The sequence below is a fragment of the Cervus elaphus genome, chromosome 24, assembly GCF_910594005.1.
Source record: "Cervus elaphus chromosome 24, mCerEla1.1, whole genome shotgun sequence".
NCBI lineage: Eukaryota > Metazoa > Chordata > Mammalia > Artiodactyla > Cervidae > Cervus > Cervus elaphus.
In genome coordinates this window covers 39,462,359-40,391,047 of record NC_057838.1, presented here as the reverse complement: position 1 = coordinate 40,391,047, position 928,689 = coordinate 39,462,359, and the positions used below count along the sequence as shown (strand labels likewise).

Genomic DNA, 928,689 nt, shown 5'->3' with positions numbered 1-928,689 from the left:
AAAAATGTTAAAACAAATTTTAAATGTGACATTCATTTGTAGTGACCTTTATTTTGTTAAGGGATATTTTGCCAATGAGAATAGATTTTAAACATTTTAAGTTTAGAAATTTTGAAATTTTCTTTAGAATATTTATGAAATCATTGTCAATAAACCTATTCTTTAAGATCCTGTGACCTTTTGATATTTTTTATTTTAATTGTGCCATGGACCACTTGTAAACTGAATTACTTCTGTTGGATATAAGTTGAAGATTTAACATCATGACTTTGAGGTCTGTGGTTTTATTTGTATACTTGCAGTTGCTATTTTTGCAAGGGCAAATGTATTTCTTTATTAAATAAAGTACAATAATGGTGAATGTACCAAAATGCCATCACTCAACTCTATGAGAGATCTGCATTTTAATCTATAGTGTAATAGTTTTAATATTTATTAGATATTCTTACGTTGATCATAGATCAAACTTGTTGCTGTTTATACAGATAATTGTAGAATGCTCATGGATTATTTTCTTTAGGATAGATGGGATACTTCTGTAGTTAAACTGGGAAGCCTTGTTCAGCTGGTTACTGATGTCTGGTGGGAAGTAAACTTCCTCATGTATGCATAGATGCACTTACATAGACTTTGCTTCATGAAAATGTCAGTTCTGATAGTAACTGATTCAGATGTGTACTTTTAAAAGGCTAATTTTAGGAACATTTTCTTAACACACATCAGCAAAGTCATATTAAAAGATCTAAATGAAGAAATAAGACCTCTGATTAAAAATATTTTTTCTGTTTGTCTTGAGCAGATTGTTTACCTGTTAGATTCTAGACTCTGAACCCAGCATGTAAAATAATTTGAAATGCTGATGAGAGAATATATATGTAATGTTTTTAGCACTTTCCTTTTAAAAAAATAAAAGCATCCTAGAACATTTTTAAAAATTAAATCTTTGGTTCTGAAAATATTGGCGAACAGAAATGAGCAATGGGAAGTGTCCTATTTTAAGTGTTGATTATTAGATAAATTTAATCCACTTAGGGTTTATTGTAACTAGGCCTTTGAAAAGTGTGGATGGAGCATTAGAATTGCCTATAAGAGCTATAAAAACCCTCTGCCTTGGAAAGGCATCCCAGAAATTCTGGGTAAGAAGTTGTGGCCTGTTAAAACATGGAGGTTCAGAGTATTTTGTTTTGCTGGTGTAGATAGGCATGTACTTGTGCATTTTTGCATTTGTAAAATCAGCAATTTTTCAGATAATGTAATATACTAGTTTACTTATAAAGGTACTTGGGGCAGAATCTAAAGCTATGATGTTTGATTTTGAGAAATGTAACTTGTGGTAAGGACAAAAATGCAACTTGTAGAACCAAAGGAAATAAAAATTCTGGATAGTGTTTCAAAATGTCTTCTGAACAGGAGTTTCTTAAATACATTGGTTTTGATCAAATGATCAAATCTCAGTTCTCTCTTGAGATTTGTGCTAATCATAAAATGATTGAATGCAAAAACACCTTGTAATTTCATATGGAATTATTATAATTAGGTTTATTGGATTATTGGCCTAATAAGAATGCTAGTATGTATTGGTTAGAATACATCTAATATTTCACATTTTAAAAATAATTAGTACACTTTCTTCAGAATTTTCTTTTATTTCAACTTGGAGCCTAGATTACTTTGCCAAATAAATGTATTATTTTCATAATGCAATAAAATATAAATTAGAAGAATTAATCTATGTGTGGAGTTACTTTTTTTGCCATAATTGTGTGAAATTAATAAAAATACATTTTCAGTTCTGAAAATATGGATGAACAGAAATGAGCAGTGGGAAATGTGCTATTTTGAATGTTGATTATTAGATTTAATCCCCTTTATGGTTTATCAAATGCTTTTGAAAAGTGTGGGTGGAGCATTAGAATTGCCTGTCAGAGCTATGAAACCCTCTGGCTTGGAAAGGCATCCCAGAAATTCTGGGTAAGAAGGAGTGGCCTGTTAAATCATGGAGGTTCAGAGTATTTTGTTTTGCTAGTGTAGATTTGTTTTGCTCCTCCTTCCAGCCCCCTGTCTTCTCTTACCTTAGGTGGTTTTCAAGTTTCACAAGCATTTCTTGATCCATAGGGAGAAGAGCTTAATGCATGACTTCATTACAGCTCTTGTTGCTTAAGTCACAATGGTATTTCTGGTTCATCTGAGCAACTCAAACCTGATTCCTAGAAAAACCCAGATTTGACATGCAGAAATTTCTCTTGGTGTAATTTGGTGCTCGTTGGCATGTACAGATGTACATATTTATTAGAGTCATTTTAGAAGTGTCACTTTTAGACATCTACTTAGGAGTGTAGAGTCACCCTAAGGGGAAAAGGCATTCCATTTTCAGTTCTGGGTTCTCATGTCTTCATACTTGGTACTGCATAGTAGGTGATAGGAAATATGACATCTGTGGCTCTGAAGTCAGAACACAGTACAAATCTGCATGTTTCTGAATTTAAATATTGAATTGCAGCTTATCCATACTTAATCTCTCACTTCTGCCAACATTATTATTTGGGCTTCTCTGGTAGCTCAGCTGGTAAAGAGTCCCGCTACAATGCAGGAGACCACAGATCAATTCCTGGATCGAGAAGATCTGCTGGAGGAGTAGGCTACCCACTCCAGTATTAAACATAGATAGTACAGAGTTTTGGGGTTACTGGCAGGAAAACTTACTCTGCTCCTGACTAGGAATAAGATGCGTGATCTCTGGCCCACCTGCCCATTTAGAACGAAGAGTGCACTACTTTGATATTTTGACAGAGCAGCAGGCTGTTTTTTTTTTTTTTTTTTCCTTTCAGTGTAAAATTTATCAGTTGAGTCTGGGATCTTAGGATTCAATTGTACACTTTGAAACTTTTCTTCAAAAAGAAAAGGCAGTGCATTTTCTTAATAATAAAAACTGCCAGGAATTCCCTGTGTCCTAGAAGGAAGACTCCACTGGTTTACTCATTTTTATAATCTTGGCAAGCTAGTCCTGTGCTTGGCAAGTGGTAAGAATTCAAATTAAGGGCTTTGTGGGTACTGGCGCCACATTGCTGATTCCAGTGACTGCTTTTAAAGAATTCTAGGTTCATCCCTGAAGCCCTTCATTGCTGTTCGGTTTGGGATCAGCATACACCATTTGATGTTCTTGAAATGTGGGGCCAGTTAGACCAAATCACCAGGAAACGTGATTCCTACAAACAGGTTAGTGTGTGACCAGCTCCGTCTGACCTATAGAAAGTCATCACACCACACCCTTGCCTGGTAGGGTCAGGTGTTTATTCAAGTGGCAGGTTGTGTCATTAGCAAAGTCCTGCTTTAATCTATGGTGGGGCTTGACATTTGGTCAAGAATGCGTTGCTTCAAGAATTCTTTACTGTTAGAGTAGTTTTGCAAGCCTTCACAGTGCCTGTGTTTGCTGAGACTTTGAGGGATAAATACATGGTCATTATTTGGCTGTCTTCATTTTGAGTCAGAGTCATTGTTTTTCTCTCCATTGCTTGTGATGCTACAGAACAGGAAGGCAAGCTTAATTGATGGTGACTAAGAGAATTCCCATATGCATTCAAGGATGTATACAATCTCCCACTTTCAATCTGGGCACCTAAAATTTTTAGGTGGCAACTTGTATGAATTGCTGTGTATTGGGAGAGCTAGAAGAGTAGACTCAGTCCATTCAGTTGTGTTTGGAGAACAATAAGTGCCGGGTTTTAGCAAAGGGCAGCTAGTGACTTGAAGAGATGCACAGACAGACATGAGTAGTTGTGGCAGTCTGGGAAGTCTCCATTTGGGTGGGGTTTGGTTTGGCCTTGAGGGATGAGTAGGACAACCAAGGAGGCTGCATGGTATAAATGGTCAGGAGTACAGAGGTGTGGGTTAAGTCACAGCGTCTTAACCTTTGCGTCCCCTCCTGAGGTTCCTTGGGAAAGTTTGAATTTTCTCATTTATATTGGGGAAAATAACTATCTTCCTGGTAGGGTTATTGGGAGCATTCAAGGTAATTATGGGTTTAAAACTAGACCTAGTTCAGGACCTGAAGTTTCTTTTAAAGAGGAGAGTCGTGTATGGGGAGACAGGTATTGTCCCTGGGGAATACGACTTTGCAGGAATCGAAGTTTCAATCCTGGTCAATACCTGGTAATAATAGTAAGCTCCAACTGAGCACTGAGTTTATGGTCTGTGTGTGTCCTTAGCTGTCTCATGCATTGTCTCATTTAACCTTCCCAACAACCCTATGAGATGCTTAACATTATCCCCATTTTACAGATGAGATATTTGAGTTAAAGGCAATTGGCCCTGGAGCCCTTTGAAGGTGGATGGTAAGTCCAAAGCCCAATGATTGTTATCAATTATGCTTAGGCGATGCCTAGTCTTGGGAGACCTGTAAACTTAGGGTGAGGGCAACAGAGAGGATGCCATTCCGAATATCTGAAGATTCACAGAGACACTCAGATTTGCCCATGTACCTGAACAGACCCAAGGCTTCATTAGTCACAAACCCAAGCTCTTGGTTTCACACTGCATGAACTTCACCATCTAACTTCATGTTTTTTTCTATTACCACCCGTGTTTTTCCAGCTAGACATTCTGAGTACATGATCAGTGGTGGTTTTTTAATGCATTTTAAAAGTTAGTGCACACACACCTGGCAAAAATTCAAATAGAACAGTATATACCAGACAGTTACTGTCCTACTTCCATTGCTTCCAGATCCCTCCATTATATTCTCACCTGAACTGGAAGGGAGATGCCCAGTACCATCCAGTTTAGGACTGGAGAGCAAAGATCTGGGGTCGATTCCCTGGGTTTCAGTCCCAGCTCTGCCTCTGCTGGCTGTGTGCCTCTGTGTGACTGGAAGGTGAGGTCCCAACCTCACAAGGCTGTAATGAGGTTTAACCGTGAGAAGAGCTTGACATGTAGTAACAAGCACTGCATGCATATTCCCTGGTGACTATGAGTTCAAAAACAGCATTGTAAAGAAATTTATCTTTCCAAAGTTAACCCAATTCCACTGCAAACACAGTGTTGGTCCCTTCCTATTCCCCGGCTTCGCTTTTCATCGTGGCCGTACATTACACACAGTGAGATATCCTTGGCCTTTTTTTCCCCTTCCCTGTTTAATACATTTGTGTGATAATTCTTCTCTATCAATGCCTGGAAAGCCACCGCATTCATTTTAACTGGGACATAGCATTTCAGTGGTAGATGAACCACAGTTTATTTAACCAGGTGACCTCAAGTGACCTTTGTCTTGTGGCCAGTTTGCTCAGTGTGAGCAGTTTGACCCTGGGATATTAAAATCAGCCCCTCCAACCCCCTTCTCCGGAAAACAACAAAAAGTAACCAAGCTATTTGGGTCCCAATAATCTTTAAAGAATTATGATGTGTAAAACAGACATCCTTGCCCCTAGCAATGTGGTGGAAGGAAGAATGGGGAATTATCTGTCAGGCAAACCTTATTTCAAGCCATCTAAATTGTGTCGTAAGAAAATAAGTCGCCCGTGGAGGCATGGGACAGGCTTGAAGCGTGGGACAAGCTTCGTGATATTCTTGTACAGAGCATGCATCAGTCACAACAGCCTCCTAGCGAATGTTGCTGGTTGTTTGCCCTGAGGGGGCTTGTGTTAGTCCTACAATGAAAGAAAACACAGCTTCACCTCTTTGTGAGTATATAATATTTTCTTTCTTAGACTCAGCAAAGTCTTGGTGGTTGTTTGGCAAGAAAATACAGAATTTTATTTTTTTAGCTGGGGGACATGAAAACTTTTGATGGAGGACTACAGCAAAAACCTTTTAAAGACATTTTCAGTAGCGATTAATTTCAACACACATCATGCACAAGCGATGCACATTGCTCGACTGGAGTGTGAGGGATAGCCACTTTGACCATGCTCTCAACTGTGGCTGCTGCTATCGCTTCCCTCGTTGGCCTGCAGCATTTGAGATGCATCTAGACTTGGGAGAATTTAAAAGCAGCATGCTGGAATCCAGTATCTCTGAAAGAGCCATCAGTCAACCCAGGCACTGACTTGCTCCTTTGTTCATCCAAACATATTTATTAAGAGGGTACTTATGCACCTGCAATGCAGGAGACCTGAGTTCGATTCCTGGGTCGGGAAGATCCACTGGAGAAAGGATAGGCTACGCACTCCAGTATTCCTGGGCCTCCCTTGTGCCTCAGCTGGTAAAGAATCCACCTGCAATGCGGGAAACCTGGGTTCTCTCCGTGAGTTAAGAGGATCCCCTGCAGAAGGGAAAGGCTACCCACTCCAGTGTTCTGGCCTGGAGAATTTCATGGACTGTATAGTCCATGGGGTCGCAAAGGGTTGGACACAGCTGAGCGACTTTCACTTTCACTTTATGAACCTAGGCCTGGGGAACAGCAGTTAATGAAGATAAGCAAGATAAGTAGAAATATATGTAAGACAGTGATCAGCGCTAAGGACTTAGGTAAAGCAGGGGAGGAGGATGGGGACATGGGGGTGAGCAGCAGTAATTCTATCTTATATTGGGGTGTCTCTGAAATGACATTTTGTGTTGAGTGTGGTGGTCATGCCCCACAGAGGGGCTCTGCTTCCTAAAGGGCAGCCACTGTTTGGTGAGATCTCTCGGATTCTTTGTTCTTTCTCATACTCATGCCCTTCCAATTAATAACCAGGTTTGTCTTCTCAATAATGGGACTTAATTGTTTTCCATTTGCATCAAAGAGATTCCTTTTTGAATATGTGGAAATAGATAAAATATGACGATGCATCACATTCTTCACTTACCTCCCCACCCCTCACCCTCACTCATGTGTTAATATGAGCCTGGGGCATTGCCCAAAGTTTTTAAAAATTAGCAAGTGCAGAGTACCCTGGTGGTCCAGTAGTTAGAACTTGGTGCTTTCACAGCTTTGGCCTGAGTTCAATCCCTGGTTGGTGAACTAGATTCTGCAAGTTGCAGAGCATTGCCAAAATAAAAAAAATAATAAAAATAAACAAGTGGAAATGTTTTTTAAATTAGATTTTTTTAAATAGTTAAAATGTCAAGATGACATAAAACTCTCTTCCACCCTTGTCTCCCTCTCCCTTTCCCCTAACTCTCTATAAGTAACCATTCTTTATCCATATTTTGTTTCTTTTCTGTGTCTCCTGATGTAAATACAAGCATGTGTGTACTCAATTGCTCAGTCATGTCTGACTCTTTGTGACCCCATGAACTGTAGCCCGCCAGGCTTCTCTGTCCATGGGATTTCCCAGGCAAGAATACTAGAGTGGGTTGCCACTTCCTACTCTAGGGGCTTTCTGACCCAGGAATCAAATCCAGTTCTCCTGAATTTCTTGTGTCTACTGCATTAGCAGGCAGATTCTTTACCACTAGCACCACCTGGAAGCCCCAGATACAAACACAAATATATGTGTATATATATATATATAATGCTCCTGTCCTTCCCAAAGCTGTCATGCTAAATACAGTCGTGCTCCTTGCTCTTTTCACGTAATAGATCCCGGTGCTCACCCCACACCTGACGTAGAAACCGTCCTCATTCTTTCTACTGTATCCCATAGAGCAGGTGATGGACGCTTGTCTCCAGTCTTCGCTGCTAATTAATGTCTCTGTGAATAACCTTGCTAATACATCATCTGGTTCACGCACAGCAGTGCCTGATGGGTGGAATCCCAGAAGTGGGATCTTGAGACAAAAGGTACCTTTGCGGTCATTTGGGTAGTTCTCCTCCACAGGAGTGATGCCATTCGTCCTCTGACCAACTGTGAGGTCTGGTGCCTGCTTCCCACAGCCCCATCACCAACCCTGTGGGGCTCTCTTGGTTAAGAGCTGTCGTCATTTTCCTCCTGCACCCATTTGCCCATTTTACTAGTGGGTTGTTAGTCTTTTTCCTTATAATTTCCAAGAACTGTTTGTATATTGTGAAAATTAACTCTTACTTTTTGATATGACTTGCAATCATTTTTCCCCGCAAGTTGGTCTTTTTCCTTTGGTCTTTGCCTGGAAAAAAAAATAAAAATCATAAGGCAAACATTATTTTTATGTAGCTGAATTTATGAGCATTTTCTTTTCATCTTTTCTGGATTTCAATTATTTTAAAATTTATTTTTAGAAAATCTTTCCCCATTTAAAGTTACATGGTTCCATTTCTTGAATGGAATGTTTGGTCCACCTGGAGTTTACCCTGGTGTGCAGTGGGTCTTTAAGGGCCTACATCTTTTATTAAAAAGCCCGTCTTTCTCACCCTGATTTGATAGGCTGCCTTTATCACATCATAAATTTTGGAGATGCATTTGGGTGTATTTCCGGACTTCCTCTTTGTCCTGCTGCTTTCAGCTCATGGGCTAGTACATCGTCAGCTTCATTGCTGCTGTCCAGAGTGTCATTTATTTACTTTCTAGCATAGCTGGCTCCTCCTCACTGCTCTTTTTCTGGTTTTTTCCCAGACCTAAACTTGCTTGCTTGTGTTTTCCTGTGAACTTAGTTTTTTTCTAGCTTTATTGAGGTATCATTTATATATCAGTATAACTGTGTACATTTAAGGTCTACAGTGTGTGAATTTGATACATTTACATATTGCAAAATGATTACCATTAGCCAATACCTCATTAGCATGTCTTTTCTGTGGTAGGAACATTCAAGGTCTACTCTCTTGTTTATGATTTCCTTTGTTGTGCAGAGGGCTTCCTTGATGACTCAGTTGGTAAAGAATCTGCCTGCCATGCGGGAGACCTGGGTTCGATCCCTGGGTTGGGAAGATCCGCTGGAGAAGGGAATGGCAGCCTCTTCCAGTTTTCTGGCCTGGAGAATTCCATGGACTGTGTAGTACGTGGGGTCACAAAGAGTCGGACATGACTGAGCGACTTCCACTTTGCTGGGCAGAAACTTTAAAGTTTAATTAGGTTCCGTTTGCTCATTTTTAAAAATTTTAATTTTTGTAGGAGATGAGTCAGAAAAGATCTTACTGCAATTTATGTATTTTTTTGCCAGAATATATTTATTATTCTTTATAAAAACAACCAACAAAAACAACCCGTCCAAATCCACTTCTTTCCAAAAAGCTCAACCCAACCCAGTGCAAACAAAATCACAATAAAAAAATCAACCTGAGTCCAGCGTTGGAACAAACATTAGAGTATAATAGCATGATGGAATATTGTGGGATTATTGAAAATTATAATTATGAAAAATTATGTTAAATATGTAAAACTGTATAAGTGAAAACAATAGAAAAATAAAATAGTATATACATTATATTTACTACTTTATAAAATACTGTGATTTATGTTAAAGAGTTTTTTCCTATATTTTCCTCTAAGAGTTTTCTAGTGTCCAGTCTTACATTAGGTCTTTAATTTATTTTGAGTCTATTTCTGTGTATGATGTTAGGGACTGTTCTAATTTCATTCTTTCACAAGGAGCTATCTGGTTTTCCCAGCACTGCTCATTGAAGAGACTGTCTTTTCTTCATTGTATGTTCTTGTCCCCTTTGTCATAAGATTGATTCACCATAAATGAATTACTGTGGGTTTATCTCTGGGGTTCATTTTGTTGTACATCAGAAGCCGACACAACATTGTAAAGCCATCATACTCCAATTAAAAATAAAATCTGTTCTCTTAGCAACTTTCCATGATGTAATGCAATATTATTAATATTAGATATGTCATATGAATTTTAGAATCAGCTTGTACAATTCCAGAAAAATAATGTTTGTATGTTAATTTGATCATAATACATCTTTAAAAATTTTATTTTATTCTAGCATAGCTGATTTATAATGTGGTAATTTTTACTGTACAGCAAAGTGATTCAGTTCTATACACACACACACACACACACAATGGGCTTTCCTGGTTGCTCAGCTGGTAAAGAATCTGCCTGCAATGTGGGAGACCTGAGTTCAATCCCTGGGTTGGGATGATCCCCTGGAGAAGGAAATGGCTATCCACTCCGGTATTCTGGCCTGGAGAATTCCATGGACTGTATAGTCCATGGGGTCACAAAGAATCAGACACGACTGAGTGACTTGCACTGTACTTCACATATATATATATATACATATATTCTTTTTCATATTCTTTTCCATTATGGTTTATCACAGGATATTGAATATAGTTCCCTGTTGTTTATCAATCATAATGCATTGTAAAATTAACTATAGAAGAATGGGCATCTTTATGATGTTGAATCTTTCTAAACAAGTACATGGTACCTTTCTGTTGAAGTTTACTTCTGTGACTTCAAAAAAATCTTTCAATTTCCCTAAGTAGGTTTTGCATGTTTTTCTTGCTAAGTTTGCTCCTGAATGCATTATCTGTTTTATTTCTCTAGCTCAAGAGTGGACAACCTGCCTACTGCCTGCTTTTGTATGGCCTGTAAGGAAAAAAGTAGTTTTTACATGTTAAATGGTTGGGAAAAAATTTGAAAGAAAAATAAAATTTGTGATGGATGAAAAATTATTTGAAACTCAATAAAGGGCCATAAAAACACACTTAGTGGGGACTCCCCTGTAGTGGTCTAGTGTCTTAGACTCCACACTCCCAGTGCACGGGGCCTGGGTTGAATCCCTGGTCAGAGAACTAGATCCTCTATGCTGCAATTAAGAGGTGCAGAGTCTTCTTTGGGGAAAGGAGAGAAAGAGTCAAACTACATCATCACAGAAGAGAAATGACAGCACATCCCTCTGGAGCTTTCATCCCAACAATGCTGTCATCGCCACCTGTGGTCCCAGCGATGGTTGAGCCACTGAGGTGGCATCAGACACCTCGAGTCTAGGGCACCCACGCTGGGAGGACCAGCTCTCTGTGCCCACTTAGTCAAGACTTGGCCCAGCCTGCTTTCCCCTTCATGAAGGGCTTTGCATTTGAATGACTGATGGCTGGTCGCTCATGTGTTCTTTTCTCATTCAGAAGTTGGAATTACAGGTTCAGACTGGTTTCTTTCTTTCTCTCTCTCTTTCTTTTTTTTTAAGTATAAGAAATTCATCTTTTCTTATACTCATTGTGGAGAGTTCTGACAAACCGTGACCCACTGGAGAAGGGAATGGCAAACCACTTCAGTATTCTTGCCTTGAGAACCCCATGAGCAGTATGAAAAGGCAAAATGATAGGACACTGAAAGATGAACTCCCCAGGTCGGTAGTTGCCCAATATGCTACTGGAGATCAGTGGAGAAATAACTCCAGAAAGAATGAAGAGATGGAGCCAAAGCAAAAACAACACCCAGCTGTGGATGTGACTGGTGATGGAAGTAAAGTCCGATGCTGTAAAGAACAATATTGCATAGGAACCTGGAATGTTAGGTTCATGAATCAAGGAAAATTGGAAGTGGTCAAACAGGAGATGGCAAGAGTGAACACTGACATTTTAGGAATCAGTGAACTAAAATGGACTGGAATGGGCAAATTTAATTCAGATGACCATTATATCTACTAGTGTGGGCAAGAATCCCTTAGAAGAAATGGAGTAGTCCTCATAGTCAGCAAGAGTCCGAGATGCAGTACTTGGGTGCAATCTCAAAAATGACAGAGTGATCTCTTTCCTTTCCAAGGGAAACAATTCATTCACAGTAATGCAAGCCTATGTCCCAACCAATAATGCTGAAGAAGTTGAAGTTGAGCAGTTCTATGAAGATCTACAAGACCTTCTAGAACTAACACCAAAAAAAGATGTCCTTTTCATTATAGGGGACTGGAATGCAAAAGTAGGAAGTCAGGAAATATCTGGAGTAACAGGCAAATTTGGCCTTGGAGTACAGAATGAAGCAGGACCAAGGATAACAGAGTTTTGTCAAGAGAATGCTCTGGTCATAGCAAACACCCTCTTCCAACAACACAAGAGAAGACTCTACACATGGACATCACCAAATGGTCAACACCGAAATCAGATTGATTATATTCTTTGCAGCCAAAGATGGAGAAGCTCTATACAGTCAGCAAAAACAAGACCGGGAGCTGACTGTGGCTCAGATCATGGACTCCTTATTGCCTAATTCAGACTTAAATTGCAGAAAGTAGGAAAAACCACTAGACCATTCAGGTATGATCTACATCAAATCCCTTATGATTATACTGTGGAAGTGACAAATAGATTCAAGTGATTAGATCTGATAGACACAGTGCCTGAAGAACTATGGACAGAGGTTTGTGACATTGTATAGGAGGCAGTGATCAAGACCTTCCCCAAGAAAAAGAAAGGCAAAAAGGCAAAATGGTTGTCTGAGGAGGCCTTACAAATACCTGAGAAAAGAAAAGAAGCTAAAGGCAAATGAGAAAAGGAAAGTTAAACCCATTTGAGGGGCTTCCCTCATAACTTACTTGGTAAATCATCTGCCTGCAATTCAGGAGACCTGGGTTCGATTCCTGGGTCAGGAATGTCCCCTGGAAAAGGAAATGGCAACCCACTCCAGTATTCTTGCCTGGAGAATCCCATGAGTGGAGGAACCTGACAGGCTACAGTCAACAGCATCACAAGAATCGGACACGAGTTAGCGACTAAACCACTACCACCACCATACCCATTTGAATGCAGAGTCCAAAGAAAAGCAAGGAGAGATAAGAAAGCCTTCCTTAGCGATCAATGCAGAGAAATAGAGGAAAACATAGAATGGGAAAGACTAGAGATCTCTTCAAGAAAATGAGAGATACCAAGGGAACATGTCATGCAAAGATGGGCACAATAAAGGACTGAAACAGTATGGACCTAACAGAAGCAGAAGATATTAAGAAGAGGTGCAGGAATACACAGAAGAACTATACAAAAAAGATCTTCATGACCCAGATAACCACGATGGTGTGATCACTCACCTAGAGCCAGACATCTTGGAATGCGAAGTCAATTGGGTCTTAGGAAGCATCACTATAAACAAAGCTAGTGGAGGTGATGAAATTTCAGTTGAGCTTTTTCAAATCCTGAAAGGTGATGCTGTGAAAGTGCTGCACTCAATATGCCAGCAAATTTGGAACACTCAGCAGTGGCCACAGGACTGGAAAAGGTTAGTTTTCATTCCAATCCCAAAGAAAGGCAATGCTGAAGAATGTTCAAATTGCCACACAATTGCATTCATCTCACATGCTAGTAAAGTAATTCTCAAAATTCTCCAAGGCAGACTTCAACAATATGTGAACCATGAACTTCCAGATATTCAAGCTGGATTTAGAAAAGGCAGAGGAACCAGAGATGACATTGCCAACATCCACTGGATCACTGAAAAACCAGGAGAGTTCCAGAAAAACATTTACTTCTGCTTTATTGATTATGCCAAAGCCTTTGACTGTGTGGATCACAACAAACTGTGGAAAATTCTGACAGAGATGGGAATACCAGACCACCTGACCTGCCTCTTGAGAAATCTGTATGCAGGTCAAGAAGCAACACTTAGCACTGGACATGGAACAACAGACTGGTTCAAACTGGCAAAGGAGTACCTCAAGGCTATATATTGTCACCCTACTTATTTAACTTATATGCAGAGTACATCATGAGAAATGCTGGGCTGGATGAAGCACAAGCTGGAATCAAGATTGCCAGGAGAAATATCAATAACCTCAGATATGCAGATGACACCACCCTTATGGCAGAAAGTGAACAAGAACTAACGAACCTTTTGATGAAAGTGAAAGAGGAGAGTGAAAAGTTGGCTTAAAATTCAATATTCAGAAAACGAAGATCATGGCATTTGGTCTCATCAGTTCATGGCAAATAGATGGGGAAACAATGGAAACAGTGAGAGACTTTTTTTTGGGGGGGCGGAGCTCCAAAATCACTGCAGATGGTGACTGAAGCCATGAAATTAAAAGGCGCTTGCTTCTTGGAAGAAAAGCTATGACCAAGCTAGACAGCATATTAAAAAGCAGAGACATTACTTTGCCGACAAAGGTCCGTCTAGTCAAAGCTGTGGTTTTTCCAGTGGTCATGTATGGATGTGACAGTTGGACTATAAAGAAAGCTGAGCACTGAAAAATTGATGCTTTTGAACTGTGGTGTTGGAGAAGACTCTTGAGAGTCCCTTGGACTGCCAGGAGATCAAACCAGATAATTCTCAAGGAAATCAGTCCTGAATATTCATTGGAAAGACTGATGCTGAAGCTGAAACTCCAATACTTTGGCCACCTGATGTGAAGAACTGACTCATTGAAAAAGAGCCTGATGCTGGGAAAGACTGAAGGCAGAAGGAGAAGGGGACAACAGAGGACGAGATAGTTGGATAGCATCACTGACTTGATGGACATGAGTTTCAGCAAGCTCCAGGAGTTGGTGATGGACAGGGAAGCCTGGCGTGCTGCGGTCCGTGGAGTTGCAGAGTCGGATACAACTGAGGGACTGGACTGAACTGGTAAGAAATTAATATTTAATATATTTTTTAAAGTTTTATTTATTTTTGGCTGTGCTGGGTCTTTGTTGCTGTGAGGGCTTTTCTCTCGTTGTGGAGAGCAGGGCCAAGTCTCTGGTTGTGGTATGAAGGTTTCTCATTGCAGGGGCCTCTCTTATTGCAGAGTCCAGGCTCAGGACATGAGGGCTTCAGTAGTTGCGGGATGTGGGATCAGTAGTTACAATTCCCCGTCTTGAGAACACAGGCTCAGTAGTTGTGGTGCATCGGCTTAGTTGCTCCGCAGCATGTGGGATCTTTCTGGACCAGGGATGGAATTCTGTGTCTCCTGTATTGGCAGGCAGGTTCTTTACCACTGAGTCAGTGGGGAAGCCCCTGATCTCTAATAAAAGCATATTCATCACGGGAACAGAAACAGATGAGTTAGTTTGGCCCAATAATGTACATTTCCCTTTGTTGCTATTGTTCAGTCGCTAAGTCATGTCTGACTCTTTTGCCACCCCGTGGACTACAGCCTGCCAGGCTCCTCTGTCCATGGGATCCTCCAGGGAAGAATACTGCAGTGGGTTGCCATGTCCTCCTCCAGGGGATCTTCCCGACCCAGGGATCAAACCCACATCTCCTACATGGCAGATGGATTCTTTACCACTGAACCACCAGGGAAGCCCTACATCTTCATTTACAACAGCTCATAAAAGTTTGTAACCAGACTTAATTCCTCTAGGATTTGTTTCATGGCCATGAGGATGAACAAATCTGGGGGGGGGGGGAAGTCTTTTTCTATGTAGTGACTCAGAAACCATAGACTCCTCAGTGTCGTGGCTTCCAGGTCACCCTGCAGACAAGAGGGGTAGCCCTTCCTCACACCGCTTCCAGGATGGGTGCTATCCTGGGCTGAACATTTCACTGGGTTTTGAAGACATGCAGAAACTAAGGACTATGTGGAAAACTTCTCACATGACTACATGGCGGCAATATATAGAACCAATCATGGTTCTGAGATTGCCTTTGCTCCTTTTGAATCATTAAAATCTCTCTTTTATTAAATGACGGGGGTAGCAGGGACAGTTGGTGTTCTGTTAGTGTCTTTCGCTGGTAAAATAAAACAATGAAAACCCTCGGGGCCCGTGGCAGAGTATTAACAGACAGCCTCAAAGCCATGATCATCCCCTTTCCCTTTCCCTGCCTTCCCTGTAGAGGCTGCAAAGGTGACTACCGGCCCCCAGCTCCCAGAAGCAGGTGCATCATGCAACTCTGGCCGGTGACGCCAAGGCAGAAGTCCACAGGGAGGGTTTCCTCGCTAGGAAAAAGGGCTTTGTTCTTTGCCTGCTTCCTTTGCCTTTTGCCCTTTTCTCTTCCCTGCCCTGAGCTCGTCCTCCTACAATGCAATTCAGACCTAGGTCTTGAAGGGAACAGCCTTCGTCTCCTGTGAGGAGGCCAGCATGAAGGTGAAAAATAACACACGAGGCTTGGCTGAGCAGGAATCAAGTGTCCTAGTTAATAAAGCCCCAGAGTTTGGGAACTACATCTTGGTGTAGTAAGCGATGAGTCTGCCAAGTAGCACCTCACAAGCCTTGGTTACAAACTCGTGTGATCACTGCTGCTGCTGCTGCGAAGCCACTCAGTCGTGTCCGACTCTGTGCGACCCCATAGACGGCAGCCCACCAGGCTCCCCCATCCCTGGGATTCTCCAGGCAAGAACACTGGAGTGGGTTGCCATTGCCTTCTCCAATGCATGAAAGTGAAACATGAAAGTAAAGTCGCTCAATCATGTCTGACTCTTAGCGACCCCATGGACTGCAGTCTACCAGGCTCCTCTGTCCATGGGATTTTCCAGGCAAGTTAAACACCTGAAATTACACTTTGCTGATGTGATCTTCGAGTGAATTCTTGAGGTATCTGTTATTGAAATGTCCGACATTTTTATGGAGACTTTTTTTACAGCAGCGCATGACTTTCTGAGTCCCCTGCTCCTCTCCTCCACTCTCCAAATTTTGAACAAAGCAGGCTTTGGATGTTCTGTGAAACCCGTGTCATTCAGATGCTTTCTGAAGTATTTTGATGATGTTTTTATTTCAGCCATTGACCAGATGTTGATGTCAAAAAGATCTAAAAGTAGGTCCTTAAATATTGCTCTATCTGCCTTCGTAGGAAGGTCTGAAGCAAATGGCACTTATCAAAGGGTGATCATTTTCATGAATTTATTTGAATTTTAAACTGGAATCTTTCCTAGCATCTCTTGTGGAATTAAAAAAGGAGACATAGAGGGCATTTTTCAAGTCATTTCCCCTTTCCAGACTTAGAATGTGAAATAAATGATAATTTAGCATAGCCCTTTCAAAGCATCCGTTATGCATTGGATGATTTAGATTTGCTTTTCCTGACCCTCCCAACCTGGAAGTAGGTACTCTTATCATCCCAGTGCAGAATTTTTTTAAAACGTTGACTCAGAGAGGTTAATTAATCTCTGTAAGACACACAGTTAAATATCAAAAGGGGTTCTTGGAGGGAGGTCAGTTTTCCCTTTCCTCAGCCTTATGTCAGGGCAACTGATAACATCTACTTGAAAGTTTAAAACCTTTTCCTATCCCCTCTCTCCTCACTTCTTCCAAATCCATCAAACCAACCCCTTTACAATATTATTGAAGGTCAGATTTACCACTGAGGGTGTTATTATCTAAGAAGTTAATGGAGTAGGAATAGCCGTCTTGTGACAAGAGTGGCCAAGTTCCCTTTCTTCCTTTCAACTACTCCATCAGTCTTGTGTGGATATTCTATTATGGAAGAAATTTTCCAGGAGGCTGTAATTTACAAGAGTACCAGATTTTTTTTGATTTTTGCTTATAATTGTTGCTTTCTAGTTTTTCACTCAACCCTGGTAAAAGAACTTAGAAGAATATTTGAGTAAATATGGTACTTTTTAAATTAAGTTCCTATTAACTGGATGAAGTTCTGAAGTTTGTTATTTAATGTCACTTTTATTATTATTAGCGTTGCTTCCCAAGCCTGCTCCCCCGACGGTGTATTAACCACTGAGACAAGCAGATCTTGGAATGAAGAGAGTCCCGGGGTTCAGCCCGGTCCCTACCATCTCTTAAATCCATTGTTTAACACGGAGCAAAGCACAGCCTCAGGCTGCCCTCTCGTGGTCATATGCTTAGTTGCAAGAGGTAATGGTAATTCTTAAAAATTGAAAAAAAACGAAAAAAAAAAAAAAAAGGTCGTGCATATGTTTTTAGTCAGCAATAAGTTTTGAGATGTGACAGTCCTGTCAAAACAAAACAATTCAACAAACTTCAAAGTAACCACAACAGAAGACATGCAGACACATATGGAGACTTGGCGACTGCGGCTTGCAGCAAAATGTGCCAAAACAATTTTGAAGGACAATGTGTAAGATCTGAAAGGGGAGTGAGGTAAGGCGCACTCAGGTGTGTGAGAGCTAGGACAAGGACCCAAAAGAACACTCGCTGAGAAACAGAGGCAGAGCATCAGTGGAAAAGCAAAGCAGAATTTCCATTTCCAGTTTTCTGTGCTACAAGCCGAGCTTGCTGCCTAGTTTTTAAGAATATAAGTTCTCTGCTTCCTTTATTGATTCAACTATCAAGGCACGAACAAGACAGTGCCCCTGGCTTCATGAAGCTTACATTTTTGGGAGGGAGGGACACAAAATAAACACATAAGGAAGTAAAAACAACAAGATGATTTCAGAAAGCAAGTCCTTTGAAGGAAATAAAACCACATGGTCAGATGGAGACAGAAATTGAGAGTGATGAAAAGAAATAGGGAAGAGAGAGAAGGACAGAAAAGGTATTAAAGAGGGAATTCCCTGGCAATCCAGTGGTTAAGATTCCATGCTTGCAAGGCAGGAAGCACAGGTTAGATCTCTGGTTGGGGGACTAAGATCAACTAAGATCTCACAAACTGTGGGGGTATGATAGGGGGAAAAAAAACACAGTAAAACAAATGGTGGAATTCTGGGGCGCAAAGAAAAGTGAGCCAGGACGATGTCTAGATTTTCGACTTGACTTAAGCAACTGCCATCCACTGAATGAGGGGAGTCCAGGAGGGGCCTCCTGGGTAGTCAGGCCTGGAAGACGGTGAGATTTCCCTGAGCCCTGGAGCAGAGTGTGGGGTATAGCAGTGAGACCCAAACTCTGGGCCGTGGAGTCACTTATACAGATACACATAGCTGTTAATTTTCAGATCCTTTGCCCAGATAGGTTATTCCAGAGCATTGAAGAAAGTTTCTTAGGCTACACATACATCCTTGGTGATCATCTCTTTTGCTCAGAGTATGTGTGCATGCCAATCCTAATCTCCTAATTCTTGCTTTCCCCTACCCTCAAACTGTTGGCCTTTGTGGAGTCATAATTGTGTGTTCTAACTCTGAACCTTTCACGCTTTAGCAAATGAGTGAATGTGTATCAATTTTTAGATGTCACCCATAACTGATATCACAGGCTATATGTTTTTTCCAGTGTGACTTCCATAATTGGTATGATCATCCATAAGTCCACGCATTTCCAGAAATGGCCTGATTTCATTATTTTCTATGACTATATCATATTCTGTTGTAACTCTATACACTGTTTTATAGACCTTTAGTTGCCTCCTGGACTCCTGCCTATTAAAAGGGAGCTGCAGTGTATGAAGGCATGCAACTGCCTTTTCTAATTGGTGGTTATCTTAGAGACCGGAAAATGCTTGCAGATCAGGCTGTTGCTCTAATTCAGTTTTCTCAGGAACTCCCATACTGCTTTCATCATGGCTGGTAACAACTGATCTTCCCAAAGCAGAAAAGGGGCGGAACTGTGGGCCGTAAGTATGTCTTCTAACACTGCGAGCCTTTTTCAGTTTAAGAATTAAGTCAGTGTGCACTGATTTTTAGATGTCACCAAACTGATATCAATGGCTAATTGCTGTTCCCTGTCTCACTTCCCGTGCTTAGAATGATCATCGCCAGATGACTGGTTATTGCGACACTGACTTGATTTCGTTCTTTTCTAGGGTGAGTCCTATTACTCTTAACTCTGCACAACATCCTCTTGTACCACTTTTGGTCCTTGGATGTTTGTTTCCTGCCTCTGGCTATTATAATGGGGCTGTTGTGAAGCTGGGGGTACCAGTGTCTTTTCGAATTGGTGGTTTTCATTGCACCAGGCCCCTGAGTGGGAATGTGGATCACGTGCTTGCTCCATGTCAGTTTTATTAGGGACTCCCATAGTGTTGGCCTTCGTGGCTTGTGGCTCGTAACACATGATCTTCCCCAAAGAGGCCAAGGGGCGTTCCTTTGGCTTCATGAGAACTCTGGCCCTTTCACAGGTTCAAACATTTGCCGTGGCCCTTCTCCTGTGCTGAGGCAATACTGGGTTGCAGTTGTCATTTGCAGCCCTCGAATTATTAAATTGTTTGCTCTTAAAAAAGAAAGTCAAAGGATAATGTGTGCGTTATGTGTATCTTTTGAAGTTGATTTGCTAAAGGTCCTCCCCGTTTAGAGTTCTTTCTCCAGTGCCTGCCCCCAGGCAGTTTCTGCTAGGCAGGTGTCATTTACAGCCCCGCTTGCCTTTTGAATAGAAAGGGCCCCTGAGCACAGGCAGGGATGTTGTAGTTACCACAATTGCCCACAAGACGGAGACACTGCTCCTTGACCTCCCGGGTTGCTTGGCAAGCAGACCCTTGAGAACCTTGTGTTCCTTGCATATTGATTCCAGAAGACTATGCCAGAAGAAAGACCACAGGGCGTTTCTCTCAGCTCCTCTTTCCTCTAAGAATTCACCCCCATCGCTGCCAATAACTACTGTGCAGGTGTTGCTGTCCTTGGAAAAAGTGGTGCCTCTGCAAACAAGGCGGCTGTCCCAGGAGACTTGGAGACCAGGTGACATTTCTGAACTTTTGTGGGATGGAAGTTTAGTGGTTTGGGGGTACCCACGGCTTGGTTGAGGTGTAGGGTGACCCGCCTGGATCTGAATTTCGTGATCTCTTCCAAGGTGTGGGACATCAGGTATAAACAGGCTGGTTTTGCAGGCATGTTCGTCGCTGTCCTGAGTTCCAGAGAATAGCAAGGAGAGATAAGAAAGCCTTCTTATGTGAACAATGCAAAAAAATAGAGGAAAATGTTAGAATGGGACATAATAGCAATCTCCTTAAGAAAACTGAAGATATAAGGGAACATTTCATGCAAAGGTAGGCACAATAAAGGACAGAAACAGTGTGGCCCTAACAGAAGCAGAAGATATTAAGAAGAGGTGGCAAGAATACACAGAAGAATTGTACGAGAAAGATCTTAATGGCCCCGATAACTAAGATGTGATCAGTCACCTAGAACCGGACATCCTGGACTGTGAAGTCAAGTGGGCCTTAGGAAGCATCCCTACTAACAAAGTTAGTGAAGGTGATGGAATTCCAGTTGAGCTTTTTCAAATCCTGAAAGATGATGCTGTGTAAGTGCTGCACTCAATATGTCATTAAATTTGGAAAACTCAGCAGTGGCCACAGGACTGGAAAAGGTCAGTTTTCATTTTAATCCCAAAGACAGGCAATGTCATTGAATGTTCAAATTACCACACAATTTTGCTCATTTCACATGCTAGCAAGATTATGCTCAAAATTCTTCAAGATAGGTTTCAACCATACATGAACTGTGAACTTCCAGATGTAAAGTTGGATTTAGAAAAGGCAGAGGAACCAGAGATAAAAATTACCAACATCTGTTGGATCATAGAAAAAGCAAAGGAATTCCAAAAAATATCTACTTCTGCTTCATTGACTAAACTAAAGCCTTTGACTGTGTGGATCACAACAAACTGTGGAATATTCTTAAAGGGATGGAAATACCAGACCACCTTACCTGCCTCCTGAGAAACCTGTATGCAGATCAGGAAGCAACAGTTAGAACTGGACATGGAACAACAGACTGGTTCAAAACTGGGAAAGGAGTACATCAAGGCTGTGTATTTCACCCTGCTTATTTAACTCTTATGCAGAGTACATTAGAGGAAATACTGGGCTGGATGACTCCCAAGCTGAAATCAAGACTGCTGGGAGAAATATCAACAACCTGAGATATGCAGATGATTCCACTTTAATGGCAGAAGTGAAGAGGAACTAAAGAGCTTCTTGATGAAGGTGAAAGAGGAGAGTGAAAGAGCTGGTTTAAAACTCAGCCTTTGGGACTTCCCTGGTAGCTCAGGCGGTAAAGCTTTCCACCTACACTGCGGGAGATCTGGGTTCGATCCCTGGCTCAGGAAGATCTCCTGGAGAAGGGAATGGTATTCTTGCCAATCCCCATCCCCCCACCAAAAAAAAACAAGAGGCTCAACAAAACTCAACCTTTAAATAAACTAAGATTATGGCATCTGGTCCCATCACTTCGCAGCAAACAGACGGCGAAAAGTGGAAACATTGTCAGATTTAATTTTCTAGGGTTTCAAAATAACTGCGCATGGTCACTGCAGCCTTGAAATTAAAAAATGCTTGCTCCTTGGAGCAAAAGCTATGACAAACATAGACAGTGTATTTAAAAGGAGAGACATCATTTTCCAGACAAAAGTCCATCTAGTCAAAGCTATGGTTTTTCCAGTAATCATGTATGGATGTGAGAGTTTGACCATAAAGAAGGCCGAGCACCAAAAAGTTGATGCTTTTGAGCTGTGGTGCTGGAGAAGACTCTTGAGAGTCCCTTGGACAACAAGGAGGTCAAACCAGTCAATCCGAAAGGAAATCAACCCCGATTATTCATTGGAAGAACTGGTGCTGATTGTGAAGCTCCAATACTTTGGCCTCCTGATGGGAAGAATCGACTCTTGGGAAAGACCCTGATCTTGGGAAAGATTAAAGGCAGGAGGAGGAGGGGATGACAGAGGATGAGATGGTTGGATGGCCTCACCGACGCAATGGACACGAGTTTGAGCAAACTCACGGAGATAGTGTGGGACAGGGAAGCCTACTGTGCTCTAGTCCATGGGGTTGCACAGTTTAGAGGAAGACTGAGGGACTGGACAACAAATCCATTAGAATGTGAATGGCTCCTGAGCACTAGATTGGAAGTTGCGCTTTCAAAGAACATCCACAGGACAGATACTGCTCCCTGACCTCTCCGGGTTGCTTGGCAACCAGACCCCTGAGAACCTGTGTTCCTCGCCTATTGATTCCAGTGGAATATGCCAGAACAAAGACCCCAGGGCATTTCTCTCAGCCACTCTTTTCCCTAAGAATTCACCCCCTCAGGCAAATCCCCATCATTGCCCCACCGTTGCTGTCTTTGGAAAAGTGGTGCAGCTCTGAAGAAGGGGGCTGCCCCAGGAGACGTAGAGACCCAGGTGACTCCATTTCTGAGCTTTTCCGGGCAGAAAGTTTAGCGCTTTCTCAGTAGATGCGGCTTGGTTCAGGTATAGGGAGACCCGCCTGGATCCGGATATTGCAGTCTTGTTCCCCGAGTTGCGGGCATCAGATAAAAGCGGGTCGGTTTTGCAGGCGTGTCCTGCGCTGCTTTTTCCTTTCCAAAGCAGTGGAGACTTCTGGATCCAAGGCTCCTCAGGCTCCAAGGGTGTGACAGCAGTCCAGGTGCCGAGGTTAAGGGAAAGAAGTATCTTTGTCCCTTCTTTTCTTTGGAGAGTTAGTTCCTATTTTACACTGAATAAATATTGATTTAGAATGTTGTGTTCGTTTGGGCAGTACCGCCAGCTGACTCACTGGTGCAGATGCATGTATGTGTTCCTTTTTCTATTCTTTTCCCCAATATGTTATTACAGAGCTTTGAAGAGTGTTTCCTAGACTCTGGAATAGGTCCTTCTTGATTATGTGTTTCATCTCTTTTACTGTGTGTATGCTAACCCCAACCTTCTAATGCCTCCCTTTCTGGTACGTGCCAACTCTTTGCCTTTGGGGCTTGTGTGTCTTCTAACTCTGTAATTCTTCTCTTTAGGAATTGAGTTAGTGTGTATCAGTTTTTAGATGCCACGCATAAGTGGTATCATAGGCTATCTGTCATTCCCTGTGTAACTTCCCTCAGTTCGTATGATCATCCCCAGTCATGGGTGTCACTGGTAATGGCCTGATTTCAATCTTTTTTATGGCTGAGTTATATCCTGTTGTAGCTCTATATCATGTCTTCTCTCACCATTCATCAGTCTGTGTACTCTTGGCTGCTTCCTGGAGTCCTGGTTATGATAAAACTGCGACAGTGAACCTTGGGTTGCAGGCTGTTCTTTTGAATTGAGTCCAGGTGGCCTTTAAAGCCCAGATGAGACTGTCTAGTTGCAAGAAGACAAGCTCAGGGAGCCCCCTGATCCTGCATTGTGGTTAAGTGTGTAATTATTCCATTATATATCACAGTGTAATAGCAATAAATATAGTGTACAGAAATGTAATGTTGAAGAATCCCGAAATTGTACCCTACCCCAATCCTTGGGGAAACTATCTTCCACGAAAAGGGTGCTTGGTCATAAGTAGGCTGGCCACTGCCAAGATACAAGGATTACCTGGGCTCCCCTGTCTTTTCGCTGACCTGTCCATCCTGCATGAGATAAAGGAAACACGCACACAGGTAAATTCTTCCTGGTGTAGCAGAGACTAGAGGAGCCTGGTCTCCAGGGGCGGAGGTGACAGAGAACAACCCATTAACCATCCAGGAAGCATCACATAGGTTTAGAGTGAGTCCTTTCAGGGGACTGAGCTTTAAGTCTTCGGATCCTGAAGCTAGAGGCCCATTGGCAGGAGGGGCTGAGAGAGGGCCCCAGGGTACTGAGCACTGTGTGTGTGGGGGGAATAGGGGTGATGGGGGAGGGGGGAGGGTTACCCGGGGGGAGGCCTGGCCCCACCCGTTCTGTTCGAGAACAAGGCTCCTGCAGTTTGTTCTGCCTTTTCCAAGGGGCCACATGCCTGCTGGGGGCGGGGGTGCAGCTGGCACAGAGACCTTTCTGCACAACTTCAGCTTGGACACATAGGGGGAAAGAGCGCCTCCTCCTGGAACTTGTTCACTGGAGACCTTCTGGGCACCTTCTGAGTGCCGCCCTATGCTGTGCCCTGGGGAGGCAAGGTGTGCATGGCAGGTTCTATTGGATTTCAAGAGAGGCTTAACAGTTCAATCTGTTGTATCAAGTTGGATTTATTTATTTACGGCTATGCTGTTTCTGTGTTGCGGTACACGGGTTTCTCTAACTGAAGCAAGAAGGGACTATTCTTTGTTGCCCTGTTCTTTGTTGTGGTGCATGGGCTTCTTGTTTTGGTGGCTTCTCTTGTGGTGGCTTGCGGGCTCTAGAATGTGGGCTCTGTTCGTCCCGTGGAACGTGGGATCATAGTTCCTGGGCCAGGCATCGAACCCACGTCCCCTGCAGTGGCAGGCAGATTCCTAATCACTAGGCCACCAGGCAAGTCCCTGGAGTTGCATTTTTAATTGTATTGAATTGGATTAATTAAAGATGTGTTATGTACCTCCTGGCGTGCGTGGTCCTGAGGGAAAATAGGGCACAAAGCCAGAGCCCTGCCCTCAGGGAGACTATGTTTTCAAGGTGAAGAGCATCAAAGTGGAGGCTACTGTGCTATTAGCAGCTGTGTGCACTTAGGGACGTTCCTCAGGTCTCCAGGCCTCAGTTTCCCATTCTCTAAGATGGGTAGAGAAACAGAAACTATTGTTGAAAGGATTAAATTACAAGAGGTGTGAAAAAAATCAGCTGGCAAGGCAACTGCTACATAGTTAAGTCTCAATACACATTATTGTCAATGAGTCATCAGTTAAATCGGAGAAGGCAATGGCAACCCACTCCAGTACTCTTGCCTGGAAAATCCCATGGATGGAGGAGCCTGGTAGGCTGCAGTCCATGGGGTCTCGAAGAGTTGGACACGACTGAAGCGACTTAGCAGCAGCAGCATCAGTTAAATGTGAGTAACAACAGTTCCTGCCTCCCAGGGTTGACCTGATGCTTATGGGCTTCACTCTCCGCAAAGGGCTAAATCTAGCATCTCACAGGTGGCTTCGGTATTAAGGACCTGAAGGCAGCAGCGATGTCGTGCCTGAGTTTCCCCTGAGCTCAGCTGAATCAGCTGTCTGCTCAAGGTCCCTGTTTCCCAATCTGAGAAATGGGCCTAGTCATAATTTTGTCTCTTGGCCCCATTGTGAGGATTAAAAGAGGCAAGGCATATTATTATAACAGCCTTGCCTGCCCCAAGCTCTGGTGACCTTTAATATTGCAGCCTGGAAGTGTGTTGTTGCTGTTTATTTATTTCAAACCACTCAGCCTGAAAACTGGCTATCTCAGAGAACATGATGATGACGGAGAGAAAGTTGCTTTAAGGAATTACTGGGGTGGGGGCTTCTGGGTTTCAGGGGTCCCACCATTAAGTTCCTGCCATAACCCTGTCACTAACCTGCAGGGTGACTTGGTCCCCTGGTATTGGGTTCCCAGCGGTCTGATACATGGGCTGGATCAAAGCAGTTTTTCTTACCCTGGGTTGAGCATCAGATTCACTTAGAGAGTCCGGGCCCAACCCTGGGGTTCTGAGGCTCTTTTGGGGTCTCCTGAGAATCAGAGTTTTAAATAAGGTCTGAGGGGTTCAGATGCTCAAAACAGCCAGAGAAACAGTGGATCAGGGTGCCTCCAGAGTCCCTCCACCTCCTCTACCCAGCAGCTGAGGCAGCTCTAGGAAATGAGTCGCAAACGGGCTCCAGAAGGCACTTGGTCAGGTGACCTCCCTGGACTTGGCGTGTTCCTGCCAGGTGGGGAGGAGGAGTTTTGTTTCTGCTCTGCAAGATCTGGGAGGAGGCGGGGAGAAGTGGGAGAGGAGAAAGGCGGATGCGTTTGGCCTGTCCCGGACCTGAGTCCATCACTTCCACCTGGAGAGCAAATACAATAACCCTTCCTGAGGGGCTGGAGTGGAGGGAACTGGTCCCTGGGCCTTGCGCAGTTAGACATTAATAAATAGAAGAACAAACCGAAAAAATGCCCTCACATGTTTGGAGGGCGAAAACTATTTCTAAGTAACAACGATCAATGAAGAAAAATGATGATAATTTCAGTGCTCAGCACAAAATTTAAGTGCTTGGCATGACCGGAGGTCATCTGTTTAGAAACTGACTAGGGATCCACGTTTGGGGCTGTTACAGGGGACTCTGTCCCTTGGACTGCAAGGAGATCCAGCCAATCTAAAGGAAATCAGTCCTGAATATTTATTGGAAGGACTGATGCTGAAGCTGAAACTACACTACTTTGGCCAACTGATGCGAAGAACTGACTCATCTGAAAAGACCCTGGCTGGGAAAGATCGAAGGCAGGAAGAGAAGGGGACGACAGAGGATGAGATGGTTGCATGGCATCACCGACTTGATGGACATGAGTTTGAGCAAACTCCAGGAGTTGGTGGTGGACAGGGAGGCCTGGCATGCTGCAGTCCATGGGGTCGCCAAGAGTTGGACACGACTGAGGGACTGCACTGAACTGAACAGGGGCCTCTAGCCGGCCACATACAAGCGGAGCTCTACCCTCTGGAGGCCTGGGGAGGCGGGCAAATAGGGCTGTCGCGTGAAAAGTAGGCCAATTCAAGTTGAGTTTGAGCCGCAGAACAGTTTAGCATGTCTCAGGTATTATTTGGAATCTACTTAGGGTTTCCTGCTGGCTCAGATGGTAAAGAAAATACCTGTAACGCAGGAGACCTGGGTTCCATCCGTAGGTCGGGAAGATCCCCTGGAGTAAGAAATGGCAACCCACTCCAGGTTTCTTGACCTGAGAATCCCACGGACAGAGGAGCCTGGCGGGTACAGTCCATGGGGTTACCTGCAGAGAGTCAGGCAGGATGCGCGTAGTGCAGAGTTTTAACCCCAGCAGGGTGCTCCACAGGTATGAGGGAAGGGCTGGGCCTGAGCCCTCTCTGCCCAAGGCAGCCCCCAGAGTCTGTGAATCGATGGCTTTACCCCCCACCCAGCCTTCCCTCCTCCTGCTTCCCCTCCATCTCGCCTCGTTTCACGACTCCCAGAACGCACATGTGGGCCGCGGAGGGATCTCGTCTTCCCAGGAGTCTGCGCAGCCGGCCGCCCCACGTGCTCCACGCCGGCGCGGCGCCGCCCACCCGGCTCCCGTCCAGCCCCGTGGGCCCGCGTGTTCTCGCTGCTACTCCCGCGAGATGCCGCGGCTGATTCGGGGCCCAGACTGTGGGGACAGTTCGGGACTTCGCGTCCTCCTGGTGGGGCAGGAGACACTTGAGATCTCCAAGTGTTCACCTGGCCTCAAGCCGCGCCTTTCATTTTGGAAAACCAGCAAAAGAAAACACCGCCGGCACGCTTCAAACAAAAACCCATCCCCTGGCCCTCAGGTAAATCGCCTGACTTTTCTGATTTTGGTTCGCTTGTTGGTAAAACGGGAATAACTGCACGATTTCATGGATTCCTTGTGAAGTTAAGTGAGGGGCCCAGTCTTGGGGCCCCAGGAAATGACGTGTGTTTTGGTTTTATTTACTTGCTGACTTGGGCGGTCTTCAGGGGCTTGCTGCTGCGGGTTGGGTCTCGAGGCCGCACTTAGGTTGGATTTCACAAAAGCTAGAAAATGTCGTTTTTAATGAATGGCGGAGATGCTTAGGATGATTTTGAGAGCCCCAGATTTCCTTTTGATTTTGCTACTGGTGTGACTTAAACCTTTCGGAGCCTGAGTTTGATCATGTGAAGGAAGGACTGCGTCCTCCCAGGGGTTCAGTGAGAACGTCCCTAGGCTTCTGGTGCTCTCCTCACTCAGAGCAGGAATTTGCTGTGACTGATGCTGTTAGGACCTCTGTGGTCACCGTCACCTCTGCTGGGGTGGCCCCGGGAGCCCTGCAGGGTTCTGGAGGCAGACCGAGGGGTGGAAGGGAGGAAGCTACTGAAAGTCGGTTTGCTCTCAGACCTTTTCTCTGAGCACTTGTGGGTCCATAGGAGGAAGCATGGGGAAACTTGATGAGAGCACTCACCTGCAGAGTTTCAGAGAGGGCTAATGGGCGGTTGCTTTGGTGGCTCTGAATTGAATCATTTTTTTTTTTTTTTTTCCGAGTCTTTCTCTGTTTGACTACTGGGATGTCTAAATTTTTCTTAAACATTTGAGCAAGCTTTCTATAAGCAGAGTCACTTACTCTTCTACCATGTTGCATGGAAATCCTACCTTTCTGCTTTTGTTTTTCTTTTATATTTTAGTGTTTTTCATCCTGGTAAGGTTTTAAATTGTGTCCAGATAAATCCAGCAGTTCCCAAATCTGGCTCTGCCTGAGGCTCTTCTGGAGGAATTTGTTTCCAAAAATGCAGGCTCTTGAGCTCTGCGCTCATCCTCAGATGGTAACAGGCCTTGTGTGTGTGTGTGTGTGTGAGTCACTCAGTCGTGTCTGACTCTTTGCAAGTTGGACTATGGACTGCAGCCTGCCAGGCTCCTCTAACTATGGGATTCTTCAGGCAAGAATACTGGTGTGGGTTGCTGTTCCCTTCTCCAGGGGATCTTCCCGATCCAGAGATGGAAACTGGGTCTCCAGCATTGCAGACAGATTCTTTACCATCTGAACCACTAGGGAAGCCCATAACAGGCCTTGGGCTCTGTATTTCAAGAAGCTCAAGGCAGAGGTGTAATTCTGATGGGTGATCCTGGGTCCAGTCTCACTTTGCTGTTTGTCATATTTTTCTTTTGCTTGAAAGGGAGTAACTTACCCTAAGATAGAGCAGCTGTTCTCGATGTGGAGCTTTGCAGTCCCTGAATGAGCAGCATCAGCATCACCTGGGAAGCTGTTTAAAATGCAGACACTCAGGTCTTGCTGCAGCCCTGCTGTGTCAGAGGCCTGAGAGCCCATCTTATAACAAACCCTCCAGGTGGCGCTGATGCCCCTGGAGTGCAGTTACCACGGCGAGGGACCGAATATCTGGTTCTTTAAACCGAGTTGTTTAATTTGCCTGGTGTTTAGTTTATATGCCTTTCTCGACTAGTCCTTTCCCCTAGTTGTTAGGAATTTATTTCCAAATGACTGATTCAGTGATGATTCCCATTCCTGAGCTTTGGAAAGTGTTTACTGATCACCCGTGGCATACTGGCCTGGCCTAGATAGAGGGACTCAAATGCTTAAAATCTCGGGGTAAATGAGACCTGTATAGGAGTGCTAAAGTAAGCGGAAGAAAATTGATGGCACCTACATGGGGGAAATAGAAGTAGGAGGGAGGATAGTGCCATATATGGGGAGTCTTTGCGAAGGGGCCTGTGGGATTCATCTGACATGGGAACAGTGTCCGTGGAAGAGGCTGGGTTATCTTAACTAGTGATACCTGAGGTAGAAGGAAAATGCTTCCTGCAGCCCCCTGCAGCCCCCTGCAGCCCCCTGCAGCTGCTTCATGTCAGCTGTGTGTTTCCTACTCTTGTTCTTGCAAGTACATTACTGTACAAAGGTAGATGCTACTTCTGGGTGTCCTGCACACCCCTCCACAACCTTCCTTCTGAGCAATAAACACGGCCACTCCTCAGGTCAGTGGACAGAGTTTATACTCATTTCTCCTCCTAGTGCAGAGTTCTCCAGAGTGTGGATACCTGCTTGACTCAACCGTTCTCTCATTGATGGCTTTCAGCCTGCTGTTTAGTTTTTGGTCACATAGGATGAACAAGGGGGTGTTTCTGTAGGTAGGTGTGGACTTAAACAGTGTTCACAACCTAAAAGTTGAGAGTTACATTTTATTTGGTGGGGGGTTTTTAGCACTTCGAGCCCAGGAGGCAGCATCGCAAGTGACCCTGAGAGAACTACTCCGGGGTGGGAATTGGGAGCCAGGTTGTATAGAAGTTTTGTAACACAGGACAGGTGGTCTGAATGTCAAAAGATGATTGTTAATTAAAGAAAACCAGATACTCCCAGGTTAAGAAATTTAGTGCTTTTCTATATGTGGAAAGATACAAGTATCTAGATTCACTGAAGTAATTCTTTTGATATGCACCTTAGCTGTCTGGGACAGTATCCTGTTTTTGCACCTCCTGAGCTTCCTCGGGGCTCACCAGCGGAAGTGGCTTCTAGATGGCAGGTATTCTTTTCCTTCCTGAGTTCCCTTAGGGCTCGCTATTGGTGGTGGCTGCAGTTGCCAACGACTGTGACATTATTTGTTTACTGACATGGCAAGAAATACTCCATTTCTCATAAGTGTGATGGGGAGTTGAAAGAAGTCCGGCTCACTCTTGTTCAGAACAGGGTAAGAAAATGGGGCATTTTCCAACTTTTGCCAGCAGAAAGTACTTCTCAAGAAAGAAGTGGAAGACAGTGATTTCCAGTTGGGAAATACCTACACACTTACAAAATTGTTGAGAGGAGTGAACTGGATGGGACTTTTTCTAGTGATCTGATTTCCAGCAGGGCTGGCCCTGACTGCCCCCCATTCTCAGATTCGGATGATCTGGGACCTGCGTTTGTGTGGATGGTGGATGCAGCCGGCACACAGCTGCCCTCTGTCTCTGACTTGGCAGGATCCAGCCCCAGCTTTCTGCCCCGAGCCTCGATTTCCCTTCATTCTCTGCCCGGGTGGGTTTCCAGGGAAATCACCTCCATGTATTTTCATAAATTTGCACCAGTCATCAAAGGGAATTGCATAAGAAACGTTGGCGGCTGGAGGAGGCTCTGAACACTTCAGATCCGGTCTTTTTTTAGTAACAGGGGACCTTTTTTTGGCTCAGCATAAATAAAGCCAAACATTCCCTCCACCATTCCTTCCCTTCAGGGTTCAAGTTTGCTTTGAAATTTACAACAAAACGTTTGATTGGAGGCATGGCCTCATTTTGGCATCAGTCTTGTTAATTTCCATTACCTTAGGAGTCTGTACCCACTCACATCTAACTTAAAGCCACAGGTGAGAGGAGATTATCCTTCAGTTAGTTGGAGTAAAAAGTCATCTCTATGTCTATACAGTCAGCAAAAACAAGACCGGGAGCTGACTGTGGCTCAGATCATGAACTCCTTATTGCCAAATTCAGACTTAAGTTGAAGAAAGTAGGGAAAAACCACTAGACCATTCAGGTATGACCTAAATCAAATCCCTAACAGTAGAAGTGAGAAATAGATTTAAGGGACTAGATCTGATTGATAGACAGAGTGCCTGATGAACTGTGGACGGAGGTTTGTGACATTGTACAGGAGACAGGAATCAAGACCATCCCCAAGAAAAAGAAATGGAAAAAAGCAAAATGGCTGTATGCGGAGGCCTTACATTTGGAAAACTCTGCCGTGACCACAGGACTGGAAAAGGTCAGTTTTCATTCCAATCGCAAAGAAAGGCAATGCCAAAGAATTCTCACGCTACAGCACAATTAGACTCAGCTCACATGCTAGTAAAGTAATTCTCAAAATTCCCCAAGCCAGACTTCAACAATATGTGAACCACAAACTTCCAGATATTCAAGCTGGTTTTAGAAAAGGCAGAGGAACCAGAGATCAAATTGCCAATATCCGCTGGATCATCGAAAAAGCAAGCGAGTTCCAGAAAAATATATCTTTCTGCTTTATTTACTATGCCAAAGCCTTTGACTGTGTGGATCACAATAAACTGTGGAAAATTCTGAAGGAGATGGGAATACCAGACCACCTGACCTGCCTCTTGAGAAACCTGTATGCAGGTCAGGAAGCAACAGTTACAACTGGACATGGAACAATAAACTGGTTCCAAATCGGGAAAGGAGTATGTCAAGACTGTATATTGTCACCCTGCTTATGTAACTTATATGCAGAGTACATCATGAGAAACGCTGGGCTGGACGGAGCACAAGCTGGAATCAAGATTGCCAGGAGAAATATCAATAACCTCAGATAAGCAGATGACACCACCCTTATGTCAGAAAGTGAAGAACTAAAGAGCCTCTTGATGAAAGAGGAGAGTGAAAAAGTTGGCTTAAAGCTCAACACTCAGAAAACTAAGATCATGGCATCTGGTCCCATCACTTCATGGCAAATAGATGAGGAAACAGTGGCTGACTTAATTTTTCTGGGCTCTAAAATCACTGCAGATGGTGATTGCAGCCATGAAATTAAAAGACGCTTACTCCTTGGAAGAAAAGTTATGCCCAACCTAGACAGCATATCAAAAAGCAGAGACATTACTTTGCCAACAAAGGTCTGTCTAGTCAAGGCTTTTGTTTTTCCAGTAGTCATGTATGAATGTGAGAGTTGGAAAGAAAGCTGAGCGCCGAAGAATTGATGCTTTTGAACTGTGGTGTTGGAGAAGACTCTTGAGAGTCCCTTGGACTGCAAGGAGATCCAACCAGTCCATCGTAAAGGAAATCAGTCCTGAATATTCATTGGAAGGAGTGATGTTGAAGCTGAAACTCCAATACTTTGGCCACCTGATGCGAAGAACTGACTCATTTGAAAGGACCCTAATGCTGGGAAAGATTGAAGGCGGGAGAAGGGGACGACAGAGGGTGAAATGGTTGGATGGCATCACCGACTCAATGGACATGAGTTTGAGTAAACTGTGGGAGCTGGTGATGGACGGGGAGGCCTGGCGTGCTGCAGTCCATGGGGTCACAAAGAGTCAGACACAACAGCGACTGAATTGAGCTGCTGTCCCCAAGGCCAATTCGCATTGTTTGGCCAATTCCCCAGGCACTGGGAGAGGGAGGTGGTGTGGGTCCTGGTGTTGCAGTTTGAATAATGACCACCAGAGAGAGCACCGTGCCTTGAAAACTACATGGTTCCTCCTTTACATTCTGTAAAGAGGGAGGTTTATTGGTTACCAACAGTGTTTAAGAGAGGAGTTGTCATCTCCTTTCCACACATGGAGCAGCTAATGAGATAAGGCGAGAGGTTTCTTGCTGGGCGTTGGAGAATTCAAGGAGGGACAGGCACATTCAGTAATGCAAATATTAAGCTTTGTAAATAACTCATACTACTGGGCACCTCAGGTGTGGACCAGGTTGGCTTAATCAAGTGGCATTTACAGCTCTAAGTAAACGGTGGATAGAAGCTTGTTTCCTGCCTTAATTAGTTAAGTCAGAACCTGCCTCAGAGGCCCTGTTAATTTTTAGAAATTGATCTTTGAGCAGAGTTGTAAACAAGTGACAATAATACTTTGGTCCCCAGAACCCATATGATAATTATTTTCAGCTGTCTGTAGCAGCCGTAAAGAAACCTGTGCTGTGCCCGTTGTGGGTAAAGTTATGGACTTGGGAGCCCAGGAAAGAAGTGAAGGTAGTAAAAGAACGTGAGGTCCCTAGGTTTGCTCTAGAAAGACTTGTTCTCCACTTACCTTCCCTTGGACACTTGCTGTGTCTGGACTGGACTCCGCTTCATGGGCAGTATCTTGTGTCCCTTAATCTTCATGACACTCTAGCAAGGTGGGAGCTTTTTATCATACCCATGGGGAAAGAAACACAAGAAACTGGCTTTTTGTAGTTCAGTCAGTGTGTCTGACTCTGCGACTCCCTGGGCTGCAGCACGCCAGGCTTCCCTGTCCATCACCATCTCCCGGAGCTTGCTCCAACTCATGTCCATTGAGTTGGCCATGCCATCCAACCATCTCACCCTCTTTCGTCCCCTTCTCCTCCTGTCTTAAGTCTTCCCCAGCATCAGGGTCTTTTCTAATGAGTCGGCTCTTTGTGTCAGGTGGCCAAAGTGTTGGAGCTTCAGCATCAATCCTTCCAATGAATATTCAGGGTTGGTTTCCTTTAGGATTGACTGGTGTATTTATCCCTGGTTATGTTATGGTAGATTTAGGATTTGAACCCAGGGCTGTGTGATTCTGCTTATTCATTCATCAGACATGTGGCGTGTGCCCTTTGTTCTAGGCAGTATGCCAAGTGATGGGGATGCAATAAGGTGTTGGGGGGAAACATGCACAATGTGAGAGTTTTGAGTCAAGTTTTATTTGAGCCAAAATGAGAACTGCAGCCTGGGAGACAGTATTTCAGGTAGCTCTGAGAAACTGCTTCAAGGAGGTCAAGTGGGGAGGCCAGGTTATATAGACGTTTTCAACAAAGGGGCAGATAGACTGAACGTTAAAAGATGGTTGCTTCAAGTTAAGGAATTTAGTGTTTTTCTATGTCTGGGAAGATACAGGAGTCTGGGCTCACTGAAATCATTCATCTGATATACACCTCACCCATCTCGGGCCAGTATCTTGGATTTTCACATCCTGAGTTTCCTCAGGGGTCACCATAGGGAATGTCTGCAGTCTGATGGCTGCTGGATGGCAGGTATTCTTTCCTTCCTGAGACTCCCCAGGCCTTCCAGCTCACATTGGAGGGCTGTAATGCTGATGACTGTGATGTTCTTGTTTACTGATATGGCAGGAAATAGTCCGTCTCTCAAAGGAATAAGGAAGATGAGATCTCTGTCCTCATAGAGTTTATATTCTGGTAAAGAATGGTAGACTCTACACAACCAAAAAACAAGATGCTTTTGATGGGGGCCCAGAAAAGGAGGAAGATTTAATAGACAGTCATGGGGGTGGTGTGGGGCAGAAGGACCACTTTAAGTAGGATGTTCGGTGGAGGCTTCGTGGAGAGGGGGTGGTAGAATGAAATATGGGTGCTGGGAGGTGTCCGTCTTGGGGTAGGTGTAGGGAGGAGCGTTCTAGAAGAGGGGGCAGCCAGTGCAGAGCTCTTGGATGTGGGTGGACTTGGAGGGGTGAGGTCAGAGTCGGGAGGCCAGGGAGGCTGTGGAACAGGGTTCGGGGGGACAGAGTTGGGGGCCAGGGTGGGCAGGCTGTGCTGTGTGCCCCACGACACTGCGGTGCCCCCAAAAGTCTCCCCCGTAGCGTCCAGCTCCTGGACATATGTGCTGCTGTCAGATGCAAGATGAGCTTGTGGCTGGATTCCAGCTCATGTCACCGGTTTTTTTTGGGCTTAACATTTAATTCATCCTTACTGCACCCCGCCCCCCTACCCGCCCTGCCAATTCTCAAAGGAAGACCCAGATGCCAGTTCCCTCTTTTTTCTAATATCTCCCTGGACCCCACCATCTGCTGTGGATCAGGGTGGAAACTGCCATGTTCAACTCTGCCAAAACAAGGCCTATGTCTTTTTTAACCTAACTAGCATGCAGACAGCAAACCTTCAGATCAAGGGCAAGCCAGGCCTTTGGGACAGCCAGAGACGTGAAGAAAGGAGAATTCAGCATTGTTGAGTTGGAAGGAAAAATCTGCAGTGCCAGGGTGGTCACTGTGGTTTGTCCACAAAAGGAGGAAAATGGAAACAACTTAGCTGGCTGTAAGCAGAAACTGTCAGCTAAATTGTGGTCTCTTAATGAAGTGGTTTACCAAGCTGCCATTGACATAATGCCACAGATCCATATTCACTGACCTAAAATGGTGACCATCACATATTGTTGAGAGGGAAAAGCAGATTAGAAGAGAGACTGTGTTGTCTCATTCCACATTTGAACAGGTTAGAGGTCTGTGCTTGTGAGCATAGGGCCTCAAAAAATTTTTCCGAAGGTTCCACAGCAAAATGTTAACAGTTGTCAGTCTGGATGGTGGGATTCAGGTGGTTTTATACTTGCATTCTCTTGATTAAACTCTTCAGTGGTGCTCACACTTCTTAGGTTGAAGCTTTCCAGTTCTCACCCGACCTGTTCACAAAGCCTTGTGATGCCCGGCTTCTTTCCTCCAACAGGCTTTGTCCCTTCCTGTCTCAGGACCTTTGCACAGACTCTTTGTTTGGTGGGAATCTTTTCCTGTGACGGTGCACCCCACTCGCTTGCTGCCTCTGCTGCCTTCAGCAGGTTTTTTCCCTTCCCTCTGGTAGAGATCCTGTCCCGCACTGATGCCCCCAGCCCAGGCTGCCTCTCTGTCCCCCATGAAGTACCTGTTGCCCTTCTCTTCTGCCAGGATATCAATTCCAGGAAGGCGGACAGGGTGTCCATCGCACTGCTGTCTGCCGTGTGTCCCGTGCAGCAGCTGCTCAGAGCTTTGCTGAGTGAACAACACAAAACCCTTCTGTAATGTGTGAATTTCTGTAACAAGCATTTATTCTTCATTTGGGAAAAAATAACAAATGAAAATTTTTTTTCTGACATTTCATAATCATCGCAAGTGTAAAATACTTCAGAGAATGTTAAATGACCTCTCTTGTATCACTTGGGGGATCTGAACACTAAAACAGTTCTCATTTGGGGGAAAAAGGAAAGATGTGAAGGTAAGACTTTTCCATATCTTTCTTTCTTGAAAGGTATGGTATGGTGGAATGTGGCCTCTGGAGTTGTACTACCTAAAATCAATACCGGGCCAGTACCAGTCTTGACAAGCTGTGTGCATTTGGACAAGTGGCTATACCTCTCTGAGTCTTAGTTCACAGCTGTTAAAGTGAGAAAGTAGACATGGCTGCCTAGGGATGTTGTGAAAATGAAATAAGATAATGGATATAAAGTGCTTAGTATGGAAATTCAGCAGTGAATGTCCCCCCAGACACCCACCCATCTCTCCTTGGCTAAAGCAGAGCCCAGAGTTGACTATTTTTGGAAGCTCCAGAAAAACAGGAATGTGGTCTGTTTTGCTGTCTGCCAAAATCCCAGTTCTAGGATGGAACCTGACACATATTATATTTGTTATTATTATACTCATATTATTAATCAAGAAATAAATATTTCTTGAATAAATAAGTTCATGAGCCTCATGAGCCGCTAGTCAGCATTACTCAGTTTTCCTAGGCTGCAGAGGTGGTAAATAGCACTATTGCTGCTTTTTCTGAGCTTATTTTGGACGTAGCAGTTTTTAGAGGTCAAAGACTATAAAAGTGGAAGGTGAACTTTGGGACTTGAGGTCAGTGGTAACTTGCAAACAGCCCCAGATCGGTGGCCTCAGATATCATTCTTTGGGGTCCCTTGAGCTGGTGTCTCGTTTGTCGGATGTTTGGTGTTCCTGAGGGCTGTTTCCCAGTTGTTCGAGGCCAAGGGACAGACCTTTGCATCCACATCATGGCCAGCTCTCTGGAAGTTAATCCGATCACACTGGCTTCTGGCAAACCTCGGAGATGTTCCTTGCCTCATCCTCTCATCCTGATGAGTTAGATTCAAAGTCTTTAAGTTTTCCTCCTTACTTTCCTCTCTTTTACTTCTCTTTGAGCATGTAGAGGTCATTCCAGAAGGAATCTATATACAGTGGTATATACAGTTCAGTGGTAAATGGGAAGAATGGGCACATAGGTGAAGGGCTCCAACCAGAATGTTGAATATACACTCAGTGGCCAGCATCCTGTTTGTCTTTTTTATTTATAATTTTTGGCCACACCACAAGGCATATGGGATCTTAGTTCCCCAACAACCAGGGCTTGAGCCTGTGCCTCCTGCATTGGAAGCTTGAGTCTTAGACACTGGACTGCCAGGGAAGTCCTCCATTTGTCTCTTAATGTCACAATTGGTCCTAAGTTTGTCCTATTCATGCAGAAAAGTTCAGTATCCTCTTCTTTGCTTTCTAGGCAAAGATAAAGTCGTATCTCTTAAATTTTCTGCTTTGTGCCCAGGGGAACTTGGGTTCTGCAGTATGCTGTATTAAATCATTAAGTAATTAAAAATATGTCCATTGCATTGGTGATGCCACCTAACCATCTCATCTATGGTCATGAACTTGGGCAAACTCTGAGAGATGGTGAGGAACAGGGAAACCTGGCGTGCTGCAGTCTGTGGGGTCTCGAAGAGTCAGACATGACTTGGTTACTCAACAACAACAATTAAAAAAATGTGTGTATATACACAGTGAACATTTGTTGAGTCTGTCCTTAGTGACATAAGGCACTGTTGTATTTGCTTTGTCTTCATTAACTCAGCTCATCCCCATAACACCTCTAGGAACTCGATCAGTTTTCATCAGTGAAGAAACACAGAGAGGGTGACTAACTTCCCTGAGGTCATGCAGCCAGGCGCCGAGTCAGGATGTGTCCCCAGACACAGATTCTGGAGCTTGCACTAAACCTCTGTGCTCTGCTGCCTCTTAAGTAAGCCTGGGCTTTGTGACAACCTGGGTCACGCAGCAGGATTTTGTCCTGTACAACTTCCCAGAGCCTTTAATATGCTGATGTAGGTGGGAGGAGAAAGCACATTTTCTCAGATTCACTTGACTGTACACTTTGTGTCTGACACTCCTGTTAACATCTTCAGGAACTCATGTGACGTGACAGCACTGCACAGGGAAGCCTGTGAGTTAGCTTGGGGCATTTTGAGTGTTTCATTAGGCATTCGTGTTTAGAATAAACTACTGCCTTCAAGTGGTTTGTCCCTGGAATTGAACTGAAACTCAAACGTTACTATAAAGGTGAACATAATTTTGATTCTATACCTAATTCCTTTTGTTTAGTAAGCTCACTGGGTTTGCTTTCCAGGTCTTGAACAGAGGCTGGAACTCATTGGCGCCTCAGGGGTATTTACAAGCATCAGTGCTGGCACCACCCTTGAATCTCCTCCTGTTTTGTTTTCAGGAAACAGAGATTGGGTCTCAGCTGGTCTGGTGAGCACACGCCCCAGCTTACCTGGGCCTTTAATGGTCAAGATGGACGTGCCAGGCCTGCCAAGGCCGCCCCCTGCCAGAGCAGTGATGCCCAGCTCTGGCTTGTGCTTTGGGGAGAGTCCACATACCTTGAAAGTAGTACACCCTGACCCCCACCTGGCTGGTAAGGGATGCACATGATGACTTGAAGTGAAGTGAAGTGAAGTTGCTTAGTCATGTCCGACTCTTTGCGACCCCGTGGACTGTAGCCTACCAGGCTCCTCTGTCCATGAAATTCTCCAGGCAAGAATACTGGAGTGGGTTGCCACACCCAAACCAGCCCTTGAAGTCTTAATTTCAGTGGGCTTATTCATGTCCGACTCTCAGTGACTCCATGGACTGTAGCTTGCCAGGCTCATCTGTCCATGGGCTTCTCTAGGCAAGAATACGGGCGTGGGTTGCCATTTCCTCCAAGGGATCTTCACGACACAGGGATCGATTGGACTGGCCTCCTGTTCGTCTCCTCTATTGATAGGCAGATTCTTTACCACTCTGCCACCTGGGAATCCCCCTAATTTCAGTAAGTCCAGCAAATAGTTGATTTGCATGTGAAGTGTTTGGGTAGACGTTGGCTGAGTGCTGCTGAGGATCAAACTGTTTTGATTCCTGGGCAAACGGCAGTGGTCCTCAGTCTCTGTTCCATCTGAATCCATTGTGGGGCTTGTGAACACCCAGATTGCTGGGCCGGGCCCAGAGGTGCTGATTTAGGAGGCCTGGGATGGGGCCTCGGAATGTGCGTTTTTAACAGGCTGCCAGGTGCTGCCGCTGCCGTCAGCCCGGAGACCACACTTGGAGAATCACCGTTAAGAAGAGTCTCTTGGCCGAAGCCCTGGGTTTATTTTTATTTTAATTAGCTTCATTAAATTTATTTTTTCCTTTTGAGTCCCTGGTTTAAACTCCCAGCTCTGCCATTAAACAAAATATTGAGAAGAAACTCAGTTGTCATAAAATGAACATTTTAAAAATCCAGTGGCATTTAGTGTGGCAACACACTCCAGTATTCTTGCCTAGAGAATCCCCTGGACAGAGGAGTCTGGTGGGTTATAGTCCATAGGGTCGCAAAGAGTCGGACATGACTGAGCGACTACACTTATTTACTTAGTATATTTACACTAGTTTACAATAGCTGCCTCTATCTGGTTTCAGCACATTTCCAGCATTCCAAAGTAAATCTTGTGCTGATTAAGAAATTTCCCCCTATTTCCTTCCTCCCTGCAGCCCCAGGCAACTACGTATTTGAGTTCTGTCTTTGTGGGTTCATTTCTTCTGAGTATTTCATAGAAATGGAACTGTACTACACGTGGTCTTTTCTGTCTGGCTTCTTTCACTTAGCGTGATGTTTTTGAGGTTCACTCTTGTAGCATGTATCGGTACTTCATTCCTTTTTATGGCTGAATAATGTTCTATTGTGTGGATATACTACCGTGTGTTCATCTGTTGGTGTCTGCCGTTTTCGAGTTGTGTGTTGTTGAACAAGTTGCTTAACCTGTCTGAGCCTCAGCTTTTCTATCCGTTCACAGTTACGGTAGTTCCTACTTTGTTGAATTGTTGTGAAGATGAGTGAGAGAGAACTCACATCAGTTGCCTGGCACAATCTTAGGCCCATGAAGTCTCAATGAAGGGAAGCTGTTACCAATACTGTTTGTCTGAATTTGTTACTTCTCATCCTGTGACAGGAATTCCGGGCGCTACTAGCTAATTTGGAAGCTCATCCCAGGAAACAGCTTCCGGGGAGCTGAGAAGAGAGACAGGGCAGGGGAAGAGTCTGTCTAGTTGTCTCACCAAACCAGCAACCACTGCAGGCACCTGGGGTTTAATCCTGCTGGAATTTCTGAGAAGTGGTGCAGAACACACTCCCCAGCACGATCCTACCACGGGGCAAGGAGGCGGGGATATTTATGCACCGGCTCCTGAGGGCCATCTGGGAATTCTCTAGCATCTTGGGCCAGAGAAATTTGTGGTGCTCAGAGAAAGCGCCAGGTAGAGATGCAGGCACTGGTCATTGGAGGCGTTGACCTCTGTGTGCTGAAGTGGCCAAGAGGGTGTGGGCTGGTACTGGCAGCATCCTTTTTTCTCTTCTACATGGAAAGTTCTGTTTCTATGCCAGCACTTGGTACTTCTCTCTGCGCCTTCCTTATTATTCAAGCCCTTTTAGGTTGGCTGTGTCTCCCTGAGGAGACAGACAGACAGTGCTGTTAGAAGATGTCAACTGCACTTCTGTCTGGATTTCTCGTAGAGCCTAGTACACAGCTTGCTCAGTAGAAAGTCTCACAAGTGACCCGACTTAACATCCAGTCAGCTGATGGTGTCCATGCCTCAGGAAAGTGTTCTCAGTGAGGTCCTTGGCTTGCCCACTGGGCATTTCTCAGATGACTGAGCTGAATCTCAGTGACTAAGTCCCTCCACCCCTCACCCCCTCTCTGTCTGAGGTTGCTCCCAAACCTGTTTATGTTGATTATATTGTAATTTGGAAAAATTAATTCAATTAAATGGATTCACTAATAAATAAATGAATTAAATTGAATTTTTTATAATCCAAGTAGATAAAAGTGCAAAAATTGTCATTTCTATGACAACCAAGATGAATACTTTGGAAAAATAATTTTCAGGAAAAATGCTATTGAATTAGATATGGACAAGAAAACTAAAATATTGAGAAAGTTTTTAAATTGTAGGAGTAATTTGCATTCAGATGACTTGGAAATGCTTGTAGATTTTCTCCCTTTTGGCCTACAGTGTTGACTGGATAACTCAACGTCTGTTTCCACCTTCTTTCTTCTTGGTCTGCCTGTTTCATAGATGTAGGAAAACTGAGAACATAAATTCCAAGCTTTCTTTGAAACTGGATATGTCTGTGATTCACTTGTGACTGAAGAATAGGTGAAAGTGTTCTGAAGTGGGGGTGATTCTGAGAAGTTAGGCTTTTCTGATATAAGGAATAAATGTGTTAGGGTCTATTTTTTCATCTTCTTCCTACCTTGAATGTAGATGTGATATGTGGAAGTGCAGCAACCATTTTGTGATAATGAGGCTATATAAATCAACACCTAAAGCTAGCAGAGTGAAAAGAGAGAAGTATGGAACCACAGCATCAGTGCCAAAATGCCTACTTTCAGTCTTCTTGATATATTAATTAATTATCTGCATACTTAAGCCGTTGTTAGTTGCAAATCAAAGTGTTTCTAAAACTGATAAAGCTTCTTCAAAGAACTTGAAATCAAAGCTTACTTTATGGGTATGGTTCTGCAAGAAAGTTGGTGCACATCTCTAGGCAGGAAATGTATCCTCAGAAGTGTTGAGCATTCATCAAAACATTGGCTAATGGCGATACATGTATACATTTTAAGTTAAAATATTACGTGTGTAACCTCAGTCTAGAGGAAAACATTGGTCAAGCCCACAAGTGGGAACATTCTACAGGACACCTGACCAGAACTCATCAAGACTGTTACAGTCTTGAAAGTAAGGAAAGACTGGGGGACTCTCACAGACGAGAGGAGACTGGAGAGGCGTGACAACTAAAATGCATTGTGGAGCTAAGAGGAGATTCTGGAACAGAAAGAGAACATTAATGAGGAGGACAGGTGAAATCCGAGTCAAGTCTGGGGTTGAGTTACTGGTAGTGGATCACTGTCAACTTAGTTTTGACAAATATCTCATGATAATAGAAGATGTTTGTTATGGGGAAGTTGGATGAGTGCTGTATGGGATTCTTTGTTGTATTGTTGAAACATTTTCCCCTGTAAATCTAAACCATTCTAAAATAAAAAATTCACTTAAAATGCTAGGTATGCACTATTTACTGTTCTATGTTAGCCTCCCTTGGACAGTCTTGATGAACGAAGTAGCTGCTTTTCGGAGTGAGCTGTGAGGGGTTCTGCTGCACTTGGGGGAACTCATTCATGCTCCCCGCCTGGTGACATGGACTAGGAGAGATGCTGCAGGGGACTTGCCCTTTCTGGTCTGCATCCCATGGCCTCCCAGCTGTAGTGCTGCCCTGTTGATTTTTTAAAGAATTTATTGATATATTAATGTAATGTTTACATTTGTGCTACTTTAAATGACTTACTTTCCCTCTTTAACTTGTACGATAGTTATTACCAATCTAATTTTATGTTGAGTTTTGATGTTTTTGCTGTGTCGTGCTGGGGGAGCAGATAAACGTTGTGGTCAGAGTTGACATCTGCTGACACGCAGTGGTGGGTTTAGGGACACGTGGCGGGCTCAGGGCATCACTGGCCCCTCCACCTGGGAACAGTGCCCTGTCTTTTGGCTGGGCTAGTCAGCCGATGGACGTCTGCCTGGAGCAGGTGACGTCTGTGCACCATCTGCCCAGAGGCCCACGTGGCCGTGCACCCAAGGTCAGCAGAGTCCACACTTAGAGACACGCCTTCCTGATGTCGTTTTAGCCACTGGGATGTAACCATGTTCACATCCCCACACTTTCCCATTTAGCGAGCCAGATGGAGTTGAGTTTCTATCTCTGGCCCTTGTATCTTCAGGAGTTTTGTTTACACAGTAGCTGTCCCTGTTGCCCTTATTTACAGTTCTGTCCTTGTGGTCCTTAGCGTGGAGCCATCCACTGCCCTGTCTTATCCAGTTTTCCTCATTCCACTGGACTAGCATCCTTGTTCTGCTCCATCCTAGCTGAGCATGCTAAAACCAGGGTGAACTCGCTACCTTCTCAGAGCCTCATGTCATTGTAAAACGGGAATAAAAACTCTCCCTAAAGGCTTGTTGGGAGAATGAAATGATGTAGCAGTTGTAAGGCATTCACAAGGTCAGATGACCACTCTCATACAGATAGCTGCTGCTTTTATATTCAAACTCCAGAAAGTGGCATCGAACTTGTCAGTTCAGTTCAATTCAGTCACTGATTTGTGTCTGACTCTCTGCGACTTCTTGAACTACAGCTCACCAGGTCTCCCTGTTCATCGCCAACCTCAGAATTTACTCAAACTCATGTCCATTGAGTCTGTGATGCCATCCAACCATCTCATCCTCTGTCATCCCCTTCTCCTCCTGCCTTCAATCTTTCCCAGCATCAGGGTCTTTTCAAATGAGTCAGTTATTTGCATCAGGTGGCCAAAGTATTGGAGTTTCAGCTTCAACATCACTCTTTCCAATGAATATTCAGGACTGATCTCCTTTAGGATGGCCTGGTTTGATCTTGCGGTCTGAGGGACTCTCGAGAGTCTTCTCCAATACCATAGTTCAAAAGCATCAATTCTTCAGTGCTCAGCTTTCTTTATAGTCCAACTCTCACATCCGTACGTGACTACTGGAAAAACCATAGCCTTGACTAGACGGACCTTTGTTGGCAAAGTAATGTCTCTGCTTTTTAATTTGCTGCCTAGGTTGGTCATAATTTTCCTTCCAAGAAGTAAGTGTCTTTTAATTTCATGGCTGCAATCACCCTCTGCAGTGATTTTGGAGCACAGAAAAATAAAGTCAGTCACTGTTTCCACTGGTTCCCCATCTATTTGCCATGAAGTGATGGGACCAGATGCCATGATTTTCTGAATGTTGAGCTTTAAGCCAACTTTTTCACTCTCCTCTTTCACTTTCATCAAGAGGCTCTTTAGTTCTTCTTCACTTTCTGCTGTAAGGGTGGTGTCATCTGCTTATCAGAGGTTATTGATATTTCTCCTGGCAATCTTGATTCCAGCTTGTGCTTCCTCCAGCCCAGCATTTCTCATGATGCATATAAGTTAAATAAGCAGGGTGACAATATACAGCCTTGAGATACTCCTTTTCCTATTTGGAACCAGTCTGTTGTCCCATGTCCAGTTCTAACTGTTGCTTCCTGACCTGCATACAGATTTCTCAAGAGGCAGGTCAGGTGGTCTGGTATTCCCATCTCCTTCAGAATTTTCCACAGTTTATTGTGATCCACACAGTCAAAGGCTTTGGGATAGTCAATAAAGCAGAAATAGATGTTTTTCTGGAACTCTCTTGCTTGTTCAATGATCCAGCGGATGTTGGCAATTTGATCTCTGGTTCCTCTGCCTTTTCTAAAACCATCAACAGTATGAAAACGCAAAAGGATAGGACACTGAAAGATGAACTCCCCAGGCCGGTAGGTGCCCAATATGCTACTGGAGATCAGTGGAGAAATAACTCCAGAAAGAATGAAGAGATGGAGCCAAAGCAAAAACAACACCCAGTTGTGGATGTGACTGGTGATGGAAGTATAGTCCGATGCTGTAAAGAGCAGTATTGCATAGGAACCTGGAATGTTAGGTCCATGAATCAAGGCAAATTGGAAGTGGTCAAACAGGAGATGGCAAGAGTGAATGTTGACATTTTAGGAATCAGTGAACTAAAATGGACTCGAATGGGTGAATTTAACTCAGATGACCATTGTATCTACTAGTGTGGGCAAGAATCCCTTAGAAGAAATGGAATAACCCTCATAGTCAACAAAAGAGTATGAAATGTAATACTTGGTTGCAGTCTCAAAAATGATAGAATGATCTCTGTTCATTTCCAAGGCAAACCATTCAGTATCGCTGTGATCCAAGTCTTTGCCCTGACCAGTAAAGTTAAAGAAGCTGGAGTTGAACAGTTCTGTGAAGACCTAGAAGACCTTCTAGAACTAACACCAAAAAAAGATGTCCTTTTCATTATAGGGGACTGGAATGCAAAAGTAGGAAGTCAAGAAACACCTGGAGTAACAGGCAAATTTCGCCTTGGAGTACAGAATGAAGCAGGGCAAAGGCTAATAGAGTTTTGCTAAGATTATACACTGGTCATAGCAAACACCCTCTTCCAACAACCCAAGAAAAGACACTACACATGGACATCACCAGATGGTCAACACCGAAATCATATTGATTATATTCTTTACAGCCAAAGGTGGAGAAGCTCTATGCAGTCAGCAAAAACAAGACCGGGAGCTGACTGTGGCTCAGATCATGAATTCCTTATTGCCAAATTCAGACTTAAACTGAAGAGAGTAGGGATAACCACTAGACCATTCATGTATGACCTAAATCAAATCCCTAACAATTATACAGTGGAAGTGAGAAATAGATTTAAGGGACTAGATCTGATAGAGTGCCTGATGAACTGCGGACGGAGGTTCGAACCTGTCAGGATTCAGATATAATTATTTTCATGATGCTGTTGCAGAGTGATTTTACATATATATTTGGCCATGCCACGTGGCACGTGGGATCTTTGTCCCCCCGTCCCCAGATAGAACCCGCATCCTCTGCAGTGGAAGCATGGAGTCTTAACCACTGCACTGCCAGTGAAGCCCTGAGAGTGATGATATTAATACAGAGAAAAATAATGTCTCTTGCCACTGCTTCTAGCACTTGCCCCCTCACCCCCCAAAATGTAGGTTTCCTCCTGCCTCACTTCTCCATGAAACAAAATTGCACAGGAAGCCAAATTTAAGCCATTTCGGAATTGCAGACATGCAGAAATCTTTATGAGAAACATTTGACCTGATTTGTTTTACTAATTAACAAAGAACCCTCCCCTGAATGATATGTTTCACCCGACAGCACATTTTTAATCAAGGCATAAATTGTAGCAAACCAAGGTTTCAAAGAAAACTATGAAAGGCCACCTCGCACCAGAAGGATGGGAGCGTGTAACAGCAGTAACGCAGCGGGAACCTGCATGAAAGGAGCGGGGAGTTAATTCGTGAAGGGAATGAATGGTCCATGGTGGAGCCACAACTTGCTGCCCTGCCTGGACATACAACAATTGGCCAGGACCACAGGAAGATGGCTGGGGAAGTCCCCTGTGGAAGTTCAGGATGACGCCCGGGTGTCACCATGGGGCTGATGGCATCCGCTGGTGTACAGAACAGTTAAAGGAGAAACAGTTTGGAGAAAAAAAAAGATGTCAAGAAGCACATTTCCATGTGAGCAGTGGGGTTGGGGCCAGGTAGTGTCATTCAGCATGGAGCAGTTGAAGTGCCAGGGTCCTCGGGAGAGAGTTCGCTGCTGTTCTCCAGAAAGTGAATGTGTTGAAGGGAGTCTGTGCTCTGCTGTGGGCACGGCTGAACCCTAGTGCCGGAGAGAGGGTTGTGACGGCCTGTGGGTGAGCTTGACTGTCCTCACGGAGTAGATGTCAGAAGCTGATCCAGGAACACGATTCCCCCAGGCCTCTGGAGCAAGAGACTGTGTCTGGTTTCAGGGCTGTTTATCTTTGGGGACATTGCCATGTTTCATTTCCAACTTGAAAATGTTAGCCTTTGATTGTTCTGTTTATGCAGCAGTGGAAAAATAATCTTCTAGGGATCAGAGTGGTTCAGATCATGCTTTAAAGGGGGAGCTGAGTTTTTCTTAGTCTCCCTCATCCTCTTTCTCCTCTTTTCTCCTTTGCTTTCTAAGAGAAGTCTTCAGTAGAGCTCTTAAACCTAAGTGACAGCTCAAACGTTGTGGAGTAGATTAAAAAAACCTTAATACACCCAGGTAATTAAAATGCAGTCATTATAGAAATACTTAACCTCAAAAATAAACGTCTCTTGTGATCCTATTCCCTAAGGATAATGACTTAGCACGGTTTGGTGTATATCATTCCGCATTTATTTTTGATGTAAGAATGAACCTGTCTGATTGTTTTAACAGACATGGCATTCATTCATTCGTCTTCATTTTCCTCACTGTTGGTGGTTCTTTCTATACGTGGCTGCCCCCATCTTTGGACACCCTCGTGACGTTTTGACAGTTTTTCACACGCTGATCTGCTTTTCTTGCTTAATAATCTCTCATGGAGATTTTTGCGTATTGGGACTCACTGATGCATGGCTTCACTGCTGTCTTTGTTTAATGTCTGTGGCCGCATGGTGTCCCGTTGTATGGATAGATCACTGTTTTTTCATCTGTTCCTCACCGGTGGACTGGAGCAGAATGTATAAATTTGGAAACTCTCTCAGTCTCTACACGTACACACAGATAGACAGTTGGAGTTTATAGCTTGTCTCTGTAGGGTGAAGGATGAGAGAAACAAGGTCGATGTGTGTGCATGCATGTTTACACATCCATGCAGCATCTTTATACCTGTGTGTGAGTTCAGAGACGCTGGAATCTGTTGGTGTATCAATTACTTATATGTGGGTATGTATATTGCATGGACTGTGAAAAAGTTGTGCCGGTGAAGATGAAGATCCTGTTCTTCCTCGAAAGCCTTGATAAATAAGAAAGACTCTAGGCTGCAGATTCGTGCTTTGAGCTATGTGAGTGCTGGATCTGCAAAGCATAATTTCAGACCCCTGCTTGGAAAAGAGAGACAGAGTGGCCACAAGACCCACATGCTGAAGACCATTGCATAGTAACGAGAAGTTAATAAATCATGTTTCAATCAAAGCAACATCCCAGGAACTTTGGGGGATGTAGGAAGGTGGATCCTAGGAAAGAATGCTGGGTTATTCCAAAGTAGTTTGAAAGGCAAGTTGGATAAAGATAAAAAATAAAAAGTAGGCTGGAAGTCTAAAGAATTAGTGTTGGTGCTCCTTTCCCTCTGAATTGTGGGGTCGAGTTAACGAGCGCTAGCACCTCCATGGTAACTTCTATGCCCTTTGCTCATGCGGACTTTGCCAGTTGATGACAGCGTGCTTCTCCCTTTTAACCTAAGGCAGCTTCAAAAGTTCTCTGTATCGTTTCTGACCTGCCTGTGTCCATCAGAGTTGGCCAGCAAGATGGAATCTCTTTGGCAACCCATGCCTGTAGGGATCCTGTCTTGTGAGGAGCGAGGTGTCTGGGCAGTGGGGCTTAGCATCACCCTTGATGGGTTCACCTGCTGTTTCCAGACCTTTGTCACCCCAACAAGAGAACAGCAACAGAAAGCTCAGTATGGAAGAGCGAGACAAGCAGGAACTCTGGAGTTACCTAGAGGAAGAAAAACCACTTGTTAATTTGGGAATTTAATTTATCTATAGTTTAATTTCCTCGTATGTCAAGAAAAAAATAACCCCCAAGACCACAAGAGCCATTCAGAAGTGAGTGGCATGGTATTTGAAACAATGTAAATGCTAGATGAGCATTATTTTCTTACTTCTTTATCATCCTCTAGTTTTTATAATTTCTCAGAAATTAGGTTATTTAGGCTGCTTTCTTCCCTCTGCCCCTTTGCAGCCATTTCGTCTGAAGGACAGAACTCTGGTGCCCTGACCAGAGCCACTAGTTGAAGGGTGGGTCCTGACCCACGTGGGCCAGTCACAGTATCCATTCCTTGGCCCTGTGGTTGGGGAACAGGGGCCAAGCAGCCTGAACTGTTGGGGAGTCAAGGTTTCTGTCATTTGTAACCAAGAGAGTGCTGCCTGATAGAATGGCCAAGGTGCCAGCCTCTTGTTTTTAAAAATACAGCTCCCTGGTTGAGCATAGTTGTTGAGGCAGGGCTGAACAGGGCTTTGGTCCTGACCCCACTGCCCCTGCTGTGGCTTCTGCCTCCTTCTGAAAGCCACATGTGCACCAGTGCAGGGCAGAAAAGAGTGGAGACACAGCCCTTCCAGAAGGTGCCCGAGTAAGGAAGAATAGGCCTCGGACCTCAGAGGTTTTCTCTCTTCTTGGGTTATATTCGGGCTTCCCTGATAGCTCAGCTGGTAAAGAATCTGCCTGCAATGCAGGAGACCCCGGTTTGATTCCTGGGTTGGGAAGATCCCCTGGAGAAGAATAGGCTACCCACCCTAGTATTCTTGGGCTTCCCTTGTGACTCAGCTGGGAAAGAATCTGCCTTCAGTGTGGAAGACCTGGATTTGATCCCTGGGTTGGGAACATCCCCTGGAGAAGGGAAAGGCTACCTACTCCAGTATTCTGATCTGGAGAATTCCATGGACTATATAGTCCAGGGGTTGCAAAGAGTCGGACATGACTGAGCGACTTTCACTTTCGCTTTGGGTTATATTCTCTTTAAGGATCTACTGACCAAGAGAAAATAGTCTGCCATGAGTTTTATTTGCAGTGTGTAAGCTATAAGCAATACATTCAGTTTACCGTAAAGAGAGGATTCATTGTAAAGATAAAGGTTCAGTGCCCAGCACTTTACATGGATTGTGTGATTTAATTCTCACAACTACAGTCACCTCCACTTACAGATAGGGAAACCAAGGTCCAGAAAGGGTGAGGAGAGTATGCCAAGGGTTTGCAGCTTGTCAGAGAAACCCTCTTTAAAGGGGCTACTCTCCTCCTGCCTGTAGGTGCAAACAGCCATCAATTGGTATAAGTGAAGTGAAAGTCGCTCAGTCGTGTCTGACTCTCTGTGACCCCATGGTCTATACAGTCCATGGAATTCTCCAGGTCAGAGTAACAGGTAAACAAAACATGACCAGCATATACACATACAAGGAATACACACACACAAGGGACTATTACTCAGCTATAAAAAGGAATATGGTAAGGGTACATGGATGCATTGTAACAACTTTATGCTCAGTGCAAGAAGCTAGACCCAAAAGGCTGTACATTGTGTGATTCCATTTATGTGAAGTTTCCAGAACGGGCAGATCTCTAGAGATCCAGTGTAGATGGCTGGTTGCCAGAGGCTGGAGGAGGGGGAAGTGAAAGTACAGACGTGTTCCCATCTGTACCTTTGTCACCTTTGAGCTTGTGTCCTAGAACTCCTTTCTGTCTAGGGTGACTGTTACATGTAGCCTCTTAGCTTCCTCACATCCCATCAGTCCTAAGCTCTGATGACTCCATTTCCTTTGATTAATGGCTTTTGGGAAGGATTTTGTTCCGGCCAGATGTTGACAAATTGTGGGATGGACTGAGGCCACAAAATCTGTTTCCTCTTGTGGCATCAGTGAAGTTTGAACCCAGGTCTCAAGAGATGAAAAATTATGGTCTTTAACTCACTGCCTCAGAAGCCTCCTCTTAATCTAATTCCACTGGGGCCTGATGTGTCCTGGCCACACAGCCCTTGTGGCGATTGACTATCTATCAAAATGCCCACAAATGGAGAGAAAGCTGGTCTGTGCTGCTGAAAAGACTCAGTTGGCTCAGCTGTGCCCTGTCAATAAGCCATGTGATCAATGAAGAAAGGGCCATAAAGCATCCTTTTGAAACCTTGAAAGGAATGCGACATTTACAATAGTGAAATGGGATGTTGGGTATCAAAGGATCAGTCACTGTAGCCGTTAAAATAAAGATTTAGGGATTTATGATGGTTCTGTTCTTATTTCCCCCAATTGCAGAGGGATGAGATGTGACATATGGCCTTTCCTGTTGTTACAACGCACACATCAAGTGTTATAAATTGTCTTCTCACACCAGGAGGAATGATAAAGCAAGGGGCTTCTCTATTCAAACAAAGATTGAAAGAGTTTATTATGTTTCAAGTAACACTGTAATTTGAACTAGGCACCATTCTGACCGTTTCACAGATACAGTCACTAAGTCTGAACAACAGTCTTAGGAGATAGGTGCTGTTATTACCCCCTTTTATGGATGAAGACACTGGGGTACAGAGAGGTTAAGTGAATTACCCAAGGTCACGCAGATTGTGGGTGGTGGAGCCAGGATATAAATGGAACCTTTCTTTCACTGCTATACTGACTGAGTGAAGTTCTGGCTTAATCCCTCATAAAGAGGTTTCTGTACTTCAAGATTTTCCAAATGTTTAATGTAATGAGCACTATAAATCTCTATTATTTGGGTATAGAATATGGCATTTTTCAAATCAGTCAGTGGCCCAAGGTCAGGACATTTGTGATTTTGCAGAAGAGCTGAAATCAGACCCACACAATCTGTTTCCAGGGTCCAAATATTTATTAAACTGTTCTGTCACACTGTTTTTAGTGACCTAGTTTCTCAAGGCTGTTTTCCCGTAAAATGATAAAAAAGAGAATTGTGAATTCTGAATCTGTTTTTAGAAGCTGATCATCATCCTAGTGCCTATAAATACAGCCTGTCTGTCCTGGCAGAGGACTCCACTCGTTTTTGTCTGGTTAGCTAGCATTCTTTCTTTTTCCTATATCCCACTTTTCCTTTGGGGTCCCACACTGTCCATTAATGTGGTGTCCTTCTGTTTTCTGCAAAACAATGAGCATAGGATTCGAGTTAAGGCGGACAGGCACAGCCGCCCCCGCCCCCCCTTGGAATTTGAATCTTTTGTTTGAGCCAGAAGGACCTAAGTACAAAAACTGGGGGGAGTAGCTGTGTCTCTGTGTAGGGAGCTTTGATGGAGTTGGTCTGCCTACACCCCTGAGTTTGTGTTTTCTGAGACCTGGCTGTTGGTATCAGTTATCCATTGCAATAATAACACTGCGTGCCAAACAGCTACAAACCCTTCAGTGGCGTTCAACAATAAGCCTTCGTTGCATGTGTGTCTGGGGCTGCTGGCATTTCCCTCTGCTGATTTGCCTGGGTAACTCATGTGACTGGGGAATGGCTGACTGTTGGCAGTAGTCTTGGCTGGGGCCACTAAGGTGACTGACTAAATGTCATGTCCTTCATCCTCCAGCAGGCTTTCCTGGAGTGTTTTCATGGTGATGGTAGAGGCATGAGAGAGAAAGTCCTAATACACCAGTCCATTAAAAAAAATTCTCATTTTTTCCCTTACAGATGATTATAGAGTCACATGAAGTTATAAGAAATATAGCAAGATGCCATGTAGCTTTTACCCAGTTTCCCTCGATGATGTTTTGCAAAACTATAGTATCACAACTGTAGGAGATTGACATTGATGTAACCCGCTGATCAAGTTCCGATTTTCCCAGTTTACTTGCACTCATGAGTGTGTGTGTATATTTAGTTCTTTGCAATTTTATCACAAGATTTTCATAGCTACCATTATGGTCAAGATACAGTATAGTTTGAACACCACAAAAATCTCTTTATAACCATAACCATTTTCCTATATACCCATTCACCCCGCCCCAGATCCTTAACCCCTAGAAACCACTCTTTCCCATTTCTGTAATTTTGTCATTTCAGGAGTGTTATTTAAGTGGAATCACACAGTATATGATCTTTTGGGATTGACTTTTTTTGCAGCATAATTCTTTGGACTTTCATCCAGACTGCTGAGATATCACTAGTTAGTTCCTTTTTATTTCTGTGTAGTATTTTACAGTATTGGCATAGTTTAAACCCAGTTACTGACTGAAAAATATCTGGCTTGTTTCCAGTTTTTGGCTGTTACAAACAAAGCTGCTAACTAATAGTTGCTTTTTGTTGTGTCCAGGTTTTTGTGTGATTATAAATTGCCATTTCTTTGCATAAATGCCCCAAAGTGCAAGTGCTGGGAGTATGTGGTAGGTGCATGTTTAGTTGTATAGTTGACCCTTAAACAACTTGGGGGTTAGGAGTGCGACCCTCCCCAAAGTTAAAAATCTCCCTGTAACTTACAGTCAGCCTTCCATATTTGTGGTTTTTGGAATCTACTGATTCATCCAATCACAGGTGGTACAGTTACTATTAAAAAAAAAATCCATGTATAAGTGGACTCAAGTAATTCAAAGCCATATTGTTCAAGGATCAACTATATAAGAAATGCCAAACTCACTGTGGATTTACTACTTACCATTCTCATTAGGAATTTATGAATGACCTAATTTTTTTGTCATCCTTGCCAGTGTTTGGTTGTTGATGTATTTTTTTTCTTTTTTTTAGTTTTAAAAATACTTACTTATTCACTTAAAATAATAAGTATTTTCTTTTCACAATTTTGATAAATGTGCAGTGATATCTCACTTGAGTGTTAATATGCATTTTCTTAATGGTTAATAAACTTGAAAATCTCTTGATGTCTTTATTTGCGACTGTATATTATCTTGAGTATAATGTATGTTCATATCTTTTGCCCATTTAAATTGGATTGCTGGGTTTTTTTTTTTTACTGTTGGGTTTTTTTAAGCAGTTCTCTATATATGCTATATATCTCTTGATGGGTTTATTGTCTCCAAGTCAGTAGCTTGTCTTTCCATAATTTTAATGGGGTCTTCTGAAAAACAGGTTTACTTTTGATGCCATCCAATATATCAGTTTTTCCTTGTGTGAACGGTGGTTTTGGTGTTATTTATGTCTGAGTACTCTTTGCCTAGCCCTGGGTTTCAAGCATCTTCTCCTATATTTGTTTTAAATGTTTTATAGTTTTACATTTATGTTCATGATTCATTTTCTGTTGATTTTTGCATAATGTGTAAGGTCTAACTCATTGTTCCTTTTTACCTCTGGATGTTCGTTTGCTCCAGCACCAATGGCTGAAGAGTCCGTCTTTCGTTAAAATGCTTTTACACCTTTGTGAAAAGTTAAGTTGAACATATTTGTCTGTTTCTGGATTCTTTATTCTGTTTTACCAGTGTTTCTCTCTAAGCCAGTACCACATTGTCTTGATGACTGTAGCCATTTAGTAAACTTTCATATTAGGTACAGTGAATCCTCCCACTTCCTACTTTTTCAAGGTTATTTTAGCTACTTAAGACCTTAACACCTTTCTGTATATATGTTATAATAAGCTTGTGTCTATAAAAAGTCTTGTTGTGATTTTGGTAGAAATGGCATGAAACCCTGTAGATCAGTTTGGAAAAGATAGACATCATTAATGTGTTGAACCCAACAGTCCTTGAATGTGGTATAACTTTCCATTTATTTAGATCTTCTTTGTTTCTCTAATCAGAATTTTGTGACTTTCAGCTTATAGATCCTATGTCTATTTTGCTGTATTTATATTTAAGCATTTAATTTTCTTTGGTAAATACACCAGAAATTGTGTTTTTAGTATTTATCACCTGTTCATTTTTAATGTAAAATTGTGATTTGTTTTTGCATGTTGGTTTATTCTGTTTCCTGATACCTTATTACCTTATTATACTTCCTGATTATTATTATTATAATTCCTTATTATATTTCCTGATACCTTATTATACTGATAGCTGACCTCAGCTATTAGTTGTAGGTTTTCTTTTTTCTTTTGGTAGATGCCTCGAGGTTTTCTATGTAAGCAGTTACAGCATCTGCAAATAGGGACCCTTTTATTTCTTTTTTACAATCAACATGTCCTTTTTTTTTTTTTCTTGCTTTATTGTAGTGGCTAGAAATTTCAGTACTGTGTTAAAAAGGGATTGTGACAGAGGACGTATTACTTTGTTTCCAGTATTTGGGGGATGCAGTCCCCCTTTCATCGTGAAGTATGAAATTAGCTGTAGGGTTTTTTAAGATGTATTTTATCAGTGGTCATTCCACTCTAGTTCCAGCTTGCTGAGAATTTTGTTCATAAATAACTGTTGGATTTTGTCAAATGCTTCAGCCTTATCCATTGACCTGATCATATGACTTTTTCTCCTTTAGCCTTTTTGTGTGGTGGGTTATACTGATAGATTTTCAAATGTTGAACTAGCCTTGCATACTTGGAATAACTCCCACTTGGTTATATTGTATAATTCTTTTTATACATCACTGGATTCTGTCTGTAATGTATCATTAAAATGTTTTGCTTCTAGATAGCATGAGAGATATTCTGTAATTTACCTTTTTCAGTTCTTTTTTTCTGGTTTTGGTGTCAAGGTAATACTGGCTTCATGAAATGAGTTGAGAAGCATTTCCTCTTCCTCTTTTTTTTTTTCCCCTGAATAAGTGATTGTGTGAAGTTGGTGTTAATTCTTCGTTATATTCTTTAGTGAAGCTCTCTAGTCCAGAGCATTTCTTTTACAGGCAGCTTTTAAATGATATATTCAGTTTCTTTAATGATTACAGGAGTATTCAAGTAATCTATCTTGGTTAATTTTAATAGTTTGTGACTTGAAAGAAATTGATCTGTTTTTTCTAAGTTGTTGGATTTATGTGTAAAATTGTTTTATTGTGTTCTTATTATCTTTGTTTTTATGGGTTCGGGATCTGTGCTGACTTGCCTGTTTCATTGCTGATATTGGTGATTTGTGTCTTTTTTTAATCCATCTTGCTAGAGGTATGTTAATTTTGTTGTTTTTTTTTCCTTCCAGATAACCCGTTTCCATTTCATTGGTTTTCTCTATTTTCTTCACTTTTGAATTCATTGATTTGTGCTCTCATTATTATTTCCTTCTTTCTGTTTACCTTGGGTTTGTTTTTTTTCTTATCCTTATCTTTTGGTGTAGGAACCTAGATTATTACTTTGAGACTTTTTCTCTTTTCTAATATAAGCAGTTGATGTTACAAATTTTTGTGTCAGCATTGCTTTAACTGCACCTCACATATTTTAAAGTGTTACACTGTAAGTTTCATTCAGTAGTTGTGTACATTAAAATATTTCCTTTGAGGCTTTCCCTTTGACCCATGAATTGTTTGAAAACATGTTATTTAATCTCCAAGTGTTTGAAGATTTTTCTTTTGTTATTCTGTTATTGATTTATACTTTGATTCCATTTTAATAGAAAACAAACTGTATGATTTGAATTCCTTTAAATTATGTTTCTGGATATGGTTTGTCTTGGTCAATGTTCCATGGGTACTTGAAAAATTTATTCTGCTGCTGTTATGTGTTAGTAACTCATTGTCTGACTCTTATGTGACCCCATGGGCTGTAACTCGCCAGGCTCCTCTGTCCATGGGATCCTCCAAGCAAGAATACTCCAGGCAAGGAGTGGGCAGCCATTCCCTTCTCCAGGGGATCTTCCAAACCCAGGGATCGAACCTGGGTCTCCTGCATTGCAGGTGGATTCTTTACCACCTGAGGGACTACGGAAGCTCCTGCTATGCGGAGTGTTGTATAAATGTGAATCAGATCCTATTGGTTGATGGTACTGTTCAGTCGTTCGATGTTTTTGCCAATTTCCTAGATATATCAGTTACTGAGAGTAGGGTGTTGACATCCCCAGTGATAGTTGTAAACCTACCGATTTCTCTTTAGTTTTTGCTTCATGGGTTTTGAAGCTCTGTTTTTTAATGTGTCCACATTTAGGATCACTATGACTTCTTGATGAACTGATTGTCCTGTCATTATGTAATGTCCTTTTTGTCACATGTAATTTCGTTTGCTCTAAAGTCCACTTTACTTGAAATTAGTAAAGCCCCTTCTGCTTTTTAAAATTATTACTTGTGTTAGCATGATACATCCTTTTCCATTCTTTCACTTTCAAATTGTGTCATGGTATTTGAAGTGAGTTTCTTGTAGACAGTATATTGGTAGGTCATGTATCTTCATCCATTCTGTGAATCCCTGTCTTTTAATTGGTGTATTTAGACTACTTAACATTTATAATAACCATTGATACATTAGAGCTTAACTCTGCCATTTTATCATTTTCTTATTTGTTTCCTCTGCTTCTCATTTCTCTGCTCCTTTTTTCTTGCCTTCCTTTGATTACTTAAATGTTTTGAAGAATTCTTTTATTTATGTTGGTTTTTAGTATGTTTGTATTATCTTTTTTTTATTGTACTTTATATATGTATTTTAATGGTTGCCCTAGGTTGTACAGTGTATGTATGGAGTTCATCTCAGCCCATAACTGTTACTGATATTGATGCCCTGTCACCTTGAATGAAGTATTGAAACTGTAGTTCTGTTTACATCTCTGTACCTTTCCTTCTTTCTAAATATAAGTTGTTTCAAGGATTTCCTGTACATACTTAAGCATCACAGCAGATGATGTTGTCATATTTGCTTCAACCATAAAAATATGATTTAAAAAATTCAGAAGATTGAGGATAGTTTGTTATTTTAACCCTCACCCTCATTTAAACCAGTTTTACTTATTTTTCCCCTTTTTATGAAGTTCTTATCCTCCTCCTTTAATAATTCTCATTCTGGCCTGAGAGCTTCCTTCAGCTGTTTTTTAACAGTAGGTCTGCTAGCAACAAAGTCTCCTTTTTTTTCTTCTTTGGAAATGTCTCCTCTCACCTCACCCCTCTTCTTGAATAGCAGTTTCTCCAGGTCTAGAACTCCTGGTTGACAGCTGTTTTCCTCTATAGGTTGAAAAATATTACTCTTCTTCTGGTGTCTGTGGTTTCAGATGAGAAATAAATTGTTTACATTGGCATTCCCTTATAAGTAGTGTTAAGTATCTAGTTTCTCTCTGGTTGCTTTTAGGATTTTTCTTTATTTTTAATTTTCAAGTGTCTTTGTGTTGATTAGTTTGGGTTTATCATATTTGTAGTTTACACAACTTCTTGAATCCATAGGTTTACATTTTTTATCAAATTTGGAAAGTTTTCATTGTCTTTTTTTAAACATTATTTTAATTGGAGGCTGATTACTTTGCAGTATTGCGGTGGTTTTGGCCATGGCTCGAAATGAAATCTGCCAAGGATGTACATGTGTCTCCCCATCCTGAACCCCTCTCCCCCTCCCTCCCCATCCCATCCCTCTGGGTTGTCCCAGAGCACCAACTTTGAGTGCCCTGCTTCATGCATCGAACTTGCACTGGTTATCTGTTTTACATATGATAATATACATGTTTCAATGCTATTCTCTCAAATCATACCACCCTCACCTTCTCTTACGTAGCCCAAAGTCTATTCTTTACATGTGTGTTTCTTTTGCTGCCTTGCATACAGGGTCATCATTACCATCTTTCTAAATTCCATATATATGTGTTAATATACTGTATGGGTGTTTCTCTTCCTGACTTCACTTTGTATAATAGGCTCAAATTTCATCCACCTCATTGGAATTGACTCAAATGTGTTCTTTTTTATAGCTGAGTAATATTCCATTGTGTATATGTACCACAGCTTTCTTATCCATTTGTCTGCCAGTGAACATCTAGGTTGCTTCCATGCCCTAGCTATTGTAAACAATGCTGCAGTGAATATTGGGGTACATGTGTCTCTCTTAATTCTTGTTTCCTTGGTGTGTATGCCCAGCAGTGGAATTGGTGGATCATATGACAGTTCTATCTCCATTTTTTAAAGAAATTTCCACACTGTTCATAGTGGCTGTACTAGTTTGCATTCCCACCAACAGTGTAAGAGGGTTCCCTTTTCTCCACGCCCTCTCCAGCATTTACTTTTTTTTTTTTTTTTTTCAGCATTTACTTTTTGTAGACTTTTTGATGGCAGCCATTCTGATGGGCATGAGATGGTACCTCATTGTGGTTTTGATTTGCATTTCTCTGATAATGAGTGATGTTGAGCATCTTTTCATGTGTTTCTTGGCCATGTGTATGTCTTTGGAGAAATGTCTGTTTAGGTCTTTTTCCCACTTTTTGATTGGGTTGTTTGTTTTTCTGGTATTGAGCTCCATGAGCTGCTTGTATATTTTGGAAACTAATTCTTTGTCTCATTTGTTTCATTTGCTGTTATTTTCTCCCATTCTGAAGGCTGTCTTTTCACCTTGCTTATAGTTTCCTTCATTGTGTAAAAGCTTTAAAGTTTAATTAGGTCCCTCCCATTTGTTTGTTTTTGCTTTTATTTCCATTACTCTGGGTGGTGGGTCATAGAGGATCTTGCTGTGATTTATGTCAGACAGTGCTCTGCTTATGTTTTCCTCTAAGATTTTTATAGTTTCTGGTCTTAAGTTTAGATCTTTAATCCATTTTGAATTTATTTTTGTGTATGGTGTTAGAAAGTGTTCTAGTTTCATTCTTTTGCAGGTGATTGACCAGTTTTCCTAGCACCACTTGTTAAAGAGGTTGTCTTTTCTCCATTGTATATTCTTGCCTCCTTTGTCAAAGATACGTCCATAGGTGTGTGGATTTATCTCTGGGCTTTCTCTTTTGTTCCATTGATCTATATTTCTTTGTGCCAGTGCCATACTGTCTTGATGACTGTAGCTTTGTAGAATAGTCTGAAGTTAGGAAGGTTGATTCCTCCAGTTGTATTGTTCTTTCTCAAGATTGCTTTGGCTATTTGAGGTATTTTGTGTTTCTGTACAAATTTTGAAATTATTTATTCTAGTTCTGTGAAAAATACCATTGGTAGCTTGATAGGGATTGTGTTGAATCTATAGATTGCTTTAGGTAGTATACTCATTTTCACTGTATTGATTCTTCCAATCCAGAAACTTGGTATACTTCTCTTCTATTTGTGTCATCTTTGATTTCTTTCATTAGTGTTTTATACTTTTCTATATATATATAGGTCTTTTGTTTCTTTAGGTAAATTTATTCCTAAGTATTTTAGTCTTTTCATTGCAATGGTGAATGGGATTGTTTCTTTAATTTCTCTTTCTGTTTTTTTCTTGTTAGTATATAGGAGTGCAAGGGATTTATGTGTATTAATTTTATATCCTGCAACTTTAGTATATTCAGTGATTAGCTCTAGTAATTTTCTGGTGGTATCTTTAGGATTTTTCTATGTAGAGGATCATGTCGTCTGCAAACAGAGTTTTACTTCATCTTTTCCAATCTGGTTTCCTTTTATTTCTTTTTCTTCTTTGATTGCTGTGGTTGGGACTTCCAAAACTATGTTGAATTGTAGTGGTGAGAGTGGGCACCCTTGTCTTGTTCCTGATTTTAAAGGAAATGCTTTCACTTTTTCACTATTGAGAATAATGTTTGCTGTGGGTTTGTCGTATATGGCTTTTATTATGTTGAGGTATGTTCCTTCTATGCCTGATTTCTGGAGAGTTTTTTTTTTTTTATCATAAATGGATTTTGAATTTTGTCAAAGGCTTTCTCTGCATTTATTGAGATAATCATATGGTTTTTATCTTTCAATTTGTTAATGTAGTGTATCACATTGATTCATTTATGAATATTGAAGAATTCTTGCATCCCTGGAATAAAGCCCACTTAGTCATGATGTATGATCTTTTTTTCTTTTGTATGATCTTTTTATTTTTTATTTTTTTTTTAATTTATTTTTTTTGGTCATACATTGATATGAATCAGCCATAGATTTACACGTATTCCCCATCCCGATCCCCCCTCCCACCTCCCTCTCCACCCGATTCCTCTGGGTCTTCCCAGTGCACCAGGCCCGAGCACTTGTCTCATGCATCCCACCTGGGCTGGTGATCTGTTTCACCATAGATAGTATACATGCTGTTCTTTTGAAATATCCCACCCTCACATTCTCCCACAGAGTTCAAAAGTCTGTTCTGTATTTCTGTGTCTCTTTTTCTGTTTTGCATATAGGGTTATCGTTACCATCTTTCTAAATTCTATATATATGTGTTAGTATGCTGTAATGTTCTTTATCTTTCTGGCTTACTTCACTCTGTATAAGGGGCTCCAGTTTCATCCATCTCACTAGGACTGATTCAAATGAATTCTTTTTAATGGCTGAGTAAAATTCCATGGTGTATATGTACCACAGCTTCCTTATCCATTCATCTGCTGATGGGCATCTAGGTTGCTTCCATGTCCTGGCTATTATAAACAGTGCAGCAATGAACATTGGGGTGCACGTGTCTCTTTCAGATCTGGTTTCCTCAGTGTGTATGCACAGAAGTGGGATTGCTGGGTCATATGGCAGTTCTATTTCCAGTTTTTTAAGAAATCTCCACACTGTTCTCCATAGTGGCTGTACTAGTTTGCATTCCCACCAACAGTGTAAGAGGGTTCCCTTTTCTCCACACCCTCTCCAGCATTTATTGCTTGTAGACTTTTGGATAGCAGTCATCCTGACTGGCGTGTAATGGTACCTCATTGTGGTTTTGATTTGCATTTCTCTAATAATGAGTGATGTTGAGCATCTTTTCCTGTGTTTGTTAACCATCTGTATGTCTTCTTTGGAGAAATGTCTGTTTAGTTCTTTGGCCCATTTTTTGATTGGGTCATTTATTTTTGTATGATCTTTTTAATATGTTGGATTCTGTTTGGTAGAATTTTGTTGAGGAATTTTGCATCTGTGTTAATCAGTGATATTGGCCTGTAGTTTTCTTTTTTTTGTGGATCTTTTTCTGGTTTTGGTGTTAGAGTGATGGTGGCCTCATAGAATGAGTTTGGGAGTTTACCTTCCTCTGCAGTTTCCTGGAAAAGTTTGAGTAAAATAGGTGTTCAGTTTAGTTCAGTTCAGTCGCTCAGTCATGTCCAACTCTTTGCAGCCCCATGGATTGCAGCACGCCAGGCTTCCCTGTCCATCAGCAACTCCTGGAGTTTGCTCAAACTCATGTCCATCGAGTGGGTGATGCCATCCAACCATCTCATCTTCTGTTGTCCTCTTTTCCTCCTGCCTTCAATCTTTCCCAGCTCCAGGGTCTTTTCCAGTGAGTCAGTTCCTCACATCAGGTGGCCAGAGTTTTGATAGCCACCTTTGATAGCCAAGGGATAGGTGTTAGCTCTCTCTAAATTTTTGGTAGAATTCACCTGTCAAGCCATCTGGTCCTGAGCTTTTGTTTGTTGGAAGATTTTTTTTTATCATGGTTTTGATTTCCATGCTTGTGATGGGTCTCTTAAGATTTCCTATTTCTTCCTGGTTCAGTTTTGAAAGGTTATACTTTTCTAAAAATTTGTCCATTTCTTCCAAGTTGTCCATTTTGTTGGCATATAACTGCTCATAGTAGTCTCTCATCTTTTGTATTTCTGTGTTGTCTGTTGTGATTTCTCCATTTTCATTTCTGATTTTATTGATTGGATTCTTCTCTTTTTCTTGAGGAATTTGGTTAATGTTTGTCTATTTTATATATCTTCTCAAAGAACCAACTTTTAGTTTTGTTGATTTTTGCTATAGTCTCTTTCATTGCTTTTTGATTTAATTCTGCTCTGATTTTTATAATTTATTTTCTTCTACTAACTTTGGGATTCTTCTTTTCTTCTTTTTCTAGTTGTTTTAGGTGTAAAGTTAGGTTATTTATTTGATGTTTCTCTTGTTTCTTGAGGTCAGCTTGTATTGCTATGACTCTCCCTCTTAGCACTGATTTTACTGAATCCCATAGGTTTTATGTTGTCATGTTTTCCTTTTCATTTGTTTCTATGCATGTTTTGATTTCCTTTTTGATCTCGTCTGTGATCTGTTGGTTATTCAGAAGCGATCAGCCATTATTTCTTTGAACATTTTTTTCATGCCATATGTTTTCTTTTCCTTTAAGGATTCCAAAGATAAGAATGTCTCTTAGTATCAAGTAGATCCTTGAGGGGCTGTTCATTTTTTCCCCTATTTTTCTCTTTTTCTCGAGTTGAACACATTCTATTCATCTGTCCTCAAGTTGATACTATGTTTTGTCATTCCATAGTACTTTTGAGCCCATGCATTGAATTTTTAATTTCAGTTACTTTATTTCCCAGTTCTATAATTTACACTAAAAATGTTTTTTGCTGAAGTTTTAAGACTATCTGAGGGAGAAGGAAATGGGAACCCACTCCAGTACTCTTGCCTGGAGAATCCCTTGGACAGAGGAGTCTGGCAGGCTATAGTCCCTGAGATCGCAGAGTTGGACATGACTGAGCTACTGACACAAAACTTGAGATACTTGATGGTGCAAGTGTACACTTTATCTGCTCTCCCTCTTCCTGCAAGATGCAGGATGGGTCAGGCAGCATCTGGGAGGCGGGATGGCTTGCCACCCATCCCTCCATCCCTTCTGGAAGTCTTGGGGCCTCAGTGCCTGCAACAGCTGGCCTTGGGCAAATAAAAGACTTAAGTTGTTTAAAAAAAAAAGACTATTTTAGGACTTTCCTGGTGGTCCAGTGGCTAAATATTGGCCTGCCAGTATAGGGGACGTAGGTTCGATACGTGATCTGGAAAGATTCCACATACCATGGGACATCTACTGAGTCCTTGTGCTCTAGAGTCTGTGCTCCAAAACAGCGTAGCCCCTGCTCACTGCAGCTAGAGAAAGCCCATACACAGCAACAGAGACCCAGCACAACCAAATAAAAGTTTTTTACAAGATATTTTAAAGTTGGTTAAGAGAATTAATGAACTCGTTGAAGCGATTTTAGAACTGATGAAAGTCTGCATCATATCATTCCAGTGTCTTGTTCATCTCAGTCCTGTTGTCAGTTGACTGTCTTTGCTCATTCAGGTTGAGGTTTTCTTGGTTTTTAATTCTACTCAAATCTTCGTAAGTTTAGCAGAAAGTCACTTAGTTTGATTTAGTGTGTCGATTCTACTTTGCTTTTGTGAGCTGTACTTTCAGTGAGGATTTAATTCTGCTCTGCTTTGTTCTCTGGCTCCTTGCTGATCCCACCTGCTGGCCTCTGCTGATACTGCCCAGGGTTGGGGGTCTGGAGGGTGGGCACTCTCCTATGCCACCAGGTGTTGTTAGGTGGGACTTGACATTTCCTTCTGGACCTGCAGGACAGGGAGTGTTCATCTTGATCTGTTGTTTGGCCGCCTGGTGCAGTAGGCATCTCCCTCCCTCTCCGCTGGCGCATCCTTGGCCCCCAGTAGCTGGGTGAAAGGCCTGGAGTCACACAGCCTCGTTGTTCCCTGCCCCTGGGTGGGAGGCCCTGGGCATGGCTCACCTGCTGCTGCTGAGTGAAGGGCTGCGAAGGCCAGGCCCGAGTTGCTTTTCGTGTGGAGTGCCAGAGATGCTGGTACTGCTGGTGTAAGTAGTGTGGGATGTGGGATGGTCCACTTGCCCAGGTTTTCCTCGTGTTGATGCTGTGGGCAGATTAAAATGGCTGTTCCCAGGAGTTCTGCAGCTGTTCATGTTGTAGGTAGATCAGGCTGTCATTGTTACTGGTCATGGGTGTCATTTGTAATCCTCTGATGAGGACTTTGTCTAGAAGACAGCAGACTTTCTTGTGGATTTTATTTTATTATTATTTTTTTAAATGCCTTTTTTAATGGGTTTCCCTGTTGACTCAGACAGTAAAGAATCTGTCTGTAATGCAAGAGACCTGGGTTTGATCCTTGGGTTGGGACAATCCCCTGGAGGAGGTAATGGCAACCCACTCCAGTATTCTTGACTGGAGAATCCCACTGATAGAAGAGCCTGGTGGGCTACAGTCAATGGGTTTGCAGAGAGTTGGACACGACTGAGTGACTAAGACTTTTGAATGCCTTTCATGGTTCTGTGTTATGCATTGTCTTGTACCCAGTCTGGAATATGTGGAAGATAAAAAGAAAACCCAGGGAACTTACTCTGGTTTTGTTCCTTGAGTCCTGAGGGCCCTAGCTGACCTACCTTCCCCTCTCCACCTTTTATGGTCATCTGTTCAGTTACTGCTGTGGTATTTGGTTATACTTAGAGGCAAGGTGTGAGAAAAGACACTATCTTGTTACCCCCGAGTCCATTTTTAGTCTTTGTCACATGTGGTGACAACCCTTTAATCAACCCTGGATAGGACTGATGCTGAAGTTGAAGCTTTAGTACTTTGGCCACCTGATGTGAAGAGCCGACTCATTGGAAAAGACCCTGATGCTAGGAAAGATTGAAGGGAGGAGGAGAAGGGGGCGACAGAAGGGGTTGGATGGTATCACGGACTCAATGAAAGTGAGTTTGAGCAAACTCCAGGGGATAGTGAAGGACAGGGAAGTTGCAGAGAGTCGAACATGACTTAGCAACTGAAGAACAGCAACTTTGGCCAAAGCAAATCACAGTTGCACTTACTGTCTGAGGGAGGAGCAGGTCATCCCAGCAATGGTGACTGGGTGCTGTAAGATTACATGCAAAGTGCATGGATATTGGGAGGGGTGAGAAATTAGGGCCATTTTTGCAGCCCACCACATTCGTCCTTCTGATTAACTCCGCTTTTCTTTTGATTGAAGTCAGTCTTGCTTAGAAGCCAAGAATATAGGTGATGCAATTTTGTATCCCATCCTTAGGTAAAAATTTGATGCAACTGTGGATTGTGAAGCCTCAGAAGTCTCAGGACCATGACCTCAAGTCAGTTGCTATATCCTCTGTGTCTGGACAAGTCAGTTGAGCAAAATATGTTGAATTGGACAGCACTGGGGTGTGGCATGTCTCAGCTCTCTCAGGATGCACAGTCAATGTGATGCTGCTTTGTTCTTCTTCCCTGTAGGTCTCCAAGCCCAAACTTGGACCTAGGTATCCCGTGCAGTCATATTTCAGAGACCAGGCAGTAATACTGATCTAGATTTATATGTGCATCTCTACTATGTAATATGGTTGAGTGTGTTGCCCTCGAACTTTCTGTGAAAATGGCTACCACAGACCCCAGATCTCAGAGCTGAGAAGTCTAGTAATCACATGTAGAGTTTCCCGTCCCCCTTAGGTCATTTGGACTCAGACCAAAGAAGATAATGAGACTTTATTTGATCTCACCACTACCCTAAACTTGGATTTCACAGCTCTCCAAGCAGCTGTGTAGAAAGAAGACAGAAGAAAGAACTGTGTCCCAGCCTCCCAACACACTGACTCTTCCGAAAGGGGTTGTGCCTGCAGAAAGGGTATATACTTGGAGGGAATTTTGCCATGATGCTGAGCAAAGCATGCAGAAGCACTTTTGTATTAGCTCCTTTGGTTACAGTTTTATTCTCTGCCTTTAAAACTGCAACATTAGTGAAGGTGATACAGGCTGTGAGTGATAATAAACAGTTCAGTCAGTTCAGTCGCTCAGTTGTGTCCAACCCTTTGTGACTTCATGGATTGCAGCACACCAGGCTTCCCTGTCCATTACCAACTCCGAAAGCTTGCTCAAACTCATGTCCATTGAGTCAGTGATGTCATCCAACCATCTGGTCCTCTGTCGTCCCCTTCTCCTCCCACCTTCAATCTTTCCCAGCATCAGGGTCTTTTCCAATGAGTCATTTCTACGCATCAGGTGGCCAAAGCATAGGAGCTTCCGCTTCAGCGTCAGTCCTTCCAATGAATACTCAGGACAGATTTCCTTTATGATTGACTGGTTGGATCTCCTTGCAGTCCAAGGGACTCTTGAGAGTCTTCTCCAATACCACAGTTCAAAAGCATCAGTTCTTCAGTGCTCAGCTTTCTTTATAGTCCAATTCTCACATCCATACATGACTCCTGGAAAAACCATAGCTTTGATTATATGGACCTTTGTCGATAAAGTAATGTCTCTGCTTTTTGATATGCTGTCTAGGTTGATCATAGCTTTTCTCCCAAGGAGCCAGCATCTTTTAATTACATGGCTGCAGTCACCATCTGCAGTGATTTGGGAGCCCAGGAAAATAAAGCCTGTCAGTGTTCCCATTGTTTCTCTATCTATTTGCCATGAAGTGATGGGACCGAATGCCATGATCTTAGTTTTCTGAATGTTGAGTTTTAAGCCAGCTTTTTCACTGTCCTTTTTCACTCTCATCAGGAGGTTCTTTAGTTCCTCTTCACTTTCTAGTTAGCGTGGTGTCATCTGCATATCTGAGGTTATTGATATTTCTCCTGACAATCTTGATTCCAGCTTGTGCTTCATCCAACCCGAAATTTCACATGATGTACTCTGCATATAAGTTAAATAATCAAGGTGACAGTATACAACTTTGATGTACTCCTTTCCCAATTTAGAGCCAGTCTCTTGTTCCCTATCCAGTTCTAACTGTTGCTTTTTGACCTGCATATAGGTTTCTCAGGAGGCAGATAAGGTGGTATGGTATTCCATTCTCTTGAAGAATTTTCAAAAGTTTGTTGTGATCCACACAGTCAAAGGCTTAGTGTATTCAGTGAAGTGGAGGTAGATGTTTTTCTGGAATTCTGTTGCTTTTTCTGTGACCCAGCAGATACTGTCAATTTGATCTCTGGTTCCTCTGTCTTTTTTAAAGATGTTCTTTAAAGGTGTTTTAAAGGTGTTTAAAGATATTGTTTTTTAAAGAACATCTGGAAGTTTTTGGTTCATGTACTGTTGAAGCCTAGCTTGGAGAATTTTGAGCATTACTTTACTAGCATGTGAGATGAGTGCAACTGTGTGGTAGTTTGAACATTCTTTGGCATTGCCTTTCTTTGGGATTGGAATGAAAATTGATTTTTTCCAGTCCTCTGGCCGCTGCTGAGTTTTTCAAATTAGCTGGCGTATTCAGTGCAACACTTTCACAGCATCATCTTTTAGAATTTGAAATAGCTTAGCTGGAGTTTGATCATCTCTACTAGCTCTGTTCATAGTGATGCTTCCTAAGACCCACTTGACTTTGCATTCCAGGATGTCTGGCTCTAGGTGAGTGATTACACCGTTGTGGTTATCTGGGTCATGAAGATCTTTTTTGTACAGTTCTTCTGTGTATTCTTGCCACCTCTTCTTAATATCTTCTGCTTCTGTTAGGACCATACTGTTTCTGTCCTTTATTGTGCCGATTTTTGCATGAAATGTTCCCTTGGTATTTCTAATTTTCTTGAAGACATCTCCAGTCTTTCCCATTCTATTGTTTTCCTCTATTTTTTTTTTTTTTTTTCATTGATCACTTAGGAAGACTTTCTTATCTCTCCTTACTATTCTTTGGAACTCTGCATTCAAATGGATATATTTTTTCTTTTCTCCCTTGCCTTTTGCTTCTCTTCTTGGCTATTTGTATGGCCTCCTCAGACAACCATTTTGCTTTTTTGCATTTCTTCTTCTTGGGGATGGTTTTGATCACCACCTCCTGTGCAGTATTACTAACATTTATTTATTCATTTATGCAACAAATATTTATAAAAACTTATCAGGTTCTAATAACCACCCTAAGAAGTAGGCATTGACTTCCCATTTTACAGATGAAGAAACTCATTCATAGGGAATCGATGTAATTTGAATACTGTCTCTTAGTGAGGAGTGGAGCCGGGAAAATGCTCTCCTGACCCCCTGCTCCCCTGTATAACCCCAGTCTTTGGAGAGGAGGAAAGCAGGCAACCAAATTCTCAGAGAAATGGTCACTTCTTTTGGCACTGGGAGCACAAAATGCTGATCCCACAATCGGCACTTTTTCTTTTCTCGTAGTTTTGCAGTATCAGGATGGCGTCTGATTTATCTGATAAATCCAAATGCCAATTCTGAGCTGCATGTTAATCTCGTAATTTTGATTTTTATCACGCGCTCCTAGAGCATAGCCCGTCCCCTATAAGTCACTGTCAGCCACCTGTCCTTTGCTCAGACCCGCAGCAAGTCCTAACGGGAAAGGGAAGGAGCGACTGAGCGACGGTGCTGTCACCCTCACGAGTGCTTTGGAAATTAATTGAGAATCAAATATTTGCCTACTCCAGGGTGATTTATCACAATTAAAAGGAATAATTATTTGCCCTTTGGGTCAAGTCAGAGATTCCGAAGGTGTGACTGCTGTAACGTGTAAATAAATCAGGCTGTAGTAGAAGTCTCCCAGATTTGTCCGGCACTGCAGAATCTTCCAATCTCGTTGCCCATGGATGCTCGTCGGAGTCGATTCCTGCACCAGGGAAGGCTCTAAAGGCAGTGCGTCAGCAGCACGTGGAGAGCAGCCCATGTTATCCTTGAAAATCCTGTAGGAAGGCTCCGGTTTGGAATCCACGGTTCCATTTCATAGTCCCAACACAGTGAACTTCTCTCTCTGAACTGGAGCTAGCTGTGGTTTCTTCAGTTGAGACCAGATGTGATTAAGAGTTGGCTCAGGCTTAGAGTGACTGTGGGGACAGCTGAGTCCTATTTCCAGTCTCATGTTCTCTGTGGGGCATATGCTCATCAAGTGGATGGAGGGCCAAGTCATTTGCACTATTTCAATTATTTCCCTTTCCACCCCTCCCTCTTTTTTTTTTTCATCTTTCCTTTTTCTTTCGGCCACCGCATGTAATTGAATTTGCAAATGCCAAACCCACTGGCATACAGCCGTGCCCTGGTGAGATATCAAGAAGCTGTGACTCTTCAAAGTTAGAAAGCAATTTAGTGACAGTTCTGGAAAATTCCATCCTATAAGCCATGATGACAGCTGGAATTGATTAACTTTCAGTAATGATTCCAGTCAAAGCCAGGGCTGGACCATGTGATCAAAGCAGACATGGGAGTTAAAATGTAACAACGGCTTAGTGGCAAAGACTTTTGTCTTTGATAAGGTTCTTACAGATAACTTTCAGGCATGTTATTTTTTAAACAGGAAAATTTGAGTTGTGTTGAAGCTTTTTCAGAGAGCAGGGGAGTTTCTCTCATGCTCTCCTGTGAGGCATAGAGCTTCCCCAAATGAACTGTTCAGAGGAAAGAAATTGGAGCTCCAGGATATCACAGGTTTTGGGGGAGAGGAGGGGGTTTGCTTCTGAAGAAAGTGGGTGGGCTGCACAGTCATCTGCATATCTGACCTCAGGCTTGCCTGCGCTGTAGCGGAGTCTCCTAATTAACTGACACAAGCAACCCTCACCTGCCTCAAGCTTTCAAGGCCTTTGCCATCCCAGTAACCCGAAACTTGGCCCCTTCTCCCAGGGGAACAACTGGGTGGCGGCTTTGCACTAAGATCAGAGAATGGGAACTGCCAGCGGCTGCCCTCCGATGCCCTAAGCCAGCAGAGGGCCACTGTTGTGTCATTTTCCTCCTGACTTGTCCCCTCTTCTGCTTTAATGACCGAGGCTACCTTTGGGGCCAGCTATTTCCTAATGGTGCCTGTAATTGAGACGCAAATAGTAAAATATACATAACCGGCCGTTTTACCCAGTCATCATTTATGAATATAGCTCGATTAATTTGTTTAGTCAGATGTAGAGGAGCAATAAAAAGTGATTGACTAAAAACAATTAAAACAGTAAAAGTAAATTGTTTGTGTCCATTAAAACCTGCTGAGGCCGTCAGTTGAAAATTGTGGGCCTCCAATGTGAAAATTAAAACTATTGATTTCCCCCTGTATGTATGTGAATATCAGAGTTCTAATTTGTTTTGTTTTTACTGGCTGAAAGCCCCGGAGGTCAGAATGAAGGTGGGCTTTCAATAAGCTGTTTTGGTGGAGTTAATAAAGGTTTGGAAAGGCAGATAGGATAAGAAATTGCTGAGATGTTTTAGGGGAGAATTATGTGTCTAATCGGTATCAGGTTGCACTGCTGCATGCTAATACTTTGTGATTTATGGCATTTTGGGGGTGAAAATGGAAAATCAACGGCAGAATACATGATATTCATAGGTTGAATTTTTAGGGCTTTGTGTTAATTTATGTGAGTGAGATGGATTTTTTTTTTATTATTGTCATTTTATTTTTTTTTATGTGCTACACTAAATCTTGTATTCCATGAACTATTATTTTTTAGTGTTCAATTAAAATACCAACATAAAAGGAATTTTACATGGACAGATCTTGACTCATAAGAGGAAAACTTGGGAGAAAAAACCCTCTGGATCAGATGAGGAGGTTTTTTTTCAGTTAAGATATATGATGGAATTAAACCTTGGAAGGTTGTAAAAATAAAGTAACATGTTTGGAGCTCCAAGTTAGGCTACCAAGTTGGGCATGAGTTAATATCGGGTTTACATTCTTAATAAATCATGTGTTGAGAATGTTCTACTTGGTAATTAAGTTAATGATCAGTAAACAAGTCAAACTTTAATCTTTAAATGTAAGTCAGGCATGTTTTTTGAAGAAGGGTTTATAAGGATGAGGGTTCGACCCTTTGCATGTGGCATTTTAGAAAGCTGTTACAATTGTGGTGTTATCTATATTTGATTCTCACACATTGATTTTTCAGGGAAAAAAGATTCAAAGAGCTACTCTTACCTTCTTGGGGTGGGGAGTGGTTTGTTTTATTCTGTACCTCCATCCTACCCTGAAGAATTTTCTAAGGAAAATATAGATTCTTTACCTACAGGAAATGCTGTACATTCTGAACAATTCTTATTTTTTCCCCGCTCAACTTTCTTTTTTCCAGCATTATTGAGATATACCTGACAAATAAGAAATGTATGTATTTAAGGTGTAAAAAGTGATGATTTGATATCTATATATATTGTGAAATGATTACTACCATCATGCTGATTAACACATCCATCACCTCACAGATCTACTACTTTTTGTATGGTGACAACACCTGAGATTCCGCTCAGCAAATTTTAAGCACACAATACAGTGTTACTAACTACAGTCACCATGCTAACATACTAAATCCTCAGAACTTCCTCATCCTACATAACTGAACCCCTGTGCCCTTTGACCAACACCCTTCTCCTACCCCTACCCCTGGTCCTGGTAGCCACCATTTTACTCTGTGCTTCTATGCGTTGGACTTTCCCCCCAAGATTCCACATATAAACAAGATCATGGAAGTATTTATCTTTCTGTATCTGGCTTATTTCACTTAGCATCGTGTCCTCAAGGAAAGTGGAATCAAATGCTACTTCATTGTCTGTGTTAACCATATTTGCTTGTCCATTCATCTGGCGACAAACACTCTGGTTCTTTCTCTGTCACGTGCACTGTGGCATTAGTTACAATAGCAGAGGTAGGGAAACAACTTGAATCCTTACCATCTCAGTGACTCTCAGTATGAGTGAGCTGGATTCTCCTCTTTGTTTCATTGGTCAGTCCATAGGCACTGCCTGCAGATACTCTGCAGCAAGAGGTCGCCAGGTTGTAGGAATAGGCATTAAAAAAACAAAGTGTTCCAAGTAGCCCTGATACGGTCTTAGGACCACTACACTGAGATTCATGCTCGAGAACAAGGATGCTTAAACCGTCTGCGTTCTGTGGTCAGAGATCCTTGAGAATGGTCTTAGAAAAGTGTACATACCTTTTTTTCCCCCCCTTGAAAATGTCTGAATTTTATGGTCTTATATTAAGAACTCCTGCTACAGCTTTTTTTTTTTTTTTAATGGAGTTGGGTACGTACTTTTTACCTGGGAGCATTAAGCAGGAGATACCCAAGTTTAAGGTGGCTTTTATCTGAGGCCTTCTTGTGGTCCTTGAAGGTTTAGTTGTCTGTGAGCTGAGGTTTTGTGCGATCTGGTAGCTTCCAGCTGGTGTCTGGGTGCCAGGGATGAGCCGAGGGGGGCCAGCTGTGCAGCCTGTGTGTTCTGACCAGCCGCTCTCCTTACTATGCACGTTATTTCTGTGGTCATAATTCTGAAGTTATTTATGAGAATGAAGTCCTGTCCAGTTTAAGTTGGTGAATAGTACATAGAGTTTGAGCTGTGTTTAGAATGGAGGGCAGATGACTGGCTTAAGATGTCTTATATTAACACTTAGTGAAATAAGTCAGACAGAAAAAGATAAATATATGATATCACTTATATGTGGAATCTAAAAAATAATACAAGTTATTTGCAAAACAAACACTCACAGACATGGAAAACAAACTTATGATTGCCAAAAGGGGAGGAGGAATAAATTAGGACTATGAAATTAATAGATACTACTCCACATAAAATAGATTGTCAACAGGGATTTACTGTATAACAGGGAATTATATTCAATATCTTGTAATAACTGATAATGGAAGACCTGAAAAAAAACCTGAATCATTTTGCTGTAGACCTGAAAAACAATATTGTAAAATAATTATACTGCAATTAAAAAAATATTAAAACTGAATTTGGTAACTTAGGTAAGCAGTACAGTTCTAAACTGTACAGCAGAAAGACTCCCCTATCCCAGGCCTCTAATTTATTATGTAACTTTGGGGACATTTCATACAAATGGAAGCAGGTAAAATGTATATGTAATTATCCTCCTTTTTGTTTTAGCACAAATGGTAGGGTATGAAAAATTGGTTTTTGTTTTAAAATCTATGTTTGTATTATTTTCTTGGAGTAAAATTTAGAAAGAGAATGTGATAATGCCTGTGTAAATTTTATTGCTTCATTTTTCATGCTAAACACCATGTATAACCCCAAACAGATGTAGAGTGGGTACAAACAGCTTTTTTCTCGAGGGCAGATTCTTCCTGTTTAGAACCATGCTCTGGGGTAAGGCCAGAGACATTGGATTGTATAAAATGCTGCATTTTAAGTATTCTCTTAGGATTCCATTGCAGGGAGGAGGGTTGTAAGAATTAAAAATAGGGAGGGAGATCAGGCCGGAGGCACAAATTCTCCTCAGAGTGAGAGCTCAGTGGGGAATCAGGGCTGGGCTCTGTTGCATGTCACTTTGTTTTTCTCTTCTAGAGGATGGAGTTATTGTGGTTCTCAAACCTGATGATCACCAGAACCCCTGGGAGGCTTCTAAAACAACATGAATTCCAGGGGCTCAGAGGCTTTCCAAAACCTTGCCAAATCTCAGTGGAAATCGTTTAACCAGTGTCTGTAAGAACTTGTCTTACCTGGGCCAGTAAGAGTTAATGTGTAATAGATTTGATTACACACCTTCGGGCTGAATCTGCAATACATACAGTGTTGTCATCTGTGTTAGACTAAACAGAGCTCCCTGAACGGTGACCCACAGAGCCCAGAACTTTCCCACCAATTAACTGCACCAGCTGTGGTTCAGACACCCCTCTGTCCTCATTAGGAACAGGTCTGTTCACAACCAGCCGCCTTATAAACAATCCCCATCGCCGCTGTCACTCCTGGGAATTCCACATTCCCTGCAGTACCCTGCTATACAACTTGCACACATAGACATAGGGTGTGTGTGTGTGTGTGAGATGTTTTGGGGAGTGGACAATGTTGACTTCTTGTCCAGCTTCATCCCGTAATGCCCATGTCTCCTCCTTCAGCTGATGGGGAGAAGCGCTTCTTGCATCAGCATCGTTTTGTTTTGAGTTCACGGTGTAATGATTAAACCCTGCAGTGTTTTATTATGATGTGTTTGGGGACCGTCCGCATCAGAATCTTCTGCGGAGTTTGTTACAATAGTCAGGTTTCTAGGACTTAGTGAAGCCCATTGAATCAGAGTGTCTGGTGGCAAGGTAATGGAATTGGAATGGTGATGTGTTCCAGGGTGACAGCCGCAGCGCCAGGGCCGACTTTTCCTGGATGGCCTGCACTCAGGTGTGGTTCTGTTTTACTGTGACTGGCCAGTAATAAAATTCAGTTCAGTTCAGTCGCTCAGTCGTGTCCAACTCTTCACGACCCCGTGGACCACAGCATGCCAGGCCTCCCTGTCCATCACCGACTCTTGGAGTTTACTCAGACTTATGTCCATTGAGTTGGTGATGCCACCCAACCATCTCATCCTCTGTTGTCCCCTTCTCCTCCCGCCTTCAATCTTTCCCAGCATGAGAGTCTTTTCCAGTGAGTCAGTTCTTTGCATCAGGTGGCCAGAGTATTGGAGTTTCAGCTTCAACATCACTCCTTCCAATGAATATTCAGGACTAATCTACTTTAGGATGGACTGGTTGAATCTCCTTGCAGTCCAAGGGACTTTCAAGAGTCTTCTCCAACACCACAGTTCAAAAGCATCAATTCCTTGGTGCTCAGCTTTCTTTATAATCCAACTCTCACATTCATACATGACTACTGGAAAAACCATAGTCTTGACTAGATGGACCTTTATTGGCAAAGTAATGTCTCTGCTTTTTAATATGCTGTCTAGGTTGGTCATAACTTTTCTTCCAAGGAGTAAGCATCTTGTAATAAAATTTAGGCTACATTAAAGCTTAGCTTTCTGATCGTTTTAGTCAAGGACTCCTTCCAAATCAGATGAACAGCCATTTCTACTTACAGGATTACTGCTGCTGAAGCTTTTTTCTTTCACTGATCTTTTAGCGCGGCTTTCCTCAAACTTCACTATGCTGGTGAATTCCTTGGGGATCCTGTAAAAGTGTAGATTTTGACTCAGTATGTCTGCAGTGGGGCCTGAGACTCTGCCTTTCTAAGAAGCGCCCACATGATGCTGACACTGCTGGCCCGTGAATCACACGTGGAGTCACTCTGTTAGCAGGCGATGTCTCCCACCTCTTACTGGGGTGCACTCCCTCCTGGCTGAGGATGTGTTAATATAATAGATCTAAGGCCTGTGCACGCAGCTGCCTGGCCACATGAGTGTCTTGGTTTTGTTGTTTAGTTGCTACATCATCTGACTCTTTGCGACCCCGTGGACTGTAGCCTGCCATGGGATTTCCAGGCAAGAACACTGGAGTGCATTGCCGTTTCCTTCTCCAGGGGATCTTTCTGACCCCGGGTTCAAACCCACGTCTGCTGCTTGGCAGGTGGGTTCTTTACTGCTGAGCCACAAGGGAAGCCTGAGTGTCCTGGGACCACGTCTCAATTCCTCTGGTTTTATTCTTTTTGTAGATGAAGGAACCCCTGGGAGGGAGGCCAGGCTCTGTCCCCACCTGCCTGCACCTGGGGTGGAGGGAGGCAGCTGATGACATCACGAGCCAAAGGGTCTATCTATCTGTGGCAGTGGGCGTAGGGTTGAATTGTAAAGAGTCTGCTCCCGCGTTTTCAAGGGGAGTCTCCAGAGAGCAGAGGCCGCCTTTGCTTTAGTTTACTTTGTAATTAAGGGAAAAAGAGCCCAACCTAAATCATTGCTTGAGGGTCCTGGCTTTTAAATTTATGTCACTGAACAGTCTATGAATCAAGGGACTCAGTGTGAAACTGTCACTTCTGATATCAGTTCTCTTGCTCAATGGCTGTATGGAAATACACTGTGGTCTCCAGGCAATACGCTTAATGGGGACGTGAGACCTGGTCCATCCTAAGCCAAATGTGTCTTGGGTGTGCACTGGTGTCTGACTATGGAACTCCTGCTCTGTCTCCTCAGCCTGGGGTGTGGAGGTGACCTTAGTTATTTCAAAAACCTGTTTGAGGGGAGTGGCTTTGGAAGTTCTTCTAAGTGTGAAGATTTACGAGCCTTAAGTTACATTTCTGTACAAAGCAATTGCAGTTCAGTAAAAACATGTGCCAGTTTTTTCTTTTCTTTTAGAAATCAAGAAAACCAGATAACCTTAAGAAATACCTAGCTAAAACATATAAAGTTGTTATTTCCTTTGTGTGGCTTTTAAGTTCATCTGTCATCTTGATGATTTAGCTTTTCTAAATTTGGCACCTGACAGGGACCTGGCATTTTACTCAGTCCTGTGAACATCAACAAAAGAATGGTCAAGACATAATTGTGTCATTACAGAATTTATAGCAGCTGTGTGTGTGCCAGAACAGTTTTGTGATATTCAAATAATCTTTTGGGAGGATGGAACATGGGAGATTCTGATGCTATGATTATATTGTTCCATCTCACTTATGTAAATATAGGTACCTGATTCCAGGTTAGTGCGGTTATTGACATGCAACCCAGATGTCAACTGTGTGCTTTTTAGAGATCTGATTAAGCTTGACCTGGATGTTTAATTTCTCAGTCTTCTGAGGTTCCAGAGTCTGGTTCCCTCTTCCCTAGAGTTCTAAAGCCTCCTGGACCTTCCTTCCATGTTCTTTCTCTCTGTCTTCCATTCCTGTTTTCCAAGTTTACTGCTCTGGTTTATATGTAAGTTTATTTAGTCTTTCCAACTAGATAATCAGGAATTTCAAATCAGGAACTATGGCTGCTTCTAGAGAACTGCCACACATTTCTTAGGCTGGGATTTGATGGGCTCTCCCTCCAAAACTGGACTGATCCCCGGGGGCATCTAGGTTCTCGGAGCATGTGACATCCATCTCTGATGTTGAGGTGGAGATGGAAGTGGGCAGCCCCAAGGTCAGTAATGAGGAGTCCTGTTGTTACTTAGTTCCTAAGTCATGTTGCAACCCCATAGACACCCTATGGACTGCAGCACACCAGGTGCACCCCTGTCCTTCACGGTCTCCCAGAGTTTGCTCAAACTCATGTCCTTTGAGTCAGTGATGCCATTCAACCATCTCATCTTCTGTCATCCCCTTCTCCTCCTGCTTTCAATCTTCCCCGGAATCAGGGTCTTTTCCGATGAGTCAGCTCTTCACATCAGGTGGCCAAAGTATTGGAACTTCAGCTTCAGCATCAGTCCTTCCAATGAATATTCAGGGTCGATGTCCTTTAGGATTGAGTCCTGAGTTCTGTTCAAATACCCAAGTGGGCTGGGTCATGGGGCAGAGCACTCACCACTTTCTTTTTAGGTCAGGACTTCATCTGCTTCCTGTTGCGGTGCCTCTTCTGTCTTACTGTACCTAATAAAATGGAACAGTCATTTGACTCTTGGTAATTTCTGTGATCAAAGGAAGTTAAGAAGTCTTTTCTGCTCTTATTAATTAGTCTTTTCTTTCTCCAATTAGTTTTCCATTGATGTTCTCACCAGATAAATGTAATGTCATTTATTCCTCTCTGTGAAGGCCGCTTAAAGCCTTAGTGGATTTAGCTTTTAATGTATTGTTGAATTTTAAGTAGGAAAAAGAAATGGAAATGTTAAGTTATAACAGAGGGGTTTAAATGGACATGTTAGCTGCTCTCCTTCCTTGGAGTCTCCTCTTGCTTAAGCAAGCTGGCCATCCAGGCACCCAAGAGTCACACATGGCTGTACTCACATGCACCATCTGTAGTTTGTTGTTGTGGGGCGGGGGTGGAGGGGACATCCTGGCCAGGTAGTGATATAATTAGATCTAATGATTTTCTAATCTTTGTGGCAGATGTTCTGTTGGTGTTTTTATTCTCCTAAGTAGTGCTTTAGTGCAGAAATTTTTTGGCAGTCTTAAGCTTTGGGATTTGAGGTGTTTCCATTATCACAGAAGGGACATACTCTCAAGGAAGCATACCGCTCTGGGGAGGTTCCCAGAAGTGTCACATTCCCAAGTGGGGACCGAGATATTCACAGATCCAATTCCGGGATGACTCATGGAAAGGCATGGTGCTAGCAGAGAATCTGAGTGGTTACGTTCCTCAGTTATGTTCACGGACCATGCTAGGCACCTTCATCAAAGTAGGAACCATTGTTATCTCTGATTGAGGAAGAAAAATGCTTTACTTTGCTTTCTCATAAACTCAGTTGGTGGGCAGGCCCATTTATCAAAGGGAGTGTGGTTTTCCTGGCTTTTAAATCTTCTTTGGTTAATTTCTAATTGGAAATTTTAAAGCCTAAATCTGCTTTGAAAAGGAATAATAAACCTCTCAGGTCAGGGTGGAAAAGTTGATACACTATGTGTTACATGAAAGTCTTCCTAAACTGTTTGAGGTTAGTTTCTATAGTTAAAACAATGCTTTAAAAAAAAGAGACTGTTCAGTCATATCAACAAGCAGATATTTGTAGCAAAACAGCAGCACAGCATATCTTCGGGGACTTGAAAGGATGCTTGTCTGGTGTTATCTTCCCAGAAGCTAAAGGCTTAGAGCCAACCAGGGCAGAACCTCCCAGTGTGAGCCACCAACTCCTCTTGGAAAAGGCTCACTGCAACAAATGTGTCCAGATCCTTATTTTCCCTTTGGTTTTTTTTTAAACTGTGGTTTTGATTTAATGACAACCATAGTGATGTTTGGCTATGAGGTGTGGATGCTTCTCTGCACTTTCTTGGTGAAGATTGGACCAAGGTGGCAGACGGAATCTAATTAGTCCTTTTGAAGTCCCCTCCAAACTCCATTTCTTTCTAAGCCCCTCCCTGGAATAGTCTCATGTTAAATGTGTGGTCTCTCCTGTCATGTGAAAGGGTTTTCATTATTTATGTATTTAAAAACAGTTTACATGCTCTGCATATGGAAATATTTAGGGGGAAGTATACTTGTCTCTGCAACTTTGAAATATGCATTTATTTCTTACATAAAAAGTAACATGGATGGGTGGAGGAATAGAGCAGTGGATAGATATGTGATAAACAAGAATAGTAAAATGTGAATTGTAGAATTACATAGTGAGCATGTAGAGATTTACTGTAAAATTCAACTTCTATGTGTGTATGAAAATTTTTGCAGTTCAGTGTTGGGAGGGAAAAAAGACAGGTTTCTATCGTGTAGGATTCTCACTCTGATAAAACCCAGGCTCTGGGATGAATCATCTCTTTAAAAAAAAAATTCTTTCTTTCTTTGTCTGCACTGGGTCTTCATTGCAGCATGTGGGATGTTCGATCTTTATTGCCGCTTGAGAGCTCTTAGCTATGGCATGTGGGATTTAGTTCCCCCACCGGGGATTGAACCCAGGCCCCCTGCATTAGGAGCATGGAGTCTTAGGCACTGGACCACCAGGTAAGTCAGAGAATGAATTAATGATTAATACTATTAAAGTCCTGATGTACAGGTAAACGCAGGGAGTGTTAATTACCTCTGAAGTTTGGAAAATTCTCAGTCAACATGAATTTATTATTTTTTTAATATGTATTTATCAATTAACTACAAAATCTTGCCTTTTTTTTTTTTGTGCCTTTTCTTACAATATAAGAATACAGACATGTGTGACTCAGAGAAGTCAAACTTCTGCCAGTGTTTTTTCCTCTTGCCTTTTTTTCCATTCTTGTTTCCACGATCTCTCTGGATTTGAAAGATCTGCGTGGGCCTGTACAGTACTTTGTTTTTCATTAGGGCCATGCTATACATCTTGTGATGAGTTTTCATTACAGTCACACAATGGAGGTGGGACATCTTTCCATGGCATCACATGTGATGCAATCCGTATTTCTTCTTGGCCTCCAGAGTACTCCATTTGTATGAGTGTGCTGTCTTTGATGGAACCAATTTTTGACTGATATTTTATATTTGCATAACAAGATATTACAGACAACAGATATTTTTTCACAGTTCTGGAGGATGGAAGTCTAAGATCAAGGTGCTGGCAGATTGCATCACTGGTGACAACTCTTGTATGGCTTATGAGCAGCCGCCTTCTTGTTCTGTCTGCACATGTTCCTCTGGGCACTTATCCTTCATTACTTCCTTATAGGCTGTCTGTAGATGGAGTGATTTTAGGATTAGGGCTTCAGCATACCAGTTTGAGGGAGGTAGAGAGAGACGGTTCAGTCCAAAGCAATGCACATTTAAATTGCTTCAAATTGGGAGCAAATCTGCAACGAATTTACATGTGCAGTGGAAGCCAAATTGTTGGCTTATAGATTATACATATTGAATAGGTAATGCTAATTTATTTGAACTAACTTACGTGATAATTTCTTTGTTTTCTGCACATTGTCCACAATCACATCTTACCAGATCAGTCTTTTTAATATGTGTCAGTGTGTTAAGTAAAATATTTTGTGTTGTTTTTCTTTGATAATTAGTGATTACACAGTATTGTATTTGTCTTTTGTATTCCTCTGGATTTTCCCCTTCATGTCTTTAATATGTTCCTACAGGGCCATCTGGCTTTTTAAAAAATTGATTTAAAAGACTCTCTCTACATCAAAGAATGAAGTCTTTGTTGGTAACAAAACTTGCAAGCATTTCTCTTTATTTTTTTGCCTTTTAATCTTTGTTCTTGTTTTTATAGTTTCCTATCCCACTGAAGCCTTTTCATTTTCTACAGTTTTAGTATATTTCTGAGAGTACAACTTTGCTCTTGAGTAATTGGCATTGTCTGTCTATCTAACTGCTTCTCCACCTTAATCTCTGTTATGGGGTAAATTGTAGCCCCCTCAAATTCCTGTGTTGAAGCTTTAGCCTTCAAGACCTCAGAATATGACTGTTTGGGGAGATGGGGCTTTAGAGAGGCAATTAAAGTAAAATGAGGTCATTAGGGTGTCCCTAATCCGATATGACTTAAAAGAAGAGGAGATGAGGACGTAGACAGCATAGACTGAGGGGTGACAGTGTGAGGATGCAGTGAGAAGACAAAGTCTGCAAGCGAAGGGGAGAGGCCTCAGAAGAAATCAACCCTGCTGACACTTTGATCCTGATCCTGGATTTCCAGCCTTCAGAACTGTGAGAAAATAAATTTTGTTGTTGTTTAATCCCTAAGTTGTGTTCAACTGTTTTGCAACCTCAGAGCCCTCCAGGCCTGTGTCCTTGGGATTTCCCAGGCAAGAATACTGGAGTGGGTTGCCATTTCCTTCTCCAGGGGACCTTCCTGACTCAGGGATCCAACCTATGGCTCCTGCCACTTCTGCAGTGCAGGCAAATTCTTTACTGCTGAGCTACCGAGGAAGTCCCAGAAAATAGTTTCTGTTGTTTAAGCTGCCTGCTGCTGCTGCTGCTGCTAAGTTGCTTCAGTCGTGTCCGACTCTATGTGACCCCGTAGACGGCAGCCCACCAGGCTTCTCCGTCCCTGGGATTCTCCAGGCAAGAACACCAGAGTGGGTTGCCATTTCCTTCTCCATTAAGCTGCCTAGTCTGTATTATTTGTCATGGCAGCCAATGCAGACTCATACCCAACCAGTACCACTAATTATCTCACATTATAGCAAGAATTCCTGTTTTCATTCTTTTGCTCGCTCTCCTTAATTACCTAGAACAAGGTGTGACCTATAGTAGTAAACCAGCTGTTTTGGTAAATGAATGAAGAGAATTTGAGTGCCTTTATTTTGGTTATAATTTGAGGATGTGTTCTAGGGTATGCCTAAGTTATTGTATGAAAGAGCCCTACACAGGACTAAGTTTGTCTCTCCAGTATCAATCTCTTATAGAGAGGCTCCATTTTACTTGATAGACTCTTCCATCTCTGATTCAAAATTGCTGCTCTTGCTCCCGCCATCACATCTCCATCCCAGTCAGCAGGAAGAAGAAAATGACTGTGACAGTTTCATTCATATCATTTAAAACTATGACTTGAGTTGGTATATATAATTTCCCTTTATGTCCTATTGGTGAGAAAATCCCTTGACCATATACAACTGCAGGAGAGACTGGAAAATGGAGTTTTGAGGCAGGTGGCTGAACTGAAACTAGTAAAATAAGAGGGGGAAATGAATACTGGACAGTTAGCTACTCGGTCACAGGGAGCATTGAAGAATACTACATTTCAAGTGCCTAAATGCTGCCTTTTCCAGTATTTCACTTTAAAATCCAAAGAAATAAGAAAAGTTACGTTCTTGTGTGCCTCTAAATTTTCAAGAATGAAAGAATTTTACCCATATTCCAGAAGCAGTATTCTTAAAATTTTTAACACCATATTCTTATCAAATGTGTGGATTTCTTTTATGTCAAGATGGGGAAAAATGGCTCTATATTCAGAATAAAATTTTATTCAATTATATTATTAATCACTAGAAGCAGTAGACATCAAATGGTTTAAAATGGTTGCCTTTGGGAGTAAAAGAGATGTGACATAAATATTCCTTGTATTATATGCCCTTCTGTACTATGACTTTTTTTTTTTTTGAAATTATGTGCCTTAACTGTTTTAATACAAATTAAAATGTACAAAGAATGGGATTTTAGAAAAATAATGACTGAAAGTATAAATTTAAGCAATGAATACATTAAATCAATGAAATGGCAAATTCAATCCCAAACTGCTAATTTATCCTTAAATCCCTCATTTATGTAGTTTGGGATTATACACACTATTACATACCAAATAGATAGCCCACAAGGATCTACTGTATAGCATAGGGAAGTATACTCAATACCTTGTAATAGTCAGCATGGAAGAAAATGTAAAAATATATATACACATATATGTGTAACTGGATATATATGTATACTTGAATCACTTCGCGGTACTCTTGAAACTTAACAACATTGTGTAAGTTCCCTGGGTCGGAACTTCCCCGATCCCTGGGTGGGAAAGATCCCCTGGAGGAGGGAATGGCAACCCACTCCAGGGTTCTTGCCTGGGAAATCCCAAGGACAGAGGAGCCTGGTGGGCTACAGCTCATAGGGTTGCAAAGAGTCAGACATGACTGAGCACAGCACAACAGCATGTGTAGAAAGATAAACCAGTTTGTGACATCTTCCTTTTTAACAAAGTGATTACATTTAACTGTGGTACTCTAAGCAGTTGATCTTGGTCATATGTGAAGGTTAAGTAGAACATGGTGGGTGGATGGAAGATTGGGGTTTATGTCATCATTTTATACCTGAGCTGTCTTCTGCTGTAGGCAGCCGAGAGGCTTCCTGGAGGGTTCTCTGTGTAACATCGTTCACTTCTGACGAGAGTGAATTCCTTATGATTCTAATTCTTGGTTCTGCCCGAAGATGGATATTACTGTGTAGTTGGGAGTTAGGGTCACCCAGTTGCAGAACTTTGGGAGGCTTTTTCTTTTCGGGACAGCATTCTCAGGGGGAGAAAGCACTGGATTTGTAACTAAACCTGATGCAAATTCCATATTTACATTTTACTTGATCAGCCAACTGGAGGAGCTTACAACCCTTTTGAAGCCTGAGTTCCTACCTGTGTAATGAAGACCGTCCTCGGGCTGTTGGAAAGCTCGGCATGGAAAATGCAGAGCTGGGCACAGTGCTTGGCAAGTGGTCAGTGAAGACGGGCTGGGTCAACTGACAAGGTTCGTTCTCATCATGGCTCCGTATTCCCTGGGGATCTTGAGGGAAAACTACCTGCCCAATTCCAGACCAGCCAAATAGAAGATTTTTGAGGTGGGGAAGTTGACGTGAAGTAGTATTGGGGAAAACATGACATTCACATAACTCTTCCTAGGTGGTTCTCATGAGCTGGGAGCTCCTGCACTACGAGATAAAATGCAGCTTGTCTTTTTGTGACTAGGTTATTTCACTGAGCATGTCTTCAAGATCTATCCATGTTGCAGCATGTGTCAGAATTTCCTTCCCTTTTAAGGCTGAGTAATATTCCATTGTGTGTATATGCGTATCACATTTTGTTTAGTCCTTGGCCATTTGGATTGTTTCTACCTTTTGACTGTTAGGAATGAATATTCCTATGAATATTGGTGATCAGGTATCTGTTTTGAGTCCTTGCTTTCAGTCCTTTTGGGTACATATCCGTAAGTAGGATTGCTGGATCATATGCTAATTTATGTTTAAATCACCACCACATTGTTTCCTATAGCGGGCACATCAATTTACATCCCCACTGGTAATGTACAAGGGTTCCAGTTTCTCCACATCCTTTCTAATACCTGTTATTTTTTTTCTTTTTTTGATAATAGCCTTCCTAATTCGTAAGAAGTGGTATCTCATCTGGTTCTGATTTGCATTTACCTTTTCCCTAATGACTAGTGTGTTGAGCATCTTTCATGTGCTTATCGGCCATCTGGTATAACTTCTTTGAAGAACCATCTGTTTAAGTGCTTTGCCTATTTTTTAATTGGGTTGGGTGTTTTTTTTTTTTTTTTTGCTGTTGAGTTGGAGTTCTCCTACATGGATTTCAAACTCTGTTTCCCAAAGTGTGTTCCTTAGGACACTAGTTCTGTAGAACCTTAGTGGGCTTTTGAGTAGGACATTTTGCAAGACTAGAGTTTTGTAGAACAGGATTTTTGGACTATTGACCTAGCTTATTCACTATGTCAGTTTTAATAAATTACCTTCTAATGCCAACATTTATATTCTCTCACTGTCTATGGCTTCTGGCATTTCCTGAGTTATGTCAAAATGTGATTTGATTATATTTCCTATGTCTTAGAAGCTTCAAGCAAATGTTACTTACCAATGGTTCTCAACAGGGGGCAATATTCCTTCCAGTCTGAGGGTGTTTGGGATGGATATGGAAGTTGGGAATGTCATAATTACTGGGAGTGATACAGGTATTGAGTGTCTGCTACCCAGGATGTTAAAGATCCTGCAGTGGATCTGACAATTCCAGACAAATCCAAACAATTCCAGGGATGAAGAATCGTCCCACACCAAAGTCCTCATTATGAAATGCTGTAACAGGGCTAAGTCTAAGACTCTGATGGATGATTTCTAGGTGAAACTGTTTTTCCCATCCTCTTCCTCCTTGCTGGGAGCTAAAACTTAAATTCTTTGTTACTGTGTATTCTTTGTTACTGATTAACGTGGGTGGGCACTCTTGCTGTTTTTGCCTGTTCCTCTTATCTTAACCCTAGCCCTAACACTTTCCTTTATATATGCCTACGTTCTCCCCTGAAGGCAGGATGGTAGTTTTCAAGAGGCTAGTCTGCTACTCTACTCATTTGGGAGCAAATCAATAAATTTCTCTTTCTTTTATTCTCAAAACCTTGTCCTCCTTATTCTCATTCAGCACTGGGGACAAGGACCGAGTTTCTGGTAATAATAGAGTTGGTCATCACAGCATAAACTTCAGCCCTGCATGTGGTCCCTCATCAGACCTAGCTCCTGACTATGTTTTCAGCCTAACACACATCCCCTCTCTTCCTACTCCCTATTCCTCTCCAACACATGCAGATTTATTGGGCAGATGAACTCTTCATGTGCTGTTTTTGTATCTGGAATGCTCTTCTGTGCTTGACTAGTATATAAACTCTTCCTACTTTGCATTTGTTCCTCTGCAAAGCCAGCTCTGACCCTTTCTACTCCAAGGGGAGGTCAGTTGCTCTTTTCTCTGTGTTCTCATAGCCACCAGCAGATCTCTGATAGTCACTGGGGATGATCATGAATATCTAGTCTGGGAAGATGTTAGGATTATATTCCCCTGTCCCTTCTCAAACTTCTGCACAATCAGATGACCATATAACTCACCAGTGGAAGCATTAAGAAGTAGTCACAGTTGGCTGTTTTCTCGTCCTTCCTGCTATGATGGCCTGAAGCACGTCATGTGGTGGTTGCTCTGACCCTCAGTCCTGGAGTTCTGATGGCAGGGCGCTCTCAACCACCGTTGAGTTTTGATGTTTTGAAAGTGTAAGTTAGATAAAGTCATGTGTGCTCGGTCACTCGGACGTGTCTGACTCTTTGTGACCCTCTGGACTGTAGCCCACCAGGCTCCTCTGTCCATGGGATTTCCCAGGCAAGAATACTGGAGTGGGTTGCCATTTCCTACTCCAGGGGATCTTCCTGACCCAGGAATCAAACTTGTGTCTCTTGCATTGCAGGCAGATTCTTTATCTGCTGAGCCATTGGGGAAGCGCAGATAAAGTCCTGCCCACTATTCGATTCTGTAATAGCAATTAGCAGTGATGTATCACAGTCATTTTGGTCTGTGTTGCAAAATCTTTTTCAAGTAGCAGACTTTCTTCACTTTGCCTGAGGAGTTTAAAATGGTAACATGAACAGGAGATAAGCTGTGCTATGTTAAGCTACTGAAATGTTTAGGTTGCTTGTTATGACAGCATTAACCACACTCATACTGATAGATTCTCCCGTTATAGCTCTTATCACTCTTATGGCAGTGTTACTGTTGGTTTTTGTCAGCTGGATCTTCACCGTGGACAGTGAAGATTTGTTCTGGTAGAGACTGTGTTGTTTTCTTTCCTGTGTTGCCAGAATTTTGCATAGTAGCAAACGGTGTTAGTTATTTATAGTCATATAACAAATGACTCCAAAACTTACTGGCTTAGAGTGACAGTAAACATTGTTATCCTCGTGGTGGGTGGTTCTGGCTCTCAGTCACTCATGAGGTTGCAGTCAAGATGTCAGATGGGGCGGCAGTCCTCTAAAGGCTGGACAGGGCCTGAAGGATCCAAGCCCAAGGTTGCTGTCTCATGTGACTGACAAGTTGGTGCTCATTGTTAAGAGGTCTTAGTTCTTGCCCGCAGGGGCCCCTCCACAGGCTGCTTGAATGTCCTCACAGTATGGCAGGTGACTTCCCTCCGAGATGGGAGTGATAATGTCTCTTATGCCTCCACCTTGGAAGAAACACATGGTCAGGTCTGCCACCTCGTATTGGTTGGAAGTGATTCACTAAGTCTGGCCCACATTCAAGAGAAGGAGAATTAGCTTCTACCTTTTGAAGGAAGAGTGTTGTTGTGATCTGAGCATCCGTGCCTCCCCAAATTCATACCTGAAATTCTGACCCCTGAAGATGATGGGATTAGGAGGTGGGAGCATTTAGACGTGATTAGGTCATGAGAGAGGAGCTGCCATGAATGGAATTGGTGTGCTTGTGTTAGACTGGTGCAAAAGTAATTATGGTTTTTGCATTTTTGGAATTTGCCATTTGATATTGGAGTACAGTCTTAAATAAAAGTTACGTTATACATTATTTTAATGTACATTTCTTGCTTTGTGTTTTTTGGTAACAACTTATTACTTGCTGCTTATTTTATACTATGGAAATGATGTTAGACCAAAAGCAAATTCAAGTGATTTTCTTATCTGAGTTCCAAATGGATCATAAAGCAGCAGAGACAACTCACAGCAGCAACAATGCATCTGGCCCAGAACCTGCTAACACGCTCAGTGCAGTGGTAGTTCAAGAAGTTTTGCAAAGGAGGTGAGAGCCTTGAAGATGAGGAGCACAGTGGCCGGCCGTCGGAAGTTGACAACGACCAGTTGAGAGCCATCAGTGAAGCTGATCCTCTTACAACTACAGGAGAAATTGCCCAAGAACTCAACGTCGACCATTCTATAGTCATTTGGCATTTGAAACAAACTGGAAAAAGTGAAAAAGCTCGGTAAGTGGATGCCGCATGAGCTGACCACAAATCAAAAAAAAATCATTGTTTTGAAGTGTCATCTTCTCTTATTCTACACAACAACAACAAACCATTTCTCGATTGGATTGTGATGTGTGACGAAGAGTGGATTTTATGTGACAACTGGCCATGACCAGCTCAGTGGTTGGACTGAGAAGTTCCAAAGCACTTCCCAAAACCATATTTGCACCAAAAAATGGTCATGGTTACTGTTTGGTGGTCTACTGCCAGTCTGATCCACTACAGATTTCTGAATCCTGGCGAAAGCATTACCTCTGAGAAGTCTGCTCAGTAGATTGATGAGATGCACCAAAAGCTGCAGTGCCTGCAGCCAGAGTTGGTCTACAGAAAGGGCCCAGTTCTTCACCACGGTAATGCCTGATCATGCATTTTACAGCCAGTGGTTCAGAGGTTGAACGAATTGGGCTATGAAGTTTTGCCTCATCTGCCATATTCACCTACTGCTTAGCAACTGACTACCACTTCTTCAAGCATCTCGAGAACTTTTTGCAGGGAAAACGCTTTCACAACCAGTAGAAGGCAGAAAAATGCTTTACAAGAGTTCATGGAACCCAAAGCATGGATTTTTATGCTATAGGAATAAACAAACTTAATTCTCATTGGCAAAAATGTGTTGATTGTAATGGTTCCTATTTTGATTAATAAAGATGTGTTTGGACCTAGTTATAGTGATTTAAAATTCACTATCTGCAACTGCAATTATGTTTGCTCCAACATAATATCAAGGTGGTTAAGTGGTAAAGAATCTGCCTGCCAATGCAGGAGATATGGGTTGGATCCCTGGGTGGGGAAGGTCCCCTGGAGAAGAAAATGGCAACCTACTCCAGTGTTCTTGTCTGGAGAATCCCATGGACAGAGGAGCCTGGTGGGTTACGGTCCAGGGGGTTGCAGGTCACAAAAGAGTTGGACAAGATTTATCAGCTAAACAACAACAACGAATCAATAAAAGAGAATCCCCACCCTCAGGGATGCCTTGGCCCTTCACCGTGTGAGGACAGAGTGAGAAGACGTCAGCTATGAACTGGGAAGAGGCTCCGACCACGATGTGGCCATGCTGCACTTTGATGTTGGACTTTCCAGCCAACGAAACTGTGATAAATTTCTGTTGTCTATAGGCTACCCAGTCTGTGGTATTTTGTTATCATAGCCTGAATGGACTGAGTATAAGATGATAAAGAATCTTCCTTCAGTGCGGGAGACCTGGGTTCGATCCCTGGGTTGGGAAGATCCCCTGAAGAAGGGAATGGCTACCCACTCCAGTATTCTGGCCTGGAGAAGTTCATGGTCAGAGGAGCCTTGTAGGCTACAGTCCATGGGGTTGCAAAGAGTTGGATACGACTGAGCGACTTTTGCTTTCTTTCACATTAAAAAAAAAAAAAAAAAAATCTGTGGCCACACCTTAAAACCATCAAACGGGTACATAGTGGGTCCTCAGTAAATACGTCCTGAAGGAATGATCAACTTTTTATTCAACTCGGTAGAAAATGCCTCAGCTGGTTTTCTCTTTTTAGTTCCACAAGTCTAAGTTGTTTTTCCCACCTCTTCAATTAACCTTTATTTCAAATTTCATCTCTTCATTTCTTTAGCTTATTTATGCTCTAGGGAATGAATTATGTATAACCAGTACCAGCAAATTTTTCTGAATGTGCCTGAGGAGCTTAAAATGGTGAGAGGTCTAAGTCTCATCTGCCATATGAACTAGAATCCCCCAAATCATCACAGGAGATAGAAAACTCCCCTTTCCAAAGGTTGACAAAATCATCTTTACCTTGTTATTAGATTTCCCCCAAACTGCCAGTGAGGTGTGGGATTCCATCATCGCCATTTGTAACTGCAAAGAGGATCATTTTCCTCACCCATGGTTTTCTGGACTGAACCCCGGTTGGTCTCCTTAGGTCAGTTTGTCAGCTTTCAGCTGATAGAAGATTCTGGGTAGCGGTTCTGTCAGCTGCATTGCCTCAGCATGGCCCACAGTGCTAAAAATATTTCTTCCCAAAATGCCTGAACTTCTCGGTTTGTTAAAGTGGATTGCATTAAATGTTCATGTCTTCAAGAAACATATTTTACCTCCAGTTTTCTTAGGAAGAGATGGTGCTTCTCCTGGGCTAATGCTCTCTTAGGCACTCTCTTCTCATGGAGAGACACTTGGGGAGCTTAGCACAGATTCCTCTTGGTTAGAGGTGATTTCAGCTTCTCATAGCAGGAATGAGATACCTGAGGGTCAGGGCTGGTGCACCAACCCGGGTGACAGAGTTGGTGAGGAAAAGTGAAAGCAGGAGCCTCCTCTTGACTCTTCATGGAGTACATACTCTGTGGGAAGCTTGGAGGGAAAGGTTCTCCAGCCTCCATAAGCTGACCCACCATCTGTGTTCCCTCCCTAGGGCCACGTAGAGTCCACACCTCATCCCCTGCTCCCCCACCACGCGCCCCCACCCCCAGCCACCTCCACAAGAGCGAGGCCGTTCACCGTCTTCTCTTTCTCTCCTTCACTGACGTCTCTTCACTGTATCCTACTGGAAACTTCACTGTATCCTATTGTCTTCTTTTAACCTACTTTTTCTTGTACCTTTTGTAGCCTCGCCTCACCAGGATGGTCAGCTGTTCTGCATTCATTTCTTCATAGTGAAGCTCCTTTTTATCCTCCTGCACTTTCAGTATTGCCTGTCTTGCATTCCCCCTTACACAGTGTTAAGAGTTTTGTCTAGTGTTGCTGAGTACAATAAAGTTGTGAACTGCCTTATGAGGAAAATACAAATGTTAGATGAGCTTCATTCAAGCATGAGATATATAGTACTTTTGGCTGTAAGTTTTAGTTTAATGAATTAACTATATATTTTACTTTGTCTTTTTTTTTTTTAAACCAGGGGAATGTTTATTTATTGACCATGTCATGCAGCATGTGGGATCTTGGTCCCCTGCCAGGGATTGAACCCTTGCCTCTTGAATTGGAAGCACAGAATCTTAATCTCTGGACTACCAGGAAGTCCCAACAGTAATATATATATATATATATATATATATATATATATATATATATATATTGACATTTTAAAAGAATTATTTTTTAATTGAAGGATAGTTGCTTTGTAGAATTTGGTTGTTTTCTGTCAAACATCAACATGAATCAGCCATAGGTGTGCATGTGTGCCCTCCTTCTGGAACCTCCCTTCCCACCCCTCCCTTCTAGGTTGATACAGAGTCCCTGTTTGAGTTCTCTGAGACATACAGCAGATTCCCACTGGTATCTGTTTCACATATGGTGATGTAAGTTTCACTGTTACTCTCTCCACACATCTCACCCTCTCCTCCCCTCTCCCCTTGTCCACAAGTCTGTTCTCTGTGTCTGTTTCTCCATTGCTGCCTTGCACATAAATTCATCAATACTGTCTTTCTAGATTACATATATGTGTTAGTATATGATATTTCTCTCTCTCTTTATGACTTACTTCACTCTGTATAATAGGCTCTAGGTTCATCCACCACATTAGAACTGACTCAGATGTGTTCCTCCAACAGTATATTTTAAATAAGATGTCTTTAAGTGGAATCATATACTGAGCACATACTATATTAATTATAATATGTTAATAATTAAGCACATAATATGTTGATCAGTGGATGAAAATGTTGTGATCAGAAGCTCAAAGGAACGTAACCCTGTATTTCTCCTAGAAGTATGGTTCAGTATTCACTAAATCAGTATTCATGGCAACTTTATAGAACATAGCTACCACAAGTGATGAGATTTGATTGTATCAACTTCTTGAGGCACCCCTCCCCCCCAATTTAGTAGGTTCCTCTGTATTTATTAAGGCATCTCAGGGGTAGGACCCATTACAAAGTTTGTGGGCTCAGTGCAGATAAAAAATGCAGGACCTCTTGTTCAAAAGTTAGGAATTTTAAGCTGACAAAGAGAAAAATTTAAAACATTTTTAAGAAAAAAACCCAGAAAAAATAAACAAGGAAAAGGAAAACAGAAAAAGAATTTCAAGATGAGCATTGAACCAGGTAAGCTGCACTAATGGGCCCTCTGTGAATACACGTCACAGGCCCACAAAGCTGGTCCAGCGCTTTACTTGATCTGAAAGACTGTACCTCTAAACAGCAAGCTGGGAGAGAAGGGGAGAATCTGATAAGCCCATAATGGCTATTGCTTTTGATGGCCAGTGTGAAGGGTTTAAAGTTTTGCTGCCAAAACTCTTGACTTTCTCTGCCCCCCGAAGTTGAATAAAAAATATGGAGACAGAATTTGGAGGAAATGAAAAGGTGGCTTTCACCCTCAGCCAGCGGAGGGGAGAAGGCAGTAGGCTGCTGCCTCCAGAGCTGTGCCCTCCTCCCATGAGGAGTCCAGGGGCTTACATAAGATGAAGGCGCACAGTCCTGGGTAGGTGATGCCTCATCACAAAGGCCTAGGGATCTTGTCTTCTCCCTCTTGTGTTGTTTCAAAAACAGTCACAGGCTGGCGTTAGGTAGCCGGGTAGTTGGGTCTAATGTCTTATGCGTTGTTCTGCAGCCTTCTTTCTGAAATGCAGAAAGAGAAGAACTACAAGGGGTGGTCTTTGAAGAGAGTGCTGTAGAGGTGAGCAGCAGCTAGAGGTTGTAATTAGCATACAGTCAAAGGATAATAGGTACAGGATGTAGCCCGTGCAGAGTTAGGGGCAGAAAAGCAAACTTAGTTATAGGCTACAGATTAGGAAGAGTTAGAGTAAAAACTAGGAGTGATCAGGCCTGCTCACGGTTACCTTCTATGTTCTCAGGAAAGAAAAGAAAAACTGATTCCTCTTTTTTCCTTTTCACTACAACAAAAGTGAAGGCTCACAGTTCAATGGACTCTGCTAGTCCACTAGTGTACAGAGTCCTTGCTGGCCCAGGCCTTGCCCAGGCTGCTAGGTTCCTATTTCTAGAGCTCCCATCACACAATCAGCTAGTTACCCATCCCCAAAGCACTAATATCATGGGAAACTCTTGAGTCTGGAGTACAGTCAAGACTTCTTCCCCTTTTTTGAAGCTCTCTTTGGAGGACTTATTTCATATCACATCCCAGTCTACCCTGATGATTTTCTAAATGTTTCATTTGGAGGCAGTAGCTATCAGTAATATCGCTACTTCCAGGTAGGTCCTGGAACTTGATGCTGATTTGACTTTTCTTATTCCAGAGGTCTGCCCAGCAAGTGGGAGGAGGGCTTTGCTAACTTAAAGGGCCAATAGATTCATCCCCTCAAAGTGTGAAAGCCCAGGAGCCTTGGCTGCTTATGAAGAGGCTATCAGGTTCCCCCACATAGAACAGTGACGATTTGCTCCGGGCGACTGTCTGGTCCTTCCTTTGGTGCGGCAGTGAAGAGTTGACACAGAGGGGTCATATATATCTTTATTTGGTTTGGCCTGCAAAGAGTTTTCTTCTTTCGTGAAATTTCAAACAAGTTGTCAGTATTTAAATTTCATAAAGAAGTCAATTGTAGCCTCTCTGAGGGGAAAAAAAATCTGTGTATCTGAGAGTACATGGCTTATATTCCCACATCTGCCATTCTCTGGAGCTGACAACAGCCATATAGCAACCATGAGCTTTCCTCTTCTACAGCCTCTGTGCCCACTCCTTCCCTTCTCCTGCTGGTCCAGGTAGGCAGGGCTGATAGATGCTGATGGGAATGGTTCTGAACCCCTTGGGGCTCAGGTGGTACCAGTGGGTAAATACTTTGAGGATCATCCCTGCCTGAAGCCATTTGAGCTGCTAACCTTGCTCTGCAGAGAAGTAGCTGTCAGCTTCTTGCTAAAAAACAAATTTAAATTCTGACTCCTGGGTCACTCTGTTACCCTGATTAATCTGTTAGATTGTCAGTATTCTCCACCGTTTCATTTGTCGGGAGCAGGCTTTCTAGATGAGCCTAGGAGGAATTCAGAAAGTCTGGCCTTGTCTCTGCTGATGGAGTGGGCACCTTGGGAAGCCAATTAACATGAGGGCCGAGGCCCTTCCTGGGGGATAATCATCCTGATGAAATGAGGAGCCAGGTATGGAGAGCCTGACCCTGTTAGAGGAAGCTCAGCTGTCAGATAATGGCATGAAGTCTGACATCTTGATTTCTCTCTGCATCCAGGCCTTACTGGCTCCTCTGTTTCCTTGGAAAGTGGAGCAACAAGTAAAAAAGGAACAGTGTTTCTCTGCACACTCTTGGGTATCCATCTCACAGAGCTGAACCTAAAAGGGCTAAAGAGACATTCTCCCATCAATTCCCCCGGGCACCTGCAGCGCTTTGAACACGCCTGTATACCTGGCGAGTGCTCTGTGGGAGAAGACATGTGGGCCCCTGTTGGTGGTTTGGGGTCCTCACTAATCATCCTCACCCCTTTTCAGGTCCTGAAAGTGTAGCCAGCAGACATAAGGAGCCAAATGGGTTCAGACTCAGAAATTAAGAATATGGCAGGGTGGTTATATTTTCTTTGGTTTTCTTAAAATAGTGTAGATGATGCTCTGTGTGTGTTTGTTAAATTCAGTATATACACTGGGAACTGTTGATGAACATCTTGGTTATTCTTAGCCTGGATATCTATTGCCACATATCCCACCCCAAGGTTTACTGGGTTAGAAAGCAGTGTTTTAGTATTTCTCATGGGTCTATGGTTGGACTGGCTTATGTGGGCGTTTCTCACTTGGAGGTTTTTGTGTGGTTGCAGCCCAATGGCAGCTGGGGCTAGAGGCATCTGGGCTGGGTGGATGTCAGTGTGATTTCTTTCTTCCTGGCTGGCATCTGGGCTGGGATGCCGGGAACAGCTGGGGTCTAGCCGAGCATCTCTTCCCCTCTTCCCCATCCCACCCTCTCTCACCCCTACACTGTGCTTTTCTAAAATTTTGCCCCTTGAGGCTTCCCTGGTGGCTCAGAGGATAAAGAATCTGCCTGCAATGTGGGAGACCCAGGTTTGACCCCTGGGTTGGGAAGATCTCCTGGAAAAGGAAATGGCAACCCACTCCAGTGTTCTTGCTTGGGAAATCGTGTAGATCGATGAGCCTGGTGGGCTGCAGTCCATGGGGTTGCAACAAGTCGGACACGACTGTGTGACCAACACTTTGATTTTTCTCCCCCACTCTTTTCAAGTCCTCTGGTAAAAGTCTTTCCCTTCTTCCTTCCTCCCCACATTTTAACAGTTTCCGTATTAACCTCCCCTTGCATTACCCAGGCTCAGTGTGTCCTCTCTTTCCTGCCTGGACCCTGACTCAGACTCTAGGTGAGCTGGTTTCTCTACTGGGAACCCTTTTTTGTCCTTCAGGGGAGAGTTAGGAATGTCTGGACAGGTCGTGGGCAGTCACCAATGAAGGGGGTATGCTGCTCGTATCTAGTGAGTAAAGGCCAGGGATGCTGCTAAACAGCCTACAATGCACGGGGCAGGCCCCATTCACAGAGACCTACGCGCCCGGAATATCAGTCACACCCAGATGATGATAGCTCTCAGGTCTGCTGTTCAGCTATAAAGTCAACACAGGTTTTGCAGATCGCATAGGAATAAAACTATAAAACCCACAACATTTAAATTAACAATATTCATTGAAAGTTAAAGATGCCATTGTTTTGCTGAAATGAAACTGCTGCTCCTGGAGTGAGGTGCTCCTGACTGCTTGGTGCTCGCTGCCTGTGAGGCTGGCCCATGTCAGACCTGAAGCTGGGCCACTCCCTTCTCTCCAGATGGCTCTCCTCCTGGGGCACACCATGGGCTCTTGTTGGCCTTTACTTGGCAACAATATGATTTTCAAGTCTCCCATTATCCTTTCTTTCATTAACTTGTATCCATGGATTACATTAATTGGTGCCAATATAAATGTTTGCCAAGGAGAACTCAATGGTATTTCTCAGTCTTCAGATAGTTTTAGAGATTTCATTGAAATGAAAGAAGGAGACAAAAATAGAATGTTTATAGTGAGCTCACGGCACCCCAAGAAGCAATCCTTGAAGTGCTGGGAAAGAACCACTCTTCTGGTATTCGATGAAAAATGGAAAGAGAGGCCTGTTCCTCTCATGGTTGAGGATGGAAATACAGAAAGCTTCCACTGTGGGTGGAAGGCTTTGCTAACAGACAACCGCAGCTTGCTGCTTGGCTCTTTCTGTAGTGCCTCAAAGATAAAGAAAGGGCTTTCTAATAAAAGCTTGATCCCTCTGCCGCACAGTGGGAAGTTCTCACACGTTCCAATCAACATGCTTTGCTTCCTCATCTCTGGCTTCCTAAATGAACTTCCCCAGTGACAGGAGGATAGCAACACGAGACGTTTCTCTTCATGAAAGAGATTTGTTGGATTTCCTGCTTTTTCCCCTGGCAGGGGACGTGTATATGCTTCTGAGAGCTGTTGAGTTTGCCCTGTACAGACCAGCTCTGCAAAGAGCCTGTGTTCTAAACTCCACCCGGGCCACGCAGACCTTGTTCCTGGGTCTAATAACACATCCGGCTGAACAGATCCATCACAGAATCTTGTCTTGCTCTGTATTTTGTTCATGTGTTAGCACCTTTTGCAAATCTAAAACAATTATGAAACCATTTAGAAACAATCACGCTTAAATGCAAATACTTATATGTTATTAAACTGTTAGCATCTTGCTGAATTATTTCCTTATGGTTAATTACTTCATTTCTTTATAGCTAGCCGTGATTGATTGCTGGTTAGGGCCATTTCTACTCTGTAAGAAAATATAGTTATGTGCTTTGAAATTCTTTGGGATGCCCACCACCACTTTCCAAACTGAGAGTGTTTTTTTTTTTTTGGTCATGGGAGTTCTTCATTTTAATTTAGTTTTTATTTTTAAATAAATATTTAGCTACAGTGATTTTGATGAAAAGCTCTTTACTGGCTTAATGAAGGAATTTTATGGGTCTATATAACATCAGTGTCTTAATTACTACAAATGGATAATAAACTCTTTCTCATATGTGGGAATGGGAAACACACAGAGTGAACGCCATTAGAAACAATTGGATTTTCACTTGATAATTCAGTAAAAAAAAAAAAAATGTAAATACTGCAAATAACAGCCCAAGGGGTAGTTTCTGCAGCTCCACCAGAAACCATAGAGCATAGCTAATTCTTACAGAGATTTTCTCCATGTTTTTTGGGCTGTGACAAAAGCAAAATATAACTTCATGCAGGGAATGAAATAGTTTTTCATTTGGTAGATGCTAATTAATTTCTCTCTGTATGCCAGAGACATTTAATTCCTCATCATAAAAGGTCCTTGAATTTAGGGGAACACGTGGAGAGCAATCTATGACCCTAGGCAAGTAGCTGTGGGTTCCCAGGAGGAGTATTGTGGGCTCTTACCTTGTGTGTGTGTGGCTTTAAGAAATTCACTTGATTTTAGAAACTGTCACTTACTCCTGATGCAGAATGGCCTTTGCCTGGTTAGCAGAAGGCCAATCAGAAAATAATCTCAGAGAGATTGTAGGGTCTGCATTTCAAATGAGCGAACGAAGAGCTGTTTAGTAGATCTTGAATGAACTATTGAATTATCGTGTTCTTTTAACAGTTTCCAAATCAGAGATTTTTCAAGGTGGAGTGTGTCTAAGCATTGCCCGGGAAACTAGGTAAGATGCTCTAGTCCAAGAAATTGATTCAGCAGGTTTGGGTGGAGTCTGAAAGTGTTAGTCACTCAATTGTGTCCGACTCTTCGTGATCCCATGGGCTGTAGCCCACAAGGCTCCTCTGTCCATGGAATTCTCCAAGCAGGAATACTGGAGTGGGTAGCCATTCCCTTCTCCAGGGGACCTTCCCAACCCAACGATTGAACCCAGGGCTCCCACATTGCAGGGGAATTCTTTACTATCTGAGCCACCACTGTGGAGTCTAGGAATCCTTTATTGATAAGAATCCTAGGAATGGACCATATTTTGAGCACATTGGTTTCATTTGGTAGGTTAAACATTCCCCCACCTTCTTGGTCATCCAGTGTATTTATGGTCTTTAGATTATAGCAACCCTGAGGTTCTAGAAAATGGCAGTTATTTGAAAATAGTGGCTCACGAATTAAGTACATAACTATCTCTAACTTTTTCCATAGCTTTGGTTTGAATTAAGATAGGGATTCCACAATCCAGATCTGAAGAAAGACTATGCCTCTCCGTTCCAAAAACCTAATTTATAAACTGCTTATAACAAGATTTTGGTTGGACCTATGTCTACGATGATATTCGATTAAAGATTTATCACTGTAATTGGGGTTTAGCTTTTATTTCTGATGGTGTAAAGCATTTCCTTTGTCCTGTAATTTGCTCCTTTGCTTCTCCACCTGTTTTTAAACCCTCAGTGTTCCAAAATGTCTTGTTTATTTTCAAATGAACTTGGAGAAAAATTCTTCTTTTACTTCAATTCCAGGATCTTAAGAAACTGACCTATTTTCCTCTTTGGGGGGAAAAAAAAAGAGTCCACCATGTCTAATGCAAGAGGACCAGGAGGGTCCTAGGGAATTTTTGTAGTCCCCTGACTTAACTCTGTTAATATTTTGGCATAATTGACTTTACATTTTCCAAGTCTAGATTTTTGTTCAAGGGAGTTTAAGTTTTACAGTACTCCTCAGAAATTTATTAAAAACCTCTGACCTACATGGCCATGTTTTGTCATGTCTTTTGGACTGTCTCCTAAGAGGAGAGAGAAAAACACTGTAGGTTTTTAAAAGCATTTATTTGATTGAAGTATAGTTGATTTACAATGTTGTGTTAATTTCTACTGCACAGCAAAGTGATTCTGTTATACATACATATCTACTTATGTATATGTGTATACATATATATGTGTATATATACACATTATTTTTCATATTAATTTTCATTATGGTGTATCTCAGAATATTGAATACGGTTCTCTGTGTTACACAGTAGGACTCTGTTGTTTATCCATTCTGTATATAATAGTTTGCATCTGCTAATACCAAACTCCCAATTCATCTCTCCCCCAGCCTCCATTCTCCTTGACAGCCACAGGTCTGTCACTGACAGATTCTTGGAGATATTTCAGAGGCTTTGTACCAGTTTTGTTATTGGCTCATTTCAAACTGGTTCTCTCTTCTAATCCTCTTGGGGTTTATGAAATCCAGTTTGGGGACCAGTGAAAGAAATTTCTCTCTTCCTTTCCCTCCTTCCCATTTCTTTCTCTTCCTCTTCCCCCGTTGTTTCTTTCTTCAGCCCGCCTTCTCTGGGTGAAAGACCAGACCTCCCCAAGGGGTTCTGATTGATCGATACCCACATGACAACTAGAGAGGTAGATTTTTCTCTCTGTTTTGACTGCTGTAATTTGATATTTGCCATGCCAATAGCCAGCACATGCTTCCCCTAGTTAAATGACATTTATTTGACATCCTTTGTCACATGAATAATCTTTATTCTATGCAGTGCATTTATCTTCTTTCAGTCTTTTGGTGACAGTTTGTTCAAATAACAACGGTAGCAGGTATTCATCAGTTATTGACCATTTACAGTGGGCCGGGTGCTGGCATGAGTGCTTAACATGTGCTTACTCTGCATCCTTGCATGCTTCTCTGGGGCCAGTGGTGGCATCATGCTTTGACAGGTGAGGCCCTGAGGCTCAAGGTTAAGGAATTTGCCTTGATATGGCAGCTTCCAACGCTGGTTTCCTGCATTGCCAGCTCCTGTCGACAGTGGGTGGGCTGATGACTGGGCAGTATTATTGTTGTTTGCAAATTTTCTGCAGTCAGTGTTGTTCCTTACTTCCTACGCTCAGGGAGAATCACACCTCCCACCCAACGCCTGGCCCTTGGTACATTCCTGCTTGAAAGATTGCTTTGCCTTCAGGTGTGTTTTGGGCTGTTTCTAATCCATTTCTTGATTGTGTTCCCACTGTTTTTCTCAAACGAAGGCTCCTGGAGGAGCCAGGATTACGATTGTTCGGAGGAATCACTGGTCTGAACGTGTGAGCCCACTGCCCCACAGTTCTGAAAAGAGGAGCGTAGGAGGCTCCACAGAGGGCTGAGTGTTCCTCTGTCTTTGGCACAGTCACCCCAGTCCACAGGGACACTCCTGGCTCGATGTGTCACCATAGTTGAAATGGCCCATGACCCTGGTGTAAAGAGAAAGTCAGTGGTCTGCATCAAGATCAAATCTCTTTCCAATTTGTATTCTTGAGGAAGGTGCTCAGCTCAGATACACTAGGCCTGTCTCCCCCCCACCGCCACCCCCGATTTCCTGGTGGCTCAGACTGTAAAGAATCCACCTGCAGTGTGGGAGACCTGGGTTTGATCCCTGGGTCAGGAAGATCCCCTGGAGGAGGGCATGGCAACCCACTCCAGTATTCTTGCCTGGAGAATCCCATGGACAGAGGAGCCTGGTAGGCCACAGTCCATGGGGTCACAAAGAGTCGGACACGACTGAGTGACTAACACTTTTACTTTGTAAGAGTGAAGGAAAGGGGCAGGGCACAACTTCTGAAAGAATGACATATCCCGAGTACACAACATAAACCCACCAGGCTCCTCTGTGCATGGGATTCTCCAGTCAAGAATACTGGAGTGGGTTGCCATTTCCTTCTCCAGGAGATCTTTGTGACCCAGGAATTGAACCCGGGTCTCCTGCATTGCAGGCAGATGATTTATCAAGTGAGCTATGAGGGAAGCCCACAATATAAACCAGTTAGAATCAAATGGGACCAAGATGGCAGACAAGACTAGACCTTGATCAGCAAGTGAAATGACACACCCAGAGGTGCCATGAAAATTCCAAGGCACTGTCAAAAGACCAAGGAGTGGGAGGTGGCCCAAATCCTGGAAATCTCCACTTCTTCCCAAAAGTAGTTGGAATAATCCTCCCACTTATTAGTATATACAATTACCCAGCCTATAAAAACTAACCATGCAGCATTTCGAGTCTGTGCTCACCCTCTGCGATGGCCCACACTCTGTCTGTGGAGGGTGCTTCTCTCTGAGTCTGAATAAATCCACCTCTTCCTGTCGCTTTGTCTCTTACTGAATTCTTTCTTGTATGAGACATCAAGAACCTGAGCTTCATTAGGTCCTGAAACCAAGTACCATGCGTTTGGCTGGGTTCAAGTGCCAGCCACGTAGTTTATTTAAAGTCCCGATCTGAGATAAATAGTTTCAACTTCACTTTGCCAATTTCCGCCAGATTCAGAAAAGGCTACCAGCCTAGCTCTCCAGGCTATGCCAGCAAGTTTTATTCACCCGCTGTGTTTACCCCCCTCCCCAGTTATATTTTCTTCTAAAATGGCTACTTAACAGCACAATGTAATCTTGATCAGTTAATCCCATTAGGAGACAGTCCCTTTGCAGGACAATCTCATCAGAAATTCCCCTGGAGGAAAACTTATATTAAATTTGGTTGAAGGAATCCTAATTCCACCCAATACAGCTGCTCTAAAATATATCCCTCTTGTCATGAGACCAGAAAGGCCTGTGGATTCATCCTTATCTTGTTTCTTAGAGATTTTATTAACCACAGAAATGATAAATACTGCAAGTATATTCCACTTGGCTTTCAGTGTGAGATAAAATGCTTATTGAAATTGAAGAGTTTTGGAAGCCTCCGAGACCAGTAAGTGCATAGAACGTTTGGAGGAGAGAGGAAGAAAATGCTTTTGTAGGTTTTTGTTGAGGGGGAAACGAATGGGACTTGGGTTATAGGAGGTGGGCGGATGAAAGTACTTTTTCTCACTTGAATAGATAGAACAGAATTAGGCCAGGAGGTTCACAAGGAGCCGAGAACCACGTGACCCAAAACCTATTTGTAGGCAGAATACACGTTATGTGTTAGGGTTGGTTTGCCAGTCCTGGGCCTATTTGCCTGGAATCCAGTCTGGGGGAAGAGGGGTGGCCCCTGCAGGCTCCCGTATCACCTGTCTCTGTTAGGCCAGTGTGGTGTGTGGATGGGAGGTTGGAGGCAGAGGTAGGGTAAGCCAGGGTCTGTTTTCTCCCATCTTCACCTTTCTGCCTTGGGCAGTGTCTGTGGCAGCAACCTTGATTTCCCCTGTGGCTTCAGCCATCAGCTGCTTGAATAAGGCCACCTCTTCCCTCTATCGGGCTCTAGGCTGCGCTGGTGCTAAAGGACACGCCTGCAAAGGCAGGGGACACAGGTTCGATCCCTGGGTTGGAGAGATGCCCTGGAGGAGGACATGGAAACCCACTTCAGTATTCTTGCCTGGAGAATTCCATGGACAGAGGAGCCCGGCGGGCTACAGTCAAGAAGATCTCAAAGAGCTGGACACGACTGAAGCGACTTAGCACGCATGTACTTCCCTCGGTTGCTTTAGGGCTGTAAGGCCTTTCTGCTGTTGATTTTTTCTGGGGCCATCTCACTGTTCCTTTTTGGCTTCTCAGCTCTTTCCTCCTTTGGGTAATCAATTTCCTGCTTTTAATTCCCTCTGCGTCACATGAAGAGAAGTTTCCATTTTTTCTGGCAGGATCCTGAAGGATGCAGTCTGAATTCCTTTATTTTTAGAAGTGGCCCTATGAGAACCACACATGAACTAGGTACATGTTTGGTTTATTCTTCATTTAGAGACATTCTTGTCCTTCTTGTCTTGCTCCTTGGATTCCGTCAAGGGTCAGAGCTCAACTGTTCTAGGCTTGTACCTCTACTGATCAGAGCACCATTGGCAAAGAATATTGGTTTCATATTGATAAGGTTGATTGGATAGATTTTGGGGGTTCAGTAAATTGAATGCCTCAGAATTGGGAGTAGGTAGGGAGCCCAGCATCACCTGGATTCTAGAAATGTTCCTGCTACCACAGCTGACCTCTGACCTGATGATCCCCAAAGACTCAAGAGTCCTGATGGAAAGAATGCTGATGACTGAGCTTAAGTAATATGGCCCCCTCTGTCTGTACCAGAGGACTTGGGAGTGGGGAGGAAGGAGCCTCGTGCTTTGACTTCCACAGTGACTGTGAGTGTCTGCAGTTACCATCCCACAGAAACCACGCATGGAGAACAGGCGGTTCCCCAGGGGGAACTGGGCCACTGCTGGGAAGCAGGTATGGAAGCTGGGCAGCTGCAGTGGGCCAGATACTTGCCACATGCTCAATGAAGGATAGTTCTTACTGGTTCCTGTTTCTATCCTGCCTTCTCTGGAGAGGGTCTGATAGTCACTGCTGTGTTTTTTTTTTTTTTTTTTTGACACTTAACTAAGAATATCCTCTCATTTGTCAGTTTACTGATGAGGAAACGGTGGCCCAAGGTGCTGAAATAAATGCCAGAACTCACACAACTGGAAAAGGAGTACAGGTGGGTTTGGGTTTGGGTTCGTCTGACCCCAAGGCCTTGGAGAACAACCAGGAAGCCTCCTAGAGAAGCTAGTCACACTGACTGCCTTTGTGGGTATCTCCACCTAGAAGGAGCTCTGTAGGATTACCTCGCTTCAGGAAGTCATGGTGTACCGTGTACTAGAGGCTCTGAAAGGTCCCAAAGTGATTAACCATGTAGAACGTTGTTGAGCTTGGAATTTACTAACCCAATCTGACCTTGGAACCCACTGAACTTATTAAATCTGTGTTAGGTAGAATTCTCCAGAGAAACAGAAGCAGTAGGACACATCCTGTAAGCTGGAGATACAGGGAAGCTGGTGGAATTCTCAGCTGAGTCAGACGGCTTGAGAACCAGGGCAGCGAGTGGTGGTAAGTCCCAGTTCCCGGGACAGGAGGAGATGGGCTGAGATGTCCCAGCTCCAGCAGGCAGGGTGGAAAAGGGGCCAATTTCTCCTTCCTCACCCTCTATTCTATTCAGGCCCTCAATTAATTGCACCTAATCCCAAATTGGACTTCACTGAATTCACCAAGTCAGATGCTAACCTCATTCAGAAAGGTTCTTACAGACAACACCCAGAGATGATGTCTAATCTGGGCACGCCATGGCCACTAAGGTGACCCATGAAATTAACCATTGTATATGTCTCTGATGGATACCATACAGGAAAACTTTACTGCACCCCCATTTTCCCTTCTGGGTGAATAGATGAGGATGCTCCTGCCTGAAGATGAGCAGCCCAGGGGCCGTGGCTGCTGTGAGGGGTTGGGGGAGGTATTCTGCTAACACATGTGCCGTGCCACACTGTTTGGGACCATGCTGGGCCGCTTTGGTGCCAGTCCAGAAATTCTGGACTTTCTCTTCTGCTCAAATAAACAGGCCTGTCACCTTGCCCGGTCACCTCATAAAATTGTTGAAAGGGATTTAAATAGATTTTGACATCACTTAAGGTAGCTAGAGGTCTTCTAGGTGTTTCGGAATTACATTTTGGGTCAGCGGTTGTTTCACAGTTTTGTTATTCTGGGATTTGTATTCTGGGATTAGAGACACACTTCTCATGCCATCTTATGTTTCTCCAACCAAGATGAATAGAAAAGAGAATTCTATTAATATAATTTTATTGATGCATTTTTAATTAAAAAAGAAATCTCACTCAAAACTTTCACATCTGACTTTTTGAAGTCAGCAATGCAGCGATGTTTCCAAATGGAGTTTTCAAGCGTGCACGTGTGTGGGTGTGAGTGGTGTCAGCGGTAGTGGTCATTTCCTGGTGTCTTCGTTAGAGGATTAAAGAATAAGGTCTCTGCAGAATTCTAGTGACTTTATTTGAACTGTCAGCTACCATCCCACAACACATTGCAGCTTGCATCTTTTGGCTGTAAAGCTGTGATGCTATAAATCTGAGAAGAGACAGGCAAATTACAAATTAGGCATATTGTGCTATTAGCTGCAGATTTCATGATAAATTCTGCACATAAAAATTTCCCTGTGATGGTTCTATGAGAATTTGTACTCCGTATATATCTTTCAAAATGAAGATCGATGAATAATGGTTTGGCCAAGCAATAAATACATGATGAAGCATCACCTTTGATCTTTCTTGCTTTCTATGAGGTCAGAGTTGGCATGGGCTATAAATCATGATTTATGCCTTTAAATCTCTGGGTTTCTTTTTTTAAAGTACCCTCTTTCCCCCTCATTGGCTTGCTTTTGAAGTGTTTAATTATTCATCAATCTGCAGTACTTTCACTTCTTCAATATTACATATATTTGTTTAATCTTGGACACAGTTTGGTTTTTGAGGTTTGCCTTTGCTTTTCCACCTCAGTTCATTGTCTTTGTTTTCAACCACATTTTAATAACATCAGTGTGAAGACTTAGTTGCAGTGATAAAACCCTGAAACACATCTGTGTATGCATGGGATCAACTGCAATGGAAATAATAGATTTTAAATATAATTTGAGGTGTTTTTTCCCACTGGGTACATGTTTTTCTGTTTTTCTCCAGAACTCAAACATCTAAATGTTCATAGGAACTGTGGGGACTCAAGCACATGTTTCACACACCATTATAATGAATTTTAAATACTTGTCGATAGTCTAGGCATTTGATGAGAAGGGATTTTTCAAACTAGCATTTGTTTATAAGATAATTGATTGATAGTAAGAGAAAACTTGAGTTGGTTTTGCAAAATGCTGGAGGAGGCAATGTTCTCTTCAAACTAGAGAGATAGCATGCAAATTTCCTTTTATCTTAGTGATTGATTTTAAATTTTATGGATGGACAAGACTGTGACACATCTAGCCCCTAAATTTTCTGCTCTCCGATGTTAAACTACATTCATCAACCTTTTAACATAACTTGATACTATAATTGGAAACTGGCAAAAGCTTATTTCATACATTATTTCTGTTAATTTGTTTTTATGCCCCAGTTACATTTCCCTGTCACTTAGGACCTCCGGGGGAAAAACTGGTTGGCAGCATACTTAAGAAAAACCCTGGAGTGCCTCACACACAGGGTAAAATACCTCTTTTCCTCCCAGTACCATCTTCCTACCCTGAGAGTTAGTTCTCCTCACGCTGAGATTGTTGAAATAGCACGGAGTATTTTAGTGAATGCAGCATCACCTCATTAAGCATCCTTAGCAAGGATGGAATGTGGCCTTGTGGCCACTCTCGTGAATATAGTCCCCGCACTAAAAAACATTTATCGCCACCATTAAAAAAAGAACTTTTAAAATGAGTTTGAAAGAAAGCCATTACCTCCTTAACTACCAAATAAACTCAGTGGTCTATGTAGATTATGATGAAATATCTCCAGTGCCTCCATCGTATTCTCTTTGTTGCAAAAGCTGTAATTCACACTGCGCTTTTGCTGACAGTCGGGTAGCTCTCTTCTCCAGGCTCCTCCCCACGCCTGTCAGTGGCCTTTGCCCACTTAATGGTTTTTGCTTTGTTTGCTTTATGCTCTTGTTTTCATCTTGGAATAAACTTGCTTGTTCCTTATTTTAGTTTTAGCAGTGTGTGTGCATGTATGCATGGTATATAAATCTAAGGTATAGAAACCTTAAAACTTTGTTTTTGTGGAGGCGGTAGAAACAGGCTATTAGAGCAAGTGTTACTTTTAGATTTCTCTGAGTGTTTCTTGCAAATAGTGTCATTCACTGGTAAGTATAGACTGCAGCATATCTGGGAAAACTTAAATGAACTGACCTAGGTCATCAGGAATAGAGAAGTATCCAGTTTCTCCGCCATCAAACTGACCAAGGTCTAACTGTTTATTTCTTGAAAGCTCCATGAATCCTAAGAAGACACAGTCAGTAGTTTTCCATTCCAAGGGGACAGAGCACAAAAGCTTTTCCTTCGCATTATCTCTTGCCTGCTTTGTGGCACGTTCTGAATATGGCTATGGTCTGTCTTTAAAGGCAGAGATAGAAGTGGAGGCTGGCAGAGTCTTGTAGGAATAATATAGTCCCTGCGGGTTTGAACTGCTCTACCATCAGCCGTTTTCTTAGCCTTGTTCCTAACGTACATCTGCTGCTGCTGCTAAGTCGCTTCAGTTGTGTCCGACTCTGTGCGACCCCATAGACGGCAGCCCACCAGGCTCCCCTGTCCCTGGGATTCTCCAGGCAAGAACACTGGAGTGGGTTGCCATTTCCTTCTCCAATGCATGAAAGTGAAAAGTGAAAGGGAAGTCGCTCAGTCGTATCCGACTCTTAGCCACCCCATGGACGGCAGCCCATCAGGCTCCTCCACCCATGGGATTTTCCAGGCGAGAGTACTGGAGTGGGGTGCCAGTGCCTTCTCCGAATGTACACCTAGCAACATCCAAATGCTTTGTACAAGAATTAACTGAGTCTTTCTTCAGTTGGCCATTGTTTAAAATTCATTGCAAATCATCAGTCCCATTTTATGTCTGTAGATTTCCTGAACTTAATCTCAAGTCTTCTAAGGCAAAGGGATTTACAGAAACCAACTGAAACAACAAGTAAGTGAGCAAACACACACCACATCAAAGGGGGTGAACGATCATGTTCATTTGAAGCTCCTCGTCTCTCTGCTGTGGCTGAGGCCCCAAACCGTGTCCATGGAAGTGCCTGCCTGTGACTTCCAGGCTGGCAAGCAGGACGAGGGACAGAGATGTTTCTGGCTGCAGAACGGTGGGTGGGGTAGGGCATAAATCGGGAGCCCTGGTCTTGGTTCTCTCCCTCCTTCCTTCCTTCCTAGACGTGACCTGGCACACCCCTGAGGTTCACTTTCTCTTCTCACAAGTCAGGAGAAAGCCAGGGTGGTGAAATCAAACAAAATAACAGATGTGGAAACGCTTGTTAATAATAGACGTTTCTGAATGATTATTATTCGGCTTGATTTCTGGCGGGACCAGTGTCATGGGAGATGACCAACGCAGTCACACCTGGCTCGAGCTCGGAAGGGTCCTGAGCTTACTTGAATGCTGTCCTATTGCCATCTTGAAATTCTTCATCATAATTTTTGAATATAAACCCCAACATTTTCATCTTGCACTGGGTCCCCCAGTTATGTACCCAGTCCTGGTTATGAGGCCACAGTTGGTTTGTATGAGTCCACAGATGAATTCATTCACTAAGCAGGTGTTACTGGGCCCTGCCGTGGGCAGGTGTGATTCTTGGTCCCGTGTTTGTCTCCCCGTTCTCACCAAAAGAAAGAGGCAGATTGACTGGGAAGGTGATGCCACTGAAGCCTGTGTTCCCCTACCTTGCAGATCCCCCTCCAAGCCTCTGGGAGGAGGTTTAGAAATTTTGAAAGTATATTTATGTGAAATTGTATCACCTGTTCCATCTCTGAGTCCACCTGTTTTGTCAGGGAGTGATGTTCGGGAGTGTTTCTGGTTGTCATAGTAATTGGAAGGGCTCATTGCTGGCCCTTGGTGGCCAGGGGTAAGGGATACTAAGCTTCCTGACATGCACAGACAGTCCCACTGGTTAGAGAATGTTCTTCCTTCGAACATGATATCCTGGAGGTGTCTCAGGTGGTTCAGTGGTAAAGAATCCGCCTGCCAGTGCAGGAGACGCAGGAGACATGGGTTCGATACCTGGGTTGGAAGCATCCCCTGAAGGAAGAAATGGCAACCGACTCCAATATTATTTCCTGAAAAATCCCATGGGCTGAGCCTGAAAGGCTGTAGTCTGTAGGGTCGCAAAGAGTTGTACATGACTGAGCACGCACGCACGTGACATCCCACGTGATGGTCACTTAACCAGGCATTCTTGTAGGTGAAGACTGGTTTCCATTTACAGGAGGCAGGATCTTAATGCCATTTTACACATAAGTACAATATATTTCTGTGTGGTTTTAATGTTCCCTGTATCATCCAGGAGTACAACTGCAGTAAAAATAGAGGGCATATTTTAGTGTGTTTCATTCAGAAACTTACTAAGAACTAGTCACTAGTTTTGGGGCAACAGTACTAATGGCCCTTAACCCCTGATGTAGCCCTGTTGTGTGAGTTTGCACAGACTGAGGGCATTTGGGAGCTCTGATGCACACATATATACAAATATACTTATATAGGCTTTATTTCAACATGTCCAGTCCAGACCTGCTGATAGTAAATTGGTCCACGAATCTGACATCTTGTTGTAGGTCTAGTTAGTGTTGTTGCTCTAGCAGTTTAAAACTTGTGGCCAGATCCAGCTTGTGGCCTGTTTTTGTTCAGCCCGTGAGCTAAGATTCTTACATTTTTCAAAGGCTGCATAGTAAAAAAAAAAAAAAAAAAGTATTCAGTGGAGACTCTCTGTGGCCTGCAAAGTCTACAGTGTTTACTGAATTGTCCTTTATAGTAAAGGTTTGCCGACCCCTGGTCCTTCGTTATAATGCTCAAGCATGTATATATCACAATACATAGTTCATTGTAATTATGTTCTGTTTATTTCTCCTGTATGTTAGAGTCAGGACAAGATATTGATTTAAGCAATTTGTCAGCTGAGAGTTATTTACTACTTTCAAGTCTCAGAGCCATAAATGATGACATTATCCATGACCACTCCATCTCTTGGCTCAGGGTGACCTTCATTCTCAGGCTGGCATTTCCCACCTGGGAGGGAGCAATGCTAGCTTTGAGTGAAGGGGAAGTACATATCTCCCCATTCCTCCTGCCTCCAGAGACGCAGGAGCTTCTATTCCCCTCTGATGATATTTGCTCGGAGGAACCGGGCATGTGCAACTGAGTGGCTTTCTCTTTTTGGGGGCTAATCTTTCTTCAGGATGCTGGGATTAATGGCTGGCCATGTGATATGTTTACTAGGGTAGGATCTTCCGTTGTGAGGCAGATAACTGCGATTTTTAAGGGTGAAGTTAGGGAGTCCATTTGTGACTTTTAGTCAAGCTTAATTCTTCAGTAATAAAACTGACATTATTCACATATACCATTCTGACTCCTATGCCGGTCTCTCTAAGTAGATGTGTATACAAAAGTGGAGAAAGAGTGGTATTTAAACACCAGCTTCTACACCACAATTTATGGTTTCGTCTCATCATTTTAGCAAGCCAGAAAGAAAAGATTCCTTTGTATTGTGTTAGCAGAAGCCTTTTCCTGATCTTTGGGTTGGCCTGAGTCCTATCCTTGAACCTTCCGGTTGTAGATCGGCCACCCCACTGAGGTCACTTGCACAATGAGCTGAGAAAGATGGTGCTTCTCAAACTACAGTGTACAAACAAATTACCTGGGGATCTTTTTAAAAGATGTTCTTGAAGAAGTGACACAAGGGATTTTATTTTATTCTACTTTATTTTAGCTTTACTTATCTCTGTATTTTAATTTTTTGGGGCTGCCCTGGGTCTTCCTTGCTCTGCTTAGGCTTTCTCTAGTTGTGGAGAGTGGGGGCTACTCTCTTGGTGTGGCGCACAGTCTTCTTGTTGCATTGGCTTCTCTAGTTGCGAAGCACAGGTTCCAGGCACACAGGCTTCAGTGGTTGTGGCTCGGGGGCTCATTAATGGTGGCTCGAGGGCCCCGGCGCGTGCAGACTTCAGCAGTTGTGGTGCATGGCCTCAGTTGCTTGGAGGCATGTGGAATCTTCCCGGACTAGGGATCAAATCTGTGTCATCAGCATCACCTAGGAGTTTATCAACATGCAGGGAAACACGGGTTCGATCCCTGGTCCAGGAAGTTTCCACCATCCTTTGGGTAACAAGGTTATAAGGAATATTTTAATGTGATTACCATAGGGGTAATGATGCTGGGCAGGGGAAAAAACCACAGAGGATCATCATGCTTCATATTGTCCGCCTCTTCTGCTCTGTGAACGTGAGTCTGAGATTTCCCAGAATGAAACTCTCCTCAGCAGCTACAGTCCACCATGATCTGTTCCTCATTGATCTCATTAATGTATAGTGTATGACATTAATTCAGTTATTTATGATGGTAAGACATACAGGTGTGAAAAAACCCTTGAGGAGAAATACATCCTTAAAAAACTGAAAGAAAGGAAGAAACATTGCTTTCTATACTGGCGGGCTGTTCTGCCGAGTTTTTATCTGTAGGTCCCTCTATTCCACAGGTAGACTGGGGACTCAGAGGCTTCTGTGGCCTGGCCCACAGCATAGATAACTTGCTTCACTGGAGAAAATTGGTTCTACATTCCAAACCAATAATTTATAAAAGCAGTCATCCTGGAACAAAAAATATTTGGTGGAGCAAGTTTTTTCTGTTGCCTGGGAATAGGTAAGAAATCCATTTATCACTTGAGAATAGTATACGCCAAGGTGGTAAGAGTGGTTTATCTGAAGTTGGTGTGGTTGGGGATGAGTTAGCTAGTGGTTTATAGCAGACACTTCCTAAAATTTAGTGACTTAAACCAACAGCTGTTTATTTGACTCAGGAGTCTGCCATCTGGGCCAGGTTTGGTGAGGATAGCTCATCTTTGTTCTACTTGGCATCCATTGGGAGGGTGGGATAGAAGGTTGGAATCACCTGGGAGAGTCACTCACCTGTCTGGTGGAGACTCAGACAACTGGGGCTGGACAGCTGGAGCTTTGGGACACCTCTGTTTAGTTTCTTTGTGTGATCTCATTGGTGTGGAGACTTCCTACATGTCCATCTAGCACTCCCAAAGCCCACACTGAGAGAGAGAGAAAGAGAAAGGAAGCAGGGAAGGGTGCAGAATCAAGCTCTAGGCATATCACCTTTTATGACCTATCCTTGGAAATTATGCAGCGTCACTTGCACTGAATTTTAACTGATCAGTGCAGTTTTGAACCCACATTGTTTCACGGGGAGGAAACATGGATTCTCAGACCGTCCATATCACAGTGTAAAAAGAACTTGGAGGGTGGTGTGTATGTATGTGTGTTTATAGCCATCTTTAGAAAATTGCCACAGAGGCTGTGAGTGACAAAAATACATACGTTTTTGATATTTTCAAGGAGAACATGTTGTAATAACCACAAAAATTACAGTGAAGCATCTGATAGAAAGAACTTTGTATAGGGTCTTAGAACTAAAAACTTGGCTAATATATAGTGTATTTCTTGGCCCTAATCTCCTAGTCACTCTGATCACTGATTATGACTGAGTCAAGCCTGTCTAACACAGAAAAAGCCATTGGTAACCCTGGCTGGCCAAATCACAAACAAATTGATTTCCTTTCAATACTTCTTGATATTTCAGACCAGCAGCAAGGGAAAACCTGAGGCTTTTCTAAGTCAAATTAAAGAAATCCCCCTGAAATGCTCACCAGTCTTTCCCGTTCAGCGGAACTTTGTAATTGCAGAGACTGGACTTGGAATCCAACAATATCGTAGCTGCAGGGCATGGCAGCAGGTGGAGTTCGGCATCTCATAAGCTCACACTCCCATCGCAGCCTGGTAACATAGTGAGGAGAGCGACAGAAACACTCAGAGAATGAAAACATCCATCAAAGGCTGACAGACCTCTGACAGAGATTTCCTTTCTGTTACTAAAGGAGCTAGTTAGATGTGATGGAGCTGCTCATAAAAATTCTAAAGTGGTTCTGATGAAACAGCTTCGTATGCCTTATCCTTGGTTTTTTTTTTCCTATTTTTTTCCATTTATTTTTATTAGTTGGAGGCTAATTACTTCACAATATTTTAGTGGTTTTTGCCATACATTGACAAGAGTCAGCCATGGATTTACATGTGTTCCCCATCCTGAACCCCACTCCCTGCCTTATCCTTTTTAAGTGAGCAGGAAAGCGGCATTAGATTTTTCCCTGGCTAACATTGAATCTAAGGCAATCAGACCAGTGACACTGAGCTCAGTTGTCTTCTGAAATTGGTGAGACTTGGCAGTGAATTGTTTGAATGGTGGTCTTTGCCATTGAGGGGCTCTTGCTTTGTCATCAGAGCCCAGCATCAGATGCTTTGGAGGCACTGGGACAGGATCTGCTTTTCCCCGCATGAGTCTAATATGTAGCGTTTTTCTCTCATCAAAGATGATCCCTTGAGGTAAGAGATTTTTTTCAGGGCTCAGCAGAGGAGCGTGATCTTGTTCCATGCTGGAGGAAAAAGTGGTTGCAGAGGAGTTAGTGAGTAAGATGCTCAGTTGCAGCATGGTTATTCTAAGGCTGTGCTCCACTTACCTCACCTGCACTGACCACAGGAGATCTGGGATGACGCCATTTGTTTTGGTCCACCTTGATTGCTTCCTGTTTTCCCATGTCCACTGCCAGAACCTTTGATTCTGGTGACTGTCTTGCTTTCCTGACACTCAGGAGATTGGCTTCTTTCACCAGGTAGGAGACTCGAGGCCTGAGGCTCCCGTCCTCCTCTGCCCTGCACAGCCATCTCCCAGGGCGCAGACAGGGAGCAGGAGCTGTCCTTGCATTGTAGGTTGTGACTGTTCTCAGGACCCAGAGGCCCCTGTCTGCTTCCCAGTCTGGGGGAATTCTTCCTCCTCTTTCTCCTTCTTTTCCATGGCTATCTCGTTTCTTGGCTCATCTAGCATTATGGCTTTCATGGAGTTAAGCTTTCATAAAACACAGAGAAGGTGGCAACATGGGGCTGCTTCTGCCTTCTCCTCTACTAAAAATAAAAATCTCTGAGGTAGTCTAAAAGGGACTGTCTCTCTTCCAAGAGGGGAAAAGAGAGACAAAAACACACAAAGCAACTTCTCAAAAGCATAACTCTTCTGTGTCGCCACTTCTGGCATGGTGTGCCAGTTCTGCAGATGAGAAGATCAAGGCCTGGGGCGATGAAGGATTTGGACACAGTGACACTGTTAAAGGCTGGTCTCGGTCTGGGTTCTGCCAATGAGAACCCCGCGTGTCTGAGCAGGTCTCTGTCAGTCAGAACCAACTCTACTCATCAAATAGGAGAAGCACTTATGAGCATTTACTCTTGGCATGGCTATGACTTCTGTCCTCTTGACCGATCGGTGGGCCATCAGAACACCTCAGAATTCCAGCTTTGAAGCTGTCATAGTTGTGTGATTTTGAACAATTCACCAGACCTGTCTTGTTGTTCAATTTCTAAAATCTGAAACACTTCCTCGATCAACTTAACAAGATGGTGAGGATGAGAGGAAAACTCAGCAAGTCTTTAGTGAGTTGTCAGCACCCCATGAGTGGAGTATTAGCCGTCAGAATTACTACTCTCTGCCTTTACTTGTTTCAGACTTCAAGTGATCATGTGCATCACCAGTCTTGAAAATCTCCAGAGTCGTGACATCACAGTGTGGGCATTAGAGGCATTTATTTGGTTATTATTATTTTTATGACTTGTGACTCTCTCATCTCATTGGGATTTGACTCCTACACAGAAATAGTTTGGGATGTCATCCTGTTGACAGAAGTCACTGAACAATTAACCTGTGTCCTTAATAGTTTGTTACAACCTCTTTGCTTTGCTGATGTGGGGCCCTGGGCATCTCAATACACCATTGTTCCTCCCTGGTCTGTTGTGAAAGGGTTTGACTGTGCTCTAGAGCAACTCTGTCCTGGAGGAAGAAGTTCTCCTTTATTGAAAATAAAAGGCTCTTCTCACATGTGCTTTGCTAATACAGCCCCTTTCCTTGCTCAATACCTGTAGGCCTTCCACGCCAAGTAGAGCAAAATGCTGCTTTTGTAGGTCTTTGTTACCATCTGCATAATGAGCTCTTGTTTACCTAACGACTTCTTCCCTGACCAGATTGAGTTGCCAGGGCTCAGGGCCCCTCTGCCCTGTGTAGCAAGATATTTTGCGTATTGTATTTAGTAAAAAAAGTTTGTTCGGGTTTTACTGTAACATCCTATGGAAACTCCCAAACGACCTTTTTGGCCAACCCAATATTTGCTGGAGAAAGCTTATTTGAGTTAAATTTTACTAGTGAGTTGCTGTCACTAAACAGAATGGCTGGTAGACTTGTTATGAGCTGTTGGTATTAATCTAGCAAGTTTGTTTTGCTGATAGATTGCTTGTTTAACTGTAAAGGTGAGTACAGAGACTCATCTTGTGCTGCTTATGATTGCACCAAATAGTATTCTGAAGTGGATGAAGTCATGATGTTGGCAAGCCCAAATGTCTTACTGCTGCAGCTGCCAAGATGCTTCTAGAATTATTTTGGAAATTGCCTTGAAAGAAAGCAGGCTAAGAATTTCAGGAGGTCTTGAGACCAGAATTTATATATGTTGGGCATGAGGGGAATGTTTAAAAACACATGTTTCAGGTCTTCCCTGGTGGTCCAGTGGCTAAGACTCCAAGCTCCCAATGCAGGAGGCTGGATCTGAACCCTGGTCAGGGAACTAGATCCCACACGCGACTAAAGATACAGCATGTCTCAGTGAAGATTGAAGGTCCTTTGTGCTGCAGCTGAGACCAGGTGCAGCCAAATAAATACATACTAAAAAATAAAAATGCATGTTTCTAGGCTTTACCGTCAGAGATGCGTATTCAGTGGGTCTTGAGATGGGACCTAGGAATCTACATACTGAACAACCCAGATGTTCACATGAAGATGGTCCTCAGAGTACAGTTTGAGAAAAATTCATATTTTCTCCCAATTCCTTAATAGAAAGAAAACCGAACACTAGAGTAATTGGCAACATTAGGATTTCTGAAGTATTAGAATATTGCCTGACTCAGATTTTCAGAGAAGAGTGAAATTTTTAGAATTTAACATGGCCAAAATAAAACTCATTTTCGAGGTGAAGTTGAAATGTGGAAGATTGATGTTCTGCATAGACAGCTATCTAATTTGTAGGTTAAAACAACCAGTTTGTTTTGCTTTCGATTTTGGAGGGGCTCGGGTATTGAGGAAGGACTCGGTGTGGCCGCTGGAGTCTGACTCACAGACCATCCGCGGGGCCCGGGGAGCCAACCAGCCGCCTCCCTGATGACCTGTGCAGCCAAGGGCCTGCTGCCAGCATGCTTCCTGGCCTCTCTGTGTGGCTCGGCTTTCCCAGGACGGTGGTTTCAGCGTAACTGTACTTTTTCACAGTGGCTGACATCTGAGGAGTAAGATCACCAGCAGGCTTGTGAAAGACTCCGTGTGTAATTGACGCACTGTTCCTTCTGGTGGATTATGCTGGTGGAGGCGTTCCCAGGCCTGCGCAGGTTTAAGGAGATAAAGGAACAGATTCTACCACCTGATAGGGTGCTGTGAGGTCTCATTGTAAACGACCCTGTGGGTTGGGGGATGTTGTTAAAGCCACGCTTGGAAAATACAGTCTGCCATGTGTGACTTGCCCAGGATTAGGCAAAGGACAGTCCTGGTGGATGCATGCTGAGGGAGGGGGCCCTATTTATGTTAGTGGTAGAGTATTATAGCACCTGCTTGATAATCTCTGTGTTTGCAAAATGTTTACTCTGTTACTTGGCGTGTTTTCTTGGCCTTTTAGAGAAATGCAGACTCCATCACACATACATGTTTGCATTTATTCTCTTTGTCCTGTGTACCTTCTTGAAGAGTGAGACTCCGTGTAACATGTGCCTCCCACTTCCTGCATGGTCTTGGAACGTTCACATTTACTCATGGGTCACTTTTATTTTATTTTTTAAAAATTTATTTTATTGTATTTTTTTGACTGTGCTGCATAGCATGTAGGATCTTAGTTCTCCGACCAGGGCTCAGCCTGAGCCCCCTGCAGTGGAAGCACAGAGTTGTAACCACTGGGCCAGCAGAGAAGTTCCCATGGGTCACTTTATAATTTACATATCCTCTGATTTTTTTTCTAGTTAAAAGAATTCATAACCTGATGCCTTTGCTCCTTAGTGGTATTTCCTCTTTTGCAATCATACTTTAAAATCCAATTTCATTGCCCCATTAGATGTGGTTCTTCTATTTTGATTTCTGCTTTTTGACTCTTTTGCAATTGATGCTATCATATCAGTGACATTGACTAGTGGTTTTATTACACAACAGCGCAAAAGAATTGCCTTTCCTCCACTTCTATAAATGTCATACCCACATTTGAGCTGTGCCTGGATTTCACTAAAATGCCCTGAACTTGTTTGTTGTTCCACAAATAGCTCCTCTCTCTATTTATGTTAATGCTTTATGCCAAACAACAATTTCACACTTAGAACTGTCCCTGTTGGTTTGTCTGTTTTAAATGTCATCTGCTCATATTTATAAATGTGCAGTGAGCTTACTTAAATTGGATTTCGTGGGTCCGAGACACTTCTAGTTTTCCTAATGACCAAATAACCAAAAAGCAGAACCTATTAAGAAGAAAAAAGAAATCTCAGGCATACACATCTCCAAGCGGTTGGGGTTTGTTTAAAGCTGCTTTGTTTGGCAGGAATGGTTAATAAAAGAAACAGTTCCCCAAAGAACTGTTGTGGTCTTTAATTAAACTCCTTTCCCATAGGTTTGTAATATAGCATTGGACAATATTTGGTCAGTTTCTCTGCCTCTCTTTCTTAGTCACAGGCTGGACTTTATTGGATCCCACGTCCTAAGGGAACATTAGGAGCAGAGAGAGGCAGACTACATCAGATGAAAAGTTAATTGTGTTTAAGCTGCGTTGGAAACCAGCCTCCTGTGCACCTTAGCCAAGAGCCAAGTTCAGCATGCAGGTGCCCTGGCTGTTCCACTGGGTCCGCAGCCAAGAATATCTGACACAAAGTTTAGCAGCACAGAGGCCAGTGAACGTGAAAAAGGCCAGTCCACAGCCTTACTTCTCAGCTGTCATGGGCTCTGGAACAATGGACAATGCAGGTGGTTCATTCCACTGGTGGGGCTGGAAGTTGGGGTTTTCTTTTAGGAAAAAGTGCTACTGGGCAGCAGTTCGTACCTTAAGTTCATTAAGACCCAGAAGTGTCTCATGGAAAAGCTGTGATGAATTACCCTAAAAGATCTGGAAGCTAAGCACGGTTGAAATTGTTGAAGAGCTATTTCATTTGGCTTTTTTCCTGCCCTTGAGTTGAGAATCACTATATCAGAGTAGACACACAGTGGGCTCCCTGCGTTTCTTCAGGGGACTGTGTTTTTAGAGGAAATGCCCCCTTTCCTTCTTGTCATCGCCTAAGGTGGACCACCCCCATCTCCCCCAGTCTTGGTACATCCCTGGACACACATCATCATGAATAGATATCAAGAGGTCTTCTGGGGTTAGAAGTTCTCTGAACATTCTTGCTTCATCTGGTTAGTGTGGCCATACCCACACGATTTATGATTCTTTAGCAATTCATATATTAGGGTATGAATCAGTTACTTACATTAGGGTATGAATTAAAATACAAAATTGCTAATAGATCATTTTTCAACCTATGAAGTGGCAGCTTTCTAAGGTTAAACATTTTACAAGGAAATCATAAAATAATGTAGTGCAAATGCATCAGTAGTCATGACATGTATATAATCTAGGTGCAATGGTGAGTATAGAAGCTACTCTGTAGTATAATAGCTATTCTATTAAATAATGGTCCTGTTTGCTTCTCCTCTGAGAGTGTACCGTAGGCCTCCATGGCCAGATGTGCTTGGGTTTGATCCTCTGCTCTGCCATCCATCAGCTGGTTTGGCCGTGGGGAAAGTTCTGGGCCCCAGTTTTTTCATCTGAAAATAAGAGTGTTAGTAGTACCTACTTTCTAGGATTGTTAAGCAGATCATATAAATAATATAGTTAATCTCTGGAAGGTACAGGTTTGAACTGCAGTATGGATTCACTGATGTTCAGATTGCCTTCAGTAACTACACACTACAGCATGACATGGTCTGTGATTGGGTTGAACTGCAGTTGGTTTACACCGTGGATGTATGCACTGATTCTAAACTTAAACTCGGCTGGTGTCTCTAATCCCTCCTTTGTTCAAGAGTCAACTGTGCCTGTTGCCATATGCATCTCCTACCACATCCCTTCTGAATTTGATGCCCTGGATGCTCTGGACTTCTTTTCACTTGAGTCTTCTAGTCTTCCCTTCTACAACTGAGTCTCTGAGTGTGCTGTTTTTCTACTTTCCAGAATATTCTTCTCCCCGCCTTTGCTTACACGATTCTCCCTCTTGCCTGGGATCTCACCTTGCTTCTTGTTTCCTTAGCTGCCCTTGACATCTCTAGATGGGTCATGATTGTTGACTGAAGCTCTAACCCTGTAACTTTCCTTTGTGATACTTAATCTGTGATATCAGATTAAGACATTTGAGGGTTTCATCCATCTGTCATCCTCAGTTGACTGTGAGTTTCCACATGGGCAGGAAATGAGATGTTTTTGGTCATTGTTGCTCTCTGGGGGACCTGGCTCATGGCTGGGGTTCCAGAAACATTTATTGAGTGAAGGGACTTACGATCTAGCAGTTCTTCTAACTTAAGACTTTCTGATATTTCTTGTAAAATAATGACATGGGAAACCAAGTTCTTAAGCACAGTGTATGTATGTTTTTCTAAAAATAACTGATAAACTCATCAGATAAACCCAAGAAGTCACTCTTGGCATTTTGCACAAAGTGACGGGTGGGCACTGAAGTGCATGGTTGAAGAGCACAGTCTTTGTCAGAAGTCTAGGTTTAAACTTAGCTCATCACTTGTGTGTGCTCTGTGATCTTGGAAAAGATACTTTTTCTGAAACTCATTCTCTTTGCAAAATGAATATTAAAAATAGTACCTGTATGCTGCAGGTTGAATCATGTCCCTCCAAATTCTACATGTTGAAGTCTTAACCTCCAGCTACCTCAGAACATGACCTTATTGGGAGGAAAGGTCTTTACAGAGGTCATCAAATTAAAGCAGGGATGTTAGGGTATATACTCTAGTCCCATACGATTGGGGGTCCTTACGAAAAGGGAAAGTTTGAACATGGAAACACAGGTAAGAGGGAACATGATTAAGTGATATATATAGAGAAGATGGCCTTCTGCAAGCTAAGGAGAGGGTGAGAGACAGGCCCAAGAGCCTTCAGAAGGAACCAATTCTGCCAACCCCTTGATTTTGTACTTCTAGCCGCCAGGACTATGAGATGATAAATTTATATTGTTGAAGCCACCCAGTCTGTGGTTCTTTGTTTCTGTAGCCCTAGAAGACTTAATACACTGAATTAGTTTAACATACAGTGGTGCTTTGTGTTAATAATCCAAAAATGCCACTGACTGACAGAAGAAAGCATGACGTTTTCTTGCCTGTGGGCCTTGAAGTTCACCTGGACTCTAGACCAGCTGGGTTCTGATCCTTGTACCTTTCTCACCCTGGTGCTGGCACCTAGGGCATACTCTCTCACAGAAGAAGGTAAGAGAAATATCTAACACAAATGACGCAGACCCACTGAAAGTCTTTCATGGCATCATCATCATGCTTGGTAGCATTCCATTAGCTAAAGCAAGTCACTTGGCCAAACCTACTTCCAATAGGCAGAAATATATACACTCTGTCTCCTGTAGCGGGAGGTCTTGAAGGTCACATGGAAAAGGCAGAGAATGAAGTAATCCAATTGGTTAGTTGGATTGACCATAGTCGGCATCCACCTGCAATACAGGAGACCCTATTTCAATTTCTGGGTTGGGAAGATCCCCTGGAGAAGGGATAGGCTACCCATTCCAGTATTCTTGGATTCTCTGGTGGCTTAGCTGATGAAAGTATTCGCCTGCAATGTGGGAGACCTTGGTTCGATCCCTGGGTTGGGAAGATCCCCTGGAGAAGGGAACGGCTACCCACTCCAGTATTCTGGCCTGGAGAAGTCCGTGGATGGTATAGTCCATGGGGCCGCAAAGAACTGGACACAACTGAGTGACTTCCCCACATCACAGCGTTGTCTTTGATAAGATTTTTCAGCTTAAACTCTTTGCACCTAGTCATTGCTCTACAAATGGTCATTGCTGTTGTTGTTGTTGTTCTTATTCTTGGACAAATTCTAGTATTCATCTTCAATTGCAAGTCTTCATGGACCTTTTCTGTTCAAACAAGAAGAATTAGCTGAGTAAATTGCATTAATACTTGGTTAAGTGAAACTCTCTGTAGACTGCATTCTCGCAGCTGTGATTAATTCTTTTAAAATTCTTTTAAATTGCATGTCTGCTTCAGTGGATTGGAACAGAGATATGACTTCAAGCTTATGTTTCTCGTTAGGGCATGGAGGCCACAATTAAACATCCTTTTTCTTCTTTGAAAAAAATCAAAGACTCTTAGATTGTTGTGAAAGACCACATAAATATGTTTAAATCGATAGTTGAATTCTCTAAAGTGCCATCAAGACAAAGTGTTAAATGTTTTGATTAAATTTGTGATTGGTTAAGCTAGAAATCCGTACAGTTGCATGTCACACAATATTTAATAAATGGCATGTAGAGTATCTTAATTGTACCCATTTATCACTTCCCTCTGTTTCTAGCTGCATAAAGTTATCAAAATTGGAAACTCAAACATTTTTATTTCCACTTGCTTGGTTGGGCTTTGTTCTCTGTATTGCTTGCTGTATTGAGTCTGGTTTTGAGTTAAATATTTCTGACACAACCTTCATGACTCATTTACATTTAAATAGTAACAGGAAATCTCTTTGCCAAGAAGGCTATTGGAATCAAATTTTACACCAGATCTTTTCTTTTAAAGATGTTATAATCAATTATTTTGTACATCAAAGTACTTTTTTGCTTTTCTTTTGGTAAATCTAAGTATTATGGACTGTGTACAAATGTTTCATTTTTCATCTTGGGTGATTATTGTTGCTTCTGATGCTTATAATTTATGCCAGTTGCTATAATATTAAAAATTAGAAATGGACTTCTGAGGTACTCATTGCTATTGAAGTTCTGTGAAAGAGAGTTTAAAGTATAATGCATGCTCTTGAACTTGTTATTTCATGTTGAATGAGATCTACTCATAGGATAGGGGATATATAATTATAGGAAAAGTGATGAAATCAAATAGATTCCTAATCAGCAAATTGAGGTGTGATTTGCAGACATCCAAATGATGGGAAGATTTCGTGGAACTTGGTGGGAGTTGAAGATGATTAAGAGTAAATCTGTCTAGCTGGGAAAACAAGTATATTTAGTAGAGGATGAGAGGGAAAAAAAATTCCCAGGCTTCCAAATGGATTTCATCTATCACCCTACCTCATATTCTCAGGAATTCTCTTAGGGATACAGTAGAATCGCAGGAAGGCTTCCAAGCTTGTAAACCAGCATCAGTGGCATCAGCTTCATTAGACCTTGTTGTTCTAGAGGTCTGTAGGAGGAAGAACAGAGTCATTGTGTGCTGAGATCTTGTCACGGTTCTCCCTGAACTGGATTTTTTTAAAAGGGATGGTTAAAGCCTTGTGTAATAATAACTTACATTTTATTGAGTCCTTAGTCTCTACCAGGCATTGAGGGTCTTATGTATATTAGTTCATGTTATTCCTCCCCAAAGTTTTTTTTTTTTTTTTTTGGAGATGATGGATAAGGTTTATTACCTTGATTATAGTGATGGTTGCATGAATGTATGTATATGTCCAAATTCATCAAATTTATGCATTTAATATGTGTAGTTTTTAAAATTGAAGTTTCCCTGATGGCTGTGAGGGTGAAGAATTGACTGCAGTGCAGGAGACACAGGAGACATGGGTTCGACCCCAGGGTTGGGAAGATCCCCGGGAGGAGGGAATGGCAACCCATTCCAGTATTCTTGCCTGGAAAATCCCACTGGACAGAGGAGCTTCGTGGCAGGCTGCCATCTATTGGGGTTGCAGAGTTGGACATGACTGATTAATACTTTCACTTTAAATATATCAGTTACATCTCAGTAAAGATGAAATAAAATGAGAAGATATGGATTTCTTGAGCTTGAAAGTCTTCCTGTTTTCCTGCTGAATTTTCTTTGAGGGAGATCTTTGATGCTCACTTTTCTCTGCCACACGTCCTACCGTATCTAGAATTCAGTGGCATTCCCCTGGGAACTCTTTGTGTATCAGACTCACTGGGATAGGCAGGGGTGGGGGATGTCTTCCCCAAAGCCTCTTGAGATCGGTCATATTGTTCCCGTTTTCAGAAGACAGAACTGAGGACTGAGGAGGATGCTCAGCGCACCCAGTGGTGGAGCTGGATATGGAACCTTGGCTGCTAACCTGGAGTGTCCACAATCCTCATCACTGTGCTTGTCTTCACTCTCTTGTTCCCTTGAGTATTTATATAGGTGCCCTATATACTGTACTCTGTTCTGAGCACTGGGGATGAGGTGTATTTACAACAGAAACATGACTGTCTTCAAGGAGTTGATAGTGTACTGGGGCTGACAGACAATAAACAAGCAAGTCAGTAATTAATACAATTTCAGGTTGTGCAAAGTGCTATAAAAATAAAACCATGTCGGGCTAGAAATGCTGGGAGGAGAGGTACTGTCATAGAGATGTTGATGTTTGAGAGATTTCCAACAAGGGATTTAAGATGTTGGAAAATTTATTGACTTGTTTGTTGGAAAGCGAGCAAGCATGCTCTACCGGTGTAACTAGGGCTATGATCTGGAATTTCCAGGACTCTTTGTAGATTTTAAACCATACTGGACCGCAGATGGAGAATGCCTGTGGACAGCGTTCTCAGTGATCTCAGGACAAACTTGAGTCTTCTTTGTTTTGCCCTACTCATCTCCCTAGCTCCCCAGTTCTCCTCTTTCAAAATCTAGGCCAGGAGAACCTGCATATCAACTGTTTTCTGCATAGTTGGGAAGGGACTACATCTGAAATTATTCCTCTGTGATACACACTGAATGGGACAGATGATCATGGAGGGAACTTGCTGCCACTTAGGACGATTACATGGGCGATTTACAGACATGGGAGAGAGAAAGTTAGAAACTAGTATCGAACTATACATGTTGAAAAATATGAGAGAAAACAGCCCTTACTGGCCTGCTTATTACCTCCTTTCTTCACTTAACTGAGTAGATACTCACAATTTATTTATTTATGACGCACTGGGTCTTTGCTGCTGCAACGGGCCTTCTCTACTTGTGGCAAGTGGGGGTTTCTCTGGTTGTGGAGCTCAGGCTTCTCTCTGGGGCGGCTTCTCTTCTCGGGGCGTGCAGTCTCAGCAGTTGTGGTACATAGGCTTAGCTACTCTGTGGCATGTCGGATCTTCCCCCTAACCAGGGATCGAACCCGTGTTCCCTGCACTGGCAGGAGGATTCTCGACCACTGAACTGCCAGGGAAGTCCTAACCATGTATCTTAACATCAGGGACTATTGGTGAACTAAGGTGGGGATTAACTGGGAGAGGAACTAGCAGTAGGATGCGTTTCACGTGCCTGCTCTGATCCTTATTAGAAGCTTCATGGAGTGTAGTGTTGAGAAGGATTCTGAAGTTACACTGGGCTCTGTGGTAGGTACACCACAGCCTGTAGTGTTCCCCGCTGAGAGCCCAGGTGGGAGGAGTGGATCTATATCTGTATTGCGGCATTGGAGGAGCCAGGTTGTGGAAACCACCGTACTCTGATTTTTCGGGCCTGATAAAGTCAGGAAGCAAAGTACAGCAGGCGGATGTAAATTACGGCCGAATCCCCTCCTCCTTTCCTTTCCATTCCCTTCCTCCTGCCCTCTTCCCTTCCTTCCTCGCGCGTCTCTCCTCTCTGCCCTCCCTCCTTTTCCTTCTCAGTCAAACAGTGGTAGTGTGACAGAGTCTATCATTATGAAGATCACAAATCCTAGAGTTGGGCTTCTTGACTAGCAGATCTGATTCTCTCACCTTCTACGCATGTGACCTTGAACAGGGCACTTCAGCTCTCTTGTCTGCAGTCTGGGAGAACAATACCTCCTTTCTGGTGCCTTTCGTTTTTGATCTCATAATAATTCCTCTGAGGACTGTTTCTCAATGTGTGACACATACACCCCAAATGACTGTAAGTTTGAGATGAGTTTCAGTGGTTTCAGACAAGGGGTTAAATAGTACTGTCTTATAGAGTGAGATGTTACTCTTCTCTTTGAATCCTTCTAAGAATTCAAGGATAAAATCTCAATGTAGAGTTATTTTCTCTAACACTTTGGTAACACTTGTTCATCAGGGTTACTAGCTAAAGAACACACTCGGGCCTCAGATTTTCTGTTGGGACTGTGCCTACCTGAAATTATTAATGTTATTTGCATCCTCCTGCCTTTCAGATTTACCTCTCTTCATGACAAGTAATACAAGTTTCATGCTCTGTGAGAGGGTTCAAAATTTCCCTTCACATTTTTGTGCAAATAGAAGTCAGTCTCTTTAAAGAAAAAGTCCCAAAATACACAATGGAATGAGATGTAGTAATGACTGACATGTAGCATGCACATAAGTAATACTAGAGTTTGTGCAGTGGGGTCACTTGAGAAGAGCAGCAGAGATGGGCCACCAGTTATGAGTAAGTTTGAATGGGATCCTCTTTGTTTAAGCCAAACTAGCCTTGCATCTGTACCACCACCTCTGTTTGTAGGGCTTTTTCCAGATTATTTCCTCTGCCCCCTTTCCTTCACCTTGTACTTTTAATCTTTCAGATTTCTGCTCATTTATTGCATTCTCAAAAAATCCTTCCTCGATTCCCCTGCAAGGCTGTATTGTCTGTTATTGGTTCTTCTAGACTAATGTTCAGTTTTTGTGAGCACACATCTCTGGCTAATTAAATATTTACTGGCAGGTGTGGAGTAGTGCCTGCCTGTACTGTTGAACTGTAGGTTACTTGTTTATTTTAACTTATCCATTATCCCCAGAACCTACTAGAATGTAGCAGTTCCATCTTTGGTAGTTTATGGTAAATACATCAGTATTGACAATTTCATATATCTTTCCAAGTGGAAAGATTCAAAATCTACCTTAGGAGTAGTTTACAGTTAGATTAGTCTAATCATGGACTTAACATTGCGGGACTGCTAGCAGATATTACTATTCTGAATCTGCACCATCTACATCTTTTAATTTATGTAAGTGATGTTAGAAAAAAGTTTTACTGCATATGTAAGCAATATCATATATTTGTCTTTGACTTACTTCAAAGATATTTGACTTACTTCACTTTGTATTATAATCTGTAGGTCCTTCCATGTTGCTACAGGTGGTATTATTTCATTCTTTTTAATGGCTGAGTAATATTCCATTATATATATTTACCACATCTTCTTTATCTGTTCTTCTGTCAGTGGATATTTAGGTTGCTTCCATGTCTTGGCTATTGTAAACAGTGATGCAGTGGACTTTAGGGTGCCTGTATCCTATCAAACCATGTTTTAACCATTGCAGAATCTAAGAAAAGGATGATACAAGTGAACTTATTTACAAAATGTCAACAGACTCACAGACTTGGAGAACGAATTTATGGTTGCCACGGGGGGAGGATAGGGAGAAGGGATAGATTGAGAGTTTGGAATTGACATGTGCACACTGCTGTATTTAAAATAGAATGACTTCCCATTAAAAAAAAAAGTTTTGTTGGTGAAATAAATGATGTTCAAAATATACAATTGGTTAGAATCTGTTCTTGCACAGATTAGGTTGTTAAAGAAAAAATTACTTATGAAACTTGTTTCAGATGGTAAGATAGGCTTTTTTTTTTTTACAACTATAGCAATAGGCACATAGGGTCCGCTGCAGTGGAGTTTTACAGTCGGGGAGAGAGACTGGGCTCAACTCTGAATTCACCATGGCAGGGTCAATGGATGGGAAATTTCTAAGAGGTGATGTCTAGGGTCTGGAAGATTCTGTCTAAAACCAACTAATGGATTTCTTGCTAGGAGCAGGCCAAGGTGATCAGACGTCACCTGGAGGTTGGTGGACTTTGGGGAACCTGGTCAGATATTGAGGGCAGTCAGTTACTGGAGGTGTGGAGGGTTCTAATTAAGATAATTCAGCAGGGTTCTTGCTAAGACTGGATTTTACAAGGAACTGTACAGAGGGACCTAGGAGAAGGTTCAGGAGCCTCACTGAAGTGTGATCAGGAAAGAGTCTTTGTTGTGATTTAAGAATAAGGACAAAAGAAGCCTGGAGCTCCAAGAGTTCTAGTCCTCTGCTCAGGGGAGAATTTTGTTGTCTGAATTAATTAAGCAGAGTTTAACCTGCCTTTAGAACATGGTTGTATTTATCTGGGGGTGCATCTATGCAAAGAGCTTTATGAAGCACCTGAAAAGCCTGAGAACAGGGACTGACTTTGCCCTGCATAGTCCCAGGTGATTTGATTCCCTGGAGATCTGCTTGGTCATGAATGTTTGTAGGTGTGGTGGAATTCAGTGTGAGACCTGCTCTAATTGTGACCTCCCACCTGAGTGGGAACAGGGGGTTGAGGAGACCTGTGGCTCTCAAGTCACCTCTAAACATGGGAGGTGCCCCATAGTCACTGAGAGAGCTTGGCAAACATTGATGGCCAGTTGGCTTGGTTATCTTATAATAAGAGAGCAATAGAGCCTTGTTAATGGGAGAGGCAGTGGTGGGTTGGAGAATGTTGAGATCGAGTCAGGAGATCTTGATGATTGATTTATGTGACTGTGAGGAAGACGGCAAACCTGTCCTGGGTCCTGGGAGCAGGTTTGGAGGTGTGGGTTGGTTGAAGGAGGCTTTCTGTTTCTATCTTGTAAACTGAGCTGGTCGCTGACTCTCTTAGGAAGCAGACAGTGTTGGTCTTTGATAACCTCTCACCTCTCTCATCATGGCCCATTGTGAAACATTTCTTTCCCTAGTGCTCTGTCTTAAAGAACATCCTACCTGTCTGGTGTGCTGTGGCAGCTGGCTCCCAGGCCTGGTTTGCCAGGAAAAGCACTTTGGAGTCATCCGTGCACCCAGCCTATGTTGTGATGAGTATGGCTGGAAATCCCATGGGATTCCAGCCCATGTAAATAAATTTGTGGTTCCAAAAAATAATCTTGTATGTATGACTCTTTTTAGATTTGCTGATAAGTTGCAAAAGTCCTGTAGAGAACTCTCTGATACCACTCACTCCACTTGCTGTTATTATAACATCTTACGTATCTACAGTGTTATTATCAAGAATAAGAGTTTGATATTGGTGTAATATTATTAACTGACCTACAGACCTTATGTGAAATTCATCAGTTTTTCCTCTAATTTCCTCATTTGTTTCAAGACCCCATCTCGTCTCCCATGTTGTCTTTGATTGTCCTTAGTTTCCTCCAGTCTGGGACAGTTCCTTATCTTTCCTTGTCTTCATGACCTTGACATTTTTGAAGAGTCCTGGTCACTTATGAACAGATCTCAGTTTGGGTTTTTCAGTGTTTTTTCCCTGATTGGACTGAGGTTATGCATTTTGGACATGAATTTAACAAAAGTACTGTGTCATTCTCAGTGAATTATGTGAAGGGGTTTATGATGTTGATATATCTCATCACAGTGATGTTTTCCTTGAACAGAACTTGGTACCTTGGTGTTTACCAAGTTTCTTCCATATTAAGCTAGTATCTTTCCCTTCATAGTTGACAAGCACATCTGTGATTTTAAACCTGGTAGCATCCCCATGAGGGCACTGAGATTTTGGGCAAGAGAAATGGCCCCCTTCTCCCAACCTTCACTTAAAAAGCATTCATTTGATTATTGTGGCTCATCCTGGAAAACCTGTGCAGAATGATTGATTCAGCTCAAATAAAGATGTCTTTTGGCTGCTTCAGTGGCAGTTTTAAAAGAAATAGTGATAATTCCTTTCTCCTTGCTGCCATCACTGTAGAACCTGTCTTTGATGATTTTACCTTCCTGATTGAAAATGTTTGGGCTCCAAATGATTGTAGGAAAATCTAACTTCCCAGCGTGCCTCCCAGGACCTTCCACAGTAAGACTGCAATCTACTTGTCCATTTTCTTTTCCTCTCTCTTCTCTGCCCTGCACACTGACATATCCCATATGTCAGTCATGTTCAACCAACAACTGTCCTCTGTTTCGGCTTATGCTGTTCTTTCACTCAGATAGATGTCTCTTCTCTTCTCAGCTCTGCCTCTTAAAACTCCCGTCATCTGTGGATAAACAGTATTATGTCATTAGTCATTAAGCCGTGGTCTCTCAGCTCTCAGCCTGTCTCTCTGTACTCTGCTCTGTGAGGCTCAAGACTCTAACAGCTACATGTCTACATATGCCAGCTGCCACCTAGAAGGCTCTGCCAGTATGGGGCAGTAGAGGTACTGGAAGATCCTTCATTGCTGCGAGCATCACCCCGGGCACGCTGCTTCACGCCAGCAGTGGCAGCTCCTTCTTGGAGCAGCCCCGGGCTTCAGATGCCGTATTCCCTGCCCTGTCGCAGCCAGCCGCGTTGTGCATTCTCAGATGCCGGTGCTCGCTGCCTGGGGAGCTGAGTCCCAGCCCCCGGGAATCCCTCCTGTAAGCTCAGAACAGTACCCGCCGGGTAGTCCTTCCTGCTCACACTTCCGTTTCACCTCAGCAGAGAGCCTTCTCTAAGCTTGGAAGCTCTGCTAATTCCAGCCTCTTCCCTTCATTTCTGCAGTCCCAACAATGGTAGGTTTCTCCCCACGTGATAGCTTAATGGTCTCTTTTTGCTCTGTATAAAGTTAGCAATCAGATTCACAGGTAACACTAACTTTATTAAATTCTCTGTTATAAAAATGTCTACTTAAAAAAATACCAAACCAAAACCCCTGGTATAGTTTCTATCTTCAGATTGGACCCTGAGTGATACGGATGTAGGTGCCAGGATGGGTTTAGGGGCGTGTTCCGGGGCCTTGTGGTTTGAGCCCCTGGCCGGTGGCACACGCAGTGCAAGGACTGCATGCAGCCAGTCACACCGTGCTTGGTGGTGCCTCCTAAAGCAAGGATCGGGGGTCCACGTGGCTTCTGCCCTTGACCCTGATGGCATCACGATGACCATTCAGATGACATACTCACGGGTTTAAGCTCTCAACCGTGTCATGGACAGAGAACCAGAGAGCTCCCCTGGCAATCCCAAAAGAACTTTCTCACTCGAACCATATTTGGAGATGATGGTGACTGTCATTGTTATCATGTCTCCCTGGTTTGAGAGAGAGAGAATAGGAATAAACCCAGCTTGGTTCAGAAGTCTCCCCAGGCGCAGTTAGCTCTGGCCAGGAGGGAGATGCCACATAGTGGGGACCGGGTTGCCAGCTATGGGCAGCTGTTTCCCACAGCAGAGGGCAGAGGCAGTAAGAAAAGAGTGAGATATAATTGACATATAATATTGAGGAATGTAAGGGTTATACTATATTTATATTGCAATATGATTGCCATTGTACCTGTAGCTAACATCTTGGTCATGTCACATAAATTATCATTTGTTCTCCTGATGGGAACAATTCAGGTCTAGTCTCATACGAAGTTTAATGCTTTGTTATTACTAGTCGCCGTACTATGTATCAGGTCTCCAGGATTTATTTATCTACCGGTTGCAAGTATATCCCCTTAAACAACGTCTCCCAAATTCTCCAGCCCCTGGTAACCCATTCTGCTTTCTTCTTGTCTAGGTCCCATGTATAGGAGGTTTCATATAGTGTTTGTCCTTCTCTCTTTGAATTACCTTGCTTAGCGTAATGTCCTTAAGGTCCATCTGTGCTGTTGCAGATGGTGGGATCTCCTTCCCCCTCGTTACTGAGTGGTATTCCATTGGCTGTACAGCACAGCTGCTTCGTCCAGTCCTCTGTTGACGGGCACTTGGGTTGTCTCCCTGTCTTGGCTGTTGTGAATGAAGCTTCAGTAAGCATGATAGCCTATTCTCACTTCCCTGGGATACATACCCAGAAGTAGAATTGCTGAGTTGTATGGTAGTTGTATTTTTAATTTTTTGAGGAGCCCCTACTCTGTTCCCCATGGTGGCTATACCAGTTTATATCACTGCCACCAGTCACTGGTTTTTGAATATGTATCAAGGTACAGTTCATAGCCAGGGAAGGAAATCTAGCACCTGGTCACCTTAAGGGCGGGGAGAATTCTTTTGCAGCTCTATCTCAAAAACTAGAGTCTGACCTTTAAGCTGAGAGGGCATTTGGCATGTATCAGAAGAAGTAGTTATCCTGAAGCACTTGGAGATTCAGGGCGAAAGCCTGGCTGCTCTTGGGCATCTTTGATAACAGAGCAGGACTCTGTGAGGGAAAGGGGCATCTTTTCTTTTCTGTGTGGAATAGGGTGTGGCTTTAGAACAGCAAAGACTGAGGGAGCTGAGTGAACCTTGGAAACTGGGTGGGTTTCACCTTTGGGAGTCTTAGGGAAACCGCACCCCGGGCAGGCAAACAGCCTCTGGAAGGGGAGAAGGGGTGGGCGTGGTGAAGCCTCTTCACCCAGCAGATGCCAACCAGGATGCCAGAGCAGAAGTCACATCAACAGGACTCCCCCTAAACGTTGAGTCCTTTTGAAGTAGGGGCTGCAGAGCCAGTTTAATTCAGATATAAATGTAATTTCTTTTATGTAATTTCCAATATTTCTCATGCTGGCAAGGCTTGGGATTGCTCATGTTACATTAAAACCTTCCTAAACAACTTAGAAACACACACACACACACTATTGTTATTCTGTACTGTTAGGCTGTGACAGGCTCTTCTTTCTTATCCTGAAGACTTAAGCGTTCGAAACTCAGACCAAGAGAATGACAAAGAAAGCTGTGGATATTAATCCCCTGGTTTTCACTTGCATGTCTTTTTCACTGACATCTTTTCAAGGTTTCCAGAAGAATGAAGCTTACTGGCAAGGGACTTCTGAGACTGTCAATTCCCCAAAGGCAGTTTGGGGTTTGTCGTTAGCAGACCTGGCCAAGCACACATGGAAATAACTCATTCCTTGTTTTACCTGTTGTTTTAAAAAGCCAGCTTTGAGACACTTTGAATATTTCACTCTGGGAGTTCCGGCAAAACATATTTCAGGTGGGGGGTGGGTGGGCATAACAAACAATGGGAAAGAGCAAATGAATGTTCTCTGAAGGATGGCTACTTAGGACACATGTGTATGTTGCTTGTGGATGTAAATTAGAATATTTGGAGACCCCATGGTGTTATTTCTGAAGCCTTTTACTTATTATTCATGGTTTCATTATGGCCCCTTTTATTCACAGACACATCTAGGAGCAGGGGAGGGGAGGGGGCAGGTGCTGGGGTTAGCCTTAAAAAAAAAAACTAAACATAAAACTCGCCATATATTTTAGAGTTATAGGTGCATGCATTTCTTCTCTTCCATCAAATCTTGCTTTTCCATTTTAGCCACATAAATGGTTGTCATAGTGACATTTGCTTCCAGCCTCCATAGCTTTGATATGGAGCAGAAAGCTCAGACAGTATCCAGTGACCATAAATTCAGCTCTAACTGTCCCCTTAGCTCTCTGAAACTAATCAGAAGTGAGGACTGCCATGGAGCCACTCCTGCTATTGCAGAAGAAGTGGAAATTATGTTGAAATTAGGCTACACCGGACCCTTTGTCTGAGTCACTCAGAATGGTGTTACTCATTTTTAGGGTAAAGTTTGCAAGCTCAGCATTTCAAAGAACATGTAACCAGAAAAAGTCATGATTTCTGTGATCCAGCAGTAAAGTAGGACATTTAATTCTTTCTAACAATCTCTGCATGACTTGGCGTCTGGAAAGTGGCCATTAAAAGTGGTGAGATAGTTAAACAAATAATTTTTCAAAATTTCTTCCAGCAGGCTTCAAACTCTCCTCTTTTGTAATATTTACTAATGTTACTTTGTAAAACTTAGGTATAAATTCAGATTGAGTGTCATCTCTAAAGATATTTCCTTAAGATTTTTTTTTAATTGAAAGATTTAAGAATTACTATAATCTAGAGGCAAAATCTTCAGGTTCACTTCAGCAGTTGATGGTTCTAAGGCATGGAGAGGATTGTGGAAGACCACTGAGGTGAACTAGTGTATAGGCAAGGGGATGAAAAAATAATTTCCTGGTCTTAGTTTAGGTTGAGGGTCTTTGAAGAACTAGACATTTCAAAGTGTTTCCTAGTGGTATCCGGGCCTCCTGTTGTAGTCAGTTCTAACTTCCATAAGAGTAGGACATGCAGCTATCAGCAGTGGCACGAAATATGAAAGAAAAAAGTGCAAAGATGATCTGGGATAATATATCATTTGGGATGCATTTGGCTGCAAGAAGCAAAATAGTACCTAAGAGTGGCTTAATTCATTTGGATTTCTTTTTCTTCTTATAAATAACAAGTCAGGAGGTAGAGACTTCCAGGCTTGGTTCAGTCAGCCCTTAACGTCGTGGATCTTGGCCATTGTCTCTGCAGTTACGTTGCCCTCCCCGCTCCTGCTGCCACTTCAGGTTCACACCCTAAGTTGTCATCATCCGCTGTTGAAGGAGGGAGAAGATGAGCATGTTCTTCTTGCTCTTCTCTCTCTCTCTTTTTCTCACTAACTTTCTTTTTTAATGTGAGATACCTCTCTGGTCCTCCAGATGTCCACTTATGTTTCACTGGTAGGATTGTATCCCACCCCTGGTTGCCAGGGAGATGGAGAAAATGAATATCTGACATTTTTCAGGGTCTATCATGAAGGGGGAAATCTGTGTTCAGAGTAGAAGGGGGAAGTTAATGGTTGGGGTTGAGTGTTGACAGCCAACATTGTCAGCCATAGATGGAGTTTGCGGACTGAAAAAATGTCATGGTGTTGTTTTGCCCATCTAGTCTGACTTACGAGGTGATCGGCAGCAGAAGAGAATAGATGACCTTGGTGTCAGATTAAAAATCTAAGTCTAGATCTCCTGGTTCACAGCGTAGACCTGAGGTTGACAATGACTAACTCGGCCTGTATATCCCAGCTGGCACAGCAGGGGCTTTGTTTAGCGTGTATCAGCTTGCTTATTTTCTGCCTTTAGCACTGGGGGGCCTGCAGGCTTCTCACAGCTGAGGGCACAGATGTCGCGGCGTGGCAGTTCTTCTGCTGAAAAGTGGCCAATCATTGCCTCCTAATTAAAGATCAAACATGATTTCAGATGGTCCCCTTCCTAAGATGTCATGGGAGATGTTCCTCGTATCTGCCACTGGTGCTGATCATGTTGTCATTCCTGGCAACTAATTCCTGGAATGAATAATAAAATTATAATAATCTCGCACCAGAGGGAGGATGGCCAATTTGTAAAGTCCATTAAGAATTGAGCAAAGGATTGTCCTCTAATGAGATGAAGCACGTCACGGAGACCGTACATCAAGCTGGTCTGTCACCGATGCACAAAGGGAGCCTGGAGGGAGGGGCCCCTGTCAGGCTGGCGGAGGGAGGGGCGGCTTGTCCTGGATGCACATTTACATATTGTCATTGATCAGCCGTTGGAGAGGGAATGAGAGGGAATGACAAGAGCAACACCAGGGCTGTCCATGGTGAGGCTCGGGGAGTGTTTATGCCACCAGTGATTCATTCCCCATGAGGCGAGAAGCATTACTCACGATTTCCTCCTGTGCCAGGAAGAGAAGTGGAATCAACGGGCATATCATATCTTTGTTGGAAGATGACAGCTCCCTTATTATAAATCCCCAATAAATTGATGGAAGAGCCGTTCAAACTTCATAGATATGAATGTTTCCTGGGATAGGTGGGAGGTTATTCCTAGAGGGGACGTACAGTTGAGGAGCCGGTCTTTGAATTTTGAGGTATTGTTTTTGTTTTTCCTCCAGTTATCATGGTAACCCTCAAAACAGCTGAATAGAGATAGCCAAAGTTTTCCATTTTCCCTATTCCTGTGCCCACCATTTCCCCATGTCTGTTACATTTGTAGCTTTAGAAAAACCCAATTGTACCTACTTTTTGAGGGAAATCTTCCTTTCGAAACTCCTTTATAGGGGAGTTTGAAAAGTACAAAGCTGCTTGTAACTCTTGGGGGCGATATAATTCCCGCCTCGTAGCCTGGAAGCTGAACTACTGTTAGCTATTGTACTTTGAAGAGTTAAAGTGTTTTATTCAATAGATACCTCAGCATTTTTGCTTCTAGTAGGCTTTGTGAATCAGAATATTGAGCCACTTGACTGTCCCTTTGGGCGGAGATCATGCCTGCAAATGGCTTATTTTGTGCCATCAGAGTTCTTCTCCGAGGTGGTCTCGAAAGGTCCTTTGGGGACTGTCACTGGTATTTATTTGACACTCTTTTTACCTGAGAGCTTTGACACATGAAACTGGATCTTTTGTCTGGCACCAGGTGCATGTGGGCTCTTAATAAGTACCAATCTTTTATTGATATTGGCATGTAGACCCAACCGTTTCCCTGATGACTCCACAGGGAGAAATGCCTTGATATCTTGTGGTTTATTCTGAAAAGGACACTCAGGGCTGCTGACTCTATTGCCTTTGTTGGACCTGTGCTGGGTGTGATGGTTGTCCAGGCAATACTGTTTATATCTGCCACTTGCTGGGGAGGTAGAACTACAGTTCCTGGTCCACCTGATTTACTGTATTTCTAATTTGCCCCAAGAGCCCCTGACTGGGTGGTAAGGGTGTTGTCTGTAAGCCTGCCAGCCTTCTGAATGACCTTGAGCCCACATCCCAGCCTCCTCCCTGGATGTCCAACAAGTCAGAGAGGGCCATTCAACACTTCACCTGGCATCTCCAAAGCGGGAAGAATTCTGGTAATTGCTGTGTTCTAGCCATTTCTACGAGCTTCCCTGGTGGCAAAATTGATTTATTCTACCTCATCTACACACCCCACACCCTGCAGTTGTAGTTCTGCAACTATATACATACAATGTGGTGACCAGTAATGTTTTACAGAATTTGAAGGCAATGAAGGAGGAGAGCACAGTGAACATGTTAAAACTGAGAATTAGACATCACTTTTCTTGTTTTAAAACCTGTGCCTTGGGTTCCCTCACTGTGGGCATCCTCACTGGTGGTCTCGGTGACTTAGGCTCTGGGCTCCTACCATGCTGCTTCCCCTTCTCTCCTCTTTGCTTATTCAGGCAACAAGTGCAGAATACTGTGCCACAGGCATTGGACCAGATGCCTGGATGTGTGCGTGCATGCTAAGCCACTTCAGTGGGGCTGGCTCTTTGCGGCCCTATGGAATATACAGCAGTAAGTGCAAAGCAGACACTAGCTTCGACCTGAGGGGGCTTTTAGTTTTCAATGGAGGGTTCTAGAGGGGAGAAGAGGTTAGCTGCACAACAAGTGAGTTCCAGCTGCAATAAACGGTGGTACAGACTAAAGGCAGGAGAACTGGGTTCTGTGATCATGAGCACTGTCCGCCCTGTTTCCTCCTCTCCCCACCTGTGAACCTGTGGCACTCCGAGTCCTTCTCGCCTCACTTTCTATCCTCCCTCCCGCCTTCCCTTCCCTCACCTCTTTTTGTTTTGATGGCTTCCTTCCTGTTCCAGGTCGAAGATCTTCCCTTTGCCTACACCAAGAGACTATCAAAATACTTCTGTAAAGGGCCATCTCCCTTTGTTAAAAAATACACCACTACTCTCCTATGAAAAAAGACATTTGGGATATGGTTTTATTTGAAATTGCAGTTATTTCCTTCCTGAAATGCTGTCTAAGTGTTTTGTTTTACAATGTGAGATGTCCAGAATGAGGATGTGAAAGTTGTTTTAGACATTGGGAGAATATTAACTAGCAAGATATCTCATAGTGATACATTTTCTTCACCTTCTTTTATTGAGATATAATTGATGTATAACATACTAATTTTAGATGTACAATGTTATGATTTAATATATGTCTGTATTGTGAAATGATTACACTGTAAGTTAACACCCATGCACAAACGGTTATAATTTCTACATATGGTGTGTGTGTATATATTAACATCTATGATTCTTTTCTTATCTCATTATTGCTCTTCTTCTGCGTCCCCTCCCTTCTCTCTCTCCTCTTTCTTTTGTATTCGCTGGAGGGTAACACTGGACACTTTTCAGCTGCCCATTTGTGTGTCAACGCACATTTTATAATACTTGTTATGTTCCAGGCCCTGTTCTGAGCACCCATTCCAAATTGATACTCTTGTCTGGTTCCAGGAGAAAATCTTAGCTGGCTGCTGCTGTGACCTAGTTATTTACCCCCCTGAACCATAATGAGGATCTCTGGGCTCAGAAGCTCTGACGTGTAGCTGCAGTTTCAGGACTCTGGTTTTGTTTCATCATCCTGTCTTATTTTAAAGGCTACTGTCTACTTAGAGCAATGGACTAAAAGTTTCTTGTAAAAATTAGTGTGTTGTTAATGTTACATATTTAAGAATGGATAAATGCATTAGGGTAGGTAGTGTCCAGATACGGCAAAGTTGCAGAGCTAACTAGACGGTCTAAAGCTTGGGTATCCATGGTCCGTGTGTGTCAGCAGAGGACTCGGTGGGCTGGCTCATGTTGTGTGATGAGGATGGAGAAGGATATTAGGTTCGAGCCAGAAGATGTGGTGTGTGGCTGGGTTTCGCTTGACAAGTCACCCTTCTCTCTCAGCTTTGATTTCTCCTCCTTCCCAGTGGTGATGGGTACCAGGCTGCTATACAGATGAAATGGGAAAAAGCTTGAGGAATTCTTGCCATGGTGTCTGGCAAGTCGTTGATGTAGAACAAATGTTTAAGTGGGAATTGCAACATTTTATTGAATTCAGAAGTAATTATTTAGAAACCGAAAAGGCATCATGATGGGAAAAAACCCATCTGCTGGGTTTCAGATCCTGGGTTGTCTGTGATGGAGACGAAGGACTGGGCCCCACGCTTAGGGGACTTCAGGGTCACAGGACCGACAAGATATATTTCACAGTAAATCCTGGAATTAAAGTTGTGATCAATCTTGAGGAAGAAGAGAGAGGTGCTATGGGAATATTTGCCAAGCAGGCTTCACATTTCCTGGGGAACAAAGACCATAAGAACTTGCTTAAACTGAGACCCTCCCCCCCAAAAATACGTGGGTGATGCTGTCAGCCAGACAAAGAGGAGGATGGGAGAACTGTTCAGACGGTGAGCCTGCTCTCACTCCTGCCGAGAACGTGACGCTGACCGTGGTTGCATGGAGCAGATAAACTCATCCTAAAGCAAGCTCAGTTTATGGCTCCCATAAAAGGCCTTCATCCATCCCCCGCCTCAAGGCAGTCCCTTTATAGCAGTGATCTTTCTTCCTGCTTTATATTACAACCAGAGTGGTTCCTTGTCCAAATTGCCTGGCAGCCAGGGCTGTTTTATGCATACTTGGGCTTCTAGAAACAAGCCGTGGTGTCACATTTGGATTTCTCCATCTCCACCAGCCTGTTACACTCATCCTCAGGCAGGCACTCCCTTGTCCTTAAAATGAGAAGTGCCTTCTGCGATGGTTGATTCTACATTTTCCTGAGAGTCTTACTTGATGAGGACAAGATCAGATGTAATGCTGTATTAGATGGCGTCTCCCTTTATATTTTTGGCTCTCTTTGCAAAGGGGGTCTGTGTCACTGTTCGCCATGACATGCCCTGTAAAGAGAAGGGCATGTCAGAAGTCAGGCGTGGATTAGGATGGGGGATCTTAAGTTGTTTCTATTCACTGGCCTTAAAAAAGAATCCCTATTCTTGTAAAGGAAACTTGGCCAGAATGGGATGGTTTCACTAGCATTCTGCTTCTCACCTGCTTGTTATTCCAAGCCAGGAAATCTTTTTGGGTAGGCAAGTTCACATTTCTACTTTCACTGTTCTGAAAGTAGCTCCAGTTTTGTCTTGTCTAACCTCATTTCTTGCTACTTGCAGGCATGCTAAGCATGAACTATACCAAACCTTTTAGTTTCTTGAATAATCCTCGTCCCCACTCACCTCTTGGATCTGCTCCTGTTTCCTGAAATATCCCTCTGCCTGGAACTCTGCCCACCACCCGCTGTTCACCTGGACCTCTCCTTCCGGGCTCAGCTGACACACAACCCCTGAGACCCTCTCTTGAAAGGGAAGATGAGGTTGGAGCCCTTCTCTTGCACACATGCTCAGATAAGACTGTAATTCTCCTACCAGAGCACTCATCACAACTGATTGTTAGCCTGATGACTTGTTAGATTGACCCCCACTCTCCGCTGAGGTTGGGGCAAGCCACCATGTTTGCATCTGCATCTTCTGTGTCTAGCAAAATCCCCACACCTTGCTGGGGTTCAGTATATATATCTAAATGAATAAATGAGTGAATAAAGTAATGAGAAAATAATGTGGGTAAGTTTTCATATGGGTTTGGTTTTGAATTCAAAAATCATTAAAAGTCAATATTTTTCCCAGCCTCTTGATAGGTTTCTTTATTGTTATCCAAGACAGATTTCTCTTAAAAATGTGTTATTCCTCTTAAAAATGTTTCTTAAACAAGATAAAATACTAGCTTGGGTTTCGTATCATCTCCATTGCTCAAGGCAGTCCTTGGGTAGTATCTTTCTTCCTGTTTTCTGTTATAACAGGCCTTGTTCAGAGTATCAACAGTACTACGGAAGCACTTTTCTAATCGACTCCTAGCTCTGAACTCAGTGGCTGGAGCAGGAACGTTGAGAGTAGAAAGAAATTGGTCCACTCCTGACTTGGTACTGGCCAAGTGGCTTACTGCCTCTTGGTTCCTCATCTATAAAATGGGGATATTCATAGTGCCTACTTCTTAGGGTTAGTGTGAACTGTAAACGCTAGCTACTTGAATGAAGTATAACTGAACAGTGACTGAAATGATCCTTAGAGCAATGGTCTTTCTCAGCAACGTGTTGTACTGTAAATTAAAAGCTCATGTTTAACAACTAGGATGTAATACCAGGCATGGAAGAGTACTCAGTAAATAATATTAATAGCTGCTATGGTAATGCTCATTCATGCTAACTTATGAATATAGTCAGTGCTTGCCTCAGTCTGGAGCAAGCAGAAAATTAACGCACGTGACAAACTTCTGAGAGTGAATGCCATTGAACCTCTGCCATCTTGAGAAGTCCTTGTCAAAAGATATTTCAGGCATCTCTCAGATCAACCTCCCTATCACCACATCTCTCTTGCTCTTGGTGACCCTCATGACTAAACTCACCCTGTAACAGGGAATGCGGTGACAGGTGGCAAACGACTGTGAAGAAAAACTCTTGGGTAGAGGGCGAAGATTAACACGTGCTTTACAAATTTCCCTAGAGGCACTCATCAGGGAGTTTCAGCCAACTGATATTATTCGTGATCTAGCGTGAAAAATCGTTGCTGAAGCCGCTTTGAAGTTAATGTGAGCTTTTTATGTTCTTCCATGGACCTAAGATACTGACCACTTTAGGAAAGTTTTGAATGATGAGGCTAGCCTCTTTCACCCCCAGTGTTCACAGCCAATTAGATTGTTTTGGTTAATGAAATACTATTGACATTTTTTTGGACATCACCTTCAGGCTTAATAATGGGGCTTTATGTTTAGTTTTCATGAATCTGGGCTCATATTAGCATTTGATTCTTCTGTCCAATATGCTCTTCTGCATATTGTAGATACTTCTGCATGGAAGTAGAAGATAGCATACCTAGAGTGTCTTTTTTGCCTCAGTAGGTGAGAGGATACCTAGAATTTCTGGGATTTGACCAGAATTGGATTAATAATAAATCTGGAGTTCACGTAGCTTAATTATAATGATCACAGTGATGGCATTAATGGGAGAATAAACTTGTTTTATATGCATGGATGTTATGGGCATCCATATATGAACAGGTATATATATCCTGAGATATATGATATGTGTGTACAGATACACGTGTGTGCATATACAGGTAGAATTGCAGTTCAGTGCTTTAAAACAGTTGTCACTTGCCAAGATATATAAATGACATAGAACTACCCTTTCAACTTGTAAATTATGCTTGGGACTGATAGTAATGTGAATGTGATCAGCCATTTTTACCTGTCCCATTCTCCCCCAATTGATGGATCAATCTGTCATGATATCCCCCCATGAGACATTCATAGCCTTGTAAATCATTCTATCACTACGCTCTGTGCGTTATTTACAGTGGTGTGATTTTAAAATTGGATTATTGGCAGGACTTCCAGGTATGGCTGAATAAGGAAGTCAGTAAATCCTTTTCCCCCAAAGCATCTGTAAAGCTGGACAAAATTGAGACAGCAACCGTTTCAGTATTCTGGAAATTAACCAGTGGCGTCCAGCAATTTAAGAAGCATTTATGCTTGGAAAACTTTTGAGATTCAAGTAAGAATAGCAGGGGAGTCTGTGATATGCTGGTTGGGAGCTTCTCCCCTGCCCTGCTCAGGTGCTGCTGCCGCAGCAGACTGGGGTTTGCATGGTTTGGAGCAGTGAGTGACATAGTGACTTTTGGTGAAAGTGATGATCCTGGTGACCAGCAAATGGAGAGGGTCAGTAGCTTTACTAGCCTCGGTTTTCAGTCATGTTTGGAGTATGTTCTGAGGTTGTGTACACATGTGTAGCTGAGACCAGCAATTAAAAGGAACCCACTCGCGCTGCAACATGGCTGATCCTCAGACACATTATGGTGAATGGAAGAAGTCAGATGCAAGTGACCACGTGTTATGTGATTCCATTTATATGGAGTACCCAGAACAGGAGAATGTAACAGAGAGAGAAAGCCAGAACAGTGGTTGCTTTGGGCTGGGGTAGAAAGTAGGGATTAAGTCAAAATAGACCTGAGAGAACTTTTGGGGGTAATGGCTAAGTTTAGTGGTATATAAATAATACGTCAGTAAAACAGTTTTCAGTTCAGTTCAGTCGCTCAGTCGTGTCCAACTCTTTGTGACCCCATGAATCGCAGCACGCCAGGCCTCCCTGTCCGTCACCAACTCCCGGAGTTTACCCAAACTCATGCCCATCGAGTCAGTGATGCCATCCAGCCATCTCATCCTCTGTCGTCCACTTTTCCTCCTGCCCCCAATCCCTCCCAGCATCAGGGTCTTTTCCAATGAGTCAGCTCTTTGCATGAGGTGGCCAAAGTATTGGAGTTCCAGCTTCAACATCAGTCCTTCCAATGACCACCCAGGACTGATCTCCTTTAGAGAATACTAAATCATTAAATATTATCATTGGAAAATTTTATTAAGCCATTCAGATAAATTCTTCCCATGTGTGGATATGGTCGCATATGAGAAAAGTTGTTTCAAGTGCATATCTTTTCTAGTATATTACTTAATCCTACTTTGTACCTATGCTTTACACAACCCAGAACTCTGCTGTGAAGCTGTTGTTTTCCTAACTGTTCACCTTGAGGGGATGTCATTGGCAAACTCTCTTGATGAATAAGAACCTTCCTTTAAGGACAGGCCTTGTTAAATGTCTACACAGATTTTTTATAATGCGACTTTTGGGACACATTTTCAAAATGTACTCATCCATAGCCTTCCTTCATAGTATATTATTGGATGTAAACACATTGCCCTGTCATCTGCATGCTACATGCATGCTGCATCATGTGCTCTCATTCAGGGTTTGGCAGGCAGCAGCGATACCTTTTGCTGCTGTCATGAGTTCACAGGATAAAAGCTTTTGTACAATTAGTGTTCTCCCACGTTATTTTCAGCGTGTGTGGCAAAATCTTGTGCTGTTGTGTGCTGTCACACACCCAATGCACTGCTCTTAAATACGCACACACTGACTTTTCCTTAGTTTCATTTTCAAGTCTCTTAAACAAGCGACTTGAGGTTCCCGTCAAGGACCCCCACTCTAGGAGGTTCCCCTCTTTATTGCAAAAGGGTGGCTGACATGCCTTTCCTAAGTGGTCCCTTAGTATTTCCTAAATCTTGTTTTCTTGCACGTAGCACACTTAGGGCAGGCATTGCTAATTACTGCCCCCCCCCCCCCCATCATATCCATTCTACCTTTCTGATTACCAGACTATTCTTCAACAAAAGAATAATTACTTAATAGTTACTTTTGTTACTTAAATAGTAACAAAAGAACCCTGATTTTTCTCAGAGTAGCCATGTGCCCAGTTAAAAATTCTTACCTTCCCATACTCCCTTGCAGATCTGTGTGGTCATGTGACCCAGTAGTAGCCAATGAGGTGAAGGATAAGGTCTAGGGTAAAATTGCCAGGCAGTCTTTTCCATTTGAAAGGGAAGTCAACTAGTTTGTACATTGTTTTGCCCTTGTCCTTTGCTCTGTCTCCTCCGTTCATTTAGAATTCACTTTTTAGCCTTTAGGAGCAGCAGGCTTCTTGTGAGAACAGAAATGAGGCAAAACGTTAAGAATGGTGGAGGAGGAAGATAGATGGGGTCTGTGACTTTGTCACAACAGGTACTGCTTTCTGTGTCTGGGACTTACTGCTCTTGAATTTCTTTTCAGTCACATGAAAATGTATTGGGCTAACTCAAATCCGTGTCTGATTAAAGTATTGCAGGTAGTTGAATTCATTCCTAACTGATAGTACAATCTTTGAATGGACTCTTTACTTAAGTGGTTTTATGTTTAAGGAGTAACTTCAAAGAAGGCAAGACCACTGTCTTGTTCACTTCTGTATTCCTTGTGACTTGGTAGTGATACTTGGCACAGAGTAGGTGTTCAGTAAGTTTGTTGAATAGATAATTGGTTGAATGAATGAGTCAAGGTGAAAATGTAAGGACCTCCCCACGATTTGTATTTACTCTTTGGGTATATTTTCATATGGAGCTGGGTCTACATATTCAATAAGACTTTTTGGCATCCTCTGGAGCAGAATTTCTCAGCCTCAACACAACATTTTGAGCTGGATAATTCTTTGTTTTGGAAAACTGTCCTGGACATTGTAGGATGTATGACAGCATTTCTGGTCTCTGCCCACTAGTTGCAGTATCACACCACCCCCTCGAGTTGTTACAAACAGTGTCTTCAGACATAACTCAGTGTGCTCAAAGCATGTTCAAACTACTGCACAGTTGCACGCATCTAACATGCTAGAAAAGTAATGCTCAAAATTCTCCAAGCCAGGCTTCAACAGTACGTAAACCTTGGACTTCTAGATGTTCAAGCTGGATTTAGAAAAGGCAGAGGAACCAGAGATCAAATTGCCAACATCTGTTGGATCATAGAAAAATTAATACCAGAAAAACATCTGTTTCTGCTTTATTGATTACATCAAAGCCTTTGACTATGTAGTTCACAACAAACTATGGAAAATTCTTTAAGAGATGGGAATACCAGACCACCTGACCTGCCTCCTGAGAAATCTGTATGCAGGTCAGGAAGCAACAGTTAGAACTGGACATGGAACAACAGACTGGTTCCAAACTGGGAAAGGAGTATGTCAAGGCTGTATATTGTCACCCTGCTTATTTAACTTCTATGCAGAGTACAACATGAAAAATGCCTGGATGAAGCACAAGCTGGAATCAAGATTTCCGGGAGAAATATCAATAACCTTAGATAAGCAGATGACACCACCCTTACGGCAGAAAGGGAAGAACTAAAGAGCCTCTTGATGAAAGTGAAAGAGGAGAGTGAAAAAGCTGGCTTAAAACTCAGCATTCAGAAAACAAAAATCACAGCATCCAGTCCCATCACTTGATGGCAGATAGATGGGGAAACAATGGAAACAGTGACAGACTAGTTTTTTGGGCTCCCAAATCACTGTAGATGGTGACTGCAGCCATGAAATTAAAAGACGCTTGCTTCTTGGAAGAAAAGCTTTGACCAACCTAGACAGCATATTAAAAAATAGACATTACTTTGCCAGCAAAGGTCTGTCTAGTCAAAGTTATGGTTTTTCTAGTAGTCGTGTATGGACTATAAAGAAAGCTGAGCACCAAAGAATTGATGCTTTTGAAATGTGGTGTTGGAGAAGACTCTTGAGAGTCCCTTGGACTGCAAGGAGATCAAACCAATCCATCCTAAAGGAAATCAGTCCTGAGTATTTATTGGAAGGACTGATGCTGAAGCTGAAACTCCAATACTTTGGTCACTTGATGTGAAGAGCTGACCCACTGGAAAAGACCCTGATGCTGGGAAAGATTGAAGGCAGGAGGAGAAGGGGACGACAGAGGATGGATGAGATGGTTGGATGGCATCACCAACTCGATGGACATGAGTTTGAGCAAGCTCTGGGAGTTGGTGATGGACAGGGAAACCTGGCATGCTGCAGTCCATGAGATTTTGAAGTTGGCCATGACTAAGCAACTGAACTGAACTGAGAGAACTTGTTGGTAATGGAGAAGGGATTCTAAAGTTGAGCTCTTTGAACTACTAAGTAGTGGTGTGTGTGAAGCCTCTAAAAATTATGCAAAATCTCTTATATGTGTGCATGCATTATTTTGGGTAGAAGATCTGCATTTCTTACGTATCCTCAAGAGGGCCAGTGGTTCCAGCAGAGTTCAGGACCATTTGTGTAGGATGGTCAAGCTGTTAAACTTTTCACCATGTTCTTTTAACCTCCTATCCACTGTTGAACTTAATAGATTGAGAAGCTGATTAAGACTACTGCTTAATGACTAGGGAAATTCTAATCAAATGTTAAAGTCTAATAAACTGAAATTGCTTTGAGGCCCACAAAACAAGCCATTTGAAATATTTTGGAGAGCCACTATAAATATGGAAATTGAGGACAGTATTCTTGTGCCTCGTAATATAATGGTCACTCCACTTAAAGGAGAATCAAATTGCAGTTCTGAAACTGTAAATGCAGCAGTAATTGGAGGAAAAGTAAGAAGAGAAGCTCTCATAAACAGATTACTTAAAAATGGTCTCAGGTGAATATATACTGGCAGGAAAATTTAAATTATAAAAAAGAAATAAGATGGATGTAAGCATGACTGAACTGAATTTAATAGTTGATGTTCTCACTTGCTTAATCACATAATGCCGCTACTTGGGACTCTATTACTGAAGCAAATCATTTGTTGCACCCAAAGGGAGCCATAATAATGCAAAATGTGCCATGAAATACCCAATTAAATTATTTTAACACGTTGGAGATTGTGGGCTGGTGCACGTGTCCTAGTCTTTCCTATGCCTGACAGTCTGGAGGGTATGATCTGTATTTAATATTACCTGGTTTGTATTTCTTCACTCTGTTGTGTGTGTGTGTTTGTGTGTGTGAGAGAGAGAGAAAGAGAGAGAGAGATTATCTGGTTTGTATATCTTTGCTCTGTAGTGTGTGTGTGTGTGTATCTACAAATGGATCCACTGCTCTGCTTTAGCTCTGAAAATATTTGGGCGCTTCACAGGCAGGAATATAAGGAACAGAAATAATCTGTAAATAAGACAGTCTCCTCCCAGAGCACTCCAGGGGGAAGCTGGGCATGTGACATAACAGGAACTTGGAAATAAGGTTTCCTAAACTTTATACCTTGGCAGAAGCTTATTGCAGTGAATGTGCTGGGGGCATGTTTCTTGCTAACTGATAAGATAGAGTAGTCTGCTGGAAACAATGACTTTATTTGCTTGCACTGTTTTGGGGGCGAGGAAGGGGAAAAATTGTACACAACTCCCCTTTCTACCTGTAAAGTATGTTTATTAATGTGTCTTTTTACCATCCAAGTTATTCTTGACTATAAGTACATAGATGAACCATGAATAGTTTAATAATATTGATATATTCTGTGTATAAATATTACATGCATTCATTAGAGGAAAAGATATAAAAGAAAATGAGAATTTCCATATTACCACCAAATGACAACTGCTCAGTATATTTCCTTTTCATGTGTATTGAAATCTAAAAAAGTTTCTTTTCTTTTTTAAAGAAATAGTCTCATTAATACACAATCCTGGGGAAATAGCCTGTAATACTTTAGCCCAGAAATAGTAGTTGTTTATTCTTGTTTTGTGTTTTGTTTTGGCTCCCCATGACTTGCCAGATCACAGTTCCCTGACCAGTGATTGAACCTGGGCCCACGGCAGTGAAAGAGAGGAGTCTTAACCACTAGACCACCAGGGAATTTCCCCGGTTTTCCATTTTTGTATGTTAATGTTACTCCTTTCCCCCCAAAGATTCTTGCAGCCACAGACGTTTGTAGATGGGGTGTTACCTGTCCATGGGTACCCATTCTATCGTGAGAATCTTTCCAAGTCAATAGAGTATCTTACCATGTCAAGCTTTGTGTAAGACACAAAACTTTATTGCTTTTATGCAGAAAGAGATGTTCTAGGAAAAAGGAGGAGAGGGGATCTACAAAAAGATTTGGAAAAGACAGCAATGACACCCCATACCCACCATCCTGATATAGCTTATGCTAACATGGATGGACATTCAGAAACACATGTACGTCCATTTGTTTAATTTTACCTGATATTCTAGAAAGCCAGCTTCCATCTCCACAGTACTTTTGTGCAAACTGCAGAAGGTACTTCTTCCCTGGTGAGTACAGGTGCAGGGAGGGCTCAGAGTGCTCACACAGAGGCAGCGCCCCTTGATTCTTTGAGCGATGTGTGGAGGTCGCACATTGTCACCTACAGATGCTCCACCCTTCCTGTGTCAGCAGCCCCTCTGTAAGAGAACCGTCAGTGCAGTGCCCGCTCCATTCCAGAGCTGTTCTGAGAGTTTTACAGATATCACCCTAATTTAACCCTTCAACAGCAAGGTAGTAGCTGCTGTTAGGTTCCCCATTTCATTGATGGGAAAACTGAGACACAGAGAAATTAAAGCACTTGTCCTAAGTCAAGTGATTTATCTAATCATTTCCTTAGGATCATTTTCCAGTTAGTTTTTGTTTAGCATAGTATTTCAGCGGACATGAACTTGGTCAAACTCTGGGAGATGGTGAAGGACAGGGAAGGCTGGCATGCTGCAGTCCATGAGGTTGTGAAGAGTCAGACACTACTTGGTGACTGAACATCAACACACTATTAAATAACATGAAATACCTGACACTGTTATAAACATTTTACCAGTATTAACTCACTTGATTTTCCTACTAATCCTGGGAGCCAGCATTTATCGTAAACTTCATATTGTAGACGAAACAAAGAGAGATTAACTAAAGTAAGTGCCAGAACTGGGATTCCCACCCAGGCAGTCTGGCTCCAGGTCTTGATCCTTAACCATTAAGTTACGTAGCCTCTTCCTTTCTTTAGGAAGCAGGAAGTATCTTGGGCCTTAAATTGGTTATACCACCACATTGTGTTTAGTAGAGAGTATCCCAGTGGATGATTTCCATATTAGGGAATTTTGTTCTAGCTATCTTTTTAAATGCACATCAAAATAGAATTTACATCATACCTTATATATAAATTTATTCATAGTTTTTTTTTATTAAAAGTAACTTAGAAGACAAAAAATATAAAGAAAATATTAAATTTGCCAATGCATACAGACAGATCTTGCAGAGATAACCACTGAGGTCCTGTAGCAGTATTTTCTTAATGGAATTACAACTATATACACATTAAAAATAAAATTGCTATCCTTCTTGCAGTGAAAATGATTTTTTTTATTGCTTGTGTCATAGTGAATTATAAAAATTCAGTATAATATATTTAACAAGTCTTTTGTTGAAACAGATGACATTGAATTTTGGGTTTTTGCAGGAAAAAATTCACATTAATGAACATCTTCACACAGTATTCTTGGTATTATTTTATAGTCCCTCAAGATGGTTTCTTGGGAGAGGAACAATTAGGTCAAGGACTATGAATAAATGAGGGTTTTATAGATACACATTTAGCTAACTTGTAAGAGACATTTTTTCTAAGTTACTATAAACTGTTTATAAGAACCATTTTACTCTTTGAATAATATTCAGCCATATATCTAGGCCATACCTTGACTATTTCACTCCAGTGTGATGACTTTATTTAGAATGGTGTTATTCAACCATTTCAAATACCCTTTTGATAAACATTAATATCTCACACCTTCTTTAATGTAATTTTTAGATAGTATTCAAATCATTGACAATTTCAGAAATAAAAAATTCATTTTGATTTTGAAAAGTTATTTCCCTTCAGTCTGAAAAATCTTATGTCATTTCTTGGAGTTCACATCTGATAGTGACAAATTCTTTTAGTTTTCTTTCATCTGAAAATGTTTTTTGCTTTGCTTTCCTTCTGAAAGACATTTTAGTTGGGTATAGAATTCCTTTTTGACGTTATATTTTTCTTTAGAACTGCAGATATTATTTCACTTCTGGTCTCCGTATTTCCTAATGAGAAATCTGTGATGATTAAAATTGTTACTTCCGTGTGTTTAATATGTCTCTTTTCTCTGTCTGCTTTGAAGATTTTCTGTTTATTTTTGGCTCTCAGTCATTTGGCTCTAATTTGCTCAGGGATGGTTTTCTTTGTCTTTATTCTGATTGAGGTTTGGTGAGTTTTATAAGTTTATAAATGTGTGCTTTTACCAAATTGGGTAAATTGTGGATTTTATATATTCAAATATTTTTCTGTTACTCTTTCTTCCTTGTAGGACAACAGCTATATAAAGGCTGGTGGTGATGATTTAGTCACCAAGTCATGTCCGACTCTTGTGATCCCGTAGACTGTAGCCTGCTAGGCTCCTCTGTCCATGGGATTCTCCAGGCAAGAATACTGGAGTGGGTTGCCATTTCCTTCTCCAGGGGATCTTCCCAACCCAGGGATTGAACCTGGGTCTCCTGCATTGCAGGCAGATTGTTTACCAACTGAGCTATGAGGGAAGCTAGTCCATATGATATTGTCCTTCTCTGTTTGCTTTAGATTTGGTAATTTCTTTTGCTATAGCTTAAATATTAACTAAATTTTCTCTTGTCATTTCCTTTCTTCTGTTAAACCTAGCCACTGACTTAAATTTCAGATATTTTAATATTCAATTCGAGTATTTCCATTGGGGTCTTTTTTCATAGTTTCTAGTTCTCTTCTCATTCATCATGAGAAATTTTAAGATTTATTAAACATTAGTTAGAACAGCTGTTTTAAATGTCAACATGGGGTCATTTCTGGATTAATTTCTATTTTCTCTATTTGTGCAACCAAGTCATGGTTTTTGGTTCTTTGAATATTAAGTGATTTTGAATTACTTATTATTATATTATAGAAACTCTAGATTCCATTATATTCCTCTGAAGATTATTGATGGTTTTATCAGGTATTTAACTTGGTTGAACTCAAATAGTTAACTCTGACTTTTGAGTAGCAGCTCAAATCTCTGTTCAGTTCTTTTTATTTTTAGCTGAACTGCTTTGAAATCTGTCCAGTTAATATGTCAGCCAGACACTTGGGCAGAGATCACGTGTAGAAATTAGAGTTCGTTCACTTTTGCTTTCTCATCTCTCTCCTTACTTTCTAGTGGCACTGCTTGACTCAAACTCTATCCTCTTATTTCTCAGGTCAGAAAAATTGAGATATTTCTTTCAGAGTTTTAGCCACTTCAAGACTTACAGCTATAGAGACAGGTAACTCATTTTATGCCTTTTTTTTTTTCCCCCGAGTTTTAACTACTCTCTAGAATGTTTTCTGTTGTTCGTGCTTTAGTACCTTCAGGTCTTCATTTGTGTGTATGTTTTGTCCAGAGTTTACAGCTGTTGTGTGTAGGAACTCGGGGTTCTGTTGGAACCTCCTTGGCTGAACCAGAAGCTAGGCTTCTGGGAGTTCTAAAGATGTAATAATTGGTTTCAACAGTTAAACATCAAAGGTGTTTATACCCAACACCAACTTAAATAGCACTTTTTGAATAGCATTTATGACATTTGTTTTTAAACAGTTATTTGCACACTTATTTGTCTAACATGTCTTTTCCATGAGAGCACAGGAAACCCTTTGATCCCAGCACATAGGCCTGGTAACATAGTTAAAACTCCTTAAATATTTGTTGAACAAACAAATACAGCTGGGAGATGTTGAGGGTCTAAACCAGGGCACAGGAGCTGAGGGTAGAGGACGTAGGGTATATTTAAGAGAAGCCTCAGAGAGAGCTTTCAGAGAATTTTTTATGGGCTAGATGGATGGAGCGAGTTGTGAAAAATGGAGGAGCTGAGATAAAACCTCAAGGCCTTTAGCTGGGGTACCTTGGTGAATGGTTGGTTAGGGTCAGTGGGTGAGTTCTTAGACTGAGACTGGACTTTTGAGCATTGAGAAAAATGATTCTTTGGCCTTTGCATCTTGATGCGTTCATGCATGCTAAGTCATTTTAGTCATGCCTGACTCTTTGTGACCCTATGGACTATAACCCTCCAGGCTCCTTTGTCCATGGGATTCTCCAGGCAAGAATACTAGAGTGGGCTGCCATGCTTTCCTCCAAGAGATCTTCCTGACCCAGAGATCAAACCCGTGTTTCTTACTTCTCCTGCATTGGCAGGCCATCTGGAAAGCCCCTTGCGTGTTGATGGTCCTTCCTGATTTTTGATTGGTGTTTATCCTGCCCTTGGCCCATCCTTGATTGGAACTGAGATTAAAGGAGGAGCAGTAGCCAGATTTTTGATTCTTCAGGTGCAGCTGGATGTGCTGAAGAGAGAAAAGAGCCAGTTTGCAACCCAGGGCATCTGTTAAGGCAGGGTGTTTCTCTATGATAAGAAGCCAAAGGTTGAAATATAATCCTCCAAACCCCTGCCTGCCCAGGACTCCATTAAATTGTTCCTATTTCTGTGATCGCTCCAAGATACCCAAAGAGCAGGGGAAATATTAGAAAGCCTGTGAATGAGGGGAGAGAGATTGCAAACTGCGGCACAGTCATGATTTAGGAGCCTCGCTAAATTCATAAGTGGAAATGTCTGACAGCCTCGGAATCTGAAATCTTTCTTCTTCCTGGTGGAATACGAGTTAGCTTGTGCAGTAAAATGAAAACGGGTGGTGAGCGCTGCAGTCAGGTTCATGTTCCCTTAGCGGCGGGGTTCTGGATAAGAGCACAGTTACGTGTAGGAGCGGTGCCCTAGGCCGCCTGTCACCTGATGCCAGGGCGACCTGCGCTTCCCAAAGGCTTCTCATTAGCACCTCTGATTTCTTCCGGAGCCACAGGCTTTCAGCTCATCCTTCAGCGGAGGGTGGCTGTTCTTGCCAGCCTCAGTCAAGGCATTTAGCACCAGGAATGCCTCTGCTGATGGACTCCCCCCTGCAATGACAGAAAACAGGTTTCCAACGGGAGGAACTTGTGGAGGGCTGTGCCTTTCAGTGGGGTTTCTCAGGCTGTTTCTGTTTTGAGGCGAGTCTCACCAGGATGTCTGGTTCTTTGCCACCCCCATAGGCTGTGCACTAGGGCACTGATTACCTTGCTGTCATTAGGGGGAGTTTATGCTCTTCTTGTCTTGTAGTTAGGAGTGGAGACGAGGAAATGCTGAAGGAAGAAGCAAGCCTACCAGTTGGAAAAGTGAAAGTGAAGTCGCTCAGTCGTGTCCAACTTTCCGGGACCACATGGACTATATATATAGCCCACTAGGCTCCTCCATCCATGGGATTCCAGGCAGGAATACTGGAGTGGGGTTGCCATGTCCTTCCCCAGGGGATCTTCCCGACCCAGGGATCGAACCTGGGTCTCCCACATTGAGGGCAGACACTTTACCCTCTGAGCCACCAGGGAAGCGGGACTTGCAAAAACACAGCCGTGAGTGCATTCATGGTATTTGCACAAGAGAACACCGTTGCTACCCAAATGTCATCTTAGGGCTCTCTGCCACACAAACCCCGGCGGTTAATTCTGGGAGACTCCAGAGACTGTCCTGTGAGTGCTTAAAGCACACTTCCTCTGTTTCTTTCTGCACCAGCCTCCTCACTGCATTCCAGGCCCTGACATGGCCGTGCGTCCATGGCTCCATGTGGTCCAGGCCAATGAACTCTACTGCCATTCAGAATTTCTCTTCTGTTGCTTCCCTTGGACATGGATGTCCCATTGCTTCCTGTCTTAGGGCCAGAAGATCCCAGGGTTGGGATGGGAGTCCCCGCCTCCAGTTCCCTCCTTACAGTGGCCTGGTATGTGGCCAGAGCTTCATGATACTCTAGAAGACAACCCTGCATTTCTTCTCTGCTGTCCCTGTGTCACACCTGGACCTTTGAGATTAGGCTCCCATGGGGTGGGCCCTGGTGTTGTGGCTTTATAAATTCCCCAAGTGATTTTCTGTGATGCTGGGAAAGCTTGAAGGCAGGAGGAGAAGCGGGCAACAGAGGACAAGATGGTTGGATGGCATCACTGGCTCACTGAACATGAGTCTGAGCAAGCTCTGGGAGCTGGTGAAGGAGAGGGAAGCCTCATGTGCTGCAGTCTGTGGGGTCGCAGAGAGTCGGACACGACTGAGAGGCTGAACAACAAGTGACGCTGATGTGTTGCCAGGGCTGAGAGCCTCCGCTCTGCAGGAAACAGGGAAGATCTTGACCCTTGGGTGGGCTGGGCCAAGGGTAGCTGTCTGTACCCTTGTCTCCCCATTGCCAGCCTCAGGTGCCTGGAGGCTTCTGCCCTTGTGCTCAAATAGATGTCTATTCTTGGATGGGACTAGCCATGGCCCAGTGGTTTGACTGGAAGTCAGACTTTGGATTCCAATTCACTTTAAAACATTTTAATGTATTGATTGTGATTTCAAATACTACATTAACTTAACTCAGGAAAACCTAATCAGAAGCCATGGGCTCAGAGTCATATAGATCAACAAAAATGTGGAGTGGGAGGCTTAAAGTAGCCACCGTCCATTTCCAGCTGTGTGATCTTCAACAGGTGACTCAAACTGTATGGTCTCTTTCCCTACCAGTAAAATGGGAGTAGAGTCTATGTGGTGCAATTGTTGTTATGTACATATTAGGTGACATGCGTGGAAGCAGTTTGTAAGGCATTGTAGAAAAGCAACACCTTGGTATGTGACTGTTATCCCACTGTCTTTCTGGCACTTGTGGCGAGTATGAATGTTCAGAGGGGATTCATGAGCGCTGTTGGAAAAGTCATTCCACACTCACAGTCTAGGGCTGAAAAAATGCCCTTATTTTTGTGAATGAGGGGCAGTTGATACTGTGATTTAATTCTGTGATTCTCTGTAAGAGTGTTATTCCTGTGGCAGAATTATCAGTTTTTTCCCCCCAGTACTGAGAATTCTGACCCTGGAATATTTTCACATTTTTTGAATGGTATCCTGTAGACCAGAGGTTCTTAAACACTAGGGGCACCAGAATCACCTGGAAGGCTTGCTGAAACAGGTCTCTGGGCCCTGCCCCCCAGCCCCCAGCGTTTCTGACTCAGTAGGTCTGGGGTGGGGTCCAGGAACTTGCATTTCTGACAGGCTCCCAGTGGTGCCAACGCTTCTGGTTCAGGTAGCACACGTGGGGAGCCGCCTGTGCAGACTGTGTCAGCTTTCCCTCCAGGCCTATGGTTCTTGTCTTGAACTGGGCGTTAGAGTTCCCTGGGGAACTTTTAAACATCCTGCTCTCTGGGCCTCACCCCGCAGCACCTGAAGTAGTCTCTGTGGGTATCATGATTTATAAAATGCTCTGTGGGTCATTCTTAGCTGAAGCTGGAGGTGGGAAATCCCATTTCCCTGCTTCCCATCTTATGCCCTAAAACACATGCTCTACTCGGCAGCAAAGCCTGTTTTAAAAGTACAGAACAGATTATCTCATGGCATTTCTCTGCTTAAAACCCCCCATTTACTTTCTGATGTGCTTGGGAGACAGTCCGAGCTCTGTAGCACACCTCCAAAGTCCTGCCATACGAGCTGCCTCTGGACCCCACACCCTCACCCTGCTATCTGCACGTCTCACCCACCCACCAGGACCTGGACTTCCTTTCTCTCTTCTGACAGACCTAGCCCTGCCCACCGCGCCCCCCACCCCCAGGGCTTTGCTCTTGTCCTGTGGTTGGAATACTAGACCTCATCTCTGAGCACTGCTGTCTCCCCATGTCCCTCCAGCCTCAGCTCCAGGGTTCTATTCTTACAGAAGCCTGCCCTGGCCATCCTGTTAATGGCTACTGGTGATGCCACTAGTAAAATAAGTCCTTTTCCCATCCCCCAGTCCATGTGCTCATATTTGCCTGATCAGATTTTAGTATCTTGTTAATTTATGCGATTGCTTGTGTATCATCTGTGTCTAGAAATCATTTTCATGAGGGCAGGGACCTTGTCCACTTTACTTACTCCTGTTCTGTTTGCTTGCCAGGTAGAAGGATCTAAATATACTTATCGAATGAATGGATGAATAAACCCTTCAAATGATGAGCTATAGGAACCTACTCTGTTCTCTGCTGTTACTGGAGTTATGTCCACTCCAGACACACGTGACGGTGGACACTTCCCTACCACTGAGCTGCAGTTGGCCAGCACTGGGGGCCGCACGCCTGTCAGGTTATCTCTTGAGCTGGCTCGACTGCATGCTGGCTGCCCATCACCGCCTGGTCAGACAGTGCGGGGAGAGGTCTGGGCAGCGCGTTTGTATTTGGCAGGAAGATTTGACAGGACACGGAGGGGCCCTGGAAGCCTTTACGACATGGTTCCCTTACAGAGGGGTGGAGTCGTGCAAGTGTCAGTAATCGATAATTGCCTATTTTATATGGATGGTTTATAGGCTAATCTCAATTAATTGTTTCTGAAAGAGCAGTAAAATTAGGCCGGGAGGCCATCCACTATGATGGCCTGTGAGGGGCGGTGGCACAGACAGGCTATTAGCACCGTGGAGGTCACAGCGGGCTCAAAGTGAAGGACATCACGTCTCCGGAACGAGAGTCCAAGGCTGGACTGAAGTCTTCCTAGTTTAAATGGCACCTAAGATGTTCAGTTTTCTGCAGAAGAAAGGGCTGAGAGAACAGTCTGTGCTGTGGAGGAGTGAGGTGGAGGGAGAACGGTCAGATGGAGAATCAGGTGATCACAGCAAGCAGGTCTCTTTCTGATGGTGTGGATTTTTTCCCCCTCATACACAGAGAAGTTTTTTACAGTCAGTGCAACTCTCTGATCTCTTTGCAGTGGCAATATTTTCTTGTCATACAAAGTGATGCGTTGTGCACATTTGTATGCAAACTGAAGTGAGGTGGGAAAAAAATGGTGCTTCTCAAATAATTATAATTGAATTTCAGGATAATTGACAAGATTGTCCAAAGTGTAGCCATCCTCGCTTTTTATCAGTGAGAGAGTGTTAGGCGCGCATGTGTGTATTTATCATTTAAAAATTTAATAGCATAGAAGATTTACAACTAGATACCATACCTGTGTGCTTTCTGTTGTACTGTGATAGAAAGTCTTTTGTACAAGCAAATTTTGTTTACAAAGTGTGAGTTGATATAAAAGAAACGAAACTATCAAAGAACTGTCAGAATGAAGTAAGGAGATAGAGCAACAGTTATTTGAAGTTTGAGAATTCCTGGGAACCAAGACTAGGATACTAGACCTAAGCAAATGATTTAGCAAAGTTTTTCTTTGTCTAATGGATGGAAGTGTGAGAAAAATAGGCTTTGCTTAACATATTCAGCATAAATACTTGAGAAGAGGGGAGTTAACCAGCAACTTCACTCTTTGGGTGAGCTGAGTTTTCCCACAGTGGACCCACGGGGCAGAGATTGAAAGTAAGGAGACTGATTTAGCTGGATTAGCCAAAGTCATGTTGGATTTTTTGTCCAACAAAAGTGGAAGATGGATGCTGCCTTCACATGATGCTAGCTTCCTCAGAAAACCTGCCCTGACTCTGGACACAAAAACTCATCAATCTTTTCTAGCAGCCCTTGACCCCAGCAGGAAGACAAAGTCAGGCAAGTCTTAGCAACCGTGGATCTCTGCCTAATTCAGTAAGTAGAGAGGGAGCCGTTTGCACTGCTGGTCACACTAACATTCCAACAGTTGCCTATCTTGCGGGAATGCCCCAGAGCAGTGAATTTAACATGATAGTATCTTGAGATGATTAAGATGTAGATCTTCCATGTCAGCTACAGCTAGTAGTTTTGACCACATCAGTAGGTGCTCATATTAATAACTGCTCTTAGCCTATTTCTCTTGATGAGCTTACTCTAGTTGAAAAGAGACTTGGGTAGAAGAATTTCCTTTTTAAAAAATTTATTGAAGTATAGTTGATTTGCAGTGTTGTGTTAATTTCAGCTGTACAGCAAAATGACTCATTTTATACACACACACACACACACGGGTGCGTGCATGCTTCCCAGGTGGCTCAGTGGTAGAGAATCTGGCTGCCAGTGCAGGAGACTCGGGTTCGATCCCTAGGTCAAGAAGATCCCCTGGGAAATGGAGGAGAAGGATATGGCACCCCACTCCAGTGTTCTTGCCAAGAAAATTCCAGGGACAGAGGAGCCTGGCAGACTATAGTCAGTCCATGGGATTGCAAAAGAGTCAGACACAACTTAGCTACTAAACAGCAAACATATATCTATCTATCTTTTTTTTCATATTCTTTCCCATTATGGTTTATCACAGGTTATTGACTATAGTTCCCTGTGCTATACAGTGTGGGTTTGTTTATCCATTCTCTGTATAATAGTTTGCATCTGCTAATTCCAGACTCCCAATTCATCCTTCCCTATTCTGTCGCCCCCTTGGCAATCACAGGTCTGTTCTCTTGGTCTGTGAGTCTGTTTCTGTTTGTAAGTAGCTTCATTGTATAGTATTGTACATTCCACGTATAAGTGATATCATGTGGTATTTGTCTTTGTCTTTCTGACTTGCTTCACTCAGTATGATAATCTCTAGGTTCACACATGTTACTGCAAATGGCATTATTTTGCTCTTTTTCAGGCTGAGTGGTTTTCCACTGTGTAGTGTACCGCCTCATCTTCATGCATTCATCTGTTGATGCACTTTTAGGTTGTTTCATGTCTGGGCTACTGTAAATAGTGCTTCTCTGACCATAGGGGTGCATGTATCTTTTTGAATTACAGTTTTGTCTGGTTATATGCCCAGAAATGGGATTGCCGGATCATGTGGCAACTCTATTTCTAGTTTCATGAGGAACCTCCATACTGTTTTTTTTTTCTGTAGTGGCTGTACCAGTTTCCTTCTTGGGTGAGAGAATTCCAGAACATAGGCACCTCTTTATTATCTATCTCCACTGTCCAGTATGGTAACCACTAGCCACTGGGGCTGTTAACTTAGTTAAAATTTAACTTAGTCACTTTGTACAGGAGGTGGTGATCAAAACCATCAACAAGAAAAAGAAATGCAAAAAGGCAAAATGGTTGCCAGAGGAGGCCTTACAAATAGCTGAGAAAAGAAGAGAAGCAAAAGGCAAAGGAGAAAAGGAAAGACACACCCATCTGAGTGCAGAGTTCCAGAGAATAGCAAGGAGAGATAAGAAAGCCTTTTTAAGTGAACAATGCAAAGAAATAGAAGAAAACAGCAGGATGGTAAAGACTAGAGATCTTTTCAAGAAAATTAGATATACCAAGGGAACATTTTGTACAAAAATCGGCACAATAAAGGACAGAATTGTTATGGACCTAACAGAAGCAGAAAATATTAAGAAAAGGTGGCAGGAATACACAGAAGAACTATACAAAAAAGATCTTAATGACCCAGATAACCATGATGGTGTGATCACTCGTCTACAGCCAGACATCCTGGAGTGCAAAGCCAAGTGGGCCTTAGGAAGCATCACAACGAACAAAGCTAGTGGAGGTGATGGAATTCCAGCTGAGCTATTTCAAATAACCTAAAAAATGATGCTGTGAAAGTGCTGCACTCATTATGCCAGCAATTATGGAAAACTCAGCAGTGGCCACAGGACTGGAAAAGGTCAGTTTTCATTCCAGTCCCAAAGAAAGGCAATGCCAAAGAATGCTCAAACTACCGCATAGTTTCACTTATCTCACATGCTAGTAAGGTAATGCTCAAAATTCTCCAAGCCAGGCTTCAATAGTATGTGAACCATGGACTTCCAGATGTTCAAGATGGATTTAGAAAAGGCAGAGGAACTAGAGATGACATTACCAACATCCATTGGATCATCGAGAAAGCAAGAGAGTTCCAGAAGAACATCTATTTCTGCTTTATTGACTACGCCAAGGCCTTTGACTGTGTGGATTACAACAAACTGTGGATAATTCTTTAAGAGATGGGAATACCAGACCACCTTACCTGCCTCCTGTGAAACCTGTATGCAGGTCAAGAAGCAACAGTTAGAACTGGACATGGGAATAATAGACTGGTTCCAACTTGGGAAAGGAGTACATCAAGGCTATATATTGTCACCTTGCTTATTTAACTTATATGCAGAGTACATCATGTGAAATGCTGAGCTGGATGAATCACAAGCTGGAATCAAGATTGCCAGTAGAAATATCAATAACCTCAGATATGTAGATGACACCACCTTATGGCAGAAAGCAAAGAGTAATTAAAGAGCCTCTTGATGAAGGTGAAAGAGGAGAATGGAAAAAGCTGGCTTAAAACTCAAAGTACAAAAAATGAAGATCATGACATCAGGTCCCGTAACTTCATGTCAAATAGTTGGGGAAACAATGGAAACAGTGACAGAGTTTATTTTTGGGGGCTCAAAAATCACTGTGGATGGTGACAGCAGCCATGAAATTAAAAGATACTTGCTCCTTGGAAGAACAGCAATGATAAGCCTAGAGAACATATTAAAAAGCAGAGACATTATTTTGCCTACAAAGGTCCATATAGTCAAAGTTGTGGTTTTTCCAGTAGTCATGTACGGTTGTGAGAGTTGGACCATAAAGAGGGCTGAGCACCAGCGAATTGATGCCTTTGAACTGTGGTACTGGAGAAGATTCTGGAGAGTCCCTTGGACAGCAAGGACATCAAACCAGTCAATCCTAAAGAGAATCAACCTTGACTATTTGTTGGAAGGAGTGATGCTGAAGCTGAAGGTCCAATACTTTGGCCACCTGATGTGAAGAGCTGACTCATTGGAAAATACTCCGATGCTGGGAAAGATCGAAGGCAGGAGGAGAAGGGGATGACAGAGGATGAGATGGTTGGCATCACCAACTCAGTGGACAGGAGTTTGAGCAAACTCTGGGAGATGGTAGAGGACAGGGAAGCCTGGCGTGCTATACTCCTTGGGGTCGCAAAGAGTTGAACATGACTGAGTGACTGAACAGCAGTTAAAATTAAACAAGATTACGATTCACTTTAAATGTAAGGGTTAAACTTCATCTTAAAATTCTCCTCTGCACTAGCCACATTCCAAACACTTAATAGCATCATGTGACTATTACTATTGAATATCATATTAGATAACATAGGTATGGAATATTCATTCAAGACAGAAAGTTCTTTGGACAGTGCTCTGTGAATGAGTCATTTCTGAAACATTAGATGGATTCAGCCTGTTTTCAAGGAGGATCATCCCTTTCTAGGAGATTGAGTTTTGTTGGGGAGGAGTGGGAGCAGTTGGCAGTTAGGAATGTTTTTCAGTTTTCTAGTTTCTGGCCGTTTCTTTGTATATTTGCATCACCCCAGGATACACCTCTTGTCCACGTGCCTACTCCATCTGAGGTTGATTGGCTTCTCCACATGAGCGTGTTGTCTGTTCTGTCTTCACTAATTCAAAGGAATTCTTGCCATTTCTGGAGAGCATTGATAGGGGATGCATCTCAAAGGGAAAGGCACAGTTAAATCCGTTCTTAAGACTGTCACTCTCTGATCGTCTTCCCCTTAAGGAGGTTAACAATCTATGGTCAACATTTAGTTTTTTTGGTAGAGGGTGTGTTTAAAAGAATATGAAAAGAGGTGATCTAGAGGCGGGAGGAAATTTGTTTCGGAATTTCTCTAGGTCAAGTCAGGACATTGAGTTTTCTAAAAGACAGAACTGACCTTGGGAGCCCCTGGACATTTTTGTCCACTGGGTCTTGTCCATGTAGCACAGATTCCCCACTGCCCATTGAGGGATGCAGAAGAGATATTGATCGAGCCTCTGCTAAGAAAACAAGTATCGCCACTCGATTTGAGAAAATACAACGTGTCACACACTTAGTGAAAATCAATAATGAAGGAAAAGTTACTGGCTGCTATTCAAATCTCAGTTCCTCTCATTGCAGGCGCTGGCAGAGTCCCCCGTTTTTGAAATTTACAGGTCACAATAAGTACCAGTCACCTGCTATTTGGGCAATCTGTAAAGATTCTCTTGAGTTGTTTACTCTGATAATGATGAGGGGGAAAGGGGAGGAGGCCGATGACACAGACAGACTCGAGGCGCCTGTGCTCGGAGCTGCTGCTGAGGCTGGAGGTGACTCCGTAGACGATGAGGATGAGAGGATGAGAAAACAATGCTTCTGGCGGGTTTCTCAAAGCTGGGGTCCCCCATCTGGCTCCCTTCACCCATATGAGTTGCCCACCTCACACTGGCTGGGATTGAAGTTTATGACCCTCTTTTAGGGAAACCTCGGCATTGCCTATAAATAGACAGATTTGAAAGCCAAGATGGAAGAGAAGGGAAGCCCTCAAGGAGCCCTGGAATTGAAGAGTTGTCTGTTGTGGTCAGAACCGAGGTGAACGTCACTTAGCACGTGCCATCCTTTCCTTGAAAAAAAATTCACAAATGGAGTAAAAGAACGGTAGAATGCAGGGCAGGGACGGGCTCGAGCGTGCAGACAGATGTGGAAGGACTGACGAGAGAAACTGTAAATGAGTGTTGAACCGAGGGCAGTAATGCGGTGAATTATAGGCGCAGCCCTTGAATGGTGCCTGAAGTCATCAAGGGTCTGGGTTTTACCAAGTTGTCATTCACATGTTGTGTTAGTGGCACCTGCAGCGACAGCGTCCCTCTTGGAAGAGGCAGTGTTACCATCCCCTGTTACCGCCCCATCCATCCCCTGTTACCGCCCCATCCATCCCCTGTTACCGCCCCGCGGCACTGATTTTGCGTGGGTGGGCAGTCCTTCATGGGGCCCTCCCGCTGCCTTTTTTTCCCCCTCTAGCCCCAGATTTTCGAGTCTTGTGTGAATTGTGCTAATCTAGCCATAACGCAGCAGGAAATCCCATCGTGTTTGATTGGTGTCTGGGGGGAGAGAGGAGGATTAGGGAGAGAATCACCAAATATAAGGTGAAATTATTAAGGCCAGGAATAAGGGGACCTTTCAAAATCTGTCAGGGACTGAAGGGAACAGTTCTGTGTGGAGTTTTCACCCTTCAACTCAGTGGCACCCCTGGGGAAGAAATGAGGGGAAGCTAAATATTTGGACCATCACTGTTTCCATGTTTTATTAACAGTTTCCAAGATACACTCTCCCTTTTTTGCTGAAGAACTTCCCCAAAGCTCCACCCCAGTAGGCGGGAGTCTCAGTGAGATGTGGCTCATTTTGTCCCTCAGCGGTACTTTGGTGCTTTTCTGCTTCTTCATTCTCAGCCGGGATTCGGTGTTGAAGCAGGCTTCTGCTGACTATCAGTGTTCATCCGGACATGACCTTGGAGTCTCAAATCCACTCCCCACTACTCGTTTCCCTCAAACTTGGGCTGATGTCGAAGGGTGACATTCCTGAGAATCTTGAAATCTGAAAGTTTTATTGTTTTTTTTTTTTTTTAACCCAAGTGATGCCTTGACCTTAATCTTTGACAAAAAAACCTGCAACTTCATTCTGTGCATGTTTTCATTGTAATTCTGTTCTGTTTTCTTTCATTCTATCTCCTTGATTTGGTGTAACATATTTAGCAAGCTGGGGAAGAGTGGAAGCAAAAGGAGAAGGGGGCGACAGAGGATAAGATGGGTAGATTGCATCACTGACTCAATGGACATGAATTTGAGCAACCTTTGGGAGATAGTGAAGGATAGGGAAGCCTGATGTGCTGCAGTCTATGATGTTGCAAAGAGTTGGACATGACTTCGATACTGAACAATAGCAACAACAAAATTTGGCAAGTAGCTCTCATTTGAGATGTGATATAATAAAGTATATAACAACAATAATTGTTATTATTACACTTCTAGTAAAATATTGCATATTATATTAACGTAAGCTAATTGTTACAATTGTATACTTTTGTACTACTGTTGAAATAATAATTTTCTGTCACTGCTAATGTTGATTAATCTCTTACTATGAGCCAGATGATGTGCTAAGCAGTTTTCATAGATTATCTGATTTAATCCCCATGAAACCCCATTGGTGAGTTTTATCATTTTACCCAGTTCAAAGTTGAGGAAACTGATATTTGCAGAATTTAAGAAACCTGCCATAGGACGCACAGTGAGATGGTGGCCGAGCTAGGCGTTCTGCCTCCGTCATCCTGAGTTGTCACCCGGTAAACATTGCTCTGTGACTTGGTGTGGCAGGACAGGTGGCTCCAGGCCCAGGTGTCTGGCCCTCTTTCAAGCCTTCTGTTCTCGGAATGATGGAAAAGCCAATTTCAGCCTCCAGGAAGATGTTATTTTCCAATGAACTGATGATGGCCCCAAGCCCCATTAGTTGGCTGGCGCGATGGGTTTCAAGGAGGCTGTTTAATGAATCGCGGGGCCAGTTCGCTTCTGGGTCACCCCATCCTCGCTGACCCCAAGTGATGCATTGATTGAGGGGCCTGGGGCTCCATCCAGCAGTGGGCGCGTGGCTGCAGCCCTGGGGCAGCGCGGTGAATCTGATCTGTGGATTAGCAGGGTCTCTCCCCTGCTGCTGGCTGCCTCCTCTAAGTAATGTGTGAGCAACTGTGCAAGGAGCCATGTAATGATGAATTATGGTGGCTCTGGGGCTGGATGTGGGCAAAATCCGACCCAGTGTTGTCTTTGTTCTCATGGACAAGAATAAGGTAGAACCTTGCAACCTGTCTCCTGAAATCAAAAGTTTGCCTTTTCCAGTCTGCTCTGGGGTCCCTGAGTCAGCCCACAAGGCTGGCTTGGGCAGGCACATACTGGAATGTATATTGGAAACAGCAAGGGAAAGTGTCTGTAATTTGTCCTGTAACAAATACCTGGGGATGTACAGCAGCGTTGTCTTGAGATCCCCCGAAGGTCCAAAGGCCGACCCTGTGGGCCTTCCTGCAAAAGAACACTCCAGAGAGGCTGCGTATCCCCGCAGTGCAGGGCTGCCTGGGACAGTCACATTTCACACACCTCGCTCTCCCAGAAGTTCCTGTTGGAATATAAATTATATGGTCATTTTATGACTTTGTAGAGAATGAGGCAGCTGCCAGAGCCCAAGTGCGAGTCTTAGCTTTTCCTATTCAGAGCTCTGTGGCCTTAGACAATTAGCTTTCTGAGCTCTGGCTGCCTCTTCTCTGAATTGGAAGGAATCAAGGCCACTGTTTCTGAGGGTGGCTCTGAGGATTAAATGAGACAGTGATTGTGAAGGGCTTAGGAGGAGGTGCCTGCATGATAAGTACTCTCTGCACATTGAATTTAGATGCTGCGTGTGTGGCTCTCGCACGTTCTGAGTGCCAGCAGTGTAAAAGCGGCACAGTGCACCTTCTGGTTTGGACCTCCCTTCCTTTCTGGACGCTGTTACCACTCACCTCGAGTCGCCCCTGCTCTGGTGAACAGCTGAGCTCCCTCTGTAGATGATTTCGCAGCTCCTCACTCAGCAGCCTCTTTGGTGAGGTGAACTCTTTTGTTATCCTTCGTGTCTCTGGGAGCTGAAGTCAAGTGTCTGCTTTCAAATCCTGGCTCCTGTCACGTGATCTTGGGGGACTTTCTTCACCTCGCTGTTTCTCTTTAACCATCTGCAAAACAGGAATAGAATCCATCCTGTGATTCAAATCAAGTGTGTGAAAGCTTGTAAGCCTCTGTGAACTGTGTTCAGTAAGTAGTGGGCACTTGGTGAATAATATAGTGTTATTTTTCAGGGAAACACGAAGAAAATTTTTTTTTAAAGGTTCATGATTCCATCATCTAGAGATACTTGCTCTTAAGATGTTAGTGTATTTCCTTTCATTTATATTTTCATATGTCATTTTATTTTTCTCTTTCCTTCTTTAATTTTTGTTTTATATTGGAATACAGTTGATTTATAATGTGTTAATTTCAGGTGCAAAGCAAAGTGATTCAGTTGCACACATACGTATGTTGTTGTTTCGTCACTAAGTTATATCAGACTGTTTTGTGACCCCATGCACTGGAGCCCGCCAGGCTCTTCTGTCCATAGGATTTCCCAGGTAAGAATACTGGAGTGGGTTGCCATTTTCTTCTCTAGGAGATCTTATCAACCCAGGGTTTGAACCCATATCGCCTGCATTGACAGAAGGATTTTTTACTGCTTAGCCACTAGGGAAGCTATATGTTTCTACTTTTTTTTCACATTACTTTCCCATATAGATTATGGCACAGTGTTGAGTATAGTTCCCCATGCTATATAGTAGGTCTTTGCTGATTGTCTGTTTCATCTACATTCCTGTGTGTATGTTAATCCCAGCTTCCTAATTTATCCCTCCCTCTGAGCCTTCTTGTTTGTTAAAGCATAAGTTTGTTTTTGAAGTCTGTGTCATATGTAATTAGAAAAAAGGAGTAATGTACATAGACACTTTGCTTTTTCTTATGTCACAGTTATTTCCCCTGTTTTGTTGGTGTTAAGCTCATTTTTTTAGCATTATATTCCATCATAAGATGAAAGTTATTTTTATTCACCTATTACTATTTTACATGATTTTCTAACTTTGTTTGCTAACAAGTAATTGTTCAGCAAATATTTTGAATGAAAAATGCAGAAATTTCCAGCCTACTTCTTTCGTTACTTCCTTTGGATAGTTTTCCTGCCTGCAGAAACACCAGACTAAAGAATCTTGATCATTTTTAAGGTCCTTGATATATACTGTGAAGTCGAATGCTGGAAATGTATCAAATTTATTTTCTCAGCAACAGAATGTAACAGTGCCATTTTATCACACCTTCACCAGCCTTGAGTGTTCTTTTTTTCTTTTTCTCACTCACTGGCCTTTGTAAGCAACCTACTCTGTTATTTCTAGACCAGTACTATTTAATGGAACTTTCTGAGATGATGGAAATGTTCTGTATTAGCACTGTCCAGTGTGGTAGCCACTCATCTCATGGGGCCTGTTGAGCCCTTGAAATGTGGCTAGTGCAGGCAAGGAAGTGAAGTTTTCCTTGAATTTGGATCAGTTCGAATTTAAGTAGCCATGTGTGACTGGTGCCCGTGACATTGGCTAGTGCAGCTTTGAGCTGGACCGTGAGCCCGGAGGAGCCGTATCACCTTGGAGCTCATCTCGTGTTCTCTTCTGGTCCACGTGGTGCGGGGCTGGGGGCAGGGGAATGCGGCAGGGCAACTGCCACTTGCTGATGTTGGGGAAGCAAGGCCCTCTGCCTCCGGCATCACGCAGCGGCCTTCCTGGAAGGCCACCGGCCCGGAGTGCTGAGCCATTGGAGCAACTTTAGGTTGAGTAGTAGACTTTTGTGCACTAGAGGTTGCTGCATACCCTGTTATTTTTAGACCTCTTTCCCAGGTGATGTAGAAGCCCCAGAATGGTGGTCAGTCTACTGCTTTGCCACGGGCTCATGCTGGTTTGGAAAGAGCTGAGTTGCTTCTCTGCTTCCTGCTGCCCCTTCCACAGATGATGCCTGTCAGAGCTCAGAATCCAGGCTTTGTGTTTCTCACTCCACAAGTGCTGAGTGTGCGGCAAACACCAGTGTTTGTCCTGGTCACGTGAGTAATGACACAGAGCGGCTCAGCGCAGCCCTGAGCTCAGGACCTCTGTGACGCCGAGCCGCCCGGGCCCCCCGTGAAGTGTGACTCCGTCTGTTCAGCCCCGACCACTGGGGCCCGAGTCGAATGAGGCCAAACCGCCCAAGGCAACAGCTGCCAAATGGCTCTTGGCAGATGTGGAGATGCCCTATGGCCTCCTCCTGCCCACATCAGAAGAGAAATTAATGTCACGCCGTGTCTTCTCCTTGTTTCATTCTTGGCAAGCCCGAGCTACAGAAAATCTCATTTGTGAATAGATGAACTCATTTTCAAAACCCTGAAAGGAAGCAAGCAGCAAGAAGTGGTAAAAAAAAGAAAAAAAGGCTTAAAATCTGTTTTTAGTAGCTCTTGTCCACTGTTCTTGTTAGCCTTGGTAGTCTTGTTAGGACAACGGTAGCTCTTGTCCACCATTCTGTTCAGATGCGTTCACTTCTGCACTTCCTTGGGGTCTGCCTTTGCCTTTTATTTATTAATCATACATTTTAATTCCATTCACTGAAGAAAAGACCAGGAAATTACACACGTAAACCGTTCTGTATGAATTCCCTCAAAGGCAAATTCTTTCCCATATAGCTGAGACTCTGAGAGACAGCCCTCTTAAACTCTGCCTGCGTGTTTACTGAGAGTCAGGCGTGAGCTCCATGCTTCACATGGATTATTACATGTAATCCTTATAGCATCCTCCTAGGGACAGTGACATTTTTATTTCCAGTTGCAGATGAAGTGGTTTTAAGGATAGAGAGGGGAGATGGCTTGCCTCATGTTACCCATGTAGCAGGTGATAAAGCTAGAATTGCAGTCCAAGCAGATGTACTCGAGGGTCTGTATTCTACTAGCCTGCATGCTTAATATAGTTCCGACGGTGAACAAATGTGCCAGGCACTGTGCTGGTTCACAGTAAGGATTCTTCTTCTTTTACTACTATTTTTTAACTCTCACAGCGGCCTTATAGGCTATGGGTACTACTGTTGCCCCCAGTTTACAGATGTATAAACTGAGGCTCACAGACTAGAGGGAGGGGGGACCCAGGTTACACAGGAAGGAAAGTGGTAGAAACAGAATGGGCCAAAGATAAGCTCTTTCCACACCCCAAGTTCTCATCTACCAGGTTATAAGCCCACCCTACCACTTTAAAGGTTAGTGGAGGTGGCCAAAGTGTTATTTCTTACAGATTGAAAACTGAGAAATATCATAATTATGTGCTTTTCAATTAAACTGGGTTTTTGGTGATCGGTGAGAGAGACTTAGTGGTGGTAGACATCAGTTCAGTTGCTCAGTCGTGTCCGACTCTTAGTCACCCCATGAACTGCAGCACACCAGGCTTCCCTGTCCATCACCAACTCCCAGAGCTTGCTCAGACTTATGTCCATTGAGTTGGTGATGCCATCCAACCATCTAATCCTCTGTCATTCCTTTCTCCTCCTGCCTTCAGTCTTTCCCAGCATCCGGGTCTTTTCCAGTGAGTCAGCTCTTCACATCAGGTGGCCAAAGTACTGGAGTTTCAGCTTCAGCATCTGTCCTTCCAATGAACACTCAGGACTGATCTCCTTTAGGATAGACTGGTTGGATCTCCTTGTGGTCCAAGGGTCTCTCAAGAGTCTTCTCCAATGCCACAGTTCGCTCAGTGCTTCTTAAACTAGTAACCATGGTGAAGAATCAGGTTTGAAAAAATTTCCAATCCATCGTGGTCCCACTGTACATAGATAGTAATGGTGCTTGGCCCACACCCGATTCACTAGGGAGTGGGAAAGACCCAGGGTTCAGAGACACTGGACCACGGCTGTATGCTTACATGACATGTCAGCATTGTCAGCTTTCTATAAAGGTTTCTCATTGTTTATTCTCAATTTCTGTACTAACGTCATTGCAGACAGTGAGAGGTCATGCACCAGTACTGATCATGGGCTGCACTTTGAGAATCATAATCAAAAGTAAGATTTCAGGCTCCCAGTTCAGGAAACACTCATTCTAGTTCTGCCTCTACCTTGCTGTGTGGCCCTATGAAAGTCACTTAACCTCTCTGAGTTTAGTTTCTTCATCTTTCAGTGGATAGATTTGGAGCAAACAAATAAAAGATCTCTAGTAGTTCCAAGGGACTAAGATTCTATGTGGATTTTGAGGGTCTTCTGCACTAGAGATGCCGGTGATCAGAAGTGTCAGAATGACAGACTTTTAGAATATACTGAAAATGTTTAAGAGTCAGGTACCTGGCGCGGGTGACTTGGGAGCATTGCCTTATAAAGGGCTCTTGTGATTTATAGCCTGTGACGTCCTTTTGTTTGACAAATGAATTTCAAGGGCATGGGAGTAAGTTGAATTTGCTGATAATTAAAGCAAAGCCAACATGCCCAAGTGAGCTGTGTGTGGTCAGTCTTTGAGTTTAATTACAGTGATGGTTAAAATAACAGGAAATATAATGAGGTTTGTAAAGTACAAATCCCTTGTTGGCTGTTAAGTGTGGTTTCTTTCAACATCAGTCAGGAAGCTGGAGCCGGCAGCCTGGGTTTCTGTATCAGTGGTATTTGAGAAAGTGGTTCAAGGGCCTCTGTTTATATTGTAGCTTCAGCAAGATTCCCTTATTTTGTATTTTCTAAATCCCCACCATCATCTGTGGTGTGGTCCATGGACCAGCAGCCTTTACAACTCCTAGGAACCTGTTAGAAATGAAGTCTCATGTTTCACCTCAGGCAGGACCAGTCAGAGTCTGCTTTCTAATAAGACCCCAAGTGAACCTTACGCATCCAAGTGAGAGAAGGGCAGCTTGAGACCCCTGGAATTGCACTTGGAAAGGGGAAAATGGAAATTGTAGGCATTCAGTGAGTGTTGCTATCAGTGGCCTGGTAGATGGCAGGCCCCATACTGGGCACTGAACTGGCATTGCAGGGAGACAGGTCTGGTCTCCACGTCACAGTCACATATGACACACAGCTCGGTGCTCTCAGAGGGTCCCGGCGCCTGCAGAGGAGGGATGCCCACCCAGCCTGTGGTCAGGGAAGCTTCCTGGGACATGGCTTTTAAGCCAAGATACTAAAGTATAATAAAAAATAAAAGTGAAATGCTGTTGCTTCTAGTGGGGTGGGAGCGGGGATTGCTTTGCTTTTGGTACTGGAAAGTTCCTGATTCCCCTAGACCATGCGAGCTAAGTCGCTTCAGTTATGTCCAACTCTTTGCAACGCCATGGACTGTAGCCCATCAGACTCCTGTCCATGGGATTCTCCAGGCAAGAATACTGGAGTGGGTTGCCATTTCCTTCTTCAGGGGATCTTCCTGACCCAGGGATCTAACCTGCATTTCTTACATCTCCGGCATTGGCATCGGAAGGCACCACCTGGAATGGGTGATCTGTGATCCATGGGGCCTAATCCAGCCTACTGTTTATTTTTGGGAATAAAGTTTTGTTGGGACACAACCATGCTCATTTCTTTCCATATTGTCTGTGGCTACATTCCTGATGTAAGAACAGAATTGAGTAGCTGCAGCAGAGAGCTTCCAGCTTGCAAAGTGAAAATGTTTACAGAAAACGTTTGCAGATTTGTCTTCCAGAGTGTGGTTGTCAGTTCAACATCATCAATGTTGGCTGAGGACTCTCTCGACAGGAAAATTCTCAGACCCCCACCTCAGATTCATTGATTCAGATTCCAGGGGTGAGGCCCAGTGATGTGTGTTTAATAAGTCCTCTGGGTGATTCTGATGCCTAGGAAGAGAATCACTGCCTCAGACCCTACCCCACTGAGCCCTGGGATCCTTCTGTCCTCCAGGCCCCAGCTCAGAAGAACCCTCCTTCAGAAAGACATATAGTAAAAGGAGACTCATTAGCCAGTCTGTCTCATTGCATATTCTTCTATTTCTCATGGCACCTGTCCTGTTTCCCTCACATTTCTAAGTTCACACCACTGTCCCCTTTTTAAATCTGCAGTCATTCTCTCATAACTTAAGCTTACTCATCTGTAAAATGCTAGAAGTACCTATGCTCTCGGGTCACTGGGGGCAGTGAGTGAGTGACCGTGGTGAGTGCTCAGACTCTGGCACGTGTAGGCATTAGTCTGAGAGATGACACAGTGTCTACAGGTGTCCTGTGGCAGGAGTCACTTGGTTTGGACTCAAAGTTATTTTCACTGGACTCCCCATTTTGCTATTCTGGTAACTGGGCTCGTGTTTTGTTGGAACTGATGAAGCTGGAAGACTGTCAGGTCTAACCCTCTTGTTTTACAAGGGAGCTGGGTCTGGGGAGGAAGTGCTGTCTGCTCTGTGTCTGTGGAAGTCTACCAAGTACTTGACGTGTCTCATCTCTGTAGTCCTCAGTACCACTCCTCCTGAATCCCCAAGCTGAGTTGAAATACCCTTGGTTCAAAGAATCGTACTAACTTGACTAAGATCAATCAGACTGTTGGAAAAGACCCAGAAAGGTCTTTGTGCTTAACTATTTTATTAAATTGCTTGTCATGCGAGGTCACGGCAAGCGTGATTTCTGCCCATGGCGGCTCCTTTGAAAGTTGTATTTTTCTGGAGGAGTTGAATCTCAGCTCCCAGCATTGACCTAAAACTTGCCAGAAGTCTTCTTGCTCTCCTGGCGTGGAGTTGATAGCCCCTCTCCATGGACATGTGGTTCAGAGAAATTTGGGCAGACGAAATGCCCAACCGAAGGTATGTGCTCGCTTCCTTTGTATGCTGTGCTGCTTTCATGGTGTTTGAAATGGTGGGCACTGAACTCAGCACTGTGGAATACGCTAAGTCCCTCACATACGAATGAGTTCTGTTCTGAGAGCGGGTTCATAAGTCCAGTTTGTTGGTAAGTCCAACCGAGTTAGCCTAGGTGCCCCACTGACACAAATGACCATATGGCACTGTACTGTAATAGGTTTATAAAACCTTTCACACAAATAATACGTAAAAGACCAAACACAAAACATAAAACATATTTAATCTTATAGTATAGTACCCTGAAAAGTACAGTCGTACCAGCTACATCACTGCTGCTTTTATGTTTGCTTCCAGACATCCTGGGCTTGAGATAAAGATACTGTACTACTGTCACGAAATATAGATATAGTACTAGAGAAACGTGAACTAACTTATGTGATTGGACATGCGAATGCATGTTTGCATCTTTGAAAGTTTGCAGCTTGAAGGCTTATATGTAGGGGACGCATTGTAGACTTTTGCAGCCAGTTAGCTTGAGATCTGGTTGGTGGTGGGACGCAGAGGACAAAAGGAAAAAAAGGGACACTGCATAGGAAATTACATTCTCCAGGTTTCTTCCAAAGGTCAGGCGGTAAAATACCGACTTACATGTAGAAAACTTCCCCTAAGATGCTTATGGAAAAATATTAAAGTGCAATGAAGAATTCCTGGCAAAAATAAATATATTCTTTCTTATACTTTCTTTGGGTGTTTTAGGGAGAGGCCCTTTGAAATAAAGCAGTATGAGCCAGGTCCTTCTTGTACAGAGAATGAAGCAATAGGAAGGGATGCTGACTTTCAGAGGGATCTCAGCTCAGGATTTCGTAATTACTTTCTTCCTGATAACATCGAAGACCAGGATGTTTTTATTGCTTGCAAAGAAGTGCCCTCAAGTTATCTACTACTCTAGTCAAAGGCCTGTTTATAAAGGTATTGACCTTAAGATAATAATAAAGTGCGGAGTTGCGGGAGTGTGAAGGCATATTGGGTTTGTTGGGGGTTCGAAGGGAAGGGGGTTGCCACTGGGGACCAGAAGGGCAGAGCAAGGACTGGCGAGCTGAAGCCGAGCAAATGATGGAAACTCATTTGGATTCTTTTATTTTGTTCTGACTTGGTGGGGCCCGAGGTCGTCATACAGCAGAGACCGTCCTGGTGCCTGGGGTGCACACAGCTTCCCTTCAGGCAGCTTTAGTGTTGGAAAAGTGCGGGAAGAGAAGAAGGGGATTTAAAACCACTGGTTCAGGGTGCCATACTGTCTCCTTTTCCAGAATGTCATAGAGCCAGAATTACAGAGTATGCAGCTTTTTCAGATCAAATAACCATATTCTCAGTGACTGATTTGGAGGCATTTAATAAACAAATAGGTGTATTTGCTTACGTTCTGTAGGTGAACATGTGTCTGGTTGCTCTGAAAGCTAACGGAAACCTGTAAAGCGAAAGTTGGCAAGCTTTTTCTGGAAAGGACCAGATGGTAACTATTTTAGGCATTGTAGGTATTTATATAACCATTTATAATGTAACCATTTAAAGATGTAAAAAAAATTCTTGGCTCATGCATCCTGTTGGATCAGGCCCACGGCTATAGTTTGCTTACCTCCAATACGATAGATTTAGAGAGAGAACTCAGCACACAGACAATCGTCCCCTCTTCAGTTTACCATCAACCACTCTCATCCCATAAGCTGGCTGCTGCTTCTGTTTGTGTTACCTGTCTGACCCATTTAGGTAATTAAGTTTGCAGCTCCTAAAGGAATGAGCTTTAGGACATTGACGGTAGTTGAGGGTGGGCCAACTTTTTGAGCTAAGAGAACAAAAGCTCAGGGCTCTGGTAGGTATTCTCTTCTGTTAGAGTGATTCATTAGAACAAAAGCCAGGCCTGGTTCTGCTGTCTACAAGCTGTGGCCTTCTACCAGCCAGCTGCCCGAGACTCATGTCTACATCCATCAGATGGGGATGATGATACCTGCCTACTGGCTGCATAGGCTTGTTGTAAGACTCAGGTCATGTTCTTTTATTATGTGGGGCTGTGTTGGGAATATAGTGTCTAGTATTTTTTCTTTCTTGTATTTAGTGTTTTTTGACTTGGGATCACAGAAGATTCAATGGAGGTGAGTTTGAAGTGTGATTTGAAGGGTCTGGGAACCATAACCTGAGGAACCAGAATTGGAGACTTTTGAATGGTTTGGTTGTGGAATTGAGAAGGGAATGCATCACTGCGTGGCAGACAATTCTAGAGAAGCTCTTCCTGTGTAAAGCCTACGGATGAGAAGTATCCATGTAGAGACTTAATTAGGGCAAATATAGCAGCTGTCTTTAGTTCAGAGTCTGACCTTTAGCCGTGTGGCCTTCAACTGTCCACGACTGTCGTGACTGTGCCCGTCTTTCAGGAAAGGACTCAGGCTGGCTAGACTCATAGGACCAATACCACAGAACTAGACTGCTTATTTATTTCTAGTGAAAAGTTCAAGTGCCAAAGGGATCAAAATGCTCTTGCCTGATGATCACTGGCTTCTCTTCCTTTTGGCAGAACCACGTGGGAAGCCCAGCCTGACACAGAAGGTGGCTTGGGGAGCGGGACGTGGGTACCAGGGAGGCGAGTGAAGTGAATCCACAGGTTCGGGGTAGGGGTAGCCTGTTACTATCAGCTCTCAGGGCTCATGGATGACTTTGCCAAGGAGACTGGAAAACTGAGTCTTTTACCTGAAATTTTTTGTATCTCTCTATGTAAATATAAATGTATACCTAATTCTGATTAGAACAGATTTGGAAAATGCAGACAGACACACTCAAATACAAATTGTCTGTCATCCTGTTACTCAAGTTCTAACCTCAGTTAATATGTAATGGTAAGTTTTTTCTGTGTATGTCCACATTTTATACAAAAATGTCATTATAGAATACTGTACTAGTTAGGGTTCTCCAGGGAAACGGAACCAATAGGATCACTCTCTCTAATCCTGAGGAGACAGACCATAGGGGAAGTAGAAAATACCCGAGGAATTGGCTCTGGCTTACGTGATGATGGAGCTTTGAGACATTCTGGGGTGGGAATCACATGGCAGAGTAGTAGAACGTGGAACTCACCTGTTCCCACAAACATATCAGGGGAAGTCCCAAGATCTGGGTCACCTGACTGGAGATCGTGGGGAGCTGATGGTGTAGCTCCAGTCTCAAAGTCAGCAGGTGTGAGACCCAGAGAGAGTCAGTGTTTCAGCTGTAGCCTGAAAGCAGCAGGACTGATGTCCCAGCTCGGGCAGTCGAGCAGGAGCTTCCTCTCATAGGCAGGTCACCTGTTGTTCTGTTCAGGCCTGCAGTGTGTTGGATGGGGTCAGTCACGTTGGGGAGGGCCATCTGCTGTACTCAGTCTACAGATTCATGCATAATCTCATTCAGAAAAACCCTCACAACACACTCAGAGTAATGTTTTAAACATTGTTTGGGCACTCATGGCCCAGTCAAGTTGACATGTAAAAGTTGACTGTCGAAAATACTGCTTTATTGGAAAATACCTTTTCCAATATAATATATTGGGAACATTTTCCCATTTTATTACATAATCATCCACTACGCTGTTTAAATTATACCACATTTTAATGAACCATTTCACCATTATTGTACAGTTAAATTGTATTTCCTAAGTTTTGGTGCACTTCCTGAAATTCCTTTCTGCAATAAGAATGGTATAAATAAAGAAGTGATATAACCTATAAATAAAAGAACTAATCCAGTTGACTCCAACACCACAGGAGTTGGGGCATCAACCCTCTGCATACTCAGAAATCTGCATATAACTTCTAGTTAGCCATCTGTATTTAAGACTCCTCTGCATGTGGTGTTCCATCTGCAGATTCAACCAACATCGAACCATGTAGCACTATAATATTTACTATTGAAAAAAATCAGCATATAAGTGGATCTGTGCATTTCAAACCTGTGCTGTTCAAGGGTCCCCTGTACACAGCATAGGGGATAAAATGCCTCCCTAGGAAATGATTTCTTATTCTCTTATAAGAGATGGCCGGTGGATTTGACTCATGGAGGATAGGTTAGTTAAGTTGCCCCCCCCCCTTTATATAAGATGGTTCCTTTCTTTCTGGTCAGCATTCCCCAGCCCTTTCCCTGACAAGGCGTATATCTCTGGGTGTATAGCAGGTATATACTCCCATGTTTCTTGTCTAAAGTTATCGCCCCGTTCTCTTATTCTGTACTATCGTTGTTACTGTTATAGTGTCCACCTCTAATCTAAAACATTCTTGTTTGTTACTTATTTTGCTTCTTAAATAACATTCTTGTTATTTATCTGCCTTCCAGACTCTGAGTACAGGAACTGTTGTCTGCTCTTACAACACAGGCACATAGTCGGTGTCCGGTGAACCTCTGATAAATGAAAACCAAACACCTTGGTGACTAGCCTGTGAAAAATTTCTCAGTTTCCAGAATCTAGTTATTGGTCTGGGAGGGAAAGGTGTAGGATTCTCCTCTATAGTTAAAAATGGGTCAGCTGTGAACCGTATGTTGATGGGCTTTGCCACAGTTACACTGTACAATTTTGATCATTTTCCGTGGTCTACTTGAATGCACTGGTGTGTATTTCTGGTAATACTCTCTCAAATTGGATTTTGGGCAGCATGATCTACAGAGTGGCCCCTTCCTCTCTTGTAGCTTTGGCATTTCCTGTCAGTAAGCTTCTCCACCCCCGGGAAAGGCTGTCGCTGAAAAGCTGGCAGATAGTTTCGGGAACACCCATGAGTCCATCTGCACAAGGTACGGGCCTGGCTAACTCCACCTGCAGGGGCCTATTTTTGGGGGTTCAGAGGGTCAGTGACAGAAGAGGGAGGGAAGTGTGGTCCAGAAAGACCGGGGCCCTGTCACCTTTGACCTCATCCTCTTAATTTGTTTTTTTTTGGCTGTGCTGTGTGGCTTGCGTGCTTGGTCTGTGTGCTTAGTCACTCAGTCGTGTCCAACTCTTTGTGACCCCCTGACCTGTAGCCCACCAGGCTCCTCTGTCCATGTGGATTCTCCAGGCAAACTCTTGGCTGGAGTGGGTTGCCATGCCCTCCTCCAGAGGATTCTTCCCAACCCAGGGATCGAACCCAGGTATCCTGCATTGCAGGCGGATTCTTTACCGTCTGAGCCATCAGGGATCAAACTCCAGTCCTCAGCAGTGAAAGCGCAGAGCCCTAACCACTGGGCCACCAGGGAATTCCCCATGCATCCTCTTGGTTCCAGTGAGTGAGAGCCTTCTCTCATGTCAGGGGCCAAAATGTAGCCTGAAAAATGACAGAGCTGGTCAGATTAAGCCTGGGCCATCATGCCATAGAAAGCTGCCAGCTCAGGTTGGTGTCTGTTCCGTGGGGAGAGTCTTTCTGGCAGTGAACATTTTGAGTTATCTGTTTTGGTCTCCGGTGATACTGAATTGACTTCTGTTCTTTACTAGGAGTCAGCAAACTTTCTCTGGGAAAGTGTCAGATGGTAGCTGTGTCTGGTTTTGTAGGCCATGTGGTCCTGGCTGCATGACCACTCAGCTTTCCCCTTGGAGCGTGAAAGCAGTCCTGGACAGTACTGAATGCCATGGCTATGTGCTAATAAAACTTCATTGACAGGAACATGCAGCGGGCTGGATTTGACCCATGGGGTGTAGCTTGTGTTCCCCTGCGCTTTAGCACTGTGAGTGCAAATGTGGATTCTGGGATCAGATGCACCTGGTTTCAGAAGCCAGCCCCACCACTTTCTGGCCGTGTGACTTGGGGGAGGACAGCATATCACCTTGAATTCTGTCTCCTCATTAGAGGAATCAAGGAGATCTGGTTTAAAAAAGTGCTCAGCACAGGGCCTTCACGTTAGTTTTATTTTTCTCAAAGAAATTAAATCAGGAGCATTTTAGTTTTTACTGAGAATGTCTTCAGTCGGAAAGAAGAAAAATCCATTCTGAGGCAAAACACGAGACCCTTCTTCACTTTTTGCAGAATGTGATCCTGTGATCACTTGAGGCAGCCAGTAGCTTAAGGGCAGCAGAAAGGAAGCGGAGCCACTAAAGACCACTTTGCTTTGGAAGGCACAGAATAAACCAGACCACAGCTGGCATCCCTTAAAAATATTCACTGTGCTTTTTTCCTTGAGAAAATAAAAGTAGATTTCCAAAATCAAATTTCCCTTTGTTTCCCATACGAATGTCCTTAGAATAGACAGAAACAACCCCGCCCTGCCTCCTCCACATGGTCCATCCAGGGCTGCCGACCACACAGCCCCTCATGGAGGGGTCTGCCCAGCAGAATCCGGGGGCTGCTTAATGAGGGGTGAAGACAATATGGACTCAGGGATGCGGCCAGTTGCTTTTTCGCAGTTGGTAGGCAGTGTTGCAGGTGCATTCTCTTAATGAGGGTTAATTTGTCTCATATTTTAATCTGACAGAATCTGGCCATGTTGCTAGTATTCCTTGGAGGTGACTTGGTTGTTTTTGGTTGGCATAAAGAGAGAAAATGGAATGTAATTTGGGGGTTATTCAGTGATAAAACAGCAAGCTGGAATTTGTAGGAAATCCTGCATTTTCAGGGCCCAGAGTAACAATTACCTGGAAGGAGAGCATTTTAGTAGAAATGGCACTTCCGAAGGAGGCCTGAATTATGTTTGTGTTATCTCCAGGTTCTAATGGCTTGCTGTACAGTGAACTGAATCAGCAAACGAACTAGAGGCATATTGTGCGCTGTGTATGCATATTTGCTGGTTTCAGATATTGCTACCTGTGGGGTATTTAGTTGTTTCTACTTGGAGGTGAACACAAATACTCTCTCTCCTTAATTAGAGACAGAAGTGTTTCTGGGAAAAACTGGGTTTTACTTGAAACATAGTATGTACCTATTGCAAAAGTTAAAATGAGTGAATCAAGTGGAACATTTTTCCTATGTTAAATTTTAATCATAGATTTTTAGACCTAAGTGCTGGTAAATTGCTTAGATAAGTTTTGAGTTGGGTGGGGAGGCATACCAAAGCATACATGTAAATATTCATGGTATTTGGGAGAGTCCTTTAATTTGCGCATGATAGAAACCAAACTCTTAACTGGCTTGGGCCAAAAGTAGAGTTCATAGCTGAGCTTTGGGAAGCCCAGGAATGGATCTGGATTCCAGCATGATTGTGTCCTGGGGTTCATTTGAAGCCTACTATCCTTGTTTCGCTCCTTTTTCCCTTTCCCTTCATCTAGTTCTTTTCTCTCCATTCCAGTCTGTTGCAGATGGATCTCCTTCTCTTGAGGGGAAAGATGCTTACCTGTGTCCCCAGGCTTGTAACACACCAGTGCAGTGACCCCCCGTGAAGAGGGGAACGTCTTCACCCAGGCACCTGTGGGTCAGTCCCAGGGAAGGATGGTGACAGCTCGGGCCAGTCTCCATGGGCAATGGGGACTGTAACACGAGAGCCCTGGGTCACCTCCCTCTGTGACCAGGGCAGGGGGTGACATTATTGGCCACTGCCGAGGACAGAACCCCATGAACTCAGAGAGGACAGTTTCTGATACCAGAGAAAGAGTTGGAATGCCAGTTGAAGAGACAAATATATGTGAATGCACACATACGTCCCTAGTAATTTAAACAACGAACAGAAGAATACAGAATCCCTGGTATTCTACAGCTTTATTTTTCACTTGGTGCATACCTTTCTGTGTCGTCCTTCTAGCTTTCTTTTGAAAAGTTAAATAAGATTCATAACTGAATTCTCTTTTACCAAAGGAATAGCCACTGAATGAAAAACCACCATTTCACATCCGTCTTAAAGCACACGACAATTTATATTTCAATATTTCCTTGTATGTCTTTGACAGCTAACCTCAAACTTCCAATTTCATTAAATAACAAATTTAGATTTTAAAAAATAGAGAGACATCGTAGTAAGTGTCGAATTGGCCTTTGTCAGTGGGAAACGAAGCAGGGATCTCCGAGCCTTTAGAGCAGCCCCTTCACTTGTTCTTTGTTGCTTGGTGTCCAGCTTCGGCAGCTCCTTTCCTTTCGGCTTGAGAAATGAAAAGCTTAGCCCTGGAGAGATGATGACTTGAGTAATGAATCGTTTTTTTTCTCCCTAAGTTAGATGAGTTTTCTAGAGCCTTTCTCTGCTTCAAGGTTCGATGAGAGATGAGAGGGAACCCCGGATCCCCTATGCCGCACTGCCCACCCATCCAAGGAACACTCGCTCTCAGGGGTCCAGGATTGTACCATGCACCATGTGAAATCTTAGTTCTGAGACCAGAGACCAAACCCATGCCCCCTACAGTGGAGGCACAGAGTCCTAATCACTGGACCACCAGGGAATTCCTCCTTCTTTTCTCTAATGAAGCACTGAGCTCCGCTGGGTCCCCAGAAGCACCCGTGTATTTTGCGTCACCCCCTCTTCCCCTGGCATGACAACAGCAATGACAACAAAGTAAAATAAAAGGAATTACAAAAAACCAAAAGGTGAAAAGCTCTGCTGCTTCCTGGGGATTTGGCTCCATATGTACCAAGACCTGTAGGAGTCCAGAGGGCACCCCCCCACGATTTCTGCCTGTGTCCTCTGCCTCTCCACGCCCCCATCCGCGGGTGCAGCTCCCACTCCACACCTGTTAACACCTGCACAGAACACTTACTCATCCCCCAACCACTGGTGAGCGTAATCAGTTCTTACTGAAGCATTTAGAGGGTTCATGGAAAGGAGCAGCACTGGGACTCATGTGACTCTGTTCCCCATCTCTGGTTCCAGCATATGTGTTGGAATCAGGCAGGCATTTCAGATTCTTGCCCTGCTGCTTCCTGGCTGTGCAGGCTTGGGCCAATTAACGAAATCTCCCCAGACCCAGTTTCCTCCACTGTGAGGTGACAGTCACGACGCCCACCTGAAACCATTGCTGTGAGCATGGAATGGAGCTTCCCAGGCAGAAAGCCCAGAGCTGGTGGGGCTGGAGGGCAGGGTACAGGTGGGTGGGGTTGAAAAGGTGAGCAGAGGTTATGTTATGGAAACTTCTAAATATCTCCTGATTTTTTTTTTTTTTTACTTAATTTTCAATCCAGTTAGGGGCCATTCGAGGTTTATTAATAGAGCTGGGCTTTAGAAAGATAATTCTGGGAGCACGGATGAAGATGGGTGGTCTAGAGAAGCCCAAGAAGTGCTGATGAGCTCTGGGGCTAGGGAAAATGCAGATCAGAGCTGTATTTGAAATGATGTCAGTAGAACTGGGGGGTTTCCCAGGTGGCTCAGTGGAAAAGAATCTGCCTGCCAGTGCAGGAGACTCAGGTTTTATTCCTGGGTCAGGAAGATCCCCTGGAGAAGGGAATGGCAACCCACTCCAGTATTCTTGCCTGGAGAATTCCATGGACAGAGGAGCCTGGCAGGCTGCAGTCCATGAGGTCGCAGAGAGTCGGACACGACTTAGTGACTAAACAACAACAGAATTTGATAACTTACTAGATTCTACTTGGGAGTGAGCTTCTGTTCATCCCTTTCCCCCTGCATTTAGTTTTGTGATTTGCTGTCACACATTCATTCTGCATATATGCATTTTTCTAATCATCTATTATTTTTCTAATGGCGAGCAAGATAAAGCCTCTGCAAGGTGTTCAGCCTTGTAGGCTCTGGCTCCCAAGCATAAAGGCTACTTCCATTAGCGTGGTCCCCAAGAGAATTTGCACCCACCACCCTGGGGGCCTTTAATCAATATTAAATGAGTGAAATCAATATTAAATGTACTTGTTCACTGTGGCAGCATGAAGTGAGAGGTTTGAAAGGTAGGCCTTTTTGATGGACAGTTTGGAAGGAAAAGACTTTCTCTCCCACAGCACGTGGCACACAGTTGTCTAAAATGGAAGGTTCCTGTAATTATTGGTATCATCCAGGGGACATACCTCAGTAGGTTCTGTTGCTGCAGCGTTAGACCACATCCTTAGTTGCTGGCGTTAGAGGTGGGGCTTTGGTTTCTCCTATGCCTGCTTTGTGGGGTAGGATGCTTGCAGGAGAGGCTGGGGGAGCTGTTTTCAGGAAAGGGGGTTGGACAGTGCCATGAGAAACTGTGTACACAGACAAAGCTCCAAGCTGTTGGTAATGAGAGTTTCCTGTTTAGGCAGAGGCACACGGGCTTGAGAATTTCCCCACATCTCAGGTGTGAGAGCTACAGTTACCTCTAGGCTGTTTCAGCTAAATTGTGTGATCGGTACTTCTTTGATGAACCCAAGTCTCTCTGAAGGCTTGGCAGCCAGGAAGGCTGATCTTTCATAAGTGAGCAGTTGTCAAACAACTTCCCTGACCTTTGAGACATGAACTGGGCTTTCCCCCACCTCCACCCCAGTTCTGTTAGCAGTGCCTGCTGCCTGCTTCCACCCTTGCGTTTATTTACTGCGGGGTAGGCCGAGCGTGAAATTCCCAGTTTGTTTACGTCTGACATATCCCGTGTGTGTCAGGCTTATCTCTCCTTAATTATGAAATGCTGAGATGGACCTTTGAAATGGAAGCCAAAGCTTATTAAAGACTTAATCATAGGTCTTCAAGTTAGATAATCGCTTGTGATCTCCCTCTCTTGGTTCCTCTTAAGAAAATTTAGTTTGGTGTCTAAATTTCTGCAAGGTCATTGAGCTAGAAGAGGTGCATCCGGTAAAAGTCTATCCAGGTTGTACAGAAAACTCTGTGTGTGTGTGTGTGTGTGTAAAATGGATTTGTTTATGTATACTGCATGTTCATTTAATCATTTACATGCACATCCTTATTACTGTATCAGAAACCATGTTGCCTTCCCTGGGTGAGCCCGGGAAAAGTGAGGCTTACAAGCCAGTTTTGCTTGACAGAATGATGAGCCTTGTTTTGTGGCCCACATCACTTAAATGCTACCTTCGAGTTTGGTTTGGGAGTCTGTGTCTAGGCTTGTCTTCCTGTACGATCCAGGAGCCTTCAGACCTCACTCTGAGAGGTCCATGAGACCCCTATCTCAGTGAATCCAGAAACTTTTCCGGAGTTAGATAACATTCGAGTCTGCCTAAGGCCTGGAGTCAAATGAGAAAATGCAGGAGGCTGTGCTTACTGAACAAAGCTGCCCATCTGGAGTTCATCCACCCAAGGCTGAAATAAAATGGGTAAAAAATGAAATGAGAGGCTTTGCTTACTTTTATTTCACTTTTTTGCCTGCTGTAGCCAGAACTTTCCATTTGCCCATTTGCTAGGTAATATGCAAGTTACCCCCTGTTATCCCTGTCTATACTTCATAGCTCTTGAAAAATCAAACTGCCTTTATTTTGACTGTTTTTCATCAAATACAAATGCTTACAAATACACCAAGGCATAAGGTCAGAAATCAATTCCATCTTCCTAAAATTACTTGCATGCGGGAGACGGCTACTCCAGGGAGCCTGGTTCAATATCTCATATTTTACTCTTAGAGATTACTTGTTTAGCTTCCTAATATCTGGACCATGCTATGGGATATCTTCTGTTATTTTCTTTTAAAGCAAAGAATTCAAAAATGCTTGATGAAAGGAGACTAGAGAGAGGAGGGAGGCCAGTGTTTAAAACCCAGCGCTTGACAGCTCTGGAGGAGCAGGTGGCCTACGGGTCCTGCTTGGTGGCCTCTGTGGGCTCTCGAGCTGCTGAAGGTTGTGTTCTGTCCCAGTGGTCTAGGAGTCCTTCCTCACTAGTGTCACCAGTGTCCTAAACTAGTGGTCTTGTTTCTGGAGGCTCAGGCGGTAAGGAATCTGCCTGCAATGCAGGAGACCCAGGTTAACTCCCTGACCTGGAAGGATCCCCTGTACAAGGAATGGCTCTCCAGTGTTCTTGCCTAGAGGATTCCATGAACAGAGGAGCCTGATGGGCTACAGTCCATAGGGCCACGAAGAGTCAGACATGACTGAGTGAATAACACTTACCTTCTTTTCAAAGTAGGTAGATGTTTCTTTTCATGAAGGAAAATATCTGTCATAAAGATTCTTTTTTCTCCATCAATTAGATGTATCTCCTCTCATGGTGAACTGTGTTGCAAGTTATTTGATCCTGATGATTATGTAACAGATCAAAGCCCTTCAGTTATACAATGTTTTTTGAAAGGAAATTAATGATTTCAAGGTCATTTCTGTCATAGCACCCCTCTCCCCTGAGTCCTGATAGTTTTCCTTGAGTGGGACAAAAAGGAATAGAATTCTAGTCATTAAAACTTAACATGTGTTTCTCCATCTTTCCAACTGTCCACCTGTCCATCCATCCAGTTCTCACCAGACACTGCTCTATGCGAGGCCTGGTGGTAGAACTGGGACATGTGGTGAAGGAGACAGACAGGGTTCACAGCTTCGTATAGCCCCCAGTCTGTTGCAAGAAACAGAATAGAAAAAGTTCAAGAGAACACTAATAAATAATTTAAAAATAAAAAAGCAATTTAGATAGCAGTAACTTCCATGTAAAAAATGAGACAAATAGTGTGGTGGAGGAACAGAGATGGTGCAGACCTTTGCACCTTAGATGATCAGGGCACGTTTGCCTGAGGAGTCAACGTCTGAGCCAAGACCCTGGCCTGTTAGAAAGACCAGTCCATGCCAAGACCTGGGGGAGAGTGTATTAAGAAGACGAAAGAGCAAGTGCAGAGGCCCTGGCATGGAATGAGCGTGATAGATCTTAAGAACAGAAAGAAGGCAAGGAGGGAAGCGGAGATGATGGAAGGAGAGGTGGCATGGAATTGTGTTTCAGGACCGTGGACTTGGGGCTTCCCAGGTGGCTCAGTGGTAAAGAATTCGCCTGCCAAGGTGGGAGACACAGGAGACTTGGGTTCAATCCCTGGGTTGGCAGGATCCCCTGAAGAAGTAAGTGGCAAACCACTGCAGTATTCTTGCCTAGAAAATCTCACAGACAGAGGAGCCCGGTGGGCTATAGTCCAGGGTGTCGCAAAGAGTTGGACGTGACAGAGTATGCTCATCCACACGCCCCTCACCGTGGACTTGAGAGCTGTGTGTGCCTGGACTGGAAGCCCAGGCGCTCCACTAACAGCCATGTGACCCTGGATACATTTCTTCACCTCTTGATCGATGCCTAGTAATTGCAGTAATTCTGTAGACACAAACCTTACAATGTCTTGGTTTAAACAAACAAACAAAAAATTGCTAACCTGGGTCAGTACCCTTCTTTTGGAGAAGAAACTGCAACTTAATGGCAGGTTTCATTTAACTTCCTTATGAAGTGTAGTATACAGGACTGTGTTCTTATTGTAAGTTCATAAAATGCTGCCAAAGCTTCACTCTGCTGTTTTTACCATCAGTTCTAGTCCTTTCCTTGAAGGTCAATATTTGCCCATGACTGACGGTTACCTCTGCATATGTATGCTTAAGTCATACATATGAAAATACATAGTTTTGTTTTCATAGATAATATTAAAAATATCTTTTCTAAAAATTGTGACAAAATACACATACAATTTACCAATTTCACCATTTGTAAGTGCACAGTTCAGCAGTATTAAGCCCATTCCTATTGTTCGGCTAGAACATTTCAGTATTTCCTTGTTGGTTATAAAGCAGAATGACCTTTTTCTGTTTGGCAGAAAAACGTCTTTTAAGTCAGAAAGCAAGCGATGGACAGTTGCTCTGTAACAATCATTTGAGGTTCCAAGCTGGCCCAAGTGGAGCTTTAGCTAATGAATTATGGAGGTGAGATACATTTTAAATAAAGCACTGCCAGAGAGAATGGCAGTCTGCTTTGTCTCCTGTTTGTTTTCCTTACTCATAATTTGAGGGGTGCTCAGATGGAGCCTGGTAAATAATGGCAGCGTGCTTTGTAATCAGACACCTGTCCATCCCATCACAACTGTCGGGATCCACAAGGGTCGCACCGCATATGTAGCGGTGCTGGCAGCCCCACGCAGAGCTGAGCCACCCTTTAGTGGCTGAGAGAGCGTGGGAGGCTTAGGCTTTCAGGAGGAGCCAGGTGCCGAATCCCAGGACGGGAAGCCCCCAGTGTCCCCACGGGTTGGTCATCATTTTCCAAAACATCACTCCTGGCAGGTCTTTAGAGTGGAGTGTACTGTTGTCAAGGATCCATTGTGAGGCTGTGTTTGCATAGTGAAGACTGTTGCAAAGGGGGTACATTAAACAGGTGAATTAAACTAGGAAGGATTTTATTTTTCTACCGTGCTGTCCATTACATCTCGAGGAGTTAGTTGTGTTAGAACTGGAAGTGTGTACATTTTGACAACCTTCACCCATTTTGCCCACCCTACCACCCCACCTCTGGCACCTTATGAGTCTGTTCTCTGTATCTGTGAGCTGTGTAAGAGTGTGTGTGTGTGTGTGTGTGTGTGTGTGTGTGTGTTTAGATTCCACGTATATGTGAGATCATGCCCTGTTTGTCTTTTTTCTGATTTACTTCACTTAGCATAATGCCCTCAAGGTTTGTCCATGTTGTTGTAAATGGCAAGATTTCCTTCTTTGGCATGGCTCAATAATATTACAGCATGTGTGTGTGAGAGACATCTTTTTTTAGATATTATTATTTATTTTTAATTTTTAAAAAACTTTTTATTTTGTATTGGCGCATAGCCAATTAACAATGTTGTGATAGTTTCAGGTGACAGCAAAGGGACTGAGTCATACGTATACATGTATCCAATCTCGCCCAATCTCCTCTCCAGGCTGCTGCATAACATCAAGCAGAGTTCCCTATCCTATGCAGTAGGTCCTTGTTGGTTATCCATTTTAAATACAGCAGTGTGTATAAGTCCACCCCAAACTCCCTAACTATGCCTTCCCCTCCTCCTCTCCCCCCTGGAAACCATAAGTTCATTCTCTAAGTCTGTGAGTCTCCTTCTGTTTTGTAAATAAGTTCATTTGTATCACGTCTTTCTAGATTCCACATATAAGGGATGTATGGCTCTGTTTTAGTCATTGTAATCATTGATGAATGCTTATGTTGCCTCTGCGTCTTGACTATTGTAAATAAAGTTGCAGTGAACATGGGGTGCAGATATCTTTTCAGGATATTTGTCTCATTTCCTTTGGATACACATCCAAAAGAGACATTGCTGGATCACATGGTAATTTTGCTTTTTATTTTTGAAGAGCCTGCATACTGTTTTTCATTTTTTTGGCGACTGCACTAAAAAAAAGGTAAGGACTTGAAAAGGTGCTCTAATTCACATTCTACATAAGATTTAGAGATGTCAGTTAATAACCAAGTATTACTATTGTTGCTCTGTATCCTTATTGTTGTTGTAACAGTTATTGTTGTTGCTACTACCTCTGTTTCTCTTTCCTGGAGTGTCTGTGTGGTAGAGGAGAGAGTATCCAGTGGGCCTAAAGCCTTTGTCTAAACAATCTCTCCCCAGCTCCTGTCTTTCCTTCACCCTTGTCTATTTGTTTAAGTGATTCTGCTCCCAGTTTCTAACTAGTAGGACTCACAGATCAGATTCCCACAGACTCCACCCTCTTTGCTACTGCCTCAGATCAGCTGATTGTCTTCATATCGTATTGGCTTAGGGAATTCTCTGGTGGTTCAGTGGTTAAACCTTCCCCTTCCAGTGCAGAGTCTGCAGGTTCGATCCCTGGTCAGGGAGCTAAGATCCTCCATGCCAGGAGGCAGAAAACCAGAACATAAAACAGAAACAATATTGTAACAAATTCAATAAAGACTTTAAAAATGGCCCCCATCAAAAAGAACCTTAAAAAGTGTATAAAGTTAAGTCTTAAAAAGTTTATTTATTTTTTTTTTTGAGAAGTCATGACTTTTTTCTGCCTTATGCTAATAGTTGGTGAGTATTTTAAAAAATAAGACTGTCTGGGCATCTTAAAAGAGTCAGGGGAGTCTTGGCATGTATGTGAGGATGGCTCAGCTGCCGCATGTATCATATGATAGACTGGGTTTCCCTCTGATCTTTTTTAAAGAAAGAGAACAGCAACAAGAACACTAATGATGAGAACAGAAAGAAAACAGAGCCCCACACACCGGTTCCCAGAGGAACAATCCACGGTAGACCTCAAGAAGACAAGGATATGGAATCTGGCTGGTTTGATATTTTGGGTGGAGTGTGCACAGTTGGGTGTATTAAAAACTCAAGTTGACCAAGCTGAGGAGGAACAAAAGGGTCGGGAGCTCAAGGGACTTCTGCACCTGTCGGACATTAATGTCCCCAGTGATCATTTGCACTGTCTGTTGGGGACACACATCATGTACTTTCTAACTGATCATTTCTAGACGTCTAAAGGAGGGTATTACCAATCACAGACCCCCCCAGGCTCCCTTTCACTAAGGGACATTAGGTCATCAGTTGCCATGGCGACTGGGTCAAAATCTGTGACACCTGGATTATCGACAACCTGGTCATTTTATGTCCCCAGGTATTGAGGAGACTTGGTGTCCCGTTGGCATTGCCAGTAAGCAAGTGGTCTCAGACCTCAGTTTAAATCTGAGATTAGTGGGTTTGCTCCTCATGAGGGTTGGCATTTCTTGAGCATTTACTAGGGATTCATGATGAGTTCTTCACCTACATTAGGTCATGTAATCTTCATAACTTCTCTAGGACGTGGGTGGTGTTATTATCCCATTTTAGAGCCAGGGAAACCAAGGTCACATAACAGCTGTCACACTCGGGTGGTCACTGTGAGAGTTGTGGCTCAGCTAACTGTGGTCCAAGGGCCAGATCCGACCCCACCTGGTTTTAGATGGCTGACATGTAAGAAGAGTGTTCATGTTTTTTAAATGGTTTGACAAAAATTCAAAGTAGAATGATATTTGGCAACAAGGGACAGTTATATGAAATTCAGATCTTGGTGTCCATCAGCCAAGTTCTACTGGGACACAGCCTCCTTTGTTCCTTGACGGACTGTCAAAGGCAGCTTGTGCTATACGGCCACAGGGCTGAGTAGCTGCAGTGGAAACCTGGGGGCCTGCAAAGCTCAAGATACTGACCATGTGGCCGTTTCCAAAAAGGCCTGCCCACCCTGCTCTTTGTCTTGCCCAGTCACCTGCCTGTTGGTCATCACTCAGAGTCCTGGCCCTACTTCGGTCACACGTGCTGTGTCCCAAGCACTTTTCTAGGCAGTTAAAGCCACTCTATAATGACCCTTGGCATCTGATGTCATCATTATCCCCTGTTCACCTGTGAGGAACCTGAGTCATCAAGAGGCACATTCTGGAATGAATTTACAGTTACCAGTGGGGAAGGGTGAGGGGAAGGGGTAGTTAGGGAAGTTGGGATGGAGATGTACACACTGCTGTGTTTAAAATGGATGACCAACAAAGACCTACCATATGGCGCTGGGAGCTCTGCTCGGTTACGTAGCAGCCTGCTGGGAGGGGAGTTTGGGCAAGGATGGATAGGTGTATCACATGTATGGCTCAGTCACTCAGCTGTGCAACTGAGGCTGGCACAACATTGTTAATTGGCCAGACTCCAGTTTTTTAAAAAAGAGGCATGTTCTGGGGACTCTGCATCTGAACACAAATCAGTCAGTGCACAGGTACCCTCATAGCCTGCACTTCAGAGAGGAGGAGAACGTGAGACAGAGAGGGCCAGTGACTTTCCCTGGGTTGCACAGGAAGCTGGAGGCGGCTGTACCGGATGTATCCGCGCCCCCATCCCTTGGGAATGCACTCAGAGCCTGCCAGGGCTGCCAAGTTTTTACAGAGCTGCCCTTGCCATGTGCCGCCCAGGTGACATTCGGCCCTCAGTACTCCAGTGGCCTCTTTCAGGACTGCCACACCATCTTTCATCCTTTGAGAGCCAGCTCCCTGCCCCCCGCCCCCCGTACCCCTTACATTCTTCCATCCATCCTGGCTAAACCAGGCCTCAGTAACAATCTCATTTACATCTGGGAGGGGAGGGAAGATTTAGTTCAAAACCACGTGGGTAAAGGCATCTTCCAGTCGTGTGCCTTTTAAGCCTCATGCTAAAGCAGGTCTTGGTAATTCCTTCTTTACCCTCTTTCCCCGGAACCAGAGGATGCAAATCCCAGCAGGCTGGCAGCAGGCCCTGCTCCTTTCGAGGTGGATAAGTAGAGGCTCATGAGGCATCCGTGGGAATAGTTTTGATGGTCTCACAAGGTGAGAGCCGTTCCTTTTCCTTTGAAGGTGTTGCTTTTTAGGCATTACTGCGGAGTCCCTGTTAGAATAAGTAGATGTGGTATTTCTTGAAAGCTCTCATGCTCACACTGTGGATGCTTAAGTAGCATGTCTATTTCGAATGCGTGAGAAGAGAAAGGTACTCTTTGTAGCTTTAAAAGAGCTTCCTTTCAAAAAAAAAAAAATAAAAGAGCTTCCTTTCCAGACCCCTTTCCATTTCAGGCTCAACCCCCTGAACCCCTCCCCATTGTCCCCCTGGCATCCATTGCAATAAAACTCTTATTAAGTACCCTACACCAAGAGCAACTTCATTTAGTTTTTTTGTGACTTGTGTTCATTCCTAGAAATACTCATCTCCTTTAGAAAATTGGGCAAAACAGGGAATGATGTCTGAATCTGCTGTGAGTAAACTCTTGTGTGTGTATATAAACTTGGGTTGTGAGACTTCCTTGGTGGCTCAGTGGTAAAGAATTTACCTGCTAGTACAGGAGACACAGGTCCAGGCTCTGGATTGGGAAGATCTCCTGGAGGAGGAAATGGCAACCCAGTCCATAGTCTTGCCTGGAAAATCCCATGGACAGGGGAGCCTGGCGGCCTGCAGTGCTTGGGCTTGCAAAAGTCAGACAGGACTTAACAACTAAACAGCAATAAGCATGGGCTACGGGGAGGAGAGATGAATGCATTTGAAATAGAAGACAGGGACTTCCTGGCGGTCCAGTGGTTAAGACTTCGCCTTTCAGAGCAGAGGGTGCCGATTCGATCCCATGTTGAGGAACTAAGATCCCATATGCTTCTTGACCAAAAAACTAAAACATAAGACAGAAGCAGTATTGTAAAAAACTCAATAAAGGCTTTAAAAATGGTCCACATAAAAAACGAATCTTGAAAAAATAGAAGACAAAATATTTTAAAATTTGCTCTAAGGCAAGGCAAAGTGTAAAGCCCTACAATTCATATTGATTTACATTGACTCATGGTGGCGAGGGGCAAATTCATAGTATGCAGTTGGCGACAGTTTTAGGATGCTGCCTGGTGGAGGTAGGATTAGAAATCAGCTTTGAAATGAGAAATAAGATTTTTTTAAAAATTTATTTTAATTGGAGGCTAATTACTTTACAATATTGTGGTGTTTTTTGCCATACATTGACATGAATCAGCCATGGGTGTACACGTGTTCCCCATCCTGAAACCCCCTCCCACCTCCCTCCCCATCCCATCCCCCAGGGTCATCCCAGTGCACCAGCCCTGAGCACCCTGTCTCATGCATCGAACCTGGGCTGGCGATCTGTTTCACATATGATAATATATATGTTTCAATGCTGTCTCTCAAATGATTCCACCCTCGCCTTCTCCCACAGAGTCCAAAAGTCTGTTCTTTACATCTGTGTCTCTTTTGCTGTCTCACATATAGGGTCATCATTACCATCTTTCTAAATTCCATATATATGCGTTAATATACTGTATTGGTGTTTTTCTTTCTGACTTAACTTCGCTCTGTATAATAGGCTCCAGTTTCATCCACCTCATGAGAACTGATGCAAATGCATTCTTTTTAATGGCTAAGTAATATTCCATGGTGTATATGTACCACAGCTTTCTAATCCATTTGTCTGCTGATGGACATCTAGGTTGCTTCCATGTCCTGGCTATTGTAAACAGTGATGCGATGAACATTGGGGTACATGTGTCTCTTTCAAATCTTGTTTCCTTGGTGTGTATGCCCAGCAGTGGGATTGCTGGGTCATATGGCAGTTCTATTTCCAGTGTTTTACGGAATCTCCACGCTGTTCTCCATAGTGGCTATACTAGTTTGCATTCCCACCAACAGTGTAAGAGGGTTCCCTTTTGGAGAAAAGCATTTATTGCTTGTAGACTTTTTGATAGCAGCCATTCTGACTGGCATGAGTTGGTACCTCATTGTGGTTTTGATTTGCAGAGAAATAAGATTTGCTGAAGGACATTGAGGTTGGGTTAACAACAGGAAATAAGCGACATCATTCATGAAGTAAAAAGCAAAGAGACATGCTTGCATTCCTTAACTAGCCAGGTAGAGCACAGGTCAAGGACTGGCAGACTGTACAGCCCAGGGGCCAAATCTGGCCCTCTGCCTGTTGGTGTGAAGTTTTACTGGGGCATGGCCATCCCCATCAGTTTGTGTCTGATTTCTGGTTGCTTTTGCCGTGCAGTGCCAGAGTTACAGAGTGATTTCAGCAGGGAGTGAAAGGCATGTGAAGCCTAAAATGTTTACTATGGACGCTCTGTGGAAAAATTTAGGAAGACGTACTAGAATTTGCTAAGAAAGATGTACTAGGTAAATAGAATGGAAGAAAAGCTGAGAAAAGAGAGGGAAAGGACAGTTGAGAGGAAGAATAAGGGAAAAAAGAAAAGTAGATGGAGAGAGAGAGAAGGCAAGAGCTTACTAGGTTTTGTTTGTGTGCACATGACCCCTTCTTTCAGTCAGGTATGGCCTCACTGATACTCACGGTGCTTGGCAGCACCCCGCCCTCCCTACAGGATTGTGGAATCGCAGTGGGGTAACTGTTGGTGAGAGGAGTCCTTCAGCATCAGCTTTCCCCGAAGCGTTCAGCGCCATATAAAATCTGAAAGCAAAATTTCAGAACTCTTGAGAGCTAAATGATGTGTGCATAAGAACCGAATGAGGCCTGAAGGCAAAAGCATTACCATCCTGCTTTAGACATTCCACACTAAATATGATAACCAAAGCAACACAGGGTGAACTTAGCATTTCCCCAATTTCTGGAACAGTCTCTGTGATACTACGCGTTTGGTCAAGTGAGTTTGGGAAATGCTGAGTTACTGGGTTGATGAAAAATTTCACTTGAGTTTTTCTGTAAGATCGTATGGAAAAACTCAAATGAACTTGTTTGACAACCCCAGAAAATACAGGTAAACATACTTAGCTGCTGCTGGACTTCTCAGAGACTTTAATATACCTCAGGACACTCTGGGAGCAGAAGAAAAGGCACAGTGCTTCTCAGATTGATTTGACATGAACGTCATCTGGCTTTTTAAATAAAGCCCATTTTGGGACACAGTAGTATGAGTCTTATTTTGAGATTAATATATTCATATACAGACAGAATCTTAAAGGTCACGTAGCCGCATGCTTTCATAATCATGTAGTGAATGATCTTCTTCCCAGGAACTTTAAAAAATCAGATTTCAGCCCGAGAGTCTGTGCTGTTGATTTGAATGTTGCTCTTAGAAATTTGTTTATGGTGTTTGGGTTTAGAAATTTTGTAATTGCAATTTCTAATCCAATTTAACCTTAGATTCTACTTTCCTCTTGGCCCTTGAATTCTCTCCTTCCTGAGTGGGTAATGGCAAAAAAAAGAAAGGGGGCTGAAAATGATAAAACTCTGTAATTAGACACTTAAAGGTCAGTCACTGGGAAAAATGAACCAGCATGTTGCCTAGATGGTCGTGGATGATGAGTTTGAGGTTTAAAAAAAAGATCCTGTATTTCAAATACAGCACAGAATCAGCCCTAATTGCCTGAACTGTGGGCTTCCAAATGAGTGTGTAGAATTTGGCAGTCAGCACAAGTCCACATCTGCTGCGATCAGCTCCTGACTGCACTGTGTCCTCCGTCACGTGAAGGAGCTACTCGCTTCCCCAGTAACACCGTCACCTCCATGCAGACTTTGTTTCCTGTGTGACCTGCTCTGCAAACAAGGGAGGGCCACGCTAGGGACTTGGGGGGGTGCTCAGGGTAAACTCAAAGTCCTAGGATAAACCCAGTGTGTTTTTCTGGAGAATCCTTAAAAAGATTTTTTTCTTTTTGATGTGGACTATTTTTAAGGTCTTTATTGAATTTTTTATAATATTGCTTCTGTTTTAGGTTTTGATTTTTTTGGCTGCAAGACATGTGGAATCTTAGCTCCCTGGCTAGGGATTGAACCTGAACCTCCTGCATTAGAAGATGAAGCCTTAACCACTGGACCACCAGGAATTCCCCCAAAGTTACTTTTTATTGACATATAACACACACACCCCCGACAGAGAAAAGTACCTATGCTCTGATGGTATAACACATTTTCTTTTTTTTTTTTTTCATTTATTTTTATTAGTTGGAGGCTAATTACTTTACAGTATTGTAGTGGCTTTTGTCATACATTGACATGAATCAGCCATGGATTTACATGTGTTCCCCATCCCGATCCCCCCTCCCACCTCCCTCTCTACCCGATCCCTCTGGGTCCTCCCAGTGCACCAGCCCTGAGCACTTGTCTCATGCATCCAACCTGGGCTGGTGATCTGTTTCACACTTGATAATATACATGTTTCGATGCTGTTCTCTCAGATCATCCCACCCTTGCCTTCTCCCATAGAGTCCAAAAGTCTGTTCTATACATCTGTGTCTCTTTTTCTGTCTTGCATATAGGGTTATCGTTACCATCTTTCTAAATTCCATATATATGCTTTAGTATACTGTATTGGTCTTTATCTTTGTGGCTTACTTCACTCTGTATAATGGACTCCAGTTTCGTCCATCTCATTAGAACTGATTCAAATGTATTCTTTTTAATGGCTGAGTAATATTCCATGGTGTATATGTACCACAGCTTCCTTATCCATTCATCTGCTGATGGGCATCTAGGTTGCTTCCATGTCCTGGCTATTATAAGCAGTGCTGCAGTGAACATTGGGGTGCATGTGTCTCTTTCAGATCTGGTTTCCTCGGTGTGTATGCCCAGGAGTGGGATTGCTGGGTCATATGGCAGTTCTATTTCCAGTTTTTTAAGAAATCTCCACACTGTTCTCCATAGCGGCTATACTAGTTTGCATTCCCACCAACAGTGTAAGAGGGTTCCCTTTTCTCCACAGCCTCTCCAGCATTTATTGCTTGTAGACTTTTGGATAGCAGCCATCCTGACTGGCGTGTAATGGTACCTCATTGTGGTTTTGATTTGCATTTCTCTGATAATGAGTGATGTTGAGCATCTTTTCCTGTGTTTGTTAACCATCTGTATGTCTTCTTTGGAGAAATGTCTGTTTAGATCGTTGGCCCATTTTTTGATTGGGTCATTTATTTTTCTGGAATTGAGCTGCAGGAGTTGCTTGTATATTTTTGAGATTAATCCTTTGTCTGTTTCTTCGTTTGCTATTATTTTCTCCCATTCTGAAGGCTTATAGCTTGCTTATAGTTTCCTTTGTTGTTCAAAAGCTTTTAAGTTTCATTAGGTCCCGTTTGTTTATTTTTGCTTTTATTTCCAGTATTCTGAGAGGTGGGTCATAGAGGATCCTGCTGTGATTTATGTCAGAAAGTGTTTTGCCTATGTTCTCTTCTAGGAGTTTTATAGTTTCTGGTCTTACATTTAGATGTTTAATCCATTTTGAGTTTATTTTTGTGTATTTTTCAACATACAAACATATCCACATAACCAACGCTCACAGAGGATCAGTTTTAATTGCATATTTTATATTAAATCATGTGAAGATATATTATCAAGTAATACACCGGAGATATTTTTTAGAAATGAGATTCCAAATGACTTTTAGGGCATTGGCATGAGGCACTCCAGGCTCTGTCCTCAGAAGAGCTGTGTCCACTCCTCTCAGGGCACAAACGGATGCCTCTGTGCTGTTTGGTAAGAAGTTTAATTGCTGATGGATGAAGAAGCTCCAGGAGCAGTGAGTAGGCAAATCTCAGGAGCAGTCCGCATCACACTGAGTCCTCACACGGGGCCAGGCGCTGCACGCGTATTATTATGAGTGTTCACAGCACGCCTGGCAGTGTGTGCACTGCACACTCACAGCAGCGGAGGCCTCGACGCAGTGTCAGTAACGGAGCAGGTCCCACATCCTTCAGATCCGAAGGTCCGTTCTCGTTAAGTGCTCTGTTTAACCGCCTCTGTGACATTTCCCTGTTTGCTTTTGTTTGAAGCCAAGCAGTCTTACAAAGGAATATTGTTGCCATTTTTTAAACATGAATTGAACACCCATACTTCTTCTTGTAGCGCTCTGAAAGCAAAAACATTCATTTTTGGGATGGAGACACACACCGATGGTTTTGTAACATAGCCCCCTGTCAGTTTTAGAGGAAAAGCAATCCAAGTGGAATTTGGAATGAATTACCTTCAAATGGCCGTGCTCTGCAAGGCACTACTGTAATCTGGGATATTGCAAGGCAGCCTAATGTGCTGGGTGATGACACGTATGACCATTATGTGGCTCTCCCTCATTGAATGCATTGGGCGCAACCCAAATCATAAATCTGCCAGCAGACAAAACATAAAATTTACATGCGAGATCAAATCTCCCCTGTCCTGATTTTTATACAAGGGTCACCAGTGGGTAGTAAATTAAGATTCAGAATAAAAGTTACCTGCAGGTGCTAAATCACAAGACCATGTCAGGATCATAGCATTTTCTTTTGTGAATAACGTTTCTGTTTGTTACCAGAGCCCATGCTTACGTAAAGCACGGGTCGCTGTTTGTTTAAGGAAAGGTGCCCTTTGTCCCTTAGAGATTTTGTATTTCTTTGGTCAAATGTACTCATATTGTTTTCCTGAACAGCCGGCTATCTGTTATCCAGATCTGGGTTTGAAAGCTAAACGTAGGTGAGCAGACATGCTTGGATGGTCTTTTGTACTAATAAATCTCTGGCTGTCAAGAAATTACACATATATTTTAATTTCATTAGCTTTCAAGAAATATTTATTGAGCACCTGCTGCCTGGTCATGTATGAGGCACCGAGTGTGCAAATATGAACAAGACAGTTCCATTGAGAAACAGTCAGTCAGGGATCAGCACAAGAAAATACCACCCTAGGTACTTTAAGCAGGCGAGATGTAATGTTGAAAAGCAGATGCTTAGAAACTCGCGGGAAGCATTGAAGGAGCTCTGTAAGGTCTGGTTCCAGGAATAAGCCCCCGAGCACCTCCAGTCAGCAGAAAGGAAGTACCAAGATCCCATGGCCACCATCCCTGCCACCTCAGCTGTCCCTTGACGCACAGAGAGACTGGAGAAAGCATGTTGAATGCCACTGTGCAAAGACCTCGGGTTTCTGAGCCTTTCCTTGGTAACACGAAGTACCAAGGCAGAACGATGGTCTCTGCCTGACTTCTGCTTTGCATAGACTTCATGAGTGCACTTAAGTGGCTGAGTCTGATTTCTATCCAGCTGCAAAGGAGTCTGGGAAAAGTCATTCAGAACTCTCCCCACTAGATGGATGGTGTGAATGTCAGGAGAATTGGTCTGTAATATCTCCCACTGGAAGCAGGGCAGGGGGCAGATGTAAATGTGCATAATTTCAAAATAATAGGGATAGTCCCTGTCCTCTGCATCAAGTGTTGCAGGAATAGAGGGGATCAGTGCTTATCTAAGCCTGAAGGGTGTCTGAGAAGGCTTTTGGGTGGGAGATGCCTCTGCACTGAATCTCAGAAGCTGAGGAGGAATAACCAAGGTGGAGGGGTGGAGGGATAGCCATGGGGGCAGCATGAGCAGAAGTAGAGGGCTGTGTGTGTGTGTATGTGTGTGTGCACAAATGCATGGCTGCCCGTGCACATGTACATACACGCATGCACGCACACACACACACACCCCCCATAGGAAATACAGATAAAGAAACTGATAGGTGTGGAGGAGGTGTTATGAAGAGATGGGGTTGGAGAAAGATGCAAATAGGACTGAGTTAAAGAAGGCCTGTTTCCGATTCCTACCAGGAATGTGTTTACTCCGTAAAATGGAAGTGTATTACGAACATTGATTGTTTTTACATTTTATTTGTCCCTTGTACTTTTAAGATTATCTTTTAATTCCTCTGGGGAACAACTTCTCCCCAATCTTAGTCAACGTGGCTTAAGAGAGGTTGACCCGCCTCCTGACTGCAGTAGAAGTCATGGGGCCCAGGCCTGCCCACTGAGGATATTCCTTGCCCTGTGAATCAAGATTTGAGTTGAGTCAATCAGAGATTGCATACGTTAGACCTTAGACTGTTACTGAATTTGCTAGTAAGTATAAGTGTATTTAAACCTTCCTGAGGTTGCTAAATGGAGAAGCTGAGGTTCTCTAAGAGGATGCCCGAGAATGACATCTACAGAGAGGAAAGCAGAGACCAGAGACAGAGAAAGACCAGGCTAGTAAGGTCCCTTAGAACCCACTGGCCTAACGTTCTCCCCAGTTACCTGAGCCAGTCAACTCCCCTTTTCTGTCCAGGCAATTGTGAATTTGTTGTCACTTTAAGTTGAAGGGATCTTGAGGGTTATTCGTGACCTTTGAAAGATTTTAAGACAAATATCAATATGATCAGACAGAATTAATGGGCTGAGGTTGAAAGCTGGAAGATGAGTCTGAACGATCTGTACTTGTCCCACAAAAATACTGTGTATGCTGGATTTGGTGGGGAGCAAGGGTGTAAGGGACGGCCTTGGGAAGTGTTTAGCACATAAATCAGCAGTGCTTCTGTCTGCTCATCTTAACTGGGCCAGTGGCCATGTTCCACAGTCTGGCTTGCAGCTCGGCCAGTCATGTGACTAAGTAGTAGCTGGTGGGAAATACATGGAAGTGATATGTACCCATCCTTCCCCCCACCCCGACCCACGTTATGTCTTTAGAACAAGCCTGCTTTTCCATTTTGGCTTATTCTCCTGTTCCTTCTTCCTGCCCCCGATGGACTGAAATCTAGACTTGGGGATTGTAGGCAGGGTCAGCCATGAAGATGAGACCAGTGCTCTAAGAATGGCATCATTGCAGAACTCCGGATTCTGGTGGCCTTGTGGAGCACAGTGGCCTTTCTTTTTGTACCACCTTTGCCTTTTACCGAGAGAGCAGGGAAACTTTTATCTTGTTAAGCCATTGGTTCTTAGTCTATCAAAGCAGCTGGCCCATTATCGTAACTAGTGTTTATATTTACATCTAGATCATGAGGACAGGAGAGAATTCACAGAAAATGATTGCCAGGCAGTCATGGTGTTTCTGTGTTTCAGAAACATTGCTCTGGAGAATAGTTTTGGAGGACGGCACCAGCTGAGGATATGAGGCATGCTGGACTTGCCTGGGAGCAAGGTGTAGTGGTCCAAGGGGGAGAGAATTCCATTTGGGACCAGGATGTTAGTAGAGGGGACAGAAGGAGATAAGTGGATGGCCTTATATTTCAGCTAAAGGCAGCAGGCCAGGATGAATGAACGACTGTGCAGGTGAGGAGAAAAAAGAATCAAAATTCCTTTAGTCCATGGGGTAGGAGATGTCTTCACTGTTCAATTTGAATAGGTTTGGAGGGGGAGAAAAAGAAGTCAAGTTGGGGCACCATAAGTTTGGAGTGTGAAACCAACAGAGGAATGTCCAGTAGGTTTTAGCATACAGGGGCCTACAGGTGAGTAGAGAAAGGAAGACTAGAGATGAAAACCTGAATGATAACAGCAGATAAATGGTAATTGAATTCATGAATATTGATAGAATTGCCCAAAAGGGGGCAAGGCCTGGCATAGAATTTCAAGGGTGTGACACTTATGGGGGAAAAAAGTCCATGAAAGAGATGGAGGAGGAATAGTTAGAGAGGTGGGGGGAAGGAGTGAATAAGACGTGGATTTTGACGGGAGGACAGTTGAAAATAGCCTACTACTAAGAGGCTAGAAGAAGAAAAGATTCTGGAAAGTGTCCAGATGGGATGATGACCTTGACAAGAGAAATTCCCGGGGCAGAAACCAACTGGGAGTGGTTTGAAGAATGAATGGGAATAAGATAGGGAAGGCAGGGTGTAGACCACTCCTTCAAGAAGGTGGTTACAAAGGAAGGGATCAGTGGCATTTAGAGGATGACATTGAACTCAAGGTGAAACTGTACTTGGGATTGTTTTTTTTTCTTCCCTGATTCTAACAGCATCCTGTGAATCAGTGGATCTACCTAAAGGATGTGATGTTTTCTCAAAAAGACTTGGAAATGAGTTCTTTTAGTGTTCTAGTTAGATATAATAGGGCTATGAAAAGGTCTTTGCATTTGCTAATGGGCCCATAATGTAGCTAACAGTTGAGTGGTGTTTATTTAGGACCTGTTTGGCTTCCATGTTGGCTCCAGTGGTAGAGAATCTGCCTGCAATGCAGGAGACCCAGGTTTGATCCCTGGGTCGGGACGATCCCCTGGAAAAGGGCATGGCAACCCACTCCAGTATTCTTGCTTGGAGAATCCCATGGACAGTGGAGCCTGGTGGGCTGCAGTCCGCAGGGTCACACAGAGTTGGACACGACTGAGGGACAAACACTTATACACTCAGCACCATGCTCAATGCAGTGAGGGCTACAGAAGGCCTGTAAGACATGATTTCTGTTCTGCAGGGTTTACAGCCGTAACAACGGGTAACAGCCCAGCATTTTGAAATTACAAAATACTCTTGAATATGTTTTCTTAATGTGAGCCTGGTGACCGCACACACCGGAGGTGTGGAGTACTGGGGACCCAGAGAAGCAGAGCAGCGGTAGCGGATCCACGTGTTCTCTCCCTCCAGCCACCAGACCCCCTCCTCCTTGCTCACAGCGGTTTCCATCTCCTGGAATAGGGACCCCAGGATGGAGAGTGGGTGGGAAGCGGAGCCCTCTGTTCTCCCCACCAGGACTTTCAGGCAGTCCCTGAGGGCACCCACCCCATGTTCAGGGCCGGGGGGCACACCAGCGCAGATAAGCTTGTTGTTCAGGGCGCTGGACGTTTGGGTTGAGGAGACTGAGTGACAGAGAAGCCAGGGGTTTGCGTTTCATCGTCTTGTGCTTATCAGCCTCCCTAAATAAACCTTCACGCTTGAAGACTCTTTCAAGTTCCAAGGAACAGAGTGATGCGCTATCTTCCTCAGCTGATAGTAAGGTAGACAGGTGAGTCGGGCATGGCTGGGGAGAAGCTGGTGTAAGGAGAGTGTGAGGAACACAGAGACATTTGGCCAGGTCCCAGGAGGCCAGGGCCATCTTGGAGAACATACCAGGAGTTCTATGTCTGATGCGGGCTCCCAGGACAGTAGTAACGGTAAATAATCATAACCAAAGCCACCAATGGTTACTGAGAACTTACTGCATTCTAGGTTCTGTGCTAAGAGTTATGTCTTCATTACTCTTTTGTTTCATTTTTTGAATGGATAAGAGTCACAGCTCAGGAAAACATACATGGATATTTCTGTCTCCTGGACAACAGTGCTATTAATGGTTTTGATATATCATTGCAGAGATATTTTATGCATACATAAGCAGATATCTATATTTATTCTTTACCTTTATCTTGTTTCTTTTTAAAAATGCAAACAGAAGCATTGTGCACACCTGTTTCATATCCAGCATTTTCACTTAACAGTATATTAATAACTTGTGGTTCTTTCCAGGTCAGAAATAAAAGAACCCATTTATTTTTGTTTGTTTTCAGGAAGACAGCTTTATATCCCATTGTTTGGAGTAATATAATGTGTTTAGTCCTCTGTTAAAAGCCATTGAAATTGCTTCCATTCGTTTGCACATGTGGATTCTGCTGCAGTGAAAAACCTTGTATATAAGTCATTTTGCATCATAAATGAATCTATGGAGTAAACTCCAACAAGTGTAACTGACCTAACAAGGGGTATGTGCATTTTTAATTTTGGTAGATAATGCCCAAGTGTCCTGCATGATCATCACATCTATTTATATGGCCTGCAGCCAAGCATCTATTCCCCACAGCACAGTGGGTTATTCAACTTTTGCATTGTTGTTGATGAGCTAGGTAAAAACTGATATCTTGGTATAGTTAGAATCAACATTTCTCTTACTGTGAATGAGCATCTTTTTTGTGTGTATGGTCACTTATTGTTTGGATGTATATGTTTTTTTCTGTTTTGGTTGTCTCTTTGACTTCAATTTCTAGACGTCTCTTTGACTTCAATTTCTAGACGTCCTTATTTATGAGAGAGTAGGAAAGGTTAATTTTTGTCTGTGATGTGAGTAACTGATAGTTCCCCTGTTTGTCGACTGGTATTTTCATTTTGCATCAGTGGCTCTGCCATACTGATAAAAAAAATTTTTTTTTAACATAATTTATCACTCTTTTGTGTTTTACCAGAAGGGTCTCCATTGTGATATACTGCATATTTTTCTTTCCAGGACTGCTGTGGCTTTATGTTCACGTTTCCATCTTTGATCCCTTATAGTTTATTTTGGTATAAAATGTGGGTACATGTCCTGCTCTATGTAGTTCCGATGGCTACTCTGTTATCTGAGTACCATTTATTGAAAACCTGTCTTTTCTCACTGATTTGAGATACTTCATTTATTATATGCCATTGCTTCATTTAATTGTTAATGACAGTCGTTTGAAGTTAGTCTTGGTCTCCATGGTACAGATGAGGAAACCGTGGCTCAGCAAGGCTGTGTTACATCTAGAAGTGGATTTGGCAGAGTTTGAGCCCAAGTGGTATTGGGCTATATTGTTTGAAACAGCAGTTCTAGAAGTTTCTTGCTCAGGGACGTGTGCCTTTGCTTGATCCCAGAGCCTTCATGTTATTGTGGCTTTCCACTTGTCTGCCACTATCTACTGAAGTCCTCTTCCTCCAGCTTTTGGGCTCAGATGCTTTAAAAAGGAGACTGGTTGCATTAGCATCCACTGGAGCACCCTTATTGGTCAGGGTGCCTGGTCAAGACTGCCTCCCAGGCCATGAGCCCCTGGCCGTTTGTAGATCCACTGCCCACTCCAGTGATGGCCATAGCCAAGGTACTGGGGCCAAAGTACGTAGTGTCAGCCACCTGCAGAAGAGGAGGGTCCTCCAGACGGAGGCTTCCCAGAGTAGAGCGCTCTGCTGGGCTGAGTGAATGTGAGCAATGTGCAGCCTGCTTGGCTGAATTAAGTCTTGTATCCTCTGTACGAATCGGGACTCTCTGGGTTAAAAGTAACAGAAACCCAACAGGAATTAACTTACTCCAAAGGGGAAGTTTCTCTTCTAATCAAGTCACGGAGAAAGCTGTGCTCTGAATGGCCTCGGATGCTTGGATTCAAGAACATCAAAACCATCAAGTGTCTGGCTCTCTTCCCTCCCCATGTCTCTTCTTCTCTTTCTGCCACCCCATCATTCCAGAAGAAGAGGTTCTGAGCTGACAACATTACAGTTCATGAATTTCAGGGAAAGATTCTGATTGGCTGAAATTAGGGGCACAGATCTTCCGTGGAATGATCACTCTGGCCAGGGAAGGGAGGCTCGGGTATATGACTGGCCCAGTCTGGCTGAGTGGCCTGGGTGAGAGTAAGTGGTTAGGGTCATCGGAAGATCTGATAAAACTGTATGGTTGGGATGGGGAGGGGCAGGACAGGGGTGACCTGTGTCGGGATCATCAGGTAGAGCAAGAGAACAGATGTGCTCCATTTTATTCTGCCCTTTGTTTCAGAGCCAAAGCGTGTACTTTGCCTGCTGTTATCTAATTTTGGCACCAAATACTGCCTCCTTTTCTCCTTCCTTTTTCTAGAAAAGGGATCATTCTACTTAGAAGTTCCCATGAATTTTACATCAATAATGCTCGTCTTGGTTTGTGGCTACTGATCAGTTTATTTCAGATAAATTTATTCACCCAATTAAAGATTCTCTCATCCAATAAACTTTTATTGAATCCCCCTCTCTGCTGGTGGGTCTGCTCTGTTAGCTTTTGTGGGATTGGAGATTTAGGATTTGTAAATACTCAGTATTGGAGGTATTGGAAGAACCAGAAATCCTCTGGAGCTAGCTCATGCAGAATAATGGGAATCGATGAAGGCACAGTGGAAACGGAAGCCTCAGGAAGGGGCCAGAAGCAGGCCTGGAGAGCATTTGGGAATTCTCCTGTGCTTCTCCTGTCTGCTCGGCTCTTGCCGAGTTTTTCTCCTTGCGCTCAGTTTACTGACCTTCTCAGCAGCCACATGGACCCTCTCTGGAGCTTCTGCATAACACTGTAGTTCTAGATGCCTGCAGGGACCAGTTACATCACTTTGTTAGGACTGCCATAACGAAGCAGCGTAAGCTGGGTGGCTTAAACCCCAGAAGTTCTTTGTCCCACAGCTCTGAGGCTGGAAGTTCTAAATCAAGATGTCCTCGGGGTTGGTTCCTCCTGAGGGCTGTGAAAGAGAATCTGTTCCATGCCCCGCTCCGAGCTTCCGGTGGTTGTCTGTCAGTCTTTCTGTTCCTTGCCATAAAGAGGCATCTCCCCCATCTCTGCCTTCATTTTCGCACGGTGGTCTTCATGGCAGCAGGTCCAGATTTCCCTTTCTTATAAGGACACCAGTCATACTGGATTCAAGTCCGCCCCAATGACCTCATAATTACTTCAGCAGTGGTCCTAATGTCCAAGTAAGATCACATTCTGAGGTCCTGGGGGTTAGGACTTCAGTAGATGAGCTGGTGGAGGGGATGCAGTTCAGCCCATAACACCCACCGATTCTCTGTCCACATTCTGAACCTCCAGAAGGGAGCTGACTGTCCCGCCTTGAGTCAGGTGGCAGGTGTCTGCCGGCAGTAGAGTCAGTCTGATGGTTTAGGGGTGGAGGCAGGTGGCAGCTACTCCCGTGGTTTGGGAAGCTTTCTAGAAACCAAGGAAAAGTTCTCCTCCAGTAGCTCTAAGCCTTGGCTTCGGTCATCCACTTCTCAGTGACAAATACCTCTCTGTGATCATTCATTACTGGTGGACACAGTGGTGATGACTTAACGGAGAGCTGTTAAGACTGCCCCCGTCAATCTGGTGACCAGACAGACTGGCCCTGCCCAGACTGGGTGCCGGATCACATTCCCTGAGCTTTGTTCTGCCTGGAAAAATGCGCTTCATTTGCTCAAGTAGCCATTTTGCTTTCTTATTTTTCCAGTGGAAGGAATACACTTTGATTCAGGTTTTAAATGTTCTTTTTTTTTTTTTTAAATATAAAGAGAAATGGATAACACGAAACACTAAGAAGAAAGTACTAAGCACTGCTACTCCCACGTGACTGAAATAAAAACACTGTTAACAGTTTGGTGCCATTTCTTCCAGACTGTTGTTTGTCATTTATAAATAAAGATACATACGTGCAAATGCATCCACCCATGTGTTGATGTGTTAATGGGATTGTATCATATATAAATTTGCTGGTTTTGCTGAAATATTATTGATACTCTTCCATGTTAATCTGCCTAGATCTACATCAACTTTGCAAGATAACTACATAGCATTTCATAATATATTTAGTCCTTCTATTAAAGGATATTTTAGGTGACTTTCAAATTTTTGTTAGTGATGATCCTTATGCATGTGTCTTTATGAATTCCTGGAAGGAGAATAGCCAGGTCAAAGAGTGTGTTCTCCCTTAAATGGAAAAATAGAATAGGAATACTAGTAGCCTGCCGATCACACCCCTCTCTCCTGCTCCTGAAACACCCACAGGCATTGAGGGAAAATGTGCTCTGAGCAGCGCCTAGTAGATGAGAGGATGTGGCTTTCCTGGTGGTGGTCTCTCCTGCCTGGAGTTGGCATCAGGCTGCTCCTGTTATTGGGCACAGTTCCCTTTGGTCTCGTAAGTCAGTTTACAGTCTGTCCTCCTGTGGCAGCAGGCACCGACCCAGCACCCAAGCCCGCACCCACCAGAGTAAGTGTTGATGGGTTTTCCTCTTCTGTTTACCATCTAGTTGTAGATTTTTTCTTTTCCTCTGCCTGGGTTGAAGCCTTTCTGTTGAGGGGGCCTCGTGCCCACTGAACACACACCGGATGCCAGGCAGAGCAGGTGGTGGGCCTGCTGTGGCCCTAGAGGCTGGGGAGGGTGGGTTTTATGTCGACTGGAGTGGCCAGGCAGTTTCCTCCTTTCAGCCACCCCTGAAACAGCAACAAGAGATGAATCAGGTGGCCCTCTGCTCTCCAGGAAATGTCTTGAAGTGTCTGCGTTACAAAGGAGGATTGATGTGTGGCATATTATTTAAGCTGGTGTTATTCATTATGTCAGCAGTCTTTTTCCAAATCACCTACAGGTGACAGATGATAAAAAAACAGGCCATTGTGACATCTGGCTTGAGAGACAGTCTCCTGTAGGGCCTTCGTTCTCCTGGGAGTTCACAGGTCTCTCATTCTGGGCTTGTTTGTCTTTGGGTTTTTGGAGCCTGTAGAGAAATCTTGCAGTGAGGGCAGTGAAGGCTGTGTGTGTGTGTGTGAGATGCCCACCCACATACACAAGCAACCATCTGGCCTACTGTTAGTGCAACATCAAGAGTGTTCCACCTGGGCACAGTTGTACAACTTTGTAAAAGCTTCACACAGAAATGTATTTCTAAGACGTGCTCCTCACTCGCTCACTGCACTCCCTGTAATTCATCCTGAGGTTATTGCGATTACCGATAGGCTTTGTTTTATGAGGACCACTCATTACCCCACCGCCGGGCCGAGGGACAGTGCAGCCGCTGAGTGATGGAAAAGGACCAGAGAAACGTGGGTCCGCCAGGGTCTGTGTGCAGTGGTTTAGGGGGAAGAGGAAGTGCTAGCCTTTTCCTAAGAAAACCTATACTATAGCATGTGAAGTAGGAGAAACAGATGAAGGGAATCCAGAGAGTGTCCTTAAAGGGCACATCGAAAGTATGTTTGGAGAGAGAGAAAGGACTCTGCTAATTTTATCATTTACCCAGAGCTTATTGTGCATTGGGCACCAAGGCTAAGTGCTTTACTGACATTTCATTGCTCATAAAAACCCTCTGTGGCATTATTACAGTTCCCATTTTACAGACAAATAAGCTGAGTCTGGGAAAAGTTAGGTCATATGTGCAGGATCGATTGCACAGCTTTGATGTTCTCCTGTTCCCCTCTGATTTGAGAGCGTACTGTGCCCTCATCCATAGTCGTATATGGTCCTTCACGTTCATGTGCAGCTTTTGGTTTGGGGGAGAATGCTTTTCTGAGACAACAGATGGTGGATGTCATCTCATCAGACATTCATTTCCTTTCAGCACTGGAAAGATGATTCTTTACTTGGTGAGATGAGATAAATTTTAAAAACATATTTGTAATAATAGTTTTGACTTGTCTGAGCATGGACTGAGGGCCAGTTTTGCACTAAGATCTTGAAATGTATTATTTCACTAATTGTTTTATAACCGTGTGAGAGTTCCTGTTATGATCCCTGCAGTTTCCAAAAATGTTGCCTGTTTGCTTATTTTCCGCTTCGATCACCCTCTCTGCAATTAAAATCCAGATGCCCTGAGGGCAGGGACCATTTCTGCTGTTTTGCTGATACATTGCTAGTATTTAACCCAGTGCCTAGCAAAGGGTGAGGCGTCAATGAAACATCACTGAATCCAAGAATGAATCAGTATTCTGGGGGGATAAATGAAGCCTGGAGAGACTGGATAACTTGCCCAAGCCTCAGGACTGGCTGATAAGCAGGGGGCTTATCAAAGGGCACTTCAGTACTTGGTCTACTCCAAGTGAGAGTTAAGAATTTTACTTGTTGATTCCGAGAGGACTAATATGAGTGGTTATAGTTAGGTGGAATCAGAATTTTAGGATTTTGGAAAAAAAAAATTCTGGAATCAGAGTTTTTACTTTAGAAAGTAAAAATCTAACCCGTCCCACCTTGGGTAGGCAGTACATACCCCCTGTGAAGACCTTCATCCAGTGGCCCGTCCACAGACAGGGTTCCCACCTATGGGCCTGCTGACCTCATGAGGCCCATGGACGTAGCCTAGGAGTTGAAATGAGCAGTACTTGAAAATCCTTTTGTGTCCAGACCGGGCAGTGTCAGGGTCCCTATGTGAAAGCCACACAGACAAAACTTGCAAAACCTTCTTTTGCAAGAAGGACCCTAGTTTGCTCAGTACTTTGTATCTTAAATTCTTCCTCTAAAACCAGTGAAAATCATGCCTGTGACTCGACAGTCAGGAACATGGTGCCCCAGGAACATCTTTCCCCAAAAGCAGCAAGGGGAGCCTCAAGGAAACCATTTTTAACAAAAAGCTACTGGGTCACTGCACCACGGATCCCATGTCTACTCTTGAGACCTGAGAAGTTACCTGGCTTCTGGACAGGGGCTGTTGGGGCCAGGCTAGGGATGGGCAGGATGAGCAGCAGCCCATTTGCTAATTGGCACCAGATTTTTTTCACCCTGTGTTCCTTTTAGTCATTTTTTAAGATATATTACACACTCACCAAGTTCTTTTCTCATCTTAGGTGTGATGGTAACTCAGGTTTTCTCATCCTGGGCGCGTATAGCGTTTATGGCTAGATCATTCTGTGTATTGTGAGGGCTGCTCTGAGCATTAGAGGTTTAGCAGCATCCTTGGTCTCTACTCACTGGAGGCCACCAGCACCCCCTTCCCGTCTGACACTGAAAATGCCTCAGGACCTTGCTAAAACATCCAGGGGAGGAGGCAGAACCACCCAGGGAGAGCCACTATGCTAAGTGATCTTACATGCCTTGTAGTAAACACTTAACTCCCCGAAGCCCACCAGCTGCTGTTCCTCATTTTGCAGAGTGGGAGTCTGAGGCACAGGGAGGGTAACATTGTACCTGGTGTTTGAGCCCTAGAGAGCAGGGATGCATCCCCAGAGCTGATGTAAGTTGATCCGGTATTACGTTACTTTCAAGTGTCGAGCACAGTGAGTCAGTATTTTTGCAGATGATACTCCATTAGAGGTTAATACATGATGAAGGTGTCATTCCCTGTCCTCTGTATCCTTGTTGCTTGTCTGTTGTATAGATGGTAATTTGTCTCTTAACCTCATACATCTGAGTTGCCACTCCCCATTCCATCTCCCCCGTGGTAACCACCAGCTTGTTTTCTATCTCTGTGAGTCTGTTTCTATTTTGCATATACATTCATTTGTGTAATTATTTTGGTTTTCAGCGGCAATGTTCTCTGTTGCCCTAAGTACAGTGGGATCTTCCTAGAAACTCAGGTCACCTACCTGAGCTGAGCTGTCTTTGGAAGAAAGGGGTTCTCTTTTGTTGCTTCTTTTGTTCAGCACATTATGTTTTCGGGAGCACCTGTGATGTGCCAGCGTGGCTCTGGATGCCGGAGGGGATGCAGCCGAGAATGAGATCATACAGATCCCTGCGTTTGTGAGGTTCAGAATGTACAGAAATGTGGCGTCTCAGAGAGCCCTCGGGATATGTGAAGAGGCTGTGTGGCTGCCTCCTCACAAGGGTGATAGCGTGCCATCTTGCTTTTTTTCTTTTATTATTACTGATGTGATTGTTGTCATTTTACTAATAGTGACCTCAGTTGAAGACCTTTACTGTAGGCAAGCTGTGAATTCCTGAGCACTGCTATTCACTTTTCTAAACCAAACTCTATACAGCTTTGGTCGCATTTGAAATAAGGCTCAGGATCAGAAAGCATATGTATCTTTAGCACAGTGTTGCAAAATAGCCACTCAGCATTTTTTTCAAGCCTAATCAGTTACATTTTTTTCTGACTTTCTCTCCCTTCTTGGATAGACAATGAGGTTTTGATATTCTTGTGAGTCTTTTAATAATAAAGGCATGGATCTAGCCCTCTCACACCTCTCCTCTAATGGGTTGGAGTTCAGGTTGTGATTTTTTTCAAAGAAGAATTTTGTTTCATTTTAGGTTCAGTGTGAACTCTTACCATAAGAACACACACATAAGTTTCTAACACTTATGGAAGTCTTTTGATGAATGGTACCATAAACACAGGCAATTTTCTGTATCATGTTCACAGGCTTTTGAAATTTACAAGGTTTCTCTTTAATATAATTGTCTCTGCTAGCTAACAGGCAGTTTTATAGTCTGCCCATATTTATCATTAGGATTAAAGAAACATACCCTCACCCTAGATTCTTTATTCTCATAGGAGCATAAATAATTCTAAATAACCAGCAATATCTTGGCCACAATTTGATTTGGTAGCTCTGAGGAAAATAGCTCCTAACCATTAAATCCCTTTCTGCCACCTACATTTGAGTTTTGAAAGGCCTGGGCACAGTCTAAAATGTGTGCTATGAATCTGATTAATGTATACAAAAGTGTCAGAATGCAGTTTTGGAACAGTCCTTACATGATTGAAGTTCCTCAGAACCCTTTCCCACTTTTATTTTTGGCTACTTTGGGAGTGTCAGAAATAGGCACACACATTTAGGGGAGGGTCAGAGAAGTGTGGTCAGAGTGGCCAGGGTTTTGAGGTTGCAGGAGGGCCGAGAGGAGCTACTCCACGTTCAAGGTCAGGAGGGGCGGCCGTGAGAAGATACGCCTCGTCCGAGGTAAGGAGCAGCGGCTGCGCCTTGCTGGAGCAGCAGTGAAGAGATACCCCACGCCCAAGGTAAGAGAAACCCAAGTAAGACAGTGGGTGTTGTGAGAGGGCATCAGAGGGCAGACAGACTAAAACCATAATCACAGAAAACTAGCCAATCTGATCACAGGACCACAGCCTTGTCTAACTCAGTGAAACCAAGCCATGCCGTGTGGGGCCACCCAAGACGGTCGGGTCCTGGTGGAGAGGTCTGACAGAATGTGGCCCACTGGAGAAGGGAATGGCAAACCACTTCAGTATTCTTGCCTTGAGAACCCCATGAACAGTATGAGAAGGCAACAGGATAGGATACTGAAAGAGAAACTCCCCAGGTCGGTAGGTGCCCAATATACTACTGGAGATTAGTGGAGAAATAACTCCAGAAAGAATGAAGGGATGGAGCCAAAGCAAAAACAATACCCAGTTGTGGATGGGACTGGTGATAGAAGCAAGGTCTGATGCTGTAAAGAGCAATATTGCATAGGAACCTGGAATGTTAGGTCCATGAATCAAGGCAAATTGGAGGTGGTCAACAGGAGATGGCAAGAGTGAATGTCAACATTCTAGGAATCAGCAAACTAAAATGGACTGGAATGGGTGAATTTAACTCAGATGACCACTATATCTACTACTGTGGGCAGGAATCCCTTAGAAGAAATGGAGTAGCCATCAGAGTCAACAAAAGAGTCCGAAATGCAGTACTTGGATGCAATCTCAAAAACGACAGAATGATCTCTGTTCGTTTCCAAGGCAAGCCATTCAATATCACAGTAATCCAAGCCTATGCTCCAACCAGTAACGCTGAAGAAGCCAAAGTTGAACGGTTCTATGAAGACCTACAAGACCTTTTAGAACTAACACCCAAAAAAGATGTCCTTTTCATTATAGGGGACTGGAATGCAAAAGTAGGAAGTCAGGAAACACCTGGAGTAACAGGCAAATTTGGCCTTGGAGTATGGAATAAAGCAGGGCAAAGGCTAACAGAGTTTTGCCAAGAGAATGCACTGGTCATAGCAAACACCCTCTTCCAACAACACAAGAGAAGACACTACACATGGACATCACCAGATGGCCAACACCGAAATCAGATTGATTATATTCTTTGCAGCCAAAGATGGAGAAGCTCTATACGGTCAGCAAAAACAAGACCTGGAGCTGACTGTGGCTCAGATCATGAACTCCTTATTGCCAAATTCAGACTTAAACTGAAGAGAGTAGGGATAACCACTAGACCATTCAGGTATGACCTAAATCAAATCCCTTATGAATATACAGTGGAAGTGAGAAATAGAGTAAAGGCACTAGATCTGATAGAGAGCCTGATGAACTATGGACAGAGGTTCATGACATTGTACAGGAGACAGGGATCAAGACCATCCCCATGGAAAAGAAATGCAAAAAGGCAAAATGGTTGTCTGAGGAGGTCTTAAAATAGCTGTGAAAAGAAGAGAAGCAAAAAGCAAAGGAGAAAAGGAAAGATATTCCTGTTTGAATGCAGAGTTCCAAAGAATAGCAAGGAGAGATAAGAAAGTCTTCCTCAGGGATCAATGCAAAGAAGTAGAGGATAACAACAGAATGGGAAAGACTAGAGATCTCTACAAGAAAATTAGAGATACCAAGGGAACATTTCATGCAAAAATGGGCTCAATAAAGGACAGAAATGGTATGGACCTAACAGAAGCAGAAGATATTAAGAAGAGGTGGCAAGAATACACAGAAGAACTGTACAAAAAAGATCTTCAAGACCCAGATAATCACAATGGTGTGATCACTCACCTGGAATGTGAAGTCACGTGGGCCTTAGAAAGCATCACTATGAACAAAGCTAGTGGATGTGATGGAATTCCAGTTGAGCTATTTCAAATCCTGAAAGATGGTGCTGTGAAAGTGCTGCACTCAATATGTCATCAAATTTGGAAAACTCAGCAGTGGCCACAGGACTGGAAAAGGTCTGTTTTCATTCCAATCCCTAAGAAAGGCAATCCCAAAGAATGCTCAAACTACTGCACAATTGCACTCATCTCACAAGCTAGTAAAGTAATACTCAAAATTCTCCAAGCCAGGCTTCAGCAATACATGAAGCGAGAACTTCCAGATGTTCAAGCTGGTTTTAGAAAAGGCAGAGGAACCAGAGATCAAATTGCCAATATCCGCTGGATCATCGAAAAAGCAAGAGAGTTCCAGAAAAACATCTATTTCAGCTTTATTGACTACACCAAAGCATTCAACTGTGTGGATCACAATAAACTGTGGAAAATTCTGAAGGAGATGGGAATACCAGACCACCTGACCTGCCTCTTGAGAAACCTGCAGGTCAGGAAGCAACAGTTAGAACTGGACATGGAACAACAGACTGGTTCCAAATAGGAAAAGGAGTACATCAAGGCTGTATATTGTCACCTTGCTTATTTAACTTATATGCAGAGGACATCATGAGAAACACTGGGCTGGAGGAAGCACAAGCTGGAATCAAGATTGCCAGGAGAAATATCAATAACCTCAGATATGCAGATGACAGCACCCTTATGGCAGAAAGTGAAGAGGAACTAAAATGCCTCTTGATGAAAGTGAAAGAGGAGAGTGAAAAAGTTGGCTTAAAGCTCAACATTCAGAAAACTAAGATCATGGCATCTGGTCCCATCACCTCATGGGAAATAGATGGGGAGACAGTGGAAACAGTGTCAGACTTTATTTTTTGGGACTCCAAAATCACTGCAGATGGTGACTGCAGCCATGAAACTGAAAGATGCTTACTCCTTGGAAGGAAAGTTATGACCAGCCTAGGTAGCATATTAAAAAGCAGAGACATTACTTTGCCAACAAAGGTCCGTCTGGTCAAGGCTATGATTTTTCCAGTGGTCATGTATGGATGTGAGAGTTGGACTGTGAAGAAAGCTGAGCACTGAAAAATTGATCCTTTTGAACTGTGGTGTTGGAGAAGACTCTTGAGAGTCCCTTGGACTGCAAGGAGATCTAACCAGTCCATCCTGAAGGAGGTAAGTCCTGGGTGTTCATTGGAGGGACTGATGTTGAAGCTGAAACTCCAATACTTTGGCCACCTCATGCGAAGAGTTGACTCTTTGGGAAAGACCCTGATGCTTGGAGGGATTGGGGGCAGGAGGAGAAGGGGACGACAGAGCTTGAGATGGCTGGATGGCATCACCAACTTGATGGGCATGAGTTTGAGTAAACTCCTGGAGTTTGTGATGGACAGGGAGGCCTGGTGAGCTGCGATTCATGGGGTTGCAAAGAGTTGGACATGACTAAGCGACTGAACTGAACTGAACTGAGACTGTCAGAGCTCACAACTTTACAGAATTGTTGAAAATCAAGTTACATGTCTGTTACATTGGTACAATCAGTCAGACACTTTGCATCCTTGTTAAGACCATAAGATTAAATCAGTTTTTCTCCAAAACATGTAAATTAACCCATTTTAACGGTTCTTAATAGTTATTTTAAAAATAGATTTTGGCCCTTACTCTCTCTCTATCTAACCAACACATTATAAAATATAACAAGACAGATGTTTGTGTAGCAGGAGATACATTAAATCTTAGGTATGTAAAAACGTATCTTTCCTTACTTGCTATTATTTACTGGCTATTTCTCTTAAGCCACTTAATCAAGACAGTTTCACCTGTATACTACTACAATGCTGCTGCTAAGTCACTTCAGTCGTGTCCGACTCTGTGCAACCCCATAGATGGCAGCCCACCAGGCTCGCCAGTCCCTGGGATTCTCTAGGCAAGAACACTGGAGTGGGTTGCCATTTCCTTCTCTAGTATGTGAAAGTGAAAAGTGAAAGTGAAGTCGCTTAGCCGTGTCTGACTCTTAGCGACCCCATGGACTGCAGCCCACCAGGCTCCTCCATCCATGGGATTTTCCAGGCAAGAGGACTGGAGTGGGGTGCCATTGCCTTCTCCAATACTACTACAGTAGGTAATAGGAAAATGACAGCAACTTAAACCAGGTTTTTATCTTTTCTTTCTCGTTAAAAAACATCTAGAGGTAGGAGATTGAGGGTTGATAGAACAGCACCACAACATCATCAATTTGTGATGACTGCTTCTGGCCATTTGTTCTTCTTTCATAAAGTGTGACCATTGACTCATGGTCCAAAATAGTTGCTGGGGTACCAGGCATCAAGGCCAGGTTCCAGACAGCAGAATAGAGGAAGGAGAGAAGTCTCTGCTCACATTCTTTTAAGGAGACATTATGGAAGTCTCACACAACAGTTCTATTTACATCTTACTGGCCAAAACTTAATTACTGGGTTGGCCAAAAAGTTTATTCTGGTTTATAGAAAAACTGGAACAAACTTTTAGGCCAATCCAGTACACGGTGACGTATGCTTATAAAGGGTAGGGGCTGGGAAATTCTTCAGTTAGCTGGTCATGTACACAGCTAAAAATCGGGATTCTTTTACTGCGAAAGTTGAACAAGCCACTGTGTTATTCCACTAGGGAAGAGAAACTAGACTTGGCATGGGGAGGTAACTAGGACTTTCACTGTTTACAGCAGCTGGTTTCAGCTTACCGCTGAATCTCTAGAGAAGATGCTTGATTCTCTTGCTTTATCTCCGTCTCGTCTCCCTGAGTGGCATCTGCTTAAGGAGAAGGCTGGCAGCCTCACCGGGGAACACTCGGTGAAACGAGGTGCCTCTTGTTTGCTCTGAGCCTCTGCGTCCGAATGGTTCCTGCTGAGCATGGCCCAGCGCAGAGCAGGACATGCCGCGCTGCCCCCAGGCTTGTTCTGTCGCTGGCAGTTGCACTGGCCCCCTTGGCTGCTGACCACAGGCCATACTTTCTGCTCATGAGGTCCCTCCTGGCCTCTCAGAACCTGCACAGCCTGGCGCATCCACGAACTTCCTACCTTAGCACAGGCAGCTAGACGGGAACCACAGCGGGCCGTTGGGCCCTTGTCTTTTTACCTTACATGTCTTACATGCTTGTCTCCAAGGGGTGAGGTCTCCCCTCAGTTCTTCTAGGGGCAGGGTGTGCTAGCCCCCAATTTCCACCATCTCCGTCTCTCAAGGTCCAACCCTGCTGTTGAAGGAGGGAGAAATTCGAGGGCTCCGAGGGCTCGGTCTCTGCCCTGCTTTCCTTTTTTCTTACGTCCCTACGTCTCCCTGCCCTGTGGATTTATTTTGGAGTAAACTGCCTTTTGCTTTCCCAAAAGCAAAAGTAAACTGCCTTGAGCTTCCTGGATAAGCCTTAGTGTTGAAAAAATTGCAGGGGAAGTAAACAGAAAAATAAATTTATCGTAAGGAAAAATGCTTTATAAAATGCCTTTTGACTTGCATGAAAGCTGCTTATTTTCTGGGTAAGTCAGCAGAGCATTGCAGTATCCTGTGTATGTGTGTGTTTATTGTAGGTGGCATGAAAATCAACCTCAATTCTGCCCTGGTCCAATTAGCAGCAACATGAAATTAATAAGAATTCTAGTCAGAAGTCATTTATAATAATATTAATATGTGGTAAGATTAGTATGGGCCTCCCTGGTGCCTCTGATGGTAAAGACTCTGCCTGCAACTCAGGAGACCCGGCTTTGTTCCTTGGGTCAGGAAGATCCCCTGGAGGAGGGAGTGGCTACCCACTCCAGTATTCTTGCCTGGGAAATCCCACGGACAGAGGAGCCTGGTGGGCTACAGTCCATGGGTTCGTAAAGTGTCCGATACAACTGAGTGACTAACACACATACACACAAGGTTAGAATATGTAGCATTTCAGCGAATACTCAGTGATTTAAAGAACGGTATTATTATTATTTTTTACTATTAATGTTTCTGCTACCTGGCATGTATTTGTTGAATGAAGGAATGAGCTACAGACATATCTGAAATCAAGACTGCATATGGGGGTGGGGGAGGAAACAACAAAAAGAACTCACAGTTCTCAAGCTTAATCTTTTAACTTGAGATAGTCTTTCCCCTTTGGCATTTTGATTGTCTTAATTCAAACTCAGATGCCCCTCAGCATATTTTTTATCCCGCTCAGAGGCAATATGAAATTTACGCTGTCTGTCATGGGCAGTAATTGCTTTAGGGAGACTCATCAACACATGCCTCCCGCCAGCCCCCTGCTTGGGGCTGCACCTCCTGCCACACATCAGCTTATCTCTGTCAAAATGCATGGCACCCACATTAAGAACATGTTTTATTCGGCCTCCCTGACTCAGTGACACTGAAAAAGGAGGCTCATTACTGAGCTGAAAGGGGAGTGCCACTGTTTTTCAAGCAGTAAACATTCTCCCTCTCTTTTTCTTCTTTCCTGTTGGTGACTGTTAATTGTAAACTTTTGTGATATCAGGAACAGTATAAAGGGCAATAAAATTGTTCCTGTGAATTGTGGGGCTTTGGGCCTGTGGCATTTATTTGTTTAGATATTTATTTCTTAAATTTTTTTTTCTTTAAAGATCTAATAAGTTTTCTTGAGAGGCTCAGAGTAGCCACTTTTTTCTTTTTAATAAGGTGACCAAATATTAATCTAAAGATTAATAAAGTTCTGCCAGTTTCCTGGGGCTATACAAGGTACTATGACTTTTGGTCACACTTAGCTTTTTTTTTTTATTCCTTTGAGAGATGAAAATGCTTTATGATTTCAGGTGGACTTTATTGAACTGTAAGTGGAAGTTGGAGGCTTTGTAATTTCTCTAAGAGAAAGGGCTGTCTATTACTGGTATATCTGCTGGGTGTTTTAATTTGTGGCAAACATTTGCTTTGAAAGAAAAAAGCTGGTCTTTTCATCTCCGTTGGTAGGCTATTGGAATGATACTTTGGGGTCAATTTTGATTGGTTTGAATTTCTCAAAGGATCCAATCCCCTAAGTCCTAAACCACATTCTAAAGCAAAACTTAAAAGATATAGAAGCATAGGTTTCTCAGCGCCCCAATGGTATGTGGGAGGCTGTCTCCTTCACCCATACTTTGAGAGAAAATCTGCCCCCAATCTGGTCCCCATCACTCAGTTGGTCTCCTGCAAACTCAGCTAAGTATTTATGTCTATTTTTTCTTGTGGTACAGAAATATATATATATGTGTGTATGTATGTGTATATAGAAATAGTACAGAAATGTAAAAAGTAGACCTTGCAAGTCTCTGGGTACTCTGCCTTTAGAAATAACCATTATTTGGTGCATATCAAATTACATAGATTCTAGAAGACCTGGAAAATTGTGTCTGTATGGGGACTGTCAGGATTAGGAACTGGGGAAAAGTAGAGGAGATGTTGTTAAGAAATCAGTGATTCCCAGTCATACCCTGCTACCCGTCTTAGGGGGAGTTCTCTCTGGTTTCTGGTGAAAAGAGAAATTAAGAATGATATGAGTTCTTTCTATTTTTGCGGTGTTAAAGTATCACAAGGGCAATAATAATGGATATTAGTTAACATGATGTTTGGATGTCCTTTCTTAAAGTTGGAGATTGGGCTGCTAATTCAAAGTACACACAGAGTCTCTGCCCCTCCTTAGAGGGGAGCTGTAACCACTGGGACCTCAGGCTTGGCCTTGTGACTTGCTTTGGCTATTTCACTGGTCAACTGTGTGACTTCCTATGAAAATCTTTTAAGAGACTGTATGTTTCTTTATTTTTTCTTCTTGTTTCTCTTCCATTATGGTCCATCACAGGATGTTGATGTAGCTCCTTGTTACACAGTAGGACCTTGTTGTTTATCCGTTCTCCATATAGTAGTCGGCATCTGCTAATCCCAAACTCCTAAGCCATGCCTCTCCCCCGCAACCCTGGCCACCACAAGTTGTTTTATATGTCTGTGAGTCTGTTTCGTAGATAAGTTCCTTTGTGTGTATATTTGAGAATCCACTTATATAAATGATGTCATTATAGTATTTGTCTTTCTTTTTCTGACTTACTTCACTTAGTATGATAATCTCTGGTTTCGTCCATGGAGCTGCAAGTGGCATTATTTCATTCTTATGGCTGAGTAGTATTCTGTGGTATGTATATACACACACAAACACACACACACAGTCACACACCATGTCTTTTTTATCCATTCATCTGTCCATGGATATTTGGGTTTTTTCCATGTCTTAGCTGTTGTAAATAGCACTACTGTGAAAATAGGGGTGCCTGTATCTTTTCAAGTTATAGTTTTATCCAGATATATGTCCAGGAGTGGGGTTGCTGGATCACATGGCAGCTCTATTTTTAGTTTTTTAAGAAACCTCCATACTGTTTTCCATAGTGGCTGCATCAATTTCCATTCCCACCAACAGTGTAGGAGGGTCCCATTTTTTCCACCCCTCACCAGCATTTGTTATTTGTAGGTTTTTTGAAGATGGCCATACTGATTGGTGTGAGGGGACACCTCATTGTAGTTTTGATTTGCATTTCTCTAGTAAAAGTTGATCATTTTTTCACATGCCTTTTGGTGATCTGTATGTCTTCTTTTGATAAATGTCTGTTTAGGTCTTCTGCCCATTTTTTGATTGGGTTGTTTGCATTTTTTGGTTTTTGAGTTCTATGAGCTGTTTGTATCATTTCTCCATTCTTTCTTTTCCTTCTTCTGTAAGGTGTGATCTCTTCCATCTGCCTAGGTCTCAGTGAAGATGATGTGAAACAGAGTGGCAGGCAACTCATATTGGGCATGCTGCTTGAGGAGGAAATAAAACTTTGTTGTCCGAGCCACTGAGGTCTGGGGCTGCTTGTTATTATAGCGTGACTTTATCTAAGCCAGCCAACACACTTGGCAAAATTAAATATGGTCAACCCTGTAGGGCCTCATCAGGTATTAAAATGTTTATGTCTGTGAACTCTAAGCATCTGGGACTCATTGTTGTACATCAAAATAAAATGATTGGTAGCAAATTTGACTGTTACTCTTAGTGGTATGCTACCTAATGAAGTAGCCACTAACTGTGCGTGGCTGTTGAGCGATTGAAATGTGGCTGGTGTTAATTAAGGTATATAAGTTTGAAGTGAAGTGAAGTCGCTCAGTCGTGTCCGACTCTTTGCGACCCCATGGACTGTAGCCTACCAGGATCCTCAGTCCATGGGATTTTCCAGGCAAGAATGCTGGAGTGGGTTGCCATTTCCTTCTCCAATATAAGTTTGAAGTACACTCCAATTTCATAGACAATGCAAAAGAATGTGAAATATGTCAGTAGTTTTTATATTGATTATACACTGAAATGATAATACTCTGAATCTGTTGGGTTATAGTCAAGTTTGTGTGCATGCATGCATGCTCAGTCGTGTCTTAACTCTTTGTGACCTTATAGACTGTAGCCTGCCAGGCTCCTCTGTGTGGGATTTCCCAGGCAAAAATACTGGAGTGGGTTGCCATTTTCTCCTCCAGGGGATCTTACCGATCCAGGGATCAAACCCCCATCTTCTACATCTCCATTGGTAACTGGATTCTGTACCACTGAGCCATCTGGGAAACCCACAATCAAATATAATAGTAGCATTAATTTTGTCTCTTCCTTTTTACTTTTTTTTTTTTTTTTACTGTTACTCCTAAAATGTTTCAAGTTATGTCTGTGGACCACATTCGATTTTTATCAGACACCCTTGCTCTGGGCTGTGGAGTCAGACAGATCTTTGTTTCCATCTTAAGCCTGCCAGTCTCTTTCAGGGTCTCCTGGAGAAGCTGCATCACTTCTCATGCTCCTCATTTGTAAGCAGGGGGAAGATCTGTCTCCCACAGATATTGTGAGGAGTAAGTTAAGATATTGAATGTAAATCGTGCAGCCCGTGGTAAATGGCTGTCTTCTCTCTTCTGCTTTTCTCAATGTATTTTGTAGAGACTTCCCTTCACATTAGAATTGATTTTCTGTTCTGGTGTTGGGAGTGGAGCAATTAATATCATGACTTCCAAGTGCTTGTGGAATTCAGAACTTTGGAGTAATGAACTGGTTGAGCCACAGTTTTTCTCTGAATAATGTGAATGAGGCCTTCTCATTCTGTTTGTATACTTGATCTTCCCTGGAGGCTGGAGAATTGTCTTGGATTACTATTCACTCTGATTTCATCATTCACCTCTCTAGAAAATGCAAATGGCCTAGGCACTGTAATGGATTATGTTTGGATGTTCATCTTGAAATCATTCATCTTTATTGATTCTTTTGACACAACACATTTGGGGTACCTGAAAAGCAGATTCCCTGTGGACTACAAATTAATTTCCTTCATGAATCTATGCAAAGATGCAGGTTAGTTTGTTTATCCTGATGGCTGAGCCATGAGACAGATTCAAGTGAAAAATACCTGTCTTACTAGTTTCAAACATTTTTATAGAGAGACGTCCCTCTGTTTTAGTTAGATATCTAAATTCATTTATATGTGTTTATTTTATGAATGTCTGGAACCCTTTTGAGAGTTTTTTGCATATGTGAATAGCCATCTGTCAAGTTTTAAAGCATCATTAATATCGTAAACCTGTTGATACTTAATGTTGTGAGTTAGCAAGTTATGAAGCTGGAAGCTTTATGCTCTCGAATTCAAGTGTTAGACATCCCCCTTCTTTGTGCCTTTCCCACTACTTTCCAAAAAAAGGTTGCTCTGTATCCCCATCAGAAAAGCCTGAGTAGAGATTGAATCCACTTCTTGGGAAACATATAAAAGGTCGCAGGTTGAGGCACTATGGTCGTCATTCCCAGTACCAGCACCACAATCATCAGCCTATGTTGCTGGGCTCTGACTGTACTGAGTACCTCCCCCAGCTTCTGATCACCTACAGTCCCTGTTAGCCCATCACATTACTTGGGATACTCCTTTCTTCATTGTGGGATGCTGAGTGTCTTTCAGTTCAGTCAGTTCAGCCGCTCAGTCATGTCCGACTCTTTGCGACCCCATGGACTGCAGCATGCCAGACTTCCCTGTCCATCACCAACTCCCGGAGCTTGCTCAAGCTCCCATCCATTGAGTCGGTGATGCCATCCAGCCATCTCGTCCTCTGTCATCCCCTTCTCCTCCCGCCTTCAGTCTTTACCAGCATCAGGGTTTTTTTTTCAGATGAGTCAGTTCTTTACATCAGGTGGCCAAAGTATTGGAGTTTCAGCTTCAGCATCAGTCCTTCCAATGAATATTCAGTACTTATTTCCTTTAGGATAGACTGGTTGGATCTCCTTGCAGTCCAAGGGACTCTCAAGAGTCTTCTTCAACACCACAGTTCAAAAGGATCAATTCTTCAGTGCTCAGCTTTCTTAATAGTCCAACTCTCACATCCACACATGACTACTGGAAAAACCATAGCTTTGACTAGACGGACATTTGTTGGTAAAGTAATGTCTCTGCTTTCTAATATGCTGTCTAGGTTGATCATAGTTTTTCTTTCAAGGAGCAAGTGTTTTTTAATTTCATGGCTTCAGTCACCATCTGCAGTGATTTTGGAGACCAAGAAAATAAAATCTGTCACTGCTTCCACTGTTTCCCCATCTATTTGCCATGAAGTGATGGGTCTCTTTGAATTGAGTCTTTTTAATCACATTATTGGATTGACCAAAAAGTTTGTTTGTGTTTTCACAGACACACAGACACACTATCTGTGGAACTACCAGACACAGTTTTTGGCCAATCCAATAGTAGGTTTAGTTACAAATCAAGAATGATCCGAAATAGCAGATTTAAATAAGGTTAGAGTTCATTCCTCTCTTTTGTAAACAAAGACTCGAGATAGACACCCAGGGTTGAGTATGACCTCCCAAATTCCTTTTCCCCTGCTGCTCTGTGATTCTCCACCTCATGGTGCGTCCTGCTTGAACTCCTGCTATCATGTCTGCCTACCAGTCAGCAGAAAAGAAGGCAAAGAAGGGTCAGCCCGTAGCCTTTGAAGAGAGTATTCTAGAAGTTACACGTAACACCTCTGCTTACATGCAGAACATCTTCACTTGATTGTGACAAGCTGCCAGGGAAATTGGGAGAGGCTGCCTGGATTCTGAGCAGTCATGCCCCTGCTGAAAAGTACAGGTTCTATTAATAAGGACGAAGAAGAGAGAGGCTGTTGAGGCTAAGAGCCAGTAGTCTCTTCTTATTATCTTCATTTAATAATCCTTAAAAAGAGAGTTTTATGGACCTTATTTTACAATACCTGATTAGTCCTTTCTTCCAGCCAGATGAGGGAAGTGCTATTATCTTCATTTTTTCAGATAAGAAACCAAAGTTTAGGAAGTTTGCTTTTTACTAAGTCAAGGTCACAGTAATAATGGCAGTTATTATTACTATGAACATTTAATGTGCTAAACTGCCATTAATTTTGGTCCCTCCAAACCCATATGATTGACTCTATTATACCCCAGCTTCTCATAGGAGGAAACGTTGAATAACTTGTCCAAGGTCACAGGCTACTTGGTATTAAATGGAAGATCTTGAAACTTCTTAGCCTTTTTCCCTCTTCTTTTGCTACCCTAACAGTTACCACAAATTTAGGGCCTTGAGGCTATACTCATTATGATGTCACAACTCTATAGGTCAGAGGTCCTGTGGACTTGACTGGTTTCTTGGTTCTAGGACCCACAAGTCTGAAATCACTGGGTCCCCTAATCTGGGAAAATCTCCCTGTATTAAGAGTAGCTGATTAGTAATCTCAGTTCCTCCTTCAAAATCCCCTTTGCTATGTAGTGTAAAAAGTGAAAGTATAGTTGCTCAGTTGTGTCCAACTCTTTGTGACCCTGTGAACTGTAGCCCACCAGGTTCCTCTGTCCATGGAATTCTATAGGCTAGAAATACTGGAGTGGATTGCCATTCCCTTCTCCAGGGGATCTTCCCAACCCAGGAATCAAACCCAGGTCTCCTGCATTGCGGGCAGATTCTTTACCCTCTGAGCCACGAGGGAAGCCCCAACATATAGTGTAACAAATCACAAATTCAGAGGACTAGGGTGTAGAAGGAAATGGCAGTCCACTCCAGTGTTCTTGCCTGGGGAATCCCAGGGATGGCAGAGTCTGGTGGGCTGCCGTCTATGGGATCGCACAGAGTCGGACATGACTGAAGCGACTTAGCAGCAGCAGGGTGTAGAATCTTTGGAGGCACCATTATTTAGTCAGCCACTGACTGTGACCCATAATAAAGAAAAGTGAAAGTGAAAGTTGCTCAGTCATCAGACTCTTTGCTACCCCATGGACTATACAGTCCATGGAATTCTCCAGGCCAGAATGTGGAGTGGGTAGCTGTTCCCTTCTCCAGGGGATCTTCCCAACCCAGGGATCGAACCCAGGTCTCCCACATTGCAGGTGGATTCTTTACCAGCTGAGCTACCAGGGAAGCCCAACCCATAATAAGACAGACCTTTTATGTTGCCACCCAGCACACTTATGTAACAGTTAGTTGAAATGAGTTTCACCAACGATACTTAGCTATTCACTTCTTTCACTTCACTATTAAGAAAGCCAAGCATAACCCAGCACATGGATCTCATGACTCACATCTTGAGAAACACTGCCTAAGCTGCTCCCATTTCCACTGTTGTTACCTGTGTGTGGTCACCTTCCTCTCTTGTGTGGATTGTTAGGAGCAGTAGTCTCTCGGTGCTACTGTTCTTCTCAGCTCTACCTCTCCCACAGAACCCACCACACCAGCCCTTTTATCCTCCCTGTGTGTGTGCTGGTCTTGCCCTCCTGTCTGCATTGCCCATGGTTACCAAACTAAGAACCTGGTGGTTGCTCCTAAGAGGGACTCCGGGTGAGGTGATCCCTGATTTTCATAACCAAGGTTTGGAAAAGACTGAAACTTCAAAAATTGCAGGTGAGTTCAACTTTGATCTCTTGGTAGTGTCAGAGTGGAGCGCCGTGAAAAGCATCTTGAAGCTTCGCAAAGGCCTGACAGAGGGTACTGGAATCAATTAAGGAAGTGTGTTGTGGACTTGGGGGGGAGAGAGATGACTTAACAGCCAGGCATTCACCATCTCTGCAGTTAGGGGATGCCTGTCACGCTGTCTATTCAATTAGTAAAACCAAGCTAAAAGGGAAGGAACTTGAAGTAGGCCCAGGTCTGAATCTTAAGGATGAAAAGGTCGTCTGTATTTGTGTGGGGAACAAGATAAATAAAGGATTTGTAGGAGACTGGAGAAAAAGTAATTTTTGTAATTTGGGCACATAGATGTGAGAAGAATACAAATCACCCTTTTAGGCTGAGAGCATCCTTAACTCATTAAAGTGTATTGCTGCTTGTACAACCATCTTTAGCTTCATAAATCTACTTCATCATTTTGAGAGATCTTTGTATTTTTCTTAGTTGTTTTTCTGTTTCTTCAGACCAGGGGTCAGGAGCTTAAATGCCAGCCTCATGACCTGGTTGAGAGCCCTATCCAGGAGTCAGATCACCTTGGTTCAGATTCCAGCTCTCCCGCTTAGCTGAGCTTGAATTTCAGCAGGTTGCTTGACTTCTTGGGGCTTCAGTTTGTCTTTTTATGCTGTTGTCAGCTGGGGGTGCTCGCAAACTGGGTGACATATGCCCATTGATGGCCCATGGAACAGGCTCCACCTAGTCCTTTGGTGGAAGAGTTAATGTGTAAGGAACATGGGGCACACAGTCCGTGATTGAGGAATGGTCGTCTTTATTATTGTGAAGTTAGAACTGGTGGCTCTTGTTCGTACTGTTGCTTAGCCATGCTTTAATCATTGCGTTACATGTTTCCTTCCCCCAGAGCCAGTAGATCAAAGGCTGACTCCGTCCTCTATCCCTCTTAGTATCTTAACAACTGGGCTGAACTACAGTCATGTTCTGTGTCCACTCTGGCTGCCCAGAATCTCCTCTCCTCATGATGGCCAGATGAATCTTTAGGACACCTGCATCTGATGGTCTTGTCCATGGTCAAACTCTCTGGTTGCAGTGACTGAAAGGGCCCTTCATGACATGCTTTCTCCACCTGTATCCCTCTGACCTCATCTCCTGCCCCACCTCATTCCACACCAGCACATGGGCTCCTTGTGGTTCCTTGAACATGACGGAAGAGATTATTTTCCACTGTAAGTTATTACAAGATATTGAATACAGGTCCCGGTGCTATACAGTAAGTCCTTGTCACCTGTTTATGTATGTGTGTGTGTATGTGTTGTGTCCAACTCTTTGGCACCTCCAGGGACTGTACTATGCCAGACTCCTCTGTCCATAGGATTTCCCAGGCAAGAACACTGGAGTGGGTTGCCATTTCCTACTCCAGAGGATGTTGCCGACCTAGGCTATCAAAGCTATGTCTCCTGCATTGGCTGGAAGATTCTTTATCATGTACCACCTGGGAAGCTCCATTATATGTATATTTATATATTTATGTGTAGTGGTTTGTATCAATTAACCCCATACTCATTCCTGCCCCCCCTTTCCCCTTTGGTCATACAAATCATATGTTTCTATTTTATGTGTGAGTCTATATCTATTTTATGTATATATTTGTATTTTTTTAGATTCTACCTGTAACTGTTATCATGTAATGTTTGGCTTCACTAAGAATAATATTCTTTAGGTCTGTCCATGTTGTTTCAGGTGGCAGTATGTCATTCTTTTTTATGGCTGAGTGATATTTCGTTGTATACATATACCACATCTTCTCAAGCTTATTGTCAATTAACGGACTCTCGGGTTGTTTCCATGTCTTAGCTGTTGTAAACAATGCTACTGTGGACACTGGGGTACATTCATCTTTTTGGATTAGAGGCTTTGTTTTTTCCGGACGTATATCCAGGAGTGGGGTTGCTGGATTATGTGGTAGCTGTATTTTATGTTTTTATGGAAATTCCATACTGTTTTCCATGGTGGTTGCCCCAAATTACATTCCCACCAACAGTGTACAAGTATTTTCTTTTCTCCATACCCTCTCCAGCATTTATTGTTTGTATACTTTTTGGTGATGGCCCTTCTGACTTGCATGAGATGATACTTCATTGTGGTTTTGCTTTGCATTTCTCTAACCATTAGAGTTGATGACCAACTTTTCACATGCCTGTTGACTATTTGTGTTTGGGCCTTCTGCCCATTTTTTAATTGGGCTTTTTGATATTGAATTGTATGAATTGTTTGTATATTTTGAATATTAAACCCTTGTTTTGTCATATCATTTGCAGATGTTTTTTTTCCCAGTCCATAGGTGGTCCTTTCATTTTGTTGATGGTTTCATTTGTTGCGCAAAAGATTTTAAGTTTGCCTATGTCCTGTTTGTTTATTTTTGCTTTTATTTATTTTGCCTTGGGAGACTGATCTAAAAAAATTTGCTGTGATTGAAGTCTGAGAATCTTTTAGCCTGTTGTTCTCTTCTAGGAGTTTTGTGGTGTCATGTCTTATAGTTTGGTCTTTAAACCATTTTGAGTTTATTTTTGTGTATGGTGTTAGCACCAGTTATTGTCGAGACTGTCTTTTCACCATTGCTTATTCTTGCCTCCTCTGCCATAGGTTATTTGGCTATAAGTGTGTGGGTTTATTTCTGGGCCCTCCATTCTGTTCATTGATCTATGTATTTCTTTTTTTTGTTGTTGTTGTTTTTTTTTTACTTTTTTTTTTTTTTCCAGTGGGTTTTGTCATACATTGATATGAATCAGCCATGGATTTACATGTATTCCCAATCCCGATCCCCCCCCCCACCTCCCTTTCCACCCGATTCCTCTGGGTCTTCCCAGTGCACCAGGCCGGAGCACTTGTCTCATGCATCCCACCTGGGCTGGTGATCTGTTTCACCATAGATAGTATACATGCTGTTCTTTTGAAATATCCCACCCTCACATTCTCCCACAAAGTTCAAAAGTCTGTTCTGTATTTCTGTGTCTCTTTTTCTGTTTTGCATATAGGGTTATCATTATCACCTTTCTAAATTCCATATATATGTGTTAGTATGCTGTAATGTTCTTTATCTTTCTGGCTTACATCCATCACTGGCTGGATGGGCTCCAGCTTCATCCATCTCATTAGGACTGGTTCAAATGAATTCTTTTTAATGGCTGAGTAATATTCCATGGTGTATGATCTATGTATTTCTTTCTGTGCCAGTTGCACATGTTTTGACTCCTGTAGCTGTAGAGTATTGTCTGAATTCTGGGAGGGTTATGCCCCTAGCTTTGTTGGTTTTCCTTAGAATTGGTAATTCTGGGTCTTTTGTAATTCCATATAAATTTTAGGTTACTTCTGTTTCTGTGAAAAGTGTCATGGGTATTTTGATATGTATCACAGTAAATCTGAACATTGCTTCAGGTAGTATGGCCATTTAAAAATACTAATTCTTCCAGTCTAGGATCCTGGGATATCTTTCCATTTCCTCGAATCATCCTTATCAAGGAGATTGATAGTTCTCAGCATGTAACTCTTTGACTGCCTTGGTCAGGTTTATTCCTAAGTATATTATTTTTTTTGATGTGATTTTTAAAGGAATTTGTTTTTTTACTTTCCCTTTCTGAAATTATTAAATGTGGTTATAATCATTTGTGCAGAATTTTTTGATTGCTTTTTACTCTATGTACGAGCTTATTTAAGTGATCTTCCATTTTTTTAAATTTATTTGCCTTTTCTTGCTATGTTTTTTCCTTTCCTATAGATTCTGGCTTCTTTTTTATTTAGAGAAGATCCTTCAGTATTTCTTTTAGGGTAGGGTTATTTGTGGTTAAAGCTGATTTCTTCTGCCTTTTGCTTGTCAGAGACATATTTTCTCTCTCCTTTGTTAATATTCTAAATGATAATTTGGCTGGGTAGAGTATACCTCTTTGCAGGTTTTTCCTTCTAGGGCTTTGACTGTATCATGCCATTCCTTTCTGGCCTGCAAAGCTTCTGCAGAGAAATCAGCTGATACCCTCATGGGAATTCTCTTGTCACTGACTCTTGTTTTTCTCTTGCTGTTCATGGCTGTGCTTTCACGTTATTCACAACTTTTCTCAAATACTGCCTTCTCAGAGAAACCTCCTGTAACCCCTTTTTATAAAAAGAAACCCCTCACTCCACAATCACTCCGTGTCCTATTGCTCAGTGCTGTTTTTCTTCTAAACATGTTGTTATAGCTAAGCATGTTGTATTTTGCTTGGTTTTTAGTTTTTCTAGAAATTGTTGTTGTGTTTTGTTGTTACTGTTGTTCTTCTTATCGTTAATTTATTTTCTTTGCCTGTTTAAAATTGATGCTCTCTTGGAGGAAGGACTTGTTTTATTTTGTTCACAGCTGTATCTCTTGTCCCTGGCACTCTGCCTGGTAAACAGTAGGCTCTCAATATTATATACTGATTGAATGACTAAATAAAATACACCCAAAAGATTCTCACTGAAGCTTCACCATGTGCAGGACCCTGTGTCAGGCTCTAGTATATACTCATTGAGTAAGATTTGACATGATCGCTGCCATCTTGAATTTTGTGATTGACTTAAAGGAGACATCGGCTTTCCTGGTAGCTCAGACAGTAGAGAATCTGCCTGTAGTGCCGGAGACCCAGGTTCATGTTCTGGGTCAGGAAGATGCCCTGGAGAAGGGAATGGCAACCCACTTCAGTATTCTTGCCTGGAGAATTCCACAGACAGGCCGTGGGGTAGCAAAGAGTCGGACATGACTGAGTGACTAACATTTTCACTTTCAAAGGAGACACACAGATAAAGACAAAAATTTTCAAAAATGTGTTTAGAGCATAATGACAAAGGAGCTAGAGAAGACTCTGGAGAGGTACTGCAGAGGGTCCTATCTAACCTAGGGTCTTGCTGAGGGAAGAATATTTAACCTACACCTAGAGGATCTGTTGGAGAAGGAAATGGTAGCCCACTCCAGTACTCTTGCCTGGAAAAGAGGTGCCTGGTAGACTGTAGTCCATGGGGTCACAAGAGTTGGACTTGACTTGGTGACTAAACCACCACCACCAGAGGACCTGTAAGACTGCAGCTGAATGATGCTGTATGCTGGGGTGGGGAGGAGTGTTTCAGGCTGAACTGGAAATTTAGCCCACACTGGAGACTTCCCCAACAACCTGGATTTCTGAGACTCCAGGAGATCTTCTCCAAATCAAAGTTGACACACTCCAGAGGCCCCAGCATCTCTACATAGTAGGGTTTGGGGGCAGCAATTTGGTTGCTAAGGGGATTGCTTTGAAGCAGTGTTTGTGCAAGAAGAAATTTATACTTAGATCTTATTTTATTTTCAGTGGGGGCTTAGGGTTCTGAGGAGAATTAATTAATTAAGGGCCAAAGCCATTCTTGGCCATCCATTAGTGCCACAACAATGGATGCTTTTTCAGAGAGGCTGTCTGGTGGGCCTGATGGAGTGTGCTTTCCTACACTAGGCCAGGTAAGACATAGTGACGTCTCCTTGTCCTCTCTCTTAGCTCCTTGTGAGGGAACCCACCCTCCCATGTCATGAGGCCACTCAAGCGGCCCATGGAGAGGCCTGCAGGGGAGGCAGTGAGGTTCCCTCCGCAGCCCCCCCCCTCCCCGCCCAAGCCAGCATCCATTATCGTGGGCATGAATCACCTTGGAAAATACTTTTTAGCCCAGTTAAGTCCTCAGATGACTGCTGCCCTGGCCAGTATGTTGAATGAGTTCATAAGGCGTTCTAAGCCAGGACCATCTGGCAAAGATGATGTGGAATTCCTGACCCACAGGAACTGCAAGGCACTAAATGTTTGTTTTAAGTTGCCTATTTTTAGGATAATTTGATATGCAGGAAAAGATAACATTCTGAACTGTACTCCTGTTACTTATTTTTCTCCCCTTCAGTAACCGACACTTTTCTATCCCAACTTCCAGACTTGTTATTTTTCTGATTTCTCCCTCTCTGTTATGGATCATCACCAACCCCATTGGATAGATAAAGAAAATGAGAAAAAGCTTTTGTAAAAAGTCCATAGCAAACCTGAAATTGGTCCCATCGGTACCTCTTTATCATTCTGCCTTTTACCATCGATTGAGCATTTATTGTGTGCCAGGCGTGTCATTGTATACAATGAGCTTTGGTATATACATTGTCTTATTTAAACCTTGCATCATTCATCCACTTGAAATGGGTACTGTTTTTGTACTTATTTTCAAATGAGAAAACTGAGGGTCAGTTAGGCTAAATAAGGTGACTGACAGCACACAGGTTGTCAATGCAAAGCTCGTTCCTCACTAACTACACTTGTAACTACACCCTGAAGAGCTGTCTGGAGTTTGGGGACAGAGGCCAGAAGGGCAGAGGTGAGAGTAATGATGATGTGATTCCGTGTTCCTCAGGGTTTACCTGGGAAGCGGATCACATGCAGGTTTTGGTGACCTATAGCGCTGATTGAGCAGGTCTGGGCTAGATCCCAGGACTCTGCATTTCTAAGACTCATCTAGGCCCTGCTGATGCAGCTTGCCCCAAGCCACACTGCAGTTGGCACGGGTGTAGACAACTTGAGACGGGAGAGAGAACTACCCAGGGGACCCTCTGGCCCCAACCCCATGCCTTGTTACAAAGCCTTGGAGATCAGATGTCTTGGAGCAGTAAGTGCTGAGAAAGCTAGAAAAGGACCCATGCTCGGGAGTTTCGCCTCATTTTGGAAGCAGTTAGCCAGTGCATTTGGTTTACTCATTGCAGGAAAATGCAAACAGAAAAAAGAAGACACCCTGCCCTCTTGTCCCACGTTGTGTTGCAGGCTGCCAGATCTGTGGGCTCCAGGCTTTTCCGCTGATACTATACGAAGGATTTATATGTGGAATGAATATTCTTAAATCTTTATAAGGTGCCTAAAATATTTATGGTTGTTTTAGTTTGCTTTTCATGCCATATTGTGCTCTTACATTAAGCAGTTTTTACACCATCGAGGTCTCCCATTAATCATTGCAGGCTGTTCCCAGCTCTCTTAACCAAGGCGAGATCTATTACATTCTGTGACCGGAGCCAAATGATCTAATTTCTCCTTTGGCTGTTTCACCGAATGGTTCATAAACCGATGGCTATTATTATATTAGGAAGACACATTGTGGTCCTCGAGTGTCATGTTGACAAGTTTATGTTTCTTTTTCTTGAGAGAAATCATGATTGAAATGGAATATTCTTTCACGGAGGACGTTTTATAGCCATTTCGGTCTGATGAAATTAAAAAATGGGGAACATTGAGTCTCCAACAAATGCTGAATTGGTTGAATTGGTGTCGCTGAAAGATCAAAACAATCCCCCTCTTGTCTTCGCACACAGAACTGTTCCAGTGGGGTTTTAAAGAGGAGGGAGATGTGCTGAGCAAGGATGACTGTGGTCCTAGGAAGAGGAACACCATGGTGGTATTTTTTAGGAGGCGATCTGGGACTTGGGATGGGAAAACTTGATGGTCTTACTACTTCCCTGTCAACTGAGTGTGGACACTTTCTTGAAAAATAATTTCCTGAGTGTCTCAGAGTCCACTTTGACTCTTGTGAAATTGATCTTATAGTAGATAAGAACTGAAGGTGACAAATGCTATTTTCTTTTTCCTTTTTTATTTGGTTGAAGTCTAGTTGATGTATAACATTATATGAGTTTACAGGTGTACAATATCGTGATTCACAATTTTTAAAGGTTATACTTCATTTATAGTTATAAAATATTGGCTACATGGATAAATGCCATTTTATTTAATTTTTTTTACTGAATTATAGTTACTTTATAATATTATGTAAGCTTTAGGTATAGCACAACACTTCAGTTATACATATGTGTGTGTGTGTGTGTGTGTGTATGTATGTTCCTTTTCAGATTCTTTTCCCTTATAGACTATTTTATAACATTGAGTGTAGTTCTCTGTGCTAAACAGTAAGTCCTTGCTGGATATCTGTTTGATATATAATAGTGAGACATGCCATTTTAAATTAATGTTAAAGAATGGAAAAAGAGCAAAATTGCCTCAAATAAATTGAGTTTCCATTTATTTCTTTGGATTGTGTGTGTCTATATATGCATGTGTGCACTTCGTTTTTGGCTGGAGGGTAAATGGACATGACCATCCTGCACCTAAGCCATATTTAGACTTCTTTATATGCACACTAGCATTAAACAAGCACCATCTCAAAACAAACCACCAGCCTAATATCTTTAATCACAGGATAGTTTTTAGGAGAAAGCAAAGCCTGCAATCTGTTTAAGTTATAAACTTACTTTAACTTTTTAGACTTCCTTTTATTAATATACACATCCATAGTTAAAGTGCCCTGGAAAGGAGTATGTTATTTTTCACTTCACTGACGAGAGACTTTGTAGATAAAATATATGTCAGTTCAGAAATCGCTTTCGTAAAAAGTTGCTTTCATTCCCTGAGTCATCACTAGCGGCGTGTAGGCAGTGCACACCCATGCCGTATTCCTGTGAAAACCATGCATGCTGTCAGTAGTTTTCCAAGGATCCCTTTTGGCTTTCAGCTGTCATTTTGCATTTTTATTGACAGATGTGAACTACCTGTATCACTGTCTGCCATGTCAAACTGATTAATTTGCCTTGGTATCCAAAACTACACATGGCAGTCAGGGAAGCAAGTTCAGACGTAATCACAGCCAGCCCAAAATCAAGGCCAGTGGGCTCAGCCACAAACCCTGGAGACCCTCACCCATCTGTCCACGCTCACGACTGCTTTCGTGAATTTAATATTCAATGGTTTTCTTACAACTTATAGTTTCTTTAATAATTCTTTCTGGAGTAGTATGCTGATGAGGAGAAATGATGAAAGGCTAGAATTCAGTATCATTGACCAGGATTCAAAGCCTAACCTAAGTTGTTTGCAGGTTCACAGTCCCAAGCAGTCCATTAAAAATACATGAATGCAGATGGCTGTATGCAGGAGAGTCACAGCTGTTCAAGCCAGCACGACTCGCATGCACATGTTTTCGACCGAGGTATTTGAAGCTTTAAGCAGAAAGGCACGATAGGGGCTGTCCTTGTTTTAATATAATCACCCTTTACCTCTGCCCTTCCATGCTCCCCTCCCCCACTCCAGCATTATGAGGCCTGAAACATGGCCAGGCTGGCGGAATCCCATGGGGCCATGATTATTTCATGATAACAACCCTCCCTGGAGTGGTCTTATTGGTTTTATAAGAAGTGTTTATTGTGGAGAAAGCCTGTATTTTTGGTGCTGGCAGTAAAGGCTATTGAGCGGTAAGCACAGCTGTGGTCATGATTCGAATGGATAAATCTCTCACTGTAGACATCTCACTAGCCAATCAAAGTAATCCCAAAATAAGAAGGGAATTTGTAGAGAGGGGCAGAGCACACTGTGAGGCCGGTCCTTGCTTCCTGCCGCCAGCAGCAGCCAGGCTTTTCCAGGGTCCTGCTTGTTCCCATTGCAGGAGCAAGTGGTGCCCTGCAGATGCTGCCCACCCACAATCAAATTCACACGTGTCCACGGCCCTCTCTTCATTTCCCGAGCCACGAGGCATGGGTCCTTTTTATGCTCCGAGAGATCTGGAGCTAAACCAGTGGGATGGGGGCAGCCAAAAGTCACTTGAAGACCACCATAGGTGTGGCGATAATTTGCATCATGATAGCTGGGGGGCTGGGGACAGTGGCAATTCTTGTGCTTTCTGGGGGAAACTGAACATGTCCCTTGTCCAGTCAGTACCCCCAAAGTCACAGCCGGGTGGAGCCCTTGTTGTAGGTTGTGGAAAGGAATCTAACGTCTGTCTCTAGCACACACACAAATCAGGTGTGGCTCCTGGACGCGGAGCAGATACTGCTGGACGCACTGAAATGGGCGGAGCACAGGCTAGGACCGGCCAGGAGGGTAAACTTGAGCGCTAGAAGCGTTCAGTTGTCTCAAGCACAGAAGTGGTTTAATGACTCAGTTAGGTCTGCCTGTCTCTAAAACGCAGCCTTACTCTGTCATCAGTGGCAAAAACCTCTGTGTCCGTGCTTAGTGGAGGCTCTGTGACCATTTTATCAGGGACTGTTTATTGAGCAACTGTTACGTGAACTGTGCAGCGTTTGGGTGGTGGAAGGTCCCAAAGGTGCGTGAGGCTGGGCCTTTGTCCTTGAGTCAGGAGCTCAGAATCTGGGCCATTAAGAGGGTTCTAACAGTGTGCTGTGACCCCACTTACTTACCTGGTGAAGCTTTAGGGTCCCTTCTCAGAATTCTGTTTTTTTAATTCAGTGACTAAGTAAGATAGGGTCGCAAAGGACATCAGGTGACACTGACAGTTATCAAAACATTAAAAGAAATCTGTGATCTGGCAGTAAGTGCAGTTTTTTATTAATGTACTATGTAACCACAGCTTGTAGTGGGTCTAGTAAGTAGTTTCAAGTTAGGAAGTTGTATAAAGAATATTTTGATATAGCTATAGTAACTATGACATGATGTGAAAATATTTGCTTTTTCTCTGAGTGGCGAAGTCATGCGTACTTGTTGCCTTTATTTATGGTTGAAGGATAAGCACAATTTCAGTTTGATGTCAGAGAAGGTGAAGGGTTTTTTCACATGTAAGTTCAGGGACTCTTGAATGTGTGGACCCAGGTTAAAACCTGAGACTGGGGGGAAAGACAGAAGTCCATCTACAGAGTCTCAAGTGGTTGTGACCTGGGTGGTGGAAGCAGGGGGGTGGGGAGATTATCTGAGGGAGTCTGGCAACTCTTTGGGAGCGAGTAACATTTGGACTGAAGGATTGAACTCCCTGGAGATGGAAGGGAGAGGGATTGGAGAAGGTATGTGGTAGGTCTCGTATCCTCTTCCAACAAGGTCCCTTCTTCCTAGGACAGCTTCACCCTCCTATGTTGAGCTGGCACAGTAAACCTCTGAGATACAGCCTGAAGGCACACAGATCCTGCCCCTCTGTCGTGCCATGCCCGGGGCAGACATAACCAACTGATCAGAGTCCTAAACACAGAGGTGGTCCCACAGATCTTAAAAGCAATTTCACATAACCTTTCCCTATTCATGTGTCTTCTGAGATCAGATGTATTGGTCATTGCATCCCTTAGCACAAAAGTGTCCTGAATAATGTCATGCAGAAGTGTGACGTAAGGTCATAAACTGATACCCAGCTCCATCTGCTCAGAGTTCATGAGCAGTCAGGTTGCTTAGTCTTACTGTGTTTCTTCCATTCATAAGATTTTTGAACAAGCACCCGATTGCAGATTGCAGTCAGTGGGGCTACTGACTATGATGTTTGGGTATGCCTTCATTCCTATATCCACTTGCTATACTTCTGCTGTTGTAACAACATTTTTAAAACAAAATTTACTTTAAAAACTTTAGCCTGCACTTCAAGAAAAATTTAATGGTAAACTGTAAATAGAAAATAGAAATTACTTGCCACACATAGGAAGTAATTGTGAAAGTAAGTACTATGCTATCAAAAATAGTTATTCAGCCTTAGTTAAATACTGTTGTCTTCAAAACTCTGAGCTCAAGGCCTCCTCTCTATTAGTTAGTGGAAGAAATAAGTATTACAGAAGTTTTAAGGACCCGTTTGTAGCAATATGAGGCTTTTTCTTAAAAAAAATTGAAAGAAAATCAAACAGGAAAGAACTTTCTCTCTGCTTTTTAATTTAATATTATTGGAAGCTTCATCTCGAGGGACTCTATTCTACACTACGTTATCAAGATCAGTGGAAGGAGGTATCTATTTGCGTGAAGTTCGGGAATAACCTCATTTCACACAATGTAAGGAAATGGTTTATGCCAGCCACCTCATTCCCAACTAAATGTGGCTGGGCACCTCCCAGATTTCATACCCTCAATCCAACTGTTTTTTCCAGAGCCTGATTTGAGTGGGTCTTGAAGAGGCAGCTGGCACGGTTGGGGGTGGAGATGCTCATTACCACGGTGGTCCTTTGCCGTCATCTCATCCCCATGTGTACCCCCAGATCAGGCTGTGCGCAGCCACACAATCAGCCCCATAGGTATTGGAAATCAACTGCCAGGTCTCCTGGGAGCAAGTCACATGATGAGGAAACAGCGTGACATAGTTTTGGTTGTTTATGGGACATGTTCCTGTGACTCTGTCACTACGATATCCTGGGCTTCTGTCCCAGTGCCTTCTTGTGTTTCAGCAGGGGGTTCTGTTGGCCGATAGCAGGGTTTTTCCACATCAGCAGTGATTGACATTTTAGGCAGGATTATTCTTTGGGTGTGTGTGTGTGTGTGTGTGTCAGAGGTGCGCAGGGGGCTGTCTGTGCATTGTAGGATGTTTAGCAGCACCCTCGAGTTCTTTACCCACTGGATTTCAGTAGCATCTCCTGTTTCCCCTGTTAAAAATGTCTCTAGACATTGCTGAATATTCCCCAGGGAGGAAGATCTCTGCACCTATCCCTGTTGAGAATCACTGGCTTAAAGGCGTTAGATATCTTGGTACATTTTGGAATGTAAACAAACCAAATACCAAGGGACTCAACACCTCCTGGTGTCTCCCCAACCCTTCAGATGCCGTCTGTCCCCCTCTGACCCTGCCTGGTTCCTGGATGGACAGTGAGTGAGTGGGTAGTGGCTGGTGAGGAGATGCGGTGTGGTCTTGTTTACCCCGAAGCTCCAGCACGTGCTGCAGCCCATGGCTGGTATTAGCACATTGCTTGTGAGATGAATGAGTGTGATGGGCTGCAGGCGCCATTTTTGGTACTTAGGTCATCAGTAGTTTCAAAAGCCAACATTACATTACATTACCTACAAGAGACTCACGTTAGCTTTAAAGACACATGTAGCTTAGAATAAAGGGATGGAAAAAATACTCTAAGCAAATGGTAACCAAAGGAAGCAGGGGTAGCTATGTTTATAACAGGCAAAATGGACTTTAAACTAAAAATGCTGACTAGAGACAAAGAGGTCATTGTATAATAATATAATATGTTCATATTCATCAAGAAAAATTAATATTTATAAATAGTTAAGTATCCACTATTAGAGCCCCTAAAAAAACAAATACTGAACTAAAAGGAGAAATAAACATCAGTACAGTAATAGGTGGGGCCTTTAATACCCTGCTTTCAGCAGTGGAGTGGTCAGACAAAGAACCAATATTATTTTCAAACACAGTCGCGTTTAAGGACGGAGTTTTGGAATGGAGTGTGGCGTTGATGGTGCAGTAACTGGCTCTCCTAGTAAACCAAGAATGAGATGATGGAGCATCGGGCTGTATCATCATGAGTTACTCTGGGCCAGGCAACATGATAGGGTTTTGTAGCTTTTCTTCCATTTGATCGTTATGACAATCTTATTAAGCAGATGTTAGTATTATTATCTGCATTTTCTAGATGAGAACACTGGGGGTAGATAGGTTAATTATCTTATGCAAAGTCAAACAGGTCCTTTCTCCATCACGAAGAAGCTGTGTGAATTTTAGAAGGCCATCCCACTTCCTGTTCAGCTTTCTCCTCATTTTTAGTTAGGGAATTAGACCAGTTGTTTCAAGCTCTAAAGTGAGCTGTCTCTCTTCAACTCCATGGACTGTAGCCCGCCAGGCTTTTCTGTCCGTGGGATTTCCCAGGCAGGAGTACTGGAGTGGGTTGCCATTTCTCTCTCTAGGGATCTTCCCGACCCAGGGATCGAACTTGGGTCTCCTGCATTGCAGGCAGACTTTTTACCATCTGAGCCACCCAGGGCTTCCCTTCAAGCTCTAAAGCTTTACCACAAACTGGGTGGCTTAACATAGGAGAAATGTATTATTTCTCAGTTCTGGAGGCTAGGAATCCAAAATAAAGGTGTCACCAGGGCCGCCCTCCCTCCACAGGCTCTAGGGGAGAATCCTTTCTTGCTTGTCGTAGGTTCTTGTGGCTCTGGGTCTCCTTGGCTTGTGACAGCCTCCATCTTCACATAGTCTTCTCCGCTGCTATCCTTTCTTCTCCAGTCTGTCTCTGGCAGGGATGCTTACTGGGTTTAGCATTTACCTGGATAATTCCTGATGATATCACCTCAAGAGCCTTAATTACAACTTCGTGGACTCTTTTTCCAAATAAAGTCACGTTCACAGATGTGACCTAACCCTTAGGGTTAGGAGACAGATGTATCTTTGGGGAACCTACCATTCAACCCACTCCACCATGTCCCCTGTCTCCCTGCTTGAAATGGAAGAAACTCAGAACACTGACAGTCAATATAGCAGTGCTTCACCCTCTGCCCTTCAGGGGGACGGTAGCCCTGAGAAAGGTGGGGGGTGAGAAATCAGAGAGACAGCAGGGTGGAAGAACGGCCCTGTCCCATTCGTGGCTGTTAGAGTCCTCCACTTGCCCTGACTGCGTGGTGGGGCCAGCCTCAAAGGCGAGGCTCACCTGTCTTCGGTGGCCACGCGACAGGGGCTTCTCAGAAAGGCTGTCCTGGAACTGCTTTGACACGTGGCGCACCCCGCCGCCTGAGAAGTCTCCCCAGGTTTTCTGCTCTGTTTCTTAATGGCCTGCCCCCTCTAAAGTAAACCGACTTATCACTCAGAAAAGGCCTGCTGATATCCTCAAATTTGCATACCCCAGATGAGGCTGCAAAGCCATTTATCTCTCGAGAGCAGCCTGCTGTGGTCCCTTTTATTTTTTTATGGGATTGTCCTTAAATGGCTGATTAGTTTGGGGTGATTTATAAGTGCTTCCAGCTTGGCAATTTCCTCCTTAATGATGGGACAGATTTGTGTCTGACTTTCAGCTGCCTTGGTTTTTTGTTTGTTTTTTGTTCTCGTGAATTCTTCACTGCCCATCACCCTCTTCCTCCCGCTTCCTTTGCCCATTACCTACCTTCCCAACTTCAGTTTCAGTCAGCTTTATCTTTCTCCAAATTGCCCCAGCATTTAAGAATTGCCCATCTTTGGTTGCTTATGTTTTTGGAAAGGCAGAAAACCAGGTACAAACAGTTTCTTATCCTTATTCCCTTCTGTTCACAAGAGAGAATTGCACCGCTATTGGACCAGTTATTTATCCTTTCTGAGCCTTGGTTTACTTACTTGAAAAATGGAAAAATGACAGAATCTCATTCTACCTCAGGGATTGTTTGAGAATGGTCTTAGCTAATGTTAGGAAGCTGCTTAGCATTATCTTCTGAGCATTATCACTGAGCCCTTGATAAATGTTAGTGGGTATTTTTACTGTTTTAATGATATGGTAAGAGGCAAGCATGAAAAGTGAGGACACTTTGAGCTTTGTGCTTTTAAACGCATTTGATATTTTCACAATTATTTATGCCTGGCTTCTCCTTGGTGAAGCCTATCTCTATGATGAGTCCAGCTTTTCACTGCTGTCTGATAAATACACCCTCATGTGTTAAGTAACTCCTTTATGTTTTGCTTTTTGCTGTTTCTAATTTAATTTTTTGTGTAACACATGTATACCAGCTGTTTTTTATCCCAGTGGCTTTTATAGTTTTAAGAAATATGTTTGTATTGCTATTTCTTGTCTTTGTATTGATATTTTAGACTACTTATTGGCTTCCTGAAATCAAAGATGATACATTCACTTGTTAATATACCCTCCCACAGAGATATAAACCCACATGCAAATTTCCTCTATCCACATTCTTCCATTATTACTATATCGTAAGGTTTGGTCAAATTAGTATTCAATAATCATTTTTTTTTGGTTCATTGCTGAGTCATGGAGTATACTGTACAGTTTTCCTTTCCTATACAGACTTTTGTTTTTCTAGGAGTTAATAGTTGCTTTGATTATTCATTTTAATTTGCCTAATTTTCTGTGTACGACTTGTCACTCCTGTTTTCTCATATATTCTGATAAAACTGTGAGGTTCTTCTCAGTATAGATAGGCACCTCACATAAGCCAGAGTTTAGTTTCCTGAGAGGCATTCCTTCTGCACCAACCTGAGCTGTTTGTCCGGTGGCCCAGCTGCACCATCATCCTCCAGGGATTTCCTTCCACCGTCACACAGGCACTTTCCGTTACCTCTTGTGACTGGTATTCTCTTTCCTGCATGTCTTAGACATGCTCCTTGGTTGACGCATTCATTTAACTGGCGCGAGTCCCCTAGCAACTTGCTGAGAAAGGATACATAGAATGCTAAAACAAATGAAGTACATGTCTGAAAATGTGAAGATATTTTATTATTACATTTGGCTAATCATTTATTTGGGTGTGTAATTCTGGATTGGATGTAATTATTTCTCAAGATATTTGTGGCCTTGCTCTGTTGCCCTCTCGTCTTCCTGTTTGCTGTTGAGAAGTCTGATGCTAATTCCAGATCTATTGTAGGCAAATGCTGTATGTATTTGCCTGTCAGGAAGTTCTTAGCTCTCTCTTCATAGTGCTCTGAAATGTTCTAACAATTACAGGGAACTTTTAACCGATTGCTGCTGCTGTGCATCCACTGGGCCATTTCATCCTGGATGTTTATTTTCTGCTGCCCTGGTACATTCCCTTGTTTTGCATCATTGATGGATTACTTTCTTTTATTTTCCTTATTTACCACTTCTGAACCTTCCATTTTAGACTCTTTAGATTGAACTTTTAATTTTATCTATTCTCTTTTACTTTCCACATACCTTGTCTTTTTTTCCCCCACATACTTTGTCTCTTTGTTATACTTTCCAACAGATTTCTTCCAGCTATTGCTACCATTTCTTGAAAAGATTTTTTCCAGTATCATATTTTAAATTTCTAGATCCTCTTTCTTATTTTCAGAATGTATCCCTTTATAGAAATCTGTTTTGCTTTCTGAGTATAATATTTTTAATCTCTCTCAGTAATGTGATTATGCTATTTGGGAATTTTATTATATTCCCTGTATTATCTTTTGAAAAATGTCTGAACTCTCTTCTTTGCCCAAACTCACCCTTATCCTTTCCTTTTTTTTTTTCATTTTTCATTTGATCTTTCTGCAAAAATTAAGTTTCTGGTTGTCTTTGCCCAGTCATATTATAAGAATCCAGGAAAAAACTGCTTGAAAGTTGACTGTGCATATTCAGGGTGTGTGTGTGTGTGTATTTGAAGTATGTATACATGTCTGAGATATTTGTATAGTGTTTGGTATTTGTGGTTTGTGTGTGTGTCATATGCTTTTCCGTGTGTTTGGTATATGGGTTTGTGAGTTTTGGGGACATGTATGTATGTATGTCCCCTTCATGAATCACAGCCTTCTCATGGTGAAGGTTCTTGTGTAACTCAGTGAAGCTATGAGCCATGCTGTGCAAGGCCGTTCAAGACCGACAGGTCATAGTGAAGAGTTCTGACAAAATTTGGTCCACTGCAGGAGGGAAGGACAAACTGCTCCAGTATTCTTAGCATGAGAACCCCATGAACAGTATGAAAAGTCAAAAAGATATGACACTGGGAGATGAGCCCCCTGGATTGGAAGGTGTCCAGTATGCTACTGGGGATGAACAGAGGGCAATTATGAATAGCTCCAGTAAGAATGACGCAGCTGGGCCAAAGCAGAAACAACACCCATTGTGGATGTGTCTGGTTTATCACCAAAAGTAAGGTCCGATGCTGTGAAGAACAGCGTTGCAAAGGAACCTGGAGCGTTAGGTCCGTGAATCAAGGTAAATTGGAAGTGACCAAGCAGGAGATGGCAAGAGTGAACACTGACATCTTAGGAATCAGTGAACTAAAATGGATGGGAGTGGGTGAATTTAATTTAGATGACCATTATATCTACCGCTGTGGGCAAGAATCCCTTAGAAGAAATGGAGCAACCCTCATAGTCAACAAAAGAGTTTGAAATGCAGTACTTGGGTGCAATCTCAGAAATGACAGTATGATCTCAGTTCATTTCCAAGGCAAACCATTCAGTGTCACAGTAATGAAAATCCATGTCCCCCAACCACTAATGCTGAAGAAGCTGAAGTTGGATGGTTCTTTTTATTTTTTCCATTTATTTTTATTAGTTGGAGGCTAATTACTTTACAATATTGTAGTGGTTTTTGCCATACATTGACATGAATCAGCCATGGATTTACATGTGTTCCCCATCCCAAACGCCCCTCCCCATCCCATTGCTCTGGGTCATCCCAGTGCACCAGCCCCAAGCACTTGTCTCATGCATCCAACCTGGACTGGTGATCTGTTTCACACTTGATAATATACATGTTTCGATGCTGTTCTCTCAGATCATCCCACCCTCGCCTTCTCCCATAGAGTCCAAAAGTCTGTTCTATACATCTGTGTCTCTTTTTCTGTCTTGCATATAGGGTTATTGTTACCATCGTTCTAAATTCCATATATATGCCTTAGTATACTGTATTGGTGTTTATCTTTGTGGCTTACTTCACTCTGTATAATGGGCTCCAGTTTTATCCATCTCATTAGAACTGATGCAAATGTATTCTTTTTAATGGCTGAGTAATATTCCATTGTGTATATGTAACACAGCTTTCTTATCCATTCGTCTGCTGATGGGCATCTAGGTTGCTTCCATGTCCTGGCTATTATAAGCAGTGCAGTGATGAACATTGGGGTGGGTACATGTGTCTCTTTCAGATCTGGTTTCCTTGATGTGTATGCCCAGGAGTGGGATTGCTGGGTCATATGGCAGTTCTGTTTCCAGTTTTTTAAGGCATCTCCACACTGTTCTCCATAGTGGCTGTACTAGTTTGCATTCCCACCAACAGCGTAAGAGGGTTCCCTTTTCTCCACACCCTCTCCAGCATTTATTGCTTGTAGACTTCTGGATAGCAGCCATTCTTGAATGGTTCTGTGAAGACCTACAAGACCATCTAGAACTAACTCCAGAAAAAAAAAAAAGATGTCCTTTTCTTTATAAGGGATGGGAATGCAAAAGTAGAAAGTCAAGAGATACCTGGAGTAACAGGCAAGTTTGGCCTTGGAGTACAAAATGAAGCAGGTCAGAGGCTAGCAGAGTTTTGTCAAAGAATACACCAGTCATATCAAACACCCTTTTCCAACAACACAACAGATAATTCTACACATAGATATCACCAAATGGTCAATACCAACACCAGATTGATTATATTCTTTGTAGCCCAAGATGGAGAAACTCTATACAGTCAGCAAAAATAAGACCTGGAGCTGACTGTGGCTAAGATCATCAGCTCCTTATTGCAGAATTCAGGCTAAAATGGAAGAAAGTAGGGAAAACCACTAGGCCATTCAGGTATGACCTAAATCAAATCCCTTATGATTATACAGTGGAGGTGATGAATAAATTGAAAGGATTAGATTTGGTAGAGAGAGTGCCTGAAGAACTATGGACGGAGGTTTGTAGCAATACAGGAGGTGGTGACCAAAACCATCCTAAAGAAAAAGAAATGAAGAAGGCAAAGTGGTTGTCTGAGGAGGTCTTGCAAATAGCTGAGGAAAGAAGAGAAGTGAAACGCAAGGGAGAAAGGGAGGGCTATACCCAACTGAATGCAGCATTCTAGAGTCTAGCAAGGAGAGATAAGAAGGTCTTCTTCAATGCAAAGAAGTCGAGGAAAACAATAGAATGGGAAAGACTGGAGACCTCTTCAAGAAAATTGGAGATATCAGGAACGTTTCATGCAAGGATGAACACAATAAAGGACAGAAATGGTAAAGACTTAACAGAAGCAGACGAGATTAAGAAGAGGTGGCAAGAATACACAGAAGAACTATACAAAAAAGGCAATGATCTGGATAACCATGATGGTGTGGTCACTCACCTGGAACCAGACATCCTGGAGTGTGACGTTAAGTGGGCCTTAGGAAGCATTACTATGGACAAAGCTAGTGGAGGTGATGGGATTCCAGCTGAGCTATTTCAAATCCTAAAATATGATGCTTTGAAAGTGCTACACTCAATATGTCAGCAAATTTGGAAAACTCAGAAGTGGCCTTCAAAGTGGCCATAGAACTGGAAAAGGTCAGTTTTCATTCCTGTTCCAAAGAAGGGCAATGCCAAAGAATGCTCAAACTACCAGTTTGGTTGTGCTCATTTCACCTGCTAGTAAGGTTATGCTCAAAATCCTTCAAACTAGGCTTCAGTAGTACATGAACCAAGAACTTCCAGATGTTCAAGCTGGATTTAGAAAAGGCAGAGAAACCAGGGATCAAATTGCCAACATTTGTTGGCTCAAAGAGAAAGCAAGAGAATTCCAGAAAAACATCGACTTCTGCTTCATTGATTACATGAAAGCCTTTGTGTGCCTCACAGCAAACTGTGGAAAATTCTGAAAGAGATGGAAATACTAGGCCACTTAACCTGAGAAACCTGTGTGTGAGTCAAGGAGCAGCAGTTAGAGCTGGACATGGACAACAGACTGGCTCACAATTAGGAGGGGAGTACGTCAAGGCTGTATATTGTCACCCTGCTTGTTTAACTTACATGCAGAGTACATCATGAGAAATGCTGGGCTGGAGGAATCACAAGCTGGCATCAAGATTTCTGGGAGAAATACCAACAACCTCAGATATGCAGATGATACCACTCTAATGGCAGAAAGTGAAGAGGAATTAAAGAGCCTCTTGACGAGGGTGAAAGATGAGAGTGAAAAAAGTAGGCTTAAAACTCAACATTCAAAAAACTTAAGATTGTGGTATCCAGTACCATCACTTCATGGCAAATAGAAAGGGAAAAAGTGGAAGGCACTGACCAATTTTATTTTCTTAGGCTCCCAAATCACTTCAGATGGTGACTATAGCAGTGAAATTAAAAGATGCTTGTTCCTTGGAAAGAAAGCTATGACAAACCTAGATAGTGTATTAAAAAGGAAAGCTATGATTTTTCCAGTAGTCATATATGGATGTGAGAGTTGGACCATAAGCTGAGCGCCGAAGAATTGATGCTTTTGAACTGTGCTGTTGGAGGACTCTTGAGAGCCCCTTGGACTGCAGGGAGATCAAACCAGTCGATTCTAAAGGAGATTAATCCTGAATATTCATTGGAAGGACTGATGCTGAAGCAATACTTTGGCCACCTGATGCAAAGAGCCAACTCATTGAAAGAGACCCTGATGCTGGGAAAGATTAAAGGCAAAAGAAGAGAGTCGCAGAGGATGAGTTGGTTGGATAGCATCACTGACTTATTTTTGACATGAGTTTGAGCAAACTCTGGGAGATAGTGAAGGACAGGGATCCTGGCATGCTGCAGTCCATGGGGTCACAAAGAGTTGGACATGACTTATGACTGAATAACATGTATATATGTCTTTGGGGTATATATGTGTGTGTGTTTGGGGTATGCATATGTATGTCTTTTGAGAGATGTGTGTGGGGTGGAGTATGTGTTTGTGTGGAGTATGTGTATCTTGAGTGTGTGTGTGTGTGCATGCACACATGCATTTCTGTTTGGAGTGGCTATGTTTAGTAGGATGAGATTGATGGCTTCTCTCTAAGGTAAGCAGGTTCACTCCAGCCATTTTTATCACGATACTTGTCAAATGTTGGTGTCTGAAAGTATTTTTCTCTCACATCAGTCAGTTTTGCAAGCTAGGCTCTTGTATCCCTTGGGTCCTCCTATTTATCCTTCTGTACGTCCTCCTCTACAGTTCAGCTCCCAGTATGATGGTTGGAGTCACAATGGATAGAGGGACGGGACTCTTAGCATTGATATGCAGACTTTTACTGAATCCCATTTTCAGTTTGATGCCTCACTTGAGTTTTCACTGTGCCTTGTGTTTTCAGGTTTGGAAAACATTTCTGGTCTGACGTCTCCAGATAGAAAAATCCCACGAGTTCCTGAAGTCAGGGTGCATCCTGATCTAGCCTGGCAGTATTAGGGGAGGTCCCCTGGTGGTTTAAATATTCCTTTCTTGGACTTTGAGCTAGTTCTCATTTTAACCTTACCCATCGCCCCTCCCTTTAGAGCTACCCGGTGACTCTGATTCCCTGAGTCTGTCTGTGGTAGAGTCAGCTTTACAAGTTGGCATCCTTGTTTCTTCCCCCAGCCTCCCATGCACACTTAGCGCCCCGCATTCTGTGTCCAGAACAATTTTGCTGATGCCTTGGCATCTTACCTCCTATTCTCTTCATCCTTGTGAGTTTATACTTTTTTGTACTGTTACAGTGTGAGTTTGAGCAAACTCCAGGAGATAGTGAAGGTCAGGAAAGCCTGGGGTGTTGCAGTCCGTGGGGTCGCCACGAGTCGGACATGACTGAGCGACTGAACAACAGCAAGTGTCTATTGAGATTTTTGGGAGGAAGCAGGGCCAGCTGTATGTGGTCACCAGTGAAGGCTGTCCGGGAGTCTCAGTTCTTTTGCTGGCTTATCATGGGGTCCTCATATCTTTAAGCAGTGTGGTGGAAAGTGGGAGTGATAAACAGATACACAGAATTACATGTTTTATACATATATATATACACATAAATATATGCGTGTGTGTATATATATATATTCTGGGCTAGTTTCTATGAATTATGTGCTATACAGATTTATTTCAACATATATTTATTGAGCTCCTACCATATGGCCAGGCAGTGTTTTAAATTGAGGTGGGTGGGTTGCAGAGGCCAACAGACATCTCTATTTGGGGGAACTTATATTCTTGATGGCGGTGAGAGACGGGCAGTGAAAAAATAAACAGGTCAATATTGTCAGGTAGTCTTATGTACTGTGTGGAGAGTAAAAGCGGTGAGTGCTGGAAAGTTACGAGGGGACGAATTTAGACTGGGGGTGTCAGGGCAGGTGTCCCTAGAGATAGAATATTTAAACTGACTTCTGAGTGACGAGAGGGAGCTGCTCTGCCAAGGCCAGGGCAGAGTCTGCAGAAACGTTGAGAGCAGCTGGAGCAAAAACTGGAGGTGGAAACTGATGTCACCAAGAAGCCTGTAAAAGGATCGATGGTTGATGCTCTGTGAGTGATAAGGAGGATTTAGAAGAGATTGGAGGCTCTGGGGCTGAGGCTGTGGGATGCTCTAGGCCGGCTGAGGCATCAAGTTTTACCCCACGTACCATGAGAATCCTTTGGAGAGTTTTCATTTCTGTAAGGTGAGGGCAGGCAAAGCAGCAGGATTGGAGTGCAGCTTTGGCCCCTCACTTGGATGCTCCCTTTGGGGTGCAGTGAAAGAAAGGCTGGGTGGGATCCACAGAGCCCATCGGAAATTTACAGAAACTCAGGGAGAGGCACTGATGGCCTGACCAGGTGGTTGGGGAGAAGGCCAAGAAGGGATTTGTTCTAGCAGCAGAAAAGGCAGGAGGTGCAGGTGACCTGGATATGGGAAGAGAATCACCAAGAATAGTGTCGAGATTTGGGGTGTCTTCGGGAGAGTCCAGGGAGCAAGTTTATAGAAAAGAGCAACTGTGAGAGCATGGCTCCAGAATGTTAATTTAAAAGGACAATGCTTTTTATTTCAGCCAGAAGAACTCAACCGTCGTCAAGGATGAATTTTTCCTGAGTGAATACATACATGTGAGCGCCGTGGAGATCGGAACATGAAGCCTTCTCATCTCTCCACGCCCTGCGATCTGGAGTCTCCCGCGTACAAGCAGGGACGTGAAGTCAGTGTCGGGACGATGGGGTTCAGGTAACAGTTGGGGAGCCACTGCATATAAATGATACAGTCATGGAGCTAGATGAAATGAACCAGGAGGAGCTTACGGTAGAACCCAGAAGGTTTTCTGCTGTCCCACCATGGGGTGCGCGGGCAGTGATATTGGGAGCCCGGGGCGCGGGGCGCTGAGCACCAGCTGTTGGGTAGGACGGACGGAGGATCGCAGTGGCTGGACGTCGAGCAAGGGTGTAAAGGAGCGTGTGAGTAGGTACATTGAAGAGTGCTCGGAAATCGGGGGGCGATGAGGTCAGAAATGGGCCCTCAGCCCTGGTCAGCACAGGGGCCCCCTGGGCCGCTGAGGACTCGCGTACACTTGCGGGGACAGGTGTCCAGCTGGAGGCAGTGAGGAAGGAAACAGGCTTTGAGGAAGTGTAAACAGCAGGAGGACACAGAATGAGATCACTGATGTGGAGGGGATCCGGGAGATGCTGTGATGTCTGCGGGGGTTCCTGGGATTAAGCAGGAGGTATTTTTTTTTTTAAGATGGGAGATGCTCCTTTTTTCTTTTTTTTCCAACGATCCAGTTAGCAGGGAAGTAATGATGTCACAGGAAGGAGTGGAGCTAAACTCTCAGGAAGGGGGAAACATCTAGAGGACAGGAATAATCACAGTTTCTTTTATTTTTTGTTAATTTATTTATTTTTAATTGAAGGGTAATTGCTTTACAGTTTTGAATCACATTTTCTTGATGAGAACTGACCATTTTAAGCAGAGACGGGTGTCTGCCTGCAGGTCAAAGTGGTGGACATCACAGTGGAGTTCTTGTCTTACTGCTTCCACTTTCTTCCTGGAGAGTCAGCTGGGGCCCTGGCTGGGAGACGGCGGGGGAGAGACTTAGGTGGGGATGAGGACACAGAAGGTGTGAAAGAGTCATTGAGAAACTGGGAAAGTAAACTTGACCAGAGAGGTGTACTTGGCCTGGAAATTCTCGGTGGGTGCCTGAAAGTTGTGAGTGTGAATTTCACATGGCATCAACGAGCCCCTTCGTGATGTTTCCTGCAGCCACATTCACGGGTGTGGGTGGTGGCGGGAATAGGGAGTCGGATGCCCTCAACAACCCTCCACGGCGTGGGGTGAGCTGCCCAGAGACCCGAGCTGGTCGGTGGTGGAGTTGGAGTCCTTGTGCCTCTTTAAGCAGTGTCGCCCTTTCCTGCAGAGTCACTGTCAGAATGAACGGGGACTTCCCCAAAAATGGGCACTTTGTGGTTTTTAATCTGAGAAAGGCACCTCTTGATTTGTACATCCCCAGAGACCCTGGTCAGGGTGTCGTCAGCTGCGCTGTGAGCCACACAGTCCTGGGAGCTTTTTCAGTGATGTAGCAGAGCCCTGGGCACGGGGAGAACCCGCTTTGCCAGCTACTCCGGGTCCATCAGGGTTAGTGGCGAGGATGCTAATGATGGTTTTTAATAATTGTTCCTAAGGCGCCACTAGTAATTATTGTGCTAAAACCATTGCCAGCAACCTTCCTTCTCCCCGAAAGGAACAGGGATTGCGAGAAGAGATAACGTCTGTGGAAGCCACTCAAGGAGAGAGCGCATAAACGTGGGCAACCCTGGGCAGCCGGTTCCCACGCTTCAGTGCCTGCAGGCAGGACATGAATCCCAGAGTTTACACAAAGGGGCCGCTGACGCGAGCCACTGCATCCTGAGCACCCTCGGAAGGGTGCTGGGAGCCCCCCCAGCCAGCCTGAATGGGGAGCACATCTCTCTCCCCGCGATGTGCTGGAGCTGCTCTTAGCGCAATATTTATCTCACCACGTAAACCAATCTAGCTGGTTAGAAAAGCAAGTTGTATTGCATTCTTAGGCCGTGCACTTAGCTGGCTGGTCTCCTGAAAAGCCATCTGTGTCTGACAGTAGAAATAACTTATCAGCATAAAGCCGGGTAAATTGGATTAAGAAATCACTGTGTGCTGAGAAAGTGGATGGAATACGTTTAGAAATGGAAGAGAACAAGGGAAAAAAAAAACCAAGTGTAGAGTGAACCAGTGGCTGAGGCCCGTTGCAGAGCCGGAATCTCTGAGCTCAGATCCCAGGTCCTCTGTGAGCTGTGTGACCAGGGGCAGGTCTCTCAGTTTACACACTCAGTGGGGAGTTCAGTGAGCAAACGGATGCATTTGAAATGTCTTTGGAACAGTGCTTGTAAATAGGAGCACCTTGGTAATGTCAGTTATAATAGAATGGAACTTCGGAAAAGTCAGGATGGTGGGCTCCATCAGAACTCTGGTTGAACTTCAGAAAAGTTGGTTGGGGCAGGGACTTGGGTGAGGGGTATAGAGTATAAATTTCAAATGGTGCCAGAAAACTCACTTTAGTACTAAAGATGTAAATAGTACTTTTGTATAATTTTAGAATACCAAAATCCATGAAAACAAAATACCAAAATTGTAAAAAAAAAAAAAAAAAGACAAAGGACGTGACCCTGTGATTGTCCCACGCTATCTCACTTGCCTTACTACTTACCTCACTATCTTACGCTCCCTTGTAACTCAGTAAAGAATCTGCCTGCAATGCAGGAGACCTGGGTTCGATTCCTGGGTCAGGAAGATCCCTTGGAGAAGGGAATGGCAACCCACTCCAGTATTCTTGCCTGGAGAAGCCCATGGACAGAGGAGCCTGGCGGGATCTAGTCCATGGGGTCACAAGAGGCGGACATGACTTAGCGACTAAACCACCACCAACAACAACCACCATCTCGCTTGCCTTACTCTAATCCTAGCCCTGGACTTCCAGTAAAACTTTATTTGTGAAAATAGGTGACCAATACAAGAGCCATAGGTTGATGCTTTGTTTTTTTTTTTTTTTAAAGGGATTGCATTAAAATATTATCTCTCCTTAGTATCGAAGGTTTTGGCATCCACTTAAATTTTACACCCAAGTTCAGTGTCTCTCCCTAGTCCCAACTGTGGATGTTTTCTTTCTCTGAGGATACCAGATAAATTCTAAGTCAGACGCTGACCTCAGAACTCTTAGGGGTGTGCGGGAATGTCCCCGTGGGCAGGAGAACACAGACAGTGCAGTGATGACATGTGTATGACACGTGGTGATAGAGGGAGGCTGTCAGAAGTCTTCTGAGGTCACCTTAAGACTAAGCTTCCAGCCCAGAAAGAAAACTGTTCTGATTTCACTGCGTCTCCTTCTGCCCACAAAGTATATTTTTGACATTAAGCTAGATGCAGGGGGAGGGAAGGGCCAAAAGCAGAGAGAAGGCTGGGTGACAAATCCCAGGACCTGGAATTGCTGCCCTTCTCTTTGTTGTTTTAACCTTCTTGCTGCTCTTCAAAAAGGAGGCATTCGTCCGCGCCGCCATCACCTTTAGTGCCTCCTGTGTTGATAGCTGTGAATTTAATAGGAAGGACATAAACATATACTTTTCATCCATTTTCACCGTTACTCGCTCAGCTCAGACAACGGCGAGGATTATCACAGCCTTGCGGGGGGAGACATTACGAGCCTGGGGTTTATCCTTGCCCTGGCAGAGCCATAAAGATTGGGCCTCTGTGTGTAGAGACATGCTGTTAACGCGACCCGCTCATCAGCAGAGACCCCCCCAGCTCACCTGATTTGTTAGGATTAATCCCCTCTTCTCAAGGCTTAAAGTCAGCCTGCGTTTAACTCTGCTCTGACAGTTGCTCAGATGTTGCAGTGGGTGAACATAAAATGCAGGCTGTGAGCTGACCTTTCTCGAGGGCACAGGAGTTAGAGCTCGGCGTTTCTGCTCCTTTGGCCCATTAGCAGGAACAGCAGGACTTCTGCATCACTTGGACCCAGGATGTGGCCAGCACGGCCACTCAGCCCCCAGAGCCGAGGAGGACATGACCTCTCTTGCCGCCTTAGCTGCCAGCAGCCAGGGCCATCTGAGCCTGGGCCCTGTGGGTGGGAGGTGGGGGATACCCTGTCCACCCGGGTGAGGCGATGCTGATGGCAGGCCCTCGTGTGCGTTATTGTTCAGGTGCTCAGCCGTGTCCAACTCTTGGCGACCTTGTGGACTGCCACTCTCCAGGCAGGCCTGTCCCTCACTGTCTCCCGGAGTTCACGCAGACTCATGTCCATCGAGTCGGTGATGCCATCCAACCATCTCATCCCCTGTTGTCCCCTTCTCCTCCTGCCTTCAGTCTTTCCCAGCATCAGGGTCTTTTCCAGTGAGTCAGTTCTTCACATCAGGTGGCCAAAGTATTGGAGCTTCAGGAGTTGTGATTACAATTTTGTAGCTCATTTTTTTATTTTTAGAAAAATTTCATTTACTAGTAGTCAAAGAAATGGAAATTAAGTTAACTAGGTCATTAATATTTTGAAATTACAATATATTTTGCTGCTGAGGGTATGAAGAGGGAGTTTCCTAACATTCTGCTGGTAAGATTTTATAGCTTTATAGAGAACTTAGCAACAAAGGCAGGAGTAGATGTTTTTCTGGAACTCTCTTACTTTTTTGATGATCCAGTGGATGTTGGCAATTTGATCTCTGGTTCCTCTGCCTTTTCTAAATCCAGCTTGAACATCTGGAAGTTTGCGGTTCATGTGGGGGGCGGGGGAGGGCAGTGTTTCTTTGTCTTAATATGAGTTTTGTGGCATCCTGGATGGTATAAAAATTATTCAGTACTTCTTAAAAGAATCAGTTTATTAAAGTCATACTCTAGTTTTTCTTTAAATTTATAATTCCAGCTTCTTAATATCCTTATTTATAAACCTCACATTTTAGCAGTCACATTAAAGGAGACTTTATTATTTGAGATAATGTACTATTAGATGCCATTAAACCCCTTTAAACATTTTAAATTTAATCTCCAGCTGATAGATTTCATTTCCTCTCTAAGAATTTCAGCTTATTCAATCATATGGAGAGAGGGTCTTGACAGAGGTGGTTCAGGTAAATTGAGGTCTGGGGGGTGGGCCCTAATCCTGTGTGACCAGAGTCCTTATAAATGGGGACGTTTGGGCCTGGAGACAGAGGAGCACAGAGGGACGGGAGGGCCTTGTGAAGACGGTCAGGCGACACTGGAGTCAGGACTGGGGTGTGGCGTCGACAAGCCGAGGAGCACCTGGGCCCCTGGGAGCTGGGAGAGAAACGTGGAACACCGTCTTCCCTGGAGCCTTCCTAGGGAGTGCGGTCCTGCCGTCACCTTGATCTCACACTCCTGGCCTCCAACGCTGTCAGACAAGAAGTGACCGTGGTGTCAGCTAACTCAGCTTGAGGCACGGTGTTGTCAGAGCCCTAGGGGTCTAACCCACGTACCAAGGACGTTGGTTTTTTTCTGCCAGGTGGGAGTATGTCCGTCAGCTTCAGAGTAAAGTTGACTGCATCTTATTTTTAAAAGCCACATGTGCTTTGCCCTGGCCTGCGTTCTTGGTGCCACGTCCTCATATGGCACCCGCTCAGAGAGGCCTGCCCTGACCGCCTGTAGCAGAGTCCACACTCGTTCTGCGGGGCCTACTGGGTTACAGGCTTCTTCACCCTGGCTGTCCTGTTCAGGTCTGTGTTCATTGTTTATTCTCTCTTTTCGCTCCCATCCTGAGACAGGGCCTCCAGAAGGCTAAGCACCTTCTCTGCTATCTGCAGCAGTGCCTAGGACATGACGGGTTCTGATCAGTATTCATCCAGTGGCTGAATCTAAAGGAAATGTGAGGGGAAAAAAGAACTCCCATCTCTAGTTCTACACTCGTGGCTGTAAGGTCTTCCTCCCCTTTTCCCACTCTTTGGAAAATCTAAATCCCGCCCCCCCCCCCCCCCCCCCCCCCGTTTTCCTGCTTCTTTCTCCTCCCTTCATTTTTTCCGCCCTCCCTCTCTCTCTTCTGCCGTTCATCAAGTGTCTCCTGCGTCAGAGGCACCGTGCTGGGTCTGAGCTTGTCCTCATGGAGCTTAGAGTCAATCAGAGGTGACAGACAGACAAACTAACATTTTAATACATTTTAGAAAGTAAAATATTAAGTGTTGTACATGTTAACAGTGGGGGATATTCCTTAGTCTGCAAAATGTGTGTGAATGGCAAAGTTACTCTGAGAGGTTCCTGAAAGGAGAGGAGGAGTGACCAGGGGGAGAGGCAAGGAAGAGATTCTAGAAAACGAAAGCAGGGTTTGCCAAGGTCCTGAGTGGGAAAGAATGTTCTGGAAGAAATGGAAGGGGTGGCAGAGCATCAGTAGGGCTGGAGCGGTCATCTGTAGGATCTGGAGAAGTGGAACATTTAGGTTCAGGGGGACGCGATCAGATTTGTATTTGAGAGAGAGATTTTTGACTGCCTTGTGGAGGAAGGATGGGTGGGGTGGGCAAGACTGAACTTGGAAGATCAGTTAAAAAGCCTATAATCGTGGCCCTGCTGAGAAAGGCTGGTGGCTAGGGGATGTCTGACTTGGGTTGGCTTGGCTTGGGTGTTTCCCCTGTGTGAACAGACAGTTGTCTGTATGGATGGCATTTCTCTGGTTGTTTAGTGAGGGGATCTGCTAACACATTCCACACAGCTGGTCAGTGGAGCCTTGGCACAACCTTCTAGAGGTGGTATCTCTCAAAATGAAAAAGGATTTTGCAGTTCCACTTGTGGGATGCCTCAGTAATGAATCCGTGGAACAGAGATGATTCTACCAGCAAGTTTACTGCAGAACCGGTTAGGATAGTCAGACGTTGGCACCATTGTAGAAGTCTTACCTCATAGCATGTGCACCCCTGTGATGGTCCACCATGCTCTTGTGAAAGTTAGGATGTAGACTTATATTCATTTACACAGGCAAATGGCCATGGTGTCTTTTTTTTTTTTTTTTTTTTTTTTTATTTTTTTTTTTTTTTTTTTTTTATTTTTTTTAATTTTTTTATTAGTTGGAGGCTAATTACTTCACAACATTTCAGTGGGTTTTGTCATACATTGATATGAATCAGCCATAGATTTACACTTATTCCCCATCCCGATCCCCCCTCCCACCTCCCTCTTCACCCGACTCCTCTGGGTCTTCCCAGTGCACCAGGCCCGAGCACTTGTCTCATGCATCCCACCTGGGCTGGTGATCTGTTTCACCATAGATAGTATACATGCTGTTCTTTTGAAACATCCCACCCTCACATTCTCCCACAGAGTTCAAAAGTCTGTTCTGTATTTCTGTGTCTCTTTTTCTGTTTTGCATATAGGGTTATCATTACCATCTTTCTAAATTCCATATATATGTGTTAGTATGCTGTAATGTTCTTTATCTTTCTGGCTTACTTCACTCTGTATAATGGGCTCCAGTTTCATCCATCTCATTAGGACTGATTCAAATGAATTCTTTTTGACAGCTGAGTAATATTCCATGGTGTATATGTACCACAGCTTCCTTATCCATTCATCTGCTGATGGGCATCTAGGTTGCTTCCATGTCCTGGCTATTATAAACAGTGCTGCAATGAACATTGGGGTGCACGTGTCTCTTTCAGATCTGGTTTCCTCAGTGTGTATGCCCAAAAGTGGGATTGCTGGGTCATATGGCAGTTCTATTTCCAGTTTTTTAAGGAATCTCCACACTGTTTTCCATAGTGGCTGTACTAGTTTGCATTCCCACCAACAGTGTAAGAGGGTTCCCTTTTCTCCACACCCTCTCCAGCATTTATTGCTTGTAGTCTTTTGGATAGCAGCCATCCTGACTGGCGTGTAATGGTACCTCATTGTGGTTTTGATTTGCATTTCTCTAATAACGAGTGATGTTGAGCACCTTTTCATGTGTTTGTTAGCCATCTGTATGTCTTCTTTGGAGAAATGTCTGTTTAGTTCTTTGGCCCATTTTTTGATTGGGTCATTTATTTTTCTGGAATTGAGCTTCAGGAGTTGCTTGTATATTTTTGAGATTAATCCTTTGTCTGTTTCTTCATTTGCTATTATTTTCTCCCAATCTGACGGCTGTCTTTTCACCTTACTTATAGTTTCCTTTGTAGTGCAAAAGCTTTTAAGTTTCATTAGATCCCATTTGTTTAGTTTTGCTTTTATTTCCAATATTCTGGGAGGTGGGTCATAGAGGATCTTGCTGTGATTTATGTCGGAGAGTGTTTTGCCTATGTTCTCCTCTAGGAGTTTTATAGTTTCTGGTCTTACATTTAGATCTTTAATCCATTTTGAGTTTATTTTTGTGTATGGTGTTAGAAAGTGTTCTAGTTTCATTCTTTTACAAGTGGTTGACCAGTTTTCCCAGCACCACTTGTTAAAGAGGTTGTCTTTTTTCCATTGTATATCCTTGCCTCCTTTGTCAAAGATAAGGTGTCCATAGGTTCGTGGATTTATCTCTGGGCTTTCTATTCTGTTCCATTGGTCTATATTTCTGTCTTTGTGCCAGTACCATACTGTCTTGATGACTGTGGCTTTGTAGTAGAGTCTGAAGTCAGGCAGGTTGATTCCTCCAGTTCCATTCTTCTTTCTCAAGATTACTTTGGCTATTCGAGGTTTTTTGAATTTCCATACAAATTGTGAAATTCTTTGGTCTAGTTCTGTGAAAAATACCGTTGGTAGCTTGATAGGGATTGCATTGAATCTATAGATTGCTTTGGGTAGAATAGCCATTTTGACAATATTGATTCTTCCAATCCATGAACACGGTATGTTTCTCCATCTGTTTGTGTCCTCTTTGATTTCTTTCATTAGTGTTTTATAGTTTTCTATGTATAGGTCTTTTGTTTCTTTAGGTAGATATACTCCTAAGTATTTTATTCTTTTTGTTGCAATGGTGAATGGTATTGTTTCCTTAATTTCTCTTTCTGTTTTTTCATTGTTAGTATATAGGAATGCAAGGGATTTCTGTGTGTTAATTTTATATCCTGCAACTTTACTATATTCATTGATTAGTTCTAGTGATTTTCTGGTAGAGTCTTTAGGGTTTTCTATGTAGAGGATCATGTCATCTGCAAACAGTGAGAGTTTCACTTCTTCTTTTCCTATCTGGATTCCTTTTACTTCTTTTTCTGCTCTGATTGCTGTGGCCAGAACTTCCAACACTATGTTGAACAGTAGTGGTGACAGTGGGCACCCTTGTCTTGTTCCTGATTTCAGGGGGAATGCTTTCAATTTTTCACCATTGAGGGTGATGCTTGCTGTGGGTTTGTCATATATGGCTTTTATAATGTTGAGGTATGTTCCTTCTATTCCTGCTTTTTGGAGAGTTTTAATCATAAATGAGTGTTGAATTTTGTCAAAGGCTTTCTCTGCATCTATTGAGATAATCATATGGTTTTTATCTTTCAATTTGTTAATGTGGTGTATTACGTTGATTGATTTGCGGATATTGAAGAATCCTTGCATTCCTGGGATAAAGCCCACTTGGTCGTGGTGTATGATTTTTTTAATATGTTGTTGGATTCTGTTTGCTAGAATTTTGTTAAGGATTTTTGCATCTATGTTCATCAGTGATATTGGCCTGTAGTTTTCTTTTTTTGTGGCATCTTTGTCTGGTTTTGGAATTAGGGTGATGGTGGCCTCATAGAATGAGTTTGGAAGTTTACCTTCTTCTGCAATTTTCTGGAAGAGTTTGAGTAAGGTAGGTGTTAGCTCTTCTCTAAATTTTTGGTAGAATTCAGCTGTGAAGCCATCTGGTCCTGGGCTTTTGTTTGCTGGAAGATTTTTGATTACACTTTCGATTTCCTTGCCTGTGATGGGTCTGTTAAGATCTTCTATTTCTTCCTGGTTCAGTTTTGGAAAGTTATACTTTTCTAAGAATTTGTCCATTTCATCCAAGTTGTCCATTTTATTGGCATAGAGCTGCTGGTAGTAGTCTCTTATGATCCTTTGTATTTCAGTGTTGTCTGTTGTGATCTCTCCATTTTCATTTCTAATTTTGTTAATTTGGTTTTTCTCTCTTTGCTTCTTAATGAGTCTTGCTAATGGTTTGTCAATTTTGTTTATTTTTTCAAAAAACCAGCTTTTAGCTTTGTTGATTTTTGCTATGGTCTCTTTAGTTTCTTTTGCATTTATTTCTGCCCTGATTTTTAAGATTTCTTTCCTTCTGCTAACCCTGGGGTTCTTCATTTCTTCCTTCTCTAATTGCTTTAGGTGTAGAGTTAGGTTATTTATTTGGCTTTTTTCTTGTTTCTTGATGTAAGCCTGTAATGCTATGAACTTTCCCCTTAGCACTGCTTTTACAGTGTCCCATAGGTTTTGGGTTGTTGTGTTTTCATTTTCATTCATTTCTATACATATTTTGATTTCTTTTTTGATTTCTTCTATGATTTGTTGGTTATTCAGAAGTGTGTTATTTAGCCTCCATGTGTTTGAATTTTTAACAATTTTTTTCCTGTAATTGAGATCTAATCTTACTGCACTGTGGTCAGAAAAGATGACTGGAATGATTTCAATTTTTTTGAATTTTCCAAGACCAGATTTATGGCCCAGGATGTGATCTATTCTGGAGAAGGTTCCGTGTGCACTTGAGAAAAAGGTGAAGTTGATTGTTTTGGGGTGAAATGTCCTATAGATATCAATTAGGTCTAGCTGGTCCATTGTGTCATTTAAAGTTTGTGTTTCCTTGTTAATTTTCTGTGTAGTTGATCTATCCATAGTTGTGAGTGGGGTATTAAAGTCTCCCACTATTATTGTGTTACTATTAATTTCCTCTTTCATACTCGTTAGTGTTTGCCGTACATATTGCGGTGCTCCTATGTTGGGTGCATATATATTTATAATTGTTATATCTTCTTCTTGGATTGATCCTTTGATCATTATGTAGTGTCCTTCTTTGTCTCTTTTCACAGCTTTTATTTGAAAGTCTATTTTATCTGATATGAGTATTGCGACTCCTGCTTTCTTTTGGTCTCCGTTTGCATGAAATATTTTTTTCCAGCCCTTCACTTTCAGTCTGTATGTGTCTCTTGTTTTGAGGTGGGTCTCTTGTAGACAGCATATATAGGGGTCTTGTTTTTGTATCCATTCAGCCAATCTTTGTCTTTTGGTTGGGGCATTCAACCCATTTACATTTAAGGTAATTATTGATAGGTGTGGTCCCGTTGCCATTTACTTTGTTGTTTTGGGTTCACGTTTATACAACCTTTCTGCATTTCCTGTCTAGAGAAGATCCTTTAGCATTTGTTGAAGAGCTGGTTTGGTAGTGCTGAATTCTCTCAGCTTTTGCTTATCTGTAAAGCTTTTGAGTTCTCCTTCATATCTGAATGAGATCCTTGCTGGATACAGTAATCTAGGTTGTAGGTTATTCTCTTTCATTACTTTCAGGACGTCCTGCCATTCCCTTCTGGCCTGGAGGGTTTCTATTGATAGATCAGCTGTTATCCTTATGGGAATCCCTTTGTGTGTTATTTGTTGTTTTTCCCTTGCTGCTTTTAATATTTGTTCTTTGTGTTTGATCTTTGTTAGTTTGATTAATATGTGTCTTGGGGTGTTTCGCCTTGGGTTTATCCTGTTTGGAACTCTCTGGGTTTCTTGGACTTGGGTGGCTATTTCCTTCCCCATTTTAGGGAAGTTTTCAGCTATTATCTCCTCGAGTATTTTCTCATGGCCTTTCTTTTTGTCTTCTTCTTCTGGAACTCCTATGATTCGAATGTTGGGGCGTTTCACATTGTCCCAGAGGTCCCTGAGGTTGTCCTCATTTCTTTTGATCCTTTTTTCTTTTTTCCTCTCTGCTTCATTTATTTCCACCATTTTATCTTCTATCTCACTTATCCTATCTTCTGCCTCCGTTATTCTACTCTTGGTTCCCTCCAAAGTGTTTTTGATCTCATTCATTGCATTATTCATTTTTAATTGACTCTTTTTTATTTCTTCTAGGTCTTTATTAAACAATTCTTGTATCTTTTCAATCTTTGTTTCCAAGCTATTTATCTGTAACTCCATTTTGTTTTCAAGATTTTGGATCATTTTTATTATCATTATTCTAAATTCTTTTTCAGGTAGATTCCCTATCTCCTCCTCTTTTGTTTGACTTGGTGGGCATTTTTCTTGTTCCTTTACCTGTTGGGTATTTCTTTGCCTTTTCATCTTGTTTAGATTGCTGTGTCTGGAGTGGACTTTCTGTATTCTGGAGGTCTGTGGTTCCTTTTTATTGTGGAGGATTTACCCAGTGGGTGGGGTTGGACGTTTGGCTTGTCAAGGTTTCCTGGTTAGGGAAGCTTGCGTCAGTGTACTGGTGCGTGGAACTTGATTTCTTCTCTTTGGAGAGCAATGGAGTGCCCAGTAATGAGTTTTGAGTTGGGTCTATGTGTTAGGTGTGACCTTGGGTAGCCTGTATGTTGACATTCAGGGCTATGTTCCTGTGTTGCTGGAGAATTTGCGTGGTATGTCTTGCTCTAAAACTTATTGGCTCTTGGGTGGTGGTTGGTTTCAGTGTAGGTATGGAGGCTTTTGGACGGTCACTTATCACTTAAAGTTCCATGTAGTCAGGAGTTTTCTGGTGTTCTCAGGTTTTGGGCTTAAGTTTCCTGCCTCTGGATTTCAGTTTTATTCTTCCTGTAGTCTCAGGACTTCTCCAACTATACAGCTCTGATAATTAAACTTCTAGGTTAATGGCGAAAAGATTCTCCCCCGTTAGGGACACCCAGAGAGGTTCACAGAGTTACATGAACAGGAGAAAAGGGAGGAGGGAGATAGAGATGAGTAGGAGGAGAAAAAGGGGGACTCAAGAGGAGAGAGACAGATCTACGCAGCTGTCTGTTCCCAGAGTGTTCTCGTATCTCAGACACCTACAAGGATTCACAGAATTGGATGGGGAAGAGAAGGGGAAAAGAGGAAATAGAGGTGTTCTGAGGTAGAAAACAGAGAGTCAAGATTGGGAGGGAATAATCTTCGGTTTTAAGATAGGGCTTCTCTTTTTTTTTTTTTTTGTAAGGTTATAGTGTAGTGAAGATGAAAATGAAGAGTAGTAGAGGAGTACTAGAGGACTTTAAAAGAAATAAGAGAAAAAGAAAAATAGAAAATAGAAGAGAAAAAGGAAAGAAAAAAAAAAAAAGAAGAAAAAGGAGAAGAAAAAAAAAAGAAAAAGAAAAAAAAAAAAAAAAGAAAGAAAAAAAAAATTTTTTTTTCCCCTAATTAAAAAAATCGTAAAAATCTATGAAAATGAAAGTTAAGGAGTAATGGGGGAGTAATAGGGAATTTTAAAGGAAAATAAAAGAGAAAAAATAAAAAAGAAAAATATAAAAAGAAAAAAAAATTTTTTTTTTTTTTTTCCTTACTTAGAAAAAACAGAAAAATAAAAAAAAAAGTAAAAATATGTCTAGGAATTTCTCTGGAGCTGTTGCGGTCAGTGTGGGTTCGGCTCAGTTTCAGATAGCTCCTCGTTCCAGCTTGCACTTCTCGATATCTACAGGGCCCTTCCGGTGAAGTCGGTGTTTTCTTCAGGGATTTTAATCTGTTGCACCAGTCCCTTCTGAAGCGGTTCCCTTTGTTTATTTGGCTTCTGTTTGCCGGTCTCTTCAGAGGCTCATTTCCGCCCTGACACAGGCGGCCGGAGGCGGACTCTTATTCAGGTAGCTAGTTCCGTTGCGCTGCTGGGAGGGGCTGACGCTGCGGGGCGGGGCTGACGCTGCGGGGAGGGGCTGGCCCTGCGGGGGCGGGGCTGGCCCTGCGGGGAGGGGCTGGCCCTGCGGGGGCGGGCTGGCGCTGCCGGAAGGGGCTGACGCTGCTTTCTCCGTCTGCGCTGCTCAGGCTCCCGGCTGTTCTATATGGAGCGCGCCCCGCGCTGCGCGAGGTTCCAGCCCTCGGGTGTTACACAAAAGCGCCGAAGGAAAAGCTGCGCCTGCTCTCTGTGCCTTCCCGGTCAGAGCGGTCCAGGCAGCCAGGGGCTTGGTGGGCGCGCTATCCCCAGGTGTGGCGCACCCACTCCCTTCCGCGGACCCAGTCTCAGTTTCCGCTGGCGCCAGGCGGGTGCGCGCGCCTTCCGCCCTCCGCGTCCCCAGCCCCAGTCCCCGCCCCGCGCCGGTCGGGTGCCTGCGCCCTGTGTCTCGCCGCGACCTTCCCCTCCCCCCTGCCTCCTGCCTCCGGCGGGGCTGGGCCGGTCCGCAGCCTGCGAGCTCTTCTCGGGACTTTCCCCGTCCCTTTGTTCTGCGAACGGCCGGCAGTGTGTTCCGGCCGGTCAATTTTCTCTCTCTCCTTTGGTCTCCCACAGTTCAAGTTGGCACCTCACAGAAGCTCCCCCCGATTGTCCTCAGGGCACTCAGGCCCGGACCCTAGCCCAAGCAAGGCCGCCTAAGACTCCCTTCCCGGGACGGGTCTCCGTCCTTAGCTCTTTTGTCTCACTTTTTATCTTTTATATTTTGTCCTACCTCCTTTCGAAGACAATGGTCTGCTTTTCTGGGCGCCTGATGACCTCAGCTAGCGATCAGAAGTTGTTTTGTGAAGTTTGCTCTGCATTCGGTTATTCTTTTGATGAATTTGTAGGAGAGAAAGTGGTCTCCCGGTCCTACTCCTCCGCCATCTTGGCTCCTCCCCCCCATGGTGTCTTTTTATGGGGAAAACATTACAGAAATTACTGTACTTTTGTAAGGAAGCATGTAATTGTGCGTCAGCATCCAGGCGAATATAGAAATGGTTCTTCAGGTGTTTTCTTGTGGAAGAAACTCTGTAGGCTTGCTCTCAGTCTGGCAAGAGAAAAAGAAAAGACTGCAGAGGGTTGAGGTGGTCACTCGCAGAGGTGTAAGGACAGAGGCAAACTGACCTCATGGGGTCACTCTTACTCATGCCTTTGGTTGCATGAGTATCCTTACGCTACAGGAAATCTGAAAAAATATATTCTTTATTTTCTTTTTCTTTATTTTCTCCCTTGCTGAGGAAGGTAATTTTATTTTTTTTTAATTAGTTTTTTTTTTTTTGGAAGTTTAGTTATTTTGCAGTCTTGTTTCTTTAAAGTGATGCTCTTGATTTCAGGACTGGCTCAGAGGGTCCTGTAGGTAGCGGTCAAGAGCACTGGCCTTGTGGTGAGCCCTGAGGGCGCCTGGCAGCCCTGCCGTTTGCTGTGTGTGACTTTGAGCAGGTCGCTGAGACTTGCAGAAAGCTGACATCCTCACTGATGCAAAGGCACACACTTCAAGGGGGTTTTCTACAAGCCAGCTGAGGTTTAAGAGCTTAGCTCAGCACCTAGCATTTGGTATGTATGTGTATATGTGTGCGCTCGGTTATGTCTGACTCTTGGTGACCCTATGGACTGTAGCTTGCCAGGCTCCTCTGTCCATGAGATTTCCCAGGCAAGAATAGTGGAGTGGGTTGCCATTTCCTAAATACTAAGAACTTGTCCCAGCTGCTCTTTTAGCACCTGCCTGCTCCCAGGCACTTGACAGGTTCTCCTTGATTTTACTTGCCTCCTATATCCCTTGGGGATACAGTAATGCAGTAACAGGACAATTATATAGTGATAAGAGCGCGGAGTGTAAACAGGAAGCTGAGGTTTTTCTGTTGTTGGTTTTCCATGCACCCGCTAGGTGACCTTCAGTACCTCTCAGCCCCACTGGGCTAACTTTCTTTAACTTTAAAGTGAGAAGGTTAGACTGAGGAAGCTTCCAAGTCCATGATTCTGTGACCGCATGGACCAAGGACCCGATAAAACCTGTTTGACTATCTTGTTGAGGGCCCTTATCTGTGCGCCCTAGGCTGGAAGGCATCTTTAATGGGCTAATAGCTAAGAATTCAGTTTCTGTTTGCCTTCTGATCCTGTTGCACCAAAGATAGGCCTGTAGAAGGCTGTTATCAACAATTTATGGTCACCTCCATGCATTGCTGTTATCAGGAAAGCTAATCATATTTTAAGCTTTTTCAGTTTTTCTGCTTGGAGTAATTTCTTACTTTTACTGCCTCACCAGTCTTTATTTTTTTTTCAGTTCACCAGTCTTTAAATGGTAGTTTGATTCCTTGATGTGGGAGAATTGGAGGATGTTTCTTAAGGACTCCAGCTCTTTCTGCCCCAGGTAGAGACCTGTGAGGAGAAAAGGGCAGGGACTAACTTTTTCTCTGCAGGGGAGTCATGGATGTCTGGCTGGCTGGCTTGATTGTCAGCTGACTTACTGCTTTCTCTCTGAAAGTATTCATCCTTCAAAGCTCATTACCAGCATTATCCAATTACTTCCTTTAGTAAGTTGTTCTCAGAGATGTGATTGGGTGTTGTGAAAAGAACTATACGATGAAAAGTTGGCAACGAAATAAAATTGGAGTCTTTGATATTTCTCTTTTTTAAGAAAGTATTTTATTTATAGTTAATTTGGGGCTTCCCTGATGGCTCAGCTATAAAGAATCTTGTTGCCATTGCAGGAGACGCAGGTTTGATCCCTGGGTCAGGAAGATTCTCTGGAGAAGAAATTGGCAACCCACTCCAGTTTTCTTGCCTGGGAAATCTCACGGACAGAGGAGCCCTGGTGGGCTACAGTCCTTGGGGTCATAAAAGAGTCGGACACAACTTAGCAGCTAAACAACATGATTGATTTACAGTGTTATGGTAGTTTTTGCCATACAGCAAAACTATTATATATAATTCTTTTTTCATATTCCTTTCCATTCTGATACTGAATATAGTCTCCTGTGCTGTGTGTACGGTAGGACCCTATTGTTTATCCATTCTCTGTATGATGGTTTGCATCCTCGAATCCCAACGCCCTTCCCTCCTTCTCCCTCGGCAACCACAGGTCTGTTCTTGGTGTCTGTGAGTCCGCTTCTGTTTCATAGATTTGTTCTTTTGCGGCATATTTCAGATTCCACACTTAAGTGATTGTATTTCTTTCTAGTTCCATGTCATATCAAAGTCACTGCAGAGTCCTACAGTCAAGAAATAATGTTTCACTTGGTCTAATCCAGTATATCTATATCCCTTTCAGAATATAGAATGTTTTCATGAATAATACTTCTTAGCATCTTGGTAGACTAATATGAATAATACTTCTTAGCATCTTGGTAGACTAATATTTTGAAAATATTCAAGACTGTGCTGTGGACCCTTTGAGCAGAGTTAGACTCGAACTCTGACTTCTGTTGAGAAGAATCCTTATAAACGTGTCGTGGGTTTGACCACCGGCTGCCTCCCCAGTAGGTGACTATGTGAGTTGTCTTGGCCGAGACCCCTCCCTCCCCCTCCTTTCCTGCCGGGATGCGCGCACCCTCTGGGGGCCCCGTGAGATGTCGTCTGTCCCCTGCTTCTGGGCAGAGGTGGGGGAAGGATACCCTCTTCACGCCCCAGCCTTTCCCATCCAGCCAGAGGTCCAGTCACTGTCCTGGGCCCTGAAATCCAGGGTGAGAGGCTGGATTCTCCTCCATCTTCTTGCTGTTCTAACACTGGAATCTGGGCCGCCTGCCTTTTGTCTGGAGACGTGACAAGTCTCCAGTTTGCACCCCGTCTACTGACCCCGTGGTGATGCCTGTACCCGGCTCTCTGGAGACTGGCTGTGATTTTACTTCACTTTTAAATAGATACTCAGAAATGGGGCAATGATTTGGACTTCCCTGGTGGTCCAGTGGTTAAGACTCAGCCCTTCCATCTCAGGGGCGTGAGTTCAGTTCCTCGTCTGGGAACTAAGATCCCACATGCTGTGTGGTGCGGCCAAAGCAAAACAAAAATAACAGGCAATGCTCGTATTTGAGAGAAAGCAAGAAGAGGGGTAGGAAACCTCACTGTAGAGGGAGGCTCTTCTCCACGCTCTGTGCTGAGTGCGCTTGTCTGCTGGGGCTGATGTCACGAAATACCACAAGCTGGGAGGCGGAAAGCACAGGAACACATTCTCTCACGGTTCTAGGCTAGAGGTTCAAAGGTCAGGATGTTGGCAGGTTTGTTCCTTCCAGGGGCTGTGAGTGAGAATCAATTCCTCGTCTCTCTCCCAGCTTCTAGGGGTTGGTGGGCAACCTTTGGCATCCCTGCGCTTATAGAGGCATCAGCTCCATCCCTGCCTTCCTCTTCACATGGCCTTCTCCCTGGGTCTGTCTCCAGATGCCCGTTTTTATAAGCATGTCAGCCATATTGGATCAGATCCCACCCTGAGGATCTCATTTTAAATCCACGGCCTCTTTAAAGGTCTTTTTTCCAAATAAGCACTCCTCTGGTGCTGGGGGTTAGGAACGCCACCTGTGAATATGGAGGGTGGGACATAGCTCACCAAAAACTTTGAATTATGTTAGGGATCACCAAGATAGGGATGATGGTATGACATCCCCCATTCCAGATGGAAGCTGAAGGAAGGGCTTTTTTGAGGTGGCCTTGCCATGACCTGTGGAAGACCTTGGTACACACAGCACAGGAAGCCTCAAGGACTTGGAGCCTAGCATTCATTTCATGCCTACAGAGAGCATCAGTCAGGTTTGCTTATTAAACCATCTCATCAGATCCTTATGAAAACCATCCCACTTCCCTAGAGACCCCTAGAAGGCTGCTCCCAGGTACCTGCCATCACCTCTCTGACCGTAGTTCGTCATTTCCCTCTTGTTTTCCTGCTCCAGCCCCGCAGGACTCGTTTACTCAAGAGGAATCCATTATCTGGAAGGTAGGCAGAGGCCAGACAGAAAAACTCAAGGGCAGAGGCTCTTACACATCTGAGTCAAGCTATAATAGGTGCTGGGAGCTGATGGGTGGTTGAGGACGGTTCTCAGAGCAGTTAGGGCAGGACGTATAGAATAGCTTACTGTGGGCACAAGTCAGAAATAAAGCTGAAAGACATTTCCATGTTGACTCTGTGCCCGACAACTTGTTTTCCAAACAGGGTGTGAAACAAGGGGTGCTTGGGGCAGGGAAATGGCCCCTCAGGGAATCCAGGAGACACACGTGCTTGGATGAGGCCGCTGTGGCATCTCTAGGTACGCATCGGGCCCCAGTGGGACAGAGTCAGGCCCTCCACCTGCGTGATGGAGCTCTCCCTGTCCAGGTGTAGGCAGGGCTGCCCTCTGCCATGGTCTTAGGGGAGCAGGTCATACTGCACTTGTGGCATTTTCCAGGATGCTTCACAGCAGCAAAGGGCTGTGGGCAGGAAGAAGGAGACTTGATTTTTGAAAGCGTGGTCTCATGAGGAGTTCTAAAATAAGGATGGTCTGTTACGGTCAGCTTTGTGTGTTCCCTTGTCTGGCCCTGAGGTGCCAAGTTAGTTGGGTACACATGTTCCTGGGTATTCCTGTGGAGGTGTGTTTGGATGAGATGAACATTTAAATCAAGAGACTGAGTAAAGTAGATTCCTCTCAGTGTGGGCGGGCCTCATCCACTCAGTTGATGTCCTGAATAGAACAAAAAGGATGCTTCTCCTCTCCTGAGAGATTTCTTCCTGCCTGATGGCCTTTGGACTAGGACATCAGGTTTTTCTTGCCTTTGGGCTCAAGCTGACACATTAGCAATTTCTGGGTCTAGAGCCGAGTTGCCTTCCGACCAGGACTGCACCGTTGGCTCTCCTGGGTTCCAGCTGGCTAGCTCACCACGCACGTCATGGGGCTTGTTGCCTGCACAAGTGTGAGCCAATCCCGTATAGGAAATCTCTGTCTGCATCCATGCACATGTGTCTGTGTGTACACACACACAGCCAATTCCTTATAGAAAATACCTTCCTATCTCATACACACCCACACACTCTCTCTCACACTCACTCTCACACTGTTTCTTCGGAGAATCCTAACACAGGATCTCAGCTAGAAATCAGCACACGAGGGCCTGTGAGCTAAATGCAGTCTGCCGTCTGTTGTTTTACAGCCCATGACTGAAGAATGGTTTTTACTGATGAATATTTGTAATCGATTTAATGATAGGAACCCTTAGCTTTGATCCCCAGGTAAGCAGAATGTTACCCGCCCCCCACCCCCGCCACATATCTTGATTCCATTTTTCTCATTAGTAGTCCTGTATTTCTAAAAATTGTACTCATATACTTTGAAGTTCATCACTGAAAGTTGTGGAAATGTTCACATCCTTGATTCTGTCTCTGTCTCCACATAACCTGTGATACTTACTGAAAAAGTTTGCTTGCCCCTCATCTGATTGTCTGGTAGAAGTGAAAAAATATTGTGAGGATCTTAAAGACATCTACAGCACATTCTTTCCCTTTTATAACTGTAAAAAGTATCTATGTTAATATTCTGCAGGTATTTTGTAGTATTAAAAGGATATTTTCCCAAGGGGTGTAATTAGAGCAAAGATTGAATCTTTTTTTTCCCCTCTGGATGAAGGTGAATGCGGGGTAGGAGGCGAGTGGCCTCCTCCGAGTCGCTCAGGCTGGTTGGCCTTGTATGTTGTGTAGACCGGAGCTGGGTCTTTACAGTTCTGTGAGCATCAGCTTTGACCTGACCCCAACCCGCTCCTCTGGCCCCAGGCACCTTGAGTCACTGCAGTCGGACTTGTCATTGCTTTCTTTCATCAGCTGTTGTCATCTCCTTTTTATGAAGCCATCTTGAATTTGTTCTGGAGCATTCTTTGTTTATTGTCTAGAAATGAGGAGGACTGCAGGATACAGTGTAGGAAGTCAGACTACCCAGGGTCTCCCGCCTTGCTTACTGGGTGGCAGCTGGGACCGGCTTTGTCCAAGGTCGCGGAGAGTTCACCCTGAGGGGAGAACCAGCCAGGCTCTTTAAATGAGGGCCTGGGCTACAGCAGGCCCTGCTTTTACATGCGCAGCCAAGTAAGAAAGGCAGTCCTGCTTGCAGAGAGGGTAGGTTTTTCAGCTGCTCATTAAACAACAAGGAGACCTACCTTTGTGTCCCTTGAGGAGGAGTAAGACTCTGGATGGTAGATTCAGAGATGGGACGCTGAAACTGCAAAGCATGGTTTGTCAGGCAGTCTGGTTCCAGAGAAAGTTCCTTCCTACCCCAGGGCTTTTGCACTTTCTGTGAGAGGTGGCATGGAATATCCTTGCCCACACTGCATGGCTGTCTCTTTCCCCACCTTTAGATCTCACTTAGATATTTAGGGTGGTCTTTTCTGATAACCCAGCTTAAAGTACAATAACCCACCTGACGGTTCAGTCCACATAATCTCTAAGGCCCCTGCTATGTCAGGAACTGGTCTAAGAATTAGGGATCAAAAGAAACCAACAAGGAAAAAAAAAAAAAAAGAGAAACCAATCCTCAGAACCAAAACAGTCAAAATTCCTGTTTGTTTACATTGTTTCTGAAACTTTGGCATGCATCAAGTCACTTGAAGGGCTTGAAGAAAACAGACTGCGTGGCCTCTAAGTGTCTGAATCAGTTGGTCTGGGGTGGGGCCCAAGAATTTCCATCTCCAGTAATAACCCAGGTGTTGCTGGTGCTGCGAGTTCAGCGGCCCTGTTGTGAGACCCCCCCTGCTTGAGGGGGTAGTGCTTCTCTCAACCTGGGCTTGTTTGCCCACTATGATTTGCAAGTCCTTTGCCTTTTGTGTATTTGCACTTTTTTTCTTTTTTAGCTTGCCACTGGCAGAAGGGGTATTCTGTGAAGGGGATTCATCTCTGACTTGCCCCCAATGTATTCCTGGTCCCAGCAGAGGGATCAGTATGCAGTAGATGCTCCTTGAATACCTGAAGGGCTGAGAAGGGCTGAAGGCAGATGGGCAGCAAGGCAATTCAGCCACTTCCGTGATCCATGTGTAATCTTGGCGGGTGGGCCAGGTAGGACCTGGGTTAGCTTCTCATCCCCAGTGGAAAATCTCTTGTATTCAGTCAGGTTACCTAAGGGAAAACAGTTCTTTATGCTGTGGTGGGGGAGGGGGCATTGTAGAGCTGGCGAGTAAATAAAAGATTGTGTGCATGTGGACCACAGAGAGACGGTGGAATGCTGGGTGTCCACACATAGGAGGAGAGGTGGTGTGAGGGAGGATCTTGCGACCAGAGAGCCTGTAACATGTAAGCATTCAGACTTTTTAAAGAAGAGTTCCCCGAGTTTGCACAGTGAGCTGACTCTTACTGAGAGCTGGCTTCATGTCTGTGTTTTTTAGATTGGAGAGAACTCTGTACTAGGAAAGTGACAGTGAAAGTCGCTCAGTCGTGTCCAACTCTTTGCGATCCCATGGACTATATAGTCCATGGAATTCTCCAGGCCAGAATACTGGAGTGGGTAGCCTTTCCCTTCTCCAGAGGATCTTCCCAAATGCAGGAATCGAACCCAGGCCTCAGAGGCGAGCCAGTCAACTGCACTTCATGTCCTTAGGCAGACCTTTGTCCCCTGCCTGCTACAGTAGAGCCCGAATTTGTAACTCACATCTGGCATCCTTTTAGAGTTTTCTGAAAAATGGTTGTAATAGTATTTGGTACCAGGTGATGATTCCTCCAAGAGAAATCAAATGTCTCTATCTGTTCTGACTGCTGTTAACAAAATATGATAAGATGGGGTGGCTTCTAAACAGAAGAGATGTCTCTCTCTCATCTCTGACCTCTGGACATCTGAGACCCGGGTGTCAGCAAGCTCAGGTTCGGGAGCAGCCCTCTTCGGGGTTGCAGTGGGTGGTCGTCTTGTCTCATTGCTTGGTGGGGGGCGGGTCCCTGGGGGGCCTCTTTCATAAGGTGCTGGTCCACTCATGAGGACTCCAGCCTCATGAGCTGATCACTTCCCAGAGGATCCATCCTCTCATACATCACCTTAGGGATTAGGCTTCCCGGGGACACAAATATTTCACATGGAGCACTAGTGTAGGCCTGGCCATGCCCTGAGTGGTCTCCAGGCTCAGGTGATACACGTATAATTTGTTTCCTGGGCATCCAAATTTCATTTTCCCCTCTCTTAAGTATTTTTAAAGAGACAGGGGAAAATGAAGTTTATTAAACTTTTTTCCTACAGTGGCTGCTCTATTCTTTTATTATGAAGTATAGTTGATTTACAGTGTTAATTACTGCTATGCAGCAAGGTGAGTCAGTTATATATATGTGTGTGTGTGTGGGTATGTTCTTTAAAATATTCTTTTCCATTGGAAAAATTGAGTATAGTTCCCTGTGCGATTCAGTAGGACCTTGTTGTTTATCTGTTCCATATATAAAAGGTTATATCTGATAGCACCAACCTACTCCATTGCTCTCTCAACTCCCTCCCCCTTGACGTCCTCCACTGTTCTCTATGTCTGTGAATCTTCCTTCCTGATGTGTTGTGTCTGTATATGAAGGGAGGGAAGAGGGGAGGGTGGACCACTTTGCTACTCTACCCAAGCAGGTTTTCTACTCTGAGTGACTGACTTGCTGATCCTTTGCTGAGTGGGCTTGTATATGTAAAATTGAACCAGAGTACTCAACTGTGTGGCTCCTACTTGTCTCCCCACTCTTACTACCTACCCATCATTCTGTCAAGTACACTGGTTTGTTTGAAGTAAACCATGTTTATCAAACACATGGTTTGATTTGCCTCAAATATGACTTGTCTTCCCAGTTAACCTACATCCATCCACTGGCTCTCAGCTCAACCGTAACTGTATGAGACCCTCCCTGAGATCCAGCACTTGATCTCCTATCTGCCTTCCACCCCTAACCTTGTTGATATATTTAAAGTATTGGTGTGATGATTTCTTTTTTTATTTAATACTTTGGCCACCTGATGAGAAGAACTGACTCACTAGAAAAGACCCTGATGCTGGGAAAGATTGAAGCTGGGAGGAGAGGGGGGACCACAGAGGATGAGATGGTTGGATGGCATTACTGACTCGACGGACATGAGTTTGAGTAAGCTCTGGGAGTTGGTGATGGACAGGGAGGCCTGGTGTGCTGCAGTCTATGGGGTCGCAAATAGTCGGACACAACTGAGTGACTGAACTCAACTGAGGAGAGCTCCATGAGAACTCATTATGACCTTAAAGACAGCGGGCACAAAAACTCCCGGCTGAACAAATCCGTGTTGGTTTCTGACACAGCGCCTGGAGCACAGAGATAGTGATGATTCTTCAAATCAAACCCATAATGTCTGGGGTGGCAGCTGAGGAGGAGGAATGAACAGACAGTTCAATTTAATCCTGATATATTTTTGAGAGGCTCTGACATCTGGGGAGTTTCATTTTGTTTCTGAGGACTTTTTCTAGAATTACCAAATTGGTAAGCAAATGTGACTCTGCAATTCAAATAAGGATCATTAATTTCTCATTTTTCATTTTAAAAAGATGCTGAGTGCACTGAGGTCAGCTTTCTGCCATTGAAAGGCAGAGCACATGGCCCCATGGCCCCTGCCCTTTCAGGATTAGTTCAAACTGGAAGCTAAGAAACATGGATCATGTAAGCAGGAAAACCCATCTGAACAAAATTCAAAGAACCACACTTTGTTTTCTGACTGCTTTAGGGAATTCACGTTTAATCAAAATTGAAGAGTACAGCAGTAGCCATGAGAATTCTTGCATCTTATCTCCATTTTAGTGATTTCTTTTTAATTAGTTGATGCTCTGCAGAAATCTTAATGCACTTAAAACAATTGGGAAGCTGAAATAAAAGTGGGAGTTGTGGTTGCTTCTGGCAGAATTGTTTGCTTCTTCGGTTCTAGGCAATTTTGCTAACAAGTAACCTGTAACCTACTTCTTAGACACCAACTAGATAATGTATTTGGTTAATTTTCAAAGTTTAGTTTATAATCCTCATTAGTTCTCTAACTAGCTTTCCCCTGGCAGTGTACAGTCCTACCACATCACATTTGTGGTTCTTGCTTTTTAGGGCATCCTGTTTTCATTTAAAAGATGAAAAGCTTAATTAGTGCCCCCAGTTCCTAGATTTTTATGTCATATGTTTTTGCCAGTGGTGTTAGAATATTTTGTCACTTAAAACTCCAGGGGGAACCGAGTGAAATGCCTGTCACTTTGAAGCAGTTCCTTTTATCATGATGTTGACTAGGCTACAAGGAGTAGCTCAATGCAGAGAATTACTTCTTGAGAAGCTGGTGGAGGCAGAGGGGGAAAGGTAAAGGGTTGGGTATTGGGGGTGCAAACTTAGATCACAGCCCCACACTCATCTGGACACTGTTCTTCATCTGAACTGTTGACAAGGCCATCTGCCTGCATCACTGTCCTGTGAATTTGGAGAGGTCACGTGTTTTGCACACACACGCCTGATGGTCTGTATTGGTGCTAGCCAGTAGAAATAAAGTGTTGAGTCACATCTGTGATTTAAATGTTTTTAGTAACCATGTGAAAAAGTAAAAAGGTGAAATTAAAATTATTTAATCCAAGATATGCAAAGTATTATCATTTCAACTTGCAAAGAACTACTGAAATATTTTGTCTTTTTTTTTAGTACTAAGTCTTTGAAAGCCATTTTCTCAGAACAGTTTGGTTTAGACTAACCATATTTTTATGTGTTTAATAGCCAGCTGTAGCTAATGGCTACTGTGTTGAAAGGTATAACACTAGGTAATCAATAAATTCTCATTTCTTTCCCCTTATATTTTAGGGATAAAGTTGAGTCACCCATCCAGGGGAGTGGCTGTTATGGAGAATCAGAAGTCTGCCCTCCTCATGGCCATATATAACAGTCTGGTCTTCAATGATAACACAAGAGGCAGGTAAACCCATGCGTTTAACTCTTACACGCAACCTGTATATGTCTCACAGCAATTTGTAATCCATCTGACTGTTCTGAGTCTTGGTAACACATGGACTAGTGAGGAAAGATGTGACATAAGAGACCTGGAGCCAAAGATCCAATCTGTTGGAACTTGACATTGGAGAGTATTGGAAAACCATGGTGCTAATAGTCCACCCTTTGCAAAAAACTCACGAAGCAGGGGTACTGATCTTTGCAATGCTTGGTCTTGCAGAGGTAACGAACAGATGTATTTATTCCTCCCCATTAAGATATCAGTGTCTTATCTTCTTTAGGTTGTTCTAATGGAAGTATGACTACTAACTAGTCTTAAGATTCTGACTGCAAGGGAGGAACTTTGGTTCAAACAGGGTGTGTTGAAGGAATCTAAGTCTCAGACACCTAACACCTGGATACTTCAAGTTTCAGTGAGAAATTATCTGGCATCAAGACAAGTGAAAATGATACTCTTTATAATCTCATTCATTCATGTGTCTTTTCAGGAGGTAGTGTAGCTGAAACTTATGTAAATGTTATAATCAGGGAACTGAAAGATAGCAGTTTTGAAGCCCACCTACTTTGGTGTACCTTGTTATTCTATGGAAATACAGATTTTGCAGATGTGTCTTAGAAATCCAACATCTCAGAGATGTTGGCTATTACTGACAGGCAGTAATGGTTGCCAGGAACCAAAGAAATTGTAAACATGATGTTGGTTGATAAACTTGCTCATTCAAGTCTGTAGGATAGACTTGGGTCAAGTTGAGGCTTTCTGCAAGAAATGACAGAAAGCTAGATTAAATGGTGAGTGTTTGATTCCTTTTTTTTGTGACAGACTTTGATTATACTTCTGTCTTTGGATTCCAGACAGGATGAAGGTATTGGATGATCTGAAACACTCAAATTCTTCTAAAGCATCAGGTAAGACAATGAAGGAAAGAAGGAAACACTGCAAAAAAGGCTTTTATTTTATAGGCACCACTGCAAAATGAGGAACACTTCAAAACATAGAAAATAATAATTTATTTTAACTTCATTTACTTAACTGTTTGTAACTAATCATGATTCTGTGAATTTGCTTGTAAAAGTCTCCCTTTGAATCTACAAAGCAAAGGTTTTTACTACAATGAGCACTTAAAATTCCACAAACCTTCTCCATCCACAACTTTCCTGTACATGCAAAGTCCTCCAATGAGTTGCAGTATTTGCAAACATGCTGTAAACTCCCACAAAGTTGCATTATATTTTGCCTTCTGTTAAAACCTTTACACTCTCTTGGGAACTTTAACCAGAAAATTGTTAAAATGTGTATCCGAATTCTAAACACTGCTGGTTTGGTTATGTGCATTATATATAGTTAACCACAGAGTTTGGTGGTTTTGAGTTGAAGCTTTGACCTAAATAATATATTAATGGTCACTCCTATGAAACACATTCAGCAAAGTAACATCATAAAATAGAGCTCCATTAAAATACATACCGGCAGTCATATCTGTGTTTTCAGCAGAAAAGGAAAAAAGCGTGTTTAAGTTTCTTATATGAATATAGTTTAAACAAATTATTCTGTGAAGGTATGCTTAGTAAAAGATCTTTTTGAAATTTAAAAACTTTATGTAAAAGGTAACGAGTAAAAAAGTATCCTTGCTGTTTGAAAAAAAAGCTGTTGGGTTAATATTGCCTTCCAGGATAGTAGTTAAGGGGGCTTTTTCTCCACTTAAAATAGAGCTGACACCCAGAGTGGTAGGGCTCGCTAGTTTTGACTGTAAACATGATGTTGCGATTTATCTTATATACAAAAACTTGCCGCATTGAACGAGGCAGGAATTGCTACCCCAATGGTAGTGTTCTTTTATGTACATAATGCAGAAGTGAAAATTATACAGTAGTCACCGAGAGGAATGAATTGTATACTCTAGTGCCGTCTGGCGATTTTGCGCCGTGGGTTAAGAGTTCTTGGATTGTCATCCAGTTATCAAATATCTTTTTATTCCTCTTCTTCATCATCTTTTTGTGGCTGAGTTCGAGGATATTCATCTCCTTCCTGTCGTCGGCCCCCTGCTGCTCCTTCAGGCAGTCGAGCCGGCTCTGCATCATGAACTCCCGCCGCCGCCTCTGCTCCTTGGCCTTCACCACGTGCTGCTTCCTCTCCTCCTTGCTCCAGTAGCGCCCCATCTTCAGCTCGCTCACCGCGTCGTCGTCCGTGGTCATGCCGCTGCGCTCCTCGCGGATCTTGAGCGCGCGCTCCCGCAGCAGGCGATCCCGCACCGGCCGCTTGGTGATGTAGCGCGTGCCGTCGCTGCGGATCTTCACCTTCCACTCCATCCTCGGCTCCGACTGGTTGGCCGAGTTCAGGTCCTTGCACATGCTCACCAGGCTCATCTGGCTCTGCGCGTACTCTACGGCCGACTTCTGCTGGATCAGCTGCATGTAGCTCTGGTAGTGCTGCGCGTGCGCGGGGATGTGGGCGTGCTTGTAGGGCGAGTGCGGGAAGGGCGGCAGGTAGGAGCCGCCCAGCTTCGGGCCGGGGGTGGGGCTCCCGCTGCCGCCGTCTTCTTCCCCGGGCTTCCTCTCTTTGCTCTCCGGAGCCGGGCTGGGGTCCAGCTCTTTCGGGGAAGGGCTGTAGTTCGGGGAGCCCCCCTCGGAATCTTCCGTGATGGAGAGCAGGTTCTTGGGGGACGGCCCGTAAGCTTCCGCGGCACCGTCGCCCTCGGCCGCCCTCCGCAGGGAGTTGTCGGGGGACATCTCCAGGGTGAGCGGCGTGCTGCGGCAGCTCTCGCCGGTGTTGTAGGCGCTCGAGCTGTCCTTGTCGGACTTCTCGGGCAGCTCGGTGATGTCGGCGAGCTCCCGCCGGCGCACGTCCACGCTGGTGTTGTAGTTGCGGAAGCCGCCGTGGTGCAGCATCCAGGGCTCGCGGAGCTGCTCCTTGAGCTGCTGCATCTTGTGCGCGCGCACGATGCTGAGGCATTCCAGCTCGATGCTCCGCAGCTCCTCGTTGAGCAGCTCCAGCTCCTTGTCCACGCTCTCGGGGTCGCTCTTGCTGGCGTCCAGGGCGCCGCCGGGGTAGTAAAGGCCGCAGGGGCCGGCGCTCTTCACCTGGCACTTGAGCTCCAGCAGCTCGCGGAAGCGCTCGCACTCGTCCACGGGGATGCCCAGGTAGTCGGCGTCGGCGCAGTCGGCCGAGATGAAGGACTCGTTGCTGAAGGGCAGGTCGCCGCTGCCCAGGGTGTCCTGGCTGCACGTGAGCTTTCTCTGCCCGGCCAGCGGCGGGGAGGCCGCGGGGGCATCGTCGCCGTTGTTCTCCTGCTCCGAGCTCTCATCGTTGCGCGTGCTCTCGTCCGTCCGGCCCACGCCGCTGTCCTTCTCGTGCTGGTTGGACAGGATGGTGGCCGTGTCTGTGGTTCCCCCGTCTTCCTCGTGCTTCTTCTACACGACAGAAAACAAGAACACGTGGTCATGGGGAGGGAGGCTTTTCCGGTAGGAGGGACTTGGGTTGCTGAGGTAGTTAGCTTGAAGTTCCCCTAGGTGAGCCGCTTCACCTCCATCTGGGAAAGGAGGATGCTCACTTGACCTAGTGAATGACTACGGCTCTTCCAGCACCTCTTACCAGGAAGCAGGAGGCACAGAGGACATCCTTGAGTGCCTAAGGCACTGGAGAGGTTCCAGCCTCTCTGACAATGGTGGTGAGAGAGAAGGGAGGGGAAAACGCTGAGAAGCTGAGGTTAAACAGAGGGAATTGCTTTCCTTTCAAAAATGTGACTTGCTTTCTCTGATCTGCTCTTTATTTTGGCACATTGTTTTCCAAACAAGTATCAGAAGGTCGGCGGTACCTTGGCATTACTGCTTTGCTTTCTAAGCCCAGCAGCACTCTGTTGGTTTGGGAGGATATCAGCTTGCTTTTCATTGGTGGGCAAACAGAAAAGCACTGATTTTCTTTTACTAGCAGGTGGGTTTCTCAGGATCCTAAGCATCATGGGGTGGGGGTGGGGTGGCGGTGCGGTGGGGAGCAGATTGCCCTGCTGTTGCGGGGGAGGGGCTGGCAGTGGTACCTGCTGCAGGACGCTGGCCGTGAACTGCATGGCCTGGTGGTGCTGCTCCTCCAGCATGTCCATGTGCAGGTCGTCCAGAAAGTCGTTCCTGTCGTCATCCAGCCAACCCTCGTCCAGCTGGGGAGAGGCAGGCGCCCACACAGGCTTCAGAAGAGGCCCTTTTTGCTTCCGTTTTATTTATTTTTAGGAAAGGACATTACCTTGGGGAATCACATTTCTAGGCTTCCTCCAGGAGTCATCCCAATGCAGTCTGCCTGTTGTTTGACTCTGCGAACGTCACTGACCCCATCCTCAAGGTAAAGCCCCCTCCCACCCTACACATGTCCAGGGGCGGGGCTGTGGCCCGCTTTACTGCTGCAGGGTCAAGTGCCTGCATGCACCTCAGCTACTTTCAGCGAAGGAGGCCACCGAGTTAGGGGCTCAGAGGGCCGCAGCCCTGGCTCCTCTCCTGCTGGTAGGCCCACACCCAAGCTTAGCAGGCCCCAAGGAGAAAGCATGGGCAGTTCGGGACAGAGTTCTTTCTGATGAACAAAGGGAGGTCTGCTAACTACCTATTAGTCTTGGGCAAGAGCCTGCCACCTTTACCAGGCTCTTGTCTCTTTTGCTTGTAAAGAGCAGACTAGTAGGGGGTCTGAGATCTACAGACCTGGCCTGCAGCTGTACCTCCGACCATACACAACCCCCAAAGCCAGTCACATTTCTTACTTGGCCCTTTAGTCTGCTTCGTAATGTTTCTTTTGCTTTTTAAAAGTAAAAACTGTATTACGGGTAAGATGTACATCATGATGATTTGATATGCATAGTGGAATAATGACTACAGTCAATTAACATATCATCTCACAGTTACTATTTAGTGTGTGTGATGAGAATACCTGAACTTTACTCCTAGCAAATTTCCAGTAGTCATTACGGTGTTGGTAACTATACTCATCATGCTGTACGTTTGTCCCACTCTGCCACTGTAAATGAGACCCACACAGAAGTGGTCAGGGTCTTGGGCAGTCAAACATTTTGATGGGCATGACCCTGGCTGTGTTTTTTTTCCGTGCCGTTATGTTTCCTCCTCTTTTCCTTCATTACACTCCCTGCATTAATGAAGCTTCTGGGCATGCAGTGTAAATGCCAAGGTGGATATCTGCACCATCCTTAAAAGGCCAAAGCAAGAGATAGATTGGAAGTCAGATTACCTTTTCGGGGCACAGGGTACCTTCAAGTTCCGATTCAATATATTTTCTGCAGGGCAGGAACTCTGTTGGTGATTTTAGAACTACAGACTATGTGCTGGAAGCCACCTTACCTGGAGTTCAGGCCTGGCAATTAGCAGTGAGAAGTTCTTGTTTTCTTCACTGGTTAGCAGAGCCACAGCCTCCTCACGATTCTGTACCTCTATCCCATTAATCTACAAAGAAAAAGGTGGAGGGGTGGACGGTAGCATGATTAGATTGTGCAAAACAGTTGTCTACTGTTTCAAGCCTGTATCCATTGCCCAAGCACAGCTGGAACAGAGAACTTCAGGCAGGCTGAAAAGAATGCTGGTTTTCACAAGGAAAGGCCTTGTTCAGTCTGGTGAACTCTCTCACTGTAGGAGACAGCCTCCAGAGGAGTAATTCACAAGATGAGGCGTGTGAATAGGAGTAACTGGGACTCCAGAAGGCAGCACTGAGAGAGACCGCAGTGTTGTGAAGAGGGAAAGCATCTAAGCAATTTAACAAGACAGAACTAAATATACTCAGGCAGAAGTATATACTAAAGCACGACTACTGATATTTTTTAAAAATAAGCAATGAAAAGAACAAAAGAAGCAATGGTCTGATGTGAATATGATAGAATTATTTAGGGTGTTTTGTGTTCCAAGTTTGACACCAACTTCTTTAGGTGGGACATAAAGTCAGATAAGTTCATCTGTACCATTTTTCTAGGTTATACATATAAACAGTATTATACAATACTTGTATTTATACAATCTCACCATCACACCTGATCCCTCTCTTGCAGGATTTTTGCTTCCTGTCCTGGCTCCTTTGAGCTCTGCTTGTCTGAAGGTCTCAGCTCCAGGGGACACAGCAGTGGTCCCACTTATGAGCTGGAAGACTGAGCCTTCCATCTGAGTCTTATGCCTTATAACAGCAAAGGGCGTCATGGATCTTGGTTAACAAGGGCAAGTGTGGTTTCTGCAGCACAGTGAAGGCAGAGAGGGCAGGTAAGGAACTCAGGGTTTCCATACCCAGTGGTAGATGCTTGTGGAAAACTAAAGCAACTGAAAAAGCAGTTACTACTGAGGATTCAGCCCCTTTAGGAATGAAAGTTGGTTTGAAGTCCAGGGAAGTATAGAATAAGCAGTGGAAAAAGAAATGAAAATTACTTAGTGAGGTATGTAGTGATAGATATAAACACAGTGAATTATAAATGAGAAGACAGGAATGAGCAGAAGTACAAGGTAAGCCTTCTACCCATAAAAAAACCATCTCAATTTCTGTGAGATTTTAAAAAGGCCATAATAGAACTGCCATATGATCCAGAAATCCCAATCCTGGGCATATATATTCAGACCAAACACTAATGCAAAAAGATACATGTATCCCTATGTTCATGGGGCTTCCCTGGTGGCTCAGACGGTAAAGCGTCTGCCTGCAATGTGGGAGACATGGGTTCGATCCCTGGGTCGGGAAGATCCCCTGGAGAAGAAAATGGCAACCCAATCTAGTACTCTTGCCTGGAAAATTCCATGGACAGAGGAGCCTTATAGGCTACAGTCCATGGGATCACAAAGAATCAGACATGACTGAGCGACTTCACTTCACTATGTTCATAGCAGCACTCTTTACAAGAGCTAGGACTTGGAAGCAACTTACTGTCCAGCAACAGAGGAAGGAATAAAGATGTGGAACATATGTACAAGGGAGTATGTCTCAGCCCTAAGAAGGAAAGAAATTGTGTCATTTGGAGGACCTAGGGATGATCATATAGAGTAAGTTAGAAAAACCAATGTCATATATTAATTCATGCCTGTGGGAACTAGAACAATGGTAGAGATGAACTTATCTGCAATACAGTAGTAGAGAAACAGATGTAGAGAACAAACGAATGGACACCAAGAGGGGAAGGGGTGGGGTGGGATGAATTGGGATTGAGATGTGCACACTATTGATACTATGTATGAGATAGGTAACGAGTGAGCACCTACAGCACACGGGACTCAGTGCCCTGTGGGGACACAGGGGATGTAGGTGCACGTATAGCTCCACAGCAGAAATGAACAACATTGTAAAGAACTAAATGCCAATGAAAGTCTGACAGATAAACTGATAGAGAGGTGGTACTTACATACAATGGAATATTACTCAGCCATAAAAAGAATGAAACATAAGCCATCTGCAGCAACATGGATGCAGCTATTAATAGATATTATCATACTCAGTGAAGTAGGTCAGAGAGAGAGACATGAATACCGTATGATGGCTTCTATGTGGTATCTAAACTATGACACAAATGAAGCTATTTATAAAGCAGAAACAGATTGAGAGATGTAGGAATAGACTGCTACTTGGCCAGGAGAAAGGAGAGGAATGGGTTGTTGAAGTTTGTATATGTAACGGCTAAAATAACAGGGTCCTACTGTATAGCACAGGGAACTGTATTCAATATCCTGTAATAAACCATAAAGGAACACATTTTAAAGCAACCACACACCAACAAAAGATGTTATCTGGTTTTTAATTTTTTTAACAATTAAAAACAGACTAGCTACAAGAGGAACAAATGGTTTACTTTATGTTAATTTTTATTGCAGCACAGTTGCTTTAAAACGCCGTGTTAGCTCCCACCGCACAGAAGGACTCTGCAGTGCACATGTGCACCTCCCCTCCCATCTAGGCCGCCACAGGGCAGCAAGTCCAGTTTCCTGTGCTATACAGGAGGTTCTTCTTAGTTCTCTAGTCTCTACCTCGTATCAATGGTGGATATGTGTCTATCCCAGTCTCTCAATCTCTCCTATCCTCCCCTTCCCCCTTGAAATGCATGTATTCTCTACATCTGTGTCTCTGTATTCAGATGGCCTCATTTCGACTCCAGAGAACAACAGATATCGTTTACAGATAAAGTACTCTTAAAAGCCATTCTATATAGTAGTTACCTGCTGAGTCTGAAAGTTTAAAAGACTGCTTAAAGTTGAAATGCTTGGCCCAAAATGAATCCTTCAGAGAAAGCTAACATGAGCATTATTTGGGGTCACGAGAACTGTTGACCTGATCTGGCCTGTGTTGTCTTTGGTCCAGAGAGGAGGACGGAGTGAGACGAGCTGACTTGTACGGTGTAAGGCGCAGGGGCGGCTTGCCTGTTTAGATGGGGCCTCCTCTCTCCCGTTTGTCTCAGGCCCCACCATGCCCTGTGTCCTGGTGTTTTCCAGAGCTGGGACTTCGGCTCTAATTTAACTGGTCTGCCTCACCACACATCTAGTTTTGCGATACTGATAGCTATTTGTTAACTTCTGCATTTTAACCCTAAAGCTATGATCTGAAGCAGTCTGCATTTTAGTGAAGGAACAGAGGATGCTGACCTACCTGGATAATGCGGTCTCCTTCTCGGATGCGCCCGTCCTTGGCCGCGATGCTGTTAGGGTCAATCTGAAACACACGGCACTGAGTGGGTAACTCAGACATGCACGAAAATAAACAAGAGCACTGTCCAAAATCTGCCTCTGTCTAACACGCCATCATGCTCATCCCTCTGTTTTTGTTTTACAGAGAAATAAACAGGACTCCAGTGTCGTGCAAGGAGACACAAACATGGACTGATACGTTTCCAAGCCCTTTGCAGGCCATGGTCCTGGACTCTTGCCCCATAACCCTGCTGACCCTGCCCACCTGAGGGGATGCAGAGGCAAGGAAACAGTTGTTCCACCCAGAGAGGAAAAGCAAATGTGCTGGCCTACAGGTGAAAGGGTACCTTTCATTATGTGGTCTAGCAGCCATATTTTCATTATTTTGCCAAATGTGTATATTAAATTTTGGAAAGGAACTTTACGAATAGAATCTAGTTGAGACAAGTGGCATTGCACTTTAGAGAGAGACCCCCAAATGCAGCAGTGGTGGGCCAGCTTAAGCTTAGTGGACGAAGTCTACTCAACGGGATGGGCAGAAAGCCTAGTAGTCACATCCCTGGGTTCATCCCATCGAGATGGATTTTATTTCCTGATAGAATGGGGCTTGTGTGCTAATAAAGATGGGCTGCATGGTGAGGTATCCATACTGAAATCATCTGCTTTGCATTGGCTTCTCTGGGAAGATGAAAATAACTTCCGTCTATGTATTGGATTCATCAAAAAGTTCATTTGCGTTTTTCCATGGCATCTGATGGAAAAACCCAAGTGAATTTTTGGGCCAACCCAATACTTTGAAGTTGCACTGTGAACTCAATGATACACATTCTAGCAAAAGAAAATGACTCCCTCCCCCATCTCACTTAGTGAACTGGAAATGGGAAATGGGAATCTACTTTTCCCTCGGGGTTGAATACACAAAACCGAGTAAACGGCTCCATTTTATGGCCGATTTGCAGGCTTCTGAAGGGTAATTTTGCCTTATGCGCCAACATTAGAACTTAACCCCTATGTAGGGTAGTTCCATGGAGTGTGATAAAGGGGACAAAGAAATCTGCCTGTGTCTTTCCAAAGACATCTCAATAAGCCAGAGCTGCTCAACACATTAAAAGGAAAGAAAGAATACAGCCTCTGTGTCCTGCTATGATAGTTATAAAAAGTGAGCCTCAATACCTCGCTTATATAGATGCCAATGTCATCTTCATCATCTGTCCGGTAGCACACCGTGAGACCCAGCTTGTCCTGGCTGTTCATTCTGTAGAGATCCACCTCCTAGACAAAGAAAAGGGCATTCCCTGTGAGACTCCAACAGGCAGTGATGGCTGGGAGGACGTCAGATGTTTTAAAAAACATTTTGTTTAAATGATGAACTGGATTTCTTTGCATTTGCTGTGGGCAGAGCAGTTAACTTACTAAACAAAAGGTGATTATAGGCAAGAGATCAATGCCTAGGGCATTTCTGACCTTTCAGTCAATATAGAGTCATTTTGAAAATAGTTATTTTATTGATCCCACCAAAGAAAAATTATCCATATTTCACTCAGCATCGAGACTTCTGGGGTCGGCCTTTTCAAAAGCATTCTTTCAATGTCTGCCACCAACGAGAATATTTCCAAACCCCAAACCATCCAGCCATTTCAGTACAAATGTTTCCAATGTGTTTGGTTAGATTATTTCATGTTGCGTTCCCTTAATATGTGCAGTAATAGAACTTGCAAACAGATTACACATAAATTGATCCAAGGAAGGACGGTAACGTGATAGCATGCAATTAATGCTTTCCACAACAGCTGTGATATTTACAGTCGAGAAATTAGTTTCAGACGCTATTACAACAAATTAAATAAGATAAAAGCGAAGCGAGCCCAAATGTGAGACACATGGGCACACGCAGCGCCACTGTATTTGACAATTAAACTGTGCTTCGGAATGAAGTCTCAACTTTGAAAACGGTTGGAGCCTTGGGAACAAGAGGCTTGGTTCTCTGAAAGCGTTCCCAGGCTCCGTCTCCCCGCACTGCCGGCCGCCCAGGCAAGACTCCACAGCACCAGGGTACAGGCCTGTGCCAGGGGCCGCCTGCTGGTAAGTCTCCAGGCAGACCCCCTGGCCCGGTGTTCAGTGCTAGCTGCTTACTAACCAGGAGGGGCTCTGAGATGGGGCCTGTCTCGGGGACTATTTCCTCACTCCTGGCTCTTCTTGGATGGTGGTGAGGATATGGTGGTTTCTGTAGTGACGCTCAAAGCAGTTATGTAGCAGACACTCCTGAACCCCCTTCCCCGGTGCCCAATACCACGAACACTTTCTAGGTGGAAGAACTGGAGGCCCTAAGGCCCTGTGAGCAAGGAAAACAGAGGTGCCCTGAGGGTGGTCACGTGATGGGGCCACCAGGCCAGTGTGGGGAGCTTGGATTTTACTTCAGCATCCTGGGAAGCCTTGAGCAACTTTTAAGTGAAGATTGCCAAGCTCTGGTTGATACCTTCAGCAGGCTTTATGGCTGATGTCGAGCATAAAGTGCTGCTGACGAGTTGGGGCTCTGAGCGCAGCTCCCAGCTCTTTCTAGCAGCTTCACCATAGGGTTCTGTGGGCTTGTGACTGTATCTTACGCCTGCTTCCTCACTGGGGCATGTCATCGTGCCGCTTGGACAGGCTGAAGAGTGGCTGAGACAAGACGGCCGAGCTCCCGGCACGTCGCCTGGCCCAGAGCAGGTCTACAGGAAACAGTGAGGATGACGACTGTGGGCAGGTGGTGTCCTAGCCGAAGTCACTGCAGTTATTTCTAGCCAAGTGTGTATGTTTCTCACGTCCCCCCACCCCCAATTAAGATAATTTTATTTTCTGAATATTGACATGTTAATTAATTCAGTGACTTCCTCATTAAAGCTTCAGCAATCTGGTATATTACCCAGAAATGAAATCCTATTATCTTTCCCTGTGTTTGGAGGAAAAGACTAAGCAATCACAGGCGGCACAGGTTTAACCGCAAGGGCGCATTCTTTACAGATCCTGTGGAATAGCCCATTTGCACACCGCCCACGTAGTGGTCTCACAGCATCCTCACATTTCAACCGCATGCCCAAGTCTCCACCTCAGGTCACACTTCATTGGGCGACAGACAAAGGGAAGATTTGCTCCGTTTTAGCGCTTCCTAACAGGTAATGTGGGCTGCCCTGGTGGTTCAGCAGTAAGGGACCCACCTGCCAATGCAGGAGACGTGGATTCGATCCCTGGATCGGGAAGATCCCCTGGAGAAGGAAATGGCAACCCACTCCAGTATTCTTGCCTGGAGAATCCCATGGACAGAGGAGCCTGGCGGGCTACAGTCCCATGGGATCCTAGAAGAGTCGGACATGACTAAACCACCACTACAAGAGGTGGTGGAAATCCGTGGGATTTCATGACGACTTGTTCGGGTCCAAATGTACCACTGCCGCCCCTGAGCCCCGGCTTCATGGTAGAAAGAAGCCAGCTGGTTCTGGAACAAGAACATGTGCAACCAAAGCAGGGAGAAGGGTAACTGGAGAGGTTTTAAGAAGCAACTAAGAAAAACAACAAATACTGTGATATGACTTCTATCAGAGTAAAAAATCATAATACAGGTTATAGTTTTCATATAATGATCGACCACCAAGGGGGATAGCTCTTAAGAAAGATCAAAAGGTACGAGAGCTCTGCTGAAAGGTACGAGAGCTCTGCTGGGCTTCATTCTAATAGGATGTGAAGTATGCGTCAGGGTCATGATGAGGTAAGGGCAGAAACCGAGGGTAGGGTTTGGAATCTTTTATAGTACTGAGACACTGCCCTGATAGCTAAGGATAAGATTTTCAGACTTGTCTCATTGACTAAGGCTTAAGACTGGGTATTACTGAGCTGAAGAGGCAAGGGGGGAGCTATATAGAGTCTTGCTTTGGTAGAATCACATATATTGGTCAGTGACATGTTAAAAATTTAACCAGCCACCTAACCTGGCCATCCTGGACTTTCACCACTGTTAGTCTGAGAAGCATGACTGTAACACACATCTAGAATTGAGGGCTCCATTTAAGAACCCAGGAAAGTGAAATGTCTGGAACTGATGTCTTGGGGGAAAAACAGCATGATGTGCTAAGAGTATTCAAGTAGGAAATAGGAAGACTCATAAGGAATGTGAGAGATGGAGGTCTGATGTGTTAAAAAATAAAGATATTCATTTGGCCTAATGCCAGTAATGTAAGCAGTGTGAAATCTACAATCAGTATGATTTTGATAAAAACCTAACTTGAAAATCATTTCTACTCCATTTTCATCAATATTTTGATTGCCAGATAGTTGAACAATTACTTATTGAAGTGGACACTAGTTCATATTGCTACTGGTGGGATGATTTCTTTCTCTGGACTTTCCCCTTCTGATTCTTCCAATTTCTTCCAACAGGTCTGTTACTTTTATAACCAGAAAGAACTTTCTCAGAACAAATTCCCAAAGACAAATGCACCCGATGTTCACTGGAGCACTGTTTACAACAGCCAAGACATGGAAGCCACCAAATGATGCATTGACTGACGAATGGATAAACAAGATATGGCACATTATACAATGGACTATGACTCGGCGATTGAAAAAAAAAACTGAACTAATACCTTTTCTAGCAAAATGGATGAGCCTGGAGATGATCATACTAAGCAGATGGAGTCAGAGAATGACATATAGCCTATCAAAATACAGAGTCACAACTTTAGAAGACAAACTCATGGTCCCCAAAGGGAAAAGGTGGGTGGTGGGGAGGGAGGGATAAGTTAGGAGGCAGCTGGGATTAACGTGTACCCAGTGATACATGTGAAACAGATAATCAGCAAGGACCTGCTGTACGGCACAGGGAACGCAACGCTCTGTAATAACCTATATGGGAAAATAACCCAAAAAGATTGACTTTATGTATATGTATAAATCAATCACTTGGCTGTACCCCTAAAATAAACACAACACTGTAAGTCAACTACATTCCAATATAAAATAAACAATCTAAAAAGAAAAATAAAGACAAGTCAGTGATACTTCCCTCGGGCCTTGGTGACCTGGGCTGCTGTCACGTCCTTGGAGCCTGAGGAACCTTGGGTCCAGAGGGCACCACTGTGGTGGAAATAAAGAGGCTGGGGAGGACGGGCCTGCAAACGAGCCCCACTTGGACCTGGACTGCCCCATCCCGCGTGGACAGGACTCCAACCTCCAGATGCAGGTGGGTCCTCCTACAGCTCAGCCAAGCCTAGTGCACAAAAGGACAGTGGACCTCTGGGCCACAAGAGCTCAGAAAAGTACCTGCTCTCCAAGTCTCCTGGTGCAGCTGCTCCCCTGGCAGCCCCTTCCTTGGAGTTGCCCCACTAAAGTACGACAGTATCCTCAGCATCTCAGTTATGGGAGGGCTTGGGATTGTCTTGGGGGTACATGGTAAGGGAAAAGAAGTACCCAGACATAAGCCCTGGGGTCTTTTTTCTGGCCCATTTCACTGGAATCTACAAACCAGGAACACAACTTTATCTTGGATGCCTGATGCCCAAATAACCTGAATGGGGCATCAAGAAGTGCTGTCGCCCGTGGACATTTCCTGTAACAACAACTTGAAAACCTGTGCTGGGGGTACTTCATAGTCACAAGGCCTGCGGGGCTGTAAAAGACATCTGGCCTCCAGAAATGTTATGGTGGAGTAGGTAACTGAAAAAATGCTAACCAGGGAGGACCTTCAAGAAGCCGGCTTTGAGGGGTAAAGTCAACATACGCTTTTTGGATATTTTTGTTTTTTTGAAAACACTTAAAATGATGCTCTACATTGTTAATTATTTGATAACTGCAAATCAAAACTACAAGGTGGTATCACCTCACACCAGTCAGAACAGTCATCACCAAAAAGTCTACAAGCAATACATTCTGGAGAGGAAGGGCATGGAGAAAAGGGAACCCTCCTACAGTGTTTTTGGGAAGATAAATTGTTAACAGCCATGATGGGAAAATGATACGGGGGTTCCTTAAAAAACTAGAGCTACCGCATGTGTCGGTCACACTTCTGGGCCTCTGTGTGGAGGAAAACCGTAATTTGAAAAGACACTTGCATCCCAACGTTCACTGCAGCACTATTTACAATAGCCAAGACATGCAGGGAGCCAAAGTGTCTGCTGTCAGAGGGATGCATGGGTGGGTAAAGAAGCTGTGGTACATATATACAACGGAATGTGACTTAGCCATAAAAAAGAATGAAATAATGCCTTTTCCAGCAACGTGGATGGACCTGGACATGACCATACTAAGTGAAGGAGCTCAGACAGAGGACAAATAGCCTGTGATATCACTCGTAGGTGCTATCTAGTCGAAACAAATGAGCATATTTCCAAAACAGAAACAAACTCACAGAGAATCAACTTATGGCTACCAGTTGGGAGGGATCCGGGGGAGGGATAGATTGGGAGTCTGGGTTTGACATGTATACACGTCTATATTGAAAACAGATAACCAAAAGGGACCTGGCATGGCACAGGGAACTTGGCTCAGTATTTTGTAATATCCTCAACAATTTGGAAAAAAAGAGATACTTGTATATGTATAGCTGAAGTACTTTGCTATACATCTGAAAATAACATTGTTATTCAACTATAATATAAAATTAAAAAAATTTTTTAAACATTTACAGAAGTTCAGAAAAGCACAAAGAGGACTTCCCTGGTGCCTCAGTGGTAATGAGTCTGCCTGCCAATGCAGGAGACCTGGTTTCGATTCCCCGATCCGGGAAGATCCCACGGGCCGCAGAGCAGCTAAACCCGTGCGGCACAGCTATTGAGCCGGTGCCCTAGAGCCTGTGCTCCGCAACGAGAGAGGCCACTGCAGTGAGAAGCCTTGAGCGCCACAACCGGAGTAGGCCTGCTTGCCACAACCACAGAAAAGCCCGCAGAGCAACAAAGACAAGCACAGCCAAAACTGAAAGTTTAATAAAGAGTGCAGAGAACGGAATGATGGTTTATATTAACATGTGGAATCTCTTGGCATTTAAAAAAAAGGCACATGATACGACTTCGCTGTGGAAACTCCCATTTCCAGAGACTGGTCCCCCACCATAGAGAAGAGCCTAGTTGCTAATGGTTAAGCATGAGAGCTCTTGTCTTCAGGAGCTCTGGAAACACAGTGTAAGAGCTGAAACTGTCTTGGGATTTGTATAGATTTTGAATTTACTTTGGCTGCTCATAAAGAAGATTACAGTAATGCAATAATAATTGAATAATGAATTGTACAGAAAGAGTAGTGTCTTTATCTATTATGTACTGTACATGGTAGATGCTCAACAAAACTGAAAGACTTAGCTTGAGAGTCCAAGGCAGACTAAAGATCCAAATAAAAAATAAACTTGGCTCTGCCAATTGCAAGTCAGGCTGCCCTGGGAAAGTCATTTCACCTCTCTGAAACTTCTCAGCTAATCTTATCCCCAGAGACAGCATTTTGGAGCTCAGTGGAAACTGCTATTCTTCAGACTAACTAGGTGACTTGTAAATTCTTAACATTTCATTCTCACTCCAAGCTAGAGGTAAAGGCTTAGACGATTGAGCACATCACGGAAAGCATAGGTGTCATCAATACGTACTATCTCTGAGGATGGAGATACGATCACAAAGACGACCATTAATCAAACTGGTATGAATAATGTATTACCATTACCTGGATTACAGCTCCCCCACCACTGTTGTCCTGTTGCTCACTGGTCTAGATGGACTGCTGGATAAAAATGAACAGCTACGCCTGACATTTTAGATGAAATCGACACAATAGCTCAATTAAGAAAAGTAAGAGCGCCACTCCACCTTGGTTGATTCAAGCGTTTGGTTTCAACGGCAGCCACTTTAATCAGAGGGGAGGTCCCAGAGACGGACATTGGTGGCTTATTCATTTCAAGGAAGATTGGTTTCCCAAGTATAACTCTTAAGACCTTATGGATCCAGAAGTTCTGTGCATATTTCTAGAAATCCTCTACATGCTTTCTGTATGCGTGGCACCATGTGGGATATAGAGATGCCTCTAAAAAGACTGCACTTTCCTTCAAGGACCCTACATTTGAGGCTGGGTAACAAGGCCTTTATTCAACACATGTTGGCTGGGTGGCTGCTATCCGTAGGCACTGTCTGAGCAGGAGGATGGTTGTGCGGGGCCAGGGCTGCCTGAGAGTGGGAAGGAAGCTTCTCTGGAGATGAGCCATGCTGAGTGAGGCCAGGACCCGGGGGAGAAGAGCAGAGCTGGGGGAAGGTTCCGGACGCAGGGGAACAGGAGAAGGATGGGCAAGTGCCTATGAAACTGCGAGGGCAGTGAGACGGTTCCCTGGAGGCGCCCTGATGCTGTGCCTTCAAGGCTGCAGAGAAGCACATGGGTTGGCGGGGAAAGCCTGTATTTATTTCTAGGATGGCCTCACGTCCCTCGTGATCTACTGATGTTTCGCTCTGAGACCTGGTCCGGAGCTCATTTTAGTCCCCTTGTTGAAAGTGTAGCTCTCCTTTTCTGATCTCAAAATGACATCAGGACAGCAGAGGTGACGGCGGCCTCAGCCCGGCTAGGATGCCACCAACGGATCCACTGGGAAACGGAAACACTAGACTGAGGGAAATAAGCCTTCTTCAGATGTCTAGTTTCTTTCTTAATTGCCTATAGGAAGATCCAGAGCAGGTGTTCAGTACCTGAAAATTTATGGGTAATTATTTGGCGGCTCAACCCTCGGGCATACTTGGGTGTAATTCTTTTAACACTAAGCAGTTTCAAAATAACAGGGATTTGATGCTTACCTAAATATGATCATTTTGTGTACTTTAAAAGACAGAACATCTGTTTTTCTCTGTGTATTTGCTTCCATAACATCCCCAAACACTCATGTATTTTCCTCCTATATAATATCCATGGAAATAGTTATCTTTCAAAAGCTGCAGATGTTAATCTAATCCAACTGAGATGATGAACAGTTGAGACTGGCCCCCTATTCACAGCAAGGCTGGGTTGGTGGTGGGGGTGGGGGGGAGTACAACAGGCCGATGGGACTTCGAACCATCAACAACCTGTCTCTGCTAAGAAATCCTGTAAGGAAGTGGGGATGACAGTGCCCACCATTCCCCTTGAAAACCGGGTCTCCTTTCGGAAGCCCAGCTCTTGACTGGCTGCTGGTCATTAACCTTCTTGAACTGACTGGGCTGCCTCCCAAAGACACGCCTCCAAAAACAGAGCCTTCCTGGAGGTATAGACACTGTTTCCTCCTGGTGAGCCGCCCCAGGGAGGTTTAGGAAGAATCTCCCAGAGTCTTGACCTCTGATCTGAGGACGGGCCGCTCATCCAAAACCAGCAGGTTTGCTTTAGGAGATGGCACTAAGTAAACAGAAATAACCTGGAAACATCTAAGCTGCTATCAACAGAAGTCCCTGCGTAAAAGCTGTCTTCCTGCCTGGTGTGGACTCAATGTACCTCATGGTAACTGCTCAAAGGAGCTACAGATGGAGAGTGGCCACTGTCTTGTTCTCTAGATGAAAAACTCGTGTCTAAGCTAACAGCTAGAAACCAAAGTAGGTACTAGGAGCTCCTGAAGGGCTAGCAGGGTGACGACTTCCTGATTTTGCATTTCTAGTGCCAAACTAGATATCTAATGTAAGATGCTCAGTAAAAGCAGATGAGCAGAAATGAACACAAGCACGCATGCAGACTCTCTGTGCTGCCTATGTATGAATGGGAAGAAGTCTGAGCTGAGTCCTGAATGTCCATGAGGGGTTTAGTCATCTCTAGTCCATGAGACCTCACTCTGCACAGATGGTGCGGGTGCTGTCAAGATGCTGGGAGGCACAGCTTCACACCGCAGGGAAGGAAGCTCACAAAGCCTCAATCACGTGACCTGTGACAAGGGCAGGTGGAAGCGGGGCTTATCTGGGCCCGTGGCCTTCAGGTCAGGGCCCCTGGGACCTCACCACGTGCACGGGAGCACCTGGAGGGCTTGGTAAAATGCAGACTCTGATTCTCTAGACCTGAGGGCCCAGATTCTGCATGTCTCACAACCCCTCAGGCGCTGCTGCCCCAGTTTTTGCATCACACTTTGAATAATGAGGCTCAAGGGAGGTGTTTCAGAGTGGCCCGCTCCAGTCCAAAGCAAGATGTTCTCAGTTCACGCAAAGAAAGTTACTTCCTTAGTTCAGGCAAAGAAAGTTACTTCGTTTAGGAAGAAAGACTCAATTTGGGCTAGTCTCAACACTTCTTTGATACCAACCTATCTCCTTAGACAAAGAGAAAGCAGCAGGAGGCAGTGGAGAGAATGGGCCCTGGGTGTCCAGCCCTCGGCGGCACCAGTGACAGGCTCTAGGATTTAACAACGCTGCCTCATGTCCGCTGTGTTTACTGTACGGCACCTCACAGTCATGGAAACTCATGCTGAATTTTCTGCCTCAGCAAGTGATAAAGCATTTACTTTAAAATTTTCTTTAAATAAGCTGGGTTGAGTTAAAGGGAAAGAGAAAGCAAGCTGGTTCTGGTGGTGTCTGGATACAGCCAGATGATATAAGGCAGATATGGCGGGAAATCAGTGACCCTCCAGAAACCACATGCACACTCTTAAGAGACAAGAGCATTTTTCCAGGGAGAGACCACAGCTTTCCATCAGATGCTCACAGGCATTAGAAACTCAGATGGCCGTAAAGAATCCACCACTGTAAGGCTGAGTGTAACTTAATACCAAGAATTGCAAAGTCTACACCTGAAATGGAGCAGGACTCTATGGGTCCTTGTACCCACGTCCTCTGCCTGCCTTCTGTCTGTGGAAAAACTTCAGCCAAAGAATTAGTTTACTCAGAGAAGTGACAACATGCAGAAACAAAGGAAATAGTCAGAGGAGACCAAATAATACTTCAGTCATTAAGCATAATCAAGGACTGGGAAAGAACCCTCTTGCCAATGCAGGAGACATAAGAGATGTGGGTACGACCCCTGGGTCAGGGAGATCCCCTGGAGGAGGGCAAGGCCACCCACACCAGTATTCTTGCCAGGAGAATCCCATGGACAGAGGGGCCTGGCGGGCGATGGTCCACAGGGCAGCAAAAAGTCAGACAGGACTGAAGTGACTTAACATACAAACACACAAGGATCTTTAGTTCCTTCTCAAGGGCTATAGATAATATTCTGAGCCATATCCTAGGATTCTGCCTTAGAGATACAGCCTTACAGATGCCAAGTGGGAGAAGTTAACTATCGGATGACCAGACTACCCATGACATAAGCTGCCACAACTCCTTGGCCTCAGGACATGGGAAAAGGAAATGGGAACAAACCGACCCTGGAAGTGAAGACTGACTGCACTTTAAACAATCAAGACGATGCTGATCTGACCACCAGTGATCCATCTCAAGATGACTGTCAGAGCCGACTGTGCTGTTTCTACATGTAGGCCCCTGCCTCTGTCTATAAAAGTTCTTGCCCCCGATTGTCAGTGGGGGAAGTTGACTTCGGACAGGCGTCCACCCTCCCCACCCCCAGTTGCTGGCCACAAACCTGGCCTCTTTAATGGCTTCTGAGCGGCGAGCAGCTGACCCCACTTCTGGTTACACACCGTCCTCCATAAATTGAGCTCCCAAGGTATTTGATAGCTTTTTAACGACCTCTGCATTGTCACAATGATCATCAAAAAGCAGTGTTGTCCTGTAAAGGTTATTAAATAGCCCTTCTTGCAAAGCAGTGTTCCAGACAGCTCTAGACTCACCAAACATGCTTCTTCTAAAATCCATGAAAAGCATACTTTACATGAGCATCGATGATCTCAATATATGCTGATAGAGAACTTACTGCCTTAATAATGACTGTTTACATGAGATATAGACATTCTTCTTACCTCTAGCTCCAGCTCCTCCCTGTCCATCTCCTGATGGATGCCTGCGATGTAGTCGTTTGGATCATAGTATTCATGGGCTGAGGGATGCCTGAAAGAGGACCAAAGGACGTTAAGGCCCTGCGTGCAGTTCTGAGTCTCTGTTTTCCCATCAGGAACTCCAGCAGGGCCACGGGGCAATTCTCAGAGCCTCAGGTCTTAGTTCTCAAGTCTCTTTTGCTGTATATCCCGGCATAGTCAGGACCTCCCTCATAATATTTCCATCATCTTCATTTATGTCCATTTCTTCTGGAAGAAGGGGTTAAGATGCAGGCTGAGGAGGAGGGATGCAGTGGGAGGTTGGGGTTAGCAGAGGTAAGCTAGTAGATATAGGATGGAAACACAAGGTCCCACTGTATAGCACAGGGAACTATGCTCAATAGTCTGTGATAAACCATGATGGGAAACCAATATATAACTGCATCACTTTGCTGCACAGGAGAAATTATCACATTGCAAATCAACTATACTTCAATTAAAAAAAACATTTAAAAAAAAGATACAGGTTAAGAGCAAGACTGGCTTTGTTCCTTTCAGTGGCCATCCCCCTGGCCCACTATCATTCAAGTCAGTATAACTAATTTCTAACTCAGTCTCTAGTCCACACACAGAGTTATAGTTACTGCTTGTGGCTTCATTCTTAGATTTTATCTCTGAGAAGGAAAAAAGCTCAACTTCAGGCAACACTTAAAGACATGTGCCGGCCTCTGACCTAGGTTCAAAGGGCTGTGGCCAAAACTGTTACGCTGTCATCTAGGACAGTCTTCTTTTTTCACCTTTTGATGGTCTCACAATAAGAAAAACATGTGACATCACAATCCATGCACAGCTACATGTCTGGAATATATGTGCTTGCATGCATACAAGGCATATATGTATATATGCACGCTCCCTACACACACACGGCTAGAAGGATGGAGGCGTGCGTTTCTCTAGGTTAACATGTGTGAAGCAGAAGTCACAGAACCCACCGCCTCTTTGGCAGAACCACTAACGGAACCTCTCGGAGCCAAGGCAGCAGCTCTGAAAGGTGTCAGACACCGACGGAGAGCTTCAGTTTGATTACCGGCTGGGGGCCCAAACCTTCAGGTTCTCAAAGGTCAGCACAGCAATCTGGGGACTCTGGTCTTCTCACCCAGGGAATTAAGTTTTGAAACAACAGAGCAGACAGGAGCAGTCACTCAAATGAAGGCTGGCTTTCAATTGTCTGAACCCATCAGGCAAATACGCTGCCTGCACATCCAGGGCTGTGAGCCCTGAGGGTGTGGCTGGAAGGCCTGGGCTCTCGAGCCTCAGGGCAACTAACGTGCCTCCACCCGCCCCCTGCTCAGCCCGTGATGCACAATCCTGCTGTCCTCTGACCTTGCAGCCAGGACTGGGGCCGGGCTGACCTCTGCACTCTCCTGACATTTCTCAAATAGCCCCTGGGGGGAGGAGGGGCGAGTCATGTCTAGTTAACTAGACTTTAAGAGGAAATTGCGGGTTTGGCTCCTAAAAAGCCTGTGACGGTGACGGTTCAACATTGAGAGTCGGAAGTAGCCTTACAGCCTCATCAATATGAAAGGCAGTTGGAGTCTAAAACGTCAAATAACTGATCTGAGTGACTGCAGTCAGAGAATGGTCTGGTTGTTTCCTAGTAACTGGGATGCTCTGGCGCATCGTTGGTGAGGTCTGGGAGATGAGGTGCGACCGGCTTGCCTTTCAGTTTGGCTGCCAGCTTGTGGGGGGCGGAACCGCTGAGTCTGCGGTTCCCTGGGGCACAGAAGGGACAGGCGTGAGAAGCAGGTCACAGCAGGGTGCTGGCGAGCCCCGTGTCAGACAGGCACGCCCCCCTCCTCCTCCACGCGCTGTCTGCTGCAGCCCAGTTCCCTCTGCCACGCCTGGGGAACCAGCCCTGGGCTCTGACGACAGCTAACCATCAGAAGAACCATGCGATGAAAGGCCAGCCTCTGTCTGGAGTTGCTTGCTGCAACTCCTGAGCTGCTAATAGAGACCCGACAGGTACCACTCAGAGGCTGCCCCTAGAAGAGGTGGACGTGCCCTTTGAAATAAGGCATCATGGAGGCAACGACCTGGACCAGGAGCAAGATGGGAGGAGGCAAGAGGCACTGTAGTATCAGCCAGAGAGGTGAAGACGGGAAAGTGGGCCCCCTGCGCACAGACAGGCCAAATCATGTGTGACAAGCCACCTTAAGATGGACATCTTTTAAGCCACAGGGACACCTTAGAAAATTTCCTGCTCATTTTTCCTCCTTACATGTTTTACACCACTGATTAAATCAACAGTGATCACTGCTATCATTCATCCAGTGCTTACCATATGCCATGCTGAGAATTTTCCACACATGACTTCACTTAATCTTTCAACAATTCTATGAGATGGGTACTATTATGATGGGTACTATTATGATCCCATTTTAACAGAGGAAAAATAAGGCCCAGGCAAACAAACTACACATGTTACACAGTGAGAGATTAGTTTGAGCATCAGGTCTGGCCAAGTTAAAGGCTCTGAACTACCCGATGTCTCTGGCAGGAAGTGCAGTGAGAGGAGAGTCATGTAAAGTAATTATTGTGATGTGTTGGATCACAGCTGTTATTTAATCGGTAAGTGCAGTACTTATATGAGGCACGTGTGGATTTATTCCACGGATCCAGGTTTGAAATGAGACCCAAGAAAGCAGAAGGCACCATCTCCAGGGCTCCGTTTACACTCACAACTTGCTCTGCTGTCTACTTAAAAGAACCATCAGCATTCCCTGTAGTGATAACTACCAAACCTTTCCACTGCCATTTGCGGTGATTAAATTTTATTCTGAAACAACTTTTATGACATTTGTAAGTAATTTTGTTCTTTGGCTATAATTTGAATAACTCTGCTCCAGGGTTATAATAAAGTAATTAATATGTCGGGGCGGTTTTGAGCAGGATTCAATTTATTGCCTCTGTAAACAATAAACTGAAACATGGGCAACTTGGAGGAAAACGGTTAAGACGTGTTCATTTTTCTCCTCACACAGAAAGGAAGAAAACTGACTTCCCTGTACTTCTGTACCACCCCTAACACACTCAAGATGCACGATCACGGGCTTCCCTGGTGGTCCACTGCTTGATAATCCACTGCGATGGTGGGGACACCCGTTCGATCCCTGGTCTGGGAGGATCCCACACTCCAGAGCCTGTGCTCTGCAACGAGAGAACCCACTGCACTGAGACGCCCGTGGACCACATCTAGAGAGTAACCTCTGCTCACCGCAACTAGAGAAAGCCTGCATGTGGCAATGAAGATGGAGCCTAGCCAAAACAGTAAAAATAACCTTAAAAGTTAAAAAAGAAAAGGATGTGTTATCACATGACTTACTCCTCTGGCAAGAGATAGGGATCCAGCACAGGCGGGGTGGGCGAGGACATCTTGGTAAGAGCCATGATGTGCTCAAAGGTGATGTCTGTCTGAGTTCCTGTGTCCACCATCTGTGACTCTGACGGAGGAGTGAACATTTTGGTCCTTGGTGTTCTCCTCAACACCTGGACCACGATGGGTTCCTTGGCTGTCTTGAAGGCTTCCACAGCCTGGTCGTGAGTTGCTCTGGATAAGTCTTTGCCATTGACCTGTCGGAAAATATGAGAGGGTTTAGAGGATTATAATTAAGCAGATTTTGTTAAAGATTAAAAATTCTGTTTGAATTTAACAGCATTATCTTTTTTTTTTTCCAGTAGCCATGTATGGATGTGTGAGCTAGACAACAAGGAAAGCTGAACACTGAAGAATTGATGCTTTTGAACTGTGGTGTTGGAGAAGACTCTTGAGAGTCCCTTGGACTGCAGGGAGATCCAACCAGTCCATCCTAAAGGAAATCAGTCCTGAGTATTCATTGGAAGGACTGATGTTGAAGTGGAAGCTCCAATACTTTGGCCACCTGATGTAAAGAGCTGACTCATTGGAAAAGACTCTGATGTTGGGAAAGATTGAAGGCAGGAGAACGGGACGACAGAGGATGAGATGGCTGGATGGCATCACTGCCTTGATGGACATGAATTTGAGCAAGCTCTTGGAGTTGGTGATGAACAGGGAGGCCTGGTGTGCTGCAGTCCATGGGGTCGTAAAGAGTCGGACACGACTGAGCAACTGAACTGAACTGAATTAAGCAGAAGCTGGGAAGATGGTTTTTGTGTATAAGCAGCTAAAAGGAAAACTTGGGGGTGTCACGAACTTCACTGCTCAGTGTCAGGTTCCCCAGGAATGCCTGGTGGGAAGCGGGTGAGTGTGGAGGTGTGTGGATCAGACACGAAACAATAAGCCTCATGGTGAGGAAGGCTTGGCTTCCTACTGGAATGTCTTTACACAGTTTCACCCCCTCCTAGTCTTGCCTGTGAGAGAAAGGAGCAGCCTCGGGCTCCAGCCTTAATTGCGCCATACGAGCTATTAATAACTGGGCATTAATTAATTTTTCCCTTTTAATGGTGTGTATTTTCCCAGTGCGTGTCAGGTGAGATTAGTTTTCCTTTCATGGAAGGGATGTGACATTTCCTTCTTAAATGAATGCCTTTGCTTTTGCTTAAAAAGTCAATTGAGAATATTAAGTCCGTGATAATCAGGCCGTAGGTGGATACGGCAGGGATCAAGGAGGAGCTCAGATGACCGGATGCTTTGACTGATGTTTGGGAAAAAGCATCTAGCTTCACTGCTCTGCTGTCCGCGACTGTGCAGAGTCCTTTGCTGTGGCTGCCTTTCCTGAGCGCCCACTGTCTACTGCGTGACTGAAAGGAAGATGCCTCTGAACGCTTTTCTCATCAGTCTTGGGAAGGTAGCAGGACCAAAGCATGTTTATGCCCCTCCCCTTACAGCCACAAATAAACCACATGAGATGACCTTGCTAGTTACTAATGGGTCACAACTTTGGATGCTGTGAGCAGGATTCTTTCCAACGGTAGAATCCAAACTAACCGAACATGGTTCTCTTTAGAAGAGCTTACAGGAGAGGAAAGAGAAGCCAGAACCTTACATCTAGAAAATGAAGTCATTCCCAGCAACACGGAAGCGTGACTATTTCATTTACCTTCCCTGCCCCACCCCCCACGGCCAAGGAATGTGATGCTGTGTTCTGATACTTTGGTCTAAGGATTGCACTTGCATGGCAGTTCATCAGACTCTGAAATATTTTGGTCTTACCCCAAGAAGTTGGTCTACTTTTTAAAGTCAGGTATAAAATGATGGTCTAAGAATCATATTCTGTAGAATGCATGTTAGCAGGAGTTCGCCAGAGTCTCAGATCTTTTCTGGACAGCTCCACAGACGAATTCATGTCATTTGTTTATAAATGCCCAAACCAACTCTGAACCTTGCTTCTCCTGCCTGGCTTCTACATTTCCGCCCTCAGCAGCATTTACTTCAGAGCATACAGACAATCAGATCCATCCTCTGAGGTAGGCACTTCAGTCTCTCGGTACCCAAGCTGCACATGAATGCTGACGGTGCAGCAGTTTTTCTATTTTGTTCTCAGCCCTTTCACTCCGGCCCTACGGGGACGGGAACTCTGAGGCTGAAATGCCTTGTAAACAACTGTTAGGTTGAGGAATAGATGTCAGATTCTTTCCTTGTAATGAAGCTCAAATGAATCACGCCAGTGGAGATTATTAATGATTTGGAGTCAATCCACTTAAGTAATTTACTATCATCATAAGGGAGTTAGGCAGAGCAGGAACTCGGAGCTGTGAAATGCCTCGAGTGCACCAGTAAATAAGTCAATGGCTGAACCATCAAAGTCTTAACAGTCCCTCATCCTGAAAGACGGGGAAGCCAGGATTTAACACCACAACTGTCTTCACTCTCTTTCCACCGAGGACAGAATGAAAGGACACGGAGGGATTCTTTCTAGCTTTCCAAACCGGTTGAGCACTGTGACCCCTTCCCTGCTCAGAGCTGAGAACTGTGAGGGCCCAGGGATGAGGTAGGGGGGATGAAAGTCAAGTCGGAATGCTGAGGCTGAACTGTCTGAGCCTTATCTTCCATTAATGCCTCACAGCTAGAGTCAGATAATAAAGGAATTTATGATGTCACAGCAAAATTTGTCCCTGGATTCTGTTAATGCCACATCACAGCACCCTTAGGAGATACTGGTTTGGCCATTTGCCAGCTCTCCATGCTGGTGACGGCTGATACTAAAGGTAGTTTTACTCACAGCAAACTCAGGACAGTACCACTTTTGAATGGGCTCTGCCAGGTTTGTCAAAACTGTGCTTTCTCCATAATACAAGGACTTTTGCCAAAAGGGAATGAACATGGGATTTTCTTCTAAGGAGTCTTCAAGTTGTGTCTCAAAAAAAGCCATCCTGGGAGTCTTTACTTTTTACCCACGTAATAAGGTCTTGCAAATACCTCAGCAGAAAGGTTAGCTGCCTGAGAAAAAGTGTCTCCTCTTGTTCCTCCTGCTTCCTCTCTGCAGCAAGAGCTTGGATTGTGTTTCCTCTCCACTAGATCAGACAGCATTGCCCCTGGGGAAGGCCTGAGGTGTGCATTTAATTGGCTCTAGCCTGTGTGGAGGTCTGGTTTCTTTTGCTTAGTGATGGAGCTGGGTCTCTGAGGCCAGGTTAACATACTGAGGGATACAGAGCAGAAAAATGGAGAACTGGCATCTCCTGACGACTGTCATTGAGCAAATGAACGGACTAAGCTTAGAACCTCTTAATCTCAAAGCTCTTGTCACATTTGAGAACACAATCTTTATGCTTTAGGCCATTTTAACTTGGATCTTAACTCCCTGCAGCCCAGAACACCGATTGGTGCAGCTATCGTACAGATGTTTTGGAAAGTTACACAGGGATGTCTTATTTGTTCCCATTGACATTCCCCTGACGGTGAGTGAACATGCTTTTCTGATAAGGACTATATCTTAGTAAGTTTATTTTTATAGGAAAGTGATGACATCTGCTGCTTTACTTGTATAGGTGTTAGGAACCAACGCTAGAACTACTGAGGACGTCCCTGGTGGCTCAGGGGTAAAGAATCTGCCTGCCAAAGCAGGAGATGTAGGGTTAATCCTCGAGTGTGGACGATCCGCTGGAGAAGGAAATGGCAACCCACCCCAGTATTCTTGCCTGGGAAATCTCATGGACAGAGAAGCCTGGCGGGCTGCAGTCCGTGGGGTTGCAAAGAGTTGGATATGACTTAGCGACTAAACAACAAAGAACTACTGAGCAGATGCTTAAATGGTACCTAGAAAATGAAAGGAAGGACTCTCCTGCATCAGTCTCTGCTAAGAAGATTCTCGGCGCCAAAGAGCTGCCCTGTGTCTGGGAGCACACTTAAAAACACAAGAAGGCTTTTCTGAATCTCTCCGACTTAGGATATTATTAAAAGGCATTGATGCAACAACACCCACAACATCCCCATGGTCTAAGATGCAGAGAAAGAAGAGTGGCAAGCCCTCTGGGAAGCCAGGAGCCTGAGGGTGACTGTGAAATGTCCTCTCATCACCCATCAGATTGTCACCGCTGCTCACGACTGGGTTCCACAGAAAGAGCACTGGACCCGGTGGAACAGTTTCAGCAGCCCTCACGTGTATGTTAATCAGGCACAGTTCAAATATGCCCCCTCCACAAGCCAGGGGACCCGCTCTTGTCTTACAGCTCAGGGCTGGAGTGCCCCGGGTCCCAAACTATGGGATCGGACCAGGGTTAGAAACTGTTGTTTTGGACCATTCTGAGTCTGTTTCTTCGTGTGCAAAATAAATGTACTTATAGAGTCATGCCTCTTAGGGTTATTATAAAGTTTAATGAGATAATCTACTTTACAGCCTAGCATGCACATGATAAGAATTTACTAAGATACCAGGGCTAATAGGGATCCTACCCCTGAAGAGCCACATTTTCCCAGGAGACGACAGTCTGCAAATCAGAGAAGCAAAATGCAGCCTGCTTAGGTAGCCTTAGGAGACACATTAGTATACTGAGGGGCTTCCTTATTTTTCAGTGAAGTTCCCTAGCCCAAATGCTTCTGAGTTGCTGACATACATAGTAATGTTTTCAGTCTGCAGGTTGGAATTCTCTTGTGTGTGGGGGTGCAACAGATAAATTCTACAGGACTTGACCCCTGCCACACAAACTTCCTGACAAGCTATTGCAGGCATTGGTACATTCTTCTAAAAGAGAATAAGATGAGGCGGGACTTTACTCTCCTAGACAATCTATTTTTGCAGCCAAATTTGTTTTGAATTACCTTGTGCACATAACACTTATTACGCTGTCATCTTGGAATCACATCAGTGAGAGACTCGGCGAGGTGATAACTCGGGTGCACGCCGTCAGCCGACTGAGAACGACAACCTTTATTCCCGGGATTAGCATTACATGTACATTACGCCAAACGGCGACGATGATGGCTGCAATTACGGGCACGATGCTCATCCCGTGACGTTTGGCCCAGTCAAATTAAATATCATTAACTCGCCCAATTGAGCAGATTGCTTTTTAAAACAGTTTATGCGGCTCTAAAACCAAGTAAATGGAATGTTTTGGAAAGAGAAATGCTGATGGCAAACTTTATTATACATTAAATGCATAAGTTATTCACCTAAGGCTGAGGATGGTCCCCTGGGACGGAGGTGCAATTAGGGTGAAAACCCAGTCAGTTTGTCTCAGGGCAAAACAGCGCTGCTGCAAAATCTGACAGGATGCTGAGGGAACTTACAGAGGTCCCTGAGCTGGAGATCTCCAGGGATGCGATGCTGCAGGCATGCAACGATTCCTTCCTGGCTGCACTGAAGCCTAGGCAGCGTGACTGTGGCTCTTTGAGGCGCCCACGAGTATGTATTCCACGGCCCTGAGAACTAAAGCAAAGCTGGGGTGCTCCTCCATTTGGGGGTAAATCTCACCGATAGTCCCCTTGTCCATCTTTCATGCATTCATCAAGCATTTACTGAGGTTATTTAGTGAGACTTGCTCCCCTCTTGGCTGCAGGGACAGCACTTGGAAGAATTTCTTGGGGAAAGATGGCACGAGAAAGCCACTGATGAAATGGTCAGAAGAAATGCGCTGTGGGTAGCACTACCCCCTGGCATCTAGGGGAGGGACTTGATCTGGCCGAGGAGGCGAGTCTACACTGGAACACTCAGCTAGTGAATTACGAAGAGTCTTGGTTTGCACTGCCTACCTAGACATCCCATTGGTGAAAACTGCCGTCATACCCTTTCAGAAAACACCTTTCCAAAGAGGAGCCAGGGGCTTCTGGTGGCTCAGTGCCAGCCAGTGAAGACACGGGCTCGACCCCTGATCCAGGAAGATCCTACGAGCTATAGAGCGACTAAGCCCGTGCACGCTCCACAGCTGCTGGGCCTACGCTCTATGGAAGCCCTTGTGCCCTGGAGCCCACGCTCTGCAACCAGAGAAAAGCCCGTGCAGCAAGGAAGACCCAGCACAACCAAAAGTAAATCAACAAAACTATACACAGCACAACGAAAGAGGAGCCAGAAAGCCTTCAAAGTTCCCTACACAAAATGGTAAGCGGTTCAGGATATTTTAAGCTATATTCAGAGAAGACATGGCATACCCTTTCTAAATTAGAAAATAAGTTTCTATTTATGGGAAGACATTTGGTTTCTGAGGATCGGCAGATAGCAATCATCTCGATTTCTATTACATGTGCAAATGGCCCCAGTATAAAGTGCTTATGCAGTTTCAAATTCGGCCTATTATAAATTATGCCCCAGGCTAAAACCCAACTTTTATAGGGTTCATTTAATTAAATACAGGGGCAGTGATTGCAGTCTGCAAAATATCACACCTGTTTTCAAACTAATTAAAACTTAGATCCCACTGGAAGCAATAGACGATAATAAAATACACAACGAAAAGTAAAAGGTTTCATGCCCTGATTGAGGTTGGATTTTAAAAAAATCTTTTCTCATTCAGGAAATTCCTGTCTTAATTTATTTCAAATTTATAGCTCTAGGGCTCGATAAAGGGAAGGCCAACTTATCTAAAATGGAGGTATTATGTAGCTAAGAGGGAATATGGGTCTTAATGAACAAATGGTGTTCAAATTAATGTTTCTGTGAAAAGCACTGATTTTAGAGATGTGTGTGAAGAAAGTACTCACTTCAGAGATGTGCATGGATAAGAACACCATACTCACAGAGACCTTGGCTCTGATGCAGTAAGAACTTAAATCCGTGTGGGTGCATTTGGTCAGCAGTAAGAACCTCAGTGAGGTTTGTCCATGGGAATTTCTAAATTACCTGTCCTGACATTATTTCCATAAGTTTGGTATGTCTTCAACTGGAAGCTCCTCTCCTTATCATATTCTGATCTCCCTACATGGATGAATGTATAACCTGGGTAATTCTCGTATTAGAGGAGTCTTCTGTCAAACTTAAGCCTATCATGTTTCAAAATCCTTTACCCCCTAAATGTAGAAAATACCTGGCTACCAGTCCTTGACTGATAAAAAGATGACATGTCTGAAAGAAAGAGGCTAAAAATCATACATATACACTATTAAAAATCATATATGTACTCTACTGAAAATGATTAGTAGTAAGATATTACAAGATGCTTTCTTCTCAGGTCAGTATCCTACCTTCATCAACAAAATCTTCCTTATCTCCTTTTGGAAGCTTTGATAGCATCACCCCTAAATCCCACTGTAAGTGCCAGGTTACAGGTGTCCATTAAATTACAGTGTATCTGAACCATTCTGCATCTTAAAATGAACATGCAATTTTAACCTCATCTGAAAGGTAGCAATTTATAGCAGCAGTTCAATACATAACAGGAAAGCCCCGTTTTAAGTACTTGGAAACAAGGTGTTTCTACAGCTGAATCAGTCTGTTTTCTGGGTCCTGTAAATTCCTCTCTGAAACTCGAGTGTCTTTTCCAGGTACATATTCAGTTCCTCTGGAAAAGGGATTGGCTTCAGGTTACAAGTCACTTAAATATGGTCCTTTATATGCCAAGGTTCATCACTGTTCACTCCTGGAGGATGTCCTTGCAAATGTCTTCAACCATCCTTGCCCTTCTCTTATTCCTTCTTACTTATCTGCGAAGCCCTGGCCAATCCTTCTGGTCCAACCAGCTGCCTCACTGTTTTGACATGCAGATTACTGATGCTGGAGGACATTCCCACAAAGCGATGTCACTGAGGCAAATGGGATGTCACCCTTCACAGCTTTCGGGAGATGTATAAGTACGTAGTTACTTGATTTTCTGTTGAGTGCCTGTATTTTCTCGTGGGGCCCCAAGTTCCCAGTGCAAAAAAGCGTGTGGTCTGTTCACTACAGGATGTGCAGAGGTTAGCACAGTGGCTGGCATGCAGGAGCCTCACGAATGTTTATCACCCAAGTGACCTATTTATGTGTCTGTAGACCATCACATTCTCCTCATGCACACTGTTGGCATGTCATGGCATACCTTCTACTTTTTGGAGAAAAAAAAATATATGAGGTCCAGAGAGGCCTTAGAGTGTCTGTGAAGAATCAAGACAGTCCCAGCTAAGCTCTCCTTAAGTCTCTGGGTTCTTAACTCACAGAGTTAAGTGTGAAGAATCAAGGCAGTCCCAGCTAAGCTTTCCTTAAGTCTCTGGGTTCTTAACTCACAGGTGACAAAGTGGGGCCATTGAAAGTAAAAAAAAGAATCCCTGATCCTCAGTGGAGAGGAAAGAGACAAATGACACATCTATAGACCTCACAGGAAATGCAAAATTGCTTCTTTCTGTTCCTCAGACAATTCCCCCTTCCAGTAGTGGTGTGGACTCAGCTCTGAGCGCTGTGCCTGGGCCGGGTGAGCTGAGGGAGGGTGGGCAACACGTCATGTCCCCCCAGAGGAAGGAGGGCCCTTCTGTAGCTCACAGTGAGAAGCAGAGGGCTGGCCATGCGTGGGCTCTGCTGCCCGGCTCAGGAGTCGGCTGCAGTGGAAGCACATGATGGCTTGGCCTACGGACACGTGCACTCGAGTCCTGGCCGTGCGGAGGGGACCGCTGGGCGCTCAGCTCCCTCGCCCTGTGCCAGGAGGGTTGTCAACAGGGCTCTCCCCTGAGTATTTGCAAGTTGACGAGTCTGAGAAAGCCCCATCAGCTCTCTGTGCGGCATCGCTCACCTTTGTACCTAATGAGTGACCAGAAGATGCGAGGTCGAATACTGGAGCTTCTGATGCTTCAGTCATGATTCAGCGCCCTTCTGTGCCAGATAAAGACTTGGTCTACGCACTATGTATTATACACCAACTCACACAATCATGCGGCAAGTCCTACTATCATCACCATGCGATGGGCATGAAATCAAGAGGCACAGAGGGTCTGTGCATCTCAACACCTTCCATTAAAGATGCTGGTGGCTTTCACCTTGAATCGGGAGATGCATGCTTAGTTCAAGAAGTATTCATACTTCTTCCTACACATCAATTTTACTTCATTTAACCAACCACACTGGCATCTCCTGTGCATACGTGAATGCTGAGTCACTTCAGTTGTGTCAGACTCTCTGCAACCTGCAACCCCATGGACTGCAGCCTGCCAGGCTCCTCTGTCCATGGGATTCTCCAGGCAAGAATACTAGAGTGGGTTGCCAAGCCCTTCTCCAGGGGATCTTCCCAACCCAGGGATTGAACCTGCATCTCTTGTGTCTCCTTCATTGTCAGGTTGGTTCTTTACCACTAGCACCACCTGGGAAGCCTGATCATGATCGCCTGGCATGATCTCCTGTGATAACAGGAAATACAGCCACACATAGAAGAAAGAAAGTGTGCCCAGGTTTTTGCAGGCGTCACTCAAAGGTTTATGGAAACCGTTTTATTATGTCATTTTCATCTGCTTGGTATGAACTTCATACTGGGCTCATAAGTCACTTGTATAAATTAAATTTGTTAGCTGTTTTCCTCAAAGATTCAGGGCTGGCTGGCTGGAATAAAATTTTTACCCTCAAGTCTCTAATCATTAGAGGAAAAGATGTGTAGGAAGACTCTTCCATCCACAGGACCACAGTCACACAGTTTACAACAATGTTTAATGATGTTCCGTGTCACCGCAGTCATTTAAGTTTCCAGTGAGGAGGGGCTTCTAACATGAAGACAGGCAAGAACAGGCAGGAGTGCTATGTATGATGACGGTCCACAGTCAAAGCTAAAACTGCAGCCCTAGTACCCACAGCCTGGGCTTCAGTGTTGGCTGTGTCACGGAGATGCTGAAGCGTCTCGGGCAGGTTAACCTCTGGGGGCCTCAGTTTCTCTATCATTAAAATGGGTTTACAGCAGGACCTAACTCATTGGGTGGTGTCAGAACTAATTAGGCTGTGCAGAGAAGGTAATCACGGCTCTGCACAGAGGGAGGATTCAACAGCTGCTAAATCTCTGTTGTGCTCACTCGATTATAGAACTACTGGGGAACCACTGGGTGCCACGCAGTGATAACGTGGTAACCAAGGCCCGGTAACTCTGGGTGAGGATGGGCAGTTGGGGCTCTGGGATGAGACGCACGGGTGTCTTGAGTTCCTGCTCGGCCAGGCCGTGTGAAGGTGAGTCACGCTGCTCCTGTGCCTCTGCGTTCTCACTCGGAGAAGGGGATATTTCAGCTCTTACTTCTTATGTTTCTGTGACAACTGATCTTAGCACAGTGCCCAATGCTGACTGTTGTTTGAAAGTGAAAGTAAAAAAGTTGCTCAGTCATGTCAGACTCTTTGTGACCCCATAGACTATACAGTCCATGGAATTCTCCAGGCCAGAATACTAGAGTGGGGTAGCCTTTCCCTTCTCCAGGGGATCTTCCCAACCCAGGAATCGAACCCAGGTCTCCCACATTGAAGGTGGATTCTTTACCAGCCAAGCCACCAGGGAAGCCCAAGAATACTGGAGTGGGTAGTCTATCCCTTCTCCAGACGATCTTCCCAACCCAGGAATTGAATCAGGGCCTCCTGCATTGCAGGCAGATTCTTTGCCAACTGAGTCACTGTTTACAACCCTACAAACCTGGACAAACTACCTACCCCTCCCTGTGCTTCGTCTCTAAGTGGAGTTGTGTAAATCTCTTGAAAAGGGCTTAGAAGGCAGTCTGGCTCATAGTTACTGCTCTGTCCTGGGGAAGTGGCGCACCTGTGGTTCCTAAAAATTCCACCTGCCAAATTTCAGTAAAAACTTTACTGCAAAATTACATAAGAACAACTCATAAACAAGGCTTTATGTCCCACCCACTGATGTGGAAAGAAGGCCTCTTCCAGATCCTGGTATCCCTCTCGGAGATGTAATACTCTGAACTCGCAGCTCTGGGTATCTGCTCTGTGCCAGGCACTGTGTTACATGCTTTGCATGGACAACTGCGTCCAGGTCGCAGGAAGGTCAATGGTGAGATGAGGGATATCACCTCTGCTCTCACAGATCAGGAAGTAAAGTCCAAGGCGTGCCAGCAGCTTGCTCAAAGTTGCGCAGCTCATGAGCAGCAGAGATGGGATTTCAACCCGGGCTGCCCAACTTCAAGCGCCCGCTCTCACCACTGGACAGCAGAGCTGGAGTGCTGGGACCCAGCCTTGGCCTTAAAGCGAAGGGAAGTGCTAACGGCGGATCATACTGGCCCCAGGGCTTCCCAGGTGGTGCTGGTGGTAAAGAACCCACCTTCTCCCCAAGAAGGGAGTAAGGGTGAAACAGAGTCATCAGCAAGAGAGAGGGGGAGGCACAAGATTAGGAACATGACTCTCAAATGGAAAGAACAAAGATCGTCGGCAAAGGAGAAAGTTCACTGGACATGCCTAGGTGCAGAGCTCCGCATGCTGGACCAGGGGCTCAGCTCCCTGTCCTTTCTCAGGAACTCATGGTGCTGACAGTACCACGTTTAATGGCATTCACTTACCCATCCCTTCCTACTTAACTGCAGAGAAGCTCAAAGGAGAGAGGAATCTATTTTTTTTCCCCTAAATTCTATTCTTACTAAGTTGTCATGAAATTTAAAGATGCTTGCTCCTGGACAGTAAGTTATGACCAACCTAGACAGCATATTAAAAAGCAAAGACATTACTTTGCCAACAAAGGTCCATCTAGTCAAAGCTATGGTTTTTCCAGTGGTCCTGTATGGCTGTGAGAGTTGGACTATAAAGAAAGCTGAGCGCCGAAGAATTGATGCTTTTGAACTGTAGTGTTAGAGAAGATTCTTGAGAGTCTCTTGGATTGCAAGGAGATCCAACCAGTCCATCCTAAAGGAAATCAGTGCTGGGTGTTCACTGGAGGGACTGATGTTGAAGCTGAAACTCCAATACTTTGGCCACCTGATGCGGAGAGCTGACTCATTTGAAAAGGCCCTGATGCTGGGAAAGATCGAGGGCAGGAGGAGAAGGGGACGACAGAGGATGAGATGGTTGGATGGCATCACCGACACAATGGACATGGGTTTGGGTGGACTCCGGGAGTTGGTGATGGACAGGGAGGCCTGGCGTGCTGCAGTTCATGGGGTCGCAAAGAGTCGGACACGACTGAGCGACTGAACTGAAGTGAACTGAACTAAGTTGTCTCATCAAATTTTAGCATGTCTGAACTATGAACGTCCATGTCCCAAGGCATCTTATGAAGTCCTGGCAATGGAACACCACTTAAAATAGTCCAATTAGGACAAAAGTAATCTTCTGTTAAAAAAGAAAACTCTTACCCACTAATGAAATAAGTAGTCTCAGACTTCTTGAAGCCTTTGAATCTTAAAGAGGAGTCAGGTCAAGAAAGCGAATTTTGAAAAATGCTTACCGGCCTTAATGCCCTGCACTTTATTAGCTTCTTTTAACAAGATTATGAAATCTCCTAGCTATCTCTAAACAACACGAAGGTCAGGTAACAAACCAATGAATTCCAGAAAGAAAATCAAAGTCAAAAGTGGATTCACTATAAAATAGGATTTCTTGGCTGTCAGGGATTTGTGTAACCTCAAATCTGGTTGGGAACCTCAACAGTGGTTTGGAATTTTTTGGTTCTGTTTTGTTTATTGTCAGTTTTCCATCCAAAGAAGCAAACTTCTGATGTATATCACTTAGATGAAAATTAATTTCGGCTCCTGTATCACCAACTAGTTCATCTAGTGATCTACAGACTGATTAGTAAAACTGATAAAAATGACTGTGATAGGATCCTCAAAGAAAATACTGTAAAGACTAAATGTAGTTGTTGTTGTTTAGTCGCTAACTCGTGTCCAATTCTTTTGTGACCCCATGAACTATAGCCTGACAGGCTGCTTGGTTCATGAGATTTCCCAGGCAACAATACTGGAGTGAGTTGCCATTTCCTCCTCCAGGGAATCTTCCTGACCCCAGGATCGATCCCACATCTCCTGCTTGGCCACCAGGGAAGCCCCAATTAAATGTAGGCTTAGTGGTTAAAAATATCAGTTGAAAAGGGCCTGGTGTCAGTATGAAAACAAAACTACTCCGGAATTCTGAGAGAATGACTACTTTTTCTTCTGTCTTTATAGAGTCATAATCATTAGTTGGCTTGTCCATAATTCACCTTTCTAAATAAATTATGCTGGGTCTTCTCAAATACCTTCAATTTCCTACAAAGAATTTGTAAGAGGTCCACACCAGGGGAAAACTGAAAGCATAGCTGAAATTTGAAATGTCATGCAAAGGCCAAAGGTACTTAGGCTGGAGTTCCTACCTGTGACTTCTTTGAACGAATGACGTCTAACACTTCTGAGTATTTTCCATGTACCATACACGAGGCTTACGTTTAATCACTTATTCGCGTGCAAAAACAGAATGACTAAAACCACAGTACATTTGCGAGTGAAAACAAATACAGAAGCTGCCCGAGGAAGACCACTGTCTGGTTAAGGAGACAGATGCTAATAAATCCCATAACTGAAGGAAGGAAAGAGAACCCAGCAGGGACAGGGGTCAGGTGCTGGGAAGAGGGGACTCCTCTGAGAAAGAGATGTTGAGGGCAAACCAGAAGAACAGCCAGGATTTACGTGGGGAAGAAGGGAGGAGACTGTATTGCAGATGAGACAGTAGCATGTGCAAAGTCCTGTGGCTGGAAGAGAACTGGTCCACCAGGCTCAGGATACATGGAGATGCTTGTGTGAAGAGACTAGGGAGGTGGGGGAGGGTGCAGATCGTATTACTCTCTGAGGCCAAGGAAGTGGAGTCCTCCCACTTTCCCCCATATTCCCATTTTCACAGGAAGCTGAGATTTAAAAGAGTAAGCGACTTGCCCAAGGGTTCTATAGATATCAAACAGTAGTTTGGGGAGCTTGAACTTGGTCTCCTAACTCCAAATACAGCATTATTTGAAAGGTAAAATACCTGCTGAAATGTGAGGAAAGACAAACAGAGGCAAGTACCAAATGTCAAAACCTTGAACTGAAGAGGGACCTAGGCAGGAGTCCTTGCTCCTCCTGGGGGCCTTTCCTCACAAGTTCCTGTGGATGCTGCGGACACCATGATAACACCTGCTGTTCCTGCCCTGGCCTAAGCCCCTAGTTACTACTGGAGACTTTGCTTCCTAAGACTCTGGAACCCTGTATCTCTCCCCTTTTGCTAGAAAATCATAAGAGATTAGATTAGAAGAGGAAGATTGGCTTATTTTGCTGATTGATTAAAAAAGCTACTCAGGGACTTCCCTACTGGTCCAGAGGCTGAGATCCCACGTTCCCAGTGCAGGGGCCTGGGTTCCATCCCTGGTCGGGGAACTAGATCCCACATGCTCCCACTAAGGGTTCGCAAGCTGCAATGAAGATCGAAAATCCTGCAGGTCACAAATAAGACCCAGAGCAGCCAAATAAATAAATAATACTAAGAAAAAAAAAGGCAGTCTTAAATCTCAACAATTTGTTCTGCAAAGTGGAACAGTACTCCCCAGCCTCAAAGAGGGGAGCTCTACCCACTTGCTCCTAAAACTCTTCGTCTTTCACACAAGCTGCCCCACATTCATGGCATTATAGTATAAAAAAAAGGAAAGCAGGCCCACTTATATGAAGTTTTGGATTCTTAGTTTTGACCTTTACTGGATGTCAGCAGTTCAAAGTGGTATGATGGGTGATTATGGGCCTTTTCATTATGAAAATTGTTCAAATCTCATGGGGAGAACTAAGCAGAGAAATAAACTGCAGAACTGAAGCCTGCATTGTAGCAAGACAGCCCTTGTTTTGCCCTGTTTTTGGTTTTTCGCCACAGCTCTTGTTGCTCAAGTGTTCTCAGGGAAACAGGGCTCCATATTTTATTCTAATAGCATCATTTTGGAGAGTGATGCTGTGTCCTTGGGAGGGGGTACTATTTCATTGCTTATCTAGTTCATACAATGAAAGCACAAAAGCTAACCTTGACTTTGTCCTCAACTTTGGAAAAATTCTCCATTTTTAAGTGCAAATTACTGCTCGATTTGTTGCAGAAATTTCGGTTAGAGGAGAAAATATTTGTCTCTTTTCTGCTGGGTTGAGATATATTTCTAAATTTGAATAGAAGTTCCAAAAGGAAAAAAAAAAAAACAAAAAAACAAAAAACAAAAAACCTTGCTCCTAACAGTTCACATTTCACCTGTAATAGGTACAAATATTCCATTTAGGTGTGCTTACATGCAGAAATAAGTCTGGATATAGCTTTCTGGGATTGCCAACACAGCCATCCGTGCTGAAACCCTCCCTTGCAACCAGGGACCAGGAACAACTTGACATCAATAGATGGTATCACCTGTAAGTTATTTCCCCTGAAATACGCAATTACCTAATGACTGCTGTGAGAAATTAATGCAGACTTCTGGAAATATTGGCTTTGAAAGAAGAACCAATGAAAATGAGTGGGAATAACCAGCTCTGGAGACATCTACGGTGGAAGAAACAGAAAGTGGGAAGATTTAGGACCTTTATGAATCAAAAATAAACTTAAGTTGGTACTTCTTGCTCAAAGATTTATAAGCGTGATTTATAAATGGCACCAAAAGAATAATGATGACATCCTAGGATATTTATCACCTCTGAAACAGGAAATAAAATGACTCTCCTCTCGACTTCACAGGCACCGGAGGGCTTAAAATATGACCACATTATAATAATTGATCCTCGCTTTTTTGGTGATTAAACTCTGGGAAGTAAGAATAGCAGAATAATTGCATATTTCAGCTGCACAGAACACCCAGCACATAGGAGGCCCCTGATAAGTTTGCTGAACTGAACAGAAATAAAAAGTGAAATGAAAGACATTCGTAGAAAACATGAAGTGGGTGAAAAGCACTAAATTACATATGCGTGAGTCTTGTAATTGATAAATGCTGGGAACCAAGAAGAACCAAGTAAGCAAAATATTCTACTTTAGTTAAAAGAAACCATGGATCCTTTCTGGGCCTCAGTTTCCTCACCTGTAAAATGGGCAGATTGCTCAGATGATGATGATGATGGATTTTAATGTGAATCTCACTGGACTTTGAGGTGCTCTCTGGTCATTTCACATTCCCCAACACCTGACCTATGCCTTACAGCCATTCTAGACACAATTCCACAATCCCCTAACTCCAGCAACACTGTCACATCCTGGGAGCAAGATATGTGTCCACAAATCCTTTCACATCCTCAGGGTACTCGGTTAAAACCTCCTCATTTCATGTCCTTGCTCCCTGGTTTGGTCACGCGGAAGCATCCATGGTAGGGGGTCCTTTCAGGCATACCCCTGACTCTCAGATCCAGCAGGGGACACAGAGGAGATGGACCCCTTGCCGGCAGCCACCTGGAGAAACCTTGCTTAAGTGACACAACCCTGAGAGTGCTCCAGGGAAGTGAGTGATCAAGTGCACTAGAGAGGGTGGCTGGGCGCCCCATTCTGAAATCTCTCTTTTGATGTCAGACATTGTCAGAGACTTTTAATAATGAAGCGTAAGAGGTTAATTCTGTGAAAGGAACAAGAATACCATCGCTTGCAGGGGCACGGGACTCTAGTCCATAGGACAGAGAAGAACCAGCAGTGTTTTCTAAAATGATTTACTAGACATGGACAGAACTTGCTTTTGAGCAAACTCTGAGAGATGGTGAAGGATGAGGAAGCCTGGCAAGCAGCAGTCTGTGGGGTCGCAAAGTCGGACAGGACTTAGCAACTGAACAGCCACAAAGACCTTGCTAGAAACGCACCAGGAGCAAACCATCTGGAAAAGAATTAACGAATCAAAGGAAACACTAGATAATACAATTAGAGTGTGAGGAAATTTAAGGGTTTTCCAGACAGAAAGAGAGGCAGGTGTGTGTATATATGAATTTAATTATGTCCAACCTCAGGCTGGAAAAAGAATGTTATAATATTTTTGAAGAGTATAGTTATCACAAACTCACGGTTGCCAGGGGGAAGGGACAGTTAAGGACTTTGGGAAGGTCATGTACACACTGCTATATTTTAAATGGATACCAACAAAAACCTACTGTATAGCACATGGAACTATGCTCAATGTTATGCGCCAACCTGGATGGGATGGGGGCTTGGGGGAGAATGGATATACACTTGTGTGTGGCTCAGTCCCCTCACTGCTCACCTGAAACTATCACAACATTGTTAATCGGCAACACACCAGTACAGAATGTTTTGGAAGAAAAAAGAAAGAGAACATACTGAAAAAAAAAAAAAAATAAAGAACAGAGTTATCAGAGGGGAGAGGGAGATGGGTGGGGTTGATATTTATCTTTCAGATGCTCAGTAGTTAGCAAGCATGCCCAGATGGGTGGAAATGCATTTGCAGCTATGTTTCAGCAAAATGGTGCATGGGTCTGAGAAAAAAGAAATGAGACGACTGGCAGCAAAAATACGATTCCCCATCACAGGCAGTGGCAGGGGGCAGCCGTGGGAACACCATTTTCTCTTTAGTTGCCTCAGGCAACTGGAATTTTTTTCCCCCTCCTCTGCTTTATTTGGGTTCAGGGACTTTTTCTTTCAACCTTTCCAGAGTTGAGTTAGAAACCAAGAGTCTGAAGCTCTGGAAACTTCTCTCTGATCTCATTTCATCATGGTCTTGGATGAACTCACTGAAAAACAAGTCTGGCTGTGGTGACATTTGCTGTGTGTGTCCGAGGAAACTTCAGGCCGAATACCTGCCCTCACTGCTATCCGAGGCTTTGCATATGAAGTCTAGCTGGGAATAACACAGGCTCCTTTTTATTGATGTGAATGTATCGGCCTAAATACATACTTTTAATATTTTTTATGGAAGTAGTTAATTTACAATGTTGTATTTGTTTCAAGTGTACAACAAAGTGATTCAGTTACATATATATGTATATATATTATTTTGCATATTCTTTAAAAATTTTAGTGAATAATTTTTACTAAAATAATTTACTTTTCATATTCTTTTCCATTATGATTTATTACAGGATATTGAATATAACTCCCTGTTTTCAAAACCTACAGTTGGAGCTCGTATGTTCCCTCATGCCCTTTTCTAGCTTTTTAATTTGGCAGGGATATGGTTAACACCAAAAACATTTCTTCTATAAAATATGTGTCATAGAGACTTCACTGGTGGTCCAGTGGTTAAGACTTTGCCTCCCAGTGCAGGGGATGCAGGGTCGATCCCTGGGTGGGCAGCTAAGATCCCACATGCTTCAAGATCAAAACACCAAACCATAAAAAGAGAAGCAATACTGTAACAAATTGAATAAAGACTTTAAAAATGGCCCATATCAGAAAAATAATCTTTATATGTCACAGAGTCACACCCACCACCTACATGGCACTTTCATACTATATAAAGTGTTTTCTCCGGCTTTGCTCAAGGAGTAAGTGTCAAAGCTTGTATAGCACCCTGGAAACAAAGCCTCTCTGGATATAGGAGCAGATACAGGACGTGTGCGCACAAAAGGAATGAAGCGCTGTTCTAGAATCCAGAACTCCTTCTGCCCCGGAGCCTCTGCCTGGGGACCCGTGACCGCTCCATGGTCCCAGCTAAGAAAGCCAGCCCGGCCACCACGACTGGCTTTCCTCACCCCCACCCTGTTACAGCCTCCTCGAGTGCTTGCCACCAGCACCCAGAGTCCTGGTCACGGGTGTGACTTCACCTGAGTAACCTGGCGACATCGCCTCGCTCTCTGAGTGGTGAGAACCGTGAAGACTGTGACCTCTTTAGTGTGGTTTGCAACCGCCGCAGCACTGTCAGTGACCGTCCCTACTTGGCATATTGCAGGTGTTCAAAACATCACCAGTTGGAAAAAAGAACTGAATCTGAGCATCTCCTCCAAACACACTGCATCAGTCCACCTCTGCAGACTATTTCTGGGGGAAGCCCTGGCCTTACATACCCCTCTCGAAAGCCCCGTTCTCCCTCGTTACTTTAATAGAGATGACTCAGCAACAGTGGTACCAAGGATGTCCACAGAAGTTGCTCTTTCTGCATCTACTCCCAGCACTTCACGCATTCCTCTGGAGATGACAATCCAACATGATGATCCTCTCTGACCCGATTCTGGAGACCTGGCTGTACCCACCTCCTCTAGAGACGCCGGCTTTCTCTCTTGGTCCCCAAAGACCGGCTTGCTTGACAATATGTAACAGTGGTCAGTGCAGCGTCACGCCATACATGGTCCAGGTCTGCACACTCACACATCTCAGAGTGCGCCTACACACTCCCAACACCCTAGCAGGAGGAGGAGTGTGCACTCTTGTGCTTCAGGGGAAGAGTCTACTGTGCAGAGAGGCCCAGTGAACTTTCCACAGCACAAAGCCACTCCATGGCATAGCCCTGAATCTCCTCCTTTTATACATTGATGCTGAGTAAACGAGGTCTCTGCTTTGTCTTCCCACCAAGGCCATGGATGCTATGAGCATCCATGTGAGCTGCAGACCTGCCTCCATGTAACAGAGGACAAAATCAAGCAGAGTTTCTTGGTCAGTGCTTCTGCAGTTGACCGATGTTCCCTTGCAGTTGACCTTACACTGTAATTACAAGCTCCCTGGTGTAAGATTTCTTTTCGGCCTCCCTCCCTCTTCTTCTCAGGAGGGTCAGCCCCACAGGGCATGGGCTCTGCTCTCCACGGCAGTGCCTGATACTTGGCACAATACCAGGACCACAGAGGGACCCTCTGAGGGTCTGTGGAAGGAAGGAGTGAGGGGACCTGCCCAGGGTCAGGTCTACACGTGAATTAGTTCTGTATCAGGATAACTGCTCTCCCTCATGATTCCAGGCAAGTCACTCAGCTTCTCCCACTCTCAGTGGTCTTGTCTGTAAATGGAACTGATAATAGTACCTGAACTTTAAGGGGCTAGGTGAAAATTACATGCATATAACACATGTATATTTTCTTGGGCTCCAAAATCACTGCAAATGGTAACTGCAGCCATGAAATTAAAAGACGCTTGCTCCTTGGAAGAAAAGCTATGATAAACCTAGATAGCGTATTAAAGAGTAGAGACATTACATTACTTTGCAGACAAAGGTCCGAATAGTCAAGGCTATGGTTTTTCTGGGAGTCATGTATGGATGTGAGAGTTGGACTATAAAGAAGGTTGAGTGCAGAAGAATTGATGCTTTTGAACTGTGGTGTTGGAGAAGACTCTTGAGAGTCCCTTGGACTGCAAGGAGATCCAACCAGTCCCATCCTAAAGGAAATCAGTCCTGAATATTCATTGGAAGGACTGATACAGAAGCTGAAACTCCAATACTTTGGCCACCGGATGCAAACAACTGACTCATTTGAAAAGACCCTGATGCTGGGAAAGATTCAAGGTGGGAGGAGAAGGGGACAACAGAGGATGAGATAGTTTGATGGCATCATCGACTCAATGGACATGAGTTTGAATAAATTCCGCGAGTTGCTGAAGGGCAGGGAAGCCTGGCGTATTGCAGTCCATGGGGTCGCAAAGAATCGGACATGACTGAGCGACTGAACTGAAATGAACTTTTATACACAGAAAAGTTACTGATAGTCCATGGGGTCGCAAAGAGTGGGACATGACTGAATGTGTGGACAGCAACAACACACCGTATATAGGGCTATCCGGGTGGCTCAGTGGTGAAGAGTCTGCCTGTCACGCAGGACATGTGAGTTCAATCCCTGGGTTGGGAAGATCCCCTGGAAAAAGAAATCGCAACCCATTCCAGTACTCCTGCCTGGGAAATCCCATGGACAGAGGAGCCTGGCGAGCTACAGTCTGTGAGGTTGCAAAGAATCGGACACGACTTATTGACTAAACAACAACAACACATGTATATAGACCATGTGCATTGCAAATAACATCCAGTAAGTTATTTATCATTGCTGTTATTGTTATTTATTTTATGCTGATAAGCATAAATCTCCAAATCATGAGAATACATTCACCCTGGGCCTTCACTATTCACTCAAAGATAAATAATGCAATCATGGAATTGCTTTGCTCCTTTGGACATTTCATAACTATGGCTGCATATGGAATAGAATTGGTTCTGAAACCTCAGGGCCAACTGAGAAAAATGGATGCAGTAACACCAGGTTGATTTCTCCATGGTGGTCGACTCCCTGCCTTCACTCTTAGGGGAACAGCCACTGGCTCACGGATTCCACTCCGTGGACAACCATGAACAGAAGCTTCACCAGGGTGGGAGAGGTAAGACAGACACGCCAAACAACTGAAACTTCAAAACCTGCAAAGTTTTCCAGAGACCGAGCCCTGTCTAACAAAGCCTCAGTTTAGAAAGTTGCCACAGCATGAATCAAAAAGGAGAAAAAGCCAGTCCTGGGGCAAGAGAGGCACCCCTTGTTAAGGAATCACTCCAAAAGGGACTGCTAGTATCTAACACGGACAGGACGTGCAGTACGTTACTCACATGGAGCGTTTCACAAGCTAGATAAAAAGGAATGCAATCCTGGCTATAAAAAATCATTGAGATTCCAGGGAGAGGGGCAGCTATTGCTTCTACCTCCTGATGCCATGTGAAATATCATTATGACGGACAGTAATTTCTCCCTAGGATTTTCCAACTCTCCAAATAGTGAGCAGCTGCCTGATGAGGGGAAATTGGTTCTTATTCTTTGGAGTTTTCTTTTATTAAAGTGCACATCACTTTTGAACGCTGTGTGCCACATCCACTGACACTTCAGGCAGGGGAGGAGAGCAATTAATTGTCCCGTGTGCGGGACAGGAACGAGTCTGGTAATTCTACGGTAAACTGCAACACAGGGCGGAGACTGTTATCTTCCCAGATGTCTGACAAATTAACTCTGTTTTCATTGGTTTAATGCTCTGAATGGTAAGTGTCTGCATTATTTGGTTTATGCGGTGTTTGTTCACAAAAGAGACAACATTTTGCTCAAGTCTTCTTTATATAGAAACAGGCAGACATGCAAACTCTTAAGAAATGTGTTTATAAAGACTCCGGCTCTGACTCTAGCCTTACAGATGTCTTCTCTTCTGTCACAACAAATGTTATGGTTTGGGAGAATTCTTTTGTGAGTGAAGAATGCTTTATGCTGAGAAAAAAATAAAGCAGTGTTCTGTATTTTTTCAAGATCTTTATAGCTTATCAACCCCTCCCACCATTATTATTCATGATCTACTTTCCTTCAGAATTGGGGGAAGGGGAAGGCTTTAAAATAAGATATTTCTTCTTGAGTCTTTTATTAATATTTGTCTTTTATTAAATACTGACTAAACTTTAAAATATCAAAGATATGTGTAACTGTAAACAATGTTACAACAAAGACTTATAAACCTCCCACCCATTTTCAGAAAAAGAACACTACCCCCAGGTCACCTCAACAAACTGAACATCTCACGTCCATGAATGATCAGAGCGCCATGAATAGCCAAGAAGAATGTACCAAGGCGACTCTGGGAAGGGACCAGCTCTGTCAGGGATCAAAAATTACTGCAAAACTGTAGGAGGATACAACAGATGCCCTAAGTGCAATAGTGGTGCAGGGACAGGAAAGGAACCAGAAACAGCCCCGACCATGCAGGGAAGCTGGCACGACCCCTTGACTAGGAAGAGACAGGCTTTTCTCCAAGTGGTATTGAAAAATCCATATGAAAAAATGAAGCTGGACTCCAACCTTACACCATATATAAGCAGGTAACTGGAAATGGCTAAATTTATGTTAAACTTTTAAAAGAAAACAAAGGCCAGTAGCTCTATGACTTCAAGGTAGAGATGATGTTTGCCAACAGAGACTAAAAGCACAAACTGTAAGAAAAGACTGATCTATTTGATGACATTCAATTAAGGAATTTGGTTCATTGGAAGACATCATAAAGAGAAGGGAAAGATAAGTGACAAACACGGAGAAAATGTTTAAAACTCATAACAGACAAGGGACTCGTACCTGGACTATTTTTTAAAATTCCCACAGGCAATTTTAGAAGATGCAAGAAGAAGGTGCAAATTCCAATAGAGAGCAGGGCAAACCCTGAACCGATACTTCACACAGAGGAAAATGAACTCAAAGACGACGAAGATACATTTGAAAAAAAAAATACAGTCGGCCCCCTGTAATTGCAGGTTTCACGTCTGGGGATATGAAGAGCTGACCGCATTCACCATACTACACCATTTTACATAGGGCTGTGCATCTGTGGATCTGGGTGTCTGCAGGGGCTCCTGGAATGATTCCCTGAGAATACTGAGGGTGAATGTGCTCAGCGTCATTAACAGTGTGAATAAATCAGATTCAAACCAGAGTGAGCTACCTCTCCATGTTCGCTATGTGGGAAAGTTAAGAAGTCAGACAATACCAAGTGTTGACAGGGATGGGTGGCAATAAGAATCTCTACCAAGATGATGAAAAATAATTTGGCATTAGTGAAACTGAAAAGGTACATCCCCCAAATGCCCTCCTTTTCTCCACATCCTGTCTTTTCATCCTCCCTGACTGCCTTTCTCCCTCTTTCCTTCTTTCCACTCCGCCTACCACTCACCCACCTACCTACATGTAATTACCTATGTGTCTCCTGGAGCAGTGATTCTCTAAGGGTGGTACCCAGACTAGTAGCAGCTAAAACCTCATGGTGATGCACAGGACCCAGTGTTCTGACAAATCTCCCATGTGATTTATGATGCCTGTTCAGTTTGAGAACCATTGTCCTAGATGGTTTTTTATGCCTTGAAACGGGTGTCAGAATGAAAGTTACAAAATGAGAGTCCATTCTCCTCTCTCACTGGTCTTTGCTATCCAAAAAGCAAAAAAGTGAGACTATCCTTGATACCCAGGGTGTATAGGAGTGGGGATGAGGAAAGGTAGACATTCGCATACTCGTGGGTATTACACAGACAGGCTTATTTGGGGGAAGGTGACTTGGCAATACTTACAAAGAACCTCTAAAATCACTGATCCTCTGACAAAAGAACTAGAGGTGTGCCTAAGAGAACTATCTAAGATTGGCCAATGATGTTGTTTAATTGACGGATATATAGTGAGAGCGACTCCTGCAGCCTGAACGTCGCCAGCAGTGGGGTCCGAATATCATGAACTGTCATGAGGGTGACAGCTAACTGACTCATCATCACAAAGAAGTCCCTCATCAAACTTAACTTCCCCCCAATTTCAGAAAATCAGGATTCATTTAGGTAACAAAGTCCTTTATAAAAACACATTCTCTTCTGGCAGGAGGATTCTGCCCACCTCATTCACATTATTCGGAATTACTTTCATTAGATTACCTTCCCTTTGACTACTGGGAAAGGGATGTTTGGAGTAGGATGGTCTGTGGTTAGGGCGACACAGGATAACTTTGGAGCCTAGGGTGATTCTGACAAGGGCAATGGTTAAAAAAAAAACACCCTGAAGGTTTGTGAAGTTTTATCTGTAAAGCTTCCTGATTAGTAAATATGTAAACATGTCCTGATCAGTTACTGGTTATGTGTCAGGACTGGGTGTGTGTGTGTGTGTGTGTGTGTGTGTGTGTGTGTGTGTGTGTGTGTGTGTGTGTGTGTGTGTGTGTGTGTGTGTGTGTGTGTGTGTGTGTGTGTGTGTGTGTGTGTGTGTGTGTGTGTGTGTGTGTGTGTGTGTGTGTGTGTGTGTGTGTGTGTGTGTGTATCTTTTACAGAGAGAACTTCACTTACTTACAATTTTTCACTTGTAAACTAGAGAGTACATAAAAATCGACTTGAAAACTCTGCTTAAGCAAAATAAAGTAAACTTTTTGGTATTGATCTACAGATGGTTAAATTTTTGATCTGCATTTGAATGTCTGAGATGAAGAGCTTGTCTTGCTGTCTACTTATCCAAAGGGCTTCCCTGATAGCTCAGTTTGTAAAGAATCCGCCTGCAATGCAGGAGACCCCAGTTTGATTCCTGGGTTGGGAAGATCCCCTGGAGAAGGGAAAGGCTAACCACTCCAGTATTCTGGCCTGGAGAATTCCACGGACTGTAGAGTCCACGGGGTCGCAAAGAGTTGGACACAACTGAACGACTTTCACTTTCACTTTATCCAAAAGAAGACTTAGGAAAAACATCCTGCTTGATGACTAGTAAGACTGGGAAAGGGACCCCTTCCCAAAGTTCCCCAAGAGACACATGCAGTGCAATATTCCCTTGGTGGAGAAATGGGAAAATGGGCCATTCGAAGTTGATGAATTCACTCTTGATGGTTTCATGCTTGCCTCTCCGCCGCATGGCCCGACAGCGTCTTACTAATATTATGACACCTGCCATACCACTGAAGGTGATGCTGCCAGGAACATGGCTCTGCACGCTTCAGAGAGGATGCTACGTCCCCTGCTGAATCCCACTCAGGCAGAGAATGCATGAGGATTGTTCTGGCTCTGGTGGGTCTCTACTCAGAGCTGCTGACAGTATTCTTTTGCACCTCTTCCTCCTCAACTTAGCCACGGCCTCTCTCTGCATTATTCATGCGGGTAAGAAAAGTCATTTATAAAAACTGCATTTTTTCCCACTGCTCTGTGTATCTGTTTCTGCCTGCCCCTGCAGGTGGGTGACAGGAATGCAGTGAGTGGGGCAGAGCCCTCCCCTGCGACCCTGGGCCGCCCGCCTGAGGGCCTCGTGCAGCTTATCTGTGGGAGCCATTAGAGGCTGGGGACCCGGGCTCATTTGTCACTGCGCAAACCTTTCCAGACCAAGGCGGGACCCAGTTGAGCCATTCCTCATTCAGAAGCTAATTTGGTAAGCACGTCCTGATTGGTTATTGGTTATGTGTCAGGACCAGGGGTGTCACGGAGAACAGGCAGTGTCCCCAGCTTCATGTTTTCCTGGGCGCTGGAGACAAATGATAAGCAAGTTAATAAGTGTGTGAGCTGTGACGATGCCAGAGAGGAAATAAACTCTGCACCGAGAGGTTGAAGCTGGCGGGGCTGGGGGGACCCTCAGATCAGGGGGGCTCTCAAGGGAGAGGGACATTTAAGCTGCAGCTTCAAGGATGCGTTGGTGAACTACGCGGCAGTGGAAGGGAACGGGCCATGGGGAAGTCTTGGCAGGGAAGGAGGGTTCTGGGTACTGAAAGCAGCCTGTGGGGACCAGGGCGGGTGAGGAGGGGAAGCAGTGAGGCATGAGGCTACACAGCCACAGAGGAGGCCAGCGCACGCAGGGCCCTGCAGTCTGAGGTAAATGGCTCCTCAGGGCACTGGGGAGCCAGGGAGCAAGGCACAGATAAGCTCAGGGCTCAGTGGTTGGCTGGATGAACATGTTGCCTGAATGAATGAAAAATACATGTCTGTGTCCCTCTGCTCTCCCCCCTCACCCTCCTGGGTCCCAATCACGGTCATCTCATCTAGCAGCAAGCTGTCTTTCAGGGTTCCTTACTAGTTCCCTTGTTTCTTCTCTTGCTCCTCAGCTCTCACCGACACATACAAAACCCAACACGTTCAACCAGCCATGTGCTGAGGCAAAGGTGGTGATGAAGCCCCCCAGGAAGTCACAGTATAATAGAGGTGGTTCAATGAGCAAAGAACCACAGAGACCGAGTGGACGGAGGTGCAGGGATAGAGTGATGTGCAGGGCCTTGTGGGATGGCTCAGTGGAGGGATTCAGGGGTGTGCAGGGCATCATGGGAAGGCAAACTGCAGGGATCCAGGGGTGCACAGGGCATCATGGGAAGGCAAAGTGCAGGGATCCAGGGGTGCACAGGGCATCATGGGAAGGCAAAACGCAGGAATCCTGAGGTGTGCAGGGCATCATGGGTAGGCTCAGTGCAGGGATCCAGGGGTGCACAGGGCATCATGGGTAGGCTCAGTGCAGGGATCCAGGGGTGCACAGGGCATCATGGGTAGGCTCAGTGCAGGGATCCAGGGGTGCGCAGGGCATCATGGGTAGGCTCAGTGCAGGGATCCAGGGGTGCGCAGGGCATCATGGGTAGGCTCAGTGCAGGGATTCAGGGGTGCACAGGGCATCATGGGAAGGCAAAGTACAGGGATCCTGAGGTGCGCAGGGCATCATGGGTAGGCTCAGTGCATCATGGGAAGCTCAGTAGAGGAATACAAGGGTGTGCATGGCCTCATGGGAACACTCAGAAGAATATCTAAGCTGGGAGGTGGTTTACTGGGCTTAGTTCTCTGGGGAAAGCAGGACAACTCCTTTTTAGTTGCTCCATATCTTTCCACCTAAAAAAGAGACAGGAGGAAAGAGAGAAGTAAGCCCTGTTCTAACCCTAAGCTATACTATGCCTTTTCATTTCTTAACATAAAAGTGGCTTATGATCCATTGTTAACTGAAGAGAAAACAACAGCTAGTGACAGTAAATGTCCATGCTGCAAGCAGTGACTTTCCCAACCAAAGACAGGCAGGCTCTGTACTCATTAATAAAGGGCTCCCAGTTTGTCAAAGCAGGAGGAGGTGGGCTCTTTTTCCATACCTGCTTTGCTTAACTAACTCAGAAATTAGTTTAGTAATTTAGTTTAGTAAATTAGTTCAGCAATTTAATTTAGTAAAGCCATTGCTAAAACAGAGTTTTCAGAATCTATTGATAGGCTGTTTAAGCAAACACACTTCTAACTGCAGGAAAGGAATGCCAGGTCCGACGCTGCTGTGTAGAGGTCAAGTTTATGTCCATCTAATTAACCACCGTTAACTCTGTACTAGAACTTGCCTGGTTCAGGTGGTAAGGAATCTGCCTGCACTGCAGGAGACCTGAGTTCGATCCCTGGGTGGGGAAGATTCCCTGGAGAAGGGAATGGCAGCCCACTCCAGTGTTCTTGCTTGGAGAATCCCATGGACAGAAGAGCCTGGTGGGCCACAGCCAGTGGGTCTCATTGGACTCACAGTTGCTTTTGCTTTAAAGCCGTAAACTTACCTAACTGAGTATTGAATGTAGCTAATTAAATATGAAAATAAGACCATGTAGGGTCAAGTTTCCAGAATAGTCCTTAAACTTCCGGATCTGAAGTAGCATTTAGTACAGAAATCTGTTTTTTTTTTTTTTTAACCAACTTACCAATAGATTGACAGAGAAAGGGTCACAAAGACTTATATCTTTAGTTTTCTGGCAAGTTACAGTTATTGGGTGGAATTTTTGCTATTCAAAACCAACAACATTAATGGCCTAAAAAGGGCATAAATTCCTCTTCTATAGTATTCTTTGTTACTGAGAGGTAAAACAACAGGAGCTTTCTCAAATCATCTGTTCTAAAGTTGCTTGGGGGGGGGGGCGGTCAATGAGAAGAGGTCTCAGTGTCTCTCAAGCTCATTTCTCTTTGCTCACCACGCCCCTCCCCACCCTGCCCCACTGTGAGGGACCAGAGGCGCTATAGAAACCCCTCTCATTTGTAAGAGAATAGATCCAAAGGAGAGCAGGCTGACAGCTGCCAAGCAGCACAGGTCCCTGTGTGAGAATGTGGTGTCTGCATGAGGGCCCCACAGAGGCAAAGGCAAATTCAAAACAAACCCGAGTGTTGCATGTAACACTGGTGATCTACTCATGGACCTTGATGAAAACGACGTATACAAGACAAGACTGCACAAACCTTGGAATCAGATGTGGCTCCCAGCCCCATTTGTAAGTCGTTTGTGTTTCACTTTCCTCATCTTTGAAATGGGGATAGTAACATCACCTATCTCCTGGTGCTGCTGTGGCAGAAAGGCATGGTTGCCGCTTAGCACAGCACCGGCATATAGTAAGCGCTCAATAAATAATACTATAGAGTTTGGGATCGACATATACACACTACTAAATACAAAGCAGACTACTAAATACTACTAAATACAAACAAACAAGAATCTGCTGTATAGCACACGGAACTAAATTCAATGTCTTGTAATAACATATAATAGAAAAGAATCTGCAAAAGGATACATACATACGTATAACTGAATCTCTGCTGTATACTTGAAACACTGTAAGTAAAATATACTTCAACAAAAGAATAAAAATTAAAATAATACTGTGGTTGCTGAAAGGAGCATCACTGTCGTTTATCAATATTTTTATTTGCCGTCTTGAAAATTTGCATGAAGGTTTTAGTGAATGTGTTAGTTGTTATTACTAACATCAGAATGACTTCTCTGTTGGGTCATCAAGCCACAAAGGTCACTATTCTACCAAGAGTCTCTGGCTGACCTCAGAAGAGGCAGAAGGAATGAGTGCTAGTGAATCACTGCTTCCCCACCCCCACCCCCGCCCCACTCCAGGTCTCCATTCGCCCCCTCCAAGCATCCACAGGCTGGCTTCCCCCTGGTCCTGACGGAGCACTGCTGCATGGAGGGCTGGTGCCTGGCTTATGATGGAGTCACGGGCACAAAGCCAGTGGAGTGGCAGACTTCCCCATCTCTGCTCACACATCCCTACCTGACAGTAGGTCATCAGCTTCAGCTCGATTCTGACCGCAGCCCCAGAGCTGGGACGCTCCCTGTCATGCTATCGTGTGGATATGAGATCTCCCATTAATTTATCCAAGTAGAAGATTCCAGCCCTTGATAACCTGAATCTTCCCTGTCCTTTCCAATTCCCTGTCCTTATACTTCAACAGTGCTTCTGAGTATTCTAAGTCACTCAGGGCAAGCAAAGGCTTTCCAAAGCACGAAGCAGTTGCTAAGTTAAATTTTAAACCTCTCATAGGCATGGGCTGTGTCTTGATGCTCCACAGGATGCCACCGTCACCATTAAAGCACAAGGCACTGCTGTAACTCAGCTGATCTGACAATCTCAGGGGGGGCAGAAGGTGCATCTTGTACTCTCCATCAAAGTAGTCCAAACATCCCCAAATATCTCAGGGCATTCCTTAACACACAGCCTAGATCACTGGGATGTGTGTGCTTCTGCAATGTCCTTTAATGACCGGGCAACTTCGTGTGTTTTTGGTGTTTTCCTATTGTGATTAAAGGTACAATAAGGTATGTTTGCAACAAGAGGCATGGCCATTGTTCTGCATCATTAAGCTCACAGCAGTCCCAAAAAGAAACTGTGGGCAGCTTGCCAAAGGCCCTAATGAAGAGCATCTCTTTGAATTATCTCTGGATGAGGAAAGGATCAAGTCTGAGCCCCAGAATATTTGATCCTCTTTGTGCTGCTGTTACAAGGGCTTACTGAAGCCAGACACACTGGACCTTCTGCAACTGTAATTTATGGAAACCTTAATTTCTCTGCTCTAATAAGGCTTTGCATAATAAGAGCGGGAATGCAATTACTAATTCCTGCAAGTGTTTTGTGAATTCCTTTATGCTACGGTTCAGGACTCCCAAAGAATAGGAGAAAGGGGGGTTTTACTTAGTTGGCACAAGGGTAATGGGTCTGAAAAGTAGTTTGAGTTTCCTGAAAATAAATCTGCATGGCTTCCTAAATTGCTGACAAAGTGGATTCCGGATGAAAATCATTTATCAGCAATTTACTGCATGATGTTTTGGCCAGAAATATTTCCACATAAATTCACCTAGTAACAAACAAACACACAACACCCAGGTTTTCTCTTTTTGGGGGCTGAGGGGGAAAAGCCCAAATAACACAGATGAATAAAGCACAGGTTAATGCAGATTTGCAGAAAATGTGGTAGGATTACCTTTTGGAGGGTGTCAGTTTAATTATTACATCTATAACAATGTATGTGAAATAGTATTTTCATGCATTGATGGTTAAAACAAAAAAAAAGGAAGTTAATACCACATTTTTACACAGAGTTTTTATCTTATATGCATCAGTGAGTGCCTGTATATAAGCTTCTTGGTGATGGTTCTGTTCTTCTACTTGTTTCACTTCTAAATGCCTCACTCACTGAGAACCAGGGCTCACTGCACACGATAACTTGGCAAATTTAGGATTACGACATCAACGGATGATAATATGAGAGCCAGATCTCCAGTGGCAACACCACTTCTACCCAGACCTCCAAAGTGCCCCTGGACTGCTCTGCAAGGACAAGCTAGCACAGCCCTGAGCAAGAGGTCATACATCAGAAGTATTATTTCCAAAATTTATTGAAGATGCTTGTTTTTTGAAAGGTATGTGCCCTCCACAGAGGAGAGTGGCCTGGGTGCCTAAGCCCCAAAAGATTTGTTTGCACATTCTCTATGCCTCAGTGCAGAAACACACACACACACACACACACACACACACCTGGGTGCCTAAGCCCCAAAAGATTTGTTTGCACATTCTCTATGCCTCAGTGCAGAAACACACACACACACACACACACACACACACCTGGGTGCCTAAGCCCCAAAAGATTTGTTTGCACATTCTCTATGCCTCAGTGCAGAAACACACACACACACACACACACACACACCCTCTTTCATTCACTCAGAGTTACTCTATCATTAGATTTTTGTCCACAGAGGCAGCCAACTCACAAATCTTGCTGTAGATTTAATGTTAAGCGCCCTCTGCTGGCTCATGCAAAAATAGCACCCAATCGACAGCTAACCAAAATTTTAAGTCTAGCCCCTTTCAAGAATTTATTAATATACCATTCATCATGAAAATCAAACAAGCACCTTTTTTTTTCTCACCAACAGCTTTATTATAATGTGCTAGTGTTAAAATTCCTTTGTAACAGGATTATGATTTTTTTTTTTTATTACCAGAGAAAATTTTGAAGGAGTTAGAATGATTTAAGGGGAAAAATATCTTAAACTGTCAGGTAAAATGGTGTGAAAATCTCCTAGTACAGAGGAAGACTGAAGCATTACTAAGCACTTAACATGAACACTTAATAAGTGGTCTGAATTGTGCTGTAAATACCCCATTTCATCTCCACTGAAATTTCCTACTGGTGATGCTGCAGAAGTTTAGAGAAGCCATACGCTGTGGATGACAGCAGCCAAGACCACACCACTCACTCTGGAAGTTCTTAAACTTTTCACAGGGGGAGGTATAGAAATGGCAAGTGCGAAGCGTGAATCTGAACCACATGTCCTGTGACGAGAAGCTGCTCACAGACTGAAGTCTGCGGTAGAGGCCCGTGCTCTCCTGAAAGGAGCGCCTTCCAACTATTTGTAAACAGAGACAAAACCGAGGCAACATTAATCATCCTCCACGTCTTCTGCAACTTGTTCAAAGGGTGTGTGACCACGCGCTGACCCTGCCTAGGACATCTGTCCGCCACTCCGGAGAGAGTGGGCGGTCGAAACAGCTTTGTGATATCTCAGCTCGAAACACACTTTATGGTCCTCAACATCCATTTAAATACTCAAATACAGGCACCCGGGGCCACTGTCAAGGAAATCACCTAAGAGACTTCATAGAAGACACACAGAAACGTCAGAAAGGCTGTTTCGTTTCTCTCTCTCTCTCTCTCTCTCTCTCACACACACACACACACACACACACACACACACACGTGCAGAGATCCCCAGCTCCTTCCCCAGGAGTTGCGCTCAGCCAGGTGGCTGGCCGGCCACTCCCACAGGCTAAGAGGCAGCGCGTTACCTGACAAACTTCGTAGAGTAATTTGTACTGCTCCTCCGGCTTCTGCAGGCTGCACAAACTGCATCCCATGTTTAGAGGACTGGCAGAGGCAGGCTGCAGGACTCGCCGGCGCCCGGAGCAGCGGCGCTCTCAGCGCGCAGGCATGAAGGGTCCTCGGAGAGCCTCAGGTGCCAGGTGCGGCGCCGCTGCCGGCGGGCGGTGCTCCTGGAGGCTGCCAACAACTCTGCTCCCGTCCACGCTCCCCTTCTTTCCCTCGCAGAAGCACGCACACACGCACACAGACATACAGACACACACTCGAGCGCGCGCGCGCACACACACACCACTCCCTCCTCTGAGTGATTCTGGCAGCTGGATTGTGGGCCAATGCACACGCTATATATACTGCCACTCATGCATATTAATCAGCCCTCATTGACTATTCATAACAGACAATGATACAGAAGCTATAATTGCCAACTATGACAGTTGAAATTTCTCTAATTAACAAGCAAGTGCTCCAGTGGCAGGGAATAATAAAAGACACTAACAATTTTGCAAGCCATTTTCTAGCAGTTACCAATAAACATGACTGCATGTTGAGCCGGGTCTCTGAGGATAATCCCTAATGCACTGAAGCTAAGTAGAGATTCGTTTTTAAATATACCATAAAATTTGTGATGATATAAAATGTATTTAATGCTGCAGATAATGATGGCATATAAACAGGTTTTATGGAATGGACATGTTTGGAATCATGTTCCTAGCACATGTAGTGCTTTACTAAGATGCGGGAATAATCTTCCACATATGAATAAAATATAAAAATTTAAATTGCGAGATATATGCGTGAGTATGCAAAATAACCAGAGGGGTATAAGGAGAGAGGCTGCCCGATAGGTGAGCAAGCAGATAATCACTGCTAGGGTGCATTTTCAATTCCCAAAGCAGAAAGTTATTTGTGAAAGGGCTGCCGGGCTAACTGGAAGGCGGAGAAGCAGCCCATCTCCTGCCATCCCCACAGCCACGAAGCCCATCTCAGAGCTCATGCCGTGAAGCTAAGGGTCACTGGTGACTCCAGATCTGTATTTAATGCTCCAGATCTGCCCAGACTTCTGTAGCTTTGCTCTGTGCTCAGTCTCCAAGAAAGGTGAGCACAGACAGGACTGAAGAATTTTGGTCTTTGCTGCCTTGCTTCTTGCTTCCCTTTCATTCAGCCTCTGAACTACTATGTAAGTTTGATGGCTTTAAAAAAAAAAAAAAACAAAACAAAAACTGTGTTTTTATAAACAATCGTCCCACTGCCAGACCAAAATGCGGTGGTCCCATTTTCTCAGGCCAAATGGTTGATGTTGACAATTCTCACAACTGCTTCCTGCCACAGCCCTCACCTCCTTCATTTTACAAAGGTTGAACTGTTTCTCAGGACGACTCCCACATCTCATGTCGAGAGGCATCACGGAGCCTGAAGAATAAAGCTCCCCTTCTCTGGGAATGAAGACACACCTACAGTGTGAGGAAACCAGTCCGAGTAAACTTTGGCTTTTGCCGGCGGCACAAGCTGCTGGTCCCATTTGTTGGACCTGGAAGGCGAGGCACAGGGATGGGGCTGGATCAGCTAATGGCCTGGCTATCTGGAAGGGGAGGGAGGGAGCCTTCATCTCAAGCCCTCGCCTGGGCAGGGGCAGTGAGCTGAGGTGTGGCATCAGACAAAGGAAGCCGCAGATGGCACTCCGCTGCGGCAGGGACCTCGGAATGCCTTTAATGATGGGAAGGGTCTCCTGGACCCGTGAGGAACTCATTGAGCCCCATTTCCTAATCTCCAAAAAGGTATAATACGAACTACCGTGCAGAGTTTTGCTGCCAGGATGTGAGAAAGCAAGCGACTCAAGCCAAAACCAGAGGCCATGTCTGTTCACCCCCTGGCCTCATTTGCGGAGCCTTCCATCAGGAAGTCTGTCCTCTTCCAGCCCACAGTAGACTGCAGATGGGCCGAATGTCCACTCTCATCCAATTCACATCAGGAGCCTCCTGCCCCGCGCTCTGCATCCTTTCGTCTTCCCATTGACTACTCGTCTTCCAATTTACTCTCCATGTGCCAGGCTGTTATTTGTGTAAGAATGTGTGCTAAGTTGCTTCAGTCATGTTCGACTCTGTGGGACCCTATGGAGTACAGCCTGCCGAGCACCTCTGTCCATGGCATTCTCCAGGCAAGAATACTGGAGTGGTTGCCGCGCCCTCCTCCAGGGGATCTTCCCAACCCAGGGATTGAACCTGCATCTCTTATGTCTCCTGCACTGGCAGGTGGATTCTTTACCACTAGCGCCACCTGGGAAGCCCAGGCTATTCTTTTTTTTTTTAATTTTTTTTATTAGTTACACCATGGGATATTACTCAGCCGTTAAAAAGAATTCATTTGAATCAGTTCTAATGAGATGGATGAAACTGGAGCCCATTATACAGAGTGAAGTAAGCCAGGCTATTCTTTATGAAGCAGAAATCAGATCACTTCTTTGGCGGGCTTTAAAGATCCTCCAGTGATGTCTCGTCACACTTGAATTAAAAAAATCTCCTCCAGGGCCTCCAATGTCTTGTAAAATCTGTTCCTTACCCATTGATTGCTCCATCCCCATCAATCCCCCCTCAACCCCACACCGGTGCTGTTTTCTCTCCCACCAAGCCAGGTCCTTCCTCAGGGTCCCTGCATATGAAGTTCCCTCCGCTGGAACAGCTCCTCCCCTTCTCCTGCCCACTCAGCACCCCCATCTCAGCGCAAATGAAGACTGCTTAGAAAAGCTTCGGCCGGACACCTTGTATGAATTTCTTTCTCAGCCCTCCAAACAGTCATTTCAACCCAATCATTTCCATTGCATCACTTCACACAGTATTGAATGATCCCGCCCACTCATGCTGATTTGCTCACTGTCTGTCTGTCTCCCTGTCTAGGGATTTCAGCATCCCAAGGGCAGGGCCTGGGTCTGAATTTCAATCACAGTCCAGGCCCATGAGGGTGCTTGGGAAACATGTACTCTTTATCAGAATGACTAGATAAGGCCGGGTCTGCGGTCTCACCAACTCATCAGTTACACTGCAAATTGGAACTGCCACATAAAGAGGAAAACAGTCCCTATGAGGGTATCATGTTTGCATCCCTCCTCCACTCTTGTGGGCCTTTAAATTATTACTTTTTGGCAAGGTTTAGTGTCTCACAATTAGTTTTTTCCTCATCTTTTCCCTGTACATCCCCAAATTGGTGAAGAAATAGGCCCTGGCTAAATGGATGGGGAACTTTCCCCAATCCTTCTCTTCTTGGTTAGAAAACTTCTAAATCTCAGCCACAAGCCAAGAGAGCTTTATTGCATATTGCCCTGTACTTCACAGCAGTGTATTTCTCAAACTTTGGGGGCATAGGAATCCTTCACACTCTTCCAAAAAATTCATTGACACTCCCCGCTCCAGGGCCGTTGTCTATGTGCGTATGTCTACTGCTTGCCATGTTAGAGGCAAACAAGTTTTAAAATATTTATTCCCTAATTCATTTAAAAGAGCTATAACAAATCTATTACCTATTAATATAAGTCACATTTTTGGAAAAGCCAGTATATTTTCCAAAACAAAAGAATTTTTTGAGAAGAATGGCAGTGTTTTACAATGTCACAAAACTATGTCTCGCTCGATTAAAGACAGCTGGTCTTTCGCAGTGGTTTCTGCATCCAGTCCTTTTTGATATGGTGTCATAGAGGAGTTTCTAGAAAACTCCACAGTACTGTATATGAATCAAGGAACAACAGAGAAAGAAAGAGGAAAGTAATATCTTGGTATTTTTATGAAAATTGTTTTACCCCTCAGCGGGACCTGGGTCACACTCTAAGAATGGCTGCTTTAGAAGGATGTGCCCATGAGCTGAGTGTCTAAGAGCCTCCTGCTTGTGGGGAGGGACAGAAGAAGAGTAGAGAAGATATTCATTCAAATTCAATTCAGGGTTGGTTTTGCATCTGCTCTTGTGACTAATGATGTATTATTGGAAATCAACAATGCAAAGCGCTCATGTACCCGTTATGGTCCAAACAAGACTTTGTTGGGATAACCTACCTTAAAACTACCCTTTACTTTGCAAAACCATCCAGGGCATCTAGAATACAGTTTTGCTTTCAAAACAGTGCTTTCACAGAGTAAGTAAGAGGCACAATGGTGTGAAGGGAGGCTCACCTATTTTGCACCATTCACAAGGCATTTCACACTGCAGATAAAAAGGCACCGGAAGTCTGTGAGCAACAGGAAGTTATTTACACCAGAACTGTTTCTAAGAAAACAGCTGTCCCAGTAAAGATGGAAACTACTGGCTGCACAAAGGCACACGCTGTCTGCCGAAGATGCTGAACATCCTTTCCAAGTTAGTTATCGCATCACTGGAAAGTGCTTCCTGGGCTTAGGAACGCACAGGGCACTCTGCTCTCTCTGCTCCATCTGATGCCCTTCCTGCCTCTCCCTGCCTTCATGGAGATGAACTCTACAGTGCAAAGGAGTGTCACCGAGGAATACACTCAGAGACTGACGGACAGAGGGACACGTACAGAGGGGGCTGAAGGTGCCCCGGGAACACCCTTTAGTCATCCTCTGAACTTCCCTAGGTCACCGGGGCTGCTGCGGGAGTCAGCAGATGGAGACATTCACTCACGTTCACTTAATTGTGGAACCATCTCTACCTAATCCAACCGTACTATTTTCCGCACACAGACAGGGTGTTTATTCATCTATTCACCAGGAATGTGACCTTTACTTGTTTCCCCCAGTGTCTGATGAGCCCAGGTCTCATCAAACTACACCTTGCAGCTGAATTCTGTGTTCTTCCGGGAAGAGCCATGTCCCAAAAAAGGAGGGACGATGGGGCCAAGCAGGAACCAAGTCCTCATGGAGCAATGGGGTCTCGCCAGGACCAGTCAGCTACTCAAGGGATAAATTCCAGCTCCCCCCAGTATCTGGGAGACCTGCCCGCTGGCTCTGCCATGCCCTGGGCTCTTTTCAGCTTTTTCCCGGATCACACTGATTCACTAACTTGGCTTCTTGCTGGTTTGAACCTCACTCTCACTTCAATTCCTGCCGTACACAGTGGCTAGAATAATCCTACACCTACACCCAGCCCCCGCAACACACACACCCCCCACTCCCGAACCACCCTCAAGATGCGGTCCAAGCCCTGAGCGTGTGCCTCTGCGCTGCTCTGACCTCCCCTGTCTCCTCCGTTGTCCAAATGGACAAGGAAGCCTGCTCCTGCCTCCAGGAAGATTAAGGCCATAAACCTGGAAAAAGCACTTTTTATGCCTGCTAGGGTCTGAGTGTTTGTGTGTCCCCAAATTCTTACGTTAAAATCCGAATGTCTCCTGTGATGTTGTTAGGAGGTGGGCCTTGCGGGGGGGCTTGGGTCATGAGGGTGGAGCCCTCCTCAATGGGAGGACAGCTCTGATAAAGAGCTTGCCTGGTGGCTTAGTGGTAAATAAACTGCCTGTTGTGCAGGAGACCCAAGATTGATTCCTGGGTTGAGATCCACTGGAGAGGGGATGGCAATCCACTCCAGAATTCTTGCCTGGAGAATTCCATGGACCGCAGAGCCTGGTGGGCCACAGTCCATGAGGTCGCAAAGAGCTGGACATGACTCAGCGACAGAACAACAACTCTGATAAAAGCCACCCACAGAACTCCCAGTTCCTTCACCACATGATGATACATCTCAAAGTCTGTGACCTAGAAGCGAGCCCTCACACGTTGCACTGGACTTCCAACCTCCAGAACTGGGAGCCATACATTTCCGCTGTTTACAAGCCACAGAGTCTATGCTACTTTATTATAGCTGCCTAAACACTAAGACAGCACCTTCAGGATAAAAACTGTTCCCACAAGCACCCTACTAGTTATGGCCAGGGATTCAAAACCACCATCTGTTCAGGAAACAGGTTAGTAACTTCTAGTTAACCCTCCTCTTCATCAGGGCGACTTTTCCACAGCTTGTCTGAACCCCATTTAGTGAGTTCTTGAGCTGATTCTTGAATAAAAAGTAAGAATTGCTAGAAAGCTAAGTGTGGATGGAAACATCATCACAGCAAAGAGAAACAGCAACTTCAAAGATGTCAGAACACACAGAGAAATGTCAGATGAATTGAAAGAATACATCATAGCAACTATGAGTGCTGTTTTATTTCTAAAAAGCTACCTAAGCTCATAACATCTGCTCGGGACCTCAAATCTTTTTTTTTTATATGAAAGGATATTTTCCCCTTGCCAAATAGATGGAGGTGCTGCTGTCCTGAGGGCATTCTCTCGGGGCACCAGATGCCTGATGACCATCCTGGGTGCTGGAGACGGATAGTTTGTGGTTTCCACTGGGAGAGATTGGCAGAAAAGGTACCTGCTAGGCCCCTTGGGGGAGGGGGATGGAAGAAGAGGAGAGGGGTCAGAGCAGCCTGGCCACGGCTGCTGCTCAAACCCCACGTGGGTGGATGAGCATCCATCTCCAAGAACTACTCAATGAACCACTAGACAGGCCGCCAGACACAAACGCAGGAAGAGCAAGCGGGAGATCAGGCCCTGGGAGGTCGGAACACGGGCCCTTCAGATGAAGACAGCCAGTGGGAAGGAGCTGGATGGGCCAGGACTTCAGCAGAAGTCCTGGGGGTGTTTTGATTCCCTTGAGCCCACAGCACAGTTGTGTGTTTCTGCGCAGGGGAGGGCAGTGCCTCTATTTCCCCAAGCTGATTTGAAAATCCCGGAGGGTGAATTCCTGAATGAGTCATCTCAGTGAGCCCAGGCAAGCCGAGAAAACATCTGACCCTCAAGGAGGCTTTTACTCTGAACCCGTGACCCTGGCCAGGTTCCCAGTGATGCTGGAGGTTATCTCAGTCCTGCAGTGATCCCTGTGGGCCTTCGGCAACTACTGGATGTGCGACCAGACCTGATAGCAGGAAAGAAGATTCAAGAAGGTCGGGGGCCTGGGTGGGAGAGATGGAAGAGCAGGAGATGTGACGGAGACGCATGTGGACATGGAGATGAGAAGTAACTGCAGAGGATGTCAGGACAGGATGTGGGGGAACTAACATGGGGACCACGCACATCCTTCAAAGTCCTGGGTGGCTCAAGCCTGGCTTAGCTGTGAGGGGAGACTCAGCTGAGAGAGAAGGAAAGCAAATGACAGCACTTAATGGCCTTGACCCAGAAAATTCAAGAAGAGGAAATGGGGGATAGAGTCAGGATCACAGTCGAGGGACACAAGGAAATGGCGCTAGGAATGTTATCAATGATTCACAGAAAAGACTAGAATAACAGGCTGGAAAAAAATGTACACGAAGGGGCACGTGAACATTATAAAACCATGGAGGGACCGAGGAGGAGATGCGATCTCATTAAGTTAAAAAATAAGTTAGAGGTCACAGACTGCATGCTAGACCAGTGTGGCATCTTCAACAGTTTGGATCAGGTGATAATCCAGTAAATTGGGAGTTCTGACCTACATGTGTAGAGTCTTTTTTTTTTTTTTTTTAACATTTGTGATACATTTTCCACGTCTTCCACAGTGGGCCTCGCAGCCCCATACGACAAACGTGAGCCGGTGCAGAGCCCAGGCTGTCACCGAGGGATGGTCCCCGTTTCCCTCTCGGGCCTCCTCGCTGGCAGTCTAAGTGAGTGTTGAACCAAGGCACCCAGGCCCCTGTGATGTTGGTTTAAATACAAAATTTGAGAGTCTGGGGACTTGCTTGGTGGCCCAGCGGTTAAGACTCTTGACTTTCCACTGCAGGGAGCACGGGTTTGATGCCTGGTCAGGGAACTAAGATCCCACATGCCACGTGGCCAAAACAAACAAACGGAGTGGATGTATGTATGTGTGTAACTGACTCGGCTGTGCGGCTGAAAGTAACACAACACGGTACATCAGCTATACGCCAATAAAAATTAAGAAAATAAATACATGCTCATTTAAAGGCAAAGTCTGGGTATAAGACCACAGGTGGAGACTAGAGGCCGGGCTGCGGGCTGACCCATCTTCCTGCTGCACCTGGGCAGGCGGTGAGCTCACCGCGGGTGGGGAGGCGTGGGAATCAGGCTGCTCCCAGCACGGCAGCTCCAGCCCAGGGGTGGTGGGAGGAAAGCGGGATGGGAGCCATCGCCATGGGTGCAAATAAAAGTCTCCCTCCATACCTTCCTCCTCTTGACTCACTGCCTCCTTATGAATGAGTGGCCATGAGCCAGGCACCGAGATTGAGCGATGGACACAGAACAGAAGCCCTGCCCTCAGGGAACAGCCTCTCTGCACTTGACTTGTGGCCTCTCTAGTATGACAGGTGCTCTAAACTCACAGATGACTTTTCCAGTGTCAAATCTCAACCATCCCTTAGCCTTTGGCCTGGGCAATTCTTCTGCAGCATCTTTCCACTCAGAGTCTTCCTGTGTTGACATCTCTGTGTTCCAAACTTCCAGCCAGAGGGAGCCACCATGATTTTTGATGTATTGGCCTCAACACTATTTGCTTGATACTTTTCTTTAAAGCTATTCAGTTGGTTTTGTTTAAACGTAAGTATTTTCAAGTGAAATCTAATGCTGATTATAAATGGGAAACCATTATGCCTGGCTGTGTATAAAAATTACAGCACACATTATCGTCTGAATTTCAAAAGAAAAAAGGGGTTCATTCTCAACATCACACATTCTTCTGGGGCCCCACCACGCTTACCACGTTGTGTGGAAGGTACATCCATTGGCCGCTGAACTTCAGCCTCACTGTGACCTTGCCCACATCTCTTTTGCCAGTCTTCTCTATCTCCGCCCCACCCCTCCGGGTAGACACTCCCAACCTCTTCACTTCATTACTGAGGCTGTGAGCTCTAATCAGCACGGCCTCTGCACAAACCTCTGCTGTCGAAATCTGAACTCCATCCTTCAAACCCCGTTCTTCTTCAGACCAAACCCCAACGTCCCCATCGTAATCTCTCTCTTGTTCCTGGGGGCAAGTCTGTCTGCCTTCCCAATCACTGAGTCCAAGCTGGCAAAGATTACACTAAGAATCTGGGATAGAAGGTGGCTGTGGCCAGCTCCTTCCTTCTAAGAGAAAAGCTACAAGGTCCCAAAGAGACAAACTCTGCTGTGTTTTATGACCAATAAATAGCTTCATTACAGTGAGTAATCAACAAAGCCAGCATTTACGGAACATCTGTGCTCCACATCGCACCAGCTGAGGGGATGTGAAAAAAAAAAAAGGTCAAACTTTGTCTCCATATTCATGGAACTCACCACCTTTTCTGGAAGACAGGATGAACTGTGAAGTGGTGGGTAACAGGGGATGTCAGAGCTGCAGACAGGAACCTGAGGCACACTCCTCTTTATAACCCCACTGGGCTATAAGGTCAAAGCTCCTGGGGACCATGCTTCTGGGTCTGCTGTGATTACCCCAGCCTCTGTGGGGCAGATGCAACGTGAGCTGGTTATTGTAAGCTGGAGGGAATTTGGACCCAGGAAGAAATGATGCAGGCTGGAGTCTGGATGTGTGCGGGGCACTTCCTACTGGAGATGAAGCTGGGTGCCTGAGAAAGGCAAGCCCATGAGAACGATGGTCTGGAAGGCAAAGGGATGCTGGGACAAGGTGATACCTGAGAAAGTGGCCTGGGACGGGTATGCCTGTTGGTGCAAAAGCGGGGAAGGTAATAAATTGGCAAGAAGGTAACACCAGGGAAGAGCTCACGTCTGAATTCAGAACTAGGGGTTCCCAGGGGCAAATGACTTTGTACTTTCTGTGGCGGATGTCAGGTGGAACGATAGCCATAAGTGGCTCTGGGAAATCCAGGTTCTCTTTTTCATCTTTGGTCAGATTTTTGGACTCAGAACATGCCCCTGTAGCAGACTACCCCTTCTGACAGCCTGTAATTGAGCCATAGGCTCCAGGACTCTTCGTATCTGAAGGACCTTGGAGGACAGAAGCAGCATGAGCTGGATGGATGACTTGGCCACTAAGCAGACGCTTGTTCAATATTTTAAAATCACTCAGAAGATAAACAGGTCACTGCGACGGAGAGACTTACTTGAGGGAAAAAAAAAAGGCAGTGCAAAGTGAGGCTTCATAATTCACCTGTTCCTATAAGGTTCATGTGCTATCAAGTCTGAAATTACTTACCAGGCTTCTATCCTGGATTTACTTTCTATATAAAATCGCACTTCGGCGAATAAGTAAGTAAACACTATTATGACCAATGGTTGGTTTTAAGAGAAAAATGTTCTCTCACCAATGGCAATACTAATTTTTTTTAAACATTCTCAGGGAAAATAAAACAACACAATATACTTGAGAAGCGGGTATGAACCATTGACATTGTACTTAATCTTTAAAACTGATATATGTGTGTCTAAAAGCTAATAAAGTTCCCTCTAAAATAAATGGAGGGAGGGGGCAAGTAAGACACTGGATCACAGACAGCACTCAAGCTTCGGCTTCTGATCTGATGGGCAGAGCCCAAGGGCAGGGAAAATTGAAGTGATTTAAAATAGTCCCTGATAGGATACATCTGATATTAGTGGGCATGCTGAAGGGGAACCATAATACTGGAGAAATACAAGGGTGTAAACGCCATTAGTGTGTGTCCAAGTGTTTTGATGGCTGGACCTGGACATAATTCATGTGACTCACCCATGGGACGGGCAGACTTGGGCTGGGAAATATCAGCGAGAAAGCCACTGAGCAGGCACACAGAAAACACAACTGATTTTACGGGGTGAAGCGAGGGCCACTGATAGCTTCCTTCACTCTCCGCCTTTCACTGCAGAGGTGTCCCCTCAGCGTTCCATGTTCTCTGTGTTGTTTTTGCATCCATCTACCACGACCTACCTTGGGGCGAGGTATTTCATTACAAAAAAAGGAACAAATATATGGTTATGTCAACAGTGGGTGTTCTTTCAAAGCTTTGCTTGATCAAGCCATACTTCAGTCTCACTCGCTTGCACACCAGTTAATCTTCGAATCCTATTGTGTACACTAAAGGCCAATCCTTCTCCATCACCTGGAGCTCACGGACTGGTAAGCTTAAAAGGGTAAAGATATCTGAGGACCAAGAGAATGGCCTTGGTATAATAAAACATATGGTTTTATACGTGCATTCATTTGTTGGGACTTTAATCAGAAAAAAAAATTTCAATGGACTTAATGTAAAAATTTAAATATCAGAATGAATTTTTATTTCCAAAATACCACACTGTTCTATTTGACTCTTCTTTTCAAGTATTTGGTCACTTTAAGTACAGAAAGCCCACACTCCAGGGAAGCTACAGAAGAACACATAAACCAGGCTGCTTCTGGTACTTTCTCTGACTTGAGGAAGAAGGGTTAACTAGGACACATCAAAGAGGATACAGCATGTTTTCTGCTTACTTCCTTCTTTCCAATGTGTGCAAATGTGTTCGGATGCTCAGTCATGTCTGACTCTTTGCCACCCCATAGACTGTAGCCGGCCTGGCTCCTCTGTCTATGGAATTCTCCAGGCAAGAATACTGGAGTGGGTTGCCATTTCCTTCTCCAGGGGATCTTCCAGACCCAGGGATCGAACCTACAACTTTTGCATCCCCTGCATTGGCAGGTGGCTTCTTTACTGCTAAGCCACCTGGGAAGTCCCTCCTTCTTTCCAATACTGAGTTACAATGCACCAGATTGGTAGGCTTTATGGCTTACCATCTTCTTTCTCTATTTTTTAAAACTAATTTATTTATTTTAATTGGAGGCTAATTACTTTACAATATTGTGGTGGTTTTTGCCATGCATTGACATGAATCAGCCATGGGTGTACATGTGTCCCCCATCCTGAACCCCCCTCCCACCTCCCTCCCCCTCCCATCCCTCAGGGTCATCCCAGTGTATCGGCTTTGAGTGCCCTGTTTCATGCACTGAACTTGGACTGGTCACCGATTTCACATATGGTAATAAACATGTCTCAATGCTATTCTCTCAAATCATCCCACCCTCACCTTTTTACATTGAGGTACAGCTAATTGACACTGCTGTGTTCGTTTCAAGTGTCCAGCAAGTGATTCAGTTATACATATGCAGGTATGTACTCTTTTCCAGATTCTTTTCCATTATAGGTTATTATAAAAGAGTGAGTATACTTGCCTGTGCTAAACAAGTATTAATTCCCTTCCTCCTGCCTCTCTCTATGTACTCCTGTCAGGGGAGGTTCAGCAGAGAAGAAATGCCCTCTTCCATCTAAAAATACCCTTCCCATTCATCACCCGTGAGCACGCACCTACGGTGTGAGGGTCAACAATGAAGAGTCAGGGATCAGGGCTCAGACGCCCACATTTCAAATCCCAGCTCTGCCGGTGATTCAGCCCATGACTGTGGGACTGGGCAAGTGTCTTTCTAAGCCTCCATTTCCTCAGCTAAGCACACAGGATTGTCATGAAGCCTAACGGGAAAGCTTTTAGGAACCACTCAGGAAAGTGGCTGGCTCACAACACTTGTGGTAAGTTCTCAGCAGATTCCTTCTTTTTATTTAATTTTTCATTACTCAGTGCCTTGGAAGGCCCTCCGATGCAGGCACTAAATGCTTCCATCAACTTTACCTCTGCTCTGAAGGATGTATGCAGAGGTGAGTGTGGGAAAAGGGAACCAGAAAAGGCTTCCTTTGAAGATCTCAACATTGATATGATTCTTATTTTCCTTCCTGGGAACGGAGCTTGTCTATGGACCATGTGCAAATGTTACATAAAAGAAAGCTTTGCAAAAAAGCGAAATCATGGCGGGGAAAATCCCCCAAAACATTTAGAATAGAATTACTCCGACTGTGGGCTGCATCAGAATCCCCCCTCTTGGGAAGTGAAGATTTTTAACTTTGTGAAAGGCAGATTCCTAACCTCTATCCACTCAGTAAGAGCTTCAAGCCCCTGTGTGTCACGCAGGTGAATCATGCGGGGAGCACCCTGATGGTGGGGAAGGGTGGCTGCAACAACACACACAAACCAGAGTTGTTTTTGATGATCATCACACGTTCCTGTCTCTTTCTGCCATGATCTCTGTGAGCAGGGTGGCAAACAGGCTTAAGGATACAGCAGGAAAAAAAGCTGCATTTTGACATTTGCATATGGTTTAGTAAGTAGTTACCTACTTCGAGGGTTTTCCCCACGAAATGGTTTCAATAGTCTGACGGTCTCTTCTTCATAAGGAAACAAATTCATGATTCCCTAGCCACCAATGGCCGGCAAGAAACACAGGCCAGTATTAATTCACAGCCACCCCCTGGAGACATGCACAATAGCTAACTGCAAGCCAGCGAAGCCATGGAAACACCTGGAAGGATACATCCACACCTGCAGCACCAAAGTCAGAACAGGGTCTTTATATTTTAAACCAATCACCATGACGACCACGACCCAGTTTCCAGTGCTGCGGAGACCCTTCATTTTCCCGGTTCACTGTGGTGTGTGGTGTGGTTGGTCACAAGGCTGATTTTCATGGGCCTTTGAACCTCCAATGCTTGTATGTTTCTTTGAGTTTCATTTAAAGTCTGGGTTTTGCGAGATCAGGAGAAGAAATCACAGATAATTACAGCTGAAAATATTCTCATTTCCTGGCGGAGCTAACAAGTGAAACTACAAGTAATGATGTAATCCAACTTGTCAAAAAGGAACATGAAAAGAGGAGGCAGAAGGCAGGTCAGAGCCTTGGGACCCGGCATGCCGTGTCATCTTCTAATTAACTAACTGATCCTTTAAACTGTCAGACTCAGAGAGGCACTCCCTGGCTTGGTGTCTGATTAATATTCATATGTGGGCATGGGGTGCTCTGATTTAGGTCCCAGTGGTTGTAGTTAAACATCAGTCTTTAAAAAAGAGAGAAATAAAACCCTGCATGGCCAGCCTCAGTCTCCAGGTCTTATATTCATAGGGAAATGAGGGAAGGCCATGCTGGAGTCTGTAATCCACGGTGAGCACCAACCCTTCACGGATGCACATTGATTTCTGAATCATGATGAGGACTTGTATATTGAAAAAATAATTATTTTGCTTCTCCCTCCTGGCAGCCACATTGTTAATCACACTCTGTGCCTCACTGTTAGATAAGGGAACAACGCGTGTAAAATTGCACAGCATTCGGTAATATAATCAAGCGTTTAATTTCAAACAAAAATAATTGAATATGTAATTTAATCAAAGCAAGCTAGAATCGATCATTTCCTTAAACTATCATAAGTGGCAACCTGGACATTCATTCATATGGCACAAGCTGCAAAAGAATATATTCCCTTGTACTACTGACTTCCCTTAACTAAAAGACGTTTCAATTGGGTTAAATGGGCAGAAGGCCTAAACAGACATTTCTCTAAAGAAGACATACAGATGGCCACAAAGCACCTGGTCAACATTGCTCATTAGTAGAGAAAAGCAAATCAAAACTACAGTGAGGTACACCATTTCACACTGGTCAGAGAGGCCATCATTAAAAAGTATACAGATAATAAACATTGGAGAGAGTATGGAGAGAAGGGAACCCTCCTACACTGTTGGTGGGAACGTAAATTGGTACAGCCATTATGTAAAACAGTATGGAGGTTCTTCACAAAACTAAATATAGAGACACCATATGATCCAGCAATCCCACTCCTGGGCATACACCCAGAAGCAGCTATAATTCGAAAAGATACCTGCCCCCTACATTCAGAGCAGCACTATTCACAATAGCCAAGATATGGAAACAAGCTAAGTGCCTGCTGACAGGTGAATGGATAAAGAAGGTGATGTATAAGGACACAATGGAATACTACTCAGTCACAAAAAAGAACAAAATAAGGCCATCTGCTGCGACATGGATGGGCCTAGAGATGATCATACTTAGTGAAGTAAATCAGAAAGAGAAAGGCAGATACCGCATGACATCATTTACATGTGGAATCTAAAATATGACACCAATGAATCTATCTACGAAGCAGAAACAGGCTCACAGACATACAGAACAGACCTGTGGTTGCCAAGGGGGACGGGGAGGTGGGTGGGGACGGACTGGGAGTTTGGGATTAGCTGATGCAAGCTATTACACATAGGATGGATAAAGAACAAGGTCCTAGTGCCTAGCACAGAGAACTGTATTCAATAGCCAGTGAAAACCACGACAGAAAAAGAACATGAAAAAGAATATATAAACAATGTTTCAGTCCAGGATGTAAGAAGTACCTGGACTACCTACACACCTTTGGTGGAGAATGCAGCTGGCTTTAAAAAATATATAACGCACCCCAGACAGTATCTGAGTTGGGCTCACACTCTCAGCCACCAACAGCCGGGCAGGACGCCTGAGGGTTGTTGTTTTAGAAGATGGTGACATGCGAAGCGTTCTTCAGAGACACAAGACTGGCCGGGACTTTCTCTTTACTTTCAGTTCACAATTTATTGTTAATTTTTAATTGGAGGATAATTGCTTTACAATATTGTGTTAGTCTCTGCCATACATTAAAACATGAATCAGCCGTAGGGATACACAGGTCCCTTAAAGATCTCCAAAGGAAGAATATAATTCAACCCAGTTTCATGGTGAGTTCCAACAGCACAGGCTTTCAGAAAATATTTCCCAAATCCAAACTTGCATCTCGCCTCTCATGGGATAATCCATTCCACATTAACATATCCTGGACCGAGAAGCCACATATCTATGAGCCTTCTCTGTAGTTATTCTTCTTTATCCTTAGACCTTATTTAACATTCTTCAGCCCTTGCTAAACTTAGCACTGAGCTATTTCAACTCATATTAATAATGGGTGACACTGCTAAAGAACGCACAAATTGGGGTCAGCATGCTCACACATATGGAATACAAATGGCGTGGAACAGCTACACTCAACTTGATCCATTCAACCACCAGATACTGAGGTCTACTGTGTAATCAGACACAGTAATCAGTCACAGCTTACTTCCTTTCTTAGCAGAGGGAGAAGAAGAGAACACACCACATACATGATCAATACATGTTTAATAAAAGAAGAGCTTCCTCCTAAAAAATAAATGTCTACATTCCAAGGGCTTTCCAGGCTGAGAAGAAACTCGTGATCCAGCTGGTCCAGGACCCTCCAGACAGAAGGCATTCATCTATTTCTGCTGCTAAGAGTGGATGACAACCACCCCACAAGGTCAGGAGCATGCCGGCTGTGTCACACCCACCAGTGACAGATGAGAACTAAAAAGCCAAAGAGGAAAGGCTGGCCCCTCAGGAGCCTCAGTCCTTCCAGCCCCTCTGGAAGAGATCATCAAAATTACTGGCCAAAAACATTCTGTTCTTACCTCCTGATGATTACTTCCAGGATGACTTAGAACACTCATGCTCTTGGAAAAACATGCAAAAAGCTGACATGCTCCAAATTCCCACCCACCCACCTGTACGTGGGGTCAGGACCATTGGAGAAACCCCCCAATCAGTGCCAGGTCTGACCTGTGAATTCCACGGCAGAGAAACCCAATGCCAAGGCAGGGAATGTCTTGACGTCTCACTTCCAAAGCCAAGGCACAGGGTCACTGCACCGCTTGCCAGGTGACATCCTGAGGGGTGTTCCCTGGAGCTGCAAACGCTCCTTCAGATGGGGAGCAGGCATTAGGGACACCGAAACTGGCTCGATTCCACAGGCAGTAAAGTAATTAATGGTGTCTTTCAGCGCAAGCACCGTAAAAAATAATTGCTCTAAAATTGTGACTGCTAATGAATGAATGGTACAGTCAATATTTGTGTTGTGGGGAGTGGATATGTGAGAGAGAGAGAAGGGCCTAGAAGGAGAGGAGCGTCTTGGATAAAAATACCCAAACCAGTTCATCAGCCCGGTTAACAACTCTGAATCGCCAGACCACAAATGCTGAATGTGTTGACTTTCAATGTCCATGGGGATAGTGCCATGGATCAAAGAGCACATTGATTAATCCAACAGAGACCAAAGTCTGTCACTTCGGTCATGGTGCAGAGATGAGCCAACCAGGATCACTAAAGAGAGCAAATGAACAGGAGAAAAATACCAAAGCTGAATTGGCTTCAGCAAGGGGCAGAACTGCCGACTACCTGTCTATGTGCGACCTGATGAGGTAAAACAGCCTCCCTCCCCAGCACATCTGCCCATTTCTGTTCAAACAGGGCTTTCCCTTCTTAAAACAATGACCCGCCTGCTGCCGCCAGGTAACTCTCCCTCACGGTGGCAGCGTTTGGTATCACATGAGGTCATCTGCCTTCCCGCTACTGAATCCCACAGACGCATCAACTTCTCATCAACACAGGGCTCTGTGAACCGAGATTTAAAGATAACTCTGTTCATGTTTTTTATTGGGAAGCCAGTTCTCATAAGTAACAGGAATTCACTGCTAGGATGAGCAATGAACACAGGGAGGAAACGCTGAGAACTTAACACAACTGGATCTTTACTGATGTGAGGATGACATAAGCGGCCACGTGTTCACGGACCAGTTTGTTCAGCTGGCTGGAACACTGCTGCACATGAGGCCACCCTGGGGAGTCTCATTCCCATGTGAAAAGGACAAAGCACCTCACGGCTACAGAATGAATTGTTACTCTGCACCCAAGATCCCACAGATTCACTCTTGGGGAGGGGGTGGAACACAGGACTAAAACAAAGACAGAGCCAATATGGTAGACTGGAAGTGCGGTCTCAAGTAGAGGTGAGGTGGGAGGTAGTGGGTGGATGGATGCCTGAACCACAGATGCAGCTGAATTCTTTGCCACCAACGAGAACAAGATTGTTGCCACTAACAATCGTTTGCTATTGTCCCCCAAAGAGACTACAAAATGTCTGTCACACACAGTCCTCCAAAACTGCCAACTGAAGTACACACTTGGGATCATTCTATTTGAATCTGCTTTCCTCTAATTGCATGGAAGCCTGAGTCATGTTCTGGAAACGCCATTCTCACAGGGAACAAAAGTTAACATCAAGTCAGTTCTGTCTGGGTTGGGTTTTGAGGACCTTTGCATAGTCACCCCAACTGGTGGTTGTTATTCATGCACTGATCTCATACTTGGAATTTCAGAGCACAGGCTCTCTCCTGGGGGTATCATATTTCATGTGGTTTCAGGTTCTGAGTTCCTCCAGTGCTATCCCCAAGACCACACTAGACACTTGACTCAAAGCCTACAGTGAATAAATGTATCAGTTATTTGCGAAGTAACAACTGGTGCCAACAAAGCAAGCTTTCCACAGGAAATTTTTCACCGGCCACAAATTTTTGCTTTTTTTGAAAGTCCACTGCAGTTGTCCTTAACTTGGTCCTCGCCCAATTTATTGGGCAGCTGTCAAACATACATGTGCTCTTGTTTCATATCTGACATTTGTACAGAGAGGCATGACATCGGAAATGGGCCATGGACAGACCCACACTCTGAATAAATGAGAAAGAAAAAAATTGCAATGAGAGAAAACAGCTGGGGGAAAGCACGCTACTTCCTTCTGTGACTGGGCAGGCCTGCGAGGGCATTCATGGTTAATTCTTGAAGCGTCCACAGAAATGAACTTCACGATTTTTTTAAAGCACAATAATCTCAATGTACATAAAGTAATTTTCTTTACGGTTTAAGTATATAAAATCTCGAAATACAATTTTACAGAATTTTATACTTTTAACCAATGATTTTATAAAGTCAACAATGTCGATACCATAACGAAAAACACAGTTTGAACAACTCTCTTAAATGTCTCAGAAGAGAATGCCTGATGCCTCAAATTGGGCCAAACCACACAATTCTGAAACCTCACACGCACAGACCATTGATCTCCGTGTTACCCATGAAGCATTGTTACTAAGCTAACACTCATTCTTTTTGATCTCTTTCCATTTCCTGCATTGTATTCTCTGTCTCTTATCCCCATCCAACATCAACAGGTCATTTCTCAGAGGGGTCAGTGTTGGCCAATATAAATAACCATTATAAAACCTCTAGCATGCTTTAAGTCAACAATCAAAGTGCCCTACACTGTTTAAAGAATAAATTCCAAATATTTTCACGGCAGAGGGCAGCCAAGGTCTGTGACAAGTTACAGGTACAGATTACCACTAAATAATCAGATGGAGGCGAGCTAATCTAGCACAAAGCGTCCTATTTTAAACCAGCTTGAAAACAAATATTGACGGCAGTGGTCCTCGGGCAGGACTATCAGCCTGGGCTCTGTACCTCAGGCATGTATGTTTCAGGAGAGTTTCACACACACGGCTGAAATGCCTAACACATGCACAAACACAAGGAGTCTCAGCCAAACCTAGAATTGCCCAGAGAGATTCAGAACAGAGAGAGGCTGTGATTCTCTTAAGTTTCCAGCTGTCCCTTCCCTGTGCCCCTGCAAAACCTGTTAGCAATGACCCCCACCCACCCAGCTCACCCCACCTGAGCAAGGTGATGCATTGCGACATCAATGTGACCCCAAACTCTCTACTGAAAGAGGCCATACGAAGGCGCCCCAGTGAATAGTCTGAGAGTTAACCGATATCTGGCTTTGGGAAGCACTGCATGTTTCCTCACTCCAGATGTACCTCTTCTGTCTGCTTTACCTTGGTTATTATTGGAATTATGAGCATTACCTAAGAACACGGTCATTAAGCTGGGTGGAGTAGTATCTATAAGCACTAAAGACCAAGCAAGCCAAGAATAACATTGACCATGACTGTGATGAAGATTGACATTTATTGCTATGGAGGGATGGCTAGAATATGGAGCTGATTGAGAAATTGGAAGTTTTAAAACAACTGTGAACAGTGTGGAATCATTTTACATAGAGAACTAAACCAGGGGATTTAAAAAATGCATGAATAATAAATTAATACATAACATCTAGAGGATATTTATTCAAATCTCATCTCTGTGTACTGGGAAAATAGCTGATTTTATGTCTCTTTATTATTATTATTGTTAATAGTATTGTGTTATTTTTTGCCTTGATACTTTGGTTTGCTTGATTTCTCATCCCGAGGAAACAGGTCTGAATTTCTACACTCTGTTGTGCACTGGCTGGTCTCTCCTGGAGTTCCAACCCATTCTATACCTCCTGTTCCAACCTGTTGGTTTAGGTATGTACATACCTACTGAACTGAACCCTTACTCTTTGGAAGTTCCCCTCCTAGTTTCACAGTAAGTTTTAAGTTTTTATAACTGAATTAAAAAAAAAAAAGCTGTTTTTATATCAGAAAGAGAGAGTCACCGTAATTCCCAAATCATCATCCTCAACACCCTTTGGGAAATATTCTGTATCATGGCGTCATGGCCTTCAATCCTTTCAGTAACTCCACACAGTAGAAACTCTTGCCCAGAATATTCTGTCTAGTTTACAGACAGGAAAGTTGGGGTCAGGGAGTTAGGTGCCTCCTCTGAATCCCACTGTAACTGCTGTAACCACAAACCAACCTCAGTTGACCCAGCTACAGAGCTCTGGCTCTTACTGATTACATGAGGCTGTGCTGACATTAAGAAATGGCTATCTTATTATACCCACACTGGCAGAAAAAGACACTTCAGATGGAAGAAATTAAGACATGAGCTATCTAGAGAAATCTACTTTCTTGGCCTGTAGAGATTTTCAGGAGCCAGGCATATTTAATTTCCGAGCTTCTACTTCTCTCAGCTGCACACAGGTACTATAGTCAATTTTTTCTAAAGATGAAAACATGTTTCCACAATGCTCTGAGAAGCTGGGATGTCTTATGTCAGTTTAAATGACAACAGATTGTCTTTTCCAGTATTGAGCAAATAAAAGCACGGAACTGCATTTAGGCCTTCCTAACGAGTCAGAATGTCCATTTTCTTCACTTTCTTCATGAGGCCAAATGTCCTCCTCTGACCTCCTGCTCATTTTCCTGATGATGTCTGAACAGCACATGCTGATTTGGGTAATTCCATGTCCATGTGCAAAAAATAATTGATGACATCAGCATAGTTATGGGAATTAGACTTATTAGTTAATTACAGAACCAGCAGAGGGAGCACAAAGCCTGCATAAATAATAACCATTTCTTCTGTGCTTAAAAAACAGTACTGCCTTTCTTAAAGGGCAGTAGGGAGACATATATTGAAAACTCAATTGTCAGTAGTCCAAAGATAATCTTCTCTTTATTATGGGAGCAATGTTAGGGTACAAATCCAATCCACTGTCCATACGGTCTAAGTGAAATATTGGCTTCTTGGGTATCCAAGAGCAAGAAGTGTGTGTGTGTGTGTGTGTGTGTTTTGCTTGGGATCACAGTGATAAACTACTCCATCAGTGGTGGAATAATTAAGGTCAGATAGTGAGACTTGCCTAGAGTTGGCAAATATTTACTTCACCCTGGTATCAGACCAGCTTTCATTTGAGCTTTGTTCATCCTAACAAAGTCCTGAGTGAATAGGCCCTTATTATTCTTCTAAGATGGAATCACGGTTTACATTTATGGCTGAATAAAATTTTGACTCCAGTCAAACAAAATAATGTCTACTGGTAAAAATATATATATATATATATATATATATATATATATATATATATATATAATTATATTTCTAAAAACATCTGCCTTAATTATTGCTAACATTTTAAATAAACAATCCTATGTAATATCTTTAAATGTGAAGCAAATGTTGTTCATCTTCTCTTCTGGAATACTACTGATAAATAGTAAAGAGATGTAGGCCTCCAACTAAAGGACCACTTTTATGCATAATGTAAGTTAAGAGAAAGAACATCCATTTACCCATCCTTCAAAACGTTAGGCTCATTGCTTTAAAGACATCTATGATCACATCACTACCACCCAATAAGATGCAAAATTTAGACAGAGATGAATAATACAACAAAGGACTTGCTTTATATGCTACGAATTTCTTCTGTTGGTTTTAAGAAGGTAGTCTCCCCACACTTAACTTGCGAAAATTAAAAAGGAAATAATGGTACTTATATATTGACATTTAAATTATAAGCATCCTGCTGTTGTTTAGTCACCAGTATGCATCCTAACATAACCCTAATATACAATATTTATTTTGAAGAAGTCTCTAGGCAGGGGGTGGTGGACAGAAATTTCAGCTTTAGCTCACATGCTGAGACCCATCCAGGCTCAGGAAGAGAGAAGTGGTGTTGGTGAAGAATGGTCCCCATCTGGGCTCGTCTGGCCTCACATGGGCTTAGCTGGAGCTAATTCAGGGACACTGGGGACAGCCACGCTGCTAGGGTGCCTGCTGTTCCCACGTGAACCCTGCGGGCTTCTGCTGACCTCTTCTTCCACTTCGGGCCCTGTCCTGGGGGCACTGTTTCCCATCGCCCCACCCATCCAGTGTTGCCTCCCCAGGGATGGGGAAGCAGAGAGTCAGCAGCGGTTCTGCTATAAGGACTGCAGAGGCGCTTGGATGCAGAGACCCGGGGTTCGGATGCCAATGAGGAAAACCATGCTCTGCCCTTGCTTTTCATCCTTTTTCTTGGTTGAAGGACTCTGAACACAGTATACTCCAGACGTGGCCCTCATCAACTAGCTGCGGTTTGCCTTGGGGTGCTCGGCTTCCTTCACCAACACGATCAGGAAACAGTAGGCAGTAGGGTGGTCCTAGTGGGTGGATTCACCTCTGTGCCCAGCAGGTGCCAGAGACTGCTCCCAAACCAGGTGCCAACACCTCTCCTTCAGAGAGGAGAGCGATACTTGCTTTCACTGCTTTAAAAAAAATTCAAATGAGTTTATCTCACAGGGCCAGGTAACTCTCTGTCCTGTGCCTCAGAACACATATTTCTGAAATTGGTCTCCATTTAAAGTAATCTTCCTCCAACTTTTGTGCACATCTGAGGTTTTAATGTCAACCTAGGATGTGCTGGACACCTATCATATACTAGCATAGCGTCAGAAACCCTAGCTACATGATCTCACATAGGCCCCAAAATAATCTGATGAGTTAAGCACTCTCTTTTATTCCGACTTTCTAGATGGGGAACCCAGGACTTGGTAACTTGCCCAAGGGTTAGGTAACTTGCCCAAGGTCACCATGCTGGGATGCAGGAGTCATGAGTTGCATTCAGATGTCTGGCTGTGAAATCTATGCCTGCCTTTTCAAGCGGAGCTCGCTGAATCTCCCATTTTAAGTGAAAAGGTAGATGACAATGTTTATGGAAGATGGGGAAATCTCAAATTGTTAGAATTCTCATATATATGTTGTGGGGGTTTTATGCAACAGAAAGTTCACTGGTTTTAAGAATTAACAGCCAAAGAATCCTGTCACTGAAAAAAATAGCAACTGGTGAGCAAATGATGACTGTGACAGGAATGACTGACGCTAACATTCTCTCTGGTGAGCCCAAGTGCCTCAATTACAAGTTGTGTCCTCCAATGGAAGGACCTTTCTCTTCTGTCATGTGGCTGAAGATCATTACAGACCCGATTGGCAAGCCAACAAGCCCCTCAGCTGTCGGAGTCATCAAGACCAAAATAAATGAAACCAACAGTCTGAAGCCTCAACTTCTGATTTATCTTGACAATCCACTGGAAACTCTAGGTTTCTTACAAATTAAGAAATTTTTAAAGTCTCCTCTGGGAGCCTATTAGATTTCTGGCAAGTGTAGCCCCATCATTTTCTTTATTTACGATGCTACATTTTCTAAATGAAGAGTTTTAGCATGGAATGCGATATGAGTGCATTCCTGGTAAGCTCTTGTAATCGATCAAGAACAAAGAAACAATATTAACAAGCTTTATTTTCATCTAGTAAATGAATTTAGCACAGCTCATCTATGGATGAAGCATGAATACAGGGATTCATGTTATATTTACTATTTATTGTTGTTCAGTCACTAAATCATGTCCGACTCTTTGCAACCCTATGGACTGTAGCACACCAGGCTTCCCTGACCTCCACTATCTCCTGGAGTTGCTAAAGTTCATGTTCAATGAATCAGTGATGCTATCTCACCGTCTCATCCTCTGTCGCTCTCTTCTCCTTTTGCCTTCATTCTTTGCCAGCATCAGGGTCTCTTCCACTGAGTCTATTACTCATTATAATTTGTGTCAAATGGTCTCAAAACAAATCAGTCAACAGACAGTAGCACTGGGTCTCATCTAATCATGTAGGAAGTGGTTGAAGATCTAAACCCTATAATATTATTTTAGCGAAAAAAGCCAGCCTTAAGAAGAGCTAATTGTTCCATCAGGCCTATGCTATGTGCATAAGTTTTTATTTTTAGTATCTCACACCCATTCTTAGGCAAGTTTGCAGACAATACAGGAAGCTGTATAAACTTAGCGTAAGCGGTATGTATGTATTTGGAGACCCAGAAATCTTACTATAAATCCTTTTTACACTACCCACTCCCCTGTTAATCGAATAGACACCAGTAATAACTGGGTTGGTGGAACGCATCTCATCAATATCTGAGGCACTGACCACCACAGATGTGTTTCTGTTAAAAATAGGTGGTTTTCTTCACTTATCTGTGGAGACACAATGTCTCCCCACCAGCAACCCCCAAGCATCAAGTGTTCATGATAATTTGGAAAAAAAAAACCCAATTTTTTCACCTAGATCTTGGATTTGGTCTTTGGCAGAGAGGTGTGGAGACACTATTATGTCATCTGGATGGTTCTGTTGCCAGTGGCCGTATCCTGTCACAGTCCTGTCACGCGTGCCTGGCAAAGTGCACGTCACAGCAACTGCCGAGTCATCCACAGCCTAAGGTTCCCCAAGGACAGGGGTTCAGCCGTGGGGCGGCCAGAGAAAGGGCCATGATTCATGCCGCAGGGACAGGACCTGAACTGAACTGTCTTTAATTGTCTAGTTGTCACCTCTGAGATACTAATGTGTGATGCTGTGGCTAGAGTAATGAAGAAACTAAAATACATGGGATCCTATATATTCTGGGATCCTGAAATGCTCTATTGGTTCAATATTTATTAATGAGGAAAAAAAATTAGAGTTCATCTTTCCTGTTTCACATTGATACATTTTTTTGCTCCAGCATAAATTGGGTATGTATTCTTTCAATTACATAAAAAGCAAGGCATCAAATAGATTACACATCTGAAATGATTCTTTCTTTATTCTTCTATTTTTTTATTGTGAAAACCTGCAGTTGGAAGGCAAGGTAACTAGGTGAGAACAACCTGAATAGTAAACTTGCTCTAGAGGTGGAAAAGTCATAATTTCATCACTCAAGTATTATAGAACTTAGGAACCTTTACAAAGAACCTGATTCTGTTTAAGCTGTAGAAGTTTTCTTCCTATTGTGTAAGGCAGCAAGAAGTCTTGCATTTGCATTTGATCATACTGTCATGTCAAGGGAAAACCAAGCCCTCTGACCCCTCTGCATGTGTTGTCAGGGGCTTGCCCTATTCTCTCAATGAAACAGCAATGGTCGCCGCCAGGAAGTGGTCACCACCAGATACCAGGTCCCACGCTAAGCGCTTTGCACACAGTATCACAGTTCTCAACATCCTTTCTCCATAAGCCAATACTGGTCACACTTTTCCAAATGAGAACTCAGGGTTTAGAGGGTTAAGTATTGCATCCAAAGTCAGGACTCACAGCCAGTTCTGTTGTGCTTCCAAGCTTGTGCTCTTAATCAACATACTCCATCATCTTTAGTTGCTCTGTGTGTTTTGCGACTACTCATTGTTGACAACACCAAGGATGGAAAGGCAAAGAATGGCAAAGAGAGACGCGAGGATAAGATTTTAGCTTTGCCAGAAAAGTCCGCGTATACTGCAGGGAAATAAAGCAAGCAGCAAGAAGCAGGTATCTTCTAGGGGAGCCGTGGCAGAATGCTGCCTCTTCTGGGGCTCCCCTGCACGGGGACCTTAAGCAGGTCGCATCCTTGCTCTATCAGACTTGGGAAGGAAAGGTCCAGCGAAATCAAGAAGTGGGCAGCTGAGCCGCTCAGACAGAAGAGGCTGATCCCTATGGAGCTAGCGAGTTACTCAGTGTCTAGACGACCCAGGATGCCAGCAGCATGGGAAGCCCTTTCATCATTCATGTGATACTACTGATCACAGATATTCCTCATTCTTTGAAAACTTTACACATAGATGTTTACTCTAAGAGGGTTTATAACTTAGAAAGAAGTGCCTCTTTTTAAAAATCTAGACTCAGATTCTGCTCTCTGAGTTGTGTGTGTTTTTTAGTGTTTGCATCTTGAATCTCAGTCTCTCCTCTTTTTTATTTCCCTTCCTTCACCTCAGATCCATCATCCCTTTTCTACAATAAGTTGCCTTCCTTGGGCATGGGGGCAGAGAATGTGGACTGAACATTCACTAAATTGTTTGTTTTCGGGCTGCAAAATAAAAGGAGGACATGTGGAAAACAAGACCCCCAATGAAACAAAATATCCCTTCAGAGGCTTAAGCCTCTGAAGGGCCTGGGGTTCATGAACAAGACCCCTTCTCTACACAAGGATGGAGCCAACTGCTGAGGATCAGAATGTCTACTGGGAAGTCACAATTATTGTCATACGTTATTTGTGGTTAGTGCCAGAGAAACGATTTTCCTTTTGCAATATCTCTGTCCCAATAAAATTAAGAACTTAGTGCAGGATCCAAATTCCCCCCAAAGGAGTCAGCTTACAAAAATTTACTAGCTCCACTGCACAGGGATTTATGGTTTCCTTTTTAATAGCTGCAGACTGATAAACCTGGGTTTCTCGGGTCACGAGGTAGATTCATTTATCTTTCTTTTGAACATTTTAAGCAAATTCCGGCCCTGCAAATTGATTGAATTTTTATATCGTGGAATAAACTGTAGGACAGGGTTGGAATACACGTCCAAAAATAAGAAGATCTTACAATAAAAACAGATACTGAAGTCTGTATTTTCCTGATTGTCAGTCAAGCTAATTATGTTTTACTCTGAAGCTCTGTCTATCAGGCAAGAAAGGAAAAGGCAGCGAGGGGCTCCCTCCTCACCCAGGCTGATGTTTGGGAATATAACAGCAGTTTCCTCACAGCAGGAGTCTGCTGTAATTGGCAGGTCTGTTTTCTCCTACTAGAGGGTAATTCTCTAGCCAAGGAAACACAATGTTAACAAGATTTTACAAATCTGACATATGGTATCCTATCTGAAATGACCAACAAAAAGTTCCTTCTCTCCCCAAGCTAACAGTTATTGCTGGTTAGGGATACAAGACAGGGTGATAAAAGGAGGTAAAGGCCCCTGGAGTTCTTTTAAGGGGGCTGGTAAATCTGTGATCTTGAAAAAGGCCAATTAATAAGGAAAAGTAAGCTATTCAGCATGGTGGTAACTCTCAGAGATGGATGAAATAACAATAAAAACCTCACCTGGAAGACTGGGCCTCGTTCATGACATGTGTTCATCCCAAAGGTATTCAAGGCGAGCTCAGTGAGTCCATTAAAGTGGGGCTGGGAGTGGGAGGGCTGGTCCCGCAAGTGAGGGAAAGCAGGAATCCTAAACGATGCACTGGACTTAGAAATGGTTCTGGGTTGACCTCATTCTCACCCTAAACCTACAGAAACACTAGAACGAATTTTCACGGAGGGTGAAATTGCTTTGATGTGACTCCAAAAACTTCATCACAACCTAAATCTTGTTTAAAACCATAACCCCCCAATGAGATCCCTATATTCTGTCTTAACTAACAAAAGAATGGCAGAAAGAACAGTCTGGTGCATAAAACCTAGGCAGAAATACATGTAGACTTTCAAGGAAAAGAGGAACAAGAGTATTTTCCTTCCCTCTTGTGCATATTAAGCGACACACTGCTTCATTCTTTCTTGGCAGGATGCTGGGTAGATTCTAAAGAGGGCAAAGATGGGTTCCCAGAAAGTTACCCTGGATGCACTATGATATCCACACTGTAGTTATAGCCGAATGCAGGGGCCGACTATCGCCAGATCCCATCTAATGTTCCATGACTCCAGCTGCAGACAGTGCTCATTTGAAGGTGGGTAAAATCAAGGAGTTTACACATGAAGGGATTAATGAGCAGCTTCAAAGCACCAGGTACTTGGGAGTAAAGACACAGAGTCAGGTCAAGTCCTAATTTTCACCGGGAAATAAACTGCCTTTTGTTACCTCCTGGCAACATGCTGTGGACAATCAACTGGAACCTGCCCATGTGAAGGAAGGAAGGATGACGGCACCCTTCTTGGTTTCGGGGCACCCAGTGCCACAGACTCTCCAAATATTCCAAGAGCAGTATTTGCCTCTTCAGTGAGATCATTTGCTCATTCACTGTACCTGCCCATTTCTCCTTTCCTTTCTGGATGTCCTACAGTGGTGATTTCCAGTAGCATCTCAACTATTTTTAAGTAGTATAAGGACGGACCTTGAACAAACACTGACTTACAGAACAGTTTTGCTTTCTCAAATATCCTGCTGTCCTTGAGATTATGAGAAAGTTGGAGTCTCAGTTTGGTGCTGATACATCTTGCTAACATCTGCTAACCTCAAAGAGGGATAAGAACCACAGAATGCCCAAGAGACAGCAGAACCCAGCCAGCATCTAACAATGGGATGTTTTCATTGTATTCATTCTTATGGCTATTCCTTCTGTGATGACAAGCATGGCTGATTTGCCATTTCTAGAAGTTAGAGAAAATTTTCATTTGAAATACAGTACCTCAAATGAAGCGAAATAAACCAATCACAAAAAACACACATATTTTAGGATTCCACTTACATAGAGTATCTAGAGTAGTCACATTTATATAGATAGAAAGCAGAATGGTTGTCAGGGGCTGGGGGATGGAGAGAACGGGGAATGGTCTAATGGGTACAGAGCTTCAACTCTGCAAGATGAAAAAGTTTTGGAGATTGGTTTCAGAACAATGTGAATATACTTAACACTACTGAACTGCACTCAAGAACAGTTGACATGGTAAATTTTACATTACGTGTATTTTATTGCAACAGAAAAAAATAAGTGGAAGACAGACTTGGAGGAGGATGTGGCTCTGGAAGATAGATGTAATGCTGTTGGCTTTAAACATGGAAGGAGAGGCCATCAGCCAAGGAAAGCAGGCAGCCTCTAGAAGCAGGAAAAGGCAAGGAAACAGATTTTCCTCTAGAGCCTCAGGAGGGAAGGTAGCTCAGCTAGCACCCTGATTATAACCCAGTAAGACGTGTTTTTGACTTCTGCCTTCCAAAACTGTAAGATGATAAATCTGTGTTCTCCCCCTTCACCCTGAAAAATACAGTTACTCTATGTTTTTTCTTAGAGTCAATCAGAATATATTTAGAAATGATGTTGATGAAGTACATGTCTCTGGGAAAACTATGAAGATGACATGTAAACGCCTGGTGTCTGGTGAAAGATATGTACACTATCTTTTGGGCTGTAAAAGACAAACCAAGTTTTCCAAGATTTATTATACATAAGAGGCATCAGAATTATCATGATGGATTAAAAATGGGTGTCTAACATGGTTCACATACAATTCTATGACCGGCAGTGATCTTTAGTTATTAAAAGCAAGCCCTCCCAAACGCTTTCATTGTGTTGACTGATGCAGATATGAACCAAAAGCTAAGCTGAGGATCTGGAGGCTGCAACCATAAGTTAAACCCTATCTCTGCCATTTAAGAACAGCATAAACTTGGGACTAGTCACCTAATCTCAGAGCCTTAATTTGCGCAACTGTAAAATGAGATACTCAGCACCTCCCTCAATAGAGCTGCTGTGAAATCAAATAAGAGAACGCATGTCAACTTTTGGCTCAGGCCTGATTCCTATTATGATTATCAGACATTATCTGTGCTCAAATGCTCAGTCGTGTCCGACTCTCGGGTCCCCCATGGACCATAGCCAGGCTCCTCTGTCCATGGGACTCTTCTAGGCAAGAATACTGGAGTGGGTTGTCATTTCCTCCTCCAGGGGATCTTCCCAACCCAGGGACTGAACCTTCATCTCTTGTGTCTCCTGATCCTACCAAATAGCTGTTTTGTTTCTGGAAACAAAAGTAATTCAGCACTTCAATATAAATTCAATCTGAGCAACTCCAGCCTTTGCATATTTGGAAGTTCTCATTAGTTGGAGTCAGGGCAACCCTGGGTTTCTCTTAGATGTTGGAGCAGGCGTGCTCGTGGAGTTGGCTCTACTGTTTGGTCAGTGGAGTGAGATCACTGTCTGCTCGCTCACTGCACACTTGCACAGGCTGAAGGGCTGCCTGAAAGCCTTAGCCATTTGATGTCAAAAGCCTGGCCTGCATGCCAGGCTCCTCCATAGCCGTCATTTATCAGCGGCACAACACCCCAGGGGTGTGTATTCATCAAATGCTTATTGACTTAAGCTGCAGGGTTACCCACCCCCCTGCTTTATAACATTAGAAAATATTGCTTCTGATTTAAATAGTTTTCTTTGCAGGATGGAAATAAAAAACCAACTGCTATTACATGGCACCCATTTTCTGATTGGATGCATTGATTGAAGGTGAGCACTTACTCACAGAAACACATTGGAGGCTTTAGGCAGGGTTTCTCAAGCTCAGCACTACTGACATCTCGGGCTGAATAAGTCTATGCTGCAGCAGCTGCCCTGAGCATTATGGGATTTTAACAGCACCTTTTGCTTCTGCCTCCGAGATGCCAACAGAGCCACCATCCCCACCTGGGACAACCAAAAGCGGACATGAACAGATGTCCGCTGACAAAAATCGCCTCCCACTGAGCACTACTGTATGAGAGGGTGATATTAGCACTGAGATTACTAACTGCAGCTATTTGCTGAAAAAATAATTAAAATATTTAATATAGAAAGCTATGAATAATTACTAGTTACTAGCTGTGAATAATTGAAAAGAAGCACTTCCCTATTTTCAACACTGTCCAACCACCCAATAAATATAAATTAAATTCAACAATACATGAAATGGCTTTGTAAACTATAAAACATGGTGTTAATGTTTATTAACATTTCCTCAGTATGCTTGGGGACTACACAAAGGATGGGCTGCTTGAGGAGCAAACTTTTATTAAACCAGTGCTATGTGCTAAGTACTTTGCTTACATTATCTTATTGGAGCCTCATCCTCTGATTTTTATGGATGGAGGATTGGGGATCAAGATCATTCAGCAGTACTAAGACCAAGGTCACTCAGCTGATAAGAGGCATTGGCAGGATCTAAATATAGGTCAGTAACTCTCCAAACTCACTCACTACTATTCCACCCACTGCCTGCCATTTGTTGCGGATGCCGTTCTCAAATGGGAGAGAGACATTCATATGCTCTTTGACAAGCCTTTCTAGAAATGGCACCTATATCTAGAGAAGCTAGCAGGGTTGGAGTGAAATCTATAACCTGGAGCTAAAGCCAAAACTTAGGCCCAACTTCATGACCCAGGACCCACTGAACAAATCATCTAATCAACTTATCACAAACTGACATCTGGAGGGTCAGTTGTTAATACCTGCTATTCCTGTTTTCTCCCTTAAGTATCCAGAAAATTCAGATTTGATGGAACTATCTGGGAGAAATAAATTCCCAATTGACCAAGATAAAAAGAATTTAGATTTTCTTTTGTAATTTTTTAAACTTAATATCTATAATGGGTTGAAATGGATTCCTTAAAAAAGATTAGGGTAAAGTCCTAATCTCAAGTCCCTGAGGATGTGACCTTAGTTGGAAAGAGGATTGTGCTAGAGGTCATCAAGTTAAAAGGAGGTCACTGGAGTGGACCCTCATCCAATATGACTGGTGTCCTTATAAAAAGGGGAAATTCTGACAAAGAGGGAAGACGATACGAAGAGACACAGGGAGAACGCCTTGCAAAGACAGAGGACTGGACTGATGCTTCTATAAGCTGAGCAATGCCAAAGACTACAGCCATCCATCAGAAAGCAGGGACAGCAAAGGCTGGCCCTGCCTACAGTTTTCTCAGAGGGAGCGTGGTGCCCTGCTGACACCTGAATTTCCGACTAACAGCCTCCAGAACTTTGAGTCAACGAATGTCTCTTTTCTAAGTCGTCCAGTTTGGGACTTAATGGATAAAGGAAACAAATATTATGGCAGCCTTGGGTAACTATTTAATAGAGTGTCTCTGTTTCGTAAATTAATCCACTGGCAGATTTGGGGAAATGCATTTGGTGTGTGTTCAGGGGGGCTTCTAGAACACTGTACTCATACGAGTGGAAAGCAGTCCGAGCTTTCTGGGGTGGCTCGTCGCTGGGCTGTGCTCGCCATATGGATGTTTTGGCCCACGGCCACGAAGTCACAGCGCCCTCACTGTGCCAGCTGGCAGCGGGGCCCTGGTCAGCCTTCTCCCTGGCTCTGCCCTCGAGGAGGCTGGGGCTCCCTTGCTGTCTGTCACGAGCTGCTCCCTGAGACCTCTTTTATCCACCTCCTTATGGCATTTCTCCAAGTCTCAGGCAAAACAGCTTTTGCCCCTAAGATCTCAAAGGGTTTATACACATTAATTCTGAGGGATCTGTAAATATCGCATCTCAGAGTAAAATTTCTCTCAAAGGACACATATATAAATAGGTTCAAAGAAAAAAGAAGACTATTTACAAAATATAGAAACACAGGGGACATTAATGTTGTACACCCACCTGGAATGTGGGCCAAAAATGGGGATGCGTTAGCAGGCGGCAGCGAAGGGAAAACACAAAAGAAACTTTTCTCAAAACTTCCTGTGGGAGTCTGATGTATATGATGCAGAGAGCCCAAAGCCAGTGCTCTGCGACAACCTGGAAGAATGGGATGCGGAGGGAGGAGGAGGGGGTCCGGGAGGGAAGGGACACACATGCCTCTGGTCGATTCGTGTTGATGTATGGCAAAAACCATCACAACACTGTAAAGTAATTATCCTCCAATTAAAATACAATTAAAAAATAAATTGTAAAAAATAACTTCTTGATGTCTAATGCTGATCTACTGTCTTTGAGAGATGGCTGAGGAGCAAAACCTAGGTGGGAAGTTAGACAGCTCAGGTCTGGCAGCAGGAAGCAGTGCAGAAATCGACACAATGTCTGGTGGGCGAGGCGGGTGCTGCTCCTGGATGGTTTCACTTCTGCCTTTGTCACAGCTGCCGGCGCCAGCTTTGTTTATAGGTGTCCTTTCCTTCAAATCCGCCCGCAGGGGCTCACCCACGTCATTTGTCAGAGGCTAAATAGCCCGAGGCCAAGAGTAGACATTTACTTATAGCATCTTCAGACTCTTTTAAATGGGCCTTTGGGATTCTGCCGCTGACCGCTCTGTAGCATGAGGCTAGGGGATGGCCTGCCCTGGGTGTTTGTTCTAATTGACTAACCTCGATGGTGCTGTTCAAAACCGCTGTAACCCATGCATGCCCTCGGTCTGAAGCTTCTAATGACCTTTCTCTGGCCCTCCACACATATGGCTGAGACGATGCAAACATCATTTGGAAGAGGAGTAAATTCAATAACTCAATTACAGCTGCACCAAAGCGCCATTTATCAAACTCAGACCACAGTACTCTGTCTCCCTTAGCCCTCTGGTTTTCCACGGCCAGGCATTTGGGGAAAGTCACTAATCAATTTAGGAATGATTAAATTGGAATTTGTAACACTTCCCATTATTAAACCTTCAATCTTCATTACGGCAACTTAATGATTACATCATGGTGGAGAAAAACAAATTATGGGTAGCTGGCACCGTTTTAGAAAGCTGGAGCAACAAGGAAGTTGTCAAAAATACCAAAAGTCTAATACATGTAGGTGTGTAAGTGATGGTTTGATGTATACAAGGTACACAAAATTGCTGTTTGCTTTAGATAAAAATATGCATTGAAAAGGGCCTTTATTGTACTCTTGCTCTTTTTAAATATATTCACTTGATTTACCTGGAGTGAAAAGACGGGAGGTGGGAAACTCACAAAATCCCATGCAAATTTGGATGTGGGGTGCCACTGCCTTCTCCATTGGAAGTCTCTAGTACTCACTAAAATCACTGAAGGACGTACTACTTTTCATTTTAGAGAAGAAGAGACGGAAGCTTGGAGAAGTTAAGTAACTCAGCTGGGTGTGATGGCCTGGAGCTTGGCGGGCTCTGTGTGGTTCTCAGAGTCTTGTGATTCTCGCCTACAGCGTACCGCTACTGGTCGGTGTGACCGACAGAATGGTTCAGAAGCTCCTGGAGGTCACTCTGAGATTCAGGCAGAAGATACCAAGGCTTCCTGTCTGCACTGCGCTCTCTTTCTTGGATTCCCTGCTCACAGGAGAGCCCACTATAAGGTCATGAGCAGATCTGTGTGGTAAAGAGCTGAGGCTTCTTGCCAACAGCCAGGGTCATGAACTCAGAAGGGGAATCTTCGAACCCAGCAGAGCCTCATATGTGTGCAACCCCTGCAGAGAGACCGCGAACTAGAGCCACTGAGCACTTCAGTCACTCTGGGCTCCTGACATTCAGAAACCATGTGAGAGACCAAGTCTGCCATTTGGAGCTCCTGAGTTTTTAAGGGACAGTACATACGAATGGGTTCTGTAAGCCCCTTACATGAACGGGTCCAACTGCAAGCTTGCGTTCCTAAGTCCAATTTGTTTTTAAGTCCTATGAACTTAGCCAAGGTACCCAACTAACATGATGGGCTACACAGTACTGGACTATAATAGGTCTCTAATGCTTTTTACACAAACAATATGATACAAACACAGAAATACAGGAAACACTTTTAATCTCACAGTATAGTACCTGAGAAGTGCCAGCTATGACACTATTGCTTTTGTTTCTTCCAGAGATCCTGGCCTTGAAATAAAGACACTGCACTACTGTACTCTATACAGTAAACACCAGCACAACCGCGTGGAGAAGATGCACCCTTGTGACAATAAATACCAGATGTGTGAACTAACTTACGTGACTGGACATGCAAACACACGTTCACATCTTTGAAAGTTCTCAACTTGAAGGTTCGTTTGTAGGGGACTTACTGTGATTTGTCATAGCCGAGTCGCACACCTTCCCAAGTGGCGTTAGGGGTAAAGAATCTGCCTCCCAATGCAAGAGATGCAGGTTCAATCCCGGGGTCACGAATATCCCCTGGAGGAGGGGATAGCAACCTGCCCCAGTATTCTTGCCTGGGAAATCCCACAGACAGAGAAGCCTGGTGGGCTGCAGTCCACGGGGTCGCAAAGAGCGGGACATGACTGAGCGCAGCACAGTCACACATCTACTGAGCACTAGAGCCTGGATGCAAACCCAAGCTTGCCTGGCTCTCAAGTTCATGTTCTTTACCACGATCCTACTGTGTCTCCTCAGGGTTTCTGAAATATTCCTTTATGCACCTAGTACCTCTTTCATGGGAAAACATACTTTACTTCGGCTCGCCTGCCACCTTAGCAGGCACTTTTAGACGCTGCTATGGTCTTCCCCAGCCTGCTGATCAGCAAAGAAAAAGGGCAAAAGTAACACAGCTTATCACCCAGACAGATGGGAGAAACCCCAGCGCTTAGCAGGGGTGCCCTCTTGTCCCTGCTTTTATCAGCTTTGGAAGTTTCTTTTACACACACGAGATTTTCTAAAGCAGACCGCTAATCGCGGTGTTCAGTGGGAAAACACACACACTCATCTCATAATTAAACCTCATTTATGAAAAAAGGCAGAGCAGATTAAACTCACCAAATACTATCTTCTACCATGGGGTTTACCCACGAGAGTAAATGTACTGAAAAATAAGGTCATCTTCTCATGTTCCATCTTCACTGAAAAATTGCCTATGTTAAAGTACTGCAGCTCCATAATTTCTCTGCAATCCAAACTTGACTTGTGGTGGGGGTGCAGAGCCATGTCTACTCTTCTGTGATGGGGTACACTTTTAAGCTCAGAGAATAGAGAGGCATTAAACAAAAGAGGACCAGCGGGAGACCCATCCATTTCAAGCCCTGGGAAAGGCCCCTCTTGCCAAGTGAAGGGGGGAAAATGAGCCGTGAGGCATTAAGAGGGGAGCAAGCTGTGAAATGAACCAAGGGGTAGATGGTGCAGTTCATGACCCTGCAGCCTCATAACACAGTCCTTCAGCCACGGGGTCGCTAATGAAGGGCGATGCCTGGAAATTAATGGAGTGATGTGGGGTGTGAGGGTGAAAAATGAGAGCCTGGTGATGTGTCCAGTCCCTTCTGCTCAAAGAGTCTGGGCAGAATAGTTATTAAAGCTTCCAGCACTTTGATAAGTTAATATTTCACCATTATGTTATTAGAAGGAGCACAGCATCAAGTAGCCAAGCATCTTTTGGTGAGAGAGAAGCGATCAGGAGCCCCAGCAAAAAGAAAGAGAATAAAGACACGCCCATCTGATCGCAGGCTCTGATGTCCTGAGGAGGTAAGGGCCTTCCCTTCCTCTTCTATTGTTTTAATTCAAAAGGCCCCTTTAGCCAAGTAGACTCTGTGAAATCCTCCACCAAGAGCTCACGCCCTAATCACACCCTTCTAGAGCCTCCCCAATAGATATTTGCGGCAAATACAAAACAGCAAGTGCGCTGACTTAGGAAAGGTGATTGGTTCCATCTGCGAATTGAGACCTGAAACCTTTCTCCTTTCATGTGAGCTGTCATTTTTCTCCTACAAATGAAATGAATAATTCCTCCTCATGGCAGTCAATTTCAAATTCACAGGGTTTTCCCCTGCTCTGAACCCATTATATTTTGTTGCATAAAACCTATCTTATAAAATAAACCTCTCAAAGTTGTAAATTAAAAAATAAACATTCTTGAGAAAATGTCAAATGTGGGCCTGAGAGAAAGGCCAAAAAATCCATTTAAGGGAATACTGCAGTGAATCTGTCCCCAGAAAATTGGGAGGGGGGGACATTCAAGACTGGTGATTGAATATAAATTCACTGCCTTCAGCCAGTTTGTAATGAAATGAACCTTTAGCTAGGGGTTGCTATATACTTTTAGAACTGAGTGTAAGATTAGCTGTGCCTGCAGTGGAGGGAGATAAAAAAAAAATATGCACCAGAATATTAAAATAAATGCCAGAACGAACAAACCTCAGAGGGGCCAGCACAAGCATCTGGTACCATCTCTGGGTATGCAAATAAAGTCACAGAGAACATTCCCTGTACATGCATGGTGGGTGCAGTGAAAAATGGACTCATATACTGAATGGTTAGGTTGGTTGTCTTTCACTGGTAAATCCTTAGTTCCAGAGAAGTTTTCCTAGAGTGTCTAGTCACCTTGCCACCTTCATGGATGGACAAGTGATTCAATGCAGTAGTTAGAAATGCACAAATACCACGGAGGCAGTCTGCCTCCAAGACTCCAAGTCCGCCAAATACCAAGTCTCCTGGTATTTATGCCCCTGGGCAGTCCCTTCTCACATCGTGGTGAAGGTGTTATGTGTGACTAACAGAATATGGTAGAAGTGATGATATGTCACTTCCAAGACACTGTAGCTTCCATCTTGCTCATGCTCCCTCTTTCTCTTTTTTGATCATTTGCTCTGCTGCTGCTGCTAAGTCGCTTCGGTCATGTCCAACTCTGTGACCCCATAGATGGCAGCCCACCAGGCTCCTCTGTTCCTGGGATTCTCCAGGCAAGAACACTGGAGTGGGTTGCCATTTCCTTCTCCAATGCATGCATGCATGCTAAGTCGCTTCAGTCGTGTCCGACTCTGTGCGACCCCATGGACAGCAGCCCACCAGGCTCCTCTGTCCACAGGATTCTCTAGGCAAGAATACTGGAGTGGGCTGCCATCTCTTTCTGAAGGATCATTTGCTCTGGGGGAAGTCAACTGGCAAGTCCTAAGCAGCCTTCTGGAGAAGCCCACACGCTGAGAGGCTGAGGTCTCCTGCCCACAGCCAGTGAAGACCTGAGAAAGCTTCATCAACAGCCCGTGAGTGGACGACCACGGACATGGACTCTCAGCTGAGGCTTCCGATGACCACAGTGCAGGCAGGCATCTAGACTGCCATTTCATGAGAGCCCTTGTACCAGAAACACCCAGCTTAGTTTCCCCCCCAATTTCTTGACCCTCAGAAACTGTGAGATAATAAGTTTTTGGTTTTCATTAAAACACTGCATCTGGGGCAATTTGTTACACAGCAATAGATAATTATTACAACCACCATTTCCAGAGAGCATGTGGAATGTTTTTCACGAACAATCTGACTTAACAGTACATCACTTCCTATTACACAGGTCAAATTTTATTATTCCCAGGTGCACCCTATGGGGGTACAGTGAGGATTAAGAGAGATGTAAAGTATTCAGGGCTTTCCTGGTGGCTCAGTGGTAAAGAATATGCCTGCCAATGCAGGAGATGCGGGTTTGATCCGTGGGTTGGGAAGATCCCCTGGAGAAGCAAATGGCAACCCACTCCAGTATTCTTGCCAGGAGAATTCCATGGACAGAGGGGCCTGGCAGGCTACAGCCCATGGAGTTGCAAAGAGTCAGACAAAATTGAAGTGTCTTAGCACGCAAGCACAGTTGACCCAGCATCCAGGCAGAAACCACCCACTGGGGGCCATTTTAGTATGTATTTGCTCAGGCTTCCCAGGTGGCTCAGTGATAAAGACTGTGCTTGCAAATAAAGGAGATGCAGGAGACGAGGGTTCTATCCTTGGGTTGGGAAGATCCATTGGAGGAGGGCATGGCAACCTACTCCAGTATTCTTGCCTGGGAAATTTCTTGCCTGGATAGAGGAGCTTGGTAGGCTACAGTCCATGGGGTCGCAAAGAGTGGACACGACTTAATGAATGAAAACAACATCAAAACACTTAGAACAGTGGCTGACACACAGTAAGCACTTACTAAATGTCAGCTATGAAGACTATTATTATTCCTTTTAGAGAGGAGTCAACGCTGAGCAAGACAAAGTACTTTGTTCTAGCCCATATAGCTGAGAAGTAGCAAACATGAGACTCTCTTATTTCAAGGCTCATATTCTTAACCTAAGAGGTTTCTTCTGACAGAGCAGTCTTCAATTAACAAAATAAAATGCTATTCTCCATTTCTGTCAGTCTGTTTCTCTTTCGTGGATATGTCCATTTGTGTCACATTTTAGATTCCACATATAAGTCATATCATATAGTATTTGTCTTTTTCTGACTTACTTTGCTTAGTACGATAATTTCAAGGTCCATCGCTATTGCTGCACATGGCATTATTCCATTATTTTCATGGCTGAGTAAATAATCACAGAGAACAAACTTGTGGTTGCCAAGGAGGAGGAGGGAGGGAGAGGGATGGAGTGGGAGTTTGGGATTAGCAGATACAAACTAGTATATACAGAATCGATAGACAACACAGGGAGCTGTGCTATAAAATATTCAATATCCTGTGATAAACCATAATGGAAAAGAATATGAAAAGGATATAGATATATATAACTGAGTCACTTTGCTATATAGCAGAAATTAATACAACACTGTAAATCAACTATACTTCAGTAAAATTTAAAATCTAAAATAAAAGGAGGAGAAGAGAAGATGCACGCTAAAAACACAGGTAAGTAATTCCTGGATTGTTTACTATCTTAGATTAACCATGATCTTGGATTATTCACATTAAAAATCCCCTTCATATGGGATGCTGACTGAGCTGATGGTATTTCCTAATTCTCTACAAGTATTCTCAAATGTTAAAAAATAATGAAAGCAAGGAATTACCAAAAAAAAAAAAAAAGCCTGTAAGGAATCAAGGTTTTTATTCGGTGTAAACAGTTACTGAATATCAATGACATTTAGAGCAGAGAATTGACTAAATGTTGCCGTGAGTCACTAAATCATGGCTCTCTTTAAGATGAAATCAAAGCAGACAGAAGTGAATGTGCATCCCTCTGGCCACATCCTAAACCTGCAGAGGAACTGTAACTTCAAGAGTTTTGGTTACTGGGTTTGCCAGTACTGGGAGGATTATCAAAGTCAGACAGAGGTCCAGTCCTCTGACCCACGTGGCCTTTTTTCTTCTGTGTGTCCCAGGCACAGTTATAAACTCTATAAGAACAGGGATTAACAGCAACTGCCTGCTGATGCTGTTTAAAAAATCGCATTTAAAAAAAAAAAAAAAAAATCGCATTTTGAACAAGTCTTATAGAATTGATTCATCCACGTATCACCATCATCCCCAGAGCAGAACCTTAGACTGTATGTAATTCACCACAGAATGAACATCACTTCACTGTGGAGGTTTATTTATCATCAGCATTTGTGCAATGACTGAACGTGGTCTGAATCTTATTCTACCTTCAAGAGTTCTCTGCTCCTTTGAGCTCAGGCAGCTTGAAACAGACCCTGGGTTTTTCAGATCTCATTTCTTTATGATACTAACATCCTCAGTGAAAGCAATGCAGCAACATCGAATAAAACTGCCACTCAGAGCACTGATGCTCTTTTGGCCTCCAAGGAGGAGAAGCTCAATTCCTTCAGTTTACCAGTGGTTTCAAATGGGGAAGGGAGCAATGAGCAGAACCCAAACCTGAGTGGGTGCCTCTCCGTCGTGGAGGGGCTCCTTTTGACCAGCATGCACTTTCCCCCAACTGATGCAATCAGTCCTTTTTCCACCGCTGGGCTTCAGCCAACAATTCCCCAAGAACTCCAGAGGGAGCCATCCGCCTCCAGTCTGCTCTATGCAGCCCAGAGCAGACCCTGTTGGAATCACTCAAACCCAATCCTTGTGTGGGCTCAGCCTGAGAGGCGGATCCCTGTTTGTATGGCCACCAGGAGTGCTTCAAAACGGTCTCAGTGAGGAAAGCTTGGACCACAAGGGCCAGCCCTTTCCCTCCCCGCTCCTCAACTAGCATCACCAGATGGATGGAACATCCCCAAGCAACGCCTCACTCCCCTCCTGCCCAGGCTCCCAACTCACGACGTGGGAAGCTCAACTCGATATTCACAAATGTCAGGGGCGCTCACATATCCACTGAGATACAAGAGCTGAGACTCATACCTCGCTGTGCAGGGGCGGGGGGTTATTTGGCAATGCGAGAGAGACAGACTGAGCCGGAGGGGGAGATGACGGGAGGAAGAGGTGGAAATGAGGTTAGAGTGTGAGGAGCAGACTCGTGCATGGAACACAGTCTCCAACAGAGATGCTGGCACCCATAAACCCCGTTTTTTGTAACGGGATTTTATTGGTGGCAATCCAATTACGGAGAAGTTCAAGCCACCATCCTCAGGGTAAGACCTGAGGCCAAGGTCTCACTATTATAACTCTATTAATGCTCGCCCTCCCCAGACAACCCGTGTCTGCCCCTGGCCGTGGTGACTGCCCATCAGAGAGCATCCTGACCCCGAAGCCACTGCAGCGTGAAGGCCAGCCTGAGGTCTGACAGGGCTGTAGCTACTGTGGTCCAAACTGCAGCCAACAGTGCTCTCATGTGGAAGGGCGCCAGCCTCCCGGGGCTGAGCGGCGGAGCGAGCCCTCTGCCAGCCAGTGCCTCCTACCGCCCCTCGACCCTCCCACCCTGCCTCTGCTGAGATGGTGTCAGTTCGAGCTGCAGGCAATGCAGGCTCCAGCTTTTGGGCCTCAGCCTAGGCGGGCTCTCCGCTCAGCCTCCCCAGTGGTGATGTGACTTCCTGTTGTCAGGTTCTCCTCTAGACCACACTGACAGCATAAGTCCCCTGCAGACCAGTCTTCAAGTTGTGACCTTTCAAAGACGGGAACGTGTGTGCCATCAACGTCAGGCGTGAGTGAAATCGCAGCTTGCCCTCCGTCTCCTGTTGCTGACGATCCTTCAGCTCTACCATCTCCCACCTCTTCCCCCTGTCCAGCCGGTAACTCTTCTAGCCTGCTCGCTTGATGCCAGCCCCCTATATGCCAGTTGTTGTACTGTACTACTGTACTTTTAAGGCAGTGTTCTCTAAGATGAAAAATGTTTTGTTCGTGTGTATGTTTGTGATGTAGTATTTGTGTGAAAAATATTCTAAACCTATTACAGGGCAGTACTAAGTAGCCGGCTGGGTTAGTTGGGTACCTTGGCTGACTTTGTTGGACCTACAGACAAACTGGACTTACAAACATGATCTCAGAATAGAACCCGTTCTTCTCTTGGGGACTTACTGTACTCTCTGTTTTTTCTAGCAACCTCCTCAGCTTCTCAAGTGCAATTGGCAGGCTCTCCCAGGACCTTGGCCCACGACGCTGGTCTCTGTAAGGCACTTGGTTCAGAGAGAAGGACAGTGGCATTTCCCCGTCTCGCCCCACTGCCCTGCATGGGCTCCTTTGGGGGTGGCTGTTCCTCCGTCCATCTGCACCCCCCCAGCACCCCGCACAGCAGCATGACCAGAAAAGGCATCAGCCTACAGACCTACTGTCCTCGCTCCCGACTCGGGGACACGTAATGCTTTCTTCACTCACATCCTGCATTTTCTCCATCATCACCAAGAGAGGACACGCAGCTTTGGTGCCTCATTTTCCTGGGGTGACTAACTGCTTCCTTACATGCGCTGTCTCACCTCTAACACTTCTGTGAATCAGGTACTGAAATTATTCTTTTTCTTTGACTTGAAGTATTGTTTATTTATAGTGTTGGGGTAGTTTCGAGCCTACAGCAGTGATTCAGTTATCTGTGTGTGTGTGTATGTGTGTGTACATACACACGCACACATATAACCTTTTTCACATTCTTTTCCATTATAGATTATTATAATATATTGAATACAGCTCCCTCTGCTATACCGTAGGTCCTAGTTTATTTATTTTATATATAGTAGTATGTATCTGTCAACCCCAAATTCCTAATTTATTTCTTCTTCCCTTTCTCTTTGGTTAAGTGTAATTCTCTTTTCTGTCTGTGAGTCTATTGCTGTTTTTAAATAAGCTTATTTGTATCATCTTTTTCGATTCCATCTATAAATATACCATATGATATTTGTCCCTGGCTGTCTGACTAACTTCCCTTAATATGATAATCTCTAGATTGGTATTATTCTTGATTTATAGCTCGGTAATGGGCTTTGGGTAAGTGACTTGTCCAAGGTCACAACTGTAGGCGGCAGAGCTGGGATCTGGCCTGTCTGTCTGTCCTGCCCTTGCTACCTGAGCTATTCACCACTAGGTACAGAGTTCCTGTTTGGACAGGGCTTCTTACGGGCTTCTGAACCCTCTGACATGGCCATGTATGGTGATTACATGTGTCAGAGGTTAAACAGAATATAATGTCCACCCAGGCGTATATCACTTTGGAGAATAATCTCCTCCTCTTACCTCAAAACAACAAAGAATAAAGAGACAAACAACTTTGCTTGATAGGAGTCTACCTCCAGCAAGACAAAGAGCTGGACACAGAGACACCCAAGGACCTCACGAGTAGCAAACTGCCCATTCTTATTTCTTACCCTTGAAAAAACTGGAATAACATATTCAACTTTATGAACAAGTTGCTCATAAAATTTACAGTGCAATTTTTATAAAGTAAGGGATATCAGAGATTATCCAATCCACTTTACTCACTTTTTAGAGCAGAACAGAAAGCCCTGTGAAAAGTGTAAAAGATTTGACCAAAACCACAAAGCCAGCCAGAGGCAGTCTCAGGACTATACACAAGTGTCTTTTCGAATCCCAGCCCAGTATTGTATCATACAAGCATAGCAAAACGTTTTCAACATAAGGGCATCTCTGATGGATTGGCAGTGACTGCAAGGGGGCTCTGAGGGGAAGAAGGTGATGATGGATTGATGAGTCATGCCCGGTGCAGGCATGGGGTGAGAACACAGAAGAGTAAGCTGTTGCTTCTTAGGCTCCTTTTTCATAGAAATGTCTCTGTATTTAACTTCAGTAGACTCATAATTTATCTCAAGAGCTATTATATCAATACCATCCTAGATCTAGTTGATTAGATTGTTACAACTCTATTTTCAAGAGAATATACATTTTATGTTGCAATGCAGGATTCCAGAACTCTTGACTCATCCTGTGAGGCAAGTCATCAGAAAGGGAGATGAAGCTGGAACTCACTGGAGACTAATCCATTAGCAAGTCTCAATTCTTCATTCTCATAAAAAAAGAAAAAAATAGGTGACTTCAATAACTATACTATAAAAATAACTTCATACGGATATACCTTTTCCTGCTTGCCTTGGTGCTGGCCATCACTCATCTAGTCTGTGTTACAATGGCCAAATCACATATTTACCATCCACTTCCTTAAAGCATTTGAGATTTTTAAAAATAACATCCCCAACAGTCTTCAACTCCTTTTTTTTATAACGTGTGCCCTAAAGTACTTATGGAATGCTAATGGAAAGCTTGTCAATTTGGGGATTGCCCGGAGAAAACTCAACACTCCAGGGAGTGAGGCTGGGTTGCAGGATACCCATGGGACTAGTCTGGGAAGTCCTTCAACAGTAAGATAACAGGATCTTGGGTTGCCCGCAGACACTATTTCATAGTAATACAGCATTTAAGGGGTCTGGAGCCTATGGTGTTTCTGAGGACAGACTACATCCTGTCTTTCTGCACAACAGATTCAGAAGCGATCCTATTAATACATGCCCTGGATCAATCCAGCATCTTTCACCTTTCCTCAATATATTTACATGATTTTTCTCTGGACACGAGTCTTAGGGAATTGAAACTGATGGTGTCTTATTTTTGAGTAAATTAAGCTCTCCAGCGTCAAAGAAGGTAAGACAATGGACATGCACACTTGGCCTTTGCATCAAACTCTAGAGTAGAAAATGGAACTTTCTCTCTACTTCAGAGAAGGCCAACTACACATGAAAAGATGGCTATGACTGTCATAGAAATATTAGGTATCTGAATGGCTGATCAAAGCACTCCAAAGGGAGAAAGTCAGCAAGAAAAATCTACCAGGATTCAGGGAAGAGCTTCATTCTGAAGCACTCCATAAGAAACCAGAGAGCCGTGCTTTCTGGAACTCACATTTTCCCCCTTGTACAGTCAACATAATGTAAAAAGAAAGAGCAGTTAACATAAAGCATTTCAGCTACATGCACTTCACCAAGCAGGATGCTCTGTCAACTGTGTCTTCACCACGCTGTCGGTTGTCCCAGGGAAGAAATGTGCCCTGGATTCATGGTGCTGAAGTGTTTACAGAGTAGGAGAAATTTATTTTTAGTTCACCAGATGCTATCATGCTAGCTATCATAATGGTATATTTCAAGCTTCCTGTCACTATCTCTTGTCTGGGCAATGTAGATGCCATGTAATTAAGCCAATATACACCTATTCTTTAAAGGTAAATGTGGAGGTGATATAAGTTGATTGCATATGGCATAAAGTGAGAGTGAGAAGCTTGATGATCATGTTATTTAAAACACAGAACCTTACAGAAGCACTGTGTGGAAGGATTTAGGGTGAAGCTACAAATATAATGGTGTCTACTAACCACGGGGCACTGCTGACTTGGAACAAGAGTCTAATCAAGAATTTGATGGAAAAGGTACTGGCAAATTGTGTTTGTGAATTATGACCCACAGATGCTCAAGAGGCGTCAAGGTGTCTGTGAAGCACTCTCTGCTTTTGCTTTTCCCTGATTTGTTTTTGGCAGATGGACAGAGTCCATTCTCTGACTTCCTTTTCTAAAGATGAGGTGTGCAATGCCATGGGTTAAAAGATGAGCTGGATTTCATTGACAAGGAGAGGGAGGGCATCTCAGATGGAGAAAAGAGTGGCTGCAAAGGCAGGAAGCAGGATGTCCTCGATGTATTTGGGACACAGGATGGCTACCGTGTAAGGCTGGGGTGAGAGCAGGCCAGAGGGGAAGCGGGGGCTGGGAGAGGCTGGGAAGAAGCCTGAGAGGCCAGGCTAAGTAACTGGCATGATTTGGCAACCAGCAGAAATTTTCTCCATATGAAAATGATATATCAGGTAAGAGTTTTAGACAAATTTTAGTGCTTGGAGGTACTGGGTTGGTCAAAAAGTTCATTTGGGTTTTTCTGTTAAAACCCTGAATGAACTTTCTGACCCACTGTATGGTGATTAAAAAATAAATAAAAAGGATTGGAAGAAGACAACAGAGGGAGGGAGGAAACAGGAAGGAAGTAAAACAGCCACGGCAAAGGTAACTGCATGGCTGGGGCTGCACATGCAGAGGAGAGGAGGGACACAGAGACAATACTAAGTTAGAACTGGCAGGAACTGACAGGCAGGTGGGCAAGAAGAGCCCAGAATATCACCAAAATTTCTAGCTTGAAGAACTAGGTGGGTGATGCTGATGTAAAACTGGGGAGATGAGGAGGACAGAGAACAGAAAGAGTGTGGATTTATATACCGTAGGTCCTGAAGGAAATCAACCCTGAATATTCATTGGAAGGACTGTTGCTGAAGCTGAACTTCCAAGACTTTGGCCACCTGATGTGAAGAATTGACTCACTGGAAAAGACCCTGATGCTGGGAAAGAATGAAGGTGGGAGGAGAAGGGGACAACAGAGGATGAGATGGTCCGATGGCATCACCGACTCAACGGACATGAGTTTGAGCAAGCCCTGGGAGATGGTGAAGGACAGGGAAGCCTGGCGTGCTGCAGTTCATGGGTCACAGAGTTGGACATGACTTATTGACTGAACAACAATAGGTTTGAGGTGCGCTGACATTGGAACAGAGACATCCCACAGACAGGTGGCAACCCAGATCTGGGTTCTGCAGAGGGGGCATGGCTGATTTGGGAGGTGGGTTAAGTCACGACTGTTCAGAGCACGTGTGAGAGGGGGGAGGTCAGAGAAGGGGAGCGGAGGCTCACATGCCCCGGAGGACCCAGGATGAGGTAAGGACAGAACTTCCTGAATATGATGGCAGAAAGGCCCTTCAAGGTCATGTGTCAGAAGAGCTTCAGCAGAGGGCTGGGGGAACAAGCCAGGCTGTGATACAGAAAGCGAGGAAAGAAAGCAGGCACTGAGGGTTCTTTCAAGGTGACTGGTGTTACATGGGAGGGAGAGATGAGGCAGGACTTCCAAGGGGAGGGAGGTGTGGTCCCGGAAAGGGGTGAAATGGAGAACCTTTCTGCGTCCACTGTGGTCCCCGGAGCAGGGTGAGCAGCAGCATCGCGAGCTTGTTAGAAACTCAGAATGTCAGGTCCCTCTGCAGCGTGAGCCAGAATCTGCTCTTCAGCAAGATCCTCAGCTGATGTATTTGCATACTGAAGACAGAGAAACCAGGATAAAGGACTCTTGAACTTTCTCTGTAAGCAGAAAGGGAGGCCCCTGGAAAGAGGAGGATAAACCTTCTCCCAGAGGAAGTGAGAGGAGATTAAAATACAAGGAGTGAAATTAACCTGGATGAGGTTAAAATACAAGGAGTGAAATTAACCTGAAAATGAAGCCAGACGGGGACATATATTTTAACCTTTGTTTCTTTACCCAATTTCCAACAGATGAACACGGGTGATGAAAATAAGCTTTTTATGGAGTACCAGTTCTCTGACTTGTAAAACAAGAAAAATGAAGAATTATTTAATTGAACAATCAAAATTTCAACACCATCATCGTGGAATGAGAAATACTTTCCTCAAACTCTCTTGACCTCTTTGCAGAATGAGACTGTTATGGAATTGAAACCAATGACAGAAGGATTTTTTTTTTTTAAATGGGTCAGATACTGCTCCTCACTCAGATCCTTCATGGGAGAAGTAGTTTTCCTACCAGTGTTTGGCTACTAAGTGCCTGGAAGTTTCAAAGTCAAGTAGAGTTTGACTGCATCACAAAAAATTAAGCTCTAATTTTAGGATAGGTGGTAGTATTTTAATCTTCCAACAACCTCCTGAACAAGAGCTTTGTCAGGTCCAACCTTACAGGTAGCAGTAGATGTTCATTTTAAGCAGTGAGACCATGAAAAACGGGTTTTTTAATGTAGGCTCCCAAAGAAACATAGCCAGTGTGCAAAGGATGACAATTAAATAAGTTAAGTCAATTTCAGGGAAATTGGCAAGTAATCTGATATGTGCTAACCTATCCGTCTCCACTTGTAATCTTCAGAAGGAAATTTGGAAAAACTTACAGGCAAGGCAAGGATGATAAAAACCTATAATTACAACCAAAAGGCAGCATCTCTATCAAGTAATTAACAACATGTCTGGCAATGATTACACATGACTCACTGTTTCCAATTTCTTTAAGTGAATTTTAAAGCTATTACCAATGCCCTTGCCAACACACAGCATGGGACGTGGCCGAGCAGCTTTTGTGCAAAAAAAAACTTTATCTTCATCAGTGGAAGGTAAGTGGATCAAGCTGACAGGAAGCTGGGAAACAGCACACGGCAAGGACAGACGTGTGTGATGAGAGAAACGGAAAAATAATAAGCACATTAGCAGAAATGGGGTCTGGGAGATGCCGGTGGCTGCGAATGGCTTGCTTCTAGGTCAACAGCTTGAATCTGACTCCGATGGGCAATAACTCCGAATTCTATGGCCTGTGTAAGAGCCTGTTGATGGGAGGAGTGGGATTACAACCCAGGCACAAGTATACAGATGGGGATTTCTGTGGCTAAAGCATTGGCAAGGCGCTTGCAAACCGGAGGGGAGTGTGACGTGAGAGACAAAAGATCATTCCGCCGACAGATACAATTTTCCAAAAACTGAAGACAAACCTATTAAACTAGCCAACAACAAAGAAACAAATCCATTTACTTGGGGTTACAGAGTTTCTGTCTGGGGGTAATGAGCCAGTCTGGGAAACAGATAGTGATGATGGCTGTACCATATTGTAAGTGCAATGAATGCCACTGTACACTTAAAAATAGTTAAAATGGTGTTAAGCTATATTTTGCCACAATGAAAAAAAAAAAAAGAGAGAGAGAAGGAAAAAGCCACACATTTAATTGATCTAGTCCATGAAAGCTTCCTCAATGTAGCACTGGCTTAGCTGAGGGCCAGCGCCAGGGAGATATTTTGTTTTGTGACTGTTTGGAAGTTGCCAGAAGCAGACTGGCACAGGTAACATCTAAGCGTGATCACTAGACGTGTTTTATTTCATATCAGGCAAGGTAAATAGTTTGAAGGAAAGATATGAATAAATCAACCCAAGACATAGCCTTAAACCTATTATAAACTAAATATGCCTGGTCTGCTTAATGGCTTTGCTCCAAAGTTGGTGGCCACTGTTTTTTTTATACAGTCCCACCCCTTCCCCAAACTGATTAAAACATATAAACATTCAAAATTTTTCCTTCATGTGGGAATCACATGGATTTTCATGGTGAATATAATACAAAAATTCTACAATATGAACTAACTTTAAAGAGGGAGAGAGATAAATGTCACTGGGCTTTACTTTTTTCCCAGTAACTTCAATATTTCAAGATTTAGAGAGATGTTTCCTGACAGTTTCGTTTTGAAAATCAAGTCACAGTCTTAAAATTTTTTCTTTTTACCAAATTTAAGTAGTATCTAATTCTATTAGAAGGTCAAGCTCTTTCTTAAAAAGAAAACACACACACACACACATGATTTTTTTAACCACTGGGAAAGTAACATCAATACAATAAGTGTTTAAATAATAAAATGTGGCACAGGTACCTAACTGTTATTTTATACATTCTCTGCAACACCTAAGAGAAGGTTGTCTTCCCTCCGTATGTTTTCTGAGAGGTGGACTCATCACTTCATTACAATCTACAGGATGAAGACATCACAATGACCTGATTCCAGCTAATTATTGCTGCTACTGTCTGGGTCATTTCAGAGCTCTTCTCTCTAGCGACTCTTAAGTTTTCTTCTCTGGCTGAAAACTTTTTTAATTTTTTTTTTTTTCAAATCCAGAACAAATATGCCCCATTAAGCAGCCAAAACATTCACAAGCTGAATTTTTTAAGTGTCAAAAAACAGCTCTGGTGTAAGAATAAGAATTTCTGTCTCGCTGTCGGAGGCAAGTGCAGACAATTTTTGAAACCCGTCTGATTCTCCCAATGATGTCTCCCTCTCTGCCAGAAGTGGGGCCTTTTACTGCTCACAGCTTAAATCATTCTCCTTTGAGGCCATTTCACAACAGAAGCAAGACCTCCCAGAAACACCGCCTAATAAGAACCCCAGAAACCATCTTCTTATCTGACAGCAGTGTGCAGAAAAAAATAACCCACAGCAGATTATCTAGTGCAGAGTGAATTCTCCCCATTTTAGATAAACTCTATTCAATAAGGTGGTGATGGAGACATTCAGGTTTTGTATTTCACGGGAGCAAATGACAAGCAGGAAGTATGGGTTGATTTTTAGATTAACTGTCAACACATAGTTACCAGATGAAATCCCCCTTTGAAGGAAGCAAACTAAAATCTAAACTTTTTTTTCTTAAAGGTCTCCTTGGGGGTGAAGAAGCTTAGACTTTTAGGCAGGAATTAACCCAAGAGAATGAGGTGTACAAAGACACAGGTACTGTCTAAGCAAAGAGGGCTTATTTATCTCGTCCCCAAATACTCCTTTATATCTTTCCCACCTTCTCCCATGTTGCTCCTCTTGTCAACCCTCAAGCCCCAGCCAGAGCATCTGCTTTCAGTTTCTGCAACAAGCCAAGCAATTTCTGGCCCCAGGGACTTTGCACATACTGTTATTTTTCTGCCTGCAACAACCTTCTTCCCCATTTTCCCCTAGGCTGCTACCTTTTCATAGCTGGGTCTTAGTTTAAATCATCTATTACCCAGAGGTTGCCTGTGTACCATCTCTAACAGCCTCGCCTTGTTGGGTCTTTCTCTGCCCCGGTCTCCTTTTTTTCCCCTCACCTTAGTAGAAATTACATTCAGTGGGAGGGAGGAGGGTTGGGTGTCTTTCTGACTACATTTCTCTTTTACTCTTGCAGGGTCTGGCTTCACACACTCAGATAGTTCCCATGCTTGGGGCTTATTAGCCTGTGGTCATGGTCATGAAGTTTTCAATACTTTTATCTTTGAGTTTTCATTTTATAAGTGAAGTGTGATGGGGCCACAGAGCCTACGGACAGCTTGGAGACTAGGCTCCGGAGCTGTCCCCGAGGTCCTGCCTGACTTCCTTTTCCTTGCCTCTGTTGCTGACCTGATCCTTGGTACGGACTGGGTAAGAGAGCTGGAGTCACGTGTGTGTGTTGGTGGCATCTTTCAGCCAGGCATGGCGGCGACTGTCCCTGCCCTGGGCGGGCCATCCCGCAGTGTGCTCAGTGGGCCAAGCGCATCCTGGCGTACGGACTGCAGTACTCCGGGGCTCTCCCGTCTGCTGTGGATTAGGGCTGCAGACTCAAGCAGTGGGGAGACACCTGGCTCAACTCCCCTCCCGCAGGTGACACGTGATGCACTGGGCAGGTGACTGGCAGGAAGCAGACCCGGCGGCTGGTGGCCGTGTCTCTGCCACGTTGCCAGCTGCTCCCCCACCCCGAGAAGTCTATGAGGGTCTGCACTGCACATGGCCTGTGAGCACATGGGGAGCTCTGTATCCGAGGACGCTTGGCATTCAACAGCAACTAAAAACACCGTGACAGGTAGACAGACCATGGAAGAAAAGAAAGAGTTTTACGTGTTAGTTATTTTAACAACACCTTTTTTCCTGCCTTTTCAAGCAGGGCCCCACATTTTCATTCTGCACTGGTCCCTGTAAATTCTGAGGCTGATCCTCTCTACCACAGCATCCCCAGCACCCAGCCCAGAGCAGATACTCAACCTCTGTTGAGTAAAACTCTCTGCACCCCATTCTATTTCGGGGGGGGATGAGAGGAGGACTTCCATGGAGCTGCACTACTGAAGACTAAACACAACCCTTGAGGTTGTTAAGTACAGCATCTGAGGTGATCCTGCCTGGGCTCAGGGGCAGTTTCTAATATTCCTACGGGCACCTGAGGTGGCCACGTTTCAGACTGCTTCCCGGGTACCTAAACCCACAGATGTGGTGACAATCATGACCCGATTTCGTGAGCCACTTCTGGACTCGGCCATATTCCTCGTCATCACATCTCTTCACGTGGGAACCTCTGGACTGACAAAAAATATCTCCCTTGATGAGCTGATTTTAATTGGCACTACCTGCCCTGCAAAACCTCAAAGACATTTTTCCCCAACTAGTCTTACCTTCATGGCCCAGCACATCTGCAGCCCTGGTGGGGCCCAGCCCCCCTCCCAGAGGACGCATAAGCAGCAAGGTCTGCTTTCTTTCCTCACATTTAAAGGGCAAGCCCCCCCACCCCACCCCAGAAGGTTCCGTGGGCTGAAATAACACTGCCTGGCCCATCTCACCACCGCATACTACCCACCCAAGAGAGAGAAAACATGACGCCTGGTTAGGATTCTTGTTCCTCATATAGTATTCTGCACATCCATAAGGTTTTCAGTTCCACGCTCAGCTCAGCTGAGAGCCTGTGAGCTCCTCCCATCACTCCCTGCAAGACTAGTTCTTGCTTCTTCTGGCAGGAGCACTTGTATCCTCCAGAGTGGCAGGTGTGGGCAAAATCTTCATATTTGCACCAGGAGCTGAACAGAGGCGTTTTTTTTTTTTTTTTTCACCGATGGTTCCCTAGCTATAAATTCCCACGTGAGCAGAGTCAGCAAAAACTAGGGCTATAGGGTATCTCTTCTTTACTGCTGAATCAGCGTGAAATCCCACTTAAGGGGGGAAAGGACGAGGTTATGGTGCATTCAGACCAAAATGACCTTTCCAGTGCAGGTCTGGTTCTTCGTCAGGCAAGCCGCCGCAGAACCCCAGGCCTGCCTTCCTGAGTAAGGGATGCAGGCAGTGGCTGCTTGTTCTCTGGATCCTTGACCTTGAAAGGAGTCCAAGTGACCTGACCCAGCCCGCTGCCAAAGGAAACAGTGTCTGAGGACCCCCTGGCCAGAGGTAAGTGCAGCACGGCAGTCCTTAAATGCATAGACCCCCCTCTTCTCCTGCCCCTCTCAGGCTGAAACTATAATATCAGGAGTCAGTAAAAAACCTGCCAGGCAAACTTTCCAAGTTCACGGTAAGTTCAGCGAGCCCCGGGAAAGCTCAGGGAGGCGGCCGTGATCCCCAGCAGTCCCCGTGGCTCATGCTCACTCACGATGACCCTCTGGCCTCCTGGCAGGCAGGCTGCATAAGCCTGCAGAAACTCAGGTTACAAAAACTCTCTCCCTGGGGCGTGCTGAGGAGGAATTCATTCATTCCTTGGGGGTGGCACTAAGATCAGCCTATAAACGACTCAATGGTTCACCAGGGGCCCCCTTTCCAGTCCCCTCCATGAAACAGGCAGCAAGGAGGGGGACCGTGGTGTCTGAATGCCTTTGACCCCACGCCAGCTCTCAACTGGCTCTTCTCTGCCCCAAGCTTGCATCTTGGAGCCTATTCGTGAGGATGCAAATTTATACTGCTGGTTGGGCTTTGCACTACTTGCTCCAGCACAGATTTTAAAGGATGGGGGTGAGGTCATGAGAGAAGGGGGGTTGCTAATTCAGATGAGCAGACTCCCCAGTCTCTGGGAAGAACAAAAGAAGAGCCTCGCAGGAAAGGTTGTTGATTGGACCAGAGGTGCAGCGCGCCAGTATCTCTGGAGATGCTCGGCAGGTCTAGCAGCAAATGAACCGGGGAACCCTTGCATCCGCTCTGCACTTCTCCAGACTCCTCCCCACAAAAGAAACACACACAAACCACTGAATAGAGACATCTTAAAAGACTGCAGTGAAGAAACCTTCTACTGCTGCTTCTCATATTCACAAATCCTCGAATCCCTGTTCCAGGCCTATCCGGCCCCTCCCTACGCCAATTTCAAGGGGCCTCTAAGTTTTCAATTTTCCAACACTAAGTAATCAACACATTTCATCAGAAAAGCCTGGTTTTCTCTTTTCTCTTGCAAAAGCCTAGAAGCACAAGCAGCTGCAGGCAGGCTTGCATCTCGTCCTGGCAGTAACTGGCTGGCCCTGACAGTGGCTTATGTACAAGCCTTATGTGCCCAAGCCCCTCACTTCACTCCCTCTTGTCCCGAGTCCCAGGGCCATAGGAGGCCTGTATGCATGTGTTTACAGCACATGTCTAATCACGCTCTGGAGAATGTGGGATTTACCAAGGGTCTGAAGCACAAGTGAAGAATACTCCCTGGGTGCCTAAGTGCACAGCACGGTTCTTGGGGATCTGGGACTGCAGAGCTGAGGAGAAAGCCCCCATGACGGGAGCTGAGAGCAAAGGTGAAAGATGAGAGGGACTCAGAGAGCACCCTGGGGCTGGGAGGTACTGAGGCTCTGATGCCTGTGCTTAGCCAGCCCCCCGGCCTTGCTGGGCCTCCTTACAGATGAGCATTTCTTTTTCTCTTTTTACTTGGGAAGAAAATTCTTATGAACAATTTTATACAGGATGCCATCTGAAGCGGATGGGGTAGGGTATGCCTGGGGCCCCCACCTCCTTGGCTTTCCCTTCTTATTTGAAACTTTTTCGTTGGACCTCAGAGGGATCTCCGTACTAAAATTCAAGGTTCCCTAAACTGCAGATATGGCCTCACTGCCTGAGTGATGCCCAACATCTCTACAGACTCTGTATGTTCTACCTGTCTTTCTGAGAAGTCTCATGGAAATATGCGGGAGGAAGGGACATGGGAATATTCCCTAGTACCTGACAGAAGAAAATAACTGGAAAGAGTGACAGAGGCTGCACTCGTGACCTCATACAGGGAGCATATATGTGCACCTGTAACATGGAAGGTCACATACCATCTCTGCAGCATCTCCAAACCTGGTGGAGTGAACTCATGAAAGAGCCTGACACCTCTCAAAAACAGCTCCTTAGTAGATGATGAGAACAAGTGTGTATGATCACAAACACATACAAGAATATGAGCCCCTGGGGAAAAAGACACAGCCTGCAGACCCAATATCTCTGAAAGGCACATTTGTTTCTGCTTGCCAACATCCACTCCTTGTCTCCCCTTGGGCAACCATCCCTTCTTCTCCCAGCATGACGAAGGTAACTGAATCACTAGTTTCAGTGATGAGCAAGTCCCTCAGGCTTGGCCAATCAAATTGTTACAAAACACTGGTGTCAGTGATTGGTTAAGGGATAGTACATGACCTGATTGGGCCAATGAGAAACTGCCCTAAGATTTTTATGGAAATTATCAAGAAAAAAAACTTGCTTTTATCCTGGGGTTCCTGGGCCGATAGGACCAATCTTGGAAATGCTAGGGGCCAGCTTTTACCATCTGGGTGAAAAACACAGCCCAATACAAAGCCAATATAGAGTCAGGCACAGCTAAGAAATGGATGACAATACTGGAATAGCTGGATCTAGCTGAGCTGAAAGCTAGAGCTGCCTGTAATTTTCCATTGCTTGAGCCAATGAATTGCCATTTGCTCTCTGTTCTGTTTACTGCTATGGCCAATTTGGGCTGGGGTTCTGACACAAGCATTCCAAAGAATCTTGACAAATATAATCTTTCTTCACTGACCACCACAGTACTGTAACTTATGTTAATACTTTAAATTCATACTAAGGCTTTCTTACAATAAAACCAAAAGATCAAATCAAAGAATTAAAAAGTAAAAGGCCATTTTTTTAATCTCTTAACATTACCTATAAGCAAACGAATTCTGACCAGATGTCCAAATTCTAACCATTCCCTAAAATAACACGTTTTCCTTGGTTAACTATGAAGCTTGGAGCAGGACAGTCCTGACACATTTACATAAAGTTATTTCTGGGAAGATGTGTGAATAAAGTCTATGTCTGCCTTATGCAAGGTTATTTGCTGCCACCAAAACACCAATAAAGAAACTCAAATACCTCATGGAACACTTATCAAGGAAAATATTTACAACCTATGAAATAGTATTTGCAAAAAAAGTTTCATGGCAACTGCTTAGGAAATGTATTATTGAAATGGAATATTTAAGAGCTGTTGGTTTTGGCCATAATTCTTTAGCTTCTTTACGAAGCTGAATTTATAAAGTAATTTTGCCTGTCCATGAACTTTTTCTTCTGCATTATTTTAAGAACACTTATGTAACCTCATTTATTGACTTGGTTCCATTCACCATTCAACCTACAGGCAACACCTACCATTCTGTTTTTAAAATGAAGAACAAGATTTCGTGTTTCTTAACATGCCACAATATAGAAGATAGAGCTTACTTTTCAAAACCTCAATAGACAAAAAAAAAAAAAAAAAAAAAATCCAGTATTACAAAACAAAGCAAATCAACTACATCCCAACAAAACTAAAAACAAGACCAAATAAAGCAAAGAAAATCAATCACTTTACAAAATTATTTACTTAAGAAGTCTTTTCAATATCAAGATGTATTCAGCAAGTGGCTTGCCTTTTACATACTTTTTAATTGCATAAGTAATGCATGAAGATATTATGCTTCTAAAAAATTTAAGCATGTCTAATAGAGATAAGATTCCTCTGATCACCTCCTTTTTGAAGAGGAAACCATAGGAATGCCCTCCCAGATGTATAGGTATATGCCCTTATAGTTGTATATTGTGTGGTATGTACGTGTCTTTCAATAAATGCTATCAAACACTGTGTGGTGTGTAATTTCACTTTTTTCTCTCATCAGTTCTTCTTACAGATCTTTCCCTGTTAGTGCACAAATATTTCTCTCATTTAACTCCCACTTTAATCATTCTGTTGTTGATGGGCATTCAGGATGTTCCTGTCACGTACAACACTCCAATGCACATCCAGGTATTTACACCTCTTTACACACAGGCAAGGACTTCTCCGGGTGTGATTTACATTCATTTCTTAGGACATCTAACCAAATAAACAAACAGAAAACAAAAAGAAAACCCAGAATTTAAGAAAGACTATCATGAACCAAAGTTGGTGTTCTGTTTACTTTTTAAGGATCAGATCACTGTCTTTGCTTGTCAAGAATTGTTGCTGCTTGAAGGAAAGTTCCCCAGGTGAGACAGAGACCACAGCAGGTACTCAAAAGCAATTTTTTTATTTGATCACTTATTCTGCTCTGCCCCCTCCCCAGAATTTCAGCACTGGATCTACGTTTAGTTGATGTGTTAATTGACGGATTGCTGATTCATCAAGTACTGTCCTAAAGACTTTTACTAAGTCACATGAAGACATGTATTTGAAAAAACAAAACTGCACAGAGACATTTCTGTGCACAGAAGCACAGAGCTTCATTTCTAAAATGCAATGTGTAATACATGCACAATAACGTGCTCACACCTAGTGTGTACAGTACAAAGACTGTACATTAAATACCCATGTTCCCACCATTCAGCTTAACAACAATGTCTGAACGGATGATGCCTTGGGGTTCCAATACATTTTCCTATTCTTCATCTTCCTAGAGAAAACATTTTTCTGATTTTTATGTTGACCTTTTTCTTTGCCTTGTTATTAATATTTTATTGTAGAACTCTTCATATATACAAAAAGTCAGAGAGAATAACCAAATGAACTCCCATGTATCCAACACACAATCTGAATGGATATCAGCTCTTTGCCACTCTTGTTTCATCTATCCCCCCCCCCCAACCCTTTTTCAAATTTCCCAGGGTCTTTCTACCCATATTCACATTTTCTCAACACAAAGATGCCTGCTAACAGTTAGTGGAAAAAAAAAAAATAGAATCCAAACCAAAAAGCCCACATTATTTTAAAAATATTTTACTTCAAGCTATTAAATGGCCAATCTCTCCCTCAAATTAGTATGCGATAATGAGGTTTTACTGTATAACCAATAACTTGCTGAGCATTACCAAGTACATTCAAGGAAGCTAAGCAGGGATACCGTTTTCCTTTCCCCTTCCCCATGTCTTCCATGACATACGACAGAATCACTAATGTATGGGTGAAGCAGTCGGTAAAGTTTTAAGATTTACAAGTGTACTGATGCGGTTAATAAATGAACTAAATTATATGGGGACCACACTGTTACAATGTGACCTTTATACACTCTGGGCCTTATTTTCCAAACTTAAAAATAATCAGGTAGACACCACAGAGTATTTGGGCTAGGAGCTTATTTATTTTGCTTCCTTTAAGGAAGCACATGATTCATTTAAATATGGGTGTTCAGAAACATTCGCTTCCTTGTTCTGTTTGCTCTTTACACTCAGAAAGAAAGAAATCTGTGTTTGGGAAGCAGTAACATACGTACATTTGACAGGAACACTGTTAGGTAAATGTTGAAACTGCTTCTGTGGGGTTTTGGCCCTGCCTTTCTTGGAGTATTTACGAAGAGTGAGGAAATACATGCATGAAAATTCACCTGTAAGCTACAGGATCAGAATTCTGTGTGCTCAGCCACTTTTCTAAAGCAGAAGTCTCATTATCATTTCTGATATTGCAGGTGCATCTCCGGTTAAGAAAACTCAAAATCCAAAATGCTCAAGAGTTAGAGGGTGATTACCGATGGGATAAAAATATTTCTTTCTTTATGCAAAATTTCAAGCAAAGGTAGAGAAGTACTGTAATGAAATCCTATATACCCAGCATAAACATTTATCAACTCCTTGTTAATCCTGTTTCAGCTACAATATCAGTAGTTTTATGTTGGTGATATGCCATGGGGACTGATTTGTCTCCATAAATTTCTCAGGAATACAAGGAAGTTGAGAAAACTCAACTACAGCTGGGGTTTAGCACCTCCTAAGTTCTGCAGGATGTGGGGCATATAACAGGAGCTCAAACGTTCGCTGAACCCATCAGGAGCCCATGAGTCACCCCCAATGTTATCAAGGGAGAAGTGACCTAGGTGTGAGTTGTTGATTTCTGAAGGGAGACCTGTAAAATCTCCTTTCTCCCCATCATTTTTCAGATGTGATAAATCATCAAGCCCTGTCACTCCATTTGAAAATACAGTTGTCTCTCTGTATCTGCAGAGAATCAGTTTCAGGACCTGTTGTGGATATCAAATGATGCCAAAAAACAACAACAACCACAACAAAGACGCAAGTTACCCCGATTGTAAACATAGTACATGAATGAACCCGGACTGGTTTTATTGAAAAGAATCTGAGCATGAGTGGATCCACAGAGTTCAAACCCATGTTGTTATGGGCTCAACTGTACCTCCTAGACCTGTCCCCCTGTCTCCATCCTCCTGAAGCCACTCTTTCCTTCTTTAGGGTCCATCAATGCGTGACCCTGTTTGTAATCTAACTTGAACAGATTCTCATCCTTGTGTCTGGGAGAAGCATGACATTCAGTGGTTAGTTTCATAGGGCAGCTGTTTCTGAATTACTGCTGCATCTAGGTATCAAATGAGAACACACGAGTCCAACACTGCTTTCAACCAAAATTTTAAAACAACTACTAGCTATTTGAAAAAAAAAAAAAGAGAGAGAGTAAACATTTGAGTTGTTTTTCCTAACTGCTACATCTAGAAGAATGGATGACTTGCTATTATATGTAACCTAACTCTAGCTTTTCACGCCAGTAGTAGAAAGGGAGTAGGTAAAATGCTCCAAAGCTGTGAGGAATCAATCTAACCTTTCTTTTCTTTTTTTTCCAACACATACTGGGTAGGGCCATATGGTGGCCATGTGACTCAGAGGTCAGACTTGCTGCTGTTTTCGAGGTAAAAGCTAGTATCTCAATGCACTAGAAGCCCTGCCCTATTGCTGCCCGAGGAGGAGGAACTACGATCACACGACTCCCGGTGGCCTGTGACGCCACACAAAAGGGATGGTGGCCACGCGGCTTGTTCTTATGCCCAGTAAGAGTGTGACTGAGTTTTCTGGACCCTTGAATAACCTGCCAACAGCAAGCCCCACTGCCTTATCCTCTTCAACACACACCAGGTCCCAGGCACTGGTACAGAGCTGTGTTAGAGACGGATGGTCCCTGATCTCATGGAGTTTGTCTTTGAAAACTCCAGTTTCCACACCTGGAGGTTGACGACCATCCTCCCAGGCGCTCAAACCTGACCTGCACTCAGAGCTTCCCTGCCCACCCCTTACACCAACTCAGCACCTATCACCTTTCAGAGGCATGAAATCGACCGGTGTTAGGCTCTGGGGTGTGTGCTCTAGACATGAATGACTAGATTTTCCGGGAATATCCTAATTCTGATGACTCCACAGATGTTAAAGAAACCATTGAAATTTCAATACTGTGGCTTCCAACTGACAAGCTCCAAAGTGTCCATGCCTGGAAGGGAAGATAAGGGGCAAAAAGACCTCCTGTTTAACCACAAAATGAAGTACAGGGGTCTGGGGAAGCTTCCAGGCTCCTATCCGGGTCTGCCATTTACTAGCTGCAACTTCTTGGGTGAATTAGAGAACCTGCTACGCTACCATTCCCTTGCCTGTAAAATGAGGGTCATGATAACACACCTACCTCTTTGTTGTAGTGATTAAATGACTTAAAACATGCTCTGTACCCAGAAGGAACCAGCCACAGGGAAAGCTGGATAGATGTGAACTAACATTATGTTGCGGTTGTTACTGTTATTACTTGTCAGAGATTTCTTTTATTGTTTGAAAAACCTAGTCACTACGCGACGCGGCATTGCCAGCAATACCAGGGGAAGCCCGAGGTGTCTTCAAAGTCTGCTATTAAGACTGACCTTGAACCTGGCCTTTTCAACTTCTCTCCCTCCCCTCCCCGCTTCCACGTGAGGTGCGGCTCACTTCACTTTGGCCCCTGAATATCTCTGAGCTGAATTACTAGGACTGCTCTACGTTAATCGCCATGGCTCCAGCCTCGATCAGCTTCACCGCCGGGGTAATCCTCCTAAAACACAGCCTTAATATGCTCTTCCTATCCCACAACGGCTCCTTCTTGTAGACTGGATTAAAGGTGAGCTCCTCATTCTTTCATTTTGGCATCTCACTCACCCAGCCAAGCCCACCTGCCAGCTCTCACCTCCGCCCAAGCTGGGTCAGCCCCTTTAAACCACCTACGTCTATATTCCAGGCCATTCCTAACTGTGTCCACCACTGCCACACCTTGTCTCTTTCTCTCTAAATCTGCCTATACTAAAGCTTTGATTTATTCATGATGCCTAACCCATTCACAGCAGACCCTGAGAATTTTTCCATCAACTCTACAGCTCCTTTGGAGCAATGTTATTTCTTTTTTTGTGTTTATTTGTTGGGTTTTGTCTCCTTTCTGCAAGTCTGATCTTCCCAGACACAGGCTTTAAATTTCTCAAGTGTAAGCGTGCTGTCAAACATTTTTTTTTTTTTTTGCGCATTCCTTCTTCTTTTTTTATACCCCCACAAAAGTAGTCAGGTGATTCAGAAATCCTGTAATCCTTGGAACTATTTGGACAAACCCTCACTGAAATTTTGCTATGACTTCATGAAGCTGATTCGAGCTGCAAAATCCAACGCGAAACAACAGCCGGCGTGGTTTTCTACGGGGCTCTTAACAACCAAACTAATTTCTCCACTTGATTCCCACCTCTGATGAAGATCGTGCCTGCTCCTGTCCTGAGCTAAGGGTGTCTTTCCAAGTTCTTTCCACTCTCAACTGGGAAGGAGCTTTCAGAGATGTTGCCCTCTACTCAATCAAGGTCTGTCTCCTCTAAGTAAATGTGTTTCCTTTGTTTGTTCCCAGGTTCTGTGCTATCTGCCTTCCAAACAGGGCACATCCAGCCTCAACTTCCCGACTGACTCTACATGCAAGGCAGCATCCTCACTCGCCGTGATAACTGCAGAAGGCTCTCACCTATTCCCTCCACCTCCTAATGTATGGAGAATTCATTCAACGAACGCCTATTTGTGCCTTCTATATAGAGGGCATCGGCAAAAACATTGGGAGGAGAGGCTCGCAGGGTGTCTAAAGGAAGACTGGTTAAATCTGACCCTCTGGCTCCATCCATATTTGGTGGGAACAAGGTAGCTGACACTGTCATCAAAACTGTAAAACAAACCACCAGAAAACAAGTTGTCTCCAGCTTTTGAGTCCACTGAGACCCTTTTCTTAGAGCTGTGTTATCAAGCAAAGAGGAAAACAGAGCAGCAGACAACATGAGGGAAGATGAGGGGCTAGTTTACAGGCATCCTGATTCAGCTGGCTCACGGATGCACCGAATCGAGTGTAAAACCTTTTGTCTAAGGTAATGACTATGTTTTCAGTCAAAATTACAACTTGGTTGCATCCCAAATGATAGGTTTTCACAGAGAAGATTCCACTGCCACAATGGTGTTCTTTAGTGTCTAAATAAATGGCTTCCCATAAGACAGCGATTGTCAGATGGTTGTGAGAAGAGAAAAAGATGCTAGGTTCTTGATAAGTTTAGGACACTAATAGGTAAAATTATTCTCTTCAATATTCATCAGTTCTATTTAATATTCATCTTTCTGCATGTTCTTTTATTGCAACATTTTCCCCCTCCCAGCATCTTCCCACTCCAACATATGTAAGGCTACCGAATAAGAGTTCCTATTTCGTGATGTATTATGTTATTGTGTTCCGGGCCTGGCGTCATGAACCTAGGCAAGTGTAAGAAACGAGAACGCCAATGCACAACTATGGACAGGGCAGCTCGGTCAAGGAGTGGTCAGATGAAGGCAAATCACTCAAGGATCCAGATATTTCTAAAGACAAGCTATGTGGCATCTTACAGAAAATCCTGGAGTGGGGTATACAGTGTGACCAGTCTGTCTCTTGTGTGGAAAGGAAGGATGCAGAGAGATGGAATCAGATCGCCACCTTCTGGCACAGCTGTGGCAATGTTTTATACACAACACATGTCCAAAGGACACTCATTTGATCCTAAGTAAATAAATTCAAAAAACGAAAACATGAAACTCTTCCTATGAGCAAAAGAGACAAGCACAAAAACAGAGCTGTGGTTTTGCATTACTGGGGCTCGGTATATGGATATCACTGATCAGAGAACATTATACTATCAGGGCTAGTTGCTCTGTCATTTCAGATAAGGCAATTTTATTGAGATCTTAACAGTTCCTTGATCTCAACTTTAAAACTCTGATATTTTGTTATAAACATAAGATATCATCATGAAGAATTTTGGTAACTCAGTCTTGTCAAAAAGAAACTAAACAAGTTTTCCATAGCTGTGTTTCCTTCATAGGCTAAATCTAGACTTATTTTAATGGTTCCTTCAAAGTGAAAGTCACTCAGTCGTGTCCGACTCTTTGCGACCCCATGGACTATACAGTTCATGGAACTATCCAGGCAAGAATCCTGGAGTGGGTAGCTGTTCCCTTCTCCAGGGGATTTTCCCAACCCAGGGTTCGAGCCCAGGTCTCCTGCACTGTAGGTGGATTCTTTACTAGCTCAGCCACAAGGGAAGCCCTTTCAAAATTTTTTTTCAATTAGGTGCTACTTTTACAAGCAAATTGGTGAAGTGGTCCATTATTTACTTTGAAGATTCTCCTGAGGTCATAAATCTGCTGTGACTTTCATTTACAAGTTACACATCTGGAAATGCATAACCAAATTTAACATTACACATGGAAAATTCTTTATTTTAAAACCTCAAGGAAGTATGACTTCATAGTTTAAATACCAGACTTGAAAAAAAGCAATGTCTTCATTTTAAATCAATCTCTTATCTGTAACATTTTACCCTAAATATTATTCCCATTACTGTCTACTCAGCCCCAGCTAATGAACAATGGAAAAAATCCTTCTTTTACTTAGTTTGATAGTTTCTGATTATAGAGGACATCATCTAATGCTTTTCTCCACGCACTCTGCAAAGTCTTAAATGACAGAATACATTTCCAAAAATATAACATTGCATCTATTGTGTCTGAACTCAACTGTCTCAGTGTAACCATGAATGTGTCTCGAGGAACTTGATAAAAACCGTTTGAGCTTCTCTGGGGCAGAAAGGCATAGGAAACTGAAATTAAAAACCTTCAATTAAAGCTTTCTATACTAAACTTACACGTAGGTCAAGCTGTGCTCTCTGACACAAAAGCGAGACACCACGGCGGGGCGGGGGCTCACTTGCACAGATGAGTTTTTGTATTACGTAGACGGCCTCTCCATCTGAAGCAGAACTCAGTGAAACTGAAATCCCAGCTGTGTTATTCCTTTTCCAAGGAGAATACAGATGCAAAGATGGCATCCCACAGCCACTGTACGCATACTAGACCTTCATTTCTTCATACCTCAAAAAGATGTATGCACCCCAATGTCCACAGCAGCATTATTTACAATAGCCTCCGTTATGAAATGGAAATTAATATTACCATCTGTCTTTCATGGGTACATTCTTCGTTCCAGATCATCTCCCAACTCTCCTCGTTCTCACCATTAATTAAAACAGTTAAACACCTAAGGATATGGGGTTAGTTAGCAAGTGCTGTGTAACAAAGGAACTCATATAAAATTTACATGTGATTTAATTAGCTGATAATGGGTCATTAGTTGAGGGGCTAAAGAAAGGAAACAGAGTTTTTTGGACACATAAAGGAACCATTCAGGAAGAAGAGAGTTGTTTTCATCTGGCCCTTCTCAGCTAGGAGAACCACCTGTGCAAACATGGGGCTCAAGTCAAATGACAAGCAAGGTTTTCATGGTACCAGGAAGATTTCCATCTCCATGACGACTTTCCCGGGCCCAAACAGAGGATGTTATTTTTCTGGAGTCAACGTCTCAGCCACACTAGTGAGGAGGGCACAGTTCGGGCCTGGTGTGAACCTGAACACTTTCTTGGGCAGCCATTATGGACCAGGGCTGCTTGTGCCAAATCATGACTCATGGGAGATTGTAGATAGAGATCTGACGTATTTCACAGTGACTCCATCTTCTGAGTGCTTCAATTCCAAGAAATGAAGTAATGCCCTGACTCAACAACTCACAGGCATTACAAACCACTCTTCCCATCTCCAAAGTACAGCACTTGGTATTAAGTAGGTCATGTGAGTCATGAGATGTTATATGTAAAGGTAATTGTGTTAGTATCACTTATGAACATGCATTAAGATAATTGTTCAGATATCAATGAACAATATGATCGATTGATATGTGGGGGTGGGGACAGAAGCTCACACAATGACTTCCTGGAAAAGTCTTCCACATAAGCACGGGGATAAAAAACAAAACCACCATGTTCCTATATAACCACACTTTAGAACTGGAAAGGACCGTTTTCGCATCAGATTCAACAAGTGCTCCTGCTGTTTGGAAGTCTATCAAGTTGTTGATTTAGAGCCAAATCCCATACCTATTCCGAGAGAGAGCCACCCCCCAGAGAGGCAGTTCAGAACAGACGATGAAATCACAGAACTGTAGGTTAATTAAGAGCTTAAGTCAGAGCTTCCTGGTGGCTCAGTGGTAAAGAATCTGCCTGCCAATGCAGGAGACAAGGGTTCGATCCCTGATCCAGGAAGATCCCCACATGCCACGCAGCAAGTAAGCCCATGCAGACACAACTATTGCGCCTGTGCTCTAGACCCTGGGAACTGCACTACTGAGCCCACATACACTAGAGGCCACGCTTTGCAACAAGAGAAGCCACCGCAGCGAGAAGCCCACGAACCACAGCTAGAAAGCAGCCCCCGCTCGCTGCAATAAGAAAAAGGCCCACACAGCAACGAAGACCCAGCAAAGCAAAAATACATAAATAAATCTTTTTTTTTTAAAGAGCTAAGCTATACTTCCACACACAGTGCCATTTTATGTATGTGGTTTCCCATGAATAATCATTTTGGGCATTTTTGGTAGGAAGCCCTCTCTGACCACACTCTTCTTATAAACCCAGTCCCTTAAAGTTCCAGACTTTGATTTGGGATTCAAGGCATCAAATTTGGCTCAGAATTGAAAGTCATAGAATTTCATTCATGCAACTTTCTTCACTGTCAGGTATCTGGGCGGCAGTTTTAATAGCATTGGACTACGATGCACTGGGTAGCAATAATAACCACATCAGAAGAAACATACTCCACTGGACAACCAGCAGCCCTATCAGCCCGAATATTACAATTTTCTAACTGTCCATCTTCTGAAAGATAGTTAAGGAAAGTTAAGGACATTTATCAATTCTTTGAAGGCTGAAATCTCATTACTATGTTACTTATTAAACTCTTTTTAAATTAACTACAGGTTGTTTATTTGTAGCTCTCAAACCTCAGGAAGAGGCAAAAAAACAAATAAATGGGAATGCCTGTCTGCAACAAAGATGCAAACGCTGCTATCTCTAATATATATGAAGCTTTTCTACACCAATAAGGTAAAAGATGAACACCTCAAGCAACACCCAGGGAAGGCAACAAGGCTTACACCAAAGAGGAAATATGACTAGCTAATGAGTAAATGAAATGAGGTCCAACCAATTTAAATAATGAAGTGCTATTTTTTACTTATCCCATAGCAAAGATTAAAATCACCCAGTACCAGTGAGAGGGCAGGTTAAAGAGCTGCTCAGATACCATCTGTGGGAAACCAGTAGTCCCCACCTTTCTAAGGAGATATTCCTAATGGCACAAACATTCCATTCTAGAAAATTTTAAGACAAATATATACATGGATATAAGGGTTTCTACATAAGAATCATCAGTCCAGCAATAGTAAACATGACGATATGTAAACAAAACTACAGTATAGCCACATGTTGAAAACTACACAGCCTTTAAAAGTGATAAGGCTAAAAAATAATCAAATGACACAAAGTATACTGTTTACAATAAGTGAAAAAAAAAATAGCTATAGTACCCCAGGAGACACATGATCTCTTAAAAAAAAACTGTGTGTATGATTGTGTAAACATTCATTTTTATTCTCACTTTCTATCACACACATTCCTAAGACACACCCACACCTTAAAATACAAATAAGGCATAAAGTAAAAGAGTAATAGCTTTATTCTAGCATCATCAGATGACCGGCAACACCTTCTCACTCTTGGTTTTTCCTGGTGCTTTAAGAAACAAGACTATTATTTCAGCAACTTGGTAAAGTCATGGAGTTTCATAAGGTTGGGTCTAATTAGAATCAGCCAAATGAGAAAATCACTATCGGCAGGTGAACATTTGGCAAAGGAAAGATGGATTTAAATGAAGCCTTAACCAATTTCTTAAAATTGTATGCAGCATGGAGGTCTCAGGCATTAGTGATCTAAGGTCAGACTTCAACAAAATTTTGCAATTAAAATGCAGCTACTGCCAGCCCTGTTCTCCTTTCTCAACAGTGGATCTAGCTACTGGTGAAGCTTGCTTGAAAAACACTGCTCTTGCTTCACACACTGGCCACCCCAGCTGAACCTTGGTCATCTCCAAACAGTTCCTCCCATCACGTGGCCTTGGACAGAGTACTTGCCAAGGAAGGCTTCCCTCTTTGGTTATCAGAGCCTTGTGCATAAAATCAGTCTTGCATCATCTCTAGAACTCAGGAGACAGCGGCACAGAAGTAAAAGAAAGACCATGGGGATGAAAGAAGGAAAGCCAATCAGTTGCTCCACACGTTATTGTGGTGGCCAGTTTCACCTCCGAGCAACCCAAGAAGCTAATGGTGGTGCTTTCAACACGAACCAGTTTTGTCAGCTGCCTTTTCCCGAGACCATCAATAACCCAGGTGGCGCTACTGGTAAAGAACCTGTTTGCCAATGCAGGAGACATAAGAGATGTGGGTTTGAACCCTGGGTCAGGAAGATCCCCTGGCGAAGGAAATGGCTACCCACTCCAGTATTCTTGCCTGGAGAATCCCATAGACAGAGGAGCCTGGTGGGCTAAAGCCCAGGGGGTCGCAAAGAATTGGACGCAACTGAAAGGTCTTTTTCTTTTGAACTATGGTGTTGGAGAAGACTCTTGAGAGTCCCTTGGACGGCAAGGAGATCCAACCAGTCCATCCTAAAGGAAATCAGTCCTGAATATTCATTGGAAGGACTGATGCTGAAGATGAAACTCCAATACTTTGACTACCTGATGCAAAGAGCTGACTCATCTGAAAAGGCCTGATGCTGGGAAAGATTGAGGGCAGGAGGAGAAGGGGATGACAGAGGATGAGATGGCTGGATGGCATCACCGACTCGATGGGCATGGGTTTGAGTAAACTCCGGGAGTTGTGATGGACAGGGAGGCCTGGCGTGCTGTAGTCCATGGGGTTGCAAAGAGTCGGACACGACTGAGCCATTGAACTGAACTGAAAGGATTTAGCACTCATGCACATACGTCAATAACCCATGGGACCACTAGGGGGCGAACTTGGCATGAATAGCTTTCTATCCTTAGGACAAGAAAGCTAATTTCCAACATTTAGTAATTGGAATGGAACTAGCTCCGAGGTAAGGTCTATTTGAAAGGTTGATTATAAATATAAGCAAGGTTTTTCTTTTTAACATCTCTGGAAATGTTAGCATAAACGGCTTTGTGCTAGAAATCTGAGAAAGCATATGGCACACAAAATTAAGTTTGAGAATAAATGTTTTTTCTCTCTCCTGTCTACTTCTGCAGCCATCCCAAGGCTTCCTCCTCCAAAAGGCAAAATAAACAAATAAACCTCTGGCAACAGAGCCTCTAGTGTCCCTTTGAGGTTCTATTTATATATTACGACTGTGGTTTATACAGACAGTCCTACAAACAAACGTTCCTTAGAGGAAGGGACAATTTCAGCCACCCCCCGGCCCCTTGGCGTTTGTTATCTGTAAGCCTCACATGGCAATTAGTTACTTAGTGCCGAGTGAGGGCCCTGCTATTGGTGCTTATGCTCATAAGCTGCTTCAAATCCTTTGTGGAAGGAGGCAAGATATAAACAGTAATTTTGAAAACAGGCAGGCTTACTCCACTGTTTACATTTTTTAATGCATTTGACTTTTCCTTTCTGATTTCCCAAGACTCCTGTGAGGAAGTGACTTCGCCTTCATATGCTGGTTGGAAACCAGCCACCCCAGCATGGGGTGTGCAGAGGGTAGGTGACACGTTCACTGAACACCAACCACATGGCCGATGCTCGTGAGGTTCTGGAGGACACAGAACCTCAGGTCCAGGAGATGGTCCCTGCCCTTGGCAGGCAGACGAGCTGGTCCTCTGCAGTGCTGTCCCCCCCTAATTTCTCCCACATGAGTGAGCTAGTCTGACCATCTCCCTCCCTGGGCCTCAGTTTCCTCCTCTGTAATATCCGAGGGGTTGAACAAGATGCTGGCTAATGTCCCTTCTGGCTCACCCAGCGCTATGGACTCAGAAGGACATCCATCAGTATTGATTAACTTACTGCAAAACGAGGCTTTGAGCCCTGGAGGGAAGAAGTGTTTCATTGGGAGAGTCATGCCAAAATTTGATCTCCTATTAAGAGTCTCAGGTTTTTGGGAGGAAAAGGAGCCTCTTCTGTCACCTCCTCAGCGATTCTAAGCTGCCACTTTCCACTCTGACTGAATAATCATTTTCTGCCAGAAGACGCCTGAGTAAATACCAAACAGACAACTTCCTGCCTCAAGCCCTTGTCGGGGGTGGCACTTCCCCGTGATGTCTCTAAAAACCCGCTGCACATGTTTCTACCTGGGAACACCAGGGCCAAGGCCTCCTGCCACCCCTTCCTTGAAAGCAATAGTTGCAAATGTTTTGAAAACAACAGATTATCTTTAAAGAAGCAGCAGCAACAACAAAAAGCCATTTGTTTCTTCTACCATGACTGGTTCATGTGTTATACACTTGGGGGGCAGAGGTGGGCAGGAGAGCCCTTCCACCAAATGTTTCCTATCAGAGAGGCAAGCATTTTGATAATCAGAAAATCCCCGAAAGACGTTCCATTAGTGTGGTAAATCACCGAGCTGGAGGATTCTGTAGCATCCCTACTCCATTGTTTCTGTCTCTTCCATTCCACTTCCGTGTCAATTAATCCACTGGCTAGAAATCAAGCACGACTATCATAAAAGGACTTAGCGAGGACATGAAGCTAGTGCATATGCCTATAATGTGTAAAATCTGGTCTTGCCCAGAAGCCCGCGGCTCTGTTCCTAGATCTCCACCACGAAAGAAATGCCAGCATGCAGGCATGAGCACAAATGTTTAAGGAAGCTCAAGGCAGTATTGCTTGCAAAAGCCAAAACCCAAAACCAAAATGGCCAACAACCTTGATATCCAATCACAGGGGAATGGATAAAGTGTGCTCTAGGCTGGGGAAGAGACCTGAACCAGAGGGCAGTCTAAACTATACTCCAATAAAAAAAAAAAAAGAACAACAAAAACAAAACAAAAAACCCACAAAAACAGGCAAAGATGACCTATGGTGTTAGGAATCAGAATAATGGTTACCCCTGAGGTGCTGAAGAATAATGACTGGCAGAGACACAAGAAGTGTCACGAATGTTGTTGCTGAATCTGGGTAAATGGCTATATAGGTGTGTCAGTTTGTGAAAACTGAATTGTAAATTTATTATATATGTACTTTTTACATAGAGATTGTAAACTTATTATATATGTACTTTTTACATAGAGATTTATTAGACTTTTATGTATACAAGTTAATAAAATGTTTTTAGAAAGATACAAAAATATACAGAGCAAAAGACCCAGAAGCAGAAAATAAAGACAGAAGGAACACATATCAAAATCACAGCAGGGATTGCCCTCTGCACTGGGGAGGGGCTTGGAAGTGAAGAGAGGTTGAATCCAAAGAAGGCTTTAGATGTATATATATCACTCTGCAACTTTAACATGAGAATGTGAAGGAAAGTGTATTCAGATATGCTCGATATATTATATGAAAAAGAGGAAGGAAAAAAACTCAGAAAGCAGGTGGGCCAAAGGGGGCCACTTTTAGGCAGCAGGAGTCCAGGTGACTGGATTGCTCCTTTGTGCTTTTCTCTATTTCTCACCAATCTCTTTCTGCAGTTGCTCAGTCGCTCAGTCATGTCCGACTGTTTGCGACCTGATGGGCTGTAGCCCGCCAGGCTCCTCTGTCCATGGGATTTCCCAGGCAAGAATACTGGAGTGGGTTGCTATTTCCTTGTCCAGGAGATCTTCCTGACCCCGGGATCAAACCCGCATCTTCTGCGTTGGCAGGCAGATTTGTTATCACTGAGCCACCCTGGAAGCCCTCACCCATCCCCTGCCCTCCACGAAAAAACAAATAAGCAAGGCTTACTATTCTGTGGTCTCACAGACACCCGCCATTTGGGAAAATGAAGTCTACAATGTAGAGAAGAAGAGCCAAAGCAGGAAGTAGGGACTATTCTTCTCTCCTTTCTTGTCTGTGCCAGAAAAACAGTCCTCCTTTCCAAACCAGCCCAGCCCAGCCCAGCCCGGGGCATCTATGGAGCCCCTTCCGCAGCCAGCGGCCCGCAGAGCTGGCTTTCAGTTGGGTGAATTTGGTTGGAGCCCACGCTCAGTCCTGCCTGTGTCTTTGGACTGCCTTTGTGGGGCGAGTTTTCCACTCTCCTGTTCCAAGCGCTCCTAGAGGCACTGGCTTTGCTGAGCGTCTCGTCCTGAGATCCCGGGCCTCGGGCAGATCAAGGATGGAAGGAGAAAACGGCAGTGATTCTCACTGCCCTCGAGTCCCGTCTTCAGCTTTAGTACACAAAGCAGGGGATGTTGTTTTAAAAAAAGAAAAAAAGCAATTCTGCTGGCACATGGAAAACAAATCCGTGTAGTATTTGGACCCAGGCTTGGCGGCCGCATCTAAAACAGACATCTCATTGTGCTCGGTCTTAAAAGGAGCCCTCCGGAGCGGGGGCCTTTGGGGGCTGACAGTTAAATCACAACGGCAGATATTTACACGAACGGCTTCCAACTGTCTGGGCAAATGCATAATATTTCTATTTCACAGAAACCAGGAATGGTTAACAACACAGACGCGGGGGCCACCAGAAAGTAAACCCTTGATGAGTAAGAACGTGTTTCAGACCTAGACCTTACCTACTTGCAGGAGTGAACACACTCCTTTCGTAAACAAATTTGTTGTTTTTTAAATCAAGTGACAAGTGTAATAGATCAGAATGCACTTATACATACACGTCTCAAGACGGCTTTATGCTCATTAAATCAGGTCTGTTCCTGGGAGTGCTTTCCGCCATCCAGGCATTAGCAGGGAAATGGCGTGATTCTTCACTTCTTATGAAAAAGCTAGCAGAGCTAAGCAGCAGCAAACCATTCCAAATGCAGACAGGAAACACCTGGAACTAACTCTCGCGCCACTCGGCCCGCACTTTACATTTCAAAACAGATGATTCTGAATTGTTCATAAATATTTGTCTTGTTTCAATAAAACACTCTTCAACCAATTTCATAAACCCTCGGTTCAGGAGGCTAAAACATACACGCTACTAGTCGTCCACATTCTTTTCACATTGCATATATTTATGTGGACAATACCCTAGAAGCATAAAGTCCAAAGGAAGGCATTTAATGGCATCATAAGGGAATTTCAGGGTTTTTTTTGGGGGGGGTGGGCAGACAACTCCCACCATCATTAAAGCCCAAATCAGGTTTGTTTTTGACAATCATGAAAAAAATACTGAAGTGAAATATAAATTAAACCCGTCTCCCTATTATGCCTATAACAGTAAGTAAGACCCAGACAAACCCTTCTAGAGACTTATAGAAAAGCTTTAATATAAATGATTATTAAACCTTCAGCTATAGAGTAGAATCACACCACAGGCCCCACAGCCAAACATTCATACTTGCATGCTGAACCCTTTAAAATGCTTTAGAGAGCTCTTTTTAGACACTAAAATGAAAAGTAGCTCAGCTTTCTTCTTGAAAATTAGATTTCTGAAAGCTCTTTTTAAAAAAATTTAGACTCGTCCAGATTTTTCACCATGTGCGTAAACATGGATAGATTTCATTTACTGTAATATATACTTTGAAAATCAGAAAAATGACAATGTCACGCATACCCATTTAGACACACACAGAGGGAATGATCAGGGAGGAAAGGAAAAAAAACAAAAACTGGACTTCTTTTGAGCGGTGCAGAGATGCTGGGTGTCCCCCGGGAATGACTGGAGCCCTGAGACCATTTGTGAAAACGACAAGGGCTGGTTCCAGGCAGGGACTCTGCCAGGAGCTGAGCTGACATAAGCAGCAGAGGGGCGCTGAGATGGGGCTCTGAGGAGGCGCCAGCCAGGGCCCTGAACCCAGCCTGCCTGCCAGGGAACCCTGACTTTCCCCACTAACCTAGTTCTCCAAAGTGAAAAAGAAAACAGAGAAGCCCGGGGTTATCAAGAGTTAAGTGGAAAAGTAGGTCACGAGAATATGCACTTCTAAGCATGGTCCAAAGACTGCAATGAGTGAGCTGATTTTTTTTTTTTTCTTTTTTCCCCCTTTTCTTTCTCTCTCTTTTTAAGCAGTTGTGATGAAAAATTCTTCAATTGGCCATAAACTGCTTACTCTGGTCCAGCTTAGAAATATCAGAGCGCTGTCCCCTGCAAGTTAATGAAGATTAGGCTTGGTGGTGATAAGGGATTTCATAGAAGCTCTTCGGAACCATAAAAGGCAGTAGTTAGAGGTAATGATAAACTAATTCTGAATACACGGGGCAGCAGACGCTCAGGCCCGGGTTAATGATTAACGTGCTGGACTCCGGCCAGTTAAGTTGTTTAACCAGCGCCCCTGAGAAGCAAACCTGTTAGCATTCGCGTGTCCATAACGACGGCCACTGTGTTCCCCCTCCATCTACAAAGAACCGAAGAGCAAGCAAGTTTTCACCTTCCCCTCCTCAAACCAGGACATTCAGCATCCAGGTCCTGAACATCTAAGAATGAGGCACCCACAGTTTTCTGGGATCCCTGAATCTGGATTGAAACAATCCAGCAAAGAAGTCTGGGTCTCCCTCTAAAAGAAAACATTCTGACCCATGGCTGAATGCTCACCTCTCAGAGCTTAGTCTGTCGTTCTTCAATTAACTAATTTTTATTACTCTTGAAGAAGGATACCCACAAAATTTAGGCATGTTGATGAGATGACATTTAAAATAAAGGATGGAAAAGAAGAATCCCATATGCTACTATATACAAACCTTCTGTGACCTTCTTGGAGGGATCTGCACAGAAAGCCCAACCCATAGTGAAGGGTCAGACTGCCTTTGTCAAATGTGAGGGAACTCTTTAGGGATATTTAATCTAATTTGAGGAACAAAGTATCTGAAGACAGTGATTAGTAATGCAAATGAAAAATCACCTTTGGTTGGGGATAAGCAGGACAAACAAAGGATTCTTAGAAGCCCTGGTGCTGTCTTCTGGGGTACAGCTGCTTTGATCATGCTGAAAGGCAGATTTTTAAATGACTGAAAAGACAGGACTCCAAGGTAGGAGGTCTGAGGTCTGTTTATTCTACTTAGTTCAAGTTGGAATCAATGCATTTAAAAGTCTGGGATGACCCTAAACTGCTCTTCCTGGGGCAGGCCTTAGCCAAAGTGGTTGGTTTAGGCAAACAGACTATAATGAGTATCTCTGTGTATGTCTAACGATAAATGTTGTCCCTTGAAGGTTTTGGTTGAAAAAAGATGTGACAGAGTGGGGAGGTTGGAAGACTGCAGTGGCAGGGGAGAAGCTGGGGTGGTACTTAGTTCACCTAGGTCTTTTTATCTGGGCAAATTCTCTGGTCTTGGTTTGCGCTAGGAGGGCCATGACCACAAATACACTTGCACCCGTCCACTTCTGGTAAGTCTCTGACCTAAGAACTCTCCATCAACACAACTTGATCTTGCATATTCTGCACTTTACATCAGGTGACTAGCCAAGAGTTCTGATCCTCTGACCAGCTTTCATGATCGGTGCTGGTTCCGTAACCCAATTAACAACTGTCAGAATTCCAGGCCGGTGGCCTATCTGATCTAGGTTGGGCAGAACTGCACAAATTCTTTACTTAAGATTGTAGAGCTACGGTTCAACAGTGATGACAGGTACTAACAAAGACTTGTCCTGTGCTGCCAGGCCCATTCTACCTGCCCTATCCCAGCTAGGAGGTCCATAAGCTAGTTATCCTTCATAAACCCATTTTACAGAAGAAAAAACAAATCTGCGAGATGACAAAGTGAAAAATGAAAGAAGCCAATTTACATGTGGTGTAATCACATGTAATCACATCAGTCTACATAGCAAATTCCCTTCATATGCTTCCTAACATGAAAAACTGACTCCTCAAACAACAGTCTACCCTTACGTGCTCACTACAGTATCGCACAGAAGGGCTCCACAGATACAACAGCCTAGGTGGCCTTTTCTGACTAGGTAATCTAGTGAGCCTCCTTTTCCACCAAAAATCAGGCCTGCATAGAGCCTAGAACCAAAAGTGCTTTCCTCCCACCCCAGAAAAATTCCTATAAAGAAATGACCTCACCTGCACATTCTGCTACCAATGTAACTCCACCCAAGACTTTTAAAAGATGGGTTTCCACAGAAAAGCCGAGCCGAGGATCTATATCCACATCATAGTCTGCTTCGGAAAAGAGTTCTCAGCTCTCCCCCACGATAGGTAACTCTGTGTTCTTCCCTCCCCAAAGAACAGCTCCAGACAATTGTATTGCATAGATGAGATCAAGACTTAAAGCTAAATATGGTCATCTATAACTGCTAGGATCATTTTCAAATGGATTTCAATGAAATCTCAAATTTTTTCAATGAACAGACTGCATTGGGGAAAACTTTTTTTATTTTAACAAAGTAGAAAATGTAAACAGGAAAAACAAAAAGCTTATCAATACCGCTACAACAGCAGTGTCAAAACTTCAACCACTGTAGCAATCTCCTGGGTATCCTTCTAGGTAAAACCATATACTAGACACACAAACAGCTAGTCCTCCATATCCACCGGTTTCACGGATGCTGGTTCAACCAATCGTGGATTTTCTACCATGAAATTTCAACCTATGGACACAAAGGGCTGACTGGATTCACGTACCAGGCCACTTATATAAGGAACTTGAGCTTCTATAGATTTTGGTATCTGACGGCTTCTCTGCTGACTCAGCTGGTAAAGATTTTACCTGCACTGCCAGAGATCCTGAGTGGGGAACATTCCCCTGGAGAAGGAAATGGCAACCCACTCCAGTATTCTTGCCTGGAAAACCCCATGGAGAGAGGAGCCTGGTGGGCTACAGTCCATGGGGTGGCAGAGTCAGACACGACTTAGCGGCTAAAGTACCACCACCATCCGAGGGTGCTGTCCTGGAACCAATCCCCCGGGGATACTGAAGGACGACCGTACCAGTAGGTTGTATCATTTTTAGAAGTGACTTACAGATGGACAAAAAGCATATGAAAAGATGCTCAGCATCACTAATTAATAGAGAGATGCACATCAAAACTACAATGAAGGATCACCTCACACCAGTCAGAATGGTGGTCATCATCCAAAAAAAAAATCTATCAACAGGGACTTTCCTGGTGGTCCAGTGGTTAAGAATTCACTTTCCAATGTAAGGGACGCAGGTTTGATCCCGGGTCGGGAAATTAAGATTCCACCTGCCCTGGAGCAACCGAGCTGGTGCATTGCAACTAGAGGGCCCACGGGCCACAGACTGTGGAGCCTACAGACTCTGGAGCCCCTGAACCACAACTACGGAGCCTGTTTGCCACAAGCAGAGAGACGCCTGCGTGCTGCTAGAAGATCCCTCGTGACACAACTCAGATCACAACGCAGCCAAAAAATAAACAAACAGATATTTTAAAAAATCTACAAACCGTCAGTGCTGGAGAGGGTGTGGAGAAAAGAGAACTTTCCTATACTGTTGGTAGGAATGCAAATTGGTGCAGCGACTATGGAGTACAGTATGGAGGTTCCTTAAAAAACTAAAAATAGAGCTACCATATGATCTAGCAATCTCACTCCTGGGCACACATATAGAGAAAAAACCCATAATCTGGAGACACATACAGCCCAATGGTCACCGTAGCACCAGGTACAATACCTAGGATATGGAAGCAACCTCGATGTTCACTGATGGATGTATAAAGAAGATGTGGTACATACATGCAATCAAATATTAGTCAGCCATAAAAAACAACTAAGGCCATTTACAGGGACATGGATGGACTTACACTGCCATTCTGAGTGAAGTCAGACAGAAAGACAAATACCGTATGGTATTGCTTATATGTGGAACCTAAACAAATGATACAAATGAACTTATTTACAAAACAGAAAAAGTGTCACAGATGTAGAAAACAAACTTATGGCTACCGAGCAGGAAGGCTGGGAAAGGGATAAACTGGGAGACTGGGATTGACACATAAATACTACTAGACATAAAATAAATAGCTAATAAGGACCTACTGTATAGCACAGGGAACTCAACACTCTGTAATGACCCGTATGGATAAAGAATCTAAAAAAGAATAGATACACGTATAATTGATTCACTTTGCGGAACAGAAGAAACACAACATTGTAAATCAACTATACGCCAGTAAAAATTAATTTCCATAAACAAATAAACACAAATTGGAAAAAATGATTTATACAAATATTTGCTGTTTCACATGACACTGAAGCTCAAAAATCTGTCCAGTAGCCTGGCTGCAGATCTACGTCATTCTTTTTAATAGTGACTGTCATGAAATTTAAGATTCAGCTTGTTTCTCATTTGGGAGGAAGTGCTATCTTGTAGTGTTGGTTTTCCATTGCATAATATGATCTGTAGCATCCTTCTCTGTGTGTGTGTGTACTCACAAACCTTGGCATACTGTTTTGTGATTGTATCTACAGCGTAGACGTCTAATAATGGAATTTATGAGCCAGTCAGAATGCACATTTTAATAGACATTGCCAAAAGCTTCACCAGTTTAAACTCCCACCAACAGTTTATGAGGATGCTTATGTCAGCACACTCATCAATGTTGCATATTATCAGATGGTTACATCTTTGCCAACATCATCTCGTTTTGCATCTTCTTAATTATGAATGAAGTTGAGCACCTTCTTATTCGTTTATTGATGGTACTGTTGGCTTACTTTTCTATTGAGTAGTTCGTATTTATCCTATAGACATGTAGGGGCACATAGGAAAGGCCGGAAATCAACCCTTTGTCTGCTCTTGCCAGATTACTTTTTATTATATTTCTGTTACCCTATGTAAGTTCTAAGTTTTAGTCCGTCAAATGATCAATGTCTTTCTTTATGGCTCTGGGTAGACTGGGTTAAAAAAAACCAGATTTAGATTCAGACCTATAAATAGGTACCCATGAAAAAATGCACACCCAAGCCTGGCCAAAATTATCCTCGAGTTCTGACATTTACAACACACACTCCAGAAAGAAGTCTACACTTGTTAGCGTACAGAGAGTTCTGGACACCTGCCCAAAACCTTCCGGAGCAGAGCACTAAAAATCCATTTATGGTCTTCATCTGCTGCTGGCTGTGCTCATTTGCCTACAGACTTGGAGGGTTCTTTCAAGTCAAGGCGGACACTACCAACAGCAGAGAGCTACATTCAAATTCTGAGTGGAGCTGTTGCCATGGCCGTGCCAGACTCCCAGTGGATCTCCCGTCAACCCTGGTTCCTCCGACGGAAGAAATACATAGGACTTACCTATTTAATACGTGTGGAGAGCATTCACTGGCTACCACAAGGGAGGTGTGGAAACAGTCCAGATATCTGAGGGCAGTGGTGTGTGTGTGTGTCCTTGCACAGCCGGTTGTATGAGAAAGGACAGAAAGCGTGGATGCAGTGGAATGACCAGGGTTTAAGTTCTGTAACCTCCATTTACAAGCTTTGTGTCTCTGGGTAACTTAGGTTTTAACCTCTCTGAATTTCCATTTCTCTGTCCAGTGAATGAGGATAATTCTATTATCTTTCAGGGTTAGGCAAAGAATATTAAGACCAGACATCTGGGTCTAACTGCTAAGTGCTTGGGCTATGTCAAATACTTAGTAAATGTTACTTGCTTTTAATATGTAAAATAACTCACCTGTGAGTAACTTTTTGGAAAGGTTTAAAACAATTTAAAAGAAGTTACAGTTTCTTTTAAATGTATAATCCTGGTATACCAAGGATCTTCCAAATAGATATTCCTACATGGAAAGAACTCTCAACTTCAACATGGCATACATAACATTACTACAAATACCAAGAATTTCATTATAGAAAAACAGACATTAGATAAACAAGCAAAAACTCCCAAAGTTAACATCACATCTAGGTTAAGGACCAAAAAGATGCTGAGACACTCTTTAAAAGGTTACAAGCTGGACCACAGAGGCACACACAGGAGGATACTCTCAAAGCAATGGGGAGGAGACTACAATAGGAGACTATTTGTAGAATCTGTAGCCATGGCAATCAAAATATTCAGTTATGCCATATAATTGAATCCATATCTGTAATTTATACATCTGCTTTGAAAGCCAGTTTCATATTTCACTAGCAAGATGATGTGAACTTTTTGCCATGCATTTGGCTGAAACTTTCTGTGGACCAAAATATTTGCCAGCATCAAAAGGATAAATGGGTTAAGACAAAAGCAGTTGATCTCACAGACATGACTAAAAAAAGTTTCTCTGATGTGGGATACCATATAGATAGAACAAGTGTAAGAGTGAGCTTTTCAGGTCAAAGCAAGTAATATAAATAACAGAAGATGAAAATAGTACAGTGGATCCTCAAAAAACTAAAGAAAGAACTGCCATGTGATATGGCAATTCCACTTCTGGTTATACATACCTAAAAGAACTGAAAGCAGAGTTGTGAACAGGTATTTGTAAATCCATGTTATAGGAGCATTATTCACAACAGCCAAAAGGTGGAAGCAACCCAAGGTCCCTATGGGTGGATGAGTGGATCAACAATATGTGGTATATACGGACAATAGAATGTCATTTAGCCTGAAAAAGAGAAGGAAATTCTGACCTGTCCTACAACATGGATGAACCTTGAGGTCATGATGCTAAGTGAAATAAGCCAAACAGAAAAGGACAAATACTGTTATGACTCCACTTCTAAAAAGTGCCTGAAGAAGTCCAATTCACCGAGACGGAAAGAATGGTGGCCGCTGAGGACTAGGGAGTGAGGGCATTGAGAACTGTTGTTCCTTGTGTAGAGTTTCCATCTGGGATGATGAAAACGTTCTGAGGATGGGCAGCGGTGAAAGTTGCACAACAACGTGAAATGTTCTTAATGCCACAGAATTGCACACTTAAAAATGGTTAAGATGGAAAATGTCATGCTATGTATATTTTACCACAAATTAAAAAAAAATGAAGCATACCTCTGTAGTGAGGTTCCCAGCAGGAGAAGGATGACATACCTAAGACAAATCAGCTTGACTTGCAAAGCAGGCATGAGGAGCGGGGTGGACCACAAGGACCAACAGCAGGGACTTGGTCCAAAGGAAGCGCATCCTACAGAAGGTGTCTGGAAAGAGGCAGGGAGTCTCCACCCACAGCTGGAGCCAGCCTGAGACCACCTTGGAGCGGGAGGACAAGAAACGAGTCCCCAACTCCATTTTCCCTCCTCACTCAGATATCCTGCAGGGCTCCCCACGGCCAAACCCACCAAGGAGGCAGGGGGCACTGGAACTGCTGAGAGGGTGCCCTGGGCAGAGAGCAGGGGTCAGAAAGAAGGGATGGGAAGAGACAGCTGGGGCAGAGATGGAGGGCCGTACAAGGGACTTCAGCCTGACTGGTAACGTTTCTACAACTCTCGAGAAGAACGTGCTCTTGCAGTGCTTGTCCAGCTGAACGTTAATATGAACATGGGTAAATGTCATCAGTTCATTTAATTTAATGAAATGGAGATACCTCTAGTTCTTACCAAACTGAATAGGGAACCCATGCCCAGGGATGTCCTAGGAGCCTAAGTGAGTCGAGTTACAATAAAACAAGTTTCACAGTATGTCAAGCTACGTCTGTTATCCGTGGTCCTTCAAGCGTGGTCCCTGGATCAGCAGCATCACACCACCAAGGAACATGAAAGCAATAGATTTTCAGGCCTGACCCCAGCCATACTGAATCAGAAACTCTGGGGTTGGGTTTCAGGGAGAGAGGTGTATGGGATGTGGTGGGACAGGAGTTCAAGGCCAGATATTGCTGGAGCCTCTGAACCAGGGCTGCCAAGTACAGTGGCACAGGTTGTACACTGCACAACTGACGGAGATGCAATTCACGCAGAGGAGGGTGAGAATGTTGCCTCCTACGGTTGTGCAGTGCAAAACCTGCACACCCAACCTGGCTGTCCTTAAAACAGTGGGAAACCCACAGAGAAGTTTTAACAGAGGGAAGACACAATCAGAGTGGTCTGTGAAAAGGCCCTGGGGGCACTGGTGTTACCTAGGAGACAGGTGATGAGGAACTCCATCTAGCCACTCTGTCCCGTGTATATATCCTTGGGGCTGTTTATAAGCTGCATTAGGAGTGAACTGAAGTAAAAGATATCTTAATGGAATTCAAGACAGCTTTATAGCCAAACCTCAAAATCAGATTACAAGGTGCTTGAGTCTAGGTTAAAAGAAGGACAGGGGAAAGACAAAGAAAGATTATGATACACTTGTACGTTAATTCAGCTCAGGCAAGCAGGTCTTGGTGAGGAAGACATGAGTTGCTGAGCAGGCAGTGAAAAGAAGCAGCCAGAAGCCAGAGGGTCAGTTCCAGCTGGCGATACTGATCTGAAAGCCACCAGCATCCAGATGGTAGTGAAACTATAAGCACAGGTAAGATGACCTGGAGAGACTGTGTAAACGCTGAAGTATCTGTGCTCGGGACCAAGCCCCGGAGAACCTCCACCTTAAAGCTGAACAGACGCAGGTGAAGGTGTGTGCCACACCTGACTTGGATGCCAGGGGACCAGAAAGAGCCAGCAGGCACACGACCAAAGACTCTTGGTGTGGAAGAGTCAATCATTTTATTCCAGGGAGACAAAGCAGGAGACAGCACAGGGGGCACTGCCCATGGACTTTGTCCCCTAGGAGCGTCTTTCTCTGGTGGACTCTAGAACAGGTCACTGTGGCTGTAACCCCGTCAGGCTCCCTGGCCCCTTCCTCAGCCTCAAGAAAGACTTCACACGTCTGGACTTCTCTGCTGGGGCCCATGGACAGTCCTCCCATTCCCCATCATTTCTCATTTGTGAGGAGCTAGACCAGCTGAGGGAAGCTTCTCCAAGCTTCAGAGTATCAAAATGTGCCTCTGGGAGGGGTGGGTGGGCGGATGGCATTGGATTAGAAGAACGCTGGGCTCGCCTGCTGCTCTGCAGTCTCTGAAGGGTCTCCAGCACAGCAGTCTGGAATCAGCAACTCCATCACATGGCCTAAAAACAGGAGTGTCTCTCCAAAAAGACTGTGCACCTCTACAAGACACGGAGGAGGATACACTGCAGTTTGAGAAGGCCTGGGATTCTAGAAAACCCATGACTCACCAGGATCTTGCTGGAATCCGTGATCATCTGCAAATCCGCCTCCAGTCTGAAGTATTTCTCATCCTGCTTGGCCACTGTTCCCATTGTAACACATCCACCCTGCTACCTCACAGCTCTTTCCAACTAGACTGTAAATTCTTTGGAAAAAAAGATCACCTTAACTCATTTATCTGATTCCTTATTGCCAAAGTCATGGCTACCATGCAGCAGTCGACCCTCAAGAATATTTGTTAAATAAATGTGATGGGAAGACTGCTTTGCAGAAGTGCTAGTGGAATGTATGCCTCTTTGTTTATCTGAAGTTCTAAGACTTAGTGTGTAAAGCAAGGTTGAGAAACTACAGCCCATGAGCCAACTCTGGGCCATGTGCTATTTTTATGGAGCTTTCAAGGTTTTAAATGATTGGAAAAAATATTTTGTGTGTCAAGTATGAAATTATACGAAACTGAAATTTCTGTGTCCATCAATAAAAGTGTATTTGAATCACAACTATACCCACTTGGCATTGTCAATGGCTGTTTTGGGGCTATTTCAGTATTGTTGAGTTATACTGTTGCTACAGCAATGACATGGCCCCAAAAGCCTACAGTATTTAGACTCTGGCCCTTGATCAAAAAAGTTTGTTGGCCCTTGATGTCAAGTAATGCTAAACTAGGAGATAAACTTCATATATCCATCAGAATATGAACTTCCTCACAAGGAGAGTTCTTTTCAGAGACTTTCCAGTCATTGGCACAAATACAAAAGACATTTTAAAATGAGGCGTGAACTTCAAAATATCTTAGCAGTGTAGGTAGCAGGCTCTGGACTCAGAAGGGCCTACATTTAATCCCTATGCTATAATACTGTTTAATAGGTCTTACTCTCTAGACCTCAGTCTTCTTGGCAGTAAAACAGGCACAGTGATAAGACTTCTTCTCAGGCAGTTGTTCTAAGAATTAAATAATGCAGCGTATCTTTACCTGTTAATCTGGTATCTAATGTTTAATAAGACTCTGATAAAAGGAACTGTAATACTTTCCCTCATTGCCTTTGGAGGAAGGCTTCACTTGAGAAAAATGTCCTCTTTGATATTTGTCTCTGAAATGAATTATTCACATCAGACTGCAGTTTTTATGTTTAATGATAATAATGTGAATCACTACTCTAGGATCTAGTTGTTAACTATGAATTCACAGAAACCTCAACGACATGTGTCTACATGAAAACTTAAGATTCTTATGATAGAGTGAGGTGTTCTAGCCAATGAAATATGACAAGAAAAAAGCATTAAAGGCAAAAGATCTTTGGAAGAAACAATTCTCATTATTTAGAGATGACATAATAGACTACTGCAAAACACTGGAATAACCATAAAACTATGTAAGTAGTTAATTTATATGCAGAGTACATCATGAGAAACGCTGGGCTGGATGAAGCACAAGCTGGAATCAAGATTGCCAGGAGAAATATCAATAACCTCAGATATGCAGATGACACCACCCTTATGGCAGAAAGTGAAGAGGAACTAAAGAGCCTCTTGATGAAAGTGAAAGAGGAGAGTGAAAAAGTTAGCTTAAAGCTTAACATTCAGAAAACTAAGATCATGGCATCTGGTCCCATCACCTCATGGGAAATAGATGGGGAAACAGTGGAAACAGTGTCAGACTTTATTTTTTTGGGCTCCAAAATCACTGCAGATGGTGACTGCAGCCATGAAATTAAAAGACGCTTACTCCTTGGAAGGAAAGTTAGGACCAACCCAGATAGCATATTAAAAAGCAGAGACATTACTTTGCCAACAAAGGTCCATCTGGTCAAGGCTGTGGTTTTTCCAGTGGTCATGTATGGATGTGAGAGTTGGACTGTGAAGAAAGCTGAGTGCCGAAAAATTGATGCTTTTGAACTGTGGTGTTCGAGAAGACTCTTGAGAGTCCCTTGGACTGCAAGGAGATCCAACCAGTCCATCCTAAAGGAGATCAGTCCTGAGTGTTCATTGGAATGACTGATGCTGATTCATGGGGTCGCAAAGAGTCGGACATAACTGAGTGACTGAACTGAACAATGACAAAAGCTATATGTATATATGTATGCATGTGTATATATACAGCTACTTATACATATGCATGTATAAAGATAGGCATCAGTTCAGTTCAGTCACTCAGTTGTGTCCGACTCTTTGTGACCCCATGGACTGCAGCATGCCAAGCCTCCCTGTCTATCACCAACTCCGGGAGTTTACCCAAACTCTCTTTCTCTCTCTATATATATACACACACACACACACACACACATGCACACACACACACATACATACATATGTTGTTGTTTAGTTACTAAGTCCTGTCTGACTCTTTTGTGATCCCATGGACTGTAGCCTATCAGGCTCCTCTGTCCATGGGATTTCCCAGGTGAGAATGCTGGAGTGGGTTGCCATTTCCTTCTCCAAGGGGATCTTCCCTACCCCTACACACACACACACACACACACGCAACATCAAACAGCAAATGAAATGAGAAGTGATTCTCTACAGAAAAGCACAATGTTTTTACTGACACATACAAAAGAATGTTATGAAAGAATATGAATTATAACACTTAAAATCAGTGAAAAATAAGACCACAGAAACAGAACAGTTGGTTAAAGGTCCAAAAAGAAATCTGGTGGGATGCAAGAGCTTAAAACAAACTTCAATCTCAGTATTACACAGCGGGGTGACACACAGCCCTCCCATTGCTCAGATGTTGGCCAGTCTTTCTTGAAGCTGCTTTCATTTAGGAGTGAGCAGATGCAACTGTCAGAAAGGAAGCGGGAGGCTTTTCGAAAAGCAGCAGGAAATGAACAAGCAGGGAACACATTCATTGAGATCCTGGCAAAGGATCCAACGTGTTCTGTAAAAGGAATTTGGAGCCCGTGAGTGGGTTCACTGGATTTACAAACCAGGACAGGATAGTTTCAGTACTGTTAACTGTATCTCACATGCAAATTCCAGAGGCCATGCCTACCCTTCATTGGAAACTCACTGTTCACCAGACACTTCTATTCTGAGTGTGCGGGAAACATTTTTGGACTCTAAGGGCCACTTCTACTTTAATGTTAAATATTGCAAAAAGAAGACAGGGCTGGATACCACTATCCCTTCATATAGTCAAGGATGCAAACATATTAAAACATTTTGGAGACTAGAAAACAGGCAGGCTGGGCGACCTAAAGAAAAGGAAATTTAAGTAACAGCATGAGTACGTACATATTTTTCCTCCTTATAATACAGAACTCCTTTTTCCTATAGATATTCAAAATTAGTCTTTTAAAAAAAAGCTTAAAAACTGTGGTGATGCATATTACCACCAGTAGCTGACAAGAAATCACAGAGAAATTTCAAGTTTTCTCTGATTAACAACTTAGCCCCTCTAAACACACCACCTACTGAAAAAGCCATGACCTCTGGAAGCAGGCTGTGACCTCCACGGGCCACTCATCACAGGCTGCCAGTGCTGGCTGCAGTGTGGTCAGGTGTGCCCCCGAGGATCAGAAAACCTCTTTATTAAAAATGAAAGAGAACTCCGCCTTCTCTTGCTGCTTTGATGTGAGATCAGCAATTTCTAATAAGAGGGATTTTTTTTTTTTCCTGGATGGGGCTACAGAACCAAAATCTAAATTTAGACAGGTATGTTTTCACTGGCAAGCTCTAGTTTAATTAATTTCGATTTAAAAAGGAATAGCAAAGGTGAGTGACATTGCTACCCAGGCATGCAAATTCAAAGTGAACATAATCCTAGTTTACATTTTTGGAAAATAGCCAGTGTGTCTCGGGAAATGAAATGTACCTGAGAGGGACAAAAGACGTGATTTCCTTAATTTTTTTTTTTTTAATAAAGAAATGTTACTTCCTGTGGCAGATTTGAAAGGTACGGATAGGCATTAACAGAACAGTTTTTCGTGAAACTGTTTTGGTGATCTGTGTGATGTTGCCTCTGCTAAATGCAGAACAAATAAATTAGCATTCATTAATTTCATGCGTAGCATATATTTCAGCATTTACAATTATGATGCTCTTTTGAGGGCTTCCTTGCTCAGAGTTATGACTCTGTTAAATCTTTTTTTTTTTTTTTTTTAAGAAAAAGAATGTATATAAAGGCAGAGGAACATCATGTTTTATGAACATGTCAGGTTCTAAGGAACCAAGCCCCATAAAAGAACAATAAGGAAATATTTAGAAGCAGAACTTCAAAACTTTTCTGTCCTTCTCTTTTCCCACATTTGGGAGAGGGGAGGGGATGGTGAAATGCGGTCAGTTATAGGCATTCATGAAAAGGCTGAATCCCTTTCATGTTTATAAAATTGAACATATGTAATAAAATAGAGAAAACACTAAAGCCACAGAGGCAGCTGCAGAAACTCTTTTCAGCTGATTGTGAAGAGATTTTAAGCTCAAAGTAGTCCTGACCAGTAACTTTCGTTGCTCATTTTGAGCAGCTTCTCTACATGAGTAGCTGGTATCCAGACTTTTCCCATCTTTAGACTTTTAGATATACCCTCCCCCCTTGCTGAAGTCCTCCGTTCCCCACTTGTCACTTGGCTAACTGCTATTCATTTCTAGGTCTCAATTAAACATCACTCCCTCCAAGAGGCCCGCCCAGATTTGCCCCTCTCACTTAGGATATCCTGTGCATCTCCTTCATAGCATTTAGCACAGTATGCTGTCCTTATGTTTGTTTACTTTCATCCTTTCTCTACTGGACTCTGAGCCCCCTGAGGGCAGAGACCCTCATGTCAGTAGATCTCAGACACTATGATGTCATGGTTAAAAATGCCGGCTTTAGACGTGGACAGCTGGGTTCCAATCCCAACTGCACCAGTGCAGTAGCTGTGTGACCTCAGCAGGGTACTTAACCCCTCTGGGCAATCACTTCTCCCTCTTGCGTGGAGGTAGGGCATGTGGAGCATCTACCTCATGTTTTCTAAGGGTAAAATCAAATGTGATGATGCAAGTAAAGCACTTCATAAATGAGCACTGTTATTATTTGCCACTGTATACCGGTACCAACTACAACTCTCATACTAAAAGATGCAGGATAAATATCTACTAAACTGATACACTTCAATACAATTACATCTGCATATTCTCACAGCAACTCATGAGGTACGTCTACACTAACTTCACATGTGAGAGACTAGAGAGATTAGTAATGCCTTCCTCAAAGCCGCACAGCACTCGGGAAACTTCCATCCCTTGAGCGCCCAGCCCCACCAGCATAAACTGAGGACATTATTTCTACCAGTTTCTCATGAAAGGGTGTCACCATCAACCTGTTAATGGGCAGGGGCCATCAAAAGATAAAGTACACACAATAAAATCCAGTAGGAATCAAACTATATTCATGAAACAATGTTTATCTGATTACAAACATAGTGTGTTTGTAATAGGACATTCTGTCGGCTCCTATAAACCCTTTAAGCCTTAGTTTTTACCTTCTGTGAAATGGGGATAATAAAGATATAGGAGAAATATACAAAGCCCTGCATGGGGTCTGGTATTAGTTAGGTGCTCGAAAAAGGCAGCTCCTGCTTCTGAGAGGATGTGAGTCACTAAATGATTCTTTAAGGCCATAAGTTATACTTTATCCTGAATCTCACTAGTTCAATGGTGAGAACTCATTAGAAATAACTATTTTGCTTTCAAAGTAAAGGGCAGCTAGAATGCTGAGGTCTTTCGGTTTGCAAGATACTGTATGATGTTACTCCTTAAAGTGTCTAGGCAAGAACTAGATGGCGGAGGAGTAGGTGGACGTGGAGTACATCTCTCTCCATGGATACATCAGGAACACACCTTCAGACACAGAAGTGCCTGTAGAACACCAGCTGAGAGTGGTCAGGAGTCCCAGACCAGAGGAAAAGAACATACAGAACCACGCAAAACTCGATAGGACAAAGGAACCAGGGAGAAAAACAGGAGTGTTAGTAGGACTGGACCTGCCCTCAGCTGGTGGGGGAACCAAAGCAGGGGTCTGATCCCCACACTGGGGCCACTGTCTGAGTCAGAGGAGAAACATTTTAAGGCTGAGAGTGAAATAGCTGATCTGTGGCAGTCTAAATGGAATGAGAATCAGACAGTCCTTGCCGCAGCCATACATACCCTGGACAGGGACACAGGGCCCCTGGAGGGTGCAGCGGCTGGGAGCTGGAGTTTAGGGATTTTGGAGCAATCCCAGGGCGAGGGCTGCTGTTGACTGCGGAGAGACGGGTCAAGGGGATGTGAGAGGGGAGACTGTGGTGGGAGATGCCTGTGGAGGGAGGCTGGGCAGCCATGGAAGAAGGCAATGCTGCTGAGTCACGCATAGTGGGTAAAGCCATCACCAGAGCCTCTCTCTCCCCACATGCCAGCATCAGCAGCTGAACAATAGAGACGCTGGCCCATCAAATGCCTGAGGCACTGAACTACAGAGTAGGACCCCACCCAGGGTCCCCCTTTAAGTGACTGATGCCCCTAACTACAGAGTGGGACCCCACCCAGGGGCCTCTTTAAGTGCCTGACGCCATCTACAGAGTAGGACCCCAGCCAGGGGGGCCCTCTATGTGCCTGACACGCCAAACAACAGAGAAGGACCCCAGGCAAGGGAGCCCTTGAAGTGCATGAACAGGCAGAGCTACGGAGAAACACTGGCCAAAGAGGCCTTCTGATCGCCAGCTACAAGAGGCTCGGAAAAAGACTCAGATAGGGCCATAACTCCTGAGGCGGAGGCAGTCCGTGTCCCTGCACACTTGGCACCGCCAGGGTCCCCGCAAGCCAAGCAGCTGCACCACCTTCAAGCTCAACTCTCACTGGAGCAGAGCTGCCACAACAAAAAAAGTCTTGTGTCTATGCATGCAGGGTCGCCTGGGTAGTGTCCGACCCTGCAGCCCTGCAGACTGTGACCTGCCAGGCTTCTCTGTCAGGGAGGGGGGCTCTCCAGGCAAGAATACTTAATGTACTGGCCAATACTGGTGTCATACCCTTCTAGAGCACTGTATTTCCTGCTGCCCTAGCCGCCAGCTCTCCTGAGTACCTGGTGCTGCCAGAACCCCTGCGACCCAAGCAGCTGCACCACCTCCACACTGGCCCTCACAGGGGCAAACCCAAGTCCTCCGGGGCAGTCTCAGGAGCAAGCCCCAGTGGACGACTCACATGCAGAGGTGGAAATAAAACCACGATTGAAACCCAGGGGCAGTGTGGCTAAAGAAGAAGACCCCAAACCTTCCCACAAGTCGTACAAGCTGCAGATTAAACCCACACGATCAACTAGGCAGACTCTGTGTCTATGGGATATATAGAAGGTCAAGAGCATCCACAAAAGAAAATGCACTACTTCTGAGAGCTGTGGACACTGGGGGCAAAAACACACAGGAGGAGGACCAGATGAGAATCTGAGCTGCCCCCTCAGCAGGTCCAGAGACCAGCACGGTGTCAGAGGGCATCCTTGGGAGGTGAGGTGGACTGTGACTCCCAGCGAGGGAAAGGACTCTGCCAGCAGTACTCAAGAAAAACATTTATTATTCTTATGTTTTGACTTGCTCTGTAGATTCTGTTGGATTTTTTTTCTTCCCCCACCCCGTTGTAGTTGTCCATTTTATTGGCACAATGAAATCTAATTAAGCTTTTGAGCTTTCTTTTTTTCCTCAGTCACATTTTTTATGGTTGTTATAAACCTCTGCCTCTATGTTGGGCTTTTGCAATTCTGTAGAGTTTTTTAAATCTATTATTATTTTTTCTACATTTACTCCTTTGTTTGCTTTTCCTACTGTTCTTTCCCCCTTGGAGCTAATCTTTAATGTATATAAATCTTTATCTACCTCTATTTAATTTTGTATACGTAGTCTTTCTTTCCTTTCCTCTCAACATATTTGTTAGCTGTTTTCATTGCTTTATTCCCCAATTGGCACCTTGCTTTAGTTTTGTTTTCCAGTTTGTGCTTTAGTTATGTTCTTTTTTTTTTTTTTTTTCCATTTATTTTTATTAGTTGGAGGCTAATTACTTTACAATATTGTAGTGGTTTTTGCCATACATTGACATGAATCAGCCATGGATTTACATGTATTCCCCATCCCGATCCCCCCTCCCACCTCCCTCCGCACCCCATCCTTCTGGGTCTTCCCAGTGCACCAGCCCCGAGCACTTGTCTCATGCATCCAGCCTGGGCTGGTGATCTGTTTCACCCTTGATAATGTACATGTTTTGATGCTGTTCTCTCAGATCATCCCACCCTCGCCTTCTCCCACAGAATCCCAAAGTCTGTTCTGTACATCTGTGTCTCTTTTTCTGTTTTGTATATGGGGTTATCGTTACCATCTTTCTAAATTCCATATATATGTGTTAGTATACTGTATTGGTGTTTATCTTTCTGGCTTACTTCACTCTGTATAATGGGCTCCAGTTTCATCCATCTCATTAGAACTGATTCAAATGAATTCTTTTTAATGGCTGAGTAATATTCCATGGTGTACACATACCACAGCTTCCTTATCCATTCGTCTGCTGATGGGCATCTGGGTTGCTTTCATGTCCTGGCTATTATAAACAGTGCTGCGATGAACATTGGGGTACACGTGTCTCTTTCAGATCTGGTTTCCTCAGTGTGTATGCCCAGAAGTGGGATTGCTGGGTCATATGGCAGTTCTGTTTCCAGTTTTTTTTAAGAAATCTCCACACTGTTCTCCATAGCGGCTGTACTAGTTTGCATTCCCACCAAAAGTGTAAGAGGATTCCCCTTTCTCCACACCCTCTCCAGCAAGAGACTATTATGAACAACTATATGGAAAATTCTGAAAGAGATGGGAATACCAGACCACCTGACCTGCCTCTTGAGAAACCTGTATGCAGGTCAGGAAGCAACAGTTACAATTGGACATGGAACAACAGACTGGTCCCAAATAGGAAAAGGAGTACGTCAAGGCTGTATATTGTCACCCTGCTTATTTAACTTATATGCAGAGTACATCATGAGAAATGCTGGGCTGGAAGAAGTATAAGCTGGAATCAAGATTGCCGGGAAAAATATCAATAACCTCAGATATGCAGATGACACCACCCTTGTGGCAGAAAGTGAAGAAGAACTAAAGAGCCTCTTGCTGAAAGTGAAAGAGGAAAGTGAAAAAGTTAGCTTAAAGCACAACATTCAGAAAACTAAGATCATGGCATCTGGTCCCATCACTTCATGGCAAATAGATGGGGAAACAGTGGAAACAGTGGCTGACTTTATTTTCTGGGCTCCAAAATCACTACAGATGGTGATTGCCTCTTCAATAAGTGGTGCTGGGAAACCTGGACAGCTACATGTAAAAGAATGAACTTAGAACACCTCTGAACAGCATACACAAAGATATACTAAAAATGGATTAAAGACCTAAATGTAAGACCAGAAACTATGAAACTCTTAGAGATAAACATATGTAGAACACTTGATCACATAAATCAAACCAAGATCCTCTATGACCCACCTCCTAGAGTAACAGAAATAAAAACAGAAGTAAACAAGGGGGACCTGATTAAACTTAAAAGTTTTTTCACAGAAAAGGAAACTATAAACAAGGTGAAAAGACAGCCAGCCCTCAGAATTGGAGAAAATAAGAGCAAATGAAACAACTGACAAAGGATTAATTTCCAAAATATACGAGCAGCTCATACAACTCAATGTCAGAAAAACAAACAACCCAATCAAAAAGTGGGAAAAAGACCTAAACAGACATTTCTCCAAAGAAGACATACAGATGGCTAACAGACACACGAAAAGATGCTCAACATTATTCATTATTAGAGAATGCAAATCAAAACTACAATGAAATATCACCTCACACCAGTCAGAATGGCCCTCATGAAAAAGTCTGCAAACAACAGCGGCGCTGGAGAGGGTGTGGAGAAAAGGGAACACTCTTGCACTGTTGGTGGGAATGTAAATTGATACAGCCACTATGGAGGACGGTATGGAGATTCCTTAAAAAACTAAAAATAAAATCACCATATGACCCAGCAATCCCACTCCTAGGCAGACACCCTGAGGAAACCAAAATTGAAAAAGACACATGTATCCCATTGTTCATTGCAGCACCATTTACAATAGCTAGAACATGGAAGCAACCTCGATGTTCATTGACAGATGAATGGATAAAGAAGTTGTGGTACATATACACAATGGAATATTACTCAGCCATAGAAAGGAACACATTTGAGTCAGTTCTGATGAGGTGGATAAACCCAGAATCTATTATACAGAGTGAAGCGAGTCAGAAAGAGAAAGATAAATAACGTATTCTAACACATATATACGAAATCTAGAAGAATGGTACTGAAGAATTTATTTACAGGGCAGCAATGGAGAAACAGACATAGAGAATAGACTTATGGACCTGGGGAGAGGGGAGGAGAGGGTGAGATGTATAGAGAGAGTAACATAGAAACTTACATCACCATATGTAAAATAGATGGCCAACAAGGGAATTTGCTGCATGGCTCAGGAAACTCAAACTGGGGCTTTGTATCAACCTAGAGGGGTGGGATGGGGAGGGAGATGAGAGGGAGTTTGAAAAGGGAGGGGATATATGTGTACCTATGGCTGATTCATGCTGAGGCTTGACAGAAAATGACAAAATGCTGTTAGCAATTATCTTTCAATAAAAAAATAAATTAAAAAGAAATAAAAACATTGTAAAAAAAATTCTAAACTCTTCTTAAAAGTTCCTAAACTCTCTTAAGATACAATATGAAGAATAAAAAATCCCAAATCTAGGGCATTAAAAAAAAATTCATACATTCTGATATAGCCTTCAAACTCTTAGACTCATGAATAAAGTTGCTTCAGGGAAAGTGGCTGTCTTTCTTTAAGCTATTTAAAGAATCTGCCCACTCCTAACAATTTTTTTTTTTTTTGCTCAGAACTCTAGTTAATGGAGACTCAACACTGCTACAAGAAGGACAAGGGGAATCCTAAATAATCATGGTTCATATCATGTTCCGGACCACCCCAAGAGACCACTTGACCTAAAAACCAAATGATGGAAATAAAGCCCTGTTTACACCGGTTGGGCAAAAACACAAAACAGAGAACTCTTCTCCCACGATGAGCAGAGAGGTAAGGCTCCCTTCATGAGTCCTCCTTGAAGGTAGCGTCCAAAACCCACAGGCTTATGTCTGCACTCAACTGACCTGGACAAATCACTCATGCTGACACTCAGCTAGGAAGGCCAAGGTCAAAGGGCAGTGGGCTCTGGGGTCAAGGGCCACCCACCACAGACTAAAGAGGCCACAGGCAAGATCACTCATTACTGCTGTGTGGTTGCTCGCCTTGGATCCCTCATGGCCGAGACGTGCCAAAGAAGAGAGTATTCTTTAGCAGCTGGTTTAAAAACCTGCTGGTTAATTCTTCAAACACCCTGTCTTGCTTTTATCCAGTGTGCTGAGAAGGTTAAGCTAAATGACCTCCCTTCTGAGGGTCAGGGGAGCTTGTTAGGGAGTCTGAAGACTTGTGTTGTAGAGAAAAACCTTTCAATGGGAATAATGGCCAACAGGGCAAGCAGCAAGCCATTATCAATAAGGATTAGATAAATGCAAGACGCAGCAGAGTCTGGCCCAAGTTAGGCAAGATAACAATGGTCCCATTTCAACCCAAGGAGGGGGAGAGACTCAGGAATAAATAAATGCTCACCATCTTTTATAAATAATGATGAAGGAATGTGTCTGACTCCAAATTCTCCTGGTTTAAAAATTCAATTGCATTCCTCACTCTATTTCTGACGGCACTCTTAATTTTATTCACAGCATCAGAGGGCCGTGTAATGAGGATCAAAACAAACAAAAGTAACAAAATGAAGCCATTTTCACAAGCTAGTGAAATAGTGTGAGAAACAGAACGAAGACTTTGCATGACCCTGGGACTGTGTGTCTTGCACACAATCTGACATTGAGGCCTGTGCATTAATGCCTTTAGGAAAAGGGAGGGAGACAGATGATCACGAGGGAAAAATGGATATGTTTAATCTCAAGACCATTTCTGGAACAAAAAGCTGATAGGAACTGCTTTAAAACCTTGTCAGAAAGAAATAGTTAACCCACCGGGAGAGAAACCTATGTTTCTGACCAACCTGTGTTCACTAAAAGAGCTCTGGCAAGAATAATACACACTAAATATGTAAGAGCTTTTTTTTTTTTTTTTTTTTTTTTAAATATCTCCATGGCTAGAATGAGGGTTGAGGATTTGGAACTTTGGTCCATGAGTGCAAATACAAATTAAGCATACCTCTGCTGGAATGAATTGCACGTGGTAACTTTCTACCTAAGCTGTGCTGTGTTCATTATCCTCCTAGATGAGGACCTATGAGCCTTTTACTTGTGACCTAAGGCTGCTGGGAGTGCTGACTTATTGTTCAGGACCTGTAAGGAACAGACACTGGAAGGGGTCTGAAGGTCACTTCTGGCCCTCCCTCATCTGCAGATCAAAGCGCTCCTCCAAGACATTCAGACAAATCAGAACTGAGGCCAGGGCACAGACCCGCCCCTAGATGGGGAAGCTGGCAGGTGGCCCGTGGTCTCCACTTCGAGTTCTTCACTCCAATGAGTTCCCACTCCTGCCTGTTATCTCATACCCCTCTCCTCTGCACTGCTGCCTCTGCCATCCCTCACCTCATCCAATCTCCATTTCCAACTGAAGCCAGTGAATGCTGACTCTGTCATCTGCAAAGCACCTTATTAATGAAGTAAGGAGGCTTCAGGGGTGGGAAGTGGGTGAGAAAGGAAGATACAGGAACCACACGACACAGCCTGTCCCCAAGCAGATGGCAAGGCGTCCGCTGGGAAAATATGAATTCTCTCTTTTTTAATGCCTGGGTCTAAGTACATCATCTTGGTGGTCTTCCTCATTAATGAAAGAAAGAAGGAAAGAAAAAAAGAGAGAGAGGGAGGGAAGGAGGAAGGAAGAAAGGAAAAAAAGAGAGAAAGAAGAGGGAGAAGGGAGAAAAGTGAAAAGGAAAAAAATAAATAGAATGGGAATTCCCTGGCAGTCCAGCGGTTAAGACTCTGCACTTTCACTGCCAAGGGTGTGGATTCAGTCCCTGGTCGGGGAACTAAGACCCCACAAGTCACACAGTCCAACCAATAAATAAATAAGTAAAATAAATGTCATATTAAGGAGTTTAGATGGTAAGCCACCATGTGCTTAAGAAAAATGAAAGAAATGAAATACATGGGGCCTGGTCCTGACTTTGCTTTGAGAATCTGGGCTGCTTTCTGGTGATCATGTCACTCTTTCCACGTGCTAGCTGGTCTGTCTTCCTGTCTGTGCTGTGCTTAGTCACTGAGTCATCTCCAACTCTTTGCAACCCCATGGACTACAGCCCTCCAGCTTCCTCTGTCCATGCGGATTCTCTAGGCAAGAATACTGGAGTGGGTTGCCATGCCCTCCTCCAGGGGCATCAGAAGCAGGAAGAGAGGGGAAGGGTGGGGTGGGGAGACTTACACTCAAAATCCAACAGTAGGGAGAAGATGAGAAAAAAACACAAAACTTAAAGGTGCAGATGTATGCACTCCACAGTACAATTTGGGGCTTTAAAGAGTAAAAGCAAAGTACTTGGTGCAGTGACTCCTACAAAAAGAATAGCGTCCTCACTGTCCTGCCTGGGAGTCACAGCCATCGGAAAAGACTTGCATTATACCCACTATCTGCTCTTTAAGACAACAGGAAGTATATAAAGTGATACACTTTATGAAGAGCTTCATCCAACTGGTACTGTTCAATGCACTCCAAGAGAACGTTTCCATTTCATTTCCTGACAACACAAGGTCCGCATTGCCACGCTGCCTCAAGAACCATTCAGGCCACAGTGAATTCATCAACAGGTGAAAAATAAATGTTTCTCTCTGTGCTGTTTGTTTTCTTCCAGCTGCTCTTAAAAGGAGACAGCAATGCAGAACATCAGCTAGGCTGGTTGGTCAAATCCTGCTCCATCACTGGATGCACTGAATTGAGCAAGTCATTTCATCTGTCTCAGGTTCCTCATGTGTAAACAGAGGAGAGTAATAATACCCTCCCTCATAGGATTGTTGTGAAAATGAAAGGCATTCATGCAGGGCAAGCCCTTACCCCAAGGCCTGGCACATGTAAGTTCTGTAAGTGTAAGCTGTCAACAGCAGCAGCAGCATGATTTTACTTCTTATCCATTCACTTAACCATAATTCCTTAAACATCTGATAACCACCATAAAAGCCTAACGCAAAGCCACAGGACACAAGATCTCTTTACAGGCTGGGGGTCAACTTTTGGCCTCACTGCAGTGCTTCTGCTCACCCACACACCCTATCAGCCTGAAGTGCCCTTGGGAAGGCTGGAACAATGACCACAAAGGTGTCTAGAGAGGTCTGGTTCTTTTACTGGGCACAGTGTAGACACTTTTTACGACTTAATACTCACGCAATAAAAATTAAGTGCTTACATAAGACCACTACCAAATGACAAAAACATGATTATATATTGGTTCACTACAAAATCCTTTAGAGAAATCGATGCTATAATTGAGAACTGGTTATTAAGAATCAATACCCTCAAGATCAACACCAATATAGTCATATTTTTTAGGAAAACCATTCTTGGATCCTTGAAAATTTCTAAAAAAATAAAAAATAATCCTGGTATACCAGGTTATGCCAAATCTGGGTCTATTATAAGAACCAAATGGCCTACAAAATTGTAGCTGTCATTTAAAGCAGAATGCAGCCCCTTAAAGGGCAATGAGAAAAATATAGATTAAATGTCATTTTTCTAAAACAAATTCAAGCCAAAAGTCTTAAATGTATTTCTTGGGGAGAAAATCATGGATATCTTTGATTTATATTCATTTCTTATGTACCTCAAAATGCACTCAATCAAAACTGTGGGATTTTAAGGAAGAAATGTCACGAATTCATTGACTGCACCAGTGAATCAACTGACAACTCTTCTGTCACTGGATTGTGAAAAATCTAGTGAGTTGTGATGAAGACCAGATAAGGGATATAGCTTTGAAGAGGAACAAATCAGGGCTATGCAAAACTTTATTACTGGACTATAATTTTTATTATCCTAACTCGATCAAGAGTGTTGATTCTGTCCCAAAACATGTCTGGTAATGAATTATCCTTTTTGATGTGGGCCAACTAAATCCTATCTTTTCTCCTGATTTCTCCAATGTAAGCTTTAGGCCCTATTCACTTCATGGTATTGCTACAATTTCCCCCATTCATAATCTCTGCCATAACCATGTTTGCCTTTGTTATGCTGAGGATGACTTGGGTAAGTATCTATCACCCCACTCAGTGGGTGCTTGTAGAGGCTGACCTTCCAACAGTGTTGGTCTGATCCAGCGTTCTAAAACCATCCCCAAATGCTACTTTTTATTAGTTGAAGACAAAGCTGCACTGTTGGTCAAACAGATAGCCCCTCTGCAAGGAGGTACCCTGCTTCTTCAGCCAGGGGTGTGCAAGGGGTCACCTTTCCTTGCTAGAGACAAACACATCTCAAGGCCCATACTGAGATGGGCCAAACTTCTCAATACCATACAGAGAAAATATGCACATTGGCTCAGGAAATCCAATCAGCCTAATGTCTAGACTGGGTGCTGCTAACACTCGAGGTGGCCTCAGAGCAGGCAGAAATGAGGAGGAGAGAAGGGAGGTCAGTGCACACATTCTCTCTGAGCGAAGCCACTACCTCTCAGCTCCTGCTGGGTGTTGGAAAAGGTGGGGGAGGTACAGTGCTGCCAGACAGTCTCCGTTTTCAAATAAAGCCAGAAACCCAGACATCTCTGTAAAAACTCTCTTGATTTTTAAATGTTGGCAACAAATTCCAAACATTTTTAAACACAGTGCTCACTGAGCCAAACACTTCTTTTAGCCACATCCAGCCTGCAGCCTGCCAGTTATGGAGATGACTCCCCCAAAAGGTCAGGCAACCCAAGTAATCATTTCCATCTCTGCAGTATTTGCAATGGACTGACCAATAATGGGCCCCAACCAAGGGGCTAGGCACCCTGCTAACTGCTTTCCATGAGTCATCTCAGTTTGAACCTCATTACAAACTGACTGCAACATCGTTACCCAGGTTGAAGAGATAAAGAAAGCCTCTCAGGAAAGCTCAGACCTTGTCTAAGTTCTGAGAGTCAGGCAGGAGCAGGATTCGAACTTGCGGCTCTGTGACTTTAAACCGCACCTACTTTCCACTAATGCACAGGACCCACTTAGAAACAAGAGTGGAATAAAGCAGACCTTGCAAGAGAGGTTTCTTCAGCCCTGGGGAAATAGCTGAGGTGGCATACGGATCTCTATGGCATTTGTTGGGTACACACTACCAAGTTTACTGTTCCAGAGTCAGTGATTTAATGCAGTCACCTAAGTAGTGATAAATAACAGTGTATTTGTCCACGTTTCAAATATATGATTCAGCCTTTCGGTGTGATAATTGCTGCCTGGTGTGCAATGGGCCAGAGGAGGCCAGAAATCTGGTCACTAACTAGATTTGCAAGCAAAATTATTCTTAATAATAACAAAAGTAACAAGAATCACTTTTTAAAAGGCAAACCAGAAACTTCTTGTTGCGGAAGGCTTTACACATAATGACTCTTTCTTATATCTAGAAGTTTCACAACTAACAAGTTGATTTTAATCTCCTTATTTCAACATCAAAGAGAGAAAAAAGCTTCAACATCAAATGGATCAGAAATGAAGGATTTTATAAAAAAAAATTCTGGTAACCTCATGCAGCACTATTTCTTAATTATGTTAACTTAATCAAGTTTCCATATTGCTTAATGCTCACTTTTGGCAAAAATTAAAGCAAAAGCAACTGAGTCCAAAATTAGTGCACAGACCAGTTGCGATTTGCATTTGCCTTAATTCAACTTGACAATAGAGCGATTGTGAAGGACACAGCTTCCTCCCAAATACTCCACCTCCGCCACCTCTCACTCTAGCCATTTTTGAGAACAAACCTCCAATTATTTATGCACAGCTACAGGAGTGTTTAACTGTGTATCAATCCGCTACCTATTTCCAACTCCAAGTGCAAAAAATAAACTGAGAAAACATCTATCTATATTATAAACTCAAAGGGTAATTTTTTTTTTAATTAAAAAAATAGCCTGGAATTATATGGGGCTGCATTTCAGAGTGCTTTATGTAACAGAAGCAGCTTACTGGAACTGTCTAGGTGACCCACACCACAGGGCAGACAGAATATCCACTGACTGTCCGTGGGTCAGAATGGGTCACCATTCTCTGTGAAAGGCAAGGCCACTTTAGCAGAAGAGGGAAGTTCATGTAAAGAACTTTCTTAGTGAGAAGCCCAGGTGAGAGATCACCAAAGACATCAACTATGGATGGTCCTGCTGGGCATTCCACTTTGTATCTTTTACTGCCTTGCGCTGGAACATCCTTTGCCAATATGGCCTTTCCCTCCAGGTCTCTGTGTCCACATCACCTCTTCCACGGGGCCTAACCTGACCACCCAAGAGCCAAGAATACACTCAACATCAGCAGTCCACAGCGCAACTCCCTACCCCACTTACCTTGACAGTGTATCACTGCATTCTGCAGCACTTCACATTCTACATTCCTCAGTTCATAGTTTATAACCTATTCATCGCCCTAGCAGGATGGCACATCCATGAGGGCTGAACCTTGGACCACCGAGTTCACTGCCGAGACCCCAGTATCACACTTAATCCATATATATATATATATATATTTCAATAAAGTAATTAATATACAAGTGATAGTTCATTCACAAACAAGTCCACTAGAACGCGAGCACCTCAAAAGCAGGGTTCCTGTCTCCGTCTCGCCTGCAGTCCCCCAACACCTACAACAATGCCGGACAAATAGAACCTAATGCCTGAATCAGCAGGTCAGTGAAGGATACCGCCTGGCTTACTGGGAAGCTAATAAGCCAACGCCACTGGCCAGGCAGCCACATTCTTCCAGGTGCAGGCAAGTGTCCAGTAGACGTTCAAGATCCTCTTTTCCTTTTGTGGATCTTTGTGGAGGTAAATGCTACAGTTAGTTAATCTCATCTTTTAGGTGCTAATTTTATTTTAATCTTAAAAGGGCACTGGTGAAAGGAATAGACAGAATATTTTTGGAGAGGAATATATTTATGGGAATGGAAGGTAAACAGTGATCAGTTCTCCGAAAGTTCAAAAGATCATGGGTCAAGACTGACAAGGAGTCTGTGAACCCTAGGCGCTCCTTGGCCTTGGCTGGGCAGCCCCCCTCCTCTCGTAAGCTCCCGTTCTTCCATACTTGTCCCACACTTTCTAGTTTTCTCCTTACTTCTTACAGACAACACCTTCTGACACTGGAGTCTTTTTATTTTCTCCTACTGTTTTTAAAATTAATTTCTATAGGCACATAGGTGCTTTATAGTGTTGTGTTAGTTTCTACTATATAGCAAAGTGAATCAGTTACACGTACACATATACCCTTTCTTTTCTGGATTTCCTGCCCATCTAGGTCACCACAGAGGACTCAGTAGAGTTCCCTGTATTATATAGCAGGTTCTCATTCGTTATCTATTTTATACATAGAATCAACAGTGTATATAAATCCATCTCAATCTCCCCATTCATGCCATACCCCCTTACCCACTTCGGTTGGCACCAAAGATTTCTTCGTCCCTCTGTGGCAGTGAGGATTAGCAAAGATCAAGGATTCCACTTCTATCCTACCCGGAGTCCGTCAGCCTGCACTGGCAAGGATGAAATGCTCGCAGTTGTCAAAGGGCAGCACTGAGAAAATCAGCCTTGCCTTGCCGTGTGCGGCAGGACCCACTGCTGCTTAGGATATGCGCTGCCCTTCCCTGTGGGAGGATTCTACTTGCCTGTCCTGGTGATGTCAGGCTCACCCAGGTCACACACTCGGGCCATGTGACTGGGAGGGATGTCCCTCTTCTGAGCTGAAGATGAAGGATCATCGCCTGTTTCTGCCTTTTCTTTCTCCCTAGAAACCAGCAACAACCTAGATGGGGTGGGGGTGAGGGGTCAACCCTTCAGCCTGGGTCCTGGAAGGCTGATGACAGGGCACAGAGCTTCTGCTGACCCCACAAACGTACATAATAAGAGCAAGACACTGTTGTTGGAAACTGCTGGGATTTTCCTAAGGCGTTACTGTAGCAGAATGATACACTGATCATAGTTTCACGGTAGTAACTACTTTCTCACAGTCCGATCCCTGATTAAGACATGTGGATAAGGACTCTGCCATGCCTTCACAGTCACCGAGGCTCCCTCTTTCCACATGGAATGGAGGCTCACCAGAGCATCAGTAATGCACATGCCCGGTCACAGCAAAGGCCAGTGCAGTCCAACTACTTGGTGTCTGTGCCCCAACCCTACTCCCAAAGCTCAAAACATGTGTGAAGCGAAAGCAGAAGCCCTGGGAAAAATTAAAACCGTCACCCAATGACAGAACTTGCTTCCTCGGGAGAAATTATCTTGTGAAAGTTTCACCTGACAATTCACATGGGCAGACGGTTCTCTATCGGTCCATAATTAGATAATTCCACGCTTATAATCTGCGTTTCCTCAACTGTCATCTGTTGTTGATGTACGGTGTAAGCCTCACACCTAATGTGCACCTTGAAGGCGATTACAGAACAGTCTTTATGAGGCACCCACATACATGGGGCACAGCGCAAACAAGAAAGGCAGCCTCCAGCCCTGGAGTAACTTGGCTCAGGATTTAACTGTGGGGACAAGGGGAATTTACAGGGATATGAACGAGGGGGTTTCTCCATAATTATACATTATGTAACACCACTATAAAAGAAAAAATGATACGATCTAGACAGACTCGAACACACGCAATTTGATGAATGTGACTGAGAAATAAAAGCTAGAATTTTTTGGATGCTAATTTCACTTTTAAAAAAATCCATGAAAGTGCTGTAATTTCTTTCTCTGTGTCATGGTAACCAAGACAAATGTCTATGGCATGCCAGAGTAAGCCATTTCTGACAGATAACAGCATTTACTATCTTTAATGCCTCATAGCCACCAAGTATGTACCTCACAGTTGTTTAAAGTTTCATGAAATCAGACTAATAGAATATCAAGATTCCGCATTCCCAATCAAACTCTCCCAGAGTCCTTTCAGCTTGCCTGCCAGCAGGGTTGACCAGATGGAAGTGGAGAAGGCCCCACAACAAGACCCCGGGAGTGAACTCTGTGTTGGCCCAGAGCTGCTCTGACGACCCAGCCATCACTTCTGCCCAGGTGTCCACCCTGAGGATATGGCTCTGCTGGCCTGACAGATGATGTCTGTCATCTCCGATCATCTGCCATGACCACTGAGAAAATACTCAGACACATCTGAAACCTCTGCCCCTCTGCACAGATTTCCAGCTGCTTCTAATCCTGAACACTGAGAACTTGTTTTAAGAGACAACGGTTTCTTTAAGCCAATATCCGTAATTAAGAGACTGGAGGCAGGGACTGCGTCTAGAATGCCACATGTGTTCTTCAGCTGTCCCTGTCCTTAAATCCTCCGTGGTGGCAGGTCTCTACACAAGGAAAACATGCTTTCCACACTCAGGAACTCCTGCATCCAAGACCAGAAAGGGGATGTGTCCAGAGGTAAACAGGGCTACATGACCCTACTGCTGCTGAGGGGCAGGGGTAAGGTCCTGACTGCTCCAGAAAACATCTTAGGCTTACAGAGAATTTCTCCTGTGTGATGAGTCACTTTTATTGCATATCATCCCAGGGCCACTGGGAGGCCTCCCGCTGTTGGTGCCAAGACTGTGACCACATCTGTGCCCCAGGTGCAATTACACTCCCCGGAGTCCTCAACTGGAAAGCAAGGGGCCAGGCTGCCAGGGGTCACCGATGCTGCCTCTTCTCTGGGCTCACGACTCTTTTCTCCCTCACCTCCATTAGATGCGGTCATGAGACAGACTTCTGGCTGGAAGAATGTGAGCAGAAGTCATGCACCTCGTCTCTGATCCTGACCCACAGTTCCCGCCCCTGCCAGATCCTCACTCGCTTTCCAAGTGGAGAGATTCAGGAGTCCTAGAGAAGGTGTGGCTGCAAGATGGGAGAAGCTAGATCCCTGAACCACTGCAAAGAACAGAGGGCCTGGCCCCTGTCAAATGGCATCTGACCCTTGATGTGAACACATAATAAGTATTTATTGTGTTGAGTGTCGAAAGTGTTGGCATCATCTGTTCCAATGGTTATCTACTCTACTACAGAGATAAATAAATTTGCTTTAATTGGCCAGATGGCATAAATCTATAACGCTGAACTAATACCTGGACATGTGCTGGTACTTGGCACCAGTAAACCGTAGGTGACAGTCTCAACTCTCCAGCTTCTATTCTGGAGTGCTACAGAATCTGGACAGTACTAGTCAAAGGATGGCCAAGACCCAACTGTCACCTTCTGTACAAAGATGACACAAGGCCTTTCTTTCACGTTTTCCTTGTGTACAGACCTGCCACCATGGGGGAGGATTTAAACACATGGGGGCAGCTGAAGAACACATGTGGCACTCCAGACATGGAGCCACCCCTTCTTCCAGTCCCTAAAGAATAGCTCTTGGTTTAAGGAAACTTGGTCTCTTAAGTTGTGTTCAACATCGGCACCTAATTCACTGTTCTAAGAGGGCCTTCTGGACCAAAACAACTTCCTGATGTGCCATCAAATCTCGAGGGGGCATGGTCATGGAATCCGTAATACCTGCTGATAAGTGGAAATGCATACACTGCACTGTCCCAGGTCTGGGCCGTCACCTGAAGATCTAGGATTCTAAGGGAAGCATCTCACTTTAATTCTCCACCTTCATGTAACACGTCAGACTTCCAAGAGTCTTGCATCTGTCTCACAGTGGCCACAAAAGACATTCTCTAATTGCTTCTGACCGACAAGCAAAGGCTTCTAATTTCCTCGCACAGAATATGCATGTCTTGCACACACTCTGAGCACAGAGCGGTGTGTCTCCTTCTCTGTAAGCACAGAGCTTCATCTCACTAGCAAAGAGCTTCGTCAAATCACAATACACCTCCTAAGAAAGGCAATCTCGCTTTCTGAAGGTCTTCAAAATGAGCTTAGCCAGAACTCCAGGGATTCCAATTACATGTATTTACCTGATGTACTTTTATGGGACACATAATTCAAAAATTGCAGTCTGCCTTTTATGCTGTGTACTATGCATTTTAAAAATGTACTTATGACGTCGAGCCCTTTCTTTTGTGGTTTCTTGAAGCTACCACTCACTCAGAGTAGTTTCAGTCTTTCTCTTATGTGAGGCAATGCAGTTACTCTTCAGCAATATAAAGCTCCTAAGGGTTTTGCAAGCCTTGTTTTGCATCCATTCTTCTCCTGCATGGAACATCTGATTTTTCATCTGGTTTTAATCTCATACAACGATGTAGGTAAAGGCAAACTCCAAGACCTGGTAATTAAGCCCTCATGGTCGCCCAGCAGATGCACGGGACATGTTTGCTAACCATTCTCTGAAGGGCTCACCATGTTTCTTACAGTCTCTAGAAAGTTCCTTAATCTTGTTGCTTCCACAAAGACCCACAATGGCGAAATTGCTTTCTTGTAACAAAGTCTATTCCCAAAGAAATGCTATGTTTATAAAATTTCTCCATATTTTAACAACAAAGGTATACAGCTTCCTCACCGTCCTCCGCCATCCCCAAGGGAATACCACTGTTCCCTTAAATCTGCTTCATCCCTTCAAGGCTGACAAGGAACTTGGGTTTGTCTAAGGGTCAATGACTTTATCATATTTACTAAAATAAAACGAAAAGTGATTATTCCTCAGAAGAGGCATTCCTCTCACATTTGGGTCCTTAAAAAGGTTTTTAGGTTACAAGTCACTCTCTGGATTACTAAGTTTTGGGCCACATAACAACGTATCCTCAGGGAAGATACGTTAGCTTGAAACGTTTTCTATCAGAGAAACTTTGGCATGTCTGTAGAGTCACTGGAGTGAAGTGAAAGTCACTCAGTCGTGTCTGCCTCTTTGTGACCCCAGGAATTCTCCAGGCCAGAATACTGGAGTGGGCAGGTTTTCCCTTCTCCAGGGGATCTTCCCAACCCAGCAATCAAACCCAAGTCTCCCACATTGCAGGTGGATTCTTTACCAGTTGAGCCCCCAGGGAAACCCAAGAATACTGGAGTGGGGAGTCTATCCCTTCTCCACGGGATCTTCCTGACCCAGGAATTGAACTGGGGTCTCCTGCACTGCAGGCAGATTCTTTACCAGCTGAGCTACCAGGGAAGCCCAGAGTCACTGGAGGGCATCAGCCAAAACTGAGGGTGTGGTGGGTTAAAAACGGCCACACGTGCCCTGCTGCTCCTCTCTCCAAGAGATGGATCTACTTCCTCACTTCAAATCTGCGCTGGCCTTCGGACTAATTTTGACCAGTTGCCCGCAGGGGAAACAACACTTGAGACTCCTCAGTGAGGTCTCAAGGACGTGTTGACTTCTAGTCCTCCCTCCTGATACTCCAAATCAAACGTACCATGAGCCCACTTCAGCCTCACGGAACAGGAAAGCCTAAAAGGACAGAGGAGCCCAGTCAATACCCAGCACTAAGCGCTAAACTCATGTTTGGGACCAACTTAGACATCAGACCCAGCTGTCACCTAAGTGAACCCAAGGGGGACCAGCGGAAGAAGAGCCCACTTAAAGAATCATGAAGAATTATAAACCACTGTTCCAACAACAAATTCGGAGATGGTCTGGTACCCTGAAACTGAAGGAAGACAACTGAGAGAGACATACTCTCTATTCCTCGTGGATATATCTATATAATTCCAAGTGTCAGACATTACTGGAGAGAAGTTTTTTAAAGATTAATTTGAAAACGATCAATAAGGGATTAATAGTAAAGAGCACAAACACTTTTATAGGATGAATGGGAAAATATGTTGAAAAGGCTACAGAGAATTTATGGCTCAGATGAAACTTCCTATGACGTATATAACACAAGAAGTGCTGTGTCTCTAATAAAAGTGAGGATGGTGTGCACTAAAAAGACGCTGAATGAAAAAAAAAATTGTCAAACAGGACAGTAAAAAGGCAGTATTTCTAATTTAGCACATTATTTTGTATGTGATTTACCTCAAATCCTAAATATGTAGAGTAGAAAAGGTTATACTACTATTCTTTACCTGCATCTATAAAAGTTTACATGTTGATGATGACCCCTTCCAAAACAAAACAGGTTTTTCAATTTTCTCATTGGGGAAATGAGAGAATCAGCCTAGATTTGCGCATATATGGTATTTTATAATGTGATAATAAAGTATAATAAATGACTGGAGACTACAATTTGGCAAACATTACTTTGAGAAGGTACAAAAGCTATATTTACTTTCTGTAAACAACTGCTGTTAATTACATTGCTGACTGAGATGCCTGTGTAACCAATTCTTAAAATAGAATTTAACCATTCAAAATGATAAAGGAAATGAAATAATTTATTCTAATGTATACTAAAATTTCTTGAGAAGCAAAAAGGTTCTGGGAACTTGTGGGCAGTTTTTAATTCCATTTATGGAGGTTAAAAAGGAATGTGAGCTGAGTTTTAGCAACAAAAAAAATGTTGTCTAACCTCATGAATATTTGTTCTAAATGGCTTTTGAGTCATCTAAATATGACTCACCTGTGGCATACACAGATTTAAAACCCTAAGAGACTCTACTTTAAAAATATTTTTCTTCTAACTATCAAAGGCACATATGTTCACTGTAGAAGAACAAGATACAACCTCTCATCATCTCGCCTTTCCAAATTGGCAAATTACCTAACATTCACCACAAGTCAGACAGTGGGCTAATTCTTTACATATATTGGTTCATTTAATCCATCTAAGCCTCTGAGTTATGTACCAGAATTATCCCCATTTTACAAATAAGGAAACTGGGGCAGAGAGAGATACTAAGTGACGTGAGTTTCATGGTCCAATAGCCAGTAAAAGAAAAATCTGGGTGCCCAGGCTTATGTCTCAGAGTCTGAATCACTACATATGCTGCTGCCATGGGGTTGTCAATTTCCCTTCAGTCTTTTTTCTACATTATTTCTACGATGCACACATACTGGACTTACATTGAGATTTCTGTTGTTGTTAAGACACCTAATAACTATCAGGCAGAGTCTCACCTTTGTCACACAGTCTTTCCAGCTGTCCCCAAACCCTCCAAAGTGGCTAAATTAGCTATTTCAAATGTTGTGTTTAGTGCAATGTGTTCCATAGGTTACTGAGTGCAAGGACCGTATCTTATTTTAAACTCATCTCCCAATTCTCAAACACTATGTGAAAGTTTGTAAATGCTGGAAACATTTGGGAGTTTGACGTATTTCCAGCAGAGAGGTATCTGAGACAAGGAGGATTACAGTAACTGCTTTTCAAAAATGCTTTGGAACTATTCTAAACCCTAAGCTACTGATGGCAGAGGTGTCATCAGAAACTAATGTTGTGGGGAAAACAAACAGAAGATAAGAATAGTCCACAGTTTCTTTGGAGTGGAAACTATCAACAATGGAGTCAGTATTGGACAGGGTGTCCAAAGCTCTATAAATTAGCAAGGTTTTATAATTGACCAAATGCTCACTTCGATAGCATGATTAAATAATTATGGACAGAGAGATGCAAAGCAAATGAGAAATCAGCAAGATACCGTACAGGTCTCTCTGGATGAGCAGAGGGTCAGTAGTATCTGGGCAGGAACATGCTGGTGTATTTATGTTGCTATGAGCACAAACCCTGCCTTCTTATCATCACACTGCCAGTCCCAGTCCAACCACATCATATCTTCAGCAACCAATTTCTCCCCAGCAGATTTATAAGTTAAACGTAAAGGAATCTTTCATTAGATCAAGGCACAATAAAGGGCATTCTATGACCTCCCTGCCAATGATCACTGCAGGAAAACACACTGACTTCATACAGTTATGTGGAACGTCATCAAAATTGATGCTTCACACTCCCCAAGCACTCACGTGACTTTTAAAACAAAACTGAAGTTGGCCAGGGGAAATTATACCTTCCTGCTATGTGCACCACAAGTGTCTGGCATTTTAGACCATACTGAATTTTATTCTAAGATTCATATTTTACCTGTACAAATGCAAATATGCCCAGTTCATATTCATGGACAGCTTCAAGAAGGCAAAGACGCCATCCAGAAAGAATCCCCAAGGGCTCAGGGGAGCTGCTTTCTACTTCCAGGCATCTCTAGCAGTGGTGTGCCAGGACAAAGAGCATCCAGAGTTGAGAGGGGGCCAGGCAGCCAACTGCAGCAGGCAGGCACACCCAAAGCCCTGCCTGCCCCGGGAGGCCAGGACCCAGTTCAGCATCTCCCAGGAGTCCTCCTTAGAACCACAAGGGCAACTGCTGCAGTGACAGAGGGCAGCACAGGGAAAGGAGGGAGTGCCTTCTTACACAAACCAGACAAAGTTCAATCTGGCGTTGAAAACAAAAACGGCCTCTCACCCAGCCTTCAAATTTATTCTTGCAAGTTTACAAATGTTTCTGGGCCCTGTGCGTGTGCGTGTGTGTGCACACGTGTGTGTTTCAGTCTTAACCGAAACTTAAAAGGGTGGGCATTCCTGACAGATAAAAGATTCAGTCTTTGCTTCAGTGTTTTTCACTTCTCCCACAGTTATTTCCAGGAAAAGCTCTCAAGGCAGCTGGTACCGACAGATGCTACAGGTGTATTTCATAAAAGCAGACCAACGATTTAACTTAGAAATAAAGCTGACTGTAGGGAAGGGGCTCGGGTCAGTCCTTGGGGCTGTAACACAGGATATCTGACACCTTCACATCTAAAACAGACTCTTCCAGACCAACAAGCGCGGAGAAAAGAAAGAGCACTTCCTTGCCTAACTCAGATTCAGTACTCCTACCTATTGTCATTAAAATAAGTACATGTCCATTATAAAAAACATTAAAGAATTAAACATGTATAATGAACTAGTTCAAGTTTCCTATGCTTGCCCAATGTGACCTCCAACCACAATTAAACCATGCTTTTCCAAACTGTAGTTCTACACACAAGCTGCCCCCTATGTGTGTTATTATTTAACACAGATGAGGTCACATGACACATTATGTTTTAAAACTTGTTCTTTTACTTCATCTGAACTGTTATGCATATTTGAGCTGTAAAGAAAATTATACAGAAAAACTCTCAAAGACACTGTTCCTTCATCAAGCCAGATTACTCCATTTTCTGACTTTTTACCACTGACCACCCTGAAGCCTGACTATCTGGACTTCTTTTCTGACACACCCGAGTCAAGGAGATACCCTGGCATTTAGAAAAAGCGTAAGAAAAAATGCTGCATCATCAGGTAGTTGGTTTGAATAGGAAGGAACTGTGTGTGGGAGTTCTTGTTAATAGCATTTTCTGGGGAGTTTATTATGAGCTGGCATCAACCTGAGGTCATTTTATCACAGATTTCAGAATATGCATGAGATGTGATATGAAAACTGAACCTGATTCTGTATCTTCTCATCAAGATCTCCACAGCCATTTTCCCTACTTCAAATACTCACGTGCACACACGTGCACACACACGCACGCACGCGCACACACACACAAAACAACAAAACAACAGAAACAATTTGCAAGGGAAACAAAAGTAAAGAAAAAAACATCCACTTATTCTGCTCATTTCCCACCATGCCTCACTACATGACTTGTTTAATCACAAGAATAAAGCCAAATGCTAACTTTTACTGAGCCCAACTAGAACCTGTGTCTTATGACAGGGTGTAGGTGGGGACAGGTAAGCGGGAGGGCAACCCCCAAAACCCCACGCAGAGACGAGGGTCCTGACACACATTGCCTTAATCTATTAAGCTTTATCTCCTGTGCCATCAGAACCCCTTTCATTAGCACCATAAGAGGTGGTGAGAAGTGCACCTTGTTTCTCGGTTAGGTCATAATCTAGGAATCAGAGAATTTAAGAAGCCCTTTGGAGAAGGGCAGGTCGCACCGAAAAATCTTGTCAGCTACCGCTGCAAAGGTTATGAATACCAAGTTTTAATACAACTTTGTATCACTTCAGCTACTACAGGAGAAAAAAAATGAACAAAAGGTTAGGCTGCTCAGAAATGCCTGAGTACCTGGGACATACACAGCAATTTTCCTCCCATTTATTAAGCACTTACTATATGCCAGCTACAAAGAGGAAAGAAATGCAGCAGACCAGGCCAGAAGGAAATGCCTATAATCACCCATTCTGACATACATTGAAAAGACAATCCACACAGCTTTCCGTAGTGGTTCTAGTCCCTGAGACATTCTCAACCAGAAACTACTCAAACATGCAGGCAAAAACATCCTGAACATTAAACATCTAGGTGACAGCAACATTTTGATAAACATGCTTTTTCCTTGAAGTCCCAGATTCTAGTATTCTAGCATGGGACTTTTGCCATGAGCAATGACCAGAGTTTTTTTACACATTATAGTGCAAGAACTGAGGGGAGTTACCTATGGGGTGGGCAGGGAGGAAAGCCACTACATTTTTAAAAAATATGTTAAAATGTATATTTAAACAAAAGACAAAAGAACAGGGATTTACTCACCTTACTTAAAATAACTGATATAAGAAATAACACATTTTAAATGCTAATTTTCATACAGTGTTCAAAAACAATTCAATCTGCAAATAGTGAATTCAAATTCACCTATGGCAAGGCTTGATGTGCAACTGCCATTGAGGTATTTTGCACAAAATTCAGGCTAATACAACTAAGGAAAAGCAGAAATCAACTGGCATTGATCATTCTGAATCAAATTCAGTCAATGTTACGTTCAGGAGGCTAGTTCAAAGAAAGCCACGCCCACCACAGGCCTGGGAAGAGGGAGAACTCTCCACAGCTAGTCCAACCGGAAATTAACGAGTTGGTAGGTTACAAGTTCTGACTCTTGACCATGACTTGCTTGACGAGAATGAAATGTGCCTTTCGGTTTAGGGGAAAGTCACTGCTTTTTATATATATTTTTAAATTTTACACTGGAGTATAGTTGATTATATCTTATACTAAGATCACGGCATCTGGTCCCATCACTTCACTGCAAATACAAGGGGAAAAAGTCAAAGCAGTGACAGATTTAATTTTCTTGGCCTCCAAAATCACTGTAGATGGTGACTGCAGCCATGAAATTAAAAGACACTTTTGCTCCTTGGAAGGAAAGCAATGACAAACCTAGACAGCTTATTAAAAACCAGAGGCGTCACCTTGCCAACAAAAGTCTGTATAGTCAAAGCTATCGCTTTTCCAGTTGTCACATATGGATGTGAGAGTTGGACCATAAAGAAGGCTGAGCACCGAAAAATTGATGCTTTCAAATTGTGATATTGGAGAAGACTCTTTAAGAGTCCTTTGGACTGCAAGGAGCTCAAACCAGTCAATCCTAAAGGAAATCAACCCTGAATATTCATTGGAAGGACTGATGCTGAAGCTCCAATACTTTGGCAATGTGATGTGAAGAGCTGACTTATTGGAAAAGATGCTGATGTTAAGAAGGACTGAAGGAGCACTGTTTATAATACCCAGGACATGGAGCAACCTAGATGTTCATTGGCAGATGAATGGCTAAGAAAACTGTGATACATATACACAATGGAATATTACTCAGCCATTAAAAAGAATACATCTGAATCAGTTCTAATAAGGTGGATGAAACTGGAGCCTATTATACAGAGTGAAGGAAGTCAGAACAAAAAACACCAATACAGTATACTAACACATATATATGGAATTTAGAAAGATGGTAACGATGACCCTATATGTGAGACAACAAAAGGGACACATGTAAAGAACAGACTTTTGGACTCTGTGGGAGAAGGCGAGGGTGGGATGATTTGAGAGAATAGCACTGAAACATGTATATTATCAAGTGTGAAACAGATCGCCAGTCCAGGTTTGATGCATGAGACAAGGTGCTCAGGGCTGGTGCACTGGGATGACCCTGAGGGATGGGATGGGGAGGGAGGTGGGAGGGGGTTCAGGATGGGGAACACATGTACACCCATGGCTGATTCATGTCAATGTATGGCAAAACCCACTACAATACTGTAAAGTAATTAGCCTCCAACTAAAGTAAATAAATTTCAAAAAAAGGACTGAAGGCACCAGGAGAAGGGGAAGCAGAGGATAAGATGGTTAGACAGCATCACCGACTCAATGGATATTAATTTGAGCAAACTCAGGGAGACAGTAGAGGACAGAGGATGTTGGTGTGCTGCAGTCCATGGGGTCAAAAAGAGTTGGACATGATGTCGCAACTCTGTTCCCTATGATGTAAATGTCCTCAGGATGGGCTGCTTAAAGCTTGTTTCGTCATAAATAGAATGGGGAATAGTTCCTTATAGAGTTGTGTCCATTGAGATGATCATTACTGAGACTGGTACTTTGTATGTGACCAATAAATGGGAACGATAATTGCTCATCCACCTAATTCCCTGAGGTGAGGTATGCATGTGTTTACTGCTTTCTGATTGTATGTGTGGCTGAAGGCCTGGCTGTAGCCCTGTCCAGGTACCCCTTCGGGGTTAGTGAAGCTTTCCAGTAGTCATGTGTGGATGTGAGAGCTGGAATATAAAGAAGGCTGAGCACCAAAGAATTGACGCTTTTGAACTGTGGTGTTGGAGAAGGCTCTCGAGAGGCCATTGTACAGCAAGGAGAGTCAACTAGTCCATCCTAAAGGAAATCAGTCCTGAATATTCATTGGAAGGACTAATGCTGAAGCTGAAACTCCAAAACTCTGGCCACTTGACGTGAAGAACTGACTCATTTGAAAAGACCCTGATGCTGGGAAAGACTGAACGTGGGAGGAAAAGGACATGACAGAGGATGAAATGGTTGGATGGCATCACTGACTCAATGGACTTGAGTTTGAGTAAACTCCAGAGTTGGTGATGGACAGGGAGGCCTGGCGTGCTGCACTCGCAGAGTCGGACACAACTGAGCGACTGAACTGAACAATGACACATTGCAGAGAAGAAGCCAATTCTGACTCCATGTTGAAACTGTTTCTGTGACTTGCTTTTCATTGCTTTTGTTAATCTAATTATGTCGATGGCCTGCCTCAGAGAATCCTGTCCCTCCACCTGACTATAAACTAAAGTGTCTTTGTTCAGAACTCTGCCCACCTATAGATGGCAGGAAGGAAGAAATTAACACAACCCCTGCCCGAGGCTTGCCATCCTAGGAGATGGTTGTGAAATTAATGGCCCTTTTACTTTGCTTCCTCACCTCCCCCCATCTCTGATCTATAAAAGAACCTGGCATCCAGACCCCAATAAGATGGTTATTTTGAGGTGCTAGTCTGCCATCTTCTTGGTCAGCTGACTTTCCGAATAAAGTCGTATTCCTTGCCTCAGTACTTCACCTCTGGGATTCATTGGCCTGTTGTGTGGCAAGCAGAGTGAGCTTGGACTCGGTAACAAACATAGTTGATTAACAGTGCTGGGATAGCTTTGGGTGTACACAACGTGATTCAAGTACACACACACATACACACACATGCCTCTTTTTCAAATTCTTTTCCCATGTAAGTTGCTATATAATACTGAACAGAGTTCCCTGTGCTATACGGTAGGTCCTTGTTAGTTATGCATTTCCAACACAGCAGCGCGTGCATGTCCATCCCAAACTCCCCAACTTCCCCCTACCTCCACCAACTATAAGCTGGTTCTGGAAGTCTGAGCGTCTATTTCTGTTTTGTAAATAGGTCCATCTGTGTCATTTCTTTTAAGATTCTGCATATAAGTGATATCTTAAACTTTCTGAACAGAACCGAAGGTCCAGGCTCACCCCCTAGCTCCGCCACTCCCCAGGTGAGCAGTGGGATGTAACCTCCACCCACAGCAGGGAGATGAGTTCCCCTCAGCTCGAGCATGACTACACACAGGGACTTCATATCTGATGAATACATGAGCTCATCAGTGAATGAATCACACGCAGCAAAATTCACTGAAGAACGTCAACTACTTTTTCTCTACCTGAAATGACAGTACTAAGAGACCTGAAGGGATTAAATAGATTGTGTGTATAGTGTTTGTAAACCTAAGGCAGCATATTTTTCTGGAAAAAAAGACCAGCAAGACGCAGCACAGAATGAAGAAAACCTCAACCCTGCTCATGTGGTCCTCACTGTCAAGCAAATTTCAAGCCATCTGAAGGTCCTTCAGCAGTTCACTGACAGCTATCTGTCCTCGGATCATAGACGCACCGACTTATTCACTTTGAGAAAGAACCAACCAAATAAACCCAGCACACTCCTGCCAGGCCCTTTCACCAGGAAGGAAACACTTCAACAGAAGCATCTTTGGTGAAGGTTCTCCTTGCTGTGGGATATCAAGTGAAGCTCAGATTGCAAGGTCTCACAAACTGCAACTCAAGACTCTCTTTCAACTTGCCTAAAACATTTTACAATTGTTTTTTTTTTTTACAGAATTCTGCTGTGAATGGGTCCCCCACTTACATACACATACACAAAATGTATACATATAATATTTACTTGTCTTCATGTTGAAGCTAAGCACAGACTTTATCAAATTCTTCTGCAAATAAATAGCCTTGGAGTCCATGTAGTGTAGGAATGAGTGGATAGTGGTTAATACAACATACACACCCACATGAAGAAATAAAACACACTGTGGAAGAATCCAAGTTCTGTAGCTGGGAAGTGGGGTAAGAATGTTCAGGCCCAGCTATGCTCCCCACTCCCTGCCTCCCTACACACCCAGGTTTTTGCCCCTAAAAGGCCCAGCACCATCCTGACAGAGGAGGGGAAACAAGCTGGGATGTGCAAAGACAAGGGCAGAATCCCTTCCACTGAACTCTTGACAACAGCCCAAGCGAGGAATCCTTGCAAGCTCTCGAACGGTTCTCCATTAATTCATCATCCTTAGGATCGAGGAGGAAAATCCAACCCCCCCACCAACCTATCCCTAACCCAGCTTTAGAAAAAAGTTGATTCATTTCATGTCTGAGGTTGACAGTAAAAGCTTTGGAGTCTCAGTGGCAGCAGGCAGTCTTTTCCCTTTAAGCTTACAAGCCTTCCTTGAAGAAAAACGAAACACTCCAAAATGTCATAAAAGGATGACCATGCCGCCCTGAAGCCTGGTTTGAGAGTTGTGGGTGTTTCAGCCACCATCCCAGCAAAAAGACAGAAAGTCAACTGCTTGGTAAGAATCTGCGGGTGAGAAGGGTCTGAGAGAGAGAGACCCTAGGGACCAGTGAGTGGACAGAGGTGGGGAATGGCTGTTCAAGTCTGCTCACTGCCCTGGTCCAGGCAGCAGCCGTCTCTGTGCCTATCTGCTCTCACTCCCTGGGCCAGAGGGAAGAGACTCGGCTGCAAAACAAGTGTGCAGAGGCGCGCGGCTGCCTTAAGAGAAGCAGATGGGGAGCCTGAACTCACTGCCTTGTGGAGTGTGGTGTAAGTGGCATAAGGGCCGCCCCCCAGCACCCTGGAAAGGGGGAAGAGGGTCTTTCTCTGTTGTTGCTGGAGTTGTGAGTCCACTTAGGTCTAGAGGCTCAGCCCAGGGACAGAGTCAACCCTGAAGCTTGATTTTATTTATTCTTGGCAAGTCCCAACTTCCTGTTTCTAAGGGGATGGAGGGCTGGGGGGACGGGGGGAGTTAAAAGTCTCATAAAAAGGCTCCAAATGCTTCTTGGATACCAAAGAGCTCTTACAAAACTACATTTTGATGAGCTACGTGTAAATGAATCAGAAACATATGGATTTCATTTCCTTCGTAATACACAGGGGTTTAGGAACGAAGAGGTGGGGGAGGACTTGGCAAGAGGAGTCTGGGCTCTGGCGAAAATGTTAAAGGGTGGTGGTGGGGGGGCAGGGGAGCTTCAGACATTTGCTAAACTGAAATTAAGATGAAGATGACCACCCCACCTACCCCTTCCTCTGTGGGCCTTCAGGATCCATCGACCAAGCTCAGATGCTAATGAGACAGATACCCCAGAGTGATGAGTACTGGGGTCTGGGGCTTTCTCTAATGAGGCTGGGCCCCTTGGAAGTGCTCTGGAACCAGCTGAAAATATGGGCTATTTTGGGACTGCTGGGAATCAGAATGCAGAAGAGAGAAAGGCTTTATGTGTGTAGGATTCCACTAAAGGGAATGGAGGCAGCATTTTCTGTAAGAGGTGTCTTACCAGAGTACCATAGCAAAGAAGGAATCCTATGTTTCAAACCTCACCAACTGGAGGTTCTTTGAAGTACCGTATCTTGGAGACTCGACTATCTCACTAGGAACTTGGTCCCCTTAAATCCCTGGGATGTAGGCAGGAGAGGGATGCAGGCATCCACACTATGTACAGCCGTGCGTTCCACTTCAAACTTTCACACATGCGTTTTATTAAGCTAATGAATTATGAGGGGGTAATAAAGAAGTGAGGAATAAATGAGGTTTCTGGAGTGAGGGTCAATCACTCAACACCTGTTTTGGCTAAAAATTAAATGGACTGCTTTAATTTTTGCCTGTCAGAAAGCTAGTGGCAAGTTCAAGTGGAGAAAGGCAATTCTTGCCAAAGAAGAAAGTAACAAATAAAACAAAATGCAGGGACAGACGCCAGGGAAAGATCTACAGGGAAATGGCAAACAGACAGACGGTACAAGGTAGTCTCGAGAATGGAGGAGAAAGAACGTTCAAACAGCCAGAAAAGAGAGAAAATGGTATGAAGGGTGGCACCTGCCCCAACCCCGGGGCCCATCAGGCACAGAGCTGGCCGGGTCCAGGGAGACATCAAACATCCCCAGAACCATTTTCTTTTGATATGTCACATGCTTGGTGGCTTATCTCTTCTCGCCTCTGAACACAAGTACAATCACTTTCTGTTGATAATCATGTTGAGCTTAATTACACAGAGGTTGCACTTGAACATTTCCTTCCTTAAGGCTGAAGTGATGCCATTATTTTTCATTTAACTGCAGAATAAGGGGTGCTCTGTTCGCACAGCCCAGGAATTGCTAAGACCACAATGGTGAATAGCCATGGCTGTGCACAACTTCAATTTTCATGATTACTATTAATTAAGGGTCTGTCAAAGGGCTAGAATGGGCTCTTTTCTTCTCTATCAGCCAGCATAGACACTCTCACCGAGAGAAGTTGCACAGCAGGAAGGGTGAGTCAGACTGCACTGTTGCTTGGGTTCAAAGCCCAATCCCACAAGCCCAAGATGGACACGCCACAGCTGTTTCCACAAGTTCGCTCTTCCATAAAGGCTGTGTGCGTGCTAAGTCGCTTCCGTCATGTTCAGCTCTTTGCGACCTCATAGACTGGAGCCCGCCAGGCTCCTCTGTCCATGGGACTCTCTAAGCAAGAATACTGGAGTGGGTTGCCATTCCCTCCTCCAGGGGATCCTTCTGACTCAGGGGTGGAATCCATGTCTCTTCTGTCTCCTGCATTGACAAGCAGGTTCTTTAGCACTAAAACCTGGGAAGCCCGAGCCATACAGGTTGGGTGAAGACAGGTGGACAAGTGAATGTACTCCAGGGACATGGCGGAGCTGGCATCCTAGAAGACCAAACATCTCATCATGGGTTTTTTCACTTAGAGATGGGGGAGGTTTTTCAAAAAGCAAATAGGAAAAGTCCCAAGAACTGGATAAAAAGAAATTTACAATATCTAATTAAATAAGAAGTATACACATCTAGCCAGAGACCGCACATACTGCACCTAAAATGAACTGTTTTGTGGGCCAAGTACCATGCTTTGTATTCATCTTTGCACTTCTGGGCCACGTATCATGCTGCCCAGAACATTAAATGTGTTACCATTTCATCTTTTCCAAAACTACACATCTCAGTAAAGCTGAACAATCTGTGGGTAACTTTATTAGCCTATTAGCCTGAACAACGATTCTACAGACCCTTGCAACACTCTATTTAAAAAACAAAACTTCTAATCTGCCTTGAATCTAGTTCCTTTCAGATCCTGGGTCTCTAGTTGCCTGTCAGTGAGGATACTGGTTTAAAGGAAAAAAAAAAAAAAGGTCCAAATCACCTAGGAAAAGAGAAGTATATTTTAATGTTTGTGCCTGGCGTGGTTGTTCTACAAAAAGCAAGGCTGGGTATTTGTACTAGCATCATTTCTTTAAAAAAAAAAAAAACAACAACAAAACAAAACAGAATCTTATATGGCTCTCGGAAAGAGGCCTCTCAGCCAGAGGTTCTCAAAGTGGGTTTCCAGAACCGACAGCATCAGCACAGCCTGGGAACTTACCAATGCTGACTCTCGGACCCCACTCCAGACCTACTGCACTAGAAATTCTGGGGTTGCAGCCTGGAGGTCTGTGTTTTCATAAGCCTGTCAGGGGATTCCACGGCACACTAAAGTTTTTGAGAATCACTCCTCAAGAGCACTGGTTCTCAACCCTTTCTGTGTGTTATTAATGCCTGGAGAGCTTTTAAAACTACCAATACCTGATCCCACTCCAGATCAATTAAACCAGAAATCTCTGAAGCAGGGCGGGGGGCGGGGGCCCCTTGGCTGCAGTCTTCACTGAAAATTTCCTCAGTTGATTTAGCACACAGTCCAAATAAAAAGCCACTGTTGCCGGTGAGCAGACCTGCTCTGTTCAAGGTAAATCTCACCGCAACAGACATTTTAGTGACCCCCAAAGCAACTTAATTATTGTGGAATGAGTATTGCTTTCTACAAATAAAACAATATTTATGTACTACAACTTTTACCCAAAGAGGGCTTTCTCTAATACAAAGTTCGGGTATTTGAAAGAAAGGCAAGTGCCAGCAATCAGGGCAAGGAAAGGATGCCTGAATGAATGCTCAAGAAAATAGTAACATCAGCCTCTGGGTCCGCTTCAGAAATCAGCAGATTCCTTGAGACAGGGGTCAGGTGGACAGTGATGCTCCAAACTGTCCCTTGCCCTGCAGAAGCAGAATGTTCCAGAATGTTCTTTTCAGTGTTTATAATGAGGGTACCAGCGAGAAAACCAGCTGAGGCTCGAAAGCAAAGAGCTCTGGATGCTCTCAGGGAGCCACAGTTTAGCTTTCTGCATCTGTCATCATCCCAGTTGACGTTTACAATAATCAACGGTGAAGTCATTCCCTGCAGCTCAAGTGAAAGGAGACGACATGGAGATGGAAGCCACTCTGTGTCATCTGATGGAGGCAGCATCGCACGCGCAGGGTTTCCACCAGCTGCCCTTTCAGAAGCGACTGGTTCGGCCTCTAAGCCTCAGACAGCTGACTGAGAAGAGACCGGCCTCCACCAGCCTCTCCTGACAGGTGGCAGGTGCTCGCGTGAGGCTTCTGAAACATGACCCGTGCCCGTCACGACGCAGGAGAGCAGCGCACTGGTCTGATTTTGCTTCCTCACGTGTCAACTGCGATGTTCACATCACTTTACACTCCTTTCAAGAGACATCACACGTACACCCGTGGTGGATTCATGTCAGTGCATGCAAAAACCACCACAACATTGTAATTAATTAGTCTCCAATTAAAATAAATAAATAAAAGTTTTTTTTAAAAAAGAGACATCATGCTTGGGAAGCCCTACTCTACAGGGTAAAGTTTTTGCCTTCAAATTCTTTAGAAATAGGTTCAAGTGTGTACTTGTGCATAGTAGCTCCATTCCCGTGTTCCTCAATAGTTCTCTTTACTGAGGCCCCCTAGTTCCAGATTGAATATCTAATGCCAGTAAATATACTCTTTGTTCACGGGCTGCAGATTGTAAACGTGGCCACTCTACACTCCTCAGTTTAGGTTCCAGTATAGTTCAGGTTCATCTCAACATGACAGTTCACAAGGAAGAGAAACAGGGAAGCACTGTACTTGGAACACAGATTCTGAAGACAGACCAACAGGCCCCACACTGGCCCAGACAGGGTTAGGAACTTGCTCAAGGCCAGTCACTAGGGCAGCTAAGCTGAAACACCTGCCCATGTCTGGGTGACTCTGATGCCTGTGGTCTTCCAGGTCCCCTCACTGCCACGCCTTCCTTGTGTATGGCCCCCTCTACTTCACTTCAGAGACAATTTCTGCAAAGGAAAACATGCCAGCTCCCTGGAGCACATTCACTTTCCAACTTCCTTCGCAAGCCCCCTTCTTCTGTCCCCAGAAGTTACCCTCTTCTTTGGACCCTGGTGTCCTTACTCCAACACTGCTTCTTGGATTTGAGACAATAAAGGAATAAATGGGCACAGGTAAAGCTACAAACCATGGCAGAGTCCCTGGATGTAGAAATGTTATATAAATAATCACTACTAAGCTTGTGATTAGGTACTATTTACCCCAGTAATTGCTCACCACTCAAAACTATACCCACCCCCCCTACCACTGCACCTGAGCAGTATCTTACTAACTTTAATCGGAGACTAACCATATCTAGGGGCTTCCCTGGTCAGTCAGTCCGTTCAGTCACTCAGTCGTGTCTGACTCTTTGCAACCCCATGGACTGCAGCATGCCAGGCCTCCCTGTCCATCACCAACTCCTGAAAAAGAATCTGCCTGCCAAAGCAGGAGATGCGGGTTTGACCCCTGGGTCGGGAAGATCCCATGGAGAAGGAAATGGCAACTCTAGTTGCCAGTATCCTTGCATAGAAAATCCCATGGACAGAGGAGCCTGGCGGGCTACAGTCCATGGGGTCACAAAGAGTCAGACACAACTGAGTGACCGAACACACACATAATCATATCTAGACAGTAGGTTTACTGAGGAAACCACACAATTATCTCATTTATTCTTCATGACTCTAGAAAATTAGGGTATTTTTTTCTCAAAGTATGAACTATTATAAAAAGCAGATTTTGGGGAGTGTGTATGGGTCTCTGTGAGTCCGTCCATGATAGCTTTCAAAGGGACAAATCATTTTTTATCAACTAGATTCTGCAGAAACGAAGACAAAGACTACATGAAAAATTACTGCTGAGACATCACTATTTGTGTGACTTTTAACTGGATCGATCTAGCTATCTGCCTGTGGAATATTTGCCCAGAGAACACAGCTGCCATTGCTCGGGAGAAGTATGACTGATCAACTGTTTGGAGTTTGCAGAGACTCAGATATGGTATTTGGAAACAGCTCTTCAGAATTAAGGTAAACGTTTCTATCCTTGGATAAACAGAGCACAGTTGTCCAGAGCAGAGTTGCCCAGCACGATGACTCACGCATTCCCAGCCCTGCAGCACTCAGGAACAAGCCAGGTCTACCGACTGCTCTCCACTGTGAACTGACTCTCCGGTAGACAGAGGAGGATCAGGTGACCCCAGGCCCCATCACCTAAAGAGGTAAAACTAACAAGTAAAGTGGGTAATTAAGGGCACAGGGAGAGGATACAAAGACAGGAAAACATTTTGAGAATGTAAATCAAGTAAAAAGATAATTAGCATTCTTTAAAACATTATCTCACTTATTCTTCATGACTAAAGTAAGAAGTATTACCCCACTTTATACTTGAAGAAGCTAAAGGTCATCAGAGTCAGTATTTGAATCCAAACCCTCTGATTACATGGTTTGTATCCTGAAGCTTTCCAGTATATGATTTCAGAACATAGGATGAGGACCAACAATACAGGCTGGAGTAGCTGGCTGGTAAATAATTACACAGAAGAGTCTATTTTTTTCAGTTCTGGCAAAGGATTGGGAGGCTATGAGAAGGGCATGGACAGGAATGGGAAGAGATGCTGAAATATACACGGCATATACATGATCAAGACACTCATCCTAACCAGAGTCTATATAAGGGGTGTAAGGGAAACAATAAGAAAGAATGGGGGTGAGGAAAAAGAAACCTACAACTGTATGCAAATGTCTCCCTGGCAGCTGGAGATGCAAAGCAGAGGCAAATGAAGCCCAGAAACCCAGGTGTTCTTCAGCACAGAGCTGCTCAATGAAGATTTTATGTAGCTTTGAGATGGAAAAAGAGAAGATCAAAGTCTGGGTCGGAGTAATGGTGACTACTTAAGGCAGGAGAGAGAACCAGGAAAGAGGAATATGCATTTTAATGGACTTATATACCTATAAGATTCTATTTGGGCTTCCTTGGAGGCTCGGCAGCAAAGAATCTGCCTGCCAGTGCAGGAGATGTTGAGTTGGATCCCTGGCTCGGGAATATCCCCTGCAAAAAGAAATGGCAACCCACTCCAGTGTTCTTGCCTGGGAAATCTCATGGACAGAAGAGGCCAGCAGGCTACAATCCATGTCCGGCAAAAGAGTCAGATATGACTTAGCCCCTATATAACAAGGTTCTATTTGGATCAAATCCCAGTTAGGAAACTTACTAGCTTTATTACTTTGGTCAAGTTCAATTTCACTCAAATATAAAATGGGGAAAATAAGAATACTTATCTCACAGGGCTGATGGGAGGATTCACACATACACACACACACACACACACACACACACACACACTCCAATGATAAAACTAATGCTGGGCACATAGTTAAGTACTTGCTAAGTGTCTGCTTATTATTGTTGTTATTGTTGTCATCATCACCATCATTCATGTAAGCATAGTCTATAGCACTATGTGTAGTAGGGAACAATTAGAAACAACCTTCATGTACATTCCTAGGGAAATGGCTATCCCATGGAATACCATGAGACAGTTTAAAAAACTGGAGTAGGGTTCTATATATTCTAGCCTGGAAAGGCCTTCAAGATATAAAGTAATAGAAATAAGCTGGATTCCAGAATTCTCATCCATACACATTAATTCTGGCAAGGCAGTGACAATGATGAGTGTCACAAAAACATCTTAGTAATTTCTTAGCAGAATGAGTCTTTGCAGACCCCAGTGTGGTAGGGAGAACAGTTTTCTATACTGATGCATTTAGCAGGGCCAAGCACATTGTGAGGCCTGGGCCAAAACCCTCAGTGGCAGAGAAAGAACCAGATTCCAACAAGCCTGACTGGCTGTCGCCTGCCTTAATCACCAGACAAAGCAGATAAGCTGCACAGGGGATAGAAAAATTAAACATGTCTGTTTCACTTTTTAGAGGCAATTAGGGATTTATAGCCAAAGTGTTGTAATTTTTTGGATCACAGCCAGCAATTTTTTTTTTCTTTCAAAGAAGATGATTATGCCATTGACATTCTAAAGGACCATTTTAGAGCCACTTTTTTACTCCCCTAGAACAAGGACTAGTTACTAAAACCTAGCTATGTCCCTTGGGACAAGAAAGCAAAATTTTAGAGAAGCTCTCAGAAGGAGCACGTTTGTTCTCAGAGTAAAACAATAAAACAAAACAGCTGCAATGGTTATCAAACGGCAAAGCCAAACTCTGAATCCACAAACCCATAGGGAGAACCCTCATTTGCAGAGATTCCTACAGTCCAGGATGTTTAGAAACAGCTCAATTCTCTTAAGTAATTAAAACTTTCCCACTGACATTTTGTAAAAATGATTGTTCTCCCTGGCTTTCCCTTTCCTTATGAAAAATAAGGGTTGTCTTCAGGCTCGCCCAGCATGATGACCTCCCATTCCACATAACTCGCGTCTGAATCAATGCCACGTCTCAAAGTCCTCAACTCTGGAAAGATAAAACTGACAAGATATGCACAGTGAATTTACAGGCTAGAGAAAGGGCAACTATGAAAAGAACAAAATTTGGGATATGGAGAGATGACAGGGAGAGGCTGATGGTGACCTTTAAATTCAGAAATTCTCTATTTCTGAATTTAAAGCAACTATTGTTTAAAATGTATAAATTAAAAAGAACAGTCTTAAACACAAGGCTGTTTCCAGATGGATCCTTTTCTTTTGTGTCCTTATATACGATATATGAAAGTTGTTCAGTTGTGTCTGACTCTTTGTAACCCCATGGACTGTAGCATGCCAGGCTCTTCTGTCCATGGAATTCTCCAGGCCAGAATACTGGAGTGAGTATGCCATTCCCTTCTCCATGGATCTTCCCAGCCCAGGGATCGAATCCAACCCAGGGATCAAACCCAGGTCTCCTGTATTGCAGGCAGACTGTTCACCATCTGAGCCACCAGGGAAGCCCTTTTGTGTCCTTATGCATAAGTAAATACACACATAAATTGAAACAAATACCCAGTACTTAACACATCCAGGGTGCTGAGCCAATCACTGAAGATGGCAAAGTGATTCTGAAAAGACAATGATTAGAAAATCTTCTAAAGAATCAAAAGAGAAAATTCTGGAAAATTCCGCCACTGCTCAATTTTCTTTCCCAAATCCATCACTGATTTGAGAAATTCTTTCAACTTTCAAAATCCTCATCTTAAAAAGGGCATAATTACTAATGCACTCTCTACACTTTGAAATTTTTAGAATGGCTTAAACACAAGGAAATCTCAAATATAATAAGCAATAATCATTCATAATCTCTATTTCTCACTTAAAACAATTTGAATTAAAAGGTAAGACCTTGGCAAAAACAGTTTCAGGCATTAAATAATATAAAACTTACATACAGTAACACAGCATTATTTTATAATAATATAAAGTTATATTAAAATACAATAAATACCTAATGTAAGGCACACATAATTTTGTCCTTTTCCTGTTGGCAAATGTAAAGAGTCACATTCGACTCTTTGCAACCCCATACAGTCCGTGGAATTCTCCAACTCAGAATACTTGAGTGCGTAGCTATTCCCTTCTCCAGGGGATCTTTCCAACCCAGGGATCGAACCCAGGTCTCCTGCATTGCAGGCGATTCTTTACCGTTTGAGCCACCATGGAAGCCCAACATAATACTATGCCACCAAAAAGAGCTATCAAAATTTACATAAATATTTTTATCAAGAGATTTCAGATATTTAGATTAACTAAAGAGAGGTAAAACACTGTTTCAAAAAGTCTTTTTACCCCTTCAGTGAATATTTAGGTAGGGCTTTTGGTGGTGCCTGGGGCTGAGGACAAAACGGTGTACAAAACAGAGAGAGGAGGACAGTAATCAAATAATCCTAATACACAGTAACCACAGACTATGTTTGGAGGTGATTTCGTGCCGGGGATCCAAGGCAACCCTGAAGAAATTAGATGTGAGCGGCTCTCCAAAGGACACTGCGATCACAGGGCAGGTTTGTGGAAGCAGCGTAGGAACCGGGGGACTTCCAGCTCTGAGGGTCTTCCTCACTTGTCCCTGCGGAAGCTGCTGGGGGCAGTGATTCAAGTGCCGTGAAAGGAACTCCACCGCGAGCCTGAGTGGTGGGTACCTGACCGAGGACGGCTCCCTCTGCCCTGCTCTGCCCCTAGGACTCGGCCACCTCCCTGCCTTCCCCCCCGAGTGCCTGTGGGATGAGATTGCTCTCATCCTGCTCCTCACGTTCTGAGTCCCCTGTGCGTGCACACGCTGTCACCCAGTCGTGTCTGACTCTCTGTGATCCTGTGAACTACAGCCCGCCAGGCTCCTCTGTCCATGGGATTTCCCAGGCAAGAATACTGGAGTGGGTTGCCATACCCTCCTCCAGGGGATCTTCCCGACCCAGGGATTGAACTTGCGTCTCCTGTGTCTCCTGCACCGGCAGGTGGATTCTTTACCAGCACGCCACCTGGGAAGCCCTCTGAGTCCCTGAGGCAGAGTTTACAAGGGTGGGACACGCAGCAGTGGGGCTGGTGTGGGTGAAATAAGAATGGGGTCCCTGCATAGGATGGTGGGAGCCTGCTCCATGCTTCCTCCCTCCCCCAGCTCCTTCAGGAGGAAAATATTCACAGCCTGGGTTTCTGAACTCACAAACAGCTCAAGGATGGGAAGCCAGCTGCTTTCAAAAAGAAACAACACAAGTATTCTTTATAAGACCTTTTCCATTTCTGGAAAAAAAAAAAAGTACCATATTAAAGACAACAGCTGCTTCAAGTTAATAAAATCTGAAGTCTCTTTGCTTGGAAACTGATCACTAGTTTTAATTTGGAAAGCTGGATTTCTGTGACGATTTCTCATCTTTTGATTTGAGTCCTTTGTCCTTGGGGTGGTAATAAAACTGAGTGTGTGGTTACTTTTTATCCTTAATTTAGGTCAGTAATGACCCATTTAAGATCCAAGGCCTCATATTAAAAACTATGCAACCAAACTAGTGGTGTAAATAAAACTAATTACAAGTTACAAATTATTATGTTGGAATGTATCTTAGCATTTTTCATCAATCTCTTTGGCTATTTTCTTTCATTTAACATTTAAAGGTCATATCTTATGTCTAAATATGAACATTTCTAAAGAATATTGAAAGATATGAAAGACTATATTGTCATGACAATTTCAAAAAGGCAGGCAGTTTAATAAAGTCTTAAAACACCATTTCAAATCATTTGAACTACCCCATAAGCAGTGAGTTTCAGAACATAAATACCATTTAGTTCAACTTGTGTCTTACACACAAGGAGAGAAGCAAGTTAAGAAAATTCACAAAGTCAGGTGATTTAATCTCAATGTTTTTTTCTTGGTATAAAAATAAAAGAGTAGATTCTCTATAGTCTGAGCCACCTGGGCAGAAAAAACACCAAAATATCAACCGTGGTGATCTTGACTTGGTGGGCTCTCATTCTGCCACGTATTTTTCCATATGTTCCATAAAACGAAAATACTTTACTTTCATAATTTCAAAAAGAAGTTTTACATCTTTAATACATAATTTCTGTCTTTAGGACTAAAGAAACCAAATACAGAAATACTGTTTCCAAAAATAACCCTCCGTAATGTAGCCGTTATTTTTATATAATAAAAATAAAATCCACGGCTAGCTGTGTATAGACAAGTAAAGCTCCCTGGGCATCTGAAAAAACAAGCAACCAACTCCAAAACCGTCCAGGAACATATCAGGAAAGCTAGCAGGCAGACCGTTTAAGTGCTAAATATTAGGTTAAATATCCTGATTTTTGCACAATGAGAGGTCTTTTATAAGACACCAATATCATAGCATGGTTCAAAAATACCATTATTTTGAAAACTAAATTTTTTTATTCTAACATAGAATAACTCTCCCCCCTGCTCCGCCCCCCTGCCCCAAATTATCACAAGCTTAGAGTATCTGGTCAATCGAAACAGAAAAGGAAGCAACACTGACATGATTCATTCCTCACTGGCCCTTGCCGGGTCCAAGGCACACCCAGCACCCAGGGCCCGAGTGTGAACATGCCCGCTCTCCTTGCTTCTCCTTCTGCCATCCAGCCTCCCTCCTGGTCAGGGGCTGCGACCCCAGGACCTATAAGGTAAGGCAAGAGGCACGTGGCTCTAGCCCGGAGAGAGTTCATTCTAAGACGCCTGTCCGTGCAAAGGGCAGGGAGGGGCGGGCTATAATTTTAATGACCTAAGTACTCTGTATCAGCCTCACAGTAAACTCTTAGATCATGCACTCTCGTGAGCCTTTCTGTCCCATCACTGCTGCCACAGCCGGGAACACCTGAGATCCTTGGGAGCTTCTGAAAGAGGAGCCCAGAAGCTTCCAAGGACATGGGACTGCCCTCTCAGCAAGCTGCCAGATGCTCCAACAACTCATCACGGAGTTGCTGTATGCACTGCACCAGGCTTAGAATAACGCTGCAGCAGAGATAAAACGGGACTCCTCTCCTCCTCAAGTGCCCAGGAACACCCAGCCATCAGGACTCCCAGGGAGCCTCAGTTAGCCAGGGGTGGTGCATGGCAGTTTCCTGGCTAACATCTTTCAGTGGGTTTGGATTCACTCCGTTCTGCCTGGTCGACAATGTCCTTCCCAAACTGAAGGCCTAACCAAAGAAGAGCTGCTCAAATCTGTGCTTCTTAGAAGTACAGTTGCTGACGAGCAATGCCCTGAACTTTGTTTCCAGAAAAGGAGAAAACGGGAACCCCTAATGATAATGGTGTTAATAAAAGATTAGGCGATGCCATTAAATGGGGTCTAATCTACAAAACAGGTTGACGCAGGAATTCAAACAAAAACCCTTAGAACTTGTCTAAGGAGTTCACATTAAGGAGAAACTCCTCTCCGATTGGTGCCATCATATCTTAAATAGCCCTCTCACCCACTTGTTAATTTCCTCTTGCACCAGGGTTGCAGGCCTTAAACTTGGTGTTTTCCGCCAATCCTAAGACACTGTTTTCCCTGCTCATTGAAACACATCCAATGGCTTGGTCAAAATGCTTTTTTCCATCAGATAACTCTAGTAGCACTTAGTTGTCTTTAACTTTATTCAAGACAATTCCGTTAGCCTGTCATGTCATTGTGCATCAAAAAAAAAAAAAAAAAAAAACCAAAAAACAAAAAACCTTATAAAAATTGGTGAATTTGTGTGTAGCCATTTTAATATTGAAGATGGAAGGAAAAATCAACATTTCTGGCATATTACACTTTATTATATCAAGAAAGGTAAAATCCAATAGAAATGCAAAATAAGAAGTACAGTACGTTACAGTACATGCACAATACTGTACATTTCTGCAGTATATGGAGATAGTGCTATGACTGATCGAATGTGTTAAAAAGTAGTTTGTGAAGTTTCATGCTGGAGATTTCATGCTGGGTAATGCTCCACAGGTGGGTAGACCAGTTGACTGCGATCAAATCATGATATTAATTCAGAATAATGAGAGTTATACCATGCAGGAGAAGACCGACACACTCAAAATATCCAAATCAAGCTGTGAAAACCAAGTGTGCCAGCCTGGATATGTTAATCGCTTTGATGTTTGGGTTCCACGCATGTTAAGCGGAAAAAAAAAAAAAACCCTTCTTCACTGTATTTCCACTTGTGATTCTCTACTGAAATGTAAAGAAAATGTTCCATTCTTAAAACAAATTGTGACAGGGATATAAAACGGACACTGTAACATAATGTGGAATGGGAGAGATTGTGGGGCAAGTGAAATTGGACCACCACCAATCACATCAAAGGTCAGCTTTACCCAAAGAAATTCCTTTGGTTTTTCAGCAAAAACTAAAAGACACATTTTTCATTTTCACCAAGAACGTCACTGAACAATGTACTCACCATTTTGTTCTACAGTCTTATGGGAATCGAAATTTTTTCCAGTAAGAGAATTTTGTAGAGACTGAAATACATGGAAATCTGAAGGTACAATGTCTGGTGAATACAGCGGATGAATCAGAACCTCTTAGCCAGCTCTAATAATTTTTGCCTGATCACCAAAGAAACACATGGTCTTGCATTATCCTGATGTAAGATTATGCATTTTCTGTTGACTAATTCCAGACAGTTTTTTGTCAAGTGCAGCTTTTAGCTGGTCTAACTGGGGGCAGTACATGGGAATTTATTGGTTTTCTGGAAGGAGCTCATAATAGAGGACTCCCTTTCAATTCCACTATATATAACAGTTACTGCAAGGGTAGTTTTCCACTCATGAGAGGAAGAGATTGTTTCTTTTTAAAATAAATTCACATTTTAAAAGAGTGAATTTAAATAAAAATATTAAATAAGAAACAATTTAGATCACAGAAAAACTGGCAGAGGTGGCTGGATATCTGAAGTCCAGCCAAGGCTGCAGTGCAGGTTCAGTGTGTGCATGCAATTAAATACAAGACAAAATCTAAACAACTAGAAAATATCCTACCACAATATTATTTCAGTTCTTCCTAAGAATCAATATTTATATGTACAGAGGACCTGTGTGAGCATATAGTTCATTTACAAGCCCCAGATAATATGTTCTGTCAAGGGCAGCAGCAGTCCTGGTCACTGTTCCTAACATGATCTGATTAGAATGGCTAACGTCAAACCTTCTCTCTGCACATGACATCTCCCCAGAGTCCGCTGCACCAGAAAGTGCCTATTCTCAAGGTAACCAACACTCTGAGGTATCAACATGGCTTTCATCCAAGAAGGAGTAAAATCTGGTTCCTCAAAGCCTTATTAACCTTTCCCTTAAACCTCAAGAGAACTTCTTTCAATTGCTAAGTGCGACGCTTGGCAATTTACACATATCCTCCTAATTTGATTGTCACAAGGTTCCTATTACTTAGCAGTAGCAATATACCACTGGTTCCAAATTGGGAAAGGAGTATGACAAGTCTGTAACACTGTCACCCTGCTTATTTAACTTATATGCAGAGTACATCATGTGAAAGTACATCCAGCCGGGCTGGATGAAGCACAAGCTGGAGTCAAGATTGCCGGGAAAAATATCAATAACCTCAGATATGCAGGTGAAACCACCCTTATGGCAGAAAGTGAAGAAGAACTAAAGAGCCTCTTGATGAAAGTGAAAGAGGAGAGTGAAAAAGATGGCTTGAAACTCAACATTCAGAAAACTAAGATCATGGCATCTGGTCCCATCACTTCATGGCAAAAAGATGCGGAAACAATGAAAACAATGAGAGACTTTATTTTTGGGGGCTCCAAAATCACTGCAGAAGGTGACTGCAGCCATGAAATTAAAAGATGCTTGCTCCTTGGAAGAAAAGCTAGGACCAACCTAGACAGCATATTAAAAAGCAGAGACATTACCTGGCCAACAAAGGTCTGTATAGACAAAGCTATGATTTTTCCAGTAGTCGTGTATGGATGTGAGAGTTGGACCATAAAGAAAGCTGAGTGCCAAAGAATGGATGCTTATGAACTGTAGTGTTGGAGAAGACTCTTAAGGGTTCCTTGAACTGCCAAGGAGATCAAACCAGCCCATCCTAATGGAAATCAGTCCTGAATATTCATTGGAAGGGCTGATGCTAAAGCTGAAACTCCAATACTTTGGCCACCTGATGCAAAGAACTGACTCATTGGAAAAGACCCTGACACTGAGAAAGATAGAGGACAGGAGAAGAAGGGAGTGACAGAGGCTGAGATGGTTAGATGGCATCACCCACTCAATGGACATGAGTTTGAGCGAGCTCCGTGATATGGTGAAGGACAGAGAAGACTGGTGTGCTGCAGTCCATGGAGTGGCAAAGAGCCGGACACACTTTAGCAACTGAGCAACAACTGACAAACAAGACTTTCCATAAGAAAACTTGCATCACTGTATATAATACATGGGATAAAAATTGGGAAACTACTTAAACATATCGATTCAATGGCATATCAGACACATTTTGCTCCATATCTGGAAATACTCAACCTACTCATTCGAAGGTGCTTCAACAAAAACTTTATCAAATCTGCCAATTTTATCTGGTCCCTTTCTCATCATCCTGAGATGATGGCACAGGTTTTGGCAAATGGACCTCTCTGGTGGAACCACAGGGGTCCACAAGATTAATTCCCTAATTAACCATAAGATTAATTCCACAGAGACAGAAGTGTTGCAACAGGGATATTTCAGGTTAGTACTGCCAGGACTGAGCCTCACTCATGGGCAGGATCACTGCATTATCAGGATTCAGATCCTTTAATACAGAAAGCCTCCTGGCTCCTGAGACAGTCAACAAATGTCATGGTTCATGTGCATCAAGTGGGTTTGGCATTGTTGGACCCTGAAATCTATTTGCTACACCTACATGAAGCTTGGGCTTCCCAGGTGACTCAGGGGTATAAAGAATACATCTGCCTACGTAGGAGATGTGGGTTTGATTCCTGGGTCAGGAAGATCCCTTGCAGGAGGAAATGGCAACCTACTCCAATTTTCTCGGTTGGGAAATCCCATGGACAGAGGAGCCTGGTGGGCTACAGTCCATGGGGTCACAAAAGTCAGACACAACTGAGTGACTAAACAATAACAACAAAATGAGGCTTGTCAGAGAGAAACTGGATGAAGAAAGAGAGGGAAGGGGAGGAGGACAAGCAATCATGTAAACAGTTCATAAACCATTTGAAAAATACGTGCATTTGTTGATTAGCAGAACACAACCAAATAAAGGGACCTCAGAAATAAACTATGCAATTTTCCTACCTTTGGGTAGAAACTCTTTACTTACCACTGATCACCTGGATACTTGAATAAAACATGTGTTTTGTCTGTGATCTGATTGATCTGAGAGCAGGACAATGTTTAGTTTTGACATCTGCTCAGCTACTTGTGCAGGGCTGTTTTAAGAGAAGTGGCAAATGTTCGGAAAGCTTTCTGCCTTTCTTCAACCATCAGGGCCCACCCTGACTTAGACAAGCCCTTGCACCCTCTGCCTGCTTCAGAACTGCTGTGTCCAGCGCAAGCTGCTGTCCTTCTGGCCACTGACCAGGATGGAGTGAGTGTCCCCACTGTGGGACTCAGCATTCCCGGAAAGAGAGGCTGTGGCACACACCAGGGGCAAGGGCTCCCAGGACCACAGGTGCTGTTTCTATTCACTAATGGACACTCCACCAGTGTGTTCTTAACATGTGGGTGCTGAGCATGCAAGATTCCTTTCTCAGCATCTGACACGGCTCATCCACTCACTTCCCAGGATGCCAGCATTTTTGAAGGAACGCTGAAATGAGCTAGTGCTGAAAAATACGGCCGTCCACCTGATGGGCAGGGGAAAGGATGCTGGGGTCAGTCTTTATGAGCAGATCCTCGCCCACCATGGATGAGGCTCATGTTTGAGAAAGGCCAGCCTGAACTCCTCAAGTCCAGTGTCTCCATTCCTGGAAAAGCAAACTTCTTGAAAAAGTTCTCTTTCCTCATTTCTTGGTATGATTTTAAACAAATAATCACAACTTGGTACAGTGAATATGTCGAAGCAACCCAAATTATCTTCTCTCTTGGAAAAGCTCTGTTTTTTTCTTCATTAGGAATCCATCTAAGCGCGCTGGACTTCAGGCAGATACATTCCACTTGCCAAACTCCACTGCCAACATCCCCTGGGAGATTTATAAACTTTGGTCACAGAACATCCTCTGATCTGAGTCGATTTTTAATCTCCAAAACAGCACAGAAAGGCCTGCATCCTTTTGAGTCACACATTCACAGGGATAAACAGACCGACATCCCCACAGCCGTTCTTAGCGCTCTAACTGCACATGGGAGGAGCTGACACTTAATAAATTAATGTCCAACATCTAAAAACTAGCAATGAGAACTTCATTACAATTATCAGGGTTAAGTTAATAAAAGAAATCTAATAGGTGATGTAATGTGGAGTGCATGTGAACACAGGACACCCTGTTACATGATGACCATGAGATGAAATTCTTCTGAAACACTGACCCAAAAAACCCCTGATGTTAGGAGGTGTTTCATTAGGTTGAAATTAGACACGGTTTCCAGAGTTTCTTTGAAAAAATAAACAAAAAGGCTCCATTCCTTGTAAAGTACAGACAAAATATGTCATTACTCAGACCTCAATTTGCTTTTGGAGAGTCACGTAACACAACCATCCTCCAGCCCCATGAACCCCTGATTACCATGGTCAGCCTCATCTGAGGCATGCCGTGTCCCTTCTTCTGACTTCATTTAGTGCAAGAGCATCTACAATTTATGTAACTGGGGGCATACTAGATACACATGGGCATTTCCCCCCCAAAGCACAGCTCGAACAGACAAATCGAACAGATTTTTGTACTGTCTTTACTTTCGTTCACTTTTTAATTTCAAAAGAGTGCAAGAAAAAAAAAAAAAAAAGAGTGCAAGAGAATTCTTCACCAGAGGTTCCTAGATACACATCTCAGTTACAAGTCACCTTAAGAATGAAGTGTATGTTCTCAACATTTCCAAATCAGCTTAACCCCTTCTTCTATAAATGGAAAACACATTTTCAGGCTTTAGGGTGATCCTTGCTTATCCATGGGCTGCAATGTGCCAAATTGTATTTCCATGTTTTAAAAAATGGTGGATGAATTGGACAAATAAAAAGAAGCGTTGAGGAGAAAGCTGAGCTGATTTGCAGAGAGAACACGCCTCTTATAATCACATTTACACAGACTGGAACTCTGTATTTTAAAAAAGTTATCTGTTTTTTGCATTTGACTGTGTTAACTATTTGGAATCTGAGGTTGAACATTTAAGGCTACCATTTTCTGTGACATCATACATAAGGCAAGGACCACTTGCCTACTGGGGATTTTCTGTAGATTTTCTATGATAGATGAGTTTTAAATGCCTGAGTTTTCCACCAACATACAGGGGAGTGGAACAGTCTTGACAAAGACCATTTGGTCCCCAAGGGCAAAAATATTCAACTGTCTCTTTATAAAAAGGTTTGCCAACTCCTGTTGTAAATCTCACTCAACTCTTCCAATACTCTTCTGTCTTTTGCCTGCCTCCCGTTCTTCTCGTGTCCTGAGCCAGGCCTTCTAGAACCAAACCTATATAACTCTACATACAAGATCTCAAAGCCAGGGCCTGGCAAGCCCAGTTGAATGACCTAGAGCTGTAGACTTGGGGCTGTCACTTAAAGTCCCCCAAATTCTTGTTTCCCACCTGGAAAAAGCTTTTCATAACTGTAAAACCCACTGTATGCCTTGCAGGGCTCTTCAGATGTTAGCTGCTATCTCCCCAAAGGACACCTGTCCATGTGACAGGCCCACCTTTTATTTAAGCATCTGGTCTTCTCTCACCAGCAGCCCCAGGACCTTCATCCAAGGTGTGCCACAGGGAGCCAGGTTCCCAACACCGGGCCCATCTGAGTTTCATCAGTTCTCCGAGCACCTGCAGCTGACTTCTCTTTTCAAAGCTTGAACCCCTGGCTGAGGTTCCCTCTTTCCCCAGCTCTTCCACTGGTGGGGCAAAAGCAAGCTGGAGTTTTCACCCAATCTAAATGGTACTTTATGTCTACTGGGTTATCCAGTCCTTCCCAGGGCTGACCATGCCTCATGCCACTCAGGACCTTACCTTCTTGTCAAAACCACCATCCCCTTCCACACTGTGACTAGCGGTAAGCCTCATCGTTAAGAACGCAGGCTCTAGCATCAGAGAAACATGGGCTGGAACCCCAGCTCGAAGACAGCTGTGAGACACTGGGCCAATTTAACCTGCCCACTCTACCCTTTTCAGTGGGAAGATTCTGGTTATTGTGAGGCTGAGGTGACAGCACGTCAGCAGAGCTCCAGCATGCTGGCTGGTACAGAGCAAGTGCTGGATAAATGTTAGGACGCTGCTCTTTGCCTTTTATTATTCTCATATTCACTCTTACCACCACTCCCAATTGCTACGTTTACAATCAGTATCAAAATTCTCTAAGTTGAACATTGTTCAAGTTCCTGTATACACAACACCGTACAATATTGCATGTGCTGTGTGTTCTCTGGGGCTATAAGGAAGTATCACATCCTCCAAAATTAACACAGGTGGAAAAGTAAAAGTGAAAGTTAATCATGTCCGACTCTGCAACCCCATGGACTGTAGCCCACCAGGCTCCTCTGTCCATGAAATTCTCCAGGCAAGGATACTGGAGTGGGTTGCCATTCCCTTCTCCAGGGGATCAATCAAACCCAGGTCTCCTGCATTGCAAGCAGATTCTGTATTGTCTGAGCCACTAGGGAATAAGCCTATGCTTCCTCATCTGAGAAGCAGAACAGTTGGATGAACTGACAGATAATGTTTCTGAATGTTGTCTCTAAGAACATGGTGAATAAACCTGTATGCTGATTTCAACCTCCACAGCATCCCGTGAAGACGTGGCCAATCTGACAGGCTTCCAAACTGGCACTGTTTGTTGAAAACTATGTTTTCAGTGAAAAGCACTCCTGTTCTCCTGAACATCCAGCTTGGTCTTTGATATTCAACACATTTCCTGAAGCTTATTCTGTGAGATAAGGATTTTTATGCCAAAGAAATGAACGACATCTGGGAAAAGTAAAAATAAACTCGATACCTTCTCTCAACTTCAGAAAAGTCAAACATTTGAAAACCTAAACGTTCCAAGTATTAACATAATTAGGGGAAAAGACAAAGGTAGCGCAAACTTGAAATTCCCAGAGATCGCAGGATGACTGACAAGTTTGAGTTCTATTTTTATTTTCTATTGCAAAAGAGAGATAAGGTGGGTTTGATTTTGCAGTCAGTGTTACTCGAACCAACTTCCTTTCCTGGTCCGCACAAAATGACATATCTTCCAGTACTAGGAATGCAGAAAACCTCAGCTGGTAAACAGGCGTGCTCACTTAGCACATTTGGATTAAAAGGCTATTTGAAAATCTTACTGACACAGTCACATGACCTGTAAGCACAGCACTCCTCTCATAAAAGAGAAAATACTGATGGAGGAGCTGTTATCACAGAACTCCCAGGAAGATAACCTGACCTGATGCTGGGAACCTTCCACCAGAAGAACTATGGTTCAGTTCCAATTTTGTCAAATGTTCATAATCAGAGAGCAACAGACATATCCATGAAGGGGGCATCCGGGAGGATGGACCTGGAATGGCAGCGACCACTTACTGTCTGCTCACTTCTTTCTCTCCTTTTCTTTGACAGACAAGTCATGTTTTAGTCACCCCCAGAGAAAAGTGACTAGATCCCAACTGGTCCCAGCCAATCAGGGTATTTCAGGTCCCATAACTGGATTAGCATTGTGTCCCCCTTGTATCCAGCAAGACTATAAAGATACAGTCTCTTCTAGGGCTTCCAGGAAAGCATCTTTTACACTAAGACGGAGAAACAGGGGACTACCTCTTGCTACTTTCTCTGGAGGCCGTCATGTCATGTCATCTAGACATGATGCCAGGATCTCTGGTAGCCATCTTCAGACCACCAAGAGACCAAGTGGACATGCCAAGGACAACCAAGAACCTGCGTCCCTGACAAGATCACCGAGCTACTCAACTCACTGACTTGGAGAATCACCCAGTCCTTGTATCTGAGATAACATGTTTAAGCTGTTTTGATTTCAAAGTTCTGCCACCTATAGTAGAAAATATCTCAAGCAATTGAACTGGACCAGTGGAAAAATCTGAAAGTCTAGACGTTCATTAGCTATACATTCTTCAATGGTCATCCAGAACTGTATGGCTCTACCTCACCCAAAAGGCCAGATGTGAAAGAAACATGTTTTAAGAATCAAGAAGGAGCTTTTTATTGCTGACCTGGACACTTCCACATCAAGCATTCTAAATGGCATGCAGATATGCTAGGAGTCAAAAACAATGAGCAACCATACACTCGGTTAAAAAAAGAAAAGCCAGGTATGATTATTTTTAGAAATAAAAGTTCAAGATCATGGCCTAGGTTTCCAAAGTTGAAAAATTTCTCAGGAGTTTAAAGCTCAACTGATGATTAACAGATTTTTATCAATTCTACTCAAGTAGAACCAGCACTGAAACTTCTTTAATTCAAAGTCTGCTGTATTTTTAAAAAAATTTTTTAAATCCCCCAAAGCAAATCTTATTTATCTACCAGCCATTATTTGGAAAACCACACACATTAAAGTATACACCTCTTTCATTTGTGGACATGTATTTTCATATGTTCACACCTCAAACCAGCCTTCCCTTTGGTCTGCTTTCTGCCTCTGCGAATAAACATTCAATGAACAGCTTAGCCTTTAAAACTTCTTACTATAGCCTCCTTGCTTAAATATTAACAAAGGGTCTCACAAGGGTCAGACCCTGCATGAGGGCAACAGAGATGGAGACTAGACCTTAAGGGACTGCATGTTCTTATGGTGGAGACAGACTAACAATACAATTAAATAATAAATACTAACAACAAGCTAATATAAAGAAGATTAAACTCGTGACTAATGCTAATAAGGGAATAAGAGGCAAAGGCAACAGTGAGCAGGGAAAGAGCAGTTTTACCTCAAGGAGGATGAAACAAGCCCCTATAACAGGTAGCATACAAGCTGAGGTCTTAGGGCCAAGAAGAAACCCACCAAGGGAAAAGCCACGTGAAGCCAGGCATCAGAGCAAAATGGATGCTGGTTCTGAAGCCACAACCCTCAGCAATCTCATCTGTAAAACGGTACAGATCATCACTAACTTGTCTTCCAGGAACTTGGTATAGTTACAGAAGAAAAAAAAAAGCAAGAAGGAAAAAAAGTCCTCTTCTTTTTGAATTCAAGGTTAAAGGCCCTACCAGTAATAAATGTCCTTAATTATCAATCTTCCCTTGGGAAAGCAAGAGGCTGTAGTTGCTCCAAAAATATATACCTATTGCTTGCTTGGATTTCATTCTGCATCTCTGAAGCAGTAAATGAAAACCAGTTTTGACTGGTTACGTTTTATGGCCTTGGAGATACCTGGAGATCCACGGGGCTCTCTCCAGGCAGAACGGAGACCAACTCTCCTACAGAATTTTAGTAAACACACGTCATTGCTATAATGACCAACACAATGACACTGCTAAAAGTACAGTGTCACAGCCCCCCAAATTAGAAAGAGCCCTGAGTGGCTGGCGGAGGATCCCGGGCAACCCATTTGATATGGTAACCCGAGGCAGCAGAGGCAGCTAGGAATTTGCTGGCCGACGACCAAACCCTATTTGCGGCACACTCTTTTTACAGCCCTACCTCCTAATGCACGGTTATTTGCCACACGATTATGTAAAAATTAAATAATCAGCCACAGTGCTAAGAGAAAGTAAAATCCTGTGATTAAAACGAGTGACAAACCTATTAACGAGCGCAGGGCATTATGTTACAACCATTTCTGTTTGATTAGGGTAAACCAGATGTGCAGTTTGTGGGGGATGTGTGTGTATGCTAAGTCGCTTCAGCTGTGTCTGACTCTTTGTGAGCCCCATGGACTGCACCCCTCCAGGCTCCTCTGTCCATGGAATTCTCCAGGCAGGAATAGCGGAGCAGGTTGTCATTTCTTACTCCAGGGGACAGAGCACGGCAATTAGAGAGCACGGCTGAAATTCCTGTTCAGCCTTGGAGGATCCCTGAGGATGGAGGTACCATTATTCTCCTTTCCAGATGAAAACTGATGTCCTAAGGAGTAAATGGACTTGCCCAAGGTATGTGCTGCCGCTAAAATTTGAATCAAGTTCATCTGATTCCAAACCACATGGTCTTTTTCTGCCTCACAAGGCCTCACCTGGTGAATCATGTTCCTGTCTTCTTTATACCTCGATGCATTAGGAGTCCTCTAAGATTTTCTTGCAGGCCCTTCATAGGAAGGGCTTAAGGTGAACACGAGCAATCTGGAGACTGCTATATGAAATGAAGACTGAGTTTCTCTCCAAACAGCCTCCGGGGAACCTCAGCACAAGCAGGTTACCAAGCCTCCATAAGGGGGAGCAGAGGGCACCTCATCCATGCACGATGGGGCACATTCTGCCTCCTGGATGCCCTGTTCTTCCAAGTCTCTAGGCCTCTGCACTGACAACTCCCACTGCTGGAGAACTCCTTCTCTGTCCTACTCTCTACCGAGGCGGCTCCATCCTTGGCAGAACCCTCTGAGAAGTTCCTCTACCCCCTTGCGCCTCCAAACACAGGCACAAGCTCCATCCAGCAATACCCCTCAGGGCACGGTGGCAGAGCGCATCCCAGCGGCCCTCCTCACTGAACGGGGACATCGCCAGGAAGGACCTGAATTTACCTTTGTGTTTCCTCCCCAGGACAGCACAGCACCTTCAAGGACCAACTTCAAAGAGATACTCATGGAGCCAAGCCAGGTGCCGGCTGGAGGTGGCAGTGGTGGAGATAAGGGACTCTCAGGAGGGTTGAGAGGAGGGTTTCTAGGTGACCTGACACCTACGCTCTGTGTCACCTTACCTGTCCCTTAAATATTGTGCCTTGGTTTCCCTATCTATACGCGGGGACCACGGTCCTGCTCAGCCCCCACAAACCTGCAGTCAGAATGACAGGGACCAGGAAGCCAGGAGTCACTGACACCAAGAGGTTAAGAACACTATGGATGCTGTCTTAACTTTCCATCCCTTTCTGTCCCCGCCCAACCTGCTTCATTTACTTCCAGGCGATTAATATCCAGCTGACACATTATATATTTGGCTTTGCTTCTTGCTAGGATGTAAGCCCTGGCAAGACCTTGGGGATGTAAGCCCCAAGATCCTTACATCTTACTAGGATGTAAGCCCCGGGAGACAGGACTCTTGTTTTCTTCTCTGCTGGAGAGTGGCACTCAGGACAGTCAGTAACTGGCAGGCAGAAGGTCTCAAGTGCTTCTTGAATGAATGAATGAGCAAGTGAACAAGTGAATGAACAACTAAACAAACACTGCCTGACCAACTCACGGAGCATACACCACCCAGAAGTGACAAGTAACGTTAACAAAGTGGAGATTTGATGTTTTTATGGCCATGATTACAGGGATATTTCCTTTTTTGTGTGGATTTCCCAGGTGGCGCTAGTGGTAAAGAACCCGTCTGCCAACGCAGGAGACAGTAAGAGATGCAGGTTCGATTCCTGGGTGGGGGAAGATCCCCTGAAGAAGGGCATGGCAACCCACTCCAGTTTTCTTGCCTGGAGAATCCTGTAGACAGAGGAGCCTGGTGGACAATGGTCCATACGGTCACAAAGAGTTCGACACAGCTAAAGCAACTTTGCATGTATGCACACACACAGTAAGGGCTGCACATGTATTCAAGTCTTAGAAAAGACTGACGGCTGATTTCATGCTAGGTGGCACAGAAGTCCTCACATTTGTACATTACCTGTCCCCAGACTCTTTGTTATATAATGAATGCTTCATGAACCCACACGCTCATGGCCCACAGACCTCTGCTTTAACAAAACCCTCTGGAAAAGGACGAGTCCTCTGTAAGGAAATCTTTCACTCCAGCTGCCTAGATTCAGGTTTCCTCAAAGGCCAGTCTTTGACTGACCAGAGGCTCCCTATCCGAAAGGAAGCACTGGCGGAGGCCTGCAGGAGGCCCCATCCATCCGAGGGGTAAAGGTATCAAGTTCCACTAGCACCGAGACTGGAGGAGGAGGAAGAGGAAGTAGAGAGGATGCAAGTGCCTGGGAAGGAAGACCTCAAATTCCAAAATCCCTCTCTGGACTCACACCTTCCAAGATGTTCCTAAAAACTCTCTTAAGGTGCCTGCTTTGTTCTCGCCCTTAACATCTTACAAATGTATTTGCATTTGATTTTTTTTTTCTTTTTCGGATCTACCTGGCTGGCTGTGGATGGTAAGAAAACTTATGGAGAAGACCAAGATGAGGGTCCTGATCTTTATTAGTCACCTCTTCAACTTGCATGAAAACTCTAAATTAAGAAGCATCCCTTATTCCATCCCAGATATGGACTGAGCCATTTTCTCAAAGTAAGATTATCTCAAAGGAAGATTTCACCTTCCTCAAAATGAAAGGAAGACAGTTCACCTAACAACTTATATACCCACAATCCCAGCTCTCTTGCAGTTTCTATATACATCATGTATAAATGCTCCAGGGTGCTTTTACTTTTCCCCTCTCTAAAAGGTCTTTGTATCCCTTTCTTCTCAATACCCAGTGGTGAGAAAAGTGATTTATCACCTGCCACGGTAGCTCCTCGGTATTCCCACCATAAATCGTGCCTCTCTGACAAAACCCTTATCTTCAAAAACAGATAGCATCAACCATTACTGCTTTGTATGTCGAGGCCCCCTTTATTTAAGAAAAACTCTGTTATCCTTATAAATCCTTAAACATATTAGTAGAAGACTCATTCAGAGTAGATGCCTTCAGTGACGGGCAATCCAGCCCAAGCTTCATGCTCACTTCTAAGAAAAGGCGAAATCCATAAGCAAACACATGCCGCAGGGGCTGTGACGAAGGACATTTTTCAAAGACCAGTGCCACTGGGTTGAAGTCAGCTCTGCATACCTTTTCAATCAAAGCCACAGCTGCCCCAGCAAGAAGGATCAGAGAACTCGATCTCCACAAGCAGGTGGTCTGCGCTCCATCAACAGACTCGGCCCCCGGAGTTCATCCCTTAGTCGGCTGCTCAGAACCCAGGGAACAGAGGCAGCTCCGTGAAAGCTGAGAGGGACACACGTGCTTCCAGAAAAGACAAGGATGACCCATTCCCTTGAGCACAGGTGGAGCCATCTGCCCTGACACAGGGCAGGATGGAGACTGGAATAGGGGGCTTAGGTTTGGGGAAGGTGTGCCAGGTAATGTGGACAGCGACAGTGGGGTGGTTTTCGGGAAATTCATCAGGTTTGTGTCAACAGAATTTTGACTCATATCAAAAAAAGATCTCAAGAATCGCTTCACTGAGCATCTGCCTTTCACACAGAAGTGAGCTGGAGTGCTTAGCGAGGAGTCAGGTCTCCGAGGGCAGTCTCTCCTTTCAAACCCGATAATCAAGACAATAAAAGACAAACATGCAATCTGTTTGCTCACGGCTGTGTGCTTTCTAACTTTTGATCAATTTCATGGGTGGTCACGTGGATTGTCTTCTGTACCTCTTATCCCTCTTTCAAAGATTTTAATCAGTTCTTCCCAAAGATCAAAGTCCACTTGGTCAAAATGTGAGTTTTGCTAACTCCTAACTCACTGGGTGGAAATCCAATGCTATGTTTTATTCTAGGGGACTCCGGCTGATTAGAGAAAAGAAAAAAAGTCCCAGATCAATTCATCACAAAGTTTAGAAATATTAAGAGCTTCCCTCTGTTCCTCAGATGCGCTCTTCTCTTAGGGATCCCTGGACCTCATGTGCATGGCAGAGAATCAAGCTAACTCATCTCTGCGTGAACAACCCCCCATAAATCACAATGTACATTCCATCTGTCATAGTACATATGACAGCACTAAGCACTGCTGGTTGTGCCCCGGTTAGAGGCATACGGAGTCACTGTGAGCAGGGGCACAAGAGTACAAAAAGGAGACGCTTAATCATCAATCCAAGAGGGGCCTGGCAAAGAGCTAGTGAGTGGCGTGATTCTGCAAAAGCCTCCTTCCCACACTTTCTGATAAAAAACGCCGATTCCTTCCTGCACTTGAGAAAGCACCACATACATTTTGCCTGGATTTCAAGAGTTTGGGACTTCCCTGGTGGCTCAGACGGTAAAAGCATCGGCCTACAATGCAGGAGACCCAGGTTCAATCTCTGGGTCGGGAAGATCCCCTGGAGAAGGAAATGGCAACCCATTCCAGTATTCTTGCCTGGAGAATCCCATGGATGGAGGAGCCTGGTAGGCTACAGTCCATGGGGTCGCAAAGAGTTGGACATGACTGACTGACTTCATTTTTCAAGAGTTTAAGGAGACACTTGGAAAAACTTCTGTAGTTTTGAAAGGACTAGAGCTTTCATGATGGAGACTGTGGATAAACCAAGTAAATGCCACAAGCTCATCAGCAAAAGAGAAGCTTTCTGCTCTTCTCTGCAGTTGCCTCTGGGACTGTGGCTTTTCTCCAAGTCTACAGCAAGATGCGGAGCATGTTGACTGGTGGCTGGAAACCAGTACAAACATGGAGCTGTTTTCCTTGCCCCAAAGGTCTCTCTGAGATCCGAAGGTGACCTTCCCCAGCAGTAGAAGGCCCCAGACCAGACAGCAAGATGGGATCTCCAGGGTCTTCAGCTCCAGGGAAGGGCAGAGCAGGCAGGATGCAGCCCAGGATTGGTCACTTTTATTGCAAGGTGTAGCAAGTGATAATCTGGAATGTCGGGGCCCCAGAGCACCAGGAGGGAAAGGAAGGCACAGACTGGTCCCTGAGATAAAATCTAGCTGCAAAGCCAGATCTATAAATCAGCAGCAGTATTTTCTAGCAGAGCTGAACAAACCACAGCCTGCAAGCCAATTCTGGCTCACCACCTGTTGGTATTGGGTTGTTTTTTTTTTTCAGTAAAGTTTCATGGAGCCTAGCCATACCCATATGCTTACATATGGTTTAAACACTAAGACGTTGTTGTGCTGATTAGTTTCGAGGGGCTGTGTGGCCCCCAAAGCTGAAAACATTTACTATCTTGCCCTTTACAGAGTGTAAGCCCCTGTTCAATGGTGAAATGCCAATGTTATGGGCCACTTTCAGTCTTCCAAATCTATATAAGCCCTCCAAAATTACCTTTTATTAGGCTTTTAAAAAGGCCAAAAAATATATTATTTACCCCTCCTGGCCATGGGTTGTTACCACACCAGGCCCTCAAAGTAACCCATGCTGTGACACTTAAAAAAAAAAAAATCACAGCAAATATGGAAGGGTTTCCACCCCACTCAAGACAAGTTCACCCCTGCCTTGCCACGGACACAGTTCTAGCGGCCAGGTAGAGCGTGCGGCTGGACTCAGCGCATCCTCTGGACCTGAGCAGTCGCGGGGGGCAAGAAGGCCTCAAATTAAAAGGGCAAATAGCCCTCACTCTAACATCACAGAGAAGTAACAGTTGTCTGGATAAGTGAGCTGACTCTACCCCTGTCTGATATTTGACACTCAGCCTCTAAAGGAAAAGAGAAAATGTCCAACATTAATTACCTTCCAGGGCTAAAGGCTATGCTCTAAGTACATTCTAACCCCCCACTCGGAGCCTCTTGACTGCTAATCTCCTCAGCACAGAGAAAACCCGCCCCAGGGTAGAAGTGCCTTCTTGGCTAAAGCTGGATAAAGCTTCTAAAACCCAACAGGGTATGTACTTGACCATCTTAATTAGGCAGCGGGAGCCTGTGTAGCTGAGGAATCTCGGCTCAGCCTCCTTCCCTGACACTTCTCCGGAAACAGAAAGAAAAGCAATGAGTTCAGTCAAATGAGCACATTGACGGGCAGTCCCTGGCAGTCCCAGAGTTAAGACTCCATGCTTCCACTGCAGGGGGCATGGGTTCATTCCCTGGTCTGGGAACTAAGATCCCATATGCCGAGTGGCCAAAACAGAAAACAAACAAATAAGCATACTGATGACTGAAAAACAGCCAAAAGGGACCAACCAACACTGACTCAACAGAAGAGAAAGGAAGGTGATTTTTAAACCAAAGTCAGGTTTCTCCTAGCCCCTTCTATCTCTGGCAGTTCTGTTCCACGCTGAACAATGGCTTCATTTACAACACAAGTCCTATCGGAGCAGCTGCCAAATACAACTGAGTTTTCTACCTCTCAGCTCCCCAAAGAGCAAAGATAAGTTGTCACTCCTTTCAAGTGTGGGACAAGAGAGCAAAGTGATGGTTTTTTAAAGAAAGGGGGAAAAAGTTAACAAGTTATAATACACAGACAATCTCCAAGCTCTAAAGAATTTCATCTTTTATCGCACAAACTAGTACTTCTGTAATTTACCATGATTGCTGATAAAAACAATGAACACAAATGGCATTGTACTATACTTAAAAGGGAGAACTGGGTTTATAATTACACATGTAATTCTCGAGGTGGTTTACAGCTACAATATGTGTGCGATTCACAGACTACAAAGGTGCCTGGAACCTTCTGGAAAAGCCAGCCTTGCAACACCAACTCAAGTGTAACATCTTACACTTCCAAGAGTGCTTGGAGATCCCATTTCTAGGGTAAGTGATGGAGGAGCCTGGTAGGCTACAGTCAGACACAACTGAGCGACTTCAATTTCATTTTTCCTCTTTCCCTACTAACATCTGTGCCAAGCTCAAGAAAGAGCCATACAAGAAAAAGCTGCTTCTAGAACATTCAGCTCATCTTTTTCTCCCAGAAATTCCAGTGCCTTTCTCAAGAAGAAAGTTGAGAAATAGCAGTCAAGTCAAACGGAAAACTCATCATCAGCTTTGATCATGTTGACAGGTGGGCCAAAACTGGGACACGTGTCTAAAAGACAACATGTTTACAGAAGTGGAAAACATAGGAAGTTCAGAATGAAGAGACAGAAAAGCAGGTGACAAAAAGCACCCCTGCATCTGTGCACCTCGGCTGTAAAGCCTGGCTCCAGCCCACTTTCTCACTATACCAACAGGAGGCCAAATGAACTGGTCTCCAAGGATCACCCAGTTGTATAGTACAATCTTCTGTGTACGTTGATCAAAATCAATTTCTGATTCATAACTCAGCAGCAACCCTATTAAACGTATGTCTGACTGCCAAGAACACTTAAAGGCTGATGTAATCTGAAAGTGAGGGTGAAGTATTACAGCGGGAGAGAAGAGGCGCAGTGGGACAAGGAAGGAAGAAGAGAGAAGAAAAGGAGAGGAAAACCCAACCAACACATCTTTAGTTACTTTGCTATCATTCTGCAGTAACTGAATGTCCTTTAGAAGAAATTACATGTGTTTGCACATCTGCACACGCACAAACACAGATATACATGCTGCTTATTTTCTGCCAAAATTGTTCCTTTATCCCTACCTCCTGACTTCAAACTGGGAACTGCACTCCATCATGTGTTAAGGATGGGAGAAAGAAGTCCAAATGGAGACTGATTAAAACAATGCAGTTAACATACCTGATGAGGAGTGTTATCAAAGCTACTGAAAACTAAAGCTGATCTAAAAGGATGGTCCTCTACCTAAATAAGTGATACAGAATGAGCCAAACTGCACCCTCCAGATCTGAGTGCATTCTGCCCTCATCACCCACCTACAAGTCAAGACAGCTGCACATAGCTTCCGGCTGCAGTGTGCCAACATCAATGCCACAGTGCTGGCTTGCAGTGGGAACTTTATGTCTTTCTCCGAATGTAAACATAAATAAGTGATCCAAACTTTAAAAAGGCAGAAAAACAAGTTTCCAGGGTGATTCAAGGAGAATTCTGAGGCTCCAAAATACTAAGAAATGATCTTTTAAGGATAATTTGTCAGAATACAACTGCCAACACCAAACCTAAGTTCCCTGAAAAGTCTGCTGAAATCATCAACCTTTAGCCTTTTATTATTTTGCTTGATTAAACTCACTGACTAGATAGACTTGTTGGTAGAAACCAAGGCCAGCTCCTGCAAAAGTAGACTTTACAGAATTGCTATCCTGTTGGTGTGGGTCCTGTTGGGTGGGTCACCCTAAATATCACTATTTAGGGGGATAGCTTTGAGAGCTACAAATAAAGAAGTCAGGTCCTAGAGGTAAGTACAATTGCTAGAGAAAGCATTACAAAAATTAATTATGAGTTAAAAAAAATCAGGAGGGGGAGGAAACAGTATAGGGGTAGAGGAGTAAGAGGTACCAATTATTAGGTGAAAAATAAGCTACAAGGATAAATTGTACAACATGGGGGAATATATCCAGTATCTTATAATAACTGTAAGTGGAGTATAACCTTTAAACTCTGTGAAATCACCCTAATGTACACCTTATAAAACTAATATGATATTATGGAACTACTAGACACCAATAAAAATAATTTTAAATAAATAATTTTTAATAAAAGAGAAAAGAAATCAGGATGAACCAAGCACAGTACACATTCCCAAGACACCTATTTTCAGTGCATCTATTAGTGAGGATGGCAAGGTTATCAAGACATTCATCTTGCTGGCCTTACTTTAATCTGAAATGTGGTATTTGGGGACATAACTCACATAATGCTTTCCTTAAATGGACGTACTCACTCATGCATTGTTGACACCTTAAATTCGATAAAAGGTTAATTTTCATTCATTCATTCTGGCAAACACGACTTTCCTTGCTTTCAAAGCCCAATTGAGAGCTTAGCGGAATGTCTTTCCAAAAGCATCCTTGCAGAAAGAAAAGTCTGGAGGAGCGCATGACTGGGCCAGGGGATTAGACACTGTTATATGACGAACCTCAGCACTGAGCAGGTCTCTGATGAACATTCTGTTCAATCTCTTTACTCACTGACTCTTTAAAAGATTGTAAATGGAAAGAATGCATGTAAACCCCACATGTAATCAGACATGCAGATGTTTATGACGACTAGGATTAATAAACAACAACAGGAAAACAATGTTTATAGAACCTTTCGTGCTGAGGGGCGCCAAGCTTAGTGACCATGGACCTGCGTGTCACTGACCCCACCTGCCAGAGTCAGGCCCGCTCTTTGATCCCAGGGGGGACTTCCATCACAGAACAGGGCACCAGGCCCCTAGCTCGGCTGGCTTCAGCCACAGGGCACACCAGAGGAGAAGCCCGAGAGAAGAGAGACGACCCCTGCATATTTGTCCACGGCACCCTCCTTGTGGGGGTCGACAGCATCTTTCCAGAGACCAAGGCTCAGGTCTGAGCAGCCTGCTCCGCAGCGCCCCCTCCGCCTGGCTGCGGTACTTCCTTCCTGCGCTTCAAGCCTCAGCTGGTCCCAGACCGCCTCCCTGCCCTGGATACCACCCCATCACCTAAGCATCCCTCTACTAGGGGTGGACAAGACATGGCCCATGAGCCAGACTCAACCCAAAGCCTCCTTCTGTTAATAAAGTTTTACTGGAAGCCACATCTCTTCAGGTAAACGATGCCCATGGATGCTTTCTCACCAGAACCGCAGAGTTAAGGAGCTCAAACAGAGGCTACATGGCCCCAGGGCTGAAAATATTCACCATGTGGACCCTGATGGAAATAGTTTGCTAACCCCTGCCCTACACTCTCCCCACACCCTTGAGAAGGTTCCTCACTAACCTCTCCTGATTGATTCCACTGCAAGTGTGCTGTCTGTTCACTCCTGGGATCCTGAACGACACAGTCCTCAACTATGCCTGTGAAGTTGCTTCAGTTACTATAATTATTCCCATTTCACAGAGGACAAGAAAATGTAAGATTCCTTTAGGAGTAAATATTTAGGTGAAAGGAAAAGGGAGTGACACGGAGTTTCAGGAAAGAAAAAAAAAAAAGGGCCAGCCAAAAAGAAGCTTAAAGAGAGAAAGAGACAGACTTGACTGGTGATGTGTTAAAAATTTGTCAACACATTCAGGATATGGATGACTTCCCCCTCTTATTTAAAAGATAAACTAATAGCGGCCAAGAATCTAAGCTGCTCTGGTGACTGGTAAGAAGCCGGTCTCCCTTGCCTTATCTTGCTTTTTCCCGTTGGATATGAGCACCATTCATACTTGGGTGAGTAAAATGGAAAGACTCTTCTACAGGATTCTTTGTTCATCCATGACCATGGGAAAAACAATGGCAGGAGTTCTTGGTGAACAGAGAGCTACATGGTTAAACCCAGGCCCTCTCGGCCAGTCCCTGCACTTCCCATCACTCACTGAATGATACCTTATTCATCGGTGACTCAAATGACCCTTTGACGTCACTATTCCCTACACAGTGGAATGTGACACAAAGAGAAGATGGTTGATTGGACCCCATCCAAATGGTGTAGCTACTCAAGTAGCACTGGGGCCTCTTCTGTGGCCCTTTCACCTATTAGGCAATATTTTGACCTCCAGTCTAAGACTCAAAATAGATTCATCAGTCTGATGACAGAAAATGAAACAAAAAATGCACATGGACCTCCTTGTATACCATGTTTGTGGTTTGCTGATTCTCCATAAAAAAACTATGTTTCATTACTGCTGCGATTTTCCCAGAGACTGGCTTGAATTCTACCTTACTTCATAGCAGTAACATTTGCTTCAAATGAATTTTCAAACACAATATGTCCACCTTTGCAGTATCCAAAGCTTCCATGTAACATACCAGAAGCAACCAGCAATTGTTTTTATTTCAGTGAAATGCCTTTTTTTGTGTGGAGTGGGAAATGAATTCTGGGGTCTGAGGTTTGACCAAGTATAAAATTTCAAGTTCATACATATGCCTGTACACAGACGAGCAGGTCTACGCAAGAACATCAGTAATACTCCTTTGGGACTCTTCTTCGTACAAAGAATCATGTGTATACGTACATGAATGAGTATATACACGTGTGTATTTGTGTGTGTGTGTGTGTGGCTTTGTGTGCTTTTTTCTCAGGCAGCTGAGTAGGCAAAGAGAACTGATGGTTTTCTCTCAGTGTGTTTACCAGTTTTCCTTCTTTTTAAAACAAAAACACTCCCTATGCCATGACCACATGTCCTTAAATATTATCTTTTACTACAGAATCCCACAATATCACCAATGAACCCAGTTATGTTATTTCAGTTCAGTCGCTCAGTCGTGTCTGACTTTGTGACCCCATGGACTGCAGCACACCAGGCTTCTCTGTCCATCACCAACTCCTGGAGCTTATTCAAACTCAAGTCTATCAAGTTGTGATGCCATCCAACCATCTCATCCTCTGCTGTCCCCTTCTCCTCCCGCCTTCAATCTTTCCCAGCATCAGGGTCTTTTCAAATGAGTCAGTTCTTCACATCAGGTAGCCAAAGTATTGGAGTTTCAGCTTCAGCATCAGTCCTTCCAATGAATATTCAGGACTGATTTCCTTTAGGATGGACAGGTTGGATCTCCTTGCAGTCCAAGAACTCGCAGGAGTCTTCTCCAACACCACAGTTCAAAAGCATTAATTCTTTGGCACTTAGCTTTCTTTATAGTCCAACTCTCACATCCATACATGACTACTGGAAAAACCATAGTTTTGACTAGATGGACCTTTGTCAGCAAAGTAATGTCTCTGCTTTTTAACATGCTAAGTCGGCCATCGCTTTTCTTCCAAGGAACAAGCATCTTTTAATTTCATGGCTGCAGTCACCATCTGCAGTGATTTTAGAGCCCAAAAAATAAAAGTCTGTCACTGTTTCTATTGTTTCCCCATCTATTTACCATGAAGTGATGGGACTGGATGCCATGATCTTAATTTTTTGAATATTGAGTTTTAAGCCAACGTTTTCACTCTCCTCTTTCACTTTCATCAAGTGGCTCTTTAGTTTCTCTTCATTATGTTACTTTAGTCTTTGAATTAATGTGGCTCTGCTTTTAGAAGCTATGTCTCACCATACCAGCCACGAAATTGGGTGGGGTGTGTGTGTGTGGGTCTGAATGTACGATCATCTAGTCCTGTATCTTTTATGTGAAATTTTATCTCTGATCACAAAGAAATATTTTCTCATTGTGGAAAATAAACGTCAAAATCGTATGAATGTACATCACACATTCAGCTTTTTAAAGTCCAAATACAGTATGAATGAGTTCTCTTCTGAGAGCTTGTTTATAAGTCCAGTTTGTTTGTAAGTTTGACGAAGTTAGCCAACGTACCCAACTAACACAATTGGCTACATAGTACTGTACTTTAAGAGGTTTATAATACTTTTCACACAAATAACACATAAAAAACGAACACAAAACATAAAGACGCATCATCTCACAGCACAGAACCTTGAAAAGTGCAGTAGTACTGCACAATAGCTGGCACACGCGGCACGTTTGAACCTTTGAAAGTTTGCATCTTGAGGGTTCGTATGCAGGGGACTTACTGTACCAGGTCCAAAGGGAAGATGCACAGGTATGTAATGACAGCAATGCTGGCAAGTTCAAAACTGTAAAAACATTGGGAGGATATATCGATACATGTGGCTTCAAATAAGACGGGGTCACATCCATGTGATGAAACAGGATGTGTTTATTACAGTTGATGACCCGTCTGTGTTACCTCCTGGAGACCTGTGCACGACACACAGGTAAAGAAAGCAAACTGGAGAACAAGCAGGGTTCAACTGCAAAAAGAAAATGACCTAAAAATGAGAAGAAATGCCTAACGTCCCATGTGTGCATGTGTTTCTATTTCTATTCAGGGAGAAGGATGCCTACCAGGCTGAATCACTGCTCACCTCCAACACAGGAGGAGGAGAGGAGAGGAAGGAAGGAGACCTGTCTTTTTTTGTTCGAAAATTACTGTTTCCATAACTGTATTAGCTATACATAACTTTGCAATTTGGGCAGCGTAATTCAGTAAATATTTAAAAAGAGAACTATATATTTATTTTAATAAAGAAAGAGATCTTAGAACCCACTCCCCTCCTACTATCCTTGAAGTGAGGCCACTGCTGGCAACTTGCTGTGTGCAAATTCCCATTAGTACTTATGCCTACATTAACTAAAATAACTTTTTCCTCTCTGTATCTACTTCAATACAGATGTTCTCAAACAAAGTATTTACTGAAACTAAGGGATCAAAAGTGTCCAGTGTATAAATCCCCCACCCCTCACCAAGATGCTTATGACTTATTTGGATAGACTAAGCAAATATTCCTTAAAAGATAAACCAAAATGGTTCAGGTCTAAGTTTCAAATTTCATGCAAAGTGAAAAAAATTGATACTTGAGATTTAAACATTTTGATTGCCTCAAAGTCCAAATTCAGCGAGTATTTTCAACCAAGCATGATGCATCTGATCATCTTTAAAACAAAATAAATTAGAAATCATATGCATACATACACACACACATATTGTTGTTCACTTAATGAGGCTTCCACCCTCACGGGGGTGGAAGGGGTCACGGGGTCTAGCTGGGCAGAGATGTGACATTCAGTGAGCACACACAGTCTGATGCAGCTTTCAAGCCTGTCATCCTCAATCACCAGTTCAGAGACCCCAGATAAAGCCTTAACCGGAGACTCAGCAGTGTCAGTTCTAGAGTAGGAACAAGACTCCCTGCTATTGCAGGGCTGTGGGGAGAATTAAATGAAAAACACATTAGGAAAATGAAGCTCCCTGTCTGACTTACAGTAGGTGCTCAACAACAAATGGGAACTCCCACTAAGGATGATATAATATTAAAAAAGTCACTGAATTCCTTCTGGGTGCTAAAAACTCATGGAAGAACTTCTAGACTCTCTGAGACATATTAACTCACCTAATTTGCACCCAATTTATGAGATGGGTGCCATGGTCCTCATTTTTTCAGACAAGAATATAAAAGTCCAGGGAAGTTAAGTAACTAGCCCAAGGCTATATAGCTAATTTTATCAGAGCTGAGATTCCACTCAGGCAGCTAGCTTACTCTTATCCAGTACACACGTGGCTGCTCAATACCATGAATGCAGCAGGAGTTTATGGAATTACGTTCTCCTACAGGGGCATTTTCTCAGGTGACTGCAGCCATGAAATTAAAAGACGCTTACTCCTTGGGAGGAAAGTTATGACCAACCTAGATAGCATATTAAAAAGCAGAGACATTACTTTGCCAACAAAGGTCCGTCTGGTCAAGGCTATGGTTTTTCCAGTGGTCATGTATGGATGTGAGAGTTGGACTATGAAGAAAGCTGAATGCTGAAAAATTGATGCTTTTGAACTATGGTGTTGGAGAAGACTCTTGAGAGTCCCTTGGACTGCAAGGAGATCCAAGCAGTCCATCCTAAAGGACATCAGTCCTGGGTGTTCCTTGGAAACGGACTGATGCTGAAGCTGAAACTCCAATACTTTGGCCACCTCATGCGAAGAGTTGACTCATTGGAAAAGACCTTGATGCTGGGAGGGATTGGGGGCAGGAGGTGAAGGGGACGACAGAGGATGAGATGGCTGGATGGCATCACCGACTCAATGGGCATGGGTTTGAGTAAACTCCGGGAGTTGGTGATGGACAGGGAGGCCTGGCGTGCTGGGATTCATGGGGTCGCAAAGAGTCGGACATGCCTGAGCGACTGAACTGAACTGAACTGACTGACAGGAGCATTTGCGGGGACAATGTCACAACAGGTGAACCACGCTAGCTAAAGCAGCCCAGGATGCTGGGTTATCTTCTCAGCACTGGGTCCCCAACCTTTCCTTTAGGGTACCCACGTGTATACTTACCTGGTCACCCCCAAACTAGCCCACCTGGGACGGGGAGCCCTCTCTCCCCGACTCTCCATGTGACCATCCAGTCACACTCCACAAAGGAGACCTACCAGCCTGGGGATTCTCTTTTTCCCAGAAGCACTTCTGGTACCCCAAACAAAATGGAACTAAAGGGAGGGAAAAACGAGCCAAGGAAAACGGCATAGGGTGGCCTCAAGTCTGCACTCACATGAAACACACTCCTACATGGGTCACCTCACCCCAGGAAGGTCACCCAAGGGGGCAGTCCTCAACAGTGAATATCTCACTAGCTTATGATGGAATGAAAGGTCCCACGGGCTATTAAATATACATGTGACCCCAATGTCCTGCAAAAATCACCCATTTCCAATCTGCACATTTTGCCGTGTGTCTGCTACTTCTAGGAGTCTCCTAAATTAAATCAAAATGGCATTTCTGTCTCCTTAAAGGTCAAAAAGACCTCACGTTGGAGCTCTGACCTATAGGTGGTCTGTAACATTAAACCATCAACAATTAGCTTTATGCTTTCACTTCCAATGCCACCCAAGTTCCTTTCTCTCTGTATCAAGGCCAAGGCATTCCTTCTGTCTGGGTGGTAAATGAGAAGAGAAAGAAAGGAGGAAGGGAGGGAGGGAGGAAAGAAAGAAGCAAGGGAGGGAGAGAGAAATAGGGGAGGAAGGAAGAGAAGGCAGGAAAAAAAGCAGGTCATTTACAATCCAATGCTCTAAATGAGCAGAATCCCGCATCCCTGTTACAGGAGCATCATCTGTGATTGCTGTGGAACCTCAGGTGTCACTGGGGTGAGGTGAGGAAGAAGGGGAAAAAGAGAGAAAAAGAGTCACTTCTGCCTGGGAAACAGGATAATGGCAGACAAGTCCATTTCATTAAGCAGTTGAACTTTAATGCTAACAACACATTTTCCTCAGTTAAGATGACAGCTACATTTCCAGAAGTTACTGACTTTTATTTCTTAATTAGATGCTCCACTGAATGGGTGTGTATGTGTGTGTGTGTGTGTGTGTGTAAGAAAATAAATGAAAATTGATCTAGGAAAAGAAGAAAAAATGTATTACTAAGAAAACAACCTAGTTTTTTAGAAAAATTTTCTTGCTCCACTGAATGATGTGTATGTGTGTGCATATATGTGTGTAAGAAAATAAATGAAAACTGATTTAGGAAAAGAAGAAAAAAATTATTACTAAGAAAACAATCTAGCTTTTGAAAAAAATTTTTATTAAGGTTCCCTGAAACATTTATTTTGATTCCTCTCGAGTTATTTTTGCTCAGATTCTAGTGTCAACTTCTGCAATATCCTTAAAGGACATATCATGGCATTTTCTCTAAAGTAAATACAGACGCTGTATTGCATTCTTTTATGAAGAGTGTATATTCTTGTTTGGATAGCAAGCTAAGCAAAATGTTACATTAAGTGCATTCAAAATCACAAATGCATGTTAACAAAAGTAGCTAATTAATTATGCACAGAGTTTCCCACTAATCCTTTCAGTTGGTATAAGAGAGGCCATACTTATTCTTTAAAATGTCCACTGAATGAATTCTGCCATCCCCCATTCTGAAAGGCAAGAGAAACTGCATTGTTTTTGATTTACCTTCTCCTTTTCAAATCTTTAACCAAAAAAAATTTTTTTTCAAAATAAACTCTTTCAATGTGAGTCCAGGCTGCCTCCACCTTTGAGAGAGAGCATTTCACTCTTAAGCTGCATGGCATAGAAACACACAAGCAAATGCCTGTCTCTAAACAATTTTGCTTTCCTTCCTTGGCTCAAGGGTTCAAAGGAAAAATTAAGACAGTTGCTCTATATAATTTACCATTTTAGGGCTTAATAATTCAAATTTTAAAGTCTCTGTTTGCAAAGAGTATTTGAAAATAGAGCAGGAACTATGAAGACATTTCTACTGGATTTCTTTATTTTTATTCATGTTTGCATTGTTTTTAGCTTAATTTAAATCTATGAAGACATTCATTTATTTTTGGCTTGCTGTATTTTCTCACTAATACAGCACAGAACACAAGTCTCAAATATTTTAGCAGGAAGATATCAGTAAATAGATTAAACTGTTTACTATGTTGCACTGTAAACATCATCTCACTTATCATCCTGGGTGTGATCTGGGGGCAAGGAGCAGTGAAGACCTTTCCCAAGGTCTTTGCTTAATGCTCTAATTTGTATTCCCCTCCAAAGAAGCCCTTAGAAAATTCTATCAAGGTTTATGGCTTCACTGACAACTTGGTTTGATAAACAACGAAATTATTTCTTGAAGCATGTATAAAAAAATCCATGGCAACAATAGTGGCTAAACTTCCATCTAAAAACATGACACATTCAAAATAAAAGGGAGTGAAGGCATCTTCCAGAACTTAATTGTTCTTGATTTTATGTTGCCAAACCCGGGTCCTATGGGTGCTAAGACCCAAGACAACGAGAGGACTCTTTGCAACCCTATGGACTGTAGCCCCCAGGATCCTCTGTCCATGGGGCAAGAATACTGGAGTGGGTTGCCATGCCCTCTTCCGGGGGATTGTGCCAATCCAGATACTGAGCTACATTATATCTCCTACATTGGCAGGTAGGTTCTTTACCACTAGCAGCACCTGGAAAGCCCAATGAGAGGACAGAGGTGACCAGTGTCAAATATTTTCCAAATACGGTGGCAAAGCCTGTTGCTTCATAAGCAAAGAGCACAACTACTATAGGAAACTCGTACTCCATCTCACAGAAACTGAGTTAACCAGAGAATACATGATTTCCTGTATCAGATTGCTAAATATGACTGAGAGCAATGTTTTCTTAAAATATAAAGTATGGAATTCATAAATGTAGGAGACTTTAATTTATAAAATGAATTGTGGTATCTCAAAAATCGCACACCTGATTTTCTTATGCCTCATTGTATTTATATTGCTTCCCCCAAAATGGAACTCTACTCCTGAATTCCCCCTGGCAGGAGGAGATATATCTATTTTAAGCCAATGCTATTCCTGTATGGACAGCTGGCAGATTCCACCTGTCCAGAGGAGGTGTTGTCAAAGTATCAGATGTCCCCAAGACCTCATGACAGTGTCACCTGCCTTTAAGGCTTCTAATGGTGGTCTTCCTGTAGTTTTACTTTCAGAAACTGGTCATGTAACTTGAAAATCTGTTTCCAAGTCAGCAGGCACTGTGTTCAGTCCTGAGAACACTGCAAATCCAGAGCTCAACCCATGTGTTCCTGTTCTCTGGGGCCGACACTCTAGCAGGACCTGCCTTGGTCCTTAAACTGCACATTTCACAGGGAGACCTCCTCCTTAGCAGGGCCCTACAGATGCTGAATGATGCTGAATTCCAAAGTCCGCGTGGGTGTAACTTACAAACTCCTCCCCTCCTCGGACTCTGGAAGTCAGTCACCACACATGGCACATGAAGCAGTCACATCAAATGCCAGGCAGATACACTTTTCCCTACTGAGAGGAGAATCCACCCTGGACACCAGAACTTCACATGTAGGAGCAAGTCAGGCTTCCGAAGGCTGGACCTAGGTCCCCTTTGTAGTCAGTCCATCATGACGCAAGTGACCGCTAACTAATGCCCTCTGTCTGTTGGTGGCCCGCAGAATCCGTGAACTTTGCCTCAGGCAAGATGTTCCTAAGTGGAGAGTTGACAGGTAGTGGAGCTCAGATTTTGTAAATACAGTCACATGCCTTAATAAATCTGACTCCATTCTTTGGCAAGAGGCTGGGGCTTAGATGTGCCATCCACAGATCCAACAGACTCCAGGGTATAATATCAGGAAAAGACATCTGCTCTCAACATGGAAGGTACAGTTCTTTCCTCCACAGCAGAATGTTTCCCAACTGTTGGCCACTGCCTTTTAGCGAGCCATGAAATCAGCTCAGTGGGTGGCAAACAGCATTAAAAGAAAAAGAATTAAATAGAAACACCAGACTTCTGAATGTAGTAAGGATAAATATCTTTTGTGAACCTTTTCTTAATTTTTAGATACATACACGGGGACTCGCTCACACTAGTGAGTGTTGTACTGGGATTAAATAAAACATATTTCTTACCAAAAAAGTGTGCAAAGTGCTCTTTCAAAGAGGAGGATAGCAGGAGGGGCTTTGGGGGGCAGTGCTTAAATATCTGTGTTTGGGATGCATAAACTGACACATGTATATAGTATAAACAGCTGCAACTGGAATGCATAAAGATAGTACGGATTTTCAGAAATTTATCAAAACAAATAAAACTTTATCAAAGATGGAGGCCCTGATATCTGGCTGTGATTCACCTCTTCGCCTCTGAAATCATTTTATTTTTATTTATCTTTGGCTGTGCTGGCTCTTCATTGCTGCACACGGGCTTTCTCTAGTTGCGGTGAGTCGGCCCTACTCTCTAGACGCCGCACTCGGGCTGAGTTGTTCTGCCACATGTGGAGTCTTCCCAGAACCATGATCAAACCCATGCCCCCTGCATTGGCAGGAGGACCACCAGGCAAGTCCCTGAAATGCTTTAGCGGTGATGGTTATTCCTCCTTGTGATGGACCCTAACCTCTAAAAGCCCCTTCACTCCTCTACCCCAGACTCAAGTGTCTACACAAAGTATAGCTCCGATTGGCTCGTGGCAGCGGTGGGCAAGATGAAGTCCACAGCACCGGACGTTACTGAGGCGCGTGTTAAAGGACCTGACTGACAGGACGAGCGGCTCATTCCACTGTCAACCTCCAACCTGTCTGATTTCATCGAAGAAAGTGAAAGTGTCTGTCACTCAGTTGTGGCAGACTCTTTGCGACTCCATGGACTACAGCCTGCCAGGCTCCTCTGTCCACACAATTCTCCATTTCCTTCTCCAGGGGATCTTCCGGACCCAGGGATTGAACCTGAGTTTCCCCTTATTGCAGGCAGATTCTTTACCATCTGAGCCTCCAAGGGAAGCTGTTGCATCTAGGGGACAGAGTCAATTTGAGCCTAAGTGTTTGCAACACCCTTTGGTAAAATAAATGTTATCTATGTTTACCATGCAGGATGTGATTATGTCCATCTTGTGTACTCAAGTGTCCACCCTGATGTATTTCCACAGCCTGAGCATATGAACTGACCATTATCCAGATGAAGACTAGCATGGGGCCAGCATCCCAGAATCTCCCCTGGGGCTGCCAGTCAGCATCCTCACTTCTAATCCCAAAGGATAATTTTGCTCTTAAAGAGAAAGCAAGACTCAGGATCTTAGGATCAGAGTATTCCCCAAGCAACAGCATTTGGATGAAACCAACTCTACACTTTTAATGTATTTATTTCTACTGTTACCTTTTATTTACAGCACAAAATGGCTTTCCACTTGTGCAATCATGACATAAAGTTTCCTTTTAAAAGAAATCTAGGTGAAACAAAAGCATGTTCCTTTAAGAAAAGTGTGAAGTATTGAACAAAACAGGTGGTTTAGAAACACAAAAACTGAGTGGGTGGTATGCAACTGACCTGAGTTTGAGAAACACTTGTTCTTGGCTTCTTCTTGTTCATGTTTGCTGATCAGCATGAAATGCTAAATTGGCTTAGCTGACTATTCCCAACCCTGATTTTGGCTTAGCTGACTATTCCCAACCCTGATTTTGGCTTAGCTGACTATTCCCAACCCTGATTTTGGCTTAGCTGACTATTCCCAACCCTGATTTTGGCTTAGCTGACTATTCCCAACCCTGATTTTGGCTTAGCTGACTATTCCCAACCCTGATTTTCCAAGGATGACCGTAGCTTCTCTCTTGTGCTCCGGGGTGTATCAGAGGACTAATTTCTCTCTCACATTGTCTTACAACAATTTAAGGTTGGTGCTCTCAGGAGATGATACGATGCTATTTTTCTAACCCTCTGGCTTGTACTTCTTATACACACCACGCTTAATTAAGGCTGGACTAAGTTGATTCTGAATAAAAAGAAATATATCGATCTTTCTCTTCTTAAATTTCTTCTATTTTAAGTTTTAAAAGGTCACTGAGAACTGGGATCAACTATAACAACCGGCCACAAACAGATCATACTGAATGCCTTTAGTGTTCTAATTATGGCAAAAAGCAACAAACCCTTCCATAGACTTAACTTTCAAACAAACTGAAGGAGAAAGGAAAACATCATTTCAATATATGTAACAACTTCCTTCCTTGTCCTCTTTCTGAATTAGTGTAACATCCTGTACATTCTATTAAACCTAGTAAATGTAGCAGAGGAGACTGTCTGCATTTCACTTTTAAGATGTACTAATCACATCAGGCAAATTAGCTTAATCTTACCTATGAACAGACTTCGAAGGCAATTAAACAACCCTGTCAAAACAAAGATTTCCCGGCCTGCACTTTACATGATACCACGTGTCCAAAGGATTCTTCTTTCATTTCTCTATATTAATTAAACAAGGACTATATTCAAAACAGCTTAAAACTTCATCCAATTTGTCCTGGGTCTACAATGACCAACTCATACAAAATAAAACCAAAATCTCTCAAGTAACTCACTTGAAGTCAATATATTCAGGCATAAACACTCACTCCCAGATTCATAAACATGTATAATTCCTACATGGAGTCATACATATACATGCAGCTTCTACAAGCTCTTTAAGCAATCTTTCAAAAAAAAAAAAAAACCTTATTTGTCAAAACACAGTTTATTAAAGGTTTATGACTAATTAAAGTTAAAATGTGGTTTAGAACTTGAAAATGCAGATACTGAGGTTGAAGTAATGCTTCTCTGAAAACGATGAATCTGAAAAAGATTCAGCCAAATGCAGCATTTAATGTCTTTCTTCTATCTGATGTTTCCCTCTGCCATTTCAAATACCAAATGCAATCAGTCCTTCAGATATACCCACATGCTGATCAGGGCAGCTGAACGGAGAAATTATAAACTTCTCCAATGGCTACTTACTACCTTTCATTCTCCAAAAGCAAAGCGGAAAGTTTTTTTCAGTTTTCAATTTTACCTTTTAGCCACCAAGGAAAATTAAGATGTTACTCTACTGATAGTATTAATGTTTTGAACTTTCAATAAAAATTAGATAAAATATTTTTTCTTGCTTGATTCCCCCTTTAAAATTCCTTTATCACCAGCAATTCTATTCCAAGCCCCCTACATATGTTAATATTCCCCTGTGGTCCCTATAAGCATAATGACTCAGATATTTCAGAGAATGATGTGAAGTATTTGAAATCCAGTAACATTACTATAAAAAAAAATACTTCATCCTATTTTACATGTGCTCTTACCAATTCATTTAAGCTAGACTTTAGAACAAGAAATGAAAATAATATGTGCTCCATATGCAATTTCCATGGCTCATTAGATTCTAATACATAGGCCATTAATACCCTGTGATTAAGCAAACTGATTAGGTTTTGTCAAGATAATGCTTACTACCAGGATTTCTTTTTTCATCTTAACTCTTTACCATATATATAAAATTTTCTACATGGGTGTACTACATTCATATCAATATACAAAAATGTTACCCTACAAAGAATGTGATGCAGCGTGCCATCTTAAGGGAAGATTTGGTTCAAAGAAATACAAACTCTATAATTTTAAGAAAATTTCAATACTCCTCATGAGTCAGGATAAAAATGTAAATTTTCATCTATTCAGGCACTTTAAAAATAGCTATTAAACACGCAATCGTTTTATTTTTAGAACACTGAAGTCACCACATATGCAATGAGTTACCAGCTTCACACTAAGATGTAAACTAAGAATTACTCCTGATTGATCAATTACTGAGATTTATATGGCCTTAGGAAGTGACAGCTCCTTCTCCACCCAGATTCAAAGGGCCACTAATTAAATAAAAGAAATCTAAAACAAATTAAAGTGATCTAGTCACAACTGTAATTTTGGGTTTATGAAACCGTGCCACAGAACCGTCATCAAAGCGCTGGCTTGTTGCAAGGTCCTCTGGTCCAGCCTCTCCAGAACGACAGTAAACCCAGCAAAGCTAACCACCTGCGGAGTGTTTATTCTGGAGCCAAATTTACAGTTTTCAGACACATGTATTATATTCTTTATTGCAGCAACCCCGTGATATATGTACAGGCAGACCTTGTTTTATCGTGCTTTGTCTTTATAGAGCTTTGAAGATTACTGGGTTTCTTACAAATGGAAGGTCTGTGGCAAAGCTGAGTCAGGCAATTCTATTGACATCATTTTCAACAGCGTTTCCATGTCTCTGTCACATTTTGATAGTTCTCACACTATTTCAAATGTTTTCACAACTATTATACTTGCTATGGTGAACTGTGATCAGTGATGCTAGGCATTTTTTTAGCAATAAAGTATTTTGAAAATAAGGTCTGTACATTTTTTAAGATAGAATGCTATTGCCACTTATCAGTATAGCATGAACATCACTTTTAAATGCTCTGGCAAATCAAAAAATTTTGTGTGGCTTGCTTTATTGTGATATTTGCTTTGTTGCAGTCGTCTGAAACTGGACCTGCAGCATCCCCACGGTATGTCTAAATGGTTTTCATATTTTACAGAAGAAAGCACTGCTGAGAGAGGAGAAGAAACCTGTCCAAGTTTGCAAGGTTGGCAATAGGAGAACTAGAATTAAAAACTTGATCTGAGTCCACTGAATCCTAACTACTCTATATGCTGACTGCCTTTCTTGTGACCCTAGTGTCAGCTACCTTCTTCTGTCCACTGGTCTGACACGGAAACTTCCCAGAACCAGGGACCACATATGAGCTCACCATCCATTCTGGCCTATCTCAGTATCAGGGAGAACACAGCTTACCTCCAACAGGTGAACGCATGCCTGCTGATGGTTCTTCTTCCACTGGGGGCCTAAGAACTCACACAACATGAAGATTTTCAATAAGCCCACGCCCAGAGATCACTCTATATAGTCCATTCCCTCTTCAACTCTTTCAACAAACACCTAATATGAGTTGCATGTCTTTGGTTAATGAATTCTCAAATCAGCATGTGTAGAAACACTAATGTCCCAGCAACAGTCACTCTAGGAAATGAACAAAAACTGCCTCCTTTGATTACAGACAGTCAGCATCTTCTAATCTGCCCCAAAGTTTCTCCAGATATTAAAAAATAAAACCTAACTATATTTAGCTTATTTTAAAAAGCAGACCGACATGTTTCTTTGGGGAGTGGCAAAGAAACCACGCACTCTTAGGCTTCCAGTTCTCTTGGTCCCCAGAGCTGTCAACTGCCTCACTAGTAATAGCAGGAAAAGAGGAAGTGAGAGAAGATGGAAATTAAGAGAATCAAACAAGCCAAAGGGAAGCAGGGAGTGCCACCCTCAGGAGAAGAGGGGTGGGACCCAGGCGCTCTGCACTTCGAATGACAGTCAAAACAGACACAGACAAGAGAACGGCATCCCAGCTGCCCTCCCCTGGAGGCTCATGGGAACCACTCACCATCATCAGACAAAACCACGCTGCTGCAGCTGCCCACCCTGGGCTATAGGGGGCTTTCAGTGACAGGGGCATACCCGCAAATCGGCACTTGTAGCTGCCAGTCTGACCGAGCCTTCCACGTGTAATCCCACGGACGGTTCATAACCCAACACTCCCTCCTCCTGCCCCGTCCCCTCATCCGTAGGCCCTCTGCTCCGATTTTGTTTCCAAGTGATGTGGACCCACTGCTTTGAAAGGTTCCCCCAGGGCTTCTCCCACAAAGCTTATTTTACATACAGTTCATAGCTGTCAGATCATCCCAAACATCCTGGAGTAGGAAATGGCAACCCACTCCAGTATTCTTGCCTGGAAAATTCCATGGACAGAGGAGCCTGGCAGGCTACAGTCTGTAGGGTCGCGAAGAGTCAGACACGCATACACGCAGCCCAAACATTCCTTCCAAATTTGATAAAAGTGCATCCAGTTCTTTGTGTCTTATACCAACAGACTGAAAGACAAAAGCTTACTTAAAAAACAAAACAAAACTGACATGGGTTCTTGTTCTCAAAACCCCCACACTTAAGAGTCTAGAAGACAACGGAACAGAAACTGTATCTTATCTCTTCTGCTGTCAAGGATTTGCTGTTTTGCTGTTGTTGGGAAATTACCAAAGACTTAATTTTTGGACCTAATCTTCATCAGAAAAATTTAATGGGGATGCCAGTCACTTCTGATTTAACCTTGATTTTAAAGCACTTTATGGAAGAGCTAATTAACTCTTCTTACTAAGGGTCGACCCAGAGGGATAGATTTAAAATTTCTGTGGAGTCACAACTCCCACACAATACAGTATCAAGAGACAGTGAACTCGGATCATCTGGGCAGAGGATGGGAGGGAAGAGCTTCCAGAGGCTGCCCACACAGTCTGTACCCAGGGCCATGTGCTAGGAGCTGGTGGAAAAGAGAATGGCAAGTAACTTTTAAAGGAAACATACAAGCAGGAGTCAACACTGTTATACTTGGAATTCAAAAGAAACTTCTAGCTCACCACATTTTACACTGCTTTTGTGGATTACAAAAATGAACACTCACTTCTTGGCAGAAGATTTCCAACATTTTAAAAATGTGACTTTAAAAACTTCAAAGTTTCCCCATAATCCCACGCTACAACTTTATTTAAAACCTTAAAATGTTTTATTAATGCTGAGCATTTTTTTCCTATGGAAAGACTAATATGCATACAAATGCCTTTAAAACAAACTGCATCATGGCACATGTTCCAGTTTTCACCTAGAGTATCCGGCTGGTGTGCAGTGATGTCTGTTACAAAGATGTTCACTGAAAACCCTAGTCTGCTTTTTCTATTCTTTTTGAAAAACTGGTTTTAATGGCAAAACTGTAATAAGAAAATAACAACAGCAATAAAACCAAGTCACTACAGTCATTAGAAAAAAATTAATACATCATATTATTTTTTAAAAGGCAACTGGGAGTCAAGAGGAAATACTTGTGTTAATTGGTTACACGGTTAATTCTGGAAAGTATATCTTCCTGAAACACATAAAGGTTTTCACAAAGGTCCTACAGCAACACTACATTCTGGCTAAAACATGCAAGGGGAAAACAAATCTCAGAAGTATTATTGCTGACTTATATACTCAGCTTTGGTATTGAGTTCTTGTATAAGATACTAAAATTTTAACTAAAAAAAAAAAATACTTGCACTTAACAGCAAAATTCCTTTGACTTACATTATCTCCAAGCTCTACCCAAACAACATGACAGGCATGGGAGACAGAGTGTAATTCTCTTCTCATTGTAGAGATGAAGAGATTGAGGCTCAGCATTTAGGACACTAAAACCACAGAGTGAATAACTGAGTAGAAACCTAAACCTGGGTTTTAGGTTTAATTTTTATTGAAATCTCAGGGCTCTTTCCACCTCAGTATGTGCCTTCTAATAGGAAGGAAAGGAGTTGCCTTAATTTTGCCAGAACTTCTATTGCTGTAGGACAGGTTATAAGAATAGATGAAAGTGAAGAGAGTCCTTAAACAGGGGGGGAATAAAAGACAAGATGCAACAAAGGTATTGTTTTATTATTTTACATCCGAAGACTGAGAAGAACGGCTGATACATTATTATTAAATATGCACTATGCCAACGAAAGCTGATACATTATTATTAAATACGCACTTTGCCAATGAAAGGAGACATTACTTCCAAATGACAAAGTTGTCATTCCAAAAACATCTGAGTCCATCCAGAGATAACAAATCCAGAGTCAAGCTGGCACCCCGCCTCTCTTGTGTCCAAGGCAAACATCTCTAAACGGTCACTACATTCATCCCTCTCCATCTAGACACGGTCTCAGAATCCTTCCACAACGCAATCCAGGGTTCAACACTGGCAACCAACTGCAGTTAGTATCTAAGGTGAAACTCTAGTCTCTGCCTCTGGAAACAGAGTTGGAATCCATCACTCATAAGGGGTCTCTAAAACCTGTTTATTTTTGCAGCTAAAAAAGAACTTCTCAACAATTCTCAACATAGCTTGAATTATACCATATCTCTTTCATCAAAACAGAGTATTTGTGTAACTGAGGCCAAGTTAGAGATCTCAAATTGACAAGAATGGGTCGTACCTCTTAAGAGAGTAACTGCTATAGAATTCTTTCCTCTCTGCTGAGTGTGGCGAACAGCACTGCAGAGGACAAGGGCAGAGACCCACATGTCTATTTTGAATATTAACCCAAATGGCTTGTGCATCTCTCTGCCTGTTTAGCAACAGTATGCAGTTACATAAGAAATACTGAGCTTTCTTTCCCCATCATGAAAGAAGAGTATAACAGTAAAATCATATACTTTATAGGATATTTTTCCTGAAAAAATGGAACTAGTGTGGAGATATTTTAAATAATTGCCATCAACAATTTTTAGTTCACTGATAACATCTAAGCAAATATCAGTGAGCTGATTCAAAAGAAGAGAGTATATTCATTACTATTTCAAAAGGGATCCCTCTAGGAGTTACCAATCCTCAGAGAAGGAAAAAATTAACCACACAGATTTGGATTGGAATTGGAGGTAATGATGCAGACATAGTTTTCAAAATATTAATATAGAAAAGGATGCATGAAGAAATACATGGAGAGATGCGTGCTGTTGTTGATGATGATAATGTGTGTGTGCGTAGATATTTATATTTTCTAACTCTGTCTGCTGAGGGTGCCTAGGAACAATGAAACCTCAAGTGTAACGATCATGCAAGCAGCTGAATTTGATTTCTAAATGCCACTCACACTCCACTCAATGGAGTCAGAGCTACTTGGAAAAAAAGTGGACTCTAGAGCTGGGGCCAGCAAAGTACAAGATGAGCCTGGGACACCTTGCGGTTCCAGAAAGTAACAAGTGCTCAAAAAGTGATGGGAACACACCAAAGGATAGAGGAACTAGTTAGAAGGAGGTCCTTCTGGCCCAAACTGGCCAATGTGAACACAAATTATAAGACTCCATGAGTCCATACTGAAACAGGCAAAGAGATGGAGATAGACAGGTAGAAAAAATAGCGAGGAAAAAACTCTTTTTCTTACAACTAATAAACACAGAAGGAATGTAGTCAGTAAATCACCACTTGTCAACCATGGTAATAATAAATTCAAGGAAAACCTGTAAGTGGATGTGAAAATCAGCGTATGCGAGTCTCAACAGGATATTAACACAACCTCAACATAGCCCCTCTACCCCGACAAGATACCAGAAAAAAGGAGAAAACAGCACCTGCACAGCAGGGAAATCTGGCAGACAGGCCTTCAACCAAGCAGTCCAAGCTAACATCACCAAAAAAGGACAAAGTGATATCACGTTCAACCAAGCAGTCCAAGCTAACATCACCACAAAAAGGACAAAGTGACATCACGTGACTCTTGACAGGATGCACGGAAAAGTACACACCATCTCTTCTCCTACCCAAAATGTATGACCTGAATCCATACCAAATTGAGAGAGTTTATACAAAAGACCTAGTTTGCATTCTGCAAAAATATCAGTAGCACGGGAGACAAAACTGAGGCACTGCTCTAAAGGAAAGAAAACTAAAGATATAGGACAACCAAATAAAACCTATGATCTGGGATTTGCTCTTGCTATCGCAGACACTGTAAGATCAAAAATCAGACTAAATGCTGTAGACGAGACAACAGTACCCTACCAATGTGTATTTCGTGATTTAGATAACTGGACTGCAGTTACATAACAGAAGGTCTTATTCCTAAGAAACACACACTGATGTATTTAGGAACAGGAGTAGAGACAGAAAAGGATAAAGTAAATGTAGTAGATGTTAATATTGAGGGAATCTGGGTAGAGATTGTAGAGGAATTCATTGATGTAAGTCTGAAATTATGTCAAAATAAAAAATAAATGGAAAAAAAAAAGAGCATCTTCTACTGCTTTTCCTAAAACTAAACACCTTTCCAGGTGAATCCACGTGCCATTCTGCAATTTTAGTTGGTGGGAGAATACTATCTTCACTAAGTAAAATCTCACTTTACCACGTGGCCCACTTTGGGAATGGAAGACAGTGCTCATCCATTCTAGTCAACTCTGTGACTCAGACTTTTCAGCAATGACACATTAACTAAAGCTAGAGCAAACGGAGAATGACTGATTTACACAAAAGCCGCTGAGGATACACGACTTCTGTGACTACATGCCTCAGTCTCCGAATCGTAACACTCCCGAGATGAACAGAGATTTACAGAGGACTGTACAAAATAAAGGTTTCTGGCAACAGAGGGCTTAACTGTCCCGCCTTCACTGCATTTGGAGAATTGCATTTATTATCTCAAAGCAGAAACAGGACCTTGCATTTAACCCAGACAACGGTTAGAGAAATTCACTTACCACCAAGTGGGGAGTGAGCACAATACAAGAACAAGCTTCCACACGAGGTGCCTGGCAACATAAGCTTTGGGAACAGGACAAATCTCTACCCCAGTCATCCTCTTTGGGGTCCCTATCATAGCCAGAGGTACTGGTGGAAATCTATGGAAGTGATTTTCACTGTCGCAAAGACAGAGGTGGGGACCAGGGATGCTAGAAGCCCTACAATGCACAGAGTCTTGGACAGTGAAGAATTATTCGACTTTCAGGATAACTTCCCCATATCATTCCAGACATTAGTAAAGATAAAATAGCACACTTTTAATAAGTACCCGAGTGCAGATTCTAACTCTGTTTTACATACAAACACTAAGGGGGTTTTAGGGGTTGCAGTTTAAATACACACAGATTACACACCCATGTCTCAGCAGTATTACTCACCACAGCATAAAGGGGAAAGCAAGCCAAACGTTCATTAATGGAGAAATGGGTAAACAAAATATGGTATATACTTCTACACATACAGTAGAATAGCATTCAGCTTTAAAAAGAAAGGAATCCTGACACAAGCTACAAGTACACAGACAATCCTGAAGGACACAGTGTAAGCACACGGTGTGTACTCACTCACTTACACAGAAAGATAAATGCTGGGTGATTCCACTTACACGGGGCACAAACAGTTGTCAAATGCATAGAAACAGAAAGTAGAAGGAGGCAACCAGGAACTGGGTGAGGGGAAGAGGGGTGGTTTAGTGGCTACAGTTCTAGTTTGGGAAGAGAAAAAAGTTCTGGAGATGGACGGTGGTGATGGGTGCACGACGGCATGCACGTACTTAACGCCACAGGAAAGTACACTTCAAAATGGTGACAACGGTAAATTGCATGTTATGTAGATCTGACCACAATAAAAAAAATATATACACACAGATGTGTGTAGATCAAAGGAAGACTGCAGGTTTTTTTGTGCCATATCATAACCACAATCTGTTCACCACCCTGGAAAATGCAACTGTGGAGAGCAATTCCTGAATCCACAGCACCGCCCACCTGGACCCAGCAGACAAGTAGCTGGTGTAACCACGATGAGTCCACACGGAGGTACCAGAACCTGGCAGTAAACATCACAGTGTCTTCTAATGTTGTCGGGCCTGAGCATTTACACACTGATCCATACAGTTTTTTATAAATGATCTCCCTTTTATTCTTCTATTCCAAGTCAGTACAAAATCCACCCCTAGATGCGTATATCAAGTTGATCAGAAAGCCGGTTCTGGTTCTTCCATAAACCAGCTTACAGAAAAACCCAAAGGAACTCTCTGGCCAAGCCAATATATAAAAGTTAGTTGTGAATTTTGTTTCATGATAGTATTGATGGCATTTCACAATAATTCTTATAAAAATCAAGGTGAGTGTGCGTGACTCTGATGTGGGCACGATCTACTGTTCTGTTCTCAGGGAACAAAGAGCAGTAGGAACAGGGTAACTGCTGACAACTCTGCTGAGGACAAGACTCACTCGGTCCCTATGGATTTAATATAAGAATCCTTTCACCGGAATGAAAGTTCTTATGGTCAAAGTCTCGCGGGAGTTTGCCCACTCCTCTGAAAAGGAAGCAATCTGACGGAAAACTAGAAAACCCCTGACTCTTCTTAGTGATAAAACCCACATGCACACTTAAAATAATCAAATTCATGCCTGGTAATAAACTCAGACAGAGATGAGGTGAACCAGGGAACATCATTTTCAGGCACAGAGATCACTGCATCATGTCAAAAGAGATTAGAATCTGACTGAGAAGGGCATGGGGTGTCAACTGCAATTACACATCTACTGTTTCTCTATTGGGATCATTCCTCTTTGCATCTCAACACTGGGACATGATTAATATTTTACATACTGTCCAAAAGCAGAATGTGACTTACCAGAAACCGTACTGAACGCTTCAAATACAGATCCCCGCTTTGCCAAGAGAAAATCCTGCCCAGCTGTACATTGCTCATTTGCAAAACATAAGAGCAATGAAATTCCATTACTTAGAGAAACTGGCTGTTCCACCAAACCCTTGGCAACAGAAGCTGTACTTATCTTTTGGAACAATAGTCTCAGAAAATGTATTCTCTCTCTCTCTTCACAGAAGACAGTAAAGGATGCATTGGAGCTCTTGAAAGAGCGTCTTGCCCAAGCAAATTCCTGGAAGGGAAAATCCACTCCGCTGACCTGGGAAGTAGGAAGATTGACCCTAAAACATGCAGCAGAAAGAGTTCCAAGTTTAAGAACTCTTCAAAAAGTCAAGGAGGATGTAGCATGGTTAATAATGTCCTTAAAACAAGATCAAGTATCCTTTTAGTAAGTAAGTTGTCACACTGCATCCCCTAATTCTCAAAAGTAACTCTTACACCATAACTTTTTTAGTTTGTTTTCTTAGAGAGATAAAACCATCTATTTTCCTGAAGATATAAACTGCCCTGAATTGTACTGCTTTGAACATTGCAGAAATCACCCAAATGAGACCAGAAAAGCGAGACTCTGTCTTTCTCTTCCCAAGGTTCCCTTCCCAGAAGCATGTGGCCACTTTTCTGTTGGTTATGTGAGACTCCCTTGTGGCTTATCCCATGGCCAGGGCTTCCAGTCAGTCCAAGGTTTGAAACAGGCCAGAAATACACTCAAGAAGTATAGATACCCTACGCAAATGTGTTTGGAACATAGAACATCCAGTGGTCACAAGGCCATTTTTCCAGTTTCCTACTTAACGTGCTATATTATGGTGACTGCACATGGGCGAGCTTTTTATGGGCTTTAACGTCTCATCCTGGATTCTCATATTTAATTTTTTCCCCTCACAGAAAATCCAGCAAATTGAGCCCACGTATTCACCCATTAAAAGAACAATCAAAATGGTCAAAATCACAAACGAAAAATAGTCACTTATATCAGACTTTGCAACGAGAGCCCACACAAGCAGGCCACACAAACAGCTTTCGGCAGCTCGGGGCAGGCTAGGACAACACTGACCCTGTTCCCAAGGGTGCTATGACTGGGCGGAAATAGCTACCTCCCCCAGCATAAAACTAGAAACCTCCTACACAGAAGTTTAAAATGATGAGTGAAGAACTGAAAATGAGAACAGTGGTGATAAGTGGTCCTCCTGAATATCAATCTTTGTCTGCAAACCCTTAAGTCAAGCAACTGGTACAACTGACAACAGGCAAGACACAGAAAAGGGGGAATGACATATATGCAGAAATAATCGTGTGCTGCGAGCTCTGAGGACGTGAGAGTGATCCCAAAGCTGAACAGAGTCACCGTTTGCCCAACAGGGACTGCTCATCTGGTTCTAACTAACACACAACTCCCCAGTGGTTTTCACACGAAGCTCCAACTGAAGCACATAGAACAGATGCATAGCCGCATGAAAAGAGCCAAATCGTGAACAAGCCACTCATGCTTTGGCTTCTCTATACTGAATATAAACAAAAACTTAACACCAAGGCAATCAACACCCAATGGGGTCTCACAGAATCGGAGAAATCTGTCTCCCGCCCAAAGAGCCACCAGTTGAGGCCTCCCTCTTCTACCAAACATCTAGCCTTGAGCCGAATGAAGACTGCATGGCATTCAGACTATAAAAGACCCTGGCAGTGTTCACATACCTCAATAATCCTGTCGTGAATTTGCAGGCCTCCGTCCTTGGCTGCGGGCCCACTGTCAACTATTTTGGATACAAAGATTCCTTCACTGGACGATCCATCTTGGTTGTCCTTTGGGTTAAAAACACAAAGGCATGAATGCTAGGCATTAAGTTGATCATGAAAATCAAGTCAACACTCTTAAAACAGTAATGGACTCTTGCTGGTGTCACTAGAGGCAAAGGGATAGAAGTCAGCTGTTTCCCCTCATATCTGTTTTAAACTAAAATTAACACATGGTAAAATAATTCGAGTCCGACCAAAAGGTATAAAATGGTAAGTCCCTCCCACCTCCAACCCACAATCCTTCTATCCCTTTGTAGCATCGATTGGCAGTTAATCCATCCTTTCTAAAACATTTCTTCTTTGGCCAGGCCGCACAGCATATGGGATCTCAGTTCTCTGACCAGGGATGGAACCTCTGCCCTCTGCAGTGGAAACTCAAGAATCTTAACCACTGGACCGCCAGGAAGTCCCTTTCCAAAACATTTTAATGTGTCACCTTCCTAAGTGAAAGTCTGGTCTTTCAGTCATGTCCAACTCTTTGCGACCCCATGGACTGTAGCCCGCCAGGCTCCTCTGTGCATGGGATTTCCCAGGAAAGAATACTGGAGTGGGCTGTAATGTCCTTCTCCAAGGGATCTACCTGACCCAGGGATTGAGCCCGCATCTCCTGCATTGCAGGCAGATTCCTCACCACTTCAGCCACCAGGGAAGCCCGTCACCTTCTTAAACATATATCTATTCCTTTCTTATACACATAAATGGGATTATGCTCCACTCAACCTCTTTCACTTAATTTTAAAAATGTTAGAAATTTTTCACCATCTGACCCACTATCACCCTCATTTCCTTAAGTGACTAGACAATCCTCACACAGGAATAATTAGTACTGTTTCCTGTTGTTGCTTCCCTGCTGGCTGAGATGGTAAAGAATGCATGCAATGCAGGAGACCTGGGTTCACGGACAGAAGAGTCTGGCGGGCTACAGTCCATGGGGTTGGAGAGTCAGACACAACTGAGATACTAACACTAGTTAGTTGCTGTTAGAGACAGTATCACCTCCAATACCTTTCTACCTGTATTTTTAAATAAATACCTTCGCTAGTATATACTGCTGCAAATCCCTAGCAATGGAACTGCTGGGTTGAGGGTATGCGTGTTTGATTGATGTTGCCAAATTACCCTTCAGAGAGCCTGTGCTGAAAGCTCATTCAACAGAGTATATTCTCACATCCTTACAAGCACAAATGTAATATTAAAATTTTAAATTCAATAATCTGATGGTGAAAATAGGCTTTTTATTTTTGCCGCGATTTGCATCAGAAAACCCCACCATGCACCAGCCCCCACCTCTTCAATCCTAATGAATTCTGATCTCCAATCTCTTTGAACCCCTTTAGATCTTTCAAACTCCAGTCTGAAAGTCTCTGGGAAAGAAGACAGTTCACTGCTCAAAGTCTCTCCTTTATTTAAAAGCAAAAAGCTTCAACAAACTCATTAAAAAAACAAAACAAAAAAACCCCCTCACAGCTTGTTCATGAACTTCTTTCCAAACAGCATTGGGATGAATACTCTCCAAGAGCGTGGATTAAATTTCTCATGATTAACAGATGGATTTAGAAATGAAACGGCAAAAGCGCGTGTTGTTTCCAAACAAAAAGATTTGGGAAGTTAAGTTCAGGATGTTCCACAAAAAACTCCCAAATCCACCATCCTGGTGATTTCCCTGCCACAATGCCATAAGAACATCTACTTCAGTAATCATTTCTCTATACAAATACATCAAATTTATAAAATACAAATACATCAAAATTCCATTTGCTAAAAAATTAAACAAACCCCAAACCCTATATCCTACAGACGGAGAGAGATGACTTTGAAGAGGTTCAGTCTACCCCCTGAAGTCTGACAGCAGGAACCCACGGTGGGAAAACACACACTCCCCAACTCTGCTCTCCCCTCCCTGCCCCGCTGCTCACAAAGACACACACACAACACTATACAATGTAACAACAGGATTCAAAAGAAACTACAATCACAATGTAAAATGAGCAGTAAGTGTTTTTCCCAACATCCCTCCCCACAAGACAAAGGTAAGTCTCCCACTGCCATCTGGGTTCCCCCAACACTCTTCCAGGGGGGAGGATCAGTAAGACTGCGGGCGAGGAGCTGGATCAGCCAGCCCCCAAAGACACCACTGCCCAGCATCGCAGACCTCCCCTCAGGCCTACTGCACACTAACCCTTCCCGTCTGAATGTCTTGGAGATCTCTCTCTCTACTACTACTACTGATGAGCCGCAAGCACATCTCAGATACAAGCACTCGGAGGTGCGACAGCTTCTATTTGCTGAGTGCACAGCAGGTGCCAGGGACACGGGCCTTCCCTGCTGGCTCGGAGGCAAAGAATCCGGCTGCTAAAGCAGGAGACATGGGTTTGATCCCTGGGCTGGGAGAACGAAATGGCAACTCACTCCAGTATTCTTGCCTGGGAAATCCTATGGACAGAGGAACCTGGTGGGCTACAATCCAGGGGGTTGCAAAAAGTCGGCTAAACAACCACCAACAGGTATGTAATGAGTGCTCTCTGCCCATCATTTAATCCTCATAAGAGCCACAAGTGGTAAGGAGTATAATTACCCATTTCATAGATGAAAGAAATCCGAGACAGAGAGGTTAAGTAACCTACTCAAGGCCATACAGCTAAAAAGTGACAAAGGTCTGTTTCCAACTAAGGATAGGCTGATTCTCTTACACAAACTCTAAGTGGAACAGTGTCTCCCACTGAGAAAAATTTCAAAAATACACGTGAATTCAGAAAAAAAGCATTCCAGGCTATGGAATATTCCACTAGGGGACCCTGAAGAGTCTCAATGGACCACAAAGGATTTATGGACAAGCTTAAGTTCCTTAAGAGGTGACGTCAATATATCAAATGAAAAGAGATCGGTGTTTACTCTGATTGAACCGCTTTGTGTTTCTCGGCTGGGGAGAAAGGAGGAGATAGGGGCTGAGAGTTCGGTTTTGGCTCATTTTGCAGAATAATACATTTGAGCAGAAGTAATTTATCTTGAGGAGCATCAGAAAGTCCCAGCAAAAATCAGAGAGGGACGGGCAAGAGCAAACACCAAACTGAGGTCATATGAAGACTGTGATAAGGGATGGGAACAGAATGTAAAAAACATAGCACAGAAGCAGAGAAAACCAAATCCAGAACATTCCTGATCCTCTCAGAACACATGTCTCTATTCTTTGTTTGGTAGCTCCTCTCCTAACACATTTTAAGGGAGAGCTATGCATCAAAGTGAACCAATATGACTTAGGATTTGTTTGGGTTTACTGGCCTGAGAAACAGAAAAATGAAAGGGCTTGTTTCCATCCCAGGGGTGCCAGACAATGAAGTAAACTTGCCAAAGGCTGAAGGAATAGGTCTGATACTCCAGACTGGCTGCTGTTTCTTTAGGGACCGGAGCACTGGTGAATGGGTGATGTGATTCTGCTAAGAGCATTATGTACTGCATGGTGCAATGAAAAGCCTTATGTCAGAGCCCCCCCGCTGGGCTTATGTCACAACTCAACCAAGCATCCAACACAGGAATTCCTTGGGAAACACACACGTCATTCGCCCTGCCTTCTACTTCCAGTAACTTACAATGAGTATACATTGTTGCTCATCCTGGCTTTTTAGCATGTTCTCAATGACCTGCCAGATTTCCAGGCAACAGGGCAGAATCCATTTAGGTTTCATTATGCTGCTTCTGCTAATCAGGACACGTTTTTAAAAACACGATGGCAAACACATGCATGTGGAATTCAATTTCCCTCCCCAGGGCTATGCATGGAGTTCTTGCAAAAAGACCACATAAACTGAGAGCCCTTTAAAGCTACAAAAATCAGGCTAGTTTGTGCTTATACCACTTTTTTAAAGGAAAAAGAAAATGACCTAAAACATATTTTTTGGTAAGTCTGAGAAAAACAAAACAAAACTGCATTCTAGTGAGCGTGGAAGCATCCTTTCATCCCGGAGGAGATGCAGAAATGAAATACCATCTTTGTGGGCTTTCCCATTGTTGGCAGACAACAATTGCCAAGCCATGAGTTTGCCTCTCCATTTCAGGCATTTTGCAAAATTTAGGCTCCCCTTTCCTATATATATGCTTTGGTGTGCAGAGAAGAGAGCTTCCTGGTTCAGACTCTTTGGGCTACAGAAGCTTTCAAAATGTCTGAAAATGAAAAGCATCTTTGTTTACTGTACTTGTTTCTTAAAATGGTAATGGTAATGATGGATAGGGAGAAAATGAGTAATGATGAATAAAAACCAACTGCAGCCAACTGTCTTGTTACATGTGCCACGTGGCAAAACACGTTCTCCTGATGATAAGGTGGACTAAGTTCCTGTGGTCCTGGGACCATGACTGAGCAGGTCAAACCCCACTTGGCTCCCTCGGCCTGTCTCACAGCTGGAAAGCCCGACCCTCGGCAGCATGGTGCTGAATCAGAGCAGCACCATGACATGCTGCCTGGGATGGCAGCCGACCAGAAAAAGGGAAAAGCAAAAAAGTCCCAATCTGACATCATTTTGGGCGTCTCAAATGGTCCGAGTGGTGGAGGATCTGCCTGCCAATGCAGGAGACACAAGAGATCTGGTTTCAATCCCTGGGTTGGGAAGATCCCCTGGCGAAGGCAATGGCAACCCACTCCAGTATTCTTGCCTGGGAAATTCCATGGACAGAGGAGCCTGGTAGGCTATCGTCTATGGGGTCGAGAAGAGTAGGAAATGTCTGAGTGATTGAGCACAGAGATAATTTTAGTTTAAGAATTCCCCTAAGATGATGGGAAGAACAAGGGTATGCCCATACCCCTGGGGCTCAGCCCAGGGGGACTGCTGCCTGCCCCGACCAACCTTCATTCTATTTTAACCTCATCATCTAGAAGTGTTCTTTTTAAAATATATTTTACAAGGCAAATCATGTATCGGTTCATCATTTTAATGACTACGTATCACCTACTACTAAGCTGTCATTTTCTTGCAATAAACCACGCTCGTTTGTTGTTGAAACTGTGGCTTTGGCCAAAAGCAAAGGGAATTTAATCACAACCCGCCTCTTCTTCTCTGGCCTCTTTCTGACCACGTCCTGCCACTCCTCAACTCTGTCTTTGTCCTTGTCCAGGTTCCCCTGGGTCTGTCCACTTTCTTTTATCTCAGTGGCCTTCAAAGATGGGTACTTGCAATGAAACACAGTGGAATGATGAAACAGTATATTAAAAATCATATTTTAATTTCATCATTTAAAATGATTATTCAGCATTTAACTTTTATAAGACAGGTAATATTAGTTCAGTAGTAAATATATGTATAGTTTATAACCAACTATGTCCCATTTTTTTTTCTACAGTTAAGACTGTTCAACTAAATATATTATAAATGAACCTCTGATCTAGCAAAGTCCTACTCATCCTTCAGGAGCCAGCTTCAACGGCCTGCCCCATGATGCCTTCTTCCCTAGGGTTAACTGCCTCCCAAAGCATCTTTAGCTGAACTCAGGCACAGAGTTTTATCAGTGAGAACAGCACTTTCCTCTCTAATTTATCAGTTTCTCCACCTGGACATGAGCTCCATGAAGATGGGGCAAACATCAGTTATATCCAGATGGCTGGCATCTTCTTATCCTTTAGGATTTGGCTTTATATCCCTTCCCCTCTCTCCTGATCACTCTGGGCAATGATGCCCCTTGCTCCTTGGAATGTAGCATAGCCATCCTCCCATTTTTTCCCCCTTCATTGTACTTCTCCCAATCTGTAATTACTCTTTATACTTGTTTCTTGCCTTATATCACCCAGGACATAAACTCAATGACCAGAGGGATCCAGTCTCCCTGGCCAGTATCTCTAAGTCCATAGCAAATAGCCCATGTATAATACTTAATTGTTGAATGAGTGAATCTGATTTTTCTTTCCCTTTTCCTTGACTATTTTCCTCTTAAGCTGACTAACCAGGAAGATGTTGATTTTAGTCAATCAGTTGTTTCCAGCTCTTTGCGACCCCATGGACTGTAGCCCGCCAGGCTCCTCCGTCCATGGGGTTCTCCAGGCAAGAATACTGGAGTGGGGTGCTAGTCCCTTCTCCAGGGGATCATCCCTACCCAAGGGATTGAACCTGGGTCTCCCGCACTGCCGGCAGATTCTTTACTATCTGAGAAAAATGAGGAAAGGCTGAGCAAAGGAAAAGAACAAGAGATGATACATACTCTGGGAATCCCGTGTGAAAGGTGAGACTCCGGAACACATCCTCTGCCACCTCCCCAGAGCCCTCTCAGCAGACATTTTCCTGGCAGTTAAATCAACAGATCTGAATTCAGCCTCCCCTTTCTGGAGGAGGGGATCATGATGAATGGCGTGAACAAACAGCTCCAGTGAGAGGGAAGCGCAAAGGCTACACCAGCCCACAAATGAGGGAATGGCCCCTGACTAATGAAAGGCAGGTAGAAGTCCTGACAAGACTGCCACTCTTGGAGCCTTGAACCCAGCAAAGCCCCTCAGTGTAACTGCACAATCCTTTTTCTTTTAAACTTACTTTGTATTGAGGGGGTAGCTCAGCTGGTAAAGAATGCATCTGCAATGAAGGAGACCCTGATTTGATTCCTGGGTCGGGAAGATCCCCTGGAGAAGGGATAGGCTACCCACTCCAGTATTCATGGGCTTCCCTGGTAGCTCAGATGGTAAAGAATCTACCTGCAATGTGGGAGACCTGGGTTCCATCCCTGGGTTGGGAAGATCCCCTGGATGGAGGGCATGGCAACCCACTCCAGTATTCTTCTCTGGAGAATCCCCATGGACAGAGGAGCCTGGCGGGCTAAAGTCCATGGGGTTGCAAAGAGTCGGACACGACTGAGTGACTAAGCATAGCACTTAGCCAATTAACAATGTTGTGACAGTTTCAGATGAACAGCGAAGGGACTCAGTCATACATATACATGTATCCTTTCTCTCCTAAGCTCCCTCCTATCCGGGCTGTCACATAAAATTGAGCAGAATTCCACACATATTAACATGACTTTTCTCAGTTCAACTGCTATCAAACTAGACATGAACTCTTCAAAGCTGAACAGCTAGGATTAGCTATTGTATGACTAGGACGATGCTACATTAGGAAACCACAACTAATCCCCAAAACCAAATCACTTTGCTATACACCTGCAATTAACACAACATTGCAAATGAACTATGCCTTAATAAAAAAACAAGATGATAAAAACCCCTGAGTGCGAAGATGATAAATGCACAATGAACTCTAACTAGAGCAGAATGAAGTGAGCTAGGATTCCTACCCTTCACACCCCAGTCCTTGACCCCTCTCCCAGCTCCATCAGGGACCCGTTAAACCCATCTCAACAACGAACGTACCACACACGGCCGGCCACCGATGATGTTGAATCCCAAGGAGCCGGAGTCCCGATGAAGGACAAGAGTCAGGCTTTTTGTTTCTTCACCCTGCAGGGAATAAATGAGTTCAACATTTCATTAACATTTAGGAAAACCAATGGGAGGAATTTTCTATCTAAATGGACTCATGGATTGCCAACCTGATCATTAAAAACCCTATGTCTCTAGAGAAGTTTAACCCAGAAAACTTCGGAGGCTCATGCTGAAACTCTGGTCTATGTTGAGGAGGTTACAAACATTTCTAGATACCATCAGACCCTGCGGTGAGCACTTATGAACATCTGAAGACATCCAGACAGAAGTAATGAATATTTTCTCGGTGACACCTTGCTCTGCACACACATCTTTGATTTGACCAGCCCACCATAGGCTGGCTGCTTCGACGGCTACCTCTATCCCTCAGCCATTCTCAACAGCAGCATTCACCTTAATACGCCATGAAAGGTTCCAGTAGCAATCCCCTTGGAAGCTTAGGCACATATACAGCCCATCAATAGTCATCTGTGTTTGGGAGATTTCAGGGGAGAAATAGCACTTAAAAAGTCAGACGCAAACATGGGTGGGAACAAGGAAAATCCCGAATCTTACTAAAAAGGGAGGAGGGGGCATTTTCACAAAGTAATGACTGTCCAGTCCTGAGGAGACGCAGGCTGCTGAACAGAAAACACTCTGTTTAAGGCAGGTGGGACCACGTGAGCCACTTTAAATCAAATAAGTGGCCCCGGCAGGTCTCAGAGGCGCAATGTTCAACAGTCAAAGAAGATGGAGATGCCAGGGCACCCCAACCAACACTCTCCAGTAACAGACAGACGGATAAAAATAGATCTCACCTTCTACACAAACTATCACTTAATAGGCTTTGACACAAATATTAAACTCGCTGATATACCACTGAAAGGGTTTCAACTATTCGAATGGTATGCAAAGGTCCACATGCACTGGCTATAAATTTGCAATTGCTTCACTCACATTTTCTGTTTAAACAGGGTATCTTTTAAATGTGGCATTTAAAAAAAAAAGTATGAAATATTTCATTATATGCTTTCTCAAAAACAGCACTAGCAGCTTATCACAAAAGAGGTTTATTCTGATATTTACTGCTTCCTGATGCAACTTGTGCCTTATACTTTGGCAGGGGTTGCCTGGGGGGGGGGGGGGGGGGAATAAATGGCAACATTTGAATGACATGAATGCAGCTATCTGACTTGACCACCAGGGCAGCAAAGAAAGCCACACTTTCTGACCTGCACGGCCAAGTGGTTTTTTTCTGCCACCATTTTCAATGTAAAATACTGTTCCACCACTATCAATGTAAAAACACTGTTCCATATTTGGCCAGGAAAAATGCACAACATAGCCACACGCACATTCACACATATATTAAAGACTAAGAGGTCTCAATGTGTAAAATTATCTCCATGGGCTTAAAATCCTCAGTAAACAAGCCTGTTTCTCATGACTAGTTAGTATATAGCAGAACTCAAAATATCTTCAAAAATGTCATGGAAGTTAGCATCAATTACTAAAACATTGTAAAAAAAATGAAAATGATAATTGATGGAATAACTAGGTATTCAATGAGAACAAAATAAGAGAATCTTCATTTCTGCAGGGTCACTTAGTCGATACAGAAAATAGAGTATATAAATATAAGAGAAGCCAGTCTCTATCAAGCTATGGTACGTAACAAAACAACAGCAGAGCCTCATTAATGACAACCATTTACTTACTTAAAAAAAAAAAATTTCCAATCCACAGTACCACCATTCAGACCATCTAGCTTCCCTGGTAGGCTCAGTTGGTAAAGAATGCACCTGCAATGCAGGAGACCAGGGTTCGACCTGGGTCAGGAAGATACACTGGCGAGGGGAACGGCTACCCACTCCAGTATTCTGGCCTAGAGAATTCCATGGATGGGGTCGCAAAGAGTCGGACACGACTGAGCGACTTTCACTTTCATCAATGCTATCAATCTTTATCATTCATTTGAACCAACAGCAACTTTCAAATTAAAGAGACTAAAACTTGCAGAATCACCCTAATAGTTTGGAGATGTAAATGTAATGTTTTGCAAACCAAAACAGTTTATATCTTTCTGTCTTGGGAAATAGAAAAGGTTGCTAAATTCACATCTTGCTTTGTTATCTTAGAGAGCTGAAAAAAAAATACATGGAAATTTGAGTGAGTTATCATACACAGCTTACATTTCTGGCTTTCATAACTAATCAATGATAGAAACTGCCAGGTCATAGTAATCTCAGGCAGATAGCTCTGGTTGGACAACCCCAAATGATGCAAAAAGGAGAATGCATAGCTAAATGATTAAAGCAGACTAGTTTTAAATCTACTGTGTGATAACTATTCTTTAAAAAAATGAAAAATAAAGAAATCATATTACATTAACAACGATAACAGCTAACTTTTACTGGCTCTTTATCATGTGTTGGAAATTATACTGAGCACTTAAGTGCTTTATTTTGTTTAATAATCCAACCAATCTTATCAACTGGTACTATTACCATCCTCAAGATACAGGTGGGAAGATTGGGAGGATTAAAAAAGCTTGTCAAAGGGCTAGTAAGAGGTCACTGGCATTTAAACCCATGATCTCCCAGATTCTAGACCTCAACTCTCTACACTAACTTCCTTCTCATGTGGAATGTAGAAGAGTGCCATGTAGGCTGGCAACATCTTAGGTCCCACCCAAGTTGATTCCCTTGATGGCATTCCAAAAAGTTCCACAAAGAAACTCATTATAGGAGGTCTTGGCCGGGAAACCAGTATCAGAACAAAACTCCAAACTCTTTATTGAACTATTAATCTCCAAAAGATCCAACCTGAGATACCCAGAGACACCTAGGTCTTGTCCCAAACTCAGAGATCTCTTTCCAGGGACAATGGAGACCAACTGAGACAATGCCTGAAACAACACCATTTAGCCAAACAGCAAGCTGCAAAGGCTGATCAAGTTAACAGTCAAGTTAACCCTCCAATCCTCCTTGCCAGATGCAATCAACCGCAGGGGATAAGAGAGCATGTTCTCTTTTTCTAGAAGTGTGTTGACCCAGTCTGTCATCCAGCAGGCTTACACAGTGGCTTTAGGTGACACTGCCTATTTTAGGACTAATTTACAGGACTGAGCCACCACATGGACGTTTCAACACATGATGTTGGGAATGATGAAAGAGAAGAGAAATCCTCTGGCTAGACTGAATTACTTTCATTTCTCTAACTCTCAAAGGTCAGTTCCTTTTCTCCGACACCCTGAGCTCCATTCTGATGTTTCCTTTCCACTTCTTTCCCCCTAAGCAACCTGAACTACTTTTGTTTACTTTCTGATTCTTCAGAAGAAATGTTAATAGAGAATTTTAACAGGAGGCTTCACAAAATACCATGTTAACAGATTAACTTTAATTTCTGCTTAATGATTTAATCTGTTCCTGGGTTCAAAGTGTATCAGCATAGACAGTATTTAAATGATTCTCATTCAGTTATACTCCACCCAATAAAGCAAAGAAAGTGAAAGTGTCAGTCATTCAGTCATGTCCAACTCTTTGTGACCCCATGGATTATAGCTCTCCAGGCTCCTCTGTCCATGGGATTCCTCAGGCAAGAATACTGGAGCAGGTTGCCATTCCCTTCTCCAGAGGATCTTCCCAAACCAGGGATCGAATCTGGGTCTCCTGCCTTGCCGGCAGATTCTTTACTGTCTGAGCCACAAAGATCTCAAGAGATGGACAAATGGAATAAGGACAAAGGCTCTCATCAATGCTGCTTTCCCGGCTGTTCACAGATATTATATTTGTAAGTAACATCGTTCATCTAAAGGAAAATTTAATCAATATTGCTCTGTCTTGGTAGTTTATCATGACCCATGCTTTGAAACTTTCTCAATGTCTTGGTATAACAAAATAAGAGACAGGAAAGAGCTCTCTTTCACATAAACAACTGAGTAACCAAAACATCAGGCTTTTGAGGCAGGTATTATATCAAGCTCTGTACCCGAGAAACTGAGGCTCTGAGAAAGGCATACATTTGCTGAAGATCACGTGGCTGCCAAGAGGCGGGGGCAGGGTTGGAACCCAATTCACGGACTCCTACAGGCAAGTTCTTGCTACTGTGCTGGGAAACATGTGCACCCTACCTTAAACCCCTTTGCCTCAAAATACTCAGCCTTCACGTTAAAATGTCAGGAAGGATTAGACATCTAATTTGTTTTCTAATTAGAGTTTTAAGCAAGGCTTCTTTGGACCACGCACCAAAAGTGGCAAAGATTAGAGTATCTATTATACCCCAAACGGTGTCATAAGAATACTGTGCCCTTCACAGGAACAGGGTGATGGTTAAGATCCTGGACTTCAGAGTCAGAACGTGATTTTAGTTTTCTCCTTCTTAGGAGGAGGATAGTAATGGCTTCTTCTGAAATATGAATGAGCTGGGGCTATCCCTGCCCAGTGCCTCTGTACAGGGCTTGGCCAATAGCAAGGGCTCCAGACACTAGCCGAGCACAACATCGAGGTCATGATACTCTCTGACCACATAAATGACTCTGCTACAAAACCCCGGAAGTGGAGAATGTCTAATCCTAAATTAACTTAGTCTACAGCAAGTCTGGAAGAACTGAGGCCTGCAGTTAAGCAAATAAAGACAGTTACATGTTCACAACATCTGGCCATCAAATGGGAACTAGATCCACGTATACATTTCTCCTCTTCCCAAGTCTGGAGAGAGAGTGGCACGGTCTTGGGGGGCTGATAAAGGGCCAGGAGGCAGATTTTACCCTGGAGACGGTGGGAGAGAGGCATGATGCAGACAAGGGGAGCAGCTTGGCCTGAACCTGGAGCTTCAGGGCCGTGGAGATAGGATGGGCAGAGGGTACTGACCACGGCTGGGGCATGAGGAGGGAAATCAGACAAAGGACGTCCCCAGGCATGGAGGGAGATGTCCTCATGACAGGACAGAAGAGACATCAAGTCAAAGAAAGTGCGGGCTTGGATACGGACAGGGGAGGGAGGAGCTGGGAAGAGAGGACACTGGAGGGCTGCTGAGACACTGGGACAGCTTCCGATTCTACCAGAGGGCTGAGTCTCGATGGGCTGAGAAGAAAGCGAAACGGACAGATTGGGAGTGATGTATATACACTATTGACACTGTGTATAAAGCAGGTAACGAATGAGAACCTACCCTACAGCACTGGGCAGGGATGCCCAACCTCCGGGATCTAATGACTGATGACCTCAGGTGGAGGTGATGTAATACTACTAGACATGAAGAGCACAATAAATCATACTGAGTCATCCCGAAACCATCCCCAGCCCCCAGTCCCTGGAAAAGACTGTCTTCCACAAAACTGGTCCCATGGTGCCAAAGAGGTCGGGAACTGCTGGCGTAGGGAACTGTACTCAATGCTCTGTGGTGACCTTCCTGAATGGCAAGGTCTCTTCCCTCCAGAGCCAGGACTTGGGAGGGCGAGGAGCTCTCACTTAGAGCCCTAACTTGGCGTTGGGAAACAAAGATGCCTTCATATTCTGGAGTCCAGCCAGCACTGCCTCCATGGGGAGCAGGTACGAAGCTCTAACATGCTCAGCCCTCCATCTCCACCCCAGAATCCAACTCAAGCAGAGAGTCAGGCCCCCAGCACACGGCCCGGTCTCCTCGGGAGGTGCTTAGGTCTTTCCGATGGTGACAGGGCAGAGACTCAGTAACCTGGGAGAAGGCGGCATGGCATGAGCCATCCACAGCAGGGAAGTTACAAGCAGAAACAGCAGCTCCAAGTTCAGGAACATACAATCGGTTCTGCTGAAAATAAGCTTGGCTATTATACTCTAACATGTAACTACCAGATCAGTGTTTAAAAAAAAAGCACTCGATTTATAATCTGCTCAATTTAAGGTCTCACTGGACAAGATTAAGAGAAGGGAAATAAAAGTCACAGTGAAAAAGCAGAAGTCACAAGTCCTTTGTCAGAAAGACACCATATGGTGACTGTTCTTGTTTTAAGCCCAAGAATGTGAACTGTCTTTCTATGGCACAGTCCCTCTTCCTCTCAGAATCACTCTAAAGTCTCTGCACCGCTCTCCTCCAAACAACCCGGCCTCAGAAACTTGGACGCCAGCCATCTTCTAATCTGTGTGGCGGCCCCCAAAGTCCATCCATGCCACCATCAATGTGGATCCTTTCTACAAACTCCTTTCCTCCCAGTGACGGGTGTTCCTTGATTACTGCCGCCGTGGGACTCGCAGCTGAGAACTGGCTCGACTGGAAAGCCGCCCGTCGGGTTGTGAGCACTGTAATTGACTGACCACTCGTCTGCATATCTGGGATGACACGACACCTCTCGGCCTCAGATCATGCAAAGCTCTCAAAGGCTCACACAGCTGGGAAACAGCTCTGCCTGCTGAGTAGTGACAAGAGAGAGCAAAAATGTGGAGGGCGGGGCTGGGGGGCCAGGAGACAGAGCTGGCCACCAGGCATTCTCTCCTAAAGAGACGGGATGCCCTCTCTTTCTCCGAACTGAGATGCTTCTGTCCTCTTCGTCGGTCAAATTATGTTTTTAATGGGGAAGCAGCCTGGACTAAGCCCTCCCTGTAATTGCAACCTCAGTTCTAAAGAAGGCATTCTTGGAGGAAGAACAGAAGGGGAAACTGCTCACGCCCAAGACCAAAGGGAGTAGTGGGAATGATACCTGAAAACAAATTGGAAATGGATGAGATTAACAGAAGTATTAGCAGCATGTACCTGCCACGAGAATAGGGAGGATGAAAAGAGATAGGAGGAAAAGAGATAAAGGGCGTGGGGGGACAGGCAGAAAGGAACAAAGATTTCCTGGAGCCAAAGACTAGGAAACATTCATCCATAAGCCAAACAAGATGGTTTTGAAAAATACCCTAAGAAATTAAGTACAGATTGTCAATGTTGCCCTAGGCCAAGAATATACACACATTTTTAGCCTGTTGTTATATTTAAATAACCTGAGAAACCCCCAAGTCTACTTCTCTGTTTGCAAGAGTTGGAGTTCAAGACTGTGTCTCTCGTTTTTATCATTCGTTCATCTGCTTTTCTGGTGAACACCTCCAGGCGACACTTTCACCAACACAACAAACTGACTTAAGGTACTACAGCATTTTCACATTTCCACCTGATGGACTGCAAGGGGGTTTCAGTTTTTGAGATGTGACTATCCAGTCACCCAACCCAGGGCATTTTCTCCTCCGAATCAGAAACAAAGCAAAGGCTACCCAGCTGTAATGTCCTATGTTCCCACTTACACGATGGTGGGAGTTTGGCCTGCCTCCCCTCCTCTTGCTTTTCCAGTAGTCATGCATGGATGTGAGAATTGGACCAAAAAGAAAGCCGAGTGCCAAAGAATTGGTGCTTCTGAACTGTGGTGTTCAAGAGTCCCTTGGACTGCTAGGAGATCAAATCAGTCAATCCTGAAGGAAATCAGTCTTGAATATTCATTGGAAGGACTTATGCTGAAGCTCCAATACTTTGTACACCTGATGAGAAGAGTCAACTCAGTGGAAAAGACCCTGATGCTGGGAAAAACAGGGTAGGAGGAGAAGGGGGTGACAGAGGATGAGATGGCTGGTTCTCATCACCAAATAAATCAATGGACATGAGTCTGAGTAAACTCCGGGAGTTGGTGATGGACAGGGAGGCCTTGCGTGCTGTGATTCATGGGGTCGCAAAGAGTTGGACATGACTGAGCAAATGAACTGAACTGACCTCTCGTTAGTTCGGTAACTGCAGAAGGACAAACGAATACACATAAACATGCAGAAAGCACATTTTGTTTGCGGCTTTAGGTACAGCCCAGAGCTGCTACCCAGATGCAGTGCAACTGACAGGAACACCCCTCTTTCTCAGAGTCTCCAGCACTGACAAGCAGTTAGAGAAGAGACACCCAGGGAACGGGTTACCCAGGGGCAGCCTGAGGCTTGCAATGAGCCTGTGATCCTTTGAGTAAAAAATCCTTTTCCTTCTTCTCCATTAAACCATCTCCAATTTCTAAAGTTTCTTCAGTGATTTACTTGGAGAAAAACCCCAAACCCACAGGTACTTAATAAATGTTCAACAAATGCTCGGTAAGCCTGATTAGGATCCTGCCCCTGCAAGAGAGCCAGGTTCGATCCCTGGGTCAGAAAGATCCTCTGGAGAAGGGAACGGCACCCACTCCAGCATTCTTGCCTGGAGAATTCCATGGACAGAGGAGTCTGGTGGGCTCCAGTCCATGGGGTCGCAAAGAGTTGGACACAACTGAGCAACTAACACTTTCAAACACTTTCATTTTATCCTAAAGCCTGCCCCGTATGGGCACAGCATTAGCGCATTTTAGAGATGAGGCAGTTAAGGCTTACAGGAGGTCAGAGGATCCTCCCGGAGACCCTCAACAATGAGGCAGAAGGAGCACAGACGCCTGCATATCGCTGACTCCAAGGTGTGATACTCATCACACACCAGCTCAGTTCAGGGTACCCCGGAGCTGCCGGTGACACGAGGCCTGCATTCAACCCTGGCGGGCAGCCTGAATGGGACCTCACCCTCTTCCTCATCCACGTGCAGCAAAGACACAGGGCACCTGAAAACAGCTTCTCTCAAAATTCGAGGGGTGACCCCTCTGCCCAGGACTGAGTTCTGCACACCCTTGTGGTCCTCTGCCCAGGGGAAAGTTCATCAGACTCCCCTTCCTGGAGGGGGGGCCACTGCAGGGCCCATGTACGCACGGGCTGCACTGAGGCTCCGTCCCGCAGGCTCCCCATGATCAGACTCACGGGATGGGGGAGAAAGATGGACGCCCGGGTCCATCTGTTAGTTATTTTCTTTACAAGAGTAATCATTATGTTACACCACTTCCCTTTCTTATTGGAACAGGCTTATTAGAACACCATTAGTCAGGGGGGACAGAGGTGACCCACAACTCGGGTGAGCAAAGAACAGAACGACGTGATGTTTTCAAAGACACAAGTGGGTGGTGTCTAACGAATCCAGGGGTGAAAGCTGTGCCCATTCCCCTTTGTACCCAGCGATGACCATCCCAGTGCCTGGTACACGGTGTATAAGCATGTGAGAAGCTAACCTGAAAGACCACATTTGGAAGAATTTCATTTGCTTCCTACCACCAGCCACTCTTTAACTTACTAGGTTCAAAATTAGGGAAGGATTAAAAATTAGGGAATGAGGCATGATTCCATCCAAGACACCATCTTTTTCTTTTCCTTCTGCCTCTCTTTCACAGTGAGGACCTGTTTTGTTTTATACTCCACATGCTCCACACCAGACCTCTGAAGATGGGAATCACAGCCTGGGGTGAACCCACTTCATCACCATGAACCACAAGCCACTGGACCAACTGGAGCCAGAAGATGACGCTGGGGAAGTTATTTTACCTCCAGAATCTTTCTTTTTCCATCTGTAATGGGTTGTGGGTACTAAGTTTGCAGAGTCTTTCTGAAGTTGCACCCACATCTCTAACCTACACAGTGCTGGCACGTAGAGAAGCAACTCTTTGGAAACTTGTATGAGCCTTTGGAGGGGACACTGCCTCTGGAGAAAATATGGTCTTATTTTGGTAACAGCTTGGAATCAGGTTCTGGGTAAAAATACCATCTCTACACAATTAGAATCCAAATCCATATAACTTCTAGCCTGAACCCAGCTGTTTTATAGTGTTTTACAACCTGCCTCTCTTACCAAAAAAAAAAAAAAAAAAAATCTACCAAATGAATAAGATGGGGAAGTTAATGTGTGTACATACACAATGCACCCTAAGTGTATGGCACCCAGTAAAACTCAATGAATGTTATTCCTCTTCCTTTTAAGCTCTGTGTCTACAGCCAACACAAACCAGCTTATAGATTCTCTCTCATCAAATATTTTTACAAAGAAGCAAACACCATTTCTGAACTCAGAAAGAACCACTTACAGATAGACGGGAACAGAATTCCCAGTTTCTATTATTCAGTTATGATCATTTGAGCCAATGTAGCTGGGAAACACATCTGTAGGCTGAATCCTAGTTTTCTTTATTTATCACTGAAATGAAATGGATGCAACAGCCCACAACTCGTTTTAGCTGAACTGGGACACTGCGGAACAGTCATTCTCCTGATGCTTTTCAGAAACAGAAAAGACACTGAACTGTGGACACTCTGATAGATACATTTCAAAGTGTTTGGACATCTGGAACACCTTTCCATACATCTGTCTATTATAGATTCACTTATCTCCAGGAGTTCTGAAACGGACAAAATCGTTTCTGGGATTTGGGGCTTTATACAATTTGATCTGGGTAGATCTCAGGGAAACAAAAAGCATGCCTCCCACAAACCTGGAAACAATTTTGCTCACTTGCAGGTCACGGAAAAACTCATTCTTTTTTAAGAGTGAGCTAACAAGCTCACTCTTGGTCAGCAATCTGAAAAGTTTTGACGGCTGACAAGACAGCCCTTTCGATCTTGAGTTTATTCACTGAAAACATATCGCGAGCTCACAGGGCACCTGGTAACCGAACTGGTGCCGGGACACAGCCCTGAAGAATGCACACGTGGTCCTTCCTTTATCGTCCCTCACAGACAATGAACAGCTCTTCCCGTTATTCAGTTACAGCAGTGAAGAAGGCCATGCAGGCGGAGCACCAAAGTGAGGGTCTCAGGGTACCAGCTCTAGTCTGTCAGGCCAGACAGTGAGGGCTTTCCGCAGGTAATGATGGCGGGAGGATAGAAAGGTTATCTAGTCATGTGCAAACCCCAACTGCCATCAGAAAGGCAAGGGGTAGAAGGTGAAGAGTTGGAAAATCTGCTGGTTACCTAGGTTACCTAGTGATGAGCACGTGGAAAGACTATTCCTAGGGGAAAAAAGAGCAAGTGTAAAGGCCCAGGGGCAGGAAGGAGCGCATGGATCTTTCCCAGAGACCACAGAACCTGGGAAGAGAGATGAAAGTGAAGAAGAGTACAGGCAGGCAGGACCCAGAGTGTGCTTCACCTTACATCCATCTGAAAGAAACTCAAGGCCCAGCAGGGTTTAAGTTCCCAGGTGGCGCAGTGGTAAAGAATCCACCGGCCGATGCAGGAGATGTGGGTTTGATCCCTGGGTCGGGAAGATCTCGTAGAAGAGGAAATGGCAACCCCTTCCAGTATTCTTGCCTGGAGAATCCCAGGGAAGAGGAGCCTGGCGGGCTACATAGTTCATGGCGTTGCAGAGTCAAACATGACTTCGTGACTGGGCAGGGTATCAGATTTACATTTCTAAGAGATGATTCCCAACTCAAGGTCACTGGGAGGAAGCAAGAAGATACAGAGAGGGAACAGCTGTGGTCTAGGTAAGAGGTGATGGGGGTTGAGACCAGGGTTGATTTATGTTCCACAGGGGACAATGACAGTGCCTGGAGATATCTGTGATTGTCACGATGTGGGAATTGTTCCTGGCATCTAGTAGGCAGAGGCCAGGGATGCTGCTCCACACCCTATAATGCACACAACACACACACACACGCACTACCAAGAATTATTCAGCTCAAGATGCTAACAGGGCTGAGGTCAGGAAATCCTAGTTTGGACCAAAGTGATGATCTGATGGGACTAGAGAGCGGTGAAGAGATTCAGGAAGTGTTCAGGAAGTAAAATCAATGAGGTTTAATGAAAGACTGGATGTGGGGGTAAAAGAGCAGATGCTACTGAGGCTCAGTCTCAAGGTTCTCAAAAATTCCAAGGAAAGTTATGCCCAGAACCTTCCCTTTCCCAGAAAGTAAAAGTTGTTTTTTTTTTTTTTTTTTTTGCTGTGGAATGCCTTTGTTCTTAGAATCAGGTGGTAAGTCAGGGTGGGAAACTGAGGCTGGGAGCCAAACTCTTTAACATCTTCAAGTATAGTTTCACCAAGTCTTCTGTAGCCCAGATAGGACTGCAGATTGGTTCAAGATGCCTTTCTGGACCATGTTACCTATCATACAACTGCTAGGCGCTCTGAGTTTGAGAACCATGCACTGGTCCTTCATAAAATACTCAGGAAGAGATATTTAGACAATGATCAGTAAAATCATAACTGTGTGAAGAAAAAGAACACATGTTGGCCTACGTCTCTACTTGAGCCTAAACTCTCTTTCTAGCTGAGCAGTTACCCAAAATGTGCTAGGTGGTCCAGCATCAGCTGGGAACTTACCAGAACCTCACACCCCATACCAGCCCCTGATGGAGCAGAATCTCCAAGGGTGAGATTCAGGAATCTCTTATTTCATCTCCAGGTGATTCCAATCATATGAAGGTTTGAGAAGACCTGTTCCAACTCACCTTTCAGAGCAGAAGAAACCCTAGCTCCAAACCCTGAATGGTTAAGTGTTTGTTGCTCAGTGGTATCCCACTCTTTGCGACCCCATGGACTATAGCCTGCCAGACTCCTCTGTTCAACGCATATCAAAAATTGCAATCTAAGATTATTTAAATAATGCCAGATCATTTTATGGTACAAGTTCTAAAGCCCTGAAGAGGGGTATGGAAAATCTTCTGAGTGTTTCTTATCTACTTTAGCTCTTAACAGAGAGGTAAGTGATAGGACTTTAAAAAAACATAAAAGAAGTGTTGTGCATGCCCGTTTCCAAGGAATATAAATCCTTCTGCCTTATAGAAGAGAATAAACAGTACCCGGTGGGAGCAGAGAGTCCCGCCAATGAAATAAACAAGTTCTTAAACAGCTTGCAGTGGGAGGGGGGTCTGTCTGGCAGATGCAGGAACAGCAAAAGCTCTCCCCAAGGGCGACTAGGGGTTAACTTTAAGGCAAAAGCAGCACGCTTTCCCCTAAGGCCTGGGCTGAGACAGCCAGGGTCTGAGGTCTGAAAAATGAGTTCAGCTTTCAGGCCAGGCCTTTCTTGGCTGTTCTCAAGCCAGCACTAAGGTCCATGAAAGTCCTGAGCAGCGCTCCAACTCCAGAAGGAAACTTTTGTCTGTAAGCTCAAAAAGCAACATCTTGTCCCCAAGCTTAATGCCCCTGATTATCCTCCTGACTCACCCAACAGAACTTCAAAAACATCCACAATTTTGATTCAAGTATCATATTTTTGATTCCGAGAGAGAGAGTTTACCCAAACACTCCAGAAAGAAAACAGAAAGGCAAGAAGAAATAATAAACCAGCTTAACAATGAATGATGTATAAACTCCGGGGAAGTGAAGGGCTTGTTTATAAATAAGCATCACTTAAAACTCCGCAGGAAGTCCAGATGACAGCATAAACAGGAGAAACTCCGGGAACTCCTTCACCCCAAGCCCGGCGCCTGCTTGTAGACAGAGCCTGGCCCCCTGCTTTGGGGACTTGCAAGCTCACACCAGTCTTTTGTACGCCTGTGCGGTCCTGGGTGAGCCTCAGAGCTGTAAATATTTGCCCTTCGCCCAGAGCCGGCCAGCTGCTGGGGCTGCAGCTGACAGACAAGCCGGGGGGCCAAGACAGGGTGGAGGGGAGAGGGGGGAGTCGGTGTGCGCTATGGGAGAGGGGGCTGGGGAGAGGGCCAGAGAGGCAAAGCAGACGCAGGCCCCTGGGGACCCTCAGGCACACACATTCTCCTCCCCTGCAACAGGCGACCAGAGAGGCAGCGGCACGGCCCAGGTGCCTCACCAGCTGGTGAAAAGGTGGCCTCTGCAATCACGGCAAACCCTGGTTCTCTTAGGGGACTGTGTCCCCTCAGGGAATACGTGACAACACACGCAGATGTTTCTGGTGGTCACACCTGGGGGGGGTGCTACTGGAATCCAGTGGGTAGAGGCTAAGGATGCCTCTCAGAGCACAGGACGGCCTCCTATAACAAAGAAGTTGGGGGTCCAAAATGTCAAAATGCCCAAGGTTGACGACTGAGGTGGAACCTGAATCCTAGCTCTGTCTCCTGAGTCACCGTTTGACTCTGGACAAGTTCTGGGACTTGCGCCAGCTTCCTCATCTCAGAGGACTACATACAGAACACACGCAGAGTGCTTGTTACTGTGGCTGGTACATAACAAACCCTCAGTAAATGGTACTTGTGGTTACACTGAGAAGCGACACGATGGGGGTTAAGAGCTTCGGCATCCATCCATGGGTTCAGAACCCAGTTCTGCCACCTCGAAGCCATGACTCAGGGCCAGGGCTGCCCCTCACTGGTCCTGAGTTCTCTTCATCTGCAAAACGAGAAGCAACCTGCCTCCCTTGATTAAAAAGGAAACAGCTGAGAAGCACGAGAGCTTAGCATAGGGCCTGGAGCAAGGCAAGCCTCCAGCAGTAGTGGCTGTTGTAATTACACCAACTCCCAGGACAGGGGGATGGCTTACGAGGGGAGGAGGGTAAAGATAATTACAGGCAACACTTGTTGAGCATTTGCTCTCTACAGGGCAACTTGCTAGATCCTTCTCATATGTTCTCTCCCTGAAGCAGGCAAAGAATCTATTTTACATTTAGAGAGACTGAAGCACCTGGAGATCAAGCCACAACATTAGCCAAGAGCCCAGACTCGAAAAACAGTTCTAACTCCAGAGGCCTCACTGCCAATTATTACTTTATATTTGGTGGCGGTTCCTTTAATTCTTTCTGGAATTCTTTCAGTCCCTAGAGGAATACCACAGGAGGGGCCTGGCAGTGTTTCACCCCCTGTGTCACATCTCTAGGGCCCTACTTTCCAACTTGAGAGAGCTTAAGCAGCTTGCTCAAGGTCAGCCAGCTAGCTGGCAGCAAAGCTCACACTGGAATCCAGCTTTTACTCCAGCGGCCTCTCCTCTGGCAACCTTGCTAACCTAGTCTCCAAGGCTGGGCTGTGGGTTCCTTTGATTCTTTCCGGGCCGCCTGAGGGTGCATGGATATAGTTAACATCTCCTGTGTCAGTATCTTATCTCCTCCGTCACGTGTAGAGGAACCCTGTTTCCCAACCTTCAAAGAGGTTAAACGACTTGCCCATGATCATCCATCTGGTCTGCACCAAAGCCCCTACGGGGTTCTGACTCAAGAGCCACACTCACTCTTAACTCTGCGCTGCTCTCGAATTCCTTTTAGTTTTTCCAGAACCGATGAAGCTGCTACAGCTATACTTCAGCCTCAGTTTAATCTGTAAGGACAACAGTTCCCAAGGTGAGACTGACTCCCCGACCGGCTCAAAGCGATCTATCTGGCAAGGAGTGTTAGAAGTGGGAGGCAGAGATGCTCCCGGTAACCCCGAGACCACAGAGGCTGGGAGGCGCCCCGGGGCCAGTAGGGGGTCGGGGCGGGCGGCGGGCGCCTACCTTGCCGCCGGGCGGCGCGGCCACGCAGCGGCTCAGCGAGTCAAGGCGCGCGCTGTACTCGGTGAACTTCTTCTGATAGCGCAGAGCGGTCATCTGCAGCTCCAGCTGCGCGGCGGCCAGCTGCGCCACCAGGGACTTCTCGCGCTTGCCGGCCCGCAGCGCCTCCTTCTTGAGCGCCTTGTGCAGCGCGCCCAGGCGGGCCTGCAGCGCGGCGTTGTGCGCCCGCAGGGCCCGCGCGCAGCAGTGGCCGCCGGCGCGCTGCTCGCCGTGCGTCAGGGGCAGCCCGCAGCCCTCCTGGCAGCGGCCCACCGGCCGCGCGTCGCACGCGTCGCGCATGTGCGCCTCCACGTCCCGCCGCAGCAGCACCTGGCCGCAGCCCGCGTGGCGGCAGCGCGCGGGCGCGAAGTCGCAGCGCTCGAGGTGCTCGGGCAGCTGTTGCAGCTTGACCACCCGGCCGCAGCCGCGCGCCGCGTGCGCGCACTTGATGTCCAGCTTGAGGATGAGGCGCTTGAGCGGCAGGACGTGGTTGAGCTCCTTGGCCGAGAGGCGACCGCGGCAGCGCGCCGGGCAGCTGCCCTCCTGCACCACCCAGGGCAGCACGCAGCCGGCGCAGAAGACGTGGCCGCACGGCGTGGTCAGCGGGTCCTCCAGGACCTTGTGGCACAGAGCGCACTTCAGGTCCGGGTCCACGTCGCCGTCGAAGCGGTCCAGCTCGAAGCCCATGGTGGCGGCCGGGGCCCGGGGTTGCCGCCGGGCGGCCGGCCGCCCCCTCCCTCCCTGCGAGGCAGCCCAGACGCGCCGGCAGCGCCGCCCGCTCGCTCGCTGCCTCTCCCCGGACTGAGCCTAATTGCTCCAGACTTCCTCGGAAAATGCCCGAGGAACAGAACTCCTCGGCCGTAATTGCGCGAGCGCGTGCGCAAGACCATTCTGCCTCGGCGGCCTCCCGCCCGCCCGACGCAAAAGGGAGGAGAAAGGGAGGAAGGGAGGAGAGAGAGAGAGGGAGGGAGGGAGGGAGGCAGGGAGGGAGGCGGAGGAAAGAGGGAAGACCCAGAAGCTCGCCAAGGGGACTGGCCCGCCCAGGACGCCAGCCTGAGCCCTTCTCTCGGGAAACTCCACTCCTCTCTCTCTTGCAGTTTTCGCTACAGGAGACAAAATGACAGCCTAGAAAGCTCACTGAGTTAGCCGCTGAGGATGCTGCAGCCGCTCAAACTAGTTTCCCTGGAGCCCTATCCGGGCCAGACTGCGACTTTTGACTCCACTCCCCGGCCTCCTCTTTCCTGTAGAGAGATTCGTGTGGGGTCCGCTATTTCAGCACTTACGGTCTTTATTTATTTATTTCATTCCAGGGAAAGTTACAGAGTCGGCGGGACGCTCCAGCAACTACAGGTCAGATCCGAGGTTCAGCGGATCCCGAAGTTTGCCAGGCCAAGGTTTCCAGGTGCTGAGAGCGAATGTATGAGGGCCAATTTTCGGAGACGAGAGCTGCTCACCAGGTGCATGGGTGCAGGCTGGCTCCATCCAGTTCACTTAACACCTTCGACTTAATCTGCACTGCAGTATGGTGCTGGGCCCTGCTACATTGGTCCCTTTAAAAATCAGTACAATACTTTGAGAGAGCGTCAGCTGTATTTAAAAATTATTTTCCCCCATTACAAAAGAAGTAACCCTGATCTTACATTGTTAAAAACTGCACAGTGTAGAATTTGGAGACGTTCCGCCAAAGTCCCCCGCACTCCTGTGAACTGTCTTCCTTCCGTTGTTGTTTTTTTTTTCCCTTTGTATGCACTTTGTTATATTTCCATATTCCAATTGGGGAAACTCAGACCAAGGGAAGGCAAAAAATAAACTACTCCTGAAGGCCCTGTAGAGCATTCTTTTTCAAATTTTACTGTGGATGCAGATTCTGATCCTATAGGTCTGGGGTGGAGTCTGAGAACCTGCTTGTGAAAAAGAGCCTCCAAGTGGTACTGATGCTATTACTCAGTGGATTTCCACCTGATTGGGAAGCGGCAGTCCATGAATCTGGATGTTTTACTTCTGCTGGGGAGTAGTTTCAAGCAGGGCAGTTTTCAGCAATAGTACTTTGGAATTCCAACTTACTTGATCAATTCATAGCAACATCCATGGATTTGGTGATTTTTTTAATTTTTTCTTTCTTTACCCCAGGCTCTAGACATGGCTAAGAAACATCCGACCAGAATTGGTAAGAAAGAAAGCAAGCTACGGCATTCTCATTTGGGAAGTGCTGCCAGATCCTAAATAGTGAAGTGGAAAAGTTGAATCTCAGTGTTTAGTGTGGCTCTGGGGTCTGGAAAGTGGGATTACAGCATCCATTTTGTCTAACTGCTTTTACTTCTCTCCTTTCTGTGGCTGAGAAAGCCCCACGACCTTCACTATGTAACTGTTTTGCCATAGTGAGAAGGTTCCCTTGATGTCCAAATGGATTACGTGTTTTGAACTGGCCTTTCAGAAGTTGTCACTGATTAGATTTTTTAGTGCCTTGTTGAGGTCCCTGGATGGTGTTCTTTCATCTGTGTTGGTGGCATTTGTTGTCTATTTGTGGTAGGGACTTTAATTGCTTAAATCAATTAATGCATTCCTTTGCTAGTTCTTGGAATATAATTGGCCTTTGTTCAGATAAGCATGTGCCAGAAATCCTCCATCAGTATATTTATTAAGCAGCTCACAGGTTCTCAGATAATGGGTAAGAAACACATTCTTTCACCAAAGGTGTGTGGGCCTGTCAGTTTCATAGGGTGGACTAGTATCAACAGGGTGATCCTCGTCAAACCAAACTGGTTTTGAGAAACAGGGAAAGCTCATCATGAACCATGAATGAGAAATTCCTCCTCACTTCGGGTGTAGGTTTCTCTTAAGACTTGTCCCACCACCCCCACTGCATCGCCAACTAAGAGGCTGTTGATGAAATGCTACAGCTGAGGCCATAGAAAAGCTATAGCAGACTGGATTGGCCTCTGTAGGCAAAAGAAAAGTCTGTCTGAACCACTCCTTGTTGGCTAATTTTAGAAGCAAAATTCTTGGAGGTCAGGGGGAAAAAAAGCCTCCTAGAATGTCAGAGTTGGCGGATCATGCATATTATTTAGTGGCTGAATTTAATAGGGGAATTGAGAACCAGAAAGGTTAAGAAAAGAAAAGTTTAAGGGCAAGATTTCTGTTTTCAGGCAAATAATTTTTTGCCCTGGGCATTGTAGGATGTTTAGTAGCATCTCTGGTTACTACCTACTAGATACCAGTAGTATCCCCTGCCCCACACCATGCTCAGTGGTGTCAGCCAGACATTGCCAAAGTTCTGGGGAGGCAAAACTGCCCTGGGTTGAGAACCACTGGTTTGGGGGCAGGCTTGCATTCATTGCTAAGGTCGGTCTGACGTCAGTACTGGTAGCCCATGCCATGTCCTCTGCTGGCTGTGGAATGACAATGAATACAGCATAGCGAGAGGGGTGTTGAATTGAAAAGCTGAGGTGCCACATTAATAAACATGAATACAAATGGTAAGAAGGTGAACATTTGCCATCACAAGTCATGTGAGAAAAGTAGCAGGTTGTTCTGGTATGGACTAGATACTCAAGCATCTGAGAATCATCTGAATGTTTATGAAGGGATGATTCCTTGTGGACACTTTACAATTTCCTGCAGCTTGGACCATCTCTGCCACCACCCCTTCTTTTCATAGTCTGATTCTGCACTTTCTAACCAAAGTGTGGTCCCAAACCTAACATGCGATGTTCACCATCACTCTGATTCTTACTTACTGATTCTGTTCTTACTCTCCTTTCCACCAACATGTTTTATCAGAAGTTCATGTGTATAATATTTATCATTTTTGAGCTGCTGCTCGGTGGCAAGCATTTTGCTCACCAACTGACCTTCACTACTCCTTAATCTTCATAGCACATCAAGAGGTAGATGTGTTGTTGACCCATTTTACAGATGAAGAAACTGTTTAATATACTAGTTATCACTGGAATCAAGATTACCAGGAGAAATGTCAATAACCTCAGATACGTAGATGACACCACCCTTAAGGCAGAAAGTGAAGAGGAACTAAAGAGCCTCTTCATGAAGGTGAAAGAGGAGAGTGAAAAAGCTAGCTTACAATTCAACATTCAAAAAACTAAGATCATAACATCTGGTCCCATCACTTCATGGCAAATAGATGGGGAAACAATGGAAACAGTGACAGACTACATTTTCTTGGGCTCCAAAATCACTGCAGATGGTGACTGCAGCCACAAAATTAAAAGACACTTGCTCCTTGGAAGAAAAACTATGACAAACCTAGACAGCGTATTAAAAAGCAGAGACATTACTTTGCCAACAAAGGTCTGTCTAGTCAAAGCTATGGTTTTTCCAGTAGTCATGTATGGATATGAGAGTTGGATCATACAGAAGTCTGAGCGCTGAAGAAGTGATGCTTTTGAACTGTGGTGTTGGAGAAGACCCTTGAGAGTCCCTTGGACTGCAAGGAGGTCAAACCAGTCAATCCTAAAGGAAATCAGTCCTGAATATTCTTCGGAAGGACTGATCCTGAATCTCCAATACTTTGGCCACCTGATGCAAGGAGCCAGCTCATTAGAAAAGACCCTGATGCTGGGAAAGATTGAAGGTAGGAGGTGAAGGGGCTGTCAGAGGATGAGATGGTTGGATGGCATCACCCACTCAATGGACACGAGTTTGAGCAAGCTCCGGGAGATGGTGAAGAACAGGGAAGCCTGGAGTGCTGCAGTCCATGGGGTTGCAAACAGCTGGTCGCGACTGAACAACAACAAAAGAACAGCAGTCAGGAATGTAGACAAAAGGATTCCAGAACCCTCACTCGTAACATCTGTGAGCACACACTGCCTCCCCCACAACTCCTAAACTTGGAAGTCATCACCTCACAGATCATATAGATAATCACTCCACACCTCCAGCATTACTCATCTCCCCTTTCTCTCTATCAGTCCTGTTCCCCCTGAGTTTTAGATAATTTGTGGGTTCAGTACTAGAGAAAGGAAAAAAAAAGTGCAAGTTTTTTTCTTGTTTTTGGTGGCTTCCCTGGGCTTAAATATATGTACTCTACTAGCCAAAACAGCACTAGACAATTAGATTAATAAGCATCTTTTTTAAAAAACCAAATTGAAAGTACCACCAGGGTTTATTAAGATATATTTGTCATCCACAAACAACTGTGAAATGTCTCAGTCAGATTGCTTGCCTCCTACCATAGGAATAACATCCATTCTGGGGCCTGGGAGATTCATCCCTGGTGGCTCAGACGGTAAAGAATCTACCTGCAATTCAGGAGCCTCGGGTTCAGTCCCTGGGTTAGGAAGACCCCCTGGAGTAGGAAATGGTTACCCACTCCAGTATTCTTGCCTGGGGAATCCCATGGTCAGAGGAGCCTGGCGGGCTACAGTCCATGGGGTCACAAGAGTCAGACACAACTAACTCGCACACAGGTAAGATAGGTCATCTTTGACCTGGACTGTGGAAGACTTGGGCAAGTCAGGATGAGCTCACACAGTGGGAGCTTTGGACAGAGAAGGGGAAGCATTGGGAAAATGTTTCTTACCTATTTCTGTGCACAAGTCTGGAGAAGGGAATGGCTATGCACTCTGATATTCATGCCCATGAGATCCCATGGACAGAGGAGCCTGGCGGGGTTGCAAAGAGGTGGACATGACTGAGTGACTAACACACACACACACACGAACACATGCACACGTGTGTGCACACACTAGGAAGATGCCATTCTGGCACCAGGGCGACAGGTGAACAAGATGGGCTCAATGAGCAGTCCTTCCAGGCTGGGGAGATGCAGGCATCCAGACACAAAGAGCTTCCGGAGACAACAGTGTGATAGGGTAAGTGCTCTCAAGCAAGGCTACTCAGAATGTAGTCAGAGGCACAGGCAGAACCAGGGAGTTTGTTGCAAATGCATAGTCTCAAACTTCACCCTGCACCTACTGAGTCAAGACCTGCATTTTAACATCCCCAAGAGAGCAGTGTGCACCAAAAGTTTGAGAAGCATGGCTACAAAGACCATCCACCAAGACAACTGGCTGGAGAGAAATCAGAGGAGACCGTTCCAAATAGAGAAGTCTCCTGAAAGGAAATGAGATGTGGCTTGATAGATGAGACAGGCCAGCAACAGTCAGCAGGAGAAGATTCTGGGCAGAGAAGCAACAGAAAGTGCAGTGGTCCAGAGGGAGTCAAGCTCTTGGTTTATTGAAATTGGACAGAACACCCCTGGGACAGGCTGAGAAGGGTGGAGAATAGAATCAAATAAGGGTAAAACATTAGGCAGGAGCCAAACATCCAGTGGGTTGCACAGCTTACACAGTAAGAAGTGTTCATTGCTTTTGTGAATGTCAGATGCCGGTGTTGAAGGGTTTGGTCTCTGTCTAGTTCTCAGCCAACATTCTATTAGAGAGTCAGGGCCTCATGTCCACATTCTATCTCACGTGGGTAACATTTAGGTGTTCCTGCTCCCTGGTCCATGTAAGTTCCTGCTTCTAGGATCCTAAGTACAGACCGATGCTAAGAGCATGAGTGTCTGTGTCACAGGATGGGTTAAACAGGCCGCTGTGGCCTATTTAGAGTGTGTATCATCATTTAATACATTGTTCCCAGAAGAAAATGTATTCTGAAATTGGGAGCAACCAACTCTCATAAGGGAGAAGGCAATGGCAACCCACTCCAATACTCTTGCCTGGAAAATCCCATGGATGGAGGAGCCCGGTAGGCTCCTAGCCATGGGGTTGCTAGGAGTCAGACACGACTGAGCTGACTTCACTTTCATTTTTCACTTTCATGCATTGGAGAAGGAAATGGCAACCCACTCCAGTATTCTTGCCTGGAGAATTCCATGGACAGAAGAGCCTGGTAGGCTACAGTCCATGGGGTCACAAAGAGTCAGACACGACTGAGTGACTAACACTTTCAACTCTCATAAGAACAGCTGGATCATGCTCTGGTCGTGAATTGGCAGGCTGTGCACAGAAAAAGTGTGCGTGTGATAAATATGATTCTAAAGATGCACGGCACTGTAGACATTTGGAGCTGGAAGAGACCTTCCCTTTTATTCCACAAATACTTATGGAACCGTTATCCTATAAAGAACTTAGAAGGAAAGAATATGAAAAAGGACACAGACCCTCTTATCTTTAAAGAGCTTACGAGGCCCCCAAGGTTACCAGAAGTTCCAATAGTTCTAGTACAGAAACTAATATGTTAAGTATCTTATCTAGTCCCAGCTACTCACTATCAGATGAGGAAATGGAAGCTCAAAGAAGTTAGATGACTCTAAATATTTATGATGAAACATACTCTCATAACACACACCCAGATACCCTGCATGCCAGTTCAGTGGAGAGAGGATTGGACTAAGCGTTGGGAGATACATGTCACACTGATCACTGGGTGGCCTTGGGTCAGTTATATGAGTGTATGTAGACATAAATGTGTATGTATATGCAATGTAATTAAGAGAAGCAAACCCCTAATTCTCAGAGACCTCAGTCTGAAAAAATTTTTTTTCCACTCTTATCCCCTGGTGTGGACATCCATATGGTCACTCAGAGCCCCAGGCTCCTTCCACCTCATGGCTCTGCCCTTCTCAAGTCCTCTCCCTAAAGTCCTTTCTTTAAAGTCCTCTGCATTTAGTCAGTAGATGGGGAGAAAGAAGGAAAGACTGCTCTACTGACAAGGCTTGTGGGTGGCGTACATTCTCTCTCCTACTTTCTATTGGCCTATAATCTAGTCAGAGTGGCAATGATAGTATGGAAATCTGGGAAATGTGGTCCAGCTATGTTCTCAGGAAAAAGAAGAATTAGGCTTGATGAGGATTCTAGCCAATATATCCATATGTGTGCATATGTATATGTGCACACCCCATATGTGTGTACATACTTATATGTGTATATACACATGTACGCACACACTCCCATACATACACGCACAAATTCCAGAAAATAGAGGATTACGTTGAGCTAATAGAACAGAACAACCAGGGACTAGACAAGCTAGATTTTTATTTCTCTCTCCAAGAAAACCATGTGACTTATAGTTAGCAGCCGTGGCTGATGTAGTAACTTCCAGGTCACAAGGACTCAGGATTCTTTCATCTTGCTGCTCTAACATCGATAGGAATCTCACTTCACTGACCAAGATTTCTGCTGCAGAGCCAACAGTTCAGGCAGAAGAATGGGAGAATGAAGGAAAGGCCCAAAATGACTACCCCTTACTTAGCCAGCCTTCTTTAAGAGCTTTTCTTGAAGCCCTATCAAACTACGTTCCCGCACAACTTACCAGCAACCACTAAATGTAAAGAAGGGGATCTGTGAAATATAGTCTTTTATGAGAGCACATTGCTTCATGGAATATTAAGAGAGTTTTACAACAGCTATCACTTCACAGTCACTAGGATGGCTAATAGCAAAAAGATATAATAACAAGGGTTGGCAAGGATATGGGGAAATTGGAACCCTTATGCATTGCTAGTGGGATTGTACAATGGGACAGCTGCTTTGGAAAACAGTTTGGCAGCTCCTCAGAATGTTGAACGTTGAGTGACTATCAGACCCAGTAATTCTACACCTAGGTGTATACCCAAGAGAACTGAAAATGTTTATCAACATGAAAACTTATATGCAAATGTTTACAACAGCATTATTTGCAATAGCCAAAAAAGTTTAAACAACCCAAATATCCATCAACTGATAAACATGTAAACAAACTTTAGTATATCCATGCAATAGGATCTCACCTGCCATAAAAAGGAAGGAAGTATTGATTTATGCTATTACATGGATGAGCATTGAAAACATTATTCTAAGTGAAAGACGCTTAACAAAAAAAGGCCACATATTGCATGATTCTATTTATATGAAATTTGTAGAGACAGAAATTAGGTTAGTGCTTGTCACGAGCTGGGGGGAGGCAGAAGTGAGGAATGCCTGTAATGGATATGGGAGTTCTTTTCGAGGTGATGGCAATGTTCTAAAATTAATCAAGCCGATGGTTATATAACTGTGAATATACTAAAAGCTACTGAATTGTACACTTTTAAAGGGTGAATTTCATGGTATGTGAATTATATCTCAATGAAGATATTATAAAAAACAAAAATATTAATAGGGTTATATAAATAAGGAATAAGGGAATGATGAATATTAGTTACACAGATACTACTACTCTGCATGTATCCATATATATGAATAAGCTTTTCAATCTAAAAAAATTAGTGTTTATTTTCTTTTTCATACTAAAGGCTATATTTTTTTAAATTATTTATTTGAATTGCAATTAAAACTCTTTTCTCCTACAAGTTTTTGACCAATTCAAAGTGACTCAGGCATTTGGGGGTGGGGAAAAGACTAGGCCCCATCACTGAAAAGTCCAGGAAGTAAAAATGGCTTCAGGTATGGCTGAATCCAGATGTTCACACAAACACATTACCAATCTACCCTGCTTTCCTCTGTGTTGGCTAGCTTCTCAGGCAGGCTCTCCCCATGTGTCTACACAGTCCCTGTAATCCAGGTTTACATCTTACCAGCATGCCAACCCCAAGAGAAAGAACATACTTTCCTAATAGTTCCAAGAAATGTCCTAGGCATAATAATTCTTGGCCTGCCTCTGATCATGTGCCCATTCCTGAACCAGAGAGTGGATGACAATCACACCCATACCACAAGAAATGAAGGTAGGGGAGGCAGTGGTTCTCCAAAGAGACTCCAGAAAGGCAAAAAATGCCTGCCTACTACAGTCTTATTATAGAAGTCATCACTAGCCCTAGAGGGGGAAGAAGCATTACCTGAAAAATATATACAAACCCACTGTCTAGGAAAGACATTTAAAAATGCCCTCAGCCTCCTTAACTGTTCTGAGTTATATCCTGATTTTAAGCAATCATCTGTGAAGGGAAAACAAATACACATACTAAGACCATTTAAGGGCTTCCCTGGTAGCTCAGACAGTAAAGAATCCACCTGCAACGAGGGAGACCTGAGTTCAATCCCTGGATCAGGAAGATCCCCTGGAGAAGGAAATGGCTACCCACTCCAGTATTCTTGCCTGGAGAATTCCATCGACAGAGGAGCCTGGCGGGCTACAGTCTATAGGGTCACAAAGAGTTGGACACAATTGAGGCAACTTAGCACACACACGTGCACAAGGCCATGTAGTGCTTTTTTTGGTGAGGGCTGCTTTTAAAAACACAAAGTTTAATCTCTTATCATTCTAGAAGTAAAAATCTATAGTGTGTCCCATGGGACTGAAACCAAGGTGTTGGGAAGACTGCATTCCTTCCAGAGGCTCCAGGGGACGATTCTCTTCCTGACCTTTTCAGCTTCTAGAACCACCTCACATTCCATGGCTCACAGCCCCATCCTCTTATCTTCAAAACCAGCAGTATAGCATTTTCAAACCTCTTTTACTTTTTAATAACTACGTTCAAAATGACTGGGTTTTTATTTTTAATTTTTTGCAACAATAGACCCTCCTCCTTCAGCTAAATGACAGGAAGATACAGTTTCTAAAGTCAAATTTAAACTCAAAGTTTAAAAGATACCTGTCTCGTCTGTCAGTGCTAGATCCCAGGCCCTGGGACAGTGTTTGGCCCACACTGGACACTCACTAAACTTGTATATTGTATATGTAACTTACTCAAATATTTACAAGTCCAAAAAAAATATCCGTTTTCTGTTAATAAAGCCTCAAAGATCTTTGATTATTCTGAAAGAGCAAAATACCAAGGAATGCAATTTGAAGAGTAAGAATTATAATCACATGAAATCCCCATCAAAAGGAAGACCTTCATAGATGTATGGAAGATAAAAAATCATAAAAATAAATATTCATAAATTAATAAAGCCCAGAATCCCAGCACTGGTTTCATTAATAAATAGAACTTTTTTTCTAAATTTGGAAAACCTGCTTTAAGAAAGCGTGCTCTTTAAAATAAGCAAGCTCTTTAAAATCTTTAAAATTTTTGCAGCTCAGGCCTGTGGTCTGGAGTTCATCATTCATGTTAATTTTTCTCCTGGCACCTTCTCCATCATTCTCATTTACTCTGTCTGTAAAATTAGGATAATAATAATCCATGCTTCCCTAACAGAAGGTAACGATTGCTAATTAACTAATTTTTATATGTAGAAGCCCTTAAAGAATGTACACAGTTGCTAAATATAATCATTTTAAGCTGACGGCGAAGATAGCACTTTCTGTTTCCGAGAATGCTGTCCCTTCCACAGAGATGGAATTTCATACACTGCGTCCGTGTATCTTCCATTACTGATAGATGTGACAAGCAAAACCCTGCAGCGTGATATCACTTTCTCTTGTCACCTAGGACCTCAAATAGCCAGAGCCGTTTCATCAGCGGGGACCTCTTTACAGCAAAGGTATAAACCACTTTGGCACTGGCAGCAACAAACAGCAGTCTGAGCTCAGCTAATGTAGAATGGCAGCTCTCAAAGGAATGGATTTCCAGAGTGACTCCCTACCGCCTCCATAAAGTATAACACAATTGCTTTCATTTAAATCCCATTTGATTGCATTAAAAAGAGGCTTGCCCATTGTTTGTTTTTTTTCCTCCTTGCCTTTTCTTTTTATAATTTTTACAACCAAAGAATAACTTCTTTTCTTCTGGGAGGGCTTTAGGCAAAACATTTTTGAGATGTCAGCCAACCAAGAGAACTGTCGTATTGCCGTTCTTTGAAATCTTGTCCATAAACTGTGGTTTTGGTACCCAGATCAAGCGGGCACTTGGCAATGAAAAAGCTAAAACATAACAAGAATGAAAATAGTGCTATGAGGGTATGGTGTTTCTAGGATAATCATTTGTTATATTTTAACAAACAAAAGTCACTTGAACCTTTCATTCTATTTTCATCACTGGATAGGAACAGATACAAAGCATTTCACGAAGCTGGTGCGGCGCTTTTTATAGGGACAAAAAGCAATCATGGGGCGGGGGAAAAACACCTTAGTACGATAACGTTTTTTCAATACAGGTAAAGTGGAAAATATGTCCCAATGCTGGCACACTCTCTGTCATTTTGGCAAATGGCACACTCCGTCTTGACAGAACACAAAAGAGCTTAGAAGTGGAATCCAGAGAGATGAAAGGATGTGGAGGACAGTGAGTCAGTTTGTCATTGGTGGGAATCTTTATCATAACTTATAATTTATCTGTGAGTTGTGTAAGCTTCAAGATGAAGATAAAGCTGGAATCAGAGAGCTCATACTGGTTTTCCCTCGGTTCCAGAATGGCAGTTTCTGATGGTTCTTTCAGTTGCAGGAGATGAGTGAAAGTGTGTTTCTAACTTGTGTATTGCATGCTTTGCTTTTGTTTTTCAGATGGGCAGTAACCAGCCAACTAGCCAGGGTGGAGACTGCTTAGTCTGTAAATAGGCTCGACGAGTGAAGGTCTCAGAAGTACAGACAGCTCCAGATAGCCGCAAACACTCAGGGGTACCTTTGGGAAAAGTCAAAAGAAGTTTCACATTTCACATGTTAAACTGGGAATGGTGCATTTTCTTCTCCATCCAGAAATCCCCCTTGGATGGACTGATGACCATTTTTGGAGGTGGGAGGTGGGGTGGGGAGCAGCATTTGATAAAAATGTGTTGAATTGAACAAATACTATATACATATAAATTTAACAGTTAAACTGACTCTGATCCATTGAATGGACTTCCCTGGTAGCTCAGCTGGTAAAGAATCCACCCGCAATGCAGGAGATCCTGGTTCCATTCCTGGGTCGGGAAGATCCCCTGGGGAAAGGATAGGCTGCCCACTCCAGTCTTGGGTTTCCCTGGTGGCTCAGCTGGTAAAGAATCTGCCTGCAATGAGGGAGATCCGGGTTCAATCCCTGGGTTGGGAAGATCCCCTGGAGAAGGGAATAGCTACCCACTCTAGTATTCTGGCCTGGAGAATTCCATGAATTGTATAGTCCATGGGGTTGCAAAGAGCCATTGAACACCACCAGTCTATTCATTAGAAAGAACTTAATCAAAGAAACAATCTATATGATTGCGCTCTATATCAGGGTTTGGCAAACTTTTTTTTCTAAAGAACCATATAGTAAATATCTCAGCTGTCTCACGGCTTTGTGGGCTTTCTCACAACTACTCCAGTCTAACAGAGGCAGCACAAAAGCAGCCACAGACAGCATGTAAACAAAGGACTGCGGCAGTGTTCCAGCTCAGCTCTGATTTCAAAAGGGCTGGTTTGGCCCACGGGGCTTAGATTGGCGACCCTTCTCATCTGTAAATGCACTGCCTTTTGGTGAGACAAAATCAACTAAACCTGAGACCCTTAAGACTATCAGAGAAAGACAGAGTGATATGGACTTTATGATAAAAAGATGCTCAATAAATAATAACACTTTCAACTTGAGAGTCAGAAAAATCAACCTTCCTGGACCCACCAGTTATTATTGGCTATACATTTGCAGATTTGCTCAGTTTGCAAAAGGGAGAGGTTATTAGTGCCTACTTCACAGAGTTGATGTACGTTCAATAGAATAACATTTGAATGAGCAAACTCCTGTGAAATGTTTCGCACGGTGCCAGGCACATTACTGACTGAACTGGATAATATTAAGACTGAGTTACTGGCCACGGGTAGGGTGAGGATTCTAGTGTACTGGCATTGCTGGTGCTTTCCGAAGTTACCACCTACAAAGGAAGCCCAGATCCTCTGCCCTACAGCCCTGGAATTCCAGGATCCTACGGTAGCTCAGCAGCAGAGAATCCACCTGCAGTGAGGGGATCCAGGTTCGATCCGAGGGGCGGGACTATCCCCTGGAGAAGGAAATGGCAACTCATTCCACTATTCTTGCCTGGGAAATCCCATGGACAGAGAAGCCTGGTAAGCTACAGTTCATGGGGTTGCAAAAGAGTTGGACACAATTGAACACACACACACACAAACACACACATCTGCACGTGATACAGAGAGTGAATCTGAAGCCACATATGTCGTGACACTGAGAGGCAATTTGCTGGCAAACTTTACCAGAAAGGAATTAGAGGGACAAGAAGCCATAACAGCCACAAATGAATCATCTCTCTGTTCTGAAGTTATTTATTATTTTGTGAATTAGCTGGTTAGTCGCTGTCACGATGTTGACAACCTCCAAAAACAAATGAATAAAGGAAGAATGCGATGGCCTCTCTTTTTAGGAAAAAACGGTGCCAAGAGTCATTCAGGCAATTCCCTGAAAGTGAATGACTGAGTGGCATTGTCTTTCAAGGTCAAATGTGTCCACTGTGTTAAGTGTAAAAACCAAAGTATCTTTTTAGGCGTTCTATAACTCAGATTTCCAAGATGCCTTCATTACTGGAAACCCATGTTAAGCCATTTAGGGAAATATTTATTCATCCTTTGTTTACAGGAACTGGAGGCAGAAACCAGAGAGCTATTTCATTGAGGAAGTCACAAGGTCATGTCTTATTTACCTCTCTGTCCGTAAGACTGAGCATGGTTCTTGGCATCCAGGAGGTTTAGTTGATGCCCACAACAGTACTGACTGAAGGAAGAGAAGGTGCCATGGCTTTCTCAGGCTTCTGATGGGACAGACACACAGGTCTGGAACATTCTACTATTCAAAGCCCTTGCACTGCACCGCAGGGCATATTGGAGACAGTAACCGATTGCATCATATTATATGCTTGGCATAATTATACTGTAGGCTTTTGTCTCCTTTGGTGCCAGTCAGTCTCAAAACACATGCTTTGCTTATGTCAAATGCTGGGGTAGCCCACTCATTACATTTGGGACTTGTGAACTCTGTGTCCGCATCCTGAGTGGTTTCTGCCCAGAGGCTCATGCTTGGGAGTACCAGGATGGCTTCCTCCCCGCTCCCCCCAAAAAAGATGCTGAATAATGGGCATGTGAGTCCTGGGGGAAGAAGAGGAACTCAGCAGACAAGGACCAGCTGGGGCTGGATCCGATGCTCCATGTGGATCGTGGTGATCACATCTCTTCTGTTTTAAAATATTACTAATAATGAAGCTGCTTTTCCTTCATTCCTCAGAAGGGAGTTTAATCTGGAGGATGCTATAGATTCTCTCCTCCAAATCTCTCTCCCATCCATTTATGTAATGTCTTCACCACCAGCCTCATTCAAGCTACCATCTCTCTTACCCCAATGATGGCAGCATTTTCCAAAGTTGTCTCCTTGGAAGTCCCTTCCACGCTGCTGCCAGACTGATCTTTTTAAAATGGAAAAATATCTCTGAACTGCTGTGGCTGGGATATTCCTATTTCTCTTAAGAGAAAAATTGTAACCTTACACTTCATTTCACCTCTAAGGCTGGCATGATCTCACCCTGCGTGCCTCTCTTGCCAGCCTCATTTTGCGCTTCTCTCTCAGCTTCAGTTCAGCAACTGAAGACACTCCCAATTGTCCCCCAGTATCACTTCTCTCTTGCGCTTAAAAAAAGAAAAAGAAAAAATACTGAGGTTTCCCCTGGGCCCATGACTGCCCAGTAAAGAACTACATTTTCAGCCCTTTGAATTCTGGACAATCCAATGTGAGCAGAAGTTATGTTGTCCCTCAAAAGGATGTAAGTCTCCCACCCCCACTGGTCAGCATGCACCCCAAGCACATGTGACCAGCCAGGGCACCAAATTATATCCCACGGGCTAAGGCTGGTTCATCACTTTTGCATCAGTAAAGTTTGATTGGGACATGGCCCACCCATTCATTTAGGCATTATCTGTGGTGGTTTTTAGACTGTCAGAGTTGAAAAGTTGTGATCAGGACCGTCTGACTTGCAAAGTCAGAATACTTCCAATCTGGTCCTTCATACAGGAGTCTGCCAGCCTGTGCCCTTAAGGACACAGAGTTACCAGGGAGAAGGAGCCTGGGTTCCTGGCCCTACAGAGCCGGTCATGTCAGCCAAATCAGTCCATCTGGCCTGTGAGACATACTTTTAAGACACACTTGTAAAGCTTCCTTGGTGGCGCAGTGGTAAAGAATCCGCCTGCTAATGCAGGAGACACAGGTTCAATTCCTGGTCTGAGAAGATCCCACATGCCCCAGAGCCACTAAGCCTGCGTGTCACAGCTACTGAAGCCTGCTGGCTCTAGAAACCCTGCTCCTCAACAACAGAAGTCACTGCAGTGAGAAGCCCAGGCACCACAACTCAAAAGAAGCCCCTGCTGGCTGCAACTAGAAAAAAGCCCGCGCAGCAAAGAAGACCTGGCCTAGCCAAAAACTTGCATACATAAACGAAACTGTATCTTGTTGAATCCTCTGTTCGGGCTTCCTATTGACCAGTGCCTCAACCTTGATGTTACTGACATTCTGGGTGAGAGAAGGCTTTGTTTAAGGGGCCATGATATGCACTGTAGCCGTATCCCTTGGCTTGTACTTGAAGCATCCATCTCCCAGGGTGAGACACTGCCGCATAGCCCTCGGGGGCTGGAATCACTCCTGGTTGAGGACTGCTGCGTCAGAGCAGCTGAACCAGCTTCACTGAGCACCTCTCCCCTTCACTGTACCTCTGAGTAACCCTCACTGCTAGGACCACTCCCATGCTGCGCCCTCCTACTCCCACCCCCATCACTTAGTCATCTCCTATAGAAGTGCGGTGTACCAGCTTCCACATCACCTCCCAGGGGAAAATTTCCATGGATCCTCCCACCAAATAAATGCTCTGATCGTCGCCTGGAGTTTCCCTGTGGCGCAAGAGTGTGATGATTAGAGTTGTTCACCATTCATAGATACACAGAAGGCCACTCAATAAATCACTGCTGACCGCCTAAGCCATGTGACATGGCAATTTTGAGGGGAAAGCAAAAGACTCGATGGTAAAGAAAGTGAACCTGGAGTCTTGCTATGGCCCTGATTGGGGGAGAGGGACTCTAGAAGGATGGAGAAGCTGATTATAGAAGAAGGGAGAAGCAGCCAGTAAGAAATGAGGTCTCCTTACCTCTCAGCCCCAGGATTCCCATAAACCAAGAAACTAAAGGCTGCCTTCCTTCCACAGCAGCCAAAACATCTGCTATAGTGGGTGCCTTTCTGCATTTCAGAGCAACATGTGGATTTGTACTTTCTTTGGTTTTGACATTGGTTGCATTTTAACCCTGTACTTTTCAGGCTCCATTATATACGGTATGATTTATTAACCCTGCACTGCCTTTTTAAAAGTTAAAAATAATCCCTATGATCACATTTTAAATTCACACACAGATAAAATGTGCGCCCTACATTCTCCAGCCCCACTGTTATTGGAACGAAGAGGCTAAACATTCAGAGAGGTCTAGATGCTTCCTTGGCACAAGGCCATAACGGGAGATGTGTGTGGTCTACTTAATCCTTCACATTTTTCTCTCTATTCAATGAGTCTGTCTTCTGTCTCAGTCCCTCTCTTTAGGTTTCTGGGCCTTTAAAGCCAAAATCTCTTTCTCAAGAGTCTTAGCATTCTGCAAGGGAACCTGTATATGTTTATAATAAAGGTACCCTTCTAATCCTCCCTTAGTAGAAATACGCGAGGTGTTCTCCTGAAGGTTGCAAGAGATATTTTACCAACAGACCAAAAGCTTGTATTTTGCGGTCAGATCTCATGCTAAGACTTGTTTCAACCAATTGTTTAGGGTACTACAATGACTGGGAACAATTGCATAATCTCTCTGGAACTGTAGTTTATCTTTTTAATGGGACTAAGAATGCTTACCTCAAGGTGATATTATATGGATCAAATAATACATCTTGCATCTGATGACTGTTTCTGTGATCTATTCACCAAGTTTTTTTCTAGAAACCCTGAGATAGCTCACAGACTTCCTTGAGATGGCCAGCTGGTGCATGGGACAGACAATGACAGTGTTCTGCTAACCAGACCATAGGGGACCTTACCATTTTTGAATTGTGGTGCTGGGGAGGATTCTTGAGAGACCCTTGGATGGCAAGGATATCCAATCAGTCAATCCTATAGGAAGTAAACCCTGAATATTCATTGGAAGGACTGGTGCTGAAGCTGAAACTCCAGTCCTTTGGCCGCCTGATGCAAAGAGCCAACTTATTGGAAAAGACCCTGATGCTGGGAAAGGTTGAAGGCAGGAGGAAGAGGGGACAACAGAGGACGAGATGGTTGGATGGCATCACCAAGTCAATGGACATGAGTTTGAGCAAACTCCAGGAGATGGTGAAGGACAGGGACTGGCGCGCTGCAGTCCATGGGGTCGCAAAGAGTCGGACACGACTGAGTGACTGAACAATCACAACAGGCATGTGAGGGAGCTCCTGGCAGACACTGTAAACAACAGGCATTTTTTCCACACTAATTCTAGGACACACATGGTGAGCAGGACGGTCATGTTCTGACTCTTGCACATGTGCAGAAGCTCACTGTATACACACCTGCATTCGCAAGCATGTGCTTATGGGCATGCAAAAATTCCACCTCGTATTTGAGTCAGTTCTAATGAGGTGGGTGAACCTAGAACCTACTACACAGAGTGAAGTCAGTCAGAAAGAGCAAGATAAATATATCCTAACACACATATACGGAGTCTAGAAGAATGGTACTGAAGAACTTATTTACAGGGCAGCAATGGAGAAACAGACATAGAGAATAGACTTATGGACCTGGGGAGAGGGGAGGAGAGGGTATATGTATAATGTATAAAGAGAGTAACAGGGAAACTTACATCACCATATGTAAAATAGATAGCCAACGGGAATTTGCTGTCTGGCTCAGGAAACTCAAACAGGGGCTCTGTATCAGCCTAGAGGGGTGGGAGGGGGAGGCAGATGGGAGGGAGGTTCAAAAGGGAGGTGATATATGTGTACCTATGACTGATTCATGTTGCGGTTTCACAGAAAACAACAAAATTCTGTAAAGCAATTATCCTTCAATTAAAAAAAAAATTTCCACCTGCATATACACCACCAGAACCTTTGCAATCTGCTCAAGAAATCTTTACTTTACACCTTTATGGGAAAAACATTGTGTAGAGTCATTGATTCATGGTTGGAAGGTGTTCATAACTGCTTAGGGGGGCCTTGGAATAAGGACAGGGCAGGACAGAGCATGAAGTCCCATTCAAGTGAGGACAGGCTGGGAAGAAAGGAATAAGAACAAAGTGTCAAGACATATCAAGCCATAAGTTCTCAAGCGAGTGGAACTGAGCATCCAGAAATTTTATCCTGAGATGGGTAAAAAAACTCATAACTGTCATTTACTTTGCACTTTATGACAAAAGCTTAGCAAATAAGACACGAATGACTTCCTTTAATCTTCACAACAACCTTAATGTGGTAGATACTCTTCCCTGCATTGGACAGATGAGGGAAATGAGGCCCATAGCTGCCAAGACTTCCTGTGGATCTGTGAGTGACCCAGCAGAATGTCAAGCTCTTGGGTACTGGATGGCAGACCCTGAACTCACGATGTCATAGAGTAGGGTCCTGGGGATTCCACATAGTGGAAGGCTGAGGATTTCAGTGGTGGAGAAGGCTCTTAGCCACCCCCAATCCCTTCTCTTCCACTAAGGCATGCTGCTGCTGCTTTGATGTGGCTGTCCCAGGCAGGCATGACGGATCCTTGCACCATTCTTTGATTTGAGGTGGGACTTGCCACTCACATTCTCTAATGAAGCGTGACACAAAGAGATCTGTGCTGCCACGGTCATCCTTAAGAGGCAGGCATGCCCCTTCCATGTTGTTTTGCCCTTTCCACTAGCTCAATTCCGAAGACCACCAAGAGCCAAGCTATGACTGAACTTGGAGACGAAGGAACTTGGGTCTTTGAATCACTACATGGACATAGGGCTGACCAGCAACTCTCTCTGAGGACACTTCCATGAAAAAGAAATGAACTTTTATTTGAATCTTGTCATCATAATTTTTAGGCCTTCTTTGTAAACAGCCACTGAAAGAAAGTGAAAGTCGCTGAGTCGTGTCTGACTCTTTGTGACCCCATGGTCTATATAGTAGTCCATGGGATTCTCGAGGCCAGAACACTGGAGTGGGTAGCCATTCCCTTCTTCAGGGGATCTTCCCAACCTGGGGATTGAACCCAGGTCTCCCTCATTGCAGGCGGATTCTTTACCAGCTGAACTACCAGGGAACGGCATCACAGCCACTAGACTATCTTAACTAATACAATTTCTCACTCTGCTTTAAGGAACAAAAATGGCTCCTGACCAGTCTAATCAGTTAAAAAGAAGCCCCTATATAGCATAAGTAAATGGCAAATGAATTACACCTCCATAAAATAAACATTTCCATAATTGGGAGACAAAATTAAATTCCAATGTGACTTATTAGACATGGCTATTATTTAAAACCATTTACACTCTATCTCCTCTTCAAATAAAGCAAGATAGCAGTTTGTAGAGAAAATGTGAAAAGACAGACAACAATGCTAATAATATTTCAAACACTGAAAGGTGTTCTATTAAATTATTTCAAATTAATACCAGGAGAAGAGAATGAAGCATTTACTTTAAAAAAATAGTAATAGCTACTTTTTCCTTTGGCTTGGAATTGTTTTTCCTTATTTTCTTCAGTCACACTTTATTCAGTCGAGTGTCTGGCTTTCTGAGCCAGCTTGTCTTTTATGAATTTTCCAGGTGCTTTGAAACCCTGACTAATTAAGTGACTTCTGCACAGTTACTAAGAGCTGTCAGATCCATAGCCTTCTCTCCTCACTTCCAGCTACTCCTCCCCAACGTGTTCCTCTCCATCTCCATGCACAGAACCAGACAGAAATGTATTACTTAAGAAAGGAGCATCAAAAAAGAAGGAAAGGAGCATCAAGCCTCTTTTAACCTTAAAATTCAACTTACCTACTTTACCGTTTCCAACCCATCTCATTTCAAGATTGGGAATTCATATTTGATATGAATAAAGATTCAGAACTACCTTTGCTAAGGCTGACGCCTGATGGATGTTCCCAGAGAAGTGGAAACCAATTCTCTGCTTTTCTCTCTGCTCTTTGCTTTGTACTTTCATGGAAAAAGGGAAAGTGCATGGAATTAAAACGCAGACGTGGCACCCAGTTACAACTCCCGGTGGTTCTGGTTTTCTGTTTTTATATGACAGCCTCAGAACAGAGACAATAGTTAGTACATGAGCCTAATTACTTTGTGTGTGCTACTTGTGAGCTGCAGTCTGGACCTGGGTTTGATTTAGTGTTTTTGAATAGAACACAGAGAGCACAGCTAAGACTCATTACTGCAGTTGCGGTTTCCAAGCTGTCACACCCACGCAGAAATTCTGGGTCAGCCTCCTTTTCTAAAAGCTGCACATATTTCACCTCACTCCATGCTCTTTCCCGCCAACTTTGTCTTATAAACTTATCCCTTGGCAGGTGTCCCCAACCTCCAGGATCTAATGCCTGATGATCTTAGGGGGAGTTGATGGAATAATAATAGAAATAAAGTACACAATAAATGTAATACGTTTGAATCATCTAGAAACCATCCCCCACCTCCACCCCGGTCCATGGAAAAATTGTCTTCCACAGAAATGGTCCCTTGTGCCAAAAAGGTTGGGAACTGCTGCCATAGCATATTTGCATTCAAGGTTTCTTTTTAGGACCGAGGCCCCTGACCCTGATAGAATTCTCAGACACTGGCCTTCGAGTAAGGGAAGACTGTAAAGTGGCCTTATCCAACACAACATCACCCATTCCAGTTAGAATTCCAAGTGTGTCCACTTCCATAAGCAGCCACTGTTATTTCTCCGACTTACTCTCTATCTGAACATTTGTACTCTTACTCTTGAGGTGAGGAATCTAACCTCTTTATTTGGACCTCTGAGCTTGTGAGTCATCCTATAGCAGCCCACCCCTGCCCCACCCTCTGCCACCTCCAGGGTTTGGCACATAATGGCCATCCACTATAAGTAAGGCGACTTTTATGTCAATTGCCTGATGGGACAAATGGAAACTTCAGATACTCTGTGTAGTCAGTGCATTTTAGAGACAGAAGTGATCTCTAAGCACGGCTGTTGCTCTTCCTGGCCCAGCATCAACATTCTCTTCTTTTCGGAGGGGCACTCTGCTTCTCCCTTTGAGGCATTCTACACACACCTACCGCTTTCGGATCAAGTTGCTATCTGCATCTCTTGGATCTAGGAATGGGCAAGGGAACCAGCCTGGCCAAACCGCATATGCTGCGCACAGTGATCAGTACCATGTTGGACACACGGCCTGAGTGCATAGACTGAATGCTTGCATGCCCAGCAAATGCATATTAAATACTAATGTCCAGTGTCATAGTGTTAGAAGACAGACTCTTTAAGAGGTGATTAAGTCAGAAGGTCAGAGGCCCCATGAATGGGGTAAGTGCCCTTATCAAAGAGGCTCCAGAGAGCTCCCTTGCCATTTCTGCCATGTGAGGTTACAGAAAAAAGATGGCCATCTACGAAACAGGCCCTCAGTAGATACCCAATCTGCCAGTGCCATCATCTTGGACTTGCCAGCCTCTAGAACTGTGACAAATATATGTTTTTAGTTATAAGCCACCCAGTTAGTGCTATTTTGTTGCAGCAGTCCGAATTCACTAGGACATCAAGATAGTACAATCAGAAGAAATCCACACATTTTTTTCTAGAATTAGTGGAATGGAAAGCTGTATTTAACTTTGAGTTTTCTAATAGAAGACTGTAAGTCCAACTCTGGCTCATCACATACAGAGATCTGGCCTGGAATGGAGACAACAGAGACGAAAGGAAAGCCAAGTGACTGAGTCCTGGTGACATATAAGATCTCCTGGATCCATCTGTACCTGAAGGCACACTGACTCTTGGTCTTACCAGTGTTTAAACAAATTACTTATCCTGCTTAATACAACTTGATGGGGGTTTCTGTCATGGATCACCAAAAGAGTTGATTACAATAAGCCCAATATAACTATATTCAATGATTTTCAACACATGGGCCATGGAGAGTTAAAACTGCTAAGGCTCCTCTTTTTAGTCTTTCTATATTGTCTCATTCACTCATATGACTTTAAATATCTTTTGTATTGTACTGACGCCCACGTTTTTATGTGTTGCCCAGATTTCTCCTCAGTGCCCCAGTTTATCTAAACGGTTTCCTAATGTGTTTGCCAGGTCACTCAGAAACATCCCAAATGTTACCCTTCTAAAAACTAAACTCATCATTTCTCCTCCCCAACACATTCTTTCCTGGGTCACTCTTGTGTCAGTGAGGGACACTGCCATCTATTCAGTTGTCCAAGCTAGAAACTGGAGACACAGTTTGGATTCCTCCCTCTCCTTTGCTGCCCACATCCAAGCTGTCAGCATGTCCTGTCTGTTCTGTCTCCTAAATAGATCTCAAATCTGTAGACTTCTATCTTTACTGTCTCCACTCTAGTTCAAGAACGACCAGTTCTATCCAAGATTATAGCCAAACTTGATTTTCTGATTCTTCTACAACTCACTTTTGAATCCATTCTCTACATTACACCCAATAAAAATAGATTTAACAGGATCATGGCATGCCCCTGCTTAAGGTACTTTGCTTCATACTGCATGCAGATTTAATTGTTTACTGTGGCCTAAAGGGGATCCATGCAGTAGCAGCGGCAGCAGCAGCAAAGGGGATCCATATGCTCTGACGACATTTGCATCTCTCATATCATTTTGTACCAACTCACCTATCCAGCCCCATAAGGCTTTACTTGCTGTCTGGGACATCTGTAGGCCACTTTAGGAGCAGTTGCTGGTGGCATTACCTCTACTGAGCATTGCTTGCCCATTGCCTAGAGCTCCTCCTATGACTTTGACCTTGGTGTCCTTCAGGAGGCCAGCTTTGTGGGCACGCCAATCTCCATTTCAAACTTTATTCATTTCCTTACAGACTCGCATATTTTGAAGCTACTTATTTATTGGTTTGCTGTTGTTGTTCAGTCACTAAGTTGTGTTTGACTCTCTTGCGACCCCCTATCCTGTAACCCACCAGCTACTTACTCTGTCTGTGGGATTTCCCAGGCAAGAATACTGGAGTAGGTTGCCATTTCCTTCTCCAAGGGATCTTCCCAACCAAGGGATCAAACTCACATCTCCTATACTGCAAGTGAATTCTTTACCTCTGAGCCACCAGGGAAGCCCTATTTATTGCTTGCTTTATATATGTATTATCTGTCTCACCTTACCTGTCTCCTGAGAAACCTGTATGCAGGTGAAGAAGCAACAGTCAGAACTGGACATGGAACAACTGACTGGTTCCAAATTGGGAAAGGAGTACCATAAAGATATATATTGTCACCCTACTTATTTAACTTATGCGCAGAATACATTATGCGAAATGCTGGGCTGGATGAATTACAAGCTGGAATCAAGACTGTTGGTAGAAATATCAACAGCCTCAGATATGCAGATGATACTACTCTAATAGCAGAAAGTGAAGAGCAACTAAAGAACCTCTTGACAAGGGTGAAAGAGGAAAGTGAAAAAGCTGGCATAAAACTCAACATTCAAAAAACTAAGACTATTACCTCTGGTCCCATCACTTCATGGCAAATAGAAGGGGAAAAAGTGGAAACAGTGACAGATTTTATTTTCTTGGGCTCCAAAATAACTGCAGACAGTGACTGCAGCCATGAAATTAAAAGATGCTTGATCCTTGGAAGGAAAGATATGACAAACCTAGACAGCATATTAAAAAGCAGAAACATCACTTTGATGACAAAAGTCCATGTAGTCAAAGCTATGGTTTTTCCAGTGGTCATGTATGGATGTCAGAGTTGGACCGTAAGGAAGGCTGAGTGCCAAAGAATTGATGCTTTCAAATTGTGGTCCTGTGGAAGACTCTTGAGAGTCCCTTGGACTGCAAGGAGATCACACCAGTCAATCCTAAAGGAAATCCATGTTTAATATTCATTGGAAGGACTGATACTGAAGCTGAAGCTCCAATACTTTGGCCACCTGATGGGAAGGGCCAACATGTTGGAAAAGACTCTGATGCTGGGAAAGATTGAAGGCAAAAGGAGAAGAGGGTGGCAGAGGATAAGATGGTTAGATAGCATCACTGACTCAGTGGACATGAATTTGAGCAAACTCCAGGAGACAGTGAAGGACAGAGAGGCCTGGTGTATTGCATTCCATGGGGTCACAAAGAATAAGACACAACTGAACAACAACAAATCTGTCTTGCCACTAGACCAAACTGCATGTGGGCATGTGGTAAGCACCTGATAAGTCCAACTGAACGAAAAGGAGTTCTGTGATTCCATGTGCAGACAAGACATTTTCCACAGACAGAATAAATACCACATGACGCCCAGACGCAAGCTCTTTGTCAAATGTTTGCAGATGCCGTCGTGTGTACCAAAGCACAAGTTCATTTACAACGTGAATGAATTGATGTTGTCTTTTTTTTTAGGTATTTTCTTAATCCAGAGCTTCTTTACATGAGGTTTTCCCCACTTCCACTTCCTGACAACTAGGCCCTGTACAGGGTTATCAATTAGCATTCTGCAATTCCTCTTTCAATGTTGAAAATTGTTCCTTAGGGTCTTTATGATGAGAAACTCCAATTCAGGATATTTAAAAAATGAGGGACATGTATCCTTAGGAAATAAACACACACATATATATATATAGATTTGATGAGAGAGTATAATAGATCATAAACCTGAGTGAAAGCTAGGGATTGTTTCAACAGAAATGTAACTATATCACAATCTGCATTCTACAGGTTGTTTGATTCATTCAAATACGTTAATAAGAAAAGGATCAACATGAAGCTGATGCAAAAGAACTGGAAAAATATAAAAATAAAAATTATATATTATGAGATGGTTGGATGGCATCACTGACTCAATGTACATGAGCTTGAACAAACCCCAGGAGATACTGAAGGACAGGGAAGCCTGGCATGCTGCTGCGCATGGGGTTGCAGAGTCGGACATGAGTGAGTGCCTGAACTGATTGAACTGAAGTCTCAAGATAAAAAGAAGAAATACACAAAATATGATGGAAACCACCTCAAAGAAATTATATACAATATAATCTCACTAAGAAAATAGTTCAAAAAAGAGATGCAAAGACTCAAAGAAGAGGCTATAAAACAATAGAAGATGCTAAGGGTGAGATGGCAGAGATTGAGAAAGAAAGAGAAAAAAGTAATAGGGAATTTTCTAATAGAACAATAACAATAAAAACACATAACTCCAAACTGATTTAAAGAAATCCTGCAAAAGAAAAGAAAAATTAATAAAGACATAAAAATGGCTGGGGCACTAGTGGTAAAGAACCCACCTACCAATGCAGGACATGTAAGAGACACGGGTTCAGTTCCTGGGTCTGGAAGATCCCTTGGAGGAGGACATGGCAACCCATTTCAGTATTCCTGCCTGGAGAATCTCATGGACAGAGAAGCCTGGAGGGCTATGGCCCATAGGGTCACAAAGAGTCAGACACAACTGAAATGACTTAGCACACATCCATGTAGAAAAGATAACAGGTATGGATGGTGGATGAATGAGATACAACTTATGTATAACTGGGTTGTTAAAGGAGATGGCAACAAATGCAGTAGAAGAATACCTTCAAAGATAAAATGGAAGAGAGTTTCCTGAAACATACACTTTAATTTGAAGAGAGAGGGCCATACCACATTCTTGGAAAAAGTGATATATAAAAGGAACAAAAGATATATCCTAGAAGAAGTGAATGCCACTTTATTTTAAAAAGCTTAATTTGAATGTTTTCACAAGGAATGTTCCTGCTCTTTGTAAAATAAGAAGAATGAAGCAGATAACCTCATTGAGGGAGACAACCACATAATCTACAGCATGGGAAAGTATTTCAGCTAAGATGCTCTTACCCATATGAAACTCTGACTCAAACTGGCTGACAATCTCGCTGCTCCAGAGCAAGCCCTTTGTAGCAGCATTGTCTCACCTGGGAGCCTGCTAGACAGGCAAAGTCTCAGGCTTATCCCAGATCTACTGAATCAGAACCTGCATTTTGACAGGATCCCCTAGTGATTCATATATATGTACATTGCACTTTGAAAAACACTGGCTTAAATGATCTAAGATTTCTTTTTAGCAGTGTTCTCAACTTGGCAACACATTAGAATCTCCTTAGAAGCTTTAAGCCATCTTGTCATAGAGGCAACAACCCAGACAAATTAAAAAATCTAGGATTCGCGCAGCCTACTGCATGTTTTAATATTCCAGGAAATTTCAGTGTAAAGCTGTAGCTGAGAATGACTGTAGTAAAAGTTGAGAAGTAGGTGGGATTCTAGGGTTGGCTGATTCCACAATTCAACAGAATCATGCTGGATCCAGGATCTTTCCATCTCTTTACTTTGCCTTCTTCAGGACTGACTTTTTAATTCACAATGGATCTTGTTTTGTTTTACTTCCCAGCACTCCTTCCCTCTATTTTTTATTTTCCCCATTTTCCCTGTATTTCTTCTTTGCTGTCTTCTTTTTATTCTTATATACTTAAAGTAATATTGACTGTAATTATCACCAAATATTAAGATGACTGTTTCCTGGAATTTTGAGTGATTTGAAGTACAACTTTAGAAACTGATATAACTATATTCTAGTCCTCAAAAAAATTTTTTTTTTTAATGTGGGTTGGGTCACCATTATTAACAATATTGAGAACTGTTGGTTTAGTCCAACACCCTCACCTTACAGATGAGGAAAGAGACCCTAGAGTATATCATTAGGAACAGCATGGAGGGGAAAGTAGCTGAGGGGAGTCCTTGTGCTACTTTGTATGGCCCAGAACCATCAGTAATATCCATGGTATTAGGGATGCCTCTTTGGAGTAAGTGGTTCCTGCAAACTTCTAAGCATTTGGAGCTGGGTAAGGAAAAAGGGTAGGGAGGAAAAGATTGGATCTACAGCAGGATTTAGCCAATGATAGGTGCCTTGGAGAGGCATAGCTCCTGAGAGAGTGCCAGGAAGAAAAAGAAGGGCTTCTATATTGATGGCATCTTGAGCCGGTAACAACTAGCAAGAAAATTTCACACCACCGAAATCAGAAATGACAGGAAGACATTTGTGTTCCAACAAATGTGTGGGGTGGTCACTTCTCTGAGGAGGGGACATTGGAGGAGAGACATGAATGAAGAGGTGAATTTCAGGGTCCACTTCAACCAAGTTAAACCAAAGACTCAGAGGTCTTATTTGTTGGTGTGTTTGGCTGTAAATCTTGGCAGGTAAAAGAAAGAAACTTTCCCACTATTAGAGAAAGGACAGAATTGCTTCCTAGGTTTACAGCTTACATAACTGATAGTCTCTGCTTTTCATCATTTTGCTATGATTCTAATAACTGCAATTTTTGTCCTCTGCAGAGTTGGGAACATGTAAGCCTTGCCCCATGAACTGCCCTGATACTTTAATTTTAGTCATACAGAATATATTGTTATTATCTAGAACTGTGCTGTCCAAAATCATAGCCATTGGCCACATATAACTATTAAGCACTTGAAATGTGTCTAGTCTGAAATTAGATGTGCTATAAATATAAAATACACACTTAGTACAAAAAAATCTCAGCAATAATTTCCTTTATATTGATTATATGTCAAAATGATAATATTTGGACTATATTAGGTTAAAGAAAAAATTTTAATTTCACCCATTTTTACTTTTTAAAATATGACTACCAGAAAATTTTAACTCACTTATATGGCTTGCATTATATTTCTATTGAGTGTGCTGCTCTGTTCTGGATTCATCCCAAAGCTCAATTCACTTTTTCAAAAGCAATAGGTGATCACTGATATTTTATTATAGATGGGTATGAGATTACAGGCTTCCCTAGTGGCTCAGATGGTAAAGAATCTGCCTGCAAGGCAATAGACCCAGGTTCGATCCCTGGGTCAGGAAGATCCTCTGGAGAAGGGAATGGCAACCCACTCCTGTATAGTCCAGGGGTTGTGAAGAGTTGGACACGACTGAGTGACTAACACACACACACACACACACAAGATCACAGTTCAGACTTTAGGGCCTAGTTTATTACCAGAATGATTGAGGTATAGGCAGAGGCCATAATAACTGTAATAACATTAGAAAGATGGTAACGATAACCCTATATGCAAGACAGAAAGAGACACAGATGTATAGAACAGATTTTTGGACTCTGTGGGAGAAGGCGAGGGTGGGATGATCTGAGAGCACAGCATCGAAACATGTATATTATCAAGTGTGAAACAGATCGCCAGCCCAGGTTGGATGCATGAGACAAGTGCTCAGGGCTGGTGCACTGGGAAGACCCAGAGGGATGGGATGGGGAGAGAGGTGGGAGGGGGGATCGGCATGGGGAAATACATGTAAATCCATGGCTGATTCATGTCAATGTATGGCAAAAACCACTACAATATTGTAAAGTAATTAGCCTCCAACTAATAAAAATAATTGGGAAAAAAATAATAAATAAAATGTGTGAATTATATATAAAAAACCCATAATAACAGTGTCAATGCTCACTAGTATGACTGTTACTATTACTATGGCTGCTGCTACTTTCACTGCACAGTTCTCTGGTTACTACTTCTATTATAACCTGGACTCTCATTTTGAGAGTTCTAGATACTGAGCCAGGTCGTCCTTACACACTTTCTTTCTGATCTTCACAAGCAGCCTACTAGTGTATTTGGTTTTCTCACTACTAATCAAAGAGGAAACAGAGGTTCAGAGAGATGAGTTCCTTTCCCCGGGACACAGGGAATTAGATGGAACTCAAGTCCACGTCGCCACTCTCCACCCTGCTCACTCACAGCCATCTCCCCAGTACTTGGCTGTGGGCCACCCACAGCCTTCCATCGTTGAGGGTGGTTTGTCCGGAGTTAGTCCAACAGGCCGGCCCCTGCTAATAAATGCTTTTCCTCTCCAGTTAACAGTGGACTCGGAGCCAAAGTAAACGGACTGAGCTTCTCCAGAGGACCCTTCAAGAATAAGACAAATGCTGGATATTTCAGTCAAGAGTCCAGGCCCACGGGGTGGTTGATATCTCTGCCTAACTTCCTGTTGACAGCCCTGAAATTCTACTTTAAATATCATCGTCTTCTCTGCTTGCAAAGAAGTTTGATCCTACAGCCAACAAGAAAACCAAATTCCTGAATTCTACATTTACCAGTGAAGAATGGGCTTCAGACTCTCACCTCTTGGTTCCCCTCTCTCCTCGCCTCTCCTCCCCGTTCTTAGTTCTCACATCAAAGGTCCCCCTCCTCCACCCTGGCAGGCTGTCTCTGCTCTAAAGAGGACCCCTTCTGAGTGTCCCTTACTCAGTTCCTTGTTTGTTCTATTCAAAGAAATTATGGCCATTATAATTAGCTTTTTTTCTCTTGTTCCTCCTCCTGTTACAAGTTAAGTCCCAATGAGGATCTCACTGTCATATCTATAGCTTTTTCTCAGCACATGAAATGAAGTGTGTGTGTGCTCAGGTTTTCAATAATGTCTGACTCTTGGTGGCCCTATGGACTGGCAGCTCCTATGTCCACGGGATTCTTCAGGCAAGAATACTGGAGTGAGTTGCCATGCCCTCCTCCAGAGGATCTTCCTGACTCAGGGATCAAACCCTCCTCTCTTGCATCTCCTGCATTGCAGGCATATTCTTTACCGCGGAGCCGTGGGGAAAATCCATGAAATGAAGTAAGGTTCTCAATAAATATTTGTGGTCTGAATAAATGATTCTAACATATTTTCTTTTTAAAGGATTTTTCCTTTGTCCTAAAAGAGAGACTATACTTTTCTCTGAGAAAATATCCCGTGACAACTTAATTCCAAACTATGGTCCTCAATCCATAGGTACAGGCGGCTCAAGCCCTGTTCATGCCCATCTGCGTAACCTTGGGTAAGCTGTTTACTCTTTCTGAGCCTCAAGTTCCTCCCTTGTACGATGGAGATAAACAGATTAGTCTGAAGCATTATACAGACACTGCTCTAGAAGCATTTGGAAAACTCTTTAGAGCTATGCAAACAAAGCAATGGGCTTCTATTGCAACATGCTGTATAGCGGAAGGCAGGATATTAAGATGCTTGTTGTAACCCCACAGATTAGAGGGGTCCCCAGTTGCACAGCCTTAAATAAGGATTTGTGTGAAAGCAGTCTATTAGGAGGTGACCCTGGGGAAATGAGTGGAGAAGTACAAGTGTAAACCAGGGAAGAGAAGGAGATCAAGGATGCGTCGCCTTAGTGAAAGTGACTCAGTTCCACTGGGAGGCCGGGGACACAGACAGGCTCCAGCCTCAGCTGTCGTCATCAGGAGTGAAGGAGCAGGAGTGTCTATAGCCCCACATCCATCAGTTACTGGTCAAAAGCTGCCCCCAGGGGTGGGAGTGCCTGAATTCCCCAGTCCTTCTACCTGAGCAAATCCGGCTCTAGTAGCCGGAGGGGGGCAGCTCTCAACAGAGGAGTAATGTGCTGGCTGTTGGGTGTGATATTAATAGCATTCCAAGAACCAGTGTGCATAGACAGGGATAAAAGGGAGAGGAAGCCAGGACGGAGCGTCCATCAGGAAATTCCTGTCTCCATCAGAAACTATTATACTTGGCAACAGGGTTCAAGTTATGAGTTAAGATTAGATTTGAGTCACTACTACCTTGTATTTATGTAGCGTTTCTCTTTTCTCTTTGAAGTGCCTCTCTGTATAACCCATGTGAAAGGCTCGCTGAGAGCAGGCTTGGTTGGATCACGTGCGGACCATAAAAAAGTACATTTTCAAGGGCAAAAGGTTAAATAAAGGAAAGAGGTTCACTGGTTTTACAGCCATGAGTGGTTTCTATTTTTCAATAAGTCAAACCCCTTAGAAGACATGGCTGAATGGCCAAAGAACACTCTCAGGGAAATTCATGATTTGACAGCTTGATTTTCTTTGGAGAAAGGGGAAAATGCAAGCCATTGGCTCAAATCTATTCATTTCATCAAGATCCTGAAGAAAAAGGTGTGGTGTTTTTTGTGGCAGAGAGGATGCTTTCTAAAATATGTTCTAAAAGTGTTACATTTGGATTTTAAGTGTTGCTTTTCACAATCAATGCTTTCTTTCCATCCACCAGACTGGTCCCACTTTAATGAATGTCAGGAGCTGACCCACAGGGATGACACAGGCCAGGAGGGAACTGTCATCCTATTAGTCTCTGGCCTGTCTCTGGTGTGGGAGACCCTTCTCTTTTTCCTTTCTCACTATGGAAGTTTCAAGGCTCAGTGCAAAGAGATCTGGTTTGTAATCAGATATGATTCAGTGACGTGACCCAGGCCAAGGGTTGGCAAACAGTGACCAGAGGATAAATCCTGCTAGCGGCCTGCTTTTGCCTGACCCCTAAGTTAAGAATATATTTTACATGTTTAAATGGTTGAAAGTAAGTCAAAAGGAGAAGTATTATCTGTGTCATTTGAAAATTATATGAAATTCACACTCTGGTCTCTCTATATAAGGTTTTATTGGAACACGGGCATGTCCATTGGTTTACGTTTTCCTATGACTGCCTTGGCAGCGCTGTGTAGGGGTACAAAGACACAAGGCCACAAAGGCAAAGATACTTACTATCTAGTCCTTTACAGGAAGTATGCTGACTCCTGAACCAGGATGATCACCTTGTCTGAGCCTTACTTTCCTCACCTGTAAAATGGGATAATAATGGGACCTCCCTCCCAAGCTGGCAGCTTAAGGAGGTAAAATAATGCATGGGCACGAGCAGACACTCCAACGCTTACTAACCAGGTGACGTGATCTCTCAGCACCCCCGTTTCTGTTTCTCGTGGGGATAAGAGAACCTCAGCCTCCTTGGTGTGAGTTCACTGCGTGCATCACCAGGAAGCCTGCCGGGCACGGGGTAAGTGTTAAGTGATGTTAGCAACTGTTACCCTTACAGGATTGCGGTGAAGAGAAACACTCGTGTGTATTACAGAGAAGGCAGATGAAGTCATGCTCTTCTTCAAAATGCCCAGCAGGTGCTCATCTCACAGTTAAGACACTGGCCACATGCACAGACAGCAGGGACTCTGCTGCCAGAATACCCCAGGGGAAACCCAGATTTCATTCACTAGCCATGTGACTAACTTAACTTATCTGAGCCTCGGCTTTATCATCTGTAAAATACAGGTAGTAATAATGACGATCCCCTCCTTGGATTTCTATGAGGATTAAATGACGGTGAATGTGTGAAAAGGACTTAGCACCCAGCACAGAGTAAGTAAATTTTACTTTTTACTTCACAATTCTGAACACCATAAAAATAAAGCATAATGATGGGGGGGAAAAAGTTAACTCAATGATGACCTAAAACTCATCTCTCATGTAAATGCACCACCATATGGGAAATGTGGACTGGCTACCAGATGGATGGCAGAAATCTTTAGAAGGCGAAGGGGAGCAGGTAATAACTTGTCTCTGCCCTTTTAACCATCAGGATCTACCCCCAAATATCTGTGAACAGAAGCGTGACACATGAGCATAGGCTCCCCACCTCCAGACTTGGGGTACAGTATACCCCACCCACTGCTGCGCCCCTCTGGCCCCCGATCATGTGTTTCTTGGTTATCCGGCCTGCCTGCACACCACCTCTGCTCCAACCTCTTAGCTATGGTCAGTACAACTTCAGTCTCCATCTTGGGGAAGCTTCTCTAGCTCACCTTCTGCCCTCTCACGCACACAGTCCTGACCCTCACCCAGCCTGCCAGCCAGACGGAGTGGACCTCTGATATTCTGGCGGCATAACATTTGAATATTCCATTTGAGGGGATCCCAAGATCAGAGCTTCCCTGGCGGCTCTGATGGTAAAGAATCTGCCTGCCATGTGGGAGACCCAGGTTTGATCTCTGGGTCAGGAAGATCCCCTGGAGAAGGGAATGGCTACCCACTCCAGTATTCTTGCCTGAAGAATCCCATGGACAGAGGAGCCTGGCAGGCTACAGTCCATGGGGTCACGAAGAGCTGGACATGACTGAGCAACTAATACTTTCACTCTCTTTCAAGATCAGAGCCAAAGAAAGCCCACTTCTCACTACAAGAGCTCTGAGGCTGGGCTGCATACTCTTCTCCCTTGGTTCCTGGCCCCACAGTCCATCAGGAGTGGAGGCCCCAGTCTCTGAATCTCAGGGAGTGGCACAAAGGCACAAGATCAGAGAACAGCATGTGCGGTGTGACTGAGAGCCCTGGGCCATGGGAAGAGCCATCAGTGGCAATGGCCCCATGGTAGTGACAATGGCCCTGGTGGACCACATTAAGGGGACCGTTCCTGGGGCTAGATTTGGCTTTATAGTGCCTGCCCTTGTTCCTGCCTGAGCTGGTTCTCTGCCTTCTTTGATGCTAGGAACTATGTGATCAGTTCAGTTGCTCAGGAATGTACGACTCTTAACGACCCTATGGACGCCTCCCTGCCCATCACCAATTCCCTGAGTTTACTCAAACCTATGTCCATTGAGTCGGTGGTGCCATCCGACCATCTCATCCTCTGTCGTCCCCTTCCCCTCCTGCCTTCAATCTTTCCCAGCATCAGGGTCTTTTCAAATGAGTCAGCTCTTCGCATCAGGTGGCCAAAGTATTGGAGTTTCAGCTTCAACATCAGTCCTTCCAATGAATATTCAGGACTGATTTCCTTTAGAATGGACTGGCTGGATCTTCTTGCTTTCCAAGGGACTCTCAAGAGTCTTATCCAACACCACATTTCAAAAGCATCAATTCTTTGGTGATCAGCTTTCTTTGTAGTCCACCTCTCACATTGATACATGACTACTGGAAAAACCATAGCTTTGACTAGACGGACCTTTGTTGGCAAAGTAATGTCTGCGCTTTTTAATATGCTGTCTAGGTTGGTCATAGAAATTGCATAGGTTGCAATTTCTTGCAAGGAGCAAGCGTCGTTTAATTTCATGGCTGCGGTCACCATCTGTAGTGATTTTTGTACCCCCTAAAAATAAAGTTTGTCACTGTTTCCACTGTTTCCCCATCTATTTGCCATGAAGTGATGGGACCAGATGCCATGATCTTAGTTTTCTGAATGTTGAGTTTTAAGCCAACTTTTTCACTCTCCTCTTTTACTTTCATCAAGAGGCTCTTTAATTCTTCTTCACTTTCTGCCATAAGGGTGGTGTTATCTGCATATCTGAGGTTATTGCTATTTCTCCTGGCAATCTGGATTCCAGTTTGTGCTTCATCCAGCCCAGTGTTTCTCATGATGTACTCTGCATATAAGTTAAACAAGCAGGGTGACACTATACAGCCTTGACGTACTTCTTTTCTGATTTGGAACCAATCTGTTGTTCCATGTCCAGTTCTAACTGTTACTTTCTGATCTGCATATAGATTTCTCAAGAGGCAGGTCAGGTGGTCTGGTATTCCCATCTCTTGAAGAATTTTCCAGTTTATTGTGATCCACGTAGTCAAAGGCTTTGGCATGGTCAGTAAAGCAGAAGTATATGTTTTCCTGGAACTCTCTTGCTTTTTCAATGATCCAATGGATGTTGGCAATTTGATCTCTGGCTCTTCTGCCTTTCCTAAATCCAGCTTGAACATCTGGAAGTTCACAGTTCACATACTGTTGAAACCTGGCTTGGAGAATTTTGAGTATTCCTTTACTAGTGTGTGAGATGAGTGCAATTGTGTGATAGTTTAAACATTCTTTGGCATTGCCTTTCTTTAGGATTGGAATGAAAATGACCGTTTCCAGTCCTGTGGCCACCTCTGAGTTTTCCAAATTTGCTGGCATATTGAGTGAAGCACTTTCACAGCATCATCTTTTAGGATTTGAAAAAGCTCAACTGGAATTCCATCATCTCCACTGGCTTTGTTCGTAGTGATGCTTCCTAAGGCCCACTTGACCTCACATTCCAGGATGCCTGGCTCTAGGTCAGCGATCACACAATCATAGTTATCTGGGTCATGAAGATATTTTTTGTATAGTTCTTCTGTGTATTCTTGCCACCTCTTCTTAATATCTTCTGTTTCTGTTAGGTCCATACTATTTCTGTCCTTTATTGAGCCCATCTTTGCATGAAATGTTTCCTTGGTATCTGTATTCTTGAAGAGATCTCTAGTCTTCCCCTTTCTATTGTTTTTCTCTATTTCTTTTCATTGATCACTGAGGAAGGCTTTCTTATCTTTCCTTGCTATTCTTTGGAACTCTACATTCAAATGGGTATATCTTTCCTTTTCACAGCTATTTGTAATTCCTCCTCAGACAACCATTTTGCCTTTTTGCATTTCTTTTTCTTGGGGATGGTCTTGATCCCTGTCTCCTGTACAATGTCATGAACCTCTGTCCATAGTTCTTCAGGAACTCTGTCTATAAGATCTAATCCCTTGAATCTATTTCTCATTTCCACTTGTATAATTGTAAGGGATTTGATTTAGGTCATACATGAATGGTCTAGTGGTTTTCCCTACTTTCTTCAATTTCAGTCTGAATTTGGCAATAAGGAGTTCATGATTTGAGCCACAGTCAGCTTCTGGTCTTGTTTTTGCTGACTGTATAGAGCTTCTCCATCTTTGGCTGCAAAGAATATAATCAATCTGATTTCCATATTGACCATCTGGTGATGTCCATGTGTAGTCTTCTCTTGTGTTGTTGGAAGAGGGTGTTTGCTATGATCAGTGGTTCTCTTGGCAAATCTCTATTAGCCTTTGCCCTGCTTCATTCTGTACTCCAAGGCCAAATTTGCCTGTTATTCCAGCTTCCAATCTCTGTTCATTCTTCAAATCTCTGTTCGTTTGCAAGGCAAACCATTTAATATCACAGTAATCCAAGTCTACGCTATGGCCAGTAATGCTGAAGAAGCTGAAGTTGAACGGTTCTATGAAGACCTACAAGACTTTCTAGAACTAACACCCCAAAAAAGATGTCCTTTTCTTTATAGGGGACTGGAATGCAAAAGTAGGAGCTATATGATATCCTTCCAATAAATTTCATCTCTCAATAAGGTAACCAGAAATGTTTCCATTGTTTGTAACCAAATCCCTGACCAGAGCATCAGGGTTGGGCGGTGGGTGTCACCAGGGCGACAGTCTGTATTTATACAAGCTCTCCCATCACTGAGCCAGTCTCTCTACTGGAGAGCATAGACAAAGACCTACATTTGCAAGTTGCCTTATTATTTTATTTTTTGTCACGTTCATCCTTTTCTGCTATTTGCCATGCTTTTCTTGCCTCCCACATTCCTTTCTGACCATAAGACATTCATCTGGTTTACAAAATCTAAAAAACTTTGGAAGCCTAGGCATTAACCAGCAAGGAAGGGAAAAAAATTTTTATTAAAAATATAAGTCTGACATCTTCAGATGAAGCCAAGTAACATTATTGGGAAAGAATTCTGTCCCCATCTTCTTTACTGAATTTTCAGTGATTTGATAGCACTGGGACATCTAGCCCATGCAGGGATTTTAACTTGTAGTTTCCATTATTGTTTTGGATTTTTAAAATTGCACATGGAAAGTCATTCTTTTAGGCTCGGGGGGTGATATTTAGAGAAGTACTTAGGATAAATTGTTGTTTTATGTAATATTGAAGCAACATCAAGAAAATGTAAAATATGCATTTCAACATCCTCACACAAAGAAGTTTCTACTGTCCATATAATTCCAAATGATAGAGCATATTCCAGTGTCACCCAATAGTTTAGACTTCTTTCTTTCCCTATTGGATATATTTATAGCCTAATTTATGTCCCTTTAAGGAAATGGCAACCCACTCCAGTACTCTTGCCGAGAAAATCCCATGGACGGAGGAGCCTAGCACAAGCTACTGTTCATGGGCTCACAAAGATTCGAACACAACTGAGCAATTTCACTTTCACTTTTCAAATAGAGACTTGCCTAACAAATATTTGTCATGAACCCATCTTCTTCCAGGCACATAAAGACATGAAGAGAGAACACCTTTCCTTTTTGTTTTTCCAAATCAAGAGCTCACTGAGAACAAACCACAGCCCATGCCTCATACACCTGCACACGACTGGGGTCTGTCCCCATGCCTGGTGTATTGTTTTGTGGTTGTTATTCAGTCGCTAAATCATGTCTGACTCTTTGTGACCCCATGGACTGTAGCCCACTAGGCTCCTCTGTTCATGGGATTTCCTAGGCAAGGATACTGGAGTGGGTTGCCATTGCCTCCTCTAGGGGATCTTCATGATCCATAGATCGAGCCCACATCGCCTGCATTGCAAGCGGATTCTTTACCACTAGCCACCAGGGATTCCCGCTGGGTATACAGTAAGCGTTCAATAAATGTTCACTGAAAGAATAATCCCACTTTCAGAGAACTCAGGATACGGTGGCACAGGTAAGCATGTACAGATATAAATGCTGCATGAGGGGATTGGCATTATCAATAGAGACAGAAAAATAAAGTAGGGTGGGTACCCAAGAGAAGGAGGATACCAGTTTGTTTAGGGAGGGCAGGACCAATATCTTATTATCTTTTGCATCCCAATGTAATGCAATCATCCCAGCACTTCCAAATCTCCCTTTTAAAGCAAATTTATGGGAAAGGGGATTGCACGGATGCTCACAGTGTCTGCTGGGGCAGTCCTGCTACAGTCTCTCTGTGTGGTCTCTGGTCTTGTCTTTTGGCTCCGCCATCCGCTCTTGCCACCTCTATCATGGATTGGACTCCTTTTCCTTCCTTCCCCCAAAGCACTTTAAACAGAAATGTCATGGGCGATGGTGGACTTCGACTGAATTTGGGTACTCACAGACCATAGCCCTCATGATACCAGATTCAGTATCTGACATTCCTGTTCCGACAATCTGATTGACCACTCCTCACTTTTGGAGCTAGTCATAATCTTATGACCTTGCTAGTCATAATCTCAGCTGCCCCCCCCTTGCCATCACCAAATTCCCAGCTGCTCACAAATTCATAGTGAGTTTTTCACGACGAGCAGGTGAGCTCTCCTCCACCTACTCCTAACTCATGTCCGGCCTTTCCCTTGCTTTTCCAAGATGTCTTGGTGGTGCCCTGCTATATAGAGGACCACTGACATCAGTGTCCCACCTGAGCATGACCGAGAGCTAGAAGGCATTTCAGACTTAAAAGGTCTCACAGTGAAGCAGAAATTCCCTTTCCACTGTCCCGGTGGGGGTGGAGACACGAATATCCTGTTACACTCCTAGCACACAGTCAGACAGGAACAGGCTCTCGAAGGTGTTTGACAACAGCATGAATGGGATGGGAAGGAGACAGAGAGAGCAGGTGGCTGGGGAGGCAGGTTCCCATGTGAGTCAAGCACAGGGAGATATAGGCTGGCGGGTTAGTCCTGGCAAGTATAGGGGAATGTTCTTCCTTAGAAACAACCAAGAAAGGCAGGATACAAATTAAATAAATCATGGTGTAGTCCCTGCTTGATTTCTTCTGCACTAGACCTGAATGGGAAAGTGTTGGTGAGCATTTTCATCTATGAGCGTTGTCCCAGGCCCCCTTGACTAGTAGCTTGTCTAGAAAGGGAACGCTGAACTTGGGAATACCAGTCTAGGGAAACAAAGAGTTTGGATGTGTGGAATCAACTCTAAATGTGCCTTGCAAAACTCTAGGCACCTTTCTGTGGAGTTTATAGGATTTATTTCTCTTTAAAAAAAAAAAAAAGTCAGCAAGCCTGTCTCTTCTTTCTTCCCTTCCGTTTGTCTGGGTCCCCTTCATAATCTGTCGGTTCCAAGAGTGGCTAACACAAGGAATGAAGTGTAACTGGATCCCAGCCCTTGCTTTTATGTCTACTACCTTTCCAGACTGCACAGACGTGTGGACTTTTCCAGCTTGACATTGAGACAAGAAAAGGAAAGGAACAATAACAAACCACACCCTGTTGTTTTCCCAGGATGTTCTGACTTTGAAAAGGGATTGTCTTACACGGAAGTAATGAAGTGAGACTCATGGGATGTAGAAACCAATGCTCTAATTCGCCCAAGTTGGAAGCCAGTAAAATACAATTTGTCTGTGTATTTTTCTTCCCTTCTACCTGTATGAATGGTAATGGGTAATAAGTCCCTGAACAATTCTATAAACCTCATAGTTGATGAAAGTTCATGATTGGAAGGACTCTTGTAGGTCACTTCGTTCTGTCCCTAATTGGCATTTGAGCTCCTTTAGAAAGACTTTGCCAAACAGTTGTCCTCCTTACCTGTGCCAACCTCTTATGTGGAAAACTCATCATCTTTAAATCACTTCATTCCTTCCTTTGCCAGATATGACTGTTGGAAAGTATTAATATAGCATCCCAGTCCATCTACCATTAGTTCCTATTTCTATTCCATAAGGCCATAAAGTAAACAGAATCTTCACTATCTAGTTACTCATGTAAACCAAATCCAAGAGCTACTCTTTACTCTTTCCTGTCTCGTATACTTGCTATTCAATCCATCTGTAAACACCATCAGATTCACCCCAGATTTTTACCAAACTTCATCACTTCTCATCTTTACTCCAGGTACCCTAGTACATGAGCCCCTATATTCTCTAGCCCGGACCTACTATAATAATTTGTTCAGGGCTTGCCCTCATGTTTTCCTGCCTCCATCTGCTGCCTGTATATCACCCAAGGGGGATGTGTTTTAGAAATAATTCTACTATTTACCATAGCCAAGACATGGAAGCAAACTAAATGTCCACTGACAGCGGAATGAAAAAAGAGATGTGGTATGTATACACAAAGGACTACTACTCATCTGTAACAGAAAAATGAAATAATGTTGCTTCCAGCAACATGGATGGACCTCAGATCACCACACTAAGTGAAGTCAGACAGAAAAATACAAATATCATATGCTATCACTTTTACGCAGAATCTAATTTTAAAAAGTCATATAAATGAACTTATTTAAAAAACAGAAATGAACTTAAAAATATTGAAAACAAACTTTTGGCTACCACACAGGAAACACGGTGGGGACGGATAAATCAGGAGCTTGGAGTTAACACACACACACTACTGTGTATATGCTAGACAACCAACAAGGACCTACTATATAGCACAGGGAAGGCTACTCAATGTTCTGAGGTAACCAACATGAGAAAAAAAGCTGAAAAGGAATGAGTATATGCATAACAATCACTTTGTTGTACACCTGAAACTAACACAATATTGCAAATATACTATAATTGAATAAAAATAGTTTTAATATATTTTGCTCCCATCCCCCCAGTACATTCTATCATGTCACTCCCTTGGTCAAAACTTTCTGGCAGCTCTGCAAAGGATCTCAACTGCAGCCATACAAGGCTCCTGAATTGACCCATGGTGAAAGCGAGCTTTCTCTCTGATATATTCTCCTCCCACTCCCTCCTTTCTATCCATTCCTGGACATCCACTGAAAAAAAAAACAAAGCCTTTGCATTGCTGTTCTCTCTGCCTGGAATCCTCTTCCTTCAGGTAACCCTGAGGTTGGCGCCTTCACTTCACCCTCGTCTTTGCTCAAGTGTTACCACTTCATTTCATTCATTTGCAAATATCATCACCACTCTTCATAGCATTTATCATCTCTTATTTGGCATATTCATTTATAAAATGTGTTTCTTGTCCATTATGTCTAACTAGACTGCAAACTCCATGAAAACACAGATACTGTGTTTATTTGCTTCTGTAACCACACTGACTCACCCATTTCAATAAAATAGTGTTGTGAAGAGTGAAAGAATAAATGACTACAGCTCATCTGTCATCTTTCTTCCAAACAACGCTCCTCTCATCATGTAAAGATGTTTACTGATCTCCAGGTCAGTCTTTCTCTGGGAAAACCAAACTCATCCCATGGCTGGCATACACATGATTTCCCCTTCCCTCTTGGGCCCTCCTTTCTTTCCTCCATGTAGTTTGCCAGCTCTCCTCTCGTGGTGGTTGGTGCTGGACCAGAGCATCAGGCATCAGTTAACTGTGTGGGTTCTGTAGTCAGCCCGAAAGGTTCTTGAATGACTTGTTTATCTTCCTGCAAGTCACTTGATGTTCTTTATAATAAGCAACAGTAACTGGCTGAATTAAACAATAAAAAAGTACACTTACTGGAAGTACATGCACTGGCTCAGAGATCTGATGGAAAAAAAAAAAAAAAGGCTCTGGAAAAGCAAAGTTGGGGAGCAAAGCCGTAGGGGCATTTCTGCAGAATACTGATGCTGGGTGTTATCAGTTCCATTATTTTCTGTCCTTGTTATACTCCACTCATGGCTCAAACTCCTGGAAGGAATATTGGGCAGGCCAGGCGGCAGGTGTCCACTGCACTCTCTAACCTGCCATTGGCTGCCTTATTGATTATCTGAGGCTTAAACAAGATAACATGCATAAGGTTTCATCACAGAGCTGGGCATATAGTTAGCACAGTATGCCTACAAGAAGTAGGGGCCCCAGATTGGAATTCAATACTCTAGGTATGGTAGAGTGCACACCATTTTCCTCATTTCAGACCCTGGTAACAGAGGCTGAGGGGGGAGGTACATTTTCACTAGTCACAGTAATGATTGACTCTAACTGAGATTTTCATCAACCAATACTCCTGGGTTGTTATTGTCAGCGCTTCTGCCAGGTCTTGAATCCTCACATGAACATGGCTGATGGTTTGATCCTTACACTTTATCCCATGACACTTAATCTTATTAGATAATAGCATCTGGATCCTATCTTCTAATAAAGTCTTTTAGTTTTATGTCACCTACACATTTATAACCAGATTAATTGCAATTATAAGAGAAAGTATATATGAAATTCTTTGGAAATATGCATCACAGTGCAAATTAAAGGTATTATTTTAGTTAATAATAAGTAAAGTTATTTAGTTAATAACTAAATAATAATGATTTGGAATAACTAAATAATTATTATTTAGTTAATAATAAGTAAAGTTATTTAGTTAATAACTAAATAATAATGATTTGGAATAACTAAATAATAATGATTTGGAATAACTAAATAATTATTATTTAGTTAATAATAAGTAAAGTTATTTAGTTAATAACTAAATAATAATGATTTGGAATAACTAAATCATTATTATTTAGTTAAAAATAACTAAATAATAGCCAAGTGGTGATAGACGGAAATTACTGAGTACAGGATCCATTTTCCTGGCATATGCCCAATTAGTTTTTTTCCCCTCCTCTGGTTTCAGTTCCACTAGGTGAAATAATGTCATGTGCCTTCCGAGGGCAAGCAAATTTAACTACTTTACAAGCAAGAATACGTGGGGCTTTTCCATTAGCATTCATCTTCTAGATAGCTTCAAGGAATTTTGGTTTTCAACAGACAGCAATCTAGTTCTTAAGCCATATGGGCATTTGTTCTCCATCTTTTAAGTCTGACCTTGGCTGGCTTCAAAAGCAACAGCCAGTGCTATTTCAGAGCAAATGTAATTTACATTATCTGATTGTCAACAATGCAATATCTCTATGCTACACGGTCATGGTCAGGAAGATAGCTACAATAAAGGCTTTATATGAATAGCTCTGGTTAGGGATTTAGGGTAATGTTATTTACATAACTTCAGCTTCTTCCGTGGAAACCATGCAGAGTGCTGATACCCTGTGAAGAATATATTAATGGTATATGACTGGAGGCTGCATGTCCTTCACCTTTTTACAAATTGATTTAGACGCCAAACAAAACTCCTAAGCACTACTGTTCTTTTGACTAGAATTAAATTCCTTTCACCATACTAAAATAAAGATGTCCTACTTAGCATGCAAAGATATTATATATCCATGAGCTTTAAGCCATGGTCTGTACACCTAGGTGCCTAATGTGTTGTCTGATACTGGTGTTATCATTTTATATTTTATTTCCTATGCCATTATAAAGTTCATGCCTTTCCTGGTAATCTTTCATATTGACATTTATTCATTTTTGAGGAAATACATACCTATCGATATATTTGAGGAAAATAAATGCCTTCTTGCTTCCGTTAAAAAATGAACATTTTCAAGTCACAAAGTTCATTGGATTATAGTTTTTTGCTTTTCAAACTCAGGAACCTTTAAAGCATACTAGGAGGCCTTTGAAAAGTGATTTACGGCCTCTGTCCCCCACAAACCAGCCCTTGGTCCTCAAAGGAAAATGATGACCGTCATAACTGAGGTTTAATGGAATAAGGCTGAGGGAATAGCTAAAGGCAAGAGCAAGTGCTTAGGCCAGACGCTGACTGTTAGACATTTTTCTTCCATCTTTGAGAATTCTCCATTCCACAGGTTTGGCCAGGTAAACTTCTGCTATTTTTAAACAGCCCCTGGGTCCTTTGAGGGCGGTCTGGTTTCAATCCTCCTGGAGATAAGAAACGCTCAGTTGTGACGAGAGGCATTTTCAGGCCAAAGCGTGTATGGAACAGCACAGGGTTAGGGAGGATGCTGAGGTTCGCTGGGTTGTGGCAAAGAGGATTCTAAGAAGACCTTTGTGGGAGAAGGTGAGGGTGGGATGTTTCAAAAGAACAGCATGTATACTATCTATGGTGAAACAGATCACCAGCCCAGGTGGGATGCATGAGACAAGTGCTCCGGCCTGGTGCACTGGGAAGACCCAGAGAAATCGGGTGGAGAGGGAGGTGGGAGGGGGGATCGGGATTGGGAATACATGTAAATCCATGGCTGATTCATATCAATGTATGACAAAACCCACTGGAAAAAAAAAATAATAATAATAAAAAAATAAATAAATAAAAACAAACAAAAAAAAAGAAGACCTTTGAAAGTGAGAGTCCCCCATGGAAAGACATGTTCTTGCCACGTGAGACTCCCCTCCTTGGGCCTGGAGGGGATTCCACAACCTCACAGAGCTTTGATGTTCTGAACGCTAATTGGAAAATGTAAACCCAACAATGCTTCTCTATTTATTATTTGTACTTGGATGAATTCTGACCTCACAAGGCAAACTCCTGATCTTGGTGTAAGATTCTTTATCTGGGCAATGTTTTTATTTTTTCCTCCACGCTGTTTTTTAAACATCCTGGGGCCAGATTCCATTAATTCATTTTTCTCTTCTGATTTCAGAAGGCAGCTGATGCTTCCAATGACTGGCCTTTTCTCTTCATTTTTTTTTTTCCTTTACTAGTTAAATGTGTTAAAAACCGGCATAACTTTTGTTAGAAGATGAGACCCAAGCAAACCTATAGGATGAATATATGTAAGTCACTAAAACAGAATTCAGTTTTGGTGACATGACATCATGACTTGGTATTTGGAAAGTAAATACAAGCAGGAATTTAACGACAAAGTATGAACGAGGTGGGGGAAAATATAGACTGAGGGGTTATGTAGTAAGACTTTGCAATTTCCTCAGTGGCAGGATCTCAAAGTGGATTCAAGCTCAGGATAACTTATGGAATTTGGTGCTGATCATGCAGTCTCGTGAATGGCCTTTAGGTTGGGAGGATGGCTCTTATCTTAGGGGCCTGTTTTGTATCATCCTCTCTGGCTCACTCTTCCGTGTAGCTAACGACCCTGAGAGCCCCAGGCTGTACTGTGGAATGTCACATGTATTATAACAAATGACCTGCCAGGCATGGAGGCAGATGCAAAGTGCGTACCGTGGCATTAAGGACCCTGCTTTGCAGATCTCATTTCATATCACGTGTAGGAAAGTGATCTGCTTGAGGTTTTGTTGGATAGGATTATTGAACTTTGTTGACTGTGTGTCTGGAGGAATTGCAGAGCCTGCTGGCATGTACAACAGGCTGCATCATGCTCAGGTCTCTCGCATCATTTAGCTGAGGTGGAAGCAGGCCCAGGGCCCTTAGGTGCTTCTAGATGAGGCAGAAGGGTCCTCAGAAAAAATACATAAATGGGTGAAGAGCAGCAAGTCTTAAATCACTGTGCATAAGATTACCTGGGAGGGCTTCCCTGGTGGCCCAGTGTTTAGGACTCCATCTGCCAAAGCAGGGGACACAAGCTGGATCCGTGGTCCAGAAGGATCCCACGTGCAGTGGGGGGAACTGAGTCTGTGAGCCACAACCACTGAGCCCATGAGCCACAAACAGTGAGCCTGTGAGCCACAACAAGAGAAGCCACTGCAATGAGAAGCCCGCAAACTACAACCAAGAGTAGCCCCCACTCACCACAACTAGGGAAAAGCCTGCAGAGCAACGAAGACAGGGCTGCTGCTGCTAAGGCACTTCCGTCGTGTCCGACTCTGCGCGACCCCACAGACGGCAGCCCACCAGGCTCCCCGTCCCTGGGATTCTCCAGGCAGGAACACTGGAGTGGGTTGCCACTGCCTTCTCCAATGCATGAAAGTGAATAGGGAAAATGAAGTCGCCCAGTCGTGTCTGACTCTTTGCAACCCCATGGACTGCAGCCTATCGGACTCCTCCGTCCATGGGATTTTCCAGGCAAGAGCGCTGGATTGGGGTGCCATTGCCTTCTCCGGAAGACAGGGCAGGGCCACAAATAAATAAATTCATTCATTAAGGAAAAAAGAATACCTGAGACTTGCTTTCCTCCTGGTCCTACTCCCGACCGTTCTAGGCCCCAACTATAGAGAATCGAATTCTCTAGGCTTTAGACAAGGTGCTCCATACTTTTAATGAGTTCCACATTCTAGGGGCAAGCAATCCCTTGACCATACTTTCAGAAACACTTATTTGGAAGGTGCTGCTTGGTATAGCAAAGAACTGAAACACAGGAGCCCAGCTGGCATGGTTTGGCTGCAGGGCTGCTCATTGGTCAAATGTCTTAACTTCTTTACCTTTACTTTGCTCATCTCTGACACTGGGACAACATATCTCCCTGAAGTATACTGGTGTCAGTAAAACACCTAGTACATGCTTGCTCAGTCACTCAATTGTGTCTCACCATTTGGGCACACTGCAGGAACTCACTGAATCACAATATTACTACTATTATTTTAAAAAACCATGTTCAAAGATGTGCTACAATGACTTCACCACCAGAAAAACTCCACAAAGCAGGGAATGGGGCAGTAGAACCAAGCCAAGGAAAGGGTTTATTAACTGGTTGATGCCCTACTATCCACTCCTTGCACTAGCCAGGCTATCTTTCTGTATTCGCAACTTCCTTGTTTTTATTCTCTGTGGTATCTTGCTCTTTTCTTCTTTAAAGGTAACCCTCACCAAACTTGTTTTCTTGCCATCAATTATATTATTTTTTTATGGATATACCAGGAAAAATATGGAGGGAATTATTCCTAACTGTCTTGATTTTCCATACAAGGCAATAGCCAATACCACTGGGACTGCTCTAGTATTCCTAAGAAATACTTGAAGTGAGTATGGTAAAGGTAAACTGCCACGAAGATATGTTCTGAAACCCAACTACTGTCCACAGTGATAGGAGCTGTGTGTATGTACAAGCCCATTTTCCAAAACAGTGTTCAGAGCTCCAATGTACTGGTTGCAAAAAGGATATAGTATGTTGGAGAGTTAGTGATGGTGCTGGTGGAGACCTCTGAAGTGGCATGGAGTCCCATAAGTAGAAGGACCCCACATTTGTTTTAATACTCTCCTGTTGCCATCTTGAAATTTGCAATAATATTGATCAAAGGCCCCGTGCTTTCACTGTGCTCTGGGCTTCATATTTTACATCTGGTCTTGGGTGTACATGATGGTGGATATTAGAAAAAACATTGATGGTTATTGTCAGAGACATCAATAGAAAGTTTAAACACAGATGTGCTCTGATTTATACTCTAAAGAGATCATTCTTGTTTTTTTCTGCTGAGTAAGAATAGATCACATATGAATAGGAAGAAGAATGAAAGCAAAGAGACCATTAAGTAAGGGGTCATTTTAATATCTGGGTAAGAGATGATAGTGATTGTGGACTGGGGTAGATTGTAGAAACAGAACACTCCAGGTCCCAGAAGGAATAGAGTTGAGATACATTTTTGGTGGTAAAGCCAACAAGATTAAAGTTTAAAAACAGTAACAGAAAGATATAGATGTTATAAATTTCTCTCATCAGCAAGATGGCTTCTTGTCAATGCTCACAGAACCACACTAGTGGGAACAGTAAATGGTACATGAGTTTTCTGGCTCTGACCCTGACAGCTTTCAGGGCTGGGGCCTAATGATCAAGCTGAACGAGAGCTCTGCAGGGCAGGTTTCAGGCTGACCAAGGTCAATCACAGCCAACCTTGTGGATGGGGTCAGAGAAGATCCCAACTTGCAGCTGTGGCCCAAAGCTGCCCGTGACAGCAGTTATTGATGGCTGTTCTTTGTCCCAAGCAGTCAGGAGACAACATAAGCAGAATAAAGGGATTAATGTGGGACTGACTATGTATGTACCAGCTTGTTAAGAGAAAACAGTGGAAGACCATCACCCAAACATGAGTTACACAATTCTTTTTAGAGCTCCAATGTTGTCTAGACTAAAGGGGGCAGTCTTTAAATATTTATAGTGATTTCTTGTTTATTATATTTTATTTGGCTTTTGGAAAATATTACAAAGGTGAGTTGTATTGTTGTTACTAATGATTAAATTCCATAATTAATTTTAAACTCTACATGGCCTACTGCTATTTCTTTACTCTAATTAATGAGACTCCTTGGAATTTACATTAACCAATTAATCAACATGACTACAGGGAAGACACTTGGGTTGCTAGTTTTCAAAGCCCTAAAGCTGAAAGTCCATTCAAATATAGAAATCTCAGAGACCCAAACTTATTTCCCCCCACCAACAGAGACTTTAATCATATTTATGAAAAGCACTGAGCTAACATTATTTTTCTTTAATTTCTTTAGCTTATTCTAATTATGGAACTGAGGATGTCATATGGTTTTGAGATAATGAGTTTCTTTTGTAGCGGTCCCATGACAGTCTTTCATGCTTGCTCCCTTACAATGGAAAAAGAAAGCTAGGTTGGCTATTCCTAAATGAAAAATGATGCTCCAAACAAGTGAGACCCTGTGAACTAACAAGTCTACAGTCTAGTGTTCAAATGCAAAAGGAACCCTACAAATGCTCACTGCCCAACCAACCATTTTTCTTCAAAACAACTGAAACACACGTTAAAGGTTTCTGAACTTCTGTGTTGGGTTTTTGCTAATGCAGAATCACCATTTGATGAAATGAATGGAAGAGGCAGGGAGGAGCATAAATTCCATCAAAAACAAGATGACAGAATCAAATGAAACTCTCTTTCATCAGAGTTAAAACATTTAGCCTGTTTTTATGTGTAAAGCACAACTTGAGGGCTTCAGAGAGGCAGTGGACAGCAGGCAAATATATTTGTTTCAATTTGTGTATTCAATTGGTCTTAGAATCCACTTTAAAAATACATAAATATTTTCCTTGGAAATGCAGATACTTCCTGCATTTATGAAGGGGAAAATAAATGAAAGCTCTGTTTGTTTTTCATGACCAGATGTGGGCTGGATACAATGTGGGATGGAGCAAAAAAGACTGGGCTGGCTTGAGGCCCCACACTATCAGCAACCGTGACCTTGGGTGAATCACATACACCCTTCCCCCAGCCTCAGTGACATCTGTAAGATATCAATCAACTAGTGATGTGAATGCTAAGGTTTCTTGTAGTTCTACAATTTGACACCACCAGCAGTCACTTCCCTTTCTTCTTTCATTTCTGCATTTTCAGTAGTTCCAGGGAATTTTTAAAATTTGAAACTCAGTATTCAGTACTTTTTTCATATCCTCACCTTATCTTCGCATTAACTTTTTTTTTTCCTTTTACCCTCTGATGAACCTCAAGGCAAACCAAACTGTCTGTACAGGATTTAATCAGCGGTTTATTGATTTTCTTCACATTGGTCCATTGTCCTTTGGTTGTTTATGAACACACAAACTTGTATTTAAGTGTTTACAGGCAGAAATTATGTAAATAATTATTGGAGAGTCAAGAAAACATATAATCACAGGATGAGTCGGTTGTTGATACATTTAAAAAAGGGTAAAGCAGAGAAATCAGTCTACAGCCTGCATATATATTATGTAAGCTTCCATCTAATCTGTCCATCTAGCCACTCATCTTTTTTTCTTAGCAGGAAACATTGATGTACGTTGTATAATGGCAACATCGTTCATCTTGGGAAAGATTTGAACTTAAGTACTATAAATGTTAGAGTTGTCATATAATTTCACTGTTGACTAAGTAATTCTACTTTTCCTTTATCAAGCCAGTACACATATTCTAAACATTAACACACAATTACGAAAGGCCCATATTAGAAGAACTATCCCAGGTCTCAGGAATGATTTCTTAAGTCTGTTGTAAATTATTCCAGTATCACCCTTATATTTCCTTGCAGAGCTGCTAGCATTTTTCTGACTTTAACTTAATTTCCCCCGAGGAAAAAGAAACTTCACAAAAATTTACCCCTGCAAAATGTTTCTCAAAGTACAATTTTCCCTTTGGTCTGAATAGTTAATGTCCTGTTGGAAACAGGATGGGATAAAACTTTGAAATATATTACTGGAAGATATAATTTCCACTTTTACAGACATATAAAGACAAATATTATATTATTCTGTTTAGATAGGTGCCTACATCAGTCAAACGCAAACAGACAGAAATTAGAAAGGTGACTGCCAAAGGCTGGAGGAGAAGGAAATTAGGAGTTAGTGTTTAATGGGCATAAACTTTCAGTTTGGAAAGATGAAAAGTTCTGGAGGTGAATGGTGGTGATGGCTGCACAATGCTATAGAAATGTAGACTTAAAAATGACTGAAATGGAAAATTTTACATTATATATATTTGGCACCTATTTTAAAGATAGTTGCACCAAAAAGAATAAAATACCCAGGAATCTTTTTAAACGAAGTTGGTGAAAAACCTGTATAATCAAAACTCTAAGACATTGATAAAAGAAATTGAAAAACACAGAAATAAAGTAAATAGATATTCTATGCTCCTGAATCAGAAGCATTAATAATGCTACAATGTCAATGCCCAAAGAAAACTACAGATTCAGTGCAATCCCTGTAGAAGTTCCAATGACACTTTTTGCAGAAATATAGTGCACAATCTTAAAATTAATATGAAACCCCAAAAGATCCCTAATAGCCAAAGCAATCTTGAAAAAGATGCACAAAGCTGAAGGCCTCACACTTCCTAATATCAAACTATATTACAAAGGTACAATAGTCAAAACATATATTTTTTTGGCATAAAAGCATTTTATTGGCATAAAAGCAGACACATAGATGAAATGGAACAGAATAAAGAGCCTAGAAATAAATCTATGCATATACAGTCAGCTAATTCATGACAAAGGAGGTAAGAACAGACACTGAGGAAAGGACAGTGTCTTCAATAAATGATCTTGGGGAAAAATCAACAGTAACACACAAAAGAATGAAACTAGACTATCTTACATCACACACCAAAATAAGTTAAAATGGGATTAAAGACTTGCATATGAGACCTGAAATCATAAAACTCCTAGAAGAAAACATAGGTAGTAATGTCCTTGACGTCAGTCTTAGCAATAATTTTTTTTTTTTATCTACCTCCAAAAGCAATGGCAACAACAACAAAAAAGGAACCACACCAAACTAACTTCTGTGCAACAGAGGGAAAAATTAACATAAAAAGGCAACTACTGAAAGGGAGAATATATTTGCAAATTATATACTCAATAAGGGGTTAATAGTCATGATACGTCAAAACTCATACAACTCAGTAACAAATACAACACCAAAATCAACGTGATTTTAAAAATGGCAGAGGATCTGAATAAACATTTGTCCAAAGAGGACATACAGATGACCAACAGGTTCATGAAAAGACACATTGCTAATTATCAGGGAACTGCAAACCAAAACCACAATGAGATATCATTTCACACCTGTTTGAATGGCTATTATCATGAAGACAAGAAATAAGTGTTGGCAACTATGTGAAGAGAGGGGAACATGTATGTGCTAATAGGAATGTAAATTGTCATAGTCACTACGGAAAACAGTATGGACACTGCAAAGATTAAAAATAGAACTACCATGTGACCCAGCAGTTCCCCTTCTATGCTATGATTTCTATTCCTTAAAATTTTTTAGGGTGTGATTTATGGCCCTGAATGTGATCCCTCTTGGTGAATGCTCCATGTAAGTTTGATAAAAATATGTGTTTTGCTATTGATGGATGAAACAGTCTATTAATGCAGTTGATAGAAATGAACTTTTTGAAGCTTTAAATTTACCTTGTTCATGTATAGTGTGATATTGGTGCAAAATATAAATCATTCTGCCTTTTTTTTGGTTTGGAGTATTAAATTTTGACAAGCATTCATTTTTCTTTATGAAAATCTTGGAGGGGAGTTAAATCTTTATAAACCTCTTCCATGACTCAACTGACTTATATTGGCAAAGTATACAACATCATTAAAATCACTGTCTTCTAATCTCATCAAGAATTCTAAAAACTGGTGATGATTTCTAGCAGTTGCACATATATTAAACAATTTTTAACAGCTGTACTCATGATACTTTTAATAGGGTTTGCTTTAGTAAAGAAAGCACAAATTGTTTCAATATGAATCTTTACAGTGAGTAAACAATTAAAGGAATCACCCATCTTTTGTTTTAAAGTACCATTAACTTTAGATTTTTAACCTAACATACTTGGAAGTCCATCATGATAGAAACTAATTTTTCACATCTAGCTGAAATTCTTCTTTGACAGATACAAGTTGAAAAGTATCTACACAATTTTGACTTTTTAAATTTGGTTTGATATTTCTTAATAAATTTGGAATCCCTTTAAGACAAAACCAATCCAGAGTACTATTTGAGCTGTATCACATATCACACAGTTCATGGAAAGCTAAAGTAAAGTACTTGCAAGGTTTTCATAGTTGCATCATTTGCTCTTTGATACTACCAGAAAAGTCTTGCATTCTATAGTCAATTGTTCTCTGGCTTTGTTAAAGATCTTTCATTTTTCATATATTATTTTGTCTTTTCCTCATGATTTTCTAGCACAATTTTCATAATGGGATTAATTTACTTTACCATGTCTCTGTCCTTAAAATACTTTTCTTTTTCTACACAAGAATCCAAGATGCTTATAGCTGGCCAAAATTAGAAACCCATATTCTGTTTGTTTTTTTTAAACACTTTATTTATTTACTTTTTTTTTGCATTTAATTTGGATTTCAGATGACTATTTCAGTGATTCCTTTTTGAATTTTGAAAGGAAACCTATTACCAATATTATAGAATAACATTTTGAAACAGACATTTGCAGGATGAACATAGAAGTATTAGACTCAATCTTTCTTAAATTTGAATGATGCAACTGACTTTTCCAATCTTAATGTGAGAAGAAATTAGAAGCTAAATCTAGGCTTCATGGTAAATGTTACTGGTTCAATCAGCTATTAATGACTTGTGCATGGAGTGGGAGTTGAAGCAAATATACTACCATCTGTTTGGAAAAAATCTGGGATTGAGAAGTCTAACTGCTTATATGTGATCTTGGGTAAAAATTCCTTACATTTTCTGTTCTTAAAATTATGGAATATAACTGCTAAACCAGAAACTAAAATAGTTCCATGATCCAGCTACAACCATTCTCTACTAAACTCTTTCTCTATGTGCTGCAAATTCCTTTATCCATCAAAAATTTTTTCCTGCTTTTTCAAAAATTCTACCTTTTTTTCCCCTGGCCATAGCACTCAGCACGTGGGATCTTAGTTCCTCATGTCCCATTCGGTGGAAGCATGGAGTCTTAACTGCTGGACTGCCAGAAAATCCCTCCAAATTCTGCTGGTTTATAACATGGCTCCTGCTTGCCATGGCACCAGTTCTATTTTGTAGCCCTTTCATGGCACACTTTCACTTAATTCTACTAATTCTAACTGGCTCAAGTGCTCTATGCTTCCAATGTGAAACTGTTAGTAACTAGGCAGGTACCCATTTGTGAGCAAATACGCTAAGGAATCGAGGTCACCTGGGAGAAAATAGGACCATGTGAGCAGCAGTGGCTGTCCAAAGGCTGTTGCCCTTAGAAAGAGGTGTGGGTAAGCAGACAGGAATTAATGGCATTGGAAATCCTTAGAATTGGCACAGAAAAACACTATAGCTCCTATTCTGACATTATATATATATATATATATTCTGACATTGGAGAGATTGAGAACAACTTTCTGAAGTAGGGAGATTTGTGAAGAAGAATTCTTTATCCCAATATAATAGAAGAAAATTAGGACACCAATATTATCAATGCTCTTCAAACTAATTATTTCTAAAGTTGACCTTACCTTCTGCAATTTTCCATTATACTACTGCTGTATGCACCATCCTTCACCTTGCACAGACTCCTCTAGCGAGCTCTGGGCTGGCCTCCCTACAGCCAATTCTGTGTCGTCTGATTTGGTCCACACACAAAGAAGAGTATATTATACTACTTAAATGTGACACTTGGTTTTCACTTCCCAAAACTGAGTTGTCACTTTTAATTAATTCTATTTGATAAGTAAATATTGAGTATATACTATGCTAGATGTTTTGGGGAATATAATCATGAACAGGATATCTATCCTGCCCTTGAGGACTGTACAATGTAGAAAAAATTTTATGACTTACAATCAAGGATGCATAGGAGAGTATGGCATCCTAAGAAAGGGTATTAATTGAGGGAGGGAAAGATCAAAAGTAGGACCTTTAGTTGAGCCTGAAAGCAAATGGAGGACTTAGCAAATGGAGGGAGAGGCCTACTCCTAAGGGAAGAAAACAGGAGAAGGAATAGGAGGACGAAAAGCTGGGAGCAAGAATGGAAAAACTGAGTACACTGGTTCTGTAATCCAGTTCCATCCCTAACTGTTGACCCAACTCAACACTAATTCTGGTCTCCAACTCCACCCATTTCAAACCAATGACAGTGATAACAATGATAATCACAACGACAACTAATATTTGTTTAATTACTGCTCAGTGCCAGGTACTGTTCTAAGGAGCACACCGTCCTGTTTCCTTGTTTACCATGTTGCCGAGCAGCCTCTGCCTCCTCTGGGTGAGGCCACTCCGTTCTCCGGCTCACCACGGAGCCTGCCAGGCGCCATTGTCTTCCCCGCACCAAAGCGCAAGCTGCCATTTTTCACTGAGCTTGCGCAAGCGCATTATGGCAGAGTGAAGCAATCTCTCCGTATCGATGACTCAGAAACAGGAAAACACAGATGACCACATCTTTGAAGAAAGATGGGAAAGAATATATTTGTTTATTGAAGTCAAGAACACTTGTGTGTATGTAGTGTGGAAATACTTGATCTTTTTCGGTTAATTTATATTCTATCGGCACTCTCATCAGACATTTCAGTTGGAGGTCCTGTTTCTGGTGGCAAGACAGTCCTATCAACAAGGAGTCAAAGAAAAGACAATCAGTTCCTTAGTCAAAGGCTTGTTGTACATAGGAAGCCCACAGTTTCAAAATGTATGCAAAGTCAGCATGGAACTTGACGTGCATCAAAGGAGTTGTGAGGCTGGCTCTCCATATGAGAGTTTTGAGCAGTTAGGATGAAAGGAAGAATAAAAAGAGACCTGGCTTTCTTTTGCCGGTTTCTCTTACACCCCATCTCTTTGGAAGCAACCCACTTTGTCGAGATTTCAGGTTGAGAAATTATAGGACCCTCTCACTCAGATTCTAAGAAGGATGGGAAATGGAAAAAAAGTGAAAACAAAACTAAGTTGAATGATGATCCAAATATGGCAAAACTAAGTCATTCTGTGTTTATTTGGAAATCCATTTATTTTGGTAAAACTCACCTGTGCTCAACTTTTAGGAAAAGTCTACTTAGGGAGAAGCAGCCTCTATGACTCAAGTTTGAAATGTGTTTATTAAGAAGAGATGAAATATACAACTGTGAGGGCATGTGCAAGGACACATGTGAGGACACTCATAAGGATTACATATCATGCTTCTTACAGGAACCAATGTTAATTAAGAAACCCTATAGCTTCAGACACTCTAGAGAAACAAAATAAATTGTTATATAGGTAAAACATGAGTGACTGAGTGTGTGTATATGTGTGCATGTCCTTGCAGGGAAGGGAGGTTAACCAAATGATGCTTTCTTAAAATTTATTTGGCTTGCATCTACAAAACACCCATAAGGCGAATAGTCTTGCTGTTCTCCAATAAGGTATGTTGAATTACATCAACATTATTTTCACATTAAAGATAAGCCCAGTTGTTTGCTGAGGGTAACATGAGGTATATGGCTTCAGAATAACCACACCAGACTTGCCAATAAACAACTTCAGTGAACTCAATTTTCTCTAATTTATAGTCAGCCTGTTTAAATTACTGTTATTTGGCTAGGATTATTTCATAGGGATTTAATTGTGCCTGTAAATTGAGTTTCTTTCAAATTCATCTCTTTAATTCACTTTATTTCCCTCCCCCATGTCTCATTTTGCATATGCTCAAGAACATATCAATAATTTATGCCACAAAGCCTTGTTTTCGCCTTTGTAATGACACACATGTTCTGCATTGTGTTGTGATGTCAAAGGAAATGTGTACATTGTGAAAAGGTCTTGAATTTTTCATGAAAGCTGGTGGGGGCCAAATGGCTATTTGCAGCGCTTTGGGAGAAGGACAAATTTAGTTTTTGAAAAAGTTTCAGAACTGAGTCAAAGCAACAAAGATAATATTTGCTGAGCCTGTATTTTTTCCTTATCACGCACAAACCTCAGCATTTACACACAGTCTCATCCTTATAAATGCATTGCAAGGGAGATATCTCTGATGATCTCCATTTTACAGATCAGGAAATGGAGGCTCAGTCATAAGAAGTCACTGGCTCCATATCATGCAGTCAAGGAGTGACAGAAGAGGGACTTAAAGCTCAGGCCTTTGGGACCTCAAAGTTCAAGTGGTCTTCTTATAAAATTACTTAGGTAACTTTCTCATACTTGGGCCACAATCGTTCAGAGAAATTGGTTTTGCTTCAGTTCTAGATCTAAAACTTGAACCCTCAACTCTCCTTTTCTTTAAAAAAAGAAAAAAAAATTTTTTTTCAGTCTTGTCTGTTCTCTTCTCCTCTGACTACCTCTCAACTGACCACCAGATCAAGTGAACAAAGTCTGATGGAATTTTTAGCCTAAGTCAGAGGGAATGACATCACTGAGGTCTGTAGGGCACAGACAGCATGAGATCATCTCAAGCCGACATGAAGCTGATGCAGAATATTCATTCATTTAGCATTTACTGAACTCTAACTCTCTGTTAGATCAGGGGTCAGCAAATTGTCGCCCATGAAACAAATACGTCCTGTCTCCCATCAGCACAAGCAAAGTTTTACTGGAACACAACCGTACCCATTCAATACATATGGTCTGTAACTATTTCTGTGTGACAACAGCCATGCTGAGTAGTTGCGACAGACTCCATATGCCCTGCAGCAATGAGGATATTTACTCTCTTCCTCTTTCCAGAAAATGTTCATTGACCCCATGCTAGACAATGATCAAAACAGACACAACCTCCACCCTTGTGAAGTCTATAATCTCATGAGGCATTAATCAAATAATCATTATATTATTAAAACTGTGATACATGCTATGAAATCAAAGTGTGGTAGAGTGGGCAGAGAGTTTTATTTATGCTCATCTCTTGCCATCAGTTCTTGATATTCAATTATTTGGGCCTTATTCTCTTACTGTAAAAAGAACTTCTTGCCTGGACTGACAAAACTATCATTCACTTATTCAAATTCAAAGAATATGCCCAGAGCACCTGCCATGGACTCAACACTGCCTTGGGCGCCTGGATATTGGAAAGAACAAAAGTTGAGAGTTGGTCTCCCATTTGGCCTTAATCCTCAATTGGTTCAGAACCCAGGAAATGAAGAGGAATTCTAGTTATTGGACCCCATCAGGCTCCTAATATAGTCCATGGTAAGATCTGGCTCCTTCTTTTTTTTTAATTTTTTTTTAACTTAAAAAAATTTTTTTTTGATCTGGCACCTTTTTATCCCTGAATTCTCTGAAATGACCTTGCATCCTTATAGTAAGGTGCTTCCCAGCTGGCACAGTGGTAAAGAATCTGCCTGCCAGTGGAGGAGACACAAGAGAAGCAGGTTCGATCCCTGCATTGAGAAGATCCCCTGGAGAAGGAAATGGCTACCCACTCCAGGATTCTTGCTTAGAGAATCCCAAGACAGAGGACCCTGGTGGACTACTATACCCTCTTTTTGAATTGAAACTAGCTTGAGTAGGTTTCTGCTACCCAGAACCCCTAACACACAAGGTTTAGTGACTAAATCAGCTGGAGGAGCACGCAACCTCACACACTCTGGCAGCAGGAACCATTAGCCTGGTCTTTGTATGGACAACCAGGTCTGCCCCAGTTCTGTTTCTCAGTTTCTAATTTTCCCTCCCTCTGTGTTCTTCATCTCAGCCTCAATGATGTGAACCAACAATAATTTCTCTGGGTCTTCCAGGACACAGTTCTGTCCTAATTTCTGTTAGCCTGCTGCTCAAGTAGACTTGGGAGTCCCACTGGTGCCTGGACCTGACAGGACACCTTGACTTCCTCCATCCCTCTTGACTTGTTCCTGGTCTTGACAACACCCTTGGAGATAAACATGGATCACAGAAACAGCTGAAATCACAAGCCCATGTCACACCCCAGTGGGGGAACTGCTGCAGGCTTAGGTGGAGGCCATGCTGGTAGGAACATCCAGGTAAATTCTGTCTCCCTGGCCTTAGGCAGGCCCAGGTTACCATTGTGAAAACTGGCCTTTCCTGTTCCTCCTCACTCTGACCTTTATCCTTCTTAGGACTTGAGGTGATTCTCTGATTCTTAGACCTGAGTTCTTGAGCTTGATTCCGTACTTTCTAGTTCTCTGTCATCCTCAACCTTTGGATACTAATTGGCTATTCAGTGTGTTATATAGGTTATCTAGTAGAGCCCTTAAAACACATTTGTGAGAAAGGTAGAATTATTATTAAAATCTATTTCCAGATGAGGAAGCAAGTGGGAACCTGTTCAAGTGACTCGTCCAAGGTGACAAGAGATGTATGTGTTTGGAGTTAAGATTCCAACCGTGTCTGATTGGCTCCAAAGCACATACTATTCTAATTCCTTCTTCCAATACTTGGGCCACTTGATGCGAAGAGCTGACTCATTGGAAAAGACCCTGATGCTGGGAAAGATTGAAGGCAGGAGGAGAAGCGGGTGACAGAGGATGAGATGGTTGGATGGCATCACCGACTCGATGGGCATGAGCTTGAACAAGCTCCGGGAATTGGTGATGGACAGGGAAGCCTGGCGTGCTGCAGTCCATGGGGTCGCAAAGAGTCGGACATGACTGAGAGACTGAATTGATACTGATACTGGTTATAGGAAGTTGATTTCTTCTCCCTTCTTCCTTAACTGTACTATTTTGGAGGTCCTGATCTTGTAACTTACTTTAACACTTATACCAGTGGTTAGAAAACTTTCTCTGTAAAGGGCCAGGCAGTAAATGTTATTGGCTTTGCAGGACATATGATCACTGTCACAACTATTTAACTCTGCAACAGACAATGCTTAGAAAATGCTCCATTGAGTGTGGCCAGAGACAATACATAAATGATGGGTGTGGCCCTATGCCAATAAAACCCTATTTTGGACACTGAAATCTGAATTTGATATCCTTTTTACATGTTGCTAATTATTTTTTTTTCAAAAAGTATAAAACTATTCTTAGCTTGTGAGCCATACAAAAGTAGACAGTGGACCACATTAGATCCCTGGGCCACAGGTGGCCAACTCCTGGTCTATACCCCATTATTTGGATTTATAATTTTTTTGAAACCCTCATGCATTAGTGAGCATTTATGGTGTGCTTGCTACACACCAGTGTTCTAAGTTTTTTACAAATGTGTGCTAATGTGGTCCTCATAGCCACCCTATGAGGAAGATGCTATTATTTCAAATTTACAGATGAGGAAAATGAGCTACCGAGAGATGAACTAATTTGTACAAGGCTCTATTAAGCTAGGAAATAAGTGAACTTGAGATTGGCACCCAGGCGGTCCCAGCCCAGGGCTGGCATCTTAAGCAAGAAGCTATGCTTCCTCTCTGGTTCCTATGAGATAATGTATTTTAAAGTGTTTTGAAAACTGTAAAGGGTTCTATAAATATAAGTCAATAGCTATCATAATCAGTGATACATCTTTATCTAGGTTTCTGAAGGGATTGGACAGCAATCAAATTGATGTTAATCAAAACAAAAACACCCAGGCATGTCGTGGGATGGTATCTGTTTTTCTGTCCATCTTAGCAATAAACATTGTTAAGCACTGAATTTCCATCTCCAATAAACAATGGAGGAGACTTCTTGTGTAGACTTCACTCCTTGCTCCCATCTCCATGAACTTTACATCACACCTCAGTTTTGATTAAAATGAAAATGAAGCTGTATATATAAAAGAAGTTATATATCAATAAGGATTGTGATTAAGTGGTTTTTTTTTTCCCTCCCACTATTTCTTTCAGGTTCTTAAATTAGATAGCAAGAGAGACATGACTTAATTATTGAGAATACTTTGGAGCCAAATGGAAAATTATACAACTACTTACTCAGATGCCAGGGTAATTAGAGGCCAATTATCTCTCTCATTTGGCGCTAATGAATGAAGATCAATTAAAAAAATAATGTAACTGTGAATTGCTTTTATTGAGCAGAGAACCCTAAGCAGCTGAAATTGTCTACTCTCTCACTAATTGAAAATCCAAAATGAAGGCAACCCAGAATTCGATTGTCTTCATGTAATTTTAGAGCAGTTCGATTTTCCAAATCCATGCAGATGGCCAGAGCCTTGGATTAGAATCATTTCCTGGGTACAGCATGCAATTCTTCCACAAGGAGAGTCAAAACATGGCTCAAGCAATTCCTAATTCCTATTTCCCTAGTGATAACATCAGGTTTGCTGGCAGGACTTTATTGTTGCTTCTGGGCTGGTTGTGCTTGGGCTAAGATGGAATGTCTGATTTGCTTGGCTATTTCACTTTTCTCTTGATTAGTATATCCATTTCATCAAATGTATTCTGAAAACATTTATTTTACTGTAAAAAGCTGATTGAAAAAGGCATCTCCTTGATTAAAATTTGAGATCCCGTTTATGTGGTTACGGATTTACCTGCTCAAAGATCACCTTGGAGTTCAGTTAGCCTTTTAACATCATAGTTAAATAATCCCCACTTAAAACAAGTTTATGCTATTTAACTTTATCTAGAATATAGTTGGTTTTTTTTTTTTCCTGAGGTATAAGAATTTCAATTTTTTAGGTTTGTTTGTGGTCTGAATAAATATTCCCTTGAAGGAGCTGGAGGGTCTTAGCTGTGGATAAAGTAATGGTGTCATTTGTAACAATGGGCTTCTGCTTGTAAAATGTCAATTATATTGGGTTGGCCTAAAATTCTGTTTAGGTTTTTCCATAGGATCTTATATATTATAAAGTAGGGAATTCCCTACTTCTCACCCCAACACACACTTAACACACTCTCTAAAGAACTTTGCAATTCATGAGATGTTTACTCTAGATTATTTCGTTATCCCCAAACAACTTTGGCAAATCAATCAGGCAGGTTTTACCTGCAATTTACCAAGGGAAAAGGTGAAACCTCACAGAGCTTAAAGGGCACCACAGTATGACCAGAGCTGTTGAGCCCCACTGTGGTCTCTGTGAAAGGCCACCCCGAGGATTGTGCAGCGTGCAACCTGCACGCTCATACTGGCAACCTGGCTTTGACCCTTAATTTAGCTTTAAAGAAAAGCTAAAGAAAATTCTAGAAAGCGTGAGTCACAATGAAGGCAAAGCTTACAACATTAGTTGCTTTGCATTTTCCCAACGAAAAAGGATTGGGTGTGACCAAAGTTTGAATCAGCTTTGGTCATCAGGGCTTGGCTACAGGGCTGAGGATAAGTGGGGACTCAGAAGTAAAAATTCCTTTTATCCAGAAATGCAGTCAAAATGGCACACCGGGGTCATGTTCGGCTCGTGAAGTGACACTGACACAGAAGTATGGGGGTTCTGAACTCAACAATCAAGGCTTGGCTTTTGATTTTCCAGTCCTTGGCCCAGCCCACGTCCTGTGAACTACTTTGTTATGTTCTATCAGCACTGCCAGGGCCTCTCACGAGGTGTGGGGCAGGAGGAGGAGAGCTATTTATCATCCCAGCGACCAGGGGCCTCAAATTACTACTGCCAAAGGTGGCCATGCCTAAGGTCCCAGAAGAGTAGAAGGTCCCAGGAGTAGAAGAACATGCCATTCTTCCGAGTCTTGTAGCTGCATCTCCCCGCCTGGAGTTCATTATACATTACTGCTGTCTTTTTAATAATTCTATTATCACCTTGTAAACAGTACTCAGAGCTCACTGTGGTTTCTGTGTGTCTTGTATGTCAGCAGCGTAACTTTGCTAGTTGAGCACAGTTAAATTAGCCCACAATTTGTCTTCCTTAAAAACAAAACAAACCATATCGAGAGGTTAAAAAGAGGAAAGAACCTGCACCCCTGCCCAAACTCTGAGAAACTTGTTCAGTGCACTAGGGATGAAGGTGGGATGTAGGAGGGGAAGAATGTAACTCTGAGGTCAGCATGCTTGGGACAAATTCTGGCTTTTCATTTTTCACACTTAAGTCTTGCACAAGGTATTTCTTTCTAAATCTCCATCTTCTCATCATTACAATGGGACAATTAAAATTAAGTACCTCATAGTACTGCTCTGAGAATTAATAAGATCTTGAAGGTCAAGGACTTAACACATACCACACACAGAGATGTTCACTAAATGTGTGTGCGTGTGTACTAGGTCATTTCAGTCGTATCCAACTCTTTCCGAAGTTATGGACTGTACCCTGCCAGGCTCCTCTGTCCATGGGATTCTCCAGGCAAGAATACTGCAGTAGGTTACCATGCCCTCCTCCAGGGGATCTTCCTGACTCAGGGATTGAACCTAAGTCAGTTATGTCTCCTGCATTGGCAGGAGTGTTCTTTACCACTAGTGCCACCTGGGAAGCCCCACTAAATGTGAGATCTAATGATTTCTCTCTTGAACTAAGATGGACGCATCTATCTGTAGGGAATTCCAGGTAAGTGGTGTGTTTTCCCAAACACATGGGAGAAAGGATGAAAAAATGGGAGCACTGAGGCTGCTGGGGCTGAAGCTGATGTTACGGTTGTTAATTAATGAATTCAACAAACGCTTATTAAATTCTGCTAAGAAGAGACCCATGTAAGGCATGGGAGATACAGAAGTGAACAAAACAACTGTGCTGTGTGCTATGAACAAGGATGACTCAAGGTGATGGTGGGGATAGACAATGATTAGATGTGCACACATTAGATGTGAGTTCTGGGGATGGGGGGTATTTTAAGAGTGTGGATAAATAACTCATCTCTGATGAGGGGAACACCTGAACAAAGCCCTGGAGAAGGGGGGGTGGGATTCAGAAAGTGGAAAGATGATTTCCAGGAAGAGGGAAGGATACATGCAGAGGCCCTGAGCTGAGAATGAACTTGGCTTGTTCAAACAATAAGACCTCTGAATGCCCACAGCAAAGGTATAGGTACTGGTAGGGTTGAGGACAAGAAGAGAAATCAGGTAGGGTGTGCAGATCTATGTGGATCAAGTTAACAACTTTGGATTTTATTCTGGGTATATGGTGAAAAGTAGATGGGTTATATGCAAGAGAGAAATCATCTGATTTGCCTTTTTCAAAAGTCACTTTGATTTCTGGATCAAAAGTTGATTCTAGGAGGCAAGAGAAGAAGCAGAGAAGATAGGAGACTACTGTAGTGGTAGAAATGCTGGTGGTTTGGAATAGAGTAGCTGCCGTGAAGGGGATGAGGAGTAGACTGATCAAGTATAGCCTTGGAAGTTTCCACAGAAGGACTTGCTGTTGGACTGCATGTGGTGTGAAGGAAAAAAAGAAAAGTCAAAGATTCACGACTTCAAAATTTCTGCTCTGAACAAACAGAGGAATATGGTTCTTTACCAGCATGGGGAAGCCTGGAACATGAGTGGGTTTGGATCATGAAATCAAGAATTCTGCTTGAGATGGCTATTCAAATGATGTCACGTAAGCCCTTGCATACATGAGATTGAAGATTAGAAGAGAACTGGACCTGGTGATATTAAATGGGATACTGATACTAATTAGCATACAGCGGTTGTTCGAGATTCCATAATACACCACAGTATTTATTACCTCAAACACAGAAGTCTACCATGAGTCTCTTCTCTTAAACAATCAACCACTGGGTCTTAACCTTTGCTATGGTTTTCTGCACTTCAAAATCATCTAGAAGAATCTATAAAAATGCAACTGCTCAAAGTTGTATTTCTTAGAAAATTATACCTGAGTTTATGATTTTGTTAGTTTCTGTTTTGTGTAATAAAGTCACATACATGTGTACTATTCTAGTCTCTCCCTTGGCAGCTCTTCAAACAGTTGAGAAGAGGACTCACAATAATCATGGCTATCAGTACTGAGCACACTGCAAAGGCCAGCCCCTAAATCCCAGAACCATAGGGAGAATTTCAGGGGTGCAGACAGTACAAGGGATCTGGTCAACAACCTTAGCAAGAAGAGAAATAATGGTGATTTTGTCCTGATGCGGATAATTGGAGATTATACTGTCTGTATCGAGATGTTTCCAAAAAAATCTACCAAACCAATGACTGTGACCCCTCTTCTCTGATACCCAAGTGTTCTAGGGCTATCTTACTTAGAAATGCTGAGGGGGGCATAGGAAGACACACAGATGTAGAGAGAGTGAGTAATTTCAGTCTTTCGTATGAGCCTGTGACTTGAGCTTGAAATTGTGACTTGGGAAGGGTCAGGTCTACACTGCTTGCAAGCCACACAATGCGTATCAATTGGCTTAAGGAAAGGGGGGAGAAAAGTTAGATGATTAACTTCAAACAGGGCTGCCTCCAAGTCCTAAGATGAAGTTGTCAGGAACACCTCTCTACTTTTTGAGACATGGATTGACAAGTGGGCAGGGAAAGTGAAAAGTGAGAGTGAAGTCGCTTTGTTGTATCTGACTCTGCAACCCCGTGGACTATAACCTGTCAGGCTCCTCCAACCATGGGATTTTCCAGGCCAGAATGCTGGAGTGGGTTGACATTTCCTTCTCCAGGGGATCTTCCCCACCCAGGGATCAGACCCAGGTCTCCTGCATTGCAGGCAGATGTGTAACCATCTGAGCCACAAGGGAAGCCCAAGTGGGCAGGGCTACTCTGCAAAGGAGAATCAAGTTTCCATAACCATAAAGAGGGAGAAGGGGTGATGGAGACAGAAGAGCAACCCATGTCCACTACAGAAAGGACGGGAGAAGGGAAAACGGACCTTCATTTCACAGGTTATTTGAAAAGTGAGATTTGTGTTTAATTCCTATTTAAAACAAAACAAACCCCCGGACAATGGGTTCACACTAAAAAGTGTAAATATGACCACGATGTGGACTTAGAAAGTTCTCTTGTCATTAAGGGAGGAAGAAGAACAGGTGGTCAGGATGGTGAAGGGTGTGGCCAGACTATCTGGGCTCTGGTCCAATTTGACCACACACAGTTGTTAAAGAGTTAATGGAAGACTTAGGTTTCATAATAATAACTGAATCATAATATACCTGTTTAAGCTTCACATCCTATCATTTCCACAAAGATGGTGCTCAAAGCCTGGTGCTATAGAACGAGGACACAGCTCACAGTCCGATATGGTGTTAAGTCATAGTTCGGCCACTTATCAGTCATGTGACCCAGGAGGCGTTTCTTTGCCTCTCTGAGCCTCATCATTCTCATCTGTACCACAGGGCTAGTGGAGTCTCCTTCTGAGGGCTTTCGTAAGGACGTAATGGATTCTGCACACATCACACCTGACCACAGCACTCTGGACATGGTGATCACCCAGTAAAGGCGACGACGCCTCCGGCTCTTCATCACTGTCGTCATTGCCTTATTGTGGCTAATCTGGATCCACAGTGAGTGATAAACCACACACAAGGCCGACTCAAGGCATTTCACTATCTACTTAGGCTCGAAAGGATTGTGTTTCATCTAGAAACAACACATTTTTGAGTGGCTGACAGTTTGGCTTTTGGACATAGAAAGACTAAGACATTTATCTGGGACCAGGCAATCCTAGTAGTTAGACTCTCTGAGACTCAGTTTCCCCATACAATAATCTTCACAGGGCTGTGAGAACAGCATGAATCATTCATCTATTGGGCCTCGCATAGTGTCTGTAAGATTTCAATAAATAAACGATGATAATCATCTTGATCTCTATTATTATTATTCTATAGTGATTTCTACCAGGCTGCTTTGGGCCTTGTGAAAAGAAGCATTCAGGAAAAAAAAACAAAACAAAAAAAACCCAGAGTTTCCCTTGAGGAAGATGCCTTTGGGACATGACAGACCTTCTCCACCATATGGATCACCTTAGTCATCCTCGTTCTAGTTGGTAGGAATGTGACATCAGAGTCAATTTGTCTGCTGGTGCCTTTTGAGGAGGGGCATCTTGACTCCAGTCCACGGATGATTTATTTAGTAATGCCTGGGAGCCCAGAGACACAGAACGTTCTGAGCAGTCAGTGAGTGCACCTTGCCCCGGGGTGATTTCATGACTGCTCATTTGTTGTTTACAGGCTTAACTCTCTAATTTATAGACTCTGAAAGCACCAGTGAAAGCAACAAACTTGCTTTTGGATCGCCTAATATAGTTTATAGCACAACCATAAATTTGGAACCATTTATGGAACATTATGACTTGCAAACATCTCCCCCAGTTTTATTACTCAAGCAGAAATGTGTGGAGCTCACAATCGTTCTGAAAACTGTAAAAAGCATTAAAATTTTTTTCACTTGTTTCACAGACAACCCAGGGCAGGATGCAAGTTTTTATCTTGAGTCATATATGGGAAGCCCAATTTTTTTTTTTTTTTTTTTTTACTAAAAAGTCAGCTGGTTTCAAAACACAGGAGATGGCTGGCTTGGAATCTTGACTGAAAAGAACTCGTCTTTGCTCTTTTCTCTTTCAAAAAAGAAAAACTGCCCTGTGTCTAAGGAGGAATTTAGCAATTAAATGATCGCTGTAAAATAGCCATTGACATCTGCCCTATTTTTTCTACCATCAAAGAAGTTTAATTTGAATAAAAGCTTTCTCCTCCACAATCTGACATTCTCCCTGAGTTTTATCTGACTCTAAATCATTATCTTACAATTAGGTCTGAACTTAGGGGTAAAACAACAACAACACAGACCAGGAACTTCAACACAGAGATCTTACTTGGGTTGTCCTGTGGTGTCTGATGCTATCTGGGTTGCGCTGCCTTTTATCCTCCTGGTGTTTAAAGGGAAAGGTCTCTTCTGTTGCCTTCCACCCCTGCCCCCTACCCTATTATTCTTTTCAGTGGAACCTGCTGAGTAGTCCCAGGCCTGTGTGTGTCAGGACAAGATATTGTTGTCATAAAAATGGACGTGGATGTCATGCGTTTATCTCTGTCTCTTTGTCTCCCGCGCAGGATCCAGAGAAAGGAAAAATTATGGATGGGGTGCTTTTATCCAAGCAAAGTTCAGATGGAGATAAATAGTTGGGGTGGTGAGCAAAGAAAAACAGAACTGGGCCAGGGAGAGTCTTGGAGGAGGAGAGTCCCTTCTATTGAGTCCTGTAACTGGCATCACACAAGGGACTTTAGAAATAATCCAGTGTGACTCCATTAGGGCACAGAGGCGATGCAGCATGGGAGGTGTGGGAAAGTGCAAATTCCTTCCAAACTCTTGTTCCATTAGGAATTTAAGCACCCAGGGGAGTACAGGGTCAGTGTATGTGGTCTAGGGTCAGACAGTGTGGTTTAAATCTTGCCTGGGTCATTTTTTGTTGCATATGGGCAAGAAATAGAGCTTCTCCAAGGCACAGGGCCCCAGGTGTCATATGCGAAAGAACACGCATCATGCATTACTGAGTGTATTACTCAAAGTCAAAGATGGAAAGCAGAGAATGCTGAGCCTGACAGAGTAAGGCTTTCTTCCTTACTTGCCCTTTCTTCCTCCTTCCCTCTCTACCTTTCTTTTCTGCTTACTGCCTCCCTGCCTTTCTCCCTTCCTTTCTGCCATCCTTCTTTCAACTCCACAAAGAATTATTGAATATTTATAATGTGTTATATTGTTCTTGGCACTAGGGATACAGTCATATGCAGGATGGGGCTCCCAATCATATACATTTTACTAAAATGTTAATCACAATTATTATAAGAAATGAGGAAAATTGAGAAGCTAAGAAGTTGAGTTCTACCGCCAGGGAACTAAAAGAACTCACAACAGAGAAGGGTCTTCAGAGTCCCATGCTTCTCCCTCGCCTCACCCTATTCTGGGATGTCTCAACTCAGTGTATCACCTGTGATGTTCTTTGTTACCAAATGGACATTTTTTGAACAAGATTTGTTGTTTAAACATAGTTTTTAGATTTATACGAACAAAAACCAAACCATGAACACAGTACAGAGAATTCTTATATACCTCCCAGTTTCTCCTATTACATCTCACATAAATATGGTATATTTGACACATCTAATGAGCTGATATTGATACATTATGAAGTCTATACTTTATTCAAATTTCCTTAGCTTGCTTTTTTTCAAACCTAAGTTTCTTTTTTTCCATTTCAGTTGAACAGATTATGTTCAACCATCCTGTCTCCTTAGCCTCCTCTGCATCACGTCAGTGTTTCCGTCTTTCCTTGTTTTTCATGAGCTTGACAGTTTTGAGGAGTGAGTGTGTGCTCACGCGCTCAGTCGTGTCCAACTCTTAGTGACCTCACAGGCTGCAGCCCACCCGGCTCCTCTGTCTGTGGGATTTTCCAGGCAAGAACACTAGAGGAGGCTGCCATTTTCTTCTCCAGGGTATCTTTCTGACTCAGGGATGGAAGCCACATCTCCTGTGTCTCCTGCATCGACAGGTAGATTCTTTACCGCCGAGCCACCTGGGAAGCCCTAGTTTTGAGGAGTACTGGATAGGTATTTGGTACAATGTCCCTCAGTTGGGATGTGCTTGGTATTTTTTCTTGATTATTGGAGTTTTAGGTTTTTGAGAGGAAGACCACAGAGGTAAAGCCGGTGCTAGAGAGATCTGCTGAATATCAATTAGAGTCTCAGGGCTGGTTGCAGTCACTTAGCCTGGCTCACTAATGCCCTTGCATTAAGTCTTTGTGCGGGTTGTGGTGGCTGCCACATGAAACCTACCGTGTAATTGTTTGGATGAAGACAGCAAAATCACAGACGAGTGGATCAAAGGGTAGACCGTATCAGACACACCTTGGGTACCACCTCAGCACCTCTTATCTGTTCTTATCGTCACCTCTTATTCTAGCCGATCTGAGATAACTGGTTCTGCTCATCCTTCAGCCAGCTTCATGCAGGTGAAGCTGATGGTGCTTTACCTCAAGATTCCACTGACTTGCATGTCTCCTGCTTCCTGCTCTGGGGTTCCTCTGATGGTATACAGTGCAGGATGGCCCTGGGAATCCACTTGGCACTTGCTCAGACACAGCCTGTGGAGCAACGACTGATCCACAGAAAATAGGAGCCAGTGGAAAACATTCCTCCTTCATTTCTCTGTGGCTGATGGACCTGAGAAGCATTTCAACTCCTCTGAAAGTCCCATGACATTAAGCATTCAGTCTCCCCAAGCACTTGTCAACTTAAAATCGCATCTGTGTATTGGGTCTCAATCATTCCCTGTATTCGTCTGTCCATCTGACACTCCCAAATAAGCTGCCTGCACAGAAGTCTTTCTCTTAGGGGCTGCCTTTGGGGAAATCTAACTCTCACTGAAACTAAAGCATATAAGGAGAAATAATTTTATATGGACAATGACCACTTTCTTAATTTGATGTGAATTAAGAATAAAAGAATTTTAGGAATCTGCCATTTTAACTATCACATACAATATTATTACAGGAAAGCCTGGCATGGTGCAGTCTATGGGGTTGCAAAGTGTTGGACATGACTTTAGTGATTAAACAACTATATTATTAAATGCATCAAGGGTTCTAGGCAGATACAGTACCCAGACACGTCCTCTTCCCACCAGATTATCACCCCTATACAGAAGTGTTGAGCTGCCAGTGAATCAGAACTTCTGACATGGAGAGAAGTCAGCACAAAAAGAGCTCTTGCATTATTTAACCATTGAGAGCGGGGCTGGAGGAAGGTGATGTTTGTGCAACTGGATGGTGGGGATGTTGCTGTTTCTAAAAGTGCATTATAATCTCCCTACTCTATTTGTCTCATGTTCTCACCACTTATGTTTCAGTTAGGTACTGAAGAGAAAGATCTTTGTTCTTTCCTGGACAGTTTTTCATCATGGCCTGAACTTCATTAAAGATAATTCACTAAAGACACTTCATTAAAAACCTGTTGTTTTTTGAGAACGTGTATGTTCCAATGATCTGTTTATCTACAAGGAACCACCCCAAATAAAGTGGCAACAACAAATTCATTTGGCTCTCAAATCTGCCATGTAGGCAGGGTATAACAGGAACATCTTTTCTCTGCTCCACCTAGTGATCGAGGTGACTTCAGAAAACTCCTGACTTGAGCTTAATGCTCAGCTGGGCTGTGGTGAGAGCTGTCAGCCAGAACACCTTCATGTGGCCTTCTCATGAGGCCTGGGCTTCCTCACAGCTTGGAATCCAGAGCTGATCATTTCAAGAGAGAAAAAGCCAAGAAGAAGATCTATCACCTTTTCTAACACAACCTCTGAAATCCCAGTTTCACTTCCACCTCATTCTGTTCAATAGAAGCAAGTCACTGAAAGCCCATACACAAGACAAGGAGAATGAGAGTCCACATTTTGATGGTCAAAAGGTCTACTGTTTATAATAGCCAGGACATGGAAGCAACCTAGATGTCCATCAGCAGACGAATGGATGAGGAAGCTGTGGTACATATATACCATGGAATATTACTCAGCCATTAAAAAGAATTCATTTGAATCAGTTCTAATGAGATGGATGAAACTGGAGCCCATTATACAGAGTGAAGTAAGCCAGAAAGATAAAGACCAATACAGTATACTAACACATATACATGGAATTTAGAAAGATGGTAATGATAACCATATATGACAGGTTTTAAAATCACCAGAGTATGCCGAGAATAATAGCTCTCCTACGAATCATCTAGCTATGAAAACTGTTTTTCATGTGAATCATTTACGCCATGATGCCTGAGGTTGTGCCGCAGAGCAAGGCTGTCCAATAGAACTTTCTGTGACATTGTACATGCTCCACATCGGCTCTGACCCTGGTGGCTCAGCGGTAAAGACTCTGCCTGCAGTGCAGGAGACCCAGGTTTGATCCCTGGGTCAGGAAGATCCCCTGGAGGAGGGCAAGGCAATGCATTCCAGTATTCTTGCCTGGAGAATCCAATGGACCAAGCCTGACAGGTCCGTGGGGTCGCAAAGAGTCACACATGACTAACACTTTCACTTTCATAAAACAGTCACTGGTCACATAAGGCTGTTGAGCACTGACAATATGGCTAATGAGAGTGAATTTTACATGTCATTTAATTCTAATTAATTTAAAGTTAAATAGTTTCCTGTGTATCATAGCTACTACACTGGGCAGCTCAGTTCTAGATAAACAAATAAAGAAATAAATAAGAGTTCAAATTCCAGCTGTGATGTAAGTTTTGGGCAGGCTTTCTAGTACAATCCTACAACATTCCAATTATAAGCAAAATGTTTCCAGGTCTGACTGCATTCAGAGATACAAATGGAGATGATTTGGCCTAGGATGTGCTAGAGAGGAGAAATCTCCTCAAGTGTGGGTGTGGAAAAGCAGAATAATCACTGGGGAGAAGAGTCAGGACAATGTCTCAGGTGGGCAAGATGCTGAAACCATTTAGACATGCAGAGCCTTGCTCAACAATCCATCTCTTCACACAGAGATGCTAGCCAACTTATTTTGGCGTGAAGTGTGAGCACTGTTCAAGATTGGATCTCACAGGAGGATGACTTCTGAAATTCCTCTGTGTGTCTGTCTCCCATGCCTGCCTCCCTTAGCCTCTCTGCCCTCCTTCCCCTCCTCCTTCCTGATCCTTCATCTTGAAACTTGTGATTTTGAAGATAAAGTGTTGAAAAGATCATGGCTATGCCATCCAAAGAAAGAGCAATGATTATCCAAAAAGATTTCTCGATCATCTCCTATGTGTCAAGTTCTCTGCTGGGAATGGCAAGAAGCATAAAGCTCCACCCTTGGAATGCTATTCTTTTATTGGTGAGATTTAATAAAACAACTAGTATTTATAGCAAGCTTACAATGGGCCAAATACTACACTGATGTTCTCATGAATATGATTTCATGTGTCCTTTTAAAACCCTATGACACTGAAACTTCTTAACCTATGCTTTTCAGATGAAGAAACTGATGTCTGGTGAGTTTACTGTCATCCAAAGTAAAACATCTATTTAAGTGGTTGAGTAGATTCGAATTTAGGCTGAGTAAATGTCAAAGCCTGCGCTCATAACCACTCAACTATGCATACACCCCATTATTCTGAATAGCATTTCCTACTTCTTTGGGGCTGATGTTTGGCAAATGCAAGTCACTGACACTTAGCGAGATTTAGCCAAATTCCTAAAGGATACCAAGACATTAGTCTTTGGTTCACACCAAAGAGTGAAGGAGGTAAAATTGGCTCACCTATTTTGAAGACATGATGAGAGGGTGAGGAAAGAGTCAGCAAGAGAAACTTTGTTTTTAGCATTGCCCAGTGGAAGAAAACATTTTTAATCAACGACAAGATAACTGGGAAGGGATAAGTGGTAAATGAGAGGCTTTTTTTGAGAGTCACAGCCCTTCTATGAAAGGTTGAATCCTGCCAACTTACTCTACCTGGGAAGGAATGTTACATTAGGTGTGCATGTTTCAACGCACTTAGCTCATCGGAAAGCCTTGAGGAATTGCAGTCAAATGCCAGCATAAGCCTCCCTGAGACAGGGAAAAGATCCCTATCACTAAGAAATCCAATTTGAAGGACTTCGATTACCTATAGGGAGGGGGGAATATCTCTGCTGAGGGCACAAAGAAAGAGAAAGAACTTAAAGGAATGATCATTTGTCTACAACTAAATATGGGATAGAGATTAACTGCTTAAGACCTGGGTTCAGGGACTTTGATTCAAATCCCAGCTCTGTTATTTACTAGCTAAGTAACTCTGGATAATGTACTAAACTGTCTATGCTTCCTTGTTAAAAAGAAAAAAAACAAAACAGTTTCATCCTTATTAGATGAAACAATTCATGTAAATTGCTTACTGCAGTGCCTGACACATAATAGATGTTTATTAAAGGGTGGTTGCTCTCAGCTTTAAAAGGTCTGGAAAGCAGTGTGGATTCTGGAACTGCACCATCTGGGTGTGAATCCCAATTCTACTGTTACATAATAAGTATGTAACCTTGGGCAGGTTATTTTGTCTCTCTCTGCCTCAGTTTCCCTCATTTACAAAGTGGAGACAAATACAGCCCTGCACATACCACACACGCATTTAGGTGGAAATCAGTCCTGAATGTTCATTGGAAGGTCTGATGCTGAAGCTGACACTCCAATACTTTGACTACTGGATGCAAAAAACTGACTCACTGGAAAAGACCCTGATGCTGGGGAAGATTGAAGGCAGGAGGAAAAGGGGATGACAGAGGATGAGAGGGTTGGATGGCATCACCGACTCAATGGACATGAGTTGAGCAAACTCCGGGAGGTGGTGATGGACAGGGAAGTGTGGTGTGCTGCAGTCCATGGGGTTGCAAAGAGTTGGACACAACAGAGTGGCTGAACTGAACTGAATGAAGACAAACAAACAAACAGAAAATAAGTGCTGGTGAGGATGTGGAGAAACTGGAACTCTTGGGCCCTGATGGTGGGAATGCAAAATGGTTCCTTGCAGCCTCCATGGAAAACAGGAGAGTAGTTCTTCACACTATTACATAGAGAATTACTGAAGGACTCAGAAGTCCTCCTCTCAGTATATACTCAAAGTAATTGAAATCCTGGCCTTGAGATCTTTGTACATCCATGTTCATTAGCAGCACTATGCACAAGGGCCACAAAGTGAAAGCAACCCAAGCGTCCATTGATCGATGAATGGATAAACAAAATGCATGTGTGTATATGTAGATATACAGTGTAATGTTCAGTTCAGTTCAGTTCAGTTGCTCAGTCGTGTCCAACTCTTTGTGACCCCATGAATCGCAGCATGCCAGGCCTCGCTGTCCATCACCAACTCCTGGAGTTTACTCAAACTCATGTCCATCGAGTTGGTGATGCCATCCAGCCATCTCATCCTCTGTCGTCCCCTTCTCCTCCTGCCCTCAACCCATCCCAGCATCAGGGTCTTTTCCAATGAGTCAACTTTTCGCATGAGGTGGCCAAAGTAATGTTATTTGGCCTTAAAATTGAGTGAATTTTTGCATATGGTACAACATGGGTGAACCTTGAGGACATTATGCTATGTGAAACAACCCAGTCACAAAGGACAAATATGGTATGCTTTCTCTTATACGAGGTTCTAGAGTAGCTAGATTTGTGGAAAGAGAAAGTAGAATGGTAGTAGCCAAGGGGTGAGGGGCAGGGAGGATGGGGAGTTATCTTTAATGGGTGAAAGCAAAGGTGAAAGTCACTTAGTCGTGTCCGACTCTTTGTGACCCCATGGACTACACAGTCCATGGAGTTCTCCAGGCCAGAATACTGGAGTGGGTAGCCTTTCCCTTCTCCAGACGATCTTCCCAAACCAGCAATCAAACCCAGGTCTCCCGCATGGCAGGTGGATTCTTTACCAGCTGAGCCACCAGGGAAGCCCATGAATACTGGAGTGGGAAGCCTGTCCCTTCTTGGGGGAATCTTCCCGACCCAGGGATCAAATTGGGGTCTCCTGCATTGCAGGTGGATTCTTTACCATCTGAGCTACCAGGGAAGCCTATTTAATAGGTACAGGGTTTCAGTTTGGGAAGATGAAAAAGTTCTGAAGATGGTGGATGGTGGTGACGATTGCACATCAATGTGAATATACTCAGTGCTATGGGACTGTACCCTTAAAAGTGGTTAAGATGATGAATTTCATATTATGTGCATGTCTATCCAACAAAGAGTTAGTGTGTGTCAAGTGTTCAGAGTATTAGCTGCCACTTAATATAAAGCTTTGTTATGATGATGATGATGGTTATCAGTATTATTTATATTACATCTTTCTTTGTGTGCTAGCTTTGTGCACACAAGGCTAATTAATGTTGCATTAATTAATATTCCCTTTCTGTCTCCATATGACAAGGATAAGAATCAGCTAAGAGTTAAACAGAAGATTCACACTCAGCCTAACCTACCTGACAGATTCTTTAGAATATTGATTTTTTAACATATGAGAAAAAATGAATATTAATAACTTTTTTTCTCTTTTGTCTTCACAACCAACCATATAGCACCAACATAAAGAGGACAGGGATGCAGGAAGATTAAACTGATGGCTCTTTTTTTCAGTAACAATTAAAAAAAAATTCAGGTGTCTGACTATTCAGAGAGTCTAGGAGGAAATCTGAAAACAAATGAAATATGTCATCCCATCATTAGTTAAAGGATTAAGAACAAACTCTGCAAACCACGAGACTGGAAGAGAAATTGCTCACATGCTAAAACTAATAACGATAATTTTTAAATGCCAAACTAGTTCAACTGTCAAATTCTGGGAAATTGTGTGTTCCTAGTGACAGTAATTCCTAATGTTGGGGAGAAGAAGGAAATTATGTGACAGGCTTGCTCAACTTTGCTAACAGCAACAACTGAGGCTTGTTCCTGGGGTGTATATGAGAACCGGGGACACTATGACCAGAGCTACAGACTGAGACAGCAGACTCTGACACCGGACCTGAACTCAGGTTACGCGTGTTGACTGACCTGTGATGGAGGTGAGGAAATGGGGGGCAGGGGTAAAGGGCAAGGCTTGAGGTGTCACACTGTCTGGTCCAAATCTTGGCTTGGCCACTGATTAGCCATGAGATCTTGGAAAAATTAACCTGTAAGACTCATTTCTTCACCCGACAGTGATGATACTAACAGCTCCAGCCTCAGTTGTGATAGTAGATCATCGATAAACAGATTTTTAGACAATTGCTTTGAGTGCTAAATAATTATTAGACAAGTTAGATAATGATTTTATAAATATAAAATTAGACAATAAGGCAAAAAGGTAATGCTTGTAAATGTTCAACAAACATTAGTTGAAGTGATGATGATGGTGACGATGACAAAGGAGCTTAGCACCTCTCATCTCACTCAAGTGCTGTCACAAACCCTCTGGGGTACACTAAACCTTATTTTAGATCACTAAACCTTATTTTATCAGAAATGATTTTAGCAACTAGTAAGAGAAAACCCAACTTCAAGTGGCCTATAAAATAAGTCAAGGTTTATGAAGGAAGAGTACTACCACAGTGGTTCAGAACCTCAGTGATCTGAGAGCTAGCTTACCAGTGGGTCCTTTGGCCCTTTTTTATTCTGGTTGCCTCATAGTCACAAGATGGTTGCTGTAGCCCCAAACACCAAGTCTGAATGCAAGCAAGAAAAATGTGTGATGGAGAGTCCCAGATACATTTCTCCTCTCTCACCAGGAAAGTAAACATTTACCCAGAACCCCTAGCAGAAATGTGATTACAGCCTATTGGACAAAACTGGGCCAAAGGCGACTCCTTGCAACAAGTAAGGAAAACAAGTATTTGTTTTTGTCCTAGAAAGCAAGTATTTAGCTGGGCACACTGCTGCTTAAACAATCTGGGTTACCATAGCAAGGAAGAAGAAGAAAGTGGACGTAGCTACCACACTTACAGTTGCCTTCATGTTTTCCTTTTAAAAGTGGTATGAGGGGGATCGGGATGGGGAACACATGTAAATCCATGGCTGATTCATGTCAATGTATGGCAAAAACCACTACAATATTGTAAAGTAATTAGCCTCCAACTAATAAAAATAAATGGAAAAAAAAGTGGCATGAGATTCTGGATGCTAATTTACAGGCTTTTTCTGTGAGAATTACGTCAGAAAGCAGACAACAGCAACAGTACAGTCCTGAATTTCAGCATCCATTATGTTGTAGTTGTCATTTTGTCAGTCTTCTAGATCAGGGTTGGCAATTTATGTCACACGAGCCAAATCTGACCCATGGACTGTTTTTACAAGGCCACCATCTTAAGAAGGGTAAATTTCACATCTCTAATGCGTTGCAAAACAAGCAAGCAAGCAAACAAATGACAATGTGTATGCAACAAAGATGCTAAATCGCCCATGAAGCTTCAATCTATTTACTTTCTGGTCCTTTTTAGAAAACCTCTGCTGACCTTTTGTGGCCTGTGGACAGCCCACTCAGGCTGTAATTCTCTTTATCTTTGGGTCTCTCTGACAGGATCTGGCACATCCTAGGTGCTCAACGAAAGTGTGATGAATGGATGTAGAAAGAATGTCATGAATGACTAAATAAACTGTGCACCCATATTCTATCAAGTGTTTTAGATTAATAAAGAGTTTCCACTTAATCTCCCTTAATCTTCACAATTAGCCCTGCTGGTCGATGCCCAGGTTTCTTTAGCTAAGGAAGCCTGCCCAGGACTCATAGCTTTAAGCATCCTGGAGAAGCATCCGACCTGGAAACATCTTGTTTACTTCTTTTCCCTGTTTACTCTGTATGAGGGCATGATTTCTGGCTGCCTGATTCACTGACTACCCAAACTCTGGGTCTCAAAAAATATTTGCCCGATGAATGAGTGGATGAACTTGAGCCTTCCCACAATGTGGGGTCGTGTTTCAATGTGTCAGTCACGCTCCTTGCCCTCACTGTGCTGGGGATTGATGTGAGCTTTGTTTACCTGTTTCGCTTTCCTCAGCAAAGAATTATTCCTCATACTTGTGGTACTTTGTGGGCCCATTCAGATCTGAGTTCAGATTCACCACTCAGGCCACTGGGAAATCTGTTCCCTAATTCTTCTGGGATATATACATGTGGGCACAAGAGCACTGTTCTCCCTGCATATACATAGGTATTCAATCTTTTCTTTACATCCTCCAAGATTTCTCTCATTTACTCGCCAGCTAATTAATTTGTGAACTCACCCATCATCAAGCGACGTTTGAGCCTCCTCTGCATCAGGCAAGGTGCTGGGATTCATTAGTTCCTGCTCCAGAAAGACATATGACCTAGATGGGGAGACAGATAACAAGCAAATAAATACCACGTGGTTTTCCACATACAGACTCTGAGGTGACATTTTCAGGTTGATTTTGTTTGTGTGCTTCTTTTGAAGGGTACCTTGTATAAGGAGGTGGCATCCATAGGGAGCCAGCTCTCTACTGATGAAGCTGATCAGGACAAAAGAATTTGGTTAAACAAACCAACCTTCATGTCTTAGGAGTGTTAACCAGAGGGTGATTTACTGCTCTGATAATTGGCTTTGTTTTCCTGGTTAGACACCTGCTAGGTCTTGGTATGGAAGCACAGGCAACAGAGACGGGGTGAATGGACCATTAGGCCTCAACGTCATCTGAGTCTCAGACTGCACACACAAGTAACAGCAGCATTAAACACATGTGGTTTAATATGGGTGACATTCATCAATTTTTAAAATATACTTTCTACTTTGAGATAATGTTAGATTTACAGAAAAGCTGCAAAGACATTAAAGAGAGTTCTTCTAACATTATCATCTGACCTGTGATACAGCTGCAAAAACTAGGAAATTAACACTAGCGCACTACCATTAACTAAACTTCAGATTGTGTTCAGATTTCACTAGTTTTCCTCCATTCCAGAACTAAATATTATATTTAATGTTACTCACTGGGGAGAAAGAACTATAGATAGAAGTGTTTTTTTCTTTTAAAGTCTGTAAGTACATGCAGTTACCTTTTGAAATTGCTTTGTCGCTATATAAATTAGTATAAAAAGAAGTAAGATAGCCACTAGTTCAAAATTTTCTTAATATGAACCTATGCATGTCAAAATAATTGGCCATATTTAACACTGCTGCTGCTGCTGCTAAGTCACTTCAGTCGTGTCCGACTCTGTGTGACCCCATAGACGGCAGCCCACCAGGCTCCCCCGTCCCTGGGATTCTCCAGGCAAGAACACTGGAGTGGGTTGCCACTGCCTTCTCCGACACTTAACACAGAGACTGACAAAGACAGATAAATTATTTAGAAGAGTTAAAAACATAAACTTCTTTGGCAGTAATCATTAAAGAAGTTGAAGCACATGCCAATAAAACATTCCAGCAAAGGGTAGTGTTGGCCTACTAAAATATGCATCTCAAACACATGAAGTGCCCTATGGAGACTAGTTTTAAGTGATAAACATTTATTTAGAAAAAACTCTTCTAACTCTGATTCATGAAACTCTCTGTTCTGTAAATTCCCCAACATTACATATAATTAGGATTGCCTGTAAAAACATTTTCTACCTAACAGTCTGAGATTTTTCTCTGCCAGTTTTAGCCAATAAATAATTTTTATGGGCAAACCAGGGAGATACTGACAGATTTGTGATGTCTGAATGGTGTCTCTCTACTGAATTATATTTAAGTGTATTAATCCTATGTGGTCATGTCACCTCCCTACACTTCAGTTACTTTATATCTGAAAGCTGCTCCTTCATGGAAAGGAAGTTCCCCTTGCCTTGCACACATTCCAGAGGTTTAGTTCCTTTCAAACCAGACTTCAAATAGGTTTCCATTCTGTCCTTGGCCCTAAGATTAGCCATGGGATTAACATGGAATATTTGAAACTATGAGAAGAACGTATATTTCGTATTTGTAAAGATTTTAGACAGCATGTATTTGTGTTTTCACTTTAGCCACAAAGTAGCCTGACTCTATTTAGTGTTTCTCAAAGTCTATTTCTCAAGAAGAGAGCATAGAGTGGAGGGCTGAGAATGTGGATGTTGGAACTAGGCAGTGTTTTAAATCTGAGCTCGGCCGCTAGCTGTGTTGCCATGAACCAAATTACTTAATATTGCTGAACCTCAGATTACAACTCTGTAACATCACCCTGGTGGCTCAGTGGTAAAGAATCCACTTGTAATGCAGAAGATGCAGCAGGAGCCGTGGGTTCAGTCCCTGGGTTGGGAAGATCCCCTGGAGAAGGAAATGGCAAACCAACTCCAGTCTTCTTGCCTGGAAAATTCCATGGACAGAGGAGCCTGGCGGGCTACAGTCCCTGGGTTTGCAGAGTTGGACACAATTAAGTGACTATAACAGCAACAATGTGAGAATAGTAACAATGAACCCCACTGCCAGTACAGGAATTAGTTGATGCTTAAAGCCTGTAACACAGGATCTGGAATGTAGTTAGCACTCCACACACGTGGAGCTTCTACTTTGTATTCTATGCTTTTCTCCCTTGGAATGTTTGGGAAGCACAGAGCTTAATTTAAGATAATCCAATTTTAACAGTTATTTAAGTTTCTGATATATTTCAGAATTACACACACAAAAAGCATCAAAGTGATCTTTTTTTTGCCCCTGAAAAGACTGACAATGCTGAATCTGAAAAGTATATGAATTTTGCCTTCATTGATATGATCTCTGATAACTTAAGCCCATAGAGTGTTTCTTATGCGCCAAGTAACCTATTTCATGGAAATTATTTTAATCTGCACAGCAACTGTATGAAACACTGGGTTGGCCACAAGGTTCATTCCGTTAGTGAATATGTTGTTCAATGAAGTTATTGGTGAAAAGGAAAAATGTCTTATTTTTAAACCAAATGAACTTTCTGGCAAGCCAATCGTTAGTATTATTTTGAGAACACACACACACACACACACAAGAAGGAACAGAAGCTTAGAGATGTTAAGTGTCTGCCTGAGGCCACATAGTACTGATGGAGGTGTGTGTGCTGGCTTTCAAATTCATGTCTGATTTGTTTCAGAAGTCCACACTCTTTCCCATTATGCTATTCTCTTGGCAACCCCACACATACTGCTCTCTCCCTTTCCTCTTTTTTGCACTGGTGATATACACTCAATGCCTCAGCTTCCTCTATGGTATAAGTTATCGATTGCTGCATAATGAATGACCCCAAAGCTGAGTGGATTAAAACAACAAGCATTTATTATTTCTCAGCTTCCCTGGGTCAGCAGCAGCTTAGCTGGGAGATTCCACCCCAGGGTCTCTTGCATCAGCTGGGGCGACAGTTGTCTACGGAGCTGACTGGGTGTGGAGGACCCACGTTCAGGTTGGCTCACTCCTGTGACTTTGCCAGGCGGACCCCCTTCCCCACCAGCTGTTGGCAGGAGGCGTTGGGCTCTTGCCACGTGGACCTCTCATAGTGCCTCTCCAGTGACCTCATGTCAGGGCAGCTGGCTTTCCCCCGAGTGAGTGATCCAACAGAGAGCAAGACAGAAGTCAGAATGCCTTTTCTGACCTAGCGTTGCAAGTTACACTCATTATTCCAGCACCATCTTGTTGGTTACAAAGGCCAGCTCCATCCAATGTGGGAGGGAACCACATGAGGGTGTGCGTACTGGAAGGTGAGAATCTTTGGAGACTGGCTCCAACACCTACCACTAAGGAAGCTGGCCAAGACACCTACTATTCCTTTCTTTCACAACTCTCAGTACTTACTCTCCTCCTTGCCTAGGACTTTAGAGACTTCCAATAGATTTTATAATTCCCTTCTCAATTATAATATTTTTAATTTGGGGGGCTGGATTTAACAATCCTTCATCATTCCCTACTTTTTTCCCTTGGTTTTCATTCAGATCCAGTCCTTAGCGTGGTCCAGGGCACATCCGGTGGCCACTTAACATACCCTTGTGACATGAATGAACGCATTCACTGAACGAGCTCTTGATTTCCTTCCCCTGCTGCCCTTCTGAAGGGCTGACTCTTCACTAGGGCTCAGCTGCCATCTGGGCATATTTGGGCCAGCTGATGTGTTTTATTTGGCTCACACATGATTAAAAAAATTGAACCAACATTTGAAAGTTAGGAGTTTTCACACAAAAATATGAGTTCCTGCTTCTCTTGAAAAATACGAAGCTCTGGCATGAAAACGCTTACCGGAGCTAAGAAATCAGGGCCCGCTTTAGAGATGGCAGGCGCCCTTCCATTCACCAGGGTCCCCAGCTTTTTGTTTCTCTTTCCCTGACACTAAGGCTCTGGCAGCTTGTCATTCATAACTGTGATTACAATGCTATTTTAGAGTACAGGAAGGTCCCTAAAACTTATGGCTCTATCAAAATGGGGAAGTGAAAAATAACCCAGGTGTCCATGTGATTTTTTTTTAAAAAAAACCTGCCTGGCTGAAGTAGCCAACAGAGTTTATAACCTATATTCTCTGCTCCCAAGGTCAAGAGAGTGATTTCATCCTATAATTTTTCAGTAGGACTGTGAATCCTTATCTTTGATATCTTTTCTTTCTTAACAGTTCAGGTTTGCAGTGGCATGTGAAGTCCATGTTCAACTGCAAGACTAACTTTTCTACTAGCATGGGGTGGATAAAGCAGCCATGAAAAGAAACCACCAGCTTGTCTTCTGTTAACACTACATCTGCACACACACGATTCATTTTGTTTTGGTCTAGAAATCCATATGGCCAAGGCTTCAGTTCTACTGTTGGGAACTGTTCTCCAATTTCCAGTCATCTCCCTATTTAGTACACGTAAGCATATCTAGATCAGAGTCAGATTCTATGTGTGGAGCAATGGAAGAATGGGAAGATGAAGGTGGCTTATTCAATAGGCAGAGATGTAGGTAAGAGTTGAAGGATGCTTATCCCCCCTAAGACAAAGCGAAGTTTAGGCTGAAGAGAAGAAATAATTTGTCATCACAGAGCTAAGTGAAGGAAAGGAGATAAACCGGATACAGTTGTATAATTAGTGTGGGTTGGCAGGTCAACCTGAAAGTGAATAGAAATTCAGAAGATCTTCAGGTTTACTTATCTGAGTTATTAGTTTGTTGTTAATAACAGAGACCCAATGAAGCAATTTGGGATTTACTTTCTCTCATTTAAAAGAATATTGATAATAGCCATCCAAGATTGTTATGGAAGCTCCCTAGAATCCTTGCGAGTCCAGCTTTGTACTGTGTTTTGGCTCTGCCAGCCATCAATGCATGAGTTCCATCCTTAGGTCACAAGACGGCTGCTGGAGTTCCAGCCATCATGTCAGCTTGCTGAGTAAGAGGAAGGAAAACAGAAAGGGCTCTCCCAGATACCCTAAGTCCCAAACTTGTGCATATATTTAAATGACCATCCCTATATATAAGGGAGGACAGAAATGTATTCATTCAGCTGAACACATTGCTTAGGGTTCTGGTACTAAGGAACAAATGATGAATAATTGTAACAAACTATGCCAAATCTACTTAAGAAAAGTAATTATCATTCACTGACCATTTAAGACATGTGGTGCCATGCTGTAACTAATCTTCACTAGATAGTCAAAAACCCATACTGAATAAGAAATAGTATGTCACTTTGTATTATAGACAAGGAAACTGAGGCTCAGAGAGGTTAAATAACTTGCCTAATGCCACACAGTAATATGCGTGCATGTTCAATCACATTCGACTTTTTGTGAGTCCATGGACTGTAGCCTGCCAGACTCCTCTGTCCTTGGGATTCTCCAGGCAAGTATACTGGAGTGGGTTGCCATTTCCTCCTCCAGTGAATCTTCCTGGCCCAGGGATCAAATGTGTGTCTCCTGCAGCGCCTGCATTGGCAGGTGAATTATTTACCACTGCCACCTGGGAAGCCCAAGTCCATATAGTAAGTAGGTCAGCATTTCAGAAACTGTTGATTTGTCCTTGTAAATTTATGTGACATGAGATACCTTGGTAAACTCTTAGAGTTTCTCATTTTTCTTAGTGTGGTGTGAATCCTGCAGACCAATATGAACTTCTACTATGAACTCTTCTGTTCTTTATTATTGAGATTTAAAGTCATAATAAAACAGTGGTTAAAAGCCTTTGAGAACTTTAGGAAAGTGATAAACTGTCTTTAGATTTTCTCCATTCCTCCACATTTAACTTGGCAGTTTTCAGGGCCCTACAGTGGACAAGGTGTTTTCCTTGAAGCTGTGTTCCTATATGTGTACTTTGCTCACTAAAATCAAGACCTGCCTCCCAGGTGGACATCCCTTGCTCTTGTTTATGCATTTTCTCATCCCAGGATGAGAAGTAAGTTGTACCTATTCTACTCAAACCAGGTGTAAATTTTGTTCTACAAACTAGGACAAAATTGGGAATTGTGAATTGCCTACTGTCAAAATCAGAGCATAGTTTATTGTCTTAATACACTACTTCATTGTTATTCATAAAGTCAAACTCAGCGATTTACCAGTGAGATTTTCGAAGAAAGCGTATTAACTCATGAAGTTCATGATGGGAAATGTCGAAGTCTAGCAAGACTAAGCATAGTGTCATGGACTTTGTTTTCTGTAGAGAACAAAAGACGGGATTTTCTCAAACCCAGGAAGGAAACAAGTCACACCTAGGAGGCTGAACGGTGGATCAAATGTTCAAAGCTTGGATGAAATAATACAAGCCATTGTCCTCTCTACAACACTCCCAGTGTGAGCTCAAAAAGATTTATTATTGCTAAATCCTCCAGTGTCTTTCTTCGAATCTTCCAGAAAGAAAACTCAAAGCTTGCTGTGTTAGCATATCTTTTGAGGAGCCTGAGTGCCAGTATGCAGAAAATACTAGGATTGAAGCTTTCCAAAGGCAGTGATTGGTTTTCCTTGTTCACTGTCTATGTGAGGTACTAACCACATAGCTCTGTGCTTAGTCGCTTAGTTGTGTCCATCTCTTTGTGACCTCATGGACCGTAGCCCACCAGGCTCCTCTGTCCATGGGGATTCTCCAGGCAAGAATACTGGAAATATCCCAACCCAGGGATCAAACCCAAGTCTCCTGCTTTACAGGCAGATTCTTTACCATCTGAGCCACCAGGGAAGGCTAATAAGCACATAGTAGGCACTCACAAATTTAGTCAATGAGTGGATGAAAGAAAATATTGATAGGATTTCTTAGCTTCTTTTACAGTTTGAGGATCTTATTAGGATCATGCCTGCAGCTTCCAGACCTCAAAGCCACCTCACCACTTCCTACTCTTTTGATACCTGGACTCCATATACCTTGGCCTAATGAAATGGTATTGAAAATCAGCCTTGTGTTACTTACGCTAACTCCTTGACCTTCTCTCAGACCTTTTGCTTCCTGGTCTGACAGCAGCATTGGTCAAGGTTGGCTTGACCTTGGAGCAGTCTCCTCCCTTAGTTTCTGCAGCGCCTCATGATTTTATTTTCTTTGGCTGCTCCTTGCGGCATGTGGGATCTTAGTTCTCTGACTAGGGATTGAACCTGTGCGCTCTGTATCAAGAGTGTAGAGCCTTAACCACTGGACCACCAGGGAACTCTCAGTGCTACAGGATCTTGCTTCTCCTTCCCCTTCTGTGACCTTATTTCTGTCTTTCTCTGCATTTTCTACCATTGTTACATGGAAAGTCATTTCACTGACAACATATTCAATTGTTCACTGAGATCTCCTCCCGCCTTTCTAAAATTCTCTCCCTGGTGATCTTCTCTCTACATGTTTCCTCAAATATGCCCCTAACCTCACTTCTCTGCTCTGCTTTTTCTTCTATAGTCACCTCACACTTTCATTATCCGGCTGCTGGAGGACTTTGCCACACATGCCTAGAGTGGAAGTGACTACCTCATCTCCTAGACACACACACACAGTCACATACACTCACACACCCTCACAGTCACACACATGCACTCACTATGATAGGTAATTTTATATGTCGACTTAACTGAGGCATGAGGTCCCCAGATAGCGGATTAAACATTAATCTGGAGTTGTTGGTGAGGGTGTTTCTGGTTGGGATTAATAAGAATCAGTTGATGGTATAAAGCAAAATGCCCTCCCCAGCATGGCTGGGTAGAATTCAATCCCATAAAGGTCTAAATAGAATAAAAGGTTGAATAAGAAAGAATTCTTTGTCTCTGATGGTCTTTGAGCTGGGACATAAGCCATTTGGTTTTTCTCTTTTTTAAAAAATTAATTTATTTTATTTGGAGGATAATTACTTTACTATACTGTGACGGTTCTTGTCATATATCAACATGAATAGGCCATGGGTATACATGTGTTTCCCCATCCTGAACCCCCCTCCCACACCCCTCTTCACGATATATTGGGGTTGATCCAGAACACTGGCTTTGGGTGCCCTGCTTCATGCATCAAACTTGCACTGGGGTCATGTATTTTTTGCCTTTGAACTTGAACTCAGACAGAGATTTATACAATCAGCTTTCCTGGTTCTCAGGCCTTCAGTCTTAGACTGGAAATTATATCACTGGATCTCCTGGGTTTGGATTCCTCAGCATCCTAATCTTTATAATCTCTCTATCTATAGATACAAGTTAAGAGATATTGGCGTCCCTATATGTATCAATATGATTTGTATATCCTGCTGCATCCTATTTGTTCTGTTTCTCTGGGGAACCATGGCTCCCACAGCCACCCCTCCTCACACTCACATAAGCAGCTCTACACTAGTGGACTTCCTCAATTCTGGATTCTGCATCCCAACCTCCAGGAAGAGTCTTCAAGGTAGCTTTGATCACCCCCTACTCCTTCATTCTTTAAAGCCATCCAATCATGAAGTCCTGTTGGTGTCTCCTTTCGTGTCTTTTAAAGACAATTTCTTCCATTAAAAAATTATTTTAAAAAAGTGTTTTATAGAAAAGCTGTGAAATAATACAGAGAATCCCCATACATCCACTATCTAGCTTCCCTTACTAATAACATCTTATGCAACTGCTGTTCAATTAACAAAACTAGGCAATGAACTTTAGTACAATGCCAGTTACTCAACTACAGGCTTTATTAACATTTCATCAATTTTCTCCTTTTTTTCCCCCCTCAGTTCTGTGACCTCTCTGCTGTATCTTTCTTGTCTCTTGGAAAGCTCTTTGTCTTTCTCTGCCTCCTGACTGCCCATTTCATAAAAGCTTATGGCCCAAGGGAAGTGCACACACTACTCTCTTCCGAACATATTCAGAATCTGGCTCAATCCTACTCCCACTGCTAATCCCCAGTTCCAAGGTTCTATCCTCTCCCTCCTAGATTTCTGCAGGAACCTATCAGTTTCACCCTCTACCCTTCTCCCCACTACAGCCCAACCTCCACACAGTCACAGCGATCTTTAAAAATGTTCATCAGAAGAAGGTCACTCCTCTCCCAGGCGCTGCAATGACTGTTTCATGAAGGTTATAAATCAAAGTGCTTGGGAAGCACCTAACTGGATCCACTCTCCACCATCACCTCTCCACCTGGACATCTTTCTACTCTCACCTTCGCTCACTCCACTCCAGCCACACTGACCTCTGCTAGAATATTCCAGTCACAATGAAGCTGTAGGGCCTTCATCTTGGCAGGATTCTCTGGCAGAATGTTCTTCCCCCAGATATTCACACGGCAAATTCCTTCAGCCCTTTCACATGTTCACTCAGATGTCACCTTCTCAGTGAAGCCCAATCTCGCCTTGAAAATGTCCAGCCTCCCTCATCTTGCTCTGCTTTCCCTGTTTTCACAGTGCCCATCACCTTCTAATAAACTGAAAGTGTTACTTGTGTTTGTACCTATGGCACGTTGTCTCTCTGGAATGGAAGCATTAGGGAGGCAGGCATCTTTGTCTGTTTTGCTGACATATTCTAAGCACTTAGCACAGAGCTTTGTACACAGCAGGTCTTCAGGAAATTTCTGGTGAGTGATTGGAGTGTCTATTCATAATGACCTCCCCCTACCATGTCATCCTTTGACATGTACAGTGTCTGAATGATCCTTTTGGCTCATAGCAGGTATGCCCTGCCTTACTTCACTTCTAAACCCATAGCCTGTTTCCTCAGCAAGATTCTAAGTTTGGAGGTGTGATATTTGTGGGTTTGTTCTGCTGAGAGTCCAGGCCACCATCTTTGGTTCAGCATTATAGTTTCCTTTGGAAAGTTCTATTTTCCCCAGCTCTCACACTGTGTGGTTCTGGTTGGGCTAACATTAGTTCCTATTCCAGAGATGAATAGTCAAAGCTATGGTTTTTCCAGTAGTCATGTATGAATGTGAGAGTTGGACAGTAAAGAAGGCTTAGTGCCAAAGAATTGATGCTTTCAAATTGTGGTGCTGGAAAAAATCCTCAAGAGTCCCTCAGACTGTAAGGAGATTGAACCAGTCAATCCTAAAGGAAAACTATCCTGAATACTCATTAGAAGGATTGATGGTGAAGGTGAAGCTCCAATACTTTGGCCACCAGATGTGGTCACCACAGGGACTGACTTTATTTTTCTGGGCTCCAAAATAACTGCAGACGGTGATTGCAGCAATGAAATTAAAAGACGCTTACTCCTTGGAAAGAAAGTTATGACCAACCTAGACAGCATATTTAAAAGCAGAGACATTACTTTGCCAACAAAGGTCCGTCTAGTCAAGGCTATGGTTTTTCCAGTAGTCACATACGGATGTGAGAGTTGGACTATAAAGAAAGCTGAGTGCCGAAGAACTGATGCTTTTGAACTGTGGTGCTAGAGAAGACTCTTGAGAGTCCCTTGGATTACAAGGAAAACAAACCAGTCAATACTAAAGGAGATCAGTCCTGAATATTTATTGGAAGGGCTGATGCTGAAGCTGAAGCTCCAATACTTTGGCCACCTGCTGTGAAGAGCTGACTCATTTGAAAAGACCCTGATGCTGGGAAAGCTTGAAGGCATGAGAAGTGGATGACAGAGGATGAGATGGTTGGATGGCATCACTGAATCAATGGACATGAGTTTGAGTAAGCTCCAGGAGTTGGTGATGGACAGCGAGGCCTGGTGTGCTGCAGTCCGTGGGGTCACAAAGAGTTGGACACGACTGAGCAACTAAAGAACAACAGGAAAATTCTCCCTTTAAATCACTTCCCTCCAGCTGCCAGGAATTCTCACTTCATGCTGAAAATACCAAACCTGTTCCTGCCTCAGGACCTTTGTATTACTGTTCTCTCTGCCTGAAATCTTTCTTCTCAAAAAATCTTCACATGACTTGTTCACTTATTTTATTCATTTTTGTACACGTCTCTTCCTCGGAGGGGCCTCCCCTGACATCCCACCTGTAGTTACCTCCAAGCCCATCACTCCCTATCCTCCTGCCCTGCTCTCATTTTCCTCACACCACTTATCACTGGTGAAATAATTTTATAGATGTGCTTCTTCCATGACTGTCCTACTAGAACGGAAATTCTCTGAGCACGTGAAATCTCCCTGTCTTATTCACTGTGGAATCCTAGCTTCCAGAACAGCTTTGAATGCAGTAATGAAGAAATATTAGTTGAATGAATGGAGAGAGTTGGTCATTTATTGGAATATGTCTTTGTACCAGACATAGGACAAGGTGTTCTGAAGGGATGATTAAGCCAATTCCTACCCTCAAGAAACTTGTAGTCTTGGACAGTGAGTACCTCTTGACATGTCCTCCTTGGACTTGCAGCATCAGCACCATCTGGGAACTTATGAGAAGAAAGGCAGATTCTCAGGCCCTACCTGGAACCAATGAATTAGCAGCCCCGGGCATGGGGTAGCCTTCTGTGGTTTCACAAGTCTTTCTGACAATCATACACTCTGTGGAGTTTGAGAATCACTGTTCAAGTGGAGAACTCAGACCTAAACAAGCGATTATCGTTTAGTGGGGGCCAGTGCCATTCGCAAAAGCCTAACATTTTATTTTATTTTATTTTTTTAAGCCTAACATTTTAAAGAAATTCTTTGTTAAAAGTAAGAGGGCTGTGCCAGTACAAATAAATCGCTCCAATCTACTTGTCATTTTCCATTTTCTTATCCTTTTCACTTCTCTAAAGGGAGTGAACTTGTATTTCAAACAGAGGGGAAAGAAAAACAAAAACAAAAATAAAACACAAACAGCAGGCCCAAGACCAGGGAGCTGTAGCCTTGTTTAACCAGTTTTCTAAATCCAGTTAAACTAGGCTATAACTCTGGAGGCTGGCCCACGCTCTGCCTTGTTTAAACTACAGAATCTCCGCGGGAGTTGGAACAAGAGGCCCAGTGTTGCCTGGTCTGCGTCGGCAGCACACCTAGACAATGGGAGTTGCTCTCAAAACAAGGGCTGAATCCATTGCGAAGGATCCGAACCTCAGGGGAAAGTTAGCTTTGGTCCAAGAAAGCCGGCCAGCTGATTTCGGCCCGCTCTGTCTGCACTGCCCACCTGGGGCACTTGAGGTTTCAGTCTGTTCACGAGCTAATGTCAGCTCGGTTTTTAGTGCACCGGTGGGCTACCATCCTGATGAATACTGATCAGCCTCTATAGCTCCCTCTGATTTTAGCTCCACATAAGAGAAAACTCCCCTGGACATTTGCACTTCATATTTACCCTCTGAACAATACTTGGTGAGCCAGTTTTGTTGGTCTGAATACCCCAGACTTGCTATCAGCTGTAAATCAGCAGAAGGCACTTAGAAAATTAATCTTAATCTTGTTTTAAAACTTGGGGGGAAAAGTAAGGAAAAAAGAAAAAGAGTTTGACTAGGTTTCAAAGCACTGAAGTGACTGGCCATTTCAAAATTTCCAAGATGTCAGCTGAAGCCCATATGAAAACAGTTAATGCTAAGAGAATCCAATATGCTAGGAATATGATAGGGGACGTTGAATGGAAAAATCTGTAATTACTATGTTCGTGTTTCATGGTAAAATATATTCAAGATTAACTGTATTCTAATGGGATGGTACATGTATACAAAACATTTGGTTGGATGGGAAGGAGGAATAATTTAATTAGGCCACAGATAGAGTTTTCATACAATTCCTGGTCATAAAGCACTAGGTTTGAATTTCTTCTTTCACAACTTTGAGCCACTGGTCATGAAATCAGCATTGTTAGGGAACAAAGCTGGGGTGCAGCCGGCTCATTTCTGTGCTACCCATGTGGGGCCAGACTTGACCTAGTGGGGGCGGTGAGGGTCAACACAGACGCCCAAGGTATAGCTCATATACATAAAGCCCTGTGTGGGTTTCACAGGCGTCCACTGACTTTGGAAACCAGTCAGTTTCTCTGAAAATATACACAACGTTAAACCACAGGCTGAATTTTCAGTATGTTGTAAACATTCTCACAGCAAGAGCAAAAATAGCCCCCTTTGATTCATGGCCTGCCAGTGCTTGCTCTTAGAGTGGCCGAGAGGAGCAGAGATGCTGGGAAAGTGAAAAAGTGAAAAAGAGACAGAGGCAGAGAGAGAGGGGGAGAGAGAAGAGAGAAAGCAGGAACACAACATTGAGAGAAAGAGACAGACAGACAGAGAGAAAGGAGAGATTTCAAAGCAAACCAGCAATCCTAAGTACCCTGGAATTTTCAATTTCCTAAAAAATTCAGTGGAAAAGGGCAAAGCTTACTTACTCCTCAGCTAATACTAAGACACCTTGGTTGCATGAGGGTGACTGGCATTGACAGAGATTCTGGCTGGCTGCCAGCCTTGCACCATGACTGCAGAATTTCTCTTGGAGTTTGGATTCACACAAATATGAGCATCAGGGAGGAAACAGTCCCCGCTGACCTCCAGAGTGAATTTCTCAACTGGGCTCATCAATACATCATTATTATGAAGCAAGGAGGGGTTTTCCAGGGTTTCCCAATTCACAATGTATCTTGTGCTCAGAGACAAAATAATAACGAGTCCATTCACAGATTGTAGAAAGGGGAAAAACACAAGAAGAAATAGTGTTCATGATATTTCTCATGTGCACATATAAGAGGAAAAGATATTCAAAAGAAATAATGTTGATTATGCTAATATTTTATTTTTGAAGTTTTTAAAATTTTTAATTAACAGTATTTTTGTCTTATTATTCCCTGTAGTGTTCACTGCAGATTTTCTGAGTTTAAGAGTCATGCTTTTTATAGAGGCATTTTAAACTGAAGTTTAAAAACCTTACTACCTGCTTAAAGCCATCTCACTTTCACATCACTCAAAGGAGTTGGCTCTTGGATCTCACAGACTCAATTTTAAAACTGATACTCACTGTTTTAGCCCACCAAACTTGCTCAATTTAATGATATATGTGATTCCAGGGGGCTTCCCAGGTGGCTCAGTAGAGCTCTAAGACCTTGGCCATCTGATGTGAAGAGCTCACTGGAAAAGACCCTGATGCTGGGCAAGATTGAATGCAGGAGAAGAAGGGGACGACAGAGGATGAGACGGTTGGATGGCATCATCAACTCAATGGACATGAGTTTGAGCAAACTCTGGGAGATGGTGAAGGACAAGAAAACCTGGTGTGCTGCAGTCCATGGGGTTGCAAAGAGTCAGACATGACTTAGAGATTGAACAACAACGACCAATGCAAGGAGACGCAGGAAATTGGGTCTAATCCCTGGGTTGGGAAGATCCCCTAGAGGAGGAAATGGCAACTTGCTCTAGTATTCTTGCCTAGAGAATCCCACTGGATATTGGATGGAGCCTGGTGAGCTACAATCCACAGGGTCGCAAGGAGTCGGACACAACTGAGCAATTGAACACACACACATACACACGTGCGCGTGCGAGTGATTCCAGGAACTTTGCAGATCACCAAGAAAGCTCTAGTTTTCTGCTTCAGCTCGGTACTTGGGTTCAAATCCCAGGTTCACAGCTAACTGTCTAACTTTGGAAGAGTTAAATATTTTCTCTGTAATTCAGCATCCCCAGTTGTAAAATGGAAATAATAATAATACTTGCTACCCAGGGTTGTTGCAGAGGTTAAATGAAATGATACTGATAAGCACTTAGAATAATACCTAGAGTATAGTAAGTGCCATAGAGAAACATTAACTACTATTCTGAGTCAAACGTTCATTTCTACATTTATTTTTATTGATCAACTACTCTGTGCCACACTTCCTCTGACCACAGAGTCTTTGCAACTACAGTTCCCCTTGCCTGGAATGTTTCTCTCCTTTTGTTGGATTAAATTATATCTACCTTTTAGCTATTAGCTCAAATGTTAATTTTTATTGGAAGCTTTTCATGAACCTCTGGAAGAGATCAGATTATTAATGTCCTGAGTATCTTTGCTTCACAGCATTATTCAGAGTTTGTAATATGCTTTTGACTTTTATTATTTGATTCCTATATACCCCTCACTAGACCACAACAATGTACTCCATAAAAGCATGATTTTAGTTCACTATTACATTCTCAATGACCAGCAGAAAGTAATGCTCACTATATAATGGTATTCTGAACCAATGGGCAAGGGTGCCATCCCCATGCTGAGTATTAATGAAAGATCACTGGTCCCTGCCCTCAAGAAGCTCAGCGTCAACTAGAGATTGGAGGCCAGTCTGAAATCAATCTCAATTGTCCAGACGAATAATGAGAGGCCTGACAAAAGAAAGCAACAATGTGCTGGCTCACTCAGCTTACCAGCTTCATTTCCTGCTGTGGCAGCTCCAGACAATTTGAGGGCATGGTCCAGGAACAATGAGTCTCTCTAGTAAAACAAGATAATGGGTCTCTTCGGGAAGCTGCATTTGGGAATCCTCAATTCATATTTACTCTCTGGTCAAATCTAATCGCTGGTTAGCTGGAAACCCCAGGAAGTTTCTTTTAAGTTTTGTGGCCAGATGTTTCAGGCTGTTACTAATAGTATTTCTGCAAACTTTTCTTCTTGAAAAATAATTTTACATTTCAGTTGTGCGTTCAGTGCTATTTATGATTCTGAGGTCTACTTTTTTTGGAATTTGGCCTAAATCTACTGTTTCATGCATAACGTTTGACTGCATCTTTAACACTTGCTGAGTGTTTCACTTCCAGGCATACACACCCAGAAAACCAGATCTGAAAGAGACACGTGTACCCCAATGTTCATCGCAGCACTCTTTATAATAGCCAGGACATGGAAGCAACCTAGATGCCCATCAGCAGACAAATGGATAAGGAAGCTGTGGTACATACACACCATGGAATATTACTCAGCCATTAAAAAGAACTCATTTGTATCTTTACTTCTATTTATTTATTTTTTTAGCTTATAAGAACAAAAGACTTACAGTGATGAACATTATCAACATGCATTTATTAAATGCTTACTACCTTTCTTAGTGGGTCCTGAAATTTAGGTCTTTAGGCTGTAGGACTTTAACATCTCTGGTACCAGCTGACTATATAACATTGGGTTAGTCAATTTCTTAATGCATTGTACCTGAGCCTTTTCTCTGAACTACAGGGATAATTGTAATACCTGTATTCTCAGGCTTCTATGAGGTTTAAGCATGATAATACATATGGTGCACTAATAAGGGCACCACAATAATAGGAATAAAGATGCTGACATTGACAATATGCACCTCAATTGTGAAGTCCATTCCTCAATCTAGGAATTTAAAGTTGTCCTGGATTGATGGTGTTATCTGGCTGTGTGGTAGAAGCAACTCACATTATCTCTGGAGGAAGGAAACTTTAACTTAAATGCAATCTCTACAAACACTTTTTAAGGACAATGACCAACATACAAGTAAAAATGATCAAGCATGTAAGGAAACAAGGCACCAAGAGTGAGAAGCGGCAGAAGCAATACAGAGCAGAACCAAAATTATAAAGACTTCAGCTACTGGACTCACCAATACAATATTATAAACCAATGGTTTTAGAATGTTTAAATAAATAAAAGGCTAACTTCAGAATATCTTCAAGTTATTATCCAACTCCAGAAATGGCTGAGATGAATTCTGAGTATCCTTGTAGCAGAATGCCTTTTTTTTAGCTTCTCTATTCACTTTGGCCCTCCACTCAACTTGCTCTCCCAAGTTCTACTTCTAAGTCTAGGCCTGGTCTTGATGTTAACACTTATGGATTGGGGTCCTTTTTGGTATTTCTCTTTCCTAGAGGAAGAGGGTTGATTTTACATCCTGTACTTCCTGGGAAAAGCTGGAAATCTTCCCAGGAAGGGATAGACATTCTGGGACTTCAGTTTGTCTTATGGTAGTATTATTCCCTGCCCTCAATTCACCTTGGTTCCTATTTCACAGAAAAACAGGCCTCCAATTAGTTAAAAAATAAGAAAAGGTATTATTTCACTTAACAGAAAATCAAAAGGTAGGCTGGGCTTCAAGTTAGGTTAATCAGCAATTCAGCAACAGACCCAGATTCTTTCTATCTGCCTTACTATTAAGACTACTGACTTCATTCTACAGCTAGCTATAATCTCAAGGTAGCTGTCAGGGGCACTTAGACGTATGTGTACTTAATTCAAGCCCAGTCAGAGATGGTGAAAAACACACTTTCCAAGCTGGTGGAGGTCTAAAATGGTTTACTGGCTGGCTTAAGTCTGAACCAATCACTGGCAAGGAAGAATTCATTTATGTAAAGTGCTTAGACCAGTGGTTCATGGTTCTCTAAGGGGATCAAACTAGCCTTGGGAGGAAATTTAAGTGGTTGTTACAGTCCTTGCAATGATTTAGGGGAAACAAGTGGCTGAGACACTAAAGGTCTCACAAAGTATAAAGAAGAATGCAGTGAAGTTTCAAACAATAGTGAATTATCCTCTGATCTACAGGACATTAAAAAAACTTTATTGAGATATAATTCATATGCCACAGAATTCATCTATTTAAAGAACATGACCCTTTTTTTTTTATTACTCAAAGCTGTGCAACTATGATCACAACAAATTTTACCACAATTTGCCCTCTCTGTGGCAAATCTGCCCTCCCTGCAGCTCAACCCCACCTACCAGCACACACACCCTGGAAACCTAATCTATCTTGTGTCTTAAAATACTTGCCTCTTCTGGATATTTCATATAAATGGAATAAAACAAAATGCAGCCTTTGGTGACTGGCTTCTTTCACTTAGAATAATGTTTTAAAAATTCATCCATATCATAGCATGCATTAGAACCTCATTTTTTTAAGTGCAAAAAATACTTCATGGTATGGATATACCACATTTTATTTATTTATCTGTCAGTTGATGGATATTTGGGTTGTTACCAGTCTTCAGCTGTCACCAATAATGCTGCTTTGGACATTTATGCATGGATACAAGCTTACGTTTCTCTTGGGTATGAACCTAGGAATGGAAATACTGAATGCTGGGTCACATGGTAACTCTATGTTTAAACTTTTGAAGAACTGTCAGATTGTCCAAAACATTTTATATTCTTACTTCATCTGCAGATGAAAACACCCCTGTTTCTAATTATTTGAGTGCATTATACGACACTGATTTACATATAAACACAAAGCATTGTTTGGCAAGCATTAGATGCATTACTAGCATCTCTTAGACTTGGTTTCATGGAAAGAATGCAGCCACTGTGTGAACTGAGGGAAGACTTCACTGCGTTTGTTGGTCACCATTTCAGAAAAGTCACTTCACTGACAACCACACTATTTGTTATATTTGAGTTACCCTCACACCTTTCATCAGTCTACATCAGTGATTCTTAACCAGAGGTGATCTTGCCTTCTGCCCCAGGAATCACTGGCAATGATTTAGGGCCTTTTTGGTTGTCTAGGAGTGGGTGAGAGCTGCTACTGGCATCTAGGAAGCAGAGTTCTGGGATGCTATTAAGCACCTTTCAAGGCTTAGGGTGGTTCCCACAACAGAGAATTACCCAGCCCCAAATGTCAATACTGCTGAGGTTGAAAAACCCTGGTGTATGCTCACAGTTCTCCAATCCACAGTGCTTCTTCCCTCAAGCACGGTCTTCCCACTCTTTATTATGTGCTTTAGTGGAGCCATGCTGGGGCATATTCTGATTGAAATGTATATAATTTTATCATATGAAACTTTTATTTATCCTTTGTATGGCAGTTAGGGAATCATATTGATTTTATAAAAGATGTATCTCTGAATTTCATTTCATGATAATATAGGGGATGCCACAAATTATAGAAATCTGCTAAAATGGGAGTCAGTGATCTGGGTCTCTTTGGGAGCTGAGTTGGGCTTCCTCTGTGATCACTGAGCCCTGATGGGGAGGGCTGAATATTGAGGGGAACGGGGACTCTCTAAGGAAGAAGGAAGTTCTAGGAAGATATTCAGTCACGGACACTGCAGTTTCCAGTCTTGCCAAGATCCTGGTTTTAGATCTATGGGAAAACTTAATGTACTTCCTATCTAGAATGATCCCCGAATACCCTGATCACCTATACCCCCTTTCTTTTCTTGCTTAAATTCATTTCAGTAGATTCCATTACTTCCAATGAAAAAAGGTCAAAAATACAACAAAGGCAGGTGGGAAAACACAGAATGGCATTCTCAGAAGCACAAATAGCGACTGCCAATGATATGATTCAAACCTGGTTTTCCGAATGCTTCTTAGTAGCAGCAGATGTTGCTGTGGAATGTCTCCACCTAAGAAGACAACAACAGAGAAATGGAACTCTCCTGCTGAGAATGGTTTGGAGCTTGCATGTGGACAACAGAAGACCCTGCAACAAAAGATCTGTCATGGGACTCATGAGGACTGAAAATACTTCCTGCCCCTGGGAAGTTGATGTTCTGAAACTTTCTTCTACTCGGCGATCAAGCAATGTATTTCTCCCTTGGTCTATGAAAAGTGAGGTAGTTTTCTAGTTGACTCTCAGTCTTTTCCTGGCAGTTAAAAAACCGAGCATGCACAAGAATCTCAGCGTGGGTGTGCATGCCCACACGTGCTGGTTTTGGTTAATATTCAGATTCCTAGATTCTGAAGGATGACTATCTCAGTAGGTCTGGTGGCTCCCTGGGAACCTGTATCTCATACAAGATGCTACCCCACTGCCACTTTTCCTGCCATGACTCCTTGTGATTCAGGCTCTGAGAATCCTGCTTTAGACAGAATGATTCTGGTCTTTGTTCCTGACTGAAGCGAGAGTTGTGAAAGAAAACTCTGCCAGCATTTCTCCCGCTGTAGAAAGCTTACTCAGATCCATCTGTCAGCTCGGCTTTCTGACTGCGTACAGAGGCCCAGAGAAGTTGGCTCTTCTAGGGCTGGCTGACATTCCTTCTGCAATGGAATTTCCTCTGCTGCAGAACCTGTGGCCTGTGACATGCTGTGCACAGATTTTGTTGCTACTCAGGAAGATTTCCTTGAAGTGGCCTCAGCCAACAAATGGTTAGGAATAGGGCTTGCAGGCCCTGGGATCACTTGATTTGTGGTATGGCCATCACACACAGTTTGGCCCCACAAGGGAAAATGCCTATTGTCATCCCCTCAAGGGACTGGGCCATTGATTGTCAGCTGCCTTATATGATATGCTGCTCATGTCCTTGTAAAGGAGTTAGTCTTGATAGAGACCAGGGTTGGAGGAGTGAGTAGATGTATTTCTGTATGTATATAACCCCTGATGGGTTGAGGTTTCTGTGTTTCCCATGGACTTTGATGTGGAGGAGAAAATACATTTCAGCAAGAAATCTTTGTCAGAGAGAAGGCTGGAGTGCCCTTCCCCACTCTCCAAAGGCTTCTGAATCAGACAGAAAGCAGGTCTCAGGGAGATGAAAAGTGGAAGTGCTGTGGAAAACAGTAATTTCAGCCGGGATTGCTGGTGGGTGTGGAGAAATGACTCAGATTCATAAAAGAGAATCAAAGAAAGGCTGAAAAGGAGAAATTTGGTGCATAGGGTGGTTGTGACTTTTTCTTTTTTGGGAATGGGTGCAGGAGCTTCCAGAAGAGGAAAACAGGACAAATAGGAATGTGTGGGAAAACCAGAGAAGTAAGTGCCTCCTGCCAAAGCCAGGTAGGTCCTCAAAAAGAATTACAGGCCATTTAGTGACAGAAAGAGTCCCAGCTCTACAAGGATAGAAAGTATCAGGCACTCATTCACCACTCTTGCCTGTGGTAGACATTGCCAATGGATCACTCATTGCACATTCTCATTCTAGGTAGCCATTAGCAATCGATCAGAGTTAGCGCTCAAGATGAGATAGAAGATAATTAAATATACCCCAGGGAAGATTTGAGAGAACATCTCGAACTAGATAAGATGTAGGAACAAGAATAATGTCAAGGTTCCAAAATCTCATGAATCATGGGGGAATCCTCTGGTTCTAAGGATGGTGGGGAACCTGGGATAGTTTATATCAATGATAACAAAGGCAACTGTTATTTATTAAACCTTTTCAATGTACATTGAACTATTTTTGTTTCATTTCATCCTCACATTAGTGGTATGAGGGGCTGCCATTCTCATTTTGTAGATGAAGGAACTGAGGCTCAGAGAAATTAAGAAATTTGCCTGAGATCACATAGCGAGGAAATGGTCTTAAATTTAGACCCAAGAAGGTTTCAGTGCAAAGTATCAACTTTAAGCTCAGGGGCCTTGGGCCTAAAATGATTTCCCTCAGTATGAGTGAACACAGGATATTATAAAGGTACGGCCCAAGACAAGCTTTTGGCCAGCACCCTTAGATGTCGTTATCCTCTAAATTACCAGTGTAGAGATTTCTGCCACCTACCATCTCCATTCTCTGTTTGCAGAGGTTGGGCTCTGTCGGAAGGAGAAACATGCAGAGGTTGTAAGCTGACACCTCGCCCTGGTCATTTCCATGACTTATGAACGCATATTAGACACACAGTTGCCAAATACCCTTGCACATACTCATTTTCCTTGGGTACCAGCTGCTGGTGAGTCCAGAAAGAAAGCTGGGGCCAGCTCCAGGGTCAGCTGGATGAACAGATGGGGATGAGCAGAAGTGACACCCGATCACTCCTCGGCATCTGCTGGGCCTGTCACGGCTGTGTCGGCCGGCTCATGTCTTGACCCAGCTAATCCTGGTGGTCATCCTGGTGCCGGCTGCATCGTGTCACTCATCCAGCCCCGGGGGTGACTTCTGCTTCTAGAGGATTTCTTTCAGAAACTCAGACTCAACAGTGCTCTGACCTGTTGCTTCAGTTTTGACCTTGGGTTGGCTTTCAGCAGACAAACCCTATGCAGGGGCTAAAGGAGCGTGGTTGGATGGCATCACCGAGTCAATGGACATGAACTTAGGCAACCCCTGGGAGATGGTGAGGGACAGGGAGGCCTGAGATATGGCAGTCCATAGTGTTGCAGAGTTGGACGCGACTTGGTGACTGAACAACAAAGATGCCTTATTCTAGGTAGTTGACTGAAAACATGGGTCTATCTCTAGCTACTTCCTTTCTTGACATTTGTCATCTGACACCAAAAAACACTCACATACCTGCAACGGTTAGCTAGATTTTCTAGAGCACCATGCTAGAACAATGAAGTTAGCTGACTTAGTTGGGTCTATGGTCACAGATCTAGTTTATCATCTACCCTCTAATAGTTACTCAGCACCTATTATATGTCAGTCAACCTTAATTGGGTACCACCAAATCAATGATTAAAGATTCACCTTCAATACTGCCACTTGGAACTCCCAGTCTACTGGGAGAGAGTGAAAAATAAGCTAGTTAGAAACAGATTGGTATAGTTATAATTTGAGCAAAGCTAGGAAGGATAAGACTTCCCTGGTGGCTCAGATGGTAAAGCGTCTGCCTACAATGTGGGAGACCTGGGTTCGATCCCTGGGTGGGGAAGATCTCCTGAAGAATGGAGAAGGCAATGGCACCCCACTCCAGTACTCTTGCCTGGAAAATCCCATGGATGGAGAAGCCTGGTAGGCTGCAGTCCATGGGGTCGCTAAGAGTTGTAAACGACTGAGCGACTTCACTTTCACTTTTCATTTTCATGCATTGGAGAAAGAAATGGCAACCCACTCCAGTATTTTTGCCTGGAGAAAAATCCAGGGACAGGGGAACCTGGTGGGCTGCCGTCTATGGGGTTGCACAGAGTCAGACACGACTGAAGCGACTTAGCAGCAGGAAGGAAAAGAGCCTTTCAGGGACTGATGTGTGAAAACCCAGAAGTAGGGAGAAGCTTGACTTGATCTAGAAACTGAAAGAGGCCTTCAAGGTTGGAATTTAATCGGTTGTAGGGATGGGGCAGGAGATTGGGAGGGAGAGGTAAGTACAGGTTAGATCATGCAAACTAGGGCTAGGGAGCCTAGGTCTTATGTTAGGTTCACTGGAATATGATAAAGGGTTTTAAACAGAAAAATGATATAATCTGGGCAACATATACTGCTTTTCTGTAATGTGAAGAATGTTTTGGACAAAACCAGCATGGAAGAAGTCACGCAAGTTAAGAGACTCACACGATACCTCAGAAAAACTGAGATGGCTGGAATGGGTATGGAGAAAAGTCAGAGATCTCTTAAAATTCTTCTTTTTGAATCTGTGGGAATAAAATGACAATAGGTGGATGGTCTGGGTGATTAAAATTCCCCACTCTGAGTTTAAAAATTCTGACAGAAAGCCTAATTAAAAATTATACTTCTAGTAATGTATTATGTGGAAGTAAACAAGTGAACACAGGTTAACTATAAGAATGTTCACTACAACAATGTTTATAGTAGCAAAAAATTATGGTTTGAATGTCCCAAATACTCAGTCTAGGAACTTGTTTAACAAATCTCAATTCATCTATATAGTGAATTTTATGAAACAATTATTGCATATATAAATCTTCTTAATGATATTAATAGTATCCATAATAAAAAAAATACAGTGAATAAGGCATATTAAAGATCAATATGGACAATATGATGCCCTTTGGGGCTTGCATTTGTCAAAAAAAAAAATCCTTCAAATGACATCCAAGCAAATATTTTTTTTTTTTAATTTTTTTTTTTCCAAGCAAATATTAACAGTAGTGAACACTAAGTACTAGATAATCAGGGTGATTATAAATCCTTTTTATTCTCATGTCTATTTTCTGTTTATTCACAGCAGCAGCAGCAGCTGCTATATGCAAGAGTACAATTTTATATAGTTCTAGTTATTTTAAATACAATGCCCTATACATAGGTAGTGGCTTGGTAGTAATAACCTTCACATGCAAACTGCATATGTACTTGTCTGTGTTAAAGCTAAACATAGCTTTACTCTCTGAGCCTTGGCACATGCTATATATCTTATCTCTCTTTGATCTTGCTTATAATCTTTGTTTACTGCCTTCTGGAATATTCTTTCCACTCTCAATACCTTGTATCTAAATTCAGTCTTCCATAAGTAGGGAAGACTGCATAATTGAAGACTGAATGACCACATAATTCCTCATGCAAACTAGGACACTTTGGAGAATGAAAGGGACTAGTATTACACCATTAAGTATAAACTAGTGTTGCCTCAGCCAAGTCAGTACATCTGCTCAACCTCTTGTAATCCCTTGATCATTGTGCATCTCTCATGTAATACTCTTTGCCATTTTGAACCCTAATCATTTACTTCATCTTCTGGCAAGAGTTATAAACATACCATTTGTTTTATGTTATTGTCCATATAGTTCTTTTCATCTTTGATTGCTATTGACCATTTCTCCCGCCTCTGTCTTCTTTTTTGACTGGCCCCAAGCTCAGTGATGGCAGGCACTATATCATCCACCCACACACTTTCACTTCACTGCTAGGACAGAGTCTCTTACCTAATAAATGCTCAATAAATGTTTTCTTTATTTAGTAGCAAAATTATTACATCATTTCACCCAAACAAACAAAAATTTACGCGGGTCAGAGAGAAAGAGGTAAGGCAAGTCTCCTGGGAAGGTGCAGCTTCCCAGAAACACTGCCAAATCAAGCTTGCTTTCCAGTTTTCTAAGAGTCAGGGAGCCCAGTGGATGTGCTCTATCCCAAACTGCAGAAATTGGGAACAAATGCTTTTGGAAACTTCACATGTTAAGGGGTGGGGGATGCTTTGCAGGCTTGTAGGCCACATGGCAGTTTAAAGTTTCAGTACACAAGGCTTGGGAGTGAAAGTCAGATGTGATTAAAAATACACATCTTACAGATGTCTGGATGCTGTTCAAATCCCCAAAAGTGTGATAGAAAACCCAGTTGCTTTCCAGATTTTTAGGGCGTAAAAAAAGGCCAGTGTGGCCCCTTTGTCTCTTTATTGAATGGGTATGTTCAAGCGACGTTTTAAATTTGTAGTGTTAGCTCAGCTGCCTGTTTACCTTTTGAGCGGCCCTGCTCACTGCCCTGAAACTGAAAGCAGGGTAATTGGAGGAACATGTGACACATCCCAAGAGATGAAAAATCCTTATTACTTTTAGTGTATGCTAAGTAAGCCTAGGTAAGTGCAACACATATTTTCTGGGACTGAAAAAAACATAAAATCCTAGATACTGTCTCCTTGATACCAAAATAGAACAAAACTATTTTCTTTTAACATTCTCCTACATTCTCATTTTTAAAAGAGAGAATTGAAATTTTGTTTATTTATTTTTGAAACAACGTTCTCTAATCATGTCCAGCTGTCTGGCTTTGTTTATAATAACCTGTTTATTCCTCATCAATTTAAACATACAATCTGGACATCTGTCTTCTTCGACCCCAGCTTATTTGCTTTAAGTCCTCATTTTAGCTTGAACTTGAAGTCAATGTCTTTTTCTCTGGGCCTCAAAGGAGTTGCTTAGACCCAAGAGATGTTTCCTTGCAGTGGGGCTTGAGAGGTATGTCTAATTTAAAAATTCACATCCCACCCCTGCCCCTGAAAAAGGAAGGAAAAAAAATTGGTCTCTTTTACACAGGCAGAGAACAAAATGGGAAAGAAAGGCACTTTGTTTTGCCAGACAATGACAAGCTATCAATTTTCATAAATCTGCATTCCCAAGACAACTGCTCATGTCTGGTAAGAGGTCTATTTCTTTGAACTTACATACCAGAAAGTATTTTCTCCCTTGTCTTAGAAACTGAAGAATACAGTTAATAATAGTAAAACTAAAGTATTATAACATAGATAATTTTGTTAATTTCAACAATTCTATTTTATAAGGATGAAGGTCTTAGGGGTGGGAATGTGGCCCATGGTAAAATATGGAAAGTCATAAACACAAGTTGTGCAAATATGCTTCCTGGTTTTCTAAAAAACATTATTTGTAACCATAATGTGCGTGTTTATATATCAGTTTGCTGATTATAAGATGAATGTATAAATATGTTAAAGAAACAAGTGGAACCTGGTACATCTCTAACAAGACAATCTGTCAAAATTAAAACTATTTTACATCAGAGTCAAATATTACCAACTTTTACTAGTTTCCTAAAACTAGTAGAAGGTGGTAATAATTTATTTTCTTAGACTCCAGAATCACTGTGGATGGTGACTGCAGTCATGAAATTAAAAGATACTTGTTTCTTAGAAGGAAAACTACAACAAACCTAGACAGCATATTAAAAAGCAGAGACATCACTTTACTGACAAAGATCTATATAGTCAAAGCTATGGTTTTTCCAGTAGTCATGTGTGGATGTGAGAGTTGGACCATAAAGAAGGCTGAGCATTGAAGAACTGATGCTTTCAAATTGTGGTGCTAGAGAAGGCTCTGGAGAGTCCCTTGGACTCCAAGATCTAATCAGTCAATCCTAAAGGAAATCAACCCTGAATATTGATTGGAAGGACTGATGCTGAAGCTGAAGGTCCATACTTTGGCCACCTTATGTGAAGAGTTGACTCAATGGAAAAGACTCTGATGCTGGTGAAGACTGAAGGCAAAGGAAAAGTGAGCAGCAGAGGATGAGATGGTTAGATAGCCTCACCGACTCAACAGACGTGAGTCTGAACTAAGTTTGGGAAATAGTGATGGACAGGGGAGCCTATAGTCCATGGAGTCACACAGTCGGGCATGACTTAGCGACTAAACAACAACAAAGTTTTATGTTTCCTCCTGTTCTTTTCTTTTTCTTCTCCTCCAGTTTTGACCACCAACAAACTAATACTCTTGCACAAGTTATACCTACCCATACATATGTACCAACACCAAGCATGAATATGTACAGTATCTGTCATCCTTAGTGAAGATTCATAGCTGGGTGTTTGAGACAAACAGGGTCTATGTTACTAAGACTGTCTAACACACATAACTTCATTACATAATGAGGTCCCATGGAGTGGAGGGATTCCCAGGTTGCGCCAGTGGTAAACAACCCACCTGCCAATGCAGGAGATGTATGAGACACAGGTTTCATCCCGGGGTTGGGAAGATCCCCTGGAGGAGGAAATGGCGACTCACTCCAGTATTCTTTCCTGGAGAATCCCATAAATCCTTCTTGCCAGAGGAGCCTGGCAAGCTACGGTCCATAGGGTCACAAAGAGTTGGACATGGTTGAAGCAACTTAGCGTGCATGCATGAGTCACTAAACATATATGGCATAGATCAGTTGAAACAACACACTGAAAGATGTCAAGACAGATTTTAAGAATTGGCAGTGGTTCCTATATATTCATAGTATTGGGGAACCCCAGGATTATGATAGCTTAGTTGGTAAATAATCTGCCAGCAATGTGGGATACCTGGGTTGATCCCTGGGTTGGGAAGATCCCCTAGAGAAGGGAAAGGTTACCCACTCTAGTATGCTGGCCTGGAGAAATCCATGGATAGTGCATGGGGTTGCAAAGAGTCAGACATGACTGAGCAACTTTCACTTTCACTTTTCAGGATTGAATTTTTAGGGTCAACTTAACTACAGATTCCAACCTGGTTGATGATATGTTATTTCACATAACTGATAGACATTTAATTCTCCTGACTTTACTTCTAGAGACTTTTGATTCAGCAGGGTGGGGTGGTTCCTACAGGGGCATTTTTCATAGGTGCTTTGGGTAATCCTTGTGATGGGGCACATACAGACAAGAACACTCTAAGCTCCTGCTGCTCAGAGTGTGGCCCTTGCAACGGCAGCATCAGCATCACTTGGATGCTGGTTAGAAGCACAGAATTTCCAGCCTCACCCCAGACGCACCAAGTCAGATTCTGAACTTGAGCAACATCTCAATATGATTCGTGTGTACAGTGATGTCTGAAAAGCACCATTTGTTATATTGCATTGGCAAAAAGGTTTGTTTGGGTTTTTCATAAGATATTTAACCTGAACGAACTTTTTGGCCAACCCAATATATCTATGGTCTGAAACTCCATTTTGCTTTACTTTATCCTACTTTTGGGCAGCAAAATATATTCTACAAACTTGTGCTCTGAGTCTCAGTTCAAGGCAATGTGATTCGTGATGTTGAACTTACTGGTTGAAATAATTAGTCTGGTCAAGAGCGTGGTTAATCCTGTGGGGAAAAACATGCTCTCACAAAATCCCCAAACCATCAGCCAGGACAATTAACCATTACATAATGCATCAATCAAAATACCTACTTGTGTGATGGAATTACTTCTGTTGCAAAGCCTTGTTCTGATAGGAAGCTGGGTTGACTTTGGGTGACTCAATAACAGGAGGAAACTTATATGTCATCACTGAAGCCATGGCATGTTTGGTAAAAATCTGGGTTTGGGGGGGAAAAAAGAACTGGATTTGAGTCTTCGTTCTTTTACTTATGACTTGCATGCTCTTGGACTATTTTTTTTTTTTTTACTCTTTGAACCTCAGTTTCTTCACAAGTTAAAAGAGAACAATAAGACACCCCATCTACACTGCAGCTCACCCCCAAACTGTGAAGGTTAGTTTTCATCACTGAGATGGCTTTAGGGAGTAGTTACTTTTTGTTATGTTTATGAAAGAGATATAACTCATCTATAGAATTCATTTTTTTAAACTGTGTAGGGAATAGCTTTGTTTGGAGGCTGTGTTTGTTGGATTTGGGGGTTTGTGCTGGTGTTTTAAAGGCGTCTATGTAATTATAAGCCAACTAAGTAGACTTGAGTGGATCTCATTTAATTTCCTGGTGGTCTTGTTAGAAAGACCCAGGACAGTATCCACGCATATGTATTTTGTTCAGAATAAGTCCTCTTTGACTTAACTCTGAAGCTAGTTCTCATATACTTGTGACTTCATTTATTATTTATTATTGAGCTTGTCAGATCCATAGGACTACTGAATGATATTGGCTTTCTTTGAGAATAATTTACTGAACAAGGCCAGTCCAAGGGGGATTGGAGGAGATGGCAAATTACAGTGTAGGTGGCCTTGCTCCCAGTCCAACATGAATTCAGTGATTTCAAGTTAAAAATTTTTTTTTCAGGCAAGGGATATAAAAGTCATCAAAACAAAATGCATGGCCTGGAATTTGGCAGTGCAGAGAAGGAACAAGGATGATTCCTTTGGTGACTACTTATCTACACGTGAGTCTTACACCCTGTTCAGTATTACTCTTACTTCTTCACCTATACCTCCCAGAGGCACTGCCCGCTCCAGGGTCTCCTCAGTATTGGATAAAATCCCACTGGTGTTTCCTCAGGCACTGATTGGCTAATTCTATACAAGCCAATTCATAGAAAATACGTGGGGCTTCAAAGTTATTTTTCTTCTAGCAATAAAAGAAAAATGACTGATAATAGTAACACTTCCTTCACTTACTCAATGAGTAAACATTTTATTTTGAATGACTATACTCAATAGGGGGTAAGTTTCTATCAATCACTGGCTCTTCATTACTGCTGATGAGAGTAGAAATAAATTTGACAATATATAGTGAGAATCTTTAAAAGTTTCTATTTTTTGGAACACTCTTTTTGGACCATCAATCCTTAGGCTGAACACAAAGAAATCATTAACAAATGTTCACCTAACAGATTTTCTTTTTCCCACAGAGTTATTGGTTAGCAATTTTGAAGCTACTTTCTATGTAAACTAGGGCTGAGTAAATAACTAGATTGTGGATGGTAGTAGCCATGTTTCAGATTATTGAACAATGACGTTACATATATGAAAAGGGAAAGAAATCCCATTCTGTTGAGTTGGATTTGGAGGTCATTCCAATTGAAGGTCATAAAACACACATTATGAATCAGCCATAGATTTACACGTACTCCCCATCCCGCAATGTATGACAAAAAAAAAAAAAAGTTTGTATTCCATTTATAATTATTATAAAATGTTGGCTGTGTTCTCTGTGCTGTAAATAAAAAAAAAACACACACATTATTTTATATGTGTGTATATATATATATACACACACACACACACACACACACACATATATATAGCTAACAGTAAACCCACAGATATGGATACAGATAAAGATGGGTGTGTACATGCATACACACATGTACACATGAGAGTATGCATATACATATTTATATTTTCTAGTTCTGCAGGTGGAGAAGGTCTAGAAGCAATAACACCTTGGTAGCCACGTGCACATCTATATTGATTTGAAAATATTTCCCCTGAAAAGCAAGTAGGGCCCTTTGGAGAAACAGCTGACTCCAGGGGAGAGGAAACAAACAAACAAAACAAAACCAAGATGGACTTGAAACTTCACATTGTTCAAGAAAGTACAAAGTACTTAAACAATTAGATGGACATGCCAAGAGGACAGACGAACCAACTCGAAGAAGCCCACACTGCTTATATTTGAGCATCAAAATAGTGATATTAACAGATTAAGACCTACTGAGTAAAATAGGAAACCATGAGTCCATATGGGTATCAGTAAATTAATGAGTCAAAGAGAAGGAAAGCTTCTCCTTATGGGAAAATGTGTCTAGTAAATGCAGAAGGAATGACGGAATCAGAAAATCACCCTTTGGCAAATATCACAATTCATTCATGCTGAAATAGTCAATAGTTAACAGATAATAACACCAGTAGGTCAAAGTTTGATGAGTAATGGAATATTTACATAGTTTCACAAAATACATTTTAATGATAAAGGGGGAAAATCTATCTTTATAGTGGAGAATCCTGGCAGATAACACCTTAACCATGTGGTCAAAGCTAACATCATGAGTAATGAGACTAATCAGTATCAGGGATCTTTTGAAGGAAACAATATCACTTCTAAGGTATTCCTGCCCCAAATAAGTAACCTGAAACCACTCATGAGAAAATATCCAAGAAGCAAAAGAGAAGGACATTTTACAATATTTTACAACTTCATTCTGTAAGGGTGTCAATATGAAGGACAAAGAACAGCTGAGCAACGTTCTAGTTTACAGAAAACCAAAGATATATATGACAACTGAAAACAATGTGTGATCCAAAATTTTCTTTTGCTATAAAGATTATTATTAGGACAATTGGAGGAACATGCATAAATTCTGTAGCTCAGATAACAGATACTATCAATGTCAATTTTCTGTCTTAATTCTCGTACAGGGTTATGTAGCAGAATATCCTTAATTGTATGAAATGTACACTGAAGTATTTAGGGGTAGAGATGTATCATATCTGCAAGAAACTCTAAAATGGGAGTGGAAGAAGGAGGGAGATAGAAAGTTTCACAAAAGCAAATGTGGTAATATGTTAAAATTTAGGAATGAGGAAATATAGGTGAAGGCACATATGATAATTTTTTATACGATCCTTCCAACTTGCCTGTAAGTTTAAAACTAGGTCAAAACAAAAAGTTAAAAAAAAATGTACCATGGCTGGGCAATTTTACTTCTAAAAGTCTCCCTTGGAAATATAAGAGGGGATATAATTACTTATGTACAAATATGCTTATCAAAGAATTATTTACAATAATGAAAAATTAGGAACAATGTATCTACCACATAATGAGAAAGGTTAACCATTATACATAGCAGACAAGGGGTGGGAGCAATGACTTCTCTCTCATTTAAAAGCACTTATAAAATGTTGACCAAGAGAGAACTTGACTGAAGATAACATGGAAATATTTTAAATGGTTGCTTGTCACAAGTGGATGTGTGTGTGTGTATGTGTGTATATATACATGTTTTTAATATAAAAATCTCCAGGGTTATATAAGTGACTAGAAAAGATCCATTTGTAATTGGAAACCTTAGCAATGGTTGTGGTGAAGGATGTCATGCCATTTCCATGGCTAAGAGTCTTCTCTGGAATCACACACATATGGTGTTCATTGAAGATTTTTTTCTTTAGAGGTGGTTAGTTTAGAGATCTTGGCATTTTTGGAAAAAAACAAAAGGTTATGCATAATGTCCCATCCTACTGAAAGAAAGGATCCAGAGAAGAATTCACAAGGGGAACATTTGTCAAGTAAAATAAAAAAAAAATGTTTTGAAGTTGGGGATTTACCAAAATCAAGTTGGAAAATGAAAGCCAGTAGTAACAACAAGAATGAGCACTTATTGAGCATCTTCTATTTGCTCATTGTTTTGCCTGCTTCACCCAATGTATTGCTAGTTTCTAAACTGTGAAGCCTGGAAAGTATAAAAGTAAAAAATTATCTTGCAATTTTTAGCAACATCTTCTATGTTTAGCGCCCAAATGGCTCAAGGAAGACTGCCTGGCTGACTTGTTTAGGAGAGATAGGAATTGCGTTCGAGCAAGAAATCCTGGAAGCTGGGCTTCAGGTAAGCTGGAGGCCTTGGCAAAGGAAGGCATGAGGCAATGTTTCCATTAGGGATGACTGGGGGGGAAAAAAGAGGCTGGAAAGGAAATATCCATGGGCTCTTGGGTTGCCAAGAAGAACATGACTCACCAATGAGAGATTTGTTATCTGAGCCTCTAAGTCCCTTCTTGAAAAGTGATACTTTTCCTGAGGTGGATTGGACTCAGGAAGAAAGAGATGTGGGAACCTGGATGGGTTCCATTCCGAGGGGGATGGACAGGAGACTGCAGTCTGCCGCCAGTATCTTGGAGGCAAGGTATTGAGTTTCCCCTGGACTGTATTACAGATGCACAAGCCTGAAGGGCAGTTGCAGCAGAGGAGCCTGACCAGCTCAAATGAGCAAATCTCTTGTACTGAGCCCTTACTCATGTCTGCAATCTGTCTTTTCTCCTTCCTCTTCCTCCTCCACACTTTTGCCCACATGTCGAAATCCTGCTTGCCTTTAAAGGTTAAGACACAAATACAGTCTCCACTGAGAGATCTTCTCTGATCCTTTTAAGTACCATCTAATCGCTCCCTTCCTGGTGCTTTCCTAGCACTCCATCTATTCTTCTTTTGTGTCAAATCACGCCTTCTGTTACCATGGCTTGTCTTCTACCAAAACAATTGGTCCAGATGTTGGTCTTCTCCACTATTGCGAAAGTGCTTTGTGGGCAGGGACAAAGTCTTATCTTGTCCCTAGACTATCATTCAAAGCCTTGCACAAATAAAAGATCAGTAAGTATTTATTTCTGGAGTTGAATGGAAGAGGTCCATCTGTGTGATGCACATTTATATAGTGAAGACAGTGAGAAGCAGGTAAGAGGTATGAGTGGGCAGGAGGGTGTAGGTGGATATGTTGCTGTGGAGAATAGATCCAGAGTCATCAGAAAGAAAAGTCAGTGATATCCTTTCTTCTTTCTTCTGAAAAGAATCTGTGAATTGATTGTAAGTCAGTCACGGCACTTGAGACACTGAAAATTAAAGTCAGGGCAGCATGATGCTGCTGGAAGGACCCTGAATTAAGACTTTGAATGTCTTCCCATCTGACTTTAAGAAGACATTTAACTCCCATGCTACTTGGTCTCCTCCCCTGCAAAATTGAGACAAAACACTTGCCCGTCCTGACCACGGGTTTCCAACATCCACGAGGTCTCTGTGAAAATGACCCGTAAACTCTTAAGGACTCCTTGTGATTGTTGGATGCTGGTATCCTTGGCATCCCCAGGGAGCTGGTTAGAAATGCAGAATCTCCAGCCCTACCTTAGAACTCCTGAATCTGGATTTACATCTTCGCGAGGTCTTCAGGCAATTCGCATGCAGGTGAACAGTTTCAGGAGTACACCTCTAACAGGCTATCCAAGATGAGGTACCATTGTTATTTACAAGGTTTATGAGTGTTAGGGAAAATAATCATGGGCTCAGCGCTGAGGATTCAGCACTGGAGGGGGAACCAGACTGCAGAGCGAAGGAATGTTGACACCACAGGTCCTATCAGTAAGGCAGAAGATAAGGGTCCTCTTCTGTGGCATTTAAAGTGGTAGACATGCCAATGCCTCAGATACGGTTGCTCTGATGCCGCCTTTGCTCAGAACTTTCCCCTGTCCTCTTCCCTCATCAAAACTCATCTGCCCTGTGGTCCTTTTTCTTAAGAATCCTTGCCACATGAACACTAGGTAATATAAAGTACTGACTATGCTGATGGATGCTATGTTGCTATCTGGAGAACTGGTCAGGACACAAAAAAGAATTCCACTTCATAATTTATTTCTGTGTGAGGTAATATTTTATACTGGAAGTCAAGACTTTGGACAGTAACTTGAATAGTCTTTAAGCTTTGTCCTCGATTTTGTACTTGGAAAATAAACCCCAAAATGTTCCCACTTTAATTATATATATATATATATATATTTTTTTTTGTGGAATGGCAAACTGTTCTAGTATGAAAATGGGGTGACAGTTAATTGAATTTGACTTGGAAAAAAAATCTCCACAAGTTTACATGAGAGATAAGCAATCTTGTGCCCATAGAAGTCTATCTTGAAGAATGAACTATATGTTCTTTTATATTTTTTAACCATAGATTCTAAAGAACAAATAATTTGGAAGATGCTTTAGAGCTTATACTGTTAAGAAAAATATAGTGTTCATATGTACTTTCTATTAATTTTTAAGAAAATTATAGTTTTGTGCTCTTATCTAGGTGACCAGTGGTCCAGGATCAAAATCCCACCCCTCATACCAAAATCAACAGATGCTCAAGCCCCTCACAGATTAAATAATATTTCGGATTCACATTTGGTTGAATCTGCAGATGCAGAACAAGTGAATCTGGAGGGCTGTTGTACATATTCTACCAGATGTGTAATATCACAATTTTAATTTCAGAAGACTAGGGCTGGAATGACATCATATTAATGTCGTTTATAATAACAACCCTTGAATTCATCCTACTTCTTTTGCATTAGTTTCAATGTTAGGGGCTGAAACACATGTGATGATGCTCTTCCCAACCATTTGGGAACACAGATGTTTAACTGCTTACTAATCGGAGTCATTTGAAAAAAATAGCCGGGCCACAGCAACAAAAAAATCTTTTTGTAAATATGTAGTATTAGCAAATCTGCTCTAAGGATGTCACGTAATTCTCTCCAGCTCTGTGCTAAAAGGGAAGCAGAGAAGATTTAAATCAATAGGGGAAGCAGGAGTGTGTCACAGGGTTAGGAGCGTGGATTTGATGTCAGCCATAGCTTCACCTGCAGCTTCTAGCTCTTCCTGGGGGAATTTGAATAAGTTATTTATCCCCTAGTCCAGTTTGCTAGTAAAATGATGACGCAAGTGGTATATGTATGATGTAGACAGGATTGTTGGGAGAACTGGATGAGATAATCCACAGTAAACTTGAGCACTGGATGTGGCCTACACAGTTAAGAGAATGCTATTGCTACAGAAAATTACAAATGTTATCTCTGATTCTTTACAAAAGAAATGGAATTTTGACTGTGGTTATGCATGGGAGCTCTGGATGAAATTGGGGTGAATAAGAATTGAAATTGCTAGAATTTACAGTGAGACTTGGCCATCCCTACCTCTTCCTGGCTTCTGCTCAGTGGCCAAGAACTGTGGTTTCTCATTGCATCTTGTTCTCATTGCATTGTGAGTTCTTAAGTCTCAGAAGATGACAGTTGGGGTTCCTTAAGAAAGTGTGGTCCTGGTAGATAGACTTACTTGTGTTTATGCCACCCCCTTTAAATGCCCTAAAAACATGCCAGTAATTGGGTTTGCAGAGTCCTACCAGATTGGCGGCTCAGCTGGTAAAGAATCCGCCTGCAATAAGGGAGACCTGGGTTCAATCCCTGGGTTGGGAAGATCCCCTGGAGAAGGAAAAGGCTACCCACTCCAGTATTCTGGCCTGGAGAATTCCATGGACTGTATATAGTCCATGGGGTCGCAAAGAGTTGGACATAACTGAGTGACTTTCACTCACTCACTCACCAGATCTGAGACTTGGAAAACCAATGCTGAGAGCATGCTGGGAAATTTGATAATGAGACCAATGTGCAGTGGATGATGTTCCCCAAAGAGCAGCAAAACAACTTCGCTCAGGCTGTGGCTGACTCTTCTGTTCTTAATCGAAATGCTTCTGCTTTAAAGGCTAGTGATGGTCTTCACCGGGGCTCCCCTGGTGGATCAGATGGTACAGAATCTGCCTGCGATGCAGGAGACCAGGTCTTCACTATGGACTGATAGAGTCTTATGCGGGAAAATGGTAAATGGCATATGAACTTTGTCATCTTTTGATGATAATGTTTCCAATTTTATTGTTTATATGTAACAGTACAGATAAAATTGTGTCTTCTCAACAGCTGGTTTGAGGATTCTTTTAAACTGAGAAATGTAGCCTTTGCTGAGGAGTTACCTGCAGGCAGCTGTGGGGAAGGAGAAAGTGTGGAGCTGGGGCAAGTTTTCACGTAGAAGAAGGAAGGAAGGGACTTTCCATTTATAAGCATCAGAAGCTGGAGTGGAGACAACGGGCCAAGGGAGACCAAGAGGCTGGATGGGTAGGAAATGAGAGAGAGGAAAAGCCACAGGTTACTTGGAAAAGAGCCCTGATCCAAGAAAAGGTCCTAGTGGGGATGTTTTGAGATAAAACACTGTGGGCTCTGAGAAGCATCCTCTCTTCTCTTTCACCTGAAACTTCCATAGAATTTAGATTGCTCATCTGAGCTCATGGTTTCAGATTCTTTTTGGAAAAGGAAGAAAGGTGCTGAGGCTGCCTCAAAGTAGGCGTGAGGAGAAAGCAGCGCCTGTGTAGGAGGCAACCAACATATGGTACACACAAGTGGCACAGGCTAAATGTGGAAAAGTGAGAAAATCTGGGCGAGCACAAGGAAGGAAAGAAGGGCTCCAGATTTAAACCACCCCAATATAGCTGTCGCTAATGTGTTGATGCCTTCTGGTCCTTGTTCTAGATTATTGAGCACATTTCGGTTGCTCCTTTATTCTTTTCTTTAAAAAGGAAGTGGGGTTCATGTAGTATACACTGCATTATAACATTTTGCATTGGTTTAACCTCACTGAGACCATCGCTTTACCTGTGAGCTGTCACTGGAGGAGGCTATGTAGAATAATTGATACTAGAAATACTGATTCCCTGGCTTTTGCTATGATAATTACCAGTCTGATAAATATCTTGAGGGTCCAGCCTTCCACACTTATCTGGTTACTGTCTTCAGATAAATTTTTCTTCCTCCCTTTTCCCTCCCTTTTAGTCTTTCATGCATCTGTTTATCAACAAATAGTTGCTGTCTTAGCTTAGACTGCTATAATAAAATATAGTATGGACTGGGTGACTTAAATAACATTTATTCCAAAGTTCTGGGGACTGGAAAGTCCAAAATCAAGGTGATGGCAGATTGAGTTTGGGGTGAGAGTTATCTTCCAGATTTGCAGATAACCACCTTCTCTCTGTGTCTTCACATGGTAGAGAGAGAACAGAGAATGAGGGAGGGAGAGAAAAAACTGTCTCTTCTCATTATAAAGACACTAATCTCATCATGGGAGTCCCAGTTTCATGACCTCATCAATCCTAATCAACTCCCAGAGGGCTCACCTCTAAATACCATCACATTGGTGGGTGGTGTTTTAATGTCTGAATTTGGGGAGGGATACAAAACATTCAGTCCAAAGCAGTTGCTGAATGTCTCCTCAGTGTTGGGGGCCCTGGGAGAGGTTCTGGACATACAGAGCAATTAACCTGTGTGTGAAAGACACAGGCATTCATCAAACAGCCCTGAAGAAAAAAATACTAAATAACGAGTGAAAGAAGCCCCCTGCCAAGGAGAGTCATGGTTCCATGTGTACATTGAGTGAGGATTTGACTAATTTAGAAAAGTCATGGAAGACTTCACTGAGGAGAAATGATGAGCTGTGATGTGTAGGATGAACAGAAATTAATTAGGGCAAGAGAGAAGGAAAGAGGATCACAGGGAGAAGGAAGAGTGGATGCAGGGGCTTGAGAGCAGGAAAGAATATGTTAGATAGACCAAAGGACTAAAAGAAGATCAGTATTATGAAAGTAGACACACCCAGGAGGTGGCAAGGAACTGCTAACTGAAAAGAATACAGTATTTCCAAGCCTTATTTTAAGTAAAATTGTCCTTAAGTTATGCTGTATCAAATTTAACTATACTGTTTTAAATACTCCACTGATGGTCAGACCATTCCAATGAGAATATTTAAATGAGAAGCTAAGGAATGTCGGATATGGTGTTGAGAAGGCTGAGTGAACCAAAGTGAATCTGAAAAAACATTTAAGAAATGTCACTCTCATAGTGTTTGTGACTTGTTTTAACAGCCCACACTTAAGAACTCATCTGAGATGGGCTTAGAGAAGACACATATGTCACCAGTGCAACAAATTAGCAGAGTAACAAGACAGGCTCCGTCACACTTGGTAAGTTCCATCAGAGGCCCATTTCCACAGTCCCTAATCCTGGGCCCTGTCTTTTCTCAGCCAGCAAAAATACGGAATCTACAGAGCAAGACAATGTGGACTCACAGCCAGAATGCCATTGCTCAGCTGACAGAACTCCATGTAATTCTTGGACAAGGTACAGAATTAGAACATAATTTCATGAAAATGTCCATGATTTTCTTGGCACGTCTATTTGTTGACGACGCTGGTGAGACTTATGTGAAAAACGCTCTTTATGACTCAAATGTGATACCTGGCGATCACTTCAGCGTCACGTGCACCCTCATCTGGGTGTTAATATCTTTGTATCAGGTGCAATCAACAATACTGCGCCAGTGGTCCTGCTTTACCTCACGCTCCTTTTGATGGAAGACAAGGCTATCAGGTTGCTTTTCTTATCTTTAATTTGACGATTTTTCACAGGAAAGGAAAAGGAAAAAAGCAAGATTTGAAAATCACCTCTTCTTTTATTCACTTTCCCACTATTTTATCCAATGTATAACCTGCTCTTATTTTAATACGGGTAAAAATTAGATCATATCGCACAACTAATGTTTCACAAGGAAATTCAGAAAATTAGATGAAATATGATTAAGGAGATGGTTCATGGTAAAGTCTGCTTTTCTTAAAATGTTCCCTTGCCCTGTGCTAGAAGGGTAACTTTTCTTTTCAGAAGTTCTTCTGGCTTTTTCTTTCTCTTTTTTTGTGGTCTAGAAGGACCCCAGTTTAAAACACTTTATCTGTGTTTTCATAAAGACCAAGCTGGCAGCAGTCCAAAGTAAACGGGCTTAGTTTTAAAGCATGTTTCTTCAGTGAAGAAACAATTGATTTAATTGCAAAAGAACTGAGGGGGAAACAAACAAATCTGATAGCTAGGAAAGCTCTCCCCTCAAACCACACATGCTCACTGAAAATTAACCCAGTGCTCCCCCCTTATTCACAGGACATACAGTTGCAAGATCCCCACTGGATGTCTGAAACCAGGAGTACCGAATTCTACATATGCCATATTTATTTCCTACCCATACATAACTACGATCAAGTTTAATCATAAATGAGGCACCATAAGAGATTAACAATGGTAACTAATAATAAAAATAGAACAATTAAAACAGTATATTGGAATAAAAGCTATGTGAATAGACTCTCTTTCTCTCAAAATATCTTACTGTACAAAATTAATGCTGTTCCCATCTTACCTAAGCACTCGTGATGCACTGTGGCTGTAACTTTCACAGTTTGTGATGCAACACGAAATTGCATTGCAAAATTAGCACGACTTCATTTTTCCTCCCTCACTGTTTCATGGATAGAAGATTTACTCTCACTCTAGATCTAAGCAACTTCAGACGACTTTTTTTTTTCTTATATAATCAAGGTATTGGACTGCCTGTAGCTCAAACGGTAAAGAATCTGCCTGCAAAGTCAAGGTTAGTAAGTTTTTTTTTTCTTATTTAGAATAGGTTATTTAACCCCTACTCAGAAAGCATGATGACATTTAAAATGTATCAATTGTTTATTTCTGGAATTTTCCATCTAATATTTTCAGACCACAGTTGAATGTGGGTAAATGAAACTGCAGGAAGTGAAACTGTCGATAAACAGGAATGACTGTAATAGCAATAGAGGGAGAGTGTGCTGCACGGCATCACCAGTCTTTTGTTCCTGAATTGTTCTTTTCAAGTATATAGCAGTATGCCAAATATTGACCTATGTAAGCCAACCATTACATAGAGCCTGGCATCACATTTTTAATAATTGTTCAATACAATACAGCTAACTGGTTCTACACAACTGGAATATGTAGATAGGATCTAAAAAAGTTTCTGACAAACACAATCCCATGGAAGCCAGGTCCACTCAAGGGTTTCTTTTGAGCTCTAAATGCTATTTGAATCATTTTCTAGCCATTGAAGTTTCTATCCCCCCTCTCTTTATAACACTGTCTTTTCCACTTAGAAGAAACATGATCTTCTCTTAAATCTGTTTTTAAGATAAACAAAATAAGGTTTCTCTCTCACAATGTGCCAAGCTTTGTTGGGAATAAAAACAAAGAGAAAAAGAAGGAAAAATAAATACAGCAACAATTATTCAAAGCAGGATAAATGAAAATATAAGAAGCAAGCTGTAAGCGTGTCAGAGGCACCGAGGGGGGCACACCAGTCACAAGAACTGGGGGTCATCAGTAATTTCACCCCACATAGATGGTCTCCTATCTTGTTTTAGACATTGTGATTATGAGGCCACACCAAGAGAATGTGCTACCACTAAGAGCAACTTTATGAAATTTCTTTCTCTAGGTAAGTGGCAAGTATAGCAGGTGGGATTAGGAAATTTGGGTTTTTGTCCAAGCTCTGCCATCAACTTATGTTTCAGTCAGCTGTAGTTTTAATTATGCTGCAAAACAAAAGACCCCACGTCTCAGTGGCACACAATAATGAACATTCATTTCTTGCTCACTTGACTGTGGGTTGGCAGGTACTGCTCTGCTTCTGTCTGCAAGTCTACAGGTCATTACCAATCGACTCCAGTCAAGGTCAGGTCTACTTCAAGAGTCTCTCTTGCCTGGACCAGGCTGAAGGGGCAGTAGCTACCAGGGACATCTTCATCATGGAAGAGGTGGGAAACTTCTGGAAGGCAAATGGAAACATCTCATTCCTCTCAAGGCCTCCAAGTGGAACTGGTACACTGTCATGTCCACCCTCAGGACCTTCCTTCTTTAGCTAGCCAGATGTAGTCACTACCTGACCAAACCTAAACTCAAAGAAGGGGGCAGGGATGAGGGAAGAATACTCCTCCCTTGGATGGAGGGCAGTTGAGGTGTGGCTACTGGCTGCACAATAACAGAATTTACCACACTCTAACTTCAAGTAACAACTATATTTCTGTTTATTAAGTCTGTAAAATAAGGCTTTGGATCACACAGGCAGAAATCCTGCCAAAGATCAAGTCAGGAAACAAGGGTTATGAACTGCCCTTTTAAAAAAGTCACAATTAAATATACTTAATGATTTCCATGAAGATCATAATTTAGGCTGAGTATATTATGAAACATCTGCATATCGATGAGAAAGTTGCCACTGCTTTTTGACCTCTTAAATTCTTCGATTGCAGCCTATTGGAGAAGAAGGTACACTCAGGCAAGTAAACAAAGCAAGCCAGTTTGCATATGGTAATCTTCCACCTCCATCTCAGAGGCTGTGTTGCCAGGTTAAAGTGAAAGCGAAGTGAAGTTGCTCAGTCGTGTCCGACTCTGTGCGACCCCATGGACTGCAGCCTACCAGGCTCCTCTGTCCATGGGATTTTCCAGGCCAGAAATTGGGGGTTAAAACCTATGGTTTAGAGGCCACATCTGGCCCATGGCCTGTTTGTGTATAACCTGTGACATACAGATGGTCATTTTTATATTTATAAATGGCTGGAAAAAAAACCAAAGAATATTATATAACTGTGAAAATATAGGAAATTCAAATTTCAGTGGCCATGAAAAAAGCTTTATTGGAACATAGCCATGCCCATCCGCTTACGTACTGTATCTGACTGCTTTGAGCACTATAACAGCAGAGTCACGCAGTTGCCATAGAGACCACATGGCTTGAAAAGCTGAAAATATCTGCTATGTCTTTACTGGCCTATTACCTGAAACATTTACCAACCTGTGGACTGAACGATTCATTCAGATATGAAATACTGTAACTCTATTGGGGTAGGCCAAAAAGTTTGTTTGGGTTTTTCTGTACCATCTTATGGAAAAACTCGAAGTAACTTTTTGGTCAACCCAATATACAGTTCTCAAACAGTTTGAAGCCTGACAGTTCTGTATCATGAAACAGAGAGGTGAGCAGAATATCTAGTGGATCCAACTGTATCCTTGAGTCTACATCACTTTGAGAAAGCAGGAAAGCCAGATTTCGTGATCCCTGACTCTCCTCTAAATATTCTGCACAAACTGCAACTTGGAGTCAGCATTTTCTGTAGTGGTGGAAGCTGTACCAGTTCCCTGTGGCCTAGGTAAAACTCCATATTCCTCTACCTAGGTGTGTCTTGGCACTGGCCAGAAGGAAATACCCGACTACTCAAGGGTTTATTGAGCATGAGTTCACGTCATCTCAATTTATGTTTCATGTTGCATTTTGAATTATGCCAGAAATAGCCCCTCTGTCAACACTGATTTACATTCCATGGTGGTTTATGCTATGTGACAGTTTGGTGTCTGCCCATTACTTTTCACACACTTTTTTTTTAAGCCCTCATAAGCTTAAAATTTGATTTAATTTTTGTTTTATAAAAACAAATGTCATCCCATGAGGGGAGATGGCTCTTGTTATAAACACACGTGTGTAGGACTGTAAAACTTAATGAAATTCACAACCAAACATTGTAATAAATGGCCTCGGGACAGAAACAATCTAATCAGCCTCCAGTGAGTCACAGATGATCGGCTGGAATTGTACACAGGTGGCTGAGGGCACAAGGCCTTTGGCATCGTGCCTCGTAATACACAGGGGACGTGTGTTTTATGACCCAACTCTGCGTGCCCTGTCGCGCTTTACTGTTTGCGTATTTCTGTCCCAACTTGCCCTGACAATGTAGTTACACAGAAATTATAGTCTGCAAACCACCCTCATTAGGAGAAGTTAGCAACTATTTCATTGCCTGAGAAAGGACTGGTTCCTTTTAAGAGCAGTGTCCAGATGAAACTCAAGTTCTGGGGGCCCTGGCTGAGGTTTGCAGCTTTGAAAAGGAGCACAGAGGAATAACTACCCCCTCCTCTCTACCTGAAGTCTTCTTTTGGTAATTCTGTGGGGGATAGAAAATATGTTCCTCAGCTTGTACTATGTGCTTTATGGAGTTGAACAGAGTCATTGAGCAAGCTGACATGGCTTTCAGTAAAAGCAATGTAAATATCTTAGCATCTTGGAGGAGCATGATTATTAAGACCAGCTTTCCAATCTTCCATTCCAAAATTAAATTGTGAGCTTTATCATGAATATTGGGAGGTGTTGCCAGGGTCACTGACATTATTCAGGGAGCCATTTGCTGCACTTGGCTGTGTACTGATGCTGTGCATGGCAGGTGGGTTGCATGAGAACATTCTAAGAAAGAGTAAGCAGGCCTTGTCATGGCACTGACTGATTCCAGCAAGGTAAAATGTATGGGATCATCCAGCTACATGACGCTATTGGTGACCTAGAAAAAAATGTATCCAATCAAGAACTAACACCCCCAAAAGATGTCCTTTTCATTATAGGGGACTGGAATGCAAAAGTAGGAAGTCAAGAAACACCTGGAGTAACAGGCAAATTTGGCCTTGGAATGAAGCAGGGCAAAGGCTAATAGAATTCTGCCAAGAGAACGCACTGGTCATAGCAAACACCCTCTTCCAACAACACAAGAGAAGACTCTACACATAGACATCAACAGATGGTCGACACCAAAATCAGATTGATTATATTCTTTGCAGCCAAAGATGGAGAAGCTCTATACAGTCAGCAAAAACAAGACCAGGAGCTGACTGTGGCTCAGATCACGAACTCCTTATTGCCAAATTCAGACTGAAATTGAAGAAAGTGGAGAAAACCACTAGACCATTCAGATACAACCTAAATCAAATCCCTTATGACTATACAGTGGAAGTGAGAAATAGATTTAAGGGACTAGATCTGGTGTACAGAGTGATTGATTAACTATGGATGGAGGTTTGTGACACTGTACCTCAAGTCTATCTTGTACCTCAAGGAATCAAGGCCATCCCCAAGAAAAAGAAATGCAAAAAAGCAAAATGGCTGTCTGAGGAGGCCTTACAAATAGCTGTGAAAAGAAGGGAAGCGAAAAGCAAAGGATAAAAGGAAAGATATACCCCTTTGAATGCAGAATTCCGAAGAATAGCAAGGAGAGATAAGAAAGCCTTCCTCAGCGATCAATGCAAAGAAATATGGGAAAACAATAGAATGGGAAAGACTAGAGATCTCTTCAAGAAAATTAGAGATACCAAGGGAACATTTCATGCAAAGATGGCCACAATAAAGGACAGAAATGGTATGGACCTAACAGAAGCAGAAGATATTAAGAAGAGGTGGCAAGAATACACAGAAGAACTGTACAAAAAAGATCTTCACGACCCAGATAATCACAATGGTGTGATCACTCACCTAGATCCAGACATCCTGGAATGTGAAGTCAAGTGGGTCTTAGGAAGCATCACTACAAACAAAGCTAGTGGAGGTGATGGAATTCCAGTTGAGTTATTTCAAATCCTGAAAGATGATGCTGTGCAAGTGCTGCACTTCATATGCCAGCAAATTTGGAAAACTGAGCAGTGGCCACAGGACTGGAAAAGGTCAGTTTTAATTCCAATCACAAAGAAAGGCAATGACAAAGAATGATCAAACTACCGCACAATTGCACTCATCTCACACGCTAATAAAGTAATATGCTTAAAATTCTCCAACCCAGGCTTCAGCAATATGTGAACCATGAACTTCCAGATGTTCAAGCTGGATTTAGAAAAGGCAGAGGAACCAGAGATCAAATTGCCAACATCCGCTGGATCATTGAAAAAGCAAGAGTTCCAGAAAAACATATACTTCTGCTTTATTGACCATGCCAAAGCCTTTGACTGTGTGGATCACAATAATCTGTGGAAAATTCTGAAAGAGATGGGAATACCAGACCACCTGACCTGCCTCTTGAGAAACCTGTATGCAGATCAGGAAGCAACAGTTAGAACTGGACATGGAACAACAGACTGGTTCCAAATAGGAAAAGGAGTAAGTCAAGGCTGTATACTGACACCCTGCTTATTTAACTTATATGCAGAGTACATCATGAGAAATGCTGGGCTGGAGAAAGCACAAGCTGGAATCAAGATTGCCAGGAGAAAAATCAATAACCTCAGATATGCAGATGACACCACCCTTACGGCAGAAAGTGAAGAAGAACTAAAGAGCCTCTTGATGAAAGTGAAAGAGGAGAGTGAAAAAGCTGGCTTAAAGCTCAACATTCAGAAAACTAAGATCATGGCATCTGGTCCCATCACCTCATGGCAAATAGATGGGGAAACAGTGGAAACAGTGGCTGACTTTATTGTTCTGGGCTTCAAAATCACTGCAGATGGTGACTGCAGCCATGAAATTAAAAGACGCTTACTCCTTGGAAGGAAAGATATGACCAACCTAGACAGCATATTAAAAAGCAGAGACATTACTTTGCCAACAAAGGTCCATCTAGTCAAGGCTTGGTTTTTCCAGTGGTCATGTATGGATGTGAGAGTTGGACTATAAAGAAAGCTGAGCACTGGAGAATTGATGCTTTTAAACTGTGGTGTTGGAGAAGACTCTTGAGAGTCCCTTGGACCACAAGGAGATCCAACCAGTCCATCCTAAAGGACATCAGTCCTGGGTGTTCATTGAAGGGACTGATGCTGAAGCTGAAACTCCAATGCTTTGGCCACCTGATGTGAAGAGCTGACTCATTTGAAAAGACCCTGATGCTGGGAAGGATTGAGGGCAGGAGGAGAAGGGGACGACAGAGGATGAGATGCTTGGATGGCATCACCGACTTAATGGACATGGCTTTGGGTGACTCCCGGACTTGGTGATAGACAGGGAGGCATGGCATGCTGCGGTTCATGTGGTCACAAAGAGTCGGACACGACTGAGTGACTGAACTGAACTGAATTTGAAAATAAATGAGTAAACATTATTTCATTATTTTGGTAACTAAGCAAGCACCTCTACTTTTGGAGTCACACCAGTGATGGCGCCACTACTAGCAGTAACCACCTCCAAAGCTATCTGCAGTCCTTCTGGGATGGCATTCAGATAGCAGAGTGGTCAAGAGCAGGCCATGGAACTAGACCACCAGGGACTGAGTCCTAGTCTGTCAGGTATAAGGTCTGTGACTATTAGCAACTCAGTCAGCATCTCTGTACCTCTGTCTTCCTTCCAGAAAGACCAGGATACCAACAGTACCTACTCACTGAGTGATTGAGCTATGCTATGAGTTAATCTATGCAAGGAGTACAGTGCCTGGCATATAGTCATGCTTCATTGAGATCGCTTATTATTAATATAATTATTTGGTATATATGTTTGTACATCTACCCAGGATTCTATAATCATCATTATTTAAGAAGACAGATGAATAAGAACTAATATTTATTGCATACCATGGCCTAGATCTTAGCTGACTATTCCCCATTTATTATTTTATTTAATTCTTCTAATAATCTTATAGAGGAAGATACTATTTCCATGAATGAGAAAACAAATTCTAAAAAGGCAAACAAATAAGAACCTGCTCATCAGCTATAGTAGATTTAATGTCAGCAAATTACAAATCTACACTGGTTATTGAGCTGAGACTTTGGGTGTACTTCCTGCCTCTATCTCTTACTAACTGTGAACTTGGGCAATTTAACCTCTTCAAATTTCATTTCTCTCCTTGCAAAAAGTACATAAAACCAGAAACTACCTCACAGGTATAGCAGAAAAATTAAGTGATATACTAATATCTATGAATGTTTAGTATAGTATTCAGTACTTGAAAGATAGTGATCAGTAACTATCAGTTCAGTTCAGTTGCTCAGTTGTGTCCGACTTTTTGCGAACCCATGGACTACAGCACGCCAGGCCTCCCTGTCCATCAACAAATCCTGGAGTTTACTCAAACTCATGCCCATTGAGTCGGTGATGCCATTCAACCATCTAATGCTCTGTTGTTCCCTTCTCTTCCTGCCTTCAATCTTTACCAGCATCAGGGTCTTTTCAAATGAGTCAGTTCTTCACATCAGGTGGCCGAAGTATTGGAGTTTCAGCTTCAACATCAGTCCTTTCAATGAATATTCAGGACTGATTTACTTTAGGATGGACTGGTTGGACCTCCTTGTAGTCCAAGGGACTCTCAAGAGTCTCCTCCAACACCATAGTTCAAAAACATGAGTTCTTCACTCTCAGCTTTCTTTACAGTCCAACTCTCACATCCATGCATGGCTAATGGAAAAACCATAGCTTTGACTAGACAAACCTTTGTAGGCAAAGTAATGTCTCTGCTTTTTAATATTCTGTCTAGGCTGGTCATAACTTTTCCTTGAAGGATCAAGCTTCTTTTAATTTCATGGCTGCAGGCATCATCTACAGCGATTTTGGAGCCCCCCCAAAATAAGTCATTATAATGTAAGATCTGTGTGGAACTATGGCTCTGTGTTGCCACCTTCACAACACTTATTGTGTTGTTAACACCTATCACCACCATTAAAGAGTGAGCTGTGTCATAGTGGTTACTCCCTCTCTGTTGATCACCGTATGTCTTCTGTTTATGACACAAAGATTTTGGCACACCTCAAGTATTCCATAAATACAAAAATAGTGGATGGATGGCTAAATAAATTCATTTTTATGTTTAAGTCATCCATTCTGTGTTTTTGCCACAAGTATAAAAAGAAGATACTAAATTTACAGTGGAATTTTATTCATTCTTAAAAAGGAAGGAAATCTTTCCATATGAAACCACAGGGACACAAAAGGGCAAGTATGGCATGATACCACTCATATCAGGTATCTATCATAGGCTCAGATGCAGAGAGTCGGACGGTGGCTTCCAGGGGTTAGGGGAGAGGGGAGTGGTGAGTTGGGTTCAGTGGATATAAAACTTAGTTTTGCAAGATGGTCAAGCTCTAGTGATCCACCGAACAACATTGCACCTGTAGTTTTAATAATTGCACACAAAAATTTTTTCAGACAGTAGATCTCATGTATTCTTAATACAATATTAAAGAGAGACAGAAAGAGAGAGGCACTACAACTGAAATTTCTTCAGTGGTTCCCAACTTAATTGCATGGAAGTTTTGCCCAAGGAATCTGTTTTGATTCCTTTTTTAATTTGGCTTGAAGAAACTGATATCTTATGAATGACCCTAATAAGCCCTTTTTTTTCTTTAAAGAAAGAGAAGTAGCAATGGAAATAAGAAGACATCGTGGCCTCCTGGGACCTGAAAGATGTTGCTTAGTGACATGGCCTCATCACCATCAAACTGCTACCCAACTTTAGCTCTTTCTCTGTGTAGCATACTGTACCAAGAGCTTTTCAATAATATCTTATTTAGCATTCCCACCTAAAGGAAATCAACGCTGATTAATCATTGGAAGGACTGATGCTGACGTCGAAGCTTCAATACTCTGGCCACCTGATGCAAAGAGCTGACTCACTAGAAAAGACTCTGATTCTGGGGAAAACTGAGGGCAGGAGGTGAAGGGGCAACAGAAAACTAAGAGCGTGGCATCTGGTCCCATCACTTCATGGCAAATAGATGGGGGAAACAATGGAAATGGTGAGAGAGTTTATTTTGGGGGGCTCAAAAATCACTGAAGATGGTGAATGCAGCCATGAAATTAAAAGAAGCTTGATCCTTGGAAGAAAAGTTATGACCAACCTAGACAGCTTATTAAAAAGCAGAGACATTACTTTGCCAACAAAAGTCCATCTAGTCAAAGCTAGTTTTTCCAGTAGTCATGTATGGATGTGAGGGTTGGACTATAAAGAAAGCTGAGTGCTGAAGAGTTGATGCTTCTGAACTGTGGTGTTGGAGAAGAGTCTTGAGAGTCCCTTGGATTCTGCAAGGAGATCCAACCAGTCCATCTTAAAGGAAATCAGTCCTGAATATTCATTGGAAGGACTGATGCTGAAGCTGAAACTCCAATACTTTGGCCACCTGATATGAAGAGCTGACTCATTGGAAAAGACCCTGATGCTGGTAAAGACTGAAGGCAGGAGGAGAAGGGGACGACAGAGGATGAGATGGTTGGATGGCATCACCAATGCGATGGACATGAGTTTGAGTAGGCTCTGGGAGCTGGTGATGGACAGGGAAGCCTGGTGTGCTGCAGTCCATGGGGTTGCAAAGAGTTGGACATGACTGAGTGACTCAACTGAACTGGGGTATAGTTGATTAACAATGTTGTGATAGTTTCAGGTGATCAGTAAAGGGACTCAGCCATACATATACATGCAGCATAAACTCCCCTAAACTCCCCTCCCATGCAGCCTGGCTCATAACATTGAGCAGAGTTCCCTGTGCTACACAATAGGTCCTTGTTAGTTATCCATTTTAAATACGGCAATGTGCACATGACCTTCCCCAAATCCCTAACTATCCCTTCTCTCCATCCTTCCCCCAGCAACCATAAGTTCGTTCTTTAAGTCTGTGAGTTTCTTTCTGTCTTGTAAGTAAGTTCACTCGTATAATTTCTTTTTAGATTCCACATATAAGGGATGTCATATGATATTTCTCCTTCTCTGTCTGAGTTAGTTATGGATGCAAAATTTTCATTCCTGTTCTTTCAGTGAAAAACAGCGATGTCCAGGGAAGTTAAGTGATTTGCCCAAGGTCACAGAGTAGCAACGTGTCAGATCCAGGGCTAAAACACGGCTCACTCTGACCTCAGAGCCTCACCTCTGCTGTCTCCCTTTATTCACCCAGCCTATAAATACTTACCGAGTATCTACCATTAAATGAGTTTAAAGAGTTTAGAACAGTGTCAGCTACGAAATAAGTGCTGACTGTGTTTGACAAATAAATACATAAATTATTGGCTTGAATGGAATATATCAGTGAATGAAGCACAGTGTAACCTCTGCTCTTGTGAAGCTTAAGACAGGGGACATGCAACAGGGGGCAGATGATAAACACTGTGTGTGGCAAACAAGTAGCAGAGCGTGGCAGGTTATAAGTGCAATGGAAAAAGAGCAAGGCATGAGGATGGGGTGGGAGTATTCATAGGGGTGCTGGGTTGCATTTCAACATGGTGGTCAGGGCAGGACTCAGAGAGAAGACAAACTCTGAGTAAGAAGTGGTGGCTCTCTCGGGCAAGTGTACTCCTGATGGGGGAACAGCTAGAGCAAGGGCCAGAGGAACATTACATAGCCCATGAGTCTGGACTGGAGTGACCAAGGGCAAGAGAGGCGGGGAATTAACTCAGAGAGGTGATGGAGTGGGATGGAGTGAGGGGTGGGGGATGCCATGTAGGGGTCCCCTCTCAAGCTGCTAGACTAGGACCCCCTCCCTCACATTCTGTCCCCTGGAGGCTGTTCCAATGTTTGCAGTTCCTGCTTGGGGACATGTAGAAGGTCTGAGTAACCCATCCAATGCTTGACATTTCAGGGTCGAGAGAGTTAAAGCATTAATAGAATATTCAAGAGCCAGATGGTCAGCAGGGTCTGCTCACTCCATGAACATTAGATCCTGCAAAGGGCAAGGGTTATGTGAGTGGCTCTAAACCTATAACATCTGTCAGCCATGCACAGATAAAGGGGCCACAAATAATTTGAAAAAATCGAGCATGCAACTGAGGGATGCTCTCTCTGGGGAGAATAAAGGACTGAGCAGCCACAAGAAATCTGAAAGTGTATGTATATGTGTGTACATATATATGTATATTGCATTTGTGTATGAATATATGTATATACATTATACATATGTGTGTGTATAGATTTAATTCAATTAAATCACTAAGTAATAACTTCTCAACATGTGCAAGGCACAGTAAGGAAGACATAAGATTTTTATGACATGTAGCATACTTTTAGGCACCATGAAATACTAGAAAGAATACTGATATTTGAAGTCAAGAGCAGTGGTTGGCAAACTGTTTCTTGAAGAGCTGGGGAGTAAATATTTTAGGTTTTGTGGGCCATAGAGTCTGTGTTGTAACTTACTCAACTCTGCCATTGAAAGCCTCCTAGACACCATGTAAACAAATGGGCATGGCTATGTCCTAGTTAAACTTGACTTACACACACTGGGATCTGGCTCATGGGCAGTCATCTGCTGTCCCATCAGTTGAAGATGTGTACTTCTACTAGATCTGCAGAAGGTGCTATCTACTGAGCATCTGTACTCAGTACCAGGAGCATATGCTAGGTGCTTCTCCTACTAATTCTAACGTAACTCTAATAGCATTCATATTATCATCCCTATTTTGCAGATGAAGGAAGAGAGGCTCGCCTCAGAGAGCGTCAGTAAATTGCCTAGGGTCACACAGTGATTAAGTTGGAAAACTGAGAAGCAAATTGTGGAACACGATTCCACATGGCATTTCTTTCTATCACAGCTCACTGAAACTCACAGAAGAGAAATGCAGATAATAATATAATCAGATATTTAGCCCTTTGCCCAAAGCAACTGAGATTTTATTCACTGTGTATTCTTACATTTACAATATCCATTTCAGCTATGGGGAAAGAAAAAAAAATGCACATTTCCATTTTGCCTTCTTTGGCATGTGTGCGGACTTCTCTCCAGAGATTTCAAAGCTGCCTGAGCCTCAGGTTCTGCATTTTTCTTGGAAACAATCTGTGCTTTATAAATGATGGTGGTGGGGGGCTTTTAGGCTGTGGGGAATAAATTAACACTCCCTGCTCCTTGTTCTGAGCAGTGGATTGGAGAACTCAAGGATGAAGTGAGCAGAGTGAAATGCAAAAATACTTTTTGAGTTACATGCAAACTAGAAAACGTACAGAAATCAGGCCCCCACCTCTTGGGGCTCCCTTCATTCCTCCACGCCCTCTTCCCATGGGGCTCTGACCAGCTCAACCTTCTGTTCTCAAGGAGAAATGTCAACTTTAGTCCTGATTCACAGCCCTTGTACTTGTTCCCTCTGCCTGGAATGCTCTGCTCCTAGATTCTCACAGGCCTGGTGTCTCTTGTTCACTAGGTCTGAGTTCAGTCCTCTTATTTTTACAGGAAATTCTCCTAGGAGTTCTTAGTCTAAATTTTCCAAGTGCAAGTCTTTCTCTGTCACATTAAGCTGTGTTCATTCTTGGCATCAAATACTTTCTATCTTGTTCATTTACTCATTTTTATCTTTTGTTTCCTCTGATGACATCTTGAGCTTCATGGAAGCAAGCATCTTGTCTGTTTTGTTCATCCCTGCCTGTGGTGCTCTAGACAGCATCTAGCACAGAAGGTATTCAGAGAATGTCTGTTGAATGAATGCATGATCGACAGCAGCAGAAAAACATATGTTGAATGCTCACTCTCAGCTAGGCACTGGGCTGAGCTTTTATATGTACTCCTTCACTCAGTTCAACAGCTTAATTTCTTCAAGGAATTCTGATTACCCCCACATTACAGATGATACAATGGAGGCTTGGAATGGTCAGTCCCACAAGTGATACCACTATTCCCACCCCAGCCCATCTGACTTAAGTCACTATTTGCAAGATACGGGAGAAGTGGAAGAGTGAGTCACACGTATATTACCCTGAAGGATAAGGAAAATGTTCTAACCAAGAGACAGTTCAAGAAAGGAAACAGCCTCCCTTTCTCAGAAAGCCAATACAATGGTGATGAATTCTCATCTGTGTCCGATGCAGGGCAGTGTTGAAGAAGGGGTGGTAGGCAGGTCATCCGCACGTGTTCATGGACATCCAGCAAGTCCACGAGGCCATGCCTTGCACTGGTAACCTTGCGGAAGTGGGGCTTCTTGTCGTTTGCCTTTGCTGCATTTTCAAGGCGCATTGTTAAAGAAACCATCTAAGGGAAGACTGGTGATCTCAGTGGGGAGCCCTTGTCCCCGCTGGCGTGCCTGAATTCTGCTCTGGGTGTGCCAGTCGTCACCTCTGCCTGTTTCATGGGCTGGATTAAGAAGTGACACTTAATAAAGGCTTCTCCAATTCAGCCCTTTCCATTTGCACTTTTGGCACATTTGCTTTGAGTTTCCGGCTTTGATGTTGGCCCTTGTTCAGCAGGCTCTGGGCTTTGGGGGGTGTGAGCTGTAGCAAGCAGGAGGAAAGCTTTGTGTTTGAACAGGCACGGTGATTGATTAACCCTTTCTGTAACTTATCTGGTGAAAAGGAGGCTACTCGGCCAAGCAGGCTCCAGACGGCCAGAGGATGCAGGCTGTACGTTCTGAGACGCTGATTTTGGGGGTTATAACACCCAAGAACAAACTGAGTGTGACATGTAGTCACACTAACACATGGACCCTGGGAAGATTGAGTGTTGGGGGTGGCTTCAAGAAGTTTGCAAGTCGGTATTTCATTCTTTGAAGAAATTTTAATCTCAGGATGGCCCTCGTCACCTCATGGAAAACAAACCAAACCAAATAGAAGGGACAAAAATAAACTCAGAATAAAGTGTGTTTCCAACTAATTTTGGTCTTGATCTTTTGTTTTGTGTTTTATGAACTCTGCTGTCAACTACCAAGCTTTAGGTACAGTTGGGTAGCCGCAAAGTAAGAAAGAGAAAAAAAGGGAGAAAGGGAGGGAGAGAGGTAGGAAACTACAAGACTAATGATCAATAACTGACCTCCTAAAGCAGCTTATAAATACAGCCTGGTTGCATCAACATTCAGTGAGTGAAACAACATTTTCATTTCTGGAACATCCCTTAATATTTTAAAGCAAGAGATGCTTGCTGTCCTTCTCCGCTTATTCCATTACTCCAGACAAACTTCAGTTGGGGAGAAGTCAAAATAAGCCAGCTCTGTTCTCTTGTTTAAATGAAAATGAAGGGAGTATTTACAAACATGTTTTTAATCAGACTTTTACATTTTTACTTCATTATTTATTTAGCCATTTACTAAACATGCTGCTAGTTCTTTCAAGGAAGAGAAAACACCATGTGAAACACGACTCAATTCTCTCTGGGACTCTACCCACGGGTCCAGCCTTTACAGTTACTATTTCTGACAGCAGGAGGCTTGGTCGCCCACCATCAGGAGTCCAACGTGTGATTTAGGGACAGATGACAGCATCTGAACAAGCTCCTCACACAACCTCAGAAACCAAACCAAAAACTGGAACAAATATGTCCTCCTCCATTTCTTAAGTATGTTTGTAGTGGGAAATGGAATGCAGATGCACAGAGTGGTTCAACATTGATTTGAGCATGTCGAAGAAAAAAAAGTTTAAAAAAAAATGCCCGTAAGACAAGGCACCCGTTATTAACGTAAGTCAAGTCATGCCATTCAATCAAAGCGCCTTCAGACTCGGCTATCAGATATGTGAGTTTTTAGCCACTCATCACTTCCTCTGAGTAGCGTCATAGAGAAACTGTCATATACATTAGGTCTGGGAAAACTCGCTTGGGTGCTGTTAGAATGGGACCAGTGAGTTTGTGGATGTAAGCTGCCTTTCTTTCAGCGCACACCCAGGACCAACATCACTAATCGATTATAGCACTCTTTCCCACTGAGTCCATAAAGCGTTAGAGTCTCATCGAAATGAAGTGCCGAGTAGCCGGTCCTTCAGTGTGGGACTCGTCATCACTGAACACTGACTAGGGCTCTGTCTCCAGGTGACACAAAAGTATCCTGCAGTTTTGACAGCTACCATTGCAAGTCCCTCCTGTTGCATTTGCAGCCTTGTGTAATTCTCTCACTGTGAGTGTGGGCTACACTTAGCCATTCGTTTCTGGTGAACAACATACGCAAAAGTGGTGATGGGATGTCACTCTTCAGTAGGTTACAAAAGACTGACTCTCATCTCGTCGGGACTCACTCTTGCCCTCTCACTCTGAAGAAGCCAGCTGCCACGTTGGGAGCCGCTCCATGGAGTGTCCACAGGGCAAGGACCTGAGGGGAACCTCTAGTTAGCATAGCTTGGGAGGAACTAAGGCCCTCAGTCCAAAAGAAAGCCAGTGACTGAACACTGCCAACAACCACATGAGTGATCTTGAAAGAAGGGGACCATCCCCCAGCCAGGCTTTAAGATGACCACAACCCTGGTCAGCATCTTCCCTGTAGCCTCGAGAGAGACCTTGAGTCGGATGACTTCCAACTCACAGCAGCTATGAGATAATAAATACCATTGCTTAAGGCCACTAAGTATTGGGATAATTTGTTACACAGCAATAGACAGCTAGCTTAGTAAGGTTTTAGCAGATTCCATGAAAGTGAGGAGGCAGGGGTAAAGAAGAAAAAGGAACCATTCTCTGAAAAGGAGTTCAAATTTCCCCTGGCATGAAAAACTAAATTAAGTCACAGCTCAGGACTGTGATTGGCTTTGGGATCTTATCATTCTTATCAAACATTTATTACATGTTAAACCTAAGTATGGCCTCCTATGATATCTCAGAATTACAAAGAGGCAAGCCCTGGTCTCTCTCCTTAGATATCTAAGCAGGGTCAGGAAACAGATGCTACAATGAAATGGACACTGACTGCTTTCATTTGCCCACCAATTGTCCTTATTCTTTTTCAGTTTCACCAGGCTGACTTTTCATGAGGAAACCACCCTGGTATCTCCTAGGTCCATTTGGTCTGGATAGAAATGACCCATGGTCAGGTCTGATACCAAGCTTGCTAACTTGGCAGGATGTGGGTGACCACTGTTACCTCTACTTGGAGTGAATTGGTTTGAATTATACAAAAGAGAGGAAAGAAAAGCCAAGAAAAGGAAAGAAGTGCACTGTTGACAAAATCTTTTCAGCACCTTTATCCAACTGCTCTTATACTGGGATTTTCAGTTCTATTAGGCAAGAAATCCCTTCCTCCACCCTCCCACCCTTAACCCGATACATGTTTGAATTGGGTTTCTGTAACTTGCAATAGAAATTATCCAGAATAATGCAACAGGAAAGATGTGAAAATGTAGGAATTTGAAAAAGCTGGCATTTCATAAATTGGCCTTGAGGTGGACCTGGATTAACAGGAGGAAAGGGTCACAAAGAGGTTGTTATGTCACCTGGAGACAACTCAAGTATCAACGGGGTCATCGTTACTGCTATGAATTTTGTAGGTGATTCTCAGTCTGCTTTGACTCACATGAGAAAATGAGCCAAGATATTAATAAAGTTCATATTCAGCAAATATCTATTCTGTATTGGCTACGTGTTAGGAACTGTTTGGGGGTGTTGCCGAGGACAGAAGGACAAAGCAAGATACCCATGCTCAGGGGGTATGGAAATGTCTAGTCTGTTTCAGGGAGATAGATCATAAAAAAATCCAAGTGTATCAGTGTATCCATCAGTGTAGCTGGTGGTGATCAGCTCCAGGAGAGACAAAGTATGAGAGCTGGATAGTGACGATGGGGACTAAGGAGGATGGGTACCATTTATATACGGTGGCTAGGGACGAACTTGTGGTAGAGTGAGAATGTGAGCATAGGTTATGACTGAAACATGGGGTGACTTGTGCAGGTATCTGGGGGAAGGTCTTCTAGGCACAAAGAAGGGTGAATGTCAAGGCCTTCAGTTGGAATGGAATATGTGGTATGTTTTATGTCAATAAGAGGGCCAGGGTGTCAGAGAGATGTGAGAAAGAGGAGGAGCAAAAGACTATGATGTCAGGGAGATGTCAGATCACACAGTGTCTTGAAGGGCATTGTAAGAATGTTAGCTTTTATTTTTTAATTCAAGTATAGTTGATTGTACAACATGTTCGTTTCTGGTGTATAGTGATTCGGTTACATGTACGTACAAATCTTCCTTTTCGTATTCTTTTCCATTATGGTATATTACAGGATATTGAATATAGTTCCCTGTGCTACACTATAGGATGCTGTTGTTTATCTATTTATATATAGTAGTATATATTTGCTAATCCAAAACTCCTAATTTATCCCTCCCCTACCCCCTTTCCCCTTTGGTAACTATAAGTTTGTTCACTATGTCATTAATCTTTCAGTTTTATAAATAAGTTCATTTTTGTCATATTTTGTATTACACATCTAAGTGATATCAAATGGTATTTGTCTTTCTCTTTCTGACTTATGTTACCTAGTATGATCATCTCTAGTTGCATCTGTGTTGCTGCAAATGGCATGATCTCATTCTTTTCATTGCTGAGTAGTATTCTACTATATACATGTATCACATCTCCTGGATCTACTCATCTGCCGATGGACACTTAGGTTGTTTTGTATCTTAGCTATTGTAAGTAGTGGCTGCTATGAACACTGGGGTGCAGATATCTTTTCAAATTGGAGTCTTCTCTGAATACATGCCCAGGAGTGGGACTGCTGGATCAGGATGCGAGCTTTCGCACTGAGAGTAACGGGCAGCCAGAGGAGTGCCATGATCTGTGGGGCTCTCTCTGGCTGCTCTGTTGAGAGTAAACTTGCAGTGGACAGGGGTGGAACAGAAGACCTATTTAGAGGCTACTGCAGATGTTCTGGCAAGCACTGATGGTGGTTAACAGTTGGGCTTGGATTCTGGATATATTCTGAAGATAAAACCTCTAAGATGTGCTGACTCATTGACTGTAGCACATGAGAGAAAGTATGGTTGTCTAGGAGGAGTAGATGGAAAGTTAGGGCTGTCTTTAGCCAAGCTGAGGAAGGCTGGGGAGGAGAGCTGACATGGCGCCACTTGATGTATGATGCCTATTAGACACTCGAGTGACGGATCAGGTGGGTGGTTGGATGTATGAACCTTGAGTGCTGGGGAGAAGCTGGGCTGGAGATACATGTTTGGGAGACACAGCAGACAGAGCTGTTTAAAGTTGAGATGATGATGTCACCTAAGAGGTGAGTACAGACAAGACACAGAAGACATTCAATTGAATCCTAAGATACTCCATCACTTAAAGGTCAGGAAGAGGAGGAACTTGCTGGAAAAGAAACTGAGGTGAAAAGTCTGAGCCACGGTGCTTTATTGTTGTTGTTGTTGAGTTGCTAAGTCATGCCTGATTCTTTGCAACCCCATGGACTGCACACGCCAGGCTTCCCTGTCCTTCACTATCTCCCAGAGTTTTCCCAAACTCATGTCCATTTAGTCAGGGAGGCTATCCAATCATCTCATCATCTGCTACCCTTTTCTTCTTCTGCCCTCAATCTTTTCTAGCATCTGGATCTTTTCAGAGCAGGTATCAGACAAAAGCAGTAATTTTTCTGCTTCTGCTTTTCTCTGCTTTACCTAGTATCACTTCCCTTTCACTTAGTACAGTACTTTCTCATGAAATAGTAGGAAAGCTGGATTCTAACCACATAGACTCACTATAGTACAGTTTTCTTGCTCAGAGAAAAATCAAGACATAGGAACTGGCCTTAAAGAAGATATGTAGTCTTTACTGCAATGAATAGTGATTGCAGGATGAAGGACAGATACTGGGGAAGTGAGGCAAGTTTCAAGGAATCTGGTGGGTATTAGATCCACATGAGAAGTCAAAACTACAAAGGCAGACAAAGCTGAAATGGGCAGTTACCCAGTAAGGGAAAATAATGGGCAAAAAGAATATTAGACAAGGGTTCAGTAGGTTCGAGACTTTGAAATAGAAGGTGGGAGGTCCTAGTCTGATACCCGATCAATACCCAGACCATGGGCTTCAGCGTCAGCTTATTGTTTAAACTTTTTTTTAATGGCTTGAACACCTTTTATTGTGCATTTGGGGAACTCCTTGCCCCCATGGAACTGGCAAAATGTAAAACTTGACTGTATCACTCATTCACCTACAATGTCACTTTTCTCACATACATCCAAGGACAAAGTCCAATGTAAATAATAATAACGGCAGCAAGTAACATGTCAAAGTGTCTTCCGTGTGTCAGGCACTGGTCTAATGCCTTATTTTACACTTATTATGTTCCCATTTTACAGATGAACACATGGAAACTAGGCAGTTACGTGGTGTGCCTAAATTCCCACAGCTAGTGAGTAGAAAAAATACAATCCAAACCTAGAGCTTTGTGAGACTGTTCTGGCAGTATCAGAGGTGTGTGGGGTGAGAGGCAAGTAAGTGTTAGGTGAACTGGGGTTGGATGAATGTGGGTTTAAATGAAAGCCTGTGTCACCATGGGGACCAAAGTAGGCATTGAGCCCATGTGATGGCAATGGATCCTTTGAAACACATCCCATGAATGTGTACCAAGGTCTGTCATCTTGGATCAGAGTATCTGCTGAGCAAAATAAGTGCCCTGATGATTGCAGTAAGGCTAGTAAATAGGATATGGTGCTCCTTTGGACCCAGGGTCTGTGATCCACAGCCCAAGTAGCCAAGGAGTTAGGCACATCCTCAGGTGTGCTTTTAGCACCTTCTTAGAACATTTCAGTAGGGAGATGCACCTTCCCCTATGCTATAAATGAAGAATCTAAGACTCATGGGAGTGACCTACACAGGTTTATCCTGGAGGGAAAAGGAGACCAGTTGTTCTCTCTCATACTCCTGGGGAGAAGGTATTCTTTCCTGCCCCCCAAACTGATGCATTTTTTCTTGCCTCTTCAATCTCTTTTGTAACAGCTTTGCCTCTTCTACCCCAATCCTACCAAAACAGCTCTGGGGAACTATGAGTGGTACAGACCAATAATCCTTTCTTTCCCCCCTGTTTCCTCTCCTCTTAGAGTCTCTCCAGCACGGTTTTGAAACTGTCTTCATTCCCTTCCCCCAAAGTGAAAGTTGCTGTCTTTTGGTTAACTCAGAACTGCAGGGATAAACTCTTAGGAAAACCACGTGCTTTTTATTATTATGTTGTTTATTCATGGACTTGAAACACATTTATATTGGTCGGCTATTCATGGAATAAAACATTCAGATGAAAAAAAAATAATAACAGAGAGTTTGGTAGTCATCTTGAGGAAATAAAGAGATGCCTCCTATAGAGAAGCATGTTTAGCTCTTCCTGTCTCATTTCCTCATGTGGGAACCCTGTTGACCACCACCATGGTTGACAACCATCCCAGCCTTCTTCATGTGAAATTCATCATCACAGTAGCGACCTGGTCCTTGTTGCTATCAGCACAAAGGAAGCAAGTGGCCCAGAGCTTACTGGGATCCCATGTAAAGTAAATAAAATAAAGTCAGTGCCTCTAGCTACCCGCCTTCAACTTTCCATTGCAAACTCCACAGTGGGGACACATGTTTTATGGAGGGTGAAGGGGGAGGAACTATTACCTATTAGTTCTAATGTCTACTGTGAGCAAACACTCTGCAGCCTTGCTACTTAAAGTGTGGTCTGGGAACTGGTAGCAGTACTGGCTTCTCGGGAATGTGTTAGAAATGCACAATCTCAGACTCCATCCCAGCCCTACTCAATTAGAATCTACATTTTCACAAGGTATCTGGGGAAATTTTCCTACATATTAAAGTTTGAGAAGCACTGCATAGCAGGGCTAGGTATTTTATTTATGCACTTCATACATTTTGGGCACATGTATTTATGACCATGAAAGTGAAATGTTAGTCACTCAGTTGTGTCTGACTCTTTGTGACCTCCATGGACTGCAGCCTACCAGGCTCCTCTGTCCATGGAATTCTCCAAGCAGAAATACTGGAGTGGGTTGCCATTTCCTTCTCCAAGGAATCTTCCCCACCCAGGGATCAAACCTGGGTCTCCCGCATTGCAGGCAGACTCTTCCAACTGAGCTATCAGGGAAGTTTGTATTTAAGTCCATGTTACTTAAATGAGAAAACAACAGACCATGATGGTTAAGAAGTTTGGCCAAATTCTTGGCTAGTTTGTGTTAGGACCAATAGTTGAATCCTGTTGTGTCTGACTTCAAAGCTTACCTATCTTATACTGTCTCACGTTACCTTCATTTTTTTCCCCTAAAGGTTAGGTTGCAGTGAGCAGCTCTCATTTCAATGAGAAGAAATATGAGACTTGAATTTCCACAAGGAGAGACCTAGTGAAGCAAGAATTAGAGGTCCCAATAATGTACGGATGTGAGAGTGGGACTATAAAGAAAGCTGAGTGCAGAAGAATTGATGCTTTTGAACTGTGGTGTTGGAGAAGACTCTTGAGAGTCCCCTGGACTGCAAGGAGATCCAACCAGTCCATCCTAAAGGAAATCAGTACTGAATATTCATTGGAAGGACTGATGCTGAAGCTGAAACTCCAATACTTTGGCCACCTGATGTGAAGAGCTGACTCATTTGAAAAGACCCTGATGCTGGGAAAGATTGAGGGCAGGAGGAGAAGGGGACGACAGAGGATGAGATGGTTGGATGGCATCACTGACTCAATGGACATGAGTTTGAGTAAACTTCGGGAGTTGGGGATGGACAGGGAGGCCTGGCGTACTATGGTCCACAGGGTTGCAGAGAGTCGGACACGACTGAGCAACTGAACTGAATAATGGTGGACCAAGGGAAGCACTGGATAAGTCAAACAAACCTAGTCTCTCAGAGGTTGAGAAGGGCATGGCCTGAGGATCTGGGCTACTCTCTAGATGTACTCAGGCCAGGGTAGTGTGTGGCCTGCAAATACATCTGCTCGTGTTTGGGCCTTGCAACCATGTTTGGCCTTTTCCTTCCTCCCCTGCATGTGAATGAGTGACAGAAAAATCAGCAACTTTTCCCCAAGTTATCTAAATTAAAGCTGATAAAGAATGACCTTGAGGGCTTAATTCATTTCATAGATGGGCAGTACTTGGCATACATAATGTTGGTCCAGAAAATGTTGCAAATTGTTCCTAAAATGTCAACACATTTAAAAGTATAAGAAAGTATCATATACATACAGAAACTTGCATATATAATTGTACATCTCCATAAATTTTCACAAAGAACACACCTTTATAACTAGCACTGAGATCAAGAAACAGAACCAGAATCCCCAAATTCTACTTGTACTTTCTCTATAAGCACTGTCACTATCCTGATTTCTAATTATATTGATAACTTGTCAATATAAAAAAAATTAGATTTAACAGAAACATCTGATGTCTGGCTTCTCTTGAAAACTTGAAGCATTAGCAACACTGGGCTTATGTTCTCACAGAGCAACAAACAGCTGGACTTGAGAAAGGACTACTCTCTTCAGGAAGGCATCCCCTTTCCAATCTGCCACAGTCCCCATCACTCCCTACTACCTAGTACTTAGAGCTATTGGCAGTGGTCTTTAATCAATGCACTTAAAATAGAATTAAGTAAAAACTTTTCTGATATTTTCTTGCCTCCCTAATTTACATTATATATACATTATATGTTAAGATCCCCAGGAGAAGAAAATGGCAACCCACTCCAGTATCCTTGCCTGGAAAATCCCATAGACAGAGGAGCCTGGAAGGCGATAGTCCAAGGAGTCGCGAAGAGTCAGACACAACTGAATGAATTCACTTTCACTTTTTACATTACATGCCTGGTCCCTATAGGCATTTGAGTTTGAAATTCCTGATCTAAACTTGAGGATTCTTCATATAACTGGGAACCACAGAGGATATCTGAAGAATTTCTTAAGAACAGATGTTGCAGCAGTTCTTTCTTATTGTCACAGTCTGGTTATAGATCTGCTAAGTGAGCACAAGGGAAAGAAGATTCAACTTCTTCACAGATTATTTTCCTTTTCTTCTGTCAGATGTTGATAGGTGTTTTTGTAGGAAGCTGGGGTGTAGAACTAGCAAACCCAGGAAGGAAGCCGAGCCTAAAGCCTGGTACATGGGACTGACCACATCCAGATGTGAGTTCTGAGACTATTCTTTTGTCATGATGAAATAGTCATCCACTCTTGCTTAATTTGACCGAATCTGTAAACAGGAGAAAAAATGTTCTCTTGGAACAGGTGTTGTTGCAAAAGACTTCAAGAGAAAAAAGGTAAACCAGGGACTGGGCCGAAGCTTTCTACATGAGGAAAGAGTAAAAAAAAAACAACAACAGAATTATGTCGTTTTCAAGATGGAGGGTAGGCTCTAAGGACAGCAAAGGCAAGCCAGGATGAACTTACAGCCTCTTTCTTAAGTCCCTACATTCACTGTGGTGGGAAGCCCTATCAGATCTCAAGAAAAATCTCAAAAAAACTTTGATTCAATGAATTCCATGCAAAGAAGACATTCTCTATCAGGAACATAGGTATGAAATGATCCTCTGTGGTAATACAGATTGAAAATAAGTTTAAGAAACATTTTGACAAATGATTCTAGACTAATAAAGGAAAGTTACAGGCCAAAGTATTCAGACTTGAGGTTGATGTCACTGAGGACAGGCTTGCCCTCCCTAAAGTCCCATGTACCAAGAGGTTAAATTTGGGGCTGGATCATTTTAAATAGTATTGGGAAAACTAGATATCCACATGCAAAAGGAAAAAAATTGGACTGTTATTTTACACTATACACAAAAACCAACTGAAAATGGATAAAATATTTAAATATAAGACTTGGAACTGTAGAACTACTAGAAGGAAACATAAGGGATAAGCTTTATGATGTCAATCTTGGCAATAATTTCTTGGAAATGACACCAAAAGCTCAGGGAACAAAAGCAAAAATAGACATATAAGACTACATCAAAATAGAAAGCCTGATGGAGATAAGTAAAGTGAAAAGGCAAAGGGAACAATTAACTGTGTGTAGGCAACATATTGGATAGGAGAAAACATTTGCAAACCTCATATCTGATGAGTTAGTACACAAAACATATAAGGAGCTCAAACAATCTGATTAAAAAAATGAGCACAGACATAATTGACATTTCTCCAAAGAAGACATACAGATGGCCAACATATATATGAAAAGGTGCTCAGTGTCACTAATCATGAGGGAAATCCAAAGCCAAGGCACAGTGAGATATCAGCTCACACCTGTTAGGATGACTATTATAAGACAAAAACAAAACCAAAAGATAACAAGTGTTGGCAAGGACGTGGAGAAACTGAAACTCTTGCACACTTGTTGATGGAAATGTCAAATGGTGTAGCCAATGCGGAAAACCGTATGGAGATTCCTCATAAAGCTAAAAATAGAATTGCCGTATGATCCAGTAATCCCACTTCTGGGTACTTACTCACAAGAATAGAAATCAGGATCTTGAAGATATATTTTCATACTTGTGTTTTGCTGCAGCATTACTCACAAGACAAGGAAGCAATCTAAGTGTCCATTGGTGGATGAATAAAGAATTCATGGTGTGTATATATACAAGTGAAGTGAAAGTTGTTCAGTTGTGTCTGACTCTTTGTGACCCCATGGACTATACAGTCCATGGAATTCTCCAGGCCAGAATACTGGAGTGGGTAGCCTTTCCCTTCTCCAGGGGATCTTCCTGACCCAGGAATCAAACCGGGGTCTTCTGCTTTGCATGTAGATTCTTTACCATCGAGCAAAGCCCCAAAGGCACTTATGTATACAAAGGGCCGTTATCCCCTTGTATATATAAACATATGCAAAGGACTACTATCAAGCCTTGAAAAGGAAGGCTACTGTTTCATGTGCAACAGCATGATTGAATCCTGAGGATGTGATGCTAAATGAAATAAGCCAATCATCAAAGGACAAATATTGCCTTTGTATGACTTCTATGAGGTATATAAAATAATCAAATGCACAGAATAGAGTGCTGGTATCCAGAGGTCAGAGGGAGGGGAAATGGGGAGTTGAAACTCAACTGGTATAAAGTTTTAATTATGCAAAATGATTAAATTCTAGAGATCTGTATTGTGCCTATGTACGTGCTAAGTCATTTCAGTCTGTTTGACGTGACCCTATAGGCTGCAGCCCACCAGGCTCCTCTGTCCATTGGATTCTCCAGGCAAGAACACTGGAGTGGGTTGCCATGCCCTCCTCCAAGGGATCTCCTCGACCCAGGGATTGAACGCATATCTCTTATGAATCCTGCATTGGCCTGTTCTTTACCACTAGCGCCAAATGCACTGTGCCTACAGTTGAAAATAATACTGCATTGTACACTCTAAAATGTCTTAAGAAGGAAAATCTCATAAAAACAACGGGGGAGGTGGATATCCCATTTGTTCTTAAGAAACTTGAAAATAAATCCCTTGGTGGGAAGAGCGTGATCTACCCTCAGGCTCTGCAGAATGCCAGTACGCTAATCAGTTTGTGTGACATCATAATGGCAAAGGCCATAACCCATCTTAATCAAATGCTTCTTGTGTGTGTCAAGCTCTTTTTTTGGACACCCAGCTGACATGGCTCCTATAATTTCAAAACTGACCCTGTGAGGTGAAGTATGATGTAAATTCACATTTTACAGATGAGAAAGATGAAGCTATGAGGACTTGAATTCTATGCTCAAGTTGCCAAGTTTGGGCTCTAAAGCCTGTTGTCCAATGCCAGAACCCTCTGCTTTTCAAAATCACACCTATTGTCTCACCACCACTAAGGAGGGGTTTGCAGTGTGACCCCTGGTGCCAGCGCCTCTCTCTGAACATTCTAATTGGGACGATAAAGAGATTAAGTGTCAAGTGGGTGAGCATTTAGCTTGGCCCTGCTTATCCTTTGTCAAATGGCATCACATGGAAAGTATGAGGTGTTGTCACGGGAATAATTGGCCACCTGGGAGGGAGAAGGAGCGCCCTTTGGCTTGCGAAAGTCCAGGAGGGCCCTTCTAGACTCTCCTGGTAACTCTTTACGAGGAAGCGTCGTTAGTATATTCTCTACCCCAGAAAGATTGCTGCTAAAATGATCCGGGTTAGGAATGTGACAGAGCTCTGGCCCCCTGAGCATTTGGTATGGAAATAAACAGCAGGACTGATTATCTGTATTCAAGCTTAAATAAAACCGTATGAAGCACTGAGCCCATCCCTCCCCCAACATCCCCACCTCATCTCTTCTGAAAGACTGATGATTTTTGGAACATCTATTACAATGGAGCTTTTTCTTTCCTTTTCCTTGCTCTCCCCCCCTTAAACAGGGCCCTTTCCTCCCAGCTGTGTGCTGCAAATCAGCAATACCTCCACTCTCTCCCAGATGTCTGGAGGCTTAAGAAACCCCAAGTCTACTTCTGCCAAACCCCCTTCTCCTCAAATTTTAAAAGATTACATTCTCAGAAACGTAATCAGGATGAGCAAGGTTCACTGGCACTTTGTTCATTAAAGTTGTATTTTGAAAGAGGCATTTGATGTCAAGTAAGTTTTTTTTTTTTTCCCCCTCAGTCTTTTCCCCGCTCCCACCCCCAAGTCTTTTATCTCCAAACCAGGAAGTCATATTTTGCCAGCCAACTGTGAACTGTAACCACAAAAAGTTGGAGATTGGTTCAAAGCTTAGGACTCAAGAGGCTTGAATCAGTTTTAAGGTTGGCAGAAGGCATTCTTCACTGATTTGGGGGGAATGTGCGTCCACGGGGGCTGAAGGGGCAGTCCTGTTACTGGTGACATGGTTGGTGGGTTGTTCTCACAGTCTGAGGAATGTGTGAGCAAAACAGTCTTGTTCTGGGAGGCGCTGCGCAGGCTGGAAGGGGTTAGTTTCATTTTCCACTCAGACGCAGTTGTGGAAAGAATCCGTCAGGGACCTCTCCCTCTTTCTGTTGCTCCCTCTCTCTGAGCTCAGCTGTAAAAAGGGTCACCGCTGCTGCTCTCACGCTGGGGGGAAAAGAAAAGCTAAGCCATCTCGAGTGTTCAGGCTAACACTCCAAATTTAGAGGGTGATTTTCTCTCCTTGGTTTCATCTCCTTCTGTCTAGCCTTCCTTGCCCTTCAGTCTTCCTCCTCTCACGATTCAGAACACCTCGAGTTCCCTGAGCAGAACTTGTATGCTTTTTGTCTTTTTTACAGTCTTTGCACACGATGGACCTCTTCAGAGACCTTCCTCCTCCCCTCAGCGCTTCCTAAAAGCACCCCGATGCTCCTCACACCACTCCTCATGTGTCATCTCTCGTGCCGTGACTTCTATTAAAACGATTTCTGTCTGTAAGTCTTTTTGGACACCACAAGAAAGAGTTCATAACTCTTTTCCGTTTGCTTGTTTCACCTCCCTGTCCCGTGTATTGGTCTTTGAAAGCAATTTTGAGACTTTATTAACTTCTATGAGCCTGTGTGGTCATGCAGTCCAGGGTTGTCCAATAGAACTTCCTGCAATGGTGGAAATATTCGCTATCTGCATTAAGTGATACAGGACCTACAAGTCACGTAAGGCTATCAAGCACTTGAAATGTGGCCAGTGTACTACAGGAATTGAATTTTTAATCTGACTTAATTTTGCTTAATTTAAATTTAAATAGCAGCACATGGCAAGAGGACGCAGTACCGGACAGCGCAGCTGCAGACTGTGACCTTCTTGAGGATAAAGTCAATGTTGTGCCGATTCCCTGGGCTTGACACAATGCTGAGCGCCTAGTAAGAGCTCAATCAACATTTAGGGAATTCAGCTACTTTATTTATTTATGATAATGATCCTACCGGGCGGATATTATTAACTCTAGGAACTTCATCTTTATATGAATAAACAAAAACAAAACAAAATGTGACTCAGAGGAATCAAATGATGGAGCCAGTAACTGAATCATAATCTGTTTAAAATCAGTCCCCCCATCCTTTCTGCTTCCACGGCAGCGCTTGGGTACCTGGTAAGTAAATTTGTGGGTAAGTGGTTACGCATACGAGATAGATGGAAGCAACATTTTAAAGAACAGTTAATTGTCTTTATCCAATCAGACATGCAAGGACTTGCCTGTATGAAAGCTAAGAGAAAGAAAGGAAAAAGGAAAAAGGCAGGTTGGCACAATGCTTATGCATCTTTAGTACCGTGCACGTATTTAAAGGCTATATTGGCTGAATGGATCTCTTTGAAAAGAGGAGTCTATCATAAAAGAAATGTTACAACAGCCAACAAATTGGGCAGCTGGTATGCAATTTGTGACTGTTAACTTTCAAATGATGATAGCCTCAGTGTTTCAAGGACAAACCTCAAAAATGGTGGAGGTTATGCTGCCACCTACTGGTCATCACAGTTAACTAGTGTTTCAGGGTCTTAAAAGAATCCAGATGCCTGAGGAATCACAGTTACCTATTCTTTTCATTTGCTATTGGCTCAGCGGGTAAAGAATCCACCTGCAACGCAGAAGATGCAGGAGAAGTGGGTTCGATCCCTCAGTTGGGAACATGCCCTGGAGGAGGCCATGGCGACCCACTCCAATATTCCCGCCTGGAGCATCCCATGGACAGAGGAGCCTGGTGGGCTACAGTCCATAGGGTCACGACTGAAGCGGTTGAGCGCACACAAACTTACACATGGAAAACAGCTCTAAAATTATTCTAAATTTGAAGAAAACTATTATCACGCTTCAAAGCTTCCTTTTTATGCAGGTAAATATAACCATCTGGAGTTTTTCAACAACCCTTCCCCTTCCCCCGCCCCTCCCCATTTCCTCCTTATGTAGCTGAATTGCATACTGAAATCTGACAATAGTGTTAGTTGGCTTTTCTTTGATTCACATTCTACCCCCTGTCAAATGATTGCATCAGGCTATAATCTGACGGGAGTACACAAAATCATGGACTCCCGTGAGAAGCAGAGTTTCTTCCTTCCCACATCACATGTGTTTTGAGATCAGTGTTGATGGCCGCACCTGAAGGTATGCTTTGGGCCAGCCTTTGGGATTTGGAGGTAGTGCTGAGTCAGAGGCTCTAAAGAAACCTTAGAGAAAGTTCTAGTCATAAACATTGGGGGTAAATTTACCAATATTACATGCTGGAAATCAGAACTTGGGCTGTCCTCCCGATTAGCAATAAGTGCCCCAAAGACAATATAGGACATAAAATTTTATATTCTTGAGCTGTCTCCAAGGGGATCCGAACCATAGCTGGTGATTTTACAGTGAAAATCACGCTGCCCACCTTGTGTTGCTATGTGCCCAGGCAGCTGGGAGTAAGGCTAGCAACACCAGGAGCTTTGCGAAGCAGATGAAGAAGGGAAAGGAAGCATTTCTATTTTGCTTCATAGAAGGACTGTTTATACAGATATGAGCTTCTGTGGACTTTCTGTGACTGCTGGTGGAAAACCCATTATGTGACTTCTCCCCATAGGGACCTAGCTGCCTCGCTGGGACTTCAAGCATCTGTGCTCTAAGTTCCTCGGATATCTCTTAGAAATGAATTACATTAACATGTAGCTATTAATTCATTAATTTAATTATCCACTCAATTGAACACATACTATCTGATATATTGCTAGGGACACAGATCAGAATGACAAATGACACCTGTCTTCAAAAGATCCATTGCTCTGTTTGTTTGAAGAACTCTTACTATGTGTCAGATACTATGTGAAACATTTTATAACTATTATTTTTGTTATTAATTCTTCAACAGTGTCCAACTCAAGGCCTACTCTGTGTTAGGTAATATTGTGCTGAGTGTTAAGATGAAATGGTACACAACCTGGACATGGTTCTTGCCCTCACCAATATGGCTCCCTCTTGGGAGAGGCAGATGAGCAAGAAAAGAAACAGTGTGTTTAACGTCTGCAATTTATTTTAGCTACTAAGCATTTTATTGGCTTTCTATACTGAGAAATCTTTTATTGAGATAGAACAAAGACCTCCTCCAGCTATAAAGGCTGAAGAAATGTCATGTAAGCTTAGTCATGTCCGACTCTTTGTGACCCTATAGACTGCAGTCTGCCAGGCTCCTCTGTCCATGGGATTTCCCAGGCAAGAATACTGGAGTGGGTTGCCATGCTCCCTCCTCCAGGGGATCTTCCCAAGCCAGAGACTGAACGCATGCCTCTTGCATCTCCTGCGTTGCAGGTGGATTCTTTACCACTGAGCCACCTGGGAGCAGTGGGTCCTTTTCCCTAGCATCCCTTGCAGTTCTGTCAAGCTCTGTCACAGACTTGTGAAATAGGTTGTGCCAATCAGATTACAGCTTACTAGACTCTGAATAGGTCCCAGTGTTTCAAAGAAGGGACAAGGCACTTTATTTCTCTGATGGGCTGTGATGGGGGTAACATTTTCCTCTTTGAAAGCTCTCCAAATCATAGTTTTAGCTATTTTTTCCTGCTGCTGACTGAACTCTCCAAGTCTTCCCAGTATGCTGGGGGCCTCGTATTACTCTTTCTAAAGTTCATTTTCTTTTTGGCCTCTCTGAGTCCTTTCTGTTGTGTGAAACTAGGTACCCTGAAGAGACCCATGGCAAGGACAGGGATATGGTATCATCAACGCACAGCAATCATTGCCCTCCTAGAGCAAGTGACATCAACACTTGGATCTTAGCACATACAGATGGTCAATAGGTACAAGTAAAGACGCTCGACATGTCCAATTATTAGAAAAATGCAAGTCAAAGCTACAATGAGATACTACCTCACACTGGTTAGAATGGCCATCACATAAGTAACAAATGCTGAAGAGGATGTGGAGGAAAGGGAACCCTCCTACAATGTTGGTGGAAATGTAAAGTGGTGCAGCCACCATGGAAAAGAGAATGGAAGTTCCTTAAAAAACTAAAAATAGAGTTGCCATATGATCTGGCAACTCCTCTCCTGAGGAAACTATCCAGAGGAAACTATCTTTGAAAAGATAGAGGCAGCCCAATGTTCATTACAGCACTGTTTACAGTAGCCAAGATATGGAAATAACCTAAATGTCCAAAGACAGATGAGTGGGTAAATAACATGTGGCACATGTATAAATGGAATACTGCTGCTGTTCAGTTGCTAATACTACTCAGCCATAAAAAACAACGAAATAATGCCATTTGCAGCAACATATATGGACCTAGATCTTGTCAAACTAAGTGAAGTCAGAAAGAGAAAGACAAATACCATATAATATCACTTATACGTGGAATCTAAAATATGACACAAATGAACCTGTCTATGAGACGGAAACAGACTCACACACTTAAAGAGGACCAACTTGTGGTTGCCAGGATTGGGAGTCTGGATTAGCAGATGAAAACTACTACATGTGTGATGGATAAGCAACAAGGACCTACTGTATCACACAGGGAACTATATTCAATATCCTATGATAAGCCATAATGAAAAAAGTATAAAAAACAATATATATGTATAACTAACCCCTTTGCTGTAGAGCAGCAGAAATTACCACAATACTGTAAACCAACTATACTTCAATAAAATAAAATTTAGAAAATCCACTGGTATTTTAAAGACTAGTAAGAATTGTCCAGCTTAAATAAGTTGTGGGGAGGGACCAGAAAATGGGTAATAGGCAGAGGAACAGCACATTTGCCAGCCCAAGGCAATCCTTTTAGGTACAAACTCTTAGGTCTTTAACGTATGACAACATTGAGGCTGAACAACAAATACAGGTCTGATGGGAAATTTCAGCTGCAGAGACTCTTTTCCAATTAAGGACTGGAAAAACATTATTCCAGTGGTCTCTGGTAGTGTTTTTTTTTTTTTTCCCAAAGTTTTTCATTTTGAAGTGTCCACATACAGAAAAATGTCCAACCTATAAATGTACAGCTGAAATCATAGAGCCCTCATTTAACAACCACTGAGATCAAGGTCTTAGAAGACGGGTCCCGCAGAAGACTCCCCTCTAGCTCCTTCCAATCAACATACTTCCTTCCTCACCAGAGGGGACCACCACCCCGGCTTCTAACACCATGGTGGTTGTACGAGTTTCCTAACTTTGTATAAGTAGAAAAACCCCATATGCATTCTTTGCTGTCTGGCCTCTCTCACTGAATATTAAGTTCCTAAGATTCATGGATGTCCCTTACAGCTTGTTCACTCACATTGCTGCATAACATTAATTGCACAGATTTACTTATCTTTAATAAGCTTCCTTGGTGGCTCAGATGATAAAAATCTGCCTCCAATGCGGGAGACCTGGGTTTGATCCCTGGGTTGGGAGGATCTCCTGGAGCGGGGCATGGCAACCCACTCCAGTATTCTTCCCCGGAGAATCCCCATGGACAGAGGAGGCTGGGGGGCTGTAGTCCATGAGGTCACAAAGAGCAGACATGACAAAATGACTAAGCATGCACACACTTATTTTTTATAGGTGATGGTCATTTGACTATTTTCAGTTTATGACCATCATAAATCATGTTGCTAAAGACATTCTCGTACATTTCTAGTACGTGTGAATATGTTTGTTGGACATACACATAAGAGTGAAATTGGAGGTCACAGAATGTGTGTATGTATATAAATATAGGTATATTGAACTTCAATGAATAATACCCAATGGTTTTTCAAAATTGCTAAAGCAATTTAAGTTCCCATCTGCACTTTATGAAAGTTTCAATTTCTCCATCCTCTGAAATATGTGGTGTGGTTCACCTTTTTAACTTGAGCCATTCTGGTAGGTGTAACGCTATCCCATGGTGACTTTAATTTGCATGTTCCTGATGACTAATGATGTTGAGCAACTTTTCATATGATTATTGGCTGTAGCCCCAGAACTACTTATCAGATGACCACTTCTTGGCACATATTTTAGGGTGAAGTGCCCTAAGGATGAATGCACAGGATTTCCAAAGAGAGTGCAGTCTTTTTTTGGGATTCTCCAAGTTCATGGTTTTCCTTATTTCTCTTAAGACAGACACCCTCTAGATTTGTAAGGCTCTGTTCTTTCTCAAGAAGTGGCTTTCTTGGGGCAAACTTTGTGTAGAGTTGCTTCCATGAAAGTAGAAAAATTAAGGACAGAGTGAGGCTGTGGTGACTGAGACCCTTGGCTGGGTCATGGTCTCCTGGATGTTGTTTGGGCAAACACTGGCTTTGACAATATGTGTATTTTCCCACACATTAACTGGTAAAAAGTCGCAATGGACATGTTTCTGTGAATTTATGATCCTCTTTGAGGGGTTTAGGTTAGATCTGTAATAAAAATTCTGGCACATGGAGACATACGTCTGGTTCCCACACACTTAAGGCTAGAGAGAGCAGAGTTACATTTTCTTAGGTCAGCTTACTGATGTCTCCAAAGATAAAAGGCACCTTCTGATTGAAGGCTTGTTCTGAAAATATTTTTGGCAAAGGATTTCCAAGTTCCATTCTCCTGGGATGATCAAATTGACTTCTATTTTGTCTATTGTCTTGACAAACTCACTTTGGCAGGGGAAAGGGCTTATTGCAGGCCTTTCTGCTTTGGTTTTGAGATTTTATAATCAGAGGCAAGAAGACAATTGTAATCAATGAAAACCATTCACTCAGAATACAGAACTGTGTACAAATATACAACAATAGAAACTGTAGCATTACTTTGTGGTCTCACCAAAGGTTCAATACACTTAGAGGTTTTCAGTCAGATTAAGTACACCCTCTTCCAACAACACAAGAGAAGACTCTGCACATGGGCATCACCAGATGGTCAACATTGAAATCAGATTGATTATATTCTTTGCAGCCAAAGATGGAGAAGCTCTATACAGTCAGCAAAAACAAGACTGGGAGCTGACTGTGGCTCAGATCATGAACTCCTTATTGCCAAATTCAAACTTAAATTGAAGAAAGAAGGGAAAACCACTAGACCATTCAGATACAACCTAAATCAAATCTCTTATGATTATACAGCGGAAGTGACAAACAGATTCAAGGAATTAGATCTGAAAAACAGAGTGCCTGAAGAACTATGGACAGAGGTTTGTGACATTGTACAGGAGGCAGTGATCAAGACCATCCCCAAGGAAAAGAAGTGCAAAAAGGCAAAATGGTTGTCTGAGTAGGCCTTACAAATAGCTGCAAATAGAAGAGAAGAGAAAGGCAAAGGAGAAAAGGAAAGATACTCATTTGAATGCAGAGTTCCAAAGAATAGCAAGGAGAGATAAGAAAGCCTTCCTCAGCAATCAATGCAAAGAAATAGAGGAAAACAATAGAATGGAAAAGTCTAGAGATCTCTTCAAGAAAATTAGAGATACCAAGGGAACATTTCATGCAAAGATGGCCACAATAAAGGACAGAAATGGTATGGACCTAACAGAAGCAGAAGATATTAAGAAGAGGTGGCAAGAATACACAGAAGAACTATACAGAAAAAGATCTTCATGACCCAGATAATGATGATGGTGTGATCACTCACCTAGAGCCAGACATCCTGGAATGCGAAATCAAGTGGGCCAAGCATCACTACAAACAAAGCTAGTGGAGGTGATGGAATTCCAGTTGAGCTATTTCAAAACCTAAAAGATGATGCTGTTAAAGTGTTGCACTCAACGTGTCAGCAAATTTGGAAAACTCACCAGTGGCCATAGGACTGGAAAAGGTCAGCTTTCATTCCAATCCCAAAGAAAGGCAATGACAAAGAATGCTCAGACTAAAGCACAATTGCACTCATCTCACACGCTGGTAATGCTCAAAATTCTCCAAGCCAGGCTTCAACAGATTGGGAACTTCCAGATGTTCAAGCTGGATTTAGAAAAAACAGAGGAACCAGAGATCAAATTGCCAACATCCACTGGATCACTGAAAAAGAAAGAGAGTTCCAGAAAAACATCTACTTCTGGTTTATTGACTATGCCAAAGCCTTTGACTGTGTGGACCACAACAAACTTTGGAAAAGTATTAAAGACATGGGAATACCAGACCACCTGGGAAATCTGTATGCAGGTCAGGAAGCAATGGTTAGAACTGGACATGAAACAACAGATTGGTTCCAAATAGGAAAAGGAGTACGTCAAGGCTGTATACAGTCAGCCTGCTTATTTAACTTTTATGCAGAGTACATCATAAGAAATGCTAGGCTGGATGAAACAAACTGGAATCAAGATTTCTGGGAGAAATATCAATAACCTCAGATATGCAGATGGCACCACCCTTATGGCAGAAAGTGAAGAAGAACTAAAGAGCCTCTTGATGAAAGTAAAAGAGGAGACTGAAAAAATTGGCTTAAAGTTCAACATTCAGAAAACTAAGATCATGGCAATCTGGTCCCATCACTTCATGGCAAATAGATGGGGAGACAGTGGAAGACTCTATTTTGGGGGACTCCAAAATCACTGCAGATGGTGACTGAAGCCATGAAATTAAATGACGCTTGCTCCTTGCAAGAAAAATTATGACCAACCTAGACAGCATATTAAAAAGCAGATACATTACTTTGCCAACAAATGTCCATCTAGTCAAAACTATGGTTTTTCCAGTAGTCATGTATGGATGTGAGAGTTGGACTATAAAGAAAACTGAGCACTGAAGAATTGATATTTTTGAATGGTGGTGTTGGAGAAGACTCCTGAGCCCTTGGACTGCAAAAAGATCCAATCAGTCCATCCTAAAGGAAATCAGTCCTGATAGTTCAATGGAAGGACTGAGGCTGAAGCTGAAACTCCGATACATTGGCCACCTGATGTGAAGAGCTGACTCATTTGAAAAGACCCTGATGCTGTGAGAAAGATTGAAGGCAGGATAAGAAGGGGCTGTCAGAGGATGAGATGGTTGGATGGCACCGCCGACTCAATGGGCATGAGTTTGAGTAAACTCTGGGAGCTGGCGATGGACAGGGAGGCCTGGTGTGCTGCAGTCCATGGTGTCACAAAGAGTTGGACACCACTGAGCGACTGAACTGAAGTACATAATCTCTACTATGTTTAGCCTTATCCCATAATACATAAATAAGATACCAGCCTTTTGTACCAACATCACAATGTCCCCCATCTCTGAAATATATCAACTATCGACAACCCTTTAAACAAAGACCCCTTTGTTTTAGCCAGGATATTGGTTGTAAACAACAGGCTCCAACTACGGTTTTCCTAAGGAAGGGGGAATTGATATAAAGAATGTCAGAAACTTACAGACTCAGCCAGAAGCTGGGGACGAGGCTTGAAAAACAGACCAGAATCTACAGGGCTACAGAGGGTTGGCATCAAAGACCACAGCGATAGTCACGTGGCAGGGGTACAGCCTGTCTTGAGCTGGACACATTGAAATCTCTCTTCTGGAAAGTGCATCACAAGCAGAGACACATGAAAATGGGTCTCAGCATTGATTCGCCTCATGGCAATACCTATGTGAATAAACTCTCCTTGACATCTACAAACTACAGGCTACAGCTGCCCTGACTCCCATCCTCCCAGTGCATAGCTGCCCATCTCTTCCATGGATTCAGTGAATCATCCAGTATTCTGCAATAAATGGTTTCTATTTCTACTACCCAGAGTTTTCTCTTAACCAAGAAAAAACCAAGAAAACTTAACCAAGTTTTCTTTTTCAACCCAAGAACTCTAACAGAGATGTTAATGATAGTAGATGTGACCCAGGCTTATATTCTGCGTAAGAGGGATGAGGGAGAAAATATCTTTAAGTTTTCAGTAAAGCCAGAAGAATCATGCAGTCCAAGGAGAGGTTCTGAAATAGATTTCTACATTTTGAACCATTGCGATTCTAGTTTTTTTTGTGTGTAAATTCGTAGCTAAAAGCACAGAAGAGAGAATTCTCTACAGTAATGACTTTCAGATTTTAGCACTCAAAAATATCACCTGGAGACCTTGAGAAAACAAACTTCTGGACTCCACCCCAACAAATTCTGACTTGATAGATCAGCGGTTTGAGCAATCTCCAGGAGATAATGAAAGACAGGCAAGCCTGGCATGCTGCAGTCCATGGGGTCACAAAGATTTGGACATGACTTAGTGGCTAAACAACAGCAATAAGATCAGAGGTAGAATCTTAGAATGTGTATTTCTTACTACCTCTCAGATGACACAGAAGACCCTTGGACCACATTTGGAGAAGCTCTGTTCTAGAGTTTTGAGTCAGAAAAGAGTTTGGCACATTCAAGGCACTCAGTCAAGGCTGCTGCTGCTGCTGCTAAGTCACTTCAGTCGTGTCCGACTCTGTGCGACCCCATGGACGGCAGCCTACCAGGCTCCCCTGTCCCTGGGATTCTCCACACACTGGCTCTGGAGTGGGTTGCCATTTCCTTCTCCAATGCATGAAAGTGCAAAGTGAAAGTGAAGTCGCTCAGTCGTGTCCGACTCTTCACGACCCCATGGACGGCAGCCTACCAGGCTCCTCCGTCCATGGGATTTTCCAGGCAAGAGTAGTGGAGTGGGGTGCCATTGCCTTCTCCGGACTCAAGGCTAGTTTTAGAGAATACTGGGAGGCCTGGAATAAGGATGGAGAGGTAGGCAGAGGGTCAGATCATGTAGAACTGTGTAAGCTAGGAAAAAGAATGATATTTTTCTATGTGCAAATGGAAACCATTGAAGAACCACTGAAGAACGTTTCATTCTCTACTACAGGAGAATAGACAGCAAAGGACCAGGATGCTCTATCAGTTGGCAAGGCCAAAGATGCTGGTGGTTTAGTCCAGGGTGGTAGCAGTGGAGATGGAGTCAAGATGTATTTTGGAAGTAAGAATAACAAGTAGGTTGCTGACAGATTCAATGTGTGGAAAAAAGGAAGAGGAATCAAGGATGATTTCCAGGTTCATGTCTTGAACAAATGGATGAAATCTTTTCAAGATACAGTAAGAAAATTCCTATGCGACCAACCACAAGCCAGAATTTTCAGGGATGGTAGTTCACCACTCCAGTTTGTGGCCAACCTTTCAGATTATCCTCCACCCCAAAGTATGCACTGCAATTGCCTAATAACCCTTTGGGTGGGTCAACTCCACCCACCTGACATCTCTTCTAAGCACTTGTACCTCTGATGTGGTTTAGAATTATTTTGTCTCTTTTCCAGAGATGATCTCCAAGGCTTTGTTTTTGTGTGTTTGTGTACATTTGTATTCCCTTTGGCAGGATACACTGTGATTCTTCAGTTTCAAGGTACAATGAGTTCTTAGAATCCTACAATTCTGGAGGTGTCTGGGCATCTTGGCTAGTGAGGACAAATAGCCTGTCTTCTAGCAAATTTCAATTATAATTTACCTCTGTACAGAAAGAATCACAAGAAGAGTTGTCAAACTGTCTTTGATCTTACCTCCTATAACTTCATGTTGCTCACAAAATAATGTCTTAAGTTCTTACCAAGACCCTGTATCTTCTGACTCCTACCTGGTCCTGCAGGCTCATCTTGACTAATCTCCTCCAATTTTTTTCCACTTTAGTTTCCCTGCTCACACATTCAATGTGCTTTCTCCTGCCTTGGGGCCTTTATGCAAACTATTCCTATTTGTCAAAAGCCTTTCCCCACTGGTAACCTACCCAACATCCAACTATCAAGGATCAAGCTTGAGTAAATGGCACTTCCTTGGGGTTACTTTCTATGTCTTCCCCATTCCTTTCCCCATGGCCCTAGGTTGAACAGAACTTATTAAATTCTCTTGGGTTTCCTTAACAGTATTTTGCAAATTTACCATTATTCAGTCATCTTTAGGTACCTATTTTATTGGTACTTGTCTCCTTAAGTGAATTATAAATGCTGTGAGGACAGGGAATAATACACCTGGCTGACTTCCCTGGGTCTGTCCCCAGACCTGGCATATAGCATCTTCTCACTAAGTCTTTATTAATTCATTGACTGATTTAATTTATTGTTTACCTCTAGGAATAACTATCATAGGCTTTTCACAGTTTAAATTGATTTCAACTCCAAAATCATGCACTGATATTATATGCATTCTTGTGGATTTGGTGAGCAATATAACACGGCTTCCCAAATGTCCATAATGCTGCTTTTGTCTTTTATTTGCAACAATGTCAAACTTAGGTTTCCCTTAAAAAAATCTATCTGTGGACAAATTATTTCTTTGCTCTGTTTATAAATTTCCATGGAGGTTTCTCTTCTGTCAAAAATTTCTTCCCCTGACTGCTATTTCTCCTTCCCTTTACTATGATTACTTTTGGGAGTTTATTTTAGATTTTCTTCTGTAGTCAAACATCATCAGTTCTCAAATAAAGTTCTCTACTTCAAAAGAAAAAGTAAGAGCATTCATTCTCTCCAAGATATCCACTCATTTTGTGGTTGTCTTTCAGTTTCCTAGATTAAAGTTAACTGCCTCTATCTTCAGATTGTAAAATTTCTCTAGCTGGGAGGTTTTCTGCTCTGTGTATTTTTATGACATTTTGTAAGCATTAATGATATGCTACAGCATTTTTGTAGAGTACTATAACACAGAATTATATATTAGAGAAAAATTAAGGCCATCAAGCCTGTAATCAGGCCTTGAGAGAACTGCTGAATATCTCAAATGCGTTTTGTATTTCTATAAAATTTGGCTTCGCTTTTATATGGGGTTCCAAACAGTTTTTATCTCTCTCATCCTAATGATCATCCCAACTCATGTACTCTGGTTTTCCATTTTGCAGAAGAAATCAGCAAAAGAAATTAATAGATCAAGTCAGAAGTGGTAAAGCCAAGAACAGCGTTCCAACTTCCTTAGTCTATTTTTAAAGCGAAGAGAAATACCTTTAGTTACCCAATCTTCTCAAATGGTTGACTTTATTGAGATGTAAATATCAGCTAATATCCCAACACAAAACAAAGAAAGAACTAAAAGGCACTGATCTGTTAGAAGGCCAGCAAGTGACAAGACCTCTGATGGGCTGTTACATGTTTTCAGTTAATGCTCAACACCATTCCTGAAGAGAGATCATCTCTGATTTTAAAAAAGTTTTATTTATTTAGTTTTGGCAGTGCTCGGTCCTCTTCGCTTTGCAGGCTTTTCCCTAGTTGTGGAGAGCAGGGGCTACTGTCTAGCTGTGGTGCTTGAGCTTTTCATTGCAGAGGCTTCTCTTGTTGCGGGGCAACGGTCCTAGGGCTTCAGTCGCTGCATCACGTGGGCTCAGCGGTTGTGGCTCCTGGGCTCCAGAGCACAGGCTCAATAGTTGCGGTGCATGGGCTTCGATGCCCCACGGACTGTGGGATCTTCCCAGATAAGGGATCGAACCCATATCTCCTGTCCTGCCTGCCAGGCGGATTCCTTACCACTGGACCACCAGAGAAGCTGCTGATCTCTTTCCGAAGGTGAGAAAACAGGCTCAGCAATTAGGTAACTTGCTCCAGGCCTTCTATTTAGAAAACTGTGAGGCTGAGACAGAAACCTGAATCTGAATGTATCATCATTTGCAGTCTTAGTAAGACATGAATGACTCAGACCAGGTATCTGCCCTCAAGGACCCTGCATTCTGGGGGACCTGAAAGAAACCAATTCACTGATGAGATGATTTAAGAGATCTCAGATGCTGGGAAAAACGTCAAATGGGAACAAGCGAAGCACAGCCATCTAGTGTGGGTTGTGAGGTTGGCGGCGGGGGGCGCTATTTTATAACTGATTAAAAAAAATTACTTTAAAATTTCTTTGTTATGAAAAAACTTCAAATACCCAAAGCAGGAAGAATAGTAAAATGAACTTCCATGTAACCCTAGCCCTCTTCACCAATGAGTGATCTTATTTCCTCTCTGTCTTTGCCAACTCTGCCTGATTACTTCATTTATAAATATTTCATGATGTTATTTCCAAAATATAACTAGCCATTGTTTTCTTTTTATACAAAAGCAGGCTGCCATTATTATATCTGAAGAGAAGGTAATCATTCGTGATATGGGTTTAGATTTTTGGTTTGAGGGAAAGCCTATTGAAGGAGGCCCAACGTGATGAGATCCAGGTGCAAAAAAGGAGCCAGCCCTATGAAGATATGGGGATAGCACTAAACTTTTGTTTGTTTTCAATTTTTTAATAAATTTAAGTTTAGCTAGGGAGAAATGATTCCTCGAAATCAATTCTTTATGTTCCTTGTCAAACATGAAATATGCAGAAAATTTCCTACTCAAGAACAGAAAATCTATGCTCTTGGTATAAGATGTTGGGCTTGTTTCCTTCTTGTTTAGATGACAGATGGGTGTAACTGAATTAACGAAGGAAGGTACTTCCATCAAATGTGTGACGTCAACAAAGATGACACATAAACAATATTGGATCAAGGGCAACTGTGAGCCCTGAAGCATGTACTGTGTACAGTCATACAACCAAAATAGCAGCAAGATTTTTCTGCCACCTCTTTGATCCGTAGCTGGCGTAGGCTGTAGATGCTGCCACCTCACTTTCTCATTATTTCTCCTTTGAACACCCACTTAACTGAACCATTCTGGAACCAAGAGACCAAAATACTCTTCTTTTTTTTAAATTGTATTACCTCCTACCACTTTGAAAAGCATCTCTGTGCTGACTCTGTTCTTTCCCTGGATGAAGATCAGCTCAACACAGAAGCAGCATTAATGTTCCTTCACTGGCAGTTCCATCCAACGTCTCAGGGCAGGCGTTTCGCCAAGCCCTCCTCTGCCTATTTGAAATTCAAATCCCTTGAATAAGCCTCAGTGCCACCTTTGTCCCAAAACCTCAAGAGCCCCAGTCCATGTTGATGTGCCTTGAAATTATAAAGGGACATATTACTGCGGAGGAAGATAAACTGTGTTGAAATAACATCCAGAGTGGTTGTTAAATAAATTCAGGAAAACCAAGACATTCACTGTTAAGTCGAAACTCTGTCCTCAACTCACCTCGCAAGCAAGAAGTGGGTAGAGAAACCACATGCTGGGGGCTAATGCTCTTGAACTATGGATGGATTTTAAGGTCTTCAACGGCTCTTTGCTTAAAAATAACATAGCCTACCAACTTCTAGTAGTCTCTGAGCTGCTGTTCCAGGCATCTTAAAGAGGTGTACTTAAAGCTTTAGTTTAAGAAAACTTAAGATGGGAGAAACGTGGGTTTGTTTCCTAGTTTAGTGATTTTCCTGCTGTGTGTACTTAGTCGCTCAGTCACGTGTGACTCTTTGCAACCCCATGGACTGCCATGCTCTCTTCCAGAGGATCTTCCCAACCCAGGGATCGGACCCAGTTCTCCCACATTGCAGGTGGATTCTTTACCAACTGAGCCGCCAGGGATTTGCTGTATGACCCTGGAAAATCACACAATCATGTGGAACTTGATTCTCCATATCCACAAAATGGGAATATTTAGATTTGGATTGTACAGTTGCTTTGAAGATCAAATAAGAGGCATGGGGAGATGTTTTAAGGACAAAAAGTTTCGATGTCATGTAAGGTTTGAAAATCAGAAGTCCTCTGAGGACTGATGCAGCTGTCCTTTGTGACTCGTTGAGGATTTGTTTGAAACCTGTGGACCTATTTGATTTAAAAGGAATTTATCAGGCACCTACTCTGGCATGGCAATCCACTCTCATATTCTTGCCTGGAGAATCCCATGGACAGAGGAGCCTGGCAGACTACAGTGCACGGGGTCACAGAGAGTCAGACACGACTGAATGACTTAGCATGCACACATGTACTCTGCATTTAGGATGTTTTCCATGTTGCCAAAGAACTTGTGAGCATGGTGGTAGGGGTGGTGGGAAGAAACACACACACAGTGATTAAATAGCAACACATCACACCATGCATCCTCACGGAAGGTTAAGCTCTCTTGAGTTTCCTTTTTTTTTTTTTTTTCACAAAATGGTGGCAATGAGAAGACTCATCGCATTCAATTCTTGTGAAGGTTAAAAGAGAGAAAACGGGCAGCACAGTGTCTGGCACACAGAAAGCACCCCAAATTTTATCTAGTTTTTAAAGTTAAATTTCTCTCCCTCAATAAAGATTGCTGATATTTCCCTCTATCAGCTTTAAAAAGAGTGGGTTTTTTAAAATTTATTTTTAATTGGAAGATAACTGCTTTTCAATGTGTTGGTTTCTGCGGTACAACAACGTGAATGATTCATAAGTATCCATGTGTCCCCTCCATCTTGAACCTCACTCCCACTCCCTACTCTGTCCCAACCCTCTAGGTTGTCATGGAACACCAGATTGAGCTCCCTGCATCAGACAGCAAATTCCCACTGGCTATCTGTTTTACTTATGGTAATGTTGGGGTGTCAATGCTACTCAAGGAGAGGGGATTTGTGGGGGTTTTTTTTTTTCTCCTGTTTTGTAATAGGAGCTATGAAGGTTTCTGAGCAGGAGTGACTGTGCCAGATAAACCTGGCAACAGGTGTGGGAGGAAATAAGATGAGGTAAGGCAATAGTTAGGAGGCTATTAAGATGTTATTTTAATGATTTCTAAGAGGGAGGCATGGGAAAATGTGATGGAGAAGGAGGGTAAATGGTGGAGTCAGGGTTCAGAGGAGGCAAGAAGGGCCAGGATCAAGAACTCAGACTTGGTGGTACCCACTGACCACCCTATTCTATCAGCTCCTTTCTGTGGATCAGCGCAAGCAGCCACATTTGGTTATGGTCGGTCTTTCCCACTGAGCAAGGGGCAGGAGGAGCTACTGCTGTTGGCTCACACTTGGCAAACCCGCGTGCTCTCTCTCAAGAGGGAGAGTTAGTTTCAGAAGGAAAGAGCGTGGCTTTTCCAGGAGGAGGAGCTAAGGAGAGAGGGTAAATACTGCCAGCAATCTCATGATGGAAATGACCAGATATTCTCAACTGCCTGTTCCATGGAGGAACATGGTTTACGATCTCAGCTAACTGGGTAGCAATGAGGTGAGAGGAGTGGGGAATAAGGAGCAGAGAGAAGATTTAGACCCACCTGCAGAATAATGGAATAATGATGATTTTTTTTTCTTCTTTTTTGGGCACCGCTATGAGCTAGACACTCTGGTAAGAGCTTCACATGTCTTTTCTTATCTAATCCTTCCAGTGACTCAATGAAGTTAGCACTATGATGCTCTCCATTTTGCTCATGAGCAAAGTATAGTAAAGGAGCCAAAATTATTTAGCTGGTAAGGGGCAAAACTCAGTTTGGAAATCAGGCAATATGACTCTGGAGCCCAAGCACTATGTTTAACTGAGCATTCTGAATGTATTAGGGAAACAAGAAGGGAAAAAAAGAAAAAAAATTTAAAAAAGAAGGAGATAAAAACCCCATGAGTAAGAAAGTAGAGCAGATTTTGCACTCATACCTAGGACTTAATATTTGTTTACTTAGTCTCAAAAATATGCTTTTATGGCAATCAAAACAGAGGGAAACTGGAATCACTTCTTTGACACAAACTAGGGACAAGGGCTTTAAAGCTCTGTTTGTTTAATAACAAAAAAGAATAGTTCTGTGTGTGTTTAAGGGAGAACTGATTGTAAACAATGGAACTTCTTTTTGCAGTAATAATATGCTCCTTAAAGTTACCTGCTGGTCACTGACACAGGAAAGATCAACAGAGTCCATTTGTATATGGAAACCTGTCTGTATTTTGTGGTTCAGTCACAGTGCTAAAAACAGCTGGAAATTACAGGAGAATCATCTCACCAGAAAGCAGCTAAGCAAATGGTTAGAAAGGTTTGCTTGTCATATCATATTCCCTTGACTCATTTTTTGCTTTCAGGTTTCATTCTAATAACCCACGTAGTGGTGCTTCTAAGTGGAGGTTACTTATTCCTCATAAAATAGGAGGACTTTGTAATCAGATGTGATTTTGTTAAATGAATGAATATATCAGAAGCCTGAAAGAAACACACTGCTAGGGCAGTATCACTCTACACTCATATCTCTATTAAATACGGCTGTTTACTAAGAGATAATAGCTTTCAAAAGCATCCGCTTTCCCATCCAACAGCGCATAACATTCATGCAGTCAAATCAGTACTTGTTATATAATCCATGCCTTTGAGGACTCATTTGTTTCACGTTTCTTATCACTATCGATTGTATCAATTACTGGTATAAACTGAAAGACGACCTAATTTATGACATGATGACACACAGTAGATACAGCATTTCTATTTAGAATTGAACAAAACTCTTGTATTTGTTTTCTCTGAGTGCCAAGGAAAGACTCCGGGGACAGAACCAAGACGAATAAAGCATATTTTCTTTTTCTCAGCCCCCTTTCCTAACTAGTTCAACTTCTAGAAACAACACTGGCTAGCCAATGAAAACACTGCTTTGATAAAGGCAAAAATTTAAGATAAAAAACAGCTGGGCAGGGTTTCTTTCTTTTCTTTTTTTTAATACAAAAGGAAACAACTTTGAACTACATAGACAACGTCGTTTAAACCCAAACAGATGTGGTTTAATCTTGTGTTTGATCCTCTTGTAGATTTTTCTCAAAATGCCTGCATATGCATGGAAATGATGACTTTCAGATGTTTGAACATAATTTGTCTCTCTTAGAATATCACCTTGGTACATAGATCATGTACACCAAATACTCCCAGTCTTTGAACATGGACAGCAGGGTACCAGGGGGAATTTATATTGGTCTTTTGGTTTTGCCCACCAATTCTCTAAGAAACCAAAAGGGGAGGAAAAAAGCCATGGGATCCGTAGGTTGTCATTTTCAAAACAAGAGTCACATGTGTTCTCCATGACTTCAGTAAATCATGGGGATAGTTTCAGATAGTTCCAACACTCAGAAATGCTTTTAAGATGAATCATATCACGTGAACACTCTAAAAATAACACACAGTTGATTTGTCCACCACCCAAATGCCTGCCGATTATTATCCACTTATCATACGATATCCTCATGTATTAGGATTTTCCCATCCATTGCTAGGGGAAGAAATCATTGGAACAAAACTATTTTAAAACATGAAATGTCATCAGTCAGACCGTAAAGGCAGAAAGTAATATATACTCAACTCCGCTTTCAGCTTCAAAGGCCATTAGAGATAATAGCCAAAACATTGAAGGAAGGGCTGTGAAGTTAGACATTTTAGACAGTTTTCTCTCTTTGCCCTCTTCCCCCAACCTCAGTGAATATAATGGGGAAGGGAGGAGAGAAGAGAAACTGGAAATCCCTTGTAGGAATCAAAAGAAAGAGAACTCTGGGGACAAAAGGCAGGGAGTAGTTAACACGCAGCTCCACCCAGTGAGGTTGGGGAAGTACAGAGACATCACTGCTACAACGTAGCCTTTGCTTCAAGGCACCTCCTCCTTGGCTTTTGCAATTTTCTCCACAGTCACAGCCCTTCAGAGTATTTAAAAGACCACAACTAGAGAAAGAGGAAATGAGATGCATACATTTCTTGGCAGAATTTTGCAAAGCACATGGAATTTGTGAGAGAGACACAGAGGGAGAGATGGGGGCTCAGGGGGACTGATGGTGGCGGTGAATGTGAGCTTCCTCGTTGGGAAATGAGTCCGATGACTCCAATCGAATCACACGAGGAGGATCCAGTTTACCCTGGTGGCTTTCTGGCCACAAACTGTTGTTCTGCATAATGTCTCACTGCATCAAAACCTCCTTGGGGCGTTAAGTGCTATGTGAGGTCATTGTGAGCCACGATCTAATCTACACCAATAATCTGGTGTTTATATGTGAACTATGCGAACACTTATTATTTTAAAAAGGCAGTTCTGTTTATCCTGCCGGAGTCTCTAAGTCTTCCTCATCGTCCATTCGTGCTGTCTGTCTGGACCTGGTTCTTGATCTCTGTGTGAGGAAGTTGCCTCTCTCAGCATGACTCACAAACAAAGCATCAGACGCTTATGCCCTATGTTGTCAGGACTGCCGTGCCAGAGGCCTCATGAATGATGTTTCCCATCAGGAATTACAGTAGCTGCCAAGGGATGGAGGAGGCAGGCACTGGCCTGGCTACAGACCAATGAGTCAGTGTTCCAGGGGCTTCTTGGAAATCCACCTGACTCCTGGGTGGACGGGCAAGAGGCTGAAGAGGGAGCCAAGAAAGAAGCGCGCCACCTTGGCCCCTGAGCCAAGAAGTAGAGGAGCTCAAGCAATTGCACGGTTCTGGGGAGGCTGGTTTAAGGAGGGGAAGAGGGAGAAAGGAGAGTGTCACAGGCGATACATCAGAAGGCAGATGAATAAGACGCGAAAGTCAGTGGATTAGAAACCCTCTCAACTGGACTCTGTTACTAGAACTTAACTGTGTGCTTTTAGACAAGAGCCAGCTTTCTTACATGCCTAGTGTAAAATGAAGAAGGGTGGGTAAGAGGTTTTGAAACACCCAACTAGAAAATGTTCTCGGCATAACAGTTTTGGTTACAGCTCCTGATTCTATAAATGCACACATCTAACTCATTCCATTTCCACGTTATATGTGACAAAAAAGAAAACGGGTGGAAGGAACGGCAGAGGAGAAAGACACAAAGACCAAGGCAGAAGAAACACAGAAAAGAAACAGCAACAGTAATTCTGGCTGGTCTTCCAGTCTAGAAGGGCATGTCTAGGATGACTTAGAAGAGATGTGAATCTTCATATAAATTATTTATTATTATTATTATATGAAAAGTGACAGTCACTCAGTCGTGTCCGACTCTTTGCAACCCCATGGACTATACAATCCTTGGAATTCTCTAGGCCAGAACACTGGAGTGGGTAGCCTATCCCTTCTCCAGCGGATCTTCCAGACCCAGGAGTCGAACCAGGGTCTCCTGCATTGCAGGCGGATTCTTTACCAACTGAGCTCTCAGAGAAGCTATTATTATATATTATTGTTTAATATTTGGTCTCAGAAACCAGGAACTTCCCATCCTATGAGAATCTCACTTTACTGAGAAGCATCCTGATGTTTATACAGACTAGTGTTTCACATAATAACTTCAACTTTTATTACTGTTTTTGATACAGTATAGGCTCTAACACAAGACAGATACATCATGTGATATTTAACCCCCAAATCGTTGATCTGTGGTGATGCTGGAGGTAAACTGAGCTGGGATGGCCTTGTGGAAATGATCCTCCCAAGGAACCGTTGTTGTTGTCTAGTTGCTAGGTCAAGTCCCACTCTTTGTGACCCCATGGACTGCAGCCCATCAGGCTCCTCTGTCCAGGGGACTTCCTAGGCAAGAATACTGGAATAGGTTGCCATTTCCTTTTCCAGGAGATCTTCCGAACCCAGGGACTGAATCCATGTCTCCTGCATTGCAGGCATATTCTTTTACCACTGAGCCACCGGGGAAACCCCCACCTAAGGGATGTTCGAGGGTAATTCAAACTATATGTGAGTTTTCACCTCACGTGCCAAGTTTAGACTAGGTGAAACGCTACACCATCTGCACATGCCTCTCGGTGTTGTGGGAATCTCTCTTGTAACTTGGGGACCATATCAAGAAGATCCAGCAAAGGGCAAAGAAACAGGTGAGACCATTACCTCAACCACCATCTTGGCATTACCACGTGGTAGGTACTGACAACAGTACAAGTAACTAATTCGTACGGAGGCCCTTTCGGACGCCAGCTGTGCAGTGGAGCATTTCACACACATTTTTTATTTTTCGCAACAATTTCATGACTCATTCAACACCTAACTCATTTTATTGCCCACCTGCTGAATGCCAAACACTCTCCCAGATCCCAGGGAGTGGGGGTGGGGGTGGGACAGCTGCTAACAGAACCGGAGAAAGATTCTGCTCTCATGAAGCTGAATTCTAGTTGAGGAGAGAAACCATCAACAAATAAATACATTTGGGACTTCCCTGGTGGTCCAGTGGCTAAAACGCCATGCTCCCATCAGAGGGGGCCAGGGTTCGATCCGTGGTCATGGAACTAAATCCCACATGCCGCAACTAAGAGTTCGCACGCCGCAACTAAAGGTCCCTCATGTTGCAACTACGACCTGGTGCAGCCAAATAAAAAAACAAACAAAACAAATGCTTCTGGTATCAGGTGGTGGTAAGAACTAAGGGGACAGAGAAAGTAGAGTACAGGGTCAGAGAATGCCTGGCCACGGGGATGCTATTGAACGGGACGGTCAGAGAGGCCTCTCCGGTGATGTCAAAGAAGCCTGGGGAAACCCTGGTGCTGGTGTAGGGGATGCAGTCCTAGCCCCTCCTACAGATGGGGAAACTGAGCTTCCCACACTCTCTTATTCAGGAAGCTGTGAGGATCCCGCCAGATCCCAACACAGCATCTGCTTCCCGTTATGAAAGGACGCAGGTCAGAAGGGGGCTGCAACTACATGAGTGGCTGGCATGTCTGGCACTAAAAACTGCATGAGGCTCTGACCAACCCACCACCTCTTTGTGCCTGTGATGAGTGATATGGCTGGTGTTTTCCTATGGTACTGAGTTAATAGAACTGGCAAACTGCACTGGTATTACCTAGAAATGGCAGATGTTTTCCCGGATGTTTCCCCCCCCTCCTTTGCCTTCTTTCTCCCACTTTTGAACCTCAAGTCATGAGCAAAGGGTCCATGAAGCACGGTTTTCAGGCAGTTTTCACAGGGTGCCAGGGGGCTCCTCAGAGCGGCCTCAAGGACTTTAGGGTGAGGTGACAGGGAGGGTCAGTAATTAGAGCTCCAGTTGACACAGCGCTGCTTTAATCACAGCAGTGATTGTTTCATCTGCCTCATGTCTTGGGACTCCGCAAATGAGATTTCTGGGACGAGCATAAAGTTTCAAAAAACAGAACAGGAAAGCAATGGCTCCCTGTGAATAGAAAATAAATACGTTCTTTGAGCCATCTTAAAACTCTGGCATTAAATGCAGTTTCTTACAAAGTTCTCAGTGGAATTAAAGCCCTAGGGGATAGTTTTAAAGTTTTGAGAACTAAATGGTGTGCGCGCGTGTGTTTAGTCACAAGTATTCTTATCGGAGGAGGATGCCCGTGGACCTAGCGAATTGTTATGCAGCTTTGATCAAAGATTTGGAGAATTCACGAGGGGAGATCAGTGTGTAACTATAATTTTCTCTTTCCTGTGGCACATAGTCTACATACACACGTGTCCCCCCCACACATGCCCACCCACACACATGTCGACCAACAGACGTATGGCATAAGGTTTAGTTTCCTTTCATGACAGTTGTATTTTTAAGATAAAAGTCTAGGAGGAATTCCACTCTGAACATTTCAGAAAATGCATAACTTCTATGCTGGTGAAGTGAGAAGTCTCACCTCTCAAGTGAGGGAAAAACTGGAAAGAGATTGTGGAAGTCAATTTGGTTTCTAATCCACATTTGATAGGAAGATCATTTCCTTATGATTTCACCGTGTTTAGCTACTGAATTCAAAACAGGGAGAAACATCCAGGGCTTATAAATATGTATCCCTAGCCGCGGTGGTTTTGAAGGTGTGTTTGTGAGTGTGAGTGTGTGAGTGTGTGTGTGTGTGTGGTCTCTGAGAAGAAAGACCATTCTTTTTTCTGGTATCTTCTGAAAGGCCAGCTGAGTCAGGGAACAGCAACTGTCCTCCAGTGCGCATGCTCTGTTGCCTCCTGTTAGTACTGACATCTCACCAATTCTTGGCAGGTCACATGGCTGCCAATCAGAAATGTCAGCAAAGCTTCTAGCAACTTGTGACTAAGCTGACCATGTGGAGTTATATCAGAAATAGTGAGTATATCTTTGAGACACCTGCTTCAATGCAACTGGTTTCTTCTACACTTTCCCCTTCCCATGAACTGGCCCTGGGATGTAAGCCACATTTAACCAGGTGTGTGAGAAATCATAGGACAGGCTAGCAGAACCACATGGAGAAGGAAGAACAAGGCTGGATGCTCAGATGGTTTCTCAGAAAAGAGCTCCCTACAGCGTGGACCATGTGCCTGCCTCTGGAATATCTCAGCAAAGCTAAAGAAACATCTGCTTGGTTTGAGCCACTGTATTTTTGTTGCTGTTATTGCTTTATTTGTTTCTCGGTATTGACCAATTATTGTCTATTCTAACCAATAACCTGCTGGATATAAGAAAAGAGTAAAAGGTGACTTGGGTTTAGATGACTGAATTTCTGAATTCTACCCTCAACTCGTTTCCTCTATCCTTTTAGATCCACAAGGGAATTACACTGTAGATGAGGGTTTAGCCTCAAAACTTAGTCTTCTACTGAGCTGGCCTGGATCATGCTGGATAGATGTTACAAACTCAGTTGTCAACAGGGTTCAGGCAGGTAAACACAAAGAAGCAAAACGCTGAGTAAAGGCAGACCCAGGGGATACTGTGCGATCCACGGAAAGGACTGTCATTTAGCAACATGGGCTCAGAATGTCTTGATATTTTTATCTGTTTAAAAGAATGTGAAAATCTAGATTTTTAAAAGGTGATATCCATAGATTTAATAGGCTAATTAAAAAATTTAATAGAAAAAAATACTATGGGCACCAAAGAAAATTTTTCCATAGGACACAGTCCTAAGACCGAGGAAATTCCCCACTGCCTAGGCTAAAAGTTAGTCTGTAATCCAGAACCAAACCTGTGTGATTTGAAGGACTTTCTCTGAAATCTCACACCAAAACCCTGGAAGTCTAATCAGACAACTGTTGGAAAGCTCACTTCAATGTATTTACACAGCAAAAAGGTGGGAGCCCAAAAGCAAGAGAAGGAGTCTAATTAATGTCTTGAGTGGACATGATGTGGGGCATTGGATCAAACATTTTGGGGTCAAGATAGTAGGTCTGGAGCCTGTTCTTTTTTTTTTTTTTTTGCCAGTGAATAAGTTAAGTTTCCTCATTTCTAAGCAAAGTAATTATTGCTAACAAACAAAATTAGTAACATATTCAGTTCAGTTGCTCAGTTGTGTCCAACTCTTTGTGACCCCATGAACCACAGCATGCCAGGCCTCCCTGTCCACCACCAACTCCCAGAGTTCACCCAAACCCATGTCCATTGAGTTGGTGATGCCATCCAACCATCTCATCCTCTGTCATCCCCTTCTCCTCCTGCCCTCAATCTTTCCCAGCATCAGGGTCTTTTCCAATGAGTCAGCTCTTCGTATCAGGTGGCCAAAGTACTGGAGTTTCAGCTTCAGCATCAGTCCTTCCAATGAATATTCAGGACTGATTTCCTTTAGGATGGACTGGTTGGATCTCCTTGCAGTCCAAGGGAGTAACATATTAGGATGTCATAATTAAACAACTGGGAGTTTGGAAAGAAGAGGAACCAATGAAACTCCTAGAATCTTGATTTTGTCAACATGTAGACACAACATCAAGTATCTTAACTCTTTCTTTGACCTCTTCACTGAAGCCATACCCACATCTAATAATCAGTAAGTGGCTCTGAATAAGGCACCAGTTACCCCTATCAAGGGACTCAAGTCAACAACAAGGCTGCAGCCAATAGAAAAAAAGTGGTAGCCCTGTTTGCTACGTGGGGACAGGAGCCCCGGTGCTGGATAGCCAGAGTGGGCTAGGGAAGTTCCACAACTGAAAATCAGGGTGCTGTTTCAAAAAGGAGGGGGAAAATATTGCTAGTCAGGGCAAAACAGTAGTCCTTACAATAACTGTTTCCATGTGGAGATTGCTCCAGCATTTCTTGGGGAAGTAATTTTTTTTTTTCTGAATTTCACATTCAGAGAAAGATGAATTTTAGGAATCAGAAAAATGGGGGCAAGCATTATAACTCTTCAGTCGAATAAAAGATTAACATTTAACACAGATACATTGCTCCTCAAAGGAACCCAGTGATGTCAAGAACAAAGCAACAGCAGAAAAAGCAGACATGCAGAGTTGAAGGTCAAAGTCAAGATTTCTTTTAATTGGGACCAGGCAAGGAGGAGAGAAGCACTTAGAGTCTAACCAGTTTTGGTTGTAGCTATGGCCATGTTATAAATACTTGTTCATGACCCTGTTGGCTACTAATGATGTGTTCTTCTTACCAATAAAGTAATTGTTAAGGTTATTCACATATCTTTTATACTCAATCAATGAGTGTTATTGCCCCAAACAACAGGTTTTCAAAGAAAAATAAAATTTCAAATTGGTAATTTCTATACACACCTCTGTGTAGACCATATAGTCTTACTAGAGTGTTACATTATATAAAACCCACCTAGTTATGTCGCCAGACATTTTCCAGTATTTGTGCATTCAGTCTAGACTACAGTTCTTTGTGACTATTACTAAACTGACTTATGTTTCTCCTTAAATTTTCTTTTTGAAAATTCTAAGATTGAGTTAAGTACAGGAGCAACATTGGGGATATACTGGGAGTCTTTTAATAACAATTTATGATCTGGGGTGTTTCAGAGAATTCTGATCTTTTCTTCCCAGTTCCCTAATATTAATATCCACCTGGAGTTGAGAAACAAATTATACCTGCCACTGGGGAAAGGAATTGTGCAAAGAGGAAGTGAAGGCGGGAGCGGAGAGGAGGAGAGGTGCTGAGGCTACATGGGAGGCCGAGCGGAGGTGGTCTCACGCTGTTGCAGCCTCAAGAGGCAGAGAGACTCTGGGGAGGGAAAACCAAGGGGGGCAGATCAGGCTCCTCCTTTAGGGGGTTTGGGGAGGGGATGGGTTCAGAGTGGGTGTGGGGGGTAGGGAGGAGAGGGCAAGAAAGAACTGAGAGAATAGGAGGGAAAGAAGAAAGCAGAAATGAGCTCTTTCTAGGGACCAAGAAAATCCATTAGTCTGACCATTTTTTGAGTGTTTAGGGTTGGAGCTCCATCTGGGCTGACTGGACAATAGCCAGTGGGATGTCAGGATGGCCCTCTCCCCCACGGGGAGGGGGTGCATCTGCATGCAGTTTCTCATGGGGCCAGTGGATTCCTCTGGAAGGAGAGATGGTGGGTTCACGGGCCCCCAGGTCTCTAACAGACAACTACTGCAGACAGTGGGAATATGCTGTGACATCTACTCCCCAGTGCTAGTGGAGACCCCAAAGGACGCACTCAGAAGAAAGGAGCGGCTGAATGGGCTTGGAAAGAGGTCTGCTCTATCAGTGCCTCACAAGCTACACTTAATCTGTGAGGGGCACGAGGCTGAAAAGTAGAGCGAATATGTGGCCATGTAGTCACAATGTGGATGGAATTGGACCAGCTTGAACAGGGAGCCAAGTCTAGTGATGTTGAAAAATGAGAGTTGCTCAATCGTGTCCAACTCTTTGTGACCCCATGGAATTATCCAGGCCAGAATATTGGAGTGGGTAACCTTTCCCTTCTCCAGGGGATCTTCCCAACCCAGGGATCGAACCCAGGTCTCCCACACTGCAGGCAGGAAGCTCAAGTGTGGCCGAGCCTCTCCCCACACCTAGTGATATCTCACAGACAAGAGATAAGTCCTGGCCTTGGGTCAAAACACTATCGGTGCAAATGCAAGAGGCAAAAAGACTTCAAAATTTAAGTAGACAAGAAATTCGGTATGAATGAAGCATGGACAGGACTGCCAAAAATAAAATATGATACATGGTGAAGGAGTAACAGTATCGGTTGTGAACATTAAATAAGATACTGCATGTAGTGCCAGGAACATACTATATGCTCAATAAATGTTAGTGACTATTACTGCTATGGCTACTTTTTAACTATGATTGGGAATCAAGCATAAATCATTCCTACCTTTGGCCCACATCAGAAGCTTTAACAGATTATGCAGCTGAATTATACCAACAACCACTCGAAGTCAGAAATAATATTTGGTTTCCCAGTTTGTTATCTCCAGATAACAAACGGAGGCTCAGATGGTGACTTACCAACATTACAGAGCAAATAGGAGGAAGAACTGGGATTTAAAGCTCTATCTTTACACATTCCTAGATGGCTTTTTTAAAAAAAAGCAAAAAATAGCATGTAAGAATCTATTTTGACAAGTAAGTACAGTATAAAAAATCTGACCTGAGAAGTATCAACAACAACAACAAAAGGTAAAAATAAATGTTCAATGTTCACAAATATTGTAAAAATAATACAAAAGAGAGTTAAAATTTTCATGGAGAAAAAACACAAAACATGTCCAGTTATAAAAAGGCTCTTCCCTTGCAAGAAATAGGTATAAAGCAGAAAACCCAGTTTGGTTTCACTGCGGAAAATGTCCAAAACAACTTAAAAAAACCAATCGAAGTCTGACTTTGTACCTACCTATTCTTGCCATGGGGAACGTTGGCGGAGCTGTCCTTGAACTCAGGACAGCCAAGAGTTCTCTCTCTGGGGTCCATCCTACACTAACCTTCAAGTAAAAGCAGAAGATAAACAAGCCTGAGCTCAGCAGTTGGTGACAGCAGCCCCATTCTTATCTGCTACAATTTTCTAGGCCTGTAGCAGGGATGGTAGGAGCTGGGGGTGGAAGTGGGGGTCATGGAAGGGTTCTTGGAGAGTTTTTGGTGGGAAGAAGAGAAGGGGATTAAATAAGCCATGACTATGTCTACATCACAGTTCCAAACCATCCGAAATGTCTATTTCCCTCTGGGTGGCTCAACAAAAGCGTCTTTGCCTTTAATTCCAAAAGAATGGTTGGATTTCTAATCTGCCCACACACTCTAATGGGTCAGATGAAATACTTTCATTCTGGAATGACCTTACAAGGAAAACTGAGTTTTGAGATCAGTCCATAGGTTTTTATTTTCCTTTCTACTCAACCCAGACAAAGCCATAATACTCAATTTAGGATTAAAACAAAAGAGTTTATAGGAAGAAAAAAAAGCTTTTCCTTTGGAGATAAAAATAGCATCTGCTTCTTCTGAGAGTGAGTTAGCAGCTGGAGGAAATTATTTATATCGTCCTGACCCTTTTTAAAATTTGTTGGTCACCTTTTTATTTAATTACTTTTGCCTTTATGATTTAAAACTCTCATGATTTTAGCATCCATTATTTCAGGAGCATCTGCATATGTGGATTATTTTGCCCAGCTTTGAAGTTTTCCCAAGTTATATCAAACAGTAATTTTATGAGCTCTCCAGCTCTTCTCAACCCATTACTCTGAAAACAACAGGTATAATCTTAGAAGAAAAAGTTCCCTAACAGTCAATGACTTCACTTATATCACACAGTTTCAACAGATTCTCTGAGTCTGAATGAAGCTGCCAGTTCCCAAAACTATGTAGAAAAAGGCAATCAAGTCTGGGATGCTATCTTTGTTTTTTCTCTTCAAATATTATATTTTACTATAAATTATATTTTGGAGGCATGGGGAAGAATATACTTAAAATGTGATTTCTTTTTTCCACTTTCAGAAAAATTCTCTGGTACCCAGTGGACTTAGGGTAGGCAGAAACCTTATTATTAACTAAAATTTGAGAACTCTGTAGTGTGGTAACTTTGAAGTGGCTCTTTGTTGTGGTTTGAATTCTAGGATGGGAGCAAAAGCTGTCGGCAACCTTGGGGAATTACTTAACTTTTCCTGCATTTGTTCCTCACCAACTGAGAAAACTTCTCTTCCCAGTATAAAGAGTGAAGCATACTTTAAAAATACAGCCTGGATAGTTTTACTCTCCATTTGAATTCTCTTATCCTTGGTAAGAAGAAACCAGCTTCTAAACAAAATTTCATCTCTGTATCCCTGGAGTTTAAGAAGTATTGATGCCAGGAAGAAAACAGGCAAGAAGAGATGATGAACAGCAGAAAGGGAAATTGGGAAAAGTCGCCTTCTCACCATCCGCACACTCACATCAGAAGATTAGCAATTATTTATGAGGTGACCAGCCTGTGAATTATTCACTATAGGGCTATGACTCTTCTAGAGCTAGCATTTTATCAGTGCTGTGTTTATGTTAGCAAAGACTTGCTTCTCACACTGTATTAAGAGTGAACATTTACCAGGGCTCTACCAAAGTATTTTGTCAGTATGTTTGTCCTTTAGAATTTGAGAGGAAAAAAGTACACTGTCCTTATGCAATGAGAGCTTTCACACACAGCCTGGAGGAAGCCAGGAGGGAGGGCAGGTCCATGTCAGCGCTCTGGCAGGGGCAGAATCTGCTTTGTAGACTCAGCAGCTCTGTGAGAACCTCATTGCTAGGAACTAATTACAACAGAGCAGCTTTGCACCTTTTTGGGCCGTTTAATTCCAAATTGCCTTGAGGGTACTGAAAACCAGTCTCATGGACAAGAGAGTGGTACTCAGACAGAAAGCATCTCACAAAATTTGACCAGCCACCCGCCTTTGGGCAGGATGTACATGAAGGACACAGGAACGTTAATGTCTACGGCAGACACCTCTCCCTTGAAAAGGCAACAGTTATCTTTAAGGAAATAACAATCCAGGGCTGAATCTATATTTACATTGACAACTGTAACTTTGAATCTCTCATTAATATTGCCTACATTGCGTGTTAGAAATCAAATAATTCCATTGATCCAAACGTTCAAGTCAAAATATAAAAACCAAAAATTATAAAATTTTCATAGTTTACCTTTTAGATATAAAATTCAGTGAGAAAGTTCCAAAATATATATTTTAAAACTTTGTTATTTTCCATCCCAGTTGACCAGCTAAGAGGAAAGGCATCCTTCCGAGGCTAAAAGAGTTCCACATTTGGCATGCCTTGTAACTCTTTCAACCTTGTGGTTTTAATTAATTTTCAAAATAATTGATCATTAGAACCAATACTCTTGCTCTCCACTTTGCACTCACTTGAAAATAAAAGCCTGATATCTAAATTCAATAAAGCATTTAAAGTATTTAATAAGCTCCACTTTACAGGCAAAGTTGGTGATATTATGGTTCTATGAACCAAAAAGTAGGACAAATAGAATACTCGAGACATTTGTTCAGTCCACATACCAAAGTATATGTATGGCTCTTGAGTGCTCTGAGGTAACTGATGTGTGAATGTACTGATTGTACATCCGGGGACCAGCTGTATGTAGTAAGACCCTGAGTTGAGTGTTAGTCGTTCAGTCATGTCCAACTCTTTGAGACCCCATGGACTGTAGCCCACCAGGCTCATCTGTCCATGGATCCTCCAGGCAAGAATACTGGAGTGAGTAGCCATTCCCTTCTCCAGGAGATCTTCTCTACCCAGGGATCGAACCCAGGTCTCCTGCATTGCAGGCAGATTTTTTACCATCTGAGACACCAAGAAAGCCAGTAAGACCATATATTTCTCCAATAGTTGTACTTTTTGGAAACAGTGATAGACTCTTACAAATGTACCATACCTCTCTTTGAGGACATACAGTTGAAAGCATGTGCATCTATCAAAGGACAAAATGAGGTTAATGAAATAGCTTTGATAACTATGCTAATTGTGGCATCAGAAGCTGGGGTTTGAATTTCTGTTTTGAATTGGAGAAAATTAATTTTCTTTGGAATGCAATGTTTACCCAATTTAGGTGACAGTGGCTTTGTTTCCACTTTTTTTTTTTTAAATTTATAAAACTACTTGATGACAACTATTAACTTAAAAGCACTTGGAAGATAATCTCTTCTCTTTTAAATTTCACAGACACAAAATAGGTTAAACACAGTTTAAAAAGAACTAAAAGAAGTGCTCTTGCTGTATAGTGTCTATGAATGGGAACTCTGGTTTAGGCAGGCCTAAGCTGTTCCCTACCTCTGTCAGTTACTAGCTGTGTGACTATGGGCAAGCCACAAAAACTTTATGCCTCAGTTTCTTCACCTGTAAAATGGGAGACAGCAGTACTTATACACAGTTATTGAGAGAATAATTGGATCCATGTAAGTATTTTGGAACAGGGCCTGACTCAAAAAATATATTAATATTTTATAGAATTCATACATATTAGAAGTTACTATTGTTTTTTTCTTACCCATCAATTTCTTCTGTCACTAAATTTTATATGTGACTATTTTAAGAATAATTTCAGTCATAAAACCACACACCAGTAGGCAATTAATGTATGACAAATGTGGCAAGAATATAACACAGAGAAAAGATTCTTCAATGTGTGGTGCTGGAAAAGCTAGACAGCTACATGCAAAGGAATGAGATTAGAGTATTTCCTCACACCACGTACAAAAATAAACTCAAAATGTACTAAAGATGTAAACATAAGGCTTGAAACCATAAAACTTCTAGAAGAAAACACAGGCAGAATATTTTTGGACATCAATTGTAGCAATATATTTTTGGATCTGTCTCTTTAGCCAAGAGAAATAAAAGCAAAAATAAACATACGCAACTTAACTAAACATAACAGCTGTGCACAGCAAAAGAAACCATCAACAAAATGAAAAGGCAACCTATGAGCTGGGAGAAAGCTTTTGCAAATAATGTGACCAACCAGGGGTTTATATCCAAAATATGTAAACAGCTCATACAACTCAATATCAAAAAGACAACCCAATCAAAAAACAAGGGTAGGAAGACCTAAATATTTTTTCAGAGATGAAATACAGATGGCTAACAGGCACAAAGATGCTCTGCATCGCTAATTACTAGAGAAATGCAAATCAAAACAGCAATTAAATGCCATCTCATACCTGTCAGAATGGCTATCATCAAAAAGTCTACAAACAACAAATGCTGGCAAGGATGCAGATAAAAGGGGGCTCCAGTATACTGCTGTTGATAATGTAAATTGGTGCAGCCACTATGGAGAGCAGTATGTAAGAGTCATCAAAAGATCAATAATAGAGCTACCATATATGACCCAGCAAACCAGTATTTCCAGTTAAATATCGAGCAGAGTTGGGTATTTAACTGGAAAAAATTAAAACATGAATTTAAAAAGATGCATGTAACTCAATGTTCATAGCATGACTATATTTACAATACCTAAGATATCGAAGCACCTCAAGTATTCAACAGACAAAAAATTTGGTATCTATACAATGGACTATTACTTAGCCATAAAAAAGAGTGAAATTCTGCCATCTGCAACAATGTGGATGAACCTCCAGAATATTATGCTTATGAAATAAATCAGATAGAAAGATAAATACTGTATGATATCACTTGTATGTGCAATCTAAAAAATAAAACAAATGGATGTATATAGCAAGAGTAACGTCAGTCAGTTCAACAGATATGGCAAGACCAATCAATTTATATAAAAGACAAAAGTCTGAAAGAGAAAAGCATAAATTCTAATGAGCAATGAACACAAACTTAGATCCGAGATTCCTAGCAACCAGGGAAGGGAGGGAAACACAATGAATAGAACACTGGATTACATCACCAACTAAAAGAAAGCATTAATATTTGTTTCATTTACTGATAGTTGCATAACAAACCACCTCAAAACCTGAGGTGGTCATAATTTTTCAAGATTCTCTGGGTTTGCGGAGTGATTCTTTTGATCTTGCTTGGGGTCATCCATGAATCTACATGTAGCTGGAAAATGATGGGAGACTGGGATTGGTTGGGGCTGTTCATAAGGATATCTTTATTTATCTCCAATGTGGTCAACTTAAGATTCCTCACAGCATGGCAGACTCAAGGTAGCAGTTCAAGAAAGAGTTCCAATAGAACAAGCCCCAGCATGCAAGCACATATCAAGTCTCTATTTGCATTATCCTTGCTAATGTCCCATTGACAAAATCAAGTCATGTGTCCAAGGCGAGAGTAACACAAGGTTGGAATATCAGGAGTTATGGTTCATGGGGCCCACACTACCAGAATTTCTAAGGACAGTCTAAGTAAGAAATCTGGGAATTGCTGTCACGTCAAACTCAAAAATATGCTATCTTCATGGTTTATGTCCTTTTGACTATTAAATCTTGCTTCCATGTATTATATTCTTTTTTTTTTTTGTTTTGTCCCTATAATGAGACCACTGATCCAGGAGTTATCAGCTCCTATCAGTTGGACTACAAAGACTTTATTAGTCTTCTCCCCCTGGCAACCCTGGAATCATTTTCTATGTCCTTTTGTTGATGACACCTACCCTGCCTTTCTTTTCTAGAACAAGTTCAGCAATTGTGCTGCACATGTTGTCCATGAATTCAAAGGCTTCCACAGATCTCCTATGAACTGTGATGAAGGACTGGAAAAAGTTCTACTGTTGTAGGAGGTATAAATTGTATCAACTGGGGGAACAATCGAAATGCAAACTTCTGGGCCCATCCAAACAATCTACAGAGAACCAAGAGCATATGGACATTTTATGAGCACACATAAAAAATTGCCTTCTGATCTACACCCTCCTGTCCTTCTCCTACCTTCTGATGATTATTTTTCTTTCAGTATTTTTTACTTCTGTGCATAGGAGAAAGGATAAGAGAGTGAGAACTACAACAAGGTAGTTGTAGATACCTTGGAGATAACTCCTACCTTATATTATCATTGTAAATATCAATCAAGACAATATAGATAAAGTGCTATGCCTGAAGCAAAGTAAGAATTCCATTATTGTTGTCACTACTGTTACTATTACTACTACTTCCACTACTATTATTACTCATACTTCCTGTAGTGCTTTATGCTTAAGAGTGAAAATGAATGCAGATGAAAACAGAGTTCACAGATCAAACTATTCAACCCTAATCTTAATGACATTGCTTGAGCACCTGGATCCAGCTGTGCCTGAAGCCGTCATCTTATTGGACTTTTCAGTTCCTAGAGTCAACTGGTTCCTCTTTGGCTTGAAGTTAGATGGAATTAGAGGTCTGTCACTTGCAATTATGAGGTCTTGACTGACTTAGGGCCCAAATCTATTCTGTATCAGTTTCAGCTAAAATACAGACTCTTGTTCCTACCCCTGGAGATTCTAATTTTGTCTGCTTGGAGTAGGGCCTGGAAGTTTGTAATTTAAGACCACTCTAAATGACTCAGATGTCATCAGACTTACACATCAGCTTTAGGGAACCACTTCCTTAACTTGTGAGTTCCTTATTTGGCAGTCCCTATAGGACCTTGGAAGTTGCATTACACACACAAGACCCATTAATATTTGTAGAATTGAACACACATTCCAAGAACATGAGTAATTAGACAGGACAGATTGGCTGGATAGGCTGAATATATGAAGTTGGCAGAATAGTTAAGAAGAATCAGATTGCTTCCAGAAATTTCTAGCATCTTGGGGTAGCTACCTTGCTTGAATTAATTTAGTACCAATTAAAAACATTATTTGGTTTTCTCTACAGCTTTAATGTTTTCGTTTGGTGACCAATTCATCCTTTGACCTTGGACCTGTTTCTTGACATAATTTAATACTACATTTTGGGGGTTTTTTTGTTTTGCATTTAGACATCTCCGTTACATATAAAGATTTCATGTTAGGGTTGCCCTTTATGATAAATTTTATTTCAGCTGAATGGTTGTCTAATAGAAGTTTCAGTCTCATTCCAACCACATCAAGGAGTTCCCAGAGAAAATGGTTTCATACATTTAGGAGGCTGACAAATGGGGTGAGAATCCTCCTTTATGCAAGACAGGCAGTAAAAGGTGCTACTGACGAAAACATTAAGAGCACATACTATCAAAGTGGGAATGAAGTCAAAACCCACCTGGAGGAGAACTCTGCTCCCTTTATGTGATGCACACTTCAGCAATTTCATGCTCTCCACCCCACAAATATTACAATGGTTCCTTTGGAAAAGTGCATCTGAAGGCTTGTCTGGATGGATTTTTAAGAGTTATAGACCAGAGCTGACAATGTGACCACAGAAAAAGACTTGTTTCAAAGACTCCCAGTGGAAGCCACCCATCGCCCGCATTGAGGGAGAGTCAGTTTGGATGTGAATTCTGAAAGATTACTTTTCAAAGCAGCATTGTGTTGATGGTTTGGATTATAAAGCTGAAAGGGCCAAAGATAACTAAATTTGAACCATTGGAATTACACTAGAACCTAGAAATTCATAGCTGGAAAAAAATGCATAAACTCGCTTATCAGGTCTCCCTCTGATTAGATACCACATAAAGTGTCAGGTGCTGAAGAATTGGTGGCTTTTGAACTGTGGTGTTGGAGAAGACTCTTGAGAGTCCCGTGGACTGCAAGGACATCCAACCAGTCCATCCTAAAGGAGATCAGTCCTGGGTGTTCATTGGAAGGACTGATGTTGAAGCTGAAACTCCAATACTTTGGCCATCTGATGCAAAGAGCTGACTCATTTGAAAAGACCCTGATGCTGGGAAACATTGAGGGCAGGAGGAGAAGGGGATGGCAGAGGATGAGATGGTTGGTTGGCATCACCGACTTGATGGACATGAGTTTGGGTGAACTCTGGGAGTTGGTGATGGACAGGGAGGTCTGGCGTGCTGCAGTCCTTGGGGTCGCAAAGAGTTGGACACGACTGAGCAACTGAATTGAACTGAAAGTGTCAGGGCGAGAGCCATGGGCCCACTTTAAACATTACAACAAAATGCATGCCCTAGAGATAACATTCTAGGTGATCACCGTCAAGTACTACATCAGAGCCACAGACTCCCTAAGTGGAAGTAGAAACTCTTGAGTATCTTCTGGAGAGAGAAAAATACTCTATTCTTCCAGTTAAAGTAAGACATGCTCTTGGATGGAGGAAAGCCCAGAGATCCTTAGCTTTGATTTCGAGGATCTATTACAGGGAGAGAGAACAGTGGTTGAGGTCCATGGCATCAACCATGAAAACCATACCTAAGACCTTGCGTCTGTAGGCTTGTGAGATTTTGGGGAGCAGAAGCACCCAAGAAAGATTAAGAATCACCAATTTTCTCCCACTTAACCCATTTTACAGATAGGAATACTAACAACATCACTGACATGCCCAGTATCACACAGCAAGACTCAAGGAACTAGGTTTAAATCTTTGAGTTGCAGCAGACAGATGGGAACCTCATTGTGAACTTGAGGCAGGAGTTGCAAACCAAAAATCTTGGAGTGAACTTAACCCACAGTCCAGCTTTCTTTCACCAGCACAGTGTTTAAACCCACTGGGTAAAGTCACAAATGGCCAGATGTTTCTGATAAGTAGCCAGATTTGGCAAACCGGAGCCCACCTTTCTTTGGCAGGTGCCCAAAGAAGTTTGGGCCGCCCCTTCCCCTCTCTCCCACTGTACGCTCTCTTATGCTTCCCTTATTTACCCTGCCCGGCCTGGTCCGGTAACACTTCAGTTTGTGATTCTGGGTATAGAACCTCCAGACACCTGCAGCGTCCTTTGGGGGGGGCGGTCTACAAAGCTCCTTAAGGTCTGGTTCTGTATCAGTCACTGTGGTTGCGGTTTATTAAAACAGACAAAAACTGCAGTCACAATAGCTTAGAATCACAAATGTTTCCTTCTCACTCAGGCTACAAACATGTCCATCAGACTTGGGACAAGCAGTCATTCAGGAATACAATCTGAGCAGCTACTGCCTCAAACACTGCCAAGCAAGAGTTCGGGACATCCTCACACTGACAATGAAATGCTTCGGTCTCAGAGGTGACACAGGTGGCATCTGCTTGAGGTCATGGGTCAGGATCAGTCACATGGCTCCACCCTACAGCAAAGGGGCTTGGAGACGTCATGTCATGATGTGTGCAGATCACAGCGGCTGAGGAATATTGAGTGAGCATCACTGACTCCTCCCATCAGTTGTGGCAACCTGGCCTGGGTCATGAACAGTGGAGCGCACTTCTGAGAAATGCTGGATGGCTTTGGGTTTCCTGTGGATAACTTTTCCACAGTCACAAAGCACCCTCTGCACGAAGAACAGGCAGGCAGAAAATCTATGTGAGGTTTAAGGGTGTCCTATGGAGACAGTCATCACTTTTGCCTTTGATTCAGTTTCCAGATTTTTTTTTTTAATGGATGATATTGGTTAAGGGGACTGTATATCTGAGCCTCAGTTTCCTCATCTGTAACTGGAGTAAGACCACAATTCTACAGGTTTGTGGAGATAATTACCTTAAGTGAACCCAGACAGTATGTGTAAAGTCCAATGTCTGCATCAGTGGTAGCTTCTATTTTGGTGGGTGGCACATCTTAGTGGTTCCAAGGATGGGCTTTCAAGTAGCGATGTGACTTTGGCAAAGTCATTAACTCTTCCTGAAACTCAGTATCCTTGTCTTAAAAATGGGAAATCACTGTGCCTGCACCTGGGATGACTCAATAAGGTTATGGACGAAAAGCACCTCGAACAAACTAAGCATTGTAGAAATATGGTAGCATAACTGTATAACACAGGGAACTATATTCAGTGTCCTGGAATAAACCATAATGGAAAAGAATATAAAAAAGAATGTATATATGCATAACTTGGCTGTAAATTAATACTACAATGTAAATCAAATATATTTCCATAATAAGTAAAGAAAAGAAATACCATAACTTAATATTTTAAACAGATTATTACGTGGATTAGTAGGTGCATGCCCAAAGTCTTTTTTTTTTTTCTTTACAAATGAAAAAAAACCAACACTAATTCTTGCTCTTCTGATCAGTATCAGTATCACTTGATTTGAGCCTGTTTTTGGCATAAGATGTTGCTACTTTATGACCTTAGTGGATATAAAACTCTCTCTGGTTGGGGCTCCAAGCCTCCCTGGTGTTCCCTGATGAGGATGAAACTCCAAGTATTTGGCAGCCCTGCTGATCTCTGATCCGTGGGGCACATTTGTGCAGCAGTCAAAAAATTATAATGCAGTTCAGGGAGCTGCTGCCAGTTCTGATCAGTGTCAAATTGCTTAGCCAAAATTACAGGGAACTTTTCGTCTTATCTACTTAAATCCCCCTCTAAGAACCCAATAAACAAATTGATGCCAGGAAATCAAGGAGATTGCTTTTGCTACAGATCTCCTTGTGAGTATCACAAACATAAGGAAAATATAAGACACTTGACACAAACGAAAAAAAAAAAAAAAATCAAGAAATCCAGAGAGGGTTGTCTGTATTCCACACTCGAACCCTGGTTCCCCAAATGTCAGGGGAAAAGACACAGAAAGACGAGAAAACACATCTTCTAGGGGACTCCTAAATGCTTAATTTTCAAAATATAACTCTCAAGTCAGTGTCCTGTAAGGCAGTTGTATTTGTTTTCATTTTATAGATGAGGAAACTGAGGCCTGGAGAGGCTGAGCAAGTGCTCAAGGTCACCCAGGACACAGGGGAGATCTCAAATCTGAACCACACATGTGACTCACTCTTTCTACTTTGGCCAGCAATTTCTCCAGGCAGGGAAAAGTTCTCTCTGAAATGTCAGCTTTAGCATGCCTTCAAAATGTGGCCTGGAGAGGTTAATGAGTTTTCCAGAGAAGTCAAATAATCTGCTGAAGGTCTCACAGCTGGTTAGTGGGGAGAGGTAGCTCCAAAGCCTGTGTTCTCTCCCCAGTTCCACGCAGCCTCAAAAAGAGCAGGCAGATGCTCCCCCCAGACGCTGATTCTCTGGGCTCCCTCAGGCTTCTCCAGTCACTGCAACTGTTAGAGGTAACTCAGGAATTGCCCCGATTCCATTTTGAACCAAAAGACATTCTTCAAGTTAAACTTGAAGGCCGGTCGGTTTCTGCTGGCTTTGGAATTAAGGGCTGCAGTGGAGACCCGCGCTACCATCTCTCACGTGGAGACCACATAAAACTGATCTAAGCTGCCAAGCATTTTGAACCAGCCTGCCAGCCGAAGGTCACTTTAATTTCTCATCCGCCTTCTACAGGCAAGTTCTACTTCCCACTCTGACTGATGCAGGATATGACACAGTCCTGCCCAGGCAAGCTGCTTCCAGCGAACTGGAGGGGTGCAGCCTTGGATTCCGGGCCAGGGGCGAGAGATGAGGTCAGCACTCAGGTTTCAGCCCCCAGATTTCTTTACAGCGGAGGGAAGCAAGAGCTTTTTAAAGGGACACTGTCAAGGGTGATCCAAAGATCCCATCTCTTCCCCTACCCTGGGCATGCCCGAGTCCTTCAGTATCAAACCGTGAGGGCCTCTACGGACAGACTTAGCAGTCTTCAGTTTTCCCATGTGATGGGGAATTTGCTTCCGAGGTGTCAAGAGATCTAAACCAGGTCTGACACTTTAAACCCCAGCAGGTACTCCAGTGAAGCTGGCAGGGGTAGGAGTGGGGGCTGGAGAAGGAGACACGAAGTGGTGGTCCCCAAGGGGTAGGAAGCATGCAGTTGGCAGAGTAGAGGAGTATACAGGGTTCTGCCTAAGTCTGGGGCTGAGCCTCCAAACTGAAGTCTCCAGAGCATCCATTTCACAGACTCCATTTTTAAGGGTCCAGATAAGAAGTAGAAACAGCACTGGTCCATCAGGAAGAAAAATGATGATGGTGGTGAGGAGAGGAGGATGTTGGGAGGTGAAACGATCCTTCTTGGCGCCTGACAGTCCCTTGAGGTGCAGGATGTGTAACTGACAACACTCTCCTCTCTGCCCCTTGACTGCCTTTCCTCTTAAGACGGGGAGAAACTTACCTGCTTAGTAAAATGTGGAAAGAGAAGGTTCCTCTTTCTGTCTTTCCAAGTGTGAACCTGTCAGCAGCAGGGTGAGTTCCTGCCAGCTCCTCCATGCTGTGGATCCTGTCTGACATCACTGTTCAGGCTGGTTGTGTTCGGCTCCCTGTCAGAAAGGGGTGGGGAGGGGGTTCCTAATTCCATTGCACGCACTTACATGCAGATAAAAAGTGCAGCTTCCATCCTAGCCTTTGCCTGTCATTTGAGTTATGGCTAGATTTTCCAACCTGCAACTCTTTTTGTCTTTTTTCTCAATTTGTTCAGAATCAGGTGGAGAAGTGGGGGGGGGGGGGTCATATTTATTGGATACCTGTGTTGGTCAGCTTTATGTGTCAACCTGAGTAGACAATGGTGTCCAGGTGACTAATCAAACACCAGATGTTGCTATGAAGGTGTTTTCTTTAGATGTGATTAATATTTAAATCAGCGAGTTTGAGTAAAGCAGATTTGCCTTCAGTGGAGTCTCTCAAATTTCTCCCTCTTTTTCACACAAACTCATGTCCATGATAATAAAGGAACCCTCCTGAAAATGTACCTAACTTGTATCCACTAAGTGTACCTACTTCCTCAGAGCCTTACCCTTTATTTTTCATGACTATACTTAATTTGATAAACTGATACAGATAAATGCATTCTTGGATACTGAATGGCATGACAGTTACTCGCTTTGGGTAAGGCGTGTTCACTGTTAGAAACCCCATGGACTGGAGCCCACCAGGCCCCTCTGTCTGTGGGATTTCCCAGGATACTGGAGTGGGTTGCCATTTCCTTCTCCAGGGGATCTTCCTGACCCGGGGATAGAACCCGTGTCTTTCTCGTCTCCTGCACAGGCAGGCATATTCTTTAACACTAGTGTCACTTGTAATGGTTAAAAGAAGCCAACAGGTTTCAAAATGTCTGCTGTCCAGTTTCATGAAGCCATTACTTTACCTGCATGACAGATTGAAGCTGATTAAATCAGAATCCATTTTCTTTGTACTTTCAGTAACTTGAGTCAGGATTTTGGTTAGGATGGCAGAAAGGTGTCTAGCTATAAGGCTTAATTTTCCAGCCTCCGTTTATCTAGCTTATTGGTTAGCGTAACAAGTAGCGTATTTCTCCTAGGAAGGTTCTTCAAGTAGAGCTGAGCTCAACCAGGAGGTGTTGGCTTTTGCTTTCACCCCCTTCTCCTGCCTGGAAGGCAGACGTACAGGCCATAGCTCCAGCAGCCGTTTTGGAACATGAGGAAACATTGTGAATTGAAGCCATGTGATAACACTGTGGAGAACAAAGAGTGTCGGTGAGGAATGAATTACCTCAATATTGGACTATTTATCTCCAGAATTCTATTATATCAGAAAGATATAAATTTCTCCCTCATCTGAATCACTCAATTTTGTCTTGTGTGTGTATATTTTATGTAGCTGAACCTAACTCTAATTAAAACATCCGTTGATTCATGTCAATGTATGGCAAAAACCACTACAATATTGTAAAGTAATTAGCCTCCAACTAATAAAAATAAATGAAAAATAAATAAATTAAAAAAACACCAAAAAATAAAAAAAATAAAACATCTGTTGAGTTTAATAATAAAATCTATAAACATTTTTATTCCAGTAATGTTTCCCTCATAGAGCCAATCTGAAACTCTGTGCTTACTCATGGCTGAATATTCTAGCCAGTTTGTTTAAGTAGAATCTGAGTTCCCAAAGAACATTTGGGTCTTGGCTCCTTGTCTCTTGTCTTGAACACAGATCCTGGATTTTCTTTGTTATCTTACTATTGCTATTCATGGGTTGCCCAGCATATTTTTAAAGACATCATTGTTTAGAGAGTCTTTCATTTAAAGTTAAAAGTTGTTTCCTACTCTTCCTTCTTTTTCCCTTCAAGTTTGGGTAAAATTATGGCTGGTGTAATTTATTTTAATTCCTCCCCTGCCCTTTTTTCTAAATGTCTGTCTTGGAGATTTTAAGACCTGTAAAATGTTTGTTACTCTCCCTTGTCCTAATCAGAGTTGGAATAAAAAGACATTTTGAAATCTTGGAAAGATTGAGGGCTTCTGAACTTTAGCTGATCTGTTAAACCAGTTAAGTTGAGCAAGGCCGGATGAGCCCTCAGGAAAAATCATGAAAACTAAATTAAACCAAACACAAAAAAGCAATTTGCCAGCAGTGAACCTAATACACAATTTGCCTCCTCCGGAGCAGAGTATCCTGCCTTGGCCATGTGCCAACAAGAGCTCTCTGTGATAATCTATAGGATTGCACAATTCCTCTTAGGACAGTTATGAAAGGAAAAATAACATTTGTTCTGCCAAAGTGTGTGGACCTGCTGACATTTGCTGAAATACAGATATCATCTGAGTGAAAAGTGAACAGGATGTTATCCTTAAGGTGCTTTAGACAGCAGGTATGTTGCACATCTTTTTCACACATACATTCGGCAGCTTGAATTTCTGGTAATTGTGAGGGCTTGACTCTTGCAACTATTTCCAATGGACTCTTCATGGCTTTGGGAAGATCATCCCATGACATACCCAACTTCATGAGAAACCGTTTTTTTTGCTGTTTTTGTTTTTTGCGATTTTCAGTAATGTTAGTCTATTCCTCCCCTCCTTGCAATGGTGATTTAAGGGGATAGAATCTGGCAATGCTGGTGGGGATAGGAGTCAGCACACTGTAAATCAAGTGTACCTGTCATATGAATTGCTGATTCTACACTGGACAAAAGCAGCATGCTGGGAAAAGATGGTAAAAAAGATGCCATATGTTATATTCTCTGATGGAGAAAGTGAGGGAGGATTTTTAAATGATGGAGATTATCACCAATTCATACTGGATGGCTTTCATGGTGAAAGGCTCTGAGGGTAGATTTGTGGAGGGCAAAATAAAAGAAATTTGACAACTAGTGGTGAATCTGGAGTGAATCTTGATTAAATTATATTTAAATTATTTATATTTAAGGTATTCAAGTATTTCCTTTATTTCTGGGTATTTGGCTGTTGAAAGGTTCAGTTACAAAGCAGGCTTGGATGTATGAAATGGAACTGGCTTCTGACTCAAGAACACAAAAGAATTTGAATATAATCAAAGTTAAACATAGGTGGGTTGCACAATTTTGGTAAAAGCATCTCAGGATGAAACAGAGTGGATAGTACAGAAGTAGAAAATATAAGCAGTAATGGATAAAATTTTCAGCAACCAAGTCAAAGAGGACCTGACCAACAGTCATCCAAATATAATAGGAATTAGGTGATATGGTTCTGTAATATGTATCCTCATACATTGTGGGGATGATAGATCTGTGTGTGTGTGTGTGTGTGTATGCATTCAATACACACAGAAACTTATGTTTTGGTTTATAACTGCAGTGATTATAACTGCAGAAGATTTCATGTAGACATAGATTATATTTGATAGCTTCAAATTCATTTTTAAAATTCTTTATTAATAAATAAAAGAACCCAGTTTAGACTGCTCATCTGCAGTGTTGCAAACAGTAGCCTTCTCTAATATGGCAACTAGGGTTTGAGGATCATTTATAGGTAGGAGCAGGGTCAGTTGGAGGCTATCAAACCATTACTAAGTGAATGTGATGTTATAAAGGGCCTTTGATATCACAATAATGTAAAATGTTATAGTTAGGCTGTAATGTTGCAATTATACAGTACATTTTGGGTAGGTGAAGTAGTTAATGAGATGAAAGATTTAGTGGTCAATGAATCAAAAGCAATTTAATTCACATCAGTAAATACATATATAGTGCCCACTGTATGCCAGGGACTGTGCCAACTGCTGTGAAGTAAAAAATGAAAACATTACAGCATTTGTCCCTAAGAAGACTTACAATTTACTGAAAGACACAAAGAAGACATAGCAATAAGCTGGAAGGTGATGTGGCCAAATGTATTTAATGAGACATACACAATCCCAGGACATGTACAAGGAACATAAGTAATAACATAAGGAAAGAAGTCACATTGGTCTGTGGATATGACCTTTTCTTGGTGTGAGGGGAAAAAGGAAAAATTTTAGGGAGCAATTTCTACCTGAGCTTTTAAAGATGAAGAGGAGCAAGTCAGAGACACTCGAAAGTGGAGAGAAGGAGATAATTTGGGAGCAATGATATAAACATTTGCTTTTTTTCAAATAAAGGAGATAGATCTAGACCATCCATTAGTATCTCTTTCAGGTCCAGTATTAAAAATCTAGAATTTCATCACTCTAATTCAGAGTTTAGGTTTGCATATAGTGGTAAAGAATCTGCCTGCCAATGCAAGAGATGCAAGTTTGATCCCTGGGTTGGGAAGATCCCCTGCAGCAGGAAATGGCAACACATTCCAGTATTCTAGCCTGGAAAACTCCAAGGACAGAGGAGTCTGGAGGATACAGTCGATGGGGTCGCAAAGAATCAGACACAACTGAGCGCATGCATGCACACACATTCATCTCATTAATTTTTATAAAGATTTTTGATAGAACTAAACTATATATGTATTTACTGATGTGAATTAAATTGCTTTTGATTCATTGACCACTAAATCTTTCATCTCATTAACTACTTCACCTACCCAAAATGTACTGTATAATTGCAACATTACAGCCTAACTATAACATTTTACATTATTGTGATATCAAAGGCCCTTTATAACATCACATTCACTTAGTAATGGTTTGATAGCCTCCAACTGACCCTGCTCCTACCTATAAATGATCCTCAAACCCTAGTTGCCATATTAGAGAAGGCTACTGTTTGCAACACTGCAGATGAGCAGTCTAAACTGGGTTCTTTTATTTAGAATCTACTATGGGCCGGGCTGTCAAGCACTATTCTCAACACTTAGAAAACAATAAATAAATAAAATAGACAGATGTCCTTATGCTCACGGAGGTTACGTTCCAAGAGGGAGAGACAGACAATAACTAATACACATAATAAATATGTAAATGTTATAGTCTGCCAAAAGTCAGGAAATGCTAGGGAGAACAATCAGATCCGGTTGGATGGATGTCTCTGTTTGCCCAAGGCAGCCTCAGTTTATCCCTACTGTCCCAACATAACTATTAACAGTAACTCCTTAACTCTAAAAGGATTCCCAAATGTGTATGTGTGTGTGTGTGTGTGTGTGTGTGTGTGTGCATGTGGCAGGACCACACTACAATATTTAAGGAGGTATCTTGGTAAGCCTCATTGAGAAGGGGTCTTCTGAGCAAAGAGCTAAAGAAGTAAAAGAGCAAGCCTCCCACGTATCTTTGTGAAGATTGTTCCAGGGCCAGAGCCCTGAGATTTTAAAGGAATGTGAAATGGCCAGGGCCCTGAGGGGGAATGGATGGAGGGGAGAGCTATTGGAGATGCCAGCAGGGAGCAAAGGAGAAGGGAGCTGGAGAGGGTGTGGCCCGAGGCCACTGAAAGGGATTTGAGCTCTCCTCTGAGTCGCGTGGGACACCACTGGGGGATCCTAATTAGGAAGGACATAATCTGACTCATACGTAAAATTCATTGTTTTGGCAATTCTTCATGGAGTTTATTCCCTGCAAAGACTATATACTCCAGAGGGTAAAAGTACAGGCAAGCTGTCTAGGTAGGGGTCTCCTACAGTGAATTCAGTGAGAGATGGCCATGACATACTGGAGTAGGAGGGTGGCCACATCCACCATATGGGAGAAGTGCTCAGATACTGAATGTGTTATAGACAAACCAGATTTCCTAACAGGTGAGAGATGAGGGGACAAAGTTCTCATATCTTGCAGTACAAACAAATGATTCCTTAAAGAATGAGTTTAACAACTCTTGGGTTTTAGTCCGCTCTGAGCTCTTAAAATCCCATCCCCCCACTTTGCTTCAGAGCTTTGCCTTCCCTTTCAAAGCATTTGCAAAATGGTAAATCCCATTGAAGTTTAGTTGCACAAACAAATGCCTCTGGTAAATCTGAAACATGGCTCCAATATGCATAGTTCTGGTTAATTGCAAGGCGGTGTATATAGCATGTTGAAAGAGAGAGTTTTGTCAAACATGGGGCCTTCCAAACTGTAGTAAATGAGTAACCAATATGTTGAATGGTAAGTTTATATTTTGAAATGGTGAGTAGAGTTGATCGTATGACACCAATGGGTGACACACTAGTGTGAGCCATGGACCAGAGTCAAGAGTTCTGCCTGTGCCACTAATGGTGACTGTCACCACATCCCTTAACTGCACTGAGACAAATGCTCTTGGTTGTAAATGGAACATCTTGCAGTGATCACAGCTCAGGATTTTGGTATTCACTGTGTTTCCATCTCTGACATTGTGTGACTCTAAATACCTAGAAATCGGATGGGAATAAAGCTGTCAACAGACAGTGAGGATCCTGGGCTCAGCTTTTAATATGTTAATATTAGTTTTTAATATTTTATGTTATCTCAGGCCTTTAATGGGCTTCCCTGTGGCTCAGATGGTAAAGAATCTGCCTGCAATGCATGTGCCTGGGTTGGGAAGATCCCCTGGAAAAGGGAATGGCAACCCACTCCGATACTCTTGCCTAGAGAATTCCATGGACAGAGGAGCCTGGCAGGCTACAGTCCATGGGGTTGCAAAGAGTTGGACACCACTGAGCGACTAACACTTTCATTTCACACTTTCAGGCTTCTTATTGGTGTGTGTGTACAACTTGAGGTCAAGGGCTGATATCTTTTCTAATAATGTATTATGCTCATGAGCCAGAATGCAGAGAGGCTCACATCATGATGATGAAGAATACAAATATGTTTATAATTTAGAAAAACATAGTAACTATATTTTAGGAGAATTGTGCTATTATATAACCATCAACCATTACAACCGATGTTAATTTAAATCTACTATGAGTAAGGCAGTATGTTAAATATTTTACAATTTCTTTTATTTAAATCTAAAAAAAAAAAAAAACAAGGTTCTGTAGGTAGGTACTCTTTTCTATTCTGTCTTAGAGACAGAGAGAGAAGCAACGCCACAGAAACTTAAATAATTTCCACAAGGTTATTCAAACCCATGCAGTTGGCTTCCAGATCTTGTACCATCTTAACCACAATACCCAATTCTTACCACAATATACAGAAAAGTCTAGCAGTTTCTGGCAATAATGAGAACTCAGTAAATGGAAGCTATGATGATGATGGTTATCATAGTAATGGAAATTCAATACCTACTGGTAACTGAACAAATCCATGAGTTATCTACACTGAGGTATTGAGGCGATAATTGGATATCAGGAAGAAACTAGCTCATCCAAGGGGAGAGGGCAGAGAAGGGCTGAGGACCGAAATTTGGAGGAAAGATAACCAGGTGCCCTAATTCACACTCAGATGGTGTTCAACCTGGAAGTGACCCTTTTCACAACCTCCAACAGAAACGACTGTTTCCTCCAGGCCTCACAGAGTGACTCTTGGATTTTGGTTCTAACTCTTTAAAACTGTTTCTCCTACTTGGCTTCAAAGCCTTGTCTTACCTTTCAAAACATTTGCAAATGGCAAATCCCACCTCCAAAGAGTCCACTGAAGTTTAGTCACAAACATAACCGCTCCTGTCTAGTAAAGATTAATGATGTTTCTGATATGGATATTTTTGATTAATTGCTGTTGAAACTCTTGAGCTGAATGTCAAAGCTCGAAAATGAACTTTTAAATGGACCTAAAAGACAAGAGGCCCCTGTGTCCTTGAATATAATCCAGTCAAAGAGATTGCAAAGGAAAACATGAGAGACAGTATTAAATTCACGGTGACAAGAAAGATCCTTGTTCTATTTGTGGGGGGAAAAAAAGAAAAAAAAACAAAACAGTAGTTCATCATTCTTTAAGAGACTCCTTTGATACTGACCTGCCTAGAATGTTAAAAAAAAAAAACAAAAAAACAGTTTTTCTAAAACACAACTCTAGACTTCACTCATTAAACATGTCTTCCAAGAATTCAGGTTTGCAAGTCTTGATGTTCAAAGTCATATTAAAAGAACCAAATGAAAGAAAATGAAGTCAAGAAAATAAGAGCATTTAATTGTCTATAATGTAGACAATTAAGTGAAGTGATAGTTGGGAACATCCCCTAGCAAGCTGTCATCCTGTTAAGACTGAGAGCATAAAGTTGTCTCAAAGGAAAAACCGGGCCCCAATCCTGGACACTGCTACATGGGTATTATCAGATAGCAGTATCATAATAAAGCAAAACTAAAGCACATTAGTTGTTCATAAAGCTTCACTGGAATTATACAGAATGATGCTATGAACATGTTACTTTAAAATAAAAATCTACCAACACTATTGGTTTCTTTCATCCTAACTTATTACTATCTCAGTTAACATTACCAGTGATATCAGTGAAGAGAGTCGGTTAAGTTTTTCTCACAGGGATAGTGATAGAAATTTAATTGTTAGTGCTTTCCATTGATTTTTTTCTGCCCTTCTTTGCCCTCCACAATGTAAAATTGGGTTCCCCTGCACCAGAATCACTTGGGAATCTAATGAAAATGTAAATTTCAGGGACCCACACCAGAAAAATGGAGCTAGAATCTCTGGAACATAGGAATAAGAAACTGCAGTTTACACAAAATCTTCTCTTGATTTTCAGGGCATACAAAGTTTGCAAAATCATTGGTCAGTATGCAAAGACATGTGCTTAAGTTCAAGCTCTGCCTCTAAATGGCCCTGTGACAGTGGATAAGTCACTTGATGTTTCAAAGTCACATTTCATTTTTGTATAAAAATGAAAATATTAACACCAATCCTGCTTACAGCAAAGTTGTGTACAAGTTGAAATGAGGTTACAGATGTGAAACTGCTTTGTAAACTACAAAGCATGGTGTGTGTGGACTCTCTTATTGCTGCATTTGTTGTGTAGCTGTGCCCCTCCTTCTATCCATTTGGCTGACTTATGATGCCAGGGGTAGCAATTATGAGTGAAACATGGGGCAGAGAATTGCAGAGGTGTTTGATAGCTTGATGCTGTAAGTCTGTTTTAAGCTCATATTTGTAGATTACTAAAAGAAATGCATCTGTCTTCAACACTTTCTATGTGTGTTGGTTTATAAAAATTTTTCTTTATGATCTAGTCCATGTTCTGAATCTGCTCTGTTTATCTACTGTGTGGAAAATGAGACAGAAGTCTTCAGATGAAAATTCATCTGCTCTCACCCAACTACGATGAATTACAGTCAGTAGCAATAGCTCTTTTAAAAATAGGAAAATATGTCTGCTTCACATGTACATGGCTTAGAACTGATAAGTAAACTGGATATTTATTGATTTTAAAATACTGACTGATAAACACATTTGGTTTGTTAACATATCAGGAAAACTATATACATGGAAAACTATATATATTTTATATCAATGTATCTTGATTCTAAAACTCTCAACAAAATGGGTATAGAGCAAATGTACCTCAAATATGACAAGCCCACAGCTCACATCATACTCAGAAATGAAAAAACTGAAAACTTTTACTCTAAGATCAGAAATTGTAAAGATGCCCATACTACACTTAACACCATACTGAATGCCAAACCAGAGCAATTGGACAAGACAAAGAAATAAAGGTCACCCAAATCAGAAAAGAAGGAAAACTGTCTCTATTTGCAGATGACATATTACATATAGAAAACCTTAAAGACTTCACCAAAAAGCTGTTAGAACTAATTAATAAAATCAGTAAAGTTGAAGGATTGAAAAATCAATATACAGAAATCAGTTGCATTTTTAAAGTAAATATCAGAAAGAAATTAAGACAACATTCTCATTTACAGCTGCATCATATATAGTAAAATAGGGCTTCCCTGGTGGCTCAGTGGTAAAGAATCTGCCTGCCAATACAGGAGACACTGGTTTGATTCCGGGTGCAGGAAGATCCCACATATAGTGGAGCACCTAAGCCCATTCAGCACAGCTATTGAGCCTGTGCACTAGAGCCTAGGAGCCACAACTTTTGAGCCCACACACAACTACTGAAGCCCAAGTACCCTAAAGCCCACGCTCTTCAACAAGAGAATCCACCCCAATGAGAAGCCTGTGCACTGCAATGAAGGGTATCTCCCACTTGCTACAACTAGCGAAAGCCTGTGCAGCAACAAAGATCCAATACAGCCTAAAATAAATGAATAGATAAATAAACAAAAATCAAAAACAGCAGTGAAAAATTGTAAAATACTTAGGAATAAATTTAACTAAGGAGATGAAAGACTTGTGCATTGCAAACTATAAAACAGTGAATAAAAGAAATTGAAGAAGACACAAACAAATAGAAATTTATTTCATGATTATGACCTAGAAGAAATAATATCATTAAATGTCTATAATGGCCAAACCAATCTACAGATTCAATGCAACTGATAGCAAAATTCCAATGTCATTTTTCACGGAAACAGGACAAACCTCAATTTGTGTGGAGCCACAAAATACTCCAAATAGCCAAAGCAATCTTGAGAGAGAAGAACAAAGTTGGAGGCATCATGCTTCCTGATTTCAGGCTATGTTATCAAACTATAGTAACCAAGACAGATGGTGTCGACATAAGAATAGACATAGATCAAGGGAATGGAACACAGAATTCAGAAACAAACTCCTGCCTATGTTGTCAATTAATTTATGACAAAGGAATAAAAAATATACAAGGAAAAGAGCCTCTTCAATAAGCGGTGCTGGGAAAATGGATATCCATATGTGAAAGGATGAAACTATGTTCTTACATCATACACAAAAATCAACTCAAAGTGGATTAAAGACTTATGGAAAACCATAAAATCCTTAGAAGAAAACATTGGGCATACTCTCTTTCACTTTGGTCTTGGCAATGGTTTTGGGATTTGGCATGAAAAGAAAAAAAAAAAAAAAGATGGGGAACTACAACAAACTAAAAGCTTTCTACATAGCCAAGGAAACAATTAACTATGGAATGGTAGAGGTATTTAGAAATCATATCAGCTAAGTGGTTAATATTTAACATATATTTAGAAACTCATACAACTCACTAGGAATAAACCGAAACAATCTAACTGGAAAATAAGCAGAGATCTGAGTAAATATTTTCCAGAGAGAACATACAGATGGCCAATAGGAACATGAAAAAAACCTCAACACACTAATCATCAGGGGAATGCAAATCAAAACCACAAGGAGATATCATTTCACACTAGTTAGCTGGGCTATTCTCAAAGAGAAGAAATAGCAAGTGTTGGAAAGAAAGTGGAGAAAAGGGAACTCTGCACTTTTGGTGGGAGTATAAATTGGTGCAGCCACTAAGGAAAACAGCCTGGAGGCTCCTCCAAAAATTAAAAATTGAAGTATCATATGATCCAGCAATTCAATTCAGGGTATTTATCCAAAGCAAATGAAATTATCTCTCAAAAAGATATTTGCACCCTGATGTTCACTGCAGCGTTATTTACAATAGCTAAGACATTCAAGAAAGGGAAACAACCTGAGTTCATCAGAGGAAAGACAAAGAATGTGATATTATATATATATATATATATAAAATGTATATATTACATATATATATATATAAATTATCATATATATTTCCTTCCTACCTGCCAGAAAAACAAATGAAATTCTGTCATTTTGGAACAACATGCACTAGACCATGAGAACATTGCACTAAGTGAAATAAATCAGACAAAAAAAGGCAAAGGCCATATGATATTACTTATAGGTGGGATCTGAAAAAGAAAAACAACAACAAACTGGTGGTTGCCAGAGGTGGGGTTGGGGGGGTGGGCAAAATATGTGAAGGTGATCAAAATGTATACATTTCCAGTTATAAGAAAAGTAAATTCTGTGATGTAATGTACATCATGGTGAATATAGTTGTTAACTTAATTAACAGTGTTGTATATTTGAAAGCTGCTAAAAGAGGAAATCTTAAAAGTTTTCATCACAAGAAAAAAATCTGTATGAGTGGTGATGAATGTTAACTAAACTTATTGTTGTAATCCTTTTACAATATGTACATAGCTCAAATCATTGTGCTGTACCCTTAAAACTAATTCAGTGTTATATATCTATTATATCTCAATTAAAAAATGAAGAAAAAACTTTAACTAAAAAAAAAAAACCAGAATGAGAAGCAAATGTGATATATATAACCAGGTTATAATGTAAAAAGTAAAAAAGCAATAAGAAAAGTGCCAAGTTATTCTTAGAGAAGAAGCAATTTAATTAGATAATCTCCTGGGAACATGATAATTTCCAAATAATGGTTGGAAGAAGATGATTTAAGAAAAATGTAATGGTTAGGATAATACCACGCATGTGGTAGATTGTATTGATAGTATTTGTTTAAAATATTCACTGTCCCTCCTTTTAGACCCATTTCTCATAGGCCACTCCTGCTAGCGGACATTTATGACCCTGTTAATCTCAGCCTTGGCTGTGAGACTTGCTTTGGCCAAAGAAATATGAGTAGAAGTGACCTCCACTATTTTGGAAGAGAAGAGTTATTGCCTTGTTCTGCTATCACTCTTACTCTTACAAAAGGGATGCTGCCTTAGATAAGGGATAGTTCTTCCCTTGGCATCACAATGGAACTTCATGGTGTGAAGGAGAACTGACGTTGACTGCCATCGCCATGTCACATGCGTGAGACATAAACTTTTATCTCCCGAATCATTAAGATTTGGGGGTTATTTGTTATTGCAGCATAACCTAGTGAGACCTAACTCACAGATCATGTTTATTCTATTCCCTTCTCCCCAGCTTTATCTAAAATCAATACATATAAATAAATACTGACAGCACAGTTTGGCCAAAAGATCACGCTACTCTTGATGCCTCTGACCATGAAATTTACAGCTGAGTGGCTGGGAAAGAGGAACACTCGTTCACAAGTTCAGCATAAAAACATTTCTCTACCAGACTGAAACAAATGGAATCCATTAGGTGGATGGTGGATTAGGGATTGTGAATTCATACTTTGGCAGAAAGGAATAAAATTTTACATTTTTTTGTGGTTTATTAATAGTTAATCCTGCTACTTTCTGTTGGCTTTGTTTTTTGGTATATATATATATATATATAGTTTTATTCTTCTCTTTACTGACTTTTAATTATATAGTCTGATATAATTCTTTTAGTGGTTAGGTTTCAAAATGCATCCTTGATTTATGACATTCTACCTTAAATTAGTACTCTTGTCACTTCCCAAATGATGTAAAAAATCTAAAAGTATAATTCCTTTTATCCTCCTCCTGCCCTTTCTACTATGGATGTCATGTATTTTGTACTGTCATTCCTTATAAACAACACAAGACTATTAATGTCAACATTACAACAGTCAATATTCCTTCACATTTGTTCTCATTTTCCCTGTGTGGTGTGCTTTCTTGCAGTTCTGTGATTTCATCCGGAACTATTCTCTTCAGCCAGAAACTTCCTTTGTAATTCCTTGCAGTGGAATTCTTATGGTGACAAATTCTAGACCTTATGTGTCTAAAAATATCATGATTTAATATTAGTATCTGAAGAATTTTTTTCTAGGAACTGGAACTCTAGGCTGACTTTTCTTTCTTTCAAGTACTTTAAAGATGCTGTTTCATTTTCTTCAAAATTCCATGGTTCCTTGTGATAATTCAGTTTTTGCTTTTCTTTTGAAGAGTCTTTTTTCTCTGAATGTGTTTAAGATCTCTCTTCCTCATTCATTTTCAAAACTTTCACCATAATAGGTCCTCATGTGATTTTTCTTTATTTAACCTGCATGGGAATCACTGAGGCTATGGAATCTTTGAATTGGTGTTTTATTTTAAGTTCAGTATAAACACTTTGTAACTGACTCTAAGACTAATGCTCCCATGAAAACCATAACCCAATTTAAAAAATTGAGAATTATTTTAAGGAAGGATAAACAAAGTTAAACAAAAAGCTGAACATTTCTGCTTTTCCAAGGACACTTTGAAAACACCAAAAGGGAAAACACAGGCTGGTTTAAAATATTCCCTGCACATATACCTGAGAAAGGCTTCATATCTGATATGTACAAAGAGCTCATATAACTCAAGGGTAAGAAGAGTCAAGTTTGAATTTTAAAAATGATGAGATATTTTAAATGGATATATAAATGACCAATAAACATATTAACAAGTGCTCTGTGTTATTTATCATTTGAAATGCAACTAAAACCATAATGAGATACTGCAACATGTTCACCAGAATGGTTAAAATTTAAATGTCTAACACTACCCAGTGTTGGCCATGGTATAGAACCACTTGTACCCTCATACATAGTTGGTGGGAAGTAGTACCCTCACTTTGGGAAAATGTCAGGTGGTTTCGTATAGATATAAACTAAGTACTCAAGGATGCTATGTGATTGATAATAAAAGCATATCAAAAATCTAATGTAATTGCTTTAAAAATGGTGTATCTCATTTATTCATTCACCTGTGGATGTTTGTGTTGTTTCCAGCTTGGGGCCATTATTTTTAAAACTATCATGAGCATCTGTATACAAGTATGATTAGGATGTGGAGAAATGTAAACTGCATGAAATATGGGGGAAAGATGGGAAGGAGATCATGTAATAGGGAGATGGAATTGGGGGTGGGGAGGGACAGGCTTCTTTCCCAGGGAAATGATGATCAGGTTGACACCTGAAGAATGAGGGAGAGATGGTCTTAGCCGGAAACTAAGCTTACTGACAGTCCCTTAGTAGGCACAAGAAGCTAGAGACAGAGCATATTGAAATTTCTCTTTATACCATAGATAAAATATTTTACCACAGAAAATTAAAGCCTAAGACAAGCAGGTCTTATTTTGGATCTCATACTATATAGTGAGGTTCTCCTGGATTAATGATGATCACTATTTCTGGCTTCATCACTCCCCTGTGTGAGTTAAAGACTTATTGAGGAGACACAGATGCTCATAAATGATCAAAGCAAGTTAACTCTCTAGCCTGAGGATGTTATTGTCAAAATACACTTACAAATGGAAGAGTACTCCCCTTCCACATTCTGTCATATGTTTGGTGCTCTATTCTCCCTACTGGGTTACCTGCCCTCACTCCCCACCACTCAGCCTTCCAAGACAACAGAATTCCTTTTGATTTCCGCATTCCAGGCAGAGTCTTCACTGTCTGAGTCACCAAGAAAGCTCAAAATAAAAGGAAGCAATCATTAATTTTGAAACAGGAGTTAAAAACTCCTTAGCAGGAGAAAATAATCTATTTATTAAAGAATATATCAGTGTATCTTTACATTATTGTTTTAAAGTAATGTATGCATAGGTTAATGAAAAAGCATTAACAAAAACTGCTGTTGAAAGCTTGGGAATTCCTAACACATTTGTGTTTCTGGGTAATTTGAGAACAGAGGAAATGAGCTGACCATTTGTGATGATGTCAGTGGGTCAGTGGTTCATCTGACTATGTAATTAATTTTAGGGTGACACTTCTAATTACCTAACAGATCAACCAGGTCATCCTCTCAGAACTGACCTACTCTGCTAGGGCAGAGGTAGCCCTCACTTACTTTTAGTGGTTCTTAAATCTTTAATTGCTTCCTGTTAGGTATTCTGGACTTTAACTTACTTCTCTCTGTGCTCTGTTTTAGTCTGGGTGCTTTTGAGATGCCAGAGATTAAGCCTCTGTGGTCCCTTGAAGCAGGACCAGGCAGTCTCATGATACTGTACAATCATAGCTTAATATGTGATCAGATTTCATTAAGATAAAGTTGAAGCAAGATTTTGTACTTAAATATTGTGGAACTAAACAAAGACCACATAAATGAAAACAAGCAAAGGAATTCATTCAGAGACCGCTAGAGCAAGGGAGTCGGCCACCATCACTTGTGTTTTGGCAGAGATTCAAAGGCAAGCAGAGGAGCGGGGGAGCTTTATAGAGGACAAAGGGAAGGCTTCAGTCTTGCCCGGATTAGAGGCTGGTGGCATGGGAAGAAGCACCCAGGAAAATTATTAATAGAAGCAAGGCATCCTGTGTGATTGCTTATTGGCATATTTGAATTTCTCTGGTTGGTCCTAACTTGGAAGCAGGAATAAAATTAGGGAAACTTTCAATAATAACTGCTGTCAATAGCAATAATTATTATTGATAATTTAACTATTATCAATAATAATGGATAATAATCAAGTCCTGTCTATTTGGGGACCAGTGTTACAAGGGTTATTTTTTGGCTTCCTGGATTGGTATTGGTGATAGCAATCTGATTACTGCAAGTCTAACTCAGAGTCAGCTGATTTCCTTTGCTGGTAGCCGAGGATTTGGGGCTAAGAATCTCATTATATATGTTTTGTATATTAGTGCCCCCAAACTAAACAGGGCAGAGGGTGACCCAGGCCATGCCAGGGTGAAGAAGGAAGAGAAAGAAGATTTAGGAATCCAACTCTGATAAAGAACTGTAACAAAGTCTAATCTTAGAAGCAGAGGAAAAAAAAAATCAATGGTTACATTTATTTACTAACATTAAATATGCCTTTATTTTATGCTAAGCCCTGTATTAAACATCTTTCTTTCACTGTTTTTTATTTTCCCTGTTAAAATATTGTTAAGGTCAGTTTTTAGGCTACCCCTTTCTACAGATGGGAAAATTAAGGCTTAGAAAAAGGAAGTGTTTGTCCAAATCCCTTAAGCCAGTGAGTGATACTGGGACCAGCAGGCTCACTTCAGAGCCAGACTCAAGGTCAACCCCTTTTCCTGTCCTCTTCACTCCTACACTCAGGGGTCCACCCCACATCTTTGGGAGGCATAAGCCTTTTGTCTGGCAGGCAGCCCTTTTGCATGACAAGAGCTAAGTGACTCAGATTGTGAAGAGTAAATGATATGCCATCTTCCCCCCAAATTTCTCTTTCCTGAGCAGAAAAAGAAAAAAAAAAATCAACAAAAAGGGATGTCAAGTACATTGTCTAAGCAAATATCTAACCAGTGTAAAAAATTCCACTGAGTCATCTGTAGTGATATAGATGAATCTAGAGTCTAGCATACTGACTGAAGTAAGAAAGAGAAAGACCAATATTGTGTATTAATGCATATATACGGAATCTAGAAAATGGTACTGATGAAACTATTTGCAGGGCATGCATAGAAAGGCAGATGTAGGGAACAGACTTACGGATAGAGCAGCAGAAGGTGGGACAAACAGAATCACACTGACACCCCTACACTACCATGTATAAAGCAGATAGCCCAGCTTGGTGCTATGTGTGTGTGATGACCTGGAGAAGTGAGGTGTGTCACCTGTGTGTGACACACACAGCCCTGGTGTGATGACCTGGAGAAGTGAGATGGGGTTAGGAGGGAGGCTCAAGAGGGAGGGGTATAGGTATGCTTATAACTGATTCACGTTCCTGTATAGCAGAAGCTAACACAACATTGTAAAGCGGTTATTCTCCAACTTACCAAAGATATCCTATGATAAATCATAATGGAAAAGAATATTTTAAAAAAGAATGTTTATATATATATATATATATATATATAACCAAATCACTTTACTGTACAACAGGAATTAACAACATTGTAAATCAATCATACTTCAATAAAAATCAAGAAATAAGAAAAGAAATTCCTGGCCTGTCTATGAACAGATATTTCAAAGCTTCTGTCTCACTTGCATGGAAATGAAGTGTGAAGAAGTTTCCAGGGAGAACACAGAAAAGGATTGGACTGTTGGAGAAAGTCTGTGGGACCTGAGTCTGACTTTCCTTTCTATCTCCTTTCTGGTAGGACTTAGTTCAGCGAACATTTGTTAAGTGGAGCACATGATGCCAGATGGTGACCTGTTCAACAACAGGTCACAAGAGAAAGTGAAATAGAAAGTTTATGACTCACAGGTCCTGGAGGAAGTGCATAGCCTGCCCCCAGGGGTTACTCGGGGAGGTCAAGGCAGAGTTCAGAGAGAGTTGATCTTCAACTCTCTCTGTTGACAGGGACAGGCAGGGCCCTGGGCACATTCCTTTATTAGGATCCACGGGTGGAGTGCTTTGGGTTTCCCAGGCTAGGCCCAGATTTGTCCATTCAAACCAAAAGAACAGAATTTTGGTTAACCTCACGAGAGTCTTACCTAAGAGGTGCATAGAACAAAAAGATGCAGGTACACCAGGGAGACAGCTGATCATAAGTGCTGTTGGGGAAGTTTTATCAAAAACTTACATTTGCTTGTTATTCTGCAGGCTGACAACTAGGATGTGTGTTTGCATGAAGAGACTAGTGTTTGTTTAAGGTCTCTGCTGGTCATTTTGCCAAACAAAACAGACGCCAAGGCAGCAATATCGTGGAGTAGCTTAGCTCAAGTCAACATTTCTTCTCTTTAGTAATCAGTTTATGTGAATGGGGAAGAATAGATGGGGGTGACTGATGGTGGTAGGGACTTCTCAACCAAGTATCAGAAAGCCTGAGATGCAAGTTGTTGGCCCCAACTTTTTGGTAACTCTCTTTAGTTGTGGAGTGCTTAAATGCCTATTTTCAACTGTGTCTATAGAATGATAGAATACAATTGAGTATGGAGGGGTATGTAGAGGTAGCAGAGGAATGGCACCCTTTTTAATTTGGAAGCCTTAGTAATGAGATGATACCTGCATCAAGTATTCTGAAGGTTACTTAAGCAGATAAAGGTCAGAGAAAAGCATATGCAGTGCATAGAAGGGAACAAGCAAAATCATAGAGGACTGAACAAGCTGATGGATTGCCCAGGAGAAAGGACTATAAGCCATCTGATGTTACTAGAGTCAAAAATATGAGGTGGGTGGTAATACCAGACTAGGGATTCTTAAACACCCCATACTTAGTTCAGGATTATTTGTAAGGAAAAGTGGATGTTCCCAATGCAGAGAAAGTCAAGTGATCCCAAGGAAGCAGCAGAGATTAGCATCAAAACTCTAAGCTTCTCAGTTACCATCAGGTTTCCCCCTAAAGTCACAAAGACTCCTTCGGCCTCATATTTTGGGCAATAAACTGAATGCTTTTTACTTATAGTCTGGCCGTAGAAACTCAAAGCAGGGCAACACCTTTATTGCAAGTACTAGAAAAGCCAGAGAAGTTACCAAAGACATATGTTTGAAGACACTGGAAAGCTACAGAAGTGACAAGGATTAGATAAGCTGGACCTCAGAGCAGAATGGAGGGGACTTCAAATGTGAGCTGAGAATCACCAGTTGTTTTTTTTTATCCTGGGATATTTACTGATTTGGGCTGCATAAAGGTTAAGGCCTGATCCAAACAGGGAAACTCTACTCAAGGAAAGAGAAACTGGAAATTTTTTTGTGGGTACTTGATGCTGGCTGATGGATTGGAAATTTAAGGAGGCCCAAATCCAACTGGTTTTATCCACTTGGCGTTTAACAGGCTCTGGGATGTACATAGGAAGCTAGGAGAGGAGACAAAAGGATCCTTAAAGCCAGAATAAATTTCCCAGTAATCTTGACATGGTTTCAAGACAAAGTGGAGAAGTGGGGCTCTCTTCAAACAAACCACTTGTTTTTAACTTGTTTTATTTTCTTTAAAAACATTGCTCAGTTTTGAACATTTGGAGATGAAATGTTCAAGAGAAAAACCTCCCAAGAGCTGCACTGAATCTGTCATTTTTAGGTCTAAAGAGTCAGACTTGCAAACAAACATGAGAAGAGCCATGCCTAAGCAACAAGGATGACGCAGGGAAGAACCGTATCTTACTGAGAGAAAAATTCAGTCCTGGGCTGGCTCAGTCTCTGCTTGGATTGAGAAAATGGGCTTCTCTCTTTACTTCCAAGCAGAAGAAAGTGGAACTGTCTCTAGGAAAAACATTACTTGTAACTTCCTGGATTCTCTAAATACAATGTCTGGCACACATTCACGAAGTATGAGACATATAATGTATAATACAACTGTGATTGGTAATCCAAAAAGAAACACACGGTAAAAGTGGGTCCACAGATGGTCCAGATGTGGGAGTTAACAAATCACAATTTAAACATGGCCATGATGAATACAGAGAAGATGGATAAAATGGATGAAAAGATTGAGAATTTCAATAGAAAATGTGAATCTATAAAAATCAGCAAATATCCTAGAAATTAAAACATTGGAAATTACACATAAATTAAATAAGTTTAACAGCATACTGGAGACAGCAAACCTTATGAGTAAGTGAACCTGACGATGACTCAATAAATTAGGTAAACTGAAAAAGAAAAAAGAGAATTTTAAAAGTATAAGAGACATGAGGGACACAGCCAAAAGTCTAAACATATTGTACACTTATTTGGTGTATTAGAAGGAGAGAAAACAAAGGATCACAAACAACTGCTGAAGAGACAATGACCAAGAATTTTCAAAAGTGAAAAACCCCATGTCACAGATTCTGTGAGCTCAGTGATTCTGATGAAGAACGAAGAACACACTGACACCCATTATCATCAAAGTATTGAAAATCAAAGGAAAAGAGAAAATTTCAAAATACCCAGGGGAAAAAAACCTCATAACAATACTTTGAAAAGGCAAGCAACAAGGCTAAGAAATATACTTTTTAATATAAAGATGGAATCTTTAAGAAATAGAAAGTACAGAAATAAGTGAGAGAAAATGGTACAACCCTATTATCTGTAGTATTTCCAATTTGGCCACGTTTCTCAAGTTAAAGATGTTCATACCCTTTCACTGAGAAGTCTAATCTCATATATGGAGGTGAAATGAATAAATATATTTTAACATATCAGAAGAGTTTAGAATATTTATTAATAAAAATACTCAGTACAATTATAAAGACATGTATCAGAGAGGGTTTCATAGAGATAACTCAATTCTGCCTTGCTTAATTCATTAAAATAATGAAGAAATGAAGTAACTTGAAAATGTTTCTTAATGTAAGTCAAATCATTATGCTATACACATTAAACTTATACAATGTTGTATAGCAATTATATCTCAATAAAACTGAAAAAAAATTGAAAAATAATCAAAAGTCCAAAAGTCCTTAACATTAGGAGGAAATTAAGTATGTAGGGTTTCCAGGTTTTTTTTTTTTTTTAATTTCTGGCAGTGGAAGAGAATAGTGTGATTTAGGGCATTTCTGCTACCGTGCTATTTAGTTGCTAGTGAAAGTGAAGTCGCTCAGTCGTGTCCGACTCTTTGCGACCCCGTGGACTGTAGCCCACCAGGCTCCTCCGTCCATGAGATTCTCCAGGCAAGAATACTGGAGTAGGTTGCCATTTCCTTCTCCAGGGGATCTTCCTGACCCAGGGACCAAGCCCGCATCTCCTGCTTGGCAGGCGGGTTCTTCACCACTGAGCCACCTAGGAAGCCCAAGGGCATTTTGGGTTATTCTCAATGCATCTTGGCTTCGCTGGTGACTCAATGGTAAAGAATTTGCCTGCAATGCAGGAGGCCAGGATTCAATCCCTGGGTTGGGAAGATCCCCTGGAGAAGGAAATGGCAACCCATTCCAGTATTTTTGCCTGGAGAATTCCATGGAAAGAGGAGCCTGGCAGGCTATATTCCACAGGGTCACAAAGTCAGACACAACTGAGCGACTAACACACAAACAATAGTGTCCTAAGCTCAGAGTTCTGCCTGTTCCATGGTGCTATCCATACAAGTGGATTTGACTGCAAAGATGGAGAATGGTAGTTTTTATTTCCGATTGATCTAGAAAGTCAGCAGAACTTGTAAAATGCTTAAGTGACAAGCAAAAAAAAAAAAAAAGTACCCGAAGACGCTCCCTGAAAACTTAGGGTGTATTTATTTACATCCTTCATGAATTGAGTTGCTTTTTCCTCTGGGGTCTTTGTTCTGGAAGGAAATTTTTTCTCTTAATACCAGGTGACGTTTCTGCAAAGTTTATCAGGCAATGGCCTCTTGGCTCAGAAACTTTTAGGTATTACAATAAAAGAAGGCTCCTTGCTGGGTGTCATAAAACCGATGTTCAGATGTGGTGTTTCCAGATGCCTCAGCTTAATCTGACGGCCTGGGACCACTCAGCATGATGGACAGCAACCACTAACATCTGCAGGCAGCAATGATTACTGACAGTTACGGTCAAAATCAAACTCCATGCCAAAAATTGAGTAACTTGTATTCATGAAAGTGCTTTCACTTCTTGTGCAAATGGCCAACAAGCTGTTAAAGGGTTGGTGTATTCACTCATCATGCAGAAAAAAATCACTTGAAAAAAAAAAAGCCACCAGCTAAAAAATATAAATATGAGGGAGGAGCAAGAACTGAAATACATTCTAAATCAAGCAGCTTTAAATTTACATTCCATGCTAATGACTTCTACATGTTCCTTTTTATTAAGAAGCATTCCTAAGTTTAAAGGATTACTTATCAGTTTTTAAGTAAGAGGGTAGCTAGGTGCCCTGTTTTAAATGGACACAGAAGTTTGATCACTCATGTGTTATTAGGCAGTGACTGAGATTAGATAAAGATTTTAATGATTTAAACAACAGGCTCAGATTAGATGCTGCTGAATTTATCACACCTCATAGCAAAAACAAACTGGAGGCACTTACTTTCCAGGGAAGAAAATTTTATAGTGAAAATTTAAGAGTAAAGACATAAAGCTGCAACCTAAGCAGGTGGTGGGGTAGTCTGACCTTAACTTTCATTTTAAATCAGGTTCAAATCACTTGAATTCCAAAAAATAGTAAATTGCATTTTTGTTTTCTCCTCTTTACACAAAGTCACGCATACATCTTAGAATACTATCCTTTCCTTAGGACACAAGGGCAAGCATGTATTGTTTCTTTCTTGATCTGAAATCCACATGGATGGCATTCTTTGTTATCATGGAAAGATCAACACAAAATGTAACCAGAAATATATTAGAGAGGTGCTCTTTACCCTATGGGTCAGCCAAGCACTTCTTCCCAGTAACAACTGGTTGGACGATAAACACAGACAACAGGCCCAGTGGACTTTATCAAACCAAAGGTATACTGTATCAAAGCAAGAATGGGCCCTTTAAATGATACCTTCAATTGATGATACCATAAGGGCCAAATGGAAGAAAAAGCTTTTAGCAATCACTGCTATAAGATACAAAATTACAAATAAAAAATTTGCTACAGGGAACTTCAAAGATGCTTGTGGAAGGTAGAGGGCTCTGAAATTTAAGTTCCATGGTACATCCACTTTTGCTCAAAACTTTAAAATGTGGGTACCCTTTGACCCAGCAACCTAATTCTTGATTAAAAATAACTGTTTTAATAAATATTTAAAGTTATACATTCACCTGGGCTTCCCAGGTGGCTCAGTGATAAAGAATCCACCTGCTAAGCAGGAGACATGGGTTTGATCCCTGGGTCAGGAAGATCCCCAGGATAAGGAAACTAGACCCCACTCCAGTATTCTTGCCTGGGAAATCCCATGGACAGAGGAGCCTGGCAGGCTCTAGTCCACAGGGTTGCAAAAGAGTCAGATGTGATTTAGAACCTAAACAACAAATCCATTTAAAGATCACTTTCATAGCATTGATTACTTGGAAAGATTTGGACCAACCTCAATATTTACCAACAGGAAGTGAGTTAAATAATTCCCCAACCATTCAATAGACCATCAGAGTTATAAAGATAATAATGTATATCTATATTTTAACAAAGTACATTATTAACTGCTAAGTGCACAAAACTAGTTACCAAATATAAAGCATGAAAACAAGAAAAATATAATTCCATTTTGTTAAATATTTATCCTCTGATGGGAAGAATGATTTGACTTAAATAGCTCAGAGGACAAACAGGGTAAGTAACTACCAAAAAAGATCACTTCTAGATTGACTGTGGATCTAAATGGTAAAGATAAAGCAATTAAGCTTTTAGAAAAATAAAATAGGAGCATATCTTCTTGATCTGGTGTAACGATTTGTTAAGAAGAAAAGACTCTTATAAAAGAAGAGGTAATGTGCATTACATTGAAAGAATCTCTGTTTCTCAAAAAATATCATTTAGAGGGTGAAAATGCAACTCAAAAAGTGGAGGAAGATATTCACTGAAGATAAATAAGAGAAAGAACTAGGGAACAGAGCTTACAAAGGTACTCAACAAATCAAGAAGGGAAAAAGAAGATGACCCAAGAGAAAATTGGGCAAAAACTTGGACCCCCCCCCCCAAAAAAAAAAGATATCAAAACATAAGAAAAGGTACTCAGCTTCATTAGTCACCAAATAAATGCAGTTAAATCCTACTGAGATATTATTTTACATCACAGAATGGCTAAATTATAAAGAGATAATACTACATGTTGATAAACATGCAGAATAACTGAACTTTGAAGTACTGTTGGTCAGAGTGCAAGTGAATACAATCACTTTAAAAGCTCTTTGTCAAGGTTTAGTAAAGCTCAACATAAGCCTACCTTATGACCTAGTAATCCACTTCCAGTCATGCAACCAAAATAAATGTGTAAACTTGCACATGAAAAGGCTTGGGCTAAATGTTCCTAACAGCATTATTCATAATAACCCTAAGCTGCAAGCTATCCAAATGGACATTAATAGAATGGACACACAACGCCATAGTTGTACAATAGCATCCCAGAGAGCAATGAGATGAAATCAACGTAATGGCATGGGGAAAATCTCAACTTGCTGTGGCATGAAAGAAACTTAATGTTGGGCTTCCCTTGTGGCTTAGCGGTAAAGAATCTGCCCATAGTGCAGGAACTTCAGGAGACGCAGGTTCAATCCCTGGGTCAGAAAGATCCCCCACAGAAGGAAATGGCAACCCACTCCAGTATTCTTCCTTGGAGAATCCCATGAACAAAGGATCCTGGTGGGCTATGGACAGGCCTAAAAGAACACAAATTGTATGGGTCTGTTTACGAAGATTCAGAAACAGGTGAAACAAACCTCTGGGGTTACAAGTCACTGCTTACCTTTGGGAGGACAGCAGCCTTGAATAGGGCTTCCCTGGTGACTCAGCTGGTAAAGAATCTGCCTGTAATGTGGGAGACCTGGGTTCAGTCCCTGGGTTAGGAAGATCTCCTGAAGAAGGGAATGGCTACCCACTGCAGTATTCTGGCCTGGAGAAGTCCATGGACTGTATAGCAAAGAGTTGGACACGACTGAGCGACTTACACTTTCACTTTCACTTCACTTTCAGCCTTGAATAACCTTGATCAGGCGTAGTCTGCTACTCAGTTCAGTTCAGTCACTCAGTCTTGTCTGACTCTTTCCAACCCCAAGGACCACAGCACATCAGGCTTCCCTGTCCATCACCAACTCCCGGAGCTTGCTCAAACTCATGCCCATTGAGTCAGTGATGCCATCCAACCATCCCCTTCGCCTCCTGCCTTCAGTCTTTACCAGCATCAGGGTCTTTTCAAATGAGTCAGTTCTTTGCACCAGGTGGCCAAAGTATTGGAGTTTCAGCTTCAACATCAGTCCTTCCAATGAATATTCAAGACTGATCTCCTTTAGGATACACTCGTTGTATCTCCTTGCTGTCCAAGGGACTCTCAAGAGTCTTCTCCAACACCACAGTTGGGAATACTTGTAAATCCATGGCTGATTCATGTCAATGTATGACAAAACCCACTGCAATGTTGTGAAGTAATTAGCCTCCAACTAATAAAAATAAATGAAAAAAACAAATAAACAAAAAAAAACCCCCAAAATATCAATTCTTTGGCACTCAGGTTTCTTTATGGTCCAACTCTCACATCCATACATGAATACTGCCAAAACCACCACCTTGACTAGATGGACCTTTGTTGGTAAAGTAATGTCTGTGCTTTTTAATATGCTGTCTACGTTGGTCATAACTTTTCTTCCAAGGAGTAAGCATCTTTTAATTTCATGGCTGCAGTCACCATCTACAGTGATTTTGCAGCCCCCCAAAATAAAGTTTGTCACTGTTTCCACTGTTTCTCCATCTATTTGCCATGAAGTGATGGGACCAGATGCCATGATCTTAGTTTTCTGAATGTTAAGCTTTAAGCCAACTTTTTCACTCTCCTCTTTCACTTTCATCAAGAGGCTTTTTAGTTCCTCTTCACTTTCTGCCATAAGGGTGGTGTCATCTGCAGATCTGAGGTTATTGATATTTCTCCTGGCAATCTTAATTCCAGCTTGTGCTTCATCCAGCCCAGCGTTTCTCATGATGTATTCTGCATGTAAGTTAGATAAGCAGGGTGACAATATACAGCCTTGACGTACTCCTTTCCCAATTTGGAGCCAGTCCTTTGTTCCATGTTCAGTTCTAACTGTTGCTTCTTGACCTGCATACAGATTTCTCAGGAGGCAGGTCAGGTGGTCTGGAATTCCCATCTCTTGAAGAATTTTCCAGTTTGTTGTGATCCACACAGTCAAAGGTAGTCAAAGTCTGCTACTGTTGATGCCTTCTTTTGCTCTGTGCACTGGTTACATGGTCTTACCTACTGTGTTAAAAAAACAAATGAGCCTTATACGTACGCTTTTCTGGTATGCATGCTGTGTGTGTGCGCTCAGTCACTTAGTCCAGTACTTTGCAGCCCCATGGACTATATAGCCTGCCAGGCTCCTCTGCCCATGGGATTTTCCAGGTAAGAATTCTGGAGTGTGCTGTCGTTTCCTCCTCCAGGGGATCTTCCCAGCTCAGGGAACAAACCTGTGTCTTCCGCATTGGCAGGCAAATTCTTTACCGCTGTGTCACCTGGGAAGCTATGTATGCTATGTGCTTAGTCGCTCAATCATGTTCAGCTCTTTGCGACCCCATGGACTGTATAGCCTGCCAGGCTCCTCTGTCCATGGGGATTCTCTGGGGAAGGATACTAGAGTGGGTTGCCATGCCCTCCTCCGGAGGATCTTTCCAACCCAGGGATCGAACCCAGGTCTCCCACACTGCAGGAAGATTCTCTATACCCCTACAAAATTTTTATTTTAAGAATTGGGTGTAAGACATTGAAATGTTACACTGAAATATTGCTTCCACAAACTAATGTTTTGTTAGTCTTTAAATAGTAGATGAGATAGCTTCCATGTTAGGATAAATTAATTCAAAGAAAGAAAATGCATCTCCTGAAAAAGGCAGAGAAATGCTTCTCCTCTGAATTCTTCCTGTTGAATTTTTCTACAATGAGATCTAATAGATGTTCTCATTCTTGCCTTCTGTTCACTGGGAGCTCATTTCCATATCTGTCAGCTTTCCATCCTACTTATTTTTTGCCTAATACATCTTTCTCATTTCAAGGAAATATTTGACTCCATTTAAGATGACTTCATAAGCTGGGGAATATCGGAAAACAAAGAAATACCAAGCAAGTAGAAAGAGATGAATGGATCTCACCACATTTTGGATTTCTTTGCAGTTTTTAAGTATGATGTCCTGTGTCCCAGAGGTAGTGCCTAAAACCAGATACTCTCCTCAATGATTAGCTGAATTAATTATTGGCTTGTGTCAGTATACCAAGAGGCACCAGAGGAACCATCATGGCCCATCACATCAGGGTCTAAGTGCTGAGGAGTCTGAGAATGCAATTATGCAATGGATAATTCCATCCAGTGGAGAGGGCCAATGACTTCTAATTCAACATATAATAATAAACTGCAGACAGGGATCTGAGGTTTGCCAAAATGAATAAATAATATTATATTTCCCAAAATGACCAAATTTAGCTGTGTGGAGAAACTGATGGTGCTGATTCATAGATATTTCAAATCATCTCTTCTTCCTTATGCAACATCTTTGGCTGTGAGCAACCAGCAAAGAGGCTGGTCATTCAAATTAATACATTTTGTAGTAGCCAATTAGAAATATCTAGAAGGGACAAATGGTTCATAAAAAGCAAAGTGGTATTGCAGGAGTCTTCTGGTCTGGCCAACATTTTAAAGCAATGACTTTCTTGTGGACAGGAATTATTATATGAGAGGGAAAAAAAGATAAAACTTCAACCAAACAGAAACTTGTGCTAAAGTTGTTTTTTTTTTTTTTTTTTTTAAGCAGTCAGTAACTAAGTCTTTCTGGTATCCAGTATCTCATGTGTCTTTGATACTCAGAAGTGTAACATACAGGGACACATTCAGAGTTTTCAAGGTGCAGACAGATGGTTATGCCATGAGGGTACTTATACTAGCTATTTTAAAAAGTTCAGGTTTTTTATATTGCATTGGCCAAGAAGGGTTTTTCCATAAGATCTTACAGGAAAACCTGGATGAACTTTTTGGCCAACCCTATATATATCTATATAGGTGTATATACACACACACACACACACACATAGAAACATCATTGGCTCAATGGACATGAGTTTGAGCAAAGTCAGAGAAGATAGTAAAGGAGAGGGAAACCTGGTATGCTGCAGTCCATGGGGTCGCAGAGTCAGACACAACTCAGCACCTGAACAACAATATATAGGCTTCATTTAATTTTCAAATAAGGCTGAAACTAATGGCATGATCAGGGGCAGTAAGTGCTTCCCACGCCTCAAGCGATTGTGGTTTGCCAGGCACTGCACTGAGGTTATAATTCAATATACTCTCAAGGTGTGATATCTGTTTTTCAGAGGAGAATATATTGAATTTCATCATGAATGTATTTAACGGCCATGAATTAGACCAGAGTCCCTTAGCAAAGTGAGAGGAAGACACAGAAGCCAAGGGCAGGAGGGTGGGGATGACTCTCCAATTGTGGTTGAGTTTGCTCTGAATTCTGCAGAATGATACGATGTTCAGAAGTTGGTGTGAATAGGGAGGTGCAGGCTGCTTTCTTGTCTTTCTCAATGGGTGGGAATCATACTGGGGTGAGGATAAGTGAGGTGTTTAAAGATGCACTTTTAAGTATACTATCAAGAGTGAAACAGACCACCAGCCCAGGTTGGATGCATGAGACAAGTGCTCAGGGCTGGTGCACTGGGAAGACCCAGACGGATGGGATGGGGAGGGAGGCGGGAGAGGGGATCGGGATGGGGAACACATGTAAATCCATGGCTGATTCATGTCAATGTATGGCAAAAACCACTACAATATTGTAAAGTAATTAGCCTCCAACTAATAAAAATAAATGAAAAAAAAAAAAGAAATTTCAACTACAGAAAAAAAAAGAAAGGATCACAGAATGATAAATACAATAAAACTTTCACTACCTCCTGAAAAAAATAAATAAATAAAGATGCAGCTTTTTCCCCCTATACATATCATTACTAAAAAAAAAAAATCTTAATTTCCAACTAAAGAAGCAGAAATCTGTCAGTGCTAGGCAATTGAAATGCTCCTTTTCAAGATTAATTTTAAATACCACTGGTTTATAAGTTTTATGTCCTTACTCTTAAACTTCCTCTTCACCCTCACCCCACCCCCAACCTGCCACTACTCTCCCAGTGTGAAGATACTACTCCATTCACTGGACTGAGCTTAAATGTCCAAGTGGAGAAAGTTGCTAAGTGGTTGCATTGATATTCTAGCCAAAATCCACTGACTTCAAAGCCTGCTTGGACCACACATCACATCTGTAATATGAGGTCCTACTTTGGAGGTGTCGTAGCCAAGGGCAACAGGAGGGTGGTGATTCTGCAACTCTGTGCACAGCTTGGATACATACTAAGGAGACGTATACCTGGGAGGCAGGGGTGAAGGGGCATCTTTATAAAAGCACTCAGGTAAAGCTGGCGCATGGGATAAAATGATTGTAATGACACTTTGAGGAACACAATTAAATAAAGACTTGAGTTTCTTAAACAAAAAAAGTTAACTCAGTGTCTGAGAAATATGAAATTACAATATTGAAAATGTTCCTTCAAACTGGATTTGCACCATACTCCAGGAAGAGTCTGATTTCCCCCCAACCCTCGGGGGGCAAGGTCTGGTCAGAATTTTTGTTCTGTAGTCTTTTTCCGAGTAGACCTAATATAAAAATTTTGATCTATCTAGTGAAATTATAATTTTGTGACACAGTCACTTACTTGGTAAAGTGGTAAAGAATCTGCTGCCAACAGAGGAGATGTAGGAGACACAGGTTTGATCCCTGGGTTAGTAAGATCCCATGGAGAAGGGAATAGCTACTTACTCTAGTACTCTTATCTGGGAAATCCCACGGACAGAGGACTGGTAGGCTACAGTCCATGGGGTCACAAAGAGTCAGACAGGATTGAGCAATTAAACAACCACCAAGGTGGTGGACAGGTTGAAATTTGGAGTCAGGCAATGCAATGTGGTGTCTCTCAACTGCTCTTTACTTGCTGTGTGACCTGAAGAACTTACTCAACCTCTCTCTACATTTCTGGCTGTATCAGTCCAATCTCTGCCTCTGTCTTAAATGGCCTCTCCTCTTCCCTGTGGCTGTCACTAGCAAGGTTACTTGCCACTGGATTTAGGGCCTGTTGGGATAATTCAGGATGAGCTCAGTTGGAGATCCTTAACATAATTACATATGCAAAAATCTTTCTTTCCAAATAAAGTCATATTGATGAGTTCTGGATTTGGGGATGTGAATGTATTTGGGGGGAGGACATCTTTCAACTCACTACATAGTGTATATTTGTATGGCCTTTCCTTTTTAAAAAATAAATAACTTTCATGTATATGTGAAATGGAGGAGGACTCCATGGTCCTTCTCCCCAGCTCATATCCTCTGTCTGACTTCTATCTATAGAAAACTTTTAGTTGAAGAATAAGTTTAATCAGAGAAGTGAGAAAATGCAGAAGTAAACACAAACAAACAAGACCAAATACTATTAGTTAAACAAAGTCAAGGACTTTTGGTTCTTCTTAAGATAAGATTCTGAGCTATATCCTTTGAGCTGTCTTATAGATACTGAAACCCCCATCAGCTGGAAGAAAACTACATAGTGACTGGACTAGTCGTGACATAAGCTGCCACAATTCCAAAAAGTAGCCTCAAAGAAATGGGAACAAACCTACCTTGGAACAATCAAAATGATGCTGATCAGACCACTGCATAACCCAACTTCAAGACGACCATCAGAGCTGACTGTGTTGTTTCTACATGAAGCCTCCTCCCTCCATCTATAAGAGGTCTTGCCCAATGATTATCAATGATGCTTTGGACAGGAGCCAGCCTCCTGCCAGCCTCCAGGAAACAGAAAACTTCTCTTTCTAGCAAGATTGTCTCTTTCCTGGCTTTAGAGCAGCAAGCAGCCAGACCCCACTTACAACACCATGTTCTCATTTAAAATTGTAATTATCACAACATCTCTGTGGATGAGGACTATGAGAACAAAACACCAGAAATCCAAGACAATGAAATGACTATGAGAGAAGTGGAGAGGTACAGGAAGACAGTACAGATTGCTTCATATATGGGGATACTGAGAGATGCTTCGTGGAACAAGCCTAAACAGAACTTAAAGGATGAGTAGAATTTTGAAACTTAGATTTGTTTTGTATGTAACAGCAAAAATAATTAACATTTACAGGTATGCTCTGAGCATAAAGAGACAGATTTCATGTAAAGCAAGTAATACACAGCCTATTATACAGTATTGAAAACCTATTTATAGTAATTACTATTAAATGTTGCTTTTTCAAGACCTGCCAAATTAATTACTCAAATTGTTAATAATATTCATTTTCCTGTGCATTATACTTTAAAATATTTTCCTTTAACACACACATTGATTTTCATAAAACTTTCTGAAGGTTATCAATCATTTCACAAGACAAATAGAAGCTGGCATTTATGCTAGAATATTCTGCCATCTGCAGGTAACCAAGGGGTGCTACAATGCTCAGGATAATGAGCTGTATCTGTTAATACTAATTAAATGCCTTTTGAGGCAGGGGCGCTTGCTCAAAATCTAGGAAGCCTCAATACATTCTTGTAGCATTCTTGTTAATACATTATTGTTAGCTGATGTTAGTCAGAAAAATGCTCCTTTAGGTAATACATGAAAAGATACTTGTTCTTTACTACCACGCCCCCAAATTTTGAACTTTAAAAAATATACACACGTTCAGCTCTTTACAGGATGTTCACTGCAAATCAGTAGTTTCCAAAGTATTATTCCTGGATCAGCAGTGCTACCTGGGATCTTTTTAGAAATGCTAATGCCTAGATTCCTCTCTCCCCCCAAATTATCATCAGAAACTCTAGAGGAGGGGTTCAAAAACTGATGTTCTACCAAAGTAGCCAGATTGTTTTGAAGTTTGAGAACCAGGGATCTGAAAGTTTGAAAATGGGGGTTTCTACTGAATGGGCAGAGTGGGTGATATTTTGAGGTCGGTGCCTACAGAAGAGAAGAGGGGAGTAGTGAGAACAGCCTAGACCACCTGCATGTCTTCAGAGAATATTTATTTTTTATAAAAATAGATCCCAGGTATTGGCAACGTTTCCTTTTTCTAGCAAGGGAATTTGATTTTTTTCTATGAAGACTTGAAAATAAAGGAAATGTTGGCTTAGGTTTTCTGTTTGGGCTTATGCTAAAATCATTTATGAGCTTAAACTAAATCCCTTAAGTAACTCAAGTTTTATTCACACACACGATGAAAACCCAAACTGCAAATCCTTTAGAGCAAAGACATACTATTCCACCTTGCTTCATTTAAAATCATCAAAAAATAATAATAAAAGAAAGCCATCATTATCAAATATCCTAGGATGGGAGAATATTGTTATTTGCAAATGTGCATTTGAAATCAAGTCATGTCCTCTTTTAATTATATTAAGGTCTCAGGATTTTTTCATAATACAAAATAATATATTGGGGCTTTAAGTGTTTTGAGCTAAAAAGCATCACAGAGAGTGTAAAAATGCTATAAGCATATACACAGAGCTACCAAAAGCAACACAAGGAGGCATGATAGTGAAAGAAAACGGAGCATCCCAGGGACACTTCCCTTACCTCGAACCGAGTCCTGTGGGGCGAAGGGCGACAGAACGCAGCTCAGTGACCCTGACGTGCTTCCTCCTAAAGAAGGCAGGAGAGGACGGCGGGGCTCCAGGCTCAGACTGCTCAGGCTGGACTGGCCGCCTCGCCACGGGACTTGCTCCCAGAGGGACTCGAGCACACTCAACCTCCCTTAACCTGTTTCCTCATCTGTAAAATGCTGCAACAGCCAGCCTACCTCATGAGGGGGTAGTGAAGCTTCTCGAACTAACGCTGCGACTGGCACTGGTTCTCGACCTCGGTGGTGCAACGGCATCACCTGGAGATCTGTGTTATTAGGTGTTACTAGGAAAGTACTTAGCCCAAAGCCTGCTTTATGAGGACAGCATGATCCTTTTAACAGCGATTGTTGCCGCCTGTGAGGCATTACTCTCTGGGGCTGCACATTAAACTCACCTGGAAAACGATGACCCCAGGCCCTGCTGCAAACTTTCTGATCTACTCGATCTGGCTTAGGCACCTGACCTTTTCATTTTCTTTCAAATTCTCTCCGTGACTGTAATGTGGGGCCCAGGTGGAGAATAGAATGGCAGATGGATAAATGAGGAGTCCTCTTAATGTCTCAATGATCTCATAAGGGAGACAGACAAACCACAATGGACTGTGATGACAAACATCTGACTTCAGTACTTAACTAGAGGCTAGATGTCACTTCTCTTTATGGTAACACCACAAAGTGGGGACTAGTATTACCACTGGTACAAAAATGTTAATTTCACCATTACTTCCTAAGATGTGTTTCTTGTTTCATAGAAATGGAAGATAAATTCAGAATTTTGTGGATGGGGGCAGGAATTACAGAGTAAGTTTCTCTGTATAATTGAGTCTCAGGCATTTAAAATGCCTGAAGAGACCAAGAAAGAAGAAATCGGAAATAAAGGACTGAAGGGCTGAGTGACTGGGTGGAAAAGGAAGGGGGAAGGGGAGATGACTATAGCAAGGGGAAGAACTTTGAAGAGAGTGTATGTGTATACACACACATACTCATGTTCAAGTAAAATAGGTGTTCAACAAAAAGTATGAATGGGAAATGTAGTGGATCACTTGCAGAAACTAGTTTGTGAACTAGTTATGTGGACAAGAGGACTCAGGAGAGGTGAGGAAGCTGAGGTTTAACAAGTTAAAGAAATGGCCAGGTGTGAAGCACTGGTTAACAGGATAGCTGACTTCTAGGTCTGAATTCTTATCAGGTAGATTGTGGTAGAGACTTTTAATGGATGGACATCTTTTCCCAGGGTAATCAGGAAGGTCTAAAAGAGAAGAGATTTGAGAGTGGAGGATGATCAGCTTGGAACAAGAAGTGGTAGGAGAGAGCAGTCTGCTCGGAGGCAGACTGGGCAAAGATGCAGCCCTTGGAAGGAGCCTATCTAGGCAACAGGAAGGAATGTTAGGGGGCTAAAAGCTAACGCTAATGTCAGAGGATGCTGGGAAATCAGGATGAAAATGGATGCTCAAGTCAAATTTCACAGTTTTGCATTTTTTTGAAGCTTGGACTGAGTTTGAAGAACAGTGGAGAGCCATGGTGGATTTTTGAATAGGAAAACAACACAATCAGGGAAATGGCTGCTTTGAAAAGCATGTCTTAGCAGTGGACAGTTTTCCTACTAAAAATTCCAACCATAGAATTTTTTAGCTTAAAGAGCCTCTAGGTAATTTTTCCATCAGTTTCAAGCTGCTGACCCATGAACCAGAGTCAGTCCCACAGCCCCAAAGTATATTTTCTTTAGTTTGGTCCCCTAGTGTGTCTTTCTTTTTTTTTTTTTCTTTTAGTTTTTAGATAGAACATGCACCCTCTGATTCATAGTTTCTTCTCATGGTGGGTCAGTTGAACTTTGTAGAATGGCCAGGTGGAGCTAGGAGGAAAGAATCCATAGCGAAATAAAATTCTAACCAATGAAAGAATGTTATTGGGTGTGTTTCATCCCATTCCAAGTCTTATTTCAAAGGTGGCTTTTTTTTTTTTTTTTAACTGCCATGAATCTTGCATAACTGTGGTCACTGAGAACTCTGAGAACATGCATACCAACCAAGAACCATCCTCAAAACCAGAGGGTTCAACTCCTGGAAATTGACAGTGTGTTTTTGAGCCAGACTTTGGCTATTTATAACCGACCACTCTTTGCGACAATGGCACTTTTAACAGGAGATGCAGATTCCCAGACCACTTGTTAATGATGCCCATTGATTAATACTGACAAGTTCTTATTCCCCAAGAAGGGGCTGACTTTCCCAGGAGAATCTCCTCTGTTTATGAAGATGCAAATAGAAGAATTGGCCTAAATATAATAAAAATACATGTTTTTCCCCTTGTCTCCTCTCTTGAGTCCTTGCCACACCTTGCCTGCTTCCTGTTCTTAACTGAGCCACAGACTAATTGGCCAGTATTTGCATATAACTGTTCATTTCAGAGTACAAAGTACTTGGAAGGGGGAAAATTAAAGGTTCACATTTTTAAACTGAAACACCGTCTTAATGATATTTCCATGGTCAGGGATTGGAATCCCACAATTTCTGCATGTGGAGCACATTTTTTCTTAGAATAAAACTTTATATCAGGTTTCTCAGCCTCTGCACAATTGTCATTTTGGGCCAGCAGGTAACTCAGTGGTGAAGACTATCTGTGCACTGGGACGTAAGGCTCTCTAGCCACTGGCACCGGTGGTTATATCACTCCCACTCCTGAAACCCAGAAATGTCTCTCCAGTTCAGTTCAGTTCAGTCGCTCAGTCATGTCTGACTCTTTGCGACCCCATGAACCACAGCACGCCAGTCCTGCCTGTCCATCACCAACTCCCGGAGTCCACCCAAACCCATGTCCATCGAGTCGGTGATGCCATCCAACCCTCTCATCCTCTGTCGTCCCCTTCTCCTCCTGCCCTCAATCTTTCCCAGCATCAGGGTCTTTTCAAATGGGTCAGCTCTTCGCATCAGGTGGCCAAAGTATTGGAGTTTCAGCTTCAACATCAGTCCTTCCAATGAACACCCAGGACTGATCTCCTCTAGGATGGACTGGTTGGATCTCCTTGCAGTCCAAGGGACTCTCAAGAGTCTTCTCCAACACCACAGTTCAAAAGCATCAATTCTCCGGTGCTCAGCTTTCTTTCTTTTTTTTTTTTTTAACATTTTATGTATATTTAATTTTTTTTTTCATTTATTTTTATTAGTTGGAGGTTAATTACTTCACAACATTGCAGTGGGTTTTGTCATACATTGACATGAATCAGCCATAGATTTACACGTATTCCCCATCCCGATCCCCCCTCCCACCTCCCTCTCCACCCGATTCCTCTGGGTCTTCCCAGTGCACCAGGCCCGAGCACTTGTCTCATGCATCCCACCTGGGCTGGTGATCTGTTTCACCATAGATAATATACATGCTGTTCTCTCGAAACATCCCACCCTCGCCTTCTCCCACAGAGTCCTAAAGTCTGTTCTGTACATCTGTGTCTCTTTTTCTGTTTTGCATATAGGGTTATCATTACCATCTTTCAGCTTTATTTATAGTCCAACTCTCACATCCATACATGACCAGTGGAAAAACCATAGCCTTGACTAGGCGGACCTTTGTTGACAAAGTAATATCTCTGCTTTTTAATATGCTGTCTAGGTTGGTCATAACTTTCCTTCCAAGGAGTAAGCATCTTTTAATTTCATGGCTGCAGTCACCATCTGCAGTGATTTGGGAGCCCAGAAAAATAAAGTCAGCCACTGTTTCCACTGTTTCTCCATCTATTTGCCATGAAGTGATGGGACCAGATGCCATGATCTTAGTTTTCTGAATGTTGAGCTTTAAGCCAACTTTTTCACTCTCCTCTTTCACTTTCATCAAGAGGCTTTTTAGTTCTTCTTCACTTTCTGCCATAAGGGTGGTGTCATCTGCATATCTGAGGTTATTGATATTTCTCCCGGCAATCTTGATTCCAGCTTGTGCTTCGTCCAGCCCAGTGTTGCTCATGATGTACTCTGCATATGAGTTAAATAAGCAGGGTGACAATATACAGCCTTGACGTATTCCTTTCCTGATTTGGAACCAGTCTGTTGTTCCATGTCCAGTTCTAACTGTTGCTTCCTGACCAGCATACAGGTCAGGAGGCAGGTCAGGTGGTCTGGTATTCCCATCTCTTTCAGAATTTTCCAGTTTGTTGTGATCCACACAGTCAAAGGCTTTGGCATAGTTAATAAAGCAGAAATAGATGTTTTTCTGGAACTTTCTTGTTTTTTTGATGATCCAGCGGATGTTGGCAATTTGATCTCTGGTTCCTCTGCCTTTTCTAAAACCAGCTTGAACATCTGGAAGTTCACGGTTCACTTATTGCCGAAGCCTGGCTTGGAGAATTTTAAGCATCACTTTACTGCAATGGCACACAGGCATGGCCGAGAGGAGCTACTCCAGGCCCAAGGCCAGAGGTGGCGGGCGAGAGAAATGTGTCTGCTGCTGCTGCTGCTAAGTCGCTCCAGTTGTGTCCGACTCTGTGCGACCCCAGAGATGGCAGCCCACCAGGCTCCCCCATCCCTGGGATTCTCCAGGCAAGAACACTGGAGTAGGTTGCCATTTCCTCCTCCAATGCATGAAAGGGAAAAGGGAAAGTGAAGTCGCTCAGTCCTGTCTGACTCTTAGCGACCCCATGGACTGCAGTCACCAGGCTCCTCTGTCCATGGGAGTTTCCAGGCAAGAGTACTGGGGTGGGTTGCCATTGCCTTCTCCAGAAATGTCTCTAGTCACTGCCAATGTCCCCCTGGGTGGGAAAAGTCTCCCTCCAAACGTTCTAGACAGCACAGTTAATAGAAATACTAAATTTGGCAATAGGAGAATTAAAATGATAAAATCAAGTACATTTTAATCTTCTAAAATTAAAGAGCATCAAGATAAACTGACCAAAAGTTGTAAATAGATGAAGAAGTTTATCAAAAAGGTCCTTATAAAATCAGAGGAGCTGAAAGGAAAAAAGCAGGCTAAAGAGAATATTTTAAAACTTGGAAACTCCCTGTCTAAAGAAATTAATGCTTATTTTTGGTATTAATATGATAGGAGGGGTGTGTGAATTATAGTACATCTTTTCTTCCTTACTAGAGTAATTACAATGAGACATCCAAACATAAATCTAGAAGAGTCTTCAAAACCTGATGTAGGAACTAGAAACTAATAAGATGCAAAAAGAAAATATAAAAGTGACAAAGGCTATGTATATTTTTTCTTTTGCAATGATTCTTTTTGGAGTAAGCAAAATTTATCCCTAAGTCCTCCCAGGCTATTAAAGAGAAGCACAGAAAGGAATACTTTAGGCTTTCATTTGCTCTATTTCATCATGTTTTAATGTGTAGCAGTTGTAGTTTGAACTTGCAATTTTAACACAGTCGCTGTCTACATATTCAGGCTGTGAAAGAAAGTGAAAGTCACTTGGTCCTGTCCAACTCTTTGCTATCCAGTCCATGGAATTATCCAGGCCAGAATACTGGAGTGGGTAGCTGGTCCCTTCTCCAGGGGATCTTTCCAACACCTTCGCAGCCCAGGTCTCCCCCATGACCAGCAGATTCTTTACCAGCTGAGCCACCAGGGAAGCCAGAGTGGTATAAAAGTTAATGAATTCAGAATCAGGGAACCATCATGCTGAGAGAACTTTAGGGAATACCTTATTCCCTAAAGCAGGTCTTATCTCTAGTTTTAGATTTCAAACACCTGAAGAGTTTTGGAGGGAAAAAAAAAAAAAAAAATATATATATATATATATATATATATATATATATATATATATATATATATATATATATATAGGTGTCCAGGCCCTATGGACAGATATTCTGACTTAATAAGTATGGGAGGAGGTTTCACTATTATTTTAAACGCCCCCCAGGTGATGCTAAAGTTAAGAACCACTGATCTAATCCTTGTTTTGCAAACCTAAATGGCTTCAGGGACCAGGAAATTTTTGCAAATTAATTAGGTGGTCTCAGTATAAGACAATAGGGCCTGGTGGGGACTGTGGTGAACAGGACAGTGGACTAAAAACCTGTCTAAAAACCTTCTGCTGCTCAGTTATGGCCATGTGGAAATGTTGCCCTGATTTTCATTAGAAACCAGATATCTAGGTACATTGGAGAAATTTCTTTAATTTTTTGGAACATTGTTAAGGAGCCAAATGAAGCACTTCTGTAGGCTGCCAGCTTGCAACCCTAAATCCAGTCCAACTGTTTATTTCACCAATGAGGAAATGGAGAACCAGGAATTATACAGCAGGCCACAATGACATAACTAGTGGATGAATGGAGATTGGATTCAGAGTCTGGCTGTAACTGCAGTATTAGATTTTTCTAATTATCCCACATTGCTGTGCTCCAACTGTTCATGATGATGAGAACATTTATTAAGTACCAGAAAGGTACCGGGCACTGTGCTATGTATAGTGAAACGTACAGACTGTCTTTTTTAAACCTCTTGGGAATCAGGGATTGGAGATTAATATTTTCCCCATTTTACAGATGGGGAAAATGAGGCTGAGAGTCATTGACTCACATAAGTTCAGTAGAGCCTGTCACTGAATTCAAGTTACCTAACAGCAAAGCTTGTGCTGTTAACCCTTGGTTACTCTGCTTTCCTGGCTCCTTTTCCAAATTATTTAAGGAGTCTCTCTCGATTCCATTTAGAAGAAATGCTTATAGCTCTAGTTCTTGGGGAATAAATCCAGGTCAGGCCTAGTGATGCCCTTCCTTGGTCCATCTTTGTTGTTTATTATTAAAGTTGACCCTTCTTGAGGTATGAGGTCAGCTTTTCACCAGGTCTGCTGGAAGTCTGTGAAAAATGACAACCCTAATAAAATGCACTCTCAGTGAGACCCTGTCAGGCTGGCTGTGGTTATGCACAATTTGCCTGTTTCAGAAGAGATGGAATAAATTGAACACTGGCCTCTGCGTCCCTCCCTGGACTCTCAGACTGCAAACGCAGACAAAGGCTTCCCTTGAAAGGCACCATAAGGACAGGCCTGCTTTGCAATGGAAAAAATGCTTTTAAGAAGAATGTGGAAGATAGATGAAGACCGTTTACCATTCAATGCTAGTCAGAATCAATGAGCGTATTTGCATAACTGACTCAGCAGCTATTGCTATTCTTTTTGACCTCAGGCTAACATTATTTCAACAACTGACAATCCCAGAGTGCACAAATATCCTTCAGACTTTTCTCCAAATTTTAGATGAGGAATAAAAAATTCATCATGTTCACTTCAAAGCACAGGTGTTTGAATTAAAAATAGAAACGGAGAGTTCATTCTCTCAGTTTAGTCCATTCTCTGCAGTCTAGTCCTTTCTCTGCAGAGCCCTATGCTTGAGGGTAAGGATCTGACCCCTAAGGGCATGATCTGACTCCAAGGACTTCCGGTAAATGGGGGTGGGATTGGGTGGGGGGTAGGGGTGTTGAGTGAAGTTATGTATCAAGTAGTACAGCCATAGTGGTCACAATTACTGCTGTGAGTTCAGAATTGCTATCCTAACTTTTAAATTGTTTTCATTTCACCAGGTACATGGTTTAGTTATAGGAAAAAACCTAAACAATAGAGAAAAAAGCTCCAAGATTCTCCAGCATCCCTCCACTTCAGAAATACCCACCATTATCAACTGGGGTATCTCTTCTATATTTTTTCATACACATATAAGTGGCCTTCTTTTTTAATGCAAGTAAGGTCATACAGTGAACTGGGCTTCAGAATGTATTTTATTCTCCATTAGCACAGTGTAAAGAAATGAAAAGCAGAGGAATGTCTGTGGTTGATTCATAAGGAAGAGGATGGACTAGTAGCCATTTTTTTCGGGATGGAGATATAAGTGCTCAAGGCACCATGCATGCAGACCATAGCAGAGGTGGGGTGATAGGGGAACAGGGCCCCTGGGTTCTTGACACAGCATGGGATGGAGCAGTGACTACCATGCCCCTGCTGCTTCTCACTTCAGTGGAGACACAGAAAATTTAAACTAAATCTGCCACTGCATTTTAGATTCTGAATTCCAGTTAGATCAGTTAACAGATCAATATCTGAATTGATGAACAACAGCCAACTTGTCTACTTACTTTTACTTTGATTATCCTAGACCCCATTCAGGTAAACAAGTCTGCTGAGCCTTCATGCATAACTCTTACCATTTACAGGTCCATTCCCCCGTGGGTTCATTAATATCCATTCTTCCATTTACCCCACATTCAACAGACCATGCAGAGTATAAACAGTAAACCAGACAATAGCGAGATTACAGAAAACAGGAGACAACCTTTGGCTTTAAGAAAACTATAGTCCAAGGATGGGAGAAAGACAAGGCAGCAACTATTGTACAGAGGGACTGGAATTATCGTTAAAAGAAGGAAGTGGATGCAATGGGAGAAGGAAAGAGGGGAGCTAAGGTAGGAGGGGGCACCCAGGGAAGACTCTGAGGAGGAATGATGCCTACCTGTGAGTAGGAGGGGCCTCATCTGAGTTCAGCCATCTACAAGAAACTTTGAAAGAGACACTAGGATAGTGGTTAAAAGCAAGCCCTTGGCATCTGAAGTGAATTCAGATCTTGGGTCTAAATGGGTGAAACCTCACACTGCTACTGGATCGTACATCTAAGTCCATTTTGCAGTTTGTAATAGGACCACCTTATCCTTGTGCTCCAGGGCTTTCCAGGAGGCTCAGTGGCAAAGAATCTGCCTGCAATGCAGGAGCTGCAGGAGGCTCGGGTTCAATCCCCGGGTTTGGAAGACCCCCTGGGGGAGGGATTGGCTACCCACTCCAGTATTCTTGCCTGGAGAATCCCATGGACAGAGGAACCTGGTAGGCTACAGTCCATGGGGTCTCAGAGAGTTGCACACGACTGAATGACTGAGCACACACGCGCACATCCTTGTGCTCCATCTGCCTGAGTGTATACTTCAAGTCCAGTTTCCCTTTGGTTCCTTCCTCCCACCATTTTCTCAAACACACAATATTATTTCCACCCTCGGATTCCTGGGCTGTCTACTGAGCTTCTGACCCCTACTTTCTAGCTTATTTCTGCATAAAATCATTCCCGTAATGCAGGTCATCCTGCGGGTCTCAGTGAATGTGGGAATTCCTTTTCGATGTTACAGTACTCAAGATGCTGTGGTCACTAAATAAACATTTATCAACTGCATGGGCAGATTATTGAAAAGGAAGAAAATCCCATGGCAGTCTCATGAAATAAATGGCTTTATTGCTTCATTTTTTTCCCTCAAAATCCAGAATTACCATTTATTACTGCTTGATTGCTCATGAAATGGCATCTCCCCAAAGGCAGACTCTTGGTATTTTTCTTGCTTGCTCCTAGAGAAATTAAATAATGCAAACTTATACTAGTGAAAGCCAATGAATATCTGAATTCAGTTCAGTCGCTCAGTCACGTCTGACTCTTTGAGACCCCATGAACTGCAGCACACCAGGCCTCCCTGTCCATCACCAACTCTGAGAGTTTACCCAAACTCATGTCCATTGAGTTTGTAATGCCATCCAACCATCTCATCCTCTGTCATCCCCTTCTCCTCCTGCCCTCAATCTTTCCCAGCATTAGGGTCTTTTCAAATGGGTCAGCTCTTTGCATCAGGCGGCCAAAGTATTGGAGTTTCAGCTTCAACATCAGTCCTTCCAATGAACACCCAGGACTGATCTCCTTTAGGATGGACTGGTTGGATCTCCTTGCTGTCCAAGGGACTCTCAAGAGTCTTCTCCAACACCACAGTTCAAAAGCATCAATTCTTCTGCACTCAGCTTTCTTTATAGTCCAACTCTCACATCCATGCATAACTATTGGAAAAATCATAGCCTTGACTAGAAGGACCTTTGTTGGCAAAGTAATGTATCTGCTTTTTAATATGCTATCTACATTGGTCATAATTTTCCTTCCAAGGAGTAAGTATCTTTTAATTTCATGGCTGCAATCACCATCTGCAGTGATTTTGGAGCCCCCCAAAATAAAGTCAGCCACTGTTTCCCCATCTATTTGCCAGGAAGTGTTGGGACTGAATGTCTGAATAGACTGTGGAAATATTTGCTTCTTAACATACCTCCAATTTTATAATTTTCAGGCCTAAAAGAGGTTCACAGTAGGCATCAGGTCACTCATGGGTCCTAACATTCTTTGACTGCTTGGTGGGTATATCTTGGAACAAAACATCTCTGGCTAAAACATCAGCGCAGAAGCACAGAATGGAAAAGAAACAGGATGACAAAGGAAGAGAAATCAGATAATGTAGCTGGGACTTGTGTAGAAAATTAAAGGTTTAGAACTACATGAGTTTCTTTGTTAGAGTTTCTTAGGTTAGAGTTCAAACTGATATGTAGCAGAGATCTCCTGGAAGCAAAAAGGAGAGAAATCTTTTTTTTTTCTTTCCCAATTTCTCCTTTATTTATTTATTTTTATTTTTCAGTGGGTTTTGTCATATATTGATATGAATCAGCCATAGATTTACACGTATTCCCCATCCCGATCCCCCCTCCCACCTCCCTCTCCACCCGATTCCTCTGGGTCTTCCCAGTGCACCAGGCCCGAGCACTTGTCTCATGCATCCCACCTGGGCTGGTGATCTGTTTCACCATAGATAATATACATGCTGTTCTTTTGAAACATCCCACCCTCACCTTCTCCCACAGAGTTCAAAAGTCTGTTCTGTACTTCTGTGTCTCTTTTTCTGTTTTGCATATATGGTTATCATTACCATCTTTCTAAATTCCACATATATGTGTTAGTATGCTGTAATGTTCTTTATCTTTCTGGCTTACTTCACTCTGTAGAACCTTCTCCAGAATAGATCATATCCTGGGCCATAAATCTGGTCTTGGAAAATTCAGAAAAATTGAAATCATTCCAGTCATCTTTTCTGACCACAGTGCAGTAAGATTAGATCTCAATTACAGGAAAAAAATTGATAAAAATTCAAACATATGGAGGCTAAATAACACGCTTCTGAATAACCAACAAACCATAGAAGAAATCAAAAAAGAAATCAAAATATGTGTAGAAATGAATGAAAATGAAAACACAACAACCCAAAACCTATGGGACACTGTAAAAGCAGTGCTAAGGGGAAGGTTCATAGCATTACAGGCTTACATCAAGAAACGAGAAATCTTGGCTTACTACAATGGTGGGTTCCACTGGAATGGGAAGTTCTCTGCTTCTGAAGGATATCTGGCATATGTAATGCTCTGAATTAGGCATAGAAGGTTACATATGTTGACCAAAGTGTGAGCTGATTGAATGGAATGGTGTGTTAAGTACTTTAAACATATTATTTATTATCCATGGGAGTATAATATTTTAAGATTTGTAGATAAGAGAACTAAGACTTAAAGGGATTAATTACCCAAGGACACAAGGTTACTAAGAGAAAGAACCAGGATTCAAAAATAAATCTACATTTAAATCTTATTTCAACTTTCATCTGAGAGCTTTCAGATACAATTTGCAGAAATTAAAAAAAATAAATTAGTTTCCACTTAGAAAGCTCGTGTTTTAGCTTTAGCACTTAATCCGTTCCACTGCACAATTTAAATTACCATTTTAGTTAGGGCAACTTATGGTTAGGAAGGCTTCCCTTGTGGCTCAGCTGGTAAAGAACCCACCTGCAATGTGGGAAACCTGGATTTGATCCCTGGGTTGGAAAGATCCCCTGGAGAAGGTAAAGGCTACCCACTCTAGTATTCTAGCCTGGAGAATTCCATGGATAGTCCATGGGGTCACAAAGAGTCGGACACGACTGAGCGACTTTCACTTCATTTCACTTCACTATGGTTAGGAACATTTGAGATGCCAAAGGTCTCACAGGCCACAAAGGGAAGAATCAAATACCCATTCAGATATGTTTGATCCTGTTTTCCAGGTATGCTCAAGTTCTTATTCTGTTTATTTTTGCTTTGGACTTTTCCCTGTGTGTTCTCCTTGGTTCTCTGTTGAGCTTGGAGCTTACACTCTAAATCCTGTATCAGTGAGACAGCTGCTGCACCAAGGAAGTTAATAAAAGGTGGAATTCAGCTGCCACTGCTTACAAGCGCCTCTAGAATTTAAATTAGGAGAGAATCTTACACAAACTTTTACAGAGCTTTTTTTTTTTCTTTTATACTTTTCATCTGGGTATCTCTTTGATAAGTGCAACTTTGTATGGGGATGTTTGCCAAGAGCCTTACTTGGGAATAAGAAACATTACCATTCTTGAAAGGGGAGCAGTGAAGCCTGGAAACAGAATGTGTATGAGTCACGTATCACAGATACCCCGGGGAAGCTGAAGTGCGCCAACCCACAGCAACCGAAATAGTGGCATCTTGAAAGTAAATATCCTATAGATTTTCAGAATAGACTGTTGATTAGGCAGTGCAATATATCTTAGCCCTCCTGCCCTAAGGCAGACACCACCATGGCAGAGTCGAGTAGTGTTCAAACCAGGGAAGGTATGGAAGGTGTTTCTGAGGTTTTAGGGCCCAGTATGGATGCTTCTGAGGTTTGTCTTACAGGATGGTGAATGGTTGGAATTGGGCATATTTTATGATATATTAGCTGTCAATGGTAGACACAAAGAGGAAAAGATCTTCAATTTAGTGAACAAGCACTGAGTCTTTATAAATAAGATATTTTAATTGGTAGGCATTCCTATCTTCCATGAGGAAGGATTTCCTTCCAGGAACAGGTAGGGACTTACTTTTACCTGTTCTCAGTATTAATGCATGCATGGGACAGTATGCCCAATCCCAGGACTGTTTAGCCAGGGACAGGAGATTAGGCTGGTTTCAGTTCTCAGAGTACTAGGATTGTTCAAAAGCAGGCCATGGCTATGACTGGCCTGTGTTAGCCAGGGTCCTCCTTACAGGGTCAACATAAGCAGGAGTCCCTTTTTCAATAATTACATGATGACTAGGTAAGTCTCAATTGCCTTTATTTTTCCCAAGGGCTTCTCCTATAGTATAAGCACTTCTAAACTAAAGAGATAACAAAACTGAAAGTAATCATTTTCCTCTCCTACAAGCACTTTCTCTCAAACTTTGCTTTTCACAAGCATCCATCAGGGAATCTCTTATGAATGAAAATAGTGAACCCCACCCAGGTATGGTTGTGAAGTAGGACCCAAGACTCCAAATGTTAAATGAGCATCTCCCCTGCTATCCCCAACTGCTACTACCATTATCAAATGATGCCTGTGTAGTAGTCTCAGGACCACACTTTGATAAGCACTGAGAACTCAGTTTTCCTGGGTGGTATAGAGTCTAGAATTGTCACCTGCCGTTTGTAGGTAATCTTTGTTCTCTCTGGAGTTTCCTTCTACTGACATCTCTAAGCATTTCAACATGGCCACAGGTTAAGAAATTAATTGGGTTTACCTTAATTCTCTGGTAGATTATGTGAGATTGGGGTCCCAGAATCTACAGGATTTTTTTAGAAAAGCTATTCACTTTGTCCTTCTGTTAATGATCTCATACCTCGTCAACTCACTTCTGATGCTTCAGTGGAAGATATCCACACTGTAGGAGATCTTTAATGTCAGTTTTTTTTTTCCATTGGCATATTTGGAGGAATAGAATTTCCCTTTTGTTTTTAAATAAATTTGTTCATTGACTTTTTTTTTGTTTGTTTCACAGAGAAGTATAAAGAAGCATGTAAGAAACACCTAAAATTCTGCCATTTAGTTATCTTAACATTTGTGCTAAGACTTTTAGACATTTTTCTCTGCAACCACAAATTTTACAAAACTTGGATTATGCTATAATACTTTTTCTGCTTCTTTAAAGAAACTTACTATGTCATGAACATTGTTTAACTTAATAAATTTAGTTGAATGGCTAAATACATAGTTGTCATTTTTTTTATTATGATAAACCTGCTCCAAGGAATATTCCTGTGCACCTATTTCAGCACAAGTGCTTTAATAATTGCTTCTGCTATGTTACTACAAGTACAAACACTGGGTCACAGTTAAGATTTAAACACATACTATACGACTTTCCTCTGGGAAAGCTTACAGCTGTGTATCTTCCACACCCCCAAATGTTGGCTACTTAGAGAAGACTTCTATGATGGTATCGTTCTAAATAAAACTGCATCCGCTCCACTTCAATGCTATTTATCCTATCACCTTCTTCACTGCACTTAGCACCACTTGACATATTATATATTTGTTTGTTTATATTCTCTCTCTCCAAATGAACTCTATGCCCCACGAATGAAGGGACTTTGCTTCTTTTGTTCACTGTCATAATTCCTGCTCTTAGAAGAGTGCCTGGCAGACAGTAGGTGCTCAATAATGGTTTTTTTTTTGACTAATGATCTGCTTCTGATATGAGATATTAATATTATCTTTTATTCTCCTTTGTAAAGAGCCATCTTCCAGTTGAACAGGAAAAGTACAGTCATATGAGGGTAGCTTAGCCAATTAGTGTGTTCTGCTGTACCTGCTCCCATCTGTTCACTCAGCTCTTCTTCAAAAGTCCCAGATTTGCTTACTTCAACTATGCAAATATTATTGCTGTCAGGATGACAACATTTTTATCCCACCCATCTAGCGGAAATACACTTTGATCCAGGGTTGGCAAATTTTTTTGGAGAGAGGCAGATAATAAAAATCTGAAGCTTTCTTGGGGCCATATGATCTTTGTCACAACACTCAACTCTGGTTGGAGCATGGAAACAGTCATAGATAAAACAAATAGGTAAACAAATAAGTCTGACTGTGTCCCAGTAACACTTGATTTATAAAAACAGGTGGCAGCTGGGTTTGGCTCCCAGGCTCTAGCTTGCTGTCCCCTATTTTAGAATCAAACTCTTAGTTCTCACTGATTGCATGTTATACAGAATCTAGCTCTATCCAATAAAAATGTATTGTGAGCCACAGATGCGAGCCAAATATGTAATTTAAAATTTTCTAGCAGCCCCATAACAAGAAATAAAAACAAAGAGGTGAAATTAATTTTAAGAATACATTTTATGTAGCCAAACATATTTAAAATACTGTTTCAACATGTAGATATATTGATGTGATAGTTTACATTCTTACATGAAGTTTTGGGGACTCTGGCGTGTCTTTGACACTGACAGCACGTCTCAGTTCGGTCCAGCCACACTGGCTCGTGACCACTGCACTGGACATGCGGATCCAGAGCACCTTGGCACTAGGGACATTTTGAGCCAGGATGTACTTGGCTCTGGGGGGCTGTGACAATACATGGTAAGATATCATCCCTTGCTTCTAGACTCTAGTAGTGCTTTTTCAAATTGTGACAATCAAAAATATCTCCAGACATCACTAAATGTTCCTGGAAGGACAACATCACTCCAGTTGAAAATCACCGATATACAGTAAGCATTCTAAAATGAAGTCAGTGAATCACCTGGAACTGCACATGACACTTAGTGCCCATGTGCTTAGGTGCAAATCATAAAGGGGGAAGGAGAGGGTCTATAGCTTTCCACAGTTTCCCAAAGGTATCTGTGATTCAAGAGATTTTAAATCACTGATTTAGTGGAAAGAGATGTTAAATTATACAACGAGGTACATGCCACCAATAAATTCATACTACAAGTCCAAACGTCTGCTTTCAAAATGAAATCAATTCCCATGATAAGCCTAAACATTTCAGTCTTAGACTGTACTATTGCTTTGCCCTCTCAATCCTTTAGTGTTGCAATACTGATTTTGAACACTTCATTTCTAGCATTAAATAGCAAGGAAATCCATGAAGAAGTAGATGCTGGTGAAATACTACAACAATGGAAAGGGATTATAATGCAGCAATTTAGTAACCAGAGAATCATTATTATTGAAACTTCAAATTAGCCAAATAGAAAGGTGGAGAGATTAGAGGTTAAATTTATATGCTCTAAACAGCTATGGGATCTGTTGAGGCTGAGTGTGACTGGGACACAAGCTTTCTTAGATTGAATGAGAAGAAAATGAGATAACTCATGGAGGGGGTATAAGGTTATTGTCTCCTTTACCAGTCATTCTGGTTTACACTCAAAACTCTGCTTGACTTCTTACAACTACCTGCAGACACTGAGTGGAGAAGTCTGCCTGTGATGACAAGGGTAATGAAGGTAAATGATAATGAGCTTTTCCTATTTCCTCCAGATGCTATAAAATATTAGGATGGGCTGATAAAAGCATTAGAATATGAACTATCTCTACTGGACATGAGCATCCAAAAAGAGAGCTCCTCAACCATCTGCTTCCATTCTGAGTCAATAATAATGCCTGTAAAGATAGACTCCTTCCCCAAGCCCCCCATAAGGGGGATCTCCTGCCTTTAAAATCTGTGTGATTTGAATATAAATTAACTGAGGTTTGTCTGGGAGGTTGTTACTAAGAGATCCTTTAGCTCTTCTCTCTAAATGAAATATTCTCCTCAATTCCTGCTTGTTTCTGAGCCTAAATGCACTTCCATATTTAGTTACACAGAAACAGTCTACTTTTCACATGTTCTCTCGAAAAAAAGGCTGAGCCGTTTACTTGGTCCACGTTTCCCACTTAGGAAGGGCTTATATTTTTGATGTTGCATCCTTTTAGACTTTTGATGCAACCATATTTTCTTTCAGTGAATGTATACTTATTGTTAGAGAGATATACTAACAGGACTGAAGAAGGGTGATGTTCTTTGTGCTGGGCTTAGTCACTCAGTTGTGTCCAACTCTTTGTGACCTTATGGACTGTAGCCCACCAGGCTCCTCTGTCCATGGGATTCTCCAGGCAAGAATACCGGAGTGGGTTGCCATGCCTTCCTCCAAGATATCTTTCCAACCCAGGAATCGAATCCAGGTCTCCCGCACTGCAGGCAAATTCTTTACTGTCTGAGCCACTAGGCAAACACCTTTAAAATTACGAGCCTATACTAGATCACCCTTTTCATAGTTCACTTGGAACCAAATTTTTATAAGTATCATCTGTAATCATCTTATAGGTAATGCAATTACACTGAAAGCAGCTCTTCTGACCCTTTTCTATGCCCATTTCTGTTCCCCTCTAACCTTAAAAGATCCTAGCTATAAGAATGAGATTGAAACCATTTGCCAGTTTGGGACTCGAACCACATGGCTGGTACTCAGTTCAGTTCAGTCTCTCAGTCGTGTCTGACTCTTTGCAACCCCATGGATTGCAGCACACGGCAGGCTTCCGTGTCCATCACCAACACCTAGAGCTTGCTCAAATTCATGTCCATCAAGTTGGTGATGCCATCCAACCATCTCATCCTCTGTCATCCCCTTCTCCTCTTGCCCTCAATCTTTCCCAGCAGCAGGGTCTTTTCAAATGAGTCAGTTCTTCACATCAAGTAGCCAAAGTATTAGAGTTTCAGCTTTAGCATCAGTCCTTTCAATGAATATTCAGGACTGATTTCCTTTAGGATGGACTGGTTGGATCTCCTTGCAGTCCAAGGGATTCTCAAGAGTCTTTTCCAACACCGCCGTACGAAAGCATCCATTCTTCAAGGCTTAGTTTTCTTTATGGTCCAACTCTCACATCCATGCATGACCACTGGAAAAACCACAGCCTTGACTAGACAGACCTTTTTCGGCAGAGTAATATCTCTGCTTTTTAATATGTTGTCTAGGTTGGTCATAGCTTTTCTTCCAAGGAGTAAGCGTCTTTTAATTTCATGGTTGCAGTCACCATCTGCAGTGATTTTGGAGCTCAAAAAAATAAAGTCTTTCACTGTTTCCATTGTTTCCCCGTCTATTTGCCATGAAGCGATGGGACCAGATGCCATGATCTTAGTTTCTGAATGTTGAGTTTTAAGCCAACTTTTCCATTCTCCTCTTTCACATTCTCTGCTTAGCTATTAATAGTTGAAATTGAGTTTCTCTCACAGGTAACCAAGAGTTGTAGCTAATATCCTGAATGCCAAATGTTTAATAGATGGGGAAACAATGGGAACAGTGATATATTTATTTTGGAGGGGCTCCAAAATCACTGCAGATGGTGACTGCAGCCATGAAATTAAAAGACACTTACTCCTTGGAAGAAAAGCTATGACCAACCTAGACAGCATATTAAAAAGCAGATACATTACTTTGCCGGCAAAGGTCTGTCCAGTTAACTACGGTTTTTCCAGTAGTCATGTATGGATGTAAGAACTGGACCATAAAGAAAGCTGAGCGCTGAAGAATTGATGCTTTTGAACTGTGGTGTTGGAGAAGAGTCTTGAGAGTCCCTTGGACACCAAGGAGATCCAACCAGTCCATCCTAAAGGAAATCAGTCCTGAATATTCACCGGAGGGACTGATGTTGAAGCTGAAACTCCAATATTTTGGCCACCTGATGCAAAGAACTGACTCATTTGAAAAGACCCTGATGCTGGGAAAGATTGAAGGCGGGAGGAGAGGGGGATGACAGAGGATGAAATGGTTGGATGACATCACCGACTCAATGGACATGAGATTGAGTAAACTCCGGGAGTTGGTGATGAACAGGGAAGCCTCGAGTGCTGCAGTTTGTGGGGTCGCAAAGAGTAGGACACAACTGAGCGGCTAAACTGAACTGAACCTGTTGATCCTTTTCCTAGATAAAAGGAAGTAAGAATAAAGATTTAAGCAGTTTAAAAAAAAAATGTCTAGCTCTCTACTCTCAACAGCCCCCTAAGCAATCCTGCATGCAGATCATTTGGGCAAGATAATATCTGAAGTAACAGTCAGCTAGTCTGCAGGCAACAGAGAATGAGGCAGAACCCAACCTTCTCAATAATGATTCACTGAGATTCTTCCCACCACTACCTCATTTTCTCTTAAAAATTGTCATGACTGAGCAGACTCTTTGGAGTTGGTCTCTGCACAGGAGTCCCAGAGAGCCCAGATAGGCTATCTCCCCAGATAGCCAGTTTTTCTGATTAAAGCATCTTTCCTTTACACTGACATTTGCCTCTCAAAGTATTGGCTTCTGGGTGGTGAGCAGCTGAACCTGGGTTTCATAATAATATTGAATTGGTGTTAAAATTATTAGTGGAATAAAGTATTTCAATTTAGGAAGGAAAAAATATACTACAATTCTGCTAAATTTGTCTTGGCATTTTTTTATGTTTTAATATAAGAAGATGCTTAAGAATATCTGTGTTCCAGGCCCCCCTTGATGTCCGACAGGATCTGAGGGATCCAAGCCTAAATGGAAGACCCTGAAGGAAGGTGAGGGTGGATAAATCATAGTGGGGACAGGACCCAGAGACATCCTGAGGTGGTCGAGGGAAAGACTTTAAAATAAGAAGGGAAACAAGTGACCCAGGGTGGGGATACCCACACCTAGACATTTGTCACATGAACGCGCGGTCATCCGTTTCTTCATCAAACACCTATGTGGACAGGCAGGACGGTAGTGCCTCCAACAGGAAGCAAAGGGTTTGTATCCCCAAGTGAGGACCTGCTGTTTCCAGAAGGGTAATTCCTTCACTCAAAAAAGGGTGTCACAAAGGAACGTGATAAAAGGGAGATCCGATTAGCCTGAGGACTCAAAAATGCCTTCCCAACTGCTTCCTGCTAAGTCAATTGAAATTGAAATTGACAATGAGCACCTGTGGCTCTTAGCCTTTTACCCTCCGGAGAGGACTTGACTTTAAAGGCAAACAAACAGCCTCCTTCACCGGCATCTTACAAGGACCGTACAAAGTAAAACAAAGTCTGATCTAAAGGCTTTGTGGTTTTATTCTTAACTATTAGGCTCTCAAAAGATTTGGGTCCATTTCTGTTAAAAAAAAAAAAATCTGAGATTTGAACAGCAGAAGACATTGGAATTTTACTGACTGAAAACTGCTTCAAATTCCACCACTGGAGGGCACCAGTTGACAATGTTACTATCCCACTAGTATTCTGTCTTATTTGCCTTGCTAACTTGACCAAAGGCTCTAAATAAAAGTCCTGTTTCACAGAATAAATTGGAGCCACTTAATCCTTCATCATTCAGATTTCAAAGACCAATTTCTTAGAATAATTGGAAATCACAACATTTCATACTCATTTCTGGAATCAATATTTTTAGCCAGTTCACTATAACCCAGGAGGGTCACTCTAAGGAAATGACAGGGAAATACATACTCAGAATCATTTAGCAATGACTGTTTATCATAAGAGTAGGTCTGCATGCTCTAAGCACTGAAAATGTTCAGCTTAGTAACATTTAAAGAATAACCACATCCAGTATAAATATTTAAGTGCATTTAAAAATATTATTTTCAGCTTATTTCAGCAATACGTTGAACTAGATATTTGAATAGAAGTTCCCCCCTCAATCGTAGTGCCTTATTGCTTCATTCATGTGCATTAATGTTCTTACAGGGCTAATCATCAGTTTAATTAATTAATCCGTCTCTACAGCACATCCCAAGGTTCTCTCTTACCACCAGATACTACCAAGACTAACATGTGTGAATCAAGGAAAAATAACTTCCTTGGAGAAAGCTGTCTTTAGGAATCCTAATTTGAACCAGAAGAATCTATCATCTTGAGACCATCTGCTATAGAGAAGATGGACTTACGAACCCCCTTTGAAGTTCAAGTTACATAGATTTGATTTTATCCTTATCTTAGTCCCTGCAATCCTATTTGTCAGATACTCATCTGCTTGTCTGCTTTTATCATAAGCATAACTGTTCTGCTTTATTAATCATAATCATCATTATTATTTCCATTTACTAATCTTGACTAATGCTAGTTTTCGCTACTTGTCACAGTCTGAACATATTGAAACTTCACACTGAGATCAATTCATTGTCATGAGTTTGCCAACATTTGGGTATTAACCGGCAAAAGGTGGTTGAAGACAAGGATTTGGGTGTTACTGGCAGAGTGGTCCACGGTGTATGCTGTTCCTGAAGCTTTTCTCATAACTTTGGCTTCCATGTAACTCAATTTCCTCCTCTGTGAAATATTTCTTTGAATTGACAGCTACTGTCAATAGCTGTTATATTGTCAGCTATTGTGCGGTCTCCTCAGACAACCATTTTGCCTTTTTGCATTTCTTTTTCTTGGGGATAGTTTTGATCATGGCCTCCTGTACAATGTCACAAACCTTTGTCCATAGTTCTTCAGGCACTCTATCAGATCAAATCCCTTGAACCTATTTGTCACTTCTACTGTGTAATTGTAAGGGATTTGATTTAGGTCATACCTGAATGGTCTAATGGTTTTCCTTACTTTCTTCAATTTAACTCTGAATATTGCAATAAGTTCATGATCTGAGCTACAGTCAGCTCCCGGCCTTGTTTTGCTGACTGTATAAAGCTTCTCCATCTTTGTCTGCAAAGAATACATTATCAATCTTATCTGGGTATTGACCATCTGGTGATGTCCATATGTAGAGTTGTCTCTTTTGTTGTTGGAAGAGGGTGTTTGCTATGACCAGTGCCATCTCTTGGCAAAATTGTTAGACTTTGTCCTTCTTCATTTTGTACTCCAAGGCCAAACTTGCCTATCACTCCAGGGACTTCTTGACTTTCTATTTTTGCATTTCAGTCCCCTATGATGAAAAGGACATCTTTTTTTGGTGTTAGTTCTAGAAGATCTTGTAGGTCATCATAGAATCATTCAACTTCAGCTTCTTCAGCATTAGTGGTTGGGGTATAGACTTCAAATACTGTGATACTGATTGGTTTGCCTTGGAAAGGAACAGAGATCATCCTGTCATTTTTGAGATTGCACCCAAGTACTGCATTTCAGACACTTTTGTTGACTATGAGGGCCATTCCATTTCTTCTAAGGGATTCTTGCCCACAGTAGTAGATATAATGGTCATCTGAATTAAATTTGCCCATTTTAGTTCATTGATTCATAAAATGTCAATTTTTACTCTTGCTATCTCCTGTTTGACCACTTCCAATTTACCTTGATTCATGGACCTAACATTCCAGGTTCCTATGCAGTATTGATCTTTACAGCATCAGACTTTGCTTCCATCACCAGTCACATCCACAACTGGACATCGTTTCTGTTTTGGCTTGGCCTCTTCATTTGCTATTTCTCCACTCATCTCCAGTAGAATATTGAGCACCTACCAACCTATGGAGTTCATCTTTTAGTGTCATATCTTTTTGCCTTTTCATACTGTTCATGGGGTTCTCAACGCAAGAATCCTGATTTTTTTTGCCATTCCCTTCTCTAGTGGACCACGTTTTATCAGCACTCTCCACTATAACATTCTTGGGTGGCCCTACGCAGCATGGCTCACAGTTTCACTGAGTTAGACAAGGCTGTGATTCATGTAATCAGTCTGATAGTTTTCTGTGATTGTGGTTTTCATCCTGTCTGCCTTCTGATGGGTAAGGTTAAGAGGCTTGTGGAAGGGACTGGCTGATGAGAGGGACTGGCTGTGGAGGAGTCTCATACCTATCCAGAACTTAATGGATGCCTTGCACATAATGAAGCATTCAGTTATTGCCAGGCAGTATTGCTGCTACTGTTGTTTGCTTACCCTGCTGTTGTTAGTTACCCTTCACGCACTGATGTTGGTGGTGCTGGTTGATGAGGTGTGACAAGAGACTCCTGAGTTGGTACAGGGAGTAGGTGGGCCTGAAGAAGAACAGCGGCTGTGAGGCTGCTGGGGTCACGGAGTCCCCAGGTAACCTGTGGGAAGCAATGGTGATTGAGCTGTGTCAGACATCATAATACCGTGGTACAGGACAGCCTGGCCAGCTGGGCACAGAACTTTTCCACTTGGGAATATTATCTTGGAACTTGAAGGTCAAGGAGCAAGCAAAACAATCTGCCCTTAAAATAAACCTGAAAGCCATTTCTGAAGCCCTGCCTTACCATCCTCTTGTCACTGAGGAGTGATGTTTTGCCAGAATAAACAGTACTTAATACAGGCTTAAGAGGAAAAACAAAACTATTGATTTATCAGATCCTCATTGAACATCATCATTTCATGGAGGCCACGGAGCACCGTCATCTAGGGCCTCCCTCTCACATAGTGCTGGTCTCTGAAGAGATAAAGAGCTTGGCCCAGAAGGAAAAGGGACATATTGCCTTCTTCATTGAAAAAAAAAAAATCAATCCCAAAGGAAAAAAAAAAGTCACTGGACAGAAACAGTATGCTCTAGTGACATAGTTAATTTGCATTCTGGCTCAAGTCTCTTAGGTTGATTCTCTGCTAATTAGTGCATAGTCCACATTTTTGAGTAAGACTAGTTTTTTTCTTTTTTTTTTAATTAATTTTTATTGGGGTATATTTGTGTTGTGTTGCTTTCTGCTGTATAGCAAAATGAATCAACTGTCCATGTATATATATCCCCTCCTTTCTGGATTGCCTTCCCACACAGGTCACCACAGAGCATTGAGGAGTGTTCCCTGTGCTCTAGAGTATGTTTTCAGTAGTTATCTGTTTTATACGTATTATCAATAGTGTATATGTGTAGGCATCAATGTCAGTCTCCCAGTTCCTCCCATTGCCCACCCCCCCTTCCTGTTCCTTTTGGTATCCAAATATTTGTTCTCCATGTCTGAGACTCTATGCCTGCTTTACAAGTAGAGTAAGACTAGTTTAGAGTACTTCTTCTTCACTGGGGGCAGTTTTGCCTCCCAGGGGCATTTGCTTCTGTCTGGAAACTGTTTTGCTGGTCACGACTGAGTTGGCACGTTGCTTTTGGCATCTAGTGGGTAGAAAGCAGGGAGGCTGCTAAACATTCCAAGGTGTACAACACAGCCCCCACAACACAGAATTTCCAGACCCAGATGACAGTCGTGCCCAGATCGAGAAACCTGCAGAACATGGCTTTAGAATCAGACACAGGTGGGAGTCAAACCCCTGCCCTGCCACTTACCAATGTTTTCTCCTTGACGAGGAGCAAAATGTGTTGTCACTGTAATTCCCAGTGTCCTCTACTGCCAAGTTTTAAACTGGTATGGTTGTTTGCAAATGAGGTGAGCAAACGCAGGCTGCTCTTTACTACTTCTTTTCCCCCCAGTTTTACTGAGATATAACTGCCATATGGCACTATGTAAGTTTAAGGCATAAGGCATAATGATATGACTTTCTACATTATGATGTGATTATCACAATAAGTTTAGTGAGCACCCATCATCTCCTATAGATTCAAAATAAAAGAAAAAGAAATATTTTCTTTTCTTGATGAGAACTCTTAGGATTTACTCTTACCAACTTTTCCATATAACACACAGCAGTGTTAAGTAGATCGACTCTTCTATAAAAGAAACAGAGTTCGATTAAGTGCAGATATTATTGTAGTTTTAGCTAGGGCTCTTATCCTGGTGGTCCATGAATTATCCAGGCAAGAATACTGGAGTGGGTTGCCATGCCCTCCTCCAGGGGATCTTCCCAACCCAGGGATCGAACTGGGGTCTCTGGCATTGCAGGTGGATTCTTTACCATCTGAGTTACCAGGGAAGCCCATGAATTGTCCAAGCACTGGTTATATTAAGGGCAAAGACAGATTTTGTTTTCCTTTATCCTTCCTTCCCTCCCTTCTTTATTTCCTTTCCTTCCTTCCCATCTTTCTTTCTTAGGTAACAAATTGCAATGACTTATTTGCAACCTTTTACTTTGAGGACCTAAAATTAAAAGATAAGCTCATTTCATGTCTCATCGAAGGTGAATGCAAAACAAAATAAAATAAAACCCTGAGTTTGATTTCTTAAGAGATAAACTCTACTGTCAGAGCCACTTCATAGACAGAGCTGGGAAATTCATTTGGAATTCCTCTTTTGTCCCTTAGGATGAAGTATGATGCATGCCCGGGAGCTTAATGGTTTACAAGTTGGGACTCCCACTGTGTCGTCTCTTTTTTTGCTGGTGATTTTATGATTCTCCTACACACAACATGATGGATTCTTGAGTATCCTGAGCTTTGAATCCGTACTTATTTTTGTTGCTTGAGTGAAACCCTTCAGGCAGAGTTGTGAAGATGTGGGTCTTAAATAAAATATTTTTCTACTGTGCTAATAATTCACACATTCTCCACATTTCTCTTCTATACTCAGGGTCAGTGGGATACATCCATTTTTCTTAATTCTATCAGGCTTGTTTTTCTCTGGCTTCCAGCAGCTTTTTATGAAAGCACAGCATGGCTTATTCCAGATGCTGGTCTATGGGGAGGGAGGAGGGCTTTGGAGGGGGAGGGGGCACTTTCTTCTTGTTTTCCCACCACTCTATTAACGGTGGACTTTTAATAATTTGAAAATTCTTTGTAAGTGATCTAATATGAAATACTGCATTACAAACCCCCATAGGAGACACAATTCAAACAATAAAAGCAATAACACATTTTCATCCTGCTTCTAAGTTTTAATGGAGTGTATGTTATTGAGAGCCAGGATACTTTTTCCCCATCTGAGACGCCATTTATTTACTTGCTGGATTGCTAAATCTCTACAGAGTTGACATTCTTCTTTTGAAAAACTGGATGTTTAGATTTCTGGATCAGATGGAAAGATTGCACTATCAGAAGTGAAAATGTTACATATTTCAAGTGTGAGCATATGACCTCACTTTTGCACAGTATGCCACCATGGCTACTGGGGTAGGATGGACAATCAGTAAGCAGTGATGCCTAGTTAAGGCGTCTGCTTTCCAGAAGACCTCTGGACAATATGATGTTGTCCACCTCATACTATTCTTTAATCAAAATACACACATTGCATTTGAGTAAATGAGTAAACAGTACAAAATTGGCACATTTAAAAAATTCATCTCTGGAGACTCCAGGCATGTAAGATCTCTAAATCTGATCTAAAGTCAATTTTTACGCGCATATGTATTGTTTCTTAAAAACCTGACCTTAAAACCACAGGAAGCTGGAAGAATTCTGTGTTCTTCCTTTTGTATTCTCATCTATTTTGCTGAACGATTTAGTTCAGTTCTTATGGCTCAGGTTTCTGAGTGTCTCCTGGGAGGGAGGACCCTTCTCCTTTTTCCCCTGTGTTTCTGTCCACTGTGTTGGAATTTCCCCAGGGTCAGGCTCTCCACCCAGCCAGGGGAGGCCTGGATGGCCCCAGATGCCATGTCTGTGACTGGGTGGGTACAATCAATAAGTTCTAGAGATCTTGTTGCAGGAAGTCCCATTTTGACCTTCGATCCAAATCACATTATCCAATCCAATTTTACCACTACCACTCATTTCTGGGGCAATTTCTCAATTGTCTCAAAATTTGAAAGAGAATGATGATAAGTTAGTTAGGTTTTCTACAAATCAGAATATCTTTTGAAAAAATCTTAGTACAGTTTATTTCTTGTACTACAGACTGTCAAGTCTTGTCATGCAGTTAAAAATGAAAACTTTCATTCATCATCATTATCAGGTGTCATAATTATCTATAAGGACTTACTAAGGCCAGGACAATCTGTTAAATCACCCAGGATACAATAGCATAGTCATGGATCAAACAGTCAAAAAGCTTCAATCTAGTAAGGATTAATATATACGTGTGTGTGTGTGTGTGTGTGTGTGTGTGTGTGTGTGTGTGTGTGTGTAAAGAATGCAAAATTTAAAAAATAAAGAGTAAATTAAGGGAGGTATAATAAAATGCCATGAGGACATCAGAAAAGTGGACGTAACTTCCAGGTGGGAAGGGTTAGAAGTTTTTTTTAGAGAGAGATGGGATATATGGTTGGACCCCAAATGATGGATACAATTCAGATATGGAGATAAAGGAATAATGATTGATTTAGAATACCTTTTGAGGTAGAGGGAATAGTGAAATTGTGTATGTGAAGGAAGAAATTAAAGAGAAAACCAGCAATATTTTGCTAAATAACTCATTTTACAAATCGCCATTCACCTAAATGTCCAGTGATGGAGGAATGTAAAAAGAAGACGTGGTACACATATATAATGAAATATTACTCAGCCATAAAAAGAATGAAATAATGCCATTTGCAATGACATGGATGGATCTAGAGATTGTCATACTGAGTAAGTCAAAGGCAAACATCATATGATATCACTTATATGAAGAATCTAAAGAAATGGTACAAATGAACCTATTCACAAAACAAAATGGTACAAATGAACTTATTTACAAAATCTGTTTCTATCACAGAGGCAGAAAAGAAACTTCTGGTTACCAGTGGGGAAAGGAGGGGAGAGGGATAAATAGGCAGATTGGGATTGACATATACACACTACTATAGAGAGAATACATAGCTAATAAGAATCTATGGAATAGCACAGGGAACTCTATTAAATACTCTGTAATGAACTATGGGAACAAAATCTAAACATGAGTGTATGTGTATGAATAACTGATTCACTTCGCTATAAAGCAGAAACTCACACAACACTGTAAATCAACTATACACCAATAAAAAAATAATTAAGAAAAAAACTTGCAGTTCATTTTACTAGAAAATTACTCAAAACTGGGAAGGAAGTTTAGATAGTTCTCTGGATATATAGAATTCCTCCCTGACCCTGGCTATTGGCCCCTAACAGTAAGAATAGGCTGAGTTATGCTGTGATAATGGTGGTTTAGTCACTCAGTCATGTCTGACTATAGCCCACCAGGGTCCTCTGTTCGTGGCATTTTCCAGGCAAGAATACTGGAGTGGGTTGCCATTCCCTTCTCCAGGGGATCTTCCCAACCGAGGGATCGAACCTATGTGTCTTGTGTTTCCTGCATTGGCAGGCAGATTCTTTACCACTGCGCCACCAGGGAAGCCCATGCTGTGATAAAAGGAACTCCAAATCTCAGCGGCTTAAAAAAACAAACATTTATTTCTAATTCTCGTTAGACCTCTACTGAAAGTAAAGAGAGAGATTCTGCTTGGCAGAGGAATTTCAGAAAACTGAGCATTGGTGATTAAATGTTTCTATGTACAAGCCATCATTTTGGCTCACACTTCCCTGGTGAGAAAACACTTTTTACACTTGCCTCACTTCAAGAGGGCAGGAAAATATGATCCTTTTGAGGGTTTAAGTAAAGGAGAATGGTTTTAATGTCTGCTACAATTTCCATGTGTTGTTACCACGAGAATACATCCTCATTTTAGTACTGCAACTCACACGTCTCTAAAATATTCCCAAAGATTATTTCATTTATAGAATGTTTATGTAAGGTACAGTTCAGTTCAGTTCAGTTGCTCAGTCATGTCTGACTCTTTGTGAACCCATGGACTGCAGCATACCAGGCCTCCCTGTCCATCACCAGCTCCTGGAGTTCACTCAAACTCACATCCATTGAGCTGGTGATGCCATCCAACCATCTCAACCCAGTGTGGTTATGGACCAAAGAGGAGTCTGAGGTTAAGATGAACAGAAGTAAGGGGATGAGGGTTTTATTGACTGAAGGAAATTTTATAATTGGGGACATTGGGGTGAGGCATTTAGTTAAAGGTAGAGAGTACAAGGACTTAGGTTCTTCATGGATTCCTATAGTCTCCTTATCCTACTCTATAGAAAGATAACACATAAAGACCAACGATACATGAAGAAGAGGAAAAAAACAGGTCAAAATGTTAGCTTATGGGCTAAGCCTCTACTCATATATTCATGCATTCAACAAGTATTTATTGAATGCTTACCGTTCATTATAAAGTGTTCCAGGGATACAACAGTGAAAAACAAACAAACAAACAAAACCAAAACACCTCTGACCTTACCTTTACAAAATTTACATTCTGTGGGGAAAAAAGATAATAAACAAGGGTATAAATATACAAATACAGAATATGGCTCTTGTCCTTTCACAGAGGAAACATACCACAGTCCTAAGGCTTAGCATCCTCCTTAACCTTGTGTATATAAACAAGCTCTTGTCTTAGTAAAGCAGTACAGTTTGAGAAATTTTTGTGCCATTCTTTTCTGTGTCTAAAGAAGTATAAAATATGGCTGACAACATGATGAATAAAATGATGAAGAAACCATTCAGAAATGTCCCTGCAAACAGTGGTGAGAGATTAAGAGAAAGCAAGACAGGATTTAAAGGAAAACATTTTTTGGTATGATATGGTATGGTATGCTTTAATCCTTTCCGTCTTAGGTCAAATTTCTCTGGATGGAATCAGAGCATTAAAACAGCAATAGGTCATTTGAGTATAACAAGTAATTATCTTCCTTTCTGGCCAACTGACACTTGCCAAATGGTGCTTCTTGTATTTATTTGTTGGTGAACTTTTCTTTATGAATCCTGGGGCGCGGCAGATACTGAATCACACCAAGATACTATGAAACCCCTTGCAGCTAGGGCACTGGCCAAGATAAAGCCTCAACCAAAAGTAACCATGCATGGTCTGATGGCTATTTCAAGATCAAATTCTGAGCACAGAAGGGGCAGCAATGCAAATGTAGCGTCACTGTCAGTGGTGGTACCATTTCTCACCTCTAACCCACTTCCAGTGTGGATCTGGGTGCTGCCCTGGTCCCCTGGCCTCAGGCCTACCTCTTACATGTGCTCAATAATCCTGGAACTTCCCATATGTTAACCTTTTAAAATCTTTTTTTTTTTTTTTCCTATTTTAATCTGTCCACTGTCAGGTTCAGTTACTCATGTCCAAGAAAACTAACCGATATATTGACTTTCCAGGGACATTTTTCAGTTATTTTTTCTTTATTCATTCATTCAGATAATTATTGAGTGCTTACTATATGCTAGGTAGTTTAATGACAATTGAGGGTATAATGATAAATAAGGCATATCTTGTTTCAAAGTTCTTGGAAAATTCATAGTTTAGGGCAGAAGGCAGACAGGTAAGCAAACAACGGCAGTAAGATGAACTACATGGGGTGACGGGACAAGAGAGCAAAGAAGGTACTCTGCTAGTTTTCATCCTAATCCACTCTTGGTGGTCAACAGGGAGGTGGGAGCCCATTTAGATGCTTAGGGTTGAGAAAACAGGGTCCATATCTTGAAGAAAACTATCAAAAACTACAGAGAGAGGGAAGTGTCTTAACCTAGCAGAGAACTAGTTAGAGAACTAGTTAGAGAACTACTAGAACTAGTAGTACCCAAGCCATATTAGAAGTAGGATTCCAAACCATATTGGAAAACCAAGCAGACAGCTACCTCCCAAGGGTCCAGGCCAGTGGACATTGGGACACAGACTAGTTCCCTGTTAGAGGTGGGTCTTATTAGTGCTGGGATTAAATGAAATCAAGTCACCAGGTAGTCTGTCTTCATCCTGGCATTTGATTTTATCAGATACTGCTATTATGAAAATATGGATTTGTATGTATTTGCCAGGCACAGATATGTGTGATTTAATTTAATCTTCTGAGGATTTTTGAGATAGAGTCTATTACAGTTGTGGTGGAATGTTGTAATTCTCCATGTTACTGTGTCTTCCATATTCCTGGGCCCATGCAAGACTACCTTTTCCAACTTGCCTTGCAGTTAATTGTGGTCATGTGACTGTATCTACTTTGGTGGGATGTGAGTAGAAGCAATATGTGCTGTAAGACCACAGTCAAGTTTCCTTGATGTTCTGTATTCCTTTCAGTAAGCTAGACCCATTGAAACCCAGTCTGGACTCTAGAGGTAAAAACAAACTTCTAGGGAATAGCAGAGCATCGGGAATACAGTCCATGGAATTCTCTGGGCCAGAACACTGGAGTGGGTAGCCTTTCCTTTCTCCAGGGGATCTTCCCAACCCAGGGATCGAACCCAGGTCTCCCGCATTGCAGGCAGATTCTTTACCAGCTGAGCCACAAGGGAAACCCAAGAATACTGGAGTGGTTAGCCTATCCCTTCTCCAGGGGATCTTCCCGACCCAGGAATTGAACTGGGGTCTCCTGCATTGCAGGCAGATTCTTTACCAACTGAGCTACCAGGGAAGCCCAATGAAGACCAAGGAAACCATAAGCAAAATGGAAAAACAGCTCTCAGGATGGGATAAAATATTTGCAAATGAAGCAACTGACAGGGTTTAATTTCCAAAATATATGGATGGCACATGCAGCTCAAAATCAAGAAAAGCAAACATCCCAATTAAAAAGTGGATGGAAGACCTAGATATACATTTTTCAAAGAAGACATACAGATGGTTAAGAAACATGTGAAAAGACACTTAGCATCACTAATTATTAGAGAAATGCGAATCAAAACTACAATGAGGTATCACCTCACATGATCAGAATGGCAATCATCAAAAAATATACAAACAATACAAACTGGAGAGGGTGTGGAGAAAAGCAGAGCCTCCTACACTATTGGTGGGAATGTAAACTGGTACAGCCATTATGGAGAACAGTATGGACATTCCTTAAAAAACTGGAAACAGAGCTACCATATGATGCAACAATCCCACTCCTTGGCATACATACCTCAGGAGAAAAACATACTTTGAAAAGACACATGCATCCCAGTGTTCACTGCAGCACTGTTTACAATAGCCAGGTCATGGAAGCAATCTAAATGTCTATCAACAGAGGAATGGATAAAGATGATGTTGCACATACATAGAATAGAATATTACTCAGATGTAAGAACAAAATAATGTCATTTGCGGCAACATGAATGAACCTAGAAATTATCATACGAGGTGAAGTAAGTCAGACAGAGAAAAACAAATAACCTTTGATACTGTTTACATGTGGAATCTAAAAGAAAAGGTACAAATGAACTTATCTACAAAACAAAAATAGAATTACAGATATAGAAAATAAACTTATGGTTACCAGGAGATAAAGGGGGAAGGCATAATTTGGAAGATTGGGATTGACATATACACATATATGTATGTAAAACTACTATATGTAAAACCATACTATATGTAAAACTACATAAAAAATAGGTATCTAATGAGGACCTACTGTATAGCACGGGGAACTCTACACAATACTTTGTAATAGCCTATAAGGGGAGAGCATCTAAAAAAGAGTAGATATACGTATACATATGAAAGACTCACTTTACTGCACATCTGAAACATAACATTGTAAATCAGCTATATTCCAATAAAAATTTTAAAAAAGACCTCTGAGTGATTCTGTTGTACAGGGTTACCTACCAATCTGGAATGCTGCTTTCAGACTCAGATGTGTGGAAGATAGAAACTTCTACTATACTTAAGCCACTGGGTTAGTGTCAGATGTCTTTGCTATCGTGGCGTAGACTCAGGCTAAATGAATATCCTCCTGCACTCTGTATTTACCAAGTGTCGTCATTGCTCTGTTGGACATGAGAACCCTGAGCCCCAAGAGAGATGGAGTGATCCTGAGACCATACATGCAGCAGACATAAATCAGATCTGCATGACTGCAGAGTTCGCATTCTCAGACACTCTTCCACTTGGCCTAGGACTGGCCGGGACAAACTGAACAGACTAAATGTTAACAGTGTTTGCTATTGAGAAAAATGCAAGGAAACCAGAGACAAACTTTCCCTACAACACTGCTCATCTGGAGAAAACGTACAGTCATGCAGTTAAGGTCAAAACGCTGTGTAAAAGGAAGAGATGTCTGAAAATCTTCCTATAAAAACTGGAAGAGAGCTCATTAATAACAAGATGTGCCATTTGTTGAGCAGAACACACAAACAGATTTTTGGCAACGAGATTTACTTCCAAGAAGAAAAGAAGTACCTGCCGTGGTGGGCTGGGGGGCAGGCTGCTGACACACAGATGTGAGGACAAGATGCTTGAACAGCTGTGCACGAAAGAAAGTTACGGCAACTATCAATTTTCTATTTTTGTTTTAGTAATTTATCAGTTAGACTTATCACACTGAGAGCGCTTCATAATGGGGACTGTGGCTTTGCAAACACAAGAACCAGAGTTAGCAACTGTTCCTAATACACACCCGGGCTCACACGCAGTCTGCGGAGAGAAGCCATGAGAAGGACAAGTGTCAGCTCTCTGTGACCTGCGCATCCGTGGGTTCCCATTACCTCAGCTTCAAATTATGCCTGTTCATGAAGAACAGGTGTTGGAAATAAAATCAAGGGGAAACCACTATGAATTCAGCCCCTCTAAAGTCATTGCAAGAATTTCTAAAATTACTCTTCTTAGACAAATTGCTCCCACAAGCCCAGATGATTTTTTATCTTGAGGGTGCACAGGGGATACTAAATCTTCCTGCCGACACAAACCCGTTTTCAGACGGGGCCAGAAATCCCATTCATCATGCATGCAGGGCTCAGGGTGCCTCTGCCACATTAAAGGTTAAAGCTGAGAAAGTCTAGGCAGTTCTGCCCCGGACTAGTGTGGGGAGGTCATGTCCACAGACGCGGGGGAGATTTTCCTTTTGGTAACACACAAGGATGAGTAAGTTCATTACTGATTTAAATTAAAAAAGCCCAGGGTTGAAGTGAAAATATTTAAACTCATTTGTGTAAACAGAATCTTTCAAGATGAAGAGAATAAACAATTTAAGCATTAGTGAGCTCCAAAGGAGTGGAGTGTGTGTGTGTTAATATAATTTCTTAAAAGTGATAGACAAGCAATTTAGATTATTTAATTATAGAAACATTTTTTAATGTCTTCTCCACCAAACCTACAATTTAATAAATATGTTTATTAGAGTCAAATTCCAGTGGCTGGCACCTGCTTAGACTGATATCAAGTTTACTTTGGGGAATGGAGTTTTGTTTGGAGTCAAAAGAGTTCACTCTGAAAGATTATCTTTCCCAGTGCTTCAAAAATCATGGCCACAGAGTTTTCTGCTGGACCAAGGAGAACAAAGTAAGGCAGACATCAAAGAAGAAAGCTAAGTTCACTTATTAGCAACTTCATAAACACTCTGTTGGATTGGCAAATTCATAGCTAATGTCATATCACAAAATTGTAGAGGTATATTCTTTTCCCACACTTAGAGCCTATGTCATTGGTCTGAGCCTGCAGTAGATCAGATGAGAGAATATAATCAACTGCTCAAACCTGGCTTTAGTCAAATCTAGACAAAATAAATTACGGGATAAAGACATCATCTTAGATTACCTTTCAAAAATTGACAATCAAGACAGGAAAGATTAAAATTTTTTTTTTTTTTGGAAAGATTAAAATTTTATCTACCAAATTAGTTGCATTCATCTCTTGAACTAATGCTGCCAAAGTGTCAGAAATCAAACTGAACTCAGTCAAGAAATATTGAAAGAAGTAATACCTGAGGGAAAATGAAATGCATTCTGCCAAAGAAGCAAATACAAATAATAATGGAAACAGACACCTTTTAGTTAATTTCTACTAGGAAACTGCTTCTTTGCTGGGGTGGTAGGTACCTGCACATTTGTGTCAAATCTGAACAGCTGAAAAATCACAAATTTAGGGCTACTGAATCCTTAGTCCATTCAGTTTACACAAAATGGAATTTTAATGCAGGATCAGAATCTGGTTCATCTGTTACTTCCATTCAAGGTAGGCCCCTGGAGATACAATTTTTCTCCTATTCTAAGAAGTGAACAGGTTTACTACCTGGTTTCTACCTAAATCAACCCAGCCAAATCCAGGAGAATGCAAACTATTCTTCAATTCTTAATTTTAATTCTTTCACATGAAGCTAATTTTAAAAGATTTAGACACTATACTACTATAAATTAATCACACTATGAAAAATTATGTCAAAACTTTTGCTTATTTCTAGGCACAAGGACCAATGAAATTCATTTAATTAATTGTCCTTCTTGCCTGGATTAAAGCCATTTTATTGGGTAAAGACAGGCTTCGCATGGCCACAAAAAGTGATCATCATAGTGCATTTAACTGGCCATGATTCTGGGTGGACTAGAGCAAGGTTTTGGTAACTCTGAACCATTTCCTAGAGGATGCCCACCCTCATAGCAAGGAGAAAATGTTGGGATTACAATGAAGGGGAGTGGCTTAGTAAAAGAGGGAGACCAAAGGTGAACATGTGGGAAATAAACCAATTTTCCTGACCTGTTAGAAGAGTCTGCTAGGGCTTCTGTAACAGTGTACCACTGAGTGAGTGACTTAAACAACAGAAATTTAAGACCTCACAGTTCTGGAGTCTATTATTGTTGTTGTTTAGTCACTAAGTCATGTCTGGCTCTTTATGACCCCATGGACTGTAGCCCGCCAGACTCCTGTCTGTGGGATTTCCCAGGCAAGGATACTGGAGTGGGTTGCCATTTCCTTCTCTGGGGGATCTTCCCAAGATTAAGGTACTAACAGAGTTTGATCCTTTTGAAGGCTGTGAGAGAAGGATGTGATACTGTCTTCTCTCTTGGCTTGTAGATGGCCATCTCCTCCCTGTTTTTGTTCCAGTAGAGACTACAGGACTGGGAAAATGGCAGGTGTATGTTGTAAGACCGTATAACGGGAATACCTGAGGAAAGGTAAATGTTTGACAAGCCTATCAAAAATTTTACAATATCACAATAAGAAAATCTGGAATTAATTTATTTTTAATTTCAACATATAGGAATGCTTTGTGTTTATGGCGTAGCATTTTTAACGTCCTGCTTTCACATTTATGACCTCAAATATTCAGTGCAGAGCTCTGGGGAACTCTTTCTCTCCTTCTATTTCTGTTCCAAATGCCAAAGTTGTGGAGACCAAGTGAAGATTGTTTTTATGAATAGATGCAATGAATTAGAAACAATGAATTGAGAACAATGACTTAATATCTAGTGACTTTTTCATTCTTTTCTTTCATGAAATAAACCACTGTGTAGTATCACCCTTATTCTTTCATGTTATTAAATTTCTTGTCAAAATCTTCCTTAAACCACAGAGACAAAGATGAATTCTCCCTCTGTGAGTCTGAGCAGTTAAATTTACTTCTCTGACACACTGCAGTTGATTTAGAGCTAATCTGTCTCCTTTTTATTGGCTTCGTGTAAAACATTGCTTTTCCTGGTTTCTTTTCTTTCCTTCTGTATTGTCTTGCAGAAATATGTAATTTCAATTTATACCATAAGAAATTAGTCTCTCTGAGAAAAATTCAAGAAGACTTTTATAACAAAAGAAAAACATACATTACTCATATGCTTTTGGATTTCCCCCAGTGTAACCAAAGTTGGAATGTCAAAAATCTGAGGGGAGTGAGGGGTGATAATCAATACCTGGAAAGGAACACTAATGAAAAGGACAAACCATGATCCAGACACAGTTAGCAACATGACAAAATGTTGCTTCTACTATTTATCTGAGCGAATCTGACCTTCCATTCCTTCAAAGGCTAGGAATATTTGACTTAGATTCATGATACCACATTCAATCCCCCTATTTATTTTATTAATGAACAGATACATTGCAGACCTATAGGAACAGAAGAAAAGAAACACATCAGTAATTTCAGAAAACCTGTATCGATTTACTGAGAACCAGTCCCAGAAATGAATCTCATTTTCTGATATTTGCTAAATTTGAGATGTGGGCAAACAAGAAACTATTTCTGGGGAAGTTCAGCCTTAGGCTTCTAGGATACTTTTTTGCAAAAATTTGGATTAGGTGATAGGACAGTTAAGTAGATTGACATCTGTTTCGACGATTATGTTTAAAGTTGATTGATGAATTAAAGTCAATATAGAAGAATTCTAGTGGTGGTGGGGTGGGGACAAAATTCAAAAGCAATTCTTATCCAACATGTTTTCATTCAATATTATTTATGATACTGTTCTCTGTGGCAGGTGTTTGGGCTACACTTTGGGGATGTCACCATGTAGATGTCACAATGCCAGACATGGCTGGGCATTCAAGATATTTGCAATTTGGGGGGAAACCCAAGGGAGCTGAGAGCACTAACAGTAGAGAGTGATACACGCTCCACATATTATGAGTACTATGGCAGGATTAGGGCTCTATATGGTGATTAAGGTGTGCCTAAAAGAGAGAGAGTGTAATAGAATCTTAGGGAAAGCGTTATGGGGAAAATGCCATCTTGAATGAGAGCTGAAAGGTAACTAAAACTGATCCTGGTAAAATGCAAGGTGAGTGTGGGAGAACATCCTCAGGGAAAGATGTTTCAGGGAGAAGGAAAAACCTATACAAAAGTCTTGTGTCTCAATAATGACTTGCATAAGGATTAAAGAGGCCAGTATAACAGTCAATGGTGTTGTCTCCCTAATATTCATTGTATACCAACAACTTTGTGAAAGGCTTAGGGACTTATACTCTGACCACACTTTGAGGAGTTGGACTTGATTGGTTAAATCAATCCTTGCCAGCCCATATTCTTTGCCAATGATTAATTCAAAGTCCTGACTTAAGACACTTGATCACAGTGGTTTCTGATGTGAGGAGAAGGTGGGCTGGTGTGATCCAGTGGGACATTTTCTGGGGGGGCTTCCGGAAGATTGCCAGTGGAATAGAAGATGCACCCTGTCTGATACGTGACTGTGATAGCATGAAGCCTAGCATGCTCTGGCAGGCATCCTATGGTTATAAGGAGGGACATTAAGCCTTGGGATGAAGATGACACTACTGTCGAGTGAAGAATGGAAAAACTATGAGTCCTTGATAACATAACATGACTGAAACATCCAGCTCCAGAGCCTGGCTTACCTCTGCACTTCTGTTACATGAGCCAAAGTCTCCTATGTTAATGAGACAAGTCTGACTTAGACTTGTTTTAATTGATGTATAATTTATTTAAAGTATTATATTAGTTTCAGGTGTATAACATAGTGATCCAGTACTTGTACAGATTCTATTAAAACAAATAACCAAATAATGGCTTTAGTTTTTTATGCTGTACAATACATTCTTGTTACCTTTTTCATACATAGTACTTTGTGTCTCTTAATTCCGTACCTCTATCTTGTCCTTCTTCCTTTTCCTCTGTTCACTGTTAACTGTTTGTTTACTTTCTATGTCTGTGAGTCTGTTTCCATTTTGCTATATAAATTCATTTGTTATATTTTTTAGATGCCCCAGTATTTTGTTTTCTCTGTCTGACTTACTACATAAGCATAATATTCTCTAGGTCTATCTGTATTGCTTCAAAGGGCAGAATTTCATTATTTTTAATGGCTGAGTAATATTCCACTGTCTAAATAGAACCAAAAAATAATGTTGTGATTTATGTCAAAGAGTGTTCTGCCTATGTTCTCTTCTAGGAGTTTTGTAGTTTCAGGTCTTATATTTAGATCTTTAATTTGTAGCTTTTCTAATAAAAATGCACTATCAGAAAGATAAAGTACAAAAATTAGTCCCATTAAAAATCCCATCAAAAATAATAAAATACCTAGGAATAAACTTAACCAAGGAGGCGAAAGAGTTACAGTCTGAAAATTAAAAACACTGATGAAGGAAATTAAAGATGATACAGAGAAATGGAAAAATATCCCATGTTCTTGATTTGAAATAATTACTATTGTTAAAATGACCACAGTACCCCAAAGAATCTATAGATTTAATGCAATCTCTATCAAAATACATTTTTCACAGAACTACAAGAAGCAATCCTCAAATTTATATGGAACCACAAAAGGCTCTGAATTGCCAAAGTTATCTTGAAGTAAAAACTAAGCTAGAGGTATCACCCGTTCTGTCTTCCAACTATACTACAAAGGTACTACAGTGTGATACTGGCATAAAACACAGACACAAAGATCAACAGAATATAATACAGAGTCTAGGAAAAAAATCCCCATGCACCTATGGTAAATTAATCTATATCAATGGAGGCAAGAATATACAATGAATAAAAGAGTCTCCTCAACAAGTGGTGCTGGTAAAACTAGACAGCTACATGTAAAAGAATAAGATAGAACATTTCCTCACACCATATTAAAAAAAAAACTCAAAATGGATTATAGACTTCTGTTTGCAGCTGAAAATCCTTAAATAATAATGACTGATAATCATATTGACAGATGATGCAAGAGTAGGAAAGATAGCAAATAACTTGGATGAACATAAGAGGATTCAACGAGTTATTAATGGGGTTACGGGCTTGGGTAAACAAGAGGAGATTTAATGTGGATAAGTATAAAATTTGGTGATTATATATAATATATATCAATAATATAAATATAAAATATTAATCAATAAATAATATATTTTAAATCATACAAAACAATGGAATGGAGGAAATGCAGATGCTATGCTTTATGTGAAGAATCTCTAGGAATGTTGTAGAACAATGTTTGATAATTAAGTATATCACATGGATTCCAACTGAGGTTGAATTAGAGTAATAATTTCTAAAAGTCCCATGTTTTTGCATGAGATGCTTATACTTCATAAAGACTCCATGTCCTTGGAACAATATTTGTAAAGGTTCAATGATACCCTGGGGAAGTAGAGAAAAGGCAGGTCTAGGAATGAAACTGTTGAGGGAATAGAAATGAGAAGCCAGGTATGACAAATGATGGTTTACACATGCAACTCTTCCCCTCCTTTGCGTTCATGGCAGACATTAGTGTCAATCACAAGGTTTTTTCCTGCTGTACCTGAGGGTTCATAAGGGAAAGAACTTCTTTTCGTAAGGCAGCTCTCTAGCCATAAAGTCTCAAACAGAATCCAAGCTGGTTTACAAGATAAAACTTATTTACCACACCTAACTTTCCTAGAAAACACATGACTTCAGCAGTGGGTTGCAAACTAAAATGTCTTTGAATGCCAGACAGGTAATCAAATGAAAAACCTACAGTATGGCAGAAACTGGGACAGAGATGCTTAGTCTGAAAGCATGGAAGTTCAAAATTAAACAATAACAACTAGACTATTCAGCCTAAATAACAGCTGTCTGCAGACCAAAGCTAGTCCTTAAGTAGTTGTGTTATCTCTGACATATGGAGTCATAAAACATTCTTCAAATAACTGAAGTGTGGACATATGAAAGAATGATTATATATCTCTTTCAAGAAGAGATGGGCTTCCATGGTGGCTCAGAAAATAATCTGCCTGCAATGCAGGAGAATATAGTTCCATCACTGGATTGGGAAGATCCACGGTGAAGGAAATGGCAACCTACTCCACTATTCTTGCCTGGAGAATTCTAAGGACAGGGGAGCCTGGTGGGCTACCTATAGTCCATGGGGTCTCAAAGAGTTGGACACAACTGAGCAACTAACATACTTCAAAATAAAAAAGGATGAATGGTTGAAGTTATGGGTAGACTAAAGTGTACATAATTTTATAATTATTGAAACTGTCAAATAATAATTTACTTTCTGTTAATATTATGAAAACTGCTAGTAACAAATCCAGATAGTCAACCCTCTGTAGACCAGAATTTGTAAAGCTAGATCCATAAAATCTTTATACATAAAAGATATGATCATGTGTATTTTTTCTAGGAAAAAGTTACATGGCTTTTCCCAGTTTATTTAAAATTTCAGTTCCAATTGTTTACATAGTGGTGGTAGAAATGATGGCATATGTTTACCAAAATTTGCTTACATTTCTTTCTGGGCACAGAAGATGACTGTGTTTCTTCACTCAGTCATGTAGTTGAGTTCTGGATAGTGGGTCAAGTCCATACCTACTCCCTAAAACTTCTCACTTCTATTCTGTGCTCCTTCTTTTCCCTTGTTTTAAAGAAATAAATTATTTCCTAAGCCCCTGAGATTTGGGATTGTTTGTTACAAAAGTTAGTTTCTCCTGACCAATTAAAAAATACTCTTTGGACAGCAAGTTTAGTAATTTATCAAGCTTGCAATTGTATTGCACAAATCAAAACAAAGTGTTTTAAAACAAACCAGGTTTTAAATAGAAATTCTTTAACATATGTATTACAAACTTGGCATGTACATAGTTTGGGCTTTTAAGGTCTTCAAGGTTAATGATGGTAAGGCAACAAATAAAAATACACTGTTACCCTTTTGCAACTAATTTCTCTAGAGATGTTCAAGTTTGAGAAATTTCCATGGGTTCAAGTTCCAAACATTAAGGACATATTTAAACGAGTCTTCTACAAAAGTTATTTATTTGACAAGGTAATTTTCTTCCATATTTATGTTGTGAATAAATCCGTGAATGTTATGTTATTTTAATGTGTTGCTCTAAAATCTCCAATGCCCTTCCATAAAGTTCAGATGCACTTCTCTGAACCCTCCACTGCACTTTAGAATCACCTGAAGGAAAATTTAGAAACAGATATTTAAACCTACCTCTAGAAATTCAGATTTAACCGGCCATTAATATTTTTGACAAGTCCCTCAAGTGATTCTAATCTGTAGTCCAGTGGAGAACAGGGGTCCATAGGATCAAGTTTAATCTCCTCAGCATGATTTAATCTCCTCAGCATGGTATTCCTTGCTTTTCCTAATAGAGTCAACTCAATCTAGCTTCAAAACTAACCATGTGCCGCCAATCTTAGCCTGTTTATCTGATCTTCAACTGCTATTTTTTGTAAAAATCCCTTTGTTATTCCTAATAATGTCTTGAGTAAATTTCATGGCTTCTTTTTATAGAAATGGTAACAAACTAAAAATAAAACCGTTTGCCCCAAAGTCATTCATACTCCTCTTCACCTATGTTTGCACAATATACAGAAAAGCAAGCCGAAATATTCTGTTTTGAAATGGCCAGGTTATATAATTTTTGCTAACGAGGTCAGAACTCCTGGGAGGATTTTCTTCCTTGAAATAAAGGCAAAATGTGGAGTGAAAGAAAAAAAAAAAAAAAAGAAAGAAACCTAAGTTTCTTTGCACTCTTCCTTCCTGTCTGAACAGAGATGTGAAGCCTAGCAGAACTGCAGCCGTCTGTGGCCATGCGGTAAAACAACAGGAAGATGAAGGCCCACAGATCAAAGGTGGAAAAACAGAAGAGCCTGCATCCCTGTCGATACCACTGAAGTGCTATGTCACTCCTGAATCACCAACTAACGGCTACCCCAAAGTAAGTATTTAAGCTACTAAAGTGGGTTTTTCTGTGGCTTGCAGCAAAATGTTTTCCTAAATAAAATTACTATGATTATATTTTGAATTATTTGACTCATCAGAATACTGAAAAATAAATTCAGTCACTTCAAAATACAGGGACTTTTAAGGGCAATTTTGGTGTCAGAATTGAAGAAAAACAATATACTACAACACTGTGATTAACTTTATAATGAGCAGAAGTTATATTTAACTGGGTAGGAGAAACAGTGGGACCATAATTTGAGGATGTCCAAAGATATATTGATTGCTTGTGTGTTTTGAAAATAGCTTTAGAAATATACTTTTTCTTAGATGCCTGTATTTAAAAAAATTTTCCCTAGCTCTATCAATTCTTTCACTCATTCATTTATGAAATCAATGTGGCACCTCAGATCTACAAAATGGCTGGTGGTTATATTTAAATAATTCATTGCAGATTAACAAGGCTTTTAGATGAACATGATTTTGGTTATTCATGGGTTGCATAAATTCATAATGGGGTACAAGGTCTTTCTTGCAAAGGATGCACTTTGCATTTGTCATTCAAGGATATTCCTTTGATGAATTCAGTTAGAATTTACTCAGCTGTCAGGGCCTAATGAATAATGAAAAAAATTGATCCTAGAAAATTGAGGTATTTGGTGTGGAATTCTGTCTATTTAAAATGTATCCTTTATTATACATATCTACTTTGAAATCAAATGGTTGGGTTCTATATCAAATGGGTTTTGGAGCCCAAGTATGCTTTTTTTTTTTGGTAATGAAAATGGTCTATAAAGCATTTATGACAAAGTTCAAAATCTAAGGTTAATACAAAAGGGTTTGAAAGCAATCACCAGGTAAGTAGAAATTTAGCATAGGAAATGAAAGGCAAAGATGGGGAAATAAAATGAAGAGAAGCAGTGGGCAGAGAGGGATTTGAAAGGAACATTAATACTTCACATAATGAAAAAGAATATAGGTAGATGATCGTGAATATGGTAATGGTGAGGAATAACGGATGGAGTTACTTCATTCTACACTAGAGAAAACTGATAATAAATAAAAGTCAGTTGGCAGATCTGTGGGTGTTCTGGACTTTTAAAAGACCAATAAATCAAGTGCTTAAAACATGAGTTTCAGAATGAGAAAACACGTGGGGCCTGCATCTAATTTCCTAGGCTTTAGGAAAATGCATATCATGTCTATTGCCAAACAAAAACAAATCCAGGAGAGCTGTTTAACATACACCAGTGAAAATAAAGATCAACAGAAATTGCCTTCTAAAAATATTTCTAGAGGAATTTAAAAGCGATGAGGTCCTCATTATTTCTATTTCTCTACAGATTGCCAATGTGCCTCTATTATTTTATGCTCTTTTCCTTTCAGTAAATGCTAATGAGCAAATGATATGCATATGCATAATCTGGGCACAGCTACATATGTGAGATGATGCTCTGTGCATTAATTTGCCAGCTTCGTTTCTGCCAGCATCACATATCTGAAGAACTGGAAGAAAGTTCTAGAGGAGGAGATTCTACCCCATCATTGTGAATACTCAAGAAGTCAGGTCATTTTTCATGATAATTACTACCACACAATGATGGAGCTGGCTGGTACTCTGAAAACCTGTTCATTGTCTTCTCACTAATCACTCTACTCTAAAAAACCAACATTGTTTTTGGTAAGGTCTTCCTATGACATCCAGACTGTGTGTTTAATCATTATCTTTAAGACTCTGGCCTGTTCATTCCACACATAAAAAACAAACAGTCTGAGTAACAATTTCTAAGGAATCAATGTAACAAAATCCATGAAGGATAGAAAAGTAACCAAGACATTACTAGACAGTTTTGGTAAATAAATCAGGCCAAAATTCTATGGAGTAAAACACCAAATGTTATTTCATTTTTTAAGTGTTACCCCCAGTACTGACAAAATTTGATATCAATTAATTAAAAAGTTCTTTGCATACATTATTTTTGCAAGTGGTTAAATCCCTTGGACAAGCCGGGTTCAAATCTTAGATCTACCACTTACTAGACATCTGACCTTGGGCAAATAAATTAACCAAGAGTTTTATTGTTTGTGAAATGGAGGTAATGGTATTAATAATACCTGTTTCAAAACATTGCTGTACTATTTGAATGAGATAATAAAGGCACACCTTTTGTATTCTGATGTTTTCCAGTATACCAGGTCACTTACTTTTAGGTCATAAAATACAGATTAGGTGATTGGTACCTGTTAATGATAGGACAGAATATATTGGATTTGTTGCTTTTCATATTTAGCTTCATTGACTTATAAGATTTGAATCAGGTAGCTGGTGTGATTATGCCTTAAAACAGATGTCCAGTAGTGACTGGATCATGAGGAGAGAATCTGTGAGATCCTGAAGGGGAAGAATACAAGAACGTAAGAGCCTGGGGAGAATCTAAGACTGCGGGTCCTCAAGGGTATTCGATTATTTAGGTAATGTAAGTTTTTATTTCTCACTAGTTTTTTCCACTCTTCCAGTATACTGAGAGTGATGAAGACAGTGAAGTTTGAAGGTTCAGGGCAAGGCCTTGCTTAATTCACAACTAACATATCCCACCAGACCATGTTTTTCGTCAGTTGATAGGCAAGTTGGAATGCCCCAGATACAGAACTGGCTTAACTTTCATGGCTTCAGCTATCAATAGAAGGGCAGTGAGGAAAGTCAGGCAAAGTTTTAGGAAAACCAGTCTGCAATCTGACAGGTCCTCCTCAAGTTACTTCTGCCAAATCGTAAAGTCTTTCGCCCATGTTTCTGGACCCATCGCTAACATCTTGGGTATTTTTGGAATTATATACAATGTAGGTCTATTACTATCCATATCAGTTATAATCTCACTGTGTGTAGAATTTTCTGCAACTTGTAAAAATAATCTTTGTGTCGTATAAAGGAAGTTCATTTTGCTAAGTATATTCTTACCTATAAAATCTGCAGAGGCTGTGTCCTAGAAGAGAAAGGCGTGTGTTTCTAAAAGTAATCCCAAAGTAACAATCTGAAGTTGGGACACTGGAAGGGGTTTAGGACTTTTACCATTGTTTGAAGGGTGTCAGTGCTCTGAATGACCTAAGCTGCTGTGGCAGTGGAATTGAAGGTGTACAGAGTTGCACTGTATCAACAAGTAAAGTGTACTGCTGTTGATTTTTATTTGTAAATAACTCACCTCAAGAGTTTAAAGAAAGGACTGGAGGAACCGTGTTCTAATGTTTCTCTTGGGGCAGCATCACTGAACAGATTTTGGACAGCTGTCCTTTTGTTTTTCAGCCAATAAGTGATGTTGACTCTTCCGATGACTCTTGTTTGCAATATCTACAAGTACCCTTATTTATAGATTTTTGATTCTTAAAATACATAGAACCCTGCGCTCATATTTTTATTTGGGGGCCAGTTATTTTATCTGTAGAGTCAAATGTTTGTTTTTATTTCTAGCTTGTTTACTTTTTTGGATATTTTAAAAATATTTAGCCACATCTTGGAGATCTTCTAAATTGGTAATTTCCACGCTAGTTATTTTTTGACCATGTCCCCATATCAGGCCCCCATATTCGATCCATAACAAAAGAAAACACAACTTCTTTGACTTCTTTTACCCCTGAATCTTATAACCCAAAGTCTATTTTTAAAGTCTCCCATTTATTCATCTTTAATTTGTTTACAATTTGGAATATTTGACCAATCTACTCTTAAGAGAAAGGCTTTCAGAGTTTACATAGTGTCTTTTTTTCTTCCCATTTTAAGGTCAATTTTCAAACTGTGTATATTTGGAGTATTTAAATATTCTCCTGGTCTTTCTCCTCCTGCTGTTTTCAAATATTTCCCCTAATTTGGGAGCTTACAATTTAGTGAGTGGGTTTGTTCAGATACAGTAGTTCAGAATAGTAAACAATTTCTTAAAAAATCTGGAATTCCATGATAACTTTCTGTTTTGTCTTCCTGAAGTGCAGTAATTACGACCCTTAACTCAGCTCTGAACTGGGGTTTAAAATCTTCTGATACAGATCTACATTCTGGTTTAGCAATTTTAAGGAGTATTGTACAATATGTTAGCTTTTTTAAAGTTCAGATTCTTTCTTCTATTATGGATTGGTTAGTTGGGTATTTCTTCTAGAGTCCTCAGTAGAACTGAACTCACTGCAATCCTTCCATGGAGAGTTAGTGTCTAGGATGTGACGATCAGTAGCATTTTTTCCCAAAGTATACTTTTATTCCCTTGAACATTCATAAATTCTCTATCTCTTGGCAAGCTTGAATTCCCTCAAATTCTGTTAGCTTAAAAAAAAAAGATCTGTTAATTAACTGAATAAGATTTTCTAATTTAAGAATTTTACACCCAACCATCAACTCTTAGTCAAGAGGCATTATCTGTTTCTATTCCTAGAGAAAAACAGTATAAGGGGCTGAGGGCAAAGCAATTTTCTTCCCTGCTTATCTCAACTGATATCTCTTTTCTGAAAAGATTTTCAGGCTAATATTGAGGATGGGCAATGGGAGTGGAAAAGTTTCTGTAAAAAAATCTATAAACTGTAAATCTTTGTGAAAAATCAATGAAATTAATCTAAAGTACATGTCAAGGTTCTAAATAATTGTTAAAACATACAGTTATAGAAGTAGTTAAGTCTGCTGGTCACTGTTCCCTTACTCGTGGTATCTTCTAGAGGTGGAAAGAAAAATAGTTGATCACCTCAAAGGGGTTTCAAGTTTGAAAGCATCTCACTTACAATATCAGGGCTCTAATTTTTAATGATAGTTTTTAGGAAAATGGGTTTTATTCCTAGATTCCTTCTAGGGGATTTTATGAGTCCTGAAATCTGCATTAGTGTGTGCACAACTTTTCAGTTTCATTTCTCCTCCACTTCCCCCTTCTCCTTCATTGAAATAGCCATTCAGAATTTGGAATTTCTCAGACACAGCTCCTGCCATCTAAGATTTCAAGACATGAGTGTGCATGCATGCGTGTGCGTACACCCACACCCACACCCCCCCCAAACACACAGGAATACTACTCAGCCTTAAAAAAGAATGAAATCCTGCCATTTGCAACAACATGAGTGAACCTATGCTAAGTGAAATAAGTCATATGGAGAAAGACTAATACTGTATGATTTCACTAACAAAAAGACAACAAATGATCAAAATCAAACAAAACACCTTCAGAGACACAGAGAACAGTGCTTACCAGATTAGTGCTTACCAGAGGGCAATGGTATTTGGGGGTGGGTGAAAGGAGTCTATCACATGGTGATGAATACCAGCTAGAACATATGGGTAGTGATTTCTTGCCACTGTGTACAGATGTCAAATTATAATGCTGTATATCTAAAACTTACATAACAATTTGTCAACTGCAAAATACCACTCAAATAGCTTTGAAAAGAAGATTGTCACCCAATTCTGGCACCAAATTTAATAGAATATTACAAAACAGATTCTAAGAAGAAATGCATATATTCAAGTCATTGTGTTAGTATATTAGTTAGGGGATGTGTGTAGGAATTTTAAGTAGTTTCTCCTACTAATTTCTTAAAACAGGAGGGGATAGTTTAAAAAATTACCAGTGATACACTTACTCATGGAACACAGTCAATGAACTAGAGTAAGTCAAGAAATATTTACACATATTTGAGCACTCACTATGTGCCAGACATTATGTAGGCTGAAGACAGAATGGTGGACAGATGACTGCAGTGAATAACTCAGCAACTAGTTGCTGCTTAAACATTTTTAATTCTACCATCCTCCACCATCCACCAATTATTTTGGGCAGCAAGTATAAGTCACAGACCACAAACCAAGAAATGTAAGAATTGGGAATATTTTTAGTTTTTAGAACTTAATGTCTGTTATAAGATTCTGATTTTCTAAGAGCTAAAAAATTAATTTCAGTGAATTCAGGGATCTGCCTTTTCTTCCCTTTCTCTCTACATTTGTGTCTATAATCTAGTGGGTTTATCTAATATCAGGGCATATTAGCTTAGAGTGGGGGTGAACACAAGCTTATTTGGGTCAACACTGTCTATTAACATTGGCATTTGCTGATAAGTTCTCATTTCAATCTGGACGTGGTCACCAGTCCATGCGGCTATTGCAATTCACCCTTCATTCCAGCTGTCAACATTTTCAGATCCTGCTGTTCTCTGTCACGTGCAGGCACATGGTAAATCATCTCCCACTCCTGCACTATGTGGAATGGTAGGGACCTACCGCCCTCTTCCTGTGTTTCCCAAGCTCTGCTGTAGCCATGGGAACTCTCAGAGGAGGCCACAGTCTCATCTGCCTACACGCATCTTGCAGAAATTTCTGCTATATTCCCCACCATGCTGGGTGGAGAAATCAACATCTGGTCATTCTGGGGTCTTTATCCAGTATATTAAGATAGTAATTGAGCTCTTTTATTTTGAGACAGAAAATAATGTCACTTAAGTAAAACAGAAGTTTATTTCTTCCTTATAGAAAAATTTGGGAAAGTGGTCCTGTGCTGATACAATGCTTTAAATGTGTCATTATCCAGATTTCTTTCACCTCATTGCTCTACTTCAACCTGTGGGCCAGTTTTCACTATTTTTTTTTCATTATAGTCAAGAGGAAGAAGGAAACAAGGGTATACTTGGTCACGTGATCAAACTTAGCTGCACAGAAGGCCAAGAAAAATAGCCTTTTGCTTGGGAGGCCAGGTGGCAATTAAATCTTGCAAGTTCTATGACTAAAGAAAAGAGGAAATAAATCTGGTTTGTGAGGTGGAGGAAGAAATGGCAACCCACTCCAGTATTCTTGCCTGGGAAATCCCATGGGCAGAGGTGCCTGGTGGGCTACAGTCTATGGAGTTGCAGAGTCAGGCATGACTGAGTGACTAAAAAACAATAGGTTGGGTCACAAGGAAAATCTGCTATTCGGGGGACAGATCTCCCTCAACCTGTTCTAGGTTTTCCAGTTTGGGTCAGCAGGTAAAGAATCCACCTGCAATGCAGGAGACATAGGAGACAAGGGTTCGATCCCTGGCTTGGAAAGATCCCCTGGAGAAGGAAAACAGCAACCCACACTAGTTTTTTGCCTGAAAAATCCCATGGACAGAAGAACCTGGTGGGCTGCAGTTCATAGGGTCGCTAAGAGTTGGACACGACTGAGAGACTCTACATGCACACACCACTTTGAGCCTAAATCTAAGGCTTCAGGGCTCTTTCTGTCCACTCATGTCTAAGTTCTTTTTTTCTCCTCTAGTTCTCCTTCCTTTCAGCAACACAGGGTATTATTATTGTGATGGAAGTTAGGGAGAGGGACAGAGGCAGTCAGGAAGCTTTCTCTCCTGAAGCAATCACCGTTTGCCAGAACAACAATTAAGCTTCTTAAAAATCAAAAGCCAAAAATGGATTGTTTTGTGTTGTTCTCAGTCATCATTTTTCTGAGGCTATGAGCATAAAACATTTAAGTGAGTGCCTTCATGGGGGAGGGTCATGAAGTAATGCTAAATTCTTGGAACTAAAGATTCACTGGTTGAGATATTAAGACATTATCTGATTAAATGTGCATAACCTGGGGCTCCCCTGGTGACTGAGTGGTAAAAGAATACACCTGCCAATGCAGGAGACATGGGTTGGATCCCTGATTTGGGAAGATCCCACATGCGGTGGAGCAAGTAAGTCCATATGCACAACTATTGAGCTTGTGCTCTAGAGACCCCGAGCCGCAATTAGTGAGTCCACGTGCTGCAAGTCCACTTAAGCCCACGTGCCCTAGAGCCTTTGCTCCACAACAAGAAAAGCCACTCCAAAGAGAAGCCTGCCCAGCGCAACTAGAGAATAGCTGCCGCTTGCCACAACTAGGAAAAAGCCTATGCACAATGAAGACCACACACAGCCAAAAATAAATAGAGAAATAAATAAAATTATGTTTTTAATGTGAATAACCTGGACTCTAAAATAACCTGGATTTTAATTTTTGCTCCTGTTGTCCTCAATTAATTTTGACAAAATTCTGAGTTTCACTATTTTCTTAGATAACTGTCTATATAAACAAAGGGCATGAGGAATATTAAAAAAATGGCTAAGTATGATTTATGAGAGCAAAACAAAGTACAGAAAATATATTTCTTGCAAAGAGTTAACTGTGACAGACATTTTCCCCCTGTGGACCAACAGTCTTTTGTTCAGAGTATAGGCAATGCTGATCTCTGGATTAAAACTTAAATTTTCATAATAGGTATATAATTTGAAATCTCTCTAATAGTTTACATATTAAGAATGTCCCAGAGAAATTTTTCTTACATACATTTCAGCAATTATCCTAGAGTAGATAGAATATGCATAGCATTATATGTGACTAAAGTATGGGTTTATCACTACACTACGGGCCTGGCAGGGTTAAATTTTGAGTGCTTGCAGAAAATAATCAGGATTCATACTTTTTTTGTATTTCTCTTGTATTCATTGTGAACAGAATTTCAAATACACACAACAAATTCTTCAAATATATAAAAATGTTGTAAATGGTTATTTTTCTAACATGTTCTCAAATTAGACCCTTGGCCATAAGCTGTTGTTTTCTTTTCTTTTCTTTTCTTTTTCTTTTTTAATGAAAAATGATTATAAGGGCTAATCTCACAGACAACAGGCTTTTGACTCAAGGGTAATTTAATAAAGGTATTGCTCTATTTGCCAATATATGCAGCGAATTTTGCCTGTGATGTTAGTCCTATCTTTTTATTTAAGAATTGCTGTCAAGGGACAACTCATAAAAATAGAATCTCATTAGTGCTAATCTTAATAATTCACTCAGCAAGCTCCTATGTCCAATTCTGCCTGACTATTGTCCATGTCACAAAATGACTTTCTAGGTCTGATTTTCATAATAAAGCTTTAACCAAGTCGTCTCCCAGTTAGATTATTCTGCATACAGAATGGGATTTAATGTATTTAGAATGAGAATAATACTACTGGAAGGTGCACTAGTGATTAAAAGTCCCACCCACTGGTTTTACAGATGATGAAACGGGACTTATGTGACTGGTTCAAGGTTATACAGCTATGCTATGTGTGTTTCAAATTTAATTAAGATGAGGATAAGAAGGTATGTGTCAATAAGTACAAATGTTCAGAGCTTAGATTTAGAATAATACCATAAATATGATAGAGCTGCATCTCCCTTGGATGTTATAACATTAAGACCTTAGGCAAGATGAAATTACCCTTTAATGATCATTTAACAGTAATGGTCAAATTGCCATTATCTTGTGCTTGACTTTCCAATACTGTACTCAGTGAAGTGAATGGTACTGTGGCTTTTTTCTATTCTATATGTTCTTGGTAGCATAGATGCAAGACTTGCTGTGGCTACGTTTATGCAACACATTGGAAACTGAAAAGGATTTCTCACCAAGTTCAACACAGCCCCCTTTCTTCCATCGCTAAAAAAGACCTTGATTTCTTTAGTTGAGCACTAGTGAATACTACCAAACACTCAGAGAATTAATGCCAATCCATCGCAAATTCTTCCAAGAAAATGAAGAGGAGGAAACACTTCTAAATCCATTTTACCAAAGCCAGGTAAGGATACTACCAAAAAATCAGACTAATATCTCTGATGAATATACATGCAAAATTCTCAACAAAATACTAGCAGATGAGATTTAACATTACATTAAAAGGAGTATACACCATGAACAATTGAGATTTATCCCCGAGATTTAAAGATGTTTCATCATACACAAGTTAATAAATGTAATAAACCACATTAACAAAATGGAAGATAAAAATCACATGATCATCTCAATAGATTCAGAAAGAGCGTTTTTTCTGAATTCAATATCCTTTCATAATAATATATGAAATATAATTTCATAACAATAATACAAAAGAAAACTCCTAACAAGTGAGGTACAGAAGGACCATACCTCAACAGAATGAAATCCACATTGAGCATCACACTCAATGTTAAAAGCTAAAAGCTTTTCCTTTGAGATAGGAAACAAACACTGTATTCAAAATCGAAAGAGTTAATATTGTTAAGACGGTCATACTACCAAAAGTGATCAACAGATTCATTGCAATCCCTATCAAAATCCCAGTGACAGTTTTCACAGAGATAGAAAAAACAGAACAATTCTATAGTTCATAACAAATCACAAAACTTCTAAATATCTAAAGCAATCTTGAGAAAGAAGAATAAAGTTGGAGGCATCACATCACCTGATTTCAAAATACACTACAAACAACAGTAGCAATGACAATATGGTACTGGAATAAAAACACATATATAGACAATGGAACAGCAGAGAGAACCCCAAAACAAATCCATTCATTTATAGTCAAATAACATCTATAAAGGTGCTAAGGGCATACAATGGGGAGAGAACAGTTTCTTCATTAAAGGGTATTGGGAAAACTAGACATCTGCATGCTGAAGAATAAAATTGAAACCTTATCTCATACCATATACAAAAATCTATTCCAAATACATTAAGGACTTAAGCATAAGAACTAAGTTGTAAAACTACTAGAAGAAAACATAGAGACAAACTTCCTGACATTGGTCTGGGCAATGATTTTTTGGGATATAGCACTTTTTGGGACTAAAAGCACAGGCAACAAAAGAAAAAAAAAAACAGGCAAATGGAATTACATCACATCACAAAGCTTCAGAGTAAAGAGGAAACCTTTGGAATGAGAGGAAGTAATTTCAAAGCATCACCTGATAAAGGATTAATGTCTGAAATCTATAAGGAAAACAAATAACTCAATAGCAAGAAAACAAATAACCCAGTTTTAAAATGGGCAAATGACTTGAATAAACATTTCTCAAAAGAAAACATACAAGGGACCAACAGGTATATGAAAATATGCTGAATATTACCAGTCATCAGGGAAATCCAAGTCAAAGCAACAATTAGATATCACCTGACACCTATTAGAATGACTATTATCAAAAAGATAAATGACAAGAATTGTCACTGAGGACATGATGGAAAGAGGACCCTTGTATACTGTTGGGAATGTAAACTGGTATAAGTTTTATGAAAATCAGTATAGAGATTCATCCAAAATTTAAAAAAAAATAGAACTGTCATGTCATCCACAAATCTCATTTCTAGATATATACCCAAAGAAAATGAAATGGTATCTCAAAAAGACATCAGAACTTCCACATTCACTGCTGTGTTATCCACAAGAGCCAAGATACGGAAACAACCCAATGTCAGTCCATGAATGAATGTATAAAGAAAATGTGATACATAGATAATGGAATATTATTCTACCTTAAAAAGAAGTAAATCATGTCACTTGTGACAACATGGATGAACTTGGAGAACTTTATGCTAAGTGAAGTAAGCAAGGCAAGAAAGATAAGTGCTGCATGATCTCACTTATATGTGGCATCTAAAAGAGTCTAACTCAAACTCATAATTGTAGAGAGTAGAATGGTGGTTTCTAGGAGCTAGGGGAGATATTGATCAAAGAGTACAAAGCTTCAGTTATGCAGGATAAACAAGTCTAGAGATCTAATGTATAGTGTGGTGACTGAGTTAATCCCACCATAATGTATTCTTGAAATGTGCTAAGAGAGTAAATCTTAAACGTGCTCACCACACACAAAAATAGATAACCTTCTGTGACATGATGGATATGTTAATTAGTTTGACTGTGGTAATCATTTCACAATGTAATACCAAGACATCACATTATAAAGCTTAGATATACATGATTTTTGTTAATTACACCTCAATAAAGTTGGAAAAAGTGTCCAAAAGGGGGGTTGTGTCTCATTTCTGATTTACTTGGTTAAGAGCATAGAGCAGTAGAACTGACATTTGAACAAGAATAAGCCACATTTACATTTTTTGACATGCCCTTAGGGGATAAAGTCAAAAGAAAAAAATGGACTCCTGCTCATCTGATCATGTGGGGGATGTCAGTGTGAGCCATCTCAAGCTATTGGAAAGGGATACTCTGGTTATGTTTTTTACTTGAGAAGGTATTTATAGTGCATTTCCATCTCTTTAAACTGAAAGCTGTGTGAGGGCAGGGGCTGTATTTTTCTAGTTTCCCAGCAGTCATTCTAGTTCTAGGTAGGCAGAACATAGGCACTGGATAACCTTTTGGGAAATGCATATATGACAAAACGACTGTATGCCTGATTTTACAATTAGACTTTGAAGTCTCAAATTCAGAGGCAATGGCTGATGCTTCTTTTCTGTGATGTATTACGTCCCTTGGCACTTGGCACAAAGTTGAGTAGATGGTAGACTCTCAATAAAGGCACCCTGGATAGTTTAGTGGAGGTAGCACATTTCCCCTTTGAAATCTCAATTGTTTTCTCTTTCTTCTTTTTGTTCTATAGCATTTTGAGGTCAATAAGAATTTCTGTTCTACTTTGCAACTACTTTTTTTTTCCTTTGTGCTGACCTCCAATTATTTTTAACCATACCTCTTGACTTCTCATCATCTAGCATTTCTCAGAAAATACCCAGCCTTATAGTTCCATTAAAAATCTAATGAGGTCACATCTCACTAGTCCCCACAATTCAGGTAGTAGATTCATGTATCTTTTGTTTGGACGAGAAGCACCTTATACAAAATAGTATTGCATTTTTGTAAAGAATAGCTCAAATGTAGTATTTTCCTATTGTTAAAGCATCTTATTAGATCTCCAGCTCACAACTCTTTAGCAACAACATAAGGTCTGAAAAAGGGTGATGATTTTTACAGCAAAAGAATAGTTCCTCTCTCTAGAGAATAAAACTGTCATTGATCTTTATGATAAATTGAATCTCGGGGTCTGAAAATATAGACCTTGTTTTCCTTCTTTTATCTTTTTTCATTATAAGAATGACCTTCCCTCTATTATAAATCAAAAGTAACTAGGCTTTTGTGGCTTCTACAAAGTTACCAGGGACAAAATGTGTCCATGGCACTGGTCTGTTACTGTGTACCCCATCTGGGAGACTTCATAGGTATGTCCTTTAGGTTCTGTGTTTTGAGACTTACTCCTCAGCCTCCTGGTTAAAGAGAGGGGACACGTAAACTAAATGACTCCATTGGGAGAGAGCAATTGTTTTAGGAATATTTCATGCCTGTAAAACACAAAAATAAAAAGCAGTAGTAACAGCTCAATCAAATGTTGATTTTTATTTTATATTAATGTAACAAGGATCTCAAAAGCAAAGGGAAAAAAAAACAGATTTAATTCCTATTTTCTAATTTAAACAAGCAAGGTGAACAACATCTTAAAATTTTACTTTCTAACTTTTAATTGTATTTTTCTATTTTAAGGGGGGAAATTAAAGGTGGAAGAGAATATAGTTGACCCTGAAAACATGGGTTTGAACTGTGTGGGTTCACTTACATGTGGAAAATTTTCAATAAATACATACTGCATGACCTGCGATTGACAGAATTTGCAGAGGCAGAACTGCAGATATGGAGCATCCACTGTAAAGTGATACTCAGATTTCCACCCCCGTCACCCTGTTGGCTACTTATTTTACATATTGTGATGTAAGTTTCCCTGTTACTCTCTCCATACATCTCACCCTCTCCTCCCCTCTCCCCAGGTCCATAAGTCTGTTCTCTATGTCTGTTTCTCCACTGCTGCCCTATAAATAAATTCTTCAGTACCATCTTTCTAGATTCCATATATATGCATTAGAATACTATATTTATCTTTCTCTTTCTGACTCACCTCACTCTGGTTCTAGGTTCTAGGTTCATCTACCTCATTCGAACTGACTCGAATACATTCCTTTTTATGGCTGAGTAATATTCCACTTGTATATGTACCACAACTTCTTTATCTGTTCATCTGTCAATGGACATCTAGGTTTCTTCCATGTTTTAGCTATTGTAATAGTGGTGCAATGAACAATGGGATATTTATGTCTTTTTCAATTTTGGTTTCCTCAGGGTTTATGCCTAGGAGTGGGATTGTGGGGTCATATGGTGGTTTTATTCCTAGTTTTTTAAGGAATCTCCATACCATCTTCCATAGTGGCTGTATCAATTTACATTCCCATCAACAGTGCAAGAGCATTCTCTTTTCTCCATATCCTCTCTAGCATTTACTGTTGCAGACTTTTTGATGATGTCCATTCTGACTGGTGTAAGGGGATATCTCATTGTAGTTTTGATTTGTATTTCTCCAATAATGCATGATGTTGAGTATCTTTTCATGTGTTTGTTAGCCATCTGTATGTCTTCTTTGAAGAAATGTCTGTTTAAGTCTTTTCCCCAGTTTTTGATTGGGTTGTTTGTTTTTCTGGCATTGAGTTGTATGAGCTGCTTGTACATTTTGGAAATGAATCTTTTGTCAGTTGTTTCATTTGCTCTTATTTTCTCCCATTCTGAGGGCTGTCTTTTCACCTTGTTTATAGTTTCTTTTGCTGTGCAAAAGCTTTTTTAAGTTTAATCAGGTCCCACTTGTTTACTTTTGTTTTTATTTCTGTTACTCTAGGAGGTGGGTCATAGAGGATCTTGCTTTCATTTATGTCATTGAGTATTTTGCCTAAGTTTTCCTCTAAGGATACTCAGATTTTTGACTGTGAGGAGAGTCAACACCCCTAAATCCTCCATTGTTCAAGGGTCAATTGTAGGTATGCATTTAATTCCAAGAGGTATTTATTGAGAAGTGTGCCTCAAGAAGCTTGCAGGACAAATCCACTAGTAGATCAAACCCTGAATGAAAGAAAAGGCAGCACTATTAGAATGTGGAAGAGGAGAAACTTAATTTAGAAATCACAGACAACAGCATCCAAAAGATAAGGATGTTTGAGCATGCATAAAAAGGAAAAATTACTTTAGAAGTGAGGGAGTAGCATAAGAGAAATGCGGAAGTACTAAAATATAGGGCATGTTCACAGGCCATGGACTGCACAGCTTTGCATTCCAATCGTATTGTAGGAGATACAGCTGGGAAGACAGTATTGAGTCCTAGCATAGAGAACACTGGGCACCAGGTTAAGAGGCTTGATGTCAGTTCTACAGGTAATAAAGCATAGGGACTATTGGTATGGGAGCTATAAATCTGGCAAAAATAAGTTCAAGACCCGGTGCTAACATTTAGTAGTTGTGTGGCCTTAAGTAGTTTACTAGGTTTCTCTCTGAGAGTGATTGGTAAAGTGGGTATATCAACATTTTTGGTATATATGGTATATCAACATATTACCTCATTTGAATGCTGAGAGGGGCAAATAACCAAAGGCATGTAAAGATTTAGCACTGCTCCAGGATTCAGTCAGTGTGGGAAAGGTGTTAGGTATTACTATTAAGGGCAATGGGATCTGAAGCTTTTGAATTACGGGATACTGCCATATATAGAGGAGAAGGCAATGGCACCCCACTCCAGTACTCTTGCCTGGAAAATCCCATGGATGGAGGAGCCTGGTGGGCTGCAGTCCATGGGGTCGCTAAGAGTCGGACATGACTGAGTGACTTCACTTTCATTTTTCACTTTAATGCATTGGAGAAGGAAATGGCAACCCACTCCAGTGTTCTTGCTTGGAGAATCCCAGGGACAGGGGAGCCTGGTAGGCTGCCGTCTATGGGGTCGCACAGAGTCGGACATGACTGAAGTGACTTAGCAGCAGCAGCAGCCATATATAGAAGGGAGTTGAAGGAAGCGTGGATTTGGTGTATGTTAGTATTAATGACCAGAAGTTCATTTGTGAGATGACTGAGAGAGACTTTGAAAATCTAGAGCAACTGGGGGCAAATCAGTTATTGGAGACAATGTCTGGAAAAAGATTATGAATTTGGCTAGTCTTGAGACAAACTGGAAAGTTTTCAATTCTTCATTGTTAGGATGCACAAAGGACATCAACAAAGAATGCACAAAACTGTATACTGACCCTTTTAAAAACCAACAAAGTAGATTGAGAGGGCAATTATTCCAGAGATGGAATTAATGGCCATATTCTAGAACACTGCAACTAAAATGATGTTAATTACATTACATTGATTTGGTATATGCCTAAGAAAATGCAAACAAAGTTTCAGTGAAGATGACAAAACTTCTTAACCATCTAAGTTTTTTTTTTTAATAACAAAGGGATAACAAAACACATATTTACATATTTAGAGTAAAATTAATAAAATTAGACCACTCTGAGGACTTCCATTAATTCAAGTGAGTCTTTGTCTAGCAAGCATGCTCAACTGAGATAACCTCACTTCTGATCAACCTGCTTATCTAAAGATAGACTTTTAAACTCAGCAGGTTATACTGCCAATCTTCAGAAGAAACACAAAATAAATACTGGGATGTCTAGGCAGGTATTGAATGACTTCCAATATCAAGATTGGTGTGAACCAGAACAGAGTCATGAGACCTTGGATGAAGTCAACAGCCACTCTCTGGGTTATAAAATGTTTGCCTGTTGAAACAAGTTGAAGTGTCTACTAACATTATAAACTTGCCCATTAAAACGTTATATAAAATTCAGGGTTTCTTTAAGTGAAAAACTCAACTGCTGTAATAACAAGGTTTCATGTTATTTTCTATATTTAAAAATATTGCTTTATCCACTCGAGGTTATCAGTGCACATAGTTTAGTGTCCTTAAAAAAGGCATAGATTTAATTAATAAATAACTTAGATGTGATGGACATAAAAATAAATAACTAAGAATGAAACCTGGGTGTTATGAGAGCACATGGGCCAGGACCGAGTTTCACATGTTACTATGAAACAACCCTGCTTTGGTTGTACCTTTGATCATAGCAGTGTACAATACAGTTAATCTAGCATTGCAATAATCAGTCTAAGATCCAATAAAGGTTGGATTGGTATTCATGACTTTATGCGTATTGGCTACTCTTGGGTCAAAGAGAGCTGACTTGGCTAATTGAAAGAGAAAGAGGAGACTTCAAAAGCAAGGCCTGAAATCAATCGCCCCCTCAAAAACATCTTGCTTCCCTCAATACCTTTACCTACTGAGATGATTAAAGGAAAAAGGAAAGTGTTCTTTTGGAGCAAGAGAAAGGAAAGCAGAAGAGAAACCCAATATTTTCTTAGGGAAAGTGTACACTTTTACAAGTAAACAATTTTACTGGTTGTTACTATTTATTAAAAGCTAGGTTTGCTTTTTGCTGAGAACTGTATTTCTCATGTTTACTATCATATTTAATCTTCATGGTGCCCAAAGAGGTGAGGGTTGTTATCTCTATGCTCTAGAGAAGAAACCAGTGATAAAAGAGAAATAAGTTGGCCAAGACCACAAAGCCAATAGGTGGTGGCACAGAGAATGAAAACTATCTCAGCTGAACTCCAGGACCAATGCTCTTCATCACTACTCCATATTCCCTCTTCCTCAAGTATCTCTGCAGCATTTACTTAAGATTCAGAAATAAAATATTTTAATAGAAACATGTGTTTAAACAATTATTTTTTTAGCTGCACTGTGTGACCTGTGGGATCTTAGTTACCTTACCAAGAATAGAAACTTCACCCCTTGCCCTGGAAGAGCAGAGTCTTAATCACTTGACTGCAGGGAATTCCCCTTAGAAACATGTATTTTGACTTTGAAGAATTTTCTGCATAGAGCTTTAAATTCATCAATACTGCCTTATATTCAGTTACAGAAAGTGGCACTGGTTGAAATCTTGGATTTTCTTTAACCTACACTTTTTCTATGTGTGTGAATGTCATAAATAAATGGAAAAACTGAAAGCTGAGTTCAACAAGACTAAATCATGATCATTTCTAAATTCTTTAGCGTTTCCTCTTCTCTCTGGGGAGAAATAACAAATGATGGCTGTTGAAGGAGGCTAATTATAAAGAGTTTCTTGGGGGGAAAAAACTAAAAAAAAAAAAATTAAAAAAAGTAAGTTATGCTTTAATGGAAGTGAGTCAGACTTCCGTTTGGCAGAAAGAACTTTATTTTCAGGTGCAACTTTTGTCAATAGGATGGCTCTTCTGTCCATGGGATTCTCCAGGTAAGAATAACGGAGTGGGTTGCCACACTCTGCTCCAGGGGATCTTCTTGACCCAGAGATCAAACCTGCAACTCTTATATCTGTTGTACTGGCAGGCTGGTTCTTTACCACTAGTACCACCTGGGAAGCCACCAGCAGGACAGTATTTCTACTTAAAAGAATCCATGACAGCATAACGTCTCACTCAGAATGAAAGGCAGTAGAATGTATGCACAGTAGAATGTGAAGAGTAAATATTTGGGGACCAAAAGAAAACTGTATTTGAGACTCAGATCTACCACTTACCAGCTATTGGATTTTGTTACTTAAAATTGAAATAAAGTCATATCTACCAAATAGAATAATTGTGAGTTTTTAATAGGATAATGCATATGAAGTGCATGGCACAGTTTCTGGCATATGATAATACTCAATAAACAATAAAAGATGGTGGTAGTGTTAGGGATGGTATTGAGGGAAAACGCTAGATGTCTCTTTTAGCATTGTTGTATAGTCACTCAATCATGTCTGACTCTGCAACCCCATGGACTGTAGCCTGCCAGGCTCCTCTGTCCATGAGATTTCCCAGGCAAGAATACTGGAGTGGGTTGCCACTTCCTTCTCCAGTGAATCTTCCCAACCTTAGGGATCAAACAATGTCTTCTGCATTGGCAGGTGAATTCTTTACCACTGAACCACTAGAGAAGCCACCGTTTAGGGTAGACCTTCACAAACTGTAATATGTTTACAAATCACCTGGAGATCTTGTTAAAATACAGATCCTAATTGAGTATATCTATAGGTAGAGCCAGATAATACTGGATTAGATATTTTCTCTCACATTCTGAGGTGATGCTGATACTGTTGGTCTGGGGATCATACCCGAAGTAAAGGTCTAGTAGGTCAGGGACACTGTATGTAGATCATACTTATAAAAATAATAGAAAATCCCATTAAGATCATTCCCCCCATGCAGCAAAGAAAGGGGAGGGATTTCTGTAGTAATAATATTCTTTGACAATGATTTTTGCTTTCCAGTCTTATGCTTTGACCATCAGACTGCTAAATTTAGTTCAGTAAGGTCTTTGGAGCAGTTACTTGCTGACCTCCACAGTAGAGGACAGGCAATCAGATGTGGGTCCTTCTTGTAGGGAAGTTACAATTTACCTGCAATGAAAGGACTAACATGAATAATGCATTTAGATGGAAATATAAGGATGAATAAAATAAAGCACAAAAATGTATAGAATGAGAAATTGATGCTTCTACAGGAAGGAAACGGGAGAGAAGCTGCTTTCAGCCCCCTGTACCAATCATTTCAAAGGGTTTTAAAAAAATATTTTCACAGACAGGCACCCCACACTCAGCATCTCTCTGTAGTGTAGGAAAGCTGCTATCTGTGGTTATCAAAATATGAACTAGATCCCAGGGTATTTCAAAGTTCAAGATTGTAGGTCTTTCCAAACTCCAAATAGTGAACTATTCTTCATAGTTTGGGGATGGTCTGATGGTGAAAGAAGTTACGAAGTTTCTCGGAAAGTCTTACTCCTCAAATGCTTAGGGTATTAAGAAAAGTTAACACCAAAAACATAGCTAAGCAGGAGAAAACCATAATTCAAAAAGACACATGCACCCCAATGTTCATTGCAGCAGTGTTTACAATAGCCAGGACATGGAAGCAACCTAAATGTCCATCAAGAGAGGAATGGATAAAGATGATGTGGTACCTATATAAAATGGAATATTATTCAGCCGTAAAAAGGAACAAATTGTGCCATCTGCAGAGACATGGATGGACTACAGACCATCGCATAGAGTGATTTAAGTCAGAAAGAGAAACAAATATCATGTATTAATACATATAGGTGGAATCTATAAAAATGATATGGATGATCTTATTTGCAAAGCAGAGATAGAGACACATATGTAAAGAACAAACATATGGATACCACGGGGGAAGGTGGCATGTAATATGGATTGGGACAATGAAATTGGCCTATGTGTAAAATAAGTAACGACAGCTGACTGTCAGTTCAGTTCAGTTCAGTCACTCAGTTGTGTCCAACTCTTTGCAACCCCATGGACTGCAGCACGCCAGGCCTCCCCATCCATCATCAACTCCTAGAGTTTACTCAAACTCATGTCCATCAAGTTAGTGATGCCATCCAACCATCTCATCCTCTGTTGTCCCCTTCTCCTCCCACCTTCAATCTTTCCCAGAATCAGAGTCTTTTCAAATGAGTCAGTTCTTTGCATCCGGTGGACAAAGTATTGGAATTTCAGCTTTAGCGTCAGTCCTTCCAATGAATATTCAGGACTGATTTCCTTTAGGATGGACTGGTTGGATCTCCTTGCAGTCCAAGGGACTCTCAAGAGTCTTCTCCAACACCACAGTTCAAAAGCATCCATTCTTCAGTGCTTGGCTTTCTTTATGGTCCAACTCTCACATCCATACCTGACTACTGGAAAAATCATAGCTTTGACTAGACGGACCTTTGTTGGCAAAGTAATGTCTCTGCTTTCTAATATGTTGTCTAGGTTGGTCATAGCACAGGAAACTCTACTCAACACTTTGTGGTGATCTAAATGGGAAGGAAGTCCATGGAAGAGGAGATATATGTACGCATGTGGCTGATTCACATTGCTGTAGAGCAGAAATGAATGCAACATTGTAAAGCAAGTATACTCCAATTTAAAAAATGGCTAAATACATACTTCAAAACGGAAGATGAAAACCACAGGGTGAAAATATTTATATCATGTACAACATATATTTTCTTCACTTCTCTTTTCAAGACTGTTTGTAGGCAAAGTCAGTGGAATAGTAGCAGTTATAGATACACACTGGCTGTGTATATATACACACAAACTCACACACCAACTCTGACAAATGCCCAAAGGCAGAAATGCTTTATCATCACACAAAAATTAATTAAAGCAAGTGAAGAATGGAATCAATTAGAGCTACAGTGCTGTGTACTATAAAATACTTTCTAATCATTGCATCTAATTAAAAGGAAGAAAAAAATCATGACTTTTAAAGGACCTTAATTATTACAGAAGAAGAACATTAATTAGCAGAAATTCTCAGCTGGACATTCATGGATGTCTTTGGACAAAAGGAATATCTGACTAAGGAGACATGGCAGGCCAAAAAGATCAATGGGATTTCTGAGAAAAGAAGCTGTGAAGAACTTTGAACAATACCAGTTTGTTTGCTGATTAGTAGCATGTTCACTATGGATATTAGGACCCCAGAAGAAGATACATGGTGAAAAACTTGATTGAAAAGGCCATGGAAACTCTAGTGAATCAGTCTTGTTTCTATCTTGGGTATGAGAAGTGGACTAATTTAAGAATTAGCTTCGTGAATCAATCTATATGCAACAACACAAAGGTGCTTTCAGACCTTCTGGTGACCTTAGGGTTTTCACTATAAACATGAATTATTACTTCCAATTATGGAGCACAATCTGTTGGTCATTATTGCTCTAGTTAATAACAGGATGAAAATCAGCTATACTTCTATTAATTCAACTTTTTCAATATCCTATTAATTGATTCAGGATGACATCTTTCTTCTTAGAATATTTCTTTTCTAATCATACAAACAACATATGCTCATTGAAGATATTGTAGAAAAATGCGTAAGTGCTCAAAACTCACAAGGAAAACTAGGTCATTTTCTTTCAATATGACCGGGGCAAAAAGCCTAGTGTTGGTACTATGAGATTTGAGAGTACCACAGATGTTTCCTGGGCCTGATGGATGGGATTGTGTTAATCAACTTTGACATCATTCTTTTTTAATCATTTCTGTTAGATATTATCCTTAATAGACATTATTTTGTTATTGCTTAAAAATTTAGATGGAGAAAATATCTTTTGTGAACAATCTGTTGAACAAGCCATGATCTGTAGAATCTGAGCAGAAAGTAGTACCTCAGCTAACCCATTCTCACAGGCTTGTGCCTTTCTGGCTCTTGGATAAAATATCATGCCAGTCTCACAGATCTGATGACTAGCATCATCTAAATAGACCAGATTTCCAGCAGCTTAAATCTTTTTTTCCTCCTTTGGCTCAGACCTGCTTTGGGCTTACAAACCTGACATGGGGATGGAACAGGCATGTGTGGGAAGTCCCAGCCAGTTCCTTCACAGTTTGTACACCTTATGTTTTATTTCCAGCTTCAAATTTCCTATGTTTTTCCTAGTTTCCTCAGGACAGGAGCAGAAAGGAAGAGAGTAGGAAGGGTCTGTAAATCTCTCACCAGGCTGTTACAGTTACCATATAGCTTTGGTGTCCATTTGGTATGTCCGATGTCCCAAATGCATTCTGTATCTCCTGTTTGTGAGTTCTTCAGAGATGCAAATTCCGCCCATGAAAGCATCAATTGTAGATACGGCCACCACCTTAGCACCTAGTTCTGAAAGACTACCATTCTTTTGGGCTCAGCTCTGCCCTCCAGGAACTTTTCTTAGAAGGATAGCTCTCAAAACAATCCCATCTCTCCGGGCTACGTTGATGAGTGCTTCATCCCCTCCAAGCTTCAGTAGAGCAAGCTTTTCTCCAGGCAACCCAGGCTCTCTTATCCTGGTAAGCAGATCTCCTTGGTGTGTGTTAGGAACCATCCCTCCATCCTCAATTCCCAGCTTCACACTGCAAGCTTGCAGAGTAGTTTCCTTAGGAGCAGACTCCGAGACCAAGATTTCAGGGCAAGTAATTTATAAGAGAGGTGATCTCAGAAAGCATCAACAGGGAACTGAGACAGGGAGGTGAGGGAAGCCAATAACAGGGATATTCTCAAGCATTTAGAACATGGCAGGCGACTGGGCTTCATTCTCATTGGGAGCCCTGGGAGACATTGGTGAACAAGCCTTAGAGTCATCCCCTTTGCACAAAGGTGATCTGGGGCAATAAACTACCAATTCCTTTTGGCCTTTCACTGAGGGTTGTTCCCAGGGGATATTAGAGTTCCTGAATCTCTGCCTGACTTGTACATAGACCTAGTAAGTTCAAGGGACTAAAGAAGGCCTCAGGTAAAGTTCTGAACACTGGCCTTTGGAATTTGCTGGGTCAGTTCAACTGGAGGGGAGGAGGAAGCCATTTGTTTCTTCTATTACCAATTATTTTTTATTTTAAAATCTCATATGTATGTATAATACATATTTATGCATGTACCTATGTATATATATATTTATGTTATGATACAATAAGCATAGCATGAAATTGACCATTCTAACCATTTTTAGGTATACAATTTAGTGGCACTGAGTACATTTCTAATGTTGTACAATCATCACCAATATCCATTTCCAGACTTTTTAACTGTCCCAAACAGAATTCTACACCCATTAAACAATAACTCCCTATGCCTCCTCCCCGCCTTCCTGCATCAGCCCCTGCATCATCTATTCTACTTTCTGTCTCTATACATTTACCTATTCTAAGTCCTGCATATAAATGGAATCATACAATATATTTGTCCTTTTTGTGTCTGCAAGCTCTTCTTTTCTGATATCTTCATAGTGGGTGATAAGCTAAGAGTTTATAAAACTAGTTCCACAAACATTTTATCACAACCTGCTATGGTGGCTAGGCACTTCTTATGGTGTTCTTAGCTTCAAGGCCTCGGCCAAAAGGAAGGGGAGTTTCATTTTGACAGCGTGTTCACATCTGTATCAGCTCATGCTAACCTAAACAGTGTGAGCTCCACTGAGGGAAAGCAAACATGATTTTGCCCATTAGCATTATGCCTTTCCATATCATACTCAGGTGGACCTTGATACATGAAAGAGCAGTATGATTATAAGGATTTCAATTGTCAATAGTCTGCTTTTCTCTGAGGTTTTGAAATACTCTGCAACTCTGGGGTAGATAAAAATAACTTATTTAAATGCATACAGACTCTCTAGGATTAACTGTTTACACACTTTTCAGTCCTCTACAAAGGAAAATAATATTATTAATAAAGGGTCCAAAAATTTCAGACTGTACTGAATTTTAAGGTCAAGAAGTGATGATGAGAAGTGAAAGTTTGCTTCTTGAATACCATTTCTGTCATTTAGTTATTTGACATCTTTATTATTTCATTTATATCTAGTGCTGTTTCAAGAAAGATTTGAGATTGGTTTCAAATGACTTGGCAGTGTTAATGAGGACAGTATATTGACAACTGAAAGAAAAGACATTCTCAACAGAAATTCATCATATCTTTAGTAGCTTCTGCTTTACAGAAATGATTATGGAAAGCATCAAATTAAACTAAAGTTTGGCAGATTTTACCATCTCTATTCTTAAAAAACTAAGGATAAAACCACCTGAAGGAAGAACTCGGCTATGCCTATTTATAGTTTAGAGGCTGAATTATACATTCACATTTCTAAAGACAATGCAAAATGAAAGCAATGGGGGAAGTAACTGGGAATGGCCTCCTTGGGGGTGACAGTACTAAGATTTTTGTTGTTTTTCTAATAGAAATCCAGGACAATTGTAGATTGAAGCTTTGGGGTGGAACTAATAATGGGGAGAAAACGTAACTGAGTATCAGAGAGCACTGTAGTAAACCTTTTTTTTTCTTTTAAGAAAAGATAAAGCTTCTAACTTAATGAGAAGCTTGAAATAACTTTAATTTACTTATCCATTTACTAGGAAATAGGGAACGAAGCTAAGGGGAATGTGGAGTGAGAAATTTTAAGGTTACTTGGACATAAATAACGGTTAAGTTGGATCAAATTGGCCACAGCTTCAAGCCAGCATGACCATTATATTTTTATTTTTTTCATTTCTCACAAGTGCTATTGCAATCTTAACACTTAGGGAATCCTGTACGTTTATGTATCTCAAAGTAAGTCAAGAAACATTTACTAAGCACATTATTAGAGAAATGAGGACTAAGGCTGATTTGGATTGGAAGCAGAAGAAACAAAAGTCATCATCCTTGCCTGTGAGGATTAGATGTGTTCAGTGCTTTTAAATTGTTCCAAGACTAAATTTCATTTCCAAAAATATTCTGTAGCTGTTCAAGCACATACATGAGCAACACAGAGCTGTATCCAATTAATTTGTACATGGCCGATCTGAAATGTGTATATAGGATTTGGACTGGACTTCGTTCTTTTATCTTCAGTTTTGGCAAAGAAAGAGGATACTAAGTGGAATTGGTTTATTGAACACTGAACCAGAAAGGGCAGCATCATAAAACTGTCTATTTTTTTCCAATAAGTGCCTTCTACCCTATGCTGCTAAATATTTCCTGTCCTTTAGGGACATCTTCAACAGAATATATAACATCTCCCTGTCAATGACTTCTGCCCAAGTACCACCAGAACATACTTATGGTTGACGAGTGGGGGTCATTACTGGGTTCAGTGAGGAACACCCTGGGCTGTGGGCAACTGTGAGCATCTCCACTGAACAGTGTTAGAATGGACTGTGTACAAGATGTGGGCTCGTGTTAGCTGAATTTGAAAAGGGTTTAAGGTTTGGGGAAGGGTTTCAAGAAGTGGGACTTTCTCCAGGCTGGGTTTTATCAGGAGATGGGTGATTCTATGAAGGGAATCTGAGTCTCTCTAGAGGGAGTATAGATCCAGGCTGGGCGAAAGCTGTCACAGCTAGAGAAGCAGTGGTCACTCCTGCCAGCCAGCAGAGAGGTTGTCTGGAACTCTGTGGTTTGTACAGTGACCCTGTTTTTATCTCTGCTTAGACAAAATTATGAAGAGGTTTTATTTTATCTGCCTTCACAGTGTAGAAGGGCCTCATCAGATGTTGACAGTCTATGAAATTGTATACCTGCATGAGGAGAATGCCAAGCCCTGTCTGTGAGGGACAGTGCAGCTCCTAATAGCACCCACCCTAGCTGGTAAAATGAGGCCAGCTCTTGGCTGTCAGCAAATGTATCTCTCTTTCTCATCCATCTCCTTTAGTTAGTATCAGGTCTAGTCTGTATAATGTATCTCCTTCCTTTTCGAGCTCAAGTGTGATGTGTCCTTTAAGCACCGCCAAATCCCTTCAGATTATACACTGGAAGTGAAAAGTAGATTCAAGGGATTAGATCTGAGAGACAGAGTGCCTGAAGAACTATGGATGGAGGTTTGTAACATTGTACAGGAGTACAATGATCAAAACCACCCCCAAGAAAAAGAAATGCAAAAAGGCAAAATGGTTGTCTGAGGAGGCCTTACAAATAGCTGGGAAAAGAAGAGAAGCAAAAGGCAAAGGAGAAAAGGAAAGATATACCCATCTGAATACAGAGCAAGGAGAGATGAGGAAGCCCTTCTAAGTGATCAATGCAAACAAATAGAGGAAAACAATAAAATGGGAAAGACTAGAGATCTCTTCAAGGAAATTAAGAGTTACCAAGGGAACATTTCATGCAAAGATGGGCACAATAAAGGACAGAAACAGTATGGACCTAACAGAAACAGAAGATATTAAGAGGTGGCGAGAATACACAGAAAAACTATACAAAAAATATCTTCATGACCCAGATAACCATGATGGTGTGATCACTAACCTAGAGCCAGATATCCTGGAATGCAAAGTCAAGTGGGCCTTAGGAAGCATCACTACAAGCAAAGCTAGTGGAGGTGATGGAATTCCAGCTGAGCTATTTTAAATCCTAAAAAATGATGTTATAAAAGTAAAATATGCCAGTAACTCAATATGCCAGCAAATCCGGAAAACTCAGCTGTGGCCACAGGACTGCAAAAGGTCAGTTTTCATTCCAATTCCAAAGAAAGGCAATGCCAAAGATTGCTCAAACTACCACGCAATTGCACTCATCTCACACACTAGCAAAGTAATGCACAAAATTCTCCATGCTAGGCTTCAACAGTACGTGAACTGAGAAGTTCCAGATGTTCAAGCTGGATTTGGAAAAGGTGGAGGAATCAGAGATCAAATTACCAAAATCTGTTAGATCATAGAAAAAGCAAGAGGATTCCAGAAAAATATCTACTTCTGCTTCATTGACTACGCTAAAGCCTTTGACTGTGTGGATCACAACAAACTGCGGACAATTCTTAAAGAGATGGGAAAACCAGACCACCTTACCTGCCTCCTGAGAAATCTGTATGCAGGTCAAGAAGCAACAGTTAGAACTGAACATGGGACAAAGGACTGGCTCCAAATTGAGAAAGGAGTTTCTCAAGGCTGTATATTATCACTCTGCTTATTTACCGTATATGAAGAGTACATCATGCGAAATGTGGGCTAGATGAAGCACAAGCTGGAATCAAGATTGCCGGGAGAAATATCAATAACCTCAGGTACACAGATGACATCACTTTTATGGCAAAAAGAAAAGAGGAACTAAAGAGCCTCTTGATGAAAGTGAAAGAGAAGAGTGAAAAAGGTGGCTTAAGACTCAACATTCAAGAAACAAAGATCATAGCATCTGGTCCTATCACTTCATGGCAAATAGATGGGGAAAAAGTGGAAACAGTGAAAGACTTTATTTTTGGGGGCTCCAAAATCACTTCAGATGGGGACTGCAGCCATGAAATTAAAAGATGCTTACTCCTTGGAAGAAAAGCTATGACAATCATAGACAGTATATTGAAAAGCAGAGACATTACTTTGCCAACAAAGGTCTGTCTAATCAAGGCTATGGTTTTTCCAGTGGTCATGTATGAATGTGAGAGTTGGACCATGAAGAAAGCTGAGCACCAAAGAATTGATGCTTTTGAACTGTAGTGTTGGAGAAGATTCTTGAGAGTCCCTTGGACTGCAAGAAGATCAAACCAGTCAATCCTATGGGAAATCAGTCCTGAATAATCATTGGAAGGACTGATGCTGAAGCTGAAACTCCAATAGTTTGGCCACCTGATGTGAAGAGGTGACTCACTGGGAAAGACTCTGATACTGGGAAAGATTGAAGGCAAGAAGAGAAGAAGATGGCAGAGGATGAGAAGCTTGGATGGCATCACTGACTCGATGAACATGAGTTTGAGCAGGCTCCAGGAGTTGGTGATGCACAGGGAAGCCTGGCATGCTGCAGTTCATGGGGTCGCCAAGAGTCAAACATGACTGAGTGACTGAACTGAACTGAACTGAGCAGAATTGGGGCTTACCCAGTGCTGGCTTGCCCCTGGAGCACATATATTAGACAGATGGGAGCCCTGCAGATTTTGCTCAGGTTTTAACTCCCTGATTTAGAAGATTAAATTCCTTCTAGGACTCTTTCCCCATCCCCCTCCTTTCTCCTCCATTGGTTCACCTCATGTACTGGGATCTCTTTTCTGTATTTTGTCATCTCCCTTTGATTCTGTTCTTTCCTGTCTACAAAAGTGCCGGGCAGGTTAGCAAATCCTTGGCCTAAGAAGAAGCTCAAGGGAGCTTTTCCTCTTCTTGCAGCCCTCTTGAAGTCTATGCATGGATCCCTTGGAGCCCCATTCTCCCACAGATGTGGAGGGGCTGATGGGCAGCATCTGCCATTCAGAGAAAGTTTCGCCACTCCTTGTCAAACTGAATTCTTATATGGACCACTGGAGGGAGGGGTGGCTAGACTTTTTAGGGGCTGCCAGAGACTATGTAGCTGCTGTTTTATTAGTCCTGGAGGTGGCATCCATTCTTTCTTCTGACTGCAAGATTCAGTATGACGCATTTTTTGTCCCAGCTTTGGGTCTTAATCTATAATTCCAGAACAGTGAGAGAAGTCATGCTCAGATTCTCACTCTAGAGGTTGCAAGGAGGAGTTCTAAATCTCTTTAAAGACTTAACTACTGAGATTCACTTCTACTTGCATCTTTATGTTAATTACAAATATTTCTCCAAAATTGAAAAGTGCATTTCCAGCTGACCTGCAATGGAATCCAATCTTTTGTAATGTCTGCCTCACATATACTTCTGAGAAAGATTCAAATGCTTGGGAAAGAGTTCCATGGTTGATTAACAACGTCTGTCATGATTACAGCAGAGGCGGGTTCAGGTATGCTTGCCAAGCATATAGAATCCTAGAGCACGCAATATAGGTTTAACTAGCAGGAATAGAATATATGTTGCTGAAAGCAACAAACTATCGTGGAACATTTTTATAATTTTGACATTTTTATTAATCCAATTTGAATTTCTCTGCCAATAGAAGTGAACTGGGAAATCAGTTTATATAGGGAAATAAAAATAATATGACACACAGTAATAGAAGGATGCTGAATGAAAATAAAGAAATAATATACAAGTCTCAGTTACTACTAGATATTCTATATGCCAGGTTTTTTTTTTTAAGTCACAAAATATGCTTGACCTCCTGAAAGGGTTTATTCAGGTTGTTCTAAAAATTGGCCTTAAAAATGGTTTTTAAGTTTTCAATATATCATCTTTCTTAACCGTGACTGGGAGAATTAAGCCTAACTAAGCAGCGCATTCACTGAACAAGCAAAGATACTGAATTGACACTCAAGAAGAAATTAGATGAGGGAATCTGGGAATTTAAATGGCACACACAACAATGAAAGCTGCTGGAAAAATATGATAAAAAAAAGTCTGTTCCTATTAGAAGGAGAAATTATCAATGCAATAAGCACAAGAGAAAATTATTCTGAGAGCTAAATCTAGTAACAATGTGAAAATGGAGAGAAAATATACTATCATCGGCACTTTCATTCATGTTATTTTAACATCATAAATCCTCCTGTCTTATTGATCAGTGGGGAATAATCAGTATTTTTAGTAAATTGTTGCCTTTTATCCACATAGACTTTTGCAAAAACCAAAAAGAGTATTGTCAGTATGTTAGCGGACAAAAACAAATCCATGGCAAGTTCAAAAAGGGGTATTCATATTGGTAACTAGAATTAATCTATTATCCATTCTGTGTCAGTAAAATGGTTGCAAATGGAGGGCAAGTAAAGAGAAAATTGTCAGAAGATGAGCCTGTAAATACATATGTAACATTGTCAATTTAAGAATAAAACTGATATGAAATGAAATTTCATGGTGCTTTGGTTACTGTCACAGAAATCATTTAAATTCAAATTATAGCAAACAAACCCAAGAAAACCCAATTAAAACCCAAAGAGTTACCATTAAATAATATCAGAATACTTCATATTTCAGACTTGGAAATTTGGATTCATTGTAGCTAACTGTGTGTAGAGGGAGGTAAGCAAGCAAATCTACTCATTTTCAATTAGATCCAGAACTGAGGCTGAATTTTGGGGTCAGGTCTTTTTCCCCAAGTAACCAAACGCATGGCTTTAATTCTCTGTTTTGTTCTCATGAAATGAATGACCAAATGCAAAGAAATCAGCAAATTATACTTGTTTTCATTTTTTTCCACCTGAAAAATTTCATTTGAAAATATACAATGAACAGTTCTCAGAAGTGAAGTGCATATAATTTGAAGGCAAGCTGACTCAGGTTTCTCTATGGGCAATATCAACATCTGTGTGATTGTTCTGGAGCAATCTCATAATCTTTCCATGCCTCAGAGTCCTTATCTGTACAGTGTGAATAACAACACTATCTACAAATAACACTTTATGGGAGATAATGGGATCATGCCTATGAAACATTAAGCATAGTTTGTAGCACATAATAAGTACCCAATAAATTTTAGCTGCTCTACTATACCATCAAAATTGTTGCCTTTTTTTTGGACATACCTAGTTAAGAAGCGATAGAATATGACATGTACACAAGGTATTCAAGTTTTTAACACTATAGATGGGACTGTGGTATTACCAGTCTCATCTGTAGTAAATTCTGCACAGAATTTCCATCAAGAAAATGCAAATCAAAATCACAAATACCACTTCATACCTACTAGGATGATTTTAATTTGAAAAATAACATGAATAAACTGGACTACCCAAATTTGAATCATCTGATGGATGGATAAATAATATGTATTATAGCTAGACAATGGAGTATTATTCAGCAATGGAAATGGAATAATATAGTGGTACATGCTACAACAGGAATGAACATCGAAAACATCACAGTAAGTATAGCGAAGTCATAAGTGAAAAGAGCCAGTCAGAAAGGACCTCATATTGTGTGATTCCACCCACATGATATGCCCAGAATAAGCCAATCTATTGGGAAAGAACGGTTGGGTGGGGGTGTTTAGGCATGACAGCTAATGGGTGTGTGGTTTCTTTCTGTGACGACTAAAATGTTCTGAAATTTACTGTGGTGTCCATTACACATCTCTGTGTATATACTCAGTCATTTCATTGTACATTTAAAAAATGGGATTGACATATATATGCTACTGTGTACGAAACAGATGAGAATTACTGTATAGCACAGGTGATTAAAAAGAAGGTACAATTCATTTGTAGGACATATATTAAGTTAAGCTTAAAAAATGCACTCCAATATACATTAGGTACAGCAAATGCTGTTTGATTTCATTTATACAAGCTACCTAGAAGATTCAAATTCACAGAGTCAGAAAGTTTATTGGTAGATGCCAGGAACAGTTTTAGATGAGAAAGGTGAAAAACTTGGGAGATAGATGATGGTGAGAGTTGCAGAGCAATGTGAATGTACTGAATGCCATTGAACTGTACAGATAAATATGGTTAAAATAATATGTTTACATAATATGACTTTTACCACAATAAAAAAAATTTTAAGTGAAAAAATAATAATAACAGAAATACCAGAAATTCTGACTACATGGTTACAGAATTAACAGACTTGATCATACCTTCACTATAAGCTGTTGCCAACACCCAGGTTTAGAGAATGCTTAATTTCCATTACAGGAAACAATTCTCTCAAAATACAAATAGCCCTGCTCCGGATAACAGACGGGTGGTGGTTTAGTCACTAAGTCATGTCCGACTCTTGCAACCCCTTGGACTGTAGCCCACCAGACCCCTCTGTCCATGGGATTTCCCAGGCAAGAATACTGGAGTGGGCTGCCATCTCCTTCTCCAGGGGATCTTCCTGACTTAGGGATTGAAATTGTGTCTCCTGTATTGGCAGGTGGATTCTTTACTGCTGAGACACCAGGGAAGCCAGTACATGCATTATTCCTGAAGAACAAGTATTCCTTCTAATATAAGTATCCTCTCAGGTGTTATAGGAATTCATTCATTCATCACTCTGAATTCACCATCAGAAGAATTCAGTTCTAAAGTCAAAGGCAGCATTCATCTTGGTTGCAAGAACATGTGAGTATTGAGGCAAAATTCTTCAGTGTATTAGTCGTAAACCCATTTTCAAATAACCAATCCATTTTGTATGAATCAGAAAACCTAATCAAGAGGACAGGCATCCTTACTATCTATTTTATGGTCAGAGAGAAGATACATAATCAAAACCACTACTCTGACCCCAAAGAAATGTTTTACTGGATTTGCACAATGGTTTTTGAATGATTTTTTTTCAATATCTTAGATAGAATATAGATTCCATACTTCTTCATGATTCCACCACATTCCTATGGTTTAATCTCATGCTTGGCCTACTTCTTTATTGTCTTTATCGGTCTCTATAAGCATTTCAGTTTGTGATCACCAGCAGTTTTGCTACTGGTCATAAACCGTGAGAAAATTATAATTTAAAAAGACACCAGCACTCCAATGTTCATTGAAGCACTATTTACAATAGCCAGGACATGAAAGCAACCTAAATGTCCACTGACAGATGAATAGGTAAAGAGGATGTGGTATATATACACAATGGAATGTTACTCTGCCATTAAAAGGAATAAAATTGGGTCACTTGTAGAGACATGAATGGAGCTAGAGTCTGTCATACAGAGTGAAGTGAGTTAGGAAGAGAAAAAAATATTGTATGTTAACACGTATATGTGGAATCTAGGATAATGGTAGTGATGAAAACCTGTTTGCAGGGCAGGCATAGACTTTAACACACATATGTGGAATCTAGGATAATGGTACTAATGAACCTATTTGCAGGATAGGAATAGATATTAACACACATATGTGGAATCTAGGATAATGGTACTGATGAACCTATTTGCAGGGCAGGAATAGAGACGTGGACATAGACGTGGACATATGGACACTGTGGGGGGATTAGGAGGTGTGGGATGAACTGAGAGATTGGGATTGACCTATAAACACTACCGTGTGTAAAATAGCTAGCTAGTGGGAACCTGCGGTACATCACAGAGAGATGAGTGCTCTGTGGTGACCTAGAGGGGTGGGATGAGGAGGAGTAGGAGGCATGCTCAAGGGGCAGGGGATATATGCATGTGTGTGTGTGTGTGTGTGTGTGTGTGTATGATTCACTTTGTTGTACAGCAGAAACTAAGATAATATTGTAAAGCAACTACACTCTAATTTTAAAAATAAATATAAGGGAAAAACCATGCTAAAGTTCAGGTTTCTTCTGTTGTTCAGTCTCTAAGTAGTGTACAACTGTTTGCGATCCCATAGACTGCAGCACAGGCTTCCCTGTCTTTCACTATCTCCCAGAGTTTGCTCAAATTCATGTCAATTGCATCAGCAATGCCATCCAACCATCTCATCCTCTGTCATTCCCTTCTCCTCCAGCACTCAATCCTTCCCAACATCAGGGTCTGTTCCAATGAGTCAGTTCTTGGCATCAGGCGGCCAAAGTACTAGAGCTTCAGCTTTAGCATCAGTTCTTTCAGTGAATATTCAGGGCTGATTGCCTTTAGGATGACTGGTTTAATCTCCTTGCTGCCCAAGGACTCTCAAGAGTCTTCTCCAGCACCACAGTTTGAAAGCATTGATTCTCTGGCTCAGTTTTCTTTATGGTCCAACTCACAAAATCTATATATGACTACCGGAAAAAACATAGCTTTGATTATTCAGACCTTTGTTGGGAAAGTGAAGTTTTTACTTCCTAATATGCTGTCTAGGTTTGTCACAGCTTTTCTTCTAAGAAGCAAGTGTCTTTTAATTTCATGGCTACAGTCACCATCCACAGTGATTTTAGAGCCTAAGAAAATAAAATCTGTCAGTGTTTCCCTATCTATTTGCAATAAAGTGATGGGACCGGATGCCATAATCTTCATTTTTTGAATGTTGAGTCTTACCAGCCTTTTCACTCTCCTCTTTCACATTCATCAAGGGGCTCTAGTTCCTCTTTGCTTTCTGCCATCAGGATGATATCATCTGCATATCTGAGGTTATTGATATTTCTCCTGGCAATCTTGATTCCAGCTTGTGATTCATCCAGCCCAGCGTTTGGCATGATGTACTTTGCATATAAGTTAAATAAACAGGGTGGCAATGTAGAGCCCTGACATACTCCCTTCTCAATTTTGCACCAGTTTGTTGTTCCATGTCTGGTTCTAACTGTTGCTTCTTGACATGCATATACATTTCTCAGATAAGGTGGTCTGGTATTCCCATCTCTTGAAGAATTTTCCAGAGTTCGTTGTGATCTTACAGAAAGGCTTTAGTGTAGTCAATGAAGCAGAAATAGATGTTTTTCTGGAATCCTCTTGCTTTTTCTATGATCAAACAGATGTTGGCAATTTGATCTCTGGTTCCTCTGCCTTCTCAATTCAGCTTGTACATCGGGAAGCTCTTGGTTCACATACTGTTGAAACTTAACTTGAAGGATTTTGAGCATTACCTTGCTAGTGAGAGAGTAATTTCCTAGGCAGGTTGATAAGAAGTCCAGGGGTCCCCAAGGAAAGAGGGGTCTGGAATTCTTAAGGAGGAAGAAAGGAGAAACTTTTTTCCCCCTCTACATTCCTTAGGATTATATAACAATAATGTATCCTGCTTGAGGACAGTCTCTGGAAAAAACCTTCTGGCTAATCCTGTTATCTTAAAAATGTAAATTATGGGAGTAGGTCTACTGAGATCTTTACAACCTCCAGGCATTCTTTTGATTCATTGTAATAACTAATTGGAGAGTATATAAACTCCATTGCTAACTTTAGCAAGGGGGTACTCTTTCTGACCCCTTCTGATATCTATGTCAGAAGCTTTCTCTATCCCTTTTATACTTTAATAAAACTCTACTGCACAAAAGCTCTGAGTGATCAAGCCTCGTCTCTGGCCCCGGATTAAATTCTTTCTCCTCTGGAGGTGAAGAATCCTGGCATTTTTTCATAGTTCAGCAACAACCTTCCACTAGCACGTGAAATGAGTGCAATTACACGGTAGTTTGAACATTCTTTGGCACTGCACATCTTTGGGATTGCGATGAAAACTGATTTTTTTCCCAGTTCCTTATGGACATTTTAAAATTCTTTAGAAAAGCCAGCACATACATATCTTCTTATGCCCTCCTGACCTACCATCTAAGAACTTTTAGGAAGCATATGCCCTGGGGTGCACTATTGGTACACTGCATATGGACTACTGGTTCTCAAGTTTGATTGAGTATTAGCAACAACTAACTGGGTTGTTAAAAATATAGATTTCTTGACCCTTTCCCCAATGTTTCTGATTCTGATTTCCCCAGTGATTCTGATTATGGATGGGGCCGAATAATTTGCATTTCTCATGAGTTCAGAGATGATACTAATGCTGCTGCTCTGGGAATCACACTTTGAGAATCACTAACCTAGATAAATTTAAAAGAAAATATAATCTTTCTGTGATATTCATCCTGGAGCACCAAAGTGCGATTAAAAAGTTAAAATTACAACAGCTGGCAAATGAGTTCTCAAACCCAGGCAAGGCAAGTTAAGCTCATTTTTTGCCAAGAGGACTAAAACAGTTGGAAGGTTTTCTAGGCTTACTGGCACATGAAGTGATAAAGAAAGTTCTTAAGGACTATTACTTAGGTGAATGGAGCTGAGAGATGATTGAGCAGTATGAGACTGAAGCCTTAAGTCATGAAAGGGCTAGACAGTGTTCCTCCACTTGTTATATAAGTTAGAGTCATCTGGGATTTACAAATATGGATGAGGACCCACGTGTAGAGATCCTAATGTGTTCAAGTACCCCAGGCTAGGGTAAATCTGCTTGGTTAGAGCTGGGTAACTCCATGCAATCCATCAAACAGAGCACTCAGCACTCACTGGACACAACCAGGGCTGGAGGGCATGAAAAACCAGAAGTTCTAATGGAGGAAAATAATTTGACTTGGGAGACTTCATTCACTGTTCAAGGAATTTATTATTCCCCAAGGGCCTGGGAAAATGGATACGATATAAAGAAAGCTCAGTCCCTGGTGCTTTGCTGAAGCTCCCTAGCCAGGACTAAGGCCCACCGTAGAGGGTACAGCACATTTCCATTCCTCCCTGAGCTCCAGCCACCCAGCTAGGCCAGAAAATGGGCCAGCCTCCTGTTTCTGCCTCTTCTGTTGAGTTAAAGAAAGGGATGTTCCAAAAGCGGTCCATGTGTGGCATCCTCTCCACTCACACTATACATCTGTTCTCTTCCTTTCTGAGGGCTATTTTAGTTCTTCTAAATTCACTCATTTCCAACACCATGACACAGCTATAAAACTTCCTCCAGGGGTTTAATTAGATGTTGCACCTTATCACAGCAATTAGAGGCAAGGGAGAGACAGGCAATTTGCACTAGGCTTGTGAAGTCAGCTTTCTTGTAGCTTCTTTTACTCTTGTTGGAATATACATTTGTAGAGCTTGTTTCCCCAAACCTAACCTGGGTCCTGGCTCAGGTGCGTGATGTGGGCAAATGCACTTAATCTTTCAAGGGCACACACAAACTAAGCTTTTTATTATAGAACTAAGAATATTTTGGCAAAATTTATAAAAATATTTAATCATTTATCTCAAGTAGATTATTTATATGCACATCCAGCTCCTTTTCACGCCTATCACTCTAGTCCCCTTTTCTTGACAAAATGACTGATTAGAAATTTTTCCATTTCTACACCTTCCATTTATCTTCAGTGTCTCTCATAAATGTTGAATTAAGCAGGTTTTATGAAACTCATCATAAATTGTAGTTTTCATTGAAAGTGACTGTGACAGAGTAGATTTCTATACTCTCAACTTCAACTACAATAACTCAGGGTTTTGGGGCTTTAAACCAGAAAGTACCCACACCAGACGAATTGTGCATCAGTTCTATGAGTAGAACAGTTAGGGTGTCTTTTCATTTCTGCTTTTCAAATTCAGAACTGAGCAAATATCAGGGGACAGGAAACAAATGATTTTTTTACGGATAAGAACTAGTAATAATAATAAATTTTTCTATAGGTATCCAGTCCCATCACTTCATGGCAAATAGATGGGGAAACTATGGAAACAGTGACAGACTTTATTTTGGGGGGCTCCAATATCACTGCAGATGGTGACTGCAGCTATGAAACTAAAAGACACTTGCTCCTTGGAAGAAAAGCTATGACCAACCTAGACAGCATATTGAAAAGCAGAGACATTGCTTTGCCAACAAAGATGTGTCTAGTCAAAGCTATGGTTTTTCCAGTAGTCATGTATCAATGTGACAGTTGGACCATAAAGAAAGCTGAGTGCTGAAGAATTGATGCTTTTGAACTGTGGTGTTGGAGAAGACTCTTGAGAGTCCCTTGGATTGCAAGGAGATCAAACCAGTCAATCCTAAAGGAAATCACTCCTGAATATTCACTGGAAGAACTGATGCTGAAGCTGAAGCTCAAATACTTTGGCCACCTGGTGGGAAGAACTGACTCATTAGAAAAGACCCTGATGCTAGGAAAGATTGAAGGCAGGAGGAGAAGGGGATGACAGAGGATGAAATGGTTGGATGGCATCACCGACTTGATGGGTATGAGTTTCAGTCAGCTCTGGGAGTTGGTAATGGACACGGAAGCCTAGTGTGCTGCAGTCCATGGGGTCACAAAGAGTCAAACATGACTGAGTGACTGAACTGAACTGAACTAATAGGCACAAAGACACTGTGTTATTCTTGAAAATAACATGATATTGTAAATCAAGTATACTCTGATTTAAAAAACTAGATACTGTATTATTTTCCAAAAGGTGTTTTTGAAAATTAACATTTATTGGGAACTTACCATGTGACAGCTACTTAAAATGTTTTATATCAGTTAAGATGGTGGAGGAATAGGATGGGGAGACCACTTTCTCCCCCACAAATTCATCAAAAGATCATTTGAATGCTGAGCAACTTCCACAAAACAACTTCTGAATGCTGGCAGAGGACACCAGGCACCAAGAAAGGAAGCCCATTCTCTTCGAAAGGAGGTAGGACAAAATACAAAATAAAAAAAGAGAGACAAAAGAGTTAGGGACAGAGACCCGCCCCATGGAGGGAGTTGTGAAGGAGGACAAGTTTCCAAACACCAGGAAACCCTTTTACCGGTGGGTCTGTGGGGAGTTTTGGAATCTCAGAGGACAACATAACCAGGAGGGGAAAAAAAACCCCACAGAACACACACCTAACAGCAACTCCCAGCGGCGAAGTAACCCAGATGCTCAAGCCTGCCACAAGTGAGTAGGGGCTGAACAAGGAGGTGCAGGTTGCATTCTTAGGGTAAGGACCAGGCCTGAATGCCCTGAGGATAGTCTGAGGGAGCTAACATGAGATAGCAGCCCAAACTGTGGGATAGCCAGAGAGAGGGGAAAAAAAAAGAGAAAGAGAACTTTGCCGCAAAAAGCTCTAACCCAAGGCACAGCCAGGCCTGCTCACAGAACAAAGGACTGAGCGAATACTAGAGGAAAGCTAGCTGGCTGCAGACTGGCCCATCTCCCCGCCAGAGGCAGAGAGGCAGGCGGGCGACAGTGAGAGCCAGAAGGCAAGGGGCAGTCTTGACCCCAGAGACGGCATCCTCCACCAAACTGTGAGCAGGCTCCCACTGTTAACCAAGTCTACCTGGGATCCTGGATGGTTGACATCTGCCAGGAGGGTTGCAGCCTGAGATCAGCTCCCCAGAGGAGACACACAGGCACACCTGAGACGGCGCTCTGATGGCGCACCCAGGAAACAGAGTGGCTGGGACCAGGGAGGTGATAAGACGCATCGCACACCTGGGACAGTGCGCTCCTCAAGCACCTGGTCGCCTGAGCTGCTCGGAGCTGGGAAGGGCACAAAATGCAGGCCCAACCTAGGCTGTGCCTTTGTGGAGTACCCCAGGAACTGAACTTGAGTGGCTTAGACCTGGGAAATGCATGCAACCCAGGGCCTGCTTTAGGACAGTTCCCCTGCAGAGTAATCTGGAGCCTGAGCAGTGTAGACTAGGAAAGCACATGCCTCCATGAACTGGGGCAAATCCAGTGTGCTTCAGACACTGCAAGGACCCTCAACACATGCCAGTGATATTTATTTACAGTGTTCCTTCTTTCCCACAGCACAGCCGAACAAGGGAGCCTAAAAAAGTGACAACTTTCACCCCCTTCCCCTTGTGTCAGGGCAGAAGTTAGACATTGAAGAGACTTGCAAACAGAGGAAGCCAAAATAAACAAAGAAGAGGGAACCACTTTGGAAGTGACAGGTGCAACAGATTAAAACCCTGTAGGTAGCATTGATTTTGCCTGGAGAATCCCAGGGACGGGGGAGCCTGCCATCTATGGGATCACACAGAGTCGGACATGACCGAAGTGACTTAGCAGCAGCAGCAGCAGCAGCAACAGTTAGCATTGACTGCATTGGAAGGGGCCTATAGACCTTGAGAAGTATAAGCTGGAACAAGGAACTATCTGAAACTGAACTGACCCCACACTGCCCTCAACATCTCCAGAGAAATTCCTCGATATATTTTACTGTTATCATTTTTTAATTTAAAAATTAAAAAAATTAAGTTCTTTATTACTCCTTTAATTTTCATTTTTTATAACCTACTATTCCCTTGCAAAAAAAGACCCTATTTTAAAAGCAAACTTCATATATATATATTTTATAATTTTTGTGATTTTGTTTAACATTGTATTTTTGAGAGTCTAATTTCTACTCTAGACTTTTAATCTTCACTTTTTTGGTATTTATAATCAATTTTGTACATTTAAGAATCTAATCTTCAGTACCCATTTTTACGTAGGAGTCTGATTACTGGCTTGATTGTTCTCTCTTCCCTTTTGAATCTCCCTTTTCTCCCTAAGGTCACTTCTATCTCCTCCCTCCCCTTTCTCTTCTCTACTAGACTCTGTGAATCTCTCTGGGTGTTTCAGGCTGTGGAGAACACTTAGGGAACTGATTACTGGCTAGATTGGTCTCTCCCTTTTTGGCTCCCCCTCTTCTCCTCCTGGTCACCTCTATCTCCCTCATCCCTCTTCTCTCCTCTAGGTAACTTCTCCTTGAACCTCTCTGGGTGTCCCTCACTGTGGAGAATCTTTTCACCATTAACCTAGATGTTTTATCATCAGTGCTGTATGGATGGAGAAGTCTTATTTCAGAATAAGACTGAAAGCCAGAGGCAGGAGGCTTAAATCTAAAACTTGAGAACACCAGAAAACTCCTAAATCCAGGGAACATTAATCGACAAGAGCTCATCCAAAAGCCTCCATACCTACACTGAAACCAAGCTCCACCCAAGAGCCAACAAGTTTCAGAGGAAGATATACCAAGCTAATTCTCCAACAGTGCAGGAACATAACCCTGAGCATTAAAATGTAAGTAAGTAAGTAAAGTCGCTCAGTCGTGTCCGACTCTTTGCAACCCCATGGACTGTAGCCTACCAGGCTCCTCTGTCCATGGGATTTTCCAGGCAAGAGTACTGGAGTGGGTTGCCATTTCTTCTCCAGGGGAGCATTAAAATACAGGTGGCCAAAAGTCACACCAAACCCATAGACACCTCAAAACTCACTACTGGACACTTCTTTGAACTCCAGAGAGAAGAGATCCAGCTCCACCCACCAGAACACCGATGCAAGCTTCCCTAACCAGGAAACCTTGACAAGCCACTTATCCAACCCCACCCACAAGGAGGAACCTCCACAATAAAGAGGAACCACAAACTTCCAGCATACAAAAAGGCCACCCCAAACAGAGCAATCTAAACAAAATGAAAAGGCAGAGAAATATTTAGCAGGTAAAGGAACATGATAACTGCCCACCAAATCAAGCAAAAAAGGAGGAGACAGGGAATCTACCTAAAAAGGAATTCAGAATAAGGATAGTAAAAATGATCCAAAATCTTGAAAACAAAATGGAGTTACAGATAAGTAGACTGGAGACAAGGATTGAGAAAATGCAAGAAATGTTTAACAAGGACCTAGAAGAAATAAAAAGAGTCAATCAATAATGAATAGTGCAATAACTGAGGTCAAAAGCACTCTGGAGGGAACCAACAGTAGAATAACTGAGGCAGAAGATATAGGATAAGTGAAGTGAAAGATAGAATGGTGGAAATAAATGAAGCAGAGAGGATAAAAGAAAAAAGAATTAAAAGAAATGAGGATGACCTCAGAGACCTCTGGGACAGTGTTAAACGCCCCAACATTTGACTCATAGGAGTCCCAGAGGAAGAAGACAAAAAGAAAGGCCATGAGAAAATACTTGAGGAGATAATAGTTGAAAACTTCCCTAAAATGGGGAAGGAAATAGCCACCCAAGTCCAAAAAACCCAGAGAGTCCTAAACAGGATAAACCCAAGGCAAAACATCCCAAGACACATATTAATCAAATTAACAAAGATCAAACACAAAGAGCAAATACTAAAAGCAGCAAGGGGAAAGCAACAAATAACACACAAGGGGATTCCCATAAGGTTAACAACTGATCTTTCAATAGAAACTCTTCAGGCCAAAAAGAAATGGCAGGACATACTTAAAGTGATGAAAGAGAAAAACCTACAACCTAGATTACTATACCCAGCAAGGATCTCATTCAAATATGAAGGAGCAATCAAAAGCTTAACAGACAAGTAAAAGCTGACAGAATTCAGCACCACCAAACCAGCTCTTCAACAAATGCTAAATGATCTTCTCTAGACAGGAAACACAGGAAAGGTTTATAAACTCAAACTCAAAACAACAAAGTAAATGGCAACAGGATCATACTTATCAATAATTACCTTAAATGTAACTGGTTTGAATGCCCCAACCAAAAGACAAAGATTGGCTGAATGGATACAAAAAAAAAAAGACTCCTATATATGCTGTCTACAGAGACCCACCCCAAAACAAGGGACACACACAGACTGAAAGTGAAGGGCTGGAAAAAGATATTTCACACAAATGGAGACCAAAAGAAAGCAGGAGTAGCAATACTCATATCAGATAAAGTAGACTTTGAAATAAAGGCCATGAAAAGAGACAAAGAAGGACACTACATAATGATCAAAGGATCAATCCAAGAAGAAGATATGACAATTATAAATATATATGCACCCAACATAGGAGCACCACAATATGTAAGGCAAATGCTAACAAGTATGAAAGGGGAAATTAACAAGTAACACAATAATAGTGGGAGACTTTAATACCCCACTCACACCTATGGATAGATCAACTAAACAGAAAATTAGCAAGAAAACACAAACTTTAAATGATACAATGGACCAGTTAGACCTAATTGATATCTATAGGACATTTCACCACAAAAAAATGAATTTCACATTTTTCTCAAGTGCACATGGAATCTTCTTCAGGATAGATCACATCCAAGGCCATAAATATAGCCTTGGCAAATTCAAAAAAATTGAAATCATTTCAAGCATCTTTTCTGATCATAATGTGGTAAGATTAGATGTCAACTATAGGAAAAAACTATTAAAAATACAAACATATGGAGGCTAAACAACACGCTTCTGAATAACCAACAAATCACAGAAAAAATAAAAAAAGAAATAAAAAAAATGCATAGAAACAAATGAAAATGAAAACACAACAACCCAAAACCTATGGGATTCAGTAAAAGCAGTGCTAAGGGGAAGGTTCATAGCAATAGCAAAAGGTTCAAAGCTTACCTCAAGAAACAAGAGAAAGATAAAATAAATAACCTAACTCTACACCTAAAGCAACTTGAAAAAGAAGAAATGAAGAACCCCAGGGTTAGTAGAAGGAAAGAAATCCTAAAAATTAGGGCAGAAATAAATGAAAAAGAAACAAAGGAGACCATAGCAAAAATCTACAGAACTAAAAGCTGGTTCTTTGAGAAGATAAATAAAATAGACAAACCATTAGCCAGACTCATGAAGGAAAAAAGGGAGAAGAACCAAGTAAACAAAATTAGAAATGAAAATGGAGAAATCACAACAGACTACACAGAAATACAAAGGATCATAAGAGACTACTATCAGTAACTATATGCCAATAAAGTGGACAACTTGAAAGAAATGGACAAATTCTCAGAAAAGTATAACTTTCCAAAACTGAACCAGAAAGAAACAGAAAAATCTTAACAGACCCATCACAAGCATGGAAATTAAAACTGTAATCAGAAATCTTCCAGCAAACAAAAGCCCAGGACCAGATGACTTCACAGCTGAATTCTACCAAAAATTTAGAGAAGAGCTAACACCTATCCTACTCAAACTCTTCCAGAAAATCGCAGAAGGTAAACTTCCAAACTCATTCTATGAGACAACCACCACCCTAATACCAAAACCAGGCAAAGATGCCACAGAAAGAGAAAACTGCAGGCCAATATCACTGATGAACATAGATGCAAAAATCCTTAACTAAATTCTAGCAAACAGAATCCAACAACATATTAAAAAGATCATACATCATGACCAAGTGGGCCTTATCCCAGGGATTCAAGGATTCTTCAGTGTTTGCAAATCAATCAATGTGACATACCACATTAACAAACTGAATGATAAAAGCCAAATAGATGCAGAGAAAGCCTTTGACAAAATTCAACATCCATTTATGATTTAAAAAAAAACAAAACCCTCCAGAAAGCAGGCATAGAAGGAACATACCTCAACATAATAAAAGCCATATATGATAAACCCACAGCAAACATCATCCTCAATGGTGAAAAATTGAAAGCACTTCCCCTAAAGTCAGGAACAAGACAAAGGTACCCACTCTCACCACTACTATTCAATATAGTTTGGAAATTTTAGCCACAGCAATCAGAGAAGAAAAAGAAATAAAAGGAATCCAGAATGGAAAAGAAGTAAAACTCTCACTGTTTGCAGATGACATGATCCTCTACATAGAAAACCCTAATGACACCACCAGAAAATTACTAGAGCTAATCAATGAATATAGTAAAGTTGCAGGATATAAAATTAACACACAGAAATCCCTTGCATTCCTATACACTAACAATGAGGAAACAGAAAGAGAAATTAAGGAAACAATTCCATTCACCATTGCAGTGAAAAGAATAAAATACTTGGGAATAAATCTACTTAAAGAAACAAAAGACCTATACATAGAAAACTATAAAACACTGATGAAAGAAATCAAAGAGGACACAAATAGATGGAGAAACACACCTTGTTCATGGATTAGAAGAATCAATATAGTGAAAATGAGTATACTATTCAAAGCAATCTATAGACTCAATGCAATCCCTATCAAGCTACCAACGGTATTTTTCAGAGAACTAGAACAAATAACTTCACAATTTGTATGGAAATACAAAAAACCTTGACTATCCAATCTTGAAAAGAAGAATGCAACTGGAGGAATCAACTTGCCTGACTTCAGACTATACTATAAAGTTACAGTCATCAAGACAGTATGGTACTCACACAAAGACAGAAATATAGATCAATGGAACAAAATAGAAAGCCAAGAGATAAATCCACACACCTATGGACACCTTATCTTTGACAAAGGAGGCAAGAATATACAATGGAGAAAAGACAATCTCTTTAACAAGTAAGTGGTTCTGGGAAAACTGGTCAACCACTTGTACAAGAATGAAACTAGAACACTTTCTAACACCATACACAAAAATAAACTCAAAATGGATTAAAGATCTAAATGTAAGACCAGAAACTATAAAACTCCTAGAGGAAAACATAGGCAAAACACTCTCTGACATAAATCATAGCAGGATCTGCTATGACCCACCTCCCAGAGTAATGTAAATAAAAGCAAAAATAAACAAATGGTACCTAATTAAACTTAGAGGCTTTTGCATAATGAAGGAAACTATAAGCAAGGTGAAAAGAGAGCCTTCAGAATGGGAGAAAATAATAGTAAATGAAGCAACTGACAAAGAATTAATCTAAAAAATATACAAGCAACTCCTGCAGCTCAATTCCAGAAAAATAAATGACCCAATCAAAAAATGTGCCAAAGAACTAAACAGACATTTCTCCAAAGAAGACATACAGATGGCTAACAAACACAGGAAAAGATGCTCAACATCACTCATTATCAGAGAAATGAATATCAAAACCACAATAAGGTACCATCTCACGCTGGTCAGAATGGCTGCTATCCAAAAGTCTACAAACAATAAATGCTGGAGAGGGTGCGGAGAAAAGGAAACCCTCTTATGCTGTTGGTGGGAATGCAAACTAGTACAGCCACTATGGAGAACAGTGTGGAGATTCCTTTAAAAACTGGAAATAGAACTGCCATATGACCCAGCAATCCCACTTCTGGGCATACACACCGAGGAAACCAGAACTGAAAGAGACACGTGTACCCCAATGTTCACTGCAGCACTGTTTATAATAGCCAGGACATGGAAGCAACCTAGATGACCATCAGCAGAAGAATGGAGAAGAAAGCTGTGGTATATACACACAATGGAATATTACTCAGCTATTAAAAAGAATGTGTTTGAATCAGTTCTAATGAGATGGATGAAACTGGAGCCTATTATACAGAGTGAAGTAAGTCAGAAAGAAAAACACCAATACAGTATATTAATGCATAGATATGGGATTTAGAAAGATGGTAATGATGAACCTATATCGAGACAGCAAAGGAGATACAGATATAAAGAGCAGACTTTTGAACTCTGTGGGAGCAGCAAGGGTGGGATGATTTGAGAGAACAGCATTGAAACAAGTATATTACCATATGTGAAACAGATCATCAGTCTAGGTTCGATGCATGAGACAGGGTGCTCAGGGCTGGTGCACTGGGATGACCCTGAGGGATGGGATGAGGAGGGAGGTGGGAGGGGGGTTCAGGATGGGGAACTCGTGTACACCCATGGCTTATTCATGTCAATGTATGGCAAAAACCACTACAATAATGTAAAGCAATTAGCCTCCAATTAAAATAAATAAATTAAAAAATGTTTTATATCATTTAACCCTTATGACAAACCTACTTCTTAGAAGTAGGTACTATCACTATTCCCATTTTATAGATGGAAAACTGAGGCCAAGTTAAAGTCAGCTGTCCCATATCAAGTAAATGGAAGAAATGTTATTTCAAACTAAGATAGGTTAATTAAAATTACACACACACACATATCCATATGAATAGATATATGTAGACATACATACATATCTATACACTTACATGTATGTACACAAATATATTAATGTGACAACATATTTGATTGTGGAAAACCAAAAACTAGAATTTGTACCTCTTTCCTATTTTACCTTCACCATCTCCACAACTTTTCCCACCTTCATGGTTTCTACTTTTATTATATGTGCACACTTGACATAGACTATATCATTTAAATGTCTCTAAACCCTATGACTTAGGCATTATTATTACTTCATCCAACAGGAGAGGAAACAGAGTCTAAGGAACTTACTCAAGGTCACAGAGCAGTTGAGTTACAGCATGTATGATTCTAAGAAATAAACTCTAAATTACTCAACCATAGCACCATGCAATGCTGAAAATGAAGCATAGGTTTCTCCAGGAGGCACTGAGGAGCCACAGAAGGTTTTAAAGCAGGCAGGTAACAAGAGGCAAGGATGCTGAGTGGATATGGGCAAGCACGTGTTGGGAATCTTTAAGTGAATTGTTGAAAATGTTCTGTTCCCTGTTTTAATGTTTCTCATGGTTGACAGCTGGTGTTCTCATCATAGGATTGTTAATACATTATTGAGTCTGGCAAAATGCTGGTCTCTGTTGGGTGGAAGCCAGTTGAAGTTTGGCCATTATCTGTATGAAAGACAGTGAGTTATTTATGTATCTGCTTTTTCTAACCAATAGTGAACCATCTGACACAGGGCCCTTTCCTTATTTGTGTTTGCATGACAGGCCTCACTAATGTCAGGCAGAATTAGGAGCTCTGGAAATCTGTGGAAATTAAAGGGAAAAAAAGATGTAAAATTCATTCTTAGGTGACAAAAGGAGGGAAAGAACATTTTATGAGCATCTGTTGGTGGTTTGGTCATATGCACGTGTCTTCTGAATAGCAGCATTACCTACTCGCCAGGCTGGCAGATTTTTCATTTGTTCTAGAATCCTGGGAAATACGACTCATCTCTCCTCTTTTCCAGCCTCACTGTAGAAATAATGCAATTCTCAGATGAAAAGGGTGGAGAGTTTTTTTCTTAGAGAAATGTAAGAGGATCTGATTTATGTCAGGCCACCTCTCACAGATGCATCAAAGTCACTGCCTCCCTAAATAACCAAATTAAATGGCTGGAAAAGGGCAATCAAGGTGGCTGTCACATCCCAGTGAGTGGAAGTCAGGGCAACATCTGTTTTGCCTGCTGTTTTGGAAGTTGCTGGAACATCCTATAGTCTGGGATTAAATTTCTACTTTCTTTTAATACCTTACTGGTGGAGACTGTGTGTAAGAACTGCAATTACTTTGTGAGGATGTTCTTTCATAAGCTAATGTGGAAAGAGGAGAATAGTAACAGGCACATGAGAAACCTTCAAAAACTGTGATTGCTGTTACTGCAATGAATTACAGCACATCTATATTTTTGCACTGGCAAAGATAAAGACACCAGCATTGGCAGGCAGGTTCTTTACCACTAGCACCACCTGGAAAGCCCCAACAAAAATAAAGTGACCACACTCAACAGCCAAGATCACACTTGTATTTTTTACAGTTGGCTTGCATTTTCTTGTCTCTGCTCTCCTACTTAACTTCTCTCCATTTAGAATCACTTCTGTTTTCTTGAACAATGTGTTGTGTGTGTGTGTAAGTCACTCAGTCATGTCCAATTCTTTCAGACCCAATGAACTGTAACCCACCAGGCTCCTCTGTCCATGGAATTCTCCAGGCAGGAATACTGGAGTGGCTTGCCAGTCTCTTCCTTGGATCTTCCTGACCCAGGGATTGAACCTGGGTTTCCTGCATTGGAGGCAGATTCCACCAGGGAAGCCATGAAACATTTTTCAGTTCAGTTCAGTCACTCATTTGTGTCCAACTCTTTGCGACCCCATGAATCGCAGCACGTCAGGCCTCCCTGTCCATCACCAACTCCTGGAGTTTACTCAAACTCATGTCCATTGAGTCGGTGATGCCATCCAGCCATCTCATCCTCTGTCATCCCCTTCTCCTCCTGCGCCCAATCCCTCCTAGCATCAGGGTCTTTTCCAATGAGTCAACACTTCGCATGAGGTGGCCAAAATACTGGAGTTTCAGCTTCAGCATCAGTCCTTCCAATGAACACCCAGGGCTGATCTCCTTTAGGATGGACTGGTTGGATCTCCTTGCAGTCCAAGGGACTCTCAAGAGTCTTTTCCAACACCACAGTTCAAAAGCATCAATTTTTCGGTGCTCAGCTTTCTTCACAGTCCAACTCTCACATCCATACATGACCTCTGGAAAAACCGTAGCCTTGACTAGATGGACCTTTGTTGGTAAAGCAATGTCTCTGCTTTTTAATATGCTATCTAGGTTGGCCATAACTTTCCTTCCAAGGAGCAAGCATCTTTTAATTTCATGGCTGCAATCACCATCTGCAGTGATTTTGCAGCCCCCCAAAAATAAAGTCTGATAGAGTTTCCACTGTTTCCCCATCTATTTGCCATGAAGTGATGGGACCAGATGCCATGATCTTAGTTTTCTAAATGTTGAGCTTTAAGCCAACTTTTTCACTCTCCTCTTTCACTTTCATCAAGAGGCTTTTTAGTTACTCTTCACTTTCTGCCATAAGGGTGGTGTCATCTGCATATCTGAGGTTATTGATATTTCTCCCGGCAATCTTGATTCCAGCTTGTGCTTCTTCCAGCCCAGTGTTTCTCATGATGTACTCTGCATATAAGTTAAGCAAGCAGGGTGACAATATACAGCCTTGACATACTCCTTTACTTTTATTTCTTTGAATACAAAAGGATCAACAACTTATTCCTTCAGTGTTCACTGAATATCTACTTTGTGTCAAGTTCTAAGGTAGCAGTTAGGTATATGGCAATTAAACTGGATCCTTAAAGAGTTCACAATCAAATGCAGAGGGGAGACTTGGAAATAAGTAGTAGCAAGAGACTGTCCAAGTGCTAGAAAACTGATTTCATTTGTTTTTTATTAAGCAAAGGGAGATAACATGGGTCACTGGGAGAGATTTCCCAAAGGAGGTAAAAAAATATATACATTCTAAGCTTTAAATGGTGAATGGTATTTGAGTAGACTGAGATAGGACACTTCAGGCAAAAAGCACTGTATAAGCAAAAGCATGTATGTGGTGTGACCATAGGTGCTCAGAAACTGCATACTTGAGAATGTACGAGGCAGGCCTTTCCCCAACTATATTATGGGGAATTTTAGTATTAATCAGTGTTCCAGGGGAGAATAATCTCCATGGTTTGGTAACTTTGGGAAATACCAGGCAAAAGAAATTGGACAGGCTTTTAACCTGAAGAACCTTGTGAATATTACAACATATTCCCAAGCAGGAGAACACAAAAGATATAAAGTTCACCGAGCTCTTTCTTATAGAAAAAGGATAGTATTAATCTTTACTGGGTTTTATGTATGAAGTTAGTTAATGCAGTTAAAGTGCCTGCTTGGCACAGTTCATAGTGCCCTAAAGTATTCAGTAAATATTTGTCATTCTTTTTCATTTCACAAACATTATCCTGAAATAACAAAATACTTAAAGAAAGCAGATTTATAGATTTTTTTTGAGATGAACTATTCTCATCAAAGTAGATCACTGGGGTTTGATATTCTGTATCAAATTCTGCACCATAAATCATTCTTTCTTCTTTGAAGAGATACAAGCAATGCTAGCTACAAATCCGATATGGCAGACCAATGAAAACTGCAGCATATCAGCTCCCCCTCCCCCCCCCCCGCACATTCAACCTTTCTACCCAGAGAAAATTTTTTTAAATATTAGAAAAAAATTTAAAAATATACGTCAACACAATCACAACAGTAAACAGTGAAAGATGAAAAAAAAAAAAACAAAAAAAAAAAAACCTTTCTGTGAAATCCAGTGTATATTAAGGCATTTGAGACAACTCTGGAGAGCATAGAGAGAAACTCGTAGTCTGAAAACTGTCAGATTCAAATTCAGGAAGACCATTCAACATCACCTCTTTGGATGAACAGTACAATGTCAAAGGACTACAGCAATAATTTCCTCTGCAAAGAAACCTTTCAAGTCCTGGTGTGGAAGATGCACTGTAAAGTCACTGACCCTTGCAATACCTCAGCGGTGGGGAGTGACTATAATTTCCTGCTTCCTGTCCACAGATCAGTGTGGACAAGGTCAGCATCTGAACCTGGAAGAGACCCCTGGGCTATCCCATATGGTGCCAGATCTGAAGCTTTGTGGTCATTTAGTCACTAAGTCATCTGTGTCCGACTCTTTGTGACCCATGGACTGTAGCCCTCCAGGCTCCTTGTCCATGGGATTTCCCAGGCAAGAATACTGGAGTGGGTTGCCGTTGACTTCTCCAAGGGATCTTCTTGACCCAGGGATCGAACTTGGGTCTCCAGCATTGCAGGTGAAATTCCCTGGTGGAAGCCCCCAAAGCTCATGATCACTTATCCAAAGCAGAGTATGACAAGGCCTCTGTTCTTTGGGCATATTCCTAATTTTTCTCCCTTCTGTAGTTCTTTATGCCATTTCTCACTTTCAATAAAACCAATTTACAAAATTCAATCTGCAAAAGTCAAGGCTGATTCTCATTAACTGACAGGAGGTGCTTCTCTGAAAATTGCCAGTTTAACACAGTAGGAAGCAACGGGAAAGGAGAAAAAAAAAATCTTTCCACCAGGTCTAGGGACATAAAATGAGGGTCAGTTGACAGATTTCTGCTTAGTTAAAAATTATCTGGTCAAATGACAAAAATAGAGAGTGGTATGTTTGACAGGACACTAGAATTTAGACTCTGATTCTTAGGGCTGCCTCTCCCTTCAGTTGTTTGAATTGCTCTAACAGGAGGTATATTATGAATACAAAGATACCACTGTGATGATCTAGAAAAGGAGAGAAATTAGCATGCTAAGTTTTATTTAACTAGCCTGCATAATCACTAGACTACATTTGTACAGCCTGCTCTGGCGTAATTTTGACAAGGTTGTAAAGGCCACCCCTGATGCCCCAATCTCTGCCTCCTCCCCTTGTCCCTCTGCCCTAACCACTGCTGTGCTATGAACACACATCTTTACAATCTCTACATTTTAGAGAATTTTCTAGGTGTAACCAAACCACAATTAATGGCCAATCTGGGCACTTGACTGAGGTGTCAATTTCAAGGAAGTGATAAACTCTCACTGGAAAAGTAAAGACACAGAAAAAAAAAAATCTGCATTTACTAGACTGTTTCTGGGGGAAGTTCTGAATATCAGGATTGCAAACTCAAGTATCACCAGGAGAAGTGAGGTCACGGAGAACTGAGATGCTGTGGGCAACAGGTGAGCACACACATGCTTGGTTACGGGATCCCTTTAAGGAGGTGATTATGACTAAATGAGGTCTCAGTGGTGGGGCCTGATCTGATAGGACTGGTGGCCATTTAAGAAGTGGAAGAGATATCAGAGGTGCAGGAGTGCAGAGGAAAGGCCATTTGAAGACGCAGCAAGAAAGTGAGTGTCTGCAGGCCCGGAAGAGAGGGTCTCCCCAAAATCAAGGCTGCTGGTACCTTCATGTGGGATTTCCAGTCTCCAGAATTATGAGAAAAGTACATTTTGTTGCTTAAGCCACTCAGTCTGTGCTAGTCTGTTGTGGCAACCAGAGGGGCCTAATACATGTTCTATGTCTTTTTTCATTCCCTGAATTAAATATTTCAGTAGACGGAAGTAGGTTTTTACATCTATGTGGATCAATGACTGCAAGAGTCTCTGGCCCCAGCTTTATTTCTGCCTGCGTCTAAACAGGTCTACACCTCTGCAAGTTCATGGCGAAAATTCAGTGTCTGTGAATTTGGCTGGGCCCAAATGCCCTTGCTACGCTCACCAAATTTTAACTGAAATGCAACATTTCTTTGTTGACAACAAATCACAATAAGATAAGCAATAACCATGACTTTGTCACTGATGGAAATCACAATCTTTTTCTAATCATATTATAATTGTTTCTAATACCTCAAATAATCATTTATACTCAACACTATTTTGAAATGATGGTAATTATCGCATCCGCAGCTAGTCCTCATTATTTTATTCATTAAAAAGAAGCACATATTATTTTATAAATAGGAATTTATATATTTTGATAACTGTTTTACTGTAACTGGATCCCTTTATAATTTTTTGTATTTTATTTTGGTCATTTCTAAATATTATTCTAAGGGGGATTCATGGGCAGAGCTGTACTACAAAGTGCCCATGGCACAGAAAATTTCAAGAGCTCTTTGATCTCAACTCTTATTTCCAGGTGACTGTGAATGGCCAGGCCTGTGTCACAGAGTAACCTGAACCTGAACTCTATCCTCCAGGCACAAGGTCTCATATGAATAAATTCATCTGAGCTGCCTGAGCAAGTGTATTTGACAACCTGGTGTTGCCAATGCTAGCTGATGGCACAGCACCCCTGGAAACAGCACCGTAACCAGGAGAGTCACCAAGCTACAGCGCTTTCCATCCCGACACTCACCATGCTCTGAGCCACCCCTTCTCTGACATGTGCAAAGGTTTCCTGGCTAAGTCAGTCTCCCCTTTGTCCCATCATTGCTTATTCAACTTTTCCAGCAGCATCATCAGCTCCAATAATGAAGGCAAAAATGAGGCTACCTTGTTTGTAGCAGATCTCACACTGCACAGCAGAGTTCTAGAGCCCAGCAGATGCTTAGGAACTGTAGATGTGTGGGTGAGAATACAGAAAACCAGAGACAACCCAGGAGAGCATGGAGCTTGTTTGGATCTTCTTCATTCTGAGCTCATGTCCATATTTCTGTTTCCTCATCCAGTACCTTGTTTATCTTCTTTTCCCTGGCTCTCCTGTCTGGCTGCGTGTCCTATTGGGTTCTAGGCCATATCCTGCTTCTTAACACAATTATAGGGTATTTTTTATTTTACCAAAAATGTGGTGCTCATTTCTTGTCAAGCACTGGGCTAACAAGTCTTGCCCATAATACCTCAGTGTATCCTCCTAATAAACCTGTAAATTATTATGAATATATACATTTTCAAGAGGAGAAAAATGACTTAAAAGACTACCTAATTTGCTCAAAATAACATAATTAGCAAACTGCAGAAAGAGAAATCTACCCTAGTTCTCTTCAACTCTAGAGCCCATGTCCTCCAATCCCCACTCCAACTTTGAAATTTGAATTCTTCACCTATTAGATGAGGAATTTCACTCATCTCACACACTAGCAAAACAATGCTCAAAATTCTCCAAGCCAGGCTTCAACAGTATGTGAACCATGAACTTACAGATGTTCAAGCTGGATTTAGAAAAGGCAGAGGAACCATAGATCAAATTGCCAATATCTGTTGGATCATTGAAAAAGCAAGAAAATACCAGAAAAACATCTACTTCAGCTTTACTGATTACGCCAAAGTCTTTGACTGTGTGGATCACAACAAACTGGATAATTCTTCAAGAGATAGGAATACCAGACCATCTTACTTGCCTCCTGAGAAATCTGTATGCAGGTCAAGAAGCAACAGTTAGAACCGCACATAGAACAATAGGTTGGTTCCAAACTGGGAAAGGAGTATCTCAAGGCTGTATATTGTTACCCTGCTTATTTAACTTAATGCAGAGTACATCATGCAAAGTGCCTGGCTGGATGAAGGACAAACTGGAATGAAGATTTCTGGGAGAAATATCAATAACCTCAGATACGCAGATGACACCATATGGCAGAAACCTGATGTGGAGAGCTAACTCATTTGAAAAGACCCTGATGCTGGGAAAGATTGAGGGCTGGAGGAGAAGGGGACGATAGAGAATGAGATGGTTGGACGGCATCACTGACACAGTGGACATGGGTTTGGGTGGACTCTGGAAGTTGGTGATGGACAGGGAAGCCTGGCGTGCTACAGTTCATGTGGTCACAAAGAGTAGGACACGACTGAGTGACTGAACTGAAAGAAGAACTAAAGAGCCTCTTGATGAAAATGAGAGAGGAGAGTGAAAAAGTTGGCTTAAAACTCAACATTCAAAAAATGAAGATCATGGCATCCAGTCCCATCACTTCATGGCAAATAGATGGGGAAACTATGGCAACAGTGACAGACTTTATTTTGGGGGGCTCCAAAATCACTGAAGGTGGTGACTGTAGCCATGAAATTAAAAGACACTTGCTCCTTGGAAGAAAAGCTATCACTAATCTAGACAGCATGTGAAAAAGCAGAGATATTACTTTGCCAACAAAGGTCTGTCTAGTCAAAGATATGATTTTTCCAGTAGTCTGTTATGGATGTGAGAGTTGGACTATAAAGAAAGCTGAGCACCAAAGAATTGATGCTTTTGAACTGTGGTGTTGGAGAAGACTCTTGAGAGTCCCTTGGACTGCAAGAAGATCAAACCAGTCAATCCTAAAGGAAATCATCCCTGAAAGTTCATTGGGAGGACTGATGTTGAAGCTGAAACTCCAATACTTTGGTCACCTGATGCGAAGAGCTGACTCATTTGACAAGATCCTGATGCTGGGAAAGATTGAAGTCAGGAGGAGAAAGGGACGACAGAGGAGGGGATGGTTGGATGGCATTACCAAGTCGATGGACATGAGTTTGAGTGAGCTCCAGGAGTTGATGATGGACAGGGAAGACTGGCATGCTGCAGTCCATGGGGTCACAAAGGATTGGACACAACTGAGCGACTGAACTGAACTAGATGAGGAAGGCTAGATGTCTCATTAGGTAATAGTCAATAGTCTATAGCCTTCTAACAGGGAGAGACATTATACTTTGTCATAACTTCCATATGTAAGTATTTTTTAGAGTATTTTTTGTTTGTTCAACACTTATAACAACATGGTGAGTTGGATTAACTTATAACAACATGGGGAAATGGGTTCAGAAAAATCAGGTGACTTGCCCAAGTTTGTACAATTTGTAAACAAAGGAACTCAAGCCCCCAGCCCTGTCTAACTTTAATCTACTATACTTGGATTCCTTTATGGGTCCATCAGTCTCCCTTAGCCAGACCAAGCGCAGGATTGATGCCAATAAGCAAACAAACCAAAACAGATTCTCCAATGTGCCCAATTTCCTGCTTCACTTTAGAAAACCAGCATGCTGGGCTGATGTTCCTAACTTTAGGAGAACGGGATGGTTTCTTCATCACCTGCTATACCAGAGTGTTGTTTGCTCCAGTTCTGTCCTGGGCTCTGTGAAGATTCTCACGGAGGAAGCCATGTGGACACAATCAATAACCACCTTGGTTTTCCATCTCCGACTTGACTACTTGTGTTCTCAGGAGTACAACCCAGTTAAAACAACTCTTTCATAAATGCATGCCGTCTAAATCTGCCCTGGGACTTGGTCCCCTGGTTTTCCTCTGGCACGTCTCCAGTCTGAAGAAACTACCACCTGGATGGTTTGGTATCACTGCTGTACTGCAGCCTCTGAGCCTCCTCTGAGGAGGGCTAGATTTTATTAACAGTGTCCATCTAGCGAAACATCAGTGGGATGACAGCACTTTGATTTTGCTCAAATTGTGACTAAGGAATCTTTGAAAGACCCAAGTAATTGTCCCTTTTAAAAGCTATCTACTTCCAGCAGGATTTTATCTATATGCTTTAACTGGCATCAGAATAGAAGTTAAATAATCATAATCATTATTTTGTAGGGAAGAGGAAGGTAAAGAAATGCTTTATTTTCTTGAGGTTGGCAGGCCTTTGAGAAAGAATTTTTTTCTCCTCTGTCACTTCTATAAAAAAGAAAAATCTATAAAAATCTTGTCAGGGAGAGCATTTCACATCCTTTTTGGCTAGCCTCATGGTCTGAAGTGGTTGGTAGGGATTTAGATACAAAATTCCCCCAGATTTTAAGGCAAGTTCTTTCAGTTACACTGTAAGAATTGCTTACAAACCTGGTGTCCAATACCTGTGATATAAAGGGCATTGTTTTCCAGTGTCATTCCCTTTTATCACTTTTAATTAAACAAATAACAGGCACGCTCTAAAAAATGAAATGCAATTGCTAACTTCAGCCATTTTACAAGCCTCTCAATTTCTCAAAAGGTTTTTTTTAAAAAAAAAAAAAAAACAAATTTGAAAGCAACATTGTGTGATCCAGGTACTGCCCTCTGTGGATTTCTCCAGCACTCTCATGAGATCCTTAGGGCACTTAAAACTGACTCACTCATCTCCCTTTTTCTCTAATTTCTCATATAGTGTGGCCATTACTGGAATTGAAAAGGACTCTTGCATACTTCAGGGTTTCTCTGGTGGCTCAGACAGTAAAGAATCCACCTGCCAATGCAGGAGATGTGGGTTCAATCCCTAGGTTGGGAACATCCCCTGGAGAAGGAAATGGCAACTCACTCTAGTACTCTAGCCTGGGAAATCTCATAGACAGAGGAGCCTGGTGGGCTACAGTCCATGGTGTCGCAAAGAGTCAGACATGACTTTCTGATTAAACAACCAAAACTTGCACACAGCAGACAGCCTTACTCTAGCTGTCTAAGGCTGAGGGTATAAATAGAAGATGCATGCTCGTTACTGCAGTGTAGACTGCTGATTAATAACTGGCATTGGGGTCAGGCAGATCCAGTCTCCAAATTCTGCTCTGTCACTAGCAAGCTGTGTGACCTTGGGCAAAGCCCTGGACGACTATAAATCTCAGTATCCTCATCTGTTTTGCCAAGATAATTATAGCCCCTTTGTAAAAGTGTTTTTCTGCAGAACAGAAGCTCCATAAAAATCAAGGAGTATTGTTTGCTTTGTTTACGGGTACATCCTGGTGCTGAGTGCAGGGTTGTAGCACATAGCACTCAATAAATATTTATTTAGAACAGTGAATAAATAATTTTATATAAATTTTAGTTAATTCATAAAGTATTTAATCACTCATTTAATCAAGATATTAAAATATTATTGATAAGATTTAATGAATATTTATATTTGATGATAAAATTTATTTAGAATGAACAAATATTCATTATTTAGAATAAATGAGAGATGATAGTCTTTAGTATAGCTGCCAGTCTATTAAGGACCAATAAATAGTCAGTATTATTATTATTTTTTCCTCCAGGAGTTTCAGATTGGTCTCACACAGACTAAAGAGGTCACATAATTGACACCCCTTTCCTTCTTTCACCTGGAGCTTTATTCTCTGTATTTCAAGTCTTTGTGAGTTATATTTCAGTGACAAATGCTAAATGCTTCTTGAGCACAATCATTATGTTCAATGTCAGCAGTTATATATAAAATACAGACGAAAAACTTGTTTATATTTTAAATGGGAAAAATAGATGCTGACACTTCTCACCTTGCCAAGCTTTAATGATTCAAATCATTTCTTTATTGGGATTTTAACAGCCAACATAATGGAGGACTTTAAAAATTCTTTGACTAAATAAATTCCCTACTCCAATTTACCTACTTTTCTAATGCTGTTTCATTTAGCTTCTACTTTATTTATAAAAGATTTGCAAAACTTTCCTGAAATTCAATGGGAACTTCCTCCTATTTAGCTAGCTACAATTCAGATCTTTACAGAGTTCTCATACTTTCTGATTCATCTCCTATGTCCTATTTAAGTTCTACTCTCTGCTCACAAAGGAATGATTCTATACTGATCCAGAGGCTTCAGTTAACTAGCAGTGACCAAAAGTGAGCTGAAGGCAAGGGGATGGCAGGGAGAAGGGATGAGGGTTATGAAGGTGTTGGGGGAGTGAGACAGGTGGAGAGACTATTTTCAGTCTGGCCCTCTCCAGAGAGAGACAATAGCATTGGATCAAGCTTCAGACACCAGGGCTCTGCTTCTTAAAGGGTATTAGGAAGAGCCCTCATCAAATACCTGTTAAAACTGCAGATAACCTGGACCATAGAGCAGGCATTTTTGGATACAAGACAAAAACCTGTATTTTTAAAGTAAGTCTTCATGTGGACATCTTCAGTACTAAAGTACACAAACTTATGGCAACCTAGATGAGCACTGAGTGCTGGGACTTGCAGCCACGAGATCCCAGACCCCTTTTAATAGGAACTATTTTATAACACTTCCTTAAGCCTCTTAGATCATCAACAGAAAATCTAACCTACCTATTCAAACAGTGCCAAAAAATCCACACACTTTCCTAAATGTAATTTAAACTAGAAATGAAGCAAAAGTAATTCATATCAAATCAACACTTTGATATTTAAATGTTCATATATATCCAACTATACCAGAAGACAATGAAACAGTTTATGTGTGCATTCAGACATGTTAGTACCATGACTATTACAGGAACAAAAAATGTTGCTCCAGGTATTTTTTGTTGGGAATTCAAAAGCTAAGGCACCACTGCCATTAGTGATAGAATTTTCCAAAATAGTGAACAACTCTTAGTAAAATTTTGAACAAAAGACCATCTTCCCTAAAATTGCACTGTGGTTGCATTCTTGGCAAAATCAGTGAGATATAAAAACGGTGCTAGGAAGACTTTGTAGATCATATGGAGTTATTTTCTTAGCTCAAATAATTACAAACAGGCTTTCAGTTACAAAAATGTCCAAAGAGACATTTGAAGCTCATGCCAAATGCAGAATAGAGAATCATTCATTGTGTGGTTTCTCTCTCCTGTGCAGGAAATCCAATACCCGCGGCTCCCATCTTTTAAATCCAAGAAGGGTACCCTTCATACACCAAGTCTGTAACAACCCAAAACAGTCCTTCCCCCAATTTGTACAATTCTCTCACTTAGAACCACTGAACTAGAAAGTTATGAACCAGGAAGAGACATCAGCGAGCAGAGTGCAAAGAAGACCTGTCATTCGGTCCCTGAGCCATGACTGACCAGTCGCTGCTCAGGGTCTATGAATCACTAGAGATTCAGGGTGCTAAGCTCTTTATACTCAGTAAGTCACTTTTTTGTCATAAAAATCCTTTGAAGTAGGTTTAAAGCCCTTAGTTCACATCAAGACACTGATGTTTGGAGTTAAACAGCCTGGTCAAGGTCCCTGAGTGGCATGGTTGACACCTGAACTAAAGTGTGAATTGAAGGCATGGTCTTCCATGGCACCTGCCACTGCCCAGAACAAGGGAGCAGTGCTGACCATCAGGGTGCCAGTCCATGGTGCAAGAGTCCAGGGGGAAAAGAGCAAAGGGTATTACTTGTAGCAACAAATTTAATACCATTTAATGTTGGAACTGAACAACAAAAACAAGATTGGAGATGGACATACTTCACTAAAACTTCCATTTGTGGGCCTGAATTAAGTTAGACAGGAGTGCCCCTGAATTTAGGGTTTGTTTTTACACCCAAGTGTCAAACTCTTGCAGCATTCCTTGGGCTTTAGGGTGGTGTTGGTTTGCCAGAGGGTCTTCTCAGTATCTGGTCCACCTGCAGCTTGGCAGGTTCTTTACACCTGTCCCTCAAAGGGCCTTATCTCTCTGCTTTTGTTCTTGCTCCAAAGATAAGACTCTTATTTGTAACTTGACACTTGCTTGGTCCTGATGGTCAGGGCAGAGGAAGGGCATACCCTGCCTTTCAAGTTTAGCATCAGACTAGGCAGATGCTGGTCTTTGGTTGGCCTTTGCTAGCTTCCTCTCAATGGCTTGCTGGCTTTCTCATTTGCCATGAACTGAGTGCTCAGATGTCACGTCTTCTTGAAAATGCTTGTTTGTCTTCAGATTTCAGATGATTGACAGCTCTCTGATGGGTTCAAGTAAAGTTGTGTGTTGGGTGAGTATTTGGTATTTTTTAGCATAGTGGCAAAGATAGAAGGGACACTTTTTTTCTGCTTTCTACATCCTCAGTAGAGGTGAAAAACTGCTTTATGAAAAATATGAAATGTTTCAAATGATCACATGCACATGGTTAGAACTTGAAATGATGCCTAAGGACTCAGTGTGAAAAAATAGTCCTTTGGGCAACTGTTTATCATCTACATGCTATAATTCAGAAGGAATTATTTTTATTTAATTCAACTCTTTCTGGTGTTATTTCTTCTATTATTTAGCAATGTTGCCAAATGCATGTACACACAGCTATTTCTTGTTTAATCAATTTTCAGTTCAGTTCAGTTCAGTCACTCAGTCGTGTCTGACTCCTTGCGACCAAAAGGACTGCAGCACGCCAGGCCTCCCTTCTATTACCAACTCCCGGAGTCCACCCAAACTCAGGTCCATTGAGTCAGTGACGCCATCCAAACATCTCATCCTCTGTCATCCCCTTCTCCTCCTGCCTTCAATCTTTCCTGGCATCAGGGTCTTTTCAAACGAGTCAGCTCTTTGCATCAGGTGGCCAAAGTAATAGAGTTTCCGCTTCAACGTAACTCAACATCAGTCCTTCCAATGAACACTCAGGACTGATCTCCTTTAGGATGGACTGTTTGGATCTCCTTGCAGTCCAAGGGACTCTCAAGAGTCTTCTCCAACACCACAGTTCAAAAGCATCAATTCTTCAGTGCTCAGCTTTCTTTATAGTCCAAATCTCACATCCATACATGACCACTGGAAAAACCATAGCCTTGACTAGACGGATGTTTGTTGGCAAAGTACTGTCTCTGCTTTTTAATATGCTATCTAGGTTGGTCATAACTTTCCTTCCAAGGAGTAAGCGTCTTTTAATTTCATGGCTGCAGTCACCATCTGCAGTGATTTTGGCGTCCCCCAAAATAAAGTCAGCCACTGTTTCCACTGTTTCCCCATCTATTTGCCATGAAGTGATGGGACTGGATGCCAGGATCTTAGTTTTCTGAATGTTGAGTTTTAAGCCAACTTTTTCACTCTCCTCTTTCACTTCATCAAGAGGCTGTTTAGTTCTTCTTCACTTTCTGCCATAAGGATGGTGTCATCTGCATATCTGAGGTTATTGATATTTCTCCCGGCAATCTTGATTCCAGCTTGTGCTTCACCCAGCCCAGTGTTTCTCATGATGTACTCTGCATATAAGTTAAATAAGCAGGGTGACACTATACAGCCTTGACATACTCCTTTCCCTATTTGGAACCAGTCTGTTGTTCCATGTCCAGTTGTAACTGTTGCTTCCTGACCTGCATACAGATTTCTCAAGAGGCAGATCAGGTGGTCTGGTATTCCCATCTCTTTCAGAATTTTCCACAGTGTATTGTGAATCAATAAGGTCTAATCAATTTTAGACCTTATCTATTGATTACCGATGTGACAGATGAGGACTTAGCTCAGTAATATAATATTCTACCTCCCTTCCCTAAAATATAACCATAGTTCTAGATTTAGTTTCTATCTCAGCAATATTTGTAATTATAGGCTTTGTACTTGGATCCCACTTTTATTTATCATTTCATTCACTACATATTGCTTTGAATCCCCCTGTTTACATTAAGCTTTCTGATCACCTCTATTTCTTTCCAGTTTCCTCTCATCCTTCTCTTTTTCTTGTTTATCTGTACTGACTTAAATTATTTTCTAGTTTGTGTTTTTCAGAACCTTAATGAAGATTTTCTTGTTTTACAGGTAGCATGAATCCAATCATTGCCCATCAATGAACAGGGATTGCATTATTATGATGTCGTAGATATTTGCTACACAGCCAAGTAGTGTGCTATGACTATATTTCATTTCTTTTAGAAGTTTTGATAATTTCTATTTGTCATTTTTTCTTCAAGCATCATCTGCTTTTAATGCAGCCTGTGTTCCTCCATCATCTCATGGGTGGTATTAAGTCAGTGACTGCCCTTGTCAATTTCCTGAATCTTTGGTTTCAGGAAAGACTGTAGTGTGCATGTCTGTCCCAGCCTTCCAATTTATCCCTCCTCCTGGTAACCATAAGTTTTTCTTTTCTTTTTTTTTTTTTTTTAACATATGTGACTCTATTCCTGTTTTGTAAATAATTTCATCTGTGCCACTTTTAAAGATCCCATCTATAAGCCATATCATATGATATTTGTCTTTCTCTGCCTGACTTCACTCAGTTTGACAATCTCCGGGTCCGTCTAAGTTGCTGTGAATGGCATTTGTGAGTTTACAATGGTATCCTCATTGCAGGGGGTTTGTACACTTTGAATTTCTTTATTACAATGGAGTCTTGGGAAGGGGAAATACATAAATGCATGGACTCAGTCATTATCCTGAATCATATACTATGGTACTGTTTCATGAGCTTGTCTGGTCAACATCCCAAGGGAAGAGCGGAAGAGCATTTGTGTAGAGAGATGGAAGCAATCTGAAACTGTGTGCCATAAATTAGGCAGAGATACTTGTGATGAGCCTGGTAGGATGTAAAGAAATGTTGTTTCTTAACTTCAGTTTCAGAGTTCTCAAAAATCTGTATTTACTGCCCTCATAAGAAGACATAGACTGTCCGTTGATAGTCAGAATCTTGAAGGAAACCAAGAGAGGTGTATGTATCAAGCAATCTAGATGCATAAGAGCTAAGGGAAACAAGAAAAGGCCCGTATACAGGGAGCAGGTCGTTCACCATTAGATCTAACCATCCCATCAAAACTGATGAGGTGATAGGGCTGATTCATGTTGATGTATGGCAGAAACCAACATAACATTGTAAAGCAATTACGCTCCAATTAAAAATAAATGAATTTAAAAAACTGATGAAGTGAATCTTGATAGCAGACAGGTAATATTTCTTTCTGTTAAATTGGATGACAAATTTATAAGCCCTTTCACCTCAACAACATCTAGTTCCTTAGCTCATGTATTGCCTTTAATGGTCACTGGACACAAGTCGATCCCTTAAGAAAGCCAGGTGAGTGGAAAAGCCTTGCCAGCCATGGGGACAGAACAGTCACCTGTGGGGCTCATTCTTTCCTTTGACATTCAGAAGATATTTTTTGAACAACTACTCTCTTCTCAACACATCCAGTTAGGAGAACCTTGAGCAACTTAAATTCTCGTTGAGTATCTAATTGCTTTCCTGTGAAATGAGGGTTAAAGTAGCATCTACTTCATAGAATGGATATGTGAATGAAGTGAATTTATTCTCATGAAGTGTGCAGTGAAGTGTCTGAATGACTAAATGCTTAGCTACTTTTATTATTAAGATTAACCAAAACACCTGACCTTGAGGATCTCAAGGAGGAGAGAAATATATATGTAAACTAATATTGCCATTTAAGTATAAAATAAACCTATTTGCAGGGAAGGAATAGAGACACAGAATAGAATAGCTGTAGAGCGTGGACTTGTGGATGCAGCAGGGGAAGAAGAGGCTGGGACAAATTGCGAGAGTAGAACTGACATATATCCACTACCGTGTGTAAAACAGATAGCCGGTGGGAAGCTGCTGGATAACACAGGGAGATCCGTTTGGTGCTCTGTGATGAACTAGAGGGGTGGGGTAGGGGAGGAGTGGGAGGGAGGCTTCAGAGGGAGGGGATATATGTATATATATATATACATACTTATAGTTGATTCATATTATTGTATAGAATAAACACGTTATAAAGCAATCATCCTCCAGTTTAAAAAAAATAGGTGTTATGAACATAAAACAGATGAGTTAAATAGAAAATAATAATAAGATGGTAGATATAAGCCTAAATATGCCAATAATTATATTAAATATAAAAATCAAAAGATAAGATTGCCCAAGTGGATGAAATAACTCAAAAATGTAATGCTTATGAGATAAAACCTTACATATAAAGGAGCCCAGGTTGGATGCATGAGACAAGTGCTTGGGCCTGGTGCACTGGGAAGACCCAGAGGGATGGGATGGAGAGGGAGGCGGGAAGGGGGATCGGGATGGGGAATACATGTAAATCCATGGCTGATTCATGTCAGCGTATGGCAAAAACCACTACAATATTGTAAAGTAATTAGCCTCCAAAGAATAAAAATAAATGGGGAAAAAAAGAAAGAAAGAAAAAAAAAAAGGATGCAGACAGGTTGAAAATAAGAGGATGGAAGAAGACATACCATAAAATGAGTAACAGAAAGAAAGTTTACAGTCAAAGAAGTATTTCTTCTTCACATATAGTTTTGCAAAGGGGAGTGCTAAGGAGCTGGGAGAGTGACTCTGCTTTCACGAGCCCTGTTCCAGGCTGGATCTTCCAGGTGCCACCATTTCCCAGCCGTGGGAAAGAAGGCAGAGTGTGTCTTCTCTGTACAGTGTGCTAGAATGTACACACTCAACATTTTCAGGTTCCAGGCGCAGAACACCCATTACTTCTGCTCAAATCCCACCGATGGCACCTTTATCACATGGTTACAGCTAACCTCTAGGAAGACCACAAGATCTAGTCACTCTATCAGCAACCATGTACCAGGATGAATCTGTGGTGAGGGACAATTCTTTTAGAAAATAAAGACCTTTTCCCTCTTAAATACAGGAAGGAGAATGGGTATTTCAATGTCCCATTTTATAGGAGAAGAAATGGGGTTTCAGAGAAGTTCATCACAGCCACTCTCACATAGCTAGAAACTGTGCAGGCATGTTAAGTCACTTCAGTTGTGTCCAAATCTTTTGCGATGCTATGGACTGTAGCTCGCCAAGCTCCTCTGTCCCTGGGGAATCTCCAGGCAAGAATACTAGATGGAATTGCCATGCCCTTCTCCAGGGGATTTTCCCGACCCAGGGATGGAACCCATGTCTCTTATGTCTCCAGCATTGGCAGTCGGGATCTTTACCACTGGTACCATCTGAGAAGCCCAGCTAGTAACTGCAAGGCCTCAAATCCTTGGCTGTTCAATTCCAGGGCCCTTACTCTTCATTGGTTGTTACACAGTCCCCGCAACTCCTTTCCACGTCTTTTCATCTAGGCATCTCTCGGTTTCTCACCAAGTTTGGAAGTAGACTTGAAAGCCAGGAGAAAAACAGGACAACAAGACAGCCCATCAAGGTTAAGAAAGAGCTCATCCCATCATACAGTCCACCAAGCATACCCCAGGAATGACAAAGAGCAGGGCTGTTGGCATCCCAATGGGGTCCCATGCTGGGTAACACTTTTCTGGTCTGGGGAATACAAATCCAGTTCAGACAAAGAATGATGTGCACCCTACTCTCTCCATTTTTTGTGGGAGATAAATTATGCAGAAATGTAGCCAAGATTCAAAGAGGAAATTTTGCTTTCTTATTTTTTTCCATTTATTTATATTAGTTGGAGGCTAATTACTTTACAATATTGTAGTGCTTTTTGCCATACATTGACATGAATCAGTCATGGATCTACATGTGTTCCCCATCCTGAACCCCCCTCCCACCTCCCTCCCCATCCCATCCCTTTGGGTCATCCTAGTGCACCAGCCCTGAGCACTTGTCTCATGCATCCAACCTGGACTGGCGATCTGTTTCACAATTGATAAAATACATGTTTCAATGCTATTCTTTCAGATCATCCCCCCTCGCCTTCTCCCACAGAGTCCAAAAGTCTGTTCTATACATCTATTATTATACTAAATTCTTCACTTTTTTTCAGATGCTTTATCATTTGGAAAGCATGGGGAAAAACAAAAAGGAAATCTGTTCAACCAGACAGAGCATATTGAATTATTACAGAAGAGATAGCCCTCAAATTCTGAAAATATCCAGAAATTTCAATTTAATTCCAGAGTAGTGACAAAAGTGAAAGAAAGAGGCAGGAGAAGAGAAAAGAAAAAAAAAAGGAGAGGTGAGGTGGGAGAGGCAAGGGAGGGGAAGAGAAGAGAGACCGACTGTCTTCCTATCATATCCTAGATTTCAAACTATCTTGATGTGATTCACCAAATGAAAACCAGTAAGTTTCTCTACAGACTCTTGTAGTGATGCTTGTATTTCAAGTCTCCAAAGAAGTCCCTAAATCTGAAAAGACTCCATGGATTATTTTGGTTGCCAGGGAAATTGCCTGGATTTGAATGATTCTCAGTGATTCCTGAAGACAAACCCTGGCAGTTAAAAGGGACCGTGGTAGTACTAGTCTTCAAAGGCCACAGCTCGGCACCATCAGCCCTCATTCTATTTCCAGATCCAGCTACTTGCCTCTCATATTCTCTGAAGTCTGAACTTTTCCTGGGAGGCCGGGGTGGAGGGGACATACACCACAGTGCTGTATTATGGCATGATAATTTCAGTAATTTACAAGGGCCTTAATTGCACACTCAGGAATCTTCTGTCACCAATTTTGCTTTTGGTTGGATTTATTTTGTACTTTTTAAAGCACATCAACATGATGTCACAACTAAGAGATAATCTGAGAGAATAAAACTAAAGTGGATGATTGAAGTAGTAACAACTCTTTGCTCTGTGTCTTCTAAGAATGACATATTTTAGTCATTATTTACTTAGTCATGCTTAGTCATTATTTTGTCATTATCAGCATAAATAAAACTCACTCAGTTGTATCCGACTCTTTGTGACCCCATGAACACAGGCTCCTCTGTCCATGGAATTTCTCAGGCAAGAATACTGGAGTGGGTTGCCATTTCCTTCTCCAGGGGATCTTCTCGATCCAGGGATTGAGCCTGGGTCTCCTGCTTTGCAAGCGAACTCTTTACCATCTGAGCCACCAGGGACTCTTCTTAAAATCAGCCATTGAATACAAAAGATTAGAGGGAAATGATAAAATGATTAAGTGACAAAATGTAGATGGATATGGTTACTGATCTGTAGGTCTAGCTGATTAAAAACAAAGTCAATATCCATGAAGGCCCTCTTGGGGTGCAGGGATCAAAACTCTAATGTACATATTTATATTTAAATTCTATTTGTGTGAAATTCTCCAGATGTTGGTTTTGAAGGAGCAATGGAGAGAAGAATATTTTATTGCTCTGAGCTTATTCTATAAATTCAAAGATAGAAAATGTTAAAATTACATTGGTTAATTAAATCAGATGAAGGCAATGTGGCTCCACATATTTTATCATGTAACTGCTTAAGGGAATGAATTTCCTCATCAGTGAAAGGTGAGAGAAAGGTTAACTTTCTAAGTTCTTTTCACTCTGAAATACTATGATTTTATCCAGTTATCAGGGGAAATGGGCATTTTGAAAGCAGCTATTAGACCCAAGCATGGCTAAAATATGGCATAGGGTATGTGTTTTGTTTTGCTGCCCATAATCCACTTGTCCTTCTTCTAACTGTACCTTTTCCTCTTTTTTTTAAATCTTTTCTTCAAATTGCAACTTCTCTGAAACTCATTTAAGGCATATCCAGTAGATTTAGTATATATATAGTAACTGACTTCCCTAGTTCCTCAGCCCAGATTTGTTCCAATTTCTGTGATGAATCAAGCATCTGTGTGAGGAAGCCTATGGTCTCTCACTGACAGGCCTACTCAGAATTCAGAGCCTAGCGACAGCAATCAGGTTACCACTTCTAGACGTCACAACTGGAAAACACCCTGGAAATAATCCAGTCTATCTTCTCAGATCCCAGTTTAGGGAATCTGAGGCCCTCAAACATTAAGAGACTTGCTCAGCAACACAAAATTAGAAATGACCGACATCTGGGCTAGAACTTGGTTCTCTGGCTGCATGATCAGTAAATCACAACCAGATATTCAGGTTCATAAATTATCAGGATTACTACATCCATAAATCAGTTTTAACACTTAATGGAGGTGTATTTTTCTGTACTCATCAAGTCATCTTGCTGAGTTCAATGGGCAAGAGAAGTTCAAAATTATCAAGACAACCTTTAAATAATTCCAAGTGAAGATCATACTATGAACGCCCCTCTGAAAGCTTCAGTCTCTAAATGGCAAATCACAAGAGCAGTGAACTTCTTTAGTTTAACTTTCTTATGTTCCATTTCTTTATTTGTAAAATAACAATAATAATAAATTTCCCCTCAGACTGGTATGAAGACAATATAAAATAATACAAGTCAGCTGTTTAGTACAGATCTTACTCAACCTCAGCACTCTGTTATGATCACTTCAATCATTACTAATACTAACGGTATTATTGCTCTATGACTAAACCTGGGGAAATGTCCTTAAATAAACAACAATGCCTAGCTACACATTCTTCACTTAACAATAACTAAAACATGCTTTTCTTGCAATTGGCTTAATTAGTTAAACTCTTATCAGAAGAATGTTCTAGTATAAATGTAAGGATGCCCAGAATCTCTGTTGAATTGCATCATTCAAGCTTGATTTAATCACCAGTGTGAACTATCTCACTAAGCCAATCCAACCACTTTTTATTAGAATTGCACTGACAAAAGATAAGAGCTTGTGCAGCATTTCTGTATCTTTACAATTTGATGAGTTTATTCTGTTGACTTTTTTTTTTTTTTTGGTATAAAAATGTTTTCTCACATACTTTCTAGTCATTAAGCGGAGGGGAAATAAAAAGAAAATGGAATTGTTTCCTAATAAGATTGAAAGGAAAGTGTGTCTAACAAGCCTTGGAGTCCCAGAAGCATCAATGCAAAACACGTCTGGTGATAAACACACTCGGTTATTCTTTAATAACAAGAGGACTGTACAATTTAATTCAAAATAGAAAGCATTCAGTCTACAGTTTAAATGCTATATTCTTGGGCACCAGAAACCCTCAAAATGGTCCCTCTTGACCCAGGTTGGAAAACAGCACATTCTTCTGGTGTAAAAACAAAAGTTAACGTCTTTACTTGTGTCCTCCAGGGAGCATGCCGGCGCTACAGTGTTCATCTAGTTTAGCAGCTCTTATAGTGAGGCCTTGACAGGAAGAGTCCAAGTCCTTAACCCATGAAAACATTTTCGGAAAAGCCAATTGTAGTATATTTTCCTCCATGGTCTCAGTGAAATACAGAGGAAGAGAAAGAAAGGGAGGAAGAGAAAGCTATTCTCCAAAAGGAAATGGAGCAGAGATCTGTAGAAATGCAAAACTCACATGGTTCTGACAATGAGAATTCAGTGGTTTGGTCCTTTGATTCGTGAGCTTCCAAATTATGAAGGCTCCTCTTCCCTTGATTAGAAACATAATCCAGAAAACTGGAAAGATTTAAGCATTCTCCAATCAACCAAGATAACCAATGTGATTATTCTGGAATATGCTCTCTGAGGAAATTATTTTTTACAAGTCTACAAAATCATGACAGACTTTCCTATTTCTTTGCTTGCTTTTAAATAATTATCATGATAATAATTCTCCTACAACATGGTTTCCAAAGGCTTCTTATCACCACCACTGCTACCAAGATAATTCAAAATACTATCATCTTTCACCTGGATTGTGGTCTCCACGCTTCTGCTCTTTTCCGCTTTTAGGCTATTCTCAGCCAGCCAGAGAGACAGCACTTAAACCTGTCAGAGAGGTTCCTCTCTGCTTAGACAGAATCTCTCAATTACAATGGCTTTGCATTACACACAGAGTAAAAGACAAAATTTAATATGCCTCCCTAAACATCCTCAGCTTTTTTTTCCTGACCTCATATCTTATTAGCTTTGGCCTCATTCATTCTACATCAACCACACTGACTGCTGTCTCACCAGGCAAGCTGCTGTCTCAAGGCTTAGTGAATTAGCATGGCATGTACTGGTCCTTCTTCATGGATGTTTTTCTTCCAGACATACCTGGCTCCCTTCCTTCCTTTAGGATTTCACACCTGCCTGTCTCTCATTGCGACTTTCGGGGCTACCTTATCTAAAAGTGCGGTACATCACCATCTACCTACCCCTCCCCCCATTTTTTTTTGGTTCAAGTTGTGTGAAGAACAGCCCAAGAGATGCAATGAGGGAGTGAGGAAGTGAGACTGGGAAAGGAAGGGCTATTAAGGAATATGTTACTTAGAGGGTCAATGCTGTGGGCAATTGGGCTGCATTTACTGGGAAGCCCCTGAAAGACTTTACTGTACATGCCTCGGAATTGTCTTCCTGAAGTCCCAGGAAGCTGAAGTATTTATCTACTCACCCAAGCTCTTTCCTGGGGCCAGATGGGACTTTTCACAGAGACACACAGGAAGCTATCAGCATGTATGGGGACTGCCTGCAGATTTCTCTGGGGATGGGGGTATGTGTGTGTGTGTGTCTGTGTGTGTGTGCATGTGTATGCTTGGCAGCAGTAATACACAATTAAAATCTAACTGGTGGTCCTGTCTCCGGGTTTGCCCCCTCCCTCTCACCCCCATCTACAGCTCCCAAAGTGATGCTTCTAAGACACCAACTAGATCAAGCTATTCACGTGTTTAAATCTGTCAGTGCCTCCCCACTGCTTTCAGAGTAAAATCCAAATTGACTCCACATTTCACTACTCTTCAAGCTTCATCTCTTACTCATATGAGGCTCCAGGCAACCACACTACTAATAACTCTAGATTCTCTCTGAAACCACACTCATGAGGCCCCCAAACATAGCAATCCTTCTGTCTGAAGGCTACTCATAAATGTTTAAAAATCATTTACTTGTTCAGCTACATGCCAGGCTCTGAGCAAGGCACTGGAGATGCACTAAGAAACCACAGCTCTTGCCTTCAGAGAGCTCACTGTCAAAAAGCCCACTTCACCCATTTTCTGTTTTTATGTCTTTTTCTCTTAGCACTTAATTATCTAACATACTATATTTATTTTACTTATTTATCTTGTCTATTGACTTTCTGTCTCACTAGATTACTGATTTTCAAAGAGAGAGATTTTAATTTGTTTTCTTGAATCTCCAGTGTCCAGAATGGCACATGGCACATCATAGGAGAGGAGCCCAACAATTATTCATTAAATGAGTTCTTTATGGAAACTAGTTAATGAATGACTTCATAGTATTCACTTGTTTTCAGGTACCATACTTTACAAATCACCTACTTTGGGCCACTTAGTTTGCTTCCATTTATACTTTTCCAATAAATGACACTTAATGAGCCTCTGTGAACATACATCGTTGTCTATGTTTACAATTATTTCCTTAAGTTTAATTCCCAGAAGCTAAATTGCTGGATTAAACTAGTTTACAACTCTCTATCAATTGTGTATCAATCTTGCAATATGTGTAAGACACTATTTTTTTCTTCACACCCCATCTGGCACTGGATATAAGCATTGTTCAAGCCAGTCTGATAGGCATTTCATTGTGATTTTAATTTGTATAGTTTTGCAAGTCACATCACTTTTTGAAAAAGCTGGCTTTGGTCTGTCCTATTTTATGTAGTTTTCTAGAATGGACATGGAGAAATAATTAGTAAAAGAAACACACTAAAGTTCACTTGGTCCCCTCTTGGTCTCCATCCATTTTATATTAAAATACAACTAGCACAAGCTGTTATACTTAGAGATGACAGCATATCTGGATTACTGATGATGTCATCTTTGGAAAGGGCACTGCATCAGTTTCATCACACAGCGAACTGAACAGATAAAGTTTTGAGCCAACTACCCTAGGAAAGAAGAGTTTCTGTGACTCTCCCACTTTGGACTTTGATGAGGAGCTCCTGGTACCTCCAATATTGGGTCACCTGCTTCTGAGCTCAAAAAGCCGCTTAGAATACCTATCACCTGGAATAGACTCCATCTTCCAATATTAACAAACAAACCAAGAGCCCACCCAGAAATTCAAGGTATTATATACTTTTCTTTCCCATAGTAAATACTGGCAAGCAGAGTGAGAAGTGTTAAACCACCCTGAAAGAAAGCAGTCTCTACTCATTTTCTTAACTTTGAGATAAAACAGACATGGATATCTGAGACATCAACATGGTGTTTAAAATTCAAGCCCACTGTGCAAACTCATCCCATTTTGTAAGAATTGACACCTCCAAGCATCACGGCTGGACAGTGGGTCCCTAGGCACACTATTCATGCCTCACCCAGCCCTCCTTGATGCCGCTGTATGTTTTCAATGAATCACATCAAAATTCTAACCACAAAAATCCAGAGCTGATGCTCATTTTGGGAAGCCAATTTCTCTTTCCAGCTGAAAAATTTATTAGTAAAAGAACATCATCAAAGAACCAGCTGCTATGATATCAACTAGCACAGGAATCTGCAAGAGTGGAATTTTTCTTTAATGTTTTCTCAGAATTCCTCCCTTTTATGAATTTGCCTGAAAAGGTAAGTTATATTCTAAAGTTTTCTTTAGGAAAACATTTTCCTTTTCTTATATTGTGAGTTTTTTTTTTAAGTAAACCCTTAATTTTTACATCTTTTTGAAGAACTTGTTTTCCCCTGGATCAAAGGGGAAATAATCTCTTCCTTCTACTTCTAGTTTGGCTGAAGTTTGAGGCTGGGGCTTATCAAAGTGATCTGTATGGAAACAGAGAAGCAGTCCTTGCCTTCTGTGCCAAACTCATCATGTTTAACCTCCAGGGATGCTAATGAGAATCAGAGCTGACTGGTCCCAAAGGAATGCCACAGGAAGCCAGACTGTGTTCCTTCTGCATTTGAAAGGGCATTTAAATGAAACCTGCAGCTGTTTAGAATGTGGTTAGGAAGACTTCCTATGGACTTTTTGTCAGACCTCTGGGGCAGATATAATGAGAAATCTAGATGTAAGTTTTAGGGGAAAAAGATCAAACCACATGAATCTTAACCTTTGTTCTTCCAGTGAAGTGAGAGAAATATTCAGAATACAACTGTAAAATGCACCTTATGTCAGCGAGGACTCACAGCTCTGCACATTTTGTTTGCTTCACTGCCCCATTCTTTCATGAGATGAACGTGCATTTGAAGTATGCACCATGTTCTAGATATGAAATTAGATGCCTTAGAGAAAGTGACTAATCTGTTAGTGAGGGTGATAATCCCAAAGGGAAATAAACAGGACCCTTTAAAGTTAGCATTTAGTGGAAGGTTAGAGAAGGAAATGAGAAATGCAAACCAAAACCACAATGAGGTACCATTTCACACTGGTCAGAATGGCTGCTATCCAAAAGTCTACAAACAATATATGCTGGAGAGGGTGCAGAGAAAAGGGAACCCTCTTACACTGTTGGGAATGCAAACTAGTACAGCCACTATGGAGAACAGTGTGGAGATTCTTTAAAAAACTGGAAATAGAACTGCCATACGACCCAGCAATCTCACTGCTGGGCATACACCTCGAGGAAACCAAAATTGAAAGAGACACGTGTACCCCAATGTTCATCGCAGCACTGTTTATAATAGTCAGGACATGGAAGCAACCTAGATGTTCGTTGGCAGACAAATGGATAAGAAAGCTGTGGTACATATACACCATGGAATATTACTTGGCTATTAAAAAGAATGTGTTTGAATCAGTTCTAATGAGATGGATGAAACTGGAGCCTATTATACAGAGTGAAGTAAGTCAGAAAGAAAAACACCAATACAGTATATTAACATATACATATGGAATTTAGAAAGATGGTAATGATGACCCTATATGTGAGACAGCAAAAGAGACACAGAGATAAAGAACAGACTTTTGGACTTTGTGGGAGAAGGTGAGGGTGGGATGATTTGAGACAATAGCATTGGAACATGTGTATTATCACATGTGAAACAGATCACCAGTCCAGGTTCGATGCACGAGACAGGGCGCTCAGGGCTGGTGCACTGGGATGACCCAGAGGGATGGGATGGGGAGGGAGGTGGGAGGGGGTTCAGGATGGGGAACTCGTGTACACCCATGGCTGATTCATGTCAGTGTATGGCAAAAACCACTATAATATTGTAAAGTAATTAGCCTCCAATTAAAATAAATTAATTAATTTTTAAAAAATGTGGTGTGGTGGAGAATAGCTGAGAAGGATACACGTTACAGATGGTCAAGGAGGGTTTCCAGGAAGAGGAGATATTTAGATAGAGATGTTCAGAAGAAGGTGCTGGTTATTGAAAAAGCTTTTTATTCACAGTATAACATTGACTCAGAACCTCTGGGGTCTTTCTTGAAAAAGTCAATATCCCCTTCCTGTCTGAACAGGATAGCTTGTTGTTCAATTTCTCTGATAACTTGAGAGATTTAGAGATGCTCCTAATCACCTGCTGTTCTAAGAGTTTAGAAGACAATCACGGATAATGAGTTAATAGAGCTTTTCTCCCTTCTTCATAAGAACTTAACCTTTTGGTTAATTCTCTACTCTGTTCCCCTGGTAACCTCATAAGGTAATGTGTCAACTGTTGCTAGGCAGTGTTGTTAATAAAATGACTCCATACAGGAAGGTTCCATTTAGACTGGAAGAAGCGTATCTATCTGATGGGAAGTCATAGCTCCAGGCTCTCCTGAGTGGGGTGAGTGCTCTGACAACTGGGCATGGTCCTGGCACAGATCCAGGAAACTCTGCCTGTGCTGTAGAGGTTGAGCATATCGGCTCCTGTGAGGCTAGGGCTGCTCAGATACCTGCCCGACGTGCTTCTCTTGCACTCGAGCAATCACCTCGGGAGAGATGCTCTGAAAACCACAATAACTGTCCCATGGACACTGCAAGGCTTTCCACAGGAGGAGAATGCCACTGCCTCCCTCCTGGGAGCTTTGGATTCTGAATCCCAGCCTTCTTAGTACACTGTGGCCTACGGTGGCTCTTGAGTCTGAACCTAAAACAATCCCTGGTAGGCTCTGCAGAGTAATACTCAGTGGAAGAGAAAGTTTTAAAACACTGAAGAGCTTTGGGTGCAAAAGTCAAATGCAGAGTGATACCCTGAACTGGTAGGAATCAACATAATCTTCATTTGAAACTTATTTCTCTTTCTGCCATCTGCATAGTTTTCTCTTCTCATTGATTTTGCCTATTGCCAAATATAGAAGATATTGAAGTGATGACTGGCATCCACTCTGTTGCGTAATTCCAAGTTTCCTGGATTTCACAGCACAAGGAACATAAAAAAATTATTGACCGAGAAAAACACCAGGTTTGTCAAATTTTCTTCTGCCAAGGAAGAGTACAAATAATTGCAGCACAGCACACACCCTCAACTCTCTGTGTCATTTCCAAAAGAAGGGAAATATTACACAAATGTAAGAAGGAGAAGACTTTTAGGTTGAATAAATTTAGTTTTATGAAGCTTACCAGGTATAAGAAGACACAGTCCATGTTGGATAGATCTGGGGAAAGCCCTACCTTAAAACTCATAACCCACTTGTGTTTTTTTTCTCTTGTTGTCAGTAATTAGGGAAAAACCCATCACAAGCTCACACTGGCCCACAGCCCAGTATCTGGGAACCCCCAAATCAGATGTCTTCAAAGCTGCTTTCCAGCTCTGAAATTTTCCAATTCAAACCTCACCCACCCTACAAAGACCATTTCCATCACATGGTTTTCTGCAATGGTACCAGCCTAAGCCCTCCTCTCTGAATTATTTATACAAATGCAATCAATACTTCACAAGTTGGATATTTATTCAATTCTATCTTACACCATTAACTAAACATCTTCTCTGTGATCAACTTCCCAGTCTAGTAAGATGACACATTCTTTAACATGTAAGAGGAGCTCTTTCCCATTCACTTAGCAAAGGTCTAGGCTAGAGGTTGGCAAACTTTTTCTGGAAAAGACCAGGTAATAAGTATTTTCAGCCTTAAGGGTCACGTGGTCCTTGGTGCAATGACTCAGTTCTGCAGGATTAGAGTAAAAGCAGCCACTGGCAATACATAAGCAAACCGGCGTGGCTTTTTTCCAATAAAACTAAATAGGCTAGATTTGGCCTTTGGGCCATAATTTGCCAACCCTTGTTTTAGGCAACAGGACAGGCTGTTATTTAGTAGCTAAGTCATGTTTGACTCTTTTGTGACCCCATGGACTGCAGCCCACCAGGCTCCTCTATCCATGGGATTTCCCAAGCAAGAACACGAGTGGGTTGCCATTTCTTTCTCCAGGGGATCTCCCCGACCCAGGGATCGAATCCAGGTCCCCTGTCTCCTGCTTTGGCAGGTAGATTCTCTGAGCTGCCAGGGAAGCCTATAAAAGGACAGGCACTCTTTGCCCTGTTTGCACATGAACAAAGGATTCCAGTTAAACTATTGACATCCTACTGTTGCTGCTTGGTATTCCATCGATTTACGAGCTGTTCATTTCTATATGGGAAAGTCATTTTCCCAGCAGAATTCCAGATGTTGGAAAGAGGGAGAGAGAGAGAACACCCACTTAGTAAGCAGATTGACAAAATTAACTTTGGGTTAGGACGTCATGGACAACTTCCCCCCATTAATTTGTCGCTTAATGGCAGAGTCTTTTCATAGATTCTGAGGGTTATAGAGTGAAACCTAGTTCTTTTAAGGCACTAATGATGAAGGAGAAAGAAGAGTAGGAGGCAGGGGTAGAAAGGGAAGGAGAAAGTGATTAAGGTGAAGAAGAGGAGTAAGAATTGTAGACGGAGGGTTTTATTTCTTATTCTGGGGGATTTTTTTAAACTGTACTATTTTGTGTACTTTCCTATAATCCTCTAATAAAACACTTACTATGGAGAGAATGTTGTGGGTAGCAAGTTCTTATAATGTCTTTCTCTGAAATTAGACTGATTGCTTACCAGAATAGATACCCATGTTGTCGAAAGGGTTGATTTTGGGGTTTGGTCTTCATGGAGCTTAGTTTGTTTTGTAAAGCTCTCTACATTGCTATTCCCTAGGAACACCATGCAAATTCTGGTGACTGATTGACTGATCTGCGGGCTGTCCTACTGTTTTTAAAACATTTTATACTGCCAGCAGTTGTCTTGACCCACTGTGCAGAAATTAGGAGGCAGTTACCTGCTTCTTTTTTAAAATGACAGCCCAGTGCAAGCCTATTGTTTTAAGGTCTTCTGTCCTTACAGGAATTAGACGGGAACTGATGGCCAGACAACCAGTAACAGTCAGCTCTGTGTGGGAGTCCCAAGAGAGGACGCCTTCACAGCCCCTGCCTCACAGTTCATGTTCAAGGTAATGGCATGCCATCAGGCCATCACTGCATATATTTGAAACAATGTGTTCCTCAGCAAGGTGTTTATTAATAGACCAGCAAAAGGCAGTGTTTTGTTCCTATTGTTTGACACAATACCAGTGCAATTCGCTACTGCCTAACCATTATGTCCTCACATGAAAGGCAGTGTGGCCACAGCTTTCGGAATATTTTCTTTTAAGGGAGCTATTCAGACTGTCTTACTGATTCTCAGTAAATAGTTTCCAATTAGGAATAAGTTTTCTCACCCAGTTAATAGTTATATGAGAAACTAATGAATAAACTAATATTCCCTACTATAAACAAAAGTTAAGTGGATGCAATGAGATCAGAAAATGAATTGCAAGGCCATTCTGGGGGCTGACCAACATTCATGCTGCCTTTTGGAGAATGGTAAGACCATTGTCACAGACACCCATTGCTCTTCTGGTGAGAGCTCTATCAAGAGCTCCTGTCCACCCTTTTGTGTGTATGGGTCAGCCACTCAGTCAAGTCTAAATCTTTGTGACCACATGGACTGTAGCCCGCCAGACTCCTCTGTCCATGGGATTTCCCAGGCAAGAATACTGGAGCGGGTTGTCATTTCCTTCTCCAGAGGATCTTCCCAATCCAGGAACTGAATCTGGGCCTCCTGCATTGCAGGCAGATTCTTTACCATCTGAGCCACCAGGGAAGCCAACGCAAGTTAAGCCAAACAGAATTTATCTTCTGGAATTTGAATCTTTGGGAAGCTGCACAAAGATGGAAAAACCACAGGACGTCTTTCACTGGGACGCTCATGTCTTGAAATGTTCAATGAGTTTCTGGGACCACATTCTCAGGGCTATGTATCTCCTATTCCCACCCAATGTCATTCATATTCTTTGGATTCTGTGAGCTGCCCTTCATACAACCAGTATATTCCTTTTCTGCCTAAATTAGCCAGAATCCAGGTTCTTACCTGCAACCAAAGGGCACTGAGACAATAAGTAAGAATTTTAAGGAAAATAACAGAGTTTGTAGTTCTTGCTTCACTTTTTTCCTGCCAGAGAGATCTATAAATACAATGTGGCAGTGACCTTTCCAAGTGTGAAAAGATAATGAAAATGTCATCAGCTACTGAAAATGTTTAGGAACTAGTAGGTTTTAAAAGTCAACAATCTTTTAAAATAATAATCATTTTGCCAACAAAGGTCCTTATACTCAAAGCTGTGGTTTTTCCAGTAGTCATGTGCGGATGTGAGATTTGGACCCTAAAGAAGACTGCATGCCAAATAACTGATGCTTTTGAACTGTGGTGCTGGAGAAGACTTTTGAGAGTCCTTTGGACATCAAAGAGACCAAACCAGTCAATCCTAAAGGAAATCAACCCTGGATATTTATTGGAAGGACTGATCCTGAAGCTCCAATATTTTGGCCACCTGATGTAAAGAGCTGACTCATTGGAAAAGACCCTGATGCTGGGAAAGACTGAGGACAAAAAGAGAAGGGGGCAACAGAGGATGAGATGGTTGAATGGCATCACTGACTCAATGGATACGAGTCTGAGCAAACTCCAAGACATAGTGAAGGACAGGGAAGCCTGGCGTGCTGCAGTTCATGGGGTCGCAAGGAGTAGGACACGACTTAGCGACTGAACAATACTCATACCAAATGCTGCCTATGGTCAGGAGCATAGGCTGCTGTGATCGGTGAACATGGTGAAACATTGCTTTAAAATAGAGTGTAATTGTTGTGAAAACCACAAAGATTGGTATCAATATTTTCTATGGCTTGATTTTATAGGAAAAGTAGATAGGAAGTTGAGTGACTTATTCTCATAAGCAACCTTCAGTGGATTTAGGAAAAGAAATCTGATTTCATAACCCCTGTTCAGGCATTTGTCTTTAAAACACTCTCACTACTGAGATCAAGTCAGTTGTGAGTGATTTATTACCTATTGTTTCCTATTGCTTTAACTGTAACCTTTACCTTCAAGTTCCTGTCATTTCTACTTTCTTTTGAACTATTATTTCAACTACCTGGAGCATGTACCTCTTCTTTAACTTTTTTTTTTTTTTGGTTCAGTATGATTTGATATGGATTCAGTTTTCCAAAAATATCTCTCTGGCTCAATAGTTTCTACATGGAATATGGTAATGTGAGCCTTAATGAAAGCACTTCTCTCTCTCATTCTGGTGAATCCTTATCTCTGCTGAAAAATGATTAAATAATGGAATCATGATGCCCTCTCTTTAGGTGAAAATGAGCTTTATGTTCGTAACTTAAATATGTGAGCCTGGAAAAGTACTTCTTCGCTTGTTGTGAACTGCCTTCTATGAAGAGTAATTATATGGTTTTGCTGTTTAACAGCAATGAACTTGTAATGCATTAATACTCTAATCAATGGCTTATGCTTGTATGCAGCCAGACTATCACCCCCTTTAATCTGCAGTATACTGACTTCTCAGATGAGCACAAAAGACAGAAAGCCTGTTTTCCTTCTTAACTATAATTGTGTATTTACTTTCAACCCTAGGATTCAATCATAACAAAGGCTGAGTTGCTCCTTAGCCTTCAACCGGGCTCTGTGTTCATGGGTAAGATGCCTAATTGTAGTTGTATCTGGCCGCCTGAACTCACAAAGATTAAGCAATTTAGAACTAAAAGCAGCCACAGTGGTGCTTTATAGGGGCTATTATGGCAGTAGTAGTTTGATTTTCTGAACCAGAAATGCAATTACAACACAATCTTTATCTAATACATTTTCAAAGAAAGTGAGGAAGAGAAGAGTCATGGTGAAATAAACAATTTTCTAGTTCTGCCACTAACTAGTCTGAGATCTAGGGCAAATTCCCGAACAACTCTCAGTCTAAAATTTATCTGTAAAACATATACAATAAAATATGCATTGTATATCCCAAAGAATCATTAGTGGATTAATACATAATAATATGTGTGCTTACTACTTAGTCGTGTCTAACTCTTTGCAACCCATGGACAGGCCTCTCTGTCCGTGGGATTTTCCAGGCAAGAATACTGGAGTGGGTAGCCATTCCTTTCTCCAGGGGATCTTCCTGACCCAGGAACCAAGCCTGGGTCACCTGTATTTCAGGAAGATTCTTTACTCTCTGAGTCACCAGGGAAGCCCATTAATAATACATAAAACTATACAGTCTTAGAAAGTCTAAGGCACTGGGTAACTGGAAATCATTCTTCTTAAGAGCCAGGTTGCCATGGCACCAGGAATTACTTTTATGTATCACTGAATTCTGACATGGATTCTGGATTCTTCTTCCACCCTGCCAGTTGAGTGGGTCTGATCAGCTCCCAAGTTGGCATAAACAATAGGCAGGCACAAGGCCATCTCTCTTGCCAAAGTGTCAGTTCAGGGATGAACAGCCAAGCACAAAGCAAATCTTAGCCACAGACACTGGTTCAGGGTAGGCACATGACTCCAGTGATCCAGAGAGAGAGAAGCTCAGGGCTGCTCGGATAATGACTTAGATCCCTGCTCCAGAGGGTGTGCTGTACAGACAGAGGTGTGGGCTCCCACGGTCACTTTGCTACCAAAAGGGATACTCGTCTGAGAAACGCAGAAGTTAAAGAGCTCCAGGGGACCAAATCCAACTGTACAGGAAGCCTGTCCTCCCTCTGTGCTGTTTCCATCACGGGAGCCAAAACATGTTCTGTTATTGTTCAAGCCAGTTTAAACTGGGCTTTTTTGATATTTCAGCTAAAAGCATCTTGGTCTATATATTGCCTCAAGGACATACTATGGAGAAAGACATGGAGTGAGGATTAAGAACTCATCAAAGGGAATGCCAAATAAGTGAAAGAAAAGTAAAAAACAGCATTAGAGAAGGAGGGATGAATATTCCTCCATCATCTTCCTCCTTTTTCTTTCCTCCAGATTACTGGTTGTGTTTGCTGAGAGGAAGCATATAGAGATGGAGGGAAAGATGATTACATCTTGAATTAATTAAGGTAACGCTTCAACTATCAGTGACTTAAGAGAACATTCATTTAGAATCCAATTTTTTGTGTGGAGGGGAGAATAGGTAAGTTGGCTCCTGACCCCTGGTTGATGGAGTCTTTGCACTTCTCCATGTGTAGCTTTTGAGATGACCCAGGTGGTTGATATCTATCCAGTGGACACAAGAAGAAAAGAGAGTTACAATCCCTCTTCCTTTAAATAAAACTTAATGACGTAGCAAGTGTTAGTCGTTCAGGTGTGTCCGACTCTTTGCGACGACCCCATGGACTATAGCCTGCCAGGATCCCTTACGTAGCAAAGCCAACTGCAAAAGAATCTGTGAGAGGAGTCAAGCTGTGTGCTAAGAATGAGTAAAACGGTTTGGTGAACAGCTGTCTGGTCTCTACCTCACATTATAAGGGCTGTGGTTTTTGGTTTATAGGTTCAGTCTGAAATACTTAATGCTACAAATTTAAATAGGTACCACAGTCAGGCAGATAACATAGAGTAGTGAAACCATCCAGGCAGAATACAGTAAAGAAGGGCAAAGATTTGGTCAATACAGCAATTTAGTCATTTTGACTAAAGGAGGGAACTATTGATCACTCAGCCAACTGTTATCATGGATTTAAAAACATACCTGAGGCCAAGTAGATAAAATAGTAAAACCAATCAAGCAGAATGTAGTGATGAATGGCAGACATTTGATCAACACAGAGATGGAGTCATTTTGACAAAAGGAGAGAGCCATTGATCACTCTGCCAGCTGTGGTCATATTACAATCTGAATCCAGTGTTTCTGTAGCTTTTCATTTCCCAAGATCAATTAGAAATCTAGATTTTCTATTAAACATTTTGATTCTTACATGTTGGAAAACACTTCATTTTTTGACTACCAAGAAAACCAAAAGAGACCTGTTTCTGATACCCAGTTTCATCTGCTGATCATGATATACACTATATATACATGATATATACTATAGACTTCATTTCTAAAAATACTTACTTTATATTGGCGCACAGTTGATTAACAATGTTGCGTTAGTTTCAGGTGTACGGCGAAGTGATTCTGTTATACATGTCCATGTATTTACTCTTTTTCCAATGTTTTTCAAATGTAGGTTAGACTTCTTAGTCTATCAAGGAGTTGCTTTGAATGCTAAGCTCTAAGGCAAATGTGCACACATTTATTAAAATTATATAAATAAATCCATTCATAGTTCAAATATTATTTAATGCTCATTTCTAGCCATTTGGATATAAAACTAAAATAAACTAACACTGGTCACCACACTCTAGGGGAGTGAATGCACACATGATGTTTTGTATCTAACAGTTTTATGAGTTTGCTATTCTTTTGACATTTAATTTTTTCTTAGGAAATTTTTGTTCTTTAAAACCTTTATCTTATGCTGATATATTCATGCATATAAAATGAGTTACACAGTTGAGTTACTCTAAAGTGACCAGCCGTCCCAGGAGGCCCATCAATAATTGTCTCTTGGTAAATTCAGGTAGCTATGACACTGACAGCTTTATGGCATTTTTATTTTTATTTATTATTATTTTTTATTTTATTTATTTATTTATTTTAATTTATTTTATTTTTACTTATGGCATAGTTTATTCTCCTGTTGTGAGACAATAAATACTCTAAGGGTTTTGTCTTTTTCCTTTTTTACCTCAAAGCCTACGTGTATATTTTTACTATTTGTAGAAATCCACTTCTGACTGTGATAATAGTATAGAATTCCAGGGATGACATATTTTATCAACTTGAAGAACTATGAAGATACGTGCACTACAAAGAATCTTTATAAAATGTATTCAGTAGATAAATACCATATACTACTCACTCAAAACATAATATTCAGGCTTAGAAAGATATTTGCTGATGATTTCCTTTACTGTTATCCTAAGATATTTTTGAAGTATATTTTTCACTATTTAAACAGCATCATTCATTGGGACGACTCCACCACAGCCAGAGTTCAGTATAATCGAGAGTTATATCAGAGAACGAAACACTTAGCAACAGGAAGAGGCTGTCATTAAATACTATCCCCTGGGCCTGTTCACGAACTTGATTATAAAAAGGAAAGTGATAGGAAAGGTCTGAAAGAATGCTTTCATGTTTGGCAGTCTTTGAATTAGAGAACTAAGAGAAAAGCACGCAAATTTTTGGTTAAAAAAAAAAAAGTACCGATGTGTCTAGGTCACTGAGATCAGGGTGAACACTGAATACTATAGACCCACTACTATTAATAACAATTCTCCATAACACTAAAGGGCAGCTTTGTTTTCATTTTCTTTAATTTCACTTTCACTGACTACCCAAGAGGATGACATTAAATCTTAGGTTGTGCTTGTTTTTAATACAAGCTTTGTGAAGATTTTATTCATGTCTCATTCAATCAACTCATTAAGCGTAAAATTCATCTCAATATTGCTAAACATTAGAGAAATGCAAACCAAAACTAAAATGCGGTTATTACCCTACAACAGTCAAAATGGCTATTATTAAAAAGTCTGCAAACAAGAAAAGCTGGAAAGGATGTGGAGAAAAGGGAATACTCCTCTACTGTTGGTGGGAATATATAATAAGTGGGAGCAGCCACTATGGAAAATACATATTTCCTTAAAAAACTAAAAATAGAGTTGCCACATGATCCAGAAATCCCACTCTTGAACACATACTTGAAAAGTGAAGTGTTAGTCACTCAGTCATGTCCAACTTTTTGCAACCCCATGGACTGTAGCCCACCAGGCTCCTCTGTCCATGGAATTTTCCAGGCAAGAATACTGGAGTGAGAGCTATTCCCTTCTCCAGGGGATCTTCCTGACCCAGGGACAGAACCCAGGTCTCCTGCATTGCAGGCAGATTCTTTACTGTCTGAGTCACCAAGGAAGCTTATAAAAAAGTGAAATAATAGCATTTTCAGCAACAAGGATGGATACAGAGATGATCACACTAAATGAAGTAAGGACAGAAAGAGAAAAATAAATAGTACATGATATCACTTAAATGTGGAGTCTGAAAAACTGATACCAATGAACTAATCTACAACACAGAAAAAGATACACAGACGTAAAACACAAAATAAGGGCAACCAAAGGAAAAAGGTGGTGGGAAGGATAAATAAGGAGGTGGGGACTGACATATAAACACTAACATATATATATACACACACATAAAAGAGATCATCAAAAAAGACCCACTGTAGCCCATGGGATACACATTACATATTACACAACACTCTGTAATATCCTGCATGGGAAAAGAATCCAAGAAAAAATAAATATATGCATGATTGAATCAGGCTGCTATTCACCTAAGACAAACACAACACAGTAAATCAACTATACTCCAATCTAAAATAAAAGTTAAACAAAACAAAGAAAGAAAGAAGAAAGATAAACAAAGAAGTACCTACTATACTCCCCTCAGGCCTTGGTCACCTGGGCTGGAGTCGCATCCCTGGAGCTGAGCTGCTCTGGGGTCCCAAGGCTGGACTGAGGCAGAGCCAAGGGAGCTGGGGAGGATGTATCAGCAAAGGAGCCCCCATGGATATGCAGTGCCTGGACCCCTGTGGATGAGACCCCAATCTCCAGATCCAGGTGGGCCCTCCTAAAGTTCAGGCAAGTCTAGTGTACTTAAAGGATGGTGGACCCTCCGGTCTGGAAGAGCTCTGAAAAATCACTTGGCCTCCAAGTCTCCCAGTGGTGGGGCTCCCACTAGCACCCTCCTTCTGTGGAGTCGCTGGTCCTAAGCAGGACAGCATCCTCAGCACTGCAGTTTTGCCAGGGTTTAAGGTTTGTCTGGGAGGTGCAGGGTGAAGGGGGAAAAATAATGAGACACAAACCCTGGCACATTCCACTCTAATCTACAAGCCAGTAACAGGGCTTTCTCTAGGGCTCTTGGAATCCAAAAGGAGCATGGAGAAGTGCTGCCGCCTTGTGGACGTTTCCCAGAACAACAACTGGAAAACGGATGCTTCGGGGTATTTCATATTCCTGCGGACCTGTAAAGAACACTTGCCCTCAAGAAATGTTCTGGGGTAGGTAGTCGAAAAACAATTCAATACAGGGCAAACCTTCAAGAAGTCGGTCTCTAGAGGTCAATTTAATGCACTTTTTTTGGTAAAGTATATGAAAAGATGCCCCACATGGTTAATTATTAGAGACCTGAAATCAAAACTGCAATTCAAAACTACCTACAAATCAAAACTACCTCACGCCAGACACAAAAACCATCATCAGAAAGACTACAAACAGTAAATGGAAGAAGGCATGGGGAAAAGCGAACCCTCCTATGCTGTTTTAGAGAATGTAAATTGGTTACAGCTTCGATGGAGAAGAGTATAGAGGTTCCTAAGAAAACTTATTATAGAGCTACCACATGATCCAGCCGTCTCACTCCGGGGCCTCTTCGTGGGGGAAAAAACCATAGTTCGAAAGGATACATGCCCCCAACCTTCACTGCAGCACTGTTTTCCTTAGCCAAGCTATATTAAAGAAGCAACCATAAAGTCCATTATCAGAGTGACGGGTAAAGAAGATGTGGTACATATACATGCACAATGGAGTATTACTCAGCCATTAAAAGGAGTGAAACGATGCCATTTGCGCTAACTCGGATGGAGCTAGAGAGTGTCGTGCTGAGTTAAGTAGGTCAGACAGCAGGAAAAATATCATATATAATCCCTTATTGAAGTATGTCTCAGTGAAATAATGCCTTTTCCAGCAACATGGAGGGATGTGGAGATGATCATACTAAGTGAAGGAAGTCAGACAGAGAAGGACAAATTGCCTATGCTATCACTTACGGGTAGAGTTTTAAAATCAAACTGATACAAACGAACTCATTTACAAAACAGAAACAAACTCAAAGACTTAGACAACAACCTTATGGTTACCAAAGGTGATAGGTGGGGCAGAGAAATTAAGCGGGTTAACATACACAGAGTAATATAGATGAAATAGATAATTAACACGGACCTAATGCGTAGCACAGGACACCTCTCAATGCTCTATTGCGCATGCCTTAAACCCATCACTCCTTTACCTTGCGTTAAACGCAGCTGGTACCCTGAAGACAAGGTTCCCACCTCTACCGTTTTCTCCAGCCAGAGGCCCTCACTTTTTGTAGTGCCTTCTCATGATCTCAGATCATTTCCACACATGATAACTTATTTCATCGTCATGGAAAACCCAGCAAGTTCAGTTCATAAATGATAAAACAGAGGTTCAGAAGCTTATGTGAGTCTGTCATGATGGAGCTAAGTCTGGGGTTCATGATTCCCATATAATCCCTCCCGCCCCCCAGGGTGGGAGCAAAACAAAGACTGTCTGCCCTGACTGTCTTCTTCGCACCTTCATTTTTCTGCTCTCCGGCAGTGAACACCACACTGGTCAGGCAGACACGTGTTCAAATCCAGATACTCACCTTTACTTACTGGGTGATTTGAGTAAAGTATCCTGCTTACTCAAGCCTCAGCTTTGTCATCGGTAAAATGGGATGGTAATTATAAAAAAAAAATCTATCTCACAGAATTGTAGAATGGATTAAATGAGATGGGGCACATGAAGAGCTCCATACCTATTAGCTATCATCATAATTGGAAACAGAGGCATACCATTAGCCATTATGTGAATTATTTAGTAGCCTTCAGTCAGCTCAAAGTGATACCTGAAGTTCATAACCCCCTGTACCACTGGGATGGAAAATTCCTATATCGGTAGCTGTCTGTGTCTCATTTCAAGGCATTTTTTTGTAAATTCTATTAAGGAATGCTATATTCGCAGGAAAGACTGCCAAGGCAAGGGATTTTTGACTTCCTATTTCTTACTCATAACCTAAAGAAAAATGATGAGATACTCTCCAGCCGTATACATAGTTCCCTGCAAACATACCTTGGAAGCATTTTAACTGGTGTCAGATTTGTGAGCTTCCTAGCACCACACTTTGTAAAAGCTGACAGATTACCTGAAGAGATGGTCTGATGATCATTCCCTCCAACCCATCCCTGGTGATGTTCTTCTGTTAACGCTCATTTTAGTATCTTCAGTAGCTTTTCCAAGACACACTGGGGAAGAAGCCTCTGTGGTTACACTTTCAGTATTATGAATGAATTATTCATCTATGTCACGGTGATTCATAAAAAAATGAAAGCATTAGCTCAGAACATTCTTAGAAGTGTAGCTTTAAAGATACAAGCCCTACTCAAACACACCTCAATGCTTTATGGCCTTCAATGACTCAAAATTTTGTGACATATTTTGAGCTGCTGAAACACTGAAGATGAGTGAGAGACCCATGTTCTATAACTCTGTGTCTTATACTGAGATAGACTTTGGAAAATTCTTTACTACCTCTTTAATAACTACATAGACTTCTCCAAAGTCCTGAGAAACCCTTTCTAAAGTCCACCTGTGTGTCACTGTAACCACTTTGAATACAGTCAATCTCTCAACAGGCTCAGAATATATATCCAAGAAAAATACTTTTGCAGGCAATCACAAGAGCTCAGCTGAAACGCCATGCAATTCTTCCAAGGGCTTATGTCTCAGTAACATCTCAACTCTTCAGCTGAGCCAAATCAAACATAGATGAAAAGGAGAGGTAACCAAAGAGGAAGTTAATGGACCTTTCTGTCATTACGTGACTACAAATGTAGCTCCCAGCTGACTCCTTGGTTCTGGAACATCTATCCCACTTAGCAAGAAAGTTAAATTCCTAGTGTGTCTTCACTTACACAAAGTTGAGGGAACTGATCTGAACAAAGACATGAACATTCTTGCTGCATGTGGTGTTTTCCCCAAGAAGCATCAATAACAAATCTTGACTCTATGGTATTAACATTTTGTTGGCAAAGAAGAGCCGTGGAATCTGAAATCTATCTCAGCTCTTAAATCAAGATGTCATGCTAGTATGACCAGCAACCTCACCACACTGCCATGTTCCCAGACAGTTAAGAACACAGGATTTTCTCTTTTTTCCAGTTGTGTTCCACAGTTTGAAATAAGTTTTCCTATTAAGCAAAATGTCACTGTTATTTAGTTGTTCGACTCTCAGTGACCCCATGGACTGTAGCCTGCCAGGCTCCTCTGTCCATGGGATTATCCTGGCAGGAATATTGGAGTGAGTGGCCATTTCCTCCTTTAAGGAATCTTCCTGTCTCAGGGATCAAACCCATGCCTTCTGCATTTCTTGCATTGGCAGGTGGGTTCTTTTACCACTGAGCCACCTGGGAAACCTTGAAAATGCCATTACTAAATAGCAATAATATTAATGGTTTTTTGCATTAATATCCACATTATTACATACTAGGTATCTTGTATGACTTCTATATGGTTAGCTCATTTAATCGTCAAAAAGTTGTATGTAAATAGGATTTTTACATTCCTGTTTTACAGATGAAGAAATGGAGGCCTCAGGACATAGTGTATAGAAAGAGTTGTTGTTTAGTCGCTAAGTTGTGTCCAACTCTTTGTGACCCTATAAACTTTGGCCCGCCAGGCTCCTCTATCCTTGGGGTTTTCCAGGCAAGAATACTGGAGTGTGTTGCCTATAGAAAGAGGAACAGTTTTAATTTAAACCCATGTTCCTAACATTTAATGTTAATGAAGACAGTCCTCTTAAGCACTCTATGAATCATCCTTTGGTATCTCATGATTTTTAATGTTTTAGAACAAAAATTAATGTAATATGACATTTTGGACTGCATTATATAATCACGTTTAGCATACAGCATTGGTAGAATTTTAGGTAAAAGGAAAATATTTCAAGTTTTCATAAATATACAAAGAGTTTTTATTTTCTAATATAACCTTTTAGTTGGATATGTTTTGAAATATTGAAAATAAGTGAGAAATATTTATTCCCATCTCCTCCTCCACTGTTGCCTTTCTATATTCTTAAAGTTATAAGCGCTTCAGTTAGAGAACAGATTATTTAAGGTAGATGGGAAGAACTTTACTAATTCAAATAAACAAAAAGCACTGTTATACTTCAGTGAAAAGTTTTTAAGGTGTTGATGCTTTTTTTTAAATGTTGCTATTCACATACTCTGTCCATTAGTTTTAAAGATGTGCACAGTAACGCTCGGATTTCAATGTGCATAGGGTTCTGCTTGCGATTCCCAGGTTCTTTTCCAAAGATTTTGATGCTGCTTTACTTAGGGTCCTATATTCTTTGCACAAGGGCAACTACGTTCTTAACCATCCTCCAGCAAGATTCTGGAGCAGATAATCCTCAGACCTAAACTCCTTACGCCTCAGTGAGAGCTCCTTGCTTTCTCCTGTGCCTGCCCCATCCTCACAGCATCAAGAATGACCCTGGGGGGTGGCCTCCTTTGGCTTCTGATGCGTTTAGAGCACATTCAGCCTCATGAGTTTGGCCCCCAGGGCTGTGGCCTCCCTCTCCTCCTGACTCCATCTCTTGTCATTCTTCCCAAACTCACTCTGCTCCAGCACCTTCAGCTTCTTCCGTGGCTCAAAAAGGCCTGACGTGGTCTTATTATAGGCCCTGTATGGGTACTGTTGTGATGGCTCTGCAAAGTCGATTCCTTCTTACCACTCAGCCTGCTCCACAACTCGGGAAATGCAACTTCCGAGCCCATGCGTCACAACTACTGAAGTCAGTGCCCCAGAGCCTGTGTCTGCAATAAGAGAAGCCACTGCAACGAGGAGCCTGTACGCGGCCACTAGAGAGTTGCCCTCGCAGCAGTGAAGACCAAGCACAGCCAAAAATGAATAAATAAGTAAATAAAGAAATAAAATCTCCGTAATAAAAGGAAAAAAAATCTGTTGGATGAATGAGTAAAACACAATACCTTACAAATATGCATAAATAAGACATAACAGAAAAGGACCAACTACAACCACCACCACCACAAATATTACAGGAGTCCTTCTAGATATACTTTGTATACAAGACCCCCTTTATCCTTTAAAACAATTGAAGTGGGTGCAATGAAAACCTCTACTTTTGCAGACGACACAGAAAAGCTAAGCAATTTGATTAACACCCAGCCAGGAATAGGCTCAAGAAAATGTATTCTTCTTCATGATGAAACACTGGGTAGGTGAGTAGGTGTATGAATGAATAAATGATTGTGTAAGGGTGGCAGGGTAAACACGTGAATGAATGAATATCATCAACTCAGGACACCAGATTGAAAAGAGAAATCTCTTCTTCATTCAGATGTAAAGAAAACAGGGCAAAATTTTTAATTCAAATGTTATCCAAAAGTGTATCACATGAAAACATTCATGTGAAAGCACTCACAAATACACAGCCTCTTTCTCAACAGAATGAACTTTCCCAAGACTGCTGGGAATTGGCGGCAGGGCAACAGGGTGAGAGGGACAGCGTATCAGTGTCACAGACAGTGACATACAAATAAGCACCACTTGAAGGGGTTCAAACCAGCAGTGGAAACAGCACACTGCTTTTGGAGACTGCCAGGCTTTGGAAACTTGAGAGCTGGAAAGATTTGAGCATTTGGTAGATGATGATCCGCAGTGCGTGCCCCTGGCTTTCTCAGGCCACATGATACCTAGACCTGGGCTTTAGGATATCACTATGCTAACTGCTGACTTTTAAGTAAAAACAAAATCAAACACCTGATCATCAGTCAGCACAGACTACTGGGGTTCCCACACACATTCGACCATAAGACCTTGGCCATAAAGACAGTTTTATTTCTCAATCTAAATACAAACGGGAGATTTATTACAAGAGTGACAGCATGATTAATAAATATCTGTCATCTTTGAATCTGATTTTAAAAGAAAGGTGAAATGAGAAGCGGAGGGAAGTGGAGGGGAAAGGACCAGCAAGGGAGGGGGCTAGTGGGAAGAGAGGGCCGGGAAAGTGGAAGGAAGGAGAGAGAGGAAGGAGAAGATAGGGCCTGTTACCTCTGGCTGGCGATAAGCGACCTCAGAATCCTCCTTCCTAGAACCCACTAATCACTAATGCCTTCATCCTCACTTAAGTAATTTCAGCAAGGTAGTTGGGTCACCTCCGTGTAACCATCAGAGCACCATGATTCACAAGCCTCCAGGTCCAGAGCACCAGCTCTATTCTCATACTGCTCCAGCCCCATCTCTTGGCCCACAAAAAAGAGACAGAGAGAGAAAGTTGTATACAAGACATACATATTGGGTTGGCCAAAAAGTTCATTCAGGTTTATCTATACCATCTTAGGAAAATACTCAAATTGCCTTTCTGGCCAACCCAATACATGTTTGGTTTGTTTTTAATTTTTTTTTAATTTTGTTTTAATATGCATCACTCCATACAGTCACTCAAGATAATTGAGATAATTCAGTGAATTAACTGGAATGGCCCTAAAGATTGAGAAGCTTAAGGAAGCTGTGGTACATATACACCATGGAATATTACTCAGCCATTAAAAAGAATTCATTTGAATCAGTTCTAATGAGATGAATGAAACTGGAGGCCATGATACAGCGTGAAGTAAGCCAGAAAGATAAAGACCAATACAGTATACTAACACATATATATGGAATTTAGAAAGATGGTAACGATAACCCTATATGCAAAACAGAAAAAGAGACACAGATGTACAGAACAGACTTTTGGACTCTGTGGGAGAAGGCGAGGGTGGGATGTTCTGAGAGAACAGCATTGAAACAAGTATACTATCAAGGGTGAAACAGATCACCAGCCCAGGCTGGATGCATGAGACAAGTGCTCGGGGCTGGTGCACTGGGAGGACCCAGAGGGATGTGATGGGGAGGGAGGTGGGAGGGGGGATCGGGATGGGGAACACATGTAAATCCATGGCTGATTCATGTCAATGTATGGCAAAAACCACTACAATATTGTAAAGTAATTAGCCTCCAACTAATAAAAATAAATGGAAAAAAATAAAAAACAAAAATGAAAAAAAAAAAAGATTGAGAAGCACTGTTCACTGTGGCAAAACAGAGTGAAGAGGTAGATATGCAACTTCCTTGTTACGTATCTGTATTCTGTTGGCATTCCAGTTGCTATAATTATTGTTTTATGACTACTACTAGTACTATAATGATCAGCATAATCATCATTACTATGATAATGATTTTCTGGTTTCTTCTCCATCTCCTCCTTCCACATTTATTTTCATGGTTCCCTTTTTCTATCACATTAGCTTTTGTTCATCAAAGTGTTTGCTTAACTGTTTTTCCATCTAATCAGTTGATTTCCATCTTAATGGTTAAAGTTTTCTCCTTACTGTATTACGTGATGGAGTGTTGATAACTGGATTTTTCCATAATTTATACAATTTTGTATGGCATGAAGATTTATCTAAACTTAATATAAAAATGTACAGAAACATAAAATATAAGAAATATTTTCCTTCTTAGCCCACTCTCCACTTTCTTCCAGGTCATCTCAATTCTACTCCCCAGAGGAGTAGAAATCTTAATGTATTTCATACATCCTTCAAGTTATGTTATACACACACACACATATTTGTACTTCTTTATATAGTCACTAAAACTGGCTCATGTTACACATACTCTTTTATAACTTTCTTTTTTCCCTCAGACACTGTGTTGGATCTCTTTCTAGGTCATGAGTAGTCATCTCATTCTCATTCTTTTTACTAACTTTCTGGTACTGTGTTGTATAAATACACCCTATTGAAAATAAAAATCTCTATAATACTTATGAACACTTAATTTTTTTCTGCTTTTCAACAGTTTAAATCAAACTGCAGTGAATATCCATTCATGTTTGGACACACACACTTATATAAACATAGAGACACACTTTTTTTTAATGAGATAAAGTCTTACAAGTAAAATTATAGCAGTAAAAGGTATTCTTACTTTGAATTTTAATAGTTTGCCAAGTATCCTAATGTAAAGCAATATCAATTTATAATTTTTAAACTAAATTTATGTTCTTAAAATCTGAAGTTAAAAATTAATGCATCTTCATTTTAACAAAAATCATATAGAGATATACTGAGGGCCTCCTTTCCCCCACCTTCCAATTACAAACAACCCTTTAAAATACCCAGTGTTAACTATTTGGTTGAGGGATTAGCAAAAGTCAAGAATATCTATCTAAATAGACATTCTTTTTTCAAAGAAGACATACAGATGGCCAAGAGGCACATGAAAAGATTTTCAGCATTACTGCTTGTTAGAAAAATGCAAATCAAAGAGGCATCACTGCACATTGGTCAGAATGCCCATCATCAAAAATTCTACAAACAAAAAATGCTAGAGAGGATGTGGAGAAAAGGGAACCCTCCTACACTGCTGATAGGAATGTAAACTGGTACAGCCATGATGGAGAACAGTATGCAAGTTCCTTAAAAAACTAAAAATAGAGCTATCATATGATCCAGCAATCACACTCCTGGGCATATATCCAGAGAAAACCATAATCTGAAAAGATGCGTGCACCCTAATGTTCACTGCAGCACTATTTACAAAAGTCAGAACATGGAGGCAACCTAAATGTCCATCAACAGAGGAATGGATATAGAAGATGTGGTACATATACACAATGGAATATTACTCAGCCATGAAAAAGCAACATGGGTGGACTTGAAGATAATCCTGCTGAGTGGAGGGAATATAGAAAATAGAAGATGAATATCATATGGTGTCACTTACATACAGAATCCAAAATATGATAAAAATGCTATTTACAAAACAGAGAGAGTCACAGATAAAATAAAACAAAACTTATGAAACTTACTGAAGTGGAAAGGGTGGGAGAGGGATAATTTAGGAGTTGGGGGTTAACATATACATACTACTCTATATAAAACAGAAAACCAGCAAGGACATACTGTATGGCACAGGGAATTATACTCAATAGTTTGTAATAACTTATAAGATAAAGGAATCTGAAGAGGAATATATATATATGTGTGTGTGTGTATACACATATGTATAACTAAATCACTTTGCTGTTCTCCTGAAACTAATACAACATTGTAAATCAAGTATACTTCAATAAAAAATTTTAATAAAGAAAGTCAGTTCCATCATTTTTTTAATATCTTAGTTTCAACATAAAATATATAAATATAGACATTCTAGGTCTGAAGTGATAGAGTCATTCTATTCCTGATAGTGCATATATTGCTGAGACATGCCATTTGAGCAAATGATTAAGATCAAAGAACTAAACTATTATTAGTAGTTTCCCCAAAGAGTGGTCTTTGTTGTTGTTATCATTCAGTTAATAAGTTGTGTCTGACTCTTTAAAACCCCATGGACTGCATGCAGCACGTCAGGCTTCTGCGTACTCCACTATCTCCCAGACTTTGCTCAAATTCATGTCCATTGAGTTGGTGACTCTATCTAATTGTCTCTTCCTCTATCGCCTCCATCTCCTCTTGCCTTTAATCTTTCTCAGCATCAGGATCATTTCCAATGAGATGGCCCTTTGTATCAGGTTGCCAAAGGACTGGAGCATCAGCTTTGGCATCAGTCCTTCCAATGAATATTCAGGATTGATTTCCTTTAGGGTTGACTGGTTTGACCTCTTTGATGTCCAGGAGACTCACAACAGTCTTCTCGAGCACCACAGTTCAAAAGCATCAATTTTTCAGCACTCAGCCTTCTTTATGGTCTGACTCTCACATCTGTACATGACCACTGGAAAAACCATAGCTTTGACTATACGGACCTTTACTGGCAAAGTGATGTCTCTGCTTTTTAATATGTTGTCTAGATTTGTCAGAGTTTTCCTTCCAAGGAGCATCTTTTAATTTCATGGCTGCACTCACCACCTGCAGTGATTTAGGAGCCCAAGAAAAGAAAATCTAACTGCTTTCACCTTTCCCTCATCTATTTGCCAAGAAGTGATGGAACCTGAGGCCACGATCTTTGTTTTCTGAATGCTGAGATTTAAGCCAGCTTTTTCACCCTCCTCTTTCTCTCTCATCAAGAGGTTCCTTAGTTCCTTTTCGCTTTCTGCCATTAGAGTGGTATCATCTGCATATCTGAAGTTGTTGATATTTCTCCCAGCAATCTTTATTCCGGTTTGTGATTCATACAACCTAACATTTCATATGATGTACTCTGCATATAATTAAATAAGCAAGGTGACAATATATAGCCTTGGCATATTCCATTCCCAATTTTGAAGGTTTTTTTTTATTCTCTCATTTCAAACTTGTTTTCTGAACAACTTTATCTTGAAAGCCAACATACTTCAGGGTAGAAAAGCAGACTCTTACATTCATTTTCTCAATCTATGTCACCACTTGCACTTCTTTTGTTTGTTTGTTTAATTTGAATCAAAGTAGAATTGTTGACCACCAAATTTTCTTTGCAAATAAAATATCTTCTGGTTGGCACTAAGGTGTGAATCCTTTTCTTTGCAAAGCAAACCCCATCCGTGCTATGTATGGGTTGTTGGAGTCCAGTGGGACTGATTTCATTGCACGTTTTCTAGTCTGGCTCACAGATCATGAAAAAGAATTATAAAACAACAGACACCTCCCTTTTCCGATATCCTGGATAAACAGAATAAAACATGTCAAGCGCTTCTCCTTCCTTTATGTACTGCATTTATGCCAAGAGCAGCTAATTCATCCTCTCTCCATCAGTGGCGTCACCCAAATCTACAGTGAAATATCTACCAGCAGACGCACAAGAGTGTAATTGCTCTTCCACAATGTATTCCATTGATATTTTGCAACATCCATCAGTGTTATTTGATAAGGAATTTTGCCAATAGCTCATTCGGCTTTGCCTGTGATCACACGATTTGTCATTAACGTGGCAGCTTTGTTATTAGCTTCTTGGCAGTGTTGTGACTTGTACCTGTGTTTTGGCAAGATGGATGCAACCTTGAAAGACGCCTCTGTGGTTCTGGTCTTTTTTCCACCATGACAGCAGCAGTCATCAACTTTGCTTCAGAAAGTATTATTTTGAGCTTGTTTAGGAAAAACAGAGAGGTCACTTAAAAAAAAATAAAAGCATAATATGAATAGTACTATGGGTTTATTCCAATATTGAATAAAGTTTTATATGGAAATTTTCTATATTTTGCTAGTTTAAGTACATACAATCTTTAAGATGTTCAAGCAATTGTCATTTAAGACTCATTTTTCCTAAAACAATGCCTATTCATATTACAGATTCGTACTAGAGTCCCATTACTTTTTATGGTGTGATGCTTTCTGAGATGTAGTATTTATGCTCCAATTTAATCACCACTTTTATGCCCCAATGAACTCCTTTTTTTGTGATTTGAACATTTTTTGAATGAGTATAACATTTTCAATAGGAATACAAATGCAAATTTCACAGTTAATTTCATGTTAGCTGAGATGAACTGACCATCAGTCTGGGTCAAACATAGAAAACCCTAAAGTGTAATGAGAATTCTGTAACTAACATAGTAAACCTTACATCTCATTATTTGTGAAATTCATATGAAAAGTGGGTTTGTTGTAATCACCCCAAAATATATGTACCATGTGTGACAGTCATTGTAGCAACTGCAATGACTGCTGGTCAAGAGTCAGCAGGGTTGGAAAAGCCCCCTTTGAGAAGCACTACTGCAGGGCAGGGATTGGTTGCTTCCACAGAACTGCTTTCATCTAAGAGCTTTGCTAACTTTAGGAGAAGACCCCATCAGTACAGAAAGGGAAGACCACGAAGAATACTGCAGTGTGATTATAGTCTCTGTTCTCTCACTTTCCCTGAAGCCAGTCTTTTCATCCTTACCTGTGTTTCACCATTCTGACAAGTTCTTTTAAGCATCATTTACTGGATACCCGAGTGTAAATTCATACAAAAATATAGGCCTTTCATATTGACTCTACAAATTTGTATTAAGCTCACTTCAGAGAAAAGGAAACTGAAACTGTGAAAGGTTTTTATGTTGCCGCCTAATCACTTACCATTGACAGGCAGAAGTGAAGTGAAAGTCACTCAGTCGCGTCTGACTCTTTGTGACCCCATGAACTCTACAGTCCATGGAATTCTCCAGGCCAAAATACTGGAGTGGGTAGCTGTTCCCTTCTCCAGGGGATCTTTCCAACTCAGGGACCAAACCCAGGTCTCCCTCATTACAGCAGATTCTTTACCAGCTGAGACACCAGGGGAGCCCAGGTAGAGTTGGGCCCAAACCCGGGTCTTTGGGGCTGTAAGTCTGGCCCCTTGGTCTGCATGCTCACTGCCTTGTTAGAATGCACATAATATCTCTTTTTACTTTCTTATTCTAAAGTCTTCAGTGATCTGCTACTTCCTACAGGAAAAGGACAATCTGGCCTTCACCTACGCTTCCAGCCATGACACCCACAGAATGCTCAAGTTCCCCAAGAGCACCATGTCCATCTCTGCTCTGATGACTAAGTTCAGGATCATTCGTTTCACTTGCCAGCCACTCCTAGCTTTGTCCACCTATCAAAATCCAACCTGCCCGCCCCACCTATGTCTGCCCCGAGGTCATGTAGCATGCCCTGAGCCTCTGCAGGTAACCACTTATCTTTCCGTTGGAGGCAAAAGCATGAGGTTGACACCCGAAAAGGTACACTTACACCGTAACTCTCCAGTGATTGTTACTAGGTGGTCAACTAACCACCAGCAAAACAATCGTCTGGAAGGGCTTTTGAAAATGCAGATAGCAACCTTTCTCTCCAGACATACTGCTGGGGTGGAGTAAAATGTCTGAGTCTTCAACAAGCTTCTAAAAGTAGTCTCTTCTATCTTAAAATTTGAGATGCTCTGTCTATACCCATGTGTTCAAGGGATGCTGGCATGAAGAGTGACTCAGTGGCTTCAGGAAGGTTGGAGGATCACATAAGACTGGATATATTCCATTATCCAAGCAAGCCCCTGAGGTCCAAAGTTGAGCCTGTATCTCTCAGGGAGGGGAGCGTGAGCAAAGGCAATGAAGGCAGTGGGGAAAGATGAGGCTTTTCCTGCTGAACCCCCTCTTGATAGCATCTCTTATTTTTCTCATTACAAATTGGTGTATATTTTTGGAGAAAAAAATAATGCAGAATGAAAGAAAATATCTGCAAATGATATGATTGACAAGGGCTTAATTTCCAAAATATACAAACAACTCAACAACAAAAACAAAAAACCCAATTCAAAATTGAGCAGAAGACCTACATAACATTTCTCCAAATAAGAAATACAGATGGCCAATAGGGACATGAAAAGATGCTCAACAGTGAAAATCAAAACTACAATGAGGTATCACCTCAAAACAGTCACAATGGCCATCACCAAAGAGTCTACAAATAATAAATGCTGGAGAGGGTGTGAAGAAAAAGGAACCCTCCTACACTGGTGGTGGAAATATGAGTCGGTGTGGCCACTATGGAAGACAGTATGGGTGTTCCTCAGAAAACTAAAAAGAGAACTACAATATGATCCAGCAGTTTTACTCCTGGGCATATATCCAGACAAAACTATATTCAAAAAGATACACACACCCCAATGTTCACATTACAGTAGCAGTATTCACAACAGCCAAGACATGGAAGCAACCTAAATGTCCATTGACAGATGAATGGATAAAGAAGATGTGATACATGTAGCAATGGACTATTACTCAGCCACAAAAAGAATGAAATGATGCCATTTGCAGCAACATGGATGCAACCAGAGATTATCATACTAAGTGAAGTAAGTCAGACAGAGAAAGACGAATGCCATGTGATATCACTTATACGTGGAATCTAAGATAGGACACAAATAAACCTACCTGCGAAGCAGAAATAGAATTACGGACACAGAGAACAGACTGGTGGTTGCCAAGGCGGGGGGTGTTGGGCGAGGGTTGGAGTAGGAGGTTGGGGTTGGCACATATAAGCTACTATATATAGAATGGACAAGTAATAAGGTCCTATTGTAAAACACAGAAAACTACATTCAATATCTTATGATAAGCCAGTCAGTCTCAGTTAGGGTCAGGGTTGCTCTCAAAGGACTATATGCTCTCTCTCTTTTCAAGGTCTAGTAATCTCTCTCTCTCTCTCTTTTGTCCCTTTTGGTCTAGAGGTGGGAATAATCTGGCTGCGGTGTATCAAGAGTTCTGGAATGGAATCTCCTATTTTCTTTATACCCCACATATGCCTTTGTAAATTACCCCTTTGCAAACAAACCTCCTCAAATTAACCTTATTTGGACATGTCATTTGTTTCTTTTAAGAACTCTGACAAGACAGTCCTACGCATTACAGGTGAGAAATCAGAGGCTCGCAAAGGAGGAAGAAGGAGAATACAGATTCAATTACAACTCACCAGACTCCAGATCTTGTGCTCTTATCCACTCTTATCACTTCCTTGCATTATCAGAGAGAGGTAGAAGAAGGATACAGAGAGAGCCAAGTTGGCCAGTACAGAAGGAACATTTTAGTTTCCTGAATAAGCCCAGTTTGTGCCCAACTCTGGGTCTTGTTTTTACTCTGCAATTTGTATGTAATTCTCTTCTGAGTTCACTTTTTTCATTATTTGCCTCTGAACATAATATCATATTTTCAAAGAGACTTCACGTTCCTAATTTAGTGTATGCACTCATTGTTACTCAGCTACTCTGTCATATTACCTTACCTTTCTTTATAGAATTTATATTCTCTGAATTTATTCTCTTCATGCATTTATTTATTGATATTATTCCTGCCTCTCACCCTCTGGCAGATAGAAAGTCTAAGGGGCCAGGGCCCACAGGGGTGGTGTTTAGCCTTACATTCCCACTGATGAGGACATTGCTTGATACACACAAGCAAATGCTTAATAGTAATGAATGAATGAACAAAAAACAAGAAATGAATAAATAAATGCAATTATATAATTTTAAGGTGAACTAAGATGACAGATTGCAAAGGAGTGAGTGGTGGCCAGCTAGGAAAGAAAGCAAATACAGAATTTTCTTTCTAGATGTTTCACATTGAAGGTGGCAGGGTAGCACAACAGGAAGCAGCCCTCACATCCCAGTTGAATTTATGATTAAAATAAAATAAATCTATGTTCCTGAAATTCTACTATTTTAAAGAACCATTTCACCATGATCATATGCTATTTTAACACTTTCAATTATAGAACAAAAATAAATGCTTTAAAATAAGAATCAAGAGAAATCAGATTATGTAACTATCAATTTTCAATGCAAATTGGTGTATCTCCCACTTGGGAAGGTATTTCTCCTCTTTCTTTCTCACTGTGGAATGGCAGCTTGTTGCATTTCTGTTGCTGCTACAAGAAAACACAAGAACATAAATCAAATAATTTATTTTGGGATGATGGTCCTTGTAAATCTTTGTCTTTTGAGATTCAAAGGTCAATGATATTTTCTGTATGCAAATTTATTTGTTAAATGCATTGCACATTACTAGTCCTGGCAGACAGTGAAAACTACAAATTTATCACTGCAATAACTTCATGAATATGGCGGGTCATTGTGCACACAGTGTGACAATTTTAATTCTCTTTTTTCAGTGGCCTCTTACATACACACACACAAAGCTAAAATCTCCTTTGCTCATGTGTCAAAACCAAATTCAATATCTTTTCAGACACTTTAATGGATTGTAATCCTTCATTCTGCTTAAGATTAAGCTGAACTTCTGCCCTTTAATAAAAAACTTTAATAAAAACTCTCCTGAAAAAATTTTATGTAGTCAAGACTTGTTTTTAGTTTTGATTTGGGTGCTTTATATTGAAACTAAACAATTCAAAATGACAGGAACCACTGTTATTGCTATATCTTGAATTTGGCATGATTTTTTTCTTTAAGGAGCTTAAAATGCCCTCACATACAACTTTCATTATTCAAAATGTCAGTCTAAAATAGAGATGCTGATTTTCATTTTACATTCTTTCATGCTCACACAGACACAGTAATTTGTAAAAAAAAAAAGGGGGGGATAGTAAGAGGGAAATGGAGAAATGGTAGAATCATGGACTACTGAAATTTTGGCATAGGAGATACATAATCCATTATTCTGTGTTGCATAGTGAAGAGGATATGGAATATTGTTTTAAATCACTGAAGTTTGGGGCCTCTTTGTTAGTGTAGCATCACCTCACCTAAACTGACTATATAGTATGAATATAGGTACCTATACTAAAAAATTCTTTGTATCATCTATGAAAATTACAACATTTAACAAAAACTCTAGACCCCAATCCTATTTCTAATTTCTACTCACTGTGTAGCTAGGAAAAAGGACAGGGCTTTTTTGAATCTGTGCCTGGTGATTCAGCTGGTAAAGAATCCATCTGCAATGTGGGAGACCTGGGTTTTATCTCTGGGTTGGGAAGCTCCCTTGGAGAAGGAAAAGGTTACCCATTTCAGTTTTCTGGCCTGGAGAATTCCGTGGACTGTATAGTCCATGGGGTCACAAAGAGTCAGATACAACTGAGCAACTTTCACTTTCACTTTTCTGAATCTCAATTTCCCTTTCTATATAATAAAACCAAAACTGTATCTCTCACATGGCTATTATAAGAATTAATAGAAATCTTTGCCCAGTGACTGATATCTATTAAGAATGTATTAAATGGAAGCCATAAACACAGAACCCACAATTTCAGTGTAATGAGCTATTGACCATTACTAACATAGATCAGATTGGCAAGTCATTCTTCTTGCTATTTTCCCCTAATTGTGCTTCTTTCTCAGAAACTCTGAGCCTTCAACTCTAGCAGTTTCTTCTAAGTTGCTGTTTCTTCAGTCATGTTGGTTTTCATAAATCTTTAACTATAGTGAGTGGCAACTAGTAATTACTATTCCTTTATCTTGATCATGGCTGTGAAGTCTGAAATATCTAGTTCTCTTTTTTAAGACAGCTCTCTCCTTGTTACATCTTTTAGGGAGTATCTTATTTCAAGTCTTCAATGTTCTCATTCTATCCCACTGATGGTTTAGTCCTTATTCCCTGAGGAAAGGGATCTCTAGTTATCTCTTTGTAGTCCTGTGTGTCTGACTCTAGCTTTCCTTCCAATATTAATCTGTCATTTTCTCCTACAGAATACTAAGAGGTCAATGGGAGCTTTAAACATTAAATAACTTCTCAAATAGATTTCATTCTACTTTTTATTAGTTGCCTAAAATAATCATGTGGTTTTCTATGTTTAAAAATAATGCGTTGTTTCAATAGTGAAAGCCTGAAAGCTTTTCCCCTAAGATCAAGGACCAGAGAGGGAAGCCCACTTCACTACTGGTATTTAACTCTCCCGTAGAAGTTCCAGCCAAAACAATTAGGCAGCAAAATTGCCTAACACAAAAGGCATTCACATTTAAAAGTGAAAGTTGCTTAGTTGTGTCCGACTCTTTGCGACCCTGTGAACTATACAGCTCATGGAATTCTCCAGGCCAGAATACTGGAGTGGGTAGCTTTTCCCTTCTCAGGGTATCTTCCTAACCCAGGGATTGAACCCAGGTCTCCCATATGGCAGCCGGATTCTTTACCAGCTGAGCCACCAGGGAAAGAAGTTAAGCCATCTTTTTTCACAAGTGACAGGATTCTATGTAGAGAAAATCCTTAAGAATTCACACACACACACACACACACACAAACTATTAGAGATAATAAATTCAGCAAAGTTTAAGGCTGCAAGATCAATATGTAAATATCTCTTGTATCTCTACACACTAGCAGTGAATAATCTGAAAATGAAGTTCAGTTCAGTTCAGTCACTTAGTTGTGTCTGACTCTTTGTGATCCCATAGACTGTGGCACTCCAGGCCTTCCTGTCCATCATCAACTCCTGGAGTTTATGCAAACTCAGGTCCATTGAGTCAGTGATACCATCCAACCATCTCATCATCTGTCGTCCCCTTCTCCTCCCGCCTCTGATCTTCCCCAGCATCACAGTCTTTTCAAATGAGTCAGCTCTTTGCATCAGGTAGCCAAAGTATTGGAGTTTCAGCTTCAACATCAGTCCTTCCAATGAATATTCAGGACTGATTTCCTTTAGGATGGGCTGGTTGGATCTCCTTGCAGTCCAAGGGACTCTCAAGAGTCTTCTCCAACACCACAGTTCAAAAGCATCAATTCTTAAACACTCAGCTTTCTTTATAGTCCAACTCTCACTTCCATACATGACTACTAGAAAAACCATAGCCTTGACTAGACAGACCTTTGTCTGCAAAGTAATGTCTCTGCTTTTTAATATGCTATCTAGGTTGGTCATAACTTTTCTCCCAAGGAGTAAGCGTCTTTTAATTTCATGGCTGCAATCATCATCTGCAGTGATTTTGGAGCCCCCCAAAATAAATTATGCACTGTTTCCACTGTTTCTCCATCTATTTGCCATGAAGTCATGGGACCGGATGCCATGATCTTTGTTTTCAGAATGTTGAGCTTTAAAGCTGAGAAAAAAGTTGAGAAAAAAGCCAACTTTTTCACTCTCCTCTTTCACTTTCTTCAAGAGGCTCTTTAGTTCTTCTTTGCTTTCTGCCATAAGGGTGGTGTCATCTGCATATCTGAGGTTATTGATATGTCTCCTGACAATCTGTATTCCAGTTTGTGCTTCATCCAGCCCAGCATTTCTCATGATGTACTCCGCATATAAGTTAAATAAGCATGGTGACAATATACAGAAAATGAAGTTAAGAAAATCTATTACAATAGCATCAGAAAGAATAAAATACTTGAGAATAAATTTAACCAAAGAGGTGCAAGATTTGTATACTGAAAACTAAAAAAAAAAAAACATTGCTGAAAAAAATTAAAGAAGATACAAACAAATGGAAATTTCCCTGAAACTTTACCCAATACAGTTTCACTGTTAAAATTATGGTGTATATTGTTGTAGACTTTTTCTATTCAGTATGAATTATGATTCTTGATTGGAAGCAATAGGAACTGTCATACTGAATGACATTCACCTCTCTGAGTTTCAGTTTGCTCATCTGGTAAGTAAACATACTATCTGGACCTATTGCATCTGGTTATTGTGACGATTAAAGGAGATATAGCATGTAAAATATATAAAACAGCACCTATTACACAAGAAAGCTATTTTCATATTTTAATTACTGTTTTTATAGTTTTTTTTTTAATCAACTAACTTGTCAGTCAAGACTCTCTGTTACAGCTGGCCTTACATTACATCCTAACTTACCACTCTCAATTAAAAAAAAAAAAATCCTCCCTTGTAAGAATATTTTTCTTATTTTTTTATTCAAAAGTATCTCTTCAATACTTTTCTTACTGTTATTCTATACTTTTCTTATTTGTTTATTTTCTTCATCTGTACTTCAACTTACAAGAAAAAATTTTCCTTAAATGCCATTTCCTTCTATCAGCAAATCCACCTCAGTACACCTACTCAAGGCTCAACTCTTCTACCATATATACTCTGATCACTATGACCCCTAAAACTACCTAGTGGGGATAATATGTGTGTTAGATTACATTCTTCTTCAGAGCATTTGCCTTCCTGTATGAGATGCCTCTCTACAGGAGGCTTTCCTACTCAAGGTTATATGACTTGCTTGAACCAATGGAAAGCAAGTGGAAGTGACAGTACTATTGATACTGTTGATGGTTGCACAAGCTTGTGAACATATTAAAAACTGAATTATACATGTTAAGTGAGTAAATTCTATGATATGTGGATTATATCTCAACCAATCTGTTACAAAAATACAATACAATACATATATGATACTAAAGTACAACAGAATTTAATATACATAAAGTAGAATTAGTGAGGAGAGATGATAAATAATTTTTTTAAGTGTGTGAACTATTTCAATGAAGACAAGTCACATGGAAGACATAATTAATGCAGAAAATTAATTAATGTGAATTTCTGAGATGCCTACGCTAATTTCTATAAATTATATATAAAACTTATTATCAACAAAATGAAAGTGAAAGTGATGTCATGTCTCAGTCATGTCTGACTCTTTGCAACCCCATGGACTGTAGCCCCGCAGGCTCCTCAGTTCATGGGATTTTCTAGGCATGAATACTGGAGTGGGTTGCTATTTCCTTCTCCAACATAATAGTTGATATTAAATGTGTCATATTAATATATAATAGTATCAGTTTGGATTAACTTCATCTTTAAGTGTCAGAAATTCCCAAATAGGGGTGGCATAAACATTACTGAAATATATATACTTCTCTGATAAAAATGTAGGTAGTCCATGACAGGTAAGTTGGCACAAAGACTGCCGGGAATCCAGGTGCCTTTTAATTTGTTGTTTCATCATCCTCAACTCTTGCCTTCTACTTCATTACAAAATGGCTGCTCCAACTTCAGTCATCATACCCACAGTTTGGGCCCAAGAGGACAAGAAAGGGCAGGAGAGGGGCATGCCTCTTTCTTTAATGATGTTAATCAAGAGAGATATATATATCTTTCATTTATTCACATTATCATGTCAAACTGAGAGGGATACTTGGAATTTTTATTTTGTTTAGCAACAAACCCAGCTCATATTAGTTTTGTGCTAGAGAAGCAAAGCAGAATTCATGTTTGGTGACAACTTGCAGTCTCATCTCAAACACCAAAAGGCAGAATGGCCAGAACTGCTCCCCAAATCAGTTTATTATGTTTCAGGGCAAAGGACATTTACAGAAATGCTGTTCTTTATATTAGTCTCTATTCTAAATACCTCGTAAACTTTAGTGCATCTCATTTAGGGAGAGCAAGCAGCCTCATGCAGGGTCACAGATAAAACATCGGACAGGAAGGATAATGAAGAGCTCCTGTGCTGGGTTAGGGTGACTCTCAGTTTGGTATGGGGAAGGCAAATGAGATGGATGGGTCCTGGCAAATTGGCAAGCATTGCCCTACTGAACATGATAGCTAGTTCATAGCTGCCTCTTATTAAAACACATGGAATCCTGAGTCTACACCTAAAAGACATTCCAAACATTTAAGATAGGTGTCTGACTTTTTACTGAATTCTGGATTCAATAGGAAATCGTTTTTTTCTTAATTTTTTTTTTTAATGTTTAAAAACTTCACACTGCTTTCCTGTGGACCATCAATTTGAGACATCTGGCTGAGAATAGTGAGGTAATATATCAGGTATTTAACAATGGATAGCCCATCAGACTCTGAGAGTAACCCTTGCACTGAGAATTATTATAAAGGGTGGTGACAATGATGTGGGACTTACCATCACTACTGACTTACTGAATATCAAAATGTCACCTTTACTGAGTATTTGCTGTTGGTAGGTATTATACTCAACCCTTTTTACATTCATTATCTTGTCTACACAAAATGTCTTGTGCTATTTCTTTTTTAAAAGGGCAGTGGATGGAAACTGTAGGCCATAAATCTTTAATAACAGACCCAGGGTCACACAGCTGGTAAGGGAAATAGCTGGAACTTCAATCTGGCCCTGTCAGATATCCAAACCCATGTTCTTAATCCTCATTTAATATCATAAGTAATTTTTATGCCTTTCCTGGAGCAATATAATGGAGGTTTGCCACAAAATAAGAATAAGAATGTGATAAGTAGGGAGGCAGAATCTCAACATTTAAGCATAGAGTCATCCCGTCAGAAAAACAGCACAGAGGATGGAAGAGAAGGATTAACCAAAGTCTGAAAAGCCTCTAGAGGAACTCCCTGCTCAAAACATCATGCATTATCTTTAAACAACATCTGGAGGGCCCTCACACTATTTATCCCATTAAATGAAAAAGAGATTTTGACGGTTACAATTTCGCGGCTTTAAATCCACAGTGGAGCTATGCAACTTATTTAGCACAGGTGTTTAATTGTGAAAAATTGGAGGAAGTCCTGGTATTCAGTGGCCTCAAATGAACATTACCATCTGGGTAGAGTAGGGTAGTGATTTTCTGTCAACAAACTTGCTTGTAAAATTTCAAGGGCGGTGGCCTGTAGGAGATCTACAGGCATGGATCAGGAGGTTGGGCATGCATGGAGGGACAGAATATTTAAACCATCCCCAGGATGTCAAAATACTACAGAGGATAAATAGGAAGACTTTGTGCTTATTATGTTTTTTATTATCTATTTCTTTTTCAATGCAAAATCAAATATTAAAAACATGTGGGTGTCTCAGTCAATGACAGATTACATTGCCATTTTGTATGTTAAGGGAAATTTATGTAGACAGCTTTTGGCAAATCTTTCTGTTCATGAAGAGCACACAAATGTTCCTATGGTCTGCCACAAGAAATCAGTGCATGTTTTAGTTAATCAAAAATGGATTAAGAGAGAGACTTCTGTATCCAACTGATGTGAAGTAACTGGGACTTCTCACCTGGAATAATGGAAAAACCAAATATATATGAACCAATGTTTTTCAAGACATCAGACATCAGGCAATGAAGGAAAGTAATTTCAGAAAGATATAAAAAAAATAAAGTGAGCTTTACAATTGACCCAGCAAACTGACTTGAGAGTTTCCAGGCCACAATACAAGGAAGAACTGATGCAGAACCTGGTGGACTCCCCGGGTGAAGAGACAGAGCTGAGAGTCTGGAGAGACAAAAGCTGCTAGAGTTGGCAGAGTATCGACAAGGAGGGTCTACACACAGAAGGTAATCAGAGAACTGGAGCGACTCTCTCTCAAATATTCAGTAGAGGACTAATTTATGTGATGTGTGAGGAACCTACTAGAAACCCAACAAAGGTCACCTGAAAGGTGTATAGCACCTTTTTAGTGCATTGAACCCAGGCAGGGCCAGTCATAGCCTACTCTCTCCAGCCACATTGAAAAACTCAAAATTCGCAGGGGACTGGGTATAGTAACCCAAGGAGTCTTGCCTTAATAGCAGGTAAAATGAGCCCTGATTAAACACTGGTCTGGTTCTGCTTTAAAAGTCTTAAAGAAAGGAAACTTGGGAAAAAAACTAAATGCTTTTCAAATAAATGAACTGTATATAAAAAGAAAGCCTAATAATATTTATAGAAATATAAAATAGCCAATATCCCACAAGACAAAATTAACAATGCCTGACATTAAAAAAAAATTACCAGGAATGCAAAGATGTAGAAAAATAAGACAATAATAAGGAGAAAAATCAAATGACCAAAATTGAACCAGAACTGACATAGATGTTGGAGTTAGCTGACAAAAATATAAAAACAGTTAGTATAACTCTATTTCTTACATTTGAAAAGTTAGGTAATACATGGAAGATTCAAAAACTCAAATCTAACTTCTAGATGTGAAGACTATAATATCTGAGAGGAAAAATACACTGAATGGTATTAGTGGATAATTCACCATGCTAGGGAAAATGTAAGTGTACTTGAAGATCAGCAATATAAAAGTATCTAAAATGAAATGCACAAAGAAACATGATTTTTAAAAAATGAATAGAACATTATTAAACTGTGGGACAAATTTAAGCGGCCTAATATACATATAATTGGAGTCCACAAAAAGAGAAGAGTGATAGAAAAAAATATATGAATGGCTAAAAGTTTCCAAATTTGTTAAAAATGATAACACCATGGATCTAAGAAACTCAACAAACTCCCAATGCAAGGAACATGGAGAACATCACACCAAAGCACATCATAATCAAGTTGCTTAAAAGCAGCAATTAAAAAGAAAAATTGGAAGAGCAGCCGGGGAAAAAAGCTGTATTACATTTACAAATAAAATAAGGAAGTCGCATATTTCACACTGAAAATAATACATTTGAAAAACAGTAGAGTAACATCTATAAAGTACTGAGAGAAAAGGAAAAAAAAAACTTATCAACCCAAAATATATAACTATATTCAGTAAAAATATCTTTTAAAATGCAAGTACAATGGCGCCTTTTCAGGCATACAAAGCTGAAATAATTCCCTACCATTAGTCTTGCATTAGGCAGAAGGAAAATGATACCCAGTGGATATATGGATGAACAAAAAGGAATAAAGAGTTAGCTGAAAATGCTAACTATATGGATAAATATACAAGATATTTTCTTATTATTTAAACCTCTTTAGATGATAATTAACTGTTTAAACAAAAATAGTCACAATGGGTGTGAGGTTTATAATGTTTGTAAAAGAAAAATATATGATAATAGTAACACAAAGGCAAAGAGGAAAGAAATTGAAGTATATAATTATGAACTTTCTAATATGTGAAATGTAGCACCATCACTTGAAGTTAAATTTCAAGGTAACAAGCCGATGAAAGAAGCAAGGCACAATTTAAAAAATAAATATTTGATCAAAAGAAGGAAGAAAATGTGAGAAAGGAAACAAAAACGTGATATTTCATAAAGAAAATAAGTAGCAAGATGAAAAAATTAAACTTTAATCACATCAAATGTTAAAATGCCTTTAATCTCCACTTAAAATGCAGAGATTGTCAAATTGGTAAAAAAGCAAGAACCAATTCAGAAGAAATACACTTCAAATATATAAACACACATACAATAAAATTAAAAGATGGTAAAAGATACACCATGCTAACATTATTCAGAGGGAAGCAAAGGGAGCTATACTAATAACAGACAAATTAGATTTCAGAGCAAAGAATATTTCCAGGGATAAAGGTCACTTCATAATGATAAAGGGGTCAATTTATCAAGTAGGCAAAATAATCCAAAATATTTATGCACCTAATAAAAGAACTTCAAAGCAATTGAAGCAAGAATGACAGAACTGCAAGGAAAACCAGACAGATCCACAACTACAATGGAAGATTTTAATACCACTCTCTTGATAATTGAAAATCCTAGTCAAAATCCCAGCAAGCCTTTTTGAAATTGGTAAAATTGTTTTAAAATGTGTATGGAAATGCAAAGGACCTAAAACAGCCAAAACAACTTTGAAAAAGAACAAAGTTGGGAAACTCACACTATCAGATTTAAACTTATTAAAAAGTTACAGTAATTGAGACATTATAATATCAGCATCAAGTTTGACAAATAGATCGATGGCACGGAATGGAGATTTCAGAAATACACCCATGCGTATAAGGACAATTGATTTTTGACATAGATACAAGGCAAATTCAGAGGTGGAAGAAGAGTTTTTCAACAAATAATACTAAAACACTAGGACATCCGGATGAAATATTCCTTTTCTTCTACCATATACAAGTATTAACCGAAAGAACTTATTGCTAAAACTAATTTCTAGAAGAAAATCTTTGTGTCCTTTGGGCAGGCAAACATTTCTTAGACATAACACCAAGATGCTGATTTATGAAAGACACATTGATCAAGTGGACCTCATTAGAATTAAAAAGTGTTTTCAGAAGACATTCTTTAGGGAGTGAACGGACAGTCACAGACTGAGAAAATATCTGCAAAGCACATATCTAATACAGGATTTGCACGTAAAATATAGAAGTAATATATGAAAATTCTCAAAAAATGTAGGCAAAATTCTGAACATACACTTCAGAGAAGAAAACATACAAATGACTAGTAAGCATATTAAATTTTTACAAATAAATACATCATTATTCATTAGTGAAAGGCAAGTTAAAGCCATGATGATATATAGACATTTAGGAATGACTTAAAAGGTCTTACCAATGTGAGTGGTTGTAAGACAACTGGAATTCTCACGCATTACTGGTGAGAATGTAAAATTAAGCAATCTTGGAAAATGGTTTGGCAGTATCTTGAAAAGTTAAACATACACCAACTAGATGATCCAGCCATTCTACTCCTAAGTATTTACCCAGCAGATATTAAAGTATATATTCACATACCTATGTTCACAGCAGCTTTTTCTGTAATAGCCCCAAACTGGAAACATTCCAAGGCCCATCAATAGATGAATGAATAAACAAATTGTTACATATCCATGCAATGGAATATAACTTAGCAATAATAAGAAATGAACTACTGATAAATGCAATACATTTCCCATGGACAAATACCAAATAGTTATGCTGAGTGAAAGAAAGTACATAATCTTTTCAACGAATGATGTGTGAAAAATACTCACACATGAAAAAGTAAAACTGTTACCTTACATCACACACAAAGATTAAGTAAACATGCATCAAAGATATAAATTTAAGAATGAAAACTATAAAGTCAAGAAAATGTGAGGGAACTTTCCACAATACTCAATTACTTTCTTGGATATAACACCAAAGCACAGCCAACAAAGAAAAGAAAACTAAACAGGACTTCATCAAAAAATAAAAACTTTTGTGCATTGAAAGACTATCAGTAGAATGAAAAATAACCCATAAATGGGAGAAAACTATTGGTAAATTGTATTTCTGACAAAAGATTAATAGCCCAAATACATAAAAACTTCTACAACAAAAAGCAAACAACCTGATTTAAAAATAAGAAAGGACTTGAGTTTATCTAAAGAAAATATACAAATGGACAATTAGCACATGAAAAGACACTTAACTTCTCTAATCATCAAGAAAATGCAAATCAATGAGATACTACTTCGCACCCATTAGGATGACCGCTATAAAAACAACAGAAATAGAAAATAACACATCTTGGTGAGGATGTGAAAAAATTGGAACCCTTGTGCATTATTGATAGTAATGCAAAATGATGCAGCAACCTTGGAAAACTGTATAAAGCTTCCTCAAAAAGTTCAACATATTAATAGAATTATTATATGATCCAGCAATTCCACTTCTGGGTATATAACCAAAAGAACTGAAAACAGAGATATGAACAGTTACTGGGATACACTTACAGTCCATAGTAATATTATTCACAAAGCCAAAAGTTGGAATCAACCCAAGTGTCCATCAACAGATGAACAAATAACCAGAATATGATATATCCATGCAGTGGAATATTAGTCTCAAAAAGGAAGGAAACTGGAAATGTGCTACAACATGGATGAACCTAGAAGACATTATAATATATGAAATAAGCCAGTCACAAAAGGACACATACTGTATGATTCCACAACTGTAAAATGGTACAGACACTTTGGAAAATAGTTTGGCTGTTCCTCAACTGATGAAACACAGAATTATCTTGTGACCCAGCAAGATATACCCAGCAAGAGAGACCCTTCCTCTCTGAGGTATAGACTCAAGAGAAATGAAAACATATGTCCACACAAACACTTGTACATAAAGGTTTATACCAGTATTACTCATAATAGCCAAAATGTAGAAACAACAAAAATGCCCATCAATGAACCAGAGATAAATAAAATGTGGTGCATTCATATGATATAATACTACTCCACCATAAAAGTAATCAAGTGTTCATACATGCTACAAGGAATGAATCTTGGAAACACCATACTAAATGACAGCCAGTCACAAAAGGCTGCATACTTCATGATTTTATCCATATAAAATGTCTAGAATATGGAAATCTATAGCAAGTAGATTAGTGATTTCTTACAGCAACCAAAGTGGGGAGGGGGTGGTATTAGATAGTGATAGCTAAAGGGTACAGGATTTCTTGGTGAGGTGATGAAAACATTCTAAAACTGACTGTGGTGGTGATTACATACAACTGTGAATATCCTGAAAACCACTGAAGCATACACTTTAAATGGGTGGATAATATGGTATGTGAGTTACATCTCAATAAAGCCATTTTTCAAAAACTAATTAAGTAGACTTGTATGCTAACACATTTATGATAAAATTTGGTTCTGTCCCTATATTTTAAATACGAGGATGATCAGAGTTATAGTTTCATCAGTCAGGAAGTACTCATTTATGCTGTGGTAACAAACAAACCTCAAATCTCAGCAACTTAAGATAGTAAAGATTAGTTTTTCACTTACATGTCCACTGCCAGTTGATTGGGAGCTCAGCTCTTGCATCTTCATCCCAGGATTCAGACTGCTGAAGCTGCCACAAAATGGAACATTTCCTGGAAGAAGGAAAAAGGCACTCTACAGGGTCTCCCTCTGGTAACCAAATACTTTTCCTGAAAGAATTTTCAGGAAAGAATTTTCCTGAATTCTTTCACTCCCAACTCACTGGGCTTCCCTGCTAGCTCAGACAGTGAAGAATCTGCCTGTAATGCAGAAGACCTGGGTTCGATCCCTGGGTTGGGAAGATGCCCTGGAGAAGGAAACGGCAATCCATTCCAATATTCTTGCTTGGAGAATCCCCATGGATAGAGGAGCCTGGCGGGCTACAGTCCATGGGGTCGCAATAAGACGGACATGACAGCAACTAACAATTTCTCCCAACTCATTGGCTGAAAATTTTCCAATCACAGAGATCCATGATATTCAACTGGACTTTTATCCCAAGACAGGGAGTGGGGACTATCTGACAAAAAGCCTGAATATCGACCACGTAGCTAATAGTCATTCAGGGTTTACTGTGTATCATAAGCTGTTCTAAACCCTTGCATGTATGATCTCACTTAATACTCACCAAAAAAAAAAAAAAAAAAAAAAAAAACACCCAACAAAACATAAAATCTTCTGAGGCTGGTGCTAGTATTATCATCAACAGCAATATTTTATACAGGAGAGAATGAAGGCACAGGGAACTTTTCTAAGCTTAGTAAAGTTAACTAGTGATTGGGATCTGAATCCAGACAAGGTGCCAGAGCCAATATTCTCAATTTCTTCACGCTACTGACGCCTGGCATTCACATATTCCCCTACCTCTTATTCAGACAGAAATCTACCACAGAATCCAAAAGAATATAAGAAAGCTCACTCACACAAATTATTAAATAATGACAGGTTAGTGTTTAGGTTTCCTAGCTTTCATCTGGTATCTTTCTGGCATCAATGCTTTCCCCACGGTCTTTGACAGAGCCCTGATTCTCATGCTCATCTCAGCCCTGCTGAGGCATCTGGAAGCTTCAGACAGAGCACCTTCGCTTCATCCTTTGTGCTCTCACTTATTCCACTTATTTCTTGGCCGATGTCTCCATCCCCATCAAGAGACAAACTCTAAGCAGGAACAAATTTAAGCAATTGAAAAAAACCGGGCTAATTTTCTATTTCTGTGGTCCAAAATGCTTACTTTTATGTCAGAATAAGGGCACATATTTTGATAAACACAGCCATGTGTGTGAGGTATTGACTAAAGCAGCTTCTAGCTTAGGCAAAATAAAAATACATAATTCATAGAAAGGCATCATTAAGCTGAGGAGTTAGTAAGGAATGATACTAACAAGAACCTAGTTTAAGAACACCAGGGCTTACAGGTTAAGAAATAGTGGCTTTGATCTTTCAACAAAGCCTGTTATTCAGACTCAGGACTCATAGCACTAATACTCACTGACCACTTGCAGGGCCTAGCACTTGCCAACCTCATGGAAGATGTTTGGTGATACCTGCTGAATTACTTGAGGGAATGAGTAAAAACTGGGTATAACTGAAACATTCCAGGGCCACCAGGAATAGGAATACACTGGGTGGAGAGGACACCAGTAAAGCCTATTGCTAGAGGTATTACATAGTCCTGTTCCTTTGTTGTTTTTGGCAATATGATTGCTGTTAACTTTTGCAAATAGAGCAGACATTTGAACAGGATAAGATCAAACAAAAAATCTAGACTGCATCACTGGCATCAATTGATACAGTGAGGGACCAGTGGGAGAAAAAATGGGGAATCTTCCCCAAATGACAGGCAAGAAAAAAGCATCTTGTTCAAGTTGGTGTTCTCAGCCTTCCATTAGCAATAGGAACCAGCCTAATGTGATAATAACCTCTATCTGGTGTGGCTTCTTAAAAGGAAACAAGCTACCTGCTTCTGTGACCATTTGGAAGAGGAATCCTGGCAGGTATCAGGAGTCTTGGCAAACACCCCCCAGCACTAGGACATCTTTGAAGAGACCAGCGTTGAAGAGTGCCTACCGTTATTGTGAGCATGCATACACAGTTAGGGAGAAAACCATGCGAGTCTGACTTCCAACCCATTTGAACTTTCCCCGACTTCTCCTTTTTGATAGAAGCCGACCTAACCCCCTTGGAGATTGTTCAGAGGCAGTGAGGAGCCACAGAGAAAGCACATTTTCATCAGGCTGTTATTATGGGAACACTGCCAACAGGAAAAATAATGGGCAAAGAAAGAAAATTCTGATTATCCAACCAAGAGGCTTGAAGCATCTGTGGCTTAAGGCCAAGAGATGGAAGGGAAATTAAATGACAAAATAAATCAAAGATGTCTTCACCCACCAATGTGTTTGAAAGGGCAGAATGCTGCCTGCTTGTGCCGCCCAAGGTTTCCTCCATGTAACATATTTAGAGTCGATTTTTAGCTCATTATTGCAATTTTCTTTCAAGAGCTTCAACAGTCACAATTCAATTTAACTTCTCTCTCTCTTTTTTTTTTTTGGCTGTAGTAAATCAAGTATTCTGGATGGGTCCTATCTATGGTTTTCAGTTATCTTGGAGACTTTTCCCTTGACAAAGATGAAAAAGAAAGACTTGAAAAGATTTTAGAATCCAGGGGATGCCACATTTCATTTGGGAAAGGAGGAGGAGCTCAAAGATGGGCGAGTACAGGGCTGTCCATGAGAATGACTAAAAACTTAGTCCCCAGTGCTGAGTGCGTGCAAAAATCAGAATAATTTTTATTACTACTACAAATATTTCTCAAACAGTACTCAGTCCCAGGCACTCTGCAATGAGTTTTATATTCACAGTCTTTCTTAATTTGGGTGAGAAACATGGTGGTCTGCTTTCTAAAGAATTTCATTCCATTAAAAGGCTTTTAAATAGGAAGCAATTTGGAAATTATGCTATGGTTACAGATGTTGGTTATTAATATGATGTGCACATCATGGGATCTTATTTTAATTTACCAATCGATATGTTTTTCATTTCCAATAACTGTTTCTCATCCTCTGGGCATTCTCCATGGATGCAAGATTAGACAGCTCTCATGGCCTGAAAGAACTGTTAGTGTAACACAAAGGCAGAGAAATGAATTTTTGAGTTTCTAAAGCCCTGAAGGGCTGACCCTGTAAACAACATCTCTGGAACAATAATGATGGTAAGAGGCACCTTTTCTATGCCCAACCAGAAGCTGAACAGCTTTCTTAAGTGACCCTGAGAAGTGACCTGGGTATTAACCCCTTGGTAGGGACAGAGGAGCCTGGCAGGCTACAGTCCATGGGGTCGAAGAGTTGGACACGACCCAGCAACTAAACCACCACCACCATGGTACAGTAGAAACCTCAGGTCAATTTGGAGGAATTGAATAATTTAGAAGACTGTCCTTCCTTCCTCTGATTCATCCTGGGGAAGTGACATGCCACTCACCACTCCCTTGCCCTCAGAATTACTGGGGAGTTTTAAGAAGAGGTAGCTGCAGAGGGTCTCCAGGATGCTCAGACTGAAATCTCATTAGAGAGATTTTCTCTGAGTTTCATTTGGCTCCAGGAGAAACCAAATGTTTCTCTCATCTCTGGGTGGTCAGGAAAATGGCTGAAAGGCCGCCAACCTGAAAAGCATGAGGGTTAGGCTGGAGAAGGAAGGGCAGTGATGAACTGACCTCTCCAAGACTCTGCAGTCAGGCAGACCATTTATTACACACCGGAGTGGATGGGGGACAACACCTTGACTTCATTCCTTGGCATGTCACACTTCTCCTCTCCCAACATTATAGGCACAACTCAGAGAGATCAACTGATTGAAATGACCCTCAACAGATTGAAATGAATTCTCTGCCTCTTGGAAGAGTGAGTGCTTGAAAGAACAATTAAGCTGATATGTACAAAAGTAACAAAAGCTGTGTTTCTGCACACTGGTACCCACACCATCTCAGTACATAGGGATGACATATGAGAAAGGAATTAGATATCACATCCATTAACCCCTGGGGAGATCTCGGCAAGTCATGCTAAATTTCTGAATTTCAATACCCTCATCTAGTGAACAAGAGAATTGGGTTAAAAAAAAAATGTTCTATGGAAATACCTCTTGGGTTTCCAGAAGGGAAGGGAGGGGGAAGTCATTTCATGGGACCTAGTTCAAGACTCCCCTGCACCAAATTTCAGCTGGGACAACTTGATTTCAGTCTGATTTTTTTCTTTTTTAAGTATTGGAACCAATGTACTGAGAGCAGAGTTTATGATTCTCTTCCTACAATTGTATATTTTCATCATGGTATCACTCCTGACATTTTCTTATCTGACTTTTTCTCTTTCTTCCCAGTCTCCATTCCTGTTTTTCACAGTAATGCTGGCAACCTCACATATTTTCAAAAGCTCCCTTTTTACTTTGTTTACATTGAGGATACATGTAAGATTTACTTTTGAAAACAACAACAACAAAAAAGGATTAACTCAGTTCTGTATAGAGCAGTTTAAAAACCACAATGGTCATCGTAGCACTGTTTATAATAGCCAGGACATGGAAGCAACCTAGATGTCCACTAGCAGACCAATGGATAAGAAAGCTGTGGTACATATACACAATGGAATATAACTCAGCCATTAAAAAGAATACATTTGAATCAGTTCTAATGAGGTGGATGAAACTGAAGCCTATTATACAGAGTGAAGTAAGCCAGAAAGGAAAAGATCAATACAGTATACTAATATGCATATATATGGAATTTAGAAAGATTGTAACAGTAACGCTATATGTGAGACAGCAAAAGAGATATAGATGTATAGAACAGTCCTTTGGACTCTGTGGGAGAGGGCTAGGGTGGGATGATTTGGGTGAATGGTATTGAAAAATGTATATTATCATATGTGAAACAGATCGGCAGTCCAGGTTGGATGCATGAGACAAGTGCTCAGGGCTGGTGCACTGGGGTGACCCAGAGAGATGGGATGGGGAGGGAGGTGGGAGGGAGGGTCAGGATGGGGAACACATGTACACCCATGGCTGATTCATGTCAATGTATGGCAAAATCACTACAATATTATAAAGTAATTAGCCTCAAATTAAAATAAATAAATTTATTTTTTAAAAAACCACTTGATTCCTTATTGACTTCTAAGGTCCTCTCTACTTTCTATATTCTAGGAGGATTTTTGAGGGGTAAATTGTAACTTTCCTCTCAAAAGATGCATTAAAGACCTAAAGCCTTTGAAGCTCAGACAAAAGAGAAACAGGAAGCAGTAATTTACAAACATAATAATTCAGCTTCTCTGTACCTGGATGAATAGGAAGCATTCCAATATACCCCTCACTCCTTCCTTCCATTTGTTATATAGTTTGTCATTCTCCCCTCTCTTTCTAATGTCTTTTTACACCCTGCACTATTAGATGGATTGCCAAAGAACAGAAGAAGTCATTTCAGGGTTGTTGTTTTAAAACTTCTCTTCCAGTGCAAGAAAACCCCACTAGGGAAGTGCATCTATAAATGGTGCACACTCTCTCACCCACAGCAGCAAGAGGTTGCCTCATTCCCAAGGCATGTTTTGCAGTCAGCCCCTAGAACAGGATTCCAGGAGCTCATCAGCTCCTGCTGTCTTAGCACCTGTTTCTTGATGGTTTCTGCTTTGGTGACATCACATGTTTGATTGCTGCCCTGTAGAGATACGACGAGTATAATTCTGTGCTGGAAGGCTTCAGTTTGGAAAGCTTTGGTCCTGTGTGGGAGAGATGGAACTGGAACAGAAGCATCAGGGTGCTGGGATGTTACCATGGCCTGTTCTCTTGCATTGATCATTTATGTGGCAGGGCAGATGGAGGATCTGTTTTCAGAAGATGTGTCACTCCATGCTGGGTTTGCTCAATGAAATCTTGTCTAGTCCCAGCACGTGAATTAAGATATTTTATTTAGATGATTCATTTATGCATATATACATCCACACACACAGTCGGAAATATTTATTGAATACCTGTGATGTGTGGGGGCTCTATGTTCCAGAGATATAGCAATAAAAAAGATAGGAAAACCCTTGTCCTCATGGATTACTTATTATGGATGAAAGAGTTGTCCAACTCTTTGCAACCCCATGGACTGAAGCCCACCAGGCTTCTCTGTCCATGGAATTCTCTAGGCAAGGACACTGGAGTGGGTTGTCAATTCCTTCTCCAGGGGATCTTTCCCACCCAGGGATTGAACGCATGTGTCCTGCACTACATGCAGATTTTTTTTTTTTTACTGTTTGAGCCACCTATGGATGGATGGAGTGGGACAATACACAAGCTAAATAAAAATAGATATAAACTTAGAAGATTACAACGACAAGAAAAAAAATGATGCAAGTAAAAGGAATGACTAGTGTCTCAAGGAAGTGGGGAGGGAGTTGGAATTTTTAAATATGGTGGTGTGCGAATACTTCACTCAGGAGGTAACATTTTAGGGCAATTAACCTTGCTGCTTTCTGTAGGGAAATAGTAATGAACTTGGAATCAGAAAACCTGCATTCGACTTGTTATGAACTGAATTATGCAACCTTCCCTCTTCAAATGCTGAGGTCTTAACTTTTAGGACCTCAGAATATGACTGCATGTGGAGATAAGGCCTTTAAGGAGGAAATTAAGTTAAAATGAGGTCGCTAGGGTGGATGCTAATCCAATATAACTAATGCCGGAGGAAGAAGATGAGACTCCTGGGACGTGCCTATATGGAGGGAGGAGAGACCTTGGAATCTCACAGCAAGAAGGTGGCATTTGGAAGCCTGAAGGGAAACCAAACCAGCTGGCACTTTAATTTTGAACTTTCAGCCTCCAGAGCCATGAGAAATAAATTTCTGTTGTTTAAGCCACCCAGTCTGTGGCGTTTTGTTATAGCAGTTTAGGCTGACTAATTCAACTCTGAACTCTGATCCTTGAGAACTGCCCTCCTGATCTTCACATTTGACCTGGACACTTGGACCCTCAAACTCAACATGTCCCTAAATGAGCTCATGATCTCCACCCTTGTCAAGCTGGCTCCACCCACAGGCCTTCCTACTTCTCTTGATTTCAGCTCCAACCTTCTAGTTTCTCAGATCAAAAACAGTCACCCATGGGGTCACTGGTTTTATCAAACTCTCAATCCAATATGCCAGCCAAATTCTGCTGGCCCTACCTTCAAAGTATATTGAGGTCTAGTTACTCCTCACCTGTGCTGCTACAACCACCCAAATTTCTGCAGTAGATGCTGAACGGGTCTCTCAGTTCCCACCCTTGCCTTCTCAGGATGTGTTTTCCTAGCAGTCAGAACTTCTTAGCTCATCTGCACCTTCCCCATGCTGACAGCCTCCATTGAGGACACACTGATGTCTTTCCTTTAATCCATGGTAACACTTTCCACTCCTCTGCCTGCCTTTGCGTCTCTGTCAAATGCAAGTGATGGGGGCCAAGCCCTTTGCTACAGCAAACTCTGAATAAAGAAAGAGCCTCTGCTTATTCCCATTTAGGTGGCCTTCATTTACGTCCACAAAAGGCATGTTTAAAATATTTGATAATGAGGCAGACTGGTTTTATGGACCATACTGAATATTTTTTAATTTTATCTTTGCTCCATAAAGTGCTTGTTTTGAAGATTGCTTATAGATCAGAATAACATTAAGTATAGATAACTAAGCAATTATTGGATTAGACGGAATTGCATGGGCCTCTCTTTTTAAGCTCCCTGTTAGAGGGTCATACTTAAACCACCCCAGCATTCTCTAAAAACCTGAGTTGTAACTAAGCACTTTAACCATTTCAGTGTTTCACCCTGACGACCTTCTTCCCTTTTTCCTACATGCATAATAATTTTCATCTTGTTGCAGTTCAAGTTTATGTATATTTGTTCTCTCCCCAGTAGAGATGAACATCAGAATATTCTATGTTTTCAGTCCTTCAAACACTTGAAACCCTGTTAAATTGAATTTTATGTTATTTTCTCAATACTGGAACATAGTTGGCTTCATTTTTTCCATATAATTATTCTTTTCTAATATAACATTCCCAATAAAACTGTTTAGGGATCATAGCTGTGTGTGGTTTTATCTACTTATTGGTGTAAAGAATTCTTTGGTTAAACAAGTATTAAGTATAATCACAGGCCTTCCCAGAGCCTAACATACAGAGTGAATTTTTAAGAAGTGGAGATATTTTCATGATACTGAAGGATTTTTTTTTCTTATAGAGCATCTTCATGTTTGTGTTTCATGTGTCCTAATCCTCACATACTGGCATGACGCTGATAAACTTTTCCAGGTTCCTCCCACTCAGTAAGACTTATATCCCAGGGTGGTATTTGGCTTGTTTGTTAAAATACTGGGACTGAGAAGCTAAAGGCAGAAATCAGACCATTCTATTGTAAAAATAACAGCATTCTACAGGTAAATCACGTGTTGATCTTAGCATTTTTGTGGTCTTGTGTACACATCAATTACTTTCATCTTGCAAACCTTTAAAAAACACACTATATCTTCGTTGGGTATGGAGTGAAAAACTATCAGGCCTTAAAACAACAGATGACATAACTTCTGTACTTCATTTTCCTATTAAATAAGACCTTCATTCCCTGCTAAATAAATGTGTTAACACATTTTAATTAGTGCCAAGCCCAAGATGCCATTGTTCACAGAGATATTTAATTTATGGAAAAGTGAAAAGTGTTAGTCGCTCAGTTGTGTTTCAACTCTTTGCAACTGCATGGACTATAGGTAGCCTGCCAGACTCCTCCGTCCATAGGATTCTCCAGGCAAGAATACTGGAGTGGGTTGCCCTTTCTTTTTCCAGGGTATCTTCCCTACCCAGGAATGGAACCTGAGTTTTCTGCATTGGCAGGTGGATTCTTTACTACTGACTGACCTATACTTCAATTTAAAAAAAAAAAAAAAGTTAAAAAAATAAAGCAGGTCAAAGGAGGAAGTTCAAAGTCGAAGGATGAAAAGATCACTCTAACCTTGGAGATGGTGGAAGCAGCACCAAGTCGTTGGTGAGTAATGATCTTATCTACTGCAGATAGACTGATTTGCATTAGAAACTGATCCGTTTCTGCCAAGGAATTTCCTTTTAACACGCCGACGCTATTGGAGGAAAAAATTAAAATAAAGGCTCTCCTTTAACAAGGGCTTCTCAGGCAGGGCTTCCCTGGTAGCTCAGCTGGTAAAGAATCTGCCTGCAATGCAGGAGACCCCAGTTCAATTCCTGGGTTGAGAAGATCCACTGGAGAAGGGATAGGCTACCCACTCCAGTATTCTTGGGCTTCCCTGGTGGCTCAGTTGGTAAAGAATTGGCCTGTAATGTGAGAGACCTGAATTCAATCCCCGGGTTGGGAAGATCCCCTGGAGAAGAGAAAAGCTACCCACTCCAGTATTCTGGCCTGGAGAATCCCAGGAAGAGGAGCCTAGAGGGCTACCATCCATAGGGTCGTATAGAGTCAGACACGACTGAAGCGACTGACCATGCATGCACTCCTTTAACAAACCGCCTTAACTTCATTCGATTGCCTAATACGCAGTGTCCATCAACAGCTAAGAAGAAGAATCTCCGGAGTAAAACAAAGATGGATCTATACTACCAAGGGGCCTTGGGCTTCAGGAGAAAAGGAAACTCACATTCACATCAGTATGGACGGCACATGTAAATATAGGTAAGTGGGATGCTCAGGGCCTAAGGAAAGAGGTAAATTTCACTGGACATGTGGATGCCCCTCTTAGATAATAAGTGAGAGGGTAATAAAAGGAGTTTACAGGTCCCTTAGGTTTACAGCTTACATCAGTTTAGAGTTTACACAGAATGTCTCAAATATCATTTTTATTGCCCTTAGCTCTGCAATAGTTACACTGACAATTTGGAGTTAATTGTTATAAAAAAGTTAGCATAAAGTCTTTTCCATGAGAGTTGAATAAATAGATTTTTGCTTTTCATTCTGCGAAAGAATTTTCCTTTCAGTCACTTCTGGTTTTTAATTTATCAATAGTATTTGACATGAGGTCATCAGAGCTTCTAGGCTGGATCAGGTCATAAAATACATATACCTTGCAAGGTTCTGAGGCCAGTGGGAGCTTCCAAGATGTGGTAATTATTGTATTAGCTGGGCTTCAAAGGAAGGGGAGAAGTATAGTGGCCTTGTCCAAATAGGAGGTTCAAACCTGTCTCCAAATATTAAAACATCAACATGTGTGAATTGAGAGAGTTGAGTATGAGTGTGAAGGTAGGGGAGCGGTTCCTGTATAAATCTTATTTGGCTATTTAGAAGGATATAATTGGAATATAAAATACCCACATTTTGACAGAGCACAATTCCACTCCCAAATGTATAAGCCTCCTCTACCTACACTGTCATGCAAATTAGGTCGAAATATGCTTAAAAACCTACAGCTCTTGGAATAAAGGGTATTTTCCCCAAGCCCATTTTAAACAAAATGAATGACATATTCTCCCACAAAGAGAGATGATTGACATTACATATGCCATGAAATTTTCCTTTTTCAAAATCATGACATTTATAACATAAAGAGATAGCAATTATATTATACAGTCTTCAAACTCAAAAATTAAAAAAAATCCTACTGGGAAAACAGGAATAATATGTCCTACAAAGAATGTAATTAGGCAGAGCTAGATTAGAGAATCCACAGAGGGGAAGACACAGGGCTGATTATCTTGAATTTAATTTGCTGCTTTTGATATTTCCCCCTGCATTTTAGTGATTCCGTAGAGATCAGCCTGCAACAACTTCATTTTTCAACTGGTCCACTTAATGTGATGGTGTTGTTGTTTTTTTTTTTTCCATCAAGCATAGTAAAATATAACTGCCCAGACCTATATCAGTCTTTCAGCTGTCTTGTCATTTCCAGTGGGAAAGTAACAGTAAGGTACTTTACATCTAAATCTCCCTTGAGGTAGGTTCAGTCAAAATTTCTTTTAAATGGGGGCACTAGAAGTTAAGTTTTACAAATACTAATTTATGTTGATGTTGAGAATGGACCCAAACTTGGTAGATGGAAGAAAACATCTTTGGGTGCCTTCTCTGTCTCTTGAAATGCCAGAGTTCAAAATAAATAAATAAATAAATAAATAACTGCCAAGAAGCTATAAATAATCGAGGGATTTTTATTTTCGCCCACAAAATAGCCAGGAATTTTATATCTTATAAACCCCACTGTTTCCTCATCTAGATGTACTGAGTCTGTCTGCCCCATGCCCAAAGACATGCAAATTTTAGCTTCCTTAATATTTTCCTCAAGAAATTTCATCACATTCAACATATCATGAATATTTTATTGCCTTTACTACAAATTTAGCAGAAGTATGGAGGAATTCTTTCCATATACAGACCTCACTCTTGCATGCAACTTCTTACATTCTCAAAAATTTGAGCATCTCCAAAGTTCAAATGGTTTTCCCCTCCCCTCTTTTTCTACATTATTCACTCTTGCTTCTCTTTATTTAAACTGAGCTGTGGCCTGTACAAATTGCAGTGTTTAGTAAAACAGAAATGCACCATATTGAGCTTTGCAACTGATCCTTATTACTTGAGGAAATCCCTCTAGGTTTTGCCATCCTACCACATCCAGTTCCACAAGTTTTTCCTCTAATCACACATAGTTATGCGCCAAGAAGTGAATTGGCAGTATAAGATCACCTAACTTTTAAGAAGCTCTTTTTCCTTTGAATTTTTGGCTTGGAAAAGAGATTATAACAGTGATATTATTGGGGGGGTGGGCAGTAGCTTGGAGTTTCATGAGTAGAATTCTAATTTTACGTGCCAGTAGGCAGTGTATTTTCTTTTCCTGTGGATATCAAATAATGCAGAACTTAAAGGAAGTAGCAGGTAAAACAGACAAGAAAATCTGGTTCTAATCATCCTACTGGAAACTTTTTCTTTCAATATTGTATCCTGTGTGTAAAGTAACCTAAGACCTCTACTAGAAATTCACAAGGCTAATGTAATACCATTGATTCTTGAATCTGAAGGAAATAAACTAAGTTGCTTTTTTTTTTAACTATAGTCATTTCTTCTAGCCCCAAAGTAAATTAGAAGGGTAATCTAGAAAATAATTCAACTCTGCTGCTGCTGTTGCTAAGTCGCTTCAGTCGTGTCCGACTCTGTGCGACCCCATAAATGGCAGCCCACCAGGCTCCCCCGTCCCTGGGATTCTCCAGGCAAGAACACTGGAGTGGGTTGCCATTTCCTTCTCCAATTCAACTCTGTTATAGCTAAATACTACATATTAGGCAATCTTCAGCATATAGAATTTGTTTTTTCCAATGATGCTATTTTTTTAAAAATTCTGAACTATTTGTTGACTTATGATTTTTAAATTACTACCTTATGCATATTTAAATTGCTTCTATGTGTTAATTTTAAATGATTGGTTTCATACTCTCACATCTTAGAAACAAGATTTTTTGAAGTTCTTCCTAATGATCTTTAACACTAGTGTCTTTGTCACCACTAGAGCTACTGTTTGTGTCATCCAAGACATTCTTCTGACAACTTCATCTCTCTCTAATTTCTTTAAGACTTTTTAAATCCACGAAAGAGGATGTCAATAGAGAATTTTACCCCAAGCCACAAGTATTCATCCATGTAACCTGAGAAGAGCTGGTTTCCCGTTCATTCTGTAGGTGTAAAGTCATGCTCTCCAATTACTGGGTGGCCTTTTAAGTAACCTGAAAAAGCTTGTTTACAACAGGCATCCAATGCTTGCAATGCCAAGGTCACACATGCCAGGATAATTACCAAACCTTTGTTAAATGTCCACATCTTGCCTCACTTGTTAACAATTCTACTTTCTGGCCCCTGTGACCTTTTCCAACTACCATTGATTGCGGTCATCTCTGGCTAATGTAGATCTTCAAACAGTTCTTCATTTGATTAAAAAAAGGTAACTGAGAGATGTTGTAAATAGAATAGTGTCCCCTACTCCAAAGACGTCCACGTCCTCGTCTCCAGAATTTGAAAATATGTTAGTTTGAATATGTTAGCTTATATGGCAAATGAGAATTAAATTTGCAGAAGAATTAAAATTGCTAATCAGCTGATCTTAAAAAAAGAGATAATCCTGGATGATACAAACAGGCCCAAAATAACCACAAGGGTCCTTTAAAGTAAAGGAGTGAGGATGGAAATTAGTCAAAGAGAAGAAAAGACACAAGAAGAGGCTAGAAGATTTGAAACATGAGAATTGCTCTCCACTGGCCCTGCTGTCTTTGACAATGAAGGGAGGCTCATGAAGGAAGATTTTAGAAGCTGGGAAGAGTCCTCAGCCGACAGCCAGTAAGGTAACAGGGGCCCCTGTCTCATAACCATAGGGAACTGACACTTCTAACAGCTTGAATGAGGCAAGGAATTGATTTTCCCCAGAAAGAAACCTCTAGATAGGAAAACAGTCATCCTGACACTGTGATTTTAGCCCTGAGAGACTATATTGAACTTCCAACCATGGAACTGTGAGATGATAAATTTGCTTTGCTAGGACTCTGAATTTGTGACAGGAAACACATATTTGAGAATACCTGTATAGGGAACTGTTGACCGAAACTGCCTGACTTGACCAGCCACCATAACTGCTAGCCTGGGTTATCTCACTATAGGAGGTCTGAATAATTAACATGGTGCTGCCGCTGAAAACTAACAGGGAGAATTTGAGAGGGGCCAAAAGGAGGGAGGAGATGCCAGCCCATAATACAGCCCTGCCACCTTCCCAGAATCCTTCACGCTGGTATCCCTCTTGGCTAAGAGGTGCTCTGTGTAACCAAGAAGGGTGTTATGGCTGCGTGTACGCTCAACTGCTAAGTTGTCTCTGACTTTTTGTGACCTCGTGGACTGTAGCCTGCCAGGTTCCTCTATCCATGGGATTTCCCAGGCAAGAATACTGGAGTGGGTTGCTATTTCCCTTCTCCAGGAGATCTCCTGATGCAGGGATTAAACCTGCCTCTGCTTCATTGACAGGTGTGTTCTTTACCACCGAGCTGAATCAGACTAAATATGAGCCAAGCAAGATGACTGGCCAGAGACAATCCAGAAACCTAATCCCATTATTGTAAAACCTGAAACTGCCATGTAGCAAAACAGTTCTGCTGTGCTCCCTTAACCTGCTGCTCTCTGCTCAGCACCCCTTCCCTGCCCCCAAGAAAGTCTTTTGCTTTGGGACTTCCCTAGTGGTCAAGTGCTAAGAATCCAATTGCCCACGCTGGGGACACGGGTTCCACTTGTGGTCCGGGAAGACCCCACATGCCACAGAGCAATTAAACTCATGAGCCACAACTGCTGAGCCAGAGTGCCTCGAGTCCATGCTCCACAATAAGAGAGGCCACTGAAATGAGAAACCCTTGCGCTGCAAGGAAGAGTAGCCCCTGCTTGCCACAGCTAGAGAAAGCCTGTACACAGCAACAAAGACCCAGCACACCCAAAAATAAAGTAATACTTTTTTTTTAAAGTCATTTGCTTTGTCAGCCTGTGTGTCTCCTTGGACAATTCACCTTCAAGTATTAGACAAGAGCTCACTCTTGGGCCCTGGGGAATCCCCCTTCTGCAAAACCTTTAATCTAAGATACTTTATGACAACTTGAGTACCAGGTAACATTTGCTTTTAAGGAACAAAACAATTTAGGCAGAGAAGTTAAGCCTTATAGTCAGCATATATTATCTGTCATGGAGGTAAGTTATTCCATCATACAATTATCACATCAGTAATATACACAGAGCAAATGAGTAGAAAGTACTGCTCATTTCCTTCCTCTTAAAATGAGTAACACTCACTCAGGTCCTCAAACCCCAAAACAGAGGAATTTTTTAAAGTCACAGAGTAGCTATTCCTAGATTAACCAAAGACAATTATTTGCAGGAAAAAAAATGTTTTGAGAGAAAGGGGGATATACTCATTTTTCCAGCATCTCATTGTTCTACTACCCAAGGATTTGGGGCTGAGCTGTTGAATTTTAAAGATTTTATCAAAATGCTGCCTTTATCTAAGAATAGCATAATTTTGTATCACTTTAAAACATGAACATGAAGAAAATGCCAGGTATGTGGAGGAGAGGTCCAGGGTTGGCCAGCCTGAGTGTGGGGTGCTGTGTGGGCAGCAGTGGTCAGGGAGGGACAGTGGGTTGGGTGTGGAGGTCTGGGCCATGGTGAATCCTGGCCACGATTCTGGGGGAACAGAACTCTCCCTGAAGGGATCCCTTCAGGGGTTTATGCAGGGGAAGGACTTGATCAGATTTGCATTTAGAAAGATCATGCCAAAGAACATAATAAGGTTAAAGCTGCTGCTATAGTCTAGCCCCCAGTCTCCCCAGGAAATCACAAATATGGTGGGAATTGAGATGGAGGCAAAATAACAACGACATTCGTAAGTATACACATATCTTCAACCCTCACAGTGATGCCCAATTTATCACTGAGGAAGCTGGGGCTCTGAGCAGTGAACTCACTTCCCCCAGGCCATGAAGTCAACAGTCAGAGTGCTAGCACCAGCCCTTCTGAGACAAATCAATGCTCCTTCTGCATTCATGGGATCGCCTTCTGTGCTTTCACCAGCAGCTCATCTGTGAAAGAGTCAATGACTGTGTATAACTCCACAGGTTACAAGAGATCAGAACTGTGTATGAGCTCTGAGTTCCATTTATTAAAGCAAACAAGATACTTTAGTGTTCAGGGTAGGAAAAAGCTAGTCTTCCTCCTCATCACAAGTGCTCTGACCATGTTAACTGAAATTCATGAAAAAATAAATGATTTAATTATACAAGTAACAGGAAAAAATAATCAAATCCATTTTATGTTTTGGAAATAGTGAAATGTTGGCCGCATGTTCAGCTGCCCAGTGGTGTCCAACTCTCTGGAGCCCCGTGGACTGTAGTCCACCAGGTTCCTCTGTCCATGGGATTTCCCAGCAGGGGTACTGGAGTGGGTTGGCATTTCCTACTCCAGGGGGTCTTGCCATCCTAGGGATTGAACCTGCATCCCTTACATCTCCTGCACTGGCAGGCAGATTGTTTACCACTGAGCCACCTTCAGCTTCCTGTTTATCGAATGCTTAGTCTCTGCTAGGTTAAACACCCCTCGTAACATGGACACAGTAAGATGACACTGTTATCCCATTTTACTGGAGGAAAACAGAGGCCCAGGTCAGTTAAGTAATGTGCTCAAGGTCAGGAAGTGAAGACAGGGTCAGAGTTTGAGTCTAGGAACTTCTGTCTTAAAGTGCCGAACCTTCATGTCACAATGCCTTAAGTCTGAGAAGGCAGTAGGTAAAGGGAACATGAAAGAAAGTCAATATGAAGTTAACTTTTTGGTGATTACTTATGACAGCTCCTAAACTTCTAGCATAAACTCAGGTTCATTGATTTCTTCAAATATACTCAAGCGAATGCATGAATCTAGGAAACTCTGCATTTTTCTAGAGAAACTTTATGTAATTTTTATCAGATTCTAAAAGAAATTATGTTAAAAAAAAAAAAAAAGAAATTATGTGACCATACATATAAAAGACATCACATCAAAAGAAAAGATTCATTGCTGAGCCTGGTTCCGCTGCCTTCCTCAGGGTTTCGGTGCTGGGAACCTGGGTTATCTTCTGGTAATAATAACTGCTTGTGGACCAGCATCAAATGGCTGTAATCCTACCTCCAGGCAGGCATCCTCCACAGCAGTGCTCCTGTGTTGCATGAATTGGATCTTCCTTCCCTCAGACTCTTCTCGCCTGTTCATTCTTCCCTGATCCGAGGGACTCACTGATAAAACAGGAAATAGAATAACTTTGTTTTTCATTCAAACAAATCAAAGTTATGTTATAAAATATAGTCAAATATTTGTAGAAGTGTCATTACTGTTGTAGCTGCTTCACTATAAAATATCTGAAAGACTTACGTCAGTTGGGTGACAGAGAATCAAAATAGATCAGGAAGCCAGAAGGGTTGTAGAAAGGAGATGGAAGACAGAAGAGGGAAAAGGGGCAAATTGATAAAGGACTATCATGGGGCCACCTGTGATGGGTGCTGAGGGGACCAGAGGGTGACTTGAAGAGAAAGTACAAAATATTTGTCTCATTCTCCTCCAGACTCTTATCTGTGACCTAGGAAGTAAAACAGTTTATTTTCTGTCATGGATTGCATCTGACAACATTGCAGGAGAAGAATGAGTACTTAAGATTCCAGGAATCAATGAATTCATTCTAGAGCTCAGCTTCATTGGTTCAAAGGCAGACAAAGTTCAAAAAACACAGCAAGTTTGTCTCTGCCATGGAAATTCCTGATAAAGTCAATTTTAGACCTTGTTAAGGTGCAATATTTTTTTTTTCTTTTCCCCTTGTTTTGATTACTTCAAAAGGCCACCAACTTTAAAGACAGCCTTTAAACTTGATCTATTAACTTTCCCTGGGAGCACAACAGTCCTGTAAACAGTGCCTCAGACAGCCTGCTTTCCTCTGTGAGAACTGTGTGGCTGGTCAAAAGGGACCCTCGGGGAAGGGGCTTCATACAAGAAGAAAGAAATACAGGCTGCCAACAAGCCACTCTGAAAAGACAATAAGGAAAATGTCAGGTGCTGAATTTCATTTGTGTATCAATCATTTCATGAACAGCTTCCATTATTCCTGTATACTGGCCAACATTTGCTTGAATGGCTGCTATTTTTTTTTTTCCTTTTACCTTTATGCAATTTCTTTTTCCTCCAGGTAGAGAGGCATTTTAATTTTTTTTAACTCCAAATCACTCCCAATTTACGAAGTATGGCTTCAAAGATCTGACAAATAAAATTAGAATAGTTTTATGTCATTAACTACAGAACTGTGATCAATGTGATATGATGAGTGTGATCACTCACCTAGAGGCAGGCATCCTGCAATGTGAAGTCAAGTGGGCCTTAGAAAGCATCACTGTGAACAAAGCTAGTGGAGGTGATGGAATTCCAGTTGAGCTATTTCAAATCTTAAAAGGTGAAGCTGTGAAAGTGCTGCACTAAATATGCCAGCAAATTTGGAAAACTCAGCAGTGGCCACAGGACTGGAAAAGGTCATTTTCATTCCAATCCCAAAGAAAGGCAATGCCAAAGAATGCTCAAACTACCGCATAATTGCACTCATCTCACATGCTAGCAAAGTAATGCACAGAATTCTCCAAAACAGGCTTCAACAGTTTGTGGAACATGAACTTCCGGCTGTTCAGGCTGGATTTAGAAAAGGTAGAGGAACCAGAGATCAAATTGCCAACATCTGTTGGATCATCAAAAAAGCAAGGGAGTTCCAAAAAACATCCACTTCTGCTTTATTGACTATGCCAAAGCCTTTGACTGTGTGGATCACAACAAACTCTGAAAAATTCTTAAAGAGACGGGAATACCAGACCACCCATTCTGCCTCCTGAGAAATCTGTATGCAGGTCAAGAAGCAACAGTTAGAACTGGGCATGGAACAACAGATTGATTCCAAACTGGGAAGGAAGTATGTCAAGGATGTATACTGCCACCCTGCTTATTTCACTTATATGCAGAGTACATCATGAGGAATGCTGGGCTGGATGAAGCACAAACTGGAATCAAGATTGCCAAGAGAAATATCAATAACCTCAGACATGAAGATGACACCACACTTAGGGCAGGGAGTGAAGAACAAAAGGGCCTCAAGGAAAAGTGAAAGAGGAGAGTGAAAAAGTTGGCTTAAAACTCAACATTCAGAAAACTAAGATCATGGCATCTGACCACATCACTTCATGGCAAATAGATGGGGAAACAGTGGAAACAGTGACAGACTTTATTTTTGGGGCGCTCCAAAAATCACTGCCGATGGTGACTGCAGCCATGAAATTAAAAGACGCTTGTTCCCTGGAAGAAAAGCTATGACCAGTCTAGATAGCATATTAAAAAAGGCAGAGACATTACTTTGCCAACAAAGGTCTATCTAGTCAAAGCTGTGGTTTTTCCAGTGGTCATGTATGGAAGTGAGAGTTGGACTATAAAGAAAGCTGAGTGCCAAAGAATTGATGCTTTTGAACTGTGGTGTTGGAGAAGACTCTTGAGAGTCCCTTGGATAGCAAGGAGATCCAACCAGTCCATCCTAAAGGAAATCAGTCCTGAATATTCATTGGAAGGACTGATGGTGAAGCTAAAACTCCAATACTTTGGCCACCTGATGCGAAGAACTGACTCATTTGAAAAGATCGTGATACTGGGAAGGATTGAAGGCGGGAGGAGAAGGGGATGACAGAGGATGAGATGGTTGGGTGGCATCACCGACTCAATGGACATGAGTTTGAGTAAGCTCTGGGAGTTGGTGATGGACAGGGAGGCTTGGGTGCTGCAGTCCATGGGGTCGCAAAGAGTCGGACACGACTGAGTGACTGAACTGACTGAACTAGCTAGAGCTAGCATGCCTTGGTCAGGAAGGCTGACAAAAAAGAACAGCTCTCATGGAATGCATTTGTAAAATTTTCTTTGCTCATCTGATATAAGGAATTATTCACCAGTTGCTTATTGCCTATATTCAAGGGTCCAACTTAGATATTTAGTTTTAGAAATAGAACGAGTCTTAGGGATTAATGTTCATAGAGGTCAAATATGTTTCATCTCCAAGGTCAACTCTCATTGATTGAGAATGGTCATTGGGAATACTATGTTAAGTAGAATTCTCAATGTTCAGTCTGGGTTCCGAGCAAAATGAGCCATAATAAACTCTGTGTCCACCATGAGTGTAGAAATGGGGTAGAGCTGATGGAGATTTTAATAGTTGTCATTCTGGCTGTAGCCCAACCCATTAATTTACACATGACAAAACTAACACCCATTAGGGTAAAAAGACTTAAACTTCAGTCATTCCAGGATGTAATAGCAGATACAGAGACACAATTGAAGTATAGACCTGAGTTCCTCACACTATCCACAATGAGCAAGTATGATAAGACAGATGTGTGAATATTTTTTGATCAGCCTATTGCAGTTTCTTGCCTTTGCTAATTTCATTTTTATATGATTTGATATATCTTCCTTTGGAGTATAACTTTTGTGAAAATACTCTGAGAGTGGAAACACTTCACACTTTATATTTTTATATGAGTTACTCTTTCAGATAATTTGCTATGGCAACATAAAAGAGAATGAGAGCAAAGGGTTCTCTATCTGGGTGAAGGAGATCAACAGGGTGTTCACTGGGGACTTAGCAATTTTACCTCTGATAGGATAGAAAGGAGACATAGAAATATATGGCTTGGGAAGTAGGGGGATATGGTATTATATTATTTGCTGTCTTTATCCCCCTTGAACACCCTTACATCCCCAGAGTTCTTCAGCATCCTGGCTTAGCCCTACTTCTGTCTTTAGAATTATTTCCATAAATTTGGAATATTTCTATGTTGCACGCCTTTCCTATTGCTACATCTCATGTTCAAATTTCACCTTATGAGCATGATTCCCTTCCTCTCTGTTCAAAAAATAGCACATTCCATCCCATCCCTCCGTCCCTCTCCCCTAACATGTTTTATTCGTACTTCGTTATCACCTGACCACTGTAAATTCTTCCCGACTGTATTTGTACAACATAGCATCTGGCGCGGAATGTCTTCTACTTTGTAACAAATGATGTGCTTGCTTTTCTCCCCTGTTGCTAGATTGTACACGTCATGATAAGCACAGTCTGTTTTGTTTCTGGCAGGTTTCTCAGCCCATAGACTAGTCTCTGGTACACTGTAGGTCTGCAGTGAAAACTATACAGTCTGTGAAGCCTAAACTGGTCCCTCTCTGATCCTTTACAAAAAAGGCTCGCTGACTCCTACTACAGAGCATTACTAGGGATGAAACTAGTCAACGGCAGCCATAGCTATCTCTCTGTGACTGACTGAGATGATCTGCCGAGAAGGTGAAGAGAGTGAAATAAGGAGGTAAAATAACAGAGTCGATGCCCCAGACCTTGAGCAGGCCTCAAGCTGCAAACCTCTGAGCAAATTCTGGATCTGTGCATTCTATCCTATGACCCTAATTCCTACAGTTGGTTAACTTTACTGCATATTTTTTTAAACTATTAATACCTGAGGTCTGGGTTTACCAGAAGGCAGCTGGGGCTGTGAATCAGGCTTCCCCTGTCTGGATCTTAACACGTGAATAACCCAGCTTTTTCTTGTATCCCTTATTCATCCTGAACTGAATCTCCATCTATTTCCCACAGTTCACTTTACACAATATTGCTTCTGGACTGCATGTGCCTGATTTTTCAACTGGATAGTAAGATGGCTATTTGACCCCCAAACCAGATCTTATTGTCTTCCCTGCTTAAGCAGAGTGCCTCAGCTTTCATTTGTCTTTCCTCAGTTTATCATGATCTTTTGGTATTACTTCTACTTTAGATCAATATGAAAATTTCAATGGCATGGTTTCTAAATCCTTATTCAAGTTATTAACTAAAATATTGAGCATCACAGGACTAAAAACAGAGCCTTTTGATGTACCCTAAAAAGCTTCCCAAGCTTTAATCCCATAGATAAGATAAATCCACCAATTATAACTCACACAGATTATAAGATACAGTCTTAACTTGCCCTTCTGACCATGAGGTTACTATGAGGATTTCTCTTTTTAATTCTTTGCTCTACTCAATAATAGATGCACAGCAGTAGCATCCTGTGACTTCTTAGTTATTTTTTGTGTGCTCAGTCACTTCAGTCATAGCCAACTCTTTGCGACCTCATGGACACAGCCTACCAGGCTCCTCTGTCCATGGCATTCTCCAGGCAAGAATACTGGAGTGGGTTGCCATGCCCTCCTCCAGGGGATCTTTCCCACCCAAGGATTGAACCCTCATCTCTTCTGTGTCCTGTACTGGAAGGCAGATTCTTTTTCCCTAGTGCCACCTGGGAAGCTTGGGTATAAAAGGAGAATGTCACCCTTCTAATTAGGCTTGTGGTTTACATGGCACCTGTTTAGAAAATCAGACGATGACTGTCCCTTGCTTAAAACTATCCAAGTCTTCTGTGGCACACACAGTGATGACCATCAAATATCCCGGGTGCTTCTCTAAGTTTTGGAGATCCCCTGCCATTAGGCAGAGTCTGGTAACTAGATCAGGCAAGGTAATATGATGAGAAGTGACAGGTGTCCCTCTCTGGCTGAAACAGTGACAATCCCACATGAATTTCTGCAGTATCTCTTTCCCCTGCCTTGAGGGCTAAGAATGACTGGTGCTCTAGATGGTATAGCTACTAGATGGCAGTCTCCATTGCCTGGGTCCCTGAACTACTGTGTGGAGAACACCCCCTGCTTACCCCAGGGGGCCACGTGCATGGTGTGACATCTCCGCCTCACTTCCTCTCCAGCCACACTGACCTGGTCGTCGGTCCTGGAGGATGCCACACCTTTTCCAGACCTGAAGTCTTCCTGCATGTCCTGCTCTGGGAATCCAAGTTTCCTCTGCCTCAACTGCCATTCTTACCCTCTCTGGACTTACTTTCCCTATTTTTCCTTCAGATCCTAACTGAAATAGCACTTTCTGAGGGAAATTTCTTGACTCATTCAAATTGTCTTAGAACTCCTATTACTATATGCTTTCATGACATCCTGTATCTCTCCTTCAAAGTGCTTTGCAACACTGTAGCTATAAAATGTGCAACATTTTAATTTAACTCTATTTTCCTTGCTACAATATAAATTCATCAAAGTAGGGGCTTTGTTGAATTCACAACTGTAATACCAACACCTTGTGTAAAGCTGGTGCACAACCCTCCAATTACTGATAACTACTGGATAGTCCCAAGAAATTGGAAAAAAGACAAACCCAACAGATTTTACACTTGTCCTTGAATTCCTCTAGTCCACTTATCTGATTTCTTTTGATCTCTAAAGGCCAAGGCACTTAATATTATGCTTGAAATAGAATTACCTTCTCCTTTAAATTTAGCTTATCAGCGCTCCACATGATGTGTCAAACAGAGACAGAAAATGGGTGAAAAGGACAAAGTTGATGAAATTTGGTGCCCAGCTGTGCAACACAGTCACGAGAAGAGTGGAAACTGGAGTAGCAAACATGCTACAGGGTTTGTGGATAGGGGGATGGGTGGTTCTGTGAGACCCAGGGATCTGAGAGGAAGGGTGATATTTACAGGCAGGTACAGGTGCCAAGGGAGAGGGCAATGGCACCCCACTCCAGTACTCTTGCCTGGAAAATCCCATGGAGGGAGGAGCCTGGTAGGCTGTGGTCCATGGGATTGCTAAGAGTCTGACACGACTGAGCGACTTCACTTTCGCTTTTCACTTTCACACATTGGAGAAGAAAATGGCAACCCACTCCAGTGTTCTTGCCTGGAGAATCCCAGGGATGGGGGAGCCTGGTGGGCTGCTGTCTATGGGATCACACAGAGTCGGACACAACTGAAGTGACTTAGCAGCAGCAGCAGCAGCAACAGGTGCCAAGAACAGTTCCTGCCTTTCCTGGGGCCCAGGTACAAACTACAGATTAACCTTTTATCTGCAGCCACGAGCAGACCACCATCCCAGTTCAACTGTATCACCTACAAAAACCAATAGTTGCTGCTCCTAAAGTGCCTAGCTTGGTGCGGGGAGCAAACTTGTAACAAATTACAGCTAAATCATTGATTCTGCTCTTGAGAGTTAATGAACCACTTTATTAAGTCCTTTTATACAGTTATTTCGAAAATTCGGACTCTCTCAGTCAAACCCAATGTAAGCATCTCCAGGGCAGAAAAGTTTCAAGGTTAATAGTGGCTTTTGAGTATCATGGTAAACTCAGCTGGTATCTGAAGATGTGTGTCTGTCTCTGGCAGGAGTGGGGCTATATGTATGTGTTTCCAGTGCCACATACTGAAAGACATGTGACAGTGGACTTAATACAGTTTTACATATATGCTCAGTTTCTAGGTACATATATGTATATACATATGTCTGTATATATGTACAGATATACATATGTATGTATGTACTTATGTTTGTATCTGTGTGTGTGTGTGTGTGTGTGTGTGTATATAGTTTCCCAGGTGGTGCTAATGGTAAAGAAGCTGTCTACCAATGCAGGAGATGTAAGAGATGTGGGTTCCATCCCTGGGTCAGGAAGATCCCCTGGAGGAGGGCATGGCAACCCACTCCAGTATTCTTGCCTGGAGAATGCCATGGACAGAGGAGCCTGGCGGGCTACAGTCCATGGGGTCGCACAGAGTCATACATGACTAAAGTACATTTAGCCCCAGAAAATATCTTAAGAACTAACTTCCAAAATGAAAAACGAAAACTAATTTGCATCTATGAGTGAGTGATAGTCGCTCAGTTGTGTCCAACTCTTTGTGACCCTATGGACTGTAGTCCACCAGGCTCCTCTCTCCATGGAATTCTCCAGGCAAGAATACTGGAGTGTGTTGCCATTTTCTTCCCCAGTTTGCATCTATATTGTACTATAAATGGAATATTCTGCAATAAAATCTATCAGTTGTGGCTCCTCTTTCTCAATCTGAAGGCACATATTCTAGTCTTGACCATTAATGTTTCAAGACTGGATACAGGATAGCAGTTGAGGACTGGTAGTCAGGACAAAACCAGAAGACAATGGGGATCAGGTGATCCTATCTTTTCTCCAACCACAGGCCCTTCATCTAAAGGAATTGGGAGCCAGGGCTTGTATTGTTGTTCATGTCACTTATGTATTCCTCAGTATTTCTCAAGTAACTCTTACCAACATAGCACTTTTAAAATTCTAAAAATACTCCCCATGACCCTCATCACTCTATAATTTCTCCCATTAAGTGAGTGGATTGGCGACTGTGACCATCTCTCATGCCCAGAAACCAGATCCTCTTCAACTGGAATAAACTTTGAAGCAGGTTCTTTCCTAGAGTTTCCAGATAAGAGCATGATGCAGTCAGTACCTTGACTGCCTAAGTAACAATCCCAGTCTAGTTCCACTGGATTTCTGTTCTATGGAAATGCAAGATCATAAATGAGAATTTCATTTATTAAACTTACTCTCCAATTGGGAAAATAGGTTTTTATTCCCTACATGTTGGGTGCTAGTGGTAAAGAACCTGCATGCCAATGCAAGAAACATTAGGGGAGGTGGGTTCAGTCCCTGGGTGGGGAAGATCCCCTGGAGAACGGCATGGAAACCCACTCTAGTATTATTTCCTGGAGAATCCTATGGACAAACGAGCCTGTAGGGTTATGGTCCATGGGGTCACAAAGAGTTGGACATGACTGAGCAACTAACACTTCCTTTGAGTTGAGTTCAGTTCAGTTCAGTCACTCAGTCGTGTCCGACTCTTTGTAATCCCATGGACTGCAGCACTCCAGGCCTCCCTACCACCAACTCCCAGAGTTTACTCAGACTTGCATCCATTCAGTTGGTGATGCCATCCAACCATCTCATCCTCTGTCATCACCTTCTCCTCCCACCTTCAATCTTTCCCAGCATCAGGGGCTTTTACAAGTCAGTTCATCACATCAGGTGGTCAAAGTATTGCAGTTTCAGTTTTAGTATCAGTCCTTCCAATGAATATTCAGGACTGATTTCCTTTAGGATGGACTGGTTGGATCTCTTATCTGTCCAAGGGACTCTCAAGAGTCTTCTCCAATACCACAGTTCAAAAGCATCGATTCTTGGGTGCTCAGCTTTTTTTTTATAGTCCAACTCTCACATCCACACATGACTACTGGAAAAACCATAGCTTTGACTAAATGGACCCTTGTCGGCAAAGTAATGTCTCTGCTTTTTAATATGCTTTTTAATATGCTTTTTAATATGCTTTTTAATATGCTTTTTAATATGCTTTTTTTTTTAATATGCTTATTTTTTTTATTTATTTTTTTTATTATATTTTATATGCTTATTTTTTTTTAATATGCTTTTTAATATGCTTTTTAATATGCTGTCTAGGTTGGTTTCTTCCAAGGAGCAAGTGTCTTTTAATTTCATGGCTGCAGTCACCATCAGCAGTGATTTTGGAGCCCCCCAAAATAAAGTCTGTCACTGTTTCCATTGTTTCCCATCTATTTGCCATGAAGTTATGGGCCCAGATACCATGATCTTAGTTTTCTGAATGTTGAGTTTTAAGCCAAATTTTTCACTCTCCACTTTAACTTTCCTCAAGAGGCTCTTTAGTTCTTCACTTCCTGCCATAAATGTGGTGTCATCTGCATATCTGAGGCTACTGACATTTCTCTTGGCAATCTTGATTCCAGTTTGTGCTTCATCCCTACATGCTCACTTTTACCCAATCCCCCCCAAAGCAAAGTACCTTATCATATTTTGAAGTGTCAAGTCAGTGTCAACCTTCTATCCACTCCACTAAAATTTATAAACTCCTACCATGTACCATGCTGTTAAAGTGCTGCATTCAATATGCCAGCAAATTTTGGAAACTCAGCAGTGGCCACAGGACTGGAAAAGGCCAGTTTTTATTCCAATCCCAAAGAAAGGCAATGCAAAGAATGTTCAAAATACTATACAATTACACTCATTTCACATGCTAGCAAAGTAATGCTCAAAATTCTCCAAGCCAGACTTCAATAGTATGTGAACTGAGAACTCCCAGATGTTCAATCAGGATTTAGAAAAGGCATAGGAATCAGAGATCAAATTGCCAACATCCGTTGGATCATAGAAAAAGCAAGAGAATTCCAGAAAAACATCTACTTCTGCTTTATTGAGTATTCCAAATTCTTTGACTGTGTGGATGACAACAAACTGGAAAATTCTTGAAGAGATGGGAATACCAGAGTCACCTTACCTGCCTCCTGCAAAACTTGTATGCAGGTCTAGAAGCAACAGTTAGAACTAGAGATGGAACAATGGACTGCTTACAAATTGGGAAAGCAGTACGTCAAGGCTGTATATTGTCACCCTGCTTATTTAACCTATGTGCAGAATGCATCACGTGAAATGTGACCTGGAAACAATGGAAACAGTGACGGACTTTATTTTCTTGGGCTCCAAAATCACTGCAGATGGTGACCATAGCCATGACATTAAAAGATGTTTGCTCTTTGGAAAAAAAGCTATGGCAACCATAAACAGCATATTAAAAAGCAGAGATATTACTTTGCCAACATAGGTCCACCTAGTAAAAGCTACGGGTTCTCCAGTAGTCATTGAGGGATGTTAGAGTTAGACTATAAGGAAGGTTGAATGCTGAAGAATTGATGCTTTTGAACTGTGGTGTTTAAGACTCTTGAGAGTTCCTTGGACTGCAAGGAGATCGAACTAGTCAATCCAAAAAGAAATCAACCCTGAATATTCATTGGAAGGACTGATGCTGAAGCTAAATCTCCAAAACTTTGGCCACATAATGCTAAGAACCAGCTCATTAGAAAAGACCCATACGCTGGGAAAGACTGAAGGCAGGAGAAGGGGACAACAGAGGACGAGATGGTTTGATGGCATCACTGACTCAATGGACATGAGTTTGAGCAAACTCTGGGAGATGGTGTAGGGCAGGGAAACCTGGTGTGTTGCAGTCCATGAGGTCACAAACAGACACAATTGTGCAACTGAACCACAACATTTACCATGCAACCATCATATACTGCAGTGGGCCCTGGGATCCAGAAATAGTGTCTGTTCTCAGGAGGATTCTAGGTTGGAAGTATGAAAGTAACTACAGGGCAGATATACAGCTCTCTGCTGTGAAAAATCACAGGGAACACTGGGTTATGGATGATTCATTTTTCTCTGGGCAAGAAAGGCTTCTTAAAAGAAATGACAACAAAAATTAATACTGAATTTCAAGAGGCTCAAATGTGCCTTCCAATATTAGGTTCAAACAGGTCTCACAATATTTCCAGACAATTTCACTCAGTGATTGTGCTTTAAATTTTTTATTGTTCAGTGGACACAGTGGTGCATTTAATTGCTTTCTTGGAAATTGTGGGGCCATTTATGCAAAATAAAAGTCTATATTGTCTCTGCTAGGTAAAACCTATCATTGCACTCAAAGCCCTTTAACTTGATTCCTTAGAAAGTAAAATCTCAAGAGTTGAGGAACTTGACAAGTAGCTGCTGTTGATGAAAATTAAAATGTCTTTTCCTCCTTTCCTCTTAAATACATTTGCACTGGATTTGAGAAAACAGACTTTTGAAGAGAGAGAAACTGATTACATTTCCACAACTGTAACTATATAGTGGGAGGATAATGAGGATCACAGAGGAACTCAGCATCATAACTCTTTACAATAATTTTTAAGAGGGTCAAGAGAACCAGTGGAGTATCTGTGTATGTATAGAGGTACGACTCAGGTTCTCATTTGAAACTTCTGTCCTCTAGAAGAAAATGAAACAAGTACATTTGCTCTGTAATTTTCTCTCTTTTAAATTCAATTCCATATTTCTCCTCGTGAATTGCAAATTGCCCTTCAATTTTATGATCTTTTAGAATAATACAGCAAGGTCAAGAATATGAAAGGATATTATCATACAAAGATCATTTCTATGCAAAATATATATGCAAATATACACATGCACATACATGTCTTCTCATTTATACTGGCTGACTTATTTAGAACTGAACAAAATGGAGTCCTGAAAGATTATGTCTTCTCAGGCTTCTTATATCTAAGACCCAAGAATAATGACTATTGATCTTTGGTCCACCTTATAAAAAGAAATGCACTTTATCCATTGGTTCACCATTAATGGCTCTCGTGTAACAATAGGCAGTAAAATTCAAAGTGCAAATTGATATTAAAAGGGCATGAATAAAAGACCATTAAATGCAATTACAATAGAAATGAATGAAAGCACACCTACTGAGAGAGAGAGAGAGAGAGAAAGAAGGGAGAAGGCCAGTGCCTATTAGGGGTGTGGCTTTATGATAAATGCAGCAAGAAAAGCTCTACTGAAAACCTGGGAGAGTTTAGTAGAGCTAGGAAGGAAGGAGGAAATTCAAAGGGTCAAGCTACTTTACATTACGGAGGTACTCTTCAAAAGCCAGTTCAGCTCACTGGGGACCACAGACTGATAGCAGTCAAATGACCCCACACAAACACACATGGACACTCTACCCTGATCTGAGTCCCTATTTGAAATTCTCGCCACTAGCGTTACCCTTCAGGTAACCTTCTTGATGTCAATTACTGCCAAACCTGGTTAAGGATTAAGATATTTCTTGAGGAGCACACAATTCAACTAGGTAATAAATTAACAAGGGTATATTTGTTTCATTCATTTTAGCACTTTCAAGCATCTAGCAGACAACACAGCTCCAAGGAAATGAGACATGAAATAGGTTAGTTTTGCTGGGAGTTAAAAGATGCAATGGGGTTAGACTAACTGTCTGATATTCAGTGACAGTAGATGGAGGAATCTGAAGCTGCTGAGATGCTGAGAGCAGAGTGGGGGAAAGGGATGAGGCAGGAGCAAGAGTCCTATGTGCCACTTTACATCTAAGAGTTCATTTAGTCTCAGACACACCTATACAAATAGAAACACTTATCTCCATTTTAACTACCAAGACACCAAATGTCACCTGAAAGAAGTGGCACCATGGGTGCCAGAAAGTGTCAACAGAGGGTCTCCAATGCCACTGGGACCAATGCCAAGAGTCCGGATCCTACTTCTTGCCCATGGAATCTCTGGGAGGATGTGGTGTAGGCAGCAACTGAGAAGACCTAAATGATCTTGGGTTCAATCCAAGGTGTGCTACTAACTAACCATATGGCTCTGATCACTTATGGACCCTTTTCAACCTCAACTTTCTTATCGATAATTTGGGGACAACAAGAGTGCCTGTTACATGTAAGGTGCTATCTGGCGTGAAGACTTCTACCTAGTATGCTCAGGAAACCCCTAGTAATATCAACAATATGAAGCACAAAGAGGTTGTGTATCAGTGATGGTTTGATCAAAGAACTGTGGCTCTGTGAACGCTGTAGAACAAGGGATTTGTTATGAAGCTAGTCCTTGCATGATTGTACAAGCTGATGGGGACTCTTAGGCAGGCCGTGGTCTCTGCATCTAGTGTCGAGCTCAGCATCACCAGAGGTGAAGCAGAGTGGCAGTAGGAAGGAAAGCCAGGTTGGATGAGCACAATGATGACATGGAACCCACGTGGACAAGCAGAACCTGTGCTCTCCCACTTTGCTCTCCCACATGGATACATGTCTCCCACCTTGATGTGGTGTTGAGATAAGAAGCATAAGAAGAAGCATAAGAAGCTGGCTCACTCTACACTTGGACCAGAGTGCAGAGAATCTGGCGGACTACCTGTGGTCCATGTGCTGCCCCAGCCAACAGCATGCATCGGCAACAATGTGTTCAAGGTTCATGCACCCACCCTAACCTTCAGAGTATAAAGATATGGTTGCTGCATTGCCTCTGTCTTGCAAATAACATGCATGATTTCTCTTGTGGTTAACACTAAGTTTCATGACACAGGGAAGGGAATTCTGGGAAAAGCAGGTCCAGTTTAGCCAAATTGACAAAGTACAAGCCAACACATTCAGGAACACACATGTTACAGTCTCAATACAGGCCAGTTCCTTTATATTTTAAAATATAAATAGAGATGCTCTCTTGAAACAACAGCCTGACTCTCCCCGGAAACCACTTTCTGATGGGCAATAAGAAATGTGGATCTAAACCTGTCCTCATCTGGACTTCCTGGAATCTAAGACTTGCTTCTCACCAGCTTTGGAGCAGTAACTGCTGCCCAGTTACTCAGGGCCATAAACATTATACTTCTCACTTACCAGGTTTATTGAACACTTCTTTATTTAAAAAGCTCTGTGGACTCCTACTACAAGATGATCGAAACCAAACTCCTTAAGCTGTCCTTCCTATCTGGTCTCACACAGCTTTTTATTTTACTAGCTTTGTACCCCTACCCCATTCTGATCTACTTTTAAGATAGCCCCTCCAAATCATATTGTAGTAGGCAGTAGGTATGTCACCCACTAGATAATAAGCTACTCATGAATAGGGGCTGACTCAGTAAATGGTTGAATGTATGGATGCAGCAAAGAACAAATATTGTCTATGTCTATTTTTCATTCATGTTCATTCAATTATTTGACAAGTTTATATGGATAGGCTTCTATAAGCCAGGTACTCTATCCAGCATACATAAAAGGGATGAAAGCACCATGATCCTAGTCCTTATGGAGTGAACATTCTACTCAGGAGTCATATATTAAATAAAAGGTCTTGGGAAATCAATGTACAATCAGTCATTGTGATAAGGGCCAAGAGTGAAAGTAAAATGATTGCTATTTTTATTAAGTAAATTCATTTTCAAAATGACTGATTGAGTCAAGAAATGTGATTTGTGGATATCAGAGAGCAACAGGAATTAGCCCAATGAAGAATGGACAAGCAAATAAATTTGTCTTAGTGCAAGGCTCCAGATAATTGAAGGAGCCCATTCAATTCATCATTTATTAGCTGCAAAGCATTCTGCTAGGCAAGAAGTGAGTGGGACCTCAAAAACTGCCCAAAGAACTTTGAGAAAATATCCAATCATAGGCTCAGAATGGTTATATAATATGATTAAATTAAGTTTCTCTTAGAGAATAATCTTTGCAGAGAAATTCAGTTCTCAAGGAGCAAGGCCATGTTATAAGATTTTGGATACTCCTGACCAGACTAAAGACTCCCAATAAATACATGAGGTATCAAACTCCTCAGACAACATGTTAGTAAAACAACCACTGAGCTTAGGGCATTGAATTTTAATAATGGAATGTTAATCATTTATTTTGTATCCAGCACATAAAATTCCCAGATGCCTACTACAGTGCCAAAAATGGACATGTGGAGAACAGCAGTTCCGAAATGATAAATCTTGTGATTCATACGCCTTGCTTGCTGAAGGTCTCTAATGATTCATTTCATCACCATAGAGCAATTTCCTTAAAAAATGTGTCCTCATCCCTGAATCCAAACCCCTCATTTTCTATTCACTTTGTTTGTCTTTCAGTTTGGTCTTTGTCAAAACACTTCCCTCTTAAGAATCTCCTCCTTATAAAAGCTGTGCCTTTGATCACCTCCAAAACCTGTGAAAGATTATGAGAGGTAAGAACAAAGAGAAGCTATTTAAAACCTTGCCAACCATCTGATCTCTTTGTTGATTACACCTGTTTGGGAATTTTTTTTCATGTCGTATTTTTGTTTCAGCCTGTCATGGGTGAGACAAGAGATTAAAAATGCATGTGAACATTCACTAAACAGAAGTTTTGATACATCATGCGATGTTTAGAAACATTAATAGTTTTCAATTAACTTAGTGGAAAATACACTTTGAATTCAAAGGAGTCTTTATTTATCTGTTCTTTCATCCAATCATCCATATATTTATTCAATAAAGATATATCCAACATATTTTAGGAGCCAGATATTAGTGATCTCGTGGTAAGCAAGATAGGCATGGCATTTGCTTTTGGAGTGATAAGGTTAGAAAGAAACTGACACAATTTAATACACTACATTATATGCCTCTGTGTATGTCTGCGAGTACCTTAATACAATACACTCTGTACACCTCTGTGCGTGTATACATGCATGTATGTATTGGGGGTAAAATAACATCACAATACTTGTTTAATGTCCTGCCTCTGAGAGTGTAAAAATGACATTAGAACTAAAATTTAAGTGAAGAGAAGAAGCCAGCCTGCAAAAATTTGGGAGAAAGGCTGTTTCAGTTTGAAGAAGGAACAAGTTAAAAGGCTATGTCATGAGTTTGGCATGCTTGAGGAATCAAAAGAAATCCAAAGTGAATGAAGTAGAGAGGGTTGCAAAATGTGGTACAAGATGAAAGTGGAAACATAGGCAGAGGTTAGATTATTGTGGGTTTATTTCTATTAGGAGCTCTTCATTTCTGCTATTACAGATCTAAGGATTCCAAAGATTCACAAAACTCTTAATTTTTAGTGTACTTTTTTATTGTTATGCATCTGTGCATTTTTACAGTAGTCTAGACTCAAGGCAGTCTAAGAATTAAGACATGATCTGTTAATTTTATAGTTTTAATCCAGCATTGGCCTAATGTGCTTTTAATTAAAATGTTGGGTAGACACATCATAAATTGAGGATTAGCTTCTTTCAAAGTCTCATGACTCCTTCTATTAGTGACTGTAATGTTTTGGTACTTACACATTCTAATCCTAAATGGTTCAACTAGCTGTTATTTGAGCCTTTGTTTTTTTTGTGCAGGAAAAAGGAAGTATTTCATTAAATCATGCCAAGGGTCATAGTGTTAAACCTGTTTGAAAAGAAGGATAAAATTGGATTAGGAGTTGTTTTATTCTTTTTGAAATGTGCATTACACCAACATATCCTGAAACTGGTACAATAGGTAATTTTTAGCCCTTGATCATAACTAAAAATGTAAACTTCTTACATTCTCATTTTTCACAAGTGTTTGGCAACTATTGTGTGAGAACAATGGAAGCAGATATATGATACTATATTCAATATCCCAAAGAGATGATGAATGATAACACTTACAGTTTAAAAGAAAAATGGCCCTATTTCAAGTGTCCTTTCTGGAAGTTCTATGGCTGTTTTGGGAAAACTTCCTAAAAATACTAAGGCAGTAGAGACAAGAATGAAAAGAGTGAAATATAGTCTCCATTCTTTTTTTATGTTCCTAAGGATACTGTTTAACATACATCATTTTGACAAAGCTGACTTATTTATTAGATAAAACTTATGATCATTAAATAGCTTTCCAGATGCTATGTCCATGAATAGTGGATTCTGAGAAGGTTCATTATATGAATCAAAACATTGAAATATACCATTTTTAATGTGATAAATGTCCTTGTCTGCTTTACCTCATAACTTCAACTGAAACGACCTGACACATGAATAAATATTTATATCAGCTTTTACACTAAAAATGAAAAGGCTGCTTGGAAATCCTATGCTGCAATTACTCATGGGTATTTGACTGATGATGATCTGTTTGTCTCTAATACAGGGCATGTTCTAAAATCAGCAGAATCTGGCAGAGAACCATCAAAGAATATTTTGACCCCTTATTCAATTCACAGCACAGCTTTGAATCTTTGGTTGGGCTTTCCCACCGAAGTGACTAGTTTTAGTTCTGTAGAAACACTGATCATTGTGGTTATGGGATTACAGTAAAAGATGTCTTTCTCTATGTGGTATGTTGGAAAGTTATTCTAAATCTTTAGTTTGTAGATTCAGGGCCAAGTCTGGAATATTGATGGAAATGGAGAAGGACCACCTAGAAAGAAGACAGTAAAGTAGTAGTGATGAGGTCAGGACATATCATAAAAGACTAAATATCAGAGGATGGAGTTAGAACTTTATCTGTGTGCACTGAGGAGCCTCTGAGAATTTTTAATCAGAGGAGTAACAGTGACATTGACTTCTCAGAATGATTTATTTGAGCAGAAGCTGCATGACAGACCTGGATAAGGAAGAGCTTTCCCCTTTACAGTGCAAATATGACCTCCAGCAATTCCTTCCAGCAAGAGGTGGACTCTATTACCTCTCTCCTTGACTCTGTGTTGGCTGTGACTTGCTTTGGTCAAAAGGTCAATGTGGAAGTGTTGCTATGTGAGAAGCCTAGAAGCTTCCTCTTCTGCTGCTTTGGAGCCTAGCTACCATGCTGTAAGGTAATAAATGTACTTCATGAGCATACGGAGAGGCTCTGGAGAAAGAGGTGCCAGTGGAGGTGGAGTCTAATAGACTGAGGAATGCAGTAGAGCAGAGGTGCCCCAGGTAACAAGCAACCCTAGGGCCTAAAACATGTGACAGAAGTTTTCTTGGGCCCCCAGTCCAGCCCTCTTGCCAGCTAAATGCAACTGATCAAGAAGACAAGCAGATGGATCATTCAGTCTATGACAGAATCTTGAGAAATAGCAAATCACTGCTGTTTTAAGCCGTTCAGCTGGGGGGTGGGGGTTAATTGCCCAGCAATAGAAAACCAAAATAGCATTTCAGAGAGCGTTTTTCTCATAATCAAACTCAAGAAAGATTAATTGAGTTAGTAGCATGGAAACTGGTTTAGAGTATTTTAGTAAGGTTCAGTTCAGTTCAGTTCAGTTGCTCAGTCGTGTCCAACTCTTTGAGACCCCATGAATCACAGCACACCAGGCCTACCTGTTAGCTGGGGCTAATGAGAACATGATCTGAGCTTCATTATGCTTATATTTCCTCCTCTCATCAGGAAAGAAGTTGTACAGCAGGTAAAAATGTTGAGTTTAGATGTCACACAAAACTGGGCTCCTAGCTTAGTGTCAGCACTTAAACATTTCTTTCCCTAAGACTAGCTCACCTAAAACACAGAGCTAATAATAGCCCCCGCATAAGGAACTCAGTATAAAGATTAACTGGGGGGATATGTGAAATTACTTAGCACAGACATTTGCATATATTAAGTTCACCATGGGGAGATAATTCTGGTATTTGGAAATATTGCCCTGTTGCTAAAGTTTCCTCTTTACCTCCCGAAGTGTCTTCAGTTCAATTCAGTTCAATTGCTCAGTTGTGTCCAACTCTTTGTGACCGCATGAATCACAGCACAACAGGCCTCCCTGTCCATCACCAACTCCCGGAGCTTACTCAAACTCAAGTCCATCGAGTCAGTGATGCCATCCAACCATCTCATCCTCTCAGCCCCTTCTCCTCCCGCCCTCAATCTTTCCCAGCATCAGGGTCTTTTCCAATGAGTCAGCTCTTTGCATCAGGTGGCCAAAGTACCGGAGTTTCAGCTTCAGCATCAGCCCTTCCAATGAACACCCAGGACGGATCTCCTTTAGGATGGACTGGTTGGATCTCCTTGCAGTCCAGGGGACTCTCAAGAGTCTTCTCCAACACCACAGTTCAAAAGCATCAATCCTTTGGTGCTCAGCTTTCTTCACAGTCCAACTCTCACATCCATACATGACCACTGGAAAAATCACAGCCTTGACTAGACGGACCTTTGTTGGCAAAGTCGTGTCTCTGCTTTTTAATATGCTATCTAGGTTGGTCATAACTTTCCTTCCAAGGAGTAAGCGTCTTCTAATTTCATGGCTGCAATCACCATCTGCAGTAATTTTGGAGCCCCAAAAAATAAATTCTGACACTGTTTCCACTGTTTACCCTCTATTTGCCATGAAGTGATGGGACCAGATGCCATGATCTTAGCTTTCTGAGTCTTAAGTATTTTCAAGTGTCTTAAGTATTTTCAAAAGGGAGCCAAAGAAGAAATACACAGAGAAATGGAAAACAATAATTCTTTGTAAGTATATTTAATTTGCAATATTATATTAGTTTCAATATATAGTGTTTCAATATTTTTATTGCTTATACTCCATTTAAAGTTATTATAAAATATTGCCTATATTCCCTTTGCTGTACATTATGTGCTTGTATCTTACTTATTTTGTATGTAATAAAATAAGTTCATACCTCTTATTCCCTACCCTTTTCTTGTCCCTAACCTCATCCATCTCCCCACTGGTAACCATTAGTTTGTTTTTTATATCTGTGAGACTGTTCTTGTTTTATTATATTCGCCCCTGTGTTTTAGTTTTTAGAGTCCATCTGTAACTGAAAACACATAGCAGAGTAAACAACAATTCTTGACGGTTGAGTTTTCAGAGGCTTAGAGAGTTTGTGTTTCAAATGGCTCTGGCCTGAGGCCAGTCTCTGGATGATAAGAGAGTGTCTACAACCTTCCCCTTGCTTCCTCCACCCCATCAGCCAAACCCGGGAGAAGGAAGAACATTCAGACTTTAGGTTCTGGGTTATAGCCTCTAAGAAGGGTCTGTTCTCTAGCACATTCTTCACCATCCAGGCACCTAATCCAAGTCCCAAGAGAGGAAGGCCTATGGTAAATTCTAGATG

At 42.2% G+C, this 928,689-nt stretch overlaps 1 protein-coding gene and 4 long non-coding RNA genes across 7 annotated transcripts; 3 read left to right on the top strand and 2 right to left on the bottom strand.

Annotated features, from left to right (window-relative positions):
• The first annotated feature begins 27,498 nt into the window (after positions 1–27,498).
• LOC122683094 lies at positions 27,499–284,019 on the top strand. Its single transcript, XR_006337617.1, has 6 exons — positions 27,499–27,636; positions 245,307–245,476; positions 270,706–270,817; positions 271,705–271,758; positions 279,626–279,815; positions 283,891–284,019. It is a non-coding gene; the product is annotated as an uncharacterized LOC122683094 (long non-coding RNA).
• PDZRN3 (PDZ domain containing ring finger 3) lies at positions 271,783–521,602 on the bottom strand. Of its 2 annotated transcripts, XM_043886647.1 has the most exons (10): positions 520,751–521,602; positions 505,484–505,570; positions 498,043–498,150; positions 294,729–294,976; positions 291,332–291,419; positions 280,654–280,752; positions 279,443–279,505; positions 276,181–276,282; positions 274,884–275,000; positions 271,783–274,260 (listed from the first exon to the last, which is right to left on the bottom strand). In XM_043886647.1, exons 1-10 carry the CDS (start codon positions 521,471–521,473, stop codon positions 272,713–272,715), a joined length of 3,183 nt encoding a protein of 1,060 aa, XP_043742582.1. In that variant the 5' UTR covers positions 521,474–521,602; the 3' UTR covers positions 271,783–272,712. The 2 variants fall into 2 exon arrangements, with proteins under 2 accessions (XP_043742582.1, XP_043742583.1); XM_043886648.1 differs by lacking the exons at positions 498,043–498,150; positions 505,484–505,570; positions 520,751–521,602 and adding an exon at positions 327,070–327,422.
• On the top strand, positions 520,018–522,611 carry LOC122683093. The gene is made up of 2 exons (XR_006337616.1): positions 520,018–520,598; positions 522,097–522,611. It is a non-coding gene; the product is annotated as an uncharacterized LOC122683093 (long non-coding RNA).
• An 8,246-nt stretch (positions 522,612–530,857) lies between these two features.
• On the bottom strand, positions 530,858–738,491 carry LOC122683092. Of its 2 annotated transcripts, XR_006337614.1 has the most exons (3): positions 737,881–738,479; positions 598,721–598,804; positions 530,858–533,231 (listed from the first exon to the last, which is right to left on the bottom strand). It is a non-coding gene; the product is annotated as an uncharacterized LOC122683092 (long non-coding RNA). The 2 variants fall into 2 exon arrangements; XR_006337615.1 differs by lacking the exon at positions 530,858–533,231 and having other exon boundaries at positions 598,717–598,804; positions 737,881–738,491.
• LOC122683095 lies at positions 681,144–699,243 on the top strand. Its single transcript, XR_006337618.1, has 3 exons — positions 681,144–681,957; positions 688,502–688,585; positions 698,766–699,243. It is a non-coding gene; the product is annotated as an uncharacterized LOC122683095 (long non-coding RNA).
• Positions 738,492–928,689: the final 190,198 nt, after the last annotated feature.

Coding starts and splice junctions, on each gene's coding strand:
- PDZRN3 (XM_043886647.1), bottom strand. CDS start 521,473: ATGGGCTTCGAGCTGGACCGCTTCGACGGCGACGTGGACCCGGACCTG. Junction 505,571..520,750: donor CCGCGCCGCCCGGCGGCAAG/GTAGGCGCCCGC, acceptor TATTCCCTGCAG/GGTGAAGAAACAAAAAGCCT. Junction 498,151..505,483: donor TCGGTGGCCGGCCGTGTGTG/GTACGTTCGTTG, acceptor TTTAACCCAAAG/GACAACCAAGATGGATCGTC.